The 919,838-nt window shown below is 35.6% G+C and overlaps 241 protein-coding genes, 27 long non-coding RNA genes, 12 other non-coding genes and 14 pseudogenes across 472 annotated transcripts in view; 156 read left to right on the forward strand and 138 right to left on the reverse strand.

The window, feature by feature from the left end:
• Positions 1 to 3,675: 3,675 nt before the first annotated feature.
• On the forward strand, positions 3,676 to 5,302 carry AT1G26250 (Proline-rich extensin-like family protein). The gene has a single exon (NM_102389.1). It carries the CDS (start codon positions 3,741 to 3,743, stop codon positions 5,070 to 5,072), a length of 1,332 nt encoding a protein of 443 aa, NP_173949.1. The 5' UTR covers positions 3,676 to 3,740; the 3' UTR covers positions 5,073 to 5,302.
• Positions 3,694 to 5,489, reverse strand: AT1G26255 (uncharacterized protein; the record flags this gene model as incomplete). Of its 5 annotated transcripts, none has more annotated exons than NM_001332703.1 (4): positions 3,769 to 3,987; positions 4,162 to 4,314; positions 4,372 to 4,829; positions 4,992 to 5,489. In NM_001332703.1, 4 exons carry the CDS (start codon positions 5,074 to 5,076, stop codon positions 3,769 to 3,771), a joined length of 915 nt encoding a protein of 304 aa, NP_001321206.1. The 5 variants fall into 5 exon arrangements, with proteins under 5 accessions (NP_001321205.1, NP_001321206.1, NP_001321207.1 ...); NM_001332704.1 differs by having other exon boundaries at positions 4,372 to 4,904; positions 4,959 to 5,139; NM_001332702.1 differs by lacking the exon at positions 4,162 to 4,314 and having other exon boundaries at positions 3,694 to 3,995; positions 4,746 to 4,850; positions 5,013 to 5,283.
• A 1,152-nt stretch (positions 5,490 to 6,641) lies between these two features.
• Positions 6,642 to 9,213, forward strand: CIB5 (cryptochrome-interacting basic-helix-loop-helix 5). Of its 6 annotated transcripts, none has more exons than NM_001332707.1 (9): positions 6,642 to 6,735; positions 7,002 to 7,600; positions 7,674 to 7,841; positions 7,927 to 7,992; positions 8,094 to 8,162; positions 8,273 to 8,344; positions 8,433 to 8,570; positions 8,675 to 8,762; positions 8,851 to 9,213. In NM_001332707.1, the coding sequence occupies exons 2-9, from the start codon at positions 7,052 to 7,054 to the stop codon at positions 8,871 to 8,873; spliced, it is 1,173 nt and encodes a 390-aa protein (NP_001323071.1). In that variant the 5' UTR covers positions 6,642 to 6,735; positions 7,002 to 7,051; the 3' UTR covers positions 8,874 to 9,213. The 6 variants fall into 6 exon arrangements, with proteins under 6 accessions (NP_001323071.1, NP_173950.1, NP_001323073.1 ...); NM_001332709.1 differs by having other exon boundaries at positions 6,643 to 6,884; positions 6,991 to 7,600; NM_202184.3 differs by having other exon boundaries at positions 6,643 to 6,735; positions 6,991 to 7,600.
• A 93-nt stretch (positions 9,214 to 9,306) lies between these two features.
• AT1G26270 (Phosphatidylinositol 3- and 4-kinase family protein) lies at positions 9,307 to 12,398 on the reverse strand. Its single transcript, NM_102391.3, has 2 exons — positions 12,086 to 12,398; positions 9,307 to 11,756 (listed from the first exon to the last, which is right to left on the reverse strand). Exon 2 carries the CDS (start codon positions 11,550 to 11,552, stop codon positions 9,660 to 9,662), a length of 1,893 nt encoding a protein of 630 aa, NP_564242.1. The 5' UTR covers positions 11,553 to 11,756; positions 12,086 to 12,398; the 3' UTR covers positions 9,307 to 9,659.
• Positions 12,399 to 15,605: 3,207 nt separating this feature from the next.
• On the reverse strand, positions 15,606 to 19,604 carry AT1G26300 (BSD domain-containing protein). 3 transcript variants are annotated; one of them, NM_102394.3, is made up of 6 exons: positions 19,152 to 19,603; positions 18,978 to 19,084; positions 18,779 to 18,876; positions 16,269 to 16,465; positions 16,014 to 16,063; positions 15,606 to 15,926 (listed from the first exon to the last, which is right to left on the reverse strand). In NM_102394.3, exons 1-6 carry the CDS (start codon positions 19,582 to 19,584, stop codon positions 15,861 to 15,863), a joined length of 951 nt encoding a protein of 316 aa, NP_173954.2. In that variant the 5' UTR covers positions 19,585 to 19,603; the 3' UTR covers positions 15,606 to 15,860. The 3 variants fall into 3 exon arrangements, with proteins under 3 accessions (NP_173954.2, NP_001319084.1, NP_973914.1); NM_001332710.1 differs by having other exon boundaries at positions 15,608 to 15,926; positions 17,943 to 18,876; positions 19,152 to 19,592; NM_202185.2 differs by lacking the exons at positions 15,606 to 15,926; positions 16,014 to 16,063; positions 16,269 to 16,465 and having other exon boundaries at positions 17,481 to 18,876; positions 19,152 to 19,604.
• AT1G26290 (uncharacterized protein) lies at positions 17,481 to 18,802 on the forward strand. The gene is made up of 2 exons (NM_102393.3): positions 17,481 to 17,918; positions 17,995 to 18,802. The coding sequence occupies exons 1-2, from the start codon at positions 17,889 to 17,891 to the stop codon at positions 18,391 to 18,393; spliced, it is 429 nt and encodes a 142-aa protein (NP_173953.1). The 5' UTR covers positions 17,481 to 17,888; the 3' UTR covers positions 18,394 to 18,802.
• Positions 19,605 to 19,831: 227 nt separating the features above from the next.
• CAL (K-box region and MADS-box transcription factor family protein) lies at positions 19,832 to 23,482 on the reverse strand. Its single transcript, NM_102395.3, has 8 exons — positions 23,164 to 23,482; positions 22,030 to 22,108; positions 21,848 to 21,918; positions 21,660 to 21,759; positions 21,484 to 21,525; positions 21,231 to 21,272; positions 20,482 to 20,630; positions 19,832 to 20,267 (listed from the first exon to the last, which is right to left on the reverse strand). The coding sequence occupies exons 1-8, from the start codon at positions 23,346 to 23,348 to the stop codon at positions 20,168 to 20,170; spliced, it is 768 nt and encodes a 255-aa protein (NP_564243.1). The 5' UTR covers positions 23,349 to 23,482; the 3' UTR covers positions 19,832 to 20,167.
• Positions 23,483 to 24,875: 1,393 nt separating this feature from the next.
• AT1G26320 (Zinc-binding dehydrogenase family protein) lies at positions 24,876 to 27,069 on the forward strand. Of its 2 annotated transcripts, none has more exons than NM_001198169.1 (5): positions 24,876 to 25,323; positions 25,761 to 25,941; positions 26,071 to 26,237; positions 26,335 to 26,402; positions 26,489 to 26,992. In NM_001198169.1, the coding sequence occupies exons 1-5, from the start codon at positions 25,078 to 25,080 to the stop codon at positions 26,865 to 26,867; spliced, it is 1,041 nt and encodes a 346-aa protein (NP_001185098.1). In that variant the 5' UTR covers positions 24,876 to 25,077; the 3' UTR covers positions 26,868 to 26,992. The 2 variants fall into 2 exon arrangements, with proteins under 2 accessions (NP_001185098.1, NP_173956.1); NM_102396.3 differs by having other exon boundaries at positions 24,928 to 25,323; positions 26,320 to 26,402; positions 26,489 to 27,069.
• A 287-nt stretch (positions 27,070 to 27,356) lies between these two features.
• AT1G26330 (DNA binding protein) lies at positions 27,357 to 33,585 on the forward strand. Of its 2 annotated transcripts, NM_001198170.1 has the most exons (15): positions 27,357 to 27,580; positions 27,940 to 27,978; positions 28,052 to 28,131; positions 28,215 to 28,346; positions 28,937 to 29,443; positions 29,575 to 29,689; positions 29,807 to 30,127; positions 30,239 to 30,670; positions 30,775 to 31,622; positions 31,715 to 31,800; positions 31,886 to 32,104; positions 32,224 to 32,352; positions 32,536 to 32,880; positions 33,054 to 33,169; positions 33,261 to 33,563. In NM_001198170.1, the coding sequence occupies exons 1-15, from the start codon at positions 27,463 to 27,465 to the stop codon at positions 33,356 to 33,358; spliced, it is 3,585 nt and encodes a 1,194-aa protein (NP_001185099.1). In that variant the 5' UTR covers positions 27,357 to 27,462; the 3' UTR covers positions 33,359 to 33,563. The 2 variants fall into 2 exon arrangements, with proteins under 2 accessions (NP_001185099.1, NP_173957.2); NM_102397.3 differs by lacking the exon at positions 27,940 to 27,978 and having other exon boundaries at positions 27,357 to 27,576; positions 28,024 to 28,131; positions 33,261 to 33,585.
• Positions 33,586 to 33,701: 116 nt separating this feature from the next.
• On the forward strand, positions 33,702 to 34,815 carry CB5-A (cytochrome B5). Its single transcript, NM_102398.3, has 3 exons — positions 33,702 to 33,916; positions 34,173 to 34,239; positions 34,340 to 34,815. The coding sequence occupies exons 1-3, from the start codon at positions 33,830 to 33,832 to the stop codon at positions 34,591 to 34,593; spliced, it is 408 nt and encodes a 135-aa protein (NP_173958.1). The 5' UTR covers positions 33,702 to 33,829; the 3' UTR covers positions 34,594 to 34,815.
• A 1,032-nt stretch (positions 34,816 to 35,847) lies between these two features.
• Positions 35,848 to 36,619, reverse strand: AT1G26350 (uncharacterized protein; the record flags this gene model as incomplete). The annotated part of the gene is made up of 2 exons (NM_102399.1): positions 35,848 to 36,002; positions 36,457 to 36,619. 2 exons carry the CDS (start codon positions 36,617 to 36,619, stop codon positions 35,848 to 35,850), a joined length of 318 nt encoding a protein of 105 aa, NP_173959.1.
• Positions 36,620 to 37,769: 1,150 nt separating this feature from the next.
• Positions 37,770 to 38,449, reverse strand: SP1L1 (SPIRAL1-like1; the record flags this gene model as incomplete). Its single annotated transcript, NM_001123884.2, has 2 exons — positions 37,770 to 37,871; positions 38,192 to 38,449. 2 exons carry the CDS (start codon positions 38,447 to 38,449, stop codon positions 37,788 to 37,790), a joined length of 342 nt encoding a protein of 113 aa, NP_001117356.1. The 3' UTR covers positions 37,770 to 37,787.
• Positions 38,450 to 38,659: 210 nt separating this feature from the next.
• MES13 (methyl esterase 13) lies at positions 38,660 to 41,065 on the reverse strand. Its single transcript, NM_102400.3, has 5 exons — positions 40,511 to 41,065; positions 40,017 to 40,256; positions 39,776 to 39,919; positions 39,228 to 39,359; positions 38,660 to 39,146 (listed from the first exon to the last, which is right to left on the reverse strand). The coding sequence occupies exons 1-5, from the start codon at positions 41,039 to 41,041 to the stop codon at positions 38,859 to 38,861; spliced, it is 1,335 nt and encodes a 444-aa protein (NP_173960.2). The 5' UTR covers positions 41,042 to 41,065; the 3' UTR covers positions 38,660 to 38,858.
• Positions 41,066 to 41,280: 215 nt separating this feature from the next.
• On the reverse strand, positions 41,281 to 45,416 carry AT1G26370 (RNA helicase family protein). Its single transcript, NM_102401.4, has 13 exons — positions 45,121 to 45,416; positions 44,969 to 45,018; positions 44,802 to 44,882; positions 44,487 to 44,703; positions 43,966 to 44,383; positions 43,646 to 43,849; positions 43,382 to 43,542; positions 43,077 to 43,262; positions 42,672 to 42,903; positions 42,382 to 42,581; positions 42,161 to 42,295; positions 41,851 to 42,051; positions 41,281 to 41,677 (listed from the first exon to the last, which is right to left on the reverse strand). The coding sequence occupies exons 1-12, from the start codon at positions 45,204 to 45,206 to the stop codon at positions 41,868 to 41,870; spliced, it is 2,154 nt and encodes a 717-aa protein (NP_173961.3). The 5' UTR covers positions 45,207 to 45,416; the 3' UTR covers positions 41,281 to 41,677; positions 41,851 to 41,867.
• Positions 45,417 to 46,574: 1,158 nt separating this feature from the next.
• AT1G26380 (FAD-binding Berberine family protein) lies at positions 46,575 to 48,406 on the reverse strand. Its single transcript, NM_102402.4, has one exon. The coding sequence runs from the start codon at positions 48,344 to 48,346 to the stop codon at positions 46,739 to 46,741; it is 1,608 nt and encodes a 535-aa protein (NP_564244.1). The 5' UTR covers positions 48,347 to 48,406; the 3' UTR covers positions 46,575 to 46,738.
• A 1,444-nt stretch (positions 48,407 to 49,850) lies between these two features.
• On the reverse strand, positions 49,851 to 51,617 carry AT1G26390 (FAD-binding Berberine family protein). The gene has a single exon (NM_102403.3). It carries the CDS (start codon positions 51,592 to 51,594, stop codon positions 50,002 to 50,004), a length of 1,593 nt encoding a protein of 530 aa, NP_564245.1. The 5' UTR covers positions 51,595 to 51,617; the 3' UTR covers positions 49,851 to 50,001.
• Positions 51,618 to 53,128: 1,511 nt separating this feature from the next.
• Positions 53,129 to 54,712, reverse strand: AT1G26400 (FAD-binding Berberine family protein; the record flags this gene model as incomplete). The annotated part of the gene is made up of 1 exon (NM_102404.1): positions 53,129 to 54,712. The coding sequence occupies one exon, from the start codon at positions 54,710 to 54,712 to the stop codon at positions 53,129 to 53,131; it is 1,584 nt and encodes a 527-aa protein (NP_173964.1).
• A 3,729-nt stretch (positions 54,713 to 58,441) lies between these two features.
• Positions 58,442 to 60,277, reverse strand: AT1G26410 (FAD-binding Berberine family protein). Its single transcript, NM_102405.3, has one exon. It carries the CDS (start codon positions 60,268 to 60,270, stop codon positions 58,612 to 58,614), a length of 1,659 nt encoding a protein of 552 aa, NP_173965.1. The 5' UTR covers positions 60,271 to 60,277; the 3' UTR covers positions 58,442 to 58,611.
• Positions 60,278 to 61,356: 1,079 nt separating this feature from the next.
• On the reverse strand, positions 61,357 to 63,174 carry AT1G26420 (FAD-binding Berberine family protein). Its single transcript, NM_102406.3, has one exon. It carries the CDS (start codon positions 63,140 to 63,142, stop codon positions 61,553 to 61,555), a length of 1,590 nt encoding a protein of 529 aa, NP_173966.1. The 5' UTR covers positions 63,143 to 63,174; the 3' UTR covers positions 61,357 to 61,552.
• A 473-nt stretch (positions 63,175 to 63,647) lies between these two features.
• Positions 63,648 to 63,721, forward strand: AT1G26430. Its single transcript has one exon. It is a non-coding gene; the product is annotated as a tRNA-Asn (tRNA).
• A 53-nt stretch (positions 63,722 to 63,774) lies between these two features.
• Positions 63,775 to 65,944, reverse strand: UPS5 (ureide permease 5). Of its 8 annotated transcripts, none has more exons than NM_102407.2 (7): positions 65,823 to 65,888; positions 65,251 to 65,534; positions 65,139 to 65,178; positions 64,833 to 65,033; positions 64,665 to 64,756; positions 64,200 to 64,574; positions 63,805 to 64,111 (listed from the first exon to the last, which is right to left on the reverse strand). In NM_102407.2, the coding sequence occupies exons 2-7, from the start codon at positions 65,509 to 65,511 to the stop codon at positions 63,947 to 63,949; spliced, it is 1,134 nt and encodes a 377-aa protein (NP_564246.1). In that variant the 5' UTR covers positions 65,512 to 65,534; positions 65,823 to 65,888; the 3' UTR covers positions 63,805 to 63,946. The 8 variants fall into 8 exon arrangements, with proteins under 8 accessions (NP_973915.1, NP_001321599.1, NP_001321598.1 ...); NM_001036017.1 differs by having other exon boundaries at positions 64,665 to 64,759; positions 64,833 to 64,952; positions 65,823 to 65,887; NM_202186.3 differs by having other exon boundaries at positions 63,775 to 64,111; positions 64,665 to 64,759; positions 64,833 to 65,178; positions 65,823 to 65,921.
• Positions 65,945 to 68,473: 2,529 nt separating this feature from the next.
• AT1G26450 (Carbohydrate-binding X8 domain superfamily protein) lies at positions 68,474 to 70,088 on the reverse strand. The gene is made up of 4 exons (NM_102408.3): positions 69,850 to 70,088; positions 69,481 to 69,720; positions 69,363 to 69,390; positions 68,474 to 69,114 (listed from the first exon to the last, which is right to left on the reverse strand). The coding sequence occupies exons 1-4, from the start codon at positions 69,899 to 69,901 to the stop codon at positions 68,841 to 68,843; spliced, it is 594 nt and encodes a 197-aa protein (NP_173968.1). The 5' UTR covers positions 69,902 to 70,088; the 3' UTR covers positions 68,474 to 68,840.
• A 1,377-nt stretch (positions 70,089 to 71,465) lies between these two features.
• Positions 71,466 to 74,600, forward strand: AT1G26460 (Tetratricopeptide repeat (TPR)-like superfamily protein). Its single transcript, NM_102409.3, has 6 exons — positions 71,466 to 72,300; positions 72,509 to 72,731; positions 72,820 to 73,302; positions 73,532 to 73,738; positions 73,828 to 73,965; positions 74,051 to 74,600. The coding sequence occupies exons 1-6, from the start codon at positions 71,654 to 71,656 to the stop codon at positions 74,243 to 74,245; spliced, it is 1,893 nt and encodes a 630-aa protein (NP_564247.1). The 5' UTR covers positions 71,466 to 71,653; the 3' UTR covers positions 74,246 to 74,600.
• Positions 74,601 to 74,928: 328 nt separating this feature from the next.
• AT1G26470 (chromatin modification-like protein) lies at positions 74,929 to 76,208 on the forward strand. Its single transcript, NM_102410.5, has 5 exons — positions 74,929 to 75,091; positions 75,178 to 75,250; positions 75,443 to 75,494; positions 75,593 to 75,662; positions 75,788 to 76,208. Exons 1-5 carry the CDS (start codon positions 74,972 to 74,974, stop codon positions 75,872 to 75,874), a joined length of 402 nt encoding a protein of 133 aa, NP_564248.1. The 5' UTR covers positions 74,929 to 74,971; the 3' UTR covers positions 75,875 to 76,208.
• Positions 76,117 to 77,931, reverse strand: GRF12 (general regulatory factor 12). Its single transcript, NM_102411.3, has 7 exons — positions 77,602 to 77,931; positions 77,221 to 77,527; positions 77,059 to 77,146; positions 76,873 to 76,982; positions 76,641 to 76,789; positions 76,497 to 76,561; positions 76,117 to 76,416 (listed from the first exon to the last, which is right to left on the reverse strand). The coding sequence occupies exons 1-7, from the start codon at positions 77,681 to 77,683 to the stop codon at positions 76,411 to 76,413; spliced, it is 807 nt and encodes a 268-aa protein (NP_564249.1). The 5' UTR covers positions 77,684 to 77,931; the 3' UTR covers positions 76,117 to 76,410.
• An 89-nt stretch (positions 77,932 to 78,020) lies between these two features.
• Positions 78,021 to 78,093, forward strand: AT1G26490. Its single transcript has one exon. It is a non-coding gene; the product is annotated as a tRNA-Ala (tRNA).
• A 124-nt stretch (positions 78,094 to 78,217) lies between these two features.
• Positions 78,218 to 79,735, forward strand: AT1G26500 (Pentatricopeptide repeat (PPR) superfamily protein; the record flags this gene model as incomplete). Its single annotated transcript, NM_102412.1, has 1 exon — positions 78,218 to 79,735. The coding sequence occupies one exon, from the start codon at positions 78,218 to 78,220 to the stop codon at positions 79,733 to 79,735; it is 1,518 nt and encodes a 505-aa protein (NP_173972.1).
• On the reverse strand, positions 78,409 to 79,092 carry AT1G06003. Its single transcript, NR_139003.1, has one exon. It is a non-coding gene; the product is annotated as an other RNA (long non-coding RNA).
• Positions 79,689 to 80,882, reverse strand: AT1G26510 (F-box associated ubiquitination effector family protein; the record flags this gene model as incomplete). Its single annotated transcript, NM_102413.2, has 1 exon — positions 79,689 to 80,882. The coding sequence occupies one exon, from the start codon at positions 80,880 to 80,882 to the stop codon at positions 79,689 to 79,691; it is 1,194 nt and encodes a 397-aa protein (NP_173973.2).
• A 765-nt stretch (positions 80,883 to 81,647) lies between these two features.
• On the reverse strand, positions 81,648 to 82,748 carry AT1G26515 (F-box and associated interaction domains-containing protein; the record flags this gene model as incomplete). Its single annotated transcript, NM_001198171.1, has 1 exon — positions 81,648 to 82,748. The coding sequence occupies one exon, from the start codon at positions 82,746 to 82,748 to the stop codon at positions 81,648 to 81,650; it is 1,101 nt and encodes a 366-aa protein (NP_001185100.1).
• A 300-nt stretch (positions 82,749 to 83,048) lies between these two features.
• On the reverse strand, positions 83,049 to 85,738 carry AT1G26520 (Cobalamin biosynthesis CobW-like protein). Its single transcript, NM_102414.4, has 9 exons — positions 85,262 to 85,738; positions 84,963 to 85,180; positions 84,607 to 84,721; positions 84,243 to 84,332; positions 83,999 to 84,160; positions 83,783 to 83,902; positions 83,586 to 83,696; positions 83,424 to 83,505; positions 83,049 to 83,341 (listed from the first exon to the last, which is right to left on the reverse strand). The coding sequence occupies exons 1-9, from the start codon at positions 85,430 to 85,432 to the stop codon at positions 83,286 to 83,288; spliced, it is 1,125 nt and encodes a 374-aa protein (NP_173974.3). The 5' UTR covers positions 85,433 to 85,738; the 3' UTR covers positions 83,049 to 83,285.
• Positions 85,198 to 87,408, forward strand: AT1G26530 (PIN domain-like family protein). Its single transcript, NM_102415.5, has 9 exons — positions 85,198 to 85,798; positions 85,868 to 85,927; positions 86,032 to 86,137; positions 86,314 to 86,354; positions 86,439 to 86,459; positions 86,601 to 86,688; positions 86,803 to 86,859; positions 86,945 to 87,023; positions 87,123 to 87,408. The coding sequence occupies exons 1-9, from the start codon at positions 85,728 to 85,730 to the stop codon at positions 87,134 to 87,136; spliced, it is 537 nt and encodes a 178-aa protein (NP_173975.4). The 5' UTR covers positions 85,198 to 85,727; the 3' UTR covers positions 87,137 to 87,408.
• On the reverse strand, positions 87,387 to 90,791 carry AT1G26540 (Agenet domain-containing protein). The gene is made up of 8 exons (NM_102416.3): positions 90,193 to 90,791; positions 89,416 to 89,838; positions 89,168 to 89,332; positions 88,999 to 89,086; positions 88,775 to 88,902; positions 88,593 to 88,674; positions 88,397 to 88,504; positions 87,387 to 88,273 (listed from the first exon to the last, which is right to left on the reverse strand). The coding sequence occupies exons 1-8, from the start codon at positions 90,631 to 90,633 to the stop codon at positions 87,621 to 87,623; spliced, it is 2,088 nt and encodes a 695-aa protein (NP_173976.1). The 5' UTR covers positions 90,634 to 90,791; the 3' UTR covers positions 87,387 to 87,620.
• A 164-nt stretch (positions 90,792 to 90,955) lies between these two features.
• On the forward strand, positions 90,956 to 92,871 carry AT1G26550 (FKBP-like peptidyl-prolyl cis-trans isomerase family protein). The gene is made up of 5 exons (NM_102417.4): positions 90,956 to 91,041; positions 91,628 to 91,770; positions 91,919 to 92,028; positions 92,279 to 92,421; positions 92,512 to 92,871. The coding sequence occupies exons 2-5, from the start codon at positions 91,638 to 91,640 to the stop codon at positions 92,552 to 92,554; spliced, it is 429 nt and encodes a 142-aa protein (NP_564250.1). The 5' UTR covers positions 90,956 to 91,041; positions 91,628 to 91,637; the 3' UTR covers positions 92,555 to 92,871.
• Positions 92,872 to 95,448: 2,577 nt separating this feature from the next.
• AT1G26558 lies at positions 95,449 to 97,436 on the forward strand. Of its 2 annotated transcripts, NR_143570.1 has the most exons (5): positions 95,449 to 95,532; positions 95,921 to 95,993; positions 96,113 to 96,177; positions 96,598 to 96,675; positions 97,212 to 97,394. It is a non-coding gene; the product is annotated as an other RNA (non-coding RNA). The 2 variants fall into 2 exon arrangements; NR_143571.1 differs by having other exon boundaries at positions 95,480 to 95,532; positions 95,921 to 95,975; positions 96,113 to 97,436.
• Positions 97,437 to 98,049: 613 nt separating this feature from the next.
• BGLU40 (beta glucosidase 40) lies at positions 98,050 to 101,805 on the forward strand. Its single transcript, NM_102418.4, has 11 exons — positions 98,050 to 98,503; positions 99,248 to 99,373; positions 99,474 to 99,549; positions 99,676 to 99,747; positions 99,921 to 100,008; positions 100,116 to 100,371; positions 100,451 to 100,566; positions 100,649 to 100,872; positions 100,959 to 100,990; positions 101,098 to 101,200; positions 101,278 to 101,805. The coding sequence occupies exons 1-11, from the start codon at positions 98,351 to 98,353 to the stop codon at positions 101,562 to 101,564; spliced, it is 1,533 nt and encodes a 510-aa protein (NP_173978.1). The 5' UTR covers positions 98,050 to 98,350; the 3' UTR covers positions 101,565 to 101,805.
• A 40-nt stretch (positions 101,806 to 101,845) lies between these two features.
• UGD1 (UDP-glucose dehydrogenase 1) lies at positions 101,846 to 104,231 on the forward strand. The gene is made up of 2 exons (NM_102419.4): positions 101,846 to 102,139; positions 102,618 to 104,231. The coding sequence occupies exon 2, from the start codon at positions 102,639 to 102,641 to the stop codon at positions 104,082 to 104,084; it is 1,446 nt and encodes a 481-aa protein (NP_173979.1). The 5' UTR covers positions 101,846 to 102,139; positions 102,618 to 102,638; the 3' UTR covers positions 104,085 to 104,231.
• Positions 104,232 to 104,404: 173 nt separating this feature from the next.
• On the forward strand, positions 104,405 to 107,416 carry AT1G26580 (ELM2 domain protein). Of its 3 annotated transcripts, NM_001332715.1 has the most exons (3): positions 104,411 to 105,116; positions 105,420 to 105,602; positions 105,715 to 107,411. In NM_001332715.1, exons 2-3 carry the CDS (start codon positions 105,458 to 105,460, stop codon positions 107,049 to 107,051), a joined length of 1,482 nt encoding a protein of 493 aa, NP_001321647.1. In that variant the 5' UTR covers positions 104,411 to 105,116; positions 105,420 to 105,457; the 3' UTR covers positions 107,052 to 107,411. The 3 variants fall into 3 exon arrangements, with proteins under 3 accessions (NP_173980.1, NP_001321647.1, NP_001321646.1); NM_102420.4 differs by having other exon boundaries at positions 104,405 to 105,602; positions 105,715 to 107,416; NM_001332716.1 differs by having other exon boundaries at positions 104,428 to 105,116; positions 105,420 to 107,359.
• Positions 107,417 to 108,782: 1,366 nt separating this feature from the next.
• On the forward strand, positions 108,783 to 110,734 carry AT1G26590 (C2H2-like zinc finger protein; the record flags this gene model as incomplete). 4 transcript variants are annotated; one of them, NM_001332718.1, is made up of 2 exons in its annotated part: positions 108,783 to 109,322; positions 109,446 to 110,734. In NM_001332718.1, 2 exons carry the CDS (start codon positions 109,285 to 109,287, stop codon positions 110,545 to 110,547), a joined length of 1,140 nt encoding a protein of 379 aa, NP_001323385.1. The 4 variants fall into 4 exon arrangements, with proteins under 4 accessions (NP_001323385.1, NP_001319085.1, NP_001323386.1 ...); NM_001332717.1 differs by having other exon boundaries at positions 109,129 to 109,322; positions 109,441 to 110,615; NM_001332719.1 differs by having other exon boundaries at positions 109,288 to 109,322; positions 109,446 to 110,547.
• A 606-nt stretch (positions 110,735 to 111,340) lies between these two features.
• On the forward strand, positions 111,341 to 112,428 carry CLE9 (CLAVATA3/ESR-RELATED 9). Of its 2 annotated transcripts, none has more exons than NM_001332720.1 (1): positions 111,341 to 112,428. In NM_001332720.1, the coding sequence occupies exon 1, from the start codon at positions 111,387 to 111,389 to the stop codon at positions 111,882 to 111,884; it is 498 nt and encodes a 165-aa protein (NP_001323415.1). In that variant the 5' UTR covers positions 111,341 to 111,386; the 3' UTR covers positions 111,885 to 112,428. The 2 variants fall into 2 exon arrangements, with proteins under 2 accessions (NP_001323415.1, NP_564251.1); NM_102422.3 differs by having other exon boundaries at positions 111,444 to 112,342.
• A 736-nt stretch (positions 112,429 to 113,164) lies between these two features.
• Positions 113,165 to 115,220, forward strand: AT1G26610 (C2H2-like zinc finger protein). Its single transcript, NM_102423.3, has 2 exons — positions 113,165 to 113,495; positions 113,573 to 115,220. Exon 2 carries the CDS (start codon positions 113,573 to 113,575, stop codon positions 114,938 to 114,940), a length of 1,368 nt encoding a protein of 455 aa, NP_173983.1. The 5' UTR covers positions 113,165 to 113,495; the 3' UTR covers positions 114,941 to 115,220.
• Positions 115,221 to 115,349: 129 nt separating this feature from the next.
• On the reverse strand, positions 115,350 to 119,509 carry AT1G26620 (T-box transcription factor, putative (DUF863)). The gene is made up of 4 exons (NM_102424.3): positions 119,185 to 119,509; positions 118,462 to 118,607; positions 117,791 to 118,379; positions 115,350 to 117,594 (listed from the first exon to the last, which is right to left on the reverse strand). Exons 2-4 carry the CDS (start codon positions 118,555 to 118,557, stop codon positions 115,676 to 115,678), a joined length of 2,604 nt encoding a protein of 867 aa, NP_173984.1. The 5' UTR covers positions 118,558 to 118,607; positions 119,185 to 119,509; the 3' UTR covers positions 115,350 to 115,675.
• A 6,128-nt stretch (positions 119,510 to 125,637) lies between these two features.
• FBR12 (Eukaryotic translation initiation factor 5A-1 (eIF-5A 1) protein) lies at positions 125,638 to 127,255 on the forward strand. Of its 2 annotated transcripts, none has more exons than NM_102425.4 (5): positions 125,638 to 125,925; positions 126,290 to 126,412; positions 126,510 to 126,566; positions 126,655 to 126,729; positions 126,832 to 127,255. In NM_102425.4, exons 1-5 carry the CDS (start codon positions 125,806 to 125,808, stop codon positions 126,934 to 126,936), a joined length of 480 nt encoding a protein of 159 aa, NP_173985.1. In that variant the 5' UTR covers positions 125,638 to 125,805; the 3' UTR covers positions 126,937 to 127,255. The 2 variants fall into 2 exon arrangements, with proteins under 2 accessions (NP_173985.1, NP_001077597.1); NM_001084128.1 differs by having other exon boundaries at positions 125,674 to 125,925; positions 126,810 to 127,221.
• AT1G26640 (Amino acid kinase family protein) lies at positions 127,221 to 129,740 on the reverse strand. The gene is made up of 12 exons (NM_102426.6): positions 129,547 to 129,740; positions 129,112 to 129,342; positions 128,857 to 128,954; positions 128,734 to 128,776; positions 128,588 to 128,649; positions 128,447 to 128,503; positions 128,323 to 128,358; positions 128,159 to 128,236; positions 127,992 to 128,064; positions 127,855 to 127,917; positions 127,655 to 127,758; positions 127,221 to 127,553 (listed from the first exon to the last, which is right to left on the reverse strand). The coding sequence occupies exons 1-12, from the start codon at positions 129,602 to 129,604 to the stop codon at positions 127,458 to 127,460; spliced, it is 999 nt and encodes a 332-aa protein (NP_173986.2). The 5' UTR covers positions 129,605 to 129,740; the 3' UTR covers positions 127,221 to 127,457.
• Positions 129,741 to 129,888: 148 nt separating this feature from the next.
• Positions 129,889 to 131,426, forward strand: AT1G26650 (Son of sevenless protein). The gene has a single exon (NM_102427.4). It carries the CDS (start codon positions 130,173 to 130,175, stop codon positions 131,178 to 131,180), a length of 1,008 nt encoding a protein of 335 aa, NP_564252.2. The 5' UTR covers positions 129,889 to 130,172; the 3' UTR covers positions 131,181 to 131,426.
• A 10-nt stretch (positions 131,427 to 131,436) lies between these two features.
• Positions 131,437 to 133,842, forward strand: AT1G26660 (Prefoldin chaperone subunit family protein). 2 transcript variants are annotated; one of them, NM_102428.4, is made up of 7 exons: positions 131,437 to 131,723; positions 132,134 to 132,227; positions 132,384 to 132,413; positions 132,679 to 132,780; positions 133,058 to 133,165; positions 133,320 to 133,374; positions 133,532 to 133,842. In NM_102428.4, exons 2-7 carry the CDS (start codon positions 132,136 to 132,138, stop codon positions 133,601 to 133,603), a joined length of 459 nt encoding a protein of 152 aa, NP_564253.2. In that variant the 5' UTR covers positions 131,437 to 131,723; positions 132,134 to 132,135; the 3' UTR covers positions 133,604 to 133,842. The 2 variants fall into 2 exon arrangements, with proteins under 2 accessions (NP_564253.2, NP_001185101.1); NM_001198172.1 differs by having other exon boundaries at positions 131,602 to 131,723; positions 132,343 to 132,447; positions 133,532 to 133,713.
• Positions 133,843 to 133,909: 67 nt separating this feature from the next.
• Positions 133,910 to 135,395, forward strand: AT1G26665 (Mediator complex, subunit Med10). 2 transcript variants are annotated; one of them, NM_102429.4, is made up of 6 exons: positions 133,910 to 134,103; positions 134,342 to 134,571; positions 134,661 to 134,741; positions 134,829 to 134,931; positions 135,015 to 135,104; positions 135,193 to 135,395. In NM_102429.4, the coding sequence occupies exons 2-6, from the start codon at positions 134,348 to 134,350 to the stop codon at positions 135,262 to 135,264; spliced, it is 570 nt and encodes a 189-aa protein (NP_564254.1). In that variant the 5' UTR covers positions 133,910 to 134,103; positions 134,342 to 134,347; the 3' UTR covers positions 135,265 to 135,395. The 2 variants fall into 2 exon arrangements, with proteins under 2 accessions (NP_564254.1, NP_973916.1); NM_202187.2 differs by having other exon boundaries at positions 134,012 to 134,103; positions 135,015 to 135,108; positions 135,197 to 135,390.
• A 212-nt stretch (positions 135,396 to 135,607) lies between these two features.
• Positions 135,608 to 137,848, forward strand: VTI1B (Vesicle transport v-SNARE family protein). The gene is made up of 5 exons (NM_102430.5): positions 135,608 to 136,037; positions 136,698 to 136,756; positions 136,846 to 137,034; positions 137,211 to 137,381; positions 137,479 to 137,848. Exons 1-5 carry the CDS (start codon positions 135,941 to 135,943, stop codon positions 137,629 to 137,631), a joined length of 669 nt encoding a protein of 222 aa, NP_564255.1. The 5' UTR covers positions 135,608 to 135,940; the 3' UTR covers positions 137,632 to 137,848.
• Positions 137,849 to 139,297: 1,449 nt separating this feature from the next.
• AT1G26680 (transcriptional factor B3 family protein) lies at positions 139,298 to 143,633 on the forward strand. Of its 6 annotated transcripts, NM_001332723.1 has the most exons (11): positions 139,301 to 139,470; positions 139,551 to 139,857; positions 139,930 to 140,045; positions 140,132 to 140,473; positions 140,578 to 140,965; positions 141,047 to 141,165; positions 141,343 to 141,763; positions 141,845 to 141,963; positions 142,043 to 142,375; positions 142,495 to 142,992; positions 143,066 to 143,587. In NM_001332723.1, exons 1-11 carry the CDS (start codon positions 139,390 to 139,392, stop codon positions 143,318 to 143,320), a joined length of 2,979 nt encoding a protein of 992 aa, NP_001323079.1. In that variant the 5' UTR covers positions 139,301 to 139,389; the 3' UTR covers positions 143,321 to 143,587. The 6 variants fall into 6 exon arrangements, with proteins under 6 accessions (NP_001323082.1, NP_001323081.1, NP_001323079.1 ...); NM_102431.4 differs by having other exon boundaries at positions 142,495 to 143,487; NM_001332722.1 differs by lacking the exons at positions 140,578 to 140,965; positions 141,047 to 141,165 and having other exon boundaries at positions 139,298 to 139,470; positions 143,066 to 143,633.
• A 263-nt stretch (positions 143,634 to 143,896) lies between these two features.
• On the reverse strand, positions 143,897 to 145,630 carry AT1G26690 (emp24/gp25L/p24 family/GOLD family protein). The gene is made up of 4 exons (NM_102432.3): positions 145,308 to 145,630; positions 145,018 to 145,227; positions 144,408 to 144,484; positions 143,897 to 144,281 (listed from the first exon to the last, which is right to left on the reverse strand). Exons 1-4 carry the CDS (start codon positions 145,518 to 145,520, stop codon positions 144,137 to 144,139), a joined length of 645 nt encoding a protein of 214 aa, NP_564256.1. The 5' UTR covers positions 145,521 to 145,630; the 3' UTR covers positions 143,897 to 144,136.
• A 1,548-nt stretch (positions 145,631 to 147,178) lies between these two features.
• On the reverse strand, positions 147,179 to 147,386 carry AT1G06007. Its single transcript, NR_139004.1, has one exon. It is a non-coding gene; the product is annotated as an other RNA (long non-coding RNA).
• On the forward strand, positions 147,216 to 152,275 carry MLO14 (Seven transmembrane MLO family protein). Of its 2 annotated transcripts, NM_001332726.1 has the most exons (16): positions 147,216 to 147,372; positions 147,921 to 148,266; positions 148,462 to 148,519; positions 148,614 to 148,852; positions 148,976 to 149,092; positions 149,275 to 149,335; positions 149,592 to 149,686; positions 149,889 to 149,963; positions 150,355 to 150,440; positions 150,653 to 150,702; positions 150,822 to 150,862; positions 150,974 to 151,144; positions 151,233 to 151,268; positions 151,390 to 151,457; positions 151,542 to 151,602; positions 151,698 to 152,275. In NM_001332726.1, exons 2-16 carry the CDS (start codon positions 148,138 to 148,140, stop codon positions 152,073 to 152,075), a joined length of 1,665 nt encoding a protein of 554 aa, NP_001319086.1. In that variant the 5' UTR covers positions 147,216 to 147,372; positions 147,921 to 148,137; the 3' UTR covers positions 152,076 to 152,275. The 2 variants fall into 2 exon arrangements, with proteins under 2 accessions (NP_001319086.1, NP_564257.1); NM_102433.1 differs by lacking the exon at positions 147,216 to 147,372 and having other exon boundaries at positions 148,073 to 148,266; positions 151,698 to 152,078.
• On the reverse strand, positions 152,166 to 153,044 carry AT1G26710 (uncharacterized protein). The gene has a single exon (NM_102434.2). It carries the CDS (start codon positions 152,962 to 152,964, stop codon positions 152,458 to 152,460), a length of 507 nt encoding a protein of 168 aa, NP_564258.1. The 5' UTR covers positions 152,965 to 153,044; the 3' UTR covers positions 152,166 to 152,457.
• An 892-nt stretch (positions 153,045 to 153,936) lies between these two features.
• Positions 153,937 to 154,777, reverse strand: AT1G26720 (uncharacterized protein). The gene has a single exon (NM_102435.2). The coding sequence runs from the start codon at positions 154,648 to 154,650 to the stop codon at positions 154,141 to 154,143; it is 510 nt and encodes a 169-aa protein (NP_173994.1). The 5' UTR covers positions 154,651 to 154,777; the 3' UTR covers positions 153,937 to 154,140.
• Positions 154,778 to 160,397: 5,620 nt separating this feature from the next.
• On the reverse strand, positions 160,398 to 160,702 carry AT1G06013. The gene has a single exon (NR_139005.1). It is a non-coding gene; the product is annotated as an other RNA (long non-coding RNA).
• A 171-nt stretch (positions 160,703 to 160,873) lies between these two features.
• Positions 160,874 to 164,756, forward strand: AT1G26730 (EXS (ERD1/XPR1/SYG1) family protein). Of its 2 annotated transcripts, NM_102436.2 has the most exons (12): positions 160,874 to 161,801; positions 161,882 to 162,161; positions 162,250 to 162,298; positions 162,384 to 162,455; positions 162,543 to 162,672; positions 162,769 to 162,889; positions 162,985 to 163,243; positions 163,333 to 163,437; positions 163,519 to 163,563; positions 163,651 to 164,076; positions 164,164 to 164,300; positions 164,389 to 164,756. In NM_102436.2, exons 1-12 carry the CDS (start codon positions 161,273 to 161,275, stop codon positions 164,486 to 164,488), a joined length of 2,253 nt encoding a protein of 750 aa, NP_173995.1. In that variant the 5' UTR covers positions 160,874 to 161,272; the 3' UTR covers positions 164,489 to 164,756. The 2 variants fall into 2 exon arrangements, with proteins under 2 accessions (NP_173995.1, NP_001321974.1); NM_001332727.1 differs by having other exon boundaries at positions 163,651 to 164,300.
• Positions 164,757 to 164,818: 62 nt separating this feature from the next.
• Positions 164,819 to 166,490, reverse strand: AT1G26740 (Ribosomal L32p protein family). The gene is made up of 3 exons (NM_102437.4): positions 166,133 to 166,490; positions 165,649 to 165,722; positions 164,819 to 165,187 (listed from the first exon to the last, which is right to left on the reverse strand). Exons 1-3 carry the CDS (start codon positions 166,391 to 166,393, stop codon positions 165,118 to 165,120), a joined length of 405 nt encoding a protein of 134 aa, NP_564259.1. The 5' UTR covers positions 166,394 to 166,490; the 3' UTR covers positions 164,819 to 165,117.
• Positions 166,491 to 166,694: 204 nt separating this feature from the next.
• AT1G26750 (uncharacterized protein) lies at positions 166,695 to 168,112 on the forward strand (the record flags this gene model as incomplete). The annotated part of the gene is made up of 4 exons (NM_102438.3): positions 166,695 to 166,789; positions 167,001 to 167,123; positions 167,375 to 167,477; positions 167,625 to 168,112. The coding sequence occupies 4 exons, from the start codon at positions 166,695 to 166,697 to the stop codon at positions 167,889 to 167,891; spliced, it is 588 nt and encodes a 195-aa protein (NP_564260.1). The 3' UTR covers positions 167,892 to 168,112.
• On the reverse strand, positions 167,101 to 167,397 carry AT1G06017. Its single transcript, NR_139006.1, has one exon. It is a non-coding gene; the product is annotated as an other RNA (long non-coding RNA).
• Positions 167,990 to 169,781, reverse strand: SDG35 (SET domain protein 35). Its single transcript, NM_102439.3, has one exon. It carries the CDS (start codon positions 169,777 to 169,779, stop codon positions 168,142 to 168,144), a length of 1,638 nt encoding a protein of 545 aa, NP_173998.2. The 5' UTR covers positions 169,780 to 169,781; the 3' UTR covers positions 167,990 to 168,141.
• Positions 169,782 to 169,878: 97 nt separating this feature from the next.
• AT1G26761 (Arabinanase/levansucrase/invertase) lies at positions 169,879 to 171,497 on the reverse strand. Its single transcript, NM_001123885.2, has one exon. The coding sequence runs from the start codon at positions 171,439 to 171,441 to the stop codon at positions 170,107 to 170,109; it is 1,335 nt and encodes a 444-aa protein (NP_001117357.1). The 5' UTR covers positions 171,442 to 171,497; the 3' UTR covers positions 169,879 to 170,106.
• Positions 171,498 to 173,436: 1,939 nt separating this feature from the next.
• Positions 173,437 to 174,005, forward strand: AT1G26762 (uncharacterized protein). Its single transcript, NM_001084129.2, has one exon. It carries the CDS (start codon positions 173,567 to 173,569, stop codon positions 173,978 to 173,980), a length of 414 nt encoding a protein of 137 aa, NP_001077598.1. The 5' UTR covers positions 173,437 to 173,566; the 3' UTR covers positions 173,981 to 174,005.
• A 2,918-nt stretch (positions 174,006 to 176,923) lies between these two features.
• AT1G06023 lies at positions 176,924 to 177,238 on the forward strand. Its single transcript, NR_139007.1, has one exon. It is a non-coding gene; the product is annotated as an other RNA (long non-coding RNA).
• Positions 177,239 to 179,269: 2,031 nt separating this feature from the next.
• On the forward strand, positions 179,270 to 181,151 carry EXPA10 (expansin A10; the record flags this gene model as incomplete). 2 transcript variants are annotated; one of them, NM_102440.4, is made up of 4 exons in its annotated part: positions 179,270 to 179,515; positions 179,621 to 179,772; positions 179,849 to 180,161; positions 180,324 to 181,151. In NM_102440.4, the coding sequence occupies exons 2-4, from the start codon at positions 179,643 to 179,645 to the stop codon at positions 180,628 to 180,630; spliced, it is 750 nt and encodes a 249-aa protein (NP_173999.1). In that variant the 5' UTR covers positions 179,270 to 179,515; positions 179,621 to 179,642. The 2 variants fall into 2 exon arrangements, with proteins under 2 accessions (NP_173999.1, NP_001077599.1); NM_001084130.1 differs by lacking the exon at positions 179,270 to 179,515 and having other exon boundaries at positions 179,588 to 179,772; positions 180,324 to 180,630.
• A 3,090-nt stretch (positions 181,152 to 184,241) lies between these two features.
• Positions 184,242 to 184,418, forward strand: AT1G26773 (uncharacterized protein; the record flags this gene model as incomplete). Its single annotated transcript, NM_001123887.1, has 1 exon — positions 184,242 to 184,418. One exon carries the CDS (start codon positions 184,242 to 184,244, stop codon positions 184,416 to 184,418), a length of 177 nt encoding a protein of 58 aa, NP_001117359.1.
• Positions 184,419 to 190,789: 6,371 nt separating this feature from the next.
• MYB117 (myb domain protein 117) lies at positions 190,790 to 192,551 on the forward strand (the record flags this gene model as incomplete). Of its 2 annotated transcripts, NM_001160897.2 has the most annotated exons (3): positions 190,790 to 191,267; positions 191,521 to 191,955; positions 192,054 to 192,551. In NM_001160897.2, the coding sequence occupies exons 1-3, from the start codon at positions 190,871 to 190,873 to the stop codon at positions 192,299 to 192,301; spliced, it is 1,080 nt and encodes a 359-aa protein (NP_001154369.1). In that variant the 5' UTR covers positions 190,790 to 190,870. The 2 variants fall into 2 exon arrangements, with proteins under 2 accessions (NP_001154369.1, NP_564261.1); NM_102441.3 differs by lacking the exon at positions 192,054 to 192,551 and having other exon boundaries at positions 190,867 to 191,267; positions 191,521 to 191,966.
• Positions 192,552 to 193,521: 970 nt separating this feature from the next.
• On the reverse strand, positions 193,522 to 195,031 carry AT1G26790 (Dof-type zinc finger DNA-binding family protein). The gene is made up of 2 exons (NM_102442.2): positions 194,778 to 195,031; positions 193,522 to 194,648 (listed from the first exon to the last, which is right to left on the reverse strand). The coding sequence occupies exons 1-2, from the start codon at positions 194,940 to 194,942 to the stop codon at positions 193,695 to 193,697; spliced, it is 1,119 nt and encodes a 372-aa protein (NP_174001.2). The 5' UTR covers positions 194,943 to 195,031; the 3' UTR covers positions 193,522 to 193,694.
• A 1,187-nt stretch (positions 195,032 to 196,218) lies between these two features.
• AT1G26795 (Plant self-incompatibility protein S1 family) lies at positions 196,219 to 196,792 on the forward strand. The gene has a single exon (NM_102443.1). The coding sequence runs from the start codon at positions 196,257 to 196,259 to the stop codon at positions 196,710 to 196,712; it is 456 nt and encodes a 151-aa protein (NP_564262.1). The 5' UTR covers positions 196,219 to 196,256; the 3' UTR covers positions 196,713 to 196,792.
• A 1,998-nt stretch (positions 196,793 to 198,790) lies between these two features.
• On the forward strand, positions 198,791 to 199,320 carry AT1G26796 (Plant self-incompatibility protein S1 family). The gene has a single exon (NM_001036018.1). The coding sequence runs from the start codon at positions 198,796 to 198,798 to the stop codon at positions 199,249 to 199,251; it is 456 nt and encodes a 151-aa protein (NP_001031095.1). The 5' UTR covers positions 198,791 to 198,795; the 3' UTR covers positions 199,252 to 199,320.
• A 1,472-nt stretch (positions 199,321 to 200,792) lies between these two features.
• Positions 200,793 to 201,398, forward strand: AT1G26797 (Plant self-incompatibility protein S1 family). The gene has a single exon (NM_179378.1). It carries the CDS (start codon positions 200,824 to 200,826, stop codon positions 201,244 to 201,246), a length of 423 nt encoding a protein of 140 aa, NP_849709.1. The 5' UTR covers positions 200,793 to 200,823; the 3' UTR covers positions 201,247 to 201,398.
• A 230-nt stretch (positions 201,399 to 201,628) lies between these two features.
• AT1G26798 (Plant self-incompatibility protein S1 family) lies at positions 201,629 to 202,179 on the forward strand. Its single transcript, NM_202188.2, has one exon. It carries the CDS (start codon positions 201,638 to 201,640, stop codon positions 202,091 to 202,093), a length of 456 nt encoding a protein of 151 aa, NP_973917.1. The 5' UTR covers positions 201,629 to 201,637; the 3' UTR covers positions 202,094 to 202,179.
• A 1,531-nt stretch (positions 202,180 to 203,710) lies between these two features.
• AT1G26799 (Plant self-incompatibility protein S1 family) lies at positions 203,711 to 204,276 on the forward strand. The gene has a single exon (NM_202189.2). It carries the CDS (start codon positions 203,763 to 203,765, stop codon positions 204,216 to 204,218), a length of 456 nt encoding a protein of 151 aa, NP_973918.1. The 5' UTR covers positions 203,711 to 203,762; the 3' UTR covers positions 204,219 to 204,276.
• Positions 204,277 to 204,862: 586 nt separating this feature from the next.
• AT1G26800 (RING/U-box superfamily protein) lies at positions 204,863 to 206,233 on the reverse strand. The gene has a single exon (NM_102444.3). The coding sequence runs from the start codon at positions 206,026 to 206,028 to the stop codon at positions 205,414 to 205,416; it is 615 nt and encodes a 204-aa protein (NP_564263.1). The 5' UTR covers positions 206,029 to 206,233; the 3' UTR covers positions 204,863 to 205,413.
• A 247-nt stretch (positions 206,234 to 206,480) lies between these two features.
• GALT1 (galactosyltransferase1) lies at positions 206,481 to 209,934 on the reverse strand. Of its 2 annotated transcripts, NM_001332728.1 has the most exons (9): positions 209,905 to 209,934; positions 209,617 to 209,832; positions 208,382 to 209,266; positions 208,055 to 208,290; positions 207,680 to 207,961; positions 207,463 to 207,591; positions 207,192 to 207,371; positions 207,003 to 207,110; positions 206,481 to 206,912 (listed from the first exon to the last, which is right to left on the reverse strand). In NM_001332728.1, the coding sequence occupies exons 3-9, from the start codon at positions 209,163 to 209,165 to the stop codon at positions 206,700 to 206,702; spliced, it is 1,932 nt and encodes a 643-aa protein (NP_001319087.1). In that variant the 5' UTR covers positions 209,166 to 209,266; positions 209,617 to 209,832; positions 209,905 to 209,934; the 3' UTR covers positions 206,481 to 206,699. The 2 variants fall into 2 exon arrangements, with proteins under 2 accessions (NP_001319087.1, NP_174003.1); NM_102445.4 differs by lacking the exon at positions 209,905 to 209,934 and having other exon boundaries at positions 209,617 to 209,822.
• Positions 209,935 to 210,707: 773 nt separating this feature from the next.
• On the reverse strand, positions 210,708 to 211,139 carry AT1G26815 (FBD domain family). The gene has a single exon (NM_001160898.2). It carries the CDS (start codon positions 211,030 to 211,032, stop codon positions 210,712 to 210,714), a length of 321 nt encoding a protein of 106 aa, NP_001154370.1. The 5' UTR covers positions 211,033 to 211,139; the 3' UTR covers positions 210,708 to 210,711.
• A 421-nt stretch (positions 211,140 to 211,560) lies between these two features.
• Positions 211,561 to 211,985, forward strand: AT1G06027. Its single transcript, NR_139008.1, has one exon. It is a non-coding gene; the product is annotated as an other RNA (long non-coding RNA).
• A 298-nt stretch (positions 211,986 to 212,283) lies between these two features.
• Positions 212,284 to 213,700, reverse strand: RNS3 (ribonuclease 3). The gene is made up of 4 exons (NM_102446.3): positions 213,471 to 213,700; positions 213,232 to 213,387; positions 212,922 to 213,120; positions 212,284 to 212,821 (listed from the first exon to the last, which is right to left on the reverse strand). The coding sequence occupies exons 1-4, from the start codon at positions 213,558 to 213,560 to the stop codon at positions 212,598 to 212,600; spliced, it is 669 nt and encodes a 222-aa protein (NP_564264.1). The 5' UTR covers positions 213,561 to 213,700; the 3' UTR covers positions 212,284 to 212,597.
• Positions 213,701 to 215,402: 1,702 nt separating this feature from the next.
• On the forward strand, positions 215,403 to 218,467 carry CUL3 (cullin 3). The gene is made up of 3 exons (NM_102447.5): positions 215,403 to 215,769; positions 215,891 to 216,061; positions 216,175 to 218,467. Exons 2-3 carry the CDS (start codon positions 215,901 to 215,903, stop codon positions 218,210 to 218,212), a joined length of 2,199 nt encoding a protein of 732 aa, NP_174005.1. The 5' UTR covers positions 215,403 to 215,769; positions 215,891 to 215,900; the 3' UTR covers positions 218,213 to 218,467.
• Positions 218,468 to 218,507: 40 nt separating this feature from the next.
• On the forward strand, positions 218,508 to 220,638 carry ORC6 (origin recognition complex protein 6). The gene is made up of 10 exons (NM_102448.4): positions 218,508 to 218,779; positions 218,874 to 218,920; positions 219,020 to 219,124; positions 219,225 to 219,305; positions 219,404 to 219,515; positions 219,596 to 219,658; positions 219,745 to 219,832; positions 219,977 to 220,041; positions 220,167 to 220,263; positions 220,365 to 220,638. The coding sequence occupies exons 1-10, from the start codon at positions 218,660 to 218,662 to the stop codon at positions 220,439 to 220,441; spliced, it is 855 nt and encodes a 284-aa protein (NP_174006.2). The 5' UTR covers positions 218,508 to 218,659; the 3' UTR covers positions 220,442 to 220,638.
• Positions 220,639 to 220,643: 5 nt separating this feature from the next.
• AT1G26850 (S-adenosyl-L-methionine-dependent methyltransferases superfamily protein) lies at positions 220,644 to 224,166 on the reverse strand. 3 transcript variants are annotated; one of them, NM_179379.4, is made up of 7 exons: positions 223,747 to 224,166; positions 222,620 to 223,277; positions 222,329 to 222,539; positions 221,942 to 222,236; positions 221,469 to 221,858; positions 221,300 to 221,377; positions 220,644 to 221,209 (listed from the first exon to the last, which is right to left on the reverse strand). In NM_179379.4, exons 2-7 carry the CDS (start codon positions 223,268 to 223,270, stop codon positions 220,984 to 220,986), a joined length of 1,851 nt encoding a protein of 616 aa, NP_849710.1. In that variant the 5' UTR covers positions 223,271 to 223,277; positions 223,747 to 224,166; the 3' UTR covers positions 220,644 to 220,983. The 3 variants fall into 3 exon arrangements, with proteins under 3 accessions (NP_849710.1, NP_564265.1, NP_849711.1); NM_102449.4 differs by having other exon boundaries at positions 223,683 to 224,069; NM_179380.1 differs by lacking the exon at positions 221,300 to 221,377 and having other exon boundaries at positions 220,711 to 221,209; positions 221,510 to 221,858; positions 223,683 to 223,971.
• A 653-nt stretch (positions 224,167 to 224,819) lies between these two features.
• On the reverse strand, positions 224,820 to 225,638 carry AT1G26860 (annotated as a pseudogene; the record flags this gene model as incomplete). The annotated part of the gene is made up of 2 exons: positions 224,820 to 225,281; positions 225,378 to 225,638.
• A 7,135-nt stretch (positions 225,639 to 232,773) lies between these two features.
• FEZ (NAC (No Apical Meristem) domain transcriptional regulator superfamily protein) lies at positions 232,774 to 234,960 on the forward strand. Its single transcript, NM_102451.2, has 3 exons — positions 232,774 to 233,053; positions 233,161 to 233,465; positions 234,057 to 234,960. Exons 1-3 carry the CDS (start codon positions 232,867 to 232,869, stop codon positions 234,819 to 234,821), a joined length of 1,257 nt encoding a protein of 418 aa, NP_174009.2. The 5' UTR covers positions 232,774 to 232,866; the 3' UTR covers positions 234,822 to 234,960.
• A 182-nt stretch (positions 234,961 to 235,142) lies between these two features.
• On the reverse strand, positions 235,143 to 238,115 carry AT1G26880 (Ribosomal protein L34e superfamily protein). 2 transcript variants are annotated; one of them, NM_102452.4, is made up of 4 exons: positions 236,441 to 236,718; positions 236,238 to 236,317; positions 235,658 to 235,767; positions 235,143 to 235,571 (listed from the first exon to the last, which is right to left on the reverse strand). In NM_102452.4, the coding sequence occupies exons 1-4, from the start codon at positions 236,517 to 236,519 to the stop codon at positions 235,478 to 235,480; spliced, it is 363 nt and encodes a 120-aa protein (NP_174010.1). In that variant the 5' UTR covers positions 236,520 to 236,718; the 3' UTR covers positions 235,143 to 235,477. The 2 variants fall into 2 exon arrangements, with proteins under 2 accessions (NP_174010.1, NP_001319088.1); NM_001332729.1 differs by adding an exon at positions 237,360 to 238,115 and having other exon boundaries at positions 235,221 to 235,767; positions 236,441 to 236,535.
• AT1G06033 lies at positions 235,853 to 235,999 on the reverse strand. The gene has a single exon (NR_139009.1). It is a non-coding gene; the product is annotated as an other RNA (small nucleolar RNA).
• Positions 237,427 to 239,084, forward strand: AT1G26890 (FBD, F-box and Leucine Rich Repeat domains containing protein; the record flags this gene model as incomplete). Of its 5 annotated transcripts, NM_102453.2 has the most annotated exons (4): positions 237,427 to 238,215; positions 238,282 to 238,491; positions 238,570 to 238,707; positions 238,794 to 239,084. In NM_102453.2, the coding sequence occupies 4 exons, from the start codon at positions 237,427 to 237,429 to the stop codon at positions 238,914 to 238,916; spliced, it is 1,260 nt and encodes a 419-aa protein (NP_174011.2). In that variant the 3' UTR covers positions 238,917 to 239,084. The 5 variants fall into 5 exon arrangements, with proteins under 5 accessions (NP_174011.2, NP_001322851.1, NP_001322849.1 ...); NM_001332733.1 differs by having other exon boundaries at positions 237,427 to 238,311; positions 238,400 to 238,707; NM_001332731.1 differs by having other exon boundaries at positions 237,427 to 238,707.
• A 396-nt stretch (positions 239,085 to 239,480) lies between these two features.
• Positions 239,481 to 241,350, reverse strand: AT1G26900 (Pentatricopeptide repeat (PPR) superfamily protein). The gene has a single exon (NM_102454.2). It carries the CDS (start codon positions 241,310 to 241,312, stop codon positions 239,594 to 239,596), a length of 1,719 nt encoding a protein of 572 aa, NP_174012.1. The 5' UTR covers positions 241,313 to 241,350; the 3' UTR covers positions 239,481 to 239,593.
• Positions 241,351 to 241,487: 137 nt separating this feature from the next.
• Positions 241,488 to 242,866, forward strand: RPL10B (Ribosomal protein L16p/L10e family protein). 2 transcript variants are annotated; one of them, NM_102455.3, is made up of 3 exons: positions 241,488 to 241,556; positions 241,910 to 242,411; positions 242,498 to 242,866. In NM_102455.3, exons 1-3 carry the CDS (start codon positions 241,547 to 241,549, stop codon positions 242,649 to 242,651), a joined length of 666 nt encoding a protein of 221 aa, NP_174013.1. In that variant the 5' UTR covers positions 241,488 to 241,546; the 3' UTR covers positions 242,652 to 242,866. The 2 variants fall into 2 exon arrangements, with proteins under 2 accessions (NP_174013.1, NP_001322695.1); NM_001332734.1 differs by lacking the exon at positions 241,488 to 241,556 and having other exon boundaries at positions 241,803 to 242,411; positions 242,498 to 242,829.
• A 33-nt stretch (positions 242,867 to 242,899) lies between these two features.
• AT1G26911 lies at positions 242,900 to 244,265 on the forward strand (annotated as a pseudogene). Its single transcript has 4 exons — positions 242,900 to 243,079; positions 243,579 to 243,667; positions 243,751 to 243,869; positions 243,961 to 244,265.
• A 587-nt stretch (positions 244,266 to 244,852) lies between these two features.
• On the forward strand, positions 244,853 to 245,097 carry AT1G06037. Its single transcript, NR_139010.1, has one exon. It is a non-coding gene; the product is annotated as an other RNA (long non-coding RNA).
• Positions 245,098 to 249,330: 4,233 nt separating this feature from the next.
• Positions 249,331 to 250,450, forward strand: AT1G26920 (zinc finger CCHC domain protein). Its single transcript, NM_102456.3, has one exon. The coding sequence runs from the start codon at positions 249,422 to 249,424 to the stop codon at positions 249,941 to 249,943; it is 522 nt and encodes a 173-aa protein (NP_564266.1). The 5' UTR covers positions 249,331 to 249,421; the 3' UTR covers positions 249,944 to 250,450.
• A 331-nt stretch (positions 250,451 to 250,781) lies between these two features.
• AT1G26921 (uncharacterized protein) lies at positions 250,782 to 251,039 on the reverse strand. The gene has a single exon (NM_001123889.2). It carries the CDS (start codon positions 250,941 to 250,943, stop codon positions 250,794 to 250,796), a length of 150 nt encoding a protein of 49 aa, NP_001117361.1. The 5' UTR covers positions 250,944 to 251,039; the 3' UTR covers positions 250,782 to 250,793.
• A 4,855-nt stretch (positions 251,040 to 255,894) lies between these two features.
• Positions 255,895 to 257,776, reverse strand: AT1G26930 (Galactose oxidase/kelch repeat superfamily protein). 2 transcript variants are annotated; one of them, NM_102457.6, is made up of 2 exons: positions 257,607 to 257,776; positions 255,895 to 257,423 (listed from the first exon to the last, which is right to left on the reverse strand). In NM_102457.6, exon 2 carries the CDS (start codon positions 257,312 to 257,314, stop codon positions 256,049 to 256,051), a length of 1,266 nt encoding a protein of 421 aa, NP_174015.2. In that variant the 5' UTR covers positions 257,315 to 257,423; positions 257,607 to 257,776; the 3' UTR covers positions 255,895 to 256,048. The 2 variants fall into 2 exon arrangements, with proteins under 2 accessions (NP_174015.2, NP_001322846.1); NM_001332735.1 differs by lacking the exon at positions 257,607 to 257,776 and having other exon boundaries at positions 255,895 to 256,688; positions 256,845 to 257,597.
• Positions 257,777 to 262,949: 5,173 nt separating this feature from the next.
• Positions 262,950 to 265,161, forward strand: AT1G26940 (Cyclophilin-like peptidyl-prolyl cis-trans isomerase family protein). 2 transcript variants are annotated; one of them, NM_001332736.1, is made up of 8 exons: positions 262,950 to 263,141; positions 263,321 to 263,485; positions 263,581 to 263,729; positions 263,894 to 263,966; positions 264,046 to 264,135; positions 264,227 to 264,266; positions 264,610 to 264,692; positions 264,780 to 265,057. In NM_001332736.1, the coding sequence occupies exons 2-8, from the start codon at positions 263,354 to 263,356 to the stop codon at positions 264,798 to 264,800; spliced, it is 588 nt and encodes a 195-aa protein (NP_001320716.1). In that variant the 5' UTR covers positions 262,950 to 263,141; positions 263,321 to 263,353; the 3' UTR covers positions 264,801 to 265,057. The 2 variants fall into 2 exon arrangements, with proteins under 2 accessions (NP_001320716.1, NP_564267.1); NM_102458.2 differs by having other exon boundaries at positions 262,952 to 263,141; positions 263,372 to 263,485; positions 264,780 to 265,161.
• Positions 265,162 to 270,997: 5,836 nt separating this feature from the next.
• KDR (basic helix-loop-helix (bHLH) DNA-binding superfamily protein) lies at positions 270,998 to 272,671 on the forward strand. Its single transcript, NM_179381.3, has 2 exons — positions 270,998 to 271,537; positions 272,157 to 272,671. Exons 1-2 carry the CDS (start codon positions 271,409 to 271,411, stop codon positions 272,310 to 272,312), a joined length of 285 nt encoding a protein of 94 aa, NP_849712.1. The 5' UTR covers positions 270,998 to 271,408; the 3' UTR covers positions 272,313 to 272,671.
• Positions 272,672 to 273,685: 1,014 nt separating this feature from the next.
• On the reverse strand, positions 273,686 to 274,162 carry AT1G26950 (annotated as a pseudogene; the record flags this gene model as incomplete). Its single annotated transcript has 1 exon — positions 273,686 to 274,162.
• Positions 274,163 to 275,664: 1,502 nt separating this feature from the next.
• Positions 275,665 to 277,340, forward strand: AtHB23 (homeobox protein 23). The gene is made up of 3 exons (NM_102460.4): positions 275,665 to 276,069; positions 276,151 to 276,521; positions 276,787 to 277,340. The coding sequence occupies exons 1-3, from the start codon at positions 275,964 to 275,966 to the stop codon at positions 277,075 to 277,077; spliced, it is 768 nt and encodes a 255-aa protein (NP_564268.1). The 5' UTR covers positions 275,665 to 275,963; the 3' UTR covers positions 277,078 to 277,340.
• Positions 277,341 to 279,162: 1,822 nt separating this feature from the next.
• Positions 279,163 to 281,671, forward strand: AT1G26970 (Protein kinase superfamily protein). 2 transcript variants are annotated; one of them, NM_102461.3, is made up of 5 exons: positions 279,163 to 279,721; positions 279,844 to 280,190; positions 280,288 to 280,426; positions 280,611 to 280,741; positions 280,941 to 281,671. In NM_102461.3, exons 1-5 carry the CDS (start codon positions 279,664 to 279,666, stop codon positions 281,502 to 281,504), a joined length of 1,239 nt encoding a protein of 412 aa, NP_174019.2. In that variant the 5' UTR covers positions 279,163 to 279,663; the 3' UTR covers positions 281,505 to 281,671. The 2 variants fall into 2 exon arrangements, with proteins under 2 accessions (NP_174019.2, NP_001322572.1); NM_001332737.1 differs by having other exon boundaries at positions 279,163 to 280,190.
• Positions 281,672 to 283,033: 1,362 nt separating this feature from the next.
• Positions 283,034 to 283,126, reverse strand: MIR395a. The gene has a single exon (NR_139791.1). It is a non-coding gene; the product is annotated as a microRNA ath-MIR395a precursor (primary transcript).
• Positions 283,127 to 284,308: 1,182 nt separating this feature from the next.
• Positions 284,309 to 284,408, forward strand: MIR395b. Its single transcript, NR_139792.1, has one exon. It is a non-coding gene; the product is annotated as a microRNA ath-MIR395b precursor (primary transcript).
• Positions 284,409 to 284,586: 178 nt separating this feature from the next.
• On the forward strand, positions 284,587 to 285,448 carry AT1G26976 (uncharacterized protein; the record flags this gene model as incomplete). The annotated part of the gene is made up of 3 exons (NM_001160899.2): positions 284,587 to 284,875; positions 284,998 to 285,090; positions 285,401 to 285,448. Exons 1-3 carry the CDS (start codon positions 284,834 to 284,836, stop codon positions 285,446 to 285,448), a joined length of 183 nt encoding a protein of 60 aa, NP_001154371.1. The 5' UTR covers positions 284,587 to 284,833.
• Positions 285,449 to 286,917: 1,469 nt separating this feature from the next.
• On the forward strand, positions 286,918 to 287,017 carry MIR395c. Its single transcript, NR_139793.1, has one exon. It is a non-coding gene; the product is annotated as a microRNA ath-MIR395c precursor (primary transcript).
• Positions 287,018 to 288,368: 1,351 nt separating this feature from the next.
• On the reverse strand, positions 288,369 to 293,018 carry AT1G26990 (annotated as a pseudogene; the record flags this gene model as incomplete). Its single annotated transcript has 1 exon — positions 288,369 to 293,018.
• Positions 293,019 to 293,722: 704 nt separating this feature from the next.
• On the forward strand, positions 293,723 to 296,666 carry AT1G27000 (GRIP/coiled-coil protein, putative (DUF1664)). The gene is made up of 13 exons (NM_102463.4): positions 293,723 to 293,960; positions 294,066 to 294,127; positions 294,213 to 294,290; positions 294,370 to 294,445; positions 294,543 to 294,613; positions 294,726 to 294,827; positions 294,918 to 295,007; positions 295,135 to 295,209; positions 295,446 to 295,478; positions 295,580 to 295,651; positions 295,842 to 295,904; positions 296,037 to 296,152; positions 296,239 to 296,666. The coding sequence occupies exons 1-13, from the start codon at positions 293,906 to 293,908 to the stop codon at positions 296,258 to 296,260; spliced, it is 915 nt and encodes a 304-aa protein (NP_564269.1). The 5' UTR covers positions 293,723 to 293,905; the 3' UTR covers positions 296,261 to 296,666.
• AT1G27008 (uncharacterized protein) lies at positions 296,626 to 297,329 on the reverse strand (the record flags this gene model as incomplete). Its single annotated transcript, NM_001198173.2, has 2 exons — positions 296,906 to 297,329; positions 296,626 to 296,736 (listed from the first exon to the last, which is right to left on the reverse strand). Exons 1-2 carry the CDS (start codon positions 297,080 to 297,082, stop codon positions 296,626 to 296,628), a joined length of 288 nt encoding a protein of 95 aa, NP_001185102.1. The 5' UTR covers positions 297,083 to 297,329.
• Positions 297,330 to 298,241: 912 nt separating this feature from the next.
• On the forward strand, positions 298,242 to 300,628 carry AT1G27020 (plant/protein). The gene is made up of 7 exons (NM_102464.4): positions 298,242 to 298,511; positions 298,589 to 298,741; positions 299,175 to 299,393; positions 299,484 to 299,599; positions 299,696 to 299,859; positions 299,951 to 300,105; positions 300,177 to 300,628. The coding sequence occupies exons 1-7, from the start codon at positions 298,473 to 298,475 to the stop codon at positions 300,255 to 300,257; spliced, it is 927 nt and encodes a 308-aa protein (NP_174022.1). The 5' UTR covers positions 298,242 to 298,472; the 3' UTR covers positions 300,258 to 300,628.
• A 736-nt stretch (positions 300,629 to 301,364) lies between these two features.
• On the forward strand, positions 301,365 to 303,898 carry AT1G27030 (uncharacterized protein). Its single transcript, NM_102465.3, has 7 exons — positions 301,365 to 301,718; positions 301,795 to 301,947; positions 302,039 to 302,257; positions 302,346 to 302,461; positions 302,938 to 303,101; positions 303,209 to 303,363; positions 303,464 to 303,898. Exons 1-7 carry the CDS (start codon positions 301,680 to 301,682, stop codon positions 303,548 to 303,550), a joined length of 933 nt encoding a protein of 310 aa, NP_564270.1. The 5' UTR covers positions 301,365 to 301,679; the 3' UTR covers positions 303,551 to 303,898.
• Positions 303,899 to 306,530: 2,632 nt separating this feature from the next.
• On the reverse strand, positions 306,531 to 309,880 carry AT1G27040 (Major facilitator superfamily protein). 3 transcript variants are annotated; one of them, NM_102466.4, is made up of 5 exons: positions 309,854 to 309,880; positions 309,574 to 309,685; positions 309,229 to 309,446; positions 307,755 to 308,192; positions 306,531 to 307,663 (listed from the first exon to the last, which is right to left on the reverse strand). In NM_102466.4, the coding sequence occupies exons 1-5, from the start codon at positions 309,854 to 309,856 to the stop codon at positions 306,731 to 306,733; spliced, it is 1,704 nt and encodes a 567-aa protein (NP_174024.2). In that variant the 5' UTR covers positions 309,857 to 309,880; the 3' UTR covers positions 306,531 to 306,730. The 3 variants fall into 3 exon arrangements, with proteins under 3 accessions (NP_174024.2, NP_001322135.1, NP_973919.1); NM_202190.1 differs by lacking the exon at positions 309,854 to 309,880 and having other exon boundaries at positions 306,622 to 307,663; positions 309,574 to 309,752; NM_001332738.1 differs by lacking the exons at positions 309,574 to 309,685; positions 309,854 to 309,880 and having other exon boundaries at positions 309,229 to 309,565.
• Positions 309,881 to 311,446: 1,566 nt separating this feature from the next.
• ATHB54 (Homeobox-leucine zipper protein family) lies at positions 311,447 to 313,026 on the forward strand. Of its 5 annotated transcripts, none has more exons than NM_001198174.2 (3): positions 311,447 to 311,848; positions 312,085 to 312,434; positions 312,510 to 313,026. In NM_001198174.2, exons 1-3 carry the CDS (start codon positions 311,731 to 311,733, stop codon positions 312,723 to 312,725), a joined length of 684 nt encoding a protein of 227 aa, NP_001185103.1. In that variant the 5' UTR covers positions 311,447 to 311,730; the 3' UTR covers positions 312,726 to 313,026. The 5 variants fall into 5 exon arrangements, with proteins under 5 accessions (NP_001185103.1, NP_001322133.1, NP_001322134.1 ...); NM_001332739.1 differs by having other exon boundaries at positions 311,447 to 312,030; positions 312,109 to 312,434; positions 312,510 to 312,995; NM_001332740.1 differs by having other exon boundaries at positions 311,952 to 312,434; positions 312,510 to 312,995.
• Positions 313,027 to 313,490: 464 nt separating this feature from the next.
• AT1G27050 (homeobox leucine zipper protein) lies at positions 313,491 to 314,554 on the forward strand. The gene is made up of 2 exons (NM_102467.6): positions 313,491 to 313,885; positions 313,971 to 314,554. The coding sequence occupies exons 1-2, from the start codon at positions 313,544 to 313,546 to the stop codon at positions 314,244 to 314,246; spliced, it is 618 nt and encodes a 205-aa protein (NP_174025.4). The 5' UTR covers positions 313,491 to 313,543; the 3' UTR covers positions 314,247 to 314,554.
• Positions 314,555 to 314,744: 190 nt separating this feature from the next.
• Positions 314,745 to 316,511, forward strand: AT1G27060 (Regulator of chromosome condensation (RCC1) family protein; the record flags this gene model as incomplete). Its single annotated transcript, NM_102468.2, has 7 exons — positions 314,745 to 315,056; positions 315,138 to 315,290; positions 315,372 to 315,530; positions 315,604 to 315,762; positions 315,855 to 315,986; positions 316,066 to 316,230; positions 316,315 to 316,511. Exons 1-7 carry the CDS (start codon positions 314,861 to 314,863, stop codon positions 316,509 to 316,511), a joined length of 1,161 nt encoding a protein of 386 aa, NP_174026.1. The 5' UTR covers positions 314,745 to 314,860.
• On the reverse strand, positions 316,496 to 319,338 carry AT1G27070 (5'-AMP-activated protein kinase-like protein). The gene is made up of 8 exons (NM_102469.5): positions 318,483 to 319,338; positions 318,224 to 318,389; positions 317,958 to 318,135; positions 317,663 to 317,877; positions 317,422 to 317,567; positions 317,185 to 317,332; positions 316,957 to 317,025; positions 316,496 to 316,878 (listed from the first exon to the last, which is right to left on the reverse strand). The coding sequence occupies exons 1-8, from the start codon at positions 319,061 to 319,063 to the stop codon at positions 316,783 to 316,785; spliced, it is 1,599 nt and encodes a 532-aa protein (NP_174027.3). The 5' UTR covers positions 319,064 to 319,338; the 3' UTR covers positions 316,496 to 316,782.
• An 825-nt stretch (positions 319,339 to 320,163) lies between these two features.
• On the forward strand, positions 320,164 to 323,743 carry NRT1.6 (nitrate transporter 1.6). Of its 2 annotated transcripts, NM_102470.3 has the most exons (4): positions 320,164 to 320,577; positions 321,420 to 321,637; positions 322,104 to 322,666; positions 322,754 to 323,743. In NM_102470.3, the coding sequence occupies exons 1-4, from the start codon at positions 320,502 to 320,504 to the stop codon at positions 323,625 to 323,627; spliced, it is 1,731 nt and encodes a 576-aa protein (NP_174028.2). In that variant the 5' UTR covers positions 320,164 to 320,501; the 3' UTR covers positions 323,628 to 323,743. The 2 variants fall into 2 exon arrangements, with proteins under 2 accessions (NP_174028.2, NP_001321840.1); NM_001332743.1 differs by lacking the exon at positions 320,164 to 320,577 and having other exon boundaries at positions 320,935 to 321,637.
• AT1G27090 (glycine-rich protein) lies at positions 323,591 to 326,207 on the reverse strand. The gene is made up of 4 exons (NM_102471.5): positions 325,267 to 326,207; positions 325,020 to 325,180; positions 324,319 to 324,393; positions 323,591 to 324,235 (listed from the first exon to the last, which is right to left on the reverse strand). The coding sequence occupies exons 1-4, from the start codon at positions 325,934 to 325,936 to the stop codon at positions 323,879 to 323,881; spliced, it is 1,263 nt and encodes a 420-aa protein (NP_174029.1). The 5' UTR covers positions 325,937 to 326,207; the 3' UTR covers positions 323,591 to 323,878.
• A 715-nt stretch (positions 326,208 to 326,922) lies between these two features.
• AT1G27100 (Actin cross-linking protein) lies at positions 326,923 to 331,206 on the reverse strand. Its single transcript, NM_102472.4, has 3 exons — positions 330,289 to 331,206; positions 327,782 to 328,432; positions 326,923 to 327,679 (listed from the first exon to the last, which is right to left on the reverse strand). The coding sequence occupies exons 1-3, from the start codon at positions 330,910 to 330,912 to the stop codon at positions 327,395 to 327,397; spliced, it is 1,560 nt and encodes a 519-aa protein (NP_174030.2). The 5' UTR covers positions 330,913 to 331,206; the 3' UTR covers positions 326,923 to 327,394.
• Positions 331,207 to 332,620: 1,414 nt separating this feature from the next.
• AT1G27110 (Tetratricopeptide repeat (TPR)-like superfamily protein) lies at positions 332,621 to 337,442 on the reverse strand. 4 transcript variants are annotated; one of them, NM_102473.4, is made up of 15 exons: positions 337,195 to 337,442; positions 335,628 to 335,717; positions 335,222 to 335,374; positions 334,979 to 335,077; positions 334,762 to 334,863; positions 334,498 to 334,641; positions 334,314 to 334,408; positions 334,089 to 334,218; positions 333,895 to 334,002; positions 333,700 to 333,806; positions 333,554 to 333,605; positions 333,370 to 333,459; positions 333,194 to 333,278; positions 333,033 to 333,097; positions 332,658 to 332,951 (listed from the first exon to the last, which is right to left on the reverse strand). In NM_102473.4, the coding sequence occupies exons 1-15, from the start codon at positions 337,228 to 337,230 to the stop codon at positions 332,856 to 332,858; spliced, it is 1,452 nt and encodes a 483-aa protein (NP_174031.2). In that variant the 5' UTR covers positions 337,231 to 337,442; the 3' UTR covers positions 332,658 to 332,855. The 4 variants fall into 4 exon arrangements, with proteins under 4 accessions (NP_001117363.1, NP_174031.2, NP_001320398.1 ...); NM_001123891.2 differs by lacking the exon at positions 337,195 to 337,442 and having other exon boundaries at positions 332,621 to 332,951; positions 335,628 to 335,792; NM_001332745.1 differs by having other exon boundaries at positions 333,194 to 333,459.
• Positions 337,443 to 340,846: 3,404 nt separating this feature from the next.
• On the forward strand, positions 340,847 to 343,922 carry AT1G27120 (Galactosyltransferase family protein). 2 transcript variants are annotated; one of them, NM_001332746.1, is made up of 8 exons: positions 340,907 to 341,146; positions 341,263 to 342,082; positions 342,182 to 342,435; positions 342,506 to 342,796; positions 342,870 to 342,998; positions 343,073 to 343,246; positions 343,339 to 343,446; positions 343,539 to 343,917. In NM_001332746.1, exons 2-8 carry the CDS (start codon positions 341,320 to 341,322, stop codon positions 343,746 to 343,748), a joined length of 1,929 nt encoding a protein of 642 aa, NP_001322256.1. In that variant the 5' UTR covers positions 340,907 to 341,146; positions 341,263 to 341,319; the 3' UTR covers positions 343,749 to 343,917. The 2 variants fall into 2 exon arrangements, with proteins under 2 accessions (NP_174032.2, NP_001322256.1); NM_102474.4 differs by having other exon boundaries at positions 340,847 to 342,082; positions 343,539 to 343,922.
• A 606-nt stretch (positions 343,923 to 344,528) lies between these two features.
• On the reverse strand, positions 344,529 to 344,730 carry AT1G06043. The gene has a single exon (NR_139011.1). It is a non-coding gene; the product is annotated as an other RNA (long non-coding RNA).
• A 387-nt stretch (positions 344,731 to 345,117) lies between these two features.
• Positions 345,118 to 346,735, forward strand: GSTU13 (glutathione S-transferase tau 13). Its single transcript, NM_102475.3, has 2 exons — positions 345,118 to 345,746; positions 346,079 to 346,735. Exons 1-2 carry the CDS (start codon positions 345,420 to 345,422, stop codon positions 346,433 to 346,435), a joined length of 684 nt encoding a protein of 227 aa, NP_174033.1. The 5' UTR covers positions 345,118 to 345,419; the 3' UTR covers positions 346,436 to 346,735.
• Positions 346,736 to 347,001: 266 nt separating this feature from the next.
• On the forward strand, positions 347,002 to 347,367 carry AT1G27135 (maternally expressed family protein; the record flags this gene model as incomplete). The annotated part of the gene is made up of 2 exons (NM_001084132.1): positions 347,002 to 347,065; positions 347,165 to 347,367. 2 exons carry the CDS (start codon positions 347,002 to 347,004, stop codon positions 347,365 to 347,367), a joined length of 267 nt encoding a protein of 88 aa, NP_001077601.1.
• A 274-nt stretch (positions 347,368 to 347,641) lies between these two features.
• GSTU14 (glutathione S-transferase tau 14) lies at positions 347,642 to 348,752 on the forward strand. The gene is made up of 2 exons (NM_102476.4): positions 347,642 to 348,025; positions 348,153 to 348,752. The coding sequence occupies exons 1-2, from the start codon at positions 347,696 to 347,698 to the stop codon at positions 348,552 to 348,554; spliced, it is 732 nt and encodes a 243-aa protein (NP_174034.1). The 5' UTR covers positions 347,642 to 347,695; the 3' UTR covers positions 348,555 to 348,752.
• Positions 348,753 to 348,845: 93 nt separating this feature from the next.
• Positions 348,846 to 352,148, forward strand: AT1G27150 (Tetratricopeptide repeat (TPR)-like superfamily protein). The gene is made up of 14 exons (NM_102477.4): positions 348,846 to 349,107; positions 349,452 to 349,604; positions 349,691 to 349,789; positions 349,948 to 350,049; positions 350,129 to 350,272; positions 350,388 to 350,482; positions 350,589 to 350,718; positions 350,794 to 350,898; positions 351,003 to 351,109; positions 351,185 to 351,236; positions 351,320 to 351,409; positions 351,499 to 351,583; positions 351,669 to 351,733; positions 351,820 to 352,148. Exons 1-14 carry the CDS (start codon positions 349,015 to 349,017, stop codon positions 351,904 to 351,906), a joined length of 1,407 nt encoding a protein of 468 aa, NP_564271.1. The 5' UTR covers positions 348,846 to 349,014; the 3' UTR covers positions 351,907 to 352,148.
• Positions 352,149 to 352,255: 107 nt separating this feature from the next.
• AT1G27160 (valyl-tRNA synthetase / valine-tRNA ligase-like protein) lies at positions 352,256 to 353,028 on the forward strand (the record flags this gene model as incomplete). Its single annotated transcript, NM_102478.1, has 1 exon — positions 352,256 to 353,028. Exon 1 carries the CDS (start codon positions 352,426 to 352,428, stop codon positions 353,026 to 353,028), a length of 603 nt encoding a protein of 200 aa, NP_174036.1. The 5' UTR covers positions 352,256 to 352,425.
• A 202-nt stretch (positions 353,029 to 353,230) lies between these two features.
• AT1G27170 (transmembrane receptors / ATP binding protein) lies at positions 353,231 to 359,255 on the forward strand. 2 transcript variants are annotated; one of them, NM_001160900.2, is made up of 5 exons: positions 353,231 to 353,887; positions 355,125 to 356,241; positions 356,326 to 356,736; positions 356,824 to 358,422; positions 358,503 to 359,255. In NM_001160900.2, exons 1-5 carry the CDS (start codon positions 353,415 to 353,417, stop codon positions 359,055 to 359,057), a joined length of 4,155 nt encoding a protein of 1,384 aa, NP_001154372.1. In that variant the 5' UTR covers positions 353,231 to 353,414; the 3' UTR covers positions 359,058 to 359,255. The 2 variants fall into 2 exon arrangements, with proteins under 2 accessions (NP_001154372.1, NP_174037.3); NM_102479.5 differs by lacking the exon at positions 353,231 to 353,887 and adding an exon at positions 354,189 to 355,028.
• Positions 359,256 to 359,490: 235 nt separating this feature from the next.
• Positions 359,491 to 366,061, forward strand: AT1G27180 (disease resistance protein (TIR-NBS-LRR class); the record flags this gene model as incomplete). Of its 8 annotated transcripts, none has more annotated exons than NM_001332748.1 (6): positions 359,638 to 360,169; positions 361,705 to 362,854; positions 362,941 to 363,351; positions 363,426 to 364,653; positions 364,739 to 365,027; positions 365,108 to 365,944. In NM_001332748.1, the coding sequence occupies 5 exons, from the start codon at positions 359,697 to 359,699 to the stop codon at positions 364,744 to 364,746; spliced, it is 3,270 nt and encodes a 1,089-aa protein (NP_001322561.1). In that variant the 3' UTR covers positions 364,747 to 365,027; positions 365,108 to 365,944. The 8 variants fall into 8 exon arrangements, with proteins under 8 accessions (NP_001322560.1, NP_001322561.1, NP_174038.1 ...); NM_102480.3 differs by adding an exon at positions 361,134 to 361,615 and having other exon boundaries at positions 359,697 to 360,173; positions 363,426 to 365,027; NM_001332753.1 differs by lacking the exon at positions 359,638 to 360,169 and adding exons at positions 361,029 to 361,615; positions 366,010 to 366,061 and having other exon boundaries at positions 363,426 to 365,027; positions 365,108 to 365,922.
• Positions 366,062 to 366,434: 373 nt separating this feature from the next.
• On the reverse strand, positions 366,435 to 368,884 carry AT1G27190 (Leucine-rich repeat protein kinase family protein). Its single transcript, NM_102481.4, has one exon. The coding sequence runs from the start codon at positions 368,564 to 368,566 to the stop codon at positions 366,761 to 366,763; it is 1,806 nt and encodes a 601-aa protein (NP_174039.1). The 5' UTR covers positions 368,567 to 368,884; the 3' UTR covers positions 366,435 to 366,760.
• A 291-nt stretch (positions 368,885 to 369,175) lies between these two features.
• On the reverse strand, positions 369,176 to 371,606 carry AT1G27200 (glycosyltransferase family protein (DUF23)). Its single transcript, NM_102482.4, has one exon. It carries the CDS (start codon positions 371,375 to 371,377, stop codon positions 369,650 to 369,652), a length of 1,728 nt encoding a protein of 575 aa, NP_564272.1. The 5' UTR covers positions 371,378 to 371,606; the 3' UTR covers positions 369,176 to 369,649.
• Positions 371,607 to 372,469: 863 nt separating this feature from the next.
• Positions 372,470 to 372,669, forward strand: AT1G06047. The gene has a single exon (NR_139012.1). It is a non-coding gene; the product is annotated as an other RNA (long non-coding RNA).
• Positions 372,670 to 375,114: 2,445 nt separating this feature from the next.
• Positions 375,115 to 378,014, reverse strand: AT1G27210 (ARM repeat superfamily protein). Its single transcript, NM_102483.3, has 5 exons — positions 376,895 to 378,014; positions 376,713 to 376,812; positions 376,100 to 376,626; positions 375,609 to 375,985; positions 375,115 to 375,519 (listed from the first exon to the last, which is right to left on the reverse strand). The coding sequence occupies exons 1-5, from the start codon at positions 377,753 to 377,755 to the stop codon at positions 375,507 to 375,509; spliced, it is 1,878 nt and encodes a 625-aa protein (NP_564273.1). The 5' UTR covers positions 377,756 to 378,014; the 3' UTR covers positions 375,115 to 375,506.
• Positions 378,015 to 378,935: 921 nt separating this feature from the next.
• Positions 378,936 to 379,425, reverse strand: AT1G06053. The gene has a single exon (NR_139013.1). It is a non-coding gene; the product is annotated as an other RNA (long non-coding RNA).
• Positions 379,426 to 382,235: 2,810 nt separating this feature from the next.
• Positions 382,236 to 382,647, reverse strand: AT1G06057. The gene has a single exon (NR_139014.1). It is a non-coding gene; the product is annotated as an other RNA (long non-coding RNA).
• Positions 382,648 to 383,643: 996 nt separating this feature from the next.
• Positions 383,644 to 385,282, forward strand: AT1G27220 (paired amphipathic helix repeat-containing protein; the record flags this gene model as incomplete). The annotated part of the gene is made up of 3 exons (NM_102484.1): positions 383,644 to 383,783; positions 383,918 to 384,042; positions 384,993 to 385,282. 3 exons carry the CDS (start codon positions 383,644 to 383,646, stop codon positions 385,280 to 385,282), a joined length of 555 nt encoding a protein of 184 aa, NP_174042.1.
• Positions 385,283 to 386,074: 792 nt separating this feature from the next.
• AT1G27240 (Paired amphipathic helix (PAH2) superfamily protein) lies at positions 386,075 to 386,914 on the forward strand (the record flags this gene model as incomplete). Its single annotated transcript, NM_102485.1, has 4 exons — positions 386,075 to 386,214; positions 386,331 to 386,577; positions 386,653 to 386,754; positions 386,843 to 386,914. The coding sequence occupies 4 exons, from the start codon at positions 386,075 to 386,077 to the stop codon at positions 386,912 to 386,914; spliced, it is 561 nt and encodes a 186-aa protein (NP_174043.1).
• A 1,491-nt stretch (positions 386,915 to 388,405) lies between these two features.
• On the forward strand, positions 388,406 to 389,472 carry AT1G27250 (Paired amphipathic helix (PAH2) superfamily protein; the record flags this gene model as incomplete). Its single annotated transcript, NM_102486.1, has 3 exons — positions 388,406 to 388,566; positions 388,702 to 388,832; positions 389,351 to 389,472. The coding sequence occupies 3 exons, from the start codon at positions 388,406 to 388,408 to the stop codon at positions 389,470 to 389,472; spliced, it is 414 nt and encodes a 137-aa protein (NP_174044.1).
• A 313-nt stretch (positions 389,473 to 389,785) lies between these two features.
• Positions 389,786 to 390,805, forward strand: AT1G27260 (Paired amphipathic helix (PAH2) superfamily protein; the record flags this gene model as incomplete). The annotated part of the gene is made up of 5 exons (NM_102487.1): positions 389,786 to 389,892; positions 389,969 to 390,238; positions 390,335 to 390,452; positions 390,555 to 390,656; positions 390,734 to 390,805. The coding sequence occupies 5 exons, from the start codon at positions 389,786 to 389,788 to the stop codon at positions 390,803 to 390,805; spliced, it is 669 nt and encodes a 222-aa protein (NP_174045.1).
• Positions 390,806 to 391,914: 1,109 nt separating this feature from the next.
• AT1G27270 (Paired amphipathic helix (PAH2) superfamily protein) lies at positions 391,915 to 392,987 on the forward strand (the record flags this gene model as incomplete). Its single annotated transcript, NM_102488.1, has 5 exons — positions 391,915 to 392,057; positions 392,141 to 392,434; positions 392,531 to 392,648; positions 392,735 to 392,836; positions 392,919 to 392,987. The coding sequence occupies 5 exons, from the start codon at positions 391,915 to 391,917 to the stop codon at positions 392,985 to 392,987; spliced, it is 726 nt and encodes a 241-aa protein (NP_174046.1).
• A 230-nt stretch (positions 392,988 to 393,217) lies between these two features.
• AT1G06063 lies at positions 393,218 to 393,490 on the reverse strand. The gene has a single exon (NR_139015.1). It is a non-coding gene; the product is annotated as an other RNA (long non-coding RNA).
• AT1G06067 lies at positions 393,218 to 393,557 on the forward strand. Its single transcript, NR_139016.1, has one exon. It is a non-coding gene; the product is annotated as an other RNA (long non-coding RNA).
• Positions 393,558 to 393,864: 307 nt separating this feature from the next.
• On the forward strand, positions 393,865 to 394,828 carry AT1G27280 (Paired amphipathic helix (PAH2) superfamily protein; the record flags this gene model as incomplete). The annotated part of the gene is made up of 4 exons (NM_102489.1): positions 393,865 to 393,941; positions 394,034 to 394,294; positions 394,403 to 394,592; positions 394,679 to 394,828. The coding sequence occupies 4 exons, from the start codon at positions 393,865 to 393,867 to the stop codon at positions 394,826 to 394,828; spliced, it is 678 nt and encodes a 225-aa protein (NP_174047.1).
• A 470-nt stretch (positions 394,829 to 395,298) lies between these two features.
• On the reverse strand, positions 395,299 to 395,537 carry AT1G06073. Its single transcript, NR_139017.1, has one exon. It is a non-coding gene; the product is annotated as an other RNA (long non-coding RNA).
• A 497-nt stretch (positions 395,538 to 396,034) lies between these two features.
• Positions 396,035 to 400,354, forward strand: AT1G27285 (annotated as a pseudogene; the record flags this gene model as incomplete). The annotated part of the gene is made up of 1 exon: positions 396,035 to 400,354.
• An 888-nt stretch (positions 400,355 to 401,242) lies between these two features.
• On the forward strand, positions 401,243 to 402,830 carry AT1G27290 (uncharacterized protein). Of its 2 annotated transcripts, NM_001084133.1 has the most exon segments (3): positions 401,370 to 402,037; positions 402,398 to 402,458; positions 402,475 to 402,750. In NM_001084133.1, 2 exon segments carry the CDS (start codon positions 401,626 to 401,628, stop codon positions 402,412 to 402,414), a joined length of 429 nt encoding a protein of 142 aa, NP_001077602.1. In that variant the 5' UTR covers positions 401,370 to 401,625; the 3' UTR covers positions 402,415 to 402,458; positions 402,475 to 402,750.
• A 164-nt stretch (positions 402,831 to 402,994) lies between these two features.
• On the forward strand, positions 402,995 to 404,206 carry AT1G27300 (uncharacterized protein). Its single transcript, NM_102492.3, has 2 exons — positions 402,995 to 403,302; positions 403,571 to 404,206. Exons 1-2 carry the CDS (start codon positions 403,162 to 403,164, stop codon positions 404,030 to 404,032), a joined length of 603 nt encoding a protein of 200 aa, NP_564275.1. The 5' UTR covers positions 402,995 to 403,161; the 3' UTR covers positions 404,033 to 404,206.
• On the reverse strand, positions 403,279 to 403,592 carry AT1G06083. Its single transcript, NR_139018.1, has one exon. It is a non-coding gene; the product is annotated as an other RNA (long non-coding RNA).
• Positions 404,154 to 405,840, reverse strand: NTF2A (nuclear transport factor 2A). The gene is made up of 2 exons (NM_102493.3): positions 405,332 to 405,840; positions 404,154 to 404,524 (listed from the first exon to the last, which is right to left on the reverse strand). The coding sequence occupies exons 1-2, from the start codon at positions 405,626 to 405,628 to the stop codon at positions 404,453 to 404,455; spliced, it is 369 nt and encodes a 122-aa protein (NP_174051.1). The 5' UTR covers positions 405,629 to 405,840; the 3' UTR covers positions 404,154 to 404,452.
• Positions 405,841 to 406,726: 886 nt separating this feature from the next.
• On the forward strand, positions 406,727 to 412,470 carry HK3 (histidine kinase 3). Its single transcript, NM_102494.4, has 11 exons — positions 406,727 to 408,124; positions 408,406 to 408,687; positions 408,890 to 409,059; positions 409,148 to 409,360; positions 409,457 to 409,643; positions 409,737 to 409,788; positions 409,903 to 410,132; positions 410,221 to 410,319; positions 410,406 to 411,511; positions 411,601 to 411,939; positions 412,034 to 412,470. The coding sequence occupies exons 1-10, from the start codon at positions 407,618 to 407,620 to the stop codon at positions 411,863 to 411,865; spliced, it is 3,111 nt and encodes a 1,036-aa protein (NP_564276.1). The 5' UTR covers positions 406,727 to 407,617; the 3' UTR covers positions 411,866 to 411,939; positions 412,034 to 412,470.
• A 216-nt stretch (positions 412,471 to 412,686) lies between these two features.
• Positions 412,687 to 414,220, forward strand: AT1G27330 (Ribosome associated membrane protein RAMP4). Its single transcript, NM_102495.5, has 3 exons — positions 412,687 to 412,904; positions 413,361 to 413,517; positions 413,690 to 414,220. Exons 1-3 carry the CDS (start codon positions 412,902 to 412,904, stop codon positions 413,734 to 413,736), a joined length of 207 nt encoding a protein of 68 aa, NP_564277.1. The 5' UTR covers positions 412,687 to 412,901; the 3' UTR covers positions 413,737 to 414,220.
• Positions 414,221 to 415,181: 961 nt separating this feature from the next.
• LCR (Galactose oxidase/kelch repeat superfamily protein) lies at positions 415,182 to 417,923 on the forward strand. Its single transcript, NM_102496.4, has 2 exons — positions 415,182 to 415,730; positions 416,444 to 417,923. The coding sequence occupies exons 1-2, from the start codon at positions 415,579 to 415,581 to the stop codon at positions 417,693 to 417,695; spliced, it is 1,404 nt and encodes a 467-aa protein (NP_564278.1). The 5' UTR covers positions 415,182 to 415,578; the 3' UTR covers positions 417,696 to 417,923.
• Positions 417,838 to 419,477, reverse strand: AT1G27350 (Ribosome associated membrane protein RAMP4). The gene is made up of 3 exons (NM_102497.2): positions 419,139 to 419,477; positions 418,466 to 418,622; positions 417,838 to 418,203 (listed from the first exon to the last, which is right to left on the reverse strand). Exons 1-3 carry the CDS (start codon positions 419,139 to 419,141, stop codon positions 418,157 to 418,159), a joined length of 207 nt encoding a protein of 68 aa, NP_564279.1. The 5' UTR covers positions 419,142 to 419,477; the 3' UTR covers positions 417,838 to 418,156.
• A 1,252-nt stretch (positions 419,478 to 420,729) lies between these two features.
• On the forward strand, positions 420,730 to 423,861 carry SPL11 (squamosa promoter-like 11). Of its 4 annotated transcripts, none has more exons than NM_202191.2 (5): positions 420,730 to 420,980; positions 421,915 to 422,638; positions 422,799 to 422,920; positions 423,053 to 423,304; positions 423,408 to 423,752. In NM_202191.2, the coding sequence occupies exons 2-5, from the start codon at positions 421,977 to 421,979 to the stop codon at positions 423,551 to 423,553; spliced, it is 1,182 nt and encodes a 393-aa protein (NP_973920.1). In that variant the 5' UTR covers positions 420,730 to 420,980; positions 421,915 to 421,976; the 3' UTR covers positions 423,554 to 423,752. The 4 variants fall into 4 exon arrangements, with proteins under 4 accessions (NP_973920.1, NP_001077604.1, NP_001077603.1 ...); NM_001084135.2 differs by having other exon boundaries at positions 420,732 to 421,811; positions 423,408 to 423,861; NM_001084134.2 differs by having other exon boundaries at positions 420,732 to 421,707; positions 423,408 to 423,861.
• A 1,088-nt stretch (positions 423,862 to 424,949) lies between these two features.
• SPL10 (squamosa promoter binding protein-like 10) lies at positions 424,950 to 428,380 on the reverse strand. Of its 7 annotated transcripts, none has more exons than NM_001332755.1 (5): positions 427,103 to 428,363; positions 426,171 to 426,861; positions 425,920 to 426,041; positions 425,556 to 425,804; positions 424,950 to 425,446 (listed from the first exon to the last, which is right to left on the reverse strand). In NM_001332755.1, exons 2-5 carry the CDS (start codon positions 426,833 to 426,835, stop codon positions 425,292 to 425,294), a joined length of 1,191 nt encoding a protein of 396 aa, NP_001323271.1. In that variant the 5' UTR covers positions 426,836 to 426,861; positions 427,103 to 428,363; the 3' UTR covers positions 424,950 to 425,291. The 7 variants fall into 7 exon arrangements, with proteins under 7 accessions (NP_001323271.1, NP_973921.1, NP_001031096.2 ...); NM_202192.2 differs by having other exon boundaries at positions 424,953 to 425,446; positions 427,985 to 428,380; NM_001036019.3 differs by having other exon boundaries at positions 424,953 to 425,446; positions 427,050 to 428,380.
• A 137-nt stretch (positions 428,381 to 428,517) lies between these two features.
• RIC2 (ROP-interactive CRIB motif-containing protein 2) lies at positions 428,518 to 430,107 on the reverse strand. Of its 4 annotated transcripts, none has more exons than NM_001332758.1 (4): positions 429,810 to 430,107; positions 429,635 to 429,715; positions 429,376 to 429,513; positions 428,518 to 428,907 (listed from the first exon to the last, which is right to left on the reverse strand). In NM_001332758.1, exons 1-4 carry the CDS (start codon positions 429,925 to 429,927, stop codon positions 428,741 to 428,743), a joined length of 504 nt encoding a protein of 167 aa, NP_001321074.1. In that variant the 5' UTR covers positions 429,928 to 430,107; the 3' UTR covers positions 428,518 to 428,740. The 4 variants fall into 4 exon arrangements, with proteins under 4 accessions (NP_001321074.1, NP_001321075.1, NP_564281.2 ...); NM_179382.1 differs by having other exon boundaries at positions 428,583 to 428,907; positions 429,810 to 429,904; NM_102500.3 differs by having other exon boundaries at positions 428,522 to 428,907; positions 429,635 to 430,101.
• A 205-nt stretch (positions 430,108 to 430,312) lies between these two features.
• Positions 430,313 to 432,809, reverse strand: AT1G27385 (phosphoribosylformylglycinamidine synthase; the record flags this gene model as incomplete). 4 transcript variants are annotated; one of them, NM_001160902.1, is made up of 8 exons in its annotated part: positions 430,313 to 430,364; positions 430,441 to 430,476; positions 430,665 to 430,739; positions 430,971 to 431,023; positions 431,199 to 431,282; positions 431,656 to 431,769; positions 431,954 to 432,054; positions 432,409 to 432,658. In NM_001160902.1, 8 exons carry the CDS (start codon positions 432,656 to 432,658, stop codon positions 430,313 to 430,315), a joined length of 765 nt encoding a protein of 254 aa, NP_001154374.1. The 4 variants fall into 4 exon arrangements, with proteins under 4 accessions (NP_001154374.1, NP_001154373.1, NP_564282.1 ...); NM_001160901.2 differs by lacking the exon at positions 430,665 to 430,739 and having other exon boundaries at positions 431,954 to 432,057; positions 432,409 to 432,685; NM_102501.3 differs by lacking the exons at positions 430,313 to 430,364; positions 430,441 to 430,476 and having other exon boundaries at positions 430,631 to 431,023; positions 431,954 to 432,057; positions 432,409 to 432,809.
• A 109-nt stretch (positions 432,810 to 432,918) lies between these two features.
• TOM20-2 (translocase outer membrane 20-2) lies at positions 432,919 to 434,888 on the reverse strand. Of its 2 annotated transcripts, none has more exons than NM_102502.3 (6): positions 434,652 to 434,888; positions 434,284 to 434,362; positions 434,028 to 434,197; positions 433,889 to 433,936; positions 433,610 to 433,714; positions 432,919 to 433,438 (listed from the first exon to the last, which is right to left on the reverse strand). In NM_102502.3, exons 1-6 carry the CDS (start codon positions 434,748 to 434,750, stop codon positions 433,307 to 433,309), a joined length of 633 nt encoding a protein of 210 aa, NP_174059.2. In that variant the 5' UTR covers positions 434,751 to 434,888; the 3' UTR covers positions 432,919 to 433,306. The 2 variants fall into 2 exon arrangements, with proteins under 2 accessions (NP_174059.2, NP_001322710.1); NM_001332759.1 differs by having other exon boundaries at positions 432,927 to 433,438; positions 434,502 to 434,850.
• Positions 434,889 to 434,951: 63 nt separating this feature from the next.
• AT1G27400 (Ribosomal protein L22p/L17e family protein) lies at positions 434,952 to 436,908 on the forward strand. Its single transcript, NM_102503.4, has 7 exons — positions 434,952 to 435,070; positions 435,167 to 435,203; positions 435,322 to 435,362; positions 435,842 to 436,072; positions 436,157 to 436,259; positions 436,350 to 436,417; positions 436,516 to 436,908. Exons 1-7 carry the CDS (start codon positions 435,068 to 435,070, stop codon positions 436,561 to 436,563), a joined length of 531 nt encoding a protein of 176 aa, NP_174060.1. The 5' UTR covers positions 434,952 to 435,067; the 3' UTR covers positions 436,564 to 436,908.
• On the forward strand, positions 435,466 to 435,588 carry AT1G06087. The gene has a single exon (NR_139019.1). It is a non-coding gene; the product is annotated as an other RNA (small nucleolar RNA).
• A 130-nt stretch (positions 436,909 to 437,038) lies between the features above and the next one.
• On the forward strand, positions 437,039 to 438,863 carry AT1G27410 (DNA repair metallo-beta-lactamase family protein). Its single transcript, NM_102504.4, has 4 exons — positions 437,039 to 437,355; positions 437,439 to 437,641; positions 437,725 to 437,832; positions 437,916 to 438,863. Exons 1-4 carry the CDS (start codon positions 437,064 to 437,066, stop codon positions 438,579 to 438,581), a joined length of 1,269 nt encoding a protein of 422 aa, NP_174061.1. The 5' UTR covers positions 437,039 to 437,063; the 3' UTR covers positions 438,582 to 438,863.
• Positions 438,864 to 438,904: 41 nt separating this feature from the next.
• On the forward strand, positions 438,905 to 440,554 carry AT1G27420 (Galactose oxidase/kelch repeat superfamily protein). Its single transcript, NM_102505.2, has 3 exons — positions 438,905 to 439,382; positions 439,683 to 439,906; positions 439,979 to 440,554. Exons 1-3 carry the CDS (start codon positions 438,946 to 438,948, stop codon positions 440,356 to 440,358), a joined length of 1,041 nt encoding a protein of 346 aa, NP_174062.1. The 5' UTR covers positions 438,905 to 438,945; the 3' UTR covers positions 440,359 to 440,554.
• A 108-nt stretch (positions 440,555 to 440,662) lies between these two features.
• AT1G27430 (GYF domain-containing protein) lies at positions 440,663 to 447,118 on the reverse strand. 3 transcript variants are annotated; one of them, NM_102506.5, is made up of 10 exons: positions 446,700 to 447,118; positions 446,228 to 446,298; positions 445,228 to 446,058; positions 445,023 to 445,113; positions 444,826 to 444,924; positions 443,969 to 444,679; positions 441,665 to 443,821; positions 441,494 to 441,539; positions 441,227 to 441,372; positions 440,663 to 441,142 (listed from the first exon to the last, which is right to left on the reverse strand). In NM_102506.5, exons 1-10 carry the CDS (start codon positions 446,764 to 446,766, stop codon positions 440,883 to 440,885), a joined length of 4,479 nt encoding a protein of 1,492 aa, NP_174063.4. In that variant the 5' UTR covers positions 446,767 to 447,118; the 3' UTR covers positions 440,663 to 440,882. The 3 variants fall into 3 exon arrangements, with proteins under 3 accessions (NP_174063.4, NP_001322661.1, NP_001322662.1); NM_001332760.1 differs by having other exon boundaries at positions 441,494 to 441,566; NM_001332761.1 differs by having other exon boundaries at positions 440,679 to 441,142; positions 441,227 to 441,292; positions 446,700 to 446,994.
• A 220-nt stretch (positions 447,119 to 447,338) lies between these two features.
• Positions 447,339 to 448,716, reverse strand: AT1G27435 (uncharacterized protein). The gene is made up of 2 exons (NM_102507.3): positions 448,506 to 448,716; positions 447,339 to 447,892 (listed from the first exon to the last, which is right to left on the reverse strand). Exons 1-2 carry the CDS (start codon positions 448,650 to 448,652, stop codon positions 447,794 to 447,796), a joined length of 246 nt encoding a protein of 81 aa, NP_564283.1. The 5' UTR covers positions 448,653 to 448,716; the 3' UTR covers positions 447,339 to 447,793.
• An 88-nt stretch (positions 448,717 to 448,804) lies between these two features.
• GUT2 (Exostosin family protein) lies at positions 448,805 to 451,327 on the reverse strand. The gene is made up of 4 exons (NM_102508.3): positions 450,958 to 451,327; positions 450,358 to 450,746; positions 449,863 to 450,104; positions 448,805 to 449,616 (listed from the first exon to the last, which is right to left on the reverse strand). Exons 1-4 carry the CDS (start codon positions 451,049 to 451,051, stop codon positions 449,103 to 449,105), a joined length of 1,239 nt encoding a protein of 412 aa, NP_174064.1. The 5' UTR covers positions 451,052 to 451,327; the 3' UTR covers positions 448,805 to 449,102.
• A 319-nt stretch (positions 451,328 to 451,646) lies between these two features.
• Positions 451,647 to 453,979, forward strand: APT1 (adenine phosphoribosyl transferase 1). 4 transcript variants are annotated; one of them, NM_102509.4, is made up of 7 exons: positions 451,647 to 452,039; positions 452,239 to 452,340; positions 452,431 to 452,541; positions 452,709 to 452,801; positions 453,203 to 453,352; positions 453,437 to 453,495; positions 453,589 to 453,979. In NM_102509.4, the coding sequence occupies exons 1-7, from the start codon at positions 451,880 to 451,882 to the stop codon at positions 453,643 to 453,645; spliced, it is 732 nt and encodes a 243-aa protein (NP_564284.1). In that variant the 5' UTR covers positions 451,647 to 451,879; the 3' UTR covers positions 453,646 to 453,979. The 4 variants fall into 4 exon arrangements, with proteins under 4 accessions (NP_564284.1, NP_849714.1, NP_001185104.1 ...); NM_001198175.1 differs by having other exon boundaries at positions 451,677 to 452,039; positions 452,191 to 452,340; positions 452,709 to 452,876; positions 453,589 to 453,879; NM_001332762.1 differs by having other exon boundaries at positions 452,017 to 452,039; positions 452,191 to 452,340; positions 453,589 to 453,952.
• Positions 453,980 to 454,325: 346 nt separating this feature from the next.
• NPGR1 (no pollen germination related 1) lies at positions 454,326 to 457,452 on the forward strand. Of its 3 annotated transcripts, none has more exons than NM_102510.2 (6): positions 454,326 to 454,587; positions 454,736 to 455,012; positions 455,106 to 455,364; positions 455,460 to 456,631; positions 456,700 to 456,844; positions 456,952 to 457,452. In NM_102510.2, the coding sequence occupies exons 2-6, from the start codon at positions 454,815 to 454,817 to the stop codon at positions 457,260 to 457,262; spliced, it is 2,085 nt and encodes a 694-aa protein (NP_564285.1). In that variant the 5' UTR covers positions 454,326 to 454,587; positions 454,736 to 454,814; the 3' UTR covers positions 457,263 to 457,452. The 3 variants fall into 3 exon arrangements, with proteins under 3 accessions (NP_564285.1, NP_001321149.1, NP_001321148.1); NM_001332764.1 differs by having other exon boundaries at positions 454,348 to 454,587; positions 456,712 to 456,844; positions 456,952 to 457,399; NM_001332763.1 differs by having other exon boundaries at positions 455,460 to 456,844.
• Positions 457,453 to 457,573: 121 nt separating this feature from the next.
• On the reverse strand, positions 457,574 to 458,865 carry AT1G27461 (uncharacterized protein). Its single transcript, NM_001123893.2, has one exon. It carries the CDS (start codon positions 458,848 to 458,850, stop codon positions 457,786 to 457,788), a length of 1,065 nt encoding a protein of 354 aa, NP_001117365.1. The 5' UTR covers positions 458,851 to 458,865; the 3' UTR covers positions 457,574 to 457,785.
• A 1,021-nt stretch (positions 458,866 to 459,886) lies between these two features.
• AT1G27470 (transducin family protein / WD-40 repeat family protein) lies at positions 459,887 to 464,141 on the reverse strand. Its single transcript, NM_102511.4, has 11 exons — positions 463,898 to 464,141; positions 463,652 to 463,795; positions 463,256 to 463,547; positions 463,107 to 463,170; positions 462,841 to 462,954; positions 462,605 to 462,767; positions 462,217 to 462,364; positions 461,293 to 461,870; positions 461,028 to 461,209; positions 460,615 to 460,875; positions 459,887 to 460,533 (listed from the first exon to the last, which is right to left on the reverse strand). Exons 1-11 carry the CDS (start codon positions 464,054 to 464,056, stop codon positions 460,206 to 460,208), a joined length of 2,433 nt encoding a protein of 810 aa, NP_174067.2. The 5' UTR covers positions 464,057 to 464,141; the 3' UTR covers positions 459,887 to 460,205.
• Positions 464,142 to 464,247: 106 nt separating this feature from the next.
• Positions 464,248 to 466,123, forward strand: AT1G27480 (alpha/beta-Hydrolases superfamily protein). The gene is made up of 2 exons (NM_102512.3): positions 464,248 to 464,845; positions 465,109 to 466,123. The coding sequence occupies exons 1-2, from the start codon at positions 464,445 to 464,447 to the stop codon at positions 466,004 to 466,006; spliced, it is 1,299 nt and encodes a 432-aa protein (NP_564286.1). The 5' UTR covers positions 464,248 to 464,444; the 3' UTR covers positions 466,007 to 466,123.
• An 87-nt stretch (positions 466,124 to 466,210) lies between these two features.
• Positions 466,211 to 466,911, reverse strand: AT1G27490 (F-box and associated interaction domains-containing protein; the record flags this gene model as incomplete). The annotated part of the gene is made up of 3 exons (NM_102513.1): positions 466,211 to 466,424; positions 466,548 to 466,728; positions 466,812 to 466,911. 3 exons carry the CDS (start codon positions 466,909 to 466,911, stop codon positions 466,211 to 466,213), a joined length of 495 nt encoding a protein of 164 aa, NP_174069.1.
• A 4,377-nt stretch (positions 466,912 to 471,288) lies between these two features.
• Positions 471,289 to 474,260, reverse strand: KLCR3 (Tetratricopeptide repeat (TPR)-like superfamily protein). Of its 2 annotated transcripts, none has more exons than NM_102514.4 (3): positions 473,871 to 474,260; positions 471,742 to 473,518; positions 471,289 to 471,668 (listed from the first exon to the last, which is right to left on the reverse strand). In NM_102514.4, exons 2-3 carry the CDS (start codon positions 473,490 to 473,492, stop codon positions 471,467 to 471,469), a joined length of 1,953 nt encoding a protein of 650 aa, NP_174070.1. In that variant the 5' UTR covers positions 473,493 to 473,518; positions 473,871 to 474,260; the 3' UTR covers positions 471,289 to 471,466. The 2 variants fall into 2 exon arrangements, with proteins under 2 accessions (NP_174070.1, NP_001321779.1); NM_001332765.1 differs by lacking the exon at positions 473,871 to 474,260 and adding an exon at positions 473,741 to 473,757.
• A 287-nt stretch (positions 474,261 to 474,547) lies between these two features.
• Positions 474,548 to 478,299, reverse strand: EX2 (UvrB/UvrC domain protein (DUF3506)). The gene is made up of 11 exons (NM_102515.3): positions 477,802 to 478,299; positions 477,585 to 477,701; positions 477,441 to 477,506; positions 477,027 to 477,133; positions 476,866 to 476,947; positions 475,995 to 476,684; positions 475,729 to 475,855; positions 475,461 to 475,627; positions 475,299 to 475,373; positions 474,963 to 475,055; positions 474,548 to 474,884 (listed from the first exon to the last, which is right to left on the reverse strand). The coding sequence occupies exons 1-11, from the start codon at positions 478,129 to 478,131 to the stop codon at positions 474,783 to 474,785; spliced, it is 1,956 nt and encodes a 651-aa protein (NP_564287.1). The 5' UTR covers positions 478,132 to 478,299; the 3' UTR covers positions 474,548 to 474,782.
• Positions 478,300 to 478,399: 100 nt separating this feature from the next.
• AT1G27520 (Glycosyl hydrolase family 47 protein) lies at positions 478,400 to 482,323 on the forward strand. The gene is made up of 15 exons (NM_102516.4): positions 478,400 to 478,720; positions 478,808 to 478,850; positions 478,924 to 478,989; positions 479,068 to 479,129; positions 479,206 to 479,305; positions 479,432 to 479,614; positions 479,856 to 479,904; positions 479,992 to 480,171; positions 480,315 to 480,435; positions 480,545 to 480,626; positions 480,718 to 480,803; positions 480,913 to 481,013; positions 481,136 to 481,277; positions 481,363 to 481,513; positions 481,702 to 482,323. Exons 1-15 carry the CDS (start codon positions 478,590 to 478,592, stop codon positions 481,927 to 481,929), a joined length of 1,725 nt encoding a protein of 574 aa, NP_564288.1. The 5' UTR covers positions 478,400 to 478,589; the 3' UTR covers positions 481,930 to 482,323.
• A 1-nt stretch (position 482,324) lies between these two features.
• AT1G27530 (ubiquitin-fold modifier-conjugating enzyme) lies at positions 482,325 to 483,869 on the reverse strand. The gene is made up of 3 exons (NM_102517.5): positions 483,393 to 483,869; positions 483,247 to 483,308; positions 482,325 to 482,728 (listed from the first exon to the last, which is right to left on the reverse strand). The coding sequence occupies exons 1-3, from the start codon at positions 483,723 to 483,725 to the stop codon at positions 482,599 to 482,601; spliced, it is 525 nt and encodes a 174-aa protein (NP_564289.1). The 5' UTR covers positions 483,726 to 483,869; the 3' UTR covers positions 482,325 to 482,598.
• Positions 483,870 to 484,563: 694 nt separating this feature from the next.
• AT1G27535 (phosphatidylinositol 3/4-kinase) lies at positions 484,564 to 484,972 on the forward strand (the record flags this gene model as incomplete). Its single annotated transcript, NM_001332766.1, has 2 exons — positions 484,564 to 484,877; positions 484,963 to 484,972. The coding sequence occupies 2 exons, from the start codon at positions 484,564 to 484,566 to the stop codon at positions 484,970 to 484,972; spliced, it is 324 nt and encodes a 107-aa protein (NP_001320248.1).
• Positions 484,973 to 485,750: 778 nt separating this feature from the next.
• On the reverse strand, positions 485,751 to 487,744 carry AT1G27540 (F-box protein (DUF295)). Of its 3 annotated transcripts, NM_001332768.1 has the most exons (3): positions 487,662 to 487,726; positions 486,429 to 487,571; positions 485,779 to 485,989 (listed from the first exon to the last, which is right to left on the reverse strand). In NM_001332768.1, the coding sequence occupies exons 1-2, from the start codon at positions 487,685 to 487,687 to the stop codon at positions 486,446 to 486,448; spliced, it is 1,152 nt and encodes a 383-aa protein (NP_001319092.1). In that variant the 5' UTR covers positions 487,688 to 487,726; the 3' UTR covers positions 485,779 to 485,989; positions 486,429 to 486,445. The 3 variants fall into 3 exon arrangements, with proteins under 3 accessions (NP_001319091.1, NP_174074.1, NP_001319092.1); NM_001332767.1 differs by having other exon boundaries at positions 485,751 to 485,989; positions 486,429 to 487,744; NM_102518.3 differs by having other exon boundaries at positions 485,753 to 487,744.
• A 906-nt stretch (positions 487,745 to 488,650) lies between these two features.
• AT1G27550 (F-box family protein) lies at positions 488,651 to 489,168 on the reverse strand (the record flags this gene model as incomplete). The annotated part of the gene is made up of 2 exons (NM_102519.1): positions 488,651 to 488,883; positions 489,024 to 489,168. 2 exons carry the CDS (start codon positions 489,166 to 489,168, stop codon positions 488,651 to 488,653), a joined length of 378 nt encoding a protein of 125 aa, NP_174075.1.
• Positions 489,169 to 490,234: 1,066 nt separating this feature from the next.
• Positions 490,235 to 490,800, forward strand: AT1G27555 (uncharacterized protein; the record flags this gene model as incomplete). Its single annotated transcript, NM_001332769.1, has 3 exons — positions 490,235 to 490,246; positions 490,383 to 490,424; positions 490,642 to 490,800. The coding sequence occupies 3 exons, from the start codon at positions 490,235 to 490,237 to the stop codon at positions 490,798 to 490,800; spliced, it is 213 nt and encodes a 70-aa protein (NP_001323189.1).
• AT1G27560 lies at positions 490,693 to 491,825 on the reverse strand (annotated as a pseudogene). The gene has a single exon.
• Positions 491,826 to 492,292: 467 nt separating this feature from the next.
• AT1G06093 lies at positions 492,293 to 492,527 on the reverse strand. The gene has a single exon (NR_139020.1). It is a non-coding gene; the product is annotated as an other RNA (long non-coding RNA).
• Positions 492,293 to 492,633, forward strand: AT1G06097. The gene is made up of 2 exons (NR_139021.1): positions 492,293 to 492,417; positions 492,452 to 492,633. It is a non-coding gene; the product is annotated as an other RNA (long non-coding RNA).
• Positions 492,634 to 494,387: 1,754 nt separating this feature from the next.
• On the forward strand, positions 494,388 to 495,027 carry AT1G27565 (uncharacterized protein; the record flags this gene model as incomplete). The annotated part of the gene is made up of 2 exons (NM_001084139.2): positions 494,388 to 494,578; positions 494,704 to 495,027. Coding segments are annotated over 2 exons (144 nt in total), but the record flags the coding sequence as incomplete, so codon positions are not given.
• Positions 495,028 to 495,375: 348 nt separating this feature from the next.
• Positions 495,376 to 502,214, forward strand: AT1G27570 (phosphatidylinositol 3- and 4-kinase family protein; the record flags this gene model as incomplete). Of its 2 annotated transcripts, none has more annotated exons than NM_102521.1 (8): positions 495,376 to 495,590; positions 496,000 to 496,159; positions 496,545 to 496,643; positions 496,782 to 496,893; positions 497,022 to 497,184; positions 500,220 to 500,328; positions 500,716 to 500,844; positions 501,252 to 502,214. In NM_102521.1, the coding sequence occupies 8 exons, from the start codon at positions 495,376 to 495,378 to the stop codon at positions 502,212 to 502,214; spliced, it is 1,950 nt and encodes a 649-aa protein (NP_174077.1). The 2 variants fall into 2 exon arrangements, with proteins under 2 accessions (NP_174077.1, NP_001154375.1); NM_001160903.1 differs by having other exon boundaries at positions 496,000 to 496,016; positions 496,098 to 496,192; positions 496,889 to 497,184.
• Positions 502,215 to 509,512: 7,298 nt separating this feature from the next.
• AT1G06103 lies at positions 509,513 to 509,752 on the reverse strand. Its single transcript, NR_139022.1, has one exon. It is a non-coding gene; the product is annotated as an other RNA (long non-coding RNA).
• Positions 509,645 to 510,913, reverse strand: AT1G27580 (F-box protein (DUF295); the record flags this gene model as incomplete). The annotated part of the gene is made up of 2 exons (NM_102522.2): positions 509,645 to 510,660; positions 510,709 to 510,913. 2 exons carry the CDS (start codon positions 510,911 to 510,913, stop codon positions 509,771 to 509,773), a joined length of 1,095 nt encoding a protein of 364 aa, NP_174078.1. The 3' UTR covers positions 509,645 to 509,770.
• A 1,012-nt stretch (positions 510,914 to 511,925) lies between these two features.
• On the forward strand, positions 511,926 to 522,755 carry AT1G27595 (symplekin; the record flags this gene model as incomplete). 2 transcript variants are annotated; one of them, NM_001332770.1, is made up of 27 exons in its annotated part: positions 511,926 to 512,345; positions 512,557 to 512,716; positions 513,063 to 513,155; positions 513,296 to 513,398; positions 513,527 to 513,689; positions 515,444 to 515,618; positions 516,027 to 516,155; positions 516,259 to 516,819; positions 516,895 to 517,542; positions 517,701 to 517,769; positions 518,026 to 518,136; positions 518,205 to 518,447; positions 518,730 to 518,777; positions 518,866 to 519,003; positions 519,232 to 519,387; positions 519,476 to 519,538; positions 519,773 to 519,883; positions 519,973 to 520,056; positions 520,156 to 520,203; positions 520,478 to 520,552; positions 520,762 to 520,857; positions 521,585 to 521,665; positions 521,739 to 521,810; positions 522,150 to 522,194; positions 522,294 to 522,377; positions 522,460 to 522,563; positions 522,653 to 522,755. In NM_001332770.1, exons 1-27 carry the CDS (start codon positions 512,131 to 512,133, stop codon positions 522,753 to 522,755), a joined length of 3,978 nt encoding a protein of 1,325 aa, NP_001319093.1. In that variant the 5' UTR covers positions 511,926 to 512,130. The 2 variants fall into 2 exon arrangements, with proteins under 2 accessions (NP_001319093.1, NP_174079.2); NM_102523.3 differs by lacking the exons at positions 515,444 to 515,618; positions 516,027 to 516,155; positions 516,259 to 516,819; ... (17 more) ...; positions 522,460 to 522,563; positions 522,653 to 522,755 and having other exon boundaries at positions 511,966 to 512,345; positions 513,527 to 514,424.
• Positions 522,756 to 523,015: 260 nt separating this feature from the next.
• IRX9-L (Nucleotide-diphospho-sugar transferases superfamily protein) lies at positions 523,016 to 526,085 on the reverse strand. Of its 2 annotated transcripts, NM_202193.1 has the most exons (5): positions 524,956 to 525,939; positions 524,182 to 524,431; positions 523,901 to 524,091; positions 523,515 to 523,707; positions 523,016 to 523,034 (listed from the first exon to the last, which is right to left on the reverse strand). In NM_202193.1, the coding sequence occupies exons 1-3, from the start codon at positions 525,717 to 525,719 to the stop codon at positions 523,921 to 523,923; spliced, it is 1,185 nt and encodes a 394-aa protein (NP_973922.1). In that variant the 5' UTR covers positions 525,720 to 525,939; the 3' UTR covers positions 523,016 to 523,034; positions 523,515 to 523,707; positions 523,901 to 523,920. The 2 variants fall into 2 exon arrangements, with proteins under 2 accessions (NP_973922.1, NP_564290.2); NM_102525.3 differs by lacking the exon at positions 523,016 to 523,034 and having other exon boundaries at positions 523,389 to 523,707; positions 524,956 to 526,085.
• Positions 526,086 to 526,805: 720 nt separating this feature from the next.
• AT1G27610 (uncharacterized protein) lies at positions 526,806 to 527,834 on the reverse strand (the record flags this gene model as incomplete). 3 transcript variants are annotated; one of them, NM_001332772.1, is made up of 3 exons in its annotated part: positions 527,792 to 527,834; positions 527,270 to 527,708; positions 526,806 to 527,143 (listed from the first exon to the last, which is right to left on the reverse strand). In NM_001332772.1, exons 2-3 carry the CDS (start codon positions 527,480 to 527,482, stop codon positions 526,949 to 526,951), a joined length of 408 nt encoding a protein of 135 aa, NP_001321223.1. In that variant the 5' UTR covers positions 527,483 to 527,708; positions 527,792 to 527,834. The 3 variants fall into 3 exon arrangements, with proteins under 3 accessions (NP_001321223.1, NP_001321222.1, NP_174082.1); NM_001332771.1 differs by having other exon boundaries at positions 527,270 to 527,832; NM_102526.2 differs by having other exon boundaries at positions 526,949 to 527,143; positions 527,266 to 527,808.
• A 156-nt stretch (positions 527,835 to 527,990) lies between these two features.
• Positions 527,991 to 530,404, forward strand: AT1G27620 (HXXXD-type acyl-transferase family protein). Its single transcript, NM_102527.5, has 2 exons — positions 527,991 to 528,701; positions 529,362 to 530,404. Exons 1-2 carry the CDS (start codon positions 528,282 to 528,284, stop codon positions 530,268 to 530,270), a joined length of 1,329 nt encoding a protein of 442 aa, NP_174083.1. The 5' UTR covers positions 527,991 to 528,281; the 3' UTR covers positions 530,271 to 530,404.
• Positions 530,405 to 530,890: 486 nt separating this feature from the next.
• On the forward strand, positions 530,891 to 534,174 carry CYCT1;3 (cyclin T 1;3). Of its 6 annotated transcripts, none has more exons than NM_001332773.1 (7): positions 530,891 to 531,048; positions 531,387 to 532,267; positions 532,428 to 532,509; positions 532,764 to 532,898; positions 532,980 to 533,152; positions 533,230 to 533,375; positions 533,618 to 534,174. In NM_001332773.1, the coding sequence occupies exons 3-7, from the start codon at positions 532,453 to 532,455 to the stop codon at positions 533,803 to 533,805; spliced, it is 699 nt and encodes a 232-aa protein (NP_001321314.1). In that variant the 5' UTR covers positions 530,891 to 531,048; positions 531,387 to 532,267; positions 532,428 to 532,452; the 3' UTR covers positions 533,806 to 534,174. The 6 variants fall into 6 exon arrangements, with proteins under 6 accessions (NP_001321314.1, NP_174084.1, NP_001321316.1 ...); NM_102528.4 differs by having other exon boundaries at positions 531,387 to 531,714; NM_001332775.1 differs by having other exon boundaries at positions 530,941 to 531,048; positions 531,387 to 531,714; positions 533,459 to 534,174.
• A 126-nt stretch (positions 534,175 to 534,300) lies between these two features.
• Positions 534,301 to 534,744, reverse strand: AT1G27640 (uncharacterized protein; the record flags this gene model as incomplete). Its single annotated transcript, NM_102529.1, has 1 exon — positions 534,301 to 534,744. The coding sequence occupies one exon, from the start codon at positions 534,742 to 534,744 to the stop codon at positions 534,301 to 534,303; it is 444 nt and encodes a 147-aa protein (NP_174085.1).
• On the forward strand, positions 534,389 to 536,412 carry ATU2AF35A (U2 snRNP auxiliary factor small subunit). 2 transcript variants are annotated; one of them, NM_102530.3, is made up of 2 exons: positions 534,389 to 534,572; positions 534,975 to 536,195. In NM_102530.3, the coding sequence occupies exon 2, from the start codon at positions 534,990 to 534,992 to the stop codon at positions 535,878 to 535,880; it is 891 nt and encodes a 296-aa protein (NP_174086.1). In that variant the 5' UTR covers positions 534,389 to 534,572; positions 534,975 to 534,989; the 3' UTR covers positions 535,881 to 536,195. The 2 variants fall into 2 exon arrangements, with proteins under 2 accessions (NP_174086.1, NP_001077609.1); NM_001084140.1 differs by having other exon boundaries at positions 534,389 to 534,419; positions 535,034 to 536,195.
• A 4,823-nt stretch (positions 536,413 to 541,235) lies between these two features.
• On the forward strand, positions 541,236 to 545,905 carry AT1G27660 (basic helix-loop-helix (bHLH) DNA-binding superfamily protein). Its single transcript, NM_102531.4, has 7 exons — positions 541,236 to 541,684; positions 542,040 to 542,757; positions 543,810 to 543,941; positions 544,168 to 544,233; positions 544,507 to 544,572; positions 545,164 to 545,223; positions 545,331 to 545,905. The coding sequence occupies exons 1-7, from the start codon at positions 541,539 to 541,541 to the stop codon at positions 545,502 to 545,504; spliced, it is 1,362 nt and encodes a 453-aa protein (NP_174087.1). The 5' UTR covers positions 541,236 to 541,538; the 3' UTR covers positions 545,505 to 545,905.
• Positions 545,906 to 547,370: 1,465 nt separating this feature from the next.
• On the reverse strand, positions 547,371 to 548,587 carry AT1G27670 (uncharacterized protein). Its single transcript, NM_102532.3, has one exon. It carries the CDS (start codon positions 548,249 to 548,251, stop codon positions 547,553 to 547,555), a length of 699 nt encoding a protein of 232 aa, NP_174088.1. The 5' UTR covers positions 548,252 to 548,587; the 3' UTR covers positions 547,371 to 547,552.
• A 276-nt stretch (positions 548,588 to 548,863) lies between these two features.
• Positions 548,864 to 550,567, forward strand: AT1G27671 (annotated as a pseudogene). Its single transcript has 2 exons — positions 548,864 to 548,873; positions 549,906 to 550,567.
• Positions 550,568 to 551,027: 460 nt separating this feature from the next.
• APL2 (ADPGLC-PPase large subunit) lies at positions 551,028 to 554,435 on the forward strand. The gene is made up of 12 exons (NM_102533.5): positions 551,028 to 551,680; positions 552,136 to 552,249; positions 552,326 to 552,499; positions 552,583 to 552,675; positions 552,752 to 552,835; positions 552,907 to 552,962; positions 553,040 to 553,133; positions 553,216 to 553,401; positions 553,497 to 553,577; positions 553,666 to 553,752; positions 553,839 to 554,111; positions 554,187 to 554,435. Exons 1-12 carry the CDS (start codon positions 551,468 to 551,470, stop codon positions 554,286 to 554,288), a joined length of 1,557 nt encoding a protein of 518 aa, NP_174089.1. The 5' UTR covers positions 551,028 to 551,467; the 3' UTR covers positions 554,289 to 554,435.
• Positions 554,436 to 556,425: 1,990 nt separating this feature from the next.
• On the forward strand, positions 556,426 to 558,739 carry AT1G27690 (lipase, putative (DUF620)). Its single transcript, NM_102534.3, has 3 exons — positions 556,426 to 556,920; positions 557,163 to 557,513; positions 557,597 to 558,739. The coding sequence occupies exons 1-3, from the start codon at positions 556,519 to 556,521 to the stop codon at positions 558,143 to 558,145; spliced, it is 1,302 nt and encodes a 433-aa protein (NP_564291.1). The 5' UTR covers positions 556,426 to 556,518; the 3' UTR covers positions 558,146 to 558,739.
• A 122-nt stretch (positions 558,740 to 558,861) lies between these two features.
• On the forward strand, positions 558,862 to 560,042 carry AT1G27695 (glycine-rich protein). 2 transcript variants are annotated; one of them, NM_148489.3, is made up of 5 exons: positions 558,862 to 558,960; positions 559,046 to 559,091; positions 559,167 to 559,211; positions 559,539 to 559,571; positions 559,683 to 560,042. In NM_148489.3, exons 2-5 carry the CDS (start codon positions 559,052 to 559,054, stop codon positions 559,838 to 559,840), a joined length of 276 nt encoding a protein of 91 aa, NP_683330.1. In that variant the 5' UTR covers positions 558,862 to 558,960; positions 559,046 to 559,051; the 3' UTR covers positions 559,841 to 560,042. The 2 variants fall into 2 exon arrangements, with proteins under 2 accessions (NP_683330.1, NP_001031097.1); NM_001036020.2 differs by lacking the exon at positions 558,862 to 558,960 and having other exon boundaries at positions 558,985 to 559,091; positions 559,683 to 559,989.
• AT1G27700 (Syntaxin/t-SNARE family protein) lies at positions 559,697 to 561,740 on the reverse strand. Its single transcript, NM_102535.3, has 5 exons — positions 561,514 to 561,740; positions 561,203 to 561,317; positions 560,638 to 561,126; positions 560,357 to 560,543; positions 559,697 to 560,257 (listed from the first exon to the last, which is right to left on the reverse strand). Exons 1-5 carry the CDS (start codon positions 561,588 to 561,590, stop codon positions 560,232 to 560,234), a joined length of 894 nt encoding a protein of 297 aa, NP_564292.1. The 5' UTR covers positions 561,591 to 561,740; the 3' UTR covers positions 559,697 to 560,231.
• Positions 561,741 to 562,309: 569 nt separating this feature from the next.
• Positions 562,310 to 563,190, forward strand: AT1G27710 (Glycine-rich protein family). 2 transcript variants are annotated; one of them, NM_001084141.1, is given in 2 exon segments: positions 562,312 to 562,880; positions 562,899 to 563,190. In NM_001084141.1, the coding sequence occupies 2 exon segments, from the start codon at positions 562,388 to 562,390 to the stop codon at positions 563,024 to 563,026; spliced, it is 621 nt and encodes a 206-aa protein (NP_001077610.1). In that variant the 5' UTR covers positions 562,312 to 562,387; the 3' UTR covers positions 563,027 to 563,190.
• TAF4B (TBP-associated factor 4B) lies at positions 562,324 to 567,458 on the reverse strand (the record flags this gene model as incomplete). Of its 9 annotated transcripts, none has more annotated exons than NM_001332781.1 (15): positions 562,324 to 563,340; positions 563,450 to 563,609; positions 563,694 to 563,744; positions 563,834 to 563,956; positions 564,036 to 564,092; positions 564,179 to 564,234; positions 564,327 to 564,465; positions 564,551 to 564,638; positions 564,791 to 564,915; positions 565,142 to 565,848; positions 565,979 to 566,039; positions 566,292 to 566,393; positions 566,484 to 566,639; positions 566,987 to 567,053; positions 567,173 to 567,293. In NM_001332781.1, the coding sequence occupies 13 exons, from the start codon at positions 566,634 to 566,636 to the stop codon at positions 563,189 to 563,191; spliced, it is 1,974 nt and encodes a 657-aa protein (NP_001320205.1). The 9 variants fall into 9 exon arrangements, with proteins under 9 accessions (NP_001320205.1, NP_001320210.1, NP_001320204.1 ...); NM_001332780.1 differs by having other exon boundaries at positions 566,484 to 566,671; NM_001332783.1 differs by having other exon boundaries at positions 563,037 to 563,340; positions 566,484 to 566,712; positions 567,173 to 567,458.
• A 400-nt stretch (positions 567,459 to 567,858) lies between these two features.
• Positions 567,859 to 569,161, reverse strand: STZ (salt tolerance zinc finger). The gene has a single exon (NM_102538.3). The coding sequence runs from the start codon at positions 568,821 to 568,823 to the stop codon at positions 568,140 to 568,142; it is 684 nt and encodes a 227-aa protein (NP_174094.1). The 5' UTR covers positions 568,824 to 569,161; the 3' UTR covers positions 567,859 to 568,139.
• Positions 569,162 to 574,312: 5,151 nt separating this feature from the next.
• On the forward strand, positions 574,313 to 575,927 carry RSL4 (root hair defective 6-like 4). The gene is made up of 4 exons (NM_102539.3): positions 574,313 to 574,944; positions 575,036 to 575,230; positions 575,319 to 575,450; positions 575,549 to 575,927. The coding sequence occupies exons 1-4, from the start codon at positions 574,591 to 574,593 to the stop codon at positions 575,642 to 575,644; spliced, it is 777 nt and encodes a 258-aa protein (NP_564293.1). The 5' UTR covers positions 574,313 to 574,590; the 3' UTR covers positions 575,645 to 575,927.
• A 1,083-nt stretch (positions 575,928 to 577,010) lies between these two features.
• AT1G27750 (nucleic acid binding protein) lies at positions 577,011 to 581,832 on the forward strand. Its single transcript, NM_102540.4, has 8 exons — positions 577,011 to 577,569; positions 577,881 to 578,599; positions 578,812 to 579,854; positions 580,053 to 580,228; positions 580,319 to 580,967; positions 581,073 to 581,154; positions 581,240 to 581,287; positions 581,385 to 581,832. Exons 1-8 carry the CDS (start codon positions 577,263 to 577,265, stop codon positions 581,586 to 581,588), a joined length of 3,228 nt encoding a protein of 1,075 aa, NP_174096.3. The 5' UTR covers positions 577,011 to 577,262; the 3' UTR covers positions 581,589 to 581,832.
• Positions 581,833 to 581,858: 26 nt separating this feature from the next.
• Positions 581,859 to 587,388, forward strand: AT1G27752 (Ubiquitin system component Cue protein). Of its 2 annotated transcripts, none has more exons than NM_001084142.2 (9): positions 581,859 to 582,511; positions 582,635 to 582,794; positions 582,926 to 582,987; positions 583,797 to 583,891; positions 584,078 to 584,191; positions 584,393 to 584,458; positions 584,953 to 585,050; positions 585,312 to 585,724; positions 585,967 to 587,388. In NM_001084142.2, exons 1-9 carry the CDS (start codon positions 582,088 to 582,090, stop codon positions 587,154 to 587,156), a joined length of 2,622 nt encoding a protein of 873 aa, NP_001077611.1. In that variant the 5' UTR covers positions 581,859 to 582,087; the 3' UTR covers positions 587,157 to 587,388. The 2 variants fall into 2 exon arrangements, with proteins under 2 accessions (NP_001077611.1, NP_001117366.1); NM_001123894.2 differs by having other exon boundaries at positions 581,861 to 582,511; positions 583,808 to 583,891; positions 585,967 to 587,377.
• A 957-nt stretch (positions 587,389 to 588,345) lies between these two features.
• On the forward strand, positions 588,346 to 591,495 carry SAT32 (interferon-related developmental regulator family protein / IFRD protein family). Of its 3 annotated transcripts, none has more exons than NM_202194.3 (12): positions 588,346 to 588,742; positions 588,935 to 589,103; positions 589,180 to 589,260; positions 589,374 to 589,456; positions 589,535 to 589,650; positions 589,755 to 589,865; positions 589,959 to 590,068; positions 590,145 to 590,457; positions 590,547 to 590,675; positions 590,778 to 590,855; positions 590,949 to 591,026; positions 591,113 to 591,495. In NM_202194.3, exons 1-12 carry the CDS (start codon positions 588,733 to 588,735, stop codon positions 591,158 to 591,160), a joined length of 1,326 nt encoding a protein of 441 aa, NP_973923.1. In that variant the 5' UTR covers positions 588,346 to 588,732; the 3' UTR covers positions 591,161 to 591,495. The 3 variants fall into 3 exon arrangements, with proteins under 3 accessions (NP_973923.1, NP_564294.1, NP_849715.2); NM_102541.3 differs by having other exon boundaries at positions 588,422 to 588,742; positions 589,192 to 589,260; positions 591,113 to 591,454; NM_179384.2 differs by having other exon boundaries at positions 588,439 to 589,103; positions 589,192 to 589,260; positions 591,113 to 591,448.
• ACA1 (autoinhibited Ca2+-ATPase 1) lies at positions 591,470 to 596,145 on the reverse strand. Of its 4 annotated transcripts, none has more exons than NM_001332787.1 (8): positions 596,022 to 596,145; positions 595,672 to 595,889; positions 595,147 to 595,201; positions 593,119 to 595,070; positions 592,786 to 592,944; positions 592,494 to 592,665; positions 592,088 to 592,386; positions 591,472 to 591,998 (listed from the first exon to the last, which is right to left on the reverse strand). In NM_001332787.1, exons 2-8 carry the CDS (start codon positions 595,846 to 595,848, stop codon positions 591,750 to 591,752), a joined length of 3,063 nt encoding a protein of 1,020 aa, NP_001321522.1. In that variant the 5' UTR covers positions 595,849 to 595,889; positions 596,022 to 596,145; the 3' UTR covers positions 591,472 to 591,749. The 4 variants fall into 4 exon arrangements, with proteins under 4 accessions (NP_001321521.1, NP_001321522.1, NP_849716.1 ...); NM_102542.1 differs by lacking the exon at positions 596,022 to 596,145 and having other exon boundaries at positions 591,476 to 591,998; positions 593,119 to 593,177; positions 593,400 to 595,070; positions 595,672 to 595,995; NM_179385.2 differs by having other exon boundaries at positions 595,672 to 596,044.
• A 735-nt stretch (positions 596,146 to 596,880) lies between these two features.
• Positions 596,881 to 602,820, forward strand: AT1G27780 (annotated as a pseudogene; the record flags this gene model as incomplete). The annotated part of the gene is made up of 15 exons: positions 596,881 to 597,004; positions 597,240 to 598,168; positions 598,250 to 598,442; positions 598,531 to 599,129; positions 599,202 to 599,327; positions 599,414 to 599,566; positions 599,677 to 599,802; positions 599,875 to 599,964; positions 600,069 to 600,158; positions 600,241 to 600,300; positions 600,396 to 600,497; positions 600,564 to 600,823; positions 600,910 to 600,994; positions 601,100 to 601,753; positions 602,005 to 602,820.
• Positions 602,821 to 603,518: 698 nt separating this feature from the next.
• On the forward strand, positions 603,519 to 603,881 carry AT1G27790 (annotated as a pseudogene; the record flags this gene model as incomplete). Its single annotated transcript has 1 exon — positions 603,519 to 603,881.
• A 794-nt stretch (positions 603,882 to 604,675) lies between these two features.
• On the forward strand, positions 604,676 to 605,311 carry AT1G27800 (annotated as a pseudogene; the record flags this gene model as incomplete). The annotated part of the gene is made up of 1 exon: positions 604,676 to 605,311.
• Positions 605,312 to 605,905: 594 nt separating this feature from the next.
• AT1G27810 lies at positions 605,906 to 606,854 on the reverse strand (annotated as a pseudogene; the record flags this gene model as incomplete). Its single annotated transcript has 4 exons — positions 605,906 to 606,122; positions 606,209 to 606,278; positions 606,360 to 606,627; positions 606,717 to 606,854.
• Positions 606,855 to 607,594: 740 nt separating this feature from the next.
• On the reverse strand, positions 607,595 to 610,374 carry AT1G27815 (annotated as a pseudogene; the record flags this gene model as incomplete). The annotated part of the gene is made up of 1 exon: positions 607,595 to 610,374.
• Positions 610,375 to 611,465: 1,091 nt separating this feature from the next.
• On the forward strand, positions 611,466 to 612,398 carry AT1G27820 (Polynucleotidyl transferase, ribonuclease H-like superfamily protein; the record flags this gene model as incomplete). The annotated part of the gene is made up of 1 exon (NM_102547.1): positions 611,466 to 612,398. The coding sequence occupies one exon, from the start codon at positions 611,466 to 611,468 to the stop codon at positions 612,396 to 612,398; it is 933 nt and encodes a 310-aa protein (NP_174103.1).
• Positions 612,399 to 612,845: 447 nt separating this feature from the next.
• Positions 612,846 to 616,384, reverse strand: ATCSA-1 (Transducin/WD40 repeat-like superfamily protein). Of its 3 annotated transcripts, none has more exons than NM_102549.5 (9): positions 615,946 to 616,384; positions 615,559 to 615,819; positions 615,320 to 615,479; positions 614,969 to 615,150; positions 614,474 to 614,711; positions 613,680 to 613,834; positions 613,503 to 613,592; positions 613,322 to 613,393; positions 612,846 to 613,214 (listed from the first exon to the last, which is right to left on the reverse strand). In NM_102549.5, exons 1-9 carry the CDS (start codon positions 616,093 to 616,095, stop codon positions 613,170 to 613,172), a joined length of 1,353 nt encoding a protein of 450 aa, NP_174105.2. In that variant the 5' UTR covers positions 616,096 to 616,384; the 3' UTR covers positions 612,846 to 613,169. The 3 variants fall into 3 exon arrangements, with proteins under 3 accessions (NP_174105.2, NP_001031098.1, NP_001031099.1); NM_001036021.1 differs by having other exon boundaries at positions 615,730 to 615,819; positions 615,946 to 616,202; NM_001036022.1 differs by having other exon boundaries at positions 613,677 to 613,834; positions 615,946 to 616,202.
• Positions 616,385 to 618,135: 1,751 nt separating this feature from the next.
• Positions 618,136 to 623,782, forward strand: AT1G27850 (RUN/FYVE domain protein). The gene is made up of 7 exons (NM_102550.4): positions 618,136 to 618,719; positions 618,959 to 619,298; positions 619,433 to 619,529; positions 619,814 to 619,931; positions 620,031 to 620,762; positions 621,117 to 622,971; positions 623,091 to 623,782. Exons 2-7 carry the CDS (start codon positions 619,103 to 619,105, stop codon positions 623,537 to 623,539), a joined length of 3,447 nt encoding a protein of 1,148 aa, NP_174106.1. The 5' UTR covers positions 618,136 to 618,719; positions 618,959 to 619,102; the 3' UTR covers positions 623,540 to 623,782.
• A 613-nt stretch (positions 623,783 to 624,395) lies between these two features.
• AT1G27860 (hypothetical protein (DUF626)) lies at positions 624,396 to 626,076 on the reverse strand (the record flags this gene model as incomplete). The annotated part of the gene is made up of 6 exons (NM_102551.1): positions 624,396 to 624,721; positions 624,819 to 624,903; positions 624,990 to 625,072; positions 625,216 to 625,408; positions 625,556 to 625,651; positions 625,990 to 626,076. 6 exons carry the CDS (start codon positions 626,074 to 626,076, stop codon positions 624,396 to 624,398), a joined length of 870 nt encoding a protein of 289 aa, NP_174107.1.
• A 418-nt stretch (positions 626,077 to 626,494) lies between these two features.
• AT1G27870 (Polynucleotidyl transferase, ribonuclease H-like superfamily protein) lies at positions 626,495 to 627,136 on the reverse strand (the record flags this gene model as incomplete). Its single annotated transcript, NM_102552.1, has 1 exon — positions 626,495 to 627,136. The coding sequence occupies one exon, from the start codon at positions 627,134 to 627,136 to the stop codon at positions 626,495 to 626,497; it is 642 nt and encodes a 213-aa protein (NP_174108.1).
• A 1,562-nt stretch (positions 627,137 to 628,698) lies between these two features.
• Positions 628,699 to 634,204, forward strand: AT1G27880 (DEAD/DEAH box RNA helicase family protein). Of its 2 annotated transcripts, NM_102553.5 has the most exons (19): positions 628,699 to 629,803; positions 629,899 to 629,952; positions 630,099 to 630,211; positions 630,316 to 630,531; positions 630,608 to 630,686; positions 630,804 to 630,857; positions 630,939 to 631,013; positions 631,131 to 631,184; positions 631,282 to 631,326; positions 631,413 to 631,507; positions 631,593 to 631,722; positions 631,864 to 631,962; positions 632,082 to 632,137; positions 632,235 to 632,337; positions 632,785 to 632,913; positions 632,999 to 633,168; positions 633,322 to 633,346; positions 633,439 to 633,554; positions 633,643 to 634,204. In NM_102553.5, the coding sequence occupies exons 1-19, from the start codon at positions 628,778 to 628,780 to the stop codon at positions 633,737 to 633,739; spliced, it is 2,736 nt and encodes a 911-aa protein (NP_174109.2). In that variant the 5' UTR covers positions 628,699 to 628,777; the 3' UTR covers positions 633,740 to 634,204. The 2 variants fall into 2 exon arrangements, with proteins under 2 accessions (NP_174109.2, NP_001320575.1); NM_001332788.1 differs by having other exon boundaries at positions 633,322 to 633,554.
• Positions 633,974 to 635,014, reverse strand: AT1G27890 (Polynucleotidyl transferase, ribonuclease H-like superfamily protein; the record flags this gene model as incomplete). Its single annotated transcript, NM_102554.2, has 1 exon — positions 633,974 to 635,014. The coding sequence occupies exon 1, from the start codon at positions 634,880 to 634,882 to the stop codon at positions 633,974 to 633,976; it is 909 nt and encodes a 302-aa protein (NP_174110.1). The 5' UTR covers positions 634,883 to 635,014.
• Positions 635,015 to 635,179: 165 nt separating this feature from the next.
• AT1G27900 (RNA helicase family protein) lies at positions 635,180 to 640,467 on the reverse strand. Of its 3 annotated transcripts, none has more exons than NM_001332789.1 (16): positions 639,985 to 640,428; positions 639,787 to 639,879; positions 639,590 to 639,694; positions 639,294 to 639,511; positions 639,120 to 639,172; positions 638,911 to 639,027; positions 638,699 to 638,790; positions 638,059 to 638,145; positions 637,534 to 637,748; positions 637,266 to 637,358; positions 637,059 to 637,182; positions 636,795 to 636,945; positions 636,376 to 636,445; positions 636,017 to 636,236; positions 635,709 to 635,884; positions 635,180 to 635,600 (listed from the first exon to the last, which is right to left on the reverse strand). In NM_001332789.1, the coding sequence occupies exons 1-14, from the start codon at positions 640,182 to 640,184 to the stop codon at positions 636,178 to 636,180; spliced, it is 1,677 nt and encodes a 558-aa protein (NP_001322410.1). In that variant the 5' UTR covers positions 640,185 to 640,428; the 3' UTR covers positions 635,180 to 635,600; positions 635,709 to 635,884; positions 636,017 to 636,177. The 3 variants fall into 3 exon arrangements, with proteins under 3 accessions (NP_001322410.1, NP_564296.1, NP_001322409.1); NM_102555.3 differs by having other exon boundaries at positions 635,198 to 635,600; positions 636,017 to 636,177; positions 639,985 to 640,467; NM_001332790.1 differs by having other exon boundaries at positions 635,198 to 635,600; positions 636,017 to 636,445; positions 639,985 to 640,467.
• A 103-nt stretch (positions 640,468 to 640,570) lies between these two features.
• Positions 640,571 to 644,638, reverse strand: PUB45 (plant U-box 45). Its single transcript, NM_102556.5, has 6 exons — positions 644,269 to 644,638; positions 643,763 to 643,875; positions 643,316 to 643,501; positions 643,115 to 643,222; positions 641,820 to 642,976; positions 640,571 to 641,604 (listed from the first exon to the last, which is right to left on the reverse strand). The coding sequence occupies exons 2-6, from the start codon at positions 643,811 to 643,813 to the stop codon at positions 640,800 to 640,802; spliced, it is 2,307 nt and encodes a 768-aa protein (NP_174112.1). The 5' UTR covers positions 643,814 to 643,875; positions 644,269 to 644,638; the 3' UTR covers positions 640,571 to 640,799.
• Positions 644,639 to 646,444: 1,806 nt separating this feature from the next.
• AT1G27921 lies at positions 646,445 to 650,262 on the reverse strand. Of its 4 annotated transcripts, none has more exons than NR_139794.1 (8): positions 649,694 to 650,023; positions 649,438 to 649,585; positions 649,272 to 649,325; positions 648,597 to 648,972; positions 648,403 to 648,482; positions 647,418 to 648,326; positions 647,215 to 647,326; positions 646,445 to 646,999 (listed from the first exon to the last, which is right to left on the reverse strand). It is a non-coding gene; the product is annotated as an other RNA (long non-coding RNA). The 4 variants fall into 4 exon arrangements; NR_139796.1 differs by adding an exon at positions 650,067 to 650,262 and having other exon boundaries at positions 646,448 to 646,865; positions 648,597 to 649,325; positions 649,694 to 649,817; NR_139795.1 differs by having other exon boundaries at positions 648,597 to 649,325.
• Positions 646,493 to 649,686, forward strand: MAP65-8 (microtubule-associated protein 65-8; the record flags this gene model as incomplete). 2 transcript variants are annotated; one of them, NM_102557.3, is made up of 11 exons in its annotated part: positions 646,493 to 647,027; positions 647,131 to 647,334; positions 647,454 to 647,711; positions 647,833 to 648,045; positions 648,203 to 648,358; positions 648,453 to 648,609; positions 648,698 to 648,849; positions 648,931 to 649,018; positions 649,131 to 649,204; positions 649,290 to 649,364; positions 649,459 to 649,686. In NM_102557.3, exons 1-11 carry the CDS (start codon positions 646,944 to 646,946, stop codon positions 649,684 to 649,686), a joined length of 1,689 nt encoding a protein of 562 aa, NP_174113.2. In that variant the 5' UTR covers positions 646,493 to 646,943. The 2 variants fall into 2 exon arrangements, with proteins under 2 accessions (NP_174113.2, NP_001322317.1); NM_001332791.1 differs by lacking the exons at positions 648,931 to 649,018; positions 649,131 to 649,204; positions 649,290 to 649,364; positions 649,459 to 649,686 and having other exon boundaries at positions 646,786 to 647,027; positions 648,698 to 648,870.
• A 534-nt stretch (positions 650,263 to 650,796) lies between the features above and the next one.
• On the reverse strand, positions 650,797 to 652,838 carry AT1G27930 (glucuronoxylan 4-O-methyltransferase-like protein (DUF579)). Its single transcript, NM_102558.5, has one exon. The coding sequence runs from the start codon at positions 652,215 to 652,217 to the stop codon at positions 651,348 to 651,350; it is 870 nt and encodes a 289-aa protein (NP_564297.1). The 5' UTR covers positions 652,218 to 652,838; the 3' UTR covers positions 650,797 to 651,347.
• A 429-nt stretch (positions 652,839 to 653,267) lies between these two features.
• On the reverse strand, positions 653,268 to 658,074 carry ABCB13 (P-glycoprotein 13). Of its 2 annotated transcripts, NM_102559.2 has the most exons (9): positions 657,695 to 658,074; positions 657,530 to 657,584; positions 657,259 to 657,434; positions 656,987 to 657,187; positions 656,537 to 656,796; positions 655,926 to 656,466; positions 655,065 to 655,848; positions 654,720 to 654,961; positions 653,268 to 654,640 (listed from the first exon to the last, which is right to left on the reverse strand). In NM_102559.2, the coding sequence occupies exons 1-9, from the start codon at positions 657,965 to 657,967 to the stop codon at positions 653,435 to 653,437; spliced, it is 3,738 nt and encodes a 1,245-aa protein (NP_174115.1). In that variant the 5' UTR covers positions 657,968 to 658,074; the 3' UTR covers positions 653,268 to 653,434. The 2 variants fall into 2 exon arrangements, with proteins under 2 accessions (NP_174115.1, NP_001322427.1); NM_001332792.1 differs by having other exon boundaries at positions 656,987 to 657,434.
• A 2,271-nt stretch (positions 658,075 to 660,345) lies between these two features.
• LTPG1 (glycosylphosphatidylinositol-anchored lipid protein transfer 1) lies at positions 660,346 to 661,997 on the forward strand. The gene is made up of 2 exons (NM_102560.3): positions 660,346 to 660,929; positions 661,600 to 661,997. Exons 1-2 carry the CDS (start codon positions 660,578 to 660,580, stop codon positions 661,827 to 661,829), a joined length of 582 nt encoding a protein of 193 aa, NP_174116.1. The 5' UTR covers positions 660,346 to 660,577; the 3' UTR covers positions 661,830 to 661,997.
• Positions 661,975 to 665,634, reverse strand: ECT9 (evolutionarily conserved C-terminal region 9). Of its 3 annotated transcripts, NM_102561.5 has the most exons (8): positions 665,435 to 665,634; positions 665,101 to 665,147; positions 664,965 to 665,022; positions 664,439 to 664,500; positions 663,896 to 664,336; positions 663,318 to 663,806; positions 662,813 to 663,025; positions 661,975 to 662,454 (listed from the first exon to the last, which is right to left on the reverse strand). In NM_102561.5, the coding sequence occupies exons 1-8, from the start codon at positions 665,484 to 665,486 to the stop codon at positions 662,197 to 662,199; spliced, it is 1,620 nt and encodes a 539-aa protein (NP_174117.2). In that variant the 5' UTR covers positions 665,487 to 665,634; the 3' UTR covers positions 661,975 to 662,196. The 3 variants fall into 3 exon arrangements, with proteins under 3 accessions (NP_174117.2, NP_001322517.1, NP_001322518.1); NM_001332793.1 differs by having other exon boundaries at positions 662,813 to 663,806; NM_001332794.1 differs by lacking the exons at positions 664,965 to 665,022; positions 665,101 to 665,147; positions 665,435 to 665,634 and having other exon boundaries at positions 664,439 to 664,947.
• Positions 665,635 to 666,546: 912 nt separating this feature from the next.
• Positions 666,547 to 668,305, forward strand: NTF2B (nuclear transport factor 2B). Of its 2 annotated transcripts, NM_001084143.2 has the most exons (3): positions 666,649 to 667,064; positions 667,551 to 667,609; positions 668,105 to 668,305. In NM_001084143.2, the coding sequence occupies exons 1-3, from the start codon at positions 666,759 to 666,761 to the stop codon at positions 668,142 to 668,144; spliced, it is 405 nt and encodes a 134-aa protein (NP_001077612.1). In that variant the 5' UTR covers positions 666,649 to 666,758; the 3' UTR covers positions 668,145 to 668,305. The 2 variants fall into 2 exon arrangements, with proteins under 2 accessions (NP_174118.1, NP_001077612.1); NM_102562.4 differs by lacking the exon at positions 668,105 to 668,305 and having other exon boundaries at positions 666,547 to 667,064; positions 667,551 to 667,992.
• Positions 668,306 to 668,343: 38 nt separating this feature from the next.
• DPL1 (dihydrosphingosine phosphate lyase) lies at positions 668,344 to 672,607 on the forward strand. Its single transcript, NM_102563.4, has 15 exons — positions 668,344 to 668,861; positions 668,966 to 669,011; positions 669,411 to 669,562; positions 669,671 to 669,730; positions 669,859 to 670,083; positions 670,170 to 670,311; positions 670,519 to 670,569; positions 670,671 to 670,762; positions 671,043 to 671,169; positions 671,478 to 671,493; positions 671,578 to 671,685; positions 671,781 to 671,835; positions 671,913 to 672,059; positions 672,153 to 672,231; positions 672,334 to 672,607. The coding sequence occupies exons 1-15, from the start codon at positions 668,650 to 668,652 to the stop codon at positions 672,454 to 672,456; spliced, it is 1,635 nt and encodes a 544-aa protein (NP_174119.1). The 5' UTR covers positions 668,344 to 668,649; the 3' UTR covers positions 672,457 to 672,607.
• On the reverse strand, positions 672,580 to 673,790 carry AT1G27990 (uncharacterized protein). The gene is made up of 3 exons (NM_102564.3): positions 673,441 to 673,790; positions 672,939 to 673,227; positions 672,580 to 672,846 (listed from the first exon to the last, which is right to left on the reverse strand). The coding sequence occupies exons 1-3, from the start codon at positions 673,755 to 673,757 to the stop codon at positions 672,637 to 672,639; spliced, it is 816 nt and encodes a 271-aa protein (NP_174120.1). The 5' UTR covers positions 673,758 to 673,790; the 3' UTR covers positions 672,580 to 672,636.
• Positions 673,791 to 676,511: 2,721 nt separating this feature from the next.
• On the reverse strand, positions 676,512 to 677,801 carry AT1G28000 (Pentatricopeptide repeat (PPR) superfamily protein; the record flags this gene model as incomplete). The annotated part of the gene is made up of 2 exons (NM_102565.2): positions 677,528 to 677,801; positions 676,512 to 677,420 (listed from the first exon to the last, which is right to left on the reverse strand). The coding sequence occupies exons 1-2, from the start codon at positions 677,783 to 677,785 to the stop codon at positions 676,512 to 676,514; spliced, it is 1,167 nt and encodes a 388-aa protein (NP_174121.2). The 5' UTR covers positions 677,786 to 677,801.
• On the forward strand, positions 676,765 to 677,729 carry AT1G28005 (uncharacterized protein; the record flags this gene model as incomplete). Its single annotated transcript, NM_001332795.1, has 2 exons — positions 676,765 to 677,020; positions 677,297 to 677,729. The coding sequence occupies 2 exons, from the start codon at positions 676,765 to 676,767 to the stop codon at positions 677,422 to 677,424; spliced, it is 384 nt and encodes a 127-aa protein (NP_001321063.1). The 3' UTR covers positions 677,425 to 677,729.
• Positions 677,802 to 679,049: 1,248 nt separating the features above from the next.
• On the forward strand, positions 679,050 to 680,003 carry AT1G28002 (annotated as a pseudogene). The gene is made up of 2 exons: positions 679,050 to 679,380; positions 679,456 to 680,003.
• Positions 680,004 to 683,048: 3,045 nt separating this feature from the next.
• Positions 683,049 to 687,951, forward strand: ABCB14 (P-glycoprotein 14). The gene is made up of 9 exons (NM_102566.3): positions 683,049 to 683,549; positions 683,628 to 683,682; positions 683,768 to 683,943; positions 684,015 to 684,215; positions 684,404 to 684,663; positions 684,744 to 685,284; positions 685,362 to 686,148; positions 686,230 to 686,471; positions 686,550 to 687,951. The coding sequence occupies exons 1-9, from the start codon at positions 683,274 to 683,276 to the stop codon at positions 687,753 to 687,755; spliced, it is 3,744 nt and encodes a 1,247-aa protein (NP_174122.1). The 5' UTR covers positions 683,049 to 683,273; the 3' UTR covers positions 687,756 to 687,951.
• Positions 687,952 to 688,726: 775 nt separating this feature from the next.
• On the reverse strand, positions 688,727 to 690,995 carry AT1G28020 (Tetratricopeptide repeat (TPR)-like superfamily protein; the record flags this gene model as incomplete). Its single annotated transcript, NM_102567.2, has 3 exons — positions 688,727 to 689,978; positions 690,066 to 690,215; positions 690,879 to 690,995. The coding sequence occupies 3 exons, from the start codon at positions 690,993 to 690,995 to the stop codon at positions 688,761 to 688,763; spliced, it is 1,485 nt and encodes a 494-aa protein (NP_174123.2). The 3' UTR covers positions 688,727 to 688,760.
• A 635-nt stretch (positions 690,996 to 691,630) lies between these two features.
• Positions 691,631 to 693,227, forward strand: AT1G28030 (2-oxoglutarate (2OG) and Fe(II)-dependent oxygenase superfamily protein; the record flags this gene model as incomplete). Its single annotated transcript, NM_102568.2, has 3 exons — positions 691,631 to 692,013; positions 692,499 to 692,835; positions 692,935 to 693,227. 3 exons carry the CDS (start codon positions 691,631 to 691,633, stop codon positions 693,181 to 693,183), a joined length of 969 nt encoding a protein of 322 aa, NP_174124.1. The 3' UTR covers positions 693,184 to 693,227.
• Positions 693,228 to 693,417: 190 nt separating this feature from the next.
• Positions 693,418 to 695,319, reverse strand: AT1G28040 (RING/U-box superfamily protein; the record flags this gene model as incomplete). The annotated part of the gene is made up of 2 exons (NM_102569.2): positions 694,262 to 695,319; positions 693,418 to 693,830 (listed from the first exon to the last, which is right to left on the reverse strand). Exons 1-2 carry the CDS (start codon positions 694,746 to 694,748, stop codon positions 693,418 to 693,420), a joined length of 900 nt encoding a protein of 299 aa, NP_174125.2. The 5' UTR covers positions 694,749 to 695,319.
• A 40-nt stretch (positions 695,320 to 695,359) lies between these two features.
• On the reverse strand, positions 695,360 to 697,881 carry BBX13 (B-box type zinc finger protein with CCT domain-containing protein). Its single transcript, NM_102570.4, has 4 exons — positions 696,710 to 697,881; positions 696,351 to 696,518; positions 695,822 to 696,066; positions 695,360 to 695,708 (listed from the first exon to the last, which is right to left on the reverse strand). Exons 1-4 carry the CDS (start codon positions 697,493 to 697,495, stop codon positions 695,606 to 695,608), a joined length of 1,302 nt encoding a protein of 433 aa, NP_174126.1. The 5' UTR covers positions 697,496 to 697,881; the 3' UTR covers positions 695,360 to 695,605.
• Positions 697,882 to 698,688: 807 nt separating this feature from the next.
• On the forward strand, positions 698,689 to 702,745 carry AT1G28060 (Pre-mRNA-splicing factor 3). Of its 3 annotated transcripts, none has more exons than NM_001332796.1 (7): positions 698,689 to 698,820; positions 698,953 to 699,481; positions 699,595 to 699,876; positions 699,968 to 700,345; positions 700,428 to 700,622; positions 700,720 to 700,874; positions 701,451 to 702,704. In NM_001332796.1, exons 2-7 carry the CDS (start codon positions 699,005 to 699,007, stop codon positions 702,322 to 702,324), a joined length of 2,361 nt encoding a protein of 786 aa, NP_001319094.1. In that variant the 5' UTR covers positions 698,689 to 698,820; positions 698,953 to 699,004; the 3' UTR covers positions 702,325 to 702,704. The 3 variants fall into 3 exon arrangements, with proteins under 3 accessions (NP_001319094.1, NP_174127.1, NP_001321377.1); NM_001332797.1 differs by lacking the exon at positions 698,689 to 698,820 and having other exon boundaries at positions 698,857 to 699,481; positions 701,451 to 702,533; positions 702,614 to 702,745; NM_102571.3 differs by lacking the exon at positions 698,689 to 698,820 and having other exon boundaries at positions 698,841 to 699,481.
• On the forward strand, positions 702,685 to 703,929 carry AT1G28070 (ATP-dependent RNA helicase). The gene is made up of 2 exons (NM_102572.3): positions 702,685 to 703,102; positions 703,355 to 703,929. Exons 1-2 carry the CDS (start codon positions 702,920 to 702,922, stop codon positions 703,700 to 703,702), a joined length of 531 nt encoding a protein of 176 aa, NP_174128.1. The 5' UTR covers positions 702,685 to 702,919; the 3' UTR covers positions 703,703 to 703,929.
• Positions 703,930 to 709,528: 5,599 nt separating this feature from the next.
• Positions 709,529 to 711,384, forward strand: AT1G28080 (RING finger protein). Of its 2 annotated transcripts, NM_001332798.1 has the most exons (4): positions 709,529 to 710,403; positions 710,512 to 710,562; positions 710,672 to 710,744; positions 711,292 to 711,384. In NM_001332798.1, the coding sequence occupies exons 1-4, from the start codon at positions 709,664 to 709,666 to the stop codon at positions 711,334 to 711,336; spliced, it is 909 nt and encodes a 302-aa protein (NP_001320595.1). In that variant the 5' UTR covers positions 709,529 to 709,663; the 3' UTR covers positions 711,337 to 711,384. The 2 variants fall into 2 exon arrangements, with proteins under 2 accessions (NP_001320595.1, NP_174129.2); NM_102573.3 differs by having other exon boundaries at positions 709,582 to 710,403; positions 710,672 to 711,384.
• Positions 711,385 to 714,381: 2,997 nt separating this feature from the next.
• Positions 714,382 to 714,601, forward strand: AT1G06113. The gene has a single exon (NR_139023.1). It is a non-coding gene; the product is annotated as an other RNA (long non-coding RNA).
• A 954-nt stretch (positions 714,602 to 715,555) lies between these two features.
• AT1G28090 (Polynucleotide adenylyltransferase family protein) lies at positions 715,556 to 718,954 on the forward strand. Of its 5 annotated transcripts, NM_102574.4 has the most exons (14): positions 715,556 to 715,786; positions 715,898 to 715,973; positions 716,084 to 716,218; positions 716,464 to 716,561; positions 716,674 to 716,757; positions 716,872 to 717,002; positions 717,095 to 717,167; positions 717,264 to 717,309; positions 717,407 to 717,516; positions 717,614 to 717,721; positions 717,813 to 717,872; positions 717,980 to 718,041; positions 718,120 to 718,441; positions 718,532 to 718,942. In NM_102574.4, exons 1-14 carry the CDS (start codon positions 715,664 to 715,666, stop codon positions 718,727 to 718,729), a joined length of 1,626 nt encoding a protein of 541 aa, NP_174130.2. In that variant the 5' UTR covers positions 715,556 to 715,663; the 3' UTR covers positions 718,730 to 718,942. The 5 variants fall into 5 exon arrangements, with proteins under 5 accessions (NP_174130.2, NP_973924.1, NP_001322265.1 ...); NM_202195.3 differs by having other exon boundaries at positions 715,556 to 715,973; positions 718,532 to 718,920; NM_001332800.1 differs by having other exon boundaries at positions 715,601 to 715,786; positions 717,813 to 718,041; positions 718,532 to 718,954.
• Positions 718,955 to 719,329: 375 nt separating this feature from the next.
• On the reverse strand, positions 719,330 to 719,541 carry AT1G06117. The gene has a single exon (NR_139024.1). It is a non-coding gene; the product is annotated as an other RNA (long non-coding RNA).
• A 931-nt stretch (positions 719,542 to 720,472) lies between these two features.
• On the reverse strand, positions 720,473 to 720,681 carry AT1G06123. Its single transcript, NR_139025.1, has one exon. It is a non-coding gene; the product is annotated as an other RNA (long non-coding RNA).
• Positions 720,682 to 720,919: 238 nt separating this feature from the next.
• On the forward strand, positions 720,920 to 724,232 carry AT1G28100 (uncharacterized protein; the record flags this gene model as incomplete). Of its 6 annotated transcripts, NM_102575.3 has the most annotated exons (12): positions 720,920 to 721,238; positions 721,870 to 722,022; positions 722,106 to 722,189; positions 722,275 to 722,338; positions 722,413 to 722,459; positions 722,602 to 722,656; positions 722,754 to 722,792; positions 723,045 to 723,213; positions 723,327 to 723,384; positions 723,462 to 723,518; positions 723,609 to 723,864; positions 723,969 to 724,232. In NM_102575.3, exons 2-11 carry the CDS (start codon positions 721,958 to 721,960, stop codon positions 723,817 to 723,819), a joined length of 849 nt encoding a protein of 282 aa, NP_174131.3. In that variant the 5' UTR covers positions 720,920 to 721,238; positions 721,870 to 721,957. The 6 variants fall into 6 exon arrangements, with proteins under 6 accessions (NP_174131.3, NP_001077614.1, NP_849717.1 ...); NM_001084145.1 differs by lacking the exon at positions 723,969 to 724,232 and having other exon boundaries at positions 722,754 to 722,816; positions 723,609 to 723,930; NM_179386.2 differs by lacking the exon at positions 723,969 to 724,232 and having other exon boundaries at positions 723,609 to 723,930.
• SCPL45 (serine carboxypeptidase-like 45) lies at positions 723,479 to 726,737 on the reverse strand. 2 transcript variants are annotated; one of them, NM_202197.2, is made up of 11 exons: positions 726,424 to 726,737; positions 726,232 to 726,333; positions 726,053 to 726,148; positions 725,355 to 725,447; positions 725,185 to 725,264; positions 724,828 to 725,109; positions 724,609 to 724,733; positions 724,415 to 724,507; positions 724,220 to 724,337; positions 723,964 to 724,140; positions 723,479 to 723,808 (listed from the first exon to the last, which is right to left on the reverse strand). In NM_202197.2, the coding sequence occupies exons 1-10, from the start codon at positions 726,668 to 726,670 to the stop codon at positions 723,991 to 723,993; spliced, it is 1,386 nt and encodes a 461-aa protein (NP_973926.1). In that variant the 5' UTR covers positions 726,671 to 726,737; the 3' UTR covers positions 723,479 to 723,808; positions 723,964 to 723,990. The 2 variants fall into 2 exon arrangements, with proteins under 2 accessions (NP_973926.1, NP_564298.1); NM_102576.2 differs by having other exon boundaries at positions 723,703 to 724,140; positions 726,424 to 726,734.
• Positions 726,738 to 732,767: 6,030 nt separating this feature from the next.
• Positions 732,768 to 735,398, reverse strand: AT1G28120 (ubiquitin thioesterase otubain-like protein). Its single transcript, NM_102577.4, has 10 exons — positions 735,231 to 735,398; positions 734,826 to 735,028; positions 734,630 to 734,695; positions 734,467 to 734,550; positions 734,211 to 734,333; positions 734,061 to 734,113; positions 733,865 to 733,914; positions 733,691 to 733,791; positions 733,163 to 733,426; positions 732,768 to 733,080 (listed from the first exon to the last, which is right to left on the reverse strand). Exons 2-10 carry the CDS (start codon positions 734,979 to 734,981, stop codon positions 733,057 to 733,059), a joined length of 921 nt encoding a protein of 306 aa, NP_564299.1. The 5' UTR covers positions 734,982 to 735,028; positions 735,231 to 735,398; the 3' UTR covers positions 732,768 to 733,056.
• Positions 735,399 to 745,006: 9,608 nt separating this feature from the next.
• GH3.17 (Auxin-responsive GH3 family protein) lies at positions 745,007 to 747,956 on the forward strand. Of its 2 annotated transcripts, NM_102578.4 has the most exons (4): positions 745,007 to 745,564; positions 745,674 to 745,775; positions 746,186 to 747,027; positions 747,132 to 747,956. In NM_102578.4, the coding sequence occupies exons 1-4, from the start codon at positions 745,269 to 745,271 to the stop codon at positions 747,719 to 747,721; spliced, it is 1,830 nt and encodes a 609-aa protein (NP_174134.1). In that variant the 5' UTR covers positions 745,007 to 745,268; the 3' UTR covers positions 747,722 to 747,956. The 2 variants fall into 2 exon arrangements, with proteins under 2 accessions (NP_174134.1, NP_849718.1); NM_179387.2 differs by lacking the exon at positions 745,007 to 745,564 and having other exon boundaries at positions 745,752 to 747,027; positions 747,132 to 747,905.
• A 1,142-nt stretch (positions 747,957 to 749,098) lies between these two features.
• On the forward strand, positions 749,099 to 749,422 carry AT1G28135 (uncharacterized protein). Its single transcript, NM_102579.2, has one exon. The coding sequence runs from the start codon at positions 749,170 to 749,172 to the stop codon at positions 749,323 to 749,325; it is 156 nt and encodes a 51-aa protein (NP_174135.1). The 5' UTR covers positions 749,099 to 749,169; the 3' UTR covers positions 749,326 to 749,422.
• Positions 749,423 to 749,546: 124 nt separating this feature from the next.
• AT1G09005 lies at positions 749,547 to 751,432 on the reverse strand. 2 transcript variants are annotated; one of them, NR_143451.1, is made up of 2 exons: positions 751,214 to 751,432; positions 749,547 to 750,066 (listed from the first exon to the last, which is right to left on the reverse strand). It is a non-coding gene; the product is annotated as an uncharacterized misc_RNA (transcript). The 2 variants fall into 2 exon arrangements; NR_143452.1 differs by having other exon boundaries at positions 749,547 to 751,432.
• On the forward strand, positions 750,972 to 752,650 carry AT1G09015. Its single transcript, NR_143453.1, has 2 exons — positions 750,972 to 751,305; positions 752,419 to 752,650. It is a non-coding gene; the product is annotated as an uncharacterized misc_RNA (transcript).
• AT1G28140 (integral membrane family protein) lies at positions 751,714 to 754,348 on the reverse strand. The gene is made up of 5 exons (NM_102580.4): positions 754,019 to 754,348; positions 753,498 to 753,861; positions 753,350 to 753,420; positions 753,085 to 753,183; positions 751,714 to 752,965 (listed from the first exon to the last, which is right to left on the reverse strand). The coding sequence occupies exons 1-5, from the start codon at positions 754,226 to 754,228 to the stop codon at positions 752,867 to 752,869; spliced, it is 843 nt and encodes a 280-aa protein (NP_564300.1). The 5' UTR covers positions 754,229 to 754,348; the 3' UTR covers positions 751,714 to 752,866.
• Positions 754,349 to 754,479: 131 nt separating this feature from the next.
• AT1G28150 (uncharacterized protein) lies at positions 754,480 to 756,048 on the reverse strand. 2 transcript variants are annotated; one of them, NM_001332802.1, is made up of 4 exons: positions 755,839 to 756,048; positions 755,609 to 755,735; positions 755,405 to 755,521; positions 754,480 to 755,142 (listed from the first exon to the last, which is right to left on the reverse strand). In NM_001332802.1, the coding sequence occupies exons 2-4, from the start codon at positions 755,678 to 755,680 to the stop codon at positions 754,960 to 754,962; spliced, it is 372 nt and encodes a 123-aa protein (NP_001321756.1). In that variant the 5' UTR covers positions 755,681 to 755,735; positions 755,839 to 756,048; the 3' UTR covers positions 754,480 to 754,959. The 2 variants fall into 2 exon arrangements, with proteins under 2 accessions (NP_001321756.1, NP_564301.1); NM_102581.4 differs by having other exon boundaries at positions 755,609 to 755,842.
• A 3,105-nt stretch (positions 756,049 to 759,153) lies between these two features.
• On the forward strand, positions 759,154 to 759,962 carry AT1G28160 (Integrase-type DNA-binding superfamily protein; the record flags this gene model as incomplete). Its single annotated transcript, NM_102582.2, has 1 exon — positions 759,154 to 759,962. Exon 1 carries the CDS (start codon positions 759,225 to 759,227, stop codon positions 759,960 to 759,962), a length of 738 nt encoding a protein of 245 aa, NP_174138.1. The 5' UTR covers positions 759,154 to 759,224.
• A 1,144-nt stretch (positions 759,963 to 761,106) lies between these two features.
• On the forward strand, positions 761,107 to 762,273 carry SOT7 (sulfotransferase 7). The gene has a single exon (NM_102583.2). It carries the CDS (start codon positions 761,170 to 761,172, stop codon positions 762,148 to 762,150), a length of 981 nt encoding a protein of 326 aa, NP_174139.1. The 5' UTR covers positions 761,107 to 761,169; the 3' UTR covers positions 762,151 to 762,273.
• Positions 762,274 to 762,860: 587 nt separating this feature from the next.
• On the reverse strand, positions 762,861 to 764,399 carry AT1G28180 (DEAD-box ATP-dependent RNA helicase-like protein). 2 transcript variants are annotated; one of them, NM_001332804.1, is made up of 2 exons: positions 763,730 to 764,399; positions 762,861 to 763,650 (listed from the first exon to the last, which is right to left on the reverse strand). In NM_001332804.1, the coding sequence occupies exons 1-2, from the start codon at positions 764,077 to 764,079 to the stop codon at positions 763,635 to 763,637; spliced, it is 366 nt and encodes a 121-aa protein (NP_001320749.1). In that variant the 5' UTR covers positions 764,080 to 764,399; the 3' UTR covers positions 762,861 to 763,634. The 2 variants fall into 2 exon arrangements, with proteins under 2 accessions (NP_001320749.1, NP_001319095.1); NM_001332803.1 differs by having other exon boundaries at positions 762,873 to 763,581; positions 763,633 to 764,399.
• A 2,185-nt stretch (positions 764,400 to 766,584) lies between these two features.
• Positions 766,585 to 767,853, reverse strand: AT1G28190 (uncharacterized protein). Its single transcript, NM_102584.3, has one exon. It carries the CDS (start codon positions 767,651 to 767,653, stop codon positions 766,853 to 766,855), a length of 801 nt encoding a protein of 266 aa, NP_174140.1. The 5' UTR covers positions 767,654 to 767,853; the 3' UTR covers positions 766,585 to 766,852.
• An 867-nt stretch (positions 767,854 to 768,720) lies between these two features.
• AT1G06127 lies at positions 768,721 to 769,064 on the forward strand. Its single transcript, NR_139026.1, has one exon. It is a non-coding gene; the product is annotated as an other RNA (long non-coding RNA).
• A 617-nt stretch (positions 769,065 to 769,681) lies between these two features.
• FIP1 (FH interacting protein 1) lies at positions 769,682 to 772,287 on the reverse strand. 2 transcript variants are annotated; one of them, NM_001332805.1, is made up of 5 exons: positions 771,913 to 772,287; positions 771,726 to 771,827; positions 771,042 to 771,313; positions 770,223 to 770,412; positions 769,682 to 769,970 (listed from the first exon to the last, which is right to left on the reverse strand). In NM_001332805.1, the coding sequence occupies exons 1-4, from the start codon at positions 772,136 to 772,138 to the stop codon at positions 770,233 to 770,235; spliced, it is 780 nt and encodes a 259-aa protein (NP_001322847.1). In that variant the 5' UTR covers positions 772,139 to 772,287; the 3' UTR covers positions 769,682 to 769,970; positions 770,223 to 770,232. The 2 variants fall into 2 exon arrangements, with proteins under 2 accessions (NP_001322847.1, NP_174141.1); NM_102585.3 differs by having other exon boundaries at positions 769,843 to 770,412; positions 771,913 to 772,273.
• A 2,067-nt stretch (positions 772,288 to 774,354) lies between these two features.
• Positions 774,355 to 779,996, forward strand: ATJ1 (DNAJ heat shock family protein). Of its 3 annotated transcripts, none has more exons than NM_179388.2 (19): positions 774,355 to 774,453; positions 774,574 to 774,631; positions 775,052 to 775,093; positions 775,187 to 775,278; positions 775,403 to 775,486; positions 775,573 to 775,611; positions 775,695 to 775,805; positions 775,883 to 775,918; positions 776,037 to 776,124; positions 776,551 to 776,615; positions 776,715 to 776,777; positions 776,864 to 776,936; positions 777,334 to 777,425; positions 777,859 to 777,930; positions 778,487 to 778,543; positions 778,688 to 778,736; positions 778,817 to 778,886; positions 779,209 to 779,298; positions 779,695 to 779,996. In NM_179388.2, exons 1-19 carry the CDS (start codon positions 774,436 to 774,438, stop codon positions 779,720 to 779,722), a joined length of 1,227 nt encoding a protein of 408 aa, NP_849719.1. In that variant the 5' UTR covers positions 774,355 to 774,435; the 3' UTR covers positions 779,723 to 779,996. The 3 variants fall into 3 exon arrangements, with proteins under 3 accessions (NP_849719.1, NP_174142.1, NP_001321133.1); NM_102586.3 differs by having other exon boundaries at positions 779,731 to 779,996; NM_001332806.1 differs by having other exon boundaries at positions 779,209 to 779,996.
• Positions 779,997 to 780,128: 132 nt separating this feature from the next.
• On the reverse strand, positions 780,129 to 781,406 carry PUP3 (purine permease 3). Its single transcript, NM_102587.2, has 2 exons — positions 780,583 to 781,406; positions 780,129 to 780,506 (listed from the first exon to the last, which is right to left on the reverse strand). The coding sequence occupies exons 1-2, from the start codon at positions 781,270 to 781,272 to the stop codon at positions 780,141 to 780,143; spliced, it is 1,056 nt and encodes a 351-aa protein (NP_174143.1). The 5' UTR covers positions 781,273 to 781,406; the 3' UTR covers positions 780,129 to 780,140.
• Positions 781,407 to 781,878: 472 nt separating this feature from the next.
• On the reverse strand, positions 781,879 to 784,617 carry PUP1 (purine permease 1). Its single transcript, NM_102588.3, has 2 exons — positions 783,685 to 784,617; positions 781,879 to 782,400 (listed from the first exon to the last, which is right to left on the reverse strand). The coding sequence occupies exons 1-2, from the start codon at positions 784,390 to 784,392 to the stop codon at positions 782,038 to 782,040; spliced, it is 1,071 nt and encodes a 356-aa protein (NP_174144.1). The 5' UTR covers positions 784,393 to 784,617; the 3' UTR covers positions 781,879 to 782,037.
• A 3,477-nt stretch (positions 784,618 to 788,094) lies between these two features.
• AT1G28240 (strawberry notch protein (DUF616)) lies at positions 788,095 to 792,116 on the reverse strand. Its single transcript, NM_102589.4, has 9 exons — positions 791,396 to 792,116; positions 790,871 to 791,128; positions 790,483 to 790,696; positions 790,297 to 790,406; positions 790,001 to 790,200; positions 789,539 to 789,642; positions 788,976 to 789,163; positions 788,688 to 788,887; positions 788,095 to 788,589 (listed from the first exon to the last, which is right to left on the reverse strand). Exons 1-9 carry the CDS (start codon positions 791,634 to 791,636, stop codon positions 788,359 to 788,361), a joined length of 1,746 nt encoding a protein of 581 aa, NP_174145.1. The 5' UTR covers positions 791,637 to 792,116; the 3' UTR covers positions 788,095 to 788,358.
• Positions 792,117 to 794,084: 1,968 nt separating this feature from the next.
• On the forward strand, positions 794,085 to 795,417 carry AT1G28250 (uncharacterized protein). Its single transcript, NM_102590.4, has 3 exons — positions 794,085 to 794,202; positions 794,288 to 794,445; positions 794,932 to 795,417. Exons 1-3 carry the CDS (start codon positions 794,134 to 794,136, stop codon positions 795,011 to 795,013), a joined length of 309 nt encoding a protein of 102 aa, NP_564302.1. The 5' UTR covers positions 794,085 to 794,133; the 3' UTR covers positions 795,014 to 795,417.
• Positions 795,365 to 799,271, reverse strand: AT1G28260 (Telomerase activating protein Est1). Of its 2 annotated transcripts, NM_202198.2 has the most exons (6): positions 799,051 to 799,271; positions 798,570 to 798,689; positions 797,988 to 798,488; positions 797,793 to 797,915; positions 797,523 to 797,704; positions 795,365 to 797,399 (listed from the first exon to the last, which is right to left on the reverse strand). In NM_202198.2, exons 2-6 carry the CDS (start codon positions 798,618 to 798,620, stop codon positions 795,614 to 795,616), a joined length of 2,643 nt encoding a protein of 880 aa, NP_973927.1. In that variant the 5' UTR covers positions 798,621 to 798,689; positions 799,051 to 799,271; the 3' UTR covers positions 795,365 to 795,613. The 2 variants fall into 2 exon arrangements, with proteins under 2 accessions (NP_973927.1, NP_174147.1); NM_102591.5 differs by having other exon boundaries at positions 798,570 to 799,271.
• On the forward strand, positions 798,873 to 799,148 carry AT1G28265 (uncharacterized protein; the record flags this gene model as incomplete). Its single annotated transcript, NM_001332807.1, has 1 exon — positions 798,873 to 799,148. The coding sequence occupies one exon, from the start codon at positions 798,873 to 798,875 to the stop codon at positions 799,146 to 799,148; it is 276 nt and encodes a 91-aa protein (NP_001322989.1).
• A 2,803-nt stretch (positions 799,272 to 802,074) lies between the features above and the next one.
• On the forward strand, positions 802,075 to 802,288 carry AT1G06133. The gene has a single exon (NR_139027.1). It is a non-coding gene; the product is annotated as an other RNA (long non-coding RNA).
• A 500-nt stretch (positions 802,289 to 802,788) lies between these two features.
• RALFL4 (ralf-like 4) lies at positions 802,789 to 804,027 on the forward strand. The gene has a single exon (NM_102592.3). It carries the CDS (start codon positions 803,003 to 803,005, stop codon positions 803,333 to 803,335), a length of 333 nt encoding a protein of 110 aa, NP_174148.1. The 5' UTR covers positions 802,789 to 803,002; the 3' UTR covers positions 803,336 to 804,027.
• Positions 804,028 to 805,237: 1,210 nt separating this feature from the next.
• On the reverse strand, positions 805,238 to 807,316 carry AT1G28280 (VQ motif-containing protein). Of its 2 annotated transcripts, NM_001123896.2 has the most exons (2): positions 806,516 to 807,316; positions 805,238 to 806,148 (listed from the first exon to the last, which is right to left on the reverse strand). In NM_001123896.2, exons 1-2 carry the CDS (start codon positions 807,231 to 807,233, stop codon positions 806,135 to 806,137), a joined length of 732 nt encoding a protein of 243 aa, NP_001117368.1. In that variant the 5' UTR covers positions 807,234 to 807,316; the 3' UTR covers positions 805,238 to 806,134. The 2 variants fall into 2 exon arrangements, with proteins under 2 accessions (NP_001117368.1, NP_564303.2); NM_102593.3 differs by having other exon boundaries at positions 805,915 to 807,316.
• Positions 807,317 to 808,938: 1,622 nt separating this feature from the next.
• On the reverse strand, positions 808,939 to 810,853 carry AGP31 (arabinogalactan protein 31). 2 transcript variants are annotated; one of them, NM_001084147.1, is made up of 3 exons: positions 810,235 to 810,713; positions 809,913 to 810,102; positions 808,963 to 809,479 (listed from the first exon to the last, which is right to left on the reverse strand). In NM_001084147.1, exons 1-3 carry the CDS (start codon positions 810,679 to 810,681, stop codon positions 809,169 to 809,171), a joined length of 948 nt encoding a protein of 315 aa, NP_001077616.1. In that variant the 5' UTR covers positions 810,682 to 810,713; the 3' UTR covers positions 808,963 to 809,168. The 2 variants fall into 2 exon arrangements, with proteins under 2 accessions (NP_174150.1, NP_001077616.1); NM_102594.3 differs by having other exon boundaries at positions 808,939 to 809,479; positions 809,913 to 810,853.
• A 5,851-nt stretch (positions 810,854 to 816,704) lies between these two features.
• On the reverse strand, positions 816,705 to 819,714 carry LEC2 (AP2/B3-like transcriptional factor family protein). Its single transcript, NM_102595.2, has 6 exons — positions 819,182 to 819,714; positions 818,950 to 819,024; positions 817,955 to 818,055; positions 817,724 to 817,770; positions 817,541 to 817,614; positions 816,705 to 817,191 (listed from the first exon to the last, which is right to left on the reverse strand). The coding sequence occupies exons 1-6, from the start codon at positions 819,674 to 819,676 to the stop codon at positions 816,892 to 816,894; spliced, it is 1,092 nt and encodes a 363-aa protein (NP_564304.1). The 5' UTR covers positions 819,677 to 819,714; the 3' UTR covers positions 816,705 to 816,891.
• A 4,833-nt stretch (positions 819,715 to 824,547) lies between these two features.
• AT1G28305 (Plant self-incompatibility protein S1 family) lies at positions 824,548 to 825,354 on the reverse strand. Its single transcript, NM_001084148.3, has one exon. It carries the CDS (start codon positions 825,275 to 825,277, stop codon positions 824,864 to 824,866), a length of 414 nt encoding a protein of 137 aa, NP_001077617.1. The 5' UTR covers positions 825,278 to 825,354; the 3' UTR covers positions 824,548 to 824,863.
• A 1,365-nt stretch (positions 825,355 to 826,719) lies between these two features.
• On the reverse strand, positions 826,720 to 827,563 carry AT1G28306 (Plant self-incompatibility protein S1 family). The gene has a single exon (NM_001123898.2). It carries the CDS (start codon positions 827,451 to 827,453, stop codon positions 827,040 to 827,042), a length of 414 nt encoding a protein of 137 aa, NP_001117370.1. The 5' UTR covers positions 827,454 to 827,563; the 3' UTR covers positions 826,720 to 827,039.
• A 4,477-nt stretch (positions 827,564 to 832,040) lies between these two features.
• AT1G28310 (Dof-type zinc finger DNA-binding family protein) lies at positions 832,041 to 833,675 on the reverse strand (the record flags this gene model as incomplete). 2 transcript variants are annotated; one of them, NM_001036023.2, is made up of 2 exons in its annotated part: positions 833,488 to 833,665; positions 832,372 to 833,313 (listed from the first exon to the last, which is right to left on the reverse strand). In NM_001036023.2, exons 1-2 carry the CDS (start codon positions 833,551 to 833,553, stop codon positions 832,372 to 832,374), a joined length of 1,008 nt encoding a protein of 335 aa, NP_001031100.2. In that variant the 5' UTR covers positions 833,554 to 833,665. The 2 variants fall into 2 exon arrangements, with proteins under 2 accessions (NP_174152.3, NP_001031100.2); NM_102596.3 differs by having other exon boundaries at positions 832,041 to 833,675.
• A 6,381-nt stretch (positions 833,676 to 840,056) lies between these two features.
• On the reverse strand, positions 840,057 to 844,326 carry DEG15 (protease-like protein). The gene is made up of 14 exons (NM_102597.5): positions 844,120 to 844,326; positions 843,960 to 844,006; positions 843,684 to 843,867; positions 843,541 to 843,588; positions 843,392 to 843,451; positions 843,069 to 843,197; positions 842,808 to 842,918; positions 842,620 to 842,723; positions 842,418 to 842,503; positions 842,232 to 842,326; positions 841,480 to 842,146; positions 841,090 to 841,282; positions 840,858 to 840,949; positions 840,057 to 840,758 (listed from the first exon to the last, which is right to left on the reverse strand). Exons 1-14 carry the CDS (start codon positions 844,183 to 844,185, stop codon positions 840,511 to 840,513), a joined length of 2,130 nt encoding a protein of 709 aa, NP_174153.2. The 5' UTR covers positions 844,186 to 844,326; the 3' UTR covers positions 840,057 to 840,510.
• Positions 844,327 to 848,238: 3,912 nt separating this feature from the next.
• AT1G28323 lies at positions 848,239 to 851,569 on the forward strand (annotated as a pseudogene; the record flags this gene model as incomplete). Its single annotated transcript has 1 exon — positions 848,239 to 851,569.
• A 202-nt stretch (positions 851,570 to 851,771) lies between these two features.
• Positions 851,772 to 853,289, forward strand: AT1G28327 (E3 ubiquitin-protein ligase). The gene is made up of 4 exons (NM_102598.2): positions 851,772 to 852,473; positions 852,549 to 852,656; positions 852,744 to 852,917; positions 853,007 to 853,289. Exons 1-4 carry the CDS (start codon positions 851,958 to 851,960, stop codon positions 853,031 to 853,033), a joined length of 825 nt encoding a protein of 274 aa, NP_174154.2. The 5' UTR covers positions 851,772 to 851,957; the 3' UTR covers positions 853,034 to 853,289.
• A 334-nt stretch (positions 853,290 to 853,623) lies between these two features.
• On the reverse strand, positions 853,624 to 855,278 carry DYL1 (dormancy-associated protein-like 1; the record flags this gene model as incomplete). Of its 6 annotated transcripts, none has more annotated exons than NM_179389.4 (4): positions 854,949 to 855,104; positions 854,632 to 854,857; positions 854,289 to 854,404; positions 853,747 to 854,126 (listed from the first exon to the last, which is right to left on the reverse strand). In NM_179389.4, the coding sequence occupies exons 1-3, from the start codon at positions 855,052 to 855,054 to the stop codon at positions 854,338 to 854,340; spliced, it is 399 nt and encodes a 132-aa protein (NP_849720.1). In that variant the 5' UTR covers positions 855,055 to 855,104. The 6 variants fall into 6 exon arrangements, with proteins under 6 accessions (NP_001319096.1, NP_001320602.1, NP_564305.1 ...); NM_001160906.1 differs by lacking the exon at positions 854,289 to 854,404 and having other exon boundaries at positions 853,972 to 853,985; positions 854,095 to 854,126; NM_001332808.1 differs by having other exon boundaries at positions 853,624 to 854,126; positions 854,289 to 854,857; positions 854,949 to 855,278.
• A 6-nt stretch (positions 855,279 to 855,284) lies between these two features.
• On the forward strand, positions 855,285 to 856,229 carry AT1G09025. Of its 2 annotated transcripts, NR_143454.1 has the most exons (3): positions 855,285 to 855,549; positions 855,823 to 855,910; positions 856,021 to 856,229. It is a non-coding gene; the product is annotated as an uncharacterized misc_RNA (transcript). The 2 variants fall into 2 exon arrangements; NR_143455.1 differs by having other exon boundaries at positions 855,324 to 855,549; positions 855,823 to 856,137.
• Positions 856,230 to 856,838: 609 nt separating this feature from the next.
• LCR31 (low-molecular-weight cysteine-rich 31) lies at positions 856,839 to 857,593 on the forward strand. Its single transcript, NM_001036024.3, has 2 exons — positions 856,839 to 856,934; positions 857,191 to 857,593. Exons 1-2 carry the CDS (start codon positions 856,874 to 856,876, stop codon positions 857,373 to 857,375), a joined length of 246 nt encoding a protein of 81 aa, NP_001031101.1. The 5' UTR covers positions 856,839 to 856,873; the 3' UTR covers positions 857,376 to 857,593.
• Positions 857,594 to 857,735: 142 nt separating this feature from the next.
• Positions 857,736 to 858,511, reverse strand: AT1G09035. 2 transcript variants are annotated; one of them, NR_143456.1, is made up of 2 exons: positions 858,287 to 858,511; positions 857,736 to 858,043 (listed from the first exon to the last, which is right to left on the reverse strand). It is a non-coding gene; the product is annotated as an uncharacterized misc_RNA (transcript). The 2 variants fall into 2 exon arrangements; NR_143457.1 differs by having other exon boundaries at positions 857,736 to 858,511.
• On the forward strand, positions 858,438 to 858,851 carry AT1G06147. The gene has a single exon (NR_139028.1). It is a non-coding gene; the product is annotated as an other RNA (long non-coding RNA).
• A 947-nt stretch (positions 858,852 to 859,798) lies between these two features.
• Positions 859,799 to 863,454, forward strand: RLP4 (receptor like protein 4). The gene is made up of 9 exons (NM_102600.2): positions 859,799 to 860,085; positions 860,165 to 861,220; positions 861,564 to 861,711; positions 861,882 to 861,953; positions 862,171 to 862,242; positions 862,334 to 862,405; positions 862,501 to 862,578; positions 862,696 to 862,877; positions 862,963 to 863,454. Exons 1-9 carry the CDS (start codon positions 860,013 to 860,015, stop codon positions 863,088 to 863,090), a joined length of 1,881 nt encoding a protein of 626 aa, NP_174156.1. The 5' UTR covers positions 859,799 to 860,012; the 3' UTR covers positions 863,091 to 863,454.
• Positions 863,455 to 863,574: 120 nt separating this feature from the next.
• AT1G28350 (Nucleotidylyl transferase superfamily protein) lies at positions 863,575 to 869,673 on the forward strand. 3 transcript variants are annotated; one of them, NM_001332810.1, is made up of 22 exons: positions 863,575 to 863,748; positions 863,883 to 863,937; positions 864,301 to 864,379; positions 864,702 to 864,855; positions 864,975 to 865,258; positions 865,338 to 865,434; positions 865,611 to 865,716; positions 865,803 to 865,885; positions 865,965 to 866,110; positions 866,285 to 866,390; positions 866,504 to 866,563; positions 866,688 to 866,704; positions 866,823 to 866,903; positions 867,245 to 867,398; positions 867,768 to 868,051; positions 868,132 to 868,228; positions 868,319 to 868,424; positions 868,504 to 868,586; positions 868,669 to 868,811; positions 868,918 to 869,023; positions 869,237 to 869,296; positions 869,395 to 869,673. In NM_001332810.1, exons 3-22 carry the CDS (start codon positions 864,321 to 864,323, stop codon positions 869,413 to 869,415), a joined length of 2,247 nt encoding a protein of 748 aa, NP_001319097.1. In that variant the 5' UTR covers positions 863,575 to 863,748; positions 863,883 to 863,937; positions 864,301 to 864,320; the 3' UTR covers positions 869,416 to 869,673. The 3 variants fall into 3 exon arrangements, with proteins under 3 accessions (NP_001319097.1, NP_174157.4, NP_001320714.1); NM_102601.6 differs by having other exon boundaries at positions 863,674 to 863,937; positions 869,395 to 869,646; NM_001332811.1 differs by lacking the exons at positions 863,575 to 863,748; positions 863,883 to 863,937; positions 864,301 to 864,379 and adding an exon at positions 864,412 to 864,600 and having other exon boundaries at positions 869,395 to 869,671.
• Positions 869,674 to 871,599: 1,926 nt separating this feature from the next.
• ERF12 (ERF domain protein 12) lies at positions 871,600 to 872,943 on the forward strand. Its single transcript, NM_102602.6, has one exon. It carries the CDS (start codon positions 871,772 to 871,774, stop codon positions 872,339 to 872,341), a length of 570 nt encoding a protein of 189 aa, NP_174158.1. The 5' UTR covers positions 871,600 to 871,771; the 3' UTR covers positions 872,342 to 872,943.
• Positions 872,944 to 875,611: 2,668 nt separating this feature from the next.
• Positions 875,612 to 876,818, reverse strand: ERF11 (ERF domain protein 11). 2 transcript variants are annotated; one of them, NM_001332812.1, is made up of 1 exon: positions 875,612 to 876,798. In NM_001332812.1, the coding sequence occupies exon 1, from the start codon at positions 876,687 to 876,689 to the stop codon at positions 876,189 to 876,191; it is 501 nt and encodes a 166-aa protein (NP_001319098.1). In that variant the 5' UTR covers positions 876,690 to 876,798; the 3' UTR covers positions 875,612 to 876,188. The 2 variants fall into 2 exon arrangements, with proteins under 2 accessions (NP_001319098.1, NP_174159.2); NM_102603.3 differs by having other exon boundaries at positions 875,654 to 876,818.
• Positions 876,819 to 880,892: 4,074 nt separating this feature from the next.
• AT1G28375 (uncharacterized protein) lies at positions 880,893 to 881,583 on the forward strand. Its single transcript, NM_102604.3, has one exon. The coding sequence runs from the start codon at positions 880,993 to 880,995 to the stop codon at positions 881,299 to 881,301; it is 309 nt and encodes a 102-aa protein (NP_564306.1). The 5' UTR covers positions 880,893 to 880,992; the 3' UTR covers positions 881,302 to 881,583.
• A 1,702-nt stretch (positions 881,584 to 883,285) lies between these two features.
• Positions 883,286 to 886,158, forward strand: NSL1 (MAC/Perforin domain-containing protein). Its single transcript, NM_102605.3, has 7 exons — positions 883,286 to 883,806; positions 883,902 to 884,140; positions 884,231 to 884,432; positions 884,521 to 884,601; positions 884,685 to 884,868; positions 884,953 to 885,119; positions 885,206 to 886,158. Exons 1-7 carry the CDS (start codon positions 883,534 to 883,536, stop codon positions 885,896 to 885,898), a joined length of 1,839 nt encoding a protein of 612 aa, NP_564307.1. The 5' UTR covers positions 883,286 to 883,533; the 3' UTR covers positions 885,899 to 886,158.
• On the reverse strand, positions 886,024 to 888,333 carry AT1G28390 (Protein kinase superfamily protein). Of its 2 annotated transcripts, NM_001198177.1 has the most exons (2): positions 886,714 to 888,139; positions 886,024 to 886,277 (listed from the first exon to the last, which is right to left on the reverse strand). In NM_001198177.1, exons 1-2 carry the CDS (start codon positions 888,062 to 888,064, stop codon positions 886,204 to 886,206), a joined length of 1,425 nt encoding a protein of 474 aa, NP_001185106.1. In that variant the 5' UTR covers positions 888,065 to 888,139; the 3' UTR covers positions 886,024 to 886,203. The 2 variants fall into 2 exon arrangements, with proteins under 2 accessions (NP_001185106.1, NP_174161.1); NM_102606.4 differs by having other exon boundaries at positions 886,234 to 888,333.
• Positions 887,675 to 887,894, forward strand: AT1G06153. The gene has a single exon (NR_139029.1). It is a non-coding gene; the product is annotated as an other RNA (long non-coding RNA).
• Positions 888,334 to 889,083: 750 nt separating the features above from the next.
• Positions 889,084 to 891,519, reverse strand: AT1G28395 (uncharacterized protein). Of its 6 annotated transcripts, NM_102607.2 has the most exons (5): positions 891,120 to 891,357; positions 890,911 to 891,026; positions 889,951 to 889,991; positions 889,610 to 889,674; positions 889,084 to 889,425 (listed from the first exon to the last, which is right to left on the reverse strand). In NM_102607.2, exons 1-3 carry the CDS (start codon positions 891,269 to 891,271, stop codon positions 889,972 to 889,974), a joined length of 288 nt encoding a protein of 95 aa, NP_564308.1. In that variant the 5' UTR covers positions 891,272 to 891,357; the 3' UTR covers positions 889,084 to 889,425; positions 889,610 to 889,674; positions 889,951 to 889,971. The 6 variants fall into 6 exon arrangements, with proteins under 6 accessions (NP_564308.1, NP_001320958.1, NP_973928.1 ...); NM_001332813.1 differs by lacking the exon at positions 889,951 to 889,991 and having other exon boundaries at positions 891,120 to 891,519; NM_202199.2 differs by lacking the exon at positions 889,610 to 889,674.
• A 503-nt stretch (positions 891,520 to 892,022) lies between these two features.
• Positions 892,023 to 893,780, reverse strand: AT1G28400 (GATA zinc finger protein). The gene has a single exon (NM_102608.4). The coding sequence runs from the start codon at positions 893,575 to 893,577 to the stop codon at positions 892,570 to 892,572; it is 1,008 nt and encodes a 335-aa protein (NP_174162.1). The 5' UTR covers positions 893,578 to 893,780; the 3' UTR covers positions 892,023 to 892,569.
• A 2,239-nt stretch (positions 893,781 to 896,019) lies between these two features.
• Positions 896,020 to 899,631, reverse strand: AT1G28410 (myosin heavy chain-like protein). 2 transcript variants are annotated; one of them, NM_001332814.1, is made up of 10 exons: positions 899,161 to 899,631; positions 898,780 to 899,041; positions 898,526 to 898,653; positions 897,959 to 898,006; positions 897,695 to 897,808; positions 897,204 to 897,254; positions 897,032 to 897,088; positions 896,756 to 896,914; positions 896,589 to 896,669; positions 896,020 to 896,490 (listed from the first exon to the last, which is right to left on the reverse strand). In NM_001332814.1, the coding sequence occupies exons 2-10, from the start codon at positions 898,916 to 898,918 to the stop codon at positions 896,434 to 896,436; spliced, it is 834 nt and encodes a 277-aa protein (NP_001319099.1). In that variant the 5' UTR covers positions 898,919 to 899,041; positions 899,161 to 899,631; the 3' UTR covers positions 896,020 to 896,433. The 2 variants fall into 2 exon arrangements, with proteins under 2 accessions (NP_001319099.1, NP_174163.2); NM_102609.3 differs by lacking the exon at positions 899,161 to 899,631 and having other exon boundaries at positions 898,780 to 899,105.
• HB-1 (homeobox-1) lies at positions 899,316 to 907,575 on the forward strand. Its single transcript, NM_102610.4, has 18 exons — positions 899,316 to 899,951; positions 900,033 to 900,512; positions 900,629 to 900,699; positions 901,013 to 901,375; positions 901,468 to 901,557; positions 901,672 to 901,836; positions 901,963 to 902,185; positions 902,618 to 902,718; positions 902,888 to 902,974; positions 903,077 to 903,229; positions 903,322 to 903,477; positions 903,655 to 903,864; positions 903,952 to 904,599; positions 904,699 to 905,211; positions 905,338 to 905,895; positions 905,976 to 906,080; positions 906,175 to 906,417; positions 906,525 to 907,575. The coding sequence occupies exons 1-18, from the start codon at positions 899,774 to 899,776 to the stop codon at positions 907,296 to 907,298; spliced, it is 5,118 nt and encodes a 1,705-aa protein (NP_174164.2). The 5' UTR covers positions 899,316 to 899,773; the 3' UTR covers positions 907,299 to 907,575.
• Positions 907,576 to 909,387: 1,812 nt separating this feature from the next.
• On the reverse strand, positions 909,388 to 909,628 carry AT1G06157. Its single transcript, NR_139030.1, has one exon. It is a non-coding gene; the product is annotated as an other RNA (long non-coding RNA).
• Positions 909,629 to 912,498: 2,870 nt separating this feature from the next.
• Positions 912,499 to 914,494, reverse strand: CYP705A24 (cytochrome P450, family 705, subfamily A, polypeptide 24). Its single transcript, NM_102611.2, has 2 exons — positions 913,569 to 914,494; positions 912,499 to 913,477 (listed from the first exon to the last, which is right to left on the reverse strand). Exons 1-2 carry the CDS (start codon positions 914,478 to 914,480, stop codon positions 912,824 to 912,826), a joined length of 1,566 nt encoding a protein of 521 aa, NP_174165.1. The 5' UTR covers positions 914,481 to 914,494; the 3' UTR covers positions 912,499 to 912,823.
• Positions 914,495 to 916,550: 2,056 nt separating this feature from the next.
• Positions 916,551 to 919,838, forward strand: part of HSL1 (HAESA-like 1) — a 3,743-nt gene continuing 455 nt past the window's right edge. Inside the window, exons 1-2 of the mRNA NM_102612.4 lie at positions 916,551 to 919,338; positions 919,606 to 919,838. The exon at positions 919,606 to 919,838 is cut by the window's right edge and continues 455 nt beyond it. Of these exons, the coding sequence (NP_174166.1) occupies positions 916,752 to 919,338; positions 919,606 to 919,838 (2,820 nt within the window). The 5' untranslated portion in view covers positions 916,551 to 916,751. The remainder of the gene's footprint in view (positions 919,339 to 919,605) is intronic.

The raw sequence follows: 919,838 nt of genomic DNA on the forward strand, positions 1-919,838 counted from the left end.
TTTGTTTCATCAATCTTCTTCTCTCTTTTTTTGGTCATTTCAAAGTAAAACCGTCGATCCTTATACTGACTCCTAGTTATTTATGTAGACTCTTGTATATATGTACAAATGGATGAAAAGGACAAATATCCTAGTCTCCATCATATAGTCTAATTTAAGGACGCCACTTTTTAAAGTTTTCTTCTTAAGGCTCCAAATGGTGATTAAGACATTGAATCAGCTGAATAAGATGAATAATGCTAAAATTATCCCACTAATCAGTTTTTTTTTCCAAAGATCGATCTACAAATTCATTAATTTATATTCGTTTTTTTATCACATGGCAATGGGTTTCTCACTCTATCCTAAATGTTTTTGTGTATAATTTTGTTGGCCTTTTGTCTATTTCTCATTGAAGAGATCATATTCTGTTTGCAACTATTTTTTACGGTTCCAAATACTTCTTACATTATTTATATAGCGTTTATGCTAAATTAATTATGTATGGTTGTATTTTACTTAATTTTCTGTTTAAAAGTATTTAGTAATTTCTCGTTTTCCAATGGAATTTTATAATACAATATTAAAATAATGACCAAAATTACATATTTTATAAATTGAGGTGTTTTTTTTGTTAATTTAAAACGCTATAGGCACGGCATTGCTCTCATGCCGCTAGGTTTTTTTTTCTTTATATCTATAAAGGCTTTTTAATTTGAAAACATAGTAACTAATACAAGCTATGACTCTTTGGGTCATATGATTTTACAAAGTTATGGTAAATTTAGCATTAAAAAGTCATACAAAAGCTATGAAGACTTAATGGTTGTTGTCACGGCCGTGTCCATGGTTGCCACGACACTCAACATTTTCCACCGACCACCGCATTTCTTGAACTTATGGGAAGGCTTGATTGGTCTCCCTCTCAAGGTCCTTGGAGCATTGACGAGGTCCACTTCTTATGGTTTCGCAAAGGTAGTAACAATATATAAGGAAAAAAACTAAATATGTCGATAAATAAAACTTTAATTGAAGATGTACTAGTAGCTATGGTAACGGATTGTACATCACTGATTTTGTGATTTTCCAATGCAATAGATAAAAAAATATCCCATTAGTTACAAATTACATAGCTAATTTTGATTTATCAATTATCAACAATGTTTGCTGATATTATTGGTTATGTACTTCCAAAATATACTTTGTTGATTTGTTCGACATCAAAACTTCACGATCGAACTAGGAACCCTTTCTGACCCAAACGCATGTGCCCAATATCTGTCCACACGAGTCCGCGACCCATTCATCCTCTTTGTACGACTTAGAACCGGTTTATGTTTTATGATGATCAAAAGAAAGTAACTCGTAATATCATAATATGATCTCCAAATCTACTTACTTCTTTAGCTCTTAAATTCAGACCACGTGCGTCAATCTCACGTGCATGGCTTCATTAAGAGTTCACGTGCATGCCTTCGTCAATAGTCTAAGTGCTTTCTGCGGGAAAAACGGTTTATAGTTATACTCCTATTTTTCCCTGAAAGGAAAGTTCCATAGCTAAATGTCCCCGAATCTGGATTTAGTCGGTTTGATGCATAAACCCGAGACCAAATCAATTATTGATAGTAACTAAACCAAAAAAAAAACGATTGCTTATTGAACCCGACCCAATATGTGTTTAAACCCTAAAATTCAAAATCCCCAAAGAGAACAAGACAAAACATGTCAATTCCACCCATATATTTACGTGAAAATCATAAATAAACTCATGGACATACACACGCACTCAATTCATCCGATGGGTAGTGTTAGATATCTCTGTTTCAGTCATTGTGAAATTCTCTGTTTCCAAGCTTGGTTTTTTGCTTCAATGGTGGTGATGATGCTTATGTGACAGTAAGCTCGACTTTTTTTTAAGACGTTTGTCTCTTCTTTATAAAACTGTGTATTGTTTTATGCAAGTAACAATTCAGATATCAATCGAAAGAGCTTGAAAGAAGAAATAGCTCTAGCAAATTATTGATATAAAAACCAAGTTTCACAGAATTGAGAAAAGAGAGATAAAACTCGTAACGTGTTCATGAATGAATGAGAGGCTAACTACGATTGCCACTATAGTAAAAGGAAAGCATTTAGAAAAAAGGAAACACAAGAGTTTTGTCACGTGAGAGTTTTGCCACATCACCACTCATTTTTCCTGCAACAAGTCGTCACTTCTCTTCTTTCCTGTAACAATTTAGTGGGGTATTAATGTGTTTTTTGGATATTGAAAATCGTCTTCTTCTTTCTCACACCATGGCTGAGAAGGAACCCCACCAATCATACTTCAATTTGTTCGATAAAAACAATTCGCAACCCAACATTCCCAAACTCAATCAAACCATTACAGCAACATCAACGACATATATCCACCAAATCTCTTCTCTCTCTAGGGTTCGTCGATTTTGGGGTTTTTAATATTTTCAATTTGGGAATTTTTGATTTTGGGGTTATAGAACTGCAATCGGGTTGTAAACGGCTGAATTACTGTTAAGTCTGGTTATAATTAGGTTTAGTTTGGTTTATCAATCGGTAAGGTATAGAGTAAACCGACTAAACCCAGTTCCGTGGGATTATGGATCTCGAACTATTTATTCGGGGACATATAGCTATGGAACTTTCCTTTCTGGGAGAAATAGGAGTATAACTACCAATTCATGGATATATAGACCGAGGTCAAAGTTTGGGCTATATCTAGCATGATGCGATACTTCTAGTGGGGAAATATACCGTTTTTCCGCTTTCTGCGTTCCAGTTTTCTCATAGTCTAGGATTCGATTATCAAACAGAAAGGCTAAATGCTTTTTGTGGACTGTGGACACCTGAGCCTATGTACGCGACTAGCGATATGGTTACTAAACATTGTATTTGTATCACAGAAAGGGTTCTGATACGTGACTAGCGAGATATATGGTTCTACTAAACATTGTATCACAGAAAGGTTTTGATCGATATGCACCAACAATAAGTTAGAAAACTATACAAATCAATAAACAAAACATGGAATTTACGTTGACAACTTCAAAGTTTAAACCAAAACGTTTCCTCTGTCATGGTTGCCGATAATTTTTAATTGTATATGTGAAAGGAGAAATCTTCTATAAAATATGTATATAAAAAAAATATCCATAAGACCATAATTGTTTTTGAATTTGCAAGCAAGTTGTTGTAGTCTTCTGATATTATTTAGAGAGAAAAGAACCGACACATCCTGGAAAACATATTTGAAACGTGGTTTTGGAACATAAAGCAAAGGTTTTGCAAGGTCAATTATAAAATCTGTATGTATTAAGACAATATATATGTTTGTGTATCTTGGAACGAAATCTAATAGATAACTTATATTTACAAGTCGAATGATAGAGAATATGGAAAAATTATTTTGCTTGTTCCTTATAGCAACTAGGGCTGCACTAATGACGTCCAATTTGGATTGAAAACTTCAAAGTCTACCCATCCGGTTTAGGAATATGGTAAGGGGTAGCTACCAAAGACTTCTTCCTAAGTTTTACCTTTAACAATTTCTCAAGTTAATTTGACTTATTTAAAAATATAACCATGTTGCACTAAGAAACATATATACATAAACTTAAATAAACAACCATACCAGTTGCAGTGATGACCGGCTATATAAACCGCTAGTTTGTAATTAACAACACATTCAAAAATAATTTGGTTAGAGAGTCTTAAACGAAACTAAGAGAGCACACAAGTTTCTCAACATGGCCAGTCCTAATTGGCCATCTTTACTTATGGTGGTCTTAGCCTTGTATTCCATGGTTGCGTATACAAGTGCTCAATACTCTCCAACACCAACACCGTATTCACCGCTTCCGCCATATGTTTACAACAGTCCTCCACCATATGTTTATAACTCTCCATCGCCTCCTCCATATGTTTACAAACCCCCTCCATATATCTACAGTTCTCCCCCACCACCTCCTTACGTCTATAGCTCCCCACCACCTCCTCCATATGTTTACAACTCTCCCCCACCACCTCCCTACGTCTATAGCTCCCCTCCACCTCCTCCATATGTTTACAAGTCTCCCCCACCACCTCCCTATGTCTACAGCTCCCCACCACCTCCTCCATATGTTTACAAGTCCCCGCCACCACCTCCTTATGTCTATAGCTCTCCACCACCTCCTCCTTATGTCTATAGTTCCCCACCACCACCACCATATGTTTATAAGTCTCCTCCACCACCTCCTTACGTCTATAGTCCTCCACCACCACCGCCATATGTCTACCAATCTCCTCCACCACCTCCTTACGTATATAGCTCTCCACCTCCTCCTCCTTATGTCTACAAGTCGCCTCCTCCACCACCTTACGTCTACTCTTCTCCACCACCACCTCCATATGTCTACAAATCTCCTCCACCTCCTCCTTATGTCTATAGCTCTCCACCACCTCCTCCATATGTTTACAAGTCTCCGCCACCACCTCCTTACGTCTACAGTTCTCCACCACCACCTCCATATGTCTACAAATCTCCACCACCGCCTCCTTATGTGTACAGCTCACCACCACCACCTCCTTATGTTTACAAATCTCCTCCACCACCTCCCTACGTCTATAGCTCGCCTCCACCACCTCCCTACGTATATAGCTCGCCACCACCACCTCCATATGTTTACAGCTCGCCACCGCCTCCTCCATATGTATATAAGTCTCCTCCACCACCTCCTTATGTCTATACTTCACCACCACCTCCTCCATATGTTTACAAGTCTCCTCCACCACCTCCATACGTCGATAGCTACTCACCACCACCGGCTCCATATGTTTATAAGCCTCCTCCATATGTTTACAAGCCTCCTCCATATGTCTATAACTACTCTCCACCGCCAGCTCCATATGTTTACAAACCTCCCCCATATGTCTATAGCTACTCTCCACCGCCGGCTCCATATGTTTACAAGCCTCCTCCATATGTCTATAGCTACTCTCCACCGCCGGCTCCATATGTTTACAAGCCTCCTCCATATGTCTATAGTTCGCCATCACCACCGCCTTACTATAGCTCTCCCTCTCCACCACTATACTAACCATTTACATACATGATGAAGCGAGACTCAAAGTAAGAGTGTATTTAATAAGTGTATCCACACGGTTTAAAAGCTTTCCCTTTCGAGACGTTGTCATTATAAGAAATGGAATTATGTGTGTACTTAAATATCTATGTGCATTTTCGCTTTGGCTTTTTGCTTTTGATGTTGTTTTTCCTTTGAAAAGACCAATGTTTTGTCTTCCATTTATAACTGTTGAATAAATTCAATATTTTTTAGACGATCGGGTAAATATATTGAACAAACGTTGTAGTAAAGATCATATGGAAGTTTCAAGAGTCAGTAGCTCAACCGTTTATATCTAAGAACATTTAAAGTTAGCGGTATGATGGATTTGAATACCGACTGTAATAAAACTAGTTTAAATTGTTATATATGGCCGAAATTTATATGGAAACTGAAACTTGAAAGCTTTAGTATATCTTAGTTTCTATCTTAATTAGTACATGTATTGTAAAGGTCAATACGAGGATTGATTGATTCATTTCAACAAGAATATAAAGCGAAAATTTCCTAATTATATATTTTAATATATGTATAGACTTAGTCTAGGGGCATGCAATTAACATTTTTGATCCGGCATGGATGGTTCTCAAATTGGTATTCTAAGTTGATCATCCTTAAATGGATATTAAAATATTTTCAAAGTCACGAATTCGAACACCAACGCCAAAATATGACTGAAAAACATTATAAATTTATCATAGCTTAGTTTCCATACAAGACAATAGATCCATAATTTTTGTTTAACTAGAAAATGTTATAAAAAAAAAACAAAGGTATGGGAGAAAAAAAAACACATCCAAAACCACTGTTTAGGTGGGCTTGTCTTCAGGACGGGCACCACAACTCACCAGTTTTGAGAATCACACGACCTAAAATCACACACAAAAATCTAGGAAGAAATGATAAAAGTAAAAGGTGTGGGTTGAATATTCTTAAAATATTTATTTAGGTCTTTAGCAATTGAAAGTCCCAAGGCCAACTAATTATGTCCTCGGCCCTCGTGCTCACCGGACCGTCCAGCAGCTCCCTCCTTCACTTTTGCATAATAGTTTAACAATTTAAGTGGTGTCAAAAAAAAAAACGATTACAGCTTGATATTGGGTTGATAGGTAAATCGTGATAAAACATACAACATTTTTCTAAGCACATATTAAGTTGATCTAATCTAAAATGATTCTTTTACTTTCATAGGAGCTAGCTCGACAATTACACGAGTTGTGCTATCTTTGGATGGGCATGCATGTAAATTACTCTTTTAGAATTCCAAAATTTGGACCTATGACACTACTCACTAGCCAAAAATCTCTAAGAATTGAGATTAATGTCTTCATTTTTTATTTGAGACGTTAATTTCATCGGATTTGTTAGGCTTCTTTTGTATGAAATCCTTAGTTTTGCATTTGACCATTTCTCAAAACACCCTAACATTTTTAATGTTCAGATCATGGCTGTGTTTAATGTTTATGTTTAATGATCATAAGCTCTGTTTTTAATGCAAGCGTGGGTATATGAATTCAGGAACTTTTTTTTTTTCATTCTTCTTAAACTCGTTTTTAACTCTCCATCTCTAAAAAGACCATCAACGCTCTTCTCTTTATTGCAGCAGAAACAGAACCCAGTTCAATAAAGCTTTTTGGTAAGAAAATTTGAAAGGAAAAGATATTTGAAAACTCGTAGAGAGAAAGTGGCACAGAATCTGAAATTCTGACACTTTTTACCACGAATAATGATTCTCTTTTGAAAAACATGACTCAATGTTTTCTTTATCTTTTTCTCTGAATTAAGGTTTGTTTGTACTTAAAGTATGCTCCTTTATCTACCGTTGACTGATTCTACTCTTTTATTCTCAACTTTTCTCTGATTTGCTCGTGTGTTTACTTCAATTCCTCAGTTCTTGTGTAGAAAGTTGAGTTTCATGTGATCAAAATTGGGGCTTTACTACTTTTAAGAGAATGAGTGACAAAGACGAGTTTGCCGCAAAGAAGAAGGATTTGGTCAATACGCCAGTGGATTTGTATCCTCCGGAGAATCCAATGTTGGGTCCTTCTCCGATGATGGATTCATTCAGAGAAACTCTTTGGCATGATGGTGGTTTCAATGTCCACACAGATGCAGACACTTCCTTTAGAGGTAATAATAATATTGATATACCTCTTGAAATGGGTTGGAATATGGCTCAGTTCCCTGCAGATTCAGGATTCATTGAGCGTGCTGCAAAGTTTTCTTTTTTTGGATGTGGTGAAATGATGATGAACCAACAACAATCATCTCTTGGAGTTCCAGATTCAACTGGCTTGTTTCTTCAAGATACACAGATTCCTAGTGGATCCAAACTAGATAATGGTCCTCTTACTGATGCATCTAAGTTAGTGAAAGAGAGATCGATTAATAATGTATCAGAGGATTCTCAATCTAGTGGAGGTAATGGTCATGATGATGCTAAGTGTGGGCAAACATCTTCCAAGGGGTTTAGTAGTAAGAAGAGGAAAAGAATTGGGAAGGTATAGAGATTTGTAGCACTCCTTTTGTATTTTGTGTTTTTTGGTCTTTCGTTGATAATATTTCTGTTGGTAGGATTGTGAAGAAGAAGAAGATAAAAAGCAAAAGGATGAGCAAAGTCCAACTTCAAATGCGAACAAGACAAACAGTGAGAAGCAACCTTCTGATTCTTTAAAGGATGGGTATATTCACATGAGGGCACGAAGAGGCCAGGCTACTAATAGTCACAGTCTTGCTGAAAGAGTAGGAACAATATTTTTTTGAAGTTGAATAGAAAGCAAATTTCTTTTGTTGTTGTATTTGAATTTGGTTAAACTTGTTATCGTAGGTAAGAAGAGAAAAAATCAGTGAAAGGATGAAGTTCTTGCAAGATCTTGTGCCAGGTTGCGACAAGGTAAGTCCTTTTCTTTTTAGATGTTGATGTCTACATGTAGAAGAATGGAAGCTGAAGCTGTTTTCTTTTCATATAAATGGGACATTGCATTTATTGTGTAGGTGACTGGTAAGGCAGTTATGCTCGATGAAATCATTAACTATGTGCAATCACTTCAATGCCAAATCGAGGTTTCCCTTTGTTTGCTTTGGGAATTTCCTATTTTCTTAGTGTCTGTTCTTGAGACTTCATTTAATTAGCAACCTCACTTTGTGTTAGTTACTTCTTCCATGCATTTCAGTTTTTATCGATGAAACTTTCGGCTGTGAATCCTGTGCTCGATTTTAACCTCGAAAGCCTCCTTGCAAAAGATGTAACATATGTTGAAACCCTTCTCTTTCTTATCATTTGACGAGTAACTTCATTGATATGATGTTGATGTCTTCTATATATTCATGCAGGCTCTTCAATCATCTGCACCGACATTTCCCCACAACATGTCGATGCTTTATCCTCCTGTATCGTATCTCTCTCAAACAGGATTCATGCAACCGAACATTTCCTCAATGTCGCTATTGAGTGGAGGATTAAAACGGCAGGTACATATATTTGGTTGCGCATTGTACTCCAACAATAAACATATCTTTGCAGAATCATTTCTTTCTCTTGCATTCATCTAATATTGTTAGTGAGTTTTGAACAGGAAACACATGGATATGAAAGTGATCACCACAATCTTGTCCACATGAACCATGAAACCGGCACTGCACCTGATCATGAAGATACAACAGGTGAAAGTAAAAGCCCTATAAGTTTCATACTTTTGTAACCAGATACTTGAAACTCGCTAAAGCTTTTCATGTTTATCTGATCTTACAGCTGACATGAAGGTGGAGCCGTAGATGTTTCTTCTTCACTTTGTACTCAGCTTTAGCTGCTGATATAGTGCGCCGCGGTCGAGAATTTTATTAACTTCGAACAGAAGAGTGAAAACGAAACAGAGGAGGAAGCAGATTTTGTCTTTGAAATATTGACAGCTCCCGGAGAAAGAGTCGAGAGTAAGAATCAACAATGTTGTGTAATGAATAGCTACTGTCTGCTTCTTTTGTAGCTATTGTCTGCTTCTTTTTTGTACATATAAATCCATGCAAGGGAAGAGGAATGTTAATTCAACACATGTGCACAACATGATCATCACATATGTACTTCAACTTGATCAATCGGAATTAGCTCTACTTGGCAACCAAATCTTCAAACACTAATAATGTCACGAATCCCTCACAATTTGATGAACGATTCAAACAGTGAAGCTAAATGTGGTGTACTCGATAGAAGCAGCCATTGGCATGATATAGAACGATTGACGGGTGATGATATGAAACAACAAAATGAAACAAAGCTCTCTAACTTTTCTTTTCTTTTCTTTTTTCCAAATCTACAAGTTATTTATATCACAAAAGATTTTAAGAAGTTAAAACAAAATGACAAACGAAACAAATGACTAATTTCTCTTCATCTCTCGAGACTCCTCCATACTAAAAGCTGAGAGTAACCAACGAATATTTACACTAAATCCATTCCACTCATATCTTCACCTTTACGCGTTTCCAACAATCCAGTCTAAGCAAAGCCCTTAGAAACACGACTTTACACGATCCTTTTATTCTTCTTCTTCTTCTTCAGTCTTCTCAAAACTGACAAGAAGTCCCCAGCCTCTGCCTCTGCTTCTGTCCTAAAGTTATCGACTTGCGCTTTTCAATGGCTGGATAAAGCAGCTCTTGATATTTCTCCAGGAAAATCGTCCACTCTTCTTCGCTCATATCCGACAGCTTCACAAAGCTTGTGCTTGATGGGATCTGTTCGTCTGCACTTCTGTGAGCAGATGATGCATATGCGCTCTCCACTCTTGCTCCTGGGTGTTTCTGATACTTCTGACTCTTCTCACCAAGAAGAGTGCTTTTGAGAGACATTGAAAGCTTAATCGTCGGCATTTTCTCTAGATCAGCTCTGTCATTCTCTTCCTCCTCTCTGTCTTCTTCTTCTTCTTCTTCCCCATCCTCTGTTGTTTCTTCCACCTTTGACAACTGACCACGAGCATTTCCAAACGTGAGTCCGAGTGGTAATGCTAGTTTTTTCGTACAATCAGTTACTTCCTCACAATCTATATCAAACTGGAATTCAATATCATTTCCCAAGTCTGATCTTGGGGACTCAGCGTCTTTCTCTCCTATCAAACTCATAGCCTCAAGACAAACCACTTCAATCTCACTCGGCTCCTCATCTCCAGGACGAACCTCTCTAGTCATCATCTCACCAATTTCAGCCAAACAAAGGCCATTAGCAGCAGCTTCCTTGAGAAAAATTGTGCAGAGAACTAGAACACGGAGACTGGCCTCTCGTACCATTGGAAGTTCCCTCCGCAGCATCTCACAATCTCCTAAAGGATCCAGATTTGCTATGTACTTCAGCTCATCTTCAGAGAATGGGATCGATGCCTGTGGCCAATGAATCCACTCAAAGTAAGGGTCCTCTAGAGTTTCAGGCAAGCAAAGACCATGATCGATTGGAACTAGCTCCACCTGGCCAAACATACCATCACCATCCAGTTTCTTGACCAAAAGGTTCCCTGAGTGCCTATCTGTATTTAAGATTCTGATGTCAAGAATCCCTATACGGTGTACAGCTGAAACAGGGAAATTTGATGTTCCGTGCTCGCTAGCATCATAATCATGAGGTATGAACTGCTGCAAGGAAGCAATCTTGCTCACCAACATCTTCTCCATAGGCTTGCTTGCCTTCACTCCATCGTTGACATTAAAGATAGAGTGAGTAATCTTCACAAGAGCAGTGGGAGGAACATTTGCAAAATGCTCCTTGTCGAGAAGATAAGCCGCAACTTCTCTGTAGCCTGTTTCCCCAACCCGTACTGAACGCTTCAACCCAGGTTGTCCAAGCGCCTTACCAACAAAACCTTTTGGGTTATTAGGAGCATAAGGCTCCTCATCAGTTGGTTTAACAATTGCAACACTCTCTCCACGGCTGTTCTTAAAGTAATAGGCCCCTCCAAGCCCACTATTAACAGCAACTGGATCAATGCCCTTCTTCACTGCTTTTGTAATATCCTTCGCCATTTGCCTCACGAAAGAGAAAGAAACAGAGTTCCCAAGAATTTCAATAGGACTGCTCTCATCTCTTCTCTGCTGAAGGTCAGCCCTCATTGGGGAAAGACACGGAGTCGATGAGCTCCTATGAAAGTTGTTCCGAGTTAGAAGAAGAGGAGAATCACTTCTAACAGCTGTAAGATCATTTTTAAGCACCAAATCCCCAAAGGTCAACGAGCTTTCCTCAATGGGGAAATTAAGAGCAACCTGCAACTTCCTTTTCACAGTGTGCGCGTTATCACTACGATCCAACTCCAACCCCAGTACACAACCAGTCTCTGTCTGAACAAAAACCCGCCTACGACCCACAGGTGTCTTCATTCCTACCTTGTTAAATTCACGAAATTCCCCATTCAGGGGACTCTTCACTAGTGCCACTGCCATTTGTGTCTTAATAGGACTGTCAAGCTTACGTGACATGAGTGTGGAGACAAAAAATCACAGCCTTTGCGACTATGGCTGCACAAGTTAGTTTCTTCCCACTTTCAATACAGGTGACTAGATCCAACACCAGATGTTAAACTGAAGAACTCTTTCAAACGGTGGAAAAGACCATCAACCGAACCAATCCTCAAGCTCAATAATGAATTAGACTCCACGACGAGCTTCCATAGTTAAAACAATCTACAAAGAGAGGAATTAAATCGAACGTGAGTAAGAACACAAAACCAAAACTTTAAGTCCAACATAGATCCCTGAAAATAACAAATGGAAGCAACAAAAGCATTTGAAGATATCTAATTTTCTTAATCCAGCTTGATCTAGTTAACAATCAACAACATTGAACTAATACAAAAAACATAAGCTCGATATGAGATTTGAATAATTAATAGCAATCTCAGACCTATGAATCAAATCAGGAAACAAACAACCGAGGAACGTATTAAGAAACATCTTCAAAACTCCATTTTTGTCAAGACAACAACAAATCTACAGAAAAATGGAAGACTCACCAGAACTCGACGACGAATGACAATGACGCGCCGGCGAGAGAAAACAATGGATATCGGATCAATGAGCTAGATTTAACGATTAACGGAGACGAGAAGCTCGAAAAGCGAAACCAGTAGAGAAGAAAACAAAAAAAAATCAACTCGTTACGAGTCGACTCAGATAGGTCTCGCTTTGAAGAAGAAGCTGTTTTTTTTTTCTCTTCCTATCTCATTGTCTCTCACCACTTACTCAGACATTTAACCACCCCTCTCACCGCTTAACCCAAGCAAGTGGTTTAAAACTAACCATGGTTAAATGTCTCCAAGTGAAACTCAGGCTAAGTAAAAAAGATTTGTGCTCTTTCTCTCTTGCTTCGTAATTTTTGGAAGGGTCTAGAACGGAAGATCGTAGCCGTTGAATCTCTAGAAATACTGTTGGCGAAATGAGGGACGTTGGATGGCACCGGCTTTTAGGGAGACTAGAATGAGGACGTGGACTTTTGAAGGGGATTAGAGCTTTGACGTGGCTTGGTCAAACAAACATCTTAATCAAGTTAGGGATTAAAATGATCATTATTACTAATTTACCAAAACTACCCTTATTTGATTGATAGCTAGGACCCAAAATTATGTTCCCAGATTTGGAAATATCATACAAGTGTGTGTGTGTGTGTGTCATTGATGATGCCGACATCCCAAGTTGACTGACGTATTCTCCAAGTGATTTTGATATATCCAAAATTTATGTATAATCGAAATGGTTTGAGCAAGATCATAATCATCAAATGGTCGCTTTAATTTTGGAAACGTCGGTATCTAAGTACTTACATCATCAGCGTAATAAATGAATTAGAGAAACGTTTTACCTAGTAATCATTGAAAAGAGACATTTTACATATGCAATTCAAAATGTTCTTTTCCGACTTTATTTACGTCGTGATTGACATTTGTATTCATTGTAAACTAAAACATGACATGGGATCTACTGAAAAATGTTACGAAAGCAAGTTGGGTTAGTCTAGGTCCTATACATTTTATTGAGTGAACTTGTTTTCCCATTGAAAGGATCTCTTACATGTTAAATTGTTACATAAATGATGTTGGAACTCAAACGAATGTATAGATTTTTCATGTGTTGTAGAGTGAACAATATGTTTTTTTTAGTGATTTCTTGACTTAAGTACTACGTTAATGCTATATTTTATTTGTTTTGTTGTTATTCACTTGTTTTTTTTCTTCTAAACATATCGTTATTCACTTGTTATGGTTAGGTGTTACAGGTAAAATTAATTGTGTATCAATTATTGGATCTACGTAGTTTTATACTAGCTTTTGCTTTCAAAAGTAAAACTTACAACATCTGATCTCTAAAATAAATTATTTGTGGGGTTCGCATGCATCCACAAAACCTGATTGCTTTAACCAATAAAAATATCCTTAAAACTTGATTGGCACAAAAATGATGGAAGAGTATTGTAGCTATATAATACTATTTTTGCAGTATTTAAGATTCCCTATTAAAAGTATTAATTTGAAAGAATCTTTCACTCATTAATCAAATATCATATCGGCTTACTAGGAGAAGATGTCATTTCTATCACTCATTCAAATCCTTTTTACACCAAATTCACATAAAAAAATTTGGGTATTAATCAACAGTATGTATGAGAATATAGATGATTCATTGACGAAATGATTCCATATTAATTATACCTCAACAGCAAAAATATATATCATCACAAAATATTTTAAACCACCAATGTTATTGTAAACGATCATGTTTATGCACGATGTAGTAGAGGTGCTGAATGGTCAATGGCCGTGATAGATATTTTCCGATATAAGCAAATCCATCAAATGTTTGTTTATTCGTCTGCAGGCGTATCATCAATATTTAATTTGAATTTTTTGAATTTTGATATATACTTTGAATCTGCCTGCCTTAAAATTTTGTGCTTGACAGAAGCCAAATGGATTTTCATTCTTATTTTTTATTCTGTCCGTTGAATTTGTTTACTGTTTTCCTATGTATCATATTCGAATAATTTCATGGTAATGTAGTCCTTATATGAAAACCTCAGTAACCCTACTAAAAAAACAAGTTACAAGCATACAAAATCATTTCTTGTTTTGACAAGCATACAAATTAGATTCTGTAGTAGTATTTAAACAAAACAAAAAACTAAAATATAAAAGGTCGTGCAGGCGACTAAATCCAGAGGACTGGTGAACGTGAAGGTGATTCAGTGGTTGGTTGGGAGCTATACGACGATCTTATCCCCTCACGTGTCATTATGTATCTCGTGCTCAAAGTCTAACTCTGCAGACTCTCTTATTAGTATATAGTACCCATACTTTTTTTGTTTAATCACCAAACCATGCATTTTAATTTACCAAGTAAATATGTTATAGTACCCAAAATTTTCGCTTTTGTTAATCGTGATTATTAATGAAATACAGTTAGGGATGCTATGGTAGTTGAACCTATAATAAGCCATGGGGTTTTGCCTTTTTGGATCTGTCCCTCTCTAGATTTTTTTTTTTCTTATAGATTGATGTCTAATTAATACAATATTAGTGTACTAAACGGCTATACCATTTTAAATAGTCTAGTCTTTAAATTAAATGCATCACCAACGGCTATCTGATGAAGATGGTTATCAAAATACTTTACATTGTATTTTTATTTTTTTTAATTAAACACTATACATTGGGGATATGAGATTCGACTATTAAACACACAAAATAATTTGTTAGACTTATGTAAGAACATCATCTCCAATGGGGAGCTCTTAGTGATTTTTTTTGTTGATAAAACGTGAATTTCTTAAAGATTAAGTAATCAAAAAATAATTTAAAAGAAGAAAATACAGTAAAAGGGGTTCTTATTTTTTTTCTTTGGAAATAAAATAATGAAGAAATACTTGACAAAACAAATTGTCTTTATTGATGAAGTGTCAGCAATGTATCACGTATGTAATGTAAGAGGTACCCCTAGTTTCGTGATGAAACCATGTGGAATATTTTCCCGAAATGATGTAGACCGTCTTCGCTTTTTATACACTTTTTGTTCTTTATACATTGTCCTACTATATATTTAAACAATATAAAAACGAATAATAATATTAGAGGGATAACGAGAATTGGTCGTTTCTTCGTCTGACAAAACTATCTCTCTATGGGCGGGTCTATCCGTTGGCTGTGACTGCCTCTTGTTTTTTACTCACGCATGGCCATTGTTTAGATGTTCTTTCTCATACAGAGCACCGAACCAAAAAGAATTGTCTACAACTAAAACTATTGTATTGAGTTGCTTGGTGAGAAAGAAACTAGTGTTTGTCTTGTGTTTAGAGTTTACCTTTTAAGTTTTACCAAACGCCAACGATTGTTACAAGTATAAACTCAAAATGCATCTACGAAATATGGAACTAAGAAATAAAATTGAGATTGTGGTTTGAGGCCAGAGACAACGTTGCCATCAACACTCCTTCATAAATCTATAATGAATGCACTGCTTAGGAGATTTCAGAGTGCACCGAGATTCGGAAAAGCATGAATAGATTTCATTGTGAATTTGTGATGGGTGAACCCAAAAGACTAGAGAAGTTTAGAGTTGAAGTAATTGACTACTTATCGGTAGCAGTGCTGTACAAAACGAACCAGAGGACTGTTTGGCAAAACAAATGAATCATATATGAATTGCGAAATCAAGGTCTTCGTATGCATCACTTACTAAATCAAAACTATACATTTCAAGCATCTTCTTCATTTACCCTTTTCTAATTGGAACTTAAAACTAACAAGACACTTCGTTTCCTGCATTTGTTGTAGCTTTAGATGATTGCTTCTCGTCTTCAACATCCTGTAAACACGCAGCATAGGAAGTTCCTTAGTCCGAATTCATGAACAACAAGGTCTACATTTGGCGGAAATGTAAAAGGGTGCTTACTGAGTTTCCAATCTTGTCAAAGTCATCCTCAAGGCTTCCATCACCATCATCTGGAAGGGGTTAAACACAAATTAATAGATTATACATCCTGCTAAACTGAGCTAGAGACACAGTATACACAAAACCAAATTCAACGCCTTGGCTGATTCAAACAACTTGATATACGTTTATAATGACAAAATTAGTGACGTGGATACAAGAGGAAGATAACCTAAACACAGTTAAAAGTAGGGAGCAGAGAAGAGAAATTCTCACCTGGAGCTTCATCACTGTCTTCTAGATCACCCAACAGGAATGTATCCAGATCCTGCTCAGAAGACGCAGTAGATGTTCTACGGATTGCAACATTCTTTTCTACTGTTTCTGTCTCTCCAGTCGCTGGAGCCTTCTTAGCTTCTTCATTTCCATGCTCTCCTTTGGTCTTAAGTTCCTCCATGTACTTCCTCTCATATCTGAATAAAGTCATTACAAAAGAATGCCTCAGAACAAGCCAACTACCAAGATAACATATCATATCGATGAGATGCAAGGATCAACAAATTGCTATCCTCTACATGAAGGACTGTTGAAACCATCATTATAGATATAAGTCTAAGCTAATGGCATTCTTTCATCTCACGATCTCCTAAATGCATTACCAGGCTTCTTTATCAAATCCCTTTGTCCACACATTACTCAATTCCTTAATTACGATCCTAACTCACTAGTGTGAGTTACGCTTGCTTATCACATAGTGCGATGGAGATTGTAAGAGTAACAACAAAATCTTCTTTTACAACCATACACTATCATCTACAAAATAACATTAAATCCTAAAATCCAATTAGTTTTTTTTCTTAGCAATAATATGATTAGGAGAAAATTTAGCAAAGAAATGCTATCGGTGTATTAAGACATGGTAACTGATTAAGAATAAGAATCAAATAATTTAGTTTGCAACCAAAATGTTTTTTACTTATAAGTGTTAAGTTTCTAAGTTTTTGTAAATTAATTGAACACACTATCCAATCCCTTAAGAGAAAGTTCAATATGATTTTCACATAATTAAATTTTTAACACTTTTAAGTTTTAATTTTTGTGTGAATTAATTGGACACACAACATCCAAGCTCCTAAGAGGTGTCTTAGGTTCAATATGGTTTACACATAATTAAATTTTTAACACTTGTTTTTTTTCTTAAATTTTTTTGTTTTTTTGATAAGTGTTAATTTTAAAATTTTTGTGTAAATTAATTGGATACAATATCCAAACCCCTAAGAGATGTTCTAGGTTCAATATGGTTTACAAATAATTAAATTTTTGACACTTGCTTTTTGGCAATTAATATTAATATTATGTATATTTACAATATAAAAAAACAATACTCATTATTTTATGTATATTAATTGGACATAATATCTAATTATATAAAAAATATTATGTATACTTACAATAAATTAATTAGAGACAACATCCAATCAATTTTGTTTTTCTTTGGAAACAAACATGTCAATCTTCTTCTAAATATCTCAGTCACAGATCGTAAAGATCCTACTTTTAAGCAATCCATAGCAGCCTTACAAGTAAAGCACTATTCTCACCAACATATAAAAAGGACATCAGTTTCAGTTTAATCAACCACAACAAAGTTTCTGAATCCGCAATTAGATATATTTGGAGCGTAAATGTTTCCAAGGATCTTTTGTTAACGGTCACATAAAACCATACAATTAAGAACTTTTTATAACCTTATTTGGACCACCAACTATTGTATAACTGAGTCCCACAAGGAACTCCATCAAGACATATGTCAATGTCAAAACGATATTGTTTTATAACCCCATTTGTTAATCTAGTGGGAAAGAAATATATGCGCAAGGCGAGAAGTGTGGAGCCATGGACCACAAAGACTATAGCCGACAAAATGTAAGAAAAATATGTACATTATACCTTCATCATGGAAAGAAAAGCAGCTACTCATTGTTTATAAGTATTATTGTAGGCGGAGAGGAGACTCTTATTGTCTAAAGACGAAGAGAGGATCCGCGATGAGCTAGAAATGGAAATCGAAAGAAATTTGGAAGGGGAATTCAAGGACGGGATCTACAATCTCGCACTCAAGCTGCGTCGACTTTATGAACAAAGACGAGAAAGAGAGGAGTTGTTCGATGTTTCAATGAGAAAGAGCAAGAGAGTATTGGAGGTGAACATAAATATAAAGATGGAAGGAGATACCAAGATTGAGATCACAGAGAAGAAGAAGGAAGTAGACAACGAAAAGACGAAAAAGGCAGAGAATTCGGACAAGAGAAAGAAGTTTGTAGCAGTTGGTGAAGATAAAACAGGAAAAGAAAAGATGAAGAATCAAACGAGGGCTCATGAGCTCAGATGGAAATGGTAAAGAGAATGATTGGCCTGGATCTGTGCCTATATGCTGGTATCTATCTATGTTTGCACTTTTTCTTCCTGCAAATCCTACTTAAACACGAATGAAATAAGAGTTATGCTTGCTTATCACATAGTGCGATGGAGATTGTAAGAGTAACAACAAAATCTTCTTTTACAACCATACACTATCATCTAACAAAATAACACCAAATCCTAAAATCCAATTAGTTTTTTTATTAGCAATAATATGATTAGGAGAAAGTTTAGCAAAGAAATGCTATCGGTGTATTAAGACATGGTAACTGATTAAGAATAAGAATCAAATAAATATATAGAAGAGATAAAATAATGCTATTCTATAAAATCATAAATTTATAGAAGAGATGGTAAAGACTTACGGAGAAACATGAGTGCTCACTAGTGTGAAATAAATCCTCCAGAACCTCCTTTCTTTCATGAAACGAGGGCAAAGTTCGTATCTTAACTTGGAGATTTGCTGCAACAATGTGCAATGTGCATACAAAATCAGCTAACTAGATTCCTAGAGTAGACACTACAAGTCATATAACATATGAAATCTCGAATTTGAAAGTTGACCTTGACAGAGGTTAGAACCAGAGTGGCATGTCTCTCTTGCCAATCCGAGAGATCCTTTCGAACATTCGAAGCATTTGTTATCACATCGGAAACTTCATCCCCTTGATCTATACAAGTAGCTCACATTCAGCGAAACGAAGAGCCAACAAAATCGAAACAAAAATCAACAAATACCTTGATCAGGAAAAGCTTGGAATGTAGCAGAGGTCAAGCCTTCAGCGAACTCTCTCAAATCATCCGTTACACCGAATTCGAGAAGCTCCGCTTCTGAACCGGATCCTGACCCGGTCCCGGTCCCGATTATATCAGCGATCGATTTGATGTTCTGGATCTGATCAGCTTGTTTCAGCGCGGCGACTTTGAACTGATCCGCCTTCTTTGAAGCTTCAGCAGCGAATTCTTTGGATTTCTTAGCCGTTTCAGCAACGAAATCGGCGGCATTGAATTGATCAGCTTTCTTCGAAGCTTCGAGAGCGAGTTCCTTGGATTTCTTAGCAGTCTCGGTGACGAGATTGACGAAGGTCGCGGAGGATGATTGTGTTATCGTCTGAGACTTCTTACCCGCTTCTTCTGCGAACGATTTTGCCCTCTTCCATAGATCCTCCATTGCTGCGACTACTATTTTTCTTTTCTTCTCCGATTTGTTTTATACAGTTTCTTCTTTGGCAAAATGCCAAGTATTATGGGCTTAAACAATGAACTAATAATTATGAAGCCCACAAGGGCCCAATAATTCTCATTTCCGATCGTATCACGCACCTACATGAAGCAAATGGAGAAGAAACCGAATGTCACGTTCCCAACATTTTTATTTCTATTTTCAATTCAAAATTTACCTTCTAAGGCTGTGATTTACTTTGACCAAGTAAAGTTCAAATCATCAAAGACTAAATTCGTATTACAAATATTTTTTTTGTGTGAAAGAAATCAAATTACAATGTAACGATGAGATCAATATAGAAAAGGTTTGAACAACAATTCTTTCTAGCTCTCTCAGTCCCCAAATATTACATTTATTCATTGCTCCCCGAAATACAAGATATATTGAATTGGAAAAAGGCTTGATCATGTTGATATGATATAAGGACATACCAAAAATATATTAATTAACCGGTGTTTAATATAGATCATGAGTAGAGGATCGATCTTATATTATTTTAAAGAGATTGATATAGATCGATGTAGTCTATTCAAGCGGCGTAACAGCCAAGGTAATTGTAAATGGGTTCAAGAGTCAGATCCAGATTGTTCCTCCTCATCGCCGTTTGGTCTTCTTCTTGGTACAAACCACTGAAATTACAATCATATATAGCAAATTAAAATCATAATACAATAATATGCATGCATACCATCAACCTCTAACGCCATACCTAACACAAACCCTATATATGAAGTGCATTCACTATCATTGCCTATATGACTGACTGAACACTTCACTATATATGAGAATTTGACATTATGGTAAGAAAAAAGAACTTAAAAAAACAAGAAATACTGCCGTTACCCCATATTTAGGAAAGGAGAAGTCTGATGAGCGATCATGTAAAGATGGGGGTGTTGAAATGGTTGTGGCTGTGGTACATCGTCGACGCTGCGGTTCAGCTGCTCACATTGGGTTTGTTTTGTCCTTAGGATGTTTTCCCTCTCCTTTATCTATACCGATTACACACGCCAAGAAAATGATATAAGCATCATCTTTATATAGATTCCCATTTGCAACTAATCAGCTATTTGCATTTATTCAAGGAACTTCAATTTTTTATTCTTATACTTTTTTTTGTAATATGATATTTTCAAACAAAATGCAAAGTAATAATTAAATCTGCAAAATGTTAAGCGAATTTTAGCGTCGTCAAGGTCTTACTATTGTGATATTTTTTCATTTAATATATGTTCTTTAATCAAGTAGTTTCATCGTACGTTTTCTTACTTCTCAATAAAACTTAAATAGAGCTCCTAGCTATCTAGCTAATGTATGTGTAATTTACACATAGACTATGATTATGAGAAGACAGTTCAAGTTCAAGTTCAAATCTGGGAGACAACCTTAATACTAAACGGACAAAGCTTACCTATACGTGCAGCTAGGCTCATGATTATACCAATCAAAAGAAACTACATATCAATTCTTTTTACTCAAAAGAGTTGGTGCCGAAAGTGGAGAGATGGTAGCTTAAGGTAGAGATTGAAGTGGAGTTCAACAGTGGAATTGTAAATAGTGAAACAGTTAGAAATGCAAAAAACAATGATCACCTGTTTGGTAAGCATGCTGTTTTCCTCCTGTATCTCCTTCTCCTGTCATTTCCACAAAAATGACACCATTGTCAATTTCTCTTTTTATATGATCTATATAAGTATATATACATCTAGTAATTAATAATATATTAACCTGAATTATATATAACCTATATGTTATTTATTTATTAAAAGATTTATATCTCTAACATATAAGTCATGACTCTATACACACAGGACTTGAGAGATAAAATGGTTTTAACTTAGCTACCTTTCTTTGGAGGTGGTTGAGGGACTCATTCATGAGTTGATTCTGCATACAAAAAGGCCAAAAATTATTTATTTATATGAGACAATCTCTATACAATATTTGACTATATGTAATATATCCACACAAAGTCAAAGTTAGTTATGCATAGAGATAGAGTGTGGGATATATTTACACACTTTTCTGGAGCGAATGTGCTTAAGAGCAGTCTCAAGCTGCTGCTCCAGATTTTGGAGATCCTTGAGGCTCATTGGTTCCAACTCTTCTCCCAGATAATGCCTATGATGATTTAGTTAATTAAGAACATTCTCTCTTCTGTTATTCCTCAATATTTAACTACTAAAATAAATTTAAATGTACTATGTACCTTTGGTTTCTCTCCAAAAGCTCAATCTTGGCCTTAAGCCTGCTATACTCCATTGACCAGTTCGTCTGTGCCTTCACAATTAATTTCCAACATGAAAGCCAATAATCAGTTTATATGCTATGTTAAAACACATGCAAGATTCAAAATATACACAAATATATGATGGAGATCATTAAACATACATTAACGTGAGAGTCAGGTGCAATCAGCTGTCTCTCGGCGTAAGAATACCTCTCGTAGCGTTCTAGTACCTTCTCCATGCTACAAATATTAAGCTTACGAGTTAGAATTAGTTTGGATTCAACCACCAATATATTTGCATACACAACTATCTTATCAGCTAGCACAAGAGGCCACTTGTTTCAAACGTAATTAACGATTCACCCAAAATATGTGATAACATATAGCATCTGATTATGTAGGGTTATCTAATTAATCTATGTCATTAAACATTAGTTTCTTCCTTTCTATTATGGAATAAAGATGATCTCTAGTTTTGTGCCTAAACCCTAGCTAGAAACAGTACTGATTTCTACCATTTTAAAAATAAATAAACCAGTTGAGCCACTAACCCCACACCCCAAGACGTATTCAAGCACCCTGTAAAAGTTTAAAAGGAACTGTTGAAGTTAAGTTTGACCATCAGTACGGAGGAACTGTTTAGAAAAAAAAGAACGATCTGTTTTACATTAATCCCCAGAGGTCAAAGACTCCCTATACTTAGATGTCACATACTTATTTCCAGTTTCTCTATACCTAGCTATAAACCATTATTAAATGGGAAAAAATGAAGAGTTTCTTTCTAAACTTAATTAAGATTATTGGTATACTAATATATATATATGTGTGTGTTCATAAAATGCAACTTAAAGATATTTAAGCAAAAGTATAGCTTTCCTAAAAGCAAAAACCCTAGTCTAGACCATAAACATCCGTTCTTTCTGTACCTAATATACTAAACTTGACTTGAAGCAAAATGTACATTTCCAGATTAAAGAAGATGCTGAAGATTTCTTACAAATCCATGCCACTATAATTAAGTAGATCGTATTGTAGGGTTCACTAAAAGTCCTAAAAATTTTCATTTTCTTTGATATATAATAAATTATTGATAAAAATAAACTAATGATATGACCAACACAATCAGTTCGTAGACCCAAGTAAATAGATACCAAATCAGTGGCAAATTTTCAGAAAGACAGATAATAGAATAGAAGACACAGAAAGTATGCCTTAAGTAGAACAAAGACTACTAGTTAGGGCAAACGAAGGCACACTAAAAATAACATTAAAAAAAGAAGGAATTAAGCAATTACCAAGATTCAGAGGAGTACTCGAACAATTTGCCCTTATGGGAGAAGACAATAAGGGAAACCTCGGCATCACAAAGAACAGAGATCTCCTGAGCTTTCTTCAAAAGACCAGTTCTTCTTTTCGAGAATGTCACTTGTCTATTGATCTTGTTCTCTATCCTCTTCAATTCAACCCTACCCCTTCCCATTTCTCTTAAAATAACTAAATTATATGAAGAAAAAACAAGAGAGATAACGACGATCTTGATCTAATTAGGAAAGTTTTCTAATGATGGTAATGTGAAAGAGTGCTTCTTTCACTCTTTATTTAAAGAAGAGATATTTTGGAAATAGCGGTTTGAAAGAAAGCTATAACTTGGTATTGGGGAAGGAAATAAACCAGAGTTGGTTTCTAGGATGTGTTGTCGACTTCTCATTGGTCTGATTAGACTTCCATTGCCTAATGTCGAGTCTATGTTTTCTCGTATATAATTTTCAATAAGTGGAACATTGATAAAAAAAATAACAATAATTGATTATCGACGTCTAGTGACGTGAAAATGGGTTAGCTAGACAAGTGAAATATGCACAGACCACAGACTTCAGAGCTTCCCCAAGTGTCGCATTCGATTTGCATTGACGGCGGATATTTCTTAAATAATTTTCTTTCATTTTCTAACTATATTATTGGTTGTTGATATATATTTTTTGTAAATAAAAATGTAATAATGTAACCAAGTAGTTATAGAGGTTTTAATTGCTCGGCGGTAAGAACAGTGAAGTACATATAGATGTTTCTTGGTAGAGTTGAACTTCAATTGACAACTGTGTATTTTGTTGAGTCAATAGATTTCACGTTGGATATAAAGATACAGCAGAAGAAAATTAATTTTGAAGTTTGGGTTAATTAAGGAAATATCCAAAATACAAATTACCATAAGTTTTTTTTGTACTACTAAGCAAATTATATACTCAACTTTTCTTTTTGCTAAAATTTGTCTTTGATGGAATTCTAGGGAATAAATTAAGAGAACTACGTATTATAGATTAATACACCATGATCACTTTAAGCAGACCAAATGATAATAACTTATTGAACACGATTTATTCATGTAGTACGTACATAGATCCAAAGATCGGAATAAGATACGAGAGAAAATGGTTACCCCATTTATTTATGTGGAGATAAGAAGCAAGCAACTAAAGCAATTAAAAGTACCAAAGAAGAACATTTAGAGCAAACTAAAAGAATCTAAAGCTCGTGCCCTTGGCGACACTATCCGCTGATCTCCATTATCAACACTTTTCGTACATATGCAGTACTTCCTCCTTTGTCCATTATTAAAATTTAGCATATATGTTTGAATCGTTGCCGCTTTCAATTTTTTTTTTTTTTGAGTATATTGTTTTGAGTGTTGTATATCCGTCAACATATTACACATCTATATTTTTCAACTTTTTGGATGAATTTACTAAGTTGGCATAAATTATCAAAAAACAAATTGGTAAATGATCTGTTATTAAATTGTGATTAAAATAACATTTTGACCAAAACAAACCTCGCATCACACATAATTATGATATTTTATTATATGGTGCATGCAATATCTGTTAACTAAGATGCTATTTGAATGTTAATTTCAATGTGTCATCCAATCCAATCGAGTTTTTTTTTCTTTTTAAAAAAACAACAAAATTCATGGTCACTATAAATACTCTTTTATTCTTAAGAATTTTTTTCTCCTGTATTTTCCAAAAATAATAGTCCATTTTTACCTTATTTATCTCCCGAAGAAATTGGATCGATCAATGAAGGAAAGAAATCAAATGGTCTTATGATCAAAGCAACATTGAGAAATTCAATCTACAAAAAGCAGACACATCTCGACGTAAGAAAGAAGAAATTATCATAGTGATCAAAAGTACGTAAAATCGGAAATGACGAACGCAGAAGCAGTAACGGTGACCAACAAGCAAATCATATTCCCAGACTATGTTACTGGATTTCCAAAAGAATCTGATCTTAAAATAACCACAACTACCATTGATCTAAGGCTTCCGGAGGGATCCACCTCAGTACTGGTGAAGAATCTTTACTTGTCTTGCGATCCTTACATGCGCATTTGCATGGGAAAGCCCGATCCCTTGTCTTCTTCCCTTGTTCCACCTTACAAGACCGGCGTGGTATGAACAAGGACAATACATATATTTCCATTGTTCTCTGAAAATTAGAAATCTCCATTGAAATTGGAATCAACTTATGTCACCATGGTGTTTATTGCATTGGTTATATACATCTTAATAATGTTTTGGAACCAATGATGGATTTTAAAATTTATATCTCGTTTAAGAAATATTATTATCCGTGTGTATGACAGTATGTAGGGTTGTCTCGTATGAATTTAATTTTCGATAATGCTGCTAAGAATCCAACAAGAGATTCTAATATGAAACGGATGTGCATGTTAGACAATTAATGTTCATTACGGATAAATTGTTTTAATTGCAACATTTCTGGTGAATATTGTGTTCTCGAAGAAATTATACCTCTAGCAAAATTGAACATTTCTTCGGGATATTTTGTTCTTGTATACTTCGTGTTAAAGATGTTGTCTATGCAGCCAATCATTGGGCTTGGAGTGTCTAAAGTGATTGATTCAGGACATCCAGATTACAAAAAGGGAGACTTACTTTGGGGACTAGTTGGATGGGAGGAGTACAGTGTTATTACTTTAACTACTTACTCACACTTCAAAATCGAACATACCGATGTTCCATTATCTTACTACACTGGACTTCTTGGTATAATATCTTATTCCTCTCTAATTAGTTTGGTAGTGAAAAAAGCTTGGCTATGTGATGTTTTTTTCTCTATATATTTATCACGCTTAGTTTGGTAATGTTTTTATCTGTTTCATTTGATCGGAACAGGTATGCCTGGTATGACTGCTTATGCTGGATTTTACGAAGTTTGTTCACCTAAAAAAGGAGAGACTGTCTTCGTGTCAGCTGCATCCGGCGCGGTTGGTCAGCTCGTGGGACAATTTGCAAAGTTGATGGGTTGTTATGTCGTTGGTAGTGCTGGCAGTAAAGAAAAGGTACTTAAAACTCTACATTACTTGTCAAAACTTTAATGCATATAAAGAAAGCCATTTTCTCATTATCCGGAGTTTCTCTAAGGTTTATCTACTCAAGACAAAGTTTGGGTTTGATGATGCTTTCAATTACAAGGAAGAGAAGGACTTTAGTGCTGCCCTAAAGAGGTCAGTTTACACATCTATCTCTAGTTATATATAGATAGGAAGTCATACATAATATAATTAAAAGCGATGACTTATTATAATTATAGGTATTTTCCGGAAGGGATCGACATATATTTTGAGAACGTTGGAGGCAAAATGTTAGATGCCGTACTCATAAACATGAAGTTGCATGGTCGTGTCGCAGTATGTGGAATGATCTCACAGTATAATTTAGTGGATCCAGAAGGCGTACACAACTTACCCACCATTCTTTACAAGAGGATACAACTTCAAGGGTTTGGTGTTTGTGATTTCTACGACAAATATCCTAAGTTTTTGGATTTTGTGCTTCCTTACATTAGAGAAGGGAAGATAACATACGTTGAGGATATAGCGGAAGGATTCGAGAGTGGACCTTCTGCTCTTTTAGGACTCTTCGAAGGTAAGAACGTCGGGAAACAACTATTTGTGGTTGCTCGTGAGTGAGACGTTGAAGGTTTCATATTATATGGTGTTGTTCTTTGAAAAGTAGATTATGATTCTTTGTTTTTAGTTTTGTTCGGACAAGTCATTTCCTTGACACATGGGAATAATAATCGCATTTGTTTTTAACTTAAAATTGAGACGTTTCAACCTTTTTGGGACGAATTTTTTTTTGTTTTTTAGACGTATCAACTATCAAGTTATATTTTAATTAGGGTTCTTGTATCATTGTATAAAGTCTCGGCTTTATGGTATCAAAAAAATCCGATGTCAATATTAAACAAAGCAATTAGAATTCTTCTCACCATTTGAGCTTCTAACTTTGTTAACATGATTTAGTCCAATTGATTAAAGTGATTAATCCAAATACGCACCTTCAAAGTGGTTAAGCCTGTAATTTTAAAATAGGCCCAAAGCCCATTAAGTGCTTTTTTTTTAATATGCGGCCTTTTAAGTTTTGATATAGTTATGGAGGGAATCATTTTATTTCCCGCGAAAGCATAACCCCTCTCTCTCTCTCTCTACCTCTTCCTCGAATTTGTCTCCGGCGTCGCGAGATTTTTCACCGGTGCTCCGATCCCGTGTTTCCGGAATTTCAATGGCGAGTCCAAGAGTCGTATCTGAAGATAGAAAGTCTGTTGACATCGAAATCGTCTCCGTCGGAGCTCTCTATACCGGCTCATGGGATAAGAAGTACTGGAGTTCATCTAGGGTTGGTTTTCTCTGCTCTCTATCCTCCATTCGTCAGTCGATAGCTCAATTCAACTCTTTCTGTGTTACTTTTCTAATTCCTTAGAAATTGAGAAGAAATATAGAATCAGATTGACTTCGATTACTGTAATTTGAATTATTTTGGATGGGGCTGATATGCCTAACGATGCAATGAATCGCGATTAATTTTGTGTAGATTGGTACATTTGCAACTATCAGGATCGATGATCAGTAGATTCTCTGTTTCTGAATATTTTTGATTTAAATATATACGTTCAGTGATACTGCATAGGGTAGAGAGTAGAGACTAGATCCTTAAGCTGAGGGTGTAGATTGGGTTTGACTGTTCTCGTTACTTCAACAGTGAACAACACTAGATCTATTGAAACAACTTATGCATATGGTGTCTCAGAATTTCTATTTACTTTAGCTTCTTTTTGTTCATCAGGGAAAAGATCGTTTCCCTTATCCTGTAGGCTACAAAGCTGTTCGAGCTCACAGTGGGAACACATATTACATGGAGATTGAAGAAGGTGCCAAAGGACCTTTATTTCTGGTGCGTTGCTTTTTCCATATAAATTATAGAAGATTGTGCATACTTTCTTTAGAATGCAACAAAGTCTTACTCTATTGTTGCAGATTAGATATTTGGATGAATCATGGACGGGACAGACCCCGGATATTGCATGGGGAAAGCTCCAGAAGACGGACTTCTCTCACTTAAAAATATGGCATGGAAAACGGTTTACATGTAAGATGGGCGGCATGGAGGTACGCATCTCAGTTTCTTTTTGTTACCTTCTTGAGACCATCTTGCATGCTACTTTTATAACCAATTCAAAGTCAAACATTCGTCATTGCCTTTCCAAGAATGTTCTTGCATCCTATTGTGATGATTTGGTGAATTTTTTGAAAAGACACTTGCTGGCAACATGATCACTATCTGTGTACTTGAGAGTTTCATAGGCACAATTATTTAATCTGCATTTTGTTGAAGTCATGGAACAATATAGTATAAGTAGTAAACGGACCAAGAAGATATAGTTAAGATGTGCGGATCTATAACCTGTGATCATACCTCTGTTCTTCCTGATAAGAAGGCCTCTTACTGTCTTCTACTGCATTTCTGACTTCTCAATTCTAAGTTGATTCATAGGCAAAACCATAGTACTTGGGATATACCCGCCAGACAAGTTGAGCATACTACTTTAACTAAGATTTTTTTCAAATGTTTTGCTTTCCTTCGGTGTTGGTCACTAGAACTATCAGTTGGTTTGTAGTTTATTCTAATCCTACCACTGTGATGGGGTTAATTAATTACTTCGGTTTAAAATGACTATGATTTTTTTGTTTTGTTACAGTTTTTTGGCTTCAAAAACCCGTTGGTTCAGAGGTTGCTCCGGGAACTTGTGACCAATTCCCATGGAATGGTAGAATCTAGCCCCAGCAGTAGGGCCTCTCATATCCGGGTCAACGATGAAAGGCCAGTCATGTGTGCTAATCCAAATTTATTATGTTATCTGGACATGCCAGTGGCTAGAAAGAAGAGAAGCAGAAAACCTGGAATAACATACCAGAATTCAGTAGCTAAAAGTGTCCATAAAAAGCCAAGATTTCAAGACTCATTAACTGGTGGCGAGATTTTAAATTCAGCACCAGTGTCAATCTGTTCAGGAAAAGGAGAAGTGGAGACAGTTGGTCAGCAAGTTGCACTACCAGAGCAGTTTCATTCTAATCATGCTACAAACGAATATTCATCTCTGCCATCAGAAAAGCCACCACAAATGAAAATTTTCATCCCTATTCAAGAAACAAACCGGCTTCCTGACAGCTGTAAATCAAAGCCATTATCCAAATTTTCTGAAGAGGTATTCCATAAAGAACTTCTAGTATGTTTATCTCGAAAGCTTTATCTTTCGTTATTTTAGCGTAGTAGACTGGTGAAGGTTTTTTTCTCCAGGAAAGTTGTTTTGAACGAGAAGTGTCTTAATTTTTTCAGTTTCATGGGTTGCAAGAAAAGGAAAACAAACCCAACGATGATAATTTTCTGCATGAGAGCCCAAACATGACTGCTTCCAGTTTTTGTGCACCTGATACCTTGGATTTCCTGCAAGGTATTAGCCTTTAATTCTAACTTGTTTAATACCAAGATGTCAGCATCTAGCAGTAAGAAGATTTTAATCTTTATGGCTGTATCTTTTCATAGATTCCGTTTTGTCCAATTCTTGCAGATAACACCGCAAGTTCTGCTCCAAAAATAAATGATGATACAAGTTGCATGAAAAAGGAAGAATTGACACATGCTAACATGGTAGTTGGTGAAGGGATTTTAGCTGAACCAAATGCAGAGGATTTAGCTGACTCTACTTTGAATCTGACTTCTAAAAAAAGTGATTCTGATTTAGTTGATCAGGAAACTGCCAAAACAATGATGTCATTACTACTTCCTCAAGCAATTCCACTGCTCAAGAAGACCTCAAGCAAGAAGCCCCCAAGAAATGATATGTCAGACAACTGCAAAACGAGCCAACTTAATGATGCGTCAGGAACTGGTATAGTTAACCTCTAGGAAAGATCTGAATATAGTCTGTTTTAGATTTGAGATTGCAGTATTTTATCTTGAAGTATTCCCTTATTCCATAATTTCTCTTCTAAATTTGCAGCTGTGTCACTGGCGATAAGAGAATCTAGTGGAGATGATGAGAATATGCAAGTTGTTGCTCCAGATTCCGATCAGGATTTTGCAAGCAATGTATCCATTGCTCCTGACAGTTTTGATGAGTCTCACTTGGTTGGTCCTGGGAGTGGACATATCATCTCTTCTTCCCAGGAAGTCTATCCAGCAGTCCTTCCTAAAATGCCCATAGACGAGGACCATGTTCCAATAGTAAATGATCTATCGGTTTCTGCTTTGGAAGAGAATAATCAAGAAGAATATATGAAGAGGTTCATGTCAATACCACACTGTACCAGCTCAGTTAACATGATTTTATCCCAAGAATCTAAGGAACGCTGTGCAGCAGAAGGAAACTTGTTGCAAAAAGAACACCACTCCGAAAACAAGGAACCAAAGAGCACATTTTGTTCTACTGAAGGTAATACGCTAAATCTATAAATATCACCATTTGCCTCCACCCTCAGAAGCTTTGCATGACTATTTGTCTGCTGTGTATGTAAGCATGAGTCTAATTGCCTGCAGGTAATGGTTTTCCGGTCGACACAACCCCTACTGAAGCTTGTTCAGTTAAAAAGGAAAATCATAAGGTGTATATCAGAAAAAGAGTCTCGACCAATCAACATCGAATAAACAGAAATTTATCCTCTGAAAGTAAAAACAGTTGCAGAAATACTGGAGAAGATGATTCCATAAGGAATATGTCTCCGATTAATTCCTCACGTATCTTGGAGCTTCAGCCGACCTTGTCTACCAACTCAGTATCAGATAGAACGAATCCTCTGGGTAATGAAAGCGGTCATGTAACAGAACAATACCAGGGTCCTGAGTTAGTGAAGGTGAATAACAACACATTCACCAATGTAAAAAGCAATGAGGCGTGTGTGGTACCACAAGATACAAGGTCAGCTCATGCTTTTGGAAGTGCAAGTATATCATCATCCTCATTTCCAGCTTCAAAATTTGAGGATTGTCAAGCCAATATTGGTGAGGAATTGGGCATCCAAGTCTCTGAACCACCTTCTACAGAGTCTCAGTATAAGGAAAATACTAGCGAGAAATGCACGTCTGTGCAGGAATTTCCAGCTAGTTCAAATTTAAAGCTCAACAGAGATGTAAAGATCAACAATGAGATGGAAAAAACTGTTGAGCTGCTTGGCTGCTACTTTCATCCCATGCCTGTTTCATCAGTATTACTCAGGACTGTTGGAAATGAAATCTATATTTTGGTGTTGAGCTTTGCTACAGAAGATAGAGTTAGGACCCTGTTTATGTACAAGATGTCAGCTGAGGCACCAAGCAAAGGATTCCCGTCTATCATTGGTCACACTCCTGCCATACTCCCCATTGTGGATGACAAATCTAGTGGAAATGTAAATTCATTAAACTTTTTCGTAGTTTCTTCTCTTAAACTTGTTTTTCCTCTCTAGTTATCTAATAGTTGTTAGTTGTTACATTTCGTCAGGGAACACTCGAGATATCTAATTTGCACTTCACTCCAGACGGGCTGCATCTTATTTTAACTGGCAACATCAAAACACCTTATTGCAGGTTTGGACTCTTTATTGTTTCATATGGTACAGAGATACAGAATAAAGATATTAGCTAAGAGATTATTATTTTCCCTTTTTTGCAGGAAGAGGGAAACTGATTGCTCGTGTTTGATTTGTACATCAGCCTGTTTTGAGGAGAATGCAGTGAGGATTGTCCAGGTGAAAACTGGTCATGTTTCTCTTGTGACAAAACTTCAAGCAGATGACAGTGTGCAGTGTGTGGTGGTGTGCGATCCTAACAATCTCATTGCAGCTGTTAAGAGTGGAAACCTTATTGTCTGGGCCATGAACTCGCATTGGAGGTACTCTCATCAGAGTTCATTACTCTTCTCTTAAAATAGTTGTCAGATCCTTCTTCTATTTGGAGCTATTGGATCATCATTGGAATTTTTGCTAATGTTCTTGTATCCTTAATTTGCAGTGGTCCTACCGAAGAATATGTTATACTCGCAAATCCTTGCATATCATCATGCATCATGGAACTGAAGAAGATACCAAAATGTCCTCATCTCGTTATTGGGCATAATGGTATAGGAGAATTTACAATATGGTATTTTGCTCCCTCTTTCTCTCTCTCCCTCTATCTTTAGAGTTTTTTTCTCTGCCCATCTCTTTGTTAAATTACAGAACACTATCCGTGCTAGGGAATGATGAGGAGCAGCCAACTTTGCTTGATCTTTTTCTTCCTGTCTCCATTGTTTCGGCCTGCTAACTTTGTTTATTATCGATTTAGGGATATCTCGAAGCGAAGCCTAGTATCAAGATTTGTATCTCCCAGCAATTTGATCTTTGAGTTCATTCCGACGAGCTTGTTTGCATGGCACCCTGTACATAGTCATTCTACAATCGAGGATAACGTTGACATGATTTTAGCTGCAACAAAATTATGGTTCTCAAAAGGGGTCAACAACAAAACATTGGTTCCAGCTGAAGTCAAAGACACTGCTATTTGGCTTTTAGTCTCTACTGATCTTGACTCAGATGCTAAATGTGACCGTGTAGAAAGTCCAGTTAGATGTTGGAGACTTGCTCTCCTTGTGAAAGACCAACTCATATTGGGAAGTCAGTTGGATCCGAGGTATTATCACACATCTCTTTCTTTACATGGATACTGTCTTTCTCAGGCTCCTCTGGTTTCTCCATGTTCCGAGAAATTAGTTTTGCTTTGGGGATTATATGAGAAGTAAATGGTATATGAATGGTAACATTTCTAAATCCATGGTTCATTGGCTATGGATTTGTGGTTTACAGGGCTGATGTTGCCGGTACAATATCTGGCCATGGAGTAGCAGGCACACTTGATGGACTTGTGTATATGTGGGACTTATCCACTGGCACTAAACTCGGCTCTCTCCATGATTTCAAAGGTATACACTGATTGAAGTTTTAACTAGATATATCCATGAAAATAACGAAGTCAATTCTCAAAAGTTAATATTGTTACATGGATTTTGTCAGGTCAAAGAGTTTCATGCATCAGTACTGATGATTCCAGAAATATATGCATAGCAAGTGAAGATGGTCAGCTCCTAGTTTATTGCCATCCGGAAAAGTAAACTCAAAATCAATCAAGGAGGGTAACAACAAAAAGATGTTTTGCCAAAATGACTTCAATTGGCTTGGTTACATTTTTAAGTCAACTAAGTTTTTATGCTTGTAAACTTTTACCATATGGCTTACAAGTTGAGAATTTTCTAATCTAGTTAAAAAAAATTGTACGAAGATGTAAATGATAAATGATGATAAATAAATCTTTTATGTATATTCGTTGCTACAACTTACAAGGCATTTCTGATTTCTCAGTAATTTTTTATTCCATTTTTGCTAATTTTCCAAAAAGGAATTAAGAATATGAAATTATAAATAATTAAATTAAACGACGTCGTTGCTGAGAGGGCTCTAGCTCTTATTATCTTTCTCCTCTAGTCTGCTCATCTTTTCGCGTGGTCGACCAAACCTAAAACCCCCAAAAAGAGAAAAATCAAAGACCATTCGCTATTTCGCTCGCTACTCAGTTTCAGAAGAAGATGCCGACACTCACAAAGCTTTATTCCATGGAAGAAGCCGCAACTCACAACAAGCAAGATGACTGCTGGGTCGTCATCGACGGCAAGGTCTACTCTTTTTCTCAATCTTCTAATTTCAATCCTTGTTCATGTGTTTGTGAATCCTGAAGTTTCCTTCGCTTTCAGAAACCATATCTGTGTCTTGTTGCCTATAGAATCTAATGAAGAATCTTGTAATTGCTGTTTATATGTAGTTAGATTGAGCTAATCAGAATCTTCTTCCTCTTTTTTTTTGTTGATAATGTGTTGACTTCACAATCTTGGTCCCCAAGAAAATGATATGGCTGATGCGTTCTCTTTACAGGTCTATGATGTATCCTCTTATATGGATGAGCATCCTGGAGGAGATGATGTGCTTCTTGCTGTCGCAGGTAAGCTTCTTCTTCTTCCTCTTGCCCATCCTTGCTAAATGACTGATCTGTTGTTGTCTCTACTCTAATCCAAGTAAATGTGATGATGTTGTTGTTGAAGGCAAAGATGCAACGGATGATTTTGAAGACGCAGGGCACAGCAAAGATGCTAGGGAACTTATGGAGAAGTATTTTATTGGCGAGCTAGATGAATCTTCTTTACCGGAAATACCTGAGCTTAAGATCTACAAGAAGGACCAGCCACAAGACTCTGTTCAGAAGCTTTTTGACTTGACAAAGCAGTATTGGGTTGTTCCTGTCTCCATTATCACCATCTCTGTAGCGGTTAGTGTCTTGTTCTCTCGCAAGACTTAATAAGTAGTAGTCTCTTTCTTACCTTGATATGCTCTGGGATATTGAATTACTTGGGGAATCAACTTTACACCCCCATTATAGATTTTTTGAATAACAGATATGATAGAGAGATAATTGTTATTTTTCATTTTTATCAGATTTTGAGTTGAGATCATGTTTCAATACACTTATTATCGATATGATTATATATGATTAATGGATGGTTTGGTTTGCTGGTATCAATCTTTTTATTAGAAGAAGTCTTTGCATATCGTCCCTTTTGGTAGCAGATAACCTCGCAAAGCCGACGTTATCTATATAGCATTGATATTATGTAGTATCTGTCGATTTGATTCAGAAAGACCAAAAACATGTACCAAAATATCTTCCTTGCTTGTCCTTTTAGTATATGTAACTGAGAGAGTATGAGACACTGGTGGATCTATGATCATATAGCGATGAGAATATATTAGTTAGGATTGGAAATCCCAATTCCTGAAAGTTGGTAGCTCTATCTCTAGGTTCCAGTTGAGAAAGCCACTTCTTTGTAGAATTTCTTTGCTTTGTATTGGTACATGAGATCTCCTCTCAAGTTCATGCAATTATAGGACCTGATGTATCGCTAATTGCTTCTGAATTGAAATTGTCCACGGTCTATAAGACCAGCCAGTACCAAAAAGGGAATCCTGCAGGTTAGATCTTGTTGGTTCTGGCTTCTGTTGATGATAATGCTGGTGGTATTATGGTCTGCGTCAGCTTTGTCTAATTCTTGCAACAACACTCCTTTGTTTTTTGAGTTGTGTTACTCTCCTTGATTGAAAATAACAACCAAAATTTTTCTTGGAAATCTAAAACAATTCAGGACTCGGTTCTCAGTTTTGATTGATTTCAACATCCCCCAAAATTTATAACAGTCAGCATCACTTGCAACAAATTGAGAAGAGACTATATCCAACGAGACATAAGTCTCCGACGCTCCCCAACTTCTAGAACCTCAACACCTAATTAAGCCTTTCATGGGTTTACGCATCAAATTAAATTATTTCCACAATTACCAAATTATAAATTACTATTTTTAATAAAGTTCCCAAGTTATACGTATGTAGCTTTTTACACATATTAACAATGTGCAAAAAATTACTCGTTCAAATCATTTTACGCATATCTCAATCATGACACAAACACATCATTCAACCTTGAAGTAAAAATCACACTCCTTACATTAATAATATAAAGTTATATAATGGAGCAAATATAAAAGAAACATGATGTAGTTTACTCGAGGTTATCGGGTCCAAACCCATCGACATTCAGCTCCCTCCTGAGAAATTGAAAAACCACGTAAGCAGTAATTGGTTGAGGTCCTTGAGGAGGTGGAGCTTGGTGGATTTGAGAGAAATAGAGCAACGGAGAGGGATCACGAGTAATTCCTGTCAAACACAATAATAATAAAAATAAGATTGTGGAAGTGGATTTTACCAAAACAAATCTAAGAAAATAATTAAAATTACACTAAAATTATGATTATGGTAGAAAAATATAGACCTTTAACCAAACAAATCTAAGAAAAACTTAATTTTTTTTTATAGAAAAATTAGACTTTAAGTAAATAAAAAATCTAAGCAAAAAATAAAATTACACAAAAATATAACATTGTGGATTTTTTTTAAGAATTTTTACCAAAACAAATTAAGGAAAAACTAAAAGATCTTAGTATAAAAATATAGACTTAAGCATCTAAGGAAAAACTACGAGATCTTTGTAATAAAACATTGACTTCAAATGAAAAACATCTAAGAAAAAACTAAAATAACACAAAGATATAAAAAAAAAAATTTTTACCAAAACAAATTTAAGAAAAAAAGAAAGAAAAATTAAACGTACCATGTGTAGCCATGATTTCTTTGAGTGTTGGTGGTTTAATTTGAGGAGGATCTTCGGTCTTCTTCACAATAAGAGTTACTTCTTTTACTCTTTTGGACTCTTCCTCCCTAGCATTTTTTGTTCTTGAGAACTTCATTAACTTTGCCAAAAACTTGTGATCCATAACTTAGCACATTGTAAAGATCGGAAGCTTTTTTTCCTTTAAATAGTTGGTAAATCTTTGAAGCCATTTTTCTTAAAAGAGAAAGCTCTTGTTCGTTGTGAGCAAAAAGAAGAATATGTAGAGACTAGATAGAGTATGTTATGTATCTAATGTTGGCCTTGGCACACAAGGAATTTAGTTTTGTTTTGTTGTTATACTAGAGTTCAAGTGTTGTTACTAGTGGAGTTCAAGTGCATTTTCATTTTCAGTGGAGTTTGAACTCCATTGTAAATTTCTTAAAGTATCAACGTCATAAAATCATATAGTATCAACGTTTGAAAAGCAACATCATAAGCTCATTATCGAGCAAGTGTCAATTACGTCCCAGTCCCACAACGTCCAAACAGAGAAATCATAACAGTATAAATACATTGAGTCATGGAGGAGAGTCTAATACTAATCTATATATAATCAATTCATGCAAATAAAAATGGAAAAAGCCACCATGCATGAAACAATTTGAAAAAAGAATATACTCAGAGACGCTTCTTTTGATAATAATTTCAAAAGAAAACAAAATAAAAACTAGGGACGCTGAGAATAAAAACGATAAACAATGACTTTTAGAAAATTAAAAGACTAAATGGGGGAACAAGTAAGTAGGAACAAGAAATGGGAAGACTAAATTTAGAGATCTAGTTAGGGACATGGACACGAACATATTTTCTCAATAAGAGAGAATGAAAGATAGAATAGAGAATGAAAGATATATAAATATGAGGATAAATTGTCATTTGATATTATAAATGTGGTATAAATAAAAAAAGTGAAGGCAAATGTGGTAGAAATGGAAATAGGTCCACTAAAATGTGGCATTTTTGTTAATTTTTCCGTTGAAGTTGGAACTAGCAACAAATAAAAAAAGTTCAATAGAAGGATAAAAAAAATTTACAAAGAAGGGCGTCGAATTCGCCTTCCAAACCATTGCATGGGGCACTCTTAACTCTCAAAGTCTTAACTAAATGAGCTAAGTGGTTTAAATGGACTATTATCGATTACATAACTTTATTATTAATTAGCATGGGGCGTAACCCACCATGAGATAAAGCAGATTTAAGAGACGACCAAGTTAAAAAAGATGAGAGCATATTTTCCCACAAGACCAAGAGTTGTGAATTAGAAGAAGCTGCTAGTTGCTTCCGCCACCACCGAAGAGGTAATCCAGAGATGAGCCGCCTCCAGGGGCTGCATGAACCTTGGTCGATGGCCGGTCCTGCATTCAACCAAAACTGCGTTAGTAAACTGTGCCTTGGTTCACCAAAACGTAGATCTTTAGATGATTATATGTAAACAAGAAATGATACTCCTAGCAAACGCTCATTCAAAAACTTGAGTGACGTTGTTTAATTTCATATCTTAACGCACCGAAGTATCAAGCAAATTTCCCTATTTCAAATGAATAACCGCAATAGGAAAGTAGGAAACTTCAGAGATGCTTTTGAAAATATATGCTAGTTGTGGACAAGGTTTTTGCTTTTGGTAAATGACATATCCAGGGGATAAAATTAAACAACAATCTTATTTAATCAATACCGTAAGGAAGTTGCCTGTGTTCTGTCCATCTGCTCGAATGTAGTTGTTTGTAGAGGATTTATTGATACCAGCAGGTATTTGCTTGGTAACATTAACCGTCTGAGCAGCAACATGTTTTGGTGAAGGATCAGCACTTATAGGCAGAGTTTCAGATGATGGTGCAGGAGCATTGTTAATGGCTGGCTTTGGAGCTTCTCCGCTACCAAAAAGATACCCTAAAGAACTTTGCCCACCACCTACGCTCACTCCACGACCCATTCGATTTCCTGTTCCTCTAAAAGACAAAATGCCAGTGACGACGACGATATATGAAGCAAAATCAAATCAACTTCATATTCTATATAAAAGGCCAAAACAGATATTTCCAACAGAAACATTATGAAACAGTAATCGCTATCTATCATAACGTCCATTGAATTTTTGGCAAATTACTGTTGTTTAAATCCAGTAATCAAATTACCAGATAGATAATATATAATGTTGTTAGAAAAAAAATGAAAAATTAAATAGTAATAAATGACAAAAATAAATAAAAAAATTAAGAACAAGTTTCCCAAATTGGGTTTTGTTCTTCTCACTGTCAGAGCAACTTTCAAAAACAAATCTCTAAAATGTAACAAGAATCCTAGAACCGGTTTGGTTTACATGTATCCGGTTTACAAAAATATCAGGATGATTTCTTGAACGGTATTTGAGATATCTCGACGAGGATTTTGTTCAAGGACTGAGGCCGAGAGAAGAACGGTGCGTGATCGGAGCCTTTGAGCTGAAAAACTTGTTCCGGTGGGTTCAATTTGATCATTGCTTCCTGGAGAAGAACCGGTACAGCGTAATCTTCCATGGTTTTGATGTAGAACCGTCGGATAGAACCGTAGTTTTTCTCCGACACGTGAACCTTTTCGCTGACCGGTGCGAATGGGATCGGTCTAATGGATACCGATGCCAATGCGAGGTCCTATGATACAAAAAAAATATCGGTTCAGTAATCAAATCGAAGTGCCCCGGTATAAGATTGATTGGTTCGGTTTTAATTTACCTTTGGAGGGCTTTGATTAAAGAGAAAGTCTCTAAGCAAAGATCTGTCAAAATCAACGGCAGTTGGAGGATTCTTTTTGCCGTTGGCGTACAGAAATATCTGTGCTTGTTGCATCAGATCATTTGACCCCAGCTGAAAGAATTACATATTAATACAGTTAAAAATAAATTTGTAAGCATTAGAGATTCTTTTTATCTTAATGAAAAGGTAAATGCACTATGTTAATCAATTTTGATACTATTTTGCAAATATATGAAAACTTGGATTTATGTATCATTTTTGCAAAAAAAAAATAATAAAAATTGTAACATTTTTGCAAATAGCATGATATTTTAAAAATAATTTAACCAAATACAACATTATTTTATTTTATTTTGCTAAACAAATACAACATTATTTTATCCGTTGACACGCTATTTTTACATGATATATCATGTTATTTGATTAAAAAGACTTAAAAGGTCTATCTATTAATTCTATAATTTTGTTATGGTATCATTTTTACAAATAAATACCAAATGTAAGCTATACACATGATTAAAAAGTACCTGTTGATTAAAGAGATCAAGAGTGCTTTGGCCATTAGCCAACATAGCAGCAGAGATAAAGACAGCTTTGGCGATCTTTGTAGGAAACATCTCCATCGCATAGGACATACAAGCTCCTCCAAAATCATGTCCCACCAGTATCACCTGTTATAATATTAATTTCTTAAACATGATCCAATTGTTGTAACTTTTCATCATCAATTAGCACTGGAAAGACTGGTTTATAAGACAAAGTTGGAACCTTCTCGGTGGGTTTGAGGGATTCGAAGAAATGGAGGAGAGGCTTGGAGTAGTGAGCGAGGCTGGTGATGTTGTTTGTGTCAATCGAGCTCACACCTGAACCGGTCAACTCAACAGCATCGACTTGGAAACCATGCTTCTCTAAAAGAGTTATGGTTTTGTACCAACACCAAGCTCCGAACCCACCACCATGAACCAGCACAAACCGCTTCGTCTCCGAACCTTCCACCTTATTTAGCTCCTGTCACACATACATGTCACCACATAAATAAGCTGCGATTGCTCAAAGAGCAGCTTTTGTTTGAGTTTGCATGCGAAAATTAATATTCTTCAAATATAACAATATTTCTAATTTTAATTATTAATCAACATAAAAAAATTGTTGTTTGAATTTGGAAAACAGTTATCATATTTTAAAGTATAAATTCATGCAATGAAACAATCTTAACGTATGGTTAATTAGGCTAATTCATTAGTTTTAAGACAAGTACTTGCCTTGTCAACGAGCTGGTTAGGCTTGATCATGGGATCGGTACTGGACCTTTGCCTAGAGCTAGAGCTTCTTACGAATCCCGCGCTTGACTTCTTAGGAGTCTGGACGGCTGAAACGGGTCCTGAGCTGGTACCCGATGGCTGAGCAGAGGGATATACAACAGAGGTGGAGCGTCTGAAACTAGGAGGAACAACAGAGTTGCTGTTACGAGGGGTTTGGTTGAAGAGGAGATTAGTGGCTGCTAGTGTCTGCTCTTGAATTATATGAGAGTCTTTTTCGTGGTCTTGATGATGATGATGATGTCTCTCTCTTATCTTCTTCGTCTTTGCTTTGATCCCGCCTTTCTTGGAAGACGAAGTGGATGATGATCCAGAGCAGGAGAGCGAAGGAAGTAGCGTCCTCCTTCTAAATGAAGGCATCAGCGACAGACGACGCACGTATTTGTATTTCCCGGAGTTATTTCCTCCTCCGCCGGAAGATTTCTTGGGACGTTGTTCCTGCTCGTGAGATATGCATGTGAACGAGTTCCCCATTTTTCTGAATTTGCTATGTGTTAGTTTCTCAACAAAACAACAAAAGAGAATGTTTATAGATACTACATGTTCCCATATTCGTGCTTGCCTCTGTTGGTGGTTGATAACGAAACAGTTGAGACCTTCACGTTGTGACAAAAGGTATGTGCTGCACTAGACATTACATGTACTCTCAAAAAACTAATTATTTGACTAAATCTGACTGGTAATCAGAAATATATCTGAGAAATAACTGTGCTCAGAGTTGGAATGTTTGTAATTTGACATATAATAAGACAATACTCTATTATAAATTGTTATATGTAAAATTAAATTTGGTTGCCAAAGACGGAGAGACAGATGTATAGTGAAGGAACATGGAGGGCACATTCTGTTGACTTTCAAGATGAGTCAAGTGCAGGCGAAAGCCAAAAAAGTATAAATCTATTACAAGATACAATAATAAACCTGAAATGTTAGGTGTCTCCAGCTCCATAAAAGAGCATAGATTAAGCTTGGTCGTCTTGCTACCTATAAATTAATGCTAAGCTCAGCCACAGTCATCTTCTTTCAACCAAACGAGTTTCCTCTAAATGTTTACCATCAGTCTCCAGTGGTATCCGTGTTCGATCTCCATCAGAATAGAAATAGTTATATCTGCATTCAGAGAGAGAAATGATTCTTACAAAAAGAACCAGAGATTTTGCTTTCTTGTTCATCAGAAGCTTTTAGTCAGAAACTTGTAATCTCTAGGAACAGAGGTATAGAGATGTAAATGTTCTGTCTATGCCAAGTTCAAAAACTGATGAGAGATATCGGTTGTGTTTTACCTTGTTATAAGCAAAATTCACTCTGCCGTTTGGAAATGGTGAGGAGCCAACTCAGACAACCATAAGGAATCAATTATTGTGAGGTTCTTGATGTACTTCTTGCTGGTTTGCATGAGCTCGTTGAAGATAACACATTCTGGTTTCGCACGGAATAAAACAGAAGTTGGGTGGATGTGGACAACCTCACCACTTTCCAAAGCCCTGTCAAGTAATTAGATGACAATGGAAGTTTTTGTTGTGAGCAAAAGAGTAGAGTATATTAGGCGTATTTACATGTTAAGACAATAAGTGAACCAAGAACGGAACCAACCTGTATGTACCGTCCAATTGTCTCTGTGCTGCTTTAAGGAAAAATGATGCAGCAAGACATCTACGAAACGCAAGCATGTCATTTCCGCATGAAGACACATTAAAGCCTATCTGTTCAACATGTTCACGAATTTGCCTGCAACAATCCTTTGTGTGATTATCATAATTCATCATAAGGCATAACAGTCAACTGTAATTATCTACGAAGAAGGCATGGCCAACCTATATATGTCACGAGCATGCTTCAAGGAACGGCTATTCACATAGTTCTCCTTACACCATTTTTTCATAATTTTATCAATATTGTTTCCACTGCCGGCTGCTTTTCTCTTTTCCAAGAACTCATCTGACTCCCGATAAACACTAAGATAAGTTAGGTGATCCCCTTCAACGCTAGCAAAGTGGTTTTTTGAGGTTCTTGCCTGGCAAAACAAAGAATAAAGGTGGCTGGTTTAATCAACTGTTGATATAAAGGAAAATGTGAATATATCATGGTCCTTTGGTATACTCACCTCTTCTCTCTTCTCACGCGGATCATAAAATATGGACTCCACACTGAGCACGGCAACAGTGATCAGCATTTCTTCTAGACAGTTGAATTGATTGGCCAAAATTAGAGCTTTGGAGTATACAGGTTCCAGTGGGAGCCGTGACATTTGGTAGCCAACGGGATTCTCTAGTTTACCATCATCTGCCAAGGCACCAAGCGAATGCAACTCTGCCAATGCTTTTATAATCGCCCCCCTGTTTAACATCAGATGACAATCTAGATCAACAAAGTGTTTATGAAAAACCATTAGAGAATGAATGCTTCAGCTATGAGAGTCAAACTTCCTTTAAGGACTTTAGTTATAGCACCCAATCAGGGATATTCTCAGTATAAGAGTGACAGAGATATCCACAACAAAAGGAAGTACCTTGAAGGTTTATCTATAAAATCAAATCCAACTATATCATCAATCCCCAGAGCCTTCAGCTGCAAAATGATATTTGAGAGATTGCATCTCTTGATCTCTGGCTTAGTTGAATCTTCCAACTTTTCAAATTCCCTCTCAGGATAAAGACGAAAGGACTTCCCAGGACCCTCACGTCCTGCACGTCCACTAAATTCAAAGCCAAAAAAAAAACAGAAAGTAAATAAAATTGCAGGTAAAACTCTAACCTTTGCAAAACAATCAAACCATCTTGAATGGAAAGAATTAGTGAATGTAGAACATGATACCTTCTTTGAAGCGTCTGTGCTTTCGATGCTGGAACAACATCAAGTGACTCCATGCCTTTGCTTGGATCATAGCTTCGTGCCTTAACAAACCCAGGGTCTATAACATATCTTATTCCAGGAATTGTAATCGATGTCTCCGCTATATTTGTGGCCAAAATAACCTAAAATGTGCAAATAAAATACCTTACACTGGTTTATTATCATCTCAACACAGTTGACAACCAAATCTCCAAAATAAGCAAATGATAGCTAAACTTCTCTAACCTTACGAAAACCAGTCGGAGCTGGGGCAAAAACTTTCATTTGCTGCTCTGATGGAAGAGCAGAAAAGATAGCAAGTGGCAGTAGCTTTCGTTTGTCTTCAGGTATGTTCTGAAGTCTTTCTTGGACAAGTCTCTCAACAGATTCAATTTCATCTTGCCCAGTGAGGAAAACAAGTATGTCACCTGGCTTCTCCTCAAAATGAATCTAAAAGAATTAAATTGAAAAATCAGACACAGAGTTAGTTTACTAGAACATTCGCAAGTCCATTCCACAAATACTGGTAGAGGCAGGAACAATATTTAGATCACCAAACCAATAACCTGAAATATGGTGACCAAGGTGGCATCTACATAATCTGATTCAGGATGAACAGTGTAAAGAATGTCAACAGGAAATTGTCGCCCCTGCACATGAACAGCTTTGGCACCACCGAAATACTCAGAGAAAACTCGTGCATCCAAACTGGCAGACATAATGATCAGCTTCAACGGAGATAACTTTCTGCCTTGATACCCTTTTAATACACCATTCTGCTGAGGACCATTCGCATCCCTTGTTGTTGTCTGTACTTGTGATGCTACATTACCAAACTCAGTTTTCTCACTAACAGGCTGTGACCGAGTACGCTGTATTTTTTTCAGCAAAGCCAGCAGAACATCAGTATGAACACTCCTATCATGAGCTTCATCGACAATAATGACTGAATATCTAGAAAGATGCGGATCCAACAGCGCTTCTCTGCAGTTTTTGATTTTTCAGTTTGTTAAAACAGAGATCAGCAATAGATTTTCACAATTTCATAAAATTAGGCTAAAATTATAAGTTGTGGTATTTTGTTTACCTCAGCAATAATCCATCAGTCATGTATTTCAACCTTGTCGAACCAGAAGTAGTATCATCAAACCTAATGGAATAGCCAACCTTTTGGCCTAACTGAACCTCACATTCCTCAGCTACCCTTTTAGCAACAGTCACAGCAGCAATACGCCTCGGTTGTGTTATCCCAATCATCTTTCCCTCTCGACAGAATCCAGCATTGTAGAGGAACTGAGGCAATTCTTCATGTGAGAAAAAAAAAAAAAAAAAATGATCAACATCAATACATTCACTTTTAATTTGCCAACAAGTGTAGTTGAGATTAAGCAAGCATACTTACGAGTAGTCTTGCCACTACCGGTTTCACCAACGATAATCAGAATATCATTCTTTTGAACCTCCTCAACCAAACGTTTCTCCACTGGTTTTAACACAATCACCGACAGAGTTAGCAATGAACATATCACAAAATAAAAAGACATAACCAAATTTATATATAACTCGCACCTGAAGCAATAGGAAGAGATCTTCTATGTTCTGCTATCTTTTGTCTCATGCTGTGGTAAGTCAAAATTCACAAATCATTACGCAAAATCCAATCTTTTTTTCTGGGAATCATATCAGACACTATGGTTAGTAGTAGGAAGTGAGAGACTAACCTGAAGGGAGAAACAGTAGGAGATTTAGGGTTCGGTCTACTGTTTTGTACAAAGCTCTTGAGTTCTCCTTGCGCCATTGATGGCATCCCCAAAAATTCCACAAGGTTTCTTCAAAGTAGTTTAAGCTCAATTTTTCCGAACGGGGCAAGAAATTCAACAACAGAAGTAGTTAAGATCGAGCTCAATTCGAACAGCACCTTTCTCAGAGACGATGTTTATGGGGGGGTCTCTGGGCCTGTGCTCCTTTCGTCTCCTTATTCTGGTTCTGAGAAAATAAAAATAAAAACTCTCTTAGGAAAAAAAGAAATTAGGTTTTGCCACATTTTGGTTCGATTCAATATACCGGGACGGTTGAACCGGTACAGTAATACGGGAAACAAAATTATTTTCTGTTCGCTTCCTCCGGATTGGTTTCTTATGACCCGGCCCAGTCATAGCATTCCATGGCCCAATATATTTATTAACTGCAATCTTTGATTTCTAATGGTCCATCCATAAGTTTAAGACTAAGCTAATCAATATGACTTGTATTATGTATTTTAGATGCACACTTGCGTTATGTATGATGAATGATTTTATAAACTTATGTACTGTATGTTAGATTGGAATCAGATTTTATGTTAAATGATTTTTATTTCGATATGTTTTTGTTTATAGTATGCAATATCACAAGATTAGGTATATCAATATATATAGCTCTCTAAAATGTAAAACCACATATAATAGCCAATAAAAAACAGTTCAATACTTCTACCGTACCCAAAAAATATTTGTTTTAAAAGAGTGAATTATATCATATATAAAATGTCATAACTAAATTATATATAATAATTCTCAAAAACTATTATATACGCATATATTATAACCCTAAATATGACGGTACACAAATATATATTAATGCAGTATAAATTGTTATTGTAAAAAGATTTATGATACAAAAATACATAAAATTATACCTACCATAGATGGCGATGTTATATCATTTGTGAATTCGGTATGTTATATGTATGATAGCTGATTTTTTGCGCTAACTACGTACATAGTTTTTGTACTGTGCCATCTATCCGTGAGAATGCCAAACTTTCAAGACTTTTCGAATATTACAAGCTATGTGTCTCAATTACGAAAAAATATATTCATGTTGGAAATTTTGTACCCGTAGGAAATGTTTTAGGATATGCATTTGTTATGGCGAGTCAATGACTGACGAATGATGAGCCTGTAATATTAAACGAATCGTTATCTAAATTATTACATAATTAAAAGTCATAGTTTATTTCATAATTATTAGTTTTAGTTTTATCATCATCTGTTTTCACCAAGAAAGAAAAAAAAAACTTTTTGAGTATAATTTTTTTAAAATGAATAGTTTTTCTAGATTTTTTAATAATATTTGTAAAAACTATGTTTCCTAATTATTTTATTTTGTTCTTTTTCTCAAAATTTTAATTATTAATTAAGTGCAAAAAGTCTTTTTGAGAGAATAATAAGATACCGAACAAATTTTAAAATATTGTAGTGTACATTTCAAATTTCTAGTAAAATTTAGAGCATACAATCCAATATTTCAACCTTTTATCTATGCAGAGTTAAGGTAAACATAATTTTCTTCTAACAATTACAATTCGTCGTCTCTCCTCACCCTTGATAAAAGAGGGGGAATACTCTGTTCGTTTTTGAAGAAATTCTCAGGATCACTCTTAGCTTTAACATCCATCAATCTCTTCAAATTCCCCAAGAAATACTTGTATCCATAGATCTTAGCCTCATCCACGTCTGTCTCACCGCTTGGATTGCTTCCAATATCAATGTCTCTGTAATTAAAGAAGGCCTCTCTCGGGTTACTTGACACGTACGGTTCTGCAACCTCGTAGAGCTCCTTCATAATACTCAGGTTACTCTCTGTGGCGTTTGGGTCCAACCATGTGGTATAGTATTGAACCTTGAACAAGTTTCCTTTCCGGTGAGGAAACGCTGTGGCGTTTGACGGAATCCGATCCATCATTCCACCGTAAGGGTTGAAGTGCAGCCACACAATATTGTTGAATTTCAACATTGTCTTCCAAATCTTCTCCAGTCCTTCTTTGGGGATTGGCTTTTTGACGTAATCCGATTTACTCTTAAAGAATACTGGATCCGTAGGTCTACCTAGAAGGACGGTCTTCGGAGTACCCGCTGGTAACATAGCCCAAAACAACGTCGTGTTAAGCCAGCTCATTTCTTGACAATCTTCACGTCTTAGCCCTAATTCAGGAAAGCTCTGGTTCATTATCTCCATCAGCTCATCGGTTCGACCCAAGAACTGAGCCCAGAATACAATCGCGATGGTTCTCTCGCCGTGTTTTGTTCCATTTACTACCTGAGGCATTGCTCTCAAGAAAAGATTATCAGGGAATTTGTTAGCGACAAGCTGCCACTTGTAGACAACATCAGTGCCTCCTTGTTCCAATGTTTTGTTAACCTGAAACACTGTAAAGATCTTTGGAACCTCCACGAGGTTTATTTTCCAAGAGAGTATAACTCCGAAACTCGCACCACCACCGCCGCGAATCGCCCAAAAGAGATCTTCTCCCATGGTAGATCGATTCAAGAGCTTGCCGTTGACATCAACTAATTCAGCATCAATGACATGATCCACTGTGGTTCCGAATTTTCTCATCAGATTTCCATACCCTCCACCGCTTATGTGTCCTCCAGCTCCTACCGTAGCGCAAATGCCAGCAGGGAACGCTAACGTTTGGCTTGCCTCATCGATCTTCACGTAGAGCTCTCCCAAGGTCGCACCAGCTTGGACCCATGCTTTCTTGCTTGACACGTCGACAGTAATATCCCTCAGTTTGTGCATATCAAGAATGACAAATGGCACAGACGACACGTAAGAAAGTCCTTCGTTGTCATGACCACCGCTTCGGATACGGATCTGGATACCATTGGACTTTGCGCAGACCACCGTTGCCTGAACATGAGATACATCTTTCGCCACTACGATGGCTAGTAGGTTTTTGTTGTTAGGGTTCGAGAACCTCGTGTTTTTCGTGTATGACACGTAAGAAGACAAGAAGGTGGTGGTGTTATCGACGGTAAAGATGGCATCGGTGATTGGATTCTCCGGACTAGCCTGATACCGAAGGCATTCAATAAAGTTTCCAGAATTTGGTTTCGTCACTGCTGCTTCTAAGCCCGAAACCAAAAGAACAAGATACAAACCAAAAAGTGCTTCTTTCATTTTGCTGTTTGGTTCATTATGCCTCTACTTTGTAATTTATAGAATACCAATATATATGGAGACAATAATTTCAACTTGACAATCTTGACCATTTTTTCCATATCGGTGTACTTTTGAATTTGGTTTGACTTTTCGTCAAGTAGCTGTTTATTTTGAACAAAGTTATGAAATTACAACGTACGTAATACGTATAGTACAGGGGAAATGACTTTCATAATTTAGATCAGGGGGTGAGTCGCATCAACTGAACTTCTTTATTTCAAATGATCATTTTAGGTAGTTGAATACAGAGATTTTTTAAGTGACCACGAGATTTTATAAATGGAAACCTAAGGTAAGACTTCATTCATATTTTGACCAAACCTAGCTATCTACTAATTGAAATAATTGCGATTAAGTATTGTTGAATTTTATGCCAAATGTATTTGTAGAATGCACTGAATTTTCCTCTCTCTTCTCTTTGAATCCTTTGTTTTCTTTGTCCCCCCTCGTTGAATTCAAATTTTATAAGGCTACGTTGTTGTAAAATACTAATGACTATATTATTATTTTCCCATTATTTTAAGATGGCCGAGAAATTTTGATACATAACTTATCTTTTAATTTAAAAGTGCGATTGACTTTTCTTATAGTAGAAATGTCGATCCTATCCGTCATCGTTAAATCAGACCACCATTAAATTGTGTCTGCGTCTACTGTTATATTAATTTATGTAGACTTAAACCTATTTACGCATGTAACTATCTTTTTTTTTTGTTTTGTTTTAATTAGATGTTTTTCAAGTTAATTTTGATTTGTGAATTGTTATGCTTCACAATTATTTTAGTTTTTTTTTCTAACTTATTTATCAGACATTCGTATATATACTGAAAGTTTGATATGAAATGTGATATTCTTGATGAACTATGATACTACTGATAAATTCTGGTTTATACTTTTAGTATATAATAGAATGATTCATGATTTTTATGTGACTTAATATAAACCGTCCCTAAGTATTTTAAGACTACAAGTAACTAAAATAAAGAAGTAGCTTTATGATAATAATTTAAATTTCAGATTTGTTTTAGTAAAAAATATATATATATATATATATATATATATATATATATATATATATATATATTATGAAAAATTAGCTTTTCTTGACATTTGAACCTGAGTGCTGAAGGTTACTCCGAATAGCCTTTACCACTAAACTACTTAATAAACACAAAATTTTGAGGTCGAATTTGTTTTTATAGTATTTGTGAACGCAAACTTGTGCTTGTGGGCTCACATAACGAAAGTTCGAATTAAAATGCACAATTGCTGGGTTTTAATATGAATCGCTTACCCTTTTATCACCTAAAATAGATCTTCTTTTTGTCAACCTACCACATATTAGTATCGCCCTGCGGAGAAGAGGGCAGTGAATCATTGTTTGGCAGGACCATGTTAATGTACGCCCGAAAACACTTAGGGTCGGCCCTGCATGGTTTTATTTATACCTGCAACTAATATGTTTAAGGAAATTTGATTTTTTATTCAGTAATGAATAAACGATGATAATGCAAATGAAACAATTATGAAAATTACATACAGTATAGACTATATAACACATGCCCACATAGCTTATTGAACTTGATAAATAAACTTATAAAACAGAAATATCACTACATTACACGAACCGGAGGAATGCTCTGTTCGTTTTTGAAGAAATTATCAGGATCATACTTAGCTTTAACATCCATCAATCTCTTCAAATTCCCCAAGAAATACTTGGATCCATAGATCTTAGCTTCATCCACGTTTGTCTCACCACTCGGATTGCTTCCAACATCGATATCTCTGTAATTAAAAAAGGCCTCTCTCGGGTTACTTGACACGTACGGTTCAGCAACCTCGTAAAGCTCCTTCATTTGACTCAGGCTACTCATTGTGGCGTTTGCGTTAAACCATGTCGTAAAGTATTGAATCTTGAACAAGTTTCCTTTTCTGTGAGGAAACGCTGTGGCCGTTGCTGGAATCCGGTCCATCACTCCACCGTAAGGGTTGAATTGCATCCACACAATATTATTGTTGAATTTCAACATTGTCTTCCAAAGCTTCTCCAATCCTTCTTTGGGGATTGGTTTTTTGACATAATCTGATTTACTTTTGAAAAAATCTCCTGGACTCGACGGTCTATCTAGAAGAATGCTCGTCGGGGTACCGGCTGGATAATCTGCCCAAAACAACGTTGAGTTAAGCCAGCTCATTTCTTGACAATCTTCATGTTTTAGCCCTAGTTCAGGCCAGTTTTGGTTCATTATAGCCATCAGCGCATCGGTTCGACCCAAGAACTGAGCATAGAATACAACAGTGATGGTTCTCTCCCCGCGTTTTGTTCCATTTGCTACCTGAGGCATTGCTCTCACGAAAAGACTTTCAGGGAATTTGCTAGCGACAAGCTGCCACTTGTAGAGAACATCAGTGCCTCCTTGTTCCAGTGTTTTGTTAACCTTAAATACTGTCACGATCTTTGGAACATCGACGAGGTTGATTTTCCAAGAGAGGATAACTCCAAAACTCCCACCGCCACCGCCACGGATTGCCCAAAAGAGATCTTCTCCCATGGTAGCTCGATTCAAGAGCTTGCCGTTGACATCAATTATTTGAGCATCAATGACATGATCCACAGTGATTCCGTATTTTCTCATTAGATTTCCATACCCTCCACCACTTATGTGCCCACCAGCTCCTACGGTAGCGCAAACGCCAGCCGGGAAAGCTAGTGTTTGGCTTACGTCATTGACGTTTGTGTAGAGCTCTCCCAAGGTCGCACCAGCTTGAATCCAGGCTTTCTTGCTTGACACGTCAACAGTAATAGACCTCAAATTGTACATATCGAGAATAACAAATGGCACAGACGACATGTAAGAAAGGCCTTCATAGTCATGACCGCCGCTTCGTATACGGAGCTGGATACCATTGGACTTTGCGCAGACCACCGTGGCCTGAACATGAGATACATGTTTTGCGGCCACGATGGCTAGTAGCTTTCTATAATTAGGGGTCGAGAACCTTTTGTTTTTAGTGTATGACACGTAAGAAGACAAGAAGGTGGTGGTGTTATCGGCGAAGGAGATGGCATCGGTGATTGGATTCTCCGGACTAGTACGATAGCGAAGGCACCCGATGAAGTCTCCAAATTTTGGTTTTGTTACTGCTGCTTCCAAAACCGAAACCAGAAGTACAAGACACAAAACTGAAAGTGTTCCTTTCATTGTGTTTGTTTTTGTTTTGTAATATGTCTTACGCCTCTATTAGGATCTATATATAGATGAAAATGTAGTGAGAACGTTAATTTATGTTTGACTTTTGTCATATAGGTTTTCTTTGAATTTGTTTTTTTTTTCTTTCAAAATGTAGGATTATATTGAATTTGCTTATGGAAATTACAACGTATATTACACTACTACAGAGGATTCGTTTTCATGATTGAGGCGAGGGATTAAGTCGTAACTATTGAATTTCTTTGTTTTACATGTTTTGGGATTGTTTTAGGTAGTTGAATATAGAGATTTGATAAACGCAAACGAGGCTTTGTAAGTGGAAACGTAAGGATCAAGAAACCTATCTTTTCATTGAAGTAATTAGGATTCAATATTGTTGATTTTTATGCATAAAATATTTCTAGAATACAATAATTTTCCTATCTCTTATTTTTCAATTTCTCACTCGTTGAATTCAAATTTCAATAGTTTACGTTTTGTATTTCTGTAAATACTGTATAATACGATTTTCCCAACATTTTAAGATGGACGACAAATTTGATGTCACGTTTTTTTTTTAATATATATATAACGTGCAGTAGACTTTTCGTATGCATAACCTTTTTTTTTTTTATGAAACATTCGTATACTTGAAAGTAGTGTATGAAATGTGATGTTTTTGATGAAGTATGATATATTGATATTTGATCTTCCCATACATTCTTATCTTTGATAATAGGAGTCTTATGTCTACAGCTCGAGTGTTCAAAAAAGAAAAAAAAAAATGTCTACAGCTTGAAACCTAAGGTTAATTCTGGAAGAATTAAAAGTTTAGGGGCATTAAACTCAAACGTTTAGACATACGATGGTGCGTCGTTTGGTTAATGTAGTATAATTAAAAGTTTGGGTATGGAACATAACATCTAACAAGTATAGGGGTTCGCCTGAAAAGTCTTGTCTTTGATTCTTGGTGCGAGACTGCGTGCGAGTCGGTCCAGCGTCCAGCATTTATATCGGGTCCCTCTCGTGCGCGGCTATTTACCAAATAAAAAAAGTACATAAAGCTTTTTATTCGTTGAGACATAAATTGACAGCGTAAAATCTCATTTTCTCCATTTTTCTGAAAATAGTGACATTTAAAATTTATGAAGATAAAAAAAACTTCAAAAAGAGAGAATTTTATAATAAACGAATTTGCTTGCATAAGAATCGTTAAACTTTAAAATGCTCAGTCTCTGGGTTTGAGTACGCTAGCTTAAACTACGCTTTTAATACTTAACTAATGCAGATATCGTCAAACCTATTTTGTCGATTTCATTTGTTGGCGACAACTACATCCCTTAAAATGTAGTTTGAGATGACTAATGACAGAGTTCATAAATTCTTTGCAAAATTTGCAAAAAAGCATATACTTCTTGATATCTGTATGACCTGCATAGGCTATAACACATGCCAAGTAATTTTTTTTTTTTTTTTTTTCATGTCCACACGTAACTTATTACACTTGCTAAATACTATATCTGATAAAAGCGCATATTCCTATTTCCTACATTACGCGAGCAGGAAGAATACTCTGCTCGTTCTTGAAGAAATTATCAGGATCACACTTAGCTTTAACATCCATCAATCTCTTTAAATTCCCCAAGAAATACTTGTATCCATAGATCTTAGCTTCATCCACGTTCAAACCACTCGGATTGATTCCAATATCGAAGTCTCTGAAATTAAAGAGCGCCTCTCTCGGGTTACTTGACACGTAAGGTCCCGCAACTTCATAAAGCTCCTTCATCATAGTCAGCTTATTCTCTGTTTCCTTTGCGTCCAACCATATCGTAGAGTATTGAAGATTGAACAAGTTTCCTTTCCGGTGAGGAAACGCTGTGGCAGTAGCTGGAATCCGATCCATCACTCCACCGTAAGGGTTGAATTCAATCCATACAAAGTTAAATTTCAACATTGTCTTCCATATCTTCTCCAATCCTTCTTTTGGGATTGGTTTTTTTATGTTATCTGACTTGCTCTTGAAAAATTCTCCTGGAGTCGACGGTCTATCTAGAAGAACGCGTGTTGGTGTACCTACAGGATAATTGGCCCAAAACAACGTCGTGTTAAACCAGCTCATTTCATGACAATCTTCACGTCTTAGCCCTAATTCAGGCAAGCTTTGGCTCATTATCTCCATCAGCTTATCGGTTGGACCCAAAAACTGAGCAAAAAATACAACCCCAATGGTTCTCTCGCCGAGTTTTGTTCCTTTTACAATCTGAGGCCAGGCTCTTATGAAAAGATCTTCAGGAACTTTGGTAGCAACAAGCTGCCACTTGTAGAGAACATCAGTACCTCCTTGTTCCAATGTTTTGCTAACCTTAAACACTGTCAGGATCTTTGGAACCTCGACGAGGTTGATTTTCCAAGAGAGGATAACTCCGAAACTCGCACCACCACCGCCACGAATGGCCCAAAAGAGATCTTCTCCCATGGTAGCTCGATCCAAGAGCTTTCCGTTGACACCAATTAACTGAGCATCAATGACATGATCCACTGTGATTCCGAATTTTCTCATCAGATTTCCAAATCCTCCACCGGTTATGTGCCCACCCACTCCTACCGTAGGGCAAACGCCAGCCGGGAACGCTAACGTTTGGCTCGCCTCATTGATCTTTGTGTAGAGCTCTCCCAATGTCGCACCAGCTTGAACCCATGCTTTCTTGCTTGACACGTCAACAGTAATAGACCTCAAATTGTACATATCGAGGATAACAAATGGCACAGACGATGTGTAAGAAAGGCCTTCGTAGTCATGACCTCCACTACGGATACGGAGTTGTATACCGTTAGCCTTTGCGCAGACCACCGTGGCCTGAACATGCGATACATGTTTAGCCGCCACGATGGCTACTAATTTCTGGTAGTTAAGGCTCGAGTACCTCTTGTTTTTCGTGTAGGACACGTAAGAAGACAAGAAGGTGGTGGTGTTACGGGAGGTGAAGATGGCATCGGTGATTGGATTCTCCAGACTAGTCCGATTGCGAAGGCATCCGGTGAAGATTCCGGAATCTGGTTTTGTCACTGCTGCTCTTAAAATCGAAACCAAAAGAACAAGACACAAAACAGAGAATAATGCTTTCATGTTTTTATTTTATTTTTATGTAATATGTCTTACGCCTCTATCAGGATTTTAGTTTATATAATAAAAATTTAGAGAGAAAATAAATTTAAAATTAAATTTTGCTTTGTACATGTAGTCGTTATTTTCATCAAGCTAATGGAAATTACAACGGATTTAACAGAGGACTAGTTATTTTCATCACGCTTGCGTCGAACATATCGAATTATTACATCAGCGTGTTTTCCGATTATTAGTGGAAGAACGTTGAATGGAGAGATTATTAATCGGAGAAAGTTGAATAATGGAACATAAGGTGAGACATCATTCATATTCTTTTCTACATATTTTTATTTTCTGTGAAATTAGGATCTTGGTTTCCTAAACTCCGCAGAGCAAGAAGCATATTTAGCACTATAACACAAATATTATTTTCCAAGTGCACTCAAAACCCATGATTTTCTTGTCAGTGTTCTTGTTTTTTTTTTAACTTCAAAATATAAAAAACAAATATCAGTGTTCTTGTTTTCTTTCAAAAAAAGCCACTACGCCAAAAAACACTTGATAAATGGTTTTGAAAATGAATTTATTCATATTTTCAAGAAACGATTAATTTTTGTCAAGTTTTGTGTAAAGATATATATATATATTTCGAATACAATGAATCTTCCTCTTTTCTTTTTCATTTCCTGTGTTTTTTTGTTTCCCTCATAATTGAATTCAAATAAGTTACGTTTGTATTGTTATAAATATTAATGATTATAAGATGGCCGAGAATCAGGGCTCTGATGCGGTGGTGCTGGAAGCGGTGGTGTTTTGCTCGAAGTAGTGGTTGACAGAGTTGTTCTTTAGGTTTCAAAACGTGTAGTTGTTTTGATACGTGTTATGCTTTATCTTTTTATTTTACTAGATGAATTCTCACGTTACCTGTGGGTTTGTTTTGAAAATTGTTTAGATAAAAATATGTTAATTATTTTTGTCGCTAATTTATGTGTATTTTTTGTTTGTTATTTTATACTTACTAAAATTAGACTCATCTTATGTACTTATTTTTTATTGTTAGATTCATTTTTAACTCTAAATATCAATTTCTATATATTTTTATGTATAATCTGATTATTTTTATATCTAAGATTCTAAAATTTGTTCATTATCATGAATACACACAACAAAAATATAAGATATTTTGATTTCAAGAGTTTTCGTACGAAAAAAAAATAAATGAAACAAAAATTAAAAAGTTATTTTATTAACACTTTTTAGATTTTATGCATATAGCCATATAAGACAAATGGATTTGTTTTGAATTTCATGGTATGTCTAACGTCTTAAAAGTCTATTACTTGAAAATGTTGAATGTCAATGTTACAAACTTACCTAAAGATACAAAAATGAAAAGACAGAATTTCATATGATAAGATATGAACCATAACGTAATAATAATAAAAAATCAACGTAAAATAACTAAACTAATATTAGGTAGCAAACAACTAAACTACAACACAAATAACTATTTAATCATTATAGAGTGATGACCATTGACCATTAAATTTTTAAAAAAATAGAAAATAATAAAAGTAGTAATTGATTTATTTAAATAAATAATTTATAATTTTATTTTTATTTTGAAAAAATAATTTAAGAAGTGAATTAATGGAGGATTTAACACAATATGAGACATTTGATTTTCTCTCAATTAATTTTGCTGATTTTTAATTTAATCAATGTTAAATGACACATGTCATTTTCTTATGTGATGATTTGTCATCCATATGGAGAAAGTTGGTCAATTTTCATATATATAACTAGGTGAGTGCCCGCGCTAAGCGCGGGATTTTGTTGTTGATTTTCTTTATTTTTTTTTATATATTTGGGTTTATCATTCTTTCTTAGAAATGTTATTTTTATAAGAGAGATTGTATTACGAAGGATGAAAACTATATATTTTTTATTAACCACTATATATTGTTTGTTAATTTTTACTCCTATGTAAAAGCTTTGAGTGTGTTGGATGTTGGTTCCCATTCTTTATATTTTGAGGATTAAATTTTAATGATGTCTAACATATAATGGTTATTTATTACTATTGTTTAGGACACTCTAATTTTTTAAATGGTTGGTAATTTAGGTGGTGATGAAACCCCATGCTTTGGTACTGTTTGAATAGTAACAAAAGAAATTACATATATATGAATATGTATACAATTTTGTTAGTATTTGAACCGCACCGCATTTAATCCATAGTTGAACCACTTGGCTTTATTCCGAACCTAATTTGTAGGTGTATTATATATACTTTTTGTTTGGTATTGGTAAGTGTACATATATATTGCGTATTTATTTTTGTGATAGTTTTTTTTTTTATTTGTGTCTTATGTCTGTCATATGGGTTAATATTGTTGAATAAAGATTTTTATTTCTATATCAAATTTTTGTTTTACTTTTGTTGTAATCCTAATTGTTTAACTTTAACGAATTTTTGATTAGATATAAATCTAGTTTCATAATATTTTTCCAATTTTTTGATATGTATTTTTTTATATAGTTGTTTGTTATTTTCACAAATGTTTTGGCAAAAAATATCATTTTGTTCCTTTTTAATAATATAATGGATGTAATAAAATCTGTTTTTCCAGTAACTTTTTTTTAATTGAGAGTTGTAAAAGATTATAGTAGAGCACCATTTTAGCTTACTCTTGCATATTTTTATAAATTTGATTTTGTTCTCCTCTTTTGTTATTTTGTATAATTGTATTTAATAATAACTATTGTTTTTCAAATGTTTGCTACATAATTTTTGCATATTTTTATTTCTTGCCCCATACATTCTTTTTTTTTTATGGATGGTTAACAGTTTTAACAATATATTGAAAATACTATATGTAATGATAGGTAATATAAAAGTTGGATTTTATTTTAATTAAAAATTTCTTGCAACAACAAGAGAGGACAAACATGAAAAAAAAAGAACATAAATTTATTTGATAGTTCATCGCCTAAAACATCATTGGTGTTAATTTTAAAATCGGTTCTAACTCTCTAGATGATGTGTTTAAGTTATATCAGAAAGATAAACTTAAACATTTGTTTGTAGATAAAACACGTTTCACGTAGTGTAATACCGTTTTGAGATAATCACTTAATCTAACGTAACTAATGAAGCATACCAGCTAAATTTTTTTCTAAGTCTCATATATAAACATCTCTCAGAAATCCATTAAAGAAAAGATTACATCCGGAAAATGTACTCATAATATTCTCTACCCAAATGCCTAAAAAAATAAAAAAGGATATATTGAATTAAAAAATTTAGAAAGAGTGATGGTTGAAGTTTCGACTTATGATAGGTTCATATGTTGAATTAATTACTAATTATGTATTACTCATTTAAGAAATCTAGGTGGCAAGTTCTCATATGCTGATGTGTCAAGTTGTAGGAGAGAGTTGGCCAACTTTCATATATATGATTTAATTTCTTATTCCATCTTTGGTTAATAGGCTTAGTTTCTTGCTGAATATTGGATTCTAATCTTGTATCACTATATTACATGTTTTAGTCAAATAGTAATTAAGTACGTTTACACGTGTATTTTATTACTATTACTAGAGATCAAATCACAATTCTAATATAAAAACGGTAACTAACTCTTAAAACATTAACCTGTAAAATGTACTTACGATGGCTTGAAGACAGAGTTGTTACATTCTTAGCATAATCCATTATTGTAGTTGCAAGATCAATCCATAAACAAAAATAGAAATCAATATATATAAACAAAAGGAAATTAGATGAACATGCTTAATTGATTATGAAACTAATTACTACTCACGTATAGATTTCTTTATTGAGTACTAATGATTAAACAAGGCAAACTACATAGAGACTATAAGCCTATAACACATGCCCAGATAACTTAATATCACTACTTTACACGAACCGGAGGAATACTCTGCTCGTTCTTGAAGAAATTATCAGGATCATACTTAGCTTTAACATCCATCAATCTCTTCAAATTCCCCAAGAAATACTTGGATCCGTAGATCTTAGCTTCATCCACGTTTGTCTCACCACTTGGATTGCTTCCAATATCGATGTCTCTGAAATTAAAGAAGGCCTCTCTCGGGTTACTTGACACGTACGGTTCCGCCACCTCAAAAAGCTCATTCATCATAGCCAGGCTACTCTCTGTGGCGTTTGCGTCAAACCACATCGTAGAGTATTGAACCTTGAACAAGTTTCCTTTCCGATGAGGAAAAGCGGTGGCCGTTGCCGGAATCCGGTCCATCACTCCACCGTAAGGGTTGAATTGCAACGAGACGCTACTGTTGAATTTAAACATTGTCTTCCAAAGCTTCTCTAAACCTTTTTTGGGTATTGGTTTTTTGACAAAATCCGATTTACTCTTAAATGACACTGAATTCGTCGGAGGCCTATCTAGAAGGATGCTCTTGGGTGTACCCGCCGGGTAATTGGCCCAAAACAACGTTGTGTTAAGCCAGCTCATTTCGTGGCAATCTTCACGTCCTAACCCTAATTCAGGGAAGCTCTGGTCCATTATCTCCATCAGCTTATCTGTTGGACCCAAGAACTGAGCATAGAATACAACCGCGACGGTTCTCTCGCCGGGTTTTGGTCCATTTACGGTCCTAGGCCATGCTGTTATGAAAAGACTATCAGGTAGTTTATTAGCGACAAGCTGCCACTTGTAAAGAATATCAGTGCCTCCTTGTTCTAATGTTTTGTTAACCTTAAACACTGTCAGGATCTTTGGAACCTCCACGAGGTTGATTTTCCAAGATAGAATAACTCCAAAACTTGAACCACCACCGCGAATCGCCCAAAAGAGATCTTCTCCCATGGCAGCTCGATTCAAGAGCTTGCCATTGACATCAATGATTTGTGCGTCAATGACATGATCTACTGTGATTCCGAATTTTCTCATCAGATTTCCAAACCCTCCACCGCTTATGTGTCCCCCTGCTCCTACCGTAGGGCACACGCCAGCCGGGAACGCTAGCGTTTGGCTTGCCTCATTGATCTTTACGTAGAGCTCTCCCAATGTCGCACCAGCTTGAACCCATGCGTTCTTTCTCGACAAGTTGACATCAATAGACCTCAGATTGTGCATATCGAGAATGACAAATGGCACAGACGACATGTAAGAAAAACCCTCGTTGTCATGACCACCGCTTCGGATACGGAGCTGGATACCATTGGACTTTGCGCAGACTACCGTGGCCTGAACATGAGATACATGTTTCGCCGCTATGATGGCTAGTAGTTTTTTGAAGTTAGGGCTCGAGAACCTCTTGTTTTTCGTGTATGACACGTAAGAAGACAAGAAGGTGGTGGAATTATCGGCGATGGAGATGACATCGGTGATTGGATTCTCCGGAGTAGTCCGATCGCGTAGGCATTCGATGAACTTTCCAAAATTTGGTTTTGTCACTGGTGCTTCTATAAACGAAACAAGAAGAACAAGACCCAAAACATAAAGTGTTTCTTTCTTTTTTGAGCAACTATTAAACTTCTTTGGAAACTTGTTGGTCAAGCAAAGAAGGAAAACAAATGCTTCTTTCATTTTTACTGTTATGCAGTATGTCCTACACTTCTATTAGGATTGTAGTTTATAGAATCAAAATATAGGGAGAAGATTAATTTAAAAGTGACTTCGTCATATAGGTTTACTTTGAATTTTCTATTGTCAACATGTAGGTGTTTGTTTTGACCAGGCTAATACAATGGAAATTTTAACGTATGTGACAGAGGATTAATGGTTTTCATGATTGAATTCAAGGCAATTTGCAAGTTTTTTTCACAACGTAATATATAATCATAATATATAGATTTTAGTACGTAGTACGAAGAAAGTTAAATACAGAGATTAGAAACGATATTTCATAAATGCAAACGTAGTTAAGTCGTAAGTGAGACTTCTTCCTTCATATTTTCAAGAAGCCTATCTTTTATTGAGAAAATTATTCTTGAATTTTGTTGATTTTTTTATTTAAAAGATATTTCATGAATGCACCTCCTTGACTTCGAATTTTAATGGATAACGTTTGTTGAACATTACTAATGATTTTATATATAGCCGAAGAGTTTGAAATAGACTTTTATTTGTTTCTTACATAATAACTACATGCAATAGGCTTTTCAAATAGCCGAAACGTTGACTATTTTTTTTTTTTAAATGTTGATTATTTATTCTGTGGTAAATCTGTAAATACATAAATCTAATTTAAAAAAATTCAATAACTCAGGTTGAATCTAAATAGTAAAATAGACATTATGGCAGGTTTAACACTAAAACCAAAAACATTTAAGTCATATTGAATCCAAATAGTAACATAAACCACTAAACTTTAAGTCATTGGCCTCATGGTCAAGTGATCATTACGTTTATACGTCATACTCATATGTATCCATTTTTTACGTTTATACATACACAAGATGTATTTATTATAGTCAGAACATTAAGAAGAAGTCGTTTGAAGAAGAGGTCACATCAAAGACTTGTTCTAAAACAGAAGATTCTGAACTGAGAAAAAACAAAAAACAAAAAAACTCAGATTGAAACGGATCTGGGAGGGTTCCAAGGATAAGATTTGAACTCTCCTAGCTCCCTGTGTTTTCTCTGAAACAGTTTCAGGTTCGTACACTGAGTTATAGAGGTAAAGTATAACTGATCTATCCTAATGTGTAATAAGGAATTAAAACCGATTTCATGAAATTACTTATTGAGTAAAGATCAAATATAACATAACTATCATAATGCAAATGGGACAATAGTGAAAACTTAAGCTTTAACAAGCCCACATCACTTATTACTACTACTAAATAAATCTTATCAAAGAGTAACGTTACTCTATTACACGAACAGGAGGAATACTCTGCTCGTTCTTGAAGAAATTCTCAGGATCATATTTAGCTTTGACTTGCATGAGTCTCTTCAAATTCCCCAAGAAATACTTGTATCCATAGATCTTTGCCTCATCCACATTTGTCTCATCACTCGGATTACTGCCAATATCGATGTCTCTGTAATTAAAGAATGCCTCTCTCGGGTTACTTGACACGTACGGTTCCGCAACCTTGTAAAGCTCCTTCATCATACTTAGGCTAATCTCTGTGGCGTTTGCAGCCAACCATGTTGTAGAGTATTGAACCTTGAACATGTTTCCTTTACGATGAGGAAATGCTGTAGCGGTCGACGGAATCTGGTCCATCACTCCACCATAAGGGTTGAATTGCATCCACACAATATTGTTGAACTTAAACATTGTCTTCCAAAGCTTCTCTAATCCTTCTTTTGGGATTGGTTTTTTGACATAATCTGATTTGCTCTTAAAGAATCCTGGATTCGTTGGCCTATCTAGAAGAACGCTCTTCGGTGTACCTGCAGGGTAATCGGCCCAAAACAACGTCGTGTTAAACCAGCTCATTTCGTGACAATCTTCACGTCTTAGCCCTAATTCAGGCAAGCGCTGGTTCATTATCGCCAACAGCTTATCAGCTGGACCCAAGAACTGAGCATAGAATACAACTGCGATGGTTCTATCGCCACGTTCTGCTCCATTTATGATCTGAGGCCATGCTCTCATGAAAAGATCTTCAGGGAACTTGGTAGCGACAAGCTGCCACTTGTAGAGAACATCAGTGCCTCCTTGTTCCAATGTTTTATTAACCTTAAACACTGTCAGGATCTTTGGAACCTTGACGAGGTTGATTTTCCAAGAGAGGATAACTCCAAAACTCGCTCCACCACCGCCACGGATGGCCCAAAAGAGATCTTCTCCCATGCTAGCTCGATTCAAGAGCTTGCCGTTGACATCAATTAATTGAGCATCACTGACATGATCCACTGTGATTCCGAATTTTCTCATCAGATTTCCATACCCTCCACCGCTTATGTGCCCTCCTACTCCTACAGTAGGGCAAACGCCAGCTGGAAATGCTAGCGTTTGGCTTGCCTCGTTAATCTTTACGTATAGCTCTCCCAAGGTTGCACCAGCTTGAACCCATGCTTTCTTGCTCAATACGTTAACAGTAATAGATCTGAGATTGAACATATCGAGAATGACAAATGGCACAGACGACCTGTAAGAAAGGCCTTCGAGGTCATGACCGCCGCTTCGGATACGCAGTTGTATACCATTGGTCTTTGCGCAGACCACTGTTGCCTGAACATGAGATACATGTTTCGCCGCTACGATGGCTAGTAATTTTTTGAAGTTAGGGCTCGAGTACCTCTTGTTTTTCGTGTAGGACAAGTAAGAAGACAAGAAGGTGGTGGTGTTATCGGCAATGGAGATGGAATCGGTGATTGGATTCTCCGAACTTGTCCGATAGCGAAGGCATTCAATGAAATTTTCAGAATTTGGTTTTGTTACTTCTGCTTCTGAAACCGAAACCAAAAGAGCAAGACACAAAATAGAAAGTGCTTCTTTCATATTTTTATTTAATTTTGTCTTACGTCTCTATTAGGATTTTAGTTTATAGAATAGAGAGAAATTAATATATAATTGACTTCTGTTTTGTCATATAGGTTTACTTTGAATTTGGTTTTTGCAGGTTTATTTTGAAATTTCTTTAGTCAACATGTAGATGTTTGGTTTGAACAAGCTAGTGGAAATGATTTCCAACGCTATTACAGAGAAGTCGTTGTCATGAGTCATGACTGGGATCAGGGATTGACTATGGAATTACTTCGCTATTTGACATGCATGTTTTGGGATTATATTATTGTAGTTTCTATCTAGTATATATATTGCAAATTTCAATAGTGGAAAAAAGTTGAATACAGATAGAGAATTTAATAAAGTTGAATACGATTAATCTTTGTTGAATGTTATCTTAAAAATATCCCCCCGACCCCCGGTGCACGATTAATCTTTGTTGAATTTTTTTTTTGTTATGGTAAGATATATAAAAGTTAACTAACACATATTAACAAAAGCTGGAATAGCTCAGTTGGTTAGAGCGTGTGGCTGTTAACCACAAGGTCGGAGGTTCGATCCCTCCTTCTAGCGATTTAGATTTTTTGATATTAGAGTTTCTTACCGAATAGAAGAAACTCAAATTTTTGCAAACTTTGGAGATTGTAGCACCTACTAATATATTATCTGTATTCATTTCATTTCTTATAAAAACGAATATCAAACAGCAATCATTTACATTTTCTTTCAATTGAAGTAACCACAATGTACAACATATTAAGAGCGACACCATCTGTTTTGGTCATATCGATCAGCTCTCTAAGTAAATCGCGTCTCTCTTTCCCCAGCCGAGGCCATTAGAAGCCCCACAGCAACAGTAAACATCACCAGCATTCCAACAAGCAAAGCATATGTTCGCGTAGATGATCTCCTATACTCCCCAAACAGATATATCCCCCAAAAAGTCGATACTAAAGGAAGTGCCTGTACAAGAATACCAATCAAGAATCACTAAAACGCAAGCAAAGATCAAAGAAACGTTCTAGTTTAGGATTATAAGTGTTTGTGTGACCTGAACAGCATCTGAGGCTGCATATCCTGCAGCTTGTCCACCCATGAACTGAAGACCGTTACCAAACCCACATAACAATCCAGCTGCAAGTGCCCAACCTCTTCCGTTCCAGTCACTCAGGTATTCTCTAAAGGAAGATCTTGGTGAGTCTAGCACAGGTTTGTACAGGAAACTAATGTTGAGAGCGACCGCGATTACAAAGCAAGATAGTGAGAAGTAGAAGAACGCAGTGTAGACAATCAGCTTGGGAACGCCTTGTTTTAGAGTGTGCCATTGATCGTTTGTTGCAAGGTTGAATAGTGGTGAGAACAATGAGAAAGAAAGTCCTGCAAAAAAAGTTATTCCCAGACCAACAACCATGCTCTTTCCTAACACCTGAATCCAAAAGAAGTTCATAGAGATTGATTTACGTTGTTGCCTCGAAACTCAAGACCAACTTAGAAGAACTAAAGAGAAAGATCCTACTTTGATTGCTCTTTTGTTTTCGAGTGCTATAAGAAAAGCTGCAGACCCTTCCTTTACATTCTCCATCTCTTTTTCTTCTTCTTCTTCTTCTTCTACTATAAAACTAAAGAAGTGAAGATGAGTGATCTTGTTAACACTATCAGACAATTATGTATGTCAAACTTTCACCTCCAAATAGTCTCTGGCACTCTTCAGGGGTCACAGTTTCACAATCCCCTGAGAGTTTTCCGAGTTTCGCCTTGATATCAGCAGAATTGGAAGAGTGAACAGCAGAACCAAGACAAACAGCTACCATGAAGCAACCAACACCAGAGAAAAGAATATCAGCTCTGTTCAATCCGTTGTCCAAAAAGTAATTGACAGTAGTGCCTACAACAACGGTGATGCTCGCAGCTGTCACTTCTGTAACAGACAGACCAACAAAAGCTAAAGAATACTGAGTAGCAAGGTTTCCAATACTTAAACCAACCCCACCCGCCATTGCAAACAACACAGAGGGCCAATTATCTTGAATCTGTAGCAGCAGCAGCAAGAGATTCATCAATGCAATCTCCATTATAGAGATCAAAATCCTTCAAGTTCTAACCTGAGTGAGTTGTGTAATGAAACTTGGTGCCTCATGTGTACTTTCACCTATCCCACCAAACACAAAGGCTATAAAGATTGCAGCCAAAAAGTTAGTGATGGAATAATCAAGATAAGTATGTTGTGGGAGACGACCACGCCGTTCAAGAAGAGCCATAAGAGCAGGCCAAGTGCCTAAACAGAGCAGAGAAAGCAATAGACATAATATTGCTCCTCCTTTGCTCTCCACAACATATATTCCCAATTCTTGAGCTATCATCATCGACCTTCTTCGTCAATAAGTTCCTGTTTCTCATTAAAGATAGTCAACGGTTTGATTCTGACTGAGAGTACAAGGAAACATCAAATTACTAAAGAATCTCAGCATAGTTCCCAAATTAAAATCCTAGTCAGCTATAGGATCATGTGCACGCCTTCGTTCACTAGTTTTCGGCCATAATTTCAGGATTGAGAAAACAGTTGAGTTTTATCATTCATCGCAACAGACTTTAGAAAGCGAAAAGAAGATGCAGAAGAATCCAGAGTTAGACTAGTAAGCTCCCTAAAAGCAGAGTTCAAGATTTATTTTCTTACCTTGCAACAGAACAGAGTTCCAGATGAACGATCTCTTGAAGACAAGTCAACGAAGAGCTTGTACATGAATCCAAAACAGCGACCGAAGCTGAATATATTAAACTATATTTTATTTTATTAAACTATATATTGGTTGGATATTTTGGCATAGTTTCACAAATGCTTGACAAATTCACTAATTAATTATAATTAGATTCTCTTCTACGCCAGGAATAATTCCATAAGCCTATATCTATGCAAATTTGGATTATATTTTTTGGATCATTTATTTTAGCTTTTTTGAACTCTAATTATTTTTAGATGACAAAATTTTTTTTTTTACAAAAAATATAAAAAGTTTTACAAGAATTTACAAATGATTTTATGTAAATCTTTTAAAAATCATTTTAAAAATCTTATGAAGTCTTTAAATCATTTTTTACTCTTAAAAAAAATTTGTTACTATTTTAAAACATTTTGTAACTCTTTTTGAACCATTTTAAAACTCTTGTTAAACCTTACAAAAAGTTTTATTAAGATTTACAAGAGTTTTTAAAACTCTTGTAAATCTTTTAAAAATCTTTTAAAAACCCTTGTAAACCATTTAAAAATCTTTTTAATAATTTTTGAACCATTTTAAAACTCTTGTGAACACTTACAAAGGTTTTAAAAGATTTACAAGGGTTTTAAAATCCTTGCAAATCCTTTAAAAATCTTTTTAAAACCCTTAGAATTCCTTTAAAAATCAGTTAAAAACCACTGCAAATCTATTTCTCGTTAATTTATTTGTTTTGGCGGAAATTTTATTTCCCGAATATTTTAGGCAGGAAAAATCAATATATGTTTTTGAAAACTTAACTCTATATTTTTAATGTGTCTAATTTAAAAATCTATATTTTTAATGTGTCTGATTTAAAACATTTTGGTTTCATTCGCCAACTTTATGATAAATACTTTTAATTTTAGTTCTCAATATAAGTATACCAAGAGTTATTGCTATGTGATATATTTTTCATTCAAATAATTTAAGTTATTGCTATATTATATATTTTCCATTCAAATAATATTTTAATCAATAATTTTAGTGGTGAAAGAAACAATACAAGAGTGAAAATATTTTTTTTACCTTTGAAAGATAATTTTTACTTACAATGTTGCTAATTATTATTTTTAGTTAAATTTGATTTTACTTATAAAATAATAAACTTGTCTATCGTACCGAACATAAAACTGTGATGTTCCAGATTTGTTGTGTGATGTGGACGTTCCAGTTTTTTTATATAGGTTATCAGCTTCTGGTCATAAGCAACCCTCATCTCATCAGCCTTAGCAATGTAAGGTTGTTTATCCTTCATTGTCAGAAAATGATGTTAACATAACAATTAGTTAAGCTAACAAAGAACTTACAAAGAAATACACTTACAGTTAAAGATTTGTTAATCTTTTTTTTCTTGTAAATTTTGTTTTGAAAAATGTACAACTTCAGAAATTTTATTCCACTAGACTTCACTAGCTTGTAAAGTCTGCATATCTATTCAAATTTCAGAACAAGTACAAATCACTCACAACAAGCTTATCAATTAAGAAAAAAGGACATAATCGAAGTTTTTATTAATCACTACAACAAGTAGCTTTCTTTTTCTTGATGTGTAAATCTTATTGACCTCATTTCTTCATATTATAAGAAGGATGTTACACAAAGTATCACAAAATATTATCTCATTTAGCGACCAAGATGCTAGTATCTCCCATTCAATAATTTCATACAAGTTAGATTCAATTGATTCATATAAATCAGATTCAAAAATACTATTTAAACCAAAGAAAACAATGATTTTGTCCCTATTTATTGTATTCAACATTGAATTTTATGAACTCACTTAGCTTTCATCATGAATATTACTAGTACTATTTATACTTATAATAACCTAAGTGCCTACAATATTTGGAGGTTAAGATGTTTTTGGGTATTTTAAATACTTTTGGCTATATTCGGATAAAAATACTTGGGTTTTGTAGATTTTTGAATATTTTCTAGTAGTTCGCATAGAATCGAATATAAATACTTTTTGATATTTTTTTATATTTAAATACTTCGTTAAACCTAAATCTGAACCGAATCTGAAGTTTTGAAATAAATAAATGGGTCCTATATTTCTAAATCTAAAACCAAAAAAGCCAACCCAAATATCCAAACGTCCAAACCTACCTTGAAGGATAAAGATTATTGCTGTTCTTTTTAAAAATGAGATATTACAATTACCATTTTCTCTAATATGTTAAAATTTTGTTATTTGGTTTAGAATAAAGAATTTGTCACACGCTTCTAAGATGTTAAAACTGTATGATCCATATGCTGCTATTCCGCAGATGTTACTCTCAATGTTCACTAAAAGAAAATGAACAAGTCTCTTTACATTACAGTAATAAATACATTGGAAAGCAGGTGAAAAAAAGAACAAAATCATCATGATGGTGGGCATTGGAATGAAGGCCTTAAAACAATTTTAACTAAAAGTCCATTGAACTACCCAAAAAAAGAGAGTAAAAACATCACAATTTGCGCTTTCTGGAACACCTTGATAAAGATCGTGTTAATTGTTACCACAAACCATATTAAACATTATAGTATTGAGAATTGATAAGTGGTGCACTAACACCAAACATCTGTTATTAAATATAAAATAAAAAAAAAACCTGAAATCCTTGTAGCAACATTTTCTTCTTAGCAAACAACCAAGAAACTATCAAAGAGAAACATGTTATCTTTATTGGCGAAGGCATAATTATAAGTAAAAATAATACAACCCAAAGAGCATCTCATTTTTTCTGGATTTACAAAAGAAAGCAAGAAAAAAGCTCTTGATTAAGATTTTCTATAAACCAAAATACTTAAGAAGACGAGCGAGAGTCACAATCCTAATTGGAAATTAAAGATTAAAATTCGGTGGGAAGAAAGATAGGCTCTAATTAACTTGGCATTATCTCAGCCGTCCACAACAAATAAGCGTCCTCGTCATCATCTTGAGATGATCTTACCTAAACCCTCAATGCCACGGCAGCGATGGTAGTCAGTAAGATGATCGTCGTGGTTCTGACGGATAGCTCTTCTCCACCGTTGGGATCACCACTCGTGCTGCTAGATGGTCCCATAGTAGTACTGTCAGGAAACGTTATCGTAGATGAAGTCGGCTTATCATTAGTGGGTAGTGTGCTGTTTGTTGAATTGCCTGTGGATGGATTTGTGGTGCCTGGACTTGCTGTGGTTGAATTTCCGGTGGATGGATATCCGGCAGTGGGGGTTCCGTTGGAACTACAAAAAGGTTACTCTTATAAACACACTTAAATCATCATCACAATTTTTAAGAAGATATAATTAATATTTTGGTAATAAATCAGTAATAAAGATTCTGTCACACATTAGTAGACAAATGACTGAACTATTTCAACGACTAGAATCATCAGAGAGCTCATTACTGATCTAAAGAAAACACTAAGCAAACGAAAACAGAGGGAAATAACCCTAATCTAAACTCTAAGGCAAGGTGATGTGAAACATACCTAGAACTAGATAAACAGCTTGACGTAGCTGCAAGAACAGAGTAAATAAAGAATCAGCAAAAAAAAAAAAAGATACACATTTGATGAAAAGAAGTTGTGGTTTTAATGGAAGGAATACTCGAAGGAGGGGAAGTGGAGATGACGGCGGCGCCGTTGAAGTCACATGTGGCACCGGTGGAAGCTTTCTTTTGATAGTAGCTGTTAACGGCAACGTCACAGTGGTTCTTGAGGGTGTTTGGTTGATAACAAGCTCCGGTCGTCTGAATCTGTGCACAGTCAGCACCTCCTCCACATGCGAAGTCTATCACCTTCTGAAGATCCAGCTCGTTAGCGTCCTTGCACACACAAACCGCCGCGTCTGTACAAAACAGATATCTCGGATTAGCATTACAAGGAAAACGTAACCAAGAAGCGAAAATGTCGGAACCATTTTGAGTCTTAATGCCAAGGGACAAAGAAATGTTCAAAGAAGATAGAAAGAACTTACTTGAATAGGTAAACATGAAAGAGAGAAGAAACAGAGGAAGCAAAACCGCCATGACTGCTTAAACTTGATCGGACTTGTCTAACACTGAGAGTACCACAAATGTGAGTTTGCGAGTTTGTTAGAGAGAGAGGAGATTATTCTGATATGATGATCGACAATTTATACTCTTTATGATATTTCTTGGGTACTAATAAGCAGAATACCCTAAGGCTTAAGTAAAGAAAAGTTCAGATATTATTGTGTGATGACTTGTAAATGTTAGATTTTGAGTACTCAAAGCAATGTGGGTCTCTGAAACAGAGAAGGTGAAAAGCATTCCTGTCGTCTAGTCAATGTGTGACTGTGGTCGGTCGACGCACGTAATATTGTAGGCTTTATGTGAAAAACTAGCTTTGTTAATTGTTATTCTTACTAATTTGTCACCTAAGTTTACGTACATCTGATGCATTCTTTTTTAGGATTTAGATAAGAGTCTAGCTTTCCACAAAGACAACAAAAGATGCATGCACACGTTTGCAAATGTAAAATGTTATTTAACATATTATAAGATAAAATAAGATAAAGATGTTTTTAAAGTAAAGTAATTTGATTTTGAAGCACTAACCGATGGAAAATAATGGAGAAAAACAGGGAAAAGAACACAAAACAATTGGAAATAGTATACACTCTTTAAAGGCAAAAACTTAAGTATTAAGTACTTTTTAAAGGCAAAGCGGCTAAGCGAGGGAGCCATGTGCAGGACAAACTTTGCATCCGCATTACAAAACGTGTGATTGTGTTACAACGTACAAGTCACAAAGTCACACAAATAATCCGAAATGGTGTTGACAGGGCGACCAGAAATAGCTATAAACCTTACCTAGCTCTAACGTAAGTAATCACTTTTTCCTTCTCAGTAATTTATTTTTATTGCTTCTCTTTGACTCTGGAGATGGACTCAACCTCTTATACAAGCTCCATGGCCGATTAAGGGACTTTGTTGGACCGAACTCCATGAATAATATGCCGTAATCTTAGATAAAAATTCCTTCTTATCATTCTATTTAATTTAAATGGATGTTTTCCTATCATGCTGATGTCAAGTATGAAACTCATCACCAACAATAACCATGAGCGAAAGATCTCGCTTAAATTTGTTGCAAACTGAATCGCTAATACCGAATAAGCGAAAAATATCCCAACACCAACCATTAAAAAGTGATTTGACGTTATATACATCCTTAACTTATATAAAAACCAAGCGTTTAAAACTAAAACCAACAAAAACACACTTGTAAGAAGAAAAACCATAGCATGTCCATTGCACATATGAGGAAGGTGTCTTTAGCAACATTTAAAAAATTTAAATTACAAAATATTAATAATTAAATGTGAGAGGTCTTTAAATTAAAGACATCTTTTCAAAAAAAGGTCTTCACCAAGACATTTAGACACAATGTTTTTAATTTAAAGACACACCTAAACATTAAATAATATATCTTCTGTTTAAATATTAAATTTTAATTGTGGAAGACTCCCTCATATGATGTATGTGTGGTTTCTTTGAAAAATCAAGGTTTGGGCTATATCTATTAATGGGCTGGGCTTTATACTAAAAGACTAAAACATGTCGAGGAGTCAAAGACAACTTCTGAAAAAAAGACATCAGATTTCTTGGATAATCTCTAAAATGCCACTGCCGTCATCGAGAACAGATCGTCACGACCGGAGTTAGTAGTGTCTAAAAACTCATCTGAGAGAGAAGAACTCAGAAAACCCTAAACACAGATAAACCCCAAAACTCAAAAACCAAATCTTTCCAACAATGGCGTCTCATCTCTTTACCCGATCTCGAATCTCTCTCCTCAAAACCCTAAAACCCAATCCTTTTACCTCAGCTTCACCCATCAGAGCCATTTCCGGTACACCATTCCTCTCTCAAGATCCTCTGCTCGCAACCGAATCAACAGATCACGACCCATCAAACCATCAATCAACCTCCACGCCGCTTCCACCGAATCCAGCAACAGGAAGTCCTCTTTACCAAGAGAATTGGCGTAGTCCGATCCCAAACACTCCTTCCTTCAACCAATCTCTAGTTCCATTAGGATTTCTAAATCAAGCTCCTGCTCCTCGTATCAGAGCTCTCTCTGAGACGCTTGACATGAACTCGCTGCTGAATATGTTTGCGGATTGGACTGCTTCGCAGCGTTGGTCTGACATGAAGCAGCTTTTTGAGGTTTGGGTTCGATCGCTTGACAAGAATGGGAAGCCGAATAAGCCTGATGTGAACCTTTACAATCATTACCTTCGAGCTAACTTGATGATGGGTGCTTCTGCTGGAGATATGCTTGATCTTGTTGCGCCAATGGAGGAGTTTTCTGTTGAACCTAATACAGCGTCTTATAATCTAGTTTTGAAGGCTATGTACCAGGCAAGAGAGACTGAAGCCGCCATGAAGCTGCTTGAACGGTTAGATTCTCTGAGTTCGTAGATAGATTCCTTTTTTGTACAATGAACAATGCTTCTAGAAATAGTGTAAAGATTAAGACTTTACATGATTGAACGGTAAGATTTGCTGATGAATCAAAGGTTATCTCTGCATAGCAGCTACTGATACTGTTGTCATGTAAATGTAGATCTTTTCAAAATGTATCATGACTTGATGTAATTTGGTCAGGATGCTCCTCTTGGGGAAGGACTCTCTTCCGGATGATGAATCATATGATTTGGTTATTGGAATGCATTTTGGAGTTGGGAAGAATGACGAAGCCATGAAAGTTATGGACACGGCACTGAAATCTGGTTATATGTTATCCACCAGTGTCTTTACTGAATGTGTTCGTAGTTGTGTAGCCAAAGGTAGGACAGATACACTGGTCTCCATCATCGAGAGGTGTAAGGTACAGATGAGTTTTTTGTTATCTTCTATTGACATTTGAAGCTTTTGCAGTCTCGTTTATCAATTATATGTGTATTTTTGTTTTGCAGGCTGTTGATCGGAACAAGTCTCTTTGCCCTAGCTGGATACTGTGTAACTATATTGCAGAAGTTGCAATTCAAGAGGATAATAGCAAGTTGGCCTTTTATGCGTTTGAATTTATGTTCAAGTGGATCACTAGAGGCGAAATGGCTAGGCCGTCGGTTATTTTTTCTGTTGATGAAGGGTTGGTAGTAGCAGGCCTTGCAAGTGCTGCTAGGACTTGTAGTTCATCTTTAGTGGAAGGATCATGGACGATTCTGAAACAGAGTCTGCGTGGGAGGAAGGCAGCCAACCCTGCATCTTACATTGCAAAGATTAATGCCTATGCATCGTTGGGGAATCTGCAAAAAGCTTTCACTTCACTTCATGAACTTGAATCCGCATACGCAGACTCTGAAAAAGAAGTTGTGGAGGAAATGCTTTCACCTTTTACATCATTATACCCGCTGGTTGTGGCGTGCTCTAAGAAAGGTTTTGAGACATTGGATGAGGTATACCTCGACTCTTCCTAAGGGTAAATATTCTATATATTCTCAGCTTTGTTCGTAACAAGAATTAAGGTAGGGTCTTTGGCTAAGATAGTTGTGAAATTTAATAGAACAAAACCAGAAAACCTGTTTATCGAAGTCGAGTATCATGGTCTGGATATTAATGCATTTTAGAGTGAAGCAGCTATAACGCTTAGCTTATCTGACCTTGCACTGTCACATAATCCACCAGGTATACTTCCAGTTGGAGAGTTTGAGTCAAGGTGATACTCCATATAAGTCTGTTGCTGCTCTAAACTGTATAATTCTTGGCTGCGCAAACACATGGGATCTGGATCGTGCTTATCAGACGTTTGAGGCAATAAGTGCCTCTTTTGGGCTGACTCCTAATATCGATTCATACAACGCTTTACTATATGCATTTGGAAAAGTCAAGAAGGTGCTGTTTCTATGTCAAATCACTCTCTAATATTTTCTTTTCATGAATTAACTATTTGGCCTTACGACTCTAGTCTATTTGCTTTGCAGACTTTCGAGGCCACGAATGTATTCGAGCATCTGGTTAGCATAGGTGTTAAACCTGATTCCCGGACGTATTCATTACTGGTTGATGCTCATCTCATTAACCGGGATCCCAAATCAGCTCTGACCGTCGTTGATGACATGGTAAACCAGAATTAACAGACAAAACCTAACCTCTATGAGAGAATGATGTGTGTCTGAGAAACTAATGCATGTTCTAATTATACAGATCAAGGCTGGATTTGAACCCTCTAGGGAGACATTGAAAAAGCTGAGAAGGAGATGTGTCAGGGAAATGGACGATGAAAACGATGATCAAGTGGAGGCATTGGCCAAGAAGTTTCAGATCAGAATGGGAAGCGAGAACCGCAGGAACATGCTGTTCAACATAGACTACTCCAGGGGCCGAGCATTAAACAATTGAAATCCAAAATGGATGGTTGTAATAACGAACCCTTGTGAGAAGTAAGGAATGAAGCCCCGGCTCATCTAGTTTTGAAGTTATGGATCATCATGCCCAGTGTTTCATTGATGTATATTGCTTCATTTTATTCTTCCGAGTCTCTTAATCTGATTTTTATCCAATACATTACTTGGCTTCTTTTTTTCTTTTTCGGAAACCAATAGAGTTGGGTTCTTACTTTCTTAGGATCGATAGTCTTAGGAAGATGCTTTTGCATTGACCAATAATGTCAAAACCTTTGGAATATTTTGACTTTTATCTTCTTTGAATCTAAAGAGTTAAATTCAACCCTATATTAATTGATTTTAGTTTTAAAATGATTTTATGTTTTTGGATGACTTTAGGAAAAATGTTATTTGTTGTAAAATCTCCCAAATCTCACTTAAAAAAGTTAAAGCCATGAGATTTATAATTTTGTATATTTAACTAAACAAAATTATCTAAAACCCCTTAAAATGAGTGCAAAAAATAACATTCAATAACATTAGATTTTAAAATGAGTGCAGAAAAAGAATTAGATTTTAAAATAATCATTGTGTGTGGGATGAAAGCACAAAGACAAGGCCTTAAATATGGGCCGGCCCAGTTCAGAGATCAAACAAGCACTCCTGTATATATACACAAATCACAAACAGCTTATGAGAAGTTTTCAACACATTTGGGATCAAAGCCACAAAACCCTAAAAAATGGGTGGAAGAACGGACGAAAGTGGCGGAGGAGGTAAAGAGAAAGAGGAAGAGCAAGATGGTTTGTCCGTACACTCTCCCTGTAAAGCTTTACCTTCCTCCGCCTCCTCTCTCTCCAAGGTCTCTCTCTCTCTTTCTCTCTATCTCTCTACCATTTCTGTTCCTGAGATTTTAAAGGTTCCTCTTTTATTGGATTTGCTTCTCAGGAGCAGTCACAGGTTGAATTAGAGCTAAGGTTATTAGAAGCCCTTGAAATCTATCCTCCTGTTAAACTCCGAGGCAAGTTTCACTTCTCAAATCTTGATCCTTTAGCTACGTTCTATATGCTTCTGCCAATGTTTACTTTTGTATCATGATAGTTATCAGAAACCATTATCAAATGCAATCATTTCAATGTCTATTGTTCTTGCACATTGATCAGTTTGTTGGTTTCTTGATTTCTTCTGCTAATGGGATCATGATGGTGTGCAGGGATACATCGCCACTTTGTTCTTTATGGTCTGATGGAGTATCTCGGAAGAAGGTTTGTTGTTCTCAGAGTTTCTTTCATACTTCCAATACATACATGAGTCTCTGATCCTTATTGATTGAGTCTTTCTATCAAACTATTCCTGTACATAGCTTTGACCGACCGTTCACTGCGGATGAGGTTCTGCAGCTACTCGATCGTTTTTACAACATTGAGATGCTGGTGAGTAGTAATTACAACAAGCATTGATTGTTATTTTGGTCCCATAGCTTTAGTTTCACTTCATGGCATTGTTTAGAGTTGTGGTGATGGTTTTATTAATCTGTTACCTCTGTTTTGTTTCTTAGAAATCAGATGATGAGGACATAGACATTCTGAATCACGAGGAAGACTTTACCTTGCCGCAGAGTTTCTTTGATAAGGAAGAAGAATGACAGAGGAAGAAGAAAAGATGTTTTCTTTTCATTCATCTTCTCCCATCTTTTTGTATATGGTTAGGTTTTGTCTTCAGCTCTTATGATAAGCTTTTTTCTATATATTCTGAAGTTTTAATGTCAATAAAACCATCAGGATCAATGAATAATCTTTTTGTTACTCTGTCCAGAGAGTTAATAATCATAACAAGCTTTTTGCGGTTTTCGCTCTTTTCATGTTTGCATTTAGAGCCAGGGTTGTGTTTGTTTGGCAATTTTTGATACACATTTGATTGATCTGATGGGAATGTATGATAGCAAAAGCATATGCTGATCAAATCATAATAAAATTGCGTAACATAAAATACTTGATGACATGAAAATTGAGAACAAAATAAAGAAGACGAAAAGTAATACAAAAAAGAAACAATATAGGATTGAATTCAATTGTCTCTGATCTCATCTTCCTGATGAAACCAAGCTATGGAATTTAAAGGAATTTGCCTCCCCCTTCTGGACATCGAATCTAAATCTCATTCAACTTCCAAGCCCTTTGATCAGTTCTGAAACGAACAAACAAAAGAGTGAGCCTTTAGACCCAACAAGAACTATTCATACACCTCATTTTAAAGTGAATTACTACCTCAGTGGCATCGGCAGGCTTGGCCTGTTCTTGCTTGGATTCTTCAGTCTTGATGTTGTCTTCTCCTGAAATCATAACAAAACCACTGCTTATAAGCTCAAACATTCTGAGACATCATGTGTGCTGTGTGATTTTCAGACAAACCTCCATCTTCAGGAAGATCAGAAGTCCAGAGGGTGAGGTTGTCTCTCAGGAGCTGCATGATCAAAGTGCTGTCCTTGTACGACTCCTCACTTAGAGTATCTAACTCTGCAATCGCCTCATCGAAGGCTTGCTTAGCCAAATGGCAAGCTCTGCAACAGTTTAATAGAAACCACATTACAACAAAGTTGACACTCTATTGGTATATTTATTTATTGATGTTTTAGATTGAAACCTTTCAGGAGAGTTCATGATCTCATAGTAGAAAACAGAGAAGTTAAGAGCAAGGCCAAGACGAATTGGATGGGTCGAAGGAAGCTCAGTGCTTGCAGCTTGTGTTGCAGCCTAATCAAAATACAGATGCATCAGACCAAACTTCTCATAATTCTCTAGTATTTGACTAAAGAAACAAATTTAATACCTCATAGCCTTTGAGAGACTGTTCAGCAGCTTCCTTCCTCTCTTGCTCGGTCTTAAACTCAGCCAAGTAACGGTAATAATCTCCTTTCCTACAAATTCCAGATCAAATTGAGTTTCATTTGCAGATGATGATTCAAAAAGAAGAGTGTTTTTCTGTTATCACATCTTGTAGTAGAAGACGGTAGCTTCCCCTGAGGTAGCGTGAGGGATGAGATGCTGATCAATGATGGTGAGAATGTCTTGGCAAATGTTAGCGAGCTCATCTTCTACCTTTTGGCGATAACCCTTGATTTGTTTCACGTTTGATTCATTGCCTTTAGACTCTTCTTTCTGCTCGATGGACGACATTATCCTCCACGAAGCTCTTCTTGCTCCGATCACGTTCTTGTAACCAACCGACAACAGATTCCTCTCTTCCACAGTCAGCTCGCTATTAACCCTCGCCACTTTCTTCATCGTCTCCACCATCTCTGCACATTCATTACCAAATCCTTTCTATAAATTCTCGCAATTAAAATCGAAAATAATAAAGAGATTATGTTACCGTCGTATCGCTCGGCTTGTTCGGAGAGCTTAGCCATATAGACAAAAGTCTCTCTCTCTTTGTCGGATCCTGATGATGACATTTTGTTCCGATAATAATCTGTCTGAAAACAGAGATCTTGATTTATGGGTTTGTTTGTTTGTTTGTTTTGTGTTTTGTTTTCCTTGGTGAGATAAATAAAATAATCGAAAGAGATGGGAGGGAAAGAGAGAAATATAAAAAGAGTTTCGAAGATGGTTCGCAAATGGCGGAAGAAGACTGAATCTCAACCTTGAGATCCGAACACACCTCTGTGTCTGCGAAATTCCTGGGTTTTTCCTCGCTATTCTTTCTAACTAACTTAACGAACTTTTCGCTCCCTAACGACACCGTTTTATCTAATCCTATATATGTTTTTGGTTACGTATTTAAACATCAACGGGGATGTAGCTCAAATGGTAGAGCGCTCGCTTTGCATGCGAGAGGCACGGGGTTCGATCCCCCGCATCTCCATTTTCCCACTCATTTTTAGACATAGGCTTAGATGGGCTTCTTTGTAGCCTCTTATAATTTTACCCTAATTTTTTTTATTTAATTTAGTTCTTGTCTTTTGTTTTCTCCATTGGCCGGGAAACTTATGGCTGTGGCCGTCGTGACTTCTCGGAGGATGATTAACATCGGAAACTCAATTCGGCGATGCTTCATTCTCAACCACCGCTTCTTCTCCACCGAGCTAACTCCAACCACAATCACACCGATAAACCAAGACCATCTTCTCCGAGTCTGTACAATTCTCTACCAGCAACAGAACTCACCTGATTCACGTCTCGTCTCTAAACTCTCCTCCACCAAATTTCAACTAACTCACGAGTTCTTCCTCCAAGTCTGCAACAATTTCCCACTCTCGTGGCGTCCTGTACACCGTTTCTTCCTCTATTCTCAAACTCACCACCCTGATTTCACCCACACTTCCACTACCTCTAATAAGATGCTAGCAATCATCGGGAACTCAAGAAACATGGATCTTTTCTGGGAATTAGCTCAAGAGATCGGAAAACGTGGATTGGTTAACGATAAGACATTTCGGATTGTGTTGAAAACACTTGCTTCTGCTAGAGAGTTGAAGAAATGTGTAAACTATTTCCATTTGATGAACGGTTTTGGGTATTTGTATAATGTGGAAACGATGAATAGAGGAGTGGAGACTCTGTGTAAGGAGAAGCTTGTTGAAGAAGCTAAGTTTGTTTTTATTAAGCTGAAGGAGTTTATTAAACCTGATGAGATTACTTATAGGACGATGATACAAGGGTTTTGTGATGTTGGTGATTTGATTGAAGCTGCTAAGCTTTGGAATTTGATGATGGATGAAGGATTTGATGTTGATATCGAAGCTGGTAAAAAGATTATGGAAACACTTCTGAAGAAGAATCAGTTTGATGAAGCTTCTAAGGTGTTTTATGTTATGGTTTCGAAAAGAGGTGGTGATTTGGATGGGGGTTTCTACAGGGTGATGATTGATTGGTTGTGTAAAAACGGTAGGATTGATATGGCACGTAAGGTGTTCGATGAAATGCGTGAGAGAGGTGTTTATGTGGATAACTTAACTTGGGCGTCGTTAATCTATGGACTGTTGGTTAAACGAAGAGTTGTAGAGGCTTATGGGTTGGTGGAAGGGGTTGAGAATCCGGATATTAGTATCTATCATGGGTTGATAAAAGGGTTGGTGAAGATTAAACGGGCAAGCGAAGCAACAGAGGTTTTCAGGAAGATGATACAGAGAGGGTGCGAGCCAATAATGCATACGTATCTTATGTTGTTGCAAGGACATTTGGGGAGAAGGGGAAGGAAAGGGCCGGACCCGTTAGTGAATTTCGATACGATATTCGTTGGAGGTATGATCAAGGCGGGGAAACGGTTGGAAACTACAAAGTATATTGAGAGAACGTTGAAGAGAGGGCTTGAAGTTCCTAGGTTTGATTATAGCAAGTTCTTGCATTATTATTCTAATGAGGAAGGTGTGGTTATGTTTGAAGAGATGGCTAAGAAACTTAGAGAAGTGAGTTTGTTTGATTTGGCTGATATATTCCAGAGGTATGGAGAGAAGATGACTACAAGAGAGAGAAGGAGAGATAGAGACCAATTATTGAAGACGTAGACACAATTCTAACATTGTAAATACGAACTTGAAGTTTCTTCTTTGTAAAGCTATTCTTGCCGAGATTGTAATGGAAGACATAAAACTCATCATCAGGATAGTGCGATGGTGCAAGAATAAACTCACCCGTATGAGTAGTGCCTCTAACGTCTAGATAGCGAGATGAACTCTTCCAAGGTTCAATATTGAAAGTTATTTTCTTCAACCATTCATGTTTTTCGCCATCCTGATCCATAACCCACACATTAAATATAAGATGTAACTGGAGTGGCCATGCTACATTCCCTTCATAGTTCAATAAAGTGTCACCAGATAGTTTTAGAGTTCGAAGCTCTTCAGGTAAACTAGTAAAAAGATTCAAATTGTCAGCCCTCAGAGCATATCTCATTAAGCTCAGTTGTGACATACCTTGTCCAGTTTTAGCAACGTAATACACAAAACCATCTATGCACACACCGTTAGACCAAGGACGGTGATCAGGAATGCTAGTACAATCTATCATTTTCCATGGCTTTTTTTCTCCCAATGTGAACACTTGATGTTCAGATGATGGGTCTTGTCGAAGGCCATGACGTCTTTCCGTCATGCACGAGACTTTGTATTGATCACTAACTGGATCATACCCGAAAAAACTTTTCACGACCACTCTTCTTCTTCTGACACTTGGTAAAGTTATGAATCTACCAGTGCTGGGGTTAGTTACGATTTGCTTTCGATTACATCCAATGCTTATCAAACCACTAGCATAATGATAATAGTACTCTATCAGATTATCATATGGGGACAACGGACATGTCAAACGCGTAGAAAAGACAGTTGATGATGAAGAAGACGATGAGAAGAAGTACAACCTTTGGTCCTTAGATTTAAAGCTGGAAGGCAAGTTGTGGCAAGTCCTGATTGTAGCGGCGGAAGCGATTAGGGTACAAGGCTGCGACGGGAATGATGTGATGAAACTTGGACTGCGGATAGTTGTTGCACATGACTTGGATAGTGTGAGAAACCTAGCTACAGATTTTAAAGGCAGCCTCCTAAACATCTCGATCTCTAGGTCCAGAGGGAGTTGATCAAACTTTTGTTTCTCTTCCGACTTTTGTAGATCGTTGTTGTTGTTCACGGTTTTGGTCTTTTTGCTACGTGTCCTCATGATCAATCGCTATAGTTTCGAAACCCTAAATCTAGAATCTACCGCGCGTGTCCTCGGAAATGGGCAAATCACCAAAAGAAGATCAAAGAAGAGAAATGATCATCTTAGGACAAATGGATCTGATGATGATAAACGACTGTAAAGAAGACGATAATTGTTATTTTGGTTGACTGATTTTAGCTAATGGAGAAAGGTTTACATTTCCTCACAAGCTACAACCTAACAAAAGAGACTCATACACACTTGTTACCATTTCAATTTTCATTCAAAAGTCCAAAGCCTTTTCCTTGACCTACTTACTCCATCTCTCTCTTCCTCTCTATAATTTTCCATTAGCACATAAACATTCATGCTTTACATAAGTTTTAAAGTAAACTAAGCATAACTATTGACCCAACATTTGCTACAACTTGAAAATAAGCATAAGTATTAAAGTTAACCAAACATTTGCCGCTAGAAGCAGAACAAACCCTTTACCAAAACAAACCCCATCATTTGAAACATACAACCTGATTACTATGTCCAATCTCCATATACACAAATAGTGCATTTAGGTAGTATACTCAATTAAACCAAAAAAAAAAAAGAACAAGACTTCAGCAGAGTAATCAACGAAATTACAAAAAATAAGATTACATATATGGGTATCAAATCATGAATTGTCTCTCCGGCAACAATCTATCACTCTCAAAGTAATCCGAGAAAACAATTACTCTTTTATAAAAATCCTCGTCTCCCGAAACTTCAATCTTAATATTTGTAAAGCTATTCTTGTTGGGATTTGTAATGGAAGACATAAAACTCATCATCACAATAATTGTTCATTGGTGCGAAGATAAACTCACCCGTAAGAGTAGTGCCTTTAATGCGTATATCGTCAAATGAACTCTGCCAAGGTTCAATATTGAAAGTTATTTTCTTCAACCATTCATGTTTTTCGCCATCCTGATCCATAACCCACACATCAAATATATATGATGTAACTGGAATGGCTATGGCTAGTTTCCCCTCGTAGTTTAATAAAGTGTCACTGTATAGACTTGGAGTTCGAATCTCTTCAGGTAAACTAATAAAAACATTCAAATTGTCATCCCTCAAATCATATCTCATTAAGCTCAGTTGTGACATACCTTGCCCCGTTTTAGCAATGTAATAGACAACACCATCTATGCACACACCGTTAGTCCAAGGACGGTGATCAGGAATGGTAGTGCGATCTAACATTTTCCATGGCTTTTTTACTCCCAATGTGAACACTTGATGTTGAGAAGATGGGTCTTCTTGATGGCCATAAAGTCTTTCCGTCATGCACAACACTTTGTATTGATCACTAGCTGGATCATACCCGAAAAAACTTTTTACGAGCCTTCTCTTTGTTCTGACACTTGGTAAAGTTATGAATCTACCAGTGCTAGGGTTGGTTACGATTTGCTCTCGACCATATCCAACGCTTATCAATCCATTTACATAATGACAATAGTACTCCATGTGACGAGGGTATGGGGACGACGGACATGTCAAACGCGATAGAAAAGACGTTGATGATGATGAGGAAGACGATGATGAGAAGAAGGATAACTTGTGGTCTACCAGTACCCTAGGTTTAAAGGGGTGAAGACAGTTGAATATAGGAGCGGAAGCGATTAAGGTACAAGGCTGCGGCGACCGGAAAGATGTGATGAAACTTGGACTGCGGATAGTTGCTGCACATGACTTGGATAGTGTGAGAAACCTAGCTACAGATTTCAAAGGCAACCTCCTAAATATCTCGATCTCTAGGTCCAGAGGCAGTTGATCAAACTTGTTTTTCTCTTTTGACTTTTCTTGATTGTTCTCGGTTTTGGTCTTTTTGCTGCGTGTCTTCATGATCAATCGCTCTTGTTTCGAAACCCTAAAAAAGGCTCTCCGTCTAGGCGTCTACTCTTTGCTTTGCTCTTTTCTAGCAACTAGTAAAACTATATATATATAACCAATGGGCTTGTTGAGTCAGATTTTACAAGCCCAAGATAAAGTCTCATCAGAAGCCCACTTAAGTAAGTAGAGATTTTGTGTCGAGAACATCAATATATATATGAAATTAATCCACAAATCAGCTAAATCTTGGTGACAGTTTCTTTTCCTCTTTTACATCTTTTGTTCAACAAAGCTTCATATGACCTATCTTATTTCTTAGCTTATATATATCTATCTTATTAAGTTATTCAAGATCATCAATCTTCTTGCTTTGGATTTGCTTACAGAATTAAACCAGGAGTGTAAAGACGTTAACTGAAACACCTATATAACCTTACACACTTGTTATATATTATACAAAAATTGATCAGAGTATTGTTCATGACGGTAAAACTTGGGGGGAAAAAAAAAAAGACCAATCTAGTTGTCACTGCAAGTTTGCTTTTTCATCTAGGGTCTGCAATCTCTTAATCCGCTTCTGAGAACTTCTTCATCCAGTTTGTGTCCTGCAATATATTCAATGCCTTGAATCAGTAAGCGAGTGTTGGGAGCAATAATGTTAACTATGATGCAAAAAGGAGATATGACCTATAAATACTATTTTGTTTGTTCGATTCTCTTCCTCGCTCCATTTTCGAGCTGGCACTATCTCATATATATCTCTAACGGCCTGCGCATATTCAATAACAAATTCTGAGAGGATCATAAGACCTTACTCATGTTTTAATTCATGACTACAGACTACATTACCTGCAAAATATGCATCTGGTCTGAGTTTTGAATGCTCAACACAGCCTTGCAACGGTATACATCCATCTCCGATTTTTTATCCCACAGAATTTCCTCCAGCCATAAACGAACCTGTCAAACCGAGAACAAGTTGGTGTATCACGAACAACAATATTTCTTAACTACTTGTCCAAGAATGTTCAATACATTTTTGCTACCTTATCGAGGTTTATAGGTTGCGGTTCGCTGATGCATAGAGTCCTTACTCCACTATCGTGAAGATCTGTCGTCGTTAATGATTTATTTGCTTCCAGCAGGGATTCCAGACGACTAACATGCTAATTTCAACAGTAAACAAGGAAGATAAGTTCAGTTTTTACAGTCAAAAGCATAATTAGTAATCAAGACGAGAAGAGAAGTTTCAGAGACTTAACAGTTGAATCATATGCCTGGCAGTTTAATATATTGGACAAATCAACTTGGCACCTAACAGATCGGATGACATTGGCGAGCGAGTTGATGGAATGAATCTCCTTCTCTAATTCATCAGACTCCTCTTGAGAAATCAAGTCCACCTTGTTCATTATTATCGTGTCCTGCAAAACGAATTAAAAAAGTCATGTCATGATGTAGAGGGCCATAAGTCAGTGTACCCATTGGTTGTCAGAAAATGGTTACCGCAAATGCTATTTGATTAAAGGCCTCAGGAAACGAGGATGAGTCACGACGCTCATTGAGCTGAAAACGAAGATTCTTTGCATCCACGACCTGTTCAAGCAGCTAGGTCAGTAAATGCATTTGGAACAAGATACCTAAGCAATAAATTAGTGGAAACAGGGAGACAGTACACAACCTGAGACATTTATGTTACAAAGAGCTAACCAGAAAAAAGAAAGATCACTAGCTATGTTTTACTAAGAGAAATAATGGTGTCAATAGCATAATTCTATGTTTTACAATTCATCTGATGTGTACAAGATGATAGGAGAAGTATAAAGAGCAGCTTCAAGCTTAACAAAGGAGAAGTGAATAAGATACTCACAGTAACAATACAGTCAAGCTTGACTTCTGATTCTAACTGGTCATCCAACCAAAGAATAGAAGCCAATGGAGCTGGGTTTGCTAAACCTGTTGTCTCCAATAATATATGATCAAGCCTGCATAGAAGAAAGAAAAAGCAGAACGTCTAATAAGTGAAAGATACATTCTTCTCCAAAATGCAAGTAATAATACTACAATTTCGGCGATATATGTGCCTATGGTTTGTAAAGCCATCACCAATCTTAGAGCTTTAGGCCTAACAATCATCACGAATATCTCAGTGTGTCTAGAAATTAGATAGAAGATCATAAATTTGAGCTGAACCAGCGTTTAAAGAGAGATAGAGAAACAAAGCACCTGTCTTTTCTCTGAACAAGCTGCTCGAGAGCTTGAACAAGACTATGCTTGACAGTACAACAAACACAGCCATTAGCGAGCTCAACCCATTCTTCAACAATGGCACCTTCTTCTCCTTCGTTAATCATAGCCCTCTCAACTCCAATCTCTTCCCCAAACTCATTCAAAATCACAGCTATTCTCTTCCCGTGTTTCCCGTTCAATATATAATTCACAAGCTGGTGCAAAATCAATCAGATTACACACCACAATCAAAAACCAAAACCCAACACGTAAATCAGTGAAAGGAAGGGACTTACAGTGGATTTTCCCGCGCCGAGATAGCCAGTGATAACAGACACACCAACTGAAACAGTATCGCTTGATGAGTGAACCTTTCCGACAGAAACATCCGGATGGATTTGAACAGCCATCGGTGGTTCTTCATCATCATCTTCCATTTTCACTCCCTCAGCTTCTTCCTTCAGCATCGCCGGTATATGCAGAGACGCCGTAAAAGACAGAGCTCCATATATGGGCCGAGCTCACATTAGCTTGGTTCGGTTCGGTTCGGTTTGGTTAAAATGTCAAACGACTCAAAACCCTAATTTTTAACAAACAAATTCTTAGTCTCCTCTGCTCGATTCTTGCATCTGAGAGAAGAGCAAGAACTAAAGTTCTCTCGTTGTCTTTTGTTTTGAAAGAGAGCATTTTTTGGCCCTTTAGTCTCCATTTCTCTCTGCTCCTTCTAAGGTTATAAGGTTTTTTTTAGTCTTTGGTTAAACGATGGGAAGGACAAAGAAACCTCAAAAGTTTGCAGTAATGAAGATGATGATAAGCCACAAAGCTTTGAAACAGTAAGTAACAATTCTACTTCCTTGAAATTTGATATCTTTAAGGTTTGTTTACTTGATACTTATCTTCAGTTACAAGGAGGAGGTTCTGAATCCAAACAAGAAGGACCTCACTGAACTTCCGAGAAACGTGTAAGCTATATTTGCCCTCCAGCAAAAATTGGTACCTTCGTGATTTTGGATCTTCTTAGAAACTTTGGATTTTGATTTGTGATTTTGGTGGTGTTTTGTATCAGTCCAAGTGTTCCTTCAGGGCTTTTCTTTTCTCACAACTCTAGTTTGGTTCCTCCTTACCGGGTTTTGGTGGATACCAATTTCATCAACTTCTCTATCCAGAATAAGGTACTACACAATCAATTACATTATCTAAAATAGAGCTGTAACCGGAATGTGCATGATAAAGAAAATATCGATTTTGGTTGAGTTCTTTTTGTCTTGAATAACTTGATTGAAATCTTCTTGTTTATTGTGCAAATGGGTATCGTTTTTTACTTAGTTTCTTCTGTTTTATGTTATAGATTGATCTTGAGAAGGGAATGATGGTGTTTGTACGCAAAATGTGAGTTACTTAAACTATCTTCAGTTTACAGTTATGCAAATTCTCTTTCTCTTTGTTAACCTTTGAATCGTTTCGGATTTGAAGGCACTCCTTGTATTACGGACTGTGTCATGGCTGAGCTGGAGAAGTTAGGTCAGAAGTATCGTGTAGCTCTGAGGTAAAGCTTTTTGACTTCAAAGAAGAGTTTTTCAGTAGAATTGTATCATTTTTGTCGATTCTTAATAAGTTACTTTTATATTTGGTTAGGATTGCAAAAGATCCACGATTTGAAAGACTACCTTGTGTACTCAAAGGGACATATGCTGATGACTGTCTTGTGGACAGAGTTACTCAGGTAATGCCTCAGCTCCGGTTTTGTTTACCATCGTGTCTTGTTTCTCTAAGAAGATGCTCTGTTTATGCATGTAGTCTAATCTTCTGTTTGTTTCTTTCCTCTGTAATTAATCAGCATAAATGCTTCATAGTAGCTACTTGTGATAGAGATCTAAAGCGAAGGATTCGCAAGGTAAAGATGTTAGTTTGATATATATGCTTTTTGAAATCCATGGCTAGGATCCTTGGATGTTAACTTTCTTATTGTTCGTTTATAGATTCCTGGTGTACCAATCATGTATGTGACACAACGCAAGTACTCAATAGAGAAACTGCCTGAAGCAACAATCGGTGGAGGTATGCATTGTGTCATCTCTTCTTTAGTGATATTTGAATATGAGGCTACTTGGTATTAGCTTATTTGAATTCACTTTTGTGGTTTTTTATATGGTGCAGCTCCAAGATACTGATAAAGGATCCGACACCCATGTTGATTCCAAGAAGTTTGGGAAGCCTAAGTTAGTGTTGGTTTAAGCTGTGAATTAAATGAGTAAGAAAGGTTGTGTTGATTTTGAGCCAATTTTGTTCAGTCTCTGGCGAGTTCTGTCTCTTTGATATTGTTAATGTACTTAAGCATTAAAGATAATTATTTTCTCATGCTCTTCCACTATCTTGCTGACTTTGTTGGTACATTGGTGTGAAAAATTAAGATAACATGCGTGTAATTTAGATTGATTCTAATCATCATAAGATAAAAAATAAACATCAACGTCAACAATAAACCATAAGGACAAATAACTTACATTACTTAATTTTACCAAAAGCAGAGCTAAACCGCATCGTCAACAATAACCCATAAGGTCTAAAGATATTTGACAGATCACTTACATCTACTTCATTTTACCAAAATAAATACGAGCTTAAGAGGGGTCATTCATAGTTTCGTTTTCTTATTTACCACGGAGCCAACACAGATGTTATAAACTCCAACTCCACATTTGCAATCTCTTGATCAATGGTTTCCGCAGATGATTTCATTTCGACAATCATTTTGTCCGCCGCTTCTTTCTTCTCTTTCGCAACCTCTGCTCGTCTCTTCAGTTCCAACATTTTGCGTTCTACCTCAACCATCTCGTGTTCAAATTTTTGCATTTCAATCTCTTCAGCTTCAATCCTCTTCTCAAGACATTTCCTTTCCTCCACTTTCTTTGCTCGCCCAACTTGGAGAGACAACACTTTGTTTATCCGTGACTGAGGGGTTGCAATGTCGAAACCATGCTTCTCTAGCTCGGCAAAACAAGTACTGAGGCTACCTAGTTTGCTTGAAGAAACATCGAGCTGCAGCTTTTTTACTTCTTCTAATAACCCATAGAAACTCACCATCATGCCAACTGCTGACCATTCACGAATATCTTCTTTGAACTCCAACAACGGGCTAAAATGAGGATTCTGTGGCACTGTCTTGTATCCCTTCTCCATTTCATATGTCTTCCAAAATGGCAAATTCTTTGTAAAAGGCTCAATCGTTAGTGCACCTTTTGCTTGAGTTTCCTCAACATCAGCAGCAGAATTATCCACCACATTCGAGCTCTGATCAGAGGATAGCACTACATAAACCAATGCAAAATAAAATTATAAAAAATTTGTTCAAGCATATAAACCTGATTGTTTAATAAAGGATACATCTAAGCTACTTTGAATAGAAATTGCTTTAGTATATTGAACCGAACCTGTAGGTATATTTATCCAAGAAGAGAGAGGCTGATCATCAACATCATCAACACGTATAGTATCACTTGTACCGTTGACCCCAGCCTTTGAAACATTGCAAGTCTCATCTACAAGTTTTAACCAAGGATATGATAAAGTTTGGCAAGAAACAAAGAATACCAAAACTAATATGGCCAATGCTGATTTTAGACATACCAGTTTCATTCAGGTTAGAGTTTTGATTTTGTTCTCTTTTCCTTTTTCTACTCTTTTCGTTGCTATTCTCCTCCTCAGGCATCTGCATTCAAAAACAATTAACAATCAGGAAGGCTAAAGATAATAAGCACCATCTAGTGGAAGTGAGAATGGTTATGTTTCAAACAACAAACTAGCTTTACCTCGTGTTGAGTTGAACTATTTTCCAAGCCATTCTGATGCTTCACTGGCTCAGGTGTCTTCTTTGGGGATTTTTTTCCTTCAGTTTCAGCATCTTGTTGTTTCAATGGTGTGACTGTTATGACCGGGGCTGGGGTACATGTGAAACAGATTCACATTGACATTAAAGATCAGTATTAAGCGATGTAGAAACTAAACACAATGAGTTAAGGAAGATTATGTTTACCTATTGATGTTTCTTGAGGGGTTATGAGCAGATGAGTTTTGTCATTCATCACAGCATCAGCCTTGTTTTTTCCTAATTCTCTAGTGGCCTAATTTCAGGTAACGCAGATATGTTAAGCATAATCAAAGACATGGCGAAAGCAAAGGAAACTAGTGAGTGTCTAACTTACAGATACAAATTTTGCTTTAGTGGGTGTCTCGCTAATTTCCTTAGAATTCAGGAAACTTCTCAAATGCTTTGTGGCACTCGTAGGAGTCATTGACTTAGCAGCAGAACAAGAGCGCATTGGCTTCCTTTTCAAGATGGTTGGAGGAGTTTCTTTTATGGGTTTTTGCTGAAAATAGAAACAAACATAAAGCATTCATACCAATAAACCAAAACTGTCAGAATGTTGATTGAAACTAGTGTAATTGATACCTTTAGATCGTTATACCAAACTCCATCTTCCCACACCATGAAAGGCCTAAGATCTGAGTGTCTTATTGTAGATTCCTGCTGTGTAGCCTCTAATCTAACCGTGTAACGGTTCTCAGAGAGAATTTTCCTCACTTGCCCTTTATGCCATCCCAAACCAGAAAACGTCTCTACAGATTCCAACAATGCATACTTGTCAACTGAAGAAGGAGGCGGTATGGGTCTAACACGGCGCGAATTAACAATGTTGGTTGGTCTCGCCTCATCACCATTGCAGCTCAGGTACCTATTACAGTCCTTGACAATGAATTTCTTCTTATCATCCACATCAGTCTCTTTGACTACCATTGCAGGGGACCACACAGCTTCTTTGGCAGAAAACACTTCCACCATTGTCCCGGGGCTAAACATGGACTTATTCGATTCCTTCAAAGACAACAAATTAAAGTCTACTTTTAAGCATTCACAACCAAAACTAAACCTTTAATAATTTTAATCATAGCATATAACAAGAACAAAGAAAGCAACAAAATTTTGACAGCTACAAGCAAAAACAACACCGGATTTAAGAAAGGATCTCTTAACCATGGAACTATAACACTCAACAAACGAAAAATAGAGAAAAGTTTCAGCCTTTTGAAACTAAAGCTGAAACCTTTAACCATAACACGCAACCAGACTCAAAACGGATTAAAGCTTCAACCTTTTTGAAAGAGAGCAACAAAGAGACAGTTTCAAACATTCAAGCAAAGACCCACTTCGAATAAATCAACCTCATACCTCAATTTCTGGTTGGATCCAAGTCCCACCGGTCCAGATAAGATGAGTCCGCAACTGCTTTCTCTCGAACTGTATAATGTCAGGAGGCAAATCAAAATAAACCAAATAGTTGTCGTCCTCCATTTTCTTTACGACAACACCAGTCCACCACCCGTCTTTGTGGTCAGCATCCACCAGCAAACCTTCCTCCAAAACGACGTCTTTTTGTTGATTCTCCTCCGGAGGTACAGGTCTAATGAATCTCTGTTCGATGTGTTCGATTAAGGGAGACGAACCGTCCATGTCCAGCAACGTCGAGTAACGAACACGAAGCTTTCTGCGAGATGAGTTCCCTGGGTTTTCCTCTAAAACAGCTCTGAACCAAGCTCCTTCGAACCCTTCCTCTTCAGAACTGACTTCAACTACACAATCTTTCGTTATCTTCATCGTTTGCAGCTCCATCTCCGGAAAGTGAAAAATGTGGTTACTTTGTAGAAATAATCAAAACCCAGAACCCAAATAAGCAAAGAGTGAAGCAAAAAACCTCCCTTTTGTAAAACCCTAAAATTTCACTCTGATACTGAAAGACAGCTAGCTCTACAAATGAAAAGCAGAGACAGACATTTACGAAAATAGGAAAAATATTTATTTTCTTTTTGGCGCGATTAAATTTACGAAAAATAGAAAATATTTGATAAGAAGAGTATCTTATTGGGCCTAATAGCCCAACCATGAATGGCCAAGCCCATATTAATGAATGGGTTTAATGTTCCATCTCTAATCCCCACAAGACTTTTCAGCAAACAAATCTCTCTTTCTCTCTCTCACTCTCTGCTCGATCGTTCAATCTGATAGAAGAAGAATCTCAAGGTAAAGTTCTCGACTTTGTAAATTTCTTGGCTTCTCAATCAAATATTTCATTCCACTTTTAATAGTAACCTTTTGTGTTTTCTCCGATTGGTTTTGTAAACTGTTGGTCAATTCTCTGATTTTTAGGCTAGAAATTGAAAACTGGGGTTTATGTTATTTGCGCTAAATCTTCCGTCTAGATAATTGTTTTTCCATTTGCGATGTTATCTTGTGCATGGACGCACCGGTTCTATATTGGGCTCTTTGCGTTTCGATTGTCCAAATGTTAAATTACTCATTTTTTAATCTGTAATCTTGTTTTGTGTTTTGATCATTCTGAATTTGATGGATCTTAGCTTACTAAGTGTTTGATTAAATTCCCCAAAAGTTTCGGGTTGAAGCATTTTTTTAAGTTTACAAATTTGTATATCTGCTTCCAGTGTAGTAGATTCCAAGTCACTTGCATTTGGCTTTAAATCTGCATTGAAAAGTTCACTGGATTTATTTCAGGGTTTAGGGTTTACAAGATGTGTGTGGTGATGTTAAAAGTTAAAACCCTGTAATCTGATGGTGATAATAAAGTTTTAATCGTGGTTGTTTTTTATAGTTTTAATTCGATGGGGAAGGACGCAAAAGCTGGTGGGAAGGGTAAAGGAAAGCAAGCAAGTGGTAGTGAAGAAGCTCCCTCCAAGGGTAAAGGAAAAGCAGGAAAAGCTGCAGATGGTCTTGGGACATGCACTTATGTTAAAGGTGTGTTTTTTGGATTCGTTTCTGTGCCTGTTACCTTTGTTCATGAGTAAAAAATACTGGTAAACAAATATGGATCCAAAAGTTCTCTTACAACTTTTGTATTAGTACAATAGCATTAAAGTCAAATCTCCAATTGTTTTTGTTTCAGCAAGACATGTTTTGTGCGAGAAGCAAGGAAAGATCAACGAGGCCTACAAAAAGTTGCAGGATGGTTGGTTGAGCAACGGAGACAAGGTTCCTCCTGCTGAGTTTGCAAAGGTGAATATCCTTCTTCTTTTTTGTCTATGAGATCAAAACATCAATCTAAGATAGTTCAGATAGTATTGTTTATTCCATCTCTAACTGTGATATGTACGTAACCGCTTATAGAAAACCCACATTCAATACCTCATAGTTCATTGCTTTCCCGACATCTACAAGTTTCAGTTTTCGGTTAGATATATTTCGATAGATGTGTGTTATGAATTGTGGAGAATCTTAACACGATTTGTGTGTGGAACGATCTCAGATTGCAGCAGAGTACTCTGAGTGTCCATCAGGGAAAAAAGGAGGAGATCTTGGATGGTTCCCTCGAGGAAAGATGGCAGGTCCATTCCAAGATGTCGCCTTTAATACACCTGTTGGAGTCACCAGTGCACCCTTCAAATCAACGTATGTCCAAATCCGATCTCTTCTTTCTTCTCTTCTATCTGAATTTATCTTTATTAGTGGATGATGAATGTAATTGCGTGGTAATTGCAGGCACGGATACCACATTATTTTATCAGAGGGAAGGAAGAACTGACAGATACATCTCTGCTCTGCTACTTTTATGGAAGTTGCTACTGTAACCTTAAAAAAAACACAGCCTTTGTTGTTTTGGCCAAATTGTTAAAAAAACTTGTCTCGTTTTGAATAATGAATGCGTAACGGCCATAATATATGCCGGGTGTTGATTTCTGAAGTCTGAATATTGAGACACCATCTCTATTATAAGCTCGTCGCTTGGTTTCTTTGGCTTTGAGAACATTTTGAATTTGCCCGTAAGAAAAAATTGGTTTCTAAGCTGCTGGCTGTAGCTTAGAGAGGGTTGATGATTTGATACTGGCTATTCCTAACAATTATAACTTGGTACGAAATCGTTTTCGAATCATTGATTAATAAAGGTCATACGTGTGAACACAAGTGTAAAAGTGTGACGTTATTGCATGAGCATCTGAAAAACAGAGTGAAGAGAGGTGTGTAATGTGGGTCGTTGACTTGTTAGTGTGAATCTAACAAACGCATATTATGATCCATAATTGCGCAAACCCCTAATCCTCCATCCACTTTTTCATAAAAGAAACAATAATGGTTAATGAGATTTGTTGTCGCGTTACAAATTTCAAAACAACTTAACATTTCAATGACTTCATGAGCCAATAATTAGCACTTGTGTTGTGACTTATACATTCATTCATTAGTCAGATGAAATCTCTTACATATTTTTTTAAAAAACAATCACAACACATCTATTTAAGAAGAAGAAGAAAAAAAAGTAAATGCTCAACATAAAGTAATTGATTTAGAGAATAAAATCCGGGGAAAAAAATGTATTATTTGGAAGAAAAAAAAAAGAAGCAAATGGGAACACAAGCCTTTTTCATATAAGAGGGTCACAATCACAAATACATAACCTCAATGTGTGAACAAATATGAAAACTCAAATGCAGCATTTAGTTTTATTAACATGAAATGTATTATGTGGAAATTTACCAAATCAATCATATAATGTATCTTAAGTTTAAGTACAAGCAATTATACCTAAAAAGTTTAAAACTATAGACAAAGATTACTAAAATATAATCCACGTTTAACACAAACTATCAGAAGTCTATTTGGCTAGGTATAACGAAAGCAACAAATCCCTCTTTAAAAAAGAAAGCAAGATTATTAACTAATGTAATTATGAATACAATCAACGCAAATTAAAATCATAGAATGTAAAATTTGTAACGAAAAACGAGAACACGGTAAATATGACTAACGTGTTTTAATCTAACAAAAAACACCAAGATACGTTGCATCACAAGTGGATAATTGTGCAAAATTCCACATCTTCATTGTTAAAGCAAAATATTGTTTAAAACCAATAATAATTCGATACGTGTCAAGCGTGATAACTTTAACAAAATTAAGCAACTAATTAAGCACTTGAATAACTTCGCGAGACACTCGTAATAATTTCCACTTCTGAACTTCTATATTCATTAATTAATCAAATGAATCTCCTACTTACGCACACCGGCGGACCTATTAAGAAAGAAGGGGGTCAAGTGACCCCATTAATTATAAAAATATAATTTATTACATGTAAGTTTATATACTTACCCTGTTTTTTTGTTGATTGCTGCGACAAGCACCGGCGGCACAAAATATAAAAGAAAAAAGAAGGAGAGATGAAGGTGAGATGAATGAAAGAGTCGCAGCGATAGATCTGAAGAGATAGGAGAAAGAGAATTTGAGACGCTAAAAATTCCAGCGTCTACGGAATGGCCGAATTACAGTCACTGCGGCAGAGATGAAAGAGAGGAGAAATGAAAGTGAAAGAGAGATGAGAGCTTTTTTTAGATCGCAGGTAGCTGACTTAGCGATCAATCAAAAAACAGGGCCAGTGTATAACTAATTAACTAACAAAAATAAAATACATTAGCCACATATGTCCATTATAACTTCCCACTAATTTTATCTTATCAATAATTTTTACTTTTTGATGCAATCTTTTTCTGTTGTCTACTTTTCGTGGTTTTTTGTGTATTATCATTTTCTCTGTTGGCAACTTTGATTCTTATATTATTAGTTGTTTGATTGTCATTTTTTTCCATTCGCTTTAAGCCAAAGGTTATTTGAGATGCTCACAGAATTTTTAGACAAAAAGCAAATGGGAACAAAAGCCTTATAATAAGAGGGGGCCACAAAAACATCCACACTTTCACATTATCTCACGCCATACACTCGTTCCAATCTCACGATCCCATGAAGATCTCTCTTATCTAAACACATTTTATATTTTTGTTCATTTGTTAAATAAACACATTATAATTGGAAATAAAATTCTATTTACCGGAATTTTTCGTTCTTTAATAAATGGATGGAGGCATGGAGATCTACCAATCAAAGAGCAAATACTACGGTTTTATAAGATATATTATTTTTATTCAACCTTATTGAGTCAACTGATCAGTATGTTAAATATTCACATTGTTAGTTGAAGAACTATTTTTTTATATAGTTATTTTGATATAATTTCAATAATAAATGGTTTCTATAAATACTTCAAATGATAAAAATATATGATTTTTCTTTTTGTTCCTGAGTATAGTGACAATAGTCTATACTTTATCTTGAAATCTTTTTTTTTTTAAATAAGATACTTAGGTCCTGTTTGTTTGGCCATTTGGATGAACCATCTCAATGAATATTAAAACTAATGTTTGTTTTTCATGTTTTAATAGATCATCTGAATGATTCAGTTGAATGATTATTTTTAAACTCATCCAGAAAATGAAGAAAATCAGACTGAGTTTGATCTGTTCATTCTGCTGAAGATGATTCAGTCAAAATTATAAAATGTCAATAATACCCTTATTTAATTTATGGAATTACACCAAAAACCACATCTCATCTTCAGCTTTTCCTCGACACAAAACAGAGAAAATCAAAATTTTGATCTTGTGATCTCGCCGTCGTCGACGAGAATCGGTCGCCGGAGATCTCGTCGGATCCATCGCTGGAGTGTAACAGGTTTGTGTTGCTCTCTCTCTCTCTCTCTCTCTCTCTCTCTCTCTCTCTCTCTCTCTCTCTCTCTCTCTCTCTCTCTCTCTCTCTCTCTCTCTCTCTCTCTCTCTCTCTCTCTCTCGCTTCCTCTCTCTCGCTCCATGTCTCTCTCGTTGTTTCTCTTTGTATCCTTCTTGCAATCACTTGTTCTAGGGTTTGATCCTCCGTGGTTACATTGTTTGTTTGTGGGTTTGCTTTGCTTTACTCCGTGGCTACTTTGATTCTTCGATTAGCTTTAGTTTATGGCTTTGTGTTGCTTTGCTTGCTTTGTATTGCTTTTGATTCTTCGATTAGCTTTAGTTTACAGCTTTGTTTTGCTTATATTGCTTTGTGTTGCTTTGTGTTTTTGATGCAGAAAGCTAGGATCCAGATTTGGCTTGAAGGATTTAAGGATTGAAGGAAGAATCACTGTAAGTGATTCATCTTTGGTTGGTCTCTAAGCTCACGTCTATCAATCACAATAGTTTGCTCTTGCTTGTTTCAGATCTTTGCTTGGTCTATGGGAATCTAATGGTTTCTCTTCTCCATTTGCTCTTGCTTGTTTCAGATCCGTTTTCTCTTTAGGGATTTTGCTGCAACGGCACTGTGGTTCAGGATTCAGAACTTGGACAGGTAGGTTATATCAAAACACTCTTAACAACATGAGACATCAAATGCCACACACGCTCACAGAATCTCTCATATAAGAAGAAGCAATGCCAATTCGTTAGTTTTGATTTTTCGTTAGTTATAATAACAAATATGTACATTAGTAGAGTAATCAAGTATTTACTACACCGTGGGTTAGTTATAGATTCAAATTAAGTGGTATTTGTAGCCAATACATTAGTTAGCACATGACTTCGAATCCTTTTAGTATTTAATCATTTTCTTTTTAGTTGATCTGATGCAAACAAGGGTAGATAAGTATCATATTTTCAGCTTTCAAAACCACAAACCATTTACTGTGTCTTCTTTATCATTGAGACCATGTAGCTTATTGATATGAAATTTTTAACATCTTTCTGGAATGACAATCTTCTCTGTTTCTAGGCTTTGTTTATTTGTCTCTAAAGGTTCTGGATTCAACTTCTGAACAAGGTAGTAGTCCACAAGAAGGATCTTTCTTACGTGAGTTTTTTGTTCCTCTTCTCTCTGTCTCTTTTCTGATTTCAGTATCCCAAGTGTGATCTTATTTTCTTGCCCTCTGTTATATAATTGGTGTTATTGATTGATTCTTCATTCATTTATCGATGAAGGGTTGGTTTTCATTTGTGTTGAATTGGATCTTTGTTTGAGGCTTCTTTTTATTGTTCGGATGATTATGATTTGGTCATTTACTGGAAATTGAGAATTTTTCGATTCAGTTCCATAGAGTAATGGTATAGACTATAGAGTAAAGGAAATCGAAGAAGTTTGCTTTGTTTAATGGAAACTGTTGGGGAAAGGATCATTGTCCTATTTCGCTCCATGGTGAGTTTAATGGTGGATGATTTGCTGAAGCGTTTTATTCGATTCCTTTGGTTTTGTATTTGGTTCTCATTGAATTCATATAGGACTGATATTGATAAAGATTAGTCTGAGGCTTTGAGCTAGTGCATTTGTTTGATTGATGAATGAAACTGTCATGTTGAATTTGTTGGTATGATATTAATTTGTCTGTGCAGGTCCCAAACCGGAGGTTGTTGAAGCTGAATAATGTTGTGTGCCTCATTGATCTCTTGATGTAAGAAGCTGAATAATGTTGTGTGCAGATTGGGACAAAGCAATGGCGTTACTATGACAAAACCAAACTCTCTTTTTCAAACTCTACTTTGATTAATATGAGAATGTAGCTATTTATTATTTGTTACTTAACAGAGGGCATTTTAGTTATTTACATATATATGAGAATGTGAATGATCCATCCAAATGATCAAACAAACAAAGCTCCATCTAAATGAATCATTTAGATGAATTAGCAAATAATCAAACAAACATCATTAAGATGAATCATCCAAATGGATTATTTGGATGGATCATTTGGATGATAATTCCAAATGATCAAACAAACAGGACCTTAATCTTGAAATCTTCCATGTATTAAAGTTGAGTTATTCTTACCAATAGTTAACAACCCCAAAATAGTGATAGACTTTTAGTTAAAGAAATCAAGAAAACAATTGTTCAATGCATAAGTGGTTCCATACCAGTCATCAACACCTACAAATACTCTTGATTTTCTTTTAAACAAATATTAGATATCCTACATGAAAAATTTTAGCTCTCAACAAATCAAAATAAAGAAAAGTTATAATTAATTTGGAATACAACAAAAAAAAATTACAATTATTTAAGCAAATTTTTATATTTAACAGTATTTAAAATTGACTAGATTTTTTGTTGAGTAACCTTATATTTTCATTTGATCAAATCAATTTAACATCAAATATCATCCATATAACTTCTCACTTACTTTATACCATACGTATAATTGAATTTACTTTTCATATTTGTTTTTGTCTAGCTTCATGTATGCATCTCAATATTAACAACAGTGGTTATCATATTATTATTTCTTTTGTCTAAAAAAACAAAAAATTTGTCACTTTTTTCTTTGGCTCGGATCAGAAGATTTTAGGTCTCTCTTTCCTTTCCTATATATAGTAGTACCCCTTACATAGCTTTTTCCACTTGCACTCCTCTTTTTCTTTCTTTCTTTCTTGTTGGTCTCTCTTACTTCTTTCTTATTCATCTAAAACAATTTCGATCCATTTACACATAAATATATGTAACTGGCCGTAGAAGAAACACATTGAAGGAAGAGATGGCTCATAGGAGATTAATCATGACGATGACAAAGATGATGATGATGGTGACCATGATGATGATGATGGATAAAACATGCATATGTGCGGACATTTCCAGAGGCAGTTTTCCAAAGGGCTTTGTCTTTGGAACTGCTTCTTCGGCTTTTCAGGTCTCCTCTCCTCTCCAGTCTCCCACTCTCTTTGTTTTTGTCTATTTTTATTTTAATTTTTGAGTTATTTATCGTTTTCCTTTTAAGTTTTAAAGGAATCTGAAAACAAAATTATTAACCACTTAAAAATAGGTCACATCAGAACAAATAGGTTCACATGTGATATGTTTTTATTCTCCCAATACTATATAGCCAAAATAATAAATAATTTAAAAAGCAAACAGAATAGCCAAAACTAATACTATTCAGTATCTGAAAATTCATTGTAATTTTTTTTTTTTGGCTCAAATGATACTGAAGCGTGTGTGTTAAATATGTTTTTGTTTTCTTATATGTTCTTAAAATTCTGGTCCATAAATTGAAATACAATTGAGTTGCATGACGCGTAAACAAGGCCATGTATATTCATCAATCACGGGTAGCCAATAGTTGCTCCTCTTCTTGTGGTTTCGGTTTTTCCAAAATTTAGTTTTTTCTAAAGAAATTACTAAATGTTTTCAAACAATGACCCATTCTTTTGAACATTTTCATAATCTTCTTCACCTTTATCCTTTTTTTTCAACTCCATAATAACCAAAGTCAAGCTCAAGTAAAACCAAATTCTTTCTCAAAATGTTTCTCACCTAACCATGCACACCCAATTAATGTTTCCGGGCTGGAATAGATCCCCTAAAACGAAAATGCAAATATAGATGGATGGACCAACGTTATAATAAAATTTAATGATATCAATAATTGGTGCAGCATGAAGGAGCGGTGAAGGCAGAAGGCAGAGGTCCTACGATATGGGACACATTTTCCCACACTTTTGGTAAAATCACCGATTTTAGCAATGCTGATGTCGCTGTTGATCAGTATCATCGTTACGAGGTAAACCCCAATTTCTATAATAAATTAACAAAATGGTCAATAAGTATACATTTCGAAAATTTAATTAATGAAGTTTTGATTGGAATTATGGTGATGGCAGGAAGATGTACAACTTATGAAGAATATGGGAATGGACGCTTACAGATTTTCCATTTCTTGGACCCGCATCTTTCCAAGTATGTAACTTTTTAACATGTTTACCTTTAATCTTGTTTACTTTAGATTAAGTTTTAATTATGATACTACTACAACAAATGGCTTTTGATGGATTATTGATGATAATATCATGCATGGGTGTACAGATGGTGTTGGACATATAAATGAAGCCGGAATCGATCACTACAACAAACTCATAAATGCTTTACTTGCTAAAGGTATTTTATCGAGTTTTGTTGCATTATTTTAAGAGTACTAATGATCTCAAATTCAACAGTAGTTATAATGCATCTACAATCATCGGATCTGTCTTTTTTCTTCTTCTTTAAAGATTAATTAAAGAATGGTTGGTCAAGTTTCACATGTATAAACAGACAAAAAATGATTGTAGGGATCGAGCCGTACGTGACACTGTACCACTGGGATCTTCCACAAGCACTTCATGATCGATACCTCGGTTGGCTAAACCCACAAATCATGTAATAATCCATACCAAAACCATATCATTAATCATTCAGTAAAACTATTACATGTACACAGAAACTAATTTTAAAAAGGCAATGCATGTATGTACCCTTTTTTGTAGAAATGATTTTGCAGCGTATGCGGAGGTTTGTTTCCAGAGATTTGGAGATAGAGTGAAGCACTGGATCACGTTCAACGAGCCACACACGTTCGCGATACAAGGCTATGATGTTGGCCTACAAGCTCCAGGCCGTTGCACTATTCTTTTTAAGCTCACTTGTCGCGAAGGAAACTCATCGACCGAGCCTTACATTGTTGGTCACAATGTTATTTTAACTCACGCCACAGTATCCGATATCTATAGGAAAAAGTATAAGGTTAGTCAATACTAAAGTGAAAACATGATGTTACATGAAAAAAAAGGATATATACAGTTTTGATGTATAATTATGATAGGCAAAGCAAGGAGGTTCGTTAGGGATTGCGTTTGATGTAATGTGGTTTGAACCAGAGTCGAACAAGACAGAGGACATTGAAGCTGCACAAAGAGCTCAAGACTTTCAACTTGGCTGGTACGTATATGTTCTTACACAACTTAGCTCTGTTCCATAACTTATAACAAGTGATCATATATCTTTAAACAATCTTAATTAGGTTTTTGGATCCGTTGATGTTTGGGGATTACCCAAGCTCGATGAGAAGCAGAGTCGGAAGCAGATTACCGGTGTTTACAGGATCTCAATCTTCTCTGGTGAAGGGTTCTTTAGATTTTGTAGGGATTAATCACTACACAACGTACTACGCAAGGAACAATGCCACCAATCTCATTGGCACTCTTCTACACGACGCCGTTTCTGATTCTGGAACCGTCACTCTACGTAAATACTTATACTTCTACCTCACGTAAACCCTAGTCATGATGAGTGTCTGATCTTAATTAAAATTCTTTGTTTTGAATTTTCAGCGTTTAAGGGTTTAAGCACGATTGGAGATAGGGTAAGAAACATTATATAGTAACTCTAATTAGTTATACTTCTCCCAAAAGTGATTAGTACTGTCGAATTTCTCTAAGCTTGTGTTACATTTGTTGTTGTTGCGGACAGGCAAGTTCGATATGGTTGTACATAGTGCCTAGAGGGATGAGAAGCTTGATGAATTACATTAAACATAGATATGGAAACCCTCCAGTCTTCATCACTGAAAATGGTAAAACACACACACATCTCTGAAACTATCTAGACAAGAAAGAGTGTTTATAAATGTAATGATGTTTGTTTGTGTAGGAATGGACGACCCAAACAGCATTCTGATCTCAAGAAAAGACGCTCTCAAAGATGCAAAGAGGATCAAATACCATCATGATTACCTTTCTAGCTTACAAGCTTCGATAAAAGAGGATGGATGTAATGTCAAAGGGTACTTCGTATGGTCGCTATTGGACAATTGGGAATGGGCAGCAGGTTATAGTTCAAGATTTGGTCTCTACTTCGTTGATTACAGAGACAACCTCAAGAGATATCCTAAAGACTCTGTTCATTGGTTCACTTCTTTCTTAAACTCCACTTCTTGATTTTTCCTTCCCATTTTATTGGTTTAGCGTAATGTATACAAAAGTTTATGATTAGTTATGGATTTCGGTTTAGATAAATATATTTAAATCAAGATATGTTGATATACTATTAGACGGTTTTAAATACGCATATTGCATATTGTTGACAAAAACATAACAGCACAAAACATCATTAAAAGTTAGTTGTCATTGAGACCCACTGAACCAGTTTAGCTTAGTGTTACAATTATAAAAGCAAGAGATTATTATGAGATAAACAAGTGATTCTTAAGTCTTAATCCCAAAAAGGTCCAAATTAATCTCTTCATAATCTTTAGCTAGTAAATTTTGTAACGAAATGATTATGGAAGCATAATAATTGAACCAAAAAGAAAAAAAAGCGTGTGGGATTTATTGGGAGCAATAAATAAAAAGTTGAAATGTGTAAGTCAAGTGGGTGCGAGTGTATTTATAAAACTTTCAGAAGACATCTTCTCTGCAAATTCCATCATCGTCGCCGCAACAATATCTTTTGCTTTCTCTCTCATTCTTCACCAGTAACAAGCCCATCTCTCGATTCTTCACTCTCAAGGAAGGTAAATTTCCTATCTTTTTTCTATTCCTCCTTCGTAAAATGTATCGTTTTTTTGATCATTGTGTTCTTGTTGTGGTACTTTGAATTGTGAGATCATTCGTTATTTCTCAAACTGGAAACATGGGTTTTGTTCGTTATTGTCAGTTTCGTCTGTCGTGACATCGTTGTCACGCTTTATATCAAAGATGGGTTCGTTTTGGTTTGTTCTAGATCGTACACTCAAAGATTGTGGCTTTTACATTTTGTGATCAGAAGAACCAGATTGATCGAAGTACATTGCATGTTCTGCTGTTAACATTTTGAAATTGATAGATCTAAGCTTACAAGGTGTTTGATTTAACGCCGCACTTTCTTATATAGCCAATCATCGACTTGTAGTTGTTGTAAATTGTCACTTTGTTGTTTCTATTAAAGGTTTTGTCTTTGTATAATTGACTGATTTACGTAGACTATATCTTCTTGGCTTTGTACTTTAACAGGAGACGTTTTGAAAATCAGAAATGGTGAAGATATGCTGCATAGGAGCTGGTTATGTGGGTGGTCCAACCATGGCGGTGATGGCTCTTAAGTGTCCTGAGATTGAAGTAGTCGTTGTGGATATCTCTGAACCAAGGATCAATGCTTGGAACAGTGATAGGCTTCCTATTTACGAGCCGGGATTGGAAGATGTGGTGAAACAATGCAGAGGGAAAAACCTCTTCTTTAGCACAGACGTGGAGAAACATGTATTTGAGAGTGATATTGTATTTGTCTCAGTTAACACTCCAACCAAAACACAAGGTCTTGGTGCTGGCAAAGCTGCTGATCTTACTTACTGGGAGAGTGCTGCTCGGATGATCGCTGATGTCTCCAAATCTAGCAAAATCGTTGTTGAGAAATCCACGGTTCCTGTGAGGACAGCAGAGGCTATTGAAAAGATACTGACACATAACAGCAAAGGCATAGAGTTTCAGATTCTCTCTAACCCTGAATTTCTTGCTGAGGGTACTGCAATTAAGGATCTTTATAACCCAGACCGTGTGTTGATTGGTGGTAGGGATACTGCAGCAGGGCAAAAGGCTATTAAAGCTTTAAGAGATGTTTATGCTCATTGGGTTCCAGTGGAACAAATCATTTGCACGAACCTGTGGTCCGCTGAGCTCTCTAAGCTTGCAGCAAATGCATTCTTAGCTCAGAGGATATCATCTGTCAATGCCATGTCAGCTCTATGTGAGGCAACTGGCGCTGATGTTACACAAGTTGCGCATGCCGTGGGTACAGATACTAGAATTGGTCCAAAGTTCTTGAATGCTAGTGTTGGTTTTGGTGGATCATGTTTCCAAAAGGACATCCTAAATCTTATCTATATTTGTGAATGCAACGGCTTGCCCGAAGCAGCTAATTACTGGAAACAAGTCGTAAAGGTGAACGACTATCAGAAAATACGGTTTGCAAACCGGGTTGTTTCTTCAATGTTTAACACAGTCTCGGGCAAGAAAATCGCGATCCTCGGTTTTGCCTTCAAGAAGGACACAGGTGACACGAGAGAGACTCCAGCGATTGATGTTTGTAACAGATTAGTTGCAGACAAGGCCAAGCTGAGCATATACGACCCACAAGTTCTTGAAGAACAGATCAGAAGAGATCTTTCCATGGCTAGGTTTGACTGGGACCACCCTGTTCCTCTTCAGCAGATTAAAGCTGAAGGTATCTCAGAGCAAGTGAATGTCGTCTCAGATGCTTACGAGGCAACTAAAGATGCGCACGGCCTATGTGTCTTAACCGAATGGGATGAGTTTAAATCCTTGGACTTCAAGAAAATCTTTGACAATATGCAGAAACCAGCTTTTGTGTTCGATGGTAGGAATGTTGTTGATGCAGTGAAGCTGCGTGAGATCGGTTTCATCGTCTACTCCATTGGTAAACCGCTTGATTCATGGCTCAAGGATATGCCTGCTGTGGCATGAAGGTGCCAACTTCAACCAAACTATATGTCTTTTCTAAAATATAGTATCTTAAGATTCCTTATAAATTCTGTTGTAACCAAGCTGAAACAATGATATGTATTTGCTGAATCTGCCTTAGCTGGAATAGTATATGAATTTCTTTGACTATTTGCCTTACCATAATAGTATGCTAAAATCCTCAACAAATTAATTGAAATTTTGGATTAATTGTGACATTGGAAAAGATAAGGAATGAAGTGTAAAACTTACAAAGCAATAAGGACTTGATAAAAAAAGTGTATTGCTTTTAAATTTGGGGTCCAGCTCGATTTTAGGGAAGTTTGCGGGTCAAATTCGAATTAGTGTTTTGGGCCGGCTTTGTTTAGAAAAAATAGATCCAGGAACCTATATCCACTTTTTCGATATTATCTTCTCTCGTCTTCTTCCCCAAAAGTTTCATCGTAAATCCAAATTTTTCTGTCTTTTTCTTTAATTTTATTGGGATTTTTTCTAAATTATTCTTGCTATTGATATCATCTAATTCTCGTTCCCCTCTATCTATTGATACTAATTTTATTTCGATTGTCAAAAAAAAAAAAATCTAGGGTTAGGGTACTTGATCTCTTCTCTAGTTGTTTAATATCTTGATCTATCGTTTTCTTTCACTATTTACATCAATTTTGATAAATATTCCTTTCGATTTTGATGTCAATTTCATGTTTTTCGCCCCCGATTGAGATCTAGGGTTCATATTAATCGATCTAGCTTAGGGCTTTCCAGATCTGTAAATTGTTAGAGGGTTTTCTCTGAGTTTGTATAGGTTTGATCAATTCTTATCCAATTCATACTTGATTTGGTTAATTTTTGGGTAGTTGGAGTCTAGGGTTAGGGTTTCTTCTGATTTGGGGATTTTTTATTTTTCCAGCTTAAGCTTTTAAAAGCCTGAAATTCCTATTGGTTATCCCTATTTTTAGTCTATTGGTGGCGTTCTAGTATGGTTCTATCTTTTTGAAGTTGGCCTAAAACTTTATCTGAGCTTACTTCTTTAGAGAGGTGAGTAATATACTACATGTTAACTGGACATTTGTTCCTGTCTGAACTGTTTTTTAAGCATTAGTTCTTTGTTGTGGTGGATGTGTGTTAAACTAGCATGATAGTATAGTTATTGTCTTAATAGGAACGTTTACAGATAGCCATCCTACATAAGGTTTGTATAAGGTTTCTTGCATGCATTTGCTATAACTTTGTGGAGGAATCCGAATCTTATCATTTACTTGTTTCACTGTCAAGTGCGAATGTTGTTGTTTTACTGTTCCATTGTCTGAATTTTCCTTTCATTCTCTTATTCGTTCTTAGAGTTTATTGCATTTGATTACCAATTATGCAAGTTGAAAATGGGATTCAAACGCCCTTTTGAAGATGAGAAGTTTCATGAGCTCCCACTCAAACATTCCAGACAACTTGACTATAACGATAAGTCTACTCAGTTTGAAGAAGTTAGTCCTCACCATGCTGGTTTCCAGAAAACTGTTGCCACGGGTAAATAATACGTGTAATTATAACTTCTTTGCGGGATTTAGTCTTGTTTTGAAAGGATAAACTTCCTTATGTGATTTGCTGTTCTCTTTTGAATGGGGTTACTGGAGAATAGTGAATGAGGGAAATCTTTGTAAGTCACAAGGCGGTGAGTCATCTGAAGGTGATATGTTTGATGAAGAGTCCAATTATGTTTACCCTGGTCATGACATGGATGATACTTTTACATGGGATACACAAGGTTGTGGTGGAAGAGATGCAACTTACTCTCCCCATTCTGGAAAGTATTTTGAGCTAGATATACCTCCAAGAGTATTTGCTCCTGTTGAGACTTTCTATTATTTACTCTTGGATCAACGTGCCAAAAAGCAAGTGCCCATTGGACCAGGTCATCAAGCCGAGATTCCTGAATGGGAAGGCAGTCAGACTGGGAACATAGAAACCTCAGGCATGTCAGTTCAAAATCACATTAGTGGATGTGCTGATGGTGAGAAGCTGTTTGGTACATCTGTTATTCCCATGCCTGGTTTGACTACAGTTGCACATATTGATGACATAGTAGGGAAGGGTAGAAAGTTTTGTGTATGCCGGGACAGGGATTCTGTCAGGTGTGTGTGCCAGCACATTAAAGAAGCTAGAGAAGAATTAGTTAAGACGTTTGGAAATGAGACATTCAAAGAACTGGGTTTATGTGAGATGGGGGAAAAAGGTGCACTGAAGTGGAGCGATGAAGATGCACAACTTTTTCATGAGGTTGTTTATTCCAATCCTGTAACATTGGGGCAGAATTTTTGGAGGCACTTGGAAGCTGCATTTTGTTCCCGAACTCAGAAAGAGATTGTTAGCTTCTACTTTAACGTATTTGTCCTCAGAAGGAGAGCCATCCAGAACAGAGCTTTTATATTGGACATTGATAGTGATGATGATGAATGGCATGGATGTTATGGAGGCTCTTCTGGTACTCGTTATGTAGAAGAAGATGAAGAAGACTCTGCAATCGAGTCTCCTCTTCATCAAGGGACTAAGAAAGTGTATCCACTCCATCATGAAGAAGGTGAAGAAGATGTTAGTCATAGCAGCAATGATGAAGATGATGATGATACTAAAGAAGGTGGCACTGGACTGTATGACGAGCACAAGATGAGTTCAACAGTTGAATACATGGATAGATTTTCTGGGAACAATGGAGAGAGATTGAACGTGGAAGATGACTCGTGCACTTCCTTTGAACTTGCACGTAATGCAGTCAACTGTGCAGAGAAAGATGAGACTGTTCCTGGAGAGCAGCAGAAGAAGTTGAAGGATTGTAATGATCCAATAGATACCAAAGTCTGGGATGCTTCGAGGTGTTTGAATGTTCCAACAAATGGCAAAGATCTTCAACCAACCCGGAGAATCATGGAGGAGATATTTGGTAATGGATGCTGGGAAAACAAGGCAAGAAACAAGTGAAGAAGCAAACATCATTCTCAACAACTTGCAGAATCATGGGAGAGATATTTGGGGTTTATGGGGTCCTCCTTCAAAAATGTTCCTATTAAAAAGTAGTGAGAGTTTTAGACTTAAAAGAATTTTCCAGCCTTTGTTTTTCATGTGGATTCTTGTGAATGGGCTGTTGTTTCACTTTTCTTGGGGCCCTCTTTCTTAAAATCATTTACTTAGAATGTCATAATCTCTCTGATTTGCTGTAAAAGATTTTCTCTTCTTTGATCTTTAAATTTTTATATACAGGAAGTTTGAAGGCAAAGTCTGGCATTTGCCTTGAGAAACAATCATTACCAATAAAATAAAAATAAAACTTTTGAACGAGAAAAAAAATGGAACTATTTTGGGTTTACTTTCAAGAAAAAACTCAAAAAAGATATTAACTATTTTTATTTGAATGTTTAATATTCAATTATTTTTTGTTATAAAAAAATACACAAAGTAAAAATCTGTGCAATTTAATATCCAAACAATTAAATATTATTATTTTCTCACGATCTTAAAACAAAAATAAATTCCAATTTTATCCTTATCATCTCAATTAACTATTAATTTTTTAGATGATATGTTATTAATTTTATAATTTTGGATAAAAATTAATTTTATGAAAATTTTAGTCTCTGGTGTCTAAAAATTTAAATTTTCATTTTTATTACAATTAATTTCTTTTAAATTTTAACAGAAAATTAGAGAAAATCAAAAATATTTTAAAATGGACGGTAAACAATCTCCGTCGTCCTCTTTTGCCAACATCAAATTCGATATTAACTTCTTCTTCGTAGTGAGAAACTCTTTAATCGAATTTAAATCTTTCACGAATCAAACTATTTTTGACAAAATCTCAACCTGAATCTCATCGTCTTTCTCAAGATTTATCAATTCATAAAAATGGCTATTTTTGTTTTTAGTAGCAAAATAGCTAATTTCAACCCGAATCTCAGCGAATTACATTAATCTTCGATTCTAGATTTTCTCAAAGAGAAAACGTCTCTTTGATATTGGGACGATAGAATAAGATTGTAAAAATGACTATTTTAAAATATTTATTATTTTCCCCTAATTTTAATGTTAAATTTTAAAATAAATAATTCTAATAAAACTGAAATTTTAAATTTTAGACATCATAAAATTAATATTTATTCAAAATTATAAAATAAATGTCATATCATCTAAAAATTAATAGTTAATTGAGATGGTAAGGGTAAAATTAAAATTTTATTTTTGTTGTGAAATCGTGAGTATGAAAATAACAACATTTAATTGTTTGGATATTAAATTGTACAGTTTTAATGTTTTGTGTATTTTTCGTCCGACCAAAAACAATTGGGTATTAAACGTCCAAATAAAAATTAGTTGGTTTTTTTTTGGATTTTTTCCTATAGTTTCATAAAAATTGTCTCTTTGTTGGCTAAAAGATTATGAAAAATCTCCATTGTTGTTAAAACCTCACAAAATTTAATGCCAAAGTTTGTTGCTTTAGAATAGGAGAAGATGTGGGAAGATAGCCAATTATGGTATTCTCAAGGACAAACTTTTATAGACTTTGTTGTGTTGTTTGTTTGGACTTCAAAAGGTCTCTATTACTAAATAGCCTGTGTTTGGCCCCATGGTTTGTTATACCCACTCACTAACCCGAATAACAGTTTTCTAATTCAAAGTCTACACAAGATTTTTATTTAATACTATAAGGAAAAAAATCTTTGATAGCCAAAAAAATTGAATCTTTTCTGTAAATGTGTGATCTTTTTGAAATTTGAGGAATGGGTTAAGGAAATGGTGTGATTATAACAAAGTGGTCTAAACAGATCTGGACCGTCCAAAAGCTTTTTCTCTCTATCTCTTTTTGATTCCATGCATGAAATTGAACAACAACACACACACCGGAGAGATGAAGAGGAATAGATCCAAAAATGCAGCTGACCTTTGATTACTCGTGTTAGCAACACTTCTCTCTTATTTTTTTTATCTTTTTTGTTCCCAAACTCTAAAAATAAAAATCTAAACTTTACTGTGGAAATTACACAAAAAAGCTTGTTTTACTTTTCTCCTCTCTGTTTCTTCTTAGCTTGAAGTTCGGATCTTGTACTTAGCTATACAGAGAAACTGTCACATCTCTGAATCTGATTACAAGAAAGAAAAAAAGCATCAAACTTGCTGCTTCTTTATTCTCTTTTCTTCTCTGTATCAGTTTTGTCGGTTTATGCAGCACTCGTCTTCATTCATAGATTTTGATTTGAGGTAAACTAAACTCATCAGATATTAAAAATGGGTTCTTTACTTCTTTCGATTTCGTGTGTAAAGGAGAAACCTTTATTGATTCTTTCTTGCTTGTTTGCTGTTTGATCATTTGTCTAAGAGAAGAAGGTCAAATTTTCAAATGGAGGAAGGGAAAGAGAATTCGTTTTTGTGCAAGTACTGTTACAAGACGTTTCCTTCTGGGAAAGCACTCGGTGGTCACATTAGAATTCATACGAACGAGAATTCAGTTGGTTACAATGGCAATAAGAAGAAGAGGTTGGTGGATCAGAGAAAGATGATGGCTCAGAAACATAAGCAACAACAACAAGTTGGTTGCAGAGAATGTGGTAGAGTGTTCGTTTCTTTGAAAGCTCTTAGAGGTCACATGGCTTGTCACGGTGAGGTAAAGAAGATGTTGATGGATGATAATAGCCAATCTGATACTGAAAGTGAGACTTCCTCAGCTCCTATGAGGAAAAGATCCAAGAGGGTGGTCATGAAACAATCAAATTCTGAATCTTTGAGTAATGGGAGCTCGTCTTTTGGTTCTGAGATTGACCAAGAACGTAGGGATGGGGCTTATAATTTGATGATGTTGTCGAGTGATTCTAGTAGTTTCAAGAAAAGACGTAACATGGTGATGAATTCTCTTGGTGAGTCATCTGACAACAACTCTGCGATTGTTGAGAATAAGTCATCTTCAGGGGATGAGTTTAAGATCATGAATGTGAAGAATGCAGTAGATGACCAATGGAGATCTGCTGATGATGATGGAGTTAGTCTCTGTGATTCAGATGGCTCTGATTCTGATTACTTCATGAATGGTCCAAGTAAGTCGGAGTCAGACATTTCTGTTGACAGGAACACTGGATTTGGATCTGGATTCAACAACTCATTGATCAGGTTCAGGAATAGTAATGAGGGAGGAACAAAGTATGAGCTGAGCAAAAGCAAGAGAGCCTTGTTTTCTTATGAAACTGATTCATGTGCAGACACAAACAGCAAGATTCATCATAGGTTCAAAGATAGCAAATCCTCAATGGTTAAGAAAGAAGGTGGTGAGAAGGTGAAGAGCAAAGGTCATGAGTGCCCAATTTGCTTCAGGATGTTCAAATCAGGCCAAGCTTTAGGTGGTCACAAGAGATCACATTCCATTGCAAACCACGCAGCTGAAATGCGTAACCAAATCGATCTCTATCTTCCTGTTTCGGATACTGATGAATGAATCAGAACCTGAGAACTATAGTTCTCTCTGATAGTATTTCATCCCCACTTTTTGTTTGTTTTCTTTGCTCCACATTTTAGAACTAGATCAAAAGTTTTTTTTGATTTGTTCATATAAAGTTTGCTTATCACTTAGAGCCAATTCTTTGCTTTATGAACTCAAGTATTGATGTATATATTATCTTCAGCTTTTTAGGGACCTTTCATGTTTCTTACTGATTACTGAGATTCATTCTTCTTGTCTTCAAAGAAAGCTGTTACTTTTAAAGTTTTTTTTTCCTTTTTCGAGCTTTCACCTATAAGACTTCCTCTGTATTCATATTAGCACAATCAAAGTCAAGACTACAAGAGCCATTGTCTATTGCTTTTATGATGATGTTTTGGTTCTAACATAAAAAGGGAGAGAGTTGTGTTCAAGTTAAAGTTGTTGATTCAATTGAAAGGAGGAAAAGCAAAATAAATAAATCCCAAATTTGGTAACTTTACTAATTTATAGGTAGTTGGGTTTAGATAGACTCCTATTGGGCCTGTTAAGGCCTTTAAACTATAGAAGCCGATAAAGACCCAGGAGTTAACTTGAGAGTCACGAAACCACTCAAATACACGTTCTTGTTTATCTTGTGTACGTAATTACTACATAAACCCATTATTTTGTACGTATAACGTATTGTATGAAAAAGCTAAAGAAAGTGAAATAAATCTAGGATCGAAATGTATATAATAAAGTTCACGGGTTGGTATTTATGTCAATGAAAACGAACTAAGCGAAGGACCCACTTTTTTTTGTATAACCAGTTTTGCCCTCTCATTTACTAAAACTAACCGTCATAACATCGATTCATGTGCTTCTTCTGTGTTGCATTTATATCCCAATTTGCTTCCACCAAATATCTTCCCTCTCTCGATTTTAAACTTCTTCTTCTCCAAGACCACTTCTCACTTTCTCTCTCTCGCTCTCTCTTGGAAACCAAAACAATGACGATGACTCACCTGAATCGTCTGATCTTGATCTCTCTTCTCTTCGTCTCTTTACTTCTCAAATCCTCCACCGCTTCTTCAACCGTCGTCGACGAAGGAAACAGAACATCAAGAAACTTCCGTTACCGAACGCACCGATTCGTTCCGAGGTTTAACCACCACCCTTACCACGTGACTCCTCACCGTTCGTGTGATTCCTTCATTCGTCCTTACGCGCGTTCTATGTGCATTGAGCTTCAGAGAATCCACCGTAGCAGTCGGAAGCAGCCACTTCTTTCTCCTCCTCCTCCGGAGATTGATCCAAGGTACGGCGTCGACAAAAGACTCGTCCCCTCTGGTCCAAACCCGCTTCACAACTAAAACCATATCCTCAAGTTTCTATACATACATATATACAGAAACATTTGTCACATATTTTCTAATTTAACTCGTTTCTCGGATTTGTTCGAGAGAGATTTGTGTACTTTATAGCTAGAGTTATTTTGGCCCAAGAAGATGGTTCGTTAGTTCTTCTTGGTCTTCTTTGCGGAAATTTCTTATTTCTACTTTCTTGATCTTGTAATGGAGTCTTGCGTTATGGTAATATTGTAACTAAGCTATTTCCACGCTTGTTTTTGGGCTTTGTAGTGTGAAAACAATCTTGGAAATAGTGTATTTTTGCAAGGGACTTTCTTTTGTTTTTCTAATGAGAAAATGATAAATTATAGTTTTGAAAGCGAAAGGAGAAAAAAAGATTTAGTATGGTTGGGAGAGGAGAGGTGAAGAAACGCATGAGCTCCATTAATTTGGGAGCTGTATTTATGTAACTCTAAAGTTTCCATTGGTCTATCAATAAAAATTTAAAAAGGTTGATGGGGCATATATATGTTATGTTCTTCTCTTTCGTGTGATATTTCGCTGTAAAGATATTTATTTCGCTTGTCTCTGTCAATAGACAATAGTAAAAACTTTGCAAATATAGAAACTTTTATTTATAATTTTGCCAACCAGATTTTCCTTTATCATTTTGCCAGCCAAATTTTTTATGTCTACTCATTTTTACAAATGTGGCACCGTCCACCATGTACGTGTTATCATCCGATTTAATCAACGGATTATAAGTTGTAGAAAATATTATTTATTACTCTTTATGAAAAGGAAAGTTATGAAAGAAAATGTATATATCTTAATGTTTATCGCCAAATTTATGGGATAAAAGTGTTTTAAGATGAGATGATGAATATAGTGCAAGCCTGGCAAAACAGAAAAGGAAACAAGAAGCAAAATTGGAGGGGAAAAAAATAATCTTTATAGAGTAAAATAGAAATAACTTGAATGCATTTTTGGTATAAGATGAATCAGAAAAAGTTATAATTTTTGTTTGTAACTTGTGAATTTCGAGTATTTTATCTAGTACATATCACTTTTTGGGTTTAGAGCCTTTCAAAATCTCTGGACCGGACCGGTCTACTCGCAACAAAATGATGGATTCAGCTAAAATGTGTCGGATCTACTAATCTTTTTTTTTTTTGTTGCTTAGTTAGCTAATTACTTTCTTGCATTCTTTATTTGGTTGCTTTTATCCAAAAACAGACTAAAATAATGCGTGTATAGCTTTCACTCTTAAGCAAAATCCGCCTAGACAATGGTCACGTCTTCACTCATTTCTCTACTATTCTCTTATGAAAAATGTCAATAAAAAATTTGCACACTGTATAATGTAATAATCTGAGTATCAAAAAATTTTTATTTTATATCTTTCATTCGCAACCCCAAAAAGAAAGTAAATCTGCTAACTTTAGATATTGAGGAAATTTCAAAGTCAGTTTTATTTGTTTCCTGTTTTTGTGTTCTCTTTGCCTTGATGGTAGGATCTGTAGTTAACAAGACTAGTGTTACATCTCCAAACTCTGATCGCTGGAAAAGTATCAAGCTTTCTGCTTGATTCTCTTTCTTAGCATCTGTCAAGCTTTCTTTGAAGATAAATTTGAGGTAAAAATCAAACTAATGGCTTCTCTCACTTTTTGTTTCTACTTCTTCTTATGATCTTTTGTCTTTGTTTTGATCAGATGGAGCAGTTCAAAGAGAGGAAGTTTGTTTGTAAGTTCTGTAGCAAGAGGTTTCCTTGTGGGAAATCACTTGGAGGTCACATCAGAACTCACATGAATGAGAATTCAGCTGATTCAGATGAAGATGAGGCTGATAAGCTCAAGATGATTGATGAAAATGGTGGTCAATCTAGTTATGGTCTGAGAGAGAATCCTAAAAAGAACAAGAGGTTTGTGGATCACAGACAGATTATGGCTCTGAAACAGCAGCAGCAGCAGCAACAACTTCAAGAGCTGCGTCGTTGCAGAGAATGTGGTAAAGGTTTTGTTTCTTCTAAAGCTCTTTGTGGTCACATGGCTTGTCACTCTGAGAGAGAGAAGATTGTTATGGATAGTCAATCTGATACTGAGGCTTCTTCCTCTCCTATCAGAAGAAGATCCAAGAGAGTTGTTGTGAAACCTCACCACAAAGCTGCTTTTGTAGTTGGTGGTAATGGTATTATGAATCAATCTATTTCAGCTTCTTCTGATGCTTCTGAGATTGAGCCTGAACAGGAGGAAATGGCAAGGTCTTTGATGATGCTTTCGAGGGATTCTAGTTTTAAGAAAGGACATAACTCTTTGGCTGAGTCATCTGACAACAACTCTGTGATTCTTGAGACTAAGTCATCTTCAGGTGAGCAGGTTAAGATGTTCAATGTGAAGAATGTTGAAGAGTTATGTAAGAAGAACAAACTTGTAGTTGATAACCAGATGAGGTCTGGTGAAGAAAATGGTGATGTTCATTATGATTCAGATAATTCTGACTCTGGCTACTTCAGGAATGGACCAAAGAAGTTGGACTCAGATGTTTCTGTTGATGGGTTCTTTAGGAACAAAACAATAATGGGATCTGGATCCGGATTCAACAGCTCCCCAACAAAACAAGATAGGGACATGAACAGATTCAGGAAGGAATGGTATAAGGAAGGAGGGTCAGGGTCAGGATCAGGATCAGGTCGTTCTTCTACAAAGTATGATCTGAGGAAAAGCAAAAGAGGTTTTCCTTCTCATGGTCGTAAGAAAATCAAGTATGAGTTCACTGAATCTGTCTATGACAGTGGTGAGCATAGCTTGGAAACTGACTCTTGTGCGGACACAAACAGAACTATCAAGATTCATAGTAAGTCTCCAATGGTTAAGAAAGCAAACGGTGCAAAGAAGAAAAGCAAAGGTCACGAGTGTCCGATTTGCTTCAGGGTGTTCAAATCAGGACAAGCTTTAGGAGGTCACAAGAGATCACATTTCATTGGGAATCAAGAACACAGGACTTTGGTGATTCAACATCAAGTAGCTCATGAGATGCATACACTCATCGATCTCAATCTTCCTGCTCCTATTGATGAATGATCTTACTAAAACCGAAACCGCGGTTTTCTTCTCTTTATTGTTTCCTTTCTGTTTATTGATTCTTTTGCTTCAGATTCAAGAATGCTTTTGGTTTGCAAGGCAAATCAAAGTCATCTTTTATTTGTTCATAATCATATAAAAGCTTGGTGCTTTTGTGGCAGAGTTCAATGATACTTCAACTGGAAATAGAATAGTAAAACAATTATGAGAAAGCAAAAGGACCCCATGTCACCTCTAAGAAGAAACTCTTGTCAAAAGTGTTCTTCTCTATTTTGGTCAATCTTTTTCTTTTTGAAACAAAAGTCAAATCATTTTTAAGCAAACTATAAGTGTTTTTTTCGCAACATATGTACCGACCCTGTGGTCTAATTTGGCGTAGATAACATGTGTAACACTCAACCAGTTAAATGTTATGACCTAATTAAAGATGACGTTTTAGAATCAAATTATCTTTAATGGACAATCGTTTTATACTTGGCTCTCAATTAAGAAGAAATCTATCTGTTTTATAACCAACCAGGCTATAATACAAAGCAAATCATGTTTTGGTCCATCTTACAGAAGATAAAAGATATACAAAACGAAAAGAGACATAAATCACCTCCCAAATAGGTGAAAACAATTAACAACATCAGTCTACTGTATAAAAAAAATAATTTGGTATAATCTCTCTGTTTTATACCCCCCTCTATAGAATTTCCAAGTTTGGTAAATTCCGATTATTTCCTGAAACTATTATGTTAAGATCACGGTTGGGGGATTACTACCTGCAGGAGGGCACCTTTGTCTCCTCGGTCTTCTTGTTGCTTGTCCCCATCCTGAGAGCTTACTGTCTTCAAGTCCTCCCACTGATACGCTCTCATTCATTGGCTGCGCCATTGACGGGCATAATGGAGCTTGGTTTATGTTAGTGACATTTCGTTTTCTTTTTGAGTTCCGTCGAACAGCCAATCCAGAACTCCAAGTGTAGTCTCCGGTTTTCATCAGTCCCCCAAACATTTGGATATCTTCAGTGACTTCATGCCTCGACAGAGAAGAGAGACCAGGTAGAGTATCCCTTTGGAAATCCCGCTTTGGTCTTCCTCGTCTTGCTTGTCCTCTTCTTGGCTTGTTAATACATGTATCTTCGAATTTCAGATTCTCTGGGACTAATGGCTCTGGCATGTAGTCTTCCTCCTTTGTCTCCTGTATATTCAGGGTCATGGCTTCAAAGTAATCAATCTCCCCAGAAGAATAGTCTTCCCTGTTACCTTCAAAGTCTGTGGCTTCTGGAGAACCATCAATCTTTCTTTCTAACTCATCACCGCAAGAAGTGATTATTTCTGCAAACCAAGAGAGCGGGCTTTTTGAAGCCGCATCAGTTGAAGAGGAAGCTGCGTCATCAGGATGGCGTTGGTGACCAGCCATTGAGATGGCAACTATTGCTTCTGCTGCTACCTTGATGAGTTCATTCATAGAGTTTCCGTCTTGGCCTTGCATCATTCTCCAAGTTTCTTCATTTGTTTTGTCCTGTGAGTTATCTCCTTCTTCTTCACTCTCGAGAGTAGGGGGAGCTTCCAAATCTATCCAAGTTCTTGCTTTTGTTTTCACACTCAGACTGGAAAGGAAGCCGGAATCTTCGTCATCCTCATTAGCACATGAATTCAGATCAATGTAGTGTCTGAAGTTGGCAGCTTTTTTCCCTTCTTTCTTGTCTACATAGTAGGCTTTAGCACCATGCTGGTCAACAGAAACCGAGGCATCACATGGCAGGTTGATATCAAGGTCTCGCTTTACCAAGTGATTTACTTCCTTGTGTTGATTAGCAATCCATAAGGAATGAGGGATAAGGGGCGTACGCTCCTGCTTGCAAACAAATTGCTTCCCAAAGATTGGGCTCCCAATAATTTTAGTACTACTCTGAGAGTTGTTCGTTTCAACTCTTCCCATGTTTGCATTATTAGAGTATGAAGCAGATCGCAAACCCTTCAGAACAGAAGCACAAGTCAAGTCGTCCCCAGCGTCAGTTCCATCCATGAATTGATTTGTCGAAGCATTCAGATCAAAGAAGCCATTGGACATTCCACTTCTGTAAGGGGGCTGAGGTTTTAGCCAGGGCAACCCAGCTGAGCATTCCTGCCTTTTTGGCCCTTGAAGATTTACAAAACTGTGGCTGTTCGCTACCTCGCCTATGGAAGCATTTGGTTTAAAGCCGGTTGATGGGAAATTATAGAAAGACTGCTTTGACCCTGAAGAGAATCCTTGATAAAGCCCATTAGAGACATGGCTTCTATTCTCAAAACTCAAATCTGGTCTTGCATGTGTGTCAAAATTCATGTAGGGATTCGTTTGAACTGGATAAGATTTCTGATTTGAGCTGGTCATAGTCCTCCCGGATGAAGACCAATGGGTCAATGGTTTGAAAAATTCAGGGCGGTAGTCATTGACTGATCTTGGAGCAGTAGATGCCACACTTGATTCAACGTAGCTATCATAAGAAACTTGAGGAGTCTTTGAGCGAACTTCTAGCTCACGATGTGCTCTTTCCCCGGAAAATTTGACCTTGCTGTGATCAGTTGTAGGATAGCTCTGAGGTTGAAATGCATTGTTAGAAAGTACTTGTCCTGAATGAGAAGGCAGATGCACCTGATCTCTCTGAGTGCTCCTATCTTGCCCTATTAACACAGCCACAAAAAAAACATTTGAGAAATAGAAGATAGGCAGAAATGGTAACATATTACTGAATCAGCACAAAATTCAAAACCATTCTATGAGCGATCACATATTTTGCGTTCATTAAATATACTGAGCAGGAAAGACACTTAAATGTAAGAGCATGTAACTAGCCACTCATTAAGGAAAAAAAATCACCTGCTTCAAGGACCATCCATCCATTTTGAGTTCGATTTTTCTCCAACCACTGACCTTGAACATGAGCATTGTTTCTCCCATAATGAGAATACATATCCCTAGACAGAGCAGCAGGTTCTGAATCTTGCCCTTTGAGTGGCTCATTCAAGTCAGCTAAGCCATTTGAGTTCTTCACATCCAAGCAAGATCCTGAAGGATAGCTCCGATGAGAAGCATCCCCTCTTCCTGATTTTAACTGGTTGTATGGAGGGAAGCTTGTATTCTCACCGGTGTTAGTAGTTTCATCAGTATCAAGATACTCATCGGCTGGAAGTTGAAGATCAATCATTCTTCTCCTCCCCTTCACATCTCTACCCTCGGACGCGTCCCCATTTGAACTACCACCATTTTGCAAACGACCGTTGGACGCTTGTGTGCTGCTCCCTTCTCCACATGTTGAGTTTGGTAAAAGAAACCCATGTAACTTCCTCTTACTTTCATTTTCAGATGTATGATGATCACTCACGTTCATAACTTCATTCAAGTTCTTTCCTTTTACTTCCTCAACCAAATTCTTCTGTACTCTATACAAACGGTGAAGCTCATGCACCTACATATCAATACAAAACAAATCAAAACCATATAGACACGTAAATGAAACCATATAGAGAGCAATGTAAGCATCAAGATACCTGATTCTTGAAAACAGCTTCGTGCTCAAGCATTGTATGTTTCATGAAATCTTTCTCGTATCCAGAGTATGATGACGAATCCGCTGCATCTCTCATTGCGAAACACGTCTAATATCGCCGCCCATACGTTGCATCTCCACGATTCACTGACCAAAAAAACACTTCACTGAGATCCCTCATTGAATAAACACTCCACTAACTGATACATATGCAAACTCATAACATACAAGTACAATCACAGAACCACAAACACAACGTGAAACAACATTAACACATAAAAGCAAACTATGAGATGATCATCTCTGCTAGTATAAATATATTTTTGTCGTATCTAAAAGCGAAGAAGAAGATTCTGCAAATAGAGAAACTGCATCTTAATCGAATCATCAATGATATAAACCAGATTACACGCAAACTAATCCCAATAAAAACCAAAACCATTTACGAGAATTTAACAAACAAAAAAAAAAAAGAATCGAATAAATTCACTGTCACAAATTCACATTTATAAATTATAATCATAATCAAAATCAAAAACCAAAGCTTAGATTCTGGATCAATTGACTTAAACGACTAACCTAATTTCATCAAACAATAATCCATGAAAAATTCAGAAATGGCAAATCAAATCAACTATATATATAAAAAAGAGAGACGAACCAAATGAATAATTAAATATCCAAAAAATAAAAATATATAGAAATCTGGTGATAGAGATATTACCTCAGACCCACATCTTCTGATCGCAATTTGAACAGATAAAAAATCTCCCTAAATCAGAGACAGATTATCGGAAAAAATGAACAATAAATTAAAAAAGAAAAGTGTTTCCTAGATTCACTCTGATTTTTTTTTTTTTAATCAATAGAGAAAAATCTCAAGTAAATAATAACAAAAAAAAGAGAGAGTGCCAAATGAATCAAAAATCCTCAATGGAAGAAGAAAGCTTAAGCCGTCTTCTTCTTCTTCTTCGATCCGATGGGCCAACTCTCTCTCTATCTCTCTCTATATATATTTCTCTGGCTTTTCTATCTCTCAGATTCTTTAACGAATGAAGTAAATAAAAGAATAAGACCTTTTATATTGTTTTTTTTTATATTAATTTTTCTCGGATTTGGTGTTTTTCTATTTAATAAAAATAAAAAATTTAATAGGCTTCTAATAACAGTGACATGATATTTTGTCAACACTCGGTCTTCTTCTCTGTTTTCTTTTTTTTTTATTCTTTCTTTCCTTTTTATTTCATGATCTAATCATTTTCTTTACATGTTTATGTTTTCTTAAGCATGCATTTAAGTGGTTCCCTTATTATTTTTTGAATTGGAGTAAATCTGTCATTAAGAGTAAATATGGTATTAATCGTTTGAAATTTTGAATTACATTTGTTTAATTTCCTTGTAGATGAGCGAGAAACTTTTGACTAAGTTATAAGATAATTAGACAATAAATCATTGTAAGCATTGAATTATTGTCTTATATGTAGTGAAAATACCACCCAGTTATCCAAAGATCTAAAGCAAAAACCTTGTTTTACCATTCGTGTTTCACATCATCCATTAGAACCTACAAATCAATTCTACAAATACAAGATATTCAAGCAGTCGTAGAATAAATGACACAAGCTTTTCCTTCTATCTTGTCTGCTTTGTAAACGTTACACTCTATCATATATTGTTATAAGATAAAGATATTTATACCTAACATCGAAACTCATAACTGCTTAATGGACGTTGTTGTTTTGTAGTTTTTAAACTACATCAACTATAATTGTATAATTATGCATATGTAGAGATTACGCATAAAATTGTTTTTGTTAAAAAATAATATTATTTCTTGCACCATTATCTTTTCACATACTATCATCTCTTACCGCTATTATTTGACTAAACTGCAAGATAAGATCATCAGATATTATACTACCATATGCATTGAATGATTGTTTTTAAGTTTTTAACTGCGGTAAATATGCCATTTAAAGTAGATATTGTATTCAAAATTTGAATACACATTAGGTGAAATTTTGGTGATTGCATATGAAATTTGACTAAATTACGAGATAAATAAATAATTATATATATATATAATTATATATATGTAGAGATTAAAAAGTAAATTATTTTGTGAAAATAATATATATAATCAAATATTCTGAACTTTTCTTCTAAATTTTTTGATTTAAATATTACTTCTTGCACCACTCTCTTTTCACCTACCTTGATCTCTTAACAATCAAAATTATAATTGTATTTATTGATACTAGCATATCTTACCGCTATTATTTACCTATAACAATCATTACGTCTCATGTAACAAATCATGTTTGATATGTCAACTAAACAAATATGAAATTTTCGAAATTTTTTAAAAAATTGATGAAAATTATGAATTTGTAAGTCTTTGTGTATTAGAATTTTTGATGAAATGGTATAAATGTATTTTCTTACTAGTTTGGACTTTGGACTAAGAAAGTCTTTTTGTATACATGCATCTTCAGATTTCTTAAAATGCTTAGATTTTAACATAAAAGGATCACAAGATTCACAACTTACTTTGAATTATTATTTCCTTATTTCTTAATATTATATATCTAAAAATCATTAAATAGATTTTTAATATCTATAACATAACTAGAACTTTCTTATTGGTTTTGCACACATGTCATCTATGAATATGTAGGTGTTAACATTGGAAATACACATTTTACTTTTTTGTAATAAACGTTTTATATCGTTATTCTCTAATAAAAGTTTTTATAAATTATTTTTTTCCTTTTTACCACTACAATTTGGCAAAATTTTCATTATCATCACTAATCAAATATGAATAAAACCGTGAAGGAAGCAACTCCACTCCAATCATTCAACGTAGGGTTAGTCATCTCAACATATATGACTCATAATCCAACACCTAAGATTTCTTTGAAATGAGAATCGTTGCATCTTCTGAATTATTCTGGTTATGTGTTGCTTTTACACAAGAATATAAAACGGTTAAGAGAATAAACGACTTCTTTAAATATATCTGGATAACGATCATCTCTCATGGAAAAAAAGAAAATTTGTTTTGTTTTGATTAATACTTTTTGGATAAATTTATCTATAAACATGATGACTACTTCTCTAAACTTCTCCCAAACTCTATAATGTTTCTAGCATTTCTCATTAATTCGCATTCTCTAATAACACAATATGTAAGATAAACTTAAGTGACAATATAATAACAAAAATTTATGTTTGCTTTGTTTGTTAACTAAGAACACATTGGTTTGTATATCAACAATTTACGACTATAACTGGTCCAAGTTCATCCACAATTTATGAAGACAATTCATTTAGTTTTTAAAAGGTAGAGACTAATGTTTCTTTCAACTAGAAGCTTAATTATGATTTTTTTAAAAAAAAATTAGCCTATTTTAGATAGAAATAAAATAAAAGCTAAAAGCATGCTATCTTTTTAAAATTTCCTATTAAAACCAAATATTCATCCCAAAATTACAAATATGATAAAACAATATATAAGGGTTAGTTTCTAAATTAAGCATAAATTGTTTACAAAGTTAGTTAGACCAAAAGCTATTGGTCCCCACTTGTGAGCCAACTTTGAGGTATTTTAGTTTAAGTTTATGTTTGAGTGGGAATATAAAGTACCCCTGGTTGTGTAGATAATTACGATTTTAGGATTATTGTTAGAAGAAATAAACTTTGTTTTTCTGGTCGCCTCTTATTGGTTGATGAATCATCTCTCTCTCAGATTTCTTACTCAAATAAAAATATGTAATTAAAAAGGCTGTTTTGTGGAGATTATTTACATTAACTGCCACTATCCCAGAAAAGCATTCTTTTTCAGTCCTGAGACTCCCTGACACGTGACAGGTTTTAAGTGAACGCACTGATATTAAGGCTTGAGTTGCAATATTTTTGTTTTCTTTATATTTTACATTTCTGAAAGTTATTTATTTTTTATTTTTTTTTGAACATCTGATTTTATATATTGGATTTTGGAAGACAACGACCTCTACAAAAAATTACAGACTCACTAAGAACATCTCCAGTGAGAATAAACGTCTCCAAGAATCCTAACCTAAGCACTTTTCAAGATTAAAAAGGCCTATACAAAAAATAGTCTCTCGATTTTGCTCCAAGCTCTCAGCTTCATAGAATCAAACAGAGGACAAGGATCTCTCATCTTCAAAGACGCCACCTAACCAAAAAGGATGACCAGCTGCAACATAAGAATTTAATCTGAAATCACCTGTGACATTTCTGAAAGTTATTTACAAATACAATTTTGGGATATGATTAAAATTTTTCTCCAAATAATTAAATTTATTGGTTAGTGTTTTTTTTTGTGTGTGTAAATATTGGTAAGTTTTTTTTTTTTTTTTTGTCATAAGAGTGTTGATTTTATATATAACAGAGCTAGTACAACGAGTACAAAAGTGGAAACAACCACTTAACAAAAGGCTTACCTAATAACTATTACAGCAGATGATTATCAGAAGTATACATAACAAACCATTGTAACAGGAGGAAGTAAAACTTGTATCATAAAGTGAGTTCTAAGCAGACAATCATAAACTTGTATCATAAAGTGAGTTCTAAGCAGACAATCATAAACTTGTATCATAATATTGGTAAGTATTTAGAACAAATAAAATGTTGAGTTTTATACGAAAACATGGTATTTTATCTGATGTCATGTTGCTTTCTATAAACTTCCATTCATACATGGCTACTATTTTACACGACACCACTCTAGTTTATCCGACTATACATTATTTAATAAACTAGTAAGTAATTAACAATCATGTGCGATGGAAAATGAGATTTAGGTACCCACATATTTATGATTTTTTTTATTGAGATTTATTTTGCAAATCAGTTCAAATTTTTGGTTTTTAGCATGTTAGTTCAATAATTAACAAAGAAATTAAACATTTGTATGTACAATAACATTTTATGAGGAAATTAACATATGACAAAGTTCTAGTCGATAATAAGTTCATGCCTTTCAAACAAGATGAAAAAGGATATTTAGCAAAAAATTGATATGTCTAAGTTTATTCAAGTTTTTAGTTTTCTAAGGACAATTAATCATGCTCAATTGCTCATAATGAAATGCATCATATCATTATATGATTTGGTTTTGCTTATAAATCATAAATCATAAATGACGTTTCCCTTACGAAAAATATCAAATTTTTATATATGAAAGATAATGGGCCGTAAATGATCAGTCCCATATAGCCCATTCCAAGTACGCAACTCATTTCTGGAGATGTTCGTGGAGGTTTTCGAATTTGGTTTTGTTTCCCAAATACCCAAAATATCATCAAGCATAATGGGCCGTAAATGCTCTTTGATTTAGCTTCCTAAAAGCCCAAAATAGCATCAAGTCTTAGTCTATAGGGCTATAATTGTCAAAATGAGCCAGCTCGCTCAGCTCAGCTCACCTCATGATGAACTTGGATCTTTTATGAGCCAGCTCAGCTCAACTCATTTATTATATGAGCTTCAAAATACAAACTCGGACTCAGATCATCTAAATCACGAGCTAAATGAGCTAGCTCGCGAGCTAATGCGAATAAATGAAAAAATTTATATTTTCTAAACTTGTTATGTAAATTATATATTTTTAAAAATATATTTCTATTTTTATAGATTATATAAATATTTATGTTTTGATTATTGACTTTTTGTGTATATTACTAATATTTATTTTCAGAAATTGTTATGTAACTTCTATATTTTCTAAAATATATTTCTATTATTTATAGAAAAATATATATATACTTTGATTGTTAGCTTTTTGTATATATTACTTCAAAAAAACCAAGCTCATGTTCATTAAAGCTCGCTCATATAACTCGTGAGCTAAATAAAGCTCGATCACTAAACTCATTTATTAAATGATCCTTAAAAATAGAACTCGCGCTCATGAATAACTGAGCCGAGTTGAGCCAGCTCATGAGCTATCAGCTTATTTTGACACCCCTAGCTATAACCAAAACTGAAGATCTCTTGAGTGTTGCATCAAACTACTATTTTTAATCAATAGTTAGCTTTTTTTTGTTATATTATCAATTAAATATTAACTTTTATTTGATTAAATATTTATTTAAATTTAATTTTGATTTTAAAATTTATCGTGCAAAATTTAGACTAAAAAGTTATATACTCAATTGTTTTTCATATTCGTTTCTTATGAAATTCATATACTCATGTGTATTGGATTTAATTGTAGTGATTTATTTTGTAATGAAAAAGTTAATATTTTTAATTAATAATACAAAAAAATAATTTCTTTACTATATCTTAAAAATTTTAAATTATTTTTTTTACATTTTAAGTTTAGTTATTAAATCAAAAAATAATTCTAGATTTCATGTAACTGAATTTTTTTTTTTGAAAATTAAATCTCGCCTTTAGAGTAAAAAAAAACTCTATTTTTTTAGTTATGTAGTCTGTAATATGAGGAATTAGATGTCACAAGCTAAAGTGGGGCCGCATGGAATGCACGCGAGAGATGCAAGAGAGAGAAAAAAATAAAATCGGGAAAATCTAAATCGTTGAGAGATTATAATCCAACAGCTGAGAAATAGGATAAATTATCAAACTAGAGAAACTTTGGCAGCTTTGGATGCTGAGAATGAGTAAATGTCAATGAATGAGAAGGCAAACAATTAAGGAGAAGCAACACAAAGTGAAACACAATCTACTCAAGCAGCTACTACGGTATTTAACTCTAATAAACGCTTAAAGTTTGATGTTCGGAAAGAGTTTAGACCCATGTTAGAAGTTGTTTAGATTTTTTCACTACTTTTGTATTTCTGTTTTAAATTAGAATCTTTGATGAAATTCTGTTTTGTATAATCTTTTAAATTATTAATGTTTGAGTGAATTTTGGATTTATAAATTTGTTAGAAACTTTGATTAAATTAAAGAATTAAAATCAATTAAGGGTAACAAATAAAGTTTTTTATACAAAATACAAAATACATGATTCAATTTAAATACATATGACAGTGAATATAATATATATGTCAAATACAGAAATAAATACAATTTAAAATATCTATATAAAATACAGTTTTTTTGAATCCTTTTTTTTTTATGAAGAGGCCTGTTTTGAGTTTGGGCTGGGCTGAATTGTTTTTACCCACCACAACATTCCTAAGGATAATAATACAGTAACCCTAGAAAGGTTTCCTCCACCTTCCTCTTCCCCTCCTATATAAAAAAAATCGACATCGCTTTTGCTCACTTCTCTCTCTTAGGTTTTTTTTCCCTTCTCCCAATCTCATCTTCTCCGAAAACCTTTCTTCTCTCAAATTTCTGTGAAAACATGTCTGACGACGAGCACCACTTTGAGGCCAGCGAATCCGGAGCTTCCAAGACCTATCCTCAATCAGCCGGTAACATCCGTAAAGGTGGTCACATCGTCATCAAAAACCGTCCCTGCAAGGTCTGATTTCTATTTCATCATCAAACATCGTTCTCGATCTCTTTTTCCTGATTCTAGATCTCGTCTCTGTATAGTAGCTCCTTGATTTTGTTTTTATCCTCGGATTTGACCTGGTTCTGTTTAGTTTGAATTTTTCTTATAGATCGCTACTTAGATGAATATGATGAATCTTATCCTGTTATTTTGATGGTGGTACCTCTCTAGATTCGTGGAATTTTGGGAAATGAAAATGAAAAATGGATAGAAATCAAGCAATATCAGACGACGCCTTTTGTGATTTTGAATCTAAGTAGTCTATTGATTGATTTGATTTAAACGTTTATGGAGAACATAGATTTGATTTTGATATTTTGGTTTTGATTAGGTTGTTGAGGTTTCGACTTCCAAAACTGGCAAGCACGGTCACGCCAAATGTCACTTTGTTGCTATTGATATCTTCACTGCTAAGAAGCTTGAAGATATTGTTCCATCTTCCCACAATTGTGATGTAAGTTACTACACAAACTATGTAGATTCATTTTCACAGTATTTGATATGATTGTGTGATCTGACTCAAATATTGTTCCTTTCTCTTTTTTTCTCAGGTTCCACATGTGAACCGTGTTGATTACCAGTTGATTGATATCACTGAGGATGGCTTCGTATGTTTTTCTTTATACTCACTTTCCTCATCACTCCAGCTTTATTTATCTATTCTTGCCATAACTTTTGTACTTGTTTACATTATAGGTGAGCCTTCTCACTGACAGTGGTGGCACCAAGGATGATCTCAAGCTTCCCACCGATGATGGTCTCACCGCCCAGGTTATTTTCTTGTCTTTTCATACTCGCACACAAATGACTTGACTTTGTATTCATCTCTCGAATTGTGATATTGAAAACAGTTGTTGTGTTTTGTTAATGCAGATGAGGCTTGGATTCGATGAGGGAAAGGATATTGTGGTGTCTGTCATGTCTTCCATGGGAGAGGAGCAGATCTGTGCCGTCAAGGAAGTTGGTGGTGGCAAGTAAACAAGTATCATTCGATATATTATTACCAGTTTGACAACGGACGTCAATGTTATAAGAACCAAAAGATGTTTTTCTTTTTCCTAATTTAGACCCTTTGTGTGTGTTTCTTGTTGCAAGACAACCATATCTATTGGTTTTGGATTGTTGGAAAAGTTTGTGTTGAAACATTCAAAGTTTCTTATGAGATGTTATTCTTAAAACCACTTTTTGTTTGTTCACTGGATATGTTTGTTCATGAAGCTTGTTTTAAGCAACTCTTTACATGATATTCATTGCTATTTGCACGATTCAAGAGTGACATATACATTTTATTTAACAATAACAGTGTAAGATATGTGATTGAATACTTGTGGAAACATAGAGTTACACAGGCTGCGATAGTATTCGACATTTTAACTGGTTTTGACATTACACGATTTTGTATTCCTTGCACAAAGTCTGGTAAAACAGTAATAGCAAGAAAAGGTCAATGCTTTCCTTTGTTGAGGAACTGGAATTAGTGTATTTGTCAGGAGATTATTCTACTTTGAGAATCTGATGATAGTACCAAGCCAATCTTCAGGAACACTATCTCTCAAATCACCGTTTAGTGCTCTCTGTGAATGAGTTGTCGCAGCCTGTTTGAGGAGATTGAAAAAAAGAGCATGATGGCGGTTAAAAGCTCCATCTTTATCTAAGATATTTAGTTGGTTAAAGGCAAAAGTTGTCTATAATCTACCTTCACAATGTAGACATCGACTCCAAGTTTTGCAATCATAGCAGCTTCTGATATCTTCGTTTCCATTCCACCGGTTGTATCGTGCGCCGCAACAGAGTAGTCAACTGTTTGATTCCAAAAATCAGAGAGGTTTGAACTTTTAACAAATCCCTCAGACTTATTGTATTGCATAGTTTTACAACATTGGTTCTTTCGTTTACCTTTCTTGTCTGTGTGCTCCAACAGTGGATTCACAACCTTCCAGCTTCCATCTTCTCCAACAGCTGCATGAACTGTTAGTATCAGGCCAAGTCTGGAAAAGATATAAAAAAAACAAACAGTAAAGTTTGAAACTAACCGATCTCTTTCAAGAGCACAGCGTCGGGCTCTGAAGGTGAAGGTGGTCGATCGTAGACACCTAGTACATCTGTCTTTGTAAAGAGTTACTCAGATAACAAAGAATATATAGGAAAGAGGGAGAGAGAACACAAATTAAATTTCCGGTTTATACTATGAATAGGATACGAGAAAGACAACATATTCTGGCTTCAAATGATCTGCAAGATGACGGATGATAACATCACCACTCAATATGGTGCAGCCCTGTTCAGGACAAGATTTTCAACTGTTCAAATTCTAAACGGACAAGAATCTAGATAGCTATTTGGTATCTCTGGAGAGCATATTACCAGTATATTGTCCAGCACTGCATCTCCATGGAGAACCTGGCCATGACAAAAATTACTGTCCAAATTACAGTCAAGAGACTTTGGTAAACATCTACCTAATTTCACTGGTGGGATCAAAACTTACAGGGACAAATCCTGAGTCTATGGTTTTAGCTACGGTTGCTAGATCTGCAGAAGCCACCTAATGCAAAAAGCAGTCTCATTGAAATCTAAACCCACATGCTTCAGATCAGGAAATATGTTAAGAAGTTCAGTTAGCTCTTACATCTCTTTTGGAGGTTGACCAACCACATGAAAATGGAGACATGCCTATCGTAGGAATGCCCTCTGCAAGAGATCATAATGTTTAGCTTCAAAATTCATCTTTTCCTCTTAGCCAGAGTAGGAAAAGAGAATAAGCTTAAGAGATACCTCGGGCTAGTGCTCGTACAATTTCAAGATTAAGATTTGTCACCTGCAAAAAGAAGTTGTAGACTATCAGAACAGCTCAAGACTATCTTACGTAAGAGCATCAGATTTAGCTAACAGTCTCACAGATATACGAGTAGCAACGAAACCAGCTTTGACAATAGGTTTCTCAAGTCCTCCTTTGTGAACCCCAGATCTACTGGCCTGAAAGTGCCCAAAGGAACCTAATGACAAAAATCAGAACAACACATAAGAAACCCAAAAACTAAATAACAGCTCAACTAACACAAGCAGGTCAATGATCTGTAAGAGCTAAATCAAAAATGTATTTTGATCCTTCATTATAAGATTTAAGCAGATAAGAATCAATCTCCAACTAACCAGCGCCATGAACCACAACAAATTTACTAAACTCAGAAGACTTTTGATCCCCTATGTCATCCACATCACAAGAAATCTCAGAGCTTCCAGGTCTCTTGCTCCAATCCATGCCAATAACCTTGCTTGGAGCTGAACCCTCCAACATAGCTTGACGTAACTGACACGCCACGACCTCCAGATTTTCATCGTGAATCTTCTCCAGCTCGTTTTTGCAAGTAATTGCCGCACCTCCTATCAAATCATTTAGACATTCTGCTGTTACAAAGTCTAGACAGGTAAAATTGATGGGAAATGAATAAAAGACAGATCTTTAAAGTCTTTCCTCATCTTCGGTATTCAATAGTCAAATCAGAATCAAACCCATAAGACAGAACAACTAAAATGCGATCTAAGAATCGATCCAGCAAGTATTTTAATAGGGATCAAAAGACAAACCAAGTTTCACAATGCAACGAATTGATCTGCTTCGACTCTCGGAAATATTCAGCTCCATTGTTGCGTCTCTCTCTAAAGCTCTCGTCTTTAGTGGTCAACGGTATGTCTCTCTCTCCCGCTCTAACTCAACTTCATCGTACTCGTATCCTTCTTCTTGCCATTTCCCATTCACCGGAAAGATTCTCTCTTTTTTTTTTTTTTTTTTTCCATAGAAATATTCTTCTTTTTATTCCTCTAAAGAAGCCCATTAAGCTATTATTGGGCCTAACCAAATTGATCAATTTTTTCAAACCGGGTTTATGGTTTAGTGTTTTAAGGTTTCAGTTAAATTAGCGGTTTAGCTTCAAGTTCGCGATGGAGTAGAAGAAGATTACCTCCGACAAAAGCACGTTCACTTGTGCCACCGACAAAATTGGAAATCTTACATTTTTTGTTTTCTCTAATCAAAATTATTGTTGGAACGTAGACAAGATCCGTTCCAAGATTCGTCTTTTTTTTTCAATTTGATTCCTGGGTTATCTGAAAGATCTTCTCTTTGCTTCGATTTCTATCTCCGCTGCTTGTGAAATCAACCTTTATGGTATGTAATCTCGAACTCAGCTAAAACACACTTCACTCTCGGAAACATGGAGACGGAAACGAATCAGGTTTTACGGAAACCGGAGCTAAAATCATACAGTCACAAACAATTTCACTCCTCAAATGCGTTAGAGATCTTAAGAGAAACAGTTCGAATTCTCCGGTACAATCTTGGTGCTTTAATGTTAACTACTGCTGTTTTGATCTGTCCTGTCTCTGCTTTGCTCTTACCAAACTTTTTAGTTGATCAATCATTAGTGAATAAACTCACAGTGAAGCTTCTTTTAGTGGCGAAATCAAGTGGTCTTCCTTTGCAGCCTTTTGTCAAACATTCTTGTCAGAAATTCGCTGAAACTGCTGTTTCGTCTGCAATGTGTTTCCCTGTGTTTATCACTGTGTCTCTGTTGTCTAAAGCAGCTGTGGTTTACTCAGTGGATTGTTCTTACTCGAGGGAAGTAGTTGATATAAGCAAGTTCTTGGTTATATTGCAGAAGATATGGAGGAGAGTTGTGTTCACTTACGTTTGGATTTGCATTCTGATTGTTGGTTGCTTCACTTTCTTTTGCGTTCTTCTTGTAGCAATCTGCAGTTCCTTCTCTGTTCTCGGCTTCTCTCCAGATTTCAATGTTTATGGAGCTATGCTAGTTGGTTTAGCCTTCTCTGTAGTTTTCGCTAACGCGATTATAATCTGCAACACTGCGATTGTGATCTCGGTTTTGGAAGATGTTTCAGGGTTAGGAGCATTGATGAGAGCTAGTGATTTGATCAAAGGGCAGATTCAGGTTGGTTTGTTGATGTTCCTTGGATCAACTTTAGGATTGGCGTTTGTGGAAGGATTGTTTGATCACAGAGTGAAGAAAGTTAGTTATGGAGATGGCTCTTCGAGGTTATGGGAAGGACCTCTTTTGGTGTTGATGTATTCCTTTGTGACACTTATAGATTCGATGATGAGTGCAGTGTTCTATTTTAGCTGCCGAGTTTATTATAGTATGGAAGCTTCTAGAGGTGAAACTCAGCCAATCATGGAAACGGTTACGGTTGTGGATGCTGAGTAATGGTGCGTTGTGCGGATCAAACTCGGTGAATGGACATGGAAACGTATTAGCTGAAGAAGAAGTTGTATATCATCAAATGGGGTTTTATTGAGCACTTTTTGTTTCACTTTGAAACTTGATGCATCTTTAAGGTTTTTGTTATATATGGTTTCTCTGTTTACATTGTTTGAAGATTATATAGCATCCCAAGTTCGTTCATAGTTCTGCTCTTGTTTCTTTTTAGCCAGTTTGATTGAGTCTTGAAAATCTTGGGCGTAAAATAGTAAAATTAAAAAGTAGGTGGGCCTTTATGCAAGGTAATTATATTACAAAGGACTTGAAATTAAAACCAAAAGTAAGAACAAACCGGTTCGCATGGTTTAAATAATCTGTGCTCGAGCGGTCAAATTGTAAAACCACCAAATAATTCTTCGTCTCCCTCACCGTCGCGGCGTCGCCACTCGCCGTCACAACCACCGTCGTTCAACATCACTGTCACCAAAAGAATCACCGTCGTTCGGTCGTGACGTGTCTGGACCTATTTCATCTCTTTGCTCGTGACTCGTGAGTCAAATACTCTTGGACCTTTGCTGTTATCTGTACCTCTAATTTTGTGATTTTCAGATTCCTTCTCGTTTATCGAGTTGGATTCTCTGTATTTGAATGTATTTTTGATAGGGTTTCGTTTGGAAACCAATTTGATTCTCATATTTAAAGTGTAGTTACGTGGTTTGTGTTCTCTCTTGGGGATGTTCACCACCTGTTCGATGAAATGCTTCTACGTATTAGTTTGATGCAATTTCTGTATAGTTTCGACGCTCTCCGAGCTTGTATTTAGATATTGATGGTTAGGTGACTCTAGATTCTGAAACGAACATTTCAAGGCTCTAGAAACTTATTCTGGACTAAGTTTATCAAATAAACAAGGGGATGGTTAGAGCCTTAAGCTTGATATGTTTATGTTCGCATTGCAGTAATGGAGGAGGGACGTCAAAAAGACTTGCAATTGTTGGAGGAGATTATCGACAAAGGTTTGAAACAGAAGCTTGTACATGCAACTGCTTCACGGTATTTATATTTACTTCCTTTTCAGATCAAAATTAAAATTGTGAGTATGATATTAAAGTGTATGTAGGATTAGTTTAGTTTGTTTTCTTTGCATGCTATTCACTTTTTGTTTGAGGTTTCGATTCATTGTGGTCTCTGCATTTGTTGGTTTTGCAGGGACAAGATCTTTGAAGAACAAAAAACACTGTATCCTTTTGTATAGGGAAGACTCTAGCTTCTCGTGATGTGCATCATCTTGTTAAGCTGATCCTAAGTGTTTTGTTAGTTTCTCCCATGTCTTAACCCTATCAAAGATGACGGGTTCATTTACCAGTCAGTTTTTGACTTAGTTTTGTGTTTCTAAATCGAGAGGAACTCTTCTTGGTGTAGTTATTGACAATACTTTGCTGTTCTAGTGAAATCTAATTCGGTTGAAATATTCTTGTTTCCTTGACGGTTACTCCCACTCCAGCTCTGACTTGCGGAAAAACCTAGAAACTCTGGAGAAGAATGGTGTAAATAGTCTCAAAACAAGGGTCAACCTTGGTTCAGAAGTTTACATGCAAGCTGAAGTGTACGTTACTTATAGCTTTGGTTCTTTCGTTTAATTTTAGTCAAGTCATTTAGCTATGAAAGGTCATGCATTGTCTGCATACAATGAAATACACTGTCTCCATACACAGCTTAATGCAATTAAGAAGTGTGCTTTTACTGTGTTCTGTATGTTAGAAGCTAGTTATGTATTATTGAGCAGAAAACGTTTAATAAATGGGGATTAAAATAGGAGATGCTTTCTACCAGGTTTGCTTCTGATTTCGTTTCACTTGACTTGGGTGTTTGTTTGAGTTCAGGCCAGATACTCGGCACATATTCATGGATGTAGGCCTCGGCTTTTATGTGGAGTTCACACGGCAAGAAGCTCTTGACTATATAGCACAAAGGGAGGAAAGAACTCAAAAGTAAGAGAAATCTTTGCTTTTCTAGTTTTCTTGCTCCATGTACAAGGAAAATATGGTTGTATCATTGTATATGATGAATGAGTTCTCCGGTGGAATGCAGTATAGTGACTGAATGTTGATGCAATATAAATGTGGTTTTTTTTGTTTTTAACAGACAACTAGAAGAGTATACTGGTGTTATTACGCAGATCAAAGGGCGCATCAAACTGGTAAGTTCAAGTTCTTATCTTGCTTTGTGATAGTAGTCAATCATTTGTCTTATGAGGTTGAATTGGACTAGAAAATCACTATTGCGTAGGAACCCTGCATCAGACGGATATATGAAAGTGTCATCGGATAAGTATTAATGTTAAATTACCATTGCAGGCTCATTACCAGATTCAGCAAATACTCAATCTTCCTGAAGAGAATCCGTCATCCCGGCAACGTGCGTTTTAGTACACTACCTAGTGGAAAGTTGAGGATTTTCTCTTGCAGTCTTATCTTCTCGATTTGTTCTGCTTACTGTTTTGAGTTTTTAAAGCAGAGAATTAACTTAGTTTGTTCAATACTAACTCTTTCTCCGGAATGGACCAAACTGTTGGTGTTAGATAAACATATCGATTAAGCAATCAAAACTTTATAGAATGACTATTGTTGTGGGGGTGAATAGTGAATCGCACTCTGTTAAATCTGCCATTTCTATTTTAAATATTAATAATCACATGTTAGAACTTAGAAGATCATTAACAGTTTAACACAGCTGATGAAGAATGAAATAAAAGTATGAACGAAACAGATACAAGATAATGATATTCCACGTCAGCAAAGTGTCCAAATATCTTCCGCTTCCCTGTCTTCGTCGGTCCCTTTTCGGTTTTCACGGTAAGGCTCGGAGGAAAACCTAATTCGTCCGGAGAATCTCCACCTCACTCTCGCCAAACGCATCTCTGTTGTAGGTAAGTCACGGATCTTCATTCTACGCTAATTGTTATTGTTATCGTTATTCTTGATCTGGGCGTTTTTGTGGAATTTGCATCTAAAATTAGAAATTTGGATACCAAAATCCACTCCAATTGAATAAGGTTTCTGAAGAATTTTCGTTTGATTTTGAGATCGAAAATTGCGTTTTCTCGTTTTTGTTTTGTTATCGCTAACGCATCAGGTCATATATCTCAAGTTTATATTTTGTGGCAGCTTGTGATGGATCCAACACAGAACACAAGTGCAGGGATTGGTGGGAGCAATGGTACAATCAGATATCAAACCAATGATGGGACTTCAACTGTGACCGTTGCTGATGATTCAAAGGAGAATCTTTCCCAAGTCATAAACTCTATTGAGAAAACTTTAGGAGTCCTTCATCAGTTACACCTTACCGTCACTTCTTTCACACCCGCGTCTCAACTCCATCTCCTCCAGCGCCTGTAAGTAACTCCTCTACTCATCTGTGTTTATTGTTTTGGGTATTGTAACTATTGTTTGAATGAATATGTGTGTGTGTGTGTATTTGCAGTAACTCTCTTGTGATGGAGCTAGATAACATGACTAAGTTGTCTGAGAAATGCAACATTCAAATCCCCATGGAGGTTCTTAAGTGAGAAAACAAGTCCTTTTTGTTTTTAGTATGCACTTTGAAGATAGATACTTTTACTTGCTTACTTATGTTTGCGTTTTCGTATAGCTTGATTGATGATGGGAAGAACCCGGATGAGTTTACGAAAGATGTTCTTAATAGCTGCATAGCTAGAAATCAAGTTACTAAGGGCAAGACTGATGCTTTTAAGGTGACTCCTTTTCTTCTGATTCTTAATTTGTGTATGATTCTTAAGGTTACTGAGTCTCTTAATCAACATTTTGTTATAAATAGGATTTGAGAAAACATATTCTGGAGGAGCTTGAACAGAATTTCCCTGATGAAGTCGATATGTATAGAGAAATCCGTGCTAGTTCTGCTGCTGTAAGTTGTTAACTTCGACTAGTATTGTACATCTTCATTAATATATTATAGTAAGTCAAGGGGATTAAACAGTTTTGGTCATATTCAGGAAGCGAAACGGTTGGCGCAATCGCAAAGTGTGTTACCAAATGGGGATGCAAAGGTCAAGAATGAGCTATAAGAGCCCAAAGGATCCTTTTTATGTTTACCTTGTACTCTTGTAGAATATAATGACTGAGTCGATGAATGTGATGTAACACGAACAATCCCAAGTGGAATTTCTAATAATATCTGTTGGTTCTCTTCACCTGGCTAATATAGTTTGAGAATCTCTGCTTGTTCCCCCCATTTTTACTCGAGTGGACTATCTTACTCTTAGCCTCTGAGATCTCTTTGATTTCATGAGACTATCAAAGAATCCCACATAGTTACGCAAAACAGATTCGACTTCTATCAATGGATTTGTCTATTTCCTGGACGAGTAATCTTGGTTCTGCATAAAATGTACACTATTTCCGAGAGCTGAAAAAGTGAGAAAAGACACTTAGATTTCAATCTTAATTAACGGTTTGATTCGGTTTGGTTTGTCTCACCTACATTTGCATCGATTGCAGCATGGGGGACTTAATACGCAGTGGCTGACACGTGTCAATATAAAACGCACCGCTTTGTTTGATTGTTCCTCCTTGTCCCCGAGCAGAGAAATACAAAGGAAGAAGAAGAAGAGTTGTTTGATTATCTTTAAGCAAAGAGGAAACTGTTTTGCTTCTAGATCCGATCCAATCCAATCAAACAAAGGATCCGATTGATCAGAAAAAATCCACCAAATTTCTCAAGATCGAAACATATAATTGAAGATGAGCGACGTATTTGAAGGGTACGAGCGTCAATACTGCGAGCTCTCAACCAATCTCTCTAGAAAATGTCACTCTGCATCGGTTCTCTCCAACGGAGGTAAAATCCAGACGCTCCCGATTTCGGATCTTGAACGCGAGATCTTCGAATTTACCTGATTTTAGAAATTCGAATCTTCGAATTTGGGGTTATTGGAGCTTTTGAGCTGTGACAAGTAGCTGGTGGACTAGTGTTCTTTACTAATCGTCCTGACTTGTTTAGGATCTGACGAAGTTTTGTAACATTTAGGAATGTTGAGACATAGGATCTGTTTCTCATTGCTTGGATTAGAAGACGATAACCTAGTTAGGTCTAGATAGTTATGTAGTTGCATAGATTTATTAACTTGTTTCTCAATCTATTTCATCTAATTTTGTCCGAATTTGGGGGTATTTGTAAAGTAGAGGTGCATGAGTGTTTACTAATCGTTTTAGCTTGTTTACGATCTGACGAGTTCTGTAGTATCTGGGAATGTAATTTACTTGGATTGGTCAAGTAGTTTTGTGAAGAAATTAAGACTGAAGATAAGATCATAAGAACCTAGTTATGTAGCTGCAGAGGTTTATTGAGTTGGTGTTTTTTTTCATTTGTTTGTCAGTCTATGGTTACCACTGTCTTTCTTGGAGTTATAGTACATAGACATGCATGGAGTTGTTACATTTTGTGGTGCCATAGAACCAGAGTAGAGGTTTGATTAGATATTGTTGTGTGCTTTTATAGAGGAGAAGAAGGGGAAGATTGCTGAGATCAAGTCTGGAATAGACGAAGCTGATGTCTTGGTATTTGCATTTAACTTGCTTTAATGTTGTTACCGTTCTGTTCTTTCTTTTTTAAAATTAATATATATGCTTCTGTGGTTTTTTTGTAGATCCGGAAAATGGATCTTGAGGCAAGAAGTTTGCAGCCGAGTGCTAAAGCTGTGTGTCTTTCTAAACTAAGAGAGTATAAATCTGATCTGAACCAATTGAAGAAGGAATTCAAACGAGTCTCTTCCGCAGATGCTAAGCCGTCTTCCCGTGAAGAGTTGATGGAATCCGGAATGGCGGATCTGCATGCAGTAAGCTTCTAACTCCTAAATAGAAACTCTTGTTTTCTCATTATCTTAGTTGTCTTAATTGACTTGCATCAGTTAGGCTTCTTTGTCCTGAGGGGACCCTCCTTTATATTCATCTTCACACAAACTTTTAGATGGCAAAGACTTTGCTGTGATTTACATTATTGTCCATGTTCCAGGTATCTGCTGATCAAAGAGGAAGATTGGCAATGTCCGTGGAGAGGCTTGACCAATCAAGTGACAGAATCAGGGAGAGTAGAAGACTAATGCTGGAGACAGAAGAGGTTGGCATCTCAATTGTCCAAGATTTGAGTCAGCAACGCCAAACCCTCCTTCATGCGCACAACAAGGTACCGTCTACAATTGCTCGGTTTGGTATCTATCAGTGCCAATGATTTGTTTGAATTAGATCATTGAGAAGCTAACTTTTCTGATTTTGAATCACAGCTTCATGGTGTGGATGACGCCATTGACAAGAGCAAGAAGGTGTTGACGGCTATGTCAAGGAGAATGACTAGGAACAAATGGATCATTACATCGGTAATCGTGGCTCTCGTTCTCGCCATCATCTTGATCATCTCATACAAGCTTTCTCATTAATATACTCAAAAAACATTATTCATCGTGATTGTGTATATATATATGATGGTTGATTTACTTTGTAATGGCCCAAGTGGTTACTTGTATTTTTAAGTACGATGTTTGTATTGAAGTGGCAACACTTTTAACATTCATAAGGTTTCCCAAGTCTTTTCTTTTTTGTCTTTTTTTCCAAAAAAGTGGTACTATTTTATATAAAGCAGATGTTTCAAAAGTTACAACTGTGGAAACTTCCACTTACATCTCAAGTCCAACCTTTGAAAACTTACAACAATGTAATTCCAAAAAGAACAAACACTCCATTGCTCAAAACATAAGGTTTTCCAAGTCTTTACATGAGCCAAAGATCTATACTTATAATGTTTTAAGAAAACTAGGACACCTGACACATCCTTGCCGGACCAATCATCTTGCCGTGATCACCAGTCGCAGGCAGGAGACCCACTGTCACGTCAGAGCATGAAACAAAGGCCTCTCCTTCTATCTCTCTATTTAAAATAACATCAAACATTCACGACACCAAAAAATACACACAAGCCAAACATAACAAGTAAAACTATCCCCGAAACAAATAGTTTTATGCAGTCCCGGCCCGTCCATAACGCAGCTAGAGCATGTGTTTCTGTCGTGAATTATGTTTTCTATGATCTCAGCCCCTGTTATGTTTTAAACCACACGTTCTGGTCTTCAAACTCGTTAACCCATTCCACCCTATAAATCCCTTCTTCGTAAGCAGGGATAGATTGACGAGTGATTGAAAATAATCTTTAATGATCAAGAATTTCCTCCCATTCGCCGGAAATAATTCACTTAACCACCAAATGAAAGAGTTTTGAGATTAATTAATCTACTCTTTAAAATTTTAGGCATATACACTTGATTGATGTGATGACAAAATGATTTGAGTACTAATCAAGTACAATCACTACAAAAAAAATGTGTGTTTTTACATCATTTATTTTATATATTTTTATTAGTTATAAACTTATAATTGATGGCAAGAAAAACATTTACATCACTAAAAAAAGTGACTTTTGAAAGTAGTGATGCAAATATTTTGTATCGATTCTTGTAAATCGATCTTAACATATATCAATTACAAAAAATAATGTTAAAATTCGCATCATTTAATTTAAATGATGTTAATATTTGTAACATATATAATAATTTATGCATGCCAATATTTCTATTACTTGTAAACAATTGATGTTAAATTAGTTATCAGTTTTCATAATTGATTCAAATAATTGTGTGATTTGAAATAATTAATTTCTACATTAATTTAAAACATTGTAATTTCATAATTAATTTGTAGATACTAGTGCATTGAAAAGAAGCGAAAAAAGACGTCAGCAGTCTATAAGATGGATTAGCTTCATCTCCAAGGCATATAAACCCATTCGTGTCAATCACAAGTCACACCTTACAATTTCAAAAAAAGTTTCTGAAACTTGGTCTTTTGTGCTATCATTTTGATTCTTGTGCTAAGATTCTTCACGAAGATCAACAACTCTAAAAAGAAGAGGAAAGATAACTTTAATGGATAGAAATGGTGAAGGAGAGGTCGAAAATCTGGCTTTAGATAAAGTTTCTGTAAAAAGGTGTTAAAGAAAAAAAAACTAGTCAGAAACATTAAATCAAAACTATTCAACCATCAATGTCTACCTCGAGAGATTCAAGACGTAGAAGAAGAAGACAAACGTGAACGTCTTTAAATTATGAAACCTCTTTCTTAAAGTTCTCAAGAGGTGCTCAACAATGGCGGATCAATCTCTTCTACACTCTCCGATCAACCCACATTTCTTTCAGCCTATTCTTACAGAATCTCGCACTCACCTCGTACTCTGTTCTGTTCTGTTTTCTTATATCTTACCAAAATGATTCGTTTGTTTAGTTTTTTGTTTGCATGTTTGTTGCAGAACATTCCTGTAGCTTTCTTCTCGAAGCATGTTGAAGGAAGAAACAACCAAAACAAGACTGTGACGCTAAGATCAGACGCGTCGGATAAAACTTGGTTAGTGAAGATGGACGGTCTAAAACTAACCGACGGATGGGAAGATTTTGCCTTTGCACATGATCTTCGAACTGGTGACATCGTCGTTTTCAGACTTGAAGGAGAAATGGTGTTTCATGTCACAGCTTTAGGACCAAGCTGTTGCGAGATTCAATATCATACATCATCTCACAATATCAATGATGATGATCGTAATGATCAGATCAACATTGGTAAGCTTTTGCTCTATATATAAACTCTGTAGAAAAAAGACAAAACTGAGGTTCTTGATTTTTTTATGTTAGCTTCAAGAAACAGTTCAAGAGTGAAGAAGAATCCACGAAAGAAAGTAGAGTCTTCTTTAGACCATTCTCGTTTTGTGGCAAAAGTCTCAGCTTGGTGCCTAAGCAATGATAGACTGGTTAGATTAGATTTCTACAATTTAAGCAAAAATCTCTTTCTTTAGTCTTCGAGACATTAACCTAACTTTGTGATGGGATTTTGCAGTATATACCACTAAGTTTCGCCAGGTTAAACGGTCTGAACAAAATCAACAGTAAGAAAATCTATCTTCAGAACGAAGAAGGAAGATCATGGAAGTTAGTTTTGAGACATGACAAATCAGGCATGCAAACTTTTGTCCAATCCGGTTGGAGAAGATTCTGCTCTGAAAATGGGATTAGGCAAGGTCAATATACATTCAAACTTGTCCGAAAATCAGCACCACCTGTCATCCGTTTGTGCCGCGCAAAAGCTAAACCAAAACAAAGATCAGTTGCAGAATATTCATCAGACCATTCTTGTTTTGAGGGATCTGTCACTCCTTCAAGCCTAAGAAATGATCTACTGGTTAGTACAAACTTTGGTTTTTATGCCACTAAGTTTTTTTTCTTGATTTGTTTATTGATATGCAAAGTGTGTCTTGAAATATGTTTAATGTGGCGTTTTTGCAGTATCTTCCAAGGAGCTTTGTGAACTCAAATCGTCTGGACAAAAGATGCAGTGAGATAGTTTTAAAGAATGAACAGGGAGTAAAATGGCCTTTAGTTTTGAAACGTTTCAAATCAGTCACTTATCTCCCAAAAGGCTGGACTAGTTTCTGTCAAGTAAACAGGATCAAAGCAGGAGATTCATTCAAGTTTAAACTGGTTGGAACCTGGAAAAAACCTGTTCTTTCTTTGTGTCCGACACAATCCAACAATCACAAAACTCCATTAGAGTGTTCAGAAGGTAACAAATCCGAAGAAAGTGAAGAGGATTGCTTGGAGGTAAAGAAAAAGAAGTATTGGTCGAGATGCAGAGCTTCTGTAGAAAACATGGATGATGATCAGACCAACATTGGTAAGCTTTTGCTCTATGAAATGTACTCAAATTCTGTAGAAAAGATGCAAAACTGAGAATTTTGATTGTTTCTATTCACAGGAAACAGTTCAAGAAAGAAGAGAGTGAGTAAGAATCCAAGAGAGAAAGTAGAGTCTTCATCAGACCATTCTAGTTTTGTGGGATCTGTCAATCCTTCAAGCCTATACAAAGATCAACTGGTGAATACAAACTTTGTTTTTTGAGCCATTATCTTAATAAACTGACACTATAGTTTCACTACACTCATTGCTAAAGAAAGGATCATTGGAACTTAGAAGTATTTTTTTTCTTGATGTGTTTAATGACATGCAAACTGTGTCTTGTCTTGATGTGTGCATAATCTGGCGTTCTTGCAGTATCTTCCAAGGAATTTTGTGAGCTCAAATTTTCTGGACAAAAGATGCAGTGAGATAGTTTTAAAGAATGAACGGGGAGAAAAAAGGACTTTAGTTTTGAAACACTTCAAAAAAGACCTTACTTTTCTCAAAAAAGGCTGGACTAGTTTCTGTCAAGTAAATAGGATCAAAGCTGGAGATTCCTTCAAGTTTAAACTGGTTGGAACATGGAACAAACCTGTTCTTTCTTTGTGCCCTACAGAAACCAACTATCACAAAACTCCATTAGCGTGTTCAGAGGGTAACAAATCCGAAGAAAGTGAAGAGGAGGGTACTGAAGACAAGAATACCTCACAAGATTGCTTGGAGGTGAAGAAAAGGAAGTATTGGTCAACATGCAGAGCTTCTGCAGAGAACATAGATGATGATCAGACCAATATTGGTAAACCTTTAATCTATGAAATGTACTCAAATACTGTAGAAAATTGCAAAACTGAGATTTTATAATTGTTCTTATTGACAGGAAACAGTTCAAAAGAGAAGAGAGTGAAGAAAAATCCAGTAAAGAAAGCAGAGTCTTCATCAGACCATTCTAGTTTTGTGGCTAATGTCACAGCTTCAAGCCTAAACTATGATCGACTGGTAAGATCAGATTCCACATTTTAAGAAAAAATTCTCTTAGTATTGGTTTAAATTATTAGTCTGTGATGGTATTTTGCAGTATTTACCACTAAGTTTCGTGAGTTCAAACGGTCTAGATAAAATGAACGGTAAGGAGATCGTTCTTCTTAATGAAGAAGGACTATCATGGAAGTTTAATTTGAAGTACAACCAAGCAGGCAAGCATACTTATGTCAGACCTGGTTGGTCAAGATTCTGTGATGCAAATGGGATGAGCCAAGGTCAACAATTTACATTCAAACTGGTCCAAAAACATGGACCACCTGTCATGTATTTGAGCCTCAGTGAACATAGACCAAAGTCAGAATCTTCATCGCACCGTTCCTATTTTGTAGGATCTGTCACTGCTTCAAGCATAAAGAAAGATAAACTGGTGAATACAAAACTTTGGTTTATTCCACTATCTTAAACTAAACTCCTTTCTTACAGAAGGATCATTGGAACTTATAGTGTTCTTTCTTGATTGGTGTATTGATATGCAATGTCTTGCAGTATTTATGGAAGAGTTTTGTGAGCTCTAATGGTCTGGACAAAGGATGCAAGAAGATAATTTTAAAGAATAAATGGGGAAGAGAATGGAAATTAGTCTTGAAACACTACAAATCAAACTGCTTTACTATTATCAAACGAGGCTGGACCAGTTTCTGCCAAGGCAACGGTTTGAAAGCTGGAGATTCCTTCAAGTTCAAACTGGTTGGAACCGGGGAAAAGCCTGTTCTTTCTTTGTGCCCTGCAGAATCCAGCCATGAAAAAATTCCATTAGAGTGTCCAGAAGGTATAGATGATGTCAATTCACTCTCCTCAAATCCTAGCAGTGGAGATGACAGTAGTAGATCCGAAGAAAGCGAAGAGGAGAATATGGAAGACAAGAACATCTCACAGGATTGCTTGGAAACCAAGAAAAGGAAGTATTGCTCTTCATCGTCATATAGTCAAAACCGATTTGTGACATTAACTCTTACACGGTCCGCTTTTCAAACCTATAAACTGGTAAGCTTCTTCAACAACTATGCCTCAAGGTTGTCTTAGTATATTATTTTGCCACAAAATCATTTTTTTGCAGTTTCTTCCGCGCGGTTTCACGCAGGTGAATGGCATCAACAAGCCAAGGAAGATAACTCTGCTGGGTCAAGATGGAGTTAAAAAGGTGGTGGATCTCTATCAGGAAAGTAGTAGCAGAATAATGAGATTTGGAAAAGGCTGGAGAGAGTTCTTTGATGCTCAAGGCGTGAAGATAGACGACTCCTTTGTGTTGGAACTCATTTGGGAGAAAGAAGCAAGTCCGGTGCTTAAGTTCTGCACCAAAGTACCAAAGTAAACTCTGCTTGAGACTGTTTCCAGAGAAGTAGCTTGTGGTGTGTCTCAACACATTCTCTCATTCCCTCGATTTCTTTAGCTTTTGCAACTCTTGACTAGATGTCTACATATCTGAGTCTTGTTTAAGAGTTGAAGAAAATGTTACGACTTAACTACTTGTGTGTTGTGAACATGTTGAGAATTTGTAATGTCTTCAATTTACGCTCCATTATCTAGAAATATTTTATTCTCCTGATTGTGTCTGAGATTGTCATGTGGGTTATGCAGGCCACAAAACAAGAAAATCATTTGTTATATATATAAAGTTTACGAATAATCAGAGTTTACATAAAGTTTGAGAGAAAACAACACTCACAGAGTCGATAGAATTTGGCTAATCATAGCTCTTGAGCGTATTACATAATTTAAGAGGAGTCATCGCCAACAATTGTTGCTTGTCGATCAAAAAACAAGCTTTAAAACAATGGATGTCAGGTTTTTAAGCTTCATTCCTACTTTTTGTTCTTCCTTATTTTGCTTGAATCAAACATGCAGATGCTTAAGCTTAGTTTGCTTGAATAAACAAGAAAAACTACTATACTGTGTGCCTAAGCCTATGTCATGGTCTTTTAAAGTTTAGTCTATAAACTAAATTTACTGTGTTCTTTCTGCTGTCAGAAAACTGCAAAAAGGGGCAATACTTTCATATTCATTTAATTTCCAGTTCCGAGAGTACATACTCAAAAGTAAAGATCTAAATGTACAAAACTCATGGAGGAATAGAAGACTCCTTTGAGTTGGGAAAAGAAAAGAGTGGGATTTGTTTCATCTAACCATCTTAGATGACTTTCTTCTTCTCGAAAAACGTCTTCAAATGCACAAACTGCATTCCCGCGACTCCTAAGCATACGAAAAGAGAGAGGAAACTCAACCACGCCATTTTCGAGTTAGTAGCCCGGTTCAGATTCTGCATCTCTTCTTCCCTGAGGAAACCAAAACTCATCACAAACATTACAAGCACAAGTCCATATGTATCAAGCTAATAAAAATGTGGATACTGGAGAGTCTATAGAACAATCCGGAAGCATAAATAACCAAACTTTTTTTACCTTTCTCTGAGATAAAACATCTCTTCATGAATCGAATTGACGGTTTCAATAAGTCTTTTTACATCAAACTCCATAACCTTTATACAAACAAACACAACACAAAGCATAAGAATGTATTTCAATCCTCAAAAAAGCATGGAGATAAGAATAACATCAAACACAACGCTAGTCAAAATCTCAACAAAATCTTGTTCAACACAGAAGCATAAGAATCTAGTTCAATCCTCAAATCTTTCTATGTTCATTTGGATTCTGAGACTCTTTGTACAACAAATCACCTTTAACCTTTCTTTATCTAATTGATCAACTACCAAACTCACACAAGACTATGATTTTAAACCAACAATATGATGATTCAACAACTCACGACTCCATAACCTTGGTACAAATACAGAAGCATAAAAACTCAAGCTTTATCATTGCTCAACACAAAAACTAGTCTTAAAACCGGAGTTATCTATAACAAAAACAAACCTTTCCCTATTCATTTGGATTTTTAGGCTCTACAAAGTAACTTTTCTGCAACAAATCCTAAAGAACTAACATCCAATTTACAGAGCAATTTTCTTAATCTAATTGATCAAAAAATTAACAGCATTTAAAAACTCACTTCGACTTGGCTCTTCTTAGCAACACTACTCCAGCTTTTAGATTGAACACCAGTTCTCCAATCGAAATCAATACTCAATGTAACCTCAGGTTTATGATCAACAGCTGTGTAACAAGCCATGTAATCTCCAGACTCCACCGCCGTGAACGCGAATTGTCCCGATTCTACATCTTCCGCGTGATGATACGTGTTCCCGTAACTCGATGTCACCTGCGTAAATTCATGTTTTCAAATCAACAATCAATAATAATCAAAGTTATGAAAATCTCGGATTTTTAAGAGAGTAGTACTCTGATGGAGATCTTGTGAGATTGAGGAGAAGGATGAGCTTCGTTAGGGTTAACGACGGTGTACTTCCCGACGGTCATTGAATTGCTTTTTATGTCTTCCGATATACATTTTGTTCGACCAGATTGCAATTCGAAGTGGAGAGATTGAGAAACTTGTGATGAAATCGCTAGGAAGAGTAGTATTGTACAGAGATTGAGTGATCGGAGAAACATGGTGGAAGCTTTGAAGAGAGATCTTTGGTTTCGTTGATCGTGGAGTTGGTAGAGAGATGGAAGACGAAGAAGAAGAACTCAACAACGTACAATGGAACAAGAGAGCTTATGACACGTGTTTAATTTTAACTCGTGAAATACACGTCGAAGAAACTCTCTTTCTCATCTAGAGTTTTCGTAACGCTGACTTTGACTTTTAGTATGTCGGGACAACATAGTGTTATTTTTTTTAGTTTCACATGCAAAGCTAAATTCTATTTACGTGTGTCTAATTATTGGATTCCAAAGTATAAGCAGTTGTTTTAAGTCTAGTTGGCACTTATTAAACAGCCTAAAAGGATGGTTTAAATGTCTATCATTTTTATCTTTCACATGGCCTTTGTTTTGATTTCTCTTTTATTTGTATACCCAATTTATTTTCAATAGAAAAATAAAATTTGAGGATATTTTCAATGGAATTATAACTAGGCAACGGAAGCTAAGCCAGTATGTGCTTGAATTTTTCCTGTCCTTGCTTTATGTGCATAATTATGCTGTCAAATTGAAGAACATGAAAGTTGAAAATCAATTGAAATTTGGAAGGATCCTTATAAGTATCGCGAACGTTTATTGTTACTTATTTCACACAACTTTTATTTTGGTAAAAGATTTCTTCATACATTGAAACAGTAAAATAGTATCGCTTAGCTTCCTCTAGTTCTTTGTGATCTCTAATCATGCAGTACAAAAGTATAAAATGGCACATCGGCACCATGCAATTCTTATTGACTTCCCGGGGTTGACTTTAATAATAATGCGAAATTTACTCCATAATGTTCGGTTTGCAACTTTTATCAAATTACAAGTGATAAGTCAATTCAACTAGATTATCACCTACTGATCACCTAGTGGCACGTATATATTCTTTGTTTTTTCACTAGTAGCACGTATTCTTTTCATATAATCTCATGACATTATCGTATGCATCGTTATAACATTTTTTATTTTATTAAAAAGAAGTTCATAAAAGAAAAAATACAAATTGTGGTGATCATCGGGTTGTCGAATAAATTTATTATACGTGCCAGTTCGCCATAGACATGAAATTATGAAAAACAATCTAACATGTGAAGAAGGACCAATGATGTCCTAACAGAAGCAAATATCATATATCATATCGTACAAAACTGTAACTTAGAATGAAATAAATAACATCAACATATGAAATAAATCGTTTTAAAAATATCAAAAGCTTCGTCACGTTACCCGATAGTACACGAAGCCGCAACAACATTACAACTTCACATTTAATAAAGTTACAAGTTACAACCTTCTACACTTTTGGAAGCCAATAAGCTGTTGTACCACCAAATGTGTAGGCATATTCGGATGTGTTTCTTTACCGTCAAGACTATCGTAAAATACTTAATCCATTCTTCCAATGACACACCATACAACAACACCAACAACAAAATACTTAGAAAGTAGAAAAGCTAATTTTATCGATCACTATTTTTTTGTAATCATTTATTATTCCTAATTTATTAATAAGTGGTCTGTCTTTACACATGCATTTATCCAGTAGTTTCCAATTAGATTCCTCAAGATCCTATAAGTGTGCTGTCAGTCCACATCTTGTTTTTAATTAACTGAACCAAATCTTCATTATATAATTAACCAGAGTCGTAGGAGGTGATGTAAACTCTTAATTAATAAATACTTATATCTAATATTAATCTAAGATATATTCTGATAATTGCATTAGAGAGAGAGAGACTTGAGGCATTATTCCTACCTTAAACATTTGCTTCAAAAAGACTTCCCTTCTCTCTATGTAAACATGACGGCTCAGCTCGCTTGCTCCTCTCTTCCCGTAAGTTCTTGGATTTTTTTGTCATTTGTTTGATTTGTTTTCTTCTTTTTCCTTGAATATTTAGGATCAGTTATTCATATAGATTGAATATGTAAAGCCAGTTCGTTTCGGATCCATTTTTTCGTTTGGTTCACATTTTTTTTCTTAGTTTAATAAAGATTTGGTTCACAATATCCAACCTTGAGAAATTTGAATGGGTTTTGAAGTTTTAAATCAGAAACCACAATCCGAAGATTTGGAGGTTCATGTTTAGGAATGGGGATCCAAATCTAGATTTGTTTATGTTTATCTGGTTATATCGTTATATTAAGATTTGAATCATGTGAAATGGAGGGAAATAGTATTTTTATATTTTCTATATTTTCAATTATATTTCATTAATGAAAGTTTGTAGATATACTATTGTTTAAGAAATCTCAAAACAGAAAATTATCCACTCTTTTAAAATTATCTTATTTTTTCATTTCATATATATTTACAAAAACAATTATATTTTTTTTCCAATTAAATTGGTTACTGCAATTAAATTTCTGTTTTGGCCGTTTTAGATGATAGAGGGAGTTTTTCTTGGAAGATGCAAAGGACTTATATCCGGTGAAAGGCACTGAGATAAAGTCAACGGTGTGTCATTAGCTTGTAACATTTTGGCATGAGAAGAGTTTAAAAGTTTCTCGATACGACCTTGAACCACAGAGCTAATTTGGTTTCTTGCACGCGAAGAAAGAAACATCTGAAAATTTGTTCATAAAGAATTCGGTTGAAGAAATGAGAGAAGAAACAGAACCAAGCGAGAGAACGTTGGGTTTAACACCAACTTGGTCAGTTGCTACAGTATTGACTATCTTTGTATTTGTTTCTTTGATCGTTGAACGTTCCATTCATCGGCTTAGTAACGTAAGTACTTTTATATTTATAATCAATATAAAAAAATGTCAAATTAAAATAACGTAAGGACTTTCCTTTGAAATAGGAATTTCCTTTATTTTTCTAATTTTGATCTTTCCGGTAATCAAATGTCAAATAATAGATTGAAGTTTCCTCCACTAATTGATAGTCTTAATTAGCTTTTGAGTTTTGTTTTTGGGACAGTGGTTGCAAAAGACTAAGAGAAAACCTTTGTTTGCTGCATTGGAGAAAATGAAAGAAGGTTTGATTGATCAACATTTGTAACAACTCTAATAATATGTTTTGTGATGTGTTGTCCTAAATATTAATTTGGTTCTTGAACTTTTTTTTTCCAGAGCTGATGCTGCTCGGATTCATATCGCTTCTTCTTACAGCTACCTCTAGCACAATAGCTAACATATGCGTCTCTTCAAGTTTCCACAACGATAGATTTGTCCCATGTACGCCTTCTGAGATTAATGAGGAACTTGAAAGTACTATTTCTACTGTCAAGCGGACTCAGTTAACGAGATCTCTCTTCTTGCACACTCTGAGGAGAAGATTGAGTGGTATAGGAGAGGATACGTGCAGCGAGGTTTCCTATTAATCTCATTTCATGATAATGTCCAGTTGTCCATCATGACTGATTACCAAAGAGAAAAAGAAATAAAAAAGCTCTTTATAGTTATATAAAACATAACATTTATCTACTTAACAGGGGCATGAGCCATTTCTTTCATATGAAGGCATGGAACAATTGCATCGCTTCATATTTATAATGGCAGTCACTCATGTAACTTACAGCTGCTTGACAATGCTTCTTGCAATCGTGAAGGTAGTATTATCAAACAATTTTTTTTTTTTTTTCCACTGAAGTGTTCATGTGTAAGATTTATGAGTTTCTTGCTTCTCCTCATATAATTCTTAGAATATTTTGATGTATATATACTCCATTTGATAGTGTATACTGATTACTATGTTAGTACAAGTTCAATTTGATTATCATTTTTTGTTCAGATTCATAGATGGAGGATATGGGAAGACGAGGTTCATATGGATCGAAATGATTGCTTAACTGGTGAGCATATATAGATGGTATCTTCTCCTTTCATATTAGACACTAAAGAGTATATCTGTATATATGTCTATTAATATAAAGAGTTGTTATGATTCATATCTGTTATTACAAGTTTAGCTCACGATGTTGTTTTGACTGTACATCACATAGGCTTAGTGTTATGGTTTAACGGCTTTGATTTCCTTAGCAGTCATATTTTTATTTATTCAGTAAATTGCATTATCTTAAGAAGGAGAAAATTTGATAATTTTGGCAGTGGTTGCACGCGAAAAGATTTTCCGAAGGCAAACAACATTTGTCCAGTATCATACATCTGCTCCTCTGGTCAAGAATAGATTACTTATATGGGTGGTAGGTTTTTACTTCATCAAGAAATTTTACTATACATCAATATTCATCTACATATATTTGATGCCTTATTGAACACAAAGGTAAATATGATAGGTCATTTAAAATTTTACTAATATGATAGGTCATTTAAAATTTTAGATAATAGCTAGCAAATATCCTATTATGATACCAATTGCTAAATATTTATAGTTTATTCTTACAGATATGTTTCTTCAGACAGTTTGGACATTCTGTTGTTCGTTCTGACTATCTTACACTCCGAAAGGGATTCATCATGGTGCGTGATGATACTCTCGGATCATTTGAATGTTTTCACTTGCACTATACTCTTTTTCTTTTTATGCATGCTCGCAATCTACATTTTTGATGTTCTAAAAATTGATGGAGCTTGAAAATCGTTCTTGTGTAGTAGAAGTTTTAAATTAAATCAGTCAGGCAAGGAAAATATTGAGTTAATAACCTACTGGGTTTGAATGAAGAATACTTATATCCATGCAAAAGATTGATTGTTTGGGTGATGCTAAAAGTTTGCCAATCTTTTTCATACCCTTTTTAGATTTTTCTTTTACCTTCATATATCTTTTGCTTTTATTTTCGTTCATATCATTTCTTTCAAGAAACGTATGTCCATTATGTTATTATAATCATTTCTATCTTCCTTTAAACAGAACCATCACTTAACATTGACATACGATTTTCATAGCTATATGATCCGCTCTATGGAAGAAGAGTTCCAAAAGATTGTTGGCGTCAGGTGGGTTACACTTTTTCCTTAGGAAAAATAGTGTGGTGCATTTTCTTAACTTTATACTTGTAGGACTTCTTTTCTCTCTTGTTCCAAGTTTAACTTACTTTCATATAAAACTTTTAGCCATTATTCATTCAACTTACAAATTAATTGATTTTATACCAAAAATTATGTTGAGTAGATTGTAATGATGTATTTTTTTTTATGATCTTTTGCAGTGGGCCACTTTGGGGTTTTGTAGTTGGTTTCATGCTTTTCAACATAAAAGGTACGCATATAATGTATTAATAATAAATTATAACACTGCATAAATCATAGTGCAAAGTACTTATGAATTAATACTCTTTTGTATGTCGTTTTAAGAGTTTATTTGATATTATAATGTAGGATCAAATCTTTATTTCTGGCTAGCGATCATTCCAATCACTGTAAGAACTATTTTTCCACTTCATGTTTCTATGTTTTTGTTTTTCCTTAGAAAGTGAGTCTTATATCATAACAAATTTCCACTTTGGTTTGCATCCCTTTCTTTTGAACAGCTTGTTCTTTTGGTTGGTGCAAAGTTGCAACATGTCATCGCAACTTTAGCATTGGAGAACGCTAGTATAACAGAATATGCTTCTGGTATAAAGCTGAGACCTCGCGATGAACTTTTTTGGTTCAAGAAACCGGAATTACTCTTATCCCTTATCCACTTCATTCAGTTTCAGGTCTGTATAATTCTTTGAAAACTCTATCAGTCACAAAGGAATTTCTTATTTTGTAATAACATATATATGTGCTTTCTGTGTCCTACAGAATGCTTTTGAACTGGCTTCTTTCTTCTGGTTTTGGGTAAGTTTTTGTCTTTCTATCATCTTTTTGCCATATATGCAAGATAAGAAATACATATAGTATACTCTTACGCTTTAAAGATATGTTCATATATTGGCATAATCTATTCTTGTTTCTTCAGTGGCAATTTGGATACAATTCTTGCTTCCTAAGGAACCATTTACTTGTCTACTTGCGACTTATTCTAGGGTAATCAAGTTTTCTCGTTTAAGTCATGAGACTATTGTGTATTTATATCGTTTGGACGGTTTATTAATTTCTTATGTTTTGTAGGTTTTCTGGACAATTTTTATGTAGCTACAGCACACTGCCACTCTATGCACTTGTCACTCAGGTAACATTTTCAGGAAAAAAAAACTTTTGGAGCTTCTGCTTAATTACAATAGTTCTTATAACTCATAAAACAAGCTAAGATAATGTTAATTACAGATGGGAACAAACTACAAGGCAGCATTGTTACCTCAAAGGGTAAGAGAGACAATTAATGGTTGGGGAAAAGCAACAAGACGGAAAAGAAGACATGGTTTATATGGAGATGATTCAACTATTCGAACAGAAACAAGCACAATTGCATCTGTTGATGAATACAATGACCAGGTGCTTGATGTTTCCGAAACCTCTCCAGTTCAAGATAACGAGCTTGAGCTTCAGCTTATTCGCGGAGCTTGTGGAAATTCTAGTAGTGTTGAAACACCGATCTTGCGGCCTTGTGCTTCAATATCTTCAACGACTTTCTCGAGGCTACAGACAGAAACAACAGACTCACTCTCAAGGTCATCCTCATTGCCAATGAGAAGAGAATGTTAAGATAGAAATATGTTTAGTTGTTCCATTTTCAATCTTTCTTTCTCATCTCCTAAATTCAGGGTTATAAGTTATATGAATTTCTTTTACTATATATCATAGGTTTTTATAGCATAGTAAATAGATATTACAAAATGGTTCACATATATCCTTTTGTCATTGTTAAAGATGGCTACATATTTTGTTTATACTCGTTGGTCACCAACTACTTATTTGTCTCTTGAACCATAACTTAAGTACTTCCATCAAGTACTTTGTCCAAAAAAAAAAAAGTACTTCCATCAACTTTATCAATTCGTCATATGTTTTATACTAACTTCCATCTCCAGAATAACCCTTAGAAAACTGGCAATGGGCCTGCGACATACGGCTCTTGAAATTGTTTTTAGCTGTATGAGAGCTCTACATCGTAATTTCCAAGGGAAATACACAACTCATTAGTCTTTGTTGGAGTTATGACAATGCCTTTAATCATCTCTTCTTCATCGAGTTGGTTTATGGCAGCCACCGTAATATTTGGCTTCGGAATAGGAACCTGAATCTTGATGATAGGAAATGCGAATGAGATGGAAACGATACCTCTTATAACCTTCCTAGGCACAGAGTTTATATTGTCTTGTTTATTTCCAAGACTTGAATCTTCACCTGTTCCTATGTAAGTGTGATGCATCTCTTGACTTCCAACCTCTCCCAAACCAATATTACTTGAAATGTCTCTAGCTTTGGTATTAGTAACCAAAGTGGCTCTAAGCTCGGCGGCTTCAACAGGTTTGGAGGCATATAGAGTGCCACCGGGCTTGTCTAGTAGGTTTTTGCGACCAAAGGTAATGCTGAAACATAGTAAGAAAATGAATGATCCTATGCATAAAAGGTTATATGTTGGTATTGTCATTTTCTCCACCTTAAAATTGGCAGTTATCTACAATTTCTCTAATATATAAGAAGAAAGCAATGAGTTCAAAAATAGAAGAGAGGAAAAAAAAGGTGTGACTTTGATGCTACAAAGAGAAAATAAGAAGGACGGATGATTATTCAATTTTCTAGTTTCATTTTACTGAATTCATGTCATGAATTTAGGCTCATACCGTTTGAATGAGTTGAGATTTAAACGCATTCGTGTTTTTATGGGAAAAGCGTCTTCTCTAAAATAGAAAACTATTATGGTAAGATGGTGGTATACACTAGACAGTTTGAAAACTCAAATATAAATTTGTTTGATAGGATTTTCTAGCACAATAATGCACATTATTTTTGTAAAGGATATCTATACATATTATAGGTTTAATATTCTTGTAAATTCTAATAAGCATAATATTGATTTTGTCACTCTCCGTCGTTTAAATTTAAATAAATAGCGATCTCATACTCAACTTCACAAAGATGTTGGAAGCTATATATATTAGAATGTCTTGTCCTAATTTCTTCATAAATCCATACTATACTTTTTTCTCAAAATCCATACACAATTGCATCTTTTGAAGAATACAATGATCAGGTGCTTGAATATGTTTTCAAAACATCTCCAGTTCAAGGTATCGAGTTTGAACTTATTCAATAATTGGGAGCTTGTGAAAAATGCTAGTAGTGGTGAAACATAGATCTTGCGGCCTTGTGCTTCAATAACTTTAACAACTTTCTCAAGGCTACAAACAGAAACAAAAGAATCACTCTCAAGGTCATCATTGCCAATATTGAGAAGAGAATGCTAAGATAGAAATATGTTTAGTTGTACGGGTTTCCATCTTTCTTTCTCATCTCCTAAACTCAGGTTTAAGAAAAGTATATATATGGTTATTTTTATTAAAAATCATAGATACTTACAGCGCATAGCAAATAAATGTAAAAAAATGTTTCACATACATCATTTTTCATTCTAGAGTCAAACGTATTAGCAAGTTTTTGTTAAAATCGCAACATATTTTGTTATACTCGTTGGCCACCAGCAACTTATTTCTCTTTAAAACCATAACTTTATCAATACGTCATATGCTTTTATAGTAACTTCAGTATCTCCAGCACAACCCTTAGGAAAGTGGCAAGGCCTTCAATATGTGGTTCTTGTGGTTGGTTATTGGTAGTTGTATCCGAGCTCTGCACCGTCATTTCCAAGGGAAAGACCAAACTCATTAGTCTTCGTTGGAGTTATGACAATGCCTTTAATCTCTTCTTCATTGAGTTGGTTTCTTTCAGCCACCGTAATATTTGGCTTCGGAATAGGAACCTTAATTCTGATGATAGGAAATGAGAATGAGATGGAAACGGTACCCCTTATAACCTTCCTAGGCATAGAGTTTATATTGTCTTGTTTATTTACAAGACTTGAATCTTCACCTGTTTCTATGTAAATATGATGCATCTCTTGACTTCCAACCTCTCCCAAACCAATACTACCTGAAATGTCTCTAGCTTCGGTGTTAGAAACCAAAGCGGCTCTAAGCTCGGTTGCTTCAACAGGTTTGGAGGCAAATAGAGTGTCACCGAGCTTGTCTTGTAGGTTTTTGCGACCAAAGCCAATGCTGAAACATAGTAAAAACATGAATGATCCTATGCATAAAAGGTTATATGTTGGTGTTGTCATTGTGTAGTCGTCGTCTGACCAATTGACTCGGACACCAGACCGCCCGGCTAGTTACAATTGAAGGTGGAGTAGCTTTTTCTCTACCTTCAAGTCGTCATTTATTACAATTTCTCTAATATATAAGACGAAAAAATGAATTAAAAAGGAAAAGAGAAAAAAAAAAGTGTGAATTGGATTGTATAAAACAAAGAGAAAATTGAGTAGGACGGATGATTGTTCAATTTGTACAAGTTTCATGTTACTGAATTCGTGCCATGACTTTAGGCTCATACCGTTTGAATGAGTTGAGGTTAACACGCATTCTTGTTTTATGAAAATATTGTCTTCTCTAAAATAGAACATTTATATGGTACGTAAGATGGTATACACTAAAACAGTTTGAAAACACAAATCAGAAAAAATATGTTTGATAGGATTTTCTAGGACTAAAAATCCTTAAAATCGTACGTACGTCTTCTCTTTCTTTATCCTGTTGTCAATCCTATTTTCACATATATCATCTTTCATTCTAGAGTCAAACGTATTAATATCCAATATTGGCAAGTTTTTGTTAAAAATCGCAACATATTTTGTTTATACTCGTTGGCCACCAACAACTTATACGTTATATTTCTCTCTAAAACCATAACTTTATCAATACGTCATATGATTTTATAGTAACTTCAATATCTCCAGCATAACCCTTAGGAAAGTGGCAAGGCGTGTTTCAGAGACAAACGTGTTTTTTGTTTATGTTTTGTAAATTCTAGTAAGTATAATTATATTGTTGTCAAAAAAATATCTATTATTATACTATCCTGGTCGCATAATCATGGTAACACAAAATAGGAGCCATTGGGTTGTCTATTTGGACTACAAATTCTATATTACGTAACTAATTACTTATGATGGCTTTTAAAAGTAAACGTCTTGTCCTTTTTTTTGTCAACTACGGTTTTCCAACCCGAAAAAGAAGTTGTCAAAGCAACCATTTAATCCTTTTTTTGATTAACGGAAAACTTGTTTTCTACAAATTTGAAAATCACATGGTCGTAGAAAACGTAAACAAAATTGCAGTTCTTTAAACTATTGGTTTAATGGCAAAAGGTAAACGCAAATATGAATGGTTTATAATGGAAATTTGCAAAACTACATTTTTTTACTACCCTTTCGTATTAATATCTTTTTGTGTTTTCTATTTTTAAAAATACCCCTTCCATTGAACAGAATGACCAAATTACCCTCATCTAATAGGAATATGTAATTGGAAACTGAAATTTTCCCGCTAAATTTTTGGCGCCAAAATTTTTCCTACCAAAAAAAAGTTCGTGACAAATTTTTTCTCAGCAAAAGAAATGCTTTTAAAAATCCTTGTAAATTTTTTTTGGCGGGACACAGATTTACAAAGGATTTTAAAAGTATTTTAAAAGATTTACAAGTGATTTTAAAAGGGTTTAAAAATATTTACAAGGGATTTTAAAGGGCTTTCAAAGATTTATAAAGGTTTTTTAATGATTTTTAAAGGGTTTAAAAGTGTTTTAAAAGATTTACAAGGGATTTTAAATGAGTTTTATAATATTTACAAGGGATTTTAAAAGTGTTTTACAAGATTTACAAGAGATTTTAAAAGGTTTTAATAAAATTTACAAGAGTTTTTAAAGGATTTTCTTGTAAATTCTTTAAAAATCTTTTAAAAATCCTTGTACATCTTTTAAAACTCTTTTAAAATTTCTTGTAAATCTTTAAAACCCTTTTAAAATCCCTTGTAAATATTTTAAAACGCTTTTAAACCCTTTAAAAATCTTTTAAAAACCTTTATAAATTTTTTAAAGCCCTTTAAAATCCTTTGTAAATGTATTAAAACCCTTTTAAAATCACTTGTAAATATTTTAAAACCCTTTTAAAATCTCTTGTAAATCTTTTAAAATCCCTTTAAAATCCCTTTAAAATCCCTTGTAAATATTTTAAAACTTTTTTAAAATCGCTTTAAAATCTTTTAAAACTCTTTTAAAATCATTTGTAAATCTATTTCCCGCCAAAAAAAAAAAATTTTACGGGAAAAATATTTTTGAAAAAAGTTTTGGCAGGAATCGTTTTTTCAAAAAATTTTGGCGGGAAAATTTTGGCGGGAATTTTATTTTGGAATATTTTAGGCGAAAAATATTAATATTTCATTTTGTTAACCTAAAACAATTTCTAAATAGGGGTAAAATGGTCAATAAAAAATTAAAGAGGGTAGAAATAAAAATGGCAAATAGAAAAATGGTAGAATTGGAAAAGAGTAGTTTGCAAAGGGCATTCTCAGCAATTATCCTGAGTATTAGTCAGAAGATATTCTTATTCCAATTTTTTTTTGACATAGTATGAAAATAATAAGAATAACCAGATTATAACATTCTTTTTTTCTGTTAACAAAACAGTTTTGGGTCTAGATGCATAATTTCATTAAATGGAGATCATAATTTAGTCACTCTCCGTCGTTTAAATTTAAAGTGCTAACATCGTCTCTTATATGTTTAGATATATCTACTTTTAAATTCATTTTAAAACGTATAAACATTTTTTTTAAACGTATAAACATGCAGGCATGCATGCAGCCAAAAAAACGCAAATACATACAGATCACCATCTTCTTTTGTCATCAACATGAGGCAAATTTAGTTATAAACGCAATATATCACTTACCAATTAAAACAATCTACAACTTTTTTAACTATGTACCGTAACTAGCGTAAAAGATGCATGCTTACAAATTAAGAAGCTTCGGTTTGTCAAGCAATATCGGAAAAAAAATTGACGCGTACGTGGAGAAGTCAGCCACCTTGCTACGCAAACCCATCAATCAAAAAAAAAAAAAATGGAGAGTCAAAGATTAAGATCAACAAATATCGTAGTCTCAGATGCCGTTCTCTAGCTGTAAGTAATTTAGATGTATATATACATCTTTGGATTATTCAAAGGGAATTCAAATCAGTTAATTCTTTTAGCCAAATCTTCGAACTTTCCGCTTTCAACGACAATTATGGAATCTCTCATAGCTTAGGAAGACCTACTGAAATAACCTTTTTAACAATACTTTCTAAAAATGAATAAAACTATTGGATTTGTATTTTCAAGATTTTTAGTAATAATTTAGATAGTGGTGTTGCAACAAACTCCAATTAATACCAATTTATAAACATAACCTAACTAGTGTGGCGAATAAAATCAGGTTGCTATCAAATACAGTGGGAGCCGACATCTCAACTCCGTTTCAAGTGATGGATTAAAAATGTTTTAAGAAAAAGAAACATATAATTAAAATTAATTAGTAAAATGGTACTATAACAATTATAAACAGGTAATGCTAAACTAAATTTGTATTGTATTTTAAAGTGAACTTATTTACTTGTTTGAATCCAATAAAAACTATAAACTAAATAGTGTTTTCTTCTCCAGCCAAATTATTATTATTGGTAGTAATTATTTTTTAGTTGGTCGTATACTCGTATGCTATGAAAAAGTTGTAGCGAATCGACCAGACAAACATAATAAATGTTATTAGTACAAAGTAATAAGCGATGCATAACAAATTGAACAAAAATTGAATGGTGACTATAATAAGTATATGATGCAGATTTAATAAGCACATGCTGAATACATCAAATATTGTTGTGTATTTTGGTCCCGATGTCATTGCTCAATGCTCACGACACTAGCTACCAGAATTTACTCGTTAACATGAAAATCTTTAGTTATTACATGTTTTTTCACTTTCGTCTAACTTTTTTTATTACGAAATTTCTCATAAAGCGTTTCAAAAGCTGAACTGATTGAAAATCTTCGGATACTAAGCCGACAATATCCCGAAAAAAGAGAAGCAAACAAAAATACAATTACAACTCAGTACTAAAACCCAAAACTGAGATAGAAGAAAACATTAGCTTAAGTACGAATCTAACGAGCATATACTGCAACTACAAGAATTTCTTAGCTCATGAAGATCCTAAGACAATAACTTAATTACCAAAGTGACCAAGTAAAGCCCATGGAAACCTCCTATAACGAATAAGAACTACCTTACATCATACTCCATCCGTTTCAATTTAGTTGTCGTTCTAGGACTTAAATTCTGTTTTATATTAATAGTTTCTTTAAATTTTCAATGTAGATGTTAGGTAAAAGTTTCGGTTACTATTTACTGTTTTCGGCCAATGAACTTTTTATAAAATATATTAATGAAAGATAAGACAAAGTTTTTAATAATTTTCTTAATTTGTGTGAGAAAACCAAAAACTATATGTAATTTGAAATATTAAGAATTTGGCTATAAGTTGCTATTTTAGTAAAGAAAACAAAAATTGAATTGAATTGAAAATCAAAATTTAAACCGGAAAAAAACATGGCTAGTGAAAAGTGTGAGTGAAAGCTATATAATTAGTTGCTTTTTTGACGAATTGTTTTCAGAATGAAAATTAGGAAACTGTGTGTCTAAAGTACATGTATGCTCTTAAAATTTTATCTGGTATGATACATTGATACTCAAATAATATGCACTGTTGGTCAAAAAGAAAAAGGATAAAGTGGGTTAATGAAACGCGTCCTAATTTCACCCTTTATCACTTTCCACGTTTTTTTTGTTAGAATTTAACTAATTCAATAATTAATAGAATATGATTATGATGACTTTAATCACTTATCTTTTTGAATAAATAAGAACATCTTTATATGATGCATGCCTTTACCAAATATAAAATATCGAAATAAATAGAGTAGCTAGTTACCAAATTCATTTAAACTAAATGTTGATATTGACATATTGATTAATTTCTTCAGAGGATACACTTCTACATTGTATAACTTTTTACCTAAAGAATAAAATTAATCCATGCATATTAAGCTGATATAAACTTCGTTATGTGATACGATAAACATATGAACTGGACGGGAAGAAAAAATGAGAAAGAAAAAACATAAGAAGTTAAGAACTGTCGCTAGTCTTATTAAAACTTTATCAAAGAAAAAAGAAAACTGTAGCTAGTCTTAAAGTTGTTAGATCCAAATATATATCAACACCGACACATCATGTACCTGGACTCTTTTTCTTTTCTAGCGTTTGGATTTCACATTGAGTCAAATAGAGTATGTTTGCTGATCTTAAGATCCTACAATTAAAGTTATTGTATAACAAATAATTAAAAAAGACTCTATATGAGTTTTTTCTTTTTTTTTTTTTATTTTAAAATAAAGAAGGCTATGAGTTAATCCACTTATAGTAATATCAATTTTGAGTTAAAAATTGATAAATGTTTTTTTTTTTTTTTTTTTGTCACTCAAAGATTGATGAATGTTAACATAGGAAATTTCAAGAGTAATTTTTTATTTTGTAATTTGCAATTTGGGTAATTTTGGCGTATTTAGAAAGTTTTTTACTACATAATGTTCCATTGAGAACTATACTACATGGTTTACTGTTTATGACGACATAAGGTAAACGGTAAGCAATGTATAGACTAAAGAGGATTGCTAATCATCTCCACTAAATATTATATTGACTACTGCGAATAATGGATACTGTGAACATGACGATGGACGGTAAAAATTGTATTTAAGTTAACCACCGTAATAATGGATCATCCACTGCAAATAGTAAGTGTATCGTTCACCGTGTACATTGTTTAACAATGTAACTGATAAATTAGGAAACTCATATTACTCTCATCTTATTTTAGGAATATCACATATTATGTAATCATGTTAATTGATTCATTGTACTCTTTACTGTAGATAATTGAATACACGGAGAAGGGAACCAAATATTGTGCTTCTCAGTTCTCATCATTCAACAAGGTATCAGAAACTTTTCTCAAAACGTAATTTTCTCTAAGCCGCCATACTAAAACTTAATTGCTCTCCCTTTGTTTTTTAATTCTACGTCTCTCACCCTCTGTTTTTTTCCTCTAAATTCTTTTCTTCTTCCATCAACAGTAACATCCACCGTAAAACAATGTATCGGTCACTGTGAACCGTGTGTTGCTCACTAGAACAGTGTGGAAGTGCATCATTCCACGCAAAAAGTGTATCGTCCACCTGTTTTCTTTCTGTTGTATTTGTTTATATTATTTTGATGTTTGTTTTTACCACAACCACTTTGACCCCTTTATGATTTTAATTTAGAGGAAAGACTTTTTGTACATGTGAATTGTTATGCAATTATTTTATTTTAGTCGTCAATCTGTCCACCCAAGAGCCCACCACAACAAACATCTTTTTCAATTGTATTTCAACTCTTTTGATTTTTCTCACGTGAAATTATATCCACTTGCAAATCTTCATGTGACTCAATATCCCTCTCTCTATAGTCTATATACATATATATATATATATATGAATATAAGGGACTTGTTGAATAAACTCCGAGTTTTTGCATGGTTGGCAAATTCTTATAACCCCACCCTTTGTTCCTCTTACACGCTTTCTAGTTTATTTCTTCCTCTAATAGCTTTTCTTTTTGTCTTCTTCGTAATTTGCTCAAAATCTGTTCTTTACTCTGCAGCCAACTTTTCACTGAGGCTGGGAGAGACAGAGATTGATCTCAACTAAAAGAGGCTTTTCATTAGATCTGGATTCTTGAGTTTTACAAAGAAGTCCAGAGAAACCAAATATGAAGTTTGGGAAAGATTTTGTTAGGCAGATGATTCCAGAATGGCAACAAGCTTACATGGATTATGCTGGTCTCAAATCTATTCTTCAAGAAATCCAAACTTCACGGAAAAGATCAGAGAGACCAGGTATCTTGAAACGCAAGCTATCTGGTAGCCGCAACTTCAGCGGCCTGACAAAGCGGTATAGCCGCACCGCCTCGACTCGGGAACCAGAAATTCAGGACATTCTGGTGCACGCAACTACTGGGGATGATGGGTTTGAGAGATACGAGACAACCATCTTGGAAGTTGCAGAGGCGGGGAGAGAGTCAGAGCTTGCGTTCTTTAAAACCCTAGATCTTGAATTCGATAAAGTTAACCATTTTTACCGGTCTAAAGTGGAGGAAATGGTGAAGGAGGCAGTGGTTTTGAACAAACAAATGGATGCTCTCATTGCTTTCAGAATCAAAGTTGAGCGACCTTCTTCTTCGTGGAGCTGCTCTGAAACAGTTTCAGTGGATATGAATGCCTTAGATTCTAATGACCAGAGTAAGTTGTCAGATATTTTTTGTTACTAAGTTTAGCTGAAATGACACAAAGTTTAAAATCTTTTGTGTTTATTTTTGAAGGGAATACATTAGCTGAGGAGATGGGAATCAGAGTAGAGGGAAATGGATCCAACGGTGGAGATTCAACGAAAGAGAGTGTACCACAAGTGTTAAGTGTTCTTGAACGTATCAGATTAAACAAAACTCAGGAAACTCCTCTCTCCACAATTAAAAACGTCCTCAAGCTCTCTAACCAAGAAGAGCTCAAATTCACTAGAGAGAATCTCAAGAAAATAGAAGAACGGCTTAAGAATGTCTTCATCGAGTTTTATCGCAAGCTTCGACATCTCAAGAATTACAGGTAATGTTGCTTCTTAAGAATATATGAAAAAGTTAAAAAAAAAAAAGATTGTTTGATTAAATCCATGCTTTGTTCTTGATTTATTCAGCTTCTTGAACACTTTGGCTATTTCCAAGATCATGAAAAAGTATGATAAGGTAACTCTTGATTTAATCAGATATATACAATATTATTTTCTTTAGACTTAATAATATGTTTTTGCTGAATATTTTCTATGATCAGATTGCTTCAAGAAGTGCAGCAAAACCATACATGGAGATGGTTGATAAGTCCTACCTCACTAGCTCTGATGAGGTTACTACAATTATCTTTACACAAACCTTATTCTTTTCTTTCAATAAAACTAAAAAAAAAAACCTGAGCTCAGTTACATTTTAATAGATCAACAAGCTTATGTTGAGAGTTGAGTCAACCTTCGTTGAACATTTCGCCGGTTTGAATCGAAGCAAAGGAATGAATCTCTTAAGACCAAAAGTAAAGAAAGAAAAACATCGAATAACGTTTTCCACTGGTAACTAAAAAAATTTCTCAAATCGAAACCGGTTTATTTACATTAGTTCATGACTAATTAAACAGAATTCCTCAAATTAGTTCTTATCTTTGTCAGGCTTTTTCGTCGGTTGCACAGTCTCTCTAGTGGTAGCTCTAGTCATGTTTATCCATGCTCGTAATATAATGGGCGCAGTTGGACATAAAGTCTACATGGAGACAATGTTCCCTCTTTACAGGTTCAAAACCAAAACATATATATATAGTTTAACTCTCTAATTGATAACATTTTTTTCTTGCTGACAAGAAATGTTTTTTTGTACCATAATTTCAGTTTATTTGCATTTGTGGTTCTGCATATGATCATGTATGCTTCAAACATATACTTTTGGAAGCGATATCGAGTGAATTATCCGTTTATATTCGGTTTTAAAGAAGGAACAGAGCTTGGTTATAGACATGTTCTGCTTCTAAGCTTTGGTCTCGGCACGCTTGCTCTCTGCGCTGTTCTAATAAACCTTGACATGGAGATGGATCCTAACACTAATGACTACAAAACCATGACTGAACTTCTTCCCATGTTTATTTTGGCTGTAAGTTGTTCATCATAATAACCACGAGAATCTTAAGTACATTTTGTTACTAATGTAGTAACACATTTCGTTTGTACTATGTTTTGCAGCTAGTGGTAGCTATTTTGTTCTGTCCTTTCAACATCTTTTATCGGTCAAGCCGCGTCTTCTTCCTCATGGTTGTCTTCCGCTGCATTGCTGCGCCACTCTACAAGGTAATATACTCATGCAAATCCTTTTTTTTACGCGGGGTAAAACATCGATAAAAAATCTTAATTTTTACTCTGAATTTGCAGGTTAATCTTCCAGATTTTTTCTTGGCAGACCAATTAACAAGTCAGGTTTGTGTGTTCTCATAACATTCTTCTAACTCCCATTTATATGTTTTCAAAATGTTTCAACTCATTAATCAACTTTCTTTTTTTTAGGTTCAAGCACTAAGGAGTTTGGAGTTTTACATATGTTACTATGGTTGGGGAGACTTCAAGCACAGGCAAAATACTTGCAGATCAAGCGATGTATACAGTACATTCTACTTCATCGTTGCTGTGATACCTTACTGGTCACGTTTTCTTCAGTGTGTTCGAAGATTGATCGAAGAGAATGATTCAAGTCAAGGCTACAATGCTCTCAAGTATTTATTAACCGTTGTGGCTGTTTGCTTGAGAACAGCTTACAGCTTTAACAGAGGAAACATCTGGAAAATCTCTGCCTGGGTTTTCTCGGCATTGGCAACTTTTTACGGCACATATTGGGACATTGTTTTTGATTGGGGATTACTTCACAGACCATCTAAACATTTGTTGAGAGAGAAGCTTCTTGTTCCTCACAAAGCCGTCTACTACGTTGCAATCGTGAGAACTATGAAAATCAAAAGAACAGTACAATTCCTGATTGATGGTTTCCTTATAAGTTTTGTTTCTGCCTCTTCTTCTTTGTAGGTCTTAAACATTGTGTTGAGGATGGCGTGGTTGCAGACTGTGCTTGATTTCAATTTATCGTTCTTACATCGAGAAACGATGATTGCTCTTCTTGCTGCTCTTGAGATCATACGTCGTGGTATCTGGAATTTCTTCAGGTAAATTTTTGACCACGACACGATCACTAAATTCTCTTTAAACCATTTTTTACTCAAGGGTTCTTCCTTTGACGACTTGCGAACACAGGTTGGAGAATGAACACTTGAACAATGTGGGAAAGTTCAGAGCATTCAAATCAGTTCCGTTACCATTCAACTACAACGAGGAGGAAGATCGAGATAGTTAACTCTTAGATTAGATCTAATCAAGGTTTCTCCAAAGAGTGGGGTTTCAATTTTGTTTAGAACTTGCTTGTCTCTGTTTGTAATCATTAAAGAGAAGGAAATGAGCACAATGAGGCTTCGGATATAACTATCTTACCTAGGGTTATCATTGTGCTCGCTATCACAATGTGCCCAAATCAGATCTCAAACCAAAATTAGTCCATAAAACTACCAAACACGAGCTACTTTGACTATGATAAACCAAAAATTACCCTTGAAATGACACTCGAGTAAACTAAGAGGTTATTGAGACAGCGAGCGTACATGACGAGAGCTTCAAAAGCTTGTATAGATGGTTTCACGTGAATATATTTATCCATTTCGAATATATTTAGCTGTTGAATCCAAATCTAAGAGCACAAATAAAAGTGAATGAGATAATCCTACACTTTGCAACAAGCAATGACAATAACATAATTTGTCAAGAGAAGCATGAGAATATTGATCTTGCAGCATACAATAATTTGCCAAAACAGCATCAACTAAGTCTTTTATCATTCTAGTGTACTACTAAGAAAGCCAAGATTTTATCCTCTTGATATCCAACAAGGAGTAATCATATTGGAAACCATGACCAGTTGTTCGAATTGCCTTACTCAGTAGGGTTTAGCCGCTCACCGCTGCAACAGAAGAAATGTGGCAGCTTGACTCGCCCGCAACTCCTGGAAACACAAAAGAGTGTGCACTTAAACTGGCGGCATATATAAAATTCTGATACAAGTGCCCTCACAATGAGATCATGAAAACAAAAGAAGTTTTAAATCAAACATATACCAAAACCGAACAACTAGACTCATATTTTGTACCATGTTGCACACAAGTAGGTCTTTCGTCAAACATGTTAACGATACACAGTTCTAGTTACTCAAGTGCAGTTTATACCAAGTGATAGTTAGGAGAGACAATGAATCACAAAGCATATGCATTTATTCTTCAGCTGTTGCTGCAGCAACAACAACCTAGATAAACCTAACAGAATTTTTCTATCACAGCCTCAAAACTAAACACCCATACCAAACTCAACCTAATGGATATATTAAGAAGCATCAAACAGATAAAACAAGAAGAGAAGCTAATCTGCGGACAAAAAAAAAAAGAAAAAGAAGAGAAGCTAATCTCTTACCTGCAACGGATGATCACAGGAACAGGCTTAAGAGCCTTTGGACCATTTCTTATCCCTCTCTTGTGTTTAGAAATCTGCATGTTTCATCAAGAACAGCTTCAATTAACACTATCATTCTCCAAGGAGCCATTAAAAATTACACATTTTCATTCACATGTGAACCTAAAGGAAGTAAGGAACCAAATCAACTTAAACCCAAAGATACACAAGCAAATGGAAAAACAATGGACACTCAAAAACACACAAAGAGACAACATTTCTTAGATAGATTCTATAGAAGAAGCAATCTAGCACTTAGTATCTCAATTGCATAATCAACTAATAAGTCCTATAGTGCACCTTCCTAAAACCCTAGATAAACCCTGACTCCGTCAAAAAAGCTAACCCTAGATACCACAATAAATCAAAACCCTAAGAAATTTTATCATTTCAGAAGTGGAAAACGAAAGGAGAAAACTAATTAAGGGACTGAGAGTTCTTTGACCTTCTTCTTAGGCACAGCCATTAGCTCCATGGATCCATTAAAAGCAAAACTAGGAAGCCCGAACCCGAAGCTCTTTTCTTCGATCAAACCCGGTTGATTCTGATCGAACTCAGGTAAAACCAGCGGCGGCATAGAAATCGGGCGATCAAAAGCTCCGTTCAAGGGGGAAGGCATCGCAGCGACATGACTTAAGCTTCGGGTTTCCAAAATGCGACAGGACTCAACCGCGGCGCGTTTTAGCGATGTCAATCTCAACGCCATTGATGCAGTTTCTCCAAAGCTATAGCTGACGGAAGTGAAGACTAGTAGAAGAAACCCAAAAGAGGTGAAAATTTATCAAGGCAAATGTATTTACGAAACGGCTGCGTTTTGACATACGAACCATACAATTGCTCTGTTAACCGATTTTAGACCGTAATTTAGAGTGTGATGTACCCGGTTTAATTCATGAACCATGAGGTTTTATCAAATCGAGCCATTTCTGAAACCCTTGTGTCTTCGTCGTCTCTGGTAAAACAATAACAGATCAAGCGAAGAAGAAAAGTGAAGAAGCTCAGCAACAATGTCGTGGATGAAAGGTGATTTACTTTCCAAAACCAGGAGGCTTGTTGGTGGCTTAGCTACACGAGAGCCTGTTTGGCTTAAAGCCATGGAAGCGTAACCCTCTCTTCTCCCATTTCTATTTCTCCAAATGATTTGGCTCGATTGATCAATTTGATACTTCCTTATTGAATCATCCGTTAATGGGTTTCTAATTCGGATGCAATTGAATTCTAATCGCACAAAAAGTTGAGATTTTGGCATCTGTGAATTAGGATTTTGAGGGTTTTGTTGAAATGAGTGTTCTGTGATTTGGTTTTAATGGCAGATCACCACCTCCTGTGTTTCCTCGCTCCAATGGAAAAATCCAGAAGATTGTTCTCCCTGAGGATCCTTACGTTCGTAAATTCGCTAATAAGCATCCTGGAACCAAAATTGATGACCCTGCCAAGTAAAATTCTCAACTTTTTATATCTCTGCATTTGTATCAAAGATAGTTTGATGATTATGTTATGAGTTAGTTCTTCATAAAGCTTATTCTGATATGCATCACTATAGAAAGAAGTTTAATTTCAAACAATTTTGTCTTGAACCCATTACTATAAGCACGTGTCACTCTTAAATTCTGATTCAATGGGAGAGTTTCACCATTTTTCATTCTGTATCTATCTCCCTCTCATTGCATCATCTTCAATTACCTAGGATATCAGCATTTATTCCAGATCAAGCACGTGTGTATGGTTGCCGGGTACTTGAATTGAAGGAGCATGGCATCAGTGAGGGTGACGCCATGTCTGTAGCTAATGTACGTATTTTCTTTTCACAGTCTATGATTAGCTACGATACTTGAATAGATATGAATCGTAGTACCGCTGCTGTTGATGCCGTTTCTTTGAACATGGGAGATGTTATTCTTCGAACTTGCTGAGTTTGTGTTTTGATGATTTTTCAGATGGAATATCTTTCAGAGAGAAAGGAAATGAAGAAAGCATACAAACGCTTAAAGGAGCTTGCGGTAATGCAAGATAAGGATCCACCTCCTAAACCGTATCCTAGTGCCAAGAAAGGGTTAATAACTCAATCGAAGACATCCGCTAAGGATCGCTTCCAGACTCCTAGCGTCCGCAGGCTAGTTAACCAGTTGAAAAATGAGAAAGATGTGTTGCTGCAAGACAGAACCGGAGGAAGTGCTAATCAGGATAATTGGATCGACGAATAAATTACTCAAAATCATCGTTTTCTTTTTATGCACACTACTCATCCAATTTCTTTGTAGAACTGGCTTTTTTCATATATGACATTCTTTGACTACAAATGTTTTGCAACAAAACAAGTGTTATTTCCATTTGAATGTCTTTGTAATAATATCATTGGATGTTTCCTTCCATGAGGCAAGGAATTACAGAAAACCAAAATGGTTACTCTCTCTATTGATCCTACAAGCAATTAGTTTCAACATTTGTAACTTGTTACTCTATGCCAAGAAGAGTCTTCATTGCCTTCTTTTTCGATACCACTTTGCCATAAACCCCCTTCCCTAGCTTCATGATTTTCTCCATCTCCACAATGTTACTGAAACCTCCATGCTTCTTCATCATCCCTTCCACAGCCATCTTCATCAATCTCTCATCACTTCCAACAACATCAGAGACACTATCCACCACAACTTCCATTGTTGGTATCTTCCTTCCCCACCTTTTCATAAGTCTCTCTGAGTTATAAATCTCATCATAAACTCCCCAATAAGATGCTCTCAGCAACCCTTTATCTTTCCCTTTTACCTTCCATCTCTTCATCCCTTCCTCCACCATATAAACCGCGTTCCCTGCATCTACGCCTCTCTCTAAACCCATTTCAAACTCTCTAACCTCCTGGTTGGTAGCATACAAGACACTCTCAAACTTGCATCTACTGCATCCGCAACAAAACCCCCATGACTCAGCCATCTCTTTCCGTTTTTCCAATGGAGAAAGCACATCAAAGTAAGCAAAGCTAATCTCTTCCCCTGTTTTGATATCTCTCGAGGCATGAACAATCACGTAGTCTCCAACGTGAAGACGTCTTGCGTTAGGGATACACGAGTGGTTGATGAATGAAGCTAAAGTCCATAGCCCTACACCGTAATACTCTTTGTTCTTCCCCATAACTTTACCTGAAACCGCATCTTCCACCAGAGAATTCACATCCAAGATACTCAACAACTTCTCTGTATCCAAACTCTGTTTCCAGTCACCACAAGTTTCAAATGCTTCATCAGGTCTAAACAGAGCTATCTCAGGAATCTCCAGACTATCTTCACCTTGTCCAGTGGACAAAGCGGAGACAACTCGACGAGTCCTACCGCATTTTCTCACGGATTCAGTAACCTCTTCAACGAAGTTCTTCCACATGATCAACTGCGCTTTTTCCCCACACTCTCCATTTCCTAAGATCCCTCTCTCAATCGCAACCGCCTTTGTAACTAAAACCAAAGTACCAGCAACAATGTTCTTCGTAGCAAACAATCCACGCCCACTAAGCTCAGATTTCTTAATCTCAATCGACCCAATAAACTCAGCAAGCTCAGGACATTTCCCACGAAACTCACTTAAGATCCAATCAGACAAATCAAAAGCTCCAGTCTTTGCCTGAAACTCAAGCTTCTTACATTTCTCTATATACACAGTAACAGTCTCCAAGTTATCACTCGCTTGTGGATCGAGCAAAGCCGTTTTAAAACATTCCAAAGCCAAAGAGTATTTGCTCAATCCAAGCAAAACTTTACCTTTACAAAGAAGAGTCTTGAAATGAGTCTTCTCGATTTCAAGTGCTTGATCACAATCCCTCATTGCTTCCAAAAAATCTCGTAGCCTAGCTCTTGCCTCAGCTCGATTACATAGAGCCAAACAGAGAGATTTCCGGAGCTTAGCAATCGAATCCGGATCCGGGTCGGATCCACCAGTACTTGAGACTTGCCTCCGAGAGAGATCGATGAACTCCGTGTAAACTTTTATAGATTCTTCCCATTCTTCTCGAAGAAGAAGCTCCGTTGCTTTAGATCTCAAGCTCTGCAACAGCTCCAGTGGCCCGTCTCTATCTTCCTCTAGCTCGAATTGCTCTCCTCTCATTGCTATTTCTTTGAGATCAATTAGTAAAAAAAGTTTTGGATTTTGGCTTTGATTTACGAAATTTGTGAATTGTTACTTAAATGGTAGAGTTTTGTAACGGTCGGATTTGCCTTTTTTTTACACTATGGTTTTGTCCCCACATGATGTAACGGTCATGAACTACATAAATAATCAGCAAAAATTCAGAATTTGACATTACTTTAGCTGATTAATTAGTCCATTCTATTAAACTTATAACAATTTACTAATTGTAATTTAGTTAGCCATATGAGCTGTTTTTTAACCGCTTAACATAAATGTGTATCATTAACCAAGCAAAAGTGTCTTTCACAAGTGAATCCCTGTTTGTTTTGTAAAACTAGTGATCACATTGCCTTGAGAAACAGCCAAGCCTATACCTGTTCTTCCACCATTACCAACACCTCTATAATACAATCTCCATTGATGATCAGAATCTCCATCCATCTCAATCAAATATGGACACCCAACTCCTTCGTTATCCCACGCACCGCCTTCACCAACCGCGATCACCGCTTCCTCGTCTTGCACTCGTTTCCAATCTTTAATCCCGTCTTTCGAAACCGCGAAGCCTATGCTCGTCTTCCCGGTTCTATCTACACCTTCATAAGCCATCACATAACTCTCATCTCTCTTGTTCCTTGTCACACAAGGATATCTTCCTCCAAGCTCATCGAAGAAACCTAATCCATCCTTTTCGGATTTTCTTCCTCCTAAGATCTTTCCCAATTTTAACCACTTGATCCCATCTCTAGACCTCGCCATCCCAATGCAGAATTCACCGGTTTTCTCATCGAATGAATGGTAATACATCCGTAAATCGCCATCTCCATGGAAAACTACATGTGGAGATGCAATATAGAGAAAGTCCCAATCTTTTTCAGACCCAACATCAAACAATGCCCCACTATGATGCTCACCTTCAATTCTAGCCCAATGCCTACCATCTTGACTAATAGCTAACCCTGGAAGTGACCTATAATAAACCCTAGATTTCTCCGCATTCTCATCACAAAGGTGAAACCTTTCCGGATTTCCCAACACGGACGTAAAATCTTGGGATTGAAACTCAACAGTCTCCTTAGTGTAGCCAGTGTAATACATCCAGTAAACAGAGCTATTAGCTCTGACTTTAGAACTCGACATTATCACAACCTCACCGGGTCTAACACTTGCAGTATCAAATCCCCACCAGTCTTCACCACAGCTCATAACCAAACCCACATCTTCGCTTGACTCAACTTTACCATTTCCTCTTTCCCAATGAATCCCATTGTTGGAAACCGCTAATCCGATAGAATCAGAAACAGGGTTCTGCTTTGAGCTTCCATGGTACCACATGTACCATCTCTCTTCGTTATCGCTTAGAAATCTCTTCACAACCGGAGAGCCAATCTCCTCACTGTGCCACGAATCTTTAGAGACGCCAAGATCAAAAACTAGCCCTCTCTTCAAAGAGATCGATGAATCTTGACCTGCTTCTCTACTTTTTGTGGTGGAACATCTTGTGATTGTGAGCGTGAAAGGAGAAACACGTTTGTTCCGGTATGTAGGGAATCGAAGTGAGAGAGTTGATAATCGCCTGTAAGGTTGAACTGTTCTCGAGGCAGTGACAATGGAGGGATTTACAGCAGTAGCTTCCATGGCTCGAAAAAAATCTGAAAGCAAGTTGCTCTGCTCTGATTGAAGTGAAATGCAACGGGCCACAGATTTTGTTTGGATGACTTTGCCAATAGTGAAGTTCAAATATAACACGTGTCTGTTTCTTAGTGGTGAACTAAATGAGAAAATCTTTGTCCGGAAAAGATTGGGTAATCAAGATATCTTATTAAGCCCACTTAATTATAACTTATAATTTATAAGTAACTACTGAATTATTAATCCACTTAATTATAAAATTGGTAAATTAGCAGAAATTCAATTTTTATTGAATTTCTGCTAATTTACCAATTCTGTAAAACTACTAGTTAAGGAGAAAAAACACAATGTCGGAATAAAAACTTACCTTCGCCGCACATCATGTTTTACGGAGATAGCAGAAAAAGATAAAATCTAGGTTTGTTAAGACTATGAAACACCAATTTCAAGACTCAAAAGTAAATTGTAATTGTTTTGGCAATCCAATTGTGGCTAAGTAGTTAAATGAATAATTATCTACTCGGTACAAATTGATTTGATTGTAGACTTGAGACGGCACGACCGTACTAATGTGGTTTAACTTAGGTAATTCATAAGATTGACCAAAACCAAAAGCGCATATAACACTAAGTTATGATTGATTTATTGAAAACCTCAAGTTTAATTTCTTTCAAAATCCAAATTAAAGTCAGAATTTAAAATCTAAAAAAGGCTCACTTTTTCTTTACAATAAGTTTTTTCAACCTCCAAACTTATGAGATTTCAATGTCTTTCTTTAAAAAAAAACTTTGTATTAAAGCTTTGTTAGTTGAGAATTGGTTTAGCTACCCAAAACTGTCAATGCTATACTGTTATTCATATGTTTCTTACAAAACTGGTCCCGAATCAAAGATAGCCATAATTCTTAATTAAATCTGTGTTTATAGCTACGTCTAATGAATGATAGTGCCAACTAGCTATTAGCTATGACTCTTTGAATATGTTAGAAAAGAGACCGAAACATGTCTTTTTATTCAACCAAATCATCAGTGACAACAGGCAACTATGTTATGATGTAATTTTGGATGTAAACAATTAAATAATATTCCCACCATTTGTAACTTAGATATTTATAAATAAAACTGAATTACAAAATATAGATGTTTCTTTTCTATACAAGAAATAAATCTAGATAAGAAATGAATAATATTATAACATCATATTCATCCCAATGAATTTTCATTTCACTAGAAAATTATAGGAAAAGATAAGGAAACAACAACTATCAATTTACAATAAATGGCACGACGATGAAGGTTGTTTTCCAAAAGGAGAGATGAGGACTGATATGTTAATCTTGTCTGGCTATTAAGGAATTTTAGATGATAAGCTATTTTCATTGTCGATATACATTTAAGTTTTCGAGAAAAATAATTCTTTAAAAGATGATATACAAACCATGTATATTTTTGATCGCTATCTAATTTGTTTAGCGACAAACATATTTGGTATTTGTAGCCCATACCAAAAAAAAAATTGGTATTAACTACATATATGTATAAACTTATTGATTAAAAACATCTTTCAGGGCTACAATTTCAACTAAAAGTAGTAAGGTAATGTGGCTAATTGGTCATGGGGACGATCCAAATTTCCTATTTTAAAGAAAAAAGGTAATCGGGTGATGTTGGTTTAATAGAATGTTAGTTTGTCAAAGAGAACATGTGAAAGCTGGTCTAATTTTTTTTTCTTATATATGTGGAGAAGACATGAGAACATGTCACTCTATCTTTGGAAGAGACAAATTAGTAATTCAATTAGAGAAATTGGTTTAACTAACTCAATTTAGCAATAAAGAGCCATGACAAAAATAAGAGCCGTAACCAAATTATGTGAATATGATTTCAGCACGTGATGTGGACTTTTGAGTTTGACACTTATTGGGAATCCTTTCATATCTAGTGATTTATTATCACTACGTCACCCACGTTATGAAAATAAATAATCTTATACTGTTATACATTAATACATACGTCAATAAGAACCAAAATTTTATTCTCCTGCTTGACGGTTATATCTTTAGCCAAAAGGATCGGTGCTTCCAAGATCTACAAAGACACCTCGTGACAAAGATGCCATCGCTTCGACGAAGATGCTCCGTTTATGCCTTTGTAGCATACGGTTTGGCCCTCAAGAAAACATTCTTAAATGCTTGTTTTGCTTCTTTGAACAGTTTATTTTCCCAAAATTCCTTCTAGTGAGTGGTATGGATGATCAAGACTTGTCGGTATTGCAAGGTTTTACTTCCCGGCTTATAGTCCCCTTTGCCTTTGTGGTAGAGTTTGTAACCTTTGGGGTTACTATGAATGCGATCAAGCAAGAAGTAGTGAAGCTTGTACTTGTATGTCGATCTCTTATGTGCTCTTTCTTTGATTTGTATCTTATCTATCATTCGTTTAACCATTTTTTGGTAACCTTTTTGGCAATTGTTGCCTTTTTTCTTTGCATTTCCTTTGTTATGGATGTATTTTCTTCTCTTGTATTAGAGGTTGCTGTGACTCTTTAATCTAATGAAAGTCATATGTTTGCCCAAAAAAAAAAAAAAGAACCAAAATTTTATAGAAGTGCCGTTACATGATGAGTTAGAATTTCTATTGCATGAAATTAATCCTAAATCTGAGCCCACATAATTTAGCACTCAATACCCCCTTTATTACTTTTAATTTGGGTTGGTTATCCCATCCCATCAATTAAGAGTATTGGTTATCTCGATTTTGATCGCTTAATCGATAGTTATATACTTATATGTTAAGAAATTAAGAATCTCATTATATGTCCTTTGTCATAAGATCGAACATATGAAGAAAATAGAAGGACGAGATAATTTGTTTGATTTTGAAAAGTTGAAAAGTTTCAGAAAGTGTATATTTTTGGTCCTTGCAAAATACTTATTTGTTGTTCATATGGACTTTATGGTTTATAACTCTCTCTTTGGTGTTTTTTAAAGGAGTATTCCGGCCGAAACTCGACTAACCTCCTGAACGAATGTAGATTGTGGAGTAGCTATTTCATTAACAAATTCTAATACCTAATTTGAGTGGCAAACAAAAGTAAAGAGTTCGAATTGACGTTATGCCGCCTCCACGTCTTTTACCATTAGGACACTTCCATTTGGTTTACTCCGTTTGGTAGTCTATCAACCTCTGAAGTGATTCTGACTTCTGAGGTGATTAGTAACATTAGTTTAGGCCTATTAGTGATCTTTAGTTAAGCTTTTAGTAGAGTCTAGTAATTCTCTTCATACTTGAATTAGCATCATCAGCTGATGTGGGTTTAGCGTTCTAGACTTCTAGTTGGCTTTTTACAACATTAGGGTTAGCCACTGCATAGACTTACTTGCATTTTGTGTCTCAGTTATGAACACCCATAGAGGCATTAGTTTATGCAACCGTTATATTAAGTTTTTTTTTTTTTTAAATCCGTCATATTAAGTTAACAATATATAGATATACTATTCCCTTGAGTTCATACGTTTATAACCGTTTCATATCATAACAAATTTAACGGGCACATGATAATGATTGGAATAAAATTGTCAACAAAGTAAAACCTATAATATCTTTTTCTTAAAAAATTCAGATGAATATGCCAGAAGAGATAGTAATGCATGGAGATTGGAGGATTACTAATGCATGTTAAGTAACGAAAACACGAAAAAAAAATTATAGTCATAGTATATGACAGTAGAAACTTTTTAAAGTGCCGACAAAAAGCAATGGAGGCGTCGTTGGAATGTCTCGAATCCATTTAACCACGTAACTAATTAAGACACAGTAGACACTTAATGCGTTTTGCCTTATTTATAAATTTATTGTTTTAAAAACTATTTTTTTTGTCAGAAATAAAAGTATAATTATTAAAAAAAATCGCCACACAATTGGATTACACAACTTCTTTAACATTTTACAGAAAAAAAAACACATGTTGGCTTCTAAAATCCATAAATACTCTTAAACATTTTTTTAATAAAGAGTTTTGAAAAATTTAGGAAGTCTTCATGCGATTTTACAAAACTTTTCAAATCAGAATTTGGTGTTTTGGAATAATTTTTAAAGTTATGCTATTTTCTTTTAAAAGAAAAACAAAAGTAGTTTTCATAATTTATTCGATTTATTTATAGTATTTTTATTTATTACATGTTTAATTTAAATTTAAATATTATATATATATATAATATTAAAAGTATTAGTTTTCGTACGACCTTATGGATCTCTTATTATTGTTGTATTTTATTATTTTGATTGTACCATTTTTTTAGTGCTAAAACAGTTTGATCTCACAAAAGTTTGATTTAAAATATAACTATTGAAATGATATTTGATGATAATTATTCTCCTAAGTAACAGAACTAAAATATTGTCTATACAAGTTTCTTATATCCACCAGTTAAAAGGAGGGGGAAAAGATAGAAAAAAGGAGAAAATGTTCTCAACGTCCACCATAGATAAACCTTAGTATATATGTGCTAGTCCACTTGACGCTATCTCTGTAGCTAAGTCGAACATAATCCATCTCGAACATACGATTCGTTCAGCAAATATCCATTATTGACCTGACCTATATTTTAATTTAAATATATGGAAAAGATCTCGTTGTTTAAGTATCTCAACTTAGATGAGGGATAGTTTAATTGAACAATTGTATAATGCATTGTCAAAATTCGGATTATGTGAATACACAATATAATTAAAATATTAAAATAATGAGTTTCTTATATATTCTGTACAAGTCAATTCAATTTGTAAATTACTATAATGTTTTATACTGAAGATCGTATTAATGGAAAACATATGGACAATAACCTTTTAACAAAAAACAACAACCATATAGACCAAATCAAAAGGGTCATATATTATTATATAATTATTAGGAATGGTAGGTTTAAGACACTCAAAATTAATCGACAGTGTCTTTCATAACAATACTCTAAGGTTCTAGCATATACTTATCGGATTTTGATCGAACTTCGATCTCATTAGCTCTAACAATGGAATTTAAATTATAAATGTTTTTCTTTGTGTGTGAAGAAATTAAAAATGTTTATCTCGAATCTTTAAATAAGAATAAAAAGTAATACTAAAGTCTAAAGGACAAGAAAAAAGAAAACACAAGTTGTTCATCAGAGAATCGTCAGCAACAGAAAGTGAGCATAGGAAGCCGAGGATAATAAAGCGATTCCAAGCCACACGAATCTTTGTTTCTTAAAATGACAAATTAAGTAAGTTTCAAACAAACAAACAAAAAACAAAAAATGTACCTTTAACAAAACAAAAAATGTAAGTTGACGCTAATTTATTTGTTTGATCCACAGAAAATGGTCCAGGAATCTAATCGGACGGTAGATATATCACACTAGAGAACTTCCTCGAGATTAACAGCTTTACGATAAAAAGTTGAGCTTCAGAATCAGAGTGGCAGATTTAGTTAACGGTCGTTAAATACGGCTACGGGCATATGCTTCGGCTGTCAGTTACTTTTCATTTTTCACCAATTTTGCCCCTTCCGCATACTCCATGCATGCATGAGGATTGGGAAAGTGGTTGTCTGATTTGCACATTCCGATGATGGATTCACATGATATAGGCTAGTTTTTGGCCTCCAAAGTTTTTGCTGTTGTCCTTCAACAAAAAGAAAAAAAAAATGTTTTATTGTCGCAGATATTTAATTACAAGATTTACCTAATTACGCATTTGTTATTTATACATGCGAACAAACTCATTCTTACGCGCGTGTCGATACTAACTATGTGCCATGCCTACTCGACTCCATTATATATATGGGCATATCCTGATCTACGTATAGATAATAATTAAATGAATCCTGTGGAGGTGAACATAACACACAATGTTGATAGAATTTGTCATCAACAGGTGGATAGTCGCATGGACAAACATAGAGAGGTTTTGGAAGGGGCACTTTGCTCCCCATGGTTTTCTCGAACTTACCAAGAAAAATAAAAGACTTTTAAGGTTCACCTGTTTTCTTTAGAAGGATCTTTAATAAGTATTTGAAAATGTTACTAATCTAAATTAATGTGCAATTACAGACAAACAAACAAAAAACGAAGAGAAGCGAAATTAAAATAGGAGACCAGTACGAGCGGAAACGATGAAAAAGACAAAACAGCAGGCATGTGCATGCATTGGCTTTGGCTATTGATCTCAAGCTTAATAAAAAATGTTAGAAACTATCCCTTTCAATTTTCAATACTCCTTCACTATATACCAAATAACCAATTTGATGACTAGCAGAAAAATATTATATTTGTTTGGCTTCTTTCAAACCCCCGATTAATTTATTTTGGCGTTTGTAAACTCAAGGAATCCTATGATATTATTTTTTACGTTGCGATTTCGAGTTTCTCCTATGATTGTTAAATTTTAATTTCTTTTGTGGTTACACGCATGCTGGATATTATGCTTTAGTAATGTGTAGTCAATTTTTATTACTTATCATTTAATCCCCATGACACTAGCTTGATAAATCGACAGATATATATTATATATGTAATGAATGTAAGAGGATAATCAATAATTTTTTGGCGTTAATCTAATCATTTCTAGATACAAGCGTTACGAACAATTCAAATGATCAAACTTTCCTTCTTTTGCTATTTTATCATAAATAAAACGTTAGCCTAAACGGTGTTTGTCGACTACTTGTGGTCCTCTGGCAAATCTATGTACTCATCGTCTCATTCTCTTTATTTTCTATCATTTTTGTTGAGTTCTTATTTTTTTGTTTGACACTCGAAAAAATGTTGAGAAGTAACGTAACCGACTTTGCATTGCTTTTGTTAAACCATCAAAATGAATTGAAGGTTATGTAAACAAAAGTAGTAGCAAGGGCCCATGTTTTTGAGCTCTGATTACGGGAGGTTGGCCGTAGATTTCTGCGGCTGCAAGTTCTTGACCTTATTAAATTCAATAGTTACAATTATCTTCTCGTCGAAAATTTCTGATATATTTATTTTTTTTGAATTAAATAGGAACTGGTTACATAACACGCACGATATAGGTAGGAAAACACAGGTAAGGAACAGAGTTATAGGTTTCCTGATACGTCTATCTCAAAACAGACCACTGTGACCCACTTAGATTTCAGCTTGATTTTTCTATCACTGTTTTTGCTTCTTTTTTACTTTTTTCCCCTAGTTCAGAGTTCTAAAATTGTAAATTAGTTTTATCGTAGAAGTACCAAATCAAGTGATTCAATGGTTAAATTAAGGTATTAAGTTACATTTGATATTTAAAAGTATCCAGACCTTCATTATAGCTCATAAGGGTTAACATTTTGTCGTTCTTTTGTATATTCATGGCAAGCTCTAATTCATGACTAAGTCACATTTTTCAAATATGTTTTTAGTTTTTACTTATGTTGGTAATTAGTGGATTTATAGTTAAGTTAAAAAGTTGGCGAGTTCTAGCTTTGAAACTCATTTAGATATATATATATATATATATATATATATTCAATTTTAGTAAATTGTTAATCTATTCTAATGGTGTAACTGTAACAAATGAGAATGAAAAAAATATACTATTGTGAATAAAACCCCACACAACACATTACTATAATAAGTTAAACTTCTTTTTTTGTAGGCGCCTGGAAAAAAAAGAAAAGCAACAAGAGGGCTGTGAGGACGCATCACCGGTTTCGTAGCACACATGTGCATTTGTCTCTTTGCTTTTTCGGTTTTTTTCTTGCCAATCAATTTATTTTGTTCCTCAGAAAAAAGAAAATCTAAAACCAAAATATATATTATAACCTCATTTAATAAACAACAAAAATGTTTGTTGAAAAAAAAAAAGTTTTTATTTATCTTGACCTTATTTCTTTGAAGAAAATAAAGCTTGGTTATTAAAGAAGTCCAAGTTAGTTGCCACCATCAGTGGCATAACGGTAAATTAAAGCCAACTTCCTCTAACTAAAGTTTTCTATAAATTCAACCACTCACCTCCCACTCTAAAACCCAACAACATAATTTCACATATCTCTCTTTCTTTCTCTTGAAGGAAAGACGAAGATCTCCAAGTCCCAAGTACGTAACTACTTTCTCCATCTACATTCAATTGTTTCTCCTTAATTTCTCTAGTACATATTTACTTGTGCTATAAGTAATTGATTTTATATCACCCATGTGCAGGTTGTTAACACAAGACGTAAACATGGGTCATCTTGGGTTCTTAGTTATGATTATGGTAGGAGTCATGGCTTCTTCTGTGAGCGGCTACGGTGGCGGTTGGATCAACGCTCACGCCACTTTTTACGGTGGTGGTGATGCTTCCGGCACAATGGGTAAAAACCGTTATTTACATAACTCATTCCTTACAAATTATCATATTTACTAATCTTCAATGTTACTTCTTTGTAGGTGGTGCTTGTGGATATGGTAATCTATATAGCCAAGGCTACGGGACGAGCACGGCGGCTCTAAGCACAGCTCTCTTCAACAATGGACTTAGCTGTGGTTCTTGCTTTGAGATAAGATGTGAAAACGATGGTAAATGGTGTTTACCTGGCTCAATCGTTGTAACCGCTACAAACTTCTGCCCGCCAAATAACGCGTTAGCGAACAATAATGGCGGTTGGTGTAATCCTCCTCTTGAACACTTTGACCTTGCTCAGCCTGTTTTTCAACGCATTGCTCAGTACAGAGCTGGAATCGTCCCTGTTTCCTACAGAAGGTAACATTTTATTCAGCTTCTCTGTTTCAAAACAGAGGATATCAAATTTCTCTAGATGCTCTGTTTTTTTCTTAAAACAGAGTATATGCTAAGTTTAATAACAGAGTTCTTGAAGAAAAAAGATCCAAAATATAAACTTTTCGATACTTTGGTGTTTTGTAGGGTTCCTTGCAGGAGAAGAGGAGGAATAAGATTCACGATAAACGGCCACTCATACTTCAACCTTGTGCTGATCACAAACGTCGGTGGTGCCGGAGACGTTCACTCGGCGGCGATCAAGGGTTCAAGAACAGTGTGGCAAGCTATGTCAAGGAACTGGGGGCAAAATTGGCAAAGCAACTCTTACCTCAACGGTCAAGCACTTTCCTTTAAGGTCACCACCAGCGACGGCCGCACAGTTGTCTCCTTCAACGCCGCTCCTGCCGGCTGGTCTTATGGCCAGACTTTTGCCGGTGGACAGTTCCGTTAAAAAGGGCAAGTTGGTTAATCTCTCTTCCATTTATCTAAAGTAAACTCATTTGTGTGGTTATATTGGTCTCTTGAAAAAACTCGGTTATTGAGAGAGTGATGCGTCGAGGGCTCGGTTTTGCAGAAGGCCTTGATGACGTCTAATCTTTTTTTGGACCTCTTTATTTTTCTTTCTTGAAACTAGTTTTTGTTAAGAAAGAAAAAACAAGTTATAGTAGTTAATGTATTACTGATGCAGAGGTGGAGTTTTAACTACCACCCGCTAGTAGTAGTTATGAGTTTTTTATTTTAAGGTGTGAGAGAGAGATGGATTATCAAGATTTGTCAATTTTATTATGTTTGTTTGTAATAATACAATTCTTTACTCCAGTTAATGAAAATTGGGGGATTGATCACTTTTTTTTGCATTTTTTTTCACTTTTCATATCAACATACCAAATTTTACAACCATTATAGACTATTTTGGGAACTTTATCTTTCGTTTCAAATTTTTACAAACATTATTGAATGCTCATTTAGCTTTAGCTGTTGATTAATTAAATAGTCTACAACCGACTTTCACAATCTTATCCTTCATTCAATGTTTTCCCCCTTTATATTCAGTTGAAGCAAAACTCCACAACTTAAATGAAAAATCTTCTATAGACGGTCCTTGTGGTCCAAAAAGAGCAAAACCTCATGACTCTATCCAACAAGGCAACAACCAACCTAATTTAAGGTTAGGTGCTTGCTATCTTTGAGAACTAGACACCATAACGACATAAATTAATTAATGTCTCTTTGGTTCGGCTATCATCGTTATATACTAATTTAGATTTGACGATGGATGTATGTGCGAGTGAGATATAATATTATTATGCTGTGGATTTAGTTTCTAAGTTTTTCTCCAAGTAATCACTTATCAGAATTTGAGAAAAGGTCCCCTTTTAGGAGTTACGACGGATACTGAAACAAAATTACATGTGTTTTTGTTTCACGACATTATCAAAGTGGAGGTCGATAAGTATAAATTGATGAAATACAAAAAGTGATCCACAAGAAGTAACGTCCATGTTGTGGCTATCGTCGACTAAAGTAAAAAATGGGTCCTACTCTGATGGAATTTGCTTCAACGTGACTCATATGAACCGACACATGCAAACACCGGCGGTTCTGTATGTGCTATAAGAGAAATATATTGGAAGATTTGGGCCATTTTGAAGCCATTATACACAAGCCTAATGGCATTAATGTGACTTGACATTATCTCAATGGTTATTCACTAATGGCACTAATGGTTTTAGTTCAAGTTGTTCCAGTTCAGTTCTTTTAGTTCTTCTCTAACCATTGTCTAAATTGATCTTCATCATATATCTTTTAATAAAATCAACGTGGTAAATCGACCAACGAAATAATTGATTAGGAGAAAAGCAGGGCCAACAAATCTAAGAATTAAGAACTGAAGGATATATCTTATGACGGATCATGGATCAAGTTAATAAAATTATTGAATTAGTTCATACTTAAATGAGCATACATAAACAAACCATTTGGGTTGAAGAAAAGCATAACCAAACGAATAATGCATAGAGTCAAGATTAAGGTTTGGTTAAAATGCCTAATCCTATGATAGGGCAACAACGGGAACTATACCTGGAAAATATACGACCTCTAGGTTTGAAAAATGTCCAAAGCGAATGTACAGACACAACATTAACCTTCGAGTGAAGATGCATTCAATTAACATCAAGTACACTTTGACACGTTGACGATTTGGTAGGCAACCGAATCAGAAGTTTCACATAAATACGACTATACGAGTAAAATGCCCACCCCTAATTTATACGACTTCTAGATGAAAACTTGAATTGCATTCACTATTCTCTCTTTCTTCTATGAACACGCTTTAAAGATATAAAAAACTTCAAGTTTTGCTCTAACGGAATCATTGAACGGTACTCGGCATTGCTTTTAAATTTTGTGGCTCGCAATAGTATAAAGTACATAAACACATATTAATTGTCATACCAAGTGAAAAGTAATTACTAGATTAATTGAAAACATGGTTGACAAAGAATTCTCCATAAACCAAATTCTAAAAATTACACTAGATAATCCTATGAACGCATATTATTTAGTTAACGTGAATACACTTGGTGAAAATATGTATCTTCTTTTTAACAATTTTCAAAAGTTGTAGTTGCAAATGTTTGGGTTTGCTTATAGACATCGATATATTGGGACAAAATATTTTTTTTTTTAATTGGAAACCCATTCCAATACATAACAATGACCCAAGATTTAGTTGGGCCAAAGCCCATGTATAAAAATACAACACGACAATCATAAACCGTGGACCTTCTTTCTTCCTTCTCTTACATTTGTCATCCTTAATAATTTAGTCAATAGACTCAATACTGTTGCCTCGATGCCTCTTGATGATGGTCACTCTCGCACGTGTAAACCACACCTTATCATAATCTGCTGTTCTTTCTATTTCCATACTTATTTTCCTTTTTCTTTTGTTAGTCTCTTCCAAATATTAAGGTCGTGTGTTTAGAACGACGTATAACTCCTTTATTTACAGAAAGATTCTGGCTTTTGATTCACAATTTCACTCAAGTTTTAATGGTATATGTACCAATTTCTAAATATGTGTAAATCTTTAACTCATATAGAAAAGTTGTATTAGAAGTCAAATTCCAATTAATTTGAATAACTCCTCATAATTAATTGGTTGATCTAAAGAGATTAGGAGAAGGTATAATTTATAAAGAAATATTTTAATCACAAAGAATAATAACACAAAAATGGATATGATGAATCAATATTGATAACGAGATCAAGATGGGTTAAATGCTTGGCGTAGGATATCTAGATTTTCTAAAGAGAGGAGTTATGAAGTGCTGAGTGTATGCCATGAACAGTTGTAAATAGTTCTTTTGAATGTGCAGCTTCCCAATACAACGAAACAATATGTATATTTTTAATAATATAATTGAGTTAATTCATTTTGTTGGTCACGAATAGTGTAGTACAGTGTGCACCATAAGGTAATAGTTTTTGTGATTGAGCTAACAGTTTTATGAAAACAATGAAAATTTCCTGAAGGGATGAATGTCTCAGAGAGGTACGTCAAAATCATTGTTGTTACATTTTTGTGTATAATACAAAAAAAGGTGAGAGTTTGTTTTCAAATTTTTGTGAATCGAATATTCATACTGTTAAGTCCACGTCTAGATTATGAAATATTCAAGATTCGCATTATTGTTCTTTATTTTTTAGAATAATTTTTTTCATGGATATTGCCATTTGGTGAAGATGATCAATATAAACCCTATCAATAATAACAGTTTACCAAACCGGTCACATCCAGTCGCTTTTACCACTTGGACAAATCTGAGTCTGACTTTGACTTTTAAGTTTGAACATTACTTCTGTCTTGTTTATTTTATACATCTAGGTCCTTTTTTAATTATATTAAATAGGTCATTTAGGTCCATCATGAGCATTGGTGCATTAATTATTGGATTTTGCGAAAAAGGACATTGAATTAGTCTTGATACCATGACTAAGATCTGATGGGATTTACTGTTCGAAACTCTTTGGGCACATATAGCTCTAATGTCATAGATGGCTGTAGCATCACCTGTCCTTCAAATACTGAATCATCCATACCCTCTGGATCCATCAGAGGGTCAGGTTAGCTATAAACTAGACCTCTCCTTGCCTATTATTGCCTCTCGATTTGGATCTGCAAATTTTGCTGATAAGGTTCAGCTTGCTTATTGCGAGCGTTATACTTGCTGAGCTGTGACACACATCACCAATTTCACCACTACACTCTCTCTATACAACTATTGATTTTTTTTTCCTCAAATACAACTATTGTTTTGTCTCAATTTCTTTCACTTTTTAAGATTCTTACTTAAAGTGACCTTTTCCATTTGCTTGGTTTCTTATTTTGGTTTTAGAGTTAATATTCTACACGTATAGTACCTACTCAACTAGTTTGTTATGGACTTTTAAGTCATGGTGGTGCTCAACAATGCACAAAACGACTTTCGTACATAAATGTGAAATGTGCAAACGATGTTGTTGCCGGAAGACTAATATTTCGGAGTGAAATTTTACATATAGAGAAATCTTTGGTAAAAGAATATTAAAGAATGTATATACGTTTGCAAAACCAGTCACAACTTATATGTGGCTCTATTAATCAAGATTTGATATATACAAAACAAAGTGACTAATTAACAATGACTCAAACGAACCACTTGTGAACAAATTCACAAAATCTTTCGAAGTTTATTGTGACGTCCCTAAACTATTATATATCGTCTCGTGACTCCAAATTTAAATTTTCTTTGCTTGGCAAAATCGACCATGCGTATTTTATACATTTAGAGGATGATGTATGGAAGTAGATAATGGAGAGGTACTTTAAATTGTTCGTTAGATTAGGTTGTTATGGACGTTGAGTTATTTATTATAGACATATGATAATGTGAACGTTAGCCAATTCGTGTTAGATTATGTTTCCTTGCGTTGAACAGATCGAAGAAGAAGGGATCGGAGCATTAAAGCATGTGAGGGTGGGGCAGGTAAGTGTCCTTTAAACAATAAGAAGTGGGTCTTAGCATTAGCTTTCTGACATCTTATTCTTACCCATACTTACACCCATTACTTTTCAAAGATTTAACAAATATTATCATGCAAAGAGTACTTTTTTGTCCTTTCTTTAATTCCTTTAATTGCGACACTCTTAACGGACTTCGGTTAAGACAGCCTCCATACCCATATGACATGCATCACAAATCTAACGACTAACATTACTATTATATGTTATACATCAAACAAGAGAACTAATGTGTACGTATAATTGTACGCCATTACATCTCTAATTAAAGCAACAAGACCGTTTGACACAATACTAGAAATCTTGATCGTTAGAAGACTCTCCATCGTTAAAACATCTTCATGTATAGCCTATATATTATGTATAATACTTTCCATTGTTCAGCCTTCTCCGCTCCAATATATACCTTCTTTTAATTTCTATGCAAACTTTCCCTGCTTTTCTTATGTACTATATTATTTCACTCTGAACAATTAGTCTCCTATATAGCAGTTTGAAACTCCAAACGCTTCATATTGTGCTATCAATTAAATTTGATACTAAAAAAATTACACGTTTAAGGGAAACAAAAAATAAGTGATAAAAAATTATAATTTTGTACAATAAAGTTTAATTATATATATTGCATATCAACAATATTGGATTTCTGGCATTACCTCTTAAGATCCACATTGAGGATTGACCTGTTATTCAGAAGAAATCAATATTGACACTTGAAAAGATACCTTGACGAAGAAGACCAATTTGAATTGAGGTTTTAATTTCTTTCCGTGGTGACACAATAATAAATATTCGATCTCTAGAATATAACCTTTGATTACGTAAGTCATTTTTCTTTTCCAACTGATTACGTAAGTCTTGTTGCGCCGTAGCAGAATATTTTCTACTACTCAAATAGCTAAAATAAAATTATTCAAAAATATAATAAAATCAGATCACTATTGTTTCAAATACCGCCATGACTATTCGTAACAACTAAATTTTCTCATCTTCATAATTAAACCGCTCAGACAAAAACATTTCATGCAATAGAAAATGAAGACAAATTTAGACGAACCCATGAGTTGGATGTCGAAATTAATTGGTAGGGTTATGAATTTTAATTAGAGCAAAGAAAGGATTCAAAACATGGCTCTGTCAAGGGAACACACCTAACAGAATCTCATGGATTAGCCTTTGTCTTCTGCTGCTCCCTTACGCCCCACTACTTGTCACATTCCTTCGTTTTTATTCTTCAATAAATAATTTAACTTTTCAAATTTTATTTTTACCCTCAATGTTTTCTTCATTATTGTCCTTCCATATAATTTTATAATATATACACACAGAAAATTTCGTACCAAGTTCAACAGAGCCTTAATTTATAGGCATGATCTCAGGTCGGGTCATATTCCCCACCTTCATATAAAATTGGTTAGAACCGACTGTTGACCAAAATATTAAATCTTATTCACTGTTAATTTTCTTTGTAAACTTAGAAAAAAATTTCCGTTAAAAACATGTAAGTTTTAAAATATATACATGAAAACACTAAAACATGCCCCAAGAATTGAAACCCCTAATTAGTTGAAGGGACCGGTTAAGTTAAGAATTTTGTTGAACTAACTCCGGTTATAGAAACAAAGAAGTAGTGTGATTGTAACCAAAAATACGAATGAGGTTAAGAAAAGAGGGTAGAATTTAAGACAAACTTTATTGGTGGATGTGAAAATAGATATAGGGGCAAAGGAGGCTATGAGATTAGATGGGTCATTGATTCATTCATCTTTGAAAATTGAGAGAGATAGACTTTACTGTTTGGTTACCTTTCACGTCATCTCTTTTTGGAAACTCCAAAAACAGTATGAGTTTGTGTGTGTCTTCGTGATCTGTTCCCACCATTTATCCTCTCTGTCTCTCCACTTCCTTTCATTACTCTCACTTTCTTTCACTTTCTTGTTCACTTCTGTTTCCTCACTAGTTTCTCCTCTTTTTAATCACCAAATCGGCACCTTGTTGCATTAATTACTACAAAAATATATTTACACTCAAACCAAATCAGACCTAATTGAATCTGAACTGATTATTGGTTAAACACTTTGAATTTTCGCAAAAGCATGTGTAGAACAAAATTAATACTTCTTATTTTCAGTTATTTTATAAAAACATTAGTTATCTTAATAGTTGAAAAATCTCGTTGATAGGACGATTAATTTTTTATTTGATTTGCATAAAGTAATTGATCTTTGTTGTTCACAAAATAACGTGATTGATTAGCATTTGAAATTATTTGATTAATTGACAAGTTAATATTTATAATTAAACTCATGGGTGAAACGAAATGCATATCTATAGCTAATTTATTTATAGCTAGCGTCTTAAAAATCCATTGAATGACATATATATTTTGGTGATGTAATCCTAATATTTATAACATTGTACACGTAACCTTCTAGTTTTATATTAGTCTAAATACTTTACGAACTCAACATAGGCAAAATCCAAACTAGTTCGATTTTGTTTTGTTCTATAGTTTTCTCTTTTCTAAGCAAGTATATTCCCTAAGTGTTCGTGATTGTTCGATAGATTTATTGTGATCGTGCGTGGGTGTAGTACGATAAGGAGAATACACGTGATGGTTGTGCGACATCACACGCCAAAATCGGACCATGGGGACGCATCACAGTTGAAGAGAAAAGACTTCTCCTTTGAATTGAATTGGATCCTATGTTACTCTAAATGTGCACGTGTTCATCATCTCCACCTCTCATTATCATTACCAATCCTTATTCTTGATTTAAAACGGATTTTAATTTTCAAAGAACTCAATGTTTACTTGCATTGACTACTAATTATTGAGGACATCTAAAATATCTAAGAAAAAAAACTCTTGTTAATCAATAAAAAAAGATCCCATATGTAAGTAATTTTATTTCTTTGCTTTTTTATTCTTAGTCTAAGATCACTAATCACATAACATATTACATATAGATGGATGCCACGTCAGAAAAGAGTCTATTTGAAAGCGAACTTTTCTTTCGAGTAAAACACAAACCTGACCAAACGTGTAACAAAATTAAACATTATCGTACAAGGGGACATTGTAACACATGAATAACTAAGGTTGATAAAATTTGTAGACGGACATAAAGAATTCCAAGAAAAGTGAATTAGGTGAAATTTAAATGGGCTATGGGGTCAAAGAATGGTCGAGAAAATAAAAATTAGATTATGTCAGACGAGTAAAATTGAGCTTTGGATTAATTCCAACGTTTTAGTGATTCCTTATTACACATTTGATGTATTTTTGTGACAAACTGACAAAAGTATATATTAATGCTATGTTGAAAAAGGTATGTTCAAGCTTGTAATCAATTTTGGACTGAGTCACGCATGGACCGTAGCTAATATATCCACCGAAACGGATTGACCATGAGATCGCAATCTATTTTATACCTCAGATAATTTTTGTCCCCTCACTATATGAGCTTTACATACATCTGTTTCCAGAGTAATTTAGTTGCTTATTCTGTTAGTCACTCCCTAAAACAAGCTACTACACTCGATCAAGCAGTAACATCAAACTCCTTTAATCTTCCAAGTTAGACTCTCTTCTTACTTTTCAAGGTATGTTTAAATATTTAACATGTTTATAAATAATTCCATGTGTAAATAGAACATATGTTTTTAATAACTTAGTATTTTAGACGAAAGAATCGAAAATCTAGTACTAGTCTACTGGATATAAACAAAGTAACAAGATAGATTCATAGCCCAAAACAAAAGAACAACCAAATCGAAGTCCCACTTTAGCTAGTGGCTCTACTTACAAACAAACATAATTAATAGTGTGTTTCACCATATTTTATTTCATCATTTCATTTTAAACGGTAAAAAAAAACTGATTACAATTTTTATAAATGTTTGTTCTGCAAAATATAAAATTAAATAAAGCTGCATAACTTTCTGTTTCATAAAATTATATAGTTCATATATACTTCTTCACCCAACCTTTTATTTCATATTTCATATATAATATTAATGTGTATTTCAAAGTGATTGACCAATTAAAAAGAAAATATGACGAAGAGAAAGAGAGTTTGTAGTGCGTTCGGTTAAATCTCTGTGCAGAGGATCGTACAGTTCTGAGACCCCTTTTGTATCTGTATTTATCCCATATTTAATGGTTACGTCTGCCAATTGGGATTTCTGGTCAAATACGAAAAGGTCTTAAAAGTTATTTCTTTACATTTTTACTGTTCATTCTCATTACTTATACACACTTCCACACGGCCACATTCCTCATGTATGTGGGATATTTAGGGTTGAGAGTTTTTTTGAATTGGCATTGTAATATCTCGTTATTAAAAACCATGAGACTGCTACAAAGAATAAAACAGTCAAAATTTCAAGATTATTTGATACAACATGACAAGGAGAAAATGAGTATATTGAAGCGATGTTTAATTAAGAAAAAAATTGAATGAAGAAAAAAGATTGTGGTTAATTTTTTAAGATAAGAGAGGGTTTCACAGAAACAAAAATGGTAGTAAAAAGTAAAGGAATGAAAGACAAGTGGAGATTAAGAGAGAAAGAGGTAAATTTTAAGGAACCCAAAATGAAATGAAAGAAAAAGCTGTCTGAGAATTGGTTGTGCTAAGAAGAGACCCGACTCATTCCCCAATGGTAAACTCTCTTTTTGCCTTCATCCTTTTTTGGTAGTTAGTTCTGCTTCAGCTTTTTTTCTTTCATCTCATTAGCTTTTATTATTTTCACCTTGCACCTATAAAACATGCATTGATTAATAGAGGATAAATTTCACCTAATAACGGTAAGATTCATTTCGGACTCGTCCAAGATATTCTCTACATTCATTGTTTTTTAGGTCGACACTCCCAACATTAATTTATTTTGTCATAATCCATTGGTTTTCATTAAATAAAAGAGGAAATACTATCTTATACATCAAACTAAGATAAACATTAATTATTCATAAAAGTAGGAAATTTGTATAAGGAACCATAGAGAAGCAGCGTAATTAATGTTATCGTTTGATTATGAACCCTAATACGACTATAAAACTATTGCATACTTTTCAATTACTATCAATCTATGGACATGGAAAAAAACTTGGTCTTCAAATCTTAGTTACTTTTAAATTTAATAAATGATTTATCAGAAAAACTCTTTAACTTCTATGAAACTAGGTACACCTGAACAAATGTATAACAGTCCACAGCAAAATCGAATATCGATAATACACATTTGTACTTACTTATTACAGTAGTGTATATGTAATATATATAATAATGTATAAATGCAAAGAACTCTGTCGTTTGAATTAGTCCGTGACGACGGTCCATAACCCTTTTTAACAGTCGTCAGAAAACACGGTCGCGACATGTACATACACGCACATACCTAAAGCCATACGTAACAAACACACCATTATATACAAAAGATATTCTATTATTTTTAAAAAATAATATTTATGACACACATTTACGTACGTGTATATATAATATGCAAATGCACTCACATAAGTCTTTCTCCTCCGATGGTATATGTCTATAAGCTGACGTGACATCTCTCTTAATTCTCAATAACACTTCTCTTCTTCTTCCTTTCTCCCAACACTAACTCCATGTTTATAACGGAAAAACAAGTGTGGATGGATGAGATCGTCGCAAGAAGAGCTTCTTCTTCTTGGGACTTCCCTTTCAACGACATTAATATTCATCAGCATCATCATCGTCACTGCAACACAAGTCATGAGTTTGAAATCTTGAAGAGTCCTCTTGGAGATGTAGCGGTTCACGAAGAAGAGAGTAATAATAATAACCCTAATTTCAGTAACAGCGAGAGTGGTAAGAAGGAGACAACAGATAGTGGTCAGTCTTGGTCCTCGTCGTCTTCAAAACCATCGGTCTTGGGGAGAGGACATTGGAGACCAGCTGAAGATGTTAAACTCAAAGAGCTTGTCTCCATTTACGGCCCACAAAACTGGAACCTCATAGCTGAAAAGCTTCAAGGAAGATCTGGTAAGTTAAATCAAAACCTTATTTATTTTCTATTTCTTTTGACAGCAAGTTAAATCAAAACCTTATAGATCTTCAAAATTTCATCAAAACCAGTTTGTTTGATTCATCTGGATCTGTCAAGTTCTTAAGATCCGGTGATAAAATCAATTTTTGTTTTTATTAGTTTTCTTGGTCTTTAGCCTTCTATGTCCAATCTAAGTCCTAACGTAATTTTTTTTGAGTTTTATTAACTTAATCTTGATTGTTTTTAAAGGGAAGAGCTGTAGACTACGATGGTTTAACCAATTGGACCCGAGGATAAACCGAAGAGCTTTCACAGAAGAAGAAGAGGAGAGGCTGATGCAAGCACATAGGCTTTATGGTAACAAATGGGCAATGATTGCGAGGCTTTTCCCTGGTAGAACTGATAATTCAGTGAAGAACCATTGGCATGTTGTCATGGCTCGTAAGTATAGAGAACACTCTTCTGCTTACCGTAGGAGAAAGCTTATGAGTAATAATCCACTTAAACCTCACCTCACCAATAATCATCATCCTAACCCTAACCCTAATTACCACTCTTTTATCTCCACTAATCATTACTTCGCTCAGCCTTTCCCCGAGTTTAATTTGACTCATCACCTGGTTAATAATGCCCCTATCACGAGTGACCATAACCAGCTTGTGTTGCCTTTCCATTGCTTTCAAGGTAGCCTATAGCTCTTCCTCCTCTTTCAATAGTTTTTTCAATTGTCTTTTGCATATTTTGAACTCTTTTTTGGTTTTTGTTATATCTACAACGTTCAGGTTATGAGAACAATGAACCTCCGATGGTTGTGAGTATGTTTGGCAACCAAATGATGGTCGGCGATAACGTTGGTGCCACGTCAGACGCGTTATGCAATATTCCGCACATTGACCCTAGTAACCAAGAGAAACCGGAGCCAAATGATGCAATGCATTGGATCGGAATGGACGCGGTAGATGAGGAGGTGTTCGAAAAGGCTAAGCAGCAACCACATTTTTTCGATTTTCTTGGCTTGGGGACGGCGTGAATGTTGAACAAATTGGTGTTAATCAGATAACGACAGTGGTTAAATTTGGTTACAAAAAAAATAGCATTTAGCTTTAGTAGCTAGAAAACAAACAAACCAGATCCTAGCCTTTGTCCTTGCGTTTACGTTAATTACTAAACTGTAGATTGTTGTTGTTGGCACTTGGTTGTCTAGTGTAACATTTGATAAGTCATTGTTTTTAGTAGTACTCGTTCAGAAATATTTAACAAAGAGAGATTGGTTTTAAAAAGTTGATTCTTTTATGATGAAGTGACGTGAAATATTGCTAAAGACGTGTTGAGAATAACAACGAGAGAGAGAGAGAGAGAAGGGAAATTAAAAAGAGTGGAGTTTCTAGGAGTTGGAGAAAGAGACGAAGATGCGTAATTAAGAGAAGAGGAACTGCCAAAATTGAGGCAGAGATTGTGCAACAGAAAGGCCAAACATGAAACATGCTCACCAAATCTCACACACACATTGCATTTGTTTCTTCTCTTCAAACCGTTTTTCCAACTCTTCAAGCTTCTTACCTATGTATCTCTCTCATGTCACGCGGACCCACACATGCCCTTCTTTCTTGTAATTCTTTCCATGTTGTAGATATAAAAGAAAAATTTAAATTGAATTGTTCTTTTGTATAGTTTTGGTTGGGTTAAAAAAAAAGGAAAAAAATTAGTTTTGGTTTTGAATATGAGTTTTTAAAATAATATATAACGTGGATAAATGTATGGGTTTTTCGGATTTTGAAAGGTTGTTGTAGAGAAGATTTTTAATTTACCCATTGGGTCTGAAATTGCTTCAATAGGCCCAATCTATTTCGGAGATGTTCTCGAGTCTCTCTTTTTGGGAACAAACATCCGAGTGAAGTCAATATTAAGTGATTTTCGAAAAGATAAAAACTATTCTAAAACTAATTAACATTTTTCCACTCATTTTAGTAATTCTCCCAAAGTAAAGTGCTTAAAGAGAGGGGGAAAAAAGTGCTTAAAGTGTTTTCTTCTTATTGTTTCCCTTTATACGCAAATGAAGAGACTTATTTTATTTTCAAAGAAAGAGACTTTTATGTTTCTCCTTTAGCTTTTAGTTTGTACCAATCAGATGGATTCTGTACCAAGGACTCCAAGTTAAGATTCTCTACTTTTTCTCCTTTACATGAAAATTCACACATATGTTTTTTTTCCAATTAATTTATACACTAGTACTACAAAATACAAATAATGGAGTAAACAATATTTTCGAACCACATTTACCAAAAAAGACATTACACTTCAGCATTTCCATCTGTTTGGATAATCTACAAAATGGGGATTGTGGTATATAAATAAGATAGATATTAAAAGTTAATTCATCACACAAAAAAAGGTATCTACAAAGTTTCTTTTCTCCTTTAACGTTATATGCTCTCTCTGAAGTTCATAGATCTTGCCATGGCTGCAGGGTTTGCTTGCAGGTTAAGATACGTTTCAGGGACGAATCTGTTGTTGCTGCTCTTTGTTTCAGCTCCATTACTGAAAAAGCTGAATTCTTGTGTCTTCTCGCGGGTCATCGGTACTGGATACCACACATGGTTATTTGTAGCCATACTTGTTTCATTTTTGATGCTCTGAGATTCCAAAAGCAAGCTTGTTCTCTCAAAAGCATTTTTACTCTCTTTAACAGTTTCATGAGAAGTTTCGTCTCTTGTCCTTTTCCCAAGACATGTAGAAGTGTCGAGGGTAGACCAAACCGGTATCGCGCAGCCCCAGTAGACGGGCATGTGGTAGAAACTAGGGTTTGGAGGGTATTGGTAAGGCCAAGGAGGCGAAACAGGGGATGCTTGGGGAGGAAGTAACCCTTGGAAGTTGTTGGGTTCTTGTGAAACAGGTTCAGCGTTTATCTTCACTTCGTTTGATTGATGCTTAGGCCTCTCAGTTACCAAAGAGTCCGAAGACTCGAAGCTTAGAATCTTTGTTGAGGAGCTATTGTAATTGTCAGTATCCTCGGAAGTGATGTGCAGGTACTGGTCTGAAGAAACCCATCCCTTGTTCTTGCGACGGCCTGAGCCAACCGGGACGATCCTCATGGATCCACCAGCGGTCCAATACCTCTGGCATTTTCTACAGAAGTGACGTGGCTGGTTAACGTTGTAGTTGTTGTAGTAACAGAATTTGGTGTCTGCGCTGTTGCATCTCGGACATGGAAGAATCTTGTCTGGTTTCTTCAGTTCAGTTGTTTTCTCTTCTTCCGATGTAATTGTTGTGATCTCGCTGTGTTGGTCATCACTGTTCTCAGATGTTTCTTTTGACTCGTTGTTAAGATTAGATGACAGCTTAAGACTTGTATTGTCAGTAACAGATTGGTTATTCATCTGAAAAAAATTGAAGGAACTTGGATTAGGATTAACATCATGAACTAGTTTCAAACTGATACAAGGACTAGAGAAAATATTAAATCTTTAGCATTTCTTAACAAATAAAGGTAAGACCATGAAACATACCATGTGTGGTCGAAGTGATAGAGAAGAAGACGAGGAAGACGAGGAAGAATCAGGAAGAACATGGGACGAAGAAGAGTATGGATCATGAGAAACCGGTGTAATTGTCCAGCCAAACAATTTAACCGGAGTATCTCTAACTTGAGACATACCAATCTTTGAAGACATAAGACAGAAAAGAAGATGGAGTATGAGATTAGATTTGTGTTATGTGTTTATTCTTTATTTGAGGTCTGAGACAAGAGTATGTATAAGAGGCTGAGGTTGGTATTAAATTAATAACGGATCACACAGAGCCACAAGCCATAAAGACAGAGAAAATGGAGAAATTACACGTCAGCTTAGAGAGGGACATGAAGAGATGAGAGAGCCACATGTTGCAAAAAAGTGGGCTTTTTGCTATCTCTTTTCATGCTCTTTTTGATCTCTCTTTCAGTGCCACTAAAAAGATTTGCCTCCTTTATTGTCAGCCACGTCTCATTAAAATGTACAACTTCTTTTGGAATATTCATACAGAAAATTAGAAATACAATAATGCGAAAACATTTACAAAAATGCCAGCTGCCATACATCAGTTCAAAATGCTATATTACAGATGTTCCAATGTGGTTTTGTGAATGAGTACAAAATATTTTGGTTTCTATACGAATAACCAAAATATTGACTACTAAAAAAATTGTTGCTAGGGTAAGCAAAATCAGATATTACAATATGAATAACCAAAACATCGATTATAAAAACTAATTTCTATACAAATAACTAAAATATCGATAACTATTTTCTCCTTGTCATCCCTAGCGACGAGACAACAATCATCATTCTCCTCGAGATGATATCAAGATTGCGGTGGTTAAAATCTTGGTAAAGTGCTATGTTTACCATGTTGGACCATTTATTTTTACTCTTACTCTATATTATTTATCTAATAGGAGAAAAATTTACAACGTTGGTAATTTAGCTTCTCACATGCGTGATCGTGAGATACAAACACATTGTTGTGCACGATGTGTTTGAAGCTGGTTTAGAGTGATAAAAGACGTTTTGTTGCTAGAAAAGAAATCAATAAATTGTGGTTTAAGGTAGATCTTGCTCTAACAGTTTTTCAAAATAATTTGATTTATTCGCGTGATTCATGCACTTATTTAGTATCACATACGTTACAATTTCAAACTAATATTGCATAGTTGTTAATAATTAAATATAATGATATAGAAACCATTTCATACTAACATTGCATTATTCCATAAATTTGACCATTTTTGTTGCCAAAGAATAATGATATAGAAACCATTAAATATATATTTTATTTAGTATGCTTGTAATTGTATTTTACGTTACAAACTAAAGATTTATACGTATATCCCAGAAGATAATTTGCATTAAAAATAATAACACATTTAATGTATTTTCATCTATAAATTCTTGCTTCTGAAACAGAACAAATATTATTATCTCACAAATTCTTAAAAGTAAAACACACTCATGGCTTTCTCAACCAATCAAAATTTTATTTTTGTATTATTCTTATTTTTCTTTATCCTCAAAACGTCAGCATCATTAACAAATCACTCGTCCCCCGATGGGCTTTTACCATTCGCACGTAAACATGTTATCATCATCAACAAATTGGTCACACGTGCAACGTTGATTGTACATTGTACTAACAAAGGGGAAGATTTAGGGGTAATAAGACTCAACCCTCTAGATCGTTTTGATTTCAGGTTTCGTGTCAATCTCCGTAAAACAACAACATACACTTGCAGTTTCGAGTGGCCCGGCAATACAGCTACGTTTGATATTTTTAGAGCTGATAGAGACGATAATCCAAGCGGTAAATATGGAGTTTGCAGCGAATGTATATGGAGTATTTATGAGCCAGCTCCTTGTCGTGATAGACGTGATGGAGGCCAACCTCAGTGTTTTCCTTGGGCTTCTTAGTCATCTAAAAATATTTAAGATATTTGTATTTTCCCTTTCATTTACTTTAGTAATAATAAAATAAAATAATTTTGTGTTTGAATTTGTGGTTACCTATTTTTAGTTTCTCATGTGTGATAATAGATTAGGTTATTCTTATAACCATGAAAATCTGAATTCACGTCAAAGACACATTCATCACGACCTTAATGGCAAGGCGATCTTGTGATAATGATTCACAGTTTTGTTTATTTGGGTATATCGCCTTCCCCAATCATATGAATATGGTATGGTTCACCGCTTTATTCATGTAAATCCGGAAGAAGTAAAAAAACCTTATCATCGACACCTAACATGATTTCTTGCTTCAAGCGGCGAATGTTCTTGTGCACATACATTTTGACCACAAGGAAGCAATTCTTCACCAATTCATGGAAAGCATAAAGATCGCGGTCAATACTACAGCTAATGTGTTCGTAAGAATATTTCTCATTGTCTTCGAGAGTTCAAAGTAATTAGGTGTTTGTATATAAGATAGACCTCGAGATAAATATAGCAGTCTCCCATTTCTGTTCTGATTGATAACTCTTTATTGTTGCGATAAATGGTGTACCACCAAGTATCTTACTAATCAACACTACCAAAAATATAAATTGCAATGTGATTAGTAGTTTTTGGTATGCACATGAGTTGATTGATACAAGGCATATATATATATATATATGACATACTACGGCTAATGACCAAGAACATGCAAAAGAAATGTCTGAGATATCTAATAACAATTAAGTCACATAAGAGTAAATAAACATATACCCGATAATATTAATGTCCTAGAGAGATCTATAATCAAATTGGAGTAGCACAGGAAAGATGTATAGTCATCAAAGCATACATGTCAAGAAATACGAGGTAAACAAAAAGAAAAGCAACGTCATATCTGTTAAGAATAATTTTGAGAAAATCAATTACCATGTCAAGAAATTTGATAAAACTAACATTTCTATTTTCCTCATTTGCAAACAAATATTTGTTGCAGTTTATAGAGCAAATTATGCAGTGTCCTAAGATTATTCAGCCAATACATAGGCACAACTTACAATGTATTTTTTAATTAATATTTTAAATCATTTAGTATTTAAGAAACTCGAAAATAGAAAAACAACTAACGTTTGGTAAACCCGGTAAAACCATATAATGGTGGATGAATCATAAGGGACCAGAGCTGAACATCAATCTAACCGGTTGGTCTGCGTTTGGAAACACAACAATTGCAACAATAATATTATATATAATAGGAATATGACCTCTTCAGAAATCGACAATTCATCATTTAAAAATAAACATATATAAGCACCAAAAAACGGAAAACGGTAAACTAATCAAGTTAAAATTATTTTAACATCATGATTTGTATGAACCAAATTTAGAAAAACAAATAAATATTCCAAAAAGCAATACTAGATGGAAGAGATTATTAGGATCATAAAAAAAAAAGTACGAGAAGATGTTAAAACATGCTTATTTACAACACAAAATAAAAGAACATCCGCAAGTATGAGTATAGCATGTTGAAAATTTTGATAATATTTATGGATAAGAATAAATGTGTTTTTTATAATTAGAAGATATATAAATAACAATGATATTAATAAAAAATATAAATAAAAGATTTAAGTTAATCAGAAGATTGTAAAAATAATTTGTTTGATATAAATTGAATTTTTTACTAAATTTAGTTATGAATAATTGAAAGACAAATAGCTTTATAGGTCTTTTTTTTTGGAACAAAAAATAGCTTTATAAGTCAAAAATAGAAAATGCCATAAATATAACCATTTGTTGCCAAAACACATTAATAATTAACAAAGCAAAAATATAGATTTTAATTAGTATGGTTATAATTAACTAATTATTGGTGAACATGATTAGACTCCATATATTTATCGCCAAGACATTGTTATTAGTTATAAGCTAAAGATTTTCACATCCTTTATCCCAAAAAATAATTTTTCTTTTTAGTTTAGAAAAGACATTATTTGTTGTTTCATCTATAAATTTTGCTTCCGAATGAACAAAGGCTTAAACTAAAGCCACCACACACATGGCTTCTTCAAGCAATCAAAATTTCATTTTCTTGTTAATTTTCTTTCTCGCTGTCCACAAAACATCGTCATCATTTGGAAATTATTCGTCCACCGAAGGAGTCTTACTATTCTCACCTAAACATGTTATCATCATCAACAAATTGGTCACACTTGCAACGTTGATTGTGCATTGTAGGAACAAAGGGGACGATTTAGGGGTAATAAGCCTCCAACATTTAGCTCGTTTTCATTTCAGGTTTCGCGTCAATCTTCGTAAAACAACAAAGTACACTTGCAGTTTCGAGTGGCCCGGCAATACAGCTACGTTTGATATTTTTAGAGCTGATAGAGACGATAATCCAAGAAGTAAATATGGAGTTTGCAGCGAATGTATTTGGAGTATTTATGAGCCAGCTCCTTGTCGTGATAGACGTGATGGAGGCCAGCCTCAGTGTTTTCCTTGGGCTTCTTAGTCATTTAAAATATTTTTCCCTTCATTTACTTTAGTAATAATATAAATAAAATAATTTGGTGTTTGAATTTGTGGTTACCTATTTTTTAGTTTCTCATGTGTTAATAGATTAGGTTGTTCTTATAACCATGAAAATCTGAATTCACGACTAATCAAGACATTGATGACGAGGCAACGTTTTCATAACGATTAAAGTGAATATATGGTATATATAATATTGGTTCACCGCTTATTCTCGTAGATCCGGAAGAAGCAGAACAACCTTAATATACTCGCACGAAATCTAGTCAAAGAATGTTAATAATTGGAGTTCAAACTTTCCGGAGTTCGTGTTAAGAATGAATAGCGCACATAAATTTAAACCGCAAGAGAAGCAATTATTTCGTGTAATTAAAGCACAAAAACGCCGTCAATTTGGACTTAGAAGTTCTTAAGGAAACAACTAAACTTTGGTAAAGAAAACCTCTCAAGAGATAGAGAAAAATTGTTACGAAAATTCGACATTTTTTTCACTTCCAACAAAACTACGAGACAGAGATTAGTAAGTTATTAAAATGTAGTTTTTTTTTTTGAATGGTCCTGTAAAAGTGGCTTAGCAGTCTCCTCAAATGGGTTGGGGACTCTCTCTTGTATGAAAGATCATGGATCTAATTTTTTTTTTTTGGTAACCGTAGACACCTTAAATGGCAAGGATACCCAATTTCTATAGATCTCGAGGATTAATTTAGGTTCAGCCCATGATTTACCCTGTTTATAAAAAAAAAACAGAACATGAGAAATCTATTTTACAAAAATGAACATGGCAATATGCAACATTGTTTGGTCTACGTCGGTTGTACACCGTGTGAAACACGTCTAAATGGAAAATACTACTAGAGTTAAAGTAGTCATCATTCCATGGGACCAATGAACATCTACCACATGTGTGATAGAATTCAGTGTCATTATTGTATAAGGTAAGTAGTAGCATATACAAGCATAAAAATAATAATATCTCCCCTTTTTAACCATTATTTTGCTCGTTTTTTAACATCCCATCATCATTCATAGTTTCTCTCTTTATATGTAAATTCACAATAACATTTTAGAAGACGTCCATTAGTTTTCTTACAAAAATATATATAAAAAAGTTGTGAATAATTGGACTAGCTAAATATGACTAAAAAGAAAAACCTACTAAAGAAGTAAAGATGACAAATAGAATCCTATTAGACAAAAATATCTTATTTTGAGATATTTAACCTTCTACTTCCCAAAAGTAAATTAGATGAGATATTTTATTTTGTATGCTAGCAACTACCAATAGACATGTTTACTTGAAAATACATAATTAATTATAAGCTATATAATCTACAGATTTTCACTTCTTTTTGTTTAATTGACAAATTTACATCCTTTTAAATATGACTGGATATGGTATATTAAATGTTTTTGTCAAGGAAATAACAAAGAAGGTAATAGTTGACAAAAAAAATTAATTCATAAATACCACTTCACAGAAAATCAAAGTATATATATTACAAACGAGCAAAATACATCCATGGCTTCCTCAACAAATCACCAATTCATTTCCATGCTAATCACAGTTCTAGTTATCTTCAAAACATCGTTAGCGTTTGAAAACTTTTCATCTGTCGATGGTAATTTCCCGTTCTCACCTAAACATGTTATAATCATCAACACTTTGCACCCACATGGAAAATTATACGTGCACTGTAGGAATAAAGGGGAAGATTTAGGGCTTCATAAGATAGAATATCGAGAACAAATAGATTTCAGGTTTCGTGTCAATCTACGCAGAACAACAACATACACTTGTAAATTCTCGTGGCCAGGAAATGAAAAGACGTTCGATATTTTTAGAGCGGATAGAGACGATAGTTCAAAAAGTACAAGTGGAATATGTAGAGAATGTATTTGGTATATTTGTGAGACAGGTCCATGTCGTGCTAGACGCGATGGAGGGGATCCATTCTGTTTTTCATGGACATCTTAGAGATTGACTGGTATATCAGATTAACAGATGAAAAGACAAATTATGAAATATCGGAATCAATAAAAAGATGGCACTTTTAAATTGAATATATATGTTTTTTTTTCAAATGCCAAAAATTAATATTTAGTAGATGAATAAAGTGTCTTTAGTTTAGTTATAATTTCAAAACCTTTACTTGAAAATACATCATTATAAGCTTTATTATCTACAGATTTTCACATCTTTTTGTTTAATTGACAAATTTCACATCATTTTAAATATGACTAATTATATGGTATATTAAATGTTTTGTCAAGGAAATAACAAGAAGATAATAGTTCACAATTTTTTTAATTCATAAATACTACTTCACAGAAAATCCAAGTATATTAAAAACCAGCAAAATACATCCATGGCTTCCTTAACAAATCACCAATTCATTTCCGTGCTAATCACAACTCTAGTTATCTTCAAAACGTCATTAGCGTTTGAAAACTATACATCTGTCGATGTTGATCTTCCGTTTGCACCTAAACATGTTATAATCATCAACACATTGAACCCACATGAAAGATTGGTCGTGCACTGTAGGAATAAAGGGAAAGATCTAGGGGTTCATGCGTTAGAACCTCAAGAACAAATAGATTTCAGGTTTCGGGTCAATCTACGCAGAACAACAACATACACTTGTACATTCTCGTGGCCAGGAAATGCAAAGACATTTGATATTTTTAGAGTAGATAGAGACGATAATTCAAAAAGTACATGTGGAATATGTAGAGAATGTATTTGGTATATTTGTGAGACAGGTCCATGTCGTGCTAGACGCGATGGAGGGGCTCCTTTCTGTTTTTCATGGACATCTTAGAGATTGAATGGTATATCATATTAACAGATGAATAGACCAATTGTGAAATATCGGAATCAATAGAATAACGACACTTTTAAATTGAAGAGAAATGTTTTTTTTTTCCAAATGCCAAAAAACTAGTATTAGATAGATGAATAAAGCTAAGTTTGTTTAGTTTGGTTATAATTTCAAAACATGCAAGAAAAATTAAATAACCACGTGTTATTTTTATGTTTTATCATTGATCACAGTTTTATGAATAATAACTAAGTACTCATCAGAATTGTTGAAAACGTGAAAAAACTGCATACCAATCAAGCTCTTAATCATCGTAGAATATTTCTGGTATTTTTCTTTCATTTCGTTGTATCCGAATAGTATTAAATAGACAAATAAGCTGTTTGAAATTGTTGTTACATATTTTTCACTATTTGTCACTAAAACCTATATAAGCCTATTTACATCCCCATGCAATTTCATATACGTATGTTTTATATTCTCTCTAAATCCAAGACGGGCTTTGATTATTCTACAGCAAAGTATTTGAGTGTCTCTTTCCATTTCTCTTACTTTATCAGTTGTATACTTGTATAGTATAAAGGACTCTAACCCGAGGTTGAGATGGAACTGTGAGCTTCATCCATCTACTTTGTCCTTTGCAAACCAAATAGTCACCAAATCATGTGTGTTTGTGTGTAATTTTGTTTTGCTTTGTGTGCTTGTATATTATGAAACATATCATATAGCGTTTTATTTTATTTAAACCAATAATTTTTTGAAGTAAAATTATTATTACATATACATTAATTGATATGAAACATACATAAGTTGTATAAATATATTAGATATTATTTTATAATTTTAACAGAAAACAAAATTGGAATTTTCTGATTAAATTTAATTCTTATTATATTTTTAGAATTTTCTGAATATTTAAAATTTAACTAAGTTTAATTGATATTATATTTTTGGGAATAATTTAAATTATAAATGTATTGGTAAAATCTGATTAGAAATATGATGAAAATAGATAATCCTATTTATTGTGAATATTTATTTTTAGATTTAAATATATAAAAGTAATAGAGGAAAGATGTCAAGATTATGAAGCTCCCAAATCTTAATTTTTTGTATATATTCAATTTTCCATATTAAATCTCTTTAGTTAGGTTGTTTTAATTGAAATTTTGTTTTTAATTATTTACTATATTTTTAATTGGAAATTGCTTTTTTTTTTTATGTTGTTGGAATATTTATATATAATATTAATGACAATTTTTGTAAATAATCTAGTAAATGATGAACAACGAATTAAGTTGGTTGAGAATTGCTCTGCTTGCGTCACGTCAGCATGATATCTCTGTAAATACTACAGTAGCTAAAGGTTATTTTCTTAAGTATGTTTCTTAATTAATATATAGGGGATAGAGAGATCTTATCATTTTTTCACACTTTAAAAAATATTAATTAATTAAAGAACAATAAAGATAACTAATTATTAGTTAGATTATTTTTAAAGAACAATAGACCTTTTTTTTTTTGGTAGGGAAAGAACAATAGATTTTAACTTCCTTTCTCCCCTCCTAATGAGTAATTAAATGATATATAATCAATTTTTCCCATCTACATATAAATACTACTTTCGAAACAAGGAAAAATATTGTGTCACAAACCAGTAAACCCTTCCATGGCTTCCTCAACAAATAACCACTTCACTTCCGTGCTTCTCTCATTTTTATTTATCCTAAAAAAGTTGTCATCTTTGGGAAATCATTCGTCCAACGATGGAATTTTGCTATTTTCACCTAAACATGTCGTGATCTACAACACATTGACCTCACGTGCAACATTGGTCGTACATTGTGTGAATAAAGAGAAAGATTTGGGGATACAAAAGCTCCCAATCGGAGCTAGTTTCGATTTCAGGTTTCGTGTCAATCTTCGTAAAACAACAACGTATAATTGCACTTTCGAGTGGCCCGGAAGTATAGAGAAATTTGATATTTTTAGGGCAGACAGAGACGACAATGAAACAAGTCCTATTGGGATATGTAGAGAATGTATATGGTACATTTATGAACCAGCCCCTTGTCGTGAAAAACGTGACGGAGGCCATTCTATATGCTTTACATGGGATCGATAGAGGCTCTTTTATATATATTTTATGGGATTTTAATTGCTTTACAGTGTGACAAAAAAAAAAAAAAAAAATTGCTTTACAGTATTTGTTGCATCTTATTTTCCTTCTCGTGGTTTATAATGGTAATAAAATAAGCATATTTAAGGGTTACTATATCTTGTGAATTGTGATCATAGACTAAATTTCTTATACACCTACAACATTTTTAATCTCTTGGTTACAAATGTTTGTTGGCGTTTTATTACATGCTATGATATAGTGTAGGGAAATTCAAAGAAATGCAGAGAAGTATGGAAATGGAGTTGTCGAGATAATTAAGGAGAAGTAATGAGCTTGATAAACTTCAGTCTATTATAATTTTCATGGAAACTTTTTGTTTTGACATTATTGGATCATATTCTGTCTAACCCCACTTCAGGTCAAAGAAGAAAGCGTTTACACAAAACTTCCAAAAATATAGAAAAAATATGTATTCAAAAAGTTGTGTGAAATCCGGAAGTACTCGAGGAAAGGGAAACAAATATTGTATGTAGTCAAATACTAAAACGTAAAATGAGAAAAAGGTAAATAAATAAAAGAAAAAGAAAGAGGAAAGAGTCAAGAGAGCATATATTCCCAACTAATGTTTCCAGTTATGTTGTGAGAATAAGATTTGAAGAACAAGCGTAAAAGCAAACTCCAACAACTACATGTTTTTAATCTCCATATCTGTGCAACAATCGTGAAAATAAAATCCTTCTTTTTAATCTTTATTGTGGCCAGAGTAATGTTTTTGCGTTTGGGATCATTCTTGATTGTTACTACAGAACATGGTAAATGATAAGAACCATAAGTCAAAGGAATCTAAGGAGAGATTGAAATGGAGTTGTGAGCTTCAAAACAGATTCATCGATGCTGTTAATCAACTTGGTGGGCCAGAAAGTTCGTCTCTATCTTCTTTGTCCTTCTGAAAACTCTTAATCAAGGAATCAAGAAGTGTTTGTGGTTTGGTCTTATGCACATTTCTTGATTGTTTTTTCATTTTTTTCTCTTTGTTATGTGTGATATCAGAAGTGATGCCTCAGGGTTTGATGAGGATTATGGAGATTCCTGAGCTTACTTTGTACCATCTTAAGACAAAAAAAGTTCATCAACCTTTTCCCAGAACAAGAACAAAAAAAGGCACAAGTTTTTTTTACAAAAGCTTCTTATGTAAATCCTAATTCTCGGACTCAACACCATCACTGTTTCCACCGTCCTGCGCAGAAAAATCTCTAATTCTCCGACCATCGTTGAAACTGAACCTAACCCAAATCTCATTCCCATCGTTTCTTTTCTTCCCAATCTCATCTCCATCAACAGGCATCTCGTACCTACAAACAGGACACGACCCATGAAACCCTAACCATTTCTCTATACATCCACCGTGAAACCTATGCTTACACGGCATCTCCTTCACCGTCTCCTCGGACTTCCACTCCTCCAAACAGATCACACACTCTCCTTCACAGCCATCAATCTCAACGATCGGCATCGCATCGATGGAAGCCTTGGACGCAGGAGGACGACCTTCCTCACGTGACTCCAGTAAGCTACGAAGCAGAGGATTCATTCCTGATGAGCCTTCGAGCACAATCATTCCTTGTGTAAAAGGGTTGACTAAAATGATTCTCTCACGCGATGAAGCAACATCATCATCATCTCCGTTTGATGATTCTTGATCAGAGAAGCCTAAGAGAAAAGGCAAGAAGAGATATAAATCTCTGTTCCTCAAAAACCTTCCGGAAACAGAGGATGTCTCTGTTCCAACTTCAGCTTCTTGTTCTGTCGCCATCGCAAACAAACTATTGTTTTGAAGAAATTGGTCGTTTCAAGATTTAAGGGAGTTGCGTATGAATGTTGTGGAAAGATCTAGAAATTATTAACGCAGAAGACTTTTCTTCCCATGGGCCTAAAATAAATTAAGTTGAAGACAATGATTGATGTTATCGATATGCTTATCCATTAGCAAATATCTATGTTATATTTTTCTCTGACTCAACGTTATGATTTGTCTAAACTCTCCTCATTCCAGAGAGTTATACTTCAAGACGACGAAGGGTGTTTTTGGGAATTTTGAAGGCTGTTGCACATATTTATATGCATGATGGTGGATAAGAAGAAAAGAAAAAGTTCCACTGGTTTCGGATCTTTACTTGAAGTGACACGATTCACTCCCTAGTGGATTACACGTAAACATTTGTGAAGAGTAAGCAATGACAATTGATTCATATCAAATTCTCAAAAGATAAAATATGCTCCTATTGTTATTTATCAGTTGAAAGTTTTAGTACATCTTTGTAATATACACACGTAAAAGTAAAACTAAACTGCAAATCTAGTCTACTTGTACAACAAACAAACAAAATCAAATATTTTGTGACCAAAGAATGAACTCTTTTCTTATGTACCTGTGGAAGGACACGTGAACCAAAACGCAATGGTTGAAATATGTGCGTTCACGTTTTACCATTCGCGGCAGCAAAGAGAGCGTTTGGTTTCTTGGTATTTACGCCAAAGGCAAGTCATTTCGGCAGGGCTTTGGTAATGAGCAACCACATAACCATCCTTGCATCCATCACTAATGATCCTTCCATCGTTTTCGTAATGAGGCTCGAGTCCATGTTTTGTCAGCTCAGCTATCCATATCCCCATTGCCACATCTTCTAGCTTAAACATCTATTCACAAATTTCAAAAATTTTCACAATCCATTTCTATGTGAATCCGGAAATGTGATTGAATGGAGTTAGCATAGAGTAGTACAATACCTTTAGGTTTCCTTCTTTGAAAAGCTTACCAACCGATTCTGCTATGTCACGAGATACAATGTAGCCTGGACCATGCGCCCATGGTGGATATTTCTCTTCAGGCCATTCCTGTTTTTTGAGTAGAAACTTCGTTAAATGAATCAGAAATCAGTCTATTTGCAAACATAGCTATGTCAGATTGTGTTGTACCTCATAACTGATGTACCATTTGCTATCAGGGTTTCGAATAGGTTGAGAGTCGGAATTGATCAGTCCGTATATTAACCCGCGAGTGTTGTTGGTCATTGATAAAGAAAGTAACACTTCATCTACACGAACAAAGGCGTCATCATCCGTTTTCATGATGAACTTGGCTGAGTCAACCTCTGTCTGTTTAAAATATGACGTTAGTGAGGCAAAACAGTAAAGACTACTCAACTGTGGCTAGGAAGAAACATGACAAAGACAACTATATTATTACCCCGAAGATGCAGATGGCTAGTGTTTTCCAACTGATGAGACTGTAATAATCAACAAAGGGCATTAGCTGAACATCACCGTAAGTCCGAGCCTCGTTCCAGAGTTCCAAGTTAACAAGAGGACTTTTGTGCTGCATTACCAACCACAAAGAAAATCATCATTTAGAATTATGCAATTCCAACATACTCCTGATATTTTCAGAGAGGGAGAAAGCTTACAAGGCCAACAAAAAAGCGTACTGCAACTCTTCCAGATCTTACATCATCATACTGCATCCATGTTCTCCTCACAGCCATCCGTCTTTTAAAATTGTTTGCAGTGGAGAAAACACCAATAACGAGATCCAGTGGCCTTAATGGTGAAAGGGTAGGTGATTTTAGTGCCTCTAGATCAACAACGTGCTCTGATTCTTCTGATGTGGGCAAACCGCTGGCAAGAATGGATATTAACCTAAAGTCACCTGTAATCCGTATTTCACTAACAAGCCACGGTTCCAGTGTCTGAAAGACGAAGAACCCATATGAGACACTAAACATTTGATGGAAAATTGCTAAGAGCAGTAGAAAAATATATAAGAAGAGTGATGATATTACATCGCGGAAAGCAAATGAAGTTATATGTTTCCCATCAACTGTCATCTGCATTCCCTCTGTTCCCACCCTAAGTGTAGCAACCGATAAGAAACCCTGCTTGAAAGGAAAGTATTTTTCATGTTTAGATGCTTCCCTGGCTACTGGAACTCCCCTTGAAGTGTTGGACTGCAAGCTAGTTGAAGAAGTTCGGTTAATTTCTCCACCAACCATCTTGTTGCATTCATCCAAGTCATCCACTGTGTATTATAATCATGTCAACACAGACTTATTCATGGAGGATCAAGTGACTACATTTATGTAAGCGGGTGAAACTATACTTGCATTCACCTTTCTTATTCATATCAGGATCAAATTTTGGACAGCGTTCCTCAGCTCCCCAGTCCTGAGATGCCGTCCAGCTGTTTTGAACAATCACAGGGTCTTCCGTCGATTTGTCACCAAGAAGCCTAACATTATAATGCACAATGATGGGTGGATCAGGCTCCCCTGGAAGCGGTTGTCCCGTTAGATCAATCCGAAAACTACCAACAAGACCATCTGGGATGCCAATAACTGTGATGGAGGAACCCTGAGTCAAACCACAAGGAATTTGCAACTTCAGACTACTCCCATCAGCTTCAGTAGCATTCATTTTGCTTAGAAACTGAGGACAAAGCTCCTCTTTTCCTTTCCTCGTCTGATTTTCATTAACATCAACTAGTTTCTTAGCTTCAACAGCAGACACAAGACTCTCCCAAACAATGCCAGCTTCCTTAATAGCATCAACTCCATTAACTAAACTCTGTGCATTATCAACAAGACTTTCCAAACGGTTCCAAGTAAGCAAAGGCTCTCTCTCTTCTTTAGACACATTCTGCTCAACAAACAAACCCGAGACAACAGCGATATCATCACCAGATATCGCTTCTTGAGTATTCCTCGCTTCTTTCATAAAGTCAGGGAGAGTAATCCGCAGCCATTCCATAGGAAGAGTGGTGTTAGGAGTAACAACAACAGAAGCAGCAGCAGTAATATAAGGCTTTTCAACAGGAGTGTTCAAGTCTACATATCTATACACCGTCAAGAACATACACATTGATACAACAAGAAGCCCTCCATAAAATCTCTTCATTTTTCACAGCCGAAAATCACTCAAACGAGAAATCGCGCGGCGAGATCATCAATATTCAATCTTACAGTACAATGTAGCTATTTTTTAACTTCAATCAATCCCTGAAACACAAAAAAAAAAGTTATGGTTTTTAATCAACATAAGTCATTTTCAAATTTAAGTATAGATTCAGCAGAACCATGATAATGTTAGATTCACGAACTTTATACTAAATATTAACAAGATCCAAAAATATCATCAAAGCTTAACAATAAGAAGAAGAAAAAAAATCAGATTTTTATCAGTTAAGTCTGAGAAAATTGAAATTCAACAAAATCACAATAGACTAGTTAAAATCACTAGAGACTAAAAAATCAGAAGTGCCCAGAATTGTTCTCACTTCATAGAAGAACTTACTAAACCAACTATATAAGAAAATCAAACACAGAGCAAAAATTGAAAATCTGCTTACAGGCCAAAGGGAAGCAAAATTAAGCAATGTCTGTTCCGGAATCAGAATCCGGTACACCGGCAAACAGAGAAGTAGAGACGGAAAGATTTGCTGATTGAAATGGGATTCAGATCTCCGAGGCTTTACTAGTTCGCTGCTCTTTGTCGTAGTATCGAAGCACCTTCCACCAGCAGAGAAAGCGAAGGTGGTTTCATGTTTCTTTCTATTTTTTTTTAACTGTAAAACAAGAACGAAAATTGTAAAAACTGTAGAGGTAAAAAACAAAACTGTAAAGTGAAGAAAAGTTACCGATAGTTCTTTAGCTATTTTCATACAAAATTATACACAAGGTACTCTAAGAAAATACACAGAAATAGTTTCTAACTTAATTCAATACTAATTTAGTAATTTACGACAAAAAAAAAAAAAAAAGTAATTTTAATTACAACCGTAGTTTTAAAAGATTACATTTATATTTTGATTTCCTCTGTTTGCATGCTTTGGAAGAAGATAAAAAAAAAAAAAAAGTATCACTTGATCACTAAAGTTTTTTGGTTGAGTCTATGACTAAATTACTAAACACATATAAACGAGATCTTTGAATTATCAAGATTTGACAATTATGCCTAATCACTGATATTTTTGATGACCCTCTAGAAACATCATTTTTAAATAAACAAAGTTACATTTGATTGCAAAAAGTAAAATAAAGTAACTGGTAAAAAAAAAACAGTAAGTAAAAGTTGGCAAACGAAACTTGAAGGGGTAAAAACAAGTTCCCAAGTCGTGATAGCGAGAGATATGAGGGTGCTTTCATTTGTAACGCACCACCATACAATATACATACACATGCCAGTCATAATTAACGTCTCAATATATTGATTCCCATTTTTTGCTTTTATGTGCTTTTTTCTTTTGCTGGTTGAATCGTAGGGAGACAAACAAAATTGGACTGAAATGTTCACGTTGTTTTTTTTGTTTTGTTTAATTCACATAAGAGACTCAAAACAACCTACTCATGATGACTTTGCAAGCACACAGTCTTTGTTAAACTTACTCATGATGAAAAAATCTAGCCTTGTTGTACGTATATGCTTAAAAAAAAATTCATCTCGACTAGTAAAAAGTTGGCTGAATTAGAGTTTTCGAGTTAATAAGGCAAAAAAATTGCAATCTGTAAACGACAGCTTGAGTAGTTATAGCATATACTGTATATGACAATATATATAATGAAAAAGTTGTTTCATTGAACTCCCATTCCATTTGGATGGGGAATAGAAGCCTAGATAATGTTGAAATCCTAGGCATGGTAACTAACTCCTTTTGCCTCTCCTTAAGATTGAAGGCTGCTATGAGGGAGATTTCCACTGTCTTTAAACACTTTGAGTTTGCGAGAATGTATGTCACTAAATTGTTTCTCATCTTCTCTTCTTCCATTGTCTTTCCAACCAAAGATCTCTAGATGAGTTGACAGGCATGTGGGAATAGAACTCGACTGGTTCCAGGAAGGTTGGAGACCCTCGAAGTCCTGGTATCAGTACAGTTTATTATAATGTTGAGTTCATCAAAATTAGATGGATGCGCTTGTTACCGTGTTTTCGTTGATCATAAGAGTTTTCAGTTTTAGAGAATTTTGAAGCAAAAACATAAGTGGTTCTAACCAGTCTACGGAATTTTGTGTTTGAAAATAAAACGTTATGAGCAGAGAGAAGTTAATGGCGCTACAACACGCGACTTATGATAGAGGAAAACGAAGATTAGTTGAAGAAACAACAAGGAATACGAGAGAGAGAGAGATATATAAAATGGCTACCATTGATTTGGTCAAGCGCAAATCCATACATCAGAAGAAAGAGATCTAAGAAACTTGGTATCGGGATTAGGAACAAAGCCAGTGTCTGCCACATCAAGGCAAGACATATTCTCTATCAAGCAATAGTCTTCCCAAACGTCAACTAAGTCCACATCTGTTAATGAAGGGCAATCTATTACCAACGATCCATTGTGATCAATGATCATCATCCTCTACCTGATCAACCTAATTATCCTCTTCCTCACCAACCGATCATTATCCTCTTCTTCATCAACCTTTACCTCATCTTTATCCTATATATCGTTGAGTCTATATTTTACTGATTTTTGATAGCTCAACATCATTCTCTTATGTACATGTTATAACAAAAACAAATGGCTCACGATATTGCTAAAGAGTAAAAAAAAAATGTTCAACCGCTTATGCATGAAATGCATTGTGCTTAATCAAAACATGGCTTTTAACAGTAATCAAAACATGGTTTTAATGACCCGTCTCCATGGAGCGGTGGTTACCGAAGCTTCCTCAGCCTTCTATCTACAAACCCACCCAACTTTAGACCCGTCGTCACCCATCTCCTTGCAGATAAACACCTCAAGCTCGCCCTTCTCGTGCGGGCGAGAACCTCAGTCTTGGAATCTTCATACTATAGAAAATGATAAAGATTTGGCCCTACAATATTTTTTTTCTTCACGCAAAATTCATGGTGTTTGCTAATGTCAGTTACTTTAGAAAAATGATGCTATCTTTAACCTAAGATGTCCGGGGAAAAAAAATGAATAGTACAATATGTAATGGATCTAATAAGCTAGGCCAATGATGCATGTTGTGCCCGCAGTATTTCGATGCAAGGAAATTGGATCCTTCAATAGATATCATGCATGAACAGGCTAGGTACACATGAATGTATTCTATGTTCACAAAACATTAATTTAACTGGTATAAATTATACATGCCTTGAATTTCAGCAAGGAACTACCAGAACAATTTTCTCACCATAACATTGTAAGAGAACTGTAAATTAGTATTTTAACTAGAAACAAATTAGTAACCTTTATCATCTTTTTACCATGCAAATCACGGGTATCGTCCAATTATACACTGTTTATTACAACTAAATTTTGCAAGAAACACAAATAAAAATTAATAGGTAGAATGTAAATACATAGAAAAAATGTAGCCATAAAATTTAGAACTTGGGAAATTGAACTCGAGAGTCGCATCGACCATGCGGCATAACAGGACAGTTGATGAATTTGGAGGCCGAAGTGTCAACACATAAATAAATCTGATAGAGTTGGCTATTATGTGACGAATCTTTGTTACATTCAATGCCCGGAGCAAACCCAACTACTTGTTTGATCGTATTCTCAATATCTTTCATTTCATAAAATTTATCATCCGGTTTGATCCCTACATCATGCAACACAAAATATAATAAGAAAAGAACATCCACTTATACATAACTAACAATGGAGATCAAAATGAAGGGCAAAACAAGTGAATATTGTACCAGCATTGGTAAGGGCATGAAGGAGATTAGCTTTCTGTTTGAGCTTGAGACCAGCTTCGAAGTAATCGTGTTGGTCAAGCTCGGACTCAGCGCACGTACCGTGTTTCTCCCACTCATGTGTCCAAAACTTCATACCATCATTGCTCGGACACGACAACGTTGGCCATTCTCTTTGTAAATCGCTCATCAGATCAGAAACCTTTATAAAAGTTTTCGATTCTCATTAGTTATTTACGATTCTTTTCTTGTGGTTAATAATTTCCGAAGTCCCAAAATACAAAAACTATTGTGTTATAAGTTAAAAACAAACCCGTAAATCATCAAATCGACTGTCAGGATTACAATTTTGCGGCCATCCACCGGTTTTGTAGTTAGGCCAAAGACCGTGAATTCCAAAATCTGCAGCTGGTTTACCGGTTTGTGGATAGCAACAACTATGTCTTGAATCACAATACGCTCCAGGCCACTGCATTGCAACGCACATACACAAACATAAAATTTCAAAGTACAATGATAATTCTTGTAGAGACATTTATCGACTTTAATTACCTGTAAAACGAAGTAGAAGAAATCGAAATCTTGGGCGAAACTTTGTACGTAGAGTTGTTGTAACGCTAGAATAAAAATGAAGAATTTCATTTCCTCAAGATATCAAATAATTTGTGGGAATCAAATTTGTCGAAAACCAATGAAGGATGGATGATAGATAAATAGTTTAGAATATGTTTATATAAGTCATATAACGTGAAGTGTGATATTTTGTTTTGGGTAGAGAGACGTGACGTGTGATTGGTATATGTTTGCTTAATTGTGTTAGGTTAGTATTTCGTGCAAGCATTTTATTTTCAGCTCCAATGCTTTAAAAAGTAATAACGTAAGGCAAACTTTTCATCATGCTTCAACTACAAAATTATGAGTATTTTGTAGCTCCAATTAACGTAACGTAAGGCAAACTTTCCAGCTCCAATGTTTTAGAGCTAGCCGAATATTATGTGTCTCAGTATTTATAAAATTATGAGTATTCGATTGGAAAAATAAATAAAGAAACTCTTATAGTATTCACTTAAAGACCTTTGTTTCTTAAATTTTAAATATTTAAATCCACTTAAAGATCCTTGTTTCTCATAAAGTGTTAAAGACCCATAAAGGCATAAATCAAACCATTGTCCCGTCTCGGAAACGTACGTCAAGTTTCTTGATGAGGCGCATGTTGGCTACTTGGTTCTACTTCTACAGTTACAGACTCCAGTGTGTACCGTATTCTATCAAGTTCTGCATTTATGCAAGAACCTTAGGTATCACAAATATTTGGGGGCAATAAAATTATAAAAATTCCTTACAGTGCAGCGATTTATGTCACATTTTCAGCCAAGAGGTTGTGTGTTCGAGTTCCCTCAACTACTTCTGCTAATTTTTTTATTAAAAAAAAAAAACTTTAGACCGCCCATAACTTTGAGCCGGCAATGATCCTACCTCACAATCATACTAAAATCTACCAATGATCCTTACCATGTTTTGGCGCTTGAGGTGGATACGAATAATCCACTAGTTGGGTTAACCTTATAGGGAAGGTGAAGATTGTTATAAAGTTTGTAGATTATACAATGAAAAGTAAGAAGATAGGTCCAAGTCAAAGTTTGTATGATTAAAACAAGAAAGATGGTATATACCATGCGTTGCTTTCCAGAAAATGGCTTCAAGAAAGCAAAGACAAAGAATATCATCATGAGCTTGACCAGGGATAAGGAAGAAGATCCATTGACGTGTTTACAACGACAAAAACTAGTTAGAAGTTAGAACATAGTGTCGCTGAAGTTGTGGAGGAAATGCATTTTTTAAACAGATGCATAGAGACGATTGAATATGGCATCGAAACAGTGAATGCAAGCAACAAAGGTTGGTAAACTGGTGAAGAGAAAGGTAACAGACGATATAACTTTTTTTGTGAATGAATTAAAAGGGATTTTTTTTTTTCGTCAAGAAGCTGAAATTTCATTAAACCGAAACTTAAACCGATACATAAGTTGGTACAATAAGTGCATAATTTAATGCAGATTTTGCATATGCATATGCACAACCGTTTTTTTCTCTAAAAATGAAGTGAAAAGAAATTTGATCGAAATTAAACGAAAGAGCAAGAACATCTTGGAAAATCACGTAGAGATTCTTTGGGAAGGATTCTGAGTTGATAGCTTTGATCAGCGTTTGCAAATCTGAAGCGAAGGTGACTTCCTAAAACCGAGTTCTAAGGCATTTTGTTGGGCTAGATGAAGCGCCATGGCTTCTGCCAAAAGAGGAGAAGCAACATTCGCCACTCTAAGGGATTCAAAGCCTCTTTATGAAATAGAAGTTGACATATTTTTAGTTCAATTAAATGAAATGACCGACGTGCCAATTTGTCATATCCACATAAGTATAAAAGCTAACTAAACCTCCAATGTCAAAAAAAAAAAAATAACTGGCTTCGACTAGGGATCGATCCTTGGACTTCGATATTTCACAATTCTTTGTAACCAATATACCAAAGGACGAGAATGTGACAACCGCGACTTTAATTTAATAAATACGTTATAGTTTGGAAACCACCAGCAGAGACGGAGAGTCCACTTTTATTTCTTCCGCTCCGTTTGGTCTGTCCTCTTCTTCTTCTCCACCTTCGAAATCTATCTTCTCCGATACCTCTCTATCTATATCTCTTCGACGCTGCAAATTAGCCTTAAGCTTCTTTCTCCTTTAAACTTTTCGATTATTATTCCATTTCCTATCTTTTTGTTTCCCCCAAATCTTTTCACGGAAGCAAAGAATACAATTCCAAACCCTAATCCCGATCATCCGTCTTTCCTCTCCGGTCAGTCTTCCGATTTCCTCGATCCACCTGATTTTCATTATGATTATACATATATACTTTCTTCTCGCTCGTCAATTTTTTCGTTGCTGTGTGAATTTAGATTGATTTGTTTTGGATTCAGGTTTCAAAATATGAGTAATCAGAAGAAGAGGAATTTTCAGATAGAGGCGTTTAAGCATCGAGTCGTTGTGGATCCCAAATACGCTGATAAAACTTGGCAGATTCTTGAGCGTGCGATCCATCAGATTTACAATCAAGATGCTAGCGGTCTCAGTTTCGAAGAACTTTACAGGTCAATTTCTTTCATTCTCTTGCCTTTCTTTGAATCCTGTAGAAACTGGTAATGTTTCTGGAACTTAGCTAGGTTTCGTGTTAATGGAATTATTTGTGTATATTGTGGCTCAGAAATGCGTACAACATGGTCCTGCACAAGTTTGGTGAGAAGCTATATACTGGGTTTATTGCTACTATGACTTCTCATCTCAAAGAAAAATCCAAGCTTATCGAGGCAGCTCAGGGAGGGTCGTTTCTAGAAGAGCTTAATAAGAAATGGAATGAGCACAACAAAGCGTTAGAGATGATTCGAGACATTCTCATGTATATGGATAGGACTTATATTGAGAGCACCAAAAAGACTCATGTTCATCCGATGGGGCTTAACTTGTGGAGGGATAATGTTGTGCATTTCACTAAGATACATACAAGGCTTCTAAACACTCTTCTTGATCTAGTGCAGAAGGAACGGATAGGTGAAGTTATTGATAGGGGGTTGATGAGGAATGTCATTAAGATGTTTATGGATTTGGGTGAATCTGTGTATCAGGAGGATTTTGAGAAGCCGTTTTTGGATGCGTCTTCTGAGTTTTATAAGGTTGAGTCTCAGGAGTTTATTGAATCTTGTGATTGTGGGGACTATCTGAAGAAATCAGAGAAACGCCTTACTGAAGAGATAGAGAGGGTAGCGCACTACTTAGATGCCAAGAGCGAAGAGAAGATTACTAGTGTGGTTGAGAAAGAGATGATTGCCAACCACATGCAGAGACTGGTTCACATGGAGAACTCAGGTCTGGTTAATATGCTTCTGAATGACAAGTATGAGGATTTGGGTAGAATGTACAACTTGTTTCGCAGGGTTACTAATGGTCTTGTTACTGTCAGAGACGTTATGACTTCGCATCTTAGGGAGATGGGAAAACAACTGGTTACTGATCCGGAAAAGTCAAAGGATCCGGTGGAATTTGTACAACGTCTATTGGATGAGCGGGATAAATATGACAAAATCATCAACACCGCATTTGGCAATGATAAAACCTTTCAGAATGCCCTGAATTCTTCATTCGAGTATTTCATCAACTTGAATGCTCGTTCTCCTGAGTTTATCTCCCTGTTTGTTGATGACAAGCTACGGAAAGGACTTAAGGGTATCACCGATGTGGATGTTGAGGTTATCCTTGATAAAGTGATGATGCTGTTCCGTTATTTACAAGAGAAAGATGTCTTTGAGAAGTACTACAAGCAGCATTTGGCTAAAAGGCTTCTCTCAGGCAAAACTGTGTCAGATGACGCAGAAAGGAGTTTAATAGTGAAACTAAAGACAGAATGTGGCTATCAGTTCACTTCAAAATTGGAAGGCATGTTCACTGACATGAAGACTTCAGAGGACACAATGCGTGGGTTTTATGGCAGTCACCCCGAGCTTTCAGAAGGACCTACACTTATTGTTCAGGTACTTACAACTGGTTCTTGGCCAACACAGCCTGCAGTACCTTGTAATCTCCCAGCTGAAGTTTCAGTTCTCTGTGAGAAGTTCCGTTCTTACTACCTTGGGACACATACCGGTAGAAGATTGTCCTGGCAAACAAACATGGGCACAGCAGATATCAAAGCCATCTTTGGAAAGGGTCAGAAACATGAACTGAACGTGTCGACTTTCCAGATGTGTGTTCTCATGTTGTTCAACAATTCTGATCGACTCAGCTACAAAGAGATCGAACAGGCTACAGAAATCCCGGCAGCAGATCTTAAACGCTGTTTGCAGTCGCTAGCTTGTGTAAAGGGCAAAAACGTGATAAAGAAAGAACCCATGAGCAAAGACATAGGAGAGGAGGATTTGTTCGTTGTGAACGACAAGTTCACTAGCAAGTTTTACAAAGTGAAGATCGGAACTGTGGTTGCCCAAAAGGAAACAGAACCGGAGAAGCAAGAGACGAGACAGAGAGTGGAGGAAGACAGAAAACCTCAGATTGAAGCAGCCATCGTAAGGATCATGAAGTCCAGGAAAATACTAGACCACAACAACATAATCGCCGAGGTGACGAAACAGTTGCAGCCACGGTTCCTAGCTAATCCCACGGAGATAAAGAAGAGAATCGAGTCGCTCATTGAACGAGATTTCTTGGAAAGGGATAGTACAGACCGGAAACTTTACCGCTATCTAGCCTAAATAAGTTGAATACCACAACCCAAAAAAAAAAGGCTTTACTCTGTTTCTTTCTTTGCTTTATTTCCTTATGTTTGATGTAAAATCTTTTGAACTGTACGGTAGTCGGTAAGAACGAACCAACACAGCGTCACTACCGGTTTAATCGAATATACATTTGTTTCCTTTTCTTTTGTCTTTCATCAGATACCGTATGTGATTTCAGCTTCTGGACACGTTGGGCCGGCTCGAGGCCTTTTAAGGCCCATTTTAAACGGTTAAGAGCCAAAAAAAACATTCGCGGCTAAAATTTCAACCAGGCGTAAAAAAATCCCGCCAAACGTTGGCAACGCTTTGTTTATAGCGTTTTCATAGCCTAATCGGTTCCATTGACATTTCTAGGGGAAAAAATCTCTCACAGTGTCTGACTTTGGTTCTTTGTCTTGTAACAATCGCCGGAAAATTAAGGATATGGATATCTCCGACATAGGTAGGAAACTTAGTCTCGATAACAACAAGCTTTTAATCAGAAAAGCTGCAGAGATCCGCCGTCTTTGCGATGCTCAGTTCGATTCATCCATCATCGGCGTTGTAAGATAAATCCGATTCTGAATCCCAAAGTTTCACATCGAGTACTTTGATTATAATTTTTCCTTATGTGTTGAGAATTTGATTTTTCTATCAGGGTGAGATCTGTAAAGCTGTGATTTGTCTAGAAATCGCCGCCACTAGGTAAATAATTATCGTAATTGATTTATAACGATTTCAATATCCATAGTGGGTTACTTATTGCAGTATCTTACTTAACTTGATTCGAAATCTATTGGTTAGGTTGCAGATTATATTCGATAGGCAAGCAGCGGTTAAATTGAGTGGTATGTCGGAAAAGGCTTATTCTAGATCATTCAATAGTCTCCAAAACGTTATTGGGATCAAGTGAGTTTCCTTTTCAAGTCCTTCTTCTTTACTTGTTTAATGAATCTGTTGGTTGTTGGAGTTAATCATGATTGATGTGTGATTAATTGTGCATTTTCAGGATTAAGCTTAATGTAAGAGAATTGGCGGTTCAATTTGGCTGTGTTAGGGTAATCAAATCCGTGCAAAATGTGTTATCCTCGTAAGCCCTCTTCTATTGTGTACTTTGAAGATTTGCATACCATATGTTTGTTAAAATGCCTTAAAGTCTTGTTTGTTTCGGTGTTTGTTGCTCTTTAGGTATAAGGAGAGGTTTCTTGCGTCACTACCAGCGTCGAGACGGGCTAATGCTGATTTTACTAGACCTGTATTTACAGCTGCTGCTTTCTATTTGTGTGCTAAGAAGCAGAAGGTAATACTTTAACTCTCTTTCCTTTTTCAGGGATGTATGCTTGACGTTTCTGAGTTTTTGGATTTGTTATTATTTTGCAGCTTAAGGTAGATAAGCTTAGGTTGATTGAGGTTTGTGGTACATCAGAGTCTGAATTCTCTTGTGTAAGTGACTTTGTTGTTTCATTCAGAGAATGATTTATATAATATGTGACTAGATATCCAAAGTACTGACTAGGAACTACAAACAGGTCTCGACCTCCATGACAGATCTTTGTTTTGACTGTGTTGGGATCTCTAAGGAAAAGAAAGATGCAAAAGACGTTAAAGGAAACAGAGGTATGGTTATTCAGTTCTCTCTCGACAAAGTCATTCTTCTTGTCTTATATTAACTACTAGTCTATACATATGTCCTGCTTTAGTTCAATTCAATGAAGGCTTATCTTCAATTCAATAAGTGATTATGGGCAAAAATTTCCTCAGACTTGCTTGATGTGTTACCTGGAAAGAGGAGACTAGAGGATGGTGGATATTCATCTGGTGATGAGGTACTTTCATGGCAACCGACCTCTTCCCATCTGTTTAGAATCATTCTTTGTGATTTATCAAATGTACATACGTCTCAAACTTGTGACTATTTCTGATTCACACTACATGTGATTTGCTTCTTCAGTCTTCATGTTACAAAAGACACAAGAAGATGGAGGAGGCTAAGTATGAGGACTGGAAATCTACAGTCGTTAATTCGATTAAGAAGAATCCAGAGAAAGGTACTCAAACTTTTGTAAATTGATTTGATCACCAAAAGAAATGATTCATTTGTATGTTTTCTCTGTTGCTGATGTTTCTGGATCTTGTGTTTTCTTTTCAGGAACTAAGAGAGTTATACAGGCCAGTCTCAATTTCCCAAAGAAATCTGAGACCAAAGAGTTGCAAGTTGATTCATAACATTACACACATTCAGAGACTCAGATCCTGTTATTGTTGTTTTCATCACATTTAATGTGTAAATGACAATTCTTGATAAGAATTTTTTTTTTCCCCAAACCATTTTCTATAGATTTTTATGCAAATAATGGACACATAAATGTCTACTAGATAAACTATGATCAATTGAATAAACTACATGGTATTTCGTATACCTAGTGGTAAGCAATTAAGCATCGGTTACGTTCGGTTTATTGGTCTTCGACACATCTCTTCTCCACACTAGTGGTAAGCATAAACATACTCGTCGATTTAAACAATCTGAGTTTGTAAGAGAAGAAGAAACAGAGTTGGCTAGTGCAAAAACTATTAAGTTGAGAATTCAATGGTACACCACAAAGTTCCAAGCTTTTGGATTGGGAAACAAAAATAAACTATAACATCAATAAATAGATACTTCAAAAAGTGTTTAAAGACAAGATTTGCAGCTCTCTCACATTCCCTAAGGACGAAAGCTCTATCATTTGATCAAAATGTCAGGTCACACCGGAAATAAAGTAACTTCAGTGAGTCGAGGTGGAGTTGGTGACCCAATACTGCTTCACGGCAATCAAAACCTTCTCAGGAACTAAAGGACCATCCTCATGATCGACAAGCTTCGCATCCCATCTCATTCCAGCGATGATTCTCTTCACCTTGATCAATGTATCCACATCATCCCGGATTATAACCGCTCCTTCTGGTCGGAGAATTCTATCCATCTCTAGAAGAATATCATCCGCATTGCACCTAAAGAGTTTCGGATTCATACATTAGCAATCTCAAAATACCTCTAAAAAACTGTTGTTATGAATCATTACACAAAACAGTTATACATACTTGTTCTTGTATAGACTGAAGAGGTGGTTCGCGTGGATCAGGTCATATGTTCTTGGATATGTAGAGAAAGCCTCACACCTGAAACCATTTCAGTAGACAGAGAGTCTCTCAAACCAGAGACAATGAGTTATTGAGAAGTTGTGAGAAGAGGGAATAATCTTTTACTTACCAGTCATGGTAGATACCGATGAGTCCTCGTTCATATACAACTCCGAGTCTGTTCTTTTCGGCAATTGTGGGAACAACATTCATAACCCAAAGCTTTTGGGATTCAAGAGCAGCAGCAAATCCACCAAACCCTGCGTTCATGTCCATGATGTTACGGTACCTTCCAGTGTCAAGTAGACTGTTGATTCTCTTGTAGGCTTTCACATGTTTTTTCCACTGTCTGTTATCGTCTTCATAGGCATCAACAGTAACACCAGAGATCGAACCGCTAGAGATCCTGGGCGGCACTGCATTGAGCCTATCTGGGAAAGCCTGAAGCTCACCACCAGCTACTTCATCTGAGCTACTTGTCTCCGGATACGGTGTAATACATGCCTCCATTTTCTTGTACCTAGAGAAGATTCATTATTAGAGCCATACGGTGATGTTTCTAGCAAGGAAAAAAGAATGAGGAATATAAGAAATGAAACTTACCAGACATCATCGGTATCATCGGTTTTGCAGAAATTGGCTCTAGGATCATCTTGTCTTGATCGGCATGCCTCATCATTGACTCTCTTCTGCCAAATTGCAATCTCACCGTGTTCATACTTTTTCTCCCAACAAAGAAGTTTAGCAGCTTCCTCAATCTTTCTTTGTTCCTCTTGAAGGTCCTCCTTGGGACGTTGCCATGCCTTGTAGTTGACTTTCCAGTTGATTGGAGGACCAGACAGAATCCAGTACCCACCAGGTCTAAGCACACGGTCAACTTCCATCAAGTACATCCCATCTGTTATAAAAGAAAAACAGCATTGTAAGTAACTGATATGTCTTTAGACAAAGTGAAAGTCAAATTGATATAAGATCAGAAAAGGTTTTAACCATTTGCTCCCCATGGAATCAAACACCGAGAGCAATGAGCCATGTCGAAAGCACGTGTTGGGTATGGCAACTTTATGGTACCAAGAACACCAATAACAGCGGGAACACCTCTCTCGAGAGCAAACTGGACCTGAGCCTCGTGTGAATCTCTTGGTGCAAAAGACATTGCACGCACATTTCTGCTCCATAAGTACGCTCCCCAACTTGCAACCTAACAAAACGTCTCAATTTAGTTCCACCATGTAAGTATTGTAGTTTCAATAAGAAAGTCAAGAAAGTATAAAACATTACCCCACAACCAGTGTCCAAAGCAGTCCTAACAGTTCCGTTCTCCATAGGTATCACGGAAGCAAGCTGATCGATATACTTATCAGCACCTTGAGGGAACTGAGTTCCACCACCAGGGAATCTAAAAACGTCTCCCTCATACTGAATCCAATTCTGAATAGCCTTCTCAACAGTCAATGCTTTATACGGCGCATTAGCATAAGGCACATAGTCTCGACTCTTAGGCCAAGAGAAAGGTGTCACATATCCTTTAGGAGCCGGTATAAGACAATGGAGCTTCTCATTCTCAGGAGCGCAATGCCTTTCTCGGTAAATCATACTATCTCTCGGGAAAGTCATGGCACGTCTCTGATCTTGACAAGGAGTGTAATCCGTGTAACGACCATCACAGGGCTCGAAAGCCTTGACCTTTGCAGCTTCAGAAGCACCAACAAGACTTGATTCGCCAGCGTGATGAGTCTCGAAATTCAAGCTAGGAACAATGTTGCAATCAGCTCCACTGTTGGTCATCTCAAGAGCAATACTGTCTCCTTTACCAAAACCACTTCGTTGCCATGCTCCCAAAATGTAAAAGAAGCAACATAAACTAAACACAATGAAGATCTGAACAGAGCTTCTGGTTTTACCATCAGCAGAACTAGACTTCAACGCCATTATTGATCTAACAAAACACAGATCAGCTCCAAATCAGATCAAGAGGCAAAAAAAAGAGAGTGAAGCTTTAGATTTGAATAAGTAGATAGAGACATAACAACAACAACAACAACAGTTCAAAAACAAGACAAATATACTAAAGAGACAAAAGAGAATCTCAAATCTGTTATATTATTAAAACTAGAACAGAGACATTCATAAAAATAAAAACTTTGTCTTGAAAGAGAAGCAATAAATCAAATCTTCCGTAAGAATAACGAAAGAGATCTAATAAAACAAGCTACAACAAAACACTAGTCTTTAACTACTACAACGTCATTAGTTATTAACAGATTGAGAAACAAAACAGATTTTTAAAAGTAAGCCCGATCTGACAAAACAGAGATAGATTGGTCGGAAAGAAGGAACATACAGAGATAATGAAGGAATCTGGGAGATCTAGTGGTACAATTGGTTGATGAGAGAAGTAATAATACCCAAACTCCGAGAGATTGTTGTCGGTGGGAAAAATGATGATGACGGAGAAAGGAAGGAAGGAATAGAGGATACGTGTAAGATGATTTGTGGGGGAACCCTAGTTTATGCGTGAATCGTCGTCACCATCTAGCCATGGGATGTGAAAAAGAGAGAGATAAAGCTGGCGATTTTTTGTTATTGAAGGAGAAATCTCTCTAATTTGCCCTTTTTAAAACAGAGCCATTGAGATTGAGAGAGAGAGAAGAGGAGATGAAACTTTGTAGATTCAATCGACGTCTGATATTTTCGTATTTTTATTTTTTTCTTTAACCTAAAATCGGCGGAAAAATTATAAAATTAATAAAAGCTAAGAAAAATTTGATAAAATAAATAAAAAATAAAAAGGAAAAAAATAAAGAAAATGAAAAGCTGATAGCTTGAAAAAAAAAATACAAAAAAGTGATTTCTTACTGTAATTCAGTACAATTATATTGTTTCACACTCTAACCAGAAAAAATATATTGTTTCACACTGTTTATAACCAGAAACCAGAATGAATAAGTTTATGCATAATTGGGAAAAAAAAATAGAGAATTGAGAGAGTTTATTAGAAGTTAAGTTTCGCGTGGAGGCTTTACAAAATTAAAGTTTTTGATACAAAAAAATAAATTTGATTAAACTATAAATTGGTACTTCCAGTAGGGAAGAACATACCTCTGAACATGGGGACCCATCAATTGTAGAAAAGCATATGTTGCAAAAACCGCGTAGTAATTAATCCTACGGACTACGGCCCCTGATGATTACTAGTTGGATCCAACGGCTGTAAATGTATCTTAAGATTGGTCTTGCTCTGTGGAATTAATAATTTGGGTTTTTTTTTTTTCTTTGTCATCCGAAAATTAATTAGGACTCAAACGAGTCAATCCTGAAGAATGTTGTTTACAAATGTAATATGAAGCGGTTGGGTACGAACTTTTCGTGCCAAAAAATCTGCTTTAACATTAGTACTACGAGAGATTAAAGATAGAGAAAAGTTTGTGAACTCATCCTTATCGCTCTGTAACTCCTCCAAATACGATGAGAAAGCTGGTCATTCGGTTGGGGAAGACACCATCTCCACCAGATCTGAACAGTCTGTAAGAAAAACTACATCTTGGTTGTCGGCACCAATCATACACTTCATCGCCCAGAGGAAAGCTTCCAGCTCGGCATGTAAAGGAGATAAACTTCTTCTGAGATTGGCAGCTCCCAAAGTTGATGTCTCTCCAGTTGATGATGTACAGTACCATCCTAAGCCTGAAAACTTGTCGGTATCTTTCCAAGATCCATCTACAAAACAACGATATCCAGAATAATTGTTGTCTAAAGAAAAATGCCGCACTCGATTACGATCTTCCAAATTGAAAGAACCAAAATTTTCGTTGTGAAGCTCAAGTTGAGCGGACTTCCACAAGTCTGACTCTTTTTCCGCCAAATGTAAGATCTCTAGAGGATCTTTATCCACATTATCAAAGATTTTTTTATTCCCTGCTTTCCAAATATACCAAATTATCTATGGAAATGAAGATGAATCAAATTCTAAAGGTATGCGCCAAAATAAATGATCCAAATTTGCATATATAGATGCATAAGGAAATTTTTCTGGGACCGTAGGTATCTGTGAAAGTGCCCAAATCTGACGAGCAGGATGGCATAAGAAAAGCGTGTGGTTAATGGTTTCTTCTAGAGCACCACATCTGCTACATCCTATCTCACAGTTTATTCCGCGTTTTCGTAGATTGTCCGTTATTGGTACACATCCCGCTAAAATTTGCCACAAGAAGTGATATAACTTGGGCGGACACTGTACTTTCCATGAGAATGCTTTTAAGACTTTGATGTCTGGGTCAAAAAAAAAAAAAGTTAGCATCCAAAGTTTTTAACCTCCTTAGTATGATGTCTGGGTTCTTTATTTCTTTTTTAGTTTCCTTAGTATGATTTAATGTTAATTAATGAATAATATGTTTTTTAGGATGAGCAGTAATTTTTTTTAGTTGATTTTCTAGAAAAAGCACACAAAATAAAAGAAAAAAATTAAAATTGATCATAAATGTATTAGTTTTTGTGATTTCTGTTTTTCTATTATTCTAAACCAGTGATATTCAATTATTTATTTTAAAATTTAAAATTTATTCATAATAACTAATAAATAGTGCATAAAAAACTAAAAATTAATCTTTTTGAAACAATTTTGTTTTTTTTAAAAGATCAAGTAATAAAGAACATCTTAGAGACACGTAGCAATGAAATTTAAATTTACAAAATAAAATAAAAATTTTTGAGGTAATTCCGATATTTGTATTTCTCATATGTGTATTCAAAATCAACTTTGAACAATTTTGTAATTTTGATCATCCTTTTTTTTTTAATCATTTTTGTATCAAAATATGTTAGTATATCTCGTATTTAGAACTTCTATGACATGATTCAACGTTTGTTTATATGAAGTTAAATAAATTAATGGTCATTAATAAGTTTTTCTGAAACTGATGTATTTAGGCTTGATTAATGATTAGTTTCTAGTTTCTATGAACTCATGTGAACTAATGCACACCCATCGATCTAACTAGTCAATTGAGGGACTTATGGATCTTCTATGAACTGATGTTTTTAGCTATGTTTTTATGAACGGACGTATTTATGCTTCTTTTTATTTCTCAAACAATTAATGGGATACGTGGATCTCAATTAGACATTTATGTTTTCGTTTCTCGTATTCAATGTTCAATTATGTTTGACTCCCAATAGTAAATAAATAGTCTTCAAGTTGGTTAGACCCACCATATCTTCTTGCTGAGTACACCACCGACTGCAAAGTATTGTGGATTTTATGGTTGAGTGTCCCAAATTTTCATAAGACCCCATTAATTTAAAACCAAAACTATATATAGGCCACTCATACCTCACTCCCTTGTAAGAAACATACTTATCAATCAATAACTCATTTTAAAAAATATGGATTTATGTTTATTAATTAGTATCATGAGCGATTTAAGTTCAAATTTAGACCCAATTCATAAGATGGAGGAAAGGGTCAGAATTCCATATAAAAAAAAACACAACGTAAATGAATATTGTGAGATTGATATCGGGGAGCTGAATAATTATGTTCAATCGAAATCTGATTTGGGTCATCAAGTGACATGACATGTTATTATCATGTTTTGGTTTTCTAGTCAATATACATTCGTACAAAAAGTTGTTTAGTCTAAGCTTACAATGTCTGATGAATTTGTTTTTATTACTCCTTCTATTTCATATTATATCGGAAAGTTAAAGAATCGTCGACATCTATTCATATACTTTTAAACCTTTTGAGTTTCACCAAAACTCACTTCATATTTGCCAAGGTTATCAAGATATGTTATAAGCTCTCTTGTTTTTGGATAGCCTATTGGTTAGGAAATATTCATCACACCCATCGTGTTTTACTTTTACCAATGGATGGCTAATGATTATGAGCAATAATAATAGAAGCACTCTATTCTGTTTTTTGTTAAAAAAAAAGTTTTGTACTAGATTTTCAAATGTCAGACTCTAAGCGAAAACTAATTTCCATAATTAGTTGGCCGACCTACATTTACAAATTATTAGCAAAGATAATTTTTTTTTTTAAAAGTACAATAATAACATATTTCTTTTGTCGGCCAAGTAGTAACTCTTTGAAGACTGTAAGTGTAAACAATGAAGTTGTCGTTTAGAAAGCACTAAAGCAGCTTTGAGAAATTACCAAAAATAAAAACGATGTCAAGTCGTCAATAATATTTATTGATTGGCCCATATTGCTGATTAACCAAGTCAAGGCCCAATATAGGTCTTGAAAACTCACACACCTTCTAGGTCCAAGATATTAAACACGTACGATATGACTATCATGAAAAAAAATTACGCATCCACATTGGTTTTCTTAGTAAGTGAATGTCTAAAACGATGGATAAATGAATATTAATTGATACTTTTCTTGTAACTCAATATCTTAAGACTTTAATCTAAATCTAGCACTCATTTGTTCAATAATGTTCAAGCTTATAGTCTGGTAGAAATAGAATTACGATAAGTATTGTTTAAACAATAAGTAATTAGTGCACCAGTAAACTAATTAGTGAACCAGTAAATTAGACAAATATGGTTTAAACAATAAGTAACAAGGGAAAAGAGTTTGGTCAAAGATAAAAAATTCGAAGGTGAGGGACATGATTAACTGTGGTGAGGAGGGTTAATTATCTTCACGAAGACAGAGGTATGGATGCTTGGGCTTGAAGACTTTGAAGCTTTGACTAATGGTATTTTTCACATTTACTTATTATGTACTGTGAAGAAATAAACAACAATATGCATAGTCATATAGAAAGAAAAAGAGGCTCAAATATCAAGTGCACACGCTTGGGAAGTAAAAACCAAAAAGAGTCAAAACTAGAAGAGAGACAAAATGGGTATAAACCGAGGAAACTTGGCTTTTTGGAATTTCATTGGGTTTGACGTATCCCCTAGCTATGCCTTTAGACTTTTGCCTATAGTGCGATCTGGTTTTGAAGTCGGTACCAAAAATTAAACTCAGGTGACGCTGGACCATCAAACTACATTCTATTTTTCCAGTTTTCCACATGTTAATTTTTTTTTAAAGTATTTTTACGTCAATTGACTTGTTGATGCCCGATAAAAAACCTATTATGAATAAATAAAATAGCATATGATAGTTTCGACTTTCGACCTATTATTCAAAATTTTGAGAATGTGACGCTGCGTATATTTTAAAATTAGACTACAGTATATAAGATTTCATAAAAATGAAGTATTGAAATTATATGCATTTCACATAAAAAATTTTTTTTTTGCTATTTAAACCGCACAACGATGAAAGTTTACGTTTAAAAATTACATGTTAATTAAACACTAGTTCACATATAAATTTTTAATCGCTATCTAAACTGTTAGGAAGTTTAGTTTTGAAACGTGAACGTTAAACAACAGATTATGATACACTTTTCAAAAGGCCTTTAACGTTCCAAAATGATTGTGATGCTGCTGAATAAAGGATGATGTCTCATGTACTAAGAATTTCGATGTAGATGGAACGATGCAACAACATTAGTTATCCAGTACAGATTCACTAGAAAACACTTAAAAAGTGACTTGAATTTACTACTTTTAAGTCTTAATTAAACGAGTTAACATATACAGCACTTAACTAAATATCGAGTAAGTTTTTATTCTATCTATGATTGCAAATAAAAAAACGAATGTATTTTTCATAAACTTCACATCATACGGACACACATAAAATGAAGTATATATATATACGATTTCAAAATATTGAAAAAGAACAATATATCCTTCATCAAACTCATTCTCTTTATTGCACTATCTATTTTCTTAACAATACATTCACTAAGAAACCCATATATAAAGATTGTTTTTTGGATTTTGTAATATCGAAATGTATAAGTCCGATCCATGTCATTCTACTTAGGTAATCAACATCAATTTCAAATAATTCTATTTGCCTTGTCAACTAGCATGACTTTCGAAAACCGATAAATTTACAATTTGACGCTGTAGTAAATAATTAGTTGATCAAATTGACGGTACTTGTACATACACAAAAATGATTAAAGAAAAGATTTTGGATAGATATTTAAAACTTCAACTAGATTTTACTAAAAGCAAGAAAACGTTGTGAAATTCTATACTTTGGTATTCGGTATTTAAAAAACCCACAAAAATGACAAGAAAGTCGAGTAAATTTGACTTTTGCCTTATAAATGCTACACGCATCCTTCTTGTCAATGTTCATAGTTTTAGATTATTACTGATGTAGTTAACCACAAACTGGATAATATTATAACATATTTTCACCTACTACTGTACTTCAGAACTCAGATTACTCTTACAGCCTTTTTCGAATTTAATTTTTACTACGAACTATGGGGATTTGTTTATCGTTCCTTGAAGATGAACTGATATCGAGACAGCACGCATATAAATATTGATTTCCCTATACATGTACCGCGTGTGGTTACTTCAACCACAAAATGTTGACCACTAGACGAATTAAGCTCTAGTCAGGTAGCAATTTTGATTTAGTAAAGTGATTGTTTACTTACCAAAAAAGTGATTGTTTGGTTTGACTATGCGAGTGGAGTCAGAGAATTAGTACTTACAAGTTACATCTTAGTGCTAATATTAGTAGATGTAGATCTTAGGATTAGTGTAAACTTAGTATCATCAAATTAAATCTACTTTATCATTCTTTTAGTTATATATGTAGATGATAGTAATATGATTAAGTTATAAATGAGTCACTTTCTTATTGCAATTTTACTAGATATTCACAAAATATTAGCTATGTAAACTTTCTATCTCTGCTTTGGCTCTCTAAACCGTTTTAGTTATGAAAGCGGTTTAGATAAAAAGAAATTCTTTATTTGAACAAGTACAAAATATGTATCTCGAAGTCGAACAAAACCATATTTATTTCATCTTGCATCTGACTCGTTTGATTGGTGTTTGAACGAAATAGATAAAAACCTTGCTATTTTGTTCTTTTTGATAATTTGATGAAACCTTGTTACGTACGGAATATGTTGTTTGTATGTACTGCAAAGCATAAGAATATTCGTGGAGATGCCTAGTTATTTTTCTCTGTAATTCATACATTTAAGTCGTCAAAATAAACATGAAGGATATAGATTCATTGAATTTTTAACGAATGAAAAATTTATTCCATCAAAAACTGTGTTTACATTATATGCAGCCTTTTTAAGAGAGTTTTTGAAAAGCATTGAAACGTAAATTGAAATTGAGCAACTTCTAAACAAATCTTATCCTCTAGATCCAAACAAAATCCGAAGAACATCGTCGTGCTTGGATGAACCGTTACTTGAAAAATCATTAATCATAGCTGATATCGGACGGATCGTTCAATGAAAGTGATGATCTGCTTGACCATGTTTGTATCATTGTATGCTAGCCGCGTTCGACGACGGCAACTTTTTTTTTCTCAAAAAAAGAAAGATGATTGTGTGTAAAATTAAAGGCAGGCAGAAAAATCTCGTAAGCATAATTATAACGTTAATGTTGTACCAAAGTGACGAAAATTGATTTGATTTGACTTTTTTTTTAAAAAAAATATTTGATTATATTTACTTGTTTTTTTTTTTTTTTTGGGGCAAAAGATTATATTTACTTGTTTAGTATGCATATTTATGAGTGTTTTGTGGCTTTGGGAATACTATGCGGCTGAGAGGTTAAGATATGGAAGCAAGGCTACATGATATCATGAAAAATCTACTACTTTTGTGTTGGTTGTATAAACATTATAAATTTATGATCATGGATATGTAATCATTTTTGTAGAAGCTACATGATATTGGTATATTGGCTAAATTATGGGATGGCACATAGTTGAAGCTTAGATTCAATTAAAACTTAACCTCAATATACTGATTTCAAGTAATTTGGTCTCACGAACATAGAGATATCCCCTCCATTACCCCCCAAATTGGCTGCCCAAGCGGCAGTATATCACATATGGAGACAGCGGAATCATCTCCTTCACAATGGCATCTCAATTCCGCCTCCAATTGTTTTCAAGAACATCAATAGCGAAGTGAGAAACACCATTACTGCTAGAACGCCCCCGTAAAGTCTTTCGTGCCTTAATTGCTCTTTGGATCCGTTAATGGGTTGATTGATACTCAACTCTTCTTTGTATTATTATTTTTCTTGACAAAGTTTACATTTGTAGGTTCAGCTTTTTGTAAAACTTCAACACTTCATTCTAATGATGTTTACATTCTTATAATAATAAAAACATAGAGATGTCATATTTATTTCTATTTATTTATGTACTATATTACGACGAAGTTTGAACTTGTGAGAAGTTAGAAAAGAAGTTATTACTTTCTGAATCAACATTTAAAAAATAATAGATGAACTTAAATAGTAAATTGTACGTAAAAGTCGAACTCCATCAGCTAATTTCTTTAAGTCTTACCACAAAAGACTAATATGAGTCAAACTTGAGACTTGTTCGTTGGAACGCTGAAGTTACCAAAAAGGTCAGAGTGAACAAAATCTTTTCAGGCATTTAGTCAGACTGAGATCCAAACTAAGTGGTGAAATGGTAAATTACACTAATGTCATTGCCCTCCATTGGCCATTAAAGCCTTCTATTTTCTGACATTGGTCAGTGGGAATAGAAACTGTGAAGAAGAATGGAATAGAAGAAACTCGGATTCTGAGAATCCATTTAAATTTTTTTAGTTTAATCCTAATTAGAAACCTGAAAGCAATTGATTAGTGAATTTAATTTCGAATCTTTTGTAGTTGCAGCTGGCCTCGATCGGCCCTTGTATCCTTTTATTAATTAAAGACTTCAAACCAAAGCGACAAAATTAAAGCGGTTCTTAATTGGTCTTTAATAATTTTTCATCTCGTCCTCCATATATACGATTATACACATACACTGTTCACACAAAAATACATACGTAGATTTCATGCACGTCAATGTGTATCTATGTTCGTTGTTCACCATATGTCACGATACACACATGTGCACGTGTGTATATATGCGTACACGATATGATGATAGTGCATTTTTGTATCATATGCGCTGATTCTAGAAGTAATGGCAATGCTTCATTAGTAATTAAGTATCGATAACATACTAAAGTATCGATATGTACATATATTTTTTTTCATGATAAGAAGAAATACGAAAGGCCTCAGGCCTGAGATATAGTATATAGTACGTTATTGTCTTATTGATTATATTTTTTCTTGATCTTGTCCTCGTGTTTATAACCTTTCCTTCAGCTCCAGTTTTGAATATTGTTTAATAAGTAAAACCAAAGATAGCTTTCAAACAAACTTTCTTGGGAAATTAATTCAAAAATAAAATGAAATTTTAAAAACTCAGCTGAAATGGCGGCTGATCCTTCGGGTTCAGACCCCTGGCAAGGAAGCATATATTGATTTCAACTTAAGCTAAACCACTTCACTTACTTCACTTCCTCTTCTCTACCAAACTCACTCTAGCTAGTTCCACTTAGGGTTCCTCTCTTCCAACTCTTTTTTGTTTTTAGGGTTTTAGAGAAATGGGAGATAGAAACAACGACGGTGATCAGAAAATGGAGGATGTATTGTTGCCCGGATTTAGGTTTCATCCAACCGACGAAGAGCTCGTAAGCTTCTACCTGAAGCGGAAGGTTCAACACAACCCTCTCTCCATTGAGCTCATAAGACAACTCGATATCTACAAATATGACCCCTGGGATCTTCCAAGTATATATGACTTTCATACTTTTGTATATCATATTATAAGGTTTAATATAAGAAAATAAAGTCTAAACAAGTTTTTTTGTTTTTTTGTTGTTGTTAAAATATCGTAGAGTTTGCGATGACGGGTGAAAAAGAATGGTACTTTTATTGTCCAAGGGACAGGAAGTATAGGAACAGCTCGAGGCCAAACCGAGTGACCGGAGCTGGTTTTTGGAAAGCCACGGGAACGGACCGGCCGATATACTCGTCAGAAGGAAACAAATGCATAGGTTTAAAGAAGTCCTTAGTGTTCTACAAAGGAAGAGCAGCGAAAGGAGTTAAGACTGATTGGATGATGCATGAGTTTCGTTTGCCTTCTCTCTCCGAACCATCTCCTCCTTCTAAGAGATTCTTCGACTCTCCTGTCTCTCCCAACGTAAGCTCATATTCTCTCAGTAATTTTTTCTTAGGTATTGTTTATTAACAAAGAAAATAGGATTGGAAGTTATCCGGATCGGACGACAAGTTAAGCTATTATTAGTTATTAAGATCGCAAGATTTGGTTAGAAGTTTTTGAAGAGTAAATACATATCTCGAACATGGTGCATTTTTGTGTTGTAAAGTAGTGAGTTTGAACGAGTTAAATGAGAAATTTATTGATTTAATTGTTTTGTATATCTATCTTTAGGTCTGAGAAAGCAAAATAAAGTCTTAAGTTTTTGGTAGAAGACATATTTGACAAATATTAAATGCGAGAGATTTTAATATATGTATTTTAGGTACTCCTTTTATGTTTCTTTGATATTAAGTTTAAATCTTAAATTATTGTGTGTGTGTGTGTTTTTTTCTTTTTGTACTACTAATCTTTCTTTTAATAAGTATGTTTATTCAAACAATTTCTCAAAAGTAAAATATAAAATAATTAAATAAACAAAGTGCAAATATTATTTTGAAATTAGTGGACTTCTATTTTCTATAAATTAAACTCATTTGTTATTAACATTTTGAATGATATGGACCACTGCAGGATTCATGGGCTATATGCAGAATCTTCAAAAAGACCAACACAACGACCCTAAGAGCTCTCTCTCACTCTTTTGTTTCCTCGTTACCACCAGAAACAAGCACCGACACAATGTCTAACCAAAAGCAATCAAACACATACCATTTTTCTTCAGACAAGATCCTCAAACCTAGCTCTCACTTCCAGTTTCACCATGAGAATATGAACACTCCCAAAACTAGTAATAGTACAACTCCATCCGTTCCCACTATAAGTCCCTTCTCTTACTTGGATTTCACTTCATACGACAAACCCACCAACGTTTTCAATCCGGTTTCATGTTTAGACCAACAATACCTCACAAATCTCTTTCTTGCCACACAAGAAACACAACCTCAGTTTCCCAGGCTCCCCTCGTCAAATGAAATCCCATCGTTTCTGCTAAACACGTCTTCAGATTCGACCTTCTTGGGAGAATTCACGAGCCATATCGACCTCAGCGCAGTGTTGGCCCAAGAGCAATGTCCCCCGCTTGTAAGCCTACCACAGGAGTATCAAGAGACGGGATTCGAAGGAAATGGTATAATGAAGAACATGCGTGGTTCCAATGAAGATCATCTTGGTGATCATTGCGACACACTTCGGTTTGATGATTTCACTTCAACAATTAATGAGAACCATCGTCATCATCAAGACCTGAAACAGAACATGACATTGCTGGAGAGTTATTATTCTTCTTTATCGTCCATCAATAGCGATTTGCCAGCTTGTTTCTCCAGTACAACCTGATGTATGTGGATAGATTTTCCCATCTCTGCCTTCTTGGCTTGCTTTTTTCAAGCTAGGGTATTTCCTCTTTGTAGGCTTTCTCTTTCACTAAATTAAATCGTTTATTAATTATGCTTCCTTGAGTTTTTATTTTTCACAAGCAACTTTGCTTTAATGAAGAAGGCATGAGGTAAGTCAAGATGAACAAGAGAAAAACTGAATCGAGTTTTACTATATTCAAAATAAAGACCAGTAAGTATATTATTTCTGGAGCTGACTTCATTAATCGCATACGAGACTGTCGTTGTAGAATTCCCAAAAATTGAAGCATAGTTAAGATTTAAGACTCAAAATTGCTATTCCATAGTTGTGTCATGACGCTGAGAACATTAAAGTGCAAGCTTGATTTAGCCTCCGAGAGATTCAGAAATATTATATTAACCAAGAAGGTAATCACAACAGCTTATGTGATATGCATCAACAATAGAACATTAAAGATGAATTCAACAATTCCAAAACTGAAGAGAAGAGAATTGTCGACAAAGTTAAGAACTGATAACAGAATACAAAGCTTAAAAATTGGTCGAGTAACATAGATGTCCTCACATGACTGCACCAAGTCCTATCACTTGAACATAGCCATAATTCCAAAACAGAGAAGAATAAAACATAAAAGCTTAAGCCTTGGGGGCTACTTTCTCCTTAGCCTTTTGGAGTTTCAACACTTTCTTCACAATCTTTTGCTCTTCGACAAGGAATGCCCGAATGATCCTGTCGGAATCCAAAAACAACATTACGTTAAAGAACACCAAATTTATTGTAATAGAAAGATGACTCAAGTAAGATGGACAACAAACCTTTCCCTGACTGCAGAACCAGACAAGACTCCACCGTATGCTCGGTTTACAGTCCTCCTGTTTCTTGATAATCTTGACCTCTTGTACTCAGAGGGCCTCAAGTGAGGGATCTGAATAAACAAACAAAGTTATTCACATAATGCAAAAGGAATATGCCATTGCATAATCAAACATATATAGTTGGGAATAAACTGAAAATTTATGCCAAAGGTGGATAGCAAATCCTTATGTAATACAAGGAACAACTTGAAAGACAAAGTGGCACCGACAATTTAGCTTATGATTTATGTTATGTACTGATGTGGGATTTATCTAATCAGCACAAGACCGTCAATAAGCACAATACTATTAACTAAGTAACATGGTTTCTTGAAATAAGAAGACATGCCCATTAAAAATGAGACTGATCAATACTCAAAACATTCTAAAACACTCAATCTGATTGATTTGGTTATACATAGCCATCAAATTCCTAAAAAATTCAAACTCTTAACTCTATCTAGACCTCAAATCAAGACTCTAGATACAAGAACCATGTAAACCAAATCACACGAAGCCAAATCGAAATCAGAAGACTTACTCCTTGAATACGCTTGCCAGTAACAGGACATTTGGGGCCACTAGCTCTCTTCTTTGTGGTTTGATACACCAATTTACCTCCTGAAATCAACAATCCCAACACACATTACACTATGAAGAACAGATCGGTGATTAGAGAATTATGAGACTAAAGCAGAGGAGATTGAAGATATCAAGGAAGAAGAAGAAGAAGAAGAAAGGGACCTGGAGTCTTGACGATACGGTGCTGGTTCGATTTGGTGGCGTAGCTGTGTCGCGACCGGTAAACAAGACGCTGCACCATTTTCGCCTCCTTTTCTCTTTTAGGGTTTTCGTTTGGAACGAAGAATATAAGGGTGAGACTCCAAACCTAAACTAAGACTACAACTATATGGGCCTTTTCTCATTTTGGTCTTTAATTATGCTCCAGTTAAAGGCCCATGTACAAATAATTAAAAAAAATTCAACTTGTAAAAACCAATTCTATTATTAGCTGCAATTAGAATAAGTATCGTTTGTATGTTGTAGTGAACAGAAACTAGAAACATTATTACCAATTTTTATTTTGATTTTTTAAGAAATCATAGATGCATTAAATTATACGTAGAACTTTAAAAAGATTAATTAGTATTATAATCCGTTTAGTCAAAACACATTCAATTTATTTTATCAAATAGTGTAACAACAAAAAATTTAAATTCATGGCACGTAAAAACATAATCGATACATTTACAAGGGCGTGGTGCAAGCAATTAGAGCAAGCCAAGTAGAGAAATTAATCAAGGTTGGCGGCAAAATTGGGAATTGGAAAATAAATTCATCCAAAATAACAAATGGAAATATAAGGACCAGGCTAGAAAATTTGGATTTTCAACAATTTTGTTTGGTTTGATGATTAGATTTTTAAGGGAAAAAACTAACAATTATGTAAGAATGAGAATCGATTGATATATTTTATGTGTGTCTATATTGCAGTTTTACTTTAAAAATTGGGCAACTTTAATTTAGTTTCTTTTTTTATATGCATTAATAATATATATATATATATATATATATATTTTTTTTTTTTTTTCTTTGAACAAATAATAAATATTTGTATAATAATTGTTTTTTTTTGAAAAAAAGCTTTATAATATAGACTCACTTTTGTGTCACAGCCAGCGACGAGAAAAAAGTTCCATTGGCGTCTAGCTAGGTATCCGGTATCCCACATGGCCACATCTATGGGTTGCTTAAGTTGTTGGTCTTTTTTTTGGGATATTATACACGACGATGAGCATATATCAACTGTTCCAGAAACCGAAAGTTGTCAGATAAACGAAACTAGAATCTGTGCTTTTCCTAACGATTTGCTCTTGCAGATCTTGCATCACGTCCCAACAAAAGAGGCAGTCGCCACTTCAATCTTGTCTAAACGATGGCGTTATGTCTGGCCGATGGTGCCTAGACTCGAATTCAAAGAAGATGACAGCGAGAGCGTGGGGTGGTTTATTGAAAAGTCATTGCAACTCCATAAGGCACCGAAACTAGATAGTTTGGTTGTGGAACTCGGTCCACATTGTCCTGTTGACGTAGATGTCGGAAAGTGGGTTGAGAACGTAGTTAATAGAGGTGTGAAAGAGTTAGATTTCAATCTCCTCTGGACCGCAGAACCCACAGGATTTCCTAAGTGCCTTTACACATGCAACACGCTCGTTGATTTAAGTCTATCCAACAAGATTCTAGTGAACGTTTCTTCCCCTGTTCGCCTACCATCTCTCTTAACTCTGAGTCTTCGCTTTGTGGTGTACAAAGACGAAGAATCTCTTGTTAGCCTTTTATCAAGCTCCCCTGTTCTCAACTGCCTGAAGGTGGATCGACATAAGGATGACAACTTGACAAAATTTACCGTGAAAGTATCTACCTTGAAACAGTTACATTATAATACTACTCGGCGGAAGGATGGGGTAGAGGATGAGGAAGACGTGGTAGAGGAAAATGAGGTAGAGGATGATGATGATGTAGATGAGGTAGAGGATGATGAGGAAGGTGTGGTTGAGGAAGTTGACGTAGGTGAGGTAGAGGAGGATGATGATGATGATCTCAATAGATCCTTGGTAATAGATTCCCCTGCATTAGAAATTTTACGCTTACGTAACGTTTTGGACTATTGCTTGATAGAGAATATTTCTTGCCTTCATATAGCAAAACTCGGCTATGTTCATAACCCCGATCACAAGTTTCTGAGATCTCTTTCTTCTGTCATACATATGTACTTGTATTTGACCAAGCCAATGGTACCGATTACATATCTCCGATCCTCTTCTTTTCCTTGTTGCTTAGCCAACTAATGTTATATTTTTTTTTAATCACAGGTTGCGTGGTGTAACACCATCAAGTTCTCTCGGCTCTTGGAGTTTTATTTTGTTCCAAGCAATTTGGTAGATTGGTTGGAACCACTTATGTATTTGCTTCAAAATTCTCCTAAACTACAAATTCTTACGATTGACACTGTAAGTATACCATCCTCCTCCCCTTAAACACAAGTGCATCTAGTTTATAGATGAACTTAACATTATAGCAAATGTATTGATATCAGGATTCTACGTGTCTCCCACCTTCATGGAACCAGCCGAGTTCTTCTACTATTCCCGAATGCTTGTTGTCTCATTTACAGATCTTTAGGTGGGGAGGCTATGGAGGAAGAGAAGATGAGAAATAACTAATGACATACATTCTCGCTAACTCAAAGTGTTTAAAGAGAGTGGCGATCTTTCTCTTAGCAACCTGCAATCTTGAAGAGACACAAATGGAGTTAGAATCTATGCCTAGGAACTCAACATCATCTCAACTTCTAACCTCCTCCCATAAAATGAATATGTTTAACTAGGTACGCTATCATTTCATGATTTCATTCACTTGAACTATTAGGTTATGAGTTCAACCAATAGAGTTTCATATATATTCTTTCTTTCTTTTTTAACAGCATCATGACAACAATTGAGTAGCCACATACTGACTGTCTAAGATTATGATCCATCATGCCCAAAGCCAGCAACAACCATCATGTTATTAACAATTGAGTGAGCTTGTTCACGTAAGTAGGAAACAAAACCTAGATGATTCTTTTGCAGCCAGAAACAATTAACAGAAGGACAAACAGAGAAGTGCTTGGGTGGTGAAAAGGGGAAAGAATGTTTAGAGCCCGTCAAATAGATTTTTCACAATCCATCAAAACTGTTTCATTAAGATCAATTGTCTCCTTTCTTTATACATAAGTTACTGTTTTAAAGCATAAAGAAAGAGTAAATACAGGGGTTTACCTTATTGAACAACATTTTGCTGATATAGTTTTCAACAAAAAGGTCAGAGGTGAATGAACGCCAGAGATTGTCTACTCTATTCTATTTCAATGGCGCTGTATCCAGCTTCTTTTCTCCCTTTATTCAACTCATTATCTAATGATTTTTCTGGGTTCCCTGCAACAGCGTGTGTCCCAGCTAGAAGAATTGCATCTGCCGGATGAGTCTCACCCATTTCAGCCAATCTCATCATCACACTTTCCCCCAAATCTGCATTCCCGTATACTCTACAAGCAGCTAGCAGAGCACGCCAAGCCGTTGAATCACTTGTGATCGGTAAGTTCCTTATTAACTCATACGCTTCCTCTAACTGCCCCGCTCGACCTAAAAGATCAACCACACAACCATAATGTTCAACTTTGGGCGTGAAGCTGTAAGCCTCAACCATCCTCTTAAAGCATCTGATTCCTTCCATTACCAACCCTCCATGGCTACAAGCATTCAGCACAACCAAGAAGGTAATCTCATTGGGTCTCACTTTGCAGTTCTCTTCCTCCATCTTATTGAATAGTGTTACTGCTTCTCTTGCTAGTCCATGAGCTCCATAACCCGAGATCATCGCGGTCCAGGACTTTACATCCTTATCCTTCATTCTATTGAAAATCTCAACAGCTTTTTCAAGCAATCCTACTTTTGCATACATATCAACGAGTGCAGTTCCAAGTATTGCATCCAAAGCTATTCTTTCCTCTTCCAATAGATCAGCAACAGTACGTCCTACGAATGCTGCTTCACTGTACGCACAGGAAGACAACAGCCCAACAAATGTAGATGAATTCGGTTTCATTTTTTCATACTTCATCTGCCTCAGTAGCCATACACACTCTTCAAGGAGACCCGTTTTGGCATATTGGTCTATCATACAGTTCCATGTAACAACATCCTTTCGAATGGCGCAATCAAAGATCCTGCGTGCTGAACTGATACCCCCAGTTTTGCCGTACATCCCTATCAAAGCTGTGATTAAATGCAAGTCTAAATCAAGGCCAATCTTGATGCATAACACATGAGCAGATTCTGCTCCAGACAAATCTCCTAGATCACTAATAGCCGAAAGAAAGCTAAGCAACGTACTGACATTAACGACCACCTCACTTTTTCTCATAATCCTAAACAAATCCAAAGCCAACGCTTTCTTAGAAACCTGAAGATACCCATTCATCAAAGTACTAAACGTAACAGCATCAACACTCTGCGGCATTTCGTCGAACACTTTCCGAGCATCACTAATCTTTCCACAAACACAGTAAAAATGTATAAGAGCATTCCTCAAATCAGTAAAAACCATAAACCCAGATCTCAAAGCAATCCCATGCAATCCCTCACCAATTGAAACACACAATTCACGAGAACATGATTTAAGAGTCGTGATAAACGAGAATCGGTCCAAGGTCAAACCTTTAGCTCTCAATTGGTTGAAAACAGAAAATGCTCGCTCCGGCTCATCGCTAATCGAGTAACCTCTGATCATAGTGTTGAACATAAAGAGATTAGTGTTGGAGACATGCTCGAAGATCGACGAAGCGTATCGAATGTCAAGTACAGAGGAAAAAGCAAGAAGCTTGCTCACTGCGAAATCGTCCTTGTCGAGTCCCGTTTTCACCATGTAACCATGAATTCGAGAAACTTCGACGGTGTCTCTGCAAGACCTTAGATCGTTGATAAGTTTCTGACATTGTGGAGACAACAACGATTCAAGATTCCTACGACGGAACACGAAATTGCGCCTGAGCCGTGACGTAATCGCCAATGTCATCAGAAAGAAAAAAAAGTCGCCGGAATAAACACGGATTTGTTTTTTAAGCTTAAAATATCAAATTGGGCTTTAGTTCCTTAATGGGCCTTATTTTGGTCCAAATCCAGTTACGTGGCAAAGAGAATTAGGGCTCTTTGTTCTTCTTATTTAAAAAAGTTACGCCTTTCTTCTTCTTCTTCTTCTTCTTCTTCTTCTTCTTCTTCATTTCTAGGATTCGAAACAACAATCAACGCGATGGGACGAAGTAAGCAGATTGCTAAATAATCTATTTCTCTGAATGTAATCGATCTTCTATGGATAGATAGATTCGTTCTCTGCATATCGTATTTGCTAGGGTCTCTGTTTTTCGATCTCATTGGAGACGAGTTTTGTCGCCGGAATCGTAAATTAGACTTGCTTAAGCTCGGAATTTACATGTGGATTAGGTTCGTTTTGTTAGGTTCAGTGTCAAAAATGGATTTTTCTAATCACTCAAGTCGCATTATTAGATTTGCTTAAGCTCGGAATTTTACATTTGGATTAGGCTTTTGTTTGAATTGCGTATCAGAAAGGATTCAACTTGTTATTGAAAATGTATAAATGTATTCAAATGTGTAGGACCTGCGAGATGTTACCGTCAAATTAAGGGAAAGCCATACCCTAAATCAAGATACTGTCGTGGTGTTCCCGATCCTAAGATCAGGATTTACGATGTTGGTATGAAGAGGAAAGGAGTTGATGAGTTCCCTTACTGTGTTCATTTGGTTTCATGGGAGAAAGAGAATGTTTCAAGTGAAGCTCTTGAAGCTGCTCGTATTGCTTGTAACAAGTACATGGTGAAGTCTGCCGGGAAAGATGCGTTTCATCTCCGTATTAGAGTTCATCCTTTCCATGTTCTTAGGATCAATAAGATGCTTTCTTGTGCTGGAGCTGATAGACTTCAGACTGGTATGAGAGGTGCTTTTGGCAAAGCTCTTGGTACTTGTGCTAGAGTTGCTATTGGACAGGTTCTTTTGTCTGTGAGGTGCAAAGATGCTCATGGTCATCATGCTCAGGAGGCTCTTCGTCGTGCTAAGTTTAAGTTCCCTGGTCGTCAAAAGATCATTGTTAGCAGGAAATGGTATGATTTGTGTTTGCTTTTTTATGTTACTTTCTTTTTGTTTTGCAAAAGGCTTCTTGTTGATGTTTGAAGTTGGAATATTATAGGGGGTTCACCAAGTTTAACCGTGCTGATTACACAAAGCTAAGGCAAGAGAAGAGGATTGTCCCTGATGGTGTAAATGCCAAGTTCCTATCTTGCCATGGTCCGTTGGCTAACCGTCAGCCCGGAAGTGCGTTCTTGTCAGCTGGTGCACAGTGATGCAGATGACTTGTCGATGTGGAGTTGATATCCTAGTTTTGGCAGATACTCAGTTTTTATTTTTTTGTTGGTAGTGACAGTTACAAACAATTCTCTTGCGGTTCTGTTGTTCATGGATAAGTTTTATGAAAGACTTGTTTTGTTATCTTTCATTTATGCAAATTTGGAAATGAGCTTAATCATTGTTGTCATTTGTGTTCTAGCACCACTTGAGCTCACACCTTGAAACCCGGCATTACCCATTGGTTCTTATAGTTTACTTCAGTGTTAACAATATCGATTATGACTACTATTACGTAAACCTGCGTACGGTCCAAGTTCAGGCCCATAAACTTAAGGACTGTTTCTGTAAGATTCAGCTATTCCCCATTGACACATGAATCTAAAGCATCGTTGCTGGTGAATCCCTAGCTTCAAGATGAGTACAGGTGCGTCACTTTGCTCTTCCATTTCTGTTTATCTATCGATTAGTCTCCTACTTATCTAAGATTATGAGGGATCTATTCTGGTTTTATTTTCTGCTATTGAATTTTTTCGATATCTTGAGAATTTATGTGTTTGTGATGCGTTTGTGTAAAATCCTCTGTTGCCTCATCAAAAACCCTATATAGAAAATTCAGTGTTCCCACAACTGTTCTTCCCTATCCATTATTTATTTAAATGTACTTCAACTTAGATTGTTAAAGAAATTCTTTGCACATAATGCAACTCCAATCATTCTCTTGCAAATACTTAGATATAACTTAGTTAAGCGGTGTTAATTATTGATGGTTAGACTGTAAGATTGATTTTGGTATTAAAACCGGTCACTGAAATCTTTGTCGCCGACTCATAGTGTTTACTTTGCTTATGGCAAGGAAACAAAGCATTGGTGTTACTTAGTTGTCACACAGATTATCATTGGCGTTTGTTGATTCTTGTGGTTAGGTGGAGTGTTTGGAGGGAACAGAGGATTGAGACCAATACCACCAGAAAAGGGTATTTTACCTTTGGATCATTTGCATCAATGTGACACGGTATTGTTTCATCCTTCCTTCTCTCCAACCTAAGCCTATCTCATGGAAATGTTTTCATGCGAGTGTTGTGTCTTTTTTTGTAGGAGAAGAAAGGTTATCTTAACTGTCTCAAGTCTACTGGTCATAAGTCTGAGCAATGTAGGCATCTTTCAAAGACGTATCTCGAGTGTCGGATGGCTAAGTCAGTCCTTATAAGCCTCCTGTAATGCTTTTAGTTATATTTTGGTTTCTGGATTCAGAATAATATCGCGAACTAGTGACTTTGGATTGATGTGGTTCTGTTTATCATGCAGGAATTTGATGGCAAAGCAAGATATGTCTGAGCTGGGATTCAGTGGTGAATTACTGAACTGGATTCTACTGTGGAGAAAGAAAGATGAAAGTTTGCGATTATATATTGTGCTGATCGATTTTGTGGAACACTTACATATTGAAATTTGAAGACTATATATTTATAACTCCAAGATTTTATTGAGATTAGAAAAGTTAGTAATGTTTGTGTGTACACTATACACAAGAGAAACTTGAAATTATCACACTCCATTCTCCACATTTGGTTCATTTCTGTTAATCCAATCTATTCAAATGTTTTAGAGAGTCTGAGATTCCATTTATGAGGTCTCAGACTTTTTCTGTTTTTTTGTTGGTATTAAAGTAGACAAAATAAACTATTTTCCAGCAAATCTCTTTGAAAATAATGTAATTCAAAATTAATATCATTCTAATGACGTATTTAGCAAGCTAAAAAGTGGAGACAAAGAGAATGGAATTGCAAGAGAATGGCCTATCAAAATATCGAGATTGTATCATTCTAATGATTGTTGTTACTATTTTGGAATTGCAAGAGAATGGCCTATCAAAATATCTTTGCAAATTTGTTATCTCCACCTTTCTAAACTAGCTTAAAATTGCCCTCATCTACATCAATTTTGTGAAAAAGCTATGTTCGAGTCTACTTTTTCGTCTCATAATATGATTTTTTTTATATAGACATTATTATCAGGCGACAAGTTATCTTTGAAAATCTATGGTATTCATACATCGACAAGATTTCATATCAGGTCTTTGTTGTTCATCAGATGTAAGAAAACAAAAAACAATTTGAAAAATCATAGACTACATTGATATGGAGAGTCCATGCATTTAAATTTGTGCCTAACTGAGCAATGGCCAATTAAAAGCCACTTGGTCATAAGTTGGCCACCGCACCAATATGTGACCATTTAGGCACAAACTTGAATGTGGATGGTCACAAATTAAACATTTTCAAAACATTATGGCCACAACGTGACATTTTGATGGCCACGGTTTTGCATGTCACGGTAGTGGCTAAATTGTAATATTCTTGTAGCGAGTAGAACTAAAAGATTATAATTTAGGCAGATGAATGAAGCGGACATGGCATGATGCCTCTGGTTGTCATTTTGCTTTTTATTCAAATAACCCCGAAAAGAAAAAAAGAAAATAGTTGTTAGCGTACTTTGTGATGTTTAATTAGGCCCAACTCTAATCAATCAAACATAATCACGCTGTCTTAATCATGACTGTTATCATCCCACTAGATCTTCTTTTATACACAACAATGTCGGGGAAAATTTTTCTATAATTGTTCGTGATCAGTATAAACAACAAAATTAATGACATTATTTACTTTACTCACTTTACGATATTATTTCGTGGTTACCAAATATCTGATTCGAAATTGAAAATTTTCTATGAGAATGCTAATACTTCTTATACTAAGTTACTATATCTTAGTATTTGAACATTATATCAAGAATAAGTTTTGCTTTGTTTCTATTTTTCAATAAGTTTGGATTCGTTGTATATGATTTGAAGATGCCATGTAAATTTTGTAGCTGCCAATATTACATACTGATCTTCGACTTTTTATTTGTTAACCAAACTGAATATATATTTATATTATTATTTTTGTTTTTAGGACAAAACTAAACTGAATAAATTAAAAAACGATGTTGCCTAGATTCTAAACTTGTCGACGCAACCATTATTAACATGATATATGAATTAGTAAACATAAGTATTTATTAGATCTCCTCAAGGGATATGACTAACTTAATGAATTATCAATGTCACGAACAGGTGGAACATCGCATAAGTGGACCGACCACTTCAATAATTTAGATCGACGGTGGCACTATAATATTGCGATGGTATATGATTTGATAATGGCGTATCATGACCATTCAACCACTATGCACATGCCACCTCCTACCATGGTAGACCAACGAATGGCCCAAGCATTCTGGATATTTTAATATCGAAAGCATTGGGTTCCAGTTAGCTATTCGTATTTTAGATTTGTTAGTATTATTCTATTATAACATGTCATCTTTTAGTACAATTATAAAGATGTGGTGACATAAAATAACGAAAATGCGGTACTTGTTTATACTACGATTTTCATTTTATTTAAAGCTTATTATGTTTCTATTCTATATGGTTTTTAGTTTTTACTTTCTGATTCCAATAAATGATTCTTTCGTTAATTCTGCACTGTTTGTTTCATATGTTCCATTCGTTCGTTTTAACCACCTTGAAAGTTTGAATACACTTGCTTTTGTTCATTCTATTTATTCACACCAATTATTTCAAGTCCCACTATGTATATAAAAACTACATGCATAGCCCATTAACAAATAAATAAAGTGTATCGGCTGCTGAAATTGAGAAAGTGAGAGGTACGTATGTATACAAAACCGGTGTACGGTGACCATGTGCATACGTACATGCATGTGTCTACGTTCTTGAAATTATAATGTATTGTAGCAGAAAATTATATATAATTTTTTAAAAATGTATTGCAGCTGAATTAATTCTATGATAATTTTCTGATATATATATATATATATATATATATATATATATATGTTGTAAACTTTTATTGTAACAATAATGCTTTTGATGTTTAACTTCTCCGATGGTCTATTTTTTTTATGTCTTTACATATCATGATTTTTCTTTTTCATGTATCCCATTCATCGACCTTTTTTCTTAACTCCAACTAGGAAAGGCAAGGTAATTCCTGGTTGTGACTAGGCTAATATAGCTCATTTCAACATTTTTCATGACTGATTTCTAGATTTTGTTAATTAAAATGTGTAAACGATAAAAATGAGTAGGGAGATATTTTTTATAATTTAAATTTAATAGAATTAGATGAAATCTTGAAAATTTACCAACAACTAAAATATTCTACCAACTTAAGATAGTAATAAATTAAAAACTCCACGTTTTATACATATGAATATGATGGACCTTATAACCATTAATTAAAAGTAGATAGATATTTAGGATAAGAGGATATGGATGGACCTGAAAGGCTTTCAAAAATCATTCACTCCGTCCCAAGTCCCAACCAGCTATTCGTTGGACCAGCACCACGAACTCCTCTTAAATAGTGACGTTTACATATACAATTTTATATTTCAATTTTGTTATATATCACTTAGACAAGTAAAAAGCCTTAGTAGAAAGGAAACCTAAAGAGAGGACTTCACGCAATCTAGTTGTCGATTCAACTAATCTTAATTTTGACGTAGCTCGAAAGAGTCGAAGGTGACTTGGGATGAAAAAAGACGTAACCCATTTCAAATGTTCTAGTTTTATAGTATATATATATATAAAATTTAAAATCAATTACTAATAAGGGACTTATTTGAGGGATGTTTATAAATTTTGTCATTTGGCCAAAACAAATTCAAAAATACTATTTTCTTATAAATAAAAAAAAAATTAAACATGATGATTGGGTTTATTAGGTTCAAGTTTTTTTAGGGTAATAGTTTTCGTTATGAAATATGTATTTTATATTAAAAAATAATCTGAAATCTATAGTTTTTACAAGTGACAAAATGGCAAATTTGTAACAATACCGTTTAGACAATAATCTCAAAATTTAAAAGCATTAGATTTTTTTTTTAAGTTAGTATCTCTGTTCCTCATTTTGTGACTGCAGTAACATATATAATTTAACTGGGTGAAAGATCATTATTGAAAAAAATGGCAAGCAGGCCAATAAAGTAAACTTAAAAAAACGGAAAAATGAAAAGTAAAGATTTGAAGAAGTGCTTCGAAAGAAAGAGAACAAAAACCCACTTGCGTAACCCTACCTCGAACCATGTATGTGTTCATCTTTTTTTTTAGTTAAAAAAAAAAACGAATTTTAAGTCCATAATTTCTTCAGAGTAATTAATTGGTTATATTGGCTATAACCATCTGTCTTTTTTCCAATTTGTATTATATCTCCTCGTAACCGTCTTTTGCCTGTAGTTACGTTCTTTTGTTTTGTACTTGTATTATATCTCCTCATAACCGCATAATTTGTCAGAAAATATTTGACTGGTATGGTAAGCATCCGATTCAAAAAATAATCAAAACGTCTGCTTCAAAAAAAAAAGATCATGTAAACAAATAATTGAAACCGTCGCGACTACAAGAAATAAAATGTTTCATAACTATTCGTACCATTTCATTAAATTCTTTTTCAAGAGGTAGTACGTAAATTCTTTTAAACAAGTAATAGTGTTGCCTTTTTATACAAAACGTTAATTGGCATTGGGTCCCTCGAATTACATAGACGAGAGGAAAACTACACCTTAAAGCATGATAAACACACGTATGAATTCAACCAACTGGAAATTTGTTTTCAAAAACTTATTAAGGTAATGAACTTATAAATTTGGATGTTCTTCGAATTCTGTGTGTGTAAGTGTGTAACAACTAAAATAGTCCCACCAAAAAATAGGTGAACAATGTTCACATATGTAATTAACTAATGAAAAATAGTGAAGAGGTTGCGACTTGTGAGTTGTGATTAGTTTAATGTATGGTCAAGTGAACAATGAGAACCCGTCTCTTTCCATGTGCAATCCATAGACGTAAAATGACAGTCGTCCGATTTTCCCTCGTAATCTACAAGCTCGTTCTTGAAGGCAAATCCTACGGCGGATACAACACAAAAATATTGCCAAATCTCAATGACACCAACAACTTGTTTTCTTTATCTTTTGTCTCTCCCTCTGACAATATTTAAAAATAAATAAAGATGAAAAAATGTGAGCATCCTTAAAAGTTTAACCTCATTGATTCGAGGCGAAACAAAGAAAACTCATTTTCTTTTAAAAACGCAACATTTTTAAAAAATAGGTGCTCCCTTTGAAGTCCACTCAATATCCCTTTTTAGAATCTAGATATTTTTTGGACACTCAATCGATATTCCGAAACTTATGTGTATTTATTATTTAATTTTCTTTGTTTTTGAAATATTGATAAATTTATTGTATATTTTTCATATTAGATACAAATTTATCTGTAAATAAATCATCGCCATAAATTTTAAAGATTTGCCTGGCATCATGCGTTATGTGACAACTAACAACCAACAAAGGTTACATGCCGTAGGATCCATTCTTTTACTCTGCCTATATCAGAAATTTTAAATTATTGACCAAATATTTTAGATTTCTTTCCGTGTAATGCGATAATTTGAATAAAGCATTCACATGTTTCTTCCTCCTGACATGCACGAAGCAATTTAAAATAATACTAAATCACATTATTATTTTAATACTATACAATATAAATAGCTATTTTGACCAAATAATCTCTCTATATAATATATATATATATATATATATACATTTCACTCTCTATGACTCTATCTCGCTTATCACCCTCACAATTTCTCTCTCTAACGTTTCTAAAACATCCTCTCTCTCTCTCTCTCATAACATGGCTGAAACATCTGATGTATCGCCATTGAAGCGTTACAGAGAACAAGAAACCCTAGTCGAGGAAGAAACGAACAAACGACAAAAGCCAACTTCGTCATCATCCTCTGCCTCTTACAACCAAATTCTCTGTCTTCTCAACGATTCAGACGAACAAAACCAACACAACAATGACCTAACTTCCTTCATAAACGCTCTTCAGCAAGAAATATCATCGGATGACCAATACGCCGTCGTTTCAGAAACCTCCAACGTCGAAGACTCGTTTTCTTCATGTGTTTCCTCAAAGGAAGAAGAAGTGGAAGATGACAGCAAGGAGAAAGTGATGCAGCATCTTTTGGAAGCTTCCGATGACGAACTTGGGATCCCTAACACAGATTTTGGCGAGAGTAATTATGAAAAGGCTAATGACGGTTACGTTTATGGAGATAGTTTGTTAGATGGGTTTGGTGATGCGTTTTGGGAGCTTGAAGACGAAGCTGCTAATTATTACACGTTGCTGCAGTCTGAGCTGTTCATGTAGAAATTATCCTAATGGTTGGGAAATAACTTCTTTTAAAACGTAAATCTGGAAGAATAGGCCAATAACAAAACAAAACATAAAAGATTGTGTCTTTTTTTTTTAGTATGGAAGTTCATTTCATTTTTTTAAGGCACATTTCTTTTGTTTTTGTGGAGCTTACAAAAGATCATTTTAATTGATTGAGTAATTTGTAGCAAGGCACTGATATTATTTTTAATCTACTCTACGTTTTTGCCTCTTCCGGTTATTGATGCGTATAATAATAATAAAAACAATCATGGGTTTTCGTTATCAAAATATACATCTTGTGAATAAGAAAAAGTGATGTATTCGTGAAAGTAATGTATATTAACGTAACTTAAGCAAGGAATAAAGTTGATTGAGTCAGAATCGTTTCTTGTGAAAATTAAACAAAGCGAAATAAAGAGGTTTCACGCTCGCTGCCCACGCCCAGTGCCCACACTCCAACGTTTATGTTTGCCTTACGATTACGTATACGTTTTACATGTTATAATGAAATCATAACGTCTAATCTTATAGTCAAATTGTATTTGTATCTAGATTTTGCATTATATTTTCTTATAATTTTTTTTTATGTAGACCCAAAATTTTGAAAGCAAAAGATTGTGTTTAGAACAATCTAGGTTTTACACCATCAATTTGAAGCTTTTCAAAAAAAAAAAAAAAAAAATGTCGCTGTTCACGTTCTATTTAATTCTATAACATCAAATCCTATGACTGATTACTATATTTGTTTTTTTTTTAAAACAATTATCAGCTGGTTAAGAACTTTGAGGATATTGTATAGGGATTATTGTTCAGATTGCCATTTTTTGGCCAAATCTTTTGTTTATGCCATTTTTGATATGGGCTTTTGGATTTGCCATTTTAGGCCTAATGCAATTACGTTTTTGTCCTTGTCTTCAACCTTTGTCTTCCATTTCGTTTTTGCTTGTTGCCGGACCACAATTATTTGCCGACCACCACCGTCGGGCTTCATCCACGCATCTACTTCAACTCTATCACCACCTTCAGTTTTAGTTCTATTAACATCATCACTTTTGTCTCCGATTCATGAAACGTCATCACCATAAACACCATTTCATTCAATGATTTTGAATGAAAAAACATTAAACCCTAAGGGGATAATGTCTAGTAAACCCAAGGGCTTCAACTATAAACATTGAATTAATAAACCCAAGAGCTTTAATTATAAACACTGAATTAATCAAACCTTCTAAATTATCTTCAAATCGAAACCAAATTTGAAAATTATAATCATATATTCATGAAATCTTTGAGTTTTTTAATTTCTCCTGACAAATCGAAACTCAAAGATAAAGAGATTAGTTTCAAAGCTTTCGTCCTTTGGTGTTGCTTAAACTGGAGTTGTCATGAGATCTCGTCATGAAAAACCAGATCGAGAAATTAACTTTGTGGAAGAACAATTCTGAATTTTTTTTTGCAACAAAACAAGGGTAAAATTGTCTTTTCCGATGAAATAAAAATGGCTAACTCACAAACTGTTTAAAAAATGGCAAATTCAACAAATGCCATGTGAAAAAATGGCTTTCTTGTAATTGATTCTATTGTATAACATATAAAAAACAATTAATAAAATTTAATCGATTACGTATCAAAATGAAATGTCTAACTCCAAGCCTGTTTGACAACGTCTACCTTAGCTGCAACTACTTAATACAAAAATTGAACCCACCTTTCTGATATTTCATATTCTAATGTAACATATAACAACTAACAACAATTTTTTAAAAAAATTGTAAATCTTTTTTCAAGATACAAAAATAGCACAACGAATTTTTTTTATAACAATAGCATAAAAAAAGGTAAGGATTTTAAACGTTTGAAAAGGGTCTTATCATTTATGAAAAGTCTTAAAATGTTCAAAAATCTCTCATAATTAATTTTAGTGGTTTTGATTTTTTTTTTTCTTTTGTAAATCTCTTTTTTGAAACAAACTAAAAGGATTATCTTTAAAAGTCCTCAAAAATGTTATTTATTTTTTATAAGAAAATAATGTATTTTAACTATTAATTGGTGTAACTCTCAAAATCACATATTAGGTCATGAATATTAATTATTAGTGGGACATAAATATTTTGACGGTAGCTGGATACATCAACTGAACTCTACTTTTTTAAAAGCATTTGTCCTTTGATATTTTTTGCGACAAAAGATATATCTTATATTTTTGGGAAATATAATTATAAAATATAGGATATTGGAAAATAAAGGTTAAGTTAATGTAACAGAAACCGAATACTAAATGGGTTTCGGTACGTCAAATTAAATCGACCAAGTAATCATGCATTTGCATTATTAACAAAACTTTGCCCAACAATAATGACGATGTTCGAGTGAGTGGACCAGCCAAACAATGTGTTGGTTATGCAAATAATTTCAATCTTATGTGACTATCGAATTATTTGCACAAAAAGTATAATCTATATATAATTATACTTTAGTCGAATCTCATAAAATCATTAAATTGGAAGATACATCCTAGCTAATATTTTAAAAAACGTTAAGCAGTAAGCAGATGGAGATCTAAATACCTAACACCTAAAACGCCTAATTAGGACTTAGATAATTTAGACGTTTTAGGTATTTATAATATAACATATTAAATAAAAATATATTAAATATGTTAGAAATATAATATTATAAATAAAAGTATATAAAATTATTTATTAAAAGCTAAAATGTGAAATCTTAAACAAAAATTAAACAAAATTATTTGTTTAATTCATGTCAAACAATATACATATGGAGTTATAACTTATCGCTTAAGTTTATATCGTTAAAAATTAAAATAATACATTATAACAAAACTTATGCAATTTTAGACGGTCATTTAGACGTCAACTAAACGCCTAACGTCTAGACCGATTTTTAGAATACTCCCGGGTGCTTCATATATATTCTTTCCATAGCTAATATTAATATGTTTCAAAGGACTAATGTTATATTATAAACGAGTTATCCATTATTTAAACATCTATATACTAACTTGTTAAACAAAATAATTATTTGAATTGAGTGTTTCAGTTTAGCGAGCTACAAACATTTGTCATGCATCATTTACTATCTTTATTTTAGACACAACATTTATGTGGGCTTTAACTTTTCATTTACAATTTTATGTTAACCATATTTTTGTTTATACCCTACTTTAAATCAATTTATCCCATTTTAGTGAGGAGTCGTTCCATTTTATCCCTTCTTTTTTTTTACTATAGTCGTGACTATAGACAGCTGTAGTTGTAACCACCTGCGAAAAATGCACTTGTCAATTATTAACCAGATTATGGTTACAAGTTACAACAACTTTAGTAATCAGCTACTATGAGAAATTAAAAATAAACAACTAGAAATTGACATGGACAATAAATAGGTTGGAAGTTCCAATTAAAATGGCCTTGTTTACACATTTCCGAGTATTGTCAAAAACCCAGTTTTGGAGTAGGGAAAACTACACAAAGATCAAAGGTCTCTTTGCCAAAAAAAAAAAATCAAAGGTCTAAAAAAAGATAAGTATCAATATAAAAATAGATTCCCGAATCTGTTGTCATTTCAAATTGAGAACCCGTAAATAGAAAATATCCAAAATGGAAGGTGCAAACATAAAGTTGAAAAATAATTAATTGTAAATGGGAATATTTAGGCAAATGAGAAATGCCCACACAAAAAAAATTTGCGAATTTCACTTTAAATGAGCTATGCAAGAAGAATGAACCAACTGAATCTGCTTTATGAGAGAATAACATATATACATATTGGTCGTATTATATGATATGTTCATATAAATGTTTTTGGATACTTCCCTGTTGTTCATCTATGAATAATTGTTCTAGTGTGAATAATTCTACTTTGCGTGCAATTTGTACAAAACACAGAATTATTTGAAATAATTGTTCTTTCATAAAGCCAATATACCGACATATTGCGAGAATATGGCTTCGAAGCACGGTTGTGTAATCTCAAGAACAATAGTAGACAATATGATTCTTGTTCTTGTAAAAGTTGATTTTGTATACAAATAATGTCCAACTTAAATAATTTATTTGTTTCTACTTTCGAATTTCGAAATGGTATTTTACTTTAGAGTAGTGTGGTCAGAAACAATAAGCAAATCAATTTTCTTTTAACCAAACAAGAAAAATAAATATATCAAATCAATATTCTTTGTTATTTACTTTTATAATTTGATGTTGCATTAGTGGAAGAAACATTAGCGAATCAACAAAAGTAATCTCATTTTAAGATTTTACAGTTGTATACTTTTGTATTAGACGACAAAATAACAATGTTATTAAATGAGAAAATGTCTAAATGGGCTACTAGCCTAAGCCTCCACCAACACTAAACTTGCTTTACTTTTTTATGCCTCAATCATGGGCTCTATTTTTTCCACTGCACCAAAAGAAAATATGAAGTGGTCAAATAAAAAAACTGTAATTGTATCGAACCAAAGTTCTTCTACTCGAATATGATCCTCCTGCAAAAACATCTATATTTCTCATAAGGTCGAAAGATGATATATTGATATTTTAAAAAGATATATTCATCATATTTTTTTACATTGGTACTTTAGCATAATCAAATAGTTGATGATTCGACTCGAATAAATATGCTTTTAGGGTTGATGCAGCTGCTACTGAACGTGAATAAATTCTTCACAGACTTTGGACTTAAAGTACTCGATTGAATCAATAACTTTCATGTTTTCTTTCTTTTTCTAATTATTTTATTAATAAATGGGTTATCAATGAAAGTACAAAACGACAAAAAAAACACTAGCAAATTTTTAGTGGTCTACTCTGTTTCTACAAATTAAGATGTGATAACACACAGTTTCAAATTTCTAACACTTTAAACCACTTTTAAGTATAATTGGCATACAAAAAAACTCGAAGAGAATGGAATCATTAGAGGAAGAGAAAGAGCTAATGTAACAAAATAGAAAGAAGAAACATCCATTGAATTGTAAGATCAAAAGATAGGATTCGTTAGGAAACATGAAACTACACTATTACAATAAGTAACATGAAAAAAACAATCTCTTGGATTTTTTTTAAAATTGATAAACTAATAATAAGCATGTGTTTTATACCCTTATTAAAGACGGCTAAATCCAACTTCTTCTCTCTCGTAAATTTCTCTATGCAAACAATGGGCTTTTACGGTTTTATTCTGCTTCTTCAACAGTTCATTACAATGATGTTATACACGAAATTGACCGTTGTTTTTTGCCTAGTAAATGACATTCCGGTGTTGGATCACTTGGTACCCATGGGTTAAGCTCAATGAATCCCTCACATGAAGCCTTTGGTCCACCAATTACTATAACCTGATTCCCACAAGTTCTAAACGCTAAACCTAAACCGTTCATCGAACCCGCTTGCTAAGACAAGTTCCCAACTTTACTCCAAACCCGTTTTTCTTTATAAACCTTCTAACCGCTATACAATTATTACAATTTCAGAATACATAAATTTAAATTATGTAATATCCAGCGATAATTATAAGTATATATCATATATTTTCAAAAACATCAAAATTAATTAAAAAGATTACTAGATTATTTTTGAGAACAACTATTACAATTATTGAAAAGTATAAACAAAAACAAAAAAAAAACTATATTGAAAAAAACAATCATGTAAATATTAGCAAAACATATGTTAAAACTTAAAAAAAGAAATAAGAATTACATATAAAATCTATATATATATATATATAATATAATTAATTGGATACTCATAAATTATAACTTAAATGACGTGTGAATTTGTTTGTTTCTAAAACTTCAATTTTTATAGCAAACACTTTGATAAATAGAACGTTCTTTATATTAATATATTTTTTGTTTTAGAATTACTAATTTGAATAATTTCCTTACAATATTAGTTATCAATTGTATTTCGTTAACTATGAAGTATATGTTTTTTAAGAAAAATGATTATATTCTTACAAGTTATAATAATATATTTACAAAATTCGTAATTAATTGTATAATTTTTTTGTCAGAGAAATATATATTTATTTTCTAAAATCACTCTTTTGCAGTTTTATTTCACTTATTCAACAACTCATCACGGCGCAATTATACACGAAATTAACCGACTGTTTCTTGCCTAGTAAATGCCATTCCGGTGTTGTAACACTTGGTACCCATGAGTTAAGCTCAATGAATCCTTCACCTGGAGCCTTTGGTCCACCAATCACTATAATCCGATCCCCACAAGCTCTAAAAGCTAAACCCCAACCGTTCATCGAACCCGCTTGCTCAGGCAAGTTCCCAACTTTATTCCAAACACGTTTCTCTTTATCATACCTTCTAACCGCCATACCAGCATGATCAGCTGCATAAAGCTGGTCATTCACAACCGCTACAAGCGGTGGAGCCATCGCAGCTGCAGACATTCCGTTCCCCTGGTTAGACCGCGGTGGTGACATCTCAGGGATCTCTGTCCATTTCCTAGTCTTCAAATCAAACTCTTCCCCACAAGTCAAAACCTTTGGCTCATTCTCTTCCCCAACACCAATCCCACCAATGACATAAAACTTCCCATCCATAAACACACCGGAACACATTTTCCTCCTCTTGTTCATCCCGGGTAACACCAACCAAGTCTGATCCTCGTAGTTATACAACTCCGCAGTATCAAGAATCCTACCGCTCGAATCGCAACCACCCGCTAAAACCGCAATCTCTCCGTAACTAGCAGAGCCAAACAAACATCTAGGCATGTTCATACTCTTCGCAGTAGACCAAGAGTTAGTCAAAAGACTGTATCTATAGATTACGTAAGAACTCACTTCCCAACCAAACACAAGCAAATCAGTTCCTACAGCCAAAGACTCTTTATCTGCATACCTGAAACACTCGTTCTGTGGCATACTCGGCAAATGCATCCACCGTTTCGATCTTGGATCAAAAGCTTCCCATTCATTGAGATGGCACGAGAAATAAACCCAATGCTCAAGCGTCCCTTGTAGTCTCCTGAGTCTATAAATCTCTCCACTTCGAATCAAAGAACGTAAGCTACGATTCACAGAAGCAATGGAGCAGTAATCAGCTCTAGAGCAACGAATCAAACAGCTTAACGAATCATCTCTGTTCATCCCTGGGATAAGTGTTCCTGAATCTGAAGAAGATCCATTGTCTTCTCCTTCACTTGAATCAGTAGTAAGCTTGTACATCTTCTTGAAGTGAAGATCAGACTCATCGTTGTTGAGAAAAGATCGTTTCCCAGAAACCAAAAAGCTCCATTTCGTTTCTTTATGGCTTGGCATGGTGAAAAGTGTTGAAACTAGACAAGAATCACGAGGACGACCTTCGAACATCTTCTCAAAATGGGCAATGAATCAAAAGCAAGAACCTTTGTTCTGTCTTCAGATAGGATCCAAGCTTTTAACCCAGACGAAGCTTAAAATCGATCCCATTTGCTGAAATCTGAAACAAGAAAAGTCAAAATCTTTTAACTTTCTTGCAACTACAATATAAGAACAAGAAAAAAAGAATGAGAATTGTAATTGAAGAAGAAGAAGTTTTAATATTTGTATATATTTGAGAGATTAATTAAACTAATTTTCTCTCTGTGTTTTTCTTTACATTTGTCTATCTCTCATATTATACCTTAAGGTTTAAGCTCCTTTGCAAATCAGAAGAAGCAAATGGACTTTGTAGACAAAACTAATCTCAGTGTTGTGTTCTTTTTTTTTTAATTAATTAATTTCTTATGTGTTTTATTCTTGTACTGTGTTTTACTGTTTTAGGCAAAAGCTAAAGAATAATTAATTAAAAATAAAGAGAGATTAGTGAAAGTGAAAAAGCATAAGAGACGTTTCAAGTTCTTTGCTTCAGACTAAACACGAGCGTGTAATCCGATACCTTGAATCTAACCATTCTATTGCTTCAATCCTACAATATTGATTTTAAGTACAATTTTCATCATACATTTTTTTTTAATACATTATCATCAAAAATAGTTTATAAATTGAGATTGTACTCTTTTCTTTCTTGGGACATGTTGGTGCCTGGAATGTGGATGATTTTTTGAAAATTTAATTGCTGTAAAAAAAAGGATTAAAATTGGATAAGGACGAATAAAGTGTAATTTTATCCAATGGTTGTGATATTCTCCCCGGTGGTTCTACGACGGAGCCGCCAAGATTTGCGGTAAGCTAAAGAGCCGATTTGACACGTGTTATAACCCCATCCACAAGCCTGACTTGGTCAGTTTTAAACTTTTATCTTTACGTACGACAAAACTTTTTTATCTTTACTTTTGTTTGACTCTATTGGTTAAGAACACAGGCTGTAATAGCCTACGTGCGAGAGTACGATATATCTGATCTGTTTCTACTACAGTATGATGCTACAAGGCCCACTTATTATATGAAACTTATGTATGATGTTTATGTAATGGTACCTATTTTAATTGGTCAATGAAAGTCATGACGATTATGGTTTTACACCTAAAAGTTGACTTTTTGTTGGTAACCAAAAAGCATGGATCAATGGTTTGGATTGTTGTTAAAAGGTACTGAAACACTATTCTTCATGTTGAAATGTTATGAAATTTTTTTACATGTATACTCATGCTTACGATTATATTTTTAAATCCATAGTGTATGGTAGATGGTTTTCATTTTCAACAAACACGAATTTGGTCTAAGACAAATTATCTTTTACATGTGTGTCTATTTTGTTTTTCTTCATTTTGTTAAGCAATTTTTAGTTTTTTACATGTGTTCATGGACTCAATGTCACAAATTCAGATTCAAAATTATTATTGTTGTTATTTTCTTTTGGTATGGTAATAATGGTGGTTGTGTGGCTTGAAAAAATTAATATCACGTGTTCATATGTGATCTAATGTTCTTTAGTTGAGAAAATTAATAATAATTGCCTGATTCTACAGAGTAATAATTATAGTAAGCTGCATAGTTCGTCCGTGTGAAATTATACCCACTTTTGGTAGACGATGGTCTCGTGGTAGCATTGTATGATCGAAACTTTTCCAACTAATAAGATTTTCGGAAATTAACTGTAGTTGATTAGGTTTTTACGTTTGGATATCAATTTAATAATACAAGTAGTCAACTATATACATTAAGGATGAAGGTCACAAGAAAATTTTGTAAAAACTAAATTTCAGAGTATGAGAAAAAAATATATATTTAACCGGTTGAACATTGTGTTTTAGACTTTTAGGTTAGGTATCAAACAAAGTTCGTAGAATAAATTGCTTTAACAACCCAATTTTCATATAATTTCAGAATCAACAACAAGTTCTCCGAAGTTTAAAACCGGTGTCAAATGTTAATTGATTTTAATCCTTTTCAAATGTTGGTTTTTTCTTAAAGTATAAAAAATGCAAAAGAATTTTGTTAAATTTTGTGCTTAAACAACTGTATTTTATTTTATGTCACAAGAAATGAGAAGTTGATATTTTTTTTTGGTAGGGAGTTGAAAACGTTCATATCTTGTATATCAGATATTTATACTAGTTTAACAAAAAATAATAATTCATATTAGTTACCATATTTCTATGACTTTGACTTTTAACTTTCATTTTTTTTCATATAGGAAAAGAGAAGTAGAGAACAACTACGATATATGCAAACAATATCAAAGAGAATTTACCTTGGACAAGCAAATAATTTTTTTATAGGTTAGCACAAATAATAAAAGTTATGTTCACCACTTTAACTCGTTGGTTGCGAAAGAATGTATGGTATTTTGTACGTAAACAGAAGCTAACGTTTTCTTACAAAATTGGTAAACTGCTTATTTGTTTCAACACGCATGGGAGCGAAAAGCATATAATGACAAATTTGGACAATAATAGTGGTATTAGGAAGCAGGGAAAAGAGAAAATGAATACGCAATTAAGGGAAATTTTTCCAAGAGAAGAAAAATGTCAAAAAATTAAAAATTGAGACTCTTGGTTTTAGTCACATGTCCTGACTCAGCATCTGACTGGATTAGACTCGACGCTTAAGTTGGTGGTGGCCCTATATATCTATCTTCGTCGTCCCATTTAAGTTTGGAAAAAATGCTTGGAAAGATATCATTGAAATTCGTTACCAAAAATGAAGAAAAAATAGTATGAGAGATAAAGGACAATAAACTTTGAAAGTTATCAGATAATTTCATCTTTATGTTATCTTTTTAAAAAAGGAGAATAATTGGTAGCAATTGTCTTGATCTAAGTTGGAAGAATTGCTTTGGTTCACTAATGCTAAGTTGCGTTATTTTAGCAGTTAAAATAACAAAATATGAGGCATATAATGAAAAATGAATTTGATCTTTTGAATGTAGTGAAGTTTTGGGAAATAAACGAATACCAACAAGTGGTATTAGAGGCAAGTTCAAATAATCTTATTATCATTGTCTATATGAAGAAATAATATGCTTATAGAAACCATGATTAAACTTCGAACCATTAATGACTTATCATCATTCCAACAATAACAAACACATGCATATATATCGTATTTTTGTCCCACTCTAAACTCTTTTTTCCAACCACTCATATCTACTAATTTGCTTAGATAAATCATCTTTTTTTGTAACATTTGCTTATCTGTATCTAATGGACAGTATGCTATTTTGCTCTTTCATTGAAGAACGTTCGTAATCATATCAAAATAAGTAAAGGTATATGTAATTATGTAAAGTGGATGTGGTAAACATTGAAAAGAAAAAAAAGATATCAAACGTGTTGTGCTGTGGAGGATTAACGAAATGCGAGAAGTAAGAAACTACACACTTTTCCTCGCTAATTGCGGCTCGTCGCATCGCTTAAAAGGCAAATGGTATACACATCACACTTGGCTTCTCCCTTTCTCTAATTCTTTTTCATTTTTGTTCATTTACATTTCTTTCGTTTTATTATCTTTTCATAGCTGAAATGTTTTAGATGCCGACAAAAAGTAATTGATACAGTATGTTTTAGGGTTGTAAATTTTTCTGAAGCATATGTACGTATAGTTAAATACTAGATCTGACTAAGATACATGCTTTCGTGGAGCTTTAGCTAAATGCTTATCTGTCTTTGTAAATTAATGATATGAAGCTATATATTTTGCTATTCGTGCTTCTCATCTCATAGCATTAAATATTGATTTTAAATCACAATTGGTGGTACATTTTGGGAAAATTACAGTATATCAATAACGTCAAGTTGCATGTTAATAATATCAATATACACTTGTCACACACTGCTACATGTATATATGTTCTCTCGGATGCTTAACACAGAAAGTCAGAAATATACAGCATCATTGTTACCACACACTGACACACATAAATACAGGCGTACATAAACGTGTAAATATATATATATATATATATATATATATATATATATACACACATAAAAGATAAGAAGAATTTAAAAAGCCCAATATACTGATTTTAGAAAATCAGATTAGGTGGCAACCCACCATTTTGTAAAATAATATAAACACACTTCATTTTCTTACCATATTATTATTATTGTGAACACATTATAACTCTTATCTAACTATGTATATATACCATTAAGCCATTATAAGTTCATAAACCATAACTAACGGATATAAGATGCATGTTCTTTTAATCTGATGCAGAGTCAATAATATGAATCAATAACATTTTAAATGAAAGCCAAAACTTTTTTTTTTATGCAAGAAAGTTGATTTTGTATTTGACGTATATCAACTATTACTAGCTATAAGTATGTAAAATATATAATTACCTACAAAAAAATAAAGAAAATAGAGTGCTCAGTATTAGTTGGACGTCATTTTCATAAACCACGATTGATCTCTCATTTATACGTAAATGGAGATAATCAAATTCTAAGTAAGATTTCTTTGTAAAATCATGTTTTAGAAAGACGTGTTCCATTGTGGATGTTACTCATCATGTTATTCAAAATTAGATATTTCCTAGTAGAGGTATTCTTTAATTTAGAATGTTTAATTCGTGGGCTATATAGTTGTATGCATCTTTAAAATTAAAAGATATAGGTTGAGCTTAATTAAATATATATATTGTTATATAAAGAAAACAATTTGCATTTCTTTTAGCTTTTCGAAATCGATCTGTTTCCGTTGCACCGTGGATATGTCGGGAATCGTGTTCTTCGAGGGAGCATTAACTCTAGATGTTGATTGATGTAACTGAAACCTAAAATCAAAGCATGAATCTGCCCTAACCCAAATTCCAAAAACATACACAACTAAAAAAGTAGAAGACGAACAAATGCTTTTGGCCAAGTTTTCAACTCATTTAACACCCACATGCCGTTAGTAGAAGCTTTTTACTCATTGTTTTTAACAACCAAACTCAAGTACAAATAATTACCTGCCTAACCAAACAAAAAACAAAGGAACAAAGATTGTTTTGAATTCATTCTTTTTTTTTTTCTTACTAGTTTTCTATTATTTCTTAAATTTTCAACTACTTTACATCATATACTCGTGTTATACTGTTACGTATAATCTATTTTGAATGGATAATAAGATTATAATAAACATTTAATTATTGAGAAAAGTCTGATTTAGTTTGGTCGGATCAAAATTTGTAGACACCGGATTACATGATTCTTTTTTTGGACTGTCAAGTAGTTGTACCATTCATGGCGAATGCATATAATTTTTTTTATTAATATAAATATTGGGATTCATAGTTTAAAACCCAAATATATTAATTTCGATTATATGCAGATTCTGGACTATATAGTTAGAATATTTGGACAGTGTCCAACCCTAAAACCAAAACTAAATCCAAAAATATCTCAAGCCCAAGCCAATATAGAAAAATAATACTGCACAACAGCACAAGGGATTACTTAGAAAATGAGATACACATGTACATAAGAATATGGGCCTTACTAAAGGGAACAATGGTTTACTATTTTGGGCCTTAACTAAATAAACATTGGGCCCAATACGATTCCGGTTATCGTCTTCTTCGACGGGTTAATTCACGACTAACAGAAAATTTCTCTGCCGGTGTTGACTTCAAACTCTCTTTGATTAGATCGGCGCCAACTTCTAAACGCAAATGGGAATCACGAGAAACTTGATCCTGGGTTTGGCTTGTTTAGCCTTTGTCTCCATTGCTAAAGCTCTGCCTCATGAACCAGAACTTGGCTCGGCTCGTGTCGTCTTCCAGGTTCATTTCTCGTCTCCTCTTCTCTGCTACGTTTAACCCTAGTCATAGTTCATGCCGTTATTTGATTTGATTGTGTTAAAAGAAACTTTACAGTGTATAATCCGATCAAAATCTCAACTTGAATTTGGGCAAAATCGATTTTAGTTTTCTTTAACTTTCTACCCAAATTCATGTTCCAGGAACTTGAAATGTGTTAATGGTATTCGGAATGGATGATAATGGTTGTGCAGACTAGTTATGGAGATATCGAATTTGGGTTCTATCCCACTGTGGCACCCAAGACAGTGGATCACATCTTCAAGCTTGTTCGTTTAGGAGGATACAACACTAATCATTTCTTCAGGGTATATGGCTTAAAGGCTCAAGCTTTGATGAAAGTTTTGCATCTTTGGCCTGTTCTTTTTTTGGAAGAAGGGGCTAAGTGTGAGTCATTTTGCAGGTTGATAAAGGTTTTGTTGCTCAAGTTGCGGATGTGGCGAGTGGACGATCAGCTCCAATGAATGAGGAGCAAAGGAAAGAAGCTGAGAAGAAAATTGTGGGAGAGTTCAGTGATGTTAAGCATGTCAGAGGTACTCTTTCCATGGGAAGGTATGGTATCTTTTGATCTTGTGTAGCTTGGATTGTTTATATGTGTTCTGTGAATGTCCTCGTGTAGCTCGTGACTGTTGCTTTTTGTTGTGTTCATATCATTTTGGTAAAGGTAATTGCATGGTGATGTTTCGTCTTTCCGTGATTTTGTTTTTGTTCGGTAGATATGACGATCCAAACAGTGCACAATCTTCATTTTCGATGCTTCTTGGCAATGCTCCTCATCTTGATCGCCAGGTCAGATTGCTAATTCAGCGCAGACTATTGGCTTTATCTTAAGATGACTAGTAGTAATAAGATTGGAGGTATTCAACAGTATGCTGTGTTTGGTAAAGTTACTAAAGGAGATGAAACATTGAGTAAGCTAGAAGAAGTTCCCACTCGCCGCGAGGGGATTTTTGTTATGGTATGTTTTCAAGAAAACCAGAATTTCGTTAGCTTAGTCAATAGTTGGATTTCATTCAACTTTGGTCATTCTTTTACCATTTCTTTTGCAGCCGACGGAGCGGATCACGATTTTGTCGACATACTATTACGGTAAATATAGTCAAATCTCAACTTGTTTGTTAGCTAAAACATTTTTGATAACATCTTCTCCTGACGTTTGATGTTGAAATGGGACGACACCTCAATTATGGTTAACTACAGTCCATAAAGAGAGATGTGACTCTAGCCTGAATTTCTTTAAAATCAGGTCATTCATGTTGTCCTAGGTGATAAGACTCAGGATCTAGCCTTTTTGAAAGATATGGTTATGTTTTGGATCATAGTAAAATTTGATACTGACAATTAAGAATCTTTATTAGTACTCTTAATTAAACAAGCAGAGATCCCTTAACATGGAATTCATTGATTTAGTTCTTATAATCTTGTTTCTCAGACACTAAAATGGAGAGCTGTGAAGAAGAGAGATCTGTCCTGAAAAGAAGGCTTCAAGCATCTTTTGTGGAGGTCGAAAGACAGGTGATTGAAATGTCTATAGATAACGTTTTGATGAGAAGGCTCGAGACACATTTATCGTAACATTTATGGTCCCTTGTGTTTTGACAGAGAATGAAGTGCTTCCCGTGAATGAAGTTAACACATAAGAAACTGTTCAACAAAAGCCTTAAAACGCCAGGGAACACAAAGGTAAATGTATGTCTAGTAAAAAAACTCAGAATGCTAGACAGTTTATGAGTGGTTTATCAGTGTGAGAGATTGTAGTTAACAGTGTAAACAGTTTGAGACATTGAATCATGGATTGTTTCCTTCACTGTCTGCAAAAATCTGATAGTCACCGGGACAAAATCCCAGGTTCTGAGCACCAAATAGTCAAATACTGAACTAGTGAAATAAGCTTGGAGCAAATAGCAACAACACATGTGCTCTGCTTTTGTGCTCTTCTCTCTCCAAAAAAACAAAGCATGTCTCTCAATTCACACAATTAGTCTTTTCACTTTCGTTGACTTTTGTCTCTTCCGTCATCCTCACTTTTGTCACTTTCCTCTTAATTTTACATTTTAATGTTTGTTTTTGAGTCTTAAAATCCAAACATTACTACCTCTTATGCATTAAAGGAGATGGGCTTGTTGTGTCTGTTGTTTAGGGTTTATAAAAGACTCTTAATAAAATTGAGACCTCAAGTTTTTTAGTTAGAAACCTATGGGTTTGTGTTTGGGAATTGTAGTGGTGTGACAACTTTAGGTGACCGGTGACCCACATACTACTTGTTTAGCCCATTGGTTGCAACTTAACAAAAATTTCATATCCAGAGTTTTATACAAATTTAATTTGTCTATTACAAAACATAATCTGACACGTGATTCACATACCCACTTTATGAATCAGAATCACATCGAATTCGATTTCTTTACCAATGCATTTGCGGTGTCGAGTTGCATGAATGTACTGGTTTTTTGTTCACATGATCAGAGAAACTAACCACGTGAGAACATAGTATTATCAAGCTTTAGGCTTATAACAATATTGCTCAAATAGAAAATGAGGCCTAAGACATGCATGCATATCCAAGATTTGTTATGAAATTGTTATTGTCTAATCAACTCAACTAGGAATACATTTATAAAAATTAAAAAATAAAAAATTATGTCGGTACAAAACACACAATCTTTTTTGGCCAACACTGTTTAAACAAGATGCCATTGAAACAAAACAATGAAATTACCAAGTTGCTCAAAATGAAAGAACCAAGTAGCACAAAAGATAGAAATTTTATAACCCGTAATTCTTTATTGTTTACTTACAATCCCACAATATCATAATTTTTTATTTATTTAAACAAATTGACATTCATTTATAAAAATTGTTTTGAAATTTGATGAGATTCAAAATTAACTTACATGATTAATTCATCAAATAGTTGGGATTCTTAGTTTGTCGAATTCTATAGAATTGACAGCTTATCAAAATTTGGTTCTGGTGGTATGTTTAAAACTCTTTTTTTTTTTTTGGTTTTTTTTTTTTTTTGTTGTTTTTTTTTTTTTGTTGTGAACTGTGATCATGTAGTTTATTTATATTTTTGTTGAATGAATACGTTCGTTAATAGCTCTATAGTTCGATACCGTTTAATTATGTTTAATTACGGGAATTGGGGTTGAATCATCAAACTTGAATCTTTTATCTAACTTTGGAATAGTGATATTATTTTTTTAATTGTACAATAGATCAAATCAACCAAAGTTTTGAATTTTTCGAATGTCAGATTTTGTGAAGAAGTAAATTTATATCATCTACATGGATATATTTAAAGTGTACATTCAATTTCTTAGTGTATGGACATACATTTTAATATGTTTTTTTAAGAAACATTTTAATATATTTAGATGTCAAATTAGTGTAATTTAATTTAATGGTCAGTTTTCTCTATTTTGCCCAAACCCCGAATAAAAGACATTTGTTTTGGGGATTGAACTGATTTTTCTAAGGAATATTGGTCAAAGTCACAAGATAATTACTCGACTGTTTTGTTCAATGACTTTATCCACTTTGTTTCCAAGTGTTTGAATAACTACAAGTTTTCTACGTTTATATTTGTTTTCTAACGTATTAATGTATTGGCCAAATATTTATGGCTGAGTACAAATATGAATACATTGTTATACCTCCCGATAATATCTGGTCCGTATTTAAATTTATTTATTACACATGTATCGTTGATAAATTCCAACAATAAATATTACATTGCAATGTGTAGACATCAATATATCCAGAAATTGGATTTGTGAGAGGACGACAGTGGCAGAAACATCACATGAGGTTTCATACAACCCTACATCATTTTTGTTTGCATAAAATTTGTAAAAGCCTTATGGGTTTCGGACAAATGTTCATGTTTGTATCCGTCAGATAAATTTGTAAACATGTAATATTTGCACAGATCACCAAATGTACTCTTTCACTTCAAATTCTTCGTCTGCATCACATTTATCAAAGTAATATATAATATTCACCAATTAAGCTTTATTCTTCCTATTAACCAAAAATTCTCAACTCATTTCTTTGCTTACTGTATCTTCTAGTATCATGGTGTCATATACTGACAGTTTAAATAATGTTCGGTTTAAATCAATAGTTATGTGAAAATAAAATACTAACTTTCTAGCTATACTAGAAGACTTTTGAAGTATTAGACTCATATATCCTCTTTGAATCAAGAGCAGATCATGCCACTTAATGCGGTTATAGCACAAGTCTTTCTCAAACGTAGCGATTGCAAAATAATTTAGTAGAATCTCCAAGATATCGAAAATATCAAAAAGTCTATCATACATTTTAAGGATTTGTGTATATCTTATTGTAAAATCATTAGTTAGGAATTTAGGTTAACTGTCATTTATATTAGTAATGTAACCATTTTTTTATTATTATGAGACTGGTCGACTGGATATATATACATATATTTTGTGTGTGTGTGTGTGTGTGAAAGAGAGTGGATATAGTTCTTTCAAATACAAACCTCTCACCGATCACTCTATCAGCAATATATTTATTGTACTTGAAATCGGTCTCGACATGCCGACAAATTAAAAATATCTTATATTCTTGAACTAATTGTGTATTAGTAATATATGATTTCATCAATCTATATTAAAAAGAAAAAAAAAAACTTTTCTCATCATATATGTGGTTAGTGTAGAGTCAAGTTCATGCGAAATCAATATCAATTATTAGTATAGATTTAGTATAACCTAATCATACTAACAAGTAGAACGCAAATCGGATTCGATCTTAAGGAATCCTGATCCTACCTACATCCAAACTAGTAATATGTAGGCCAGGAAGGTGCCACAACACACACACGTATTCCTACAATAATTAACGAGTTTATTAATACTATTTAAACAAAATTAAGAAGATTCTCTGCGTGATCCGAAGTCCAAGGACGTTGTTTAGTAATAATAATCTATAAATCTTTGGAACATCGTCTTTACACTGTTCCACAAGTAATTCAATATATGAACATATGCTTCCATCAATGTATAAGGACTAAAATAATGAGTTATGATTATTATTATTTTTGTAAATGGAAGAAAAAACAGAGATTGCGAGACAACACATGCCATGTTTTAAAATCTCGGGGATGGGTTGGTTTTATCGTTATATGTCTTTGACCGTCAACAATGTTTGGCTCCTCGATCGTTTTTTAACCTTTTAACCCATACTATGAAATGTCCGCAACTACTATTTACTTGTGACATGATAAGCATCTTCACATTAAAATCTTGATATTGGTCGGTCTAGGGTTTGCCACAAACAGATAACAATTTGTTGAAAAAGTTACACTTGTTTTAAGAAATAATAATGTATAAGAAAACAAGTGTACTCTCTATAGCTGAGTACTAGCTAGCTAGTAGTGTAGTCAGTTAATTTAACTTTATCAATTGATATTTATTCGAGGCATATTCTTTTTCGAATTTCTATAACCAAAATTTGTGGGGGGTTTTTCATGAAGAATTTGTGGGTTTTAATGATGTAATTTAAGTCAGAGAAAACGGCATAAAACTAAGAGATGGGGTTCCTAATTAATAGGAAAGCTACTGATCTCGGACTGCGTGTAAGGGTAGGTCTCATTAATAGTAGCATATGCATGTTTTGTATTCACTCCGCCGGAATTAACCGTATCATTCTCTCAGCTTCCTATTCAAATTAAACCTTCCATGTCTCCTTTTGAATTCTGACTTGGACGAATCAAATAGTCTAATTGGATATCGATATCCAATTCCTATAGTGTTTTTGTTGTTTATTGCTTTAAATGTGTGTTCATCAATGTATTTTCATGTTACATGTGTCTATATATCAATGTATATCCGAATATGAACTATAGTAGTCGCTTCCAATTGGATGATTCTTTTCATAGTAATCCAAGAGGTTGATTTAGTTTTTTCGGTACAAGTAATCTGTCCTGTAGCTTTGGGGTTATTTTCAAACAAAACATGTATACATATATACTAATTTCAAACTTTAAAGATACCAAACCATGCAGAATCAAATTATGTCAATACAAGTCTTATAAAAGACAAATACATATTTTCATTATTTAGCTTAAAAAATTAAGAAAATTTTGTAATTTTATTTTGTTTTTAATGAATAAATAGATCAATCTTGTCCTTTTTATTTATGGTCCTCTGTAAACAATGACAGCAACGATGGCAAATAAATAAAGTATTCAGAAGTTAAAATACACACATATATATAGATCAAGACCTATATCTTGTTGACAACGAAAACAAAGAAAGAAGATTAATAGATCAAATCCGAGTTAAAGCAAACATCTACCACATAATAAATGCAATGCAAAATCAACGAACTGAATCCAATCGACAATCAAATGCCTATCTCTGCATCTACCACATGCTACGTACTCAAAATCAGATTTTTATGGAAGGTATTAAAAAAATCAGAGTTGTCAACTGTAATTACATCCAAAACATGATCCGTAATTTGGCTTCAACATTTTTTGGTGTTTTCTTGTACCATATGTCCTACACTCTTTTCATGATATAGACCACCACACTAAAGAAAAATAATAATTAATCTTATAAATGACAGTGATTTTTTTTCTTTTCACGATCATGTATAGGATAACAATCATATTATTTTCAAAAATATTTGGATGTTACATTACATCAAAGGTCAAACATGGATGTGTGAAGAACAAACTTATACATGTTCCAAAACCATTGAATTTCCAAAAAAAATCAATGTAAAAGTTTGAAAGATACAAAAAAAATGGTAAAAAAGAGAGAAGTGATTAAAAAAAGGGACAATGAAGTAATACATATAACGTGGGGATGCAATGGTGGTACTGACAGAGAGAGAAGGCAAAGAGGGACAGTTTAGTTTGGCGATAAACACACATTTTGCCATTTTAAACCCCACTTGATCCCTCTTCTCCTTTCCATGGCCCTCCCCTCCTTTTCTACGTCCCTTTCCCAATTCTTATTTTAATTCTTTGTTTTTTTCTACTTGGATGCGTTGAGCCAAAAATGTTGCAATGAATTAATTCTACTTGGCCCGATTTTGGAAAGCTCTGTAGCTTTGTGGACTGACTTTGATTTGGTTTTGATTTCAGAGAGTGCGGATCAATCCATTGTTATACGTGTTTGGATTTTTTTTTGGGTTTAGCCAAAATCGAACCGAGTGACTTGACTTAAGCATAGTTGTATTTTTTATTATATATATTTTTTTTGGTCCCATCACTAGTCACTGAAAACCTCTACAATATCCCTTAAGATAGGTTCTAATCGTCGTATCATACGACTCGTATGAGACGATACAAACACTCTTTGGTAAAGTATCACTATTGGTTTAGCACTGGATCTTAGTTATTTGATACCCTTTCTATTTAGTTTCAAAATTTGAATTCTCCATGTCACATTCATTATACAAACGTTTTTTGTTGAACAAATTTTACATTCATTCATAAAAACAAAAGAATACATTATCACAAAACATATATAATAAGATAAATTATTAAATAGAATTTTTTTAAAATAGACATACAATAAGACTAGTCGTCTGATATAGACTCTGCACATTATACGGACTTACATTTGTAAACTCCATCAACTCTTATCCATCTATTGTTTAGTCATGTTCAATATTGAGAAAAATTAAAGGAAATTAACATGTAGCCTTTAAATTTTCAATAAAGGTCGTTAAGTTGAAGACTTGAAGTTGATACTACACCATGTGAATAGCTCGAAAGAAAGAAGGTTAAGTGGAACAGGAATAAGAGAAAGAGAGCAAGGAAAAAAACTTGACGTGGGTGAGTTTTACACATATAACAATCAAGAAGTTGTTCTCGTGGGAAAGTAAGTTTAGAAGCTTACCAAAAATAAACAGTATCTTTTTGTACTAAGCGACTATGAAAAAAACTGAGAACAAATAATAATAAATATTTGAAAGCTAAAGACACCCTTATTAAAGAAACATAACCCACACCCTCCCTCCATGCACTTGTCTCTTCTCCTTCTTATTCTTCTTCTTCTTCTTCTTGATCTTCTCTCTCTTCATAAATTTGCATTATAAAAACACATCCACTTTGCTCCTCCCTCTTCAACACCTTCTTCTCCACTCTCATTCTCTCTTTCTGACACATTAACTACTTATCCTTCTTGCATTCTTCTCTCTCTCTACACCCAAACAAACACACTTATAATATATCAAGAAAGAAGATGTCTAGCAGAAGATCATCACGTTCAAGACAGTCAGGAAGCTCAAGAATCTCTGACGATCAGATTTCCGATCTTGTTTCTAAGCTCCAACACCTCATCCCTGAACTTCGCCGCCGCCGTTCTGACAAGGTATACACTTCAAAATAACAAATTTTAATCTATCTTTCTTGCATATACATACTTATTTTGTATACTTGTATAACTTAGCCTGCACATGGACTTAGAAAGTTCAAATGAATAGGAACCATATAGTATATAATAACTAATTAATATGCATGGTGAAATCCAACGGCGTGTAGACATGTGGCCTACAATTAACTATACGTAGATAAAGTAACATTAATTCACAGCCTCATTTATGCATATATCTTGTTTGTTCTTTGAATGTTTTTTTGCAATTAAATTTTACAAGTTGGTGGTGTGGGACTCAGTTTGTTCCCTTCCTACTTCCACGTACCTTAACTACATGTCTCCCCATTACTCTTCTCTACCTATATACTCACCATAATTCTATATATAGCTGAGGAATATGATAAATAAATTGTGGCCGTTTATACCGTTGTGCACATTGAAGTGGCAATCATGAGAAAAAACTAAAGTTCTGTTAAAAGTTTGAAGATATATATGAAATTGTTACAAAGAAAGAAAAAAGGCAGTAGCACATGTTGTCACGTACTCTTTGTAAGGGATATAATGATCGTTTTTTGTACTTTAAAACTAATTGTAAAATGTTTAAACTATTGGACAGGTGTCAGCATCTAAGGTACTACAAGAGACTTGCAACTACATCAGGAACTTACACAGAGAGGTTGATGACCTCAGTGACCGTTTGTCGGAACTCTTGGCTTCGACGGACGACAACAGCGCCGAAGCAGCCATCATTAGGAGCTTGCTTAATTATTAAATCCGCATTACTTAATCTGAGAGCTATTAATCATCCGTTTCCGGCCACCAAATTTATCTTATTATGGGTATCGTCTGTTTACTTCTACATCATATATTATGAGATATAGCTAGGGTTTCGGGTCATTGTTAGGCCAACTCATATATTTATATTTAATATATGGTTATGTATGTATGTATGCATGTTAATTGTATCTGAGGGTCCAGACCTGGCGTATAGTAGCCTGTGTATCATGAGATCCTCTAATATTTATGATTAATGACACGGTCCGTTTCCTTTTTTACTATACTGATCTACTGTTATAAGTTTCGTTTATCATATCTTTTTCTATAATTAACAAGCTGAGGAGATTATCGGTGTATGCTCGAAATTTCTTAGTTGAAGAAATTAAGAACAATATATGTGTATGCCAAATAAATAAGTTATACTTGGAAGTATGTCAATACAATTTTATCAAAAAAAATAAAATGGTATGTATATACAATTTAAAAACGTGGAGAAGTTGTGTCTGAATTTAAATTGTTTAAAATATGATAGAAACAGACGAAGACCTCGATGTTTTCGAAGTCGTTTAGTTTGGATTATCTGTTTTTTAATGTTATCTGTAGTATATGGTATGGTCGTGCCATTTTATTTAAATCCTCTTGCATGTGATCATTAATGTGTTATCTTCGTCGTGTATATTATAACACGTATTGACTCGATAATTACGGTATTAGTGTGGTGTTATTAATGGAGTAGATAATTTATGATTACGTGTTAAAAGTAAAATGTATTGGGATATAAGGTTACATACCTTTTCTTTGAACAGAGAAATTCTTGCGCCTGAAAGTTAAATATAATCATGTACTGTATCAGTTCCCGTTTTTTTTCGGTCATTGATTTTTTTTTTCGGGCAACACATTAGTTGTTTTTATTTATGAGCACCAAAGACTAAGTAGAATTTTAAAAACATGATGAAATATTAATTATGACTTGAAGACATTTGAAAGTGTGATACATGTTTAGGAGCTGGTAACACGTTTTTAATGATAATCTCTCAATTTAGTATAGAATAAAATATACATATTTTGTATTATTCTGACAAATCAAATAGTTTTGAGTTATCACAAACTCTACAAGAAACCCATCTAAATTATAGTATAAGAAAATACTCCGGAACGCCAACCTTTACTTAATCAACCCTAAGTTGACGACCCAAAAAAAAAATTAACCTTTAAATCATTTGAATAATGGCCATAGGCCCAAATATGTTAACAAAAGAGCCTTGGCCCAGTTCCTGGCTAGACTTCCTTTCATTTTCTGTTATTTTTTTTTTGGTAAACCAACGGGAGGGACTGCCGTCTTTATTCAATAGAACCAAAAATAAAAAATTACATGGGCACATGTCTAGCCCCAGCAACACCTGCAGCATCCTCACGCATAATCGAATCGACAAACGGAAGACCTGAGTCAAAAGAAAGAAAGCCTAAAAGTAAACTAAAAGCATAGTTTGCTAACTCGTCAGCAAAACGGTTAGCTTCCCGATAAACATGCGAAACTCGGACTATCCAGTCCTTTGATGAGAAGCCATAGCACAAACGTACTAGGAATGACAACAGATGAGAGTCTTCTATCCCTGTCGTGAGAAAACCAGCCACCAATTTTGAATCTACCTCAAGCTCCAGCCGCGTTATACCCTTCTCCCAAGCTATAACCAACCCGTAGTACACACCCCAAAGCTCTGCTAACGGAGCCGTGCACCGCCCTAAATTCAGGGCAAAACTTCCTCGCCAATCCCCGTACTCGTCCCGCAAAGCTCCTCTTTTTCTGTTATTGTAGTGTGTGATTTGGCTTGTTCTCGCAAACATATATACCAACATTAAACAATACTCAAGTTTGTCCCCCCAAAAAAACTAATACTCAAGAAAATATACAAGTTGTTTTTCCATTTCAACAATTGGCCTTAGCCATATGTGTATACTACAATTTAAGATTGCATAATACATTAAGAAGGAATAGGCTTGCAATGTGATTTTTTATTAAGCAAAAAAATGAAAAAATATATATTTTGTGTACACCTTTTGATACTAAATGAAAAATTGAGCATATTTATTTATATGCGTTTGTTTGTATGTCGTTGAATTGCACTTTTCATATCTCATGCAACATAAAAAATTCATAGAATAAATAGTTTATGCTTTTAGATAAATACAATTGAGGTTAAAACACACAAAAAAGAACAACTCGTGGTAATTTATAAAATAGTTTCAACAAAAATATTTAAACTTGTAGAATATAGACTTGTTGATTACAAAATGATTTGATAGGGAGACCAATTTATACAGTAGTTGGGCCTATATTAAAGTATTTTATCATAAAACCGACCAAAACGTCTAAGAAAGTTGATAAGTGGGGGACCTGAGAAAGAGAAGAAGAAGAAGGAAGAAACCGGCCTCGCATATAAAATGGGCTTTGTGTCAAAACACAATCTGCGGTGATGAAGAGCTTTTTGTGTCCCCCGAAAGTATGTTTACCTACCATAGAGAAAAAGTCATGTTATGTTGTAAAAGGTTTTAAAAAGAAGAAGTCTAATCATATCATAGACTAGTGAGAGTTACCATGTAGGACCTTAGAGTTTGCTTTCATTTCATATCATTGAGACATAGACAAGTGATACCATGTAGGGCCTCTAAGAGTTTGCTTGCATATACTTCTTGACGACCAAAATCACTAGTTTTAGTTCTCGTTAGAAATAAAATTCCATTGACTTGAACACTTATGCATGCAACCATCCAAATGCTTATGTAGGGCATGCTGTTAAAAGAAATTTTAATTAGATATCAACTTTGAAATATTTCATTAAGAATATCAGTTTTTTTTACATATCATATTTAAATTCAACTCTTTTTTTGAAGAGAAAGTGGTAAGAGTATCTAGATCTATAAACTCCCAAAATTTGAAGTATTTGTTACAAATACTCAAATTGTTCATTACGGTACATATTTAATTATACACATCTGAATTAAATATATTCACAATAAATTAATTATGATAATCTAGTGGTTGAAAAAATTACTATTAAATTGAGTGACCATAATCTAATCAATTCACTGTAATATCAATCATGGTTGACCACTGTAAACATCTTAAATTGCAAGAATATGCTATCTTTCACAATGTCCGGAGATTATTATGAATTTCGTTTCAAAAATTCTATAATAGAAAAATATACATATATAATTAGTATGACTATGATATATCTGTCTTTCTATTCGTAAAAAACAAGAATTATCTTTAAAAATACTTGATATGAAAAACTACATAGTACATATCCGTAATCTACCAAAACGGATACAACGTAGTAAAATTAGGGATTTTCCAAAACATACAAAAGCCCATATTCCACCCCTCCAAAGACTATAATCATCCCATGTCTACCTCTCTGTCTCATCGGCTTTGAGTCTTGTCTCCTATTTTATATACTCATATAATAAACAAAATAAAACCAAATTTTCTAATCTAGCTAGTATTTAGCCTATAAGTGGTGTATACTCAGTCTTCTAATTCATTTCACCACCATCCTTCTTCTTCTTTATTTAGTTTTCTTTCTGTACTTTGAACCAAGACAAGGTGGTGGAGAGGAGAAGAAGAAAACAACCAACAAGAGACATGTCTTGTAATAATAATGGCTTAGCTTTCTTCCCTGAAAATTTCAGTCTCCAAAACCATCACCAAGAAGAAGAAGATCACCCTCAACTTCTTCAAGACTTCCATGGTACATCATCTCAATTAACACCTTTGTTCAAAATTTCTAATCCTTTTTTTTTCTACTTCTCAAGATCTTCTCTGTTTTTAGGGTTTCTAGGTAAAAGATCTCCAATGAACAACGTGCAAGGGTTTTGTAATCTAGATATGAACGGAGATGAAGAATATTCAGACGATGGATCTAAGATGGGAGAGAAGAAGAGGAGATTGAACATGGAACAATTGAAGGCACTAGAGAAGGACTTTGAGCTTGGTAATAAACTTGAATCAGATCGAAAATTAGAGCTAGCTCGTGCCTTGGGATTGCAACCTAGACAAATTGCTATATGGTTCCAAAACAGAAGAGCTCGATCCAAAACCAAGCAGCTTGAGAAAGACTATGACATGCTTAAGCGTCAATTCGAAAGTCTCAGAGATGAGAACGAAGTTCTTCAAACTCAAAATCAAAAGCTTCAAGCTCAGGTAAAAGCAGAAACTTCATAACACAAAAGTACTCTGTTTCTTTTTTAATCTTAAATACTCTGTTTTTTAAATCATATATTTCATAAAATATGAATCTTTTTTAGTTGAATTTTATAAAAACAATGCTCTTTTTTGTTTTTTATTGATGTTATTCTTTCAGTTTCGAATTCATAATTTGGAATATATTTGTTTTAGGTCAAAACATAATTTGGAATCATTTTGCAATTTTACGTTCTTTCTTAAATAGTTTGTGTAAATTATGCAGGTAATGGCATTGAAAAGCAGAGAACCAATAGAATCAATCAATCTGAACAAAGAAACAGAAGGATCATGTAGTGACAGAAGTGAGAACATTTCTGGTGACATCAGGCCACCGGAGATCGATAGCCAATTCGCCCTAGGCCATCCACCGACAACTACAACGATGCAGTTTTTTCAGAATTCATCGTCAGAACAGAGAATGGTGAAAGAAGAGAACAGTATCAGTAACATGTTCTGTGGAATTGATGACCAGTCTGGGTTCTGGCCATGGCTTGACCAGCAACAATACAATTGAATGTGGTCGATCTGTTCTTGTTTGTATTAAAATTTTCGTTTTCTTTAAGTGGTCAGATGAACCAATTCATGTTTCAAGAATCTATATTTAGTCTATATGCACCAACTAAGCTAGTAGTTTTTTTGGGTAATGTGATGTAAGAGAATTAATGGGGGAAATATTCATCATATTATATGATAATTAATCAATCATATGGGCCATATGATTAGACATTAAAAAAAGTCTGAACCATGTGCTTTTATATCGTACAACTAATATCCAGAAAACTCTAAGAAATAAAAATTTTAAAAACCCACCCAAAAAGACTTTTCCATGAAACAAATTATGCTTATGTCATAATTAAGTCTATAAGATGAACAAAAATAGAAGACATGATCTTAAAAATAGATCATTAATTACGATTAGCGGTACAATAAACTGTAGAAATCATATAGTTAAATGGCACGGTTGAAGTAAAATGTGAAGTGTGTGAAAGAAAGAGCATCAATTTACAGATTCCGAGGAGAGGATGCAAACAAATAGGGTTGGAAAGTGGTCATTCTCTTTCTGAAAATGGACCCAACACTTTTTACCCTTTCATCGACACTGACATTGCCCGACGACTCCAAATTTGTTATTCATATAAGCCATCTCTTAGGCTATGAATGGTGACATACACCGTACCCAAAACCGCACCGCAACAGTGTCAAAATCTCTACATATACATATGTATTTATATATTTTTGTTACTATTTGAACCGCACCGCACTTCTTCCGTACCGCAAAACGCAGTCGCCATTCGGACCTTTAATTAAAAAATAATAATAATTAATAACACACACCATGACTTACAAAAGTTGTGAACCACCAAGGCACTAAGTTTGGAGTCGTCGAGCAGTGTCAGTAACGGTGCTCTTTATACATTATATCTCTACCGTTTAACTTGTATTGGAGCCGCGTTTTAATTAGTAAGTGGTGTATTTTGCATCGCACCGATACAAATGTTAGCAATCACACACCCATGGAATCTATGGGTTTTGTTTTTTTTTTTTTTTTCCGAATATGTGTAAAAAGACCTCATTTGACTGGTAAATTAAAACCTATACGAGTATTAACAATGACTAAACGAGTTAAAATGGAATTGCATAGCATTAGAAAAAACTTTTCGGAAAATGAAAAGGTGATAAAGTTTCCATTGATGATTAGTCTAGCGCCGGGTGGAATAAAAATTGACTGGGGAACAAGAAAGCGACAGAATCTGAAAGCCAAGAGGGCAAGAGGATTATCTTCGTATTCTAACGTTGACAACCAAACACCGAGGTTAAGCTTGTAAAATGTGTCATTTTGGACTAATTAATTCAAGAATCTTCATGGGATCATGTGCATTTCCTTAATCTAATGTTTTATTGGTTACTGTAATATTCTAAGGATATTTTCTTATACGCAAATTTTAAATCTTTGACATTTAGGGTGACGGTTCTTCATATGCCAACACGCAATTCCACTTCTCTAAGAACAATTAGTTTTAAAATGTAATACATAATAATTCAATGACTCTAACCAAATAAATAATTACCTGTAAAGAAGAACTTGTTATGTGGCCATGTGCATAGAGGTTTAGTTCCCTAATGAAGTATTCACTTCCAATGGACACGCCGAACATACATTGACCACAGGAATGTAATGCGGAAAGTATCAATTACTTCTTCGATGGAATTTTATATTCCATTTGTTATGTACTATACATTCTTAAGAAACTAAGCATTTATTTTAAAAAAATTTAATTAGATAATTCATTAACTTAAAATAAATTTTAATTTTATACTATTAGATTTAATTTATTATAGTTTAATTTAATTTAACTCAAATTAATTTAATTAAAATAAACTTAATTTTTCATTTTATTTTAAATTGCTGATTAAAATCAAATTTATTTATTTAGTTTTATTTTTATTGTATATTAAATTAACTAGTTTTTTTTTTTGTAATTTTAGCATTCGCTGGCAACCAATGACTAATGAATGGGACCAGTCGCAGGAGGTCGATGAAATTTCACTCGTATATGTATTCTCATTTTCTTTTATTTACGAAGACAAAGATGATATGATGATTTGATGATGCTGCGGTCACTACTCGCTGCTTCTTTACATCCAATTCAAATTATAATGCCTCTATGATTTTCTGCAAATACTTATCTCTTAAGGAGTATTAAAATGGGAATTATTTCATCTTATATATAGTTAAACCATAATCTCTCAAAAGTAATGTTCGTGATCGAGTCACGCATTGAAATAAATTAACCATATTTTGGATATGCATCTTTGGAAGTGAAAGCAGACCAAATCAGAGATGAGTGTTGCACACGTTTGTTTCTGTTTGACCATTCTCATATTACTTCAACTTTTGTCTTTTATGTTGTTTTTGTTCTGCCCTGTTTTCTTTCTCATTGCAATGTCTCTATCCTCTGTTTCTTCTTCCCATCTTCTCTCTGTTTTACTTTTAATCTTTTGTCCTGTATATGAAACTTTTTATTTGCTACATTGGATATGATAATTTTTATTTCAATTCTTGCATCCAAGTTTTATTTACTTTCTCTGAGTTTTTCTAATGGGAAATTGCTTTGGGTTTTCCGCAAAAGTAGGTAATAGAGAAAGTCCTTATCGTGGTATGCAACCAAACATCTCTCTTCTCTAAGATTTCTCTACTTCTTGTCATATCTTATTTCTGATTATAAAGTCTTAAATTGAGTTGAGACATCTTTGATTTGATTAACTGTTGATTCATCAGGTTCGTCAAGAATCTCTGCCAAAAGAAGTCAATCGTCTCGGCTTTCAAGCTTAACAATACAATCATCATCTTACAACGATGACACGAGTGTGGCGTCTCTTCAAACGCCTAGAAGTGAAGGAGAGCTCTTAGCATCGCCCACGCTAAAGGCATTTACGTTTAACGAGCTAAAGACAGCCACTAGGAATTTCAGACCCGATAGTGTTATCGGTGAAGGCGGTTTCGGTTATGTCTACAAAGGATGGATCGATGAACGCACTTTATCGCCTTCAAAACCAGGGTCAGGCATGGTCGTTGCTGTCAAAAAGCTTAAAGAAGAAGGGTTTCAAGGACACAGGCAGTGGTTGGTACGCTTATATAATTAATTATCCTCTGAATCAGTTTTAGGTCTTTAGCCGTAGAAACCAAAATCGAAACCTAAATAAGGAATTGTTGATTTAACAGGCGGAGGTTGATTGTCTTGGGAGGCTTCACCATATGAATCTTGTGAAACTAATTGGATATTGCTCGAAGGGTGATCATATTCGGCTTTTGGTGTATGAGTACATGCCAAAGGGAAGCTTGGAGAATCATCTCTTTAGACGTAAGAAAACTTGTCTCTCAAGTAAAGATCAATGCTCAAATTATCTCGAGAGCCTTTGCGAATGTGATAGCAAGATTCAAATGTATAGTTGTTATTGTATAACAGATTTAGAAAATTTAGTTGGTTTTATATTCACAAATTTTCATTTATTTTAAAAAGTTGAAATCAGGACTATTATGTGTAGGTGGGGCAGAACCGATTCCGTGGAGAACAAGGATTAAAGTGGCTATCGGTGCGGCGAGAGGGCTTGCTTTCCTTCATGAAGCTCAAGTCATATACAGAGACTTCAAGGCCTCCAATATTCTACTTGATTCGGTACAACTGGATAACAAATTTACATGTTTTTGTTCATCAAATTTCAATCATAGAAATTTTGAGATTTAATGCAAACCAAACAAAATAATATGTTGAGTTTGATTGAAAAATAAAACTAATCGGTTCATGACATATTATGGTTTAAGTTTTGGTTTTGACCGAGCACTTCCGTTTGATTTATATGTCCATCTTTACGTAGGAATTCAATGCAAAGCTTTCTGATTTTGGATTGGCGAAAGTAGGACCAACCGGAGACAGAACACACGTATCAACCCAAGTGATGGGAACTCAAGGCTATGCAGCACCTGAATACGTTGCCACTGGTCGGATAACAGCCAAAAGTGACGTCTACAGCTTCGGTGTGGTCTTGCTAGAGTTACTGTCGGGACGTCTGACCGTAGACAAAACGAAAGTAGGAGTGGAACGAAATCTGGTTGATTGGGCAATACCTTACTTAGGAGACAAAAGGAAAGTGTTTAGGATAATGGACACAAAGCTTGGGGGACAATATCCTCACAAAGGAGCTTGTTTGACTGCTAATACTGCGTTGCAATGTCTTAATCAAGAACCTAAGTTGAGGCCAAAGATGTCTGATGTGTTATCTACTCTTGAAGAGTTGGAGATGACGTTGAAGTCGGGTTCTATTTCAAACTCGGTTATGAAATTGACATCTTCTTCCTCTTCTTTCACGGCGAAACAGAGAGTAAGAACTCCGGTTGCTGATCCGGTGTTGTCTAGTAGACGATGTCGACGTGTTCGGTGAAGTAGCGACAGAGATAGTTAGGTTTTATGAGTGCATGCATTTTTTTTTGTTTTTTTTCCCTGGAAAAGGTGACATATAGCTGTGTGCTTGTTTGATTTTCCATATATTATTTCTATTTTATCAAAATCAGATTTTGTGGACATTTTCATTTGTATTCTTCTTTAATAGTCCTCTTTAGTTTTGATGATAACAAGTTTGTTTAATACTTTTTTTCTTTCAAGTTTGTTCTAATTCTATATTGTTCTTAGTTCTTATAGGAGTAGGAATATTTGAAGAATTGTAAGGGTCCACATATCTACTTTTTGACAAAGCATTATTTATAAATGGTGAATATTTTGAAGAACAAATATATATATATTTTTTTTCTAAACCAAAATGGTTACCACAAATATGTTAGGGGTATTTGTATGACAAAGAATTATTAGTAATTTTCCTAATGTGTCATAAATCCTCCCCAATGAGGGACGGAAATATCATTGTCACCGAGTTTTAAGTTGTTTCATTTTGCAATCATAATTCACAACTAATTTTGTTTTGGTGCACATTCATCCCAAATTAATTTTCGACAAAATTACTAAGATTTGGGAGAGAAAATCCCATGGCTATGAAGTTTTTTCCAATGACTAAATTCAGATATTGCATATGACTAAAGTAACTATAACAAATTTGGAAAATAGATAGAATAAACAAATTGTTAATTAACAAAAATGCTAGTAAGTAATAACAATAGGAAACTACCCGACGATGTTTGAATAACTTGAAAATACCAAATATCATCCGGAGTTCCTCTAAACACTTCAGTAAAAAAAAGTTACCGAACGGATAACATTTTTTCAATGAATTGCTGATATAAGAATGAGAGTTGACGTGAAAGCTAATGGATTCACTGATGGACCAGCTGATAAACTTTATGAAGAACTTGCTGATGGACTAGCTGAAAGACTTTCTGAAGAACCCGCTGACGAACTATATGACAGACCATTCCTACTCACATGAACCACCCGACCACTTTGAAGACTTCCTGTTGTTTTATCTCACTCTTTTGAAGACTACACAACGTTTAGAAGCTGCATGAATGAATGTGTCAAGCTGGAGAGACATGGGTTTAGGGATTTGTATTCCAAATTCGACGAATGCGAATTATTTATGTGGAACATAGTTAATTGTTTATCAAATCCAAGCTATGAGACGTTTGATTATGTGAAGATATCTCCAATTGATCAAAACCCGGTTTGATAGTAATAGTTAAGATTTGATTTACTGATTTACGTAGGTATTTAATGCAAAGCTGTCTGATTTTAAATTTGGATTGCACAACTAGAGTAATGTACACTATGTTTATCCATATCTATGGATAAACCTCGACAACCGCTTATACGTATTTAACATTACGAAAATGTGTTCTCAAATGCTTTGACCTTTATATCTTTAAGCCATTCAAACAACAATTAAAACCTTAAACATCTAAAATGATAAGATGGAAGTGTTTACCATATAAAATCTCGTCTCGACCTGCGGAAATCCGTTGAATGGGTCCGGGAGTTCCCCCAAACACTTCAGTGGATAATCATTTAGAAAAATTGTATCCCCAATGAAGTGCTCAGAGGAACTCTAGGAGACATCCAACCAAGAATATTGTTTCTTGAGTATTTCATGTACTATGAGTGGAATACGACTATACGAGTACAAGAGGTTGATGTAAGTTTTGAGAAGATGAAAGTAGTTACGTTTCTTTATATATAGACTATAGTTAAAGGCTTAAAGGATAATCTCCATACATATGTCTATTATTACACAGAGATAGCGAGACAGAGAGATCATAAGATGATGACCAAGGAAAGCTTTTTGAATATAGACGCAATTTTGGGTTAAAGGAAAGAGTAAAAAGAATACGAATGTTGAAGAAAAGTCCATACGGCTTTTCACATGATAGAAAGGATGCAAAACACGTAGAGATTCTGTTTTATAATTTATATGCTTTTAGTACCCATAACGGTTATTTCTCACTACATTCTCCTGCTTGTCAATCTTTTAATATTTTTTAATTTTTAATGTTATGACTATGGAGAAAAGCTTATGGATGTTGATATTTTTTCATTACCAAAAATCCATTTTATTTGACATTTTGTCCCGCACTGATTAAAGAAATGATGAAAAACGAAAACTAGCTGCCTACATATGTGGCGCATCGTATGATATGTACCAACTAGATATTGCATGGAAAAGGTGAAAGTCCCCTCAAATAAATGATGTTAAAGTCGATCAGCTGAAATAAATTAATGCTTACCTTTGTATGGATCGTTTATGAAAAATATGAAGTAGTACCACTTTCTTTAGTCTATACAATATTCTACCATATTTTTTCCAAAGTAAAATTCTAATAATATATACTCCCACATTCTATATTGTTTAACTACCTTTGTATGGTAAGATTAAATGGTCTGATCATATTTTTTTCTTTAATCGGAAATTACGTTGGGAATATGATGAGTGGCAGCAATTAAAAAAGAGTCCATGTAAAGAATTTTCTGTCGTTTCAAAATATTTCAAGCAAATTAATCGAAGGAATATAGAATGAATATTTGGTCAAATAATATCTAAGGACAAGGCCCAACATTTCGACTCGATTCATCTTTCAAATTTCCACACGTTCTTTAGTTTTATGATTCGAATATATGATTATTGGTCCCATTATGAAAATTCTCATTGAAAAAGGAAGAACTGGAGACCCTTAGCACTGATATATAAATAGGTATGAAGTTATTGTTGTTTATATCAGGACAGAGCTACAAGAAGAGAGTCAAATGTCCCCATGAGTTCCCTTTAACGCTTCATTGTTAAATACTCAAAGCCACATTGGTTTGTATACAACACTGAAGTGTTTGGGGGGACTCTTGGTGTCATTCTGGCGTAGTGACCACCATTGCAGCCGTTTTATGGGTTCTTTTACATTAGTAAGCTCTTCGTACTATAGATATATTTTTTTCAATAACAAGTAATATGTGAGACGAATTCAAAGTGGTGATACAAATACAATGATGACACTAGCTAATGTAAACCACTAAACTATAGGTCTTGGTCAGATTTATAGTTGTTTTCTCATTAAAAAATTAAGGGTCCTTAAGTTTTGATTCTACAGAAAGAAACTTTAGGCCTAAATTTGATATTGAAAGTTGAAACAGGGTGTTTAGATTTCATAGAGTTACAAGACTTTTACAAGGATAGAAATAGTTATGGTAACTAAACTAACACATTCGTCTTCTTCCCACTTCACGACCACTTCGTTCATCAAAATTAAGCTTACGCTAAATATTTAAATATCATTAGAAATGAAAGTTAAGGCATTGCAAGAAATTATTACCTATAAGAGAGTAATTTGGCAACAAAAAAATATAAGTCTACAATAAAGCTACACAAAATTTGGTGTTTAACTATCGGATCCAAAGGAGCATAAGCTTCCGCCAATAATTTCTTAGTCTTCCAGAAGAGATAGTGTTACGGACTTGGCGGGGGTGATGTTCTTGAAGATGATCGTTGGAGCGATTGGCTGCGAGTTGTGATAGAAGTTATTCTGTTGCTTCCGTATGTGAAAAATTACCGCTAGAGCTGCTACTTGATGCATACAATGAATTTTATTTAATGTACTATTATACTATTATTCAGCTGAAGATGTTTTTTTTTGACAAATTGTTATTGTAACTTTCATTTTCTTGCAAGTATATCACACGTGGAAATATGTATACAAGAGGTTGACATATATAAGGTTAAAAAGGTCGATTTAGTTTCTCTATATTGTTAAAAGGCATAGAGAATAATCCTCAAATCCTTTGAGACAGAGATAGAGAGCGATCAAAGATTATGGTCACCAAGGAGAGCACTTTGAAGTTTGAATATAGACGCAAATTGGGGTTAAAGGAAAGAGTAAACTAGAATACGAATTCTGAAGAAAAGTACTAAATCATGCTTTTCACAAGATAGAAAGGAGATTCTTTTTATAGTGCCCATACCGGTTCTTGAATATTGTCCTCACTAAATTTTGTTAATTATAATATAGAGAAAAGCTTAATTAGTGATGTTGATATCAATTCTCTACAATAAAGTCCAAGAATTTTGCTAACATATTGATATTTTGTTCGTGCGCCGATTAAAGAAAATTTTGTTTATTTATCAAAGATCGATTGTTCTTTATAAACTAACTAGCTAACAAACAAAAACTAACTAACTAAGCCACATATGTGGCGCATCGTATGATATGTATACCAAAAATATCTCACTGAATAGATGAAAAGTCAAATAGATGATGACGGAATCGATTAACTGAATTATATGCATGACGTAGGAACATAAATCCCTTATTATTGTAAAGGTTAACAGATTTATTTTTCAATTTTTTTTGCTAAGGACTCCCTGATAATGACTACCGTGATATATGATTCTTACTTAATACAATTTTTTCATATATATTGAAAAAATTGTATAAAATATATTTTCAATTTGCCTCTACCATTTTCAATGATATTTAAAAATGAAATATTAGGTTTTGCATACTTTTAGGCATAAAGTATATAATATTTTCACATACATGTAAAAAAAAAATATATATATGATATAATGCCACTTTTAATATCAATAAATGTCAAATCATCTATATAATCAGAGAGTTTTCTCTCCTCCTAAGTTGGGAACCTAAACTAAATTAACAAAAACAGTTTACATTAATATCTTATGAAAACAATCAATTTACATTATTATTAATTATAATTCGTAGAAAATTAAGTTAATAAAATGCAAAAACAATGAAGTAAAATTATGAAAATTAAATTAGTAAATATAATCTTCCTCCAATTTTTGTTTTGTTCTCTCGGTATGATTTTACATTCATCGATCAGGACAATTATCCTCCAAAATTTATTACTACTTGCTAAAAGAGAGTACTACTTTTTTTTTTCTCTTTCCCAACTATATGTTTGGCCTTTATCATCATTCAATGGAGCGTAGGATACATAGCTTATACATGTAATTCACTGTTCTGATTTGTAAACATTAATCAATGGGGAATATTTGGTAATAGCAGTGAGTGGAAATTAAAAAAATGAAGGAGAAAAGACATATCAGAGGAAAGAGTCCATGCAGAGAATACTTATGTCGTTTCAAAATATTTCAAGCAAACTTAGGGACAAGATAAATATTCGGTCAAATATCTAAGAACGAGGCCCAAAATTTCGACTCGATTCAACTTTCAAATTCCCACATGTTCTTTGATTGTATGATTCGAATATATGATTATTGGTCCCATTATGAAAATTCTCATTGAAAAAGAAGGAAGAATTAGAGACTCTTTGCAATAATATATAAATAGGCATGCAGTGTTAGTGTTGTTTGTATCATGACAGAGCAAGAAGAAGAAAGTCAAATGTCCACATGAGTTCCCTTTAACGCTTCATTGTTGAATACTCAAAGCCACATTGGTTTGTATATAACACTGAAGTGTTTGGGGGGACTCTTGGTGTCATTCTGGCGTTGAAGTGGCCACCATTGCTGCGGTTTTCTATTATCTTTTAAATCATTAGTAAGCTCTTTTTAGTTAATTCCAAATGTTTTCATGAATTTTGTATTTATCATGGATTCATGGTGTGGACCTGTGGTATACATTATTCATTGAAACCACAAGTAGGATTACCAAACCGTTAGGTAATTCAGGTTGATTTGAGTTACACCTTCAAATTTATTTGTTTACACCCAAACCTAAAATTATTTTGGTTTGGTTTGGTTTGGTTAAAAATCTAAATATACATTTTGCAGCCATTTTGTGAAATAAATCTTGTAGTTGAGATTTATTTATAATGACTGTCACTCGCATTTATTATTTAGTTTTACAAAATTTTAAAATGATATTAACCAAACAATATTTTGCCTAATTTGTTTCTAAAAATCTCTACACAATCTTCCATATATCTTCAAAAACAAAATCCATGAATTATTGGATTTAAAACAATAATAATTTATTTTCTTGGATTTTGTAACACTAATAATTTAGCTAAGAAGATAATATAGACGGGTTTATATAGAACGACGGGTTTTGATCGATATATATAAAGAAAAGTATATCACGAATGAAATCCTAAAATGAACAATCAAAATACAATTATACAACCAAAAATACAAAAAAAGCATACAATATTAACAAAATAAATATAACTTGAAATTTAAAAAATTTAACTATAAAAAATCGACCAACAGTATACTACAGATAAAATATTCAAAATTTTAAAATCAACCATACATCGTTACTTAAAAAAATATATCAATATAAATAAAAAAAACAGAGACAATAGAATTCTGGTCCAGTCTTGACAATGATGAGCAAGTGGTGTTCCTCAGTGCAACCTGAAAGTCTAATTTTCTGGCTCTTTCTTCAGGCCAACACAGTGAAAACGATGTGAAAAATGTATTGATTGGAAGTTTGCTCAAAAGAATGGGCTTGATAGCTCTTAATATGGACTCTCTTCAGATGAGAGTCTTCAACGTCTACAAAGCATTTGCCTCACAATTGAATCAAGAAGACTGTCGCCTATACGCCTTCAGAATCATGCTCCCGTTGTACAAAGTTTGCCAAGGATTTACCGGAAAAGTCATCACAGATGAATTGAAACAGCTAGCGGAAGATGTAAGAGACAATATATATTAGAAATCATGAACAAAGAGAATTGTAGAATGATTTTCTATTTCCTCGAAGAATAAATGTGTTACAATGAGAGTATATATACAATTACTCTAAACCATCTAAACCAATGTACAATCTCTAAATAGCTAAACCAATCTAATCAAACTGGAATACTATATACAATCTAATAGCCCCCCTCAAGCTTGAGCTTCATAAATGTTCAGAAGACCAAGCTTGCTGTTGTTTTCCCGGAAAGGTTTCGGATATAGAGGTTTGGTTAGTGTGTCAGCGAGCTGATTATCAGTCCTGACAAATATCGTCTTGAGAATTCCTGCTTCAATGCACTCTCTGACTTTGTGACAGTCATTCTCAATATGTTTGGTTCGCTCGTGGAAGACAGAATTATTCGCAATATGTAAAGCAGCCTCATTATCACAGTATAAGTATGCAGGGTGTGTGAAAGGAATCTTAAAAGCTGTGAGGATGTATCCCAGCCAAATGAGCTCCTTAGTAGCAACACTCATTGCACGATACTCAGCCTCAGCTGAACTCATAGAGACCACGTCTTGCTTCTTCGAGCGCCAAGAAACCAGAGAATTACCCACAAATATAGCAAAACCAGTAACACATCTTCTAGTATCAGGACAAGTCTGCCAATCTGAATCTGAGAAACCTCTCAAGTCAAAGTTTGTATCAGCGCCATAAAAGAGACCCTGACCAATAGTACCTTTCAAGTATCTCAGAATCTTGTGAAGAGCCTGAAGATGTATATCAGTTGGAGCAGAAGAATACTGGGCAAGCTTCGAGACAGCAAAGTTGATGTCAGGCCTTGTCAAGCAGAGATATTGTAATTTGCCAAGAATTCGCCGATACTGTTTACCATCTTCAAGTAAAGTTCCAGTATCTTTAGAGAGCTTCTGATTAGGTTCCATGGGGATGGAGGAGGGTTTGCAATCAGAGAAATCAGAAGAAGCCAACAAGTCAAGAACATACTTTCGTTGACATAAGGATATTCCATCTGCATTCCTGGCGATCTCAATCCCAAGAAAGAATTTTGGTTCTCCAAGGTCTCTCAACTGGAAAAAACTACTCAGTTGCGAAGTTAGTTCAGCAGATGCAGCTTCTGTAGTACTCGCAATAAGTATATCGTCAACATAAACCAGAACCACCAAAAAGAATCCATCTTGAGCTTTCACAAATAGAGTATGATCACCATGACATTTCTCAAATCCAAGACTAACCAAAGTGGTTTTAAACTTGATGAACCACTGTCGGGAAGCTTATTTGAGACCATAAATAGATTTGTGTAATCTACACACAGCATTAGGAGAGACTTCCTGACCTTGTATTTCTGAATATCCAGGTGGCAGCTTCATGTATATCTCTTCCTCAAGGTCACCATTAAGAAGGGCATTAGAAATGTCAAGTTGATGTAAATACCATTTCATCTTTGGTGCAAGTGAAAGAAGAACCTTGACTGTAACCATTTTAGCCACAGGAGAGAAAGTATTAAAGAAGTCAATGCCCTCTTGCTGAGTGTAACCTTTAGCTACAAGACGCGCCTTATGACGTTCAATACTTCCATCTGCTAAGAATTTGATAGTGATTATCCATTTGCAACCTACTGCAACTTTCCCAGCAGGAAGATCACATATGCTCCATGTACCTGTTCTCACAAATGCACTAATCTCCTTTCCCATAGCATCATTCCATACTTTGTCCAGCCTAGCTTCAGAATATTTTTGAGGTAATTTTGTGGCGGTGATTATATTAATAAAAGCTCCAAAAGGCTCAGATAAATATGAATAAGAAATATAATTTGTTAATGGATAAGGGGAAGTTTTAGTAGTAGTAGGAGTATTATTATAGCAATGAAAGTCCTGCAAATGGGAAGGCAGTTTTCTCTGTCGAGTTGATTTAGGTTCAGAAGGAACAAAAATCATGGATGATGACTCATCATGATTGTGAGGAGCATCGGAAGATGATTGCACTAGAGGCAGATGTTCATCGTTGTTTGGTGCAGGGAGATAAATATGAGGAAAGAAGTCTTTTGCAGCATCCGTGATATTAGATGAAGCAAAAGGAAAAATATCCTCATAAAAAATGACATGTCGAGAAATAGAAACTGAGTATGTCTCTATATCTAATAGCTTGTACCCTTTATAACCCATCGGATAGCCTAAAAATATGCAAGCTTTGGCTCTAGGATCAAACTTAGTCCTAGACTTAGGAGAAGTAGAACAATAACATAAACACCCAAAGGCTTTAAGACTAGAGTAATCTGGTTTTCCCTTAGTTAGTCTTTCATAAGGAGTTTCATTATTTATAACAGGTGAGAGTAATCTATTAATAAGAAACACAGCTGTTAAAACACAATCTCCCCAATATTCTAATGGAATTCCAGATTGAAACATAAGAGCCCTAGCAACATTCAACAGGTGCTGATGCTTTCTCTCTACTACAAAATTTTGTTCAGGAGTTTCAGGACATGGATGATCAGCTTTAATTCCTTCTTTAGCAAATAACTCATTAAATTTTAATTCATGTGCATTATCAGACCTAACTGAACAAACTTTAGTGTGATATTGAGTTTCTACCATTTTCAGGAATGAAGGAAAAACAGTGAGAACATCAGATTTCTGTTTAAGTAAATAAATCCAAGTAGCACGACTAAAATCATCAACAATTGTCAAGAAATACCTATAACTATCAACAGTTGGCACAGAAAACGGTCCCCAAGTATCTATATGAACCAATTCAAAAGCTTTTTCACGAATGTGATTCACAGATTTAAAAGGTAAATGTTTCTGTTTTGATAAATGGCAAACATGACAATGAGAAGAATCTTTATTAATCTTTTGTTTAGGTAACATCAAAACATCAGAAAGAGTATCAATCTTTGCAAAAGAAGGGTGACCTAAACGTTTATGCCACATTTCAGATTCATTCTTAACACTAGAACATACAGACTTACCAGGAAAAGACGACACATCAACAAGACTTTTATCCAGATTCAGAATATATAAGTTGCCGACTTGACTACCTTTGCCAAGCATCAATTCCTTGGTAAGAGCCTGAATCATACATTCATCAGATGTAAAACTCACTTTAGATTGTAAAGTTTTAGTTAAAACACTAACACTCAAAAGATTAAATTTAAATTCAGGAATAAACAAAACATTGTGTAAAGACAAAGCATCAGTGAGTTGAATAAAACCAGTGCCCTCTATTTTAACCGTATGGCCATTAGGGAGTCTAACAAAGGTTCTATCTAAGGCTTTGTAAGTGTGGTATAAATTCCTTTCATGAGTAACATGATGACTAGCCCCCGAATCTATAACCCAAGCTCTAAGAGACAACTCAGTTTCAATAGGTATAGAAGAGGTTAACATTTCATAATAAGTAGAGTCATATAAAGAAAGGAATGTACCAGTTATCTGTGAGATAGAAGGTACGGGATTTGAACTTGAAGCTATAGCCTTGTCAAAACATGAAGTGATACTAGGGGACTGGAGCTTAGTGCTTAAGTATGAGATCAGTTGTTGGATGTGATCATTAGACATAGTCTCATGTCCAGTGGCAGACATAGTCGGAGGTGCCTGAGTCTCAATCTGATCAGTACTAGCCAAGTTTGTGCTTCCAACATAAGTGTTCTCTTTGGCTCGTGGATGACCTGGAGGATACCCGTGGACTTTGTAGCACTTGTCCACAGTGTGGCCAATCCGGTTGCAATGAGTACATTTTGGTTTCTTGAAGTTACCTTGAGCTAGTAGAATAGTGTTCTGATCATTGAGAACTCCTTGAGTTTGAAAAGCAGCTGGACTTGGACTTGGAACTGATTTTGCAGCAAACCCAACCAAACGCTGACTTTCATCTTGATCTAGCATATTGTAGATTTCATTAAGCCCTGGTCGTGGCTTCATGTTGAAAATTTGACTCCGAATAGTGTTAAAATCATCACTCAAACCCATCAAAAATTGTATCACTCGACTTGTCTCTGCCTCTTCTAGCAGCTCCTTCACTTGGTCACAATCACATTTCTTTACACTGCGAGACTTTGTGTTAGCAAGTTGTTCCCACAAGGTCTTCTTCTTCGTAAAGTATGTAGAGAGATCCAGTTTGCCCTGCTGAAGAGTCATCACAGCTTGTTCAAGTTGATACCTCCTAGGCAAATTGTTCACCTTAAAACGAGTAAACAAATCAATCCAATTTCAACACCATCCTCATAATATAAGATACTGTCATAAATCTCCTTGTTCACAACATTAAGAATCCATGACTTCACCATACTGTTGCATCTACTCCAGATCCGAAAAGTAGAATCATCAACAGAGGGTCGCAACAAAGAACCATCAACAAAACCCAGCTTGTTTTTCGCATCTAAGCTAATTCTCATTGCAATCGACCAACTGTTATAGTTACTACCATCCAGAATATGAGCTACAATAGATAAACCTGGATGATCGGAGGAATGGAGGAGCAGTGGGTTTTCACCAGAGTCAGAAACCTTAAACCCATTTCCACCATAAACGTCCGATCGTTGAGCTAGCTGTTGTTTCAGTGTCGTGAGCTTCTGATCTTCAAGGATTGCTGCTTCACGAACAGATCTGACAGCTGAACCTTCATCATCAGGTGTAGAACCGCGAGTCTTCATTTTTCCTCCCTTCTTCACCATTTTTCTTCAAATCCAAGGTCGCGGAAAGACAATCGGAGAAGAAAGAAGATCAGAAAAGGTGTGATTAAGAAGAAATTGAAGAAACGATGGTGAAAATCACCAGATTTGTGTGAGGAAATGCTCTGATACCATATTAGAAATCATGAACAAAGAGAATTGTAGAATGATTTTCTATTTCCTCGAAGAATAAATGTGTTACAATGAGAGTATATATACAATTACTCTAAACCATCTAAACCAATGTACAATCTCTAAATAGCTAAACCAATCTAATCAAACCGGAATACTATATACAATCTAATAGTATAAGAGACAAGAGCTTAGGCAGTCAAATGTTTGTGCAAGTTTAAGGCGAAATCAAAAAGAGTAAGGAAGCGAAAAAAGAGAAGAGGAAACGAGAGGAGAAGCTAATGGCGGTGATACATCCTGAGAGAAATGCAAAGAAGAAACTCAAGTTAGCTGCAAAGAACAAGGCTAACAAGAAAAGAAGGATTATGAGCAATAAAATGGATAGATGGTCACACTCTTAAGCTCCCATAACCACATTAAACCATTTTTGTTTATGTTAACATAGAAATTATTATTTGAGATTAGACTTTTTCAGGTATTTATGATCCATTTTTGGTCTGTTACAATCCAATTCTAAACCATTGCATTTAACTTGTTTCTTAGCAGAAAAAAATTCCGACATTTATTTGATTACATAAACTTAAAAGAGATAAACTTTATTAAATTATGATTACTAAAAAAAATATTTAACAAGATTATCAATATGATTACGTCTGTTAAAAACAAAAAAGGAATTTGCCACGTGGCGACACTAAAATTACGTAATGTTCAAGTCAATCACCGGCGATGTGGCTTTTCTCGCCGCGAGTTGAGGCGGTTGAAATTGAGTTTCGAGACGACGTCGTTTCCAAGTAAATTGCACTAGCACGTTTAAAAAAAAAATGCAATAAGAAAAATAAACCATGAGTTCGTCTTCTTAATACCTAAATTAAATTCGATTTTTGAGACAAAGCTCGACAAGTCGTCGGCGGCGGTGTAAAAATAGTCGGAGCTATGGCGATGCAGGCCGGAGTTGGCTTATCCAGGATCTTTCTCTTAGCCGGAGCAGGTACTTCACTTTGATTTCTCTGCTCAATCTAACTCGCTCGTTTACTTACTGCTAATTGGGATCTGTATATCCTCCTGATACGTTTTTCGATTTGATGGAATCAAGGTTACACTGGTACGATCATGATGAAGAATGGAAAATTGTCGGATTTGTTGGGTGAATTGCAGGTACTTTTTTGATTCTATGCATTTTTTTTTTTGTTTCTCTCCTTGATTTTTTTATTTTTGACTAATTGATTTGTGCTTTCGATAGAGTTTGGTGAAGGGAATGGAGAAATCTGGAGAAGGGTCTGAGGGAGATTCTGATGTTTCTGATGCTATAGCTGCACAGGTACATAAACTCATATTCATTGGATATAGGAATATTGGTGAGGGATGGTATTGATATCTTTTGCAATATTGGTGAGAAGGTTCGCCGGTTGGCTATGGAGATTCGACAGCTAGCTTCGCAGCAACACATAACGGTCATGAATGGAGTTTCTGGTGGTATGTGAAGATTAGGGATTTGTATTTCTACTCAAATAGTTTTGCTAAGTGTGTCTCTGTGTGTGTGTGTGTTCATCAGACTCTCTTGTTTTTTCAGCAAACCTACAAGCCCTTGCTGTTCCTGCTGCGGCATTGGGAGCTCTCGGATATGGTTATATGTGGTGGAAGGTGGGATTACTAAGTTTTCAATCTCTTCTCTTGTGAATTCTGCTGTTTTGTTGAAAAGAGATTTCAGTGTTGTAAGGGAACTAAAAACTGTTTGTGATTGTTCACTGATTAGGGACTCTCATTCACTGACCTTATGTATGTGACAAAAGCCAACATGGCTGCTGCAGTGGCTAACTTGACAAAGAATCTGGAGCAAGTTTCTGAGACTCTTGCGGTGAGTTTTTTTTGTTGCTTTGTGTATGGTGTTTCTGGTGATATATTAAGCTGCAGGGTTAAAATTGGATCTTAATTGGTTGATTGTCAGGCTGCGAAAAGGCATTTAACACAAAGGATTCAGAATCTGGATGATAAGGTAGAAAAGCAGATCGATCTCTCGAAGGAAATCAATAGCCAGGTATGATAATGATGATGTTTACCTTCTCTTTAGTTCCTATGATTAGAGCTATTGGCTTTCATTGTTATGCATCTGTAGTGTCTTGAACAGTTTTGGAACGTGATGTGGTTGTGGTTATGCTACACAGGTTATTTCTGCTCGTGAGAATATCAGCTCACTTGAGATGGATTTGGAATCATTGCATAATTTGATTACTGGACTGGTGAGTCTTAGTTTTATTTTGTTATGCCATATATAAGCAATGCTGAATATCAATAGTTTTCTTCTCTTTCACACTCAATTGGCATGTGCTTTACTGCATCTGTCATGATTAAGGCGATTGCAGCTGTGAATCATTCAGTCTTTAAGATTAGATAAGGAATCAGAATCCTTCTCTATGGCATTTCACTCCTTTTAGTATATCTCCTAATTATTTTGGCATTTAACCTTGTTTTGCAGGATGGGAAGTTGGACACGCTGGAATACAAGCAGGTACATTCATCTTTTATGTTCTATTAAGCAGGCATCATTACCCAGAGAATCACCAACAATTGGTAACTCAGTACTGATTCTAATTCTGTTTCTGGTGGCAGGATGTCACAAATGTTTTCATGCTAAACTTGTATAACTATTTTGGAGGCAAGAGCACAAAGCTGCCTGAAATGGTAATTCAGATATGGGATATGTAAAATCGAATTGATCTCCCTATTTCTCTCCATAGTTATGACTATGTCTATTTTTGGTGTTAAAACCTAAAAGTGTTCTAATCCCTTTTTCTTTAATATCTATAACTTTTGCAGTGCAAATATATTGTATAGTTGTTTATCTTACAAAGCAATTAACTTAATCTTACAGGAACAGCTTCAGCTTCCTGTAAACCAGAGGGCTCGTAATTTGCTTGCAGATGTTGAAACTAAGGTGTCTTTTCTGTTTTATTTATTTAAGAAGTCACGTTTGCTTGTATTTAACGTGATTGTTCGCACTATTCTAACAAAATAAATGGAAACTTCTTCTCTTGCTGATAACAATATTTCGTCCAATCTGTTTCAGGGTCTGAAAAACTTGGCTGAAGAGCTGTTTAAAAGCAATGGCACACAGGTGACAACCACAGTGAAACAAATCAGTTTGAGTAAAGTGAATGTGAAGTCGAGGCCATTGTTATCAAGGTTTGGTCACTTTGCTTCACTGTCTCTGTCTTGTGAGTTTCATATGTTGATATAATAGAGGTGTGATAAAGGAAATGTGAATGCAGGGCTGCTTCAGCTAAGTGTTGATATGGAAGTTTTCCTGATGGCGGTTTGGCTTGCGGGATGTATATAACAAAACTCTTACTTATACAAATGGTCTCGTGAGCCGTAGAATGCTCTCTTACATCTATTCGTTGGTTTGGCTTTTTTCCCCCAAAACTTGGGTCTTATGATATTTTGGTTTGCACTTTGGAGGTTTTTCCTCGAATTGGAGTTTGTTTATTGACATGTGTAGTGTCCACTTTTGAACTTTGACGCAATTTAAAATAAAGTACATGTGGGGAATAATTATATTATACCTAATCATGTGATGCATGTTTGCAATAAAAGTGGTTAATAGGTTAAAAGTTTATGGTGTTTCCATAGATGTATGTACAGAGTTAAATAATCAACTATTTCTGGATCAATACATTTAAAAGAGGGTGATAAATAACTGGGATGCCGCGACATGACGGGCAAGTGGAGCATAACTGAAACCACTTGTCAATGCAAAAAGCGTGGAACTGATGTCCACAATGTGGCAACACTCTCACAATGTCACTAACCATGTAATCCTCAAGACATATCACACATCTACTATTACATAACCTCACACCACATTCCTGCGAGAATGTTAATTTCGGGAGAGACTTCAAAATCTCCTTCTTCAAGGGTTTTGTTTTCTGCCTAAACCTGCAGTTGCAGTAGTGGAATAGAGACGGTGTAAACGATCATTCCGATTAAGAGATAGAGTGGTAATGAATCTGGTGACTTCAAGAAACCAACGATGGTCAGGTCAGGGTCATTAGGCAAATCTGCTGCTACGGCGGCTGCAGGGGAAATAGCGAAGGGAGAAGGAGGGGATGTCATGAGTGTAAGAGTCCTCGAAGAGATTTGCTGAAAGAAGCTTCCGACGAAGAGAAGATTACGATGTTATCAGGGCGTACGTATGTATGTGTGTTTGACCTTTTCTTGTTACAGTCTAAAATACCTTAGATTATTGAGAATTATGTATAGTTTATATTTCTTAATGGCGAATGCATACATTCTTTGTTTATGGATTTTTTTTTATAGGAGTTTACTTCCAATACCAATTTGAAGAAGGAATTGTGTATATTCCTATTCATTGAGGGAAAAACAATGTATTATTTTTATACATATTAGGATCATGCATAAAATTGTGTATTTGAATTACGTTAACTCTCTATTGACCATTGTTGAGTAGAGTGACACCAATAGAGAATTTTCTTTTTCATTTAAAACCTCTCTTCTTAATGTTATCTTCTTTTGAGTCCTTGTTCTCATTAACTTTGTTTTTCTTAAGCAAATTATAAATTATTTTTTCTTTTATTATAAAACGACGTCTATTATATTCTATAAGGAAGCCAAACCAACACAAGTCTAAGAATGTTTTGTTTGTACGCAGAAAAATGTTAGACTACAGTTTTATTATTCATAATTCATAGTACTAAAGTAATTTTTTGAAGAATGATTTTCTTTAATAAGGTATCATCAACATATACTACCAAAAATATTTAATTTATCCCACTAATTTTGAAGGCATCACGATTAATAATACGTGCTTAAAATCTTAATTCCGTAATAATGCTACACTTTTGAGAAATTTGTTAAGTTTATGATAGTTTGTATGATAGCCATCTTTTGACTGATCTAGTCGGACATAACCAAACACCCATTTACTGTTATTATCATCTGGAAACCCAATGAGAAGATAAGAGTTTTATGAAGCACACAAGTGAGAAACAAAAATAAGGAACATATTTGGTTGGATCTATCATTAAACCAAAGATAGATAAGAGGGAAACGAAACTGGAGTAATAATCAAAATACAATCTACCATGTAGATAGGGAAAATACTCGGTGGTTTTAGTTGAAAAATGTAAATAGTTGAAAGTTATCAAAATTTTCTAATATTTAAACACCAAAGTTGACCAAGATGGCAAAAAGGCAAGAAACAAGAAAATGAAAGACAACTATCGTTATGATACAAATTTGACCAAAATGAAGATATGATAATGTTTCCAAAATTCTCGATGCAAGTAGTTCGCTCAATTATTTGATAAGAATGATTTCCCCACTAGCTCAATAAAAAACAATTAATCCTTGTACGCAAGTTATCATAGTGAAGCATTGACACTGTGACCCTTGGCATTATAAATTACGAATTTAAGATAAAGAAGAGAAGAATCAAGCAAAAGTTGTGTTTCTCATAAAGATCTCAAAGATATTCCTACTACACATGGGTTCTCTTGACTTGCCTTACGCTTCATCGTTCAAGGTTTTTTTCTCAGTTTATATTTATAAAAATCAAATGAATTACTCATCACTATAACACACTAATTATGTTGTTATCAGGGAGGAAGTGAAACCTTTCTCCAGAATGTATTTGAAAGTATACTGAAAACGTATTTGAGGAAGAACCCGATGGCGAAGACGATATGGGAACTAGTTAAGTCGGTGGACAACGAAAAGATCTCTTACGACCACTTCTTTTTCAGGACATTTAAGGTATGAATTTACTCTTCAAAAATTTGGTGAAATTGTGTGCAGGAGGATCTAAAACCTTAACAAATTGGTCAAATATATTGATTAGCAAGTTCTTTGCAAATACGATTATAGTAAATCTACCTATTTAACAATTAAAAAAGTGGTTTTATACTTTTAATTGATGCCTTTGCAAATATATACTTTTCTTCAAGCTCATCTTGTAATCCTTGAGATCTTCTAACATTAACGGCATCAATTAAAAGTATAAGCGCTAAATGGTTTTAATTTTATACTTTTATGTCAGCAATTTTTGAGACCTGTTTTTTCTATTTTACCAGTGTATTTGTTAGTGGGCTCAAATTTTTTAATTTTTCTTTAGGCCCGAAATACTTGGGGCCGGCCTGATTGTATAAATTGATTTTTTCTTTTTTGCTTTGGGGGTGTATGGGTTTAGGTCGATGGTTATGGAATTGATTCCCTGGCGAGTTTTTTCATGGATTATGGATATAAAGTTGGAGGCAGACTTGATTTTCCAAAGAAGAAAGTACAAGTTCTCTGGCTTTCTCCTCCGGATGTTCACTTCCCCGATAATGGTTACGGTATTGGCAATGGCCCTTTGCCAAGACTTGTTATAGCTGAGCTTCTTGTGGAGGAACTAAGCCCTGAGTCACAGGTATTAGTGATCACAAACATAATGTTGTTATAATGAGTCTTTAATAATACATAATAACTTTTTTGTTGGTCCTAATTTCTGGTTAACTAGGAGATAATAAGGAAGTATTTGAAACCGGAAGGTGGTAAGCAAGCTGTTCTTTCAAGTACTTTGGGGTCTTTAATTTGGGAGAAGCCAACATCCACCGATTTCAATCAACTTGCCAAGTATATGTTCTAAGTTTATAATCAATAATCACACAGTATCTTTGATGGTTAGCTAATTTAATTTTTGAGTTTTGTAAATTTTTATAAATGATGAAGAGAAAGCGAATTTGCCGCATGGACGCTTGTCTACGGCTACACAATGAACCATCTTGCTTTCGCGGTTCATCGTCTTAAACACCGTTTCAGCGACATCAAATGCGTCAAAGAGTATTTTGAAGAAAACGGTTTCGAACTCAACAAGGATGGAGGAGTCCTCAAAGGTTTTCTTTACTTATTCTTCACATGACATCTTTCATTTAGATTGGTTCTATTCTATAACCATTATTTAAGTTGTATGGAAAAATATTTCAGTGAGTGAAGACAGTCTACTGTTACAAGTGTCGGCTATGTCGGAGAAACTTGTGGTTGAATTTGCAGACGGAGTAACTCAAATCGTCCCGGCTTCATACATTGAGTTCGTTGAACGTCTAGTTCTTCCACAGTTCAAAGATATGCCGTGTGATGAGGTAAGAAGCAATTCACATTAATCGAATTCTTTTATAATTAGACATTTTTATATATTTCCGTTGTAATGCAGATCAAAGAGTTTCATAGACGCGAGGGCTTGGAGCAAGCTAGCGCCTACCACATAATGGAAAGCACCCGTTTCACAGCGTAAATATAGAACCAGCTTGTTTTGTTCCGCTCAATATGTCAAGTATGTGTACGTACTATTAAAATGTTTTGTATCTTATTTGGACAATTTGTGTGTGAGATATTTCTGTTCTTGTGTTGTGAAGTGACGGTATAACTTAATATTACCCGTTACCGACGAATAATGGAAAACAAAGTGTCATGGTGGGGTGTGGTATTTGTGGTGTTTTTGCATGTAATATCTTTTGATAGTAACGTGACACTTGATTTTGGTGACTCGTAACACCTCTTGGGGTTGAAGACCAACGTGCCCAATCTTTCATTTACCTTAGTGTCTTCTTCTTTTTGCATTATTGGATTTTGGTGTTTCACGTAGAGAAACTGACATCACATTGTCTTTTGTTAGTTTTTTTTTGTGTTGTTAACCTTAAGTGTTTTTACGTAGTTAATATATCTTAGAGAACTTAACCTTTTCATTTAGCTATTATTCGTTTATAATTATAGTTTGGATCTAAATTAGTCTAACAGTTGTATTATGTGTTTTAGACCATCGCATTCCTCGATCTTAACCAAATATCTTAACAATTATTTACAATAAAATTTTGAAACATGACATGTAACTGTTTTTTCACTCATAAAAACCTCTTAGCTAAGAAGCAAGTCTTTAATTTTTAATTTGTTTTGATTTATTTTTCAGAATTTAATTTTAAGATATTAGTCTAAGATACATTTAAGATACATCATTGAAGATGGTCTACTAATTAGTAGCTTAGCAATTTCCAAAGTTGGTTTAAGGATCAACTTTTTGTATCATTTTATATTAGTGATCAAAATAGTTACATACCAAAAATTATTTATTTCATTTAATATAGTTTTTACCCCCCACTAGCTCTGGAAAAGTCCAATTATATTCTTGTCGTTAGCAATCATTGATCCTTGGCTTTTTTTCCCACTCTTTCTAGCTGTATAAAATACGAATTTACGATAAGATATTAGAAAAACCAAACAAAGCTGTGTTTCTCTCGTACACTTAAAGCATCGTCCCGCAACGGTTCTCTTGACTTGCCAAACGTTTCATAATTAAATTTTTTCTCTAATTATGATTTACAAAAACAAAAATCACGATAATCCATGATCTAACTATAAGAGGGAGTAAGAGAAACATTTCACTTGGTTTTTCTTACTGAGTACTGATATAAATAAATATAGAATCAGACAAAGATTCGTTTGCTGAACGATTTTATATAAATTTAGTCCTTACCTGCGCAGCTAATCATCGTGAGCGGAGCGACTATGCGTCAAGAAAAAAAAACTAAAATACTAATAATTAAGTGACTCCTTCTCTCTCCTTTTTTTTGGGGTATGCACCAACCTTTATTTATAAGTATAAGCAAGAATAAATAAGAACAACAAAGCAAACGGCTCATTTCTCAGAAACAACTCAAACATGGGTTCCTTCGACTTGCCTCACAGTTCATCGTTCAAGGTTCTTTCTCAAATTTATATTTTTTTTGAAGGAGAAATATCTTTTGTTACGATAATACACAATCTGCATCTAACAGGGAGAAAGTGAAATATTTCTTCGGAATGTGTTCGAGAATATATTGAAAACGTACCTAAGGAAGAACCCGACGGCGAAGACAATATGGGAACTGGTTCAGTCGTTGGACAACGAAAAGATCTGCTACGACCACTTCACTTTCAGGACACTAAAGGTAATAATTTTACTCTTCAAGATTTGGTGAAACTAATTGTTTAAATTATTATTTTGTTTTTACTTTTTTTTCTTTGGGGTTATGAGTTTAGGTCGATGGTTATGGAATAGACTCCTTGTCGAGTTTTTTCATGGCTTATGGATATAAAATTGGTGGTGGACTTGATTTTCCCAAGAAGAAACTACGAGTTCTTTGGTTTTCTCCACCTGATGTTCACGTTCCTAATGATGGTCACGGTCTAGGCAACGGCCCTTTGCCGCGACTTGTTATAGCTGAGGTTCTTGTGGACGAACTAAGCCCTGAATCACAGGTATATATGTTGATCGCAGACACAAAAATTTCATTATGAGTTTTTAACATATCTAATTTCGCTTTTGTTGGTCCTATATATTGATTAGGGGATAATAAGGAAGTATTTGAAACAAGAAGGTGGCAAGCAAGCGGTTCTTTCTAGTACTTTGGGGTCTTTAATATGGGAGAAGCCTACATGGACCGACTTCAAGCAGCTTGCCAAGTATATATATTAACTTTCAATTAATAGTCATATATCTTTACTTGATAAATTTCAGAAAAGTAATTCATTCTATCAAAATCTAACAGCTAGCTAATTGTAAATACATTAATTTATTTTAAATAAATAAAAATGAATACTCTTACACGAACTATACTGTATTACTCTACTAGTACATATTTAGTAACTAACTATTTATTAAATAAGATTTTGGGTGATAGGTTCGATGGTATTAAGGACAAGTTTTGATGAACAAGTACAAAAAAATGGTAGTTTCTAACAAAGCTTTGAGAAATTGATAGATCAGCACTTAAACAGAAAAAAAAATGATAGATGAACACTATTTTTTTCTGAAATGTTTATAAAAAAAGAAGAAGAAGTAAGAATTGAGTTTTGTTTTTGTTTTTAAATTTTTTTATTTTATAACTATTTTAATGGTTAGAGCTAATTATTTGGAATTGTATGTATGAATGATGCAGAGAAAGCGAATTTGCGGCATGGACGCTTATCCACGGCTACACAATGAATCATCTTGCTTTTGCGGTTCATCGATTCAAACATCGTTTCAGTGACATCAAATTCGTCAAACAGCGTCTTGAGGAAAAGGGATTCAAACTCAACAGTGACGGAGAAATCCTCAAAGGTTTTTTAATACTTATATTCCCATCATGAGTTACTTTCTTGAAACGTTTCTATTTAAATATGTTGTTCAATAGAAATGATTAATGAATGTGGACATACATATTGCAGTGAGTCAAGATGGTCTACTATTTCAAGTTTCATCGATCTCGGAAAGGCTTCCGGTAACATTTGCAGATGGAGTAACTGAAACAATCCCAGCTTCATACATTGAATTCACTCAGCGTCAAGTTCTTCCAGAGTTCAAAGATGTGCCGCTTGATGAGGTAATTGATGTAAGAAAGAATCGCGAAATAAATGATTTGCATTTTTTCGCATTATTTTGTTTATTCAGAATTTTTTTCATTGCCATGCACTGTGATGCAGATCAAAGAATTTCATAGACGTGAAGCTTTTGAACTCGATAACGCCAACCACGTAATGGAAAGCACCCGTTTCACAACTAAATTCTAGAACCAGACTTGTCTTGCTCGACTTAGTATATGCCAAATTTGTGCAACTATATATGTGAGTGTGTGTTTGTGTGCAATCTTTCCATATATATGCATGTGTGTATTTGCGATATCTTTATGTTGTTATTTTACTGTGAAGGGACAATGTAAGCATATGTTATCTCTCATGATGGTAATTGTTGATTAGAGTGACCAACTTGTAAAATGGATCACATGATTGACGAATCATGGGAAATAAAATGTATTTTGTGATTGAAATATGTGATATTTGTGAAGTTTTCGTCTCTCTCTTAAAATAATTTTTATGGGTGTGATTGAGTGTATGTTTGCTATAAATAGGGGATTTACTTGGACAATTTTAAAACATTAACCCATATTTGTTAGTATACAAGTTTTTAGTATCTTGTAGAGATATGGTATAACTGTTTTTTTTGCAGCTATAAGATGCACTAGATTTTAACTCGCGGTACACCGTGGGGACAATTTATTTTTTAAAGTTAGTATATATAAAAATTTATAAATTGTATCTATCTATAAAATATTTTTATTTTATAGTTTACAACTGTTATTAAGTAACGTCCTGCCAAACCCGTCCCGCAAAACCCATCCTGCAAAAAAAACTATTTATTTTATTAATGTTGATCTTATTTATGAATCATTGTCTAAATATTTTAGTCGATGCGGGATGTTGAACCCACACATTTTTCGCCAATTGGTTAATATATGTTCATTTTTAAAATTTTGAATCACAAAATATGACGGAATTTTTTTTGAGATTTTTTAAACTATATATTATATAATGATGTTAAATTTTTTGATATATTAAACTTTTTATAAGTTTAAATATTAATAATGTTTTATAAAGTTTAAATATATAAATAATAATATTTAAAAAAATATATATTTTTTGCCTTTTAGGTAATGACATAATAACTCTAAAAGCAAATATTTAGAAGATTTAAATCGTTAATTAAATATTTTTATTTCTAAATAATTAATGTCAATAGCATGACATTGTAAATAAGTTCAAATACAAGATTTATTTATTTAAACAAAAAACGTTTAATAAGAATAATATTTATTTAAACAAAAAATTTTGTTTTAAAATATTGTTAACAAATACGTTTATGCTAATTTTAAGGGATTAATGTGAAGTTTGTTTGGATTAAATTTGATTGATAATGTGATTGACAATTTAAATTAAGAATTTAAAGTAAAATTAATTATATTGGAAAACAATTAATGCTAATGGCATTGGGTTGTAAATAAGTCCAACTCTAAGATTTATTTGTTAAAATGGCTGCAAAAATGTATATATAGATGTTATATTATATCACCTTACTTTTGCTGAATATCTTAATTCTACATTCTTTATATTCCACATTTTTTTTTTACAGAAAATGTAAAGTTATAATTAGACATCTTTTACAATGAATTTTGTTTTACAATGAATGTTTCATATTGAGCTTAGTGTTCTTAGGAGAAAATTTTAAAAATCAACCACAAAACAAATTAGACGTTGAGACGAGATTACGGATTCCTATGACGCCGATATGGTATTTGCGCTCTTCCAAAATCGACATCTTTTTAATCTCCCTTTTCTATTGTTTGTTTACTCACGAATATTATTGTTTTCAATGTCGACGTGTACAAATCCAAAATCACCTCTGCTCTCGCTTAATATGCCAAGTTTCACCTACCGTTTATTATGACGTGTTTCTTGTATAAAGGCAAAAAATGTAATCTAAAGATATTGAGAAACAAGTTGTATTAGTTTCCTTAAAAAAAAAAAAAAAAAAAAAGAGTTATATTGGTTACCGACTGTTTCTCAGTTAGATTGATTCGTTCCGTTCCAATATATATTTTTTTAAAATTCGGGTGGTAGTATAATACTTTGGTTAATTGATGTTAAGTTTACAAGATTCCAGAAAACCGAGTTAGGTTAGGTGAAAACCAAGACCTCGTGTATCATGTTTTTTGTTTTTGTTTGTTTGTTAATAAATTCACAAAAAAAGTTCATTATCTGATAAATAAAAAGATTCGTTGAATGATTTTAAATAATTGAGCACATCATGTCCAATAAATATATATCTATCTCGTGTATAATATTTAATTAATGTTCTTTTGTTAATAATTAATAAAAGAATTCTATTATCTTATAAAATTCAAAAAAAAAAAAAAAGATTCGTTCACTGATTGATATAAGTAATCCCATACTGTCCAGTAAAATATATTTATTTTGTGCATATTTTTTTAAAAAGTGTATAAGTTTCAGGTAAACAATCGGAGCAGACGGTTCGGATTGAGCATAAAAATACTAAAATTATGACATATATTTTAAATTTTTTATAATAGAGTATTACTTATTTTTGCAAAACAGAATTACTTTTAAAGACAAATTTTTTGATCTAATAGATATATTAATATCTAAACGAATTCGGATAGACATTATGTAAAAGATGAGTGTTTGACACTAATTATCGACTAATTGAAAAATCATAATAATGAATTGATGCTTATGTTATCTAGTTTTTATTTTTATTAAATAATAAACTAAAACAATCATTATAAAATCATACTTTAGTCTTACTTTATCGATTCAGAAAAGCAAGTATGATTAATAAAACGAAGGTTTATCAAGTTTTTTGTGTATATGTGTGTTTTTAGGTAATATTTTCAGACTACAGAGTGTATCTTTATGTTGTTTGTTTAAGTATCTTTTCTGTTATTTTTATTTTCTTGTGAATTAAGAATTACCAAATTATATATCTTCCAATGGATTATGATTGCTATTATTGATAAGAGTGGCGAACTTGTAAAATGGATATTGACAAATAATGAAAAACAAAGTTCACTGGTGAGTTTTATGATATGTGATGTATTTTTTTTTTTTAAGGTAATTGTGTGCTTGCTATAAATAGTGTTACACATTCAAATCATTTAACACAAAATTGTTATTTAAATTTTTCATTAGCTAGTGAAAATATGATATGATATTATTTCACTTTCTATCTCTTGTTGAAAATAAGTTTTAAAAATTTCACTTGATAATAACAGGAAATTAAGAAATTTATGAACTTTTCATGGTATTATTGGCGTTCTTTCTCCAAAGTCGACATCACTAATCTTCTTTCTCTATTGATTGTTTATTCTATCTATTAAAGAGGTTATGTATATCATATCAACTTATTGAACCAGTTGAGATATACTTGTAACGCTTTGCCCAGAAGAGATAGTGCAAGAAGTTAACAACACTTAGGACACACATGAGCCAATAAAACAAGTCTAGTCTGTTACGGTTAAGTTTTTCTCCAAGCCATGGGCTTTGTCCAGCACTCTTAGTTACTCTGTTCACTATCGGCACCATCACCGAGCTTAGATAATACCCTAATGCCAAAGAAGCCCATGAGAGCGATGTAGCCAATGATCTCATAGAAGAAGGTGCTTCTGTGAAGAAAAACTCTAGCAATCCAGCTAGTGTGAACAGATCAGCTGATCCTAGAAACAGATACTGAAGAGCAATCCACAGAAAAGTGATTGGTAAAGTTTCTTCAGAGTCAAGTAATCCAGCTTCTCTAGCCACTTGCTTCCGCTTTAACTCGACTAAAGCAGCCACTGCCATTGCTACTATCGAAAGGACTAAGCCTACACCGATTCTTTGCAAATGAGTGATACCAATTTCGGATTTGGTTACTTTTCTTGCGAATGGGATAATCAGATGGTCATAGGTTGGAGCAAGAATCAGCATGAAAACAACCGGAAAAACCGGTAAAGAAGCTGAAGGAACATTGAAGTTAACGATCTTTCTGTTCATCGTTGCAGCTTGGTGGACAGAGTAAGTAGAAAGCTGAGCTAAGCAGCAATTGAGCATTATGGTGCAACCAAATATTGGAAGCATTTTTAGCACAATCTTCACGTCTTCTACTTGTTGGACCGTGCATTCGAGCCAAATATGGTGTGTTTTCCCCTCTATTGCTTTGTTTAGACATGTCAAGCTATTGGTAAGTGACTGAGAAGGCGTCTTTTCTTCATGTTCTGATTGAACTTCTCTGGAAGTAAAGTGATTACTCGAAGTTTTACTCGAGCAACTAACTATGGAAGCTGCGAGAAGAACCTGTTGAGATGTTAGGAAACAAAAAAATAAAATATGATTCACTGATAATAATAGAAAACATGTTTTTTCAAAACATGTTTTTTCAAGTTACCTTAAAGATTGTGGTAAGAGGACTACCACGAGGGATTTTGTTTTTATAAAACCTCGAACCTAATAGAAAGACAAGAATGGAGAGAAATATAGAGATGGTGGAGACTCCAAATCCCCACTCCCAGCCTTTGTTGTCCTCGATCCAGACAACGAACGTCACGGCCACAAGTGCTCCACATGAGAGACAGAACACATAGTAGTTGAAGAATGTGGATCTTTGTTTTCGACCTTTGGGCGTGCCCTCGTCGAATTGCTCTGCTCCGTGTGACGGTAATGACCCTTTTATCCCTCCGATTCCTAGAGACACTAGATATAGTCCCACAAACAGAAACGCCGCCTTCGAACCACCAACGACCTCGCATCGCAATGCGGCAGAGCTCTTGCATGGCGGCGGCATTAAGGACGGACGCCGGGCTTGGATTGTGAGCAGGATAAGTCCCTGAGTACATCAGTATATGTACGTAGAAAGACATAAACATGAAATTAATAAAATTCATATTTAATTTTAAAATGTAAACCAAAAACACTATAGGACTAAAAAGAAGAATACATATAATTGATTTTTTCAATTAATTTGACTAATATGATTATGTGTTATAGAAAATTATGAGAGAAAAATAGATTAAACAAAAATTCAAAACATATGCAAAAAAACATAAGTTAGCTACTAAGTATTTTGTCCAAAAAAAAAAAAAGCTACTAAGTATATTTTTAATTTTAAAATATTCGAAATTAATTTATTATATTACTGAAAAGTAAACACTTCTTTGTTAATAACATGTATAAATAATACGAGTTCATACATAGGTGTTGACACATCAACAATGAAAATAGGATAATAATTAATATATAATAAACCCATATAATTAACGCTCTTACAACAACAACAAAAATATACGTATACTAACGATGCATCATGATTATGAGTTGGATCAGGCCTATAATCTGTGGTGACTATTCACTAACACCAAGAACGGATCGGAGAGTACAAGTCTACTTCTGCACTACAGCATGTTTGTCTTTCGTCAATTTTTATTAACGTATTTGGCAATTCGACAGCTCATAACATACATTATTAAGCGAATGCCACAATTTAAGCAAAGCAGATAAAACAGCGACCCTAGACATTCACAACTACGAATACGACGGGCCCCACTTGGAGATAATAATGCGGGGCCCAATAAATCAAACTCTTCTTACATCGCAAAGCGGTGCACGCTCCTTGGTCAGTTAGATTTTGCAACATAGGTGGTGAGAAACGATTTTCTAAAGTCAACTGATTTGGGTATCGATATAATTAATACATACATTTATGTGTGTATGTTGTAAATGATCATTAAGTATGAAACTATGAATGATGAAACTATGATTAGGGTTTATAATATATAGTATGAATGGGTTAAAGCTTGTGGTTGACTAATTTTAATATCATAAAATGAAGATTGAGGAAGAAAAGTGAATATTTATTAAAGTACCAGAAACTCGATGGAGGCGGAGATGAGGAAAATGACGAATGTGGAGAAGAAGGCGTCAGCAAGGAAGCCACCGAGGAGAGCGAGAAGGAAGGCTGTGGCCATGAAAGTGGTCACTTCACTCGACGATCTGGCTAGAGACATGTGCATGAAGTTCTTGAGATACAACACCAAGTTGCTTGCGTTCGCTAAAAACGCTAGATTCTCCAATATCTCCACCGCTTGAAAACACATGCACATACACAAGAAAAAGCAAAATAAAAGAAATCAATCACATGATTCCCAAAAGATTAATCAAGACTAGAGAAGTTAAGGAAAAAGGGGTAAATTTGGAATTTTGAGACTGACCCAAGACGAAGGAGGCGGCGAGCATTCCGCCGTGACGGCCTCTCAAGGCGGCTTTGTTTCTCCAGTCAGCGTAGCCTTCCCATTTGGAGACATCACCATGCATTTCTACTTCCTGTATTTGGAAATAATCAAAATTAAAAGACTTTAGAAAATATCTATTTCTCTAAATAGAAACTAACATCAGCACCCCAAAACTGATGTCTTGTTCTTAAACAACTAAAAATTGCAACAACAAAAAATAATTAGAATGAGAACAATATTAGATGCTTGAAGAACCCACCATTTGATTTCTCTCTCAAATTTTGATGAGAAATAAAGGTAAGGGTTTTTGAAGTATATAAGTGATAAGAAGGGTGTTTTCGGAATTACAAAAAGTAGATTTTAAGAACCCTAATTAGTAATTAGATTTTAAAGACATAAAAATGATAATTTAATCAAGACTCGATAAAAAAAAGTAAGCAATCTCGTGGAATTTTCTGAATAGTAGACTCACTAAGATCTAGTATTATTAAAGAATAGTAGATTTTCTGACATCTAATAATCAATAATACACTTCTTTAACTAAATAACAAAATTTTCTAGAAAAAGAGAGAGAGAATAAGGTTTTACAACGTAAGTGTGACAATGTATATTACAAATAGAGAATAGTTTTTCAGTCTGTTATCTGAATCTAGACGAGACAGCACATTTTTGGATTTTATTTATTTAAGAGGTTTAGCTTTGAGTTTGCTTACTGTTAATAGAGGAGGATATGCGTTACAAAAAAAAAAAAAATCCAAATTGACCAAAAGATATAAATCTAAACGTGTCATTACTCATTAGTGTGAACTGTGAAGACCTAATGGTTATATTACATGCTACTTGATTTCATCGTAGTAAATTGGCTTTGCAAAATCGCCAAATGTCGAGCATTAATACTTTTTTGGCAAATGTCTCCATATATTAACTGTTCACTTTTTATATACATGCATGTAAATAAATGTTAAAATACCTCTGATAGTTTCACTTTCACCCAAGAAAGAATTACTTATAAGATTAAATTTAAATGTATATATATTATAAATTTCTATAAATCAAATAAACCTAAAGTTGTGATTGGCCCATTACAATACAGAAACCCCATTTAAGGACCCAAATATATCGTAGCCCAACCTAAACCAGTAATAGAACCTAATTTCGAACCACACAATTCCCATCGGAGAGTCTGCATTGGTTAGTTTGTTTCTTATAAGAACAATTGCTGATATTTCCATTCTAAGAAATAGCAAGCAAGGACTTAAGCAGAGGAAGGCTTCAAGGAGATCACAAAGCTCCACGAAAATTACGAAAAGAAGGAAATGTTATAAACAATGATGAGTTTAAAAAACAAAAGAGATGTTAAGATAGTTACCACTTTATATGTATACGAAGTGATAAATAAAATCTGATATGGCAGAATGGAGATTTTTCATTTTGTTTTTATTATATTGATTAGTTCCGAAATCAAAAGCTTTATAGCCTCTATAACTTCATCACTCATTCCCCTCACGATATGTTGTCGCCAAGGTGTGAAATGCTAAATCATACATATTTTTGGGATTGTCAAATTTATAATTTCTATTTGTTTCCGTCACATAGCATACAACCCAAACAAGAGAAACAAGACCTATAGTTTTACGTCAATAAACAAAAGCAAGCTAATACTTACAGCACTGGACATTCACAATTTTCACAAAACCAAACCAAAAGAATCTGATGTATACGGAAAAAAAAAAAGAATGGGTCACTTTTAAAATTTCTTTTTTCGTCAAATGTAGGACATATGTATTGTTTGTGTCACTTAAGGAAATATTGTGCCCACTTGCAATATAAATAGAGACAACAAAGGTGATTAGAGAGCATCTCCAATCCAACTTGCGAAATCATTCACACCATTTAAAAAACAAAAATCACACCTATTGAATGGAAAAATGTAAAATCAATCACCTTAATAATTATTAACCACAAGTATAATCCCTATTATAGCAAAACAGCACATTCGTCTCCTTCTTCTTACCAGACACTAAAACAAGCAAAAGGAATCGTTTTTTCTTTCTCTTGTAACTTTTATGTTTCGTCATTCTACAATTTCTTCTTTATAAAAAGTGACTCTTAAGAGTCCCAACATTTTCAGTAAAAATGGAAAACTCAGACACTGATTCAGAAGTTTTCTTTTGGTTTCAGAACCAAAACCAAAACCATAGCCATAAGTTTCCTTCTTCTTGTTTTCCTCCGAGCTCTCACTCTGCTTTTTATGGTATATCTCTGTTCCTCCATTCTAATTTTATTTTATTTTATTTTCTTGAAATGCATCTTTTTCACCTTTGACGAATCTTCATCCCCAAAATGTAACCACTCAGATTAAAAGATTGTCCTTTCATTTTAAAAGAGTTTGAAAAGAATAGCAAGAACTTTGAAGAACCTCATGTGACGACATAGGTCAGATTCTCTTCTATAAAATTTGTGTCATTCCTCATTCTCTTCTTAATTCAGGATCTAGCTCAATGATCAACACAGAGACTGCAACTATGGACGAAGAAGACGTATGTGAGAGCTACATGATGCGTGAGATAACCAAGAAACGGAAGCTAACACCGATCCAATTGCGTTTACTAGAGGAGAGTTTCGAAGAAGAGAAAAGACTCGAACCAGACAGGAAACTCTGGCTAGCCGAGAAGCTAGGGCTGCAGCCAAGCCAAGTCGCTGTCTGGTTCCAAAACAGAAGAGCTAGATACAAGACCAAACAGCTCGAACACGACTGTGACTCTCTTAAAGCTAGCTATGCTAAGCTCAAGACTGACTGGGACATTCTCTTTGTACAAAACCAAACCCTCAAGAGCAAGGTACAGTTTCTTAATAGATTAACAAGCCACTATTTTCAAGAGTCTGTTCAAAATTTTGATGACACATTCAAACAGGTCGATCTTCTCAAAGAGAAGCTGAAAATGCAAGAGAATCTTGAAACTCAGTCTATTGAGAGGAAAAGACTTGGGGAAGAAGGTAGTTCGGTGAAAAGCGATAACACGCAGTACAGTGAAGAAGAAGGTTTGGAGAATCAATACAGTTTCCCGGAGCTTGCAGTTCTCGGATTTTATTATGATCCAACCTTAACTGCTTCAAATCTAAGGTTGTGATAGTGTAGGTCAACAACGTTCCGTGTGCCTCAAGTTATCTTCGCTGTCTCCATCCTTTTTATCTTAGACTTCATATTCTAAGAAAGAAAGCAGTAATAATATTCATTGATGGAATAAAAATGCATTGTAATTTAAGTCGTTAAGTTATATGAACTTTTTATGAAAATGGAAAAGGTCACAAGGCCATATTTTCAGTGACTAGATAAATGAAAAGTGCATGCTTTTCAAATGATATGGACGTTTTGGTATTTACCTCAATAATTCGTATGCTACATTTTCATATAAACCAAGAGAACCTCGAGATTAGAAAGTGAACACATTCCAATTAGTCAATAATTCAGCAAATAGTAGAAGAAAGTAGAATTGATTCATTTGAGAAAAGGACTGGCACTATTTGATATATACAGTATGCTGATAATATATATTACCATTATGCAATAATATAAACCTTATCACAACAAATCTTTATCCGAACCACCACCAATGGAAGATGTTCAAAACTCAGACAAGAACCTTTGAAAGTCACGTGTGCGGATCAGATGACTCAGATCCAAATATCTGACGTCACAGAACCTGCGAGCTCCGCACATGTAAACTCCTGCCGGAGTTCATCTAACGACACGCGGCAATATGTGTGTGGGTTAACAAATGTGGATTTTGTGGGGTCCGCTACCTATCTGTTATACACTCGGATGGACAGTCCAGTTACTATGTGGGCCTTGAGGCTATGTTAATCCGGCCCATTTAGCTTAACCCCAATTTAATTTCTATATTTTCAAAGGTAGAAAAAAATTGAAGTGACACAGCGAAGTTCGAGTATGAGCCGCAAGAGAGATAAACCCTACACAAACCGTCACACACCGGCGCGAATTTCGAAACGCCGGCGACCATGGGCGCCTTCGTCATCGGAGCACGATGAGATTATCGACAAACCGATCACCAAACCTCCGCCGCCACCGGCGTTGGTAGTTATGGGACTTCCCGCCAACTGTTCAGTTCTGGAGCTAAAATCTCGATTCGAGATCTACGGTTCAATCTCCCGAATCCGAATCCATAAAGACGGAATTGGCTCCGTTTCGTATCGAACCGCCGAGTCAGCAGAAGCCGCCATTGCTGGTAGTCACGAGCCTTCTTTCGGTATCTCCATCGATTCCAAAAAGGTAACTCGATCGCTTCATCGATTTGATCTAATTACCAGTTTAAAATTTGGGAACTAGGGTTTGATTGGGTAATTGTTTGTTGCAGTTGGAGGTGGTTTGGGCGACGGATCCATTGGTGAAGTGGAAGGAAGGTGTGACGGCGGGAGAAGGAAAGGAGAGAACGTCGTCGTTTTCGTCGAAGCTTTTACGACCTGTGATGCCTTTGAGAAAACATGGGAGAAGCAGTAGGTTAGCGTCAGCTATTGTTAATCCGAGAAGTGATAATACTAAAGGAATTAGTGGAGATGGAGGGATATCATCTCCGGCGACGACAAGTGAAGTTAAACAGAGAAATATAGTAACCTACGACGATATCGTTTAACACCATTCTACTACAATTATAGTAACTTTGATTCTTTTACATATTTTGGCAATTTTATGAGTTTAGCTAATCCTGTTGGTAATCTCAGTTGTCGAATGTTGTGAAATGAGTTGAGTTTTGTTTATTTGTATGATTGTAACTTATAAGAAAGAGAAGGATTCCAAAATGGGTAGAAGATTCAAACTCAACCGGCAAGTAAAAATCGACAAAAATTCTTAATCCGGTTACTGGTTTGGTTGATTTTTCATTGCCATAAGCAAGCCATACGTTTGTGGACGTGCTAATAGTTGATGCTAGTCTCCGTACAGCTACATAGCGTTGTAAACCGTTACAAATCAAATTCAGACTCTGTTTCCTTCACATGAACAATTCGATTCCCTGGTAGAATCTAATCCCCAAGCCAAAAACCCTAATAAACTTCACTACGGCATCGTTTCAGCCACTTTGGTTCAAATTTCGTGGTATTTGTGTCCGATTATTAGAAAGTGTCACGACCAGGTCAACCGGAGACAGAACTAGCCACGAGATTTCAATCACGGTGTATCGTCCAACAATTAAAACAAACCCAGATTGATTGATTCCACTGAGAAATCCGTCAGAAGCGGTTTGAAAGAATGGCCGAACACGGTGAGACTCAAGCTGATGAAGAAGAAGAAGAACAAGTATGGAGCTGGGGTGCTGGTACGGACGGACAGTTAGGGACGACAAAGCTGCAAGACGAGCTTCTTCCGCAGCTTCTCTCTCTGACATCACTTCCTTCCATATCAATGCTCGCTTGTGGCGGCGCTCACGTCATCGCTTTGACTTCTGGTAAACCTCCCAAAATCTCTCTGATCAAAGGAATGTTGTTGGTTTTAGTCCAAGTAAACATTTTAATTATGCTTTTTGCAGGTGGTAAAGTCTTCACATGGGGAAGAGGAAGCTCTGGTCAGTTAGGACATGGAGACATCCTCAACATTACTTTGCCAAAGCTTGTATCTTTCTTTGACGACTCTGTTATTACTCAAGCTGCTGCTGGATGGAGTCATTCTGGTTTTGTTTCAGGTAAACATTAATAGATTTTTGTAACTGATTTAAGACCAAGAGCTTGATCTATCTCCGTTTTGTGTTCTTGTGTGAGTGTAGATTCTGGTTGTATTTTCACATGTGGCAATGGCTCGTTTGGGCAGCTTGGTCATGGTGATACCTTGTCATTAAGCACTCCAGCTAAAGTCTCTCACTTTAACAATGACAGTGTGAAGATGGTAGCTTGTGGTATGCGCCACTCACTTGTTTTGTTTGCAGGTAACATCTCATATACAACACTGGTTTGCGAGAAAAGTGTTTTTCTCCATTTGAATTATCTTGTGTTCTTCAGGGAATCAAGTGTGTGGATTTGGATCTGGAAAACGTGGACAGTTAGGTTTCTCATCAGACAGAATAAAATCAGTAAATCTTCCTTGTGTTGTCTCTGGATTAAAAGATGTTGAGGTTGTTCGTATATCAGCTAATGGAGATCATAGTGCAGCTATATCCGGTAAACCCTTAACTCTCGTGTTCCGTTTCATTGATCAATCGAATTATGTGTATCTTATGTTAACCTGTCCGCCTTCTGATTTGTCTGACCAGCTGATGGACAGTTCTTCAGTTGGGGAAGAGGATTCTGCGGCGGCCCTGATGTTCATGCCCCTCAGAGCTTGCCTTCACCTCTATCTTTCAGAGAAGTTGCTGTAGGATGGAATCATGCTTTACTACTGACCGGTAATTTCTGCGTAGATGCATTGATTACCTTCCAGAGCTCACTGAACCTTTCTCATCTGCCTGTGGGTTTGTTGAACAGTCGATGGTGAGGTGTTCAAGCTTGGTAGCACTCTTAATAAACAACCTGAGAAGCAACAACTGCAAATAGATTCCTCTGAAGCTCTCTTTGAGAAAGTTCCGGATTTTGATGGAGTTAAAGTTATGCAGATAGCAGCAGGAGCAGAGCATTCTGCTGCCGTAACAGGTAAAAGGGGAGGGGCAATTCTGTTATTTCTTTCTTCTTTACACTCAGCTAATATAAAACAAACAACCTTTGAATGTCTTGCAGAGAATGGAGAAGTTAAGACATGGGGATGGGGAGAACATGGTCAGCTAGGCCTTGGAAATACCAATGACCAAACCAGTCCTGAATTGGTGAGCTTAGGAAGTATAGACCTGCGAACGAAAGAGATCAAAGTATATTGCGGAAGTGGATTTACTTATGCAGTAAAACGAAAACAAGAGCTTTCACCAACCTCGTCATAGCCATCTTAATGTGTAAAATTGTACAATGCAATAAGCCAATTGTTTACATGCCTCTTGTGACTCTTGTCAGAGGACCACAGTGGTCGTATAGTACAATATACAGATCATTCTTACTTTCTTGTTTTGTCAAGATAAAACCTAGTACTACTGCTTACTTGCCTACCTTACCCTACATGAAAGTGAAATTCCTAAAGAAAAACTAAAACCCTACTGATTCAGCTCATGCTACATCGATGGTGGGATTAGTTCAGAAATATTGTTGCCTTTGACCTCAAGAGATGATTAGCAGATTGTTTTCATATCCACCACTAGTAACAATGGGTCGAAGCGGGTCAACTTTCCACTGGCCATCAACTATAAACTTTATCTGTAAGGAAAATATAGCAAGGTTAAGATTTTAGTTTGCCTCGTGAATGGGGGAAAAATGTTAATAGAATGATCTAACCTCATATTTTCCAGGATATAGCTTTAGAGACAAAGAGAAGACTCCGTTCTCAGCTTTCTTCATCTTCCTCTGGTTGTAAAATCATATAATGAATTAACTAATGATATAATTAAGGAACAAAAACATCAAAAGAGAGCAATACAATTCCTAAGTGGATGGCTTTATGTCAACTTCAACGGAACACCAGATATCGAGATTAACCATATTTTTAAATCGATATGAACTGACCTGGGTAGACCAACCGTCAAATGAACCCGTTAATAGAACTTCTGAGGCTGAATTAGGCCACACTATGGATGCAGTTCGAAGTAATCGTAAAGCTCTACTAGCATGATCTATTCTTCTCTGTTTCTCCCGTACAATCCTCTGTGCATCTCTAGAAGAAGAAAAAAATTAACCAATGTGAGAGATAATAGCCTAAGATTCCTGCTATCTTTTCCCACAAAAGTAATGAGTAAAGCATACATTATAGCCATAGCCATTTTTCCTTCAAGAACAGCCAACTTTGCTCGTGTAGACCGCAACTTATTTTGGGCATGTATGATCTCATTCTCTTTGTACTCCCAATCATCAGAGAGGTTCTCCAAGTTCCCAGCAGTTGTCTCACTATCCTAAACGAAATCAGAAACCAAAACTAAGCCAAATCGCAATCACTTCTAGTTTGATAGTAAAAATGTTTCTAGATGCCATCTGGTCAAACAATTACCTTACTTGTCACAACTTTATCAGGAGGAGATCTAAGGGAGTGAAGAACAGAAGAAAGTTCTGACTGGAGCTGTTGAAGACGGTGTTTGATATGAGTTTTATTTACATCTTCTGAGGAAGATGCAATTCTATCTTTCCCATTCATGCTATCACCAGAATCCTTCTTCGTATCATCTTTCTTCACACCAGTCAAACCACTGGAGGAAATTTCAGCAGCTGTACCATTTATACATTAAGGCTTTAGATATTTTTACTATAAAGTCTTTATATGGCAGAAGACAGAAGTCACTCCATACCTTCAAAATCTTCATCAGTAAATCCAGCTCTTCTCATACTCCACGTCCTCCATGTTTCTGACGTAGGTGAATCGCTTAAGCCTGGCTTTCCTGAAACCGACTTGGCTCCTTGATACCTACTTTGTGCATATTCACCTGAGCCTCTACTGCCGTCGACTTCTTGAATTTCACTAGCTGTCTTTAGAAAAATGTAGGCAACACCTCAGGACGTATTCATCAGAATTATTTGCATACTGGACAGCAAAGTTTGCAGATAAAAAACATACCACAATCCTGGAAGACCAAGGAACTGAACCATTTGGGGAGATATCATGCATGGCACCATTGCTTTTCCCATTCTCCCTCACGCTAATCCCTAGACTCAAATTCCTTTCTTTCTCCAATCTGGTCAAAATGCCTTCAATTCCACTATCGTTTCTAGATTCCACTTGTCTAATAAAACAGAACCAATGTTAACATCCAAAAAAGGTGTTTCAAGAGACCAAATATATGCACAGACTAAGAACTGTAAATTAGATTACTCACTCTGTCGAAGATGAAAGATTTGAGGAAAGATCAAGATCTCCATGATTCAAAGTTTTATCCATTTCTGGAGAATTACAATTAGGAAGCTGTTTCTCGATATGTAAATCCTGTGGCGTCACGTTCTCATTTACTCGGACCTTCTCTTCTTGTTCATCCAAATCCCATCCCATAGAAAGCCATCCACCTTGGTTTACAATTCTCTCCACAAGATCAAATCTTCCAGAACGAATCAAATCCTTCTTACTCGGAAACATCCCAGGTTTCTCCGAATTCTTCATAAACTCCAAAATCTCGGTTTCAAGATCCTTACTTCCCTCGCTATCCCAACCCAAATTACGCTTATTACACATCCTCGAAACCCCATTACAACGAGAACAACAACTTTTCTTCCTCGGCTTCACCTCAAGAAACCCTAGAACAGTAGACCCACAAACTTTTCTTGCAAAACGTATGCAAGCTTTGGCCTTATAATTGGGATTAAAAGTTGAACCAAAAGAAGAAAGATGCAAAAGGGTATCGGAATCAATCATCGAATAGCGAGAAACAAAAGATGAAATGGGGCCGGAGTTGATAGAGACCATGGTTGGAGCATTTCGACGAACACTTTGTGTGCGCTCTATTCACGCGGCCTTCATCAAGAAGAAGAAGAAGAGGTAATACCAAGCAACGAACAAAAACCTTCTGGGAAAAAGTGATCCACTAGCTAGTACGTGATTTGATCAAGCCAGCCAGTAATCTAAAGAAGCCATGTGACCGCACAAAAACCAAAGCTTTATATTTCAATCTGATTCCGAAAATGAAAGAAGTATGCTTTATTCGGACGTTAATCGAATTCTTAAGATCATCAATGTTGCTGTTAAGTTTCTTTTTAGATTCTCATTTTTATGTTTCTCTAGTCTTTTTATCAATTTGACTGTTTAACATCATTATTTTTACTTGCGGTAAAATGGGCGCAAAATCGCAGTTTTATATGATGGGCCCTTTTTGGCAGCGATTATAGGCCCATTTTTGGTCTGTTTTATTCTCATTCGATTGTTGATTTTATTGTTCGAAATCTTTTAAAATTTTTGTTATAACTTTGTGAATTATAAACATTTTATAAGAATCTTTTTGAGTCATATCTCGAAAGATTCGTGAACTGAAATTTTAATCAGCTAACGTGTATAATGAACTGATAAGGTAATAATGTTCTTGCATTCCTTGTGTAATTTTGAGTATTTTCAAAAGGGTATACAACTTTTATGATCAAATTTGTATTCCTGTTATTTATAACTTGTATGATCTCTAGCATTGCAAAGTTCTAGTGTTCAGTTTTTAGGTTGCCTAGGAAATGTTTAGAGACTCTTGAGGGAATGTGTGATTGTGTGGAGCATTTCTTTGGTCGGAAATCACATCAAAACCGATAATATGATTATATATATATCAAATAATTTGATTTACTAAATAGAAATATCATCAGCTATAGCCACCCACAACACTACTATTATATACCATAAACTTTACGAGATGATTAATTGTGTTACTAATTGTAAATTAAAATTGGACTTGGAAACATACAAATATATAAGTCTATTCAACTCACCATTCAAATAAGACATTTTAAATTGTCAATAAACTTATATATATTTATAACATTACACTTTAACCTCTAATAAGTGAAACGAGATCCACACTTATATGTGTAATAACAAGGGAAAGAGAATAACTTTCTTCTCTCGCTCTCTTTCTCAATCTGTGTCTATAAATAAGAAATCATCCTCATCTTCCAGTTGAAAAGTTGTGCCGTGTGTGGATAGTGCCTTAGTCAGAATATATTGTTTCTGATCACACCATTCCACCCAAAAAGCAACTTCAAAATATTCCTGTATATTCTAAACTTTGAGATTGTTCATAAGAAGAAGAAAAAACACAATTCATCTTCTTAGTCATTTTTTTTGGTTTTTTTTAGAACATCTTCTTCATCTTGTTGTTACTTGTTCGAACCTTTCCCATAGCTTTTTCTCATCGTCGTTGCCGGAGATGGGAGTTGTTGAGAATCGGAAAATTTTGCCAGAGAAAAAACTTGGAGGCTGGAGAGCCATTACGTTCATCCTAGGTATGTTCTTTCTTTCCATTTCGTTTCTTCCAATAATGTTTTTTTCTTTGAAGAGAATTATTAATCTTCCATTTGCCTCAAATATTCATATGGTCCATTCAAAAAAATATATCTAAACATGGTAAACTATTAAATGAATAGCCATTTTAGCCATGCATTTAACAAATTATGGTGGACCGACCACATTGATGCCTTTCAGGTTCTATCGATTTATGATTAGGTATTTGTTGTCTTGTAATTCACATCTTTGTTTGTTTTAGATAGAGTACTTACACAATATGACATTTTCTTGAAATATCACCCCAAAAAAAACACATTTTTCTTCATATATCAATTTTCTTGATATCTAAAGATAACAAACAGTCAATCAAAGTTAAAAATATATACGTTTCATAACTATGATTCTCTAAATTTAAATTTCATTGACAATACCTACAATGATATGCCATCACTTTTTTCTTTCCTAATCGGTAGTTGTGTCCAACACCATGCTAATATCATGACTCATGAGCACACTAAACTTCTTTTGCGAGTCATGCAATTCAATAATCTAAGAAAATATATAGTAGCAATAGAAATGGAATCAGAAATCAAATTATCTGATTTCAAGTTTATATTTTCGACCGTTTCAAGTTTTTGTTTAGGCATAAACCTTTGCATATAACAGTTATAAGTTTCAGACAGATCTTGAGTTTATACATTAATTGAATATTTGTATTTAACGGTCCAACTTAAGTTATACCAGAACCATCCATTCATAATAAAAGATGCTTCATATTTTGGACACCATATATATGTTATTATCTGCTGAGACCAAAACTTACTAAATGATGAGAATAAAGGTAATGAGACGTTGGAGAAGTTAGGATCGATTGGAGTATCAGCAAATTTTATGTTGTATTTGAGGAATGTGTTTCACATGGAGCCAGTAGAAGCTTTTAACGTATACTACTTGTGGATGGGTCTCACTAACTTTGCTCCACTCCTCGGCGCATTAATCTCCGACGCCTACATTGGCCGTTTCAAGACCATCGCTTACGCATCCCTCTTCTCAATTCTAGTACGTTCTCTCTATATCTATTTTTCATTTCAAACAATTATACAAACGTTCACATGATTATAAGCTTAAAATGGAGTACTGAATAACTATATCAACCCACAAAAAATTGGTCGTGATAAGACCTAATGTTGACAAATGAACAAGGTAAATATTTGGTTTTCAATTTCTATACATAATGCAGAAAAAAATAAGACGGCAAATATATCACTAAGCTATAGAGTGTAGACTAAAACAGCAAAAATGCCATTTGTTTTAATCTTTCTCAAAGTTTAGCTAGCTAACTTTTTCCATTAGCAAATACCATTTCTTATTAATGAACTTACGTAACACATTGGAGTTGTGAGACTTGTGACAAATAATTGTAACGTTTTACCCCAAAAAAAAAAACTATGCTATAAAGTGAACTTTTGCTCGATGTGTATTCCATAAATAAGTAATCAACCAAATCTGTAATAAATCCAAACAGGGACTAATGACGGTGACACTCACCGCCTGCCTGCCTCAACTCCACCCACCACCGTGCAACAACCCTCATCCAGACGAATGCGACGATCCGAACAAGCTCCAGCTCGGGATTCTATTCCTCGGTCTCGGCTTTCTCTCCATCGGTAGCGGCGGAATCCGGCCTTGCAGCATTCCATTCGGAGTTGATCAGTTTGACCAACGAACAGAGCAAGGCCTTAAAGGAGTGGCCAGTTTCTTTAATTGGTACTACTTGACCTTAACTATGGTTCTCATCTTTTCGCATACCGTTGTGGTCTACTTACAGACTGTCAGTTGGGTCATCGGGTTTAGCATCCCGACTAGTTTAATGGCTTGTGCAGTGGTTCTGTTCTTTGTCGGTATGCGGTTTTACGTATATGTCAAACCGGAAGGTAGTGTATTCTCTGGTATTGCTCGGGTCATCGTGGCAGCTCGTAAGAAACGGGACCTCAAAATTTCGCTTGTGGACGATGGGACTGAGGAGTATTATGAGCCGCCGGTGAAACCTGGCGTGTTATCCAAGTTACCTCTTACTGACCAATTCAAGTATTTACATCGTATACTTTTAGAAACATTTAAGTTTGATTGGTCTTTGAAAGGCAATTGAGTTAGTAATTTATTGGTTATATTTAGGTTTCTGGACAAAGCTGCGGTGATACTAGACGGTGATCTTACATCTGAAGGAGTTCCGGCAAATAAGTGGCGGCTATGTAGCATCCAAGAAGTTGAAGAGGTCAAGTGCCTGATCAGAGTTGTTCCGGTTTGGTCTGCTGGAATAATTTCAATCGTTGCAATGACCACGCAAGCAACTTTCATGGTCTTTCAAGCTACAAAAATGGATCGACACATGGGTCCACACTTTGAGATCCCGGCCGCCTCCATAACCGTCATTTCTTACATCACTATAGGCATTTGGGTGCCTATCTACGAACACCTCTTAGTCCCGTTCCTTTGGCGAATGAGAAAGTTCAGGGTCACTCTCCTTCAACGGATGGGGATAGGGATCGTCTTCGCCATTCTCTCCATGTTCACTGCAGGGTTTGTAGAGGGAGTGAGGCGGACACGGGCTACTGAAATGACTCAAATGTCGGTGTTTTGGCTGGCTTTGCCACTGATTCTGATGGGGCTCTGCGAGTCATTTAATTTCATTGGACTGATCGAGTTCTTCAACAGTCAGTTTCCAGAGCACATGAGAAGCATAGCGAATTCGCTATTTCCACTCTCATTTGCTGCAGCTAATTATCTGAGCAGTCTGCTGGTGACCACCGTGCATAAAGTCTCAGGCACAAAAGACCACCCTGACTGGCTGAACAAGGACCTTGATAGAGGGAAGTTGGACTACTTCTACTATCTGATTGCCGTTTTGGGTGTGGTTAACCTTGTGTATTTCTGGTACTGTGCCCATAGATACCAGTATAAAGCCGGTTCGCAAATTGAAGATTTCAATGAGGAGAAGTCTCTTCTAGACATCGAACCAAACCAGAGACACGATCAATCTCCAAGTTAGGATCCGTATGCTAATTATTCCTGCTGTTTGAATATCTTATAATATTATTTAACTATCGCTTTCATGGAAAAAAGATCAATAGTTGACATGTCGAAGACGATAAAATTGATGGCCACAAAAAAAAAAAAAAAAGTTCATAGCAATAACCGAGCCATTGTCAAACGTTTCAAACACGAGATTAGGCTTATATGCGTTATAGCATAAACGCAAGATAATGAAAGAGACGCACCCAAAAGACAGAGGCACAAAAGCTAAGACGCAACAGCAACATTGGGGTCTTGGTAGTTGTTGTATGAATGGCCATTTCCTCCACCACCACCACCACCACGTCCCCTTCCTCTGTTGTTGTAGTAGTTCCTTTGATAACCGTTTCCACCAGATTGATCATAAGATTCGTACCGCCCATTCTGGTAGCCACCACCACCACCTCGTCCTCCTCGCCCATTCTGATAGCCACCACCACCTCTTCGAGCACCTCGACGACCTCTTTGGTTCTGGTAAGACCCACGTGGCACATAGTCTCTTTTAGCATTCTCTGCTCCTCCCACCTGAGTATAGCCCTGTTCTTGCTGTCCATGGACCACCTCTCCTTCGGTCACTAACTCAACCTTCACAACAAAACAATATCATCAGATTCATCCTTGAGTAACTCATTGAAAGATGATTCGAGCTCTACAATTCACTGGATTACCTTTTGATGCTCATCTTGTTGAGATTGATCATTAACAACTGATTCTACTTCTTTGGAATTTGATGCATCTTCTTCCTGTAAACAGGGAATATCAGACCCACATAAATCATTAGAGACCACATGGGAGGGATTTATGTTCTCTAATTCATATAATGAGACACACCGAAACATGTCAACATTCACTACAGTGAAGACACATATTGTCACAGTTTGTTAACATCGATCACATGTATAAACAAAAATATATTGACAGCTCATATCGTAGACCCACCACAAAGATTATTCTAACCAGGATAGAGTTCTCCAAATACCAAGAGAACAGTCGAAAAATCAAATAAGCAACAGGCCATATCAAAAATTAAGAATGTACTTCTCCATCCTATCCAAACAACTTAACTCACTAATGATCTCATACCACATCTCACTCTAATGCTGCATAATTCAACTTCAGACATCTTCTACTTTATAGGAGAAACAATAATAAACTCTGAATCCTTGAAAATTAAGCTCAATCTCACCACAACTAAAGAAATGTGATTGTTAATTTCCTCCTTCAGATTAAGTAAGAGCTTTGCATACCACAAAGCCCTGAACTATATAGTATGTAATGAATCAGAACAACTAGTCCGCGAAATTCACTACCAATTTGATGAAAGTCAGAGACTTCAGGAAATCAACAAAACCTAATCTAAAGTGGATACCTTTTGCTGGTAATGCCCTGAAGCCTCCACGTCCACAGGCACCTGGTAAGAAGTATAGTTACCAGCTGCAGCCGCCACATCAACCGGAGCTTTCATTTCCGGAGTAGTGGTGAAATAGTCAGACGCCATAATCTTCTTCAACTTCTCTCTCAATGCAGCATCTGCATCACAAATCTAAGTAATCAACACAGAGAAACTAAAACACAGAGATGTAAGAGACAAACAGATTTAGGAATTTTTATTTTACATGAAGTATTGCAGTTTGATTCGATTGGCTGCTCGGAATTAGCTAACCATAGCTTAGCGTGCTCAACACAACGCTCCAAAGCGTTCTTGTGAGATAAGCTTGAATCCACCGGACGAGAAACCATCAGGCTCCAAAGCTGAGAAATAGAATCCAAATCCCGATCGCCGAGGAGATCAGTGGCATCATCGGTAACGTAATCGTAAGACAAGCAGCAACTTCTCTCATGAGTCCTGGTCAACATTATCGAAGTGAACTCGTTCTGTGACTTGACGTCGAAGAGTGAACCAAAGTAGAGGAAATTCACCAGATCCTCCAACTTAGCGCCATCATCGCCGCCGCTAACTTCCTGCGGGATATCAGTGACTTCCTTTTGCTCAGATGCGGTGGTTTGATCGGATGAAGCACGGTTAAGCTGAGTAGCGAGGCTGATTTCCTCTGTCACAGCGGCGGAGAGAGGAGCACGGATCTTTTCAAGCTCGTCGATTAGGATGACGACGGCAGGTTTAGAGCGGAGGACTTCTTCTTGCTCCTTGTTTAGGGTTTTGCCTTGAGAAATCGATTCTTCCATTTGAGTGATTCGGTTGTATTTCTTACGGAGAGCACGGAGACGCTTGTTGATGAGACCCATCACTGGTCCTTCAGAAGCTTCGGAGGAAGCAGTGGCGGCCATGATTATGGATTTGTGTAGGATTGTCGATAAAAAGAGGATCGAACTGACCGTATAGAAAATTCACCACCGTTGAGTAGCGGCGGCGGCAGTGGCGGAACAAGAGGAGGATTTGTTAGGGTTTTCAGAGAAATGGGGATAAGTTGAAGCGTCTGGTTTTTGGGTAGTGATAGTTTTGAGCTAAATATATAATAATTGATGAAAAATTCCAGTAATGCAAGTGAAATTATCCGTCTCAAAACAAAAGGAAAAAAATAAATAAATAGGAGTGTTCTATTTTCAACTATTTTGTGTAGATTTTTTCAAATTATTTTTGTGGATTACGTTTCTTGTATAAAAAAATTATTTGTCAATTTATTATTAGTTACTTGGAATGACATAGGGTATTTGTATTATTTTAAAATTGTATCAAGAGGCACTCTCTTTTCCTAAATGCAATACTTAATTTTATTAGTAAATATACCATTTAAAAGGGTAATATGTAAATAGGTAATTTTTGAAATACCATGTATATAATGACAAGTACATAGGTAATTTTTGAAATATCATGTAAATAATGAGTTTTAAGTTAAGAAATGAAATACGGTATTGTTACATAATAAAAACAGTTTGAAATTAAGATATTATCAAAGTTGTTAGGATATTGGGAAATATTCCACTTTTTTGGTGTACTTTAGATTCAATTTTATTCTAGATCCTTCTAGATACATAATGTTGTTTAAATATTCTGTAAGTAATTAGAAAACTCCAATCGTAGTATCGTACGTTTTTTTTTTTTTTTTCGTCAACGTAGTATCGTACGTATACATTAGGAATTATTCCTCTTTTTGTATATTCATTCTGTATATGACTTGATATTAAGGTCTTCGTATGCTTCATGATTTGTATTTTATGTTTAACGATAGCTTAATGGATACTTTAACTTGGAGATAGTTTCAACTTCTAACCCCTTTAACATTCGTGAATTGTGACAACAAAGTATTTATAAGATTTCTTGTCACAACTATCGTCTACTGGTCACTAAATCACTATATTAAGATAGGTGATTATTCTGATTTGGTTGTTCACGTCATCCAAACTAAATTTGGCTACATTCGAGTCATAATCTCCATTTACTAGTGAATAACTTATAAGAAATTAATGATTTTTGTTTATGAATCCATGCTCACACAAATAAACCCCCAAAATCCAAATGTTCGTTTACAAAGAAATCGCTTATTTACAAAAACAAACTTGTATTATATTCCCCCAAAAAATAATTTATAAGTCCTTCCTATTATCAAAACTCTTACAAATAGTCTATAGATTAAGCAAGGTTCATGTGCCGACGCCTTTTTTCAATCTATGTAACAACGAGTCTTGTACCAACTACCAACTCTTACTATCTTCTTATACGGTTCATATCATATGCTTCACCAAACAATCACACAATCACTCATTTCTAATTGTCTCGGGTCGATTCTAGAGGCTCGCGCTGGAGGGTAGTAAAATGACATGCAATGTTCCGTTGTTAGGAGGAAGTTGCAAACGAAGAGGAAACAGCTTGCCGTTTAAAGGACTACGAGTACACACCACAGCGTCTTCCATGCACGTTTCTTCTCGCAATGTCTGAGTCAGCTCCGCCACGCTATTTCCTTTAAACGTGAAAGCATATCCAACGGTTGTTTCATCTTCCACGTGTCCTTCCTCGTCAGCGACATGGTAATATATGGTTCGTCCATCAGATTTAGGCGGAGACTCAACCGACTGGTCAAAATCAAAATCAAAATTTTCAATAACCGGAAAACGGTACAACTGTAATTTTAAACAAAACCAAAGGTGTTTTAGGAATTTAGGAAAAGTACTCACATCTGAATCGGATCTGTCTGAAAGAGAAGACGAAGTCCTTGGAGACTCAGCCGACAACGGCGAACTCGTCGGTCTCCGATGCGGCGGTGGAGACGTCGTCTTCGGTGGCGGCGCTTTCGCAGACTCCGTCTTGAATTCGGAATCAGTCAAGATCTCAACAACATCAACATCCCAAGAAATCGAATCCTGAGTAGCAGACAAATGAGGAACGTCGTGTGTGACCGAGTTTCTCCAAGGAGGAAGACCACCATTACCTCGTAAATAGTTACCAGATCTAGTCCTAAGCTTAATCTTAGACCCTTCTCTAAGCGGTTCCCACTCAACAGACGAATCAACCCGACTCAGTTTCAACTGAATCACTTTCTTCCCCGTAGCCCCGAGCAAGAACCGCTCGTTAGAAGCGGTTAAGTACTTACCGTAACAGCTTTTAAGACGAATAACATGGAAAGAATCACGAACCGGTTCGACGGTCCATCGAGCGTTTTTGGTAGATCCGTTACGGTTTTGAGTTACGGTTTCTTCATCGTCGTCTGCTGTTAGATACTTGTTGTGACTGTTACGCATTCGAATAGCTTTTGCTTTCTGGAAAAATTCCATTGCTGAGACAGATACTGGTGTTTCTTTTTGGTTGAAGCTACTCGCCGTCGACTTCTGTAACAACAGAGAAGGGGAAATGAGCGAATAGTGATAAGAAGAAGAAGAAGAAGAAGTGAGAGATATGGTTATTTTATATGTGTGGTGGATCTGACACTGGACTGGTCTAAATTGGGTTTTTTAGTTTTTTACGGTTACGCGGACTAGGTAAGGTAAGAAATCTGGAAAAGTCGTTGCTAGCTGGATTAGAGCGCGTATCTAATATCCACGTCAGCAGAAATTTATGATTTGGATTTCTTTCCTTATTAGTATTTGTTAGAGCTTGTAACGCGTTGTTGTTTCACGTGTTTTGGATTTTGTTACTTTGTAATGTTTGTAAATCTTGAGATTAAAGTTAATTACGAGGATTCCAAGACACCAACTATTGTTAATTTAAACAGATTTTCAAGAAACAAAGCAGGATTTAGATTGTAACTAAAGTTTGTATTTGATTATATATAAAAAAATCAATGCTTTGAATTTTTCTTTAAAAAATTTGGTGTTAAATCTTATAGGAGAAGATGAAAAAAATTGGCCTTAAATTGTGTTTTATTTTTCTATATATCTATTAATTACTACAATGACTTTGTGAAAACTTTTATCAGTTGGAACAATTTTCTCTTACATATCTTCCAATCATTCATGATGTTTATTTCAGATTCTTCAATTCATAGAAGATTTAAACATAATACTAGGAGTCAATGTTGACTATTGAAGATTCATTTGAAATAATAATAAAAGGTATGGTACATACATTTGGTAAACTTTTATTTGCTATGTATATAATAATCTATATGAAGAGAATAAATTACGATAGAGATAGGTAACCAAATTTCCCAATAAAGTATCATTTTACATTGTTACTCTATACTTTTTCCATTATCTTTTAATTTTTCAGTACGTATTTAGTTCTATGATAAGATCAAAATCGGAACTAATGGACGTAATTCTTGATGAATAATATGTGATTTTCAGTTAGATTATAAGCAATTATGTGGTATAAGCAAATCAATATTAAATGGAAAATATTGAAAAATATAAATAAATAATTAAAAAGATAAAAGTATATGCCCTTTTCCCCAAAAATAATAGTGTCCCTATGCCATAAAAGAATGGATCGAAAAGATAGGATTTAAGCGAATATTTAGAAAATAAATCTATAAACCCTTGCCCGCAAGAAAGACCAAGAGAGGAAATTCATGAGTGTGGGACTCTCCTAATTGCATCCCTGGACCATATGCTCCATCACTAAATCATAACTACCAACTTTTTTACCTTACTTTTTGTTACACTTGTCTTATGTTAACTGGCACTAGATTTGTTTATCTTAAGCCATTAGGTACAAGTTTTTATTGTTAAGGAATAATAATCGTATTTTTCTTCTTTAATCATCCTTAGGTATAGCTTTTGTAAGAAATATACAGTCACTTAGTTACATTTTAGAGGTTCTACTACAAGCATTTCAAAACTATCCTTCAATCATTGAAGTAAACTTAAGTTGGATTGTTAAGTGTCATATTTTCAACTATAGTCTATTATAATAGATAAACTAATCAAAACTATACAATTAAAAAATCCTATACATTTTGGTGGTATTAGGTTGGTAAAACGATGTGTGTGCTTGTGGAGCATTATCTATGTTAGTGGAGAAAAGAAATGATACAGATCATGTAATTTTCTTTAAATTGTAGATACTAATACGGGTAATCCTCATCTTTTTTTCCATATGTTCATGCATGCCAACTAATTTCTTATATACAGAATTGTCTAAGTTCAACTCACAATAATAAATTTCTATATTAGCCTTAATTTAAACACAGAAATTAAGAAAAACTAATCAATGCACACTGAATAAAAGACTTAGTCAAACTTACCGGTTTTGAGGACCATCTCGGAGACGTAGATAAACCAAGAGAAGCAAACCGGCTAATACTACTCTTCGTAGACCTGGCAGAAACAGGTGACCCGGGTTCTGATCCGAATTCAGACCCGACCGGAGAAGAAACAGAGCTTTCATCACCATCAGACATGTTTTCAAGATCAGAACCATCAATAGTTATAACATCCCAAATCAACCAGTTCTTTGTCTTTGACGTATGAGGCTCATCGTGAGTAACAGAGTTTCTCCACGGCGGCGTTCCACCGTTAGCCCTCATCCACTTACCGCACCAAGATTTTAGCTTCACCTGAAACCCATCTCGCTCCGGTTCCCACTGCGTTTGCCAATCCATCAGCTTGTTAAACGACGCCGTTTGAGTCACTTTCTCACCGGTCATACCTAACAATAACGGTTTGTTGCTCGCCGTTAAGTACGTGCCGTGGCTGCTCTTTAACCTTATCAGATTAGGTTTATCGACGACGGGCTCCACCGTCCAAACGGCACGCCGTGCATCTCCTTTACGGCTTTGACGGATGGTTTCTTGGTCATCGTCGGCGACTAAAAACTTATCTAGGTGGCTACGTAACTTAACGTTGTTACCTTTTGTGAATAGCTCCATTTTTTCTTTTGCTTGAGATTTTGAAAGAAGAAGAAACAAAAACAGAGAATTTTAAGTTTGTGAAATGAAGGAGAAAGATGATGTTTGTGTTTGGTTATATAGTTTAATGACAAAAAAATAAGACAGAAAAAGCCTGGCTAAAAGGGTACTTTGTAAGTTAATAGTCGGAGGGATTATGCAGCTCGCAATTATTTAGAAATTTCGCAAAATCAAATGAAGAAAAGACTAATGAAAAAGTATTACGAAGGTTCTCCTCCACCTACGTAACTTGTTGAACATTTTACCTCACGCGCGTAAAGAACGTGATGTGAAGACTTTGATAGAAAATGTCTTAGGTTGTGGTTCAATGTTGGTTCTTTGTTTAAACCGGTATCCGGTTATAGTATAAGGTTTTATGGATGTGATTACAGTCCTGTGTGCGTGATAACTGATAAGTGTCTTTTGATCCCTCTAGTAATGAGTCTATGGACCTTATCGTCGATAAATCCGCACCATAATTCAAATCTTATCAATGTAAATTTGAGAATTTAAATTAATGAGGGAAATGTAAACTCATAGATTCATGAAAACCATGACGATCATGTAATATTGATGAAAGATCAGTTCAGCTAGTTAAATTATGTTATATGTAGCTCCATAATTGAATGGAATAATTATATAATCATAGAAGAAATCAGAATACTACAATAAAACTTCATATTAAATGTTGTGAAAAGAATGTATTTATGAAGAGGTAATGTAGAGCGCGTGGGCTTATTGTGTAGAATTGTCTCTTTTCCGTAGATAGAACCAAGAAAGTCATGAAGTAGACTTGTGAATATTTGTGTAGAATAATTTAGGATTAGTACATTTTCTAAACAGTTGCATATAAATAGATCTAGATACACACAACACATTGCCTTGTTATATACGTGTGACTCCTATCTTTCTGGATAAGCCGAAAAGTATTGATATCAGATTTTTTGGCAACATGTCATAGTTGAGTTTTTAATTTTTTTATATCCATTGGTTGGCTTATGTGGCCGACGTAGGGCTTTGAGAGACTCGGTCTTAATTTGTACCTTCCACACCAAATAAATATATTGGTTTGTTTTCCGGAGAACTCATGAAATTTCAATGTTTTTAGGTGACGCATGTAACTACAAGTCTTAACACTAATTTGTTTATAGTGAATTTCAGAAACATATTAGACGTCTGGTCATTGGTGTATTTTATATGGTATGAGAAAATCACTATAAGATCAACCTTATAAATTCATGGAAGTTTCACGACTTCTTGTTTAAGTGATACACTGATGCATGTAATTTACATGATGTGGATGTGGTTTCGGGTCTGGAGAGCTTACGGGTTTCGGTTCAGAACCTCTTAGTATTAAAAAAAAAAAAGTTACAAGTTTTTAGATATTAAATTACGAAATTAATGTTGGAAGCTTGGTGTAAATTATAAGATATATGTTCGAAAAAAATAATTAATTTTATCAGCCTTTTTGAAAAAATTTATATAGAATTTGCGATACAGTCACTTGACATTTTGGAGATCAATAATGTGGTATTCAATTTTTCTTTGAATGTTATTGAAATAATCTCGTGTATAGGACTAAGATTTAAGTCATTTTATTATTAAAATATAAAATATCTTTATTAAGATAAAAAAAAGTTGCATGTTAAAAATCATATAAAAAATGCAGAAATGGGCGTCCCCTAATCCTTAGACATGTTTCCATGTCGCAATTGAACAACATATCTAACTGTAACATACAGCTTTCAAGATCCATTTTAATGGTCTTCTAGTAGTTTTTTTCTCATAAACATCTTTATAAAATACTAATACAAAGTCAATAGAATGTAAATTTCAATTATATTAACAAAATTATTATTATTCTTATGCATTGACCATAACCATTGACTTATTATAAAACAACAAGACAAATGCCGTTTTGGCGATCAAGCAGACTTGAAATATGAAGATTCCAATGCTTTTGCTTTCTTACCTGCACTTATACCAGCTTTTTCCTTGCCTTCCATTGAGTAACTCTCTTCCTGCCAAAAGAAAGTCAACGTTTCATAAACTGTAGACGTATATGAATCAACTTGTCTTGTCTGGTCATATAAATGACTTACCAGCAAACGCCACAAGAAAGGAGCACCATCTCTCTGTTTGGTCACCTTCTCTAGTACTTCAATAGCTGCAGGTTCGGGTGTTGTAAACGCAGAGTTAGTAGCTGAGAAAACGAAGATATAGCCGAAGTATATGGATATAATAGTGTTTTTGAGGAGTGTACCAGTTGAAGATTTGCCGTTGAGTAACAGCAACTTGTACCAGATTTCATTAAAAACATCCATCTGTAAACCCGATCCTCCAATCACCTATATCGTCACCAAAAGAGACAATAGCATTTGCTGTGTATTCTTCAATAAGTTTTGATTTGACATATATCTTATAAGAACATCGCATTACCTTATAGTTAGCAGCGTCAAAGTCTAATCCAAGCAGTTCTAAAGCTATCTCGTAGTTTCCTTTCCCGTATTCATAAACAGCTTCAGCAAGCTGATTTGAAAGAAAGAAAAAGACGGTTCTTATGATATGACATAGAACTCAAAAAAGTCTCCATAATTGTAAATCAGGATCAGCAAGAACAGACCAGAATCGCTTTCTGCATCAGCTTTTGTTTCTTCGGGTTCATAGCGGATGTTCTGTTAGAGTAATAATATTAGCCAGATGATAAGTCAAGAGACAAAACTCTCCATTTGGAAAAAATGTCACAAATGAGAAAGCGGTAGTACTGACCGGGACTTGAGGCCCTCGAGCAATTCATGTGCTAGTGAAGTTTTTTCAACTTTACTCAATGCCCAAATTGTCGTAATATCAAAAAGCCAGTCTTGATACCACATTGCCTGAACATTCGAAGTTGCACAAATCGTTATTAAAAGAAGAGCAAAATAAATGTATATGAACGCAAGGGCAAACAAGTGCATCACTTACTTTATCAGTCAAAGAGTCTGCCAGTTTCTCTAGTCTGTCCTGAAACCCATCATCTAGTTTACCGCGTGTGTCTAAACGCAACAACAAACCAAGAGCATCCGTATAAACCTGATGTGTAATAGTACAAGTATAAAACATCAGATTGCTAATGGAAGTTCAGTTTTTAAGGGGAAGAAAAATGATAAGGGAATTACATCTCTAGCAACAGCATCGTCTTTCTCCAGCTCTTTCCACATCTGATGATCATATACTTCTTCTACCTTACTTATGTGAGACCCTCCTTCCAAGTAACAAACAGCTACGTGCCACCAATTATGCGAAAACCTAATTAAAATGTTCAAAAATTATCTAGTTTTCTTTAGCAGGTGATTCCAGAGATGATCAGAAGATGGTTCTTACTTGTTTGTAAATGCTATTACCTTAAGGATGAGCAAGAATCCCATGAATCTGAGTGTTCTTCCATGAACTTTACTGCTTCTTTAAAACGACATTCAGTTTGAAGAACATGACATAACTGCCAAAAAGAGACATTATTAATGACATTTTGTATATGGATTACCAAGTAACAACAAAAGACCGGGACAATAAGTGTTGGAAACTCACGGCGTGATGAGCCCAAGAATCGTTTTCGTTGATCTCACAGCCTTTCCTAGCAGCTTCCTCAGCTTCTCTCAAATGTCCAAGCTCAATTAAACAGAATGCAAGCATACCATTAACATAAACTTGGCCTTCATTCTGCGGTAGAATCTGCCAAGTTTACGTTGTTCAGTGAGGGAAGTCAATTAATCAAAGATAGTGATAACAAAGATCATGTTTCATTTATAAGTCATGAGGTATCCATCAATTTGATTTCAACATCTTACATACCTTCCGGAAAAGAGGCAAAGAGAGATCGTGTCGACCCATGTAGGAACACAGAGTCTCTACTCTCTTCCAAGATAGCAAATCTTTCGGGAACTTTTTCAAGAGCTGCAAAACATAAAAGAGTTATATACAAGAGTTATAATAACTGCGTCAAAGGAAAGATATATCAAGCTATAGCAAGAAGAACTAATAAGAACAAGAAGCCAAGAAATATCCTAACCTTAGAGTGTAACTCCAAAGCCACATCGTCGTCCATATTCTCAGAGAGTAAGTAACTAACAGCCTCGAAAACTGCCTTCTCATACAGTGTGGCTTTCCCCTAAAACCAATGAATTTCAGAGAGCTCAATGACACCAAACTCATAAAGTATCACGGATTATAGACATGGGATAGCTACAGAGCATCATTTGTTTCACTTAGAATGAATCATAGACACTAAAAGAGATAACAAGGTAGAGCTTACAAGACGGGATTCTGCAGCTAGAGCATATGATCTGGCTCTAACAGGGTCAAAAGAGCTAAGGTAATGAGCAGCCAAAATGTTGGCCAAAACACAATCATTATCATAGTTTGGCGCTTCTAGAATCACCTTCTTCTCTCTTCCATAACCAAGAACCTTCATAAGACGGTGCAACAATGTCACGAAAGATAAAAATCATAACTTTAAGCATAGCAAACCAGAAAAACACAACTTGAAAGCTACAAATATCATCTTTCAGCAAAACAACTTTTTTCCAATCGACAGAACAATCAATACTCTTCGATAACTACAGAAGGAGACTTTACAAAACCCACCACATCATCGAATCGTCTAAAGTATCAAACCATAGAAACTAAAGACAACCCTAATGTGAAAAAGAGAGACGAACCTGGTCAGAATAAGAGTTAATGGAAGCAATGCAATCATCTGAAGAGGTGTTGACCTCATAACCACAGCTAACAAATCTGCTTTCTTCTTTCTGTTTATCGGAGATTACGAAACAGAGTTCACGCGTGAGTCTAATCGAAACAGAACAGACTAATATTTGTTGACCAAAAAAGAGAGAGAGTAATTTATGCACGAAGGACGATGAATTTTCACATTGTTTGAATAATGTTTTTTAAAAAATCTTATGAAAATACCATTTTTTGAATAATATACAGATTTTGCTATTTTTAACACATTGAAATATATGTATTTATGAGTTTATAAATATTACCAAATACTAAATCATAAGAACTACATAAACTTGACTAAAACCAAACAAACTAATAAAACACATGTTAATTATTTTTTGAAGTCTGAAAAATAATAAAATTTACAAACTATTATAAAAATGGCAAAATCCATAAATGCCACTATCAAAATGACAAAATCCATAATTGATTCTTGGTTTTTTAATAGATATGAATTTTCCTATCATTACAGTACAAATATTTGAATAAATATCATGTTTTTAGAAAGTTGAATAGTGCTAACTGCTAACCAATAAACAAACTATATAGTTCAATCCGAATTTCGATCAAAGTTTGGTTTTAAGATGTATCGAAAGTGAAACTTCATACGATATGAATAGTTTGATATATATTTTTTTGGTTTCGAACTTTAGTCAAATATATTATTAGTTTTAAAATAAATTTGGATTTTAGATAATTTTATAGAGTGTTTTTTTTTGTTTAGATTTAGATTTGGTTTTTGGTTATACAAAATATAATTATTACATACTTATTCAAAATAAATATATTTCATAGTTAAATGTTTCTTACTTCATGTATTTGGTTCATAAAAAACAGCATCAAGTAATATAATAAATTATAAATAAAAAATATGACAAACTAAAAAATATATATTTTGAATTCTTAGATCCTCCGGATTAATAATTTTATTATAATACTTAGCATGTATTTTATTATCCTTAGAGTTTAGATTGACGGCATGATTTTGATAAAAAGAAAAAATTAGGGTTTTGAGAATTAACGTTAATATATATATATAGTTTATAATATATTTTAACTTTTATTTTGGTGTTTATGTATTTTTAAAATATATATAGGATTGATTATTTTATAAATTGCTTACGCTACGGTGCTACCGTTCGCAACCGCAAATAATTGTGGAAATGAGCTTTTAAATTCAGTGGTTTTGAACGGTTTAGAAAGGTTTAAAACGTTTGTTTATGATTAATTTTAAACGCTAGCAACCGCAAATACAACTTTTGCGGGTGGGCAGCGGAAGAATCAATCAAACCCTTAAAAACTATTGTCTCTTAACCCATTCTAATTAATTAATTAGGCTAACCCTAAAAGATGCATTCATGGTACTTTTTCATCTGCATGGATCTATTAGTATCGTATATCCAATGGTTAAAAGAATAAATGAGAAGGCAAATGAAATAACCAAAAGATATGCATTAACTACCTAGTCAACCTTATGTATACGGAAGAAAGATAACTTACCATGCATTTCAATGACATGGTACACGAGGCCTCCATTGTTCAATCCCGAAGGAAAACCAAAAAAATTTTGGATATGACCGAAACTTGAGAGGACCCGTTGAGTATTTATTAACTTAGAATGATTTCTTTTTTTGGTAAGGATTAACTTAGAATGATACAAATGAAGGTGGCCGCATATATATAGCTTATGGAAAGTATTAATCGAAGGAGCTATATTCAAATTGCATTTCATTAGAAATTGCGTAAGTATTATATATTAATAAACGTACGACGAATATATCTGGACTCAGATATTTTGATTGCAAATATATTCCCTATATCATATATATATATAAAAAGAAGAAGAAGTAAATTACTTGCCAAACGGAACCATGAATCCTTACACACTATCCAAAATTCCAAAGCAAAGCCATCTAATCCAGCACATCATATGTTATCTTGAGTTCCAATCCCTTTAGAAACAAGGAACTATTCATTTCATTCAATTACAATTAGTTTATCAACCTTTTATTTGTAATTTTATGTTAGATACAATCATATTACGTTGCACATATATAAAAAGAAAATTATACGATCATATTATCACTCTTGTAAATTGTAACTTTAAATAGTTGCTAAATTCAGTTGGAATAATATTTTATTTGAATAATTAATGCTTTTATTGTTATTTTGCTTCGTGTATTCTCCCATCCTCTTTTACAAAACCACTAGATTTTATCCCGCGGTACACCGCCGTGACAATTTATCTTTTTAAAATTAGTATATTTTTTTTTTTGCAAATTGTATCTATCTATAATATATTTTTATTTTATAGTTTACAATTGTTATTAAGTAACGTCGTGCCAAACCCATCCCGCCAAACCCGTCCCGTAAAAAACCATTTATTTATATTAATGTTGATCTTATTTATGATATGTTTATAAATCATTGTCTAAATATTTTTGTCGATGCGGGACGTTGAACCCACACATTTTTTGCTAATTGGTTAATATATGTTTATTTTTAAAATTTTGAATCATAAAATATGACAGAAAAAATTAAGATTTTTTAAACTCTATATATTATATAATGATGGTAAAAAATTGTAATATATCAAACTTTTTATAAGTTTAAATATTAATAATGTTTTATAAATTTTAAATATATAAATAATAATATTTAAAAAATTAATATTTTTGCTTATAAGGTAATGACATAATAACTCTAAAAGCAAGGATTTAGAAGATTTAAATATTTAATTAAATATTTTCATTAATAAATAATTAATGTCAGTGACATAACATTGTAAATAAGTTCAAATACAAAATTTATTTATTTAAACAAAAAACGTTTAGTAAGAATAATATTTATTTAACAAAAAACTTTGTTTTAAAATATTGTTAACAAATATGTTTATGCTAATTTTAAGGGATTGATTTGAAGTTGGGTGGGATTAAATTTGATTGATAATGTGATTGACAATTTAAATCAAAAATTTAAAGTAAAATTAATTATTTTGGAAAAAAAATTTAATGCTAATGACATTAATTGTAAATAAGTCCAAATCTAGGATTTATTTGCTAAAATGGCTGCAAAAATGTATATATAAATGGTTCATGGATAGACTTATTCCAATTAAGAGAAGATTCAATTTGTTGAGGAGAATATCCAATCTAAATGGAGATAAAGACTGGGTTTAATAATAAAAAGTTAGATTTAGCATTCGACAAGTTATTTGATTTAGCACGCCGTCATGTACTTACTTAGCTTGTTAATTCCAGTTTGTCGTTTAATTCATATATGTATATCTAGTCATAATCTTTCTCTTTGCAGCTTTGAGTTTTCTAAAGGATTTTGAACTCTATTAATTCATTACCACGAAAGAACAAAGACTAGGTAAATGTCTGCCACTACTATTAGATAACCACAATGTAAAGTTAATACGTTATACAGTTAACCTAGCATTGTGACCAAACAAAAGATCTTGAGGATTTAATCAAAGTCACGTTTCCTTATTATCTTTGTTGAAGAAGTACATCTTTTGCCATTATTATCTTCTATACACACTCAACAAATTAACAACAAAAACAAAGATTATTTTATAAATAATTTTCGTGTTGTGGTAAAAAGAAGAAGAATGGGCCTCTTTATATAAAAGTGCCGTTTGGCGAAAGTTTTGGGCCCTTATAAGTTAAGAAAACCCAAGTTTTTTTATTAATAATGTTGTTGCTTCATTTTTTTAAATAAATAAATCATATTACACCAAGAATTAGTTTTAACCTTTAATGTTTTTAAATCAAAATATTTATTGTCTCCATATGCTCCTCAAACTTGTTGTATGCACTAGTCTAATTCACAATATGTGACCAATATTTCAATCTGTAGTGGCTACCTTAAATTAGGGTCAAAATTTTTCAGTTTCGTTTGGCATGCAGCTTGATGATAGTCTTTTAGTGAAAATAAAAATCCGAGTTAATTATTAATAAAACTGTAAAAAACGTAATTAACTTTAAATTTTTTTGGTTGTTTATTAACTCATAGTATTATTACATTATCTTATAAGTTTAATGTTCCTTCTTGAATTTTATCATATTTATATATATTTTTGAAACTATTCATGTGAAGAATATGAACTCCCACCAAATTTTAGTTAAAATTCCACAACCCTAACTCTTTTTTTTTTGGTTATTGTTTGGTCAACTGTTTCTTGGTTTTAAACCTGAAGCCTAACTTTCATCTCAAAGAAAAACTAAGCAACATGTTTAAATTATTTATTTCACAATTTCGAATTCCCTTATTAGTGTATCTAAAAGATCATTAACTTAGCTAAACCAATTACATATGTGTTTAAAAGATTGGACCCATATTGTTATTAGTTACTCTTCGTAAAGCAAATACCTTTTAGCACATGCTATACAGATCATAATCATGGGTTATATCATTCTTACCCAATTTTATTTCCCACAATTCCAGCAAACAAATCAGGTTTTAAATATATCAAACACTCAAGCTTATGTAGTAAAACACAACAAGTTCAATATTTCATATATCTGAAATTGTAATTTCGTATATTTATGTGGTGTATATGCAATGATTTGAAAATTTGAATTTGGAAAATGAGTAGTGAAAGCGAAACTAAACGACATGGACAACGACTAAATAAATGAACTGTAATTGGGCCAACGAAACTAACGTTCCACACACCGACACGACCATAAACGACGTTGTCATTTGTCTAATTGCAAAACTACATAAAATAATGGTTCATGTTCTTTATAACTTTCAAAAAATAAATACTAATATCAAGAAAATCTAGTTCCCGATTTCTTAAAATAATGTTTGAGAATGTGTGGTGGGTATCACATTCGAAACCACCTGGCTCTCTTTATATTACTCATTAAAAATATTACTATGATAAAAAATTTACTTTTTGAACTTGGAATTTGGTCCAAGAAAAATATAACCGAAAGTATAATTAATAACGTCATTAGCGGTTATTTGTATACTAATTTGGAGTTTTGCATACATTACACATTACACCAATGTGAACGTCCTAATGATCACCGTTTAAGTTTGTACTTTTTTTTTTGCCGTTCACAATTATGAATTTAAAGATGTCAACTAAAATTTAATTTCAAAGCTTATAAAAGGACGTAAGTTTATTACACAAACAATCACAAACTCTAATTCCTAATAACTATTATACACATCGTGAATTTGAAACATTTTTAAGCGCAAATTCTCAGCGAGATAAAAACGACGTTGTTTTAATAGTTATTGGCTTTACAACTTCGTCGTACACGCCGGTTACCAAATATCGCTAAGGCTCAGAATTATCTCTGTTCAAAGCTTTTGTTTTGTTCCCAATTCTGAAGTTTTGAATCAACAAATCTTCAATAAAGTTTTCTCCTTTCACTATCTTTCCATATTCTTCTTCTTAGTAAAACTTTGCATTAATGGCTTACCCAAATTTGTAAGCTCTTTGTTTCCTCCCTTCTTCTTATTCTCTTCTTCATTCTCCAAATTTGTTTCTAGGTTTCTTCAGTTTGAGCAATGAAGAAGTCTAAACTCGATAATTCTTCTTCACAGATTCGATTCGGGCTTGTTCAGTTCTTATTAGTTGTTCTGCTTTTTTACTTCCTCTGCATGAGCTTCGAGATCCCATTCATCTTCAGAACCGGGTCTGGGTCCGGGTCTGATGATGTTTCATCTTCTTCTTTTGCTGACGCATTACCGAGACCAATGGTTGTTGGTGGTGGTAGTAGGGAAGCTAATTGGGTTGTCGGAGAAGAAGAAGAAGCAGACCCACATCGACATTTCAAGGATCCGGGTCGGGTACAGCTTCGGTTACCGGAGCGGAAAATGAGGGAATTTAAGTCCGTCTCTGAGATTTTCGTCAACGAGAGCTTCTTCGACAATGGCGGATTCAGCGATGAATTCTCAATCTTTCACAAAACAGCGAAGCATGCGATTTCAATGGGTCGAAAAATGTGGGACGGACTCGATTCGGGTTTAATCAAACCCGATAAAGCTCCGGTTAAGACCCGGATTGAGAAATGTCCGGATATGGTTTCGGTTTCTGAGTCGGAGTTTGTGAACCGGAGTCGGATCTTGGTTTTGCCGTGTGGGTTAACGTTAGGATCTCACATTACCGTCGTGGCTACGCCGCATTGGGCTCACGTTGAGAAAGATGGTGATAAGACGGCGATGGTGAGTCAGTTCATGATGGAGTTACAAGGATTAAAGGCGGTGGATGGTGAAGATCCGCCTCGGATACTTCATTTTAACCCGAGGATTAAAGGTGATTGGAGTGGAAGACCAGTGATTGAGCAAAACACTTGTTATCGAATGCAATGGGGCTCAGGTTTACGTTGTGATGGTCGTGAATCTAGTGATGATGAAGAATATGGTATTGACTTTTGTTAGACTAGAGTTGACTTTAAACTATTGTTTAATTTGACCTAATCTTGATGAAAAAGGTAAAGACTTTAATTTGTTTTTGTGATAGTTGATGGAGAGGTGAAATGTGAGAGGTGGAAGAGAGATGATGATGATGGTGGTAATAATGGTGATGATTTTGATGAATCAAAGAAGACATGGTGGTTGAATAGGTTGATGGGTCGGAGGAAGAAGATGATAACACATGATTGGGATTATCCTTTTGCTGAAGGGAAGCTTTTTGTTCTTACACTTCGAGCTGGGATGGAAGGTTATCATATTAGTGTGAATGGAAGACATATCACATCTTTTCCTTATAGAACGGTGAGTGACTGACAAAACCGCTTAATAGTTCATCTCTAGACTTCAATGATTGAATGGTTTTATATTTCAGGGGTTTGTTTTGGAGGATGCCACTGGATTAGCAGTCAAAGGAAACATTGATGTGCATTCTGTATATGCTGCCTCGTTACCTTCTACAAATCCTAGTTTTGCACCGCAGAAGCATCTCGAGATGCAAAGGATATGGAAAGCTCCTTCGTTACCTCAGAAGCCTGTAGAGTTGTTCATTGGAATTCTTTCTGCTGGTAATCATTTTGCAGAGAGAATGGCAGTGAGGAAGTCATGGATGCAGCAGAAGCTGGTCAGATCATCGAAAGTTGTTGCCCGGTTCTTTGTGGCATTGGTAAGCACAACTCTTGAAAGACAAAATTCACCTAAATATAGCCATTGGTTTAATATACTAATTCATATTGCAGCATGCAAGAAAGGAAGTCAATGTGGATTTAAAGAAAGAAGCTGAGTACTTTGGTGATATTGTCATAGTACCGTACATGGATCATTATGACCTTGTTGTGCTCAAGACAGTTGCCATCTGCGAATATGGGGTAACTTCTTCGTCCCTCTTTTGTTCTCCTTACCTTTTATTACTTTTCTGATTACTCATCCGGAAAACTTGTAGGTGAACACAGTGGCGGCAAAGTACGTTATGAAATGTGACGATGATACATTTGTGCGTGTGGATGCTGTGATCCAGGAAGCAGAAAAGGTTAAGGGAAGAGAGAGCCTTTATATTGGAAACATTAATTTTAACCATAAGCCATTGCGTACCGGGAAATGGGCTGTGACATTCGAGGTATAGATTTTGTGGCAGACCTGAAACTCTATTGAGAAAGAAACATGTGATGTTTAGACTTTATGTTGATTTTTTCTGACTTGTGAAACCAGGAATGGCCAGAAGAGTATTATCCTCCATATGCAAATGGTCCGGGTTACATCTTGTCATATGATGTAGCTAAGTTCATTGTCGATGATTTTGAACAAAAGCGATTAAGAGTAAGTTATCCTTCACGTAGATATGAGATTTTGAGGTGATCCTTTCATGTTTCCTTTTATGATATGGTCTTGGTTCTTCTTGGTCATTGCAGTTATTCAAGATGGAAGATGTGAGCATGGGAATGTGGGTGGAGAAGTTCAACGAGACTAGACCAGTGGCAGTGGTTCACAGCCTCAAGTTCTGTCAGTTTGGTTGCATAGAAGACTACTTCACCGCTCATTATCAGTCGCCTCGCCAGATGATTTGCATGTGGGATAAGCTGCAGAGACTCGGGAAGCCCCAATGCTGCAACATGAGATGACATAACATTGTTTTTTGACGGATTTTTCGTTAGAAAGGAAAATGAAGAAGCAGATGGGTGATAATGGAGCTAACTGTTTTAGATCTCTGTATATTATAGAAACAATATATAATGTATCTATATATATATATATATAATATAATGAAGGGTTCTTGAGAAGTTGACTGAGAAGTCAATAGTTTTTGCAGTGTTTACAAATATATAATCCAGAGGTACTGCAAGTAATGAGGGAAGAACATAACTTCTCCTGTACCTTGAGTAGTCTACGTAAAGCCCATGAGACAAGCCGCAACGGTCTGGTATCTCTTCAACATCTTTACCAAAATGAGGATTTTTGAATCCTTACAGGTACTTGTTTCATCTGCATTCTTACATTGGAAATTCTTTTATCAAGATGCTAAACAAGTGTCTGGCTAATTCTAACTTGGCTAGTTGAGAGTATAAGTTCCTTGATTAGCCTGGTTCTGAGGGAAATAAAGTGGGAAAGCTATAAATAGATTCATACAGTTGCTATTAGTAGACTGTTTGCTTAATAATTTTTGGAAACTTGTGCTTATGAACATTACCGAAGCTGTTAGTTAGTGACTGGAATAAGCATCTGACAGGACGCACAAAACAGAGTTGCAGCACTTGCTTTTCATTTTGTGATTTTCCTGTTCACTTGGCATTGGTTCCCACGTACTCCCTATGCTAGACTCTCTTCTTATGTGGTGGATTCGTTTTTCACAACAGTAACCTTATGTCAAGACCTTTCCTGATTATTCGCCAAAACAACTCTCTGAACCGGACACCAAATTACCAATGGGATAAAGCTGCTTCAGGCTGAGCCTCCCTGGCGGTGTTTATAAAGCCTTATGCATGCAAGTTCAGGCCTAATCACTTTATCTGAATTCTGATGAAGATTAAGAGTGTGATTACATGTTGGTTCTAGATTAAGAGTAGTTACAGGTTGGTTCTGGATTTCGTTCTCACCACGACACAAAACCTTTCAAGCCTTTTACATTGTGTTTTCAGTTGGCTATTAGCCTCAAAATATCTAAAACCGGCACATTCTCTCATAACTAGTTTTTGTAATGCAGTCACTTTACAAAAAGTAATAGATGCCAAGTGTAAAGAGCTAAGGTCCAAAAAAAAAAAGAGCTAAGGTGCAAGAGATTTGAGGGAGGTCGGTAAAAGCCATTGGTGTGTTGTCACGTTCAATCATTTTGCATAGAATATTGGAAGATAAACTGGATGTTGGCAAAAAAAAAAGTATAGCAAGTTAGGAAGCAGCTAATGCAACCAAAACTCTCTCATGCAACAACAAAACATTGCAACCTGAAGGCGGCGGCGGTACTACAATTTTTGGATTTGGTAAACATTGGTTAGCCACAATAAGTATTTGCTGCTGCGGTCCAAATATATTCAACTCCTAGTCCTAGGTAACTAAAATATAATAGTAGAAAATTCCAAACATTAAAGCCATCACTATATTTGATAGGTACGTGGTCGATAAAATAGATAACTCAGAGTACACCACCTTTGACTCATCAGCCACCTGCCAACGAGAAACACGACTCCTAATTCCACTTTCCTCCCTCACTCACTCTATTATATATAAACAAATCACACTCTGACCTAAAACAAACAACTCTTTAACTATCATCAGATCAATAAAAACCAGAAGAAGTCATGGCTCAGAACGATACAGTGAAGCTGATAGGTTCTTGGTCTAGCCCTTATTCCCTTAGGGCACGTGTGGCTCTACACTTGAAATCTGTCAAGTACGAGTACTTAGACGAACCTGATGTTCTTAAAGAAAAGAGTGAACTCCTTCTCAAATCTAACCCCATCCACAAGAAAGTCCCTGTCCTCCTCCATGGTGACCTCTCCATCTCTGAGTCCCTCAACGTTGTTCAATACGTCGACGAGGCTTGGCCCTCCGTTCCTTCAATCCTTCCTTCTGATGCCTATGATCGCGCATCTGCTCGGTTTTGGGCTCAGTACATCGATGACAAGGTAAACTAGTTTAGAGGCTCACTTCCGTGGATCTCTGTTTCATGCTCTGTTTTGCTTTGTCACAGTTTGATACTTCAGTTTTTGAGGTTCAACTAAAAGCTTGGATCTTGACACTCAAATATAGATCTGACTGATTAAGATCCGATTTACGGATATGGGTATTTTGATTAATCTGTGTTTGCTTGCTAAAGTTTGAAACTTTTTAGATGGAGCTAAACAAAAAATACTCTGTTCTTGATAGATCTGTGTAGCTTGAGATCCGATTTATACACTCAACGCAGAAGTCTCTAGATTAGTCATCTCAAGGGTTTTGTTTTATGTTTATGAAACAGTGTTTTGCGGCGGTGGATGCGGTGGTCGGAGCAAAAGACGACGAAGGGAAAATGGCGGCGGTGGGAAAGCTGATGGAGTGTTTGGCGATACTTGAAGAAACGTTTCAGAAGAGCAGCAAAGGATTAGGGTTCTTTGGAGGAGAGACCATCGGCTACCTTGACATTGCTTGTTCGGCTCTTTTAGGTCCGATCTCTGTGATCGAGGCGTTTTCCGGCGTCAAGTTTCTCCGGCAAGAGACAACACCTGGGTTGATCAAATGGGCCGAGAGGTTTAGGGCCCATGAAGCTGTTAAGCCCTACATGCCAACCGTCGAAGAGGTCGTTGCATTCGCAAAGCAAAAGTTCAATGTTCAGTGATGCGTTTTTTGCTTTTAAAAGCAAAAGCAATGTTGTTGAATACGAATAAAATGATGTTTGTTGTCTTTGAGAAACTTTAAATTTGTCTGTGTTTTGTGCCAAAACTTCTGATTAATTGGTTTTTGGTCTTTGTGCGTTACTATTATCAATTTTATTCTTATTATTTGCCATAGCTTATGATTAAATTGATCATAGAAGAAACATAGAGGCTTTAGGTTCTTGTGCTGAACCAAGTTTGGCGTATTCAGTATTTTACATTCTTGTATAAAATTGAATGCATATGTCATAATTCTGGTAATACTTGTTAAATTTTGTTGTTCCTGATTAACATTACCATACCTATTTTGCAATGTTTTCATGACAAATATTGCCATACTAAAATTGCTGGAGGAAACCTCACCTTTCAATCGATTTGACTAAAGTATTGATTGTACCAAACTATTCATGCCTCACCTTAAATTTGGAAACTTAATTGTGAAACATGTCAAATATGGAATATATATTGAATAAGATTACAACAACTCAGTAAAACAACAAGGTCCTTAATTTGAAACAGTTAAGCAGCCATGAAATTATCGCAAATAGCTCTGATTTGCATAGTTATAGCTTCCCTCTTCGCTATGCATGAGTGTACGTACAGAGCTTTTCTAATATAGTATACACACACGTATATGTCAAATGTCTTTTTTTAATCATCAAAGTTTTGTGTGTCTCAAATCAACTTTGTAGGTGAGAGATTGGAGGCTACAGAGGAAGAGAAATCGAGCAAGATCTATGTCCCACCATGTTACGAAACCATTTGCTCGTTCTCACTTAAAAAGGATTGTTGGTGCTGCTTCGAACCTTTAGTTCACAAAAATCTTTGTTGGGGAGTACATGATTTTCCGAACGCCAAAGAGCTTTGCTTCAACGAATATTCAAAGAAGATTTAAATCCTTTTTATTAGAGAATAATAATGTATTCTCTGTTTCGTGTAGAAAGTTTTTTTTCCTCTTGAGTGCACAACAAGTTATGTGTTTGAATCTGCAAAAATTTACTGGTCACATGTTCATGCTCTTATCAACGAGAAACACGACGTCTAATTCCACTTGCCTCCCTCATTCACTCTCTTCTATATAAACAAATTCCACTTTCTTCCCTCTCACTCACTCTGTCATCTATAAACAAATTCCACTTCCCTCCCTCTCACTCACTCACTCTGTTATAAATGAAACCTAAAAAAAAACTTGAGAGATCAGATCAACAAAACCAAGAGAAAACATGGCTCAGAACGATACAGTGAAGCTGATAGGTTGTTCGGATGACCCTTTTTCCATTAGGCCACGAGTGGCTCTACACTTGAAATCTATCAAGTACGAGTACTTAGAAGAACCTGATGATGATCTTGGGGAAAAGAGCCAACTCCTTCTCAAATCTAACCCTATCCACAAGAAAACCCCTGTCCTCATTCATGGTGACCTTGCAATCTGTGAGTCCCTCAACATCGTTCAATACCTCGACGAGGCTTGGCCTTCTGATCCATCCATCCTTCCTTCTAATGCCTATGATCGTGCGTCTGCTCGGTTCTGGGCTCAGTACATCGACGACAAGGTAAAACAGTTTAGAGACTCACTTCTACATGCTCTGTTTTGCTTCTTGTCAAAGTTTGATACTTTAGTCTCTGTTATTAATAAATCTGTTTAGATTAGTCAAATCAAGAGTTATGTGTCTGAAACAGTGCTTCGAGGCGGCGAATGCGCTGACCGGAGCAAACAACGACGAAGAGAGAATAGCGGCGACGGGAAAGCTGACGGAGTGTTTGGCGATACTAGAAGAGACGTTTCAGAAGAGCAGCAAAGGGTTAGGGTTTTTCGGAGGAGAAACCATCGGCTACCTTGACATTGCATGTGCGGCTCTTTTGGGTCCGATCTCTGTGATCGAGATGTTTTCCGCCGACAAGTTTGTCCGGGAAGAGACAACACCTGGGTTGATCCAATGGGCCGTGAGGTTTAGGGCCCATGAAGCTGTTAGGCCTTACATGCCAACCGTCGAAGAGGTCACTGAATTAGTAAAGCAAAGGATTGAGGAGGGTTTTAAGCGAAACTTCAAAAGCAATGTTTCGACTTCGGAATATGAATAGTTGATGTTTGAATATTTTAATGCTTTCTGTATTACTATTTTGTGCCAAAACATATGCACTTGGATTTTTCTTTCTTCTATTTGATATCTTTGTGTTTTTATTGATTTTGAAGCCTCATTTCTCTTAGTTTTCTTTATTTCACATTCATGTTTTAGCATATAGTTTCATATTATTATTTGGTTAATTGTTTATATATACTGAAAAAAATAAAATAATCTTAATTGGTTTATCCAAAAGGCGAGAAAAGCCAAAAAGGGACACGTCATACTACTCACTCGTAACAAGACACGAGTTTTTTTTAATAACAAAATGAATTGAGTGATTGATGACGACGACAAGCAAAATGCAAAATCGCTGTCTCCTTCATGCTTCGATCAATCAAACCATCATCAAACCCATAAGAAAGAGACCAACAGTGTTCCTGTAGGAAGCGGCAAACTTGCAGCTCTGTTCTCTTGAAATGGAGAAAACAGTGAGATGTGTTCGGTGGGGTTATGAGGTTAATACCTCTTCTGATGCTTGCATCGACGCAATTAACTCCTATTTTCAACAGGTTCTTCTTCAATTATCCCTCTTTTAGTCACTGAAACATCATGAAATTGATTGGAACATTGGTTACAACAGGGCTTAAGATTTTCGATGCAAAATTGAGGTTTTTCTCTATGGAATCTAGATGGGGTTTCATTAAGAAAAGTATCAATTTTTTTATTCTTCAATCAAATTTATGGCTAGGGTTTGATCATTTTATGAATTTGATACGTTTTTGAGTCACTATGTAGCTTAATTACGATCTTGTGGGTAGTTTCTGCTCTGTTTCTGGAGTATTATTCTTAAAGTTTCCATCTTTGTAATTTCATATCAGTGAATATTGTTGATCATGTTCTGTGGTTGATGAAGGTTCTTAGTTATGGGAGGAAGAGGAAAGTGATTCTAGAAGCACCACTCTACGATAAAGATTGTGTTTTGGGCAGCATTTTAGCTGCTCATTTCCTTTCTTCATCTGATCCTTCTAGAGCTAATTCCTATGTTGAAGCTGCGGCATCTAATCTCGTCAGTTTATTATATCCACTGTCTTTGTATTTCAGATTCTACTTTGGTTTTGAGGAAACTTCCTGAGTTTAGTTTGTTGGCTTCAGGAACAATCTACACCTTATGAGAAAGCGGTTTACGAGGCTGTTACTTACCTAATCTCTGAGGATAGGGATGACGACTTGGCTTTTGAAATGCACACCAAGGTTGGTTATCACTTTCATTGTTAGTTTATCTGAAATGTTATTCTAGAATCTAGTTTTATATTTTTGTATCTGGCACCCAAAAAATGGTTATGGTTCAGAATGTAAAGTTCTGTGCCTTTTTGAGTCACTTGTTTTTGAATTTTAATTGTGGTTTGCAGCTACTTAAAAGATTCCCAAAGGACTTGGCTTCTTTGAAAAGAGCGCAGCTTTTAAGTTTCTACATGGGTCAACCTGATCCCTTCTTGGGTCTTGTTCAGCAGGTACTTAAGTTCTTATTGATAGTGATGGTCACTGAATGATTCACCTGTCTAAGACTATAAAAGTTGCTTAATATTGTAGGTTCTACCTGCGAATCAAGAAGAAAGTTATATTCATGGTTTACTTGCGTTCCCATTGTTAGAACTTGGTCGAATGGAAGAAGCTGCGGCAGCTTCCAGAAAAGGCTATGAGATAAACAAAGAAGACGCTTGGGCACATCACTGTGTGAGTTACATAACATTGAGCATTTGCATCCTCTATTCTCAGTTTCCATGTAATAATTATCACTCAGTAGTTTTTACTAATGATGTTTTCTATCTATCTTACTTATTTGTTGCAGTTGTGTCATGTTCTTCAACATGAATGTCGGTTTAAAGAAGCAGTGGAGTTCATGGAAGCACTCGCAGGAACTTGGCCCTCTTGCTCATCCTTCATGTAAAGCATTCCCTCTTACCTGAAGGCTCTCACAGATTATCAAGTTCTTCTCTTATTGTTAACAATCCCTGATATATTATTTTTTTAACATGTCCATAATTTTCAGGTATACACACAATTGGTGGCATGTTGCTCTCTGTTACTTAGAAGGAGGGTCCCCAATGAGTAAAGTAGAGGAGATTTATGATCATCACATCTGGAAAGAATTGGAGAAAGACGATGCTGTTCCTCCTGAAGTAATCCTCTTTTTGATTAACAAATTTATGCTTTTGCGTCATCTATTCAATATTCAACTGTCTGCAACTCTTTAGGTTTATCTCAATGCATTGGGCTTGTTGATACGTTTAGATGTAAGAGATGCTCTTGATGGTTTTGAAGACCGTCTCAAAAACCTTGCAGTTCGTTTAACTAATCAGGTAAGCCATACACTAGTTTTATATCATCCCAAAACGGTTGCAGTTATACGAGTTATCTTGTTGAATAAGTTTTTATTTTTCGGCCACTTGCTTTAACATTTCAGGCAAACTGGTATTTGGAGTGGCACCTTGATATATTGATAGTTTGGGCACTAGCAAAGGTTGGAGAGACTTCAAGAGCTCATGAATTACTTGAGGGCCTTAAGTTCCGGTTAGTGTGACTTTCTTTTATTCTGCAGTTTCTAAATGATACCGAATTTGTCATGAACTTGTGTTGTTCTTGCAGATTATCAAAGAAGAACAAGAAGAAGCAACAAGTGATGCAGAAAGGGATTCAGGTTTGTTTATTCCCCCTCCCTCTTTGATCGTCTTTCTTTATCATTGTAACTAGTACTCAATATCAGTCTTGTTTTCATATAAGCTTGGGGAAGCTGTGTATGAATACGCAAGGGGTAACTACGAAAAGGCTCTAGAACTACTGGGTTCAGAGTTCAACGCCATTGGTTACAAGGTAAACCGTTCTTCAGCGACTTGCTCAAAATACTCTGAATCAAACACATTTCTGGTGGATCTTTTAAACTGTTTTATGGTTAATAATAGATCGTTGGGGCATCAGACGAACAAATAGATGTTTTCAACGAAATGTGGTGCCAGCTGCTGCTAAAGACAGGCCAATCCTCCACGGGTAAGGCTTGTTGTAGAGTCTTACTAATTTGGATACTCGTCTTGCTTAGTATGATGATAAACAATCGTGGTTCTGATGTATGCAGCCAAAGAAGTAATCAGAGAGAGGATTAAGGCCAGAGATGGTATTCCTTTCATGTGGCGTTTGCTGGTATACATTCAAAAGCAGAACATCACTTTGTTTTAGTGTACTATATGTGTTTTTGCTATGAGAAAATGATGTCGTTGTGGTTGCAGGAGAAAAGTTACTCCATGGAAGGCAATGCAGAGGCTGAGAGTAGTGCACGAGAGAGAGCTAAGAAACTTGAATCTTGTTATTTCTAACTTTGCTTCAAAAATCCAATAATGACATGTGTGTATACATGTTTTTAAATAAGTATAGAATAAAATATTTTGCTACTCGTGTCCTACTTTTTTGTTTACCAAAAGGTAAATGAATAAGGGGGTGTATTGAAAGTGGAAGTTTAAGAGATTTGTGTAGAATTTATAAATCCTATGTTATTCAAACATGAATTTTAAAAAGTTTCATGAAATTCAGTGTTATTGAACTAATGATTTAAAAATCCACCTTAAAATCCACTGTTATTAAAAACAATTTGTGGATTTGAATTTTAATGATTTTGGAGGATTTGAGAGGATTTCTTTAGTTAAAAATACAGAAATCCAAATTCCATGGCTACCGCCAGTGGTGTAACAAACTGTGGAATGCTGTCAGATTTGCGATGATGAAGCTTGGCGATGGGTATACTCCTCCTGTGCAAACTCTACGCCCTAAAACCATGACCTTCAGCTGCCAATGGATTCTTTCTTTACTAACAATATCGAAGACAGTGGATTCCTTGAATGCGTTTGCATTATCGGATGCTGCCAACAGTGTATGCTTGGTGGCAATACCAGTTCTGTGATGTATTTATCGAGGCAATTAAGCCTTATTTTTCTGCTGACACTCAAAGAAGGATTCATGCACAAGATGCTCTCTGGGTGTGTCTCGAGACTGGTTTGAGATTGCTGCATCCATTTATGCCTTATATTACAGAAGAGCTGTGGCAGCGGTTGCCTTCATCGCAAGACTCTGAACGAAAGGCGTCTATCATGATATGTGACTACCCATCTTCCATAGAGATGTGGACAAACGAGAAGGTGGAAACTGAAATGGACATGGTTCTAGCGACCGTGAAAACTCTTAGGGCACTGAGAGCTGCAGAGTCGCTAAAGAGACAGAGAAATGAAAAGTTCCATGCGTTTGCTCTGTCTGGAAATGCATTAACACTGGGGATTGTGAAACCACATGAGCTGGAGATCAGAACTCTTGCAAATCTCTCATCCTTTGAGGTTATGTTGAGGGGAGAAGACAAAGCATTTGTAGTGTGTTGGGAGGAAATTGAAATTTGGATTAGTTACAATGTGCTTTATTTTATTTTATGTAAACTATGTCCATCGTTTTGAATATGACGGATTCGATCATGGAAAAGCAAACTTAGGAATTTCCATGTTTCAAAAAGTCAATGCATCCATACAAAAAGTTATACTACATGAATTAAGAAGTGTTGTGTATGCTTTAGCACTAACTATGTTGTAACTAAAAGCTAATTATGCTTTAGCCGACAAAAGAAAAGAAGAAGCTTACTAATTCTCTCCATTGTCACGAAAAGAATCTGTCTTTCAAACTTATTTTAACATTGTGGCATTAGAAATCGAAATTCTTGACGTTTTCGGTTTGTATAAGAGCCATGTCGCTATAATGTAATCTTTCTCTCCGGGTTCACGTAAAGAATTTCTCTGCACCTTTTCCATCTTTCAAAACTTTAATTTCGAAGAGGAAATAATCGAAGATGGTGAAGACCGGCGATGTTTCCGATCAGCGTTCGAGGCTCGAGTGGGATGTATTCCTCAGTTTCCAAAGAGACGCGCGCCACAAATTTACAGAGCGTCTCTATGAAGTGCTCGTCAAGGAACAGGTCCGGGTTTGGAACAATGATGATGTGGAACGTGGGAATCATGAGCTCGGTGCAAGTCTCGTGGAGGCTATGGAGGACTCGGTCGCTCTAGTCGTCGTTTTATCTCCTAACTATGCTAAATCTCACTGGTGCCTTGAAGAATTAGCCATGCTCTGTGATCTAAAGTCGTCTCTAGGTCGTCTGGTGTTACCGATCTTTTACGAGGTTGAACCGTGTATGTTACGTAAACAGAACGGTCCTTACGAGATGGATTTTGAAGAACATTCGAAAAGATTTAGCGAAGAGAAGATACAGAGATGGAGGAGAGCTTTGAATATAATCGGAAATATCCCTGGATTTGTTTACAGGTACGACTCCAATATCCTTCATCTCTAGACTTATTCCTCACGTAACCTCTGCATTAAATTATTCATTTCATGCGGTTATTATTTTGAGTAAGACATGGTCTTCAACACTAAAGAAGATTGTTGACCTTGCTTATATACTAAAGTCAATTAGCCTTTTACATTGAAAGAAGAAGAAAATAAACTATAAGGAATTTGAGACTGCGTGTCGTTCTGATCAATAAGGACATAAAAACTGTGTGACGTTTCAGAATTAGTGTTTGCCACCGTACTAAAAAAGTCAAATGCGAGACTTTTGTTTTACATGAGAGAAGAAAACAGAAAGTGGCTTTTTAACTAAAAAATATCTGAAAAGCCAAAAACTAGAACTTTCTCAATTTTAGGCATTTCTCAAAATCGCAAGCTTCGTCTTCGTCGTGTGTAGTCAAAAGTTTGTATTCCACTTTCTGGTGACTTCGTCGACCGAGATCGCGAAATTGAGCTATCGATTGGACTGCAGACATGGTTGCGTGAGTTCTTCTCTGACCACCCTTGAGCCGGAGAAATTGGAAGTGATTACAAGAAATCGGAGTTGAGCAAAAAACAACACAGACTTCACGGAGAGTTTCTGGCTTTCTGCTGCAACTTGTCGTCTTGTCAGAGTTGACTAAGAAGGAGGGGGGAGATCGGAGATGGAATCTGGCGTTGTTTCGAAGCCGCATAGGCTCAAGTATGACGTATTCCTCAGTTTCCGTGGCGCAGACACGCGCGATAACTTCGGAGACCATCTCTATAAAGCGCTCAAGGATAAAGTTCGGGTCTTCCGCGACAACGAAGGTATGGAACGCGGAGATGAGATCAGTTCAAGTCTTAAGGCAGGCATGGAGGACTCTGCGGCCTCTGTCATCGTCATATCGCGTAACTACTCTGGCTCTCGCTGGTGCCTTGATGAATTAGCTATGCTCTGCAAGATGAAATCATCTCTAGATCGTCGAATCTTACCCATTTTTTATCATGTCGATCCCTCGCATGTTCGCAAACAGAGCGATCATATCAAGAAGGATTTTGAAGAACACCAAGTAAGATTTAGCGAGGAGAAAGAGAAGGTACAAGAATGGAGAGAAGCTTTGACATTAGTTGGGAATCTTGCTGGATATGTTTGCGAGTAGGACTCCATTATCTCATTTAGAATCATGTAGACATTAGTAGAAGATGAACTGAATTTAGGATTTGACTATTTTTTTTTTTTGGAATTTGGCAGCAAGGACTCGAAGGATGATGATATGATAGAGCTTGTGGTGAAAAGGGTTTTAGCTGAATTGAGCAATACACCAGAGAAAGTGGGAGAATTCATTGTTGGTCTGGAATCACCTTTAAAGGATTTGACGGGCCTGATCGACACTGAATCCAGTTCTGGCGTCCAAGTCTTGGGACTTTATGGTATGGGTGGTATTGGGAAGACTACCCTTGCAAAAGCCTTTTATAACAAGATTGTCGGAAACTTCGAGCAACGAGCTTTCATCTCAGACATTAGAGAAAGATCATCAGCCGAAAATGGGTTAGTCACTCTTCAAAAAACTCTCATCAAGGAACTTTTCCGTTTGGTACCTGAAATAGAGGATGTTAGCATAGGCCTGGAAAAGATAAAAGCAAATGTTCACGAGAAGAAGATTATTGTGGTTTTAGATGATGTTGATCACATAGACCAGGTTCATGCCCTGGTTGGTGAAACAAGATGGTATGGTCAAGGAACACTTATAGTAATCACTACTAGAGATTCTGAGATTCTGAGTAAGCTCTCAGTGAACCAACAGTATGAGGTCAAGTGCTTGACTGAGCCGCAGGCATTGAAGCTCTTTAGTTATCATTCACTACGAAAAGAAGAACCAACAAAGAATCTGTTGGCGTTATCCAAGAAGATTGTCCAGATATCAGGACTATTGCCGCTTGCAGTTGAAGTTTTTGGATCTCTTTTGTATGACAAGAAGGAGGAAAAGGATTGGCAAACTCAACTGGATAAGCTGAAAAAGACTCAACCAGGCAATCTTCAGGATGTTCTGGAACTGAGTTTCAAATCTTTAGACGATGAAGAAAAGAAAGTATTCCTCGACATTGCATGTCTCTTTCTTAAAATGGAGATAAAAAAAGACGAAGTTGTCATTGTACTGAAAGGATGTGGGTTAAACGCTGAGGCTGCTCTCAGTGTCCTTAGACAGAAATCTCTTGTTAAGATCTTGGCAAACGATACTCTTTGGATGCATGATCAGATTAGAGACATGGGTAGGCAGATGGTCCTTAAAGAAAGCCGTGAGGATCCGGGATTGCGAAGTAGACTCTGGGATCGTGGTGAAATTATGACCGTACTGAACAATATGAAGGTATGAATATGAAGTTATATATTATTTGTATATAAGACATACATACTGATGATCTGTTTTCTTTTTCCTGTAATGGAATGACAGGGAACATCATCCATTCGAGGAATCGTACTTGACTTTAAAAAAAAGTTTGCTAGGGACCCTACTGCAGATGAAATTGTCTCGAGGAATCTACGCAACAATCCGGGTATCTACTCTGTATTCAATTACCTGAAGAATAAGTTAGTAAGATTTCCAGCAGAGGAAAAGCCAAAAAGTTCTGAAATCACCATTCCCGTAGAATCTTTTGCACCAATGACGAAGTTGAGACTTCTTCAGATTAATAACGTGGAACTGGAAGGAAATCTTAAACTTCTCCCATCTGAACTCAAGTGGATACAGTGGAAAGGTTGCCCCTTAGAAAATCTCCCTCCGGATTTTCTTGCTAGGCAACTTTCTGTTCTTGATCTTTCAGAGAGTGGAATAAGACAAGTCCAGACTTTGCGCAACAAAATGGTAAGCTTTCTTCTTTCCTGTAGCATGGGGAAGCATATAGTTTTAAGTCAAATTCTCACTGTAAAAACATTTCTCTGTTTCTTTCAGGTGGATGAGAATTTGAAGGTTGTAATTTTGCGTGGTTGCCACAGCTTAGAAGCCATTCCTGATTTATCAAACCATGAAGCCCTAGAGAAGCTTGTTTTCGAGCAATGCACCCTTCTGGTGAAGGTTCCTAAATCAGTTGGTAATCTGAGAAAATTGATTCACCTGGACTTCAGAAGGTGTTCAAAGCTTTCTGAATTTCTTGTGGATGTTTCTGGACTTAAGCTTCTTGAAAAACTATTCCTCTCTGGCTGTTCAGATCTGAGTGTGTTACCAGAAAACATTGGTGCCATGACAAGCTTGAAAGAGCTTCTTCTTGATGGAACTGCGATAAAGAACTTACCAGAATCTATAAATCGCCTCCAAAATCTTGAAATCCTTAGTCTAAGAGGTTGCAAAATTCAAGAGCTACCTTTGTGCATAGGAACATTGAAATCGCTGGAGAAGCTATATCTTGATGATACTGCGTTGAAAAATCTTCCGAGTTCTATTGGAGATCTAAAAAATCTCCAGGACCTCCATTTGGTACGCTGCACATCCCTTTCTAAGATTCCTGACAGTATCAATGAGCTCAAATCTTTGAAGAAACTATTCATCAACGGAAGCGCGGTGGAGGAATTACCTCTAAAACCGAGTTCACTGCCAAGCTTGTATGACTTCTCAGCAGGAGATTGCAAATTTCTGAAACAGGTTCCGAGTTCAATTGGTAGATTAAATTCTCTTCTCCAACTTCAGTTGAGTAGCACCCCAATTGAAGCTCTACCAGAAGAGATTGGTGCCTTGCATTTTATACGCGAACTTGAGTTGAGAAACTGCAAATTTCTGAAGTTTCTGCCTAAGTCAATTGGAGATATGGACACACTCTATAGCTTAAACCTTGAAGGCTCTAACATTGAGGAACTGCCGGAAGAATTTGGCAAGCTGGAAAAGCTAGTTGAACTGCGAATGAGCAACTGTAAAATGCTCAAGAGGCTTCCTGAATCGTTTGGAGACTTGAAATCTCTTCACCGTCTGTACATGAAGGAAACTTTGGTCTCAGAGTTGCCAGAAAGTTTCGGAAACCTCTCAAATTTAATGGTACTGGAAATGCTGAAGAAGCCTCTTTTTAGAATTTCTGAGAGTAATGTTCCAGGTACAAGCGAAGAACCTCGTTTTGTAGAAGTACCAAACTCTTTCTCAAAGCTCTTGAAGCTTGAGGAACTAGATGCTTGCAGCTGGAGAATATCGGGTAAAATCCCTGATGATCTTGAGAAGCTTTCGTGTTTGATGAAACTGAATCTGGGGAATAATTATTTTCATAGTCTTCCGTCTAGCCTCGTAAAGTTATCAAATCTCCAAGAACTTTCATTACGTGACTGCCGAGAGCTCAAGCGTCTTCCCCCTCTTCCATGTAAACTGGAGCAGCTAAACCTAGCAAACTGTTTCTCATTGGAGAGTGTATCCGACCTTTCAGAGTTAACGATCTTGACGGATCTCAATCTCACAAACTGTGCGAAAGTGGTTGATATTCCAGGCCTAGAGCACTTGACGGCTCTGAAAAGATTATACATGACCGGATGTAACTCCAACTACTCCCTTGCAGTAAAGAAAAGACTTTCCAAGGTGATTCCAAAAACTCCACAGAATCTCATCATGGCCTATTTAAAAAACTTTCTTACACCACTTTTGATTTGTTACTGCAGGCTTCTTTGAAGATGATGCGGAATCTGAGCTTGCCTGGAAACAGGGTCCCGGACTGGTTCTCGCAAGGCCCTGTCACATTCTCAGCTCAACCGAACAGAGAGCTCAGAGGTGTAATCATTGCTGTTGTTGTGGCTCTTAATGATGAAACCGAAGATGACGACTATCAGCTGCCTGATGTGATGGAGGTTCAAGCCCAAATTCATAAACTTGATCATCACAAATGCACCAACACATTGCATCTCTCCGGAGTGCCTAGAACAAATAACGATCAGCTTCACATCTGCCGATACTCAGCTTTTCACCCACTGGTTACGATGTTGAAAGACGGGTACACCATACAGGTGATCAAACGAAACCCACCAATCAAACAAGGCGTTGAGCTAAAGATGCATGGCATTCATCTCGTTTACGAGGGGGATGATGATTTGGAAGGCAGAGAAAATACTTTACCCGAGACTCAACAAACCGTTTCTCAGAAACTTGCCAATTTTTTCAGCTCTTTCGAAGAAGAAGAAGGTGAAACCATCTCAGAAAGTGAATCTACAGTTATATGATCTGCTAGTGCAGATAGGTTAAGAAACTGCTCACAAATAATCTTAATCGATACAAAATGTTTGTTGCTCATATACGATTTGGTGTTTTGGCTTTTGTGTTTTTCTTTGTTCCTTGTCTCTTTAGTCTTTACCTTTTGATAATACAAACAATATAAATAAATAAAACCAAAAAGAAGAGGAAACTCTTGTTTCCAATGATCTCGGGCATTCTTTAATAACAATCCAACAGAACTGTGAAGGAATCTTCTTCTGTGTTTTTTGTTTTGACGGCTTCCATCTTTAAGAAAGTCAATGGATAGAAAAGAATAAAATAGAACATGTTGCTTGTGTGTCCTATAGCACTAACGAAAAAGAACACTGCATCTGCGTATCCTTTTTGTCTTTCAAAACCTTAATTAGCAGTGTGTGCCGTTCTGATTTAAGATAGATATGGAACTGCCTGACGTTCCGGTGTGGAGAAGAGTCATGTCCGTTGTTTGGGATTATATAAAACTGTTTGCGTGTGATGTAACACTAAAGCCTAAAGACTCTAAACTATAATAACTATATAACTTCTTTACTGATTGTCGTGAAAGAGTTTCTGCATTCTTTGAGGCGTTGACTTTCAATATTGATATCGAAGAAGAAAGATCGGAGATAATGATGAAGACCGGTGCTGTTGTTTCCAATCCACGTTCGAGGGTCAAGTGGGACGCATTCCTGAGTTTCCAAAGAGACACGAGCCACAATTTCACGGATCGTCTCTATGAAGCGCTTGTCAAGGAAGAGCTCCGGGTTTGGAACGATGATTTGGAACGTGTGGATCATGATCATGATCATGAGCTACGTCCAAGTCTCGTGGAGGCTATAGAGGACTCGGTGGCTTTTGTCGTCGTCTTATCCCCTAACTACGCTAACTCTCACCTGCGCCTCGAAGAATTAGCTAAGCTCTGCGATCTAAAATGTTTGATGGTACCGATCTTTTATAAGGTTGAACCACGGGAAGTTAAGGAACAGAACGGTCCTTTCGAAAAGGATTTTGAAGAGCATTCCAAAAGATTTGGCGAGGAGAAGATACAACGATGGAAGGGAGCTATGACTACGGTCGGAAATATCTCCGGATTCATTTGCGGGTATGTATGACTTCAATTTCTCATCTCTAGTTTTGTTTCCGCATTTCTAATCTCTTTTATACAAGTAAGTTTGGTAGAGATACTTTGACATATGCTACATCATCATCTAAAACTTCTAAGCATCATCTTTATGTTTCTTGAAATCATCTCTCCCATTCACCATTTAATTTACTACGAATTTTCGAAAATTTTGGAATTGGAAAAGACTCTGGTTCTCTTATTGTCTTTCAACTACTAAAGCCAAGTTTTTGTTCAGAGATCAAAACTATATGAGTAACTATAGGACATAGGCAAAATATTCATTAGAATTTCTTTGATCTGTTATTTGCTTTGATTCGATTAGAAAATTTCGGATAGATGTGACTACACGAAGCAAATCAAAATACTAAAAATCAATATCGGTTAAACTGTAGTGCTCTGCAATACGTATATAGAAATAGACAATAATTACAGATATAAGTATTCATATATATATATATATATATATGTATATAAGTTTTGTGTATATTTATTCATCAAATTAGTTATTTAAATATTAAATTTTAAACAAATCAAGAAAAGTATATTTGAATATAATGTTGTTATTATTGGTTTAAAATTTGTTTTTAACATAATTTATTTTTATAATTAATTAAAAACTTTTAAGAAGTAACTCGGATACACCAAAAATCTAGGATATCATTTTGTGCCAAGGTACTACTAATTAATCTAAGCTTAGAGTAAAAAAGATGAGTCAAGTAATTTAACACTGCGTGTCGTTCTGATTGACTACAGAAAGAACTGTGTGTCGTTTCAGAAATAAGGGAAAAAGAGAGTCAAATGCGAAGTTTTTTTTTTCTTTTTTAACAAAACCACAAAGTGTTGACCTTTTCCCACAAAAATCGAAAAGCTTGGTCGTCATCGTTGTAATGTCCCAGATTCTGGAATCCGAGAATCGAAAAGCGTCATGAAGTGAGGTTTGCAGGAGATCCAATTGGAGATGGAGACTGGCGTTGTTCCGAATAGGCTAAAGTACAGCGTCTTTCTGAGCTTCCGAGGATTCGACACGCGAACCAACTTCTGTGAGCGTCTGTATATCGCTCTCAACGAAAAGCAAAATGTCCGAGTCTTTCGCGACAACGAGGGTATGGAAAAAGGTGATAAGATCGATCCAAGTCTCTTCGAAGCCATTGAGGACTCGGCTGCCTCCGTCATCATCTTATCCACTAACTACGCTAACTCTTCTTGGTGCCTAGATGAATTAGCTTTGCTCTGCGATCTTAGATCGTCTCTGAAACGTCCCATGATACCTATCTTCTATGGAGTCAATCCCGAGGATGTCCGCAAACAGAGCGGTGAGTTCAGGAAAGATTTTGAAGAGAAAGCGAAAAGTTTTGATGAGGAGACGATTCAGCGATGGAAGCGAGCTATGAATTTAGTCGGAAATATCCCTGGATATGTTTGCACGTAGGAAACCATGTAGACATATACTCATACTCGATAACATGGTTTTTTTATTTAGCTGCTTTTTGTTGAAATTCCGTTGTTGTTGGCAGAGCAAAGACTGTTGGAGATGACAATGAAGGCATAAACAGAGAGAAAGTAGATGACATGATTGATCTGGTGGTGAAAAAGGTTGTAGCTGCTGTGAGGAATAGACCAGAGATAGTTGCAGACTACACTGTTGGTCTGGAATCACCTATAAAGGATTTGATGAAACTGTTCAACACTGAATCCAGTTCTGGCATCCAAGTCATGGGACTTTATGGTATGGGCGGTATTGGGAAGACTACCCTTGCAAAAGCCTTTTATAACAAGATCATTGTTAACTTCAACCGTCATCGAGTTTTCATCGAAAGCGTTAGGGGAAAATCGTCAGACCAAGATGGTTTAGTCAATCTACAAAAAACTCTCATCAAGGAACTTTTCCGTTTGGTACCTGAAATAGAGGATGTTAGCATAGGCCTGGAAAAGATAAAAGAGAATGTTCATGAGAAGAAGATTATTGTGGTTTTGGATGATGTTGATCACATAGACCAGGTTAATGCGCTGGTTGGTGAAACAAGCTGGTATGGTGAAGGAAGTCTTATAGTCATCACTACCAGAGATTCTGAGATTCTGAGTAAGCTCTCAGTGAACCAACAGTATGAGGTCAAGTGCTTGACTGAACCGCAGGCGTTGAAGCTCTTTAGTTTTTATTCACTACGAAAAGAGAAACCACCAACACAGGGTTTATTGGAGTTGTCCAAGAAGATTGCCGAGGTGACGGGACTGTTGCCACTGGCTGTTAAAGTGTTTGGTTCTCATTTTTATGACAAGGACGAAAACGAATGGCAAGTTGAACTAGAGAAGCTGAAAACCCAACAAGACAAACTTCACGGTGTTCTGGCTCTGAGTTTCAAATCTTTAGACGAAGAAGAAAAGAAGATATTCCTCGACATTGCATGTCTCTTTCTCAAAATGGATATAACAAAAGAAGAAGTTGTCGACATACTGAAAGGATGTGGGTTAAACGCCGAGGCTGCTCTCCGTGTTCTTATACAGAAATCTCTCCTTACAATCTTGACAGACGACACTCTGTGGATGCATGATCAGATCAGAGACATGGGTAGGCAGATGGTTCATAAAGAAAGCAGCGATGATCCTGAGATGCGGAGTAGACTCTGGGATCGTGGTGAAATAATGAACGTATTGGACTATATGAAGGTTATTTATATCTATATCTTCATTTATATATCATTTGTGTTTGACTTACATTCTCACGACCGTGTTTTTTTGTAATGAGATAACAGGGAACATCATCCATTCGAGGAATCGTACTAGACTTTAATAAGAAGTTTGCGAGGGACCATACTGCAGATGAAATTTTCTCGAGTAATCTACGCAACAATCCGGGTATCTACTCTGTATTCAATTACCTGAAGAATAAGTTAGTAAGATTTCCAGCAGAGGAAAAGCCAAAAAGGTCTGAAATCACCATTCCCGTAGAATCTTTTGCACCAATGAAGAAGTTGAGACTTCTTCAGATTAATAACGTGGAACTGGAAGGAGATCTTAAACTTCTCCCATCTGAACTCAAGTGGATACAGTGGAAAGGTTTCCCATTAGAAAATCTCCCTCCGGATATTCTTTCTAGGCAACTTGGTGTTCTTGATCTTTCAGAGAGTGGAGTAAGACGAGTCAAGACTTTGCCCCGCAAAAGGGTAAGCTTTCTTATTTCCTATAGCTTGGGGAGTTATATAGTTTCACTGCTAAAATAATTCTTTCTGCTTTTCAGGGGGATGAGAACTTGAAAGTTGTAAATTTGCGTGGTTGCCACGGCTTAGAAGCCATTCCTGATTTATCAAACCATAATGCACTAGAAAAGCTTGTTCTTGAGCGATGCAACCTTCTGGTGAAGGTTCCTAGATCAGTTGGTAATCTGGGAAAATTGCTTCAGCTGGACCTTAGAAGGTGCTCAAGTCTTTCTGAATTTCTTGGGGATGTTTCTGGACTGAAGTGTCTTGAAAAATTTTTCCTCTCTGGCTGTTCAAATCTGAGTGTGTTACCAGAAAACATTGGTTCCATGCCATGTTTGAAAGAGCTTCTTCTTGATGGAACTGCGATAAGTAACTTACCGTACTCTATTTTTCGCCTCCAAAAGCTTGAAAAGCTTAGTCTAATGGGTTGCAGGTCTATTGAAGAGCTACCTTCGTGTGTAGGATATTTGACATCGCTCGAAGATTTATATCTTGATGATACTGCATTGCGAAACCTTCCTAGTTCTATTGGAGATCTAAAAAATCTCCAGAAGCTGCATCTGATGCGCTGCACGTCCCTTTCTACGATTCCTGAGACTATAAATAAGCTCATGTCATTGAAGGAATTATTCATCAATGGAAGCGCGGTGGAGGAGCTACCTATAGAAACCGGCTCACTCCTATGTTTGACTGACCTCTCTGCAGGAGATTGCAAATTTCTGAAACAGGTTCCGAGTTCAATTGGTGGATTAAATTCTCTTCTCCAACTTCAGTTGGATAGCACCCCAATTGAAGCTCTACCAGAAGAGATTGGAGACTTGCACTTTATTCGACAACTTGACTTGAGAAACTGCAAATCTCTGAAGGCTCTGCCTAAAACAATCGGAAAGATGGACACACTCTATAGCTTAAACCTTGTAGGCTCTAACATTGAGGAACTGCCGGAAGAATTTGGCAAGCTGGAAAACCTAGTTGAACTGCGAATGAACAACTGTAAAATGCTCAAACGGCTTCCTAAATCGTTTGGAGACTTGAAATCTCTTCACCGTCTGTACATGCAGGAAACTTTGGTCGCGGAGTTGCCAGAAAGTTTCGGAAACCTCTCAAATTTAATGGTACTGGAAATGCTGAAGAAGCCTCTTTTTAGAATTTCTGAGAGTAATGTTCCAGGTACAAGCGAAGAACCTCGTTTTGTAGAAGTACCAAACTCTTTCTCAAAGCTCTTGAAGCTTGAGGAACTAGATGCTTGCAGCTGGAGAATATCGGGTAAAATCCCTGATGATCTTGAGAAGCTTTCGTGTTTGATGAAACTGAATCTGGGGAATAATTATTTTCATAGTCTTCCGTCTAGCCTCGTAAAGTTATCAAATCTCCAAGAACTTTCATTACGTGACTGCCGAGAGCTCAAGCGTCTTCCCCCTCTTCCATGTAAACTGGAGCAGCTAAACCTAGCAAACTGTTTCTCATTGGAGAGTGTATCCGACCTTTCAGAGTTAACGATCTTGACGGATCTCAATCTCACAAACTGTGCGAAAGTGGTTGATATTCCAGGCCTAGAGCACTTGACGGCTCTGAAAAGATTATACATGACCGGATGTAACTCCAACTACTCCCTTGCAGTAAAGAAAAGACTTTCCAAGGTGATTCCAAAAACTCCACAGAATCTCATCATGGCCTATTTAAAAAACTTTCTTACACCACTTTTGATTTGTTACTGCAGGCTTCTTTGAAGATGATGCGGAATCTGAGCTTGCCTGGAAACAGGGTCCCGGACTGGTTCTCGCAAGGCCCTGTCACATTCTCAGCTCAACCGAACAGAGAGCTCAGAGGTGTAATCATTGCTGTTGTTGTGGCTCTTAATGATGAAACCGAAGATGACGACTATCAGCTGCCTGATGTGATGGAGGTTCAAGCCCAAATTCATAAACTTGATCATCACAAATGCACCAACACATTGCATCTCTCCGGAGTGCCTAGAACAAATAACGATCAGCTTCACATCTGCCGATACTCAGCTTTTCACCCACTGGTTACGATGTTGAAAGACGGGTACACCATACAGGTGATCAAACGAAACCCACCAATCAAACAAGGCGTTGAGCTAAAGATGCATGGCATTCATCTCGTTTACGAGGGGGATGATGATTTGGAAGGCAGAGAAAATACATTACCCGAGGCTCAACAAACCGTTTCTCAGAAACTTGCCAATTTTTTCAGCTCGTTTGAAGAAGGTGAAGCCAGCGCAAAAGGTGATTCCACTGTTGCATGATCTGCTACCACAGAGAAGTTAAGAAACTGCACAAAAACATTCTTTCCATACAAGCTGTTTGTTGATCATATAGCGTGTGTGCTTCTGTAAGTTTTTTCTTTCTAGGATGTTTAGTTGTTTTTTTACAGTTTATACCGTTGCTTCTATAATCAATAAAAACCCAAAAAGAGGAGACTCTTGTTTCCCACAATTCTGTGCAATTTTGTAGAATGTTCACAAAATTTGTGAAGACTTGGTTAACAAATCCAAAGACTTCTATGATCAAGGTATTTTATCTGCTAAAGACCTAAAGTGTGTTTGTTCTATTTCTCATTCTCCAACAAGTTTTCATATATTTACTGTTTCCATTGTAGCAGATGAAGCTTTACATAAAACCGAGAGTCCAAGTGTCCTGCTCGATACAATAAGTGTATGCTGAATTGACATTTAAGTCACTCGATACAAAAAATGACTTTCACAACTTGTAACAGTAGTAACAAAGAAGAAAGTAACAAATTGTGAAAGGAAATGTTGACAAGACGATAGCAAGCATTATTGAGAAGTGGGGTCGAAGTTCATGTGTCTATGGCCAAGCGAGACGCAGACATCTCTACATCTGCCTCCAACATATCGGTTTCTTTTAACTCTATTGTCTTTATTATAAGACCAAACCCCACATCTCATCCAAAAGATATCACAACACACCAAATTACGCATTGACCTTTTTGACTATCAAAGACATTACTTCAAAAGATAAAATCAACAGACAAATAAACATTCTTCAAATGATTCAACTCCAAGGCATAGAGCCGTTACGAACCTAAGAAATTAAACCAAATGCCAAACTATAGGAGAGCTTGAAATAAGACTGAAATCTTCTCATTTCATCAGAAGAGGTTACATTCCAAAGAGTACATTAATGACCCAAACGAATGTACAGAATTATACGGTAGGAGATACAAGACAAACACGAGCACTGACACGGTTAAAAACTAACAACACTGAGGGAAGGAACAAAGAATGAGATATAAAGTAAAAAAAAAAAAGCTTCTGATACAAAAGTAGATTTCTCATACCTTCTTAGCGCTTAAGCTGCCAAAAAAGACTACTTTCTGGTAAAGATACTCAAGCTTCTTGTTTGTTGAAGACCAGAGGAAATTCATCGTAATGCTCCGAAACACCGTGTTTATCTGCCATGTTCTTCAAAGATTCATACACCTGAATCATCGTTGGCCTTTCCTTAGGCCTGGACACAACACAGCTACATGCGATTTTCAGGAACTGCAATATCTCCTCATCGTGTCCTTTATCACATATGCTTCTATCAATAGCGTCTTTGCTTCTACCAGTACCCAAATACTGACTCACCCAGTCAACTAAACTCCCTTTAAACCCTTCCACACCGTTAATAACAGACAAAGGCTTTTGCCCTGTAACCAATTCAAGAAGCACAATCCCAAACCCATACACATCTCCTTTCAAAGACGCAACCATGGTGCTCGAATACTCAGGCGCTACATAACCTAACTCCCCCAAATCCCCATTATTGAACGAGCTATCGTTCGAATCACGAGATCCAACTAGCTTTGCCAATCCGTAATCTGTTATCCGAGCATCAAAATCATCATCAAGAAGTATAACATTGGAGCTAATAAACTGATGCAAATACGGCGGTTGGCATCCATGATGCAACCAAGCTAACCCTTTAGCAGCTCCCACACCAATCGCACGCCGAGTCGGCCAATCCAAAACAGCATCACACAATCCACCATTGTGCAACTGAGAAAACAACGTACCATTAACCATATGCTTATACACCAACAGTCTCTCATCTTCCACAACACAATACCCTAAAAGCGGCACCAAATTCGGATGTCTAAGCTCTCCTAACTTATTCATCTCCGACCTAAACTGTTTCTCACCAAACCCACAAGCACTAAGCCTCTTCACCGCAAGTGCAGACCCATCAGGTAAATCCGCTTTATACGAAACCCCAGTCCTCGACGAAACATCGATATTCCCTGAACTAAAATTGTTCGTAGCAGCCATTAAATCACCCAATTTAATCTTCACAATAGGTTTCTGAAACAAAGTCACCTGAACAAGCTTATGTGACCTCAACAAACCAATCCAATCACTATCATCCTTAGACTTCCCAGCACCATAACCTTTCTTCTTCCTACTACCTTCTCTAATAAAGAACCACCAGAATATAACTAAACCAACGCACAAAGATCCAACAGCTCCAAGAACTCCAGCAACTATAATAATACTCAGATTTCTCCCATTCAACGCTCCACATCGCGATAAAGGCTTCCCACAAAGTCCGTTATTCCCGCTAAAATCGTCTCCTCCGAACCGAGCCAGCTCGGACGGAATCGTACCGGAGAGATCATTCCCTGCTAGAGAAAGACGTCGAAGGCGATCTAATCGACTCAACTGAGAAGGAATCGAACCAGAAAGCTTATTATCACTCAGAATCAAAGCGTTTAAGAACTTACACTCAACGATCTGAGTCGGAATCGAACCACCAAGCTTATTCCCAGACAGATCTAACGTAACGAGATAAGGAAGCCACGAACAGATTTGAGAAGGAATCGAACCAGAGAGATCGTTTCCAGAGAGATCCAGAGATTGTAAACTACGACAAAGCTTAAGAGACTCAGGAATCTCACCGGCGAGCTGCATCGATTGAAGCTGAAGAGAAATAATCCGATTCTCTTTCTCGTTCCAGCAGGAAACACCAGTGAGCTTACAAATCGAAGAAGCTGAAGAGTTTGGGAAAGACCAGGAACTGAGTCTAGAAGAAGGATCGATGAGTGAGTTTTTCAAACCTTGGAGACAGAGAACGTCGTCTTCAGCTGAAGAAGAAGAACAGAGAAACGAGCTTATGAAGAGAAGCCATAAGAGTGTGATGAAGATCTTCTTCATGATTAAGGATGGATCTAGTTCTTCTTCTTAGGTTAAAAAGCAGAGAGAGCTTCTATGGCGGAAGAAGAATGGTCATTGACTGTGTGATACTGTTGAGAAAAGATGAGAAACTTTTTTTTTTTGTTGCTCTTTTGACTCTTTTTTTTTTTTAGTAACTTAGTGGAAATTAGTATTTATCTTTTGTTTGGGGAAAAAGAATCTTCTTACAAAACGACACCGTTGGAAAAGCAAGTCTGAGAGAAGCAGAGGATATATACAAGTCAGTCTAGTCTACTACTACATGTTACAATTGAAAGGGAAAGCTAATTTTTCAAAAAGGATAACACTTTTGGGTGAAGATTTTTTTTTCATTTCTTGTATTGATAGGTTTGCCTAAAATCAGACATGGAATTTTAGAACCATGATTCTTTAACTCTAACGTATCAATTTAATCAAAATTAAATTCTTCCTCTATTGATATTGATATAATGTGACTTAAATGGGATTCTTTTTGTATGAAAGGTTGGTTGGCTGGTAATAAACTAATAATAATAAGTCACAAGAGTTTTGAACTTGTTATAAAGAAAAAGACAAAAATATTTTATTTTTTTAAAACAGAAGACATTATTACTAGAACTGAGGAAACAAAAAAAGACATTACTTGAACAAAAATGTGTTTTGGCCCATGGGCTTTCACAGCATTAACTTACATTTCAGCTCATGGGTTTCATGACTTTAGGCCCATAATCTTCATTGCCTCGAGACCAACCGTTTGTAATATTTAAACATTTCATCTGAGATTCTAACTCGAAACCTAAGTACTACTACTACAAATTTCGTTCTTGAAATCTTTCACTTCCATTCATATAAGAACAAGAAAGAAAAACAAAAAAAAAGGGATTTAGCAGTGTTACCGAAATTTACATGTGGTAAACTCTAAGAAACAAAAGATATTATAAGCCAACTTTATCCCCCACCAATCAACAAAACCAAAAAAAAAATGTAAGTAACAAAAGAAAGAAATATTGATGTAGATTTTGTATGTATCCTTGTCAAATGTAAATAAAATGTACACCTGCTGCTGAATCAGAAACCAACTAAAAGTCATTCTTGTTGTTGCCTCTGCCACGGCAGATAACCAGTCACTTGATCAGCAAAATTCGACATAACCAAATCCTTCAATCCAGTGTCCCACACTTCACAGAACCGTCGTTTCCAATCCGGCGGCTCGATTGCCTCTGTCCCGAGCCCTGGAGCTCGATCTTTAGACCCTTGATTCTGATTCTCTTGCCAGTCAACAACATAAGTAGCCACTCTTCTGTAAAACTTAGCTTTGAAAGTGTCCCAAACTTGGTACTTGTAATGGTTCACTACCGCAACACTCTCCACCAAACTCATATGCCCCACTCCTTCTTTCAACTGAAAATGATGTACTTCATTGAGCAATGAGCTTGTGAGCAACTCAGGGCGGATTATCGACTTGTGTCTCTCGGGGTTCGCTTGTCTACAAGTGTAACCTACGGTCACGCCTTGTGATGGAACCGAGGTCAGACCGGATGGACCGTAGCTATGACAGTCCGTTCTGATCTCTCCAACCAAATCCCAAGAAGTGTAGTTCGATACAAGCGACTTCAAAGCGTTTTTGCTCGGTAAGCCTTGAGAGCGATGCGTAGGGAAGTAGTAGAACTCGTCGACATCGAAGAATCCAACCCAATTGCATTCTTCTTTCGCTCTAACCGCACAATGCGAAAAACCGGCTTCTTGAGTCTTGATCCAAGGCCAAACATGTCGACTCACATTGTAATTCTCCGAACTAAGCAACTCAATCTCCTCTTGTATACCATCATCGCTGTTGTTATCATATATAAACCAACGTTCGACACCGAGCCACGAGTGATACATGATCCATTCACGCAAGAACGGAGCTTGGTTCCATAACATTGTACAAACACAAAGCTCATGCTTAACTCCACTCTTCTTCTCCTTCTTCTCAATCGAATCAGAACCGTAGATTCTCGCAACCGAAGGCAGAGCAGGGGTAGTTCTTCCTCTAGGATCAATGTGAATTACACTCACTCGAAACATCATCTCTGGATTTAGCTTCAAACTCTCAGGCAAACCACACCTCACAACTTCTTGCGCAGCAGCAATAGCTTGAGTCACCTCTTTCTCCTCCGAATTCTCAATCTCAAATTGACACTTATAGTAAGAAGGATCTGATTCCTTGTGAGGTCTTCGAGTCAATCCTTTAACAAACACAACCACCGTGTCGCCGTCAATCACCGCCTCATAACCAACCTTTTCCCAATTATGAACACGACGGCTCTGTTTCTTCATCTTCTTCTTCACCAAATCTCCACGGAATTGCAAATCAACAGATGAAGAATAGTTCAAAGGAGCATTAGGACATCGAACAATCGACCTAAACTCATCGAATTCATCACTAGAAATCGAGGGCAACACCAAAGTCTCTTCCTTTACTCCACGATAAACACAAACTAGGTTTTTTTCACCTTTCCCAATTCCGTGCGAAAGAATCAGCAATAAATGGTCAGGGAATTGAACTCTGTCTTCAACACTCAACGGAGGGAATCTACCACGGTGAAACGAATCCATGGATGATGATAAAACGGAGAGAGTAGGAACACGAAGAGACGGTCTCAGAGAATCGGAACGAACAGAGAGTGTGGAGATTCGGTCGGAAGATAAGAAGAAGAGCAAGACGAAGAAACAACAAAAGCATAAGATTAGATACCTTTGAGACAAGAACTGTACTTTTACTTGTTGTTTGTTTCGTACTTTCCTCTTCTTCCCATTCTCATACTCCGTCATCTTCAAGAAAAATTGAAACTTTTTTCTTCTTCTGGTTTGTTAGAAACAGAGCAAAAGGGTGGTTGCTTAATAAACTGATCTAGAGAAGGTTTTTACTCGTGAAGAAGAGATCTGGTTTTTGCGCCGGCCGACAAAAGTACCTTCTTCTTGTTCCTTTTCTTTAAGAGAGATTAAAGAAAGGAAATATATAAAGGAATTTAATTTGTGAAATATTGTTTGATTTTGATTTGTTAAGAAAAAGGAAATAATCGTTGTGATAAAGAAGGAAAGAAACAAGGAAGACGCGTTTTTTCTTTACGAGTCGTTCTCGTAATCTTGTAAGCCACCGAAGATTAGTAGCACTAATCATTGTCTTACTTTTGGCTTAATTAAAAGTGTGATTAATTAAGGAGATTAAAGTGATTTTTATATGGCTTTTATGTTTTGTTTTGGTTTTAATAATTAAGACGAGAAGAGGCCACTAGTTTTGCGACTTGTGTCAAAAGATGCGACGATGAGGTGGACCATATTCTCGTCTTTTGTTTTTTCATTTTTAATGTTTTGGGATTGAAGAAAAAGGAGGACCGATGATCCCGTGACAGTTGTGTTGCGTTGCGTGGTCTTTTAGTCTTACGGCAAATAATAATTGTTTTTCAAGATTCGCCGGAGGATGAGGAGGAGAACCAAACTTGTTGGTACTAAGCATGATTGGATTATTGTAACTTGTGAGTAGTTAAGGCTGCTTATGTGTGTAGCAAAACGATTCGTCGGTATAGAATAAGTATGGTTGATTAGTTTAATTTGGTTGTATAAAAGAATTATCAAAGCGTTGAATGATGACATCAAAGATGAAATGAATCGAACCTAGTTATATATTTAGATAGAACTGTTTATATCTATATAGTATTCTTTAAAGAATTGTTATAGGAAATGACCATCTTGCATAGTTCAATATTGGTCAAACAAAATCTTGTGAACATGTTTTGTCACTAACAAGCATGTTCAACTAGTTAATATTATTTTCCTTTTGAATGGTTTAGTTATCTAACGTAAACAGATTTGTTATATTAGTAATCTTTAGCTCTTAAATTGATGATATGATCAGCATCTTACAATTAGTTCGTCCGTCGTATTACAATGTAGGTCTTGATGAATGTGACGCTGAAGGCGATTTGTTCTTCATCCATATTGCGTTGCCGACCTCAAAGGTTGGTTCATTCAATCAGTGAGTTTGAGAGAGCACATTTGCTAAGGGTATAGTAGTACAAATAATAATTTTTGTTTATCTTTGGATTTGAGATATTTTTTATAGCTTAGTTTGTCCTTTATAACCGACTTCTAGTATATATTTTTTTCCATTTCATTTTTAAGCTATTATTGAGATTGATACGTGTGTCTTGTAAAATTATTGTGATTGTTATGTATATTGTAAGTTATACATAAATACATACTATATAATAAAGATATGCTTTTAATATAATAAAATTATTATGATTGTTATGGAGTTTGTGAAATTATTGTGATTGTTATGGATTTTGTTAGTTATACATTAAGTATATGATATATAAAAAAAATGACAAACGAAAGAAAAGAGAATGCAATGAATTATTTATTGATCCCAATTAGTTATGTATGTTTGTGGTTAGCCAATGAGATATGTTGCAAATTAAGTAAACATGGTTGTCTAATTGAAGTTAATTAAGTTGTTTTTTTTTTTTTTGAAAAATCGTATACTGTTTGACTTTGTATCAAATGAGTCGTATTTTAGGCTGATAAAAAACCTTATTTAGAAGGTATTTAGAAATAAAAACCGTGTATTATATTGATCAATTCTGTAATATGATATATGGTCATATTATGAAAAGAAATTAGGCCAAAACTGGAAATGAGGAACGTGGAGATTAGGTATAGGGTTTTATAGGATAGTGCATGCCATAGTGGGAAGTTGCTGTGTACATTGCTTCAAATCGCTGGATTCATGTTCCTTTGTTCTCGCCCCCATTTTCTTTTATTTTTAAAAATTCTAACTAACAATGATTCTAATGAATATATAAATAAAATGTGCCTTCCATTACAATTATTCACCCATCATTTTATTCCCTTTCATGTTTGTTATTCTTGTTTTCTAATGATTACAATCAAACCAGCTACATTCTTCTTTCCGTTTCCCATACTTTATTTTTGTTGTTTATCTATACTTATATCTTCGTACGTATAGGCATACAAAACTTTAAACTTGTCCATCGATTTACTACCACTACGTACACTTGTTATTATATCACAATGCGTCAAACAAACGTGTAACAAAATCAAACTATATGTATACTAATACTAGCTAACCCTCGGGGTATAAATGTGATGACATCGTATACATGCATGGTGAATTCCAAAACACTTTGTCTCTACGTAAATATTTCAAATAAAATAGTGTTGAGAACTCTCAATACATTTTTTGGGGGGGTTACTACCTAACAAGTAACAAACTAACAACCATTTCCAAATTGTTACAATGTTGTAAACTTTTAAGACCCGGAGACCGGAGTAATCAGATCGATGGACGATGGTTCTGTTGGATTTATGTAAAAGCTGGTCGAGGATTCCACCGTCCTGGTCGAGTTTACAAAATACCACTAATTATGCATACAATGAAAAAAATACAATCAACTTATTATGTAGCAAAATCGACCAAATTATACTTTCATAATTAGTTGAAAACTGGAAAAAAAAAAAAAAATGCACAAATTGAACTTAAGCTCCAAAACCAAAACCTTAATTCGCGGAAATCAAGAAAGCAAAGGAGAATGGGCTATTAAGAAAGAAGATGCAACCCACTAACTATAAAGTATAAACGTAAACATTTGGAAAATGAGCTTTTTATTTAAAACGTTATGAAATCATTGGCCAAGGAGTTTCATTTTTTCTGTACTACATTGGCAAAACCCAATAAATGATACTGAAATTCAAACGTCACAAAATTCCACAACGATTGGGTCACAAGTTACAACCCAAGTCAATCTTCAACCTTGGGCCCAATGGGGCGGCCTAAAAGTATCGAGCGATAGAGTTTCGGATATTCTGACCTCAAACCACGTGCGCAAACCACGATCTGCTCTTTTGCATACAAACCAAAAGAAATTTAGCTGACTCTTAAGTCTGACTCTGACTTATTTGGTTGTACTTACGACGAATATACCAAAATATAGTGAAAACTAAACTAATCAAACCGAGTGTAAAAGAAAAAGAGTTGAACCAAGTATTTTATTCAACAACTAAAGAACCTATGTCGTTAGAAAAAAACCCACAACACTTACAGTCTGATATGGTCTACTTCACGAGCACTAGATGTAAAACAGAATTTTTGTGTGAATAAATTTTACATTCGTTCAAAGTCCACAATCTCTTGATACTCCAAAAAGAAAAGAAAAATGGGATGAATATTCTCTTGTACATAATAATAATTCAAAATTTGCGGCCACCGGATTTGCCAAGTGATTAAATGATCCCTTGAATGTTCTCTTGTATTTTGGTCTCTATTTTTTTGAAATTAGGTTCGTCCATTGAAATGCGGGCCCTAAAACCTGAAACCAATGCAGGACTTTTGTGGTAGTCATGTTATTTACCTACCTTATCTTATCACTATTTATTACTACGAAAATCGTTTTTTTTTTTTGTAACAGACCGTCATAGGAATAGAACTATAGGAGTGGTAGCCAATAATTTCTGAGTTTCTGACACAGACATATGGAGTCTAATGTAGTCGTATCTGTATTGTCATCATTCTTCTTATATATCAGCAACCAATAATTCCTTTCTTCCCAAACGATTTTACAATACAGATCAGAGTAACACAAAACAGTATATACAAATCTTTGCATCATGGGTTTGTCATAACTCTAATGCTCACATTACCATAAATAATCAGATCTATTCACATGCATTTTACTCTTCTGAAACTCTATTATTTCACTCGCTGATTAAATTACTAATACATGTGTGAGAGATTTGAAAATTCAAACAAGCGGTTTGAAGCAAAGCATCAAATCTGAGGGATTTTTTGGCTTTTCATTTTCAGCTTCTTGTGTTAGTGTCTGGTCAGCTTCAATTATCACATCACTTTCTTCTCAAAAAGTGCACTCTTTTCACTTTTGCTTCAAGTAGATAATCTGAAAACACAAAGCAAACTTTTAGAACCATGTTTTTATAAGCTAAAGGAAACAGAGATTTTTTTTCTTTACTAAAAAGATGGTTTTACCTGGTGGTTGGTTTCTGTAGTGTTGTATGCATACAGTCTTGGAACTGGTCTCTTCGTGATCTCTTTTGAAAAACTGAACCTCCTCTTTGACCGTTGTTCGTATCTGTTGATTCTCGCATCCCCTGGTCGTACGCAGCCATTTCATTAGCTGTGTTTCTGTTCCGTGGTCTCTCCTCGGTTTTTCTCCAGAACTTGGGACTTAAGAACTCTGTACCAGGTAGTTTGGAACAACTGTCTCCTGCGCAGCCACTACTATTCCTAGGAACTCTCCCGTTTGAAACCGCCAGATCGCACGATATTTCATCCAACGCCATCTCTAGACCGCTTACACGAGACTCCAGAGACTGAATTCCACTCTGTGAGGTTCCCATGAATTTCTACATCCAAAATGAAAAAAAAAATCAGTGAGGATTGAGCTATCTACAACATTCATAACCAAACAATTTATCTACATAAAGGGACACTATGCTTATTAAAGACCAAGTGTATACCTGTAGTAAGTCTAAGAGACTAGACTGTTGGTTCTCAATCAGAGCAAGCTGTTCCCGTATCAAAGACAGTTCCTCACTATCTTTCTTGCTCTCTTCAACATCATCTTTACAATTCTTTACAGAATCACCATCGTCACTACAAGGTGCAACCCTTGAGCCAGACCTCAAACCACCAAAGCTCGATACTTTACTATCTTCCCTGCTTTTCTCAGAGATAGTATGTTTGATTATATCTGGTCCCCCTGAGTTAGCCTTCTCTTCTGTTTCTTCCGAAGATTTCTTTACCGGTGTAAAATGTGGTCCCTTGTTATCCACACTAGAGGCTTCTTCTACTAACATGGTCATATTCCCTTGATTTCTTTTTGGAAGATTTTCTTTTTGTCTAGTTGCTGCATATGATCTATTCACAGGCAAAGATGGGGACCTCTTCATTATAGGCGTTACTTTCTTTGGCCTAGCGGATTTTAAACCAACGTCAATGGTGGAACTTCTCGTGACAGAGGAAAAGCATCCAATGTTACCATCATCTGAGAAATCAAATTGAAGCAAGTCCCTAGTTTAATTTGCATTCTCACTGTATTGAGACAACTAAGTAATGACTACTAGTACATACCTGTTGAAGATCTTGATGGAGATAAAGAAGCTTCATCATCAGTTGAAACTTCCTTCCACAGATTCAATGCTCTATTCATAGTTTCTCTAACACTTTTCACCTACATTGTGAATCCACTAAGTCTCAAAATCTGATTTAAGATTGAACACAAAAACAAAACTTTAAGTCTCTATTTTTTTTACCTTATCAAATCTTCTACTCTCAAGAGCCGTCGTGCAAGTCTTCTTATACTGCGACGCCAAATCTTCCGCCGTCGCAACTTTACCCAACGCCTCAGCCGCAGACTTCCTCGCCGCCCAATCCTCACTGCTCAAAAACTCAATCAAAACCGGAACTAACCAATCCAAAACCGGTTTAGTTCCCGCACCACCGGCGGTAATTATACTCCCGACGGCACTCAACAACGCAGCTTTAGCCTTAAAACCATCACTCTTAAGCAATTTCCCAATCTTAGGCAACGATTTTCTCAATTGCTCCGATTCCGGATCCGTCGCCGCATCAACAGACGCCGCTAAACACAACGCCGCTCCGATCTGCAGATTCGAATCACCTTCCTGAATCAAAGTCTCAATCAACGGCTTCGCGACGGAAGCAAAAGGCTGCCTCGTAACATGAGCCGACATATCAGCCGTCGCGACGGCGCAAGCAGAGCGAACGGAGGAATCCGGATCTCGGAGACGGCGAATAACAGTTGAAACCATCTTAGCAAGGTGAGGTGTTAGAGAATCTCCGTGGTAACGAGAAAGAACCGATAAAAGAGCAACGCACTGTTTCCTCACCGGAGATTTAACGGAAGAGTCAGTGTTGTGGATACAGTTAAGAAACGGAGAGAAGGAATCGTGAGTAAGGTTTCTAGCGATTGAGTCAAGCTCAGCGGAAGCGAGAGCTAAAGTGTCACGATCAGCGAGCTTGTTGAGACAAGCGATGACTCGTTGCTTTAGATCAGGTGGTGTTGACGGTGACTGTGAAGACGGAGATGTGGAAGAAGACGACGGAGATAATGAAATCGGTGGACTCGCCGGAAATCGTCCGTGAACCGACATTTTTTTTTCCGATTTGAGTTTTTTTTTGTTGGTAGTGAGAAAACGTGTTCACATTAAATGTGTGGAAACTGCTTTGAATATGGCGGCAGAGAGATTTCTCCGATTATGCGTAGAGACGGTTTGGGCTATTTGGGTTTTTAAATGCTTACAAAGAAGAGGGACTTTGTGTAAATAAATTAAATAATGTTACTATTTTCATAATCTTGCTTTTGTTAATGTCTTTTAGATATTGCAATAAATAAATACACTACTTGACGAAATAAAAAATGTAATGTTCTAACATTATAGTAATATATGTGAAAAATACTTTGATGATTGTTCGTTAGTGTCTACTTTGGGAAAAAATTAAAGGGAAAATAATGTTGAAAGTATTCATATTTTTGGTCTTAAAGAGAACATTATTGCAATATTTTCTTCAACAATAAAAGTAGATAAACTCTAACTAGTTTGTTCAAATATTCTCTTTCATTTATTTACTCTATTTCTTTTACAATCGAAATAATTCGAAATCTGTATATTTCATTTAATTTACTTTTTTTTGCAGATTTTATTTAAGTTGCTGAATTAAATGTGTGTTTTTTACTACATTTTTTGCGTTCATTATTCGTCCCATTGGAAATTTAATTTGGTTAGATGAAAGTTATTTTTTAATAACCCAAATATTTTTAGCTATTTCGATAATGATAGCAAAAATCTAAATTGGATTTGAAGAAATAGTCATAGTCATTGGTGAGTTTTCTTAGTGTAGGTCAGAAAGATTCGGTCCTTTTTTTTGGATGTCGTGTTAAATCTCACAGAAGAAAGTTATAATATATGATTTTGAAAGTTCAAATAAAATGTTGTATCATCATCACCATTACCAAATGATACGACAAAAAAAGGAAATTGAAACAAAATAAAAAAACTGACAGGCAATGGAATATATCCCAACTGGCGAACCTTAGAACAGTTCCAAATTTACAGTTATATATATTAATAAAGTGATTAAGACAAAAGAAATGAAATAATATGTTGTGTTTTTGGTAATGATGCTGTTTTAATAATCTCTTTGACATTTGACTTGTTCAGAGTATCAATGATGCTAATCAGATTTAATCTTGAATATATTAGTTTCTGGGGCCAAAATGATTTGACTTAAGTTTACATGATGTAAGAAATGACAACCACCATATTTAATTTCGTATTAATTAAACAGTGGATGGAGATAGTACATTTGTTAATTGATGAATATATGATCCGATTACGTGATTATATGATTTTTGTATAATCAAGTTTTAGAGAAAGAAAAAAACCATGGTAAATAAAGAGTGGCACAGAAGTAAATATGAAGAGAAAGAGGTAGAGAGAGACATTAAGGGAAATAATGTGAAAGCACGTGAAGAGGAAATGGAGAGAGCAGGCAAATTGGGCAGACGAGCACGTGACTTGATTAATTCCTCTCCCCCTGCTAAAAATTTAATTCGTATCTTTTTTTTTACCTCTACATGCATTTGACATTCGAAAAAAGCTTCATGTTTTATATAAGAACTTTTTTTTTACTAATTTTGTAATTCGTAATGAAGAAAATAAATATAAAAAGTATTGCAATAATGTGTTGTTTGGTGTATGAGTTGTAGAGGACATAAAACAACAAACAATTCTCCTACAAACATTGATCCTGTTTCATTGACTAATTATTTGGTAATATATGTTACATATTTGCATACTTAAATCAAAAATATCTTTTGAACAGGATCAATTTTGTTGAAGCCTTTTTATAGGAACAAGAAAAAAAAAATCATTTGTTGATAATCCAAAACTAACATGCATGAGGCGAATATTATGCAACAAGCAAATGATATTTCGAACGTAAATAGCTTAAAGCATTAACAAGGTATGGTTACTTATGCTCTACGTTTATATGAATCTCATCCCATGTACCGTCTGTTGTTCCAAACGAATAGTGATTCAATCTGCAACAAATAAATGAAGAGAAAAACAAACTGAAAATATTAGCCCTAGCTAATTTGGATACATCCTTTTATCTCTAAACTTAAAATCCATCCAAATTAAGAGAACTTTCTTCATTATGGGGGATTAATTTTAGGAGTCATGAAAACTCGATGAAAAAAAAAAGATTAGACTGAGATTATGTTTGAAAGCAAAATATCATTATCATGAACAATACAGTTATTGTCAAGACGGCGACGTTTGTAGCATGTTGGGAAATACCCTCCATGTGACTTTTGTTCGTCCCGACCATTCTTTGATGGTTTCATTCTTTCTGGCATTTTCCCGCCCTCGTCTTGTTCTTTTCGTTTATAGTTTAATAATTGTTACTCGAATGACCAAAACTGAATACAAGATCATACTCGGTGGTATCAAACCGGGTCTTGCGACAAGAAGTTTGCTGGTGTAATATTAATTAAACATCAATCAAGATCATGTAAATAGTTCAACAATGAAGGCCCAGCTAATTAAGGTGGCATGGGTATATATTAAACACTTTTGTTTCTATTACGACATGTAATTAACTTCAAATCAATTGCCTCCATCAATGCTAGAATGTCTTTTTTCCTTCTTCTTGGATTCTTATGAGATGTCGACCGTTTCTAGCTTATTTACTTAGAAATAAATCAAACATTATTATACTTCTTAAGAAAATTGAGCTATACTTATCACATTGCGTATTTGGTGGATGCATCATACATGCATAACAAAGTTCTCTTGGTGTCGGTTTTGAAAGAAATGAAGGAAACCATGGTTTTGTTGTAATCATACATTTTCAAACACACAAAATTAAAATAACCATAATCCTCTGTCCTCAAACGGAATTTATCATGTAAGATGAGATGCAAGAACTCAAAAATGGGCGTATAAGGGCAAAAGGGGAAACATTTGGATCAAGGACCAAATGGTGGATGTTGATGTTAGTAATGTTGTTTGACTAAGTGGCAAAGCTAAACTACAATATTAATACAAGTTGTGGAAAGATAAGAGAAGGGCTTTCACATGGACATACCTCAAATGGTGACAACAAACTCCCACATTTTTTTAGTTATTTCTCATATTTTTGCATCTATGTTTTTCCTTGCAAGGGAACACTTGCACATGTTCTTCTCTTCTTATTGTTTATTAAAAAATAAAATAAAAAGAATTTATCTTTTGTTTTGGATGAGATGAGGATGCATCTACCAATGGAATTGTGTTGTAGCCTGTGGGCAATGTTATCAGAGTTAGGTTCATGTACAAGGAATCGTCCATGCAGGTGTGTCCCATTATGACCCCAAGACCAATTCTATATAACTTGAACTCACCCAATAAACTTCTTCAGTTAATAATCGATCTTATCTAATGTGATATATCATATCAAAATTTACCAAATATTGGACGACACTATAGAACCGTTTTAGATAATGCAGAAGTGAACGTAGAGAGAACAAGTAAATTTTGATATATTAGTATTTTGAAGTAATAATTATGTAACCATAATCCATTTCTTAATATATAGAGAAATACATAAAAGTTGAGGGTAGCTAGGCGACACGTTCAATTGCTATGTTTTAATTTGGTGGCTAAACCAATAATAAGGAGACTGGTCACATAATACATTTGTTTAAAAATGACATGTTCGATTGTGTATATAATTTATATTCTCAGGATTATTATTACCGTCAGATCACATGTTCAATCATTCTTTTGTGCAACATTTCAATTATTTGTTTTTCCACAACCCACACTTAAATCTAGTTATGTACTTGGGTATACATTTGCTTTGTTTATATCTTTTGGTGCAACATCGTAGCTAGTGAAACTTAGAAGGCAACGTTCTATATATTTTTGTTGGTTATAATAGATAGTATTAAATTGGTAAAAATTGTAATGAGTGTGGTTTTGCAAATTACGAAGGACTGGGTCCAAGCCTTGCTTGGATTTTTGTTACTATCATTTGCAAACATTAGCACAAGAACCAATCATAAGCATTTTCCACATGGAAGCTGCTCCTCAATCATGGCTGGTTTTTGGATCTATATGTACATATATTCATATCTTTTCATTACATTAAAAATCATTGATTTAACATCTGTGAAGTTTATGAACACATCATATTACGTAAACGCACATGCACAACTTTATTTCGTTAGTGCAGTTTTTGAAGTCTATTTTTGTCATGGCATTTTACTTTATATACCCAATATAATACTTCGTACCAAAAGGATGAATGGACTTTAGTTTCTTGATAAGGATCAGGTAAATTTACATAGACGACATTGCTATGGTTAGGTTGAAGATTATACATTAGAAATTCTGGCACTCAACTAAACGTAGGATTAATTATGTATATTTGTTTTTCCAACTTTTCCTTTCAATTTGTGTATTACCTTTTCGATTTATTCTAAACCATCAATAAAACATCTATCGTATTAATCATTGAATCATTAATTGATCATAATCATTACTAATCATAACAATGGGTTCAAAGAAAAGGAAAAAAAAAAAAGTTGGTAATGTAAAGAGAGGGACAATTAGGTAGGTCTTTATTGAAGACAAATAACCAAGCTCACCAACTCAAGCTTCGAAAAAAGTAAAAGGAAGAGGAAAAGAGGATTGAGTTTGAATGTTGATTCCAAATGTTATAGGTCAGAGATGTCTATTAAATTATTGGATTATGCATTATATGAATGACTTGCTGAAGATTTTTAGGTCAGTAGCTTGCTCACATGCTTGACTCATTAGCACTAATTCTCAAATGTTAGCTAAACTGGTCACAAAAAGAAATTTAAAGTCACGAGGTTTGTATAATAAATAAAATTTGAAGATGGGCTTGGGTACGTACACAAACTGTTTCACTACGATTTGCGTGGCCTCGTTGTGGGACGAATATAAAATTGGGCGGAGTCCAGAAAACGTCAAACGGCACCGGATCAGTCCTAGTAATGTGCATGTCCTAGTAAGTGATTAATACAAGTACGTGCACATTAATTGGTTTCACGAAATGTGAAATCCATATATGATTAATGAACAATAAAAGGCGGAAAAAATTAATAGTGATGCCGCTGATTAACAAAAGCATGACTAATTATAACTTATCGACCTACAGATGTAATTTTAGATTTATGACATCTATCTCTTTGATATAAACTTAACAAAAAAATCTCTTTGATATAAAACTACACAGATTTTTTTTAAAAAATTAATTGCTACAATGTAACAAAAGTTAAACTTTTAGGGTAAATTTGATAGATACTTATTGAACTTTAAATTTAAATTGCTTTTAGTAAATACACATAAAAATCTGTAAATTAATTTTCTCTTGGTTTAATTTAATTATTTTTAGTGCGAAACTTTTATTTCCAATTACAACTGATAGACAAGTCTTTAATTTATTAAAAATATTATTACACTTTTTTTTTATCTCATTGCTACAAAAAGATAAATTGAAAATGGAGTGATTTGTTTCAATGTTTATATATATAAAGACGCCCATACCTACATACAACATTGCAACTCAAAGCCATTCGTATTGGTTAAGCTTGTACTAGTAGTTATAGCAAATTTTCTGGTTCGTTACTTTAAACTCTTTTCATAATTTTGTCAATGTAAGGTTGATCTTAATTATTTTGCTCAAACAATGTTTGTCAACACTAAAGCCAACGTAAAGTTGATTGTTATCATGTTCTCGTGCTCTGCATGGATGCACGCTTTTTTAGTTCAAGTAATTGTTAATGAAGATACTTGATGCAAAATTATGATTTTTTTTCACAAAGATTTTAAGTTAATTTAAAAGAAAAGTGCTATAGTATTTGATAATATAAAAAATCAATAACTAATTTTGTTTAATGCAAAAAATAATAACAATTCACACTCTTTAATTGTTTGTAAAATGAAGCTTCGAATAACTTCAAACCATGGCGGGAGAAGGAAGTAAACCGAAGGCAACAGTAGATGATGCATATGCATACATTAGGACTGTTAAGAGTACCTTTCATAATGATCCTGATAAATATGACGACTTTATGGCGATCATGAAAAATTTTAAAGCTCGCAAGTATGTATATGTATTGTTTTTGCAAAATACAAAAAATATATATATGGTTTTTTATTCTTAGTTTAATTCATATTATTAGGGTAACACTTAAAAAAAAAAAAACTAATCAATTTTGATATATATTTTCATTGTAGAATTGATAGAAATACTTGCATAGAAGAGGTAAAAGAACTGCTTAAAGGACATCGAGACTTGATATCGGGTTTCAATGCATTTTTGCCAAAGTGTTTGGAGATCGCTGATTGGTACAACATAGAGGGTAGGTGATTTCTCATTCATCGTACTCTTCTTAGTCGAATCTGCCTGTGATTCGTTCTATTTCTTTATATATTTAGAAATTGGATTTAGCCATTATAGGCTTATGAATAAGGTTCTAAAATCTTTGTTGTTCCCAACTTTTTATTTATTTAATTATAAAAGATCTATATCCTCTTAACAGTTCACTCTTCTAATTTAACAAATCTTAAACTGCTCGTTTCCAACAAAAAGAAAATTAAGAAACTAAGATAGCAACTACAACGAAGTATGACATATTTTGTTCAAAGGAGAGGAGAGTGTATAGTTTCTATTTGTATAGGTTTCAGTTCTTTTCGATTCTTATGATATGTACATATGCTTTCATGGAATCTTTCCTTCTATCTATTAGATTTTCTGTTTACAGATCGAGGTACTGTATTACAAGTAAAGCTTCACTTAAAAATGTAACCCAAATAATTTGTTGAGCCTAACCGAACTTAAATTAGATAATTAGTTATGTTTTGGGCTAGAGACCTTAATTAGAAGTTAAAACCCATATGGTAAACATTTTCTGAAAATCTTTTACTTTCGGTTTGGTGTGGTCAAAAATAATAAAACTGAACCAGCTTTATGGTTTTCACTTTTTAGATTACATATATTTAGTGTATATTTTAGTTTAGAGCATGAATTTGTTAGTCTACCAGCGTAAAGGAAGTAATTGGCAAGATGATGTACAAAAAGCGATAAGAGACTCATATGAGTGGATTCCTTTGCAGCAAGACACACAACGACGACGTCCAAATGACAGAAGCAGGCAAGGGTGGCAAAAACCTATTCACGGCTTTATCAAATGCAGTTATGATTGCAGTTTCTCAAGGAATGACTTAGCACCAAAGGCTGGTTGGATTTTATGAAGTGACACAGGCAGTTATCTACTTGCGGCTCAAGGTACATGACAACTTTGCAACTCAGTGCTAGAAGCGGAACTACAGGCTCTCTTGATGGCTATGCAACATACATGGAGTAAAGGATATCGAAAGATCATATTTGAAGGTGATAACAGGACTGTGGAAAGCTTACTCAATGGGAACACAAGGAACTTTGAACTTCATAACCTCATCATAGAGATACAACATTGGCGGAAAAAGTTTTCTAATGCCATTATCAAATGGTCTTTCCGGTCAACTAACAAAGCAGCTGATCGATTAGCTAAAGGGGAGTTAGAAAACAATGTTACTTTTGTCTCTCATTCAACGCGTTAGAAAACTATCAAAATAATGAATATAAATAAAGAAAAATAGGTGCATCAATCTTCTCGAGTGGATTGGACTAATATTGTAGTTGTAAAATATTTTTCTTCATTAAATATTTATTATCTTTCATTTAATATTATTTACCGAAAAGCTTTTAAATTTTAGTTTTCCACAGATTTACAAAAAAGGAAAAAAAATCTAATACCCATAATTTACTTACGTGATCTTCGATAGATGAAAATCTAAACAAAGTATAGATATGGAATGATACAAATATCAACTACTATACGAACACATCCTTCGTCACGCGTTCTAGTTTATCTCCTGCTTCGTGCTCGTGACGTGTTAGGGAGACGATTGTTCTTAAAAAGCCTTCTTCTTCTCCGAAATTTGGTAACTATACGCATACGATCTTCATTTTTTCTTTTGTTTGAGAATGAGATTAAGCCCTCTAATTAATCTAGTGTTTCCATATATTGGAAGAGCCAATTAATATGGCTTAATTACGGACTTTTCAAGGATCCAAAATATAGGAGAAAATCTAAATTGTAATATCTTTTTAGATGCTTTAAAACTTGAGGAATGAGATTTGTATTTATGCACTCTAGGTTCTGCTTTTTAAAAAGATTTCTAAAGTCTTTTTAAAAACAAAAGTAGTAATAGTTTTTAGATATAGTAGAGAGATTCAATGACTCATCTGAAATGTTTTAATCAAGAAAATTTCTCTTTCTTTAGATAGCAAAGGGGTTTGGTGGGTAAAAAAAAAAAAAAAAAGCAAAGGGGTTTGGTCAATTTAAAACCATGGTTGAAAGAAGAGTTCAAGTGGAGCCAACTCTTAGTGATGCGCATTCATATATCACTGCTGTGAAGGAAGCATTTCATGATGAACCTACAAAATATGAAGAGTTTATTAAACTCATGAATGATATTCGTGATCATGGGTAGAATTGTCTTCTCTCCCTTCCCTGTTATATATGTTTGTTTGCTCTTAATTTCAACTATGACAACAAAAAAACACATTGTGAATTGTTTTTTGATGTTATTATTCTCTTTGTAGTGTCGATAAGGCTAGTGGCATTGCAAAGTTGACTGAACTCATTAAAGGACACCCGAGGCTGCTTCGTGGTTTAAGTTTCTTCTTTCCACAGGTTAACAGAGACATCCATCATGAGGCTAAGAGAACCATCATTCTCAAGGATAAGGCAACCATCCCTCCCGAGGCTGCTTATCGGGGTGCTAAGTCTACTTATACCAAAATAAAACAAATTGAGCCTGACTGGGAGAATTTTATGAACATGCTTAAGGTATAAAATGCTAAAATGGTTCATAATTTTTTTACTAATGTATGATTTTAGTAATTTATATCTTCGTATCTGCAGACAAGGTTTCGGAGCCTTGATACTCATGTAGTTGAGTCATTTCTCAAGATAATGATAATGTATGATGAAGGAAAAAAATCGGAAAAGGAGGTGCAAGAGGAGGTAGGTTCTCTGTGGGCTATTTTGCGTTGTCCTTTCACTTTTTTTTTTTTTTTTTTTTGGTTTGATATGGTTATAATATATCTTGCAGGTCGTTGATCTTCTCTATTATCATGAAGATTTGATCGACAAGTTTTTCAGATTGTTTAACATGAGAAAATAATCTTCTAGCACCAAGATCTCTAACTCTTGGTGTGGAAAATGTATATGAAGTTTCTTTAAATAGACTTTTGAGTTCAGTTCGAATCTTTTGACATACACATATGTTTTATTTTATATGTTTCATTTTTACCAAGAAGATCGTCGTGTCAATTAGATTCAGTAATTAATAATCAAAGTATTACAAATTTACAACTGAACTCGAAATCCTAAAACCTAAACAGTAATCCTAAATGATGTGTCAATTTGTCTTTCTTTCATCACGTAAGCAATGAACGTAGAACCAAGCTGTAACCATGTCATTTACCAAAACATTGGTATTTTTCTCTTTTAACTTTGACATTTTGTTCAGAGTAAAAAAAATGGGACCAAATTATAGGACATATAGTTATATTTGATTCAATTTAAAATCTGATGTAGGCTTATTGGAAAAGAATATCAATAAACTAAAATTATTTGAAACAAATCTTCAAAATAATAAATATAAAAAAATTTCGATTATAATTCTACTTTTTATTTGATGTTTTAGGAGTAAAATCTAAATCTCGACAAATCCTAAAAACCAAATCTTCACAATATTTACATCTTAATAACTACAACTTTAACAGTTAAACAAATGATAGTGTATTTTCTTTATATTGAATAATGTTATAAAGCAAATTTACGAGTATTTGTTGACAAAAAATAAAGAAAGTAAAATTTACTAGATTTATATCTCTGTTATTTTAAGATCTATGACATTAATACTTTTGACTCGTTGTCTATTTTTTATACCAACTATATAAGTTAAAGTGTTTTCTAAAAAAGATATTGCAATTATATATGCCACATTGTAACAAAAGTGATTTAAACTCTCGGAAAAGTTAAAAGTAATAAATAAGCTTTCACAGATGCTTGTAAAGCTTTACAATTTAAATTATTTATTACTAAATTTACATAAATATATGTATAATTAAAATTTACATAAAAATCTGTAAATTGTAATTAATGTGAAATTTTTATTTACAACTAACATGTGTTTATTATATTTAGTATTATGATACAATTGCAAAAGGTCTATTTTTTTTTATATATATATAAAGACCTATACAGCTCAAATTAAAATCATTCAAGTTCTAGTGGTGAACCTTATACCCATAGTAAATTTTCTGGTTTGTTACTTTGAACTCATTTCACAATTCTTATTTGATCGTTTTTTCTTATCAATCTAAATTTTAGTAGTATCATGTTCTCATGTTTTGCAATCTGCATAGTGCATAGTTCATTGCATGTACTTTTCAATTCTAGTAATTGTGAGTTACGATCCCCTAATGCAAAATTCTGTTTCCCCCCACCCCCCAAAAAAAAGTTTAAGTTACTTTTAAAGAAAAGAGGTCATGTATTTGAGATGATATAAATTACATCTAAATAATTAATTGCTTTAATTGAAAACAATAACTAAAAAATCTTTCTCTTTGTTTGGAAAATAAAGCTTCAATTTGACCAACTTTAAACCATGGTGGGAGGAGGAAGTAAACATGTTGGAGAAGGAAGTAAACCGAGGGCAACTAAAGATGACGCGTATGCATATCTTAGGGCTGTGAGGGCTAAATTTCATAATGATAGTAAAAAATATGACGATTTTGTTGCGGTCATGACAAATTTTAAAGCTCGAAGGTATGTGTGAATATAGTTTATACAAAATATGAGAAAAAAAATTTGGTTTTATTTTTAGTTCAATCTTTATTAGGTTAACTCTCTCTTTTTTTTCTTTTAAAAAAAGGTAATTAATGATTTATAATCTCATTGTAGAATTGATAGGGATGGTTGCATAAAAGAGGTGGAACAACTGCTTAAAGGACATAGAGATTTGATTTCGGGTTTCAATGCATTCTTACCAAAGTGTTTGGAGATAAAAAATTATTACTTTGGGGCAGGAGAGGGTAGGTGAATGTCTTGGGATTTATTCGTTCGTCTAAACCAAGTTCGGTTTAGATATGTACTAAAGAAATTATTTGTGATCCGTTATTTTTTCAGCCAGCCATTGTGTCTTATAAATAAGGTTGTATGATCTTTGTGATTTTCAACTTTTTAAATATCAATCTCCATTCAACCCGAAATTATTAAAAATAAAATAAAATTTCCATTCAACTCTTTACTCTTATAATTCAACATAATATTAGAATTTCAGATACTATGAGAGAATTCAACGAATTTATCGTATACTAGGTCTTATTGTATTATCAATTTTAAATTACTTAAAGTTAGTTTTCAGTAATAAGTAAATTAAATGATAAAATTCTAATTGATAAAATGCTTTTAATAAAATGAATGATAAATTTATCCAAAAAAAAAAGAGAAGGAAATGCTAAGTGATCAGATATGATATTCCTTAATCGTTACTATAAATACACTCAGTGAATAGAATTTCGAAACATTCTCAGTGCGTTTGTTTCTTGAGATCTTGAAGTCGTTTACACTGCGAAGAGGAAACTTCTTGCTCGTTCGGTAACTAAACGATCATCATCATCTTCTTCTTCTTCGTCCGTTTATTTTCTCTTTCGTTCATGTGAAATCATCTGACGATTAGGTTAACGATCGAGTTTCTCAATTTTGAATGTGATTATTTCTTGTTTCTTGATCAGCACGTCTTGTTGTTTTCTTTCTATCGAGATTGATTCAAGATGTTCTTAAAGATCTTGTTCGATGAAATCTACATGAGTTTGTCTTCTATTAGATGAACATTACATGAATCATCCATATCTGCAAAGATTTTGAGTTTCTTATACCTAGACGAACTAAGTTCTCCATCTTGTTGTTGTGGTTCTGTTTTTTTGAAGGATTCTAAAGTTAATTTCACACCGTGGTTGGAAGAAGCTTATCACCGGAGGTAACTATGAATAAAGCTTTTGCATACATCATTGCTGTGAGGGACAGATTTCGTGATGAACCTGCAAAATATCGACAGTTTCTAAGCCTCTTGCGTGATCGTCGAGCTCGTAGGTATGTTTAAAAGTATATAGAGCACGCACATGTGACTATGTGAGAATTGATTCTGATGTTATTATTTTCTTTGTAGAATCGATAAAGCTACTTTCTTTGTAGGGCTGGTGGAGCTCATTAAAGATCACTTGGATCTGCTTCTTGGTTTTAATGCCTTACTTCCAGCTAGGTTTCAGATACCCATCACACCAGCTGGATTTCAAAACGTGGTTGGAAGAAGCGTACCACCGGAGACAACTATCGAGGATGCGACTTCATACCTCAACTCTGTGAAGAGAGCATTTCATGATGAACCTGCAAAATATGAGGAACTTCTTAAGCTCTTGAATGATATTGAAGCTCGTAGGTATGAGTTGTTTTCTTCATGTTATGTTCGATTTACTCAGTCTAACCAACAAACACGCATGTGAATTGATTCTAATGTTACTAAGTCTCTTTGTAGAGTCGATGCTGCTAGTTTCATTGCAAGTGTGGAAGAACTCATGAAAGATCACCAGACTCTGCTTAATGGTTTCAGTGTCTTCCTTTCAGCTGAAATGAAGTTTATCAGGAAGCTTAAGGTATAGACTGCTAAATTTGGTATACTAAGCCTGAAGAAAACCATTTTGATGTTTCCAATTTGTTAACTTGCGGCTTAAGTAACAAAATGGTTTCGTGTGCAGGCAAAGTTTCAGGGCGATGGTAGTCATGTAGCTGACTCTGTTCTTCAGATATTGAGAATGTACAGTGAGGGAAACAAGTCCAAAAGTGAGGCGTTCCAGGAGGTATGGTTCTTGGTTGAGTCACTTTGTGTTTTGCTTTCTTAGTTCTCTGGTTTGATTTGCTTTGTTATCGTTTGCAGGTCGTTCCACTTGTTCAGGATCATGAAGATTTAGTCATGGAGCTTATAAAAATTATTTTCAGTGATCCATAGAGTCTAGAGATAGGCAAGGACGGTACCGGAAGACTGTTTATACCTTCAGAGACAAAAATATGAGTAGAGCTTCTAATGAGAAGAGAGTGTTTTTAGTTTTCTTTGTAAACATTTGAGTTTAGCTTTGATTAACATGACATTCACAAATATGCTATGCTTCTATGCTCAATGAATTGGTGTATAAGATACTAAAAGATAGTGTATAGTTTCTTTTGTAGAGCTTTCTTTAATATCAAAATGTTTTTTTCACTTAATATTTTCTGGTTATCTTTGGGGTCATCTTTTAATAGAAACTGAGAGGAGAAACACTCAAAATCAGAGTTCAACGTTGAAACAATAACAGAGAGGAACAGAGCAAACCAAACAAGAATTACTTGAGTAAATACAGAGCAAACCAAAGAAATTTTAGTAAATCTAATGACAACAAATATGTTTTCTAAATTATTGTATAAATTACGAATTGATAAAATATTTTATTATCATATTGAAGAAAGCTTTTAAAATTTCAGATTCACAAATTTTACAAATTACAGTTTTACAACAACAAAAAGAAATGAAGTCAATATGATAATCCCCTACTATAAATATAGACTCGTGAATAAAACTCAAATCAGTCTCTGAGGTTTTGGTGAGAGAAAAAAAGAACTCAAAACAGAGTGCGTTTGTTTCTGGGAATCTTGAAGCCTCTCCCACTTGCGAAGACGAAGCTTGCTCGTTAGGTAGTTTTCTTCTTCTTCTTCTTCGTTTCAATTCCTTTTTCGTTCATGTGAAATGTGAAATCATGTGACGTGACGATTAGGTTAACGATCGAATGTCTTGATCTCGTATATGATTCTTTTCTAGTTTCTTGATCGGCACGTCTTGTTGTTTTCTTTCTATCGAGACTGATTCTAGATGTTCTTAAGGATCTTGTTGGATGAAATTTACATGAATCTGTATTCTAGAAGATGAACTTTGCATGAATCACGACGAACTGATTTAGTTGTTGCTGTAGATTAAGTTTCTCGAGATAGATTCGAGATACACGAAGGGTTTCAATGAATAATCTGATCTGTTTCGATGAACAATAATCTTTATCTTTGACTTATGGATTAGGCTAATTTGACACCATGGTTGGAAAAAGCAAATCACCAGAGTTCAATTTCGAAGATGGGATGGCATACTTCGATGCTGTGAAGGTCGCATTGCAGGATACTGAACCTGAAAAATATCAAGAGTTTGTAAGAATCTTTATTGATTATACTGCTAATAGGTATGTTTTGGTTTGCTCTTCAACAGTTTAGAGAACAAAGACACATGTGAGAATTGATTCTGATGTTATTTTTCTCTTTATAGATTCGGTTTCGAAACTTTGAGTGCAAGCTTGCAGGAACTCCTGAGAGATCACGCGAATCTGTGTCATGGTTCAAATGTCTTACTTCCTTTTAGGTTGCAGACAGCCATCCCTCCCGAGGCTAGCGCAGAGTTTCACATCAATAAGGTGGTTGGAAGAAGCGTACCACCGGCGGTGGCGGTGCCTACCATGGATGATGCGACTTCTTACCTCAATGCTGTGAAGGAAGCATTTCATGATGAACCTGCAAAATATATGGAAATTACTAAGCTCTTGACTGATCTTAAAGCTCGTAGGTATGAATTGTTTTCTCCATGTTATGTTTGATTTTCTCAATTTACACAACAAACACACATGTGAATTGATTCTGATATTACTAAGTCTCTTTGTAGAATCAATGCCGCTAGTGTCATTGCAAGGATGGAGGAACTCTTGAAAGATCACTTGAATCTGCTTCTTGGTTTCTGTGTCTTCCTTTCACCTACAAGGAGGTTTATCACGAAGCTTAAGGTAATAGAGTGCTTAAATGCTTATAGTTACTGGATGTTTCTTATATGTTAACTTGTGATTTAAGTAACAAAATTGTGGATGTGCAGGCAAGGTTTCTGGGCGATGGTAGTCAAGTAGTTGACTCAGTTCTCCAGATATTGAGAATGCACAGTGAGGGAAACAAGTCCAAAGATGAGGCGTCTCAGGAGGTATGGTTCTTTGTGGGACACTTTGTGTTGTGTGTTGCACTTTCTTAGTTCTTTGGTTTGATTTGCTTGTTACCTTTTGCAGGTCCGTGCACTTATTCAGGGTCATGAAGATTTACTCATGGAGCTTTCAGAAATTTTCAGTGATCCATAGAGTCTAGAGATAGCTAAGGACAGTACTGGAAGACTATATACCTTAAGAGACGAAAACATTTGAGTTTAGGTTTGATTAACATGACATTCACAAATATGCTATGCTTCTATGTTCAATGAATTGCTGTGTAAGAGACTAAAAGAAAGTGTATTTGTAGAGCTTTCTTTGATATCAAATGTTTTTTTCACTTAATATTTTCTGGTTATCTTTGGGGTCATCTTTTAATAGAAACTGAGAGGAGAAACACTCAAAAACAGAGTTCAACGTAGAAACAAAAACAGAGAGGAACAGAGCCAAAAACTACAGAGCAAACCAAATAAGAATCAAGTAATTCTAATAACAAATATATTTTCTAATTTAAGTAAACCTTATATGAATTACGAAATTGATATACTCCCTAGTATAAATATAGACTCGTGAACAAAAACTCTATGCAGTCTTGAGGTTTTTACTTTGCTTCTAGAAATCTTGAACTCCTTACTCTGCGAAGACGAAGACGAAGCTTCTTCTTGTTCATCATTGCTGCTTTGCTCTGCTTATATCGGTAGCCATACTTGGTTCCTCTTTCGATTTATCATTTGTTTCGTTCAGTTGATATGTCAATTCACCAGACGATTAGGGTTACGATCGAGTTTTCTGGTTCTCTGCTTTCAAATCGTTCCTCAATCTAGGGTTCTTGAGGAAGTAGATCGATATTTATTGCACTTGGCTCTGTTTCTTGAAAAACTTTAAAGAAATAGCTTTGAGATAGTAGATGGATTCAAATGATGTGATCTGACCTGTTTGGATTATAACAATGGTTTTAGGTCACACCATGGATGGAAGAAGCGTACCATTAGAGTTAACTAAGGATGATGAATACTCATAACTCGGTTCTATGGAGGAAGTATATCATGATGAACCTGAAAAATTTAATCATATTCTCCACCTCATACGTGATTATTTTAATCATAGGTATGTCTTGATTTCCCCCGGTTATGTCTGGTTTGTTCTTAAACAAATACAGATGTGAAATTGATTCTCATGTTTCTTATTCTCTTGTGTAGAGACGATAGAGCTAGAATCACTGCATGTATGGGGGAACTCATGAGAGATCACTTGAACCTGCTTGTTCGTTTCTTTGACTTCTTTCCAGCTGAGGCTAGCGAAGGGTTAGCCCAACTTCAAACCATTGCTGCAACAAGCGTATCACCGGATTCTACTATTGATGATGCGGTTTCATACATCAACACTGTCAAGGAAGCATTTCATGATGAACCTGCAAAGTATTACGAGTTTTTCCAGCTCTTTTATGATATCAGGTATAGGTATGTATTGTTGTGTCCCTCTTCAATTCTGTTTGCCCTTAATTTCAAGTCTCAATCTATACAACATTGTGAAGTGATTCTGTTTGTTATATACTATTCTCTTTGTAGATTAATTGATGTTGCTGGTGGCATTACAAGGGTGGAGGAACTCTTGAAAGCTCACAAGAATCTGCTTGTCCGTTTGAATGCCTTCCTTCCACCTGAGGCTCAGAGAATCCTCCATCTCAAGATTGAGCAACGGGCTGCATCTGATATTAACAAAAGAAAACGTGTAGCGAGTTTTATCGGCAAGCTTAAGGTATAGAGTGCTAAAATACTAAAACTAATCCTTACCATTTACCATTTTGATGTTCCATCTATGCTAACAGATCCGTCGATGTACAGGAAAGGTTCCAGGGGGATGATCGTCATGTATATGAGTCGTTTCTCGAGATATTGACAATGTACCAAGAAGGAAACAAGTCCGTGAATGACTTGTACCAGGAGGTAGGGTTCTTGGTTGGGACACTTTGGTTGGATTACACTTTCTCTTAGTTCTTTGGTTTGATTTGCTTTGTTGTCTTTGCGGGTCGTTGCACTTCTTGAGGGTCATGAAGATTTAGTCATGGGGTTTGCAGACGTTTTCAAGAGACCCACTGATCCATCAGGGTCAAAATCTGCTAGAGATAGCTAAGTACATTAGAAGACTGTCTCTGCTTTAGTATAGGATGCTTTGAATATAATGCATGTTTGGGGTATAAGAGACAAAAAGAGTAGTTCTTTCTAATGAGAAGTGAGTGTATAGTTTTCATATGAGATTAGTTTGATTCTTACTCCATAGAGAACATGATGTCATGATATGCAAATATGCTTTTATATTTGAGGTGTAGATTGATTGGATATAAGCGACTAAAAGAGAGTGTATAGTTTCTTCTGACATGTACATGTATGATATTTTCCTCGTTACCAAGAAGACATGAGATTTTGGGGTCATCTTAGTTCAACGTAGAAACAAAAACATAGAGAAACAGAGCCTTAGCACAAACCTATAAATGACCAAAAAGTACAAAGCAAACCAAACAAAAATATAGTAGTACCAATTACCAAATATGTTTATCAATATAGTAAATCGGGTAATTCAAGTGAATTGCTGGTCTCACACATGGCACGAGGCTTCTTGCTTGCAAGTGAAGCTACAGTCAAATTCTGCTAGCGTACTTGATCAAAAGATATATGTAGCAGGATGCTGTAAGGATGGCGATTCGAATTCCTATTAAAACTTGATGGAGGTGTTCGACACAAAAACACAGACTTGCGATCCTAAGCCAATCCCTTGCAGCGAGACATTTGGCGGCTTTGACTACAAAACTCTATGTCTTGACGGAAAGTTCCACGTAGGACCAGTACCTGTTGATAAAACAAGGATTAGATTGGCTGATTATGGTGGAAAGAGGGCAGTTTTGTGGCCTAATAATATTCACTCGCTTAGGAAGATGATTTGGTGTGCAGAGGTTACGCTTGAAAAGCGCAAAAGTGGTGAAATATGGGGGAAAGTTGAGTGGTTTGTGTAGAGTATATAAGTAAAGGATAGTTTAATAAATCATTAATCCCTAATTCATTCTAATGTAGTCACTATATATATTGTAATTATATCATCTAATGAATTATTCAGCCTTCAATACTATATGGTATCAGAGCTTTAAACGATCCCTAAACCTAAATCTAGCCGCTACTCTGTTTTTCATCATTTTTCATTATTTTTCTTTCTCTTCAATGGCTTCTGAGACTGTCATTACATCTGATTCAACCAGTCTTCTCAACGTCAATATGACTAATGTTACCAAACTCACGTCCTCTAACTTTCTCATGTGGAGGCGTCAAGTTCAAGCTCTACTCAACGGCTACGATCTCACCGGCTACATTGACGGCTCCATTGTCGTCCCACCTGCAACCATCACTGCAAATGGTGCAGTTACGGTCAATCCTGCCTTCAAGCACTGGCAAAGGCAAGATCAACTCATTTACAGTGCTCTACTAGGCGCTATTTCAATCTCGGTTCAACCGATCCTCTCCCGAACAACAACATCTGCTGAAATTTGGACTAAGCTGATGGACACATATGCTAAACCCAGCTGGTCTCACATCCAACAATTACGACAACAGATCAAGCAATGGAAGAAGGACACCAAATCCATCGATGAATTCTTCCAAGGCTTGGTGATGCGATTTGATCAACTAGCTCTCCTTGGCAAGCCGATGGAGAGTGAGGAACAGATGGAAGTCATTGTGGAAGGGCTCTCCGATGACTACAAACAGGTCATTGACCAAATTCAAGGTCGTGAGGTACCTCCCTCTCTCACTGAAATTCACGAGAAGTTACTTAATCATGAAGTGAAACTTCAAGCTGCGGCATCGTCTCTTCCGATCTCTGCAAATGCTGCAAGTTATCGTCCTCCAGCCAACAACAAGCATAACAACTCCAACAACTATCGCGGACAAAACCGTAACAACAACAATCGTGGTGCTAATTCATACCAACAGCCAAGAAACGATCAGCCCTCTTCTCGTGGTTATCAAGGAAAATGCCAAATCTGTGGAGTTTTTGGCCATAGCGCTAGACGTTGTTCACAGCTTCAGATGTCTGGCGCTTACTCCACCCCATCTCCAAGTCAATACCCTAATGCTACTGTTCCATGGCAGCCCCGTGCAAATATGGCAGCCATGTCGTACAATCCTTGGCTTCTTGATAGCGGAGCAACACACCATCTTACCACAGATTTGAACAACCTTGCTCTTCATCAACCTTACAATGGTGGAGAAGAAGTCACAATTGCTGATGGCTCTACTCTTCCGATCACTCACACTGGTTCATCAACTCTCTCTACTCAATCTCGTTCCCTTGCTTTAAACAATATTCTATATGTTCCCAACCTGCACAAAAATCTGATTTCAGTTTACAAATTGTGCAATGCTAATAAGGTTTCTGTGGAATTCTTTCCTGCCCACTTTCAGGTGAAGGATCTCAGCACGGGGGCCCGGTTACTCCAAGGCAGAACTAAAGACGAGTTATACGAGTGGCCAGTTCCTTCAAACACACCCATCTCTTTATTCGCTTCACCTACACCAAAAACAACACTTCCTTCATGGCATTCAAGGCTTGGTCACCCGTCTCCGCCTGTTTTAAAATCCCTTGTTTCTCAGTTTTCTTTACCAGTTTCAAATTCCTCTCAAAAACATTTTCCTTGTTCTCATTGTCTCATTAATAAAAGCCATAAGCTTCCGTTTTATTCAAACACAATTATCTCCTACACACCTCTTGAATACGTTTACTCTGATGTCTGGACTTCTCCAGTTACATCTGTCGACAACTTTAAATATTATTTAATCCTTGTTGATCATTATACCCGATATACATGGCTGTACCCATTGAAACAAAAATCACAAGTACGGGAGACTTTTGTGGCGTTCAAAGCTCTAGTGGAGAATCGTTTTCAAACCAAAATCCGAACATTATATTCTGACAACGGTGGAGAATTCATTGCGCTACGACAATTCCTGCTAACACACGGCATTTCACACTTGACCTCTCTTCCTCACACGCCGGAACACAATGGAATTGCAGAACGAAAACATCGTCACATCCTCGAAACCGGGTTAACTCTTCTCACTCAAGCCTCTATTCCAACTTCATATTGGACATATGCGTTTGGAACTGCGGTTTACCTCATAAATCGCTTGCCCAGTTCTGTGCTCAATAATGAATCGCCGTATTCGAAGCTCTTCAAGACTTCACCAAATTACCTCAAATTAAGAGTTTTTGGATGTTCGTGCTTCCCATGGCTCCGCCCATATACCAATCACAAATTGGAAAGAAGGTCACAGCCGTGTGTATTTCTCGGGTATTCCTTAACCCAAAGTGCATATTTATGCCTTGATAGAAGCTCTGGTCGTGTCTACACTTCAAGACATGTCCAGTTTGTTGAGGATCAATTTCCTTTTTCCATCTCCGATACCCATTCAGTTTCTAATTCAAGCCCAGAAGAAGCTTCCCCTTCATGTCACCAACCCCCATCTCGCATTCCGATTCAGTCATCATCTCCGCCACTCGTACAAGCTCCGTCGTCGCTGCCGCCCCTAAGCTCAGATTCTCACCGCCGGCCAAATGCTGAAACTTCATCGTCTTCGTCCTCGACGAATAATGATGTTGTGGTATCGAAAGATAACACACAAGTGGATAACAGGAATAATTTCATAGGCCCAACAAGCAGTTCTTCAGCCCAAAGCCAAAATAATTCTAATCCAAGCTCATCCATCCAAACCCAAAATGAGCCCAATCCGAGCCCGTCACCAACACCTCAAAATTCTAGCCCAGAATCTTCACCATCGTCTTCTACCTCCGCCACGTCCACAGTCCCAAATCCACCACCACCACCTCCGACAAACAACCACCCAATGCGAACCCGAGCTAAAAATCATATAACCAAGCCCAAAACGAAACTCTCCCTCCTAGCAAAAACAGTTCAAACCCGACCTCAAATACCAAACACGGTGAACCAGGCTTTACGAGATGAAAAATGGAGGAACGCTATGGGAGAAGAAATCAATGCCCAAATACGGAATAATACATTTGAATTGGTTCCACCAAAACCAAATCAAAATGTTATTTCCACAAAGTGGATTTTTACACTAAAATATCTTCCTAATGGTACTCTTGACAGGTATAAAGCAAGATTGGTGGCTCGAGGTTTTCGGCAGCAATATGGACTCCATTACTCTGAAACTTTCAGTCCTGTGGTTAAATCTCTCACAATTCGCCTAGTTCTACAATTGGCAGTGTCTCGCTCATGGACAATTAAACAACTAGACGTAAACAACGCTTTTCTTCAAGGTACATTGACGGATGAGGTGTACGTCACACAACCACCTGGTTTTATCGACCCCGATCGACCACACCACGTTTGTCGCCTTAAGAAGGCGCTTTATGGCCTGAAACAGGCTCCACGCGCTTGGTACCAAGAGTTGAGAAATTTTGTTTGCTCGTTGGGATTCACCAATTCTCTCGCTGATACATCAGTGTTTGTTTACATCAACGACATCCAAATCGTCTACTGCTTGGTCTATGTTGATGACATTATTGTCACGGGAAGTAGTGATGCGTTGGTAATGGCTTTCATCACCGCTCTTTCTCGGCGATTCTCGTTGAAGGACCCGACGGATTTGGTATATTTTCTTGGTATAGAGGCAACAAGAACCTCACAAGGTCTTCATTTGATGCAGCATAAATATGTTTATGACTTGTTGTCTAGGATGAAGATGTTAGATGCCAAACCGGTGTCCACACCAATGGCGACACATCCTAAACTTTCACTCTACTCTGGCATTGCTCTAGACGAACCCGGAGAATACAGGACAGTGATCGGCAGCTTGCAATACTTGGCGTTTACACGACCGGATATTGCGTATGCTGTGAATCGATTATCACAATTTATGCATCGTCCCACAGACATTCATTGGCAGGCTGCAAAACGCGTCCTTCGATATCTTGCGGGAACTGCTACTCATGGTATATTACTTCGCTCAAACTCTCCTCTCTCGCTTCATGCATTCTCCGATGCTGATTGGGCTGGGGACAATGACGATTTTGTTTCCACCAATGCATATATTGTGTATCTTGGCTCTACACCCATAGCTTGGAGCTCGAAGAAACAAAAGGGAGTCGCACGTTCTTCCACCGAGGCCGAGTACAGGGCTGTTGCAAACACAACTTCAGAAATTAGATGGGTATGCTCTCTTCTTACTGAGTTAGGCATCACATTACCAAAGATGCCTGTGATATATTGTGACAATGTTGGTGCCACATATCTCTCTGCAAATCCGGTTTTCCATTCAAGAATGAAGCATCTAGCATTGGACTATCATTTTATTCGCGACAATGTGAGTGCCGGTGCACTACGAGTCTCTCACATATCAACACATGACCAACTTGCCGATGCTCTAACCAAGCCATTGCCTCGTCAACACTTTCTTCAGTTTTCAAGCAAGATTGGAGTGAGCAAACTCCCTCCATCTTGAGGGGGCATGTAGAGTATATAAGTAAAGGATAGTTTAGTAAATCATTAATCCCTAATTCATTCTAATGTAGTCCCTATATATATTGTAATTATATCATCTAATGAATTATTCAGCCTTCAATACTATAGTTTGATCATGTGCTTACTTTCCCTTCATTTGCGATACTTCAAGGTTCTTGCTGCCACTGTTTCTTTGAATGCGTCACATGTTTGAACATGTGTGTTCTTTTTGGATCGAAGCTTAGCTCTTTAGATGGAACTGAATAAGTAAAAGAGGTCACTGGATAAGCTCTGTTACTAGAATAATAGGAGGGCTTCTGCTTCACATTTGTAATCCTCTCTCTTTCTCTGAATTGATGTTGCAATTGCTTGTCATCAGTATCTGTATTTCCATAGATAACTGAACTCATTAAAGGGCAACCGAAGCTGCTTCGTGGTTTATGTTTCTTCTTTGTGGGCTATTTTGCTTTGCACTTTCACTTGTTTCTTAGTTTTGGTTTGATTTTTCATACTGGGCCCTGAGCAAAACAATTTTAGTTATATGACTTGTGAAACTTAAATGGGTTTTAATCGAATGGTAACTTCATCTAATTTGTTTGAATAATTCATCATGGACCTTAATGATAATATCTTGAGTCTACTAATCATTTCACAAATCCTTTCATTTTCCAACAGCAAGTAGCCTGATTTTTGAACCTCAGCGATAGACAGCTTAAAGTGCGGTCATTCTCGCAAAAAGCTATCAGTCTTTATTTGATTCACGAACATTATACACGAAAGTCAAAATTAAATAACCAAAAAAATTAAACAAAAAGCAAACAAGAAAACGACTTCTCTGGTATGATTGGAACAAATTTAATAGAGAGAGAGGTTAGATAAGAATGTGGTAGAAGATAAGACCCAACTACGCGTCATAACTGGGTCCCATCTTTGTCTCTTTCCCTTCTTCACTCGCCAACCCCATCGCGTGTCCCCACGCTCCTTCCCTTTACTTTTTCTCGTTATCCAAAACACGACGATTCTTCATTTTAGATTTTTTTCATTAATAAAAAAAAAAAAGTCTTTTATTGCAGAAATTTCGATCGTTTTTGTTGTGTGTACAGAGAGATTATCGTGTTTTGTTGGCAATCGCCATTAAACCTTCTTCCCTCTAACCCAATCAAATTTGCGGCTCTTTCTTTTATCTTCTCGCCTCGGTTTTAGCAAACCCTTTAGTTATCTTCTTCCTCAAGCAATTTTTCTTTTGGATTAGATTGGTGTTTTCTTTTGGTTTGTGTGGTGATGATGAGAAGGCAACGAGATGAACAACAATCTAGGGTTTTCTACGATCTATCATCTCTTGTTTTGAATCTTCTCCGTTCTCCTCCTATGCCGATTTCTTTACCTGATCATTTCCCCGATCCGCCCGCTAGAATTCGTCCTCCCTTTTCTTCGCATCGTTTTTCGTCTTCTTCGCCTTCTTTGGCTCATATTTCTCCGTCTGGATTCGCGTCGTTGCTGCTTGGTATATCTGTGGCTCTTATGCTATGTGGATCTGTGACTTTCTTCATCGGGTTTCTCTTGATGCCTTGGGTTCTTGCTCTGATTTTGGTTTTCTATGTCGCTGGCATCGTTTCTGCCATTTCTATGGTCGGGAGGTCGATTCTCTGTTACGTCTTGACGCCACCTTCTCCTTCCGGAAAGGAGATTTCTGGTAATTTTGTTGAATTTTAGGGTTAAGTTTGTCAAATTGGTTTCAATGATTCAAGCTTTCTACTTTCGTCTCGGATCTGTTTAGATTTTAACCAAAGTTTCCTTATTGATCATCTAGAAATGATTCCACTGGGTTTTGGTTCTGTCCTTATTTTGATAGAAATGGAGGTTCGAATTAGGGTTTTATTGAAAAGCACACCGATGTTTGTTCTGTCTTTGACTGAAACGATATTGTTCTTTTGTTTCCTCGTGGATCATATTATTCATGTTCACATTACTTTTGTTGTCTGAAATTAAACCTATGTTTGTATTAGTTTCATGTTCTTGCAATAATGTTTGTGTTTGACATGTCTATTCGCAGAATGGAAGCTTCTGTGAAATGATTAAACAACAGAGGTGAAGAATCTATACATCATCCGGAAGCAGAGCAGAGCGAAGCAGAACAAAAAAAAGAAGAAGAAGGATTGATTATATAAACACATATATCCGATAGAGTTTTTCTATGTTCTTTATCTGTATTTTGTTGGGGGGGTTTGGGAAAATCATGTGGATATCAGGGAGTTTTATATTTCTTTACATTTCGAAAAAAGAATTTTTCTATTTAACTACTGTTAGAAATAGAGAAGCCTTGTTATTTGTGCTTTCATGTATGTCGTTTTTATGTAACATGATCATTTCTTAAAGCATACAAAAAGATTTTAGGATTTCTGTTGCACTTCTTTCGATTTCCTTGCATTTTCGAAACACTCTGTGTTGATATCTCTTCCTTTAAATCTTCTTACAATATTTGCTCATTCTTGATCTCTTTTATGGTTTTAAATAATTGTCTCTTCAAGTTCACACGGAATCTAGTGTGAATCGAGGTTTAGTCGTGCAGAGTTGTGTGTGTTATTACATGTTTTATTATTGTTTAAGTATATTTATTTAGTGGAGGACTATACGCTATTTGCACATCTCAATGTCAAATTGCTCAAAAATGGTAGAGGTGCCGTGCCGTCAATAGATGTCACGTGTCCTGACTTGCCTTCTCAATACAAACAAAAATACTCTCTACCTAAAAAAACACAATAAACAACAAACGCATCTTTGGAGCGGCGGTGAGATTAGAGAAGAAGGGTTTGTGAAATGGAGTCCAGTGAGGATGTGGAGAATCTGAGTAGAGCTATTGAGAAGCTTCTTCATGAGAAGAGGAAGAGAGAAGCTTCTGGTGACGCCTTCATTGAAGACGCTGATGATCAGCTTTTCCTCTCTAGCCTTATCTCTCAGGTACTTTACCATCGCTCTGTTTTCTCCTTTGTTGATTTATCTGATGTTGCAGCCAATCAACTTTCTGGGTATATGATTGAATCATGAGTATTTGAGTGAGTCTGTGTAATTGTTTCGCTGTGATGTGTCTGCTTCGATTTTGATGAGATCCAACAAATACAAGCTTATCTTCATGATTGTGTTTAGTTGCTGTTTCATGTCCACAACATTATTTGTATTGGGATGTGTCCATTTCAGGCTTGTGCTAATTTTTTTGCCAATAACTTAGTTGGAATCACCAAACCCCAAGGGGAAAGAAGATGTCATAACCGGAGAAGAAGAAGAAAAAGAAGAAGAATCTGCAGATTCTTCACCATCCAAAGGAAAAAGCGAGGGCCAGAGACAATTGGAAGAAAGTATAGAAGAAATAGCTAAAGACATCAAGAAGGTGAAGAAGCAGAACAAAATAACCCATGTACTTCTCTCGGCTACGATCATCCTGACATTGGTTTGGCAGCTCTCTGAGTACTCCATGATTTTCATGTTGAAAGATAGAATAAGCCACCCAGTCAGATCCATCGGAGGTATGCTTAATGGAATGTTCAAAGGTAAGTTACGTCCAATCAAGAACCAACTTGCGGGGACTTCCAACTCCAATGACCAAAACAACCATGGGAATGGATCACACACTGGACCTCAACTTCAAGTGCCCGAGCTGTTGCGAGAATTCGGTTTCGACGATGAAGAATGATAGCTTCCCTTTGTGACTCAATAATACCAGTTGTTATTTAGGAACAGGGGTCACCCTCATTGTTTCTTTGCTTTTAGTATAAGTAGTTTACTTTTATATGATCAAAATGCGAAAGAATAGTTGCTTTCTCAAACTTTTCCACATGAAAAAGGGTTCCAAAAGAGAACCGTATTTCAAAAAATCTTTTGTTTTACCCTTACTGAATCATGGTTCAGTGCCCGAAAACAAAAGGAGTCATCTCAAACAAAGTAACAAATAGCTCCATTGATTAAAATAAAAACAGACAGCAAACCACCTGAAACAAAGCTTAATGTTCCAAATCTAAAACCAACTCAAACAGTTTTTGAATAGTCCCAAACTTTCCACCACTCTCTTTTCAGCTTCCAATAATGGTTCCATGTACCTCTGGCATCAAATTCCTCAGGCATAGTTCAACCTGAATATGTCATTGAACACGTAGTAGTTTCCCTGATTCGATATCAAATGGAACATCTGGACACAAAACACAAGTATGTCAGGAATCAGGCAAAATCCAAACAACAAGCAGTCATCAGATTTATGTTACAATCATATAGTGATCCAGTGCGTGATTCACAACACAAGAGATGCATACGTAGCTCATTACAAGTAGGTCAAGTTGACAGAAATTCATCCCACTTTGCTCTATACATACATTCCACAAGTTTGATGTTCATACAAATATGATAACAAAACACAATTAGTACCTTGATATGAAGAACTAAAATGACAAAAACATCTCTTATCGAACAAATCTAGTAAAGAGCGTTCAACACTAAAAAGAGAAAACAATGTCTTACGGCAGATGATACAAACACTGCAAGCATCTCAAACTATTTAGAGTTGAGACAATTTAATCAAGAAGGTGGCATATCTACAACTACAACAAGATCACATATGAGCATAGTTGAAAAAAACTAGCAGAATCATGGCAAAGCAGTTTCCCAATACTACATTCACGAAGTGCAAGGAGATAGAAGCTCCACAAGACAAAATCTAAATGACACAAGATTACATCTACTGATCTACGCAATCATTTGGGGGAAACCTCTTTTATCTCCAACCTTATCACAGATCTATCACTAAATGCATCAGGGAGGGTCTAAAATTTCGAGACAATTCCAGATCATTGAAGCTTTTAGTGACCTAATACACACATCAATCTACAGAGCAGTAAGGATAAAAACCCTATCGTACATGATCAACAGCGAGGAATACAAAGGAAACACTAAAAATCGAAGTGATCTAAACCCAAGGGAAAGAGATAAGGCAAAAAAAAACCTGGCTGAACTTGAGAGCGTGTTGTTCACCAGCGAGCTGAAGATTGCCGGAGACAAAGACGAGCATACCACCGGCGGGACCAGAAGGCTGACAATCGACGGTGGTGATGTTGTGCTTACACTGCTGGAAAGGGAGGCCGGTGAGCTTAGCGACGATGTTCTGAGAGCCCTGGATCTTCTGGCCTTCGAAGGTCAACATGGATCCTTCTTGGTATAGAGAAACCAACCCTGGACGATTTGCATCGAAGGTGGAGTAGTAGTGCTCAACGAAAGCCTTTGCAACAGCGTCTGGATCCATCTCTTTCTTCGTCTTCCTTTTTGATCCTTAGCTCTTGCGTCGTGCTTTTTCAACAGGCGAGAGAGGATCGAGAGGGTTAGATAATTTACTGAAAAATTATACGAATGGACCAAGACTAGAGATACTGAAATGAGTGTTTGACGATACTTTAAATGGGCCTTATATTTTTCAAGTTGGGCCCGTTAATATATGGGACAATCAACAGTATAGCTCAATTGGTAAATTGACTAACTTCATTTGATTCCTACACCATTTAAAGATTTTTAATCAAATTCTGATATAACTAAGATAATATTTTAAAGCATTTAACTAACATGGAAAATTATGAAATGAAATATTAATTTTGGATAGAAAATTTAAAACATTTATCTTTGTGAAATAAAAAGAAAGTCTCTTATAATATAACTTGTAAAGTAATCCTTTAAATTCTAAAAGATCTAAAACAAAATGAGTTAAATCCTATGTCTATGTGTTGAATCTGGAAGATCGAGGTGGAAGAAAAAGGATCATGATTCATGGGTGAGAGAACAACCGTTGATTGGTGTGTTTCAACTTTCAAGCAATCCCATTTTAAAAAAATAAATTTATGTAAGCAATTGCAAACAAAATGAAATGATTATGCTTTAAGATATCGACACGTGTAAAACAGATGACGTACCAAGAAAATAAATGATTCTGTATTTTGTTTTAGCCATTTGTTTTTTCTTTAAAGGAAAGTGTATGTTGAAATTGAAAAAACAAACCGAGTTATATATATAGAGTTATTTGACTAAAGAAGGAAGCTTTGGTTAAACTAACTTGTATAATTCTTTTGTGTAGTTTAGTTTTGATAAAATGGCCAAACAATTTTGGTCACTTTACCAACTACTGCAAAAAAACCATTTTCATAATAATAAATTGTAACACGCCTTTTATTTTTATTATTGGAGGGTGAGAACTGAGACCATATATGCCTTTGTTCCCTTCTTGTGGGTCCCTTTAGCCTTTTTTTTTCTTTTGCCTGCGCCGTTTAGTGTTTTTTCTTTTATATATAAATAGAGGTAAGTTATTTTACCAATCATTTGGTGTTATTAATAGTAGTATTAATGAGGTTCTAAACTTGTTTATAAAAATCAGATCTTACTAAACAAACTCAAAGAATCTCAACTATGAACATTTTTCTTCTAGAATCGAGTTTTAACATCATCATCAGCAGGATATAATTTTTTGTGTTTGAATTTTATCTGTATTTTTTTTAGGAGTACATAAGCAGCTTAAGATTAAAATATATATTAATGGAAGTATGAATGAAAAAAGAAAAGAAAGATAATCAGATAATAGAGAGAGAGAGAGAGAGAAGGAAGCAGACATTTGTCTTCCACCATATTCTTCTCATCTTTTCCGATGATAGATTCTTCTTCTTCTTCTTCTTCTACTACTACTTCTGCTCCTCTTTCTTAAGTTTCTCCATTTGATAATTCACTCAAGTCTCCAGCTCCTCTTCTTCTTCTCGTTGCTTTATTCGCTCTCTTTCACTCATCATCATCACACTCAAAGATTTCTGTTGTATTGGAGCAAGCTCTAGCGAATTTTCGTACTCCCCTTGTAGAATTTTAGTTTCCTGTTTTAGATTTCGAGGAATCTCGCTTTGGAAACTTTAAGCTCCTGTTCAAAGTTTCTACCTTTGTTTATTTTGTTTTTGTTTTCTTCTCTCTTATCTTTCGTCATCTTTGATTAAGTAACCACTTTGATCTCTCAATTTCAGCCTTTGGGTTGTCTAATCTGACACGTTCCTCTGTCTTAGCTTTCCTTTTCTCTTCTCGTTTGTGGGAAGCCTACAAGGATTAATTATTAAATACCCAACCCCAAAAAATTCTTCCTTTTTGATTCTCTGATTCGTCCCTTTTTGTACATGGTTTCTGTTTGGTTGTTAGAGCTTCTTGCTGAGTTGAATTGAGCTGGTTGCAATCACTCTGTTTCTTGGGGGTTGATCGTGTATTCAAGTGGTGGATGAGTCTGTTCCATGTGCTAGGGTTTGGTGTCAAGATTGGGCATCTCTTCTGGATGCTATGCTGCTGGTTTGTTTCTTGGTTCGTTGATAATGGGATCGAGGACAAGTCTGGTCTTTTAGTTGGCTCTGTCGGTGATCTTGAGAAGACTAAGATGACTACGTTGAAGAAGAAGAACAAGATGTGGTTCTGGAATAAGATCTCTAGCAGCGGACTCAAGATCCCGAGTTTCTCTTATCAGTTTCTTGGCTCTGTTAAATTCAACAAGGCGTGGTGGAGGAAGCTTGTGGTGGTTTGGGTTGTCTTCTGGGTCTTGGTCTCTATTTGGACGTTTTGGTACTTTAGCTCGCAAGCTATGGAGAAGAGGAAAGAGACGCTAGCTAGTATGTGTGATGAGAGAGCTCGTATGCTGCAGGATCAGTTCAACGTTAGCATGAATCATGTTCAAGCCATGTCTATCTTGATCTCAACCTTCCACCATGGCAAGATTCCTTCTGCTATCGATCAGGTATTCTCGATTCCGCATCTTCTTGTCTTCTAATCTGTTTGGATTGATGCCTGAGATCTAGTCTTGCTTGTAGTACATAAGTTGTTCCTACGGTGTAGTATATGAACGGTCCTTGGATGATGGTAGCTTTTTTCATTCAACTTGCTCTCGAATTTCAGTTAGGATTTACAATTTTGCTGATTGTTGCTTACAGTCTTTGTATTTAGCTAACACTTGGTAGCTTGATTCCTATCTTCTTGAGTATTAGTGAACAGTAACTAACATTAAGAAGCTTTGTGTAGAGAACATTCTCAGAGTACACTGATAGAACTTCCTTTGAGAGGCCTCTTACTAGCGGGGTAGCTTATGCTATGAGGGTGCTCCATTCAGAGAGGGAAGAGTTCGAGAGGCAACAAGGTTGGACTATTAGGAAGATGTATTCTCTTGAACAAAACCCAGTTCACAAGGATGACTATGACCTGGAAGCTTTGGAACCATCCCCTGTCCAAGAAGAGTACGCTCCAGTCATCTTTGCTCAGGACACTGTTTCTCACGTTGTTTCTCTCGATATGCTGTCTGGGAAAGTAAGCTTCTTTACTGGTTCTAATTTTACTGTTTTTATGTAATTTACTATCATGGTCTACACTCACTACCGGGCGAATCCTGCCGACATGGCTAGTTCATATTTCAATCTCGGCTTACCGATTAAGTTGTTTTGATCATTTTATTTAAAGTTTAGAGCACTGTTTTAACTGATACTTATTCTCACTCAATTCCTCTTGATAGGAAGATCGTGAAAACGTTTTGCGGGCCAGGAGTTCAGGTAAAGGGGTTTTGACAGCTCCTTTCCCATTGATAAAGACAAATAGACTTGGGGTGATCCTGACATTTGCAGTGTACAAGAGAGATCTCCCCTCCAATGCAACGCCAAAAGAGAGAATTGAGGCTACTAACGGGTGTGTAGCATAGGCGTCTAAATAAATAATAACGCATAAGTTTTACAACATTATTTTTGCTCATTCATCTCTTTTGATGCCCCTGAAGGTATCTCGGGGGAGTGTTTGACATTGAGTCCCTGGTAGAAAACTTGCTTCAACAGCTGGCTAGCAAGCAAACGATTCTTGTCAATGTGTACGATATCACCAATCACTCTCAACCGATTAGCATGTATGGTACAAATGTGTCGGCTGATGGGTTGGAACGTGTTAGTCCACTAATCTTTGGCGATCCATTGAGAAAGCATGAGATGCGTTGCAGGTACTTGCAGTTGGCACATACATATGTCTGTAATTTCTTCTTGTTTGCAAGAATCCAGGTGCTAACATTTTGTTGTGAGCTTCTTCCTCTTTGTAGATTTAAGCAGAAACCACCATGGCCAGTGCTATCAATGGTGACATCATTCGGTATCCTTGTGATTGCGTTACTTGTTGCACATATAATCCACGCAACCGTTAGTCGAATACACAAAGTTGAAGAAGATTGTGATAAAATGAAGCAGCTCAAGAAAAAGGCTGAAGCAGCAGATGTTGCAAAGTCACAGGTAAATACATCATCCTCAGTTGATAAATTTCCACAGCATATTAAACTTTCTATGACAGAGAGAAGAGTTGTAATCTAACTTTTTTTTATGCAGTTCCTTGCCACTGTTTCACATGAAATCAGAACTCCAATGAATGGTGTTCTAGGTGAGTATCGAAATGGCCACTATGTTGCCTCCTTCTCTCACCTATGCCCATGAATATTTTCTGAAGAACAAACTTAACCAAATATTCTCATGTTGACTTTGATCTGGGGTGTAGGAATGTTGCATATGCTTATGGACACAGAGTTAGATGTTACGCAACAGGATTATGTTAGGACCGCACAGGCAAGTGGAAAAGCTTTAGTCTCGCTAATAAATGAGGTTTTGGACCAAGCAAAGATTGAATCTGGAAAGCTTGAACTTGAGGAGGTGCGGTTTGATTTGAGAGGAATATTAGATGATGTCCTGTCACTCTTCTCTAGCAAGTCCCAACAAAAGGGGGTGGAGGTAACTTACTATATGATCTGCAAAGCAAGGGTTGTAACTGATAGCAAGTCTTTCTTACTGATTTTTTGAGTGTTGCTGATGAACGCAGTTGGCAGTATACATATCTGATCGTGTTCCAGATATGTTAATTGGTGATCCTGGGAGGTTTCGACAAATACTCACAAATCTTATGGGTAATTCCATTAAGGTAAACTTTTTTATTATGTTTTTTTCTGACCATTCCTTGCATCCGAGTTGATCAACGGAGCTGATCATTTATATATATTCTGGCAGTTCACTGAGAAAGGACACATCTTTGTAACTGTTCATTTGGTGGATGAGCTATTTGAATCTATCGATGGAGAGACAGCATCATCTCCGGAAAGTACACTGAGTGGGCTTCCAGTTGCAGACCGGCAGAGGAGCTGGGAAAACTTTAAAGCTTTCAGCTCCAACGGGCATCGGAGCTTTGAACCATCTCCCCCTGATATAAACCTAATCGTCTCAGTTGAGGATACTGGCGTAGGGATCCCTGTAGAAGCGCAGTCCCGTATTTTTACGCCTTTCATGCAAGTCGGACCATCCATATCCAGGACGCATGGAGGCACAGGAATTGGACTTAGCATAAGCAAATGTCTAGTTGGACTGATGAAGGGAGAAATTGGATTCTCGAGTACTCCCAAGGTTGGGTCCACATTCACATTTACTGCTGTATTTTCCAATGGGATGCAACCAGCTGAAAGAAAGAATGACAACAACCAGCCCATATTCTCGGAATTCCGGGGCATGAAAGCTGTGGTTGTGGACCATAGGCCTGCAAGGGCAAAAGTCTCGTGGTACCATTTTCAGCGTCTTGGAATTCGAGTCGAAGTAGTTCCACGTGTTGAACAGGCTCTACATTATCTGAAGATTGGTACTACCACTGTGAATATGATACTCATAGAGCAAGAAATATGGAATAGGGAAGCAGATGATTTCATTAAAAAGCTACAGAAAGACCCTCTTTTCCTTTCTCCTAAGTTGATTTTGTTAGCAAACTCAGTAGAATCGTCAATATCAGAGGCTTTATGCACCGGTATAGATCCTCCAATAGTGATAGTGAAACCATTGAGGGCGAGTATGCTAGCAGCAACTTTGCAGAGGGGATTGGGTATTGGAATCAGAGAACCACCTCAACACAAGGGACCTCCTGCTTTGATTCTCAGGAATCTTCTCCTTGGTAGAAAAATTTTAATCGTGGATGATAACAACGTAAACCTCAGAGTGGCAGCGGGAGCTCTGAAAAAGTACGGAGCTGATGTGGTCTGCGCTGAGAGTGGGATAAAGGCAATCTCATTGCTTAAGCCACCTCACGAGTTTGATGCTTGCTTCATGGACATTCAGATGCCAGAAATGGATGGGTATGCCTGATTGGTATACTAGTTTTTTTGAAAAGTTCGAAATATGTAATAAGAAAATTGAAATGTTTTTCTGCCCTGTCTTTCTGCAGATTTGAAGCTACAAGGAGAATACGAGATATGGAAGAGGAGATGAACAAGAGAATAAAGAATGGGGAGGCTTTGATAGTAGAGAACGGTAACAAAACAAGCTGGCATCTTCCGGTATTAGCAATGACGGCAGATGTGATCCAAGCAACGCATGAGGAATGTCTGAAGTGTGGAATGGATGGGTATGTATCAAAACCATTTGAAGCAGAGCAGCTGTACAGGGAAGTTTCTCGCTTTTTCAATTCGCCTTCAGATACAGAATCATAAGAGGAGATGGGGCTGGAAGAAGAACAGCGAAGGAAACACAAAAACTCGTGTCTCCTATGCATCTTGAAGTAGTAGTAAGCCGCCTATATTCCTCCTCTCTATATATTTACTCACCTAAAAACATGTCTTCTCAACTGACAGTAACGCCTTATGTGAACTTGTTTATAGGAAAAACAGATTGACGATTGCAAAAAGAGTGTATATAGAAAGGCCGGTGTGACCAGGCCAAGAACTTAGGACCAGTACTTTCTCCTGTAAATTTTTTTTCTACATTTTTCTCTGGTCTGATTGAGACAACAAAACTTGTGGTATGTAGATGAGAGTAGCAGCTGGAATATATTCAGAGTTGCTTTGGACAGGGAAGAGAGCATCATAGTATGTGTGTAAAAGTGTGTGTGCATGATTTAGGATATTTCTTCTTGTATTAGAGAACAGTGCTGCAGTTTCTTTGTTATCATCATGGTCCAAGATAGGGAAGTGGACATTACTACTTATACATACACTGGCTTTGTGATATAAAGTTGAAGATAGCTTTTACTTTCTCTTCCCCTTCTTTACGTACAATGCATATTGGAACCAAAACCAAATGATCGGACCGAATCAAGAAACAGAACCGAATGTCTTCAAATAGTTGTGTTTTGTGTCCAACTAAATTCACGTAGAAGAACTATAGAAACGTGGACCCCAAAACGTGAGTGTGGTTGTTTGACTTTTAAACACGTCCGTGAGATTTTCAGATTGACCTTTAGGTCACATTTTTGTCCACCACATCAACATGAGAGGGCTTTTCTCAAGCATTTCAATAATCGGAATCCAATCACTGACCGCCACGTGGACATCATACGTCTCAATAACCAATCATAGAATGGTTGTGACGACGTTCACGGTGAGTTGCAGTACCCGATCCCTTTTAAGGTCCGTGACAGAATAATTTTGAAACCAGCAAGACAAATTTAGTCAAACCAAAAAAAAAAAAAAAACGAAAGCGCAAAGACTAAGGAGAAAAGAAATTCTTCGCTTCTTCTCCGGTGTAATCATGGTATAGCCCGCGATCTCGATTGTTTCTTATTATCGGTATTCATGTTATATTAGCTAGAATTGTGTTTTGTACCTCCGATCTGATTCACAGATTCAGTATGTGAAATTCATTATTTTGAGGATTTGATCGTCTTATCAATGATTTAATCTATGTTTGAATATTGTTGAATCACGGGCAATTTCGCATCACGCCAAAAGAATTGTATCTAACAGATGCGAAAAAGTTTGAATCTGTTTTCGAAATGTAGTTATTCAAATTAGCTGAGTTTTTGTCTTGATAGTATGTATTGTTTCTTGATTTAAAATGCATGGCCAAATCTTACCCTGGCTTTGCCCAGATTAAATACTTTGGTGAGTGTAAACGAAAGAGATTCTGATTTTAGTAATATGGTTGATCTGGAGAGAACCATTACCAATGTGTATTACTGAATAGGGTTGATTTTAAAAATTGTTGCAGACAACCTCAAAAAGACTAGCAGACAGGAAGATTGAGAAATTCGACAAGAACATATTGAAAAGAGGATTTGTTCCTGAGACCACCACCAAGAAGGGTAAGGATTACCCTGTTGGTCCCATCCTCCTCGGCTTCTTTGTCTTTGTTGTCATTGGATCATGTGAGTAACCTCTTCTTCTTTGTGCTCCTTGATTTTAAGTCCAAATTTAGACATTGGTTTCCAGAATTTCTTCTTTGTCCCCCTTTTATTGAAAATTCTTTGTGGAATCTGAATGATTTGATTATACTATGTGTATGTTTATTAAACTTCCTTGTATATGCTTTTGTTACAGCTCTCTTCCAGATCATCAGGACCGCAACTAGTGGAGGAATGGCTTAAACCCAATCACATTCAAGCTGGAAGATTGCAATTCTCAAATTGATGAATCATCACTTTCTTCTCTTCTGACTTGTCTCTTTTTTTCCCTTATACTGTAGAATGTGACTACTTTCTGTTGACTACATGTTATTGAAAGAATTTTTGAGTCTTTTTCTAATATCCACTCTTTACTATTGTCTTGATACCAAATACAAGCACCGTTAAACTATTTAACGTTGAATTGGTGAAACTATTTCCCTCGGCCAAATTGTTCGGTGAACGAAAGATCTGATCTGTGAAGAGTTTAGTTGAATAGATTCGGCTGATGGATTGGTAGGGAGAGACACCATGCGGTTGGTGGAAGGTACCCGTGATAGAGTCTTGACGTGAACAACTTAGTCCAAGAGTTAGGAGACACAATAATGATAAGTAGCCGTCAATATATCTTTTGATCCGAATTTGAACTTATTATATGCTTTACTTGGCAAATGATATGAAAAACTTGTTCATTGTTGAAGAATCTATCAACTATTGTATTCAATCACTTACCTTTTTATCTTTTACCAATCATACTTATAACTGAACCACAACAATCTCTCTTTAGTCTTATTCTTGACCAATAACTTGTATTTTACCGCTTTATAGCAGTTGGGCCATATATATGTAAGAATAGTTTGAGAAAAAGAAACAAAGAGAGAGAGGTTATGATGAGTTAAATCATGATTAATCTTTAATATATAGGTAATTGCAATGTTAAATGGAAGTGACATGATTGAACAAAGCATATTTGATGGGATGAGAAAAATGAACCCCCACGCTTTACGACTACTTTACATTCTCTGTGGAATGATTTTGAAAAATATAATTATTACACCAAAAGAAAAAGAGAACAAGGCAAAATTATGCACATGCAATTTATTACATTCGATTCACATTGATTCAGTGACTTTCTTTCTTTCTTACAACAAATAAAATAAACTTTTGGAATCAAGTTGTTCGTAGTCTTCTTCTAACGATGATGACACAAAAATAAGATTCAAGTTGTCTTATTCTTACCTAGAGTTATTTGGTTCCAAAATAAATGAAGTCGTGATATAATAGTAATTTGGTTTCATACTTACTCACTCACTCAATTGTGTAAAAAGCCGAAATGCAGTAAAAACAGTGATACACAATTGTATCAAAAGATAAAATGATGGACGTTAAATCCGTAATTTAAATATGTTAAAAGTAAAAAAAAAAGTTAGATCTTCTTTGTATAATTACAAAATATATATCATAAGCAAAGGTGGAAGAAACCATGATTTAGTATAATTGCCGCAACCTCAATGATCCTCTTTATAAATTAAAAAGAAAAACCCATAATTACCAATTTATTACCAAAGCACGCGTCTTTCTTTATTACAAAATTGTTTTGTTTTATTCTTGTTAGAAACATTTTTATTTTTATTACAATAAAATGGAACTATAGTGTATGTTGTTTAGAATAATTGTATTAAAAAAAGTATAACGTACAAAAGAATAAAGTGAATGAGGAAAAAAAAGAGAGGGGCAAAAGTGGAAAAGAGAGAGATAGAGAAGGATGGAATAATTGGTAAGAAATAATCATATGGGGCCAACTGACCATGGAAAAAGATGAAGCAAAAAAAAAAAGAGAGAGAGAAAAAGACAATTCAGAGATAATACAAAGGAATGGTTTTGTTTTAAGAGAGAAAGAGAAAGAGAGAACTCGACGAAGAATGATGGTGGGAGGTTAAATTCCCCAAACCCCCAGAGCTCTTCATTTTCTTCATATCGACGATATGCTAAATGGCTGCTGCTACCATTACTGATCTCTTCTCTTAAGCTCTCTTTGTTTGGGGCATGGAAGAAGAGCTTGCCATGCTTAGACAGCTCATCGGTCAGCTTCAAGAGCTCTTGCACAACGGCTCTCCTCCTCCTCCTTCTTCTTCTTCATCTCTGTCGTCTTCTTCTCCGTCATTTTTGGTTCTCCACCATCCTCAGTATCAGAACGGGTGAATATCTTTCTCTCTCTTTTTCTCTGTGGCTAGATCTATGTGGGATGGGTTTCGATCCTATTTTTGCAATTTGGGGCAACCTCGTAATGTGTTTTGGTTTAGGGGCTTTTTTGATTGCTCCATTTTGTTTAGGGCTTATGGTTCAATTTCGATTGTTCCTTAGAATCATGCAAATCCCCTTATGTTGAGTTCTTCTATTGATTCAGTTGCTTTTCAATTAGCTCAAGGAGGAAAATTGATCTATGAATTGACTCGATTTGGTCACAAAGAGTGCATTTATTTTTTGCCATTGTGCTAAAAATAATCTCTTTACTAAAATCCATTCCATTCCACTGCTGCCACCAAGCCTCCAAATTTTTTGTCATTTTGTATCGAGTCTTGTTGTGCTTTTAGTAGTCCATCATTGGGTCAATACCAAACTACCTGCTCAATGCCTTCCTTACCTTTATATGTTGTTGTCTCTCCAGCTTCACTTCTAAAAGCATCTAATTGTATGTATTTATTTGCCCCTTTTTGAATAAGTAGTGTTCCCAATACTTGGACTAAACAAGGGTTGTTCTGTTAGCTGGTTTACTGCTGCCTTTTTTCTCTGGTATACTTACTTGTGGTTGGTTTAAGGGCAAGTCTTTGTTTCCAATGGAATGATTTCATTTTTTAGAAAAGAGGATCCTGTGTTGTTTTCCTGAGATAAATTTTCTCTGTTATGGCAGATGGTGTTTGCCCTGTATTGAGGATACTTCTGCTGATGATTGTTGTGATATTGTAATGGCTGGTGGAAAGAGGCCTGGGATCTTCAAGATGTTAGAAACTGTCAAGCCTCCCGTCAAACGAACTCGAAAAGAACGGACTCAAGGGAAATCATGTACGGAAGTAGATGAGATAAGTGGGAACATGGATCAAGAAATATGGCAGGAATTCCCTCAAGATCTCTTTGAAGACGTTGTTTCCAGACTACCAATGGCTACTTTTTTCCAGTTCCGTGCAGTTTGCCGTAAATGGAATGCTCTTATTGATTCAGATAGCTTCTCCAGATGCTTCACTGAGCTTCCTCAGACCATCCCATGGTTCTACACCATAACCCACGAGAATGTCAACTCAGGACAAGTGTACGACCCTTCTTTGAAGAAATGGCACCATCCGATTATCCCAGCACTACCCAAGAAGAGTATTGTTTTGCCAATGGCTTCTGCAGGAGGTCTAGTGTGCTTCCTCGACATTGGTCATAGGAACTTCTACGTGAGCAACCCGCTTACCAAGTCTTTCAGGGAGTTGCCTGCTAGGTCGTTCAAGGTCTGGTCTCGTGTTGCGGTAGGAATGACTCTGAATGGAAACTCCACCAGTCATGGGTATAAGGTCTTGTGGGTTGGATGTGAAGGAGAGTACGAAGTCTATGATTCCCTGAGTAATGTGTGGACCAAACGAGGGACCATCCCGTCCAACATAAAGCTCCCGGTGTTGCTCAACTTTAAGTCACAGCCAGTGGCTATCCACAGCACACTTTACTTCATGTTAACAGATCCCGAAGGGATATTGTCCTATGACATGGTCTCTGGGAAATGGAAACAGTTCATTATACCTGGCCCACCAGACCTGAGCGATCACACGCTGGCTGCGTGCGGAGAGCGGTTGATGCTGGTGGGTCTACTGACTAAAAACGCTGCCACTTGCGTTTGCATATGGGAGCTGCAGAAGATGACACTGTTGTGGAAGGAGGTTGACAGAATGCCAAACATATGGTGCTTGGAGTTTTACGGAAAGCACATTAGGATGAATTGTCTGGGCAACAAAGGTTGTCTGATATTATTGTCCTTGAGGTCCAGACAGATGAACCGTCTGATAACCTACAATGCTGTGACTAGGGAATGGACCAAGGTCCCTGGCTGCACCGTTCCTCGTGGGAGGAAAAGACTTTGGATCGCTTGCGGAACAGCGTTTCATCCCTCCCCTACAGCTAGGGCTTGATCATCTTTTCTCCTGGTACAATTTCCTTGGCCAGCTTTGAGGTTGTATTCGAACGGTTCACACACGGTTGGTTTCTTTTTGTTGTTTTATTTCGGTTTTGATTTTCGAGACTGTAATATACAAAACGTTCTGTATTGTAATAAATAACTTTGGGTTGTGTGGAACCTCTTAAACCTGTGAGCAAAGTTTCATAAAAAGTACACAAGTCCAGAAGGAACTATTTAACACTTTTTGTATTTGACGGACCAAGTGAACAGAAGCATAACAACAACAGCATCTAACTTGAAGAACATACTTAAGCGTTGGATACTTGGATTATAAAAAACTCAAATAATCTTCATTACATGATATAGTAAACAGAAAGTTGACACATTCTACAGTATAAGGAGAGAAAAAGAAAGGAGACAGAAGAAGATTCTACATTTTGAAAACTGCTTCTTCTAGCTTGACTGTGTTTTGGTTTATGCCATGCCTCCGCTAGTTGCAGTCCTAATGATCTGAAAGAGAGCTGTAACAAATCATGTAGAAGGTTAACAAATATAGTAACATACGCATACACAAAGTATAATCAAATGATTCAGATTCCAGACTATGCTCGTTACTGGAGTTATATATCATGGGACAAAGAAGAAATTGTAGAACTAACATCAATGTCCAAATCAAGAAGCGTGAAGCCTAACTTTAAGAAGCTATTTGGTGCCCTCAACATAGAGTAGTAAGTTCTGAGCAAGTAAAGCTAGGCATTGGAATAAGAAGAAGAGGTTACTCACATGATCCAATGACAACAAAGACAAAGAAGCCAAGAAGGATGGGACCAACGGGATAATCCTTGCCCTTCTTGGTGGTGGTCTCAGGAACAAATCCTCTCTTTAAAATGTTTTTGTCGAATTTCTCAATCTTCCTGTCTGCTAGTCTTTTTGAGGTTGTCTGCAACAATTTTTAAAATCAACCCCATTCAGTAATAAGAAGCATCATTATACATCTGCCTCTGCGCATTAGTAATGGTTATTTCCAGATCATGCAGCATATTACTAAAATCAGAATCTCTCTTCATTCAACAAAGCATCCAATTTGGGTACCAATTCATGTATTTGTGCAAATTAGCAGAGAAATTGGGCTAAGATCAGGTAAAATTCGGCCATGCATCGGAATCATAAGAACAATAGACACAATGCAGATAAGAACTCAGCTAATCTGTTCAAATTTCGAAAACAGATCCATCTTTTCCAACTAATCAATAGATTAAAATTTTCAATTTGGCATAACGTAAAGCTAATCCGACTCAAAATTCAAAATCATTGATAATACCACACATATTGACTCAGATCGGAGCTGCAAAGCATATCTTAAGCCAATCAAACATGAATTCAGATCCTCATTATGCAATCGACAAAACAAAACCATATTAAGTGTTATAGGCAAAGATCGAGATCGCATTCATACCATGATTACGCCGGAGAAGAAACACCAGGAAAGCTAATTAGAAATTGAAATGACGATCGCGAGCAGAAAATCAATTTCACCTCTCTCTTTTTTTTTTGGTTTTTTTTCTTAAGTTTTTGTCTCCTTGATTTCAATATATCTCTCTTTTTTACATCTGTGTTTCACCACCTAAAAAGAGATTCAGTCTTGCTATTCTCACAACGTACATCGTCACAGACCATCTATGATTGGGTATTGAGACGTGTGATATCTACGTGGCCGTCTATAATTGGGTCGTTATTTGAGATTTTAAGAGCTTGAGAAGGCTCGAGAATTGAGACTCGTCGGACAAAAAAACAGACGTGTCATGTCAACTACTGAAAATCTAGCGGACGTGTTTGAAAGTCAAAGCACGAACCTCTTTGGGGTCAGTATTTCCAAAACAACCATTTTAGATTTCTAATTTTCTACTAGTAGTAGTAACCTATAAACTTATAGAGAGCTTGGTTTTACGGACTGTTTTTCCTAGACCGTTCATGAACATTGTGTTCTTTGGTGGATAGATTTTGATTGGATATGAATACATGATCCGTGTTTTTAGTGAGAGTTTAAGGATTCGATTATTCGAAGCAGGCTCATAGAGTGTGGCATCTCAAACGATGCACGGTCTTCCACAAAAACGCACATATATGGTCTTGAAGACTCATAATATTCGGATTGATAATAGTTTTTCTTGAATATGATTGTTTTGGTGGATATGAAGAGGAATCTCAGAACATTGGATTTTCTTGGTGATGATATGATAATGGTATAGTTGGAAATACATATTTACTTCGTTTTGTAAAATGACAAAGCAAAATGTGTAAAAATCTCGTCCAACTGTAAAAACCCCATGACTATATTTTAGTATCACTTTCTCTTGACATCATCACAGCAAACAAGACTCACGTAATTCCACAAAAGCTAAAATTTGTGTCTATCAAAGAGCCATGTGTACTAAAAGTACAAATGAATGGAATGTACTATGTGTTATGTACTATGTACTAACGGTATATCGACCAAACTCATAATTTCATGTTTAGTAATGCTTTTAATTTAATTTAAAATATATAGTTCCCCTAAACTAATCTTAGTCAGTTCATCGTACGTCTAATAAATTTTCATTTAATTGTGATGTTCTCGGGGATGGACACTCTAAAATATTAGTATTAGTGTACTTGTGAAAGTAAAAGAGAGGTTTATAGATATTAAAACTTGCACGAATTGTACTAGGTATGAATGGTAGGTACTAGGTTCTCTAACAAATGAAAAGAGTTGCAGCCTTTTTGAATTAATGTTTTGAACATACAAATTCGATTTTTCAGCGGCTTTTTACATGTTTAATTAGCGACCGATAAGAATATGAAGAAAGATCCAACAATATAAATTTGACCTTTCTTACTTATAATGTTGTTACTTGCATTTTTTGTTTGTTTTACATCTAATTTTAGAGAGCCTAAAATTAGTTACAACTTACAAATATTTCATCATTTTGTTGTCCATATGATTGTACCTACATATTAGGCCTGAAATAAATAACCAATTTCGATATAGAATCGAATCTGTGTTGGTAAAAATATAATTCGTTTCATATACTAGTATTAGTTAAAAATTAGACACCAAAATAAATACGAAAGCCCAAAAAACAAAAAAAGGCAAAACAGTTGAAGAAAAATAGTGGGAAAGACTCCTCTGAGCTACTCTCATTCGATTTTCCTCAGGCGATTTTGGTGTATGGTCGTCCCTTTCACTGTATTTCTTAGTCAATAGCATCTTCTCCGATCATCGACGTCCGGAGATTTCTTCGGCCCTCTCATACTTGAGGTTTTGTACTCTTTACTCCCTCAAATTTTTCCAAAACTTGCGCTTCTTAGATTTGGGCGTCTTCGTTATTTATTGTAAAATTCAGCTTTATGCCTCTTAGACTAGTTATAGATCGACGAATCAGTAAAATTACCTTCAAGGTGAATGGTCTCTAGGTATAGAGAATTTGTCAAAATGACGAATTTGATTGAAACATTGGTAACTTTTTTTAATCTCTTCGTTAGTTAGTTGAACTTATTGGTTTGGGGGGACCATTTGCTTTCATCGAAAACCCTAGCTTGCGAGGGAGGGACCTTGATTGGGATCGTAACCTAACTTACTGTCACTTTTTTTATCGTTCAATCTTTATTGCTGCAGATAGGTCCACTAATGGCTGAGCTTGCTGCCGTTTTCTTTGACATATAGTTAATTCAATGTGTAAAGTTGTAAGCTTTTTAGTCTTTGGTTTTGAGGAAGTTAGTTAGGAACCTTCTCCAAGTACAAAGGAGGAATGGGTAGGGAAGGGTTTGCAATTACAATGTGTACATCGTGTTTCTTGACAAGTTACTGATAGATACTTTGGGGAAATTTTTGATTTGAGGAGTGTAGGACCAATTCAATAAATGCCACTTAGTTTTTGTGTGATGGAGATGAGAAGATGAAAAGTAATACCCTTCCTCTCTTGCCCTTTTTGCTGGTCTGGGTGAAACATAGAAAAGTTTCTCTTGCTCAAGTTAATGATAAAAGGGTGAGAGCAATAAACGCTGATAAGCCTTGTCTGGTCCTTGGAATTTTGAATTTTCTTTTTCTATCTTACTTATAGTATTGGTAGTTGAGGGTGTCGTCGATAAGGTATCTATTTGCCTAGCCAGAGTTATATATAGGATTGATTGTCTAGTCTTTTCTTATATGATTTTTGTTCTCATTTACTAATCAAAGTTCTGCAAACTTGTAGTTGTTGTAGGATTTGTTGCTCTGGCTCTGGTGGTAGGTCTATGAAATCAACCCATATCGTGAATGGACTGCAACATGGTATCTTCGTCCCAGTGGGATTGGGAGCATTTGATCATGTCCAATCCGTCAAGGACTGAAGATGACAGCAAACAGCTACCTACTGAGTGGGAAATTGAAAAAGGTGAAGGAATTGAATCTATAGTTCCACATTTCTCAGGCCTTGAGAGAGTCAGTAGTGGCTCTGCCACCAGCTTCTGGCACACTGCTGTATCGAAAAGCTCACAGTCGACCTCTATCAACTCATCATCTCCCGAAGCCAAACGATGCAAGCTTGCATCAGAAAGTTCCCCTGGAGATTCTTGCAGCAACATAGACTTTGTCCAGGTGAAGGCTCCCACAGCTCTCGAGGTATCCGTTGCCTCAGCTGAATCAGATCTTTGTTTAAAACTAGGAAAGCGGACATACTCTGAAGAATACTGGGGTAGAAACAATAATGAAATTTCAGCGGTTTCTATGAAGTTGTTAACTCCATCTGTTGTCGCTGGGAAATCCAAATTGTGTGGTCAGAGCATGCCAGTCCCGCGTTGCCAAATTGATGGCTGTGAACTGGATCTCTCATCTGCTAAGGGTTATCATCGTAAGCACAAAGTCTGCGAAAAGCATTCAAAGTGCCCAAAAGTTAGCGTGAGTGGCCTGGAACGTCGGTTCTGCCAACAGTGTAGCAGGTAAAACCGGTGGTTATGTTCTGGCCTCAATAATTCTTAAGTTGCATTCTCTTTAGATTTTACTGTAGAGTGCCCATTCAGTTTGATTGTGTCAAATCAACTTTTACATGCTCCTATTTATATTATACGGTAGAGAGTTGATCATGATTCTAATATTCAGGTTCCATGCTGTCTCTGAATTTGATGAGAAGAAACGAAGCTGCCGAAAACGTCTTTCTCATCATAATGCGAGGCGTCGTAAGCCACAAGGAGTATTTTCAATGAATCCCGAGAGGGTGTATGGTATGAACCTATACTGCAACTTGATGTAATCAATATTTCCTCAGGACTTTCCATCAGTCTCTACCACACGCACTCACACATACACACACAATTCATTCATGGAAATCTAATGTAACGTGTTTACTCCTGCAGATCGAAGACAGCATACAAATATGTTGTGGAATGGGGTGTCCCTTAACGCGAGATCTGAAGAAATGTATGAATGGGGTAATAACACTTATGATACAAAGCCTAGACAAACGGAAAAAAGCTTTACTCTGAGCTTCCAGAGAGGTAATGGCTCTGAGGACCAGCTGGTTGCTAGTAGCAGCCGTATGTTCTCTACATCTCAAACCTCAGGTGGGTTCCCAGCAGGAAAGTCCAAGTTTCAACTTCATGGCGAAGGTTGGTATATGCACTTCTTCACTAGTCCTTTAATATGTGGAGGGAGTAAATATCTGTTGATTTGATCTCTAGTCCTTAAACAATTGGTTAAATCTTTTGGCAGATGTGGGAGAATACTCAGGAGTCCTCCATGAATCTCAAGATATCCACCGTGCTCTCTCTCTTCTGTCAACCTCTTCGGATCCCCTGGCCCAACCACATGTGCAGCCATTTTCTCTACTCTGTTCATATGATGTTGTACCAAAATAGATGAGTAAGTAATGTGTAATTTGTAAACCTGTTACTCAGTTGGTGGATACTTTTCCAAACCTATGATAAAAACCTCGTCCTAGATCCCGTTAAATGCCAAACTTTCGGCTACTATAACTATGTTATCGTTATCATTATCATTGTTTAACACCCTAGTAACAAAGTCATTGTCAACAAAACTCTATAAACAGTAAATATATCTATATACCTCGGATAGGCTCTTCAATGTATCTCTCTGTATTGATAGCAAATCAAGGAGAAGCTGTAAGAGTAGGTAAATCTTTTCAACTAAGAAAGAGTTCCACTCTTTTTATGAACGTTAGCAACAGATGAAAATCAACAGAGTTTTAAGGATTTCTAAGGGTCATTATCAAAATCAGGCGCTTTGTAATTTTAGCATAAAAATCTATACAAAATCAGTGTTGTATCAACTTGGTATCAGAGTAGTTACTGTCTGATGGGTTAGGCTGCAGTAGAAGATAAGAGACATCACAGAAAAGAAAAAAACAATGAGAAGTGGGAAGAGAATAGAAGCCAAATTGAAAAGAGACACCAATTAATGATTGTGAAAGGCTTTTGAAGGAAAGAGACACCCATTCCATGATTGTTGAAAGATCAAAGAGTAAAAAGAAATAGAAAGTTGAAAGATGACAAGTTTTGGAGGTTTTAAGTACAAACCTATAGAGGGGACCAAATTACATATCAATTTCATATGGAGAGAGACTCCAAACGACAAAGCCTGATGAGTATGAAGGGGTGTAAATTAATAGAAAGAACCATGTGTCTATGGGATTGATGTTGAAGTCAAATAGAAAAAGAAGACAAGGATTGAAATTAATGTATCTTGTCACCATGTGGTCTGTGAGAAATTGTTGTCGCTTGCTATAGCAGTTATGAGGAACTTCTTGACAAAATGGAGGAGACAAAAGGCTAGGAACCAATACAAGAACATGCACAGTACAAAAATCAAGCAGAGATCATTTCTTAGTCAGATTTTATTTCTCAGACTTGAACTCCTCCAATATTGTGGGAAGCACCTTAAGGAGTGAAGTAGGAAAGAGCATGCTATAAAAGTGCCTACCAAGTGTTTCATAAGAGGAGGTGTCCTTGCAAGATTTTCTTAGTTGGTGAAACTTCCACAAAAGTGCTCATCGAGTGTATGTTGGTTCTCCATTCATTTTAACGGTTTTGTGTATTCCTCCTTCTGACTTTCCAAGTTTTGGGAATTCAACTTATTATTCAACTGCACTAACCAAACCCTGGAGCTCAATAGTGACACTCTTCCTTCTTGAGGAAGTAGAATGAATCTTTTTCCCCCAAACACCAGAAGAGAATGTTCATGTTTGCTGAAATGGTTGCCTCTAATACCACAAATCAAACTTTTTTCAGATTTTGTGCCTTTTAAAAAGCAGAAGTTGTCTTTCATAATTCTCACTTTCACTATGCAAAGAAGTTAAAAATAATATCAAAAACTTACAACATCAATAATCTCTGAAATGGTTTTAAAATAGTCGTAGACATGTTTGACAGAGTAACAAAGTTGTCATACCAACAGAATCCAGAAGGAAATTGACAATATGTTTGGAAATGTATAAGAAAAGCTGAGCTAACCGAGTGACTGGTTTAGCTTGAGCAATGGATGTTGCACATTTTTATTTTATTTGAAAACAAACTGTCAAACTCCATCGGATGATGCAACCCGACTTTTTATGGAGTGACTTCGCATTTTTTAACTCTTTCAGATGAAATGACTAGGGAAAGTGCCAAATATTGGCGGTGGTTCGGCCACGGGAGTGTGTTTGATCCCTTGTGAATCCGAAGTAGTTGACAGAAGAGAGAGAGCACTGTAGAAATCATGAGATTCATGGAGGCCTCCTGAGCATTCTCCCACACCTGCCAAAACATATTACTCAGTTTCAAAACCAGAGATCTAAAAAAGGCCAATCCATCAGCAAATATGCACAACAAATACAAGATGTGGTAAAGAAGTGAAGATATCAACCTTTGTCTGGAAGTTGAATGTTGGATTTCCCTGCTGAGAACCCACCAGATGTTTGAAACGCAGAGAAAGAGAGGGTGCTACCAGTAAACAGTTGGTCCTCAGAGCCATTACCTCTCTGGAAGCTCAGAGTAAAGCCGCTTTCCATCTGTGTAGGCTTTGTCTCATAAGTGGTACCCCATGTATACTTTTCTTCAGATCTCGTGTTAAGGGACAACCCATTCCACAACATACTTGTATGCTGTCTTCGATCTGTAAAAGCAAAAAATTCGTTGTTGGTGTGTGTGATAGAGAAAGAGAGAATTGACAGATGGAAAGATCCTGAAGAGACATTGCTAATATCAACTTGTGTAGTGTAGGTTCTTACCGAACACCCTCTCTGAATTCAGTGGAAATACTCCTTGTGGCTTGCGACGCCTTGCATTATGATGAGAAAGACGTTTGCGGCAGCTTCGTTTCTTTTCATCAAATTCTGAGACAGCATGGAACCTGAACATTAGAAAAGAAATCAATTCTCTACCATAACATTAGGGCATGTTAAAGTTATTGCTGGACGACTAAACAGAACTAGCATTTTGCAGTAAAGAGAATGCAGTCAGAACAATAATCATGGTTTACCTGCTACACTGTTGGCAGAAACGACGTTCCAGGCCACTCACAACAACTTTTGGGCACTTTGAATGCGTTTCGCAGACTCTATGCTTGCGATGATAATCCTTAGAAGATGAGAGATCCAGCTCACAGCCATCAATTTGGCAACGCGGAACTTGCATGCTCTGACCACACGATTTGGTTTTCTTCCGAGCAACAACAGATGGAGTCAACAAATTCATAGAAACCGCTGAAAGGTCATTATTGTTCCTACCCCAAAATTCTTCAGAGTATGTCCGCTTTCCTAGTTTCAAACAAAGATCTGATTCAGCTGAGGCAATAGGTACCTCGAGAGCTGTGGATGGTTTCACCTGGAGAAAATCTATGTTGCTGGAAGAATCTCCAGGGGAACTTTGTGATGCAAGATTGCATCGTTTGTCCTCGGGAGATGATGAGTTGATAGAGGTCGACTGCGAGCTTTTTGATACGGCAGTGTGCCAGAAACTAGTAGCAGAGCCACTACTGACTTTCTCAAAGCCTAAGAAATCTGGAACTATAGATTCAATTCCTTCACCTTTTTCAAATTCCCACTCAGTAGATTGCTGTTTTTTTTCATTTTCAGTCTTCGACTGATTGGACATGATCAAATTCTCCCAGTCCCACGGGAACGAAGATACCATGTTGCAGTCCATTCAAGATGTGGGTTGATTTCATAGACCTATCACCAAAAGCCAGAGTAACAAAAACTGAAACAACCATAAGTTTGCAGAACTAGTGATTGTAAATGAAAGCCAAACATCAAAAATAAGAGAAAACTTGTCAAGCCTATAAATAACGCTGGCAACCCAAACAGATACCTAATAGACAATACCATTAACTACCAAAAGCATAAGAAAGAAGAAAAACCTTATGAATTCCAAGCACCACACACTGCTGATCAACGTTTTTATTTAACTCACCCGTTTATCAATAACCTCAGCAAGAGAAACCTTGCTATGTTTCACCCAGACCAACAAAAAGGGCAAGAGAAAGGGTATTACTTTTCTTAGCTCCCTCTTGTGCTCTCCATCACACAAAAACTAAGTGGCATTTATTCCAACTGGTCCCACACTCCTCAAATCAGATTGCCCAGAAAATCAACAACTTGTTAAAGAACACGACTTCAACAAGTCAATTAAAACCCTATAGCCATCATAATTGCAAACCCTTCCCTACCCATTCCTTCTTTGTACTTGCAGAAAGTTCTTAGCTAAGGTTTAAATGAAATAAAGGGTTAATCTAAAGCTTACTATTGAGTCTACAGATACACACATATTGAATTAAGTATATGTCAAAGAAAACGGCACCAAGCTAAGCCAATGAAAGGGATCTATCTCCAGCAATAAAGATTGAACTAACAAAATGAGACAGCAAGTTAGGTTTCGATCCCAATCACGGTCCCCTCAGCCAGGGTTTCCCATGAAAAAGCAAAATGGTCCCTCGACCATTCAATTCATCTAACTAACCCCAAGGGATTAAGATACAAGTTATCCATGCTTCAACAAATCCAATTCGCCTAATAAACTAAATACCACAAACGTCTTATTTTCTTAGAGACAATACCAAAAAATGGAGACAGACCAAAAAAAAAACACGATTCGCCATTGTAACAAATTTCAATGTCTACTTAACAGAAGAAATAATTTCATAGATTCGCCATGATATATTTCTACTTAACAGAAGAATTAAGCTAAATTAAAAGCCCAAATCTCAGGAGAAAAAGTATTCCTAGAAATTTGGTGAGTAAAGTAAGAGAAGAGAGATATGCACAAAGAATAAAAAAAGTAAGAGAAGAGAGAAACCTCAAGTAGAAAACAGAGAGGAGAGACCGCCGAAGAAAGCTCCGGAGGTTAGTCGGCGATCGGAGAAGAAAGACTACTACTAAGAGCGAGAGTGAGAAGGAGGAGACACCATAATCGCCTCAGGGGAATCGGATGAGCTGCTTTCGATTAATTTCATCCTTCCAATTTTTTTTCATTTTTGTTCCATTATTCCCTTTCCTTTTTCTTACTGTTTTCTTTTTGCTTTTTAAATAATTTTTCTCTTCGATTCTTGCTTTCATGATTGGGTAACTTTTTTGTTACAGCGCATGTAAATTTCGTGTTCTTTTGGCGTAAATTTTGAAGTAGATTACATGACATCAAATAATTTTGAAGTAGTTTACTGCAGATAAAAGTTTTCTAATAGTAGACAAATATTCATTTATTAATTAGTATTTTTCTTCTTCTTCTTCTTGTAGATAGAAAAATGATTTGATAGAAAATGTTTTGTAACATATCTAGAGCAAATGAGATTATTTTTTTACCTAGAAAATCTACAAGAACGGAAAAAAAAATCTAAGAATTATTTCATTTAAGTAAAACGGTAACGAGTTCGTGAAAGATGATGAGTAACAAAAACTTACCAAAACTGAATAGTTAAAGGAATGAGATTGATTATTGAATTTTGAGGTATGTATGTACGTACTTGCAACCAAATAAGATGATCTTATGACTAATTATGAAACTATTGAAAGAAAATGTCATATGTAGTTGATTTAGTACTAGAAGATGCGAAAATCAGACGACGGTGCCGGTGAGATGGAAACCGGAGAATGGAAAAGATGAGGAGGTGTTGTCGAAAGTGGTCATGGTTCCATCAACTCCGATGTGGCTCAAGTGCTTCACGTCCGTTGGAAATCCTATCTCCATCTCCGCTTCTCTCTCTTTCGTCTCCTCTTCGTAACCTGGTCATCATATAGTATTAGTATCATCACTACATAAATGATGAATCTATTACTACTGTGACCATGTTTCTTCGTATGTATAAACTGACCAATTGTCAATGTGGAAGATGAACAACAATGTACAGGTTTAAGGAAATATTGAAAATTTCTATAGTTGTGTAAAAAAATTCTAAAATATTTGTTATTCACTGGAACATATTATTGTTATAGGAAATTCTAAATTAACGCCAATTCACAAGTAAGAATGGTTTTACAGTTTTTAAAAGTGCATGTAAGTTACTGAATGAGAAATGAAGACATGCTATAAAGACAAATTAAGTTATCAAAAAGGCTATTCAGCTAATTGTCCCTATAGTAAATTGGAGGAACATTGAGAATCCAAAAAAGATTAATAAACACAACTTTACTTACTATTACGAAATGTTGTGATCACAATACGAAAAAAAGAGAGTAGAATAAGGGACATACGTATGAAAAAGTGCGAGAAACTCTTGAAGCTGCGAATAATTCTGTAGATACCATCTGAGATATTAGCACCGTTGTTGTTGTTCTCCATCTTTGTGTAATCCTTTCTAAATGAGCCCTTTGCATCACTTTCTACTCTTCCTTATAAAAACCAAAAAGGATAAAACGATCATTCAGAAATAAAAGACAGTACAAAAAGGCACATACACGAATAAAAAAGTGAGAGAAACTCTTGAAGCCTCGAATAATTTTGTAGAGATACCATCTAACATATTAGCACCGTTTCTGTCCATCTTTGTGTATTCTTTTTCAAATGATCCATTCTCATGACTTTCTTCTCTTCCTTAGAAAACCAGATCAGAGAAAAAGACTATTCAGAAAGAAAAAGAGAGAAGAAGCAAGGATATAGAACAAAAGAAATGTGAGCAAGAAGGTACTCTTGATGAGTTGGTTTGGTTTCTTTTGTTGATGAGTAGTGGCCACAGCGACGCAAGATTGCGTTGAACACCCTAACGAAAAAGGCAATATCAATAATCGCTCCATCCGATCTTTCATCTCTTTCCCTCGAAATGTATGTATTTATGTATGGATGCTACAAATATGTTATGCGTGTGTGAGTGAATGAAATGATGGAAAAGTAGGGATTTTGGTAGGGTTTATATTGCAATGTCGTGTATGTTTTATAACTTTGTAAGCAAGTTAGTATCATTATCTCCTTGAAGAATTTTGTAATTCCTAACCCAATAAAGGAATAGACAGAGGGAGAAAGAGATTATGAGTGTCATTATTGAGTATACTTGGGGTTGCTTTTAGTTGGCCAACAGTGCCACTTAACCTAATTGCAAGATTAAAAGATTCAAGATAAATCCCCACACCTTCCACTTTTTTCTCCTTACCCAATAATCTCCATCTTTGTATTTTAATCAATACCATAATTAGACTAAGTAGCTCTGTGAGCCACCCTCCCACGACACAGAGAGACATCGTTCCATCTACAGTACTCAGTTTAAAACAACTTTTCATCTTTTGTGAAATACACACTTAGGATTATCCGCAAAATTCAAGAACCTTGCTGCAAAAGCAGCAAAACGATAACAAACCGCGCTAGATCAAACCGACACAAAAATTAGTGTTATAACCTCGTTATGCTCCTAACCAGATTATAATAAATTGATAGTATGATACTTATATGTTTCTATATCTAACCAAGATTAGATTATAGTCCAAGAGTTCATCACTCATTAAGCTATTCTTTTTCTTGACCCTGGCCCCTCACTTGTAAAAGAAGTTACAACTCTCTGGGTATTAATCTTAGAACCAACTCCAACTCTACTTCAGAGAAATACGAAGGGATTTTCCCATCCCACCTAAAACAAATATTAAGCTTTATCTAACTATCATCTGCGTATAAGTCATTTTTTGATATATCCACTAATTCCTTCAGATGCATAAGACACTGTCTAAGGAGTGTCTAACAGAAGTTAGTGTAGATAAGTATAAATAATAATTAATGGTGGCCTTACACTGCATAATTTACATAGTCGCAATGGAGAAGATAGAAAAGAGAAGACCCGTGATTCTACACACTTCAAACCTACAAGAAGTATTTCATTCTTTCGTCTCTCCTCATTGCATTATACACAGCTTGAACCTGTCAAACCAAACAACACAAATTCTCATCACATTAATTTTCAACTCCTAACTTTCTCACATCCTCTCTGTAAATAAGGTTTGATTCTCTATGCTTCTTGTGCCTATAAACCCATATGGATTTTCATATGTGTATGTGTGTGGGAGAGAGAGGGAAGGAGGGAAAAGGGAAAAACCTGCTCACTAGAGACGACTTGGATAGGGCCAATATTCACCGACACATATTTTCCTTTGCTTGATAAAGTCTGCTTTACACAGTCCTAAAATGGAGGAAAAACATATTTGCAACATTAGTAGGATACTCGTGTTCTCGGTATAAGAATATTGCTTGAAAGACACTACATAGAAATATACTCTTATTTGATTATTTGATAAAATAAATAGTTCACATCCAAACATAACAATATGACAGAATAAACATTTAGCAGCTATACTGCAGAAGACAAAGTATAGACCAAAGCAAGAGAACAAAAGTAAAGAAAGCCAAGTAGTGCACTTGTATACATGTTCTGTTTGTAATTATCAAGCCAGTAGCCAAAATATTGTATAGAAGACACTAGCAAATATCGTATCAAAAAAAGATAGTATAAGCCGGTAAATCATCTAGATACTTTTAAGAGGACGAAATATTACCTCTGGAATTTGTCGGTCAATAACAGATTCAACAGCAACAACCATAGCATGCACAAAGTCATTGCCACCAGTCCCAATTGCAGTAAACCCTCTTTCTGTTGGGTATGTATTGACCTGGCAAGTAAAACACCAGCTTTGAGTCAGCCAATATCCATCTCCTTCTTAAATTTCACATACTGAATGCATTCCAAATCGACAAGGGGCTTCATAAATACCAACACATAGTATTTGAACGCAAAGTGAACAGCAACTCTACTAGAAATTGACCAAACAAGAATAAAATATCGGAATGGGATACCTTTTGGTCAAGTTCGAGCCAATCTTTAGCAGAATCATCAGCCACAGTGCCTCCAATAATCATGTTAGTAGTTTTCCCAACCCTCCCATCAGTCTTTGACACTTCTGCATCCCACCAGCAAAATGAATGAAACAAGGGAAACAAAAGTACCAATAAACTAGCACTCGTGAATTAACATCATCTGTCTCTTTCACCATTCCAGCTTAATTAGTAACTCTAAAATAATCTAAATTCCTAGTGAATCACTACAAGTGTAGGAAGAGTTAAATTGACACAACGGAACAGTTTTTAACTTCCGACTAATGGCCGGGAAATACTAGTACGTCAATCGAATCTAAAAACTCCGTCTCCTATTCACCAAGGATCCAAGCATCCGATAATCAAATCCATTTCGGCCAAACGAACAAAACCACAAAAATTTGAGATACTAGGAAGAAATTAACGAAGGCGCGCACCTGAGATTGCCTTGAGAACAGCTTCTTGAGGCGGACCTTGATCGGATTGATCGTTATGGCTGCAATTAAGCCGAGTAGCCCGCTCGGGAACAGATGCAAAACCATTGAAACATAGACTCTTTGGCGCCGGGAACAAACCATGGACTGGAACTGATGCTGGAGAAGGAGGGAGAAAGAAGCATCTACGTGCGCCGGAAGTCCGTCGTGATTCCGATACGAAAACGGAACGCAAAATCGTTTTGCAAGCCATTTTTTGAAGCTTCTCTTTGGAGATGAGTCGAACGAAAAAAAGACACAACGCTGCGTTTGGTTATTTATAAAATTTCTGGCGTTGGCGAGGGATAAGGTAAAGACAGTTATGCCCATAGGTTTTTGTCTTCTGTTACCATTCGCTTTGGGGTTATTAGAGTCTTTCACTAGGCCCATTTGTGCAAGCATTTTAATTAAAGTTAGCAAGTGAATCTAATCTAATCATTTTAATCAAAGTTAGCAAGTGAATCGCACACGAAATCATCTTAAAGCGTGTTTAGTTAAGAGTATGTATTAAAGTACGTAACAAAAAGTACATAGCATATAGTTGAGAATACAGAATTGTTGCAACGGGAAATTTTCTCCTACCTTCTTTAGAGTTTCACTTCTCATAGGTTATTCTTACAGGAAGTTTCAGCATCTTTCTGTAAATAAGAAACTCATAGACATCGTGCAACACAGATAAGAAGAAACCAAAAACCGATATGAAGAGACAAAACATCCTAATAATAAAGTAAACAAATAAATTTGTTGGTACTATAGTCACAAACGGTTACTCTTCAACTTGGTACCAGGAAATGTAACTAGGTGTTTCAGTGTGCAGGCATTATTTCTTACGGAATGCTCATCACTACTATGGCTTTAGGCTTTATCTGGCAGGAGGTGGAGGGCCAAGGGATTTTGCCATGCCAACCCAAGCAACAATCCCACAAGCGAGAATTATCCAACCGCATACATCATAAGTGAATTCAGTGTTCCTCTTCTTCTTCTTACTACTCTGCTGCAAAAGCAAGGCAATTTCTCAGAGCAACCACGAAAACTTATAACCCACATATGATATGAGATTCTTTCACTCTCTGCTTATGTTCTTCTGAACATGCTGCTACTAGATAATAAGAAGATGACACTTTTCAAAACATTGGACAGCATACTTAAACACATGATAACTTACGCTAACATTAGATGAAGCCATTCCTCCTCCACCTCCTCCTCCTCCTCCACCTAGTATTTGCTGTCCCATTCCTTGATTCATAAACTGCATATGCAGTTCCGGGGCCTATTCACATAGACAGACAAAAACATGAGCTCAAATGTAAAAGAAATACAGAAGAAGAAGATGGAATAAAATGTTCTCTCCTTGTTATTATAACAGCAGCAATTGTCTCCATGATTAATGTTATAATTTGCGTACACAAAGATTGACTCTGAAAATGGAATGTTGAAATAATACCTTTAGTGAGGAATCCAAGGACTTGCGATATGTGTCATTACCTGGATCCTGAAATAATATAATAGTAAGAAGTTGGTCTCACAGCACTCACAACAACATAAAAGTTTCAAATTCAAAAGCATAAAATCTGAAAATGCACCTCATTTTCTGCTCTCTGGAAATATTCAGTGGCTTTATCAAAGTGCTCTTTTGCTTCTTCAGGATCGTGAACATAAAACGCGTGGGCGGTGTACGCGTTGGCAATACACCAAAGAGCCTGATGCTTCCCTGGATTTATTGTCAAGGCCTCTTCCAACTTGGAAATAGCATCTACATGATCAATAATATTTCGTTACATTTCAGAGCAAAGATGAATTTGAGGCGTTTATTTTAAGACATTAAAGAAGAGATCATACCATTTAACATGAGCTTAGCTTCAGGAATAGGCTGGAACTGTGAAAGTTCAAGTAAAGCTCCACCCCATTTCAGCAGATTCTACAGAAAATAAAAATGTTCGCAAAGGTATTCTTAATATGACCACATATCAAAAGAAACTCAGGAAAAAATGTAATTTCAGAGAAACATATAATCAATCTCATAACATAAATTATAATATTTCCATCGAATTCAAGACCTAAACTACACATAGTGACAATACATTCACGAAATCCATCTCCACAAAACATCCTTAATATTCGTTACATATCAGGTCCGATCATATTAATCGAAATGAAGCAATTTCACAAATTCTGAGGAGAGGGGAGGACAAGTAGAAGAAAGAAACCTCGGAATCAAGAGGATCGTTCTTGTACTGAGCCTCAGAATTTTTGCGAGCATGTTCGAACATGATAAGCCTTTCAAAGTCGGCGGTAGAGAACTCCATCTTCAGATTCAGGTGAAAGAAAATCTAGGGTTCGGTGTTTTTGTTACTGAGAAAAGTCTAAAGAGTTGTCTCGATGTGAAACAAGTTCCGAGGGTTTTAGCCTACAAGTCGGGTGTTACCAGCACATAATTGGGCTTTTTAAGCCTACTTATCAAGATAAGTGGCCCAGAAGGCCCATATGAACAAATAGTACTTTAATACACTAGTTCAACTAATGTATTCGCCGATTAGGGTTTCTTCTGTTTCACTATATATTAAGTGTCTCCAACTACTGAGATCTCTATCCTCTCCGTCCTCTGTTCTTCTCATTGGCCGCCATGGTAAATGCGTTACACTAGACTCGTCGTTACAACGTTTTCACTTCTAACTTATGCTCCTATACTTATGTTCTTCGTCTTCTTATTGTTTTTCTTCAGGTGAAGTACTCTCAAGAGCCCGATAATATCACCAAATGTAAGAACACTTTCATAGTCTCTGTTATTTTTTGCTTCAAGCTACACTGTTATTGGCTTACCTCAAGCTATGCAATGAGTATTCATTGAAATGGTTTCGATTGGTTTTGCGTTTGCAGCTTGCAAGGCGAGAGGAGCCGATCTCAGGGTCCACTTCAAGGTAAATTTCTTGTACTGATTCCGGATCTCAAAAATGAATTAGATTAAGTGATTTTCCTATGGGGATTAAGCTTGTAGTTTGAATAAAACCTGATTAACAAAAAGCAGGGTTCTGTTTTATATAACAGACCTCACGTAAATGTCAGGAAAATCGAATTGGTCATTGTGAATGGGTGAGCCAATGTTACTTCTAATAGCATATGGTTCAGTACATGATGGTACATTTTAGCTTAGCTCTGAATCCTTTTTCAATTTTCAGTATTGTTGATTAGGTCATGATTGTAGTATCTGGGTTTGTATAGATGTAGTCGTTCAATAATTTGCAATACACCAAATCATTTACATTAGGTTTGAGGTGCTAAATGTTACTGTGCCATTAGGTAAATAATCACACTGAACAGTATTGTTGTCATTCTAGTTTCATTGTTGATGATTTGGATGTGTCTAATTGTGTTTTTGAATTGAATTTGTATGAAACAGAACACTAGAGAAACAGCGCACGCCATAAGGAAGCTACCATTGAACAAGGCCAAAAGGTACTTGGAAGATGTCATAGCTCACAAGCAAGCTATCCCCTTCACCCGTTTCTGTCGTGGTGTTGGTCGTACCGCTCAGGCAAAGAACAGGCATTCGAACGGACAAGGTCGCTGGCCTGCTAAATCTGCTCAATTCGTTCTTGATCTTCTCAAGAATGCTGAGAGCAATGCTGAGGTTGGTTTTACGACTCTTTTTGTTTTGTTGCCATGGTGATTTTAGTTAGTTACTAAAACTTTTTGTAAACCATTTGGTTATCAGGTCAAAGGTTTGGATGTCGATGCCCTTTTCATTTCTCACATCCAAGTGAACCAAGCAGCAAAACAGAGGAGAAGGACATATCGTGCTCATGGAAGAATCAATCGTATGTCTTCTTTTCTATTCGACTGTTTTTACAACGTTTGTTTCTTCATTCACATTGTGCTGACTCTCGATTTAATTCTATCTTATGCAGCTTACATGTCAAACCCATGCCACATTGAGTTGATTTTGTCAGAGAAAGAAGAGCCTGTGAAGAAAGAGGTAATTTAATGATCCCAACGCCTCTCTGAATATCTTCAAATACTTATATTTCATCTTCATCACTGATCTCACATAATTTTTGTTGGGTTCTTGCACAGCCGGAGACACAGTTGGCAGCAAAGTCAAAGAAAGGAGCCTCATCTTAAGCTATAACATAGACAGTCTATTTGTGCTCACTTGTGTTACCCTTAATACTTTTTGTTAGCTTCTCTCTATAAGACCAATACTCAATTTTTAAGTATGATGATTATCGGTTTTTGGATTGCTGAAAGAATCTCTCTTTATCCTTGGTATTGATAGATGAATAACTCATAGTAAAATCTTGAAATATGTTTTAGAGATGGATTAGTTAAGACTTGTTAAATCGTCGCCCAGTTTGTTCATAACGCTCATTAATATAATGACCAATACATCGACTACACAGTCTGATAAAACGGATGGATTAGTTTTGAACTCGAGAAAGTTCGAAATGTTATGTTACGTAAGAGCAAGTAACACTTTCATTCGTTTGTAAAACCCAAAACAGACCCAATCATAAATCATCATAAACGGCCCAAAAGACGGAAGGAATCATCGTCACTAAGTGGGCAAACAAAAATGGTGAAACTGCAAAACACCTGCAATTTCAATTTTCAAGGAATCCGAAATGGAGAGTGGTCTGATATCAGTGGATCGATGGAGAAATGGAAGTCAAGCCTACTTCTTGACTCATATACACTCCGATCACACTCGTGGCCTCTCCGGCGGATGGTCCCAAGGTCCTCTCTACTGTTCCCGCACCACCGCCTCTCTATTTCCCTCCCGTTTCCCAGGTTTCGACCTCTCCTTGCTTCGCGTCGTCCCTCTCTTTTCCTGGACATCTCTCTCCCTCCGCTCTCCTTCCTCCGGCTCCACAGTCCGCCTCCATCTCATGGCCATCGATGCTCACCACTGTCCTGGTATGATAAAAGTCTAATCTATTTCTATATAAGGCTTCGCTTTCTCAGTGGTGAAATTTGAATTTGCTGGTATAATGTGGTAGGATCCATAATGTTTTTGTTCCGGGGAGATTTCGGATGTTTTCTCTACACTGGAGACTTCCGGTGGGATTCTGATGCATCAGACGAAGCTAGAACCACTCTCGTTGCTGCTATTGACGAGTTTCCAGTCGACATTCTCTATCTGGATAACACTTACTGCAATCCAATTTACAGTTTTCCTTCCCGTCTAGTCGCTGTTCAATTGGTTCGACCTAAACCCTAATCCAAAAGCCTTAAACCCTGAATCATGTTTCTCTTTGTTATATTCCTCATCTCCTTTACTTGCAGGTTGCTGATATAATTGCTTCTCATCCTTCACATGATATCATCATAGCAGTTGACTCTTTGGGAAAAGAAGACCTCCTTGTTCATGTTTCCCGCATTCTCAATATCAAGGTTTCTTATAGTAATCCTCTGCTTCCTTCATCATACTCCAAATGGATTAAGAGTTGAGTTTCTTTTCTTTGTATGTCCTTTAGATTTGGGTTTGGCCAGAACGTCTTCGTACCATGCATCTCCTTGGTTTCCAAGACATTTTCACTACTGATACATCTCTTACAAGAGTGCGGGCTGTCCCTCGTTATAGTTTTAGTATTCAGACTCTCGAGGGGCTGAATACGATGTGCCCAACTATCGGTATCATGCCTTCAGGTCTCCCATGGGTGAAAAGACCTTTCAAAGGAGATGACAAGCTCTCTGGTTCTTTTCTTACTGCAAGTATGAAGAATGAAACCGTTTCTGCGAAGAAAGAATTAGAAGCAGCTGCAGTGCATAAGTTCCATGACTATATGTACTCGGTGCACTACTCTGATCATTCATGTTATGAGGAGATTGGAGAGTTTATAAAACTTGTGAAACCAAAGAGCATGAAAGGAATTGTGGTGTCATCATCATCGTATGTTGACCCTCTTTACTACTTTGGGCGTATCTGTGGAGCCAACCAACCGCCACAAGTGCTGCTTATGAGGCCTGACATCGCAGAGGAATTTCGAGCTGTTAGGATTAAGTCATATTCTGCAAGTGACAAGACTAGAATGTTGGCAAAAGAAAAAAGGTGGAAGCGAGATAGTCATTCAAGTTTGAAGAGAAACAAGAAGAGAGCACGTATCCAAGTAAAGTGCGCAAAGATTTTAGAGGTTGATTAGCTCTACTTGCCTCTGGGTGGTGTCTCACGTTGATGTGGCGGCTTCTTTTTCCTCAAGGTTACAATGGTGTCTATGTGAATGGTCTAATACACAATCCTTTTCTATGGGAGGAGTAAGTAAAATTTAAGATAATATATGAATTATTCAGTTGAATAGAAAGTCACTATCTTTTAAAAAGTAAGCAGTTGTTTGTTTATGCTTAGTTAACAAAGTCTTGATTTTTAAATTCGAAAACACTTGGTCAATGTTTTTGTCTTTTGTATGTTATCCAAATGATTACTCAAACCATTTTTTATAGCAATTTTTGCACATTATTAAATGATACAATGAGTGATTAAGGGAATGAGTAAGTAACATCGTGACGATGGTGGTGGAGTCGTCGTCGTCTCCGATCATACCTGGCTTGACGGATGACGTGGCAGAGCTCTGTGTCTCGAAAATCCCGAGGTCTAGCTTTCAGATCACTTCTCAGGTGTGCCGGCGATGGAGGTCATTCCTCAGGAGCCAGCATTTTGCAGCTGTTCGAAAGTTGACCGGAACGGTGGAGGAGTTCCTGTGTGTTCTAATGGAAAGCGAGTGTGGAAGAGACGTGTACTGGGAAGTTTTTGACGCCTCCGGGAACAAGTTAGGCCAGATCCCTCCTGTCCCTGGGCCCTTGAAGCGCGGTTTCGGCGTTGCAGTGCTTGATGGCGGGAAGATTGTGTTCTTCGGAGGATATACGGAGGTGGAAGGCTCTGGCATCAATAGCACCACTGTCTCTGCCTCTGCTGATGTTTACGAGTTTGATCCTGCTAATAACAGGTCTCAATCTCAATCTCTCTTTCATTAATTCTCATACAATCTGGTCAAATGTGGCATTCCATGATGATTTTTTTTTTTTTTTTGAATTTTGAGGAATCAATGAATGAATGAGTGAGTGAAGATTCTTTTTAATTTTTAAGTTTCTGCATGATTGTTAGACAAAGCAATTCAAGAATGAAATTCTTATTCAGTTTGGGATTCTATAACTAAGAAAAGACCTAAGCTTCTCTGAAACCATAATTGGTATTAGAACTGTCCAGTTTGGTTGTATTCTGATACTATGTCGAAATATATTTGCAGCTGGAGAAAACTTGCGGGAATGAACATACCACGTTACAACTTTGCATTTGCTGAAGTGAACGGTCTTTTGTATGTGATTAGAGGCTATTCCACAGATACTTATAGCCTTTCCAACGCGGAAGTATACAACCCGAAAACTAACCAATGGAGTCTTATGCATTGTCCAAATCGCCCTGTTTGGCGCGGCTTTGCATTCGCATTCAGTTCCAAACTCTACGCTGTAGGTAGGAGACAATGGAATCATATTAGATTCCAAGGTACATTGGGTTAAACTAAGTTTGATGATATATTTTTAGGCAATGGTTCGAGGTTCATCGACATATATGACCCGAAAACGCAGACATGGGAAGAGTTAAACTCGGAGCAATCAGTGTCGGTGTATTCCTACACAGTTGTGAGGAACAAAGTGTATTTCATGGACAGGAACATGCCGGGACGTCTGGGAGTATTTGATCCAGAGGAGAATTCGTGGAGTTCAGTGTTTGTGCCTCCGAGAGAAGGGGGTTTCTGGGTGAGACTAGGAGTATGGAACAATAAGGTTCTACTGTTTTCACGGGTTTGTGGACATGAGACCTTAATGTACGACCTTGATAAAGAGAAAGGTTCCAAATGGAGAGTGTGTGATCAGATTAAACCATCTGCTTCTCAATTGGCCAGCGTTCTCATCAACTTCTGATCTTCTCTTTTAACTTCATTCATCTGACGTTTTGGAGCTGTGAGTTTTGTGTTTAGCCAAAATGTCACCAATTTCTCAACTTTGTGAATGATTCTTGTATTTGCTGTGTATTGCTAATCTCCTGTACATATGTTTTTGCGATGATTTTGTATCGCTTTGCTTTTGAGAGATACATTTTTTACTATTTACATTGCCATTCTTAATCTAAGCTCTCTGTTTTCTGACCGTTAACCAACCGTAACAGCTGTAAGCCATTTCTTTGTGCTTCTAAATATGGAGTTATACTTATGGCTTTATCACACTGGTCAGATGGAGTGGATGCTTAAAATAGGGGTAGGCAAGGTACAAGTAATTAGACAACATTGTACCAAAGTGCAAACCAAACAATTTATCACCTAAAAAACATTATTATTTCATTTCGTGTGCTCTTATGTGATGTAAGAAATCTGTCCGAAAAGGACCTATACGCCTAAGTATGAGAATCTAATCTTTACATGTAAAGATTTTGTACAAACGAACAAAAGCTAAAAATCATCAGCGCGGTGGATCTCGCCCATAAGAATTCGATTGCTAGTGACTTTGAAACCGAGAAGAGCTGGATCGATTTGCCTCCCTTTCTTCCCTTTCTTCTTACCACCGCCACCTTTGCTTCCTTCGGTTGCATCAGTTGACTCTGCCGCCACCTTCTTCATGCTATTACTCTTCTTCAACATCTCACTAAACGATGCCGCCTCTGACGTTGACCCTTTGTTTCCTGCTGCTCCTGATTCCCGTCTCACACCTCCTGTTAATAAATTCGTTTACAGTCTGAGTCCCATTTTCCATCAATAATGCCCGAAAAAGACAACATTCCTTGAGATAGATATACCTTCAATTCCACTATAGGAACTTGCTGCTGCCCTGCTAGCTGTGTCAGACATACGCTCGAGTAATCCTTCATGCGACGAAGAAGAATGAGATGAGGGAGGCCTTTTTAACAAAACTGAATTCTGCCCATGTGATGGAACTACCAACCTACAAACAATCGCTTTAATATTTAATCCACAGGAATGTATGGGAGGAGTTCAGGGTGCTTTACTTATCTAATATACTGGTGCTAATTGCTATTTGCTAAACATCAAAAATACAAAATTACCTATCCTTCCTTCTATCTTCTCCAACCAAGTTGTCACTGTATCGGTCTGCAGCAAGAGAATATCAGGATAAGCCTTCATAATAACAAAGTAAAAATCAACCTTCCAAACCATGAAATTAGAGAAATAACAAAAAATCTTAGAAGATGCAATTACTCTGAAAGATAACATACCAGAGATATTGAAAGAGGACTGTTGACCAGGCGTACCAACAGGAAGCTCCTCTTGAATCAGGGAGTCTAATACTGCTTGCTTGCCCATTCTGTCTTGGGCATCATATGACATCATCCTTCCCATTCCCTCATTTTTAGGCGGCACATTGTTCCAAGTATTGATGTCATTCGCGTCTTTGTTCATACCAAACATATTACTGAAGGCTTGAGTTTCATTCTGAGTTGACCGCCCAGCATCGATAATTCCAGAAAGTAAGGAACTATTATGGTGCAATGATCCCATATTGTTCCCATATCCCGGTACTCTGTTGACCTGTTCATCAGAAAATGAACGATCCCCAAAAGCAGATGAAACGTTTTGATTACCACCATGGTCTGAAAGGCCGCCAAGCGTTTGAATCCCTGGGGTAAGGCCTGAAGGAACCATCCTGTCATAAGGATACCCACGGTTCATGTTTGGTGACTCAGCAGATTGATGGCCAGGTCTCTGGTGGAGCAACTCCATAAAAAGCTGCTTTGACTTGTCGTCTGTAGATCCACCTACCATCCATGAGTTGGGATCTTCACCCAGTCTCCTAATTTCCGACCTCATTTTATCATGCTCAGTATCCATATTAGATCTACGAAATTGAGATTCGGCCCAGTCACCAGCTAGCTGTGTATCGGCTCCAGACCAGCGTCCTTCCGTTGGTTCCAAATGTGAAAAATGTGATTCACCTAATGGTATACGGGGATTCTGATGACTGAAACCCGGAGTAGAATTTCCCAATCTGCCAGAAGATTGCATGTGGGCAGTAGCATCCCGCAACTCCAGACCCTGGGAGAGACCAAGACCATTTACTGCATCCAGATTCAGCCCCGATGCTGATCTCTCAAATGGAAGACCGTGCTCCAATAATTCTAGTCTAAGTTGTTGCTGATATGAACGGTTCCGCTCAAGTTGACTAAACTGATCCTCGAAGTGTGGCCTCTGCTGCTGTTGATGAAAGTCTAATGGTCTAAACCCTGCAGAAGAGTGTGAACGGTGGATCCCAGGATGAGTTCTTAAAAGCTGATCACTATGGTCAGATGGCCACAGAGGGTCAATATGTCTCTGTTCCTCCAATAGTGTATTGTGCCTCACTCCATTTGCCAATTGCATAAGCTGCTCTTGCTGCAGCAGCTGGTACTCCAAAGACCGGATTGGTTCAGATTGCAGTTGTCCATGTTGAGATTGCATTTGTCCATATTGAGATTGCTTTTGTCCATACTGAGATTGCATTTGTGTTGAAAATAGCTGTTCAAGTAGCTCCCTTTGGTGACCTTCATGTGTAAACCGCCCAAAATTTCCTGCGGCGTGTTGCTCAATGTATGGTGCGAAATTTTGTGACGGATGGCCAGAACTTTTCTGCAGCTCATTCAGCATCTGCTGCTCTAACAACATCTGATCAACACTGTTGGATCGAGGGAAGTCATGTGACTGCCCAAACCTTGTATCAGGAGTCTGTCCTTGTAAAATCTGTTGAAAATGTAATTGTCGAGCATGGGACTGTTGCTGCTCCTGTAAGAGCTTCTGATGTAACTGATGCTCTTGTTCCAACTGATGCTGTTGCAACTGAATCTTCTGCTGCTGTTGCAATTGAATCTTCTGCTGCTGTTGCATCTGAATCTTCTGTTGTTGCTGCAACTGGAGAGTTATTAAATGCTCCAGATCTTGATCACCTATATGTAAATGTGACAGCATATCCCGATTTTGGAAATGCTGTTGGTGATGTTGATTTGATGGAAGCTGATCCCCATGGTTAAAGAAGTTGGATTCATGTTCAAATTGTGACATCCGGTTACCAGACAAAGCATCGAGGGATATGTTGGGGTCAATTTGAGAATTTCTTCGGGAATTAATGGGACGGTTTTCTATTGAACAACTAGGCTCTCCCATTGCACCAGAAGATCTGTTTGGTAACGGGTTAACTGGTGTACTACCGCCCTCTAGCTCAGACCACAACACACCAAATGGGTGCAGCTTATTCTCATTCTGATTTCGAGTAGCAGCCGTAGTTACTTCAACAGGGATATCAGAGTGGCCAGAAAATTCCATTAAAGCATCATGCATACTTGTAGAGGATTTTACAGACGATGCATAACCAGAAACTCTAGCTCTTCCTGGGAATACAATTTCTGATTTGGAGAAAAAAAAATTTTGATTAGTTATGATGAACACAAAATAAATTAATATGATAATGAAAGCAGATGAAACCCCAAGAAAGACATATGTTCTCCCACACAAATGCACACAGATGACAAAAGGTTAACAGCATAACAAACCTTCATCCTGAGCAGAGAAGTCCAAGAAACTTTGGTCCTCGGCATGTGGTGGTCTTCCATAAACTTCGGACTCAGACTTTCTCTGAAAATTATCCTGACCTGAAGGGTTGTTATACACAGAAAATGAACGAGATATGCCAGTCAAAGAGGATGAATCATTAGATTCTGCTACATGTGCAACTGATCCACCAGCCTCTGAATTTGCTTTTAAACTAGTCTCTTCTAGCTCACTCTTTTGGTCACTGATATGGGCATGTACGCTTTCTGCCTTTATATATGACATGACCCTGCCTAGATCTTGAAAAGGAGTCCCTTCTGGAGCACTTGCCAAGCGAACCTGTAGGTCTGTCCCAAAAAACCCTTGTTCAAACCATGAAATAATGTCAGAACCAATGAACGGTCCCTGAATTACTCCTTGAGGATCAATATACAAGAATAAGAACTCCTCAGGTGGCATAGCCCCTTCTGAGTGATCCACTTCAGTATCTGGTTGCTGCAGCTTGCCCGTATAAGCTTGCTCGAAAGACCCAACAACGGATTCGCTCCCATCCAACACAGAGGACTTAGTAAAAACTGATCTAACCGCTTCAGGACTTCCATGAGAAAGCTGATAACCAGCTCCACCAGATCCATAACTTTCAGAAGCCACTGAATTCAATCTTGGGACGCTAGAAGCAGCCCCCAGACCTCCATTATGACTACCAAGTAATCCTACAACAACAGTTGTTCAACTTTTAGACAGAATACATAGGACATGAAAAATGCAAGCAAACTGATAAGAATGGACGTTTTATCTAAAAAATACATGATACTTAAGACCAAGACCCGGTTACGGTTTACACCCATCATGCACGTACCGGAATCATTATTTTTCATGGAACCATTGTCACCATTCATAAACCCTAGCAAAGCACCATCCACTTTTGTCTCACCTGACTCAGGAATGCGGCATTTCACTGCAGTACATACAAAAGACTAAAGTCAGAGAAGCATTCGTCATCTCATGCTAGGTGGAAAGATAAGAGGCCAAGTAACTAGAGACAAGATAACATACACAGACTGTTTCCACCTAAGGACTCTTCCCCAGATGAAGTGTAAACTTCGCTACTAATGATCCTTCCCTTCCATATGCCGTTAAGGTTTGCCTAATAGATAAAATTTAGATACTCAGGAAAACTCAGTTACAATTAAGGAACAGAAAAATTAATGCACACCTATGGAAAAGGGAAATGAAAACAAGTTCTCAGTGGGGACCATACCTCTTCTTCGGCATCAGGTGCAATAAAAGCAAGAGGTTCAATCAGAGCCACTTGCGTTATGGAGGCAACTTCATCCATTTCAGTCAAAATCCTACCTAGGGAAGAATCAGGCTTCTGTTTTCTATACATGTCAAGCAACTTACCCCTTGGATAACGAAACACAGGGGATAAAGCACTACCAGCACCAATTAAGGAAGTTGAAGAACCCCTCCCAATAGTAGATGCCCTTCCTCGGCCCACAGTGAACCCTAAATTTGGGCCCTCGGCTCGTCCTCTATCAAGTCCAAACCCAGGTGCAGCGCGATAAGAAGAAGGCCCACCAGACTGGGATTCCATCCTATGACGTGGCCTCCATTTGTCACGAGTGTCAGAGTCCCGTTCAGAGGTTGCACGGACATTGCTAACCACAGATTGACTTTCACTCTGAGGCTCTTCCTTGTCCTTGTTAATATCTACCTTCTCACAACGAGCTTCTTTCTCTTTGTCATCAGGACCCCACCGAGATGACCATTTGTTGTCGCGCCGGGGTTCATGTACAGCAGCACGAGAATTAACATCATTCCACCTATCAGAAGCAGCAGCATTTTTAATGTCACCAGTTTCTCTGCTTGAGACACTGTCAATACGACGCTCTGTTTTTCGTCGATCAACTTTCCTAGCACCGAGTAAACCAGTTTCTCTTTCCTCTTCACGCCATCTGCGACTAGTTTCATTCTCATGCACAATTTTCTTCCAGTCCTTTTTGTCTTCAGGTGCATCCAAGCGCCATGCATCCTTCGGATTTGGGTCACTTGGATTTCCCATGGGAACAGGAGTAGGAGATCGAACATCCTACAACATAGCAAGAACATCAGATGAAGAACTAAGAGTAAACAATTTACAGATAAATAAAGGACTTGACACTTTCTACATGTGAAGAACAGGCATAGCATCATCTGATACAATGAGGTGAATAGAAGAAGACAAGAAACGTATATCATCTTTCTAGATTAAGTATTACCATCTTGTACTCGCTTGATTTCGTGTAAAGCCACTGCGGAGACAAGGGAATGCTGTTATCTGAGGCCAATTCTGCAAAAACAAGGTAGTCAATAGGTGAAGGAAATCAGAGAAATCAAACAGATACAAAGTCAGAAAACCACTAATAGCCAAATTAGAGGCACGAACAAAGTCATTGGTTCATCTTTCCAGATCCCAAAGTCTAGAATCGGTAACAAAAGAATTCAAACATGGAGTTGCTAATGCGTCTAAAGCGGGCATAACAAGGACCATAGAGGATAAAATTGATATCGTAGCCCTAATCAGCACATACTAGGTCAAATTTTGATAAATCTGTTTGATATTCATAGCTGCCGCATCCTATCGAATTCAGATCCAGAATCCAAACGATTACATTTGTTTCTCCGCATTCAAATCGGTCGAGAGAGAAAGAAATTCAAAAAGAGAAACAAGAGGAGGATTGAGAGAAGTACCTTTGAGCTGATCAGAAGATTTGGAAAAGATGAGATCGTCAGGCAGATCGAACTTCCCTTCGGCCATGGCAGGATTGAAACAACCGACTTCGAGATTACGTTGAAGACGGAGACGGAGGAGCGAGGAGCGAGCGCAGTAGAAGAAGAAGAAGAAGAAGAAAAGTAGAGATGAGAAAGGGGTTTTGGAGAGACTTGGCGGAGAAACTTTTTGCAGGTTTTCGATAATTGCCTTTGGAAGAGAGAAAGCTATTTCGCGTCGAGATCGAGAGTGAGTGAAGGAGCAAGAGGAAGGAAAGGCTAAGGAGGGCTTTGCTTGTTTAACAACACCGATCCGACTTTGCCCAGTTTTTTGTTTTTTCTTTCATTTTTTTTTTTGTCAACCCCAGGTTTTCTTTTATTTAATTTATCATTGTTTATTTATTAATGCTATACTTTCTATTCAAACATCTAATGTATTCATTTTAATTTTCCAGTATTATTTTCCTTTTACTGTTTTGTTCCAATTTAAATATTTTATCAAAAGTTTCATTAAAGGTCTAATGAGTATAATAGTGGTATTTTTTTCACTTTGATAGTATACATTGAGAAGGAATATATTAAAAGTGGTAACTGAATAAAAAAATTATTTACTGATGGTTTAAAAATACTTGAAACTTTTCAACAAGATTATTTTCACCTGTTGTTTCAACATGTAATTACGGAGGAAAAAAATCACGGAGAAAACAAAAACTTTTTTTCGATCAACCGGAGAAACAAAAACAAAAGAGTGCTTCAAGTGATTTTCAAAAATGTTCCACAAACATATCCACTTGTAGCCACTAAACGGCCAACATAACTAAGGCACGACAAGGATAAACGGGTGTAGCCAAAAGAACTATATTGAGCAGGCGACGAACAAATTTCTTGATGACAAGAATAATAAAAAAAAAAACACCAATACTCAAATACCATATTTTGCTTTGGTGTGGAGGTGCCTCTTCTTTTGCAAAACTAATAACCAAACACAAGGTTCAAATATTATTTTTGTAAAATCAGGTAACGACAGAGACTTGATCTACGAGTCCTTACAAACTAGGACTAGCTTCTCTTCGGCCTTACGCATTTTTCACCGCATTGCTAGAGCTTTTTGTGTTGCTAGCTCCCGGCGGATTTGGTGCATCTGATTCACCACACGCCCTTAGAACAGCCTCATTCTGCAAGAGACTCTCATAACTATTAAAACAATACTTGCGTCGAAGAATATATAGGAGGGTTGGGTCTTATAATATTTATAAATTCCTAGGTGGTATGAGCTCAAAATCACCACATACATCTTGGTAGATCGACAAGCTTTACCAAAAAATGTATAACACACTGTGATGCACAAGATAGCCCAAAATAGCTCGAAAATAACACAAGCATATTGAGAGATGGACAACCTTTGCATGATACCAAACACCAAACCGGGAAAAATGAATTCCAAGTGTTCCTACTCTGTTCCTAGTTCCACAGAAAGATACATAGAAGCCTAAAGGCCATATACCAAGAACAAACTACACAGTTGGCCTTGTCCTAACTCATTACATCTACTCAGACCTAAGGAGAGCACATCACAATAGACTGAACAACATTTTGCAATCGAAACTGATGATCTTGAAATGAATCCATCAATACTTTCAACACGAAAAATCCATCAATACATTCAATCCTAATCTATCCTTGGCGGGTAATTGTAGGGAAGTGAACGCAGATAAGAGGATCTAGACTACGAAAAGAGAAATGTTCTCTCAAAAACCCATAAACCCTAAAAATGGAATAGGAGAGTACCTGCCAAACACGACGGAGGCGGGTTTTGGCATTGGCTTTACGAGTAGGGGTTAGCTTGATCCGCTTCCAAAGAAGACCACCGGAATCGTGCTTCTTCACTAATTCCATCACTCGAGTTCCCCAAAACGCACCCATTCCTCCTCCCATGGCCGCCTCTCTCGTTCTCTCTCAAGAGCAAAGATCTTAGATTAGTTCGAGTTTTTCCTTCAATCAGCCCATTTAGTAGACTTTAGGCCCATTTCATCTACGAGCTTTTTTTGAATAAATAATTTTCTTTTTTAATAAGGATTCTAATTTGATTCACAACAAAATTAATTACCACATGTTTTCATAACTTTTCAGGTTATTGGACATTGAAACTTACATGATTGGAGTTAGCCAAGACAAAAGGAGTGTACAGTATTATATGATCAATCGAAGAGAAAATGTACAACAAACTTGGTACATGTACCTCGAGTAAATGTACTAATGTTATCTACAAAAAAAATCCACTCGGAGGACTTGGACTTCTAATGTTTTTGAAGTGCTATAGAAAGGCAACAACGTATGCTCTAGGTGAAACCCAAGATATACAAAAAGATTCCTCTCTTTCTGACTTTACCAAGGTTTCAGGTCAGCAACCGGACCAGCAGTCCAGTTCAGTGCCTTCTCACCTGTCTTCAAGTATATGCTTTTGTCGTGGGGTAACTTCCGAGCTAGCCCGTTAAGTATCTGATGGAATGCATCCCCTGGTTGTGCAGGTTGAGGGAAAAGCATGGCTCGTTTCATCGAAGGATTTGCGAGGAGTCTCTGTTTTCTGAGGATCACTTCTGTTGGTATTGAGGTTAGGATCGTGTCTAGTTCAGGGACGTCTTTTTCCGCAACAAAGACTCCTATTTCTTCCCAGGGGATGGCGTCTGCGAAAGGCAGTACTATGTCGTCTGCTATGATAACTGGAATGCACCCAAACACAACTGCTTCAACTAACCTAGGGCTCCATGGAGCCCATCCTAGAGGACATAGACAGAAGATGGCTCTCTGCATGTCTTCGTAGTATGTTGTCGGGTGATCTGTTGAGATGTCAAACAAAGGGTTGTTCTTGAAGTTCTCCCACACCGCTGCTCTTGCACCTCTATACAAAGAGAGAAGTTCCAGTCAGCAGATTCTAAAACAATTTGATCTTAGCTAACCTTATATATAACCTAACTTCCTAATGAGGAATGCTTAATTGTTATCTTAATAGGTAGATCTTGATGTATATGTGCTTCTTTTATTGTATGATACTATAGAGTTTGCAGTTCCATTTTGGTTGAAAAATCTATGTAAGACTAGAGAAAACTCATCACTTGAGAGTTTTACAAGTCTACAAAATATGTACCTTGCATAATATCCACCTTCGGGGTCGTTGTTAACATCATAAAATAAACCGCGGAAGTAGACAAAGATAGAGCGTGGAATATCTGGAGGAATAAAATGGGCCTGCATCTTCTGTGGAGGTGCAAAAGGAGGAATAGTGATCGAGCCTTCGTCCAAACAGACATGGTTCCTTTGACCAAATGTCTGAACCAAAGTGGCACGCTGGAGTAGTGGAAGTATCCCTCTTTCAATGGCTTTTTCCTCCTGTTTAATGTCAATCAAATCTTCAATTCCCACACAAATCATTGGAATATTCCACAATCTTATACAATAAACTCATAAACAGATTCTCAGTTTCCATGTAACTAAGTACTAATGTGATGATACAACAGCTAATTTTAAGCTAATGATCATCTATCATTGTAAGATCACAGGGTATTCTTGATGAACAGCAACCACCAAAGTATTCAATGCATATAAAAAATAGAGTTTGTTCCTGAATGCAGAGATAATCTACCTGATAATGGAAGCAAGCTCCAAAGTCATGGGGCACAACAAAGAAGTGATCAGCTCCTTCAGTCCGATTCCAATAAGGCCAATTTGATGAGATTAGTTGTATCGAACTTCTCATCATACGCGGCGATTTAAACGGTAATGGCAAGCCGGTAGGAGTGAGGTCGCAAGTAGGATAAATTGGCGTGTAAAACCAATCAGCTTCATCAGGATTACGCGTTCGAACAGGACTAGATAAAAGGAACCTGTGCATAAAAATCTCAGCAGCAAACATGTGTGTAAGACATCGAGGATCCTTTTGCAGTAATTTCTTGTTGTACTTGCTTGGAAGCTCATATACATAAACCTTAAGCTTTCCCACTGGATCATCCTCCAAAACATCACCAGCACTTCCTGCATTTCAAAAACACACCTTTTTGAGCTCTCTTACACAGCTGTTACATAGTTCCTCAATCAATAGCATTGACTTCTTAAGCAAATCAAATTATATGTCTATAAACCAAATGCTGGAGAAACGACAGATTTCAAACTTATTTGAGCGACCCTCAAGGATTAATCAATTCAACTCTACATTCCAATCTGCTGGAGCAAGAAGAACAAGTACCTGAAATTCGCTCTGTCCGAACATTTTGTTTAGCGGAAGAAGCAGAGAAGAAGAGGAACAGAAGAATGGCGGAGAGGCAAGAGTGGATTTTCATATCTACCGGAGATGTGTTTGAAGGTTTGGATCGCAGAAAGGAAGAAGGAAGAGGAAGAATATAAGGGAAGAGTATCGTTGGGAGGTCATGGGCGCAGTGGTTGACGAGTTTACTTCGGTATTAGGTTTTAGGGTTTATTTTATTCAGAAGGAAGACGTGAATGGTGAAAATGAAATAGAGTGTCGATGGAAAACGAAATTGGAGAAATAGCTTCAAGTCACAGATAAGTAAGAAATTGCTTGTGATGTACTTTTTTTTTCCTTGAATTCAACGACCAAAGACGGAAACTGGTGCACATCACAAGGCGCGTGCTATTATGGGCTGAGTTAATGTCCATTGGGCCTTGCTAACGTCCAACGTTGACTAGTTATAACTTCCGTAGTAGGTCATGATCGTTTTAGAGTGGCCACTATCAACAACTAGTTAACGACAACAATTTTTTATATATATGTTTTATAGTTGTTGGTAATACGACAATTATAGGTGACATAATTCATTGATTAGCGATTAATATATTTGAGATCACTGTAAAAGAAGTACTATGATTCAGTTTTTGATCGTTTTATGTCATTAGCAACGATGAAATGAACATTGTTATATATCTCTAAATGTAACCATAACATTGTGGATAATAATCTGTTGGAGTGTGAACACTCTGAAAGATTCTAAATCATCCAATTTTATGTGAAGAAATATGTAGAAAAAACAAACAATGGATGAGTTATAGGTTTGGTTAAGACTTGAAAAGTCATTGATCACGGCTTTTGTCCATTATTCCGTGTTTAAAGTAATTTACATTCTCTTTTAAGATCTCTCAGTCCAAAGACAATGCAAACAATAATAATTTCTCCACTTGTTTCTCATCGTCTCTGTCTTGCTCGTGCTGTTCCTTGCAACCGTCTTCTCAACAACCACCACCGTGCTCCTCCTTCGATCCGCCTCTCAAACCACCGTTCAACCACCTCACTCCGCCTCTTCTCCTCCGCCGGTAGACCCCACCACCTTCTATTTCCCTTTTAAACTTTTTGTTTCCTTTTGAAAAAGATATTTTGCTTGCGTGGGGCAATTCCGTCAAAGCGTTACCATTCGGGATAAATTGGTCATTTTTTCATCACTGTGTCTCTCTATTGAGTCTTTAGGGTCTCTCTGTGTTTGCAAATCTGACGCCGAGTATTTTGCTAAAGCAGCAGCCAGTCGGGACAGTGAAATGGCGACTGAAGATGTGCAAGATCCCAGAATCGCTAAGATTGCCTCTTCCATTAGAGTCATCCCCGACTTCCCTAAACCAGGTCTCCATTTTTTCCATTTATACCGATTAATATCGTCTCTAGTCTTGATCTGCGTTGGGATCTTAAGGTTTTAATTTGGATACTTGGCAGGAATCATGTTTCAGGACATAACGACGCTTCTTCTCGACACTGAGGCCTTTAAGGATACTATTGCTTTGTTTGTTGATAGATACAAAGATAAAGGCATATCTGTTGTTGCAGGTAACAACTCGTATGGTTCTGTTTGGTACTCCAATCGATTAACAGCTTGTGGATTTAGTTTCTTTTGGCCTTTTTAGATACTGAGTGCTTTAGCTTAAACTGAAAAGTTGAAATGAATTGGTGGATGATTTTTGGTTCTGCCTAAATTGATGTTGTGGTAAATGCAGGTGTTGAAGCTAGAGGTTTCATTTTTGGCCCTCCTATTGCGTTGGCTATTGGTGCCAAATTTGTTCCCATGAGGAAGCCCAAGAAGCTACCTGGTACATTTTTATTTCTTCCTCTAGTTGCTTGTGATTTTGACATTAAGTTACATGAAAGGTCTCAATTAGGAAGTTGTTAGTTTAAATGGCTTCTTGCTCCAAGTCTACACTTTATCATTATCTCGAACATTAGCAAGGTGACTTTTATCTTGCAGTGTCTTTGATCAATATGATGCTACTCATTTGCTAGATCATTTTTCTTTGTGGTAACTTGCAGTAACTTAAGTGGTTGTTATTTTTTCTGTTACATATCAATGGACTTAGTTGTGTATCTTGACCAGTTACAAGAAATGTATTAAGCCATTTGGAAACTTATGAGCAGTGTCAAATAATTGTCGCATTCCTTGTTTATCCATGGACGTTAATTTCTAAACTGCCTCTGCATTTGGTTCCTTTAACAGGGAAGGTTATTTCGGAGGAGTATTCGTTGGAGTATGGAACAGATACGATTGAGATGCACGTAGGTGCAGTAGAGCCTGGTGAGCGTGCTATTATTATTGATGACCTCATTGCCACGGGTGGGACTCTCGCTGCTGCAATCCGACTACTTGGTAAGTCCAAGATTTGATAATGCAGCATATGCAGTTCAGTTAAACTTGACTATTTCTCACTCCCACAATTGGTTGGTTTTGCAGAACGAGTAGGAGTGAAGATTGTTGAATGTGCTTGCGTAATTGAGTTACCAGAGCTTAAGGTTTAGCTTATTTATCTCTGTTTTACTATCTGCTTCCAATCTCTTACACTGATTTGCTTATAAAGAGATATGTGGGCTGCAATGGTTTTGTAGGGAAAGGAGAAACTAGGAGAGACGTCGCTATTTGTTCTTGTAAAGTCGGCTGCTTAACAAGAAACTGGAAGAGAAGGTTATTGGATCGAGTGTTGATGCTATTTTTCATGTATGGTGAGACATTTTGCGTGGGATTTGATCCTTGTTGTTTCAACTTATCATAATTGGTTCAGACTAGAAAATGGCATTTGAATGTCAGGATTCGATTGCAGTTTCCTATTGTTCCACTTAAAATCCCCGATTAATAAGGTGTTATGGGTTTTATTTATAGAATCAAGTTGTAATAGTAGACTCCAACAGGGGCTAAAGTCTTGGTAACGCAATTCTTCTTTTAAGTTTCGCAGCACCTTGCTCGTTACTTCTCTTCTCAACTCGTAAGGACACAAATCACAATGCTCGTCCATGTCCCATGCTGATGAGTATAATTTGACAATAAGCTTAGGAAGGTAACAAATCTATAAACTTAGGTAAGATCCTCGTTTGCGTAGTAAAAACGAATAATTACATATTTGATTTAATCTCTTTTTCTCTCTCGTTTTTGGGCAAACATTACTTCTCTCTTTCCTCAAAATTATTACTTCATGTTGTTACGTTTCCATACAGATGTATACAATAATTATTACAGTAGGGTATTTTGGGAATGTTTGAAACATGCTATAGTTGAAAACAGATATAAATGTGGGACCTAAGACAAAAATTCAAATTATCTTAAATTAAAAAATAAAAATAAACAAAAAGAAAATCACAGCGTGGTTGCTGCTGGCTTGTTGCTTACATTGACATGAACAAGACACACAGTGCAAAATGACAAAGAGCCCTTCATCGATTTCGAATCTTCTCTCTGAGTAAATCAATTTCACAAATTCGAGGTTTTTGGTTTTTAGCTTACTACACTACTCCAAGAAGAAAATCTCAAGTTAAAGTCATTTCCTATCAAATCTCTTTTCATGGCGGCTGCTATTCTCGTTTCTCCTGTTCGCTAAATTGCGTCATTTTCATGTAAGCTTCTTTCATTTTGCTTACCAAAGCTCGTTTTCACTATGCTTTAGCAACAACATTATTGTAGAGGTTAAAGGCAGCAAAATCTATAGGTTAAGGATTTCTTGTGGTTAATTTCTGAAATTCATGTTTCTGTGTGTTTTCTTAGTGAAGCTTATTATAAAAGCGGCGTAGATCTGTGATTCTACTCATTGCATTTCCGCGTTTGTGAGGAGAAAGAGGAGAAGATGTTGTGTGCTTGTTCAGGCGAACAATTCCGGTTCGAGGATCAGCCCGGTTCGCCGGAATCCCTAGCTACAAGAGATTTCTCAGCTAGTGGACTTTCTTCTCGAAACGGAGGAGGCGATTGGGATTCCAAATTGGAAGATATTCAAGTCGATGAAGCTGAATCGACTTTAAAGGAAGCTCTCTCACTCAACTATGAGGTTGGTTTTAGTTACTCTGATGCATCAATTTTTTGGTTTTAACTGGAATCATCCTGATGCTGAGTTTTGTTTTTGCTTCCTTATGTGTGTTAGGAAGCTAGGGCTTTGTTGGGGAGACTTGAATATCAGAGAGGTAATTTTGATGCAGCACTTCAAGTGTTTAAAGGGATTGACATTAAGGTCTTAACTCCAAGGATAATCAAAGCCATTGTTGAGAAAACTCTTCCTTGCAAACCACGCTCTAAAGCTGTTATTGTGCCTCCCACCACAATGTCAATGCATTCAGTCAGTTTACTTCTTGAAGCAATCTTACTTAAAGCTAGATCACTTGAAGAACTTGGCTCTTACAAAGGTATGTATGCATGAATTTGAATATTACCTGTGTTGCTCTCCAGATTTTTGCATTGGAATCGACTTACATTACCCTGCTGTCTATTGTTTTACCAGAGGCTGCAGAAGAATGCAAAATAATCCTGGACGTGGTTGAAAATGCACTGCCAAGCGGCATGCCTGACGGAATCAGCGGATTCGCTAAACTGCAGGATATCTTTCAGAAGGCCCTGGAATTGCTTCCTTTACTATGGAAAAAAGCGGGGAATCATCATGAAACTATTGCTTCATATCGCCGTGCTTTATCCAGACCATGGAATTTGGATCCCCAGAGGTTAGCTGTTACGCAGAAATCCTTAGCTTTGGTTTTACTTTACGGGAGTGTTGAGGCATGTCCAAAAGACAACATCGAGGAAGCAATTGTGTTGCTAATGTTACTTGTAAAGAAGATGGTGGTTGGGGACATACAGTGGGATCCAGAACTCATGGATCATCTCACTTACGCCCTTTCCATGACTGGACAGTTTGAAGTGTTAGCGAACTATCTAGAGCAGACTCTTCCGGGTGTTTACACCCGCGGGGAGAGATGGTACCTTCTCTCCCTTTGTTACAGTGCTGCTGGGATCGATAAAGCGGCCATTAATCTATTAAAGATGGCCCTAGGCCCATCTGAATCAAGACAAATACCACACATTCCGTTGTTATTGTTTGGAGCAAAGCTGTGCTCTAAAGATCCAAAACACTCAAGGGACGGCATAAATTTTGCTCATAGGCTGCTCGACTTGGGAAACAGTCAGAGTGAACATCTTTTGAGCCAAGCACACAAGTTCCTTGGTGTATGCTATGGAAACGCTGCAAGAAGTTCTAAATTAGACTCTGAACGGGTTTTTCTTCAGAAAAAATCTCTGTTCTCTTTAAATGAAGCAGCAAAGAGGGGTAAGGCTGATCCGGAACTAGACGTTATATTTAACCTAAGCGTTGAGAATGCAGTTCAAAGAAATGTTCAGGCGGCTTTGGATGGTGCGGTTGAGTATTCTAGTATGGTGGGAGGAGTTTCAACTAAAGGATGGAAACATTTAGCTATTGTCCTTTCAGCGGAGAAACGGCTCAAGGATGCTGAATCAATACTGGACTTCACCATGGAAGAGGCTGGTGACATTGAAAAGATAGAGCTTCTGAGGTTAAAAGCTGTGCTTCAGATGGCTCAAGAACAACCTAAAAAGGCAATGAAGACATGCAGCAGCTTACTGGGACTAATTCGAGCGCAAGAGAAATCTGAACAATCCGAGGTACCTAGTTTGGATGTCACAATATGAAAGAAACATATTCTGTGAATAATCTTATTCTTTGTTTCCAGAGTCTGCTACAGAAATTTGAAACGGAAGCTTGGCAAGACCTGGCCTCTGTCTATGGAAAGCTAGGTTCATGGTCAGATGCAGAAACATGTCTCGAGAAGGCAAGATCCATGTGCTATTATTCTCCCAGAGGCTGGAATGAAACAGGTATGGAGAAAAGGCTTCAGTCTTAAGCCAACTCATCAAGTTTTCCACATTCATAATTTTCCGTGTTTATAACAAGCTTCATACATTTGCTTCTATGGCTAATACAGGTTTGTGTCTAGAAGCTAAATCACTTCATGAAGAGGCTTTAATATCCTTCTTCCTTTCGCTCTCGATCGAACCAGATCACGTACCTAGCATTGTTTCTATAGCAGAGGTCATGATGAAATCTGGAGATGAATCACTTCCAACCGCTAAAAGTTTTCTGATGAATGCCTTAAGGTTAGACCCGAGAAATCATGATGCATGGATGAAGCTAGGGCACGTTGCAAAGAAGCAAGGCTTGTCACAGCAAGCTGCAGAGTTTTACCAAGCTGCATATGAACTAGAACTATCCGCTCCGGTACAGAGTTTCATTTGACGAATAATATGAGTTGAATAGTGCACAATTCTTTTTCTTTTAAGCCTTTTTTTCTTTAATATATGATTTCGGTACTACTAAACTTGCTTAAGATAATAACACTCGAGTATTATATATTCCACATTACCATTTTTTATAGCGACAAACAGATTCAGATACGGGTTAAATTTCCTCCAGCTCTTGAAATATGTGTGTAGTTTAAGCACTTAACATTTGAGTTCTCTAAGAGATTCTCCTTCTACGATCGCTTCCAGCCCAAGTTGTGAAGACAACAACGTTAAGTAGACATTTACCAACGAAATTTATAAGTTCTGTATTTCAAGAGATTATTAAACCATTCTACTATAAGAAAGAACTTGTTCTTCTTAACTCATACTGTATTTCAACAGCGTAATTATATATATGACTAACGACATTTACATATTTGCTATAGAGGATATATATAATTACGCTAAACACTACTAGAAAGGGTAACACACATACTCCAAAACCTAATCTAAACGTTGCAGCTTGACTGGCAAGTCTATCTGCGGTCAGTGGTTGTGTGAAACCTCCACGTAAAGACATAATCCTTGGAATCGCAAGCAAGTTTCGTAACATCGCAAAAGGCATGCATGTACTCCTCCTTACCGTCTCTTCCCCAATCTATCCTTACCCAGCAAGAAAACCCATTGTTCTCAGTCATCACTGGAATTTTGGATTCACAAAAATTGATCATCACTTCTCCACAGATCCTCTTCCCTCTCACCATTGAATCCAGCCATGAGCACTCTGGCTGCCCCATCATTTCCTTGTAAGCGGAGTTCACGAGTCTGACCCTGCTGTTTGAATCGGTGATCACTGAGGGCAAGTCATCGGATTCAACATCCTCTTCGACCTCTCTTGGTGATTTCTTGCTGGTTTGAGACGTTGGAGATGGGTTGGTTAGTGGGTTTATGTAGGCTACGTTGATCTTTGAGCAAACCGGCCTTATGGGCTGCGGTGATATGACTCTGCTTGTGGTTGCGGTTGTGGTTGTGGTGATGGGTCCTTGTAGTTGCGTCAAGAAGTCTCTCTCCTGTATCACTTCCGCGGTCTTGTTCAGATCAATGACACCTTTTCCTTTGATCTCTGGCTCCATGCATTTGGAGGAAGGAGGAGAGCATTGGAGAAGAGGCAAAGTCACCAAAGTAGAAGAGACACCATTCTCAAAACCGTAGCCAACTTGAGGTAGGTTAGGTAACCTATGATGAGTGAAAGCCTGAAACGACAGTGTTTTAATAGGTCCAAGAACACGTTGTGTAGAAATAGTAGAAGTACTAGAAGAACCGCATGACGACTTTGGTCTCTTCATAGCAAGAGAAGAGGGACCCATCCCGCCTCGGCCTCGCTTGCGGGTTCTTGTAGGTCGCGCTTGAAGCTGAGGCCAGAGGTTACGAAGGTAAGGAGATTGGCTGATTTTGTGAGACATAGAGGAAGAAGGATCATCGTCGTTCACTCGAGGCGTCCCGGGCTTTGGTGCAATGGGTCTGTATTTAGACAAGATCTCAGCTGTTTTAAGAGTTGTGGTTTGAGAATGGTGTGAGTGGGGGTTGAGTATCTTTATCATGACGTCAAGAATGATAAAAAAAAAAAACTCAAAGAAGAAGAAGAAGATATGGATGGTGAGAGATCAAAGAGAGTGATGAGGTAGGGAAGGTTATAAGAAGTGTGAAGGGCCAATAAGAGAGAGGCGAATATTAAGGAAGAAGGACATTTGGGGGGAGAAGGATGGGTACGTGTTAGTGAGGGTTGGGGATAGGGACACGTGTGAGAAAATGAGTTAATGTGCCGTTTTTACAAGAAGAGATGTGGTTCGGTTCACCAATCACAGAGGATGTCACCGCAACGCGTGTTGTTGCTGGGCGTCATGCGTGCCTACACCTATCCACTCTCTTCTTTTTCTTCAGTTTTTGTTTTGAAACCACATGCAATGTACTTAAAACAAATATTCGAGGTTTGTTTGAAATATAGTAAAAAGCTTCAAATTATTTATTAATGTTTTAGTGTTAGGCGTTATTGGCGTCAAAACTTTGCTTGTTCGAGATAGTTAGAAGAGGTGTGGGTAAGTGATTGGTAGGTTAGGGAGTAACACGAGGCAGTTGCAGCGTCTGTCTGCTTCATGCAACGGTGGGAGAGAAGAAGAGACACGTGGTGTTTTTTTAGTTGACGTCTGGGGTCTTCTTTTCTCGTACGTGTCTTGATTTTGTCATCCTTTTTTCTTAAAATCCTGACTTCGCCGTTTAACATCCTCTATTTGGTCGACACACACACAGTACAGTTACTATTCTCTCTCTCTCGCCTCCAGATTTACGCTTTCGAGGGTTTGCCAACTCTTTTTTACTTTTCTCTCATTCTGATTTCAGGGAAAAAGAAGTATTCTAATCATTATAAAAAAAAAGTAATGCTCCACGTTAAAGATTTTACATTATATAGAACACGAGATTTTGTTAAAACTATTTTGTTCCATATTCACAAAATTTAAAGACTGTCATACTTTTTTTTGGTAAAGGATTTTAAGACTTGTCATATACAAGTATAAAACTAATGGATGAGAAAGAGAGTTATTTGGGTTCTACGGTCGAAATCGTGCAAAAATGACCATATCGAAGTTAAACACAATGGATTGACTCATAAAAATGAAGAGAACACAAACGGCAAAAACAAAAAGAAGTTCTTAATATAGTATAAATCTAGGTATGAGCTATACAAAGCTCAATATCCACTATTGTATTGAAAACAAAGAAAAGAAACAAAACTCATTTAAGGCTCTTACAAAATTTTAGGCATACATATGGAAGGAAACATACTTCCTCACAACTTGGCCGATTCATCCTCTGACACTCTTCAACATTTCTATTCTTAGTTCCTTACTAAGCAGGGCCTCAAGAAACAAAATGGAGCTTCTTTAGCTTCTTCCCTTGCTTATGTCCCGAATATATGTCTGTGAACTGGTTGTGTATCCAAATTCTTGATAACCTCCATCCATGGTTTCTCTATAACCAAGATTGCACTTTTTGATAGATGTCGTAAATATAGAACTGGGTGCTTTGAGGTTACCATTTCAAACTTCTTTCTCTTATTACTCTTACTCTCTTTTTGATACTCCTCTAACCTACGTTTTTGAGCACCATTCCCCAATTTCATACTAATGCTTGCAAGTTTACCTTCTAGCTTTTCGGACAGATTGCATGGTGTATCCGTGTCTTCGTCTTGTTCCGCCGGCTTCCCAAATTCAATCAAACACTTAGCTCTGCTATGCAACCAAAGATACAAGTATTATTATCACAAGGGTTTTTTCATTTAGTGAAAATTTTGAAAACCAATAAAGTACCTGGAGCTGTAAATGATGACAGATGATGAACATGGTGATGGAGAGAATGAGAGTCCTACGACCTCACCAGGAAAATTTTGGTAGCTCTTTGGCAGACAAAAAGTCTGCAGCAATGACCACTTGCTCAACTCTCTAGCCTCCACATCCAATGCAAAGACCTGGTTTGAAGAGGTGGAGATCACAATCACATTGTTGTCCCTCGGATGAAAACCAGCGGCTGCAACAGATGCACCATCAAGCCTTGATATGAACCAATGCTGCCTGTAATCAGAATTAGAGCCTGAATGAGAAAAATATACAAGCAGGTGCTTAAATATATGCAAGCCAAACTTGTATTTTCTCAGCACATATTATTTACTGGGAACAAGTCTAAACAAATAATTCTACGATGAGAGGGGTCACAAAATGTTCACCTCTGCGTTTCCAGGTTGAACACATATATGTCCCCAAAGCAATTGATAGCAGCTAACCAATCATCATTTGAGCTAGTATACAGTTTTGTAATTGGAGGCTCATGAGGAGGAGATTCACCTTCCTGTCCCTCCTGGCGTGGTGTAAAAGAATGTAATAACTCCATGCTACCAACGTCAACAATCTGCCAACAGATAAAGTTCAGATGTTTGACAAGGTCAAGCAAGTAAACAAAAATTTAGTCATTAGCAAAAAATTGGCACATACATATATCCTCCTATCATGTCCAGCTATTATCAGCCGAGAGCAGTCACAGCTGAAAACCATGGAATGGGCAAACGGAAGATTAGGAAGTCGCTTTCTATTAGCACTCCATGGATTCTTTCCAATTTTATTTTTCTTCAACTCAAACAGACTTGGGCGAACTTGATCAGAATAAGCAAAAAGTGATCCTGTGTTAGAAATTGCACTGCATATGATCTTCCGAGCATCTTTACTTTTAACACGAACCAATGGCTTAGTGGAGACACGCCCACTAGAATCATTGCTTATGTGAATACGAAGAATATCTAAAGAACAAGAATCCTGAACCAAGAGAAGAGAAGTCTGATTGAACACTGTATTATGTACCATCTGCATGGGCACTCTCTGAGGCGCAGGACATATATCATGTGGAGGGAACTTAGTAAACTCTTGAACCGAGTATGCATAAAGCTTGGCATCATCACCAGCTGAAATGAGCATCGGAACCCCCAAATGTGCCCATTTATGGTAACTGAAACCAGCCGGCTCCTTCCTGCGCTGTTTAGGACTTGTTACTTTTGCATTCCTATCTGGAATGGAACCTGCAAAAGGTGGGAGCATAAGAATAATTTAAAAAAAAAAAAAGACTAGGTAGCTTCTAGATACAAAACATTGATCCCATATGCATTCGGATACACATCATGGCCCAAGCCAAAATCAGTGCTACGGTTTCTCGTGATAAGTTCTAAGTAGTTTGATAGAATTAGGTTACTGGTTTTACATCGGATTTATATTTGTAGTCGAATGAGGGCTTCTTATGATTTTATTATATTGAACCCTCTGGGTATTCTCTGTGTTTGTGATCCTTTAACTCTAAACACATTCAATCTTGAATCTTAATTATCAACCATACAGGAAAATCTGAATATAGCTCAAGAAGCCACTGACCTTCCCAACTTATTGGCACTGCAACAGTTAGAGCCCTGATATCATGTGTATGAGCCCTTACACAACCGATATAATCCCACTTCTGAGCAGAAGAAGGTTTAAAATCTTGTGATCTAGATGTACCACCAGAGAGCTTATATAAAATAACCTACAAAAGCATGAACGGAGAATTAGAAAGTTGTCACAATAACAGCCAAACAACATATATAATGTTATGTCAATGCAGAAAGGTTTCTTTTTAATCTTACGAGACCTTAAAATCGGTAATAGTAATTGTTTCTACTTTATATAAGTCCCATTTCTCGTCCATGGGGAAGAACCTGTCTTTATTATATACCAATTATTAACTGGGATTCACATGAGTAAACACACTAGCAGTATCATTTACCTGTCCATCAGCGCCTGCAGAAAACACCCGGTTATGACTTGGGGATGCTGCAAGAGCATTGACATCACCCTTGTGATTAGAATGCGCCTGCAAAAGGGTTCCATGCTGGCTATCCCAAAACTGGACACTTCCTGTACTATCTCCACTGACAAGAACTCCATATCTAAAATAGGATGTACATAATCAGTAATAGGAAAGGTAAACATAAACTAACATATGAGCACGGTAATTTTTACCTCAATGAAAGAAGTGACCAGATGCAGAGCTCAGACCCATTTCCCAGTCCTCCAAGTCCAACTGTTATTCTATATACCTCATGGCATAGATTAGCATCCCAGCATCTTATCAGCCTACAAATATTGTTGGAAAAACAAAAAAAAAAATTAAAACTTTAGCCAAATCAAAGAACATCCAGGGGTCTTCTTGCACACCAAAAATGCATCTCTAAGGAAAGTAAATAATAATATTGCATATCATACAAAGTAAAATAAATTATCCTCACCCATCGCTACTGCCTGAAAAGATCCTCTGTGCGTCCGCACTCCACGTCACACTTAAAGCACGACCTATGAAAATAATGTTCCATAAAGCTCTAAGTAAATACAATAATGAAAGATCAAAACGATGCAAAGGGGAGTAAAGAGTTCTCACCAGTGACCCTAGGCAAAGATCTATAGTACGTTAACTTGTCAGATTCAGAGATATAATATATCCTCACACAGCCATCATCACAAGCAGCTGCAAGATGCCTATCCAAGGCCTCCACTTTCTCATCAAGCTCGTCCAACTCTGAATCATCTTCAACTCCACTTTCTTCCTCGTCGTCTGATTTCTCACTCAAGTATCCATTCTGAATCAGCTTAGCTTCTTTACTTTCTGCTTCAATAGAGATAGGGGCCAGAGCTATTTGCCAGATTGAAAACCCAATTGAATCTAGGACGACCTGAACAATTAGATACCATACGAGCAAATTAGCGAATGAACTTATTTTGGAAGTAACTAGAATCATTTACAAGAAGCTAAAAACTTTTATTCAATGAAATTCACCTTCTGCTTCAAGTCGAAAAGATCCCACTCTGAAATTGAGCCATCAATGCTCGAAGAAAACAATCTAGCGGAAGAAGAACCTTTAGAACCAGTACCAAACCACGCAAGGTGCGAGATTCTCGATTTTGGATCTCCATGAATGATCTAGACTCAAAAGAAAGTGAACAATAAAACTCAAATCAGTTACCACGAATATAACCGACTCAAAATGTTCAAAATTGGAAGAGAGAAAACAAAAGCACGTACGAGCTGACAGTGCCAAGAGGAAGCACCGGGAGAGACGAGCCAGAGCTCAAGAGAACCATCCTCACGAGCTGCGGCGACCTGAGAACCGTCGGCGCTGGTGGCCAGAGCTACCACCGGAGATGGCTTCCAATCGATGGAGCTGCACCGGTACTCAAACATGGTGGCGACGGAGAAAGAGAAAGAGATGAGAGACGACGAAGCAAATTGCGTTTTTAGGTTTTTCAAAGGGTTTTGACTTTTTTTTAGTTAGGAGCGCAGTTTAAAATCGGTCGGGTCGACCCGACCCATTGGGCCATAAATCTGGTTTCAAGTTAAATACGTTGTATAATGCCACGTAGGCAAATACAAAATAAGAAGGAAATACAAAATAAATATTTGTAGAGCCTCTAGATGATTACGCGGGTTCCATATCCACCATATACTACTTATCTTAAGCCTTACGTTTTAAGATACTACTCTGTTTTTCAAATTCAATGGACCTTTTTCTTCAAATCTCCAGCTTTCTGCATAGATCCATGACCATGAGAGTCTGTTTCTTAGAACGAAAATGAAAAAAATATCTTCACATTATTCGGTAGTCATAGCGATACTCGTTGTGGTGACGATGACCTCGATGTGTCAAGCTGTGGGTAGCAACGTGTACCCTTTGATTCTGGTTCCAGGAAACGGAGGTAACCAGCTAGAGGTACGGCTGGACAGAGAATACAAGCCAAGTAGTGTCTGGTGTAGCAGCTGGTTATATCCGATTCATAAGAAGAGTGGTGGATGGTTTAGGCTATGGTTCGATGCAGCAGTGTTATTGTCTCCCTTCACCAGGTGCTTCAGCGATCGAATGATGTTGTACTATGACCCTGATTTGGATGATTACCAAAATGCTCCTGGTGTCCAAACCCGGGTTCCTCATTTCGGTTCGACCAAATCACTTCTATACCTCGACCCTCGTCTCCGGTTAGTACTTTCCAAGATATATCATTTTGGGACATTTGCATAATGAACAAAATAGACATAAATTTGGGGGATTATTGTTATATCAATATCCATTTATATGCTAGTCGGTAATGTGAGTGTTATGTTAGTATAGTTAATGTGAGTGTTATGTGATTTTCCATTTTAAATGAAGCTAGAAAGTTGTCGTTTAATAATGTTGCTATGTCATGAGAATTATAAGGACACTATGTAAATGTAGCTTAATAATAAGGTTTGATTTGCAGAGATGCCACATCTTACATGGAACATTTGGTGAAAGCTCTAGAGAAAAAATGCGGGTATGTTAACGACCAAACCATCCTAGGAGCTCCATATGATTTCAGGTACGGCCTGGCTGCTTCGGGCCACCCGTCCCGTGTAGCCTCACAGTTCCTACAAGACCTCAAACAATTGGTGGAAAAAACTAGCAGCGAGAACGAAGGAAAGCCAGTGATACTCCTCTCCCATAGCCTAGGAGGACTTTTCGTCCTCCATTTCCTCAACCGTACCACCCCTTCATGGCGCCGCAAGTACATCAAACACTTTGTTGCACTCGCTGCGCCATGGGGTGGGACGATCTCTCAGATGAAGACATTTGCTTCTGGCAACACACTCGGTGTCCCTTTAGTTAACCCTTTGCTGGTCAGACGGCATCAGAGGACCTCCGAGAGTAACCAATGGCTACTTCCATCTACCAAAGTGTTTCACGACAGAACTAAACCGCTTGTCGTAACTCCCCAGGTTAACTACACAGCTTACGAGATGGATCGGTTTTTTGCAGACATTGGATTCTCACAAGGAGTTGTGCCTTACAAGACAAGAGTGTTGCCTTTAACAGAGGAGCTGATGACTCCGGGAGTGCCAGTCACTTGCATATATGGGAGAGGAGTTGATACACCGGAGGTTTTGATGTATGGAAAAGGAGGATTCGATAAGCAACCAGAGATTAAGTATGGAGATGGAGATGGGACGGTTAATTTGGCGAGCTTAGCAGCTTTGAAAGTCGATAGCTTGAACACCGTAGAGATTGATGGAGTTTCGCATACATCTATACTTAAAGACGAGATCGCACTTAAAGAGATTATGAAGCAGATTTCAATTATTAATTATGAATTAGCCAATGTTAATGCCGTCAATGAATGAGAGCAGTCAACTATTTCACCATTTTTAGTTGTACATTTTAAGATAAAGAGATAATTTACATATATTTCACGGTTTGTTTTAGGCACTCCTTATAGAAGAAAAAAAGAATTAAAAACCAAATGAAATTACTTATTTGGAAAAACTAAAGATAGTTGAAGACATATGGATCGGAACCCGTAAATTTGACAAGTCCTCGGTCACAAGTCATGTGCGTGGTGCAAGAAGTGTACCTTGTTGGATTTGTACGAAACTTGGAACATAATTCATAAGAAACGAGCAAGATTGTCCGAGTGTAAGATCTCCACGACGTTGATCCACTTGTACGTGTTTATTTTCTCCCACGAAGTAAATGGTATTGATGGAATCCGAGCGCCACTTGCAACACACTACAACTTTATTCTGTTCGTCGGCCAAGAAACTGATCATGAAGAGCATGTTGTTGACGATTCACCCTCAAGACTTTGTATTGCTTGCAGGAGGATTTGTTGTGGTAACCGAGAGCCTAAAAGTCGGACTCACTGTACCTGTATCTAGGTTTAACCCACTTGGTTTCCCCTGAACATGGATTCCAAACCGCGAGTCCTTTGTACTTGGTGGTGCATAGCAAAAAACCATCGCAGTGAAAGATGTCACGTATATCGACTTCGACTTGAGATGAAGATTTAGTAAAGGGAATTTTAAGGTAGACCTGAGCAGATGGAGGAACTCGATGGAAATTGGTCCTCAGTAAGTAAACCCTAGAATCAATCAACGTGATAATAGAGACTCCTTTGGTGCATTAGCAAAGCTACCAGTTTCAATATACCCTTCCATTGTTTCGGTGTTGATTTCCATCGTGCCAAAGATTTAGCCGGAACTCTAGAGAGTATCTCTTCTTGCAAATCCACCGGAAGACTCCACTCCATCGCAAGCCAGCCCTATCTATACAAGAAAGAAAGACCTAATACCTAATTATATCTAGGTTTATTGTTTACTAGAAGTTGTCCACGCGATGTGTGGATTATATATTCGGTTTTAGTTTTGAATATAGAATAATATTTATATTAAATTATATATAAAACTTATCTATAATTGTTAATATATCGCTCAAAATAATTAATTATAGCAATTTTGATGTTTACAAGATGTTTTTTACAAAGACATTTTAGTTGATTAAAAGTTATGCACTCAATTTTAAATTTTTTTTTTGTGAAACAATATGTTTTTCTTCCAAAAAAATAAACATAAATTATTCAGTATTTGTTTTTGTAAAAATGCAAATGCACGTATTACCAATTTTCTTGAAAGTCAAAACAATAGATGAACCTTCTTCACATTTAAAAATTTAAAGCCTATGATTTAAGATAACTTTCAATGAAAACCCTCTAACTTGACTAAAGATCTTATATGTCGGCTCAAAAAAAATAAGTCATATAAAATCTGATAAATATATTGAAAGACGTTAAATTATATATATATATATATATATTTAAAAATTGTTAATATATCGCTCAAAATTAAATAAAATTTCAATTTTGATGTTTACAAATTATTATGATGTGTTAAAAAGACACTTTAGTTGATTAAAAATGTTCAATGCACGAAACTGTTTTTTTTTTTTTTTTTGTGAAAACGGTATATTTTACTATATAAGAACTTAAAATATTCAAGAATGTATTTTTTTTTTTGTGAAAATGAATATGCATGTATTATCAATTGTCTTGAAAGTCAAAAAATAGATGAACCTTCTTCACGTTTAAAAATTTAAAGCCTATAATTTAAGATAAGTTTCAATGGAAAATCTACCAAGTTAACTAAAGATCTAAGAATGTCAGTTTTGAGGAAAACAAAAGTCATATAAAATATGATAAGTGTACTAAAAAAACAAACTATATATATAATTTATCTATAATTATTAATAGAAAACTCGAAAGTATTTACAAATATTAATTTTGATGTTTACAAATTGTGATGTCTTTAAAAAAGATAATTTAGTTTTTAAGAGTTTTCAATGCACTATAGTTTATTTTCCGTTTTTTTTCGTGAAAAATGTATGTGTTTTTTTTTAACTTAAAATATTCTTTTTTTGTGAAAATGCAAATACATGTATTACCAATTGTCTTGAAAGTCGAAATAATAAATGAACCTTCTTCACATATGAAAATTTAAAGCATATGATTTAAGATGTCTCTTAATGGAAAATTCTCTTACTTGACTAAAGATCTCAGAATATCGGTTCAAAGGGAAAATTAAATCATATAAAATTTGATAAATATAGTGAAAGACGTCATGTCACTACCCAATTTTCAAATGATCAACAATACTTTAAGTAAATGTAAGTTAAATTAGAATAAATTAAATATTCTCTTTAAGAACTTAAAACAATAAAAAGAAATTGATATTTGATATTACATATCCATATAATGCATAATAAAATTAGGAGTTTAAAGTTAAACTATCATATTACTGAGTTGTTTCCTTAACTTTGTTTTGTATATATTGTAAGAAAATTAAGAGCAAATAAAAAATTTGTCACCTTGAAGATTTTTTTTTACTGGATTTTCCCTCAAAAGTTATATTAAAACAATTAATACGCAGCATGTTTAATAATACATTTGATTCATGATTTTGAATTATACAAATTAAAATTTTTCATTATGGTAATTTGCTTTCAACAGTTTAAGATTACTGTTAAACTTTTTTTTTATTTATCTTTTATTAGATATTTCCATGAATCCATAACACATGAGTTTCAATATGGGTTGAATAGAAATAAATATTTTTATTTTTCATTATAATAAATAAAATGTCAAACAATTGTTATTATTAGATTTCCAAACAGATAAGCCGGTGAAATAAAATTCTAATTATTTTTGTTTTATTATTTAGCATAAATATAGTTTTATTTATGTTTAACTTCAAATGATGGGAAAAAGTAGGGAAAATATGTCTCTAAGTTAAATGTTATAAGCTTTTATAAATTGAAACCATAATGTTTTTATATAATTAATTTAATATTATATAACAATTGTTATTATTTATATGTGATGTAATGGCAACAATAAATGAAACCAAAAACTTAGGAATCATATATATAAAAGTAAGGTTTCACTCTTTCCTTAATGGTCCACTTGGCAATATAAGTTTTTTTTTAAAATTTATATAAATAATAAATAACTTATTTAACACACAGTTTAATATAAAACTGAAATAAAAAAAATATGTATCAACTATATTTTTCCACTCTACTTTATTCAACACACAATTAATTAAAAATTAACTCCGACAATTTATTTACAAACCTGAAATCATAAATATATATAAATTAATTATATTTCTCCACACCATTTTATTCAACACAAAATAAATTAAAAATTAACTCCCACAATTTATTTTTAAATTGTAACTTCCATCACTTCTCATCCTATAAATATATACATTCTCTCATTCTCTCATTTCTTCATCCACTTCCACCGTATCTTAAATATTGTTTTGTTTAGTTTTAAGTTTTTTTCTTGTTGTTGTTATGAGTTTAAAAAATATTATTGTAAACACTTAATTCTAAATTTTAATTTTAGATTATGAACATTACACTGTTATTATTTTTTGTTTAAATACATCTCGATTATCAATTTTCATTACCATCTTATAAATAATCATTCTCTCATCATTTTGCACTATATTCATGTATATATATCTTATGTTGTTATATGGGTAAAACACAATAAATTTAAAAGATAGAAGTTGTCCTTGGGGTTTAAAAAAAAAAACTTTTATATTAAAATTCATATGATTTTATAAGAAAACAAATTAGTTTGTCACTTACAAAATAAAATGAATTGGAACTATTATGTATGAGTTTATATCAACAAATTATTTTGTAATTTACTTTATCATACATTTATTTTGTAAAAATAAGATATGATATATTTATTAATATATACATGCATAAATAACATAGAAAAATAAAAACTGTTAAAATATGAGCAAAAGTAAGATATCAAATTTTAACATATTTTTAATTTTTTATTGATACAAAATTATTTTAATTAATTAAGGTTTAAAAAAAAAACTAAAGATGAAAAAATTTATTATAAAATTGGAGGATTATATATAGTAGTGAACTATTAATGTGCAGTCTTATTGGTTCCTAATTTACAAGGAATTTTGATGACTTCAATTAAATCCTTGAAAATAAAGAAATGAAAGATTTTAAACGATTGTTAGAGAGTTTTTTATAATCTTTTTGATTAGTTTTTCATAATCTTGTAAAGTTTCTCAAACAATCTCTTTATTTTGATAATACTTTCCATGACTTTTCATGACTTCATTTTGTGAAGAAAAATGTAGGAAATCATGAACCAATAACACAATAATTTAAATCATTAACAATCATTAACAATCAAAGATTCTTTTGTTTTAATTGAATAACACAAAACTTTTAATGACTTTATAAAAGTATGAATCTAATAACCCAAAATTTATGAAGATTTTAGATTACTTTTTACAAATCTTAAATAAATAACACAAAATTTTAACATACTTTTAAAAAATCTTGATTGAATAACAACAGATTTTACATGACAATTTAAATCACTAAAACTCTTTTGAAATCATACACGAATAACACCCCCTAAAACATAATATCATGTCAAAATTTTAAAGATTTGATTTTGCAATTAGTTAAGGGAGTTGCAATTATGCTAGAAGAAAATTTATTTCAAAATTATAGTTTAATATGTAGTAATTTCAAAGTTTAATGACTATTTTTCTAAATATTTAATATATCTATTAATAAATTATTTTAGTCAAACTACAATTAATGATAAGTACATGTGTCATAAAAGTAGAGTGCCAAATGTCGCTTTAGTAGGCAAAGTTAAAAAAAACCTTCTCTTATTATATAAGATTTTTTATAAAAAAATTGAGCCAAGACAGTTATGACAAATATCTTTAAAAAAATAAAGTTTCCATAAAGAAAATTCCCTACTGTACTAATCATCGATCCAGTAAGCAAATATATCAAAGATTATTTACATTAGCATATATGCACCCTCAAGAACACTCCATGAACACTTTAGTAAAGCCATTGTGCATGTATTCATATTTACAGCATGAGATGTGATTCGAAGTTGCAATGAAGAAAAGTGGAGGAAGACGATAAATATGCCCTTGTTCTACCTAGTTCATCACTCTTGATTGTTATCTGGTAATTTCGTGGCTGTTTGGTGCTTAACGAATGTCAAACTACAGTGAATAATTGTAATGCTGTTGTTGACCAGATAAACATGAATTTTAAAGTTGTCTAAAAGTGGTAATGATCTTCTCATTCAATAAATTAAAACAAATCTGTGAGAGCCTGTTAATTCAAGTACACCGGATTAAGACAATGAAAGGAAAACACTTCCACAAACATAATCACAAAAAACAAAAATATCGTATTCACATTTCTATAAAATAATAAGAAAATGTAACATATTGTTAACGAAGAGCTGAAGAAGAAGTGAGATCGGAATCAATTAGAGTCTTGAGGGATTTAGCTTTCCTTCCTGTAACGTTACCAGCTTCTTTCAAGAGTTGGGCCAGCCTCCTCTTCTCGTCTTCCGTTACAGGATTCGCTGTCCCGAGCTTTTCCTCCCGAACCCCAACCACATGTCCTAGCAGCTTAATCGCATCATCCAACCTATAACCACAAACTTGTTTGAGGTCTGTAGGAGGATGTAAAAAAAGATAAATTAACATGCACAAGTACATACCTGCCAATTGCATCATAAGCTCCTGCAAGGTTACTGTACAATCCAAGTGTTTCCGGGTGATAAGGACCACACTCTTGTTCTAAAATACACTTGGCTTCTTCAAACAACTCAACAGCCTCTTCTATTGCATCGAGCTGAATGCATGCTAAACCCATTTGGTTAAGTGCAATCCCGAAAAACGTTGATTGTTTCTTTCCAGTCGCCCGTAGTTTTGAGATAGCGCTCTTAAATGTGTTGTACGACTCCATGTATTTCCCCATCATATAGTACAACACTCCCATTTGAGCTTCAATCCCTGCAATCATGATTTTCTGGCCAGGAGAATCCGCGTATATCTTCAGCGCCTTTTGTAGCAAGGTAATAGCTTGTTCCACCTCGTTCATAGACTCGCATATCACGGAGATATCTGTAAGACCACTTGCAATCTCTTCAGGAGAAATCTCTAGGTTATGAGACTCGTATATCCGAAGAGCATTTTCACAATAAGACTTTGCTTCACGCACTTTTCCTGTCCGATTATAGAGATCAGCTAAACGGATATAAACTGAACCAACAGCTGGATGGTTCTCTCCCTTTGCTGTCTTCAGTGCTGTGAGAGATTTCTGGTATGCACAAATCGCTTCATCGAACCGAGACAAAGACAAGTACGAGTCACCAATGCTAGTATCAACAAAAGCAACCTCAGACTCTTGTCCATTTGCTGCCATGGCCATACTGGCTAATACCAAATGCTCAAGGGCATTCTCATGATCTCCCTTAGTCTCACATATAAGCCCCATGAGTCTTCTATCCGCGGCCTCTGCGATTGAACCTGGTAAACCGCTTTCTCTATGTATAGAAAGAGCCGTTTCGCAGACCTGTTGAGCCTCATCAAACCGTAATGCTTGTACAAGAGCTTCTGCTAGGTATCTGCATGTTTCACCAACTCTTGGGTCATTTTCTCCCAAAACCTTCTTCTGGATATTCAATCCCTCGGTATAACACGATATCGAGCTCTCTAGCTGCCCCACCATAGCGTAAGTGTCACCTAACTGCATCAGACCAGCAAATTTAGCTAGAGCATGCTCTTCACCTTCTTCAACAACAGGAATCTCAACAGAGCGCTGTAGAACCGGAATTGCCTCATTGTACTCTTTTAACTTACAATGGACTGCTGCTGTAACATGCAAACACATGATCCATTCCAAACATGGTTTCCCATTCTCTGCAGAAGCCTCAAACAACTTAGCTGCTCGATGAGTTAACTCGAGAGCTTTGTGTGTACTGTCACCAGAACTAACCAAGTTTCTCGCTTGGTTCAGTAAAAAACGTGCCAGCTCTACATTTTCAGATGATGGTTCTTCATTTCCATTTTGTAACTTGGTACCTCCGACTTTCTTCTTCCTCATTCCACCGACTCCAACGTTCGATTTAGTCACATTCTTCTTACCAGTTTGTTTCTCCATATCCCTGGGCATGACTTCCAAATCCAAGTTTGAAGAATTTGACTTGACATCAAACTCTTCTGGCTTTGCCACTTCGTCCTCATCTCCTTCATCTTCCAAGATATCAATATCTCGCATCTCTCCCAAAGCAAGATGTTGTAGATCAGAATCAATCTTTGACTCATCACCATATGATCCAAAACTCTGCCTTGAAGGAGATTGATTAGAACTCTGCAATTCGCAGAGATTCTTACATAACTCTTCTATAGTTGTGTCAAACATTTGGTCCGCATTAGAATGCGATTCATTAACAGACCCTCCTTCCATTTTCTTTATTTCGAATAAACAGCTATCTGCACACAACCATAACCCATATATCATCAATGGAGCTAAAGAACACAAAAACGGATGCGCAATTTCGGAGAAGGCTCGATTAAACCGAAATCGAAATAAAGGCAAATACTTGAAGCAAGCCCACAAATTAAAACATCTATAGAATTGAATACAGGAAGAATGCATTGCAGCCCTTATCATTATCCAAATACACCAATCGCTCATATAATCTTTTTTCAGACCTTTCATTAGGACACTTTAGCCGTTGTAAGACAAAACACGAGAGGACAATCAACACCTATGTATCAGAAAAATAGCGAAAAGGAAATCGAAAGGGGACAAAAGAGAGAAAACATAGAGACAAAATCTAACCTTGTTTGGGATTGTGTCGGAATCGAAATCCGCGGAAAGAGACAAGAACAAGGGAAATCTAAGAGAAGTCTAATTGTAGAAATGACAAGACCAGAAATGGGTCGGAGGGTGAGAGAGAGAGAGTTGAAATTTCAACTTCTTTCTTTTTTTTTCTCGGTGGAATGTCAAAGAGAGAGGAGAAGGAGGAAGGAGGAGCGGGAAGAGAGAGAAATGAAAAAGTTATTCTTCTAATGCCGCCATTGCGCTGTCTCACGGGAACACAAAACTGCATTTATTGCTATTTTACTTTACCAATTCCAGCTAATTTTGGAACTGATTTTTAGTTTTAACAATATGAGAAACATGTAGATTTTTTCCTCTCCCTATTGATTTGCAGAAGCTTTAGAAAACTTACATGGCCTGTTCCGATTTTCAATGCCAATGGTGATATATGGACGACACTAAACACAAACCTTAAATCGGTTTTGATTATATATTTCTATAACTCACCTTTAGCCAAACGTAACTTTTACTCTTACTAGCATAGTTAGCCAATGACTAGGAATCTATGATAGTATATATATACTTGACCCCTGTTTTCATGTCGTAGGGGTGTTCATTATGTATTTGATCAAACATATCTTAATAGAACCCAAAAACAAACCGATGTAACACCAAACGGGAAAAAAAAACAAATTTAAATTCAACTGAAAATTAAAGACCAACCCATAATTGACAAATCCATAGTATATTTCGATTGAAATTGGTGACCATATTCTCTACTCTACAACCAAAATATCTAAAAAAAGAAAACTAAATCAAAAGTTCTTATATTCTAAACACTCTCAAGGTGATTTTGCTTTATAATTGTTAGAGTGTAAGGAACAAAGCCAAGGAGTAGTATATAGTTACAACAAAACGACGGTGTATTGGTCACTCAGGCAGTCTCAGACGGTTGAAAAGGACCAAGAAACTCTGCTCAGGGCCAATATATAGAAATCCAAGATCTGCGCCCTTCACATATGGTCCCATTCCCTATTCAGAAAACCTCATCCATTAAAACCGAAAAGACGAAGAAATGATGGTCGGCTCTTTTGTGTTTCTATGTATTACCTTTCCATTGAGTTTTAAGAGCTTGCCCTCGACCCATCTTGGCTTTTTAAACCCAAAGTCAGCGATTTTTCCTTGCCCTCTGTAACTCGCAAGCTGCATATATGTAAACAACTTCTGGATAAGCTGTTCATTCAAATGTCAATGTGGCTGGAACCCATGAAATGTCTAAGCAATTGTTTCAATAGGAGATTAGATTGTTTTTAATCTTTTTCTGGTAAAGTGTTTAGCTTAAGCTTATGGTTCTTGATCTTTTATTGATTTACATGTCTGAGCATGCTTATGTTTTGGGTCTGTTTTTTAAACTGAAGCTCAGGAGATGAGGAAAGTTATCATTACCACTCCCAATTCCTCTGGAAACAATCCATGATTCGTCATGCGACTCCCATTCCCAATCCTTGCACGGAATGTCACCTACCAACAATTTGTGACCCTATCTTAGATTGTTCACCTCATACAAAAATGTCATGATTTGAATACAATTAAAAAAAAGATAATAACCTGGCCAGCCGGCACATTTGGATCCCCTGTCAACTTTACAGCCTCAACATATTCAAAGAACTCTATATCTGAGGAGTTACTTCCTTCTGCATCATCCCACCGACCATACTTACGCTTAAGTTGCACTATCTCGGTGCCATAAGGCCCGAATGCACCCACATATAGACCTGCACTTAGAATTCAGAACATATTTCAAGTTGAGTTGTACAAAAACATTCTGAGTCCAAATCAAAAGAAAGAGAATAACACTAATGCACAACATGCTTACCATCAAAAGGGTCTAAGTTGCTTTCAGGAGTTATGATTCTATTAAATGCTGTATACTCGGAGAGATGGTTTCCTTTTTGTGCCTGGTTTATAGCAAGCTTGACAATCTCATGCACATGTTTCGATACCTAGAACAATAATCAAACAACCTTTATATCTAAAAACATTAACACGACAACGTAAAAGAGGTTTTAAATAATAACAAACTCCTAGATCTGATTCTAGAGGTTAACTTTATAAAAAGCGGTGTAAATTCAAGTAATATACCTTCAAAGAAGCTTTCTCTCCCCAGAACGCCTCGGCAACCTCTGGTGGCAACAGATCTGAAAGTCCTTGAGCTGCAAGAGCTGTTACTTGTTCTTTGGACACTCTATTTTTCCTTGTATCGATATCCCTCTTACTTCTCCCAGGAACATGCAATATAAAGGAATCTCTTTCAGTATCCATTATATTTGCCGACACACGGACAATCTCATCATCTATAGAGGAATCCTCTATGTTATGTAGAACCCCTCCGATGACAAGCTTAGTGTTTGAATGCTTTCCATAATCTGCACTATCCATAGATGAGATTGCTTCAATACTGTCATTTTCTTCTTCTTCTACTTCTTCTTCATCATCAGAAGAATTTGTTTCCTCAGTGCCTTCTCCAACCAGCTCTTCAGTAGCGTCATCACTGCCAACAATCTCTTCCTCAGGGATTTTAATAACATCCATTACTTTCAGTTTTAGCCCTGGGATTTTATCTTTTAGAAATTTTATCACATTTTTAATTCCTTCTTCAGTTGGTTCCCCAGCATTTAGTTGTGTATCTTCTTTTTTATCCACCTTCAGTTCACTTCCTCGTACATCTAAAATGGATGGGTCATTGATCGAGGATTTCGAGGATTGCTGTACTTTTGAAAAGGAATTCTCGGAAATGGTTAGGTTTTGCTTCACGTGTTGCACATACACCACCTAAACACAGCAGATAGGTACATATCACTTCAAAAGGGTTAATCAGTGATTATCGAAACTTCAGAGAAGTTTAGAGCAGCAATTATGAAACACTAATCTTATACAATAATACAAGATACAGGTAAAAGGATATACTGTCACCAGAACTGTTACTTAATTAAATGTGATTTTCTCAAATTACCTGCATAACATATCCTCCGTCAGTGTCTTTAATAACGAAAATCTCAAACAGGGGTGTTCCAGCTGCTTCAGCCACCAGCTGTCTGTAAGAAACAGTAATGAGATTCAATTATCACCAGCAACTGAGAAAAGATTTAAATCCTCAGCATAACCTGCTCTCACCTTGGACTGTAACTCTTGCCAATAAACCTACCAACACCTGGAGTTATGTGTACAATTCTGCCAAATGGTTCCTCAGAATCTCGAGGTAAACCAACCCACCAACCCACCTATATAAACATCAGAAACGTGACAAATGCATTGAAATTCTAAAACAATCATCGTCTAGATAAAAGCATAGATTCTTGACTAGAGATTTGGGTAACACTGAAACCATGAAGCAATCCTTGATAAGTTGACTAGGTGAAACCATCACTTATGTCAGGAAACATATATTACTTCAACTAACCTTAACTACCTTAATAGTTTACAGACATGTAACCTATTTTCTTGATTCAAATGTGTAAGAGTCGTCTAGTAATATCTTACAAGCTAAACAAGAAAGAACAAAGTATAAAGGACGGTAAACAAAATTACCAGTCCACTTCCTGTCTCGTTACATAACCTGGAAGCATCATGGTAACGCTCTTCGTTTACTGCAGTCTGCAAGGAAGTTAATCATATATAAGTAAGAAGATAACATAAGAGTTTGATGTAATAAAAAAACACACATATATAAACCTGTAACTGGCGCATGATCTCAGCGACAGCATCATCAACAGTAGCTTCTGAAATAGCTTGTTTCAACTTGACTGCTTCTTCAAAGTCTTCTTTTTCAACAGCATCCTCAAGTTGAGACTGTTACATAAGCTAGAAGACTCCAAATTTAGAAATCTATAATCAACCAATAATCGAACAAAAAATCATCAATAGTAGACAGAGTTTAGATGGATAGAACCTTGAGAAGAGAAACAACGCTCTCGACTTCTTCAATCTCGGAGAAGTGACGGTTCCAACGATCCCAATCCCAATCCCACTTATCCTCACTCGAACTAGTATCAGCTCCATCAACAGCGGCGCAATTTCGCAGACAGCTTAAAGATGGGGCTTTAGGGTTACAGGTTGATATAGAAGAAGCGAAGGAATGTCGTAGACCGATAGATACGGAGAAATTTGTGCGTTTGTTGGTCGAGAGCTCCGGCTTTAGAGAATTTCTGGGGCTGAAGAGGATGTGAAATTGAGGAACAGCGATTATTTGGCCGATAAGACATGGTTGAGTTGTCGCCATCGGAGGACGTTATCACCGGAATCTCTCACCGTGCTGAGAGGCTTTGCTTTAGTTTTTGACACCTCAGGACATGTATGGATGGATAGGTTTTAACTTTTAACTTTAGCTAGAGATGGTTTAAGGGCAATTTGGTAAAATAGCAATGCAAAGGCTGAGTTTTTCTTATTTTCCTATGATTTTTTTTTTTTTTGGTTCTGGTATTTTCACTTTTTGGGAACCAACCAATCAATATCTTTTAAAATTTTATAATATTTTCTGCTCTTTGACTTTCGTTTTTTACCAAAAGGGCAAAATGGTAATTGAAAGAAGGGAACAAATCCCCAGTTAGAGAAGAACTGACGTTGTTCTAATCGAGAGATCAGACGCGGCGGAGACTGGCGGAGATGATGAATTCATAAATTCCTTCTTCTCCTTTCCTCTCTTTTCATTTGATTGGCTTCTTACACAGCTTCGTCATCATGTCTTGTCCTATCCATCCTAGGCGTCTCTTCCTCTGCTTGCTTATTTCTCTCACTTTCTTCGTCGTCGACCCTTCATCGCAGCATATCGAGGTCAAGAAGAAACAAATGCGAGAGAAAGTACGCGAGATGTATGTAAGCAGTGATTTTTATATTAATTCTTCATGACCCAATTTGTTTAGCAACTATTGAAAACCCTTCAAATCTCGTTTTTACAGGTTCTATCATGCGTATGACAATTACATGACTTATGCATTTCCGGTTAGTGATCTACTTTAAGTTGTTGAATTCTGGCTACTGGGTTTGGATTACACTAAGTTCTGAATTCCAACAGCATGATGAGCTAAAGCCTCTAACTAAAAGTTTCACAGACTCCCTCAGTGAGCTTGGAAATCTTAAGGTAACTTTGTACTAGCTCATATAGCATCATAAATGATTTTGAAGCAGAAGCTTGACACAAAGATTTCTGATTTTCCAGCTTGAACACCTGCCAACAGATTATAATGGATCAGCTGTTACTCTTGTTGAATCATTATCCAGGTATGTTATGCATAAGTGAAAGCATTCCCTGTGTGTTTTTTCAGTACCCGTTTGACATGATTCTCCTTTGTCCCAGCCTTGCTATATTGGGGAACAGTACAGAATTTGAAAAGGGGGTTCTCTGGCTCTCAGAAAATCTTACTTTCGATATTGATGCCCGGGTCAACCTTTTTGAGGTAGGAGTCTAGTTCTGTATTCTGTTGAAGTTTGCTTCAAGAGTGGATGTGTCCTTGAGTACTGAAAATGAGTTTACTCGCACTTGATGCTTCTAACTGGTGCTCTTTTTGGCTTCTCATTTGTAGTGCAATATAAGAGTTCTTGGAGGACTTATCTCTGCTCATCTTCTTGCAATTGATCCAAATAATAGGTTGATTCAGGGTTCCTACAACAATCAGCTTCTTCGATTAGCTGAAGACCTTGGAAAACGTTTTTTACCCGCGTTTGAAACACCTACAGGATTACCATATGCATGGATTAATTTGAAGGTATTGAATCGTCACTTATGAAATGCACTTACTTCACTGAAATCCTGGCTATCTAATGCGAAAAGGAACAGTCACTTTGAGCACTTACTTCACTGAAATCCTGGCTATCTAATGCGAAAAGGAACAGTCACTTTGATAATTTTCATTCAATTCTTAAAGGTTTCTATGCTTAAGTTTGAGCTTGCTCTTCTAGTTTTCTTGGAAAATGGAATATTTGACCCTGAATAATATCTTTTGGCAGAATGGAGTAATGGAGAATGAGACAACTGAAACAAGCACTTCAGGATGTGGTATGTATCTTGTTATCCCTACTTTCTTTTACATTCTAGTTTTCCGAATGTGCTCATGAATTTATTGATATGCATTTTACGCTTTAGGTTCTCTCGTTCTTGAAATGGGAGCATTGTCACGGCTCACTGGTGACCCGAGGTTTGAATCAGCTGCACTACGTGCGCTTCGTCAGCTATGGAGGATGCGAAGTTCGTTAGATCTGCTTGGGACAACATTGGATGTGGTAACTGGGGAATGGATAGAGTACTCCTCTAGCATTGGAGCTGGTATATTGTTCATTCAGAGGGATTCTAGTGGCAGTTCTTGTTCCGAAGAGATAGCAAAATAATTTTACTTATATGTGTGGAATTAACTTGTGCCTTAGATTGATGTAGCTCTGATGTGTAATTTCATTTCTGGTCTTTTAAAGGGGTTGACTCTTTCTATGAATACCTCTTGAAGGCTTATATTCTTTTTGGAAAAGAAGACTACTGGCGAATGTTTCATTCTGCTTATCTGGCATCTCAGAAGTACTTCAGACATGGGCCTTGGTAATATACTAGCCTGAAAAAATGTACTTCCGCAATCTCTGTTATGACACTTAAGACTTCTATTGGGCAAAATCTGAAAATTGCTAATGAGTTTATCTACCTGGTTTAGGTACCATGAAGCTAATATGTGGAGTGGAAAACCAACTTACTGGCAGCTCACAAGTCTTCAGGCGTTTTGGCCTGGTCTGCAGGTATAATGAATGAATGGATTACTTAAATGTCATAGAAAGAACAGTCGAAAAGGGTATCTTCTCATTGTCATTCTTAAGTTCTTGCTTCTAGGTTCTTGTTGGAGATATTGCAGCTGCAAATTCATCGCATCGTGAGTTTTTCCATGTATGGGAAAAGTTTGGTGTATTACCTGAGAGGTATGTATTCACTTGTCTTTTCTTTGCGGGCTTCCTACATCGATCTTGAGTTAGTCATTTTTCAAGTTTGTTGTTTGCGCTGAAGTACATTGAACAAATCTTTGTTCAGGTATCTACTCGATCATCAAATAATACATCCGACAATGAAGTACTATCCACTACGTCCTGAATTAGCAGAATCCACGTTCTACCTTTACCAAGCTACAAAAGGTTTTTATTTTTGTCTCTTTTTTAGTTGTCTCACCCTGAATGTTTATTATGTGAAGCACCAAATTTGAGGCATACCTCCGCTGACTATAGAAATCTATTTCATTCCTTTGGTCCTTTTGCAGATCCATGGTATCTAGATGTTGGTGAATCAATGGTAAAATCTCTTAATCTCTACACAAAGGTGCCAGGGGGATTTGCAAGTGTTAGAGATGTGACGACCATGCAATTGGAAGATCATCAGCACAGTTTCTTTCTCGCTGAAACGTGCGTTCACTTTCTTACACGCTATTCTTTTCTTACCTATACAATGCAGAACATCACATTGGTAGTTATCTCACTTTCTTCGTAGGTGCAAGTACCTATATCTCCTCTTCGATGACTCATTTGTGGCCAAAAGGAATTATATATTTACAACCGAGGGCCATCCTATACAGGTTGTGAGCTCCTGGCATGAGAAACTACCAGAAACTTATTTCTCAGGCAACTGGACCCTTTCAAAGGTCCGTCCATTGTTCCAGCTCTGATCATTTTGGAAGATATATTACTTGTATGCATGGTTACACTGTATACTCAGTGTGCCTAGCAATGCTATTTTCAGTTGATAGACAGAAGGACAGGCATTTAAAGATTTAATGCATTATTAGTTCTTTCTCTGCTGCTGCTAAACTAGCTACTTAAAAATTTGTAGAGTGGAGCATGGGAAAGTCGAGCTAGCGCATTGTCACTACAAGTCTGTCCACTGATATCTCTTAACTCTAGACATCCTGAGCAACAAAGAGAGAGTGCTTGCCATGTTCTTGACGAGCAAATCAATCATAAGTGTTGGAGCAACAAAGAGTGCGGAGTTGATGCCACTACTTGTAGACTAAGAACCTGCAGCGGGGTTGGATACTGCGGCTTATGGAATCCCTTATAACTTTTGACACAAAACAGTGGGGTCTTGGGTTTTAATAAAGGAAAGAGAAGAGGTGGAGTTTACGAACTGAAACTGTAAATTAATGCGAAATGACAAGTTTTGGTAGACAGAAAATGGATAGTTGTTGCATGAGGCTGTTGTATCTTTTTCTTTGATTCATCAGTCCTGACATGGATATATAGTTATATACTATGGGAGGATCAACCTCGATCAAAGGAATATTATGTTTTTCTTGTTTTTTTCTTGACGTATAGCTTTATGCCTTTATCAAATGGTAATTCTAGGACCTTAACAGATTAACATTTAGTTTCACCATCGATCATGCAAAAGCAAAACATCTCTTGATGCAGATGTTAGCAACGGTATATGGTCTCTTAGCCTAAATGCTTCTATGACTCATATATGCTATCTTCCTTTCCGGCTCAGTGAGCTGTTATCAAGTAAGACCGCCTGCAAAACCAGTCATTGATTTCAACAGCTCTAAAGTAGTTGAACACCAATTATTCTCAAGTTGTGTTCATATAAAAACATTGCAATAGCTTAAATCTTTATTGGGTTTCATGTAAGTGTATTTATAGGGTAGACGCATCCACCTCAGTCATTTCTGAGTTCAGCTATTACTGATAAACACCTCAACATTTCTGAGATTGATAGAAAGGTTACATAGATTTAAGATTCCGCAGATGTGGCTGCGTCATCTTTGTGCTTAATCGCGCCGGAGTCCACAAGAATTGGAATCTCTGCAGCTAACCACGGAGCGAGCCCCAAACAAAGTGCATGTGCTATACCAAACCGAGGACTGCATAAACATAATTCATCCATCAATGCAAAGAAAACGAGTTTGCTGTGCTCATATTCATGATAGAAATGGATTGCATAAGTTGTTCAATCCAACCTCAGTGTATATATAACAAGGTAAAAATGAAAACATACAAAATTAAGTTGACCTGCACAACCTGTCCCTAGCACAACAAACAGCTTAGCACTAGAGTTTCCCGGCCTAATTGAATCATCACACACAAGAAGATCGACAACAAACCAAGCTAATTTCATCTTTTTCACAATTCCTCTAAAAATCGAGACTAAACTGATCTAAAACACTGCATGCTCCTCTTACAATATCTATGCAACCAGAGAAAGCTTAGTACTAGAATTTTCCAGCTTAATTGAATCATCGTACACAAGAAGATCCACAACAAACCAATCTAATTAACATCTTTCTTTCAGAATTCCTCTAAAAATCTGAGAGTAAACTGATCTAAAACACTGGATGCTTCTCTAACAATGTCTATGCAAGCAGAAAGCATATAAATTTACCAGTTTTTGGCCCATAGAGGCTTGAAATGCACAGTCAAACATATCTTCCCACCTCGATACATCTACACACAACAAAAAAAAAAACATCAACGACAAATCCAATTGAGTAGAAACCACCTAAAATCGAAAAAACAGAAAGCCCTTACCTTTTGAGTCTTGCCGTCAATCTCAGGCAGCTCAAGCTCAGGAGCAGTGGCTGGATAGGTAATCGGGATATCGAACTGGAGATCGAATTCGTATTTGAGAAGGTTGTGAACATACCAACACTTGCCAGTCCAACGCGTGCCCTCAGGATTGGAAGCGGAGATACGGAACCAGTCATTGTCGTTGGACTTGTTCATTTGGGTATACGCAATCAGAGACTTGTACTCCTCTTTCAGCCTCTGCGTCCATGCCGCGCCGTCTCTTGGACCCGCCTTTGTCGTCAGAAGCGGTATTCGCGTTAACGTCGACTTCGTGTTCGGATCCCATCCTTCCATTTTCTTCGCCTTCCGATTTGGGTGTGTGGATTCTAAACCCTATTTGTCGATCGGAATCGGATGCTTGATTCTGATTCCTCCTCTTTTAGCTATTTTCAGTTGTCACCATTGTAACCGAAACAAACAATCAAACCGTATTGGATCATGCGATTTGGTTTGATGTTGGTTCATTTGGTTCAAATTGCTTAAAAACCTTTTGGTTTAGTTTGATTTGTTTTGGTTTGATACTTTGATTACAAAATGTAAAAATCTAATGACTTTTTCACATTACACGATGTAAACAAAATACAAACAAACAAAGATTTCTGAATACAACATATGTTTTGCTTAAACGTATACAATGTAGTAAATTTTTTATTTAACAAAGTTTATTTTTCAAATTAGTAAGTTGTATTTCAATTAACAAACTAAAAATCAAGGATATTATTAGTGAAATAGAAATCAAGGATATTATTAGTGAAATTCTGATTTTTAAAAAAATATATATTTCTAATAGACAACAAAACTTTTTCTTTTTTTATTGATACAATTTATATTTTTACTTTTGTCATGTTGCTTAGGTAGTTGAGTTTAATTACATAATGTAATACTTTGCTTTGATCAATATGATGCTATGAATATGATCAAGTGGTAAAGTTTCAACTTCAAGTGAAGGTGATTGCATAACATGAACATGAACATGAATCTCTAGGTTTTGATATCTTATTCTAAAACACAAAGCTATATTTGAAAGCGAATGTCGGAGAAAAACTACATGAATTCAGTGGTTATGAACACATCTTCTAGGTGTAAGATTGAGATAGAAAACTAAGGTGTTTATTTGAAAAATTCTATGATAATGATGAACAATCAGTTAGGAATGAGGGTATTGTTTACATCTTGGATCATCCAGAAGATAATCATAGATCACAGTCTCAACAAGTTTATGGCTTACCTGAAGTATCACCAAATGAAGATGAGAGTTTTGACTGAATTTGTAGAGTCAAATGGTACCATTGAGAAACACGGTCATGGTAGAATAGCAGTGGATGAAATACACAAAATTGTTGTGGCAGACATCCGATTTGCTAACATAAATAGGAATACAACTAATCTTTTGCTACAAGAAAGTAACAACGGGTCTGTTCACCTACTGCCAAGATATTATGAACGGTTCTTCTTCAATCATCCTAAACGACAACAAAAAATATTTGATTGATTCAAATTCTATTTTCCTTTTGTCGTATTGCTTAACTAGGGGAGTTTAATTCAATAACAAAATATTTTGCATTGATTACATTAATCATGAAATTATCCAAATTTGAAAGATTCGTAACTTTGTAAATAGAGATTTTATATTTAGTTGTTTATAGATCAATAATAAATAATTAAGCAATATAATAATTGATGGTTTGGATTATCATTGTTGTATTTGTTCTATAAAGTAAGGACATCAACGGTAGTGGAATATGTAAAACCAAATTAGATTTAACAAATGAACTAAATTCAAAAACATATTTGCATAAAGATATCCAAAAACGTTGGACCGGCTCTGTACGAGATGTGTTATTTCAATGTTCAAGAAGACTTTAACATGCTTTAGTGTTATTTGCTTATTCTTAAATTTGCATTAGTTTTTGTTAGAGTTCGTTTCTAATATTTGTATTGCAATTAAATATTTTGGTGTTGTCTTTGAGGCATGATAATTGATTTTTTTCATGTAGTTCGTTCTAGAAAATTATTATTCTAACTACAAAATCTATTTTAAATTATAAAATTTAAATATCTTAGAAATTAGGCAAATTTTCCTCAAATTAATAATTATTAATATCTTGATAAATTAATTAACTTAATTAATTAACAAAATATCTCATTCCAATATTATTAATTTTTAGAGGTTTTAATGTACTTTTATTCAAGTGTACTACCATTTGCAAATAGATTCTCCAATTTGCTATTTATATATATATTTAAATACGGCATATGAATTATGTTATGATCAACTATGCACTATTGTTGACGGTCTAGTTGTCTTTGATCAAAATATGTATACACATTATGAGATCTTTATTACTCTAATATGTCGCTTTAACTTTACCAGCTAGCTAATACTGTGATTGTTTAACATATAACGAATAAACATACATTAGGTTACTCAAATGAAAACAACCAACAACAAAATATATGACAAGAACGAGTTGTGAAAAAAGAGTAAGTGGAAGTGTGGAGGCACACATGTGTCGTGAACTCTTTGATATTGTGTTGTCTATGGACTTTCACAAACTCTACATACAAAATAAAAAAAACGAAGTAAGTGAAGTAAAATGCTTAATCTTGTAATTAATATCTTCTAACCAGCACAATTAATATTTGCACACACATGTGATTTGGGTATGCATGCAGCCACTATTTCCATGGATTGATTTTATATACGATAGGATACCTTTACATATGCACTAAAGCATAATCAAAGTCAGAACGTTAATTAACAAAGCTAAACTAGCAATAACAAATAAGTCGGTTTACCAAAACTAAACTGACATCCCAACAACATGATCGTTGTAAACTTGTAATCCACAATACTCTAACATCAATTAATGCCTTAATAGACACTTAGCTGTCGGACACTAAATTTATGTTATGATCATCAACGTAAGTGAACTATGAACATTTTCTATTTTGAAATTTATTTATACGACAACAGAGCAAGGCCGAGGGAGAAACCATGGAGAAGGCTAGAATCAAGAAGGAAGAAACCACTGAGCATCGTTGAAGTTGAAGTTGGAGAGACCGTGGAAGCGTTTGACGGTCTTTGTTGCAAGATTGAAGACACCGATGTCGAGGCATGACAATTTATTGTGACAGATACGATCATCACGAGTGAAATAAATGGAGTTAGGCTCAATTCCAAGGGTATGGTCAGCAGGCACGGTAATACCCAAATCATAGAAGAGGGCCTCATCACCTAGAGAATGTACCTCAAGAAGCCGGGTGTCGAGGGTTTTCGGGTCAAGATCTTTAGGATCCCTCTTGTACAGATGGAACATCCTGTGACTTTCAGAGGTACCTAAATCGTACGTAAAGACAACCAAAACTTGACCTGCTCTTGTAACAGCAATGCCTTTGTTAGATGGGATAGACCTCTTTTGCTTCATACGTTCACGTTCCTTCATTGTCATACTTGGCATCCACATTGGAAGCCTATGTTTCTCGGATACATCCTTGAAACCATCTTCATCTTGTCCAGACAAATCTAAGTGTCGAATGAACTCACGGGTGGCATAGACGTAAAGATTGTAACCTTTCAGTACCATATCGTTTAAACCTCGTAACTCCCTCTGAACCTCGAGCTCTGTTGGAATCTCGCGGTAATGATCATCCCCTGTCCTGCAAAACCCTAGAAATGGGTACATTTCAAACTGCCACACAACAACGTAGTTTCCATTCTTGTCGTCAACCCACAAACGACCTCTCAGATCTTCGGCAGCATGAGGAAATTCATCACAAAATGGATCCTCATCATCCATTACCATATGCTTGACATTCTCCTCTCCTTCACGCCAAATCTTAAAATGGCTACCCTTAAATGATTCTAGTGGTGGAAGATCGATCCTCTTCTCGCTAAATACATCTATAATATAGAGTTTCATTCGAGAATCTACCACCAGAAACCACTTACCTGAGCTTCCCAGGAATCGATACCCTGAAAAGTCACTCTTCGGCTCGTAAACCCTACCATCTTCTGGGTTGTAAATACGACAACCATACTCTTCTGCAATCAGCATCAGCAATGGAGATCCGGCTTTTGGCTGCAGAATCAAAGTCGAACGCAGAGACTTAACAGGCTCAAAATCAGGAATACTCGATGTTCGTTTGAGCGTAGATCTAGATCCGGCTTTTGGCAGCAAATTCAAAGTCGAACACCCCTGAACAGCCTCAATATCTGGAAAACTCGATGTTCGTTTGAGCGTAGATCTCTCCATTATCTCGTCTGTTTTTTTTCTTTTAATGTCGTCTTTCGATAAGATTGAGGAGGCGTTAAGTTGCGCATATTGAAATGGAAGACATTATAGTTAGGAACCACCAGGCCCAGTAACAGCAAGAAATTATATTTTAACGGGTCTATGGCCCAATATACGACGTCCATCACGGATCGTTTCGTTACAAAATTTTCATTTTTGGTTATCATTTTGATTAATATTTTGGTTAAAATTTTGTTTGATTGGACTGTATATCAATTTATTTTAGTTTAAAATAATTTTAAAATATAAAACAATATGATACTTAATTATATTTTCTTGATATTTATTAACATATTCTCTTTTTTTCCTCAATTGGTTTGGTTTGATTACACGATATAAAATCCTATGACTTTTTAAAAAAAAAAATCTGAAACTTTTTTGTTTAGCTAGATTTATTTTTTAAATTAGTAACTTGTGTTTCTCTCAAAAACTAAAAACCTTTTAGCACATAAACTATCAACTTTCTAACATGTGATTTCGTGAAGGGTTTTTAGTTTAAAAATTGCATTTAATCAGATTTTCATTTGCGTAATGGTTGTGTATGTTTTCCAAAAGTAAAACAAAAAATGGCTATGATTATGATTGTATGATTATGTGTATGAGTAGACAAATGATTGGAAAAAAATTGAACTGAATAATTATCACTTATATGATTTGTATTTTGTATTCCTCGCTTCACCGGGATCATTCCTTGTAACTCGTCTATCCCACTTCCGCTTCCCTTAAGTATTAAATGAGATTCTCCTTACTTCTCTAGAGATCTCTATTTATGCAAAAACATATATTAAATATACCATCCCCATAACCCAAACAGAAAACAATTTCTTAAATACTTCTAATAATTTAAAAATTGAATATAAATTTTATACAACACACATTTTAAAATATGAAATACGTACGTGCCGCTCAGGTTCTAGTTATCTTTTATATGATTAGTATTCCGTTCATTTCAAAATGCCACACAACAACGTAGTCTTCCTTCTTGTCGCCTACCCACAAACGGCCTCTCAGATCCTCGGCAGTATGAGGAGCCCCACGCGATAAATCGCTGATTAATATATCCCTGACTTTATCCTCTCCTACTCGCTCAATCTTTAAAAGGCTACCTTTCAATGATTCTAGTGGTGGAAGATCGATCCTCTCCTCGCTAAAGACATCTATAATATAGAGTTTCATTCGCGAATCTACATCCAGAAACTAATTACCTGAGCTTCCAAGGAATCGATACCTCATACCTCCAAAGTCGAAAGGTCACTATTCGTCTCGTAAACCCTATCATCGTTTGGGTTGGACACACTACTGCGATAACCATCCTTTTCTGCATACATCATCAGCAATGGAGATCCGGCTTCTTGTCGCTCAATCAAAGTCGAACGCATGGCCATTGCAGACTCAGGATTCTGACAACTCCATCGTTGTTTGAACGTACTAGATCTCTGCATTTTCAGGTCGTCTTTTGATTAATTGAGAAAGCGTTAAGTTGCACATACTGTTATATATACAACCAAGCCCAATAACAGCCAGAGAAAAATATTCTATAACGGATCTATGACCCAATATAACATCATCGTGGATCATTTCATTTGGTTGTTATTTAACTTATATTCGTGGAAACCTTTAGCGTGTGAAACTGATTTCAAACTTTTTTAGATTTTGATAAACGTTTATGTGTGAAACTATCTTTATAAAGATTAAAATACTGAAGTAAAGAAGAGGGATTAGTGAATTCGTGGTTATTCAAGATTCTCTTGATATTCTTAAGTTGAGATTTGGAAAAGATACTCATTTGTACAATTCATTAAACCTACTGCCTACAAATCCATAAATCCAAGCAATGACAACGAGGGAAAAGATAGAGAACAGTACGTCAGTATCATTTCGCCTGACTGATCATTTCAGTCTCAAATGTGAGCCTCTTGTTTTCAGTACGGCTATGAAGATGAATGACACATCTACATAGATTCATCTAAATATGGTGGCTTTGCGAGAAGATTAAGGCAAGAAGTAAATACAAAAAAAGTATAAATCCAGAGACATGAACGGCTTAACTATCGGGGCCATTAGCTACTGCGACCGCCCGTATCTTTTTGGGTAAAATTAATTAATCATATGAATCTTATAACTGTCCTTTTATTCAAATGTACGACCATTTGCACACCAGATTCTCCATTTCGGTACTTTTATATAAATTTAAATACGGCATGTGAATTATGTTACGATCAACTATTCACTATTGTTGACGACTTGACGGTCTAGTTGTCTTTGATCAAAATACATTAGGATAATCAAATGAAAACAACCAACAACAACAAAAATATATGACAAAAGTTACATCTCGGATAATGTACTTCAGAATCAACAAGAATGAGTTGTGAAATCTCTTCTTGAACTATATGAATAGTAAGTGGAAGTTTGGAGGCACACATGCGTGGCGAACTCTGTGATATGTTGTTGTCTATAGACTTTCACAAACTCTACATACAAAATAAAAAACGCAATTGTAGTAAAATGCTTAATCTTGTAATTATCTTCTAACCAGCATAATTCATATTTGCACACACATGTGATTTGGGTATGCATGCAACCACTATTTCAGTGGATTGATTTTTTTATATGTCAGACATATTCTCATGTTTTTTTTTCTTCTGTACGATAGGATACCTTTACATGGGCACTAAAGCATAATCAAAGTCATAACGTTAGTTAACAAAGCTAAACTAGCAATAACAAATATATAAGTCGGTTTACCAAAACTAAACTGGCATCCCAACAACATGATCGTTGTAAACTTGTAATCCATAACACTCTAACATCAAATGCCTTAGCAGACACTTAGCTGTCGGACACTAAGTTTATGTTATCATCAACGTACAAGTGAACTATGAACATTTTCTATTTTAAAATTTATTTATAAGGACAACAGAGCAAGACCAAAAGGGATCAACCATGAGCTAGGAAGGCAAGAATCAAGAAGGAAGAAACCACTGAGCATCGTAGAAGTTGGAGTTGGAGAGACCGTGGAAGCGTTTGATGGTCTTTGTTATAAGATTGAAGACACAGATGTCGAGGCATGACGATTCTTTGTGACGGATACGATCACCACGGGTGAAATAAATGGAGTTAGGCTCAATACCAAGGGTATGGTCAGCAGGCACAGTAATACCCAAATCAAGAAAGAGGGCCTCATCACCTAGAGAATGCACCTCAAGAAGCCAGGTGTCGAGGGTTTTCGGGTCAAGATCTTTAGGATCCCTCTTGTACAAACGGAACATCCTATGACTTTCAGAGGTACCTAAATCGAACGTATAGACAAGCAAAACTTGACCTGCTCTTGTAACAGCAATGCCTTTGTTAGATGGGATACACTTCAATTGGTTCCTACTTTCACGTTCCTTCATAGTCAGACGTGGCATCCACATTGGAAGCCTATGTTTCTCGGACACATCCTTGAAACCATCTTCATCTTGTCCAGACAAATCCAAGTGTCGAATGAACTCACGGGTGGCAAAGACGTAAAGATTGTAACCTTTAAGTACCATATCGTATAAACCTCGTAACTCCCTCTGAACCTCGAGCTGTGTTGGAATCTCGCGGTAATAATCATCCCCTGTCCTGCAAACCCTAGAAATGGGCCCATTTCAAATTGCCAGACAGCAACGTAGTTTTCATCCTTGTTGTCAACCCACAAACGACCTCTCAGATCTTCGGCAGCATGAAGATTTCCCCGACGATATGAAAAACCATCCATTAGTAGATGCTTGACATTCTCCTCTCCGTCACGCCAAATCTTAAAAAGGCTACCCTTAAATGATTCTAGTGGTGGAAGTTCGATCCTCTTCTCGCTAAATACATCTATAATATAGAGTTTCATTCGAGAATCTACCACCAGAAACCACTTACCTGAGCTTCCCAGGAATCGATACCCGGAAAAGTCACTCTTCGGCTCGTAAACCCTACCATCTTCTGGGTTGTACACACTATTACAGCGACAACCATCCTTTTCTGAAGACAGCATCAGTAATGGAGATCCGGTTTTTGGCCGCTGAATCAAAGTCGAATGCATGGCCTTAGCAGACTCAAGCGTAGTAGATCTCTGCATCTTGACGGAGATTTTCTCGTCTTTTGATAATGTATATATAAAGTACCAAGCCCAATAACAGCAAGAGAAAAATATTTTAACGGGCCTATGGCCCAATGTAACATCATTATCATTATGGATCATTTTTGGTTATTCAAGATTTTCAGAAACGTTTATGTGTCTAACTGTGTTTATAAAGATTTTAAATACTGAATGTAGAAGAGGGATTGGTGAACTCGTGGTTATTCAAATCAAAAATCATGAGATTTAGGTTTAATGTTGGTTTTGGTTGTTTCGGTTTGGTTTGGTTTGATTATAGATTTTTTTTTTTTTTGCGCTAACATGGAAATTTTTTGAATATTGTTTTCTTTTTTCAAATTACTAAGTAGTATTTCGAAATTTTTTTTTTCTTTTTTTTACGACAAGTAGCATTACAATTTAAAACTAAATTATTTTAATGTATTTTTCCTGTATAAACTATCAAATTTCTAAGGTTTCTCTCTCTTCTCTCTTTCATTTTTCATTCTCTCAGATTTCTCTGATGTATTTTTTCGTTGACTTTTATCTCATTTGAGGTGGGTTTGTCGTTTGGTTGTACCAGCTTTCTCAACGGTATATATAGATTGGCTTTGCTTCCGGTGTAGATGCCTTCGTTTGCATATTCATCCGGCTATGTTTCTGACATCGGTGGTTTAATCAACATTGGTGGTCGGCTCTGGCTTCGGATTTAGCGGTCTTTCGGTAATGATAGGCTAGCTTCTTCTCCGGACCGTTTAGGTTTGGTCTCGCTTTTGTTTTTTCTTTTTCCGACTATTTCGATTTTTAATGATGGAACAAATATTTTGGATAGTAAGAACTTTTTCAATAAAAACAAGTATATATTTTGTGAACAACAAAATTTTTTGAAGGTTGAAAAGTTAATATCGGTTGACGTAAAAAAAAAAAAAAATTGAAGGTTGAAAAGTTGTTGATTGAAGAAGAAGATGAAGAAAATTTACAGATCTACAATAAATGGAGTCATATTCTCAACAAAGCTAAAATTGGGATTTTACCTTGTTTCTTTAGGCAAATATATAAATATGTAAATTGAATGAGATTTATGATGTTTTTGGTGGAATTGGAGCTTTCTGACGTCGCAACAATCTATCGGTGACTCCAACTTCTTCAACGTGTCTTTCAACCTGGTTCTCAATTGACATGTGTTTGTACTGTATACAACTTTATCTTCAGTTTAAGGTTCACTTAATTGGACTTTTGTTTTCTATTCTTACGTTTGTTTGTTTTTAAATATAAGTAAAATCTTGGCCTGTTATATTGGTTTTATACAATAAATAAAACACATTTCTGACTCCAAAAAAAAACTATCAAATTTCTAATATACAAGTATTCTACCCCGTACTACGTACGGGGACAAGTTAAGATTGAGGTTGATAGAGAGCAGTAGAGATTCAATCATAATTAAAGGGTTTGGAAAATAAAAGTGGATCCTATACTATCTAAAAATCCTATTTATTTTTCTGTTTTTAGACAATATTTAAATTTTGTAAAGTTAACTAAGAAAAATTAGCTTAAAAAACTAACAAATTATTAACAACAGGTTGCAATATTTGTATTTGTTTATTTTGTGCAACAAATAATTAACAACAAAATACAAATATTTGTATTTGTTTATTAACAACAAAATCGTTAAACTACTAATAATTTGTAATTTGGAAAACATAAGTACAATAAAATCACAATTAATATGAGTTAAATAGCAAATGAATGAATATAAAGAAAAATTAAGCGCTAACTTGAATAGAATTTCCATAGTAGTTTCTATAGCATCCACAAGAGAAGAAAAAAATGGAAGATAATAGAAAAAATGATTAAATAGAGAAAATCGGTTAATAAAACATGCTTTGATTTTAGCTTGATCGTGAAGGGGTTGGTAGGAGCAAATTAAGGAATATAGGATTTTTTACACTTTTTTTTTTTGCATATCAATATTGGCTTGAATTTTATTTTTTAGAAAGTTTTTCTTTCCATTACTAAGCCCATATTTTTTGGTTAATAATTAATTTTGTTTTTTTTAAAAAATTTTTTCTGTTTTGCACGATCTCAATTTTGTTTTGATTTATTTTTATGAAAATTAAATTATTAAATAGAAAATGTATGTGGCATGTTTTTATTGGTGCTTTCTAATTTGTTCACATCGCATTTTCATTTTCTTTTAACAGTTTAACGAAAGCTGTCTTAAAAGATAAAAACTGCGTTTAAAGAAAGGGCTTTTGGATAGGTAACAGAAAACAGCCCTCATTGCAACTCTAGAAAGATAAGACGACAGGGTGTTTTTACGTAAGGCACTATTTAATGGAGAGCCATCCGTGTTTCCTAGGCCTGGGATTACGGCAGGAACCGAGCAAACCGACCCGATTAAACTGATAATTTCGGTTATCGGCGAAAACCGAAGATACTGTAACTAACCGTTCGGCGAATTTAATTTTGGTGTTCGGATTTCGGGTCGGGTCGGTTCGGTAATCGGACCGATCGGTTTATTAAAATATGCAATCATATATAAACTTAACCCTAGTCAATTACCCTAATTTGTTTTATTTTGCTTCTTCACTGCCTCTTGCAAACCAAGTGAGCCCTTCTCCGATCTAAAAAACATTCTTCTCCAATCTATTCATCATCACATCTCTTCTCCTTCATCAATTCATTATCATCTATTCATCTTTATCCTCTAAAAACTCAATCATTCGTGTCTAAATCTGTCCTCGACGAACTTAAACGTAAGATTTGTTCAGATTTGATTATTGGTGTTACTTGTTTTTTTTTTGTAGTCTCGTGTCTTTGTTCTCTAGATCTTAGGCTTGTGTTTATTTCAATAATTTAGTTGTTTTCTTTCTTGTTTCAGTGAGAAAGCGAGAAACCGACTCATCAACCTTGTTTAATGCAATCTCGCTTAAAGCTGGAATAAGAAAGTTTGAGATCGCCGTGGACGAGACCGTCATCGTCCGAGCCTCATAGTCGGAGTCGCAGCCGTCACACTACACACAGCTTTTTCAAAACCCTAAAATTTTTACAAGTCTGGGCTTATTAATTGTGGGTTGGGCTTATTGATTGTATGTTGGGTTTTGTTAAGTGTATTGGGCTTTTATTTTGTTGTATTTGTAATAGACCAATTTTTTTTTTAATGTGTAAACCGGTTAAACCGAAGAAAAAAAAGAATTTAATTCATATTCGAAAAATATTTTTTAAGCTATAACCGACGTCCGAACCGATCCGAACCGAATTTCAATTCGGGTCTATTCGGTGAGATTTTTAAAAAACCGAATTTCCACCAAACCGAATAACCCGACCCGAATAACCCAGTTTAACCGAACTCCCAGGCCTAGTGTTTCCTCTTATCCAGCAATTTTGTCTATGCGTAAATTGCTCTGTCACTGTCACTGTCACTGTCCGCTGCTTCTGTGTCCCCAAGATTTTTCTCTTCTTCAACCTTGAAAAACCCTAAAAGTTTAGTGCCACTGCATAAGGCACCGTAAATTCCCTTGACAAATTTTCCGGACGAATCTAGAATTCAGTAATGGCGGCTCCGGCTGACGCGACAACGAAGGGACAGGCGCTCGCTCTCCTCGCCGCTGCCAAAAACCACGGCGATTTGGCGGTGAAGCTCTCGTCTCTTAAAGAGGTGAAGGAGATTTTGCTGTCATTGGAGCCGTCTTTGTCTGCTGAGATTTTCCCTTATCTTAGAGAACTCTGCTTGTCCCCTGAAGTTTTAGTTCGCAGATCCCTTATCGAGTGAGTTACTCAGAAATTTTACGGTTTCGTACCTGGTTTTACTTTCTTCTTTCACTACGGATGATGTTTTCCCTTGCTCTACACGAACTCGTAAAGACTTTTGTTTTGTTGCGTGTTTAGGGTTCTTCTCTATTTTTCCCAAACGTTTGATCTTTCCAAACCCAGCTGCTATGTTGTAGAAATTATGCAAACGATGCCTCCAGTCTGCATGATTGTTTGTTTTTGGTGGGATTAATTTGAAACTTCCACAACAATATGGTGGATATTACTCGTCCGCTTACTTTTTTTTTAGTTCACCTCGCATAGTTTTCATAAGTTATGTTAAATAGTTACTTCTGTAGCTATTCATGGTGATTAAATTTGTCTGACAAGTTAAGAGACATGTTGATCGATTTCTTCTGGATGGCAGGATCATTGAAGAGGTTGGTTTGCGGATGCTGGAACATTCTTATGTTCTAGTGAGTGTCTTAATACACTTAGTAGGTGACAATGATCCAACTGTTGCAGAGAAATCTATTTCTACTGGCACAACTTTCTTTCGCAGCATCTTGGAGAAGATGGAAACGCAGGTCCATACTGTTTCTCAAGTTGGATATCTTGTCGTATGCATATGTTGTTTTGAAATTCCTTCTTGAGATCTTTTCAAAAATCCTACATTTGGAGTCAGTATTTACCAGCAAAAGTATATTTTACATGCTCGTAGCTGCTGATGAGATTGAACTATTGTTAACCCATGGAAACTTTCCTCTTGTTTTCATTTTCGAAACTTCGGTTGGTTTTTATGTTGGTGCTACTTATTTGATGTTTAAGGCTACTGTCATAAGGCTGTAGGATAATATGAAATAGTGAATAAAATAAAGCACTGCAAGCATTGGTAATTTTCTGTTTAAGTTTTTGTTGGATATCTTGTATGATACTCTCGCTGATATGTATTATTCTTGATGATCTCTGCAGTTCCATCACCGTGGTAAAGTTGATCGTTGGTGTGTGAACCTATGGACATTGATGCTTATGTTCAAAGATGCTGTCTTTAACATTGCATTGGATTTGGAGGTATGCTCACTGTTTATAGCCTCTCTTTTTTGTCTGTCTGTTCCTCTCCCGAGATTCGATTTTGGTTTAGTATTTGCTCTGCTTCTCTCTCAATTTTAAGGTTTTCTAACTCAAGTCCGTTTTTCTCTTTCACAATAGCCTGGTCGTGTAGTAGGGGTGAAAGTTCTTGCTCTAAAGTTTATGGAGACATTTATTTTGCTCATTACTCCTCATGCATCTGATCCTGAGAAAGTTTCCACTTCCAGCGAAGGTATTATGTTCTAATCATGCAGTTTTTATTATTATTATTCCGATTATATTGTATTTTATCTGGAACTGCACCATACATGCTTTGTTCATTTTGTTGTGCGCGGGTCAACTTTTCCAATTCTACTGCAGGAAGTAGACAGATGATCAATATTTCCTCCCTTGCTGCCGGTCTCCCCATGCTGAATCTAACAGGGCTCATGTCTGAAGTAAATCAGACACTTGTCCGCTTAGGATCTTTCTTACAGGCACCTACTCTTATACAGGATGCACTGCCGATAGCCGTTATTGATTGGTATGTTTCTGTATGCAGCCCACTATTCTTGTGTTACTTTTCTTTATATTCATCATGATATTAGTTGTGCTTTTACCTGTTACATTTTTTGCTATCCCACTTTTTTAGTTGAAACTATGTTAGTTCTTTTTCCACTCAGTATGCTGATTTGTTCTTGCAAGTAAGTTGATATGGATGTTTTGGCGCTCAGAAATTTTTGTTTCCTATTGTTATGTTCATAACGTGAAACACTCGTTCTCACATGTATGTTGGTGATAAAATAGCTATACAGAATGTGTCTTGCTACACTGGAATGTGTCCTGAATGATAGGGTAATATTAATAGTCTTCTTTGCAATAGCTTTATGTGCTCATGTTTGTGAAATACAATATTTGCAGATGATCTTTCACTTGTAAATAGTTTGATAATCATGATTGGCTGTCCTACTTGCACTTTCAGTGTCTTGAATCAAATTGGCTTTGTAAATATTTTACATCAGGGAAATTGAACTGCTCGGTTTCCATTTGTATGTCTACTAAAATTTTGGCTGATAGAGATAAAGCATGGAGACAGGTTAAAGCACCGGTTCAACCCCTATGATGAGGTGCAGCTAACTGAGTCATACTCCTCAGTTGAAGCTGCATCAGTTACACATTTTGACAGTTGCCTGGGTATATAGCTCCACTATGCAAGTGATAAGGACATCAAACGATGGATAGAATGGTCACCTCTACTAGTTAGAAATGTTTTTTCCAAGTAACGCAGAAAAATACTTGAAGAAAAATTTATTTGGTTTTTGTGAACTGGATGTATATATATATATATATAGATATATATATATATATATATATATATATACTTATGACTGTATGTTGGGATATTAAAAATGTATACAGTACAGTATAGCAACTTATGCACAGTATCATTTGGCAATCAGAGCGTTCTTCTACTGAATTCTAGACTAACATTTACTTGCATTGTGGTTTTTCCTTCTGTTATCATGAATGTTTCTTTGTCATATGTAGGATTAGGTGGATTTTGATATGGTTGATGGAGCGTTGAATACATATATTGCTGCTTGATCTTATATTATGTGATACTGTTTAGATGGATATAGAAGTTATCTCGTGGTTTTCATGTCCAGTAGGTGGCATATCTCTAATCACTTTGAACAATCAAAGTTTCCTTCATCTGTTTGAGAGCACCTTCTGATTAACTTGGGAAATCTCTGCATAGCCAACTAAGTTGTCACTTTTGAAAAAAAAAAATCTTCAGTAGTAGTAATTATCTTGCAGATGTTTGTTTTTGTTTGAACTAATACTACCATAGAATGTCTGGGGGCACTTATCTTTCTAGATAGATCAATGTCAAATCCTGAGGGGGAGAGACTTTGTCTAGAGAGATCGATGGTTTTAGATTTTTCGGTTTTACCTAGTGTTTTATTAATGGAGCTGTCGTCTTAAAGTAAGAAATATGTGAAAATTGATCATCTTCCTACTTTGGTAATGGTAACAAATCATCTTTTTGTATTATGCTGGCAGTTAGCCTGCAATTGCAGGAAATCTTTGAGATATGCTAGCTTCCAGACTAAATCTTCTGACTCCTCTAACTGTGATAATAATCTTCTTTGCGTAAGCTTTAAGTTTGCCTCATGTTTGTGAGATACAATAATAAGCAGATGATCTTCCACTTGTAAGTAGTTTGATGGTCGTGATTGGCTGTCCTACTTGCACTTTCAGTGTCTTGAATCAAATCGGCTTTGTATATATATAACATTAGGAAAATTGAACTGCTCGGTTTCCATTTGTATGTCTACTAAAATTTTGGCTGATAGAGATAAAGCATGGAGACAGGTTAAAGCACCGGTTCAACCCCTATGATGAGGTGCAGCTAACTGAGTCATACTCCAGGGGAAATTGGCTCAGTTGAAGCTGCATCAGTTACACATCTTGACAGTTACCTGGGTATATGTGGAGCTCCAATATGCAAGTGATAAGTACTTCAAACAATGGAGATTGTCACCTCTACTAGTTAGAAATGTTTTTCCAAGTAACGCAGAAAAATGCTTTGGGATATTATTTGGTTTAAGAAAATTTTATTTGGTTTTGTGAACTGGATGTATATAAACATATACTTATGACTGTATGTGGGGATATTAAAAATGTATACAGTACAGTATAGCAGCTTATGCACTGTGTCATTTGGCAATCAGAGCGTTCTTCTACTGAATTCTAGACTAACATTTACTTGCATTGTGGTTTTTCCTTCTGTTATCATGAATTTTTCTTTTCCATATACAGGATTAGGTGAAAAATTGATATGGTTGATGATGCGTTGAATACATATATTGCTGCTTGAACTTATATTATGTGTTACTGTTTAGATGGATACAGAAGTTATCTCGTGGTTGTCATGTCCAGTAGGTGGCATATGTCTAATCACTTTGAACAATCAAAGTTCTTTCACCTGTTTGAGAGCACCTTCTGTTTAACTTGGTAACAAATCATCTTTTTGTTTAACTTGGTTTTTGATTTTTCTGTTTTACCTAATGTTTTATTAATGGAGCTGTCTTAAAGTAAGAAATATGCGAACATAGATCATCTTATTGCTTTGGTAATGGTAACAAATCATCTTTTTGTATTATACTGGCAGTTAGTCTGCAATTGCAGGAAATCTTTTAGATATGCTAGCTTCCAGACCAGATCGTCTGACTCCTCTCACTGTGATAATAGGATAAGTAAAAATTTAGATTTAGGATAGTTTCATGTTGTTAAGGAGCTTATTCGCTGTGTGGTATGCTGCATAATCAAGAGTAAAGTTTCTCACATGAATGGTTGCTCTATAAAGTTATATCAAACTCTAGTATCGTTTACGTTAGATAATTGTATATGTTAAAAGCAGCTCCTCACACCTAGGACTGTTTCATTAACGTCAGTATAGTTATTTTTGTTTGCTGAGATGTGTAGTGATTCAATAGGACATGCTTGCTGAAGCATACCTAAACCATTTGCAATTTTGAATATTACGTATTTAAGCACTGGTTTCTTAACTGACAGTAGCTTATCTTTCAGTCTTGCAGTGGTAGCAAGGAAGAGGCCTGTCCACTACGACACTGTCCTCTCTGTTCTGGGATTTCTTAAATGTACTTCCTCACCGATAGTAGAGGTATACAGTTCACACTTTATTACTTTGTTTCTTCTCAAGTATATCTAAACTTTAGTCATCTATTACTCCTCAACTCTACCCTTTTTTTTACTGCATAACTTTTGCTACCTTTCTAGTCAAACTGTGAACCTTTTGTTAACTGCTTTGTCTACTCTAGAAATGTGCCATGCCTTTTTTTTGTCAGATGCACCATTCATTTTCTTTTAGTAAAAGGTTCTCAATGACTATTTAGTGTCATTTCCTTCAGTGAAGCCTTGTAGTAGGTCGAATAGAGTGCAAAGAAGTTTTTGCTTGATCAGATCATAAATCACAAGTATCACATAATTTCTTATTGTTTGCTAGTATTTGTTTTGTTAATGAGATAATTTAACTTTCTTTGATTTTTAGTCAAGAGACTTGCTTTTTAGAGCATTTCCAGCAATGGATCCTGCAGATATTTCTGATCAAGTTGTCCGTGAAGTTGATGAATTATTCAGAGTAAACGAGCATGCTGCTAATGAAAATCGGTCAAGCCAGGTAAATGTTTTGTTTTCGTTCTTTCTTTCCTACTCTTCTATAGCTCTACATCAGCTGTTATGTCAAAGTCAGTTTCAGGCAAACCAGCTGTTGTCTCAAAGAAGCTGAATCTGTTAAAGCACGTTAGTCTGATTCACTGCCTTAGGATTGTAAACCGCTACTAGCTTATCTTGTTTTCAATAAAGGGTTTTGAACTCGAGCCAGAAACAAGCTGTTGTCTCAAAGAAGCTGAATCTGTTAAAGCATGTTAGTCTGATTCACTGCCTTAGGATTGTAAACTGCTAGCTACTAACTTATCTTCTTTTCAATAAATGGTTTTTGAACTCGAGCCAGATCCTACAGTTCTAACCTGAATCTCCGTTGTTATTGTTTGCTCTAACTATTATTTTTATTTTTCACGTTCACAGATACTGGAAGTGTTTCCTACGCTCTCTTCGCTTCCAATGCAGCTTCGTGATCATCTTCAACAGATGATTCATTGGTTGGATGAAGCTATTATTGGAGATATGCTGCCTCAATATGAACGTCGTAATGACATGCGTCAGGTTTTAGATAGAGATAGAAGACAGAGGTGTTTATTTAAAAGATTCTCTGATGAAGACAGAGCTAGGAATGAAGCTATTGCCTACCTCTTAGATCATCCAGAAGATGGTCATCGATCACAATCTGAACAAATTTATGGCTTCTCCAGAGTACGACGAGCTGTATGGGTGCGATGTAGAATTAAAAATCAAATGAAGATGGGAGTTTTGATTGAGTTTCTAGAGTCAAGTGTTACAGTTCAGTCATTAGGTACTGTATATAGTGAACTACCTGACGATGTAGGAGCGGAGGAAATTCACAAAATAGTTGTGCTAGATATCAGATTTGGTAACATAGATAGGAACTTAGGAAATCTTTTGGTCCAAGCAGAACCTCGTAATGGGTCAGCAGCTCACCTAGTTCCAATTGATCACGAACTGTCATTCTTCAATGATGCACATCCCTACATCACTTGTGGCGCTTGTTGGATCAAGTGGTTAGAACAGATTGATAAAGATTTTTCTTCGCAGTTGGTAAATTACGTTGCAGCCCTCGATCCCGATAGAGATTTAGAATTTCTTCGACATTGTGGTTGGGAACCGAATCAAAGGTATATTGAAAACTTCACGGTCTTTGCCACATTCTTGAAGAAAGCTGTTTCTCAAGGGTTGACAGCTCTGCAGATCGGATTGTTGGCGTCATATAAGTGGGAGGAAGATTTAGATTACAACTTGCATTGTATTGTTGCTAGTGTTCAAAGGGAAGACAACAATTTTGTTGAGAGTGTGGGAACACGAATAGAGCAACGCTTGAGGGAATTTCATGAGAACCTACATGGGAACGCTTGAGGGAATTTCACATTTGCTTATTATTAGGATGGTATTGGCCTATTAGGGTTTGCTTTTAATTGTACTTTTGGATTTTTTAGATTTAATTTTCTTGTTTAATGTTATTGGGCTTATAAATTTATGAAATCTGAAACATTATTTTGTTATGCAACCAGGAGACGATATTTTGTTTTTACAAATAAATTAAATGATGATGTTTGAACTTTACGGTTTTATTAATTTAGTATTAAAGTTATTTAGTTTTATAATCGTGGTGCAAATAAAAAAATAGTGATTTGATAAAATAATAAAATATAACCCTAATACTACCAAAATAATGATATTACAAATTTATATTAATATTGATCTAAAATTAGTTCCTCCGTATTACCGTTTAGTAATATTTTAACTTTTATGAGTTTAAATATGATGACCCGTGTTATATAAGGGATTAAATTTTATTTAGTACAAAAAGATTTTATATTATATATTATAAAATAAAGTAATTTTTTTTTGTTAGTCTCTATATAGAATATTAAAATGAATATATTATTATTACATGGTTAATATGATAATTTATTTGTCTCACAATAATAGAATTATATAAAGATGAGAAGTGAAATATAATGGTTAACTTTTTAGACAGTAAAAGGAAATTCTTCTCAAGGATCTTGGATATGGAGGAAACTCTTAAAACTTAGAGACTTGGCAAAGGATTTCTATCAGGTTGAAATAAAAAGTGGCAGAGGGACATCCTTTTGTTATGATACATGGTCCTCTTTGGGGAACTTATTTGATACTTCTGGAGATAAGAGGGTGCATTAATTTGGGTATTACAAAAGAAGCCTCAGTGGGTGACGTTTTGTCCTCTCACAAAGGAAGACGACATAGAGTGGAGACTTTAAATAAAGTGGAAGAGGTCATCAGGAAAACAAGGGTGAGGAGGAAGGTCGAAGAGGAAGATTTGATACAATGGAGATGGAAGACATGTTTTAAACACTTCTCCTCAAACGAAACTTGGAAAATGCTGAGAGTTGAAAAACCAATCTGCAGATGGGCGAAAGGGATTTAGTTCTCGGAAGCTACACCGAAGTTTTCTTTCATCACTTGGCTTGCAATACATGATAGACTAACAACGGGTGCGACAATGAGAACGTGGAACACACAAGTGGATACTACCTGCAAATTCTGTGCTGAACCGATAGAGACAAGAATTCACCTATTCTTTCAGTGCTCTTATTCAACACAAGTGTGGGAGAATCTCACGATAGGCCTACTTCAAGGCCATTACACTTCTTCTTGGGACCGCACTGTTTCGCTCCTCACATGTTCGTCTCTTGGGAGGAAACCTCTTATGCTGCTGAGATATACACTTCAGATCATGATACACACCATATAGAGAGAAAGGAATAATCGCCGACACGGAGAGGAGAACCCTATCACACCTTTGACCATTGGAAAAAACATCGACAAAAACATTCGCAATCGAATCACTCTTCTTCAGAAACAAGAAGCCCAAAATATGATGATTTGTTTGTATTTTGGCTTTCCACTAGGTTTTAATTGGCATAGCTAAGACAAAGTATGAACCTAACAACTCAAACAAGAAGCACTTGATGTAACCATGGTTTTTTTGGTGAATAAAATTTTGCATTTATTCAAAAAAAAAAATATATATATATGGTTAATAACAAATTAATATGGTAAGTTAGATATCAATTCTTATTTGTTCAGTTTGATTGGTTATTCTATTTTTTGAAATTTAATAATGTATTTTTGTTTTTATGATTTAATTAAATTACATAATTAGTATTTAAGTTTTTATCTTTAATGAGCTGAATTAATTTGGTAATTGAAATTATACAGAGGGAAGGTTACTTTCAATTATGAACTTCCAAAATAATAGTATAAGATGTTTTAAACTCTTTTAAATTTAAATATTCCCCATTCTATTATAATAATTTTAAAAATAAAGTTTAAAATTGATTATACTTGCGCGCTATAACTAAACCATTCAACAAAATAACTAAATAAACTAATATAAACTTCTAAATTTAGATGATTGTTAAGTCAATTTTCCCCTATCATTCGGATTTGGATTCATCATGGTTTTATTTATAATATATGACCCTCAGTCTATACTTTATAGAATTAGAAGTAATGAGGCTCTACTTCGATTAGTTTGAGATCTGATTTTCTTTTCTTAGTCAAAGCTTTTAAGGTAGTCTCATTTTAAACAACCAAACACAATTAGCTATCTCATTAATTAGCATTTTTTGGCATACTAACATCTTTATAATTAACTTTTTAAATTATAATTATTTTATTAAGATATTTATGAAAAGTAACAATAAACAATAGAGAATATAAATGTAAACTTTAATAAAATAATATACGAAAATAAGAAAAATGTAAAATTTAAATTTTAAAATACATAAAATATAAGAATAGCAATAACTAAGATAATACGTTTCAGAGATATTATAAAGGAAATTTTCCAAATTTTCAAATTTTCAAAAACTAGAAAATATGTTAATGTTATTATAGAAATTTATGAATTTTAGTTTAAACTAAAAGGAAAATACTCCTAAAATATTAGAAAAAGTGAGACTAAACAACTGAATGAAAAAGTATATTTAAGTAAGAACACAAATAAAAATAAGTTAATGATGGTCGAAGAAACTTTTAGTTTTAAACAAAAGAACAAAAGAGCAAAATATATGTATATAAGGTTCTAAATTCTAAAATAGTGGGTTTGTGTATAAATAGTCATCTAACATTGATAATGGAACATAGATACTTGAAATATCAAAAATATATTACTCTATAATTTCTCGATTAATAGCAAGAAAAAATAACTAATAGATAAAGATAAATATAAGTATGTTCAGACGTGTAAATATTTTGGTAATTTAATTGTTAAAAAAAAGAATAATTTCTTTACTAATAACAAAATCTTTAATAATATGAAACAAGTAAGAAAAAATGACACAACATATTTGTAATATTTTTTACCAAATTTACCCTATAAACTTTTTATTTCTTATTAAACAAAAATTTAACAAACATAAGTGATACTAAAGATATTATTAAAAAAACATTTCTTTAAATTATATCAAACAATATATGAACATTTATAATTATGTATACAGAAATAAAACTTAGTTGAAATTTTGAAAATACACAAAAATGAAGACTAAACGAATTTCGGCGGCCATCTAAGCAATGCTTGAATGCCTATACCACTTTATAAAACACTTATTTACTTTTGGAGACACGAGATCACCTCTTTTTTCTTGTCCCTATTCCTCTCAAATCTGGTGCTCTTTGACAAAAGGTCTTCTTCATGGTAGAAACATCTCGAGTTGGAGCCTTATCACTCCACATCTGCTCGATTCATCTCGTCAGTATTTACATCTCTTCACTCTTCGTTATACTTTCCAAACAACGATCCACAGTTTATGGCGAGAGCGTAATAGTAGGCGACATGGGAAGCCTGCTATCCCGGTAATGAAACTTGCAAAGATCATCGAGAAAAATATACGAAACAGATTCAGCACGGCTATAAATTCTGGAAATCCATGACTCCAAGGCGGGCTGCAGTTTTGATTTCAAATTCATAGCTAGAAATCATTCTAAATTTTCTTAATTCTTTTAGATTCTTTTAAATCATGTCGCATTCATTGTAACCAACGTTTTTTTGGGTGAATATAATTTTACATTCCTTAAAAAAAAAAAGTGTTATTTACCAATCATCTTTCTATACTATATTACTATGTTTATTTGTGTTGTCTATCTCTTTAATTATTGCCAGGTGAACACTCATGCTACGCATGGGTTTTTAGAATTGTTGGAAAGAATTATGATTATGAATTTTGTTTATTTGTATGTTCTTTTTATGTGTGTGTTATTATGTAATTAATAAATTTATATCTATTTTATATAGCTATAATTTTTTATGATTAGATTCATTTATAACTCAAAATATCAACATATTATCGGATTTGTATAAACCTAAAAATACCTTTTCAATGCCTTTTTACAAAAAATATCTCCTTCCATTGTCCATTTTTAAAAATACTCATTTCTCATAAATAAAATAATTTACCCTTCATCTAATGATAACATGTAATTAGAAACTAAAATTTTTCCGTAAAAAAATATTCAGCACCAAAACATTCTTTTTCCCGCCAAAAAGTTTGGTGCCAAAAAAGTTTTGCGACGGTCATCCGTCAAAAGCTTTCCCGCCAAAATTTGCATTTAAAAATCCTTGTAAATGTTTTTAGAACTCTTAATAAATCTTTGTAAAAAATTTTAAAGCCTTTTAAAAGCTTTGTAAAGTTGTTAAAAATTCTTGAAATCATTTTAAAATCTCTTAAAATTTTTATAGTGTCTTTAAATACACATGTAAATACTTTAAAAACCTTTGTAAATATTTTAAATTCCTTTTAAATCTTTTAAAATCATTTTAAAATTTTTTAAAATGACATACAAGAGTTTAAAAAGAATTACAAGGATTTTAAAAAAGAGTTTAAAAAGAATTACAAGGATTTTAAAAAAGAGTTTAAAAAGAATTACAAGGATTTTAAAATGATTTACAAGAGTTTCCAAAGAGTTTTTAAAGATTTTAAAAAGAAATTACAAGGATTTAAAAACCTTTATCATTGTAAATACCTTTTACGGAAATTTTTTGTCGGATTTTCTTGCGAAAACATTATCTTCTGAATATTTTTGGCGGAAAAAATCATTATTTCATTTTGTTAACCTAAAAAATTTTCAAATATGGATAAAATAGTCATTAAAAATTAAAAGAGGGTATATATGAAAATTGTCTAAAGGGAGTGGTTGAATAAAAAAATGGGTAGTCTTGGAAGGGCATTCCTAACAATTTCTCATCTTTCACTATCATGAACACAAAAAACAACATATGATATATTGATATAATGTATGTAGTTATGTTATACTTATGTGATCTGAAACTTGTCTAACTTAGTTGTAACAAACAATTCTTTATTCCATATATTCTCTCGTCATCTAGTACACCAACCACATCCTGATATGCTAGTAATTTAAATCATCACTTTAGAATTCTTCCTTGCATATAGCTATATAGGAGAAAGTCTCGTGTTTTATTATTTTTGGTATTTCTAATGTCTTGAATGACCATTACGTGAAAAAATTGTATGTCAATATTACAAAGTTATAAAACGCACAAAATGAAAAGAAAGAATTTTGCTAATCTTTTATTTAATTAATGTATAATGATACATGTCATTTTCTTGTGCGATGATGTGACACTTAGGTGGATAGTCAACTTTCATATATATGATTTGTTTTTTTTAACAAAATTTAAGTAATTTTGCAATTTATCAATATAACAAATTAGTCTTGAAAATAATTATATAATATAAACAAGAAATTTTATTTAAAATGAAATGTAAAAATGACCAATTTATTCTACAAAGAAGCTAAACGTTCACGTATATTTAGTCACAAACTATTTACATATTTTGTTATATAATATCAAACCTTTAGCTTCTGAAACTGATTCAAACTAATTTTTATAAAGATTCTAAGTATTGAAACGAAGAAGAGTGGTGGGTGAATTCGTGGTTATTCAAGGTTCTCTTGATATTTTGCAAAAGATCATACTCATTTGTACAAGCTTCATTGGTGGCATTGGCATATCTCAGATCAGTGATATAGTGTTGATGTGTTCTGAAGAAGGTATGTGAGGTTGGGAAGAAGATATATGGGATTCTTATTCTAGAACACAAAGTTGTACTTCAAAGTAATTATCCGAACAGCGAATATGCAACAAACTTGATTGTAAACTTAAATCTCCATGGTGATGAAAGAAAAAAAAAAAAAAAACTTAAATCTCCATGGTTAGACCATTTCGGTTTCTTTGATATAGCTGCTGCACTCGTCTTCCTAGATGAAACCTTAAATGGAACAGTGAATATGCAACAAACATGGCCCTAACACATGAAAGTCTATTCAAATTATCTACTAGATTACGCATGCGCACTTCTTGATTGCTAAGTCTAATATTTGAATGAATAAACTCTCTCTTCTGTTAGTAGGCACTCTTTTGACGGCAGTTTCTATTCTTGGTATTGAGAACCTCATACCAAGCATGCTCGAACTCGATCTTGATGCACCGTTTCCCCCAGAATATATATGTTCCATTTGAAAATATCTCACGGCTGCTAGAACTTTAATTTCACTTATGTCCTAAGACCGGAGTTTATGGAATATTGTTTTAGGTTAAGATTAACTCATTGATGCGCAGAATTTGAGGGATAGGTAAGAGAAAACAATCTTTACCTTCATGGTACTAGATCATTCGGATGGTATAGCTCACAAAAGAAACAATCATAACTGATAAGCATAGAGTTCGGTGGTCAAATCAAGAAAAATTAGCAAGTGAACATGGAGGTAATTATAAACTTAGCGAGAGCTATGAGTAAAAAACCATCAATCTGGTTGACAACATTATTACATAAAAGTCTGGAAGTTTCCAGCCCTGATAATGGTGCAAACTAAATTAGTCTCCATCAAGTTGTCAAGAAAAGGAAAAAGAAACTACAAACAAATAAACCAGGTCAAATTATTTGATACAAATGAATTGTTTTCCAAAACAAAAAATCTTGACTAGTAAATAGCACTTCAGGATGAGCAAGTTTTAAGTAGCTCAGCTGCTCAGGTATGGTGAATTATTTTTACCTTCTACCATACATATCCGATCCGTAGCCTACCACCCCAATTATAATGATATTGTTACTATTTGCTTTTGAGCTAAAATGAACAGAAAACAAAGAACGATGTCTCATAAATGAAATGACTTGCTAAGGTTAGGAAGAAAATGCCACAGATAAGAACATATGTCCGTCTTCTTTGATGGGGAAAAAACTTAGCAAAAGAAGAAAAACATGAAAGTTTGACCAAAAAAAAAAAAAGAAGAAAAACATGAAAAGAGTCCTGTCTCAAAAGAATGGCCACAAAATAAAATAAGGGTTTAGAGTCCTGTTTCATATCGGCATAATAGCGGAGCCATTCTGGTCAATTGTCACAGATTTTTAATGCAGAAGATTAGAGTAGAGCAGAAAGGAATATAAAACTTCAACATACGAACTCAGACCTGATCTTGCAGTGGTAACAATAGTGATAGGTCGGTTCGAAGACAGCAAACCTACCAGAAAAATAGAGATCAGACGAAGTAAATTTAAGTCATTCCTAAGTCTTTCTTAATCGGCTCTATCAAATAACGTTTCTGCGTCTCTTTCTCTCGTCCTTAGCTGCTATGTCTAACATACGATCTGGTTGTGGCAATTTGTGGAAGTCTATCTTACTTTCACAGAGGCATATGTTTAAAAGTGCATGTATGATGATTTTATCTGAATTGATGGTTTGAAATTTGAAACCTAAGTCCAAAATATTTAAACACTGGCAATGTCACAGATTATACATCAAAAGAAAAAGAGGATAATAGTCTGGAAATGTGAGAACAACACCAGAAAGCAACAGAAAGAAACAGAGCAAGGCCGAGGGAGAAACCATGGAGAAGGCTAGAATCAAGAAGGAAGAAACCACTGAGCATCGTTGAAGTTGAAGTTGGAGAGACCGTGGAAGCGTTTGACGGTCTTTGTTGCAAGATTGAAGACACCGATGTCGAGGCATGACAATTTATTGTGACAGATACGATCATCACGAGTGAAATAAATGGAGTTAGGCTCAATTCCAAGGGTATGGTCAGCAGGCACGGTAATACCCAAATCATAGAAGAGGGCCTCATCACCTAGAGAATGTACCTCAAGAAGCCGGGTGTCGAGGGTTTTCGGGTCAAGATCTTTAGGATCCCTCTTGTACAGATGGAACATCCTGTGACTTTCAGAGGTACCTAAATCGTACGTAAAGACAACCAAAACTTGACCTGCTCTTGTAACAGCAATGCCTTTGTTAGATGGGATAGACCTCTTTTGCTTCATACGTTCACGTTCCTTCATTGTCATACTTGGCATCCACATTGGAAGCCTATGTTTCTCGGATACATCCTTGAAACCATCTTCATCTTGTCCAGACAAATCTAAGTGTCGAATGAACTCACGGGTGGCATAGACGTAAAGATTGTAACCTTTCAGTACCATATCGTTTAAACCTCGTAACTCCCTCTGAACCTCGAGCTCTGTTGGAATCTCGCGGTAATGATCATCCCCTGTCCTGCAAAACCCTAGAAATGGGTACATTTCAAACTGCCACACAACAACGTAGTTTCCATTCTTGTCGTCAACCCACAAACGACCTCTCAGATCTTCGGCAGCATGAGGAAATTCATCACGAAATGGATCCTCATCATCCATTAGCATATGCTTGACATTCTCCTCTCCTTCACGCCAAATCTTAAAATGGCTACCCTTAAATGATTCTAGTGGTGGAAGATCGATCCTCTTCTCGCTAAATACATCTATAATATAGAGTTTCATTCGGGAATCTACCACCAGAAACCACTTACCTGAGTTTCCCAGGAATCGATACCCTGAAAAGTCACTCTTCGTCTCGTAAACCCTATCATTGTATGGGTTGTACACACTATTACTACGACAACCATCCTTTTCTGCAGAAAGCATCAGCAATGGAGATCTGGCTTTTGGCCGCTGAATCAAATTCGAACGCAGAGCCTTAGCAGAGTCAAGCGTTAGCGTAGTAGACCTTTGCATTATTGGGACGGAGATCGATTATCTCGTGCTGAAAAAATTGAGCAAGGGTTAAATTGTGCACACTGTGTGTAAATATAGGTACCAAGCCCAATAACAGCAACAAAAAATATTCTAACGGGTCTGTGGCCCAATATAACATCATCATGAATTATTTTTGGTTATTCAAGATTTTGAGAAACGTTTGTGTGTAAACTCATAGTCGTAGTTATTCAAGATTCTCTTGATATTTTCAAGTTGAATTTTGCAAGAGATACTCTCAGTTGTACAAGCTTCATTGGTGTCATTAGCATATGTCAGATCAGTGATAGTGTTGATGGGTTCTCAAGAAGGTATTAATATTATGAGGTTGGGAAAAAGATATAGAATTCTTTATGAATTGAAAGGAACCTATTCTTACCAAAAAAAAACAAATGCTATGTCACAGACTGTGTTTGAATTTGAGAATTACGTTCAGTTGTGTGTTTGACTCAAAGTAGACGGTATTGCGACGATCCGTTCATGGCTTCATAGTTTTTGTGTAGGCAATGGCATGCGATGTTTAGTGAGACATATAGTCGATTTTGTTTCCACATTACTACTAATTCAATAAAGCTATAGTTAGTTCAAAATGGCTGACTTTTGTTTCGAAGTTGCTTAGCTTTGATAATAGAATTATTAGTTTCGAATTTTATGTTAGTCTTTCAAAACGAACTAGCTAGTGATGTAAAATCGAATTTATCTGCACTTGTACATAGCAAAAACTCTTTATTTTGGTTTGTATTTTGTAAACATCAATGACGTACAAAATTGGTTATGACAAATTTAATAAACCAAAAGAAAAACAAATATAAACATGTTGTGTAGAATGTAGATAACAAATTTCTGCAATAAGGTTATTCAGCTGTCTGAATGAACCTAAACTATGCTAAGATAGTGTTACTATAAGTCTTAGTTAGGTGAACAAAAACGGCGCTCATTGGAGCTCCTACAAAGTAAAACGACAAGTTGTTTCTGCGTATGGCGGACCTAAAAGTTTTTTTAGAAAATTAATTGAAGCCATCCGGTTTTTCTGTTCTGCATTTTTGTAATTGCGTAAATCGCCTAATTGCTCTTGTGTGCTGCTGCTTCTGTGTCGCCAAGATTCTTCTTCTTCAACCTTGAAAAACCCTAAAAGTTAACCGCCACTGCGATACGGCACCGTATTTGACGTTTCCGCCGGACGAATCTAGAATTCAGTAATGGCGGCTCCGGCTGCCGCGACAGCGAGGGCACAGGCGCTCTCTCTCCTCGCCGCTGCTAATAACCACGGCGATTTGGCAGTGAAGCTCTCGTCTCTTAGACAGGTGAAGGAGATTTTGCTGTCACTGGAGCCGTCTTTGTCTGCTGAGATTTTCCCCTATCTCGCAGAACTCCACTTGTCCCGTGAAATTCTAGTTCGCAAATCCCTTATCGAGTGAGTCCCTTTAGCAATTTTACGGTTTCTCCCTTTCTTCTTCCACTCCGTTTTGATGTTTTCCCTTGCTCTGCACGAACTTGTAGAAGAATTTTTATGTTGTTGCGTGGTTAGGGTTCTTCTCTATTTTTCCCAATCTGGAGAAAAGTTTATGGTTATTAATTTGTCTGACAAGGTAAGAGACTGGTTGATCGATTCTTCTGGATGGCAGGATCATTGAAGAGGTTGGTTTGCGGATGCTGGATCATTCTTATGTTCTAGTGAGTGTCTTACTAGTCTTATCAAGGGACGAGGATCCAACTGTTGCAAAGAAATCTATTTCTGTTGGCACAACTTTCTTTTGCACCATCTTGGAGGAGATGGCAATGCAGGTCCATACTTTTTCTCAAGTTGGATATCTTGTCGTTTTAATATGCATATTTGTTTTGAAATTCCTTCTTGGGATCTTTTCAAAATCCTACATTTGGAGTCAGTAATTACCAGCAAAAGTATTTTACATACTCGTAGTTGCTGATGAGATTGAACTATTATTAACCCATGGAAACTTTCCTCTTGTTTTCATTTTCAAAACTTCGGTTGGTTTTTACGTTGATGCTACTTATTTGAAGTTTAAGGCTAGTTTCATAAGGCTGCATTGTAAATTTCTGTTTTAAGTTTTTGTTGGATATTATATATGATACTCTCGCTGATATGTATTATTCTTGATGATCTCTGCAGTTCCATCACCGTGGGAAAGTTGATCGTTGGTGTGGGGAACTGTGGACATGGATGGTTAAGTTCAAAGATACTGTCTTTGCCACTGCATTGGAGGTATGCTGGCTGTTTATGGCCTCTCTTTTTTTTTGTCTGTCTGTTCCTCTCGCGAGGTATGATCTTTGGTTGAGTATTTGTTCTGCTTCTCTCTCAATTTAAGGTTTTCTAACCCAAGTCCGTTGTTTCTTTCACAATAGCCTGGTTGTGTAGGGGTGAAAGTTCTTGCTCTAAAGTTTATGGAGACTTTTATTTTACTCTTTACTCCTGATGCATCTGATCCTGAGAAAGCTTCCAGCGAAGGTATTATGCTCTAATCATGCAGTTTTTATTATTATTATTCCGATAATATTGTATTTAACCGGGAACTGCACCATACATGATTTGTTCATTTTGTTGCGCGCATGTCAACTTTTCCTACTCTACTGCAGGAAGTAGACATATGTTCAATATTTCCTGGCTTGCTGGCGGTCACCCCATTCTGAATCCAGCAACGCTCATGTCTGAAGCAAATAGGACATTTGGCATCTTAGTAGATTTCATACAGTCAGCTAATCGTTTACCGGGTGCATTGACGATATCTGTTATTAGTTGGTATGTTTCTGAATCCATCCCACTATGCTTGTGTAGGTACTTTTCTTTATATTCATCATGATATTAATTGTGCTTTTGCCTGTTACAGTTTTTGCTATTCTACTTTTTTAGTTGAAACTATGTTAGTTCTTTTGGTCCTCAGTATGCTGATTTATTCTTGCAAGTTAGTTGATATGGGTGCTTTGGCGCTCATAAATTTTAGTTTCTTCTCGTTACCTTCATAACGTGAAAAACTCATTCTCACATGTATGTTGGTGAGAAATGAGCCATACATAATGTGTCTGTGTCCTGAATGATAGGGTGATATTAGAAGTCTTCTTTTGCATAAGTTTTATGTGTGCCTCATTTTTGTGAGATACAACAATAAGCAGTTGATCTTCCACTTGTAAGTAGTTTTATGTTCATGATTGGCTGTCCTACTTGCACTTTCAGTGTGTCTTGAATCAAATTAGCTTGTAAATGAATAACATCAGGGGAATGAAACTCTGGTTTCCATTTGTATGTCTACTAAACTTTTGGCTGGGAGAGATAAAGCGTGGAGACAGGTTATAGCACCAGTTCAACCCCTATGATAAGGTTTCAGCTAACTGAATCAAGTCCTGGGGAAATTGGCTCAGTTGATGCTGCACCAGTTACAGATATTGACAGTTACCTGGGTATATGTGGAGCTCCAGTATGCAAGTGATAAGGACATCAGACAATGGATAGAATGGTCTCAGCTCTAGTAGTTAGAAATGTGTTTTCCAAGTAACACAGGAACATGTTTGAGGAAATTTTTATTTGGTTGTGTGAACTGGATGTATATATACACACATATATATATATATACACACTTATGACTGTTATGTTGGGATATTAAAAATGTATACATTACAGTATAACAGTTTATGCACAGTATCATTTGGCAATCAGAGCTTTCTAGCCTATATTTTACTTGCCTTGTGGTTTTATCTTCTGTTTTGATGATACTGCTAGGTTAGGTGGATATTTGATGTGGTTGATGATGCGTTGAATAAATTATACTGCTTGATCTTATATTATGTGTTGCTCTTTAGATGGATATAGAACTTATCTCATGGTTATCAATTGTCATGTCCAGTAGGGGGCATATTTCTAGTCACTTTGAACTATCAAGGTTCCTTCATCTGTTTGATAGCACCTTCAGTTTAACTTAGAAATATCTGCATAGCAAACTAATTTGTCACTTCTGAATTTTATTTCAAAAAGTAGTAATTACCTAGCAGATGCTTGTTTGTTTGAACTAATATTACTAATCAATGCTTGGGGACACTATCTTTGAAGAAAGATCAATGTCAAATCCTGAGAGGAGAGACATTGTCTAGAGAGATGGTTTTTGATTTTTATGTTATATGCGTCCAGACCAGAACTTCTGACTCCTCAAACTGTGATAATGGGATATGTAAAAATTTTGATTGAGGATAGTTTCGTGTTGTTAAGGAGCTAATTTGCTGTGTTGTATTCTGCAGAATCATGAGTAAAGTTTCTCACAGGAATGGTTGCGTAATAAAGTTATATCAAACTCTAGTATATCTTACGTTAGATAATTGTACATGTTAAAAGCAGCTCCTCACACCTAGGGATGTTTCTTTGACATCAGTATAGTTATTTTTGTTTGCTGAGATGTGCAGTGATTCATTAGGACATGCTTGTAGGAGCATACCTGAACCATTTGCAATTTTGAATATTTCCTGTTTAAGCACTGGTTTCTTATCTGACAGTAGCTTATCTTTCAGTCTTGCAGTGGTAGCAAGGAAGAGGCCTGTCCACTACAACACTGTCCTCTCTGTTCTGCTGGAGTTTCACCCAAATCTTGAGACGGTTAAGGGGTGCCATGCTGCAAGCGTTCAGTATTCCATTAGAACTGCCTTTCTGGGATTTCTTCGATGTACTTTCTCACCAATAATAGAGGTATAGAGTTCACACTTTATATTATTTTTGTTTATGCTGAAATATATCTAAATTTTAGTCATTTGTTACTCTTCGTATCTTTATGCTAATGAAAAGATAGTTGTTTTTACCACCTTTCTGGTCAAATTCTGAACCTTTGGTTATCTGGTTTGTCTACTCTAGGAATGTGTCATGTCTTTTTTCCCTCAAACGTGCCATTCATTTTCTTTAGTAAAAGGTCTTCAATGACTACAAGCAAGCGTATGTTATTTAGTGTCATTTCATAGAGCGAAGCCTTGTAGTAGGTCGAATAGAGTGCAAAGAAGTGTTTACTTTATCAGATCATATAACACAAGTATCATGTATTTTCTTTTTGTTTGCTGATATTTCTTTTGTTACTGAGATAATTTTATTTTATTTGTATTTTAGTCAAGAGACAAGCTTCTTAGAGCATTTCGAGCAATGAATGCTGCAGATGTTGCTGACCAAGTTCTCCGTCAAGTTGATAAATTGGTCAGAAATAACGAACGTGCTGCACGTGAAAATTGGTCAGGCAAGGTAAATGTTTTGTTTTCATTCTTTATTTCCTACTTTTTCTTTAGCTCTACATCACCTTTGATCATTCTGACCAGTAACGTCTCATGATAAACCTACTTTTCAGAATAACCAGGTGATTAGTCATCAAAATTCTTGGGATCTGTCAAAGAAACGAATAATGCCCCAGGGTGAAGATGATACAATCAATGGAGAGGTTGCTCCGAAGCGCGTACGCCATAATACTAACATGCATTTGACCCAGCAAGTTCAAACAAATGAATCCCTACAGGGACCTGTCTCTATCAATGGCATTTCCTCTGGTAACCATCTTTCGGACAGTGAGTTGACTCCAGTGGAACAAATGGTTTCAATGATTGGTGCTTTGCTTGCTGAAGGAGACAGAGGAGCTGCCTCACTTGAAATTCTCATTTCTAAGCTTCATCCAGATATGCTTGCTGATATAGTAATAACAAGCATGAAACACTTGCCTAGTACCCCTCCCACGTTGGCAAGTTCAGTGGCTACTCCAGCAGATATTGTGGTATCTTCTTCTACAAATACCGTGCATTCTCCGACTCCTCCGGCACAACTTCCTTTTGATCCAATCCTTCCTGCTGGGTCATCGTTTTCCGAAGTGCCTAGCTTGAGTAGCTCGGTTGCCGACCCTAGACGCGACCCAAGAAGGGTACAAACTTCTATATGTTGCTTGATTCTTTGTTGAATGTTCTTTCTCCAAGATAACTTATTCATAGTTATGCAGGATCCCCGTCGCATGGATCCAAGGCGTTTAAATTCATCTGTGGGACCAACGTCACTCCCTGTAGGTGAGGGTAAAGAATCAGTTCCAGTACAGAAGGACATCTCTACCTTACTGAGTAAGCCAGTCTCAGTTTCTGCTGTCACGCCAGGGGCTACTGGTTCTGTACATTCAACAGCAGTAGAGCTTAGCCAGAATAAGATGATGGGAAGTTCAGGAATCAGAATAATTGATCCGCCTGAATGCAGAGAGGACTTGTTGACTGTTCCCAATGAGTGTTCTTACCCGTCAAAGGAAATATCATCCTTAGATGTTCCACTATCTCCTTGCAGGGATGATGAAGGCATCAGAGAGACAAAGTATTCAGTCCCAGATTTGGATATGTTGTCTGTCCCAGATTTTGATCAACATTCGCCTTCAGCATCAGTCCCAGATTTTGATCAAGATCCCCCTGCAGCATCAGACATTACTGCACCAGAAGAAAGCTATCGAGAGTTGGACCCTGTTCCGTCATATGTTGAACTTACCACAGAGCAAAGCAAAACTGTAGGAAAGTTGGCTATTGAACGGATAATTGAATCAAATAGACATGTCTTTGGGTTTGATTGTAACAAGATACGCATGGCATTGATTGCCCGATTGATTGCTAGAGTGAGTGCCTATTTTATATCTGTTACTTGTGGTTTTGCTGTCAATTCTGGCTACCACTTCCATCATTTGGCTTTATCCTTAGGGAATCCTTATTTCAAGTTCTTCTTGAATTCTTTCTTTCTACGAAAATAAATATTTTTTATATACTATTTTTCCAGATCGATGCTGGCAGTGATGTTGCAACCATACTAAGAGAGCTTATTAGTGTGGACCATCGAGAATTCAAGGTACTTGTTGGCTGCAGTGTTCCCCAAACTCAGCCATCACTTATTTATATAGGTTTTGGATTTTGAATGTCTTTTCCAAATGTTGAGAGTGTGTTGGCTGTCATAAATATTGTAGCATCTTTAAAGTACGCAGCCAGTGCACTGCTACAGTGCAAATATTTATTTGTCTGAATAACTTTTCCCTCCAATTCCCAGTAACCGAGAGTCTACCATATGTCTATGCAAACCTCTGATCTGTTTGCTTCTTTGTATCTAGGGGCACGATCTTGTTTTACATGTTCTCTACCATCTGCATTCAATGGCCATTCTGGACACAGATGAATCCTCTTTCTATGCTACTGTTTATGAAAATTTTCTCATATCAGTGGTGAGTGTTTATTCAACTTTTTTCCAATTCTTGTTTATGAATCTCGCTTATTAAGATGCTTACTGTAGGCAAGATCATTTCTGGATGCGCTTCCTGCTTCTGACAAGTCTTTTAGTAGACTTTTTGGAGAAGCTCCACATTTACCTGATTCTGCCATAAACCTACTGGATGAACTCTGCTCCACTCGTCATGACCCAGTTGGAAAAGAAGTTTGTGATAGTGAGCGTGTTACCCAAGGGCTTGGTGCTGTTTGGAGCTTAATTTTAGTGCGTCCAAATGAGCGAAAAGCATGCTTAGCTATAGCATTGAAGGTTACTTATCTTTCTTACAAAATCCTGTCACATTGCAGTTATGTAATTATGTTATATTCTCAGTGATGGAGAATATGAGAATTCCAATAATATAAGTTTTGGATTTTGGTTGATTGAAGAATGTATAGCAAATTGCAATTACAGAAGCAGTGTGTTCTGATCTCTAGGACCCAGAAAGGAATGCTGTGCTCGAAACTTTCTTTAAATCTACATGTTTCATGGCCATATGGTCCTTTAGATTTTTCCGTGTTCCTAACGCATGTTTTATTCCTGTTATCGCAGTGTTCTGTTCATTCTGAAGAAGAGGTCCGCGCAAAAGCCATCCGACTTGTGAGGAAATTAGTCCCGTATAGCACTATGGTTTTTATTTACTGCTGGTACAGCAATTCTAATTGATGTTTCTCAAATGCATGCACAGGTCACGAACAAACTATATCACCTAACATACATAGCAGAGCATGTTGAGCAATTTGCAACAGATATGTTGCTGACTGCTGTAAACTCTGAGACAAATCTCTCACAGACTGCATCAACTGCAGAAGGAATAAAAATGGAGGTAATAGCCAATAACACTTCCCTTGAGTGCGTGGAGCTTAGTTCTCTTTAAATTGTATGTATAAAGGCTCATTAGTCTATAGAACTTATTAGATGTCAGTTACTTTTTGCGCCTGTTCTCGTAAGACTCTAAATTTTCGCTTGTGAGGGTTACCTAGTTTTGCAATGAACGCACTTCAGTTTGTAACCTCGAATTTTTGTGGGTTGATTATCTGACAATTATTTTCAGGCAAAAAGCCAGATAACTTTGACAACTGAGTCTCTAGGGTCTGGAAACTCCGACATTCCCTCTCAGCAGGATCTACAAACTTCTCGTGAAGTTTCAGTTATATCAATTTCTGAAGCTCAGAGACTGATTTCTCTGTTCTTTGCTTTGTGTAAAAAGGTCTGCGTAGTCTTTGGAGATGCTCCTTATGCTCAAAGTTATTTTCTATTTAAAGATTCCCCTAGATCTGATGAATCTCTTTTTTCAGAAACCTAGTCTCCTTCGACTTGTCTTTGAAGTTTATGGGAGAGCTCCAAAAATGGTAAACCAGGTGAGTTAGTCTATTCCTAATAAACCCTCGTGTCACTTATGTGCATCACATGTGGCATGGTACAGAATTATTTTTGGATAGGATATTACTTTTGATTATCAGATTTTTATTGTGTTGGGGCGATGTATGGCATTTCTTATATGCATCACGTGTGTTCTCACAGTTTTAATGGGAGTAAATGATATTCACAAACTTCAAATTAATTCATTTTGGTGACTTACTGAAATGGTTCAGGCTTTTCATCGACATATACCTATCCTAATACGAGAATTAGGTTCATCTTATACGGAACTACTCCAAATAATATCCGACCCTCCTAAGGGAAGTGAAAATTTATTGACATATGTAAGTGACTTCTGTGTTTCCTTGTAGTAAATCCACGTTAGCCTCAAAAGTAGATTCTAATTTTGAATAACGGTCTGTTACTTGTGAAGGTGTTGCAAATATTGACACAAGAATTGGCACCTTCTTTGGATTTGATTGCTACTGTAAAACATCTATATGAAACAAAGCTAAAGGTTTGATTTGTTATGAAGAGCTCGCTCGTATCTTTTTCTTGTGTGTAAATAATTATGAAAATAAAGTTCAGAAAGCCTTACAGAAAATTTGTTTTGCAGGATGTTTCAATTCTTATTCCATTGCTTTCTTCACTCACTAAAGACGAGGTTAGTTTTTACTTTCTTTCCATAGCTTCTGCTCTTTCGCTGTACGTTTACCCTGAAGAAAGATGAAGAGGCTTGTTATTTTTATTATATATCTTGTTCCCTCGTTATTTTACCTATCTGAAATGTGGAAATAAATAAGAACTAGTAATCATGGAAGGCTTCTGATAAAAATTTTGGTCCTTTGCTGGTGGATGCGAAAGATGATGTTTTGTTATTGCCTATCAATTGTGGAAATTCCTTATTTTATGACGGACATTATTTTTCAATGTAACAGGTTTTGCCCATCTTTCCTCCCCTTCTTAATCTTCCGCCTGAAAAGTTTCAACTTGCACTTGCTCATATATTACAGGTATATGCATATTCTCCAATCCATCCTTTAATTGCTACTCACTGATCATGCTATGCATAGAGGATTGCCTTGATATTTTAATATCTGATGAAATGAGAGATTGGTTTGTCCAGTTACAAAACAGGAACAACAGTTCATTTCATGAGTATATTTTACACACCTGTAGTTTTTCTGAACTATTCCGATCTTTTGTGTTATATCTGTGATAGGGTTCTGCTCACACAGGCCCTGCACTTACACCTGCCGAGGTACTGATTGCTATCCACGATATTGTTCCTGAGAAGGATGGGCCACCACTTAAAAAGGTATTTCCAACTTTTCTATCTGGTTTGAAAGTACTTCTGAAGGGACTTGTTTTCTGCACTCATTTGCTCAAAATCAGTCGTGATACTAGACCTACACTGCTGTGTATATTTTCCTATTGGCATGCTTTCTTTACTATCCCTATCTCTTTTCGATGCATCAGCTCTGCTTAAGTTCTGTGGCTTTTGGCAAGTGTGCATAAGGAACTTATAAAACTTCATCATCAGTTGCATATGGCCACGTTATCATAACTTACGTAGAGGCAGTTATCATAAATCGTAAATTCAACAGAGACGAGGTCATCCAGAAATTAGGGTGGAAATGGTGGGTTGGGAGTGTTGGGGATTCAAATAATACGTTGGTTTAGGTGTGTACGTCTATTACAGAATTTTGGTAGCGTGAAGCATTGCTGCTATGTCATATCAAATGCCCTTTTTATTTTCTGCTATTTCCTCACTAGTAAAATAGGTATTTCCCAGTAACTTCCAGGCAAGCTATTTACGCGAATATTAATGATTCATCTCATGTCACTCGCTTTAGGAAGGTAGAAAACTAGGGGCAATCAGCAACTGGCTAATTAGATTGTCAGAGTTGCTATCGACAAGATTAATCTGTTTTACCCATGGACGACCCTTTATGAAATTCTGCCACTATGCTAGCTGTTCTATCTAGTCTCTATTGATAGCAGAGTCACATTTGACTGTGTTTTTTTTTGTTTTTTGTTTTCAGATAACAGATGCATGCTCAGCTTGCTTTGAACAACGCACTGTTTTCACGCAGCAAGTCTTAGCAAAGGCCCTCGGTCAGATGGTATGTCAAATATCATGGAAAAGAACTTCCTATTTAGTTAGATATTGAGATCTGTGATACTTTTTGGTTTCAGGTTGATCGAACTCCTCTGCCTTTACTCTTCATGCGAACGGTTATCCAGGCAATCGATGCTTTTCCAACACTAGTAAGTGTCCTACTATAAGTTTAAAGACCTCCGTGACATATTTACCTAAAAGCTTTTTTATTACAAAAGAACCAAAGTAACAGAAATAGAATTTGAAATAACCCAAAAGAACTGCATTCTTCCCTTGGCCTAACCCAAAGCTCTCTCTAGCTTGGATGGGTCTCACAAACCCTTAATTATAAAGAAAATGTCAAAGTAAAGTGCAATTAGTATAGTTTTAGTCTAAGCTATATTATAAGATTGTTTAGTTGAGAAGTGACAGTATATGGTTTAAGTCTATAGATCGAACTCTGGATTCGTTTGGTCAGAAGTAAAAGAACTTTCTGATTTTTTGTCCAGGTTGATTTTGTAATGGAAATTCTTTCCAAGTTGGTGAGGAAGCAGGTGAGTAATTTAAAGATCAAACACAAGGATCAGCATTGAGACTTATTTTCTATTTTGTGTGGTTATGACTGAATGTCTTGCCGTGTCTTTTGGATGCAGATCTGGAGGCTGCCAAAATTGTGGCCTGGCTTCTTAAAATGTGTGTCTCAGACAAAGCCGCATTCTTTCCCTGTTTTATTGGAGGTACAAGAAAACGTTGTGGAAGAATATACGAGTTTAGTGTATTACCCAAAAATCCAAATAACTCTTTGGTGTTGTTTTGCAGTTACCAGTGCCTCAACTTGAAAGTATCATGAAGAAGTTTCCTGATCTAAGACCTTCCCTCACTGCTTATGCGAATCAGCCAACTATCAGATCTTCTCTACCAAAGTAGGTCTTCTAAATCAAACAGACACTCTGTTATCCTGTATTTTAAGTACCACATGTCAGATACTGAATGGTGATGCATGTTTTAACAGTTCAGCTCTTTCAGTTCTTGGGCTTGACAATGGGCAAGATTCACGTTCACAAATGCACCCTTCAGATGCAACTTCGTCTATTCATGGGGCGGCCTTAACGTGACTCTCTCTGGAAGAATATCGCCAAGTTGAAGTTATTGGAGGAGACAAAGCACAGATGATTAGATCCTGTGTCAATGGTGGGAGACTGGCTACCACGCGTAAATCTGACTACTAACTACATGTCTTTGGGATTAGTAGCATGACCAGTATGGTAGCCCAGCGTGTGTGGTCATTGATAATTTCTTATTTGTTGCCCTTTTTGTGTATATTATGAAAATTTCACCTTGGCCGTGAGAAGGGGTTCACATGTAATGGATGTACAATCGCATCAACGTTGTTCCTATAAAAAGAGAAGATAAGAGTTGAGGATAATAATATCAAGACCAAATATCAATTGCCATTGAGTTTATACGGTTTCGAGCCCATCCCAATTTGAGACACCCTTTAGGTCCTGTAGTATTATATCTTTTTCCTGGAAAATGTAAAATCTTATATTCAACGATACCTTTTTCCTGGAAAATGTAAAATCTTTCGTTTACTTTTACACCCTATCTAATTGTTTGCTATAGCATCACCATTTGTGTTCTGTATTAAGTATGGTTTTTAACATGCGGTTGTTTCTTTCTATTTCTTCTCTTCTTAGGAAGTGATGATTTAAGCTCTAGACTCTAGTATAGACTAGACTTTGATTATATAGGCGGTGAATTTTTTTCTTCATTGCAAAAAAAAAAAAAGGAACAAGAAGAATTTGGTTAGCCATAGGCGAATACAATGCTGTGGAATCATCAATGTCCGAAGGTAATATAATTCCATCTCATACTAAAACACCAAGGCCTTCAATTTAATTCCAAGCAACTCTTGCATTCAGGGGAGGCTCACGATTCCAGCAACGTTTATCCAAAATGCGTGCCTCATCACTATCCTAAACTACCCTCGCTCGTCTTCTTCCATTCTTCATATGCTTCTTTGATATATATCCAGTAATGAGCACAGCACATGGGGTAAGTAGAAACCTGCAAGACATATAGGAGGGAGAAGTCAGATGATTCTTCTGCAAACAAACACGCATAGCACCATCAATAGGTAGAGAATCCGAATTTTGATTAAGGATCAACTAGCTAGCTTCACCCTTTCCAAATCCAAACAAACACTGACTTTTCACGGTCTTGAGTTCACATTAAAAGTTCGGAACCTTATAAATCTTACCAGTCAAAACTATCTTCAAACTATTTCATAGTTATGAGAGCCTGCAGATTCTTTTGGATCGCCCACCCTTGTGGATAAGGGACATCCAGGGCATCCAAGTGAAGATGCCAGTTCAGTATACTCGAGCAAGCTGGTGGAACACCTTCCATCTCGCTTTCATCAGCCACCACCTGCTCTATAAATGATGTCTCCTGCTTGGAAACACACGATGTCATGTATAAGAAAAGGGTTGACTGCACACCAGAGAAATCCAAAGATATGGGAAAAACTCAAACTCATACCTGGAAACCCTCCTTCACTGTGTCTAGTTGGCGGGTTGGATGTGAAAAGGGACGTCGCCACCTTTTAGGGTCCCAGAGTATAGTGCTGTTAAAAGCAAATCCCGACATATCAACATGGAACCTCCTTAGTCTTTTACTCTTTTCATTAGTGTGCCATCCTATTACTTGACTTCCATTGCATACTGGACCTTCAAGGATGGCCTTGTTTTTGCTTTGTGCGAGCATAGCAACAGGCCAAGTCCCAAATCGGCTACACAATGTAACAGATAAGTATAGCAAATTAAAATTGGGGACAAATACTTTAGAAGAAGAAAAGCTTTGGAAATCAAGCCATCAGCATTTACACTCAATGGATGCTTAGATTAACCAAGACAAGGTACAAAAAGAATGTTTAACAGAGTCCTTTCCAATAACGAAAAATGAAGTATTCTCTCAAGTCTCAAACAAACAAGACTGAGCACATGGCAGAGCAAGCAGAAAAGTAAGAATAGAGGCAGGCAGACAAAAAAAAACTCAGATTCTGTGCAGAAAACTTCAAATTCTCATTACTTTCAACATCAAAGTAATAGGCGTATATTCGGTGTTCAACAACACTAGAATCACAAAGACTGCACGCAATAAAGCCAAAAAGATGCCAATAAAATAAGCGCAGACGATAGAGTTGCTCAACTAACAAACTCAAACATAAACCGCAGTCTCTCTAATAAGTCTATTTCACACAAAATTACCATCAATTAGAGACAGCAAAAGTAATGAGCAGTCTTTTTGAGTCACCTGATTTGTCTCAAGCTTTGAAAGAGCTCAAGCGAGTAGATATTGTCATCATCAGCAAAGTAGACAATTCCATCAAGCTTATGCAACTCAATATGTTCCAATGCAGTGTTTCTCTGATGCACTCCTCTATCCTTGATACTCGTCATGTTCCTCTTGCAAACCAAGTGCCTGTACATCACTCCCGTCTTCCTCAGAATCTCTGAGGTTTCAAACGACGCCACGTTACCCTCCACCACTATCCACAGCACAGGCGACTCAACTAGTCTCAGCGTTTGAGCAACCCTGTTCAAGTAATACGCCTGCATCGCTCTATTATACGTTGGTGTGACCACAATTAGAAGCTTCTTCGGCACAAAATTGACCTCCTTCTTCCCATTTTCAGTCTCCGCCACGAAACTCACCGCATCTACAGCTGCTTCTTCCCGTTTCCTATTTTCCAACCGTTCTTCAACGTAGGGCTGTTTGATCTCGAAGGAGAATCGATCGGAACCGTTTACATCTTCCATTTTTCCGAAAGGTGTCAAACCTAATACAAATCCAAGAAGAAAGAAGACGAGAAACTGGTAAAACGGTCGCCTCCATGGACCTCTACGCGAGCTTTTAGGATCAGACGTTACTCCGAGGAGCTTGGTGAGATACGAAAGAAATTGCGAAGAATTGTGTTTGCTGCTACTACCACCAATGGTGAAACCTTTGTGTGAACCTCCATTCTCGTGAGAACGATCGTGATACATCGGCGAGAGAGTTCGCCGGATTGACGCCATCAGATAATCTCACTCCACCGTCCTATTTTTCACAGCTCCCAAATCAAACATCCAAAACAGCAATTTTCGCAGAGATCCGCACCAAGTTTGCAGGAGAATCCGCGTAGGATATAGCAATTTCAATCTGAAGTCGGATTGAGTAAGGTGGTTGGTTCTAACTCAAAGTCACCGATCTGAAACACGATTGGAATGGATCCGTCGCCGCCGAGATCTGAAATTGAGCTGGCGGAGAAAGTTGCGGAAAAAGCACTGTTTGTTTGTTTGTTAAAAAAAAATCTTTAAGCTATGCGAGTTCGTGGGACACGTGGCGAGATTATGGCTCGTACACTCTGGCAAAATAATGATTACGTTTAAGTTTCGAGGAAATGGTCTACTATGGTAAAAACAATAATTAAAACATAAATTGGATTTAGTTGTAATTGTAAACGCTGCCAAAAAAAGAAAACATGATTAATAAGTAATTCTAAGTTTTATCATCATATAAAGTAATGGCCTCTACTTACCTATTATCCACTATACTTGAATGAGTTCTAAGTTCTAATTACATTGAAAATTTTATTTATTTTAGCGGTAATAAAAATAGATATAACTCATATGTCAACTAGATTTACTATTAAATTTAGCATGCATTTCTTACATCATTGCAACACATATGGTACAAAAAGATATTATATTCCGTTTTGGTTTTTAACGGTGCAAAAATATTAGACAAAATTTTAAAACATGTGTAATTTACAGTCCTTTTTCGAAAGTTTGGGTTATTTTAATACCAGTTTTCTATAATATCAAGCTTGGCGACGTAATATTTGATTAAGCGATTAATTTTTTTTGCTGTGGTGTTTTTTTTCTTTTTCTTTTTTTTTCAAGTAGAATTAGATTTAGTATTGTATGTTTGAAAGCTTAGTCAAAAAAATTTCTCAGTTGTTTTGTTAAATCTATTTTTAACGGTACAAGCAGATATCTAGTTTCAAAAATAGATTTACATAAGTTTTTGTGTCAAAATATTAAAAATTTATGTAGTGATTTTTAATTATTTATTAAAATAAAAATGTTTAGGTTTACAAGATGTTAAATCTATTGATTTGATCTCATGGCAAAAAACAGATAAAAACATAAAATAAAAACAATCAATTTATCGACTCAACGTATGTTGTGAAGCAAACGGTATCAGATAAACGATACACGATTCTAAAGTTCTTCTAAAGTGAGCTACAAAGGAAAAAAGATGGCTATGAAAATTGTAAAGACTTGCAAAACAAAAACCCAAAGTAGCATAAGCCTTTCATTGGAGGGCTTCGTAGGTAGTTCGTCCATGAACCCGTCATTAATGAAGGATTATAAATAAATGTGATGAATATACTGTTCTTCGTCTCCATCCTTCTGATCAAACGACTTGGATGTACAAATCCAAGGTACTCTGAAGCCTACACACCACATAGGTGTACAAATCCATAAAATTTGAGCAATAACCCGATAATATAGCAGAAAGCAAAAAAATGTAATCCAAAACCTAAGAAAGTCCTATAAATGATAATCATATAAGCACATACCTTGAAAAGCTCGAAGAGCTTCTTAGGATCTTCTTCTTTTTTGTTGAATTCCTCGCGGATCCACTTCTCATCCTTAGTGGAGAAGGGTTTGTAGGAATCTTCTTCTGGTTGATAGTTGCTTTGAAAGAAGAAGCTCCAACAAGCATGTGTTATAAGCTGTCTTTCTGGTGTGGGAAACAGAACTCTTATATGAATATTTATAAAGGTGTTCATTAGTTTCCTTCAATGTTTACAATCTTCCTCATGATTTCACTAGAGACATCCAGAGTACAAACGACTTCGGGATCGGATGATTTCTTAAGAATTTCTGAAACTTTTGTGGATACTTCAGCCATAGAACAAGGATCAAGGATTTTAACAACTGAGTCATTGCAAGTTATGTTTACTTTTGCATACTCTCCTCCAGTCATGATAGATGATTTTACAAGGAGAGAAAAACCTAACAGAGAAAGGAAAAAAAATCAAAGCGTAGAGAGTCGAGAGGATCATATTCGTTTACAAAAGAAAATAGAAGATCGTTACTTTAGAGATGAAGATCGTGATGGTTTCAGATAGATAGAGAGAGAGAGACGAGCGAGGAAGTGAAAGAAAATACATAAACTTCTATTTTATATCCCACCCTTTTTCTTACTATCAACAAAAAAAGAAAATTGTTTAATGTCGGTTTTCCGATTGTTAAAAATATCCGCTTAATTTTCTTACACACATTTTTTATTACAAAAACCAACTTCAAACTAAATAATTATGAGGGTTATATATATGAAGGATAACAAACAAATTACAGATTAAGAAATACTATAATGAAGGATAACAAACAAATGACACATTAATAAGAAATACTTAAATTTGGCATGGGTCCGAGATAGTTGAAGACTGACCCCTGTTTAAGCGGATTCCAACTTTTACCACCAATTTAGCTCTCCCCAATCTTGCTTACTACTTTCCCTTCCCACCATCTCTATCCATTTTTCCTATCTCTCTCAAAAAACAAAGTGAAAAATATAAACGGAGGATGCAAGAACTGCCGGATTGTTTGTACGAGGAAAACCAACCAACCTTAATAACTCCTTTATCTCCCACACCAAATCACTCTCTCTACCTTTCAAACCTCGACGACCATCATTTTCTCAGATTCTCTATCAAGTACCTTTACCTTTTCCAAAAATCTATATCCCCTCTCACCCTGAAAGATTCGCTCTCTAGGGTTCTAGTTGATTACTACCCTTTCGCGGGTCGGATAAGAGTCTCCGATGAAGGGAGCAAGCTCGAGGTAGACTGTAATGGAGAAGGCGCAGTTTTCGCAGAAGCTTTCATGGATATAACTTGTCAAGATTTTGTTCAACTTTCTCCCAAACCAAACAAGTCTTGGAGGAAGCTCTTGTTCAAGGTTCAAGCTCAGAGTTTCTTGGATATTCCTCCTCTTGTCATACAGGTTCGTAATCATTTATTTTATTTTTTTCTTGCTGGGAAACTTATGATTTCAATTTCAAAAGTCAAAACCATGACTCGTATTGTTTCCATATTAGTTAATTTCGTGAAAGAATTATATTCGAATTTGTTTTGGAGGGGGATAAACGTAGCTCGAATATTTTAGGTTTCTTAAAGTTAGTTGGATCGACTGTTCTGTTTAAATATAATTCGTAGGAATAATCTAAATTGTTTTTAAATTCCTAACTCCTAAATTGATTCGGCCACTTTGTTCTTTTCAAATTAGAAATGCATACTTTTACTGGTCGTGCATAAGCATTCGATGTATCAATAACATAAAGTTATTTTCTACTCTTAAAATACGTGAACTTTAATAAAGAGATTATATGGAAGAAAAAGAAGGGCGCATAGAGAATAATTTGTCTGTTCAATCATACTCTTTTTCTTTTCTCGTTTACACGAAAAACAAAACCCTTTTTTTCTTGCATTGAATTAGTTCATTCTATAAGTCGTTTTGTTCAACTCATGTTATGTGTTTTATTAAAACTGCGTTTCTATGAACTTACGTATAAAGTATCAGCAAGTTTGATTATTAACGCTTGAAAGCTAGTCGAATGTAATAATAAATCGACATTTTGATATCTTACGAATATTAATGCCTCAGGTGACGTATCTCCGTTGTGGGGGTATGATCCTCTGCACCGCGATCAATCATTGCCTCTGCGACGGCATTGGCACATCGCAGTTCCTACATGCATGGGCCCATGCGACCACTAGCCAAGCTCATCTTCCGACCCGACCATTCCACTCCCGTCACGTATTAGATCCGCGAAACCCTCCACGTGTCACACACTCACATCCCGGTTTCACCCGAACCACCACCGTAGACAAAAGCTCCACCTTCGACATTTCCAAGTATTTACAGTCCCAACCATTGGCTCCTGCCACCTTAACCTTCAACCAATCTCATCTCCTACGCTTAAAGAAAACCTGCGCTCCTTCGCTAAAATGCACCACGTTCGAGGCACTAGCGGCTAACACTTGGCGCTCGTGGGCTCAATCTCTAGATTTACCAATGACCATGCTGGTCAAACTCTTATTCTCAGTCAATATGAGAAAACGACTAACTCCAGAACTTCCCCAAGGGTATTACGGTAATGGATTCGTACTAGCTTGCGCCGAGAGCAAGGTACAAGACCTAGTCAATGGTAATATTTACCACGCTGTAAAATCGATACAAGAGGCAAAATCAAGAATTACCGACGAATATGTAAGATCAACGATAGATTTACTGGAGGATAAAACGGTGAAAACGGACGTCTCGTGCAGTTTGGTCATTTCACAATGGGCGAAATTGGGATTAGAGGAGTTGGACTTGGGAGGAGGAAAGCCAATGTATATGGGTCCTTTGACGAGTGATATCTACTGTTTATTTTTACCCGTGGCGAGCGATAATGATGCCATCAGAGTTCAAATGTCCCTGCCGGAGGAAGTTGTGAAGAGACTAGAGTATTGCATGGTTAAGTTTTTAGACGGAAAAGATAACGAAGATGAGAATTCTCGTGCATGCTAAAGTTTCTATATACATTTCAGTGGTCTATAATAAAAGAGTACTTCACTTGTCGATTTTTGATTGGTTTTAATATGTTTTATGTACGAAATATTTTCTTATATATAAGTTTGAAAACAGAAAATAGACATATGAACCCCAATAAAGACTAATTAAAGAGAGTACTAGAGTAGCTCACTTGTCGATTTTTGATTGGTTTTTATTAAACACAAAATGGATAATATGATGAGTTTAAAAACAGTCTTTCTCCATGCTAGTATGATAATGATATTGACTGATCGATGAATTCAAAGGAATACATGTTTTAGTTTAGTTCATCAACTTTAGCTTAACGTACGGTTCTTAAATCGAAGCCAAAATTCAAATAAATATTAATATATATCCAATTTTGGTAATCTCTATCAGATTATAGCTTTATGAAAATAAAAAATTTAACAATGATTCAAATTGCTAAATGCTAATATATTGGTTAAAGTGTTATTTTCTGCAAAAGTTCAAATAATGTTAAGACTATTTCTATGTAGTTTGATCATTTCAATCTCAACCACATAAAAAACGACACTATATATTAATTCGAAGCCCATATCCATTATCGAATATGATGAATTGCTTACAATCATAAAGTCAAAGCCCATATCCATTTTATAAATAGAGTTAGATATTTATCTTTTTTAGGTCGCAACACCGCAATAGATCTTTTCCCCAAGTTTCAGACAAACATAAAGCAGCAGAGAAAATTTTCAAGTTTCAAAGAGCTTTTCCCTCACCAAGCAAAATTTGGGTTAGTGAAATCTCAAATTTTGCTATCCAATTTCGTTAATCCTTCCTTTGTTAGAGTCGATTTCGTTGTCCTCTGATCTCATCTCTTGAATCAATCGGCTCCTCTAATCCTTTACCTCCTTCACGTTTCGTAATTATTCGATCTGTTTTCTGCAGATTTCGTGAATTTAATTTAATCGCCTCCTCGATTTTAATATTTCGTGATTTGATAGAATCTGTTGGAAATTTCTTGATGTTGCGATAATGGGTCAAAAAATATATATGTGAAGCTGAGATCAGATTTGTGTCGTATTATGTCCCAAAGCTATTTAACAATGAATCTGTGTTTGCTATTTGCAGATATTTGTCAGCAAAATCTGCAGCTAAATTGGGACTTGTCTTGTTAGTTCAAAGATTGAAACTTTTTTGGTTAATTGTTTGGCGGAAGAAGATTTACAATGGGAGAGGAGCATCCGAGAAAGCGGTCTAGACAACATTTTGAAGCGGAGGCGAGAAACGTATCGTTGTTTGAATCCCCTCAATGCGAAACCTCCAAGTGGTATTTCAGCAGGGAAGAGATTGAGCGTTTCTCTCCATCCAGAAAAGATGGGATTGATCTTGTGAAGGAGTCGTTTTTACGGTCTTCGTATTGCACCTTCCTGCAAAGACTTGGCATGAAGCTTCATGTGTAAGCTCACCATAGTATTACTTTGTTGTTTTGTCATCTAGGAAGAAATAGTGTTTGTTCTTTGGTTGTTTGCTAGAAAATCTACTTATGACGTCTCCTTGTCTTCTGATATTTCTTGGTACGTTTTTTTAGCTAAAGAGGGTGCCTAATGCATGACAATGGATAGCCTAACTGTTGAATTTTGTCGTAGGGCCACTGTGGGAGGTGGTCTGGAGGTTCTCCAACTATAGATTCTCGATTTTGTCTACATTTATATCTCGTGAATGGAAGAATTATGTAATAATAGTCAGAATTTGGTGTCCATGCATCATATATTGACTCACTTGTCACTTCTCATCGGCAATGGGAGGATTTGCATCTGTTGTGAATTTGCTTGGGAGCTGTTCACCTGTTTAGACATGACCTTCTGATCTATATGTCTTTGTATTTGTAATTCTCTGCTGGGTTATCAAAACCCTCAGCTGTGTTCCTACCTTTACCAACTGATGTTCTTAGTTTTCTGAGCAAGTGCACGTCTCTCTCCGGCCTACTTTTTTGAATCATCTAATCATAGGTACTGGTGTATTTTTGTCTTCTGCATTACTCACGTGTGTCGGAAAAGTTTATAAATGCTGGTTTCGGTGAAAGTGATGTCTAGCTATTAGTTGCTGCCCGAGATATCATAACATTGACCTTGTTCATGTTAAAGGTTTTTGACAATCTCATTGCTTCAGGTCCCAGGTTACAATATCATGTGCAATGGTGATGTGCCACAGGTTTTACATGCGCCAATCTCATGCAAAAAATGACTGGCAGGTAAGAATGCTTTAGTATTCATATGGTTCATCAATTGCGTTCATTGGAGCTGACATGTAAATATTAATGATTGAATAGTCTGCAACAGATATATTGATTCTTCTTACAAAATTTGGGTTATGAGCAATATAATGTTGATGAAAACAAGTCAAAAGTGGTTATTTAATAGTTATTCAGTCTTCCTGGTTAATTAGAAGTGTATATGATTGCTGCTAAATATTTCCACTTCGGTTTCTCACTCGGTGATTTTGCAGACAATAGCGACTTCCAGTCTGTTCCTCGCTTGCAAAGCTGAAGATGAGCCATGTCAACTGTCCAGTGTCGTTGTAGCGTCTTATGAAATAATTTATGAGTGGGATCCTTCTGCCTCAATTAGAATCCATCAAACTGTAAGTGTATACATACATCTATGTATTGGTAAATTCGCACTGTGCATTTTGCTAATTTATTACATGTTGCTCTGCCTGTAGGAGTGTTATCATGAATTTAAAGAAATTATTTTGTCCGGGGAAAGTCTTCTGCTGAGCACAAGTGCTTTCCATTTAGACATTGAACTTCCCTACAAACCTCTGGCTGCGGCTTTGAATAGACTGAACGCTTGGCCTGACCTTGCAACAGCTGCATGGAATTTTGTGCATGACTGGTAAAGACCCTTGTTAATAATATCTGCCCGATTTTTCCCCTACATTGAGTTTGAATCTTATTATGCATTGTGTGTAGGATTCGAACCACACTATGCTTGCAGTACAAACCCCATGTTATTGCAACAGCCACTGTGCACCTAGCTGCTACGTTTCAGAATGCGAAAGTAGGCAGCAGGAGAGATTGGTGGTTGGAGTTTGGAGTTACAACTAAGCTATTAAAAGGTTTGCTGTTCAAACTCTATTTTTTCCTCTGGTATTATTGCAGTCATTTGATCAAGTGAGATGTAGTGTTTCTATAATGTTAGCGCTAGGAATATGTGGTACTGTAGCTCCAGCTCATGTTAGGTTCTTACCCTGTGCACATATTGAGTTTGGAATTAGGTAGTGGCCTGAACGAAGAGATGTGCTGCTATTGATTTTAGCGGTTGATTAAAAATAATTGGATGTTTTCATTATGGTGACAGAGGTAATCCAGGAGATGTGCACACTGATAGAAGTGGACAGAAGGAGGAATATGCCACCTCCACCTCCACCTCCAAGAAGAGAGTTAAGTTGGGCAATACCTGCAGCCGTAAAGCCGGTCCATATGGCTAGAGCTTATCCGTTTCACAGCTACCCTTTGCAGTCCTATAGACAGGCTGGCATCTGGTGAGCCATTGTTGAGCAGCATGAAGATGTAATCTCTCTTAGAGTCTTGAGTTGGTTTAGCAATAAAAGATTTCCGTAGAGACTCATGAGAGAGGCAGTGTAGCATTATATAGAGATCCGAGTGAGGTGCTTCTGTCTAAGTTAAGCGTCTCATGTATGACCAAAGTGGATTCTCTCGAGATTCTTGGTCTCTGTTCTCGATAGAGAGAGATTATGTATAGAAGTGTCCCATTCACATGTTATAATACTAGCTGACTTTATATCGTTTGTATATCTGGAATCTATGTTTTTGGTTTCTTTAAAAAGTTTAAAGTTGTTTTGATTTTGACTAATTCTCTCATTGTTAAGTAATTTGGTTTTTGATGAAGTGCTATTAGGTCTGTGTTGAGTTGAGACTTGAGACGAACACAATCATCATATGATCAAGCTTATACCGATCGGATAAGTAATTAACCGGTTCAATTAACTACACCTAGCTTATACCGATCGTATAAACCGGTCAAGAACCAAAACCGCTTGGTTTCCATTCTAGACCAAACCGGATTCTAGTTTCCATTATTATTATCTTTTTTATCGGATTAAAAATATAAATCCTTATGTCAGGAGATCCCATTCTCTGTCTCTCTGTCTTTCTCCCCCAACTCGCGAACAAAGCAAACCCTAGATCATCCATCGGCGAGTGAGACGGCAGCTCCTCGTCGGTAATTCCTTCCACCGGCGGCGACCACTCACCCTCAGATCTCTCAATCCCACTCATCTCTGTAACATTCTGTACGCTTTCTCTCTCTCTTTCTTCGCTTTTGTGATCTATTACGGCTCGGTCTCTGTGCCTCCCAGCTCTATTTTGGAGCACTGCTTCGTCTCTGTGTTTATTTGGCTCCTTTGTGTGTTTCTCTATCTCTGCTTTTCTTTTGTATTGCTCTGTTTCCGATTTTATATCCATATGTCTCTGGTTATTTGGTTATATCTATGTGTGATTCTTTGTTCTTTTTTCCATTGAATTCAATAGCTGACTAAGATCTCTGCCTTTTATCTTCAATAGTTGCTCAATCTTTTCGCTTTCGTAACATAATTTAGTTTCTTGTTGATGTTTTTGATATCTACCAATCTCTTTTCAATTTATGTCTATATGTTGCTAAATATCTTGTTCAATGACTGATTTCTTAAACTCAGGGTGGAAATTCTGCCATGGCGGAGCATTTGGCTTCAATCTTTGGTACTGAGAAAGACAGAGTGAATTGCCCTTTCTACTTCAAGATTGGCGCTTGCCGTCATGGTGACCGGTGCTCGCGTCTTCACAACCGTCCTACCATCTCCCCAACACTCCTTCTTTCAAACATGTACCAAAGGCCTGACATGATTACCCCTGGTGTTGACGCTCAGGGCCAACCACTCGACCCGCGTAAGATTCAGGAGCACTTTGAGGATTTCTTTGAGGATCTTTTTGAGGAGCTTGGAAAGTTTGGCGAGATAGAGAGCCTCAACATTTGTGACAACCTTGCTGACCACATGATTGGCAACGTATATGTTCAGTTTAAGGAAGAGGATCAGGCTGCAGCTGCTTTGCAGGCTCTGCAAGGTAGGTTCTATTCAGGACGTCCCATCATTGCTGATTTCTCTCCTGTGACGGATTTCCGCGAAGCCACGTGTAGGCAGTATGAAGAAAACAACTGCAACCGTGGTGGGTACTGTAATTTCATGCATGTGAAGCTTGTTTCGAGGGAACTAAGGAGAAAACTCTTTGGGAGATATCGGCGATCATACCGCAGAGGAAGTAGAAGCAGGAGCAGAAGCAGGAGTATTAGCCCCAGGAACAAGAGAGATAATGACCGACGTGATCCTTCTCACAGGGAATTCAGTCATCGGGACAGAGATCGCGAGTTTTACCGTCATGGAAGTGGAAAAAGGAGCAGTGAGAGGTCGGAGAGGCAAGAGAGGGACGGTTCAAGGGGTAGGAGACAAGCAAGCCCTAAACGAGGAGGGAGCCCGGGTGGCGGGAGGGAAGGAAGTGAGGAGAGGAGGGCAAGGATTGAGCAATGGAACAGAGAACGGGAGGAGAAGGAAGAGGGAGGAGCATAAAAACAGTTGTTTACTCAAATCACAATTGCTGCTATGTGGTTTCTGCGTCTGCTTCTCTGCGTTTATTCTGAAATCGGTAAAATCTGGTGATGGATTTTTCATTTGGCTGTTCTAATTTGGAACTTGAAATGAGTGGAATCAACTTCTTTAGATTATAAAATGTTTGGGGTTACTTTCTTGTAGTTTTGATTAGGAAAAACCGCTCTGTCCCCTTGTTATTGATTTTCACCAGTGTTCTTTAGAACTTTGTACTATCTTCTGTTGGTTAAAACTTAAAAGAGTTCTAGTTTAATTCGAAGTTGTCTATTGTTCTTCAATGCTTGGGAATACTAACGAGTTTCTGTGTCATGGTTCAGTTGTGGCACTAATTCGGGTCAAAGCACCTCAGAATTTTAGACAAAGATAAGGGGCAAACACTTTGGGCCTTTGATTGCATTGATTTGTGTTCCAAACACGTCAGAAGTTAAGTCTTTTTCTAAACCAGTTATCGAATGGGTTAGTCTTGGTTGCCATTTTTCAAACATACTGGCTTCCAATTGGTCATGCCAAATATGTAGCTTACTAGACCTATATACTTTCCAAAATTACTTCATAAGCTGTTTGTCTAATTCACGCAATGAATACATATATGCATAAAATACTCCATATGAGTAAAAAGATGTATAATATAGCGGAATATATAACAGAAGTCGACAATGCAATATACATCAACCCTAAACCATAAAATCATGAAGGTCATTTTGGCTTGTAGGCGTCGTCGAGTCCCTCTTCAGTGATCGTTGTGGTTCTTCTGGACAGAATATTCAAATGGTCATATAACTCATAACTCCCAAACGGCCAAACCATTGTTCTAATTGTGATGACGAGTCAAACCACTAATCACAATAAATTAATTACTTTTTTTTTTGTCCCACACATGTTCACAAATATATGTTTAGTTAAAAAACTCAGAATTAATCAATTACAATGCATTAAAATATCGCTACCACCGTCACACCACCCCAATACATCCGTCCGATCTAGCATCAACACCCACAGCCCATCCCATTGACACGGCGGTGTCATTTCTAAAGCATCAAACAAAACATGTCATTGTTTATTCTTACTTTACATTGACTGAATAGTCTGAATTAACATAATATATATATATATATATATTTACGGAATTTTATCATATGAATTCTCAGTTATGGAGATTAGTAGTTCAATAGATTGGCCACGTGGAGAAGTCTTTGCCGTCTTCGCTTGAGTGGATATATTATAGTAATAAAACCCATACGATATCTTGTTAACTTTTTAAAAGTTTTCTTACATCAAAAATATACAAGATATCAAAGTTCAAAAATTAGAAATCTGAAAGATCGTAGCTACATAGTGAAAGATGGATTGTTGAACAGCGTTATAAAGTCACATTAATTCCATGTAATAATAATACCTCAAAATCTCAAATACAACACATGCACGTGTCTAGCTTGCTGCGTTTCTATATACATTATGCAACTGAAAATCGAATTATAATGATACTAAAATGAAATATATGATCTTAAATTTGTTATTGTTAGGAAAATATAAAGATGAGGAATGGGGAAAGTCTGTTGGACAGTGATGCCCTAAATTTGAGAAAGCATATATTCCCCTGCTCTAAAGCCTTTGTCCTCTTCTTAGACAACTTTAAAATAAATAATAATGCTTTCCCATACTTTTTAGGACCCTCCTTTTAAGGCCTTTGTTCTCTACTTTTTTCTATTTGACCCCCAACAAAAAGAGATTATCTTTTCATTTTTTCGTAACATAAAAATAATTTATGATTGACCAACTACGACTATCTATCTTTAATTTCTTTTGAAATCAATTTAATCATGAACCATTGTCAGTACATAGCCTTAGCATCGCCTTTCCTGTCAAAGGATGCAATTTTGTTATGTTTTGGTAGTTTAATTGAAAACTCGTCATAGTAGACAGATATAAATATTTCTCTTCATCTCTTTTTTGTGCTTATGTTATATGAATCAAATGAGTATCCCATTAAGTAAAAGAGAATGAATCAAAGCAGTTATAATAATACAAAAAAGGAAGATTGTAGAGTTATATATTATTAAAAGTTCAAAACATTGAGAAAAAGTAAATGTAAAGATCAAAGCTTCAAGTGTTGAGAAGCATGGCACCTAGGTGGTCTAGTAGACTTTGGTTATAAATTTCAAGTAAAAGAAAAAATGATCAGCACACGAATTTTTTTGTGCCAACCAGTAATAGCAACTCAATGATGTGTACACTAATTGACAAACAAAAACTGAAAACAAACTTTGCTTTATATACCATTACTATTAGTATTACTACATCTAATTAATACCATTGATATTTATTACTTAAATCTTCAAATATTATTTTCTATATATTCCTCTACATATTAATTTATATTTATCAATTTTATAGTTTAATAAAATCATAAATAATTTGAAGCAAAGACTTCGTTAATTATACTTATAAAGTGATGTGTTATGAAAGCGATTGGATGATTGAACCCTGATTGGTAACAGATGTAAAACAAATTTAGCTCCTACACCTAATACTATACTTTTGAAATTAATACTTAAATTTCTTACAGAACTTTTAAAAAGAGACACAAAATATAATAGATTAACACAATATAGTTTTTTAAGATCTAAGGTCAAGTTGGATAATGGATAGAGGGAGCCCATCATTTCTTAATCTTCCGGTACATATGGTGTATCTAAGTGGTCATCAGGTAGTTTGTTATAAATGAGACCATGGACGTAATTAGTGCAACCTTAGTTTCTATATTTTGCATATTGTATCTATTAGTTTGGCTCCATATAATGATTCCAAGGACAATCAAATATACAAATAGACACATTACAATAAAAATTTTATTGATGCAAGTAGATACTCTGACAATCCGCGTGGTTAGTTAGGTATAGGGCTTGATGACACTCTAGAATTTCAGGACGTAAATTCGAAGAGACTCTATTTTTGATTCTCTTGACGAATAATTAAGTTGTGCATGGGCCATTCGTGCTCGGGTTAGGAGTTATTGTACATGATAAGCTTGTTCAACAAGAGTTCGTTCATCTTCGAGATTAATCGAATTAGATCCAGATTACTGCTACAAAATAAAATAGATATTGGAATACATAAATTTGTTTTAAATATTAGAAACATAACAAGAATATAAAGAAGGTGAGATATGTGAGCGTGCAAGTAGAGACGAGAAAGAAACATAAAAAGTGAAAACAAAGTTTTTCCCATACTCTTTTTGATCTCAACACATTCTCCAACGTGCCTTTCTTCTGATGTGAGTCTTGTTGCTCTCTTTTTATATCTGGTTGATCTATTTTTCATTTCTTTTATACTTGTGAATTATTATGAACTAACTAATTGATCGATTAAGTTAGTTGTTTTCCACACTATTAATTAGTTAATTAATTAAACATTCTTTTTAGATGCGATCGAATTGGTGACAGCTTTATCAACAGTACAATACTCATTTTCGTAACTTATTGCACTTTTGAGTCACACTAGATAAGGAATCATTTATGTATAAAATGAGTTCTTCGCTCTTCTAAAAGCGTTCATTTCAACCAAAAAAAAAAAAAAACAGCCAACCATAACATCAGAATATGAAGCATGTTCTTTCCAAAACCAATAACACAAATTACATTGCACGACACATATTATGTAACAACCAATAAAAGTTCGCCGCCTCTTCTATATGCTAATAATGACAATCAACTAGCACCTTGCCAAGTTATTATCTCTTGCATAATTTTTTTGCTCTATCTCTACTTACTATTGATTGTAATAGTTATCCCCTCCTTTCATTGAATGTCTCTGATGGTTATGGAATTGAAATTATGTCGGACTTTCTCTAGTGTTCCGATATAGTGACTTCGACCTTAAAACACGCTTATAAGTCAATACATGGCAGATATCTAGAAATATCGTTTAGCCGGAGAAACATAATTTTTTAATTCAAGGGAGAACTCTTTAATTAATCAAAATGAAAAGAGAAAATTCAAGTAAATTCATTACCCTTTGACTCAAAACACATAGTTTTAAAGTCACTTATCAATATTAAGCCAGAAAACTAAAGCATTTAAAACATGATATACATTGATTTCACATTTCAGTATATCGTAACTTAGTTCAGCTTCTTCCGGAGGGACTTGACGTCATCATGACAAAGAGTGATGAATGGTTTCATGTCATGTACTCCTTTGTAAATTATTTTGGGTATTTATTTATTTTTTCTAGCTGACCTTGGTGGTGGTTCCTGCAGCTTCAACAATTATTCCACTTGGAAAAAGTAAAAAAAAAAAGCCTTGGAGATCATCATTTCCATCTCTAGTAGCTATACGTAACTGCCTCCATTTAAACAACACAAAATGAGTTTCGTTGTTGGCTTTCCAACTGAGTAACCTCATAACCAAACTTTGTTACTTGGATCCTCAATATATATCTAATTAAAGAGAAGCGAGATATAAATAAATTGTTACCTTTTTAAAAAGTTGGTTACAGAAAAACAATTGTTTTACGTATCAGTTATGTAAATATTTGCTTTCCATGGAATATTTATTAATAGAATAATTTTCAACTTTGCTATGATTTCTTACAAAAATCTTAGTTTTAAAGACTATTTAACGTACAATATCATCTCTTATCCATCAAAATAGAATTAAACGCTTATTTCTTACCGTCGCATGCGCACCATGTAACATGTGTTAAGCCTTTTTTTTGGGATAAAGAACATGTTAAGTTAGAACGATGAGTTCTATAACTAAGAAGTTAGATTGGGCTCAATATACTTGGAGTTGGACTTGATCCACTCATTTTGAGTTATCGTAATTAGACATACACATGTACCCCTACAAAAAGCAATATGTATTCACATACATAATTATATTCATAGATAAAATTAAGAGAGATAAAGAAGGAAGTGTTATATACTGTGGGGGTGAGAGTAGACAAAGATAGATGGATGCCATCATTCTCGTCTGAGACAACTGTTGCAAAGCCTTGGGATCGAAGGCAGGATAGCTTGGGACACTAATCATGGCTTTCATGAATTTTAATCATCTCCCTCTAATTGCAGAGAGAGAGAGAGAGAGAGGGCCTAAAAGCTACATTAGATAATACAAAATCATATATATACAAATACTGAAAAATAGAAAAGTAGGGCATATACTCTAGAAAGCGAGTCCATGAGAGAGAATCATTTCATAATATACATTACAAATATAGATTTATTTAATTTGTTATTGTATTATTGAATGATTTTTCCCCTCCTTTCTTTTGAAGGTTTTATTGCTTTTCACAATATAGGTACTTGAAATAGTAGAGAGAGAGAGAGAGAGAGAGAGAGAGAGAGAGATGCGTCAAGCTTCAAAAAAGCTAAGGTAATGTTATGTGATGTGCTTTTGAAAGGAATAGAGAGCTATGAGAGAGCACATATATACAACAACAATTTTTATTAATTACACTTCATCTTAATCTCTTGGGATTTGTAAGAGAAACTCTTCAAAAATCATCATTCTTTTTCATCTTTCTTTACACACAAACACACATACACACACATATATAATACAGAGATCAGGTATAATAAATACTTATATATATAGCATCATCAACTCTCATACATATATGGACTCTGCTAATCTCCATCAGCTTCAAGATCAATTACAGCTTGTGGGGTCTTCTTCATCTTCTTCTTCCTTAGACAATAACTCTGACCCTTCTTGCTATGGAGCTTCATCTGCCCATCAATGGAGCCCAGGAGGTATTTCTTTGTAAGTTTCCTCACTCAATCTCTCTCCTCTGATGTATCATATATTTACATGGCCATGTATCTATTATATACATCCATTTAACACGTGTATGCTACTAGGTTTCCGCAGCTATATGTGTGTGTTTAGAATATTCTTGGTATCAAGATGATATGAAGAATTTGGAATCTTTCTTCTTCTTTTTTTCCTTCTTTTTTGGTTTTTGAAAGATAAGTTAGTGAAGAAGACAACAAGATAGAATTTAAGTGGCTGATAAATTATTAAATGTCTATTACATTATCCTTCATATATATAGACATAGTACTCTGATTTTGCATTGATTCGAAATAAAGAAATTTTTTGTGTGGTTTTCTGGCAGGAATAGTGTGAGCTTGAGTCATAATTATAACAATGAGATGTTAAACACAAGAGCTCACAACAACAACAACAACAACAACACAAGTGAATGTATGAGTCTCTCCAGCATCCACAATCACTCCTTGATCCAACAACAAGACTTTCCTTTACAATGGCCTCATGACCAATCTTCATATCAACATCATGAAGGACTTCTCAAGATCAAAGAAGAGCTTTCCTCATCAACTATCTCAGACCATCAAGAAGGCATATCCAAGTTCACAGACATGTTAAATAGTCCAGTGATAACAAACTATTTGAAGATCAATGAACATAAGGACTACACTGAGAAGCTTCTTCTCAAGAGTATGTCTTCTGGATTCCCGATCAATGGAGACTATGGTAGCAGCCTTCCCTCTTCTTCTTCTTCCTCTTCACCTTCGTCTCAGTCGCATAGAGGCAACTTCAGTCAGATTTACCCAAGCGTAAACATATCGAGTTTGAGCGAATCTCGGAAGATGAGCATGGACGACATGAGTAACATCTCAAGACCATTTGATATAAACATGCAGGTTTTTGATGGAAGATTGTTTGAAGGAAATGTATTAGTTCCTCCTTTTAACGCTCAAGAGATTAGTAGTCTTGGGATGAGCAGAGGAAGCCTTCCTTCTTTTGGCCTCCCTTTTCATCATCATCTGCAGCAAACACTTCCCCACCTTTCTTCTTCCCCTACTCATCAAGTAAGTTTATTTTGAATTATTACTTTCTATTTCTTTTCTCTTTTCGCTTTTTAAAAAAAAACTTTTCTATATATATATATAAATGATGGCTTAGAAGGATTGGTCTGACGGTGAATCTCGTGAAGTTAGTGCATCTGAAAACATTACGTTTAGGGCTCTATTTCTATTATGTAACATAGATTCACTATATATATATATATATATATATATATACCCTCATTTCTTAATTCTAAAATGTAGTTTAATATTACTGTTTCATAAAATACTACGGCCTAGTTACCTTTCAGCTTTAATCATATAATTTCATTTCACTCATGAAAGAGTGTCTAAAAGATTAGTTTTCTGTTTTATTTATAAAAATGCTTAGTTCTCTGTGTACCCCTTCAACTTTATTTATGCATCAATGGAATGCATTGCAATATTATTCGCATAACTTTTTGTAAACGTAAAATCATATTCATAAGGTGGATAAAATATCATGTTCATTAAAAGTTTGTGGCATAAATCAGAAAAAAAAAAAGAAAAAAAAAAGAACTTGAGAAATAGCAAAAAACAAAAAAAATATATACTGAAATATTATAATCACGAAGTATAGATAGATTAATCAGATTAGTGTAAAGTGCGAGACCTTTGTGCAATATTGAAGCTTTGCAACAAAGTTATGAATAGAGAGATAATATTTAAATATATATGTAAAAACTTTTAACCTCTTTTGATTCATCTTTTACTTTGTTGTTGTGATTCTTGGTTGGAGGGCCAAAGCTTGAGCTAAAAAACCTTTTAACATAATTCATAAGCAGCACTCTTTAAGCTGAAACATCAACCTTTGTTCTATCTTTTCTTTTCCTTTCTCTTTATTCCTTACTTTGTTTTATTGTCTTTTTATGAATCTCTTTTCTTAACATTTTTTTCTCTCATTGTCGGGGGTATTAATTATTACGTTACGTTCTATTATTATCCTTTACATCGAATAGCAATAATGAACGTTATTTGATACTTGCATACATATATATGTGTGTGCATTACTTATGGGGTTTTGGTTTGGGTTGAAGATGGAAATGTTCAGCAATGAACCTCAAACAAGTGAAGGGAAGAGGCATAACTTCTTGATGGCAACAAAAGCAGGAGAAAATGCTTCCAAGAAACCGCGCGTGGAATCACGCTCCTCTTGCCCACCCTTCAAGGTTATTACTTTTGTTTTAAAAAAAATACATGCAATTAATTATAAATGTTTTTTTTGGAGAAATTAAATAAAGCCTGAATAAATTTTAGTAGTTAAGAAGAAAAAAAAAATGAAAGAAATTTTTCTAATTGGAGGATATTAATTTAAAAAAATATATATAGTCAAATGTTAAGATAATCCATTGAATGATCATTGTAGTGTTTATACGTTGTGAAATTGAAAAACAGGTGAGGAAAGAAAAGTTAGGAGACAGAATAGCAGCTCTGCAGCAGTTGGTTTCACCCTTTGGGAAGGTAATTAATTAGCAACAATTAGTTTTACCCAATTTATTCCTTACTTCAATATTTCATTTCCTTTTTGCCCCATTTTAGAATATGAGCCTAATCATTAATAAAATATATAGCTGTATGAAAATTGATTTTGTTACAATAAGATATTTTTGTTTCTACCATTTAAAGATAGTAAGGATTTTAAGAAAAAAATTCACAAGTAGCGGATTGTTATTTTTTGCTTGTTACTCGATTGTTGATGATTAATTACATGATGATTAAAATGTTAAACTGCAGACAGATACAGCATCTGTGTTAATGGAAGCAATTGGATACATCAAATTCCTACAGAGCCAGATCGAGGTACGTAACTTCAATGCATGCATGTCACTCATTCATATCCATACATCCTATACTTATAGTTATCAGTACATGACATTTGCATGAGAAAAGGAAACATATTCAAGGAATGAATTTGGAGTGGTAGAATAACGGTATTTACATGGTAATACCGTGCTAAGTTCCAGACATTCTTCTTGATCATCGTTCCGTTTTGTCAAATATTCTCAACTTTTTATATCAATTATTACTAAATATACTATCTTATATATTAAGGACTTTGACATGTACTGAATTATCAAACTTTAAAACACTATTGTGTATGGGCTAACTTATTACTTATGAACTTATATTTAATTAGTTCCATAGGGTTTAGCTTGCCTTTAAATTAAAGCAAGAGATTAGTTAGAATTGATCTTTATTTTATCATATCCTCTTAGGCGCACTACGTAGTAATTAAGCACCTTTCTCCTGTTTCTTTTATGGATACATGTTTAGATAAGCTCATGCTCAATATTGCTCATGGTCGTCAATCTTAAGGATCTAAATTATATGTACAAATTAAAGAGTAAAGTTTTTATAACTCAAATGTCAACTTTATTGTTTGATGAGCAGACTTTAAGCGTCCCCTACATGAGAGCATCTAGGAACCGACCCGGAAAAGCCTCCCAGCTGGTATACTTTTGAGAACCTATATAATTCATTACTAGTTTTACATAAAAGTAAATCATTCCGGATATATTTAGTCCACAAATTTACTTATATAGTAAAATGTTGATTAGGTCTCACAATCACAAGAAGGGGATGAGGAAGAGACGAGAGATCTTAGAAGCCGTGGGCTATGTCTAGTGCCGTTATCATGCATGACTTATGTTACCGGAGATGGTGGGGATGGAGGAGGCGGTGTTGGTACTGGTTTTTGGCCAACGCCACCTGGTTTTGGTGGCGGAACTTAGCCGTGGACTTAACAAACCGTAGGACTATGATGAGTACATTTATCGGACTTGGAGGTAGAGAATAAGAAGAAATGTTAAAGGTGGAGTATTAGTTCTTTAATCTCTTTTGGTTTTGGTTTATTAATTGAAATTTTCGGTTTTGATAGTGGAGCAAAGTTGGTCGTCCTGATTAGAAAGAAGTGTTACAGGATAGACCAGCTTTGATCCATTTAAGATTAGTAGTGAGACTTGACGATATGTTTCTACTTACATGATGGGCTGTGGGGGCTACATAAAATATCAAATAGCTTTGGATTATTTTGTTAAATCTCTTTTGTAGATAATGTGTCAATATCTTTAATAAATGTATTCCTTAAAAATAAAAAACATATGAAAATATTTCGCCATGTAGTAAGAGGACTAGAAAAAGTGTATGATCAATCTATGAGCAAGCGCTAAAAGATGATGTCTATTAAGAAAAAAAGAATCTTTTAGTCACTGACTTTAGTTAACTTGTTGAGTTCACCTATTTGCCTCACAATCACTATTAGATGAATTTGATGGTTGTCGAGCTTAAATGGCCTAGAATGTGCAGAGTCACTCACTCTCCCCTAATCAGTTTCGGAGGTAGCCTCAAGGACTTTCCTCGTTTTGCTTTGATCTACTTCCTCTTCTTGCTACAAATCTTAAGTTAAGAATTCTTTTTTATGGTCCTTCTCTCACGATTGCACGGGGTCCATCAATTGTTTGAGTCGGCCCTGGCTACACGACACCCAATTCTTCCTTGCATCTACTTTCGGCGGTGCTCCATTGTAGCTGGTTCAATCCGTACTAGGTATAAAAGAAATCTTGGGTAGCCTGTAGAACGACCGGCCAATGGTCCATGAAGTTACCACTACTTGCCTTATTACATCGTCCTTTGAAAACTTATGACCTTGTAAAAAGTGGACGTGGATTTATGAATTTCCTAAATGGTCCCTTTAGAGCAACTCCAATGAGGGTTTTTTAACTAAGTTTCTTAGTTTTAGAAAGAGAAAATATATTAATAAAAAATATATAGCTTTTTTGAATAGTAAAGAAACTCTCTTCAAAGTTTCTTATATAAGGTATTTTAGCACTTTAGAAAGAATTTCTTCAATATTTAAGAAAACCACACATTTTTTATTAGTATATTTTCTATCTCTAAATTAAGAAACTTATGTTTGGAAACTACCAATGGGGTTGCTCTTAGACCATCCCCATTGGACAAATTTAGAGGGTGTTTTCAAATTTTAACAGAATAAAAAAATAGACAAATGAGAATTAATGCACTGAACAGGAGAAACACGGTGACTTTAATGTCTGTGAGAAGACATTTTTTGATATTGGAAGACACGAATGTGTCACCATGCTATTGGTTGGTGCTACTGTTTTCTATTTTTTTCCTTCATTTGGCCAACAAATTTTTCTCTCTTTTCATTTTGCCAATAAATTTTTCTCTCTTTATTTGACCAATAAATTATAGTTAAGACATTCAATATAAATTAATATCACCGATGTGGATGCTCTTAGGAGTTCCTGGATATCTATCATACGTGTCACACACTCTTCTATTTGATGGTATTTCTCATAGATAAAGTCACGCAACATGTTCCTCCTCGATGATCTTCCCTTTTATGGCCAGTCAACACGTTTTCCCTATATCCTTCAACGTGAGGATCAGTTGGACATGCGTTATCTCTAGTTTGAGTTGGCAAATATTTGGACTAGCTTGTCCTTTGGTGTTTCCATTTCCCCACCTTCTAGACTAGCATGGTCCGCTATGTCCAAATTTAAGTGAAAACTTCAATTTACCTTCCACTTGGGTCGGGCCCGTCCTATTCTCTCCCCGTTTAGAAAAGAATATCTTACGTTTTGTTTAGGGAAATGTTTAAGATAAGTGAACGTACACAAAAGTTTTCATTTATAGTTTCGTAGGAATATGCTAAGACTCACGTAGATATGACTGTCACTAATCATCCCAAGAAATATATACATCCAAATTGAACGTTAAATTAAAGGCGAACAAAAGTGTTCCTCGTTATAATAAGTCACGGCTTAACCCATTCCTTCGACAACATCTTTTTTTTTCCGGCTATAAACGTCTCCACCGTTGACCTAAACTCATCACTGCTCAGATCATCCATATCGCACAACCGTCTCATACTCCGGCGTAAATCTCCCCGCACGTCAATCCTCTCCGATTTCGACCTTCTGTAAACCTGATGATCAGTAGCAGTACTCTCAGTAGTAGCTGGAGGCAGAAAAGTCATTTCTTGCTTCCTCCTTATAGCATGAGCTGTCTCCCCCACAGAACTGACCGCCCGAACCATCTCTCGCCTCAACGGTCGAGCCTCTCCGACGGTTAGACTAACGGAGGTAAGTTCCGTACCCGGCATTCCTTCTGAAGTCTTTTCTTCGCTATCAGATGCCAAAGATTGTGATACTACGGCGGAGGAGGAGGAAACGTATTGAAAATACAGATCGTGTTCGGTTAGCTTCTGGTGGTTAGATAAAGAGAAGATCAGGGCAACGAGAACGTTCACGACGCCAAATATGTATATTCCGGCGCCGGTCATACCACTGGAAATAATACGCCGGAGATACTCACCGGCGAAGAAAGTTGACGTTAACCAATAGAGTAGAAGTAACACGGCAACTAGAGCTTCAACTGCCGGAAGAAAGTTCAAAAAAATTCTCGTACCCTCGAACCTCCTCATGGCGTCAACTTTCTCAGCCGCAACATCCATTTTCTAAGCTCTCTTGCAACTCCGGCTTAGATTTTCCGAGGAAATAAAGTGTTTTAAAATAAAGTGGATGGTCACTTAGACTTGTCGATCTAATCACTTGGTTGATGATTTTATAAAGAGATATAAGGACTCTATAATTGGTTCAATAATTGAAACAAACTGGATATATCGTATTTCTTTATAGTTCGGTCGTGGAATTTTCATGACTAAAAAGCATTAGGTGAATAAGTCCAATTCCTGAAAAAAAAGAATACAAAATAAACTCATTAGATGAACAATTGATCATAGAATTATTGGGGACAATTTGAATAAAGAAGTATTATAATAATGTAGAAGAATGGTTGGAAAGAGTTGGCGAGGAGAGAGTGAGGGCAGGTGAAGCTGCACTGCACAGCAACGACCGGGCCAATATAATGCACGGTTGGGCGACGTACACCGCCGGACGAAACTGACACGTGTACCCTTTGTTCTTTCTTCTTTTTTGTACCCCTCAATTACTACATTCATTGTAATGTTTTCGAAATAATAGAGTATATATGTATTTTGTCTCTAAATAGTAGAGTATGAGTGACTAGATTCACTATATGATAACTGGAGAGTGCAAAACTAATCATGACAAAAAGTAAGGGTATGAATGATTTTGGTTATTCGTTTCGATTCTAAGGTGATTTGTGAGTTAGATTTGGTACTAATTACAGTTTAGCTCTTTTCATCATATTCTTACATGTTATATATTTCAAAGGAATTATCTAGACGCAAACAAGCTTTGACAAGAAAAATGAAAACAAGCAAAATCGAGAATACATCTTAAGTAAGGCAGGGGATGCGGCCCGATTCAAAATTCTATGTTCTAAAAAATTATTTATTATATATGGAGAAATTAATTCAGACAATTTGTGGGTTCTTTGGATGACGATCTCCATCTCTTCTTGACACTGGGAGAAGAATTCTAATTCTTACTCGTTAATTTATATGCATTTGATGATATTATTTTTCTCACATTTGTCTAATTAGTGTTAGTATTAATTTAATTTGGTATGCTAGACGGGCTCAATTGGGTGAGTTTTTTTAATTAGTTCCAATGAAAGTTGATGTGAAAAAAGTATTGTGAGCCAATTAGATTGGTAATTAGTAAAATTTAGAAAAGTCAAATGTATGGAAACACTATATTAAAACATCTATTACTTAATATTGTTAATGCTATAGCATTTTATTAATTTATAAGAAATTGTTAGAAACTCCTTTTTAATTCTATTTGTTTATGCAGTTCATTCTTTTTATACATTCTTTTATTTTAATGACTGTTTTACTCATATTTGAAAATATTTTAGATTAACAAAATGAAATAATAATTTTTTCCGTCAAAAATATTTCGAAAATAAGTTTCTCGTAAAACAAATCCGACAAAAAAAAAATCTACCAAAAAATTTTCCCAAAAAACTTTTTCTTGTCAAATTTTTTTTTCCAAAAAATTCATTTCCCCCAAATAAAATATTTTTGCCAAAAAATAGATTTACTTGGGTTTACTTCTTTTTTTCTGTTTTCTAGCTAAAACCAATTGACAAACCGATACCATAAATCTAAGATAATAGATAAATATTGTTATGACCGACCATAATTGTAAATTTGTTTGGTGAAAATGGGTTTCTCGGAGCTGAATCTTCTCTAACTGTGGAGAGATGTGGAGAAAATATAGACATTGCAGAGCTCACAGACTTCCTTTGTGCTGCTTCGATGGTTAGAGAATTTAGTGAGTTTCACACTGACCCTGAAGATCGAAAGCTTAGATATGACGTTAAGAAAAAAAGTTAGAATTGAAATATGAGCCAATGTCAGTTGTTGATGACGAGCCGGTTTGCCTACCAATGATAAAATTTGGGGTTTCAAAAGAGACATGACTCATCACACATAGATCACTTCCGGAGTTAGTCACAAAGCAACTTTTTTTCTACTATGAGAATGTCTTTCTCACACCTAAAAGCGTTTGAAAAACTATCTCAGGATACTTGTTTGATATCCCACCTAAGTTTTTTGACTCGAAATATTTATGTATTTCAGCACAAATCAGCACAAAGAGAGGTAACATCCACAATCTTCCAATCCATAATAGAATCCATCAACTGCCACCGAAATACACAATTCGTGATGCATTTCCATTTACTAAGAGATGGTGGCCAACAGACTAGGATAAAAAAGCCCAAGCTAAACTGCATTTTGATTTGTACAAGGAGTGCCCAATTAACTAACATGATCCGTTTAGCCCTTGAACCTTACAATGGAGAACTAAAACCGCATAATCTTTTTCTGACGAAATAATTTAATGAAACTATAGATGAGCAATACTATTGTATCTAATGAAAATTGATGTTAAAAAATATTGTGAACCAGTTAGATTGGTGATTAGTAAAAATTTAGAGAACTCAAGATGTTCAATAATGGAAATCCGAAAAACTATTATTACTAGAGTTTTTTCTTTTTTCTTTCTGTTTTCTAGCCAAAAACAATTGACTTAACCAATGCCACAAATCTAAAGACAATAGACAAATATTCAACTTATGCTTTCCAAGAAAATATCATCAGGACCATATTGAGTGATACTGTAGTTTGTTTTGCTCTTTCTGCCATTTTGGATCTGATTTGTAAAAATGTAAAATCATCTTAGAATTCTGCATAATTTTTACTAATCATAAAATGTAACGGATTAGTAATTCCAATCATTTAGTAATTAGTAAGGACCAAAATCACATGAAAGATATCTTATAAGAACCAAATTTGGTTATTCCAATAAAACCCTTGAATGATATTTTGCCGTTTTCAAAACCCTTAAAAGAAGAAAAACAATCAGAGGGTTGGCGGTGTTCCCGTCAGAAGATCACGAGGATCATCACATTAAACTCTGTTTTGTTGATCTCTCTTTCTGTTCCGTTTCTCTTTCCACTGCCAAAAGTTAAAGCTCTCTCTCTCACTCAATCACACACTCATTTCTCACTATTTCACAACTTCCTTGTGGACAAAATTAGTCGACTTCTCTGTTCTCTCCAACACTGTTTCGTTTTCACTACCCAAAATTCGAATCTGGGTTATTGAAAAAGTTCCAATTTTTTTATCTGGGTTTTTCGAAAGCTGATATCTTTTTAGAATCTGATCTATCTCTTCTACTTCATTTCCCTTGCATTTTTTTAATAAGTTGTAGAATCTGTCTTGTTCTGGAAAAATATGGAGTCTTGCTTTCCTGCCATGAAGCTGAATCAGTGTACCTTTGGTCTCAACAACGAAATTGTCTCTGAGAGAGTTAGTGCGTTCTGGGGAACCCAAGTTGTCAAGCCCAATCATTTGAGGACAACGAAACTTAGGAGTGCACCTCAGAAGAAGATTCAGACAAACCTCATTCGCTCCGTTCTTACTCCATTTGTTGATCAAGAGTCTCATGTAAGAATATTTTACACTTGCAATTCCCAAACCAAAAAAAAAAAGATTCTCTGTTTCCTTGGAAATGAATTGAAGTCCTTGGTTTATTAGTTCTACTTGTGCATTTGAGTCTGCCTAGCATCAATTCTGTGTGTCCATGTTTGGTGGGAATTTGATTTGGACTGTGTTGAAAATGACTTCTTATGGTGGTAAGATGTTGCAACTGCTCAAAGTTTAGCTTTAGGTCTACTATAACTAGCCTAGGACTTAATTTAGCAGATGGTAGCGATTGTGAGTTGGTTGAGCAGTTTAGTGAGGGCTGGCTAATAAGGCTTTTAAGGTTTGGTTGGGCAGGAGAGTCTGTCATCAATCAAAATTTTCTGGTTTAGTGAATTGAAGCTTCTTTTCTTAAATTAAGTCCCTTGGTAGCTTTATTTCTTCCAAGTCCTATTCTGATATAAAGAATCATTTTTCAGGAACCTCTGTTGAGAACTCAAAATGCAGACCCTAAGAATGTAGCGTCTATCATACTAGGTGGTGGTGCTGGGACTCGCTTGTTCCCTCTTACAAGCAAGAGAGCTAAACCTGCGGTGAGGATTGTTTTGTTTGTCCATTGTTTCTTATGATTCATTGTCAATGAGGTTTTAAACTTGTTAATAATCGTAGGTGCCAATTGGAGGGTGTTACAGGCTGATAGATATACCGATGAGCAATTGCATCAACAGTGGTATTAGAAAGATCTTCATCTTAACTCAGTTCAACTCATTTTCTCTCAATCGCCACTTGTCTCGTACTTACAACTTTGGCAATGGAGTCAATTTTGGTGATGGGTTTGTTGAGGTGATACCATTACCTGCCATAGATTAGATTTATCTTCCTGTGTTTTTATTTGCTACTAAAGTTTCTCCTCTGGAGATGATTAGGTCCTTGCTGCAACCCAAACTTCCGGAGATGCAGGAAAGAAATGGTTTCAGGGAACTGCTGATGCTGTTAGGCAGTTTATATGGGTCTTTGAGGTCTTCTTTTGTCTTTCATCTCTTAGTAAGTGTTCTTGTACATTGTTGGAAACATGATATGGCGGTGTTTCTGTAGGATGCCAAGACAAAGAATGTGGAACATGTCTTGATCTTGTCTGGGGATCATCTCTATCGGATGGATTACATGAACTTTGTGCAGGTTAGTTTTATTTTTCTTATTTGTCCACACTGAGCTTCATGTAAACTTTGTTTCATTTCTCGTCTTTGCAGAAGCACATTGAGTCCAATGCTGATATCACAGTTTCTTGTCTTCCCATGGATGAGAGGTGTGTCTGAGGATCATTAACATTGTTTCTTGCCTTGTTTATTCGATGAACTTATTTGAGTTTTTCCTTATTCACAGCCGTGCTTCGGACTTTGGGCTGCTTAAAATTGACCAGTCTGGTAAAATCATTCAATTCTCGGAAAAACCAAAGGGAGATGACTTAAAGGCAATGGTAATGATTTATTTTGTTTGTCAAAACGTTCAGTTTCTTGCTTGCAATATTACGAGAACTTAAATGTTTTTTGCGTTTTCAGCAAGTTGACACTTCCATTCTTGGTTTACCACCGAAAGAAGCTGCGGAGTCCCCATACATTGCATCGATGGGTGTTTACGTATTTAGAAAAGAGGTTTTGCTAAAGCTTCTAAGGTCAAGTTATCCTACATCCAATGACTTTGGTTCTGAAATTATCCCGTTGGCCGTAGGGGAGCATAATGTTCAGGTCTGGTTTTTCTTCATTTTTTGTTTAGCATATCACATCATCAATCAATATTTGTGTTTCCTCTGACCTTTATTTATTAACTTGCTGCTACATAGGCATTTTTGTTCAATGACTATTGGGAGGATATTGGAACCATAGGATCATTCTTTGATGCCAATTTAGCCCTCACGGAACAGGTTTTCACCGACTCTTTATTGTTTCATCTCCAGTGCAGGGTGGTGACTCAGTGAAACCTAATCATGCTATTTGTTTCTGTTTTGGCAGCCTCCTAAATTCCAATTCTACGATCAAAAAACACCCTTCTTCACTTCTCCAAGATTCTTGCCACCTACCAAAGTTGATAAATGCAGGGTACAATATCTTGAATTCGATTATCCCGTTGTTTCAGCTAATGATTCATCGATCCTCATGTTGTAAAGTGTATTATGGAATTGCAGATACTTGATTCCATAGTTTCACATGGATGCTTCTTGAGAGAATGCAGTGTGCAGCACTCAATCGTTGGCATACGATCACGTCTCGAGTCTGGAGTAGAGCTTCAGGATACAATGATGATGGGAGCTGATTTCTACCAAACGGAAGCTGAGATCGCGTCTCTTTTGGCGGAAGGGAAAGTTCCGGTAGGGGTTGGCCAGAACACAAAAATCAAGAACTGTATCATTGACAAGAACGCCAAGATCGGGAAGAACGTGGTCATAGCGAATGCAGATGTATGTTTTCAAAGATCTTTTTGGTTATTTTGAAGAAATGGTTGTCTGATTTTTTGTTGTGTTGGGTTGTGGCAGGGCGTGGAAGAAGGCGATAGACCAGAGGAAGGGTTTCACATAAGATCAGGCATCACCGTTGTGCTGAAGAACGCCACCATTAGAGATGGTCTGCATATTTAAGCTTTTAAACCTCTCTTTAGGAGCAGTGTATGTGGCTTCTTGTGATTTTGTAACGAGACTAGTTACGTTCGATTAATAATTTAATAAAACAAGAGGCACAAACGAATGACAGTTTTAGCAACTTTAAACGTGATCGTTAATCTTGGTAAATCTTAATGATTACGTAAAACACAGAGAGAAACCAATCACAAACAGACGAGAAAAAAGCATGTGTAAAATTCTTCACTCTCACGATCACAAGTCACAACACAAGACTTGAGACTCCCATCCATATATACACTTTACAAATTATAGATATTTCATTCGAGTTTTATGGGACTATAAAAAGAGTCATAAAACTCTTGTCTCTTATTGCAGTGAGAATGAGAGAATAGGTTCTGAAGACTAAATGGTCTGATCTTTAGAGAAGGTAAGGACCACTAGAAGCTACCTCACCAACTCAATTAGTGTCAAATTAATCCAAGGCCAACAGTCCTGAAAAAGTCTCCTAACTTTTTATGTCTGCAACTGTATATGGGACATCCCTAGTTTTCTTAATTTTGAATCTTGATTCTTGAGTTAAAACAAAAACCCAAATATACAAGTATGCATGAAACGTAAACTTTCAGAGAAGGTTTCTCACATTAAGTATCCTTTGAGTTAAGTATATAGTCCATAAGACTGTTTTTGGTTTTAATTTTAGTATTTGTGTGTTTGGGCCTCCCAAAGATTGTTGGCAGAAAAGTTGTCATTATCACTGGACCAAACTCGCATGCTCAATATTTATCATCACCAGTTATAATTACATACACCGACTGCTTTTTTAATTTTATTCATTTTATATTCTCTCGGCCTCATGGCACCGTTACTTCCCGCCTCACGTTGACGATATATGAGAGAATATTTTATCATCATATCATAGTGAAGATAATAGCACAAAATCACAACACAAGTTTTTGGTAAGTAATGATCGTCCGCTGTAATGATCGTCCGCTCAATAGGGTTATTGGTAAGTAAGAATGAACCTGAGCTATAATAACTTGATATCAAAATCGTGTGTGATTGTAGAAAAAAAAAATCTTATAAATGATTATTTGTTTACTTTTTGTCAAACACTTATATATAAGGTATTTAAAACTAGATATAAGGTATTTTAGACTGGTAAAACAAAACTAAGAAAACAATTATATGAACTAAATATGGACGACAAAAAAAAAAAAAAAAACATAAGAAAAGTTATTTTTTTTTCTTTTGTCGTCCATAATTATTTTTCTGTTTGAACACACAAAGGCGCACTTGAGAGTTTAGAAGTACCATGGAAAATGGTTATTTGAGGTTAAAGATGAAAATGAGTAAGAAGCAACCATATAAATATATATCCATTCTAATTTGGTCCCATGAATCAAATTGAAAACTCCAGAAAAGGAAGACTATTTTTAATAATTTTGTGTTATGTTGACCTTTTGTGACTTATGCTCATGCTCATGCACACCCTACTCGTCTATATTGTATATTGCTTTTAGTAATATAACACCTTTTTTTTTTTGTTAAAATAGTAATATAACACTCAATTGCTTTGTTTTGACTTTAATTAATTTCCATCTCTAAGAGCATGCCTTTCGTGTTCCTTAAGGCTAATTGCTCACTAATTTATGCTGCTTTTGAAATAAAGTATTATATATATATATATATATAATGATTAACATATTATCAACTTTTATGAAAAAATCAAAACATATTAAGCAACTCCTTTTAACTCGTTGTTGTGGTCACAAACTGTAACAAGTTTTCTTCTTATCCAATGTGGAACGAGTTAGCCCAAAAAAAAGACTTGAGAGAAAGAAGACAAATATGAATGTTTTATGTCTTATAAATGGAATGTAAAACCATTTCAATAGAAAAAAATAACAAAAAAATTCTTATACCAATTTTCATAATTAAATCTTATCCCGAATCCCATTTGCCTGTAATAATGAGACTTTTAAAAGTTTTTATTCGAGAAGCAGTGATTCATAATTTCAACGATGTCGAGAAAAAAAATGTGTATAACCCTAAATAATAGCCAAAATAAGAAAAGAATAATTAAATTCCAAAAGAAATGGTTAAAAAAGCGAATTAACGAATTAAATTCGACATTTATATTTTGCAACCTTCCCTTCGACGCAAACATTTCTCTCTTTTTTCTCTAATCACCAAACCTGCGTCTTCTCTCTCACACTACTAACAACACTTCCTTCTTCTTCTTCCGACTATGGATAAGAAGCACGGCTTGTTCTCCAAGTCTAATTCCCGGCGACCACGATCCAAGAGTCCAGTCAGAAGCGTCTCTCCGATCATCATCCGTCGCCGGAAAGGCCGTTACGTCACACAACCGGACCGGCACATGTCTGAGATGCTTGCTCCGGTTATAGAAGGTCCTGATCCAGACGCTGAAGACTCCGGAAGCAGTGGTGATTACTCTAGGTTCGAGAGACGTTGGTACAATTGGATGAAATGTCAGCTTCCGGTGGCTCCGCCGTCAGTATCGTCCTCTTCGGATTTCAAACGAACGGATCTGAGGCTTCTCCTCGGTGTTCTTGGCGCACCTTTAGGTCCTGTGCACGTTAGCGCTCTGGATCTCCTTCCACACCTCAGTATCAAGAATACACCTATGGTGAGCTCTTAATTCACTGTTGTCTCCTCAAAATTAGGACAGTGTTGGGGATTTGGAGTTAATCATGTTGAATTAAGCTCTTCTGTGCCATAATCTAGCTTGAATTTAGCTGAATCTTCTTTTAGTTGCCTACTAATTACGGAGAAAGACTGCGCAATTAATTGAGATTTATCAAGTTTTATCTCTGCTTTAATGTGTTGAGGGTAAAGTCTAATGACTCTTACTAATACTTGAATTTTCAGGAGACTTCCTCTGCTCAGTACATACTTCAGCAGTATACGGCTGCATCAGGAGGTCAAAAGCTTCATAGTTCTGTGCAAAATGGATATGTTATGGGAAGAATCAGGACGATGGCTTCAGAGTTTGAGACAGGCTCAAAAGGTTCAAAGAGCAAGAATAATTCGTCAAAAGCTGTTGAGTCTGGAGGATTTGTGTTGTGGCATATGAATCCTGATATGTGGTACATGGAGCTTGTTCTTGGTGGGAGCAAGGTTCTTGCAGGTTGTGACGGGAAGCTTGTGTGGAGACACACACCATGGCTTGGACCTCATGCTGCAAAAGGACCGGTTAGACCATTACGACGTGCTCTGCAGGTTAGGCCTCTTGTCCCAAGGAAGCCTTCTCATACACTTTTCTTTGCTTGCATAACTGAATTGTTACTGTTGTCAACTTTCAGGGACTTGACCCGAGGACCACAGCGTATATGTTTGCAAATGCAAGGTGCATAGGAGAAAAAAAGATCGATGGAGAAGACTGTTTCATTCTCAAGCTATGTGCAGACCCGGCAACACTCAAAGCTAGAAGCGAAGGGGCATCAGAGACCATAAGACATACGTTGTTCGGTTACTTCAGCCAAAAAACCGGTCTGCTTGTTCACTTAGAAGACTCCCAGCTAACCCGAATCCAAAACAATGGAGGCGAAGCGGTTTACTGGGAGACGACCATCAACTCATACCTAGAAGACTACAAACCTGTCGAAGGTATCATGATAGCTCACTCTGGTAGATCCGTGGCTACGCTTTTAAGGTTTGGAGATATGTCATCAGGACATAACACTAAGACCACAATGCAAGAAGCATGGGTCATCGATGAAATCTCGTTCAATGTCCCTGGCTTGTCTATAGATTGCTTCATTCCACCTTCAGAACTCAGATTTGATTCCCACGTTGAAGACTTATCTCAAGGCCCCAAAATTAGGACATTGCACGGCCATAAAAATGGTTGATGTGAAGAAGCAGGAGATCAATGTGTATAACTCATTCAAAAACAAACCCTAGACCGGTTATTTTACTTTTGCTATTGTCGAAGCTAAAATTCTTGTAGGAAGTTTCGTTGAAGTTGTAAATAGACAGCAGGAGAAGTTCGTTCTTTTTGCCGCATAATGTTAGGAATGTGTAGTCTTAGTAAGGTCAGTCCAATTTTTAGTTTATAATATTGTTTCATATACTATGATAGAAGCTCCCATCTATTTCACCTAATAGCATATAGTATAAAGAAATATTACTTGGTCATCCATACCAATTGGAACTGATGAATACGATCTTCCTTGTATTGTATATCAATAAATTCATAGTGTGAGTGTAGTTTCTTTTGTAGCACAAACTAGTAAATGTTATTTCTCCTCCTACTGTCTATTTCAAACCGTTGCTCATTAGTTTACTCCAAAAAATGGCCATAAGTACTTATCTGTTTGTCTGTCTCAACCATCCAAATCCTATTTGTGAGTTGGATTTCAATGGGACATGAGCATTTTTGCATATGGATTGATCCATTTGCTCACTAGATCGTTTTATTTTACTGTTGACTGTTGTTGACCTTGAGAAAAAGAATTAGGCCGGTTCACTGTTGACCAAATTCTTTTACATAAAATCATTTTGAAAATAATCCCGGTTCATTAGTTAAACCGGTTCGATTAATTTGGTACGTCTCTAAAACAAATCGTCTTCACCTTTCTTCTCTTGCTTTCAGGGCTTGCGATTTTAAGTGGGGGAGGTAGAGAGAGCAATCTACCAGATTCACCGATTACCAACAACAAACAAGGTATCATCGGGTAATTCAGATTCGCAATTTCTGCTCATTTGAATTTATAGATTCCTAAATTGGTTTCTTTTTTTTTCTTGTGAAGATCACTATGGTGCTCTCTGACTTCACTGGAGTCGGTGTTGGATTTGGTAATGCCCCCATTCGCAATTGTTTTCTCCTTTTAATTTTGATTGGAATCGTAATTTAGTTATTGGAATTCATAGGGTTCGGTGTTGGTTGTGGATTTGGCGTTGGATGGGGTTTTGGAGGTTCGTTCTCAACTTCTCTCTTTTTCTGCTTTTACTTGAACAAAATCTGGACTGAATTACAAGATAATTCTATTGGAACAATTCTCTTGCTAGTTGCTATGGGATGTGCAATGCACTCTGCTGTGCTTGTTTAGTTTTGTGATCATATTGCTTAATGTCTCTTATAGAGATTATCAACTCCTACATATCATCTTTACTCAAATGCTTCTTCTTTCCTAGCTAATGGTTGCTTAAACGCATAGCTAGTATCAGTTGCGCTTACATTTTGATGGATTCATACTATTTTGCAAACCTACTGAATTGGAGATTTCCGTTGCTTTCATGCAGGAATGCCTATGAACATCTTAGGTGTTGGTGCTGGTAAGCATTTCAAACTTCTACTTCAAATATCCCACACTCGCATAGATACACACCGAGCAGGTTTTTCCTAAATTCTAATTACGTAACTTATGCGTCTGGTATTTGACAAAGGTGGCGGTTGCGGGGTGGGTTTGGGCCTCGGGTGGGGTTTCGGGACTGCGTTTGGGAGTCACTATCGTTCATCTAGACTTACATTTCAAGGCATCGAGTTAGAGACTGCCGATAAACGGGAGGAGGTGGTGGCTAACATGTCCAAAAACTCCACTTAAGCAGTCGTGTGCTTCAATACTCTGCTCGGATTGATTGTAAAAGAATTCTGACACCTTTTCTTATTTCTCAATGAAACGGTTACTTCAAATAATCCAATACGAAATGCATTTCTGTATTCTGAATTGTCATTTTTAGAAGGTTCCACTTCAATCTTGGGTTTAGTCCCAAATAATTCTACAATGGTTAATAGGATTGGTGCCTAAGAAAACAATGATTGCTCAATGAAACCCGTTTCAAATAATCGAACCAAAAAAATGCATTTCTATATTACAAACAACCAAAAACAGTTGGAATTTACTGTACAGTAAAAATGTGGATTGCCAAATTCGTCTCTTTCGCTGTTACACAGAAGATGAATGAACTCGAACCTTGCTATTCCAAACCTCTCTTCTACATTGAATGCACTGCAACTACCACTGCAATCAGAAAAAAAAACAATTTATCTCAAAACTCAAAAGTGATGCAGTAAGCTTTGCGTTCTAAACATAAATGATTCAGAGTTCAGTAAATCTTACCAATAAGAAAAACTAAAAGAATAATCCAAATTGCAGCGTGAACCGATTTACTATATCGCATTCGATACTGAGACCGTTGGAGTTGCCTCTGTAGAGCTCCATACCAACCATGAAGCTGCTTTTCATAACAGTCCTCCTCACACTCCATACAACTCTTGCCCCTCTCTGAACATCCATTCATATCTTGCTGAGAAACAAAAAAATAAAAAGCATTTCTTAGCAAAGATTTTCAAAGCAGGAGGCAAAAATCTTGCGGTTGGAGATCGATCGATCAAACTTACTTGGTTAGCTTGGATAGGTAATAAAGCAGCATCAGAGTCTCCTTGACGATCTAAACCCTTCCACTTTCTATTGCAATGCTTGGACACAGGATCCATATAATTCAAGAATCCAGAGAAGCTAGGTACTTTCCTCGGAGGTCGAACCACTGGCTCATCACAAGATTTCTTCACTAAACCATCATCAGAAACCGCAATGTTCCAAGCACTGAATTCAGCAGCACTTGCAGTCCTTCTATGTCCATTAGGATTTGCTTTAGCAGATTCAGATGGACCAGTCAAGAAGAGAGCAAGCTCATTACGATCATCTTCATCCAAACGAACCCATCTCGGTGTTCCTTTCCCATCGGATTGCGCAGCTTCCTTGAGAGATTTCTCGATTTTCGACACTTGAGCTTCCATTACGAAAGTAAACTCACGATGCCTATCTCTAGTTTCATCACTCAAACGATTGTCATAGCTAGATTTGACAGCTTTTTGGAATTCATCTAACTACACCAAAAATATTACAGGTTTCATAAATCAACATTACAGATTAAGAATCTGAGTTCTGAGGAAAGAAAGAAACCTGCCATTTGGTGGTTCCAAGAGCTGCGTGAAGATCTCTATGAAGCTGCTCAGAGTCCCATACTTTTGAAGAGTCTCGTTTCCCATTGAGCCATGTCCTGTACGCTGACTCCATCCTACACATGAATCGAAGATAACAACACACATTGTGAGATTTCAGATCTAAGACTTGATTTGATTAATCAGAAATCGTAATCCCAAATCCGAAGCAACACGAATCGAATCGTCGACATTGCATCACCAACAATGAGAGTTTATGGTATCACAGATTCAAAACGAAAATTGGGAGATGAGGATCCGAAAAACGCAAACCTGTCGGCAGATTCCTGAACTTCTTCAGCAGCGGGAAAGAAAGGATCTTTCTCCCACCGATCCAAACTCGTCGTCATCACTTGAGCAGATGAAAAAAAACAAACTAATTTCCTAATCCTTGGAAGATGAGAAGAAACCCAGAAATGGAGGAAAATGGAGAAGATGGATGGATCGAGAAAGATTTCAGAGAAGAGAGGGAACGTTCGTTCATCGATTAGCCAAATTACGGCCTTTCGTTACACACACGTGCGAAAATTAGTACTATTAATGTTTGGTTTATTCAATGTGGTTCTCAATAAACCGGTCCATAATCTCTAATTCTCTTCATTTTGGTTAACGCTTTATTTATGACAGCATAATTACCAAAAGAACTAGTAATCGAAAGTATGATTAAAGGAAAAAAATATGCCATGATCCTACTTTTGATTACTTATGACTTATCTATCAATTTTATTCATGTTATAATCATTTTATTACAGTTTCATAATTCATTGTTTCCTCTGGAACATATGTGTGATAACCAATATGTTCAAATCAGATCAATGGATTGGTACACGAGTCACTCCTTGTTTTCTTTTATTTAAGAAAAAACTTGAGACTGCAAAATGAATAATAATGAAAAAATGCAGCAAAAAGTGTGGGAAAAATCATGCGAATGAGAACCATCACCTGTTACACCTTTCTGGTGAGTCACCATATATGCACCTCTCTCTCTCTCTACTGGCACGCCCATGCCAACCATCACCGTTGTATTATGTCCCAAGATATATAAATAGTGGTGTGTGTTTGTGGCTGTGTATTATTCAAACACACAAGTCCTTTTACTTCCTTTTTCAGATTCTAAGCAAACAAATTGTGTCACTAAGCAGCCATCATGGCTAGAGTGATCTTGTGGTTTCTTGTTTCCTCGTATCTTTGTCTCATCGGTCATATGATTGCCGAGGCTGCAAGAGAAGGTGCCTCCATGAGGAAGGAAGCACACTCCAGTGGGATTGGAAGAGAAAGTAAGCTCATGAGGAATGAAAAACACTCCACTGAGATTGGAAGAGAAAGTGCGTCCATGAGGAATAAAGCACGCTCGAGTGAGATTGGAAGAGAGAGTAAGCTCATGAGGAATGAAGCACACTCCAGTGAGATTGGAAAGAGTATCCGACACGTAACCGGATTTAAGGGTGAACTCACAGCTGGTGGCTACGGCGGTGGAGGCCCGGGATATGGTGGTGGTGGATACGGTCCAGGTGGCGGCGGTGGTGGTGTTGTAATCGGTGGTGGATTTGGTGGAGGTGCCGGGTATGGTTCAGGTGGTGGTTTGGGTTGGGATGGAGGCAACGGAGGTGGTGGTCCAGGATACGGGTCAGGTGGAGGAGGTATTGGTGGTGGAGGAGGTATTGGTGGTGGAGTCATCATTGGCGGTGGTGGTGGAGGATGCGGAGGTTCATGCAGCGGAGGCGGTGGTGGTGGAGGAGGATATGGACACGGCGGAGTCAGCACGAAGGGATCAGGCAAAAACTAGAAAAAACATGCAGCTTGCTTTAGGTAGTGAAAGGAAGAAGAAATAAGGATGTACTTTAGCATCTTGATCATGTTTAGGAGTTTGTAATGGCATTAGTTTTAATGGAATAAGAACCTTTCTACAAAAAAAAATAAAGAATTGGTCCTATGTCTTTTCTTGGTTTCAAACATCCGAGCAGATTCTATTGTATACGCGATACAATAGCGTCGATCTTGACATCTGAGGCTCCTTTTCCACCACAGCGATCACATCCTTCACAGAGATTGACCGGACTACTTTTGGTAAACCTTGGTTCTTCCCAAATTGTGTACCACCTACATAAAGTTCGAATATGCAATTAGGAGCACGAAACACAAGAATAACCAGCAACAGAACTGAGAGATTTACTCTTTCAGATCATAGAAACGGGATTACCAATCTTACCAGAAAGTTTCTTGGAGTTTCTTCCTGGCCCTGGAGAAGATCTCTGACGTGCTTCAGCCATAAGTTTCCATTTTGAAAACCTATCATCTCCTCCAACGGCTGCACGAACAGCAACATTTGCAGCCTTGGCTCTCTCTTTATCTTCGTCCTTCTTATTTGCCTGACTTGTGATCAATAAACCTCTTTCAGTGTACGTATGTGTATATCTCCAAAGGTTTAGGTAGTTGGCTCAAGTTCTAAATACCTTCACTTCGTTTGAACGTTGGTCTTCTTTTTCAGTATCATTTTCTTTGTTCTACATCAATGAATATACAAAAAAAAAAAACTAGACATTACTACTGATAACTAAGACAAATAGATATTAAGCTCAGGACAAACCATTACCTTTTCTTCTCCAGAATGTTTCTTTTCCCATTCCTCTTTCACCTTCTGATTCATTTCATTAATTTCTTTCCGGATATCAGATGTGATAAAAGTCCGATTTCTACACTTCTCTGCATCAGTCCGCTGCAAAAGCTCTTGTAACTTCAGAAAGATTTAGGTACAACAAGATCTAAGGAGGCATGAGAAGAGAAAGTAGACTGACCTGCTTTGATATTCGTATTATATTAAACAGTAGTCCTCGCATCCTCTCCTCCACACACTGAATGCGCAAAGCCATGAGAAAAACGAAAACAAAAACAGGAAATTGAAGGCTAATAATTCCAAGAAAAGGTGTTAACATCTCACCAGAGACAAGCACCGCTCTACATCATGGTCTATATGCTTTAAACCACTTTTTCCCACTGTCATATATGAAAGCATACATAAACTTCTTCTCCAAGTGATTCCAAGTAAGGACCAAAGAAGCAGCTAAGATACGAGTTGAAACACAAACTAATTTCTGTCAGCTTTCTCTGCAGTGGAATTTTCTGCAAAAGCGTTCTTTCTTCCTCTCCATGCACAAGTCTTCGATATGCTTTAGAAACACGATCGTTCTTTTTAGGACCAGAATCTAATAATTGTTTTTCCTCTTCCTAGAACAGATGCAGAAAGTAATTTGGTTTATTGTTTCTCTATATCCAGGTTCAAAATGAGAAGTGTAGCAACTCGTAAACATACCCTGAGATTGATGCCACTGACTGCAGTGACATCATTAAACTTTTCAATACTTTCATCTGAAGAAGTCCCACATATTTTTTGCTTCTTTCTGTATATTAAAAAATACATAAGACTTCAATTTAGCAATTCTAAATTGTTAGTAAGGTAAAAAGGATATTATCAGAAAAGCAAAGAAAAAAGGAAGAGTAATTTATGGACGCTGTAAGTAGTTCATCTTTCACAAACCAGCCAGCTCATTACCTTGATGGTGGCAGCGAAGAACCTAGTGCCTCAAGAGGTTTCTTCTGACCAACAGAAGGCATTTTGGGTGTCACCGTAACATTAGCAATCTTGGGAATGGTCTCAGATGGGGCAGGCATATTAACCTGAAGTGTACACAAATAATTTTCACGTAAGATAGATAGTCCATTTACTCTTCACAACCAAAGTTCGAAGCCAGTACAAGGAGAAATAGAAGCCAGGGTGGTCCAAAATATAAGCAAAACGAAACCAAATGCAACATCGGTTGAAGAGAAATGGTCCCCCTATGAGCTTAAAGAGAAGATCAACCAAATTGAAATCTGTCTTTTGAAAGTATAATTTATAAGTTACCATCGTGCTAGAGTCCAGCTGTGTTGTCATTGAAGGAAAAACAGAGCTGGCAGAAGTGGTTGATGTGAATAAACCCATTTTAGAAGACTGCTTCTCCAAGTCATCATTTGAACTAATTGGAATAGCATTCTTCTGTTTCAGTGGAACATTAGTCACGCCTTGCTGCACCAAATAACGAGGTTTATGTGCCTGTTCAAAACTTTGATCAATCAATTTATGCTCCACATGGATCACTGATGAAGAAGGTCCCACTGTATGGTCCTTGGTGACTGATCCTTGCCAAGGAGCAGAATATAGAGGAAAGGATGAGTTCTTTGGGAAGTCGGATATAGGACCATCCTGAACCCTACTTGGACCATTTACAAAAGTTGGCCTCTCAAACTTGGGTACTGTCGTCATGTTTATTGTAGACTTGGTTGGTCCTCCAACACTGGCTATTCCCACATTCTGATTGTTTTCCCTATGCTGGAAATCAGGGAGCTTTGCTCTCGATGATGAACCAGGAGAAGTGACATTTGTCCCTGGGTATGGATTAAGACTTCCAGATTTGGTATCCATATGAAAAGAACTTGATGGAAGCTGCATGTGTTGCTCGGGATGCTTATTTAATCCCTGCACAGTAGTTGAACTGTTTAAGGTGCCTGAAGTTGTAGAAGACAGTTGGTTAACATGAACTTCACGAGGATCAGATTCTTGAGCAGTGAATTCTGCAGTTAATGATTGTATCTGGGATTAGTTTTGTATGCTACAAGGAAATCATAAGATAAGATCTACCAGAAAGTTAAGATGATCTATGATAATTGCAAAAGTAAATGGCATCAACTAAATAAGTTATACCAGCAGATTTAGACACTTTGTCATGGTTTGAGCGTCCAGGTACTTTGATCCCCATATTTCCCTGGTTACACATACAGTTCATTCTGAAACCAGTAAGCCACAATTCCAAGACAAGAAGTATTCAGCTTATACTATTAAAGTGAGAATTCTTTATGTTATTTCCTTTTTAATAAGGTTCAGAAGTGAGATTTCTTTCTCAGCACATGTTCATATACAGAGAAGGAAGCATATAAAACAAGAAACTCTCTTGGAGGCTGCTAAATGAAAATCATTAAAGTACTTATAAATGCTAAGAAAATGGAAAGGGTAATACCGGTTTTAACTGAGGCAGTTGGCTAATTACCGATCTGATTATCTGATCACCTACAAGATCTCTCAGTTGTCGCATGAACTCTTCCATTGTAAGTTCTTTTCTCTGCAATCAAGTATGAAAAGAAACGTAATGTATTAAGAAACTTCGATCAGAGTGCCAATTCATTCATGGATGTAAACTGTAAAGCCACACCTTGAGTTTATAATGCAGGTTAAGACAATGCGTCTTTTTGCCGGGTTGGTGGTCTACCACGGTACGAAGCAAATCAGTAACTCGTGCTAATCTAAGATTATGATTCACAGGGTCAACAGTCTTTTCCACCCAAGGAGTCTCTTTGCTACTCATCTTCTGCAGTTTCATATACCGAGGTTGCGGTTTTTCTGATTCATTACCAGTAGTATTGTTTATAGACTTCAAGTTACTTCCTTGGGGCACATGAGTTCAAGCACCAAAATCAATTATGAGTATGCTCTAATATTTTTCTATGACTAACCGTCACTAAAGCATCATCAAGAACTAACAATCTAATTGCATCCATCAACATTCAACAGTTAACATCAAGTGAAACATGAAGATACATGACAAACCACAAAAATACGACTCGTGAACCTAAATCACTAAAGAAATCTAAAGGCATTTCCCTGTTTTGATACATTCCACAGTTTCGCATATGAATTTTAGGGTCCAAAACGAACCTTCAATATCTCGAATCAGAGAGTCCTGAAACATTTGCAAGTCATCTTCCGAATGCTTAGAGTCAACCTAACGACACGATTAGCGGGAATCGACATTTAGGAGCTTCGTCCACAGAACAAGATAGCGCGTGGATTTTCGCAGACAGTACGGAAATGAAAATGAGAGTGGGAAATTCGAAACCTAACCTCTTCGTCTTCTTCGAGGAGCTTGACAATGGAGAGATCCATGGAGGAATCTCGCGGTACCAAACGTCAATAGCTCAAAACGAAGAGGGAATTTTCAAGGAAACGATTTGTTGTATCCAATAAGATTCCAAATTCCGCAAGTTTTTATATAAAGGGAGATTCTGCGAGAACACCGTGTCGTTTTTTCTTTTTGATAAAACACTGCGCGCCGTTCTGTTGATCTTCTTTTCGGTAGTTGTTTCTTTTGGATAAAACACTGCGCGCCGTTCTGTTCTTCTTTTCGGTAACTGGGCTTGTTCTTGTATATCAAAATTTATTTTTCTTGAATATAATGTTGGAGTTCTTAAACAGTTATTCATATTAGCATCAGACTTTTGCAAAAAAAAATTAATTAACTTTTAGATGAATTTTGATACACGTTTATGACCATTGAGTTTTGGACTTCCCGTAGATAATTCACCAAATTAAAGAAGGGATTATCTACGTTAATTAAACAGTGCTACTAAAGAAAACAAACGACCCGTCAAGAAAGGCTTTTTTCAATTGAAAGTTACGGTATTCTTTTGGTAAAAGAAAAATGAAAGTTGAGTTTTCTTTGGCAGTCTTCCGTAAGATATCACAACTCTTTTTATTTGCTTAGAGCTTTCCAAAATATAAGAAAGAACAATATGTGGATGGTAGTAGAAACTAGAACGTTCTTGATTATGCTTAATTGTGTTATAAATTTTTTGAAAAAAACAGAACCAAAAACAGAGTTGTAGTGGTGTCACTTTATGCTTATTCAGATAAAAAAAAGACTCAACGCGTTTGTAAAATATGTGGTAAAGAATCGGTTTAATAATTTTTAAAATGAAAGAACAAGAAGAATTGGAATCAGTCAAAGTCCAATTTGGTATGTACAGTCAACAAATTCCTACACAACTCTCAACAGTATACAAACGAAATCTTATCGTCTAAGTAAATTTCCTTAAAGTTGAAGTTTGACCGGAAAGTCAAACCGAGGCTTCTTCGCCGGCATAGGGCTCATGACTTCGTCGTCTCCGTTGACCATCGAGAATTCAGGGATCGGAGGGATGTTGAGGTCAAACCCACGGTGGCTACTGCTAACGTGGCTAGTGGACCCCGCACCTTCGGAGTTGGACACGCTACTAGTGTTGATGTTGTTGTTTCCTTCGTAGTGGCACCGCTTGTGTCCGCCGAGAGCTTGACCGGAAGGAAAAGACTTGTTACAGATGGTGCAAACGTGTGATTTCCCACTTCCAGTAGTCACGGCGGATGTGGTTGTCGCCGACGAGGTTGAATGATCATCTCCTCCGCCGGAGAGAGTCTGTGATAAGTTCTTACGGTGGCTTGCCTTGTGACCACCGAGAGCTTGGTAAGAAGAGAACGTCTTGTCGCAGACGCTACACTTGTAGCTCAACTTCTCCACCGCCGGAGGAGGAGGAGGCTGACGGTTGTCGCGAGCGAGAAGCATGAGGCAAAAAGCTAGATACTCTTCCTCAGTGAGGTTTTGGTGGTGGAAATCGGATCTTGATCTCTTAGATCGCTTACCCTTTGTCCAGTGCTCGACTCCATGGAAGACTGAAGAATCTTCGAACAAAGGAGGAATCGGAGAAGCTAATCTTGGTGATGTAAGAGCCTCGAGCGCCATTAAGTTAAAGATTCTGAGGATTTCTTGTCTCTCGAGTTTTAGTTTGAAGGTTGCTTGTGAATTGCAGTGAAGAAATTGTTTAATTGCTGAAGAAGAAGTAATGAAAGTGTGTGTAAATATATAGTAGTAGGTGGAGTGTGGAGAAGGAAGTTGCGTGACAAGTGGTAGGAAAGTGTGAAGAGTGAAGGTGGCGATTAGATAATTACTATATTTTTCTAAAACTCTTTTTAATATGCGGACCAAAGTTGTGATGAAAGTATCTAGATGTTTTTTTGGGGGTAAAGAGAGGAAAATAATTAGGGCACGTTTGGTTTGACCTAGTACACGTGTGTGTGTGTGCAAGTGGTGTTGGTAAAATGAAGAAGAGGTCGGCTATAAGACTTTTCCTTCATTACTTAGTTTACTAGTACTGATGCCGCCTTACAAAATATTCTAGAGTTTCTGTGGTTTCTGGTCGTTGTCATGGATGGTACTCGTATGGTACACGTTTCGGTTTACTTTAAGATAGATAGATAGTTATAACTTATAACAACTAACCAGTTGACAAAAAAAGAAAGAAAGTCTATAACAACTAACCAATATTGATTTGGAAAGCATCTTCGGAAATATCTATCTACAAGATCAATTCATTTCGAAAACGTTTTTCTTCTTCTTACTTTTACATTAGAAAATTGAGCCATCACTTAAATTAGGTGATATATGTAAAATAAAACGTTGGCTAGTTTTAGACTTGCTTTGTCTAAAGAAACAATTTAATGGTTCGACCTTGCTCGATGGTAAAATAAATTCTAAAACAGCCTAAAAGAAAAATATTCGTCTGATATTTACCTGTTTTTTTGGTTGGGTATGCAACCATCAACCATGATTAAAGAGAGGAATAAGAATCTAAATGCGGAAATGTATGTATTACCACTCAAAGCTTTTGAACAGTTATTCATATTGAAAAGGTGGAGGTAATTTAGGACTAATAAGAGGTCTGAGACGGTGCATGACTATTATAAAAGAAGACTATTTCAAGTTTCCACAGTCAAATAAACAAAGCTAAATGCAAGGAGCCAACATTTTTGGTACAACTATACTAGTGATAGATTAATATTATATTTATGACAGTAAGATGTGGGAGACGAACTACATTTGACTAAAACAAAGAGCAACGACATTTGACTTCTTCACGCGGCGCTCTTCAAAGTTCAAACCGGACGGTTTACTCTTTATTTGACGCAAACAGTTAACCGGAAACAGCTAGTGTTACACCAAATTTGGTGTGATATTGCATCACACTCATGTCACTTTTTAGTGTTCTTTGGAAAAGTTTTTTAGTGCAAAACTTTACTAAAATGATGTTTTAATTAGTGTCCCACTAGAAATGACTTAGAATAATCTGAAGATGATGGACCTAAAATTCAGATTACTGAATTCTCTGGAAAATCACAAAATTTCATCTTGAACAAACGGGGATATTTATTATTTTTAAATATTTTCTGTAGTAATTTTTTGTGTAAGTTCTTCTAAATTTTATTATAGTTATTGATAATCTAAATGTAGTATATTTGAAAAGTCATAAATTAAAGGAGTTTTTGGTAACACGTTATCCAAATAAAGACAATAATACGGATTTTATATAACGCGTCAAGAAATATGTATACATATATTAATTAAGCAATTGGATGTATCTGCTACAAATTCTCATGGGAGGCTGATGTAATCATGATATCTCGAATTTGAATTTTACTTTCTGCATTATAAAACATGTGTGTGGATTACTAAAGTGTCGTCGTGGTATTCATCATGTTATGTATGGATTGGATCCAGGTTCAAAACAGTGCACGTAAGACACATTTTGATGTGTATATAAAGGAAAACATGAAACTTGTGAGGTGGATATATGTGATGCAGAGAACCAAAAATGTATCTGTCGGCGTGTCATCATGCATGGGTCACGCATTGCCTTCTGGATAAAGAACACTCTCACTCACACCAAACTTGTAATACATGATAAAAGTACGTTTAAAGACAAACTCAAAAGTGTTATCTAGTTATCTTTTGGGTTAGTTCGACTTTGAGAAGTTGATATTAGAATACTTATCAGCTTAATTCAAACTAATGTTCTCAAACCCTTTAGTATCGTTTTATGATATTTAAATATATATATTTTGGCAGATTACTCGGTTTTAAAAGTATGACAAGAAAAAATGTAATTTGAAAGTGAACTTTGAATTATATCTGTATTTCTATATTTTAGACTGGATAAATTTAAACTGAAGGTGAGTAGGTATTTAATATACGTAAAATATATTAGTTGAGCCAATGGGTAAAAAAGTACTCATATTATCATCATATATATAGGATTAGAATATTAGTCAATCAGAAATGGGAAGAAAATGAGTATTTTGATTGGTTAATTTCAAGTAGGGCCTTGGGTTAGAGGAGTCATTATTCTTTGGGTAATACGCGTTGGGCTTAAATGTTTGGGTCCACTCTTCACATTATTAACTTCTTCTCTTATGATCGTATTCGTTTTCTTGTTTCTCATGAAAAAGAACTCTCTCCTCTGTGTGTGCATGCATGTGTGTCAATTGTCAAGTAACTTATGCATTTTTAAATTGTTAAATTTGTGGTTAAATCATAATACATTACGTCTTTCTCACATGTTAAATTTTGGGGATAACTATTAATCAAATGCATAATTTTGGCTAATAATTTCGCTTGATCTACGATCAACTTTTTAAAATACTTAATAATGTGTAAATCATATCTTTATGATAAAATTTAACTTGGGACCAGTAACTCGACATCTAATTTCATTGAGAACTAACTAACTAACTTAGTTCTCAATGGTGGATAAAACCTCTAAAGTTTTACAAGTTTTTGAGTTATTCCATTTCATTTTGACATTTAGAAGAATCAAAGACTTACTATATGAAGACTAAAAGGATTTAAAAACCACTTTTTCAACTAAGTTATTTTCGCAGAATAAAAAATACATTCATGAATCATGATCTTTGATTACAAGGGATATATAAACCTAAAACCTAAACGCGGTGTATATAGTTAGCGGTTGATTAATTGTTTAACATAAAAAGGAAAAGCTGGGAAACAAATCTTGACGATTTATCAATATTTTTATAGAATCATAGATATAATCGTATAATCCAATTAGTTCATATACATTTAACTCTTCAAGAACGATTTATCAATATTTTTATATTTCTATTCAAAACAAAACTAATTGACATTAACTTAAATATATTTAAAAGAGCAGAGCATAATTATTTAGTAATAATATAATTAATGTGCTGAATGATATTCTTGCAATAAATCTCACTTAGAAGCAATTCTTTTGTTTTATTTTAGTGAACAAAAAGTATTTTCCTTGAGTTGCTCTGTGGTTCTCAGCTTGACACATTAACATTTTCTCTTACATGAACTCAATTAAATTATAGATGATATGTTTGTCTTTATAATTAGGAGTAAATGATTATGTGCATACATATTATATTCAGGGGTTTTATTTATGTCTGTCAAATAATTTAACAGAAACTGAGGATTGAAATTATATATGTATAAGGTTTTCATTTTTATTTTGTTCTAGTTGACTTAAAAAGAAGAAGAACTGATTGAATAACGAAACCCTTATATACAAAAAAGCAATTTGTGTCATGAATAACCTAACTTAGGATCATGAATAACTTAAAAATTAAAATACATGCATGAATAACGAAACCCTTATACAAAAATAAAAATAATTGTAAATTAACGATCTCATATTGTAGGGATATTAGAGAAGTGCAAGTTACTCCATCGTATGTAAATTATGTATAGTTTTTCGTCGTATTCGAAGTTTAAAATCTACCAAGCATTCTCATACATCGGATTTATTATAATATCGGACCAGAACTAACGATTATTGTCCTTAAATCCAATGGAATATGAATATGGCGACATTCTGACTTTAAGCAAGACAAGAAATCGAGCAGTGATCATGCCACCACATTTCACTTTTCATTTTAATATACATAACATATGCATGCTAAAAAAACAACAGTTCGTACAAGTCAAATCATTGATAATGAACTAAAATGTGATTATACCATAAGAGTATAAAACGATATGATGTAATTACGACACATTCTTTGAACCCGTGTGTATTATTCACGGAATTGGAATGTTAAGAGGAGTTATAAGTCTTAAGAATGAATGAAACAGATAGGCAAATCCGTAAGGTGCAATGTACCGTAACCCGTCCTCTAAATTTTGAAACTTAGAGACAATTGAACATATCTTCAAGCTGTGATTTTATTTTCTTTGAATATTTTTTTGTTTGTAAAAAAACTGATAAAGAAGATTTTATGTGGGGATGATCTTAAGACAAAAAACGAGTTTGAATCTCATCTTGTCGGAATCTCCAACTCTGTTCTGTGCCGTCCTAATATAATTTTAATTATGTTTATTTATCTTTTGTACGATTATGCATACCTACTTGACCTTTTATAACTTATAAGGCAATTTGCCTCCCAGCCGGACCAAAAAGATAACAAGCTCAGATAACTTTTTTTAAAAAAAATTTAGCAAACAGTCAACTATAATACATACAAATTAGCTTATTCTTTTCACATGCCCATAACTAGATTAATTTATGTGTATATATAAGGTGTTGAGTTTATATATAATACATACAAGTATACAACTACAATACCATGCATTTATATATAATAAAAGTGTTGAATTCGCCTTATTTGCTTATAAATTTGAAAGTCCTCGAAGTAACGGAATTTTCAAGTATATAACAAAAGAATGTTCACACTTTAACACATGAACAAACGAATGTTAACACTTTAACATTTTAAAGTATAGTTTATGGCTTATTCTTCCCTTCTAGTGTTGTATGGTTTTAAACCCCACACAAGACCACAAATGTATATAGTAACATTTTGTGTTTAAAATGAGCTAAGACTCAACGTGAATTATTCATTTATAACTCATTTACCAATCTATCCATTACAGCTGTATGTTTTTGGTATCGATAAGTGTGTTAGGGCAAAATATCACCATGGCTTTTGATCACTCTCTTACGAATGAGTTTTTCTTCATATATTATTATTCTTAGCTCATAGCTTCATCCAAATAAGTTAGTTATCGACGCCGGATATATATCATGCTGCCTCCAAAAAAATTAGCTAAGAGAGACCTACCGGACAATTAGTAATTTAAGGTAAAAAGCGGCATGGATTAAAAGTTTCTTTTTATTTTCTTGTTCTTTTTAGTGTTGTTGAATTTGCGATAATGATTCCACAAATCGTGCATTGGCGTGGCCATATTTTATACTTCACCGCTTCTCTTGTGTGGCCAATGTAAAGTCTTTCTCATTATTATACTAATCTCTTACCATCTTATACATAATGTATTTTAATTAATTGAGATGAATGGATAGTTATAAATAAGAATATGTTAATGTGTCGTGAAGGAACAAAGCCTGTTGTTGTCGACCCCACAAGTTGACTGATCGTGTTCATCATCATGCATGGCTTCGTTTCACTTATTTAATTAACGACTTGTTCACGACACAAATGATTGTACCAGTTTAAGAATCTCTTGATCTCTCTTCATCATCACCAAATCTTCCTTGAGAAATATTCTCTCCATCATCAAGTGTCTCCAACCTATATATATATATATATAGTTGCACAAGTTCAAGAATTATCATAACAACAAACTAACAAACAACAACAACAACAACAAGAAAGGCAAGAGTTGATCAGTTAGAGCGATGGACGTTTTTGTTGATGGTGAATTGGAGTCTCTCTTGGGGATGTTCAACTTTGATCAATGTTCATCATCTAAAGAGGAGAGACCGCGAGACGAGTTGCTTGGCCTCTCTAGCCTTTACAATGGTCATCTTCATCAACATCAACACCATAACAATGTCTTATCTTCTGATCATCATGCTTTCTTGCTCCCTGATATGTTCCCATTTGGTGCAATGCCGGGAGGAAATCTTCCGGCCATGCTTGATTCTTGGGATCAAAGTCATCACCTCCAAGAAACGTCTTCTCTTAAGAGGAAACTACTTGACGTGGAGAATCTATGCAAAACTAACTCTAACTGTGACGTCACAAGACAAGTAAGTGGAAGATCCAATATATAATGTTTACTTTCATTCACTACTACTACGCAATAAACTAAATAAAATATCATTAATTTGTGGGATATAGGAGCTTGCGAAATCCAAGAAAAAACAGAGGGTAAGCTCGGAAAGCAATACAGTTGACGAGAGCAACACTAATTGGGTAGATGGTCAGAGTTTAAGCAACAGTTCAGATGATGAGAAAGCTTCGGTCACAAGTGTTAAAGGCAAAACTAGAGCCACCAAAGGGACAGCCACTGATCCTCAAAGCCTTTATGCTCGGGTTAGAAAACATACTTTATATTACTTCGGTCTCAAAACCAAATGACAATGAGTAAAGTCGTTCTTAAGTGTGTTATCAATTGTTGCAGAAACGAAGAGAGAAGATTAACGAAAGGCTCAAGACACTACAAAACCTTGTGCCAAACGGGACAAAAGTCGATATAAGCACGATGCTTGAAGAAGCGGTCCATTACGTGAAGTTCTTGCAGCTTCAGATTAAGGTATGTAGATTGTTAAAAGGATTTTTTGTTTTTAGTCAGAATCTTATCATAACTCATGTTCAAGTTAACTAACCAAAATGCATATTTTATAAATGTAGTTGTTGAGCTCGGATGATCTATGGATGTACGCACCATTGGCTTACAACGGCCTGGACATGGGGTTCCATCACAACCTTTTGTCTCGGCTTATGTGAAGGACTTACAAGTTACAATGTCAATGTAAAGAAACCCATTTAGAACATATATATCCCTATTTGAGCCAAACTAAAGAGATCTACGCTAAGATCCTACCATTTTCTTCTTGTTGTTCATTCTGATATTTTTATTATTCTTAACTTCTTTTGTCTCTTTCGTCATTATGGTTCTAAGAACTTTTGGTACTCTTTTTCTTTTCTTTTTTGTAATTATATTTTTAAATTATGAAAAAGTCAACTCAGACTAATTAAATAACAATCGTCTTTCCTTTTGCAATTTGAAAACAAAGATAAAATTGTATTATTTTATGCCAGGGTTTCGGTTATGTTTCGTACGACTCCAAAATTCACCAATCTTCGAAAAAATATATTGATTTATTCGACCGACTTTATAGCAACTCATGATAAAAGATGTATATCAACTTTTTTTTTTTTAGTGGTTACTTCATATTGTTGATTATCATTATCACTTTATCAGTGCATATTCAGACATAAGGTGCATATTGGCACAATTAATCTTTTAATTCTTGTGAATAGCACATAACTTGTGTCTAAAAAGTTAAGTTTTTGAATACCTAATTAAACAAGTGTTTGTGGAAACACCCTACAATTTCTTTTGGCCACTTAATTTTTTATGATTTGAGTCTAGAGATGTGATTGTGAATATGTGATGATACCGCACAAATCGTTCTGCTGTGCGACGATGTGATCGATCAATGGAAAAAACGTCCAATAACAAGCGGATTTGATATCATTCGCAAAGCCACGTACCGTACGTTCAAAAGATGTCCTTCATATGAATATCGACTAAGAACGTTTTGATTTTTGATTTATTAACCTTTCATTGCATTTCTTTCCGACATCTTCTCTCCATTGTATTTAGAAGATGAATTTAGTCAAACATTGAAATAAAATTTGCTATGATAACAAATTTTGTGTCATTCATCATAAATTTTAAATTAGGTGTTATAGGCTAACACTTATATTCTAGGTTTTAGAACTCATAAAGTTATCCCAAACATCTGACTGTAACAAACTAACTATACATCCCAATTTATGCTTTTACACGTTTTACCTCCCAAACTTTGATCTATTACCATTCAAAAAAATTACAGCTCTTCACTAAACATTACGATATATTAGAAGCTACACAATTCCAAATCTCTAACTGAAATATTGTTTTTTCATTTAGTATACTTTGAATTTTTTTATTAGTTGTTTTTAATTAGATGCTATATGTTTTTTTAATTAAAGATGCAAAGATTCAAATTCCATGATTTTGAAAAACTCATTTTTTTTTTTTTTTTTTAAATACCAAAACTCAAAAATTATCAAAATACAACTATTATATGTTGACAAAAAAACAATTTATCCAAAATTTTTACTTAAATACCATCCCTTGAACACGTTCCTAGTTTCGGTTTGGTTTGGCTTGATGTTCTAAAAAGCGATTCGGCTTTATTAGTCAAACCAAACCGTATCGTGAATTCGTGATCGCCTTTAGCCACCGTGAAGCTTCTCCGCGAGCTAGAGGGTCTTAAACACTAACAAAATACGGAACTGACAAACACAGCAACCGAGACTCTCTCTTCTCTCTCTCTCGCTCTCCGTCGCTGCCATGGCTTGCGCCGAGCAGCCTATCAAAAAGCGTCGTCTGTATGAGTCAATCCCTGAATCTCACCCTCCGCCACCACCGCAACTAGAATCCCAATCCCCTTCTACGGTGGTAAGCTCGTTCCCGGCTCCGGTGACACCGTCGCCTCCATCTCAGGAGGAAATTCAAACGAGAAGTAGGAACAGAGAAGAGATTCGAAGAGTGCATGACTGCTATAAGCGTCTTAAATCTTGTGTTGCTCAGAGAGATGGTGGCGGCCGCTCTGCGAATCTTGAGCAAGCGTATCGCTCCCTCATCTCCGCTTCCAGAGGTTTATTTTCTCTCATTCTTAGCTCGATTTAGTTCTATCAATTGGATGATTGAGAATCTGCCATTTTCCGGAGTTGATTGAGCTCATTTTTTTTTTTTTTTTCCTGAAATTGAGTTTTGTGGTTTTAGATAACTTTGTATGAGAAAGAATACTTCTTAACTGAATTAAGTGAATATTAGGGTTACAGATTCATTAGCTCTAGCATTATGATTCTAATCTTTGGACACCTCCTAGAGTAATTTTTGTTAGTTTGTTGGAGTAATGATTTAGTTAGTTGGAGTAATGATTTAGTTAGTTGCTTATACTTGCAGGTTGTACTAGCGTTAAGCGCCTTGTGGCTGATCTCGTTCCTCGATATGCATTGTACTGTCCTACGGCTATTGGAGATGCAGTGCAAGCTGTTATTGACATGCATAACTTCAGCTTGGAAGCTTTAAAGAGAGGACAAGATGCTGATGGTGTTGCTTTTCAAACTGCTAAAGCCTGCATATTTGGTCTAGTTGACCTATGTTCTGCTGCTTTATCGAAGAAAACGTCATCACCAGGGGCTCGAGATATCTGCTCTGCCGTGTTCAGAAATGTGTTAACCTTCTTTGTGCTTTCTTTTGAGGGGAAAAATATCTTCCAGATAGTTGATAAGAGCGATTTGAAGTTGCAAGATCCTGACGAAATTTTTTCTCAGCTGATGCAAAAACTTTCAGATGGAAACTCGTTACCTTTGATCAAATTATCCCAGTTTCGTGTTTTAGCTTTACTGAAAGTATTCTTCAACTTCCCTAAAAAATCAATTGCCACTTGTTTCGGATTCTTCAATTCTTCATCCACGGAGGATGTAGCAACGGGGAGGTATCTCATTACTCATATGACAGAAAAGATTAATGATATTGATGCCGCTAGTATTGAACCTGAAGTAGACGAGAATTCTGGTCAGACAGGTTCTAACAATATAGAGGCTACTGGTAAGAATGCAGAAGGGTTGAATGGTGTACAAGAAGCATCAAACAGTCTAACGAGCTGCTTGTTAGAAATGGTAATCCTCTGAGTAGTGTAGAATCAAAATAAGTAGCCTTTGCTTTTCTTAGCGTGTTATTTATTTGTGTAGGGCTTTAGTTATTATTTTTCCCTGTATTGAGCATCAACCGTGTCACTCATTTTATTCGCTTGCTCTGTTCTTGGAACTTTGTATGGCTAATGTGTAATGGGTATATTCAAATCTGATAGTTTCAAGAATCCTTCGTGCAGGTTATTAGGAAGAGTTCCTCCATTGGTAGGTGGGCCTTCTTTCAGTATAAGAAAATATGCAGCCTGTCATCCTTCGTGGATATATCCAGTGCTGTTACTTCTCTAGAGGGAATCTTTGGATTTGTTGGAAAAAATATCAAGTTAGAAGATTGTCAAATGGACAGTGACGAGGATGATTATGGAAAATTTTCAGTTTCACATGTGAAACCTCACAGTTCTGCAGACAATGATGTCCGCTCTAGTGCTGGATCGGTTTATGATGCTGGAGGTTCACGATCTATGGATTTTGAGACTGTTGACCAGAGAGACTTGTCATGTGGTAGATCTTCAGTCCCAAGGGGATTATTAAACCAGCATACACCATCTCCTTCTGCAAGAGGGCCTTCAGATTTAAGAAGTAACTCTACGGATCGTAGGAACAATTTTGTTCTTGCAGGATCACCTGTTTATCAGGCAGTACCCCATGGCCCTTCATCAGGGCAAATTGCTTGGTATTTGGATGGGGACCCCACTGCTTTTGACATTTTTCCGGCTTCGGGGCAGTTGTGGTTAGGCTATTTAGGACCAGATGAAACAGAAGGTCATCTAAGGTTTCAGCTTGACAGGTACGGCCCTGTAGACCGTTTCTTTTTTGATCCAGTGAAAGGATTTGCTCTAGCAGAATATAGAAGCATAATTGATGCAATCAGAGCTCGAGAATATCTGCGAGCGCAATTTCCTTGGCGCATTAAATTTATGGATATAGGAGTGGGTGCAAGGGGATCTTTGAATGGAGTAGCATATGGTTATTGTACTCATCTGTATATTGGAGGCATCAGTAGCCAGTGGGAGAGGGATGAAATTGTCCATGAGTCGCGGCAAGCCCTTTATAAGGGGCCTCGCATGGTGACTGACCTGTACTATGAACATGCCCTTCTGATGGAGTTTGATACACCTGATGATGCTGCAATTGTAATGGCCCATCTCAGGTTTTTTCGGGGAGAAAAGAGTAAATTTCATTTGGCATCAATCAATCGTCCTTTGCCTCATGAAGATGGAGGAAGGTTTGTCTTCGCTTCTTCTGACCTATGTTTTCTTTGATGATTTTGAACTATTGACATTATTTTTAATAATGAAATATCCACAAGACTTTGTATCTTCTTCTCACAAACTCTGAAGCGTTTTGACTTTGGTATAGTTATGCACTTTATGTCGTTTTTTATGTCTCATTGGTTTAATGTGGAAGTTTCTTGTCTGAACAGTCATCCAGAGAGGCACCTTCAAGTACCTCCCTCATCAAAACAGGATAGTGGTTCAGGAGAATATGTTTCCCCCTTAATGAGTACGGATAACCACTGTAATTCTGTACCTCCTGGAGCTACCTTTCAGCAAAACTGGCCTGCAGCTGGTAGCACTCTTGTGAATTCTGCACAAGGAGGTTAGTTTTCTATCTACTCTTTCCTGAATAGTGAATGCTTTTTAACTTGTGACTGAAGATGTGTATGAAACTAAGACCACCCTTCCTCAGTCTCAGGAACTCCTCCATGTGTGCCCATACCAGCTCCGGGCCAGCCTGCAGTGCCTGCTACACCGACATCTCAAATCCCTCCATCTCCGTTTGTTCAACAACCCATTTACCCTCCTCCAAACAGCTCTTGGGATACAAGATCCCTAATCTCTCCAAGCGGTGATGCTGTAGCAACATCATCTCAGATGCAAGGACCTCCAGCGCAACAGGTTTCAGGTCCCTTCATGCCGCCTCCTGTGCATCCAGTCTCTCAGCCACAAGGACCTCAAGTTCAGCAATTTGATCAATTGTACCCACCTCCGCCTTTAGGACATTCATTACCTTCTGTACTCCAGCCACCACTACAACCTCAATCCCAGCCACCGGAACCACCGCCTGAAATGATGCCGCCTCCGCCTCAAGCTCTACCACCTCCTTTGCCTCACTCACACCCACCTCTGGTTCCTCCTCCTCCTTTTTCTCCACTGTTGTCCCCACGCTTACCTCCAATGGTCACCCAGTTGTGTGGATCAGAGGCTTCCAAACAGAACATAGGGCACCAATGGCAGGGTGCTTTGTCCAAAAGTGGAGTTCATTACTCCACCATCATTGCACAGAGATTGGAATCAGACATTTGCAAATATATCATTGGATCTCCCGAGCCTGTGCAGTGAGTGACAACACCTCACTCTAATTTGTTGTGTTGTGTCTTTCTTTATAATGAAGTGATGTGCTATGAGATGAATATTCTTTCCTGTCTTTTTACTTCTTGCAGATGGCCAGTTAAACTGGATATGACTAAGCGCACGGATATGAAGAACGTAAAAGCTACTTTTGCGAATACACAACCACACAAAGTAAGTTTCCACCTCCATTGCGAAGTAAAATTTATCGACTGTGCAAGCTTTTTTGTTACACGATTTAAGGAATGCTGTTTTGCAGAGGGAGGTTTGTCAGTTAATTCCTGCTGCTTTCAGCGATCGCAAAGGGGTATGTGTCACATTTTCAAACCCTGAATCATCATAACACCATTTTGTCTTCCTACGTAAATATAATAACTCTATCAAAACTCTCTTTCTGGTGGCAGCTCCAAGATTTCATAACATACTTGAAGCAGAGAGATTGTGCAGGAGTAATAAAGATCCCTGCATCAAGTCCCATGTGGGCAAGGCATCTCTTCATTCTTCCACACTCGCAAGAGACATGTTCCTTGCTTTCTGTTTCCCCATCTTCCTCGGAATGCTTGATCGGTTTGGTTTTGCCAAAGGATACAAATGCTGAGGCCTCATGACACAATAGACTGGTGTACCACCCCGGGACAAGGTAGAATAAATGAAGACTTATGTGTTTAAGATAGTAGTTCTAAATCACATTGTAAATGAACTTACTAGAATCTCACTCTTTCTTCTCCCTTTTGAGGGTTGTCAATTGTAGATTTGTTTCAACGATTTAACTGTCTTCCTCTACATAAGAGTCAATAGTCTGGTTAAGGTTTTGTCAGTATGCGCGTTTTTTTACTTTTAAAAACTGGACCGGACCGGACCGGACCGGCGGATTAGAACACAAAATTTAGACCATTAATGGTCAAACGCAATTTTTAGCAATGGCAAACGCAAACGCTGTTCAAGGAATCTCAATCGTTTAGCAATCACAGACATTGACGAGTACGGATATCAGTGGCTGCGCCTTTTGCTCCTCCTCCCTCCCGCCCTCTTCGTCTGAATTACAGGTTTCCTCCGGCGAGTCATCATCTCTTCTCTTCCATCGCTGATCTTCTCACAGAAACAACCATGTCTAACAGACGCTCGAATCGGCAAGATGAGAACACAAGATATGTCCCCAAGGGCCATCAGCAGCAGAAGTTTGTACCCAAACCCATGAATCCAACTCCTACCTCTAATTCAACCCCTTTCCCTGTTTCTCTCTCTTCTTCGCTTAGGCAATCAGATTCCTCCGGTGCGAGTTCCAGAGTCTCCGCTTCGGGTGGTAGTAGGGTTAGGATTGGGGATCAGGGACAGTTGGTATCTAGCAAAAGTCCAGCTCAAGGCGGTGGGAGTTTTGTGAATTACTTGCCGCAGGACGAGGCTGTTGCCGCTGGTTTAGGGCCTGATGATGGAGGTTTGGATCCAGTGGAGTCTCAGGGAGTGGTGGATCTCCTCAATAGAGAGCTCACAAGGCTGCTTAAGCTCAATCCTAGAGATTTTTGGAGAGAAGGTCATGCTTCTTTTGATTTTATGTCAGTTTTGGTTCATAATGAGCTTCGGTCTCTCGGGTTTCAACTTTTTTTTTTGTGTGATGGATTTTTAGACTGATATTACTTCTCTTGGTTAATGACAGTGGCTAGTGATGCATCGTTGCATGATTTTTTGGATAGCTTCCTGCAGTTTAGAAGCAGATGGTATGATTTTCCTTTTCATGGTGTCAAGGGTATTGTTGCGGGCGTGATTGTCGGAGAACTCGAGTTATGCCGTCGTGTTTTCATGGTCTTGTATAGAATGTGAGTCGCTGCTTGTTTCATAATCCAAAGCTTTTTGTTGAATAGTCTTTTTTCATCATGGATACTAGTGTCATTATTTTTTATTCTTTTGGGTCTTGTGAGTTGAGGGTTTGTATATTTGGCTGTGGCAGATCGTCCAATAGGGATCCCGGTGCTAAAGCTGCTGATAGCCTCAGTCAGAAAGATCATGAAGGTGGCCTTTTGCTCTTTGTCTATTCTAATCCCATTCAGTTGTTGTTACTTATTTCGTTCTGAAAAGGACATGAACATAGAATGAAAGATTAACATGCCTCAATGTTTATATTACTAAATCTTAGGCTATAATTCTTTTGTGTCTCATCCTCGATGTAAGCTGCCTTTCCTAATCTAAACTAGAGAATGACTCACAATGTTCTTTTCTTACCAAGTCTCTGGGACTATTATACCATCTAAAGCTTAAGTAAAATTCCATTACTCACTCAGGGGTATAGTTAGAAGTAGGACTGTTGTAAAGGTGATATGACTATTGTGATTATTTTCACACAGTGATTTTTTAACTCAAGGTTAGATTCCTTTACATGTTCCATTTGGATTTTGGATAAGCTTTACGAGTATTATGTGTAGACGTTGTGTGCTTATGTTGGTTGACTCCTTTACATGTACCATTTAGGTTTTTGATAAGCTTTACGATTCTTATGTGTAAAATTATGCTTATATTAGTCGACATTTGTTCTCGGGTAGTTTGATTATATTTCTTAGACCAGCTCAACATAGGTAACTGATTAGAGTTGGTTAGTCTTGGGCAGGGTAAAATAGAGCTAGCAGCTGAACATGTGGTTCTTCTTGAATATATTGGAAATTGGTATTGGTTGTACGAATCAGGTAGTGAGAGTAGTCCGCTCACTGATCAAGACTTTCTAGAATGAATTGAGTTTTTCTTCTTTTTTCTTTACGTTGCACATTTTGTAGGAAATTTTAAAGATTATTTTCTAGCTTACAGCTATTCACCAGTTTTGTTTGTAGTTCTTCTGCAGGACAAGAAGTTACTGGACTTGCCAAAGTTATTGGATATATGCGCTATATATGGACATGAGAATGCAGAGCTCACAAAATCTTTAGTAAGTCATAGGAGAATTATAACTCGTCCGAAAGCTGAGATAATCTTTTAACTCTGTGCATCATTTTTTGCTAGGTTTGATTCTCTTTTTGTGACATTTGACATCCTGGAATTCCCAATTGCTGCTGGATAATTAAGCTGAGATAATGTTCTATTCTTTTGCTAATCGAATTGTATATTTTACCAGATTGAAAATGCTGTGAAATCACAAAACGGAATTTCTGAAAGTTTGAATATGATGTTGTCTCATTTCTTGGGCATCCTGCACACAATGCATCACCGTTGCACCTCATCTTTGGAGGTATGTTATATGTATTTGATTTCAGAAACTCTTCTTTGGGATAAATTAATAAAATTAAAGGTGTAATATATGACACACATTTATATTATGTTTAAAATCACATCAAGTGTTGAATTTAACATTCTTGGTCTGTAAATTCTTGTTTTAAGTTTTCTTCTTCAACGTTATCTTGGATCTATAGATCTACTTTCATATTTGCAGACCTTAGTATCAAGTGCAAATAGTGAAGACCACGGACGTAGACAACTCCATTCAGACCTTTTGGAGGTGAATTTCCGTCCCCTTTTTTCTATTAATTTCTCTGTTGTGCATTTGCTTCTGTATACACATGAGACTAGTAACATTTTAGTTATATTCGTAAACATATAATTATAAACGTAATACAGTATTTGTTTGTGTTGATCTCTTCCAAGATATCTATCTAACCCCTGATATGGTTTCTTGTTACATAGGAATTAGGACATACATATTAACTCGTTATTATAGGGTAAGAAAATTTGAAGCTTGCTTTAGGATTGGCTTTAAAATAATTTAGTATATTTCATCTTTATTATGTTTTTGATATGAATACGTGCGAGTGAGCATGCAGACACTTGCATGAGCCAAACACAAGTGTGCACACTCTTAGCACACTCAACTGATCAAAATATAGCATGCCAAGTTTCTGCTCTTGTTGTAATTCAAAACATGAAGTATTTTGCTTGTTTATAGTGTATGGGCATGTACTGCATCCGTGCTAATGTTTTTTTCTATCTGATTAGGTTATGGACTTCATTAATGATGGAGTTGTGTCTTTGGATGCTTTCATTTCTGCTTATACACCAGCAGTTTTCATCTTAGCATGTCCTGTTGAGACAAGGTATGCACCATCTTCTATCTAAATCTTTTAATTTCTCTTGTGAGAGAAATGTACTCTCGAGTAGTATCCCCAAACCTTGCGCCTATCACACATGATTAGTTGGCATAAATCATCTGTTACTGGATTTGTATTGAATTCCACTATGAGATTCCCATGATTGATGGAAAGCAGTATTACTAGTGAAACTTTGGTTGCTATTAATGATCTATATTAGGCTTGTTTTGGATCTGTATTTATCATAACCTAAATCTGTCTGTGCAGTTATGGGAGCGATGAACTACTCCGCAGCCTAGTTCGGTTGCATGATTCATTGCTTCCATCACTTCATCGTGGCTTTCAGGTCTTGTTCAAGGATGAAGACCATGATTCTCTTTCAGACATATCAACGAGTTTAAACATGTTATCAACAAGGATAGGAAGTTTATGTTGGAAAATATTAGATATCTGTTATCTCAGCAATGATAAGTTCAATCACGAAACTTCAATTCCAGCTGTCACAAAGATGTTCCCGTCAAGAGTTGAGGACCCTATGGTAAGGGCAGATATATTGATTCAAACATTCAGGGAGATCAGTGGACTTTCTGAGCAGTCACTAGAAAGCAAGAACCGATTACTCCAAAAGATTGAGAAGAATTACAGAATCATTGATAGACTTAGGAGTTTACAGAATGCAGGTATTTTCTTCTACAATTTGGTTCTGCCCAGCTGTTACCTGATTTTTCATTTCAAAGTCGGTTCCAGTCTTTAGTATGTATGGTCTGTTAGGATAGATTGTGTAGTTCACTGAAGGTGAAATAAGCAACACATTAACTTCACTGTTAGCAAGTGAAATTTTCTGCATAAGCTAGCTCTTTGTTTCTGAATGCCATGAGTTTAAGCAGTAGTCTAAAGCAGCTTGTTATTGGTTTCTATGCAGGATGGATATCTATGGAAGATGAGCAACTTCAATATTTGTCCATGATCATGTTGCATTCGGCAGACACTTTCTCTATGAAGGAGTCACCGCTTCTTCTAACTGATGGTAGAAACGCCGAAGAGCTTATGGATGAAAATGCTGTAGTTATGCAATCCAAGATCAGTCAAATAAAAGACATATTCCCTGAGTATGGGAACGGTTTCTTAGCTGCGTGTCTTGAAGCCTATAACCAGAATCCAGAAGAAGTTATACAGAGGATTCTTGAAGGAACACTCCATGAGGATTTGCAGCGATTGGACACTTCACTGGAGACGATGCCACAACCTAAATCTGCTCCAACTCTTAGAAGCAAAGACAAAGGGAAAGGAAAGCTCATTGAATCTGACACTAGTAGCTCTGCTAGTGCCATCTATACAGAGAAACCGATCACACGGCCCTCCCTTCCAGCTTCATCAGCCTCATCAGCAACAGTTGGCAGATTTGTCAGAAAGCCAAAGGATGATACTCCAAGTTACAAAATTCTCGATGCTAGAAAAGAATCCGACAGAGAGAGGAACGCAGCCCTACTTGCACAATACGAATATGATGATGAATACGATGATTCTTTTGATGATCTGGGCTTGAGTATTGCGGAATCAGGTACTGAAGAAAGCGGAGCGTTTGGTAACAGAGCTGGATCCGAGCCCTCTGATGCTCCAAAGTGGGGTAGCAGAAAGAATCCTCAATTCTATGTGAAGGATGGTAAGAACTACAGTTACAAAGTGGCCGGCGCAGTTGCTGTGGCAAACGCCAACGAAGCTTCACTGGTAAATGAAGCAGAGGGAGATAAGATACTTGGGTTGGGACGTGGAGGAAACATTCCTCTAGGAGCGGTTAGAAAGTTGACAGAGTATCAGGCACAGAGAGATGAGAAAGGTCAGTCTAATGTGAATGTGAACCCAAGCGATGGAAGAGAGAATGGGAGAAACTGGAGAGGAGTAAGGGGAAGAGGAAGAGGAGTGGTGAACAGAGAGCAACCGCAGGAGAAGAGTAATGAGAGTAGTAATAACAACTCAGAGGTTAATACAGAGGCGGAGAACGGAGGAGGACGGGGTCGAGGAAGGGGACGAAGAGGAGGAGGTGGAGGGAGAAATCATAATCATAAAGATAGAGCTATGAAGAAACATATTGCTAGTGTTTCTGGCTTCTAGAGGTTTAAAAAGTAACAAAAAGCACAATACGTTTTTGTGGGTCTGTTTTTTCGGATACAGGGGAGAAACTTAATTACAAATCGATACTTCATTTGATTGTAATGCTTGTTTCTGGTAATTAAAAGAAGAAAACTAGCATATTATTATTCCCTTTGGTTTTGGTTAAACAAGTTTCTTTTGTAACAGGTTGGTATGAATCTAATAAAAAAATGAACTTTTTGTGAAAAAAAAAAAATTCTTTTGATATATATGCAAAGGTAACAACAACTTATAACCATTCCAAATCTCCAATTGAACTCACATTGTCTAAGTTCTATCTTTTTATCTTTATTCTTCTTCCCGTAAAAGAAAGAGTAGTTATTACTTCGAGTGACAGAAGTTGTAAAAATTTGTAAGCATGTAAGCCGCAATAATATAAAAAGAGAAGAAACATTTATAAATGTGTGTTATATATAAAGAATTGTATTTTATTTGAGGTAGATAATGAATGATCTACAATCAACAACTACACGGTTTGTGATTATATGTATCCACGTGATTTAATATACAAATAGATTTGTTTTCTCTGCAAAAAATACAAAAATAAATACATAAAAGAAAAGCCAAATCCTAAACGTAACTGGAAAATAATATACGTATGAGCTAATTTCAATTTGGATTAGACAAAGAAAAGAAGAAGAGAGAGACGTAATTATACAAAAGCTTACGAGAAGTTTGTTCCATCATCACTTGAGAGAAAGATGATCAAATCATACAAGAGAAACACGAACCGTTCAACGGGAGGGAACGCGGCAGCACTATCATTCGCTTTGGTTCGTCGTGCAGAATATTTAGGTACATACATATGTTTTATAAATTTTATCATCTTTTTGAATGCATCATAATTTACAATATTTCGATTACGAGAAAACTAGATGAAGAGAACCTTAAACATCCTTTTTAACATAAAAAAGAACACTAAACTAACACAAGTTCTACACATTAGTATAATTTCTTAGCTGATAAAAAACACACCATTAGTATTTTTCCCTTTTTGGTAACGTTTTTTTTAAGATAATCTAAACCATAATACTGAATCACAAAGCTCATAAAAAAGGAAATCGAAATTATAATCACGTCGGCAAGTAAAGAGCCAACGGTGAGGGATGAGCCACGTGTGAAAGGATATTCCTTAGATGTGAATGGGATCTAATTCTTGTCCGATTAAACCGAGAAGAGTCTTGGTACGCCTCTCTATATATAAAAGTCATCACTTTCCTCCTCACGTTTCTTCCTTTGGCATCGACGAAAGTCTGAAAACTCTTTTCTCTCCACCTCTTTCTCTCTTACCCCAAACACAAAATCTCCTCTTTAATGGATATATCGCCTCTCCGATCTCATTCTTCCTCGTTTTTATCTGCCAAACTCTTATTGCTCTTCTTCTTTTGTAGTTTTCGTGCTTCTTCGATTTCTTCTTCTTCAGTTGTTTCCCATCGTCGTAATCCTTCTAGCTTTCGGTTTCTTTGATAATTCCCTTTGAATTCGTTTTTCTTCTTCTTTCAATTTCCGCAAATAATCAGCCGCCGATAAGATAATCATGGGGAGGAGTAAGATTTCTCTTCTTCAATTTTTATTCTTTAATTGATTCAATTTGCAACTGGATTTGTTTGTTTTAGGGTTTTAATTGATTACTAATTTACTATGAAATCTCTTATATAACCAATTTCTGTTTTCGTTAACGCTTTTATAAATTTGGATGCTTTGATTAACTTTTGCTGGAATTGTTTTTTTTTGTGCAGAATCTCAGCGTAAGAACGCGACAATGTTTGATAGTGATGATGATACAAGTAGTGTAAGCTCTTCCTCCACCATGCCATCTGAGAGATTGTTGAATCCTGGTATGGATGAAGTTACTGTTCTCAAGGATGCTTTGTTAGATCAATCCCTTGATGCTCTCTATGAGAAAAGGTTTGTGTTTCTTTGTTTTCTTTTTGATGTGCTTTTGCTTGATTTTGATGCAATACTGATATTTTTGGATTTGAAGGAGCTCAACTAGAGAGCAAGCTTTGGCCACCATTGTTGACGCATTTAACAGCGACTTGCAGTATGAGTTTGTTGAAAAGAAGTAAATATCTGACACTCTTTCCTATTTTAGTTTTATCAATCCACGAGTCTTGTGTAGTTTAATCAATCATACATCATACAGAATTTAACCATGTTTCTTCTTAATGAGTGCAGGTTTGCCACTTTATTGCACCAGTGTTTACACTGCACCAAGAAAGGGTCTACTAAGGAGACTTCATTAGCAACTCATGTCATTGGTGAGTCTCTTAGTAATAGACAACTCATGCATTTTTTTTTGTCAAGTCATATTAACAGTTAATCGTGGTGGTTTACAGGGTTGCTAGCGTTAACTGTTGGACTCGGGGATCATGCACAAGAGGTTTTGGAAGAATCTGTCACTCCTCTGTCTCAAGCCCTTAAATCTGGTCGTGAAATCTTGAAAATAACTTCGGTATGGATGATTTGATAATCGATCAGTTTGTCATTACTTTACAGGTTTCTTAATAAGGTTCATCTTCGATTCATGGTTGTTGATATTCTGCCTTTTCATTGTAGATACTTGAGTGTTTAGCAGTCATAACCTTCGTTGGCGGGAATGATCCAGAGCAAACCGAGAAATCTATGCAGATTATCTGGCAAATGATCCACCCCAAACTAGGGTCTAATGTATGCATCTTACTTTTTTCTCATTTTACAAGCCTTTTCAATCTGATTTATTAAGAAAGTAGGCTCACATGAAGGTTGGCGTTTTTTTTGTAGGTTGTGGCAACTAAACCTTCACCTGCTGTAATAAGTGCTGTTGTATCTTCCTGGGCTTTTCTGCTCACAACAGTTGATCGGTGGACTCTAGGTCCTAAAATTTTTCAAGAGTAAGTGGGGCATCATGCTTTTCTTCGATCTAATTTTACTTATTCATAGACTGATTGAATATTAATGTCATTGCAGGACTGTAACTTATCTCTCTACATTGTTGGAAAAGGATGACCGATCTGTACGTATAGCTGCTGGTGAAGCGCTTGCAGTAATATATGAGTTGGGAACTCTAGAGAAGTTCGCTGCCGAAGTCAAAGGGTCTGCTAATGGATCAGTGAAAGAAGGAGGTGTCTCTCAGGAAGCATTGATGCACATGCATGGCTTGAAAGCTAAAGTCACTAAACAAGTTAGAGAGCTCTCTGTAGAGGCAGGTGGTAAAGGTTCTGCTAAGAAAGATCTCAACACCCAACGAAATTTGTTCAAAGATCTTGTTGAATTTCTTGAGGTATATCTTCTTCACCTTTTCTCCTGTTGAGGTTTAAGTTAGACTATTCTGATAGGATTTTATATATGATGTGTTTTAATGATGATTAGGATGGATATGCTCCTGAAACCTCAACAAAAGTCGGAGGGGACTATTTACAGACGTCAACGTGGTATCAGATGATACAGTTGAATTATTTGAAGCATTTCCTAGGGGGTGGCTTTATTAAGCATATGCAGGTCTGTTTTCTTATTTACCCTTTCTTTTCAAGTGTCGAACTCTCTTAAGTTTTCTTTGTTATAAAGCTGACGCTGTACTGTTTTATACAATTTGGTTATCAGGAGAATGAATTCCTTCATGATGTATTTAGTTTCACTCCAAAGAAGATTGGTGGAGGAAAGTTGTCTAATGACGAAAAGGTATGTTTCCGGTATCTTCATTCACTGTCTCGAATCTTATCCCATTGCAAAAACCTTGTTAACAAAACTGGATTTTGCGATTATTTGTTGCAGAGGTTGTTTAAATCACCAAACTCAGCTCTTAACAAAGCAAGAACGCAGTTCCTGGCCAAGCAAAGGATGTTAGCTAAGGTATTATAAATTTTGATTAATCGTCTTATCTGGGAATTGTGTTGTGCAGAAAGAATAACAGTGTGTTGTTTCCAATTGTGATGCAGAATATGAACGTTGGGCATTACGCAGCTACAGCAATGGAGGAAGAATGATGGCTCTACAATTGATTTTTGAAGAATGATGGCACACTCATCTGCTGCTTTTGGAAAATGTTGTTGTTCCATTAGTACACTTTTTCTTGTTTCATGTTTTTGATTTGATAATTGGTTCCAATATTATAACCAACTCTTAGAAATGTCTTTTCATTTATAACAATTTTCGACCGTTGAGTGTAATTCCTATGATTCAACACTTGTTGTTTCTGTTAAGAGTGCCATTGACCAATTGTATTTTGAGCTGAGACTCGGAATTGTCACTGAAAATTTGTCAGTGTATTGGTGACAGACAAAATTTAGCCCATGTATTGGTGAGAGACAATTTAGCCTATGCTTCACTTATTCAGTAAAAGGTATCTAACAGAAGAACAAAAGATAAAGTAACAAGTTCCACAACATTGAAATATTTACGAAGCAAATGCTCCTCCAAATCACTTATACATTTGGCCAAAATGAAAACATAAAAAAGCACCGTAACTAGTCCAAGGCCATCTTGGGATATCAAACTTCCAAAGGCCGGAGAAAAAATTGGTACCTTTCAATGCCAAAGTTGTGGCACAAGGAATCACATTATACAATGTGTTGCTTAGTGTGAACCAACAGGGATCATCTTCAAGGCAGCAGCAACAGGCATGCCAAGGAACCCGAGTATGATGCTAACCAACCATTGTCCCAAATTTAATGGTGTTGTATCCGCAAATGTACCCAGCAGCTCGATTATGATTACTTGGAACACCACTGTACATGTTAGAACCGCTACGAATACGTAGTTCTTTAGTATCCCCTTGAACACATCAATTTTTTCCATTTCCCTCGAGCTTATCTCATTGAATACCTGAAACAAATATCATACATTATGATGAGAACGTGGTTATGGTCAATGTTGGTTGTTTTCCTTTTTAAGATCCAGACGCGGCAAGTTACCTGGCAGAAGACAAAAATGTTGAAAATAAGGGTATTGAGTGTTAGATCAGAGTCGGGGCCATCGAGACCAAACATTGTCTTTCCCTTTGTTTGAAGACACCATATGATGACAAGCTGGTAGAGTGACTGACCAAGGATGTTCCTCCACATTACATTACTTATGAAGTTTCCTTTCCTTCCCACTGGAGATCTCTTCATCAGGTCGTCCTGTGGTGGTTCAGTCGCTAGCGCGAGTGCTCCAAGTGTGTCCATTATCATGTTAACCCACAGTAGTTGGACAGCAGTCAGAGGCGCGTTTCCTGAGACCCACAGTAGTTAGTGTCAATGTAACAGAGAAGTTAGTTGCAATCCCTGAGGAGATTAGTCTTTTGAACAAGAGAAAAATAAATGTGGGTTGGGAACTAACCAGTGAGGCAGGCTGATAAGAAGTTGACAATAAGAGCCACAACATTTACTGTCAGCTGGAACTGGACAAATTTCTGAATATTTATGTACACAGAACGGCCCCATTTGGCTACTGTGACAATCGTAGAGAAGTTATCATCTAGGATAATCACATCCGCACTTTCTTTTGCCACCTACGAAAATTGAAAAATAGAATATGTAAGTGTTGTCCTTCCATGAGAACCCAAACTCAATTGTTAGATTTTCTCACAAACCAGATAATGAAATAGGGACAATGAAGATTGAGTACACACCTCAGTTCCGGAAATGCCCATTGCGAGTCCAATATCAGCTTCATGAAGTGCTGGAGCATCATTTGTTCCATCACCTGTCACTGCAACGACTTCCTGAAACATTGTGCGGAGGAGTCTCACCAAAGTATGCTTATCCATGGGCGAGGATCGTGCCATCACCTGCAAGAAGGAAATTATACTTGAATCTTTTGTAGAAGAGTATGTCCTAAGGAGTTTTTCAGAATCCGGAAGCTAATGCAATGAAATTGAGGGTTTGTTTCCTGTTTGCGGATGTGAACTACCAACACACTGCATAAAACAGGATAAAGTAACTTGTGTTTGGCAGACAATCACCTGCAATTTTGGGATTAGCTTGAGCAGTTCCTCATCACTTTTCTCCCGGAATTCAGGACCTTCGATAGCTATGCCATCATCAGTCAATATGCCACACTCCCTGGCTATGGCCTTCGCAGTAGTAAGGTTATCTCCAGTCACCATTCTGACAGTGATGCCAGCAGATTTACAAATCGCAACAGACTCCTTGACACCAGGGCGTACAGGGTCTTTGATGCCCACAATACCTATACAAGTGTATCCACCACTTGGAATAGGAGCCTCTAATGAGAATTCATCACCAATTTCGAAATACGCTAGGCAAAGAGTTCGAAGTGCTTCGCTAGCAAATTCCTCAATTATGTTCTTCAGGTGACTGGTCGATTTTTCATCGAGAGGAACAACTTCACCATCTTTGTTGATGTACTTATCACAAGAATCTAAAACTATCTCTGAAGCACCCTTACAATGTGCCCGGAAATGTCTTTCAGGCAGCTCAATGACAACTCCCATTCTTTTCTTTGTAGAGTTAAAGGGCTCAACTTTCACAACATTTGAGGCTTGCCTTACTTCTTGGAAGTCCCCTCCGAGTGACAACCCAAATTCTAACAGAGCAGTTTCTGTAGGAGTTCCCAGTATCTCGGTTTTGTTTCCTTTGCCCACAACAATCTCACCACCAGTGTTAGTAAATATAGATTGCAGTAGAAGTTTAACAGCAGACTCAGGGATACCAGAGGCAAATTTCATAGCAGCATCAGGACCATTAACCTCTTTGGCTTGTTCACAGATGCAGGCTTTTACAACTGTCATGTGATTTGTTGTAAGAGTTCCAGTTTTGTCACTACAAATAGTTGTTGCAGATCCCATTGTCTCACAAGCAGCAAGATTGCGCACTAGCGCTTTGTCATTCATCATCTTTTTCATGGCAAAAGCAAGACTTAATGTCACAGCCAACGGCAGACCCTCCGGAACTGCAACCACAACAATTGTTACAGCAACAGCAAAATATTCTAGCATCGCCATCAATTCATCAGCAGTCCAGATCCAGTGAGAATTATCTAGGCGCTTCTGATTAGCCAATCCTTGAACCAAAACAGCAAACGTAATGACAGCAAAAAATAGACCTATTTTACCAATGATGGTTGCCACACCATTAAGTTTTACTTGCAACGGTGTCTCATCATCACCGCCTTCACTTAGTGTAGCCATCAGTTTACCCCATTGAGTCCTCATTCCAACTGTAGTCACCAACATTTTGCAAGATCCATCCTGAACCTTGGTACCAGAGAGAAGAAACGGGTGTTCCACACTGACACTAACCGGTTCACTTTCTCCAGTCAAGCTCGATTCATTTATCAGAACAGAAAACCCTGAGATAAAAAGCCCATCTGCTGGAATCTGGTCTCCAATGCCAAGATGAACAACATCTCCAGGGAGTAGATCATATATTGAGATTTTTTGCCTCAGTTTGTCTCTCGTAACCTGAACCACAATCTTTTTCTTCTCTGCATCCAGGTCCTTGAATTGCAGGGATTGCCTATAATCACTAGTGGCAGTGACAAACACAACAAGCAGAATACTCGCCACTATACCAAGTCCGTCATGGGCACCAATAGGCCACCCTTCCATCAGTATTCCAACTATAAGTGAAACAAACGCACATGCAGCTAGAATCATAAGTGTTGTATCCTGAAGGGCTTCCCAAACAAATAACCAAAAGCCACGGCTGGGGCTTTCTGTGAATTGGTTGATTCCATAAATTTCTTTTCTTACACTCAGCAGGTCTTCAGATGTACTAATTCCACTAGCAATAGACGTGGAAAGTTTTTCAGTGAGGCCCTCAGTTCCACCATGAATTTTCAACTTTTTCAAATCATGACCTTCTACAATTGATCCCAACTCATCAGGACAAATCTCAAACCCTGCTTTTCTTACTTCTTCAGGTAGTGTATACTCACTGGACAACTTTAAACCTGTAAGCACGCAATACCTTCTCGTTAAGGAAATCAAATACATATTGAATAACACAAGGGAGTAGTCTATTCTCACTATTAATGAACTGAAGTGCAGCTTGTGAAACTAAGACCGCCACTCGAAATTTTTCCTGCATTCATAAGGTTGACAAAGGAAAATGGTATTAGAACAAAGCACCAATAGCAGTAAGAATTTATTCTCAAAGGAAAAATGAACAGAACGCTTTGATCGCTCTAATTAACGCCTCCTTCAATACAAACTACAAGAAACACAAGGCTTGAAATGGGTTGTTTGCTACTAATGAGTCATATTTGCTTGAACATTCTTACTAGCAAACACCACGAAGAACCTAAAAATCTACATCTTAAATTAGAAACAGAACCTAATGTAATCATGTCTAGTGATAACAATCCCTAACCTGAGGATAGGTAACTAGAAAAATACTAAAAACGAGCTCACTTAGATCCCATCCAGTAAGTACAGTGAGTCAACCAAACAAAAAACTCGGAATGCAGAAAGATCACTTATTAGATCTCCAACAGTATACAAGCAGAAATAGAAAGAAATGTTTCAGTAATCAAAGTGAGAAGAAAGAAGCACCTGATTGGAACGCCGAATCGCCTCGGCCTCGGAACGCTTAGACAGATTAGCAGTGAATCTAAATCTCCTTTTAGGATTCTTGACGATCCAGCAGAGCTTCCTCCAACGCTGCAACGCCTCATCGGACGAGTTCTTCGGCTTCACATCGCCGAAGTTTTCGTTCAAGTAGCTCTCCATTTCTTCAGCTTACTACTCTCGAACAACGAGTGAATTCGTAACTATACTTCAGATGAGATAAGATTAGAGAAAGAGAGAATCAAGGATCTCGTAAATCGAGAACGAAGAAGATATGATATATAACAAGAAGTCCTCTCACTGGTAATGGGTGCTTTTAACTTATTGTTATTTACCTTTATATGGGTCAAGATGAAGACGATGCTTTGACGCGTCGTCTCGCACTAAGTGAGCTTCGTCGAAGTTTCGTCTGCCTGTTCTGAAATTTCCTCATGGCCATGGTTTTTTTTTTTTTTTTGGAACACTCATTTATTCGGACATGACTCGGAGCTGGTCAAGAAAGTCAAAGCTATTTACTGACTTGGACTTTATTTCAACAAAGTTTTTAGTATATTCTAAGTTTTGTGACTTTTGTCCATTAGAAATTTCACACAAATAAATTAGAATAATTTACTAAGTATATTTTCTAAAGAAATTTTTACAAAAGTAGACGAAAAAAGATTTGCTCTCATTGTTTGTCAAAGTGAGAACTGGTTTTCACGTTTTGTCTTTTCATTCAATTTCGGACCAAATTACCCTGGGAAAACTTAATAATGGCATAAACCAAACCGTGCAGCAGTTCGTATCGGTTAAGTTGACGGCGTAAACCAAACCCTACAGCAGTTGGTTTCGGTTTAGTTGATGCGGTTCAGTTTTGAAAAAGACAAAAAACAAAAAAACTGAAACGAAGAAACCGAGAAAACGAAAAAGAGAATAACGGAGAGATTGAGAGAGAATCAGAAAGCGAAACGAAATTCAGTATCCATTGCTTCAAAATTCGACATAACTTCGAATTGTTGGGTAGTTGAATTGTGCCACTGAACTCCCACATCCGGTGAAGTGAAAGTTACTGTTTTTCCCGGCGAAGCCAAGAGAAAGTTACTGTTTTTCCCGGCGAAGCCAAGAGAAAGTTACTGTTTTTCCCGGCGAAGCCAAGAGAAAGTTACTGTTTTTTCCGGCGAAATTTGAACCTCCGGCGAGATCGCATCTTTAGCTATGGCTGGGAATAAAGCTAACGACGAAGTCCCGAGGAAGCAGCATGGTCCAGGGAAGGAGAAGCGTGTATTAAGAGTTTCCCCGCGGAGAAAACGCTCTGCGACAAAGGCAACGGAGGAACTGGGTTAGAATCTCTAATTTACCGTTTGTTGTCTTTGGGTGTATCAGAATTGTAAAGCTTGTTTGATTAAAGTGTTAGAATTTGTCGGAATTTAGCATATCTTTAGGATGAAAAATTGAGAAGTAGAATTGGAAATCTCTGTTTCCGCCAAAAATATGATTTTGAGTTATAATCTGGAAAATGTCTGTGTACGTACACTACTTCTGTTTGCTCAACAGTATATGACTTTTAATTGCAGGTAGTCCAAGTGTTGCTCCGACTGAAGATCTTACAGTTGAAGAGTTACCACCAAGACTCTTTGCTCTAGACCGGTACCCTTCCGAGACGAAGATGAACGCGTACTCTAAACCGGAGTACATTTCTGACATAGCAAAAGTACTAAAGGGGAAACCAGAGATGCAGTTTCTTCTCGATTCTCCATTTGGGAAACTTTTTAAAATACCCAAAAACAAGGCATCTTTCAATGCTAAGCTTGTCCTTGGACTAATATGCCGTCAGTTAGTGACAAAGAAGGTGAATGAGATGTGGATTGTATTCGGCGGTCATCCAATCAGATTTGGATTAAGAGAATTTAGTATCTTAACTGGGCTGGAATGTGGGAAGTATCCCAAGAAGAAAGACGTTGATGATGTTATCAGTGTGAAACCTGAGTGTGAGAGTGTTTGGAATACTCTGTTTCATGAGAGGTTTGGGGACACGGTTCCAACAATTGCTGATTTGGTGAGCTGGCTGCAGGAGGAGGAAAGCATGGAGGGGTGGAACCAACTGGCACTATCTCTTATTATTTTGGTTGACGGTGTGGTAGCGGCCCACAGTAACCCCAACAGGCCTACTTCAAAGACTGTCGAGATGACTAAGAACCTGGAGTTTTTCTGCAAATACCCATGGGGAAGGGTGTCCTTTACCCGTACTTTGGGGAGGATAGCAAATTTCCAAACTCCTTACGATGCTCAGAAACTAATAAGGGGTATACTTGTAGGGTCTTATGCACTCCATGGTTTCCCATTAGCTCTCCAGCTTTTAGCTTTCGAAACAATCCCATCAATTGCTAAGCTAGGACCTGATGATGTACCTAACAGGACATTTGCTGAGAGGTCTATCCATCGTCTTGCCTCTCTGCGAGCAATCCGGACATCTCGCATTTTGGAGTGTGAGGCTGCTGATGAGGTGTGTTAAATTGTGTATGTACGTACATAATAAGTAAATGTACATTATCTATGGTTAACATACTTATTTGTGTAGGTTGAGGTCAACTATATTGTGAAACCAGCTGATAATGTTTGTCCTCCATCTCTTTCATGGGATGATGAAGTTGATGATCCAAGGGTTGATTACATTGAGGCACTGTTGATAGATGGGCACCAGTGGCAGGAGGATGAATGGGTTGGAGGCTATGCTAGAGTACCAAAGCAGTCGCGCCCACCACAACTAGAAGAGACAGGTAAGTATAAGTATAAATGTTTTTACAAATTTTTTTGGTATTGCACCTAGAAGAAAACCAATTAATAGCAGCAACTGGTCTATTGTAGATGTTAAGAGGAAACGAAATGCACCGGGCCCGAGCCCTAAAGAACCTGCTATGAAAAAACAGAAATCTGAAATGGACTGTGATAAAGAAGAGACTACTGAGGATTGTTTTGGAGAGCTTGTGCCTGAGAGGTTTATTGTTGAAATGAGGAGGTCTTTGAAGGAGCTGGAAGACCAAATGTATCAAATGCATGAAGATATGAAAGACTTTGTCCGTGACCAGATACGTGCTACCCTTGATCCAAAAGGCAAAAGGCCAGAACAAACCATACCTTCCCATGATTCGCGGGAACCACCTACTTCTATGGATAAGGCACCGGTTACTGCGAAGAAGCCATCGAGAAGGATGTCTACAAAAGGAAGCACTGGAACGAGAAAGTCTTCAAGGCTGACTCGTGTTTCTCATGATGTGGACACTCCTGCACTTTCTGTTGGCTGTAATTCCAAAGAGGAAGATTTGGATGTCCCTGGAATACATACCACTGCTTTCGGCGGAAGAAGAAAACCTTCAAAGCCGAAGAAAAATGTTTCTTTTGCTGTTGACACTATTGAGGAACCTGATTCCAATAAGGAAGATATGCAAGGATTCATTGATGAACAGGTAAGTCATGTACGTACATTGCTAAATATTTTATAATCCATATGTATAACTGTACTGTCTGGTTCGATACAGGATGGCGCTAATAATGAAAGTGATTTTACTGCAAATGATGGATTGAATTCTTCTGCCGCTGAAGAAGAGATATTAGACACTGGATTTTTAATAGTTCCTTATGCTGGATCCACACAATCCCATCTGGTATGTCGTCTACTAATACTCTTAACAATCTGTTTAAATGGTGTACGTACATATTCGCTTAAGAAGTTAGTTAAACTATGTTTCAGGATAGAGGAAATGTTGTTGTTGGTAAGACTGTCTGCTTAGGTTCAATGTCTGGGACTGTCTTTGTAACACAGGAAGAGAGGCCTGTGGAAGAAGCTACTGTTGACACCGAGATGGAAGAAGTTCCATCTAATGTGTCTGCAAGAGTTTCAGAGGTAGATCTTCTCGTAATCGTTATATACAGATTTCCATGACTATATGCATAACTATTACATTAATTTCTTCACTTATCTAACGCTTAACTCTATGGTAGCCTATGTTTCAGGATAATGGACCAAAGGATGTTGCTGAACCTGGCTTAGTTGGTACCCATACAGGGGCCGATGAAATAGCTGATGCTGACATAGAGATGGTAGACAATCCATCAGGTTTACCTTCAACATCTGCACAGGTATGTGTTAGTCACTTGTTCTTTTTTCATATGTGTACGCCCATAAGACTTTGCAAATTATTTTTGTTTCAGGAAGAAGCAAGAGATGCCAGTGCATCGACTGAAGCTAATGGCAGCGAGTCAGAAGAAATTTATGAGCCTTCTGATGGAGACACAGCTCACGTACCTGCCACAAGTGTACGTACATTTTTGTCACTATGTTCTGTGTACATATATATTGTTTCATACATTACTAAAAAGTTTCTTTCCGATGCTAAATTCTACAGGTTGAGGCGGCAGGAGAATCCAAATTAGTGACAGTGATGGAAGTTGAAATACCTGAGAAGACCCACAGTGATCCCCCGTCACCATTTCAAGTAGTTAACAATGTAAGCTAACTCTTGCAACAAATAAAATGTACTATTTACTGTTCAAATGTATAAAATTTATATTATGCAGGTCATACGGGAGTTGGATACCAAAGCCGTTGGTGATTTAGCTGCAGCCACTAATTTGGAGGTAACAATTTGTGTGTTTCAATTCCTATTTTCGGAATAGCATACATAGGATTATATGTGTACATTATATATACTTGTGTACGTTAACCTGCACAGGTAGTCATGGAAGAGCCGTGTATTGTCGAGGGGTCTGTAGAAACTGAGGATCCTAACCCAGGGTCAGATGAAGCAGACAAGACCGATATTCCTAAAAATAATGTATGTACCTATTTTAAACATAGAAAAACGTATGAAACTGTTGTTGACAATCATATTTGTTAACAGGATGAATCAGACAATCCTGCTGCTGTCGAAGCAAAAGAAGAAAAAAAATCGTCCCCAAAGAAAGTGAAGAAACAACTTGTCTATGAACAGGATGATGCCCATCCTCATGGTTTTAAGGCAAAAACAGTATTGGTGCCCGATGTACCAGCTCAACAGATAGAGGTTGTTATCAGGGCTGGAAATGTCTCATACAACCCCCTGGACGTAGTTGACCCTTCAAAAGTAGAGGAATTCAGCAATATCATTAAAGGACCCTCTGTGTAAGTACATTATAGTAAAATGGATTATTTAATATCTCAATCATCATTTTTAAGGTTGTTATCAAATATTTTTCTGGATTTTACAGGATTCACACTCTTTTCGGGTTTCGAAAAGTGCCCAACGACTTTTTTGCGAACCTTCTAACACCTGGTGAATGGGTCGAAAGTACGGTACGTTCCATTTATATACGTACATTCCTTGTTATAAATTGTACATAGATGATTAAATTTTTCGTGGAAGTGTACGTACACTGATATATTTTTTGAACATTTCAGCATTTAGAAATGATGGCAATGTTGATGTGGCACAAGAACGGGGAACAGATGATAGCAAACAGATGTATTGTATTGGACATGATGCTGACGCATCTTCTTACCAAGCGGGTGGGCGACTTCAAGAAGTGTATTAATAAGAACGGGTTCAAATGGGGTAAATTACTGTCCGACATTGCTAATGGAGTTCACATAAACCGTGAACCCAATATGAAGTGGATGAAGGATGTCGATGTTGTGTATGCTCCGATGAACTGGAAGAGTGAACATTGGGTTGCTTTGGGAATCAACCTTAATGAACGGCTAATAACTGTGTATGACGCTTTAATATCGCACACGCGGGAGTCGGCTGTGAAGGCGAGAATGACTCCTATTTGCGAAATGATGTCGTACTTAGTCAGAGCGATGTGCCAGGATGTATTGATTTCTCCGTACTCAGTTGAACCTTTTGAGTATGTGCGTTGTCCTACCGTTGCTCAAAACCCAACTACAGGAGATTGCGGGCCATACACGATGAAGTTCCTGGAGTTGCTTGCGTTTGGACACCCTTTTTCGGATCTGACAACCATTCGAGAAGCAGATTATGTCTTCTACCGTCAGAAATACTCCGTTGACATCTACGAGCACGGCAAGCGGGAGGCCGGTACTGTGCACTTGGTTTAATCGTCCAAGAACAATATTCTGGTTCTTTGCAACCAATTATTATGAACAAACCTGACTTATATATATGATTGCAACTACATTTAATTTGGAGATTGTCAGAAGTTAATTTATTGTCCTCTATCATATTGTCGTACACATCGTTCACTTATAATTACATAATGTAAATGTGTACGTACATATCTATATGTCTCGTACACTGCATATTAACTTTATAACATAACTCAAGTGATAAATTGATTTGACAGCCAACGCTTACCAACACAAGTATGACATTCATTTCAACCGTAATTGCCCCAACCAAATTCACAGTAGTGGTTATTAAAGTGAAGAAATTACTGACGACCTCTGACTATCTAATTTCAAACATGGTTAACCCGACTCTTCCCGACGATTTACTCTCGAAGATAGCTAAGAACCTGGCTGACCAATGCTGGTCCGACCTTCGTCCATTGGTACGAGCCGGCACTCGTGGAAGAGACATTGTCTACCGTCCGGATGTCCTCAAAGATGCCAATATTCTCACCTTGTGTGACTCGCCCGATGACTTCCAAGCTGGAGGGGGCCACAATCCCTCCGGATCCGCTGATGAAGGCCGACATCGAACATTTTTCTTAAGGTGTTTTACAGCTAATAATCCCACGGCAGTGTATTACGAAGGTATTCGTGTTCTAACGCATGAACGAAACATCAATGGAGCCATCAGGCTCTTACAGCGTCATGCTCCAGTACGAGCAAATGCAACACTTGCATGCGCCATTGTATTCATATGTGCTGGGTATGATTATATGGGCGGCTTGTTTCTACAGCTCTTCACCCGCAACCATTATCCATTGGACTCGGTTGCCACTCGAGTTTTGGGTGATGAGTTCATCGAGGAAATAAAGAAGTTTGACCCTCCATACAGCAATACATATGGTCCTACGTTCTCTTATCCTACCAGCCATGGAATTAGTATGCCTCCTTGCGCCTTATATTGTTACATGGTATCAGGAGCTTTCCAAAACGTTTGCAACCGCTGTTACCTCTGGTCGTGTGCCAGGCGTGTTAGTCAAATGCTATAGTTATTCCATTCTACTTTATATGTTTGTTTATGTTATCCGCTATGTCATGTTTCAAATTATGATAAGCCTTCTACTATGTTGTTTATGTTTATGTTGAAATTATATTATTGCTCAAGTTGAGAATTTTTCAGCCAAATTCACATATGATATTTAGACACTGCAGTAAATGTAAATTTGGATATTAAAATCTAAGCGTCCACAACTCCGTACACGTGCATCTACCAAATAATACTTAGAGGTTTTTTCTTTGTCTCGGAAAACTAGATATGGACGTTCACTAGCATGAGATATCAACTCTAACGTACACTAAAAAATAACACATGCAAACATATGAGGTCTTTGGTTTGTCTCATAAATGGTGATATTTACGAATGAACGTACACTAATAGTACACTACAGCGTACACTGTCTGTTGAGTAAATGTAGAAATGTAAATATGGACGTACACTAAAACGTACACTACAACGTACACTGTTTGTTGGGCAAATGTAAAAATGTAAATGTGGACGTACACTTAAACGTACACTACAACGTACACTGTTTGTTGGGCAAATGTAGAAATGTAAATGTGGACGTACACTTAAACGTACACTACAACGTACACTGTTTGTTGGGCAAATGTAGAAATGTAAATGTGGACGTACACTTAAACGTACACTACAACGTACACTGTTTGTTGGGCAAATGTAGAAATGTAAATGTGGACGTTCACTAAAACATACACTACAACGTACACTGCAACCCTTGCATGCGCAATTCTTTACATATGTGCTGGTAATGCTCACATGGGTGGTGTCTACCTCCGGCTCTTCGGAAGCAACCATTATGCTTTGGAATCGGAGGACGCACGTGACATTTGTGAGGAGGTGCTAGAAGATATAAAGAAATATGGTAATACTTTAAAATACACATACGCTAACAGTTTTTCGTTCCCGGAATGTGTTGACGTAAGCACTCCTGAATGCGCGGAGGTGTGTTACATTAGATCGAGACTCTTCAATAATCTTTGCAACCAATGTTACATCTGGTTGTGTGCTAAACAGATTAGCCAGATCCTGTAGAGCTCACATTCGCCACGATCCTGTCATATTTATAAGTTTTCCATGCAACAATATGTGAGCTTTTTACGTTGATTATCAGTAATGGAAGTTTGTTTTTAATTAAATTACCACTTTGTAATTGATTCAAACATACTAGCTCAAAGTATTCTAATATGAGACATCATTAAAATAATAAAATAATAAAATATCTACGTACACGATATATGATAATGTACAAGTGGCATAGTTTAATTCCAACTATAAAGATTACATAGTGAGCGACGATATTTGTAAATGAAGACGAAAGGAAATTTGATTTGACGTCGTATAACCCATATATAGAAGATTTCGCTCCAAATTAATTACTCGCTGTCAAATACACTCTAGAAGTGACCTCCATCACACTCTCATTAATATCTCTATTAGACGTACACGGTTACCGAGCAATGTACTCAATTGATTTGGCAGATAAAATAACTAAGTTAATGTTTATTTGAAAAGATTGTTAGTAAATGCGTTGACCCCTAATATAGCACTATACATGAAGCCATATTGTTCCACTTATATGCCATACAAACAGACGTCAACTCAACCTTCTGTCAGAGAACGTAATGAGTATTTTGTAGACGTACACGGCGCGATTATGAGAGGTACACAGGAATTTGTTTAAATTAGAAGTTACTAATATGATGCACTAAATATACATCCACGTCACCCATCCACTTACATTGATGGTTATTCTCCTCTTTAAAACTCATGACAAACACACTTAGTTGAATACACGAATCCGTGTAAACCTCCTCGTTTGAAAAACAATGCCTTTCCTACCTCCGCTAACCCCTCCAACCGAGTTGTACCTAGGAATCCAATTGCCAAGCCCCATAAGCATACTTGTCAACTACCTCCCCGTCAGCCAGACTCCCATAGAGACGCTAAGGAACTTAGTCTACAGTTGTGACATCAACACCCTTGCAATCGATGAATTCATGACGTGGCCGTCGTTACTCCAACCGGGGTCTCCCTTCCGGCCATACTTCGAGGTGCTTGTAGAACGTGGATCCATCCCGGCGGTTTACCTTGAAGGTGTTCGCCAAGCGAGCAACTTCGTGACAGTAGCTCAGGGCCTTTCAGTCATGACAACGGTCGCTTTATCTGATCCCTTTGCTTGCTTCGCAACCGGTTTGTTCCTTACGTGTACCGGTAATCACTTGGATTTCCTCCCTATCAGCGAAAAGTTCTGGGAAATGACACCCACCCTTGAAGCTGGCCACGCAGTTGCAGAGATGGTGATGTATCACATCAGCCAGCTCCACACTGAAAATGCTCGCCGCTGGGAAAGGTCTTGGAGGTTTGTCCACCTGCCGAGTTGCGTAGGGCAATGCACGTTCCATCATGGCTGCAGGGTTTGTTTTTTCTACTGGTACGCCAGGGAGATGGCTATATTCTACTAGAAGCAAAGCTGCTAAGGTCTAAGCTACTCTACTCGGCTCTACTCTCGAGTCTTTTGGTATGACGGATGCACACATATTTTGCAACACATGTGTATGCTTCGTTTAAAAAATTATGTTTTTTGAATCGTTCCAGTTTATTTATCTTATCTTATGAATTTCCCTTTATATAAACTGCCTGTCCTTTTTTATGTTTCTGGCTTTTGAATGAATTACCACTTTAAGTATTACTAGATGTCTTCGTGTACGTACACTATATAGTACATTAAACTTCGTTTATCGTACATTGGGAAATTGCGTACACAACATAAGTATAAATCTAACAGTTTTTGATGTTGAAGGCACCAAAACTAATATATGTACACGATAGCGTACACCAGAAACTATACGTACATTGCGAGAGGATTTGAACAATAAAACAAGGCACGTACATAAAACAACAAATTAGATTAAAATTTAAACGGAAACAAGAAACAACAACGACTGAAATGTAGTTTGGTTCTTATGGAAACAACAACAACAACTGGGAAAGAAAACTTAATTGAAATGTAGTCTTATATTATATTAAAACGGAGAATAATGGTTCATTCCCTCTAGCTAAAAAACCACCATCGAGATATCCGCAACTTCTTCTCTGTCCGGATTGGCAACCACCTTTGAAATAGCACCATGGCTCTCAAGCTTCGGGTTAGACAGTTCGGTTAGCCGCCAAAAGCTGAGTGCGACAACAAAATTTCCCTTACCCAAACTCTGAAAGTAACCATCCAAGTACTCCGCCTGTTGATTGCGGGCTTCGCACTCCAAGACTTCATTGCTACGTTAGAAATAAGGACTGTTAGCGTTTAGAGTGACATTGTAAATAAAACAAATGAAAAGAACACTTACTATCTATTTTTTAACTTGAAACTCAGTTTGAGACCGTAATAGTCTGTAGTCAATGCGCCAACATCAACCAACGCTCCAATGACATCTAGATGATGGAGAAACAAAGATAATAAACAAACATTTTCAAAAATGTAATAAATGAAGCGTCAGAGTTATTCCTCCTCACCGACTAAAACATTCTTGTAAGCGGATTTATCCAAAATGTAGTCGAAGGGAGTGAAATCGAAATCTGGAACTGGTGGTGATCTCGGTGGGGCATGAACGACGACGGTCCGATCCATAAACAGTATGCCGTATTCATGCTTTGTTGCTCTGACTAAGTCAGTTGACTTACGGACCAAGAAAGAGGTGATCGTCTTCCACTCATTTTCAACGAATCGGTCTTCGTAAAACGGAGCAAGGCGACGATCAACGGTGGCCTCAATACGGTTATTCTTTACATACAGAACATGATAGTAGAGAGTTTAATATATAAGTTAAGCGAATGAACGAGAAAAACACATAATGATTTAACGGAAATAACCTCGTAATCTGCCAGGATAAGGCCGAGTTCAAAGACGTTGGGCGATATAACCTTCTTGAAGACCCTCACGACAAAGACATAAATTCGCCACCCAGTGATCAGAGGACACAATTCTGAGACTGTATGAAACCCCTCCATCTCACGGATAGCAAGAACAAGCGATTCGAAAGACTAAAATTTTTTTTGTGAATGATATAACTGCCGGCACAAGAAATGGGTTTAGAATGAGGATTGTGGATAAAATTAAGGAAGGGAGGAGACTTAAATAGAGGAAATCTGGAACGGCTACAGTTATTAATGCGGTTACAACTACACTTGATTCAAATTTTTGGTAATAGCCTGGTAACCGTCATATAGGGTAATCATAACGTTGATTTGACAATAAACAGCAACAGTTACGTCCTTTCCATTAAATACCAACACAACCACAATATACCCAACCATGTCTCCAACTCCGTTCATTTAAGAGGGGGAATAAGTTAGATTTTCAAAAAACTTATTTCAAATTACTCAAAATATTGAGCAACCACCTCTGTGTACCCTTATTACATGAACTTTAACACGTACACAGACAAAAACGTTCATAGTTATACGAACGTAGAGTTTAAACGTACGTACACAACGTACATAGTTACAGGTGGATTATATATAAACTTACGTACACCGAGAAAACACAGAAGCGTACACTATATTGGCCGGCTCAGAAACTTGTCACCGGAACTAGATTGGATTTTTGCACGTCTTCTTGTTATGACCTGCTTGTCGACAGCGTGAGCACTGATTTGGTAAAAGTCTTTTCTGTCTCTTTTTCTGAAGTGACAAAGACAGGAAGTTACAAATCTCCGCATGGTAATACTCAAAATACAAGTAGATGAATGAACGATGTTAGTACATACCCGGTTTTTACCTCTAGATGGGATCCTTTTGGACAGTGGTCTTCCTGGTGGCCGTCTACTGTATGGAGGAATGAGTATCAAATCCACTATATGTTGTGGGATGACAGCATCTTTCGGATCCGCGATAGGTAGAATTGGTTCTTGGAAAGAATCAGAAAACGTTTGAAGGCCATACCACCATCCGACACAAGACTTCGGATCAATTCCATGCTCGATTGCAGCTGCTAGAGCGTGTTCACATGGGATTCTTAACTTGGTGTACCTAAGACACGTACACGTACACTGGTCCAAAACGACATGAAAATGCTCCCCGGATTTACTTGTCACTTGATAGCTCCACGGTCCAGACATCTTCACAGCGTATTTACCTGACGCAGGCAACTCTTGTAGAAATCTCTCATCAACCTCAGGTGTCACAGAAGATTTGCACCTAGCAACTTTCTTCCTCCTCGATGCGAACCATCGCATTAGGACATCCCGAATGAACTCGATCATGTAAACAATCGGATAAGTTTTTGCTTTTGTTAACACATGATTCATGGACTCAGAGTTGTTGCTAGACATGATATTGTAGCGTTCTCCTCTACAGTGAGCTCTTGTCCAATGCTCAAATCCTATGTCCTCTAGGTATTTTGCGCATTTAGCACTCTTTTCCCTTAACAGTTCAAAATATTTCTCGAAATCCCTGACCCTATAAGCTTTGGCAGCGCTGAAAAATAAAGCAGACACACCAAACTTACCATAATAGGTGGAGAGGTTTCGCTCAAGGTGAACAGCACATGCTCCATGATGCGCTCTCGGGTAAACAACACTTAGGCCTTTGTATATAGATGAATGTCTGTCCGAGACAATCATTAAATCGTCACTGTCTGGAACAATCTCAGCTAACTTTTCAAAAAACCATGCCCAAGAAGCATCGGTCTCACCATCAACAACACCAAAAGCTATTGGGAATATTTAGAAGTTCCCATCTTGGGCACATGCAATAAGGAGACATCCTTTGTAAGGTCCGACTAGCTGCGTTCCATCTACCACAACTACCTTCCTCATATATATCAGACCTTTGATAGAAGCGCCAAGAGAGACAAAGACATACTTGAAGCGCTGCTTACCATCATCTTCTGGGGTATAGTGTAGGTGTGTTATTGTACCCGGATTAGCTAATTGGAGAAGATACAGATAGGTCGGCAAAAACCTGTAATTTGCTATCTCATCCCCCCGTACATTTTCCACTGCAACCTCTTTTGCTCTCCAAGCGGTAGAATATGAAATACGCACATTCAGATCATTTAGGAGCAGCTGTGGTAAGTCGACAGCTCGCGGCCCACCCTGCGTAGAACTGTATATGCTCCTCACAACTTCTCCGAGGAGCTTATAATTAGCATGTTTATTGTAGTTCTTCCGAGAGTCGATGTTACACGTATGTGTCGTAGCATACGAAGTGATTTTGAAATTTCTGAATCCTTCACGACGCGAGCAGTCAATTGCCATGGACAAGTCTCATCAACGCACACCATCTTCAATGTTTTAGGACATGACTTAGGTTGCTTGAAGCAAAAGCATTGCTTTATCGCTTGAAGAGACATTGTTTGTTGCAGGACTTTTCTATTCTTAAAAACACTTCCAACAAACAAAGTTTCGCCTGTGGTGCTGATTTCAACCTGTGTCTCATCAGCTCAAAAATTGAGTAAGTCATCGAACACAGGAGCAGCATCGTTACCGAGATTCGCCAACTCGCCACCATGTAACTTAGGAAATTCATTATACACTTGGTAAGCCTCAGCTGCGGTAACTACCCCATTATCATTTTGTGTCCCAGTTGAGGAAGCTCCAATACCTTCGATCACTTCATCCCTGGTGACTTCGTCTATACAAATAAGATTGGAATCCCTTTGCCCTTCGCAGCGTGTACCGTAACCCAATGGAGAGATTGTTTCTTCGCCAGGTACACTAAGACCAGTGTACGTACACGTTTCCAAGAGACGACTGAATTCCCCTGTATCTCCGCTAGGTACACTAACACCCGTGTACGTACACGTTTCCAATAAACGACTGAATTTCCCTGGATGTTGAGCAGTCTGTTGAGTGAGACTGACGTCTTCCTCAAGATTTCCTTGTACATATTCTTCTACTATTACATCGTTCCACTTGTTGTAATCGTATTCTTCGCCAATACCTTCACTACCGTCTGTGGTAGGATACAGGGTACTTCCCCCAATAGATCCATCCACACCAAGATAATCATCACACCCATCATCATCTTCGTTGCCCTCCTCCAATTCATCCGCTTCTGTTGTATCGTCTTCAACATCGGCTTGCTCCTCTGCATCCTCATTATTTTCATCAACATTTGTAGCACTATCAAACACACGGTCACTTTCAGAAACTTCACCATGAGACCTAGAGACAGTATTCCCGAACGCCTTCACTGTATTATTGAAAGAGACGAACAAGTTGAGAGAAAGATACCCACCACGAACCAAAAAAAACGTCTCGAGACCCATCTGACTGTCAATGTATACAGGAGGGCGTTTAGTATCTATCAGCACTGACATTTCACCCGGCATCCAGTAGCTAATTATGGGATTGATCTCGGTGGACTTCAAACTGAAAGCCTCTCGGAGTGTACGGACAAAGTCCGTGTACGTCATGGTTTCCTGAACGCGTACACAACGACCAAAGATGCCTTCCTCAGGTTCAAATTTCCATTCTCCTTCTTTGCATTTCCACTCACCGACCATGGTAAATACGGGAATATCCATAACCCACCTGCATCATAAATTCAGGAGACACACATTAAATGCAACTGAAAAATACTATACATATAAAAAACAAATGGAATGTCGATACTACACATTTATAAACCTAAATACCAATTATCATTTGACTATTTTAAACAAACAAATATAGATTTTGCAAATATTCTGATAAAAAAATGGAGTTCGAACACAATCAAGATCCTAATATGACATAAAAAAAACTTCTTAAAAGAACTTCATTACTTACACGAGCAATGCTCCAAACTTGGTACAAAAACAAGATCAACACTTCTTCAGCAGCAATGTACGTTCGCAATAATTCTTTGTTCCTGGGTTCATCTTCTTCATCTCAACAAATTTTTTTTTAATTATTATTAATAATTTTTTTAATATTATTTGATGTAATGATGATTTTGCATTAATTGTGACAATAGTCACATCTAAACTTTTTGGGGGCATTAAATGTTGATGTCACTTCGGAATAATCTCACTTGTAACGGAACCGAATCGCGTCAACGTGAACAAAAAATCTTCAACTGAACCGGAACAGTGTACGTAACTAAACCTGCTAAACTAAACCGTACATTTCAACAGTTGCTAAGAGAGAAACGCAAGGGCAGAAACGTCATTTTGCAGGCGAAAAGACAAATGGTGAAAACCACATTTGACTTTGACAATCCATGGAAATAAAACATGGTCAACGGATGTGGCCTGCAATTTACCCTATTTTCTATTCACAGTAAAAAATGATTATAAAGTTATTAAAATCTATTTAAACAAATATCTAGTTGCTCTATATAAAATATACATAATTATGTGCGAAAAACAATCACCGCACTAAGTTAGTTTTTTTTTTTTCTTTGGCTTTTAAGAGAAAAATGGAAATTCTCGTGTTTAACAAGAATTAGGAGAAACAAAAAGGAAATTTTGTGTTGTGCCTTAAAAAAAAAAGGAAACTGAAGTCTGTGTTACTCTACATAATCTAATCTCCTCTAACAACAATCCTAATAACCAAACGAAAATAAATTCAGGTGGCTTCTCGCTTTTCTCTTTCAGAAAAACAAACGTTTTTTTCTTTCGTAGTTTCGTTCGAGATGAAGCAAATTAGTAGCGGTGAAGTTTGGAGATGGAACAAGGAAGTAGAGATGAATTCGATAAGAGATTGTTTGAAACATTGTAGTTCCATCGCTATCGACACAGAGTTTCCCGGATGCTTAAAGGAGACTCCGATGGACGCGAGTGAGGAAATTCGTTACAGAGACATGAAGTTCAATGTGGACAACACCCATCTCATCCAGTTAGGTTTCACGCTATTCGACAGAAGAGGATTCGCTAAAACCTGGGAAATAAACTTGTCAGATTTCGACGAACATAAGTGCTTCAAAAACGATAAGTCCATTGCGTTTCTGAAAAGCAATGGTCTCAATCTGGACAAGATCAGAGAGGAAGGTATTGGAATCGATGAATTCTTTAGAGACTTTTCTCAGATTCTCACGGAGAAGGACGGAAAGATAACTTGGGTGAATTTTCAAGGCTCTTACGACAATGCTTATCTCGTTAAAGGCTTAACGGGAGGGAAACCGTTACCGGAGACTAAGGAAGAGTTTCACGAGACCGTCCAGCAGCTTTTGGGAAAGTTTGTTTTTGACGTAAAGAAAATCGCTGAATCATGCAGCGGACTAAGTAGCCAATTCGGACTACAGAGAATAGCTGATGTGTTGCAGATGAAACGTGTTGGAAAAGCTCATCACGCTGGCTCAGACAGTGAATTGACGGCTCGTGTCTTCACTAAGTTGACTTTCGATTTGCTTAATAGTAGAAAGCAGAGTGTAAGACGAGTTGATCATCAGCAATTTCAACTAGAGCAGCAACAGCATCAGCAGTTTATGATGACTAGATGTTACATCCCGATACCGATGCCGATACCGAGACCGAGACCGGTGATGTTTGCTGCTCATCACCAGAACCCGTATTTTGGTGGTGGTTACTTTAGGATGCCGGTCCAAGGAATGAACTATGTTTTGTGATCCCTGAATGTTTGTTTAACATGACTTGCTCTGCTATTATGTATAATTTCTAGTTTTATCAGATGTTTCTTTAAATACTAAAGATTAACTTTCATCTTTTCTTGTCGATCAAAACAATTCTCTTAACTCTCATATGACACAATTTCTCTTTACTGGATACTTTTAATGAATCTAAAAAGTTAGAATACAGTACAAATAAATTTAAATATCTTAGAATCTACTCAAAGCCTCTAATCTTATGTTATGTAGCTAAAGCTGCGTTCCTGTCAACAAAATTGAACAACTCTGTTTGTGCCGCTTCCATTTTCACACGGAAGTCTACGCACATGAGCTATAAACCACGCGGTATTTATTAAGTTGCCAACTTGGTCATTTACAAAAAGTCGAATAGGCTGCAACTACATTCTGCAAATTTTGTAAAGGGTGAAACTACCCAGTAAAAGAACTGTGTTCAAATAGATTTTTATTATTTTACTTTTACACTTTGACGTAGTTATCTTTAGTTACAAATTTATGGTCTTCGCCGAATAAAGAGATTCGTTTTGGTCTTACAGTCGATCGTTGTTTATTCGGTTCGCATTGACTCGGAACGAGTTTAATCTTCATTTTAGTAGTATGAACTAAATTCTAATTAACTGACAAATATTTCAGTTTTACTTTATAAACAATCAAAACCCGACTATAGTAATACGAGTTTGTGAAAACTATACTCAGAACAACGCACATGGAAATTCACAGATTGGGAAAGAAGACTGCCCGAAACTTGTTTTCTCAGTCGCTCCAATTGTCTTTATCTTCGGCTACTTCATCTTGCACCTGCAAATAGTCAAATTTTGATCAAAATGACATAAACAAGAAGACTCGTGTAACAATTGATGTATGAGAATTTGAAGTAGTAATAGAATATGGTTCTGAGTTCTGACCATTTCATCTTCCACTGTTCCGCCTGGTGACCACACAAGTATTTGTCTATCTGAGCCACTTGTGTATAGTTCCTATGAGCAAGTATGACAAGTAACTCGGATTTAGAGGTGTGTTCAAGCAAACTTTGCAGACCTACAAAGTCCAATGACTCGTGGAAAGGTTATAAGGATTAAGTCATACCTGATCATTGGAATTAAAGCAGCAAGTGTTCACGCTTTCGTAGTGTCCACGAAGCATCAGTGTTGTTCTACCCGACCACATGCCAAAAGCCTTATATACAGTTGCAGCACAATTCATTAAATAATCCAGGTAATGGAATGAGAAGATATGCTGATACAATAGTAAGTTGGTGACTACCTTCACAGTCTTCATGCATGGAACAAATACCAGAGCTGGATCATCGCTTGTATCTAATTGGATTCCTTTGTTAGTCTGGATGCGTCCAGTTTCAAAGTTCACCAGGGTGTTGCGTCCAGATTCAATATCCCACAATCTTATTCTTGAATCCGACCCTGAAACATAATATGCAAATATAATAGTAATTAGACTCTTAACTGCTGTATGGCCACAGATGTTTAAGGTAGTTATCATTTATTGCAATCACAAATTAATATAGTTCACTTGATGCTAGAACCCCTAAGACATCACTTCCACTTCGTAGTGGGTCATTACCAGCCGAAGATCATACTCTTGTTATGAAGTTACAGCCCTATTACCCTAACAGTCAGTGCCTCATATGCCACATTAAAAACCCAAGTGTAGTACACAAGCAAGCTATAATCAATGAACTTCAAATTCAGGCATAAAACATTTGCCGCAATCCACACTTGCAGGTTCATTCAAAAAGTTGTTCAGACAGAGGAAAACATACCAACTAATAAATAGGCTGATGGGAGAAAAAAAATTCCAAGCAAACACTTAGCACTTAGTAACTTCCAAAACTCATGTACATGTGGCTCCTGATCTCATAAGTTGAAAATACTACTTCGAGGGTCCCAAGGGCATCTACTTTGTATGCTAATCATGATAATGTCACTAGAGAGGTATGTAATATAACATTTAACCAGCAGATGCTGCCTATAACAGTTTGTGACAAAGTTCAAATAATAACCTAAAGAACAAAGAAATTAGCCATGACAATATGAACTTACCAGCACTAAGAAGATACATCCCATCGTTAGTTGCCTTTAAGCCAGTAACAGCACCATAATGAGCCGTAGCACGATCTAGAGTAGATAACATTCCAGGGTGAATTCTCTTCTGTCGAGACTTTTCCACTGAAGCTTTAGCGCTAGATGATCCCTTTACACTTTGGCTTCCAGTTTGTTTACTCTGCAGTGTCTTCAACCTATTTTGGCCCCCCAAAGAAGATTTTGCAACTGAAGAAAGCTGTACAAGAAGATAATAAAATTACTAAAGGGAATCAATCCCCTCTCAATAAACCAGATATTAGTAATCCATTCTTTCTGTCAAATGTAGGCTTGTAGACATGCAGGGTGAACTGGATATAAATAATGGTCCTAAATTTAAAAGGCGTGTCTAAATTACACTCTTACACAGATGCGTCTAAACAATATAAGAAGAGAGAGCACAAGTTTTCAAGATATTAAAACAGTAAAAAGAAAGTACAAGTTTCACGAACAAACCTTACTGCCAACCGCAGTTCGCTTTAAAATTGGTGGTCGGAACCCAAGTTGTGTCTGTGATTGATCTAGAACACGGAAACAACCAGCCCGTCTAATGTCCCAGAAACGTATTGCACCATCACAACCCCCAGTATACAAAACCCACTCGCTGGAAGTAGACCATTCCACTGACATAACGCCATCTGGCATATCATCACAACAAGACAAGTTTTTAGCCTCTTTTTTAAGCTTTTTAACTAAGAAATTTTGGCATTGTGGAAAAGCATGAGTATAGTAGCTTATTGTTCCAGTAGTCATCAATTGATTCTATCTAATACACTTTCTTTTCCAAAGAAAACAAAAGTAACATACCACGGTGACCCGATAATGTGTGAGAGAATGCCCCAGAAGCTATATCACAGAGGCGAACCTGGACATCTTCAGTTCCAGCAGCAATTAACGTGTGAGACATTGCCATAGAAGACATGGCAGTTCTATAAACCTTTCCAGGCATTTTAAAATCCACAACCGCCTAATACATATCAAAAGACAAAAATTAGAGAGACTAGGGAAACAAAAATGATATACTTTCTTAGTTAAGACTTTAGTACCTGAGCAGTATTGGTATCCCAGACTTTTAAGTAATGATCAAAAGAACCTGTAATGAAGAGCCCAGTGTCAATGGGATACCAAATGGCAGAGGATATGGCATATTTATGTCCATTTTCATGTTGCTTGTCGACAGTAAATATACACTTGTGCTTGGCAATTAGACCACTTGCCTCGTAATCAGTGGCCCGTTGAACATCAAATACAGCAGCTGAACCATCTGCTGCTCCAGAGAGAAGATATCTCCCCTCCGTCAAATCAACCTGATAACACAGTTAATACATAAAGTAAGCAACACAAGCAGCTGATCAATTCACATTACTCTAGAAGCAGCAAACTACATAAACAAGATTCAGTCAGGGATAAGAAAAGGAAACATCAGAGAGAACCTGAAGGGAGTTAACGGAGCCACGATGAGGAGAAACAAAGTCTTTTCGATTAGAGAGTTGGAGAGACAAAATCCGGCGGGATTTGAATCGATTGGCGAAGGAATTGGAACGAATTCGACCGGTTTCTCTGTCTTTGATAGCCTCCCACATTCTCCTAGCATCTCGTCTTCTGATTTTCGTGGATATCACCAGACTTGTATGAATACTCGAGCTCGAATCTCCAAAGCCCTAAGAAAAGTTTTTGATCTTCTTTAGCTAAGTTTTTTTTCGTTTCTCTGTTATAATAAAACAAAGTCGCGATAACCAAAACACCTAAAGAACTTGATTTCGGTATAAACTGATAAACCGTGGGTTCAATTCATATCCTCCTTTGGATATATTTTCCGGTATGTATTCGTTGGACGAAAACCGGATCAGCCCCAAAAAAGCCAAGTTTTTGACACGTCATTAGTGATCACCAAAACGACAAATGCAAATATTTATTCTTGTTTCAGGAGAAGGAAAATAAATGAAAAACAAAGTTGACATCTCAACAAAGAAGGTAGTAGTCACATGATTGGAACATACATTTGTCAACTAACACCATTCCAATTGCCAGAGACAATCATTTGGCACCTTAATTTAATTCTTAATCTATGATTTATAAGAGCTGAAATATGTTTTTAATATGTTTTAGCTAAGCTTAATCATTAAGTGGATTGTCTTATGGTCATATACCCATTGTGTCGACATTTCGATCCGACCCGGTTGTCGGCAATAAAACAAAAAAGTTCTGACCCGGTTTTACATAGTTGGTATGTTACGTATAATGTATATTGGAGTAACGTTTAAAGCATTTTTAACACAATCAAACCTTTTGTTTTATGGTCATCAACTCTCTTAATATAGTAATCAAGACCAGGTTGGACAAAAAGCTATAACCATAAAATACAAAAATGAAATAAAAGGTGATTTAGTTCACTTTTGGTTAAATTTTACAACTCATATCGTTATTCTTTAGACAACTTTCGGTTTTAGTTTAGTTCGGTTGAAAACCAAAAATTCGATTTTTTTTTTTTGGTTTTCAAATTAATTTAATTTTCATAAGCATAATGAATTATGTTCAATAACCAAAGAAAACTACAGATTATACAACTCGAGTCAAGAGACACATTCTCTATTCTCTAGAATCTAATCTATCTAAAGAGTATGATTGGGAGGACAACTCTGGTGGCTGTGATTGGTCCACAGTCTTAAAACTTCGTTTTATTTTTTTCCCAAATTTGTAACTTTTAAGCCTTTCAGAATAATTCACACAACCAATTCCCTTTTACATGGTCGATTTTTTCAGCCACCTATAATAGCATTTTGTGATATATATAATATTTTGATTTTCCTCTTATAATAATATATCAGTGTGTATATATATATATGAGAATATTACATTGATCAAAAATGAACTAAACGTATTTTTAGTTATGAAACTTTTAGTTGTGATAATGTGGTAGAAATAGAATACTTTTCTTCGTTAAACGGTCGAATGAACTCGAGAAACTATATTTATTTGGTTTTAAACAGAATTGATAAAGTTGTAAGTGTGGTTAAAAAAAGAGCTTAATTTATGCGGTAGTAAATTAGTACTAATAATCAGTTTTTTAAAACATACATTTATAATTACTTAATTAGTGTTGACAAAAAACAAATTAGTTTAGAATGCCGCCATTATTTAGACCAATGATAAAAGAGATAAGATCCATAATTGCGTAATAGTGAATCTTGACCTTATTAATTGAAGTCAGTTCGTTTATAATTTACGTAAAACATAAATAATAACTGGACGAAAATTTAAGTCACCACCTGAAAAAAGTTTTAAAAGATGCTCCATGTTTGTAATAATTTTAGAAGAGCCCCAAACTTTAAAAATATACAAAAATCCCACTTGTTTGAATTACGAAACAAACCCAAAATTTTAATATAAAAAATGCTCCAATTCGGAAGCATAGATACGTAATGACTTCATCACACACACACCACCAACTATGCATATAAATGGTCATCTTTCTATTCAAACCAAAAAATAAAATTAATCATCTTACTATATAATTATAACAATATAGCAAAATTAGTATAAAATATTGTCGAAATTTTTAACAATAGTCTTTAGAATTGATCATGATGATTCATACAATTTAATCCTGACTATAGAAACAAATTTGGGGTTATTCAAAGACATTAAGTAGGGCATGTACGATTTAGGAAAATTACTAAGTATGGGACTTGAATGGTAAATGTCGCAAAAAAAAGAGTTATCAGAATGAGCTCTTTCGTCTGCATCCAAAGGCTCTGCCTTTAATCAGAGCTTCGGTCACGGTTTCCTGAAATAATTACGATCACATAAACACACACAAAAGCCCCAAAAAGCTCGAGGAAAGAGAGAACTCTGAAGAACTAACTATAGAGAGAGAAAGAGAAAAAGTTAGCAGCTTTGTTGCGGTGCAAAGAAGCAAATCTGACAGTTCGCAGAAACAAGAGAAGGGGGCAAGGAATCGAAGATTTGGTGCTTCTTTCTGAGGAAGCAAAGTAAATGCTGCTATTCAAAGTTTTACATTTTCTTCACTGAGGAGAGAGGAGAAATTGGAAATGGAATCGATCTCACTTGGGTCTCTGCTCTTTTGATCTGTAGTACGGAATTAAGCTTCTTCCTTTTGTTCTCAATTTTCGGCCTTTGAGGACCTGGGTTTGATCCTTGAGGCTGAGATCTTTCTTTTTTCTGAAGAAGCTTCTGGTTAATTTTGGTAAAGTTTCAAGCTTTTGCAAATGGGTTGAATTTGGTTAGCTCCAATTGCAGTTTGAGCAAGTAATTGAAGGATTGGAGTTAGGGTTTCTATAAATTTTACTCTGTTACTGGATTTGTTATTCAATTGTGAAGAAAATTAGGGTCTTTAGGTCATGTTTCTGGGTTTTTTCTCTGTGTTGAGATTTGACTTTCTGTCTTCAATTATCCCTTAGCAAAATGACTATTGCTTCTTTTCAGGTGGTTCAGTTTAAGACCGTTGAGCTTTAGAGATATATGTTTGGATTCATATGTGATTGCATAAGACGTTCCTATTGGCCAGAATTGAATTGTGGTCTACCGGGATAGTGTTTTGTTGAGTCTTCAGTAGTTAGGACAGTAGAGATGCCTCCTTCCCCGGCATTGAGATGCTCTCCTGGGAGGGAACTTCCTGGGAAGAAACACAGACGAGGACACAGCATTGAATATGGGATTCTATTCAGAGATAAAGACGATGATCTTGCCTTGTTTAGTGAGATGCAAGACAAAGAAAGAGATAGTTTCTTGCTTCAGTCATCTGATGATCTTGAAGATGTATTTTGTAAGTGTTTGTTTTTACTGGCTGTGTTGTTTAGTGGAATGACTGGACTTAAAGAGATAGTTTATTGCTTCATTCATCTGACTGTCACCATGATCCTTAACCTTTTTCCTTTTATTTTGGACATTTATCTTCAGCTACAAAATTGAAGCACTTTTCGGAGTTCACCATTCCTGTTCAAGGAGAGAGTAGCAGATTGCTGACTGCAGAGGGAGATAAGAATGACTATGATTGGTACCTTTCATATTTAACTTGGATTGTTTCTTATTTTCTTTCTGGTTCATTGTTACAACTAATCCGTAAGCCCAATCGAGATTGAATTTAAATTGGATATCTTCCTTACTTTTTAGTAATTCTCAAAGACGTTTGCTTCTCCAGCTTCTGATTCCATAAACTTCTTGTTGGCATTACTGTAACTTTTTTTTGTCAACAATTGTAGTATGCTCTTTTGGATGCCTAAATTTTTTCTATTGTTTCCACTCGTGGTCTCACAAATCTTAATGGATTACCAATGAAAGGTTGTTGACGCCTCCAGACACACCACTTTTTCCTTCATTGGATGACCAACCGCCAGCAGCTAGTGTTGTGAGAAGAGGGAGACCACAGAGTCAGATTTCGTTATCAAGATCTTCCACGGTATCCATCTCTACTAAATTGAATGTTATTCTATGTATAACGCTGTTGATCTTGAATCAGATCTTGTTGCACTTTCTGATTTGCTATGTGTTTGTGTAGATGGAGAAGAGCCGCCGTAGTAGTAAGGGCAGTGCAAGCCCAAATCGCTTAAGCACATCACCTCGAGCTGACAATATGCAGCAGATAAGGGGAAGACCATCTTCAGCACGCCATCCTAGTCCAGCGTCTGGTCGACGATCAGGTACCCCAGTTAGGAGAATTTCTCCTACTCCAGGGAAACCCTCAGGACCTGTATCAAGATCTCCGACCCCAACTTCGCGAAGGATGAGCACTGGGTCAACTACCATGGCATCGCCAGCTGTCAGGGGAACTTCTCCCGTAAGTTCTAGTCGAGGCAACTCTCCTTCACCCAAAATAAAAGTGTGGCAGTCAAACATTCCTGGTTTCTCCTTGGATGCGCCACCAAATCTCCGAACTTCTTTGGGTGATCGACCAGCATCCTATGTAAGAGGTTCCTCGCCAGCATCCAGAAATGGTAGGGATGCAGTCTCTACACGCAGCAGAAAATCTGTTTCTCCAAGCGCTTCCAGAAGTGTCAGTTCATCTCACAGTCATGAGCGTGATCGGTTTAGTTCTCAAAGTAAAGGCTCGGTAGCATCATCCGGAGATGATGATCTTCATTCTTTACAATCTATTCCTGTAGGTGGCTCAGAACGTGCAGTTTCAAAAAGAGCTAGCCTTTCTCCAAATAGTAGAACTTCTAGATCTTCAAAATTACTGTCACCTGGTTCAGCACCGAGAAGGCCGTTTGAGTCTGCTCTTCGTCAAATGGTACATATTAAGCGGCATACCACTTCTTTTTTTGTCCATGATTCTTGGATTTTTCATTATCTTCTAGAAGTACATGTTTTACTCTGCTTGCATCAACATGTTTGCACCTGTTAGTATTCCAACATATAACCTGCAGTCTATGAGAACACATCACAGAACATTGTTGTCAGTCTGTCATATCTACGACAAAAATAGCTTGTCTCTAAGTTCCCATTTGTTTTCTGTTACATTCTTAGATTCCAAAGTCAATACTTTATTGATAGCATACATTCAATAGATATTCTGGTAATTACCCCTTTTTGATCCTACAGAGATATATGGAACTTTTATTTATGATCTATATCTATCATGCAGGAGCATCCTAAAAGCCATCATAGCATGTTTAGGCCTCTTGCTTCTAGCCTTCCTAGCACAGGCATTTATTCTGGGAAAGGTAGTTCGTCTTACCATCACATTATGTTAAGACATTCTACTGCAACAGTGGGGAGCAATTCAAGTTCTGGCCAAGTTACAGGATTCATGCCAGATGCTAAAGGAATGGATCCAGTCCCTGTATTCCAGTCTGAAGTTGAAAATTTGGCTTATCCTGATAAACATGAAGAAAGTATTGCCTTTGGTATGGTAAATTTATCAAATGAGAGTAGTAGACATGAGAGTCATGAGAGTTCTTTCAGTGATCAGCTTGGTGATATGGATCAAGATTATACTGTTGAATGCGAGTCTAGCGCGAATGAGGAGGTCAGTCACCAGGTTTTTGATGTTGAAAACAGTTCGACTCATGGTAGTCTTCATGTAGGCAATGAATTTTTAGAAGGGGTCGCTCTTGAAACTATGGAGGTTTGTGGTAGATGTGGTTCTCACTATTGCGCCACTGAAGCAACTAGAAGCGAGATAAATATTTGTCCAGAGTGCAGGGAGGAACACAGTTTTGTAGAAACAGATTCCCCTGGAACAAATTCCCCAAAGCTGTCTCAAACAATTTTCGATGAAAACAAGTTATATTTTGAAAATATTCCTGTGATAGATGTGCTAGATTCGCTGCCTGTTGTTATGGTTGAGGAAGAAATTTTGGAGACACCAGAAAAGATTGAGCAGTGTGATAATTCCTACGAGCAAGAACAATATCATCTGTACGAGAGTTCTATTTCCAGGGCTTTGGAAGAGCAAAATGTGGATATGCTCAATTACAAGGATGGAACTCAGTCTTCCACTGGCTGTGGTCCTTTGAGTATAGGCACAAAAGATACTCAAACTCAGCTATCTGATAAGCATCATGATGTGAATATTGGTTCTTTAGGACGTGGAGACGTTCCTTTGGTTATAAAGAGATCAGTCAGTATGAAGTCACCTGTTATTCAAGCTAATAACTCCAGTTGTTTCACCAGATCATATGAGGGCTTTTCTTATTCAAGGGATAGGAGTATTAGTCTGAGAAGCTCCACAGAAACTGCTTCGGCATCTTCATCTTGGGATTACGGTTCCTCTATAAGAAAGGGAAGCCATATACGACAACGAAGCGGGAGTACACTTGACTTGGAGACTCATAGGTATGATACCAACTCCAAGTCCCTGAGTACCATGTCATCTTCATCTGGCATGTCTAGCCACACTTTCCAGGCTCTAAATGTCATGCCAGAGGACAGTTTTGAAATGTGTGCTGCCCAAATGACGTGTACACTCGATGAAACTCACCAAGAATCTCACACTGAACCCCAAAATCTGGAGTGTAAAGAAACCAATGTGATGAACGCTGATTTCGTTGAAAGCGTTGGATTAGTTCGTATTTCCGCCAATGTACTTGGTGATCTGGCAGAGCATAATCCGGTGGTAATGGACGATGAATGTTGTGAAAATGGAAATGATGTAGCCAATACTGTGATAAGCAAAGGGGAGACAAGAGAATCACCGGCACATATAAGGAGCACATCGGATTTAGGAGCATCACCTATCACTGATGACTGCCCTTTCAATGATCACTCTAGGCTACAAGAAAATGATGTAAACGAAACACCTCACGGTTTATCCACCACGACAGCCTCAGAAATAGAACCTGAGAGTAGTGAACCCGAAATACCTGGTTTAGGGGTTCATGATGAGATTCCAGAGTCAGAGCGCAACCTAAATGCAGTGGATGACTGCTCAGAAAAGAGTATGGTACATGCTTCTGTGGATCACCACAGCTCTTCGGCTCCTGTAAATGAAATTTTAGGTATTTACTCGCTTTCTCATCTGATACTGGCATCTCACTGTGCTTTTTACTGTTGTTTAAAAAAAATATATTTTCTTACAACCTTGCGAAGTTTAGACATAATTTCTTGCTCTCTGCAGATGAGTCCACTGTACTTGTGGAGTGTCCCGGTGGAAAAGAGCCGAGGAGCCTCACACTTGAAGAAGCCACTGATACAATACTTTTCTGCAGCTCCATTGTTCATGATTTAGTTTACCAAGCTGCAACAATAGCAATGGATAAAGCAAAGGATGTGCCTGCGGAAGAAGAAATGTTGCATCCAACAGTGACAGTACTTGGAAAGTCGAATGCGAACAGAAATAGTTATGGACTTGGCGGTGGAACAAAGGCAAAGAAAAGGAGTTCCAAAGCAGCAAAAGCGAGCCGAAAGCAAACAGAAACAGAGGAGAAAACAGAAGTGCAGATAGAGAATGATGAAAATGCAGGTGAAGCAGTGATGATGCGTAACGTTGGAGTTCCTCCTAGTAAAGGAGAGAATATGAAACCTCCTCCTAATCTGGAATCCAAATGCAATTGCTCAATAATGTGATATGACCCTCTCTTTGATCATTTTTTTTTTTTGTATTACTAGTAAATTTTTATGTTGTTTGTTCATAAAGTTTGTGCTTGTTCATTTTTTGCTGTTGTGTTTTGGGTTTTCTTTTAAGATTTAGCGTATTTACGTTTGTTGCAGCTAATTTGTGAGGATACACACGATTTGGGTTGCCGTCTAGTGGCATGAATTGTAAAGTTATTGTTTTGATTTGATTATTATCTTTTTATGTGTACCAATAAACCTTTATGTACTCAATTTGTTACTTCATATGAATGTATTCGTTTATCTGAATATTGAATTCATCAATTATTTGTTATGTACCTCCAGTTTCACTTGCCTGAAGCTAGAGAACCCTTCTTCAGATGGAAAAAGAGTTGAATGCAGAGGTAACTTAGTGGAGACGCAAAGAGTTTTTGTTAGCCGTGTAAACCACAATACGTTCCTCTTCTGCGGTTAGAGCTAGCAATCGATCTCTCTGTTGCCATTTCTTGGTCATCTTCAAGTGCTTCTTCTCTGCGTTCATAATCATTTTTTAAGACTCAGTATTTTTTTTTTTCAAGATCGGAAAGCAAAAGAAATTTGTGAGTTTTGTAGTATTCACTCTTTGAATGCAAGCTGTGGTCGACGAAGAATCCAATAGCCTTGTTGCACTATATGTAAAGAGAGACTAGTATAAGTTAGATAACCTTAGAGAAACCAAACCAAACAGAGCACATGCTTCTATCTTTGTGGTATGGGATCGATCATATAGGGTGTAACCAATCCTCTTTCCTCATCAACTTGTGCTTAAAAGACATGACCACATGTGGATGAGAGTAAACAGAAACATTTATGATACAAAGACATGGGCCTAGCTTAAGCGAGGTCGTTTTTTAGAACTCTCAGCTTGTTCTCCACTCGGGAGAGTCATAGAACGCTGCTGATCAGTATCTTTACCACTCCAAAACTTACCAAGGAGAGTCAAGTATCCTGAAGCATCGATGACTCTTCTAATGATAGCTTTGCGTTCAACATGCTCACCAATCTCAACAAGACGTGGGGACTTGGGCAAGCCCGTAAAAGTTATATAGACATGTGCCCTTCTGGCATTGAGTCTCTTATCCGGGGGCTTCTCATTTTCTTCCTCAGTTTCAATCACCACTTCCAGAATCTGAACCTGGGGCAGACCAGTCTGCACTATCTGCAACAACAGCAGTTTTGGTGTTAATAATTATTACCAAAAGTCATGGTATGTCATTGATATGCAAAAGAAAACAGAATAAAAAACTTATACCAAACATCCCTCTATCAGTCGCTAAAATCAAAAGTTTCAAATAAAGAGAAATCCAATCAGTGGCTTGCCACTCTGATATCTCTAGCTGCAAAAGCAAGAAAAACTTATCACTGCTTAAATGATCACGAGCAAAACAAAACTGATGATGTGTCTTAGTAATAATAATCTTACCTCGTAAAATCGGTTTCTATCATGACGCAAAGCATCTTCTGAGGGCCAATCAGGCAATGGACCTTGGAAGACACCATCTGACACTGCACTACAACAAAAGTGAGGTACGAAGGGCTCCTTGGTGGTCTCCCCGCTATGCATGCAACATTTTTAATCAGCAAGTGAGATTTGATTTTATACTCTTGACTTGTATTAAAATAAAAAAGAACAATGCAGCACAAGTCACCTTCATTTTGATCTTTTTTAGGTCTAGCAATAGCGACTGTCAAATCCAAACTGCCATATTCTCGTTCATCAACTCGAACCTGAAAGGTTTTCTCCAATGATGGATCATGTGCAAGAAGAGTAATGTAGTACGAAGACGTAAGGTTCATTGTCTTGTTGAATTTCAGTAGGGCAGCGAGCTCGAAACTTGTCCCCTGACAGATGAAAAGAGAAAATTGGATGTGGTACATGACATGTTTATGAAGCACCAAGAGAGAGAGAGAGAGAGACTATATATATATATATATAATTATCTGCAAAATATTGAAACGATGAAGCCCCAACAAAGCAAATCGCTTGACCAAGAGAGGTTCAGGATAATGACGACCAGATTGACAGTCGTAGTGAAACAGTCCAGTAAGCACTACTGGACTTCGAATATCCTCGGAATCAAAACCCTAATTAAGACATCAGCAATGTAATCAGTTAGCAATCCCTAAAAACGATAGAAACCCTAATTCAACAGAATAATAATCAGTTAGCAATCTCTAAAAGCGAGAGAAACCCTAATTCAACAAAATAATAATCAGTTAGCAATCCCATAAACAACACTAGAACCTATCGAGTTTCTACAAGCTATTAAGAAATAAGAACTAGGATCAGGGTTAGGGTTTAATAATTATGTCAGTTCAAAAAAAAATAAAAAAATAAAAAAAAATTATGTCAGTTCAATATGTACCACAAATTCACAATCATGGAAATTCTCTAAACAAGAAGAAGATGATGAAAGCATTACATCGGATTCTGCCACTCCACGCCAGTATTCCCTCACATGACGGGCATATTCCTCCCACGTAAAACACACCCTATCCTCCGTCGGCATATTCTCCTCCGCCTCCTTGTGTGTGTGTGACCTGGGCGCTTTTTTTTTTGGGTAATTTGCAAAACTAGGCATATTTGATAACTTAATTAAGAATATAGTATCATATACATATAAATTAAGAAAGTAGCATATAAGGGTTGTAAAAAGACAGTTTTGGTGTGGAATAGTTGGTGAGAGATGATTTAGTAACACTTTATTTAGTTTTCACCCATTTTTATGTTTTTGTTATATATCTTTTCCAAAAAATAGATTCTAATTCTAAAATTTATGAGATAAATTTTTTTTTTTCTTCTACATACAACATAGTTTGAATTTTTAAAATCGGATTTGTATTTATAAAATAGTAAATAATGTTTGTAAGTAAATTTATATTGTACTATTTTATTTTTTATTTTTTTTGTCATATCATCTTATTGATTTATAAATCAGCAGTGTAGTCACAATGTAGAGCATAGGTTATTACATTAGGAACCCAGAAATGATTCAGGAATAAAGATTGGTTTTGGAGAGGAGCTTTAGCAAGAATATCAGCTGGAGTATTGTGATGTCTTCTTATCCAATTGAAATGGATTGATTCAAACTTCCTTAACCACCAATGAATGTCCCGTATCCAGTTGTGAACGCCAAAATATACCTTGGATCCGTTAATTAGGTCAAACAGCATCTTGTTATCTCCTTCAAAGCAAACCCGTTTGTAACCATGACTCCAACAGTGCTGCATTGAAATGATTAGCGCTTGAATTTCACTCTCCAGAGCATTGTCCACCTTTCTTCCTATAGCCTGCCCCGCCAGTAGATAACTTCCATTACTATCCCGAACAACCCAACCTGCTTTACTTTTTACATCACCATTAACGAATGAGCCATCAAAGTTGCATTTGATCCATCCTCTTTCAGGTCGTCTCCATCTGTCATGGTTATCCTCCTCTCTCACCCCTCTGCTACGTGTATTTATTTGTGCTACTGTATTCGCCTCGGTATACTCATGAGCATCAGTTTGAGCAAGACGCAAAGTAATTTCCCAGGGAATATGTCTTCTTTGAAAATATAAAACGTTCATGCTTTTCCAAATCCTCCATAGGATCCACAGCGGTAACTGATGGAATTGACTTGTCCGTGGTGAAAGAGCCATATGAAGTATAACACGTATTTTATCATCAAGAGAAGAAGTTGTGCTTGTGAGAAAATTACTTGGGAGTCCAGAAGCACGCCAAGTTGATTTTGCATAGTCGCAATCAAAGAATAGGTGACTGGTTGTCTCTTCTTCCCGGCAACAACGATGGCAAGTTGTAGATGGTCTGATGTGTATGCGTGTCAATATTGTACTATTTATGATATATAGAAATAAAATGTTGTACTATACTATTTTTATAAATTATTCGTAATTCAGTTTTAATTTTAGTTTAGAACAAAATATTTTAAATTAAATAAAGTAATAGTGGTGGTAGTGGTGGTGGGATAGTAATTTAAATTGCAATAATAGCTACGGTAATCGTAAGAGATACAATATAGACGATCCAAATGATCGCGTTAAACCGATATGATCACCATTAAAAAACTATACCCTAAGAGATACAATATTGGGAACCCAAGCAAGCGTGGTAAACTATTGCTGTGACATAGACAGTAGCGATGGTGGTGGGATTGACGGTAACAATGGTGATGATGATAACGATTATAGTGGTGATAACGGTAAAAATGACGGTGGTAGTGGCGGCAATACGATTGTAGTGACGACAATACGGTTATAACAGTGAGCCAGTGATAGGGATAATGGTAATTTGGTAGTAGAGATAATAGTGTAATAATATAGATGATAGTTATATTAGAAATTTTATTATGTATAATATTTTTTTTGTTAGAATATAATAGAAAGTACATATAGAAAATAGAAGTAAGAGACATTAAGAGAGAGGGAGGGAGAGTGAGAGAGAGGGAGAGAGGGAGAGAGGGAGGGAGAGAGAGAGAGGGAGAGAGGGAGAGAGAGAGAGGGAGAGAGAGAGAGGGAGAGAGAGAGAGAGGGAGAGAGGGAGGGAGAGAAAGAGAGAGAGGGAGAGGGAGAGAGGAAAGGAGAGAGGGAAAGAGAGAGGTAGAGTAGGAGAAAGAGAGAGGAATGGGGCAAAATTATGAATAATACACAAAATATAGAGAATATGATCTCTTTTTTTGTTTTGATGCTACTTTCTTAATTATAATTTTTTTTTTGTTAGATTTGCAAATTTCCTCTTTTTTTTAAATCGATTCAACCCTTATATTATATCCCATCCCGCGGATTTTCTTATGCGCTTCAATTGGCCTTATCAATCCAAATCTCCTAACTTATTTATGATACAAACCCGTGAAACCTTGTATTTCGGTTTATTAAAGTTTTGTTCACTTACAATGACTCGTCATAAAGTTTTAGTTTAAACGATAGTATAAGAAAGATTCAACAAAAAAATTATTGATATTTTAAGGATGAACTAATTACCCAAATAATTTATAATTCTCAGATCATGCCAAATAAAAAATACAAATCAATTTTCAACTGAAGAAAAATAAAAAGAATGGATAATAAGTGTTATTTAAAAAATAAAATTACATGTGAAATAAAAACAATATTTTAGAACAGAAATAAGTGGCGGGAAGACGAGAAAGAGCGGCTTGGACCTTAAAAAAAACCAAATTCTCACTAAATGATTCCGTAAAATAAAATTCTCCGATGGATTTCGATTCAGACTCCGATGGTTCTCATGTCTCCGCCACTCCTCCCCGAGACTCATTTCCGTCATCGCCGCCGCAACTTCAGTCACCGGCTAAGCATGTGCCGCCGGTCTCCCGGAAAATGACGTCTTCTTCCTCTCGCTCGAAGCCCAAAGCACCTACACATCCGCCGCCAAATCCCTCACAGGAAGCTCCAGTACCGTCTCCCTATCCTCCTCCTCCTCCTCCATCTCCACTATTTACCAATCTCCCTTTCCGGATCTGCCAATCCCAACCCGCTAGGTTTTCTTCTTCCGTGTCGTCCTTCTCCAGACTCTGCAGCAGAGCTTCTTTTACATCTGTTGAGAAATTGAAATCGGACGGCGTCGATTTTGTGCCTGAGCCACCTCTGGTAGAAGTAATCGCTCCTCCAAAATCAGTTAGGAGAAAGCCTCCGAATCTCATCACCGATACTATAACTTCTCCTCCGGTGAAACCTATGGTGTTTCGTAGCAACGGTAACGGCGAGGGTAATTTCGTGAAATTGAACTTAAATGGCAAGAGAGGGAAGAAGTTTCCCAGCAAATACAAGGGCGTCTCTAAATCTAGAAGCAGTTACTCATTCAGAGGGAAGAGATACAAGAAGAAAGAAGCTGATGGTGATGGCGAATCATTGTTGGAGGAAGAGTCTGATTTACAGAAACAGATAGAAGACGAAGCTAATGGTTTTATTAGCTCTGTAGAGGATGCGATTCTTGCTGTGAAGACTGAGGCTTCTGATGAGAATCTAACGAAGCTGTTGAATTTAGTTTATGGTTATGATTCTTTTCGAGACGGACAGTTGCAGGCGATTAAGATGATTCTTGGTGGGAGTTCAACGATGCTGGTATTGCCTACTGGTGCTGGTAAGTCTCTCTGCTACCAGATTCCGGCAATGATTCTTCCTGGAATCACGCTTGTAGTGAGTCCTTTGGTTTCGTTGATGATTGATCAGTTGAAGCATTTGCCTTCTATCATTAAGGGTGGTCTCTTGAGCAGTAGCCAGGTGTGTGCCTCAAATTGTTTGTTTGTTGCCGGTTCTTTTTTTTGTAGTCTTTAGAAGTTTTTAATGGAGTCTGCTTTGGGAATTTTTTTCATTAGAGACCTGAGGAAGCAACGGAGACATTGCGGAAACTTAAAGAAGGCATAATAAAGGTGTGTTCTATAGGGAATTTTTGGACGTCTTACTTTTGATAAGACTGCTTGGTATTGTTTAAAGAACTTAGCCATGGGATAAGGTTATGAAAGTACTTAGTTTGGAAGTACATTCATTTGTGTCATGGGTTTGTTTTTCATTTCAGGTTCTCTTTGTATCTCCTGAGAGACTTCTGAATGTAGAATTTTTGTCAATGTTTCGCATGTCTTTATCTGTGTCACTTGTCGTGGTTGATGAGGCACACTGCGTATCAGAATGGTGAGCTTCTTGGCAACTGGTAGATTGCGTTTCTCTGTTAACTGTAGTATCTACTGCCTTTCCTTGTTCTGTTTGTCTTGGTTATTAAGAGCTATTCTGAACAGGTCTCATAACTTCCGTCCTTCATATATGAGACTCAAGGCATCAATGCTGTTTTCTGAACTCAAGGCAGAATGCATTCTCGCGATGACCGCAACTGCCACTACAATGACTCTTCAGGCTGTCATGTCTTCACTAGAGATACCGTCAACCAATCTTATTCAGAAGTCACAACTCAGAGACAATTTTGAGTTGTCTGTCTCATTGAGTGGAGCTAATAGGTAAGTGTCTTGTTAATATTTTTACTCTTTTGCTCGTCCTCGAGTTGTAACTGACTGAAATCTGAAAATATAACAGAATGAAAGATCTATTGATTTTGATGGAGTCTCCTCCATATAAGGAGATTCGAAGCATCATTGTGTACTGCAAATTTCAGGTGAGAGTACTTACTTATCTTCGGCTTTTTTTCACGCTCTACAATATACTTTTTATTTATTTCTTACTGTATCATGCATGATGCTAACTTAAGCAACTTTGGGCTGTGTTTGCGCAGTATGAGACTGACATGATAAGCAAGTATTTACGCGATAACAACATCAATGCAAAGGTTGTTTCCATATTGAAATCTCCGACATACCTGTATCTATAGCTAATTACACTCTAATCAAGCTTAACTTGATCTATCCAGGGTTATCACAGTGGTCTTCCTGCGAAGGACCGTGTTCGCATACAGGAGTCATTTTGTTCCAACAAGATTAGAGTGGTGAGAAAAAAAGTTCACTAATTTCCATACGCTTTATGTCCAGTTTATTCATGCAAACTATCACTGAAAAAGTTAAGCAGATTTCAGTATTCAAATATTTTATATATGTTTTGGAAGGTTGTTGCAACTGTAGCATTCGGCATGGGACTTGACAAGGGAGATGTAGGAGCTGTAAGTCTAATGCCAATACTTAGAATGCTTGAACATAACTTCAACTATTCGCATCTCATGTATATACATGCTTCTAAGTTTTCTGAGTCTGCTTTAGGTAATACACTTCAGCGTGCCAGGCAGTATGGAAGAATACGTTCAGGTTAAATTTTTTTTGGGTTTTCCTTCTTAAGCCTAGTGATCAGCGTACATATAACATTCTCGAGAAACTAAATGTCTTTGTTACAGGAAATTGGACGTGCTGGTCGCGACGGGCGGTTGTCATATTGTCATCTCTTTTATGATAATGACACATATCTAAAGCTTCGGAGTCTTGCACACAGGTGATTCGTGTGGGAACTATCAACTGTCATGGCATTGAATTAAGAGGATTTTAAGCTTACCTTTGTTTTCCCCCTTCTTGTTCAGTGATGGTGTCGATGAATATGCAGTTGGAAAATTTCTCACCCATGTATTTTCCACTGAGACAAAGCAACACGAGAAGATATGCTCGCTAGTCATTGAATCTGCCTCTCAAAAATTTGACATGAAGGAAGAGGTATTTAAAAAAACTTAATGCCAAATCTTGAAACCCGTTGTTCTAACATTTATATGATCAAGTGTCTGATCTTGTGAGATAGTGGGCGGGAAAAAACGTTGTTATAGACAATATTCTAAATTTTCTCTGTGGATCTGGCAGGTTATGCAAACGATTTTGACACATTTGGAGCTGGGGGAAGTGCAATACCTACGTATGCTTCCACAACTCAACATATGTTGCACTTTGAATTTCCACAAGGTAGGGATTAGGGAAGCTGTAGCTGAATAATTTCCTGTTTAGTGAAAAGGCCCATTATTTTTTAATGGTGTATGCTTGAGACCTCTGATGCTCAGAACATTGTTATGCTATATGTGCAGTCTTCTCCAAACACTCTTGCTGCACGAAGTGCCATAGTTGCAGCAATTTTGAAGAAGTAAGTGTATATTCATTTTCTCCAGCTTTTCTGGTCAAGCGATTCTGTAGAAGTATTAAAGTTGCAGCAATGCTCAAGAATTTTCTGTTGTTTTTAGGTCTCACGTGAAGCAAGGGTTACATGTCTTTGATATACCAGCTGTGGCCTCTAGCATATGTGTTGCAACAACAGATGTCTTGGCTGAGATTCAAGCTCTGAAGGTTAATAACACTTCTCTCTCCAATATGAATCTGTGGCTTAGTACCAGATATCTCAATTTTCATTTCATCTTAATAAGCATATTTATCTAAATAAGCGAGCCATGATTGAATTTGCACGGATTAAAAGTGACGAAGAAACTTAAGTCCACAGCAAAGAACTGATAGACACATAAATTACCCTTAGGAATATAACTATAGTACAATATAAGAAGATATACTTAATTAGTATCGTTTTGTGATAAAGTTTGGTTCAATTTTTTCTATGGACTATTGATGTAGGGTTTACTGAGAAAATACAACTGTACTGAGGGAAATGTATCTAAGGGTGGATCATATGTCATCTATTTGTTTAATTGCTTGTGTTCTGTTAAGAACTATTTCGTGTGTGTTCCACTTGAATCCTAATTATCTTCCTGATTTCTAATTAACGATGTTGAGTACTTGTAGATGAAGGGGGAAGTAACATACGAATTGAAGGACTCCGCCTTTTGTTACACAATCTTAAAATCTCCAAAGGAAATATGTTCATTGTCCAGTCATCTAACCAAGTGGCTCACAGAGATTGAAAGTTGCAAAGTAAGTTCTTCAATTTGATCTACTGCATAATTTAAGTTCCAACGCTTGTGCTTATATGTAGCAATAATTTTTGCTTCTGATATAGGTGAGAAAACTGGATATTATGTCTAGTGCAGCTGTGGCTGCGATTAGTGTCTCTAACACTTCAGAACTGAGTTCTGGTGCCAAGCAAACTCGGAGCCTGCAAAGCAGAATCTTTGATTACTTCAATGGTGATGAAAAGTGTGACAGTCCGAGCAAGGCTACTCAAAATTGGTACTAACAAAATATTTTACTTGTTTTCATAGATTCCAAATTTCGATTATTGCATAGCGAATAAGGAAATATAAAACTGCGGTTGTTACATATTATTTGTTTGTCAAAGTCATCTTTCCATTAAATTGATCAACGCTTGTATTGTGGATGCAGCGCCTTTCTACGAGCAGACATAAAGGTGAAGATCCAAGAAGCCACACTGTTGTTCATACTTTATTGTTTTGCCATGTATCCAAAGAATGTCCAGTTAACTATTGTGTGTCAAAACAGGTGTTTTTGCAGAGTAATCGCCAAGCCAAATTCACACCAAGAGCCATCGCGAGAATAATGCACGGAGTTGGAAGTCCAGCTTTTCCGAATTCAGTCTGGTCCAAGACTCATTTCTGGTATATTCATCATCATCAGCTAAACCAAGCCATGCAAGTTATTGTTTGGTGATGGTACATGTGATTTAATTGAAATATGGCTTTGCAGGGGAAGGTATATGAACGTAGACTTCCGAGTGATAATGGAAGCGGCACAAACAGAGTTGTTCAATTTTGTTGACAGGAACGCAGCTTTAGCTACATAACATAAGATTAGAGGCTTTGAGTAGATTCTTAGGATATTTAAATTTATTTGTATTGTATTCTAGATTCATTGAAAGTATCCAGTAAAGAGAAATTGTGTCATATGAGAGTTGAGAGAATTGTTTTGATCGACAAGAAAAGATGAAAGTTAATCTTTAGTATTTAAAGAAACATCTGATAAAACTAGAAATTATACATAATAGCAGAGCAAGTCATGTTAAACAAACATTCAGGCATCACAAAACGTAGTTCCTTCCTTGGACCGGCATCCCAAAGTAACCACCACCAAAATACGGGTTCGGGTGATGAGCAGCAAACATCACCGATCTCGGTCTCGGTATAGGTATCGGTATTGGGATGTAACATCTAGTCATCATAAGCTGCTGCTGCTCTAGTTGATATTGCTGATGATCAACTCGTCTTACACACTGCTTTCTACTATTGAGCAAATCGAAAGTCAACTTAGTGAAGACACGAGCCGTCAATTCACTGTCTGAGCCAGCGTGATGAGCTTTTCCAACACGTTTCATCTGCAACACATCAGCTATTCTCTGTAGTCCGAATCGGCTACTTAGTCCGCTGCATGATTCAGCGATTTTCTTTACGTCAAAAACAAACTTTCCCAAAAGCTGCTCGACGGTCTCGTGAAACTCTTCCTTAGTCTCCGGTAACGGTTTCCCTCCCGTTAAGCCTTTAACGAGATAAGCATTGTCGTAAGAGCCTTGAAAATTCACCCAAGTTATCTTTCCGTCCTTCTCCTTGAGAATCTGAGAAAAGTCTCTAAAGAATTCTTCGATTCCAATACCTTCCTCTCCGATCTTGTCCAGATTGAGACCATTGCTTTTGAGAAAAGCTATGGACTTATCGTTTTTGAAGCACTTATGTTCGTTGAAATCTGACAAGTTTATTTCCCAGGTTTTAGTGATTCCTCTTCTGTCGAATAGCGTGAAACCTAACTGGATGAGATGGGTGTTGTCCACATTGAACTTCATGTCTCTGTAACGAATTTCCTCACTCGCGTCCATCGGAGTCTCCTTTAAGCATCCGGGAAACTCTGTGTCGATAGCGATGGAACTAAAATGTTTCAAACAATCTCTTATCGAATCCATCTCTACTTCCTTGTTCCATCTCCAAACTTCACCCATCTCTCTCGGATTTTGAAGACTGAAACAGTTTGTTTATCTGAAATACTAATCTCTCTCTCTATCTGATTTCGGAGACTCGAATACTAATAGCAGTGGGAGTTTCCTTTTTTCTTACGTCGCCGGAAAGTTTCCATTTTTTTCCAGTCAAAAAGTTCGTGTTGACTTTTATCACTCCTAATTTAATTCTTGTTGGACACGAGATTTCCATTTTCCTCTCAAAAGCCCAAAATAAGAGAAGCCTGTTTCCGAAGCGGTTTACAATTTTAATACTAAACCGAATTAAATCACTAAACCGAAGTCTGACTAATACCAAAACCTTTTTCTTTTCTTTTTTCGTGTAAACATTATCATCTTTTAAACATAATACTAAGAACATACCAAATTGGGTTAAAAATTTAAAACTCATGTCGAATGAGAATAAAGAAAAGTTTAAGTTGAGCCAAAAAAAAAAAAAACAGAACATACAAAATTTGAAAATTGTCTCTAATAACAAATCTTCTACAGAAAGCTTCTCTTTTCTATTCTTTATAGGGCTAGTTGAATCTTGTATTTATGTTTGAGACATCAAATTTATTTCTGTCCTTTACGAGCAAGAAAGCGTTCTCTGGCTGCTTCAATCCGACTCTCAACATTTTCAGAAACTGCAGGTGTTTCTGCATTGTTTTTAGACAACTCCGTCTTCTCCTCAGGTACTTTGAAAGAGGGAGCCGGTCCACCGCTACATGGCAGATTAAATGATACCGATCAATTACTGAATCCAAGACCAGACAAGAAAAAGCTAGAACAAGACTGGATTGAACTAGTAAAGAGTAATGTTTGTTTTTACCTCAATTTTCTGACATTTAATTTCTCGATCTTTCTTTTGATGGGAGCCACCCATGCCATATCTACTGCACAAACATTCCGCATGAACGGACGTGTGGTGGAAATCAGCTCATGGTACACTACGTAGTTAGGCATCATTCCGTCATTGTCGGCACTCAATACAGATGATGGATGCACCTAGAATCAACCAAAAACGTCAATATGTCGATGATCATACGAAACTGGAAATGCTTACATATCTGAGCTACTGATGTAATAGAAAATCTAACACTGTAACAGATAAATGAGACTTGGATTGAGAAGTAATGCCTGGACTAGCTGGGACTGGAAACTAAGAGTCCGGTATCCATTGTGACGAAGCATTCTCTCAGCAATTTGGTTTGCATTACCAACGCATAGAGCTTTCCTCAACTTCCTGTAGTCGTCTCGGCTTGAACTCTTCCTACCATCTGCCCCAACTTCCAATCGATCTAGTTTGTCAAGGAGACCAAATATTTTAGTGACGGTTGGTTAGGTATGACACAGCCACCTATCACATCTCACAAGATAAAAGAGTGATGTTGACATAAACTCTGGTTCTGTTGGAGGCATAACCATTTAGGGTGAAAGCCATAGAGAAATAATTATATATTCTTTCACGGAATCTTCTTGTCATGAAACAATCTAACCTTTGGATATTTTCTGCATAATCTGACATAACTGTCTTCTAACATCTTTGACAAACACCATCCCTCGCACCTGCAAATTATTTTTCAACAAAAGTTATCTTTCTTATTGGCATAAGGAACCCACGTAATAATGTACCGAAATAGACTATCTAAACAAAGGTAGTAAATTTCAGTAACTCCCATAATTGTTGGTTATAAAACTGTATGAAGCAGAAAATACAAACATTGACGCCCATCGGAGTCAGGTCTCAACAATGAAGGGATTTTCTATGCTATATAGATTGTATTAACTGCAGAGACAGCATATAACTGACCACCTTCTGAAGTAACAATGCAGTAAGGCTTTTGATGTCACCATGCTTTTCACTTGGAATACTCGAGAATAGATAAGGAAGGAAGGAAGAAAATGGAACAATTACCTGCATGCCGTTCTCTTTGCACCATACAGGATCATAATTAGTACGGTCCCAAGATTCGAAAATCTGTAGCAGTTGAATGTGATCACCATATCCGGATCCATTAGGAAGATTAGAATCTTCATCATGTTTCCTCTTCTTTTCACTGGGTTTACTATCATGCAAGCAAAAACCATAAAGACAAGAGTTGACGCATCTGTATCTAGTCAATGTGATTTTAAACATTTCACAATCTGACCCAGGTTATTGTATATCGTAAAAACTAACCTCCTAGCAGGAAGAAGAGTTGTCTCTGCTGACAGCATAGCAACAACTGTTAGAGCTTGAGATAAGCAACCGGTTTCATTCGCTTCTATCAATGTTCTTGACAATGATGGTTCTAGTGGAAGATCTGTTGAACCACAAATATGGTCAGTATGAGATAGCAGCTCAAACTAGAAAAAATCAAACAGAAGAAAACTGCGCTAAACATACCAGACATTGTCCGTCCAATCCTTGTTATTGCTCCATTCTCATCAATTGCATCAATGAAATACAATTGCTTCAACGCATCTTCTAATGACTCAGCTGAATATTATATGCAGGACAAAAACCAGAGATATATTATATCACTGGAAAATTCAAAAGTATCACAAGCAAAAAAAAGAAAAACAGCAGTTTGTGCATGACAAACCATCAGTCCATTGATTTTGTAGAAAGCTTTATAAGAGACATTAAACTCCGGATAGAAATAAGTTCTTACATGAAGGAGCATCAAGAAAATCGAACTTGAGAATGTCAATATCAGGAAGATCCAATGATTTCAAGTATAGAACACTCCCGGCAAGAGAAGTTCGTTGGATTTCAGGAATAGTTGCATCAAGGAAGTCATCTCGGTAGACTGCCAATGGGTATAAACGATAACATTTCCCCGGTCTTGTTCGGCCAGCACGTCCAGCACGTTGGTTAGCTTGCACTCTGGAAAAACAAAGTGAAACAGAAAAATATTCAAAGTACAGTTAGCAAATAGGAGCTTGATGAAAACCTGAGTAAGAAACCACTGGGATTCCTGATTAAAAAATGTAATATCTGAATCTGATGAGGTCCTATTGAACCAATATAATTCCTTTTTGAGCCAACTGCGGATATCTTTACTAGTTACGGCTATAAATCATCACACATCAACTACAAGTTCATTATATGCACCAATAGATTATTACAAGGTTCATATTTAGCAAACAATCTAATGGAATGAATGAAGGTATTGAACCAAGATTCATTTGCTTACTTGCTAATTTGAATAACATCAAGAGAAAACATTCCACTTGATGGGTTATATTGTCTTTGCTTCACATACCCGGAATCAATTACATACCTGTCAAAGAAAACAGACTAGGCTGAGAATGCTATCGATCTCCAAATTGTCAAAACATTATCAGAACTTTGCTTAAAATGCAGATATGAACAAATGATACAAACAAAGACGACTTTTGGCAACAGTAACATCACAGAATAAGGAATCTTCTCATACTACATTCAGTTTTGATAGCTTGACAAAGAGACAGTACGACCTATTCATGTAGAATTAAATGTCTCAATCGTCTGTTTCAAGTTAAACTCCAAAAGTAGATCTCATAGACGTGATTGTGAACAACATGTACTGAAATGTGAAGTGAATTTAAAGGAGCGAGGAATATAACAAACAACATTAAGCCGGTATCATATATCTGCTTAAATCCATTACTGCACCTAATTACACGATTGCAGTCTTCATGATTAGTATGAATGATAAATTTATTCATTTTTTTACAGGGCCTGACTTAACACTATCGTAATGAAAGTATCAATATGTACAGTAAATCTTACGGTAGATACCAGACATGAAAACAAAAAATAACACTATAAACTTAAGGTTTTGAGTAACTTACACAACCCCGTCCACAGTAAGGGAAGTTTCAGCAATATTGGTAGAAACAATAAATCTGCGGCAGTTTGGAGGAGGAGGACTAAAGACACGAACCTGCAGAAATGGTGAAAGTCAAGCAAATTACCAAAACCTTTTACATCACCTAGATATCTCAATTGCCCAGAAGCAAAAATCTGGAATGGACACTCATATTCTGATTCTAGAAATTGTTACCTGCATTTCAGGGGGCAAAGAACCGTGAAGAGGATAAATAATAGCATCCATACAGGATCCTTCTGCTAAGCTTCGTACTTTTTCCTCTAGCCTTGATACTAATTTTTCAATATCATCCTGTTAAAACCAAAATAGAGTAAGACAGGACGCAACAATCTAGATAGTTCTGCCAGATTTCAATGGCTAGAATTGAAACAGATGATACAGACCTGTCCGGTCATGAAGATTAAAATATCACCTTCTGGCTCACGAACATGTATATCTACAAGTAACAACAAGATTTTTTGTCATGTAACAGAGAAAACATACTGTCAACAATGAAACAAGTAAGATTAACCAAATCAAATTGACTTGACAACAGAAACACTCGAGCTTGAACATACCAATAGCTACTTTCAGAGATGACTCAATATAGCTGACAGGACGCTCTTTGCTGTATAATATTTCCACGGGGTATAATTTTCCAGGTACATTCAGCACAGGGCAGCCCGAAAAGAATTCAGAAACCTTTTCGCCGTCAAGTGTTGCAGAGGTTATAAGAACTTTAAAGTTGGATGCACGGATTCTAACCAACCGTTTCACTAGACCCAACAGAATATCCCTGATAACAGTGAACCAAGTTAAGATATATTCTAGAGCCTTTGTCCATGCTTGAATCTGAATATAGAAAAGACCTTACGTGTTTAAACTCCTCTCGTGAGCCTCATCCAATATGATAACAGAATAATCATCAAGCATTGGATTGGACAGACTCTCACGAAGTAGAACTCCATCTGTGAGGTACCTGAAGCCATAAACAATCCAACAATGAGGAAACCAAAGACGAATCATGTGAAATATTGATTAATACTACACATTTAATACATCTTCCATTACTTAATCCGTGTTTTACTCGTAGTTCTATCCTCGAAACGTATCGCATAACCAACATCTTCTCCAAGAGGTACATCAAGCTCCTGTGCGACTCGCCTGAAAACCAAATCCCGAAAAGGCGGTTAAAATCAATTCTGTCATCTTACCGGAATCAACAAAAACGCAAGATGAGGAATCATGATGAAACAAACGGAAAATAACCTGGCAACGGAAACGGCAGCAACACGTCGGGGCTGAGTGATGGCGATGACGCCGGACTTTGTGTAACCATGTCGATGAAGTATCTGAGAGAGCTGAGTACTCTTCCCAGAACCGGTTTCTCCAATTATAACTACCACTGAATTCTTCTCCACTGTTTCCACGATCTTCTCTTCAAATTGAAGGATCGGAAGGTTCGCCATATCGCAGAGAAACACTCAAAGAACCTATCAAGTTCAGCAATCGATCGACGAAAGGAAACTGTAACCTGCAAGTTCTGCTTAGGTTCAGTCTAAAATCTCTGTACAACGAAATTCATTCTCCGACGAACGACGCGATAGATTCACAATACAGAACCCTAATCGCTCACCAACACTTCGAGAAATCTCAAATCAACAACACATTTTTCCTAAACCTTTTCCGTTCAAAATCTTCTCTGTATATTATATGAAAATCGAAAAATAGAAAATAAAGCGAGAAAAATCAAGCAAGCCACAAGTGTACTTAAGACCCTCTCCTTTGTTCAGCGGCTCTTGGTCTTATCTTTTATGAATTTCGTATCTCGTCCTTTAATTTATGACAAAGTTGCTTTCAGAGTAAAAATATTTCTCATTAGTAGTTATAAAACCTACACCCAACAAGTACATTGTAATTTGACAATTTGTATAACCAGAACCCAAAAATCCTTGGATATAAACTACATACCTATACAAGCTTCTTTTCTCTTTACCTCCAAGACTTTCAAAAAGAGATATAAGTCTTGAGATGGGGAAAACAAAGTACAACTTTACATCAACTAAAGGTAATAAAGACATGACTCAACACTGGTAAACTGAGAAGCTCTTACTTTTCCATAGAAAGCTGAATGCTCTTCCCATTTTCTTTCTCGAGGCTGATTTACACTGCGGTTTTGTCTCTGTTACAGCGGCTGAAGCAACAGAGAATCCGTCCTCGGGGCTTGTGACTTCTGTATGCTGCGGTTCTGTGAGATGGGTTTGATCCCTTTGCCTCAGTTCCCTGAATAGTGTCAGTAGCTTCTGTGCCCTTTCTCTTCCACGTTGAGTACCGTTTACGGAGATAGATACCAAAGAAGGTATCACTCCTTCTTGTAAAACCATCTCGCTACAGATCTCACTGTGATTGCATAATATCAGAAGCAAAGAAACAGCTTGTTCTTGCTCATTTGGTTCACCCGTGTCAAGAATGGTGCAGAGATTGCTCACAAGGCTAGGTGCTGAAACCATCTCGTCTTTTCCTGCCTCGTTCAATACCAAATTAAGTAGAACAGCTAAGGACTTTTCTGTCCACCGTTGCTCATCACTGATAGTGAGTGATTGAAGGGCGTTGACAAGGTCAGCAGATAAAAGGCAGGGGATATTGGGAGGGTAGGTGGACAGGTGAAAAAGGGAGTGAAGGGCATCGACTTTGCACTGGACTTCAGTCTCGGTCCAAAGAAGATTTACCATGAAAGGAACTGCCAGACTCGAACCTATTACGGGCTTTGCTTCTTCAAGACACGAGAGGTTCAGATAAATTGCCGTCACTGAACCATGGGAATGTGGATTACAGAGCATTTCCTCCAGCAAAGGAATAATTCCTGATGCTAGCATCAACTCTTTGTTCCTGAAATTCCCAAAAAATTACAACGGAAATGAGATATAATCTTCCAGTTGGCAAGATAAGAATAACCCACTTGATTTTGTTGTTGAAAACTTGAAATCTTAGCCCATCTATAGTTTTGCAATATTCTCAAGATAACCGAATGTGTTAGTAGACTAATTTAAGTTAGGTGCTTGATCATTGAGAGAGAGAAAACGAGACATCGTTTGCTCACATACCTGTTGTTGTCCACAGCCAAGTTAAAGAGAGCCATGGCTCCAACTTTTTGGGCTGAAGCGTTATTTTCATTCAGAGCTGATCCCAGAAACTGAAGCAACGCTTCAACACACCCATTTTCCCCCATGAGAATCCTGGCCTCCTCATCATCTTTTAGCAATACTCTTATCTGCTCAACAACTCTGCATTTCTTTCTTAAGGTATCCACGTCAGTTAAAGTGGTCAACAATTCCGTACATCTTTCAACAAGAGTAACTTGATCTTCCTGGTATTCTGATTCACAGGCTTCCTCTTTAATGGTTCCACTTTCTTCCAAAGGAACCACCTTCACATCCTTCAACTTACAAGAACCAACACGTTTTGCTGATCTCGTATCGGTGGACTCGGACACAGACAACGCCAACCTCCAATAGTTAAGGTCTAGAGACTCAGGGGGTCCATCAGGGACCTGAACGCCGTTCTGTTCACACCAGCTAGAAATTAGAGCCTTGACACAGTAGTTAGGAGTCAAGCAAAGATGAGAGAGCTGCTGGTGAGTTTTGGGACATGTGTTGTGTCCATCACTAAACCATTTCTCAATACAGATTCTCTCATATGTTTGCCCAGACGCGATAATGACAGGGTCATACATAAGCTGCAAAGATATCGGACACCTCAATTCTTCTGGCGGAACAGACATCTGCGAAGATCTCCTATTGTTATTGCAGGATCTGAAGTTAAAGGAACTCAGTTTTGACAGCTGACGGTCAAAAGCACGACCATGGGCATCGTCTATAGAACCCTGGATAGTAGGTGAACAAGGCAATGAACTACTACCCTGTGAATCATTGTCATCCCAGATCTCACTTCTGAATAGCTTTGAGTATTTCCTCATGAGATGTAATAAATAAGCCACAATTGATTCTTTCCTCTTGTCATCCTCCATTCGGGCCCTCTCAATGAGTTTCTTGAGGCATCTTCGCTCTGTGAGAGCTGCTCTAGAAGAAGTGATACCTAGTCTAGTAGCAGCCTGATGGAAAACCTCAAGTTCATTATTATCAGATGAGCTCTCAAAATTCCCCCCTTGTTGCAGCAATCCAATGATTTGATCGCCAATTTCCTTCTCTGCTGGATCAAGTGAAAACTCGGTGTTCTCTAACTCCATCAAAATCTCCAAAAGCTGCAAAGTAGGATATACAGGTTAAAATAAAAGCACTGAACTCTAGAGATATTGCTTCTCTGCTTTAACTTTCCATTCACTTGCTGTGAGAGAAGAAAACAAGAGTACCAAGATACGGGAACACGAAGAACTAACTACCTGAGATCCAATAGACTGTTGGACTATATCTTCAACACGCCTAAGGCTATCTGTAAGAGATGATTTCGCCTTCTCAAATTTCAAAACTACTGAATCCCCTGTTATAGCCTACATGTCAAACCAGCTAGTTAGCGAGAATCTCCACAAGAAGAACTGGATTAGTTCTGAAATCTTTAAGACATAACTAAACAGAAAACTTACCAAATAAAGTTTACTAGATTCAGTGCAATGGCGTAGAATGTTCTTCACTTTTTCTAAAACCACGTGAAGTGAACACAAAGCTTGAATTCCAGATTTGCTTCTCGGCCTAGCAGCTTCAAGCGACGGGAAAATAGACATGATCTTGCAGTAGATCACTGAAAGGGCATTGCACATTTTTCCGTGTAGCTGAAACAGGAATCAGTTAGCCAATGCCTTACACTTACAGCAATAGGTAACACGTATTTAAAAACCACAGGACCAAGAATCTGTTAGACATATTTTATTGTACATCACAGGATCAATCGAGCAAAATCAAGAACCAGAAGAGAGTATTAATTGAAACAAAGACGGATACATATAGACATCAAGTTACAGGACCAAGAATTTAATGTCTTAGGGAGATATCTCAACAAAAACATTATTGGAAAAAAGGTCTGATTAAGATACCTTGGCATCACCAGGGGCAAAGAAATTTTCTTCAACCTCATTAACATCCATTGCTTCAATAACTCGCTGTATATATCTATGACAACAACTCTATATCGGCTTAAAGTTCAATACTACAAGAAGAAAAAGAACCGAATCAGTGACAAGTTGACAAATAAACTAATCTATAGCAGACAAGCCAGATAGATCAGTGTTTCCTAAAAAATGCAATGTGTTCTGCACAGAGAAAGTATATAAGAACAGAGCAAAGAATACGAAAAAGCAACAAAAGGTGGTTAGTTGGGGCATTTCAACAAACAAATTAGATGCAAAATCATGAGAATACCAAAACCCCAAATATCAACAAAGGAAGATTCTTGTTTGTCAAGAAACAGAGGGAATCAGAACACAAGAACAAAAATAAAAAACCCATAAAAGCAATCTGATTAATTCCTCCAGCAAATACCCAGATAAACAAAAAAAAATCCATTTTTTGAATCGGGTGAAAAACAGAGGAACATACGTACCAAAAAAATGAACCTATAATCTGCATCTGGTAGGTGTAGACTTAATAAAGAGAAGTCGATCACAAAATCAAAAGAAGAGCATCAGAGGCATTAGTATAATGATTAATTTGTTCCTTGGAGATGCTGTTTCTGGGTAGTTTCTACGAGGGTCTCTGATTTACAAGTTTCCGAGCTAATCAAGGCAAAATTTGTCGATCCCAACAATAAGAGAGAAGAGAGGTTTGGCTATGGCTGATACCGAATGGAGATTTTTTGAAGGAAAATAAAAATAAATATTTTAGTGAAAGAAAAAAAGAGGAGAAGTTCTTCTCAAGTCAAAATAAAGCCAAAACTTGCGAGTGGCAATTGCAAGGTCGCAAGTACACACAACAGATTTGTTTTGTTTTGTTTTTAATTATGTTCTTTGTAAGAAAAAAGATTCTGTTATTTGTTTAATCATTAATCAACTCAATTAATTTTTCAAATGATTTTTAAGTATTACTAGATTTGAATTTAGCAACGGTATTATTAGGAGACATTTTAATTATTAAGAAAAAAGCTTCTTAAGATACTCATAATTTCGATTTCTTGGATGCGATAAAAACATATCATTATGGTGTTGCCCGTTTAAAGTCAAAATGCAATGTAGTTTAGTGAATCAAATTTTGTTCTGTTTTGTTTCCAAGTCTTCTTCAATTGAAACTGAAACTGTTGATCATTATTTACCAAAAAACATTTCATTCTAATATTGGATTTTCGGCTTGTATACTATATAGTTTCTTTTTTGGTCGACTGATAGTTGAAAATGAGTAATAAAATAGATACAATGATGTAGAATAAAAAGCTTTTTGACATTTTTTTTTTACTAATCATATAAATAAAAATAAATAAAGTATGGCGAAGGGGCAATGAGAGGTCCAATTTTCACCGACATTTCATATTGTAATAAACACGTCTTTCATATTATATTCTTTATCGAAAAAAAAAAACTGCATCGTGTTTTCTTCCTGTAAACCAACTAGGTTCACCTTCATTGACTAGGACTTGTGGGCCAGTGGTCTTAGTCCATTGGTTGTCTCTCTGTCACCGGGTTCGAGTGGACTCGGTTGATGTAAGAAGTTTATCGTCAGCCATATTTTCTTAGCATGTGTACTGTGTACTGTTGACAAATGACAATGCATTCGATGTCAAAAAAAAGGCTACATATTGTAGTAAATAGTAATATTGTCTTCCTTTTTTAATTACCGAATGTTCTAGGAATTATAATTTAAAAATAAACCAAAATGATGGTCATTGGTTTAATTTTGAAATGTTGGTAAAAAGAATTAGTTAAATATGAATAAATCGACTCTGATTTGTAGTCATTTTATATTATTTTGAATTGAACTTTAAATCTATAGTACTGAAACACTAATGTTTGAATTTGTGTAGAGGGAGAGTTGAAAGAGATTTGCCGACTTCGACGGCCGACACGCGCCGACAATACATGCATATGTCGGCTATTTAGATCTCTACATTGAATATCCTAAATTACAATAATACCTTCTCCCTTACTAATATTCTTTGAATCAACCTTTATTATTTTTTGTTTTTTATGTTTTTTTCAGAAATTATTTGTTGGCAACCATGTTCGCTTTTTTTTTGAATTATTATATCCCAAAATTTATAATGATTTAGACATTATTTTCCAGTTTTGCCATAAAATATTAAATTAATCCACAGATAATATTTAAAAACTTTTAAAGGTTAACATTGTCGTTTTTTTTTTAAAGGTTAACATTGTCCTTTTTTTTTGTAAATATAAATGAACTATCGCCTATTAGCAACAAAAAAGTTGAGTTTGGTCTGAGAATCGTTTAGAACTTTTGGTTTGTTGGATCGTACATATATAGGACTGCAAATTTATTACTATTTGTTAATTAGTTGAGGCTCTCCTCTTCTTATTTATTTATGAGACGTACCAAATAAGTCATTATAAAGTGTACTAACGTCCGGAAATTTGTCCACGAGTAACAATTTAAACCTCAGATGTGGTCAATGAAAAATACAAGAATTTTAAAACGACGGCTAAAATAATATAAATTTTGTAAGGACATATTGATCTATCACTGATACTAAAACAGAGGAATTAGTTTTAATGATAATGAGCATATGCAAATCTATCACTGATACAAAAAAAAAACAGAGGAATTTTAAGGGGGGGGGGGGGGAAATTCAGAAAGAACTTGATAACCAAAATCTAAGCCACAAAGAAAAAGAAGCTATGTTGTAAGAACCCACATGGTGAAGAATCTCTGTCTATTTCGATTTTGTGTTCAGATAAAACAGTAATAAGCAAAAAAGTTAGCACTACAGGTTTGCTTACGAATCAAGTTTTGTGTAGTATATACAAAAAAAAACATCTCTCTCTGGCTTTTCATACAGCAGAAGCAAACGCATCAGCACAAAAGCGACTTCTAAGCTTTACCAAATTCAGATGAAGTTGAGAGAGAGAAAGAGAAAGAGACATAAACTGAAGAATCAAAGAGGAGGAGGGAGATGCGGATGAGCCTTCACTTAAACAAGAAGCTTCTGTAGCAGAATATGTGTCACTTTCACACTTGTCTTCAAAGCAAAACCTGCACCAATAGCACAAAGCTAATACCTCAATTGCTGCAGAAAAGAAAAGAAAACATTGCAGAATTATCCATCCGAATATGGGTTCGCTTCAGACACCGATAGAAATGAGAAGCTCATCGTTGTTGGATACGTCCTGCGGATATTTGCTCAGAGAGTTACAGGCAAGTTTGTTTTGATGGTGCTTTCTGTTTTTCTTTTTAAGTAAAATGGTTCATAATTTAGAGTATTCTGATCGATGCCCGATGGTCACTGTTTTATGCACAGATGATATGGGATGAAGTTGGAGAAGATAAGTTTGAGAGAGAAAAAGTGTTGCTTGATATAGAGCAGGAATGTGTAGAGGCTTACCGGAGAAAAGTTGACCATGCCAATGTTTCGAGGTCTCGTCTACATCAAGAGCTGGCAGAATCTGAAGCCGAACTCACCCATTTTCTTTTGTGCCTCGGTGAAAGATCAGTACCTGGAAGAGTAATTTTCATTCTTTCATATCCATTATGAAGCAAAGACTATTCAATAAACAAAACCAAGACTAGTCCAGTGTTTCAGATAACCTATCATAGATAATTTTGTTGTCATTCTCTATACAGCCGGAGAAAAAGGGAGGAACACTGAGGGAGCAGCTGGATTCTATTGCGCCTGCACTGCGTGAGATGAGGCTTAGGAAAGACGAGAGAGTGAAGCAGTTCCGATCTGTCAAAGGGGAAATTCAGAAAATATCAGCAGAAATAGCAGGTAGATCGACATATGAAGACTCAACTAGAAAGATAACCATAGATGACAACGATCTTTCTAATAAAAAACTTGAGGAATATCAGAATGAACTGCATAGACTCCATGATGAGAAGGTACATTTTGTAATACCAAATTGGGAACAATGTTTTTTTTTTGGTCAACATGCATGTGTTTTACTTATCAGACAGTTTTGGCTTCTCCATCATGTTGTCTTTCATTGTTCTGTCACACAAGAATGAGAGACTACAGAAGGTTGATATATACATATGCGCCATTCGAGATCTATCAGCAACATTGGGAACAGAAGCATCAATGATCATAACAAAGATTCACCCAAGCTTGAACGACCTCTATGGAATATCCAAAAACATCAGTGATGATATCTTAAAAAAGCTTAATGGCACTGTTGTGTCTCTGGAAGAGGAAAAGCACAAGCGCCTTGAAAAGGTGAAGCTAACTAGAAATGTTTCAATTCATTATCTATCCTAAGAACATAAAACTTAACAGATATAAGTTGAAACACAAATCAGTAAAGAGATGCACATTTATCAAAGAGAAAAGAGGTTGTTATCTTATCTGAACTTTTAAGACATCATGTGTGCAGCTTCACCATCTTGGTAGAGCTTTATCGAACCTGTGGAATCTGATGGATGCATCTTATGAAGATCGTCAAAAGTTTTTTCATGTCATTGATTTACTGTCGTCCGCACCATCAGACGTGTGTGCTCCTGGAAGCATTACATTGGACATAATTCAGCAGGTAAGTATATAACTATGTAGACATGTAGTACAATGGTTTCATACCAATGATGGCTGGTGGTAACCGCCTTTTCTTTGTGCAAATTTTTCCCAAGGCTGAGGCTGAAGTCAAGAGACTAGATCAACTGAAAGCAAGCAGAATCAAAGAACTTTTCATCAAGAAGCAAAAGGAACTAGAAGATACGTGCAACATGTCGCATATGGAGACTCCATCAACGGAAATGGGAAATATCACGAACCTTGTAGACTCTGGTTTGACTAATTGTAACTTTCTGCAACTGCTGCGTGTCTTTGTTATACATGTCAAACTCATTGCAGAGTTTTGTCCTCTATTTCAAAGGGGAAGTTGACCATGTTGACCTTCTAGCCGCCATGGATGAAAAGATAGCAAGAGCAAAGGAAGAAGCAGCAAGTAGAAAAGGAATAATTGAAAAAGTTGATAGGTGGATGTTGGCAAGTGATGAAGAGCGCTGGCTAGAAGAATATGACCAGGTTCCAATCTCTTTTCTATGAAAGTAACTAAATGTTATCTCTGTAGTCTAACTCATACAAGAAACACTAACGTTGTCACAGGACGAGAATCGGTACTCAGTAAGTAGAAATGCTCATCGAAACCTAAGGAGAGCAGAACGGGCACGCATAACAGTCAGCAAAATCTCAGGTAATATAAGCAGTTCCTTAGGGTCCAACACAAATAAAGCTACAAATGACCCTGCATTTTCTTAAGTTAGGAAGCAAACTAGTCACTGACCCTTCTATAATATTTGGACCAGGATTAGTGGAATCTATATTGGTTAAGGCTAAGAGCTGGGAGGTAGAAAGACAGAAAGTCTTCTTATACAATGAGGTAACACAACTTGATGCCTTTTTGAATTAACAAAGAGAAACTCTAAATTAGATAGAGTAATCATCACCTGTTAAGAGTTATCCAGGTACCTCTTGTTGCAATGTTGCAAGAATACAATAAGCTGAGGCAGGAAAAAGAAATGGAGAAGCAAAGGCTCCGGGTTAGTCTCTCCTCCTAAGCCTTAAATACAGTAAGAAAACCAAAACTGTGAAAGGAAATATTTGAAGTTAAACCTGATTGACAATAAAATGCAGGAAATGAAGAAGATGAGCATTCCACAACCTGTGGCTGAGGGAGATAATTTTTACATGGCAAGGCCAGCTAGCAGCAATAGGCGAATATCAAATCGAAGCATGAATGGTGGATTTGGAAGTGGAAGTCCTATAAACAGAAAGTATTCAGGAGGATTCAACAATACTAACAATAATTACACAGCACTTGGTACATCTATAAGAAGAGAAAGCAGAAAGAGTGAGGCATAAAAAATACCTGTCTTTAGGCTTAATCGTGATGACACAAGTTCTGTTGTGTCACTGTTTTCAGGTCCATTGTCTCCTTGAGACACTTGTTCATTTGTATATGTTTTCACATTCAAAAATAAAAGTATAATCCTCTGTAACAACAAGACTTGAGTTATGACTTTCGGAATCTGTGTGTTTCATTATGAAACTCATCACACAAGTTCATGTTTTCATAGACAGCCTTTAACAGTGGTGAAAAATCCGACTTTTGGAAACTGTTAGAATCAGACTCCAATTTCAATTGAGAGAGAAAAGCGTTGAAGTTGGGAGATACGTATAATAGTTGGCTAAGCCCAATTCAACGAAAAGAGAGAAAAACAGATAGAGAATGAGATAGATACCTGTAATCACTAATTAGTCTGCGTCACGACGCGACAGCTACCCACCCGGCGTTGGTCCGGCGGAACGATCCACCGTCTCAATTATGGAATTAGTATTATTTTTTGGTCAAAGAATTATATAATTAATATAAATGAAGGTTTATTATTATTATCACTGAGACACTGGTCAGTCATCACACTATACTGTAAGTGGGAGGATCCTGCTAAAGCAGAAGTGTATCTTGAAGTTGATCCTAATAAATTCTGCATTGGACAAATAGTTTATTTTAAAAAAAAATTACTCTATATTTCTCTAAAGAAAAACAAAAAATTGATCCAATAATTATACAAATAAACTTCCTTTTTCATATTTGTTTTTCTCTATTACTCTATATTTTCCATTGATCTAACACCAGTAGCACATCCAAAGTATTTCCACTTACATAAATTCAGTATTTTCTTACTATATCTCCTTTTTTGCCTAATAAACCCTATTAAAAAGATAAATATATGTTTAAAAGTCAGGAAATAAATGAAATTGAAAGACCTAATATGGGTTACAGAAAAAAAAAACATACGACTTAAACATGGTGACTGTTTGGGTTATACGTAAAAGTTAAAATTTATGGAATATTTTAAATAGATTTATAGAAGACATTTCTTATTGGTTTTCGTTTCCACTTGTATCTCCACATCGCAACTTGTACATTTTATAAAATTTCGTTTGGGTTTTAATGAAAATCCAACACACATTTTATCAAGAGATTCTCGTCGTCATATCTATTTTCCTTTTCATTTTCTAAAAAGGTAGTATATGGCAAAAATACTCACCAATACTCGTTGGAAATTAAATATGCAATATAATTACCTTCCGTGACGTCAGAAGAAAAGTCAGAGTTACTACCACTTACCAGCTCACACCACATGCTATTCTCAATAGAGTTGAAATTAGACTGGTAAACATTAAAAAGTCTTTAAAACGAGTTATGGGTAATTAAAACTCTACGTTCTCCTGTTTGTTCAAAAAAAATTTACGTTCTCTTCAAACAATTTTATTCAGATTCTTATACGATAAAAATGACTATGTATCATAAGTATGTAATATATGATAAAAATGTGAAATATAATGCCCCATGAAATTTTGGAAAGCCTGTAACTAAAAATAACGAAACACGAGATGCAGATCCAAAACTGTCGGCACTAAATCAGATAATAAGTGAACCCAATGCTGTAATAAAATTCCTCAAAAAAGTAAAATAAAAGGGCAAAAGAGGAAATAAGAAGATAAATCGTGTCGCAATCTTAGCAAAACCTATAATCACCAGAGTCAATCGTAGCGTTCGCAGCCGCCGGAGGAATAGCAAAATGCCATAACCTCCCGGCGGCGTTGACTCTATACTTCCGGCATAAAAACTCCTCGGCAAAAGTCTTCTCCACCCTCCGATTAACATCGTGCAAGAACACGTGCGTAACTCCCGGTTTCTTCCGGTTCCTAGCCATAACAGCCGCCGAGAAAATCGCCGCCATTCTTCCCGGAGCTTCTGCGAAGTAACCTTTAGGAGCATCGACCATCAGCAGATCCCACTCTGTATCGTAGAACTCATCGGGCAGTCCCGTGAGAGCTAGCTTACACTTCTCGTTTCCCCGGAGATAAGATTTCGCCGGAAAACACTTAGGCTCCGTTTTGTACGAACGTAGAAGCGAATCGGCTTGTTGAAGCTGCGTCCTGTAACGCACGTGATGCGCACGTAAGAAAGGAGAGTCTTTGGTCACTTTCTGAAACCATTCAAGATCTTCTTCCAAGAACAAGGTTTTGCCACGTGGATTTAAAGAAGCCCACATGAGCGAGTCACGACCGAGACCGAACACGAGAAAGTTAGCCGGAGCTAGCTTTTTCAAGATGTTGAAAGAGATCGAGATCTCAGCAAGATTCTGTTGTGGGACAACGTTAGATGTCGCGTAGTGGACGATCGCTTGAAGCTGAATCGGAGTCGCTTCGTAATCAGCTGCCGCAGCCACCGCTCTGCTTTTGGCGCTTGCTGTGGAACAGAGGAAGAGCGTTTCGTCAGCGGCTCGTATGAAGCTTGTGAAAAGCAAAGCACCGCCAACTAAACCGGCTAGTAAAACGCCGGTGATGATCCATCTTTTCTCCGATGGGATTAACGTGTTCATGTTGTTTTGTTCGATCTCAGATCTGATTGTTTTTTAGTTATTTTTGTTCTGGTTTTTGTGGTTTGGTCGAGAGACGACCTCGGAGGAGAAAATAGAAATGTGAAGAGGATTGTTGATTGGGGGACTGAATAGGGAAGAAAGATTTGGGATATTTTTTCTTGGAGATGGTCTGATTAACTGACACGTGTCCATATCCGACCATTGAAGCAGCTTTGGGTTATAGTGGATATATGAACAAGACACGTTGCTGTGGCTTATTCGAATTTTGAAAACATTTCTGTGGACATATGTTATTTAATTGGACTTGGAGCATGGGGTTTCGTTCCCACTTCGGTTTGCTAAAGATAACAATTAGTAACATTAAACAAGATCGTTCATCCCAAATATAAGCAAAAAAACAAGATCGCCCATACAATTTCAGTTGATTTCGTCTCAATACGTATTAGGGTAATCTATGATGAGTTTACCGGTGGATAACGTTTGATATTTTGTCTTCTTGTTTTAAAATGGACTTGTGGATTTGTTATCTGTTATTGTTCAAGGTTTCAAGCTATAAATGTTGTTTATCATAATTCATAAGATCCAAAAGTTTGTATTTCTGAAACCAGTTTTTTAATTAAATTTCTGATTTATTCATGCATTTTTCATTTTAAACTGTAAGAATTTATATATTGAATTGATATGAAAATGAAAACAAAAATATAGATATGTCCGGAAAGAATTTTTTGGTTCACCAGATTCTAGTCACTTTCTTGTGGTAAATTGTTCGACAATGAGGGAGTGAAAAAAATTTCGTCACTAAAGTTTCAAATATCGAAATGATAACATAACTCAAATGATTAGCGACGTGATAGAAAAACACGTTTATGAATTGTGTATAACTCAAAAAAAATTCATATATGCGGTAATGTATTGCATGAAATGTGTATCTATGCTTGTTTTTTTCCGCGTAATTAAAGATCCAGATTTTAAATTACAAGGATCACATTCGTCCGGTACATGAACATCGATTTTGTAAATTGATTTTGAAATACACATATGTTAAAGAGCCAATAAGACACATTCTCTGCTATTCAATTTTTTTCCTTAAAAGTTTACAAATGTTTTTTGTGTCCAGATATTCCTGACACAATCTTATAATATTATCATATGTAGTTTCTATGTGTATATATTAGTTTTATAAAATTTAAAGCGAAAGAAACTTCAAAGATCACGAGTCACAGTACTTCTTGAAGACTCGTCAATTGCTTATAAAACCCATTAGGTATTGAAACAAGCTCTCTATGACTTCCTTTCTCTACAACCCTTCCCTTATGCAACACAGCGACCGTATCTGCTTTTCTTATGGTCGACAGCCTATGAGCCACCAATACCGTCGTTCGTCCCTTCATTAGCTTGTCTAGCGCCTCTTGGACTAGTTTCTCCGAGCTCGTGTCCAGAGCACTTGTTGCCTCATCAAGGAGAAGCACTGAAGGGTCCTTTAAAACCGCCCTCGCGATAGCCACTCTCTGTTTCTGCCCACCTGATAATTGTACTCCCTTATCACCCGCGTGCGTTTTGTACCCTTCTTCCATCTTGATAATGAACTCGTGCGCATTCGCCGCTTTCGCAGCTTCCATGATCTCTGCCTCCGATGCGTTTTCATTGCCATACTTAATGTTTTCGTATATGGTTGTTGAAAAGAGAGCCGGTTCTTGTTGAACTAGCGCTAGCTTCTTGCGCAAGCTACGTAAGTTTAGGGTTTTTATGTCTTGCCCATCGATGCAAAGATTGCCGTTGCTCGGATCGTAGAATCTCATGATCAGTCCGATCACCGTGCTCTTTCCCGAACCACTAGGTCCTACGACCGCAAGACTTTTCCCGGCTGAAACTCGGAGGTTTAGGTTTTTGAAAATGTCAATTTCGGGTCTTGTGGGATACACAAAACTCACGTTTCTAAACTCTATATCTCCTTTGACTTGACTAACCATTCTTGAGTTAGGCTGGTCTGGAGATATCTTGGTCTCTCTATGTAAAACCCTGAAAACTGACCCGAGTGCTTGCGTGCCCTTCACGATATCTGGGGTCAAAGCAAGCGTTTCCGAAACTGAGAAAGCTGTGACGATCAACACCATGAAGGATTTGATACTATCCCCAAAATTCGTCTCCTTATGATTGATCAAAACCGATACGTACCAGAGACCAAGAGCGTAGGAACAGAACGCAAGAAACTGAGACAAACCGTATCCAAATCCAGAGATATGACCTCTGACAAAGGCATTCTTGGTGGGCTTGCTTAGCTCACAAGTAAACTGTTCCGAGATCTGCTTTTCGGCACCATATGCAGCGACAGTTCTTATATTTGCAATCGCTTCACGTGCCACTGAAGTTGCCCTAGAGTAAGCTCTTGTGTAATCTCCTCCAAAGCCTTTTAAAAATAGTTGCTGCAAAATGTCATATTCAAGCTTATTCAGTTTCAAGATTCAAAATATGGTTGAGAGGATTTTTTTTATTTTGAGTTACCTCGGTAAGTGAAGCCGCAATGAGAAGAGGGAAACAAGCCGTTACCACAGCTGCAACACGCCAACTATAGAAAAAGGCAAGTGCCAATGCAGTGACTGTAAGAGACAAGTTTTGGACTATTGTCGAGAGGCGATCCGCTAGAGCACTCCTCACCAAAGTTGCATCAGCAGCTAAGATTGAAGTAAGTGAGCCAGTGTTGTTCTCATCCAGATCAAACCATCCAATCTCATTTGAAAGAATCGCTGCAATTGTCGTAAAGATAGTAAGATACACATTAATTCAAGAATCAAATCGATCTTAGAACAGAGCATTAAACAGAGCAATTGTTTAATTTTTTGTGTTTACCTGAGAACAAGGATAAGCGAACCCTAGAAGTAAGACGCTCTCCCATTAGTGTATAGAAGTAATGTTGGAGAAGATATATAGGTGCAGTTACTATTCCAGCTCCAGCAAAGATAATAGCTACCTTTTCTACGTCGCGCTTGATCACATTAGGAAAAGGCGAATAAAATGCAGTTAACACATAAGCAATCCCCATAGAGAACAATGGAGTTTGTGCTCCAGCAAGTACTGCACCAATGGAGCCAAGTAATGCATATGGCCATTCTGGAGAATTCAACTTTATAAGTTCCCATATCATCGAAGAAGAGCTAAAGTCTTTTTTGGAATCATCATTTTTAGTCTTCTCTTGGTCTACCCTGAAGCTTGAAGTCCTCCTTGAGCTAGAAACTCTTCTTGAACTAGAAGATCCAGCTTGAGATTTACAAGTTTCAGACATAATTGATCTCGAGTTTTCTTGAGGTTCTGTCTCTTGGCAATTGACAAGAGTCGCATAATCTCCTCCTCTTAACATGAGTTCTGAGTGGCTTCCGGTTTCCCTAACTTGACCATCTCTCAAGACAACAATCTTGTCAACATTTCGAATGGTGGATAATCTATGTGCAACGACGATTGTTGTTCTTTTTTCCATGACATTGTCAAGTGCTTGCTGAACAATCTTCTCTGATTCGGCATCAAGAGCGCTTGTTGCTTCATCTAAAAGTAATATCTTTGGATTTCTTAGAACTGCTCGAGCAATTGCAATCCTCTGTTTCTGTCCTCCTGAGAGTTGAGTTCCTCCTTCTCCAACCTATTTATAATGGTTTGATAAATAATGATCAAGTGGAAATATGAGAAGATATGAGTATGGAAATTTGGAGAATGTACCTGAGTATTGTAACCATTAGGTAATGATTTAATGAAAGAATCAGCATTAGCTGCTTTAGCAGCTTCTATGATCTGATCCATATTCGCATTCTCTTTACCTAAAAGAATATTGGAAGCTATTGTTGTGGCGAATAATGCTGGTTCTTGACTCACTAATCCAAGCTGTTCTCTAAACCATTTAAGCTTTAGGCTCTTGATGTCATTTCCATCTAAGAGAATCTCCCCTGAGTTAGGTTCATAGAAACGTTGAACCATTGATATGATTGTGCTTTTCCCTGAACCACTTGGACCGACAAATGCAAAAGTCTTGCCTGACCGTATTGTGAAACTAAGATTCTCAAAAACCATGTTTGGTCTAGAAGGATATGCGAAAGACACTTTTTGAAACTCAATCCTCCCAGCTACATTTTGCAATGTTGTTCCCTCGTCTAATCTTTGAGAACTTTCAGAATTGTTGTTCCCTATCATTCTGAATATGTTTGCAGCAGCAACTCTACCCTTAGCAATCGCGGATAAGCTAGGTGCGGCTTGACCTAAGGCGCTGCAAATGCAATTGAATCATTCAGTTTGATGATATATCTAGCAAAATTTCTCGGATTTATAAGACTTACAATCCACTGAAAATGACATTGAGGATGGTTGTGAAGGCTTTTGCACCATTGGTTTTGCCGTGGCGTACAAGAAGACTTGCATACCACAAAAGCAAAGCCCAAGCACAGAACAAGAGGCTATATGTTAATCCAACTCCTAAACCTTTAGCAAGACCGCTCCTTTTACCGAGTTTCAGAGCTTTCTTGAGAGAATTTGAGTAAGATTTTACAGCTTTCTCTTCTCCTACAAAAGCATACACTGTTCTCACCTGTGACATAACCTGAAGATCCATAGAATTGTGTTTTTCAGGATCAAATTAAAAGAATTGTGTTTGCTTTCACATTTTGCAAAAGTATTTTCTTGAAAACTAAAATATGTTTTGTTATGTGATTTCTTTTGTGAGACTTTCTTCACACGTAAATGCAGAAAGTAGTTTATGAGAAAATCTCAGTCATAGTGTATAAACAAACCTCTTCTGCGACTTTTCCTGCATCAGCATAAGCAGTCTCACTCTTCTCTGAGATTGTAGACATGACTATAGCATACCCTCCTCCTGCAATAGCTATCAGTGGAACCACTCCTAACGTGAGCAGCGTTAGTTGCCATACCGACAAAAAACCAATGACAAATCCCGCTATAAACTGAGATAGATACCGCAAAACATGGTCGGTCTGAAACAGAACAAAACATTATAATGAATCCATATAGTAGTATGAATGAATTCATATATTAGTAAAAGTACCTTATCGCCAATTGCATCTTGAACCAAGATAGCATCGCTTGATATGTGAAAAATGAGATTTGAATCTCTAGCTTCAGTATCAAAGAAAGTAATGTCTTTTGCTAATATCGATTTGAGATAATTTATACGCAATCGTGCTGTTTGTCTTTCCCCTGTTTGCATCCAACAAGAAACTCCTGCCAATAATAAACCATCCCAACTAAAAACATTAAAAACAGATAAAAGTTTATAACATTATAAAAACATATCACCAATGTACATGGAAACGTACCGATCCAAGCTGATACAAAATTGACCAATCCTAAGTAGACCAAGTACAGAGCATTCTTGAAAAGACAAAGCACCGAATTGTTATGAACTTGTGATTTTCATTTCATGAAAAGACAAAGCATTCTTGAATATAAAGATTTTCAATGACAGCGGTTTCTGAACAAACCTGTGAAACGCGGGAAGATATGGCTTTAGGATCTGTAGAAAGATTTCCAAGAGAATCTAGCATTTTTCCGAAGAACACGAAGAAGAGAGGAAGCGTAGCGCCATGTATACACGCACCTAAACCTCCTAGCAACATGAGAAAGTAATCAAGTTTATCTGCTGCGCTAAACAAACCCATCAATGACACTGATTCCTTCTTTATATTTTTCTTCTCCTCCTTTGCTTCCGTCTCGGCTTGGATGTTTCCATTAGAGGATCTTTCTGTGTTATCCATTGTCACTGAACACTGAGATCAAAAACAGAGAGGTACTTGAGAGCGTAGTAGATAAGCAGAGAGAAATTTAGGGTGTTGAGTTTCTTGTGAGGAAAGCTAAGGAAAAAGGGTAAAGTGGGAATTATGAAATAGAGACATCTCCCTCGCTTATTTAATGTAAAGTGTTAACACTCAAGTCTAATCTTACCTAAAAAAGCGATTGCTCTAACTGTTTTTGACAACTCGTAGTTAAAGCTTTCCCATAATCTTATTAATGGAGAACCTATATACGTATATCTGGTTTTACACATCAGTGTGGAGCTGCTCACTTTGTATCATGAGTGTAAACGTTTTCATCATGTTTAATTTTAGGGTGAAAGGATACGTAGACAATTGGTAGTTATTGATAAAATTGATCCCTACTACTCTGACATGCACAATAGAATATGTTTAATTTGATAAGAGTATAACGCATAGTTGAGATATATATATGTAAAACTTATGGTGAATGTTTTTTACGTGACGCTAGAAATGAATATGAAAAGAATATTGCATGGTAGGTTTGAGGAACAAATCGTTGTCAAACTTGTTATTATCGTCTTTAAGTAATGATACTACGTGTACGAAAGCAATACGCGGCTGTTTTTCATCCATGAAACTTTATAAATCTTGAATATTTATTCATGTGTACTGGTTGTTAGAGAAATAAATTGGTAAATATGTTTGAGCTGTCACAAAGCTATATCCACAGTTTTTGTGATGATTTGATCAACATATTACTCTCGAGACGATTTGCGGTTTGATGTAATATTACAATGTTTGATCAATTAATTGATCAAAGACAAAGCGCAAAGACGAAAATTCCGGTGAACAATGTTTACGAAAAACTCGAATTTCAGAATTTACAGCTTTTGGAATGGGCAAAAATTACAAAATTAAAACGAAAATCAAATTTTATCGAGCTTGTATTTGGAGACAAAGTTTTTGTTTATATGCTGTCGTCCATTTGTTAGGGTTTTACGACAAGGCATGTCTTTGGAAAGAACCTGATTATTGAAAAAAGGAGTAACATCAACACCGACAAGGTTTGTGGTTATTTTGCTGATTATGAAAACCCTATTTGTTGTTAAATTCCTAAATCTTCGTGAAACTCATGTTAAATGTCGTACTTGAGGAAGGACAATCATGGTCTTAAGCTTTTTTCTTGTGTATCACAAATCGTAGTAATCAATTATTGAAAAAAAACTTTAAAGCCCATTACCAGAATTTAGGCCCATAAATAATAACCAACACAAATTGTGTCAATCAATTCTTGACCCAATTTTTTTTTGTATATTCATGATGTTCTTTCCTATTAAAAATAACAAATTTATGATCATATAGGTTTGCACAAAAAAAAAATGATCATATAGGATAGATATCTTGGTGATAAAATTTTCGGGTAGCTTGTATGTTTTATGTTTTGTCTTGTCATTCTGACTATGAATCAGCTGGATTATTTTTTTAAAAAATCATTTCTGACATGTGCAAAGAGATAAGAGCAATAATAAAAAAAAAATGTGTGTGAGTATGTACAAATTTATAAAGTGAGAGAATGTTAGCCAAACCTTGCACATAGCCAGACTTAAGAGTGTAAACTGTTACAAACTTACAGCAAATTCAACTGACTTTTTGTCTGAAATTTTCCTCGGATTCAACCTCAAATCATCCTTAGATTGATTAGTTTGTTGTTAAATGTTGAAATGGCATAACAATAATTGTAAAGTTCCAACTGTTTTTAACTTTTAAGAGTCTTTGTCATGATTTACGGATTTAGCGTCCCAATACAAGAGGTTTGTTGAAAATGGACCCAACACAAAGAGTCACATGCATGTAGTTATTGATACAGTGAAGAGCGAACACAGCCCATATACTATTCTTCTATGAACACTATAGCTACTCAAGATAATTTTTTCTGTGTAATCAAAAAGCAGAAAACAAGAAAACGAGTACAGCTGAGCAGGTTTTATCATTGAATCCTATGAGTGAAAGCGACTTAAATAGAAAGAGTACTGCATTCTTTGTTCATACCTAAAAATCACTAAAATTCTAACCGCGTTATAGAATTAGCAATTACTCTCGTATGGTATGGATGCATTTAATACTCTTCCTTGCAAGTTTGAATTTATTATTCTCTTGTAAACAATACTTTAAATTTAGTTTCATTTGTCTATATGACTAAAATTTTAAATTCAAATTGACATATTCTTTAAATATGTATATTTTTGTACATGATGTTACCATCCGTCGACAGTAATGACGTTCGTTATCACACATTCACACTGAATTTTAATTTAAGCAAATCACAAAACCCTATTTATTATGATTTTGCTACACACGAAATCTACTGATAATTTGATGTTTGATTTCATTCACTATCCCGTCAATAAAATCACACGCAAACAAAAGTAAGGTCAACACTTATATCAGCATCGTTAATGTTAATATGTATAGGTGTCTAAGCTCCCAACTACACACCACATTGCATTTAATACGCACAACACACACACCTCAAAGTCATTTTGCTTTTAAATACAAACAAGATCTTCAACAAGCAAAAGAGTAATTGAACAAAAGAAAGAAAAACTGATAATGAAGGGTCTTCATCTCCACCTCGTCCTAGTCACCATGACGATCGTTGCCTCCATCGCCGCCGCTGCACCGGCTGCTCCCGGAGGAGCTCTGGCTGATGAATGCAACCAGGATTTTCAAAAGGTGACTTTGTGTTTGGACTTTGCGACCGGGAAGGCAACAATTCCGTCTAAGAAGTGTTGTGACGCTGTTGAAGATATCAAAGAAAGAGATCCAAAGTGTTTGTGTTTCGTTATACAACAAGCGAAGACAGGAGGACAAGCCTTGAAGGATCTTGGTGTTCAAGAAGACAAACTCATTCAACTCCCAACTTCTTGTCAGCTCCACAACGCTAGCATTACCAACTGTCCAAGTACGTTTCTCGTTAATTTCTTTTAGTTCATATATGCTGTAATCTTTATCGATCTGCTTTTGCTATCTTTCATGTGTCTTAGTGTCTATTGCATGCAAGTTAGTCTGATATTTGAGGCTACTTAGAGAAATAGATTTTTGGTTTGACGATTACAGAATGAGCAATAATAATACATGCCTAGAAACAACAAAGAGAAGAATAATAACTAAGTACGATTTTGTTTAAAACTAGTAAACTACTATGATATAGGTTTTTTTTTACTTATTTTTACTTTAGTAATGAAATCACATTTTTAAGATAAATGGAGCAATGGCCCACGAATGCATGCTTTCATGAGTTTTGTAAGTTTTAGTATTCCAAGGTGATTGGATTTTATTTTATCTTTTTGGCTGTTAATGAGTTTTCTAATTAAATCGAGTAATCAATAATTTAATTTCATTTGTCATAACTATATACAAAAATTATTTTTCGAGTGGAGAACAAGAAACCAACCAGTAACCATATTACCATATACTCCGCTAGAAATACTTTAATGCGACAGGTGCCTCGGGTTGCCACTATTATCTACAGAGAATCGCATTTAATTCGTAGCACATTTATAGTTGTAACCTAACTTTCCCACAGCTAATTTGTTACAACAACTAATCAATTCAATGTGACAAATGAACAGAGCTTCTAGGGATTTCACCTAGCTCGCCAGACGCAGCCGTATTCACAAACAATGCCACAACAACACCGGTGGCACCAGCAGGAAAGTCTCCGGCAACTCCAGCTACGTCCACGGATAAGGGAGGATCAGCTTCAGCAAAGGATGGTCACGCAGTCGTTGCTCTAGCCGTCGCTTTGATGGCCGTCTCCTTTGTCTTGACCTTGCCTAGACATGTCACATTAGGGATGTAATCTTTTCTTATGAAGTTGGTTGGTGCTTTTGTTTTTGTCCCTTTTGTTTCAAAACTTATCTTTCAAGTGTGTTTCTTTGTTCGGACATTTGTTGTAATGAGTCAACTTCCCACTCAAATCTGATATCTCTCCGCAAATGAGTAAATTTATGCTATTTCATTTTCCATTATTCATTTGACATGCTAATCATAACAACTTATTTGGTCGAAAACTAAACTTTCAAATAGTCAAGAAGGTGTAGATACCGACTTTTAGAACCTTGAATTTTATCTTACAACCTATGCTCCTTAAGTACGTTATCAAATGTACAAAATCCAAAAACCATAATTAAACCTCAGCCAATCCCAAGTCCTAAAAGAGAAGAGGTCTATTTGGGTCTGTGTTGCAAGGCCAAAGCCTCTGCAAAGTGCTTGGACATTTCCCTTACAAAATCGTCGTGGAGAGAATATGTTGGAGCAGAGGTTGCAGAAAGTGCGAGCGATTCAAGAACAGCACGTTGTCTGGCTTTTCTGTCTTGGATAGCTATCTGTCGCTCTTCGTAGAAGTTAAAGTCGTCGAGGATCGAAGAACGCATCTCACAGCTGATGAATATATCTAACATCTCTATACCTTTTTCCAGTCCCACCTGCAGATATAAACACACAAATACTATTTCATATCTTAACATCTCTATGTTCATAGTAAGATCTTGAATATGTTTCTTCGAAAATAAACAAATTTTACTAGAAGCATTTTTTGTTTTCAAAGAAGACATGTTCCACATTAGAGAGATCCATGTAGAGTGGAGAGATAACTGCCCTTATGTGTAATCATAGAAGATTCAAAAGGAGCATCAATACCAATGTGCAGTAACAGCTCAGTTTCATTATCAATGCACTTTGAGAATAAAAATATGATTCACCATTGTCAAATCTATATGCATATTCAACCATTTGAAGGAGCCTCAAGAAACGAATGCGGAAGAGAAGAAGAGTTTAGTTTACCTCTTGGGTGTCTCTACTGTTAGTGACAGGCTTATTGTCATTGCTTTCAATTATGATGTGACGAAAGAGACTGTTAGGAACATCTTTGACAATAAGCCATTGGACCGGGAAGTGTCCTGACCATCTATCCTGTTGCCAGTACTCTACACTTGTGTTGAAGTCAACCGGTCCAACCATCTCAGCAACTCCACAAAACTGTGAACTGGCATTTACCTGAAATCAAGTTTTTGAGCCCTTTTTCTATTATGAGTTTCAGATCCAAACCAAAGCGATAAAAAAAAAACATTAACAGTATCATCTCAGTGGATTGAAGTATAGACACACAGATATAGCATGAGATGAATTGATGTGATGCCGGTTAATCTAGGAAGACAAAGGCCTGACAATGCAGTTTCATGGTTGAATAAACAAGCAAGTGTATATATCTTCCAAGCAAGGTATCAGTCTGAACACTCAGAGCTTCCAACAAGTTTTGATTTGTAATGAAGAAAAATAGGCGATTTACCGAAAACAAGAGAAAGACTGGGCATGCCACGTCCTTTTTCTTTGCTTCACGATAGGCAGCATCCAACTTTTTGTTTCCATTTTTAGTGCTTGCCCAAACACAATGCTTTATGCTCTTGTGGACATTATCCTCGCTATATGACTTAATAACGAAGAACTTTGCGTCCCTGAATTGGGAGAGCAATTCTTGCTGACAAAAACGATCAACGCGATCATAAGAGATCATTTTACTTTTACTGTTTAGCCTGGATGCTCTCGGACCTCTGTTACTCTCGGTAAGCATATCAAGCATGGCAGGGCAGTGGCTGAAGTCATTGTAGCTTTCACTTCTTGCTTCATCAAGTGGTGGCAAGTTATAATCATTCTCCCAAGTTGGGCTAGAAGAAGAAGCAGAGAAAGGGCTTCTTTTGCATTGAGCATATGCTTGCTCTCTGTAACTTAAGTTTGCAGCAGATTCAAAAGCATCATGCAAACCTCCATGTGCTGGACCCTGCATAGATTTCATCAATCAGATCTACATAGAAATTCTATGTACTTTGTCCGTTAAAAGAGGTAGAGGTAGTGATTACAGAAACAAACCATATTAAAATCATTTGCCAGCAATTCTGCTGAACCAAGGTGTCTCATACATGGTCTGGTAGATGCCAATGGAGGAAACATGTTTTCTCCACTGAAGGGGTTGAGATTCATACCCCTAGGTTCTCCATATATATTATCTCTTAAGACAGAATTTCCCCTAGCGCGCATCATATTATCAATCTCACTACTGTTTCTCTCATTCACATGCCTATCAAAATGTCTAGAGTTCGCCTGAAACATGTGAAACTCCGGAGAAAGATGAATATCTTCAGGGGTTGGATACTGCTGATTTGATAAGTGAAAAGGAACGAAATATCTTGAATCATCAGCATAGAGGTCGCCATAATGCTGCAGTGATGATTGATTTCTGGTAGAAAGAGATGACCTCTGAAAATCTGATGGTACACCATTACTATGGTAAAACATTTCATTTATCATGCCCTATATCAATTTAATAAGAGATAGGAAATAAATGAACACATCATGAATATCAGAAATCAAAATCAAGTAGTGTGGAAGGCGTAGATTAGATGATTTACGCACAGGAGAGACTTTGTCAAAGCTAGGAACATCCGAGTGTGAGTGGTTCGACCTTGGAGTATCAGCTGCATATTCATTGAGAGAACGACGACATTAAAGAGCAACAAGGAAATTTCAAAACAGTACTACAATAACAGCTAAGAAGCAATAAAATCCACAATTTTGGTCACAAGACAAACATGGCGAAGCAGAAATAAAAAAAGTGGTAAAGATTTTCATGGGTATGCGGCAATGTTTCCTCTAGTGCACATATGAGAATAATCCAAAACAAAGATAACAATTTGGAATAGTCCACATAAGTAGGTGGACTTCATTATAAGAAAGAATAATCAGTTCTCTTGGTTTAAGAACATAAAACAACAGTAGCTTTTTCTTCTCCAAAAACCAAAATCAAGTTGCAAATGAAAATGCCAAAATACCAGAGAGAAAACAAAACAAAGGTCACAAACCAGCAGAAGATTAGTTGTAACCACTAAACTACAGCTAAAATACAATAGAACTGATTAGGAAAGGATCATATAGATCTAACCTCCAATGTGAAATGATTCTGTGCCCTGTCCACAAAAAGGGCGACTGCTAACTATGTCCTGTAAAATCATAACACAATGTGTCATATTGGTGCTAGCTTACATTATATGACACAAGCAATTCCACTAATCACTCACCTGATCTTGGAGAACACTCTGGTCAGTATTTAGGCCCGTAAATGAACCTAAAAAATCCATAAAAAGCAGACAGACACAACCACCATAAGTAAAAAGCTAAACATGAGAGAATAATCATAGGATCAAGGTGAAGTGGAAGAATCTAACAAAGCCTAGTAAGTGAGAGAATCCCAAAAAGGTTAAGGCTTTACGAGAAATTACAACAAGAGTGGGCAAAATTCATCAACAGACAACGTAATCTCTTCGTTAGAGTGACGAAACAATAAAACCCACGAAAATAAAACGAAAAAGGTTCAACATTTATCATTTTTAAAGAGAAGCAAGCGAGGCTTACCAGTAGTAGTAGTAGGAGGAAACCAGTCGGTGCTTCGGTAAGAAGCGGCCATAGAAAAAATCAGCCAATCGGAGGCAAAAAGGAAGAGAGACGATAAAGTTAGACAAAAGCGAGAATCTCTTTGATACTGAAAGGAAGGTGTTGAGAGAGACTTGAGAGAGGAATTGTCGAATTTTGAGGATTTTGGGAGTGTTTTTGGGTGACGCATGGAAATTCGTAATTATTCTTTTAATTAATTGAGTTTTATTTTCTTTAATATGATTAATTAATTAAGTGGATATGAATGCAGGTGAGATAATTTTGTATAAATATTAGCCAACCATTTTTAACTGATCGTTAGAAAGAAACCAATGTGGTTTTTACGAAATAATTTTCACTAATTAGAGAGATTATTCAACTATTTAGAGAATGTAATCTGCCTTTTATTAGTAGTATCCGAAATTTCTAAGAATAAGAAAGGCTTACCTGATTTATATTCTAGTTAAAGAACAAAGAAATTTGTTGGAACAATCTTGTTGATTTCTGGCTGTTTAACCCAATGCTTTTCTATCCATTTTGTTTATTTTTTTATTCTGATTCATAAGTTTACAAAGATATTGTTTAGCTTACCAAATCCATAATACATGTTGGGATCCCAAACTACAATGATAATAACGAAATAGAAAAATATATACACATAATGGAGATTGATTCGAAAACTAAGTAAAGCTTCCATTATATTACTGAAGGTGTAAATGGTTGCCGCGGTTAAATCTGTTTGCAGATATTATTATTTTTTATTTACAATTTATAAATTAAAATTTATTATAATATGAACTAAGAAAAATAAATGAAATTTCTCGCAGACCGATCATAAACCGATTTTACATTAAATAAAGTTGGTTTACATTGTATGTCCTAAAAATAAAATGAACTAAACCGCTGACGGATTTATCTGTATCTACCGCTGCAACCTACACTCTTTATAAACAAATTTATTATTTTTGACACATCTTATAATCTAATTGATTATTTAAAATATTATCTTTTAAATTCTCTAAATCGCACTATATTAAAATATAAAAATTATTTTGTTGGAGAAACAAACCTTAAAAAAGATATATAAAATTATTTGTTCAAAAAAAATGTTAAATAGAAATTAAAGAAAGAAAAAGAGAAAAAAAAAACAAATTGAGAAGAAAAGAAGAAAAGCAGCGTCGTAGAGACGCGAAGTTAAACAACAGGTCAGAGAATAAATAGAAAAACCAAAACCCTTTAGCGTCTCCCAAATCCTCTCAATCCTCTGCTGCTCAATCTCTCATCATCGGCATCGCTCTCTCTAAAAATGTCTCAGATGGATCCCGACGCTGTATCTAAGGCCTTCGTCGAACATTACTATTCCACCTTCGACACCAACCGTGTCGGTCTCGCTGGTCTCTATCAGGAAGCTTCTATGCTCACCTTCGAAGGTCAAAAGATCCAAGGAGTCCAGAGCATCGTCGCTAAGCTCACCTCTCTTCCTTTCCAGCAGTGCAAGCATCACATCTCCACCGTTGATTGTCAGCCTTCTGGTCCTGCTTCCGGTATGCTCGTTTTCGTCTCCGGTAATCTCCAGCTCGCCGGAGAAGAACACGCTCTCAAGTTCAGCCAGGTATCTCTCTCTCTTTCTCTTCGATTTCCGATTGATCTATCTTTGTTTGGATTTGTTTGATTTGCTTGTGAGTTTAGTTATTAGATCGCTAGGGTTTTAGATTAGCTGATGGATCTGTAAATCTGACTCTTTAAAGGATGTAGAATTGCAAATTCGTTGCGACTTGTTATCTGATTCGTTTTGAGCTACAATGATCGATGATGTTGTGACTCGTGTATAGCTCATTGATGAAAAACTTTGCATTAGTCTCTGTTTAGTCTCGAAGAACAAGTTTGGCTCTGAGTTTTGTTGATTAGATTGAAGAGAATTGTTTTCCCTCGCCACAATTGATGGATTTCTTGTCCATGAATGAGATTGAATAAGCTGGTTATGTCGATGTTATGTATTGTTTGCTTTGTTATCTCTGATCTTTTTTTTGTTTTTTTTGGTATCTTTGATCTTGTTCTAACACAACTACAAAACGTTTGGTTTCATTGTGTGCTACAGATGTTTCATTTGATGCCGACGCCACAAGGAAGCTTTTACGTGTTCAACGATATATTCAGGTTGAACTATGCCTGAACAGAAATCAGATTGTTGTTAGCATACATCATTGTTGCATTTCTATACTATTTGAGCAAATCCTTCTATCAATTTTTCTCGTCTTTTTCTTGTTATTCCCAGATGATTTACCTTGGGAACAGAGGAATATTGTCTCTCATCATGTATTTGGTTTGGATTGTTTGTTCATTTGTCATTACAATCTATTGACTTTATAAGACAATTTGAATGGTCATTTGGCTCTTGTTCTTTCTGGGAATATGCTTTTAATCCGAATATATTTGGATGGTCCAAGCTTGGCCTGTTAATGTGTCTAAAGGTTAACTCTTATCTATTGCAAGACTTGCAAGTAGTTTCAATGAACACCTCTCTATGTATAAATAAAGCCATAAGTTCTAATTTAGTTCAGTTGCAACATTTGACCGACTAATAGTGAATTGAAAAATGAAGTGTATCTGGGTCATATTCTGAGTTTTGTCGATTTGTTTGTGGGGTTGCAGTTGGAGATTGCTTCAAGTTTTCAATAATTTATTTACTTGATAAGCATTGCAAGTGTCAAGCACAAAAGTTGCAGATTCCCACAAACCAAATAAGAAAGATCAATTTTGATGTAGAATTTTGCTTCTTTTTCAGAAGAAAAGTCTCAGCTTCACTGATTCGACCGTTGATTCAATTTCTATGGCAGTTCATAATTTTCAGAACGTTATTACAATCTTAAGCTTTTAGTTAATACTTAACACTACGTTGATCTGCTTTGATTTTGATATAAGTTTTGGTTCCAATTAGATTTCGTGTAGTTTTCTTCACCCACCCACTACTATCAGACTATCAGAATCTGAAAGTAACCCACTTTAAAAATTGACAACACACGCAACGAAACACAAAGCGCCAAAAATTAAGGAAAAAAAGGTTTGTCGTAATCTGATACTATTCACGCGATGACCTCGTTTTTGATCATCTTTTCCTTTTCTATATTCTTTTCTCCTCTGTCCCAAACGATTCACTTTTCTCACCATCTCAATCTCCAGACCAAAAGAAACAAAAAATGGATTCTTTTTCATATTCTTCGATGAAATCCATGTTGATTCAAGCTCGTGGCTCGTTGAACTCGCGTTTGTCGGAGTTTGAGCCACTGGTTCTGCTATTGGTTCCGCTTGTCTCTCTGTTTCTCGCTCAGATTATCGGATCTGTGTTTGGCGTTGTTCACGAGAAAGGCCTCAAAGCTTGTCTTATTGGGTTTATCATGGGACTCCTCAAGTGAGAATCTTTTAATCCGCAGAATCTTATTTTCTTCTATTCCAATATTTGTTTGATGGGTGAGAGTGACTAATGATTTTTTTTTTTAATGGAAAATGAAACAGAATGATTCCTGGAGTTCAGAATTACATTGATGCTGAGAAACAAAAGGTGAGTTTTTGTTTGAATCTGCAGATTGTTCCTGTAATGGCCATTTTTTTGCTTCTTCTTGTTGTGATGTATATAAAGAGTAAACATTTCAAATATAGAAATGCTAGACAAGCCTATTTAATGCTCTCTTCTTCCATGTGTACTATTTTTAATTGTTGTTAATGTCTGCATCACTAGTAAGGTTTTAGATATTATCTGGCATTACTTGATTTGAAGAATTTTTTCACTAGAAGTCCTCAAGAATAGAAAATTACTTGGGATTAGAGATTGGAACTTTAATGTTTGTTTCTTGGTTAGAGAGACTTTAATGTTTATTACATTTCACTGTGTCTTGTTTTTTGGGGTATGGGAGCAGCATCTCTGTGTATCTAATTGATGTTAGTTTCTTCTAATTCACAGGTTGTTGACCAATTACAATCTGGTAGCAGCTCTAAGAAAAAGAATAAGACTGAAGTATTGCCAGTAAAAGGTCTAGGAGTTGAAGTTTTAGAGAAAATGGAGAATGAGAAGAGGAATGATGCTATTTGGCAAGGAAAATGCTCTGGCACTGTGTATGTCTCTGGTAGTTTATGCTTTTTTTAATATGTTCTCTGGATTTACTTTGTGGTTTTGGTGGAGATCTTTTTTTTTTTTTTTACTTCTACTACCTTTTCTCACAGATACATAGGTGGAGCCGAGTCTGAAGGACATTTTTCATTGATAAATCAAGCATGTTCAATGTAAGTTATAGCGAGATTGTAGTTCCTATTTTCATGGATTGGGGACTTTTTGCTGTTGTGTTATTATTGGGCATGAAAGCGCATTCAAGTTGCTATGTGTGATGGCATGTATGAATGATGCTATCCAGGTTTGCGCATACCAATCCGTTGCATATAGACGTATTCCAGAGTGTGGTGCGGTTTGAGTCAGAAGTAGTCGCAATGACTGCTGCGTTACTTGGGAGTAAAGAAACGGCGTCAGGAGGTCAAATATGCGGAAACATGACGTCTGGAGGAACAGAAAGTATAGTGTTGGCTGTGAAGTCATCTCGTGACTATATGAAGTACAAGAAGGGAATCACACGGCCAGAAATGTATGTTTCCTCCATCACTTTACGTTGATCAAGTATGGACTACCATAAGCTTAATTGATGGAAGAATATATCATATACAAGTGTAGGATTATACCTGAGTCGGGTCATTCGGCTTATGATAAGGCGGCCCAGTATTTTAAAATCAAGTTGTGGCGAGTTCCAGTTGACAAAGACTTCCGAGCTGATGTGAAGGCAACAAGGCGGCATATTAACAGAAACACCATCATGGTAATGTTTTGAGGTGCCAGTTATAAAATGTTTTATTTTTTTCCCTTCCAGGTTCCATGGTTTGATATTTTTGGTCTGTTGTTCATATCCAGTCCTTGCTTATTTGTACTTCCATGGTTGAAATTTTATTTCACTAGCATAATCACCTTTTTTATCTGTTATGGTAATGCAGCTTTTTCTCATAATTTTTAAACCATATTGTTTCAGATTGTTGGATCAGCACCAGGATTCCCTCATGGCATCATTGATCCTATCGAGGTAAACTGGAGTTTCCGTCTCCTGTAATTTAAGGGACATTTATGTTCTTCTATATGCAACGAAGGTGTAGGACATATTCCTTTCTTTTTTTTCCATTACAGGAGCTTGGTCAACTGGCTCTTAGCTATGGAATATGCTTTCATGTTGACCTTTGCCTTGGTGGTTTTGTGTTACCTTTCGCTCGTAAACTTGGGTATGTGTAACTGTTTTTTACCAACAACTTATCAAAGGCCTGCCTTTTTCCTACAAAAGAGATGCAAATAGTAATCTACTTTATAGGTTTAGGACTTAAGCAGCTTATTTTCATAACTTAGCGAAATGATAAGTAATTTATGGTATGTGCCTGTATGTTTTATTGCCACTGCTCTTAGTTTCCCCCAGAGCATTGGATCTCAGGTTTTAGATTATCAAGATAAAAGAGAGTGGTTTCATCTGTCTATTGTTTATATTTATTTTTCCTCACTTTTTCCCAGGTACCAGATCCCACCTTTTGATTTTTCTGTACAAGGAGTTACTTCAATTTCTGTGGACGTGCATAAATATGGTTTGGCTCCTAAAGGAACTAGTACAGTTCTATATAGAAATCATGAGATCAGAAAGGTAAATACTAGTTATTTTTCCAGTCTTATGCAATTTCTCCTGGCTCAATATGAATTGGTTTAAATTCAGCTCCTGTGTTCTGATTTTGGCATGCTTGTTGTGTCACGGGTCATCTACAAAAACATAACCACGATATCGCTTACTTTTGTTTCCTTGTCATTGTTTCCCTGAAATCATTCACACTGTCTTATGAAATCTTTTGTATATTCTACTCAGTGCTGTGAAAATTGTAGTTTCTTATAAATGATCTTTACCTGACTTTTGGATTTTCTTCCTGCAAAATATGTGCTCCTTCATCTACAAAACAGCACCAATTTGTTGCTGGTAAGTTATGAACATAGATTCTTAAATTCATGGAAATCCTAAATGCGGTATTACTCCTTAACTATTTGAAACTGGGTTTTGCAGTAACTGAATGGTCAGGAGGTCTATACGTGTCTCCAACTATCGCTGGGAGTAGGCCTGGGTCTTTGGTAGCCGGTGCTTGGGCTGCAATGATGTCGCTCGGCGAAGAAGGTTTCCTTATAGATATCTCACTCTCTCAAGCTTCTGGCATTAGAGTGTGTCAAAGATTGAAATGGTTGATTCTGTATGCTTCTGCTGTTCCACAGGTTACCTACAAAACACAAGTAAGATAATGGAAGCATCAAAGAGACTAGAAGAAGGGTTGGTATACTTTTTTTGACTATTTTGCCTTCTTCAATCGTTTTGATTCTTATAGCTTTGACTATCGTAATCTGCAGAGTAAGAGAAATCCATGAACTATTCGTCATTGGAAAGCCAGATATGACAATCGTGGCTTTTGGTTCTAAAGCATTGGATATATTTGAAGTTAATGACATCATGTCTTCTAAAGGTTGGCATTTGAATGCACTACAGAGACCCAACAGGTAATCTTAACGACCAAAACACTACATTGGTGTTACAACTAGTTTGAAACCCTTCACTGTTCTGAAACTACCTATGCCTGTGTTTTGGATCAGCATTCATATATGTATTACTCTTCAACACGTCCCTGTAGTCGATGACTTCCTTCGGGATCTGCGTGAAGCTGTGGAAACTGTAAGTCCATTAATAAAAAGTCTTTTGATCGTTTCCATTCCTCAGTTGATCGCTCGTTTCCATTCCTCAGTTGATCGCTCATTGTTATACAATTTTTGTTAGGTAAAAGCAAACCCAGGACCGATCACGGGAGGCTTGGCTCCAATATATGGAGCAGCAGGGAAGATGCCAGACCGAGGCATGGTGAATGAGCTTCTGGTTAGTTTCATGGACAGTCAATATTAAGTTTCTTGAAGGTTAAAGCATCTAGTGGGTAAATTGATATCACATTTCAGTTGGAGAAGCAAAACTTTGTATATTCACAACCACATTGTTTCGTTTGCCCTACTAATAAAATTTCATTACAATCTTCATAATAAACAACTCTTAGTTCGTTACATTACACCTTCAGAACAAAAAAGATGATCAATCAGATTTGTGGTTAGAAGGTTTTGATCTAGGAACTTGAACTGGCTTGTCTTCTTGGCTTTTCGCCAAGATCTCGTCTCTCTCTCTGAAGTATTGCTCGAAAGCACGAGGCAGGAACCTAGGGATCAAGAAACAGAGTAGATTCACTCCGAAGTAGCCTAAGTTTGCTAGTGCTAAATACCTTCCAAACCAGAACCATGTAACCACCTGCAAAACGATTTCACTCGATTTTAACATAAACCAATTCTAAAACGGTAAAGAAGACTTGTATTTGAGTAAAGAAGGGTCCTAGCCATTACATTGGGTGTAGCATTGATTGGTAAAGACTTGTTGAACCAAACATCTTTAGACCAACCAATGATGACAAAGATTCTCCAGACTGTGTAGAGCAATGGGACGAGAGCTCTTACCGGTGGCGAGAACAGAGAAAGGCCACTTATTACATTCTCTGTCAGGATTTGACACGACAGTAGAAACAAGTGTGGTGTTGCTGATCTTACCGCATGATCATCTCCTCTTGCAAAACCACCTAATACGTAAGCTAGAGGCAAGAACAGACCAATCGTTGTCCCCGAAATCACGTACAACCTTTCATTATCCCAAATATTGCAACAGAAAAAAAATGTACTAGTCAGAATCTGTAATGTTACATTTGATCTCAAAAATACAGAACCAACATAAAATTCAAAAAAATCATACTAGTAGTAAAAGAGTATGATTGGTTATCTAAAGTGGTAAAAATATTGTGGAAGCGAGAGTTAAAAGAGACATTCTTTTGTTTTCTTGTGATGGATTTGGAACCTGAAGAGTTTGCTGCCGCGGAAGACTTCGGGGGAAGCGGTGGAAACGCCGTGAGAAGGGAAAGCTAAACGCGAGAGGGCGATTATATAGATAGACGCAAACGCTGGAAAAAGCATGTCAAGTATTGGTACGAGACCGCTTGCTGAGAAAACTAGTATGAACGCGACTAGCTGTAGCTCTATAACCCTTAACGACCCCATCAAACCTCCACTGCCACCTCCTATCGCCGTCATCCCCGACCACCGTCCCTTCTCACTGGATGACGCCGTTTTGTCCACGTCGGTTCTTGGACCAACCGCAAGAGACACGCCTGACATGATGATTCAAATGGATAAGAATGTAGTTGACAGTGCAGAAGCTTGCAGGAGTACTAGAATTTATGAAGAAGGGAGCACTTGTTGACGTAGTTCCACGTGAAGGTTGAGTGATGTACACGTGTCAAAGTGAAGTCGTGAGTGTTCATTGCCTGATTTTCAACGTGTCATGTCATATGTTGCAATGATATCAGTCTCTTAATATCGATTTAATGGGTTTTTGTTTAGTCTCGTATCATGTCATTTTGTTTATTTTTGATTATTTTTCTTAATTTTTGTTTTCTTACATCTTTTAGTCGATTGTGGATATATAGCCGAAAACGACGAAGATATGCTCAAGAAGTTCTTGGCTCAGCATCATGGGATGGACTTCTCTAATGCAAACTTTAACTGATTTTCATTCAACTATTTTTTTTTAAGCCAGTTTTATCTTAATTATTTATATTATTTTTTGAGTTTTTATCAATTTATATAATTAATATAAAATTTAACTGATTTTCATAACTATTTGTAATAAATCTTGTATAAAGATCGTTTGTGTTGTTTGTAGTCATGCACAATCTTGGATAATATGCACATATAGTGTCACCGTCCAAACCATCATATTCATACTAAGGAATAAAAAAACTCTTATCATATCCACGAAAATCCATAGGTGAAAAAAATCGTACAAAAAAAAACTTAAAAAATACGGTAGTTAGAAAAGAACCCAAAACTAATACCAACTTCATTAAACTATTCTTCTTTTAAGTCAGTTTTGTCTTAATTATTAATATCATCTCTTGAGTTTTCATCAATTTATATAATTAATGCAAAGTTTAACTCATGATTATTTGTAATAAATCTTTAATAAAGATCGTTTGTGTTGCTTGTACTCATGCACAATCTTGGATAATATGCACATATAATGTCACCGTCCAAACCATTATATTCATACTAAGGAATAAAAAAACTCTTATCATATCCACGAAAATCCATAGGTGAAAAAAATCCTATAAAAAAAAACTTCAAAAATACGGTAGTTAGAAAAAAAAAAAATTAATACCAACTTCATTAAACTATTCTTCTCTTAAGCCAGTTTTGTCTTAATTATTTATATCATCTCTTGAGTTTTCATCAATTTATATAATTAATGCAAAGTTTAACTCATGACTATTTGTAATAAATCTTGTATAAAGATCGCTTATGTTGCTTGTAGTCATGCACAATCTTGGATAATATGCACATATAATGTCACCGTCCAAACCATCATATTCATACTAAAGAATAAAAAAACTCTTATCATATCCACGAAAATCCATAGGTGAAAAAAATCCTACCAAAAAAAATTTCAAAAATACGGTAGTTAGAAAAGAACCCAAAACTAATACCAACTTCATTAAACTATTCTTCTTTTAAGCCAATTTTGTCTTAATTATTTATATCATCTTTTGAGTTTTCATCAATTTATATAATTAATGCAAAGTTTAATTTGATTTTCATGACTATTTGTAATAAATCTTGTATAAATATCGTTTGTGTTGCTTTAATATGCACATATAATGTCACCGTCCAAACCATCATATTCATACTAAGGAATAAAAGAACTCTTATCATATCCACGAAAATCCATAGGTGAAAAAAATCCTATCAAAAAAAACTTCAAAAATACGGTAGTTAGAAAAAAAACCAAAACTAATACCAACTTCATTCAACTATTCTTCTCTTAAGCCAGTTTTGTCTTAATTATTTATATCATCTCTTGAGTTTTCATCAATTTATATAATTAATGCAAAGTTTAACTCATGACTATTTGTAATAAATCTTGTATAAAGATCGCTTGTTTTGCTTGTAGTCATGCACAATCTTGGATAATATGCATATATAATGTCACCGTCCAAACCATCATATTCATACTAAGAAATAAAAAAACTCTTATCATATCCACGAAAATCCATAGGTGAAAAAAATCCTATAAAATTTTTTTTCAAAAATACGGTAGTTAGAAAAGAACCCAAAACTAATACCAACTTCATTCAACTCTTCTTTTCTTAAGCCAGTTTTGTCTTAATTATTTATATCATCTCTTGAGTTTTCATCAATTTATATAATTAATGCAAAGTTTAACTGATTTTCATGACTATTTGTAAGAAATCTTGTATAAAGATCGCTTGTGTTGCTTGTAGTCATGCACAATCTTGGATAATATGCACATATAATGTCACCATCCAAACCATCATATTCATACTAAAAAACTCTCTTATCATATCCACGAAAATCAATAGGTGAAAAAAATCCTACAAAAAAAAACTTCAAAAATACGGTAGTTAGAAAAGAACCCAAAACTAATACCAACTTCATTAAACTATTATTCTTTTAAGCCAGTTTTGTCTTAATTATTTATATCATTTCTTGAGTTTTCATAAATTTATATAATTAATGCAAAGTTTAACTGATTTTCATGACTATTTGTAATAAATCTTGTATAAAGATCGCTTGTTTTGTTTGTATTCATGCACAATCTTGGATAATATGCACATATAATGTCACCGTCCAAACCATCATATTCATACTAAGGAATAAAAAAACTCTTATCATATCCACGAAAATCCATAGGTGAAAAAAATCCTATCAAAAAAAACTTCAAAAATACGGTAGTTAGAAAAGAACCCAAAACTAATACCAACTTCATTATTAATATTTTTGTCAATAACCAACTTCATTCTTTTTAAAACGAAATTTTATATGACCATGCCCACTCTCTACTTGGTTTTCTTCTCAATCCCCACCGCCACAACCACCACCGCCGCAACCTCCACCACCACAACTAGCACCACCATCACTACTACCACTAAAACCATCATCAACATCAACATCAACATCAACATCAACATCACCATCACCATCACCAACACTGCCACAGTCTCGACGATTGTCAATGAAAATTATCGGGTCGCTAGAGTCCCCTCCATAGCTTTCAATTTTTTCATCATATGCTTTCATTCTCTTTCCCTTCTTACTCTTGGGATATATGAGCCTAGAAAGGCGGGAAGCATCTTGTTTTGCTCCGGCATCCCAATACATCATCATCAACACCTTGTTCGCTGAGTCTTTCGACTTTGTATCAACTACAAGTTCTGTTCTACGCAACATCTCTACCGCTTTTCTACTTGAACCACCTTTTAAATACGCCTTTGCGATGCTTATTCCCGTTTGCCACGCCAATGAGAATCGCGGTTCTTCGACTTCTAATCCCATCAGAAACATTTCCATTGCCTCCACATCAGGTAGACTCGCGTAAGCCTTCAAAACGTTATTGGCAGTGAGATTCTTGTCATGTTCTACTCCATTCTCCTTCATCTGCCTGAGAATCTCGTCGATCATGTTTTTTTCTCCAAGAAGAGCATAGAGATAAATCATGCTGTAATAAGGGTAAGGTTTCAAAAGCATGTTTTGCACCCTCATCGTCTGGTAAGTGGCTTCCGCTTCGTGTCTTGTTTTCTTGGATATTGTGTACAAGCTTAAGAGAGTGGTGTGGACTGAGTCGTCTCTCATGTTTTCAGGAATGCTTTTGAAGAACTTTTCTGCTTCTTTCAACCCTGTACTGATCTCAACAAGACAAAGCCTAGATGCAAAATCTTCAGTGCTTAGATCGAAGATACCTCGTTTAGTTATCCACTCTGAGACCTAATACACATCATCAAGAACAGAGATATAACGATTTTTTATGAGATTTATTGCGATTGAATCTCTGAATCAGACCGAGAAACGAGAGAAGAGGAAGAAATTGAGACCTGGAGAGCGTGATTGAATCGCTGAGACTCGCAGAGGGAATTGATGAGGCCTCTTAGAACCGCAGGGTTTAAGTCTTTCCCTCGTTTCAGCCATTCGTCCAGTGGAGGAGTAACCTTCTTTTGTTCCCGTCCCAATGCCATGATTCGACTATGTGAAGTCTCATTTAGCTTCGGCGACGTTAGGGTTCCGGCGAATCGAATCGACGGTAATCTCCTGGACAGGAGATTTTTTATTGCGTATCGTCCAAGGCATTTCATTATGCTCTCTATTCTCAAGAGATACAAGTCGGTAATTAAAATCTTATATAGATAAATAAATGAAATACTGCGTATCGTCCAAGGCGTTGCGTTATATTCTCAATCTATATAAATAAAATGAAATATGGGGAGGTAATTAATCCATTAATTCTAAAATCTGACCAAGAATACAAAAGAAAAAAAAAAGCTATGGACATGAGCTTCGTTGGCCCAAAAAAAGTTAAAAGGCCATTTAGAGCAAACATTAAAAGAATGCTACTTATGGGAGAACCAAAGTGATAGTGGTCTTCCTCTTCCACAACCTTTTCATGTGTCTCTAGGTTCTGTAACCGGCAGACGTGGATGGTAGTGAGAAAGAACACGATAAAGCCTGCTGAATTTGAGGTTCGATTCTGCATTTTGATACAATTATTCCCAAATTCGAAACAAGTTTGAATCAAAAACTTGTTTTTCTTTTTCTTTGATTAATTGGCAAGCCAAGAATTGAGAAGAAGTGAGTTAGTCAACATATCTCTTTCTAACCAAGAATGTTGTTGTGTCTTTAGGTTTTACATCTATTAAAATGTTGTATAAATAAAGAAATAAAAAAAGCCATTCTTTTTAAGTCTCGGGATGGACACACAAGCTCAATCAACTTCTCCATCCCACATTCCCACCTACCTGGAAACTTACCATTTATGCAACACCTATCCAATAGTAGCCAGTATTTCTTGGCTTTGTTCCTTTAAAATCTGGAAAAAATAGTTAAAGATTATGAATCACAATTATTTACAAAAATACATCTAGGTCGTCTAGTTTTATGATTCAAAATCTAATAAAAATCAGTCTATCATAAAACTGTTTCGATGAAATTACGGTATCAAATTTATATTTTGCGTAATGAAAATTATAATTCCACAAAAATTATAATTTTTTGGAGTTATAATCTAAAACATTGTCCACAAATACCACAAATACCAAAATTATAATTTTTTCATAAAACATTGTCCACAAATACGCAAAACATTCTCATTATAATTCCCACGTTGTCCAAAAAATTTATATAGCATTCAAAAGTTTTTTGGACAAGCTTTTGGAGTTATAATCTAAAACATTGTTCAGTATTCAAATCATACAGAATCATATGTTGTAAGTGTGATGTTTATTAACTTTTGAAATAGTTAACTTTTGTTTATTGGACATATGGTTATTTGTTCATTAAAATATTGTAACTATTTCATGTTTTAATGTATATTTGTTTTTCTAATTTGCAATAGGTATCACTATGGGAGATTCACAACCAAGGGGGAGATTATAAGCCGTGGTCTCGAAAGGAGACTAAGTTGTTGGTGCAACTTCTTGAGGAAAAGATCAACAATAATTAGCGTGATTCTAATGGCACAATAAGTAAATTAACTGTGGAAACGAATATTATATCGAAAATCAACAAGTTTTGTCGTTCAAAAAACTACAATCACTACCAAAACAGAATGAAGTATTTTAAAATACAATACCAAATATATCTTGATCTTCAGCGTTTTAGTTGTGGTTTTGGTTGGGATCTTTTGACAAAAAGATTTATGGCTTTTGATAAAGTTTAGGGCAATTATCTAAAAGTAAGTATCTCATTTTCTTTTTAAGCGAACATGGTTGTATTTACATGTTATTAATTGGTCCTTTTGTTTTTGTTGGCACATCCAAACAATAAACAACTTCGTTATGATACATTTGAATTTTTTGGCGAGTTGCAAATCATATTTGGGGAAAGTGTTGCTACTGGAAAAAATGCAATAGGATTATGTGATTGTACGGATGCACATACGTACAAAGCTGGAGAGAAACCGAGAGAAGAATATGTGGATGATTTTGACAAAGGGTATGAGTATGATACTAGAACTCATCATGAGTCATCGGAGCATTACGCACCATTTATGTCTCATGGAACTTCAGAAAATCATATAGAAAAGCAGATCTGAGAGAAATACTGCACAAAAAGAAGAAAGCCGTATAATGGTTGCTACCAGTAAACTTTTGGATATAATATAACAAAGAGAAAAGAGGCAACAAAAAGAAGTGGCACAAAAAAGAATAACGTTTGGGATGTTATGAAATAAACTTCTAATTTGGATGAACATATTCGTCAAGGCACTTACCAAAATTTATCATTGGAACACAAGACGTTTTTGTGAGCATGTCCGTGGAAGAGAGGCTATGATAGATACAAACCAGTATGGAATAAATATAGTTTTTACTTGTTTTTTTTTAATATTTTTTAGGTTTTAAAGTTGTTTTTACGTCGCATTTTTATTTTCTTTATTTTTAAAGTTTTAATTTGGATTCACCAAAAATTTTATGAATAAATTCTTTATCTTACTTTTTATTCTAAAACTTCAAATAGAAAGTTTGGAAAGAAAAAAAGTGGTTAAAGAAGTTTTGTTGGATTTCGATTAGATTATACAATAATTTGTTATAGAGTTTAATTCTATTATAGAAAACCAAATGACATCATATATCACTGAAAATAGACTTCCACATATTTGATAAAATGAATAATAATTCTGTTTCAATGAACCCAAATATTTTAAAATCTGATAAACTTCAATTTTAATGGAGTTGACTTCAACTTCACTAACCACTTACACCAGGTTAATGAATACATACGACTCGTCAATTTGTCATCATGTCGAGAGAGAAATAATTATCATCAATATGTTTAGGCGTTTAGCCAACCACTTCATATATTGGCGAGATTATTTTCTTATAAATGTAGCAACACATAAATCAAGAAATTCGCTTTCAATATATTTTGGCCGGCAAATCATATAATTTCAAAATCCAACAATACTATTATAAAAAAAAAATCTAGGGAATTACAATACAGTTGTATTTACGTAATGACAATTGTAATGGACATAATTAGAGAACTAGTTGCCATCAATATGATTAGCCAACTACTTCATATATTGGTGAAATTTTTGTTTTGAATCCAACAACTACTGTTGGATCAAGAAAACGCCTAATGATACAATTTCGAAATCTAATAAAAAGTCAATAACTATACTATTTCTTTGGTCAAGAAATGTCAATAACTATTACTAGTATGAAGAGCTGAAAGGTGAGGTGTTCGAGAGAATAATATGGAGATGTGGCCGAAAACAGAGAACCAATAACGAAAACTTCGCTCCCTGCCTACTCATATAAATTTCGATGAATTTATTAGCAACCTACTCAACTCGAAATGACTTATGCAGTGAAAATAATATACTTGAAGCCAAAAATTTGCTTTTTCGGCGTTATCATTTTGAGACTTGTCATCTTTATACACTTTATATTTTATATTAAACTGTATCTTAGTTTACTTTACCTTTTAAATTGCTATTCAATCTTATTCTCCAACGTAGTCTCATGGCTAATTGACTTAGGATTCGGAGTCATATTTCACGTGGGAATTTTTAAAGTTTTTACGGATCACGGGAGTTTGAAGTATATTTTTATTAAAACTAAACTTAACTTAAACTTAATGAAAATGGATGGGAATTGATGCGTAATACAATAACCAAATTCAGCAATTTAGTATTATCCAGAAAAAGCTAATATGGTAGATGACACATTAAGACTCAAAAATACTAGTGGATACTTCAGAAAAGGACCTCCAACAACTAACGTACGTATAGTTTAAGAGTATACGTTGAAGGAGTCCTGCGAATCTAGACTATATATCAAGCCAGTTTGTTAGTTCATATCTAGGAAGCTTAGGATGTAAACATCTAAGAACTTGGATATAGTTATGCAATCATTAATATTGTGAATTATGATATAATTTTCTCTAAATACATATTTTAAATACCACGAAGTATAATAACACAAATTTATTAGTTTATTAGAATTAATAAATGTTCCTTGAGAAGATAACTTAAAAATGTGCCTTTTCTGCCCAAATCTTCCATGTAATGTCCGTTTGTTATCGATTCCATTTTCTATTTGAACTTATAACACCTTCACAAATAGAAAGAGGTAGCTCCAAGAGTGGACTGCTCATAACGTTTTTTTCTTTATAAAAAAAAAAGGCCCATAAGAATTTTTAAATACATTCAACAATGAGTTTCATTAATTGTATACTTTCATTAATTGATTCTCTATTCAGAGGAGGGTTTATGAATTTGTATATGATGGATGAATTAGTGATTCTGAGAGCTAAACTATGTATGGTAATCCTCTTCTTCGATGGAACCTTTTGTCGCCAAGGTTGTAATGTCATGATTGAGCAAACCTTTTCTAGTTAGAGGTATAATTCTCTGTACACCCTTTAAATTTGAAAAAAGTACAAATTAAAACAGACCCGTTAAAAGAAAATACATCATGGAACATGTGAGGGTTGGATTTGGGTTGCACAGTTGCGCCTGTGGTGGACGTGGATTCCCCGCCACAGTAGTTAAAAGATGTGGTCCTTCAATTTGAAAGTTAACGTGTGGCCTCAAACTGTATAATAAATTGTATACATTTACGCATGTATCTACATTTTTTCAATGACCAATTAATTTTTTCCCGGTCAAATAGAGCCCACATATAACTACGTTAAATTAGAAAAATAAATAAATAATAATAATTAGAAGCAAGAAAACAAAATAGGTAAACAACTATATATCTTTTGAAGTTAACTATTGTTTCGAATAATTCCAGCAAATAACCAACGTGCTGTTGGTCTAATGGTAAATCTCTCAGGTGAAAGTACTGGATTCAAGACACGTTGGGAGGGATCTTTTTTCAAAAGGAGATGAATTTAACCTGGTGTGGGTTCCGCCTCTCGGAGAACTTCCAAACATTCAAAAATTTTTTTTTTGAAAAAACCAATCATGAAATTCATCTTTAATGATAGTCGACAAAAGAAACCATAAAAATAGTAAGTATCAACTCTTATGGACAGAAACTACAACTACTTAAAGGTAGATTTGCAAAAGACTAATTACTTACTCGAAATCATTTGTATTTATCTGCCACTAGAGAAGTAGAGGGGACAGTTAAAATTTTAGTGCCAGTCTATCAATAAATTATCTCCAAAAGTCGATGTTCGAGGTGAACGAACACATGGAGCTGAACCATATATGAAATGAAGTTTACAAGTTACATTATTGTATTGGATACAAAAGAAGAACTATGCACTCACAAAGAAGTTTCGTTTCTAAAAAATACTACAGAACGGCAAACTCGTGATTAAAAAAACAAAACTTAAAACTACTCCATATAAGTGCATAATAAATGTATACAGTTTCTAAAAAAGGATAAAGACGAACTTCGTTATGGTCCACTTACGGCCGGGCGGATCTGGGTTTTACAGACTTGTCAACGATTTAGGTAGAACGATGATGATATTAAATGAGCACGAGGCAAGTGAATCTTGTTTATATTTTCCATTATATTTTACCCGTTTTTCCCTACAAGAAACCCCAACACCCTTAAGGGAGATCTCAAGTACCTCTCTGTTTTAGTAAGTCACAGTGCTAAAGTGATAATGGATAACATAGAACCACCCTTTAGTGGAAACATCCATGCTGAGACCGAAGTAAAGAAGGAGGAGAAGAAAAAGATGAAGAAGGAATCGGTGTCATTGATGGGTTTGTTTAGTGCAGCTGATAATGTTGATTACTTTCTGATGTTTCTTGGGGGTTTAGGCACGTGTATTCATGGCGGTACGCTTCCGCTCTTCTTCGTGTTCTTCGGGGGAATGCTAGATTCTCTTGGGAAGCTTTCTACAGACCCGAATGCCATATCTTCTCGCGTTTCACAGGTTTCTTCAGAAACCGATATTCTTTCTCTTGGTTTTTGGACATAAAGTCATAACACTTTTGTTATTTGTCTTTTCAAGAATGCTCTGTACTTGGTCTACTTAGGATTGGTCAATTTGGTATCAGCCTGGATTGGTACGTGTCTAGCTACTTGATTTGTTTTTATAGTGTTACAAAAAAACTGTTTTTAATGTTTTAGGTTCAAATGGTATATTGGCAGGAGTTGCTTGTTGGATGCAAACAGGGGAAAGACAAACAGCGCGATTGCGTATAAATTATCTCAAATCAATCTTAGCAAAAGATATTACTTTCTTTGATACTGAAGCTAGAGATTCAAACTTCATTTTCCACATCTCAAGCGACGCAATCTTGGTTCAAGATGCCATTGGCGATAAGGTAACCTTTCATTATTAATTCTATGGACGAAACAAAAACATGTAACTGATAGAATGTTTTTTTTTTTTCAGACCGGCCATGTTTTGCGGTACCTATGTCAGTTCATCGCGGGATTTGTCATCGGTTTTTTGTCAGTATGGCAACTAACGTTGCTTACGTTAGGAGTGGTTCCACTGATAGCAATTGCAGGAGGAGGGTATGCTATAGTCATGTCTACAATATCAGAGAAGAGTGAGGCTGCTTATGCTGATGCAGGAAAAGTTGCAGAAGAGGTTTGTTTTAGACACCATGGCTGAGATTGTTTCAAAAAAACAAATATATGCGTTTACGTGTGAAAAAAGTTTTCAAAAAAAAAAAAAAATTAAAGTACAGTATGATCAAAACCATTTTAACATTTTAAGTTTATCCAAAATATTTTTGCAATATATCTCTGAAAAACATATTTCTCTATGAACTTCAGGTCATGTCACAGGTGAGAACAGTGTATGCATTTGTAGGAGAAGAGAAAGCTGTAAAATCTTACTCAAATTCTCTCAAGAAAGCTCTGAAACTCAGTAAAAGAAGTGGTCTTGCTAAAGGTTTAGGAGTTGGATTAACATATAGCCTCTTGTTCTGTGCTTGGGCATTGCTTTTTTGGTATGCAAGTCTTCTTGTACGCCATGGCAAAACCAACGGCGCAAAAGCCTTCACAACAATCCTCAATGTCATTTACAGCGGATTGTAAGTCCGAGAAACCCGATACTTTTTCTCGATATATATCTTCAAATTGCATCGTACAAATCATTCTCTTACATTTGCAGCGCCTTAGGTCAAGCCGTGCCTAGCTTATCCGCAATTTCTAAAGGCAGAGTTGCTGCTGCAAATATTTTCAAAATGATAGGAAACAACAATCTTGAAAGCTCTGAGAGATTAGAAAACGGAACAACATTGCAAAACGTAGTTGGCAAGATTGAGTTTTGTGGAGTTTCGTTCGCATATCCTTCGAGACCAAACATGGTTTTTGAGAATCTTAGTTTCACGATACATTCAGGCAAGACTTTTGCATTTGTCGGTCCAAGTGGTTCGGGGAAAAGCACAATCATATCAATGGTGCAACGTTTCTATGAACCTAGATCAGGGGAGATTCTCTTGGATGGAAATGACATCAAGAACCTGAAGCTGAAATGGTTGAGAGAACAGATGGGATTAGTGAGTCAAGAACCAGCATTATTCGCCACAACAATAGCTTCTAATATTCTTCTCGGTAAAGAGAAAGCCAATATGGATCAGATCATAGAAGCTGCTAAAGCAGCCAACGCAGATTCTTTCATTAAATCATTACCTAATGGTTACAATACTCAGGTACATTATCCAAAAAATTTATACTCATATCTTCTCATATTTCCACTTGATTATTATTGATAAAATCATTCCACTAGGTTGGAGAAGGAGGAACTCAACTTTCAGGAGGGCAGAAACAGAGGATTGCTATTGCTCGGGCGGTTCTAAGAAATCCAAAGATATTACTTTTAGATGAAGCAACAAGCGCTCTTGATGCCGAATCAGAGAAGATTGTTCAGCAAGCACTTGACAATGTCATGGAAAAAAGAACAACAATCGTCATTGCACATAGATTATCCACCATTCGAAATGTTGACAAGATTGTTGTCTTGAGAGATGGTCAAGTTAGGGAAACCGGAAGTCACTCAGAACTGATATCAAGAGGAGGAGATTATGCCACTCTTGTAAATTGTCAAGACACAGAACCTCAAGAAAACTTGAGATCAGTCATGTATGAATCTTGTAGGTCTCAAGCTGGATCATATAGTTCAAGAAGAGTTTTTAGCTCAAGAAGGACTTCAAGCTTCAGGGAAGACCAAGAGAAGACTGAAAAAGATTCAAAAGGCGAAGATTTAATAAGCTCGTCCTCAATGATATGGGAACTAATAAAGTTGAATGCTCCAGAATGGCTTTATGCATTACTTGGCTCAATTGGTGCCGTTCTTGCCGGATCACAACCGGCATTGTTCTCCATGGGGCTTGCTTACGTGTTAACCACGTTTTATTCACCTTTTCCTAGTCTGATCAAGCGTGAAGTCGATAAGGTAGCTATTATCTTTGTTGGAGCTGGAATAGTAACAGCGCCTATATACATTCTCCAACATTACTTCTATACACTAATGGGAGAGCGTCTTACTTCTCGGGTTCGCTTATCCTTGTTCTCAGGTAAACACAATTTTATTCAAACATCTCTGTTTTGGATTGATTCGATTCTTGAATACTTATAAATGTATACAACAACTGCAGCGATTCTTTCAAATGAGATTGGATGGTTTGATCTGGATGAGAACAACACTGGCTCACTCACTTCAATCTTAGCTGCTGATGCAACCTTGGTGAGGAGTGCTATAGCGGATCGTCTATCGACAATAGTCCAAAACTTGTCTCTTACAATCACAGCCTTAGCACTTGCCTTTTTCTACAGTTGGCGTGTTGCAGCTGTCGTAACAGCTTGTTTTCCTCTTCTCATTGCCGCTTCACTTACCGAGGTAACTCAAAATCAAAGTTCCTCTCAAACCAAATTTTGAATCTTGAAACTGAATAAGCTTGAATGTTATATTTTACAGCAATTATTTCTAAAAGGCTTTGGAGGAGATTACACAAGGGCTTACTCTAGGGCAACTTCATTGGCGCGTGAAGCGATTTCGAATATAAGAACCGTCGCTGCATTTAGTGCTGAAAAGCAAATCTCAGAACAGTTTACTTGTGAACTAAGCAAACCCACCAAGAGTGCCTTACTCAGAGGTCATATCTCGGGATTTGGATACGGTTTGTCACAGTGTCTCGCGTTCTGTTCCTACGCACTTGGTCTCTGGTATATCTCAGTTCTGATTAAGCGCAACGAGACCAACTTTGAGGATAGTATCAAATCTTTCATGGTATTGCTCGTCACTGCTTACTCCGTAGCGGAAACGCTTGCGTTAACCCCAGATATCGTGAAGGGCACACAAGCACTCGGGTCCGTATTTAGGGTTTTACATAGAGAGACTGAAATACCTCCAGACCAGCCTAACTCAAGATTGGTCACTCATATCAAAGGAGATATAGAGTTTAGAAACGTGAGCTTTGCGTATCCCACTAGACCCGAAATCGCCATTTTCAAAAATCTAAATCTCCGAGTTTCAGCCGGGAAGAGTCTTGCGGTCGTGGGACCTAGTGGTTCGGGAAAGAGCACAGTGATCGGACTAATCATGAGATTCTACGATCCGAGCAACGGAAATCTCTGTATCGATGGGCATGATATAAAATCTGTAAACCTACGTAGCTTGCGCAAGAAGCTAGCGTTAGTTCAGCAAGAACCGGCTCTGTTTTCAACATCCATACACGAGAACATCAAGTATGGGAACGAGAACGCGTCAGAGGCAGAGATCATTGAAGCCGCAAAAGCCGCGAACGCGCACGAGTTCATAAGCAGGATGGAAGAAGGGTACATGACTCACGTGGGTGATAAGGGAGTGCAGTTATCAGGTGGGCAAAAACAGAGAGTGGCTATCGCACGGGCAGTTCTAAAAGATCCTTCAGTGCTTCTCCTTGATGAGGCAACAAGTGCTTTGGATACGAGCGCAGAGAAACAGGTCCAAGAGGCGCTAGACAAGTTGATGAAGGGACGAACCACGATTCTGGTGGCTCACAGGCTCTCGACCATAAGAAAAGCAGACACAATCGTTGTATTGCATAAAGGAAAAGTTGTGGAGAAAGGAAGTCACAGAGAACTTGTATCTAAATCCGATGGGTTTTATAAGAAATTGACGAGTCTTCAAGAAGCGGTGTGACTGATCATCGTTGAAGTTTCTTTTTCCTTTTTAATTCAAATTTATACACATACTATGACTTGTTATACGATTGTGTTGGGAATATCTAAACCCAAAAAACTTTTTGTAGTCCTACATGAAATATTGGAAACGAGCGATGACTTAACCCTGTATGTTATTTGTTGTTTAAACAAGAAAATATAAAACCTTTTAAAGAGACTGAAAGGAACAAGAAGAGAAAGCTTTCATTATGATTTGGTAGATTACGAAAGCAAAATATATATTACCCCTAAAGTCGCATTAAGAACTCTTGGGTGGGACAAAAAGACTAGGAGCAGTAAACATAAGACGCATACACATATCAAGAAATTGACTACAAATTCCTTTAACATCCATAAATGCATCTCATTCCTCTTCTTACTAATCGACTTTAACATTTCCTCAACCTTCAATGCATTCCCTTCTCTACAAAACCTAGAAATCAACAAACCCGGTATGCTAACATCCAGCTTTGGGTTTCCACTCTCCGTATACCTTCTCTACTCCTTGTACATCGTCCAGCTTCAACAAAGAACTAATCACAGTTCGATATCCATCATCGTCCATCTTCAACAAAGTTGTAACCACAGGTAAACGTTTTTTACCATCCTCCACTTCTTCTTCCTTGTTATTCTTACATTCGTCCCAAAGATTGTGCACCTCTCTTTTACACCGTGCCACATCACCATACACCTCTACCGCTTTTTTTTGTCAAACCGGCTTTAACATAAGCCTTTGCCATTGCAATCATTGTGCCTCTTTCTAGTTTGATTCCATCTTCTGTACCCCAACGTCTCATAAACATTTCCATTGCTTGTATCTTTGATTCTGCCGCGTACACCTTTAAAACATGGTTGACCGTGATAAGATCAGGATCCACGTTGTTCTCCTCCATCTCACGAAGAATCTCATCCACCATGTTTCCTCGACTGTAGAGAGAGAGAATCAAGTTGAATGTTGAAGGTTTCAATAGGAACCCTAGCTCTCTCATCTTCTTGAGGCCATGGCTTTACCCAAGTTTTTATCGGATTTCGCGTAAGAGCTTAAGAGAGCTACGTAGACAGAGTAATCCTTCATGTTCTCAGGGATGTTTTCAAAGTACTTCTCTGCTTCTTCCAAACCCAAAACATTCTCAGTCAGGTAAAGCCTAGCTGCATAATCTTCCAAATAAAGATTACAAACTTGTTTTTCACCCATCCATTCGGAAACCTGAAGGGCTTTTGAGAACTGTTTGGAATCACGGAGATTCTTGATGAGGCATTTGAGATCAGACGGTTTCATTTGATCTCCCCATTGCTCCAGAAGCGGAGTGACGGGTTTATTCATTCTTCTGTCCTTAATGGTTTTACTGTTCATGAGTTTCTCAGCCTTCTCTGTCATTCCTCTGTCTCGATAACCAGAGGCCAACATTGTCGGGATTCGATGATCAAACTCAAGTGGCAAAGATTCCCACACTTTGTAGATCTCTTCTGCTCCAACGATATCATCTACTTTCAAAAGCGAACGAATCACTGTTCGGTAACCATTGTTATCACGTTCTCCTATCTTACTCTTGTAAAGTTTCCATACACGTAAAACCTCTTCTCTGTTTCCAGCTTCACCATACAGCTTCATAAGATGGTCGTAAGCTGATTTTAACGACTTCTGATCCACCAATTGCTCTGTTAAACGCAGCATTTTCATTGCCTTTCCACTTGAACGGGCTCGCAGGTAAGCCTTTGCCATGTCAAGAGTCGTATGCCACTCAAGTTTGATCCCATGAATCCCTTCCCACTTATTCAAAAACTTCTCCATCTCGGTCACGTCACACACAGCCGAGTATAGCTTCAACACGTTGTTCACTGTGACATTATCCGCCTCCACGTCGTTATCTTTCATCTCAAGCAAAAGCTCCTCGACTTTTTCACGATTTTTTAGTGCACTGTAGAGAGACATCATTGCGTTGTAAGGAACAGGTCTTAAGAGAAGACCTAAGTCCCTCATTTTCTGGAACGTGGCTTCGGCTTTACACAGAGTTTTGTCTGATCTTGCGTACGAGTTTAAGAGAGAGGTGTAAACAGAATCGCCTCTTGCGTTCTTTGGAATACTTTCAAAGAACTTCTCTGCTTCTTCTAACCCTACAACATTCTCTATCAGATGAAGCCGAGCTGCAAAATCTTCTGGGATTAGATTGCAGATTTTTTCTTTACTCATCCACTCTGATACCTAATTATAACATCACCGCAAGACATCAATTCCAACACTTATAAGAGATAGAGAACACCAAATTGGGGAAAGGGAAAATATGGAAACCTGAAGGGCTTGGAGAGATTGGTCGGAATCACGAAGCTTTTTGATGATGACTCTCACGTGCGAAGGGTTCACTTGATTCCCCTGTTGCCGCCACTGTTCTAGCACCGGAATGATTTGTGCATTTCGATGGAGAGCATCTGTGATACGATGCTGCAGTGTTTGGCTCTCTGCCACATGGGGATGATAGGGTTCCAAAGGAGCGAACCCGGTAACGCGTTGCGTGTTGTAGAAGAATTCTCATCATGCTCTCAAGCTGGAAGGATACATGAACAACCTAGGGTTTTATGTTACTGTGGGTTTTGTGCTGCGCCGTCTTCTTCTTTTATGGATACTATTTCTTTAATTAATTTTAAGAAATATGAAATATGATAGTGTAGATACATGTTTTTTTACTTTTTATGTTTAGGCTTGTGAAGCAAGTGTTTTTGTTTGTTTCAAGAACCTGAAGGGTTTATGTGAGTATTGCTTTTGTGCCGCGTCTTATTTTCTTGGGTACTAACAAAAGAATTATAATAATTTTCAGAAATGTGACAGACCAAATTGCTTGTGGTTGTAGCTTTTATTGCTTAAGCTCTGTAAAGCAAGGCTTTTTTTTTTGTATAGCAACTTTTTTCAATTATGTTTATTCTCGTTAAAATTGATTTGTATACTATTATTAAAGTTAACACATCTCATGATATTTTGTATACATCTTCAGATCATATAAACACGTCTTATTATCAACAAACAGAATAATTAGTGACATTCATTACAATGTTAATTGATATGTATTGACAACAACAACTTCCTTTACGAGCGTAAGTTCCGACAAACCGGACATGAACCATGAATCTTGAGCCACGACATGGAAACAGTGATCACATTCTGGTATGCACCGTACGGTCTCTTTGCTAGCATATTCTGATAAACAAATGGGAAAGATGATACCATTAGTACCCGGTAGCCTTCTACTTTCTCCCAACTCTAATTTCTTGTATGATTCTATTGTAGACCGGTCAAGACCTGTAGTGACCACTGACCACAACCCCTCGTGGTCGTTACGTTATGATTCGAGAATCACCTCAAAGTTTTTCCTTTAAATCATATATGCCAAATCACAAACTATTTTTCTATTTCTTAAACAAAAATTATAACAATTCCACCAAATATTCTAAAAATTCACTTAAATCACCTAAAAATATAAAATTCCTTTAGGATTCATTTTCTAGGATTGTTATTATTAAGAGACTTTTCTATTTTAGTTTTGACTGTTTATATAATTTTAATATAATTTTCTTATTTCATAAAAATAAATATAATTTATTTCTTTATGCTATTCATAATTTTCTAATTATTTATATAGTTGATTTGGTATGTAATCTTATGATCTATGTTTAAATGGTATGTAATCATATGATCAATGTTGAAATGTGATCTTTGACTGGGGTTGTCATGTTTGGTCTTTTGGGCCGAAATCTATGTGAACACGTGGTGAACACTTGGACTATATATGTGAACACTTGGTCTTTCTCCTCTTAGGTTTCTCCTCCTAATCTTCAAATCTTTACACAACGCCATCTAAAGATATGGCGATAAGTTCGGAATCCCAAGTCCCCCTTTCGCTCCCGATCATCGACTTCTCCAATCCAGATCTCAAACCGGAAACCCCCGAGTGGGACTTGGTGAGATCCCAAGTCCGAAAAGCCTTAGAAGAGTACGGATGTTTTGAGGCCTTATTCGATGGAGCTTCCATGGAGCTACGGAAGGCCTTGTTCGAGTCCTCCAAGGAGGTTTTCGATTTGCCATTGGAGACCAAACTGAGTACAAAGACAGACGTACATTACGAAGGATACTTGACGATTCCGAGGGTCCCTATACAAGAGGGCATGGGCTTTTATGGTATAGATAATCCTAATGTTGTTAATGACTTGACTCACAAGCTTTGGCCTCAAGGCAACATCTTCGTCGGGTACCCTTCTTATCACTTGAAACAAACTTTTGGCAATGAATGTTTTTGTAGGCTTTTGCAGAAATATTTAGCTTTTGGTTTGGCTTTAATCTATTCAAAAATGTGAGTGGTAACTGGTAGGTTGTTTAGTATTTGGTTTTAAGAACTTTTGGAAAGAAAAAAAATCTGAGATAAGTTTATATATTAAAATATTAGTTTTGTCTTTAAGTTTCTGGAACAAAACAAAGCTCTTATACTGTAATAACTTGCAAAATATATATATTTAATTCTGTCTTTGAGTGACACCTACGATTTTTTATCTACAAATATTTTTATAATAACATAAAAATATTTTATTTTATTATTTGGTTATCTAAAATGTTCTCATTGGTTTAATTTTAAAATTGAATTTGTATCATGAACTATGGTATCTTAATAATATAAAAGTGTCAAAACAGAATATATATCGATTATAAATACTAAAATATACTACATATATATTTCAGGAAGAATGTTCAGTCGTTTGCGGAGAAGTTAATAGAATTAAATTTGACGGTGAGGACAATGACTCTGGAGAGTTTCGGACTCGAGAAATACATGGAGGAGCATCTTAACGCAGCGAATAAGCACTTTCAGTTACTTAAATACAAAGGAATTTCCGATGATAATACAGAGAATAAGATAGGTTTTTACCCTCATATCGATAGGCATTTCCTCACAATACTCTGCCAGAACGATGCAGTAGATGGCTTGGAGATCAAAACAAAAGATGGCGAAGAGTGGATCAAAGTTAAGCCATCTCAAGCCTCTTCTTTCATTGTTATGGCCGGAGCTTCTCTTCATGTAACTAAAATTAAGCTTCCTTGACTCTCAAGTTTCATTATTTTATAACCTATAATAATTATGGGATTAACATATGTAAGAATACGTACGTTGTTGTAGGTACTGTTGAATGGTGGGGTATTTCCTCCGCTTCACCGTGTGGTTATAACCGGAAAGAAAGATCGGTATGTGGCTGCACTGTTCACGATTCCTAAAGAAGGAGTGATCATAAATGCGCCTGAGGAGATGGTAGATGATGAACATCCTCGTCTCTATAAGCCTTTTGATTTTTGGGGTTTCTTGAAATTCAGCAACTTACCTAATGCAAGGAAAGACATATCTGATCTCACCGATTACTGTGCCCTTTGAGTATTATGCCTTGCGAATAAATAAAACTATTAATCATTTGATCATTAGCTATATATGCTTTGTTCAGTTGTTTGTTTTTTTGCTCTTGAGTTGTTTTTTTTATTTGTTTGAATATGTAACCTGATTTACAGAAACTCCTGAATTATTTGATCGATTTACAAGCAGAAGAATTAGTGACATTCATTAAAATGTCGAAATACTTCATATTCAAACAACAACAAACAACAAGTTCCTTTACGAGCGTGAGTTGCGACAAACAGGACATGAACTATGAATCTTGAGCCACTCATCGATACATTGGACGTGGAAACAGTGATCACATTCTGGCATGCACCGTACAGTCTCTTTGCTAGCATATTCTGATAAACAAATGGGACAGATGATACCATTAGTACCTGGAAGCCTTCTACTTTCTCCCAACTCCACTTTCTTGTATGATTCTATTGTAGATTGGTCAAGACCTGTAGTGACCACAACCCCTCGTGGTTGTTGCGTTGTGTTTCTGGCTGTAATAGCTGCATTTTGTCTTCTCTGATTGACAAACCTCTCGGAATTGTAAATGCGGATAGCAGCAATACAAGTTGCGGTGATTCCTCCGATTATGCAAAGGGTTATTATCAGTGGTCGTAATCTACTTTTTGTTTCATCTGCCGGATAACATATCAAGAATGTGTTTTAAACAGTCGAAGTAGAGAAATTAATTGATTACGATTTTTGTTTGATATTTGCTTATTTCAACAAATGTCAGTTTAATAAAAACAAAAAATATGCGTTAAGTATTCTAGCGATCGCTAGCTAGCGTGGGGAATTAGAAATTGAGAATACTTCGGTTGGTTAAATTATAACTAATCTTCGACCATAAAAAACTAATTAGTCAATTCATAATTTCCATATTTAATTCCTACTAGGATTTCTCTTTGTAAAAAACTTCTTGATTAATCTAAACCTAAAAGAACCTGGATTTGAAGTTTTCTACCAAAACTTCTTCAGCCTTACCAATAATGGAGTTTTCTTCGATTATAACTTATAAGTGAAGAAGAAGAAGAAGAAGAAGAAGTTAAAACAATAAAGATCATACCGGGTGGATCAGCCAAGTATTTGACTTCGAGGGAGGCCTTGTTCTTGAAACCACATCTCAAGGACTCCTTTTCACAACCTCTGCAATTCGGCGAGCTCCATTCCAACAAGACGTTTCCAAGCCAGGGCACTGTAGAGAACCCTTTTTCTTCAGTTATCACATCTTTATATATCACATCAACAGGAACGTATAGTCCTTTCACAATCTGACAAGAAGGCGGCAACAATTTTGAAAAAGTCAAATTAGACGTGGCGAAGAAGGAGGAGGTAGAATTGCTTAGGCAAGGGATGGACATCAGAGACCAAACCGGTATCACGACCTCATTCGGACAGGTCAAGAACGTGTAGTAGAAACTGAAGCCATAAGAGAAAGGAGATCCTGAAGTATTGAAGGTTAAAAGCCTTTTAACCATACAGTTTTCAGGGTCGCTGATAGAAATCTGCTGCTTTTGGTAGTTGATTTCATCGACAAGAAATGTTCCGGACATAGGAAGCTCTAGGACTGTCTTATCGAGGTTGTTGCAGTGGAGATTGAATCCTGGATTGCCGCAGAAAGGAAAACGAATGGGGATTCCAAGTGGTTCACATTTATTAAGATATGAATCCGAGTAGGATGAAGGACATTTTTGAGGGTTCAAGGCGTTTCGGAGAGGTAAGATAAAGATGGAGAGGAGAAATACAGAGAAGAGAATTCTTGATTGAGGGAATTGTTAAACGAAAAATTTAATAGAGAATTGGTCTATTCTTATAGTCACTAAGAGGAAAGTCAGAGAATTAGTTGTCTTTTAAGAAGAATTGTCACCTGCATCGGATCCCACGTCTGCAGAGCTATATGACATTCAAGCATAAACATTATACAACATCCACTACATGTATTATACACTAGAATAAACTGATTGTGGAATTTCGCCTGTGAGTAACTCTTTAAGTAGGGAGATTTATACCTTCTGAATTGGCCAACACAGCCAGAACCACCAAAGAAACAGCAACGAAGAACCACAGCCGCAGATCCGCTCGCCATCTGCGAACTGGACTTGGAAAACTTTGATTAACAGCCATAAGTCAGGGTTTTTAAAACAAAGAGTATCAAGGCGTATTAGCTTGTGAGACTTCAAAATGCTTGGATAGACATGTATATACTGTCAACAGAATATGGTTTTCTAGAAGGTTACAATCTTTTTTAAACTAGATAAGATTCCAAGGTACATAAAAGGGCCAGATAAGGCAATAAAACAGAAGGGCGGCCAGATGAAACGAGACCGGTCTGTACATTTATGAGGCAGTGGAAGTAAAAAAAGTAACTAAGTTTGTAGCTAAAAGGAAGCCTATGTGAAGAGACTTAAGGTTAAGGGTAAGGAGCTTCACTAGCTTTCACAAATCTGCCTCTGACACGCAACCTAGTGTCAGCTCTTGCCTTCCTCGATTCATACCTTATGGTCTTATCATATCTGTTGGCACCCGAGATCCAAGACAAAGGGAGAAACGAAATATGGTATCAGATTCTTTAAGGGAGATGGGCAATAAAAAATTATTAAAGGGGAAAGAAAAAAGCAGCATTTACCTCCGTGTCTTCCTCTTTTCCTTGTAACGCTGCATTGCATCTCCTCTGTTCTGAGCCAGCCGCTCCAGATCAGCCTTAGTTGCAACTAGTCTTGTGGTCTTACAACTAGTTCCAGCAATATGCTCTGTGAAATGCAAGTCACTGGAGGAGTTCGAACCTTTCTCAGAGCCAAAGGTAATTGGACGATTGTTGCTCTCAGATTTTGTTGGTTGTACCTGGCCTGAAGTTGATCGCTTGTAGTCATCCTGCAAAAGAATCCTAATCAGCATCACAGTTAAGTTGCATAGCAGTCTAGCAAATATATATCATAAGCCAAAATGTTAGAATTGGTGGCTTGGTGATGAGGTAAAACAAAGAAAAGCAAACCAGCTTGTAACTTTTTTCTGACTAGGTTTCATGTTCTGAATTCTATCATTCACTAAAAGAAGCAACTGTCTACAACAATTTTTGAGGATGAACGGGAGATGACAACGTATTGTGTTTTAAACACTACTCTACTTAAATGACTAAGGTTAATGAGAACTATTACCTTTTTAATCTCTTTGACACCTTTCACATTAGTGGAACAAGTTTCATTCATATGGTCAACAAAATTGTTGATTGTGAATGAAGAAGCAGCACCTTTCCCTACATATGCAGCTTCCACTCGACTCGTATCCTCAGGTCCCCGTGACTGTCCCAAGTTAAAATCCCATATCTGTATACAAGTTCACAACACAGGTTAAGAAACCTTTCATTTTTTTATCTTCTTGAGAAACCATAAAACCACACAGAGTGACTATATTTGACCTTACACAAAAACATTTCACCACTTAATCTCACTTGCTCATTAACAGAAAAAACTAAACTGTTCTTAGCCAAAAAAATCAAAAGAGAGATAAGCAAAACCTGAGAACTCTGGCCACCACTAGGATTAGTAGTAGTAGCATTCCACTGCTGGTTAACTCCTCCTCCTCCGCCACCATTGATCTCCTCAACATCTCTTGACCATTTCAATCTCTCTGACATCTCCGGAACCATAAGCCCCTCTCCTGCTTCTCCATCTCCATCTCCATCACAAGCACCCTCACGGTCACAATCACGGTCACGATCACCATCATCGCCATCACCACCGACAACACCACTCTTAAGCAACTCCTCAAGCTGCTTACACAATACCTGCTTATACCTCCCACAACTAGATCCACAAGATCCACGCTTCTTAAACGTCGTATCGCTGGGAACAATCAATTCATTAGATCCCAAAACCCAAGAATCCAACTGCATCCCGAAATTATCCATCATCATCGCCATCATCGGAACTTGATTCTCTTCATCTTTCCTCCCTTGCTCCAAATCAAGTCCCCATAAAGCAGCAAGCTCCAACGCCGATGGACAACCGGAAAAACCTTCCACGGCGGATCGAACATGAGCATCGGAAACTGAACAACTTCCGTGAACATCCCAATCACACTCCTGACACAAAATCAGATTATCGGTGAAACACCGAACAGAGACTGGCTCGTTACCGCAATTATCGCAGATCTGAGATCGCACGTGCTTCCTCGACAACAGATTCGCCGTGTGAACTTGCTGATCACAAGGCAAACACAGCTTCGCCGTATCGGCTCTACAAAACAAAACCGCCGTACGCTCGCCGCAGAAATCGCACGGTACTCTCTCCGAACTACTCATAACTGACTCTCTCTCAAAATCCCTAAAATTCGAAATCAAAATCAGAATTTATTTTCAGAGACTAAGGACGGTGAGAAGAATGATGACAAATCCATTTCTCACGTTTTTCATTTTGAACTCTTTTTTTTTTTGGGGGGCTTTGTCAAAATTATCTGCAAATCTTTTGGAATGAAGAAGACAACGAAGCTAATTATTGTAAACAGTTTGGGGTTAGGGATTTGTTTTTCTGTGTTGCGATGTATGGAACTTGTGTATGATGGATTGTTCAGATTGAGATATGTTGAGATCTGACGGTGTAAAAGCGTGCTGAGAGAGTCGCCATTGTTCAGACGGCGAAGCTTACGTTGACTGTGACAGAGAATCTAAGAGAAAATATCTAATCTGCTTTTTCACCTAAATATCTATTTTAACGTATAAAGGGAAAGTTAGTTCAAAGCACATGATTTTTATGGGATTAATTCTTTCCGTATATAGCAATAACTTTTTGATCAGTGTAATAACGGCTGGAATCGTCTTTTTCTGGAACTAGTATTTACGAACATTGCAGCGTAATGTATAGCATATATTTATGTGCATAATAAACTGCTACACACGAGTTCTTGACAAAAGATGTGATAAAATTAAAATCGTAAAGATATTTTAGGATTCATGTTAGATATTTTCTTTTTGTCCATAGACTTCAATAAGTTGTTTTTTTTTGTTTTGAAAAAAAGTATAACTTATTTGTAAAGTGCTATCATTCTGAGGTATAAATATCTTGAAAAAGTTCCTGGGGAGTGGTAACAATCGGAACGATTCTTGACTAACGCATTAAATTTCACGTGTTAGAGAGTTTGTGATTCAGACTATACATAATACAGTATATGAGCGGGTTTTTTCTTTTTTGAGTCAAAGCGGAATATATGCGTTATATACTTCTATATTTGAATTCTTGAGTTTTGATCGAATGTTTAATTTGTGGTCAACTTGTGGAAATCTCTTGGCAAAGAAATCTTATTTATCCAAAAAATAGTTGGTATGAAAACTCTTGGCAAAGAAATCTTGTTTATTCCAAAAATAGTTGGTATGAAGAGTTTGGATTTCTGCTTGTAAGAAAACTGCGACCTGACATCAAATATTTTTCTTTTTAAAGATAAATAGCTTGAATTTTCATATATCTCTATAGAAGATGAATCGTCGATTTTTTTTTTTTTAAGTAAAAGATGATATAAAAGCCCATTAGACTCAAAATTGAAGAACTATCTCAAGAAGGAACTCAAAAATGGGCTTCAGCCCATAAGGGAAGCTTGTAGTCCGGTGATTGGATTATATATCTTCCGGATCCGGTATCGTTTCGCTCCCTTTAGGATTTTTCCGGAAGGAACAAAAATCTGATTCAGAACTTGGTTTCGCTGGTCGTTTTGGTTCTAATCTGAATCGCTGGTTTATTCCGGTTGTGAATTTTCGTATATTTATAGGACCGGCGAATCAGAAGCAAATTGTTGTTAGGAATAAACCCTAAATTCTGCCATGGATAAGGAGAGATATTCCAGGAGCCACCGTGACGATCGTGATCGAGATTCGAGTCCCGACCATTCTCCACAACGTGAAGGAGGACGCCGCCGTGACCGCGATGTTGATTCGAAGCGTCGTGATTCAGATCACTACCGTTCATCGAGGCGCGGCGATAGGGAAGATGAGAGAGATAGGACCAAGGATAGAAGAGGGAGATCTGTAGAGCGAGGCGAGAGAGAAGGGAGTAGAGATAGGGAAAAGCATCACCATGAGAGGTCTCACGAAGGTAGTAAAGAGAAGGAATCGAGGAGCAAGAGGAAAGATAGAGAGGAAGAGAATGGGGCTAGGGATGGGAAGAAGAAATCTAGGTTTGCTGATGGGAATGGTGAGAGGAGGAGCAGGTTTGAGGATGTGGCTATTGAAGTTGAGAACAAAGATGCTCAAGTCTCTGAGGGTTCTGGGGCTACGAATCCAACCAGTGGCGTTACGATGGTGAGTTCTTTATACCTTTTCGTTAATCTTCTTTGTTTGCTACTTGCGATTTGTTCATGATTACCTCTAGTCTTCTTCGCTAGCTAATGCTTGCATTTTCTTTTTTTGTGCAGGGAGCCTCTACATATAGTTCTATTCCATCGGAAGCTTCTGCTGCCCCTAGTCAAACACTGCTCACTAAGGTATCTTCGATATCTACAACGGATGAAAATAAGGCTAGTGTTGTCAGATCTCATGAGGTTCCTGGAAAATCTAGTACAGATGGAAGACCATTGTCCACAGCTGGGAAAAGTAGTGCAAACTTGCCTCTTGATTCATCAGCGTTAGCAGCGAAAGCTAGGAAAGCACTACAATTGCAAAAGGGATTGGCTGATAGATTGAAGAACCTTCCTTTGGTAAGATGTACAGATATTCTATACTTTTTTGCGTTCATTCTTCTCTGAAAACTTTGTATTTGATAAATTGCTTTTCTTATTCTCTGTGCAGCTGAAGAAGGCTACTAAGCCAACTTCAGAAGGTAGCCCACATACCAGAGTGCCACCATCGACTACCACTCCTGCTGTCTCTACAGGCACATCTTTTGCTTCAACATTACCACATACTGGCCTTGCTGGCTTTGGGAGTATTGCCAACATTGAAGCTGTTAAGCGAGCCCAGGAGCTGGCAGCTAATATGGGATTTCATCAGGATCGAGAGTTCGCTCCCGTTATTAACCTATTTCCAGGACAGGCACCCTCAGATATGACTGTTGCACAGAGACCGGAAAAGCCCCCTGTTCTGCGCGTGGATGCACTAGGAAGGGAGATAGATGAACACGGAAATGTGATTAGTGTGACTAAACCAAGCAATCTTAGTACATTGAAGGTCAGCAATGTTAATTTGAATATCTTAAGTTTTCATGTTTTTCTTTATATGATCGAGCTTCTAAAGTACTTGGATTTTACAGGTTAACATAAACAAAAAGAAGAAAGATGCTTTTCAGATTCTTAAACCTCAACTGGAAGCAGATCTAAAAGAAAACCCCTATTTTGACACAAGGATGGGTATTGATGAAAAAAAGATTCTGAGACCTAAACGTATGAGTTTCCAGTTTGTTGAGGAAGGTAAATGGACAAGAGATGCTGAAAATTTGAAGTTTAAGGTATGCATTGTCTTTTGTATGGATTCTTTTTGACGATATTCTCTCTTGGTGGTCTTTTAGATGTCTCATTGTGTGTATTTCTGTCTTTTCTTTATAGAGTCATTTTGGTGAAGCAAAAGCGAAGGAGCTGAAGGTGAAGCAAGCACAACTGGCTAAGGCAAACGATGATATAAATCCAAATTTGATAGAGGTATCCGAACGTGTCCCGAGAAAAGAGAAGCCCAAGGAGCCAATTCCAGATGTTGAGTGGTGGTACGTAATTTCTCTCACCTTACCCTTTCTGTTAATGCTAAGTTGTTTTGTTTCTGATTTGACATTCACTTGGCATAACCTTGGTGGAAACAAGTCATCCTGCACTTAAAAACTGAACTTGTAACGATTGGAGTATTTGATGACTGTGATGAATCACCATAACAATAACTTTAGTTTGCTCTCAGCTACGGATGACATTCATATAATTTGTTTGGTGTTCTTGTTGCTCATGTTGGTTTAGGGTTGTTTGTTTGTTTTTTGAATTACTATCTAGTTTCGTTTAGGTGGGATATATACAATTAATATTTCAATTCTTTGATTTCTTTGAGTGTTCGCATATGTGCTTTAGTTTTCCACATACAACTTCTGAAAGTTCAATGGTTTTGTCATCAGCAACGGTGTGATTGGTAGTAAAATATGGTAACATGAATCTACTGATGATTATGATCTACTTAGTACCTTTCAATGCCAGCCCAAATAGTTAATCTAGCTGCTTTGTGCTCTGTCGTTTTGGTCTATTTTCTTGGTATATGTTCATGATGAGTCTTCTTAGTTCATAATTGTTTTATGTTTCAGGGATGCAAATGTCCTCACCAATGGCGAATACGGCGAAATAACTGATGGCACCATTACTGAAAGCCATCTGAAGATAGAAAAACTTACTCATTACATTGAGCATCCTCGTCCCATAGAGCCACCTGCAGAGGCAGCTCCTCCACCACCCCAACCTCTTAAACTGACAAAGAAGGAACAGAAGAAACTGCGAACCCAGAGGCGTCTAGCAAAAGAAAAGGAGAAACAGGAGATGATCAGACAAGGGTTGCTGGAACCACCAAAAGCAAAGGTGAAGATGAGCAACTTAATGAAGGTTCTTGGTTCTGAAGCGACCCAAGACCCAACAAAGCTTGAAAAAGAGATCCGCACAGCAGCTGCTGAGCGTGAACAGGCTCATACAGATAGGAATGCTGCCCGGAAGCTAACTCCTGCAGAGAAACGTGAGAAGAAAGAGAGGAAGCTTTTCGATGATCCAACAACGGTTGAGACGATTGTGTCGGTGTACAAGATCAAAAAGTTATCGCACCCTAAAACAAGATTCAAAGTGGAGATGAATGCAAGAGAGAACAGATTAACAGGGTGTAGTGTGATGACGGATGAAATGAGTGTGGTTGTGGTTGAGGGCAAGAGCAAAGCGATAAAGAGATACGGGAAGCTGATGATGAAGCGAATAAACTGGGAAGAGGCAGAGAGGAAGGAAGGGAATGAAGACGAGGAAGAAGAAGTGAATGGCGGAAACAAGTGTTGGTTGGTTTGGCAAGGAAGTATTGGGAAACCGAGTTTTCATAGGTTTCATGTACACGAATGCGTGACGGAATCCACTGCCAAGAAAGTTTTCATGGATGCTGGTGTTGTTCACTACTGGGATCTCGCTGTCAATTACTCAGACGACTAAATCCTCTCTCCCTCATATCATCATCATCACCTTGAAATGCGTTAACTATTTGGACATGTTATTGCACTTCTATGAACATATATTCCCCTGGTGTCTGGTATTTTAGTTTTTGAACAAGAAATGATCTGTTTTTTACTAGGTAAACTGTTTAAGGTTGATGATACAACATGAATTATCTGAGTCACAGCCAAAAAAGTACCATTGGTTAAGTATGATTATGACTTAAAACAAAACTATAATGTTTTAAAAATATCGAGGCCACTAACCGATAACATAATTATGTGTACAGTCAGAAGAATGAGCCGCGCGTGTAGATGGTTGGACGAAACGTGCGACAAGATGCGAGCCTGAGTGCTCAATATGTACCTGACAGCTACACCTCCTCCAGCTTTCTCTTTACCCAACAATTCTCCACCAACACGGGCGCGTGACCTCATGAAAATCCCCAAACTACCCTCAAACTCTGTTTTTTTTTCCTTGATTAAAGAGTCTTCCTTCGTGTTTTTCTTGTTTTCATTCCTTCCAAATATCTATCTCTTTTGTTTCTTCTTCTTCTTCTCCTCTGCTTTTGGAATCATTATAGTGATAAGAGGAGATGGCGGATATAACAGAATATCTAGAGAGATCGATGCAGAATTGTTCACTTATTGATCGGAGAAGTAGTATGGGAGATGGATTTGGTATGAGCGATGAACATATCCCGATCTCAGATAGATTCTTGGAGCTCAGTTCTCACTTCTCTGTTCCTTCTCATTTGGAACAGTGTCTTGATCTTAAGGTAAAAGAAAACTCACACAAAAAGAAACAGATTCCTTCCATGTTTCCTTATAATTGATCTTTCAATTTTATTTTGTTTTGTCTCAAAATGCTCAAAGGGTTTTGGTTTCAAGCTTGATTTGTAATTGTATGGCTAAACTAAACGCCTTAACTGATAATTCTAGTATTTTCTTTCGTTTTGGGGAATAAATATGTTTGAAATTGCTATGTAGCATCAAATTTTGAGATGCTGAGGTGGGGTTTTTGTTTATAGACAGGAGAGATTTACTACAGAAGCTGGAATAGTGGAATGAGAGTGAAAGAAGATCCGAGAAAATCGATGAGTCGTGGTAACTATGCAGACCAATCCAGTGGTGAATCGTCTGGAACAGTTTTTTCATCAGAAGAAGTTAGCTCGTATTATGAAAGCGAAGAGTCTTCATCAGAGTCGTCTCCTTCATCAAGAAAGTATCACAAAGAGGAACAAGACGAAGATGTTCTTGTGGTAGCTGGTTGCAAAGCTTGTTTAATGTATTTCATGGTACCTAAACTCTTTAAGGATTGCCCCAAATGTGCAACTCAGCTTCTCCACTTTGATCAACTTCACTCTACTTCTCCTTGAACCTATCTTTCGTTGTTGATTTTTTTCTCATTTCATTTTCAGTTTTCTTCACATAGATTTGAGGGTTGTCTTCTCTCTTTTTGTCTTTTAATCTCTTAACTCGTATATGTATAAACTAGTGTTCGTGTTGTGGCATTATATTTAAAGACAATGTCTCAAAGTTGTTGGAAAAGAAAAAAACAACAACATGGATTAGTGAAAAGCAGATCAGACTGTGTAAACTAAATAGATCGGATAGAAAAAACAAAACAAAATGTGGTTAATGGCTTAATGCAGATCCGGTGGAACAAGTGCTAGTGATTGCATGTGTTTTATGGGATTTACGTAATCGTGAGGTTGCTTGAATAGACTGGTGTGTTTTTATGGGACTAACTGATCTGTCAGGTTAATAATATCGATTGGTAATGAAAGGAGAGAGTCTTGAGAGTTTTGTTTAGGATAGTTGTTGCATAAAAGTTGGTCAATGAAGCTTAAGACTCGCGCGCTGCGTGGAAAGAAAATTTAAAAAGCATAATGATTGCAAGCATGTGATTTACCACAATTTCTGTTTCTTTTGTTTCCCATTTTAATTTATAAATCAAAAGTTAATCCTTGATTATTTTTTTGGTTTTGACCAAAATAAAAATGGCTTTATACAATAAATTATAATCGAACCATAATTGAATGGCATTTCCCCCTAACATTGTCAACTTTTGCAATCATACATATAATATATTGAAATAAAAATGGCAGTAATTCACAGCAACTACAGCTCACATTCAATGAACAACTTATACGATCAATTAATTATTAATGCAAACAATCAAAGAAGAATTATCATCAGAACTAGTGAGGCTCATTTCTGTCACATTAAATGTTTAATAATACTATATATGGAAAAGTCAAATTATAAACAAGATCTTTGGGTTGCATTAGCTATATCTCGGGATTTTGATTCATTGACCTCAATGGGAGTTATTACGAAAGGAAGCTAATTAAGGCGAGATATGTCTAGCTATCTTTGTGATTTCAAGTTGTTGTGTGAACAACTTAACCATATTGGAAAGCTATTGTCCGAAATGATGATCTTTTTTCGTTAATTTGTGTTAAGATCTTAGTAAAGAATACATGAGTCATTTTGAAAATGTGATCAAACTTCTATGTATTAGCGTTATATATACAAAACACGTATATATACGAAGCACGTATCCCATCTTATGCTCTTGCAACTATCACTCCTCATTTGCGCTTTGAAGCTCATATTTGCTTATGAGAATGAAACACCTCATTCTGAACTTTCTTAAAACAACTACAATCTTACGTGTAATGGCTAGCTAATAAGGCAGATGAAGTACTTGATAGGGTTTAGGGGTTATAAGGTCGTGAGAACTTCTTTTACTCTTGGGCGTCGTGGATTTCCTCAACATGGCCTACAGGCTATATCAAACCAAAATAACTTTGAGAAACAAAAAACAATCGAGGTTCTACCGACCTCTTCAAATCATTGTAATTTATAAATGTTGGAGTCACTTTCAGAAAGTGGCTAAATTCTTAAAGCTCTAGCTGTTATGTTAATCTATATGGTCTGCAATGAATAGGATGGACTCGTGATTCTAGTGCTTTTTCTCACATCACATAGAGACATGAACCTCTTCAAGAAGCAACATCTTACTCAGGTTCAAAATTTCATGGTTGGTGTTGGAGTCTTCATACATACTCACATGTTGGCTTCATATTATGTACCACTTCATGTATTATTTATCTTGAGAATGTTATGATTTTTCCAACTGTTCATATCTTTTTTTTTTTTTTATCTCTTAAGAATGTTATGGTTTTTCGAACGATGTGATAATGTTCCTTTTGAGTTTTGTTTGTTTAATTTCAGATAAGATGGGTGTCTTTAAAAGTTGGGAGACTTAGGTGTTACGTTGCTCTACTCCTCACCCATAACTATAGTGATTATCTATGATGTCTAACATTAAGCGAGTTGTAACATCATTTCTATGGATCCTCAACCTCGAAAGAATATCAAACCTATGTAATAAACCAGATGGAAAAGAATTCCAAACTTTCGTTTCAGAGTTTGTTTTGTATGTACCTTGACCATCATTGACATTAATAGACATGATTTTAAAGCGTTCGTATGAAAAACATACCATTATAAACAAAGAAATATCATTTTTTATTTTATTTTTATATACCATTTATTGTGAGTCTTATATATATATTTGGATTTAATATATATATACTAGGGTTCTTTCACTTTTGTATTTAAGTTAACTTAATATTTTTTTGTAATAATTGGTTCGTAAATGTTTAAAATCTGTGTTGTTCCTGACAATACTCAGGTTTATCTTGTAGTCATCTAGGCTGGACTGGACTTTGAAATACAAATCCGAGAGAAAACGGATCTGACCAAGCCGAGTTAAAAATAAATTTACATGCTCGCGAATTTCAGGTTGGACTAAAGTGCCTTTACCAAATAAAAAGACAATGCTACACCAATATGAGTATTCCGATCGCATCTAATATGCATGCTCAAAAAGGTTCCTTACTACACAGTTATCTTTATTCTGTTTTAAAACCCTTTTTCTATATTACTACATTAAATTAGCGAGATATGACAACGAAATAGTCAATCAGTCGTTGCTACGTCAAAATTTCGCTAACTTTTTGCAACGATTTTTAGTAATAATGTTTCTTATAATATTTCACTAAGATTAATCAGCTGCTAAGTTAGTAGATCACCAGATCACTCTTATTCTACGTACGTTGGACTCATGTTTATCAGTTAATAGTTATCACCGTCACAAAAATCTTTTTTTGTTTTTGTTTTTGGTATAAGATCATAATAAACAAAATAAATGTTATGTTTTACTAAACATTCATAAATTATCAGTAATTATCTTCTAGTTTAGGGAAAGTATATACTTCGATCTATTTCATTGGGAAGTTTGCTAAGCGAAAATATACATTTATGATCAGATATTAGGGATGAACTATTATGATCGTTTATTTTTGAATCAAATAAACTATGAGCTTATAATACATAGACATTTTCGTATATTATCATAAAAGTTCTTTTTTTATATTTGAATTATCAAGAAGCTTCAAACATTCGATACATAATATGTTCCAAGTTCAAGAAGACAGGAACATATCGAATTAAGTTATTTCATTTTTATTTACTGTCAAAACGCGAACTTGATACGTAGAAATACTCCCCCTTAGGATTCGGCTGTTGTCTACCTTTTTTGTCGACCACTATAGACTATATTTGTGGTATAATTTCAGTTGATATTGATCCAAAAAGCACATAATAGCTCTTCGGAAGGTAAGAAAGTGACAGCGGCAGCAAAGACGACTTCACAATTATAGACAACTTAGATGCATGCATGTACGGATAGAACAAAATCTAAAAACATTCGGAGTGCAAAGTATATGTATATAATCAGGAAGAAAAAAAAATGTTATGTATATGAATGTGTAATTGAATAATTTGTTCGAAATGATAGAAAACTTGTTATATGTGATTCCAAGTTAAAGATTTGAGTTTCACTATCGACGACAATTATTGTGGTCTCACCTTTGCTACTGCTTACTATAGATAGACGTCTTAAATAGCAAAAATATTCGGTTTTATAAATGTGATTTGGGTTTCGGTCCTGGATCTATAGCTACTAGGTCTGGTTATATATATGTATATATTCCCATGTATATACGTAAAAACAATCGGGTGGGGGTCACATGGAGTTCAGAGAAAGAGCAGAAGAGTCCCCACGTCGTCTGTGGTTTGGGTCCTCGGGCTATGGGGATACCAAACACCATCATGCATGCCCAACTCTCTTTTTCATTATTTTTCTCTTTCTTTTTTGATTTTAATTATACCATTTTAGGGTTTTCTTTTGTATATTCATGTCATCCTACAACCATCGAATATATAACCCACATTTTTCCCTTACATATATTAAAAAGGAAAAAAAGAATCCATGCTTTACCAATTTCTACTCCTACTTTATTTCCCTTGCATCATTTCTTTATTATTAGCCTTTCATTCTCTCTTCACGCTCCCTTTTATGGTTTCCTTTTCGTTTGATTCAACTTCCCATCATGCATGTATATATATTAGTACTATATTCTATGTAAAATTCCAAGTAATCTATCTTATTATTGACATTTTGACAGATATTGTCATCATATTCCTCTCCACTCTCTGCCCATTCCACTTGCCTCATTTCTAATCTAAAGGATATATTTTATTATCTTATCAAGTCACTCATGCACCCTTTCTCTGTTTATGCATATGTGTAATTAAGTGCAACTCAAGTACTCCTTCATATATTTTTTTAAAACAATCTTACAAAAATAAACAAGATGCACGTACCTTTGTTTTACACATTATTAACATCAAAAACCATCAATCACTAGATAAGCGTCGCAGTGAAAATGCATTTATTATAATTGATTATCCATTTTGATAAATATTATAAAACTTATTTAAGATAATAGAAATATATACCAGAAAGTTTTTTCTTAAATCAATATTTAGTTTTTCAAGCTGAAACTAATACTACAATATAGAAATTTTCAATATAATTTACTGTAACTCCTAGGACCAAAATACTTCTACGCAGACTGTGATTTGTAGTTATAAATATAACTTGTAGTAGTATAACATTAGCGCCTCGATATTCACAAGTTCTTTTGCTAGGGTTGATAGTTGATACACATGATTAACTTATGATGTTATTTCATAAGACTTTAATGAAAAGATAAAGTTGTAAGACTGTTGAAATGTTTTAGGAAATGAGTGATTTTTATAGAAAACAAAAAGGAGATTGCAATGATCGTAATTGAAGATTAAATTAGTTGACGATCATTACAACAAAAATGGAACGTACATATATATATGATCTTCTTACATGTATGGAACATGGTTCGGATTAAAAGTTAAATTAACATGAACTTCTGTGCGTTAAAAGTTAATCAATAACAGGTGCTTTTATTCCTTTTCAGTAAAAAAATGCATGGTCTTTATTGTATTTTGTGTAAGATTATATCAAAAATTCTAAAAGACTCATGTGATGAATAACTCTATTGTATAGCAAATTAATTGTTTGATAAAATAATATCGAAATAATATACAAATTAACATGGATTATGGTCTGAAAGATCAGTACAATGAAGAACTAAATTTGACTTGAGAGCACATCCTTAGAAATTTTCCCTTCTACCAAAATAAAATAAAAGAGAAAACCAACTTGAAAGAAATAAACAGCTTAAAATTATCCCAAAAATCTCATTAGAAATCCATCCAATTAGGGCTAAAAATAAACTTTCTAAGGATATTAGTAATTAAATTCCCTTAAAAACAAAATAATAACTTTGTCTGTCAATTTTTTGTCCTCGGAACATGGCCTTAAAAAAGCGATTAGCTGGATCGATCACACACCCCATTTCATCCTTTTTTCATATAAGGAATACCTTTCGTCCTTTTAAAGTCAATAAAACCCAAATAAACTTTTACAGAAATAATTAATATTGTTTATTCATTTTGAGTAAGAAAAAGAAAAAGTGTAGTCCTAAATTATATAAACTTTTACATTACGTATATATGATCTCTACGTACATGAAATTTTTCATAATTTCAGATATTTCTATTGAATTAAATCTGACAGACAGAGAGACCATCACACCCCTCTCTCTTTCTTACATTCCCACAAGCTTCCAAACAAAGAGAATTAATGGAAAGTAAGATTTTCAAAGGAATAATTTCTCTTCCTCGTCCTCTCTCACTCACAACCCTACGCATTTAAAATTATTGAAAAACTATGTAGTATATTAAATAATTAAAAGGAAATAAATAAACAAAACCCTTATCTTCTTCATGAGAATCATTTCTTCTCCACAAAACCATACCTTCTCTAACCCCTCTTCTCACTTTTCAATAACCCCTCCATATATGACTCATGCTGAGATCATATGACCAATATGGTTCCTCTTGAATCCTCAACGCTTTTCGGTGTTTACGGCGGTTTCACGGACTCGATGATGATGAGAGAAACAACTACCAACAATCAAGATCCTAGTGGAGATACATGTTCCGTCTCCGATCCAGCACCAGGTTCTACTGATTATTATAACATCTCTTCTTCTCCAGTGAAAGACGACGGAACGGCCCCAAAGAACGACGTCGTTTGTTCTATTAACGTAGACGATAATAAAGACAAATCTTGGCTCCGCTTAGGTATAGGCCCTGAGGAGAACACGGATGGCTCGTATAAGCTCCAACGTTGTTGTAGCAAAAACGGAAGTGGAAGAGAGAATTCATTAGAGCTGAGCTTGTTCTCTTCATCCTCAACCGCGGTTAGTAGTAGTATAGATCACCTACCGACGCAACCGTTGCAGCTGCCATATCATCATGATCAGTTATTGACGATGCGTGGACCGTCGTTGGTTTACAACCACCAATTAATGAAGCCTCAAACGTTATTAAATCGCGGCTTTTCGTTTCCATCTTCAAAGCCGTGGATACCTCAATATATGGCGCCGTTTAGACCGTCATCATTGAGTGACCGTGACGTCACTAATAATAATAGTCTTTCAAGAAGCTGTTGTGTGGATGAGGGAGGAGCTGGACCAAGCTCTGAGTTTAGGGTTCTTGATCCTCCAAGAAGACCACATTCTGGTCTTTGGTTTCTTCTTCAAGCTTCACAATTTCAGTAAGTATTTTTTTTCTTTCTAGATTCATTTTTAGTTAAATTCTATTTATTTTAGTATGTAACGCATGTGCATGTATATGTTTTATAACGTTGGATTTGTGAACGCAGGGAAAGGGAACCGTTCTTGCCTCAAGTAAATAAAAGCTACTTGAGAATCAAGTAAGTCTATTTTTTTGTCTCATGCGTTATAAAAGTTCTTTGTTTAGGGGAGTTTCTTCTGTTAATTATATTCTAATTAACAAATTTGTTTTCAATTTGCATGGATAAGAGATGGGAGAATCACTGTTAGATTGTTAATTAAGTACCTCATGAAGAAACTTGAATTGGATAGCGAATCTGAGGTAAATATCTAAACTCCAACTCTTTTATATACGTTTTTTATCTTCCAAGTTTAGGGGCTGCGAGATGAAAATGACATTGGAACTAAATCCCCAACTTATTAGGTCACAAGTCTGATGTCATAGTGTCGTAACTTCGCTAACTTATATAGTTCAGTTTTAAGTCTTAGGCTATAGATATTCAAATTATATATTGTAATACAGTTGAGTGAAAACCACATTCTGAATTTTGAGAGCTACATGACATCCTTAATTAGGTGCAAATCTAATTAATAATCATGAATAACCTCGGGTTCGAATTTATGAATTCAATTATTTCTGTGTTCAATTAATTAATTAGTATAAGCAAAAATGAATATTTTAGGCTTATAATGAAGCATCAAACTAATATTTTTCCTAAGCAACTTTCTAATCAGAATTATGATCAACCAAAAATCAGTCTTTATCGCTTTTGAAAATTAAACGTTATTGATTGATCGTTTCTCGAAGTACCCACTACCTTATCAAATAATTATGATAATAATTGTTGTTGTTATTAATTCTCTCATAGGAAACTGGAAAACGAGAGGGGAACTATAACTGGCCGTTTCATTAGTTTCATGCCATAATATTGTTATATTAATAATGATTTATAGTAGTGATTATTTATTAAGAAAAATATAAAAAATAAGTCTGAGTCAGCAGGCATGCTTGCTTTGAGAATAGTAGAAACCAGAAAAGAAAGGATATCTTAATCCAAACTTAAAAAGCTTACATGCGTATGTGTGTTTAGATGCTCTCGTTAATCAGAAATTACTATAATCTATATTGCATGTCCCTCTCGCTAGGCTCACAAATACATGTTCATGCGATTATATGAACTCTTGTGCCCTACAAGAATCAATTGCATGTATAGGTGTGTGTGTACAGTAAAATACGTTTGCTAATTTATTAAAGTGATAATATACGCTTGCTAATTTAGTAAACGCGTGATATTTCATTCTACATGATAAATATTTTTTCAAAAAATAATGTCTAATAAACGACCATTCAATAACGTTTTTGTATTTAACATCTAAACATCATTTTGGACGTCGGATAAATGGCTAAGTCTTTTTAAAAAACTGTAGTTGCGTTAGTTGATGGTCGAGACTCGAGACTAGCGATTAATTTATACTAAGCACATTCATTATTCATAATTTGATAATGAATATTCTTGAAATTTTATACGTACCATCAATTGTTGAGTTCAATTGGTGTACAAATATAATCTTTAAAAAAACAGCATGTTTTAGCGATAGTATAAAGTGACTAGCTAATTTAGCAAATTATTTTCCATGGTCAGAGAAACTTTTGGACCTAAAAATCTAAATATTTTGGTTATCAAGTAACCCTAAATATAACATGATTTTATTTCACAAAAATCAATTATATGGAGAAGTTGAATTTCATACAAAGTACAATTACGAGGAAGTTGAATGTCACACAAAGTATAGATAGCCATGGAAATTTTAGTTTTTCGTTCAATGCTTAAGTTCTCATGTTTTTGTTTATTTTCGTGAGTATGTTCGTCACAAGAATATATTGATATTTGGTCCGACTAATAAATGTATTGTTAGTATAAAACATTTTATATTGATACTTTAACTACACTGATGCATGATAGACATAGAGATATATATAGGTGACATATTAAATTCTCATTCTAATAATCATTTGATGAAAAACGTGATTTGAGAGCATTGATGCATGCATGGCTAAGTTTGTCTTTTCCGTCGAGCCAAAAATATTGCCTTTCCCACTCACAAGCATATAAAAGTTTCCCTAAATGATCTTTGGATAGTTTCATACTTTTTCTAGTCAGTTAGTTGATACATTTAAAAGTCAATCAAATTAGCTTAAACATTTTAATGCATCTATGGAAAATTCGAATTAAGTCATGCTAATATTGTGCATGATTCTTTTGCTTAGGAATCGATTATAGAGACATTTTCTCTTTAATCACTACATTATTTTTTACGGCAAGTACTATATATAGGTTTTGAAAATTAAGGTGTGTGTCGATGAATAGAAAAAGTAAAGTAATGATCACTATGTTAGTGTCTCAAAATAGGACATGCCATATCTAAATTTTCGTGTGTGTTAAGTGTTAACTAATTACCGTCAGAAATTTTGGTAAGAACCAGACATATGTCTACATAATAAAAGGTGTGTTTTTTTTATTTTTTTTATTTTTATAAACGTTTTAAAATTGTTAATACTCTATAAATTAAGGGAATTACCTATCATAATAAATATAACTATTTCTGAAATATATATAAAATTATTAATTAGTACTATAAGAAATCTCGACCGCTCTATCAAAATACATAATTTTCCTTGAACAGCTAATCTCCAATCCATGGTTAAATTTTCTTAGTGGAATTGTTATAATGATGCATGTAAAAGGCAAACAAAATTACCGTAAACCTGTCGTCATGCTTATGCTTGCTAAGCTCAGCTATTATCTTGTTTTCTCGTTAAATATAGTAGCATATATAGATATCTAATATGGGGTTTGTGTAAAATGTCGCATCATAATCCTAAGTGGGGCAGTTTCATGAATTTTGAAATGCCTTGATCATCTCCTCACCAACCAATCACGTTCCTACAATAGAACTCAAAATAATGTATTTCTCATTTAATAAATCAAACACTAAACGCTTGACAGTTCAACAGCAAAATATACAAAACTTTGTCTGATTACATAAAAGAAACAGTTACATGTTCTTTTTGATGTATAGAACAATGATTGCAAAACCTTGCATTTGGTGTATCATTCTGTTTTCATATGAATTCACAACATCGTGAGAATTGACGCATAAAATTCAACTATAATCTACAAAAATGACGCATATATAGGAACGAAGTAAAAGCAAGCGTATTGCCGGCGTGCATGGAAACATGATTTTGAGGTGCTATCTTATTAAAAAGAATTCCTACTCGATTACACAATATTAAAAGTAAAACAAGATCCTATATATATATATTACAAAATTAGCCCACAAATAGTTTGAGATGATCTTATTCAGTGTCAACTTTTGAAATTTGTTTTTCCACTTCGTATTTTTTTTCCCTTTGTGCAACTTTTACTTCATATCTTTGGCGTCAAGTCGAGGAAAAGTTGAGATTTTAGGGTAAGGTGTACGTTACATAATTCTTACTACGACTAACAAGCCCAAGTTTCCTCAATGGAACGGTTAAAACACATAAACTTAAGTTAAGTTGTTTAACTACCACTAGTTATAGTATAGACCATGCAACGTTTCCAAATCCCAACACGCAACGCTATCTCTAACCGGTCAAGTTTCCAGATCAGAGTTCACGGTTCAATCCAATTGTATTTTATAGACCCATGTCAACAATATATTAATTATTTTAAAAATCCGAAAAATAAAAGATGTAATTTCTATCGACAACAAAAATTACTTAATTTACATTTAACAATTTAAATTGTCGAAACCACACTTACTCTAACCATTAGCGTCTCATGTCACACACACGAGCACATAATATGGATAATGATGTGATTTTGACTCCAATTTTGGTTTGCTTGATGGAAACAGGTAGAAATAAGATGCAGAGGACAACAATTATCGCCGTTGTTGACGATGCAGCATGTAAGAGATTCCATATGGACTCCAAAATCATCATCATCTTACTCTTTCACTTTGCTTCGAGACTCATCAACTATTGATCATGTCATGATTTTGCATTATGGTAGGACTGCTTAGTTAAATCTTTATTTCAATAGTTTTTGCACTAAGTCTAACATTTTTCGATCATCATATTGTGTACTTTCGATCGAGTTTTAATTAGATCTCCCTCTCTTTTTTTGTTTGGGTTTTCGATCTATTTTTATTTAATATATCCCTCCAATTTTCTCAATAGTTTTTAAAACTATATGGCTCATATTGTAGGGAAGTGGTGTCGTACGAGCCAAACAAGTGGTCTGACCACTGACCTATAAGCCCTAGACACGATCTTATTACTTTAGTTTCCTGCATTTGTTTGGTTATGTTATCATGATTACTATATTTCTATTTTCTATTACAAGTAATTTTTAGGGTCATTGTGAAAGTAGTCTAATCTTCTTTCCCTTTAATTTGATAAAATAACACCTTTTTGGCTTATCCATTAACAAAGTAAGACCGTCAAGGTATCAACATATATTGAACATTTATATCTTTTGTAGGTTGTACATATAATATATACATTATCGAAACTTTTTAAATTTGAAAAATTATAAACTTTTCATAACCTTTTGCAAGTGTTCGTAATGAGTTTAGGAAACACAAACTAGGAACAATATGTGTTCATGTATGTTTTAAACTTACAAAAGTTTAATTGTATTCTACTTTATTACCCTTAATTTCTGTTTGTTGTCATATTTTCTGTTCAGAAGATATGATCTAAAAGACTTGAACACAGCTCGGTGTTTGGATTTGTTTTACAACTGTTGGTTCCTGACAAACTAAACCGATCCAATTTAATTCGAATAAATTAAATCTTATAAGAAAATACAAACTACACTAAAATATGGATAGAATGTGTAATTATTTTTCTATACACGAAACCAAATCCGAATACACTTCAAAAAAAAAATGACCGAATTTTAATTTTATTTATAAAAACATATATATTGAATTAACATGAACTAATACTTCACCAAACACACACATACCAATTTTTTAGCAGTAACTGTAAATCTATATCAGGACTTACCTAAATCGAAATCAGGACTGGACCGTTATGGACGGGCCCAATAAAAAGTTATCCTTCTAATGGGCTTTAAAGGCCTCATATCTTATTATTTTCAACTATCTTCTTCCCCAAAGGCATCTCTCCTTCTAAGATTCCGATCTGTTTAGCTTCTTCTTCTCCGACTCTCGTAATGTCGTGATATGTTCAATAAGCTTTCTTCAATGGCGTATGGTTCTTTCGGCGTCTCATCAAAAGCTCTAGTCTATTGCCGTCCCTGCTATGGCTCCATTAGAGATCTCCCTTTCTCCCTCCGAACGTCAACAGTTTCGTCTCCCGCTCTTTTCCGCTTTGAAACTCTATGATTCAGTTCCATCTTCTATATTTCCTTCTTCACCTTCGTAACTAACAACGACCCGAAAATGGGTATTGTTCAGATTGGTCATTGCGGCTGTGTTGGAGCTATCGCAGCACCTAGAAATGTTGTGAAACCTCGCAAGGAAGAAAGTCGTGGTGATTATCATTCTTTTGAAGATTCTGATTCTATTCAATAAAAAAGTTGCGATTTTTATTCTAATGAAGCGGGAATTGTTTTGTTTTGACTTGTGTAAAAATGATCGAAGATTTTAGTGGAGCACGGGGAAGTAATAAGGATAAATCGATGCCATGGAAGAAGTTAGATGCTAATGAATTTGGTATTCAGAGGTCAATGATACCAGATTCTACACGGATGGTTCTCAATAAACTCAAGAAAAAAGGTTTGCTTTTTACGCTTACTTAGGCTTCTGATTGGACTCTGGCAATTCTTAGTGTGCTTATATGACAAATATCAGCTTCTGTTGGGAAGAGCTTTGAATTGTTTGGATTTTGTTTTGAACTCTGCCTTAAAATCTGTGTTTTAGTGGCTTTAGTGTAATGTGAACCCTCTCAAGCTTTTGAGATTGTTTAGTTTAGAACAATGTGAAGAATAGCTAAAGGCTTTATTTTTGCTATGATTTTCCAGGATTTCAAGTTTACCTAGTTGGAGGTTGTGTTCGGGATCTTATTCTAGATAGAATCCCCAAGGATTTTGATGTTATCACTACTGCTGAACTCAAGGAGGTTTAAATCAGCTTATGTTCTTACTACAGACTTGTATTTTTTTATCCTTTTTTATGATGAACTCAATCTTGCCTCACAAATTTACGTTTTGAATCATCGCTTGTGTGTATAGGTACGGAAAGTATTTCCCGGCTGTCAAATTGTTGGAAGACGATTTCCAATATGTCATGTTTATGTTGATGATATTATCATAGAGGTTTGTTCAACATTTCACTTATTTTACACTTTTTCCCTCTCTCCCTTTCTCCATCTTTCTCTCAAGTTCGTAAAATTGTATCCTAAGGGATGATGGAGTTTTTCTTTTTAATAGGTGTCAAGTTTTAGTACTTCAGCAAGGACTGGTAAAGCGCCCAATAAAAGCTTTAGACGGCCTGCGGGATGCGATGAGCGGGATTATATTCGTTGGAAGAATTGCTTACAGCGTGATTTTACAGTCAACGGGTAAACAGTACCTCTCTATCTGTATTTCTCTTATATTTGTGAATAGAAATCCATATGCAGCATCCGTTAACATTCATATGTTGGTTTTTCAGGTTGATGTTTGATCCATCGGAGAATGTAGTGTATGACTATATAGGAGGAGTTGAAGATTTAAGGAATTCTAAAGTAGGTTTTGCAATTTAAGCTATTATGCTTTATAGAAATCTACTGACATGTGAATGAATTGGTATAAGTCCTAATCAGTTGAAGTTTGCTCTGTAGGTTAGAACAGTATCCGCAGCGAATCTTTCATTTGTCGAGGATACAGGTCAGTTGCAGATGCAATGTTTTCATCATTGGTATGAAAGATTGAAATCTATTTGTTTGGAAATGCTTTAAAAATCGTAACGGTGTTCACTTTGTAGCTCGCATTTTACGTGCAATTAGGATTGCAGCAAGGTTAGGATTCAGCTTGACTAAAGACGTTGCTATTTCTGTGAAGGAGCTTTCTTCTTCATTACTGAGACTTGACCCTGTATATCTCGTTACCTTTTCTTGTTCTCCTTGCTCTTCTTTTTTGTTTGTAAGGTTAGGACTAAACATTTTTCTATCGTGTTCCAATAATTCTGCAGTCAAGGATTCGGATGGAAATCAATTATATGCTGGCATATGGGTCCGCAGAAGCTTCTTTACGGTTATTATGGAGATTTGGCCTCATGGAAATTCTTCTACCTATCCAGGTATGGTGAATTTTCTTTAGCAGTGTGGCATTATGGTGTACACACTGAGTACTTTCTGTTGTTCACATTGAAATCACTTATGTATTCGCAGGCATCTTATCTTGTTTCCCAAGGGTTCCGGAGGCGTGATGGAAGGTCCAACATGCTTCTGGTACATATTTTTGCATTCTCAGTTAGACATGGCAACTTCCTGTCTAGTAGTAGTAACACTACAGAGTGAAATTATGGTTCCATAGGGCTAACTGATTACCCTTGCAGTCGCTATTTCGCAACCTTGACCGACTTGTAGCACCTGATCGACCATGCAGCGAGTTCCTCTGGTGAGAAATCTTCTTTAATACATCTATCTTAGTAATTGGTTTTGCCTGGTTAACAAATTTTGGGACTATTAACCTCAGGATTGGGATCTTAGCATTCCACAAAGCATTAGTCGATCAGCCTCGGGATCCCACGGTAGTAGCTTCCTTCTGCCTTGCCATCTACAGTGAAGTATCTTTATCAGAAGCCATCGCAATTGCAAGGAGCAACTCAAAACAACACAACTCACACTTCCAAGAATTGTCCAGTCCTGAAAAGGACACTGCTGACTCAGAGAGCAAAATATCGCAGCAGGTCATAAAATTAGCAGAGTCTATAAGATCAGCTGCGCGGAAATTGAATAACCGAGACTACATAGCTAACGCAATGAGCAAATACCCGCAAGCACCGGGCTCTGATATGGTTGGTACACTCACATTTCAATAAAACATTGCGATCACAATAACTGAAATGTTTCATATTCTTCATTGAGATTATTGATTGTTATCTCAGGTATTCTTGTCAAGACTTATGTTGGAGAGAGTAGAGAAAATGTTTGGAAATGTGAGAAGAAAAGGAAACCAAGAGAGAGATGATGTCCCAAGTTTAGAGCGTAGGATAAACTACAAGTCTCTTGCCCTTGGAGACTTTCATGAGACACGTCGTGTTTTTGCTAGGATTGTCTTTGATACCATTTACCCTCTGGCCTAAAAGCCCACCAATTTTTTTTTCTTTCCAAATTCGTCTAATTGACTATAAATGAATTGATCTATGTCCTATCTTACTTCCCATGTGGAACATTCCTTACACACAGGAAAAAAATTGTAGCTAACAAGCAAGTTACTGGGCCCAAACTGATTGCAGAAGAACAAAGCTTTAACAAGAAATTGTTCACTTAACAACGTGATGAGGCTTAGATCAAAGTTCTCATGTTTTTTTTGTCATGTTTAGATCAAAGATCAAAGTTCTCATGTTTCTGAAGACAAATGTGTATTCTCTGATTCAAGAGCCTTGGGGATGCAGATGTATCTTCAGAGAACATAAACGAATGATGTTAAAGCACAGTAAGCTTTTGAGTTGGTACTACACACTCAACAGCAGACGTTTGCTAGTTTTAGTACCTGAATCCTCTGTTCCATAAGTAAAGTACATAGACTTCATTACTTCAAAGTTCACACTTGCTTTTATATGTTTTATTGACTCGGTAAAATTTGCATTATAATCCATTTTTTATCTTCGGTCTTGCATATTTGTGGTACTACTATTAACTAATGACCATATTTTAAGCTGACCGTATTATTAACTTTGAACCTCATTTTTGATGGAGTTAAACACAATCTATTCATATGATGGTCAACCAACACACAGACATATCATTAAGCAAAACTAAATGATACAGTTAAAACCCATAAACACCCATTTCTTAAGAAACTAGCTTGTTGCCATGTCATTGATCAACCAGCAATCTTGAGTAACAAGTTGAAATTACATTAGTAAATACACCACATTTTTTCTGAAAACCAAAAATCAAAACAGAGGCTCACTCACTAGCTCTCACCCCTTGTACATCAAATTGTGCATCGTTCGTGACTACTCGTCTGAGCTACATTTTTTTTTTTTGAACTTAAATTAATCTTTTTCTTTGGGACAGATTATGCATGATGTATTTATACTTTGTAGAATATTAATTTATTCAAAAGTGGGTTAGGCTTCCATATAATCTGCACAAGAAAAACATTCGACTGACGAAATAGATAATGCGGAAATATTTTTGTTCTCTTGACGTAAATGGAAAAATCTATTAATTTCGCAATCTATCGTAAGCAAATCTTGAGAGTGACATGAGTCGAACCTAGCCGTTTCACAAAACTCCAAACCATGCAATGAAATGTCACTACTTGTTTCTAGAAACTATTACACATTTGGATTAGTTAACTGATTGGTTCATCACAAAATACGATATTACTTTATTTTATTAAAAATATAGATGTTACTTGATAATTGCAAATCCCAAATTGTGTATTGGCCTATCCTCAGAATCTGATCACTAAAAAAGCTGTACATTGTTTTTGTCCTTTTCCTATTTATTTGTCAATTCGTGCTTTTAAAATAAGATTTATACAGACAAAGTTAGGTGTACATGAAATATGCAGATCTTAATGAATCTCTATGAATGGCAGATTGTGAGATATTTCATAAAGTGATTGCTTTAAGACAGTCACAAATAGAAGATTGAAAACATATCAAAGTTCCACTAACTTTGTAAATAGAAAAATAAAAAAGATGCAGCCAAATGCTATCACACATCTTTTGCCAATATTTTGTTGTCTCCAAATTTTTGATTCATTAGTGATCTACGGTTCAACTTTTTTTCTTTCTTGTTTTATCTACGAAACAATTTTGAATTTTTGAGAATGTCTTTGTGCCGTATTAATTGAGATTTTGAATTGCAAGGCATACACAAAGCCATGACCTTCGCGCCATGGCTCACAGATTAATCTACATACCTTAAGTGGATGTAGTTTTCACTTTTCAGTTTAGTTTTTGGCTTTTAAAATAAATAAATAAACCATTAACCTTCTCAAAGCTTTGTAGATTTTTTTTTTTTTGTTTGTAAATTCATATAAGACCTCAAATATATAGGGCGAGCAAATCCATTTGCGAATTAGACTATTTTTTTTGTTAATTACTCTTAAATTATAATTTACCGTGGACTAGCTACAAACTGCTTTTACACAAAAATAAACTTAGTATAAGAATGATTGTTTGATGATAAATTAAAATAAACTCAGTATGCACATCCATTAAAAACATAAATTTAGTAAGACGACAAAAAAGATGAGCAATTTATCTAGTAGTAGTATCTTTTAAACCTAACTATTGTGTGATTACTAAAATAATAAAGTAGACAATGAATGATTAGGGATAGCGAATGAAGAAGGTGGAAGATGATGTTAACTTCGGATTGGCGCGAAATAAGATAAAAAAGCTTGTTCTTCAGAGAAGAAAGTGTTTATGATTGGACAAAGAAAGAAAGAAGCAAAGCCTATCCACTTCTCATCTTCTCTATTACCAACAAACCTTCCCCTTCTCTGTCGGTTCCTCCTTTTCTATTATTTTTAATTCCAGATAATAAAAAGAAAATCTTTTTTTGCTTAAAGAGCTCAAACCGAAACCCATTTCAAGATTTCATCCTCCGGAGTGTTTCAACGAAGCTTGGGTATTGTTTCCATTTCTCTTTTTTGGGTTCAATTTTTGGTTCTGGATTAGCCTTTGTAATGTAGTAGTTCTGCGAATATACTTAGTGTAATTAATCAGCTTGCATTGTTGATAATCCACGCTTAAATCGATTTTGGGCAATTGCTGGTTTTTTATTATATGATTGGACAGATGAATGCAACAGTTTCTGGGTTATACTCTGTTTGATTTTTGTTTTAATAAGAGATTCCTCCAAAAGTTTTGCTGGGTTTTTTTTCTCTCCTACTTGTTTTAAAAATATCCCACTTGCAAGAGTGTGAATTTGAAGACAAAGATGAGTCAATCTCTAGTTTTTGGTTTGATTTCATTTGACATTTGAGTCTGTGTCCTCAATATCCGTTTTCTATATTTCTTTTTTTGGGATTTATTTCTTAAAATTTTCTTGCAGTTTAAAAGTTGGCAATTTGGATATGATGATTGTGTTGTTTACCTACCATGTGTTTATGATTCTGTCTCTATCTTCTTCATGGTTATATAAACATACACATCCTTTTTTGATAATAGTTTCATTGATTGAATGTGATGCTGAAGATTCTAAATGCTTTGATGTCAATTTTGGGTCTTTGCTGATTGGTTAACATCTCTGTCATTAGGTACATAAGTCTGATATGAGAGGTTTCGTCATAACTTGTCTTCTAAGGTAAGTTTCCTCACCTGTGGCGTAGATTGCATCATCAATCCATGGACGTTGAAGAAAAGAGGGTTTCATCTGGTTATGCCAAGCCTCCATGGATATTCAAAGGAAGGCAAGAAAACACTTTTTGTAGCTTTTCAAGAATCTGATTTCTAGTATATGTTTTGCTAAATTTTCTTCTTACTGTGCTTTCAGTGCGTTGTACCAGATTCATCTTGTGAAGGCTGCGACTGCTCGAGCATTCATCCCCAAGGAGTTTCGACTAGTTGAAGCTTTTGGGTATAAAAGCATCTCCTGATGCGTGTTGCTATTGATTGTCTTCTTCAAACTGCTTAACCATTGTTGTGTGTTGTGGGATTGTCAGATACACTCTTGGCGGTTTCTTCCTTGCTAGCTACGATGATAGCCCCGCTGGTGTCTTTGATGAGGTCTCCTTTTCTCCCTACTTACTCAAACTAACCACCCCACAACATTCTCTCAGCTTTTTGTTGCTTTTTCCCAGCTTGTAGTAATTGCAGGGATTGTATGGAACCCTCCTACATCATGCGCGTATGTTGATTCTCCCCTTCTTGTACTAATATAACCATTTTTTAGTAAAGCAGAATTTGACTAAAGTGAAGTGACCAAGATTATAGATTCATGCTTATCGTAACATTGAGTTATGAAGTGGTATTTTTTTCTATTGCTTCAGATGGGCCGCGAGGGTACTTGTGAACAGCGATGAGGCTTGTCATCACGGACGCAAGGTAGGTGGGTCTACTTTGTATATTTGCTCTCTATCAATGGAATGATGAGAGATTGGCGAATAATAATGCATTATTGTATAACATGGTGATGTTGCAGGAAGTAGGACTCCCAAGCCAAGTTGCAAGATTTTCAAAAGTTAGTGACACTTTGTTCTTAAAAGTAATTTAGCTTTTAATTATTACTGATTATGCTCCCAATAAGTTTCTTTTTAACTACATATGAGGAAAACAATATTACTCTTGTCTACATAAAGTGGAGACACTGTAATTATGAACTACAAAAATCATTCTTCCTAACTCTTGGAGAATGGGATCAAACATGTTGTCTTGATTGATCTTCTTTTACATTTTGCGTTGAGTAAAAGGGATTTTTTGTGGTTTTGAACAGAACATTACTGCAGTCCCAAAACAAAAAAGGGACAGAGCTTTTGGTTTCTTGGACACATTTGGTTTGGGAACTACTCTGTCTCATCCTGAGAATTTGATGGAGGTTAAGGTTAGTGAAGTTGATAGTGCTGCTTCTACTGATATCTGCAACATCCAAATTAGATCAGACGGTGAGTTCTTCGCTTCTTGGCCTAACTTTAGCCTATGTGTAATACATTCTGAGAAAAATCATGTCATGTTTTGATATCTAACTATGATCTTAAACTGGCTACCTCAAAATCAGAGACCAAAGTTGGAAACTGGATGGGACCTGCAATCAAAATGGCTCTCCCAAGTTTTAGGTAAAAATTTGGCTCTAGTGATTGTTTTTATAGGACACTTGGCTCGTAAGCTCATCAAAAATGTCAAATAATGGCAGTGGCAATACAATTTACAACTCAAACTTGCTCAAGTACTCATGCCATCTCCACTGCAGGTGTTGTTAGTCGTTACTGCTTCTACTTTACAAAATCTATCGATATATTGAAGAACACTTATAAGAAGAATTTTGTATTGAACTTTGCAGGGTGAGGCCGGTGAGACCTGCGGTTGTATCAGGGGCTTTGGAAGATGAGACAGAGAAGTTTACAGAACAGAATCACACATCACAAGAGTCACTTGAAAATGAAAGGCAGCTAAGCAAAGCCGTGATGCTATCGAAACCAATCATAGCTCTTCAATTCAAATGCTTAACAATGCAAGTAGAAGCTCCTGTTGTAATTTACCCTTCAAAGTAAACACAACACTCAAATTCCAAGAACATACAGCTTCCTTCCTAAAAGGTTCACATCTTTACAAAAACAAATATTTCCGCTTTTTGCCGATTAAATAAGCCATTCTTAGGATAAGTGGTTTGCCAAAATCTATTATTTTATACTTACATAAGGTCAAGAGATCATGGTACAATATCAGAATTCTTCAGGAAGAGGATGGCCGTCCAAGAACGCCTTGAACAGGACAAGTGATCTCTCAGGCTGTGAGAATGGGACCTCGTGTGAAGCTCCTCGCACTGTTGCAAAGGACAAGACATTTCCATAGACTTGAGTCCATCCTCCAACCTGAGACACCAAACACAATGTGTTAGTTTTGTTTTCATTTTTTCTTTTTTTGTACCATTAGAGAATGTTGCTTGTTTACCTGTTGGCCTGCAAACCAGACTCGATAAGGTACACTTGTTCTCAGTCCCAATTGTTTGGCCAATCTACTCACTAAGGTTCTACTTCCTGTCAACGGGATCACAGAATCTTGATCTCCACTGTTCTTGCAAGAAAAACATCCACCATTAAATCATGAAGACAAGTAAAAGTTTAACAGAGAGACATTGATATTTACCTGTAGACAAGAACTGGAACTCCAGCTTTAACAAGGCTCCCTACGATATTAATCGTTGGTATTTCCACATCAAGCAATTGGTAATCAAGCACACTGTCATAATCATGAGAAAACCAAAATCAAAAAACGTTCAATAACTACCAACATCTATTGGAATCATCTGCAAACTTTTAGAGAAAAAAGTGATGACTAACTTGCTGCAAACTGTCCATTCACGTACTCCTATGAGCCGAGCATGAAGAGCTTCCTGCACATCTCTTCGGTTTAGATAGTTGACCGTCTCATCTTCGACACAAACATCCACAGATTCTCCCACTTGCTGTTTTTTTCAAAGAATCAACAAAGGTCATAAACATAGTCACAGAGCAAATGACAAAAGCTCTAATATTTATGTTTGGTGTGTTGTGACTCACATTGGGGCTTACTACTTTGGATTGAGATAGCACAGAGGGAATGCAAACATCGAGAGTGACATCATATTTATCAACAAATCGACTCGTCTCAGTGCTAACTTGACTCATCACCTTAGAGCACATACTAGACATTGACCCTCTATAGTACTCACTCACATAGCGCGAGTAATTACAGTAAGATGTGAACATTTTGTAAGTCGAATCCGATATCAAGCCATGAGACCAGAAGTACTCAGCTCGCGAGTTGAAATCTGTCGCAAACTCCAAAACTGGATTGCCAATCTACAAAAAACAGGATTAAAGTCAAGAACATAAAACCATATTGAAATGAGAATGAGATCATGTTTCTTGACTTACAGCAATTCCTCTCAGATTGAACAAATGGTGCTTCTTGTTGTACTGAATCATAAGCTCAGCTAGTTGAGGAACATAATGGCCTACATTTGCATGCACACTTCAGCAACAAAAACTTCAACTAAAGAGCTTAAAGTAATGGAATGAATAAAGAGGAACGTTAAAGTTATTACCAGCATAACTTTCACCAGTGATGAAGAGACTTCGATTGAGGTAATGAGGGAATTTGAGAAACCATCTTTGCAAGAACACAAGGTTGTCTCTTGCTGAAGTGGAAATAAAGAAGACAAAAGAGAGTTTGAGAGTGTTAAAGACAAACAGAAGGAAACAAGAAGAAGAGAATAATAACTTCAGATGTGATCTGCACAAAAGGTTGAATTCTTTTGTTCTTTTTGTCAGTCTCAGACTGGACAAAGAAACAAAAGCTGAATGAATCTTTTATTTTTAGGAAAATATTAATAATATTCACTTTCCTGTAAAAGGAAGAACAAACAAAAGAAATGACATTCACAGGTCATACTACTGTGTAACACCATCATCATAACTTCTCACTCAATCAGAAAATTCTTATTAAAATGAAAAAAAAAAAAAAAAACTTGAAAGCCAAAGCTTTTGTGGTGTGTAAAAAGATGTCTGTTTTCATTTCTGGTGGTTACAAAATCTTACTTTTGATTTGTTGTTTTTTTCTGTTGTTGCTGAATTTTGAAAAAGGGAAAAAGACACAAACGTCTGGGTTCCTTTATGCAAAGTCTAAATCAATAGATTCAGCAAAACACAGTTTCTCTGAAGGGTTTTGTTTTTGCTTTCTTTAATCAAGAATTGAGAATTAAAGAAAAAGAAGATACTTAATGAAGGGTTTAAGAAGATTAACCAGTGATCTTATCATTAACACCCTCATAATGGGAGCTTTGAGTTGAATAAGAGAATCCAACTCCAACAGGTGTCTCTAGATACAACATATTAGCCTCTGCAACCACCAAACAAAATTAAAAATCAAGACTTAATAAAGTTTTTTGAAATGTTGAAAAAAGAGTCTTGAATTGTAATTACCTTGGTTCCAGCTATGCTGATTCTTGACCAAGATTGGTCCTTTTGGTCTAAATGGTCCGTTTTCTGAGAATGCCCCAACGCCCAAAGATGAACATCCAGGTCCTGCATTTATCCACATTTTCACATTTAATTTTTTCTAATCTACTATAATGTAATTTGGTAGTTGAGAGTGAGTGAAGATTTGAAACGAACCTCCATTGAGCCAGAGGACGAGAGGTTTAGAGGATGGATTGGTTTCTGCCTCGGCGAAGTAGTAAAACAGAGCTCTCTGTTTCTTGTCGTCGACAGTGACATAACCGGAGTATTGCTGAAATCCGACCCGGGGTTGACCGGGTAAACGGGTGACTCGATCTGAGTGGGACAGAACACTAGAGGAGACCGTGAGAGAGTGGAAGATAATTAGAGCAAAAGAGATTGTGAGCCATTGGAGAGGAGACATGATGTCACTTCTCGGTGTTTGGTTTGAGAAGAAGTGAAGAGGAGACTAGTGATGGACTTTGGTCTTTGTTTTCCCACTTGCTCCTTTGCATTTATATCAAGATTCACCTTTTTCTTATGTAACTTTTTTAATTGGTAATATTTACCACATCCGTAAGAAATTTATCTCATCAGTAACATTTATTTAGTCAAAAATGCGGTAAAAATTAGCGGTGCCATTACTACAAATCTATTAGTATATTTCTCTCTTTTAATTATTTCATTTTTTAATCGTTTTATTTTCCGTTAATATATATGGCGATAATGTAATAGAAAAAGAAAATATCTATGAAGAAAAAAGTAAAAATTACTCCATATATAGTTTTTCTATGTACAATATATAAGATTTCACACATATATTATTTGTCATTACAAGTATATCATTGAGTTTTTGTTTAATTATTATTAAGATAATTCTTCTAAGTCTAAAAAATGATATTGAGATGTTAAGAAATAAAATAAAAGTATAGAAAACATCTAACTTTTTGGAACTAAAACTGTTTCAAAAAAATATCTAACATTTTGCAACAAAAAGAATATCAAATGTGGACCAAAGCACTTTCTACTGATGGTTTGAATCCAATAAGTATAAAATGGAAGGAAATCCACATATCCATAATGTTAATACTCTTAAAGTCCACGATTATTATTTTTCAAAAAGAGAAAAGTAGCTATATAAAAGCTGAAATATAAATCTACAAGATAAAAAAAAGAGGGTAGTTAGTGACACTAAAAATTAGAGTCAATTAGAGCGGCAAATAAGCTGATTACCAAATTTTAGTACAAAATTGTCAATTTTGATGATGTTTGCAAGTAAACATGGCTGGAGTTCACTTAACCAACTCCCACCCACATCCAAAAAGTTTCTTTCTCCTTTGAGCTCTTCCGCCATTGAATTAATTTTTTTAATCAAATATATTTTCTTTTTATAGTTCTACCAGATTTTACAATAATATATAGTTATGATCGAAAGTCGACATCAAGAAATTTTAGAATACGTCAATGGAGGAAGAGCTCAAAGGAGATATCGCTTGCATAATGGTCATGGTGAAACGTATTTTAAAATGTTACACCATCCATCTCTACGTCCCACGCACATTCAAATCTGAGGAACACGGTCAGAGACTCAAAGGACTTTCCATCTACTACAATAACAAAATACTGAAAGTCTGAAACTAACATTTCGATTGCTTCGAAAACAGATATTGTGATTGCATTAGTGATTAGTGTTTGCTAACTAAAAAACACAGCAAATTCCTACAAACATTTGCAACACTATCCGTTAGGGCTTTACAGTAGTGTTTAAAATTCCAAAATATATTTGACAAAATCAGTAAAAAAAATGGTAAGTTTCTTCAGAGATGAATAAAGTGATTTAGCATAATAGACAAAAATCAAGCTGCAAACATAAATAATCTTATTTAAATCATGGGACCCTAAAGAGGATTATATACCTAATTAACTTATTTATTACAATAAACTTAAAAAGTTTAGAATAAAAGAATAGTAAATTGAGAAGAGCATGACACTCCAGTTATAATTATTTAAATGTTAGGCATGGTAGAGAAATAAGGCCAAAACAATTTGGGAGTTACAACGACAAGAGTAGTGTGTATGGTATGCGTGTAAAGGAACTTTTAACAATGGCACTCACAGAGACCACTGCATGCAATTATGCCTTTCAGCAATTTTATTACTTTTTAAGGGTCACTTTTTCCAGCATAGAAGATTTTTGAATTATACTAGTACTTATTTTGTGACTCTGTTATTATTTTGCTTCGTAAAATCAAGTACAATACTCTGGAATTTACGGGTGATGATGTTCACGTCAATAGTAACATAGCTAGTAATAAGTATTCAACATCTAAGTTTATATAAAAAAACGTCTGCAAAATGCTATTTTTATTTATCAACAACAACCAAAAAATGCCAATCGATCGTCACTTCTATACCTCCAGGAAAACATTTTTTTGTTTGAAAACGAAACTTCATTTTGTTTTCTTTAATTTTTCAAGCTTCGTTTTGCTCCTATATTTGTATTTAATATATACATTCAATTAGTAAATCCTGTTGTGCGTATTTTTTTTTAAAAAAATCTTTAATTTGCTGTTATCTTAGATTAAAATATCATTACTATTAATATGAACAAAAGTAATACTCCACTATAGTATTAAGTAGCCAGACTAAGCGATAATCAAAATGGATAAACAGAAACAAACAAGGAGTGCATTGCTTACAGCCAATTTGATGCTTCACGCCAAGCTTTCTCCATCTTTCCCAAGGCCAAATCATTTCTCTTTCTTTTTTTTTCCTTTTCATTTTATTCAATTAAAACTTTTTCCAATCCACCATGCACCCATTTTATTCACTCATCATTCACTTATCCTATTTTTCGACGTGTTTGAAGATAAGGTTAATACTTAATATTACCTTAAAATTAAAAAGTAGGAAGTTTAATTTTAAAGGAAAAAAATGTGGCCAGTTTTTTAGAAAATTGCTTTTGTTCATATTAATAGTATATGACATTTTATCATTTTTGTTTTTTGGAGAATGTGTAGAAAATGATGTATGACACGCTTTTGGGAACTTTGAGTGTAAGCCAAGTCTTTTAACCTTTTCTCTTATTCTTCGTCGAAGCTTTTTGACATGTTTTTATACCCAATTATAATTCGAGAAAAAGCTAAATAACTTTCCGATATAAACAAGGAAAAAAGAAAAATGTAGAACTATATAATATTCTTTTTGTATGTATTGAAATAGAAATTCCAAAAACAACAACATAAGACGATGTAACTCATCGAGCCACATGTATCTTGTTGATTCTTAATCAAGGAAGCGGTATATACACTAATACCTAACGCTACGAGTCTACGACATGCAAATGATTGTTGACTTAATGGATTATTAAGCGATTTTTAGGTTTAATTAAGCCTTTCTTCCCAATGGTTTCGCTTTTTCCATGTAACTAACGAATCTTTCCATGAACAAGAACGCATCAAATTGATAACATAAACACGTATCACACATATTCTTAACTGTGTAAGAAAGATTTGATTTGACAGGATTAGATCATAACATTCTTATATTCAATACGATGTCAAATTACTTTTTGAATAACGTTTTGTGTTTTCTAGCCTAGCTGGATGGTTGTCAAAAGAGATATAATTGCTCATTGACACACGTTGGACGTCGTTTATGAACGTAGGTATCGCGGAGAGAAAAAGAGAGAGATTATGGATGATATGAATGATGATGATGATGGGGTCAAAGGTAACAGTGTTCCCCACTTGAGAATGTCGCCGGAAATTACTCCTATTCGTTCCTACACCATTCCTCTGAGAACAGAAGTCACCATATCATTTTAAAATTCTCAATATTTATTTTCCAAATATTTTTTCGTAAATTATTCAACCAAAAATATTGAACCTAACACATAACAGACAACTCCGTGATCACGCCCATTTTTCAATTGCGGAAGTCTTTGGTTAGTAATTGTTACTGCGACAACGTCTTTTCTTACCGCGGTAACAATAGGCCAACCATTCAATCTTGGTAAATCAATGTTAAACAAAACTACATAACAAGAAAAGCGAGAACTTGCTCATCATGATCGCATATCAAAATTTGTGCTGTGGGGAAAATTTTATATGAATAACCATTTTGTTGGGAACTGAAAACAGAGAAAAAAAATGAAAAAGGGAAAGAGACAGAGTCCATTTGGTCTGAAACTCAAAAACAACTTTTGCCTTTATGGGTTGGCTAAAGGAGTGGGAATGGCCCATCCCCACCCTCTCACGTCTTGTCTCTTGTATCCCTATTTTCTCATTATCCTCTTAATAATTACAAATGGAATTGGAAACACTAACTAATCTGACCCTTTGTTTGTGTCTTCTTCTCTTGTTTTCTTGTCCCAATGTCTTTTGGCCTATATTCACTTATTGTGAACAATTATTAGTTTACTTAAAGTTCATTTAAACTTTTGACTCTCCATCGTTAGTTGTATGTTAAACATGTAGGGATTAGATAACCTACGTTAAGGTAATTATATGATCAAAACAAAACTATAGCATGACTTATGATATGATTACTAAAGAAAGGTACCCCAACCAAGTGTGTTACTCTTGTACAATTGAATGTGATTATTCCCACTCGCAGAGATATTTGGGTTTTATATGTTCTTACTTAGTAAACTTATATATGATTATAAGTTAAACTAATACTGATTCAAACAATCCTAATGTTTATTCTAACCCTAAATAAATAAATAACGCTATTTAATCTATATATAGTTTTCCCAACCTGTTTTCCCATATCCATATCAAGAACCAAGATCCAATACACCTTTTAAAGCCCTACTTAAAGTATAGAAAATATTGGTTTCTGTTTTCAAAAATATTATGTAAGAGGAAGAGAAAGATAGAGGGGTAGGTCAAAAGGAAAAAAAAGGCTTTGAATTTTTAATGTAACATTGAAACGGTAACAAGTGTATGTGTCTTTTTTGTATGGTAGTAGTGTTGGGAATTGTTAAATCGAAGAGAGAACATGCATGCATATGAATAAAAATAACAAAAATAGTTAATAATTTAGTGTGTTTGTTAGAGATGATTAATCGGCCCTCTAAGCCATCTAAGTGCATCTCATGTCAACCTTTCTTTCATATGGCGTGTGACTTTGACCCTTTTTATAACTACTAGTTTCGGTCTTCTTGGATTCAAGTTCCCTTTGAATAGTTCAGTTAAAGGAACTATAGTGCCAAGTTTGATTTTGATTTCATTTGGATATACATGGATTCTCTTCGTTACGTGACAAGCTTCCAAAGAAGAAAGTGACAAACAATAAAGGACGTATACATACACTATGCCCTCTGATTCTCTACAGTATAGTCTTTAGATGGTTGTGACAAAAAGGAAAATAAATACGGATTGACACTAACACTTAGAGCATGTCCATTGCAGGGACCTTACAAGTTTCTTAAGAGAATCCTAATGAAAAGAAGCAAAAAAATAAATCAAAATTGACTAATTAACCAAGGTGCGAACCTTGAATAAGGTATTTTTGGGTGAGTAAGGTTCGCTGACGTGGCACTATATCATTGGAGGACCAATAAAACAAAACAAGTTTTTTTCCTTTTTTCTTTCTCTCCTCTCTCTTGGTTTCGTATAGAGTTTCTGAGCTTTGGTTTATGTTCAAATTTGTGTTTGATCTGTTGGTTTTTAAGATAAAAATGTGACCCTTTTGCTGCTTATTCACTTCTCATTAGCATTACAACGGATTGGTGACACAAAATAATTGGTTCTAGGTTTATGTTTATGCTCTTTTGTTTGCTCATTTAGTTGATGTTATCAAATAATTGGTTCTAGGTACGTGCTTTCATTTAAGTTCATGACAGTGTCTTGAGCTGGAGATAGATTATTCTATGTTCTTCCTTTGGTGACAATTTCATTAATAGACCTCTCATCTCGGACTTTAGTTTCCTCTTGGAAGCCTTTTGATTTGTATTCTTTTTTTCTTTTTTTTTGCTTTTATGTCATCATATATGTTTACAATTTGTAATATTTTCTAATAACTTTTAAGTTTTATCAAATAAATTATTTTAAAAATATTTTTGCTTTTTAAAGAAATTTTCATAAGGACTCCACCATTGGATAACAAAAAATTTAGAGACTCAACAAAAACTCTAAACTTTAAAATTACCAAAATATATTATTAAAAAATGTTAAGGATTTTTTATAAGGATTCAATCAATGGGCATGCTCTTATCTTTTGGTTTCTTCTTGTTACATCGTTTTTGGGGGTTCCAAATATTTACAAGACTTAATATAATCCATTTAGACTGCTCAAAACCACTATCCACCATGAGCCAACTCGTGTAGCCCGCATTATTTTAGCATCAACATTTGTAGCCTTAACTCGTCTCATGGTAGGGTAATTTATGCCCAATCCACGGGTTCTCGACCCAATCGACACTCAAAAATAATAGTCCAAAGGGTTTGCATTTCTTTGTCGTCACTTTTCTATATTTTAAAAAAATATTCAAGTTTAAGATTTTAGTCAGGCCATTAAAACAAACTTAGAACTCTGCCATTGGTAATATCGAAAACCCTTTGATTCCACTTGCTCATCAGAAATATCATAAAGGATATTATCATGATTCATGAAAAATACAAGGCAATATCAAAGTAAAGAGACGGTCCATTCTATAGTGTTGCAAAAAGGGTTCTTTTATCATAATCAAAATGCAAATCGATGGGGTAATTGTTGATTGTTCCATGGTTTCATCCACATGAATCCATATTACCACAGTTTTTTGTAAACGTCTCCTAATGCGATTTACGATATGTCAAATGATCATTTCCCCACATTGTCTGATACCTGTAACAACACAATCATTAAATTTAATCCACGTCGAATCTAAAAGGAAGAGAGGTCATATGGCGATTTCGTGTTTATATACCTTACAAGATGGCTTGGGGTAGAGGATATCGTAATGGCCTGGACGATACAGCAAGGTTATAAATGGAGCAGAAGCTTCTTCATCTTTCTCATTGGTAATGCCCACAGGAACAAAGTCATGATGATTCACAGTGACGCCCCCACTATCACATGAGCTACGGTCAAGATACACAACACGGATTGCAACACCAAGTGCGTCCGACAAAGCAGTTATGTGAATATGGTCACTCTCTTCCCCCATTGGTTCGACCGAGGACTTGCAAAACTATAACAATGTAGTGTTAATATCTTGCATTCACCTATGCTCTAATAATCTATGAGGAGGTATTCAGAACTTTCAACAGAATCTTTAGTTTAAACATAAGTGCAAGAGACTTAACGTCTCACAACGCTGACTAATCAGAGATAAAGCAAGCAAGTTTGGAAGGACATTAAAATTGACAGAGATATCACAGAGACGGAAAAATAAAATTTCAAACATATCACCAAATGGCCTGAATTCCAAAACAGAGTAAGCGTGTGTACAAACCTGATCCACTGTTGCATTTGATAAGCCTGTTATAAAAGGCTCGAAAAAATCGGCACGCGTTCGTATATCACCAGCAGTAACAAACCTAAAGAACATTACAACTGAGACAACAAAAATTTGTCAAAACTATGTACCATTGGATATGCATCGCCAGAGAAAATTAGAGTAACTTACTGTAATCTGAGACTGACTGATCTCTACTTCTGTTAACCAGCTCATCGTAGCTGTAAGAGAAAGATATTTGCAAAAAGGATGAGATACAACGAGAAGAGACTTGTGCCATTTCATGAAAGTCAGAACTTATCCACACGAAAACAGAAATCAAAATTAAATGCCAATTAAAAAGCCATCTGGATAAACAGTTCTCTACCTTATAGACTCTTCAGTTCCTTGGAGAATGTCATCTAGTTGCTCAAGGAACAACTGTATTTTCAAGAAAGATGAAATTGAGTATTGGTGGTGATCTTACCAGATTTAAAAAGCAGACACAATAGAAAACAGAAAAAGGTGGTCGATTTACCGCAAAGAAGTCCTCAAATGTAAAATCTGTATAACCTAAGTTTTGCAGAGTCTTTCTACATTTCTCAACATTGACCTTGATACGATCGACTTCAGCACGATCTTGTGATTCCAATATATGCTCCTACGAAACAAAGCAGAGAAAACAACAGCAACTTTAACTAAAGATACAATCCACGTCTAACCAAAATAACAAAGTTCAAAACCAACTACACAAACAAGAGCTAGGCAAAATAGAAGACATTCTGAGAACATACAAGGTAAGAGAACATAAAACTTCGGAAGAAGCAATTTCCATCTCCTCTTGTTCGCCGGATTCCGATATATTGACTGTCCAGTATCTACAAGCATTGCAAACATGATAATTCAAAAAGACTGAAAGCAACAAACCACGAAAAAGATAACAGAGCAGAAAGTAACCTTAATCTTCTCCAGCAAAATGGGACTCCCTGATTGATACTCTGCAGCTAAACTAGACAGAGGTTCCTGCACATCATTGAACCAAAACAATCAACCTTTTTAACTTCTTTCGATAAATAAACAGAGCAAGATAACACGTAGAAGCCAAAAAACGAATAATATGAAACAGAAGATCAATTTTAATATTGGCTCTGACCTTATCACCAACATAAGGAACTTTAGCAGCTTCTTCTTCTTGAAAAGATGGTTGATCTTCCACTGATGAACAATTTCCCCATTCTTCACCCTTAATTGCTGAAATCGATGCAGCTACTTCCGCTTCATCCTTCACCATATCAATCTGATTCTGCATCTTCACTACTTCACTAAACTCTCTTCCTAGCTTATTATTAGCTTGATCTACAAACACACAATTCAAATCCGATTTGAAACAAACGACTCAAGATTCTATCAACTGATCCTCAATTCAACGATAATTCAATCTGAATACTGATAACGAGTTTGTTGATCAACAATTCACAAATCTGACAATCAAACAAATACGAATCCAAGAATCTTAAGATAAGGAGAGAAACGGGGAAATCGATGGCGGAGGATTTACCAGAAACGAAGATCGATTGAAGAAAAGATTGGATTGTGAATAATTGAGATCGTTTGCGACCTAAATTGAAGCAGGTTGGGACTTGGGAACCAACACTAAGCAATGGGGAAGGAGGAAGAGTGATGATGATGAAAAAGATTTCTCAAATCGGGGAAACCATCAATTTTGATTGGAGGGGTATAAATGGTAAGATACGTTTCGCTTTTTCCCAAAGTACTTAATTTTTTATATTTAATTTTTTATTTTTCTCTACACGAATCAGGAAAAAAGTCGAATCGTTTTTGGACCATAAAAAGTTAAAATGACGGTAGAGCTTAAAATGGGCCTAAATATTTTGGCCCAACAATAATCTGAACTTTGCTTAGTCACTAGAGTTTTGTTTTCTTTTTCTTTACAAACTGACCATAAACAAAGTGAATCAAAACTACCTAATTTATTAAGATAAACGATTTGTTTGTTTATCAAAACTACGTAATTTATCAAGATAAACAATAAACAAAGGAGATGACAAAAAAAAAAAAAAAATTAACAAAGGAAGTTTACCAAAAAGTATTTCAATAGTAAAAAATGATTTTAAAACAAAATAAAAATTGACAAATAAAAACATTAACTAATTAAACACTTCAAATTTTAGAAAGAGATCCATCAAGCCAAGAGTACAAATATTTGTCTTAAAATAAGAAGTCGAAAGAGTTGAATAACCATTCATATTATTTTTTAATATTTGAGATAAATAAGTTGGAAAACTCATTCAACACATTTAACCAAAAACAATACAAAAAATAATATATATATATATAGAAAATTTGTTCAACTTATCCTACTATATTATTTGGGAAGTACATTTTAAATGTAACCTTAACTTTTATAAGTAATTACATAGGTATGCCATTAGAAATAAAATTTTAAAGAGTAAATTAATTTATCTCTTTAAGGATTAAAAAGTCAAATACTAATTTAATTAATTAAATTTAATTAAAAAACGAAATATATTATTATTTTCCAAAAATAATAACCAATCAAAATCAACATATAAGATTTGATATCTAAATTTTAATTAATTTAATTTAATTAGAAAAACGAAATACATTATTAATTTCCAAAAAAGTAACCAATTAAAATCAACAAATTAGATTTGATATCTAAATTATCATATTAATTTTTTATTAATTATTATAGTTCACTTCTCATCTTTATATGATTCTATTTTTGCCGAAAAATAATATCATCATTATAAAAAAATAATTAGAGTTTTTTCGCATATGCCATATTTTGAATTTTTAAAAACGAATATAAACTATTCAATACATGAAAAAATATTATAACGGAAGAAAAATAGATTTAAGAAAACTTTCTACTGAGTAACGGATCATAATTTGAAATATTTCTATTCAATTTCACACATATTATAATGAAAATTTATAATCTTATATACTACAGTAATTAATAACATATTAGATGTGATTCAATTTTTAATACAAGCTGAAAAATCCTAGAATTGACGGGTTTAGATCGATATTAATACAAGATGATATACTACATGTGAAACTCTTAAATTAACAATCAAACTACAAGTGTATAATCTTAAACACTAAACAATATAGATAATATCAACAAAATATATACAACTCACAGATTACTATACATTTAAAATCAAATAAAATAATATCATATATATTTAAATCATCTTTACAATAAAAGTTTTTAGTTTAACTAAAGTATAAGCCTACCTGCGGTATACTGCAGGTTAATAACTAGATTATAGGGCTTATTGGATCTAAAGACGGGTCATCAAAGATTTCCTAAACTGAAGCAAAATATACTGAATATTCAAATATCTATCTGTTACCAAATTATAAACAAATAAGTTCGTAAAACAATTTAATATTTTATATACGAAATCAATTAAATCTTAATCACATAAAAATTAGCACAAAAAAAAGTATTCAATAATTAAAAAATTATCAAATCTCTGTGTTATATAAGTTTTGATACTATATTCGAATAAAGTGTAATATACCTTTTCAATTTGTATTATTTAACTAATTTAAGCTAACTAATATAGTTGCTAATCTTATACCTATCAAAACCGACTATCGTTTCTTATCTCTATAGTATTTTTGCAAGATTTTTTTGGTGGATTTGGATAAAAGTGCATTCGGGTCATATGGTACAGTCTCCTATTAAATAAATATGGTGCACTCATTTGTTATTAGCTAAAATATTTAGATTATAATTCAGAGTCATATCATTAATAAAATAAATGGCTTTTTGGCAAGACGGATTTGGATGGACGGGTTTTTGAATCAACATTAATAAAAAAGTAAAATATAATTAATCCACAATTTCAATACGGATTAAATCTTTAATTTATTATATTTTAAGACCACTAATATTAAACATATCAAATCATCCTAATTTAGAAAAGGTTATATAAAACCAAAAATGTTATGTGGTATGTATAATGTTATTATATATAAAATTAAACTATAAAATATAAATGTATTAGAAAATGATACAATTTGCAAAACTTTTATATATAAAAAATAATTCTTAAATTTTAAAAATTACTATTTTAAAAAAAATTACGGGACGGGTAAAAAAATTACAGAACGGGTTTTATTTTGGAATTGGGTTATATGGTAGATGTATTTGAATCAATATTTATAAAATTTTAAAATATGTTTAATATGCTGTTTTAATAGGGGTTAAAACTTCAAATTTTTAACAATTGTCTCATGGATTCGTGGTATAGCGTTACTTAATAACAATTATAAACTGTAAAATATAAATATTTTATAAAATTAAAATTTACAAGTTTTAATATATATTACTTTAAAAAAATAAATTGTCCCGCGGTATATCGCGGGTTAAAATCTAGTTCATCTACTATTTTGTAGAGGAATGAGCAGAATAATGTCCAATTTTTTGTTCAGATTAATTTTTTCCAATCATTTATCTACATGCAACTATTTGCACCTTTTTTTTTCTACGTAATTATATGCTATGTTCAACAGTCTATCAAATATCAAAAGAAACGTGAAGACTAGAAGTTTTCGGTCAGATTTGCGACTTTCATAAATATCATATCAACATAATTTCTGTTCTAGGAAAAGATATCGGTGATAGGATTAAATTTTAATTGGTAAAAACTTCGGTTTAGCGATTTTTATTTATATTTTTTTTGTTTTCTAAAAATATAATTATAGCTGACATATGTAATTTCATCTCTTTTTGATAAATTTCATTAGACGAAAGAAAGTACACTTAAACTTTGACATAAAAATGTGATCGCGATGTGTGGATGTTTATCTAAATATAATTGTTGCGATTAGACAGTTGACAAGAAGGAGATTTCTCTTTCTTTTTTGTGTGGCTTTAGAAGTTTTCCAATACCCTAACGTTAGTTTTCAAAATCACCAGATTGTGTTTTTTTCCAATTCTAGCAAAACATGCATACATATAACACGATCACGTTTAGACATGATTAGGATAGTTGTTATTTTTTTGAATATGATAACTGATGAGGATAGTTTGTGGAGTTTTACGACTAATTATACAGTTAGACGACGAGCTTGAAAATCTGGATGGTTTCGTCTCTTAGTTTGTGTGATTGTGTAGAACTTCAGTTCATTTCTAATATTTTATTATAAAAAGAAAGAAAGCAGTTTCATTGGATCCAAATAGTTTCGTAGTTTTACTATGTTCCGAGTCCAACAAGTTAAATCACTCCCGAGAAAGTCTAGAGTGCTGAAAAAGTCCTCTTGCCTAACTCTTTTGCATAATGACAAAACGTAAGCTCTGACAAATAGAGTAATCTATGTTATGGTTTTGTCTAATTATGTAATGTTTATATATTCGTTTGTGGTTTTGAGATGTTTAAAGGCCAACCGAAACAACATGTTCTATTACATCTCGTCAACCAAATTATATTTCTTTCACATGCACCCTAATTCTAGATTACTATTTAATTGTGATTTTCGTCTTGTTAGAAGACAAAGTAATAATACGATTTTAATTAAAGAAAAAAACTATAAGTTTTTACCTTTTTTCTTTATCTTTCCATGATGGAGCGCATGGGCAAACGACTAAATAACCTTAAACTTATGCCACATTTTTTAAAAAACATTGATCAACTAATTATTGGTCACTACGCCCTAAGAAAAATTATTGGTTTCTGCATTAATGCAACATTTTTTAAAGTCTAGTTGTCGGAACTATGTTTGACCCGATTGAATTAGTTTAGTGTTTGAACCCACTTGGATCAAGTGTCATAAGAAAAAAAAAACATATTTAGTGTTAGATTTATCCGGAGGTTCTACAGATTTTAATAAGTATTAAAGTGAGAGCCGGTTGTTAGTATTACCGACTAATTAGGACATAAATCACAAACTTGTGACTTAAGTGTGATACATGGCTTTGACCAACAAAGAAACATAACTGGACCCAGCCAATTGAGTAAAATCGAAGATATATATATGTACTTAACATTATCTTCAACATTTGCCCATACTTTAAAGCATAAACATTTACCTTTCATGGGGATTACATTTTTAAGTCTATAGCTATATCCATTATTCAGTTATGTGCATAAATCAGCTTCTTCTTCTTCTTCTTTTGTAACTAAAGCATGCATAATAAGAAAGCCGATATTGGACATAGACCAACAAAGCTATGTAATTGGAATGATCAGCCAATTAGGTAACACATCAAAGAAAAGAAATAATAGATCCTCCGATGTTTGGTAAATTTATTAATAATTATTTACACAAGTTGGTAATTGTGGAATAATTTGTCTACACAAGGTTGACAATTGTGGCTGAGCGATTATGTTAGAGTGCATCAAGTTGAAAGTGTAGGATTTTGTTGGACTCTTTTGGTGCCTTGGTAAAATAAGATGATATAATCGGGGTGGTTTTGATTGAGCTTCCACCAAGATAGAGTGTTCATATTTTATTAGCTAGTAGACTTAAAGATTTATGTCACTCATCGTAATGAGAAATTTCTACAATTTCCACTTATATACAATGCAAAACAAACTAAATTGGTACAACAAACATATATTCATGTGAACCTCATATGTTCCTCATGCATAGTTACCAATAGTTCGTATCTCTCGTCTTTTATTGGGAGTTATCTTATCAATGTGCTGAATTTGGCTATAATGATGTTTTTCAAATTGAGCACACGACCATGAGTACTTTATTTTTTGTTTTTTCAAAATGACTTAAAATCGTTGTGTATCATTTATCGAGTCTCTATTCGAAAGGCCAGACTAACTCGATTTGGACTGGTGCCAAGACAAAAGCTTGTTTTTGGGGAGGTGCGGAAAGGTGAAACCCTCCGTAGTACGTGATGTATCTCAGGAATAGAAATGTTCTGATTTTATCATTTAATCTTTGTGGAGTTTGATGAATATATAAAGGTGATTTAGAGTTTTTATGTCATTATTTACATGATTACTAAAAGAAACCCTAGGCTAAAAGATATTTGCCTCAAAATTGAAAAAGTTGAATATTTTAACACTTTACTAATATATACTTTGTTAAGCACCATTTTTCCCTCCTATTTTCTCTCCTTATTTCAAGACTACATGTGCCCTCATAGAGACACTTGCTTTTGCATTTCACTTTATGTTAATCTGAGCAATAAAAGACCTCTAAAGACCATATCTAAGCAAATCCCTGAACAAATGTCCTAATCAACAATTTAATTAATACTAGTTTCTTTTCGGTTTCAAGGCGTTTACCAAAAACCAAACAACTCTTTACACAAAACTAGTTCTATTCACTTTGGGATCGGTGATGTGCTTATTGCTATTAATTAATACTAGATATGATCATAGTCTCTTCTATTCCAAGCAACGCATACCACTTTGTTTATGTGGTACACCAGTCATTTACTTGCCTACTCAATAGAAGTTTTCACTTTTGATTTTGTATTTCTCTCCATAAGTATAATATTAGGAATAATTAAAGCTATATAAGTAAAGAATGCGAAAATCTTGATGGATTTAACATTATATATATATATATATATATATATCTTTCTAGATTTAGATTTAAACTCGGATTGTTATGCAATGACGCAACTAGTATAAATGACTAGGCTACATCTTACATGTTATGGTCAGCTAAAAATTGTTATGTTAAATGTGTGATTAAAATTAATTTAATTGAGGTGTATGTACACACGAAGGATTTTATATTGCTATAGATAGATAAATAAATAAAAATAATTTATACTGTTTGGACTGACCAAGTTATAACACTAAGAAAAACAATAATATGGGAATTCCACAGTTTATTTTTCACTAATTTTCAAAATCCGTTATTTTTTTTTAAAAAATGTTCTAACTAAACGAGAGAATTAAAGTTATATTCTCTTCAAGGAAGCTGGCAAATTTATTTAAAGTCTCACTTGTACATCAAACGTACGTTGAATCATTTATAAGAGCTGAGTGTGTAAGATACGTAATTTAAATTTGACAAGTCATTAGCTTTGCCAAATATTTCGAACACTATGAAGTCTGTGATCATTAACTTATTTTTCTTGTCAACAGAAGTCACATGTTACATCACAAATCCTAATTAGTAGAACACTAGAAATCAGATTTAGCTATAACCATCCAACATATAAGCTATACACTTGATTTTTGGAGACTTGTGGGTAAACTAACTACTCTTGAAATGTGAGACTCACATGTAAGTCTTGTTTCGGTAATTAATCTCTAAATTTTAATCTTATGTAACCCTACGTTAATAGACCGAATAATATTTTTTAACTTGAGTAAATCGAAATCAATACTCATATTACTAGATTATAATCTCATATCATATTCCTAATTTTTATTGTATTTTTTCTGTTTCTCTTATTGCCATTTATCTGAAATTTTCTTTTTAATTTATTTTCTCTTATGGTTTTGTCGTGATTCAGGAGTAGTAATTAATTCACGTCATGCGCGATTTAATATGAATTTAAAAATGTTATCTCAGTCCATGAGAAGTAGTAATTGTGTTGTGCGTATTGGTTTGAAGTAGTCCACCAAAAGAGCAATAAATGCAAAGCTCGTAACTTTGACCTATTTTTTGTTTGTCTTATTACACTACTGATTTTTTTTTCCTTTGCCATGTCTATACAGTATACACTATTATTCTCTCTTATTTTTCAATATATGAACTACATAACACATTTAATATAAACAACATGCATTAGTTTACATTAGATAGAAAACTTAAGCTGTTACATGATCCAGGACTTTGGTATCCTAGTGGCATGTCCGCATGTGTTGCAATCTCTTAAAACTCTCAAACAGCAACTACAACATATTCTACATAGTCTCTAGATTTGTTTGGGTCAACCATATAGTCTCGAATTTAAACGTCAAATTCACAGTACGTATATGGTTCTTAACCACTGTATGCCAATTATTATCACTAACCCTTTCAATTATACTGTATTTGAAACCCGAATCTTATATTAACCTTAGCGTTTTAGGCTTAAGTTTATTGTTGACTTTCGAACTGTTAACATACTTTTATGGGTGTATATATATGACTTATGCTACAACCAACTTTTGATCCTTTAACTTCTAGCATAAGTCCATGACTGTAGTTTCCAATGGATATGCTTAGAATCCCGTTGACATATATTTTGAGTGAAGAATTAGATGATGAACAATATAAAAGTATTTAAGCCTTTTAACAAAAATATAAAAATATATTAAAAAAAAATCCTGTTAATAAATTCTTTTACGGGAATGACCAATCAAAATATATGTGGGCTTATTGTTCCACGAACCAGGATGAAACACATCAGATGATACATCATTCAAAGGTTTTGCGAAAGTTCTTTTTATCTAACTAGGATTTCGGATGGTTTGCCTAAAATAACATAATAGAAGAAAATATGGGCGTTACGTATCAGGAAAATATTATCACAAAACAACATTTCAAGAATTCATTACTTTTAAAACAGAAATAGTAAGGTTAGAAAATATTCAAAAAGAGTGCATGTCTTTTAAAGTTGATGGGTCGGTCTTATAGATTGCGCATGTCCTGTATCTCTCCCAAACATTGTGGACCGGTCTATGTATTTGTGAAAGGAAATATGCCAACTTTTACTAGTCTCTCTCTCGCATGTGTGTGAGTGAAATAGTTTTAATATTTCAAATTTATTTCCAAAACAATTCTTACAAGGATTATCAACTGCGCAGCTTAAAAAATCCAATTATACTCAACTAGTATTATCACTCTATAGTTCAGAATACTTTTCTTGAAAATATGAAATATATATAAACTATAAATTTTATGTTTTTATATTATTTAATGAAGACAATCAATGGGATTAAGACCATTAACGTGTGAAACATAAGACATATATGATTTATCGTAAGGTTGAGAATCTATGTATGCTTTTTCAGGGACCAAAAGGAATATATAACATCCCTTCAGAAAAAAAAAGATTTACATGATTTGGGTTGTTACGTTTCAAAAAGAAAATTAAAACTCTAGTTTAAAATCTGGTAGATGTTTCAGCCCCTTGTTTAATAAATCTGAAACGAGATTCTCACCATCATTTTTTTGGGATAAATTATCACTATTATTTTCATATATATGTTATTTTAAATTGATTATTAATTATTTAGTAGAATGGTATAATCATGAATTATAAACAAATACGTGGAATAAAATAACTAAATCGAGATGTTTAATTAAATCAACTTAATTGTCAAGGAAAAGATTTATTTTAGTTTTATCATTAAATGACTAAACCAAAATAAACTAAGCAATATAAAAAGCCTAAAGCAAAGGAATTGACGAAACATGCCTAAAGTGTATGACATAGCGTATTTGAATGAAATTTGTTCACGAGAAAAAGATCATCTTCTCCAAACCCTCTCAGGCCTCTTTTCTCTCTGTTCACATCTGTTTCCTCGTCACACAAGACATATACATTAACCTAATTCAACTGTTCCATGTCTTTTAAAGTTTTCTTGATGGAATTAAGCTGATGCATGTTATTTTATGTTGTAATTATCATCATTTATGGTTAGTTAGTCAATTGGTCTATTTATATTATATGTATATCAACGTAACGACCCTATCATATGCATTTGGATCTGCATCACCAAGATGATGACTTTATAATATCCAAGAGATTTAACAATCTTAACAATCCTTCTCTCTCTTAATCTTGATTGCCATAAGTCAAACTTGAGATTATTTAATTACTATATGGAGCCCAATTATCGCATGTAAATGAGGTTAATATAAATAGGCAGATTTAAACTAACATATATGTCAATGGAATTTGAATAACTAAGAGTTGTTTAGTATTTCACAGCAATGCAAATATACAGGTTTTAAGAACAATATGCAAATGAATTTAAGGGATATATAAAAAGTTCTTAAAGAAAATTCCATAGCCACATATATAAAGAATTTGTTAACTTAAGCTATCATATACTTCTTTTTAGTATAAACTTTATTTGAAAAATTTGCATGTGAGTTCATAAAGGTTTCAACGAGTTCCTAAATAAAATCTAGCTAAGAGGCAATATTAGATGAGTATAGTGAAGACCAAGTGAGTATATCTTTTGGCAGACATATGCAAATCTTGTGAATATGATTGGATTGATATTATTCAACGGATCATAAAGAAAGAGCTTGATTGGAGGATTAAACAGCATATAAACAAATATGATATTAAACAAAAAATAACATATAAAATTATAGGGAAAGCCTGCACAGGTAATATTGACCAACAATAGCTTCTTTCTAACTAGACAAGGCCATGTGTGTTGTAGGACCTCCCAAATATATATTTTCTAATAATTATTTCATCATTTGCCAATTTATTATATAACCATTTCTCATCCTTCTCCTCATACCACCAAAAACCAACCTTCAAGAACAGAGAAGAAGTGATTCTCTAAACAACAAAAATAAAATAAAACTCTTCTTTCTCTATTTCTGTTGAAGGTACCTCATCATTGCAACACAAACTTAAAGCTTTGTTTGTGTCTGCTTTCAGACAATGATACCAAGTTACGACCCAAATGATACAGAGGCTGGTCTCAAGCTTCTCGAGGATCTGACAACAAATGCAGAGGCTATCCAACAACAAGTTCTTCACCAAATACTCTCTCAAAACTCTGGAACTCAATATCTCCGAGCATTTCTGGACGGAGAAGCCGACAAGAATCAACAAAGCTTCAAAAACAAAGTCCCTGTGGTGAATTATGACGACGTAAAGCCTTTCATTCAACGAATCGCTGATGGAGAATCATCTGATATCGTCTCTGCTCAGCCCATCACAGAACTCCTCACTAGGTAAACATATTTTTTCACCAAATTCTACAAAAACTATCGTTATATACTGTTCTCTTAAGAATTTTCGTTATACTTATTAGTAATTTCTTTGAGTTAATATTGGATGCAGTTCGGGGACTTCTGCAGGAAAGCCGAAGTTGATGCCTTCTACAGCTGAAGAATTGGAAAGGAAGACATTTTTCTACAGCATGCTTGTGCCTATCATGAACAAGTAATAAATGAGTTTTTATTACTTCAATCTTAATTTACGTAATTAATTTTTTTGTTTTGTGCATTAATATCTCTTAAATTCATTCTCATTCCAAAATAAAAAAAAAAAGAGAAATACAGAAATATTTCTTAAGAAAATAAAAAACACAATAGTATATAATAATTTTTGTAGCATCCAACAGAAACAATATACGTAACCAGCTCTCTTATTGGGCTTAAAACATTTAGGAAATATATTTGGCTTCTCTTTGCTACAAAACACCTTGCAGATTGAATATGTAGGATCCTAGTTACACTCATGAGAGGGCAAAAATAAATCAATTATATCTGTTTTCTTTAGTCAAAAGATTAAAACAGTGAAGGAATTTTTTTTTGATAGATTGGATTGTGTTTACATATTTGAAATTGCAGATATGTGGATGGGCTAGATGAGGGAAAAGGGATGTATCTTCTATTCATAAAACCAGAGATCAAGACTCCGTCAGGTCTAATGGCCCGTCCTGTTTTGACCAGCTACTACAAAAGTCAACATTTCAGAAACAGACCATTCAACAAGTACAACGTCTACACTAGCCCTGACCAGACCATTCTTTGTCAAGACAGCAAGCAGAGCATGTACTGTCAGCTTCTCTGCGGTCTAGTACAGCGATCTCATGTCCTAAGAGTCGGAGCTGTCTTTGCCTCTGCCTTTCTTCGAGCAGTCAAGTTCTTGGAGGATCATTACAAAGAGCTTTGCGCTGACATTAGAACCGGTACTGTCACTAGCTGGATCACTGACTCATCCTGCAGAGACTCGGTCTTGTCGATCCTTAATGGCCCAAATCAAGAATTGGCTGATGAAATTGAGAGTGAGTGCGCTGAAAAGTCGTGGGAAGGAATCTTGAGGAGGATATGGCCTAAGGCTAAATATGTTGAGGTGATTGTGACTGGTTCGATGGCTCAATACATTCCGACACTAGAGTTTTATAGCGGAGGTTTACCGTTGGTTTCAACGATGTATGCTTCCTCTGAGTGTTACTTTGGTATCAACCTTAATCCGTTGTGTGATCCTGCCGATGTTTCCTACACGCTTCTTCCTAACATGGCTTACTTCGAGTTCTTGCCCGTCGACGACAAATCCCACGAAGAGATTCACTTTGCAACTCACTCCAACACCGATGATGATGATGATGCTCTCAAGGAAGATCTCATCGTCAATCTTGTTAATGTCGAAGTCGGTCAATACTACGAAATCGTCATCACTACATTCACAGGTCAGTGACTCTCTATACGAACACAATCTAGGTCTGATGTGGATTCCTAAAACGGATAGTAACTTGTAGCACAAGTGACCTGTTACATATGTTTTTGTCAATAGGTTTGTACAGATACAGAGTAGGCGATATTCTAAAAGTGACGGGTTTCCACAACAAAGCGCCTCAATTCCGTTTCGTGCAGCGAAGAAACGTTGTACTAAGCATCGACACTGACAAAACGAGCGAAGAAGATCTACTAAACGCAGTGACACAAGCTAAACTAAACCATCTTCAACATCCTTCAAGCCTCTTGCTCACGGAGTACACAAGCTACGCAGACACGTCATCAATCCCAGGGCATTACGTGCTCTTCTGGGAGCTAAAGCCACGTCACAGCAATGACCCACCAAAGCTTGACGACAAGACAATGGAGGATTGTTGCTCTGAGGTTGAGGATTGTTTGGATTACGTCTACAGGAGATGCAGGAACAGGGACAAGTCGATTGGGCCATTGGAGATAAGAGTGGTGAGTTTGGGCACGTTTGATTCGTTAATGGATTTTTGTGTCTCACAAGGATCATCTTTGAATCAGTATAAGACTCCAAGATGTGTTAAATCTGGAGGAGCTCTTGAGATTCTTGATTCCAGAGTTATTGGGAGGTTCTTCAGTAAGAGAGTTCCTCAATGGGAACCACTTGGTTTAGATTCTTAGACTTTACTTCTTTTTCTTTAATGTATGATTAAAGTCTTGATTTTATAAGTATAAGATCTTCATTTGTTAAGTTGCTAATTGGTGTTTCTTTTTTTAATTGTTAAGCTTTTGTCTCTTTTGTAACAAACTTTCAGCAAAGTCCTCTCATTTTGTGAATGTATACTTTTGTGTCTCTTTCTTTATTATTCTTTGTCTCCCTCTCTTTTTCGAAAAGATTAAAAAAAATCGTACCAAACCCTTTACATAAAATCTAGCTCATCTCTTTTTTTCTTCATAGGAATGGTAATATATTCATATTGTATACATAAATCGAACATAACTGAAAAATAAAAACAGAGATTTTAAGACCGAAAAAATATTATAAAAGAGAAACTTTCGAAGTTCTCTTTTGCAATATATCTACGTTAGTATAAGATAAAGATGAAAATAAAATGAGGAGATTGAAATAATTGGATAGAGAGGTGAAGAGTGACGTATAGATGCACATGAAGATGGTGATGGTTTAATATGCCAGCCAACACACAGCAACATCATTGAGATCCACATTTCTTTCTTACATCATTTCTATTTTTTTTCTTGCATAAATCTCAACTCTATCTCTCGTCAACAGTTTTCACTTTTCTTTCTTTTTTCTCTTCTAAAATCCTGAAAATAATTTATATAAATGATCGTTACTTGTACTAGTTGTACATGTAATAAGTGTTGAAGTTGATTAAAACCACACAAAAAGTTTTGTTATGAATTTAATATAAGTTCACTAATATATGCAAAACCATTGTTTAATATGGAAACTATAAAGATTTTCGGAGCAAATTTCTTCCAAGTGTTGACATTTAACAAGTCTTGGATTTGTTTTCAGCTCAAAGTAGGTTTAACTCATTATTAGTAGAAAACCATGTGCCTGAATAGTATTGTAATGTAAACTGCAGAATATAAAATTTTAAGAATATTCGAACAACAATAAACGATGTGTGGTCTTATGAAATCATTATTATATAAAATAAAAACCAAAATTCTTTATATCAGCTATTCATTTTCACATCATAATCTACCTTTTCAAATTGTGGTTTTAATGACATAATTAAAATTAAATATACTAACTATATGAGTATTTGGTAGGACTACCAACGTATATCTATTACTACATTTAATGTCTGTTTGAATGTGGCTGTCGACATACATATATAGCCGTAAAATTTCAATATACAACCTATGTTAAGATATTGGATGAATATATTTTAAAACAAATCGATATATTACCATGATTTGATTTTTATAAAAACATTAAATTTGTAGAAATTTTTCTTGAAACTATCATGAACAAAAAAAACAGATGACATAGGTTTTGATCTAAATAACAATACTGTTAAATATATTTTGAACCAGATTGGCTACCGAATTCAATTTTTCTATTGGGGCTATAGGTGTTCTCCCGGGGAAAATAACCAATGGAGTTGATTACGTTGCTCCTCGCAGTTCTCCCTTTAACACCAACGGTAGATAGGAACCGAAATGTCTCACGACAATCTAAACCCAGGGCTCAGGCAAGAAAACCAGGGAAGCGTGAAAGAGCTCACTCGTCCAAAGTTAGATCTAGCGAATAGCGATAGCGTTTTTGTTTGTATAACAACTTGTAATCCACACTCATAGTTTCGGATATTCAAAAGTTTGATCGAATCAAAACGGTAATGTGGCTAATATGCCCACCCACCCCTCGTAGCTAGATTCATCGTAAGAAATGAATTGAAAGCATGGTAAAATAAAAGCAAAGCATGGTTAATGTGGAAGTAAGTAACCGACAAGAGTTGGATATGATGGATGTGTTGCTATAAAGAGTAAATGGGGTAAAAGAGACAGATCTATGACCCCAAATATTAAAGCAAAAGAAAAAAGGGAACAAACTTAACTGTTCACTTAAGAGAAAACGATGAGTTTCCTCTCAACTGTCCTGTCATGTTACTTTCCGTATCGCTCTCCAGAACAAAAACGCTGTCGTTTTCGTCTCGCTACCAACACAAAACCATTGCAACCCCATCTAATCCTGCTGTTTCAGTGTATATAAAATAAATAAATAAAACTGTTCATTGCATGTAAGTCTGGAAATATATACACGTATTGTCAACTTAATGACAGATTCGAATAATGCATTTTTCTTCGATAAGAATCTATCCACAATAGTTTTGATTAGAGAGCGAGACCCCATGAAAGTTAGTGTCTGAGACTTTATCAGCTTGTAGCCTTGTAGTCCTAACCACACTTAGACGTTGTGAATCTACAGTGGTCTATTCCAAAAATAGTTTATAAACATTTTATTTCCGCATTCGTAAGTCGTAACCCGTCCTTTTCTGTAGAAAAAAAACTACGTTAAACAAACATCATAGAAGGCTAGTTTTTATAGACAAATTAGGTATAAGTCGCACAACAAACCCAAGGTTTAGATGATGAACACAACTATTTCACTATCATAGTTAATCAAGGTGGTTAATCAAAGGAATTCTAGATCGAAACTCATAACTGTTCTCGTTATAACTAAATAATCGAATTTGATCAAATTTTGGGGTAAGTTCTCGTTATAACTAAATAATTGAATTCGATCAAATTTTCGGATAGGCTCGACTACGCGTTCTTTTGGAGGGGTCTAATACTCACCACTAGTCCAATACTCATGTGTAATATAATAACTCAATCAAGCTTTTTTTAGCTACTATAAATCATATAAAACTAGTCAAAGAAGATGTTAAATATGACGTTGTTATACTCACATGCAAAATAAAGTACATTTGTAACTGTAAAAGTTTTAATAATCAACGAATCATGGATTGAGAATAAATTTATGAATGTAGCTGGGAGTCATTAAAACTTTACTGCATGTTAATTTTTCGAGTTAAAGCATCCTTAATAGACTAATGGTTGAAAGTTTGGTTTGTTGATATTAGAAAGAGAGTATCATTTAAACCAAAAAAAAAGAAATAGAGTATCATGACTCTGGATTTAAATCCTGAATTGATAAACGGCAAATGCGCAGTAAAATGTGTTTGTAGTTGCATTACTACAAGAGTCAAATCCAAAACTACTAAATTTGTACAAACTAAATAGACATGCGGCCGAGAATACACACTAAGCTAAGAAGAAGAAAACTAAAGAGAGTTTTAAAGTTTTTCTTAAGTCTAATTATAATATCAAATCATAAACAAAGCAGACGTGAAAGATGCAACTAAAAGTGGAATGATTAACTAAAAAGGCAACAAAGTCGACATGCAAGCTAAACAAAGAAATGGTTAAACTCAAGATTAATAAATTGATCTATCGTTTTAAAAGTAGAAAAAAGAAAAGGAAATGTGAGCGTGTGTGAGCCGTGTTATGTAAAGGGAGAGGCTAGAATAAGGCCACGAGTGCAAGAGGGAACAAAGAGAAGCTAATAATTAGAAGGTTAGGGAGAGACTCAAGAAATGAAAAGAAGAGACAAAAGATAGAGAGAGAAGAGAGACCCACAAAACAAAACACACACGAGTAGAGATGCAGCATTAGACACGACTCCTCCTTTTTCCTACGCACGCAATTTGGAGCTCGTCCTCATATTGGAGGTAGGGACTCTCCTTTAACACTTGCTCTTTCCCTTCTCAGTTTTGGTCGGATTCATTTCATAAATCTCTCTCTCTCCCCCATTTTCTCTCTTATCCAACTTCTTGTCTCTATTTCCAATTCTAAAGAAACAAGCAAGATTTGGTAGAGATTATATGAAAGATTTATCTTATATACAATAACTTGTGAAGTAGAGACTCAAAAACCTTAGCAATTATTGATTGTTCATAGTTGTCACATTTTGGTCAAACTTAGCCATGTATCTAGTATCTACATTGGACCGTCCAACTTATGCATATTAATCTAGGTATTTTTGAATAATTTGTAGCCATGTTAATAAATGACAAAACTCCTAGAAGATTGAGACAGAAAGCAACAAGACTGAAGAGAGAGAGAGAGAGAGAGAGAGAGAGAGAGTGTGTGTGAGACCATAATATTAGTATTAAGAGTCGACCATATTAGTCGTACTCTGAACACCGCATTTAACACCCCACTCGTGTGTCCTGTCTTTCAATTGCTTGTCCCGATTCACGTTCAATGACAGAACCTTATTCCTAATTTCACGCTCGTTGTTTGCAAACTTAACAACTCTTACTTAGCATTTTCCTATCTCCATTCCGGAAACCCGCATACATCACAATCATTGTTGGCCTAAAAACACGCTAAATCTATTTTGACACACATGAATAGCATGGACTACCATGGAAAAGAGACCTATATCCATTTAATTGTAGGATCATGCGTCTTAACTGATATTCGTTTTAACCATGGTCACTTTCCTTCAATATGGCTAATAACAGGCCAGAGGACCGGAAAATCTGTACGTTATACTCGGAAGTGACTGGTTGAGTTCATAATTGTAGGAGTAACAAGATTTCTAATTTTCTACCCTTGTAGTTCTTATGGATCATAACTTTAGACATCTTAATACCACAGTAACACGGTCGGACATGTTTCCTCGGTGAAATACAACTCACAACTAGGGATTTTGGGTTGAAATTTTGCGGACAGCCAGGCTCGGTTCTGGATAGGACGGCCCGAGCTGGACCATTTTCATTTTGTCACAATTGGACCCCGATTAAGTCTAATCCCGCTTTTTTCATTGCACTTTCCAGGTAAGATGGGGGCCATAGACAAACAAGACCATACTAAATCCTAAAACTCAAGCCTAAATAAGGACCGGCCTAATCAGTGCATCAAATTGAGCCGGGCCAGGTTGGCCCATCAAAACACACTGAGGGGCAAAATATCAAAAATAAATAAAACTACAAGGGGATGACTTTAAACCGGGTCCAAATCCGGGTCCGACTGAACCAGGTTGCCCCATTTTTTTTTTTTTTTTTTTTTTTTGAATGTCAAAAAAGAAAATATGAGATGCAACCAACTCTCAATCAGGGAATGGACATTTTGATGGCATTTGTATTGTCACTTCTAAGCTACTAATCACAATCTACAAACTGTGTTTATGGTAGCATTTCTCCTCAGTGGTAAATAGAATCTATGGATACAAAATATTTACCTGTTCTTGAAGATGCTTAAAACATTCCACTATCATTCAGATTCTTACCCCAACTTTTCTTGCTCGAGCTTTTCAACTATAGCCTTCTTTTCATCATCAGAAAGGGACATGAACGTGAAAACAGATTTATCTCCGATATCATCCTTCAAAAACCAAACAAGATTATAGATGATTAGTATTATGACATTTTGGTACTTTCATAAATAGCAAAGACCTCTATGAAAGCTTGTACATGGCTTATCTTCAGAGAGGAACAATGTACCTTAATAGGCTGAGTAAACTTTCTTCCAGCAAATACTAGAAAGAGAGCCATCCATGTTCCTAGCAACACCAGTTTTACCTCATCATTCATCAGACCACTCTGCAAATTCAATTTACCAATTTAAGTCAGGCCAATTTAACAAATACCAAGATCCCCCAAGTTAAGGAAATTTGAAGCTTTCTCTTTAGAGAAACGACGCAGCAGATTTGATCTCAGGAGTCTAGGCAGCTAAAGCAGGATATCTTAATCAAACAAGGTACTTTACCAAATGCCCAAGAAGAACTGAAGGTATGATGAATGTAAGAAGGCCAGCTTCTAGCTTTCCATAACAAAGACCTGCAGACAGAAATTACATATCAAGAACATTGGCACGGTTAAAGATATGAAGCCTTATGCAGAAGCAAGATATTTACCTTCTTTGAAAACGAGTCCTGTGAGAGATGCGAATAGGGGACCAACAAACCAAACAGCGGATGGATGATCAACGACATAATGAACCAAGTTATCACCAGCTGGTCTAGCAAGGGCTGCGTAAGTAGCGAAAGAACCAACAAAACCAAGTGCCCATAAAGCTTGAAGAGTCCTCTTAATCTCCGTAACATATATATGTATTAGAAACAGAGATAGCCCCAAACCACTAGCACCAACAAAGTAAAACAGATCATGGTTTTGCTTGATTGTTTCACTTAACCAAGAGTCTCCTGGTAAAAAGGCAGCAGAAGAAGCAGCTACAAAAGATGCAGCAGCAGTTACTAGTCCTGATCTGTACAAAATAACCTGAAGAGAAAAAGGTACTCATCAACAACTTGAGCTACCTCTAAACTACATGACTATGAGAATATGAACAAATTGGCCTAAAACTATCAAAAGGATTCAACTTTGAGGAACCCAAGTGTGAATTGGGCAGGAATCGTAAGGAGAGAAGAGAAGAGACCTCTTTGACATCGGCTTGGTCAATGGTCCAAGGACCGTAAACACCTTTGTAAACGGTTCCATCGACGGCTCCTTGCGAACTATTGCTCACAGCCTTAACGTTAGCCCTTCCTCTTCTCACCCCAACTCTGGCCGTTAAAAACGCCGGCGATTTGTTGAAATAAGCCGGCGGTGTGACGAGTGTCGTCGTCGATAGCAAACGCGAGGCCATAAGTCACGAATCGAATTCACAGAAGTCGTACCGGTTTGGTCTGGCATAGCTTGCTAGTGAGCCAGATTGATCAGAGGTATCAAAACGCGGTCGTTTGGTTATGAGTCTTAATGTCTTATGACGTGGTTGGGTTGAATTGGTTGAAATAATCTGTGGTTATTATCATTTCATCGTCATGGACAAAATTCAACAGTAAGCTAAGAAATATCTCTTATGAAAAAGATCTTTTGATATTGTCTTTAGTTGTACATTTGGTCTCTTCCAAATTTGCGTAATGCAGAGACTTACCTGGATTCAGTAATCAGTACAAGTATCTCTGATTATCCACAAAAATGATTGTAATCTCATTGAAGATTCAACCAACAAAAATAAGTAGTAAGACCTACACTATAGCCACACAAATACCTATCTCAAATTTAGAGACTAGACTATGGATGATACAGAGTGAATGTAAAATCTTTGTGTTGTATAATTTGTCAGATTTTACGCCTCAATGCAAAAGCCATCTTGTTAGCTTGATTTGATTCGACTGATCTCCAACACTCTAGCACTGTTTAGATCATCACTATCTTGATTCAACTACCAGCAAAGAATGTCATACTCAAGGACATGACATACCTCTGTAATGTAAAAGTTATACATAAGAGAGTCTGTTTCTTTCTACATAAAGAACACAGGGGTTACATACAAAAGGTCCTTGCAGATGGTAAATACTGCAGAACCAAGACACCTCATTCAATCTCTATCTGTTGAGGAGAGTCTTCATCATTGGAAACAACCCCATCTGCATCAACTTCTTCTTCTGTAATACCCGAGGCTTCAACTGTTCGCGTCACCCAATCCTTGAGCGGCTCTTCGTTTAGATCAAGTCTTAGAAGTCCAGCAAACATCCCACCCAAGAATGCAATTGGCTCCTATACAAACAAACCACATTGAAACAGAGAGCATTTGATGCATCAATACTACCATCCAATATGAAAACAAACAATGTAACACTTATCTAAGGATACATATGTGAAACAAACAGACAAAAACCCTCCAAGATTGATCAACAAACAACACACAATCACATCACAAAATTGGGATATCAATTGCTTAATTGCTATCTGGAACAACTCATCCCAAGTACAGATTACGGAAAAAGAATCAATTTTGTCATCATCTATATAATTGTACCTTGAGAGCTTCGGAGAGAATGGGTTCTTGAGGGAGATTGAAACAAGATGATTTCGAAATTAGGGTTCTACGAGTCGGACGAAACCAAAGTTCATTGCTTTTGACTCCGGCGGAGAACTGAAAATTGTGACCCACAAAAGAGAATTGTTAAACAGATTGTGTAATTAGAAAATCAAAATCAGAAGACGAAGAAGGAAGACGGACCTGGTGATGGTGAAGCTGAGAGACGACGACACCCGAGGACGGAGGACAAGTACAGATTAAGACAAAACCCATCTCTTCTTCTTCTTCTTCCTCGGCTCGGCTCAGAAATTATCTCTATCTCAAAAGACTGAACCAAGACCACAGTGATTTCTCAATCTTTATTTTATTATTTTTAATTTAATCAAACCTAATCTGAATTTTTTTAACCAGAAAATAAAAACGAAACAAACCAGAAAATTGTGCATTTGCATTGAGGATTTGGGTTAAATCCGACGTTGTCCGTATCTAACATGAATTAGCCGAAATTTTCCGAATAAGCTGAAGATTAATTGGTATTATTTGCGTAGGTTAGTACTTAGTAGTGTATATCATAAGGTCGGACAATTATATATTTGTATTTCTCTGTTTACAATCTATAATATTACAGTGATGATATTTTGTGACTTCTTTTATACATAAACCGCATTCGTAACTGAATTTTGCTTTTCTATATAATAGTTCCAAAACTCCAAGAGAGAAGCTCATCTAACGGGATTAAGTAAACTAATGGTTTCATTGGTTTGTATTTTTATGTCTTTTTCAACATTATTTCTTTCTAAGGGTTATTGTTTTCGGGGATTTTAATATGTTTGTTTGTTTAGTTTTCATAGATATTTTTTTCTATTGAAATGTGTAAATTTTTATATAATATATTTCAGTTGAAAGAAAAAAAACTAACTAAATTTAAATTTCAGAATATCTACATATACATTTTTGCAACCATTTTAGCAAATAAATCCTCTACTTGACACTTATTTACAATGGCATGCCATTGGCATTATTTTTTTTTTCCTTAATTATTTGATTTGATTTTTAATTTTTGATTTAATATATCAATCACATTATTCATTCAAATTTAATCCAAACAACTAACTTTAAATCAAATTCCTTAAAATTAGCTACACATGATTATTTAAATGATTATTAATATTATACTTTATTAAAAGGTAAATATTGTAATTATTTAAAGTTTATAAAACGTTTATAATATTTATAAAATATAAAACTATATGTTACATATAGAGAAATATTTTAAATGTGAAATTTATAAAAATCAAATAACTATTTGAAAGACACATTTTAAATTTATTTGAATTATAAATCTTTTAATAAAAATATTATTTAAACAAAACAAAAAAAATAATGTTTAATTTCACCGAACGGGATTAGATGGTATGACAGGTTTAGAATATTAAAATATATGAACTTTATAAATTATAACAATTAAATAACCATTTAAAATAAAAAGTTTGAAATTGATTTGAATTATATATATTTAAAATTAAAGTATTATTAAAACAAAAATAATAAAATAATATTTAATTTTATTGAACGGGGTTAGATGGTAGGACGAGTTTGAGTTGATAGTAATATGAGACAGTATACCTAGGATGAAATCCATTAAATATGTTTAATTTCATTGAACGGAATTAGATGGTCAGACGGGTTTGAGTTTATAGTAATACGACACGTTATACAACGGGTGAAATCCTATAACTAACAATTAAAATACAATGATATAATTTAAAATATATGACAAAAAAAACAATCTTAACAAAAATCATATATAATTTTAAATTTTAAATTTTAAAAATCGACTTACGGTGTATTCCATGATAAAATCAAGGGATTGTACAATATATAGAAATTAGATTATATATTTATAAATACAAAACAATATGTTACATATAGATAATTTATAAAATAATATATTCTTAGTTACTTTTAATAAAATAAATAGTTCTGCGGTGTACCGCGGGTTAAAATCTAGTATTAGATTAAAACTCTAAGACCAAAACCAATATCATATGTAAATCATCTATATATTATAGATTAGTTAATTTTTACTTTGTGTACTATCATTCATTAAAGCAAAAATTAAAAAACCCGGAAAAACTCGACTAAATTGAAAATTCATTGAATATCAGTAGTATTTTTCAATCATATGATACTATTTTCTAGTGTTTTTCACTTTCTCGTTTATTTCGTGCTACTTAAGTATTGGTTGTATGGTTTGTGGAGCTTTAATGTGTATGTTCATTGATACATTTTGTATTATCGTTTTCAAATTAATAAAGAATGAAGATGTTAAAAATATATATATATATATATATATATATATATATATTATGACATTATTCAGTAATAATTATACACAAAAGTAATTCATATTCACACGATATATCTCTTGTTTATTTTCTTTCTTGGATAACGAACATGTTCATGCTCATGCTACTAATCATTATAAAAGCATTGAGATTAGTCATATGAAACGCCACAAAAAAATAATTAAGAAGACGATAAGGAGTAGTTTTATATAGCAAAGTTTCTATATTAGAAATATAAATATCGCTTCCTTTTCAGTCCTTCAGTGTGAAATCATGTATATAATTTGATATCTAATAAATCATGATTAAACGAAATGAAATTAATCATTTGGATCCGAAAGATTGCGAGACTTTGCAATCATGAGTATTGTAAAGCATGTGATTAGCCCATCATTTGATCAAGTGGCACATATATATTCAAGGAAAACAAATGAATCCGAAAAGAGTCTAGGAAGTTCACATACTATATGATATAACATATTAATTAGTACCGTTAATAAAAGAACTGAATTGAGAAGTTTACTCTTCCTGATTTTTGATTAAAATTTTTATATCATGACTAAATCGTTGTTGAATTGTAGACCTATAGAAGTATATATACTGTGTATTATTTATCAAAAACAAAAATATAGTTCTGTTTGATAAATAGAAACTATACATAGTTGAAGTAACTATTGCATGTGTATTTGAAGGTAACTATTGCATGTGTGTATTGAAGGTAAGCACGTTGAAGTAATTTTGTCATGTTCGAACTCAACCAATGAGTAGGTAAATACCACATGTATACATGTATGATAAGGAAATAGTCTTTACCTTAAGTTACATGCCTCTATGATTCAAATTGATTGCCAAAATTATTTTAAAACCAAAATGGCGAAAGATAAACCGATTTTGGAAGACGTAGAAAAAAAGATAACGATTCATATGGACGATTAGTTGCTAACAAACTTGCATACATCCAGTAATTTTTTTTTTGTTTGGTTTTAAACAAAAGAAACTGATAATCAACGTTCATAATTGAAAGCCAAAACGTCTTACAAGTTACAAGTGATCATAAGTAGGCGCAAGGAATCTCACGCTCCTACAAATAATAGCAGGCCTAAAATTAAAATAAAAGAAAAAAAGTTTGGAAAAAGAAAAAGAAAAAATCCATTGCAGATTGGTTCATAGTCCTGCATGATTCACTAGGGCCAATCCTAAAAGCAACTAACTCATTTCACTTTCACTTATGATTAGATGGTGATGATCATCTGATTTTGCACATTTCCATGTGACCCACTTTTTGTATCTTAAAAAATTCCAAAAGGGACCTTTAGAATAAAAGAGAGGGTCCCTACACAAACACATAGTGAAGGTGATCTATTTAAGCACACCCATATTCATTGTTCAAACATAACCAAATCCATCATTTCTAGTTATCTTTCTATCATTTTACATTTTGACTATTTGATAAACTATAGTAATTAGCTATGGAGTTCAATGGTAATTTGAATGCCGGTTCTTGCTCTAGATCAAAAAAGAGTCATAGGCAAAAGCAGCAACAACCGCAGCCACAGCCACAACAACATATTGAAGAAATAAAGTATGTAGGAGTGAGGAGGAGGCCATGGGGAAGATATGCAGCTGAGATAAGAAACCCGACGACGAAAGAGAGGTATTGGCTAGGTACTTTTGACACGGCCGAGGAGGCTGCATTGGCTTATGATAGAGCCGCACGGTCCATAAGAGGCTTGACTGCTCGAACCAACTTTGTCTACTCCGATATGCCTCGTGGCTCCTCAGTAACTTCCTTTGTGTCTCCTGATGAATCCCAACGTTTCATTTCCGAGTTATTCAACCCTCCAAGCCAACTAGAAGCTACTAACAGCAACAATAACAACAATAACAATCTCTACTCATCGACCAACAACCAAAACCAGAACTCTATTGAGTTCTCATACAATGGGTGGCCTCAGGAGGCTGAATGTGGTTATCAATCTATAACCAGTAATGCTGAGCATTGTGATCATGAGCTTCCACCTCTTCCTCCCAGTACTTGTTTTGGAGCTGAACTGAGGATTCCGGAGACGGATAGCTATTGGAATGTTGCGCATGCAAGCATAGACACGTTTGCCTTCGAGCTTGATGGCTTTGTGGATCAAAACAGTCTTGGTCAGAGTGGAACAGAAGGGTTTAATTCTTTACCCTCCACATTCTTCTACCAATAACAGTCATGAGTTGTCCAAGTTTGTGTCTTTGTTCTTTGGTATTTCTTTTGTTATCACTGTCCTTTTCGCCTTTATAATGGAGTGGAATGAGAGATATCAAGTGTCTCTCTCTCGCTTGTAGAGTTTATGTTTCTTTGAAAATTTATCAAATGTTTTGTTATTGTCGCTTACCAAATGCAAGACTCTCTTGATTAGTACTTGTAAACTTTGTGTAACGCATACGATTGTGATTGCTTCAAAATCTATTTATTTTTCGGTCCATATACCTTTTGATGATATTGATTTTAAGGTGTAACTGGCTAACTAGCACGATTAAGGTTTTTCAATTAGATAATTAGTATCGGAGGAAAATAAAAAATACCATAAATTAAAAAGTACCACAATCTTAAGTTTTGCTTTAAACATACCATCACTAATTGTTATCTCAATAGCACCATAAATTATTGTGTGAAAGAAAATATTGGTTTACCCTAAACACAATATAAACAATATACACAATCTTGATTTGTGACTCATGATGTCTATCATTTGTTACTACTTTTGTGTCGAATTCGGTTTGATACATATAATTAAGAACAGTGATGTGAAACCAAAACGAATAGCATTTGCAGTTGAACATTTGATGGGTATAATATATTACATGTCACATTCTTGGGCGTTTTTAATTAATTATTATTAACACCATATGACTACGACGATTTCTTTCGCATGCCACTGAGGTGAAGATATATGACTAATAACAACTGAATTAATTATATTTGTTTTGATTAGAAACATTTTATTGTAATTATTGTAACATAGATCTGCAGCGTATAGAGAAGAGACTATGTTTTAGTCTAAAGCTACAAAAAAAGTTAATTGTTGTATAGCTTGTATCGCTCAGCAACTCACTGTACTATCTCTTGATTCATGACATCATTAGTTGTTGCATGTTAGAACTTAGAAGAATCCAGAATTCAAATTAATTAAACCAAATTGTCTTTATCTATCTACCATGTTGCCAAATATAGTATTCTTTTCTACTAAAAATACTACTACTAGTCACGTTGCAAAATTTCCTTTTCAGGCCACAATTTAATGAAATCTCTTAACTACTACTACTCTTTAAATAATCATATCGTTAACATAGCGTTATTAAGCAACACAACAATCAATTATTATGCTTTGCAATCTGAAAATCCAAAACACATAGAAAAAAAGAAAAAAAATGGATGAGACCAAGATCCCAAAGAAACTGCAAAGCGATGACGAAGAAAACATAAGTTTGATTTCTTCACTTCCCTTTGACGTAGATTTCGACAGCACGAAGCTCTTCAAATACCAAGGATGTTGGTACGACGACAAAACTCTGCAAGGAGTCCTCAATTTTCAAAGAGGTTTCGAGCCACAAGACACCGATATAATTATTGCTTCGTTCCCCAAATCTGGCACTACTTGGCTCAAAGCTCTCACGGTAGCTCTCCTCGAGAGATCCAAACAGAAACACTCTTCTGATGATCATCCTCTTCTACTTGATAATCCTCATGGACTGGTACCATTCCTCGAGCTCAGGCTGTTCACTGAGACCTCGAAACCAGATCTGACCAGTATCTCATCGTCGCCGAGGTTATTTTCGACTCATGTGGCGTTCCAAACGCTGCGAGAGGCTCTCAAAAACTCTCCTTGTAAGATCGTTTACGTGTGGAGGAACGTGAAAGACGTACTGGTGTCGTTTTGGTATTTCAACAGCGCAAAACTAAAGATAGAAGAGGAGAGAAGCATTTTGGATTCAATGTTCGAGTCCTTTTGCAGAGGAGTTATCAATTACGGACCATCCTGGGAACATGTCTTGAACTATTGGAGAGCAAGCTTGGAAGACTCCAAGAATGTGCTTTTCTTGAAGTACGAGGAGTTAAAAACAGAACCTCGCGTGCAGCTGAAGAGACTTGCCGAGTTCTTGGATTGTCCTTTTACGGTGGAAGAAGAAGAGAGGGGATCAGTGGAAGAGATCTTGGACCTTTGCTCATTGCGTAACTTGAAGAATTTGGAGATCAACAAGACCGGAAAAACGCTTAGGGGGGCCGATCACAAGATTTTTTTTCGTAAAGGGGAAGTCGGTGACTCGAAGAATCATCTGACTCCTGAAATGGAGAAGATAATTGACATGATCACTGAGGAGAAATTTGAAGGTTCGGATTTGAAATTCTGAGATATGTGTATTCTATGTTTTCTTTGATGTTCATTGTTCTTTTCTTCATTTGTGATTCATGATGTCTATCTATCATGCATTCGCTTCTACTCTGGTGTAAAATTCGGTTTCATTTACCTAAGAGCAATGATTTGCAACCAAAACGAATAGAGCTTGGGATTTAGAACTGATGGCAAATATTAGTGTACACGAGTATATCGAATTTACAGCCGTTGGGATGGTGGAACACATTACATTAGACAATATTGGCCGTTATATTCGTGAAGACCATATAGCTACGACGAGTTATTTAGCATTTCCATTAAAATTTATGAAACAAGGTAGTGGATGACTACTAAGTATTAACCAATGTTTAAAAAATCGCAAGTCAGTAGCTAAACGTTTGATAGGGGATTAGCGCCTAGATCGATTAATTCGGATTTACTTGGGGTGTAGGCGTTAGCACATTATTAACTTATTTTTTAAAATATTTTTCATAATTAAATTTATGATAAAGCATTAATTGGTTGTAAAATATGAAATGGTAAAGACATTACCTTTTATTTTAATGTTGAGATATATATACCTTTCTGTGTGGTTTAATTGTGCTTTATTTGACCAAAGTACATTGTGTTGTTATGTTTACTTGATTCCATGATCATTGGAAAATACTCAACTATTATCTTGTAATCAAGCATCAAGCATCAAGCATCAGTTGCAATAAATAAATAAAATTGTATACTTTAATTATACTGAATAAAGTCTTCGTTAGATAGCAGTGACACCAAATCCCTAAAAATGGGAGAATCTATCAGGAAAGGTTCCTGGTTTAAACTTAGAGGCTTCATGTCTCGCAAGTTCAGGTGGCACCAAACTATTACACTCATTAAGCTTCTGCTTCAAACCATAAAACACATCTTTATCCTCAAGAGTCAAGAACGTTGTCGCAACACCTGTCTTCCCTGCTCGCCCTGTTCGTCCAATCCTATGCGTATAAAGATCCATTGTGTTAGGCATATCGTAGTTGATGACTTGTGCCAAGTCAAGAATATCTAACCCACGGCCTAAAACATCTGTTGTAACAAGAACGTTAAATCTCTTTTTCTTGAATTCTTCTAAGCTATAATCTCTCTGTTCTTGCGACTTTCCTGCGTGCAATGTAGTCACACGACACCTTCCTACCTTTTCAAGATTCTTAACAATGTAATCAACCTTGTTCCTGGTATTCACAAACACTATCGCTGTCTTATCATCACCTAGATCGTCAATCAGTTTCTTTAACCTAGAGAACTTATCTGATTCTTTGGTCATAATCACTTGTTGAGTGATAAACTTTGTGGTTTCTCCAATGGTGACCACAACAGGATTCCTCAAGAATTTTCTAGCGAGACGCTCTACACTAAGAAGCATAGTGGCACTGAACATATACGTAGTTCTGTAAATCTTTTTTTCTTCGAGTTCTTCATCTTCCTTCTCGGGTTTCAAATTACTACAAGGCATTACATCTAACACTTCTGAGACCTGTGGCTCAAAATCCATGTCAATCATCCGGTCAGCTTCATCAAGAACTAAATAGTTACATTGGTTCAACACCACGTACCTTCTCTCAAGGCAATCTAGCAATCGACCAGGGGTAGCAATCACAATCTCACATCCTTGTGATAATTTCAAGGCTTGTTTCTCTATTGACTCCCAACCAGTGATAGAAACCGCCTTGAACCCCAAGTAACGCGAAAACTTAACCGTCTCTTCTTCTATCTGATGTGCAAGCTCCCGTGTAGGAACCATAACAAGAGCGTAAGGACCTTCTGTCTGATTCTCTTCCCTCATTGGTGGCAACCTAGATATGTAAGCCAACATTGGCAAAACAAAAGCCGCGGTTTTGCCGGAACCCGTAGCTGAAATACCGATAACATCACGCTGTTCAAGTCCTAAAGGTATAGCTGCCATTGAATAGGTTTAGGTTTGTCGTATCCTGCTCTTTTTACTGCTTTCATTAGCTCATAACTAAGCTTACTCTCTTCCCAATTCCTCATCGGATGAGGAATCTTTGATCCTCTGTAAGAAATATTAAAATCTTCCTTGAAAATACGCCAATCTCTTTCATTCATCTCCTCTAACTTCTTCTCGCTCCAGTGCTTATCTTCTTCCTCACGCTTCTCTCTCTCGTGCTTACCCGTCATAAGTTTTTTTTGCTCACGGCGATCTATTCCCGCGCGACACCCTCTCCCAAACAGAGGCTGAGCTTCATGAGGGTTTTGGTAAAGAACATTCATCTCTCCACTCAAAGTATCTTCAGTGTTCTCCCAATCGAAACGGAAATTCTTGCTCGGCTTCATGATGACTCTCTTCTTAGGCTTTGTTGTTCCTAAGTATTGCTCTTTCATTGCGTTAATCTCTTTCTCACGCTTTACCATCTCTAATTTCTCAACCCTAGCTTTAACTTCACGTTCACGAAACTCTCGATCGCTCTCTCTGTTTCGGTCATGGTCGTGGCTTCGATGTCGTTCTCGTTTCACATCTCGGGGACGGTTTCCATCGTCATTATCGGAGTTGGAGCGAGAGATCTGAACGATGCTGCGGCGATCACGATCGGCGATTTCATCCTGACAGCGTTTTAGGGCTAATTCTTTTCTGTGAGCTTTGGTGAGGAATACGGGCTTCGTAAGATTGTCGAAATCGAGCGTCTTCTTCTCCATCGCAGTTTTCATGAATCCTTCGAACGATTGCTTCATTGAATTAGGGATTTACGGTGAATAAGATGGAAAGAACAGAACCGTATTTCTTCCAAATATGGAAACTTACTTCAACTGAAGGAAAAAAGCCTGAACTCACTAGCCCCGTTATATAGGCCCATACGAAGGCATAACAGAAAATATATAATTATATTAAATGTTTCAATAGTGTGATTTTAAGTTATATAAATCAAAAGTTATTGTAAACGTAATTCAAAGTGTTTGGAAAAGTGGTTTTTTGTTTTGTTAGATGATATTAAATGAGTTCATGTTTCTTAGATTTTGTAAGAGATTTAAGTTATATTTGTGTGAAAATATAAATAAAAAAACAAGTAAAAACAACTAAACAAGGCTGTTGTAAATATGATTTAGCATAATTAATTTAACATTATATTTGTAAAAATAATGTAAGCTAATTTAGAAATAAATCCATAGAATTAACTAAATTTAGAGTTTTTTTTTAGCATAACTAAATACTATAAAGATAAACATACAAAACAAGGAACACTATAGTTAGGTTGAGAACTATAGATAAATAGATGTGATGAACTCTAGTCTTCAGACTCCTCAACATATTAATATATTTTAGTTTTCTTCTAGTGATTTGCATTTTGCAACCTATCGCATTTCGATAGATATCATAGAAGGGAAACAACGAGTACGTTTTGTTTGGATCTTATAAAAACGAGCAAAAATAATGAAGCTAGATATCATAAATTTTAGAACTCCAACAAACAAAAAAAAGTCTCCAAGAAGATAGGCAGGATCATGGAGTCAATGCGTCTTAATCCAATCACATTCCAGAAGATAATTGGTATATCCAATATTCCAATCTAGAGATATGTTTTTTAACAGTAAACCTAATTTTTTAACATTATATAAAACTAAATTATTGGGGTCGTCATCGTCGTAAATTGAAGGCTACTCTCTAATACTACTATTACAATTACTACTACTATTTCGTAATAGCTGCTAAAGAAAGAAAAGAGAGATGTCTTTAGGTGACTTTCTTTGACTCCTCTTTTGTCTCTTTTTCACACTTTAGTTAACAAATCAAATAACGAGACTGACACCAAAAAACACTCCTACAAACACGTGCCTTCTCTATCTCCCTCCTCCCAATAATTTCCATTCAAACATTTATCACAAATTACGACCAGCTTTTACCAGTTTTGCTTCTTTCTTTTTTAATTCAAAGATTTTTCAAAAATGAAAATGACTAAAATGATGAAACTATAATCACTTTCGTTAATTCCATTGTAAAGAGAGCATTTTCTTTATTCAATTTTTTTCCCATTGTTATATTCTTTTGCATTCGAATATAAATGTTTTCCTATATGAAATCGAAAATATATTTAGCTCCTATATATTAATAACTTTATCCTATTCAATTTTGTGCTAGAAACCGCCAAAATTCGACAGAAACTGACAAAATCAAATTTCATTTCCAGAAAAATGACAGAAATTTATTTTCATACAAAAAAATCATTTATCCGTTGGTCGTTCAAACTGGCAACTAAAGACAAAATGTATATAATCTTTTGATTCATATTTTTATAAACAAATAATTAAAAACCCAATAAAACCAAGTTGCCAAAATAGAAGGAAAAATAAATAAAGAAAACTCCTTATTTTGACAAAAATGAATTCAGAAAGTTTATCGATAGGTCGTTCAAACTACAGTTTATTTGAATGACAATTTAACATTATTCGAAAGATTCCAACGTTTATGTACGAAAGCAACTGTTTTTTTCCTAGCAGAACAAAAGTAACTTGTTAATGTTCAACGAAAATTAGTAGTAACAAACAAAATAGTTTTGTGTTTTGATTCGTTAATTCAATTATAACACAAAAATCTGCGGAATCCAACAATTTCGGAAACAATTACTATCCCTTTTGGTTAATTAATCTCAGTTTCTTTACATCAAATTTCAACAATTTCTATGTATCACCAACACACGAATCTGCTAACTAATCAAAAACAAAAACTAATCTATTTTCCTCATAATACTTTTCTTAGTTTTGGACTTGGATTTGGATTGAAGTTTACGCTTCGAACTTGAATCACTCTGAGACTTCTTCTTCATCACAGTAAACCTTTTCCTCTTCTTCTTCGTCTTCTCCATCGTTGCTGCTTTCATTGCCTTAGTCTCTGTTATCGTCTCAAGCTTTGGCTTCCATCTACGTAAACCAACCAATTGAACATAGTCTTTCTTCAACTTCACCGTAGTACAAACCCTACCTTCTCCTTCTCCTCCTCCTTCTTCTTCCTCTTCCTCTTCGTTTACTCTGTTTTTCTTCCCTTCCATCATCAGTTCCGACACGAACTCTTCAGACACACGGATCCTTAAACGCTCTCCTTTCTCTCCCTTTTGTATAAGAAACGGCTGAGGTTGCTGTTGAGTCTTCTTCACCAAAACGCCACCGTTTTGTGGGGTTTTAAGGGTGGCGATGGTGAGGAAAGAGAGATCGTTCTTGAAGAAATCTGATGGGAGGAGGAAGTAGTTGAGACCTAGCTTAAGTGTTTCGGTTTCAGACAGAACAGGGGTTTTCTGTCCGATGTAGAGTAAGTCTGATCTACAGATTTTGTGTTTTGGGAAGTCTTTTGTTAGCTCTGAGACTACTACGGGACGATCGTAGACTTGTAAAGAACCGTCGGATCTGACGAGCTTGATTCGTCCGCCGTTGCTGGTTCGGTCTGGTCGAGGATGAAGACAAAGCCAACTTGAAGGACCTTTGTGTAGCTTTACGAGTAGACTCCCGAGCTTTGTGATGTTATCATGACCCATTTAGTATAAGCTGGATTTGGGGGTTTCTTTAATCTTCTCTGCTAGAAGAAGAAGGTCATGAAGAAATTGGTGTGTGGAGGAGAGAGAGAGATAGAGTTTTGGAGTTTCAGTGTGAACAAATGAAATGAAGTTTTGGTTTGTATATATATACACTGAGAGTATTTTACATACAAAAGAATTTATCTCCCTTTAAAAATGTGTTTGTTTTCAATTTTCATATTCAAATATATGAGTTCTCCTTCATTTCATTTTATTTGGTAAACAAATAGGGGCCCAAACAAATAATTTTTGGCTTTCAAGAAAAATTCAATTTTTTACATCTTTTTCACTTTATCTTTTTGGCTAATTTCAATTTACTTTAAAATAAATTTTTACTAATAAGTATACTCATCTATTAATATACAGATTTTTTTTATTCCATTCGTTTAGTAATGTTTTGTATTTTTCTTTTTTTTCATGCATACATATTATTTATATTTTTATGCACACCTTATATGTATATGTTTCAACTATGTTATCGGACATCCATGCTTTAAAAGTTGGATATATGGACTAGGTTTGGTCCAAGTATGTTAACTGTGATTAAGAAGCGATTAAAATAATAATATATGAATAAAGAATTTGACTATGTTTAACGTGCGTGACGGCATTAGGTTATACAAATATATAAAATGAAAGAAGACTTAGACCGGTGGAATTAAAAGGAAGTATCGAGTGTTCTTTTTAGACATTTCAATCTTGGTTTTAAGGTATTTCAACTTTAATGAAAACTCTAGAATAATCATTTCACCTTTTTCTTCTCTTTTAACCAGTGATTGACCCAATCCCTACTTAGTTGAGCAATCATGATCATCCTGAGATTATGATATAAGTATTATTCTTTTTTTTGTTGTTGTTACACTAATCTTGGAGATATTTAATTATCACTATGAACATAAAAATCCAATCCTGATGTTAACACGAGTTTTAATTAGAATTAATATTTTTCAACGAAACATATGAACATGACAACATCCTATTATTAGATTAGATGCGGAACATATTTTTCAAGTTGCAAAGCCTAAGAGAAGTAGCCACCTCTCAAATTTGGTCATAGAAAGATGTAGGTTTGACTCATCAAATAGTGTACGTAATTATGTTGCCTTACTTTGACTCGCTTCTTCATTACTTTATTTTGGTTTTGAATTGCCACTCCCGCCTTACTTTCTTTTCCTTTTCGCCATCTTTTTTTTTTTTCGATTTTGCATGATTGCCTTATTTTTCTTTTACTTACAAACTTTTGTAAAATACTAATGGTAAATTAATCTGGAAACCGGAGATCGGTTTTATGTAGCTTATGGATTGTGGGGAGGTAAAACGTCTGAAGAGAACTCATGCTCACGAGAAGTAGCTTCTTCTGTGCGTTTACGGCTTTGGTTTTGTGTGTGAAACTTCGCATTATCTTTGTTTTGTGTAGCACAAACACATTTAACACCCGATATGCCATCTTATTAAAGTAATCGAGAAATCGGTTTTATGAAGCTTTTTCATATATAGGGTGGTTTCGGTTTGATATCAAGACTCCCGTAGTCGCAAACACACTCTTACAAAGATGGTTCAGAGCTATCAGTTTTTGCTGTTGTTGTTTTCAACGGATGTATATGGTTCAACTATATTTACATTTTTTTTTAAAAGATCCAACTATATTAACATTTCATGACACAATCACTCGATAACCATTGAATATATAGATATTGTAAGACTGACCATGTTCAGTTAACACAAGAAGAGTCCAAATGCTAAATCTTCAAATTTGATGGGCACTAGTCATAGTTTATATGCTAACAACTTTAATAAGAAATTCAAAGGACGTAGCTCGTTGGTGAGCAAAGAATAAGACGACAAGGAGCAATAGGCTTAATGACAGACAATTCGCTAACTTCTAAAGTTGGTCACTTCGTAAGAATGATACAATGAAGCTTAATATTTTAATATATCATATTAGATATTTTTGGTTTTGGTTTTAATCATTTAGATATTTGCATATAACGAATGCAAGTAAAAAACAATTTAGGCGATTGCACAAACCCCACCATTTAGATTTGTTTCCACATATATACTCAATGTTACTATCTTCCAAAACTCATACCAGATTTGTTTTAAACACATTAAACATAGGATCTTCTATGATGAAAGTGTTGTAATGAGCCCGTGTCACCAATTCTCCCATGCATGCTTATTATCGATTTGGGCTCTTTTCAAAGGCCCATCGGTGATATATTGGGCTTTCTAAATGCTGGTTTTGTCTATAGCGCCCAACTTGATCACCTTTAAAATCCTAAACTCATCAAAAACCAAAGACCGAATCCAACTTAGAACACGAATACAAATCATGAATGTTAGATCTAAAGGACAAGGTTCCCTCAAAAAAAATAAGAAATAATTTTATACAAAAGGAAATGAACAAAAGCAATGTTTATGAGTAAACGCCAAGAGGACAAAATGTAGAACACATTGAAATGGTATCAAATACTAAAACACACTGTTCCATATATTAATGCACAATATCACTAAGAGCTGCCATTTATACCAGTGGACCTTCACGGACCATGTGACTGCACCGCTTCTTGAAGGCTCTTCACAGCGCTTTCATAAGTCACAAACCCCATAAACCAGAACTCGTGGTTGTCGATGGAAATCACTTGTATGTATTTATCAGATGTGTTCACTCTACTTGTTGATGGGTTCACTGCCTTCAGCTGATTCGCCGGAAGTACCACCTGATCATCACATCAAAATCATCAGCCACAGACTTTACAAGGAAGAATGACAGAAAATAGACTGCAAGTGCAAGGTTCTCAAGGAACGAAAAAAGGTTCTCAAGAACCACCCAAATCTTAAAATCAGTTTTCCAAAGATCATGTTGTCAAGAAGCTTTCTGCTTGGTTTAATAGGATTTCAGCTCATGTTAGATGTTTACATTAGAACCAGTCCAAACTCTCAAACTAACAATTATTCAATGGCTCCCCTAGTTTTATCAAGAATGCTACAAGATTTAGCTTACTCTCTTAGGCAAACCACTAAAGTCCTAATTGTCTACATAGGAACTAACATGCAACTACTCAACAATATCGTTAGAATGATTATGTAGTTTCCATTTACTATAAGCGTACACACACTACGTTCTATACGTCAATAACTAGAAATGACAAGAAAATTTGTTATAGTCTATGAATCTATGTAAATAGATGCATTGAAAATGACTTAACTCACTTAACGCTTTATCATGTCACCATCAAATATTACATTCGCTGAATCTTTGTTCTCAAATAGTTTTCTTAGATGTAAATAGATATAAAATAAAAGAGTTAGAAAGAAAAAGTAACCATAGGATAGAGAGCGAGTATACCTTGTAATAGCTCCACAGGGTCTGCTCACCCTCTTTGTAAGAGAGAGGATTGTCACTAGAGAACGCAAGCTTGTGAGTCGAAAGATACATAACTCCCAGGACAGGACCAGCAGATGTAGACAAGTAGCAAGCATAGGTCTTGAGAAGTTTTTCATCAGGAAGGCAATCAAATGTTTGCTTGAAGACCTTCTCGTATCCACCCTCTGCAAGTATTTTTGTCCCCTGAGCAATTCGTGAAACAGCAGCATCTGCTACACTTGGGCCTGTTTTCACTGAAAAAGAAAGGATAGATATCAAAACGTATACTCTCAAGTCTCAATTCATATAAAATATCATCCCTCCCTCCAACCATATGTATATAATACTAATTCATCACACAAGCGGAGAAATAAAGCCAAAACAACCTATACTAGAGAAGCTTCAAGAGTCAAAGGCAATAACCAGATACAAAGAACTAATTGGCTTAAACTCAAACGGAAGAGCATGAATATCAAAATTGTTGGCTAGATTTAGTGTCGGTGGTTGAACGCGAAGTAAAATTCCGAAGAAGCGCCAATTGATGAACACTAACTTAACCAGAAGGGGCATAACCAATACCATCGTATTCTCCAAGAGACGGTAATCAGATTAATTGGTAATTCATCTAATCGAGGGGGAAGAAGAAGAAGAAGAAGAAGCGCTTACAGTGCTGCCAAAAATTTCCGGCGAGATCCTCCGCCTTCTTGGTGGCGTCGGCAGCCATTTTCCCCCATTTCCCTAACGTATCCTTCACCGAATCCATCGTATCTGTCCCCAAACCAAGATCAATCAATCAATCAAAGGCAGAAATTGGATTAGGATGCGAAATCGGATAGAGAGAAGAAGAACTCACTCCTTGGGGCAGGGGAAGGAGAAACGTAAGGATTGGATTCCGCTGGCATGGTGGTTGCGGCGGCACCGGTGGGAATAGGCTGAGGAGGAGGAGGAGTGACGTCGGTAGGATCGAGCTTAGGGTAAGGAGCGTAGTCAGAGGAGTGAGCAGCAGCCTTGGAAGGCTCCGACGCGGCGGCGGGCGTAGAAGAGATCCGGCCATGATCATGATTCTCTTGCCCACTCATGATTTGATGTTTTCTTCTTCTTCTTTCGAAATGAACTTTTTATTTTTTTGGTTTGGGTTAAGTAATGAAATAAGAGATGGTTCGAATCTCGCAGGCAACAAATAATAATTGAATTAAAATGTCTGTCCGCGTTACGTTGGCATTATTAATCGTAAATAATTTAAGTAGCCTCTTTCCCAAAGTCGGTCTAACATATATATCTCGTGCGGTCTTAAACAGTAGACGAAACTTAATGCAATTAGTTTCTGTAACGGATACTAGTATTCAATTATACCTTTCCTCTAGAACATATCCATAATCCATGTATGTACACCGGTTTTGTGCCCGTTTATCTTCCTCAAGAAATTCAGACCTTCTTCACTTACGATTTTTGTTTTAACTAAAAAATATCTTATTCTAACTTTTTGATTGCTTGGTTTATGTTTTTTAGTTTGGAGTCCAGACCATAATCCGTCCGTGTGTATTTGGACTGTAAAAACCCACATGCGGTCCACCCAATTGACAGTTCTAATCATAATAACAACAACAAAACAAGTTAGATTGTAACCGCTATTGATATACCACAAAAAATTGCTATTTTTTCCGATGAAGGTTAAGAGTGTCTTTATCATTTCGGACATTCGACGATAAAATTTTGTTGTGTTGAAAACATAGTTACCATATCAAAAAACTAGTTTTCATCCAAAAAGAAAAGTTGATTCACATTCTTCTTGATGGTATTTAAACGAATGACATTTTTTTGAAGTTTCATATAGCTCAAACACTCAACGGTTTAAATGAAGCTTCTTATATAAACCTCAAAATCAGATTGAACCTAAATGATCTTGGGAACTCAAGTCCGTATCCATAAAGCTTACTTTTTATAATCCAAGCAGCATCTAAGTTACATTTATCAAACCTTTTTCCAAATTTTCTAAGACTATATGTGTACAAGGATTTTATTCACAAAATTAACGGTGTTGAAGAAATTCTACAACATCTTTTTCCAAATCACTTTCAACTTTTAATTCAAACAGTTAACTTGTAAATAGTCTAACTCACTATTTTCTTTACCGCTACAAAATAACGACCGCCAATTTTTTACCATTTTGTTTTTACCGTTTCACTAAATTAATTAACTACGGAGAATGAGAGAATACGTGTTTAACCCATTTCGAGTCTTCTGAACCAGAGAGAGACTCTGGACGTAGTGGCGAGAAAGCAAAAGATTTAGCGAACGTCTCTTCTCTCGTCTCTCGTCAGCATATGCGTAAGAGCATCTCCATTGGTGAGATACTCCATGAGTACCTCATAATATATTATTAATATTTTAATTTAAGTAGAGAAACTTATACTAAAATTGTGCTTCCATTGGTGAAATACTCTTATGAGTATCTCATTAACATTAACATATTATTATATGTTTTTTATATTAAATTTAAAATCTCTACAATATTTTCAAACATATCAATTATTATTTTTACAATTATATTATTAAATAGTTTTATTATTTTTAAAACCATAATTAAACATAATTAAACATAATTAAACATTACTTTACATATAAAATCATAATAAAAAATATATCAATTAAACATAAAATTCCATATAAAACCATGATAACATAAATTAAATAGAAAAAATATATAAATTACACAGAAATTACATATAAAACCATGATAACATAAATCAAAACTAACTATATTATCTATTATGGTTTTACTCTTCATTTGATAATGCACCAAACTTTTGTCATATATGCTCAACTAGGTCATCTTTTAGTTGTTGGTGCATATCTCTATCACGAAGTCGAATTCGATTGCCAAAAATGTTGTAAAATAAAAATAGAAAATTTTAAATGTTTGTTTTCTAATTAAAAAAAAACTATTGTATTTATAAGTTATTATTATGTTTAATGCTTAACTAACACCAATTAAATAATATTCGTATATAATTTAAACATATATATAATAGAGCTTGTTATATAGATAATTTAATTTTATGAATTTTAAAAGTAAAAAAAAAAAAAAAAATAAACATATAAAGTATTTAATTGATGTTATAAAATATAAATGATTTTATTTATAACAAAGAAAAGAAATTAATGACAAGATGACATTTGGAAGAGAGATAAAATTTCTCCAAGTTTCTCATTTCAGAAAATATTCTAAAAAAAACTGATTAAAAAATTATTATTTTAATATTTTTGATTTATGTTTGTTTGGAATTTATCATGGAAATGGTCTAAGGGTTTAACTCTCAAAATCAAAAACCTCTCCGTTTTTTCCTCTCTGTTTAGCTTTGAATTCACAAGAGTCATGCGAAGATTCAACTGGGTTTGTTTTCTTCATCCCTCTCTAGATTTAGCTTCATCGTTTTCTTCTTCTTCCTTTCAATTTTGAAATTGAGTCCTCGAGAGAGCTGAAATCATTTTGTAATTTATGTTTATATCGTAGGTTCTGCGGCATGTACAAGCTCGAAGAACTTTTGATTCCGCGATCGGATTGCGTCAAGGTAATGTATAAAAGTTGTTAAACTAGGGTTATTGATTTCGTCAATTTTTGCTTGTTTCAAAAAGGAATCAAAAACTGACATTCATATGCTCTTCGAGGTTTATCGCCTTCTCTGAGCTGATTTAGGTGTATATGCAACAGACCAACGACAATGTCAAGTTTTTTGGGGTTTATTAGAATTTCTAATGTAGTGATAATTTTAGCTGAAATGGGGTTTTAGGGTTTATCAGGAAGGGGTATCAAAGTATTGGGCACTATTAAAGGTAACTCAAGAGTTGATTTTAAAGAATCGAAATGTAATCTCGAGGTCTCCGTGGTAGCTAACATTAGGGGCATGAGGGAATTTCCAGTTGATGTTTGTGTTTATCTACAGACTATAGGAAATATGCATTCATTACTTGGAAGTTTTGACTCTTTGCAGGGTCTCAGAAGCCGTTGTTCGAGCGATACATTCACGCTACAGGTCTTGTTTTTTTGCATTCACGCTAATGAATAAAATGATGTTTTGTATCATTTTATTCATTAAATGCTTTTGGTTTTGGATAATGGTTCTCAGGTATAAACAACTCCAGTGCTCGTAATTACTATGATGTTCTCGGTGTTTCTCCTAAAGCTACACGGGAGGAGATTAAAAAATCATTTCATGAGGTGAGTCTTTCGGCTCATTGTTAGTGGACTGTTCTTCAGCTTTAAACATTTTTTTACATCAAGCAAAAACTATTAGTAAAAGTTGTCTGCTCAAAATTGATGAGTGAATGCACAATTGTTGCAGCTTGCGAAAAAATTCCACCCTGATACAAATAGAAATAATCCGTCAGCAAAAAGGAAGTTCCAGGAAATAAGAGAGGCATATGAGGTAGTTTTTTCTTTTCCATCTGCCATCATCTGTGTATTTTGAATGTATCTTCTGATATACTTTTGTGTTGGATTAAAAAACTGTAGACCCTGGGAAATTCGGAAAGAAGAGAAGAATATGATAAGGTACGCTTTTTTGTTGTTTTTATTCTTATTTATCTGGTGGCGAGATCACTAAATATATTTCTTGATGTTATCACTCGATCCAGCTGCAGTATCGGAATTCGGATTATGTAAATAATGACGGTGGTGATTCAGAGAGGTTCAGACGTGCATACCAGTCCAATTTCTCGGATACTTTCCACAAGATTTTTTCTGAGGTACATTATTATGTTTCCCTTTTGCTCATCTTTTTATGTGATTAGTTAAATCTCTAACATTAGTAAACTTTATTCAGATATTTGAGAACAATCAGATAAAACCTGATATTCGGGTCAGTTTCTCTGATTCTCTCTTTTATTTATACAACTGGAATCTGGTTGACTTATATAAATCTTGTTGTGTAGGGCTCTTCAGTAATACACATGTTTATATTGTTAAAAATTGAATAGGTGGAACTGTCGCTTTCTCTTTCCGAAGCTGCAGAAGGGTGCACAAAACGTTTGTCTTTTGATGCATATGTCTTTTGTGATTCCTGTGGTGAGTGGCCACAGAAGTTTTCTTATATTGTCTCTTTTGCATTTACTAATATTGACAAGCCAGTCATGGCTCGCAAGATTTCCTGTAAAGATACTTGAGAGTATAGACACTTTAAATTAGGAGTCCTAACTCGTCATGGTACATTATTATTCAGTTGCCCAAAATGGTAAAATATTTTTCTTAACGAAGAATAGACTTCTGGAAATGGCTCTGTGATCCATCGATGTTAATGTACATGTATCTACAGTTTGTTGTCTCTTTTTTTTTTTTCTTTTTTTAATTTTATTCTTGTAACATTTACAGCCTTCTGTCTTTAAAAAGTTACTGATTCAGCCAACTTTGAGAGGACGAGTAAACTCAGTTGGGTGAAAGTAATATTGTTGCAAAACCATGAATCCCAATCTCGCATTGTTTATCATTTTACAGATGGGCTTGGCCACCCTAGCGATGCTGCCATGAGCATTTGTCCAACATGCAGGGGGGTTGGACGAGTAAGTACCATTTAGAGGATATAAGTTTTATTTTCTTTGGAGGGTTAATAAATCATACAATTTCTATTTACAGTACTATGCTGTCTGTCTCTTTAACAGGTAACTATTCCTCCTTTTACAGCATCATGCCAGACGTGCAAGGGGACGGGACACATTATTAAGGTTTGAGAAAAAGAGCTACTTTATTGACGCTTCAGTAGTTATCTCTCTGGCACTGGTTACGAGTATATATGTGTTTATTTCTTCAGGAATACTGCATGTCTTGTAGAGGATCAGGTATTGTGGAAGGCACAAAGACAGCTGAACTTGTGATCCCTGGAGGTTAGTCTAAATCTTCATGCTTTTGTTTATCTTTAACTTGGTTTTGATTCCAAACATGTCTGTCTGCTATGGAACGAGTAGCAAGATTTCATTCACTCTGTTACGTTCCTTTCTTTGAGGATTTGTGTGGTTTAGATGTAATCCAATTTAGATATCGGTCACACTTATTGTTTGACTGGCTTTTCTTTTTCTTTTCTAAGATTATGCTTGGCAATTTACATTTTCTGGTTAATTCTGTGCTTGGTATTTTGGGGCAAAGATGAAACAATGAATTTGGGATTGTGATTTCCGATTATCATCTTACATGACTTTGGTGGATTAGATAGTGAAATAGGTTTTTGATGACAAAATTCTGTCAAACTTTAATTTGCTTTCTTCTCTCTGTACTTGACCACAGGGGTGGAGTCTGAAGCTACAATCACAATCGTAGGTGCTGGTAATGTAAGTTCAAGAACAAGTCAACCTGGGAACTTGTATATCAAACTAAAGGTTTGTTAAAGCATCTGTATTTTCTTCAAATTTGTACTTGTATATTTTGTAAGACGTGCCTAGAGAAGTTTGAATCAAACTCACCCTTGACGTTGATGATTGGTCTACCATTTAAGTCCATTGATCAATTTAACCTAAGAGATAAAACAGTTAATATAAGTGGCAAAGTCATGTTATAAGTCATATATTGACTTTGAACGAATTCATTTCAAAAATGATCTAAACCAATGTTCACAGATTTATATGTGATTGCTACTCTACTTTGTTTGTTGCGTCACTATATAATCAAGACTTATTACATCCAGTGAATCAATTGTTCATGCTCTCTTGTAAAGTATTCTTCAATTCTATCATCATTCTTGCCTCATTTAGGGTCTTACTGCATGCTGAATTTTCCTTTATTGACACGTATCTAATCTTCTTTTGGTCACAGGTTGCTAATGATTCAACTTTCACTAGGGATGGCTCAGATATATATGTGGATGCTAATATTAGCTTTACACAAGTAAGCACACTGGTGAATCCTGAATTTTGGGTTATAAGCAGAGCAGTACCTTCGAAACTCATGTTTTTTCTGCATGGTGACACTTTGTGGTCAAAACTCAAAAGCCTTAACTGCTAGCTGATAAAGCTCTGCAGTAACATAATTTAGGCATGTCCTATGATAAAATAAAACCTCTTAGAGGACATAAACTAGAGAAAAGTTATCTGGAGTCTAGCTGAAAATTAATGAGTTTTGTCCTATTCAACTGGTTTATGTGCCAAAAGTTTACTAAACTACTAGGTTTAATAATATTAGCTAGTAGCATCTTTATCATTATGTATATGATGCGCTTATTCTCTAAACTAGATAATGTGGCATATCGGTTCAAACTCAATTTGATGGCCCCAGTCATAAAACTCAAGTGCATGCTACTGCACTATTTTGCCACCAAGCCATAGTACCTCGGCTGCAGTATTTTTCTATTATAGTGCATCCTTTCATCTCTTATGGTTCACGTTGTTCCTACTATTTCTCCCTTGAGCCATACTGGACATGTCTTAGAAAACTTATTTGACAGGCTATTTTGGGGGGCAAAGTTGTGGTGCCAACACTTTCAGGCAAGATACAGCTAGATGTAAGATTCGTCTCCCAGTGAGATTCATATAATATTTTGTTTGTTTATAATTTGAGTCAAGTTGGTTTTCATCCTCTGACCAAGAGGAAGGTTAGATCTCAAGGCTTTGGAGATAATAGAGGTACCTTATTGTAATTGTTGCAGATACCAAAGGGGACTCAGCCTGATCAACTTCTTGTTTTAAGAGGCAAAGGTACATATAATTATCAGCCTATATGTTCAATTTTTTTTGTGTATTTGCGTGTACTCTTCTTAATAGGTTAGTTCCTGCAGGACTACCGAAGCAAGGCTTTTTTGTAGATCATGGAGATCAGTATGTTCGCTTCCGCGTTAACTTTCCTACGTAAGATTTCTTTTACTTGAAGTTCAAGTAATACACTTGTTGGAGACATCCACATTATGCTATGCTAAAAACTCTACTAGTGTTTAGAATGGAAAAGACACTTTGTTGCTCTAAAGTTACGGTTTTTGAAATAATTTTCCTAGGACAACATTGTGTTAATTTCCCTGCCGTCTGATTATTAAATCTGATTACATAAGCTTCTTGATGTTCTGGTGGCATGTGGATGTGTTGGATTCTCTTCTTTTCATTTCCGTCAAGAGCTAATATTGATAGATTTCTGGTATATGCTTATGCGGTTTACTTTTTTCCTTGTATCTACTAGTGAAGTGAATGAACGTCAGCGTGCTATACTGGAAGAGTTTGCAAAGGAAGAAATCAACAATGAGTTGAGCGACTCTGCTGAAGGAAGTTGGTAAGTAAATTTTATTATTGTGTTTATAACAGCATATTGTGTGTAATATTAGATGGTTAGACGTAAATGGACATCTGGTATAATTCACCTCAAAGGAATGTAGTTGGTTACAATAGAAGAATTAGTGATGCTTATACATTACTGGTACATTTTCTAGGCCTGCTTAGAAATAAGAGTTAGAAAAGGCGGATATGTAGATAACAACAAGACATAATTGAAAAATGAGATACCTAGGTTCTCTTATAAGAAATAACTAGAAGCTCTAAGGGAAACAGTGTAAGAAAGCCAAAATGTCTGTTGGGGCTTTTTCTTTACATTTTGATTCAACTGAATGTTATTTCCTCACTAGCGATTGTTCCTTATAGTAATGAAGAATCATGAATATGAACCAAACAGGCTTTACCAGAAGCTCTCTACTGGTTGAACTTACAGGTGGAATCTAACGGGTCCTCAGATCATCCGCGACTTCTCGTTAATGGTGCTGCTGGCGCTATTGTTGAGCAGGTTAATGGGATGAAGCCACCACGAGAGATGAAAGATAAAAGCATTCAACAGAAGACAAATGAAGACTAATTTCATCTATTGCTGGTAGAACAAAAAGCTCACCAGCATAACAGAGAGTGTCATTGTTTGACCTCATAATTCTATTACAAACTCATTTGATGTGAATAATAAGAGACATCAAACAAGTTAAGCTGAAATAAAGAAAAGAAAAAAAAAAGTCCTTTAAGATTGTGTTTTCGGCATAATCCCACAAGTTTCTCAAACATATCTTCTAATCTACTTGGCGGAGAAATGAGTGCTATGATGTCTTTAAACGAAAAGCCATGCTTCGTTGAGTTTTAACACTCACTTATGGGTCTTGACAAAGAAGATTGTTCTGTCTCCTGACTCTCCTCCTGCTGAATTCTCCTTTTATCCTCGCCAGACTTTATCTCACCATAAAAGTAAGAGACAAAGCCCCAAAGGGAGAGAGCAAGAGAAAGTCCCTTCTCAGCTTGAAACTTTTCATGGTAGAATATAACAGCTAAAACCTCTGTAATTGGCAAAAGCACTGATATCATAATACCCGAGACGAGAGACGATGTGGAGAAGATTAATCCAATGGCTCCCAAGAAGAAGCCTTGCCATATGATGGCTGAAAACACAGCCACCACATAGAACAATGCCTCTCCAAGCTTGAACTCTCTTGCTTCTTTTGGTAAGGCCTGCAAAAACAGTAAAGGGCTCAAGTCTCTGTTAAAAACTCTTTTGTATGTTTTCAGATTCAAAAGAGTGACTAACCTTGAAATCACCAGCGATGAACATACCGATGACGCTGACAATAGAAGCAAGGAGACACAAAATCAACTGGAACTCGAGCACAAGGGTATAGCTCATGGTTTGCTTAGCTTTCTGGTAAGCAAGTTCCACTAATGGCAAGATGAAAGCATACATAACAGCTGCTGCTACAGTAATCAAGAAACCAGTTATGTACTGCTTGTGAGTCTCATGAACTGGCTTATCAGTTTCGGTATGCATTCCCAAAACCGCAGCACCAACAGTCAACAACACAACAGCATTGATGGTAAAAGGAGTGAACTTATGTTTAACCATGAAGAATGAGAAGATAGCTATAAAAGCTAACTGTGAAGCAATGATAAGAGCAGCTGTAGAAACTGGAAGATAAGCTATACCATATGCATACAAGTAGTTATCAAACCCTGAGAGAATGCCTACAATAACAGCGGCGATAAGAAGACGCGGTTTGATAAGAAAGAAACTTGTACTATCACCCACATTGTTGCTTCTGCGCCGGGTAATGTAAGAGAAGAGCAGAGGAATGAAGATAACAGGAAAGCCTGCAGTTTCAAGAAACGTAGAGAACCAAATCCTTTTACCGCCATTGTTGAAGTAGAGACGCATAATCAAAGGACCTCCACAGTTTCCTATGGCTAGAATTATGCAGTTTATGATCACAAGAGCCTTCACCATTCTTGTCTGATTTCTTGTGGATAATGAAGGTTGGTGGTCGAAGGAGTTAGTTATAAGGTTTGGTGTTGCTGTGTTTTGGAACAAATTTGGTCCGGTTTTAGATTCTGTCGTGATAGATCTTTGTGTTTCTTTTTACCTAACGAGGCTTCAATGGCTAAAACATGACTTTTCCTATTTTATACCCATAAATTTTGCTAACTGTTTAATTTCGTATAAAAAACGTAGTAATTATCTTATAGACCAGATAATATCATATCTCTCATATTAATTTACGTTTCCATCAAATTCTACAGTTTTGATTATTGGATTTATTTCTTTCTAAATTTAGTGCAATGACATTAAGATTTTCAGTTCATAATTCTCTCTATAATTAGAAGATTTTAAGGATGGTTAATTGGTTCTTTGACTCTATCTCTTTTGTTTTCTCTTCTTCTTTCTATATTAGTTCTTTGATTTATATACAAATTTTTATATTAAATAGATAAATTATATTAATCTTAAATTAAAAGTGTGAAATGTTTATTTTATAAAATCGATAAATAGGATGTGATTTTATCAAATACGAAATATCCTATCTTTTACTTATCATTATCATTCTATTTCTACTACAAGTGTATTAAAATTTGCATTTATCAAATAGCTCAATATCTTTCAAATTTATTCATACTTATACACAAGAACAATAACAAAACACACAATCACACATAATATTAGGAACAAAACATAACAGTAATGCTCTGTTATAATCCTATAGAGTTATAGAAATTAAGCAACATAATCACTAACAGGAAGAATAGGCAGTTCTGTCTCCGGCGGTTGAGGTTTATCAACAACTTTCTTGCCGGATTTAAACTCGCCGTAGAAGTAAGAGACAAATCCCCAAAGAGAAAGAAGTAGAGAGACACCTTTCTCTGCCTGAAACTTCTCCCGGAAACAAACGACGGCGAAAACTTCAGTCACCGGAAGCAGAACACTTATCAGAACACCAGAAGCTAGTGATGATGCACAAAACACAATCCCTATGGCTCCTAAGAAGAAACCTTGCCATATTATTCCTGTGATCACTATCAATGCATAGTAAAACACTGATCCTCCAATCTTGAACTCTCTTGCTTCTCTTGCTATCACCTACAAAACATGTATGATGATGATTTTAGTTGATTCTCAAGTTTAATCATAATTTTAAATAGATATGGAAATACAGGATAAAGGTTTGAACAATTTTTAAATAATGTTTCTAATAAAAGATAAGGAAGACAAATCATATATATGAAAGTTGGCCAACTCTCTCCATATGATTGACACATCATCACTTTAACATGTGCCATGTGTCCACATAATAATTAATGTAAGCTTTCAACTTTTAATTTATAGATTAATGATGTATTTATTATTTAATTTTACATATTTAATTGTACTAATACTAAATTTATTTTGTTATTACATGTTGTTCAATAAAATAATTTTATTGGTTTTCTCATACTCAGAAGATTTTTTTCTGTAATCTTAACTCAAATTATGAGTGTATAGTAGTCATGGATTAGTTAATAGTTTGAATAGTTTGCATATTGTTATATATCTATATAATAAATCGCCGAGGGTGAAGAGTATGTAAGAAATTTAATCATCAAATTCTTAGGTTTCGAGAATTCCAGTATTACCCTCTATTTAATTAGTTTAAGATGAACATTGTTTAGGAATTGTGTGTATAATGCATTGTTGAGAATGTTGTTAGAAAAAATATATTTTAATACTAAGAATAATTACTTATTACATAAGTAAATGATTAGATAATTAAAAATTATATTTAAATTATACGATACAAAAAATCTGAAAATACCGCAGCGTAGCGCGGGTGATTACCTAGTATTACATAAAACCTTATTGAAATTGTTAAATATTTTATAAATTGCTCAAACCTTTATCTTGTATTTTATATAATATTTGTTTTTAATAAAAGATCAGGAAGACAAATATTACATAAAATCACATATTTTATTATAACCAGGAAATCTATATTAAAATTGTTAAATATTCTATAATATCCATATGTATTTAGAAAATGTTTAAATACAGATACCAATATATCTTGGTTGACTAGTATAGTCTAGTACCAATGATTCTGAAATAATTTCTATATATATAATTGTTTCCATGGATTTTCTCCATTAATAATACAAAAGAACAAATCTTAGTATTCCTCATTTCTTGGGAATCCAGACTAAATTTTGGCCTCTATCATAAAATGAACAAAAAAACTATATAATTTAGAAAAACATTAAAAATAGAGAATCCAAAAACTCAGCTAAAGTCTTCATCAAAATCTGCATAATATTTTTTTTATCAAGATCATCCCATGATACTCTCTCTTATACTAAAAACACAACGTGAAAAAAACTGTAAATTTCTTACCTTAAAATCTCCAACGATGAACATGCCAATGACACAGAAAAAAGTAGCAGCAAGGCACATGACCATCTGAATCTCAAGCACAAGTGGGAAAGTGATTTCTTGACGAGCTTTCTTGTAAGTTAGCTCAACGAGCGGTAATATAAAAGCATAGAGAAGAGCTGCAACCACAGTCATCAAGAACCCAACCACATACTCTTTCTTGCTCTCCTTAGCCGGTTTGTCTCCATCACTGTGTAACGCAAGGATCCCGATACCAACCGTCAACAAAACGACGGCGTTTATGGAGAACGGAGTGAACTTTTGCTTGACTAACAAGAAAGCGAAGAGAGCGTTGAAAGCTAGTTGAGTTCCGATTATGAGCGATGAAGTTGAAACTGGCAGATATGCTAATCCGTAAGAATATAAGTAGTTGTCAAGTCCTGTGAGCAACCCTATGACAATGGAGGCGATAAACAGAGGAGTTTCCATGAGGAAGAGCTTTGTTTTCCGCTTGTTTTCCGCGTTGTTAGGGTTGCGGTTGCTGCGGCGACGGCTGAGGAAGGAGACCAAGAGAGGGATGAGGATGATTGGAAAACCAGCGGTTGATAGGAAGCTCATGAACCAGATTCGTTTTCCGCCATTGGTGAAGTAGAGACGAGTTAACAAAGGACCTCCACATGTTCCTATAGTGAGGATAATACAGTTTATGATTATCAAACCATTCTTCATCTTCTTCTTGCTGCTTGCTGTTTTTGTTGTCCTCTGTTTTGGCCTTTTTGATGATATTTCTCATCAGCTTGAGGGGTCAATGAGCAATTATATGTTTTTCATTTTGTGTGTGTTTTGTTTGTTTGTGGTTTTGGATCGTGTGATACATTGTCAAGGAAGTTGGGAAATTAAAACGGTGGGACATAACATAGCGGGCGCGTTTGCGATTTTAAAACGTTATACTTACTACTAGGGTTTGAATTTCCAACTAAGGATGGTCCTTTGTTTTATCGTGATAAAAAAAGAGACGTGTTATTTTCTGCTCTACATACATTGAGTATGACAAAAGAAAGAGTTGAATTGTGGAGATAGAAAAAAACAAATCGTCTCTCTGTGTTACGCTAAATTTTCGTTGTGTGTATAAAAAGCAAGAAAACAAAATTTCGAGAAGAAAAAACAGACGTGATTTAAGAGAAATATCTTTATACTTGGTTTTATCTTTAGATGAGGATATTGTTATAGAAAAGTTATCTTGATTAGAAATTTATCTTTAGTATCCATTTGTCTTCGTTTACGGACTATTGTAATCAATCATTTTGTCATATGCTTTAATACATGGAATGCTGACTTAAGCTATTTTGTTTGTAGACTTGATTATTATTTGTTGCAACTAGTTGTTTTGTTTTTATAGCTCCATTGTTGAACTCGCGTAGTCAGTCGTTGGCTTGAAAGAAGTGATTCAATTTATGGTTTCTACACCACTATATTTAACAAGGTTTCTACCCGCTAGGATACTAAATACATCAACAAATTAGATTTTAACCCGCGGTATACCGCGGAACGATTTATTTTGTAAAAGTAATATATATTAAAAGTTGCAAATTTTATTTTTATAAAATATTTACATTTTACAGTTTATAATTGTTGTTAAGTAACGCTATATCACGAATCAATGAGACAATTGTTAAAAAACTGAAGTTTTAACCCCTATTAAAACAGCATATTAATAATATTTTAAAATTTTTTAAATATTGATTCAAATACATCCACCATATAACCCAATTCCAAAATAAAATCTGTTCTGTAATTTCTTTACCCGTCCCGTGATAATTTTAAAGTAGTAATTTTAAAATTTTAAGAATTATTTTTTATATATAAAAGTTTTGCAAATTGTATCATTCTCTAATACATTTATATTTTATAATTTAATTTTATATATAGTAACATTATACATACCACATAACATTTTTGGTTTTATATAATCTTTTCTAAATTTGGATGATTTGATATGTTTAATATCAGTGGTCTTAAAAAATAATAAATTAAAGATTTAACCCGTATTGAAACGGTGGATTAATTATATTTTACTTTTTTATTAATGTTTATTCAAAAACCCGTCCCTCCAAATCCGTCTTACAAAAAAGCCATTTATTTTATTAATGATATGACTATGAATTATAATCTAAACATTTTAGCTAATAACATAGGAGTGCACTATATTTATTTATTACGGGAATGTACCTTATAACCCGAATGCACTTTTACTTAAATCCACCAAAAAAAAGTCTTGTAAAAATATTATAGAGATAATAAACGATAGTCGGTTTTGATAGGTATAAGATTAGCAAATATATTAGTTAGTTTTTATTAGTTAAAGAATACAAATTAAAAAGGTATATTACACTTTATTCAAATATAGTATCAAAACTTATATAACACAGAGATTTGATAATTTTTTAATTGTTGAATATTTTTTTTGTGCTAATTTTTATGTGATTAAGATTTAATTGATTTCGTATATAAAATTATTAAATTGTTTTACGAACTTATTTGTTTATAATTTGGTAACAGATAGATATTCGAATATTCAGAATATTTTGCTTCAGTTTAGGAAATCTTTGATGACCCGTTTTTAGATCCAATAAGCCCTATAATCTAGATATTAACCTGCAGTATACCGCATGTACGCTTATATTTTAGTTAAACTAAAAACTTTTACTGTAAAGATGATTTAAAAATATTTGATATTATTTTATTTGATTATAAATGTATAGTAAACTGTGAGTTGTATATGTTTTGTTGATATTATCTATATTGTTTAGTGTTTAAGATTATACATTTATAGTTTGATTGTTAATTTAAGAGTTTTACCTGTAGTATACCATCTTGTATTAATATCGATCTAAACCCGTAAATTATAGGATTTTCCACCTTGTATTAAAAATTGAATCACATCATACACATAAAAAAATCTAATATGTTATTAATTATTGTAGTATATAAGATTATAAATTTTCAATATAATATGTATGAAATTGAATATAAATATTTCAAATTATGACATGTTACTCAGTAGAAAGTTTTTTTAAATCTATTTTTCACCCGTTATAATATTTTTTCATGTATTGAACAATTTATATTCGTTTTTAAAAATTCAAATTATGGCATATGCGAAAAATCTAATTCTTTTTTTATAATGATGATTTTATTTTTTCAAAAAAATAGAATCATATAAAGATGAGAAGTGAACTATAATAATTAATAAAAAATTAATATGATAATTTAGATATCAAATCTACTTTGTTGATTTTAATTGGTTACTTTTTCGGAAATTAATAATGTATTTTGTTTTTTCTAATTAAATTAAATTAATTGAAATTTATATATCAAATCTTATATGTTAATTTTGATTGGTTATTATTTTTGGAAATTAATAATGTATTTCGTTTTTTAATTAAATTTAATTAATTAAATTAGTATTTGACTTAAAGAGATAAATTAATTTACTCTTTAAATTTTATTTCTAATGGCATACCTATGTAATTACTTACAAAAATTAAGGTTACATTTAAAATGTACTTCCCAAATAATATAGTAGGATGTAGCGGCCTATACAATATATAGACCTATTTCGGCCGCAAATTACTCAAAGCTTCTCTTGTTTTGGTTTAGATATAGTCGGTTCTGAGTGCATACCATAAGATGTGGGTCTTAGGTATATTCAGTAGTAATAGTCTTAGGGAATCTCATAGTGGGTTGATATATTGTAATACTCGCATGAAATATCATAAGATGTGAGTGCATTTTAGAATATTGAAGTATATGTTAGTATGTTACATTATTATTATAGCTTTAAGACCAAGTCAAGAATGGTGGTGTTAGTTCATAATAAGCCAAGTAAAGAGTGACTTTAGATATACTTATCAACGTTGAGTCAGAGAAAATATCTTTCCTCTCCAAATTGATGTGAGTTCCATGCTGACTTTATTCCAGTGTTGAAAACATGACTGGCGATATTGATTTTGACCCGATGTGTTATGTGAGACACATGTGTACGTAAATAACCCAAACATAATTATACTCCTATTATTTATCAACAACAGAAAAGAAAAATGGTCGTTATTGATTACCAACAAGTCGATTTCTCTTTATGATGGAACCTATAATCATGGCCCAGAAAGAAAAGTTCAATGAATTCTAATGAATTGACATAGTGGTAGATATATGCATAATGCATTCAAGCCAATATCATAAATTCAAGATCGTCTACTACGAGACATAATTGGTGCAGCATACGCACATGAGTCACATGACCATAAATTCTAAAAATTAAGTTCTTCAAAGAAATAAATTAAACACTGAGCTATTAAAGTATAAATATCCAATATAAATTCTTTTACATTTGTATGACCAAAAAAAAGAAAGTATAACAAGAGACTTCGATAATTTGTAAGAAGTTGATGGATTACAATCAGAACCAAACTCCGATGGTCTCTTTGGTAGATTTTGAACTTCAAAAATTCGAAACTATAATTTATTATCCAAGTACAAAATGTTCGTGTATATATATACATTAAAAAATTGATTTTGAATCCTTAGAATCAAATAGAGAAACAAAAAAAATAAACATACTGTGTGGTAAAATTGGAATGTGATGTTGGTGATGAGAGTGACCATGAAGAAGAAGAAGAAGACGGACGCCAACTCTTAAGCTGAATCTGGTAATCTTACTGGCAAGTTAGCTTTCCTGTGACCCCTTTGACCAGACCGTCTGTCTCTTCCTCGTCTTCTAGGCGGCGTTGCTCTTCCACTTGACATTTTTCTAGGCAAATCGCTGCTGATTAAAACTGGTGGAGGCGGCGAAGGTGGTGGAGGAGGAAAATTAGGCACCGGAGGTCGTTGCCTTGCAAATCTTTCTTGTTCTGCTCGGTGATATCTCTGCATTTGAGAGTTCGATACAAACGGGTAATGATAGAGTCAGGATCTTTTTACTAACTCTACTTTTAGGCTAAGTCAGCATGAGACGAAAAAATCACCTGAACTACAAAATTGCGTCTTTCACAATCAAGGAACATGCTTACTGTCCAGTTTGTTTTTGCTGCGATCTTATCTCTTACTGTTGAGAAACTGATTTGATCTCTAGAAGTGAATCGGTCAACTTCGTTGAACCAAAGACAAGTGAAGAGGTTGCTTATGGGAACATGCTCTCTTAAAATGACACAACCCTCGGGTACGTCTGCATAGCCCAACCATATAGTTGTCTATATTATTAGTGTTTGATCCCGAAAAGGGGATTTTAGACAGAATAAGCTAAAGAGACATACCGCTTGTGATTGGGAGCTTTGCGACAGAATAAGGGGTTAACCCTTCGTTCTTGTAAAAATCCACTTGAAAGTCGATAGAAGCATTATCATATTTACCAGCAGCTTTATTTGCTTCGGCTTCCACTAAGACATCAAATCGTTTGTAATGTCTAGAAATAGCAAAAGTAGCATTTTTCCTCCACAAGAATCTGATGAGAAGAGATGTCAGTTAAATTGCTGCAGTCCAGAAACATAACCACCAAGCTTAAGGCCTTCTAAACTCAAACCGTTAACTTATCTGAAACAACTGAATATTTTTAACGTACTTGAATGTTAAGTACGTATAGCTAGCTGCTTAAGGAAATTCACCTAAGAAGAAAAAAGGGGTGGAACTAGCAGATTCCTACCACAAGAATTCACTAATATGATTAGAGGAATGGTTGGTGTTTGGTAAATGCTGGAAGCTGCATAGCCACCACAATTGAAAATGGTTGCAGTGGAATATTGGGAACACTACATACAGCATATCACTAGAGTTTTCTTGGGATTCATCTTACACTGAGAAAAAATATGATAGGCCTCACCTTTCAAGAATTTGATATGGATCGACGACAAGTTCTAGTTTTCCGTCAATCCATAAAGAATAGCGAGCATTTGGAAACATCCTATGGACAAGAAGCTTGGGCACCTACAAGAGAACAAAGCATCAGCATATCAATGGCATTTATATTCTCTCTCTTTACTCTGTCCATTTTGGAATCAGCCATGTGCCGTGACCCGTGAGATCTATGTTGTATATTCAAATCTGATTTTCTTGGGTTTCTATGAAGAAGAACTTTTTGCTCTCCAATTAGTAGTAACAACTTCAAGCCTGATCTAAAGCAAAAGGATGTTGTTACAGCAGTGTGGGTACAGTACTTTTGGAGAAAGACTGTAATAATAAGGGGAACTATCTAGCACGTCATTAAGTTCATGTTTCAGTTTGGACTAACTTCGTGCATAATATCTTCCATAAACTTTCTTATCTGAAAGATAGGTGTATTTACCTTTCCATTGCGCCTTCCATCTGAATAGGGGAGATTATGAACAACAACAACTCTCCATATCCCTACTTTCTTATTGCCATCAAGGCCTCGTTCTCTCTTCAAAATTGATTCAGTCTCTTCATCAACAAACATGTAGAAGCAAACTGTTTCCTCCGCATATTTACTGATATTTTGTGGGGCTTTTACATCATCAAAAGCATCTGAAAAATGATAGAGAGATTCTAATATTAGAAACACGCAGAAATGGGAGTGGATTGATTGACTACAAAACAGAAAAGGATCATGCAAAACACTACCAAATACTGCTGAAGCAACAACTATCCCACGACACTGCTTCATTTCAAGAAGATCTGCCTCATCAATGTCAAATCCTGTATTTCGACCAGGTTGAGGTCCTTTGACAAACCTGATGGAACAATCATCAACACAAATTCGAAAAAAAGAAGACAGGGGAAGTAAACCAAGGCCACAAAGATACTCACCCACAATGTACACTCATTGTTTCTTTAATGTCAAAAGAATCATTCCTATGTTTCAAAGTAGGATAACCACCAAAATCTGACCCTCCAAACTCTGTCTCTCTGTTTAACGGTTCTTCATATATATACGTTAAGTTCTTAAGAACAGGGGAAAATGATGGGGCATTTGGCATCAAGGCAACTGCTTCTTCTACTGGAAGGTAACATACCGGGCATGCTGAAATCAAAAACCAGGCAAACAAACCAATACTCTTACAAAACATCTATACAGCAGTAAATCTCAGATCTTTTCAACCATCACAACAACAATTCACAACAACAATCTTGTAGTGATCTCAGAAAAGAAACAGAAAAATGGGAAGAAATCAGAAATCAAGACTAAATATCTTACGGCGTGGTCCTGTTCTTTTCCTGTCTGCTGGTGGGGGAGGTAAAGTGAAACTGTTACAAGGATGACCTTGAGGAAGCGAATAACCAAGAAAATGTATAGGAGGAGGAGGGAACACAATAACTTCTTTTGCCTTGAACGATATATTTCCAATATTCATGTTTAGCTCTTCATTTGTTTGTAACATATTTGAATAATTTACGCCTGAACTGCCATTGAAATGAAGACTCGGAGGACCTTGACCTTCCTGACTATCTTCACCTAGTTACAAAAAACCAAAAGAACATTCACAACCATCTCAAGCCTGATTGTTCATAAACTTCAAATCAAATACATTCTAGCTCTAAGTAGCATTATGATCACCACTCTACACAACATTTGGTTCCACAATTCTAATCCAAAACAAACACATTGGTACACAAAAGCATACTAAAATTATTCAGCTGAACCAATAGTTATCCCAACTTAGAAACTAAATCCACAAGCTAAACTACCATGAGTACCCAAAATCGTCGAGAATCGATTTACCTTTTCCGACGTAAAGGACGCGAAGGAAGACGACGGCGGAGATTAAGAAGAGAAGCAACATGCCAACCTTCTTACGACCAGCGAATTTGCAGATCCAATGTACAATACCTTCTCTATCTTTCTGCATCTTAGATGGTTTGGTACGCGTCGTGGTAGTGATCTGGATAGGTAAAACGACGCCGTTAAGTCCCGTCTTCTCCAAGGAACCATAGCTACTGGATCGAACACCCAATCCAGTCATCGTTCCCTTTACCTTCCCCTTTAAATCATCATCACTCCATTAAAAAAAATCTCCCACACCAAACTTGAATTCGATGTCTTCTTCACTCAAATTCAGATCAACAAGTTACCAAGGATATTGTTCAAGTTATCCCAAATTCGATTCTGGGTTCTGATCTACAAAATTGAGCTCGAATAGAATCGAATCAAAAGAATCAATGAAATGAAATGGGAGAATCAGAAGGAAGGAGACACAGATCAAAGAGAATCTTCGGATGAAGAAGATAACAAAAATCTAGGGTTTGTGATTGGTAGATATGGTTTTTATTCGTCAGAATTTTCAAAAAATTCAATGAATCTCACACACAAGCCATTAACAAAGGCAAACAAAAAAAGTCACTCTCTCTCGCCCTTCTCTAACAAACAAAAAAATACTGTCAAAAATTTGGACGATGAAATAAACAAATAAATAAAAAATACATAATTCCGCGTTAACAAAAACAAAAAGGCAATTTTGATAATTCTTCTATCCAATTTTTGTCTATTTCTACATTTTTAAAATTTTTGTCTGTGTCTTATTTCTTTATAACTTGATTCAAAAAATTGTTAATTAATGTATGTAATAAGCCCTAATATAAATCCAAAATTAAAAACATTGTCTGTAAAAAAAAAATTGGTTAGTCAAATCTTTTGATATGACTAGTGAGTATTACTAATTTACAAATTAACGAAAATTTAAGCACGTTATAAATTTGATTATAAAATGAAAATCTCTGTCTTTCTATGTAATTAAAAATAAATTATCTTGTATTACACTTGGCGATTTGTTACTGGATGGGCGGGGAAAATTTTAACATATAATTAAGAAGCTTAGAAAATTAAGAGGCTATTATTGTTGTCCAAACACTCATGTATCATTATAGAGTTTGTGACAACTAAGATTTCTTAAAATTAAATGAACCGGAAACATTTGTTTAATTTAATCTCTACCTAGCAGCCACTTATGAATCATGTCATTATTGGTCGTATCTGTCGCTCTAAATTATAGTACTATTGTTTAGTTTTTTTTTTGTTTACTACATTCGTTTCATTATAATATATAGTTTTCATTTTCTCTTTTAATGTGTTCTTGATTTTTTTTGCACATGATATAGTCTTAATAATATTGACATAAAATGATATTGTCTTACTAATATTGATGTTTATTTTTTTCTAGTAACTCTGATCTGTCTTAACTCATTATATAGTCTTGACCACACAAGCATACTAAAATAGTATTGAGTATGTCAGTAGGATATATAAATTTAAAATATAAATTTTTATTCATTATGGAAAATTATAAATGAATGGATTTGTAGATGTTTGGTAAAAAAAGGTAAACGTGTTCTTTAAAAAAAAATGAAAACTAAAAAAAAATGTTCAGTTACAACACTAAAATTTAAAACATACGTGAGTATTTTTGTTTTTTTATCAACCCATTATATATCTCTTCTTTTTCCTTATACATATTTTTGTCACAATTTTTCGTACATTTTGCCTATTATTATTTCTCGTGTTGTATATATCATTACATACTGCATCGTAAATTAATTAAAGCTTTACATTTTATAATAAAATGGTAAACTGAATTTCACCTTATATAAAACATTAAAACATATATACTAATAAATACAAATAATCAACGAAAAAAAACTAACAAATAGAGAGAAAATGGTTTAGAAATACTATGAAATTACGATTAGGTAAACGGATATAACTAAGCAAAGTGAGCTACAAATCCAATACAGAGCCAAAGATAGTGCCTTATCATAAGAAAAGTTGATGGATTCATCATTCATCCCATCTCTGTTGGCATATAGAAAAATGATATCATTAAGCAAAAGAATTAGAAGGAAAAAAAGTTACATCGGTTGATTAAGACAATTTTCCTGATTGCTCGCATTTATATGGCCATTGCTTGTGGTTGTAGTCTCATAGTCATAATACATACTCTCATTGTCCAGTTTCGTTTAAAGATGACTTCATTTATAGGTGGTTGCGGTTGGGAAATGAGAGTCTTTAGTGCTAAGCCTTTAAGACATTTTTTTGTTTGTATTTTTAGATGAACCTAAAACGTGACAGTATATTTGATTGATCCAACAGTAATAAAAGAGCTTAAACCGGAATCAAACGTGACACTCTATTACTTCTACTTGTCGGTTTTAATTTCGTCTCGTTTCAAAATCGTTCTATGTAGGTTTAGCACGTTATGATGATAGATTCATCAGAACAAGTTTAATGTGACGTCTATGTGTAGCTAATTCTGATCTGTATTCGGTGAGTCTGTCGTAAAAAGTCAATGGTCAACAATATAAACATGGGATTGACAATTTGACATCAAACCAAAATTCTGATAATAGTAATCACTTGCAATTACCGAAACCGGAATATACCGGTTTACTTATCGGTTTTAATTGATATTTTCTTCGGGAACAGATTCGTCCCAGAAGAACTCTCTGTGAAGAAGAAGAAGAAGAAAGATGGAGAAGAAATCTCAGATTTCGTCAACGGAAGCTGTTTTCCTTGGAGCTCTAGCTCCAGGCGTTAATGTCTGTACTAATTTCTCTTCGAATTCTTGTTACCTCTTTGTGGATGTTTGGTTAAAACCCTAATTTGGATCGTGATTTTGTCCAGGGTCCAACATGGAACACATTGAGATTCGCGTTTCTGCTACTGGGTCTATGTCTAGCTTTCATGCTCTCTGTAGCTTTCACCAGTGGCCAATCAATGTTGCTTGTTCATGTTGGCTTTCTCATTGTTATCGCATCTACTCTCTTTATCCTCCTCAATTGGTATGTCAATTTTTGCTTCTCTTATCTCAATTTTGTTTGAGCTTTTTCTGTGTTGATTCCTGTTGAAACTTTTCGTTACTTTCTAGGGTTTTAGACGAATAAGTAATTAGATCTGATACAAAACTTTCTCCAGTGTCTTATTGTGTTGTTGATCAATCCTTGAGTTGTTCAATTTAAGGATTCGAACATATTTCTCTACATTGCTGTTATCTTGAAGCTGAAGGTGTTCCTGTTGCATTGTTTTAATGAGTTATTCTTCATCATGATCTTTGTGCTATTGAGTTAGATATCAGATAAGGGTTCTCAGTTCTCATAGTTTTGTATTTCCTTAGAAAATATCACATCTTTGTGTTATCTTACTGTTACCTGTCTGTTCTCTAAGGTTTCTAAGATTCTAATAGGGTTTTACTTATGCATCTTGAAGAGTATATTAAGTATTAACCTTCACTAGATGCTTAGTTGCTTACAATGCCTATTCTTCTGTAGGTTTCTTGCTCAGACAGGCTTAGTACAAGTGGAAACACAAATGCAGGAGCTGAATTTGTTACCGAATGATAAAACCAAATGATCATGGTCACACCGGTAGAAGCAGACGCTTGTGTAACAGAACAACAGTTAACAACAGATATATCAAGCAAATATGAGGACTGGATTGGTACAACAAGAAGATCCAGTTTCTATTGTTGGTACATAGCATTTACTTTCTCATTACTCTTCCTTAGTTCTCCTGTCTTTTGTTGTTTTCTTTCTTTGATTTGAGAAGACAGCCTTCATCGTGATCAGGATTTGATTTGCTCAATTCTCCAACATTAGTTTCTCTGTTTTGGTTTGTACCTGCTTTTAGGAAGCTATTCCAGACTAAGTTTATACCTCCCATGTAAAAAGAGGATTATTATTGTATAAAGATTGTTCTCATACTTACACTTGTTTATAATGGTCTCAAGGCTAATCTCATATACATTCCTCAAGAAACCAAAGAAGTTGATGGTTTCAAAAACTTTCAAGTTTCTTCTCTTTGTTTGTTTATGTACAACCAAACCATCTCTTAATATGATTTTCCATTCTCGTGAAAATTTGAGAAACAGTACACAAAGAGAGAAGAAATAACTATAGTTGTCACAACTTGTCAACTTAGGACAGTTTCTTGAAAACTCACTCACTCGCATCTTTAGTTGTTCATATATGCAGGAGGAGGTCCTCTTAGCCTCTGACCGTTCTCATTCAGCCACTCTTTTTCTCTCAGAAATCTAAGAAACGGTCCGGGATCGTCACTGAAGCCATAAGGATTTGTTGTGCTTTGTTGAACGTTGCCGAGCTTCTCTCCTCTAGATTCATGGTCTTCCATGTAGAGCTGAGGGTGAAACGTTGAGTTTTGAGAAGAATCGTTTGGTGTCCCGTACCTAGCTAAGAGACTGAACTTGGAAGAGCCATGAGCCATAAAGTTTCTCAAATTGTTTGTTCCCTGAGCTTGATAGGAATAGGCTGGTCCAAGATTCCTACTTTCTCTGTACCGACGTAACCATTCAGAAGAAGAAATCCCAACAAAGGGTGGGTTTGTGTATGGCTTCATGATACCGGGGAGTTCCATATATCGTGTCTGATCATAGAAGCTCTCTGCTTTGTTAGTACTAGCGTCATTATGAAACCAAGAAGCGTCTTCAGGCAGTAGTGGAGCAGACGGAGTAGGAGGCGAATAGGAAGACGCAGGATGCTCGGTGCTGCTATTGATGGAGAGACTATCAAAGGCTGAGACAGGACCTGTTTCATCAATAGGGCCCAATCCGTTTGGTTTACTTAAACCGAGTCGTCCTTTCTCTTTGTTCTTGTCAACCACCCACGCGCTCAGCGATGGAGGTCTTCCTGAGACAGTGCCTTCTTCGAGATGCAAATGTTGTGGATCCGTGTCCTTAAGACCTTGCGTAAAGCTGAAACTTTCAGACCCAATGAGTGATAAGGTACGTCTTAGGCTGTCATTGGATGTAGTTGTTTGATTTCCTGAAGTTGTGCAATCAGAGCTAAGTGGCTTTGCTGCAATGCCAGAAGAATATATTGGAGCAGATTGACACCTTACGAGCGGCTTGAGAAGAATGACTTCTTCCTCTTCTACAGGAACAGATCTTTCATTCTCCAAAGGAATGATTTCAACTGGTCCAATAGTAACGCATTTTCTGTTTCTACCCTCTCCATTTCCATGAAAGAGCTCTCCGTTGCTTTGCAATTCACCCGAAGTTGTGTAGAAATGAGTCCGTTGATTGTCAAAGAATAGCCACTTTTGAGAACCCTTCTTCTGCCTAGTTGTGATATCAATTGCTGAACTAATAATCCGTTGAAGACGAAGCTCCTTCCCTCTATCAAAACTCTCTCTAAGATCCATATTACTTGAGAAATCCAAAAGTGCATGTATGGGAGCCAGAGGAGCCAAGGACTTCAGTTCATGATCTTCCCAGAGAGCTAACAACGTTTTAGCAGGGCAGTTTTTGTCTTTCACCTTTAACTGGTTCAAGATATCAACGAGTTTGCCAAAGAAGTAAGATATTGCACTCTTGCTCTTCTCATCAAACCTGCATTCTTCTTCTTCTTCTTCTACCTTGTCAAGCAGAAACGGTAAGTAGTCTAGAAATACAAGTAGAGCAGGTAAGAGAGGGCAAGAATCCAAGGGAGTTGTCTTCAAACATCTCTCAACAACTCGCCCCATGACGATAAACACCATAGTTAATGCTAAATTTGTTAGCTTAACTTCCTCTTTCACGATGTCGGATCCATTAGCCTCTGCTAAATTGTGGAAGATGTAGATAAAAACCGCAACAATTTGGAGGATTTTATAAGGTCCCTTTCTCGCCGTGTCCATAAATTGATAAGACTCCAACATGGCTTCTAGATTTCTATCATCTGCTGCAAACGCTGCATCCAGTTCTCTTATAGTTGATGCAAATGCCCGACCAAACTCATCAAAACTGAAACAAACCAGAGAGAAGTGAAGAGAAGAACAGTTTTGGAGAAAGGCTCATCAAGAGCTTGAGCTAAAAGAGGAGATAATGTTGTACTTCAGTCAAATGTTACTCATAGTCCAAACTGACCTGGATTTAAGGAAAAAGAAGCTAGTTGTTCGAACAACCAGGGGCCATAAATCAATTCCGGCAACTAGTTCTCCTTTTGCTTTTGACAAATCTCGTTCCTTCACAGAAACTTTTTTCTCTGATGGGTTTAAGTAGTTAAACTCTGCATCAGTAGACAGAGACTGCAATGGAGATGACCTGTTCTGTAGTAGTTGAAACAAGCATTTTGAGCAATGTAAGGCAAAGACAATCTCATTGCAGATAACAGAGAAGTATCAGTGGATCAATCACCTTCTCAAACAACAAAAGAAGATTGTTCGAAGCACCAGGAAAAGGCTCTTTCACAGCTAAGCTTCTTACGCAGTGATACAGAGCCAATAACTCATCACTAACATATGTGGCCAATACAGCTAGCTACACAAATGTAAGAAAACCACTCAGAAACGGCAAATGACAAAAGAAAGTAATGGAAGAAGAATTAGTTACCTGGTTATGAGGATTTCCACTATCAGGCCAAGATTTTGCAGCTTCAAGATAGTAAGTAGCTGCAGTTGACCAATTAGGATGTTCATGTGCTTTCAGATATTGTTCTTGATACCTTTGAAGATCTCCAAGACAAATGTAGAAACGATGGCATAAGAATCTGCTTTTTTGCTCTCCTGATTCCTCGGAGAGTCTGTGGTAATATCCTCTGACTTTGGAAATCAGATTCTGGTAAAACTCAGCTGCTTTTGACAGAAACAACTTGAATGCTTTCATATGCTTGGCATGATCATTTGTTTTAAGGCCTTTACGAAACTCATCGATGTGTTTATAGTGGAGTTTCCAGAGACAGAACTCTACTTCTTGAAGCTCTTCGTGTTGGAGATTGCTTTTAAAGATTTGCTCGTAGGTCGAACCAGCTTTCGCGTATAATTCTGAAACATCGGTATGCAATATAGTCTTTGAATGGATTAATGTCCATAGCTGTTTCTCAATGTTATTAACCTGAGAATAAAAAACATCATTCAATTGTGTGTTCATCTACAGAAACAGTAAGATTCTTTAAGCAAAAGAAACAAGCTTTACCTCAACAAGAAAGTTAGGTTTTTGTTTCTGATCAGCTGAATTAGCTTCCATGATCTTTGGAATCAGACAAATATATCTCAGACAAGTGTTCGAAATTTGAAGACAGAGCACAAAAGCAGCCTGAGAAACTAACAGAGATTCAGAATTTTCTCATAAACAGGAAGAAGATGAGCATTTCATTGATGGCATAAGCAAAGATTCAGGACCAGAACACTGTGGCAATTATAAAGCAGAGTGCTTGGTCTACAAGAAATCTGAATAAGCTCAAAGCCACAAGCTTTGAGTGAAAACCATGAAACCCAGATGATGAAATTCAAGAAGTACAGAGACAAAAGCAACAATGGAAGAAAAAACAGAGAAAGAAGAACACACAAGAGATATCACAATCAGAGAAGCAGAGTAGAGAGGGGAAGAAGAAAATCGAAGGAGAGAGTTGAGTCTTTATGGAAAACGAAAAGACGAAGAGGAAGAGAGACTTTACCAGAAGAAACCTTGACGTACGGAGATTGGAACAACAAAGGGGAAGGAAGAAGCCAAGGGAAGTGTGTCACATGGAAGAGAGAGATTGCTCAGTTGTGAAACGGACAAATTAGAAAGGTAGCTGATGATGATGTTGATGAATTAATGATGATGATGATCATGATCATGGAGAAATGGAGGTGCATAGGTGGATACATATCTAATCCATTATCTCACTTCTTCTTCTTCTAAGTGCGCCCACCTATTGCTTTGTTTCTCCTCTAAACTAATTTTTTTACATTTTCTCCTTAAATTTAATTTAACAATGTAATGCATATTAATCCTATGTAAAAAGAAGTTTAGAGGAAACAAAAGTTACCCACTACTTAATATTCCTTGACGTTTAAGCTAAACCTTCCTTTATCCTAAAGTCCTAACTATGTCATGACTTTAGGGATATAGTAATCCTATGCGAATTAATTTATGTAATGATACCTATAATTATAAAAGCATCAATATGAGCTTTATAGTGATCTTTCAAAATAAAACATCCGTTGAATTTTTCAGACTCAATAGTAAAAGAAAATTTCGTCTGACCAGAATTTGAATATATATCATCACGACTGAAAATTAAATAAATTTATCAACGGCTGAACCTAATCGAAGAAAATAGTTTGTTCAAAGACCCAAAAAAGTTATAAAAACATAACAAAATAAATATTTAAGAGGATTTGTAAATTGATGTGGAAAATAGTAAATAAGAATACCTTGATTTTTTGTCCAAAAAATAAATAAAAAATACCTTGATTATCCGAGTGTTTTCTAAAAATTGTATGAAATTCAAGTGCTAATTTTATTATATTTTATCAAAAAAACTGTTAATCTTATTAATATGATCATGCACCATCGCCTTCCAACTTTCAAAATAGATAATCTTATTAATATGAAATAAACTGAAACAAAACATTTATTGAGAATAGACTCTGGTTCAAACACATACACTTTGTGTATATATTGTGGGACATAACATTTTTTTTAATATATTGATGAATTGCGTAACTCCATGATTTGCTAGAAATATTTCCACAAGAAATTATTATTTTTTGTGTGTGTGTGTGACTGTGTGGGTGTGTTTATTGATATACTCACATATGATAATCTAAACTATTAGGTGTAAAAAGATGATAAAAGTTTAAAAGTTCCAAGATATCTGCACCTTAGTCATAATTTAACTAGTTTAATTAAGGAATTGATATTCCCACAAATCACAGATTAGCTACAATTGTTTGTCACTTGACATCACCTCAAAAGATGACTTGTCTTTTTGGTTATGGATGGACCCAATGCGTATTAAAAACAAAGACAAACAATACACGTAATTGAATGGAAATTTACCAACACAACTTTCTTCATATTTATCATTTAAAAATAAATGACTAAAGAGAGGAAATATCTTTGATGATTGGTGTCAACATTTGATGATAGATACACATGCATATTATTTTTTACTGACTTTCCTTTATAAAAAAAAACGTTATTGTTGGGAATTATATTCAAAAGCATCCCATGATGCCATGATGATGGTGTCTATGTATAGACATTTCAAAACGGCAGCTGGAAACTGTATTCGCGTTATAATATGTATCTTAAATCTCGCTAGTGTTTATACTACTCCATAGATATCGATTTGCGACGATAAGTACGAGACTAGAATAGTGGCTTTGGTATTGACTTTTTCTATATCGAATTATAGAATAATTGTATGATTAACTTCTTAATGACAATAGACATTCGAACCAATTACACGCGGGCAACGAACGTTGTAGTAGTTGTTCGCTACGTGATTTGACCCATTTCTCTCATTGTTATCATTATGAAAATATTTTACGAAACTTTTAGTCCGACATCTTACACTGTTTTACTAACTGCAGCTCTCGTCTTTGCTCTTCATGGCATTTTATGGAGTACTACATCGCATTATTGTACATTCAATAATGGAGTTCTTAAATGAGATTATAAATGGTTTGACTGTTTTTTTTATAAAGATGATGTACTTATAATTTTAAAATTAACTGGTAGTAAATATATTGATATGTATGTATCATTTATATATTGGTTCATATCCCATTTGAATTCAAAATAGTGAAATTATTAACATTTTCCATGGTTTTTTCGGTGAATTATATTGTCTAGTCTATTTCGAATTGAATTTAATCTTAAATCCGCATCATTCTCTATTTTGGATCAATAATCTGATTTTATACTATGTGAACCAATTGACAATCAGTATATATGTTACCTCGCTTGACACATAACTAAATGAGATTAAAAATGTGGTCCCTTTTTTGTCAAAATTTAAAAATGTGGTCCTAAGTTTATATATAAATATAGTGTTATCGAATATGAATCACATATAAGTATATTTTGAAGAAAAAACAAAAAAAAACAATGTTTAAATTACACCAGTTAGTATGACTTTTATTAAAAATTGAAAGTACACTGTTTAATTTACATTGAAAGAAACATATGTTTATTAATATCTTGCAGAATGTTTTCAACTATATGATTGAATATTGATTAATAACTGCCAAGTAATACTCTATCATATCCTCGTAATGGGTGTAAATTAACATATCAATATACAAAGACTTTTTTACAACTTACAAAAACCATTTACATATCAATAACCAAAGATTTGTAAACAAAAAAAAAAAGATTTGTAAAAGGCCACGCCAAAAGAAAAAAAAAGTTATTGCAAAGGGTCAACACTAAATTACGTTGGGCCAGAAATTTTCATTCGTTATGCCTTAGAAGTAGCTCCTAAATTAGGTTAGTACACATATTGAGTGTTTTGTTGAGTTTTTTAAGCTAAGAGTCAGACATTGGAGCTCATGCAAAGATTTCCACATAAACGTGTGAAATTGTTGTTTTTATTTCTTTGGTGAATGTTCGTTTTCTTATCCGGATGTTGTTTATTTTGTCCACTCAAATTAAACATTTGATGAGTTTGGATATAATATCAATAGCATCCAAAAATAATGAGATTTTAAAAGAAGCCATCATCTTCTGCATATTTCTTCTGAAAACTCTCTAGTCACCTCCATACGTAAAACAGATAAAAATCTAAAAGAGTAAAACGAGAGGTAACTGGTGATGAGAACATAGTCTATCGTCCTCGAGGCCTATCATGAATATATTTGTAAATATATCTTGAAACACCACACCTAATCTTTATACTGTGGTTAACGTGGGATGTGCTAATGTAGTTTATGTCACTGTGTTGTAATACTACTTCACCGGCGCCATCTTTAACTATTTTCTTTGTTTTAAATTAAATGTTGTATTAACTTTCTTTTTTTCTAATATTGTTTTGTGATTTAATGAAATCTCTCATTTTCCCCTAATAAAATAGTACTAACAAACAAAAAATACAGTAACTATAATAGTATTACAAAATTCAGTCTAATTTTTTAGGATGTAATAAAACATTTTCAGCATGAAATGTGTAAGGTTGGATCATGCTGTTATACTACTCACTCCTAAGTTCTTTTGAAATTGGTTACAAAACTGATAATAGACTTTTACATGCTAAAATTGAGCATTTTAATATTTTTCAGAAGAAAAAAATAATAAGTTAGCCGATCAAAAAGCAGAGCCAGAAATAACTTGTAACAAATTTAGATCTAACCACCAAGCGGAAGAAATGGAGAAAATAGACCTAAAAAAGAGGTTAAAACCCCAATTTCAAAGTAACAGAATTAACGACCACAAAATAATAACAAGCAAAAAATCGCAACTGTCTTAAGCCTTTTTTTAATCCAACAAAACCAATCTCTCATTTGTTCTTCTGCATAATCTCTCACACACTTCTATTTCTCCCTCTCCTTGTCACAAGGAAAGGGCGTAGAAGAACCAAAACCTAAACAAAAGAGCAATAATAACTCATTAAAAAACCAAAACCAAAAAAAAACAAAATGGGTGTCAAAATGTTATTAATCTTTGGTCTCTTGATCTTAGCTATGGTAGCTAAATCCGTCAATGCAACCTACCCTTTAACCAAATCTTGCATCAACGGGCAAGGTTGCATCGGGGAAGACGATGAGCTCGAATCTCTAATGGATTCAGAGACAAACCGTCGTCAACTCGCAAGAGGACGTCGTTACATTGGCTACGATGCTCTCAAAAAGAACAATGTGCCTTGCAGTAGACGTGGCCGATCCTACTACGATTGCAAGAAGAGAAGAAGGAATAATCCTTACAGGCGTGGATGCAGTGCCATCACGCATTGCTATAGGTACGCTCGCTAAATGATAGAGAGGAAGAGATTTGATTCAACAACGTACGTTCGTATCTTCATTCTTCTTTCTTGATCGTTAATATTAATTGCCTCTCCTTACTTCCATCTTTTTTTTTTTTCATTCTTTCTTAACGTATCCTATGTTATACGTATGATCTATATATTCTTTTTTGTTCTTTATATAATCATCATGATGCATATAAGCTTTTGATTCATTGGTATATCACTTACTTTTCCTTTGTTGTTGTCCTTTTTTATTTCGTTTCGTTCATATAATTAAGTTCCGTTTTGTCTATTATATACATCATGATGTTTTAGTATTTTACAATTAAGCATTAATTTGTTTTAAGACGAGGGATCAAATGAGACCTATTTCTTCTTTTATATCTTCTTTTGTATTTTATCTCGAAACAAACGTTGCAGATTAAGTTGAGATTGTTAATGATGGATCCAACCCGATCGGAATAAGAAATCGAAAATATGTTAATGAAAGAAAGTCCCACATCGGAAGTTGGAGGAATTATGAAGTGATATATAAAGGGTTAGGGTCACTCCACCTATTGCCAATTGGTTTTAGGTTGGAAGCCGATATTTAAACCCAATTCTATCAAAATAATTTCTTATTTTATCAACAAAATGCCGCACTGTACCTTGGATTAAATGAGAAATAATTTGAGGTCTCTTGCTTAAATTTCCAAGTCGAGAGGAAGGTTTTGGGGTGTATCTACATGAAACTATGACTTAGATCAATCATATGATCACATGATTGATGTTTCACATCACAATGTTTTCAAGCCAGTACAGAATATTTTATTAGAGATAGATCAATTCTACTCCGTCCGTTATTTCTACAGTTACATATCAGAACACGAGTTTTTGACGGAATGACGTGTAATGAAACATGTGAACTAAACCAAAAAGTATAATATAATATTGAAATACTGAAAACTAAAAGTGAAACTTGATTTTGGATTGGAAAAGCCCAAGTCCGAGCCCAAATCACCCGCACCTTCATGGTTAGGAAAAGTGTTTTGGAGTTCAGTATAAGATCTCAAATCATCCTTAATTAAACTTCTTAGTTATAACTAAATAAATCGAGGAGTTTCATAACTAAGAATGTCCATGGATGATAATTTGGAACTGAAATGGGTGACAACATAATTTGGTTGGCTGGCATTAATAGTCACTTCTAGTTTAGTACTTCGACACTAAACTAACTTATAGAGTGGAGAATATTTATGCGGTCGCATTCAAAAGTCAAAAGAGCTTCAAGTTCATGGGGCAATAAAGAGAGCCCTAAGAAAACGTCTAATGTTCTTCACTGAGGCCCATCCTGTGTTCTGACTGATTTGCTTGCTGTGTTTTTTTTACTTGTCTGTTTGTTTGTCTGAGGAAATGTTTAGTAGGTTCATGGTCACAAGACCCACCTGCACTACTACTTCATTCAGCACTGTATGGTCATTTTCTACATAGTCATTAAATTTTAAAAAGAAATAGAGCCAAAGTAGACTTTGAAGTGAGATGAGAACCTAACTTTGAAACATTATTGCTATTCACACCACATCTCCATTACTTTTTGACTTTTCTTTTTTTGCTTTCTAATTTTGAAAACCACAAAAAAAAAAGCTTAACTTTTTTAAATATACTAGAAAATGAAATTTTACAAATAACCTTTCTCATTTTATTGTATGGAATAATATTCTTTGTTGTAACTTGTAAATGAAGAAGCATTTGTCATCTAAATCTTGGTATATATTTAAGGAATTTAGGTACAACATGATAAAAAAAAATCGGGATTAGATTCTAGTGGGTAAGATTTGATCAATAGTACATATATATTCACAAAAGAGTGGAAAAGTTAAAAATAAAATAAAATTTAGGATATTATTTTTTGTTTTATAAAGAGAGAAATTTTAAAAATAGGTCAACTTCTCAATAGCACCAATAGTGGAAATGGGGCCCACACTTCAACTCTCTTCACATGAGAATTTTTTTTGTTTAGAGAGAGAAGAGATAATAGATCCGGTCCACCATGAGAAGATTGAGTCAAGTTTAATTTAATTTTTAGTCTTCGAAGACCATTCAATGATAAATACTAACATAATTAAAGTGTTAATTATTTCTTTTGACCACGTCCATTTTGTGTAACCAATTAAAACACCTAATTTTTGAAAGTTTCCAACAAGCCTAATTTTACTCTAAACAAAAAAACCTTTGACCAAGAAATATTCAAAAGATAAAAATCATATGGGGCCAATTTAGCATATGCCCATTACCTCAATCCATATGCCACTAAGTCCACCTTCAACTATATTTTAAAACGAAACACTCAAAACATAATTTTTTACCCCAAGATATTATTAGACCCAATAGTGACCACAACCAAAACTTGTACTCTAATGTATCCAAAACCACAATTTTTTGTTCTTGTTACGGTTAAAAACAAACAATATCATTATCATTCATTAGGCCACAAATATAGGTAAAAGCGGTCAAATCTCTAAAAACCCTATCATCAAATCATGAATTCAAAGAAAATATAGTCAAAAGATTCCTTACCTCTTAATTAATACTCTCTCTTTTAGACAGCTAAGCCCCACTCTTTATCTTCCTTCTATCCAATTTACTCTTTTCTTTCTTTTTTTCAATTTCGTATTCTCCTTTTTCTAAGGAGAAAATATGAAAATAATAATAACAAGAAAAAAATCTCTTTTATTTTCCACACTCCTTTTTCTTTTTGTTTACCCTTTCATCAATCCTTAGCAAAAAAAGGTTGGACCAATTTGGTTCCCTCTAAAGACCAATCTCTTCATCTTTTGTTTACTGAAAAAAAACAAATGTAGAATGCAACTAATTGTGTGTTTATGGAAATAAAATAGAATAGAAACAAAAAACAATTTGCTCATTTCACTAAAATTGTACAAAACTCACTGAATTATTATCAGTACTAATCTAATTTATCAAATTCTGCAGAATAAACTCATCAATATTAAACCATTAATACAATTGAAATCGCGAATTGGATTTAGCAAACATCTCAACATTACAAATTTTCTCGTATAATTCTCAACATGATTCATCTCAATTCCCCAATTATAATATATAATTAAGATCACAAAAGGATAATAAAAATTTGAGTAAAAAAGAAAAATTAGGTCTTTTTTTCAAGAAGTAGAAGCTGATGAAGAACCTGAGACTCTAGGAGAAGTCACCGGGAATAGAGGAAGAAGTCGAGGCTCTGGATCCATCGGAGTTGTTGCCGGAGATGGATGCAAATAAAAGCCTCTCTCTTTCATTGCTTTCTCCTCCGCAGCAAGCTCGTTGGGGCTTTGGTTTGATGACCCGGATCGATCAAACGGGTCGGGTATAAGAGGCGTAACCGGGCTGAGAACGAGAGATGGGAAATCTAAGATGCTTGGAGAGAGGATCTCCGGTTTACGGGGAGAGAAAGCTGAATTAACCGGGTTAAAAACCGGGTTTAAAGGATTGATTTTGAGATTCTTCATTGAATTACGACGCTCGTAGAGACGAAACCCTGATGCTGAAGAAGAAGACTGTTTCTTGTTAGGTACGGCTTTGATTGGTGGGATTGAGAAAGAAGAAGGAGTGGATCTTGGGTCGGGTTGATGATGGGTCGGGTTTGGTTTGAGAGATGAACCGTGTTTGGGTCTCTCGGCGGATCCGGTTAGCATCTGGACGACTTGTTTGAAGGAAGAAGTATCTGCTTGGACGAATGTTGTCGGGTACGGGTTACCGGATTCGGATCTTGTGGTTACGTGTCGGGTCGGAGTTGTTGGTGGTTTGTTACTTTCACTGCTACTGCTCATACCGCAACTGTTGTTGCTGTTGTGACATCTCGGCGACGGAATCAGATTCGTCGCTTCTCTGTATCTCGGTGAATTCTCCATTGTAAGAGAAGAGAGCTTTTAGAGAGAGAGAGAGAGAGAGAGAGAGAGAGAGAGAGAGAGAGAGAGAGAAACTGTGTTTTGTTTTTGAGTTTAATAAGCTTTGTGTTTTGGTTCGGTAAGAAAATGTTTTCGGTGGGCGCTATTGGCTCTTTAGTCTTTTTTCTAGTTTCTTTAGGTCTTTGCTCACGCGCTGATTTAGAGAGTGCGTGTCACGCGCCGTCGTTGAAAGTGGGAGGAAAAATGTGCTCTATTTGGTTTTAGTCTTGGCAATAAATGATAGAGGTAGAGATAATTTACCCAAAGAACATTGAATATCATGAGAGGAAAATGTTGAACTCAATAAGCAATGATGGTTTAGATGACTAGGACGTTTATGTGACCTTTTGGTCAATAGAATTAATATAACTCGAAATGAATGTTATGGTAAGTTGATTTATCTACGTGTCGTCGTGATATATATATTCAACCAAGAAATGCTTATCTTGGAAGTAATCTAATCATTGGGTTTTAGTCGTTTGACTAAGTGAACTTAACATATGTGGAGAGATGTTGGGCTTTAATAGTTTTTTGGGCCTTATATTTATTGAAAATCTATGTGTACTTAGGTTGTTGCTTTACTTGTTGCCAAACGGGTTCGGTGTGGGTTAAGAAACCGAGCCCAGTTAGTGTTCATTTATTTGGGCCATGTATTATATATAGTTTATATTTTCACATTGGTGTTATCAAACTATGGAGTATCGATGACATATTCATTATTCAATACGTTAGATGTTTGAATTTTGATGCTAGAATTTAGGCTTGAGATTCAAAACCTTCTTCCTTTTCACTCTTACGATTTTTGGTGAAATGCTTTTATCCAAATAGTCAATACTAGAAATGATCAAACCTTATGAATCTCTCATGGATAGATATTTGATCTCGTGTCTGTTCAAAGAAGAAAATAAGAGTGAAGTTAGAAAAGATTCACACCGCAATATACAATTTCGATAATTAAACAGGTGATCAACACTTTCATCAAATTAGCTTCTTCTCAATGCGACTAAATTCTTCTTTGCTTCATAAAAAACTGAATTATAGTGACAAGGAGAAGTTGTAAAAAAAATCAATCATGATACTGTTACTAGTTTACGCCAAGTGAGTGTGTACAACATACTTTTTCTATTGACCCGAAATGTAGAGGCCTAATTAACCAATGCATAACAACCCGGTTAACATTTTTAAGAGAGCACGTGAGAAGCTTTATGAGCTAAGGAGAATCTTGATCCATGACACCCTATAAAATATTTTTTTTTTTTTAAATGTACAATCGCTTAATCGTCCCGCCACAACCCATAAACTCTTCTTGAATCTTGTTTAACACTTTTTGTTAAAACTGTTTTTTATTAATATCTTGAATTATTATTTGTCCTTTGTAACTTTGAGATTGTGATGGGAAATAATGTCAGCCCCGTGGCCGACAATTACGCAGCTGATTTTTCTCCGTATTCAAGAACAGACTAGAAACCCTATTCGATGAGTCCCCCTTCCCATCGAGCTTTTCACCCTTCTTTGTAATCATTTTTTTTTTTGTCTGCAGCGTAACTATTTTTATCATTTTTATTTGATCAAACAAAAAAGATATACAAGTTGAGAAAGAAAATAATATTCAAGTTATTCATTTAGTTACACATTCTAATTGTAAGATTCTATAGTTAACATTCATTTTGCTCATTCGTTTTGTAATGTAATGGAATCATCTTGAAAGCTGCTATTTTTATTCAAACGAAACTCAAACGACGTCACTTAAAGAGATACAACATAATACCCAAGCATTTAACTTAAAGACTAGCTAACATTGATTAAAATTCAACCGTACAGTAGACGCATAACAACACTCTCTCTCAATCTTTTTAAACATGAAACAATCAAGATAGTAACCAGAGCATCAAATCATCTTCATTTGGGGCAAGACGGGTTAAAGGCAAATGGACCAACGTTAAAGAGACCGTATACGAGCTTGTTGACGACCACCGTAGATTTTCCCAGCTTTTTCTCAGGCTTAAGTTCAGCGCCGACATCTCCACCGAAGAGCTTTGAGACTTTGCTGCATTTGTAGTCCTTTGATTTCACCAAATACACACGACATCCTCTGAAACCGAAGTTCGTCACCGTCTTAGGAGCCAACAACAAGAAGTATCCGTTCTTGTCTGTCGTCGTCTCCGCTGTTATGTTCTTCTTGCTCTTACACACTAGTTTCACCGTAGCACCTGCACAAACCCATAAAAAAATATTAGTCCGATATGTTTATAGAATAAAAGGATATAGTTATGTGTTTTTAATTATTTTTGTGGGAAGTAGTGAAATTTATTGGCCAGACTGTAAAAAACAGTGACTGATGAGTGCAGAAGTGTACATAGTCACTCTCTTTATTTCACACCTATTTTCGAAACATTGACTACTTACGTAACAAAGGTCCCACTTGTAACGTTTTCAAATTTGAATTATTTTCTGAAATATGCGTCATGATTAAGATATGAAGTACGTATTATTTTATAGATATATACACTGTTTGAATGCGTATGCAGAGCCAAGTTGAGTTGTTTGAGAGATTGTTACTGAGGTATGTCTCATGTATGAGTGAATAAACTGAATAATGAAGTGGAAGAAATAGTAGTAATTAACAAAGAAAATAGTTCAAACCTTCGATGGGTTTAGCGCCTAAGAGTGTGTTGAAAGCAGCGTACTTGCAGCTTTTGCAGTAAACCGTACCCCGAACGGCGACTAGACTACGGTTGAACTTAGGCGGGTAAACCGGCGGTGTAACAGGTGGCTTCGTCGGAGGAGAAACCGGAGGCTTAACCGGAGCTTTGGTAGGAGGGTAAACCGGGGGCTTAACTGGAGGTTTGGCTGGTGGGGAAACTGGTGGCTTGACCGGGGGTTTAGTTGGGGGCTTAACCGGGGCTTTGGTTGGAGGGTAAACTGGTGGCTTGACTGGGGGTTTAGTTGGGGGCTTAACCGGGGCTTTGGTTGGAGGGTAAACTGGTGGCTTGACTGGGGGTTTAGTTGGGGGCTTAACTGGAGCTTTGGTTGGAGGGTAAACTGGTGGCTTAACCGGAGGTTTGGCTGGTGGGGAAACAGGTGGCTTGACCGGGGGTTTAGTTGGGGGTTTCACCGGGGCTTTGGTGGGTGGGTAAACCGGGGGCTTAACCGGAGGTTTGGCTGGTGGAGACACTGGTGCCTTAACCGGGGGTTTAACAGGAGATTTGGCCGGTGGGTGGGGGTGAGGGTGAGGGTGAGGGTGGTGGTGATGAGGAGGGTGTGGGTGGTGGTGGCCGTGGTGGTAAGGAGCAGGAGCAGGAGCTAGAGAAGGGGTTTGAGTCTTATGGTTCACTTCTTCAGTGAAGACAGAGGAAGTGAAGCACCAAAGTGCTACGAGACTCACTAATACACTCTTACCAATGAAACCCATTTTTTGTTTTGTTTTTGGGTTAGTGATATGTTTTGAGATTATGAAATGGGTGTATATATAGGTGGAAGGTTCACGCTTCGAGTGTCATGAAATTACTCCCTTTTATTTGTAAATAGTAAATCAAAATCGATCGACATGAATTACCCCATTATTAGTTACTAGTACCATTTTGTGCCCAAAAAAAAAAAAAAAAAAAAAGTCACTAGTACCATTTTGTTACTCTCTTTTTTTTGTTACTCTTTTTTTCTTCTGATAGATATTCAAGATGGAAAACTTTAGTTATCCAACAACATTAAAATGGTCATTGTTTCCTACACATCTGAAAAAATGTGATATGCAAATTTTCTACTATTACGACCAAACAAAAGTCACATCCCTGGTGAACCAATGTTAAAAAGATCTTAACCCAATTTTACCAAAAAAAAAATCTTTACCCATCTAGTAAACATTTGTCGTCTAAAATATATAAAAAAGGACTAATAAGTGTAAGATCTTTTTTTTTTATGATAATAAAATTAGATTTAATATAAGTAAGATTTAGATCGCCTATTAATTAGTTGATGTGTGTTTAGATCGTCTAAGATATGTCAAGTTGGTGTATTTTTATCAAAAAAAAAAAACAATTTGTTGAATAATATAGTCACAAAAAAAAAAAAAAGATATATAGTCACACACAATAACTTTACTATTATCACTGGTGATCCATATAAAGTGAACATTAGTAAATACTTTAACAAAAGTAAGATATTGGGATACTATAAAATTTAGGAAATTGTTTTATAGCATGAGTAATAGTAATGTTGAATTTGAATTGTCATTATAATTTGTTTTGTGAACTTTTTGTTTTGACATTATATCAAAGAAAGCAATTTTGTTTTGAAATCCAAGCTAACATGCAAAAGTTTTTGATAATTTTTATCTATGTATTTAGAAAAATCATAAGTGATGGTAATAACAGGCATTAATTTTTTTTAAAGGAATTTAGTACCATAATTCACATATGAGATAGTAAAAAACTTTGATATAGTAGTCAGGCATCTGATTCGTGATTGTATACTATCGATGTTGATTGTAATCCGAAGTTATAAATTACCAAATCTGGTTTGCATAATTGATTGAATTTTTTTTGGATTATGTCAAACAATTTTGTTTTGAAAGTAGTATGTATAACATTTTGATTGGCATTTGTGACACAGGTTAAGCTACCATTCTATAAAAGTATTTCAACAATTGTCCTACTAAACATGTAGTATTCAATTATTTTCTATATACTAAGTAGAGAGTCGAAGTGACTTTGCCATTACTTATATGAAGAGCAAACAAAACTTTCATTTGATACATTGTGATTAATGGAACCACATTTATGTAAATCTGATGTGTTTTTTTCACTATTTTCTTATAATAGATCACTGAATGAGATCTTCGGGAGACTTTGAGCGTAATTGCTGCATTGAATAGCACATGTCGCTCAATTGCTTTAGAACATTTATTTTCATAATACGATTTAATGTTTTTTTTTGCTAAAAACAAGTAACATAATACATTAAAGTTTGGTCACGTAAGTCTAATATTCTTACACAAGTCAGCTGCTGATAACATACTAAATACATAAGACAACTCTATAATACAAAAATTACTCATCTCTTAACAAGCCAAATATATTCAAATTTGAATCCATCATTATTGAGATTACTGTTCTTCAAATAGTTAAACAAATTACGCTTAGATATTTTTCCTGTTGTTTGTCTGAATGTTTTTTTTGTTTTTTTCTGTGTAAAGATTAATTTTAAAACTTCTAAATCGATTCACGAGTAGGTCTTACCCCACCATTTCTACAATGATCAGTAATATTCACGAACTGGTAACTTAAATTATTACAGTTGTGGGAGAAATGTTTTTGTCCGGAGAGAGACATGTCATGTTACATTTTCGTGTTACCTGCAAAAGTATGGAAAAAAAATGATGGACCCAATATTGGACCCACCCACCCTATCAATTTTTTATTCTTCAAATAAAACCTATCTTTGGATGCTTTGGTCTAAACGTCTCACTAGAGATATAACACAATTATGGGCCATAATTGTTTAAATGTTTAAATCCGATAACGCGATGATGTATCATTACATTTACATAGTAGACTAATCATTCTTGTCGTTGGAATGATTCTCTTTGCTTTTACGTTTTACTGAATTTAATAAAAATAATAAATACGCCCAAAAAAGTATGCATCGTGAACTTACCACATTTCCCTCCAAGAAATATGGCTACTTTCGTGGTAGTCTTTGCCCTTACATTTTTGTGTATATATAAATTTTCATTAGTCTATAATTATAGGATAATATCATTGTTGCAAATTTATTGGTGATTTGTTTCCCCAATCTCTTAAGATTATAAATTGTACGTGTAAACATTTTTGCCGTTATTCGATTTATTATGAATAAAACGAAAATAAATATAATTAAGAAATAAACTCTTAGACAAACAAATACATATATGAAATATACAAGTACCCTTTAGTAACAGTTTTTAAGTTTTAATTATATTATTCATCTTATCCTATTTAATTCATGTTCTTGTTCCCACGTCCATATGAACGGTTAGGTTTGTTAGTGTCCGATATAGTTGTGGGATCTTCACATCAACAAAAAGAAGTCCCAACAATCTCTTAAAACTAATCATGACCAATTGTCTTTATACTACTTTGGTGAAATGTTTGGATTTAATTCTGGTGATATTATGCTACCTTTATATATACAAGTTTTGGCCCAAGATCTGCCTTCATATATCTGGGCTAATGATATACAGTACTTTATTAGATAACTTGTTTGTGCTGTGCGAAGAGAAAATTTTACATTTTGAAAATTCGTTCCAAGTCGTTAATACATGGTAGTTCATTAGTGATTGATTGAAATTTCATTAGTGATTGATTGTATTATTGGCTTATATCTATATACTTTTCTAAGTATAAGTTTTTTAATTGCCAATTTTCATATTCATATATGCGTTATTTACCAACTTGATTATCAGAACACCTATGTACACATGTAATATATTGAACGTTCATAAAAAGTTTCATAGTCCACACATGACATATATATCACATGATGACATTTAATGTCAAATTGAATTCCACGCTTCCTACGTTTTTTTATTTAGGAATTTCAGAACTTGGGAGCTGTGGAATCCATTATAGTTTAATGAAACTATGATTTTTAAAATGGGGTTATAACTTATAACTGTTTAAAGGATTTTTTTAAATGTTACTGTCAATAAATCCACTCACTCCGACTACTATAAATTTTAAAACTGAACATCTACAGCAAAAACTTCTATAAATTTAATATTATTGGGGGCATAATATTTATTACAAATATTAATTAATCAATATCTATTATTTTAATAGTTCTAGCAAAATTCAGTTTTCATTTTTGACTTCAAATTCATTATTCTTGCATTTTTGTGTTTTTATATATTGTCATAGTATTTTATTCAAATGTGTAAAAAAAAATCTGATTAAAAAAGATCTTAGAAAAAAAAAATCTGAATTTTTGTTTAATAATGTAAAAATGTTTTGCTGTATTCATATCTAACGCTAAGGCTCCAATTTGTAAATTGCATAATAACATAGTGGTATAAGTTACACGATAAATATTCGCATAATAAAAATTTACAGAATGAATAACAAGAAAACGAAATTACTTTTAAAATATATTGATTGAATATATTTTGTAGAACAGCAAAATAAAATATTATATTAATATATATATATATACTTAATAAACAAAACCATGTTTTAATTAATTTTAGTAATTTTTAAATAATATTTGATAATAAAAATATAAGATTACTAAAATTTATTAAAAAGTTGCGAAAATATTTTTTAAATATTATTAATGAAATAATTTTTTGTATAAAAAATATATATTTTTCTTTTATAATTTCTAATATTTATTATGCGTAGAATAATAATAATTTATTATGTGGATAAGTAATTCTATATCCAATTTTTTGCATAATGTATTTATTTGTAATTTTAAGTAAAAATGCAAATTTTGTTTTTTTGTGCTTTCTATTGTAATTATGTAGATTTTTTTTTTTGACAAATTTTTTGCATAATCTCATTAAAAGCACTATTATATCATTATTCATATTATCAGTCAGAGCTTAAATTGTAAAATTGTTTTATGATTTATTGTGCCTAGATCTTGATGTCAACTTTTGCTCAAAAAAAACAAAAAAAGATCTTGATGTCAAACTTACCAAATAACTTTTAGTCAACTAGCTTTTTATTTGTTTATTATAGTTTACTTAAGCGTAGTCGCGTAGATGATAAAATCATAATTCAGTATACCTGAGAGAGTGAGAGGAGAATCCTTATCTATTGACTATTATTACTAAAAGCGAAACTAGCTCATCTGCTCATGTATTCACGTGAAATTCTGCAATCATCCTTCGGAGCAAAGCCAGGAGCATATCCTGGAGAATAGCAAGATTAAAAAATTTGGATTCTTACATTTATTTCCTAGATCTAATTTTAAATTGATAATATACAGGATTTTGTATTTAGGTGCGACCGTGTTATGTTTAAATCAATAGCGTAAATCCAGTAAACAAAAAGATCACTGAAATAATGTTAGCCTAAAACAATATTCGTTGTAATTTTGTAAGTTATCAAACGTCTAATGTCTTAACTCTTAAGTGCCTATATGCAAATACAATTTGATTGTAGTTTGAAACATGATTTTTTTTTGGTTAAAAGTTAGAAACATGTTAATGTACTAAGACTCCATACAGATATTTCTAGTGTCAAAGTTTACTGATATATTGACACTCATATGGATCAACTTTCGATCAGATTGTCAGATCAAAGACTAACTCCTAAGAAATTTGGTTCCACAACTCAATTTATATCATTTTCCAAAAATGATTAATCTTGTGGTTGTGGATTCATTTTAAAGTGAATTTTGTTATTTAAAGCATAGTATCTATTCCTTTGCCAAAAAAAAAGCATAGTATCTATTCAAATTAAATAGGTTTTGATAAGAGGTTGAATTTGATAAACTTACATGTTTCATTTTCACAAAAACGATTGAAAACTAATTACAATAGCGGATTGTAAATCAAACCTACGTATTGCATGAACCTTTTATCTCTATTATTTTCAGTTCTATGAAGGTTCGGTATTTTTGTCAACTGGTTTCTGTCAGGGCTAACTGATCAGTGTAGTATCCCAGGTAGGGTTAGACTATTGGGTTTGGAGTATTGAGTAATTCTGTTGGGCTAGCTATAAATAGAGTATGGGCAATAGTTATAAGAGCTCGGATATACTCAGAGTTATACTAGTAATAGTTTTGGGCTTGGATTAGAATCTAGGCTAGCGTTAGAGGGCTAGGGTTTAGGGAATCAAGGCCTCATAACTTATCTTGATTTTCTAATTAGCAAATAAGAAAACAAAAATCATATGTTTTTTTGTCTGATAGAAAAGCTATTAGTATTACCCATCGGCGACTACTATGCATCATCCTTTTTAGAAAAACTTGTAGGTGCCGACCAAAAATCAAATGAAAAGAAAACTTGTAGGCGATAGTACTGTTTATCGCGTGTAAGGCAAGGCACTGTTCCCAAGTTATCTTTAATTTCTAAATAGAAGCAAGATGATTTTTTTAAACAAAAATAAAAATTGATACAGTATATACAATATAATTTCACACTAGTAACATATTATAAACACTTTAATTGTCATTTTTTTTTTTAACAAATTCAAAAGTTTTCGACAATTCTTACAAGTTAGCTATGAACGTTATAACCAATCCAGCACCTATGTCGTTCCATTATTTGTAACGGAATATCAACTATTTGGGAAATCCCGAAAGACGAAAGTCCATATCTCTAATTGTGCTAATGTGTTTTTAATGGTTTTTTGCTAACAAGATGTCGATAATCTCTTCTGGGTGATAAAACTCAGAATAATTTTGTTTGTAATTAAAAACTAATTATACTGAAGATAAATGATCGTTTTTATTAATTAAAACTTTAATATATTGATAGAAAAGTAATAAAAACACTATTAAACAATTATAGATATAAATCTCATCTTCAATGAGAGATATGATGAAATATACTAACTTTTTTTTCTTTTAATCTCTTTTGTATATCTTAAGGTCTATTTTCATAAAGGGGGTTATGAACTTGAGAACTTCCACCACCATATCACCACCACTCAAAGTCGTTAAAGCTCACCTGATCATCGGATGAACCCACGTACGCGTGATCCTCAGGTGGCATTGATGAGGACGTGGCTTGATGGTGCTGAAGGTCAGTGGTGAGGTCCATGAGATCGTTAGGGATGGGATAGTGATCGTTTAGATTTCCGATGAGCATTGCAATGGAAGCTTCCTCTTCGTCTCTTGGTATGTAATCAAGCATTGCCTCTTCGTAGTGGTTCCTTTCCCTCGACTCATTTTCTCTTCCTTCATTTTGTTTTCCCGAATTTCCATTCATGGCGAAGTACTGTAATAAGAACAAGCGATCACACACAGACACATAAGTCATAAGTCCTAACCAAACCAAATCAAACCATATTATAAACTCTAAATTAACCAAATTTCAATTATTATAAAATTTTCTCCATAGTATTTACTTCCCCCTAGGCCCACAAGTTATTAATACCTACCATATAAGAACAGTTATCATTGACAGAAAAAGGTTTTAAAACTTTTGTCTGGATGCTTAACAAACTCAATTCAAAGACCACTTTTTAAATTTCCAATTTTGGACTACTAATTAATCATTTTTTTTTTAACTTTTTCATGTCTTTTTACAAAATTAAATAGGGAAATGAAGTAAATAGAGAGCTCACGAGATTCTTGCTTTCGTCCTCGTATATTGTTAAAAAGTCTCCTATCTCAGCTCCATTTTGCTTCACAAATTCTCCTTTAGTTATCACCACAAAAAAAAAGGAAAAGGTAAATCATATTTATTTAAAAGTAGTTTTACATAAGATTTTGTACTTTTGAAATAATATTGGAGCTCCTTAATTTACCTGTGTTCTCGAGGACATACATTCTGCTCTTGTTATTGGACCAAAACCTATGTCATTAATACGAGCATTTAGTCTTCTAATTATAATACTGTTCCCAATTGATAAAAAAAAAATCAAAATTTAAAACTAAGTATGAGAACCGGTAACACAAAAAGGGACTAACAGTTGAGCATAAAATTAAAGTTGTGTTAATTGGGAAATGAAAAATGGATTAGAAAGCGAATTATTTACTTGTATTTGAAAGACCAAGACTGCATAGAGAAAACATCTCTCATCTGTACAACGATTCCTTCTTTATCAGATAGCTTCGGAAGATTTGCTTCTGCATCTCTCTGCATTCCAAAGCCATGATTCACGTATTAGTGTCTTGCTAAGAAAAATAAGAACGATATCATTAAAATAAAATTGATTAAAAGTTTGATAAAACCCCAAGATATGTAGAATCTTTTTCCCTAATGATTTTTATTTATTCACTTTTTCGAGGTAAAGTGGTAAACCATTCAATGGACAATTAATTAGGAAAGGCATATAAACGACCTTTCATTTTCTTCAACCCAATTTCAAATTTAACAAATACAAATAACAACATTGAAGGAAGAAGTAGCATTCCATATATTCAATAATTATAAGCTATCTTTAAAAAAATCAAGTTTAAAACTATAAAAAATTAAATTAATTCATATACTACTTGCTAAATAAATAAAAAATCAAAAACATAAAAGTTCGTACAGAAACCAAACAAAATTTGATTAAACTAACTTTACTTCAGTCCACATTTTCTTCTCATGTTTCTTATTCATCTTGTTTTCGTGTGGATACTTATTTTAAAGACTTAAAACTTTTTATTGGTTAAACAGAAAACAGTTAGATAAACATATTATGTAAAATTTGAAAGTAAAATGAAATGTGCAAGAAAAACTCAGTGAAATTGAATAATGAGATAATATGTGGCCGCAACGATTTTTGTGCTTGTGTTCCACAAATCTCTTGTATAAAATGACGGAAGTCTAATCCTCATAAAATAACTTTATTCTTCTAAGAATTTTTTTATGGGATTGTGTTTTAAATTTTCAATGACGTACGTGATTGATGATTATCATTTTCATCAATGCATTTCATTTATCATTATACAATAACAGAAAAAGAAGAAAAATCATGAAAACAAACAGAATTTTTTACCAAGTATTGGTTCGAGAAATTAAAAAGAATTTTAAGAATTCACATACCTTTGGTAGAACTATCCTCCCGAGTGACCCAACATCGCTGTTCTTCAATTCCTTCTCACACAAAACCCTAAGCTTCTACAAGCAACAACCAAAACAAAATAAAAATAATTAAAAATTGTATCATAAAGTTTTATACACCCAAAATTGTATATATTCATATAATAACATGAAAACCAAAAAATAAATAAGAAAATCGTACATATTCAAAAATTGGGACGAATAAAAACCAAACCTTGTTATCAAATGTGGACTGTTGGTAGCTATCTTTCTTGTCGGAGATCTGCACGTTATTTTTCAAGTTAAGCATCATCAGCTGTCTCTTTGAATCAACCAACTCACTTGGACTAGAATTAGGGCTAGAGTTGTTTCTTGATCTCATCATGGCGTTTTTCCTGTTGATCCTTGCCATCTTCGTCATACGCGGATCAAGAAAACCACCTCTCTCTTGCCACAAACAAGGATTACCAACCAGAGAACCGAATTCACTTCCGGTTTGCGTAACCGGGATCTGAGGATAACACTCCGATAAGTAAACCGGCTGAGGATTCATCACCGCCGCCATCTGCTCCACCGGGTATGAAAACGGAGGCAAGAAGTGATGAGGCTGAGCCTGATGATGATCATAAGTAGGGACTGTTGTGAAGTGCGAGCGATTGTTGTTAGGATCCATAGAGAGTTCTTGGACAGAGTTTGCGTTAGAAGAGGGAAAGGGTAAGAAGTTATCCATTTTTCCCGGAGAGAGAGAGAGAGAGAGGGAGAGAGATCTGAGTGAAGAAACAAAAAAAAAGAGAGGTCGTTGGGGAGATTGATTAGGAGAGAGCGAGTGAAGAAGAGACAGATGTTGGAAAAACACAAAAGAAAACGAGTCAAAATGTTGCAGATGGTTCAATGTTTGCAGCTTATGGGGATACCCATCGCACCACTCAGACAAGGAGAGAGATATGAATACAGAGGTTAGGACATATACATACACTAGTACATGTGTATATGTGGCGCCAGATTGTGTTTGAATGTATATAATGGCTTTTATGGCACAGAAGACCACGAGAAGGTCATTGGCTATATGTGTTTTTTCTCAGAGAGAGAGAGAGAAGGCTCTTTATTTTATTTTGGAGTTCCTTGGCTCTCTTCCTTATATATTAACTCTGTTAAGGTCCAAATCTATACCTTAATATGCAGTTCAAACATTGAAAAAACGAATCTTTGTACCTTTAGAAAGATTTAGCATAAATGCATAATAATTAAATTTAGAGTAAACACCATTAATAGCCATTCATATTTTTGTATAAACTAAATTTCTTTGTAATTAATATTTTTTTGTCGTTTTTGCGTATTCTGAAAAAACGGGTTATTTTAATATAATAAACTTATTATAGATTTTTTTTTGTATTCAAACATTGAAAAGGACAAATCCATTTAATTTTGCAAAAACTAAGTTAGTCGTTTTTCCATTTAATATATATTTTTGTCGTCTTTACATATTTTGAATAAACGGTTATTTTATTAAAATAACTTTAGTGTAAAAATTATTCGTATCCAATATTGAAAAAGATAATTCCATTTAATTTTAAAAGTAATGTGATATTTAGCATACTAGTTTTGTGAAAATCGAGTCAATAGTTATTCTTATTTTGTAGAAACTCAATTAATTGTCATTAGTACACTTTTGAGAAAATTTTGCTTTTTAGAAAATTTACTATGCGCTAAAATTTATTGGAATCAGAACACACGGCATAAAATATATAACCAAATATATAGTCTTAGAAATGGTACGATGATAGATTTTGTGCATATTTTGCAAAACTCGATTAATCGGAACAAATAATTATTTTTAACTATTGGATATTGGAATTTGTTCTTACATAAATTAAAATCTGATTTTTTTATACAAGCTACTTTTTTTGTCGAAATAATTTTATTAAGTGTCTCACAATTTTTTTTCTTTTCGAAATCATAACCCATAGAACACTCTACAAAACAAAGTTTTTTCTATACTAATAATGAAACAACTAGAAACATAGTTATCAAAGATAATATAAGCTTGACTGTCACCAAATTTCTAACCATGAATTAGGTTTGGTAACATGTTCAACTCGTGCCCTAAGAACACCTCCAATTACCCAGCAATTTCTATCATCTTATTGGTTTCCTTTTTCGTCCCAACCCAATGTTATGCTCTATCAGAAACTTACATTTGGCGAGGAGATGGACACAAATTTTGTTCTAAACCGCGGCCGCCGAGCTCATGTTTATTCTCGGCCATAAACTCTGAAATTTTGAAAAACTCGTTTTCTTGTTCGTTATAAGTTTGAAATATAGTTTTGTATAGGTATATTTGGTGAAACATATATATCAATAACAATGGAAGGAAATGGTGGATTAGTAAAAAATATTGAAGAGGCATGGGTTGATGGACAAAAAGATCCCACTCAGTTAATTATGGCAAATACTGGAAGAGGCGCACGACTCGTAACTCCTAGCGAGACTAAGGAGGTAGGGGAAATATAGTGATGTAGCGTCATATATATTTTCTTATTTTTTGGGATTTTTCTCTGTTTTTTTTTTTTTTTTTTTTCTGTCTGAATGATTCATGATATTAACAACAACTTGTTCACAATTACAAAGAGGAAACAAAAGCAATCAAACTACAGAAAATCATTACAACAATGTAATGTATTTATCAATTTCAAGCACCTTCCGTAGCCAAAAGGGGTAGCGTAGAGCTACATAAGATTGCGACCGGTCCGCCATTGTGACACTTTTAGATAAGAGGAAAGCTCCTTGGATTGCATAGCTACATATACTCTGTTTGTTATTATCGTAGAGTTTTTGACACTTGCTTTGAGAAATTTGTGTCCGGGTGAAGAAGTTGTTTCCAAGTATATATATTTTGGTTTTGTTAGATATGTCGAAGACGATTTAGACTTATCATTAGTAGTATATGTAGCTTTGCTTCATGTTTTTTGTTCGTTGGCTTTGGTTGAGTTATAATTGATATATCATGGATTATTTTCCGTTATTATTTATGATATAGATATTGTTTTTAGAGTTACTATGTTATTTTAAAAATCTTTTCGGTTATTTATGCGAATATATTTGGAGTTCGTTAAGTATTTTGGAACCAAACAGAAAAATAAAGGCTGAAAAAACGAATTTGGTGTCAGATCAAGTAATCAATGTCGATCGACATGTCGATAGACACCGTTCGCATCCCAACAAAAGTCTTCCCAGTTTAAAAATTAGAAGATTACATAATTGTCCCATAAGATTTTTGTATTTGCATTATTTGTTCCTAAATGTTTTTGAGAACCTATTAATATATTTTGGGTCAATAGTTAGAATTATCAAGCTTTTACTTTTTGTTTTCTATTTTTCAAGAATTCTTTAGAGATTTCAAAACCTTATAAAGAAAATAATACTTTCTAAACTCTATAATCTTTTGAATTATTTATGTAATTTTATTCAAATATGATATATGCTTCTATGATCATGTCTTAGTAATGCTCTCGTTGAGTTTAGGGATTCACATAGGGATAGGATGAAATTAGTAAATCCATAGCTTCTTAGGATAATATATTTAGAGTTCTATATCTACATGTCAGTTTCTCAAAACTTGTTCCTAAGAATAGCATTACTTTATTATATTAGATTAGAAGAAAATTTGGACTACTCCCGAATATATATGTAACAATTGAATTAAGAGTTTTAATCCGGGCTACCTAAGAGATTTATATTTTAACTGTTAATAAATGTTGTTGTAATTAGCTTTTTACAAATGTTACTGTTTGATGTTTAACAATTTTCGTAAGATGACATATAAGTTTTTGGAGAATTCTTAACAAAATGTTGTAAGAGTACATATCACCAACTATATAGTCTTCTATGTAAAAAAATCATGAACTCAAAGATATATATATATATATATATATATATATATATATTTTGTTATTGAAGCTCAAATCTTTAGATGAGGTTCGACAATAAAATTATATATTTTTCAAATAAGCTTTGGACATCAATGAATTAAGGACTACAAATGAAGCAGATGCGATAAAACACTAATTAGATTTTTGTAAAGATATACATAGATCAAAAGTGACAGTATTTTGAATCAAATTGACTATAACAACGTTTAGCAACAACCTGGTGGTGGCCAGTATAGGAAATAATTTTTCTTGTCCTTCATTTTAGAAGCCTGAAAGACATATATAACAATGTGATTTGATACCAACATCATTATATGTATTATCACTGTTGAGATTTCAGAGCAACCATATTATTGAAGACTGTAATCAAGCCTTTTGATCAAGTGCGATTGTATGAGTTCCATCTCCATCGCTCCTCCTCCACCACTCCAATTACGAAATTCAGAACTTTCTTTCTAATTCAACGTTATAGATAACATGTTGAACTCGATAGTGTTAAAAAACCTGCCCAAGCGAAAAGTTTAAATCAATGATCATGGGAAAAGAAGCAACTGACCAAAGCAAGGAAGAAGTAAGAAACCAACCTTTATGTGATAAGGCGAAAATCACCAAGAGGGAGCTAGAAGATAGAAACTATGCACAGGTTTCTCCAATTAGTTGCCTGCAAAAGAGAGATATTGGTCAAGGAATTGATCAAACAGAAACATAGGAAGGTTGGGAAAAAAATTTGTGAACTGTAGGCAAAGAAGCTCAGAAAACAAAAATATAGTGAGTAGTCTAAATATAACTATGTGAAGAAAAATCTGTAGTTTTAATTGTCATCTCTCTAAGTTGTTAATACGTTAGCTTGCTTTCACTCTAAATCAAAAGAAACAAAACAGAGGGTAAAGAAGAGAACGAAAACAGAGAACTTGAGAGAAGAGAGGGAACAGACTTAGAGTTTGATGGAGAAGATGAAGATGATCCAACCTGAAACAGAGTGAAAAGAGAAGAATTCAACACCATCATGATAAGCTTTTTAAACCCTCAACCCCATCATGATAAGCTTTTCCAATCCCACCTATGCAACAAAATAGAAAATCACCATCATCATCATTATGATTCAAAAAAGAATATGGCAATAAATGAAACCACAACCACGTAGTACAGTGTTTGCTTAACACTCCCAAACAAAATGCAGTGGCAAATGTCTGCGTATAATACTCAGAATAACAAAAAAAAGGATCACTAAATTGCTAAGTGATATCAATTCTCTTAATGAGATCAGACATCAAATAAAAACTAAAGAGTACCTCTAAGCAGTCAATAAGACTCTCAGTACAATGAAATTAAATGATTTGAACAGGCCCATAATTTCTTCGGCGTAAGAGGTTGCTGATGTGGGATTCTTGTTAGATGATTTTTAGTTTGCTAATGTGGCTAGCTTTACAAGTCTTAGCTTCTTTTATTAGTAGTAGATTTAACATTTCATTCAAAAATTAATAATAATAATTATAATGTAATATATAATGGTTTATTGTTTATCTAACAAGTGTTTATTAGTTTGAGTTAAAATTCTATATGACCTACATTAATTTGACAAGTTTAGCTACATTAGTTATCAATATTTTGCATTCTCAGAGCATTAAACAACATACAATATATATTGTAGAAGCATTGATTTGCATTCTAAGAAATCTTAGAAGATATATCTTCATTTAAATATCAAAAATATTTTCTGGATATAACAATAGAAATTTTACATAGTTATTAACTTATTATAAATTCACGATGCATTTACATATATCTTTTGCAGTGAATAGATATATATACAAAAAGAAAAGAAATGAAAGAATATGAAATATACTTAGACAACAATAATATCAAAGATCTAAAGAATATATATTTTTCCGTTCACATCTTGGACTTCACGGAATTTATTTCATAATCAAGTTTTAACGACCTAGATGAATATATATTCTTCAAGATCAATACCAAGATAACAATTCTTACGGTGGCATTGGCTTCCAATTATGAACTTTATGGATCGTACCTTGATTTAACCTAAAATATATTCCATCTTCTCTAGCTGTCCATTCATATGTGCCTCCTTGAGCCACACCCGGTTTATATTCATACACATCAAATTGTTGGCCAGTCCTATAATCAGGCCCATGTCTAAAGGTACACCAAAAAAGTGTCGTCTTCCAAAAATTATCCCTAATATCAAATTGATATATTTTTCCATACTTGACATAATGTTTTCCCATGTCGGCCTTTCCAGATTTACACTGCACAAAGAGGTCTGAGTGCTTCTGATTGGGATCAAGATCGTTCCAGATATGGAGCTTGTTTGCTCGTCCATATACATTACCAATTATGCATAGGCCATAAAAAAATAGAAACACTGACAGATATTTCATTTTTTTTTTTCAGGTGTTTAGATTTTAATTTTCTTCTGTTTTTGTTATTTTGAACTAATAATTTTCTTCTGCTAATTAAATTGCTTTTGTGCTTGTTATATTATATATATAAATCTATAAATTGCTATTTTTAGATTTACATTTTCTTGTCTCCAGACTTATAGGAAATTTCTATTAATAATGAAGGTAGCAAATCAGTGTATTGGAATTTTGGCTAATCCAAAACTGTGTATCGTCCATATATTTTACCAAAAACTGCAGTATTTTCCTTTTGACATGTGGCATAAGTTTTATTTTTTATGTTTTGCTTTATTTTTTTTTCTACTCACGATAAAAACTATTGCCAATACTATTGCAAATTTGAGAATTCAAAATCGGGTTTTTTATATCTCATAATTACATTATGTTATCTAAAATATCTTGTTGTATCTAAACACATTTCGAGTAGTAAAAAACTTAAACTTTATATTTATATTTACGTGCAGATACTTTTTGAAAAATCATTATTTCTACTATCGAAACTTCATGAGCTTCTTCATCTTAGGTGTTCATCGCTATGGAGTTTCAATTAATTTGAAATCAATTTCTAATTGGATTCAAGGTCAGAAGTGGAAAAGGTTTGATCTAAAAATCAATTTCAGTGTATCTAGCTTTTGTTATGGGGTGAGAAATTTAGGATATCTTACACGATGCTTGGTAATTTAGGGTTACAGTTGTCTCACATAACTCTTACCATAAGTTTTTGATTCGCATGTGTGTTCAAAGGATTTGGTTTTCCAGTTCAGCCAAAAAAGACTATGGGAGCAACTTTGCTACTGTTTTTTATTGGCGTACCTTTAGTATTGTAGTCTTTTTGAGATCCTTTTTAATGTACTTTATGCAACAGGTTTTGGCGACAAGCTCATTGCTTCTTTCCTGGCTTTTACCAAATCCAGAGAACAACCTTAAGCTTCAACTCTACAATTTTGAGAATTCTAATCTAACTTGTATATTTGTCTTGTGTTTAACTGGCTACACAAGATATGCAATGGGTGGGAAAATGAAGCCAAAGACCACCTTTCAAGCATTTAATATTGAATCACTACCATTTTTTTGCATAACATTGATATATGAATTCTCCGACGACTTTGTAATCTATAATTGATTTCAGGTCATTTGTGGTATAAACACTGCAATTTCAAGACTTTCAAGACTCAAGAGTAGGAATGTGTACAGAGTATAATATTTCAGAACACATGGAAATTCATGAATGTTACCATCTTTGTATTAAAAATGATTGTAAAGTAATATATAATGGTTTATTGGTCAAGTGTTTATTAGTTTTGAGTTAGAATTCTATATAAACTACGTTAATTTTGACAACTTTGTCTACATTAGTTATCAATATTTTGCATTCTCTGAGCATCAAACAACATACAATATATATTGTAGAAGAATTGATTTGCATTCTAAGAAATCTTAGAAGATATATAGCATTATCTTCATTTCAATATCAAAAGTATTTTTTGAATATAATAACAGAAATGTTACATAGCTATTGACTTATTCTATATTCACGATGCATTACATCTTTTGCAGTGAATATATATACAAAAAGTAAAGAAATGAAAGAAAATAAAAATATTACTTAAACAACAATAATATCAGAGATCTAAAGAATTTTTTCCCGTTCACAACTTGGACTTCACGGAATTTATTTCATAATGAAGTTGTGACGGTGTAGAATATATATTCTTCAAGATCTATACCAAGATAACAATTCTTACGGTGGCATTGGCTTCCAGTTATGCACTTTACGGATCGTACCTCGATTTACCCTAAAATATATTCCATCTTCTCTAGCTATCCAATCATAATCGCTTCCTTGAGGCACACCCGTATATTTATACGCATCAAATTGTTGGCCAATCGTATAACCAGGCCCATGTCTTAAAGTACACCAAAAAAGTGTATTCCTCAACCATGTTTCCTTAACAGGAAATTGATATAGTTTTCCCCACGGAAGTTCTTGTCTTCCTTTGTCGATCGTTTTAGATTTACAATGCACAAAGAGGGTTGTGTGCTTGTGATTGGGATCGAGATCGTTCCAGATATTGATCTTGTTTGTTGTTCTGCTACCATTTACAACAATTATGCATAGGCCATAAACAAATAGAATCACTAGGAGATATTTCATTTTTTTCTCAACTTCAGATGTTTAGATTTTAATTTCCTTCTGTTATATTGCTTTTGTACTTAATATATTATTTGTATACATAAATTGCTATTTTTGGATTACATTTTCTTGTCTCCAAACTTTTAGAAAATTTCTATTAATAATTAAGGTAGCAAATCAGTGTTTTGGTTTATTGGCTAATCTAAAGTTGTCTTTTTTTCACCAAAAAGTCGAGACCATAGGAATTTATGTGGTCATCCGGCCATAAACATCTGATAAGTGGCAAACCAACTTTTTAATGATATTCCGACATAAAATCATTAGACATTTGATTACTAATAGTGTAATGATATTAGATTACAATAGATTCGCTGACAATCTGGCGGATCCATTTACCAAGGGTTTGACACGAGATCAAATGATAAAATTATCAAGAATAATGGATTTAAAGCTTATGTAATATAAAGATGATATTTTGATGGATACCCCACTTATATGACTAGAGATCCTAAGAACTAGGTTTAAAAGGGAACACTAAATCAAACGAAATGACTAATAGTCGCAGCCCAGTTTCTAGGATAATAAATAGTGTTTCATGTACGTTTAAAGGATAAGCAATGCTTTTAAAAGTTGAATCCAAAGCTTTAATATATAAGTAGAGTTTTACAGGAAACTTCTCAAAATAAATGCTAAGTGACAAATCACCTAATGAGTATGAAATGTGGTCGTTTCTAGGGAAATATGTAAGGCTATATTCTCTAAGTTCACTCATGAAATCCAGGAATGTTCAAGGCCAAAATGAACATAATATAGAGAACTTGTTTTTACGAGAAAAAGTAGATGGGTTTCACTTGTTGTCTAGGTTTTCATAAAAATCTGGGTGGTTCATGACATAATATTCACCTCTCGGACGAGTAAACTTGACAGATATTAACAATGACTAGTTCAAGGCAAAAATGCTACCATCTCATGCACATCTAATTTTTCGCATATACTCTTGAAAGTCAAGTCTCTCAAATCTAGGTCAGTTTTAGGTTATAGAGTCATTAAAAAGTCTCAAATATTTAGAGTCAATTCTATTCATGTGGGGGATTGTTGGAACTCAATTTTACACAAGTGGCTCTCGCCATCTTTCCGGCAACTTTTCCGGTGATGGCCGTCACCGGAATGACCGGATCATGGAGTTTTTGGATTCCTTATAATGAGCACTATAAGATAATGTATTTACATGTAAAAATTGAAGTTATATTGAATGAGTAATTGAGGTTCAAAGTAGTGAGCTTAAAAACTTATAATAATAAATAATAACATTTGTCCCACATTGGAAGTTTGAAGGTTCTCCTTTTAGTATATGGTTCAGTACTACTTATTGGGAGAAGACACTATGGTGTAGGAGATGCAAGTTCATTATGCAAAACAAATCACATGCGCGACCGCACCGCCATGCCGAGCCGAGCTGGGCCAGGCCAGGCTTGGGTTTGGGCTCTTGGGGAATGTGGGCCTCGACCCATAAAAGATGTTATTTTTGAATAAAATACTTATGAGGCTTTTGTTACTTTTATGTAACATTTGCTACATAAATTATTGCCCAATAAGAAATCAGTTTGCATAATGAAAAGAGATTATTCGAATATTTCTTATTCAAATTTAAAACGAGAAACGGAAAGTCATAATGGCTCATAAAATCTCGCACACGTTTTGACTTGCGCTTTACTCCGAGTTAATAGCGGATCACGCGATCTTCGCCCTTAATTGCGGATCGCATTTGCTCCTCTCTTGGCTATAAAAGCAACGGCTCCTCCTCTCATTTTATTCACTCGTTTCTCGCAAAAAGTTGAACGAACACTCTCTCCCATCTCTCCCTTTCTTCTCAAAGTAAGTCTCAAGAGTATATAGTAGTTTTCAAGTTCGTAGATTCTGTTATCGAGTGTTGCGATACCGGTCTTATAGTGGTTGTATCCTGTGATCTGCTACTCATAAAACCGCCACACTGCGGAAGATAGTTTGGATTACGGTAAGAGAATTTAGATCTCGATTTCACTAGTTTTCGAAAATCGTATTTCCTAATCGTATTTATAGAGTTCTACCTCTTTTTTTCAAATCGAGATTTTGCGGTCCTACATGAACAAGAGATGCAATGGCCCGAGACTTTTTTGTTTGGAAATTTTTTCATATAAAAAAGTCTAAATATTTTTAAAAATTGTTAATAATCCAAGTATTATAACTCAAAAAGCCCAAATTCTGAAATACTAAATATATGAAAAGATCCAAATATTTTTTAACTATATCATTCTTTTATAATTAGAAACCACAAATCTTTTTACAATAATAGGCCAACAAGTTTTTTTCCCTAAGACTTATATTTTCTTTGAGCCTGGGCTGCATGTATAAAATTCAAAAAAAATTATTACTTAAATATATTCTAACACAACGATGTATAAATTTAATACAATACAATTATGAGATATGAAAAAGTCGATATTCCTATATCCTAAGAGAAAACAATAGTCCATTTGAAAGGTTCTTATTATATTGACATGAAACCACTATAATTAATGTGATTGTGATACATGTTAATTAACCGATTGATTTTATACAAGTAAATATTTAAATTTTATTATTAATTAAGATGTTATCCACAAGAGAAGATTTTTTAGAATAAAAATATCTATCCGATGAGATTGACTCAAACATGGGTGAATATAAAAAATGTCATTTGGATTTATTACGGTTCGGTTAAGAAAGCGATCATAGAGTTTTTAAGAAGAATCAAACTACATATTGATTAGTTGACTAAAGTTTTTTTTTGTTAGTTGACTAAATTTTTACATGTGTAAAATAGTTCTCTATCTTTTAAACTTATATGATGGCTAGCATGCACTCATATCATGTGCGTCTACAAAATGTTGGTTGAAGGATCGATTTGCATCCCTAATTTGCTAGCATACCTGTTTGGTTTACTGGTGTTCTCTTATTGTAAGTTTGTAACGGCTCTTGATCATGCATATTAAAAAAAAACATTATAGAGAAAAGTTAGGAGTACTTACAAGAAATTAACAAATTAGATAGAGAGTTGAAACAAGTTAGAAAAAGAAAGGTTAACGAAACCACCAAAAAAATAATAATCAGGTCAAAACACATGAACGTCTGATGCTCTATATGAGATTCGACGCATACGTGGAACCTGTTTGATTAACTAGGTTAATCCATTTGATGATTGGAGTCGTTCTATATTGCTGAGAATATATAAGAGATAATGTACAAGAGAGTTGTTAGGGGCTATATTAACGAAGCTTCCTAGTATGCACAGAAGAAGATGTGTGTATTCCTCTTCTAGTATCCTCCCCAACTCGAACCATGGAGATTGTGAACGTGAATTTTGAACTTGAATGCTTTGAATAGACAAGTAGGGAGGCCTTTGGTGAATATTTCTTCATATTGATGGGAGGAAGGAACATGTAGGACACGAACCTGGCCGAGTGCTACTCATTCATAGACAGACAACATATCCAACTCAACATGTTTTGTCAGATGATTTTGCATCCGGTTTGTGGAGAGGTACTACACTTACATTGTCACAATACACGATCGTTCATGTCGAAAGAGGGTAATGAAGTTCGATAAGCACGTTTCATATCCATATAGTCTAATAACTGCATTGACAACCCCTTCGTACTCGGCTATGTAAGAAATATTGTACAACAAAAGCCGCTAGGGGGGCTATTAACTACGCTTCATAATATACACAGAAGAATATATATGTATTCCTATTCTAGTAGAACCGCTTGTTACGCTCTTTCCATAATAATGATAGGAATATCAACTCAGCAGGACATTTTGAGCAATCGTGTGATATTTGAATCCGTATTTCATCCGCACAAAACTGATGTGTCCAAAGGATACCGACTCAAATGTTGATTCGAGACAACTCTTGCACGGAAAGAATCATTACAGAGAAAATGACATAAAGAAACTGGTAACGAACTCGTGCCCACTTTAGAAAAACACCACACTAAACTCCAAGTCTGGACCAGAACTTGTGTTCTCATGCATATAGCTCCCTTGTAACATATGTGGAACCATGAGTTATAACCAACATGCTAAAGAACAAAATCATATCAATATGATATAGATATGAGCAATATACGTTATAAATATCTAACCAGGTTTGTTCGCTTTGTTGGTCTAAGAACACGTACACATATAAATACTGCTTGCAATTGTATCCATTGACGTTGTTTCTGGTAATTTTCTCGTATTTATGGATCTCCTATTTGACATTAGCTAAAGGACATTTTCTTTTCAGCCAATTCAAGTCATCCACATTTAAATATATATACACAAACATGCATGTATCCAAAAGCACCGTAAGAACATAACTCATACATGAATAACAAAAGTTATAACAACACAAAACCACACCCCTCCCTCTGTTTGTATACCCAATGAAAGCCACACCAAAAAAAGAAATGTGAAACTAAAAAACAGATATAAAACTTGAAATTAAACTATTGAGTTCTCTGACCCCATGAGAAACCCAAATTAATCCAAATATACCCTCCTAATCCCAATGAAAAGAAACACCAACCCATGTGGTGGACCTTAGAATTACACAGATGGGAAAGAGAAAAGGAAAAAGATCAAAGTCAGGACCATATTATGTACATACACATATCATTTACCTCGAGTAAACTTAACAAGAGACCATAGTAAACCTTGAACCAATCTTGAACCCTTTTTGTTTTTTGTTGAACTACGCGAAGGAAGATGATTGAGATGGTGAGATGAAGAGGATCCGAGGGAGCTTTATAGTGCCAAGATCAACATTTCCCCTGATTAGATCTCTCTGATCCAAGCTTCTTCTCTCATCTCATAACAAAAAGGAAAAAAAGAAAGATAAACCCTACCTAGTTATAGATCATATAACCAAAGTTTTGGTTTATATCAAAGAGGTGAGGGAGGATCCAACGTTATTATTTGTTGGATCAAGCCATGCTCCATTGACAACACTTGCATTATTCCACATGTTGTTGTAGTTTGAAGGATCCAAAGATGATGATGATGACATGAACCCATTGATGTTCCCAGAGATCTGATCAAGCTTTCCTTCTTTGTACTTCATATCTTCATTGTTACCTCCAACATGCAAATCTTGAAGTGATGCTAGGGTTTGGAGATGGGATTGTCCCAACATGTCACCACCATTGTTCATGGGTTTATGTGGGTGCTGGAGAAGAGTAGAAGAAGAAGACATCGAGGATCCGAATAGACCCGATAGAAGAAAGGGTTTGTTTGTTGTGGAGTTGTTGATGAAGCTACCATTAATGGTGTGGTCATGACTCATCTGATGCGGAAGCCCTAATCCAAGAGCACTAAGACTGCTAAAACCAGATGAGAGAAACTCACTCTCTAAACCACTTGATGAACAAGTCTTTGAAGAATCACTGAAACGGCTTGGGATCATTGGAAGATTATTATTACAACTGCTCATATGATCTGATAAACCATAGAACAAAGGATGATGATTCATGGAAGAGAAATGAGAGATCTGATGAGGGTTATTAGGGGATGAAGAATTAGTCGTCGAGACGGTGGAGGCAGTGGTTGTGGTTGCGGTTGATGGCCGCTTTACACGTTTGTTCTTCCGGTAGCTACCCCCTACGGGAACGTTCCTGAGAGTCCCACCTCTCGTCCAGTACCTCTTGCAAGCCTTGCAAAAGTGCCGTGGTTGAGAGAGGCTGTAGTTGTTGTAGTAGCAGAACTTTGTGTTGGAAGAATCGCAACGAGGGCATTTAAGTTGCGGTTGTGGCTGCTGCGGTTGCTGTTGTTGTTGCTGCTGATGAGATGAAGCCACGATCATGTTCTTGCTTTGCATACTCGCCTGAGAAGAGAGGGAGAGAAAAAAAGAAAGAAAGAAAGAGAGAAGGGATTTTTAGATCGTGTGGTTTAACTAAAGGCAAGAGAACAAAGAGAGGACAAGAGGATATTATTCGGATCCAAAAGCTAAGAAACAAAAGATAAATGAGTCATATTATTTAGAGAGAGAGAGAGAGACCAGTGGATTGGTGTTGGGAGAGCTGATGATAGGCATCTTCTTGTTCTGGTCACAATTGCCAAACATATCTTTCTTGATTAAGCTCTTTTGATTTTTTTTCTTTGTTTCTTTTGCTTGTATAAAAGAGAATCCTTTTGAAACCAGCAGTGTACAGACAAAGAGCTGTTGGCTACTGAAGCTATTATTACTGTTTTAGCTTTCAAAGATTGAAGCACAAAGATTCTTGACAGATTGTTCTTTTAAGCTCTTTATTTTATTTTATTTGTAATATTGTTATTCGTGCCACTATTGATTATTATTATATATTATATTATGTGTGTGTTGCACTAGGGTTTTCTTCTCTAGTTGTACTTATTAACATATAGCTACTAGTTTTTAAATAAGATTTGCTACAGGTTCAAGATGCCTTTGTTCTAAGTATGGTCCTTACTCCTTACACCGGCTCATTTTACTGAAATATATTATTAAAAGAAAAAAACAGTTTTCTGTGACAAAAACAACATCAGTCTCCTTGACCGACTTTAAACAAAATCGTTTTCATCATATTTTAATTCAAAATATAAAATAAAAATATCATCTATTTATCAATTTAGACAATTTAAGCAGTGTTATTGGTTTGTTATTTAAATAGAGTTTTAGTGACTTAAAATATTACGTAAGATTTTGTGTTATTCAATCATGAATTTTAAAAAATATTAAAATTTGGTGTTATTAGTTTAAGATTTATAAAAAATAATTTAAAATCTTCATAAATCTGAAGTTATTGAATTTATATTTTTATCAAGTCATTAAATTTTTTGTTATTCAACTAAAATTAAAAAAAATTATGATTGTTAATGAATTAAATAGTTATGCTATTAGTTTATGTCTTTCTATATTTTTATAAAACAAAAACATGAAAAATATCGTCAAAATACCAAGATTATTTGGAAAAATTTACTAAAAAACTAGTCAACAAAATTATAGAAAACTATCTAGCAATAGTTTAGACTATTTTATTTATTCACTTTTTATGATATTATTCAAGTCATCAAAATTTGTCTTAAATTAAAAACCAATAACATCCCTATAAGATATTGTTTTGCTATCTAATGACTATACAATAGTTTCTTATTTTTACTTTCTAGTTTTGTAACGTTAATAGTGTAAATTGTACAATTGATTGAAACATAAATATCAAAAATTGTTAATAGAAGTAGCATGCCTTAATTTTATCCGTCACTTGTTCTTTCACATCTACTCCAATCTGGATTGTACTGTTGTCTTTGCGTATCTGATGGTCTCCATTGTAATATCTCAACTTGTCATCGCCTGTTTGCCGGATTGTATTGCCCTTATGCTTCAGAAATCAGGGACATATATATTGGGATGCTCAATCAGTGAAACAACACAAAATTTTAGAAACCTTCATATTTTGGTGAAGATTACGCAATCATCTTCTCCTTATTCCGGTTTTCATATATATCCTCTTCCTCCTGGATCCCTTCTCTTGTACCTATTACTGTAAGTCTGTAACATATGTATAATTGGATATAGATAGTTTGTTGTACGATCCAACAAAACAGTTTTAAAGAATGAAAACATTTCTTAACGACAAAAAAGAGTACGCAAGCAAGCAAATTAGGTTATTAAATGTTTAAATATGTCACATCACATTTTCCGGACTCATGTTTTACCATCGGTATTTAGATAATAGGTCTAAAGTCTAAAAATGTCAAAAAAAAGCCTAAACTTTCAAATTTGGGATGGAAAAGGCATGAACTTTGAAAATGTCATATTAATTATGAAGTTTTGGTTGACTTCTCAAAAAATAGCTAACTTTCGTTGACTGACCCGTTAAAGGCATGCCGTTAAATTTCCGTTAACAGAATAATAACAGAGTTATCATTTCGTTAGAAACCCAAAACGACGTCGTTTTAAAATTTAAAATTAAACAGAAAAAATGACTACCACCTGAGCTCAAACATGAGACATGAGAATACTTTTACAAGCATCCAAACCATTTAGACACAATAACATCTTCGTATCAAATAACAAAAGTTTATATTTAATATTACATAATTAACAGAAACTAACAAAACTCTATTGTTGCGTGCCATAGCTCTGTATTTTTCTCAAGTTCACAAAACCCAATCGCATTTCAATTTTTATGTTGATTGTGAGATTTGCGATTCAAATATGTGTTATCTTCGTCGAACATGAGCTTTAGATTGTGATTTAATGGATCTATATGTATTTTTTCTCAATTCCCTCAATTTTGAAACCAAATTATTAAAAAGGTTTGAGAAGATGAACAAAATTACAGTTTTGATACCTAAGAGCTGGTTAATGCTCAAACCATAACAAAGATCAATAAAACAAAAATCGCTCACTCCGATATCTATCTAATGGAACGAAACCAAAACGCCGATGGAATCCTGTTTACGGAGAGAACTCCGATTCTAGGGATAGAGGAGATGAATGAAAATACGAATTGTTGAGTATATATATACATTAGTGTTTGTCACTTTGACAAAATGTAATTGTGGGTCAATGGTTTATAATCTCGTAATGAGTTTCTCATGGTAGCGGTTCGAATCTTGGCAAGGTTCATTTTTTCTGTTTAATTTTAAAATTTAAAACGACGTCGTTTTAAATTTCTAACGGAGTGATAACTCTGTTATTATTCTGTTAACGAAAATTTAACGGCAAGCCTTTAACGGCTCGGTCAACAAAACTTAGCTATTTTTTTGAGAAATCAACTAAAACTTCATGATTAATACGACATTTACAAAGTTCATGTTTTTTTCATTCCAAATTTGAAAGTTCAGGCTTTTTTTGATATTTTTCCCCAAAAAAAATCGGCCACATGCACATTTTGAATTAAGCTAGAGATATGTAGGATTAATTAGTTTATTTCAAGAAATTTTTTCTTTTTTTCTCAAATAATCCAGTAACTACTTTGATAACAGTCCCATTCGACGCCCTAAGTATATCCTATTACTTGTTCGTACCACGCTAAATTGAGAAGCACAAATAAATAAACAATGTCCATCAAAGCATATTGATTATAAGTTTAAAAATATAAAAGCCTCAATAATGAATTTCTTTCAGCATAGGCATATAGCTAATAAAATATTAATTTACAGAAAATTAAATAGTTTTACAAAGAAACATTTAAATTTAGGGCAACAAAACAAGTCCAAATTACTTGACGTAGTTTGACGATGCTAATTTGTTGTCCGATTAATTGATTGTAAGCTGATGAAATAAGAATAAAAAAATAAAGGAATAAGTTGTAAGTTTACATGCTTGTGGGAATCAAAGCATGTAGTAACTATTTCATAATTTTACGTAAGTTTTGTCTTATTACTAGCCCTGATTTTAGCTTAACAATGCGAGTTAATTCGACACCTAAGTAATCGTATCTTAAACTAAATCTAGATCCCTAATCGAATAACTTACATTAAACTAAAGTGTATATATATATATCGAAAATGTAAGAAAAAAAGATGGAGACAATAAAGGAGAATGTAACAGGTGAATCTTTCAGAGGGATCGAGGAACATCACTCATCACGATAAGTGACATTCTTTTGCATATTGTGGAATTGGAGTGAATCCCTAGACCCACATCACCCTATATATCAATCCCACTTCCAACTCTTATATTTTAATTTATATACATTCCAACAATCATATTATATACACATATCTATCATACAAGCTAATAAGCTCACTATATATAGTTTATACGCGTCGGTTTGAATATTATATCGTACTACTCCCCCTAAAATAATACTAGTTGCAACTTTTAAGATGTTAGTAATAATTCAAGAGATTTCTTACAATATTTTAGCAAGCTGGAGAATGTTTAGAGATATAGATAATTTATACATCCAAGGCAAGAATGATAGCAAAGCACAATATAATAAGAAGTAAACAAATAATGTTCTTTTGTAAATTAAATATTTGAGTTTAAATTCAAAGGTTATTGTATAGTAGTTACTTCATATTGATTGACGTCACAAAATCAAATCGCGTTTATGTGACTACGACGGTCTTGGAAAAGTCATGCGATATATTCTGAAATAGCCAATATTGTCTAATTATAATTGAGACTATATGCATGGTAGATCAAATTATCACATCATTACTAAGTCATGAAATAGGAAAAAAACAATGAGAATCTTTAAGAATTAATAAGAAATGGGGTTAGATTAGAGTTGCAAGAAAAACAAATGAGAAGAAGGTTTTTGAGAAGTGAAAGCTCCAAGAGGAAAGTGACAAAATAGAGCATAAGTGCATGTGATGTTCCATCTCACTCACTGCCAACCCCAAATGGGTTCACATTTCCAATCTTTACTTTATTCTCCATCGTCTCTTTCCTTACATTATCTTTGCTTTTCTTTACTTTTTAATAAAATAATATAATTAGATCTTAGGACTATGTATAGAAACTAAAACATATCACATCTTACTACATATTTTCATATATTTTTTTTAATAGCATTTAAACTATACTACAGCAAAAATTATTTATTTCAATTGATTTATCATGAGATAACCATAAACCATAATCATTTAGCCAAAGATTAGCGTTACAAAAACAATTAGAAGTTGCAAAAACTTCATAAAAAATATTGTTATGTACGACCATATATATAATATTTTTTTTTTCTTGGGAGGATTGAAGAAAATATTCAATTATTCTAGTTTTAGAAAATAAAATGTACTTTGCACAAAAATAAAAGAAAATGTACATGAACCGCTAATTTTTTTGCATGAACCGCACAAAAGCTCATTCGTTCTCTCCTTAATATACACTAGATTTTAACCCGCGGTATACCGCGAAACAATTTTTTTTTTTAAATCAGTATATATAAAAGTTTGCAAATTATATTTATCTATAAATTATTTTTATTTTATAGTTTACTGTTGTTATTAAGTAACGTCCTTCCAAACCCGTTCCGCCAAACCCATCCCGTAAAAAAAACCCGCAATACACCGCTAATTTAAATATATAATGAAAATAAATGTTTTACGGGATTGCAATTGTATTTTAGTTTGTCAAACAAATTTTTGTTTTAAATAATTGTCGAAATCTAGTTCAAATTTTGGAGAAATAAGTTTAGTGAATTGATAAAAAATGTATTTAGGTGTGTTTTGCTCATTTTAAGGGATTGCAATTGTATTTTGGTTCACATCACTAACATAATTGTATTTAGGTGTGTTTTGCTAACCTAAATCATTATACAAAAATGTATATTGTTCTATATATACATTTTTGCAACCCTTTTAACAAATAAATCCTGGAGTTGAGATTATTTACAATGTTATGCCATTGAAACTATTACTTTGAATTTAATTTCGGAAATTATATTTACCAAATTTGAATTTAATTTCGAAAATATTAACCAAAAACGATTATTACCAAATATGTAGAGCCATAAACTATGTTAAGTAATGCCCTGACAACACTAACATAAATGTATTTAGGTGTGTTTTGCTAACCGAAATCTAATTCAAATTTTGGAGAAATTTGCGTGATATATGAGATTGAAATATATTTGGAATGTTTTTTATTTGTTAATTAATTTATTGCAGAAAAAAATAAATAATTAAAAGCCAGTGGCAGCCATTGTAAATAAGTTCCAACTCCAGGATTTATTTCATAAAATGGCTGCAAAAATGTATATATAGATGTCCCGACTAGATGGACTTTTACATATGTACTTACTTATTCCTTAATATACATGTCTTTCTTCTAATCCTCCTCTTTCTTGGTAATAATGTCTAACGAGATCACCAAAAACTCATATTCACCAAATAAAAATCTCCAAAGAACTTCTTAGATAAGTCATTACTCATTTTTCTAAAAAGAGTCTACACTTTATCCACACAAAAAAAAAGAGAGTGTACACAAATACTTTTAATTAGGGCATATATATATTTATGTACGTATGTGTCAATATATAGTTACGATGATGCATGTGGGAGGCAGATTGGGAGAAAGAAAAGCAAAAGCATTAGCATAGGGAAACTAACGAATTTTGTATAACTCCAAGGGATTTTCTCTTCTCCCCTAAAGTTCTATTCTCTAATTAATTACTGTAAAAATTCTCTTCTTTATTTCATTTTTGTCAGATTATTGTTAATTTGTTTTTTTTGTTTGTTCCTCTGAATTTCGTTCTATTTTCTCGAATTTCGATGTTACTTTGCCTTCTCCAGATTACTCTTTTTCTTGGAAATACTTGCTTTTGCCAAAGAAGGTTAATGTGTTTTTCTTTTCATATTTTGTTGTTTTGGTCGATAGTGTTCTCACAGTTTGATTGGCAGTTGATTTCGATTCCTTTGCATCACAATCAATATTAAAGTAAGCATATCCAGTTATTATACCAAAAAAAGAAAAAGAATGTTTTGTTTTGTTTTTATCCAAGACCTTGCGAATACAAGACAAAGAAGAGAATGATGTTGTTGAGAATAGTTTTACATAAGGTTATCAGATTAAACTAGCAAGGATATTATCTTTAATATATACAAAAAAAGTGACGAAACTTTTTATACATAGTTTCAAATAACACGAAGTTGCCCAAATATATTCAAACAACGCAATATCTTCAAAACAAAATACGTATACAAGAATGTGGACTATCACAAAAAAAAGCCAGTAAAATTCGTATATCATGAAAATTTGTATGATCTACGAACATGTTACTCCATAAGGTATTAGTGCTTGGTATTTGCCTGCAATCACTGAGATATGGCATGAACAATGGACGACATATAATGTGTAGAAACACTAGCTGCTCTCATATGAGGAGACGAGAGGTAAAAAGGCTACCAAAGAAAAACAGAACCACAGTTTGAAGACTGATAAACAGAGTTGCCAAAACGTATTATAAGGTTTTATATATGTTACAAACAGAATAATCCAGAAACAGCAGCAACATTTTGTAATTTCTCTATCTATACAAAAGTTAAAGTTGCCACTCCAGCAAAAGGAGTAAAAGAAGGCACAAATTCTGCAAAGAAGCCAATCTTGTCATAACTTGCTAGGGATCACATCACGGGAAAGCTTGGTCGGCTTTACAAACATGTCTTGGGTCTCTGCAATGAACTTGGCAAACTGAGATCCTTTCGTTTGTTTGTTATTACCATCTTTGAGTAACTTAGGCAGATTGGGTAGAGACTGCTCAGTCTTTGGTGATAGTGATGGCATCAAAGCCCAAATGGATGAGAGTTCTTCGCTAGGTTGATCAAGTGTTTGAAGGATCGTTGTGTTCTGCATATCTGTTTTAAGACGGGAACAATAATAAGCAAACACTTTTTGACACATCTACTCTCTATTCTGCTTCCATAAGTGAAACAAACCAACAAGATTAGACAAACCTTCTGCAAACTTGAAGATTGGTGCCAAGACTGCACATGGGATGCTGAAGTTGAGATGCGGTATAACAGTCCCCGCTCCATGTCTTGCGTTGCTGCAGATACAGAAAACATAGCAATGAACAATCAACTACATATCATCATGATTAAAGAAGAACTGTCCGTTTCTAATGACACATCTCATCAATGGATCTAAAAGACCTACGTATTGTATTTGAGAATGATTTTCGGTTACCTGGTAACAAGTCCAATCATATGGCCACTTGAATTGAGAACAGCACCACCACTGCCACCAGGATGCACAGCAGCTGTTGTTTCGAGCATAGCGGGGAACTCTGCGACTTCTTGAGAAATGGATTGCGTATTCAATCTCCTCTTTGCGTGAACTACCTTTGCTACAACTCCAGAACAAATAGAAGGAGAAAGCCCTAATAACAAACACAGAAGAATAGAGAGGATCATTTATTTCTTCCATTTAAGGACACTTGGCACATGTAAGGCACAAGAGAATGTAATTTCAGGGTGTGCAAAGAAATCTATGCAAGATTATGGAAGCACAACATAAGCAAGAATTGAGCAAAAATCTGATTCAACAAGACAATTCTAGGATTAACGGAGTCTTTACCACATCTTGGTCCGAAGAGTCCATGTCCAACAACATGCGCTGTTGTACCCAAAGGAGGAGAAGAAAAATTGGCAGTAATAGGTTGGAGCTTTCCAGGGACATATTCTAGCTGCAGTAAGGCAATATCTAATTGTTCCTTGCAAATATAGACCACGTTTGCAGGACACCAAGTCCAAGAATCTAGGTGACACAAACGCACACGTATGTCTCTATGCCCAGTCTGAAGGAAATTGTGTTTGTATTCCCTGATGTTCTCTCCAACAGACGAATAATGATTTCGTGGAGCTTTCCGTGGCAATGTTTGACTCTTCTGTTCCCAAAATTTACTTCCCGTGGAAGAAAATTCCTCGGCTCCTAAGACATAGGGTTTAAATCCTTCACCATATACACCACCTTTTCCATACCTCCACGGCTCAAGCAGGTGAGCATTTGTTAGTATGAGACCATGTTCGTTAAGAATAATACCAGAAGCCCAAACACCATCATTGACCGTAATAAGACAAACTGATTCCATCGCCTTCTCAATAGCCACTTGTGCAGGAATACTAGCATCTGATTTAACACTTAGGACTTCGCTCCCCCACTGACTTGCTTTTCCTTCTACAGATGGTTCCTCAAGCAGCAAGTGGCTGCAAGCAGTTGTGATTGCTCCCCATGGAACCACCAGCTGCTACCGAAGGCTACAGTTTTGCATGAAACATTACAATAAAACTTCAATGGACATAAAGGAAATGAGGCTGCCGTTGACAAACCTGAATTTCAACGCCGCTATTCTTTTGCCTTAGTGGTCTAATCAAAATGCCAATTAAGTGCCCATTCTTAGCAAACACCGGAGCCCCTTCCATTCCTGAAAGAAATTGAACCGGAACGGAACATGTTTTAGCTCTTAAGATGAAACAAATAGAGCATATATAAGAACTATTGATAATCGTACATACCAGGGAGACATCGAACATCAGCTATCATCAGTGACTTCTTTAGGGATCCAGAAGGATAGCTATTCGCAATGGAACCAGTTGATACGCTGTTTCAAACCAGTTTAGATTCCCGGAGTTAAATGCTGACACTATCAAGAGAAAGGAAATCATGATGACCTCTAGTCGATTAAAATACAGTAACGCTAGTGTAGCCATAATTCACCTGTTAAAAAAGTTAACAGGTGAAAGGATTCCAAAGGGAGAGCCTAGTGCTACAAGTGTATCACCCTTGCTACTTGATGAAGCAAAATTCATGCTTGGTTGACCCTGATTTACAAAATATTTGCGTCACAAAGATGAACCATAAATCAGAAAGAAGGAAACGGGGAGGAAAATCAGGGAAATATTTACCAGTAAACTTAAGGGGACTCCTAGAATAGCCATTCGAGTGGCAGACTTGGCCATGAAGTTAGCGTTGTGTGGCTCATCAAGTTGCATCAAGGGCTTGCTGTAATGTTCAATCTAGAAAAATGATACTTAATCTCAGAAATAGACAGATATCTTTCATTTCAAAGAAGGAAATACAAACACGCATCAACTACTCAAGCAATTTCAGGTAGGAGTTCAAACCAAAGACCATCAAAGAGTATTACAGGTTTGCATTTGACTTACATTGATTGAAGGCTGAGAACCATTAGCAGCAGAAACCAAAGACCAACCAATATCCCATCCAGAATCTTTCGAACCAGAAGAAGCTTCAATAAGAGATTGAAGTGCAGCAGAAGATACAGGGACATCAACCTTGTAACATATTAGTTAAAAATCAGCAGCGAACAGAATTTTATATGCCATAAAAAGGGAGCTACAACATATGCCATAAGAAGTGCATATCACACATCTTGTAAACTCAATTTAGTGGCTTCATAAATCATCACCACAGGGAGGTATCAACAGTCACTTCTAATAGCAAGAAAGAAGAGGAATTGCATCCGTACCAGCGAAAGAAGTTGCGCAGGAACCCAAAAAGGAGCTTCCTTTTCTGACTTTAGCTGACCCTGAAAAGAATACGCATCTAGATCACACCTTAAAAACTCCAAACAACTTACCATTCAACATAAACTATTCATAAACACTATCTGTATACCTCCACCATAATCTCAATCATAGCACCCGGAATAAGCTTCACCGGATCCTTTACAAAAAAAAAACAGACATCAAGATTGAAGAAGTAGCACATCAAGCAAAAACATGTATCATTGATATTGAAGTGGAGCATGTGTATCTAACCTGAGAGATACTACTACTAGTTCTGTGACCTAATGTTAAGAATGGCTCAACAACAGATGCAACGGTCAAAACCAGGGCCATGTCCTGACCAGCTTCAAACAGAACCTTAGCAGCGACCTCACCACTCAAAAAAATATCTCTTGGAAGCAAGATCCCAGAAGCTGAAAGTGTTGCATTGCCAGAACTTCAATAACAAAATTACAGCCACATTAAGTTCCATGATAGAAACAAAACTAAAGCATATAATACATGTAAAAAAAGTCATCTTGTGCTCACTGGTATTGATGAAAAGCATGCTTCCTCATCTTCAATCCCTTTGGATCCTAAAATTGAAACCAAGTATGATTAACACTTTGTACTCGATCATGTGTAAAGTAGATAAATTTATGGATAGAATCTCAAAACAAGAATTGGGTAAAGAGAGATCAGGGCTTACAGGGCCTTCGACTTTGACCAAGACGGCGAAATTCCGGGAAAAGCTGACAACTTTAGACACATCCATGATCGAAAGAGAAGGGATTTTTAATCGGAGAAGGTGGATTTGGATTCTGTATAGCAGACACCAAAATTGTTCGAAGTTTGGATCTTTTAAGTTTTTGGGCAACGAAGATAATAATAAGCTAATCACAACATTCACGGAAATGGCGGCTACGGTTTGGCTAGGATTGGGCAATTGAAGTCTTCGGGTGGGTTCGGTTCGGTTCTCCGAACCAAACGGTAATTAGGTGATAATGTGATATGGTTCGGTCTTCAATTTCTTTCAGAACTCGTTTGGTTACCACTATTAAAAATATTTCAGTTCAACTACAATTATTATACCTTTTGTTTTGATTAGTGTTTCATATTTTTGCAGTATATTTTTTTTCTCTTGTAAGCTACATGAATAAATTTTCTTAATCTAATATTGGTTTTTGAGAAACTTTATATCAGTACATGTTTGAAAAAAAAAAAAACTCTTTGAAACCAAGTCCGGTAGTACAAGAGAGAAAAGTCTCCACCACCTGGATTCGAGTAGTATTAGCCACCGAGGTTCGATCGCCCATCCCAAAAAGAAGATAGAGCTTAGATCGTCGGAGAAAAATTATGGTAAACTTATCATGAAATACTTACAAACTTCGGTTTGTTGTATGAGCTAACTTGTTTTCCAGTGTTCTCTATTATGTATGACTTGGAAAAAGTGTATCGATACTTAGGGAAGTCCGTCAACGTGCACACTAGTTCATATATTACATAGCATGTAAACAGGACCGGTCATGAGCATAACCAGATGAAGCATTTGTTATGGCCCCTAAAATTTTTGGGGGCTTTTATAGATATAAGCATATTTTGGGCCAGAAACTCTAAAATAGACACATTTTAGTTGGGCTTATAAAAAGGGAATTTTTTTTGTTTGTGAAATGACAATCTTCTCCTCAATTTGTTGATGAAATATCACTTTGTCTTCTTCTGTTTTTAAACTCCACACTCCTTCAAAATCACCACTTTCAACTCCATCAATATCGTTTCCTTCACTTCCGACGACTCACAATACAATTCTTTCATCAACCTCCTCTGATGAACTCTATGGAACTAATTAAACGATTGTTAATGCAAGGAATCTAAACCCTAAGAGGATAACATTTAGGGAACCCAAATATTCTAATTTTAGATGCAGATCGAATCAATTAATCTTTAATTCATCTATAATTCGAAACCGAATCTAATTGTTAGTGTCGATGAAGCTTACCATCGTCGTCGCGGTTCGTAACACATGATCTTGAAAGGGGAAATCAATTTCAAAGGCGGGTCGATTTGGCCTTCAAACTGCAACTTTCAAATCTCAAATTGGAGTTTGGAAATCAAATTCATGAAACCTTTGGCCTGGTTTTGGGGAAAAAAGAAAAAAAATGATAGATTGAAATGTTTATGGCGTTCTTTGAACGATAACAATCACGGGTTGTTCTTCTTCATTGGTTGTGTATGTTTCGAATTCTGGGTTTTGGATTTCCTTTTGTTAGTGTATATGAGAGACATGATCTCTTTGTTCAAAAAAAAAAAAAGACATGATGTCTTATTGTTTAATTGGTTTGAAGGATCTTGTTTTAGCTTTTCTGAAGAAGAGGGTAAAACAGTCTTGAGAATTCAGTATAAGTACTCAATCCCATAAGCTATTAAAAAAGCCTTTATCTTATAATGTCCATCACTTAATTGTGCCGATCCCATAATTGATCCAAAATTTCTGACGTTTTTTGTTTATAAAATATGTCCCCAATTTTATTTTACTTTTGTAAAAAGGCCTCCAATTTTATAACTTTCTATAAAACTCTTAAAACGTATTTAGGCCCCAAATTTCAGGGTAGGCTATGCATGCAATGATTCGTTTTTTTGTATATTTTTATACCATATATTAGCTATTCAAACACATCTTAAATATTATTAAGTAAAAAATTTGATATGCTATTTTAACATATTTTAAAAAAATATATGGTGCAAAACGAAACACGTAATAACATTAATTGGGATAATAATAAAAAGGTATATAATTAATTCTTTCTTTTGACTTTATTTCAACAAGGAAAAAATAATTTAAGAGTTAAACAAAATTCTTTCAAATAAAAGCTATTCCTTTATTTCATTTTAGTTTCTTTCTAATTTTTTTTTTATCAGATACCAATCGGAACTCACCATCAAGCGAGGAGACAGAAATTTAGGAGTAAGCCAATTGTTTTTTTCTTTTGTGATTTCCTATCGTATATTTTGTGTTCCTCTTTGTGATTGACATCGATGTTTTAACAGATCTACATGTAATTTACCGTGCACTTTAAAATTTTAGTTTGAACATAATGAATGTGCATATTGTGTAAATGTGTGTCACTTTTTGTTTTTTATATTTTGGCTGCTTGAATTTGGTTTGGATATGTCAATTATGGATGAAGTCTTTAGATTTTGGGCTCGATTCTTCACATTTATTATGTTTGCTTGATTTTTTTTCTTTAGTAACTGGGCGGGAGACTTTTTTTCTTTGGTAACTGGGCGGGAGACTCTGTCTCCCGTTTTTATTCAAAGCAAGAAAAAAAAATTCTACAAGAATTCGCTTTGATCGTACGGACCTGAAATTATCCTCCCTCCATATTAAATCTACAATACTCGGAACAATAGTAAACAAATGAAAACTAAGATAATTTCCAGGTAGATACAGACTTGCTAGTTTTGATATATCACTAGTAGAAAGTAAAATTCAGTTCTGAATTTACAGTGCCCTTGTATTTTTTGTTTGATTCTTTGGTACTAGTAGAGCTTTACAATAATGATTATATGCTACAACTTACCTAATTCTTGCATTTTTTGTGCTTGTAGATTTGTCATGGTGAACTTCTCAGGATCATGGACTTCTCAGGATTCCGAAATTCGCAAGGAAGTGGAATGTCCAATTTGTCTAGGTATCTTAATAATTAACTTTTTCATGTATTTGTTTGTGGTATACATATCTAAATCAGGCATATGTAAGCCTCCTTGACCGGCTTTAATAAAATTTAAAATTTAGCTAATGTCAAGTAACAAAAATCTTTTTCTTAATATAAAATATATTTAATGGGAGATACTTTTATCTCTAGAGCTAAGAAACAAAAGATCTAATTCATGTACATGCATGTGTTACTGTTTTTTTCTTAAAGCCATTCATGTATTAAAAAAAACAAAAATTTTGTTTGGAGCCATGTTTTCCTTCTCTTTATGTAGAGTCTACCTTTTTTTGAATTTTTTTTTGACGATCGCATTCATCGATCACATCAATTCTCCGCTCTGTTGCGGGTACAACATTTATTTACCTTCAACAACCCACGAGAGTTTTTACACTGACATGCTTGTATATAATTAATCATATGTTAATATTCAATCATAGTATTTAATATTATTTTGATGGCATTTTGAGAGTTTGTTTCTGTTTCGTTAAAAAGGCATTTTGAGAGTTATTCTATCAAAAGGAAAATATTTTACACTGACATGTTTATACCAATTATTGGGATTTCTTCAGGTATTGTTCGCGAAGCTCAAGTTTGTGTGGAATGCATGCACCGTTTCTGTAAAGAATGCATTGAAACATCCATGAACAATACGTATGTGACTATTTCTTAACAAACATGTTGCTACTTTCACTCACTTTTGATTTATAAGTTGAAAATATTTTGTGCTCACCCTTCTAGTTCTTTTTTTGTTTTGTTTTTGAAGAGACCTTCAATGCCCTTCTTGTTGTATCTGCTTTCCCAATCATCACTCTCTCAAAGATGATAAACTTGTTGATGCATTCATTGCATTTCTGTATCCGGGTGATGACAAGTACCAAAAAGAGGTAACCATCATTGTTTTTCCTTGATGATATTACTTATCATTAGACTGTTGGTTTAAGCTCAAAGCTAACTTAAGTAATAAGTTATTATTTAAGAAAAGAGATAAAGCTTAGGATCTTTAGGAGTTATCTAAATACATTCCTAGTTGGTTTTGGATTTAGTCAAGAGTTTTCTTATATAAGGAGATATCAATGTGTGATATCTTTTATGAGTTTTGTGAGAGATTTGAGAGACCAAAGAGAGATACGAGACAAGACTCAAACAGTTGATGATCTTTTGATGTATGAGGTTGTCTTCTTAAATGAGAAACATTGTATACCAAGTGAATACGAGACAAACACGGGTGAGGAGTATACTTGCTATCTTGATAACGGGGCTAGCAATCACATGACCGGACATAAGAGATATTTTCTGTTTTAGATGACTCTATTACGAGAAAGGTAAGATTTGGGGATGACTCTCGCATTGACATCAAAGGGAAGGGGTCGATCTCTTTTGTTGACATGAATGGAGAACCAAGGCTAATGACCGATGTTTATTTCATCCCTGATTGGAAAAGCAACATTATTAGCCTTGGTCAAGCCACATAATCCGGATGTGATATACGAATGAAAGAAAAGTGCTTAACAATGCATGATACTGATGTGAGATTGATTGTTAAGGCCAATAGATCAAGCAATCAACTATACAAAGTCCACATGAGAATAAGAAGCAATGCATACCTACAACTAACAACTGTAAGCGAGAAGAATAGATGGCACTCGAGATTCGGGCATATAAATTTTGAAACGATGAAGTCCATGATCCGGAGAGAGCTTGTGCAAGGAGTTCCAAGTTTTACCTTTGAAAGGGAGATTTGCGAATCTTGTTTACTCGGGAAGCAAACAAGACAAGTATTCCCACAAGCCACCTTTTACCGAGAAACCAAGGTACTTGAACTCATTCATGGAGACCTTTGTGGCCCCATAACTCCAACGACACTAGCCGGGAATAGGTATGTATTCGTTCTTATTGATGATTGCTCTAGGTACATGTAGACGATTCTTCTAAAAGAAAAGAGCGATGCTTTTGCCAAATTCATGAGTCTAGTAGAACAAGAATTAGGCTTAAAGATACAAACTTTTAGAACGGATAGGGGAGGAGAGTTTGTATCTCAAGAGTTTAACTCGTTTTGTAACTCATATGGCATAAAAAGGCATATCATTGCTCCTTACACACCACAACAAAACGGTGTTGTTGAAAGGCATAATATAACCTTGATGGAAATGGCGAGAAGCATTATGAAACACATGCATGTACCAAACTACCTATGGGGAGAAGCAATCCAACATTCGAAATATCTTCTCAATAGGATAGCCACTAGAGCGCTAAAGGACAAAACCCCATATGAAGTTTTTCGAGCTAAGAAACCAAACATCAACCACCTACGGATTTTTTGATGCATTGGATATGCAAAGGTAGAGAAACCACTCCTAAAAAATTTAGATGACATATTGCGTATGTTGGTTCACTTAGGAACGGAACCGGGATCAAAGGCATACCGATTACTTAATCCACAAGTAAGGAAGATAGTCGTACGTAGGGACGTTGTATTTGATGAAACAAAACGGTGGAATTGGCACCATATTAATTCGGAACAAGAACAAGATGAAGGTTTCAGCTTTGCGTTCGGAGAATATGGCAACCGTGGAATCCAAGAAACAAGAGAAGAAGTCGAGAACGAGCAAACCAAAGAAGGATAACATGAGGATGAGGATGTTAATGAAATTGGTAATGACTTTGAGACTAGTAATAGCTTGGAGAACACTAACACATGTACGGGAACTCAAGAAGCGGGAACAGAAAGCTCAAGTGCTCACGGCCAAGTACAATTGTGAAGGATAGAGAGACAAATCAATAAGCTAAAATACCTTGAAGATTATATTCTTCTTGCCGAGGAGGAAGGTGAAAGACTATTGTTATGTCTAAATAATGGACCAAGAAATTTTGGTGAAGCAATGGACTCGAGGGATTGGATGTTAGCATGTGAAGACGAAATCTATTCGATAAAGAAGAACGAGACTCGGAGTCTTGTAGATCTTCCATTTGGAATAAAGCCGATTGGTTTAAAATGGGTATTCAAACTCAAACGAAATTCTGATGTAAGTATCAATAAATACAAAGCTCGACTTGTTGCTAAGGGTTACGTGCAACGTTATGGGACTGATTTCTATGAAGTCTTTGTTCCAGTAGCTTGTATTGAGAAAATAATTCTTGTCGACCTTGAGGCTTCAAATGATTGGGAGATACAACTTGATGTTAAAACAGCTTTCTTACATGGAGAGTTAAAGGAAACTGTTTATGTCACGCGACCAGAAGATTTTGTAGAAAAGGGAGAAGAAGGAAAAGTTTACAAGCTCCATAAAGCTTTGTATTGCTTAAGAAAAGCACCAAGGCCGTGAAATAACAAGCTGAACCAGATCCTTCAAGAGCTACAGTTTGAAAAATGTTCAAAGGAACCGTCGGTTTATCGGAAAACTATAAGTGGTGAGTTTCTTCTTGTAGCAGTTTACGTGGATGACTTATTTGTTACAGGAACAAATACAACCATTATTGATGAGTTCAAAGGAGAGATGACTTCAAATTTCAACATGAGCAACCTTGGGAAATTAACTTATTATCTCGGAATTGAAGTGTTTCAACGAAAAGAAGAAATAAGGTTGAATCAAAGTCGTTATGAGATGAAGATATTAGAAGAGACTGCAATGGTGAGTTGCAGTCTGATTCATACATCGAGGGAGTCCGTAGTACAACTAGCAAAATCCGAGAATGAGAAAGAAATTGATGCTACGGGATTCAGGAAAAAGGTTGGTTGTCTGCGCTATCTTCTACATAGTAGGCCGGACCTATCTTACTCTGTGGGAGTAATGAGTCGTTATATGCAAAGTCCAAGAGAATCACATGGAGCGGCTATGAGGCACTGCTTAAGGTATCTTTAAGGAACCACTAACCTTGGTTTGGTATTTAAACACTCGGTGTCTAAGATACCAAAGTTAGTAGGCTATAGCGACAATAGTCATAACGTTGATCTGGAGTCCGGACGATGGAAGAAGCACATCTGGTCATATCTTTTTTTGCTATTAAAGTCCAATCTCTTGGTTCTCACAAAAGCAAGATATTGTGGCAATGTCATCATGTGAGGCTGAATTCATGGCAGGCATTGAAACGGCAAGATAAGCAATTTGGCTCCAAGATTTGCTCAGTGAAGTCACCGGGTTACCAAGCAAAAGAGTTGTTATACGGATTGACAATAAATCAGCGATATCTCTCACGAAGAACCCTGTATTTCATGGCGAGGGCAAACACATCCATAGGCGGTATCACTTCATAAGAGAGCGTGTCGAGAATGAACAAATAGAAGTCGAACATGTTCTGGGAATTGAGCAAAGGGCAGACATCTTAACAAAGGCCCTTGTAAGAATGAAGTTTAAAGAGATGAGAGATCTCATTGGTGTTCAAGATGTGTGTGAAGGGATAGAGCTTAGCTCATCTTTAGGAGTTATCTAAGATGTGTTTAGGAGTTATCTAAATACATTCCTAGTTGATTTTGGATTTGGTCAAGAGTTTTCTTATATAAGGAGATATCAAGGTGTGATATCTCTTATGAGTTTTGTGAGAGATTTGAGAGACTAAAGAGAGTTTTCGTTTTTGAGTTAGTTTTCTAGAGTTTAATAAGAGAGTTATTCTTAATCTTTGAGTGTTCTTAATTCTCGTCATTACAAGATAGACCAAATCTGATTTATTTATTTTTGCTTTTATGTTGCCGCAGGAGCTAATACTCAGTGAAACAGAACAGATTAATATTCAGCAGGTTGGTTTGGTTATTAAAAATATTATGTTTAGCTTCCAAAGTCTCTTAGCTTTTTATAAATGATTTTGATTAGTGTTCCTCTATTCACTTAATCGAAACATGACTTCTTCTTTTTTCAAACAGGGCCAAGCCAGTTATATGCAAACATTGAAGAGACAAGCTAAAGTAGATAGCGGCAAACGCATGTCAACCAATTTTGTAATTCGAAGAGACCCTACAGGTCAGTGCATCTTTCGACCTATTCCTTTTAAAGGAATGAGAAAGGTTCGAAAGCATGTTGATGATGATGAAGGTTGGTCTGGTGGTTCCAAGAAAGTCAAAGTTAGAGGACTTACTTCTTCTTCTGGTGATGGAGATAGTCTATCTTACCCATTTGAAAATGAAACTACCATTCGTAACAGAGAAAAAGATCGTTTAATGCTTGAAATTTTTGGGCCTGAAAGCACGGATGATAGTGATGAAAGTGGCACTGAAGAAGAATTCATGGAGACCAACTTAATGTCCTTGGTGAGTCTGCAATGGGGAAAACGTGGGAAACGCAGCATGCGTAAGGGCACATGGAAAAGACACATACTCGAAAATCATGTTGGACAACACAAAAATACTCAAGATGAGGTAAAAAACTGTCTATATTGTGAAACATTAGTTCATAGTTTTTCCATTTTGATCGGTGTTGTTTCCATGATGCAGATGGACATTCAAGTCTTGCTTGTTTCAATGGATGCGTCAGTGATACCAAATTTGCAGAATCCTCAAGTCAGCTGCAAACCTAACGTGACATTGAAGTCATTATGTGAGGTATGTTTAATTTTAACCTAATCCAAAACAAAAACAATGCATGCTTATCGATTTCATGAGTCTAATTAAAACTTTTCCATAATACAGATGTACGTTGCTCCTTACGTTGAGGCACAAGCTGAAAAGATTGAGATGTATGTGGTTAAAGAGTTGGTGGCAGAGTTGACAATGATTGATCCCCACAGAGACAGAGTAGAGATTGTGAACAAGGAAGACAGTGTTGGTGGATTGAGAATGTATAACTTCAACAATGGATATGTGGTGAGTCTTTTGATCTTCTTGAACCCTTTTATATATCGAAGTTACAATATAGTATATTTTTCTTACTAGGAATACTGTTTTTGCTACAGATTATTGGATATATGAAGACACCTTAAGATAATCAAGAGTGGGAGCAACAAATTTGGTGGTGGAGGTGGAGACATCAAACCATTTACCAATAAGAAACCACCCAGACTTTATTTTTCAAATATTTTTATCGACTATAAAATGAACACTTTGGTATTTTATCGAGACTGGATTGTTTCATATTTTTTCATTGTAGAACTTAAATTTCTCTCTTTATTTGACTATTTCTTCGACAAATGTGTTTGTTCTTTAGGTTTTTCAAGGATTTAACAAACTTTTCGCATCAGTACTGAACAAGTATGCAAGCTTTACATTTTAGGATAGACCTACTTCCATTTTTCTGTTTTTCCAAATTTTCCTATAATAGTATTAAGAGTTTTTAAAGAGCTTTTTAATTTTAAGAAATTATTTTCTAAGATTCTTTTTCTGCTAAAATCTTTGATTAGTAGTAATACACACTAGATCGTGTTCATCGTGATTACTCTTTCTGAGTTACGTAGTTTTTAAGCTAGGATCCATATATAGAACCAAAGACCTCTATCGATCAAACTCAACATGTAGCTCCATCTGTTTTTCTAAGTCTTCGAGATTAAATTATTAGCATTAGCTTAATAAGAAAAAAATTGAACATGGCTATAACAAAACAATTGTCTCAACTCTCAAGTCTCAACAACGCACGTCACTCAAGCTCCGCAAGAATTCTTCATACGATATTGTACAAGAAAACTAGGAAATGTGAACTGATGCAATGGTACCTAGCAAAAGTATGCTTATTTATTTAACATTAAAGCAAAAGCATCAACCATCATCAAAATCCAACAAGATAGTGAAAGATCCAACCGCCACTTGCAACTACACTACACAACTCTGAAATACAAAAACTTGCAAAACACAGCCCAAAACAGAAACTAACACACATTGCTTAGGTGGGAAGACAGTTTTTTGTACAAAAGAAAAACATTCCCCGTCACTTTATCCACTCTGATAAAGTACACAAAAACAATATAAAAAAAACAAAGTAAGGTGGCGGAAGATCAGGTCACCATATTTACATCACCCGCATGTCACACTCCATCGGACCATCCCTAACGGTGCTGACTCCTTGAGTCACCGCTGTACAACCTGCAAACACCCCACGTGCGGTCAATTAGTGAACCAACAACTCGTGATCTGAACCATCCGATCAACAATCTCAAATCTCAATACTCAGAAGAAAAAAACAACGGCTGTGATTAGCACTCTAAAACTTTGGCCATGAAGGTTAAAGAGTTAATGATATTATACCATATGCACAAAAAGGAAGGTTGATTTGGTCAAATCAGAATAAAACTATTCACTTAATCCACGCGCCCACTAAACACAGTGCCACATGTTCCTTCCTTTGAGCTTCATTATCAACGCTGACACATACCAAAATATTCGATAATTGTTAACAAAAATCAATAACCGGACTAAACCAACCTATCCGTTCGTAGAATAATCCGGTTCTTTGTTTCATAAGTCATAAATCTTAAAGGTTAAGTCGATCAAATAACTTGTTTCTCTCTATACTACAACATCTAAGAGTCTAAGACTATGTTATAATCATGTACTATATGAAATAAAATAACAGAAAAATTGTAGTTACCAGTCGTAGACGGAGGGAGAATTTGGATGGGTGGGTTTATCAAAGATGTTGGAGCCGATGGCTCTAGTGGCGAGGTTGCTTCCCGGATTAAAGACGCTCCTCCACACGTTATCCTTACGTGGCGTCGTCGGAGTGGTTGGAGTCGTTGGAGTTCCAGGGCTCACTGCCGCCGGCATGGTCAACGACCTATGCATCACCACCTTACTGCTGCTCCCTTCTCCTATATCTTTCCATATTCACAAAACACACTAATTATTAGATTTAAGTCTAGTTTTTGCTTGAGCTAAAGTGTTTTGAGTCAAAATATAGATAGTTACCTCGGATATTAATGGGTTGGGTGGTGATCTTACGGAGGCGGCCAAGGCCACGGTCAGGCTGAGGTCCAGCCACAACATCATCCCAAAGCTTCTCTAGCAGAACCATCTCTTTTTTTTTTTTTTTGGGTAGATCTTCAATGATTTTGTAGACAGTGAAACACTTTTGGTGGTGGCATATGACTTTTATAGACACCTTATCAAAATATCTTGATTTTTATTTACATTATTAATTTTTTTCTTGTTTTTTCACTACCGGCCACGCCATTTAAAAAGTTTGGTGACTTTATTTTACTGGTTGTTTTATTATTGAATAATATTTCTTAGTTAATTTTGTCACTACTAATCCGGTAATCCCAAATCTACTTAAGTATTTATGTAAGATTCAATGTTTTTTTTCTTCTTATAATCTGAAGATTCCAAAATTAAAATAATTTTTGAACTTAATTTTAGGATCACAAAAGAAAAGGAGTGGGGAGGGTGTGCAAATAAAAAAAAGTGCTAGATGGAATGTGACACAAATCTAGATAAGGATGATGAGTCATTGAAGTGGGACCTATAAAATAAAGTATTCTAGCCTCGAGCTTCGTGAAATTATCACAAGGTAACAAATTGGTAATTATTGAAATATCGTCAAATTCAGAATACCTAATTTCTTCTTAACCATATGTAGAATTTTATGTGAAGCCTAAGTATCATGACAAACTCTTAGAATTCATGCATTCACCCATTCATTTCAAATGATCCAAACCAAACCAACTCGTTTTAACAATAGAACAAAAACTTTAAGAAGTGGAATAGAATATAAGGGATTGATGATTATGGACAGACAAATGGTCACCTTTTGAAAATCTGACCAGTTATTCCAACATGACAGGAGGCACATTTTGGGGATCGAAGTTATATTTACATTCTCCAAGAATGGGCAAAACTTGAGGTTACTTGCATCAAGATCAGAGCAACAAGTAAATTTTCAAATTTTATCTTACCACAGTGAAATTAAATAAAAGTAACACTTGCAATATCTTGTTCAGTTGTTCTAATAATAATATCTTGTTTTCACAAATGTCCAAAGGCATGGGAAGATGTCTCCATACGGACAGCCTTACTGGGACCAAAAGTGAAAAGAGATCGGAGTGCGAGCGACACGTGGGCCGTCAGATCCAACCATAACATGTCTCTTTTACCTTTTACCCACAGATTAAAAAGAGTATTTATTTTTATTTTTATCTCATGATCAAACAGAATCTTATATAGAAGACTACTAAGAAAAGAGAGTAATATATTGTTTGCAATTGATTTTCACCAATTAACTTTTAGAAAAATGAACTTATAAACCTAAGCCCAACTATTGTCATTATTATTTTTTGTCGGCACCAACTATTGTCATTACAATTACAGTGTTGTTGATTGACGAAGCCGAAAATCAATAACTATATCTTCTGAGTCAAAGCCGGTTTCTTGGGCCAACTACATCGCTAGCCTAATGGGTTTCCATATGTCGCACAAAAGGTTTCCACGAAGGCCCTATATTTGTTCTTGCCTTCTTGGTTTTGCTCATTTAACATTTGTGTTGTCTTTCATGCTTGATTTTATATCTATTTCTTCATACTTGAACATATGTAGTTATGTACAACCCAAATTCTATTAAATTACATAGCTAAATGATATATGTTAAATTATTTTTTGATTTTGACTTCCATTTTTGGAATAAATATATATCTTTAATTAGAAACCTATTTTAGATTTTTCCTTCAATATTACATATCCGGAATTGTGTAAAACATGATCCTTTTAAATCGGTACTTTATTACTTAAATTAGACATATTTGAATGTGTGATACATGTAACTTTAACTTTACATATATAAATACATGTTTTCGTTTCTTTGTAATCTTCAAAAATCATCCTCGTTTATCTATTTTAAGATGAAAAATGTCTCTCAAGTCTCGGTAGCCGTTCTACTTATCTTCTCCATTCTTGTGTTAGGTTTGTTTTTACATTTAAACTCGTTTTAATATAATCCATATATTTGTTCTAAATGGAAAATATTACAAATACCATGATTTTTCAAAGGTATCCTATGTAGTTTTCAAACTACATGTATATAATAATTATTTTTTAGTTCCTATATATATTTTCTCAAGAATAATCAATGGATCAACAAATAAATAAACTATATTTTATCATAACAATCTTATAATTTGAATATTGAAACTCATATTTTATGTTTGATATATTACAGGAATAGGAGTCCAAGGAAAAGTACCGTGTCTTTCGCGTATGTTTAATAAAAATAATACGTGTTCTTTCCTAAGATGTGAAGCTAATTGTGCACGGAAGTATAAAGGGTATGGTGATTGCCGTCCAGGAGACAGGCCACACGACAAAAAAGACTCGTTGTTTTGTTTCTGCAATTATCCTTGTTAAAATTTAAAACACCTAAGGAGTGCACATACATTTTACCTCCATGCCTTTTTAACTTTTTTGTATTTACAGTAAAAATCAAACCATATTTATAATAAGTGTTGTATTGTAATATAATAAACCATATGTTCGGAATTTATGGTCTGACGGTTTGTACTAGTGAATTCTTACCAAATTCTAGTAAAGAATAAATTTTGGTAATTTGCGTTTATATATCGTAATTTTTTTTAATCTTTCATCTAATTAAAGTTTGGATATGAGGTATAATGCATAAACAACTAAACGGACCTTATATCAACATCTCGTTTCCACATATTCAAAGAGTTAACGTGAGAAGAAAGAAAAGATGAAGATTCTTCCTTACACCAGAAAAAGCTATATCATCATCATTCACAAATGTGCAAAACCATGGGAAAAGCTAGCGATATCAGCAACACATGGGCCGCTAGATCTAGCCGTTACATGACTCTTTTACAGTTTTACTTTTACCCATAGATACACATTCCCCTCTTTACAAAAGTCAAAACTAATATAAGATATCGTTGGAGCATCAAGAAAAGATAAAAGAAGGATGGAGTCTTCCACATCGTGTGATCAAAGATAGTTAGGCTTACACTCTTGAAGCTACCCGTTGACTTAGAAAGCTAATGCTTTAAATGATGAAGGCCAAACTATCCATGCGCATCACCAAGCCCAAGTATTATTATATTCACAATAGCCCATTTGTTGTTACATTATTTTGTTGATTGAATAATACCTAAATAGTTTAACTAATCTTCTATTCGAGTTTTAGTTATTTACATGTTTATGTAAAGATTAGGAAGTTTTGAGTTTTGAGTAAATACTATTGAATACAATGACAACAACAAGGTTAGACATAGAACAGTAAAACCAATAAGAAAAACATATCACACCTTTGCAGCAGGAAGAAAAGACGATCTCGCAAACTCTTCATAAGTTGCGTTATGGCACTTGTGTATCTTTAGTCTACAATTTCGCTCTTTGTTACTATTAGTGGAAATCTTGTTAGATATCTCCTAATAATACTAGCAATTTAAATCAATGATAGATGTTGTGGAGGATGGAGACGATAGAGCAATTTGTAGTGTCTGATGATAAACTATAATTTCATATTTATGAAAAAAAAAACAAAAAAAAAACTTTTACAAATGGTTTCAATTGTAGACTTTGTAGTAGAGAATTTTATATGTAATAGAGAGATTTATAGCCAACGACTTCTTATTTTGGTTCAACGACTCGAGTGGGGAAATGCTTTTGATGTGTTTACCAAAGATTGCGCATCAATCAATGGTTACAAAAGTCAACAAAGTCAAAGCTATATAGATTACGACCATTCTCAGCCGTCCGATAAATAAAGGGTATTCTGTCTTTTTGAATGACAACTAGCATTTCTGGTGACCACGAGACCGGGAATGTTCGTCACGGGACGTTTTCATTGTCGTTCGTTCCCACCAACATTTATCGTTATTAATTTACAAACAAAACCGTTTTTAGCAACTAGTAATATTTAATTAATCACTAAAGCACTGATTTATTGTTCTAACAACTAATTGATTGCAAAAACTACAAAAACTACTCCACCGACTCCACAATTCCGCAAAATCAGTTTTGTAGTTTTTTTTTTTGTATCAAATCCACAATCCGTAAATCAGTACATTTTTCAGTCATTATACATACATTAAATTATTTTTGTCAATTGAAACAAAAGTTAAATCTAAGTTTTTCAACTATGACTTACGGTAAAACCTATCACAATCATATACAAATACAAATATTTGTTTACCTAGTTGATGTTCGTTTCTCCATTAAGATCATTTATCTGAATGGATTTGAATATTGATGTTCGTTTTAACCAACTTAATAGAGCAATGAGATAAATCAGTTAAATGAATTTTAATAAACTCATCCAAAAATGATCGAAATCTGGCTGATTCTGATCAGAACAGTTAACTGGAAGTGATTCAGTTTAAAATACTAAATGTTATAAATACAAAAAAAAAACTAAATACTATAAATACCAAAAAAATAAAAACGAACATCATTCAGATAAATTAATGAGATGGATCATTTGAATAAACTATTTGGATGCATATCCTAAATAAGCAAACTAACAAGACCCTAAAAGGATTAGATATTGTTTTGACCTTTTTTCCTAATCTTGTTCTACATCAAATTTGTAACCACTTTCGTGACTAGAAGTTTATTTTATACCCTTACTAGAAGTTTAACGAGACCTCTCTCATTTGAGCTTTCTTATTCGATATACGCATACATGGATTTTGTGGTCGACATTTCCAAAGCCTATAAGATCATCAATCCAATGGTTAAAGATAAATGACATTGAGCTTGACTACGATAACTTAAGTGCGCATCAAAACATTTGATTATTCCTCATCCAAATTAAAAAAAAAAAGAACGGTGGGAGCATTTAATAAGATATTTATTTACCTGCACTCACGTCCTCTCTCTTCTTCTTTCACTCTTACACGAAAGGAAAACAAACAAAAACGAACCAAATAAAGTTATTTTAGTGCTCTCTAATGGCGATATGAGAGATTCGTGAGAGAAGATACAGAAAAAAGCTTCATAATTTGAGATTCTTTCTAGAAAAATCAATCAATGATGCTTCGATTTATCCTAGCTTCTCTTCTCCTTTCCTCTTTTAGTCTCTACTCTTCTCTAGCTCGACCAGGTTCGTTTTCTAGATTTAGTTTCTTCTGATTCGAAATCTTTTGACTTGCATTTGACTTTGATTCGCTTGATTTGCTTAGCTCCATATGCCTTGAGGATTAGTTGTGGAGCTAGGAAGAATGTTCGAACACCACCAACTTACGCACTTTGGTTCAAGGATATAGCATATACAGGAGGCGTACCTGCCAATGCAACAACGCCTACTTACATAACTCCTCCTTTGAAGACTCTTAGATATTTCCCAATCTCTGAAGGACCTAACAATTGCTACAACATTGTCAGAGTTCCTAAGGGTCATTACTCTGTCAGGATCTTCTTTGGACTTGTTGATCAACCTAGTTTTGATAAAGAACCTCTCTTTGACATTTCTATTGAAGGCACTCAGATTTCTTCTCTTAAATCTGGTTGGAGTAGTCAAGATGATCAAGTTTTCGCTGAAGCTCTCATTTTTCTTTTGGGTGGGACTGCTACTATCTGTTTTCATAGTACTGGTCATGGCGATCCTGCGATTTTGAGTATTGAGATTCTTCAGGTTGATGATAAAGCTTACAGCTTTGGTGAAGGTTGGGGTCAAGGAGTGATTTTAAGAACTGCCACTAGGTTGACTTGTGGTACTGGGAAGTCTAGGTTTGATGAGGATTATAGAGGGGATCATTGGGGTGGTGATAGGTTTTGGAATCGTATGAGATCTTTTGGTAAGAGTGCTGATTCTCCTAGATCAACTGAGGAAACTATTAAGAAGGCTTCAGTTTCACCAAATTTTTATCCAGAAGGACTTTATCAGTCTGCGTTGGTTAGTACTGACGACCAACCTGATTTAACGTATAGCTTGGATGTGGAACCCAACAGAAATTACTCTGTATGGTTGCACTTTGCAGAGATTGATAATACTATCACTGCTGAAGGAAAAAGGGTGTTTGATGTTGTGATAAATGGAGATACTTTCTTTGAAGATGTGGATATCATAAAGATGAGTGGTGGTCGTTATGCAGCACTTGTTCTTAATGCAACAGTGACTGTGAGTGGAAGAACCTTAACTGTCGTTCTACAACCCAAGGCAGGTGGTCATGCTATTATCAATGCCATTGAGGTCTTTGAAATCATAACCGCGGAGTTTAAAACATTACGGGATGAAGGTACACATTCTTTCATGGACACTTTTTAATGTTGTATTTTCACCGCTCTTCGTTTTCCTGCATAGATTCATATAAAGTTTGGTTACTTGAAAACGAGACATGTGTGCCTCTTGTCGTCAGCTGTCTTTCTACTGTTGTAGAATGGTATTTGGTTTATATGTAATGTGTGATTCAAGTAAATCTTATTCGTATTTGTGCTAATCTAAGTAGGAATACAGTTCTGATGTTGGAGAAAACTTGTCACTCATGGTTTATTCTTCTAATAGCTAAGCTGGTTGATTGCTTTCTGTATCACTAGATTATTATAATTGTACATAATGTTGCTTGTTGTTTTCTGTTTCAGTCAGTGCGTTACAGAAAATGAAAAAAGCTTTAGGACTTCCTTCTAGGTTTGGATGGAATGGTGATCCATGTGTTCCCCCACAACATCCATGGAGCGGGGCTAATTGTCAGTTGGACAAGAACACCAGCAGATGGTTCATTGATGGACTGTATAGCTCGTTTCTCTTCTTTTTGTGTATACTCATAAATAACAGATTCATTAACCCTTTCTTTTGCTTAGGCATCTCATTAGTTAGAGTCTTAGAGTCAAAGGATCTCTCTTTGAGTTTCTGGTCTTTTATCAGGTTTTCTAATAAACAAACTTTGTTTTTCGTTGCAGTGATCTTGATAACCAAGGTCTGAAAGGTTTCCTACCAAACGATATATCAAAGCTAAAACATCTTCAGAGCATGTAAGTCAATACATTATGCACATCCTGCAAATGTTTATCCAAGTGTCTACGAATATTGTATGTAAACGAACAATTTTGTTATCTTCTCCAAGAAAATGACTTGTCTAATGAAGAAATTGTGTCCATTTTTCTTGTGTGTCATTAGTTTTTCTTCCCTCATTTGTGTAATCCCCCTTACAGTGAAAGCTTCTTGATCCATATCTTGTCCATATTTCAGAAACTTGAGTGAAAACAACATTCGTGGAGGAATACCTGCATCGCTTGGAAGCGTTACGAGCTTGGAAGTATTGTAAGTAATCAGTTTGTTTATTAATTGAGTACTTTATGTGTTAACTTTTCAATTCTGAACCCTGAAACTGAATTTTTATGCATCTTTGCAGGGACCTCTCCTACAATTCCTTCAATGGATCTATCCCTGAAACCTTAGGAGAGTTAACATCCCTGCGGATTCTGTAAGATTATCAACTTTCTGTTTGTCTCCATGTCAATTTCAGTGGCCAGTGGAGTTCACATGGTCGGCAACATGAAACCTTTTATTGTATTACAGGAATCTCAACGGAAACTCTTTGTCTGGAAAAGTACCAGCGGCTGTAGGTGGAAGGCTGTTGCACAGAGCAAGCTTCAAGTAAGATGATTGAATCAGAGACAAAGTTTTTAAAGAAATATTTGGACTTGGCATGTGAAGAATGATGTTTGGCAAATAGCACTCACTACCCTGTAACTGTTTTCTCTATCTCTGCAGCTTCACAGATAATGCAGGTCTTTGCGGAATCCCGGGGCTACCAGCTTGCGGGCCTCACCTTTCTTCTGGAGCCAAGATTGGCATTGCATTCGGTGTTAGTCTAGCATTCTTATTGATCGTTGCATGTGCAATGATATGGTGGAAACGACGACAGAATATTCTTCGGGCACAGCAGATTGCAGGTAAACATTCATTTCCGTCACTAGGAAGTTGTATTTAGTCTTTTAAAACAAACCTTTATGAGCCTGCACTGTGAAAATATTGCAGCAAGAGGAGCTCCTTATGCGAAAAAGAGAACACACGTATCTCATGACATCCAAATGTCACGGCACGGGCACAATAACCATGGCCAAGCTCGTACCGCTGTGGAAAATGGACCGAGCTTGTTGTCTTGAGTCACTTCTTTCAATCTTCTTTGGGTTTTTTCAGCAACACGAATCCCAAACCCCCACAAGGTCAAAATGTTCATATCATGTCTACCACATTGCTCGCCACAGGAAGAAGACCAAGAGGAAATACATTTGTAAATGGTCTTGGGTTCTTTTAATTATCCAGTTCATAGAATAGGATTCGATTTTTCTTGTTCAGTTTTTATGGGATTAGTCCTTTGGTACTTTTGTCTGGTGGGAGTTTAGAGGATAACTAGAACATAAAAATTACGTTTCAATATATTACACATGTTAGTTGAAAACAACCGAATGTGGAGTTGTTATACTCAATGGATACATCTCCTAGAAGCTAGAACCAAATCAATTGATCACAAAACAGGACTTTGTCCTCAAGAAGCATGCTTCTGATGTGGTTCTTGAATCTCGCTAACAAGCTCGCCTTCAGCTTCAGCTTCAACTTCCATAAAACTCTAACTCTACACCAAGTATATTAAAAATAACTACATAGAACTTTCTTCAAGATCTTCGAGAAAGCCTTGAATATATGGAAATGAACAAAGGGAACCAGAATAAAGATGTTTGGGGATGACAAAAATGTAGCAGAAAATCATATAAGAGAGCTCCAAGTCATGTGTCTTATACAATAACTTTGTCCCATGTTTCTGCACGTTTTCTACTCTCATTTCTTTCTCCCATTTTTGTAGTGAACCGAATTAAACCGGTTCTGATTTCATTTTCTTCCAAATCTGAGTCAAAGCCTCTAAAGGGTTTCTTCTTCTCTGTTTCTTCTATCTTCAGGGTTCAGACTTTTCACGGAGTGAACACAAACGCCTACGATAAACCAATCTCAGAGGTCAGCTCGATTTCTGTCTTTGTTAGGTTGTATTTGGAGGTTTTTCAATAGGAGTTCTCAATTTTAGGAGCCAATGTCAGTTTCTAGATTGAAATCGATCTCAATACTCAAAGCTTAGATCGAATTATATGCTAAAGCTACCAACTTTGCATAACCGATTATGTGTTGGTGACAATGAGAACAAGTGTGAGTTTGTAAGTAAAAGAAAAAAGCCAAGAGCTTGGAAACCAAACAATATAGATAGAGAGAGATACAGAGAGAGGAGATGATAGAATATAGGATAAGGTGTTACTTCACTCTGACTTCTTTCTGCATAAAGTTTCAAAATTAAGTCATTTTTTTTGTGTGTGTTTTGATTTTCAGAAACAGCTTCATCGTCAGAGATGGAGGCTCTTTCCATCAACGCACCAACTCAGGCTTCTACTTTGCCCTCCGGATTACAGTAAGTTTCTTCTCTCTATCTCCCCTGCAATTTTATTGCCTAGGATTTAAGAAGTGAATGTAACCAATATTGGTGTTATATTATTAGTTGATCTCTTGTCTAGTTTCTTCCGCATGTTTTAGATAAGATTTCAGTGATAAAGGCACGTCCTTAAGTTTGTATTCTCCAATTCACCATCGAAATTTGGTTTGTGATTTCCCTCTTTTTGCATCACTTGTCAGGTAGAAACCTTAGAAAAATAAAGATAGATACTTTATTTGTGAATCTTCCAGTTTATATTTGCACTTGTCAGCTTACCGGATTAGATCTTTTATTGATTCAGAATAAGTAAGGAGGTCGAAAAAAGATACAATGTAGTTAGAAGTGTTGGTGAGCAATGCATACATGATGATGAGCTGAAGGATCTTCTGGCTAAGAAGGCTGCTCCGGTTTGCTACGACGGTTTTGAACCATCAGGGAGGATGCATATCGCTCAGGTGTGTTACACTTGTCATATGCTTGTTTCACATAGCTTGCTTTGGAATTCTTTTATGTTCTTTCTTCTTTAAGTGAGAAGCTTCTGCTGGCGCGTTTAACTCTGCTATTACCTTGGCAGGGACTGATGAAGATCATGAATGTGAACAAGTTGACTTCTGCTGGTTGCCGAGTGAAAATATGGATTGCAGATTGGTTTGCATATATGAACAATAAGTTGGGAGGTGATTTGAAGAAAATCAGGGTGGTTGGAGAATATTTTAAGGAGATATTTCAGGCAGCCGGGATGAATAGTGAGAATGTAGAGTTTCTATGGTCATCCGATGAAATAAATGCTAAGGGAGATGAATACTGGCCTCTTGTGATGGACATTGCCTGCAGAAATAGTCTCGCCCAAATAAAACGGTATGCCCAAGTTTCATTTATTTGCAGTCATGTGAATGGTGATGATAAACATTCATGAGTATGTTTCTGGTCTTATCAGGTGTATGCCTATTATGGGCTTGAGTGAAAATGAGGAGCTGAGTGCAGCTCACATTCTGTATGTGTGTATGCAATGTGCCGATACTTTCTTCCTCGAGGTACTTTAATATGTATTTTGTCATAATTTCTCCCGTGTATAAGTGTTCCCCTGCTCTCGTTAATCATCTTTGGATCCTTGAAATTTTGTAGTGGCGCTCCAATCTGTCTATATCAAGTCCATCGACCTTTTAACTTTTCTATGATTGGTGTTGAAACTTTTCCTTAACCTCTGCAGGCTGATATTTGCCAGCTTGGGATGGATCAGCAAACAGTTAATCTGCTAGCAAGAGATTATTGTGATGTCGTAAAGAGAGAAAACAAACCTGTCATCTTGTCCCACCGTATGTTCTACATTTTCTGTTTGATATCTGTTCTGCTGTGCATCTTTCCAAGGGCTCTTTTAATCTCTAGTTCTAACGGATTGCAGATATGCTTCCCGGTCTTCAACAAGGACAGAAAAAGATGTCTAAGAGTGATCCTTCATCAGCCATCTTCATGGAAGATGAAGAGGTAAAGTAGCTTGTTCGGCTCTAAGCTTAAAAACAGAGAGGGTTTGATAGTTATTTAATCGTGTTATTTTGACTTCCAGGCTGAAGTTAATGTGAAGATTAAGAAAGCTTATTGCCCTCCGGATATAGTGGAAGGTAACCCATGCCTTGAATACGTCAAGCACATAATTTTACCCTGGTTCAGTGAATTCACAGTTGAGCGAGATGAAAAGTACGGTGGTAACAGGTGAGTTTTTCTAGTTTTTATGGACCTTCTGTGTTTTCGTTCTGTTCCTGGGTTTAATCTCTAACTAATGGCTGCCATGAAATATTTCTTTGGTCAGATTTTCTCAGTATACATGTCTCTTTGTCAGTTTATCTAGCAATGCGAAGTACTAACTTTTGGAATGGCATTTTTCAGGACCTTCAAAAGCTTTGAAGACATCACCACTGACTATGAAAGCGGCCAGTTGCACCCAAAGGATTTGAAGGACGCTCTGTCAAAAGCGTTGAATAAGATACTGCAAGTAAGTATTTCCTTCTGTTGCAACAATACAGTTATAATATTACCTCCTAGAGGAGATTAGGTCATTAATTTTAGGTTTTGGATAGTTTTAATCTGTTTTTACCCATATTGCAGCCTGTTCGTGATCATTTCAAAACCAACAGCCGCGCCAAGAATCTGCTCAAACAGGTCAAGGTAATAAAAATCTCTTTCCACTCATGTTTCAGGTACCATCAGTTACTTATAGATCTACTGCTTGGACATTCATACGCAACCTCTAATTTTTCTCTCCTTTTTGGTTTATCATGTGTTATTGTAGGGTTACAAAGTCACCAGGTAAATAAATTACGGAGCAAGAAGCATACTCAGATGGCAATATTTTAGCAACTTCTCTCATTAATGAAACTTTTTATAACCAAAACCTAATGTATTCATGTACTTATTGGTCTGTCAGAGTCATACCAACAGCTTCATCTACAAAGGAGGAGGATCTTTCCATCAACACATCAGCATCTTCTTCGGCCGCCGGATTACAGTAAGTAATCTTCTAGTGGTTTCTTGACTTTCTTCTGTATCTCCTATTCAATTTCTTTCATGTTCCGTTGCTTAGTGTCCGAGAAGATAAATGACTTAGGAGTATTCAATGTTTGTTTTCTCATTTAATTTGGTTTCTTTGTGACTCGTATCTGAAACTTGGAGATAGATTTTCTTGCTTTAGTTGCTTAATAGTGTCCTCCTGTGATTTTAGATAGATTAATCAGGAAAACAAGGCACAGACTCTAGTTCAAGTTCTACTATGTTTTATCAATATGTTTGTGCGTTTTCCTATCGTGTTATGCACTTGTGGTTTAGCTGATTAGGACGTTATTACTTCAGGATGAGCGAGGAGGCCGAGATGAAATACAAGATTGTGAGGAGTATTGGTGAGGAATGCATACAAGAGGATGAGCTGAAGAATCTTCTAGCCAAGAAGCCTGCTCCTATCTGCTACGATGGTTTTGAACCATCAGGAAGGATGCACATCGCCCAGGTCGGTTATCATTCAGTTTTGTTTGATTTATATTGCTTAAAGATTCTGAGTGGCCAATCATAATTGATGCGAGATTTCTCTCATAATTTAAGCCTCTTTGGAAATGTTTAGTCAAGGTTGAAGACGCAGCTTGAGAGTTGTCGAGCTTTAATAGTTTGTTCCGTTCTATGTGATTATTTTGAAGGATTTTATAATCCGAAGGATAAGATTGTTCATTAGGATAGATGAGTGTACTTATATAGATAAAACTTTTATTGAAATAGAAGATTACTTGCGAAAACTGAAAGCCTTTTTGCTGTTTTGATTATATATATTTCTTTGCATGAGAACTTTCTTATAACTTGTCTCGTTTTGGTATTTCCATAACAGGGAGTTATGAAGGTCACCAATGTGAACAAATTGACTTCAGCTGGTTGCCAAGTGAAAATTTGGATAGCAGATTGGTTTGCTCAATTGAACAACAAGTTGGGAGGTGACTTGGAGAGAATTAGAGTGGTAGGAGAATACTTCAAGGAAATTTGGCAAGCAGGTGGGATGAACAATGACAAAGTAGAGTTTCTTTGGGCATCAGACGAAATAAATGGCAAGGGGAGTAAGTATTGGCCTCTTGTGATGGACATTGCTCGTAGAAACAACCTACGTCGAATCTTGAGGTAATTAATTCCCAATGCTTGGTTTATGTATAATTGCAATGACAACGGATCTGAATGAAATATGTCACCTTTCCTTACAGGTGTGGGCAGATTATGGGACGTAGTGAGACTGAGGTGCTGAGTGCAGCTCAAATTCTTTACCCCTGTATGCAGTGTGCGGATATTTTCTTACTTGAGGTACTCTTAAATGCAGTTTTGGATTATATAATACATATACACTTCTATGATTGTTATTGATATTTGATACTTGTTCTTTGACCTGTGTAGGCTGATATTTGCCAGCTCGGGATGGATCAGCGAAAAGTAAACATGCTAGCAAGAGAATACTGTGCTGACATTAAGAGGAAAAATAAACCCATCATCTTGTCCCACCGTATGTCTCTTTGCATTTTCTGTTCTTTCCAGTGCTGTCATCATCTTGAGCTGTTTTTAATAGCTTATTGGCTTTGCAGATATGCTTCCTGGTCTCCAACAAGGACAAGAAAAGATGTCCAAAAGTGATCCATCATCTGCAATATTTATGGAAGATGAGGAGGTAAACTAGTAGCTATAAAGTTGCAGAACAGAGTAGAGCTTTTGTAGATATCAAACTTGTGTAATGATCTTTTGTCTTCCAGGCTGATGTTAATGAGAAGATCAGCAAAGCCTATTGCCCTCCGAAAACTGTGGAAGGCAATCCATGTCTCGAGTATGTCAAATACATTGTTCTACCACGATTCAATGAGTTCAAGGTTGAAAGTGAAAAGAATGGCGGCAATAAGTGAGTAGTTCGAATGAAGTCTTGCAACTTTTGGATTTCTGCATCACATTTGGTATCTGCATAACCACTTCTGAGACTGATCTTTGAAATTCTTTTTAACTGTCAGGACCTTCAACAGCTTTGAAGATATTGTCGCCGACTACGAGACCGGCGAGCTACATCCCGAGGATCTGAAGAAAGCTCTGATGAAAGCATTGAATATAACTCTGCAAGTAAGGACATTTCCATCTATAAATGACGATACTCTGCAACAAACAATGAGCAAGCAATCCTTATTAAAAAGCGTCTTCTTCTCTAAGTTTCTGGCATCAGTACAATCATCATGGAACATGAAACTCGTCTCTTTTCAATCTTTACTTGATGTCCGAGTCATTAATTTTATGTATATGAATGATATGCTTCTTATTGTTACTGTTTTGTCTCAGCCTGTTCGCGATCACTTTAAAACCAACGAGCGTGCCAAAAATCTACTGGAACAGGTCAAGGTAATAAGAAACTATTCCCCGTTGGTTTGATCAAAGCCCATTGCTTATATATTCCTCTAACTATTTTGGCTTATCGTTTTTTTCTTTCTTTTTGCAAGGCTTTTAGAGTCACCAGGTGAAGTTGCAGAAGCAAAGAGAGTATTTGTGGACATCAGTTAAAGAGCTTTCCTAAGGATTTTGGTGGTTACTAAGAAAGCTAACAAATCTCTTAAAGTTCATTTTTGTTTTTTGATAGATATGAGCCTCGAAGATTAGAATCCAGTTGGACAAATTTTGTGATTTATTGTCAACTAAAAATAAACCTCCACAGCTACAAGAGCATTAAACTAAAATTTTCCAGTATTATTTTTTACCTCTAATCGAAATTGTGAATCACACTGACTAGTAAAAAGAGCTAGCTGATGGTAAAACGTAAAAGTTACTACCTGTAAGTAATTCCTGGAAAAAAAGAAAGATAAGAAAGCAACAAAATAGTCAAAAAAGAGGCGCGAAAGTGCAGTCAGATCAGGTGTGGGGAGAGAGGAGGAGGGGGTTCATGGAATGAGAAGAAGACACGTAAGCAGAGAGACATCAAAGTCATGATTTCGTGTGAGTGTTGAGTTGTGTTCTGTTTTTGTAGGAGGCAGCCAGTCAGTACCACTTGATGACGATGCTCCTTTTGTCCTAGCTGCTACTACAAAGACACGTCATAAAGCTCTTATGTATCACAGGCTCACGTGAACACGAAAGCCACATTCACATTTTTCTCCAAAATATTTCTTGAAAATGATTATTAGTACTGTAGTAGCTTATATAGCTTTGGGGTATCTCTCTTTTTTTTACTGTGCTTATAGGTAGGGTTAATTTAAATAATTAGATATGTCAGAGAGAGAGAAGTCAGACATCAGAGTTCGCACGTGTATAAATTTTGTTAGATATGGACCAATGCATTTGTTCAATCAAAACGACAGACCCTAAGCCTTGTCACGTGAAAGGAAACACAGATTTTTTTATTTATTTTTAAATAACCCTAAAACCAAACAAAAACATCTTACAAAATGTCAAGAAATAGAGAAGTTAAAAGACAAATTAATCTAATAAAACTTCAGTTGATAAAACAAAAACAAAAAACCTCTAACTAATTTGTTTTAATTCATTGTCTATTACTGAAAATTATAAGCCACTTCAATTGCTATAAATTTTTGACTCCTATGATTACTATATATTTTACACAATATAAAGACTTAAACTACGTCACTTTTTAGAGGGAAAAGAAAGAGCCTATGTAATCTACTCTATTAGTATAGACTAGAGAGTATAGTAAGTTTGCATAAGATGGGCTAATGAATTTTGGACAAAAAGAAAAACAAAATCAGTCAGAGCTAAAGATAGAGTAGTTGTGTCAAGTAACTTTATTTAATGATCTCCTTGTAGCCTTGTCCTCGTGCATCATAAATATATATGGGTGCCAATAAAACCCCAAAAGAGAGCATTTAAATACTTGTCAAATAATAGAGTGAAAGATACAAAAGATAGAGAGAGATGGCTATTATCAGTACTAGGGATTACGTCAGCATCCCTATGCCACAGGTTCAGTCAAAGAGGCGGCCCATTTTTCTTTCCTCTTCGTAAATGTACAAGATTATTTATTTTTAGTTCTTTTTTCTTTGATCATTTTGTATCAATGGTTGCTGTGAGAAAAAGCATCGAGATTGTTACGATCGAAAACAAAGTACTTGAATTATGAAAAAATGTTTGGAGAGCCTATGCAAAAATGATCTTTCTATCTTCTTTTTATAATAGCATAAATTTCATAGTATGGCATTATCGTCACTAGCAAGTAATGAGTTAATTTACCATAAGTTACAACGGTAATGAGGTTGTTTGGAGAGTAGAACTAAAATATTTTATTTCTAACCATTACCTAACAAATCTTTTTTATATAACAGAAGTTGTAAATGGTAGATAAGAAAACAGTATTAGCACTCAAAGGAATGATTAGCATTGTTTTCTTTCATGTCCTAGAATAAGTCCACTCACCACTAGAAGTATTCACTTTATGAGAAATCCTATTGTATTTTTTCAAATACATCAACTTATTAAAACAACATTATTTTGGTGTAGAACACCCACGTGTAACAATCTCTCAGCATACCACCGTCACATCACCCAACAGCAAAAGATCGAACGGTGCTTGATTCTTGCAAACCCCAGAGAAAACCTCGATCCTAGAAATCAAACACTATTCAGTTTTGTTTTTACTATTAACTTGCCATATATATTACGTATAGGCAACAAATAAAGATAGATAATCGTCAAAAGAAGCCGAGGATTACGGGTGTTCTCAAGCGGCCCTACAAACACACCTCTTGCTCTTTAAACTCACTCACTCTCTCTCTCATTTGGGTCAAACGAGCCAACAAAGCAAAACCTCTTTCTTCTCTTCTCCACTTTCTCTCTAGATTCTCTCATATTTCCCCTCTTGAGAGTCTAACAATGGCGTCAACGACGTGTGCAAGAGAGGTGCATTACAGAGGAGTCAGAAAGAGACCTTGGGGTCGCTACGCTGCTGAGATACGAGATCCTTGGAAGAAAACTAGGGTTTGGTTAGGCACTTTCGACACTCCCGAAGAAGCTGCTCTTGCTTACGACGGCGCTGCTCGTTTCCTCCGTGGTATCAAAGCCAAAACTAACTTCCCTTCTCCTCTCTCTCTCGACCTCAACCACCTCCCTTCCGCTCCCTCAGCCGCAACCGCCGCCGCAAATAACCAACCCCACCAACACCAACAGCTCTGGTTCGCTGCGCCTCCTCCTGTTCCTCCAAGCTCCGACCATCATCACCAACACCACCGCATTTTTCTCCGAACCGGTGTGCTAAACGACAAAACTTCAGATTACTCTTCTACAGAAGCGCCGCTTTACTTCACCTCCTCGCCTAACACAGCCACGTCATCGCCTGGTTATCAAGTGGTTGGGTTTCCGATGATGAATTCTTCTCCTTCCCCTGTTACGGTGAGACGTGGCTTAGCCATTGACCTCAACGAGCCTCCGCCGCTTTGGCTTTGAAAACAAACGATAAAGATGGATATAGCGGCGCCGTTTTGCCTACTTTTCTATACGGCGCCGTTTGAGACCACTTTCGGTGGAACTACTTTAGTTTCTTTTTTTAGCAAATAGTATCTTTTTGTTAGAGTTAGTAGACTTGTTTTTATAATTTAATCCTTCTTTTGTTCGTTATGTAAGAGTCGGAGATCGATTGTTGTTGTGAGATCCATATGTTGCGGAAAAAACAAGAAACTTCTTAATTAGCAACACAAAAACTTAACAACGTCTGAACGTGGATCTAATTATGTTTGTGGATCGTGTTACGACCGTCGCTTATGTCGGTTTCGAGGGGGTTTTAAAAATCTTATCGTATTCTATGGCGTGTCGTGAAGTACGGACTGACTTGTGCAGCTGTTTGCTTTGCTAGTGTCCTGTTTGACTCACGCGCCTCTCTCTTAAATCACGACAAAAGACGGACTGAGAAAAGAAGGAAACAAACAAAAGAGATAGAGACTAATGAGAGACGTAAATGCTGAGCAAGCGTGTGAGTTTGGACTGGCTTATTCACTTACGGACAAGATATGTGTATTATGAGTCTTGAGTTTGTAAATAAATTGTATTTTTTTATTTATTTTGAAAATTTTCATATGAATTCGAACAAAAGTTTTCTGATAAAATTAGAGGAAGTTTAATTGTCCTATAATTTTTCTGCTCATGTTTACCAATCTTATATATGTTATGCGTGTATACATATATATATAGAAGCATCTAAAAATATAAAATAAATAAAATTTTTGACGGTCCTATATAGATAAATATCAAATTCACATAACAAATTTATCTACAGAAGTCTTAAAATAACGCAAATTTCAGTAGTAAATGAAACAAACATGTTTGATATAATCAAATATCATAAGAAGTCAAATTAATTAACTAAAGGAGATCTCACGTAGCGAAATCAAAACTTTCATGCAGATTGTGAAGATTTTATGTTTATGTTTTATATGTAGAACCGGAATCGTGTAGTTTTATGAGACTATAAAACAGTCATAGAACTGTTACATGTGTTAGACACTTAGACATATGTATTGACTAAACAAAGATCATGCATTATGCATATTGCTTTCATAAAAGATCAAATTCTAACAGTTTCGTTGCAACTTCTTTTTATCGTATTTCATAAGCGATTTGTAATCGACCTCATGTAGCTTTTAGCAAGAGAAAGACAAAAAGAGTTTAGCGACAAATTTTATAATTTAAGAAATATTTAGAACCTAACAAAAAATTTATGTTTTAGGCCTAATAAACCAGTTGTATAATCTGAATTTAAACATATGTTCGCTATGACGACGAACCTCTGCATGTGTTTCTGCGGTGCAACTGAATTTACCAAATTGGCCAAAGAGACCCCACGCGCCGCCGCATGATATCGCTTGTGTTAGTGAAAAATCAATTCAAAACTTTGGGTTGCTACATTACTTTTTTTTTATATGGGCTTAACTGTTTATTTTAGTCCTTCCTTGCGTGTCTCTTGTCGTTTTCATAAACCTTATACCTAAGGTTTATATAATTATTTGACAAAACAAACAAAAAAGTCTTATAACAATTTAGTGCTATTTTTCTTGAAAGTGTGGCGGCAGTGGCCGACCATCAATTTTTGAGGTTTATAATCAATAATGCCTTTTGTGTGTATGAAATGGTTCGAAGATATGTGTCCAAAATAAGTCCCAACAAACTATCCGCGGTTTTGGAAATTATTGGTTTCTGGTTTACAATTTCTGAGTTTTTAACTTTTTGCTCTATGTGAGTATATTGTGTGCCTATTTAACCCATGAATTTAGGTAATAAGGCTAATCTCTTCAAAAATTATTCCTTTAGCTCAAAAAAATTCAAGAGGAACTAATCGTTAGTTTTATGTATCCCATTTGATTTCTTCATCTCCGAGAATCAACAAATTCAAAATGAAGGATTTCTGAGATTTGATATAGAACTGATAGGCTAAGAAAATCAAGATTATTTCTGTCAAAAAAATTATATAAGCTAATTGAAATCTAGTTATATTATATAAGATAATTGAAAGGCAATGGACATTGTTGACAATTGACAGTAATCTTTTTTTTTGGGGGGGGAGCAATAAACATTAATATTTGGGCCAAAAGAATTGATGGGCTGTTTAGCAATCGAGGTCCAAGTTCAGTTTTGTTAACGTTGATACAGATATTGTAGGTAAAGTATGTATATGGAAATGAGATATATATCGAGCAAACCTATACTCATGGACTACTGTATTCATCTAACATTTTGCCATTATTGATCCGACTTATACAAAAGACAGTTAGATGCTACACTACTCTTAACTTCACCCATACAAATCGACCATACAAGCTTTCTCTGGCCAGTACAAAAAATAAGGCTCCCTATGAATCTCTCAAGCCAAAAAAATTGATACTCACATAGAGGACAAAACTCTCTCATTGCAGAACATAACATTTAACCATAAGAAATGGCCAGTATCCATATAGGATTGCAGCCGATAATCAGACGTTATGTTTTTAGCAATGAGACTACCGCCTCTATCTAATGTCAGGCTTTCCCCAACAAGTTTCCATTCCCCAAACTGATATAGAATAAAGAGGAAATCCAAAGATTAGTATCTGAAAGATGGCTAACCTCTCGACGACTCGACCTATTTATAGTTCCTACCAAAACGTGTATAAACTATCGGTTAGGAGTTTGTCCAAAAGAAAAATTATGGGTTAGGAGAAATAAGTAACTATACATGTATAAATGACTTTCTCTTTATTTAGATATATTAAAAGACACAATATCTATGTTTTATTTTTCTATAATAGACTTTTGGTCAATGATAAGTTAAAATACATTCGCATATAAAAAATCGTACATTCATATATAGAAAAGATAACAAATATTATAATCTAAGAATGAAAACCGTACAATTCATTTTCCATATTGGCAAAAATGAAAATTAAATAAGAAATGATCATATAAGTTATCGATATACAAAATTTCATCTTAATTAAAAAAAAAAAAAAATTCAGGTAAATTGAGTTTTAACGAAAAAAAAAAATAGTGTGTTATACACGGTATAGACTACACCCAAATACAATTTAGATAAACAATCTATATTTTTCTTAAAACAACGATTAACATAAGATATCTACGAATGCCACTTTCCATAACAACAAGAAACAATACAACAAAACGATAACTTATTATTTTAGTTTTTGAATATAATATAAATTATAGATTGCTTATCTATAATTTATTAAAAATATATATATATATATAAATTAAAAAAAAAAAAAAAATTAGCGTTCTTACAACTAATGCCGTTATGTTTAACAATTTTACAAAGAAAAGTTAGAGCTTCTTGTCCTAGCTTGTGTTCCTTGATTCGAGCAAGATAACTTATTATTGCTTTTGTTCAAAACAGCAAATTTTATATTTGACCAATAATCTCATTATCCTGAATAAAGTATTATCTCCATTATATTTGTTTATTAAAAAAATAATTAAGAATCCTACTATTTCCTCAAATCCAATTGGATATAGGTAAAAAACATAAGATCAACAACCTTATATGTTCATCAGAGAGATTAATACCAAAACAAAGTATCATTTTAGTTGATCAGGATTATCATTAATGATATTTAAAAGAACATCAGCAGATCTGAACGAAACACGATCTCAACACTAAAAAATTCTTTAAAACTATCTGCTGATGACCAAAAAAAAAAAAAAAAATTATTGGCACCACTTAAACTTAAAGCTTCTACTTAGATGATGATCAAATAATACTCAATTCAGAAACATTTAATTATATCTAATAATCATAATTAAATCTTAATCAGTTCTCAGGTGGAGGAGGGAAATTAAGATCCAAGTCCAAAACCACACGTCGTCCTTCATATCTAACGACATCCATCACCACCGACGAAGAATCCGATTCACTCCTTTCATCGAACACCATCATCCCAGCCTTAACCTGAATCTTAGGAAAAGGGAATCTCGAACTAACAGAGTCAGATCCGAGGTTGAGATTAGGAAACGATGATTCCACGGTGCTGCTCTGGCTCAGGCTCTGTGTCAAACTCAAGCAGTGGGCGTTGATGTTGTAACAAGGGAAGTTGGTTTTGGCTTTAGCTCCACGAAACTCAATAGCACGTTTGTCGTAGGCACGAGCGGCTTCTTCAGGAGTGTCGAAAGTACCGAGCCAGACACGTGACTTCTTGAAAGGATCTCTGATCTCGGCTGCGTAACGTCCCCATGGTCTCTTCCTCACTCCTCTGTAACGGACTCCGTTACCTTCGTTGGTTTTGACGGCCGCCGTTTTAACTGTCGGTGCCATGACAACAACAAACAACAAGATTTGTTTATGTAAGAAAAATTGTTTATGTAAGAAAAAGAAACGCTGAGGAAGTTTGATGAGTTTGTTATGTGAAGAAGTTTGTGAGGACATCATTTATAAGGAGGAGACGACAAATATAAGTCAACAAAGGGGCGGCCGAGTGGCAGTTTTGGTAATTAAATCCATATTACGTGGCTTCTTTTTTTTGTCTCCACGAAAGAGGAAAGTGAGAGTGAAGAAGCTTTTTTTTTTTTTTTTTTCTTATTACTAAAAGACATTTTATCTATTTAGTGGTTATTTTCTTAAATGTTTTTATTTATTATGTTGATATTAATGTTTTTTTTTTATAGTTTGTTAATTTTTTGATTGATTTTATTTGGATTTTCTATATATTGCGTGTGGTGAGGAGCCCACGCGCTTGCTTGACACGTGTTGACTTGTGTTGTCTGCTTCTATTGGTTAGCAAACTGTAAACAGACACGATGTGTGATAATGATTTTAGATCTGTTATTTTTGATTAAATGCGAGTTTAATTTTGATATGTATATCTGTTTAATTATTTGTTACTAAAATCCGAGATTAAGTATGTTGTCATCTTTTATTTTTTAGAGGAAAGGATAAAAAGTAGTAGTTATTATTGAGTTTATATGGGTCTACCGTTTTTAATTTTAGGCTTTGCATGGAAACAATTTATATTTTGCTATAAAAAAATAAAAATAAAAATATGTTTTGCTTCTTTTTTTATTGTATATTGCTTGTCATATTTTGATTTTTTGTTTTGGAAAAATATACTTCAGAGTGTTTTTATTATTTATTCTTATTTTCTTATTAAAAATAAAGAAATAGGAAAACAACTTTCAATTGACTTATGGTGATGAAAACAACTTTCAATTGATTTTATAGAAAAATTAAAAAAAATATATTTATTATTACTAGAAATGATTCGTTAATGACATTCTCAAATTATAATTTATATTTCTGACAAAAAAAACTATATTTTCATCTAATTATTATTTTTTAAATCTGGTTTTTAAAAGAGATAATTTTAAGTGTATGATTTGATACAAAATTGAATCAGTTGCTTATTTTCAAAAAGAAACTTTCCTAATGTTCTTATAAATATCATAAATTTATCAACATAGTAATTATTTCAAACAAATTTTATCCTCAAATACAAATATAAGTAAAGATATGGAGAGTTGCATACCAATGTTTCTCTATATATATAAATTAACAAACATATGACATGTGTTATTATTTAATTATCAATTGAAATAATTATTATTAAATGAAATTATATATATCTTTAAGTATTAAAAATTTATCATGTATTGAGTAGTAAAGAAAACAAATACTGTATACAATTACTTATCTTCCTAATTATTGATAGTTGGCAAGCTGTCACGAGAGAAAATATTTCAAATTTTAATACAATCATATATTTTTACATCATATTTATGAATGATATGTTAACACTATATATAACACAGTAAATATAAATCTAACCATTTAAAAATTTATAACTATTTTAATAAGCTGAAAATATAATAATATCGTTATATATAGTATTATGTTAAATTTAAAATTTAATATGTTTATTTATATATTCCAATAAAATTTGCCGTCACAATAATCTTATCAAATATTTAATAACTACTAACGCGAATGGTAAAAATCAATTATTTGTTTACTGATAAAGCAAACGATACGAAAGAAAACAAACATATTCCAACCATGATATTTGTTAATTTGTTTTTTTATCAGATTAATTTTAAGTTGTTTTTATTATAAATTTTAATTTATTATAGATATGATGGTGGTGGTGTTTTGTTTAGGCAGCAGCGGCATAGCAAAGAAAAAAGACAGCGCTGTAATTTATAGAATTTAAAGATCAAAGGATTTTAATACCATGTAAGATGAAAGAATCTTTTGTCATTCTAGATGGTATGACTGAATTGAGAAAGATCTTATTTGAGTAAATATACAATTAAAAAAAGTATAGATATACACAAACAAATCATAATATATTCTAACAAGTTCTATTTAAAGAATTAGTCCTCCAAATTGTTTAATTCTATTTTTTTCATAGCTTGGTAAACGAAGTTGAGGTTGCGTAGCTATTCATAAATTTAGGTTGGTGTTTATCTTTTTAAAATATTCACCCAAATTTAACTATGTGTTTATATTGATGATTCAAAACGAAAATATTTTTTTTGAAAACTCTTCTTCTTCCAAAAAAACAGAAAATCGTAGCCAATATTGCAAATACTGCAAATACTTAAACTGGTCTCACATGCGGCTGCGGATGGCTTGACGAAGCACACATGCAGCCTTTACGCTCAATAATTGGTAGAACAATTAAACCATATCTTAAAAACAAATATATGTATTTTTTTTTTAAAACAAAGAATGATTACTTACTTATGTGTTACTTAAAACAGACACATTTTGACAACAACAAAATAAACAATGCACACATTGTATAGACCATAAAACAGAAAGATCGGGTTGAAACCAAAGACAGATGGCTGCAAAATTGTCGGAGAACAAACACTGATGAGAATCATATTTTACATAGTTAATCGAAGTATAAAATACTATAATACTAATACTGATACTAATGTTTAAAATATAAAAATGGGATAATGTTACCTTTTTCCAGGATTGCCCACATTTCAGATGCAATGCATTTGCTCCACCTTGATTTCAAAGTTTGATAGATTCTTCTCCTCACAATTTCACATTATTTAATTGCATTTTGGACTTTGAGGTGAATGGACCATAACTACTTGGTCTTCATAGAAACATATTTTCTTTTCCAGGGGTATTAATGAGTATCAAGCATTTAAATCGAAAATCGGTCGGACTACCGGAAACTAATTTATGCAATAGTTTTCACCAAAAAGATCATCACTAGGACCAAAACAAATCACTAGGTGATGAAAAAAAAAAATCACTAGTTAAAATGTTTTAATTGAATAGTAAACACATAGCAAGTAACATAGAGAATAAAGACTGCAAACTATAACTACTTATAAAAATATCAAATATATTTATCTTATGAAATTAACAAACAAAATTTCTAATAGTTCATATAGCTAATAAAATCCTTTTATTTTTCTTTCTTGTGAAAGAGCTTGTAACTAAAAATAGAAATAAAAAAATATCCATACATAGGCCCCACATTACACACGGTAATCGTATCATTCTCATTGGTCGATCGGATTCATTTCTTTTGGACAACTTACTATTCCAAATTAGATATGTAATTACGTCTTACGCGCTGAATGTTTTTTAATCATAACTAATACGGATAGTCTTGGTGTGGTATTAATCATAACAGTGGCATATAATACTAATACAAGGTTAACGGTTCAGGTTGGGCACAAAACAGTGGGTTTGATGCATGAATGAAACTCACATGTGTTATAAAGTATCTTTACAAATTAAAAATCACAATTAAGGCCAACTAAATTATTGAACTTGCCGGGAATATAACAAAGGAGGAGACTTCGGATCTTTTCGTGTGGTCAAGATGGGGACATTTGGATCAAAGCGTGTCCGTCGTTGACTAAATCTCATTTATTCGGTACGGATCATATGGTTATAACTAAAATAAATCATTTAAAACACATGTTATATTAATATTATGAATCATGAAACTCTTTTTTTTTAAAAACTAAATTTACTTCAAAAACATCTCATTTTGTTTCTTATAGAAAATGGACAGTTAAAGCTTTAATGCGTCTGAAGAATATTTTTTGCTCTTATAAATTCAAAATAATTTGTAGTTGTTAATGCTTTTATGGTCCGATTGTTCTTTTTGGGGATAGAACTTATGTTAAATTTGATTTGTTATGAAATGATAATAATAATTTGGAATCTCTGTTAAATTTGATTTCACTATGTTAAATTTGATTTGTTATGAAATCAAATGATGGTATCATTGTAAACTATAGTTTCAATATTGTGTGAAAACAAACCATGCCCCAAGTCAGCATAATATTTGGGCCTTACCATACTACTGGGCCTTGATCTATTTTTGAGAATCAATAGCCAACTGATTTCGTTTCCTAGTGTATAAACAACCAAGTACATGCAACCCTCATGATCTTTATCATTCATAAGACGTGTGATAAACAAACAACTATTGAATCCTCAAAGGCATTATCTTAATTACATTATACGTTTGATATAAAACAAGCTAGTTTCATAATTATACAAAAACATTAATTTAACAAGATATGAGCTGTAATCCTTTATGTAATCTGTTTTTAAATAGCTCAAAATAAGTAGGAGCATCATGCAGATCGTAAGAGTTTTGGAGATTATGCGTCTTCATGTTTCTAACATGTCTATGGTTCTCATAACTACCTTCGTTATCGTCATTTTCTCGACCGTAATGGCAAGACCTTCTATCTCTACGAACAAATCTCCATCTCTAGATTTAGATCCTTCGTTTAGGGTGAAATCCAAGAGCTTTTTACCAAAGTTGTATGGCGATTATGGGTTTTGGAACCCAAGCCCGGTTTACGGAGGAGGTTTTCCTTATCCCGGGCCAGTTCCTCATGGCAGTCTAGGTCCAATACAGAGACATAAGAAGCCGAAATGAAACCGGAAGATATGTTGGATTGGATGTTCTTCAACTTTGCTACTTACAGGTAAAACTTTTGACATATGGGTGTTGTATAAATAAGGTAGTGCTGATTAAAGCTTGTGTAGGTACTTACTGCATATGAATAATGTCATTGTTTATGTTTTGTAGTAGATACAAATAGTTATATATATACACATCTTGTTCCACTCTCTAGATAAACCATGTATGTGTAGTATATATATAATCTTTACAACATTGGCATGTATTCAGTTATGAGAAAAGATTGAGTTCATGAAATATTTTTATGAAAAAACATGGAGCATAAAGTAGCTATGACTAAAACTAACAAAGGATTTGTTATCTTCCTTAGCATTTTCCGAAACATAAATTTGAACACGAGTCAAAAGGAAACGCTTCATAACCAAAAATTCTTGGGTAATTTGAACACGAGACATAGAATTCAAAAGATCAACTTGGTATGGTGACTTTTCTTCAAGTCTTACACATGCTTTTCGGGTTCAACCACACGTTAGGAATTTTATTGAAATATATTTTAGGTGATTTTCTTAACAAAATGTTTCATAGCATCGTAGAGTATTTTTTCCTTGTTAATATTAAATACAAAAATTCAAATTGCATTGATATCTCTAGATGTATCTATAAAACTGATATAATTTCTTTAAATTCATCCAATTAACATCGTTTAAATACTTATCAATACTCAAATAATTACTTTAGTAAACGTTTGATTATATACATCTTCTAACTATAAGTTGTTGAATAAGGGTATGTATGTATACATTGTTTTGATGTGAAGCCAAATTTCTCAGATCCACTATTCATCCGATGACAAGTTACATTTGTTTACAGTAAATATTGAAGAAGCCAAAGATTGATAACTCTTAATCACAACAAACTTAACTAGTAGAAATTCATGTGTTTTTATATTGTTTTCAACCACATTTTTCAGTCGAATTTGAGATCCAAACTTTATAGAAATATATGTAAAATCCTACTATATTTGGTCCGACGCCGCAACTTTGTCAATCACACAGTAACATGCGACGAACAACGTGTAAGAAGTCTCGTTGCTATATATACCAACTGTAGTGTGGTTGACACCCAATTACACAAACAAAACGAACATATGAAGGGTTATATGACAAAATCTTACATGGAAATAAATATTAAAGTCGATGATGTAACGTCTCACAGCCTTACATTATGAGAAAAGTCTACCAAAGAAAGTTTCATGTTACATGTTTTGGTATCAAGTCTTCATGACATCCGCCAGAAGTTTATATTAGGGAAAATCATATTTGCAGATCTTGATTCAAATTATATATCATTTTGGTGGTGGGCACATCTAAATTTCCTAAGAAAATAGGTTAAATCTAAATAAGACTTCATTTTAACAACTCAGTCTAGACTGTCTAGTGATTGAAGGATTAATAAGAATGAGTTTAATTCGAGTTTTTTTATATAAAAAAAATTGTGGTGAGCATTGAGTATACATTAAATGACAACTCGAAATTAATCCAGATCTCTCAGTTCTTAAAAGATAAAAGACATAAAACTAAATTTAGAGTTCATTCAAAAATAAATAAATAGAGTTTGATAATGATTTAGATAATTGAACACATTAGTATGAGGTTAAATAAAACACTAATATGAGTGACACAAGCTGATTTTTTCAAAGAAATTGTACTAGATGATATAATTGATAAAATCATAACTAAGAAAATTATAATTAATTAGAACAGTAGACATCACACTAGACAATAACCATAAACTTCGTTAGTGTTAGAAATTGGACAAAAAACTACAAAACAAATCTGCTGATTTTACATAGTCCTAGTCAAATATCATCAGCCTAATTAACTGCCTAAGTGTCCTCTAACAAACTTAAAAAAAAAATCAGTAATCTACTTGCTACTAAAACAACATTAAGACAAATTAGGTAATAAAATATTATAATTCCTTTTGTCACATTAAAATCATTCACATTCACACTATATAATTCCATATCCGAAATTCAAACATAATTTTAGCCGTAAAGTCAAAGTAATGGCGTGTTGACTAAATAATGTTTTAACGATTTTCTTTCCAAAACTATTCTTAAAGTATTTCACTTTGAGCCATACACCGTTGACCACTTCAATACCTTCGCGCTTCTCTTCTTCTTCACCACCACACACAGCCACAATCTTTTGAATTTTCCTCCTCATCATCGTCTCTCTCCGATCCATGGCCTTTAACAATTTCACCCGCCTCGATGCTCACTCCGCCGCCGAGAAAGCCGTCTCTGTAATCGGATTAGGTTACGATCTCTGCTCCGATGTTCGTTTCTCCGCTTGTAAAACCACACCCGACGGTTCCAGGTTAGTCGAAATCGACCCGACTCGGAACCGTGACTTAATCTTCCCCGGTGGTATCGTCGTTAACAACGTCTCGAGCTCGATTAAGTGCGATAAAGGCGAACGTACTCGATTACGCTCCGATATACTCTCTTTTAATCAGGTTTTTTAGTTAAAATCTAAATAATCCACTGAGATTCGTGTTTTTCGTTTTTAGAAACCCTAATTTTTGAGTGTGTTTTTTTTGTTTTTGTGTAGATGTCGGAGAAGTTTAATCAAGATATGTGTCTCTCCGGGAAGATTCCGTCAGGGATGTTTAATAATATGTTTGCGTTTAGTAAATGTTGGCCAAAAGATGCGAGCTCTGTTAAGACTTTAGCTTATGATGGTTGGTTTATTAGTTTGTATAGTGTAGAGATTGTTAGGAAGCAGTTGACACTACGTGATGAAGTGAAACGTGAGGTTCCTTCTTCTTGGGACTCTGCTGCACTTGCTGGGTATGGTTTTGATGATTCACTTAGAAAGTTTTTAAGTGTGATTTGGAGTTTATGTTAATGAGTGAGATTGAATTTTTGTTTTTTTTATAGGTTTATTGAGAAATATGGTACTCATGTTGTTGTTGGAGTGACTATGGGAGGTAAAGATGTCATTCATGTGAAACAGATGCGTAAATCGAATCATGAGCCTGAGGAAATTCAGAAAATGTTGAAGCATTGGGGTGATGAAAGATTTTGTGTTGATCCTGTTGAAAGTAAATCTCCTGCTTCTGTTTATTCAGGGAAGCCAAAGGTAAAGAGTCTAGTAGTCGGGGTCTAGCTATCAGTGTCGTTGTGTTCAAATCACAATGTAGCTTGACATGTTTTTAATGGTTCTGCAGGAGGAGAATCTTCTACAATGGGGACTTCAACCGTTTGGTACCTCGGTTAGCTCTGCTGTTGTCATGCATACCAAGAACGAGGTTCGCTATTTCTTACTATTGATGCAGTGAGTCAAATGGGTTTTCTTTTTAAGCTTAAAATAATTGTGTATTTGCATCTCCAGGAGATTATGAGGGTTTGTATCAGAAGAGGAGGTGTTGATCTGGGGCAAAGTCATGAACGATGGCTCTCAACAGTATCACAAGCACCCAACGTTATATCGATGTGTTTTGTTCCTATAACTTCACTCTTGAGCGGTCTCCCAGGAACAGGATTTCTTAGTCATGCAGTGAACTTATACCTCCGATGTGAGTATTTTGTTCTTTTTTGGCTTTTGTATCTTAGGTACTCAACGGTTCATTCAGGTAACAAGGTTGTTTAAAATGTTGTAGATAAGCCACCTATAGAAGAGTTGCATCAGTTTCTTGAGTTTCAACTTCCACGCCAATGGGCTCCAGTGTATGGAGATCTCCCTCTTGGACTACGCCGCTCGAAACAAAGTTCTCCATCCCTTCAGTTCTCTTTGATGGGTCCAAAACTATACGTCAACACATCAAAGGTACATTTGTTTTTCACATTGATCCATGTAAATGATAACCCTTTGCTAAGTTTACACTTTCCAATTTTTTGAAAACTGTTGTGTAGGTTGATTCAGGTGAGCGACCAGTAACCGGACTACGCTTCTTCCTTGAGGGAAAGAAAGGAAATCATCTAGCAATACATTTGCAGCACCTCTCTGCATGTCCTCCAAGTCTCCATCTCTCACACGATGACACCTATGAACCCATCGAGGAACCAGTTGAAAAAGGGTATTATGTACCTGTGAAATGGGGAATATTCTCACACGTTTGCACCTACCCAGTTCAGTACAACGGAGCACGGTCTGATGACACCGCCTCTATTGTAACCAAAGCCTGGTTAGAAGTGAAAGGAATGGGGATGAGGAAAGTTCTCTTCTTGAGGCTCGGTTTCTCACTAGATGCTTCAGCTGTTACACGTAAATCGTGCTGGGACAATCTTTCAACAAACTCGCGCAAATCCGGTGTTTTCTCGATGATCAGTACAAGACTAAGCACGGGATTAAGTCCAAACCCGGCAACAACTAAGCCACAGTCTAAGATTGATATAAACTCTGCAGTGTATCCTAGAGGGCCATCACCGCCTGTGAAACCAAAGTTGCTGAGTCTTGTAGACACGAAGGAAGTGATGAGAGGTCCAGAGGAACAACCTGGATATTGGGTTGTGACTGGTGCTAAACTTTGTGTTGAGGCAGGCAAGATCTCAATCAAAGCTAAATACTCTCTGCTCACTGTCATATCGGAAGACTCACTGGTCTGAGAGATTCATTTATTCAGTTCCAAATGACAGGGAGGGGTGTCTAAGTAGAGAACACAAGTGTAGTGTGCGTGTTGGATTTTGACAGATTTCAGTTTGTGATTAGCTTTAATCAGTTGTTTTTGGGTTGTGAACAAATTTATTTATCTGTTGATGTAAATGTTTCGTTGTATATGATATTGTTGAATTTTACATATAGTATATATGTATTCGTGTAGAACATATTTGGATGAAATTGAACCAGTTTCATTTTTGTTCTCCTTAAAAAAGTTCAATGAATCACAAAAGTACCATCGTTCCTTGTTGCTTTAAATCTTCTTCGATAACAATGGCTTCGAAACTCCACACATTCTGTCCTTTTTAATGCGAGAGAGGAGACAAACTGGACCAAAAAGATTCATGAAAATTTTAGTTAAAGACCAACTTCATCATCTTTGACAAAACCTTTTAAAGGAAAGATTCAGCTCTCATTTTTCTATGCAACTTTACAATGTTCAAGACTTCAAGTAGTCTATTCCATTCCCCTTTCTGACTTTTTAAAAACTTTTTCAGTAATTACTTTGAAAAATTCGTAGCAAACACAAAATTTTATTCAATACAACAACCAAAACAAAACAAAAACCAAAATATCAACTCAATAAAAAAAGACAAACACATGAGACAGAAAAAAACAAAAATAGAAAGAAAAAAGTGGAAAACAAAACAGGCAACGGTCAAACAAATAGCCTGTCAAAATGCTGACTTTTAGTTAACATGTCAGTATCTCTTCCGCGACGCCGTTTTATGACTACGTACAATCCCCACCGACCTCGACTTACTCAGCCTCATCGCTGCCGTCGTCACCGGTCTTTCTTTCTCAATAAGTAATCTCATTGTAACCACCGTCTCATCACCAAACCCGTCGTATGGATCCGGTCCAACTTTCGCTCCTACTGATCTCGATCTCAGCACAAAATTCCGACGACGAAACGGCAGCGTTTCCTCCGGAACTAATCTCTCGTAAACATCATCCACACTCGTCGTCACGTTCGATACCTTCCGATTCTTCCTGCTTCCTCCTCTCACAATCCTCACATGAATCTCTTCCTTCTCTTCCTCAACCGCCAAAACATTTTCCGATCTCTCTTCACTCCTCCGCCGCAGTTTATTCCACGCCGGAGATAACTGCCTCACCGTTTTCAAACACTCAACAACCTCTAACATATCTGGACGTTTCTTCGCCGTCGATCTAACACACCTAGCCGCCATAACGGCCAACTTCCGAATCACGGCGTAATAAGGACGGTTCTTAATCTTCAAATCACAAATCGCGTCGTAATCGCCGCGTTTGATAAGCGGCACCGCCCAATCAACGATACACGACGGACTATAATTCAAATCAATGGCTTCTCTACCACTAATAATCTCCAACAACAATATCCCAAAGCTGAAAACATCGCTCTTAGCCGTCAAGTCCGCCGGTGCTAAGTACGACGGATCTAAATATCCCAACGTACCCGCCGGCGGAGTATATTTCAAACGCTCATCGTCAACGTTTCCGATCAATGCTAATCCGAAATCAGCTAACCTAGCGTTACCGTCACCGTCTATTAAAACGTTACACGATTTAATGTCACGGTGGATCACTTGAGTCTCTGCGGTGTGAAGAGCGTGGACAGCAATCGCGATCTGAAGCGCGTGTTTAATTCTCCGATTCCAACTACTTAACCGTGAATCTAACGAACTACGAGAATGTAACTGATCGTGAAGCGTACCGTTAGGCATGTACTCGACGACTAACAGCTTTGTTTTCCTCCGGTGGTCAACGCAGTAACCGATTAAGTTGACCATCCAACGGTGACGAACCCGTGAAAGAATCTCGATCTCATTGTCTACCTGACTCACGTTGTTATTGTTATTACCAACGGTAGTGGTGATTGTTGTTCTCTTGACGGCGGCGAGAAGCTTTCCGTCGTCGAGAACTGCTTTGTAAACTCTGCCGTGACTTCCTTTTCCGAGGAAGTTATTGGCGGAGAAGCCGTTAGTAGCGACGGCGAGTTCGTCGTAGTTGAAAACCCGAAGCTTAGGAGGATGACGTTTCTCCGGTACTTTAGATCGTCGACGAGGATTCCAGTTATAAGTATCGCAGATTGCGACGGCGGATTCGCCGTTGCAAGAGAGATAACCCATGGGAGAGATTTAGAGAGAGAGAAAGAGAATGGAACATGATTGAAGTTTTTGAAGAAGAAGGGTGAGGTTACTGTTGAACAGCTTTGGTGCAAGAAAGCAAGAGAAAGGTATGGTGTGAAAACAAATCATGAAATCAAAGTTGCTTTAATTTCAAAGTTGCTCAATTATTTAATTTGCAATTAACGTTTTTACGTGTGTGTATCTGTGCATGAGTGAATGTGTGTAATCATTCATTTCCTTAAAAGTTTGATATGATTTTCTAAAATTATTTCCGCCTCAATGTATTGTTAGTTTGTTATAATGATACACTTTTAGAAATTAAGATTTTGCATGTATCAATTATTGGTATTTTATAGGAAGATTCATCGCCGGATATCTTGGTGGATGATTGAAACAAAAAAAAAAAAAACGTAGCTAATTCGAATTTTCTAAACTCTCATGCTGGTTTTCGGGCATGTTCAAAATGTGTGACTATACAAAAGATAACCAAAATATTACATATTTTAACTTTTAAGCTAAGCCAAACACACAAGATTTCTTTTAGATGTACAATAATAAGCACAAATTAACATATCAATATTATCATTGGCCCGAGCATTCCTAGTATACTGTAGTTAGAGATGAGCATACATAATCTACATTTTGTCTCCTACGAAAATGTATTTGGTCTTATGTGTAGAATCTAGAGCCTCTTTAGGGATGAGACCAAGCGGGAACAAGGATGATAATAGGTAATTCAAAGATTTTTATTCGTGTATTGTTATAATCCAATATAAAATCTGTGCACACATGTACTCCCACAAAAAGTGGATCATCGAAACTGACATATACGGAGATCTTGCTTCCAATTTTGGAAAATGATTCTTTATTTCCAAATTTAAGACTCGTTCGTTCCCGAGTCACTGAAGTCAAGGAATCAAATTGGTTACTAAATTCAGCAGTTGCAACAGTCGTGTGGACTACTACGCTGGCCACGTGTGATGTTCAGGCTTTGACTTCTGGCTCCTTTGTGGTGTTATTTCTTCTTCTTCTTCTTGTTCTTCAAACCATAATTCTGGTTTCCGATTTAAATACATAATAGTATGAAAGTCAAAATCTAGCTGCTTGCTGTATTCAATTTTGGAACATAATCTCCCTTCAATTTTAAAAGAATCAGAAAATAGTTCCAATTCCAAATGCATACGAGCTACAATAGAAGGCGATTCGATGTAAGAACCCATGAAAACTGATTCACTTTTATATTTATAAAGTAAAATAGTTAAAACATTTGCAGATATGGTTTAAGAATCAACAAAAGGGGTCTTAGAACTCTTAAGAAAATCTTCCTGCTTACTGCAATGGTGAGAACAAGAGTCATCCATCTACAACACCAGAAAACAAACGATACAGACACTACATTAGAAACTTTCGACTCATTTATCGAGCTAAAACAAAAACAAAAGAAAATTGCCTAGAGACGTAACTCAATTATTATCACTTCTAATGGCAAACTGCCCTAAGATCAAGTTCAAGAAACCCAAAAGAAAAGTCTCATTTCAGCACCACCTTGTCTTAGACTGCATGCATCGCTGACCTCTCCCCAGTAATTCATCATACATCATCATTGCAATCTGAGTGAATACCAATTTTTTGTATCAGTGTGGTTCTTATGCTGATGACAAGTGTTCTAGTCCAAGATATTCAGAAAATATAGCAGTATGTCAATATTTCAAGCATATTTGACCGCATTAACAAAGACCACACTATCGCAGAGAATCAACTACAAATGACCCATCTTTCTAAGAAACGATCGCTTATGTATCCATATAGAAAAACTCTATAACCATGATGGCAAATCCAGTAAAAAGACCCAACTCCAAGACCAGAAGATAAATTGATTGACTCACATCACTTTTGTTGATGGATCTTCATCTAGTCTCGTCTAGCCCTACAAAGCAAAAAAAATTGATTTTTTCTCAATGGATTCAAGACATTGGATTTAACTGGGTAAAGATATGTACAAAAAGATGACACAGGACAGACTCTGCTAAAGGATTTTTCTATTAGAGTAGTATGTTTTCCTAGACTGTCCAATTATTTAGAGGTGGAGTATTCTAGATGCCAAAAAGATCTGTAAAAAATGACTTCTGTTCGTAAAAACCAAAATCTTAAGGGCATATACCTAAGAACTTAATACTGGGACAAACCATGCATAAGGAAAGTTCAATAACACAATTGCACGAGAAACTCAAAACTCAGGATCCAAAAAAATTTGAGTTCAGGAAAGAAAAAGCCTAATAGAGCTACCTCCCAATCAACAATGCACACATAATGAAAACTGAGAGATGCCAGAGAAGTTTAGAATTAATTGAATAAATGAACACATAAAAAATCCACATTCACTACACTAAATAAAGTTAAGATCTTGTTTTAACTTTCTATGTAAAACAGAGCAACTCTAAACCTAGCCCATAACAACAACAACCGTAATGTGGGGAGATCCACAAGCATATGATCATTACCAGTTTACCACTATTATGCAACAAACTTAAGAATGCAGACATTTTGTCTAATCAATAATCCTACTATGATTGACATCTTCAACAACAAAGAGGTTTCTTCTTAGCAAGCTCTCCACTAAAACATGCACACGAAAGACTACACTAAACACTCAAATCAAATCAAACTCGGTAACAATTCAATTCAATTCAATCAAGAGACCTATCGAAAAAATGAAACACATTTGTCTTTAAGCATTTTTGTTTGTGCATTTCATTTACCAGACAACTAAGCATGTAAACTTTATTCTATCATCAAGAAACTAAACAATATAGAGAATAATAAGCAATGAGAAGAGAGTGAAGTACCATCAACGATCCAACCACGGCGTGAAACTGAGAGCATTGAATTGAGCAAAGCGGAAGCAGTGGCAGTGTGGTAAGGGAGCATCGTCTCCACGCAACAGCTTAGTTCTACCGGAGATCTTTCATTCCAAACAAAATTCGCAAAACCAAAACAATTTCAGAACGGAGAATAAAACGAACTAAGAGACCAAATCAGTGTTAAGAAGATATACCTGAAAATGCGATTTGTTAGAGGACTCTGTTTAGGCATCCGAAACGCGGTCCGTGCCGATGACGGCATAGGCTTGGGTCCGGCGGAGAATCTAAATGCGGTGGACGATGCTCGGCTTGCGGCGGAGCGGAACACGGACCTTGCGGCGGACATTGGACGTGTAGGATCTTTGGATTTGTTTTATTTTTTTGTTCAATTTTTGGAGAAGAGAGAGTTTAGGGCTTTTGCGTAGGGTTTTGCGTAAGGGAGGGATCTGATGCAGCTGCACCTACAGGAAGCTCTGTGAAACTGTTGCTTGCTGCGGATAAGTGACACGTGTCAAATCCGTAATTTCTAGTTTTCTTCTACATTAATTGGTTTTACCGGAATATTGAGAAAAATAGCTAGTAAACATTATGATAAAAAATAGTTAACAAAAAAAATATTTATTTATAGAAAAGGTAAATAAATTAAAATAGTTTCTCGGCATGGTGGTAATATATTAATATTCATGTAATGATTTTAAAATATATTTTAGAAAAGGTGAATAAATCCAGGAAAGGAGAAAAGAGGTTTTTAGTTTGTCCTTTATGTTGGCCGTGATTAACGGAATGGGGACTCTTCTTTTCCTCGTAAAAGACTCGAGAATGGATTCTTATTGCTAAGTGCTTTGGAAGTGTCGTTGTCTTTTACTTGTCCCGGCGTTTCTGTTAGTCTTTTCCACCCATATTACCACCAATTACACTAAACTTCTTATTGTTTACTATTTTTCAATAAACGAATGTACAGAGAACAGATTTTCCCTCCTATTGATGCCAAGAAAGCAAGAAACGCGATTGAATGTAACAAAGGCTTAATGTATCCATCTCAAGGCTGAGATTATAGCTAACATTAAGGCACATGTTTGAGAAGATTTTTGTGGCTTCGACAACATTTCGATTTAATCAAGTGGAGTAATATATGTTTCTAGATCCATAAGATTAAATAGTTGTTGTGCAAGTAATTATTACTTTCTCTTTTGCACTTACGCAAGGAGGAAGAGGCATCTTCATGTCCCCCATTATAAATCATTGTAAGCAGTCACGTTTGGTCCCATTTTAATAATGGGAGATCCATACAGTCTTTATCTAAATTATCTTTTACAATATAACCAAAAAGTGATTAAATTAACATAAGAGAATAATAACATAAAGTAGCACCATATATATAAACTATCTTTCTTTCACCGAATAATATATGCAAACGCAAACATCAAAGTTCAAAAACCCATAGAAAAGCAAACCCACCGATTAACTAAAAAAAAAAAAAAACTCCTTTCTCTTTTTTGTTTTTGTTTTCACTTTTAAGTTTTGCAATGATAACAACGATTTAGTTTGACTAAACAACGATAAGTAATATAACTTAGTTTGAAATAAAAGAAAGTACTTTTAAGAGTGTAGTAGTCTTGAGAGGAAATCAAATAACAATCTTCATCAAGGCTTGAACTGATTAGTGCCTTGCTCCTCAACAAACTCTTCAGGCTGTTCGTTCATCAAGTTCTTCTCCCACTTGGAGTTGTACGGATCCTTAAAACTGTTCTCCTCGTTGTTGTTTCCGTACGAGTACGATTGCTGTTCGTAGTTAGTCTCGGTCGCGGGAGAAGAATAGTAACCGGCGGGGCTTTTACTGTGTGACTTCCGGTAGTAATGGCCGTGGTTTCTGTCGTTGTAAAGGTCGTAGTAGTAGCTACCTTTCTCCATGAACCTTGTGTCACTCATGCCTTGTCTCTCCAAGTTGTGGCTGTAACCTTTGTACGGTGTTTCACGTTCTAACTCTGTCCCGTAAGCGTTAGAGTTGTAGACGTTTTTCTTGTTGTCTTCATTGTTCTCGGGGAAAGACTCTTCCTTAACGTTTTCATCGTACTTGTAGTTGTAGTTGTTGTTGTTGTTGTTGTTGTTGAACTCTTCCTTGGCGTAATTTTCATCGTACTTGTTGTTGTTGAACTCTTCCTTGAAGTTTGCATCGTACTTGTTGTTGTTGTTGTTGAACTCCTCATTGTTATAACCTTTAGTGCCGTAGTTCTCTGTCTTCTTCGGGTAATTTTCCTCGTAGTTGTTGAAAGACTCTTCGGTCTCGCTCAGGCTTGGAGTGGAGAAAGTCTTGCTGTTGACTTTTTCATCGTTCTTGTTGTTGTTGTTGAACTCTTCTTTGTTGTCGTTGTTGTTGTTGTATGTGGTCTCGTGACCATACAAGCCATACCCGTTTCCGGACTCGGGGACAAAGGTAGGATCTTGTTCTTGCTCTTTCTTGTTGAGGACGGATTCTTCTACTGTGGTTTTCTCGCTAGTCTCAAGAGGGATGAAACTGTTAGGGTTTTGATCTTTGGGGGATTCTCTGTGGAATTTTCCAAAGAAGTAACTGTCTCTTGCATGGATTTGGGTGGAGAGAAGAACAAGTGTAGTGAAGAAGAATAAGAGGGAGCCTCTAGTGGAGAAAGCCATGATGTGAGTAGTAGTAGTGTGATAGAGAGAAGAGAAGAGACAATTAGATATTGTGGGTTTATTGAGAGCTAGTGTGAGCTTATATATATTGAAAGATTCTAAGCTCTGTGGCTTCTTTTTCTTTCTTCTTTTACCTTTTTTTCTTTAGAAATTGTGGACTTTTTTTAATGTGTTTTAATTTGAAGTCGTTAGGTGGAAATGGGGACTGGATAGGTGATAATGGTTGATGGTGGGTCCATTAGGATGAGATGATTTTTCAAAGAGGTAGCTCAGCTTTCTCGCCTATAAGATTAGTTTATCAGAAAAAGGTTATTAACCATCCTTTTGGTTTGTTAACTTTACCAAATTACAATTATCGACTAGTTTATTTGAGATGAGAACATGGATCGTATTTTAGTAGTCTTGTTGGAAACACAACAAATATGGACTAGGAACAGATAAGGCTTTTGTAGTTTTCCCATTCATCCGTATCATACTGTCACACTCATTGTTGCTTAGCAGCTTAGGAGTTGGAACCAAAATTCAAGTCCTATCATAAAAGTTTTCATATTGGTAGCATTAGTTGGAAGATACATCTCGTCCAAAATTACTTATTTTAATTAAGTACCTTAATTAATCATAGTTAAAATAAATAAAAGAAAACATTTTGTTAGTATTCCGAGAAAACATGGAGAAGCTAGAAAAATGTGTGTTGTTTATAAACATTATTCTTCCTAATTTTACCCCTAACAAATCGACATAACAGTGTCATGTTGATCATTGAATAGCCTCGAGATGCTTTCTTATGTAAAAATCACTTTATAGTATATGTCTCCAACTTTCCCGATCTTCAAGCAAACTTATAGTATTTGATTATTTCGGATGGTCAGACAAAACCACACTTATATAAAGCTGATTTGAAATGCACCAGTAAATTCAGTAATCTTTATCATCATGTACTACTCGTAATCATTCTTGCTTTATAATACGAGCAAACAAGAATAATAGATTTTGGGGTATTTGGTCCGATCAACATTGATATCTGAAGTTACTATGTGAATTTTTGTTTCACTGTCTCAATATAACTTAACACAAGAAGCCAGGGCGAATGAGCCATCAAAACATGAACCATCGTTGTAAACTAAAACTTTGTCGTCGTTGCTCTTTGGTGTGGTTTCACTATGTCCAAAAAAGGAGAAAGAAAATAGGATATTAAAAAGAAAACAAAGAGGGAGGAATTGAGAGGCGAGTAATAATGCGAGGATTGAGGGAGGGTTAGTGGGAATTGCCCCAATCCCACTGATCACTATGGAGACACCAATACACATATCATGTGACCCTAAGCCACTAATCTCTCTAGTCTCTATTGTCAGTGATTAAATTTCTTGACTCTATATGTCCTCATGTATCTTATTCTTTCCTCATAATACATCTACAATCTAAGATATGCACTTAAAAAAAAAGTATTAAAAATATCGAATTTTGTTTTTTGAATTAGATTCCCATGTAGTAGATAACATATATGAACAAAATATACTAGGATTTATAGAAAAAGCAAACAAAAAAATTGTCAACAGAAAAGGAGAAAAAGAGACAAATGTTATTAAGTTATAATGTCAAGCAACATTGAGTAATTTGCGGGGATGAGTATGAGAGAGTAGGTATTTTCACGTTTTCAGACGTAGAGACATACAAAGAGCTTATCAACCATTTTAAAAGCTAAAAGGATTTCCCAACATAAATGAGAAGAATAAAGTGCATGTTTCCTTCTTTGAAATTGAAATAACTAAGAAAGCATGTATTGTATCATTTTTTAAAAACAAATAAAAGAAGGATATGATGAAAATAAAAGTACCAAATTCAATAAAAAGGGTAAAAGAAAAAAACAAAGTGGAAGATTTACTAATAATGGTTTGACCAAAAAAAAAAGAGGTTAATTCAATCAATCAAAGACAAAAACTCGAAAGTGTTGGGGAGATTTTGTGGCGTGACTAGCGGAATGGGACCGACAAAAGAGAGGTCGTGTGGTGGGAGTAGTCGAGCTTTGTACTTTGTAGGACCATTGCATCAACAATCTCGACTTATTGTAATTTAAGGGATACATACTAAAATGTAGTTTTCCATGCTACAATAACAACTAGTTATATTAAGATTTTTTGTTTTTTTTGTTTTTTGGTCATCTCATTTTATTAGATAATGAAAAAGATCAAACTTCCAAACAACTAGTTAAGAAAATTATGCTGAAAATGTATAAACTAAACCAAGATAATAATAATGAATGAGTGATCTCAACCTATTGTCCTACATTATCCTGAAGAGAGGTTGATCTTTGATTAGCTTCACACTAAAAATGAATGACTGATCTCAATCTATTGTACTACAATATGGAATTTCTGAATTTCTTGCAGAGAGAATGTGAGAATGTGTAAGGAATTTGTTTGTTAGTAAAATAACTTTCATTTTCCAATAATGTGGTCTTGTATATATAAACTTTCACTACACTACATGTAGTAAAATCATCTCACGTTAAACCATACAAAGGCTACTCCTACTTACGACAAACATCTAACGGTAAAACAACGAACAAGGACTTGACTTTTGTCTGCATGTCTTTGGTTTTGTCTCTTTTTTCAATAACAAATTCAATTTCCAACAATTGAACTTGGATACAACTGTGCACCTTGCCCCATAATAACTGGTTTAAACTTTAAACCACAGAGTAACCGGATTTTGGTTTGTTCACGGATGTAATTGATCCTACTAGGATTATCCTACGGATCTCAAAGCTTAAAACTAGACAATTTCTTGAGCAATGAGAAGCAAAACCAATCTGAACATTGCTGATGCATCGGTTGAACATGTCATCCAGAAACCAAACTAGGAAGAGAGTAACATCCATGCTCCAAACACTGGGAAGGTAATTAGTGCAGATGCCTGGAGATTTCATTTTTAATCAGATGTGATTAAGGATCAGACAAATCAAACATTGATTTAAACCATCTACAAGCTCTGAAAAATATGAACTGACATACCATGAAAAACACCACTTCTCTGTTTGCGAGAGCCGCTGTGATCTCGGTTCTTTCCATCTCATGCTCGATGAAGCCTTGCAACTATAAAGAATCAAAGCAAAGCGCGGTTACAGATTCATTCGATCTAAATACTGGAGATTGTGAAATGTGATTATCTGAAACAAAACCTGGTGGTGATATTTGGTAACAGCTGCCCAGAGGCTTTTTAACTGTGACAGGGCTTTTGTGAGATACGGTTGCACAGAGAGAACCTTCTTTCCCTTCCAGTGAATGTCAAATGCTTCATCAACTTTGGGCAGATGTTTTCTTTGGATATCGCTCATGAGCTAAATACAGATACACAAAGGAGAAATGAGAGGCTATGAGATTATTAAACGACGGTTTAATTGTCTATTCCTCAGATTTCATATCACTGGGAGTCCACAGCTGGATTTGAAATTTACCTTCACGAACGGGCATCTGCTAGGTGTGTGATGCCTTCGGTTATTGAATTCTCTCATCTTCAAGATGCAATAGGAACAATCATCAGTGACGTGAATTTATACCCCACTTGGTCACAACTCACAAGATTCAACTGCATTAAGCGAAAGAAACTTAAAGGCAAAAATTAAAAACCTGCTCAAGATGTTGAACCTGAATCCACTGCTCCGTAACAACTTCTGTCATCTAAAAATGATAAAGGAAGTAGGTCAGTGCCAAAAGAGCTTGAAGCATTTGGTGACAGCAACAATCTAAAACTCATTTTCATACAAACATATCAGAAACAGACAGATTTCATTTGCTACCACATCAAAGGGACAAACAAAAACAAGACAAGGACAAAACCAAACAAAAGTGGGGTAATTTGGTACTACACATAACAAATTTAGTTACATAGATTAATAGATGCTTAAATACCTAACAACAACAAGTTTTATGCCGATTTATGTTGGTTCTCTGAGATCCAAACATATATATTCAAAGTTTAAAGGAATCTATCAAAATTTTTGTAGAAATTAAACTGAAGTGAACTTAGAGATGATTCTGAACTACCAAGAATAGTTAATAATTTCTGCTTTGGATAGAAGATTAAAGGAATGGGTGAAGTAAGAAAAGCCAATAATCACCTGTTCAACTTCCAAAGCCTTAGCTTTAAGTTTATTCTTAGCTTCTCTTGCTTTATCCTCTAAAACGTGTAGCTCGAAGTTGGTTGTTCTCAAGGCAGCCCATAGAAGTTTCACCTACCATTGCCAACCCTGTTCTTTAGATTAGTGGAGTTGAAGAATAAGTAGCTCCAGCATTGGCAGAACACAATTTGGGAAATAAACCAATAGAAAAAAACATTTTGAGAACTAGTCTAAAGAATAGAATAGCCACATGACTGAACAGACCTCTTCTTCTAACTCGCTTATCCTCTTTTGAACCAAAGGTAAGCCGCTCTGAGATCAAATAACAAGTGTTAGCAATGCAACTACCATGATAAAGTGATGGCACAATATACATTTCAGATAAGAAACTAGCTCCAAACAGAAGAAACAAAGACCCTACTTCAAGAGCAGCAACATAATCAAACTCAGTACAATCTTCTAAGGGTTTATAAACTGATTCAAATACAACTAGAAGAGGGATAAAACATTACGAGCCGAGTACTTATCATACAACCAGGCAAGTTTTCGTATCACCAATACTTAGACATCCTACAACAAAGGTGTGGCAACTATACAGAAGTGGCAGCTACAACTATAATGATTAAGCTCAATAGGGCATTGAGTTTTCTCAAGTAAACATTATTCAGAAAGGGGGTATCATAGGAGAGCCTCAGACTAGCACATACGATCTAATGAGTGTCCTACCACATTCATTCCCTCATCAGCAGAGGAAATTTTTAAAGCCTTTTAGCTAATTCTACTTAACATAACTAAATGTTCAATACATTCTCCTTAGAGAACCAAACCAACCTTGTCAATGTATGAAGCAGACTGCAAATCAAGGATCTGAGTTTCAGCAACTTGGATCAACTTCTCACGCTCTTTCAAGTAAAGGGTCTTACCATCCAACTTCTGTATTGTCGCCTCAAGAACAGCTTCTACACGATCAGAGCCAATCGATTCCCAGCAAACAAAACAATACAATTAGCAAAAAGAAAAAGAAAAAAGAGAAGCCTTGGTGGTTCAACCCAAAACCACCACGAACAAAAAGAAACAAACTTTACCCAATTGAGATATTCTGAGCTTAGCTGAGTCCAGATCATTGATCAAGTTCTGATTAGAACCGATCTGCTGCTGGACTTGAGAGGAGAAAACGAAGAGTGGTGAAATGATGAAAAACAGAGCAGCCAAATGCAGCCCCATTCTCTGTTCACCGGAGTTCCGACGTTCCCGGCGTCGGAAACTAAGCCAACAGTTTCGTCTCTCCTCTTCTTCTTCAGAGAGATTTCGAGTCAAAGCTTCCTCGTAAAGGTTCTTTCGATTCCTCTGTGATTCATAGGGACGGCGAGTAAACCGGGATTAAAAAATCTGAATTGAAGTATTGAACCGGTTTTAAAAACGACAAGGACTGTACACTTGAAAACAATAAAGGGCAAGATGTTTACTCTCAACACAAGTGGTTCCTCAAAAAAAAAATCTGGGGGATATGATAATCATGCAACCAGCCTGCGGATCTGAAAGACAACAACACGAACACGAGACCAAAAGCACGTTAAAGCCCTTCAAGAGTTGTTGTATTAATTTAGTTTTAAATTAACTTGATTTATATAATAAAAAGAAAAAAAGCTTTGATAAACACATCAACGGCAGAAACACACATAAGCACGCGATTCGCTGTAGAATCCTCAAGTTTCGATTTTTTTTTTCTTTTCATTTACAACAAAAAAAAACAAGATTTTAATTAAGAAGAAAGGCAAAAAAAAAGAAAGGAATATGAAGGAGGTTGAAATTGAGATGAGTGGTACTACTACTACTACTACTAGAAGCCCTGTTGTTGTTTTTCTTCCTTTTTGGTTTTTATCGATTTTACTATTATTATTGTTTGTTCTTCCTCTTCTTCTTATTCTTACTCTTATATATTCTACTTCTTTTTATTTTTATTTTTTTACGTTTTTGGATCAGGGTTTGTTTGTTCAATAGAAAGCCCTAGTTTTTGTTTTTGTGTTCTTTGATTCTTCTTGCGGCCGTTTCTGGGTTTCTTCTTCTTCTTCTCTTTCCATGGAGATGGGTTCTGACGGTGAAGATCAGAAGATCAGGAGCGTCGTTGGTGATGCTAATCTTAATAATAAGAAGAAGAAGATTGATAATAATTCCTCCTCTAAGGATGGTCGTGTCAAGCCTAAACGTCAGATGAAAACTCCGTTTCAGCTTGAAACCTTGGAGAAAGTTTATTCAGGTTCTTATTCATCTCAATTAATTTGATTCAATCTTCGTTCTCTTTGTTTTTTTAAGTATTGATGTTGAATTTTTGATTCAGAGGAGAAGTATCCGTCGGAGGCGACGAGGGCTGAGTTATCTGAGAAATTGGATTTGTCAGATCGACAATTACAGATGTGGTTTTGTCATAGACGGTTAAAGGACAAGAAGGATGGTCAGTCTAATAAACCGGTGAAATCATCGGTTGCTGCGGTTCAATCGGCTTCGGTTAACGAGTTACCGGCTGCTGCTGGATCGGTACCTGAGCAAGATTCCAGATCTGATTCGGGTTCTGAGTCTGGTTGCAGTCCTTATTCCAACTCTAGGAGGAATTTTGCTAGTGGTAGTAGTAGTTCTCGAGCTGAATTGGATGAATATGAGACAATGGGAAAGCCGAGTTATGAGTCGCGGTTGTCGACAATGGTGCATAGAGCTATTGTCTGTATTGAGGCTCAGTTAGGTGAGCCATTGAGAGATGATGGACCTATTCTTGGCATGGAGTTTGATCCTTTGCCTCCTGGTGCGTTTGGAACACCTATAGGTATACATTACTTTCTATGTTTGCCCTGTTTTATGACTTGTGTAACCAATGTCAGTGTTAGTATTACACTTCTTGTGATAAGTAACTCTCTAACTTTGTTTTCATTGGCATTTCAGCGATGCAGAAACACCTACTTCATCCCTATGAGAGCGATCTGTATGAGCGACATGATCCCCGACCTCGAAGAGTTAGTTTTCTGACTAAACAGATATGCTCTATTTAGTTTCTTTATAATGCACCTAGATATCTCAAATTGACTAGTTGAAGAGGTTACCATAAACTGATGGTCTATGAATTATATGGTAGGAGTAATTTTTAGAGTTCTCATTACATGAAGGCTGACATTAGTCTTATGGCAGTTTTTAGTCTCTGATCATTGTTAGAAAGATGAATTCCGCTCTGCTGTTTCTATTCTCTTTCTTGTCCATTCATGTATTCACAGTTTTATAATATTTTCTTTTTACTACTTTGCTTAACATATTTGCTTTTGTTGATTATAGTCTCATGCTGCTGCCCGTTCTTTCCATGAGCAACAATCTCTGGATGATCCGTCTTCTTTTACACCTAATATGTATGAACGATACTCTGAAAATCATGCACGTGGTATGGACTATGAAGTTGCACGTTCTAGAATTTCATCATTTATGCACGCGAATGGACCTGTACCAAGGTCCTATGTTACCCCTGGACATGCGTCTCGTAACTGTTCGACATCTCAACAAGACATGCCAAGCCCCATTGAATCAGCGCATCATGGTGATAGATTCCTGCTGGAGAAGGACTCATCAGTCCTTGGTACAGAAGATCCATATTTGTTACCTGATGGAGTGCGTAAGAGTAGTGATGTGCATAGAAAGGGAAAGGTAGCTTCATTGTACCAACTTTTATTTCATCCGTTTTTGTTGACAAGATGTGTCTTTGTTGTAATGTCATTTTTCTATGTTTACTCTCACAGATTAACGATGGTAGACTTGGAAGAGGGAGTGAAACCCGAGAGAATCATGGACCAAAAGATCTTGAGAAGCTAGAAATTCAGAGGAAAAAGGTATTTGCTCTACATTTATTATCCTCCTTACTGATTATTTGGAAAGGTGTCTTATTGTCTTTTGTTAGTATCACTGTAACAGATATATTGATGAGTTGATGCTTGTGTCCTCAGAATGAAGAACGCATGAGAAAAGAGATGGAAAGGAACGAGCGTGAGAGGCGTAAGGAAGAAGAGAGGTTGATGCGTGAAAGAATAAAAGAAGAGGAAAGGTTACAGCGTGAGCAGCGTCGTGAAGTAGAAAGAAGAGAAAAATTCTTACAGAGAGAAAATGAAAGGGTAAGTTTGGAAAACTCTGCCCAGTTGTTATTCTTTGGTATTTTTTTGTTAATCCTGCTGAGATTGAGCAACTTTTGTGGCAAGAGTTCAGAGAGTGAAAATTATCTTTTTGTTGACATGTTAAAGGCTGAGAAAAAGAAGCAAAAAGACGAGATTCGTCGAGAGAAAGACGCTATTAGACGCAAGCTTGCCATTGAGAAGGCAACTGCACGTAGAATTGCCAAGGAGTCTATGGATCTTATTGAAGATGAGCAGCTAGAACTAATGGAATTGGCTGCTATTAGCAAAGGATTACCCTCAGTATTACAGCTTGATCACGACACATTGCAGAATCTTGAGGTGTATAGAGGTATGGTCTCTCAGATTTAGTTAGTAGTGGATTTGGTAATCACGGCCTAACGGTCTACTTAGTTTTTAGGCTTTACAATCAATAATTTTTGGTAATTTATTTTAGTGTTTTTCCTCTCTGAAATTTTAAGCTTAGTATTAATTTTTATATTCTTAGTTTGGTATATTCTATGGCCTAGTCTGGAATATTCAATGTTGATGTAGCATGTTAGAACACTGCGAAGATTATTTTATTGTAATTACATTGATTTCTAGATTGGGTAGTAGCTTTTGTATTTGCTTTCTCTTACAAATCTATCTTCTTCATATACTTATCAAAATCAAGACAGTCAAAGTAATTTGCTTATACCTTACTCGATTGGCTTAGCTTTATTACAGTGTTGTAATTTATTTATGGTTCCTGCAATTCATCATAGCTATTCTGCTTTTTCAGATTCTCTGAGCACATTTCCACCAAAGTCTTTGCAACTAAAAATGCCGTTTGCCATTTCTCCATGGAAAGATTCTGATGAAACTGTTGGAAACCTTCTAATGGTATGTTGTATTGATCTTTACCCTCTCTCCGGCTGCTACCTCTCATTTAAAATTAGTATTATGATCAGAATAACTTGGAGACCAATTTGAAATCAGTTGGATTTGTTTTTCCGTGTATTATGCACCCTTTTGCAGATTTCACATATCTTATGTTGTGATTGCTTTTCAGGTTTGGAGATTCCTGATATCATTTTCTGATGTTCTTGACCTATGGCCTTTTACACTGGATGAGTTTATTCAGGCTTTTCATGACTATGTAAGTCGCTCTTTAGTACCTATAGCCTGTTTTCTCGTGTTCTATAGTTGTTTCTTTCATTTCATTGTTCGTGCTCTGTATTTGATAAAGATCCTATTGTAGGACTCAAGGTTGCTGGGGGAGATACATGTTACTCTTCTGAGATCAATAATACGAGATGTCGAAGATGTTGCTAGAACACCCTTTAGTGGAATTGGAAATAACCAATATACTACAGCCAATCCTGAGGGTGGACATCCGCAAATAGTTGAAGGGGTAGCTTTCTTCGTCTCTGTATGTTAATATACTTTTCTCTTGCTGGTTTTGTTCAGTGGGCTTCATCTTTCATATGCTTCTTTCTCCTTCAGGCTTATGCATGGGGTTTTGACATTCGTAGTTGGAAAAAGCATTTGAACCCACTAACATGGCCTGAAATACTGCGACAATTAGCGCTCTCTGCTGGATTTGGACCTAAGCTGAAGAAAAAACATTCCCGATTGACCAATACTGGTGATAAGGATGAGGTACGTATTCACGTTTGGGCGCCCCCTAACTCCTAACAAGTGTTTACTCAGGATGTGATGGTAGTACTATATATGGAGAGAAATAAAAATGAAATCCTGGAAGCTAAGCTAGGCCTTTGACATAAAGATGGTTTTCGTTTTTTCTTACACATTGTTTTGGTTTGGTTGTGTATGCAGGCTAAAGGTTGTGAAGATGTCATTTCTACTATCCGAAATGGTACAGCAGCTGAAAGTGCTTTTGCATCGATGCGGGAGAAAGGGTTGCTCGCTCCTCGCAAGTCGAGGCACCGGTTGACACCTGGAACCGTCAAATTTGCAGCCTTTCATGTTCTATCTCTTGAAGGAAGCAAGGGACTGACAGTATTAGAACTTGCTGACAAGATTCAGGTAAATCTATAATCTATATTTGCTATGCTGTTTTCATCGTATTTGAATTTTTTTCATTTACATAGTCTTTATGTTTTCCATTGAAAGAAATCTGGACTTCGGGACTTGACCACAAGCAAGACACCAGAGGCTTCTATTTCTGTTGCATTGACAAGAGATGTGAAACTCTTTGAAAGAATAGCTCCTTCGACTTATTGTGTACGAGCTCCTTATGTGAAGGATCCTAAGGATGGAGAGGCAATACTCGCAGATGCCAGGAAGAAGATACGGGCTTTTGAAAATGGATTTACAGGTCCAGAAGATGTGAATGATCTTGAAAGGGATGAAGACTTCGAAATTGATATTGATGAGGATCCCGAGGTTGATGATTTAGCTACACTGGCAAGTGCATCAAAAAGTGCCGTTCTTGGAGAAGCGAATGTTTTGTCAGGAAAGGGGGTAGATACAATGTTCTGTGATGTTAAAGCAGATGTAAAGAGTGAGCTTGAGAAGGAGTTTTCATCTCCTCCTCCAAGCACTATGAAGAGCATTGTTCCACAACATAGTGAGCGGCATAAAAATACAGTGGTTGGCGGCGTGGATGCCGTAATTGATGAAAGCAACCAGGGCCAATCATGGATTCAAGGTCTTACGGAAGGGGATTACTGTCATCTAAGTGTTGAAGAGCGCCTTAATGCCCTTGTTGCTTTAGTCGGCATTGCCAATGAAGGAAACTCCATCAGAACAGGTCTTGAGGTAAAGTCTGGGTTTTCTTTTATCAGCTTTCCTGTTGAACAGAGTAGAAATTGACCTTTTGAGTCTATTATTTGTTATCTGATTGAAATTTATTCACAGGATCGTATGGAAGCAGCAAATGCTCTTAAAAAGCAAATGTGGGCTGAAGCACAGTTAGATAACAGCTGTATGAGAGATGTACTTAAGCTTGATCTTCAAAACTTAGCAAGCAGCAAAACTGAATCAACGATAGGCCTACCAATCATTCAAAGCTCTACTCGTGAGAGGGATAGTTTTGATAGAGACCCTTCTCAACTTCTAGATGAAACAAAGCCCCTGGAAGATCTTTCGAACGATCTTCATAAATCATCTGCTGAGAGAGCACTTATTAATCAGGATGCCAATATAAGTCAAGAAAATTATGCTTCAAAGAGATCACGCTCCCAATTAAAGTCATATATAGGCCACAAAGCAGAAGAGGTGTATCCATACCGATCTTTGCCGCTTGGACAAGATCGGCGCCACAATCGTTACTGGCATTTTGCTGTATCAGTGTCTAAGAGTGATCCTTGTTCGAGGCTCTTATTTGTTGAGCTACATGATGGCAAGTGGCTCCTCATTGATTCAGAAGAGGTAATATAACAACCTCAGCAATTTGTTAAAAGATTCTAGCTTAAGGTTTTTGATTGCCTTTTGGTTTGCTAATATCCAGCTTAGATAGAGATTTAACCATGCCTTCTGTGAAATTGTTCTGTGTAGGCTTTTGATATTCTGGTTGCATCATTGGATATGCGTGGGATCAGAGAGTCTCATTTACGCATAATGCTGCAGAAGATCGAGGGATCATTCAAAGAGAATGCTTGTAAAGATATAAAGCTAGCTAGAAACCCTTTCTTGACGGAAAAGAGTGTTGTGAATCATTCTCCTACAGATTCTGTGAGCCCATCGTCCAGTGCTATATCAGGGTCAAACTCTGATTCAATGGAAACTTCAACTTCAATTAGAGTTGATTTAGGTAGAAATGACACCGAGAACAAGAATTTATCAAAACGGTTCCATGATTTCCAGAGATGGATGTGGACCGAGACGTACAGTTCACTACCTTCTTGTGCTAGAAAATATGGGAAGAAGAGATCTGAACTGTTAGCAACATGTGACGCGTGTGTTGCTTCCTATTTGTCTGAGTATACCTTCTGCTCTTCTTGTCACCAGAGATTGGACGTGGTTGATAGTTCAGAGATATTAGATTCAGGTTTGGCTGTGTCTCCTCTTCCTTTTGGAGTCAGGTTGCTCAAACCACTACTTGTTTTTCTCGAGGTAAAGCATAAATGATTTTTGTCGACTTAAGCGCCGGTTCTTTTGGTACCAACACTTGACAACTCCCTTTTTATTGACAGGCATCTGTTCCAGATGAAGCTCTTGAATCATTTTGGACAGAGGACCAAAGAAAAAAATGGGGGTTTAGGTTGAATACTTCATCATCACCTGGAGAACTTTTGCAGGTTCCATCATCTTGTTTTTCTTTCTCTAAATTAATGCAAATTGGAATGATGTTTTGTTTTAAACCCGATGTCTTCCTTTTTTTGGTTTTGATAGGTGTTGACTTCCTTAGAGAGTGCAATCAAGAAAGAATCTTTGTCATCCAATTTTATGTCGGCAAAGGAGCTTTTGGGAGCTGCTAACGCTGAGGCTGATGATCAGGGATCAGTGGACGTTCTTCCATGGATACCAAAGACAGTATCAGCGGTTGCTTTGAGACTTTCAGAACTTGATGCATCCATTATTTATGTGAAGCCAGAGAAACCTGAGGTCATCCCTGAAGATGAGAACGAGCAGATTGTAAGTTTTCTAGACCAATATTGGTTCGAAAATTGTTTCTAAGTTAATACTTTGGAAGTTATTTTTTTTTTATGGTTATGGAATCTTATGTTACCCACGTATTGCAGAGCCTTTTCCCTAGAGATTCACCTTTCAAAGGCAAAGGACCCAGAGAGCAAGAAGATCAAGACGAGGTTGCTCCAAACCCGGGTAACAGAAATAAGAAACGTGCACGAGTAAGCTTGGGATCTGGATCAAACAGAAAGGTGAAGAGGAAGAAAGCGCAAAGCGGTCTTAACAAATTTGTCGTTGGTAGGAGAAATGTTGCAGTCAATAGTAACTTAATGGCCGTTGAGTTGAACCACCAAGTCCCTGGAAAAGGAAAGAGGACGGTTAGAAAAAGACCAGAGAGGATCGATGAGGATAATTCCCACCTAGTCAATAGAATGGCTAATATTGTTAGGCCTAAAAGCGAAGAAGTTGAAGAAGATGAGGAAGAAGAAGAGCAAACATTCAGAGACATTAATGAAGACTGGGCAGCAGGTGAAACTCCTAGAGAGATGGAGGAGGACTGGGCCAATGAAACACCAAACAGAATGATGACGCCGATGCAAGTGGATGATGAAAGTGACAACAGTGTAGGAGTTGAATCAGAGGATGAAGATGGTGGTGGTCAGTTTGTGGATTATAGTCAGAGAAACAAGTGGGGGTTAGATTGGAATAGTAACCTAAATGTGGCAATAGAGGAAGACGAGGAAGAAGAAGTTGTGGGGGTTGGGCGGGTCGAAGGAGAAGATGACGCAGAAATGAGTGAGAGCTCTGAAGATGATGATGTACCTGCTAATAATGCAGCAAACAATTACGACAGAGAATCAGAAGGTTACAGCAGCAGCGATTCATGAAGTTGAGATCTAGTAGCTTGTGAAGAGGGAAGATTACATTCTTGTTGAAGATATATATATATATTTTTATGTAGGAGAAAAGAGAGATAGTAGCAGAATAGGTTTTCACCTATAGAAGAAGAACATTTCTGATTAGTTTTGGTGCAGTTGTTAAAGCCAAGCCAAGGCATATATTTAGCAAATGCCTTTGTTATCATAATTAACAATTTCATTATTTTGTTAAGTATAAGTTAATGATTCATGTGTTAATCTCCAATGCTTAAGGGCTCTCTCCTACTAGTACTTGTTTAAAGTTGTCGATGAACAAGAAATGATTCTCAACAATACGCATGCGAGGGTGTGGTTGTGATTTCATACATTTCTTCCAAAGGAGAATCGCTTAGTCCTTGGACTCATGCAAAATCTCACCATTAAATGTCAAAAGGTATATGCCAGAAAAAAAGATTTTGTCTCAAAACTAAAAGAAAAGAGGCATTTTGGAGAGAGGACTTGAACGAGTTGTGTTTGTGTTTTTCTCAAATCATTGCTATGTTTATTCGCAATCTTCGGCTTCTATGTCTTGCAACTTTTGTCTTGAAAATTCTTTGGACAATTACAGTTTAAGCGTTTTGTGTTTATTTTAAGGTAAAAGGTACTTTCACTAGATGGTTTAAGGTAGAGAGAGAGAGAGAGAGACCCCTTTTAGTGGCGTAGTGATCCATTCTTCATTTTTTCTTCTTCTTTCAATTACAGGTTGAATACGAAAAGAAAAAGGCGTTTTTTAGTTCTTTTGAATCTTCAATTCAAACCCATTACATTTGTATATCCCGTAATACTAGTGATATGCTGTGAAACTTTTGCGACACTGCTACAAAACCCACTCAGTCAATGTCTTGTACATAAGAAATATGTTAGTGAATGTAATAAAGATTTTCTAATGAATAAAAGCTGGTAAGAATTTGAGTAGAAATAAAATAGCCAAAAATGGTGATAAATAGTAAATGTGATTTAAATCTTTTTTCTTAAAATGATTGATTTAACAATCAAACCACTTAAATGTCACAAATATAATCCTTATTGAACTATTATCTCCTTCTCTGCAGTCTCGGCTTATCGCAATGCTTGTTCCCCGAACATTACGAGCCTAAACACTCTTTACCGTGCCACCAATCAACGTGGTAAATCTAATATACACTTTATTCATAAATCATATAAATATCTTTGTAAGATGAAACATCCATATAAATTTCTTCCATGATGAACTAATGACATTAAAAGATCTTTGCAAGACGACATGTTTGTATGAATTTATTCAATCAGCATATTATTAAACTTGATGTTGTTATATCCATAACAATGTGCATGCTATATTACACATAATATACGCAACGCAAGCATAGAACATGCATCAAAAGCAGAGAAAGTGGAAATTTCGATTGGACAATACAACCAATATAGAACTTCAAATGGAAACTAAATAAATCGAAAATAGTTGTTTAAAAGACTTCCTTTTTTATTTACCTTGCCAACCAAAAGGAGAAGAGGAAAGTGGGAGAAGGTGGGATGTGAAATAAACTCTAATATTCTTAAAGCTTAATTAAAGTGAAATGATTAAGCTTAAGGGAATAATTATGATTGCAAGGTAGGAAGATGATCACCAAAAATTGGACCGCTGACTCTTCTTCTCCTTTGCTTCTATCTTCTAGATGCTTTTTTCATATTTTAACCTATAAAGAAAAACATATTTAACCACGTAGAACCCACAACTACTGTTGTTTTCATAAATTAAATGAATTATTGGACCCATCAGAGCAGATAAACACTTAATAAAGATCACGAGAAAGCATAAGATTCATCAGCTCTATATCTCAATATTTTGCGGGAATTCCTAACATTAGGAATTTCAAAATAATCTATATATATATACCATTAGGTTTTTTTCTAAAGAAGGTTGAATCTAACATCTAGCTAGGTCGAGCCTTGTTGTGAAGGGGCTTATTTACCATGCTATGACAGTTTTGGCTCACATACATATATCAGTTTTGGTGCAAAGTTTTTGGTTAACTAAAAAAAAGATTAACGAATTCTTTACTTTGCTTCATGTGAGTTTATACATGTATACTTGCGATCGAGGATGAAAACAAGATTAACATGAGTTGTCGGGTTAGGGATTTTCATTGATCTACACTTAAGATATCTACAATAGAATAAATACTTGAGCATAAGGGACAAGTCGAAATGTATCGAACTTTAAAAATCTTATGTAATACATCTCTTGTAATTGGCTATTATACTTGGAATTCCTAACAAAATACAGATTTACAATTTGGAATTTTGGGAGGAATTGAAGAGGTGACAATACTAGAGTCTCTAAGATATATGATTAAATATTCCCTCAAAGTTTGCAAAAGTTCCACTTTCTGATATTTATAAGACCCCACAGATCTTATGGCAAGTGGGATACTTGGAAAAAAGTTTGGGTACAACCACAAAAGCTTCTTTGAAGATTTCACCAAAAGCAAAAGAAAGAAAAAGCAAGTGAAAAGGAAACGCCTTTGAGAATAATATATCTATAGAAGAACAAAGTTTTCGTTTGGCTTATTAATATTAGTACATCTTTTATGACCCGAAAAAAGATAATGGTTGTACTAATCTCTTCTGTATCAAAACATTACATTTTCAAAACATGTCATTAACATTTTCTATCAAGAATTCAACCGTATTAATAATTATAAATGATTCAAATAAGATAGATATGATCAAGAGATCTTTGCTTTTATAAATCTTTTCTAAATATTTTATAGCTATTTTTTTAAGAAAAACAAGTCAGCACATAGAAAACAGTTTCGGATTACAAGTTGTAACATGTGGAAGCAGAAGGAGTCCATAAAATGATGGGTTGTCCAACTACTCCTAATAACCGTTTCCCTAACGGTTACAATGCTTCGCTCGTGATCCTACAAAATCCAAATTAGACTCACACCAATCTTGCTACGACTGAGTTAACTGGCTCTAAAGGTAGAAAGTACACAATTAATTTGTAATGACTATTTGCTCTACGGATATAAATTATTTGAAAGAACTGAAACGCAAAAAGACCAAACAGCTGTTTTAGTTTGATGTCTAATCTCGTGATACTTGCTTTGGTAAAAAAAGAAACAGATACATCGAGATTTGCATGCATGTTTATTTGGTTTTAGCAGTCCCTATGGATGGAAGAATGATAGGACGACCGACGCGATGTTTCCAACTTTGGCTTGTCTCGGGAATACATACTTTGCTTTTCTTTTCTATTTCCTTCTCTCTTCTCGATTTTTTCAACCTCTCTCCTTTTAGCAAAAACCCAAAAAAGAAAACGTGACGTATGTGATATTATTTTGTTTTTTAATGATCAATTTGTTGAAAAATGTTGATTCTTTTTTCTTTAGTTACTGATTGAAATCTGAAAAACTTTATCTGATGGAGTCTTCGACCCAGTGGTTAAAGATTTTAGGTCAAACCTAACTTTGTTCGTAGGTTCAAATGTAGTTTCCGTGTCATAACTCTGCCTTCAATTAATGATAAATACAATAAATAGTACCTAAAAAAGAAGAAAGAATAACGAGTACTAAAATGAATGTGATCATTAATGCTACAGATATTAAGGAGCTTAATGCTAATAAAAGTGTTGATTCTATGATAATGATGCTACTCTTTTAGTCCATTACTTCAATTGCACGCTAAAAGTATCACAATCCACTATGGTCGGCTTGTGTTTCCTGTAATATTAATTAAGATTTTCTTTTTTTTAATTATGATTTACATTACTCGGAGACCATATTAGTTTTGCATTGTTTCTTTCTGTTGTAATCCATATATAGTAGAATTCTACAATGGAAACTTTGGCACGCTGATAACATGTTTAAAACTACTTAACAATGTCGTTAATTTACTAAAATACGTCATTACAAACACTAATTTATATTTTCAACAATTTTGGAACGGCGATGGTTTGACTTGATTAAAATTATATACAAGAAACAAATAGGTGGTTAGATAGTCCATAAAAGATATTAGACATTGTAAAGACTTTTTTTTGTCAGATGAATAGGTGGTTAGATAGTCCATAAAAGATAATAGAACGTTTTTTTTTTTTTTATTACGCAAGATAATAGAATGTTGTTATCTATGTAGTAATTGACAGAAAAAAAAAAGTGTGATAAAGACATACATATATGAGTGTGCCGGGGTTATATGGGGTGGTGGTTTAACATCAAATTTCGTTGGACGTGGGATAAAATGATATTGTTATTTTCTGCATGTAGGGCCTGCATTAGATAACATTGCATTTTGAGTTACGTATAGGACAAAACAAAATTGGAAATGCGACAAAAGATAAGACAAATTTGAGTGTGTATTGAGATTGGCATGCTATTTTATATGATAATTATTCACTGTCGGCTCATCAACAATTTGATCTCATCAACTTTCTTCTTTATATATTAATGTGGATGAATTTATTTCATGTTTGCTTGTTCATAAATTAAAATCATGAAGGCATGAAGCTATGAATCGTATTCATTACTGTATGCGTACATACAAATAACAAATATCATATACCACATTTATTAGTTGTGGATCTCGGTGTTGGGAGAATTGAACCATTTATTGTCTATCATAAATTTCACTGCAGGATCTAAATAATAGGTATATTAAATTCTTAGCAATGATTTGGTTATTTTACTAATGGATGAAACCTACAAAACATGTGAACGTTAATAATTTATTTTAGTATTTTCTGAAATTCCCTACTTTTAATACTAATTCTTATTAGCAATAATAAACACATGTATCTTCAATAAAAATTCCTTTCACAACATATTCCAAACATCGGATTTTGATAAATTTTAAAACATACATTTTTTACATTTCAGATTTGGTATATGATCAACAACCATCTTCAAGTTCATGTTAAGATCTACCAATAGAGTATTCATTATAGATATCACATAATTATATGAGTTCTTTAGCAAACATAAATGTTGTTTTTCTTTGCTATATTTTTAATTTTAAGTTTGATTTATACCTAAACATTTCTTTTCCAAACATAAAAAGAATATAAACTAGACATTACAATCAAATTAAATTTATAAATTAGACATTTATTTTCAGAAAAAAACTAACTAGATATTATCGGATATGTTCAAGCTAGTCTTTGACTAATAAAATTTATAGTAAGTTAAATGTAACAACCGTTCACAAAAATCAAATGAGAAAACAAGTATAACAACAATCCGTTCGGTGTCGAGTGTCGACTCGTAGTCTTTGATGATGTATTCTATTTAAGTAAATTTACTATATATGATAGTACACCAATTCACCCAAATATCTATGCGATTTACATAAATAACTTAACAATAATATGAACATAATGAAATACAACAGTTTAGGGAAAGTGCATTCAACAACATCAACGAATGCAAAAATAATGTATATACCATAGGGGTGTAATAACGATCCTTGAACCTTCACAGTTATATATTTGTAAATTAAGTGAAGTCTTGAACTCACGAATTTGGAATCTGCGTATTAGAAGGTTCATGATTTATGATTCGAGGAATAGGAGTGCACTTAAGGGGATGAGCCAAATCCAAGAAAAATCTTAATCCGGAACCTTCTTGCATGTTGACTTTATCTCCTTCGATTTCCCAGTCAAAGCATTGCACCATCACTCCAATTGTGGTTTCTACTAAGGTATAACCAAGATATAATCCAGGACATCCTCTCCTTCCAGCGCCAAATGGGAGGAACTTTAGTGTTTTCTCCTTTTTCTCCTCCTCTTGCCCTAATCTTGAGGCATCTAGAAACCTTTCCGGCTTAAACTCATTAGGATCTTCCCAAATATCAGGATCTCTCATCACAGCATAAGCATTAACGACAAGTGATGTTCCCTCATGTATATAGAACCCTCCAATGTTACAATCTTGCGTAAATTCTCTTGGCAAGACCGCTCCCACCGGGTGTAATCTTAGAGATTCTTTCACGACTGCTTGCAAGTAAGGAAGTTTTGGTAGATCACTTTCTTGAATCAACCTTGTTGTCCCCACCACTGAATCGATTTCTGTTCTTAGTTTCTCAAAGATCCTAGGATTGTTGAAAATTTCTCCCATTGCCCACCTTGTTGTTGAAGAAGATGATTCACCGGCTCCAAAGAAAAGCTCCTAAAAATTGCAAATTATTATTTAGTATAATGGTACTAATGGTTTGGATTCTCAATGAAATATTATAACCAATGATAGGATAACAATTTACCGCTAGTAGTGCCTTGATATGGTTTCTAGTGATCTTATACTCTGCGTTTTCGTCTTGATAAGCTGCCAATAATGCATCCATGAATTCAGTACTTTGATGGTTGTCCATTTTTTCCTCGTACTTCACAACAATATTTTCTAGCAACTCCTCAAATTTGTGTGAAACATCCATAATCTGCTTCTTTAAAAGAGAGATCCCTAGCTTCTCAAGCGGCTTATGAAATATTTGTGCCACACAAAACATTTGAGACAAATCAGCTAACTTGATAGAATATTCTGAAACTTTTGTCCCATCATTGTTCTCTATTGAAAAACTACTTCCTAGGCTCATTTTTCCGAGGGTGTTGTTAACGAGTATCCTTGCTTCTTCACCGATCTTAAGGCTTTGTTTTTTCATAGCCTTATCGAGTAATTTTCTATGAAACCTCTCTAGCTCAGCTGCACGAACACCACGTGTCCGCTCTAGCGCTTGGGGTCCGAGTGCCCTGGCCATGATGAGCTTTCTCATGAATTTCCAGTAATCTTCACATGGAGCTCGGAAATATCCAAAAGAACCAAACACAATGCATTCATCGATTGCAACATCACCACGATAAGAGACATTAATGTCGTTTGTCTTGAAGATATCGTAAGCCGTTGAGGCAGAGGATACAAGAACAATGGGGACATGGAAAATGCGAAGATGGAGAAAAGGTCCGTATTTGGATGAGATTTTTTGAAAACACTTGTGGATTGAAGCAAAGAGGAGAAGATGAAGATGACCAATGATGGGAAGAGAAGGAGGGCTTGGAGGTACATCAAATCCATCGTTTGGTTTCTTATAGAATAAAACAAAGAGAAAGAGAGTTGAGATGAGGAATATGAGGGTAAAGATGAAACAATTTAGAAGATCAAAGCTGACCATTACTGTCATTGTTGCTAATAAGCATTGAGGAGCGTAATGCCTTCAAACCATTTATATAAGAACTTGAACTCTCAAAATATAGATCAAAGGTTGCTTGCTTGTACACAATACTCGTAACAAATTAATAGTTCTATTAAATAATTCCAAAGTGACAATGTTATGAAACTATAAGAGGACATCAATCACACGTAATGGAAACTTGATTAACTAAGTAATGAAATTAAAAATATAAACAAAACTAATTTGACGGTTTCTTTCAATCAACTAGCTAGCAACAATTTGTAGGATGAAAGAGACTTTGCTTATAACAATCTCATAAGACAGAGATTTGTAGCTATTGTAGTGTACGTAATTTCTTAAATGTCTATCTTATAGGATACAAGTGTCGAACTCCGTTTAGTGTACCCTAATTTTTTTTTGACAACTTGTATTGTGTGTTTCACAGAAACTATTAGAAACACGAAGAAGAGAAGACTGCTTGGAATCAATCTATCTCCAAAATTTCACTCATCTATCTCTTTAAATATCATTCAAATGGTATGTTGATTAAAGTGATGCTTTTCTCAACCGATACATATGTTAGAACATACGTTTTCTAACTAACATATATGTAGGCAAAATTTGTGTTGTTCTTTTATGAGTTTATTATTTTGTTAAATTAAGATTAACTAAAATAAAATCAAATTCCAACTGATAAACTAAGATTGAGATTATGATAGTAAACGTAACAATTCTCATAATGTAACGGGCATGAAATCCAAATCGTAAGAAAATAAAAACAAAAATAGATAACAATTTTTTTTAACTGGATTCAACAATGTATTCACGTCCTCAAAAACAAAATTCTTGAACACAAGTACAGTTAGTGCAACTCTTTTTCACATCCTACAAAATAATTTACGATTTCGTTTAGCCGTAACAACTTATGAAAACCAAGTTGTGAGAATAAGAACAAAGTGTACACACAGTTTGTTTTTCACAATACATTATTTTACGTCTTCCAATTTTGTTGCATATCAACCTAAAATTTAAAAACCATAAAGAACTCTTATTCGACTCGAATACTTTTTTAAGACTATGACATCTCTAAGATAAGCAATACTCATGACTCTCGCTTGAGAAGTGCATTCTCATATTGACTACACCATTAGGCAATATGTTTCCTAACGTTTAACCATACAAGTTTGTCCCCCTCTTTCCCTTTGCAATACTAATTAGTATAACAAATTTCATTAGAGAATGTTTAATTTCATAAATATCTCAATATTTTGATATCTTATCCTATCTTCCATATTTTCTTTGCATTTTTTGTAAATAACTACATATTATTATCTTCAAAAATGAATTTCACATTTCAACAAAATAAAATATTTTCATGTTTCTACATGCATGCTAGTTTATTCTCTTAATAGTTGATACAATATTCCTAATACTCTTTAAGACGTGCATAAACTTTTTAAAATTGAATGATAATTAATTTAATTCACATCGACTTTAGACTACGTTCCAAGTAAACTTCCAACACATTCTGTTTTTTTTTTTTTTGATATGTTCTAACAATATTTGTACTTTACTACTTTACAAACGCCGATAATAAATAAAACTGTCGGAATATATCTCATTCCATCTCCAAAAAAAAAAAAAAAAAAAAATCAGATATCTACATTTCAAAATTAATGTTTACCGTACCTTCTTTTCACCTTGCAATTTTTTTAAAATGCACATTTACTCTACTAACTAACTTTTCATTTACATTAAAAACATATATAATGAAATCAAATTTGTATGCAAATTCCATATATATTATAAAGCTAAAATTATTTAATTGAAAATTTACAATCTTATCGTCTCCTACATAACTAATTTAAAAACAGTTGCATTCTCTTAAACAACAAAGTACAAAAAAAGAATGTTTCCTTCCATATGGCTATTTAGCTAGATCATCATTATTAGTAACATTCTCTTTTATAATCAGATAAACACAGGATAATTATACAATGTTGGAAACTCGACATAGATACTAATAATTGCAAACAAATAATTAGAGAGAATCGTTATAGAAAACAAAAACAAAATAAATGATAGTAGAAAAACAAATGATTTTTATAGCATTCACAGTCAGAGTCACGATAATTCACCTGTCTCCGGTCAACGCTTTTTATAGACTCTCTTCTTCTCTTCCTTCAAAGCACTCTCTCACAAACACTCTCTTCTTCATACTCTCTTATCTCTCTCTCTTTCTTCAACCACCGTCATAGATACCGGGGAAGACGAAGAAACATGTATCTTCTCTTTCTCTTCTTACTTTTCCCCACCGTCTTCTCTCTTAACCAAGACGGTTTCATTCTTCAACAAGTCAAGCTCTCGTTAGACGACCCAGACTCATATCTCTCTTCCTGGAACTCCAACGATGCTTCTCCTTGTCGGTGGTCCGGCGTTTCCTGCGCCGGTGATTTCTCCTCCGTCACTTCCGTAGACCTCTCCAGCGCTAATCTCGCCGGACCTTTTCCTTCAGTCATTTGTCGTCTCTCTAATCTGGCTCATCTCTCTTTGTACAATAACTCCATCAACTCTACTCTTCCTCTCAACATCGCTGCTTGTAAGAGTCTTCAAACTCTCGATCTCTCTCAGAATCTACTCACCGGTGAGCTTCCACAAACTCTTGCCGATATTCCGACTTTGGTTCACTTAGATTTGACCGGTAACAACTTTTCCGGTGACATTCCGGCGAGTTTCGGCAAATTCGAAAACCTAGAGGTTCTTTCTCTTGTTTACAATCTCTTAGACGGTACGATTCCTCCGTTTCTCGGCAACATCAGCACGTTGAAGATGCTGAATCTTTCGTATAACCCCTTTAGTCCGAGTCGGATCCCGCCGGAGTTCGGGAACTTGACGAATCTCGAGGTTATGTGGCTCACTGAGTGTCATTTAGTCGGACAGATCCCTGACTCGCTGGGTCAACTCAGTAAACTCGTTGATTTAGACCTTGCGCTCAACGACCTTGTAGGTCATATTCCTCCTTCGCTCGGTGGTTTGACTAACGTCGTTCAGATTGAGCTGTACAACAACTCGTTGACCGGAGAGATTCCACCGGAGCTCGGGAATTTGAAATCGTTGAGACTTCTCGACGCGTCGATGAATCAGTTAACCGGGAAAATACCGGACGAGCTTTGCCGTGTGCCGTTGGAGAGTTTGAATCTCTACGAGAACAATCTAGAAGGTGAGCTTCCGGCGAGTATAGCGTTATCTCCGAACTTGTACGAGATTAGAATATTCGGAAACCGGTTAACCGGTGGATTACCAAAAGACCTCGGTCTAAACTCGCCGTTGAGATGGTTGGATGTTTCGGAAAACGAATTTTCCGGCGACTTACCGGCGGATCTGTGTGCGAAAGGAGAGCTAGAGGAGTTGTTGATTATACACAATTCCTTCTCCGGCGTTATACCGGAGAGTCTCGCCGATTGCAGGAGCTTGACACGTATCCGGTTAGCTTATAACCGGTTTTCCGGTTCAGTTCCTACAGGTTTCTGGGGATTGCCTCATGTTAACTTGCTTGAGCTCGTCAACAACTCGTTCTCCGGTGAAATTTCGAAGTCCATTGGAGGTGCTTCAAATCTCTCGCTGTTGATTCTCTCCAACAATGAATTCACCGGATCTTTGCCGGAGGAAATTGGTTCTTTGGATAATCTTAATCAGTTGTCGGCAAGTGGGAACAAGTTCAGTGGCTCGTTGCCTGATAGCTTGATGAGTCTTGGAGAATTAGGTACTCTTGATCTTCATGGTAATCAGTTTTCAGGAGAGTTAACTTCTGGAATCAAATCTTGGAAGAAGCTCAACGAGTTAAACTTAGCCGATAACGAATTCACCGGTAAAATTCCAGATGAAATCGGGAGTTTGTCAGTATTGAACTATCTTGATCTTTCTGGTAACATGTTCTCTGGCAAGATCCCGGTTTCATTGCAGAGTTTGAAGCTAAACCAGCTGAATCTGTCTTATAACCGGTTATCGGGTGACTTACCGCCTTCTTTAGCGAAAGATATGTATAAGAATAGCTTCATTGGGAACCCGGGATTGTGTGGGGATATCAAGGGATTGTGTGGCTCTGAGAATGAAGCTAAGAAGAGAGGCTATGTATGGCTTCTTAGATCGATTTTCGTACTTGCTGCGATGGTGCTTCTTGCGGGTGTTGCTTGGTTCTACTTCAAGTACAGGACTTTCAAGAAAGCAAGAGCCATGGAGAGATCTAAGTGGACTCTAATGTCGTTCCACAAACTCGGGTTCAGTGAGCATGAGATTCTTGAAAGCTTGGATGAAGATAATGTGATTGGAGCTGGAGCTTCAGGTAAAGTTTACAAGGTTGTACTCACCAATGGGGAAACTGTTGCGGTTAAGCGTTTATGGACAGGTTCTGTTAAGGAAACTGGAGATTGTGATCCAGAGAAAGGTTACAAACCTGGAGTTCAAGATGAGGCTTTTGAAGCTGAAGTTGAGACATTGGGTAAGATTAGGCATAAGAACATTGTGAAGCTATGGTGTTGCTGTTCTACAAGAGACTGCAAGCTCTTGGTTTATGAGTACATGCCTAATGGTAGTTTGGGAGATTTGCTTCATAGCAGTAAAGGAGGAATGTTGGGATGGCAAACGAGGTTTAAGATTATCTTAGATGCGGCTGAGGGGCTTTCGTATCTTCACCATGATTCTGTTCCTCCGATTGTGCATAGAGATATTAAGTCAAACAATATTTTGATCGATGGAGATTATGGTGCAAGAGTTGCTGATTTTGGTGTGGCTAAAGCTGTCGACTTGACCGGAAAAGCTCCTAAATCGATGTCAGTGATCGCTGGTTCATGCGGTTATATCGCACCAGGTTAGTCTTATGATTCAAGTTAAATGTGCTTTGTTTAATCAACAGTTTTGCTTAAGGTAATAATGCTCATTTGGTACATGTTGCACGGAGATTCAGATGAACCACATTTAAGTTTTATTAGTTGAGACTTAAATGAGCATTCACTATCTATTGAGACATGTCTGAAACCATGGCTCCACAACTTCTCACTTGTCCATTAATGGAATTTGAAACTTTTTGTTTGTTTGTCTGTTTCCCTCCATAACTTTCATTTCAAACTTCTTGCAGAATACGCATATACGCTTCGTGTGAACGAGAAAAGCGACATCTACAGTTTCGGGGTAGTGATCCTTGAGATAGTAACTAGGAAACGCCCGGTTGATCCAGAACTTGGGGAGAAGGATTTGGTGAAGTGGGTTTGCTCTACATTGGACCAAAAAGGCATAGAGCATGTGATAGACCCGAAACTCGACTCTTGTTTCAAAGAAGAGATAAGCAAAATCCTCAACGTTGGACTCCTC

This window comes from Arabidopsis thaliana, assembly GCF_000001735.4.
Source record: "Arabidopsis thaliana chromosome 1 sequence".
NCBI classification, from domain to species: Eukaryota; Viridiplantae; Streptophyta; class Magnoliopsida; order Brassicales; family Brassicaceae; genus Arabidopsis; species Arabidopsis thaliana.

Bases quoted from the DNA above. Each gene is read 5' to 3' on its own strand.
- GSTU13 (NM_102475.3), top strand. From the start codon at position 345,420: ATGGCTCAGAACGATACAGTGAAGCTGATAGGTTCTTGGTCTAGCCCT. The intron at 345,747-346,078 runs GTAAACTAGTTT...TTTATGAAACAG, and splicing joins CTCAGTACATCGATGACAAG to TGTTTTGCGGCGGTGGATGC.
- ATU2AF35A (NM_102530.3), top strand. From the start codon at position 534,990: ATGGCGGAGCATTTGGCTTCAATCTTTGGTACTGAGAAAGACAGAGTG.
- IRX9-L (NM_202193.1), bottom strand. From the start codon at position 525,719: ATGGCGTCAATCCGGCGAACTCTCTCGCCGATGTATCACGATCGTTCT. The intron at 524,432-524,955 runs GTGACTCAAAAA...TACATTGTGTAG, and splicing joins CAAAGCTTGAGACAAATCAG to CCGATTTGGGACTTGGCCTG. The intron at 524,092-524,181 runs GTATGAGTTTGA...GTTTCCAAGCAG, and splicing joins CAGTGAAGGAGGGTTTCCAG to GAGACATCATTTATAGAGCA.
- AT1G26880 (NM_102452.4), bottom strand. From the start codon at position 236,519: ATGGTGCAGCGTCTTGTTTACCGGTCGCGACACAGCTACGCCACCAAA. The intron at 236,318-236,440 runs GTCCCTTTCTTC...TGTTGATTTCAG, and splicing joins CCGTATCGTCAAGACTCCAG to GAGGTAAATTGGTGTATCAA. The intron at 235,768-236,237 runs GTAAGTCTTCTG...TTGTTTATTCAG, and splicing joins CTGGCAAGCGTATTCAAGGA to ATCCCTCACTTGAGGCCCTC.
- AT1G28390 (NM_001198177.1), bottom strand. From the start codon at position 888,064: ATGGGTTATCTCTCTTGCAACGGCGAATCCGCCGTCGCAATCTGCGAT. The intron at 886,278-886,713 runs GTAAGTCGAGGT...TTTTTGGTCCAG, and splicing joins GACGGCAGCGATGAGGCTGA to TTTGTCTCCTCTCTCGCATT.
- STZ (NM_102538.3), bottom strand. From the start codon at position 568,823: ATGGCGCTCGAGGCTCTTACATCACCAAGATTAGCTTCTCCGATTCCT.
- ERF12 (NM_102602.6), top strand. From the start codon at position 871,772: ATGGCGTCAACGACGTGTGCAAGAGAGGTGCATTACAGAGGAGTCAGA.
- AT1G26410 (NM_102405.3), bottom strand. From the start codon at position 60,270: ATGAAAGAAGCATTTGTTTTCCTTCTTTGCTTGACCAACAAGTTTCCA.
- AT1G26795 (NM_102443.1), top strand. From the start codon at position 196,257: ATGGCTTTCTCAACCAATCAAAATTTTATTTTTGTATTATTCTTATTT.
- CUL3 (NM_102447.5), top strand. From the start codon at position 215,901: ATGAGTAATCAGAAGAAGAGGAATTTTCAGATAGAGGCGTTTAAGCAT. The intron at 216,062-216,174 runs GTCAATTTCTTT...ATTGTGGCTCAG, and splicing joins AGTTTCGAAGAACTTTACAG to AAATGCGTACAACATGGTCC.
- AT1G27420 (NM_102505.2), top strand. From the start codon at position 438,946: ATGGTGGTGGAGTCGTCGTCGTCTCCGATCATACCTGGCTTGACGGAT. The intron at 439,383-439,682 runs GTCTCAATCTCA...ATATATTTGCAG, and splicing joins TTTGATCCTGCTAATAACAG to CTGGAGAAAACTTGCGGGAA. The intron at 439,907-439,978 runs GTAGGAGACAAT...ATATATTTTTAG, and splicing joins TTCCAAACTCTACGCTGTAG to GCAATGGTTCGAGGTTCATC.
- AT1G26450 (NM_102408.3), bottom strand. From the start codon at position 69,901: ATGGCGGTTTTGCTTCCTCTGTTTCTTCTCTCTTTCATGTTTACCTAT. The intron at 69,721-69,849 runs GTAAGTTCTTTC...TGTTTTGTACAG, and splicing joins TTTCATGTTTACCTATTCAA to ACGCGGCGGTTTGTGTGTGC. The intron at 69,115-69,362 runs GTATGTTTCACA...ACCTTTTTGTAG, and splicing joins AGCTGTTTATCTAGTTCTAG to TTCCAACGGAACCCCCACTG.
- AT1G27695 (NM_148489.3), top strand. From the start codon at position 559,052: ATGGTGCTCTCTGACTTCACTGGAGTCGGTGTTGGATTTG. The intron at 559,092-559,166 runs GTAATGCCCCCA...TGGAATTCATAG, and splicing joins TGGAGTCGGTGTTGGATTTG to GGTTCGGTGTTGGTTGTGGA. The intron at 559,212-559,538 runs GTTCGTTCTCAA...GCTTTCATGCAG, and splicing joins CGTTGGATGGGGTTTTGGAG to GAATGCCTATGAACATCTTA.
- NRT1.6 (NM_102470.3), top strand. From the start codon at position 320,502: ATGGGAGTTGTTGAGAATCGGAAAATTTTGCCAGAGAAAAAACTTGGA. The intron at 320,578-321,419 runs GTATGTTCTTTC...ATGAGAATAAAG, and splicing joins AGCCATTACGTTCATCCTAG to GTAATGAGACGTTGGAGAAG. The intron at 322,667-322,753 runs GTATTTACATCG...GGTTATATTTAG, and splicing joins CCTCTTACTGACCAATTCAA to GTTTCTGGACAAAGCTGCGG.
- AT1G28305 (NM_001084148.3), bottom strand. From the start codon at position 825,277: ATGAAATATCTGTCAGTGTTTCTATTTTTTTATGGCCTATGCATAATT.
- MLO14 (NM_001332726.1), top strand. From the start codon at position 148,138: ATGAGAGAAGAAACAGAACCAAGCGAGAGAACGTTGGGTTTAACACCA. The intron at 149,336-149,591 runs GTGAGCATATAT...TAATTTTGGCAG, and splicing joins TCGAAATGATTGCTTAACTG to TGGTTGCACGCGAAAAGATT. The intron at 151,458-151,541 runs GTAATCAAGTTT...TATGTTTTGTAG, and splicing joins TACTTGCGACTTATTCTAGG to GTTTTCTGGACAATTTTTAT.
- AT1G27150 (NM_102477.4), top strand. From the start codon at position 349,015: ATGGAGAAAACAGTGAGATGTGTTCGGTGGGGTTATGAGGTTAATACC. The intron at 350,050-350,128 runs GTACTTAAGTTC...TTAATATTGTAG, and splicing joins TCTTGGGTCTTGTTCAGCAG to GTTCTACCTGCGAATCAAGA. The intron at 351,110-351,184 runs GTTAGTGTGACT...TTGTTCTTGCAG, and splicing joins CTTGAGGGCCTTAAGTTCCG to ATTATCAAAGAAGAACAAGA.
- GALT1 (NM_001332728.1), bottom strand. From the start codon at position 209,165: ATGAAGAGATTTTATGGAGGGCTTCTTGTTGTATCAATGTGTATGTTC. The intron at 207,372-207,462 runs GTAATAATATAG...TATTTTAAACAG, and splicing joins TAGCCATCTGCATCTTCGGG to ACAGAGGTTGACTCAGCCAA. The intron at 207,111-207,191 runs GTACAACACAAT...CTCAAAAAACAG, and splicing joins AATGGTACATCAGTTATGAG to GAATGGCCTGAAGAGAAATA.
- AT1G27020 (NM_102464.4), top strand. From the start codon at position 298,473: ATGGGTTCTCTTGACTTGCCTTACGCTTCATCGTTCAAG. The intron at 298,742-299,174 runs GTATGAATTTAC...GTATGGGTTTAG, and splicing joins TCTTTTTCAGGACATTTAAG to GTCGATGGTTATGGAATTGA. The intron at 299,394-299,483 runs GTATTAGTGATC...CTGGTTAACTAG, and splicing joins AACTAAGCCCTGAGTCACAG to GAGATAATAAGGAAGTATTT.
- APT1 (NM_001198175.1), top strand. From the start codon at position 451,880: ATGCAAACAATAATAATTTCTCCACTTGTTTCTCATCGTCTCTGTCTT. The intron at 452,040-452,190 runs GTAGACCCCACC...TTGAGTCTTTAG, and splicing joins CCGCCTCTTCTCCTCCGCCG to GGTCTCTCTGTGTTTGCAAA. The intron at 452,877-453,202 runs GTTAGTTTAAAT...TTCCTTTAACAG, and splicing joins AAGGTCTCAATTAGGAAGTT to GGAAGGTTATTTCGGAGGAG.
- AT1G27210 (NM_102483.3), bottom strand. From the start codon at position 377,755: ATGTCGGTTCACGGACGATTTCCGGCGAGTCCACCGATTTCATTATCT. The intron at 376,813-376,894 runs GTAAAAAAAATA...TTCACAATGTAG, and splicing joins AGAGTAGAAGATTTGATAAG to GTGAAAAGTGTTAGAGAAAC. The intron at 375,986-376,099 runs GTATACACTTGG...TTTTGGATGTAG, and splicing joins GTCTCTTAGACTTACTACAG to AAATTCATGGGAACCTCACA.
- AT1G27410 (NM_102504.4), top strand. From the start codon at position 437,064: ATGGAGAGTGGTCTGATATCAGTGGATCGATGGAGAAATGGAAGTCAA. The intron at 437,356-437,438 runs GTATGATAAAAG...ATAATGTGGTAG, and splicing joins CGATGCTCACCACTGTCCTG to GATCCATAATGTTTTTGTTC. The intron at 437,833-437,915 runs GTTTCTTATAGT...TATGTCCTTTAG, and splicing joins CCCGCATTCTCAATATCAAG to ATTTGGGTTTGGCCAGAACG.
- AT1G26420 (NM_102406.3), bottom strand. From the start codon at position 63,142: ATGAAAGAAGCACTTTCTATTTTGTGTCTTGCTCTTTTGGTTTCGGTT.
- PUB45 (NM_102556.5), bottom strand. From the start codon at position 643,813: ATGGATGTTAATGAGGTTGAAGAAAATTTCTTTGCCCCTGGTGATGCC. The intron at 643,502-643,762 runs GTATCTTAATCA...TTCCTGTTTCAG, and splicing joins TTGCCCCTGGTGATGCCAAG to CTACACGGAAAAATGTGCAA. The intron at 641,605-641,819 runs GTATGTGAGCAA...TGGGAATTTCAG, and splicing joins TTGGCTGTGGACAACAACAG to GAACAAAGAGTTGATGCTAG.
- FIP1 (NM_001332805.1), bottom strand. From the start codon at position 772,138: ATGAGTGGGCAAGAGAATCATGATCATGGCCGGATCTCTTCTACGCCC. The intron at 771,828-771,912 runs GTGAGTTCTTCT...GTTTGGGGACAG, and splicing joins TCCTTCCCCTGCCCCAAGGA to ATACGATGGATTCGGTGAAG. The intron at 770,413-771,041 runs GTATACTCGCTC...TGTGATGATCAG, and splicing joins CCCTGTGGAGCTATTACAAG to GTGGTACTTCCGGCGAATCA.
- AT1G26761 (NM_001123885.2), bottom strand. From the start codon at position 171,441: ATGGAAGCTACTGCTGTAAATCCCTCCATTGTCACTGCCTCGAGAACA.
- LCR (NM_102496.4), top strand. From the start codon at position 415,579: ATGGAAGAAGAGCTTGCCATGCTTAGACAGCTCATCGGTCAGCTTCAA. The intron at 415,731-416,443 runs GTGAATATCTTT...CTGTTATGGCAG, and splicing joins CATCCTCAGTATCAGAACGG to ATGGTGTTTGCCCTGTATTG.
- AT1G28060 (NM_001332796.1), top strand. From the start codon at position 699,005: ATGGATAAGGAGAGATATTCCAGGAGCCACCGTGACGATCGTGATCGA. The intron at 699,877-699,967 runs GTAAGATGTACA...TTCTCTGTGCAG, and splicing joins GATTGAAGAACCTTCCTTTG to CTGAAGAAGGCTACTAAGCC. The intron at 700,346-700,427 runs GTCAGCAATGTT...TGGATTTTACAG, and splicing joins GCAATCTTAGTACATTGAAG to GTTAACATAAACAAAAAGAA.
- AT1G28140 (NM_102580.4), bottom strand. From the start codon at position 754,228: ATGGCCTCGCGTTTGCTATCGACGACGACACTCGTCACACCGCCGGCT. The intron at 753,421-753,497 runs GTAAATATCTTG...TTCTGTCTGCAG, and splicing joins AGGACTCGTTTTCAAAGAAG to GTCTTTGTTATGGAAAGCTA. The intron at 752,966-753,084 runs GTACATTGTTCC...TGGTTTTTGAAG, and splicing joins AGTTTACTCAGCCTATTAAG to GATGATATCGGAGATAAATC.
- ERF11 (NM_102603.3), bottom strand. From the start codon at position 876,803: ATGATGTCCTCACAAACTTCTTCACATAACAAACTCATCAAACTTCCT.
- RALFL4 (NM_102592.3), top strand. From the start codon at position 803,003: ATGGGTGTCAAAATGTTATTAATCTTTGGTCTCTTGATCTTAGCTATG.
- CB5-A (NM_102398.3), top strand. From the start codon at position 33,830: ATGCCGACACTCACAAAGCTTTATTCCATGGAAGAAGCCGCAACTCAC. The intron at 33,917-34,172 runs GTCTACTCTTTT...TTCTCTTTACAG, and splicing joins GGGTCGTCATCGACGGCAAG to GTCTATGATGTATCCTCTTA. The intron at 34,240-34,339 runs GTAAGCTTCTTC...TTGTTGTTGAAG, and splicing joins TGTGCTTCTTGCTGTCGCAG to GCAAAGATGCAACGGATGAT.
- NTF2A (NM_102493.3), bottom strand. From the start codon at position 405,628: ATGGATCCAGACGCTGTTGCAAAGGCTTTCGTTGAGCACTACTACTCC. The intron at 404,525-405,331 runs GTTTTTTTTTGC...TTTTGTGTCCAG, and splicing joins ACGCTCTCAAGTTCAGCCAG to ATGTTCCATTTGATATCGAA.
- AT1G26680 (NM_001332723.1), top strand. From the start codon at position 139,390: ATGGCGGATCAATCTCTTCTACACTCTCCGATCAACCCACATTTCTTT. The intron at 140,966-141,046 runs GTAAGCTTTTGC...TTCTATTCACAG, and splicing joins TGATGATCAGACCAACATTG to GAAACAGTTCAAGAAAGAAG. The intron at 141,166-141,342 runs GTGAATACAAAC...GCGTTCTTGCAG, and splicing joins GCCTATACAAAGATCAACTG to TATCTTCCAAGGAATTTTGT.
- AT1G27040 (NM_102466.4), bottom strand. The intron at 309,447-309,573 runs GTCAGTCTCAAA...TGTGTTTTCAAG, and splicing joins CGCCGCCTCCTTCGTCTTGG to CGGTGGAGATATTGGAGAAT. The intron at 307,664-307,754 runs GTAACTTGAAAA...ACATCTCAACAG, and splicing joins CTCTTACCACAATCTTTAAG to GTTCTTCTCGCAGCTTCCAT.
- AT1G26320 (NM_102396.3), top strand. From the start codon at position 25,078: ATGACGAACGCAGAAGCAGTAACGGTGACCAACAAGCAAATCATATTC. The intron at 25,942-26,070 runs GTATAATATCTT...TGATCGGAACAG, and splicing joins TTACTACACTGGACTTCTTG to GTATGCCTGGTATGACTGCT. The intron at 26,403-26,488 runs GTCAGTTTACAC...TTATAATTATAG, and splicing joins TTTAGTGCTGCCCTAAAGAG to GTATTTTCCGGAAGGGATCG.
- DEG15 (NM_102597.5), bottom strand. From the start codon at position 844,185: ATGGATGTGTCTAAAGTTGTCAGCTTTTCCCGGAATTTCGCCGTCTTG. The intron at 844,007-844,119 runs GTAAGCCCTGAT...TTTCAATTTTAG, and splicing joins TGGTCAAAGTCGAAGGCCCT to GATCCAAAGGGATTGAAGAT. The intron at 843,868-843,959 runs GTGAGCACAAGA...TTGTTATTGAAG, and splicing joins CATGCTTTTCATCAATACCA to TTCTGGCAATGCAACACTTT.
- AT1G26900 (NM_102454.2), bottom strand. From the start codon at position 241,312: ATGACATTGGCGATTACGTCACGGCTCAGGCGCAATTTCGTGTTCCGT.
- NPGR1 (NM_102510.2), top strand. From the start codon at position 454,815: ATGTTGTGTGCTTGTTCAGGCGAACAATTCCGGTTCGAGGATCAGCCC. The intron at 455,013-455,105 runs GTTGGTTTTAGT...TATGTGTGTTAG, and splicing joins CTCTCTCACTCAACTATGAG to GAAGCTAGGGCTTTGTTGGG. The intron at 456,845-456,951 runs GTATGGAGAAAA...TGGCTAATACAG, and splicing joins CAGAGGCTGGAATGAAACAG to GTTTGTGTCTAGAAGCTAAA.
- APL2 (NM_102533.5), top strand. From the start codon at position 551,468: ATGGAGTCTTGCTTTCCTGCCATGAAGCTGAATCAGTGTACCTTTGGT. The intron at 552,250-552,325 runs GTGAGGATTGTT...TAATAATCGTAG, and splicing joins GCAAGAGAGCTAAACCTGCG to GTGCCAATTGGAGGGTGTTA. The intron at 553,753-553,838 runs GTACAATATCTT...ATGGAATTGCAG, and splicing joins CCAAAGTTGATAAATGCAGG to ATACTTGATTCCATAGTTTC.
- AT1G26815 (NM_001160898.2), bottom strand. From the start codon at position 211,032: ATGGAAGAAGAGAAGATGAGAAACAATTTAGTGACATACATTCTCGCA.
- AT1G27540 (NM_001332767.1), bottom strand. From the start codon at position 487,687: ATGGAGAGATCTACGCTCAAACGAACATCGAGTTTTCCAGATATTGAG.
- TOM20-2 (NM_102502.3), bottom strand. From the start codon at position 434,750: ATGGAGTTCTCTACCGCCGACTTTGAAAGGCTTATCATGTTCGAACAT. The intron at 433,937-434,027 runs GTGCATTTTCAG...ATATTATTTCAG, and splicing joins TCCAGAGAGCAGAAAATGAG to GATCCAGGTAATGACACATA. The intron at 433,439-433,609 runs GTAAGTTATCAT...TTGCTTTTGCAG, and splicing joins TGGCTTCATCTAATGTTAGC to CAGAGTAGTAAGAAGAAGAA.
- AT1G28260 (NM_202198.2), bottom strand. From the start codon at position 798,620: ATGGAAGCTAATTCAGCTGATCAGAAACAAAAACCTAACTTTCTTGTT. The intron at 797,705-797,792 runs GTGATTGATCCA...CAACTACTACAG, and splicing joins TTCTTTTGTTGTTTGAGAAG to AACAGGTCATCTCCATTGCA. The intron at 797,400-797,522 runs GTCAGTTTGGAC...GGTTTGTTTCAG, and splicing joins TTCTTTTTCCTTAAATCCAG to TTTTGATGAGTTTGGTCGGG.
- AT1G27030 (NM_102465.3), top strand. From the start codon at position 301,680: ATGGGTTCCTTCGACTTGCCTCACAGTTCATCGTTCAAG. The intron at 301,948-302,038 runs GTAATAATTTTA...TTATGAGTTTAG, and splicing joins TCACTTTCAGGACACTAAAG to GTCGATGGTTATGGAATAGA. The intron at 302,462-302,937 runs GTATATATATTA...TGAATGATGCAG, and splicing joins GACTTCAAGCAGCTTGCCAA to AGAAAGCGAATTTGCGGCAT.
- AT1G28306 (NM_001123898.2), bottom strand. From the start codon at position 827,453: ATGAAATATCTCCTAGTGATTCTATTTGTTTATGGCCTATGCATAATT.
- AT1G26380 (NM_102402.4), bottom strand. From the start codon at position 48,346: ATGAAAGAAGCACTTTTTGGTTTGTATCTTGTTCTTTTGGTTTCGGGC.
- AT1G27520 (NM_102516.4), top strand. From the start codon at position 478,590: ATGTCTTGTCCTATCCATCCTAGGCGTCTCTTCCTCTGCTTGCTTATT. The intron at 478,721-478,807 runs GTATGTAAGCAG...TCGTTTTTACAG, and splicing joins CGAGAGAAAGTACGCGAGAT to GTTCTATCATGCGTATGACA. The intron at 480,804-480,912 runs GTATGTATTCAC...ATCTTTGTTCAG, and splicing joins TTTGGTGTATTACCTGAGAG to GTATCTACTCGATCATCAAA.
- CLE9 (NM_001332720.1), top strand. From the start codon at position 111,387: ATGTGCTTCTTCTGTGTTGCATTTATATCCCAATTTGCTTCCACCAAA.
- VTI1B (NM_102430.5), top strand. From the start codon at position 135,941: ATGAGCGACGTATTTGAAGGGTACGAGCGTCAATACTGCGAGCTCTCA. The intron at 137,035-137,210 runs GTAAGCTTCTAA...TCCATGTTCCAG, and splicing joins GAATGGCGGATCTGCATGCA to GTATCTGCTGATCAAAGAGG. The intron at 137,382-137,478 runs GTACCGTCTACA...TTTGAATCACAG, and splicing joins TCCTTCATGCGCACAACAAG to CTTCATGGTGTGGATGACGC.
- DPL1 (NM_102563.4), top strand. From the start codon at position 668,650: ATGGATTCTTTTTCATATTCTTCGATGAAATCCATGTTGATTCAAGCT. The intron at 670,084-670,169 runs GTATGTTTCCTC...ATACAAGTGTAG, and splicing joins GGAATCACACGGCCAGAAAT to GATTATACCTGAGTCGGGTC. The intron at 671,686-671,780 runs GTTTCCTTATAG...GCTGTTCCACAG, and splicing joins GATGTCGCTCGGCGAAGAAG to GTTACCTACAAAACACAAGT.
- FEZ (NM_102451.2), top strand. From the start codon at position 232,867: ATGGGAGATAGAAACAACGACGGTGATCAGAAAATGGAGGATGTATTG. The intron at 233,054-233,160 runs GTATATATGACT...AAAATATCGTAG, and splicing joins TGACCCCTGGGATCTTCCAA to AGTTTGCGATGACGGGTGAA. The intron at 233,466-234,056 runs GTAAGCTCATAT...GGACCACTGCAG, and splicing joins ACTCTCCTGTCTCTCCCAAC to GATTCATGGGCTATATGCAG.
- AT1G26850 (NM_179379.4), bottom strand. From the start codon at position 223,270: ATGGCGTTGAAGTCTAGTTCTGCTGATGGTAAAACCAGAAGCTCTGTT. The intron at 221,859-221,941 runs GTAAGTTTCATT...AATCTTCTCTAG, and splicing joins GATGATACCGATGATGTCTG to GTACAAGAAAATGGAGGCAT. The intron at 221,378-221,468 runs GTAAGTAAAAGA...AAATGGTTTCAG, and splicing joins ATCGGTATCTACCATGACTG to GTGTGAGGCTTTCTCTACAT.
- AT1G26650 (NM_102427.4), top strand. From the start codon at position 130,173: ATGGAGACGGAAACGAATCAGGTTTTACGGAAACCGGAGCTAAAATCA.
- AT1G28150 (NM_001332802.1), bottom strand. From the start codon at position 755,680: ATGGGTTTTGTCTTAATCTGTACTTGTCCTCCGTCCTCGGGTGTCGTC. The intron at 755,522-755,608 runs GTCCGTCTTCCT...CACAATTTTCAG, and splicing joins CTCAGCTTCACCATCACCAG to TTCTCCGCCGGAGTCAAAAG. The intron at 755,143-755,404 runs GTACAATTATAT...TTGTTTGTATAG, and splicing joins TTCTCTCCGAAGCTCTCAAG to GAGCCAATTGCATTCTTGGG.
- AT1G26660 (NM_001198172.1), top strand. From the start codon at position 132,136: ATGGAGGAGGGACGTCAAAAAGACTTGCAATTGTTGGAGGAGATTATC. The intron at 132,781-133,057 runs GTACGTTACTTA...GTTTGAGTTCAG, and splicing joins GTTTACATGCAAGCTGAAGT to GCCAGATACTCGGCACATAT. The intron at 133,375-133,531 runs GTAAGTTCAAGT...TTACCATTGCAG, and splicing joins TCAAAGGGCGCATCAAACTG to GCTCATTACCAGATTCAGCA.
- AT1G26690 (NM_102432.3), bottom strand. From the start codon at position 145,520: ATGTTTCTCCGATCACTCAATCTCTGTACAATACTACTCTTCCTAGCG. The intron at 145,228-145,307 runs GTACTACTCTCT...GAATTTACGCAG, and splicing joins CTCACAAGATCTCCATCAGA to GTGACATCGAGTTACGGGAA. The intron at 144,485-145,017 runs GTGAGTTTTTAA...GTTTGTATAAAG, and splicing joins CTAAGAAGAGCCAAGTCGAA to GTTATGGAGTTTGATGTAAA.
- AT1G26540 (NM_102416.3), bottom strand. From the start codon at position 90,633: ATGGAGCTGCAAACGATGAAGATAACGAAAGATTGTGTAGTTGAAGTC. The intron at 89,839-90,192 runs GTATGAGGTTGA...TTGTCTTTGAAG, and splicing joins GGATCCAACCAGAAATTGAG to GAATCGAATAAGTCCATGTT. The intron at 89,087-89,167 runs GTAAGTTAGACA...ACCTGAAATTAG, and splicing joins CTAAAGCAAAATTTGTATCT to GCCACTAGAGAATTAGGAAA.
- AGP31 (NM_102594.3), bottom strand. From the start codon at position 810,681: ATGGGTTTCATTGGTAAGAGTGTATTAGTGAGTCTCGTAGCACTTTGG. The intron at 809,480-809,912 runs GTTTGAACTATT...GGGTTTGTGCAG, and splicing joins AGGCGCTAAACCCATCGAAG to GTGCTACGGTGAAACTAGTG.
- AT1G27880 (NM_102553.5), top strand. From the start codon at position 628,778: ATGGATTTCGATTCAGACTCCGATGGTTCTCATGTCTCCGCCACTCCT. The intron at 631,185-631,281 runs GTAAGTCTAATG...AGTCTGCTTTAG, and splicing joins ACAAGGGAGATGTAGGAGCT to GTAATACACTTCAGCGTGCC. The intron at 633,169-633,321 runs GTACTAACAAAA...TTGTGGATGCAG, and splicing joins AGCAAGGCTACTCAAAATTG to CGCCTTTCTACGAGCAGACA.
- AT1G26940 (NM_102458.2), top strand. From the start codon at position 263,031: ATGGGAATCACGAGAAACTTGATCCTGGGTTTGGCTTGTTTAGCCTTT. The intron at 263,486-263,580 runs GTATATGGCTTA...GTCATTTTGCAG, and splicing joins ACACTAATCATTTCTTCAGG to GTTGATAAAGGTTTTGTTGC. The intron at 264,693-264,779 runs GTGATTGAAATG...GTGTTTTGACAG, and splicing joins TTGTGGAGGTCGAAAGACAG to AGAATGAAGTGCTTCCCGTG.
- AT1G27070 (NM_102469.5), bottom strand. From the start codon at position 319,063: ATGGTCTCTATCAACTCCGGCCCCATTTCATCTTTTGTTTCTCGCTAT. The intron at 317,568-317,662 runs GTAATTGTTTGA...GATTTCGTTTAG, and splicing joins ATAAAGTTGTGACAAGTAAG to GATAGTGAGACAACTGCTGG. The intron at 317,333-317,421 runs GTATGCTTTACT...TTCTTCTTCTAG, and splicing joins AAAATGGCTATGGCTATAAT to AGATGCACAGAGGATTGTAC.
- AT1G28395 (NM_001332813.1), bottom strand. From the start codon at position 891,271: ATGTCCGCCGCAAGGTCCGTGTTCCGCTCCGCCGCAAGCCGAGCATCG. The intron at 891,027-891,119 runs GTATATCTTCTT...TTGGAATGAAAG, and splicing joins CTAACAAATCGCATTTTCAG to ATCTCCGGTAGAACTAAGCT. The intron at 889,675-890,910 runs GTACTTCACTCT...GTATTCACTCAG, and splicing joins CCGTGGTTGGATCGTTGATG to ATTGCAATGATGATGTATGA.
- AT1G26665 (NM_102429.4), top strand. From the start codon at position 134,348: ATGGATCCAACACAGAACACAAGTGCAGGGATTGGTGGGAGCAATGGT. The intron at 134,742-134,828 runs GTGAGAAAACAA...GTTTTCGTATAG, and splicing joins ATCCCCATGGAGGTTCTTAA to CTTGATTGATGATGGGAAGA. The intron at 135,105-135,192 runs GTAAGTTGTTAA...GGTCATATTCAG, and splicing joins TCCGTGCTAGTTCTGCTGCT to GAAGCGAAACGGTTGGCGCA.
- SPL11 (NM_202191.2), top strand. From the start codon at position 421,977: ATGGACTGCAACATGGTATCTTCGTCCCAGTGGGATTGGGAGCATTTG. The intron at 422,639-422,798 runs GTAAAACCGGTG...TCTAATATTCAG, and splicing joins TTCTGCCAACAGTGTAGCAG to GTTCCATGCTGTCTCTGAAT. The intron at 423,305-423,407 runs GTTGGTATATGC...ATCTTTTGGCAG, and splicing joins GTTTCAACTTCATGGCGAAG to ATGTGGGAGAATACTCAGGA.
- AT1G28190 (NM_102584.3), bottom strand. From the start codon at position 767,653: ATGGGTCATGATAACATCACAAAGCTCGGGAGTCTACTCGTAAAGCTA.
- AtHB23 (NM_102460.4), top strand. From the start codon at position 275,964: ATGTCTTGTAATAATAATGGCTTAGCTTTCTTCCCTGAAAATTTCAGT. The intron at 276,070-276,150 runs GTACATCATCTC...CTCTGTTTTTAG, and splicing joins ACTTCTTCAAGACTTCCATG to GGTTTCTAGGTAAAAGATCT. The intron at 276,522-276,786 runs GTAAAAGCAGAA...TAAATTATGCAG, and splicing joins ATCAAAAGCTTCAAGCTCAG to GTAATGGCATTGAAAAGCAG.
- AT1G27090 (NM_102471.5), bottom strand. From the start codon at position 325,936: ATGGCCGCCACTGCTTCCTCCGAAGCTTCTGAAGGACCAGTGATGGGT. The intron at 324,394-325,019 runs GTATCCACTTTA...CCCTGTTTACAG, and splicing joins CAGGGCATTACCAGCAAAAG to GAAGAAGATGCATCAAATTC. The intron at 324,236-324,318 runs GTAATCCAGTGA...TTTGTTGTGAAG, and splicing joins AACAAGATGAGCATCAAAAG to GTTGAGTTAGTGACCGAAGG.
- ATJ1 (NM_102586.3), top strand. The intron at 776,125-776,550 runs GTGAGTGGCCAC...ATCATTTTACAG, and splicing joins TGTCTTTTGTGATTCCTGTG to ATGGGCTTGGCCACCCTAGC. The intron at 776,937-777,333 runs GTTAGTCTAAAT...ACTTGACCACAG, and splicing joins TGAACTTGTGATCCCTGGAG to GGGTGGAGTCTGAAGCTACA.
- RSL4 (NM_102539.3), top strand. From the start codon at position 574,591: ATGGACGTTTTTGTTGATGGTGAATTGGAGTCTCTCTTGGGGATGTTC. The intron at 574,945-575,035 runs GTAAGTGGAAGA...TGTGGGATATAG, and splicing joins ACTGTGACGTCACAAGACAA to GAGCTTGCGAAATCCAAGAA. The intron at 575,451-575,548 runs GTATGTAGATTG...TTATAAATGTAG, and splicing joins TCTTGCAGCTTCAGATTAAG to TTGTTGAGCTCGGATGATCT.
- AT1G26610 (NM_102423.3), top strand. From the start codon at position 113,573: ATGGAGCAGTTCAAAGAGAGGAAGTTTGTTTGTAAGTTCTGTAGCAAG.
- AT1G27300 (NM_102492.3), top strand. From the start codon at position 403,162: ATGGAGTCCAGTGAGGATGTGGAGAATCTGAGTAGAGCTATTGAGAAG. The intron at 403,303-403,570 runs GTACTTTACCAT...CCAATAACTTAG, and splicing joins TCTCTAGCCTTATCTCTCAG to TTGGAATCACCAAACCCCAA.
- ACA1 (NM_001332787.1), bottom strand. From the start codon at position 595,848: ATGGAGAGCTACTTGAACGAAAACTTCGGCGATGTGAAGCCGAAGAAC. The intron at 595,071-595,146 runs GTGAGAATAGAC...GCGTGCTTACAG, and splicing joins TGCACTTCAGTTCATTAATA to GTTTAAAGTTGTCCAGTGAG. The intron at 592,387-592,493 runs GTTAGTTCCCAA...TGTGGGTCTCAG, and splicing joins CTTATCAGCCTGCCTCACTG to GAAACGCGCCTCTGACTGCT.
- PUP3 (NM_102587.2), bottom strand. From the start codon at position 781,272: ATGGTGAAGGCTCTTGTGATCATAAACTGCATAATTCTAGCCATAGGA. The intron at 780,507-780,582 runs GTTAGTCACTCT...CTGTTTTTGCAG, and splicing joins TCATCGCTGGTGATTTCAAG to GCCTTACCAAAAGAAGCAAG.
- AT1G26250 (NM_102389.1), top strand. From the start codon at position 3,741: ATGGCCAGTCCTAATTGGCCATCTTTACTTATGGTGGTCTTAGCCTTG.
- AT1G27530 (NM_102517.5), bottom strand. From the start codon at position 483,725: ATGGAAGGATGGGATCCGAACACGAAGTCGACGTTAACGCGAATACCG. The intron at 483,309-483,392 runs GTAAGGGCTTTC...TGTTGTGTGTAG, and splicing joins TTGACGGCAAGACTCAAAAG to ATGTATCGAGGTGGGAAGAT. The intron at 482,729-483,246 runs GTAAATTTATAT...ATGTTTATGCAG, and splicing joins CCTCTATGGGCCAAAAACTG to TCCTCGGTTTGGTATAGCAC.
- AT1G27400 (NM_102503.4), top strand. The intron at 435,363-435,841 runs GTAAATTTCTTG...TGTATGAAACAG, and splicing joins ATCTCAGGGTCCACTTCAAG to AACACTAGAGAAACAGCGCA. The intron at 436,418-436,515 runs GTAATTTAATGA...GTTCTTGCACAG, and splicing joins AAGAGCCTGTGAAGAAAGAG to CCGGAGACACAGTTGGCAGC.
- UGD1 (NM_102419.4), top strand. From the start codon at position 102,639: ATGGTGAAGATATGCTGCATAGGAGCTGGTTATGTGGGTGGTCCAACC.
- UPS5 (NM_202186.3), bottom strand. From the start codon at position 65,511: ATGATGATAGCTCAAGAATTGGGAATATATGTTGTGGAGAGCAAAGGA. The intron at 65,179-65,250 runs GTTAGAACTTGA...CTGCTGCTACAG, and splicing joins TCATTACACAACTCACTCAG to ATTCAAGATAATTGGCCCTC. The intron at 64,760-64,832 runs GTGAAAGTTTGA...TTAGTTTTATAG, and splicing joins GTGCCAGAGACTATTTGGAG to TAGAAGAAGAAGAAGAAGAA.
- SCPL45 (NM_202197.2), bottom strand. From the start codon at position 726,670: ATGTCTCCTCTCCAATGGCTCACAATCTCTTTTGCTCTAATTATCTTC. The intron at 725,448-726,052 runs GTTAATCTTCTT...TTTCCACTTCAG, and splicing joins TGTTAATGATAAGATCACTG to CAAGAGACAACCTTGTGTTC. The intron at 724,141-724,219 runs GTAAACAAGCAA...TTGGTGTCTCAG, and splicing joins TCTGGTTTGCAGGCCAACAG to GTTGGAGGATGGACTCAAGT.
- AT1G27660 (NM_102531.4), top strand. From the start codon at position 541,539: ATGGACTCTGCTAATCTCCATCAGCTTCAAGATCAATTACAGCTTGTG. The intron at 541,685-542,039 runs GTAAGTTTCCTC...GTTTTCTGGCAG, and splicing joins AGCCCAGGAGGTATTTCTTT to GAATAGTGTGAGCTTGAGTC. The intron at 544,234-544,506 runs GTAATTAATTAG...GTTAAACTGCAG, and splicing joins TGGTTTCACCCTTTGGGAAG to ACAGATACAGCATCTGTGTT.
- AT1G26620 (NM_102424.3), bottom strand. From the start codon at position 118,557: ATGAGAGATGCAGCGGATTCGTCATCATACTCTGGATACGAGAAAGAT. The intron at 118,380-118,461 runs GTATCTTGATGC...ATTGATATGTAG, and splicing joins AAGCTGTTTTCAAGAATCAG to GTGCATGAGCTTCACCGTTT. The intron at 117,595-117,790 runs GTGATTTTTTTT...CTGTGTTAATAG, and splicing joins ATGGATGGTCCTTGAAGCAG to GGCAAGATAGGAGCACTCAG.
- HB-1 (NM_102610.4), top strand. From the start codon at position 899,774: ATGGAGATGGGTTCTGACGGTGAAGATCAGAAGATCAGGAGCGTCGTT. The intron at 899,952-900,032 runs GTTCTTATTCAT...TTTTTGATTCAG, and splicing joins CTTGGAGAAAGTTTATTCAG to AGGAGAAGTATCCGTCGGAG. The intron at 903,478-903,654 runs GTACGTATTCAC...TTGTGTATGCAG, and splicing joins ATACTGGTGATAAGGATGAG to GCTAAAGGTTGTGAAGATGT.
- AT1G26790 (NM_102442.2), bottom strand. From the start codon at position 194,942: ATGTCTTCAAAGATTGGTATGTCTCAAGTTAGAGATACTCCGGTTAAA. The intron at 194,649-194,777 runs GTATGTTTCATG...AATTTTTTTCAG, and splicing joins TATCACTTCGACCACACATG to ATGAATAACCAATCTGTTAC.
- AT1G27110 (NM_102473.4), bottom strand. From the start codon at position 337,230: ATGGAGGCCTCGTGTACCATGTCATTGAAATGCATG. The intron at 335,375-335,627 runs GTTCGTCTCTCT...CGTCTTATGAAG, and splicing joins TTAACTCTTATTCTGACCAG to GTTCTTGGTTATGGAAGAGA. The intron at 334,864-334,978 runs GTTAGGATATTT...TATGTTTTGCAG, and splicing joins CTTTGGAGTTACACTCTAAG to CTCTTGAAAAAGTTCCCGAA.
- RPL10B (NM_102455.3), top strand. The intron at 242,412-242,497 runs GTATGATTTGTG...GGAATATTATAG, and splicing joins ATCATTGTTAGCAGGAAATG to GGGGTTCACCAAGTTTAACC.
- AT1G26720 (NM_102435.2), bottom strand. From the start codon at position 154,650: ATGACAACACCAACATATAACCTTTTATGCATAGGATCATTCATGTTT.
- KLCR3 (NM_001332765.1), bottom strand. The intron at 471,669-471,741 runs GTATGTACTTGT...TTGTGGTTATAG, and splicing joins GCTTATGATGCAATTGGCAG to GTTGGATGATGCGATTAAGC.
- AT1G26520 (NM_102414.4), bottom strand. From the start codon at position 85,432: ATGCTGAAGGAAGAAGCTGAGGGAGTGAAAATGGAAGATGATGATGAA. The intron at 85,181-85,261 runs GTAAGTCCCTTC...ATTTTGCACCAG, and splicing joins TCGGCGCGGGAAAATCCACT to CTTGTGAATTATATATTGAA. The intron at 84,161-84,242 runs GTAACCATTTTC...TTCGTTTTGCAG, and splicing joins TTAATCAAATAGCATTTGCG to GACACGATAATAATGAACAA.
- RNS3 (NM_102446.3), bottom strand. From the start codon at position 213,560: ATGAAATTCTTCATTTTTATTCTAGCGTTACAACAACTCTACGTACAA. The intron at 213,121-213,231 runs GTTTGTTTTTAA...ACTTTTATAAAG, and splicing joins GTCGATTTGATGATTTACGG to GTTTCTGATCTGATGAGCGA. The intron at 212,822-212,921 runs GTACAATATTCA...TGCATGATGTAG, and splicing joins TCATGCCCTTACCAATGCTG to GGATCAAACCGGATGATAAA.
- AT1G27620 (NM_102527.5), top strand. From the start codon at position 528,282: ATGCAAGAACTGCCGGATTGTTTGTACGAGGAAAACCAACCAACCTTA. The intron at 528,702-529,361 runs GTTCGTAATCAT...TTAATGCCTCAG, and splicing joins TTCCTCCTCTTGTCATACAG to GTGACGTATCTCCGTTGTGG.
- SPL10 (NM_001332755.1), bottom strand. From the start codon at position 426,835: ATGGACTGCAACATGGTATCTTCGTTCCCGTGGGACTGGGAGAATTTG. The intron at 426,042-426,170 runs GTAAACCATGAT...TCTAATGTTCAG, and splicing joins TTCTGCCAACAGTGTAGCAG to GTTCCATGCTGTCTCAGAAT. The intron at 425,447-425,555 runs GTTGATATCTTC...ATGTTTTGGCAG, and splicing joins CATTCAACTTCCAGACAAAG to GTGTGGGAGAATGCTCAGGA.
- AT1G26800 (NM_102444.3), bottom strand. From the start codon at position 206,028: ATGGCGACAGAACAAGAAGCTGAAGTTGGAACAGAGACATCCTCTGTT.
- LEC2 (NM_102595.2), bottom strand. From the start codon at position 819,676: ATGGATAACTTCTTACCCTTTCCCTCTTCTAACGCAAACTCTGTCCAA. The intron at 819,025-819,181 runs GTTTGGTTTTTA...TGTTGCTTGTAG, and splicing joins AGTCCACATTTGATAACAAG to AAGCTTAGGGTTTTGTGTGA. The intron at 817,192-817,540 runs GTGAGCTCTCTA...TTCTTATTACAG, and splicing joins AGGACGAAAGCAAGAATCTC to TACTTCGCCATGAATGGAAA.
- AT1G27930 (NM_102558.5), bottom strand. From the start codon at position 652,217: ATGAACACGTTAATCCCATCGGAGAAAAGATGGATCATCACCGGCGTT.
- AT1G27850 (NM_102550.4), top strand. From the start codon at position 619,103: ATGCCTCCTTCCCCGGCATTGAGATGCTCTCCTGGGAGGGAACTTCCT. The intron at 619,299-619,432 runs GTAAGTGTTTGT...ATTTATCTTCAG, and splicing joins TGATCTTGAAGATGTATTTT to CTACAAAATTGAAGCACTTT. The intron at 619,530-619,813 runs GTACCTTTCATA...TACCAATGAAAG, and splicing joins GATAAGAATGACTATGATTG to GTTGTTGACGCCTCCAGACA.
- AT1G27290 (NM_102491.4), top strand. From the start codon at position 401,626: ATGATGAGAAGGCAACGAGATGAACAACAATCTAGGGTTTTCTACGAT.
- AT1G28070 (NM_102572.3), top strand. From the start codon at position 702,920: ATGGCGGATATAACAGAATATCTAGAGAGATCGATGCAGAATTGTTCA. The intron at 703,103-703,354 runs GTAAAAGAAAAC...TTTTGTTTATAG, and splicing joins AACAGTGTCTTGATCTTAAG to ACAGGAGAGATTTACTACAG.
- ORC6 (NM_102448.4), top strand. From the start codon at position 218,660: ATGGATATCTCCGACATAGGTAGGAAACTTAGTCTCGATAACAACAAG. The intron at 218,780-218,873 runs GTAAGATAAATC...TTTTTCTATCAG, and splicing joins ATTCATCCATCATCGGCGTT to GGTGAGATCTGTAAAGCTGT. The intron at 219,125-219,224 runs GTGAGTTTCCTT...GTGCATTTTCAG, and splicing joins CAAAACGTTATTGGGATCAA to GATTAAGCTTAATGTAAGAG.
- AT1G26970 (NM_102461.3), top strand. From the start codon at position 279,664: ATGGGAAATTGCTTTGGGTTTTCCGCAAAAGTAGGTAATAGAGAAAGT. The intron at 279,722-279,843 runs GTATGCAACCAA...TTGATTCATCAG, and splicing joins TAGAGAAAGTCCTTATCGTG to GTTCGTCAAGAATCTCTGCC. The intron at 280,742-280,940 runs GTACAACTGGAT...ATCTTTACGTAG, and splicing joins CCAATATTCTACTTGATTCG to GAATTCAATGCAAAGCTTTC.
- AT1G28280 (NM_102593.3), bottom strand. From the start codon at position 807,233: ATGGAGAATTCACCGAGATACAGAGAAGCGACGAATCTGATTCCGTCG.
- AT1G26921 (NM_001123889.2), bottom strand. From the start codon at position 250,943: ATGAAGCCCGACGGTGGTGGTCGGCAAATAATTGTGGTCCGGCAACAA.
- AT1G26710 (NM_102434.2), bottom strand. From the start codon at position 152,964: ATGACAATACCAACATATAACCTTTTATGCATAGGATCATTCATTTTC.
- AT1G28410 (NM_001332814.1), bottom strand. From the start codon at position 898,918: ATGGGGCTGCATTTGGCTGCTCTGTTTTTCATCATTTCACCACTCTTC. The intron at 898,654-898,779 runs GTAAAGTTTGTT...CTGATCGTGTAG, and splicing joins GCTCAGAATATCTCAATTGG to AAGCTGTTCTTGAGGCGACA. The intron at 897,809-897,958 runs GTCTGTTCAGTC...TGGCAATGGTAG, and splicing joins TAAGCGAGTTAGAAGAAGAG to GTGAAACTTCTATGGGCTGC.
- NTF2B (NM_001084143.2), top strand. From the start codon at position 666,759: ATGTCTCAGATGGATCCCGACGCTGTATCTAAGGCCTTCGTCGAACAT. The intron at 667,065-667,550 runs GTATCTCTCTCT...TGTGTGCTACAG, and splicing joins ACGCTCTCAAGTTCAGCCAG to ATGTTTCATTTGATGCCGAC. The intron at 667,610-668,104 runs GTTGAACTATGC...GTGGGGTTGCAG, and splicing joins GTGTTCAACGATATATTCAG to TTGGAGATTGCTTCAAGTTT.
- AT1G26270 (NM_102391.3), bottom strand. From the start codon at position 11,552: ATGTCACGTAAGCTTGACAGTCCTATTAAGACACAAATGGCAGTGGCA.
- AT1G27710 (NM_102536.3), top strand. From the start codon at position 562,388: ATGGCTAGAGTGATCTTGTGGTTTCTTGTTTCCTCGTATCTTTGTCTC.
- AT1G26730 (NM_102436.2), top strand. From the start codon at position 161,273: ATGAAGTTTGGGAAAGATTTTGTTAGGCAGATGATTCCAGAATGGCAA. The intron at 163,244-163,332 runs GTAAGTTGTTCA...TATGTTTTGCAG, and splicing joins TTCCCATGTTTATTTTGGCT to CTAGTGGTAGCTATTTTGTT. The intron at 163,564-163,650 runs GTTTGTGTGTTC...TCTTTTTTTTAG, and splicing joins CAGACCAATTAACAAGTCAG to GTTCAAGCACTAAGGAGTTT.
- AT1G26550 (NM_102417.4), top strand. From the start codon at position 91,638: ATGGGGAAGGACGCAAAAGCTGGTGGGAAGGGTAAAGGAAAGCAAGCA. The intron at 91,771-91,918 runs GTGTGTTTTTTG...TTTTTGTTTCAG, and splicing joins GACATGCACTTATGTTAAAG to CAAGACATGTTTTGTGCGAG. The intron at 92,029-92,278 runs GTGAATATCCTT...GAACGATCTCAG, and splicing joins CTCCTGCTGAGTTTGCAAAG to ATTGCAGCAGAGTACTCTGA.
- AT1G26460 (NM_102409.3), top strand. From the start codon at position 71,654: ATGGCGTCTCATCTCTTTACCCGATCTCGAATCTCTCTCCTCAAAACC. The intron at 72,732-72,819 runs GTACAGATGAGT...TTTGTTTTGCAG, and splicing joins CCATCATCGAGAGGTGTAAG to GCTGTTGATCGGAACAAGTC. The intron at 73,303-73,531 runs GTATACCTCGAC...ATAATCCACCAG, and splicing joins GTTTTGAGACATTGGATGAG to GTATACTTCCAGTTGGAGAG.
- MES13 (NM_102400.3), bottom strand. From the start codon at position 41,041: ATGGGGAACTCGTTCACATGCATATCTCACGAGCAGGAACAACGTCCC. The intron at 40,257-40,510 runs GCAAGTACTTGT...TATGTGTGACAG, and splicing joins CTAACCAGCTCGTTGACAAG to GAGCTAAATAAGGTGGAAGG. The intron at 39,147-39,227 runs GTAAATTAAAAC...TTTGTATCATAG, and splicing joins TTAATCAAAGCCCTCCAAAG to GACCTCGCATTGGCATCGGT.
- AT1G27480 (NM_102512.3), top strand. From the start codon at position 464,445: ATGAAAAAAATATCTTCACATTATTCGGTAGTCATAGCGATACTCGTT. The intron at 464,846-465,108 runs GTTAGTACTTTC...TTTGATTTGCAG, and splicing joins TACCTCGACCCTCGTCTCCG to AGATGCCACATCTTACATGG.
- CYP705A24 (NM_102611.2), bottom strand. From the start codon at position 914,480: ATGACAGTAATGGTCAGCTTTGATCTTCTAAATTGTTTCATCTTTACC. The intron at 913,478-913,568 runs GTAAATTGTTAT...TGCAATTTTTAG, and splicing joins ATATCAAGGCACTACTAGCG to GAGCTTTTCTTTGGAGCCGG.
- KDR (NM_179381.3), top strand. From the start codon at position 271,409: ATGTCTAGCAGAAGATCATCACGTTCAAGACAGTCAGGAAGCTCAAGA. The intron at 271,538-272,156 runs GTATACACTTCA...ACTATTGGACAG, and splicing joins GCCGCCGCCGTTCTGACAAG to GTGTCAGCATCTAAGGTACT.
- AT1G27170 (NM_001160900.2), top strand. From the start codon at position 353,415: ATGGTGAAGACCGGCGATGTTTCCGATCAGCGTTCGAGGCTCGAGTGG. The intron at 356,242-356,325 runs GTATGAATATGA...ATGGAATGACAG, and splicing joins CCGTACTGAACAATATGAAG to GGAACATCATCCATTCGAGG. The intron at 356,737-356,823 runs GTAAGCTTTCTT...TGTTTCTTTCAG, and splicing joins AGACTTTGCGCAACAAAATG to GTGGATGAGAATTTGAAGGT.
- BBX13 (NM_102570.4), bottom strand. From the start codon at position 697,495: ATGAGTAGTTCGGAGAGAGTACCGTGCGATTTCTGCGGCGAGCGTACG. The intron at 696,519-696,709 runs GTTTTGCTTATC...ACTTGTATACAG, and splicing joins GTGGTGGCCAGAGTTCTCAG to ATATGGGATTTTAACTTGGG. The intron at 696,067-696,350 runs GTAATAGTTCTC...ATTCTTTTGCAG, and splicing joins GTGTCAAAGAGATTAAAAAG to GATGACTACAAGCGATCAAC.
- AT1G27752 (NM_001084142.2), top strand. From the start codon at position 582,088: ATGTCTAACAGACGCTCGAATCGGCAAGATGAGAACACAAGATATGTC. The intron at 583,892-584,077 runs GTAAGTCATAGG...ATATTTTACCAG, and splicing joins CAGAGCTCACAAAATCTTTA to ATTGAAAATGCTGTGAAATC. The intron at 584,192-584,392 runs GTATGTTATATG...TCATATTTGCAG, and splicing joins GTTGCACCTCATCTTTGGAG to ACCTTAGTATCAAGTGCAAA.
- AT1G26930 (NM_102457.6), bottom strand. From the start codon at position 257,314: ATGTTCGAAGGTCGTCCTCGTGATTCTTGTCTAGTTTCAACACTTTTC.
- AT1G27190 (NM_102481.4), bottom strand. From the start codon at position 368,566: ATGAAGAAGATCTTCATCACACTCTTATGGCTTCTCTTCATAAGCTCG.
- AT1G26370 (NM_102401.4), bottom strand. From the start codon at position 45,206: ATGCCATCAATGGCGCAAGGAGAACTCAAGAGCTTTGTACAAAACAGT. The intron at 44,384-44,486 runs GTAAACAAAATA...CAAAAACTGCAG, and splicing joins ACTGATGGATTATTGCTGAG to AGAAGCGCTGTTGGATCCGC. The intron at 42,296-42,381 runs GTTGGCCATGCC...GGATTGTTGCAG, and splicing joins CATGCTCGTGACATATATAG to GCAAATTCGTGAACATGTTG.
- CIB5 (NM_102390.3), top strand. From the start codon at position 7,052: ATGAGTGACAAAGACGAGTTTGCCGCAAAGAAGAAGGATTTGGTCAAT. The intron at 7,601-7,673 runs GTATAGAGATTT...TTCTGTTGGTAG, and splicing joins AGAGGAAAAGAATTGGGAAG to GATTGTGAAGAAGAAGAAGA. The intron at 8,763-8,850 runs GTGAAAGTAAAA...CTGATCTTACAG, and splicing joins TGATCATGAAGATACAACAG to CTGACATGAAGGTGGAGCCG.
- AT1G27430 (NM_102506.5), bottom strand. From the start codon at position 446,766: ATGGCCGAAGGGAAGTTCGATCTGCCTGACGATCTCATCTTTTCCAAA. The intron at 446,299-446,699 runs GTACTTCTCTCA...TTGTTTTTGCAG, and splicing joins ATCTTCTGATCAGCTCAAAG to AATTGGCCTCAGATAACAGC. The intron at 444,925-445,022 runs GTATGTTATCTT...TATGTACTGCAG, and splicing joins CTTAGGTGGAAACAGTCTGT to TGAAATGCCGCATTCCTGAG.
- AT1G26330 (NM_001198170.1), top strand. From the start codon at position 27,463: ATGGCGAGTCCAAGAGTCGTATCTGAAGATAGAAAGTCTGTTGACATC. The intron at 30,671-30,774 runs GTAATACGCTAA...AATTGCCTGCAG, and splicing joins CACATTTTGTTCTACTGAAG to GTAATGGTTTTCCGGTCGAC. The intron at 32,105-32,223 runs GTACTCTCATCA...CTTAATTTGCAG, and splicing joins GCCATGAACTCGCATTGGAG to TGGTCCTACCGAAGAATATG.
- AT1G27470 (NM_102511.4), bottom strand. From the start codon at position 464,056: ATGTTTGAGTACCGGTGCAGCTCCATCGATTGGAAGCCATCTCCGGTG. The intron at 462,955-463,106 runs GTGAGGATAATT...CAATATTTGTAG, and splicing joins TTTTCAGGCAGTAGCGATGG to GCTGATAAGATGCTGGGATG. The intron at 460,876-461,027 runs GTGAACATTTTG...TTCTGATTACAG, and splicing joins TTCAACCTGGAAACGCAGAG to GCAGCATTGGTTCATATCAA.
- AT1G26798 (NM_202188.2), top strand. From the start codon at position 201,638: ATGGCTTCCTTAACAAATCACCAATTCATTTCCGTGCTAATCACAACT.
- EX2 (NM_102515.3), bottom strand. From the start codon at position 478,131: ATGGCGACAACTCAACCATGTCTTATCGGCCAAATAATCGCTGTTCCT. The intron at 476,685-476,865 runs GTAATTTGAGAA...TGCTGTGTTTAG, and splicing joins ACGGAGGATATGTTATGCAG to GTGGTGTATGTGCAACACGT. The intron at 475,056-475,298 runs GTAATGATAACT...ACATATATGCAG, and splicing joins TTCCAGAGGAATTGGGAGTG to CTTGCGAGTTACAGAGGGCA.
- AT1G26740 (NM_102437.4), bottom strand. From the start codon at position 166,393: ATGGCGTTGAGATTGACATCGCTAAAACGCGCCGCGGTTGAGTCCTGT. The intron at 165,723-166,132 runs GTCAAAGAACTC...TGAAACATGCAG, and splicing joins TGGCTGTGCCTAAGAAGAAG to ATTTCTAAACACAAGAGAGG. The intron at 165,188-165,648 runs GTAAGAGATTAG...TTGTGTTTCCAG, and splicing joins CCTGTGATCATCCGTTGCAG to GAGTTGCGGGCGAGTCAAGC.
- AT1G27461 (NM_001123893.2), bottom strand. From the start codon at position 458,850: ATGATAAAGATACTCAACCCCCACTCACACCATTCTCAAACCACAACT.
- AT1G28080 (NM_001332798.1), top strand. From the start codon at position 709,664: ATGACCAATATGGTTCCTCTTGAATCCTCAACGCTTTTCGGTGTTTAC. The intron at 710,404-710,511 runs GTAAGTATTTTT...TTGTGAACGCAG, and splicing joins CTTCAAGCTTCACAATTTCA to GGAAAGGGAACCGTTCTTGC. The intron at 710,563-710,671 runs GTAAGTCTATTT...TGCATGGATAAG, and splicing joins AAAAGCTACTTGAGAATCAA to AGATGGGAGAATCACTGTTA.
- AT1G26762 (NM_001084129.2), top strand. From the start codon at position 173,567: ATGCTCCGTTTATGCCTTTGTAGCATACGGTTTGGCCCTCAAGAAAAC.
- AT1G26920 (NM_102456.3), top strand. From the start codon at position 249,422: ATGGCTGAAACATCTGATGTATCGCCATTGAAGCGTTACAGAGAACAA.
- AT1G26797 (NM_179378.1), top strand. From the start codon at position 200,824: ATGCTAATCACAGTTCTAGTTATCTTCAAAACATCGTTAGCGTTTGAA.
- AT1G28375 (NM_102604.3), top strand. From the start codon at position 880,993: ATGCAGATCGTAAGAGTTTTGGAGATTATGCGTCTTCATGTTTCTAAC.
- AT1G26530 (NM_102415.5), top strand. From the start codon at position 85,728: ATGGGAAGGACAAAGAAACCTCAAAAGTTTGCAGTAATGAAGATGATG. The intron at 85,799-85,867 runs GTAAGTAACAAT...ACTTATCTTCAG, and splicing joins AGCCACAAAGCTTTGAAACA to TTACAAGGAGGAGGTTCTGA. The intron at 85,928-86,031 runs GTAAGCTATATT...GTTTTGTATCAG, and splicing joins ACTGAACTTCCGAGAAACGT to TCCAAGTGTTCCTTCAGGGC.
- ATHB54 (NM_001332741.1), top strand. From the start codon at position 311,731: ATGGAAAACTCAGACACTGATTCAGAAGTTTTCTTTTGGTTTCAGAAC. The intron at 311,849-312,084 runs GTATATCTCTGT...TTCTTAATTCAG, and splicing joins CTCTCACTCTGCTTTTTATG to GATCTAGCTCAATGATCAAC.
- ATCSA-1 (NM_001036022.1), bottom strand. From the start codon at position 616,095: ATGTGGGAGGCTATCAAAGACAGAGAAACCGGTCGAATTCGTTCCAAT. The intron at 613,835-614,473 runs GTAAGTTCATAT...ATTATGTTTCAG, and splicing joins GATGTATCTTCTTAGTGCTG to GGTCGGATTCAAGAATAAGA. The intron at 613,394-613,502 runs GTATGACTTAAT...ACTTGCTCATAG, and splicing joins GCTTTAATTCCAATGATCAG to GAACTATACACAAGTGGCTC.
- HK3 (NM_102494.4), top strand. From the start codon at position 407,618: ATGAGTCTGTTCCATGTGCTAGGGTTTGGTGTCAAGATTGGGCATCTC. The intron at 409,644-409,736 runs GTAAATACATCA...TTTTTTATGCAG, and splicing joins CAGATGTTGCAAAGTCACAG to TTCCTTGCCACTGTTTCACA. The intron at 409,789-409,902 runs GTGAGTATCGAA...TCTGGGGTGTAG, and splicing joins TCCAATGAATGGTGTTCTAG to GAATGTTGCATATGCTTATG.
- AT1G28327 (NM_102598.2), top strand. From the start codon at position 851,958: ATGACTTCTTCTTTTTTCAAACAGGGCCAAGCCAGTTATATGCAAACA. The intron at 852,474-852,548 runs GTAAAAAACTGT...TCCATGATGCAG, and splicing joins ACAAAAATACTCAAGATGAG to ATGGACATTCAAGTCTTGCT. The intron at 852,657-852,743 runs GTATGTTTAATT...TCCATAATACAG, and splicing joins CATTGAAGTCATTATGTGAG to ATGTACGTTGCTCCTTACGT.
- SDG35 (NM_102439.3), bottom strand. From the start codon at position 169,779: ATGAGAGGAGAGCAATTCGAGCTAGAGGAAGATAGAGACGGGCCACTG.
- NSL1 (NM_102605.3), top strand. From the start codon at position 883,534: ATGGCCTTTAACAATTTCACCCGCCTCGATGCTCACTCCGCCGCCGAG. The intron at 883,807-883,901 runs GTTTTTTAGTTA...GTTTTTGTGTAG, and splicing joins ATATACTCTCTTTTAATCAG to ATGTCGGAGAAGTTTAATCA. The intron at 884,869-884,952 runs GTGAGTATTTTG...AAAATGTTGTAG, and splicing joins AGTGAACTTATACCTCCGAT to ATAAGCCACCTATAGAAGAG.
- GSTU14 (NM_102476.4), top strand. From the start codon at position 347,696: ATGGCTCAGAACGATACAGTGAAGCTGATAGGTTGTTCGGATGACCCT. The intron at 348,026-348,152 runs GTAAAACAGTTT...TGTCTGAAACAG, and splicing joins CTCAGTACATCGACGACAAG to TGCTTCGAGGCGGCGAATGC.
- AT1G27120 (NM_102474.4), top strand. From the start codon at position 341,227: ATGAAGAAGTCTAAACTCGATAATTCTTCTTCACAGATTCGATTCGGG. The intron at 342,797-342,869 runs GTAAGCACAACT...TTCATATTGCAG, and splicing joins CCCGGTTCTTTGTGGCATTG to CATGCAAGAAAGGAAGTCAA. The intron at 342,999-343,072 runs GTAACTTCTTCG...GAAAACTTGTAG, and splicing joins TTGCCATCTGCGAATATGGG to GTGAACACAGTGGCGGCAAA.
- AT1G26390 (NM_102403.3), bottom strand. From the start codon at position 51,594: ATGAAAGGAACACTTTCAGTTTTGTGTCTTGTACTTCTGGTTTCGGTT.
- AT1G27900 (NM_102555.3), bottom strand. From the start codon at position 640,184: ATGGCGAACCTTCCGATCCTTCAATTTGAAGAGAAGATCGTGGAAACA. The intron at 639,880-639,984 runs GTTATTTTCCGT...TTTGGTTTTCAG, and splicing joins GCTGCCGTTTCCGTTGCCAG to GCGAGTCGCACAGGAGCTTG. The intron at 639,695-639,786 runs GTAATGGAAGAT...TTATGGCTTCAG, and splicing joins ACGAGTAAAACACGGATTAA to GTACCTCACAGATGGAGTTC.
- AT1G27050 (NM_102467.6), top strand. From the start codon at position 313,544: ATGAGCCGCAAGAGAGATAAACCCTACACAAACCGTCACACACCGGCG. The intron at 313,886-313,970 runs GTAACTCGATCG...TGTTTGTTGCAG, and splicing joins TCTCCATCGATTCCAAAAAG to TTGGAGGTGGTTTGGGCGAC.
- BGLU40 (NM_102418.4), top strand. From the start codon at position 98,351: ATGGCTCATAGGAGATTAATCATGACGATGACAAAGATGATGATGATG. The intron at 100,372-100,450 runs GTTAGTCAATAC...TAATTATGATAG, and splicing joins TCTATAGGAAAAAGTATAAG to GCAAAGCAAGGAGGTTCGTT. The intron at 100,991-101,097 runs GTAAGAAACATT...TGTTGCGGACAG, and splicing joins TAAGCACGATTGGAGATAGG to GCAAGTTCGATATGGTTGTA.
- GH3.17 (NM_102578.4), top strand. From the start codon at position 745,269: ATGATACCAAGTTACGACCCAAATGATACAGAGGCTGGTCTCAAGCTT. The intron at 745,565-745,673 runs GTAAACATATTT...TATTGGATGCAG, and splicing joins ATCACAGAACTCCTCACTAG to TTCGGGGACTTCTGCAGGAA. The intron at 745,776-746,185 runs GTAATAAATGAG...TTGAAATTGCAG, and splicing joins CTTGTGCCTATCATGAACAA to ATATGTGGATGGGCTAGATG.
- SAT32 (NM_202194.3), top strand. The intron at 590,458-590,546 runs GTATATCTTCTT...AATGATGATTAG, and splicing joins ATCTTGTTGAATTTCTTGAG to GATGGATATGCTCCTGAAAC. The intron at 590,856-590,948 runs GTATGTTTCCGG...TATTTGTTGCAG, and splicing joins AGTTGTCTAATGACGAAAAG to AGGTTGTTTAAATCACCAAA.
- AT1G27100 (NM_102472.4), bottom strand. From the start codon at position 330,912: ATGGAGCTATTCACAAAAGGTAACAACGTTAAGTTACGTAGCCACCTA. The intron at 328,433-330,288 runs GTAAGTTTGACT...CTGTTGTTACAG, and splicing joins CGAGATGGTCCTCAAAACCG to AAGTCGACGGCGAGTAGCTT. The intron at 327,680-327,781 runs GTGAGTACTTTT...GATTTTGACCAG, and splicing joins CAGACAGATCCGATTCAGAT to TCGGTTGAGTCTCCGCCTAA.
- AT1G27700 (NM_102535.3), bottom strand. From the start codon at position 561,590: ATGACGACGAGTTTGGATCGGTGGGAGAAAGATCCTTTCTTTCCCGCT. The intron at 561,318-561,513 runs GTTTGCGTTTTT...ATTCATGTGTAG, and splicing joins GTTCAGGAATCTGCCGACAG to GATGGAGTCAGCGTACAGGA. The intron at 560,544-560,637 runs GTAAGTTTGATC...TTTGTTTCTCAG, and splicing joins TACCTATCCAAGCTAACCAA to CAAGATATGAATGGATGTTC.
- CAL (NM_102395.3), bottom strand. From the start codon at position 23,348: ATGGGAAGGGGTAGGGTTGAATTGAAGAGGATAGAGAACAAGATCAAT. The intron at 21,760-21,847 runs GTACATAGTACA...AAATCATCATAG, and splicing joins CTTTTGGAGAGAAACCAAAG to GCATTATCTGGGAGAAGAGT. The intron at 21,526-21,659 runs GTGTGTAAATAT...TTTTGTATGCAG, and splicing joins AGCACATTCGCTCCAGAAAA to AATCAACTCATGAATGAGTC.
- AT1G26290 (NM_102393.3), top strand. From the start codon at position 17,889: ATGGACCACAAAGACTATAGCCGACAAAAT. The intron at 17,919-17,994 runs GTAAGAAAAATA...GTATTATTGTAG, and splicing joins AAGACTATAGCCGACAAAAT to GCGGAGAGGAGACTCTTATT.
- FBR12 (NM_102425.4), top strand. From the start codon at position 125,806: ATGTCTGACGACGAGCACCACTTTGAGGCCAGCGAATCCGGAGCTTCC. The intron at 126,413-126,509 runs GTAAGTTACTAC...TTTTTTTCTCAG, and splicing joins CATCTTCCCACAATTGTGAT to GTTCCACATGTGAACCGTGT. The intron at 126,567-126,654 runs GTATGTTTTTCT...TTTACATTATAG, and splicing joins ATATCACTGAGGATGGCTTC to GTGAGCCTTCTCACTGACAG.
- AT1G26796 (NM_001036018.1), top strand. From the start codon at position 198,796: ATGGCTTCTTCAAGCAATCAAAATTTCATTTTCTTGTTAATTTTCTTT.
- GUT2 (NM_102508.3), bottom strand. From the start codon at position 451,051: ATGAAAATCCACTCTTGCCTCTCCGCCATTCTTCTGTTCCTCTTCTTC. The intron at 450,747-450,957 runs GTACTTGTTCTT...TTTGAAATGCAG, and splicing joins TCGGACAGAGCGAATTTCAG to GAAGTGCTGGTGATGTTTTG. The intron at 449,617-449,862 runs GTACATATTTTG...CTCTTTGTATAG, and splicing joins GAAGGTGGATATTATGCAAG to AGGTGCAAGAGCAGCGGTGT.
- SOT7 (NM_102583.2), top strand. From the start codon at position 761,170: ATGGATGAGACCAAGATCCCAAAGAAACTGCAAAGCGATGACGAAGAA.
- AT1G28135 (NM_102579.2), top strand. From the start codon at position 749,170: ATGGAGTTGATTACGTTGCTCCTCGCAGTTCTCCCTTTAACACCAACG.
- AT1G27000 (NM_102463.4), top strand. From the start codon at position 293,906: ATGGCGATGCAGGCCGGAGTTGGCTTATCCAGGATCTTTCTCTTAGCC. The intron at 294,828-294,917 runs GTGAGTTTTTTT...GTTGATTGTCAG, and splicing joins AAGTTTCTGAGACTCTTGCG to GCTGCGAAAAGGCATTTAAC. The intron at 296,153-296,238 runs GTTTGGTCACTT...ATGTGAATGCAG, and splicing joins TCGAGGCCATTGTTATCAAG to GGCTGCTTCAGCTAAGTGTT.
- AT1G28400 (NM_102608.4), bottom strand. From the start codon at position 893,577: ATGGCTTTCTCCACTAGAGGCTCCCTCTTATTCTTCTTCACTACACTT.
- ABCB13 (NM_102559.2), bottom strand. From the start codon at position 657,967: ATGGATAACACAGAAAGATCCTCTAATGGAAACATCCAAGCCGAGACG. The intron at 657,435-657,529 runs GTACGTTTCCAT...TATTATTGGCAG, and splicing joins TTTTGTATCAGCTTGGATCG to GAGTTTCTTGTTGGATGCAA. The intron at 657,188-657,258 runs GTACTTTTACTA...GTTCTGTTTCAG, and splicing joins AAGATGCAATTGGCGATAAG to ACCGACCATGTTTTGCGGTA.
- LCR31 (NM_001036024.3), top strand. From the start codon at position 856,874: ATGAAAAATGTCTCTCAAGTCTCGGTAGCCGTTCTACTTATCTTCTCC. The intron at 856,935-857,190 runs GTTTGTTTTTAC...GATATATTACAG, and splicing joins CTTCTCCATTCTTGTGTTAG to GAATAGGAGTCCAAGGAAAA.
- AT1G27350 (NM_102497.2), bottom strand. The intron at 418,204-418,465 runs GTGAGTAACCTC...GATTTGTTACAG, and splicing joins CTTTGTTGTCATTGGATCAT to CTCTCTTTCAGATCATTAGG.
- AT1G28180 (NM_001332803.1), bottom strand. From the start codon at position 764,079: ATGGCAGCTATACCTTTAGGACTTGAACAGCGTGATGTTATCGGTATT. The intron at 763,582-763,632 runs GTAATGCCTTGT...GAAGAACTCGAA, and splicing joins AGGTCTCAGAAGTGTTAGAT to GAAAAAAAGATTTACAGAAC.
- AT1G28120 (NM_102577.4), bottom strand. From the start codon at position 734,981: ATGCAGAATCAGATTGATATGGTGAAGGATGAAGCGGAAGTAGCTGCA. The intron at 734,696-734,825 runs GTCAGAGCCAAT...AATGATGTGCAG, and splicing joins TTCCTTATGTTGGTGATAAG to GAACCTCTGTCTAGTTTAGC. The intron at 734,334-734,466 runs GTATGTTCTCAG...TTTGTTTCGTAG, and splicing joins GTTTTATGTTCTCTTACCTT to GAGCATATATTGGAATCACA.
- PUP1 (NM_102588.3), bottom strand. From the start codon at position 784,392: ATGAAGAATGGTTTGATAATCATAAACTGTATTATCCTCACTATAGGA. The intron at 782,401-783,684 runs GTAAGAAATTTA...CATGTTTTGTAG, and splicing joins TCATCGTTGGAGATTTTAAG to GTGATAGCAAGAGAAGCAAG.
- RLP4 (NM_102600.2), top strand. From the start codon at position 860,013: ATGATGCTTCGATTTATCCTAGCTTCTCTTCTCCTTTCCTCTTTTAGT. The intron at 861,954-862,170 runs GTAAGTCAATAC...TCCATATTTCAG, and splicing joins CTAAAACATCTTCAGAGCAT to AAACTTGAGTGAAAACAACA. The intron at 862,243-862,333 runs GTAAGTAATCAG...GCATCTTTGCAG, and splicing joins GTTACGAGCTTGGAAGTATT to GGACCTCTCCTACAATTCCT.
- AT1G28090 (NM_102574.4), top strand. From the start codon at position 715,664: ATGTTCAATAAGCTTTCTTCAATGGCGTATGGTTCTTTCGGCGTCTCA. The intron at 715,974-716,083 runs GTGATTATCATT...AAATGATCGAAG, and splicing joins TCGCAAGGAAGAAAGTCGTG to ATTTTAGTGGAGCACGGGGA. The intron at 716,219-716,463 runs GTTTGCTTTTTA...ATGATTTTCCAG, and splicing joins CAATAAACTCAAGAAAAAAG to GATTTCAAGTTTACCTAGTT.
- AT1G26799 (NM_202189.2), top strand. From the start codon at position 203,763: ATGGCTTCCTCAACAAATAACCACTTCACTTCCGTGCTTCTCTCATTT.
- ABCB14 (NM_102566.3), top strand. From the start codon at position 683,274: ATGGATAACATAGAACCACCCTTTAGTGGAAACATCCATGCTGAGACC. The intron at 684,216-684,403 runs GTTTGTTTTAGA...TATGAACTTCAG, and splicing joins CAGGAAAAGTTGCAGAAGAG to GTCATGTCACAGGTGAGAAC. The intron at 684,664-684,743 runs GTAAGTCCGAGA...TTACATTTGCAG, and splicing joins AATGTCATTTACAGCGGATT to CGCCTTAGGTCAAGCCGTGC.
- AT1G28350 (NM_001332810.1), top strand. From the start codon at position 864,321: ATGGAGGCTCTTTCCATCAACGCACCAACTCAGGCTTCTACTTTGCCC. The intron at 865,435-865,610 runs GTACTTTAATAT...TAACCTCTGCAG, and splicing joins CCGATACTTTCTTCCTCGAG to GCTGATATTTGCCAGCTTGG. The intron at 865,717-865,802 runs GTATGTTCTACA...AACGGATTGCAG, and splicing joins ACCTGTCATCTTGTCCCACC to ATATGCTTCCCGGTCTTCAA.
- AT1G28240 (NM_102589.4), bottom strand. From the start codon at position 791,636: ATGACTGGATTGGGTGTTCGATCCAGTAGCTATGGTTCCTTGGAGAAG. The intron at 790,201-790,296 runs GTAGTGTTTTGC...ATCATTTTTCAG, and splicing joins TGTTGCTTCAGCAGTATTTG to ATGCTTTTGATGATGTAAAA. The intron at 788,590-788,687 runs GTGATTTTTTCG...TCTCAAATGCAG, and splicing joins GACGCAATTTTGTAGTTCAG to AGATATCACCGAGCAGAACA.
- AT1G27990 (NM_102564.3), bottom strand. From the start codon at position 673,757: ATGTCAGGCGTGTCTCTTGCGGTTGGTCCAAGAACCGACGTGGACAAA. The intron at 673,228-673,440 runs GTTCCAAATCCA...GGATAATGAAAG, and splicing joins CGCGGCAGCAAACTCTTCAG to GTTGTACGTGATTTCGGGGA. The intron at 672,847-672,938 runs GTAATGGCTAGG...ATCGTTTTGCAG, and splicing joins CAATCAATGCTACACCCAAT to GTGGTTACATGGTTCTGGTT.
- AT1G26470 (NM_102410.5), top strand. From the start codon at position 74,972: ATGGGTGGAAGAACGGACGAAAGTGGCGGAGGAGGTAAAGAGAAAGAG. The intron at 75,092-75,177 runs GTCTCTCTCTCT...TTTGCTTCTCAG, and splicing joins CCGCCTCCTCTCTCTCCAAG to GAGCAGTCACAGGTTGAATT. The intron at 75,495-75,592 runs GTTTGTTGTTCT...TCCTGTACATAG, and splicing joins ATGGAGTATCTCGGAAGAAG to CTTTGACCGACCGTTCACTG.
- AT1G26640 (NM_102426.6), bottom strand. From the start codon at position 129,604: ATGGAGCTGAATATTTCCGAGAGTCGAAGCAGATCAATTCGTTGCATT. The intron at 128,955-129,111 runs GTTAGTTGGAGA...TTTTGTCATTAG, and splicing joins TGTTGTGGTTCATGGCGCTG to GTTCCTTTGGGCACTTTCAG. The intron at 128,065-128,158 runs GTATCCTATTCA...CTCTTTACAAAG, and splicing joins CAGAATATGTTGTCTTTCTC to ACAGATGTACTAGGTGTCTA.
- AT1G26300 (NM_102394.3), bottom strand. From the start codon at position 19,584: ATGGAGGATCTATGGAAGAGGGCAAAATCGTTCGCAGAAGAAGCGGGT. The intron at 19,085-19,151 runs GTATTTGTTGAT...CTACTTGTATAG, and splicing joins CCAAGCTTTTCCTGATCAAG to ATCAAGGGGATGAAGTTTCC. The intron at 16,064-16,268 runs GTGAGAATTTCT...AACCCCTTCCAG, and splicing joins AGACAGTGATGAAGCTCCAG to ATGATGGTGATGGAAGCCTT.
- AT1G28250 (NM_102590.4), top strand. From the start codon at position 794,134: ATGGAGAAGAAATCTCAGATTTCGTCAACGGAAGCTGTTTTCCTTGGA. The intron at 794,203-794,287 runs GTCTGTACTAAT...GATTTTGTCCAG, and splicing joins CTCTAGCTCCAGGCGTTAAT to GGTCCAACATGGAACACATT. The intron at 794,446-794,931 runs GTATGTCAATTT...ATTCTTCTGTAG, and splicing joins CTCTTTATCCTCCTCAATTG to GTTTCTTGCTCAGACAGGCT.
- GRF12 (NM_102411.3), bottom strand. From the start codon at position 77,683: ATGTCATCATCAGGATCCGACAAAGAGAGAGAGACTTTTGTCTATATG. The intron at 77,528-77,601 runs GTAACATAATCT...ATGAATGTGCAG, and splicing joins ACAAGCCGAGCGATACGACG to AGATGGTGGAGACGATGAAG. The intron at 77,147-77,220 runs GTGATAACAGAA...TGGAATTTGTAG, and splicing joins ACCGTCTTCTACTACAAGAT to GAAAGGAGATTATTACCGTT.
- AT1G27435 (NM_102507.3), bottom strand. From the start codon at position 448,652: ATGGGAGGAGGAATGGGTGCGTTTTGGGGAACTCGAGTGATGGAATTA. The intron at 447,893-448,505 runs GTACTCTCCTAT...AGTCTCTTGCAG, and splicing joins GCCTCCGTCGTGTTTGGCAG to AATGAGGCTGTTCTAAGGGC.
- ECT9 (NM_102561.5), bottom strand. From the start codon at position 665,486: ATGGCCGCTTCTTACCGAAGCACCGACTGGTTTCCTCCTACTACTACT. The intron at 664,337-664,438 runs GTGCGTAAATCA...AAATTGATATAG, and splicing joins GCTTTGACAAAGTCTCTCCT to GGCATGATAAATGAAATGTT. The intron at 663,026-663,317 runs GTAAATCGCCTA...ACTTGATTTCAG, and splicing joins CAGTCTTTCTCTTGTTTTCG to GTAAATGCCAGTTCACAGTT.
- RIC2 (NM_001332758.1), bottom strand. From the start codon at position 429,927: ATGAAAGATCGGATGGAGCGATTATTGATATTGCCTTTTTCGTTAGGG. The intron at 429,716-429,809 runs GTACCTTCTTGC...TGGTTTTCTAAG, and splicing joins ACCAAACCAACTCATCAAGA to GAAGAGAAGAAAGTCATGAG. The intron at 429,514-429,634 runs GTATCTCTACAA...GGTTTTTATAAG, and splicing joins CGGTGCTAATATGTTAGATG to GAAGAGTAGAAAGTGATGCA.
- AT1G27200 (NM_102482.4), bottom strand. From the start codon at position 371,377: ATGACGGAGTATGAGAATGGGAAGAAGAGGAAAGTACGAAACAAACAA.
- AT1G27690 (NM_102534.3), top strand. From the start codon at position 556,519: ATGGATAAGAAGCACGGCTTGTTCTCCAAGTCTAATTCCCGGCGACCA. The intron at 556,921-557,162 runs GTGAGCTCTTAA...TTGAATTTTCAG, and splicing joins GTATCAAGAATACACCTATG to GAGACTTCCTCTGCTCAGTA. The intron at 557,514-557,596 runs GTTAGGCCTCTT...GTCAACTTTCAG, and splicing joins CATTACGACGTGCTCTGCAG to GGACTTGACCCGAGGACCAC.
- AT1G27330 (NM_102495.5), top strand. The intron at 413,518-413,689 runs GTGAGTAACCTC...CTTTTGTTACAG, and splicing joins CTTTGTTGTCATTGGATCAT to CTCTCTTCCAGATCATCAGG.
- AT1G27670 (NM_102532.3), bottom strand. From the start codon at position 548,251: ATGGATGTTGCGGCTGAGAAAGTTGACGCCATGAGGAGGTTCGAGGGT.
- AT1G27750 (NM_102540.4), top strand. From the start codon at position 577,263: ATGGCTTGCGCCGAGCAGCCTATCAAAAAGCGTCGTCTGTATGAGTCA. The intron at 581,155-581,239 runs GTAAGTTTCCAC...GCTGTTTTGCAG, and splicing joins CGAATACACAACCACACAAA to AGGGAGGTTTGTCAGTTAAT. The intron at 581,288-581,384 runs GTATGTGTCACA...TTCTGGTGGCAG, and splicing joins CTTTCAGCGATCGCAAAGGG to CTCCAAGATTTCATAACATA.
- LTPG1 (NM_102560.3), top strand. From the start codon at position 660,578: ATGAAGGGTCTTCATCTCCACCTCGTCCTAGTCACCATGACGATCGTT. The intron at 660,930-661,599 runs GTACGTTTCTCG...ACAAATGAACAG, and splicing joins TAGCATTACCAACTGTCCAA to AGCTTCTAGGGATTTCACCT.
- AT1G26580 (NM_102420.4), top strand. From the start codon at position 105,458: ATGGGATTCAAACGCCCTTTTGAAGATGAGAAGTTTCATGAGCTCCCA. The intron at 105,603-105,714 runs GTAAATAATACG...ACTGGAGAATAG, and splicing joins CCAGAAAACTGTTGCCACGG to TGAATGAGGGAAATCTTTGT.